The 1,008,264-nt window shown below is 35.8% G+C and overlaps 9 protein-coding genes and 1 long non-coding RNA gene across 24 annotated transcripts; 5 read left to right on the forward strand and 5 right to left on the reverse strand.

The window, feature by feature from the left end:
- The first annotated feature begins 35,575 nt into the window (after positions 1–35,575).
- Positions 35,576–174,824, forward strand: CC2D2B (coiled-coil and C2 domain containing 2B). Of its 9 annotated transcripts, none has more exons than XM_031956163.1 (34): positions 35,576–35,800; positions 39,964–40,016; positions 47,214–47,274; positions 50,301–50,377; positions 66,951–67,043; positions 68,962–69,157; positions 74,348–74,484; positions 74,609–74,737; positions 75,794–76,003; positions 83,444–83,532; positions 97,982–98,122; positions 99,984–100,089; positions 100,320–100,438; positions 104,760–104,937; positions 108,270–108,420; positions 108,850–108,997; positions 110,594–110,732; positions 117,780–117,983; positions 119,241–119,333; positions 126,689–126,780; positions 128,006–128,176; positions 136,119–136,215; positions 138,773–138,882; positions 144,051–144,147; positions 144,837–144,935; positions 146,132–146,314; positions 146,581–146,784; positions 148,776–148,865; positions 155,455–155,568; positions 158,197–158,331; positions 158,537–158,665; positions 161,773–161,831; positions 168,691–168,868; positions 172,936–173,662. In XM_031956163.1, the coding sequence occupies exons 1-34, from the start codon at positions 35,791–35,793 to the stop codon at positions 173,122–173,124; spliced, it is 4,281 nt and encodes a 1,426-aa protein (XP_031812023.1). In that variant the 5' UTR covers positions 35,576–35,790; the 3' UTR covers positions 173,125–173,662. The 9 variants fall into 9 exon arrangements, with proteins under 9 accessions (XP_031812023.1, XP_031812022.1, XP_031812021.1 ...); XM_031956159.1 differs by lacking the exon at positions 172,936–173,662 and adding an exon at positions 174,638–174,824 and having other exon boundaries at positions 35,610–35,800; XM_031956160.1 differs by lacking the exon at positions 146,581–146,784 and having other exon boundaries at positions 35,608–35,800; positions 172,936–173,673.
- Positions 174,825–186,653: 11,829 nt separating this feature from the next.
- Positions 186,654–209,867, forward strand: CCNJ (cyclin J). 2 transcript variants are annotated; one of them, XM_031956168.1, is made up of 7 exons: positions 186,655–186,997; positions 187,250–187,366; positions 188,011–188,120; positions 191,319–191,529; positions 197,505–197,804; positions 197,893–198,052; positions 206,685–209,867. In XM_031956168.1, exons 3-7 carry the CDS (start codon positions 188,052–188,054, stop codon positions 207,097–207,099), a joined length of 1,155 nt encoding a protein of 384 aa, XP_031812028.1. In that variant the 5' UTR covers positions 186,655–186,997; positions 187,250–187,366; positions 188,011–188,051; the 3' UTR covers positions 207,100–209,867. The 2 variants fall into 2 exon arrangements, with proteins under 2 accessions (XP_031812029.1, XP_031812028.1); XM_031956169.1 differs by lacking the exon at positions 187,250–187,366 and having other exon boundaries at positions 186,654–186,997.
- A 104,901-nt stretch (positions 209,868–314,768) lies between these two features.
- ZNF518A (zinc finger protein 518A) lies at positions 314,769–326,710 on the forward strand. Its single transcript, XM_031956170.1, has one exon. The coding sequence runs from the start codon at positions 319,820–319,822 to the stop codon at positions 324,353–324,355; it is 4,536 nt and encodes a 1,511-aa protein (XP_031812030.1). The 5' UTR covers positions 314,769–319,819; the 3' UTR covers positions 324,356–326,710.
- Positions 326,711–327,820: 1,110 nt separating this feature from the next.
- On the reverse strand, positions 327,821–457,644 carry BLNK (B cell linker). Of its 3 annotated transcripts, none has more exons than XM_031956172.1 (19): positions 457,458–457,644; positions 396,899–396,964; positions 386,420–386,469; positions 379,719–379,759; positions 375,178–375,334; positions 366,990–367,144; positions 364,316–364,397; positions 361,261–361,341; positions 358,771–358,799; positions 357,634–357,676; positions 355,296–355,374; positions 353,123–353,150; positions 349,471–349,513; positions 347,310–347,400; positions 345,103–345,134; positions 343,038–343,114; positions 340,612–340,695; positions 336,291–336,446; positions 327,821–333,681 (listed from the first exon to the last, which is right to left on the reverse strand). In XM_031956172.1, the coding sequence occupies exons 2-19, from the start codon at positions 396,913–396,915 to the stop codon at positions 333,562–333,564; spliced, it is 1,365 nt and encodes a 454-aa protein (XP_031812032.1). In that variant the 5' UTR covers positions 396,916–396,964; positions 457,458–457,644; the 3' UTR covers positions 327,821–333,561. The 3 variants fall into 3 exon arrangements, with proteins under 3 accessions (XP_031812032.1, XP_031812031.1, XP_012395972.1); XM_031956171.1 differs by lacking the exon at positions 457,458–457,644 and adding an exon at positions 425,467–425,802 and having other exon boundaries at positions 367,047–367,144; XM_012540518.3 differs by lacking the exon at positions 457,458–457,644 and adding an exon at positions 425,467–425,800.
- Positions 457,645–473,348: 15,704 nt separating this feature from the next.
- DNTT (DNA nucleotidylexotransferase) lies at positions 473,349–504,171 on the forward strand. Of its 2 annotated transcripts, XM_003755238.4 has the most exons (11): positions 473,350–474,353; positions 480,158–480,332; positions 482,824–482,958; positions 485,915–486,085; positions 487,552–487,623; positions 489,204–489,327; positions 492,121–492,253; positions 492,387–492,495; positions 496,641–496,904; positions 502,177–502,260; positions 502,727–504,171. In XM_003755238.4, exons 1-11 carry the CDS (start codon positions 474,154–474,156, stop codon positions 502,811–502,813), a joined length of 1,554 nt encoding a protein of 517 aa, XP_003755286.1. In that variant the 5' UTR covers positions 473,350–474,153; the 3' UTR covers positions 502,814–504,171. The 2 variants fall into 2 exon arrangements, with proteins under 2 accessions (XP_031812034.1, XP_003755286.1); XM_031956174.1 differs by lacking the exon at positions 496,641–496,904 and having other exon boundaries at positions 473,349–474,353.
- A 4,272-nt stretch (positions 504,172–508,443) lies between these two features.
- On the reverse strand, positions 508,444–528,920 carry OPALIN (oligodendrocytic myelin paranodal and inner loop protein). Of its 2 annotated transcripts, XM_031956176.1 has the most exons (7): positions 528,120–528,920; positions 525,510–525,655; positions 524,247–524,282; positions 521,606–521,641; positions 515,373–515,489; positions 514,236–514,295; positions 508,444–512,250 (listed from the first exon to the last, which is right to left on the reverse strand). In XM_031956176.1, exons 2-7 carry the CDS (start codon positions 525,510–525,512, stop codon positions 512,068–512,070), a joined length of 435 nt encoding a protein of 144 aa, XP_031812036.1. In that variant the 5' UTR covers positions 525,513–525,655; positions 528,120–528,920; the 3' UTR covers positions 508,444–512,067. The 2 variants fall into 2 exon arrangements, with proteins under 2 accessions (XP_031812036.1, XP_031812035.1); XM_031956175.1 differs by lacking the exon at positions 525,510–525,655 and having other exon boundaries at positions 528,120–528,916.
- A 5,751-nt stretch (positions 528,921–534,671) lies between these two features.
- Positions 534,672–690,880, reverse strand: TLL2 (tolloid like 2). Its single transcript, XM_031956177.1, has 21 exons — positions 690,296–690,880; positions 656,322–656,432; positions 619,507–619,584; positions 615,736–615,906; positions 609,419–609,536; positions 608,062–608,240; positions 606,535–606,640; positions 592,668–592,792; positions 589,896–590,011; positions 584,650–584,752; positions 571,412–571,528; positions 569,577–569,722; positions 568,583–568,778; positions 559,276–559,401; positions 556,557–556,717; positions 554,074–554,254; positions 552,054–552,179; positions 546,837–546,964; positions 543,225–543,438; positions 541,913–542,163; positions 534,672–536,712 (listed from the first exon to the last, which is right to left on the reverse strand). Exons 1-21 carry the CDS (start codon positions 690,519–690,521, stop codon positions 536,578–536,580), a joined length of 3,114 nt encoding a protein of 1,037 aa, XP_031812037.1. The 5' UTR covers positions 690,522–690,880; the 3' UTR covers positions 534,672–536,577.
- An 8,536-nt stretch (positions 690,881–699,416) lies between these two features.
- TM9SF3 (transmembrane 9 superfamily member 3) lies at positions 699,417–762,352 on the reverse strand. Of its 2 annotated transcripts, none has more exons than XM_012540187.2 (15): positions 762,233–762,352; positions 746,227–746,422; positions 743,134–743,256; positions 734,514–734,674; positions 733,364–733,441; positions 727,421–727,552; positions 726,100–726,266; positions 722,043–722,137; positions 717,085–717,215; positions 710,264–710,403; positions 708,954–709,022; positions 708,326–708,472; positions 706,501–706,584; positions 706,272–706,348; positions 699,417–703,694 (listed from the first exon to the last, which is right to left on the reverse strand). In XM_012540187.2, the coding sequence occupies exons 1-15, from the start codon at positions 762,332–762,334 to the stop codon at positions 703,627–703,629; spliced, it is 1,770 nt and encodes a 589-aa protein (XP_012395641.2). In that variant the 5' UTR covers positions 762,335–762,352; the 3' UTR covers positions 699,417–703,626. The 2 variants fall into 2 exon arrangements, with proteins under 2 accessions (XP_012395641.2, XP_031812038.1); XM_031956178.1 differs by having other exon boundaries at positions 703,384–703,694; positions 743,134–743,253.
- A 493-nt stretch (positions 762,353–762,845) lies between these two features.
- LOC116421915 lies at positions 762,846–766,004 on the forward strand. Its single transcript, XR_004232507.1, has 3 exons — positions 762,846–763,050; positions 765,499–765,680; positions 765,944–766,004. It is a non-coding gene; the product is annotated as an uncharacterized LOC116421915 (long non-coding RNA).
- A 20,516-nt stretch (positions 766,005–786,520) lies between these two features.
- Positions 786,521–925,442, reverse strand: PIK3AP1 (phosphoinositide-3-kinase adaptor protein 1). Its single transcript, XM_003755200.4, has 17 exons — positions 924,745–925,442; positions 909,991–910,410; positions 854,854–855,005; positions 853,549–853,693; positions 850,825–850,967; positions 850,572–850,704; positions 849,537–849,733; positions 847,047–847,236; positions 830,212–830,307; positions 829,160–829,357; positions 826,531–826,596; positions 824,228–824,433; positions 819,894–819,966; positions 815,805–815,960; positions 798,329–798,399; positions 797,638–797,756; positions 786,521–786,894 (listed from the first exon to the last, which is right to left on the reverse strand). The coding sequence occupies exons 1-17, from the start codon at positions 925,259–925,261 to the stop codon at positions 786,837–786,839; spliced, it is 2,940 nt and encodes a 979-aa protein (XP_003755248.3). The 5' UTR covers positions 925,262–925,442; the 3' UTR covers positions 786,521–786,836.
- Between the last annotated feature and the right edge of the window lie 82,822 nt (positions 925,443–1,008,264).

Genomic DNA, 1,008,264 nt, shown 5'->3' on the forward strand with positions numbered 1-1,008,264 from the left:
TTGTGTATTGGTAGTATTTGGTAGTATGTGCATGCGCACTGGTAGTATTTAATAGCGTAATAATGGCATTACTGATGGAAGCAAACATGTTAGTGGGCTCCATATTTTTTCTATTATGAAGAGATACCCTGCATAAAACATCATGTGAAAAGTGCCTTTTTAGGTTCTGAAATGAAGTTTTCTGAGAAGCTAAGGCACCCCTTTTCCCTTCTATGACTTGAGATGACAGAAGGGAAGAAGAAGGGCATGAAATGGGAAAATGTGGGGGAAAAGGGAAGGAGGAGTGGAGAGGATGGAAGGAAAGAATTTGTAGAGATAGGCAGGGACAGAGAATACTGGTAACCATGTGGATGTTTATTCAGGAAGTCTTGTTAGAGGAAAGAATCATGCTAAGAGAACTGTATGTAAGAAAATTGCCTAAAAATCTAGCCTCTCACCAGGGGAACCCTTGGTTATTTATGTTTTCCAAAAATGCACTGAAAATTTATGGGATAGAATAGACCTTTTAAAAGTGTCATGATTCTTCTCTCTATCTCAATTCCCTCCAAAAAAGTTACTGGGTCAATCTTTTCAAACATCATTTGCCTTTTTATTATACTTATAATAGAAGCTATAGTGATTCACAACTGCATCAAATGTAAACTCTCAGTGACATTAAAGATTCCCAAGAGCAGTTTATTGGATTGATTTTTTATAACATTCATTCTAGCTCATAATGTGCTTGACATATAGTAGGATTTAATAAATGTTTTTGAATGAATGAATGCTCTCTTCAGTAGCTGATATCTGAAAAGTGATCCTAGTCTTTGCTTAGGAGACAAGAGTTCAACAAGTATGAACACAGAGCATCCAATTATCCAATGATTGATGAAAAAGCTTAAGGAGGAGGATAGAGACCATTGGGGCAGAACAAAATGTGGACATGATTGTATAAACTGTGTAATGACTTCTGTTTGAAAATAATGGGGAGAAACACTAGTCCCTTTAATGTAGAGAAGATAGTTTGAGTTATTTTGATATAAAAATGTAAGCATGATGTTGTGCAATACTAAAAATGGTAAAGCATATTAGGCCTGAGTTAAATGAATTTCTAGTCACTTTGCCTATACTTCGAGCCACTACCAGTAGGTGAACAATGATGTCCTGTTATGTAATTTAGGTTTAAATTTCACATATTGAATTTTGGAAATGAAAGGAATCTTAGAAATTTTTTAGTCCAACTCCCTTATTTTTGATAGATGAGAAAATGTAGACCCAGTAGTGTTAAATGGTTTGATCTAAGTCACTCATCCAACTAAGTACACAGTTGGAACTATAATCAATGTTTCCTAATTCCTGAGGTTTTTTTTTAGGTGATTAAAATAGGGTTATGTGATCCACCTTGAGTGCTTTTTCTACAAAAATATAATTTTATGTTAAGAATTTCTTTTCTTTTGAACACTGGAATCCATAGTATTCCAGCTACATCAAAAGTTAATTTAAAAAAAATATAAATCCCTAAATACAAATGAGCAATTCTTCCTAATAGCCAACTGTCTTAAGATTTTTACTTCCTACCTCTAGGCTTCACCAGTACTTTTTGATACCTTCTATTCTAATTTTGAAATAATTATCTCTTTAATACCCCCTATAGGAACACTAATTGCTCAATTTTTTTTTTATCACTTTGCCTACCCTTTTATGCTTTGCCTTTGCCACATATTTCTGGACTATTATTTAAAAAAACATAAACTTCCCTATATACCAGCCTCCCAAAACCCAGGTAAATTATCCTTCCATTTAATAACATGACTTAATAATACTATTAATATTTAATACTGTTAATTATATAAAATAACTGACTTTTCTGTACCACTATAAAATCTGCAAACAACTTATCTTTTCTTCTCTGTGTTAAGAATCATCCAGGAAAATATCATATATGAAATCAGGTTATACCTATTTCCCTACAGGAATCAAGTTTATAGAAAGAAAAATTTTCCTAATTGTGTTTTCATAAAAAGTGATAGTAGATTTCATCAGAAGTCAAGAAAACTATGACATTAGCTTCCTGATGATGGGATGTGGACATTCTAATGGCCCAGGAGCACCCGGTTGTGTCTTGGAGCACTGGGTTTTGTGTCTACCCTCTACTTTGTTTTCTATATCTCAATTCAAAGCAATGACCCAATCCTAATATGTCACTTGGTCGGTACTGTTATAACATCTTCTATTACCTGAGACTTAGAAGGATAAAGTGGATAAGTGGCAGTCATGACAAAAATTCAGGTTCCCAAACATTTAGTTCATTAATCTTTCCGATATGCTATCCTTAGAGCTAATGGTAAGGAAAAATTCACTACAGAAATGCCTTAAAACTCAACTGTACTACTAATTAACCATATTTTGTTTTGTTTTTGTTTGGTTTTCTCTCATCTTTGACTCTTACAATTCCTAGACCAAGGATCTAAATGGAAACTTGAATCACAAACTGTGGCTTCAAAAGGCCACTAATTGAATCACCAAAATTACAAAATTTCAAAGTAGGAAAGAATCATGTGGTTCAATTTGTACCTGAATAGGAATCCCCTTTAATAAGTGGACCTATCCATCATCCTCTGCTTGAAGAACCTCAATGATGAGGAACCCCCCATATAGTTCTTTTTACTGTTGTTGGAATGGGTGGGGGAAGAGAGGAGGAGAAATAATTGAAATCTGTATTTTTGTCACTTCTATTTGCTGCTTGGAGTCCTGCCTTTTGGAGTCAAGAACAAATATAATTATTTTTTCTTATGCAGTATCATGTGTAATTTTGTTTTTCTTCCAGACAGTTGTTAAATATTTGCCAACATATTCCGACTCTGAGATCATGAGTTTGGGAAACTTGGTGGATGGCAATATCCTTGGAAAGAGTAGGGAAATTTTAGGGATGGTCAAGTTCTGGGAAAAGGATGATAAATTGGGTTTGATATATAACAAACATAAAACAAAGCCCAAGAAGTCCAGAGATGTAGAAGAGAGAGCTGGCAGTGCAGGACAGGATATCAGAAGTATTTGGGCTGGAGAAGAACAGAGGAAAGGACACCAAGCCTTGAGATACCTCTGGATAAAGGACAGAGACAGATGCTAAACCAAACAAGGAGGCTGAAGAGTTAATGAGAAGTAGGAGAAGTATCATAGAACCAAGGAAGGAGAAAAATTGTGGGAGGAGTGAGTGTCAGATGCTGGAGAGTGGTCAAGAAAGGTGAAAATTGAGGGGGGAAATCCTTATTTGATTAAAAAGTTATAAGGCTATTGGGAACTGGAGAGATTAGTTTAGACAGAAATGAGTCTGTGATTAAAAACCTAATAAGGGTTGAAAAGTTAGTAAGCAAGGAAATGGAAACAATAAAATAGATAATTCATTTTTATGGATTTCATAGTGAAAGGGAAGGGAGATAAATAGTAAAGATACTGAAATAAAGAATCAAGCAAAGAATTTTTTTTAAAGAATTGTGGAGACCTAAGGACAAGTAGGCGAGGAGCCAACAAAAGGAAGATTGGAGAGAGAAGGGAAATATCTCTGTCCTGAATTCAAAGTTCCCCAGTACATATGAAACATCTTATCCCTTTATCTTATTGCTGTTTACATCCTGTAAATCTCCAACCATCTGATACTCAATGTGGGTCAAGACAACAAAGGGAGAAAAGAGGCCAGATTAGGGATTCTGGATTGAGAAAACGTGAATAGAAAAAATTAATGGTAAAGATGAAATGGTTCTGGTTGAATGAGATAAGAGAGGTAGATGCTATTATCCCTGTTTTATAGATGATAAGCAAACTGAGGCAGAGCTAACAAGTATCTGAGGGTAGATTTGAACTCACATATTCTTGATTTCCCATCAACAATGTTTTTTTTCCAATTATATGTAAACAGTTTTCAACATTCACTTTTATAAGATTTTGAGTTCTAAAATTTTTTCCTTTCCTTTCTCTCTTTCCAACATAGCAAACAATCTGAGGGTATACATGTATAATCATATAAACATATTTCCATATTAATCATGTGAAAGAAAGAACAAAAGGGAAAAAATATGAGAAAGAACAAATTTTTTAAATGGAAATAGTATGCTTCAATCTGCATTCAGCCTCCATAGTTTTTTCTCTGGACAGAGATGTCATTTTCCATCATGAGTCTTTCTGAATTGTTTTGCCTCATTCCATTGCTGAGAAGAGCTAAGTCTATCATAGTTGATCATACAATATTGCCGTCATTTTGTACAATGTTCTCGAACTCTGGTATTCTCCAGAGATGTAATCTGTGTCAAGTTACTAGCTCTGCAGATGCATCAAAGATGGGATACTAAGCAGATAGCTGGGAACAGATTTCAACATTTTCTAGTGCAAATGAGAGTGTTTGGGTCTGATCTCATTTGAGACAATCCTCATTGCCACCTTCCCTTCCCTTATCTGCTGCTGCTTCGAGTTGGCTTTTTGGCAACAAACACACAGAGGTAGGGGTGTTGGAATCCTTACAAAGTGTTAAGTCATTAGAGTTGAGAGAGAAAATAATTATCTAATTTAGCATGGTTCAGTATGATTGATCTGATCCTATGAGAAGATGTTATGGGCCAGAACTTGAAACAAGGTACTAAGTAGAACTGATAGAAACAATGCTTGTGTTCACACCTTTAGAGAGCTCATATAAGCAAGAAGCTCGTAGGGCCAGAGAGCACTCTGGGAGGAAGCCCATAATCCTACTCTTGGATCCCACAATCCCACTCTCGCAGAAGGAGCATAAATAGAGCTTCAGTGAGCCAGTCAAGTTAGTTCAGAGAGAAGCCCTTTCTCGGAGGCAAGACAGATTCATTCCAATTTTCACCTTGGTGCTGGCTGGAGACATTTGGAGTTGAGCTGGAGGAGTCAGATCCATTCCATTTTCTACCTTTGTGCTGGCTGGAGGCTGAAGGACAAACCTTTGGATTTGGAGACATTCGGAAGGAGCTCTTGGAACCAAGCAGAGAGATAAGCCACCAAGAAAACTAACCGGGCTATTTTGGGGGAAGCAATAAAAGATTTGAACTTTTAGTACCTGGCTGCATTTGGGTGATTATTACTTTTAACTGAAACTAAGGCTGCCTCCAGAAAACCTCCCCAAGAAACCTGCTCTCACAGAGAACGATTATATATTAAAGAAGAAAAATACCACATAGGGGAACACAGAGATACCCACGTCTGTAGGAAGTCATCTCAAAGCTACTGCTACAAAAATTTAGATATAGAAAGATTAGCTTTTCAAGATAAATATATAGAATATTTCTATAAACCTATGCCAAATTTTATATAAAGCATACAAGATTGCTAGTTGTCTTGTGTATATGTAGACAGGTAATTATTTAAATTTAATATATTTTTTTTCTTTCCTGTAACTAACCCATTTTGCCAAATAAACTATTTCTCTTCTATTAGCTCTTAATAAATAATTCTATATTAACCCAAATCTATGCAGCAAAAGTATAAGTATATACTTAACATTATGAGATATTTAGGTTATCTAAGTTTCAAAGAAGTATATACAACTAAAATATAAGCTCACTAAATCAACTCAGTTTCAATAAACACAGTTTTTTATGTTATCCATATAAACAAGATGCAGAAATATGAGCCAGATAATAGTAGTTAGGGGAAGGAACATTTTTTTAAAAGCACCTACAACTATGTGTCATGTACTATTCTAAGTATTTTACAAATATTTCATTTGATCCTCACAACAACCATCAAAGGTAGGTGCTGTTGTTTTACCATTTAACATGGGGAGGATACAGGCAGATAAAAATTAAATGGCTTTGCTCAGGGTCACACAACTGGTAAATGTACAGGTTGGATTTGAACTATCTTACTGACTCCAAGCTTAGCATTCCAGACACTGAATCATCTAACTGCCATACTATAGTACTATAATATATTCTATATCTGTTTAGATGAAAATGGGAGGGGGATTTGTGAAAACCACAAATGACATGCAAAGACCACATGATTTTGTGGTGACAACATAAAAATATTGTCAACATTTTTGGCAACAAAAAAAGTTTAGAAACTCAAAAATGGATAAAATATACATATAGTATTGTATAATATCAACATATTTTATCTTAAATATAAACTTTTTTCCAAAACTAAACTAAGTAGAAAAATTAAAAGTTTGAGAAAAGAATGTGAAAACCAGCAGACAATACACAAAGGCTAGAAATGTAAAGACATATGTAAAGCTTAATAACTCAAAAATGCATAAAATATATGTATTGCTATACATAATGCCACTCTTTAGTACATAGTTTACTATGAGTAAACAGAGAGAATTTTTTTTCTTAAAATTAAGTTTGTAGTAAAAGAACCATGTTTCTACAGCCAAGTATGTTTATGGCAGCCTCTCCTGTGATATCTTATGATGATCTTGTAGTAATCTTTGCATCTTGATTTTTCATTTTGTGTTGTTTAGCTTATGACCAAATACTTGACCCAAATTTTACAATGAAATATTGTAATTACCTCACAAAAAAATGAAAAAAAAAATCAGACTTCTTCTCTGGTACAAAGGGAATGTCAGAAACTTTTATGTGGATTTTCTAGGTCAGGGAGGTACCATGACCCTAACCCTTTATGTCAAAAGAATAACTGCATTTCTTTTTTTTTTGCCCTCCTTTCTTTTCTTTTTTCTTTTTCTTTCCCATTGCCTAATATAGTGTCTTGCACAAAGTAGGGTTTGAAAAAAATGCTTACTTGCTAATTTCAATACAACAAATTTATTAGTAGGAAATTTCATTTTATTGTAAGTTTTGCAACCAGAAACAATTCCACAAAGCATATACAAGTAAAAACACAATCTTAACAAATTAAACCAGTTTCCAATTTAAAAATAATTAACTTTTACACTTCATATTTTCAGCTTTTTTATTACATATCTTCAGCTTTTTTTTTCCTCCATAGGTATTTACAAACACCCATACAAGCTTGAAATAATTAAATGTATACCAAGAGAAGCCATTTTGACAATAATAGAAATTCTCTATTTCCATGAAATGCAAAGATTTCTCATTTTTTCCCCATAAATTCTGGTCCATTAACAAGGTAAAAGAGACAAATACAAATTAAACAATCATATAGAAAATGAAAATGAACACAATAAGCCATTCGGCTCCAGCTGCAAAAACTATTCTTTTTCCTTTTCTAGTCTAAAATCTAAAGGCTAACTGTAATTGTAATCAGTCATTAAGACAAGTAATTTCTCACACTATTTCACATTTTGTGGCTTTTGCCTGTACAAATGTCACTGGAAATAGTTTTGGGGGCACAAATGAAGATAATGACCAATATTTATTTAGAGCATTAAGGTTTGCAAAACTCTTTAAATGACTATCATGTCACTTATCCTCATCATAATCCTATGAGCTAGTTGCTATTATTTTCCCCATTTTATAGTTCAAGAATCAGAGGCAGGCAGAAGTTAAATGACTTGTTCATTATCACACAGCTACTATCTTGGGGTAAATTTGAACTTAAGGTTTTCCTGACTCCAAGTCTGGGATTCCATCTACCGCACCACCTAGCTGCTTATAAATGACTAATTTCCAAATTCCTGTGACGTAAATGAGAAAATAAAATAAAATATTTGTAGTAAAGGAAGTGAAAGGGAAAGAAAAATAAGTTTTTAATCATCTGGTAGTGGGTGATCTTGAAAAGATTTCTAAATTCAGTGGTCCCATGTACAAAATCAAAGTTGTTCAATGCTATCTGTTCTTGTGAATTATAAAATGGGTGTTTGGAGTAAGGCCTTTCCTCATTACCACTGTAGAAGTTAAAATTCTGTAACTATTATTTTCTTTTTAAACTTTTGATGAGACTGGATAATATCATTCAAAGGTGATGTACTTTTTCTATTAACAAAATTAAACCTTTCTCCTAGAAACCATTGTTGGAATGATACTCATATAAAGATGTTTGTTTCTGTTCTGCTTTTTTTTTTTTCATAATTGGTATTGTACATCTCCCAAATGCATTTCATTATGAGGATAGGACCCATTTGGCTTGAGTCTCTACGAAGCTATCAAAAAAATCAAACCCTTTCAATGATAATTGGTTCTGAAAAATCACCCACAAGTGGGTACTCATGGGAATTGTAGAAAGGTCTCCATTTTGACTTCTGTCCTTTATAAATAAATCCAATATCTTTCACTAGAAGCTACTTATAAGCTTGATGGTCATAAAAAGATCTCATGTTCTGCCCATGACCATCTTGAACCAAATCAAAATCATGTCTAGGGTTCTTCATTATATGACCAGATACCATGAAAGGACCAAGCAAAAAACTACAAACTTGAAATGTGCCCCCTTTATCCACAAAATTCCAATTTCTCAGATGATCTTGAAAATTATCATCCCATAGGAGGGTCATGAAAAAAATCTTTTGCTTTGCATAGGCCCCTTATTGATATACTCAACATCTTTTATCTATGAATTATTATAAGGGTAATGATCAAAAGATCTTATTTTTCCCCAAACCTATGAATTTTTTTTTTTTTTTTTTTTTTTTTTTTTTTTTTTTTTGCTGAGGCAATTGGGGTTAAGTGATTTGCCCAGAGTCACACAGTTAGGAAGTGTTAAGTTCAAGATTTGAACTCGGGTCCTCCTGACTACTTCAGGGCTGCCCTAAAAAGTTAATGTTCTTAGCAGTATATTTGAGTTTGGATAATAAATATGAAACTAAGGCTATCCCTACAGACAAAAGTCTACTTTCACAACTTAATAGAATACAAAATCACTCTGTCATAATCTAATTAAGATGGAAAATTGTAAAGGGCTGGAACTCTGAAAAGGTGATTTTGAATCTAAGACAGCAGAGCACTTAAGGCTAATTACCTACTCAATGTGAGATAATAGGTCTATAAACATATGGTGATGTGATGGCTCTCCTCATGATTGATGCTTGCTGAATGTGTTGTAATGAGGTAATCAGAGGCAAGGATTGGAGGGCTGGGGGAGAGTCACTCTCATTGCCACACCCCGCTGAGGAGAGAGGATTTCAGGTTCCAGATTCCAGAGTCCAGAATCCATCTTTGATGAGCCGAGTGGCAGCTTGCCTGCCTCTACTTCTTCTTCTAAAGATCAAGGACTTTGACTGATCCTGACTCTGACTGATTCAGAAGCTCTCCAGAGAGCTAGCCCAGACATTATAGAAAAGTATGACTATAAACACAGATCTGCCCTATTTTTTCCTCTCTCCACTTTTTCCCCCCTCATCTCATGAATTTCTACCTGGCAACTTATGTCAGTACACAAATTCTTCACCAATGTCTTTGTTATAAGAACAATGAGTTCATTCACATGGCACTTTAGCTTGCAAAGTATTTTCTTTAAAGCACTGAGGCAATACAAATTTGTCTCTTCCCACCCACATGGGAATGAATCTTCAGTAAAACATGAGCAAGAGCTGACATACGGGCCAATAGCCTGGTCTGGATGTAAGGATGGCAGTATCCCATCCCTATCAAAAAAAAAAAAAAATGCAGTCATTTTAGGATTTAAGGGAGAAAGAATCAACACACCTAATTTGGGTAAGGTCATGCCCTCTCCTCCCTCCTGTCTCCACAACACTTTTTAATTCAAGTAAAAATTCAAGTCTATCTAAACTGTTTCATAATTATTCTAGTCATTTACTATTTTTAACACATGAATACTCTAATAATTAGCATATTTCCTTCCATTAAGTAATCAAATACATTGTCTTTTAAAAATGAAGTCTACCAAAAAATACAGAAAAAGAAAAATATTAACATTAATAGCAAAATGCCCATTGATCAAACGGCTGCATTGTGTAATGGGAAAAGCAGTGGCCAGGGAATCAGAAAATCTGAACCATAGCTTTCCTGGAAAAGTCGCTTAAGACTTTCTATCCTCAGGTTCTTCGCCTGTGAAATCGTTATCTCAAAGGTTGGAAGTATGTGCTTGCACAGACTGGTTTTGGTTTTGCCCAATCTAGCCTCACCCATTTCCCCATCAGTATCCACCAATAATGCTCTTAAGTAGAATCTGTTTTTTTGTATTGGATGCAATGATGGATTGCATTGGACTGGGCCTAGCTTAATTAGCTGGTGATACCTTATCAAAATGAACCAGTAGGTTTTGTCTATAAGATGTACATATCTTCTATAGGGTCATGCTTTGAAATGAAAATAAATCAATGGAATGGATAAGGGTGTCAGGTGTCGACAGGCAAGGAATGGATGGAGAGAGCAGGATAAAAATGATGAAACCAACATTCTTCCCATCCCATCACCAAATGAGAACCTAAGTTTGTTTACATTACTATTGAGATATCTGTCTCTTGGGGTAGGGGTAGGTAACAGGGCAGAGGACTAGGACTCCTGATGGGGAGACTGGGAACCCTAAGACTACTGGAAATGCTCCTGCATAAATCTGGGCTAGATTGTTTTTGCCTCAGCTGAAGGGTACCCAATGAATATAAGAAAATTTCACCTAACAATCCAGGAGATTATTGATCCTACCTTTAAGGGGAGTAATGGAGCAATTACATATCTAGAAGATATTCCATTTGAGTGGGAATAAGGAATCACTTCAGATATAACCCTGTAGGAGAGGAGGGTACTGCTAAGGAATGACTGAAATGGCCTAGAAGGCTAATAGGGGGAAGATCATTTAGGGAGAAACAACAAACTTTTTTCTTCTAAATCCATTGATTAGGGATTCTGTATTTTGAGTTGGAAAGATAATCTCAATTTGATATGCATCTTGGAAAAGGGTCACAGGCAAGTTTAAGAGTCAATCTGGAAGCTAAAACGATGCTATGGAATGCAACCAAGTTACCTAGCCAACTGATGTCCAGATGGCTTCTCAGTCTAGCTGAACTGTTTTCAGGCAGCAGAGAAGACCAAACAAAAAGGTGAATGGCTATAAAAGAAGTTGAATTTGGTTTTTTAAAAAATGTTTTTGACTGTATTTCAGTATAAATGGCTTCAGTTCTATGCATTTTGTAATGCATTTAGCTATTTTATTCAGAGAAGGGTTCCTAAGACTTCCCAGGGAAGCCCCAACACACTCAGAAAGAATTAGAGCCCTTTGCCTAGAAGAAAGCCTGTAGCAGATTGGGCTGATTAACTGTGGAGTATTGGACACAAGAATATCTCCAAATGAGGTTTTTCTTTTCCTGCTGTAGGAGCCACCTACACAATTTGTGTTTGGGGAGGAAGCACTAACTAACATTTGTGAAAGTAAGAATTCATTTAAATATGCTCTAGGTAGATTGTCCCATTCACCGTTTTCCTGACACTTAGTACAATGCCTAATATAGTGAGCACTTGAAAAATTTTGTAGATTCAGAACATACTTTATCTTTATTGAGTTTAAATCATTAAACCCAGGTTAGGACATCCTAGGAGAAAAAATTGGTGGAACAGACCACTGTCTATAAATTTTGAAAGACTATTGAGTAAGGGGAGAAGAATTTGAAAAGAGCAGCACGCGGGCGCACACACTCTCTCTCTCTCTCTTAGGATGAAATAAAGATTGCAAATAAAATAGTAGTAAACTAGATTGTTATTTCTAGCAAAATTCTAAATGTGTGTTAGTAAAAGGGTGGCCAATGAACATATACAAAAGGAACCAGTATTAATAAAAAGCCATAATGGCTTCAATTTATGTAAGCTGACTCAAATTTATTTCCTTTTTTTTTTTTTTGGATAGTTTCTAAACTGGGATATATGGAAGTATTCTAGATATAATTTAGCAAAACATATGAAAAAGTCATTCTATCTTTGTAGACAAGATGGGAAGATATGGGCTAGACCAATAGAGTAAGCTAGATTTATAAGTGGATAAATGATCAAATCCAAGGAGATGTCTTTAATGATTCAATCTCATCTTGGAGGAGGTATCTCTATCAGAACACTCAGAAGTTGTCTTGATCATATATTCTTTTAATGTCATTATTTAGTGACTTGAATAAAAACAGATAGCGTGTTTATCAAATTTGCAGATGACACAAAGGTAGGAGGGATAGCTAACATATCAGGGGACAAAGTAGGATCTCCAACAATATTGGGAGATTAAAATATTAAGTTGAATGTAATGATATAAAATTTAATTTTAAAAAGTTAATTTCACAGGAACTGGTTTAGCTATCTAATGTCAAATTAAGATCCCTGTCAAATATAACCTTTAAACATTGTAGAATGAAAAATTCTTAACCTTTCAAAGGCTGAGGCAGCTTTTAAATGAGTTTTATTGTTATGTAAAAATAACTTTGATAATTGAGACTCCAAGAGCTGACTGCCTATATAGACTATTATAAATGTGGTTGAGAATGATAGTTGAGAAGTCAGGACAAAAGATGATGTTTTAGGAATTTTTCCAGTAGAAGTGGTGGGTGAAGATCTAATGAGACGGGTCTCTGAGAAAGTGAATATATAAGGAGAGTACTGTGCTTGAAATAAAGGGAGACAGAAACTGAGATAGGAGGCATTAGAAATATATAATAAGGATATGAGTCAAACTTTGCAAAGGAACCAAAGGTCCATGGAGATTCAGCTAGGTGGGCTTCAAGAGATTAGTTTTCAATAGGTGGTGGCAATCACTTTGCAAAGATTTAAGAAGAAAATGAGAAGCAAGTAGGTATACGCTCCATATTCTGGAAGTTCGATATGAAAGGAGAGAAAAAGGGCAATAGTTACAAGGAGATATAACTTTTTTTTCCAGGATGTAACTCGAGTGCTCGATTCTAGATCCTAATAACCTTGCCCATGGAACAACAATATCAACAACAACAACAACACCACAGGATTGGCAGAAGAGAGCCAAGAACTAAATAAGGATATATTAAAGGATCATTGTTTTCAATCCTCAACCTTCTTGAAGAGGGGAAGCGAACAAACATTCTAGCACCTACTATGTGCCAGGATACTGTAAGAATGAGAGATTTACAGATTTATCTCATTTGATCCTTGCCATAACCCTGTGAGGTAGGTATGATCACTCCTATTTGCAATGAAGAAAAACTGAAGTTAAATGACTTTCCTGGAATACCTGAGATTGGATTTGAAGTCAGGTTTTCCTTTAACCTGCCTTTAACATTGTTGGTTACTTTCTTCTAAGTTTTCTCTAGGCAGTCAGCTCCTGGAATCTCAATTATCAAAGTTATTTTACATAACAATAAAACTCATTTAAAAGTTGCCTCAGCCTTTGAAAGGTTAAGAAAACCTCCAGATTCTTCTATCCATCAGACTTTTTTTGTCCTCTTTCTCCCTTACTGGAACTTAATTGTAACAAGTCTCCAGCAACTCTGTTCTGGGTGCTCTTCTCTATCTCATTTGGGAATCTCAATCACAACCTGTTGGAATCTTTACAAATTGTTAAGTCATTAGAGTCGATAGAGACAATAATTATCTAACTTAGCATGGTATTTAGCAAATCCTCTAGCTCACTAACGTATTTAAGTACTCACTGGAGTTCACTTGTTTGGGAGATTTCAGGGTTTAGTATGAGATATCTGAATTCACACCTCCCTTGAAGCTCTTAGGGCCAGAGAGCATGCTGGGAGATAATCCTACAATCCCACTCTCAGAGAAGCAGTATAAATACAGTTCCAGTGAGCCACTCGAGAGTTTTTACTTGGGAACATTCCCAGGGGTCGGAGAGGAGCACTCTGGGAGAGTGAGAGCCAGAAGCCCTCTCTCAGAGGCAAGAGATTCATTCTATCTTCCACGTTGGTGCTGGCTGGAGGCTGAAGAAAGCAGAGGCAAGGACAAAGCTGCAAGAGCTCTTAGAACCATGGAGAGAGAGAAGAGGTAGAAGCAAGGGATAAGCTGCAAGAGCTCTTGGAACCAAGCAGAGAGATAAACCTCTCAGCTAACTGGCCCAAGGAAAGAGACAAGACTTATATGGAGAAAATAAATGTTTGCATTTTATCAGCTAGCTGCATTTTGGTGATTATTTGATTGTAACTGAAACTAAGGCTGCCTCCAGAAGCCCCCAAGAAAACCTGCTCCCAGAGAGAATCATCTTATTATTTTAAAGAAAAAAAATGCCACACCAACCATTCTTTGAATTGTCATCTTTATGTAGTCACTTCTCTGATCTCCAAGTCCAGTCCTAATCTCTCTCTTGAGTCTCAGTCCTGCATTACCAACTCTCTTCTGGACATCTCCAATTGGATGCACTATAAGTATCTCAAATTCAAAAGTCCAAAACAGAACCCATTATCTTTCCCCCAAAATTCTCCCCTCTTTACAATTTTCCTATTTCTATTGAGGGTACAACTACGTGCCCAGTCACCCAGGCTCACAATCTCAGCAACAGCTTTGCTTCCTCAGTCTAACTTAATCCACATATCCAATCTATTGTCAAAGATAGTCATTTTAATTTTCTTTTTTTATTTAATAGCCTTTTATTTACAGATTATATGTATGGGTAACTTTACAGCATTAACAACTGCCAAACCTCTTCTTTCAATTTTTCACCTCTACCCCCACTCCCTCCCCTATTGTAGGATGACCAGTAGATATTAAATATATTAAATATAAATTAGATACACATAGTATACATGGCAGACTATTATTTTGCTTACAAAAAGATCAAACTCTGAAATATTGTACAATTAACTTGTGAATGAAATCAAAATGCAGGTAGGCAAAAATATAGGGATTAGAATTCAATGTAATGGTTTTAGTCATCTCCCAAGTTCTTTCTCTGATGTAGCTAGTTCAGTTCATTAGTACTCCATTGGAAATGATTTGGTTGATCTCTATTCTGAGGATGGCCAGGACCATCAGGAACTGGTCATATAGTATGTGTTGTTGAAGTATATAATGATCTCCTGGTCTCCTCGTTTCCTCAGCATCAATTCAGTTAAGTCTCTCAGGGCTTTCTAGAATCATCCTGTTGGTCATTTCTACAGAACAATAATATTCCATTATTCATATACCACAATTTATTCAGCCATTCTCAACGTATGGCATCCACTCAGTTTCAGTTTCTAGCCACTACAAAGAGGCTGCCACAAACATTCTGCACATACAGGTCCCTTTCCTTCTTTATGATCTCTTTGGGATATAAGCCCAGTAATAACACTGCTGGATCAAAGGTATACTAGTTTGATAACTTTTGAGCATAGTTCAAACTGCCTCCAGAATGGTTGGATTCGATTCACAACTCCAGCAACAATGTATCAGTGTCCCAGTTTTCCCACATCCCTCCAATAATCATCATTATTTTTCCTGTCATCTTAGCCAATCTGACAGGTGTGTGGTAGTATCTTAGAGTTGTCTTAATTTGCATCTCTGATTAATAATGACTTGGAGCATCTTTTCATCTGACTAGAAATAGTTTCAATTTCTTCATCTGAAATTGTCTGTTCATATCCTTTGACCATTTTTCAATTGGAGAATGGCTTGATTTTTTATAAATTAGAGTTAATTCTCTATATATTTTGGAAATGAGGCCTTTATCAGAACCTTTCAGAACCTCTCAGAACCTAGGTTGCTATAGTTGTTGACTGTTTGTCCCTTGAACCTAACCTATTCCACTCATCAACCAATCTATTCCTTAGCCAATACCAAATGGTTCTGGTAACTGCTGCTCTATAATATAATTTTAGATCTGGTACAGCTAAGCCACCTTCATTTGATTTTTTTTTCATTAATTCCCTTGAAATTCTTGACCTTTTGTTTTCTATATGAATTTTGTTATTTTTTCTAGGTCATTAAAATAGTTTTTGAGTCTGATTGATATAGCGCTAAATAGATTAGATTTAAGTATATTTCATCTTTATTATATTTGCTCACCCTATCCAAGAGCATTTAATATTTTCAATTGGTTAGATCAGACTTAATTTTGTGAAAAGTGGTCTGTAATTTTGCTCATAAAGTTTCTGATTTTCCCTTGGCAGATAGATTCCTAAATATTTTATATTATCAGTAGTTACTTTAAATGGAATTTCTTTTGTAACTCTGACTGTTGATTTGTCAGTGATATATAAGAATGCTGATGACTTATGTGGGTTTATTTTATAACCACAACTTTCTAAAGTTGTAGATTATTTCTAATAACTTTTAGTAGAATCTCTGGGGTTCTCTAAGTAAACCATCATATCATCAGCAAAGAGTGATAATTTGGTTTCCTCATTGCCTATTCTTATTCCTGTAATTTCTTCTCAGCTCTTATTGCCAAAGCTAGCGTTTCTAATACATATTAAATAGTAACAGTGATAGTGGGCAACCTTGTTTCACTCCAGATCTTATTGGGAATGATTGCAGTTTGTCCCCATTACATATGATGCTTACTGATGGTTTTAAATAGATGCTACTGATTATTTTAAGGAAAAGTCCATTTATTCCTATACTCTCAAGTATTTTCAATAGGAATGGATGTTGGATTTTGTCAAATGCTTTTTCTGCATCTATTGAGATGATCATGTGGTTTTTGTTAATTTGGTTATTAATATGGCCAATTATATTAATAGTTTTCCTAATATTGAACCAACCCTGCATTCCTGGTATAAATCCTACTTGATCATAGTGTATTATCCTGGGGATGATTTTCTGTAGTCATTTTGCTAATATCTTATTTAAGATTTTAGCATCAATATTCATTAGGGAGATTGGTCTATAGTTTTCTTTCTGTTTTTCAACCTACCTGGTTTAGGTATCAGTACCATGTCTGTGTCATAGAAGGAATTTGGTAGGACTCCTTCATTCCCTTTTTATCAAATAATTTATATAGCATTGGGGCCAATTGTTCTTTAAATGTTTGGTAGAATTCACATGTAAATCCATCTGGTCCTGGGGATTTTTTCTTAGGGAGTTGTGTAATTGCCTGTTCTATTTCTGAAATAGGACTATTCAAGCAATTTACTTCCTCTTCTGTTAGTCTGGGAAGTCTATATTTTTGGAGGTAGTCATCCATTTCACTTAGGTTATCAAATTTATTGGCATAAAGTTGAGCAAAATAACTTATTATTTCTCTAATTTCCTCTTCATTGGTGGAAAGTTCTCCCTTTTCATTTTTAAGACTACTAATTTCATTTTCCTCCTCCTTTTTCTAATCAGATTTCAAAGGCTTATCTATTTTATTGGCTTTTCATAGAGCCAACTCTTAGTTTATTAATTAATTCAATAGTTTTTTTACTTTCAATATTTTTAATTTCTCCTTTTAATTTTAGAATTTCAAATTTAGTATTTGATTGGGATTTTTAATTTGGTCTTTTTTTTTAGTTTTTTTTAGTTGCAAGCCCAATTCATTAATCTTTTCTTTCTCTGTTTTATTCAAGTAAGCCTCTAAGGATATAAAATTTCTTCTTATTACCGCTTTGGCTGTATCCCACAAATTTTGGTATGATATCTCATCATTGTCATTATCTTGAGTGAAATTATTAATTGTATCTATAATTTGCTGCTTCACCCAATCATTCTTTAAGATGAGATTGTTTAGTTTCCAATTACTTTTTGATCTATTTACCCCTAACTTTTTGTTGAATGTAGTTTTTATTGCATCGTGATCTGAAAAGAAACCATTTACTATTTTTGCTATTAATTTTGAGGTCTTTATATCCTAATATATGGTCAATTTTTGAATAGGTTCCATGAACTGCTGAGAAGAAAGTATATTCCTTTCTGTCTCCATTCAATTTTCTCCAAAGATCTAACATACCTAATTTTTCTAATATTCTATTTACTTCTTTAATTTCTTTCTTATTTGTTTTGTGGTTTGATTTGTCTAATTCTAGGTGCAAGGTTGAGATCTCCACTATTACAGTTTTGTTGTCTATTTCTTCTGCAACTCTCAACTTCTCCTTTAGGAAGTTGGATGCCATACCACTTGGTGCATATATGTTTAATATTGATATTGCTTCGTTGTTTATGCTACTTTATGGGATGTAGTTCCTTCCTTATCTCTTTTAATTAGATCAATTTTGCTTTTGCTTGATCTGAGATAAGGATGCTACCTCTTTTTGACTTCACCGAAGCATAATAGATTTTGCTCCAGCCTTTTACCTTTACTCTGTATGTATCTCCTCGCTTTAAATGTGTTTCTTGTAAACAACATATTGTAGGGTTCTGACTTTGATCCAGTCTGCTACCTGCCTCTTCTTTATGGGGAGTTCATCCCATTCACATTTCAGTTAAGATTACTAATTCTGTATTTCCTGCCATCCTAATAACCCCAGATTATGCTTTACTTTTCTTGCCTCCCCTACCCTCTTTCCTTTTGAACTTATGTACCCACTTGTATCACGATGCTTACCTCTTTGAGAATCCCTCCCTCCCCTTTGAATCTTTCCCTTCCTTCCCTTATTACTCTTTTTTTTTCCTTTTCCTCTCCCCTTTTTAATGAGGCGAGAGAATTTTCTCTAAAACAAATGTCAATTATTTTCTCTTTGAGCCAACTCTGATGAGAGTAAGATTCACACAATGTTCCTCTCTCTCTCTAAATTCCCTCAGATATGATGTTTCTTTTGCCTCTTTGTGGGATGTGGTTTCCCTCTTTTTATCCCTCCTTCCCACCTCATTCTGCCATCATCCCTTTTCCATATCTCCTTCCCTTTTTTATGTTATATCAGTAAAATCAAATTATACATGTATTCTTTTGTATATCTACAACAGAAATACAATTCTCAAGAGTTCTTTTTACCTTTTCTGCATCTCTTGAGTCCTATGGTTGGAGATCAAATTTTTGTTTAGTTCTGTTTTTTCTTAGAAACAAATGGAATTCATTTGTTTCATTAAATGTCCATCTTCTTCCCTGAAGAAAATGCTCAGCTTAGCTGGGTAGTTTTTCTTGGCTGCATCCCAAGTTCTTTGCCTTTCGGAATATCAGATTCCAGGCCCTTCGGTCCTTTAATGTGGAGGCAGCAAGATCTTGGGTGATCCTTATTGTGGCACCTCGGTATTTGTTTTTTTTTTTTTTTTTGGGGGGCTGCTTGTAAAATTTTTTCCTTAATCTGATAGTTCTGAAATTTGGCCACAATATTCCTTGGGGTTTTTATTTTAGGGTCTCTTTCAGAAGGTGTTTGATGAATTCTTTCAATGCCTATTTTACCTTCTGATTCTATTACATTTGGGCAGTTCCCTTTGATGATTTCTTGTAAAATAGTATCTAGGCTCTTTTTTTCATCATAATTTTTGGAAAGTCCAATAATCCTCAGATTATCTCTCCTAGATCTATTTTCCAAGTTTATCGTTTTTGCAAGTAGATAATTCATGGTTTTTTCCAGTTTGTCATTTTTTTGGTTTTGCTTGACTGATTCTTGCTGTCTCAATGAATCATTAGTTTCTATTTGTTCAGTTCTAATTTTAAAGAATTATTTTCTTCATTAGCTTTTTTTACTTCTTTCTGTATATTTCCAATTGAGTTTTTAAATGAATTGTTTTGCTTTATGGAATTTTTTTCCATTTCACTAATTTTTTTTTTTTTAGTGAGTTTTCTTTTTTTTTTCCTAATTCACAGATCCTACTTTCTTGGGAGTTCTTTGTCTTTTCCAATTCACAAATCCTACTTTCTAGTGAATTCTTTATTTTTTCCAATTCACAATTCTTACTTCCTGAGATTTTTTTACTTTTCCAATTCACAATTTTGTTTCCTGCACTTCCTGGAATTTTTATCTTTTCAATTGTATTTCAGGAAGTTGTTGCTCTCTTGTAAGGCTTCTCTTTCCTTTCCCCATTTATCTTCTAATTCTCTTTTGAGACTTTTAATAGTCTCTTCTATCAGAGCATAATGTAAAAGGGGACAGGTAACATTCCCCTTTGGGGTATTGTCTGGTGCCTGTTTGCTATTAGTCTCTTCAGGTTTGCTGACCGGCTCTTTTCTGCATAGAAGCTGTCGATAGTTCTTTTCATTTTTTTATTCATGTTTTAAAGCCTTTAGGGTATGCCTCCTAGGCAAGGGGTTACCAGCTTCCTCCGCAGAGCAGGAGAGAAAACCATTTCGCTCCGAGTATAGGAGTGCTCTGAGTGAGAGTTTCCCTTCCCCAACAGGAGTGGATTCAGCACTGGCGAGCTATCAAGTGCCCAGTTAGGCTTGTGGTTGCGATTGCCCTCGGAGAAAGACTAAGGGTGAAAGTGTCACTGCCCCAGGCCAGAGCCCCTTGTGGGGCTGTGGGTATTAGCAGTTGACCACAAATAGCCTGTCTCTACCGGAAGTCTGCCGGAAGTCTCTGCCCCGCAAATCAGCCCTGTGAAGCTCTATGGCCCCAAGCCGAGCCCCACACCGCGCAGATTAGAGGCTAACCTGGGCTGTGGCCTCCTGCTGTGCGGGTTTGCAACTGTCCCAAGGAAAAGCCCCATACTGCGGGTTGGGGCTGCGAGCTTGTGCTGCGAAGTGTGCTCTCACTTCCGGTTTGAGGTTCTTCTCTGAGCCTTCCCACTCTCCCAGCTTGCGCTGATCTCCCCTCCCCCCCTCCCACCCCAGGACAAACCTTTTTTGGCGAGACTGCAGATTTTCTTCTGCTGGTGAGTTGTTATACTTCTTATCTTTATGAATTGTAGCAGTCAAGACTATTTTTGAGGCTCGATATAATATTGATAAAGAGGGTAAGAGAAGAGCTTAGAGAGTCAAGGGTGCCTTCTCTGCCATCTTGGCTCCGCCCCAGTCATTTTAATTTTCACAGCATCTTTTTATGAAGCCTCATAACTCATACTTTACTTGGCCCTACTCACCTCTGCCTTTGACTATTGCAATAGCCTCCTTTAAAAACTTTTTCTACAATAAATTTTTATTCTCTATAAATACAAATTTCTCTCTTGATTTCATATGCCTAAGTTTTCCCCTGCATCTTTCTCCCTTCCAAAGAGCTATTTTGTATAACAAATTATGTTTATGTAAAAGGAAAAGAGGATGACTACTGATTTTGTTACTTAATTTTTTTCCTCTGTTTTAAAAACATTATTTGTTATGAGATGACTTTTAATCTTTTTGTGAAGTAGGAGGCGAGATGATTTTCTGAGAGAGAAGGAAGCAGGAAGAAGAGTTTACAATTAAAAATAATTTTGTTAGCTTTGTAACATAAAATATATATATAATTATATATGATATATACATTTATTATATTACTTGGATGGCTCATAAAACTTCTGTTTGATTTATTTAATTTAGAAGTATATTTTATTTAACAATTATGAACTTATTTCTATATATTTTGAATGTTTGTTGTAAATGCACCTTCAAGTTGCTGAACCTTAAACTCCAAACATCTTATAGTTTTGGACCAGTTGGTAAAAAGCAAGCAACAATTTAGAGCCAAAGAGACCAACAATGAAGTGAAATAAAATTTTTGGATTTTGTGTTAATTTTCTCCACTGTTTAGAAGGGCCTTAAGTCAACAAATATTTATTGCGTGGCTACTATGCACAAAAGTATTAGAATAAAGCAGTCATAAGTCATAAAACGTCCTAAAAATTGAGAAGAGACCTTAATGATCAATCACCCAATCTGAGGATCATAAGAGTTTCAGAAGAAAATACCTCAGAATGCATCTAAGTATTCCCATATTTTTAAGATGAACAAATTCAGAATAGAAGAGTGCAATGGATTTGTCCATCAACACAATCAGGTAGAATTAATGGGAAAATCCAGCCAGCATTTCAGACTCTTGGTACAGTGGACTCTCCCCTATCTCTTGGCCAAACAGTAGCTGAGGGAATGTCCCTGTGTCCAGAAAAATTCAAAATCTTCGCCCAAGAGCTTTATTTTTCAGACTATCTCAATTTATGGTTTCTATACGTATAGGACTGCTTGTCATCTGGGGGAGGGGGTGAAGGGAGGGAGGGGAAAAAAAATCAGAACAGAAGTGAGTGCAAGGGCTAATGTTGTAAAAAATTACCCTGGCATGGGTTCTGGCAATAAAAAGTTATTAAAAAAATTATGGTTTCTACTTCTTCTGAGGTTTAATTTTGATCATATTCACAGACTTCTGAAACTCAACAGTCTGCTCTGAGGCAAACTTCTCTATTTTGTTTAATGTATTAGTTTATTTTATGATTGGCATGTTCGTGGATTAATTTCTTTCAAACCAATGAAATAAATTATTTTAGGAGTTTAGAAGAAACAATGCAGAGCTCTTAAAAAACCAGTAGGAATATCAACACAATAAATAAGCAGATTAGAAAATACAACATTTCAGATAGAAAAAAAAAAACGAGTCAGAATTATAAAAATTAAGGGAGAAAACAAACTTTTCTTCTAAGTTACAATTTCTAGGGGTATAGAAGGCAAAAAATATACAGTAAGCAACATTTTCAAAGTCTTTGAGAAATAACAGGTATTTTTTTTTAATTGAACAGATTGAAAATGATAGAAGATATGATTTAGAAGGCAAATAATAATGGGTTTACTGGAATGAATCAATGGGCATTTATTGTCTACTGTTTCTAGGCTCTGTGCAAGGTTCTGTTGATACAAAGACCAAGAAGTATTTATTAGATATTATTACTAATAAAAAGTACTGATACAAATATAAATAGGAAATTCTTAGCCTATTTATGTGTGTGAATCATAGACTCCCTCTGGCAGTTTGGATGGATCCTTTCTCAAGAAAAATGTCTTTAAAAAAAATTATATAGGTTTAGAATGGACACCACGTATCTTGAAAAATAGTTATTAAATTAATTAAGACCTCCTAGTCTTGAAGTAGTTGGGTATAGATTAAACATTTAATTAGGAAGCATTTTTATGGTACTCTTAGAATGGCTAGGAAGCTAGAAGCAGCCCAAAAGATTTATTTTTAAGTCTTTGGATCAATGAACAGTCCTTGGAGCAGCAGGGAGCATCCCGAGGCCCTGGGATGAGCTGAAGATGTAAACTCCTATGCTAGGACTGGTCGGTTTGCTAACTAACAGGAAAGAAATATTCTGATTAGTTGACCATGTCCCTAAAAGGTCACTTTTTTCTTACAAAAAGCAGATAAGAAACAGCAAGGATAAAGGGAAGGGAAGATGAAGAGAGTAGCAGAGGAAAGGATTAACAGAGTGGGTGGGTGGCTAAAAGATTTAAAAGATAATAACACAGCTTTGCAACTTGGGGAGAGAATATGGAGTAAAGAGATGTTCAGGGATTCCTGTTAGCCAACCAGCGGGGTCAAGTCCCTTGGAGTGAGTCCAGGGACAAGTTAAGTGTAAACACAGCAAGCCTAGCAATAACAGCCCAGTTAACAAAGGGATTTCCTCAGAATAACTATAAGGAGGGGGGTAGTAAAAAATGATGATCATCTCTATTTTACTTGAAATTAGCAAGGAAGCAAACATTTATTGAGCACCTATTCTATATGCCTGCTACCCCTACAGGCAGCTAGCTGGCTCAGTGGATAAAGCTCGCGAAGGCAGACTTCAGATCCAGTCTCAGACATTCACTATTAGGAGACTCTGAGCAAGTCAGTTAATCCTGGTTTGCCTTAGTAGGTCTTCATAACTACTTGATATATAATAGTACTTTCAACAACTTTTCAATGTAATTACATTTGTTGAAATAATAGCAATTAATTAAAGGAGAAAGATATTTCCGAGTTTATATTAAATGCCAGTGTATGTGGAAATAGTCTAAATGGGATTTCTTGGAACTTTGCAAGTTATAGAGGTTAATGTCAATGTTTACATTGAGACCACGTAGTGCCATTCCTATATATAAACAGCCTTTCCTTAGAAAGACTCAGGACCAGATATATCCAACAAACAGAAGATAGACACTGGGCTTTGGCCGTCATTCAAGGACATGCATGCGTAGCTTTGTGGGTATTAAACAAATTTGAGTATGTAATGATAATATCTAAATAACTCATACCTTCATGCAAGTCTGAATAATTTTACATGTAACAAGATGTTTATTTTCCTTATTGAATCAACTAAGCACTTAACTAACAAATTATTTCTGAATTAGAATCATCTCTAATTCAAGTTAAAGTACATTTCATTTAAAAAAGTTTTCATGTGTAAGATTCTTAATTTTTCAGACAGTAAGTTAAAGAGTGTTTTTTTTCCATATCATAAAAGAATTCTTTTAAATATAAAGTTCACCTACAACATTTAGATAAATTATTAGCTACTTCACAAAAAGTCATAGTAGGAAAGAAAGTTATTACAAATCATAACAAAATATTCTTGAAATCATAATGTAACTCTGGCAAAATGTGATTCAGTATTATGAATCCAGTTGCTGAAATGCTAAAGGTTGCATTATAGCTAAAAGACCAAAGTTTCTATGAATATCTTCAGAAGTATGAATTATGTGTTTAATACCTTGTTGTAATATGGGAGCCACTTGCCAGTGGCTGCTGGAGATCTAATTCAGACCTGCAGAATGGATCTCTTCATGTGACAGGATGAAGAAGACACAAGCAGATTGGGAGGCAGTTTCTTTCTCTAACCTTTCTCGCCTTCCCTCTTGCCTCCAGTTTATTTCATTCCCAATCAACAAGGAACATCTGCTTACATCTTTACTTATGTAAAAGCGGCTTTGCAACTTCTTCAAGTGTTATGAATCACAGCTGTGGAGGCTCTGGGAGAATTGACCTGCCCCTTCACCCAGGCATGGTCCTTAACAATACCTAAACAAAGTTGTTATTCTAATGGAATCGTCAGTTCTTTTTTCTTATCCTAACAAACACAAAAAGGGGAGAAAATCTCTTTTTTTGTATATTAAAGATTATGAGCTATAGCCAAAGGAACTTCTTTATTTTCTATAAATATGTAGGCCATGTATTGAATTTTTCAGAGAAAATAAATGCCAGCCAGTAAATTTAAAACTTACCTGCTTAATGGACAAGAGAGCATCTAATGAATTAAATATTTTCCCCACAAAAGTGTTCTTAGAGACCTGTAATTTGCATCATCACTAAAATATTTTCTCATAATTGCAGTTATTTGTGTTCATAATAGAGAAGACCCACTGATCAGCCTCTTCCAGGAATCCATTGTATTGCTTTCAAACTGTCTTTAAAAGGAGTTATACAGTTTTATCTATTCATCACAAGAAGAATCTATGATAATGGGATTTGTATTTAAATTTTTCATGCAATTTTTTGAATTAAAGTTTTATATCTCTATTAGACTTTTCTAATACCTCTTTCTTTCTCTTCCAATACTAAATTTTAATAGCCTTAGACTAAATATATAAAAATTTTTCAGCTATCCAAAATAGAAAAATAAAATGAATTCATTTTACATCACATATTTTACTTTGAACTTTGCCTATCCTTTCAGATACAATTAATGCCACATCTATTGGTCTGATATAACTCTTTCTTTGATATTAGGAAATTCAGTAATGCTTTGAATGGGCTAAAGTTACATATTACTGGCCTGTGGCAATCTTTTTAAAATTGGTAATTTTCAACAGAATTCAGGAAGCTATAAATAAGGAACCCTGTTAACAGAGGCCATAATCAGTCAGTGCAGCTGCAGATGCATAATTGGCTTACTTAAAGGAATCTGCACTTAAGATAAGTAGCACCTTCAGGAATATTTATTTATGAAGAATTATGAGAAGAGAAAGCAAGATTCCTTTTGTCTTACTCATGTAAACATTTTGCTAGCATTCTTTACCTAAGACCTTTTCTGCTTATTTCCTTTTAATTCCCTTCCCCACCCCACCCCCTTTAATTTTGATTTATCTAACATGTTTGTAGTTTCCTTTCTTTTAAAACCATAGTCTTTTACTTTTTTGTTCTAGGCCTTCAATCACAAATTTAATCCAATCCAGAAATTTACACCACAAGACTTAATGCAATAAAAGCACTAGATGTTGAGCTTGGATTAATTATTGACTTAACATATACCACAAGATATTATGAAATTAGGGTAAAATTTCACCTGTATTTTGTTTCCATTGGTAAAGTTTTAACAATCTGCAATTTAATGACAAAGTTCCATTAAATCTAGTTATCGGATATAATAGTAAATATAAAGTACTCTTCCTTCCTATATACTTTCTGAGATTAGTTATTTTTCCCATCCAGAAATGTAGTAATTCTCTTTCAGATGATGATGACAGAAAATTTATTGGACAAAAAGAGAAGTCTTACAGATGCAGAGTGTGCTCTAACTCAGCTCCCACCTTCTTATTTTACTATTAAAGTCTAAAGCAAAAAAAAAAAAAAAAAAAAAAAAAGTCACAATGGCTTTTAAAAATATCTCCTTACCATCCTAACTTTGGATTATGGCAAAATCTATTTTTCTATCTACCTGAAGCACTAATTCCCAGTGCCTCAAAGCTTTGTCAAATGGAAGCAGAAGTAGATGCATTATAACCCTGTTATTACCATAACATAAAGAACATTAAATGAATGAACATAAAAACAATGTCTTGTGATTGCAATGATATATCTTGTCCTTTTCCCCTAAAAAGAAATAAAGAAAAGTAATTTCATTGCTTTCCTGGAAAAGTAGAAGTTCTGCATCCTAAAAACTCCATGGCTATAATCTATTGCTTACCCCATTAGACATGGTCTCATCTGTGTCCATTAACATGATACTTTTTCTTTGATATTAGGTAAGGCTCATTAGGATGGAGAAATAATATTCTGAAAATGACATAAGATATCAAAAAACTTTGAAAAAAGAAGAAAAATATAAGATTTGGAAGTAAATTGGCAACTAGTATTTATTTATAAATAAAAGTAGAGGAAACAATTCTTTAAGCTTTTGCTTTCTGCTACATGATTGATAATTTCTTTTATCACTAATATAAATATGTATTAGTGATATAAAATGTGAGATATATTTATATTTCATGTGTGTATTGGGTGTGTGTGATCATTGATATATATATATATATATTAGTGATGTAGAATATGAGATATATTTATGTATATGTGTGTATAATGGGAAGGAGGATATAATTAGTGATATAAATCACTGAGATTCAGATAGCCCATAGAATAATTGGTCACATGTATTCTCATATAACTGACATTAGCTTTTATCCTCCAATTCTCCGAATTCTAACTTTTCATTCTCTGATCAAAAAATGTTTTATCTTATTAAAGGGTAGTGGTGTGGCCCAGTAGATAGCTGACCTGAAGGCAGGAAGACTCATCTTCTGGCTTCAGATATTACTAGTTTTGTGGTTCTGGACAAGTCATTTAACCCCATTTGCCTCAGTTTCCTTATCTGTCAAATAAGCCGAGAAAGGAAATGGCAAACTACTCCAGTATGTTTGCTAAGAAAACTCCAAATGGATTGAAACTATTACCACTCATATGAAAGAATGTTCCAAATCACTATTAATCAGAAAAATGCAATACCACTACACACCTGTCAGATTGGCTAAGATGACAGGAAAAAAATAACGACAAATGTTGGAGGGGATGTGGGGAAAACTGGGACACTGATGCACTGTTGATGAAGTTGTGAACGAATCCAACCATTCTGGAGAGCAATCTGGAATTATGCCCAAAAAGTTATCAATTCACCCAGCAGTGTTACTATTGGGCTTATACCCCAAAGAGATACTAAAGAAGGGAAAGGGACCTGTATGTGCCAAAATGTTTGTGGCAGCCCTGTTTGTAGTGGCCAGAAACTGGAAACTGAGTGGATGTCCATCAATTGGAGAATGGTTGGGTAAATTGTGGTATATGAATTTTATGGAATATTATTGTTCTGTAAGAAATGACCAGCAGGATGAATGCAGAGAGGCTTGGAGACACTTACATGAACTGATGCTAAGTGAAATGAGCAGAACCAAAAGATCATTATATACGTCAACAACGATATTGTATGAAGATGTATTCTGATGGAAGTGGATTTCTTTGACAAAGAGACCTAATTCAGTTTCAATTGATCAATAATGGACAGAAGCAGCTACACCCAAAGAAAGAACACTGCGAAATGAATGTAAACTGTTTGCATTTTTGTTTTTCTTCCCAGGTTATTTTTACCTTCTGAATCCAATTCTCCCTGTGCAACAAGAGAACTGTTTAGTTCTCCATACATACATTGTATCTAGGATATACTGCAACATATTCAACATATATAGGACTGCTTGCCATCTAGGGGAGGGGGTGGAGGGAGAGAGGGGAAAAATCGGAACAGAAGTGAGTGCAAGGGATAATGTTGTAAAAAATTATCCTGGCATGGGTTCTGTCAATAAAAAGTTATTATAATAAAAAAAAAAAAAAAACAGAAAACTCCAAATGGGATTACAAAGGATTGGTCAGAACCAAACAACAGTGATTTTATTAAATTGTCCTCAAGAGTTTCTTTCAGTTAGTCATATGATGCTTTTCTTTCAGAAGGATACTTCCTAACATAATCACTCTGCTTGTGTTCTCCCTGACTCTCAAATAAGTTTGTTTTTTCCCCCCCATATCTGTCCTTTCTCCCTCTGCTCTGGATCCCCTTTCTTCAAATATGCCTAGGCATCTTTATCTTGGGGGAAAAAAATAAAACTTTAATTTATCGTATTTTCCTGCCTCTTGTAACTGCCATCTCATTTTCCCCCTCCTCTTTCCCCATCTCCTTCCTAGCCTGCTAATTTTAACACTTTGTTAGATTTAACCAAATCATGGTTTAATCAAGAAGACTCATGTTCACTTTGACCTCTTTATCATAAATTTTTTTTCTTTTCGAATGTCCTGAAATAATTTATTTTAAATCATTCTTAAGTAGGAGTCAAGAAAGACAAAACAAAACATATTATTTTATGATTCAGACAGTTAAATGCACAATACTGAGTAAACCATAAAATAAAACAACTTCAAAAGTCTTTTCATTGGATCACAATTTAAACCTATCGCTTTGCACCCATTCACAACTGAAAGGAATAGGTAATTATATAAGAGATTTTGCAACAAGGTGAAGGAAAGAAAAGATCTGTCTAAGCTTGGATTCTGTTTTGTTTCACACTTGGTTTTATATATATAACATGTATTGACAGATGTGTAATTTTAAAAAGTTTATACAATTGCTGAGAAAAGAACTGGTATACAATATATAACATCATTCTGAGCAAAAACCAACGGGATCACAAAGAGGTGGACATGGTCGTCACAGGTTTCTGGTCAAACCCTCCTTGAAACTACTTATTCAATTCTGATTTGATTACACTGTTGTTCTCCTGCTTTTCCAGTCATTATTTCTCTTTTCCTTTAATATCTCTATGAGTATTCTTTCAAGGTTTAGTCTTTGATTACCTGCTCATCCTCTTCCTCCTCCTTAATTAGTCACCATTTGCCTAACCACTCAGGCAAAAGTTAAGTCCTTTGATTCATCCTGTGCTTTCCTTCTCCATACCTCATTTCTTTATATTCTTTCTGATGTTAATCTATATTAGTTCTTTGTTGTCACTCTTTCCTTGTTGGATCCTTTTACTAATTCTCCTACACTTCAAGCTATTCTACATAATTGTAAACTCATTTTTCTTAATTATCACTTTGATCATGTGATTTAACATTTAAAAACCTTCAGTGGGTTTCCATTTCCTAAAGTATCAAGTCTAAAACAATCCCTAGATTTCAAAGTGCTCCATGATCTCTCCTTCTCTGACTTATATTCAGCCTTATTCAGTACAAACTTAATTATTCTCTACTATGAGCATGGCAGTCTCCTCACAATCCAATGTGTGTATCACACTCATTCATACCTGATACAGTGCCTTACACACTTGATAGGTATTTGTTGAATTAGAATAATAATTCACATTGTTCTTAGTGCTTAAATTCCCTTCCCTCTCTTTTCATTTTTCATTATAGGGTATACTCCATAAAACTTTAAATCTTAAGAATATAATTTAACATTGAATGAAATATTTCTCTTTAATATTTAATTTCCACCTACATTTGCATTCTCTCCCAAACAAGATTTAAACATTTTGAGGGTATTTTCTCTTTTTTTGTCCTCACAGAAGTTAGAATAGAAAAGAAAACAAAAACATATTTCAATTAACACTCAATTTTGTATAAGCTGCAAAATAATTATTGGACAACCCACTGATCTCAAATCAGAATTCAGATTAGTAGGTCTTTCCTCTATTTTAAAATTTTAGAATGGAGATGACAGTGTATAGGAACCTGTTTCATGACTAACAATCATTTCATGGTGTTTTCCTTTGTTCTAGGAATTACCTAAAAGTATTCATTATAAAACACTTTACATTATTAGATTTGAAGTTCGTGATAATATAGTTCAAAAAATGGGTCAGAAAGTTTCTTTGGTGTTGCGATATGGGAGCCACCTGCCAGTGGTTGCTAGAGATCTAACTCAGACTTGTAGAATGGATCTTCTTCATGTGAGAGGATGATGATGATGATGATAATGATACAAGGAGACTGAAAGGCAGTTGTGTTCTCTGACCTCTCTCCCCTTCCCTCTGTCTCCAATTTATTTCATTTCCAGTCCCCGAGGAACATCTGCATTAGCAAAGGCTTCTTAGCAACTCCTTCAAGTGTTATGCACAGCTACGGAGGCTCTTGGGAGAATTGACTTGCCCCCTTACTTAGGTATGGTCCTTAACACTTTGAGAAACTACGGAAAATAGTAATTAACACATTTATGTAAGAAAAAAATGACTTTTAACTTAACTGATAAAAATGAACTATTCTAGTAAAATGATTAGACATTTTAATATAGTATGAAATGTTTAAGAAAGAATATTCTGATAGGTTTCTTCTATATTGTGAAATACTTATGTGGCCCAAGAAAACTTAATAAGTATCAAAAATTATGTGGCCCAAGAAAACTTAATAAGTATCAAAAATTATGATGAAAGTATTTCCCCCATATAATACCATAAAATACTGAGCCACAGTGAGTACATTTTAAATTTGATTCTGTTTGTTCATTGCCTGTTTTTTTAATGGAGCTTTTCAGGAATATTTTTCCTCTATTGTATAAATGCCTTTCATTTTTCATGGTGAGTAATATAGTTTTTCTTTCTGATCTCTGTTAAAGCCATTGCAATAATTGTTTGATATTTGCTACATCATGTCACATGAAAGTCATCACAGAATTCTCATAGTTGGTATATTTATTAGTGTCTTCAACTTCAGGAACCTTAATATTTCAAAGATGATTTCTGGGAAGGTCCTGAAGATATTTTTCACCAACTATTAATGGACGCTATGGTTATAATTCCAAAGCTCAATTTCACATTCAGAACCATTCAAATAAAAAATGAAATACATTTCAGTAGTGGAATTTAATTGAGGCTGCAAGGATATTGCTTAAATAAAATCCTTTCCTTATTTTTCTTATATACAGAACATTATGAAGAAATTTGGCTTCTTGGAACACTTGCAAATTGTCATGGCCAGCCTCCTCTTTCACCACATGGTTCTCCTTGACAGCCAGAAAGGGAAGCCATGCCTTATGCCCCTCAAAGGTTAGACTCTTGAGAATGGACAGTCAGATCTCGGCCAAAGCCTCAGCAAATGTAAGTGCTTTGAATTCTTTCACACAAAAGTTTATAGGAAGTGAAAATAACTGAGAAATATAGGAATGTGAATCTTTGCTGGCTTAAATAAGTCACTTAAAGGCATTTTAGATCTGCCTTCACTATTCCACACCTACTTTACTCATCTTAAAACTTTATATAAGTGATAGTTATTAATATTGCTATCGTATCACTATTCCGGTACTTTATTCAATAATTGATATTCTAAAGCAAATAGAGAGGATATCAAAGTGATGTCTTGCATTCCAAAAGGCAATTTTGTCATATTATTATTGTTATACTTCCCCTATAATCAAATGGGAACATTATGTGAGATCCTACTGTTTATTTCCTCTAGTGTCTAAGACTTGAGAAAATGCCTTGTCAAGGGGTCCTTATTTCTTTATGTAAAGTCCTAATTTCCCAATTTACCTCTCCCTTCTGATTTGCCTTTTGGATATGATAACCAGAGTTCTCTATGAACATCTGGATAGAAATTTCTTAAGGCCTGTTATCTCTGGGAAATCTATGTCCTTTAGATTGACAATGAGAGGCCCCTCCTTCCATTCCTATCCTGATTAATGTGGTTTCTGAGCACCTCCATCTGGAGATCATCTATACAATTCTTTACAATCCTTGAGGTTTTTCTCGTTTTATATTCACAATTCTGCCATCCTCAAGATTAACAGCTTGGTCCTCTTCCAGTTAGTCCAATGTAAGATCTGTTTCTCCTCCTATAGCAGAAGCTACTCACCCAGAAAAACTTATAAAGTCTTAACCTTCTCCTTATGTATGGCAGACTTTCAAAATGCATTGGGTAAGTGGAGAGGGCAGCAAATCATTGGGCCACATAAGCATTTCACAGAGAGAACCATAAAATAAAGCATTTCTACCAAGATGAATATACATACAGCTGCCTTAATTTTCATCCCAAGGCACAAGTCCCATTCCAGCACATATTTTCTTTGCCAGGATTAGGTTTTCAGGCTATTTTAATGTACTAATCACTTTTGCTGAGGATTTTTCTCTTTTTTAAAATTTTTAAAAATATTCCTTGTTATAGAGGATGTGGCTTTTTGAGGATGCAAAGGGGAGAAATTTAGACAATATAAAAAAATCAAAAGATAGTAATAAAACTTTTTATCTAAAAAAATAACTCTATGCCCCAGTATAAGTCATTACATGTTCAATTTATTTCTAAAATGGTTTACTGATTCTCTTCATTCTAGACTCAGCAACCTCTTAATGTCTGCAAGGGACTCTGTCATTTACCAAACTACATAGTAAATATTTTACTATTTTTTACACTCAATAACAACATTTCTTCTATCATTTAAATCTTAGAACATGTTGTCCAAGTAGATGAATCATCCCAATCATTTGGAAGACAAATACTAGATATTTGGAAGATAAGGCTAGATAACATATACAGATGTTATATAGTGCTTACTATAAATTAGGCAATAACCTTGGGAAGTACTATTATTATCCCCATTTTACAGATGAGGAAACTGAAGTAAAGAGGTTAAATGACTTGCCCAGGGTCAGGGTCAGAGTCAGTGTCTGAGGTCAGATTTGAACTCAGATCTTCCCGATTTTGGATTCCACTCTCTATCCAATGTACCACCTGCTTGCACCTACTAGGGATTTAAACTCATATTGTTGTATTCCATATAATATAGCGTAGAGCACATAGTGAAGTGGTCATCTGTGGGAGACTTAAATTAAAAGTATACTAGATGAAATAACTGCATACAGAAAAATGTGTCTAAATTATATTTTGAAAGGTAAGAAAGAAAACATAAAATTCAGTTTGTTGTTATGCTTAATTACCTGAATAATTATAATAATTAACATAATTACTGAATAATCATACATAGGCAGTAAATCTTAAATTCACAATTTTATTTTATTTTAATGCATTCCATCTGTTTCTTCCTTAAACTAATACCAAAGGTTTTATTTGATTCTGCAAAAATTTAATATTTTATTTTATTTAAAATATTACAAAAGTTCAAAAGGAATTCCACATGCCTTTAGTTTCATTTAATACATAGAACAAGTGTTCAAATGTAGATTATTTAACCTCAAAATCATTCCAATCATTTCACATGCTCATAAAAAAAAAATCACGTTTCAAATAATGTTCATGAAGAGCTACAATCTTGAGAAGGAACATATACTCAGAAAAGGTTTTCCACAAAAAAAAAAAAAAAAGTCTTTTAGACAAATAAACGTTGGGCCTTCAAACAACATGGCACCTTATAGGAGTTGCACTCTACAGTAGAATCTGAATGTTTGGCAGTTTAGTTCAAGAAAGGGCCTTACTGCCTCGTACCTTATCTTTCCAGGTGATCTTCAGAACTTTTCTATAGATAACCATTTCATTAGTGGAGAAAGTCAAGAGGAGAGAAACAAAATCAAAAGCAGTAAGAACTGATATTTGACAGAAGATAGGTGGGTATTACTTATCTACAATATACCCTATTTGGGACATTCAGTGATTATGTGAATTCGAGGGCACAAAAAGGGACACTTAGGTGGTTAAGCAGATAGAATGTCAGAAAGACCTTAGTTTTAAATACAGACTCAGACACTCACCAACTGTGTGACTGATATGGCATGTCACACTCCATGGCATCCAAACCCTTTCACAGCCTGCCCCTTCTACCTTTTCATCTCACCACTACTGTGCCATTGGTCTCCTTACTGTTCCCCAGACAAGACATCACTAGACTCCGGGAACTTTCAATGTCCCCTATAACTGGAATACTCTCTCCTCTCCCACACACCCTTCTCCATTTCTCAGCTTCCTTCAAGTTTTAAGCCTTAAAATGTTCTTAAAACACTTAAGAAAAGGCTTCTTAAAGTGTTTCTGGCTTCTTATGGGATCTCCTAACTGAATAAGTTAGGAGGGGGTGGCAAAATTATGACTATTAGTAAATGTTTAATATATATGCTTATTTTATATGTCTATATATTGGGCCATGTAAAAATTTCTCAGGCAAAAAAGAGTCAGGGGTGGAAAAAGTTTAAGCAGCCCTCTTCTAAAGGCAGCCTTTCCCCTTTTATTGATTAGCTCCATTTTATTCTGTGTATATCACTGGTCCCTACTTCTCATGCTGTCTTCCCCTGTCTGAGAGAGGGACTGTCATCATTTAGCTTTCTTTGTACTCCCAGTGCTTAGCACAGTGCCTGCCACATGGATGCAATTAACAAATGGTCATTTAATGTTTTAGTGTCATGAATGTGAAATATTTCCCTTCCTGGAACGTTTTCTGATATCGTTTTCATAATTTCCAAATAAGTGATATTTTTATTTATTTTTCGTTTAGGTGATGTATCAGAAAAAAAAAATTAAGCCATTTCTTTTACTACACTATTCTCAAGGGAGGGGGGGGGGAGGTAATTTGGATAAACAAATTCATCTTATAAATATAATAAATATAAAATAAAGCGATCCTTTCACTGGAAATCAAAGTGCATGTCCTAAAAGTCACATGATTGCGGGAGCTTGCTTCTACAAACCCACACCACACCTACAAAACATTTTGGAAAAACAAAAACTGCTCCCGTTGGATCCGATCATCCTGTGTGTGTGTGTGTATAAAAATTATAAATATAATATATTAATATTAATTGTTACTAATTATAGTAATTAATATATTAATTATAGTATTAACATTAATTAATTTTATTATTAATATTAATTAATTTTATTATTAGTTAATATAATATATTAATAATGTATTTAAATTATATGTATATAATTTTTTTAAATATTATAAAATAGAAATATCTTCCGCTTCCAAACGCAGAGCCCAGTTCCTCAATGAGAGACGGCCACAAATATCCGAGAACCTGGGGAAACCCGGAACCCAAGCTCCCGGCCACTTGCCACCTGGAACTCGACAGTTCCCAGCGGAGGGGCGGACTCACCTGGCGACCTCGGCGAGGAGGAGGCGGAGGCGGAAGCGGAAGCGGAAGCGGGCACGCTCGCCGCTGATGCTCACTAACCGAGGACACCGTTCTCCTGGCCCTCACGAGAGCAAGACTTGCCAGGGCGACCTCCGGCTCAGGGATACCCGCCTCTCTCCAGAAAACGGTTTATGACTCGCGCGCTCGCCAGGGTTCCAGCGCGAGACCCGAGTCCCGGAGGGCTGCACTGCGCATGCTCCGGAGCGCGCTCTGTGACGCGTTTCCGAACCCCGACGCGAGACCCGTGCTAGTCGCTCACTCTGCGGGCGGTGGGGGAGGCACCTGCGGACGTTAGGGAGCGCGGGGGGCGGGAGGCCCGGGATAAAGGGTTTTCTTTTAAAGCGCGTCTTTCTCTCGGGAAGAGAGCCGAGTTTCATCTCTCACCTGCTAGGTCCTCGGTGCCCGCGGGAGAAGTCGGGCCCATCTGGGCGAATGACCTGTGGTAGGTAGGGGCCGCGGAGGCTGTTGGGAAACGTAGTCTCCGTCGTTGGTGGCGCTCCCAGCTGCTGCGCCTCCCTTTGCGGTCCTTAGGGAGCATCGCGTCGGCCCGCCTTTTTAGAAGGAAGGCTTTAAGTACCCCGTATCCCGAAAATCACTGTGTGGGGGCTCCTCGTGCCCAGCTTCGAGCTCGGGGCGAGGACTGGATTTGGAGTCCGAGAGCCGGAAGGCACCTTGGAGTCCGAGGAATCCAAACTGCTTTTTTACAGATAGGGAAACTGAGGCCCCGAGAGTAACCGCTCCACCCCGCGTCCCCCAGCGTCCCCGTGTCCGGCTCCCAAGGACGGTGCTGTCCCCATAGGCCACGCCATCTGCGCTCAAACTCGAATCCATTTTTCCGTGTAACTCGATAACTCCATGAAGTCCTAAGAAATTGGATATTCCCTGGGTCACTTCTTTCTCTGGGTCACCTTACCCACCTGTAAGTTAACGAGATGGAACGGATGGCCAGCTGAAGTCTTTTAGTTGCACCGAATCACCGTGGATAGAGCCGAATTTTAAAGTCTAATCCAGCCCCATCATTTCATAGATGAAGAAACGTGATAAGTAATCATCAGGGACTTTATGGGGCAAATTGTCCATGTCGTAAGGGAAGGGATTCCAGCCGAGCTCTTTTGACTACAAACCCTGTGATCCTTGATCCTACCTGTATGTCCTTGGCTCACCTCTTGACCTTTATAAAAAGAAGGGCTTGGTCTAGATATCTGAGGTCCAGTTTTTTTTTTTAAGCTTTTTATTTGCAAAATATATGCATAGATAGTTTTCAACATTCACCCCTGCAAAACCCCGTGTAACAAACTTTTTTCTTCCTCCTTTCCCTCCACCCCCTGCCCTAGATAGCAAGTAATCCAATATATGTTAAACATGTACAGTTCTTCTATACATATTTCCATAATTATCATGCTGTATAAAAGAGGGAAAAAAATTGAGAAAGAAAACAAAAAGCAAGCGAACAACAAAAAGTGAAAATACTATGTTGTGGTCCATACTCAGTCCCCACAGTCCTCTCTCTGGGTGCAGATGGCTCTCTCCCTCACAGGATCATTGGAACTGCCCTGAATGATGAGGTCCAAGTTCTAGAGAGCTCATAAGATATACAAATACACAAACACCTGCTGCTGAGAGTTCTCTGTGACAATGAACTAACTCACCTGTCAATTGAGAAATAAGCTGAGAATATATAACTGGGAAGAAAAAGCTTTTCCTGAGTGAATAGTTTAAAAGATCTTTTTGGAATCATTATAAACTTCCACAGAAAGCATTTGTCATATTCATGTTTCAATCCAAGTAGCACAGTATTATTTGGAAGTCCTCTATATAGAGAATCCATTTTCTGTGTGAATTCTTCATAGGATCATCTTATTCCATGTTATGTGAACATAAAAAGAATTTTAAAACAGCCCATGCCCCCAAAGGGTTTATTTGGAGATATATGGGGATTCATAACAGTTTCATCATCTGTGAATTAAGGGATAATACCTGTAAATAATAGCATTTTTATAGTACTTTGAAGTCTGAAAAATACTTTACAAATAGTACCTCTTTTTATCTTCAAAAAAGCCTGAGAAGGAAGTGCTATTATCATCATCCTCATTTTACAGATGAGGAACCTGAAGCAGACGGTTGGTCAGGGTCACACAGTAAGAGTCTAGAGGATGAATTTGAATTCAAGTCTCCCTTACCAGGGCCTGCCAGCCATCTGTCTACCCCCTAATATTGTCAGAAAAGGAGTTTGCTCTGAAAATTGAGTGGATGCCCATCAGTTGGAGAATGGCTGAATAAATTATGGTATATGAATGTTAAGGAATATTATTCTATAAGAAATGGTCACCAGGATGATTTTAGAGAGGCCTAGAGAGATTTACATGAACTGATGCTAAGTGAGTAGAACAGCAAGATCAATCATACAATGATCAATTCTGGTGGACTTGACCCTTTTCAATAGCAAGGTGTTTCAGGCCAGTTCCAATAGAATTGTGACAGAGCCATTTGCACCAGAGAGATGACTGTGGGGATTGTGGGGATCACAACATAGTATCTTAACTTTTTAGTGTTTGCTTGCATTTTGTTTTCTTAATTTTTTCTTTTTGATCTGATTTTTCTTATGCAGCATGATAATTGTGGAAATATGTATAGAAGAATTACACAGGTATAACATATTGAATTACTTGCTTTCTAGGGAAGGGGGTGGGAAGAAGGAAAAAAATTAGGAACACAAGGTTTTACAAAGGTGAATGCTAAATATTATCTATGCATATATTTTGAAAATAAGCTTTAATAAAAAAGTAGTTTGCAGATGAGCTGCTATTCCTCTGCTTTTTGTTTCCTCATTTCTAAAATTATAAAATTAAATTATTTAATTGCTGAGTTTCCTTTTCATTACTAAACTCCATGATTCTACTCATGTGCTCTTTGTCTATTTGACCTTTTTGGATCTAACTTTCTTTAGCTGTAAAGTGAGGAGGTTGCTCTACCTAGCTAAGATCTCTTCCAACTCTAACCATTGAAACCCAACACGAGCTAGGATTGTCAGAGAAGGATTCTTGAAGGATGGAAGAGACTCTGGCCTTTGCCTTTGGCATTATTCTGTTTTATATTTTTTATCAAGTATTTGGATAAAGATATATGATTGCCCTGGAGTGACTATTTCCTATAGGAAAGTATTGGGTAATAATAAGTTTGAACAAATGAACTGAAGTTCTTAGTTGACAAAGTCAGGCTAAGCAGTTTGACCCATATAATCTTTCAGGAAAATTAACATTCAGGAAAATGTTCTAAGTACATGTTTAATATATTACTAATAGCACTATCACACATTTATTAAGCACTTACTATATGCACAGTATGGGGGAGGAAAGACAAAAAAAGTAAATAATCACTGCCCTATCTGAAGAATACAACATATACACTGATAAATAATAAAGGTAGTTGAAGAAGGAAAAGGGATTTTGAACTGAAGGAGCTTGGGGAGGGAAGGAAGGCAGAGAATAGGAGACTTCTTGAAAGGTAGGGCTTAAACTGCCCTTTGAAGGAGAATAAGTATGTAGAGATTGGTTTGAGAAAGAAGTATGTTACAGACATAAACGAGCTTCTGTGAAGGCATGGAGACAGGAGATGTCATGTCCACTTGGGGCAAGAATCCAACTTGTTGGAAATGAGAGTGCATAAAAGAGTAATATGAAATAAGGCTGAAGCTAAACTGTGGAAGGGCTGAAAAGTCAGAAGAGTTTGTTTTATTCTGGAGACAAGAGAAAGCCATTGGAAACTAAGTAAGCATTGAGCAGACTGGCAATTTTAGCAAGATTATTTTGGCCACTGTGTGGAGTGTAGATTGAATTGTTTTCTAAATTAGGATGGTGGTCATTTGAGTGGAGAAGGGAAGAATAAAAGAGATGGTATATTTCTAGAATATGAAAGTAAACTAATAACTTTTTAAGGAAAATTTCAACAAAACTGAAAACCAAACTTAAAGCAAAGGTGATTTTTAGCTAACTAGGAAAATGGCAGAACGTTAAATTCCCTGAGCAATTAATTTTAAGCAAAATTCTAATGTAATTTTAATCTGCCAAAACTATTAAAACAAAATAACCTTAGAGTTCTCAGTCAACTTAAAAACATATACACAGACTGCTATTTAGTTATAAGCATTTGGGGAGCAATTCAGTTGTGGGTAAATAAAATTATAAAATTTGAGCATTTTATTTCAGATGAGTTGAAATTAAAGACATAGAAATTGGAGCCTTGGAATATTTTTATAACTCATTATTAGATAGTGCAATTATTGGTTTAGAAGCTAATAAGTCAAACCGTAATAATTTAGTAATTATTTCCACTTTTCCTATTGTAATTCAATAATTAACAGTTTATTCAAATGTTGGATGAGGGATCCTTAATTGTCCCCTCTCCTGCCCTTTCTACCATCATTGATCAAAATTATACAGATACAGTTTCATATTTTAGTACTTAGACATATTAAATGATTAATATTAATTTGAAATTATACAGTTTATATACCTTGATGATAAACTCACATGATGATCAGCTGAGTCAAATTGTTATTTTACATAATAATCTGTAATTTTATTTTATATGTGTGTGATGTTACAGAATTAATGGATCATTATCAGGAAACAGAGGACATATCAGATGACACAATTAAGGAAAGTAATGTTTTAAATTTAATTTCAAAATCAATGTCATGTTTTGAGCGGAAGTGAACCAAAATTTGAACTTAATGCTCATGTGATTAAAGTATATTTATTTGTGATTTTGACTACAAAATCCTTTTGCAAATAGAAAATCATGAGTTCTGAAAATTTATGCACTTTTCAAACAAGCAATTGGTATTTGTTAAATGTTTGCTGTAAGTTAGCCATTTGGACAGTTTTTAAAGATAATTATTGACAGTCATCTAACTACCACACTGGAAGTCACCTTCTCATTTTATCATCCAAGGGATAAAGCATGCTGAACAATATTTCTCTTATAACTGAACTGAAGAAAGTTTGAGAACAGATTGAGGTATACTCAGGAAAAGGTATATTCAGGAAAAACCTTTCTCCAGATTCCTTCCTGAAATTTCGCCTTAGGGGGGGACCCTAGCAGATATTAATATTGACAGTAATTCTAGCTAACATTTATGAAGAACTCCAAAGTTTGTAAAAAGAATTTTGCCATATTATTTCATTTGATAGTCATACTAATCTGTGACATATCTGCCATTACCTTCAGTTTATGGATAAGGAAACTGAGGTGAAAACAGGTTAGGTAACTTGTTCAGAATCATATCACTTATCAGAGGGAAGAATTCTAAGCAAGTTTTTTCTCTTCCAAAACCAGTACTCTACTAATCACCACATTACTTCCTTTTACAATTATATAATGGTATTGGTTAAGATATGACACTAGACTGGGGTTTTTGTTTTTAAGGCTGGGGTTCTTAACCTTTTTTGTACTATTTATCTTTTATAAGTCTGATTAAGCCTGTGTACCCCATGTCAAAATAATGTTTTTAAATGCATGTAATAAAATATATAACATGACAAAGCATAATGATTATGTTGAAGTATTCTGGGAAGACGGTGAAATAGGGAAGACAACTTTTTGCTCTCCAAATTTATTTCACAGAAAAAAACAAAAGTTGTTTTAGAGGGAATGTAGAGCAGTGGAAAGAAAAAAAAGGCAGGGCAAAGCAGTTAATCTAAAACAAATTTAGAAAACCCTCAATAAAGACCTGACCCCTCCTAGGGCAGAGGTTAGGTCTAAATGAAGTGTAAATACCTTCAGGCGATCTCTGTTGATTTGGCAAACTTGAAGCTCTGAGGGCATCTCAGGTTGGGAGGTAGTTTCAGGATCATTTTATGAACTGGTTGGGGTCTGATGGCCAATAGAAGGCTGAAAGGCTGTGTATGGTTTCATTTTCAGGAAAGAAAGGACAGCTGAAGTTTGTGCCCACCAGAGGGAATACAAGGAGTAAAAAAATGAGGACCTGAGGTTTGGGACCTGTATCTCAGGACTAGAACTTGATTACATTAATAGCTGCTAAAAATAAAACAATAAATAAGTAAAAATGAACAAGCAAAGGATAAAAAAACCCAACTATAGATAGATACTATGAATATAGAGAAGTTCTGGGTTCATATTTAGAGGAAGATATGGAGCTAAAAAAGCACCCCTTTTCCATTGAGAAATGTCAAATGATCCCAAACACAAAAAAGATTTTAAAAAGTAAGAGTTTGAGGAAAAATTAGAGAAAAAAATAAGAGCAATCAAAAAATATATAAAGAGAAATATGGGGGGAAAAAGACAACCAGTTTGAAATGGGAAATCAAAAACTTAAGTAGGAAGTAATTCCTTGAAAACTAGAATTGGGCAAAGGAAAGCTAACGAAGTTCTAAACCACAGAGATACAATGAAACAAAAGAATGAAAAAACGAAAGAGAATGTGAACCATCTCATCAGAAAAAAAAAAAAAAAAACTGAAATGGAGAACAGATTGAGGAGAAATAATAAGAATAGTCAAGACTGCCTGAAATTCAATCATGATTTTTTTTTAAAAAAATTGAAAGAATATTGGTTAGTTGGTTGGTTGGTTGTTGTCTTTTGTACTCAAAGAGGACCTAAATGACAGCAGAAAGTTGTTATGTTAGAGTTGAATTACAGTGTGTCTGACTATGGCTGATTAGACCAATACGAACTTGGAATGTTCTGCCACAGGTCAGACACAAATAGTCCCTATAAACATTTGGGGTAAACTCTTAATTTTGTGTATCTCCTGTTTCTTTAGGTGTAATTCGATTCTGCTTTGTTCATAGAGCATAGCATCTTCTCTGGTGAGGCATGCCATGCTAAGTGATTCTAGGCCATGTCTCCCATGTCATAGAATCGATTCTAAATTTCTTGAGGGTGTTCTTGTATCACTTTTTCTGACCATCTTATAATACCTTAGCCCGTGTTCTCCATAAAATATTTTTGGCAAGCATACATTTGGCATTCTAACAATGTGGCCAGCCCTGTGGAGTTGTTCTCTTGAGTAGAGATGGGATGCTTGGCAATTTAGTTTGAGAAAGGAAATTTATAAGAATATCACAGTCAAATTTCAAAGCTCCCAAGTCAGGGAGAAAATATTGGAAAGAACCTGGAAAAAAATTTTTTTTAAATTGTAGAACTACAATAAGGACCCAGGAAGTACTACACCAAAGGACTGTAAATTATGGAATACTATATTTTATAGAGCAAAAGAACGGAGGTTACAACCAAGGGTAATTTGCCCAGCAGAGTTTAGTATAATTCAGAAGGAAAACAAAGGGATATTTAATGAATTGAAAGACTTTCGGGTGTTTATGATAAAAATAGCAGAATTTATGGGAAAATTTTACATATAACATTCAGAAGAAATGAAAGACCAATTATAAGAAACTCAATAAGGTCAAATTGTTTACTTACATATGAAAATATCAGTTTTTTATGATTGTTATTTTTATGTGGGTAGTTTGAAAGAAACGCTTAGGCTGAGTATGATGAGTTATTCTAAAAAAAGAAACTGGATAGGAAGAGATTAAAATGAGCAATTATACGGATGAGGCAAAAAAAAAAGGTTGATATACAAGTAAGGGGAGGGTGAGGAGTACTGAAATCTTTAATTGGGAAGTGGTTAAAAGGGACAACATATTGTACAATTAGCCTGTGAAGGAAATCAAAAATGCAGGTGGGCAAAAATATAAGGATTGGGAATTCAGTGTAATGGTTTTTAGTCATCTCCCAGAGTTCTTTTGCTGGACGTAGCTGGTTCAGTTCATTACTGCTCCACTGGAAATGATTTGGTTGATCTCATTGCTGAGGATGGCCAAGTCCATCAGAATTGGTCATCATATAGTATTGTTGTTGAAGTATATAATGATCCCTGCTTGCAACTTAAACTCTTAAACAATCCATAAATCCGGGGTGTCTGTATCATAAATGTGGAACAGTGGAGCTTTCATGAAATGAGAATTGAAGAGGAGGGATGATCTCAAATATACATTTATTACTCATATCAGGGTACACAATTGTATGAAAATAAGAGAGTTTGGGTACAATTTTGTATTATAGGTTCCCAACTGAGATAACTACACTTGTTGAGATTGAAAAAAATTATGTTATTTATATATGGGAGATAGGGTCTCATGTTTTGAAAGGCAAGGGAACCCAAAGAAGAGGGAGTCAGTGATATTGTTTATCTTCAGAAAACCATAATTACTTTTTTCAAGATAAAATAAGATAAATAGGCCCTTTATTGTTCTAATGCAGAAAATATCTTAGTACATTGAGTTCAACTATGATCAGTTTATAGGACATAAAGCAGTGAAATAAATTGGAAAGCACATAAGGCAGATTTTTTTTCCCATTACAGCAATGTTTTGTTGTCTGCCTAGATGAAGGTGGAATAAAAAAGCTGAAAAGGCCATTTATTGTGAGCTACTCATTGAACCACATAGTACCATTCCATCTAAATAGATACAGGTAAATGATGGAAAATGAAAAGAACTCTGGTATTGGGAAATTGGTATTAAGGCAAGGTTGTGAGCTTTTTTGGAGGGAATGTTGAAGCCGTACTTAAGCTTGGTCTCTTTATTATCTGGGGTCATGCTGCTGAGTTTGTAGGGTACCGTACTGGGCTGTCCAAGGATCTTGGACAGTTCATGCCAGGTTGCTGCAAGTGTTCAACTGCCCCTGTGGTCTGATCTGGTGCTTTATGTAACTCTGGACCCAGTCTGCATCTAGGCAATCCCGTTACATACAATCTTATCCTCCAATATATAATGCTGGCTCCACCACCTATCAGAACTATAGGAAAGTCCAGCAGGTTCAAAGGGACAGATCCATAGGCTAACCTCTTGTCTATAGCCCCTTATCTAGTGCTTTGTTCTTGGGCAAAGTCAGAGATTAGTGCAACAGAGTTCTCAGCCCAACTATGGTTAGAGCCAGAGAGTTGAATATGTGATAGTTTCTTAGAATGATAGAACTGTCCCATCTTCCCACTCTGGACTGAGCTTATCAGTTGAATCTATGATCCACAGAATTTGTTTCTCTTTCCCTTCCCTCTCCCCCCAAATCTTCCTGCCCTGGCCAGTTGCTTGAGAGCTGAATTCACGATCTTGGATTGGAAGAACAACTTCAATGTAGTTTCTCCTTGGATTTCCTGGTCACTACTTAGTTTGGTGCTTTTCTCAAAGTTTTGCTGGAATAATTGTAGGAGAAAGCTGGGCCTATATTGCTTTCTCTTAATATTTTTACCAAGTTACCCTTCCTTGTTAAAGTTTTCATGATATCTGGTGTGAAACTTCTGAATTTTTGTTTTTGCTTTTGTTTTCTTACCAGCCTCTTGTTATTTTCATTTCTTGTTCCCAAATCTTATTTTTCACCATGTATACATATGTCTGATTTTTGAGGATCTTTCCAAATTCTTTGTGAAATTTCACTACACCTTACATAACAAAGCTCCTGCATATTAAGTATTTAATACCTTACTGCCTTTTTAGCTGCAGGGCCAACATGATATACAAGAGTCACTATGATCATGAGCTTCACTTCTCTCTCTGGAACAATAGCTCTCTGAACTCTCAAACATGGGCTCACTCTTGAAGCAACCACTCAAATGTACTGCCCAAGAATCTCCCTTCTCTGTCTAAAAAACTAGGTTCTAGGATCATGATGCCGAGGCATTCCAAATCCTCTATCTTCTGTATAAGGATCTGAGGTTTAAGAATATTATTATGGCTTATGTTCTGTCTCTGACACAAACTGACTGAAACTCTGGACCAATCACTTCTTCCTTGTTTGGACAAAACTGAGGCTATAAGCCCAGAAAAGTTGCTGATGTGAATCAGGAGATACATTAGTTTGTCATCATTGTTTATTTGTTTTAGTTTTCCAATCAAATCCAATAAATATTAAGCATCAAAAAAAGTAATTTTATCCATGGATTTGGGTCTGAGTTAGTATATATAAAGCACTTTTTAATCCTGAAAGCACTACTATACTACTGCATTAGATGCTAGATATTTTATCGTTGTTATTTTTTCAGTTTGACATATACACACATAGCTGTGTCATATACCTTTTAGGATAATCCAAAAATGTCTTGAACCATTGCTTGAGCTAGGAAAGTCTCTGCTATCTGAACTATGCCAGAAAGAGGTACATAAGCTTCTGTCCCAAAGAGCCATCAATAACTCTTGTGGGAGAGACTGAGTTAGAATGAGTTTAAAGCCCCTGGTGAAAAAGTAGAACCCAACAGAAAAACAGAATTGTTCATGGTCTACTGTGAATATAAGCTTCCATTAAGTATTGAGCACTTTCTACATTTTCTGTGGGTGAAATAAAATCATCCCCTATACAATATGCATTTTCCTTTTTTATAGTATACATTTCTTATTTTTCCTTGAATATCTGTGCAGAACAGGTATGACTTATATTTATGGTCACCAAGATCTAAGATATATTTGGAGGTTTCCTAGAGTAAATTCTGAGTGAGTGTATAAAAAGATAAAGAAAACTGATCTTTTATCAGTCATTCTTTAAGATCATATCCATGTTATGTGAGATTAAAGCTTGGGGGTTTTGCTAGTAAAAATGTCAGCATTAAATAGTTCCGTTCTTCTAGTAATATATCAACTCATTTCTTGTACAAGTTTAATATTTAGAGGAGCAGCTCTTAAATTACTATTTTTTCTGCCATTCTTCCATCATTACTATGGAATTGTAAGGGGTAAGTGACATCACGTAGTACTGAAGGCTTTTATGATTTGTTGGTTTATCTTAAAAATTGTTATGATTAAGATAATTTATTAAATAGTGAACAGCCTTCTGGCACTGAAGCTTTCCATACATATTTCAGCTGATCTGTAAACAGAAGACAATAGTTTTCCCAAGTATCTAACTCAGGGCTTTTTTAGCTTAGTCAAATATACCAAAGCTCATAGTCCACTGCACTGACATACCCTGAAAGCCCACCATAATTCTTTTGTACCCTGAGGAGTTGTCACAAGATGGCTCTGAGAAGAAACTGTTCATGGGGAAGATTTTCTCGAGACCTGGTGTTCAGAACATCAATTATTCTGCTGTAATAAGAGTGAGCTGCTGCTGAGGTTGGCCAATTGACATTAAACGGTCCTGTGTTACTCTATTTTTTTTTTTAATGGCTTATGTTTATTTCTTGTCTTTTTTTCCTCTTGCTTAGGCTACCAGCCAGGACTATTACTGTTGTCCCCAGGGTTGCTTCTAACAGATTCCTCCCATAATATTTTTGATACTGGTATTAGGTTGATAGCTACAGTGATCAAGTTATGTGGAATTATATAAGAGTAACTAGACATGGAATGAGGACTTTATGTAGAGTGCTTTTGTAATCAGAATGCCCAAAATAACACATGGCAGTTCTTGACTACTCAGTGTCTTTTGTTCTTCCCCTTCACAAGGTAATGACCCCTTTTCCCCTTGACTTTGAATTGTATAGCTAAAAAATGGAAGTCCCTGAACAACTGACTTCAGGTAATTGAGATAATCTCATATTTTGGAAGTTAGAGAAGCCTTTATTGATGATAAAGTTATTACTTCTAGTGATAAAAGGTTTAAAATAACTAAGTATATAGCATGAAGATGGCTAAAAGGTTTTTTAAAAAGCTTTTTTTAGATTGTAACAATGGATAGCGATAAATTTTTTTCACTTTAGATAGGTATAAAGTAGGAATAGAAAATGTGAATTTAAAAAAAATTTAAATCATTTTTATAAAAAAGTTATTCCCCCAGAAATTTTCACAATGATCATTTATTCCAAAAGAATATTCAATTTTAAAAATCAAATATATCCTTCACAGATGTCTGAAGAGTCAGAATATCTTTTAATGTATGAAAATGAAGAACAGAATCTGCTGAAAGGTAATTATTATGATGACTACAATTCTTATTTGCTTAGTGTGGTCTTAAAACACATGATCAGACATCATATTCTGGGACTTTAGTTAGGACACAGTTCCCCTAGGAATTAACCCCAAATGAGACAAAAATTTATGGTTACTATCAGGTAGAATTTATTTTTTTTTAACATCTATGATTACATAATCATAGTATTAATATATAGAAACTACCAGTAAGGAGCTCTCTGTATTATTACCAATGAGCAACTTCTCTACAACTTATGTTCTTAGGAAACAGATGTCAACTGACCTGTTCAAAGGTGTCAGAGGTAGGGCTCAATGAACTCCCAACTTTTTGGCCCTGAGGCCAGCTCCCCTTTATTCCATATTTTCTCTCCTGTATAATATTTCCCTAAACAATGTCATTTTGCAATAATGTTTTTAAGACATCTTCAACCTCTAATATAACATCCCACAATGCCATAGTGATGGTTTTAAGTCAATGGCTTAGGCTCTATTTTGTCTTCTATGATCCTTTTAAAAACTTTATCATGAACTCTCCCTATCTTCAAATCCCAAAGAAAATTTTTCTCTTTCCTTAATTTGTTTATAATTTGACCTTTTATATATAATTTACATATCCATGTGTAATGGATATGTATAAATATATATGTGTGTGTATATATACATACACACACACACACACACACACATATATAGTAAGATATTATTCTAAACTTAATTTCTGCCACATTTCTTACTAGTTTTCCCAGATTTGTTTTGAGCAGTGTGGCAAGTAAAATGATTTTATTTTTAGTTTTCAAAATTCACTTTTGTAAGATTGAGTCTCAATTTATTTCTTCCTCCTCTTCCCTCTGCCCTCCTCAAGACATTAAGCAATCTCATATGAGTTATACATGTATGCTCATTTAAAATATTTTCATATTAATCATTTTGTGAAAGAAAAATAAGAACAAAAGGAAAAAAATACAAGAAAGAAAAAGCAAATATAAAAACAAAAGGTGAAAATAGTGCACTTTGATCTTCATTCAGTTTCTGTAGTTCTTTTTCTGGATGCAGATGGCATTTCTATCCCAGGGCTATTGGAATTGTCTTGGATCAATGCATTGCTGAGACATCACATAATCTTGCTGTTACTGTGTCCAATGTTTTTCTGGTTCTGCCTGCTTCTTTCTGTATCAGTTCATGTAAGTCTTTCTAGGCTTTGCTGAAATCATTCTGCTCGTTATTTCTTATAGAGCAATAATATTCCATAACATTCATATACCATAACTTATTCAGCCATTTCCCAATTGATGGGCATCCAAGGTAAACTGAGGCACAATACTCCAAGCAAGCTATAATTGTATTAATAGGGACATACTACCTAATTATAAAAGTGTTGGTGATTACCTAGGTTTTCAGCCATCAAGGGGAAGCTTCCCTTTTATAGGTTTTGAGGAGTATAGGACAAAGATCGGTGAATGACGCCATGGGATTGAGGGAAACATGATTGGTTACACAGCTGAAGCATGGGGGAATAATAATGATAGGCTCAAAATTTATAGTGAGGAGCTAGCAACAACTCCCTTTTTCCCTCCTGAGACTGAAAAATGTTCATTTTTTAATCCATCTGCAAGGCCAAAGATAAAAGACGCATACTTTGGATAGCAAACAAGATATACTTTGAAGGATAGCTTGGTGTAGTGTAAAGATATCAGACCTGCCTCCCTCATGGTAAATCACATTCCCCAAGGTTAGCAATTCCTTGAGACAAGAAGAGAATAGTGATTATTAGTAAGAGAATTGGATTTCTAAACTTAACCCAGGCCATCTGAATTCTGAACTAAATTTTTAGATAGATCACTATAACAGGCAATTATAAGACAAAATAAATGAATTGTAAATAGGAACAATAAAAAGAATCAATTTGATCTCAATAAGGTTTTATCCCAATAACTGGGGTCTTTACATTTACTAAATAGCCTACTATGTTCATTTTTTAAAAAATGTTGTATGCCTAATCTGTTTTATATTACCCTGATTGTATTCCCAGGTTGTTGTTTTTGATGGTAAATATAGCACTTATTTCTTCAGTCTCTTGACTTTGTTATAATATTTTGTTCTTATGGAAACAGTAAATTCAGCATGCTCCATTCTATTTTTTTTAGAAGTTCTCTAGAGTTAAGATTTTCTCCCTTTTATTCTATCTAAACTTTTTTTTTCTCACAAGCTCTTATTTCAATTCCTTTTATATTTTAAGTCTTGTTCTTTAGCTGCTCTTCTAGTTCTTGTAGCCAAGATACAGTTTTTTTCTCCGAGGATCTTCTTGTGGTTGTTTTAGGATTATTCTTCTTCTGGGTTTCCCTCTTGTGGGTAATGTCTCCTTTTGTTACAATAGACCAGGATTGGGATCTGGCTTCAACCACCTAATTATTGGAGTGTAACAAGTTTGTTATGACCATGTTTGGATTATCAGGTTTCAGGGCCACATAGAAGTCTGAGCCTACTCCCTTCCTTTCCTGGGTCAGAAGCTACAGGAAGCAGTTTTTGGAGCTTATGCTAGTTTCCTCAATGTGACCCTTTCCCTGCATTACTTCCTTTAAATTTTACTGGAACTGGCTCTACCCTTACTTAGATCAGTCCTTCTATAAATTTCTACCAGCTTCTGATTATCCTTTGGTGTGGATTTAGATCAGACGGAGGAATTTATGCTTCTTTTTGATATTATGCATCTTTCTGGGGCCATTTTTTAGTATTTTCTAGAGTTTATGTAGGAGAGCTGAATTTTTCTACATACTTTCATAATGCTATCTTAGCCAGAACTTAAATTCTGTCTTAACTTGAATAACTTCCAGCAACTTGCCAAGCAGCCAAAGGTAATTGCCATGTGAATTTCAATACTATTCATAAAAGAATCAACAATACAAACCAATACATAAGACAAGCATCAAGCCTATATAACTGTCCTTGTGCTCAGCATTATATGTAGTTAGATATTTAATAATATATTTCTACTGATGATTGATTTTATTAATTTTGTGGTAGAGTTGGGAACAGGAGAAAGCCAAAATATAATTGAAGGCCTGCGAGGGAAAGTAAAAGAAAAGCTGAAAAATGCAAAGGTAATAAATGCTTATATTTTAACTTCTAAAATGAGACACAAAACTAACACATTGGGAGGGGGGATGTGGGAAGGGAAAATCCTAGGTCCTTTATTATTGTAAGTCTGGATCCTATCCCTGACTTACTCCTTTCACTATTATATTACAAATTTCTTGAGAAGGCTTAAATAGATGATTAACTAAATACAAATACAAGGATGTAGAGAGCAACAACAACAGGGGAAATAAGAGAAACAAATAAAATTGAGGAGATAGCACTAGACATAAGCCTTGAAGGAAAGTAGAAATTTTGTTAGGGATGAAGAAAGAATTAATTCTAGAAATAGGAGATGGTTTTGTGACTATAAAAAGGCATATTGTATTCAGGGAATTTCTAGAAATAATAGGAGACCCCTCCACATTTTTCAGCAAGAGAGAGGCTAGTCAGATAATACCCTAAGGAGGTTATTTTAGCAACTATATGGAGGACAGATTAGAGAAGGAGGAGACTAGAAACCAAAAGTTTAGCAGGCAATTTCATAGTGAAGGCAAGAAGTGATAAAGACATGAACTGGGATGGTGTCCATAGAGATACAGAGATGGATATAAAAATTGTGGAGATGGTCAATAACATTTGGAAATTGATTGGATGAGCAGAGGGCATAGAGAGGGGAGAGTCAAAATGATTCCAAGCTTAGAAATCTGAGTTACTGGACAGATAATGGTACCCTCAACAGAAAAAAAGGTCATTTTAGGGAAGGGACAAATTGAGGGAGGAAAATAATGAATTTTATTCTGAACATTCCGAGTTTCAGCTGCTAAGAAGAACCAATAGATTCAGCAAAGGATTAAGATAAAAAAAATATAAATACATGACTAAGTTAAAACTAAAATATACTATATTAAATATATGAAGATTCTCGTTTTTTTGATTCTTAGTAAAGAATATTTTTGCTTGAGATTAAATAATTGATGTTTTCCTAAAATATTACTAAACAGTAAAATGCCCATTTTGATGTTTTTATGTGAAAAAAGTGACATAATTTTTAGATAGTAGGTTCTCAAAGTTAGACTTGAGATTCATGATTGCATTTGATATTGGCACAAATACCAAGGTTACAAATTGCTATCCATGCTTTCCCATCTTGTATGATTCTTGTTCTCCCTTAAATCTTTCATAAAGAGAGCATCCAGTGAATTAAGGATCTGCAGGATAAACAGGATACCTGATGAGTTCTCCTCACTTTAGCTACATAATTGATTTACTTTGTTTTCTTATTATAAATCTTTATCTACTTTCTGCCATTTGTTCTGTAGGTTCTTTTCTAGTTTATAATATTTTCATATTCTTTAGATAATTCTCATCTTTTCCAAGGACCTACCTCAAATGCTCTTTAAGAAATCTATCTTTAATATAGTCTCTAAGATTGGGTGTCTGTGTGTGGTGATCACAGGCTTCTTTGATGTCTTATTTGACAATCTGAATATCATGGAACAAAATTAATTGCTTTGTTAAGTTAGTAGTTTGTTAAAACTTTCAAAAAATCTCATGGTTAAGACATATTCAAATGATCTTCCTTGATAAAGGGAAATTTTTAAGGTTGTGTTTTGCTATACTGAATCAAATGTGTTGTTATAGTCAGCAAACAATTTACTTTTCTTTATGCCTTTCAGTTTTGTATAACTGTAAAGATGAAGTATGTGAAAATTTTCCTGCTCATCAATCTTCGTCAAAGATGCCCTTAGTATATGTGTCAACTACTCATAAAAATTTTGCAGAAATGGGAAAGTAAACAAAGGGTCTTATTATAGATATTCTCTCAATCTCTTTTTTGGGCTAATTATAAGTTTTGGTGTGTATTTTTTTTTTTTTGAGATTTTAGTTCCCTTACCTTTCCTGTTACCTTGAAAACTACAATGTCTTCAGAATTTTGTCTTTTCCATCATTGACCCCCGTGAGTTCATTTGATCTAGTTTAAGCCTTCTTTCCATCTTTGTCTTGTTTAACAGTGCCATATTTACCTTCTCATATTATGCATGTCTGATACTATGATGTTAAGATTTTAAATGTGATGGCTTTTCTGTCACTAAAAATTTGTTTAAAAAAATCTTAATACAAGTTTCTCTATTTTTCATACTTACTGTCTTCCAGATTTATTTTAAATGCCCTCAGAATGACTTTGTTGAGTTATAGCTCTCATTAAACTTTATTTAAACATATTTTTTTTCCTTGATTACATAGTTCTTGCTCTTTTTATGTGTAAGGGTGGAAGTAACCCAAGACAATTATCCCACCTGATTTAAAAGTAACTAATAAGATTTTGCAATGTGATGTGTCAGAGAACACCACATCTCATTATTTGCTCTGTGTGAATAAGGGCTGGATATCTCTCTAGGAATGATAAGAAGTCTACCTGAAATATTTGATCATATCCTATATATATTCTGTTAAACAGAAGATCGGTTCAGACCATGGGGATTAGAATATCTGTTTGGAAAGAGATGAGAAAGCAAAATCTCTGAGAAGGAATCCTTTGGGGGTGGGGGCAAGTAGAATGGAAGGAGGAGTAGAATGCCTTAGCCTCAGTTCTATAAGCTTTGAAGGATTGAGAGGATTTGGATTTTCTAGTTTTGTAATAATGCACTAACAGCTTTCCTGGAAGAGTTGATTATGGTGTCAACATTAGCATCCAAGGGCGAATTGAACACAGATTCAAAGCTCTACAAAAAGTCCAATAGTTTAAAAGCAATACCTAAGGAGAATATCTTGAGAATTCTAGAAAAGTTCTTCCAATACTTTTGATTTACTAACTCCTTTGACACATATGCTTTCTAAGCTTGATGTTAAAAATGTTTATAATCACAATTCTAAATTCATAGAATCTTTATCCTCAGAGAGCTTCAAAAAGATAAAAGAGTAATGGCTGACTTAAGTCACCAATGTCATTGATCATGACAGTAGAAGAACTCTTTTAGTTTTCATTAAACAATCTATTCAAAGACTTCAAATTGTTTGTAAATTGACTACATCATTAAACAATCTATTCAAAGACTTCAAATTGTTTGTAAATTGACTACAGTCTCACTTGGAAATATATTTAATTTGTAGTCTGACCAGAGATACCCCACTGCTTGGAATAGCCAAAGGAAACAAAAGGTATAGTTTAGGGGAACTAGGCCTAAGTTGACAATGACTAAATAGGCCTGGCATATTGTCAAAGGATTGGTCTTTAATGTAGTGTGTTTTTTTTAATAACTTTTTATTGACAGAACCCATGCCAAGGTAATTTTTTACAACATTATCCCTTGCACTCACTTCTGTTCCGATTTTTCCCCTCCCTCCCTCCACCTTCTCCCCAGATGGCAAGCAGTCCTATACATGTTAAATAGATTGCAGTAGATCTTGGATACAATATATGTGTGCAGAACCAAATAGTTTTCTTGTTGCTCAGGGAGAATTGGATTTAGAAGGTATAAATAACCTGGGAAGAAGAACAAAAATGCAAGCAGTTTACATTCATTTCCTAGTGTTCTTTCTTTGGGTGTAGCTGCTTCTGTCCATCCTTGATCAATTGAAACTAAGTTAGATCTTGTCTTTGTTGAAGAAATCCACTTCCATCAGAATGCATCCTCATACAGTATCGTTGTTGAGGTCTATAATGATTTCCTGGTTCTATTTATTTCGCTCAGCATCAGTTCATATAAGTCTCGCCAATCCTCTCTGTATTTGTCCTACTGGTCATTTCTTACAGAACAATAATATTCCATAACATTCATATACCACAATTTACTCAACCATTCTCCAATTGATGGGCATCCATTCATTTTCCAGCTTCTGGCCACTACAAACAGGGCTGCCACAAACATTTTGGCACATACAGGTCCCTTTCCTTTTTTAGTATCTCTTTGGGGTATAAGCCCAGTAGAGACACTGCTGGATCAAAGAATATGCACAGTTTGATAACTTTTTGGGCATAGTTCCAAATTGCTCTCCAGAATGGCTGAATGTGTTCACAATTCCACCAACAATGTATGAGTGTCCCTGTTTTCCCACATCCTCTCCAACATTCTGCATTATCTTTCCCTGTCATTCTGGCCAATCTGACAGGTATATAGTGGTATCTCAGAGTTGTCTTAATTTGCATTTCTCTGATCAATAGTGATTTGGAACACTCTTTCATATGAGTAGTAATAGTTTTAATTTCATCATCTGAAATTGTCTGTTTCATATCACTTTGACCATTTATCAATTGGAGAATGGCTTGATTTCTTATAGAGTCAATTCTCTATATATTTTGGAAATGAGTCCTTTATCAGAACCTTTGACTATAAAAATCTTTTCCCAGTTTATTGTTTCCCTTCTAATCTTGCCTGCATTAGTTTTGTTTGTGCAAAAACTTTTCAATTTGATATAGTCAAAATTTTCAATTTTGTAGTCAATAGTGATCTCTAGTTCTTCTTTGGTCATAAATTCCTTCCTCTTCTACAGGTCTGAGAGGTAAACTATCCTATGCTCTTCCAATTTATTTATGATCTCATTCTTTATGCCTAGATCATGAGCCCATTTTGACCTTATCTTGGTGTATGGTGTTAAGTGTGGGTCAATGCCTATTTTCTGCCATACTAATTTCCAATTTTCCCAGCAATTTTTGTCAAATAATGCATTCTTATCCCCAAAACTGGGGTCTTTGGGTTTGTCAAACACTAGATAATTAAGGTTATTGGCTGTTTTGTCCTTTGAACCTAACCTATTCCATTGATCAACTAGTCTATTTCTTAGCCAATACCAGATAGTTTTAGTAACCGCTGCCTTATAATATAATTTTAGATCTGGTACAGCTAGGCCACCTTCATTTGATTTTTTTTTTCATTAATTCCCTTGAAATTCTTGACTTTTTGTTTTCCGTATGAACTTTGTTGTTATTTTTTCTAGGTCATCAAAATAGTTTTTTGGAAGTCTGATTGGTATAGTGCTAAATAAATAGATTAGTTTAGGTAGTATTGTCATCTTTATTATATTTGCTCATGATCCAAGGCATTTAATATTTTTCAGTTAGTTAGATCAGACTTAATTTGTGTTAGAAGTGTTTTGTAGTTTTTCTCATAAAGTTTCTGATTTTCCCTTGGCAGATAGATTCCTAAATATTTTATACTATCAGTAGTTACTTTAAATGGGATTTCTCTTTGTAACTCTGACTGTTGGATTTTGTTAGTGATATATAAGAATGCTGATGACTTATGTGGGTTTATTTTATAACCAACAACTTTGCTAAAATTGTGGATTATTTCTAATAACTTTTAGTAGAATCTCTGGGGTTCTCTAAGTATATCATCATATCATCAGCAAAGAGTGATAATTTGGTTTCCTCATTGCCTATTCTTATTCCTTTAATATCTTTCTCAGCTCTTGTTGCCATAGCTAGCATTTCTAATACAATATTAAATAGGAATGGTGATAGTGGGCAACCTTGTTTCACTCCTGATCTTATTGGGAATGGTTGCAGTTTGTCCCCATTACATATGATGCTTACTGCTGGTATTAAATAGATGCTGCTGATTATTTTAAGGAAAAGTCCATTTATTCCTATACTCTCAAGTGTTTTTAATAGGAATGGATGTTGGATTTTTATCAAATGCTTTTCTGCATCTATTGAGATGATCATATGGTTTTATTAGTTTGGTTATTAATATGGCCAATTATGCTGATAGTTTTCCTAATATTAGACAGCCTGCATTCCTGGTATAAATCCTACTTGATCATGGTGAATTATCCTGGGGATGATTTTCTGTAGTCTTTTTGCTAATATTTTATTTAAGATTTTAGCATCAATATTCATTATGGAGATTGGTCTATAGTTTTCTTTCTCTGTTTTCAACCTACCGGTTTAGGTATCAGTACCATGTCTATGTCATAGAAGGAATTTGGTAGGACTCCTTCATTCCCTATTTATCAAATAATTTATATACATTAGGGCCAATTGTTCTTTAAATGTTTGGTAGAATTCACATGTAAATCCATCTGGTCCTGGGGATTTTTCTTAGGGAGTTGTTTAATTGCCTGTTCTATTTCTTTTTCTGAAATGGGATTATTCAAGCAATTTACTTCCTCCTCTGTTAGTCTGGGAAGTCTATATTTTTGGAGGTAGTCATCCATTTCACTTAGGTTATCAAATTTATTGGTGTAAAGTTGAGCAAAATGACTCCTTATTATTTCTCTAATTTTCTCTTCATTGGTGGAAAGTTCTCCCTTTTCATTTTTAAGACTACTAATTTCATTTCCTCCCTCCTTTTTCTAATGAGATTTACCAAAGGTTTATCAATTTTATTGGTTTTTTCATAAAACCAACTCTTAGTTTTATTTATTAGTTCAATAGTTTTTTTTAGTTTCAATCTTATTAATTTCTCCTTTTCATTTTAGAATTTCAAGTTTAGTAATTGATTGGGGTTTTTAATTTGGTCTTTTTCTAGCTTTTTAAGTTGCAAGCCCAATTCATTGACCTTCTCTTTCTCTATTTTGTTCAAATAAGCCTCTAAGGATATAAAGTTTCCCCTTATTACCGCTTTGGCTGCATCCCACAAATTTTGGTATGATGTCTCACCGTTGTCATTATCTTGAGTGAAGTTATTAATTGTGTCTATAATTTGCTGTTTCACCCAATCATTCTTTAAGATGAGATTATTTAGTTTCCAATTGCTTTTTGATTTATTTACACCTAATTTTTTGTTGAATGTAGTTTTTATTGCATTGTGATCTGAAAAGAAAGCATTTACTATTTCTGCCTTCCTGCATTTAATTTTGAGGTCTTTATGTTCTAATATATGGTCAATTTTTGTGTAGGTTCCATGAGCTGCTGAGAAGAAAGTATACTCCTTTCTATCACCATTCAGTTTTCTCCAGAGATCTATCATACCTAGTCTTTATGGTATGATATTCTAATATTCTATTTACCTCTTTAATTTCTTTCTTATCTGTTTTGTGATTTGATTTATCTAAATCTGAGAGTGCAAGATTGAGGTCTCCCGCTATTATAGTTTTGCTGTCTGTTTCTTCTCCTAACTCTCTTAACTTCTCCTTTAGGAAGTTAGATGCTATACCACTTGGTGCATATATGGTTAATACTGATATTGCTTCATTGTCTATAGTACCTTTTAAGCAAGATATAGTTTCCTTCCTTATCTCTTTTAATTAGATCAAATTTTGCTTTTACTTGATCTGAGATAAGGATGGCTACCCCTACTTTTTTGACTTCACCTGAAGCGTAATAGATTCTGCTCCAGCCTTTTACCTTTACTCTGTATGTATCTCCCTGTTTTAAATGTATTTCCTGTAAACAACATATTGTAGGGTTCTGACTTTTGATCCAGTCTGTTATCTGCCTCCTCTTTAGGGGGGAGTTCATCCCATTCACATTTACGGTTAAGATTACTAATTCTGCATTTCCTGCCATCCTAATATCTCCAGATTATGCTTTTCTTTTTCTTGCCCTCCTTCCCCACTTCCTTAGTATTAAACTTATTGGTCCCACTTGTGTCACCCAGCTCTCCCTCTTTAGTATCCCTCCCTTCTCCCTTTGAATCCCTTCCCCTTTCTTGTACCCTTCCCTTATTACTCTTTTCTTTTCCCTTTTCCTCTCCCACTTTTTAATAGGGTGAGAAAATTCTCTAATAAAACAAATGTGTCAATTATTTCCTCTTTGAGCCAACTCTGATGAGAGTAAGATTCGCACAATGTTCCTCCCCCTCTCTAAGTTCCCTCAGATATGATAAATTTCCTTTGCCTCATCGACACATGAAGTTTCCCTCTTTTTATCTCCCCTTTCCCTTTTTCTGACACTATCCCCTTTCCATTTCTGCTTCCCTTTTTTATGCTATATCAGTAAAATCAAATTATACATGTGATTTTTATGTATATCCACAACAGAAATACAGTTCTCAAAAGTTCCTTTTACCTTTTTCTACTTGTCTTGAGTCCTGTTGTTGATCAAATTTTTTGTTTAAGTCTGGTTTTTTCTTTAGAAACAGATGGAATTGCTCTGTTTCATTAAATGTCCATCTTCTTCCATGGAAAAAAATGCTCAGCTTAGCTGGGTAGTTTATTCTTCGCTGCTTATGTAGTGTTCTTGATGGTTTTCTGGAGGTCTTGGGGTAGCCTTCTTTTTAGTAGAGTAATCACACTGGAATAGCCAGGTGTTAAAGTCCAAATCCTTTATTATCTTCTTTGCCTAGTGCTCAGCTAGCTTTCTTGTGCCCTTCAGAGGGGACTTGGTTTCAGTAGAGAAAATGCAGGACAGGCCAGCCACCACAAAGCTGATGAAGATGGAAATGAAACTCACTCTCTCCTTGGCTCCAAGTACTTGAGCTCCTGCCTCCAGTCCACTTGTCTTCTCTGGCTCTGGCTCCAAGCTCTCTGAGTCTCAGTTTGTATGCTCTACATTGAGTATAAACCAATCATTATATTACTAGGAAACCATTATTTGTTGTAAGATTAAATCAATCATACTGAACTTAGAGAACTATTAATCACCATGCTAAACTATATAACCATTGTCTCATCAATTCCACTGAATTAGCACCATGTAAGAATACTTGTTTCAGAGTTCTGGTCCATAAAATCTTCTGCTTTCTTTTGTTTTAGAACATAAGATGGTCACACCATCCCTGACTTCTCAAGGAGGTGAGAACCCCAAAAAGGAAATGATCATGCCTTCCCTGATGTCTCAGGAAGGGAGATGAAAACAACAAAGGAAATGGGTAATCAAATTAGATTAGTGGGTTTCTGAAGGGTCTCACTTGAAACAGGTATACATAAATAACCTGAGAGGTATTACAAACAAACAACATGAATCAATGTGAGGAATTATACATGTTCATAAGTCCTAGAAAATAGTCCAAAACCAACCTATTGTCCATTACTTAACATGTGTAGGGAATCCAATGATTCCTGCAAGTTTTGAAGTCCTGCAATAGTTTCATCAAGTGTTAGGAAATCCAGTGACTCCTGTAGATTTTGAAGTCCTGTATCAGTCTTATCATGTCTCAGAGAATCCAATGATTCCTGCTAGTTTTGAAGTTCTACAACAGTCATATCAACAATTTTTTAGCTCAAGGAATTCAATGATTCCTGCTGGTTTTGAAGTTCTATAACAGTCTCATTATCAGCCATGCTCTTTCAGTGCAGATGTTTCAAGATTTTTCTTTGTTTCTGTCCCTCTCTGATGGACAAGATGAATATGGCTCTTTGGCACCCATCTGATTCCTTCTTCATCTGTAGAGATAAAAGTAACCCTTTCCCCTAAGCAATTAACCTATCTGGTCCCTTCCATTCACCACTTTGGATCTCTCCCCATTACCTGGTGATTATCTAAAGATAGTAGAGCTGCTCTCACTGGAAACTGCCCTTCTGGTGGGTTATAAAACCAGAGCTAGTGCATCTTTATCGAAAATTTAAAAAATTAATGGTATAGAGAGCTAAATTTAGAAGTTCTCTAGGGTTACCTGTGGTGAAAACCAACAAGAACACTACATAAAGATAACCTGGCTATTAAATAATTGACAATGGATTTTTGAAGAAAAGGTTTCTAAGTTGGTCCTTTAAGAGCAACCTATCTTTACAGATGCATCCAAACATAACATTTGCGCTGTATACTCTCATGATTTAACTATAAAGAGAGTAGTCAGAACTCCCTTTCATTCCACTCAGCAGAATGAATTGTATGCAATCATGCTAGCTCTTACTTATTATCCAGGATATATAAATATGATATCTGATTCAGCCTATTCAGTGTGGTACAAAGATTTGCCACACTCAAATAAAATTTGCAGCTTCTAATATATATCAGTTGTTTAAGGAATTTCAAGAGCAAGTGAGAAAGCATCCTGGTAAGATTTATATCTTGCATGTTCACTCTCATAGTGGTCTTCCAAGTCCTATTTTTGATGGAAATCCAAAAGCAGATAGCCTCTTAACAATGTTAGCCAATACACCTTTATTTCAAGAAGTCCAAGAATCTCATTTTAAATATCATCAGGCTGCTCAAGCTTTACATTTACAATTTTGGATAACAAAAGAGGAAGTTAGGAGCATAGTAAAAGCCTGTACAGCTTGCCTTCCTTTCAATGATCCTACACTCCCTCCAGGGAAAAACCCTTGTGGTTTGAGACCCAATGAAATCTGGCAAATATATGTAACCCATTATAAATCTTTTGGCCGCCTGTCTTTTATCCATGTTGTAGTAGATAACTTTTCAGGATTTACTTTTGCAATACCAGCAACCAGAGACACTCTGAGTGGTCACTGAATTTCTTATACAAGCTTTTGCAATCATGGGTGCACCACAAGCAATAAAAACAGACAATGAACCTACATATACTTCTAAACATTTTGCACACTTTTGTGCCCAGTATCAGATTTTACATACCACTGGCATACCTTTAATTCTCAAGGTCAGGTAATAGTAGAGATGAGAAACAGAGACATTAAGACACTCCTCCAAAAACAAAAGAAAGGGGGAGGTACAGGTAACCCTAGAGAACTTCTAAATTTAGCTCTCTATATCATTAATTTTTTTAATTTTCGATAAAGATGCACCGGCTCTGGCAGACATAACCCACCAGAAGGGCAGTGTCCAGTGAGAGCAGCTTCATTATCTTTAGATAATAACCAGGTGATGTGAAGAGATCCAGAAAGTGGTGAATGGAAAAGACCAGATAGGTTAACTGTTTGGGGGAGAGGGTTTACTTATATCTCCACAGGTGGAGAAGGAATCAGATGGGTGCCAATGAGCCATATTCATCTTGTCCATCACAGAAAGACAGAAACAGAGAAAAACCTTGAAACAAAAGAGAAGACCTAAGAAACAGCTGACACTAAAAGAGCATGGCTGATAATGAGACTGTTATAGAACTTCAAAACCAGCAGGAATCACGGGATTCCCTAACACATGATGAGACTATTGCAGGACTTCAAAACTTGCAGGAATCATTGGATTCTCTACACATGTGAAGTAATGGACAATAGATTGGTTTTGGACTATTTCTAGGATTTATGGACATATATAATTCCTCACATTGATTCATGTTTGTTTGTAATATCTCTCAGGTTGATGGATTTATGTATATCTGTTTCAAGTGAGACCTTTCAGAAACCTGATTTGATTACCCATTTCCTTTGTTTTCATCTCCCTAAGATGTCAGGGAGAGAATGATCACCTCTTTTTTTGGTGTTTTTACCCTTTTTCTGAAGAGTCAGGGAAGGCATGATCACTTCCTTTTTGGGGTTCTTACCTCCTTGAGAAATCAGGGAGGATGTGACCACCTTATATTCTAAAACAAAAGAAAGTGGAAGATTTTATGGACCAGAACTCTGAAACAAGTATTCTTACATGGTACTAATTCAATGGAATTGATGAGACAGTGGTTATCTAGTTTAGCATGGTGATTAATAGTTCTCTAAATTCAGTATGATTAATTTAATCTTAACAACAAATAATGGTTTCCTAGTGATATAATGATTGGTTTATACTCAATGTAGAGCATATAAACTGAAACTCAAGAGAGCTTGGAGACAGAGCCAGAGAAGACTAGCAGACTGGAGGTGGGAGCTCAAGCTCTTTGAGCCAAGGAGAGATTCATTTCTATCTTCATCACCCTTGTGGTGGCTGGCCTGTCCTCCTGCATTTTCTCCAGTCATTTGTATGATAGCTGTTGGCATATGTCCCACAAAATCAGCAAAAGGTTCATTGAGACCTTACTCTATTTTCGTGAAGGCTTTCCTTCGATCTTGCTTTTCTGGGAGGGATCCCCATGCTTTGATAGCAGCATCAATTTGCTTATATCCTGCTATGGGGTAATTAATCTGTGCTGAAGTGTCTGCATACTGACCTTTACTTGCTAGTTAGTCAAAGGTGATTTGTATATTAACTAAAATATTAATATAATATTATTACATATTATATTACATTATATATTAATAAATACTACTAATAATATTACTAATGCAATAATATGTAATACTAATATACTAATTTGTACATTAACTCCAGGTTGCCTATTTCATTGGGTTTGTATTCTACATAGTTCACTGTACTCTGAAAGCCACAACAAGTTTTGTCCAGGTTCTAAACATGTCCTTGCAGATATATCCTGTCCTTCTTTTTTAGCTTTACCTAGTGCCTTTTGTAATCTTGTCATAGGCTACTTCATAGATGGTGCTGATTGTGTCACTACCCCTATCCCCTCCCCCTTCTCCTTCCACCCATGAAGGGTTAATTGAGGGGGGTAGGGCAGGGGTTGGGGAATGCCCTAATGGCTCCTGCTGTGAAGCACCACATTCCTTAATTTAATCAGAATTGTACTTAACTCCATTCTTACCTGATTCTTCATCCTTTTCACCTAGTTTTTCAGTATCCTCCCCCTCCTGTTCTTTCTTCCTTTTTCTTATTCTAATACTTATATAATTCCTTAATGCCAGTTGTATTAAGTTATATGTATAAAATGCTTCTTTAGGAATTGAATCAGGGCCATTATCATTGTAACATTCACATAGTTGCTCTCCTACTAATTTCCACTCATCTAGATCTAATTCTTTTGCCTTTGAGAACCAAGGAGATGTATATTGTAATGTTTCTAAAAGTTCAATGATCTGCTCCCAAGTTCCAATCAAACCTTGGCTTTTAATGAGTTTAACTATGCTTTTAACACATTTTCCTTGAAGTGGAAAAGGCTCCTTTCTAAACATTTGTCATTTCAGCTGAAATACTAGTTTAGCCCTTCACAAAGTTTCCTTCTTGTCTATTTTTGTACTTAACCTAATTTCTGGGTCACAGATGTAGGTTCTTAGTTCTACATTCAGGCAACAAAATGTAGCCAGCCACCACAAGGCTGATGAAGATGGAAACGAATCTCTCTCTCCTTGGCTCCAAGAGCTTGAGTTCCTGTCTCCAGTCCGCTTGTCTTCTCTGGCTCTGTCTCCAAGCTCCAAGCTTATATGTTCCACACTGAATATAAATCAAGCATTATATCACTAGGAAACTATTATTTGTTATAGAATTAAATCAGCCATAACTAAATTTAGAGAACTATTAATCACCATGCTAAACTAGATAACCATTGTATCATCAATTCCACTGAATTAGTACCTTGTAAGAATCCTTGTTTCAGAGTTCTGGCCCACAGCAGTCTTGTATTATTTGGACAGTTGCCTGATAAACATCTCATTAGGTCATTATATAATAAGGAATGGAAGAAATTGGGGGAATTAGAAGAATTGGATGAAGATGGATGAAATGGAAAAGAATGGAAGAATTCTCCCTTGTCAAGGGCTCTACATTCATCCTGTCTAGAATTGTCAGCCAACATAAAAATTACACTTAACACTAACTTGTTCTTGCCTATCAACATTTTGTCATCCTGGTCTGTCCTGGCCCAGGTAAATTCTAGTTTCTGGTACAGGAGGCATAGCTTAAGATTGAAAGGAGTAGTTCAGCAATGAAACATCAAGGAGAGACAAGGAATGCAGGAAAAAGCTTATTGATGACTTGCACCCATTAAACAAAAATATGGACATCCACCTCTACCAAATTGTCTTTTTTTTTTTTTTTTGAGGCTTTTTGAGGTCTATGCCTGGAAAGTAATAATTCAGTTAGTAAATATCTACTACGGAGCAGACACTGTGCTAAGCACTGGAGATGCAAAAGAAGGGAAAGAAGAGCAGAAACTCTGCTAAGTTCCATCACTCTGGAAAGGCTTTGAATATAGCAGACTACATTTTCTAAGTACAGTGAAAATCATCACCAGCAGGCTGCCCACTTAGTGATGAATTCTTTGTCTATGACAACCTGTTAGCAATATTGCCTCACAAAATGGTAAGAATCAGTGGAAGAAAAAAACACTTTTAAAGAAAAATTACTGTGGCAATTAAGTAGTCATTCCTATAGCATTTTAGAAAGCAAGTGGGAAAAAGACAACCAAAGGAAAGTATTTGTAAAGATTTTTATAACAAACTTTTCACTATTATTGATGGTAGAACTACCACATTTGGATCTTAGTGTTATAGTCTACAGAAAAGAAGGTGCCAATAAAAAAGCCAAGATTTTGAAAGTTGGTGATATGTACTACAGGTAACACCATTTGGGGGACATTGAGGGATTGATTTCAAAGATGTCAGGAAGAAGGTTTGGTACCCAAAACTCAGAAATAAAAAAAAAAAGACAAAGAATCACTGACCCTTATGCCTATTGTGTCATCTTTACTTATGAAAATAATTTGCATATACATTAAGGACAAGAGAAGAAAAAAGACAGGCTTCCACAAATAATAATCTATAACAATTCATATATTTGTAATCACATGATTTATTGAAGAATAGAAATACCATGCACTGTGCTAGGCATGTAGTATACAAGAATAAAAAACCACTTCCTGTTGTCTTAGAGCTTAAACTATTGAGGAGACAAAAAAATTCACATATAATAAGTACATATTGAATAAATATATTTTTAAAATGCCAGATAGTTCAAAGACAGAGGGCATTAGTATTTGGAGCTATCAGAAAAAAAAAAAAAAACTTCTTGTAGAGATAATGCTTGTAGTCTTGAAGAAAGCTAGGTATTTTACAAGTTATAGGTGAGATGGAGCTGCATTCTAGGTATGAGAAAAGCAGAGGAGAGGCATGAGTTCTGTGTTTGAGGAACAATAAGCTTGGCTAGACCATAGAGTATGGGAAGGGGAATAATACAGAACTGCAGGTGTAGATTGTGGCCAGGTTGTTAAAGGCTTTAAAAACCCAACAGAGAATTTTCATAATAGAGGCAATAGGAATTTCTGAAGTTAATATTGAGTAGGGGAATGATATGTGCTTGAGAAAAATCACTTTAAAAACTATGTGGAGAATGGATTATAATGGAAAAGAGACTTGAGGTAGCAGACCAATATGCTATTTCTTGTAGCAAAGATTAAAAAAGAAAATAGAGATAATTAAACTCAATCAACTCAATCGGTAATAGGTTAGAGAAGAGGGCCCTGGACAGAGCCTTAGAGGATGACCATAGTTGATAAGTGTTAATTAACTAAATGATGATTCACCAAAGCAGAGAAATCTTTTGAGGTCAGACAGATGGAAGAACTAGGAGAGAGCAGTGTCTTGAAAACCTAAAGAGACAGTATCTAGTTGGCAAGCCTTACAGCTTTGGTGTCATCCACAGCTCCATTCTGATTCTTCTCACATATTCAAGTAATTGCCAAATCTTACCATTTTTATTAACAGTTCTTAGATATGCCCTCTTGTTTACATTTACACAGCTATCAAGAAGGTAACACTGTGGATAGATCACCAGGCCCAGATTTAGGAAGAACTGAGTTCACACCTGGTCTTAGACACTTACTAGCTATGTGACTCTGGGCAGTCACATAAACTCTGTTTGCCTAAGTTTTATCAACTGTAAAATGGAAATAATTACCCACTTTCCAGGGTTGTTGTAAAGAACAAATTAAATAATGATTGTAAAGCACTTGGCACAGTACTGGCACATAGTAAACACTACATGTTAGCTATTATCGCTATTACCATTCTAGTTCATATCCACATCATCTCTCATCTTAACTATTACAAGTAGTAGGTCTGTCAGCTTTGTTTATTCCCACTTCAAATCATCTTCTCAGCTCCCAAAATGATTTTTCTAAAATGAAGTTCTGACCATGATACTAGTTATCCCTGTTACCTTTAATATTAAACATAAATTCCTTTGTCATTTGTAAGATCTTCAAAACTAGCCCCATTTTCCCTTTCCATTTTCCTTACACATCCCCTCCATACACTCTATATTCAAGCCTTACCAATATTTTTGCTGTTTTAAACACACATTTCTTCTTTTTCCAATCTCTATGCTATTGGCCTGGCTGTGTCTAGTTCCTGGAATGTTCTAAAATTTCTTCTCAACTTTGAGGAAATAGCTGGTTTTCTTCAGGACTTGACTCAAGTTCCTTTTCATGCATGAGACCTGCCTTTTCTGGGTTGTAGTAGCTGCTAACACCTCCCCTTTCAATTTTTATCTCACAATCGCTTTATATGGAATTTGTTTGAAATGTGTGTATATTGTTTATGCCTCAGTCTGCCATAATAGAAGTCTCCTCCTTGAGGACAGAGATTATTATACTTTTATCTTTGTGTCAGAAGTATCCGGTGCTGTTCACAAATGAATTCTCTTTTTTGATTTCCATATACCTTTTGGACCATCATGCCTTTGTCTCCACTGCTCAGAAAGCTCTCTTCACTGTTCTCAGACCTGTTGAAAATTCTATTCCATTCTTTAAAGTTCAGCTTAAATGGTACTTTCTCCACAAAATCTAACCATTTCTTCTCCCTCTGCTGCCCTGGATTTTTGTTCTTTTTTTTTTTTTGCACTTAAATATTGTTTTCTGCTAAACCTATTTGTGTATGTATCTGATAAGCTTCATTATAGTAGAAACCACATCTTAGCTTCTCTTTATATCTTTCTAGCCTAGTCACAGAGCAGGAACTTAATGATTTACTGAGTAAATGTTGAATGAATTTGTTTTATTTAATATTGCATTCAGGTTATTTTATTTCAATCCACAGCAAGAAGTCTTACCAGATGAAGGTCTTACATTTTTTATTATGAGTGGTGAAGAATGCTCCGATTTCCAAGCTTTGAACCAAACTGTAGAACAGGTTAAGTATTTTATTTTTTAAAGAAAATTTACTTTAACATTTCAGGATAAATAAAAAAAAAATATGATAGGGGAGACTCAATTTTTATTATTCAAATTTTGTTCTTTGTATCTGGGAAGCTGTTTTTTAGGGAACCTTTTAGGGAATGGAGCAAAGAAAAATATTTTTATCCTTTGTCAGTTATCTAGTTTTTGCTGGTTGGTTTATGTGTTGATGAATGGCAAGATAAGTTTAACTGCTGTTATCTTTATTGCATACCAACAGCTCCCTTAAAGACAAGCCACATACTTTTTCTAGAAAAAAAGCATTCTATTATCTTTACTTCTCCTTTATGTTAAGAAAGTTGAAACAGATTGTTGAGAGAAAATAGCTATTATAAGGTACCAAAATGTTCTGTAATGCCATATTTATTTGAAGTATATTACTAGTGGAAGTAGCCTTAACAAAGAATCCTTAAAATGTATTGCAGACAGGAAACAAAATTAAATTTCTGATGATAGAGATGAAGATTATGTGTTTATAAAATCAATTCTTAGAAAATATATTTGCCACACAAACTCATCAATAGTTAGTGGAAAACTGGCTAGATTCAGAGTTAGTTTCATATGGCTTGGGTTCAAACCTCTTAAATTTACTAGTGTGATTTTGCCTTTTCTTGCTCTTGTTTCCTTATCTAAAATGAAAAAGTATGACTTCTATATTCTTTTTCCAATTCTAAATCCATAATCCTTTTGGTGATTCAAATACCGTAAAATTTAGATTTGAATCCAGAACACACTGTTCCATAAAACCCACCTTCACAGAATTTTGGTGTTGGAAGAACCACAGAAGTCATGTAGTGTATTCTAATCTAATTTAAACTGAACAAGAATCTTCTCTACAGCATATCTAATATAGTAGAATAAAACAGCTTTTTTTCAGGCAAGATTTGCTCAAAAAAAAAGGCAAAACCAAAAAAGATCTGATCAAGGTGGAAAATGCTACTTCTTTAGGAAAACCTCCCAACCTTTAGAGGATAAAATTCTATACATGAAGAGATATGTATGTATGTGTTTATATTTCTCTCTATGTGTATATACAAAATCATATATGTATATAATATGCATAAATTAATATAGACTATGCATATAGACTACATCGGTATATATGTGTATATAACAAAAAAATTATGTGGGGAAGGGTCAGGATGACTGTTAGATCCAGGCTTTTCCATAGTGTCTGAATTAAAACATCCTATCATAAATTATATAAATGAAACAATAGTATGAATTTAAGGGTTACTTATATTGGACTGACTTTACTATCTAGATAATATTTGTCTACTTATGGGAATGTCTTAATTTTTAGGTAAAAAAAAGGAGAAAATGAAAGTATAGAGTTACATGCTATCTTATTTCAAGCAAAATAGAGAAGTAATTAAGCTGCCTTCTATACCACCAAAAAGTAATCATTTGGCCTTTAATGAAAGATCTCAAGTGGGAGGAGCCTATTAACTCCTAACTTCTCCATTTCTACTTTTAGAAAGCTCAAGTAATTAGAAAGATTTTCCTCATTTTAACCCTAAAATTTTCCATTTTCAAAAGCCATTCATTGATCCAGTTATTTGCATTGAGCTTTGATACGTTGGAATCCAGCAGATAAAAGATGAAAAGACATTTTGTACTTAGGAGGAGATAATCAGAGGTACAGATATGGAAAAACACCAGACACATTTGAAAAATAGAGAATAGATAAGTGTGGCAGGAATAAAGAGTTTGTGATATAGTATTATATGAAATAAGTAGAATGGCATCACATTGTGGAGGATCTCAAATGCCAGGCAAAAGAGTTTGAGTTTGGTAACAGAGCACCTATTTTTCATGAATGTACAATGAATTCTGACAAATATAGAATTGATTTTCTTCTTGACATTGAACAGAGATTTAAAAACGATAGTTATGAAAAACATGCTGCATTAAGTAATTTACAAAACTTTATGGAAATGGATGATGAAAAAATCATGGAAGAAGTAATTTTTCCAGATTTACTTGAAATAACATCTTCTGAATATAAAGATGATCAAATACGGATTGAAAAAGAACAGGAATGTATTTTTATACCAAGCAGCTCTCCAGGTACTTTGTTTTCAAGTAAAAAATTAATATAATTTAACAAAATCAAGATTGCTTTGCATGGTATATTAAAGTCTCATGGTTAAAAAAACCATAGTGAAAGTGAAATATATGATCTTTTAAAAATAATTTTTGTGAAATCCTCTTAGCATAATTTTTGGGAAGAAATTACATTTCTATTTTATGAGTATGATTATATATTTGTATATGACATTTTTGGATGTTTATTTTCTGAAGAGTTCTATCTTTCCATTATTATATCAGAGTCAGTTTTGTTCTTTGTATTTGATGAGGAAATAGATTTGTTTTAAAGGTATACCAGAATGTCCACTGCATCATTACCCAGGAATAAAAGGATAATTGAAAAAGAATTTTTTTTTGAGTGCCTACCATGTTCCAGACACTATGCTAAAGCCTGGAGATACAAGGAAAAGCAAAAAAAAAACAAAAACAAATAAAAAAAAGCAAACAAACCAAAAAAAAAATTAAATCAATAATTGCTCTTAAAAAGCTCATTCTCTTGGAGGAGATAATGTGCAAATGGTCATGTATAAATAGGATATATATAAATAAAATGGGTAAAGATAAAATGCTGAAATTTAGGACTGGGAAGGGAATCTTGCAGGACTTTGAAGGAAAGTTCAAATTGAGGAGGAAGAATATTCAAGGCATGAAGGATAGCTAGTGAAAATATTTAGAGTTGGGAGTTTGATGCAAAGAGCAAGGAGAGTGGTGTCACTATATTGAAAAGTACATAGAAGGGAGTAAGGTATAAGAAGATGGTAAATATAGGAAGGAAATAGGTTATGAAGTACTTTAAAGGCCAACTGGAGAAATTTATATTTCATCCTGCAGGTAATAATTTATTTAATGGGGGTAGGGAAGGGGGGTGTATATGATATGGTTAAATCTGCAGTATAGGCAGATAAGTTTGGTGGCTGAAAGAGATTAGAGAGACTTGAGGCAGGGAGACCAATTAGTAGTCTATAGAAGTGGTCCAAAAAGTGAAGTGAAGGAGGCTTTCACTGGGCTGGATTGCACATTCAGAGAAAGAAAGAGACATATGCAAGAGATTTTACAATGGTAAAACTGATAGGATTTAGTCAGCAGGTTGGATGGAGAGATCGGGTGAGAAGAGAATGAACAGCTGAGATTGACATCTAATTTGTTAGGCTGAATAACTGGAAAGATGGCGAAATCTTCAGGGAACCACAGGAGAGTTTGCCAGGGAAAGACACTGAGTTCAATTTTAGACATGTGGAGTTTAGGAAGTCTGTAAGACATCCAGCTCAAGATGTTAAAAAAAAAATGGAAATACAAGCATAGAGATTGGGATAGAGGTTAGAGTTGGACAAGTAGATCTGAGAATCATATGTACATTGTACATTGAAATTGTGGAAGTGAAAGAGTATAGAGGGAAAAGAGAAGATGACCCAAGGCTGACCCGTGAAGGACCCCCACTGATAGCATGATATGGAGGAAGATCCAGTAAGGAAGACAGAGGAGTTATTAGGTAGGAAGAGAGCTAGGAGGCAGCAGCAATCAGTACTACAAGGTAGAGAAGAGAATATCAGGTTGAAGAGAGTGATCAATAATGTCGAAAGCTGATGAGAATTAAGAAAGGTCATTAGATTTGTCAATTAATAGTCATTGGTAACTTTTGAGAGAGCAGTTTTAGTTGAATGTTGAAGCTAGAAGCCAGAAAATTAAGAGGAGAATAAGAGGGGAAAAAAGGGGGGTATCTGCTGTAGATAACCTCAAAGACTTTAGGTACAAAAGGAAGGAAGGACACAATAAAAGGAATCATTCCAAATTCCTTCTATTACCAAATATGGTACTGATACCTAAATCAAGAAGAGCCCAAACAGAGAAAAAAAATTACAGACCAATCTCCCTAATGAATATTGATGCAAATATTTTAAATATTAGCAAAGAGATTATAGCAGAATAATACACTATAATAAAGTGAGATTTATATCAGAAATGCAGGGCTAGTTCAATGTCAGGAAAACAAAACAGAAATGATATGATAATTTCAATAGATGCAGAAAAAGCACCCATTCCTATTAAAAAAAACAATGGAGAACATATAGATAAAGGGAGTTTTCCCTAAAACAATAAGCAGCATCTATCTAAAATCATCAGCAAGCATTATTTGTAATGGAAAGAAGCTGGACTCCCAATAAAATCAGGGGCAAAACAAGGATGCCCATATCACCATTATTCAATACTATACTAGAAATGTTGACTTTTGTAATAAGAAAAAGAAATTAGAATTGGTAATTGAGATAAAACTATTATTCTTTGCAGATGATATGATGATAAACTTAGAGAATCCTAGAAAATCCTCCAGAAATCTACTCAAAAGAATTCACAGCTTTAGCAAAGTTGTAGGATATAAAATAAATCCACACAAATACCAGCATTTCTGACAACAGATAGAAAGAGAAATTCCATTTAAAATAACTGTAGGCAAAATACTTGGGATTCTACCGCCAAGACAAACCCAAGAACTATATGAACACAATTACAAAACACTTCTCACACAAATCAGATCTAAACAATTGTTTATTGCTAGGCCAAGCTAATAATAAAAATGAAAATTCTGCCTGAATTGGCCTACATTTTCAGTGTCATACCAATCAAACTGCCAAAATATTATTTTATAGAACTAGAGAAAACAGTTCATCTGGATGAGCAAAAAATCAAGAATATCAAGGGAATTGATGAAAAAAAAATACAAAGGACAGTGGCCTATCAGTACCTAACCTAAAACACTTTTATCATAAAGCAGTATTCATTTGGTACTGGCTAAGAAATAGAGTGGTGTTTCAGTGGAATAGATTAGATACATATGACACACTAATCAATGACTATACTAATCTAATATTTGATAAAACATCCAAACTTCGGCTCCTGGGATAAAACTACTTATTTCACAAAAATTGCTGGGAAGTTGATAAAGAAAATGAGAGGGAGAGATAGTTTACATACAAGACCTTTGGAGAAGGGAGGAAATTTATGACCAAAGAACTATTGAGCATTATGAAATGCAAAATGGACAACTTCGATTACATTAAATTAAAAAGGATTTGCACAAGCAAAACCATCACAAGATTGAAAGGGAAGTATAAGGCTGGGGAAAAAAATTTTATAGCCACTGTTTCTGCTAAAGATCTCATTTTTTAAATATTTGAAGAACTGTGTCAAATTTATAAGAATACAAGTTGAAATTAAAGACATTTAAGTCATATGAAAAAATGCTCTAAATCACAATTGATTAGAGAAATGCAGATTAAAACAACTCTGGGATACTACCTCATACCTCTGATTGGATAAAATGACAGGAAAAGATGATAGATACATGTTGAAGGGGATGTGGGAAAACTGGGACACTAATGCATTATTGGTAGTGTGTGAACTGATCCAACCATTCTAGAGAGCAATTTGGAACTATTCCCAAAAGGCCATAAAACTGTGCACACCCTTTAATCCAACAGTGCTACTATTGGACTTATATCCCAAGGAAATCATATGGGAGGGGAAAGGACCCCACATGAGTAAAAAATGTTATAGCAGCTCTTTTTATGGTAGAAAAGAATTGGAAAATAAATATGTCATTAATTGGGGAATGGCTAAATAAGTTGTAGTAGTATATGAAGGTAATGAAATATTATTCTATAAAAATGATAAGCTGATTTTAGAAAGATCTGGAAAGATTTACATAAACTGATGCTGAGAAAAACAAGCAGAACCAGGAATGCATTGTACACAGTAACAGCAAGACTGTGCCATGATCAATTATGAAAGATTTGATGATTCTTAGTGGTTCATTGATCTAAGTCAATTCCAATAAATGCCATTCACATCCAGAGAGAGAACTATGGAGATTGAATCTAAATCAACATATGCTATGTTCACTTCTTTTTTTGGGGATTTTTTTCCTCTGGCGTGATTTTTTTCCTTTTGTTTTGATTTTTTTTCTCCCAGTGTGATTCATAAAGAAATGTGTATTTTAAACTTCCTAGCTGTATGATCCTAGGCAAGTCACTTAACTCCAATTGCCTCAGGGGAAAAATTAATATACATGTATAACAAAAAAATAAATATATTTTTCATTATTGTTAAGAATACCTTGTTCATTTTCTTTTTTCTCAGACTTTATTCCAGGATTGCTATCTTGTTGGTTCCTGACTGAAGTCGATTTGTTGTTTATCAGGTTTGGGTTTTATACTAAACCTGTGGCTTCCTTGGTAAAAAGTTATCAGTTTTTAGAATATGGATCTGAGGACCTATAGAGGTCCCAAAACCATTTTAGGGAGTCTATGAATAATAAACATAATAAAGATATTTTAAGTAATCATTGTGGAGATCAGTAGATATAACCCTTGTAAATATAAAACTTCTTGAAGGGGCTCTCAGTAATTTTTAAGAATTTAAAAGGGTCCTGAGACCAAAAATTATGAGATCTGATACAGGGAATTCTCCATAAGAAATTTTATCAATGAAGGTTGGCACCTGTTCTCCAGTTTGTTGTCTTAGGGATTGGCAATTTTCTAGGATCTCACTAATGCATTTGAGTATCTTTGTGACTCCTAGATATGCTCTTATTTCTCTAAGCCACACTGCTACTAATGACTTGTAGTTAATATGAGAATGAAAATTCAGTGCAATTCTCCTAGCTCCCACTACAATTACAGAATAATGGCTATAAAGATATAGTAAGGACTAATGCTTAAGAAGCACAAAACATATTATAGCCTAGAGAAGGTAAGAATGCCAAATAAAGTATTTTCAATTACATGTAAAGATGCTTCATTAAAAATTTTTTTTTTTGCTTTTGCAAACATTTTCTTTTTTTTCCCCTTAAGATTTTTGACCAGAATGTTTAAGCTGGCAACTTTATGCAAACACAAAACCCTTAATTCAGGAAGAGCTGGAAGCTGTCAACATCTCTAATGTTATTTAGAATAATTTATTTCTTACAGAGATCCTGAACAGGTGTAAATTTTTTTATTCTTAATACTTCCCTAGTTGTTTTGGTTTAAAAGGCTTCTTACTAGATTTCAATAATAGGGTAACTGATGATTCATTTCCACCCCCCTTACATTTTGTTAGTACTAATTTTCTATTTTAGGCTGCCAGAAATATTTTACATATCATGCATAGTAATATGTAATATATTGTTTTAAGTGATCAACCGAGATAAGCTGCCAAAAAACATGACAGCACGTATCTTAGAAGATGAAGGATTTTATATTAAAAAAAAACCAGAAACATATAAAAGGACTAGTAACAAAATGGAAAATCGCCTTCTTATATTGGAAGAGGTATGTACACCAATTAATTAAAATAAAACAATTGATACTTAATATAATTCTTAAGCATCAAGTAAAAACTTTTAAGTACAATTACATAAATGTTTTTTCATTATTGATGAAATATTTTTAATAGGGAAAATGCTGGTTTGAAGAAAGTGGAGAAATAATTTCATTACCTTCTCCAATTAAGCAGTCATGGAATTTCAGAAAACTCATTACTGTTGAAACCTTAAATCCAGGACTAAAAACTATTTATAAGAAGGTAATCAATTGAATCATTTTTGTATCTAGAGTTTTTCTACCATCAAATAATTATTGACTTTTTTCTGAGGTAAATTGTGAACTCTTTTAAAATCATTAAAGAAGACAATAGACCAATTTGGGCAAGGGTAACATGGGCAAAAGTAGGTGGCAACATGCTTGTATATTTCAAAGGTCTTTAATTTCGTCATTGGCAATAATACTTCTACTGATGCTGGAGCTTCTTTTAATTTTAGCTTGTCTGATGTTTGGTCAACATGTATAATCTGTCACTGAGTCCATATTTGAAGCTTTACTTGCTTTGTTCTGCCAGAGCTTTCGCTCATGATATGGCTATCAAAAAAAAAACAATTGTTTGTACATTATGCATTGCTGTATAACTTTAATAGAGAAGTGAAAAACACAGGTTTGAAGAATTATAAAAATTAGCACAATATACAGGAAGTTACTTGCCAGATTAATTTTATTCATCCTACCTTCAAAGCAAGAAAGGAAAAAAAAAAAAAAAAATGGGAAGCTCTGGTTAGTTAGTTAGTTAGTGGAGACACTCCTATTTCCAGAGGTGTATCCTTCCTTGCTGCTTTAGGAAGCCTTCAACCAGTTGGTATGGAATGCAACAGTTGACAAGAATACCTTTAACATTTTAGAAGGAACATACTTCTCTAATACAAATAAGAGTAAGAATTCTAACTCATTCCACAAAAAATCTCACCGTATCAAAATAAAGATGAACTGGATAGTATTGGCATCTCTCTATCTTAGAGAATCAAGTCGATTTCTTACAGTGTTTCTCTGGGGAAAATGTGTTTCACATTCCAAATCTCATTCCCACACTTTGGCAACAGGATGGTGGGAGATTTAGTAGTGATTAAGATTACACCAGTTGTTGAAAAGGGAAACAAAAAAAAAGTTGAAAAAGTTTATTAGAACCTTACTCTACCCATTTGAGCTAATGGAACTTGTTAAATAATTCTACCTTATAAAATTAATGAAAATCAATTTCAGAAAATTCATTATGAATGATTATGATGCATGATAAATATTTTTCTTCCGAAAGGCAATAAAATCAGATGTAGAAAGCTGTTCCAGAAACAAAATAGAAGGCCAGAGCGAAATGTTTCAACTAGATCTCAACATCTCGATGTTACAGTTCAGCCATCATCCTCTTTTCAATCAAGAACAAGTGCTATGCTCTAGGCTGCTCCAACTTTATGAATGTTTTCAAAACAGAAAACAACAAAATATTCCTCAGTTGCTATATGAAAAAGTAAGAAATACTTTTTTGTTCATATGACAAAATGATCAATGTTGAAATATTAACATAAACTAATTATTAAGAGTCACCTACTTTTAGGACATATTCCTTTAACTTTTTAAATCATAACATAATTAAATGATGATATGATAGATAAATGAAATCAAGATAATAGTGTATGTATGGAAAATTAGAGTAGGATGAATTTGGGAATATTTGGAGAAAACAAATTAAGATTAACTAAGCAATTGTCATTACCTGACTGTTTATTAGTTTAGTATGGTCTATACTAGTATTCAATCTTGTTAATGCAGATATTTCTCATAGCATTGTGGAAGCATGTAGACACTGAGGAGGGTTTCTGGTCAGAAGCTAGCATAATTATGGCAGCAGTGGTGTGGAACATTGCAGCATTCAGGAACTGAGAGAGGTTGAGATAGGGCACCAAAAAGACACCCCAAGGGACACCTGAGCAAGTGCTAGGTATAGAAACAATTGCCATTTGTCAGTTCTGTCATTCTCTACCCAGTTTTGGGTCACTGATTCAGGGCAGAGAATAGTTATAAGTATTAACCTTGGATCAGTACTGAATGCAGAACATTCTTCTGAAAGCACATGTTAGCTGTGTGAGCTGTGCCTGATACCAGGAGCAGAATGCAGAATCCCAGATCAAAGAGTAGCTGGTAGTGCAGTTGCTCTGAACTTGGAAAGCCTTCCAGTGGGCAAATAGTGGCTAAGTCTAGACTGCCAACTAGAAACAAATCAATAGGGCCAAACCTAGGTCAGGAGCTTGCAGAATAGGAAGAGGAGAATAATAGTTATCCCTCCTCTCTACCCCCATATCATAATTTAGGAGAAATCCTTAGCCAATGTTGTTAAAGTAGCAAAAGGATGTAAGACAACAGAAACTCAGAACACACATCTCCTCCTTCCCTGTAGAGTACTCTTACTACAAAGTCCAAAGTTAAAAATGACAACAAAAAAGATCCCAGTTATAAAGAGCTATTATGGTAATAGACAGGCTCAGGACACAAACATAGAAGGAGAGCAATTCAAAAACATTAGTAAATCCTTAAATGAAATGGAGCTTGGATGTAAGTCCAACAAGAAGCATAGAAGAGTTAATGCAAGAGTTAAAGAAGGAGCTAAAAATTATCTTTAAAAAAAAAAAAAGAGACCAGTAGAAGAAAAAATGGGGAAAGAGACAAGAACTAGAAAAGGAAAATATGAAAAGACAAATGTCTTGGAAAAAAAAGACAGAAAATCTTTTTTAAAGAAACTCCTTGAAAATTAGATTGGCCAAATGGAAGCTAATGACTTCATGAGACATCAGGAAATAATAATGCAAAATCAAAAGACTGAAAAAAAAATTGAATATGAATATCTCCAAAACAGCAGCAGATCTAGAAAAGAGATCAAGGATAGATAGTACAAGAATCACTGGGCTACCTTAAAGCCATGAGCCAAAAAGAGTCTAGACATCTTTCAAGAGATCATAAAACTATTCAGATATCTTAGAGGAAGAAGACAGACTAGAAATTGAAAAAATCCATTAGTTATATTATAAAATGAACTAAATGAAAATTTCTGGGAATATCACCAAAATACAGAGCCTCAAGGTAAAGTGTAGGCAGCCAGAAAGAAAAAAATTCAAGAAGCTGTCACAGTCAGGATCACATAATTCTTAGCAGCTACAATTTCAAGTAGCAGAGAACTTGGAATATGATATTACAGGAGGTAAAGGATTTTAGGCTTGTGACAAAGAATAATTTACCTACCAAAACTGAGGATAATACTACAGTAAAAAAAAAAAGTTATCTTAAATAGTATTTTAAAGCATTCATGATTAAAAAGACTATAGCTGAATAGAAAATTTGACATACAGATATAACACTCAAGAGAAACATAAAAAAGATAAATATGAATGTGGAATTACAAAGCACTATACAAAGTTAAACTGTTTCCATTTTAATATGGGAAGATGATACATGTAACTTCTCATGCAGGGATCATAGCAGTAATGTAATTAAGAGGGCCCAGATGTGATTGTTGTCTATTAGATGATTTCAAAAGAACAGTGGAATGGCTGGGGAAAATGAATACTTTGGTAGATTGAGGAAAGGAGAAGAATGGAGAAAATTCTGGCATACAAATGGGGAGTTGTCAAAAAAGAGTTTGTACAATAAGGAGGGGAAAAATAAAGGATAAGAAATCAGAATACAAGAAACACACTTGAGATAGAAAGACACAGAGTTAAAATAAAGACCCTTTAAAGAATTAATTGAAAACTAACTTAATGCCAAGGAATCAGTGTGTCAAAGAACAAGTCATAGAAGCAATCAATAATTTTGTTTATAACAATGAGTGCAGCTAGATGGAGCAGTGGATAGAACATCAGCCCTGAAGTCAGAAGAACCTGAGTTCAAATATGGCCTCAGACTCTTAATACTTCTTTAGATGTGTGAGCCTGGGCAAGTCACTTAACCCCAATTGCCTCAGCAAAAATAAAAAATAACAGTAATTATGAGACAACATACCAAAATGTGTGAGATTTAGCTGAAGTGGTACGTAAGGAAAAAAATTATATCTCTTAAGCTATTTTATTAATAAAAGAGGATGAAATGAGCTGATCAACAAACTAGGGATGTAACAGAAAAAAAAAACAACAACAGAAAATGAAATGAAATATTAAAACAGAAATCCTGAAAATCAAAGGACAGAATACCAAATTGAAATTAATAAGTACTAATAAAAATAATGAAAACTGAATAATAAAACTAGGAACTGTTTTTATATTTTAAAAAATTGACAAAGTTTTAGTTAATTTGTTTAGAACAGCTGGATAGTGCAATGGCCAGAATTCAAGGTCTGGAATTAGGAAGACTTCAAATTTGGTCTCAAACAAAAATTTGATTAAGAAGAAAAAAAGAAAACTAAAACATCAATATGAAAAATGAAAAAGGTAAATTCACAGTCAACAAAGAATAAAAGCAATTGTTAGAAGCTATTTTGTCCAATTATATGCTAGTAAAACGATGCCTGAACAAAAGGGAAGAATATTTTCAAAAATATAAATTACCCAGATTATTAGAACAAGAAATAGAATAATTAATAGAATAAATTTAGAAAAAGAAATTGAACAAACCATAAATGAAATCCTTTGAAGAAAAGTTATCATTATAGAAACTGGGCATACAGCAACCTCATACCATTTACCAGGTAAAGATAAGGTCAAGATGGATACATGACTTAACTATAAGAAAGTTATTACAAGAAAATTAAAAGAATATGGAACATAATATTTATCAAACTTATAAACAGGCAAACATTTATGAATAAACAGGAGATAGGGAACAAAGTTAGGTGTAAAATTGATAATTTCAATTCAATTAAAAGGATTTTGTATAAATCAAATGTTGCCAAAATTAGAAGAAAAGCAAAAAGTTTTTTGGGGGGGAGAAATGTATAATCAAATCTCATATCTCAAAAAATTTTATATCTATAAGATGGGCCATTCCCCCATTGATAAGTGAACTAAATATATGAACAAGCAATTTTCCAGTGAAGAAATGAAAACAATTTATATTCGTATGAAAAAATGCTCTAAATCACCACAACATTTTACAAGTAATAGTAACACTGGAGCAATGATCAGCTGTGATTGACTATACAGTATTTCAAGATAATTCCAAAAGACTCGATGCTATTCACATCTTAAGAAAGAAATGGAGTCTGAATCCAGATACTATTTTAACATTTTCCCCTATGTTTTTCCCCTTTTATTCTATTTTTTCTTTCACAACATGACTAACAGTAATTTTTTAAAGTTCTAAATCATAATTGGACAAATTAAAACAATCTTGAAATAATTTACACCTACCAGATTCAGAACTAAGATGATTCAAGGGGAAAATGACAAAGATTGTAGGGTATGTGGAAAAATTGTGAAACTGATTCATTTTCCATGGAATTATGAACTGATCCAGCCATTTTGGTGAGCAGTATGGAATTATGCCTAAAGAGTTAATAAATTGCCTATACTTCTTGACCCAGAGATATCACTACTAGATCTATTTTCAAAGATGATTAGAAAAAAAGAAAAAGAACAAATATATTCTAAAATGTTTATAACAGTTTTCTTTGTGGTAGCAGAGAATTGGAAATTGCAGGGATACCTATCAATTGGGGAATGGCTGAATAAGTTATGGTATATGATCATGATGGAATACTACTACACTAAAAGAAATAATGAGCTCAATGATCTTAAAAATATGAAAAGACTTGAATGAAATAATGTGGTGAAATTAGAACCAATTGAGCAACTAATCAATTTGCTAATGGTACCAGTACAAATAACCTACATAGCTGTAATTTTGGATTTTTAAAATTTGGTCCAAATGAAAAGTTTTTATATTGGAAAGGACCAGGAAATGATAAAGTTTACCTTCCATAAGTGGATAAGAAGGATGAAAAGGAAATGCTTCTAAAGAGATCTGACATCAAGATGTCAGAGGTTACATTCTGAAAGTTAGAGTGGAGGACTTAAAGAAATACAGGTCATATTAATAGCTATTATTATCATTATTAGCTTATAAACTATAAGCTAATTCTCAAAGCCTACACCCTAGCTAGTTCGAGGGGGGAGGGGAAAGGGGGGGATCCCCAAAGCAGAGCTCTTATTACTATTGTTGCTGCTGGAGGCTTACAGAATTTTTTCTTTTATTTCAGTTGAAAGTTCTAAAGAATGAAGTAGATTTTGTTTAAGCCTTTTAGATGTCCACAGATTCTGTAACTTTAAATTTCTGTGTTCTAAGCTTCAGAAGATTTCAACTGCCAAAAAGCCTTTCTATAATACTCAAGAAACTAAGAAAGTTGCTAATATATAATAAAAAATAGCTAACATTTATGTAGCACTTTATGGTTTTCAAGACATATCTCATTTGCATCAAATGATAAGATAAAATAAAGGTATTAGCATTTTTCTGATTATGAAATGGTATTTAAGATAGAAATTAATTTTGTAAAAGAAAGAAAATTTGAGAAGAGGAAGATGTGGAGGGCAGCGCCCTGTGCACAAACTGTGAGCTAATAACCAATCATAGTTATTGGAGAAATGTAGGCGAATTGAAGGAAACTTACTTCCCTTTATGCTTTCTAACACTATCAAGTCAGTTGGACATCAGCATTCCTCTGCTGAGTGAGGCCACATACACCTAATTTTTAGCAAGTAAAATTCAGACTTCTTATTCACAAACTTCTTTGCCTAGCATTCAAAGTACTCCAGTTTGCCTTTTTGACCCTATCTCTTATTACTCCTTTTCATGTGCTACATGGTCCAAAAACATTTTCTGTATCTTCATTTCCATTAACAATTCTCAAGCTGTTTCCTATTCCTAGAGTGTCTTCCCACCTCTGTTTATCTGCTGATGTTCTATCTATGTTTTAAAGCCTTATTCTGTGATACCCTGTTGGTAACAAACTACTCTTACTACACAAAGTATTTTCCCCCTAATATTTATCCTAGAAATATAGAAGTATATTTTATTTCTCTAACATACTTGTTAGCTACATGTATGTATATACATACTTAATATATGTTATAATATTTTGCTTATATGTATATTTACATACATAAATGTGTGATATTTAAATTACTTCCCCACACACACATTAATGGAATTTGAATTTTAATTGTTAAGTACTAGGGAGGTCCTGAAGATTCTTGGGCAAAGAAATTATATGTATACTTAAAAATCTGCTTCTGAATGAATTTTATATATCTGGGTTTTTATATTCACTAAAAACAAGCTTTGAAAAATTAAATTGAACTCATTGTCTTAGGATTTCTAAAGAATCTCTAAGACCATTCTTTTAAATACTTCTTAAGGCAGCAAAAAGACCATTCTTTTAAATACTACTTGAGGCAGTTCTGGAAAGCCCTAAAATCCTCTTCCTGAGTGCCAAAGAGCACTCAGCTTTCAGGCAAACTAATTATCAAGAAGCTAGATGATGATTTACTAGAATTTTATAAAGGAGAATTCAGCTTAGGTACAGATTGGACTGGATAGCCTCTGAGCTGCCTTACAACTTCAAATATATATAATCTCCTGCTTATTTTATTAACTTCTATTTGTTTATTCTCTCTTGACATTTGCAACATTCTTCCCAACCCAGTTACCACAAAAAACTATAGAAGCTGTTTTGATCCTAACTTTTAGGAAGGACCTTGATGAGGCATTTTCTGGTTAGAGTATTTCTAACATTTTTGTACTGTATTGGAGAATATTAGGGTAGCAAAAGAAGTGCTAGTTTGGGTTTTAGGAAAGTTAGGCTCAGATCTTTGTGGCAAGATTTAGAACCTTAGTTACTTTAGGCTAGTCACATAATCCCTTTGTCCTTCAGTTTTCTTATCTGTGAAAATAAAGAGAATTAGATTAGTTGATCTTTTAAGGTTTGTTCTAGCTCTGAATTGTAAATACAATGAGAAGAACTGGGGGAGTGAAGAAAGTAACAAATGCACAGTGATTATTTTTACTTCTTACTATCCTTGACCATCTGAATTTGTTTAAAAAGATATTTTAGGCCTACTCTATTCTAATTAATATTGATGATTTTTTACTGGAAGCCTTTTCCAATACTTATCTCTAGCATCTTCTCCTGTTACATTACTTTTTTACATAGTTACATTAGTTACATTAACTATTTCCTGTTTACTCTGTATATAGATTAGATGGTAAAAGCAATTCTGTTTTTTGCTTCTTTGTATTCTCAGTGCCAATGCTTGACATAATAGATGGTCCTTAATACATATTTATTGAATGAGTCATTTTTATGCTCAAAGCAGCTGTTGAGAGAAATAAAACTTAAATCCTTGAACTCAAAGTATCTATAATCTGATTGGTAAATAACTAATTAGAGATCGTAGTAAACTTGGAAAAGAACTTGAACTGCTAAGCTTGGAGCCACCAGACTTGAGTTTATATTCCAAATTTACTACATTTTTGTATTATCTTGAGCAGACCAAATAAAATCTCTAAGCCTCAGTTGTATATCTCTAAAAGGGAAGTTTAAACTAGATAGGGGTTAGGAATATCTGGCCCTCTTTGAAATCATTTGCTAATCACAGGCCATGATGAGATGAAAATTAGGTACAACAACCTCTCACTGCTTGAGTTCTATAAGTTGATTAATTTGATTGGCCTGTGAATGATGTTATAAATATACAAATGGCCCTCAGCAGAGAAAAAGTTTCTCCCTTAAACTAGATGATCTGCAAGGACTCTTTCAGTTCTAGATATATGATTCTATTATTGTGACCCTCATAAATATGTAAAAATTGCCTTTTTTGTGTCTCCTCCTTCTGCCCATGTTGTCATATGGTTTAGAGTGAAATTTCTAGATACATCTATACTCAAAATGTACTCTACAAAACAGTTTTTCTCTTTATTGTAGCTTAAAGCACTAACAAAAGTCGCAAGCGATAATCAGAAAATAAACCAGTTGACCAAAAAATCTCTACAAGATTATACCTGGCAAATACGGTATGTTTTCAGTAATTGACCCTTAATAATAATAATTGCACATTTATAAGGTACTTTGAGATTTAGTAGGTAAAAATTTGTAGAGAATGTTAAAGATGCATGGAGTAGATGAACCTCCAAGTAGAAGAGGTAGAAGAAGGTTGATAGCACAGGGAAGGTCTAGAAGTGGGAGTGGTAAGCAAGAAAATCTGCTGACTTCTCTCTTCCTGGCCCAATTTACTTGAGGACATGAGAAGAAGAACCACTAACTCTAGAAAGGATATCGAGGGATGCATTATCTTTTAGATAATCTTCTAGATAAAAACCCAGAGTCAGGTTTTTGTCAAATTCAAGAGATAGAAGGAATATAAAAGGAAATGATTTAGTATAAAAAAGTTCTCCTTCGAGCTCAGATTCTTAAACTGTGAGTGGTGACCTCATATGGAGTTGATGAGATAAAATAGGCACCAGGAGTGGTAAGTAGAAAAAGAGCAATAAGTTGTTAAAAGAATAAAATATATGTAAAAGTAATATAATAGAGATTCACTTTGCCAATTATGACAAGACATCCATCACAGATTACAAAGTTTTGCTATTATGTGTATTATCAAGGGGAAAGATAAGTTTCCTAGTGGATCTCACAATTAAGCAGAAGGAAGAAGCCATTAGAAGGAAGACACTATGAGAGTACCTTGTAGTACTCCTAAAAAGGAGTCTGCAAAGAAAGGGGTGCGAGGAATAGCTTCATGGGCTCAATCACAACAGGAATCAGAAATGAATGTTTGCCTTTCAGTATGCACAACTTTTAAAGTCTCAGGGGAGGTGAGGAAGAATCTATGAATGGGAGGAATGGGGGAGGAATTTGGTAGCACAGAAGGAGAGATTGAGGAGGAGTCAGAAGAAATCCCCCTGGCTGACTAGATCACAGACCTCGCTGAGGTATCAGAGAAGTATCTGACAGAACTAGACAGAGGAGGCTGATTGTTACATTTATTGAGACAATAGAGGCCCAATTAAGGGATTTCATCTCACACCTTTTGAGGCAAAGTGAAGGGAAGGAAACTTCCCTTTATTGAAACTGTTTTTCCTTTTAAATTATCAATGAAATTGTCTCTTTTTGATCTGAGAGATCGGGATCTCCCATACTCCAAGGAGTCTAGAGAGAGGGCACATCCTCTCAGGATGAGAAAAGCAACACTATTCAAGGGCAAATCAACTCCCATTGATCTTTTTGAAATTCTAAATTCTCATTCAATTGAGAAATCCTGGTCTGATCAGCTCAGGCTGTCCCAGCCCTCCCAAGAGCTACCCATTTAACAGGTTTCCTTAAATTCATTTCTTTGCAGAAGGTTCAAAGCAGCTTGCTCTGCTTTTAGGATCCTGCCCACTGAGAAGGCATTCTCTTCTCAATGTTAGCCTCCATTTCCCTCATAGGACTTTGCAGAATATCCAAAGCAGCTTGCTCTGCTTCTAGGACCCTGCCTCCTGAAAAGGCAGGCATTCTCTTCTCAGTGCCACTAATAGTATTTTGCTACTAAAGAAGTCAGTCTCTTAGCAAAATTGGCTTCCTACCTAACAATAAACTTCCATTTTTGCCAATTAATAATTCGCATTCATGAATTCTTTCATGAAGAACCTGCACGCCAACCAAAAGGGGATTTTAACAACTTTTACTGCCACTTACCTCATCATCACTAACCTCATCAAAAGGAGCTTGATTAAGGCTTCATCTTATTCTAGTCTGGGAGAGAGCTAGCTTCCATATAGCATTTAATAAGCTGGTTTCAAAGTCCACATCATTATCTCATAACTGAATGTGGGGCTTGTAAAATTATGCTTTATTATCAATAAATACTTGTTTTGTATACTTATTTTATATACTTCTATCCCCAAGTCTTGTAAAAATTTCTCATATGTAAAAAAGGGTAAGAAGGTTTGCTGTAGAGTACACTGAGAAAAGGGGAGGGCTGCAAGAAAGAATGTGGCAATGTGAGGTTGAGCTGGTAAGGGATTAAAATGGGGAGAGGTAGATATATAGTTTACATAGATAAAAAGAGCATTTATTAAACACTGTTAGGCACTGTGTTAACCAAAGCAAGAAAATAAAAGATAGTTTCTACTTTTAAGAGCTTATGATCTTATGGTCTAATGGGAGAAGATGGCACACAAAAAGGAACTGGAAAACATGGTGGGCAATCTGTGTACAGGTCTGAAAAATGAACCAAGAAGGAAAGGAGGATTGTGACTGAGATCTTTCCAGGCAAGGGCTCATCCATCTCCAGAATGATCTCAAATTGTAGTTTCCCACTAGGGACAAGCAAGTGGAGTAAAGGTGAGACAGAGGGAGCCTGGAAGGGAGATAGAACGAATGGTGAAAATGTGGTGCTCAAGGATGAGGGGATTTTTCTGGCCGTAAGACAAGTAAGAACCCATTGGTTTGAGGCCTTGGTGGGAATGGCGTTACTTTCAGTAGCTTCTCTTTTTAGAGGTAATAGGTGGCTGAGGAAAACAGGCTCTGGTCATTCTTAGTTCTTAAAATCTAATCACCTCTAATTGTTTTGAGTCACAGTAGTATTGGATTCTAGTAGTGGTGAGTCCTGTATGATTCTGGAGCCCCATGGATCTAGGACATCTGCTAGTGAGTTATGCCTGAATTTATATTTTATGTCCTTTTTCCAAAGAAGCTTCTTTTCCATCATCTAGTAGTACTTTTAGCCTATAAACTCCATGAGGGTATTGAGGTTGGAAAAGTTTGGGGTCACAGATCAGTGCTGCAAGGAGAATCAAAAGAATATGCAGGCGTGAACCCATCTTTAATCAAGGAGCAATGTAAGTAATACCATTACAAAGTGGGCTTGAATTTCTAAAAAGAAATTAGAGAAACAGAAACAAGGAGAGACATTTATCCAACTTTTATCATTGATATATGCTAATTCTGTGGCTCATAGGTAGGAAGGAATCTGGTTCTCATTGACCAGATTATACTGACCAGATTATCAGTCAACAGTGAATTGAGGAGTGGTTTTATTCACTATTGTCTCAGAAGTTTGATCTGTGGAACTATCCTGAGGCCAGAATCTACCCAAGGAGAAGTCAAAATCAGACAGATTGGGGTGTTGGAATTTCCTGAGGGAGACTCCTAAGCCAGAAAATCTAGAATCACTGACTTATTGCCAGATCCAGAGCTCCCCCCCTAAAATCAGGGGCCCACAAAATCATATTACATCATATTTCCCCTCTCAAGTAGTTTGTATCCCAAATTCGTTTGGTACAAAGGATAAAGGTTTTATCTTCTAGAGCTGCTTCATGTTGATAAGTTTAAGGCCCTGTCCAGTGGGGTCCAGACTGAGGAGGGAAGGCAAGATGGTGGCAGCAGCATTCAGAGGGGTGCTAGTTTTCAGAATCAGTTAGCCAAAGGTATTCATATTGAATGAGTAGTTGAAAGTTCAGAGGTTGGAGTCCGGAAGAAACAAATCTCACAAGTAGGTTAAAATGCTGGGATCAAATATGAGAAAAAGAGAATAATTAAAAGTAGAGTTAGTAGGGACAATAGCCAGGAAACCCCACAGCAAATCTGGTGAGGGGGATGATGAGGCTATCATGAATGCCTCTCATTCAAACAGTTTTTCCTATGATAAATACCAAGAATGTTTTCCCCCAAATCCCTGCTTTTGTCTCCTTGAACGGGTGGGAACAGTGTCTGAAGTAATTAACTTATACACAGTGAAAGGAGCACTCAAATGACCTACAGTGTAAGCAACATGTTTAAAAGGTGTTAAGCATTGGATAGAAAGGATGATATGCAGTGGGGATAATAATTAATCTTAAATAGGTTTGGTCATCTTTAGCAAAAACCTTAGTCTTCAGTCTTAAAGGTGACAACAAAAACCAAAAAGCATTTTGAAACCCCTAAGGGGCAGGGTGGTGGGGGTATAAGTGTAAATTCTATCTGCTAGTCTTTCTATAAGTAGGTTTCAGGATGGGTTAGCAGCCCTTTCACCAACTGGGCATATTTGAGAGATCTGTTTGTTTCTGCTAGCTTGTGACCAATGAAAATAGGTTTCACAAGGAATTGGAGAGCATTTTTTTTTTTTCATGTGAGTAGCTTGTTTCCACTGGTTGGCTTTGGGCTTTAGAATGTTAGTTCTCAAGAGGTGATGAAGAAACTTCAAGGAAGATGGTTTAGAAGCATTATGAGTGAGTTTGCCAGAATTATTTTGGCATGGATATCCTACAATTATTATCTTTCTGGCAAGAAAACAAAGGATAGTCAGGTTAAAGTTATTCCCCTGGGGAGGGGAGGTAGCTAGTACAAATGGAGTGACATCAAGGGTGGGGACTGTGACACTTGGGAATGGGGCCTTTGCAAAAAATGCCTCAGGTCAGATATGTGGGCCGCCTTGAAGATGCTGAGGGCACACCCAACAATCCTGAATGCTCCCACTGCTCATAGAGTTCCCTAGTCTGACTAAAAATGAGGGAGTTATCTCCCCCACACCAAGAGCTTAAGTGCCTCAGCTCCCTTTTGAGTTATTTTGAGAAGTGAAGGCTGGGCTGCAAAGAGTTAGGCAGGCCAAAAGAAGTTCCCACTGACTTGTATCTGGAATTGGAAGCTGGTTTGAGAGTGTTTGAAACCACCCAGATGCAGAAAGAGTGTGTCCCCTTATCTTCTGAGCTGGAGAAGTAAAGGTACCATGATCAGGGGTGTCAGCACACAGGTAACTGAATTGGCAAGCCTGTTTCCCTTGTATATTTAATAGGAGAATTTTTTGCTGTCAAAAGTCCCCTTTTCATATAATGCCATGAGTGTGCAAAATAGGAAAAGCATATTTGGAGTCTATATAGGGCAATTTTGCCCTCTGTAAGGGCAAAAATGCTCTAAACTTGGTGGGGGTTAGAACCTCTAATGGTTGACCTAGAGTGAGCTTAGAGGCTTCCTCAAGTAGAAGGGCTGTGGCAGTACTCTTAAGGCAGGAGGGTCACCCCAAAGATGCCAAGTTTCTTTGAGAAGTCAAGGCCCCTAGGGCTTGGCCCTACCTTTTCATTAGGTAGGGCTAAGACCAGAGCAAGAGATTACTTTAGCTTTTAGGATCTCAACAGATTGATAAGATTGTGGGACTTTAAATAAAGAAATTTCATAGACCTTCATGGGTGGGTGGGTGGGTGGGGGAATGGAAGTTAAGGATTTGTATGGCTGCCATCTGAGAAGCCCCTTGGGTGGGACTGCAGACCAAAATATCATCTAACCAGTACTGGCCATGTGCATTGGGAGGGAGGTGGGAGGTGGGATGGGGTATGTTTCTCTGGATTTGCCCCTTCAAGAGCAAAACAAAAATTGTGAGTCTTTATGCAATGATATACGAAAGAAAACATCTTTAAGATCTAGAGAACCATTATGTCCCCTGGGATACTTGTATTGGGCTCTTGGCTTCTACTGACCGTTTGTTCTAATTATAGGAATTTGCTATAAAAGGAAAAAACAGGAACATAATTATCTTTAGCATCAAAACAGGTCCTTCAGGTCTCAGCCTGAGAGCACATACATGACAGGATAAGGCATCCTTAGTTAGATCTGTTTGACAACTGATCATACAGTAAAACTCCACCTCATAGCCAGACTCAGGAATAATCAGGTGATAAACAAAGAAATAGAACTGGAAAACTGAGTCAGTAGGATCCCACCTTAAGCAGAAGGCCAAGGTCATGTTCTCCCAGTTTTTTGTCCAAATAAGTGGTCCACCTAGACATTTCAGGAAGACATTCTCTTGAGTATTTTATGGCATTTCTCTTCAAAATGTTGGGTTTCTGATTTAATGATCAGGCCATCAAATTCAGAATTAAAAATATCAGTTACAGTCCAAAGCCATTTTATCTCTAGTAGCAAATTCTACTAATCACAGTTTAGGTCTAGATACATTATTTTAAAGGATTACCAGGACTTAAACCCATAAAAGATTTTGTTTAACATGTTTTATATATTAAAACTTATCCTGGTGCCAAAGGATCGATCATTATATAGGCTTATAAATTCTTAGTAAATGCATTCCTTCTTTAGAAAGTATAAATCCTAAATTAGGATTATTTCTTAGGGCTGATGATACTTATCCTGATAGCTTTGGGACAAAAAGACCTACCCAAATTGACTACTACAGAGATCACTCATAGAAAGCAGAATTATTTATTAGAATCTCGAGAAACGGAGCCTATCCTGGTCTGTGAGCAGAAGCCCACAGCAGGACAGAGAGCCACTCCCTTGAAAATGTTCACAGTATTTATACATTTCAGACAAAGAGTCCCCAAAATCCCACCCTCTATATGGGTTTAGTCACATAAGCTCTATTCCCCTATTTGGTCAGTGGAATGCAGTAGATGTATAAATGTATAGCTTCCTTCTTTGGACAATGGAATATAGTCCAGACCTTATCTAAAATCACATGCTTCCAGAGAAGCCAAAACTGAGGCCTTTTAAGTCTTCAATTAATTTAGCTAACAGTCTCTGATCAATAAGTGCTTGATCTGTAAGTTCTTCACTTTTTTCCCACACAGTTTCAAGAAAATGGCAAGCTTACATATTAAGGGGAATTGACAGAGACCCCCAGGAAAGGGGCTGAAGAATTTGCTAAGTTGCCCACCCCAACTATTTTCAGTGCTTTTGTGAACTGTGCTGTTTGATATCTCCCACCACTCTGTGAAGGAGGAAAAGAGTTCACACCTCATACTTGTAGGTAAACTGATAAGGCATAACATGATGACAGTAATCCAAGCAAGTTAATTAAAAGATTTAGACCCTAAATAGCCAAATAGTTTTAATTGTAATTTCTATTCCCTTAAATAAGTTTCCTTTTTGTTTTAGGGAGAAAACAAGACAATTCTTAAAATTGAGATAGAACAGTTTTTAAAATTGTCTTAACTTTTTTTTTGCAATTTGGTTATTTTCCAATTCACATAAATCATTTCTCTTTTTGTGAGCCAGGAAAAAGGGATAAAGTGCCAATTTTTACTGACAGGGCCCTGAGAAGTCTGACCCTAGATAACTAGAGTTTTAAAAGTAGTGACAAACTGCTTTTCAGTTTTCTTAAAGTTTCAAAACCCTTCTGTTAACATTATCAGTGCAAATAGATCCCTTTGGTGGGCTTTCCTTTAAAATTGCTTTTTACTATTATATCTCAAAAAATTTTCCAAATTACTTAACATACACAAAGAAATCATTTATCTTTTGGTCTCGATAAAAAAAAAAAAACCATAAAGATAGCAAATATGAAGCAATTAATAAAGCAGTTAACATTCATATAGCATATTTTATGCTAAGTACTTTTGTAATTATGTGGTCTTCACCACAATTATTATTTCTCTTGACAAATCAGAAAAGTGGACACAGATAAAGTAATTTTGCCATAAATTACTTAGCTAATACATACCTACAATTGAGACAGAGAATGGTGGTCTTATCAAATGCAGAGGCTGACAGGCTTTCTGGGTGCTGCCAGGTGTTAGGACAAGGTGCTAAGTCACTGGAATTGATAAGAGACGATAATGATCTAATTTAGCATGGTACTTAACAGTTCTCTAGTTCACTAATGTACTTAGTACTTATTAGAGTTCCACAAGATTCACACCTTTAAGAGACATAGATAAGCTAAGAGCCTCAACCAGGATTCAGTCCAGGACATTCCTTCTTTCACCTTTGTGCTGGCTGGAGACATTTGGAGGGAGCTAGAGGCTGAAGCTGGCAGAGGCAAAGGACTAGTGGCAAGAGCTCTTGGAACCAAGGAGAGAGATAGGCTTCTAAGAAAGTTAACCAGGCCCAAGGAAGGAGACAATACTTGAAAGAGAAAATAAAGGATTTGGACTTTAACTCCTGGCTGGATTTGAGGTGATTATTACTTCAAGCTGAAACTAAGGCTGTTCTCAGAAGCCCCCCAAGAAACCTGCTCCCAGAGAACATTATATTTTAGAGAAGAACATCACATTTTGGTGCCCGAACATGGGACAGACACAATCCTGATCCAGTGGGAAAATCTCTTCGAACCTGAATAGGGTGAGTACAACAAGGAAACTTTGTTAAATAGCTAAAATAGTATTTTAGCTAAATGTAAAAAGCTAAAATGGGAGAGATGTTTAGAAAACAGCCGCCTTTTCCAGTTCAAGGAAAATGTGTAGAGAGTATTATCAAAGTTATGAAAAGCCAAGGTTTGATTATAATTTGGGAGCAGATCACTGAACTTTTAGAAACTGTACAGCACATATCTCCTTGGTTCTCTATGGAAAAAGAATTGGATCTAGAAGAATGGAAATTAGTAGGAGAAGCAACTATATCAATTCTACAATGAAAATGGACCTGACTCAATTTCCAAAGACACACTTAATACATATAATTTAATACAACTGGCATTAGGAAATTATATAAGTTATAGAATAAGGAAAAAAAGAGTGAACAGGAGGGGGAGGTGCCAACTAAACGAGGTGAAAAGAATGAAGAATCAGATAAGAATGGAGTTAAGTACAATTCTGAGTGTGGCACTAAACAGCAGGAGCAATTCCCATCCTCTGACCTCCCGCCCTCAATTAACCCTTCATGGGTAGAGGGAGAAGGAGGAGGGGGAGAGGCAGTGACACAAACAGAACCACCTATTAAGCAGCCTATGACAAGATTACAAAAAGCACTGGTTAAGGCAAAAAGTGAAGGACAAGATGTATCTGATTTAATACATGCATACCCTGTGATTGAAGAGCTTGACTCTTCAGGTCAAAAAAGGAGAAGATACACTCCTTCTAATTTGGAAAATATTAGGATTTGAAAAAGGGTTGCACTCTTTATGGGCTACATCATCTTATGTTAAAATGTTACTAGATAATTTGACTTAAGAAATCCTAACCCGTAGTGATTGGAAATCCATTGCAAGAACATGTTTAGAACCTGGATAAAATTTGTTACGGCTTTCGGAGTATCATGAATTATGTAGGATTCAAGGCAGATGCAATAGGCAAACTGGAGTTAACATACAAATCACTTTTGACCAACTAACTGGTGAAAGTCAGTATGGAGAGAATTCAGAACAGATTAATTACCTCACAACATCTTATGAACAGATTGCTACTACTGCTATAAAAGCTTGGGGTTCCCTCCCAGGAAAAGATGAAGGTAAAGCCTTCACAAAAATAGAGCAAGGTCCCAATGAACCCTTTGCGGATTTTGTGGGGTGTTTGCAAACAGCTATCACAAGAACTATTGGAGAAAATGCAGCTACAGAAATAATGACCAGACATCTGAATAAGGAAAATGCTGATGAGGTTTGCAGAAGAATTATGGGGACTACACAAAGATGCTCCTTTAGAGGAGATCATAAGGTACTGTGCCATATTGAGCACAAATGCTTAATATACCCAGACACTGATGAACATGGGAAGACAGGGATCCTCTTGGCAAGGGATTTCTAGAGAAACTCGTTGATGTTTTCAGTGTGGAAAAGTTGGACATCTGCGAACTCAGTGTAGATATAAAGACAGGAAAGGGTGAGAGAATAAATGCTACAAGGGCTTCCACTGGGCCTCAGAATATAGATTGACCCAGGGAAATGAGAGGCAGGGCCCTGCTCCAAGATATCATCCAAAAGACAGGTGGGGCATGATGGCAGCTGAGTTTACACCCAGAAAGTTTTTAGAAGGTCAGGACTCTGATGTGCTCTATTAGCCAAAAAGCAATCACATGGCAGAAAGGAATTACAATTGGGAAGAATACAGGCTTTTTAATACAGGGCAGTGTCCAATGCAAACAGCTTCAATGTAATTGCCAGATGATGAGAGATTTAGAAAGTGGTAAATAGAAGGGACTAGTTAACTTCCTGGGAGAAAGGGTTTGCTTATATTCCTACAGATGGAGAAGGAAACAGATGGGTAGCAATAAACACCTGGAGAGAGACAGAAAAGGAGAAAAACTTTAAAACAAAGAAAATCTAAGAAACATCTGACACAGGAGGAGGATGGCTGATGAGACTGTTGAAGGACTTGAAAACCAGCAGGAATCATTGGATTCCTGGCACATGAACTGATGGACAATAGTGTTGGACTATTTCTAGGACTTAAGACATGTATAATTCCTCATGTTGATTCATGTTATTTGTTACATCACTATTAGCCTCTGTTACTATATGCTTATGTAATTTATATGATTATGTGTAATACCTCCCATATTGATAGATTTATGTATACCTGTTTTAAGAGTGAGTCCCTTCAGAAACCCGATAATCTGATTTGATTTCCCATTTCCTTTGGTGTTTTCGTCTCCATTCCTGAAATGTCAGGGAGGGCATGATCACCACCTTTTTATGGTGTTTTCACTTCTTTTTGGAGCAGTCAGGGAAGATGTGATCACCTTCTTTTTGGGAGGTTCTCACCTCCTTGAGAAGTTAGGGAGGTCATGACCATCTAAGTTCTAAATTCTAAAGTCATTGGAATTGATAGAGATAATTATTTAATTTAGCATGGTACTTAACAGTTTTCTAGTTCACTAATGTACTTAGTACTTTTTGGAGTTCCACAAGATTCACATCTTTAAGAGAGCATACATAAGCTAGGAGCCTCAACCAGGATTCAGTCCGGGACATTCAGAAGTCATTCCTCCTTCCACTTTTGTGCTGGCTGGAGACATTTGGAGGGAACTAAAGGCTGAGAGCTCTTGGAACCAAGGAGAGAGATAGGCCTCACAAAAAGCTAACTGGGCCCAAGGAAGGAGACAATACTTGAACGAGAAAATAAAGGATTTGGACTTTAACTCCTGACTGGATTTGAGGTGATTATTACTCCCAGAAGCCTCCTAAGAAACCTGTTCCCAGAGAACATCATATTTTAGAGAAGAATATTACAGCCAGGGGTACCTGAATTGTTCCCAGGCAGTTCCTGGACAGAACCTACTGAAATCTGGGGTATCAGGATATCCCTTTGATGGTAGTTTCAGTTCAGGGAATTCAGTTCAGGGCAGTTCAGTTCAGTTCAAGTCATGGAGCTTGACACCCCCCTCCATTCCCATTCTCCCCAAGCTGGATTTGGGGCTATTTGGGCAAGGTTGTATGGGGTTTCCATGTTTTTGCTTTCCCTATTTCTGCAAGTGAGACAGAATTTGAATTTCTCTACAGTTCTGAGATGAAAAGGGTTAGCAAACAGATTTGGACTATATTGATCTTGCCTAGCAATCCCCACAACTGAGACGTTTCATGAATTTTTCTTGCAATTTTAAAATGACTAATTGCCAAACTTGTTAATCATTGCTTTCAAAACTTTGAGAATTTGTTAAGCTCTCAGAACTTTTGAGAATCTGTAAAGATGTTATTTTAATTTTAATTAGTTAACTTTTTTGTGTGGCCTCCAGCTTGGCCAGAGCTGAAGTCTACAGAAAAAAGTTAGGCTTTTAAAGAAATTTTCCCAGCATTCTAACTACAGCATAGAGGTTTTTTTCCTTGGTTGCTTTTTCAATCTTTCCAGGTAACAAAATCTAGCTCACAGAACAAACATGACATAGACATTCTGCATAAAGAAGCAGACAAAGACAAAATGACATGAAAAAGGACTGTCCCATTTTTGCCAAAAGCTGTAAAATTTTGCCAAAAGCCCTAGGAAGTTCCTGGGAGGCTTACCTTGACAAAGAGGGAATAAAGCCAGGGGAGGCCAGACTCTCTCTCCACCAAATGTTAAGATTGGGAAGGGGGGCCCCAAAAGTTTTGGGTCACAGACTGGTGTTGGGAGGTATCTTGAAAGAATTTGCAGATTTGAACCCATTTCTTAGTCAAGGGGCAAAATTTTTTGTAGCACCATTACAAAGTAATTCCTTTATATAGCTTGCTCTGTATATACATGTATATACATGTTTGCATGTTTTCTCCCCCCATTAGATTGTAAGCTCCTTGAAGGTAGAGATTGTCTTTTGAGACTTTTTGTATTCCTAGGCTTAGCACAGTTCCTGGAACTTAGCATTTGAGAAATTTTTAATTAAAATAATTGATAAAAATGTTAAATAGCCTTGGGCCAAGCATAGGTGCTTGATGGATGCCTTTGGAAAGGATATCTTTTATGTAAACAATGAAATCATTAAATCTTTGAATCCAAATATGACCCAATTTTAAATCTAGATGATTATATTATCCTCTAATCCATATTACTACATCTTTTTCACAAATAAATACTGAGATACTTTATCAAAGGCTTTGCAAAAATCTATTATGCCTCCAATGACTAGTAATTCTGTTAAAAAGAGAAATGAAGTTAGTCTAGCCTGACCCATTTTTTTTAAGCTTTTTATTTTCAAAATATATGTGCAAATAGTTTTCAACATTCACCCTTGCAAAACCTTGTCCAAATTTTTTCCCCTTCTTCTCCTCGCCCCCTCCCCAGCAAGTAATCCAATATATGTTAAACATGTGTAATTCTTCTATACGTATTTTCACAATTATCATGCTGCACAAGAAAAATCGGATCAAAAAGGAAAAAAATGAGAAAGAAAACAAAATGCAAGCAAACAACAAAAAAGTGAAAATACTATGTTGTGATCCACACTCAGTTCCCACAGTCCTCTCTGGGTGCAGATGGCTCTCTCCATCACAAGAGCATTGGAATTGGCCTGAATCACCTCGATGTTGAAAAGAGCCACGTTCATCACAGTTGATCATCACATAATCTTATAGTTGCTGTGTACAATGTTCTCTTAGTTCTACTCACTTCGCATCAGTTCATGTAAGTCTTTCTAGGCCTTTCTAAAATTATCCTGCTGATCATTTCTTTTAGCACCATAATTTTCCATAACATTCATATACCATAACTTACTCATTCCCCAACTGATAAGCATCCACTCACCATCTAGTTTCTTGCCACTACAAAAAAGAGCTGCTACAAACATTTTTAAATGGGTGGGTCCTTTTCCCTTTTTTATGATCTCTTTGGGACACATAGCCTGACTCATTCTTGATGAAATGTGCTGATCCTTGGTAATTACTGCTTTCTTTTCTAGACATTCACCAATCATCTCTTAATGATTGGTTCTGGAATTTTCTTAGCAATTGAAATCAAGATTTTTGGCCCAGAGTTGGTAATGTTTTACTCCCCCCAACTTTTTTTTTTTTTTTTTTTTTTTAAAGAAACTGTACTTTGCCCTTTATTCAAATGTAACTAAGAGTACCTCTCCATCAGCCAGCTCTTAGAGAACCTGAGGATATAGCTTTTCTGGGCCAAGTTACTTGAATTCTGCAAGGGCAGCTTTTTACCATCTCCATACTTAGCTTGAATATTAATTCCCTCAAGTCATTTTTGTTCTATCATTTTTGAGTGCAACAGTCATTTTCTTTTTATGAAGAACAGAAATTAAGAATAAAATATCACTGATGATAAATGAGATAAACATCTCATTTGCCCCATTCAAAGATTCTCTAGTATCTTTGAGCTTCCTTTTTTTCTTCCACTATAGCTTTAAAAAGCCTTTTTTATTACTCTTAGTTTCTATCAGTTTCATGGTTTCCCATGAGCTAACTTAGATAAGCAATGGAGAATTTATAACCATCAGAGGACAGTAGTTGCCACTAGTACATTTGGAAAAATTAGAGTTAACCCAAATTGGGTAGTGGTTTCCTCCTTACCCCAGAGGTCTTGTAGTAAAGACTAGATGAATAATCTTGTTCAGGGAGAAGGAAAGATTTAAGGAAAAAGTCTGGATAAAAAGTGTGGTAGGGATGGGAGATCAGATGATCTATGAGAAATCAAGGCTTGGTATATGGACACTAGAAAGGTTCTATGTATTTATTTGCATCAAATAATAATCCACCTAAGAATTAGAGAAATTTCACAAATGGTAATTTATAGAAATTTGCTGGGCAGGTAAAATGCTAATAAGTTCTGGATGGTATTATACGTGCTCCTTATTCAAAATGGATATATTCAACTTTTGGCTATTGATCCTCATCTCATATCCTAGAGTATCTTTGGTATTCCTGCTAGTTTTTAGGAGTAGTTCATGGGGTCTTCATCTATAAGATAAATTTGTCAGTCTGAGAATTTTACTGTAATGGAGCAAATGTTCTTCCAGATGTAATCTACTTCCCTGCTCCAGGACTTTTAGAGTAATAGGCAGACTTGGATGGATAATACTCTTGAGGGTAATCATAGGTTTTTCAGGTTTGACACAAGGCTAACTCTTTCCCCTGGATTTGAGAAGGTGATTGGGTAGCAAAGTTCAACAAAGTATGTAGCAAGGAAAAAATTGGGGCAGGATTTTGGCATTTCTTGGTTCATACTTGGTCACTTTTCTCTTAGTAAATGGATGAAGCACTAACTGGTCATTATATATATGGCAGGGAGAAGATCTTCTGAGAAAAATGATAAAGACTAAAGTTTGAGCTCTCCTACTTTCTCTATCAGTATTCCTTCTTCCCTCTTAGAAGTCTCCTATAGGGTTGGTAAATATGACTAATTTTTATTCTTATCATTTTAGTAATACAAAGCAGCTCTATGACTTGGAACAGAGAAAGGATATCTCTTTACTGCATAATATGCTGAAGACATGGAAACAAATTAAGATTCTCCGCCAACAGCAAGGATTTACAAGTACACCTATAAAGCTTCATTTTCAAAGGTGACTATCATATGTGCTTCCATAGTTCCATAGCTACACTGAAGTGAATTGAGATCCATTTAGGTTAGGTGCATTCGTGGTGTCAGTGAAGACAAGGGAGAGTAAAACTCCTGGTGAATCAATACCTTCTTTGTTGTGATGGTAGTGAGAACTCTCATCACTTGTCCATCTTTCTTAAAGGAAATATTCTAGAGTCAGCAGAAGTAGCCACCAGACTTCTCTTTCCGGGTAATGGCATTGAACTACTGCTAGGTAATTCAGTCAAGGCAATAGAGAGTCAGCAAGCATTTATTAAGCATTTGTTATGTGCCAGTCATTGTACACAATAAATGACAAAATAAAGGCAAATAAAAGCAAAAATCAGTTCTGCCCTCAAGGAGCTCAAAGCCTAATGGGAAAGACAACATGCAAACAATTTTGTACTAACGGGATATATACAGGATAAATCAGAAATGATGTGAGAGCAAAGATGTAACTGGAGAAGTGTTAAAAGTTTTAAATCCTAACATTTAGGATTATGTTCATTGTCTTTAGCAAACTGATCACTGATGGCTTAAATAAAGAACCCTCCTTTCTGCTACCTGTTGACCTGTTAAATTCTAACATGGTATAAAGTTAAGTGCTCTTTAAGCTTTTAATCACTCCAAGCAATCATCTAAGTACTAGGCCAGCTCCAGAATAAAGGTAATATGGGAGGAAAATTCTAGACACACTTTCTCCACAAATTCCAATGAGTTTTAAAGTATTTTGAAACTAATAGACCACCTATTTGAGGAATCTTTGGCTCTTTGGGACCAACTTAGTCCTGAAGTGAAACTCATGGGGACAATGTAGGCCAGAATTTTGTTCTTAGAAACCATTTAAGAAGTTCAGTTTAATCCACCTAATGAATTACCAAACTGCCAAAGAAGCTTTTCTCCATGCTATTAAATATTATATTTATTAAATAATCTTTTTTATTCAGGTTTTTATTATGCCTAGTTTTCATGCAATTTCATAATTATGTACATCATTAATTACATACTAATATTAGACAAATATGATTTTTTTGTTTTTTCTCATGTAATAGGTAGCTGCTTGATCAAAACTTAAAAATTTTAAGGAGAAACATTGCTTATATTTACCTATAAACTTCTTTTCTGAACCTTCAATAGTTAGGACTATTGTTAACAATAACAACTTATGATTTATATAGCAATTTAAAGTTAGCTAAGTGACTTATGCATATTAAATATACATTCATATTTGACCTCCACAATAAACCTACAAAGTCAATATTATAGATGTTATTATCCTCATTTTAAGAATAAAGAAACTGAACTTCAGGGAGATTTAAGTGATTTACCCATAGTCACACACAATCATAAATGTTATTCAGGACCTGATTTTGATCTGATTCTTAATCCAGTTCTCTTCTCATTGCTCTACACTACCTTCATTTAATTCTGCTGTAAAAATATCTTAATAGAAAAACACACCCAATAATTGGTGGACTCTGGACTCTGCCCAATAATTGTATCATATTCATTATAGTGCAATGTAAAGAGGGGCTAGCATGAGAGAACTGAATATGAAGCCTGACTCTTTGACATTTACTAGCCAAAAGACTACAGGGCAGTCATGTAATTTCACTGAATCTAAACTTTTTTGTCTATAAGATAATTGAAGTATCTTCTCACAGTTTTTGTGAAACTCCAGTACGATTATATATGACTGATTGTTACAAATCTTAAAGTACTAGATAGATGCTAGTGATTATTTACATAAGATGTACAATTATTTTTATAAAATATTTGTTTTGTAAGTCTCTAAATACTTAAATACAGTTATAATATTTTAAATAATTTTCATGCTCAACTAGGTTAAAAATAAATATAATTGATGAACAAGAACAAGAAGTACTAACAAGAGTATCTGATACAGAGGCAAATTCCAAAGAAGACCCTAAGAATGGGGAAAATCAGGAGGTACTCATATTTTACAAGAAGTTGAATTAAACTTTGTTTTACGAGCCCAAAATGTTTCATTGTTGGCTAGTAGAGAAAAATAATGCTATCTAAAATAAATACGGTAAATTATGAGAAATGAAATTTTAAATACTCACTCTTGAATCCAGGAAATTAAAATAGAAAAATCATAATAGAAAAGCTATGATCATATATTACAAATTATGAAAATTTGTTTACTGATTTTTCAGAACTTTTCACATTTAACATCAGAGTTTGAAGAAACAGAATTTGCAAGAATAAAGCAACCTACTTTAATACCACAACTTTCTTTGACTGCAGAAGTAACAAATTTGTACAAGTGTTCTATGTAAGCTAATTTGTATAGTTAAGTTTCTTTTGTAATATTCTATTTTTAGAAATACTTAGGTTATTTTTCCATACCCTATTCCACCCTTGTGGAATAATATGTTGTGTTTTGTGGGTTTGTTTGTTTGTTTTTTTGCCATGTTCAGATTATTGAAAAATAAAGGGACAGGAAAAAATAATACTAAAATATCTTTAGTGGTTAAAAAAAAAGAAAAGGACCTCAGATCTTTACTGGAAAAAGTTTTGTCTATTACTCCTCCCTTATACCTATAATACCCTTATAATGTTCCCTTCCTAATTCTGTAACAGTATATTCATATAAGTTTTATCTACTTAAAATATAATCCTTTCAGATTTATAGAGGACAAAAGAAACTGAAGTAGTTAACCCAGGACCAGTAGTTGGAGTATGATTATGAAGATGTAATCATGCTTTTTAAAACTGCCCTCTATTCTTTTCTGGTTTTCTTCTTTTCCTCTACTTGCTTCTCCCTCACAGTTAAATTAATGACAGACAGCAAAGAAAGGGTTACATACAAACATGATGGGACTCTAGAACTGAACCCTCTTTCTTAATTACACCATGATTCCACAGTACAAGAAAAAGGCTGAGAAGTCTGAAGTTAGTTACTTCAGAACTTGAGGCAAATCACATTTTATAGTTTATCCTCTTCTACATGACTTGAACTTCCCATTCCCCCTAAACAAGGGACAGAATGTGATGTTCTAAAGAGCAAGCACAAATTTGTCTAATTATAAAATTACATTAACCTTGAGGCCTCAGTTCCCAAGAGACAGTTCTGTTTATAGGTAAGTCAAGATTTTGAATTCCCATATAGTGCTATCCTAAGAAGTTGTTGTCTAGGTAACGGAAACTTCAGACTGGAAGAAGGAGGGCACTATTTGGAGAAGTGATCATGGTGGTACCTAGTCTGGAAAAAAATATAATAGCAGTTCAGGGAACTTGCTAGCTACTATGAATAGATGAGAAGAACTGAGAGAAAAGTAAAATCTCTAGCTGAGACTGATAGAGTGGAAAACAGCAGATGCTGAGAACAGAGATTCAGATGCTACATAAGTGAATCTTCTACTCTCTGATCTCACTTTTTTTCCAGTGCCATGGACACCGCAGCTCCAGGCTACAGAAGTCTGTTTGGGTCATGAGATCCAGTGCCACAGTAAACAACCACATAGTACCAGGACATCAAAGCTCTGAATTGTTGGCATAGGGCTGGTTCAGCACTGGTACAGCAGCTCTTTGAACTGCCAGAAAACTAAGGAACAAAGGAAAAAAAAACAGGTTACTGGAAAAGGACATTGTGTGTGGGGTGAGGGGAAAGTGAGGGAATGTATCTCTGCATAAGGGACAGAACTCAGCATCCAGTTAAGGCCAATTCTATTTACCAAAATATCATTTGGTGGAAAGATATAAGCTGGTGAACTTTGAATTGCCCAGTATGAGAGAAGACTGAGATACTGAGATCTAACCCTCAAGGAAACCATCATTAGAGGGGAAAGAGTTAGAAAGTGAACAATAAGGGGAAAAGCAACATAGGGGAGGGATAGATTAAAATTACCAAGATTTCAGGAAGAAGGAATTCAAAGACTTTGAACTTAAATAAATAAATCAACAGAGAAAACATTAACACAAGGAAATATGACTTCTAGATCTAGTATATAAAGGAAAATGATCCAACATTTAGTGAGACAGAAGATCCTACGAACACTGTTTCAGAGTACATCAAAAGAGAAACAAGAATTATGAGGACATAATTTATAATCCATAGCAAAAGTAGAATAAGAAAAACTAGAATCTACCATGGTAAATCTCACCAGAGAAACAAAACTGAGAACAATAAATTGGAAATACAAATATACAGATGTGAGAGTCTAGAAGAGAAATAGCATTAAAGAAAAATGTGCTTACTATGCAAGAAAAACACACTGATCTTGAAGACTGATGATCCTTAAGCTGTCCATGCATCCAATCTCCCAGAAGAACATTACAGACAAAAACGCCTCCAGATATAAAGGAGGGGAAATCGGAAAACAGACCTATACTGTACTCAATAGAAAATGTAAGAATAATCTATTCTGAAGAGCAATGGAATTTAAGATGCAGCACAAGATGGCCTACCTTGCAAATCTGACCTTAACTATACATGAAAATAAAATGTATATTCAATAATAGAGGTATTTGAAACATTTTTTAGAAAGAAAACCAGAACTGAAGAACTGCTTGAACTTTAAACAAAAATGGAGGATTGAGTAAATACAGCAGCTAAGTATGACAGCAACAACAGAGCAACGGCAGAAAGACCAGTAAGAGATTTCTTTCTAAATGTACACAAGAAGGTGGGTGAAATAGAAATTGATTGGTATAACAGTGAAGATAGGGGTCTGGGACAATAAAGACAGAACCTGATAGCATCCTGCTTACAGGTGAATCAGTATTTTGTTTTGTTTCCTGAGACTACCTTACAACACAGAAGGGTGTGTGAAAGAGGGGAAAGAAAAAAGGGGAATAGAGATGTTCTCATGTAAAATCGAGTGGTACCAATGACTGAAAGGGGAACTCTGTGGTCTCAGCAAAAGAAGAGCCTGAAGAAAAGGGTGGAAGAAAGACTGAAAAAGGGAGAAAGGAAGGAAATGGGAAAGGGTTCCATTGATGAATGTGCCTATGGATAAAGATGATCAGTAAAGGGAGAGAAGGACCTTGTGCTGGGTGTGGCTTGGGGCATTTGGTCCTTGAAAAGTCCAGTCATCCTATCTCAGGAAGGACAGATTTGGAATTACAGGGATAAATGACATCTGGGGAAATTGGAGAGCATGGATCTTGGGAGGAGATATTGTGGCATTCTCAGAAAGGGAACAGAATGGTGGTCTGAATAATGAAAATCATGGTAAAAGGAGGAGCTTTACGGTGTCCTTTCTGACACCTGCAATAAATGGCTTTGTTTTGATAGTGAGGCATAATGAAAAAGGGGATTCCCTGAGGCAAGCAAATTGGGTTACAAAGAGTTGGACATGACTGAATAGCAACAACAAAATATAACCATGAAATCTGGTTGGCTTTTATGAGAGAGCATCTTTGGCTTTTAGGCATTCATCAAATAATTCTTTTTGCTACCCAAAGCCTTTCCTCTAACAAACTTCCAAACCAAGTTCTTTTTATCCTTAGTCCTAATTTAGTCTTAAGGCTGTTTTGTAGAGTCAAACAGGTTATGCCGATAAATGAGAAGAGCTCTGCTTATTTCTCTAGCTTCTCATTCTCAAGAAGACACTATCAGTTTTTTAATCACTTTCATTATATATAATAGAAAAAATATTTTACAATTCGGTTATTAATGTTTCCTTCAATAAGAGATAATTAGATGACACAGTAGATAGAGCTCCAGAGACCTGGAATCAGGAAGACCTGAGTTCAAATGTGACCCTGACATTTACTAGTTATGTGACCTTGGGCAGGTCATTTATTGCTATTTACCTCAGGTCTTCATCTGTAAAAATGATCTGGAGAAGGAAATGCAAACCATTCCATTATCTGTGCCAAGAAAACCTTAAAGGAGTTGCAAAAAGACAGGACTAAAAAATGACTATAAACAACTAGTGTGTATGGTGAAATACTTCCCATCTTATTAGAGTATTATTGTTTATTCTTGCTAAAGAAATTCATAGAATGTGTGTGGTGTGTATGTGTGTTTAAATGGATTAAAGTCTTTTTTGAATTCCAGTTTGATGGCCCACTCTACTTCTTTCTCTATACATTGATCTTTTAGGCATTTATTAAGCAAATACTAACGTCTAGAAGTTATGACATTAATGAATGAATTTTGAATATATATTCTTGGAAGCAGTAAAATCCAATTTACTTTTTTTACGTTAATTTAGATTGGCATCCTCTCAATTTGATTGAAATAAGTATTTTTATGTACCAGGGTAGAAAGGCTTTATGTATTCAGTGGTATACTATGTGTGTTCTAGGGAATCAGCCTACCTAAATCTACAATGGCTCCTGATTAGATCTTTGTCATGGAAATGTTGCCTTTTTTTTTTTTTAACCTCCAGAAGTTCATAGTGGCAATGGTTGTCAGGCCTTGGGCATACCTTATCTGAAGGTATCAAAGAAAGTTCTGAAGTAGACAGCAGAGATTCTAAACTATATTCAAGTAAATGTTTGGTTTATAAAATACATAATGTACCCTATGATAGGATGGATAGTCATATATTGTTTTGTCAGGGCAAATACTGAAAGGAACTGTTTTTGCATTCATTTTACTTTCATAGGATGATTTAAATGTTTGTTTACTTTTAAATTTTTAGGCATGAACAAAGGAGGAGAGCCAGAGTTCAAAAGCTTAAATATTTTATTAAAATATTTTACAATGATAAACAGGTTTCTTGCACTTCAGCATCTCCTCTGCAGCTGGATTTTAAAGTCTTATTTCAGCAGATATTCAATATTCAACTAATAAACTGGCCTGAAACTATTCGCTTAGAGGTATGTCATCAAATTTCTATGACACTTTACTTTTTACAAATGTATTTTAAAAATCATTCCCTATTACTGTTCTTAATATCTTTATATATAATCTTTGTCTTTTATAATGCTATTTGATTTTGATCTGTGCGTATAATTATGGTATAAAAGATTTATTGTTTTATGACATGAAATAATATATGTAAAACAATATATAAATGTTAACTGATTTAACCATTGTATATGGAAAAAGTGATTTAATATGCAATTTGAGCTATTCTTCATGTTATTTAAACTATGATTCAATTATTATGCAACCATAGCAGAGGAGGAAGGCCATTGTTTTATGTGTATAAATGCAAATATTATAACAATTATAAGTGTAGTAAATGTCTGCCCCATCTATGACTGCAATCTTTAGTTTTTTACCAAGGGAAGAAAATGAGAGGAATAGGAAAGAGTGGAGACTGAGTGGAAAGGACTGATGATTGGAGAGGGATTAGACCTTAAATTAGAAGCAGAACAAGAAAGAATAAAAGATACCAGGAACTTATTATAAACAGAAAAAAATATTTTTTAATCCCTCTACTTTTGCTTTTAAAGTTTCTGTTGCTTTGCTAGAATCAGATGCTGGGTTTATTTTTCTTATTCCAACCACCTTCCTCTTATCATCATAGAAAACTCATTGTTAATCCAGGACTGTTGATAAAGTATTTTAATACTGAAAAGTTCCATTTAGTATAGGTATAAGGTCAGTATATCCCTATAGCATCTGTCATCATTGAACAGACAAACCTTTCATAATTCAGTTTTTTTTTCATATGGAGCCTTTTGTATTTGCTCATTTTATTCTCCCCACAACATTATGTGGTTCCTATTCCCAATATTATCACCAACTTAAAGGAGCCTTCATAGAAAGGTGAAGTAATTGGCCCCAAAGCAGCTCCTAAGCAGCAAAATCAAAAACCAAGCCTGAGCCTTTGGATTCCAAGGCATCTGGTTGGTTTGGGTTTTCTTCCAGTGTGACAGGCATTCACAGTAGACTTCTGCAATGAACATATATATATCTCCAGTGTTCTGAAGAAAACTTCTCTTATACTTTTAGGTGCACTTGCCTGGGAACCAGGACACTAGAGGTCTGGTTTCAGCTCTGTCAGTAACGAACTGGGAGACCTTGGCTACAATCTTTTGAGGATCTCAGTTTTATTTACTTAAAAAGGGTTTGGTCTTGATCAATGAAGTTCTCTGAATGGGGCATGGAGCTCTTTGGTGAAGATCTATGAGATCAAAATTATTTTATCACAATAGTATTAAGATGCTTGAATTTAAAATACAGTGAGTAGAAATAGCTATTATATACAACAGAAGCTCTTTGGGGTTCTCAATAATTTTAATTTTAAGAGTATAAAGATTCTGACAAAGCCTAGCAACAAGAGATAAATTCCATTTAAAATAACTGTAGACAAAATAAAATATTTGGTTGTCTTATCTTCTAAGCAAACCCAGGAACTTTATGAATACAATTACAAAACTCTTCTTACACAAAGTCTGATCTAAATTGAAAAAATAATCAGTTGCTCATGGGTAGTCCAAGCTAATATAATAAAAATGACAATTCTACCTAAGTTGATTTGTTTATTCAGTGCCATACCAATCAAACTGCCAAAAAATTTTATATAACTAGAAAAAAATAACAAAATTCATCTGGAAGAACAAAAAGTCAAGAATATCAAGGGAATTAATGGAAAAAATACTAAGGGTGGTGGCTTAGAAGTAATACACCTAAAACTGTATTATAAAGCATCTATCATCAAAGCCATTAGGTATACTGGCCAAGAGTGGTGAATGAGTGGAATAGGTTAGAAATACATGACACAATAATCAATGACTATAGTAATCTAGTATTTGATAACCTCCAAAACTCCAGCTTCTGGGCTAAAAACTCAGTATTTAACAAAAATTGCTGGGAAAACTGGAAAATAAAACTCAGCCTAGAACTACATCTCACATTCCATATGAAAATAAGGTGAAAATGGGTACATGTTTGGGTATAAAGGTTGATATCATAAACAAATTAGGAGAGCAAGGGATAGTTTACCTAACAGCTCTTTGGAAAAGGGAGGAATTTATGACCAAAGAACTAGAGAACATTATGAAATACAAAGTGGACAATTTTGATTACATTAAATTAAAAAGTTTTTGTAGAAACAAACCAATGCAAGATTAAAAGGGAAATACAAAGCTGGGAAAAATTTTATAGCCAGTGATTCTGATAAAGATCTCATTTCTAAATTATATAAAGAACCATTTCAAATTTAAAAGAATATGTCATTCCTCAATTGATAAATGGTGAAAGGATATGATCAGAAAATTTTCAGATGATAAATTTAAAGCCATGTATAATCATAGGAAAAATGCTTTAAATCACGATTCAAGAGAGAAATGCAAATTAAAACAACTTTAAGGTCCCACCTCCCACCTCTCAAATTGGCTAAAATGATAGGAAAACATAATGATAAATGTTGAGGGGATATGGGAAAACTGGGACACTAATGCATTGTTGGTGAAATTGTGAAGTGATCCAGCCATTCTGGAGAGCACTTTGAATCTGTACCCCAAAGAACTATATAAGTGTGCATACCCTTTGACCCAGAATTCATTTTGGGGTCTTTATCTCAAGGAAATCATAAAAGAGGGAAAAGAATCTACATATGCAAAAATGTTTGTAGCAGTTCTTTTTGTGGTGGCAAATAATTGAAAAATGAGTAGATGCCCATCAATGGGAAATAGCTGAATAAGTTATGGTATAAGAAAGTGATAAAATATTTATTCTATAAAAAATGATGAAGCTAATTTTAGAAAGGCCTGGAAATAGTTACACAAACTGATGCTGAGCAAAACAAATGGAAGCAGGAACAATGTGCATAGAAACAGCAAGATTGTGTGATGATCAATGATGAAAAACTTGATTCTTCTCAGTGGTTCATTGATCCAAAGCAATACCAATAAACTTTGGATAGAAAATGCCATCTGCATCCAGAGAGAGAACTATGGAGAAAGAATGTAAATCAACAGAAGCCATATGTGTTTTTTTTCCCTCTATGGTTTTTCCCTTTTATTCTTATTTTTCTCCCCCAACACGATTCATAAATAAATATTTATTAAAAGTTAATGTACATGTATAACCAGGGAAAAAAGAAAACAATAAAAAGGTAGGGGTAGAATGTAAAGGTTCCTAAGATCAAAAAGTTGGAGAATCTCTGGTCTAGATGATCTAAAGTTTTGTCTAGCTCTCTTAAGATTCCAGCTATAAATACTTGTTTCCAGTGTGATTTCATTTGTCTTACATTTAGATTTATGAAATAAGTAAAAGGACAAGCATATTGGCCAAAATATATCTACCTATACCCAGCAACACTGCACTGAAAAACAAAGCTGTTTTGGAACAGACAGAGTTTAGCTGTGATAAACTAGTCGTGCCTGCATATGGAGAAGTAGGAAGCAGTGAGTTAATTGCAAATTGCATTTTCTCTTTGTATTTTCAAACTGCTGTGGCCACAACTTTTCAAGACTCTGCTAAATTCTTGAGGCACTATGATATATGCTGGTTGAAGACAGTACTGGTGCCAGTGAAATTGCAGAGCAACTTTTCTAGCCTGTATAGTCAAGTATTTCCCTGTCTTTCCTGCTCCCAGTTTGAGATTCCCTATCTCAGTATTTCACAATAGCAACTAAAAGGGAACTTGTAGCTCTTGACTCAAAAGAAGCATATCCTTTGTAAAGATCCTTAATTTTAAATGTGTGAAGTTTTCATTCCCAAGTGTAGCACTAAGCTGCTTTTTATTTATTTTTTACTTTAAACTGTAGAAACTTTTTTTAAAATTGAGAAATAACTTCTTTTCCTACTTTGCTCTCCTTTTTTTTGACATACAGATGTGCCTTTTCTTCTTGACGTGACTGAAAAAGAAGAACTTTGCCTACTGACATCAGGAAAACTAAGCTATTCTTTATCATGGGCATTAGATGAAAATGGCATCCCTTTAACACCTATGTCCCAGTCACTAAGTTCTGTCTGCCACAGGTTATAAAAATTTATGTTAGAGAAGTAACATCACTCTTCAACAGTGTATTACTTAAAGCTCATATCTATGTTAGGGTAGCATTCCATTTCAGGCAGGTACAGACTGGTTGGTTTCCTAATCTTCAATAAGGAATCTCTTCCAGTTTCTCTAGAACAACTCAAAGCATGAATTCATTCTCTAATGATAGTCATGAAATTTACTGAGGCTTCATCTCTTTCCTAGCCTTGCCTTTTCTGACCATTGCCTCAGGCCTGGATCCTCCTTTATGTCTTACCCAGTGTGAACTTCAAACCATACTGAATGAATTCTGTATTTAGGAGAAAGAAGAAATGGAGATTTCTAAGATGATGAATCCTTTCATATGATTATATGTAGATATTAGGGCAATGATTTCTACAAATTGTCATATAAAAGAAGTGTTCTGAGTGTGCACAAAGTTGCATTCCTTGTGTTAGCAGTTATCATTTGGGAAAGGCTAAATTGTCAGAGAAATAACCATGGCAATTTGGGCAATGGATAAGACTGCAGGATTTGGGGTGAGAAGACCTGGATTTGACTGCATTGCCAAGTCATATAAATCGCACTGAAAGTTTTCTCATCAGGGATAGGAAACAATACCTATTCCTGTTATTGTCAAGGGCACTGCTCACTATCCATCCTTTTTCCCAGGCTCACATAGTTTTATATAGTTCCTATCATCAGAGCTTATGAATATGACAGGAGAAATTGGACCTATCCTTATCAAATGATGAACTATACATTATGCTTTTGTTGCAAGAACAGAACTGGATTTACTGTGCTTTGGCAATAATATCCACAAGATGGAGATGCTCCCTCATTAAATTACTCTTACTGCCTTTTCATTTGATCCCAAGGAGCTATGGGGGAAAGAGACCTCTAGCTAGTATGGCTACTGAGCTCTGTCTTCGGTCGTACTCCTCTTAATATTTAATAAAAACACAGATGACATATATTAAATCTTATTTTACTACACCTTAATTATGCTAAATATATTGGAAGTCTCAGTATTAATAAGTAGCATCCTATTGTGGAAGATATGTGAACTTGGCGGCTTGGGTTTCTAGCCTAACTAGTAATAGTCATTAGCTCAATGATCCTGTACAAATATCTGAACTTCTTTGAAACTGTAAAATGAGTATCATTCCTATAGTACCTCTATAATTAGTTTGTTGGGAGCAAAGTACTCAGTATGCTCTAGAAATGTGACCTAGGTAAGTTTTCCCCTGTGCCTAACCCAAGACCTCACCTAGAATATTTAGTACTGTTTTGAGCTTATCTCTGATATCATCTCTGATGATGATTAACTTTTTGATCACAGGTAAACACTTACTCTTTCTGAAACTCAGTTTCTTCATCTGTAAAACAAGTATAATCCCTATAGAAATTACTTCAAAAAGTAGTTGTGAAAATCCAAATATGATTATATATGTCTGTGTATAATTTTGTAAACTTTAAGGTACTACATAAATGTAAGCTATTATCATAAAAATATCGTAATTATATTGTTAATAAATAAATGTGACAAAATCACAAGAAAGAAAAATGATGCATATTATATTTTTCCCATATGGTAGTGTGTTAAAGAATGTGGATGCAAGAGGTGTTCCTGGAATTTCATGGCTTATTAATACTCAGAAGCTCTTTGAATGGGCAAATGAAGTCAGAATTGATCCAAATGACCCAGACTACTCAGATTTGATGGAATTCATAATGGTAAGTCTTACTGGAACAGTTTAAAATAATATATAATTATTGAAAAGGGTACCCACTTATTTTTTTTTAGACTGAGCCCATCTATTCACCAATATCAAATAACATATAATAGAAAGTACACTGAACTGGAAACCAGAAACTTGGATTCTATTTCCTGTTCTATTATTTAATAACCATCTGATTTTAATCAAGGCACATCATCTCCATTAGTCTTAGTTTCCTTATTGAAAAAAATATGATTTAACTAGAATGACCTCAACTCTAAAAGTCAAGGAACTTTATGAATCTCATGGTAGAATGAATGGATTATGCATTTATTAAGCTTCTACCTTGTATTAGTCTTAGAGTTACAAAGACAAAGCAGTTCCTTCAAATGAGAAGACATGCAGAGGAGTGGTAATTAGGGAAAGTTTTTGTCTGGGAAATCCCAAGAATGACAAGTGGAGTCAAAGGAAGGACAGTCAATTATCATCCCCAGGACTCTTTCTAGAAACAGTAGTAAATACTGATTTGATTGTTTCCTGATCAAGGAGGAAAAGAGAGTGGAGTAGGGTAAATATTTGTTCGTGAATATAGGACAATTGATAAGATATTCAGAGATATCACTTATGGATGGATGTGAAGAGCCAATTCTAAAAATGTGATCCTATGGCTGTATGTACCTTGCTTTACCTGAATGTCTTCATTCTTGGGGACTAGGACTGGGAGAGAGCTTTTAGCAAACATGAAGAGATATTATCAGCCAAGAGTATTTCAATAACAAGGAGGATAGTTACCAGCTGCCAGTATACCAGCTGACTGGATTATTTCTAGAATGTCAGACAAATAATTTGTATAATTGATTCTGGAAAGTGTATCTGATATGGCTGTATATTTATGAATATGTTGAGAAATCAAGTTGCCAAAAAGCATTTATTAAGTCCCTCCCATATACCACATTCTAGTGATATAAAGAAGGGCAAAAACAGTCAAAGCCCTCAAGCAGCTCACATTGAGGAAATAACATTCAAACAATTACTTACAAAGATATATAAAAGATCAATTGGAGTTAATCTCAGAAGGCATGAACATTAAAAAGGACTGGGAAAGATCTCTCACAAAAGGCAGTATTTCAGCTGGGACCTTAAGGAAATGAGGATATAGAGGTGATGAAGAGGATTCTAGGCCTGGAGGACAGCTAGTAAAAATGCACAAAATTTTATGGGAGGACTAGCAAGTAGACTAGTCAATAGATCAGAGAGCACATGAAGAGGAGTAAAGTGTAAGAGAACTAGAAGGATGGGAAGGGGCCAGAAAAAAAAGCTTTTAAAAAAAAAAAAGGATTTTAAATTTTACCCTGGAGGCAATAGGAAGTCACTAAAGTTTATTGAATAGAAGTATTATGGTTATACGTGTACTCATTTTAGGAAGATCACTTTGGTACCTGAGTGGAATAGTGGACATACATGGTGAGATTTTAGAGAAAGGGCTTTCTTCACCCAAAATATCTTTCTCATCCAACTTTCTGATATTTGGGACCAAAATAACAAATGATGGCAGAAACCCAGATAGCTTTCATTTACATAAAATAAGAAAAATGACCTTTCACTGTCTTTGGATCATGAGGTTCTGATGTAGAGGAATGGATTGTTCTTTGGTTTGGTTTTCCTCCGGTCTCTGGGCAGCCTTCTTTTCAGTTCAGTAATCACCACAAGAGTATCCAGGGGTTAAAGTCCAAATCCTTTATTATCTCTTTCAAAGGCTTGTCTCCTTTCCTGGAGCCCAGTTAGCTTTCTTAGAGGCCTATCTCTCTCCTCTGTTCCAAGAGCTTGAGCTCCCGTCTATCTTCTCTCTGCCCTCTCAAAATGATTCTGGCTGAGTTTCTCTGAGCTTATATGCTCTCTTATCATAGGTGTGAATCCTGTGGGACTATAATAAGTACTAAGTACATGCACTGAACAAGAGAACTGTTAAGCACCATGCTAAATAACTAATGTCTCTATCAATTCCACTGACTTAGCACCTTATTTCAAGTTCAGAGTTCTGGCCCATTAACTGTAACATGCTCTCATAGCAGTTACTATTACCAGTCTCTCCTGATTCCTAGGCCCTCAGAGTACCTCTGGCCACTGACCTTTGCAGTGTCAACTAATTCTACCAACTTGCCTCCTCTGAGGGCTTCAGAGGCCTCTAGCCACGATTTCTTGAATCATAGTTTAATCACCAATAGCGCACTCAAGAACAGTCAGTCACTTGCAAACTTAAAGCCTTCATTATACCTACTCACATCATGCCCTGACTTGTTAACTCCCTAGTGAACACCTGGTCCAAAGATCCACATGTTCACTATCAACCTCCTTACCTCTCTTGGCTATCCATCCACTCTGCTGGCTATCCCAGGATAAAGAGAGTAACTTGTCACATACACAGCCAATCAGAGAGAGAGAACTTTCTCCTGTTAAGAAGCTATCTCGATATGGACAGGATCCCACCCAAGGGGCAGTCCTATACCCAGAGATTACTTCTGGGCCACTCAAATCTCCTCTTGTACTGTGACTGCTCATTTAAAGGATCTTTACACATAGCATCTCCCACTTTCTTTTGTTTTAGAACATAAGGTGGTCATGCCCTCCCTGACTTCTCAAGAGGTGAGAACCCCCCAAAAGGAGGTGATCATGCCTTTGCTGATGTCTCAGGAAAGGAGATGAAAACACCAAAGGGAAATGGGAAATCAAACCAGATTAGTGGGTTTCTGAAGGGTCTCACTTGATATATACATAATATCAACATAGGAGGTATTACATAAATTAATTACATAAGCACATAGTAACAGACTAGTAGTAATATGAAAAATAACATGAATCAACATGAGGAATTATACATGTCCATAAGTCCTAGAAATAGTCCCAAACCAATCTATTGTTCATTACTTCATGTGTCTAGGGAATCCAATGATTCCTGCAAGTTTTGAAGTCCTATATCAGTCTTATCATGTCTCAAGAAAATCCAATGATTCCTGCTAGTGTTGAAGTTCCATAACAGTCTTATCATGTCTCAGAGAATCTAATGATTCCTGATGGTTTTCAAGTTCTGCAACAATCTTATCATGTCTCAGAGAATCCAATGATTCCTATGGGTTTTGAAGTTCTATAACAGTCTTTTGTCAGCCATGCTCTTTTAGTATCAGATGTTTCTTAAGTCTTCTCCTTTATTTTGAGGTTTTTCTCTTTTTCTGTCTCTCTCCAGGTGCTCATTGGCACCTATCTGATTCTTTCTCCATCTGTAGAGATATAAGCAAACCCTTTCTCCCAAGGAGTTAACCTATCAAGTACTCCTATTCACCACTTTCCCTCCACATCACCTGGCAATTACATTGGAGCTGCTTGCACTAGACATTCCCTTCTATTGAGTGAAAAAAACCTGTATTCTCTCCAATTGTAATCCCTTTCTTCCATCTGATTGCTGATTGATCATGTAATTCCTTTCGGCTACTGATTGCTTTTTGGCTGATTGATTTGGCTGATATCAGAGTCCTGAACTTCTACTAAAGACTCTCTGGATGTAACCTTGGCTACCATCATGCCCCACCTATTTTTTGTTTGACGTCTTGGAGCTGGGACCTGCCTCTCATTTCCCTGGGTCAATCTACATTCTGAGGCCCAGTGGAAACCTTGGTTGCATTTTAGACACAAGGTTTTGGGTCTTATTCTCTCACCCTGTCCTCTCTATCTCTTTGCCCTATTTTTCCACAGTGAAAGCATTGACTTTTTTTTTTTTCTGAAAGTCCCTTGCCAAGAGGGACCCTGTCTTTCCATGTTTGTCATAGTTTGGGTATAAAAAACATTTGTACCCACTGTGGCACAGCATCTTATGGTCTCCTCTAAAGGAGCCTCCTTGTGTAGTCCCAGAATAATTCTTCTACAAACCTCATTAGCATTTCCCTTAACCAGTTGTCTTATCATAATTCTTGTAGCTGCATTTTCTCCAATGGTTCTTGTGACAGCTGTCTGTAGACATCCCACAGAATCAGCATTGGAACCTTGCTCTATTTTCATGAAGGCTTTACCTCATCTTTTCTTGGGAGGCAGCCCCATGTTTTTATAGCAGCAGCAGCAGTTTGCGCATATGCTGCTATAGGGTAATTAATCTGTGCTAAATTGTGTGCATACTGACCTTTACCTGCTAGTTGGTCAAAGGTGATTTGTACATTAACTCCAATTTGACTATTTTGTTGGGCTTTATATCCTGCATAATTCACTATATTCAGAAAGCCATGACAAGTTTTGTCCAGGTTATAAACATGTCCTTGCTATAGATTTCCAATCACTAGGGGTTAAGATTTCATAAGCCAAATTCTCTAGTAATATCATAACATAAGACGATGTAGCCCCATAAAGAATGCAACCCTTTTTCAAACCTTTAATTTTTTCCAGATCAAAAAGAGTGTATCTTCTCCTTTGTTTACCTGAAGAGTCAAATTCTTCAATCACAGGGTATGCATTTATCAAATCAGATATATCCTGTCCTTCTTTTTTAGCTTTAACTAATACCTTTTGTAATCTTGTCATAGGCTTCTTCATAGGTGGTGCTGATTGTGTCACTGTCCCTTCCCCTCCTCCTTCCTCCACCCATGAAGGGTTAATTGAATGAGGTAGGTCAGGGGATGGCTCCTGCTGTGAAGCACCTCACTCCTTAATTTTATCACAATTATATTTAACTCCTTTCTTGTCTAATTCTTCATCCTTTTCATTTAGTTTGTCAGTATCCTCCCCCTCCTGCTCTTTCTTCTTTTTTCTTATTCTAATACTTATATAATTTCTTAAAGCCAATTGTTTTAAGTAAAATGTTTCTTTAGAAATTGAGTCAGGTCCATTATCATTGTAGTATTGACATAGTTGCTCTCCTACTAATTTCCACTCATCTGGATCTAAATCTTTTTCCTTAAAGAACCAAGGAGATGTGTACTGTACTGTTTCTGAAATTTCATTCAATGATCTGCTCCCAAGTTACACTCAAAGCTTGGTTTTTCATAACTCTGACAATGCTCTCTACACATTTTCCTTGAATTGGAAAAGGCTCCTTTCTAAACATCTGTCTCATTTCAGCTGCAATATTAGTTTAGCCCTTTACAAAGTTTCCTTGTCTATTTTTGTACTAACCCTAATTTCTGGGTCACAGATGAAGGTTCTTGGTCCCACATTCGGACACCTAAATGTAATGTTTTTTTGTTTGGTTTTCTCGGGGTCTCTGGGAACAGCCTTCTTTTCAATCCAAGTAATCACCACATGAACAACCGGGAGGTAAAGTCCAATTCCTTTATTATCTCTTTGCCTGGGGCTGGGCAGTTTTTTTAGAGGCCTTCCAGCGTCTTGGTTTCAGTGGAGAAGCTAAGGAGGATAGTCTGCCACCAAGGTGGTGTGAGATGGGATCAATTTGTCTGAGTCCAAGGGCTTGTGCTTCAGTCTCCAGTCTACTTGTCTTCTGTAGCTCTGAATGAATCTGTCTGAGTATGAGCTTATATGCTCTCTTATCATAGTTTTGAATCTTGTAGAACTATATTAAGTACTAAGTACATATACTGAACTAGAGAGCTGTTAGGCACCATGATTAACTAGATAACCATTGTATTTATCAATTCCACTGACTTAGCACCTTGTAAGAATCCTTGTTTCAGTTCTGGCCCATAACAAAGGAATGATTGTTGGAGCTCAGATGATGGGGCAGAACTTCAATTAAAAATACTGTGGAGAGAAAGAGACATGAACTTCCCCACAGTACTTGGAATACTTTGTCAAGGCATATTGTAACAGTTTATTTTGATGAGACAAAAAAAAAAAAAAAAAGATGAGACAAATACAATTTTTTAAATGATGATCCCCTAACATTTGATCTATTAGAAAAACTTGGCAAGAAATGAGCAAGGTGAAGAAAAATGCAAGAAATTCCATTACTATTATAACAGTATATGTGGCATTTTTTCATATCTTTTGATTATTAATATCAAGTGAGACATAAGATAAAGGGATGAATGCTTCCCAAAGGTGTTTATCTTTGTTCTGGTGTTTGTTACTGTCATAATATTCTTTCATGTGACTATTAATAGTAATTTTCTTTTGAGAACCATTTGTTCCTAACCTTTGCTTTAATCATTTATTTATTGGGAAATGACTTTCAGTCACATAACAATGCACACATACATTCAAAATATATACATGTAAGCATATGTGTTAATTGTTTATATATTCTGGATACCAAATAATAATTAGATTTTTTTTTCCAATTTGTTTCCCTTCTTACCAAAGATGCATTAATTTTGTTTGCACAGAAGCTTTTTAGTTTCATGTAATGAAACATCACACTTTTCTCTTAACATCATTCAATTAGTAAACATTGGCACTGTGCCAATAAGTAGTAGGGATACAAAAAATGGAAAAAGAAAGTCAAGGGGAACAATCTAATTGGGGGAAAGGGGAAGAGAAGAACAACATGCAAACAAATTGTATTTGTTGTGTGTATGCACACAGAGCTATAAACAGAATAAATAGGAAATAATTAATTGGGGAAAGGCACTGGAATTAAGAGGGATTGAGGAAAGCTTCCAGTAAAAGAAGGGATTTTAGTTGGGATTTTAAGGAAGTTAGGGAGTTCTTTAGTTGTAGTGGAATAGAAAGAACATTCTAGGGATGAGGAACAGCTAGAAAGAATGCAATGCCCAGAGCTGAGAGATGGCATATCTTGTTTGTGGAATATCAGAAAGCCAGGGTCACTATACCAAAGGGTATGTGCAATGGAGTAAGAGATAAGAAGAGGTAGGAGGGGACTTTGAATGTCAAAACAATGCATTTTCTCTTGGATACCGAAGGTAATAGGATGTCACTGAAGTTTATTGAGTAGAAGGTCAACATGATTAGATCTGTATCTCAGGAAAGTCACTTTAGCAATTGAATATAGGATGTACTGGAGTAGGGTGAACCTCAAGGCAGGCAAAATAAGCCAATGCTAAATCATCTTATGTAATGAGTTATAATAATTGAAATGGGGATTTGAAATCTTTCTTACCTTTTACAGTATACAAGACATAAAGGGCAAGCTATTCCAAAATATTTTCGTCTTGAACAGCTGCAAGAGGAATTTAATTTTGTTTCTGAAGAGGAAATTAAAAAAAGCAAACGTTTCCAACTACTACAGCTTAGAAATGCAGGCCAATTAGATGTCTTTGTTCTTCAGCAAATGCCTCTCTATGACAGAGAGATACCAGATTTAGTCTTCCAGGTATTTAATTTTCTATGTATTTATGGTTCATTGATAGCAAATCAAATGATTTTTTTTAATCTACAATAAAATACACCTTTTTTTTTCATAGCTTTTATAAACACTTATAAAAACTTATAACACTTATAAAACCCTGAACTACATTAATTGAGCAGATTCTCCAATGGAAGATCTATTCTTATGGCTTACATGTAATGGTAGGTTTTGTAAATCCTGGCCATTGATATGAAAAACTAGAAAAGTTTTGAGTATCTACTTTAGGATTATCATCAAGTTAGTTACATGCTAATAACTTTTGTCATACAATCTCTTAAAGATCAATGAATAAATCAATCATAAGGGATTGTGACAAAATAAGTGGAAAGTAAATACATATCTGGGATGTCCTAGATTCTTGAAATATTAGGGTGGCACTTCACATTAGAGCTTCAAAAATTGTTTGTCCCTATTTGGGGTTATTTCATTAATAAATTATGAAAAATGAATAAATTGCTGCCATACATATTGTATTAAACCCAGCTTTGGGCTTTGATTTATTTAAAATCATTTATATTACTACCTTTTCTCAATTAAAGCACAAGTATGTTTGTTTTCCTAAAATTATGGAAAGAACTAAATTAAATTCTGTAAGGAGAAGGGAACTCTAGTGTAGGTAGGTAGAACTAAATGACTTCTAAAGTCCCTTCCAATTGAGATTCTGAATTGACTCTACTAATTTTGGTCCTGATTGGCTAGAAGCTAGTTCAGGAGAAAAAAGGATATTTTCTCTAAGCCTGTTTATCTTAAGAATTCCCTGACACAATACACAAAAGACATTAATTTTGTTTTTCTCATAAGCATTACTTGATAAAGGCAGGCTTATCTCTGCAAGACCATGAAACATTAAACTAATAATGAATAATAAGTTCTGATCAAGGATTTTAGGAATTTTTATAAATTTTCAGTCAGTAAAACTAAAGAAATTCTTTCTCAAGTTATTTTTATACTGGAATCACAAAAATTCTAAGAATTTTTACTATTTTGCTGTTCCCAAAGTTCCTATCATGTTTTATTTTTCATGAAATATATACCAAAGAAACTAGAAATAAGGTGTTAAGAGAAGGAAAATTCCCAAAAGGAAATGCTTCTTTTCATGCTAGAGCTTCTTCCCAAATATTAAGGGAGAAAATGACTTGAATAATTAATATTTCATTAATGCATATCCTATTTAAAATTGATATCATGTTCAAGAAGTAAAACTAACAATTCTGTATTTAGGAATATGAAAGCCAGATAGAGGAGGACATAAAAATTTCAGATGAAAATTCTATTACTTCACAAAGGATCCATTCTATCAACTTTATGAAAAAGGTATTAGCAATGTATTCTTTATTTACATTTTTATATTTTATTTTTTCCAGTTTTTATTATTTATATTTTATTTTTTCTAATTACATGTAGAAAGTTTTAACATTTATTTAAAAAAATTTAAGTTCCAAATTCTCTCTTTCTCTTCCTTAAGAAAGCAAGCAATTCAATAAGTTATACATAGTCATATCTTTTGCAGTCATGCAAAACATATTTCCATATTGGCCATGTTGTAAAAGAAAAAACAGACCAGAAAACCCCATTAAAAATAACGTAAAAAAGTATGCTTCCATATGCATTTATATTCCCATCAGTTCTTTCTCTAGAGACAGATAGCATTTTTAAAACAAGTCTTTCAGAATTATTTTGAATAAAGATTGTATTGCTGAGAATAGTTAAGTCATTCACAGTTGATCATAATACCATAAGCAATGTATTCTTAAAACATATTTATAGATATTCATAGATATAAAATTTAGGGTTAGGGTTATCTATTTATAGATATAAAATATCTAATCAAAGGAAATTGAACTTTTTATAAAAAATATATATAATATATATATATATATATAAAACTCTTCTAACTACACACACAGAAAATTCCCAAGTGTAACCTAGGATTATTCTGGATCCAATTTACATAACTTCTCCACATGGGTGAAGATGAAGAAGAAATAAGATTGTTTTGGGGCCTGCAGAAATCTTAGACATTACAAAAAGATAGTCATGGGTTCCTTCTTGCCACATCCTATTAGAACACTCAGGAATTATTTGTGCGATCACATTTAGCTAAGGGAAGTATAGACCTTCATCCTGTCTCCTTGCTCCTGAGGAGAAAAACAGAAGAAGCTGAGTATAATCTGCCATAGTAAATAGGTTACTTCTATTTTACCTCTTAAATGTATAAGAACAGTTAATTGAAGAAACCATTCTCTAAAGAACCCAGCTACTTGTTTTAAGTCTTTGCTCTTATCATCTCTTGCTTGAGCTTTTTAAAATAGACTTCTATTAGTCACCCTATCTTTTTATTTCTCCTTTTTTATCCTTATTCTACACAGTTGTCAGTGAATAGATCAGTGCACCTCCTTTGTATAAGATAATTTTTCCCATTCTACTTCCCCCTTTTCCTTTCTCCAAGAGCATCCCTCGTTCTCATCCATTCATTTTTTTTTGAGGTCATCCTAACATAAACGGCACCCTTTTATTTGGCATTCTAGGATTTTCATAATCTGGGTCCAATCTACCTATTTATTATTTATTATGTACTACTCTCCATCAGATACTACAATTATTTTGATGTTCCTTACACATTACATTCTGTCTTCCACATGGATACTTATACATAGGTTAATTTCCACATCCTTCCCCCTTCTCACCTTGGCTTCTTAGAATCCATAATTCACATAAAAATTCAACTCAAGAATTTTCTCCCAGACACTTTTCCTAGCTCTGCTAGTGCTTTCCCCCTCCATCAGTTCCATTGTATTTATTTTCTTTATTATTATTATTATTTTTTTTTTTTTTTGCTTATAAGAAACAGTTTGGCAGAGTGGACAGAGAACAAATCATTTAACTTTCCAGGCCTCTTCCCATCCCTACAATCAACTCTCAAGATTGTAAACTGTAGAGAATGTGCCAATCTGCATTAGTAGAATTAGGAATTCCCATATCAATGAAATTGTAGGTTAAATCCCCATTTCCATATTTTCCATATATTATCCATTTTATTATACATGTCTCCTCCCAACAATTCCTTGAAGGCAAGGATTACTTAATTGTTGTCTTTGTATTATTTGAATCATTGCACTGATCAGAGTACTAAATTTTTCTTAGTTGGATCACTATTACTGCTGTTGCTGTGTACAACAGGCTTCTGCTTTTGCTCACTTCACTCTGTGTCAGTTCATATAGATCTTCCCATGTTTTTCTGAAACTATCCCATTCATTATTCTGAAACTATCACATTATTTCATCACAATCTTCTGCCACAATTTGTTTAGCCATTCCACCTGCCACAATTTGTTTAGCCATTCCACAATTTATGGACATCCTTTTAATTTCCAATTCTTTGCTACCACAAAAAGAGCTACTACAATATTCCTATCCATATAGATTCTTATCCTTTTTCCTTGACCTAGTAGTAATACTGCTGGGTCAAAGGTGGTGATTGAGTTACAGTTCTATAGCCCTATAGGCATACTTCCAAATTTTTCTCCAGAATGGTAGGATCAGTTCACAATTCTACCAATAGTTCATTAGTGTCCCTATTTTCCCACATTCCCTCCAACATTTGTCATTTCTTATGGGTATGAGATGATTCTTCAAAGTTGTTTTCATTTTGTGATTTAGATTTTTTTTTCATAAGACCATAAGTAACTTTGATTTCTTTTGAAAACTGCTTGTTCATATCCTTTGATCTTTTATCAACTAGGAAATGACTCTTATTTTTATAAATGTGATTTAGTTTCCTATATATTTGAAAAATGATATATTTGTTAGAGAAACCATTTATCAAAATGTAGTATCTTTTAATTAGGCCCTTTTTTGCTTTTGGATCATCTGATATCATGATTGCTAACCATGCCTTTTTAACTTTAGCTGCAACATAATAGAACCTATTTGATCACCTTATTATAAGTCTCTGTATGTCTTTCTGTTTCAAGTGTGTCTCACAAACAAAATACTTTTAGATCCTTATTTCTAATCTACTGCTATCTGCTCTATTTTATGGGTGAGCTTATCCCATGAAAATTCAGTTATGGTTACTATTTTCTAATGTTTTTATCCTTCTCTGTTTCTTCCTCAAAAGTATGTTTTGCTTCTGATCATTGCCTTTCTTACTCTCCCCTTCCTTTTACTTTCTCCTTCCCCTTCTCTTAGACTCTTTCCCTCCCATTTCCCTATGGGTAAGATAGATTTCTAAACACAAATGAGCATATATAAAAATATGTATATGTGTAATACATATATTATGTATAATATATATATATATATATATATATATATATATATATATTCTTTGAACCAATTTCATGAGAGGGAGGTTTGTTCAAGCATTGCCTGCCTCACATCTCCCCCTTCCCTGTAAAAGGTCTTTGTTGTGTACCTCTTTTATGTAAGATAATTTTCCCCATTCTACTTCTCCCTTCCCCTTTCTCCAAGAGCATCCCTTTTTCTCATCCATTCATTTTTTTTTGAGATCATCTCAACAATCAAATTACATCCATACCCTTTGTCTATGATTCCTCTTTCATGTTTACTTTTTTATGCTTCTCTCAAGTCTTGTATTTGAATGTCAACTTTTCTATTCAGCTTTTCATCAGAAATACTTGAAAATATCTTTTCATTTTCCCTCTGAAGGATTATATTCAGTTTTGCTGGGTAGATTCTTCCTATCTCCTTTGCTCACTGGAATATTATATTCCAAGCCCTCTAATCTTTTACATTCAAGCTGCTAAACCTTATGTGATCTGATTGTGGCTCCACAATATTTGAATTGCTTCTTTTTGGCTGCTTGCAATAGTTTCCCCTTGACCAGGGAGCTCTGGAATTTATAATACTCCTAGCAGTCTTTGTTTGGGCTTCTCTTTCAGGAAGTGAACATGGAGTCTTTCAATTTCTATTTCATCTTATGGATCTAAGATTTAGAGGTAATTTCCTTTATAATTTTTTGAAATAGGATGTCTAAGTCTTTTTTTAATCATGACTTTCATGTAGCACAATATTTCTTAAATTACCTCTCCTGAATCTATTCTCCAAATCAGTTGTTTTTCCAATGAACTATTTTAACATTCTCTTCTATTTTTATTCTTTTGATTTTGTTTTATTGTTTGCTAATTTCTCATGCAGTCCTGAGTTTTCACTTGCTGAATTCTGATTTTTATTTTTCTCAGTGTCCTTTTGTACCTCTTTTTTTTCATTTGACCAATTAGGCTTTTTATGAACTTCCTTTTCCTCAGTGAATTTTTATAGTTTTTCCCATATGGACTATTTTGCTTTTTAAAGACATTTCTAAAGCCTCTTCTTGGTGCAACTGCTCTCCCATGTGTGCTCTCCCAGTCCCCAAACCCCAATATCAGACCTTTTCTGCTGACCCCCTAAGTTGTGTTAGGCTGGAAAAATGTATCAGTGTGACTTTTTGTTGGCTTTGACACTTATTGCTATAAAGTGCTATTTTGAAGTTGTTTGGAGGAGAATGTTAGGAGAATTCACCTGGGTTTTTGCCTTTCCTCTGCCATCTAGGCTCCTCCCAAATCTCTCTTTGCACAGGTTATCTCCCATGCCAAGAATACTCTTCCCTATACTTTCTCTTTGCTTTCCATACATCCTTCAAAACAGCTAAAATCCTATTTTCTGCAGGATACCTTACATGGTCTTATCCTCCCCAACTTTTGTTGCTTTCCCTTTAAGATTCCTTCCATCTACACTGTTTTTCTGTCTGTATGTATGCATTTTTATGAATAATGTATTATTGAATATATATGAATATGAATATATAATATACATGAGACAAAGATAGATCTTGATAGGTGCAGATAATACTACCTAGAGCTATATCTATAAATAAAGTACATACTATATATATATATATATATACATGCATATATATGTGGGGGGGGGTATACTTTTATAAGAGTGTGTGTATATGTATTGCACATTAGTTCTCCCCTAAGATTGTGACCTCTTTGAAGTCACAGACCACATCTTTCTCTTTCTTTGTATTCCCCAGAATTTAGCATGGTGCTTTCCACCGTAGTAAGCACATAATAAATTCTTGTTAATTGGCCATTTTTTTCTCATGACTTTAAAATGGCTAATTCTAGGCCATATAAAGCTATAGACAGATACAGATAGAGATACACAAATCTCTCTGGATCTATATCTGTAAATAAACTAGGTACATACAAGGTACACACAATTTTTGTTTGCATACTTTCACCATTGATTTTCTCACATTGTTTCTTCTCATGTCTTTGGAAGTGTTCTATGCCATAAAGATTCTTCAGGGGATGTCCATCAATTGGGGAATAGCTAAACAAGTTGTTATATATAATTGTGATGAAATACTTTGGGCTATAAGAAGTGATGAACAGGAGGTTTCAGAAAAACCTAGAAAGACTTACATGAAGTGATACAAAATGAAATGAGCAGAACCAGAATATTGTACACAATAAAAACAATATTGAATTATGATCAATTGTGAATGACTTAGCTTTTCTCAGAAATAAAATGATCCTAGACAATTCAAAGTAGTCATGATGAAAAATATTATCCACCTCCAGAGGAAGAACTCAGAATCTAAATGCACATCAAAGCAGATTATTTTTTATTTTCTTGCATGTGGTTTTTTTTAGTTTGTATTTCCTAGGAGTTTCAAACAAAATGAAGAAGTAAAATAGATACCAGTAGTGGTAAATAAGAAAAAGATTCAGGAAAGCAATAAAGTTATCAAGAAAAAAGATTTAGAAGAAGCCATTAAAGAAATATGCCATGATAGCTAGGTGGCCCAGTGGATAGAGCACCATCCCTGAAGTCAGGAGGACCTGAGTTAAAAATCTGGTTTTAGACACTTAACACTTCCCCGCTGTGGGATCCTAAGCAAGTCACTTAACCCCAATTGCCTCAGCAAAAAAAAGAAAAAGGAAAAAAATGCCATGAGATGTGAGTACACCATTGACTGACAGGTTAAATCAGTGGTTCTCAAACTCTTTTTCTCAGTATCTTTATGGTATTAACAAGTTAACGATTGAGAATATGTCCAAAGAGTTTTTGTTTATATGGGTTACATAATAGATATTTATCATATTAGGAAAAAAACTAATTTTGAATTTGTAGACCCTCTGAAAGGATTTCAAAGACCCTCCAGGATTCACTGCACTACACTTGGAGAACCACTGGGTTAAATCCATAGTAGAGTTTAGCAGACTTAGTGAAAAGAAAGATGCTTTTAAAGGGAAGAAACTATGAAGAGGAAGAATTAACTCTAATGGGCTTAGTCCTGAAAAGGATTTAGCCTAGTCTGTATTGTCTTTAGCAACACTTCTGATATGGAAATATCTTTTGCCTGGTTGCACAAAAATAATCTCTTATCAAATTGTTTACACTCTCAGGGAGGGAGGAAAGGAGAGAATTTGGAACTCAAAAAATTTTTAAATGAAAGTTAAAAAAAAATTATATTAAATTGGGAAAAACAATAATTTTAAAAAAGATCCTTCAGAAAATTGGTATAAATAGGGATTTACGAGTTTAACCTTATTGATACTTCCTGTGGCTTAGTGCCTAGAGACTAGTCCACTGCCTGAATAATCTTCTTTCCCCAACAATATCTATAGACTCATAAGAGATGGATAAGACATCCAGCTTTCTCCCTCTCATTTCAAGGAACTTTGATTAGCTTTAGAAGCAGAAAACAAGACTCATGGAGGTTCACTGATCTGACCAAGGTCACAAAATAGTGATGATTAGAACTCAAGGTTCCTCATAATTCCCAACTAGTGTCTTTCTACTATAATATAAATAAATCCCTCTAATTGTTTTGTTATTACTTTAGAGACTTGCTAAGTTCATTAAAGTTATATGCCATGGTTAATTTGCACATCAGAATCTTTGTCCATCTGTGGCTAAAGGTTTCTGTATTAAAGAGCTATCTTTTCTCATAAAGGAGTAAGCCTAATTTTACAAGTTAGGCAAGTGTAGGCTGAAATCTAATTTCCCTTTTTTTTTTTTAACATCATAATCCAGAATATTCTTTAATTTTTTGTGTTTCCAGCATGATTTAAATTGATACTTTTTATATTTAAAAAACTTAGAGAAGTCTAATCTGAGGAAAGATACTTTGAAATTTATTCCCAAATAAATTAGTGAATGAGTAGATGGTAGGGAGGGGAGAAAGGGGTATATTGTTCTCTGTATTTTGAGAGAATCTCTTAATTGATTTTCATAAAAGAGATAAGGTCAGGATTTGTGACTTCATTAGTTCATAAACTTTAGTTAAAAGAACTGTTACAAATGCAGATCAATAGTAAAGATAGTAAAGATGGTTTTCAAGATTCATTTTTGTAAGATTTTGAGTTCTAAATTTTTTTTTCTTCCTTCCCTTACCTCCCTCCTTCCCAAGACAATAAGGAATCCGAAATAGGTTGTACATTATTACAGTATGCTCTTTGAAAGTTGCCAATGATAGCAATAACAATAATAGCTAATTATTTGATTTTCAAGGACATCTTCTCCTTCCTCACCCATTAGCTATAAAAAAGAAAGTTAACAGTAGTGTATGTATTATATATGTATAGGTCTTAACTTAAAATGTCAAAAATCTGTTTTAATAAAGTCTAAAACAGAAACATCTTTTTTTTCAGATGAGGAAATTGGTGATGAAAAAAATTGTCAAAGTTAACAAATTTACCTTATCAGATGTTGTAACTGATTATGAAGAAATTGTATCTGCAAGGTATGTACTAAAAATAATTCAAATTGTGAGCCACTTTTTAGAAACCCTTTTTAAAAGACTTCAACTTTATAAATGTATTTTGAATCAAAATTTAAAATGTATAGTTAATATAGGTAAATGTCAGTATTGGTGATTAAAGAATATATTTTACAAGTTACTATATTGCCACTTTATTTTATGGACATGTCTACATAATACCTGCTTTCACCTAAACTGTACTTTTCAGGCTAAAACATGGCTTTTATTATTTCCAATCTATCTGAAAGATCTTTTAACATAGGGAAAATAATTTGGGGCTTAAAATAATCCTGACTCTGTAGTGCTATACCATTACATAAGGCTATATGGTCCTTGTGAATTCTATGTCAAATTTAAATATCACTACAGTGAATAAGAGTGCTCAAACCCATAGTGTGTCCCTTTGGCTATTATTAACCATGTTTTCCACTTGTCTTGACAATGGACTTAGAAGTATGACTAAAGGCTAAAAACAGGAATGTGGTTGTCAGGGATCCTGGGAATCCCCTCTTTGGTCTGTCAAGTCATCAATATTATTCATCAAAGTTGTCTGCATACCTTTTGGGCTAGTATTTTTAATCTGTTTTGCTAATGTAGAGATCATTTAATTAGGATGTTGAAGTATATTACTATTTCTAATTTTCTGCAGCTGCACAAATGGTAACAATTTTTACTTTAATAGCTTCATAGATAACTTCATACTACACTGAATCATAATTTAGAGATAGAAGGGAATTTATTTTATGCCCTCCTTCATTTTTCTGAATCCAGGGAGGTTTGTCACTTGCCCACAATCACACATATAAGTAACAAAGGAGGGGTTTAGATTTAGATTAAAATCCAGCACTCTAATCTAACTAGGCTAATTTTATCACATTAAAAAAGTAATGTGGTGTTTTACTTAGATCACATTGCCCTTTCTACTTTGTATCAAAGAAAACATATCCAAAGAAACATGGAATATCTTCATGTAAAACTGTTCCTTCAACATATTGGGGAGAAACAAAGTCACATTATAAAGACGTATTCATCAAGGGATATCATCATTGGGTTGAGAATAATCTATAATTGTTTTTTTTTTTCATAGTAGGGAGAATTGGGCTCTAAATAGGATTTCCATTTATAATGAATAACAAAGTAAAACTGAGTTTAGTTTTTAATATATGGCTTATGTTGCACACATAGCTGATTGTTGTGAATTCCTCAGCCAGCTGAAACACGCCATTTGCAAGCTTGTAGAACGACGACGAAATTTAAAGCCTCGAAGAAGGGAAAGGAAGAAAATAGCAGCACAAACAATTGGTGATGGGGACATTCACCTTCTGGTCAGAATCATGAGAGCTTATAACATCCCCTCCAGGAAGCCCACTGTGAGCCGGTGAGCCTATGCAGGTCTGCTGGGAATGGTGAGAGTATGGAGGCTCTACATTGATTTGGTGCTGTAGGCAACCAGCATTCAATGACTCTATACCTATTATGGGGAAAATGAGAAAAAATTATGGGAAAAAACCTTTTGATTCAGTCACGTATGTAGATGTAGATGGCCCAAAGTTCCTATTCTTGTGCTACCCACAGTCTCGTGTGAACACAAGGCAGATTACTGTGGCACCAAATGTATGGTCAACACCCTAGAGGGATATAAAGCAGCATGCTCTGTGTAAGGTTAAAAAGGGGGAAAAAAGCTGTTAACAACTTGGGGAATCTGCGAGGCCTCACAAAAGAGCAGGAATTTAATTTCAGCACTTAAGGATCTTAGAATTAAACAGGCAAAGAGAGTAAGGGATCTCCCTGAAAACATAAAAGCAAAGTATTGGTGTGAGGGTGAGAGTGCAGAAGGAAGGGGAGTGGGGAAAGATTAATCTAGATTGACAGAAGTATTGAGTACATGACAATGAGTTGTATGAGAGAAATCTGGAAAAGTAGCATGTCAGCAGATTATGAAGGCCTTGAATGTCAGCCAAAGAAGTTCAGATTTTACTTTGTAGGCAATAAAGAGCTGGTGATAATTGCTGAGCATAGAAGTGATGTGACCAAATCTATGTATAAGCAAACTTAGGCTGGTGGTAGTCACTAAGAAAACCAGAGAGAGAGAGAGAAAAAGAGAGAGAGAAAGAGTGTGTGTGTGTGTGTGTGTGTGTGTGTGTGTGTGTGTATTACATATAAAAGGTTCAAGTACAAATTAGGTATGTAGTGCATATATATTAGATAATCTCATAAATACAGTAAAAAGAAACTCTCCAGTTTAAATTAGCTACAGGCAGCCCCTGTTGGTGAGTGGAAATGTTGGCGATTAGAATATACAAATGACCCCATCTGTTTCCTTGCACAGAATGGTTCAGCAGTCTTCCTCCTTGAAGTGTTATTATTTAGGAGGTATACTAATGTAACAAGCAAACTATTTTTATTATAAGTACAAGGTCATCTATACAAGCTTCTTTACTACTCTTTGCCCTAAGTAATAAATTTTACATACAGGAGATATAGCCCTATATTTGATTTTCTAAGTATCTTTAATTTTGAAGTAAAATTCAAATTGCTGGGGAAAATGTACAATAGAATCAATAATCTGTTTTCCTAAATGTAACTTGGACTTCTTGTATCTCTTCCCATGTTCCACTTTGCTTTTTGCTACAGCCCACTTCATCCTTAGGTGATTTTTGCTAATTCAGAATTTTTGGATATCTAGCTAAATATTATATGAGAAGGCATGGAATGCCAATGTAGCAGAGGGCTACAATATAAGAATAGAGTACTAATGGCAAAATAGGCATGGAACTTGGAATATCTATAAAAATTGAGGGCAGGTAAGAAAATTGAACTTGGAATGTAAGATCTATGAACCAGGGTAAGCCAAGTATGATTAAAAAAAGAGATGGAAAGATTAAACACCAATATCTTGGTTGTCACGGAACTTAAGTAGGTGAAAATGGATGAATTTAATTCATACACTACTGTGGGCAAAAATCCTTTAGAAGAAATGGAATATCTTCACAGTAACACAAATCAGTGCTCCAATAATTGATGCCAAAGAGGGCAAAATTAATCAGTTCTATGAAGATCTATAATATCTTAGAAATAATAACCAAAAAATATGTCACATTCATCATAAGGGATTGGAAATAAAAAAAATAATAATAACTGGAATAGTAGGCCATTTTAGCCTTAGGGTACAAAATGAAGCAATCAGAGAGTTTTATAAAGAAAACTTTGTGGTCATAACAATTTTTTTCCAATTCAAAAGGCTATTCTATACATGAATATCTCTAAATAGTCAATATGAAAATCAGACTGAATATATAGTTTTCAACCAAAGGTGGGGAAACTTCATATGCAGTTAATACAAAATCTGGAACTTAATGTGGCTCAGGTCATGAGCTTCTAATTGCAAAAGTCAGCCTTAAAATGAAGAAAGTAGGGAAAAATCACCAGAACACAAAAATATTGGCGAAATAACATTCCTTATGAAAAAAAAAGTGATTGATTTAAGGGATTAATTCTAGTAGATAACAATAGCTGAAGAGCTGTGAATAGAGGTTTACAATAATGTACAGGAAGCAGCAACAAAAAACTTTTACAAAGAAAAAGAAGAGCAAGAAATTAAACTGACTACCTAATGCGGTTTTACAAATATCTGGGCAAAGAAAGCAAAGGAGAAAGGGAAAGACAGACCCAATTGAATGCATAATTCCAAAGGATAACAAGAAGAAATAAAAAGATTTTCTTAAATGAGCAATGCAAAAAAAAAAAAAAAAAAAAAAGAAGAAGGAAACAATAGAATGGGAAAGATGAGATCTCTGAGGAAATTAAGAGAGATTAAGGAAACATTTCACATAAAAATGGACATGATGAAAAGATAAAAATGGTGGAGACTTAACAGAAGTAGAAGAAATTGAGAAGAGGTGGCAAGAATACACCAAAGAACGATATAAGAAAGCTCTTAACATCACTGATAACTGTGATGATACTATTGATCTAGAGCCAGACATCTTCGAGAATAAAGTTAAGTGGACCTTAGAAAGCATTGCTAATAATAAGACTAGTGTAGGTAATGTAATTTGGAAAATTACAAATTTGGAAAACTTGATAGTGACCACTGGATGGCAAAAAGTCAATTTATGTCTCAAACAAGCAATGTCAAAGAATGTTCAAACTCAAATAATTGTACTCATTTCACATACCGACAAGGCTGAGCCTAAGATTCTGCAAAATACTTCTGCAAATGTGAACTAAGAATTAATAGAACAACACACTAGTTTTCAAAAAGGGATCGAGATTCTAAATTGCCAACATTTGTTGGATTATGGAGAACCAAACAAGGGAATTCCAGAAAATACCTACTACTACTTCATTAACTACACTAATGCTTTTGACTGTGTGTATCACAACAAAATATTGGCAAGTCCTCAGAGAGATGAGATTACCAGAGTAATCTATGCAGGTTGAATCCTGATTCAACAGTTAGAACCGAACATGGAACAACTGATTAGTTTAATATTGGAAAAGGTATATGACAAGCCTGTATATTGTTACCTTAGGATGTAGGAGTGTTGAGGCAAGACTTAAGTGGGTGAAAATGGATGAATTTAATTCATATACTACTGTAGGCAAAAATCCCTTAGAAGAAATAGAGTAATTCTGATAAGAAGGCTGTTGTGCTGTTTTTAGAGTTGCTTTCTATCTTTGGTTTGTACCTGATTCACCCAGCTGTGACTACAAAAAGCTATAGTATGTGCAGCAGCCACAACCTGGTATACATTGGCAGACAGGCTAAATCAGGTTGAAGGTAACTGAGGGGTCTCAGAGGCTAAATCAGGTTGAAGGTAACTGAGGGGTCTCAGAGGCTAAATCAGGTTGAAGGTAACTGAGGGGTCAGTCAGCAAGTTAGAGGGTCGTCTACTCCACACATGTGAAGACTTAACCTGGCAGAATGAGAGGATGAGAACAGTTTGTTCCAATAGCCATTAAGAAGCCATGAAGCTAAAGCAGGCCCTATGGAACATTTAGAACTTACTTAGACATTAAAGGCACCAAGGCCATCCACTGCATCCTGAGCCATTGCCAATCATTATGACTTTTTTCTTGCCACTGGATTTTGATGACTTTGGAAGAGAGAGGCTGAAAACTTCACTCAGCTGCCTTACTAAAATCCATTTTATGCATATCAAAAAGACATCAGCTATACTATTTTATTATTTTTACCTAACTCAAAGTCCTTTAGCAACAAGAAAGTGATGAAGCAGCAGGTGTGCATACACTGGGAATTGTAGTCACAATCTGGGCACCTGTAGTTCAGGCCACAGGGTTGTTTTCTCCCTGAACTGAAGCACCAGTGGAATTCAACACTCCTCTGGATGTCTGATAAGCATTTTTAAAGGAATGCAGTGCTCATTTCCTGACATGAAGAAAGACTAGAAAAGGTACTTTAAAAATTGTCTACTTTACCCAGTCCTGGCATGCTTGATAGACAGGGGAATCCTACTCTGAGGTCAAAACTCAAAAAATGTACAAAAACTTTTGCAAATATGATTCTACTCAACATCAGCATAAGGAGCGTAAATGTGCTTACAGATAATGTGAAGCCAAGTGGACTTGAAGGGGAAACAGCTTGTTTTGAGGTATCTCATCCAAACAGCAACCCTGAGTAAAACAAGACTGGCAAATGAAGCCAAACTTAACAGAATCGGAGTTGGATATACATTTTTATGAAGTGGCCAAAATGATAAGGGGTGCCATGAAACTGGCCAAAGATTTACAATCCCAACTAATCAACAGGCTTGTATGTCACCATCATCAGTGCTTGTGATGTCATCATGGCAGACCTTGATAAGAGAACTTCATTAGGGTGCCAAAAGAGGACAAGCTTGTCATTCTGGGTGAGTTTAATGCAAGAGTAGGCACATATCAGAGTCCTTGGAAGGAATGGAGTCAGAAACAGTCACACCAGTGGTCACTAACTACTAAAAACTTGTGCATCTCTTGACTAATCACTAATCATCACTAATTCACCAATACTGTCTTCTGTTTACCTAAATACAATAAAACTTTTTGGGTGCCCCCTGACAGCAAACATTGGCATTTAGTAGACTATGTCATTGTAAGGAGAAGAGACAGGATATGAAAGTGGAAAAGGTGATGTGTAGTGCAGAGTATTAGAACTGAATACCAAACTGAAGGTCTACAGATAACCTCATTGTTGTATATCTATGGAACTTGGACAGTATAACAGCACTATGCTAGGAAATGAAATGTTTCCATTTAAATTGTCTTAGAAAGATTCTAAAGATCATCCAGCAAAATAAGGTACTGGACATTAGGATCTTTTCTTGAGCTGAATTTTCAAACATTCAAATTCTATTGAAGGTAACACAACTCCAATGGCTGGCCATGTTGTTTGAATGTCAAATGTACATTATATTTTACAGAGAACTCTCACAAGGCAAGTGCTCACATGGAACACTTCCTCTGAAGAACTTTGGAATCAATTATGAGTCACAAAAAACACTGGCACAGGACTACCCAGCATGACATGCCCAAATCAAAAAAAGCTTTGTGCTCTATAAGGGAAGCAGAATTTCAATAACTCAAAAGAAACACAAGAGGCACAGATTTAGAGATTTTCATATGGATGTTATGTGGATATTAATGTTCATATGGATCATATGTGCCCAACCTGTGGCAAAGCCTCCCAAGCTCCTGTTGGTCTGATCAGCCACAGCTGGACGCATGGTATCTTGACCCCCAACATGTTGATGTTATTTGGTCCTCTTTGAGAATGAAAGAAAACAACCAACAATCAATATTATTGCCTATTTATTTAACTTACACACACACACACACACACACACACACACACACACACACACATACACACACACCCATAAGGCCAGCAGAAAAATGTTGAAATTTGTGGGTTGAAAAAGAAAAGCAAAGGAAAATCAAATCAAGAAAATTATCACTTTTTTCCTCCTTAAAAAGGCCATTATTATAATGAGTTCATTAAACCTGAAACTCATAAGATTAACATTATTTTAAGTCTGACTTAACTATGTCAAAAGCCTCTCTGTTGACTAGCATTTGTGTATCTACTGTAAGTTTATAAAATTTGTGTTATTTACAGACTTTTTTGCATATTCTAGATCAGTGAAATATAAATAAGTATACAAGAATTGTTTTCTCCTGTCATTTCAGCTATATTTTTGTGAAATCAGTATCCTATCTTTGTCTAGTGGAATCCAATGGATAGAATTTAGAATTTAATTTTTTTCATATTCTTACATCTTTCTCATCTTACTCCCCCCTTTTAAGTTCCTTATATAGCATACAGAATCAGAATAGACATGATTAAACTGTCCTTGATACAACCTATCATTAATTAGGATTTAGTGCTAAAATTAACCACTGTTAATTAACCACTCTTTATCAAACATTTAAATGTACATGAGTTTTAATTTAAACACTAAGTATAACATAGATCTTTTTTGTTAACAGATTTGCCATAGTAATTGAAGCACTACAGATACTGGTTTTAGCATATTCTCTATGAATGCACCACTCAGAGGACTTTCTGAGAATTTGATAACTATGTAAAAGTTTCTCTAATAAAATTGCAATTGCATGATAATTATTACAAAATATTTGTTATTTGGTCATTTGCCATGGGTAGAAGTTGAATATATTGAATCATAAACTATTAAGCAATTATAAAGATGTTCAATTTTTTATCTAGTTTTACAAAAAAAAAAAAAAACCCTATGAAAACATATATTAAATGGCTTTACTATGGAAAAGAAAAAGAGAATATCATGTAAAATGCCAAACTGGATGAAAGAAAAGCCAGAATTATATTGATGGGAGAAATATCAACAATCTCAGAATGCCAACCATTCTGAAGACAGAAAGTGAAGAAGAATTTTAAAAGCCTCTTGATGAGGATGAAAAAAGATAGCACAAGAATTGGCTTGAAGTTTAATACTAAAAACATCTTTAAAATCTTGGCAACTAGTTCCATTACTTTTTGGTAAATAAAGGGAAAAGAAATGAAAATAATGTCAGGTTTTATATTCTTGGGCTCAAAGATCACTACAGACAGTAACTATTATGAAACTTAAAACAACAAAAAAGTTCCTTGGAAGGAAAGCATACTAAGAAGCAGAAATATTACCTTGATGACAAAGGTCCATGGGATCAAAGCTATACTTTTTCTACTAGCAATGTATTGCTCTGAGAGTTGGATTGTAATGAAAGCTGAGTACCAAAGAATTAATGCTTTGAAATTGTGGTGCTGGAGAAGACTTTGGAGAGTCCCTTGAACAACAGCTAGGAGATCAAATCAGTCAATACTTAAAAGAAATTAATTCAGACTATTCACTAGAAGGTCAAATACTGAATCTGAAGCTTGAATATTTTGACCACCTAATGAGAAAACAGGACTCATTGGAAAAGACTGATGTTGGGAAAGATTGAAGTTGAAAGGGGAATAGCAGATGAGGAGATGGATTGTGTCATGGAAGCAAAAAACATAAACTTGGACAGATTTGGGGAGATAATGAGAGGATGGAAGGGCCTAGTATTCCCATAGTTCATAGGGTTTTGAAGAGTCAAAACAAAGAAAACTTGAAGTTTGAGTAATTTGAGGTAGTTAAAAGCAAAACAGGCTTTTGGAAGTAAGGTACTAGAAAATAGATTATAATCTATTTAAAGTCTAAACCAGTACCATAGATCCTAAGATCCTAAGAGTCTTAGCTCTTCCTTATTCCTAGAAGGCTTAAAGATAAGAACCACTTTATTTGGCTTTGAAACAACAATAGTGTTAATAACAAAAGTTATTCAAGTACTGTTTTGAGTCAAGTGATTTTTTTTATTGGGTTCCACAACAACAAACTCGAATTATTTAATTCTGTTCATTTAAAATAAAAAGAAGCATGAATTCAGATCTCTTTAAGATCATCATCATCATTACTAGCATTTATCCAGCACTTGTCAGTTTACAAAATATTTTACAAATATTAGCTCATTTGATCCTCACAACACCCTGAGCACTAGGTGCTATAATTATACTTTTTTTAAGATAAGAAATCTGAGATTTAGAGGGGTTAAGTGACTTGGTGACCCAGCTAGTGAGTGAGCAGCATTTAAAAACAGGTTTTCCTGATTATATGTTCTACCCTCTATCCACTATACCCACTGGCTACTTGATCATATATGAATAGCTACAATTAACTCTCTACTATATCTTTGAATGCTCAGATAGGAACCCAACAATTGCTAAAAATTCAAAATATATGTATCTTTACTGTTTTTTTGTTTTTTTTTTCCTAAAGGACCTTGGATATACCCACATATGTACTTTCTTCTATATCTCGGGTCAGACATAAAGAATCAAGCAAGTCAGTTGCCACAGTGGAGCTCATAAATGAGATAAGTACTGAATATTTCAGGAACAAATAATATAGAAAACATTACTATAGAAAATATTGCTTAGAACAGGAGAGGGGAGGAAATGTTTTGCAGAGGAGATTGAGTTGATCCTTGAAGGAAAAGCAAGATTTATGATTTGAGATGGAAATACATTCTATGTGGAAGATGTACAAATATGGGAGACTAAATATTGATTTGGGGAAATAACTAGTGATCCAATTTAACCCAAACATATAAAGAGCAATAATATTGAGGTAAAATTGCAAAGTTAGGGTGGTGACTTACTTAAATGCCAGATTGAGGGATTTATGTTTCATCCTATAGGCAGTAAGAAACCACTCTTTTCAGTAGGAAGATATTAGTACCCTAAAAAGATCTATTACCTTAGATCATTATCTTTCAAGATTAGTCTTTCAGAGGATAGAGGATGAATTGAAGAGGTCAGAGATTGAAGATAGGAAGAGTAATTAAGGCAGTAAGAGACTATTAGAATAGCCCTGGAAAGAAGTGATGAGAATCTGAAATATTGTTGTGCTAGAATGAGTAGATAGTACAAGAGTGCAGGTGCAAGAGGTATTATGGAGAGTCAATTAAAAAATGGTCACAAGGAGAAAAGAATCAAGTATGACTCCAGAAAAGTAACTGAGAAAGCCTAGATAGTAATCTTGGGACCTCAGTGCATCAACTCAAGCCTCAGCCCATTACAACTAAGTTATCTAGGCTAAATAGTAATTGGATTATACTCTATTAATATACATGCTTGGATAAAGAATGGCCCCCGCCCAATCTCTGTGCAAATCCTGATGTGTTGTATAGGAAATGATGATTTTGGTGGGTAGAGGCAGAGAGACAGGAAGAGAGGTGGGGAGAGATTGGACCTGGATTCTATGCTCCTAGCTGCTGGTAGTGGGATCACTGGATTCCCATGAAGCAATGGACAATAGATTGGTTTTGGACCATCTCTTGGCTGCTGAAGAAGGTTTATGTGTGACTGTTGTTTACATACCCTCCTTCTAGGACTTCTGGTGATCTTTTCCAACACCATGCTGATTTATATTGTTTGCTATTCCGCTACTTGCTTGTACAATTCATGTTTGTTACACCACATCAAGCCTGCACTGACTGAGGGGAGGGTCATCCCTAATAGCCTCTGCGTTATTGCTATGTGCTTATGTAATACCTCCCATGCTGATGGGTTTGTGCATAATAAGACCCTTCAGCCCAGAAACCCGCTGGCAACCCCCACTTTCCTTTGGTGCTTTTCATCTCCCTTCCTGAGATGTCAGGGAGGGCATGATCATCTCCTTTTTAGTGCTTTCACCACCTTTCCTGAGAAGTCAGGGAGGCTGTGATCACCTCTTTTTTGGTGCTTTCACCTCCTTCCCTGAGAAGTTAGGGAGAGTGTGATCACCTGCCCTTGGGGGCTCTGACCTCCCTGAGGAGTCAGGGATGGCATGACCACCTGTGTTCTAAAACAAAAGAAAGTGGGAGATATAATGGGCTGAGGCTTGAGTTGATGCACTGAGGTCCCAAGAATGTGAGGTTAAATAGTAATTGGATTATACTCTATTAATATACATGCTTGGATAAATAATGGCCCCCGCCCACTCTCTGTGCAAGTCCTGATGTGTTATATAGGAAATGACGATTTTGGTGGGTGGAGGCAGAGAGACAGGAAGAGAGGCGGGGATAGATTGGGCCTGGGTTCTATGCTCCTAGCTGCTGGTCGTGTGGCTGCTGGTCTAGCTAGCTTCTTGAGTCAGCTATACACATTGCTGTTGCCCATTCTCTTCCACCTCTGATCTTTCTTCACTGAGAATAAAGACTGACGATTTTCCCCTAACCTGAATTCCTGACTTTGGCTGATTTTAAAATATGCGGTCTTCACACTTAGTAGTTTGGAGAAGAGTTGGATTTAAGGGAGACCACCACAGCTTTTATTTTGGACACTGAATTTGATTTAATTACAGTACATCAACATAGTTATTCAGCAGATATTTAGTGAGGCTGAACTAGAATTCAAGACAGAGCAGGGCTGGATAAAATAACTGAATCATCTGTGTATAACTGCTTTAAAGGGTATAAAAAAGATCAATGAATGAAAGTGTGTGTTGAAAAATGTAGACCTAGGAAAGCTTATCCTAAGAGATTTTGTATTATAATCTATCAAAGAAAAGAGGATGATTTAGAGAGATAGAAGAGTAATTTTTTTTAAAGGGACCTTAAGTCTGGGGAAGATGTGATTGACGGTATCAGAAACTACAAGAAGATCAAATGAATGAGGACTGGGAAATAATAATAGATTTATAAATTTAAGAAACCTAGGGAAATCTTTGAGAGAGCAACTTGAGTCATGAGTTAAAAGCCAACTTTCAAGGGGTTGGAAAATAAGTGGGTAGTGAAGTACTGACAGGACAATCCTTGCAAAATGCCTTATCAAGTTGACAGCAGTAACCAAGTAACTATTTTCTTGCCTTGTTGCCTTTGCAATTATGTACCCAAAATAGTTTCTTTAAAAATCTTACAAAATCTAGTCAGTATTTATTATATATTTTAGGATGCCGTACGCCCTTTTGTAGAAGTTTCTTTTCAGCACACTGTTTATCAAACTGATACTGCCAATGGATCTCATCCATGTTGGAATGAAGAAATTACAATAGATTTTAAGTAAGTTAGAAATTATCTTTCCTAATATTTGGCCTACTGTCCTCACCTTCATTCCTCAATCAAAACAAAATCAAAACTATATACCATTTATTGAAAATGAAAAATATTTCAATAGGCTATGTTTAATTTTTTTTTAATTGGCATACTTCAGTTTTTAGACTGTTCGAACTTTCTCAGGTAACTTTGGGTATGATTTTTACTCTTTTCTTAATATAAAGCCATAATAGAAAAAAGTACTTTTAATTAAAAATGCAGTTAATGGGTTGAACTTGAACAAAGAAACATGTCCCCCCTAACTGCTTATCCTTGAGCTAGATCTTATTTGTGAAGTACTTAACACAGTGACTGCTATATGGTAATCCCTTAGTCAAAACATAATACTACCCCTTTACTTCCAACCTAAGGGACATATATTATAATAGAATGCAATAATGTGACCTAATATAACAAACATTTATTAAATGCCTTAAATGCTGATCATCTGGATCTCTGAAACAGACACCTTCAAGAAACTTGCTTTCTATTCCAGACACTGACAAAGGGAGAAGAGGTTTTTGTTTGTTTGTTTGTTTGTTTTAATTGGAATAGGGGCTGTAGAGGAGAAATTCCTTTTGCCTCTGCCTGTCAGCAGCTATTCACCTAGTTTGCCTTGAGGAGTTACAAAGCAAATAAGCTTTGGAGATGGAATTCAAATCCAAGACTTCCTGATTTCTAACTCTCTACTCACTCTCAAGTATATATACATAGACACACACACACACACACACACACACACACACACACACACACGATAATTTGTGGAGGAAATGAGCTTGAATATGTGGAGAAATGAGAGGTGTACCATTTAAACCTGGAAAAAAACCCATAATTCTGAGAAATGGCATTGAAGAAGGAGGTCCAGGAAGTGAGATTGTTGTCATGGAGTTGTAGGAATGCATGGAAAGGAGAGATGTTATTATGTTAGGAAACATAATAGCATGAGTGCTTGAAAAGAAGTAAAATAAAAAAGAGCAGGAAAGAAAGGTGCAAGCCAGATTGGAAAACTCTAAATGTTATTTTGTCCTAGAAGCAATAAGAAATCACTAAAGGTGTGTGTAGGAAATGGACAAATAAGACTTCCTTAGGGTCATAGTTTTGTCAGCTACATTGAAAATGGATTTGAGAGGGGAGCATCTAGAACTAGGGAGACCAGTTGGAATAATAAGGGCAAGAGGCAAAGAGGACTTTTGTGACTGTGAGTAGAGAATAAGAGACAGTTGGGAGAGACATGAAGTCAAATTAACAAGACAATGGACAAAAATAGTATTGGAATGGACATGGAGCTAAGTCATTTCATTTTTAAATGATCACTGGTCTAATAAGATCTTGGCAGTATAAGTAGGGCTGAAGCTCTTCTGCTTAGCATTTTTAAATCCAGGTGGATTCAGCAGCCCTGAAACTACAGATGTTAATCCTCCTCAATACCCCTTCCTAAATTGATAGCAATGTGAATAAAAACCAGGGAACAGATGTGAAAGACATAATGGAATGAATGAGACTGACATTTCCAGTTCTGATGGTCTCAGTTTTGATGCCCAATTGCAGCTGCAATTCCCAAGTAAGCTGCCTGGTTACTGATACACAGTGATTGATTTGTCTTTGGGGGGAGAGTTAGAAGACTCTTTATCCCACATTGCCACTTCTAGGCTTTTTCTCTACCACTATCACTTAGTAACCTCTTTTTAGGGTTCATTTAATCCATATTGATCTGCAAAACCTTGTGACCCTCCTTTCCCCCTTCTCCATTTCCCAAGACAGCAAGTCATCTGATAAAGGTTAAAATATGTGCAATTCTTCTAAACGTACTTCTATATTCATCATGCTGCATGGGAATAATCAGATCAAAAAGAAAAAAAACAACAAAAAAAAGGCAAAAATACTATGCTCTGATCCACATTTAGTCTGTGAATCCAAATGACACTTAACATCAAGTCTATTGAAAGTGCCTTGAATTACCTCATTGTTGAAAAGAGCCAAGTCCATCACAGTTGATCCTCACATAATCTTGTTGTTACTGTGTACAATGTTCTCTTAGTTCTGCTCACTTAGCATCAGTTCATGTATTTCCAAACTTTTCTGAATTCAGTCTGTTCATTTCTTACAGAAAAATAAATATTCCATTATATTAATATACTATAACTTTTTTAGCCATTCCTTAACTGATGGGCATCCACTCAGTTTCCAGTTTCTTGCCACTACAAAAATGGCTGCGACAATCATTCTTGCACATGTGGATACTTTTCCTCTTATGATCTCTTTGGGATATAGATCCAATTACAGAGACTGACAGATAGATCAAAGATGGTATGCACAGTTTTATAACCCTTTGGGCATAGTTCTAAATTGCTTTTCAGAATCACTGGATTTTTTCACAGTTCTACCAACAATGCATTAGTGTCCCATATCCATCATTAACCTTTTCCTGTCACCTTAGCCAATCTGAGAGGTATGTGATACCTCAGAGTTGTCTTAATTTGCATTTCTCTAATCAATAGTTATTTAGAGCATTTTTTCATATGACTTTAATTCATCATCTGAAAATTGTTTGTGCATATACCAACTGGGAAATGGCTTATATTATAAATTTGAGTAAATTCTACACGTATTTTAGAAATGAGGCCTTTACTAAATAATATACTTGACTCCTCACTCTTCCCATCTCCCTAAATCTGTTGCCAGATCTCTTAAGAAACATGCTCATGAGACACAGTTGTGAGGGATGTAGAAGACCCTTACCCAAAATGACTATACTCAGAGATCACTCAAAATAGAAAGCAGAAAAGGTTGTTTATTAAACATCCAGAGGATGAACTGTTCTAACACGAGATAAGGGAAAGAGAAAGCTCGTGATAGGAGAACTAAAGAAGTAGTAAAGATACACAGCTTTTATACAAGAGATTATTACATCACAAATAAGAGAGCATTGAGAAGGGGAAGGGGAGGCATCTAATTGGTTGTTGCTATCCAGAGAGATTGGAATGGAAGGTTTATGTTTCCCCAAAATGACCTAATTTCTAGGAAACAGAAAATCAGGCCTTCAGGCTTCAGATATAGCTGGCTTTGGCTTTGAGCTTTGGCTCAAGTAAATATGGGCCTGCACATATTACACAGGTCACAGGGGAAACACAGAAACAGAAATAATGAAAATAAAATACAGAAAAAGAATTCACATATTCATGAAAGTTCTTCATCTTATCTCTCTATTCCACACAGTCACTAAACTAACTCCCTTTGGCCATAAGATTTGCCATATCCATATGGATATGGCAAAAATCCAGGGAAAATGGAGAAGTACTTCCTACATGGGGAACATCCCAGAAACCTTATCCTATCTGCCCTCTTAGATCTTTCCAGGGTACCTGAGAGACAGTCCTATGGGTCATTTTCATGAGTCATTGAAAAAATGATCAAAGGAAGAAGCTTCATATGAGATTTCAAGAATGAGATTGTAAAAAAGATAAAACAAAGGAAAGATATTGTTATTGTATCTAGATTCCTATAGACAAAGACAATAAAAACAAGGAGTGGTATGAGGAACATGATCCCTTCCTCATTGATGGGTATTTCAAAAGAAACCACATCCCAAACATTAGTCCCATCTCATTTTTCTGCATGTTGATCCTCAGTCATTTTGGCCCTTCATACACTGGGCCTTATCACTGCAGAAAATGGTCTTGGCTGCTTCTCTATTACTAACAGCACAGTATCTGACTCCCAGAGTAACTCACTTACGTGACTGAGAGGGAGGTAGATTTCAGCTGTTTCATATTCTTTTCTCCATTCCAAAATGAGAAACAGGAAGTTTTTTTCCTGAAGACAAAGAAAAAGGAAACAAGAGAACTTAAGGCCAATGCATCTAATTGAAGATCTTGTCCATCCCTGTTCTTTCCTGGGGCTTCTCTTTCACTATTAGTGTATCTCTCACATTTTCCTTGAGTGAAAAAAAAAAAAAAATGGCAATGATAAGTCAAATTGCTGGGGGAAAAGGGTAGAGAAGCTATCATCATTAAATTTCTTTTTTTCCAAATCAATATCACATCCTTATCTCCCCAGGGAAAATATTAACAATTCAACTAATTATAAGGACAAATGTATGAGGCAGCAGGATTTTTATCAGATGAGTAAAATATGCTGTTGATGCTGTTTGAGTGGTCTAGATTCCTGGTGGTCTAGAGGTTAGTGGCTAAGTTGTTAAGAATCCCCTTTAAATCAGCCACAAGTTTTAGGAGTGAAAAAATTCACTCATTCCCAAAATGAAAATTTATTGTTAGGTAGAAATCAGTTTACCAAGAGACTGACTTCTATAGTGACAGATCTATTGCAAAATAGAGTTTTGCACTGAGAATGCAGTTCTCAGTGGATAGAAAGTTAAAGGCAGCTGAGTGAGCTACCGAGGTCCATCTGCAAAAGACCTTCATTGATGGAAGCTATTAGGTGTCCTGGTCGGGGCTTGGACAGCCCAAACAAGTCAGACCCAGTAGGGGCTGGGACAGCTCAAATCTCCTATTGGAATTAACAACACTTCAAAGGGGTGCTTTTTGACCAGGATTTCTAATTGAATCAAAGGTTCTGGCATCCTGGAAAAATAACTTATCTAGGGAGGATATACCTTCCCCAGGAGGGGCTGAGAATCTGAAAGGGATCACAGATCAGTAGGAAATAGTTTTTTAAAGGGACCACAGATCAGATAAGGTAGAGATCATTTCTAGCAACAAGATCTGAAGCTAACATTTGTACCTGAAGGATGGATAGATTGTCATCAAATAAAGATTGAGTGGAGAGTATGGAAAAAAGGATGACATTTAGTATTAGGACACAAAGCATGGTTAGGGGGAACAGGCAATGTATCATACTATAGTCAATTTGGCTGCAGCTCTTCTGCTTAGCATTTTTTAAATTGTTATTTTTTTCATAAAAAGAATGTTATATGACATAAAGATGCCACAGACTACAAATGATACAGCTTCTGTTTACTCTTGAACTTAAAGCATTGAGTAGTTTACTCCACTAACACATTCCCTGCGATAAAGATAGATATTTAACATAGTGCATTATGAATAGTTTTCTTTAAAAAAAAAAAAGGCATTTTTAAGAGGAAGAAAGTTAAAATATACTATTCTTTTTTTTAGTTCACCAGGACATGATTACAGCTTCTCAAACTTATCTAAAATAAAAGACAATATATATGTCAACATCTTTGATGAAACTGTGATTGAAAAACATGAGGTAAGGTATAACACTAATGCTAGTGAATTTTACAATAATTTCTAAGGAAAGCAGTCTGAATAAAAACTATTGGCCCTATGTCTTCTCTAACACATCCTTTTCCTGTTATTTCTTCTCTGTGCCTCCTTTTCTGGTGCCTCACACAACCAGATAATTTTTCTTCCTGTCATATTTGGTATTTAATTTCTTCCTCTTTAATAAACTGCTAACTGTCAAAAAGCCTAGTGCTAGTGTGCCTGAAAGCAGGCTCCTAGGCAGGATAAAGCTCCATGTATCTGGAGATAACAAAGTAAGCCCACCTCCAGTTTGGGGCGGAACATTCACATAGCAGACACACCATTAAGAAAGCAAGGAGCTGTAGGCTTGTATACCTTCATCATTTCTAGACTGAATACTAAAAAACAGTACTTTTATACACTTCTCTTCCAACTGTATAAGGTCTTTGTGGGAGTTATCCCTATACAAATTGAGTACATCTTCACTAAGGATAATAGCCAGGAAAAACATGCTTTCATAGCATTCAGCAGTGGGCCACATATTAAATAATCCACAATCCAAGATATATTTAATAACCAAGTGTTTTAATGTAGAATGGTCAAATCATTGTCAATTATTGGCAGGATTGGTAAATTACATACCCAAAAATATTATATAAATGAATGTATAATCATAATTATTTTTCTTATTAGGATCATTGTTTCAAGAGCTGCAGTGGTCATTCATATATAAGAAAAAATTGGCTTGGATCAGTTATTTTCCCTTTCTCAGCTCTTCTGCAACAACCAAAGGTATTAACAAAAAATTATTAGACGAAAAGTACCAAATTTTACTTGAGAAAAATACATCTTTCTTTTTTAAAAAAATTTTCACTTCACCTCTCTGGTCAATAGATTTGAAGGAGGCTTAGGAACATGCTTAGGAAGGTCATCTCTAGATGGAGGCAGTTTGAAGTATTTGGCTCTTTTACAGATAAGAGCCAACAATAAAGAATTTTCTCCTTTATGGGTTTCTGAAGGATCTATTTCAGGGTTAGGTTAAGAAATTTAATACTAATGGAGAAACAGAAATAATTCTGATAATAAATAATTCCTCTCTACAAGTATTATTCACTAAGAAAGTAGTCAGTATCAGGCCAATCATGAAATTACTTTAATTGATTAGTACATTCTCTCTGGCTGGTCTGATTCTAACAGCTCCTTTAGTACCATGGAATACAGAGTCACTATCCCATTTAACTTCACACCTCTGCTAAACGAAAAATCAACAGGAGAAGGTGCAACATTGTAGCAGAGGACTCCAAAAAACATTGGCACAATATCTATTTCCAAATCCCCAGGCTACTATTTAGTATTTCGCTTACTCTGTCTTGAGGAACTGTCCAGTCATCCCTGGAAGCCTCACTCCCAAAAAGTATCCATCTGATTTATCCCGTTCCAAAATTGCATCCAGTTGCCAGCATCACATCTTAGCATTCTCCCTGAAACCAAACCCTCTTCAGTCCCATTGCTACACTTCTAGCTCCCAAACCATCAAAGCACCTCTATATGCCTGCTTTTGTGGGTTCTCACAACAACCCTTTGAGACAAGTGGTTATAAGCCTTATTTTACAGATAAGAAAATAAAGCCTGCAGCGTTTAGGTGACTTAATATATTCAAGTCTCAAAGTGACATAATCAGGGCATATACAAAGATATAGTCCTCTTTCTATTATACAGGCTTCCCATCTCTTCCTATTTTTTTTTTTTTTTAACTTTTGCTTTACTCTAGGTCATTAAGAGGCCAGCAGGCAAGAGAAGAGTAGCTCTAAGAAGTTGTACTTCTGTGAGGAGGGAGAAAGCCATTTTCCAAGTATGGAGGGAGCACAGCCTGTTAGGGCTGCTATGCAACTATGTAAGCCTGCTCCTCCTCAAGCAGAGGACAGAGTTGAGCTTCTACAGTAACTGATCACAACATCTGTTAGAGGATATGTTTGGTATTTTTTCAGATCAGTGGAACTTTTCAAGTAAATATTCCACCACTTTTGCTTGGATACACTTGGAGTAAGACATATGTCTCACCTAAAGAAGATTACAAAGGGCAGAATTTAAAAGAATGTACCTTTTTAAACATTTTTGCTACTATTGAGCCTCAAATATCATCTGTCATCAGTAATACAGAATCTGATAAGGTTGGTTATTCAAACAGTTATTTTATCTTCAAAGAGGGTGGAAGAGATATGCACATTACTTGTTTATTTATAAATTTGTTCTAAAAATATAATTATACATCTAGCAATTAACCTTATATCATACAAATAAATAATAATCCTTGCTTAACCTTTTGCTTTTTGACATTTTCTTTTGAGAATGATTTTGGAAGTGATTAATATCTAAGATATGGTATGAAATTGTACTTATAAAATAAATTATACTTATATTATAAATATGATTATAGTTTACAGATGAACCAGATATAACGCTTTTGCAGAGAGCACAGATTTTCAGAAAAAATTGTGAGGCGATGTTTCCAAACAGAAGAATTATTACAACCGTTTTCAATGACGAAGGGACAAATATCTTAGTTACAAGATATATCAGGGCACTAAATCCACCTAAGCAACTACTGGATTTGTTTCTCAGTGATTCTAATGCAACACTTGTAAGTGTTATATTTTTAAAATTCAAAATTTGCATAGTTTTGCTGCTATAATATCTATGCCCTCAAGCAAACACTTTTGATTGTAATCAAATAAGCAATAAAAATTAGTTTTTAATTAGCAGTTTAAATGTTCACTATGTACCAGGCCCTGGGCTTTGTACTGTGACAAATGACAAAAAGATACCTTTCTTCAAGGAATATACATTTGATCAGAGATGATATGGACATACATAATTATATGAAAATTATAAAACAAGGCACTGGCATCAAGGAGAATAAAGGAGGATTGATGTAAAAAGTAGTGCTTGAACTGAACTATGAAGGAAGCTGGGAAGTCCTAAGGGACATTAGTGAGGAGGAAGTGCTTTTGAGGAATAAGGGACAATATTGAAAATCTAGGAATGGAAAATGGAATGTCTTGTGTTAGAAGCAATGAGAAAGCCAATTTTGGCTAAACTCTAGTTCTTGAAAAGGTAGATAGGAACCAGGTTGTGAAGGACTTTAAATGCAAGCAGAGCAATTTGCATCTGATCATAAAAGCACAAAGAATCACTCAAGTTTACTGTGTAGGAAAGTGGCATGGTCAGTATGCATTTTCAGGAATATTGGCAACAGTAATGGATTAGAGAGAAGAGAAATCTGAACAGAGGCACCAATAGAGGGTTGTTGCAATAATTTAGTTGAGGGAAGATGAGTGTGATGGCCAAGTGAAAGAGGAGGATGATTAAGATAAATGTCGTAGAAGATAATCAATACGAATTGTCAACTAGTTGGATACATAGGGTGAAGGAGAATGAAGAATTAAGGATGATTCCACGGTTGTGAACCTGGCTGACCAGCTTAGCAGGGCTCTTGACAGGAAATAAAGTAAGTTCAGAAGTAGAGTTCATTTTGGTGGAAAGATGAGTTTTACTTGATATGCCTATGCAACATCCACATGTCTAAATAGATGGTAATATGGGACTACAGTTCAAGAGAGAGCCATAAATATATATGGAGATAGATAAAAGAGTTCATGTGAGTTGATAGTTACCATGAAAGTGCTGAGAGGAAGAAAACAGTCCAGGAAAGCTTTGAGGTATACCTATAGCTAGAGGAAAGACTCTGATGATGAGTCAGCAAAGGAGGCTGAGGAGTTCCCATATATAAGAGGAGAACAAGAGCAGTCTCACAGAGAGTGCTTAACAGTGTCAAAGGCTTCAGAAAAGTCTCAAAGGTTTAATTTTGAGAAGTATTTATTAGATCTGATATGTGAGAAATCCTTGGCAACTTTAGAGGGAGCAGCTTCAGCTTAAGGAGAATGAAGGAAGCTATACTACATAATGTTGGGAAATGAATGAAAAAGAGGAAGGGGAAGGAAAGAGTATACATGGTATCTTCTAGAAGTTTTCTAGAATTTCTCCTCTCAGAATCTACAATGAATACGATATATATGTTTCTTCCAGGAAAATGGGGAGGAGGAAATTTTTTCATTAAATTTTTATTTATTCCTAATTAGAATTAAAAATGATTTTTTTTTTTTTGTTTGCAGTAGCAGTCTGAAAGACCACAGGCTCTTATGTCTCCATGTCACTTTAGATGACATAGAAAGTTTTCCTCTCATTACCAAACTAAACTGAGGTCTAGTCCCTGAAAGCCAATATATTGACAGATAAATCTGTCAATGATATTTGTGCTGGCAGAAAATAATGGATATGAAGCAGTTTCATATCTCATTAGTCTTTATTTGTATAATGGAGGAATTATGCACTACCCTCTTCCATTCCTCATTTAAGTACTCATCTCTTTTGGGGTACAAACTAATAGAATGTCACATTTTCTAACATAGGATGTAGAAAAATGGATTTAATATCTTCGTGATATTAATAAATGAAAACTTAAAATCTTTGCACTTGTTATAAATTTTATATTATATGAGATTTAATAACAGGTCTATTTAATATGTATATAATTTTCAATTACATATAATATTTGTAATATTATACTTATAGGACATCATTGCTCGATTTGTGTCTTTAATTCCTTGCTTATCGGATACACTGAATGAAAATGACGGTTTTGATATTTGGATGTCACCAGAGGTAATAAGCGGTACATTTCAACTTAATTAAAATTTGTATAAACATTTGCTAAATTTCACACATTTATGTGAAGAATTTGTGATTTTTGTCAACATAGTGGACTCTCTCCACCAAAGCAGATCACAACTCCTTTATGACATAATAAATTCTAAGTTGTTACCTAAGGTACAGTGAGAGGTTAAGTGAAATAAGGTATATTGTGTATAAGGTTACACAACCATTAAGTATCAGAGGTGGATTTCAACCCAGAGCTTCCTAATTTCTGATTTTGTGCTCAACACTCTATCTAGTATATTGATTCTGTCTCTTGGTCTCTGCCTCTCCCTACGTTCTTTCTTCTCTCTCTCCCTCTTCTCTTCCCTTTCTTCCTCATTTTCATACACACACACACACACACACACACACACACACACACACACACACACTTTTTCTCTAAGGTATATAGTATTTACTATTTTTTTTTAAGAGCTATTTTATTGTGCTTATCTCATGTTCAGTGAAAATAAATAATTATTCTATGGATAGAAATTTATAGGTTCCTAACATCCTCTAGAAATTACTGGTTAAGAAGAATTAAAAGCTACTTAACAAATTGTCAATAGTACCCAAAATCTTTTCAGTGCTCCAGAGATTAGCATAACCACATAGAACCAAGCTCTTTGCTAATCTCTGAAGCCTGATACAAATGTTAATGATGATATGTGTTAATGATGATCTAAACCAGAATTTGGGATCCTAAAGTTCCTACATATTTTATTGGGAGAATAATTTTTTTATTATAGCTTTTTATTTACAAAACATATGCATGGGCAATTTTTCAACACTGATCCTTTGCAAACCTTCTGTTCCAAATTTTCTTCTCTTTCCCCCCACCCCCTCCCCTGGATGGCAGGTACTCCAATACATGTTAAAATATATGTTAAATCCAATATATGTATAAATAGCCATACAGTTATCTTGCTGCGCAAGAAAAATCGGATCTAGAAAGAAAAAAAAAAAAAAACCTGAAAAGGAAAACAAAAATGCAAGCAAACAACAACAGAAAGAGTGAAAATGTTATGTTGCAGTGCACACTATCCCTGAATGTAGATGGCTCTCTTCATTACTGAACAATTGGAACTGGTCTGAATCAATTCATTATTGAAGAGAGCCATGTCCATCAGAATTGATCATCATATAGTTGTCTTGTTACCATGTATAATGATCTCCTGGTTCTGCTCATTTCACTTAGCATCAGTTCATATAAGTCTCTTCAGGCCTCTCTGAAATCATCCTGCTGGTCATTTCTTACCCAACAATAATATTCTATAACATTGATATACCATAATTTATTCAGCCAGGGAGAATCATTTTTTATCAAGATAAATAGAAGGTCACAGATAGCACCTTGGAATCTGAGCCATTTTCTAATGGTGGTAAACTATAAGCATGTGGTATGATTCCAAGCTCTAGGAGTCCAGATCCAATATGTACCAAATAGTACATTCATTGTAATCTCTCCTAAGTCCTTACAAGTTAGCTAGATGAGAAGCAACTAAGCTAGAAATGAAACACATTTTTTAAAAAAATTAAACGCCAAAATAAATATTCTGAAAATCAGATATCAACAAAATTGAAAGTGAAATAACCATTCAAGTAATGAATAAAACTAGAAGTTGTTTTTCAAAAAAGCAACCAAATAGATAGATCATGACTTAATTTTATTTTTTAAAAACCCAGAGGAAAACAAATTAGCAGTATAAAAAAATGAAAAAGGAGAATCCACAACAAATGAAGAAAATTGAAATTACTAGAAACTATCAATTTATATGATTCCATAGCTAGCATTTTAAATGAAATGAATGAGTATCTGCAAAATTATAAAATACTCAGATTAACAGAACAAAAAATGGAAAATTTAAACAATCCAAATTCAGAAAAAGAAATTGAACAAACCATAAATTATCCCCTAGAGGAAAAAAAAAATAGAATTTACAAGAGAATAATATCAAGCATTCAAAGAAAAATTATAATAATTTATAAACTGAAAAATGGAAAAAGAAGAGATCATACCATATTTCTTCTATGATACAAATATGATCATGTTATCTAAACTAGGGAGAACCAAAACAGAGAAAGAAAACTATCTTCCATTTTTTTCTTATTGAATATTGATGCAAAAATTTTAAATAAAATATTAGCAAAGAAAATACAGCAACATATCAAAAATATTATACAATATGACTAGGTTAGATGTGTAAAAAGAACAAACAAAGCAAAATAGGCCACATATTAACAAGAACAATAAAAAGCATGCCAGTAAATGCAGAAAAAGCTTTTTACAGGATACCCATTCTTATTAAAAAAACCAAACAAGCTAGAAAACAGTAATAAATCGGGTTTTCCTTAATAAGATATCTTTCTAAAATCAAAAGGCAGCATAATGTGTAATGGTGATAAACTAAAGACCTTTCCAATTAGATCAAGGTTAAAAGTAAAAATGTCATTATAACTATTAATATTTGATTTAACATTTGAAAAATGAGGAAATAAACATAAGCAAAGTAGAAACAAAATTACTGATTTTTGCAGATGATTTTATGGTTTATTTAGAGAACTCAAAGTCAAAAGTTCATTGAAGAAATAACTTGAGCAAAATTGTGAGATATAAAACCCACAAATATTGTCAGTACTTTTGTTTTGCCCAAAAAACTTACCTAGGAGATCCAGGATGAGAAATTCCATTTAAAATATATTCATATATTTCTTGTGTGTGTCCTAGCAAGTTCTTGCTGTGGATATATTCCACAAGAAATATATGAATATAATTACTAAATTCTTTTGACAAATAAAAGACAGAAGTAAATAATGTTATATAATATAAATTACAATCCTACCTAAATAAATGTATTTATTCAGTGTCATACTGATGCTGTTTTGAGTGGCCTAGATTAGTGGCTATAAGAGAATTGTTATAAGAGTTATAATATTATATTATAATTTATAATTGTTATAAGTGCCCCTTTAAATTGGCCACCGGTTTTAGGGGTGAAAGAATTCACTCATTCCCAAATTATTAATTGCAAAATGAAAGTTTGTTAGATAGAAATCAGTTTACCAAGAGACTGACTTCTATAGTGGCAGATCTATTGGAAAATGGAGTTTTGCATTGAGAATACAGTTCTCAGTGGACAGAAAGTCCTGGCAGCTGAGTGAGCTACCAAGGTCCATCTGCAAAAGACCTTCCTTGAAAAAAGGAAGCTATTAATAGTGAGTCTTGGTGGGGGCTGGGACAGCCCAAGCTGGCTCATCTACAAGCTGGGTTTCAGCTTGAGCTGGAATTTGAATAGAATTGAATGAGTTTCTTTAATTCAATAGGATTGGAATTCTTTTGCTCAGGACTGAACCAACCCCACCTAGATAACAGAATGAAACTGTTTGTCTTGTTTTCCCCCTGGGTGGGGTCCCTCACTGAGGCAGAGTTGAAAATTTTCTCCTTCAAGGAGTTTTGGAATTTTGGGGTCCCTTCTTCATACGATTAAATTACCAAGTAATTTCTTTATGGGGCTAGAAAAGATGGCTACAAAGTTTCTACCCAAAGGACTACTTCTAAGAAAAATGAAAAGATTTTATATATATATATATGTTAGCAAAGATTTAGAAATTGTCCATCAGTTGGAGAATGGCTGAGAAAATTGTGGTATGGGAATGAAATGAAATAATATTATCCTGTAAGATATAATGAAACTGACAGTTTTAGAGAAAGCTGGGAAAATTTAATTGAACTGGATTCTGAGTGATGTAAATAGAACCAGGAGAAAAATTTATACAGTAATAATATTGTAAAAAGACAAACCAACTTTGAAAGACTTAAGAATTAGATCAATAATAACAAATTGAACAACCATAATTCCACAGGTTCATAGATGAATCGTGCTACCCATCTCCTGGGGGAGAATGTTGACTTGGGATACAAATGGAGATGTTTTGCAGATATAGCCAGTGCAAAAGTTAGTTTTGTTTTGAGTATGCACATTTGTAACAATAGCTTTGTTTGTTGTTGTTGTTGTTGTTTGTTTATTTTTTACTTTTCTCAGGGAAACAGTACTGAGAAGAAGAGAAAATAAATTTTTTAATTGAAAAATAAAAAAATTAAAATTAAAGACTAGTGTAGAACTATCTAATCAAATATCAGTACCAAATGATCACTATATATTACAGACATAAATGCTTGGGCTTCAGGCATTGAAACTTGTTCAGTTGTTTTTCAATCATGTCTCACTCTTTGTGACCCCATTTGGAATTTTCTTGGCAGATGAAGAAACTGAGGCAAACAGGACTTGTCCAAAGTCACACAACTAGTAAGTGTCTAATGCTGGATTTGAACTCAGGAAGATGAATCTTCCTGACTCCCGGCCCAGCACTCCAAGTCACTTATCTATGCAGTCATTTACTGTAAGGTCAAATGGTGAAGCTTTAAATAGTTTGAACACATAATGAGAAGACAGGACTCATTGGAAAAGCCCCTGATGTTGGCAAAGATTGAAGGCAAAAGGAGATTGAGAGGGAGAGATAGTGTCATGGAATAAATGAATGGGAGGTTGGACAGACTTTGAGTGAGAGATAGTGGAGTATAGAAGTATAGTATCAGAGTGATCACAAAAAGTCATAAAAAAATGAACAATGAACAAGGTACTGTGCTAGAAGTTGTGGTTGCAAAGATAAAACAAAAACATCCCCTGCTCTCAGGGAGCTTGTGTTTTGCTGAAGGGATACAACAAGTAAACATAAAAAGTCTATATACAATAATTTGAGGAAGAAGAGAACATTAACAACTTGGAGGAGCAGGAAATTTCCAGACTGTAAGGGATATGAGACCCTCTGAAGGTGCATGTCCATAGCCAAAATTGTTTTATATTTTCAAGGATAATGCCTACACAAGTACACATCTTTTTCAATGAAAGTATGCTCATACCAAATTTAACAAAAGTGAAGTTAAAATCATGAATTTGCTCTAAATGACAAGGATGAAGGATGAGGACAGAGAAAAATCATAGTGTGGCAGTTTTAACATTGATAACTTTTGAAAGAGCAGTTTCAGTTTACTGATGAAAAAATGATTGCAAAGGGAATCAAGGATATATTATTGCAAAACAGGGCCTTCTTGTCCCCAAATACTTGAGAGCTCAAGGGAAAAAATGCTCTTTATGATAATGTTAAAGATGAAATATTCATTTTACAACAAAAATTGCTCTTGAAATCTTCTTATTTGGTGGCTATTTTGGAGAAAATTACATTAAAATAATGTAAGGTCCTCAAATTCGTATCTGACCCAGAAAGATAAAATGGCTTTATTCATGAAAATACTGAACAATAAGCTATTTGCTTATTCAAATATAATTATTAAAATACCTACATAACCCTGTGAAGTCAGATTTTCATTATGTACTTCAACCTAAACATGTTAAAACTAATGTAAAAGCATATCTGAAAATCCAGCTGTCTTTTATTGGGCCAGACATTAAAGTGATTTGTAAAAAATATGTAAAACCAGTCTTCTTTCTAAATTTTCTATTTTAGCTATTTTTCATTAAAAAATGTGATTTTTCTTTTACATGTGATAAGATTATTATTGTCATTTTGGAATGAATTAATATTTTAAAATTTTATCAGTTTTAATTTCTAGCAATAAATATGAATAGATAAAACTAACATGAGCCCTCTAAGAATTTAAAGAGGTCCTGAGACCAAATAGTTTGAGAACCACTGAAAGAAAAGAAAGTAAACATCTACTTAAAGCACCTACTAGATATATCTAAAGAAGCAATTCACATTTATTTTAAAGACCTATGTATTTCTAAATGTAAATGGATATCAGTTGATAAGGAAATAATTTGCCATGGACAAGTATGATACATTTGGTCTTGCTCCATTTGAACAAGAGGAGCTAAGAGATTTATCTTGTAATAATAGCATGTTGAAAATATGGAATTAAACCTAAAAATTTTATGTTTGGCTATGAATAAGGTTTATCAAACAAAGTGATCGAAATTTTGCTATTTTTGTTCAAAACATTTATGTAAAACAAAATTTTCTTTTGGAATTGTTATTAAAAAATCATTCTTGATTAATGATTAAAATAGAAATATAAGTAGCAGTCTTATAATTGATACTACTTTGAGCCCCAAAAGTCTACCTATTATATTATAATTTTATTGTTTTGGTTATTTGTAGAAATTATAACAAATATTAAAAATTGTTAGCAATTTTATCAGTAAATATTTGTAGTGCATTATACAGAACGTTTTAGATTTGTATGTTTTAAAATTATGAATTCTTAATTGTATTTGAATACAATACAAACTCGGATAGTTGTTTGTATAGTAGACTTAGTGAAAAGTGTATGGGAGTGAATTATTTTTGGTTAAAAAGAAATTTTAGGGGTAGAGTGTTATTCATTAAAGTTTAGAAACCACTGTGGAAGTTGAAAATAATTTTCATATTTAACACTTGTAAAAATAATCTTAATAATGTGATGAGTGGGATTTGGGGAAAGTTTTGGCACATTCCTAACTACATGCTTGTACTCATTCATTTTAATGTGCCTTAGCGTTGCATCAATTTAACTATTGGAAACAAAGAGGAACACGCAATACTTTTGTGTAACTACTTCCTGTATTTTGGAAAGAAAGCCTGGGTGTTATTGGGAACATCAACATTAGAAGTAAGTGTTAACTATTTTTAAATAGTATAGATGATTCAAAAACCTTATCAAATCCATTTCCAGCTCTTGGTGTAACAAATATCTCTTCCTTTTCCCCAACCTTCTATTTCATTTTTCTTTAAGTAATTGTATGAGCTAAGAATTCTTGGTTATTTTTTGTTGTTGTTGTTCAAACCTGTTATTTCATTGTACAGTTAACTCCTGGTAGAGAAAATCCCCCTCTCAATGAAAATTGGCAACTGTTTATAATTTGAAGTCTTAGAGTCCTTGGACTCTAGGGAGTTAGGAGAATACTGGGAATTTGCCTAGGGTAACATGGTTAATAGGTGTCAGAGGCAGCACTTAAATTAATTTCCAAGGCCAGCTCTGTATCAGTTATATTACAAGAGTAGTATACTATTGCCTCCATAGTTGATTGGCACCCTATTTTTGATTCAATATCTCTGCTTTAGTTTAAGCTGTTACTATTCATGTCCTATTTCTTTCAACCTTTGCCAAGAATAGCTTTATCCTGGTAATATAAAACTTGAGGATAATATCTCTGTCTAGCTGTATAATCATAACTTCAATTATATCTAGCCTTCATCTTTCCAAGACAAAAGTTTAGCTATCCTGCTCTGAGGTAACATGGGATGGTGGGAAAAGTACCAAAGTCATAGTCTATGTTCAAATCCTGTCTTTACTACTTACTACACTTAATTTCCCACAGTCTCATTTTCTTCCTCGGTGAAATTATTGTATTAGGTTCCAAAATTCCTTTCAATTCTAAATCTTATAAAATTTTTATAGCTTGATCATATCTGTGTTCAGGTATGGCAATCTTGTTATCAATCACTTTCTAATCCTTTTTTTAAAAAAATTCTACTGTTAACTATATAACTCTTTATTGCCTTCCTCTTCCATACTTCTATGTATCTGTGAAATTTTATGGACATGAGCAATTCCTCCACTGGGCTAGATCGTAGCACATTTACATGGTTTCATTTTGTATAACTGTCTGTGATTCCTTGTAAATCTTTTCGACCTCTTATAACCTTGATAAGCTGGGAATCTCTCGTCATTGGATCAATAACAACTGTGCTGTCCATCCATTGTCCCTTACTTTTATCACACAATTGGCTTATTCCCTTTTCTGGCCATTTCTCTCTGAAGGTGTCCTCTGTGAAGCTTCTCTCAATGAAGCTTTTTGTGGATAATGTTACAGCCTGTTCTTGTTCGTTATGCAGCCATGGGTGACGACTCACAGTTTCATGTGGGTCTGTGTATGGTAGTATTACATGACTAGTAGCCATGCAGCATCACCAAAAGAATACTGATTTTGAGGCTGATGGGGTTCATTAGAACCACTACCCTACCAAGTGTAGTCCAGGCCATTTTCCTTCTATTTAATTCTGGGTCTAATTTGTTGTCCGTCCATAGTGCCTGTTTAAGATGCATATACTAATGGACAAGCTCCAGAGGCTGGCCATATAATTGAACACCACGCTTCAGATAATAGGGATTCTTCATCCACAGTTACATTGACAACTTTGATACTTAATAAAATCAACACAATGTCATTGGCACACAAGATCATTTAAAAATATTGTCTTATTTCTCAACCATGAAGTATTTCAGGGTGTCACAGTTTGTCCACTGACAGACTCAATAATAACATTTAGTTAACAGTTGTGAGCTGAGAAAGATAGGATTTTCCTTTTCTTTTCTATATTTTTAGCTGCCACCAGATGGCAGCAGGCAGATGTTTTGAGAGAAATAGCATTGCATTCCCAACCAACCTTTTTCTTAAGTTCTATGGAACTTGATTATTAAATAAGATATTAATTAGTCACTATAATAAAATATGTCTACAAAGTTAAAAATAAAATAAAATTATATTCTACAGTAAATTTGCCCATGATTACTTTGTGACCTTGGCATTTGGCACACTGTTAAGCATATAGTAAGAACTGATTGATTAATTAATTAGTCATAGAATTATAGTATTTTAGCATTAGGACACCCATTAAAAATCACAGAATACCTATTCCTGGAAAAGAATCCTTGCTATAATCTTCCTGATAAATGAACATCCATGCTTTTCTTGAAGACCTCTATTAAAAGTAAACTTCCAAGGAAGCTCATCCTACTTTTTGTTACCTCTAATTACAAAGAAGTGTTTTCTGACATAAAGCTAAAATTGCCTCTTCACAATTTCTGGTCTTGGTTTTTCCAATCTAATCCTTCCAATATTTGAAGAACACTACCATATTCACCCCCTTAGTCTGTTCTTCAAGCTAAATATCCTAGTTATTTTTAACTTTTTTTAAAAACTATTTTTATTATCCCAATCACCTTCCTCTGAATACTCAGTTCTTCTTAAATCAAGGCATCAAGACCAGAATACAATGTTCCAGATATAATTTGATCAAGGCAGAATACAGATTTTAGCCAAAGGTCCTCTAGTTTGATTGCTCATCTGTCAATATGCTGGCTTTTTTTTCTCTCCCTCTGTGAGAAGGAAATTCATTCTTTAGTCTTTAACATAAAGTATCTGATACTGTCTATAAATCTGACATCAGAATGAATTCAAGCAATCAATATTAAAGTATGTTGTTGGGGGGGATTTCCCTTTTTTTAATCACATAGGGGCAAGTGGCTTACGTACTAACTCAAGAAGTTGATGAATATTTACTTTGGAATCCACTGACTGGGCAATCTCATAAGCAGTTTGATCCATTTTGTCCCCTGCAAAGTGCTGACTGTTTGTTTGATAATGAAAATGTAAGTCTGTTTAAAATGTTCAAATTTAAGTAACATCCTCAGAACCCACCTGATGCTTTGACCTAACAATCTCCAAATCTTGGATGGTTTTGTAGAGCTTTGACATATTCCTGAGGATTTCTGTATATTGCCTTGTTTATTGTTCACTGCCAGCACCCAGCTGTTCCTATGATATTCATTCTGACTTATGTTAATATTTTAATAGGTCTGGTTTAACATTCAGCATAACAGTACACCAATGTCTGTACATTTTGACAATTCAAGAGAAAGCTCCTGGAAACAACTGCTCCCCAAAAATATTCAAATTCAGTGCATGAAATCAGAAACTGAAAAGGTAAAGCACATTTTTCAAAATGTACTTATGTGAGAATTTCCCCCAATTGTTTCCCCAATATTTGTTATTAGTTAATAACTTGAAATTATCAGCATATATGCATGATAAATTATATTGAGAAGCTGTGCCCTTAAGCATACTGTTGGGCAGCATCATTTCTTTCTTCCTTAAAAGGGAAAAGATAATAGGAAGGATCATTTCAACACAGTTAAATGGTATTCAGCCCAATATTAGCTTAAATAAAACATAATTGGCACAGCAAACATATTTACATTCTACCCACAGAATTATTGTGACAAAAATGCGTTGTAAAGTTTAAAATAATATATGATTATAAGTTATCATTATTCTTATAAATTGGTATAAGAAATCATTTAATGAATTCTACCATAACATAAAATTTAATTATCCCCTCTAGTAACAAAAGTTGAGAACTAATTAGAAACATTTTTCACTTGTCTCAAAAAATGGATTAGGAATTTAATTTGTATTTCTGTTGAAGAAAATTACATGTGGCTAGTTACTTTTTTAAAAAAGAGATTATAATCAAAGTCTGTCACTTTGATTTGAACTTACATAAATAGTATATAAAATAGAGTAAAATATGTATAAATGCATAATACTTAAATAATAAAATATTTTAATAATAAATAGATGAAAGATAAGATATTCTATGTCTAGACATGGAAAGCTTCCATGAAAGTTCCAATGTCAGAACAAAAGGTTTTGCAATTGTCAATGTTGAAAAATTACCTATGCATATATCTTGTAAATAAAAAGCTATAATAAAAAAAATTAAAAAAGAAAGTTCCAATGTCAGACTAAGTGAGGAAAACAATTAGCTTTCAGAAAATTGATCTGAGAAGACTCCATGGGAGAAGAGAAACTTTAAGGAGTTTCCTGATTGAGAAAAATATTTTGTGAAGATAAAATATTTGGGGTTAAGGCTGCTTTTAGGCAGGGTTAGAAGTTGAAAATAAAATGAGATGCAAAAGATTTTTGAATAGGCATGCTTATGATATGAATAGGAATGAAAGTGTTGAAGTGAAATGAAGTGGAGTGCTGAGCTGAGATTGAACCTATAAATGAAATTATTTTAATAAATAATTTTAATTACAAATTCCATTTTGTAGTTGTAGATGTTCCCCTAAGGAAATTTGACTCCTCTAAAATCAATAACTTCATAAAATGAAAATGTAGATACTTTATTGATCTAAAAGCCATTACAGATCTTTCAGAAGAAAATTTATAGTGTGACAGTATTTCAGATAGAACCATTAGATTGAATTTGAATGAATTAATGTCTTCCCAATTACCCCCCCAAAAAAAGGTCTTGATTCTTCTGAGCTATCTAATTTCCATCCCATCATTCTTCTCTTTACTGCTAAACTTCTTGAAAAAGTTGTCTACTTCTGACTACTCCATTTCCTACGAACTATTTTCTCATCATCCCTTTGTAATATAATTAGTTCCTATCAAAGTTTTGAAGTTACTAGCAGTAAGATTTAAAGCTTCCAAATTACAGAAAAGTCTTCTTCAATAATTCTTCTTGACTTGTATACGGCATTTAACACTTTTGACCAATCCCTACTATAAGGTATACTCTCCTTTTTTAGATTCAAAGATTCTACACATAGCTGGTTTTTCCTACCTATCTAATAGCTCCCTTTCTTCCATATTCTGGGTCATCATTCTTTTCCTAATCCTTTTATGTCAGTATTCCCATCTTTTTTTTTTTTTTATCACTATATCTCCTTAAATTTCATTTGCTCACATGGCTTTAGATACCATTTCTGTGCAGATGATTTCTATATCTGTAACCCTGTAACTGAACTTAATATTCTAGATTTGGTTTTCCCAGACAAGGTTTAGAAAAAATATTTACCCTCTCATTCTGGACTCGGTATTACAATTGAAAGTAGCTTTAAATATTTTAAAGGATCATGCTAATCTGAGGACTCATATTGTGCTTTTAATCAACTAAAATTATCAGATATTTTCCTTGAGAATTGTTTTTTAACAACATTCCCCCATATTGTAATGCTAATTTTTAGACCAAATTTATTATTTGACATCTATGCCTATTCAATTTCATCTTTTTAAAAATTCTGTGTAACAATCTAACATATTAGGGTCTTTTTTCAATCCCAGCTCTGTCATCCGGGATGATTTATTGATCCTACCTTTGTGTTCTCCAAAATTTTTGTAGTCATGTTATCTATACTTTTATCCAAGTCATTGACAAAAATGTTCACTTGCATAAGACTAAGCACAGATCCCTACAGCACTGCAATTGAAACTTTCATGTTGTCACCAAGATATTAATGAATACGGATTGGGTTCATCAATCCATCAAGATCTGCCTCCATCTAACAAAAATAGTTTAGGGAAACTTGGGTGGTACACTGGATGGAGCACTGAACTTGAAATCAGGAAGACTTATCCATATGAGTTCAAATCTAGCCTTAGACATTTATTTTAGTTTCCTCATCTATAAAATTAGCTGGAGAGGAAAATGACAAACCATTGCATCTTTGCCATGCAACCAATTCCTCCTTGTTCAGAAGAAGCAAGTTTCTAATCTTGCTTCCTCCTTCTTATGGAAGGATAAAATTACTTTCAACAGAACAAGAACTCTTAATTGATAACCAGATGATCAAAACTTCCAATTAATATTATATCATGTTCCCCTGCCAGGCTTGTGATAAGTGTATTTAATTCCTGGTTGTCCTCCTATCTAGATGAAATTTAGTCCAGAACAGCATGATTTCATAAGTATAAAATACAAATACAAATGCACATATAACACAACTCGGATTTGAGTCCTAAGATTTTAATTATTTTTCTCAAAGTCCAAGATAGAATCCATGAACTATGTCAAATGCAAATATCACTAAACCAAGTTCTCTTATTCTATTCCATTTCTAGCCAAATAGATAAATACAGAAACTTAAAGATAATTTATCTAAACTCTTTGTGTGATTGGCTATTTTGACCTTGTGCATATATTGCCATATGTAGAATCACCTTGTTTCACTTAAAATGCTTCTGATATAAAAGTTGTCCTGTAGTCTGTTTCCTAATCATTTCAGTTTTCTCTGTTGCAGCCTAAAGAGATACTGTATTTTGATACTAACAAAAGTATGGTGGAAGATTTAAAAAACAGGTATGACCTTTTTGGAATACTAGAAATTACTGTCCATGATTTTCAGAAAGTTGTATATTAGACTTCTTTATCACATACATATAAATAAGAGCATTTTGACTAGCCTGTGGTGATATATGTTCTGTATAACCTTGTATTTCTTAAAGTACACAGCAGTCAATTAAATTAAAATCATCAAACATTTATTATGTGCAAGACACTATTGTTTATAATTCCAGGCAAGGGGAATGACTTATATAGACTATGAATATATATGAATCAGAAAAGGACAGCAATCATCATTGAAGAGTAGTTTGAATGGAATATATAGAGTATGAATGAAAGAAGTATAAAATAAAACTTTTACAACCAGGCCTTGATTTATTTTGTATGTATACAAATATGTACTTATGTAAAAATAAGCATATATTAATATATATATTTACACATAATATGCAAATATAAATCAATTTAAACAAAAATATCCCTTAAGACACATCTGGCATTTCTCACAAAGATGATGGGAAGTCATCTAAAGTCAATTTTGAAGCTTTATATTCAGCTCATAATTTTTTAAAATAGGTATGCACTTATATATCTTACAAGGTTGTAAAATAACTGGGTCTTTAAGATGCTAAAAACTAAGAAGTTTAAAGATAATTTATTTTTAAATATTAATATAGACAGTAGAATATGAGCAAGAACATAAAGTTTTATGGACCAGCAAGTAGGCTAGTTTGATCAGAATAAAGAATTCATGACTTGGAGTGAAGGGTAATCATTCTGGAAAGAATGGCTGGAATTATACAGTGAAGAGCTTAACATGCCAAACAAAAGAGTAAACATTTTTAACCCAGAGACAATAGAGATTTACTGAAGTTTTGGGAGCTGGATTCATTTGTCAGCTATGTGGAAGATAGATCAAAGAGAAGAGAATCAAGACAAGGCTGCTTAGGAGGCTATTGCAACAGTATAGTCAAGAAATAATGAGGGACTGAACATGGCAGTCATGGTATGAGTGGAGAGAAGAGAAATGCAAGTTGTTTAGCAATAGAATTGACATGAACAAGATTTAAAGAAGATAATTCATAGACTGCAAAAGTGGGGGAGGGGTTAACAGAATTGAGGATTCTCTCAGGAGAAATAGAAAATTAGGAGAATGGGGTGGATTTAGGGAGAAAGAAAGGGAGTTCAATTTGTACATTTATAAAACATTCAGGTGCAGATGTACAACAGATGATAGGAACTTGGGAGAGAGGTGAAGGATGGTTGTTACATATGGAGTATGATGATCCTGCAAAAGAAGTTGTAAAGGGTCATTAATCAGAAAGATAGAAGAATATTACAGGAGCAGTGTTGAGAAAAAAGAAGGAAGAATTGATCCTCAGTGATCAATTAAGGATCATTAAGAAGGATAAGAGCTGAAAAAATCTCATTGGATTTAGTAATGAAAGGACTATTGGTGAAATTATAGCCAACATAATTTCATTTTAGTGATAGGGACAGAAGCTTTGTTACAAACAGTTGAGAAGAGAGTAGAGAATGAGAAAGTAGATGCAATGAGTATGGATAGCTTCTTTTGGGAGTTAGTCTTTAAAAGGAAAAAAAGATATAGAATGTCAGCTTGAGAGAATGAGAGGGTCAGTGAAGGATTGTTTTACTTTGCTTTTATTTCCAAGAAGTAGAGAAAGAATCAGGGGATAAGGACAAAAATGAAAATTAGGAAGGAAAGGGTATTATGATTAAAGAAAATGGGAATAAAGAAGATGGGATAAAATGGATAAATTGAGGAGATGGTTTTGGCAAGGAGGGCCATAGTATATATATACTGATACTGGAGCAAGAGACGAGAAAGTGGATGATAATATTAAGGTGATTTGAAATGTGAATATCACTATGGTTTTCATTTTTTTAGGAAAGGGAGAGAGATCATAGTATAGGTAGCTTGAGAATAAAGAAGTTTTAAAACTGATTTTGTGATGAGTGGAATAGAGCATCAGTCAAAACCAAAAAGTTTTGATATGATAGTAGTAGTGATCAGTTGAGATTGGGTAACTAAAAATTTTAGTGAACCATTAAGCATTACTGTATGATTTCCTCCAGCACTGTTTAACAGCACAGGAATAGGCATTAGAGAGGGATGGTAGGAATAATAAATTCTAGTCTAGTTGAGACTAGAAGGGGACTAGAATAGTGAGAACAAAGAACTGAAGAGAGAAAATGGTATAAAGCTGAAATGATTAATAATAAATTTTGAAAGAAGTAAAACAGGCAATGGCCTGAGAAGTCGGGAAGAGAAGAGGGTTGTGATAAATTCCAAGAGTAGTTTTAGTAAGTTTAATGTACAGATGGAGATAGAAGAACAATGATAAATTAGAGGAAATCCAGAATTATGGATTGTGGAGATAAAATTTTCTGGTTAATGATCAAGAATATGACCATCCCTTAGTGTGACTATATTGATAAGAGTCTTAAGATAATGAGATAATGAGAGATGAGAAAATCAACAAATTAGAATTTAGGGAAATATCAATATGTAAATTTAAGTACCTAAGTATAGGGGCAGAGAATTGGGGTGGGGAAAAAAGACTAGGCAAATACTAAAATCATTGAAATAGAAGGAAATGCCTTGGTAGGATGGGAAGGTAGAAAGAAGGAACATAGTTATATAACATCCACCAGACATGGATAGTTATATATCTGGTGTATATATAGGATGGGTTGCTCTCCAAAATAGAAGAAGTTGCTAGGGATGGTAATATGGAAATAATCTAGAAGTACAAATGTGGGGGAAAGAGAAGAGGGGGATATATATATATATATATATATATATATATATATATATATATATGTAGATATAGCTATCTACACTGGAGAGCATGGTCAGGGAAGCAGTATATTCCATGGAAAACAGGATTTCCATTATTGAAACAAGATGTATGAAGGAAGTATGAAAAGAAGACAAGAAGTATGAAAACAAGAAATATGAAACAAATCTAATATGAAAGACATTTTGTTAAAAATGGATAAAATGGTAGAATAGAGTGGAATTAGGATCAGAATATAAATTGGATTAGCTTTTATGAGAGAGAGCCCCAAATCCTTTTAGGATCAAACTGTAGTTTAATCTGTATATGAAATACCAAAAATGTGGCTAGGCAGGTAATAGAGACTAGAACTCAGACTTAACTCACTTAAATCCAGTTCACTTGCATGCCATGGCATCACTTCCCTGATGTCATAATCCTCTTCCAGAATGAAGGACAAGCAACAATAACAAGAAACTATAATCATCATTTCACTGGTCTCTGCTTTCCCAGGCTATCATCTCTGCTTTGGCCCCACTTTTCCCTTTTCAAAGTCTTTTGTAAATAACCATATTGTCTTCTACCCATGAATCTTAGCCCCATTGTCCTATTCTCCGAATTTCTTTCCAAACTCTAACCCTGGATTATTCCTCTTTTCTCCACTCTTGTTCCTATGCTGATAAATAATGCATTAATCATAGAATTATTCCGATTAGTTCCCCAACAAGAGTTCTTTCTCTTAACATGTTATCTAGGATATGTTGTTTGGGGTATCATTTCAGACTTCTGCCTCCTGTCGAAATCAAATATAAAAAATTCTCTCTCTCCTAACAACAGCAGGAGATAATAGAGTGACACCAAATTAGAAAAATCAGTCTTTCCAAGCTTATTATATAAACTTCTCCTTTGCAACTTGGCTGCATCCAGCCATCTTATTCCATCACCCACCACCTCACTATGTTTGTGTCAGGTTCTTTTCCAAGTCTAGAATGTGGTCTCTCCTCACTTCCACCTTGTTTTCCACCTTGTTATTGTTAGGGGCCTAAGCTTCCTTTCTCAAGACAAAGTCCATTCTGGGCCTCTCTGTTTGCTAGTACTTATACATATACACACATATACACACACATACATATTGTGTATATACATATACATATATATAACTACTTTCAAAGTATAAAAGTTTATGTGTATATAAATGTATATATATATATATATATATATATATACACACATATGTGTGCTAATAAAGATATGGGCATCTATCCATAATACATACTTATCTGTGTACATGTTCTCTGCCCAATAAATTATTTCTTAGAAATAGAAATTAGAACCTAGGGGTTGTATTTATTCTATAGACTATCTTTAAATGGAAATTAATTGCTTTCTATTTTGAATCCTCTCATGTTCTGCTATGCACATAACAATGTTTTTCTTTTTTTTTTATTATTTTGTATTTTAAGTTTAAAAGTTGAGAGAGAGGCGGGGGGGGGATTGTTTGATTTTTGTCTCTCTAACCAAAATATGGTTCCTCTAGGCACTTAAACAATACTTGCCAAATTAATGAATGACATGTGGCTAAAAACCCAAATTTGACTTTTTAATTTTTTAATGTAAAAATTTGGGGAGTACTTAGTTATTATTTTAATCATTCAGAGGCTAGTTCTTATCCTTACTATTATTACTTTATCAGCCCTTTGCAAATATGGCAATGCATTTTCACACTCAGGCAGTATGCAGGGAACTTTTTTTTCTTACTATCCTTTCCCAAAAATACTAATATGAACTGCTGTTTAGGATTTTATATAGAGGGTAGCTGATGACAAACAATAGGATGTGGCATGAGCAATTTATTTGTGATTAGCACATAAATACTTTTAAGTTTTTGTTGATGTATTTTGTTTTAAGGAGATAAATTTTATTTTATATAACCATAGTTTTTTCCATTATCCTTTTCTGCTCTTCTCTCCTCCGCTGAATCATGCCAAATAACAAATATTTTTAAAGACAAAAAAGAGGGCTAAAATAGCATGACTGTTCAATATTTCAGAAAAGTGTGAAAATATGTGCAATACTTGTAGACCTCTCTTCTCTGCAAAAGGGTGGAGTGAGAATCTTTTTTTTCATAGCTCTCCTTTCAAGCCATACTTATTTTTTTTTTAGTTTTGCAACATGATGAAAGATGTTTTATGTTAGTGGTTCTTTCTGCTTACATTGTTATAGTTATAACTGGACAAACACTTATCAAATATGTTGTAAGGATTTATTTGAGTATAAATTGAACTAGATGATCTTTGAAGACCCTTCTCCTCTTTCCAACTTATGCTTCACCCAGGCACCATCTTATCTTGTATTACAAAAGTTTGACTTAGTCATTCCCCTGCTCAGAAACCTTTAATGGGTTTCCCTTTCCAATAACAAACAACAACAACAACAAAACCCACAAACCTTCAACAGTCATTTCAGCTTTTACTACAGCTTCAGTTTCCTGTACCTTTCAGGCTTATTTTGCTCTATTTCTCTTCATGTATGCAGTATTCCAGCCAAACTGCCCAATAAATTCCTGGTCCTGCCTTTTCTCATTGCTCTGAATTCACACAGATGAAGATGCTCATCTTCCCTATCTCCACTCTTCTTCCTTCAATTTCCAACTTGTGTCAACCTCTTTATAAAACTTTCTTTGAATTTTGTCTGCTTGTCTGTTTTGCCCTTATTGTAATCTAGCTTGCTTATTGACCTGTTTTATTCCACATTATTATAAACATTGAAGGGAAAGATCAGTTGCCTTCTATTTTTAAATATGTAATACTGTGATCCTATAACTGACATTTCATTTTTTTAACTCAATGCTAACATAGTTCCTTACACATAGTAGGTATTTAACAATATGCATGAAAATAAATTCGGTTGAATAAAGGAAGAAAATCAGTTTTATCTTTATGTAAATGTGAGATCTAAATGGTACTATGGGTAGAGCACTGATCATACACCTGATAGTTCAAGTACAGCGTCAGATACTTACTAGCTGTGTGACCCTGAGCAAGTCATTTAACCCGTTTGCCTCATCTGTAAAATGAGCTAGAGAAGGAAAGGACAAGCCATTCCAATATTTTTGCCAAGAAAACTCCACATGGATCATAAAGAGTTGAACATAACTGAGCAACTATAAAAAATATGAGATCATTATTTAATGTTATTGTCTCTTTGCCTATACCTTTTATCTTTGTTTTTCACCTATTTTTCCTTAAATTTACAATAACATAGGATTTATAATACTTGGATTTTATTATCATCATCACTATAATTATTAAGGTTTTTATGTTTCTTCTTGATTTAGTAGTTAACTACATACTACTATTAATAATAATAATAATAACTGCATACTAAAAACTGAAGCTGATTTTTTAAACTTATATTTGATCTTCAATTTTTTTTTAAATCTTGTGGGTTTGATAAACCAGATAAATAAAAAGTTTCCTTAACTCCATTCAGATCATCCTTAGATACACAGAACATAGAACAAACATAACAGCTGTTGTGCTGGACTCATGTGACCTTCAATGATCCCAGTGAGATTAAGTGCATCTGGCAAAAGGAGAGAGAATGCTTCAGCAGCTGTTCCAGGCTATATGGCTGTTGGTAGATGCTCACAAAAGACAGGCCTGAATTCAGAATGTTTTAAAATTAGTTTTGTTGATACAGTTTGGGTTTTTTGCCTAATTCAGAACATCACATGCAGACATGAGCCTGATTCTCCCAACCATATATGGCAAATAGGAAAGGTAGGGGAACTTCTCAGGAAGATACTTGTCTTATGAAGTCTAATGCTAGAACTCATGTTCATTATTTTATGATAACATTATAATTATAGTGTAGTAAGAGTTTCTCATAAACTTTAGAAGACAGATTATCTAGATCAACTGCCTGGTTTTTCTGGTGAGAAAAATAAAAGCCCAGAAAATGGCTTGCCTAAGTTAACATCATTATTAAGGTGACACAGAATTCAAATCCAAATATGGTATCCCTTCCCGGAGAAATTTCTCACATTAATTAATCGTTTTGCTTTTACTCAGGATTGAAAGAACCTTAAAATATAAATTGATAGAATGGAGACCCAAGCAGTCTACTAGTTGGAATCGACAATGCACTGCTATTTTGAGGCAAATTCTTCCTAAACTAGAACTTGGAACCGGGAATCTTGTTTCAACTAAAGAAGAAAGTGAATTTGAAAGACTACTACAATTTTATTGGGTAAGTATAGGTTTTAAGTATGTGTATATATATATATATATATATATATATATATATATGTATATATATATATATATATATAATTAATTTTACTTATTTTGTTAGTTACTAAAAGGAAAATTCTAAATAACCCTGAAATGACTGTTAAATATGACTTATAAAATAGCCAGGTTCCTAGTATATCAAAAATCATCCAAATTCTGAGATTCTCTTATTTTTCAGTCATTTTTTCTGTGATATACAACTTCATGAACCCATTTGGAGTTTTCTTGGAAGAGATAATGGAGGGGTTTACCATTTCTCCAGCTTATTTTACAGATGAGGAAACTGAAGCAAACAGGGTTAAGTGACTTGCCCAGGGTCACACAGTTAGGAAATGTCTGAGGTAGGTTTTGAACTCAGGAAAACTCATCTTCTGACTCCAGGTCCAGCATACTATGCACTATAGTACCCCCTAGCTGCCTCAAATATTGAAATAATGCATTCCAAATGTAACATGACACTATTAGGAAGACCATTTCAAAGACTACTCTCTTTGAAAATTAAATATTTATTAATACTTATTAATACTTAATAAATTAAATATTAATACTTAAATATTTGAAATCTATACGAACTATAAATTTGAAAGCAAGGAGCTTCTCCCCAAGGCCAGTACCCAGAATTTAAATGTTCAATAAGACCAGAGGCTAAGAAAGCTCAGGAATAGAGTGAGCTTCTTATCACTTTGATAAGGATCTAGCAAAACTGGTCATCTTGAATGTGTGGGACCTTGTTGTAACCCCCTGTCAGTCCAGTTGGGGTAGTAGGAGGATGGAGGGTGGGAGAGGGAGAGGAAAAGCTTATAGTATAGCATAGTATTCACAGGAACTACTAAAATGTGTGCCCAATGAATGGAGAGAATTTTCTATACAAAGAGTGAAATATCAGAAAAAAAGGCATATTTAACTTTTGTAAAATGCAAAAAAACAGATATCTGAACCTCCCCCCCACACACACACACAATTACAATTTAAAGATTCCTTGGGTAGCATTTACAGTGATGGGAAAAGCAAAAGGCAGCAACTGGAAAGTAGCATCTTCTTTGCCTTGACTCTGTCCTATTTTTAATAAGTATTTTCTCCCTTCAAAACGTTTCCCACATTTCATGAGTATTGAGAGGCATTTGGGATTAAGTGACTTGCCCGGGGGGGTGGCGGGGTGGGGGGATGGAGGGGTGTCACACAACTAGGAAGTGTTAAGTGTTTGAGGCTGGATTTGAACTCATATCCTTCTGACTGCAGGCCAGTGCCACACCTTTGAGCTGCCCCAATAATTTTCAGTGTTATTACTTCTATTGTCATTATTTATTTGCTTGTTTCTTTTAAAGCAGACTTGCCATTTTATCAATGCAGAAAACCCTTCTATTCCCAAGGAACTTTCCCATTTGATGCTTAATTATTTCAGTAATGTCTAACTCTATGACCCCATTTGAGGTTTTCTTTTTTCCCAGTATCTTTATACTGAAATGTTTTGCCACTTCCTTCTCCAGCTCATTCTACAGATGAGGAACTGAGGAAAATAAGGTTAAGTGACTTGTCCAGGCTTGAACTCGGGAATATGAGACTTCCTGACTCCAGATCCAGTCTATCCATTGTACCATCTACTTTCCCTATGGGGTACCTTATGAGTATCTCCCCTGCAATTTATAATCTGAGAGAATTGCTTGGACACTAGGTGGTTAAGTGACTGGTATTGCCTTTCTAAGCCAGTGTATGTCAACCATGGGATTTGACTTAGGTCCTCCTGACTCTCCAGCCAGCTTGATGATGTAGTGGAAATAGTGCTGGATTTGTAGACAGTAGAACTCTGGGTTCATATCCTGAGTTTTATATTTCCTTAGCTATATGAACATAATCAAGTCAGGTAACTTCTCCGGACCATAGTTTCCTCATCTGTAAAATGTAATAATACCTATATCACCTAATCCATAGTGAATTTACATTTATAAAGCACTATGTAAATCTTGTTTATTATACTGTTCCCCTGCTTACTTCCCAGATGTCTATTTAACATGACCTTCTTCTCTCACCAGTTTTATTCCACCAGAAATTTAGACTCAACTCCCTCTATGTCTTGACTCAGATAGAACTTTTACCTTATCTTTCCTAGGCCTCCTCAACACTTTTTTGTCTTCTCTCTACAATGTTCCACAAGGGTACCCTCTCTCCAGCCCTCATATTCCTGTATTCCATTTTCCAGCACTCATTAGAATATTTTCTTCTTCTATTAGAATTTTAAGATCCTCGAGGATAGGAATTGTGTTGCTTGTATTTGTAAACTAGAACTTAACAGAGTGCCTGGTGCAAAGTAAGCATTTAATAATGCTCTATATATCTGTCTGTCTGTTCATCTATGTATTATCTCAGCTGATTACTTTAGTTTCACTTAGTGCCTGGGAATCTCGACTTTAGATGGATTGCTCAGACAAGATCTATGGCTCAAGTTCATTGACAATATAACTATATTTACTGTCTATCAGATGAAATTCCAATAGGTATTCAAATTGTAATTGTTATACCTGAAGTATTACATATAGTGTTGGCAAATTAATCACTTCTTCATGTTGCCTTATCCTTAACTCTTTCCAAAGTACCAAGTATTTCAGATATGCATACTTTTATTTCTTGGAGTCAAGAATGAAAATGATGTTTAGTGAAGATCTAGAAACTGAAATGGTGGTCACAAAGAACTAGATATTAAGAACAAGTTAGGCCAGAATAACTTAATTTCCTTTTTTCACAGATTTACTGGATTGGTAGATCAAAGAATGCCATAGAAAGAGTTTTAACTTTATTTTAACAAACATTTGGCAAGGTTTCTCATGTTTTTTTTTTATAGGAAAGATGGAGAGATTTGGGCTAAACAATAATACAATGCAATGACATGCATTTGGAATTGGTTAAATGACTGGACCTAATGAGTAGTTATTACTGATTCCATCTCACCTTGGTAGAAATTCTCCAGTGTAGTTCTCAAAGGATCTGGGCTTGGATTTATGTAGTTTAATATTTTATTTATCAGTGACTTGACTAAAATCATAGGAAGCATTCTTATCATATTTTCAGATGGCATAAAGCTGAAAAGGATATCTAATACATTGGGTAGCAGCCAGGATCTGAAATGAGATGGTTGAGTTAGATAGCATGTGAGGTCCCTTCCAGCTCTAGGTCTGTGATTCTATAATCTTGACAGATCAAATCTAGTAATCTTAATTTTTTTATGTTATAGATCCGTTTGTAGACCCCCTTCTTAGAGTAATGTGTTTAAATGCACAAAATAAAATATATAAGATTATAAAGGAAACCAATTATGCTGAAGTAGTTATCAAAAAATTGTTTTTAAATTCCCAGACTTCAGGGCTAGAGCACTGGGCTGAATCTAATAAAATATCATTTAACAAAATTGATTGTAAAATCTTCCATTTGGATTCACCTTCATAAGGACAAATGGAGAAGGATAGGACTAGACATAAATTTATCTGGAAAAGACCTGGCAGTTTTAGTGGCCTGGTTCTGGGGACTGCATTTTAAAAAGGAGATGGCTGGATGAGTTAAGGAGTATACTAAGAAGGGCCACTAGAATGGTGAAGAGTCTTGGGCCAGGTAAAGATCATTTGAAGAATACTTAACCTTAATACTTAACAAGAGAGGATGTAAGGTGGACATAGATGTATTCAAAATGTCATCATGCAGAAGAGAGAGAATTGTTCTGTTTGGTGCCTATGGAAAGAAATAGAAGCCACTGGTAGTAGTCGTGAAGAGGGAACTCAAAAAGAACTTTCTAAGAAGCAGAGCTATCTAAAAGTGGAATGGGCTGTTTGGGAACATAACAAGTCCTCCCTTACTCCAAGAAAAGGTTGGAAAAAACCTGATGAAGATACAATGTTGAGATATGGATTAGACTGAATGAGTGATCATTAAGATACCTTTCAACTCAATTCTGAGGTTCTATAATTCTGTGAAATGTAGCACCTGATCTTTTATATACTATTTCCAAATTGTCTTCATGGTTATTATTTTTTCCAGGTTTCAGGATTTCCTATCCAGCTGCCATATACTGATTTACAGTCAATAACCAATGCTGTGTATCAAACTGGTATTCATTCTTCTGAATTTCCCCAGACAGAATTTGCCCTAGCTGTTTACATTCATGCATATCCAAATAACATATTATCTATTTGGATTTATTTGGCTTCCCTGATACGTCATCACTGAAAAGCAGCAAATGAAAACACTGTCTAAAATTCTTGCATATTCTCTAAAAGGGGACTTCCTAGGTTCCCCAAAGGAAGAAAAAAAAAGCTTCTCTGTTCTGAGCTTTGATGCTCTAGGAGTGGTGCTGCTCTTTAATTTGGGAAATGTATTTAGAGCCCAGTCAGTGACTCCCTCAAGTAATCTTTCACATTGTATTCTTTGAGGAAGAATATAGGGGACAGCTTGAAATACCCTTTGGAGTTTCTGAAAAGTCCTTTGGGGGGCAGGACAGTCCCTAGGGTAATAAAAACTCTATTTGAAGGTCAGGAGTTATAATTTTGGTAAATAGATAACTTAGAACTACTCTGGTGTAAGAAAGCCTTCACATTATTGATGGGAGGTTTATATTGGGGCCATTGGCTTACTGTACTGCTCTGATGACAGAAGGGGCCAATGGGACAAGGATAATCTTCCTAAAAATATAGAAACACAGGAGGATTAAATATAATTTATCTTTCCAATACAAATGTTCAGTACTTATTTAGTCTGTGGCAGGAGTCTCTCTTTGGGGGGTTTTAAAGAGCAGAAGTACAATCAATACCCAGGAAGAATTCACATGAATTCTGATCTGTTCTCAAGACATTGATTCAGTGGGGATGAAGGAAATGTAATATTTGATTTAAAAAAAATAATTTTAATAGTATTTTATTTTTTTCCAAGTACATGCAAAGATGATGGTTTTCAACATTCACCTTTGTAAAACCTTTGTCTTTCAAACTTTTCTCATTCCCTTACTCCCTTCTCCCCTCCCAAAGACAGCAAGCAATTGATATAGGTTAAATATGTATAATTCTTCTAAACATATTTCTATATTCATCATGCTGTGCAAGAATAATCAGATCAAAAGGGAAAAAAAGCAACAACAAAAAAGTGAAAATACTATGCTTTGATCCACATTAAGTCTCCATAATTCTCTCTCTGGATGAGGGGGGCACTTTCCATCACAAGTCTATTGGATTGCCTTGAATTACCTCATTGTTGAAAAGAACTAACTCCATCACAGTTGATCATTACATAATCTTGTTGTTACTATGTACAGTGTTCTCTATCACTTCATTTAGCATTAGTTCATGTAAGTTTTTCCAAGCTTTTCTGAATTCAGCCTGCTCATTTCTTAAAGAGCAATAAAAATTCCATTACCTTCATATACCATAACTTATTCAGCTATTCCCCAACTGATGGGCATCCATTCAATTTTTAGCTCCTTGCCACTACAAAAAGGACTGCTATAAACATTTTTGCACATGTGGGTCCTTTTCCCCCTTTTAGGATACAGACACTGCTGGATTAGAGGGTATGCTTTTTGAGCATAGTTCCAAATCCAGAATATTTGGATCATTTTACAACTCCACCAATAATGCATGAATGTGCCCCAATTTTCCCAATCTCCTCCAACATTTAACATCTTTTCCTGTCATCTTAGCCAATCTAAGAAGTATGAAGTTGTACCTCAAAGTTGTGTCTTAATTTGCAGGAAATATATTTAAATCTCAAGTCTACTACTTCAGTGGGAAGGATCCTCTATTCTTACTCCATCAAAATTCCATCTTTTTCACCTCCAGTGACTGGCACTGGGGTGGCCTTTCTTGTATGAAAGGAGTGTCCAAAGATATATGAAGTAAACCATAAGTATGTAATGACCGTGCTAGCACCCAGGACACTCCAGAATCAGCCGGAGTGGGACAAGCAAAAGTCTGTCTTTATTCTTGGTCTTAGACACAGGATTGAACAGAATAGAAGCAGAATCTCTGCACCTGCCTTCCCCGTGGTCTACCACTGAGAGTGTGTCCCTGGCTAACTTTACTCCACCCCCTAGTCCCTCCTACAATCCTCTATACAACAATCATTGAGCCAGTACGGATAGTGGAAAGGACCATTTTCCAAGCATATGCCCATAAAGTACTGTCCAATCAGTAGTTAACCTCAAGCGCTCAGCAGTCCCGACCTCAGTGCATCAACCCAATAGTTTCAGCCCTCTACAAGTATGTCTTTGAATTTCACATGTTACAGAAGAAAATGACACCCTGAAATGTTATTGTAAGTTTTTTTTTTTTTTTAGTTATTATTGTTCAGAGCTCTTAGACATAAATCCAGAGCAGGAAAAACTAATCAATTTTATATAACAGTGGGCTGGAGAAATTTCTCTCTCACTGGGTCTCAACAGGCCATAAACATAAGTAGAGAGAGGCACACTTCAGATGTTCCCTGGGATATTCAGGAAGGATTTTACTAAATTGCAAATAGATGTCTCTTAAAAGTGCTAAAGACAGCACAGTGCCCCAACTGAATTTTGAGCCAACCTTGAGCCCACTCTAGGTGTGCAGAGGTGGGGAATAGTGTTTTATTCCCACTTTGAAATTGGAAATTTTGTTTTCTGGAACACAGAACCGGTTTCATTTTTTTTTTTTTATGTCTAGAACAACTGTTACCATTACCAACCTTTCTTAATGAAGTAATTTTCCTACTTTGATAGAGATAACACAGAATAATGCTTATAACAAGATTAGATTAATGGAGAATTGGAGATCCCAGTAATGCAATTTATTGCTGCTGATGTATAAGCATATTTGCAACTAAACCGATTTATTAAAAGCTCTTAAGAATTAAAAGTGTATTGGTAACATTATACTAGAATTTTTTTAAATTTCTTGATTTAGTGCTTATATTTTCTATTTAAAATTACAATTTTCAGTGGCAACATTTTTTTGAATGATAAAATTATTTGACTTCATAAAAGGAAAATATATACATAATTTTAAGATGTGAACCATAAAACCTATTTGAGAAATAAAAAAATGAGATCAAAAGCATCAGGTTTTCATTAAAACCTTTAAATGTGTGTCTAATTCATACTTTACTAGTAGCATGTGGTCTCTTTTCCTTCAAATGTTTTGGTAAGAACGAGGAATTGTAGAACATTAAAGCAAGTAAGGTCATCTAATCTAATTCCTTTATCTTACATAGAAGAAACAATATAAGAGAATACCAAACAGAGTACCAAATAGCAAAAAATCCTGAAATTCTGGCCACATGGACTTGGGAAGTGCTGCTCTGTTGGTTGAGAGTGTGGTAAAACTGTTTTCATCTCAAAAATATGGGGTGGCATCCAATTGTCTTATCCTCCTGGAATCCAAGATGGTAATCCTAGAAGACAGCAGGGAGCAGAAGTAACAAAATAGATTAAAACAAACACCAATCCCATCCCTGCTAGAATTGTTTGCAATACAGACCACTATAGCAGGCAAATAATCATGCACCAACACACCCTCCACTTTAGTTTGGTTGGTAGCCTTTTCAAGTTGAATTTACCATCAGAAACTACATTGACAATTGGGAAAGCTCGAGAGCATTATCCAGAACCCAAGCAAAGCATGCCATTATGAAACTCATACTATGCTGATGAACTACTCTGGCAAACAATTTGTCATAAGCTCTCATGACTTAACAGTATCAAAAGTCTTGGTCATTTCTACAAATGTTGTATACAGATCTCTGCTTCTGGCATTTTTCCTGGAGTTGGGCAGTAAACACCATCTCTGCTGTTCCTCAACCCCTTCTAAAGCTCCACGGCTCTCCGACAGATGACCAGCAATGACTGAGACACCTCCTTCCCGTGACTATCACGTGTTTTTGTTTTTTGTTTTGTTTTTTTTTTTACTACAGATGATGGTGCACTCAATGCAACTTTAAAGCTGAGATGCAAGAAAATAATGGATCAATTCTCTCCTGATCTAATTTTGGCTTAATCAAACAAAAAACAGGTCCTCCAACAGACAGCACTGTTGGAATCTTTACAAAGTGTTAAGCCATTGGAGTTGATTTGATCTTAGAAAGAGATATTTTGGTGGATTTTCTCCCAGAGTGCTCTCTGGCCATAAGGGAGGTGTGAATTCGGACTAAGCCCTACACGTGTGAACTCCATTGAGTACTTAGATACTTATGAGCTCTCTAAAGGTGTGAACACAAGCATTGTTCCCATCAGTTGTACTTAGTACCTAGTTTCAAGTTCTGGCCCAAAATATCTCTAAGATCAAATCAACTCCAATGGCTTAACACTTGGTAAAGATTCCAACAGGCACATCACATGTGAAAGTTACAGAAAAGTTTTGAGTGCTGTAGATCTCATGTTGGCAGTATGCTTTCCAGGGATATCCATGTTGATAATGAGATTGACATTGCTAGAACTTGTTCTAAAGGAGCATGTAAAGGTTCCAAAATGTGAGAGAGGAGAGGTATTAAAACTACCAAGATGGAAGTCTACAGAGCCGTTGTGCTGATATCGCTGTAGTATGCCTATGAAACCATCTACCAGCACCAAGCTAAGAAACTGAATTATGTCCATTTGAATTGTCTTAGGAAGATTCTGATCACCTGGCAGGATAAGATATCAGACACTCAAACCAAATTGTCAAGCATTCCAACTCTCCTGTAGAGAGAGTAATTACATTGGGCTGGTCACATTGTTCAAATGCCAAATGTGTACACAAAATATGAAGTTTCACATGGCAAGCACTCAGTGGTCAGAAAAAGCGATACAAGGACACTCAAGATGTCTAGAACTTTAGAACTGATTTATAAAATGGGAAACAAAGGCACAGGACTACCCAGCCCTTATCAGAAAAGGTGCTGTGGTATGAACAAGGCAAAATTAGCTTAGAAGAGAGATGCTCAAAATTGAAGTCACCCCAAATGTTCAGATTGTGTCCAATCTGTGGCATGGTATTCTGAGCTCATATTGTCTGATTGGCCACAGTTGGACACACTAAATCTAAAGTCGTTGAGAACAAAGGACAGCAACCAACTAAAGCAAAATGTTTGACATGAATAGTTTCATCATACTGCAGCATATCTTAACAAAATGGAAAACAAATCTCATGGGCAATATTTTTGAATGGATGCCCATTATCCAGTATTGTACTAGAAATCTTGGTTTTAGCAATAAGAAAGGAATTAGAATAGGCATGAGATAAAATTATTGCTCTTTGCAGATATACTTGAGAATCTTAAGAGAATCATCCAAAAACTAGAAATAGCTGTAGTAAAGTTTCAGGATATAAACCCCACATATCAGCATTTCTATCACTGACAAATCCATCAAGAGAAATTCCATTTAAAATAGACATAAAATATTGGGTGTCAAGACAAACCCAGGAACTATATGAACACACAAAATGCATCACACAAAAGTCTGATCTAAACTAGAAAAATAGAAATCACTCATGGGTAAGCCAACCTAATAAAAATGGCAATTCTAAATTGGTGTACTTGGCCAGAAAATTATATATCTAGGGGAAAAAAATCGAAGTCAAGAAAACCAAGAGAATTAATGGAAAAAAATAGAATGGTGGCTTAGCAGTATCAGACTTATAAAACTCAAAACTAAAATTCATAAAGCAGCAGTTAAAGCCATTTGGTACTGGCTAAGAAAATGGTGGATCAGTGGAATAGGTTACATGATACAATGATGTTTATAGTACTTGATAAGCCCCAAAACTCCAGCTTCTAGGATAACACCAAAATTGCTGGGGAAACTAGGAAATGTTAGAAACTTAGCCTAGATCTGTGTATCTCACCCCATACCAAAATAAGTTCAAAATGGGTATATAATTTGGGCATAAAAGGTAAAACAAATTGAGAGAATAAGGGATTACCTATCACAACTTTGGAGAAGGGAGGAATTTTGGGCCAAGAGAACAAAAATGCAAAAATGGACAACTTTTGATTACATTACATTTTTTGCACAAAACCCAACATGATTAAAAAAGCACAACAAAGCTGGGGAAAAATTTCTGATAAAGGCCTCTTTTCTAAAATATATAAAGAAATGTGTCAGATAATACAAGCCATTCCCCAATTGATAAATGGTCAGAAGATATAAATTTTCAGATGAAATTAAAGTTAATTAAATTGATCTACATTAAAGTCATATGAAAAAATGTTCTAAATTACTATTAAAGAAATGCAAATTAAAGCTCTCATTGGCTAAGATGACAGGAAAAGATATGTTGGAGGGGATTGGGAAAACTAGGACATTAATGCATTGTTGATGGAGTTGTGAAATGATCCAACCATTCTGGAGAGCAATTTGTAACTAGGGCCAAAGTGCTGTAAAAAACTGAATACCCTCTGATCCAGCAGTGTCTCCATTGGGTCTGTATCCTAAATGAGGGAAAAGGACCCACATAAGCAAAAATGTTTATAGCCATTCTTTTTGTGGTGGCAAGGAGCTGGAAATTGAATGGATGCCCAAGTGTTGGGGAATAGCTGAATAAGTTAAGATAGTTGAAAGTAATGGAATATTCTATTAAAAAATGAACAAGCTGATTTTAGAAAGACTTGGTTAGATTTACACAAACTGATGCTAAGTGAAACAAGTAAACCAGGAATACAGTGTGCTTAGAAACAGCAAGACTGATGATCATCTATGAAAGACTTGGTGGTTCTCAGTAGTTCAGTGATCCAAAGCACTTTCAATAAATTTTGGATAGAAAATGGCATTTGTATCCAGAGAAAGAACCACGGAGAAAGAATGTAAATCAACACAAGCCATGTTTTTTTCCTTTTTTTTTCTCTCATGGTTTTTCCCTTTCTGATTTTTATCTTCCAAAATGATAAATATGTATTTTTAAAAATTAATGTATATGCATAACCACAAAAAAGGAAACAAAGTAAAAAGAAAGGGGTATTGTGAGCCTAAATGCAAAAAATTCCCTCCCTCCAAAAGAGGTAATATGGTTAAGGGAATGAGAGGAAGGAGTCAAGGATGACTCAGGGGTTATAAACCAGGGTGACTTGGAAAATACGGCTAACCTCCATGGATATAGGGAGCTTTCACAACTCTGAATGGGGGGAAATTCTTAACCAAAGATGGGATCAAATAGACCAAAACAAAATTTCACACCCAGTAATTAAAAGCAACAAATAATCGAATGTATAGGGCTTGGAGAAAACATACACTTATTGGTGATCTGAATTGGTCTAGCCATTATGGAAGGATATTTGGAATTTGTGAGGGGAAAAAAAAAGGCTAGAATATTCATACCCACTGACCAGAGAGGGAATGACTAGGTACATTCACTAAGGGAATCAATGATGAAAAAAGTCATATATAAATCAAAATAGAACTGCACTTAAAATTGTAAAAAACTGGAACCCAAATAGATTCCCATACACAGGGGAATGGCAAAAATGAATTATGTAGGAAGAGTTACATGAAATTAATGCAAAGTGAAGTAAGCTAAACTAGAGAAACAATATACACAAAGACTATAATATGGATAGAATAAGAAAAAAGGAATAGAGGAATAAACATTAAGTACTACTTGGCAAGCAATGTGCTGCTCTGGGGATATTAAAAATAAAAGACATTTACTCTCAAGGAGCTTATATGTTGATAGGGGCAAAACCTATAGGAAAGTAGTGATGGGGGACAGATTTTTTGTATAGTTATGTTGGGCAGAACAATAAAAGAGACTGATAAACTGATTTTTATTATGGTTCCAAACTAGAATTGGAAATATGGGTGGAAGAAGGGCAAGACAATTAAGAAGCTCTCCAGAAAACATCTGCCTAGAGTCCATCTAAAATAGTAGGATCTGAGAGACACACATCAGATTACCAGTGTAAAAATTCTAAAGATGAAAGGATTAAATCCTTAGGGGAGGGTTTCAGGTCCTGGTGATAAGGCTGATGGTGAGAAGATGGTCAATGAAGATGCAAAATTATAATGGACAAGCTTGGGCTTAGAGATGAAGGTATGTTCTTCCCTTGTAGAGATAAAGGGTAACAGGCAATAGAAAGCTGCATTTAATGATATATTTAATGTATTTAGTTTTTGTGGTTTTTTTATTTATAGGGGATGGCTCTCTGAAAGGAAGGGGAGGGATATAGAGGAAAATTTAGGTGTTTTAAAAATTTTTTTTAAAAAGCTGTAGAAGTTTAGAGAAGAGATGGAAGGAGAAAGGGATAAATAAGAAGGCAAGAGAATTGTTGTCCTTTGTTCTCAAAGACAAAATAACGTTAGAGTAATTCTGGTAAGTTAACAGTGTATCCGACTGTGGTTGAGCAGACTAATATGAGTTTGGAATGTTTTGCTACAGGTTGGGCACAAATAGTCCCTAATGAACATTTGATGTAGACTAACTTTGCATATCTCGAGTTTCTTCTATGCTAATTCAATTCTGCTTTGCTCTTGGAGCAGGCACACCATGCTGGGCAGTCCTCTGTCAGTGTTTTCCATGTTATACAATTAATCGTAATTCTTAAGAGAGACCTTGGGAGTGTCATTGAATTGCTTTTTTTCTGACTACTTTACAAGTGCTTGCCCTGTGTGAGTTCTCCATAAAATAGTCTTTTTGGAAAGTGTGCTTTTAGCATTTCAAACAATGTGGCCAGTCCAATGGTCTGCAGTAGAATTGGAATGCTTGGCAGTTTAGTTTGAGAAAGGATTTCAATTTCTGGCATCTTATCTTGCCAGATATCTTCAGAATCTTAAGACAATTCAAATGGAAGTGATTCATTTTCCTGGCATGGCACTAGTATAATGCCCAGGTTTCATAGTATAATGCCTCTTCTCTCTCATACTTTCCTTCAAAACCTCCCAAACATGAGCTAGTTCATTATCAATGTGGACATCCCTGGGAAGTATACTACCCCAAGGCAAGTGAACTTATTCAATAAAGTTTCTCCATTTGTTATAACCACATTTATTAAATGTTATTCCACATTTGGCTTTATATGCCTGTGCTAAACACTTTATAAATATTTCATTATTAACCATTATTTCTCACATCAACCATAAATGTAGGTGCTGGATATTATGATTCCCACTTTGTAGTTAAGGAAACTGAGGCAAACAGAGATGAAACAATTTGCCCAGGTCACACAGCTAGTAAGTGATGCTAGATTTGAAGTCAGGTCTTCTTGATTCTAAGCCCAGTACTTGATTCACTATTTTGAATAGGTTGAATTTGATATGGTAATGGATTATCATCTAACATTGTCCCCAAAGATAGTTGGTAATGTAGGGCTAGAGTTCAAAAGGACAGTTCAGATATGTAAATTTGGAAGGCACATCTGTAGAGATGACACTTGGACCCAGTGGAATATATGAGATCACTAATGAAAAGAATATAGAGGAGAGGGTCTAAGAAAAAGTATAAGGGGATGAGAAATGGAATCTAATAAAGGACCCAAAAGGAACTAAGCAAACCAATAAAAAAAAAAAAAACTGGTGAAAAACTTAGAATGCAAAGCATGCCCAAGAGAAGGAGATGGCCAACAATGTCAAAAAATTATAGAGGTAATTGGAGGAGAACTGGAGAGAGGGACTGAATTCAGTAGTTGAGATCATCTTGAAGAGTTTCAGAGAGGTAGGTCAGGAACTAGATTAAAGGGTGCTGAAACCAGCTCACACTAGCTCCTTCAGGGAAACCAATTGTTAAATTTTCAGTATAAGCATTTATATCTTGAAAACTGACAAATGGAGGGACAGCTAGTTGGTGTAGTAGATAGAGCACAGCCCTGAAGTCAGGAAGACCCAAGTTCAAATTTGACTTCAAACACTTCTGGGCTGTGGGGATCCTGGGCAAGACACTAAGCACCAATTGCCTCCCTCAGCAAAAAGAAAAAAAAAACTGACAAAGGCTAAAAATTATGGCTTGTCCTGATTTCTAGACTTAACAAACTGATAAAACATGTCAATGATGCAGATTAAACTTAAGTGTATTTTTTTTTGAGAGAGCCATTTAGCAGCAAATGTTGGATGGGAAGTATAAAATTGGTAGCACTGAGTACAATGACTTTTTTTAAAATAGGATTTTGACCTCCACAAAAGAAGATATAAAGGATGCTCCTTGGTGAGATGGCAAGGTCAAATCAAGGGATTTTTAAAAAAAATTTTGTAACAGGTGTAAACAAGAACAATTTGGATCCTGTTTCACTATGAAAGACATTATTTTATGGATAAATGCATTCAATGAACATTAAGCATCTACTACAGTGGTTCTCAAAGTGTGGTGCAGTGAATCCTGGAAGATCTCTGAAATCCTTTCAGAGGGTCTATAAATTGAAAATTAGTTTTTTTCTATTTATGATAAATATCTATTATGTAACCCATATAAACAAAAACTCTTTGGACATATTCTCAATAGTTGTTAATACCCTAAAGATACTGAGAAAAAAAGTCTGAGAACCACTGATCTATGTAAAAGGTTCTATATTAGGTGCTAGGGGATACCAATTCACAAGCAAAACACCATCTTCAAGGAATTTAAATTCTACCTGGAAAGGAGGGGGGGGGGGAGAAGTATGGCAGATATAAATATTACAAACTAATTGGGGTGTGTGTGGGGGAACTAGCAACCACATAATCAGAATTGCTAATTATAGCTTTGAGTCGCTCCCTCTCATTTTTGATGATACATGTTTATCCTTTTAAAAAATAAATTAAAAAATCATATTCTGCCCAAAGCATTAGAGGCCATCCTCTGGTTCTTTTCTATTTCAAAGATTCCAGTGTTAACAATAAAGTTGTCCATCTGCTATTTTAAAAAATACAAAATTTCAGCATCTTTTTTTTTTTATCATGTCTGAAGAATTACTGGGGTGAGGATAGGAAAATAGTGGGAAATATAAGGTAAGACTTCATATGCTCTCCCTCTTATAATTACCTTATATTTATTTTGTGCATTATACAAAATTATCACACTCCTAATATAGCCAGTGAAAAAACCTATGAGTACAGATACCTCATCATTTATCATTAATGTCAAAACTATTTCTAGTTGTGTTTATATTTTGTCAGGAGTTAAAGGAAAATGCATAGATTTATTTTATTTCCCAGTGATCAAGATAATCTTTTCATTGAGGAGTTGGTCTAAAATGCATCAGGGAAGACAATCACACAGAATATATATATATATATATTACATATAAATTTATCCACAAATGTGTGTAAAAGTATATATATCATATAAAGTTATGAGTGATTTTTCTCAGCCTTTTTCTCCCTTATATACAATGTATATGTCCAAAGCAGTGTAATCCTTCAAAGTAGTTAAACTTGGAAGACTAAACACTTATCAGTAGTAAAAAATAAAAAAAAAAAATTCCACAATTCATTTTTGGGAAATTTATTTATAGAGTTTACAAGTTACATGGTACAGCTTGCCAATTCAGAGACACACATATCTGTGCCCCAAAATGATATTACTAAATCTATTACTCAGTTTACTTATCACAGTTGGCCCCAAATAACTCTTGGTTATTTTCAGAACTTGGAACTGTCATCAAAGGAAGATATTTTACCACCAAGGAGATCCAAAAGAGTATAGTGTAGTGAGATGAAAAGTGCACTGGGTTTACAGTTACAGACTTGGATTCAATCCCGTTTTTCTATTTACCACTTTCTGTGTCGTTGAGAAAATCATTTCACCTGTCTTAGTCTATCCATCTGTAAAAAGGAGTTGTATCCATGACCTTTAAGGACTTGTCCTAACTCCTTGATTCTAAGAATGTCATAAGCTCTGAAGGCAATGCCCAGAGGTATTCTAAAAAACACTCTGAGGAATGGAAGAATCATTCCAGTAACAGTTTTTATCCTCCTCAATCTGCTTCATTAGTGCTGATGGAACTATCATCTTCCCAATCATCCACATTTAAGACACAAAACTGAGTTATCTTTCATTCTCTTCCCTCATGCCATTAATACCCACCACCCGCAATCACGTCAGATATCAAGTCCTGTCAGTTTTACCTCCCCATCTCACTTGCATCTCCTCCCCATTTCTTTCTGTATCCTGAGTAGGCTCTTATCACCAGTGGCTTGGGCAATTACAACAGCAATTGATGTTCCTGTTTTGGGTCTCCTCTCTCCCCAATCTACCAAAATTATTTTCCAAAGGTTGATCATGTCTCTAACAAACTCAAAATATTTCCAAGACTAAGTACAAGCTCTCAGATTGGCATTTAAGGCCCGTGGTTGGTTTCAACCTACCTTCCCAGCCTTATTTCTCCTTACTCTCCATTGAACTTCTCTAATGTGTGTCTAATGCTTCATCGGAACTGCCTCTTCTGCCTAGGATGCACCTCTTTATCTCTAAGCTAAGGGGCCTTGGATTTAGGAGACATCAGTTCGAATCCTATATATGACCACTGGTAGTATTTTGACCAGTAACTTAATTTGGGGTTCTTTATTTGTAAAGTGATTATAATAGCTGTGGTACTTACCTGGATGAGTTGCCTTGAGAATCAAATATATATATATATATATATATATATATATATATATATATATATATATATATATTATATATATATTTGTCATATATATATGTCCTATTTAAATGACTTCATGACATGACTAATTTTATAGAATTGTTTGCCTCCTTAATGCTGGGGAAGGGGCTTTAGAAGGCAGACAATTTGTAATTCAAAATGTAAAAACACAGAGCCAAACTCCGAGCTTAAAGCACAAACATCGCGTCCCTCTCCTCCTTACTGCTTCTCTGCCCCATGGCTCGGCACGGGGCGCAAAGCTGCCCTGGCTCCTCGGCAGGTTCCGCTGAACTCCCACCTGCTAGAGCTCCCGAGCCCGCTGACCCGCCATCTCGGGCGGCTCTCCCCGGCACCCGCTGCCTTGTCCACTACCGTGTGCTTTTTTTTCCTTTATATATAATCATTTATAATCACATATAATATGATTAAAATATATATATATATGATTATATATAATATACATATTATATATAATATATATGATTAAAATATATAATATACATATATAATATGCATTATATATTATATAATGCATATTATATATGTATATTATATATTTTAATGTATATAATTATATTATATATATAAATATATATATAAATATATATATTTATAATATATATAATTATATAAATATATTAATATAATATATAATATAATATAAAATAATAAAATATTTTAATATTTAATAATAATAATCATATATGTGATTATATATATTTTAATCATATATATTATATAAGATTAAAATATATATAATCACATATATGATTAAAATAAATTCATAATCATATATAATATATATTATGTATTATATATATATATATATATATATATATATATATATAATCATTTCCCTTTGTTGCATTCGATACTGAAGAAGCCTGTCGAGCCAAGCGTACACACCGCCCTTACTTAGGGCGACCACTTAGAGAGGAGGGGAACGTTTATCGGGATTTTCCCTGTGTGCTTAACGCCGCTCGCTCTCTCTGTTTATCCATGTATACCTCCATACGTGTAGAATGCACACACGCACATATAACCGCACCCGCCCTCCAAAGGCGGGGAAAGGTAAGCAAGCGGAAAACCCCTCCAGCCGGGGTAGTGGAAGGGCGCCAGCAGCCAACAGGCGTTAGCCGGACCCACCTTCGCCCCGCCGCGCCCTGCCCTGCGCCGCGCTGCTCCTGCTCCCAGTCAGCCGGCGGCGGCCGAGGACTGCGAGGAGGAAGAGCCCCCACTGCCCGACTGAGCATGCCTGGTGCTTAAAGAGCTCTCAGAGTTACCGAGTAGACTCGGAAAGCGGAGTACCTGGATCTCCAGGCTGTGGCTCTTGATTGGGCGGACCAGGGCGACCCCGCTGTAAGGCGGCGCGGGATTGGCGGAGGCGGGTCCGGCATGTGCCCCAGCGCTGGCTTTGTACACACGGCGGCTTCCCCGGCCCTTTAACAATGAGCGCTGCGAGAGGCTTGACCCGGGGCTGAAGCCGAGCCTGGGGCCCGGGAGCGGCGGCGCAGGATGAGCCGGGCCCTGCCCCGAGCACTCAGCGCAGGGATTCTGGGTGAGTGAGAGGCGGAGAGGTGCGGGGAGGATGCGGGAAGGGCCGGCGGTCGGGGGAGGCCCCGGCGGTCGGGCGGGCCCTTTGTCCGGCCCCGGCGCCGCGCCCAGCCGCCGGCCCACCTGTCCGCCCGGCCGATTGCCCCAAAGAGTAGTCCGAGGGTCTGAGGGGCGCACCCGGGGGCAGGCCCTTCTCCGGGCCGGACGGAAGCCCGGTGAGGGCAGGGCGGCTTCATCTCGGGCTTTTGCTCCGCAGCGCCCGGCTCGTCCCTGGCCCGGAGCGGAGGACTTTGATCCGCGTGCGGATAGAATGGAAGCCTCAGGAAGGCGGGGAAAGCTTCCTTCTGAGCTCTGACTTCCCGGCGCCGCGCAGGTGCGTGTCTGGGCCGTGAGGGGCCGCTTGGCGCTCGCTTTGATGAGCCGGCGGTTCCTTCCCTCGGAACTGAGCCCGGGGAGGGAGGGAGGGGCGGCGCTGACCCCTCCCCCCCGCCCCTCAGCACCTGCGGTCTCGCTGTCACCTAGGGAGAGGCGCGCTGCTTGATTGGGTGGGTGCGAGGCGAGCCCCCGGCGGGAGGGGCGGCGAGTGGCCGCTGCCCTTGGTGCCGACGGCCCGACGCGTCTCCGGCCCGGGCTCCGGGTTCTGTTCTGCCCGCGCTCGCCAGCCCCTCAGCTTCCCTCAGGTGCCCGTGCCCGGGTCCCCTCCCCGCACTCCCCCCACGGCACTCTCTTACTTCTGCTCGCTCCTTTGGGACCCCTCCTTCCTTCCTCCCCTCCGCTTCCCCTCACGGCGCGTGAGCTTCCCTAGTGCAGGAGCCGCTTTGTCCAGGGACTCTCAGAACCCAGTCCCGCTGCCCTGCATGTGCTTTCTCAAGGTCGGGTCGGGTCGGGTCGGTCAGGTTTCTTTGGGGGAACAAGGCGGTCTTCATTTTTGAGCCAATTTGCTGGGTGGGAAATCAACCCCGTGCCAGTGTCCTCTCAGTAAACCGCATGTATGTATACACACATATGCATCTGTAGACTGAAGCTGTTGGATCTGGCTAAGCTTCCCATCCCATCCCATGGAGCTGGAGGGGCAGTGGTGGAAAGGACAGCTGGCTGCTGATATTCATCAGGCACTAAGATACAAGGTAATCCTGAAGTCTTCTCCATCTCTCAGGTGGCCTAAATCAGATCATCTGCCAGGCAATCATAAGAAATCTTCTCCTGTCTGAGAACCAAGATTCCCGGGTCTCAGCTCATTGTAGCTGTAGAACAGGAAAGGGAAAATGGCTGAGTTTGCCTCCTTCTCTGGTCAGCTCCTTTATTCCATTTCCTGGGCTCTGTCTCAAAAAACAAAAACATGTCCTTAAGAAAAAACTTTCACCAAAAAAGGGCAAGACTCTTCTTGTGCTTTTTGTTTCTAGAAGGTTTAAGCAATCAACTGTAGGAAGAATAATTTTGGGGAGTGAAAACAGGGAACAGATCTTAATTTCTCTTTGAGTGCTAGTCAATTAGTTTCCTTTCACTTTTTTTTTTTTAGATTTTGTAAAATTTAGGAGGCATTAGTACATAGAAGAATTCCTTAACAATTTACATTGTTCTTGCTTTGCTCCTTGGAGACTGAATACTATTATAAAGGCAGCCTTAAAGGGTGGAAGGGGCAGACACCTCATTCAGACCCTGAGAATTCTGCTAACAATTGAATTCTGAATCCACAGATGTATTGCAGGATGTGTAAAAGTAGACCTGGTATGGTTATTGTGATATCATCCTTTCAACAGTGTGTATTTACTGATATACTCAGAGGTGGGGAGGGGAGGTTAGTGGATTTTTAAATATAAAGTCCTTGTACCTACTGCTCTTAACTCCATTTTCCTGTAACTATTAAAGTTTTTTAATCTTAATGATTTAAAAATCCCACTCACTTTTAGGTCTGGGTCATTACTTAAGTGAAGGAACAAGGGAAAAAAATAGTTGATTCTTTGTAGAAAGGTTCTTGAATTTAGGAAGAAAGTAATTTTTCAAAAGAATGAGCCAACTAAACCGTGAGAAAAATTTGATTTAGAATATAAGATCTGCTTTTCTTAGTTTGAAAGTATCAAGCTGGTATCTTCATTTATTTAAACTAAATAGTTAAGATTTCCGAAGGACTGCTTGTTAATTTAAACAATTTTTATTAGTCAGGGAATAGAATTCTGCTCAATGAAAAGTTTAGCTCTATCCTGTAAGAACTGTTTTCAGTAATATCTATTCTATGCCTCAGGAAAGTTGTGAATAGAGCTGCTAACTTTCCACTTTTAAAACTGACTATTTTTTATGGAATAGTTCTTTTTATGCAAACTTCATTTTCAGTCTGGATTTCTTCTTACCTTCAATATGATATTACTCCCACTGTGTACAAATTGAAAAGTGCCAATGAATGAAAGTTTCATATTTCCTATAAACTTTGATAGATTTTTCTTGGAGTACAAATCAGTAAATATGTCTCTGCAGTTTCCCAGTTTTATTTGTAAAGGTAGCAACTTATTGATTTTTATTTTTATCTTTGTAGCCTGAGCATCTTGCACATAGTAGATCCTTAAATGCTATTTACACTGAATTAACATTGAACTTGTCTGAAAGAATTCCAAGAATTGGTTTATTTTATCCAATTTACTTTCCTTGTGAGTGGGGTGTGTGAATATAAATGTGTTTAAATTCAAAACTGTGTGACAGTTGGGTGCATTTCTGCCCTTCCTTTTTCTTTTGTTAGCCCTAAAATTATATGGGGAGCTTTTTAGGGACTAATAAGTAAATAGTAATTTTTAGAGAAACTGAAAAGGGAACATTTCAGCTTTTTGGTATTAAGTTTAAGAAAATTCTTAGTTTGCAAGATTCATCAGCTGTTCCCTTGCTTAAGGATGTCACCTGCCTGCATTTTAATCTTTTTCAAATAATTTAATCACTTGAGGCGAATAGAGTTTGCATTAACCAATGCAGAATTGATAAATGCAATGGAGGGTGCTGACCTGTCTTGTCTGGAATTTGGATTTTGCAGGGAATTGAGAAAGAAATTTAGTACTGAGTGTAGAGGAGGAAAAGCTTGCAAACTTGAAGAAATATACTTTGTTGCACTCTCTTATTTTAGATTGGTCTGAAGATTATCTGACAAAAGCTGGGAATTGCTTTTTTATTTTTTTAAGTAATCTGCAAACTTAAATGTGCTTCTGATAAAGTGTAAAAATTTACACTTTATATTATTGTTTTGTATTATTATTTTTCCAGCCATAATACTTGATTGTTGAGTAATTAACACAAGTCTTCCTTGTCTTAAATAAATGTAACCTTTGGATTTTAAAAAATTAGTCGGATGAGAAACACTTTGCAGAGCCTGAAGATGCATAATTAGCATGTTTTCAGGCAAAAATAAGCCTAGTAGATGACAATAGACACTTGTATTTTGTTACAGTATAGTTGCATCATACTTTATACACTGTTTGAGAACAGTAGGAGCAAGGTCTAGGAGCTACAAGTATGTAGTCAAGTATCTTGTGTTCATATTTCTCCCTATTCAGTTTCCAAGGAGCAAGATATTGTCAATATAAGTTAAGTAAATTTTTGTCTATGTATATTTATCTAATAACAAATAAATAAAAAGGGGGGTCGAAAGACTGCTAATGTTTGCACAATGGCTTTAATATAAACTTGATGTAACATCTTTTCACTGGTTGCATGTTTTTAATAGGGTTCCATAGGAACTAACTGCCCCTTAAATATTGTCTTACCCAAACATGTATTTTTACAGAATAATGTCTTCAGGTGGGTATACCTCTAATTCCTTCCTATCTGAAAGTATTTAGACTCTTCTGAGAAATTTTTTCTTATGGAAATGTCACTGGTTTTATGATAGAAATCAAGAAGAAAATAAGAATTATCTTTCTTTTAAAAAAAATAATTCCCTTACTGGAATGTAGCCTTTTCATAAAGCATGAGAGAATTTTGTTTGGATAAGATTCCATGAAAACAGATTTCTAGAAAATCCTTCTCATCACTTTCAATTCAATTTGCCTTTGCTGCCAAAGCACTTATTAAATCACAGCACAGGTAGCAAGGAGATATTAGAATTAGAATTAGACAGAGTACTGTCTCATTAGAATTAGAAATGATAATTTTAAAAATTAAATCTTATTCTTAGGCCATTTACTAAATATGTTCTCAATTTCCTTCTATTCAAAGCGTTTAAGTCATTAGAAATAATAAGTGATAAATCATTTAATCTTTTAAAAGCAAATGAGTATTTTGTATTTGTTGAAATGGTTCATTAAATGGATTTTGTTTAATGCTAGATGTTCTTACTTTTATTTTAGGAGCTGAAATTACCCACCTATAAAGGCCAGTCTCCCCAACTAAATCTCAGACGGTATTTTGCAGACCTAATTGCTATTGTAAGCAATCGATTCACTCTTTGCCCTGCAGCACGACATCTTGCGGTCTATTTGCTTGACCTCTTTATGGATCGATATGACATTTCCATCCAGCAGCTGCATTTAGTTGCACTTTCCTGTTTGCTTCTAGCAAGTAAGTTTGTACTCTGACAAATTTGGAAACAGTTTACTATTACTGTAAAGACCAACTTTGATGTATTGTTGTTTTAAAAAGACAGGATCTAGGAAACATTCCTTCAGATTCATTTTATAACATTAATTTGGATGAGTATTCCAGAATCTTGTTATGGACCACTGCAATCAAGAACCTTGTTTAGTCCTCTTTTAGAGAATGACCCATGTGCCTACAGTTTTATCTCTATGGAAAATTAAACTCAGAGATGCTCAAATCTACTATTGCCCTTCAGCATTGCATAGTTATATAGGGGGTGGGGGTGACAGGTGACATCAGTTTGTGTTATTGATAGATAATACATATACTATTGGATGTGTGGCTTCATTGTCTTGATGCCTGTCCTTGAACCATTTCAGTGCTTGTCAGCAATCACGCCAAAAGACATGTCAAGACAAGGAAAGTTTTAGTTAATTCTGCTACTTATCTGTCTTAGAAGGTTGGGTGGGAAGCATAAGTTGAGGGTTTTATATAGTCTTGATTCCTGCTGTCCATAGTCTTGTTGTCATCATGGCAGAGTATAGTTGGATTGCCTTTTATTAACCACCAGCACCTGAGATGGGCTTCCATCCTTTTGGAGTCTTAAATTTCGGAGCCACTACGTTCTGCCTGTCTTGTTCTCTTAGTAAGTGTGATGACAACAACATAATCTCCAGCCCAGCATTTTTAGTGCTACCAAAACTACTTAAATATGGGTGGTAAGAGTAAGTAGGGGTGTGAGCTTCAGACCAACACTGTAATTACTTTTCTGCCTCAAGTCCAGTGTTGTCAAGGTTAAGACTTGGGCTTTACCTTCTAGTCACTGTGATTGAACTTCCTCATCTAATGGTGTCTCTGCTACCTTTTAGTTATCTCTAAGTTATGAGACAAAATCTGCCCTGAATCCAGCCAAGGTACTTCTGTCTAGATACCAGGTCCTCTGCTTACCCCATCTTACCCTGGTTTTTTATTCCATGTATTGATTCCTGGTTCTTTTATTGAATTCCAGTACCTTAGCCACCTAAGAGCTCTGTGTTAGTCTCTTCTGGAACCCCAATCTCCTCTGATATTTCAGGCTGGGAGACCTATGAAATCAGTAGGTTTCTTCTGGGGTCTAGCTTCTTTTGAATTAAACTCTTTCCCCATTTTCCCATCCCATATAGAAAATTGCCTTCTGTCTCTCACATAGACACCTTTAATCTGTTGTTCCCAGAGCCTTTCTCTCTCTCTCTCCCAAAGAAAAAGCTCTCATTTTTCTACTAACAACTCATCTTCAAATAAGTTATAATTTTTTAACTTAGCCATCTATATATAAAAGAGATCATCTGAGGTATATGCATTTGTAGAAGAGGAAAGCAATTTTTCATAAGCCCCAGAATTGGCCCTAGTTTTCTGGCAACCAAGACAGAATTGTGTTTTACAGAGATAAGTCATCCTTTAAGGTAAACCCTTTTTTTGATGTCTAGAGCTACTGATTGCTTTTCTAGGGACTTCAGTTAGCCTCATAACTTTGAGGGTTGATAACCCTTTGTGAATTAATATTTTACATATTATTGAAGTTGTACTTATCAAGTCACACACATTAAAGATTTGCAAAATAGGATGGTTTTTGTTGTTGTTACTCTGGTAGAACATCAGTATTTCACTTAGTTAAAAGATCCTTTTTTGTATTACCTTAAGGTAATACAGAAATATGAATTGTTATTAGCAGATTGAAACAGGATTGGTGTTGTCCATGTGCCAAGGTCCTTCTTTCATATAATTTTGACATACCTCTCTTGGCTGAGGACAGGAAAAAGGATGCATTGCACACCTTAAAATGATGACCTTGGGATGCAGCTGTTTCTTCATACCTGGCATCTCAGTTCCTTGTGGCTATCTTAGGATAATAAATGTCAGAGACAGCAACTATTCTGCATTTAAAATCCTAAATTTTAATCTTTTAGTAGATAAAGAACTATACTCTTCTCCCCCCAACCCCATTCCTTTCTCTTGCTTGTAAGCTTCCAGTCTTAGGGCAGAAATTAACTTTTTGTGTCATGGATTCCCATGGGAGGCTGAAGCCATATACCCATAATCATTTTTTAAACAAATAAAATCCATAGAATTATGAAATAAATTCTATTGAAAAAACAATAGAATTATCAAAATATTTTTCCCATCCAAGTTTAAAGATCATTTGTAGTCTCTCCATGGATCTTGGGCATCCATGGGCCTTAGACAATGATGTTGATATTCTACCTTTGGCTCTTCCCTGACTCTGCAAAAGGCAATCCAAGACATAACACTATGCATTGCTGAAGTACAGAATCATCTGGAGGATGTTGGTAGAAAGACTCTGGAAACTGTAGACATAGATTGTGCTAGCTGGAAAATGGGTACCTTTATTTTTGCTTCTCTCCCATAAATCTTTCTTGATTCTCTTATTGTTAATATTTGCACCCTTCACAAATCAGTACATATTTACTTATCTATTTACATAATCTGTTAGGTCTTTGAGGAAATTTTTTTTTCATCTTTGTGTCTTCTGTACCTGGTATGTAGACACTTAATAAATTTTATTGTATTTGATTTCTGTCATTCTAGTTGGACGGGTATATAACATTTGTCTTGCATTTAATCCTCATGGATTTTGATCCACTCTAAGATAGTTCTAAGTAATTCTAGATTCAGTCACATCCTTCTTGACTTATAATAGAACATAGCCAAATTCTTGTTTAGTCTTAGCATGAACCTGGGTTGACAAGTAGGTCTGTGTTCACAATGTAGATAAAATGTTTTTAACATATATCAGCAATTCTTAAACTTTTTCCAATCACAACACCTTTTTGGCCAAGTAATTTTTATGTGACTCCAAGTATATAGTTATATAAGGTAGGGATAGAAATCAAACATTTACTGATAATAAAGCATAATTTCATGACTGTCCACATTCAGTTATAAGACCCCATATGGGTTTGTGAACCACAGTTTAAGAAGTTGGGTCATACATAACTTTATCATGGTTTGAATTGTGTAAAAAAGTGAAATTGGTTGGGGGGTTTTTTTTTGGTCAAAACATTTAAAGATTAACTCTTGCCTTTCTTTTCTCTCATTTGCCCCCAAAGTTATTTCAGTTTATATAATGCTTATATATACATACACACATATATAAATAATATATATATATACTTATGTATATATTATACATATATAAGATATGTATAATATATACATACATATAAAATGTACACACACACATCATTTTAGTGTTTCTTCAGTCTAGATGAAACTAAAAGTCAGGAAGGGTTTTCTAAAGGGTATTTTTATGTAGGTGCCCCTTATTTTCATGACTCTATTCTTTTAGGGTTTATAATAAAGGAAATATATCCCTTTCAAAATCCATTAGCTTGCAGAGTATTGCTTTTCTTTTTGTACTTAACAATGTTATTCAATGACATTGTATCTAATATGGAACCTTCAGGAAACACAATGCTAATCAGCCCAGAGTTTTTTATTTTCTTGAATGTGAATTTTTTTTTTTTAACTAACTGGTATCCTAAAGTCCTTAGGTAACCATGAAACATCACCAGCTCTAAATGGGGAAAAAAAAAAAATCCCAAAATTTTTATCTGAAGCAAAGCAAAAATCCCAGTTTTTTTTTTTAACTTTAAAAATATACTGTCTTTCTAAAGTCAAGAAGTGAAATATTCACTTATTTAATAACTACTTGGTAAATACAAAGTTCCTATAAATGCTTATTAATTCAGGTTTCATAACAAGCCCCTGCCTACTCAGGTAATAGTCTTGCATGCGAAGTCGGGTTGTTATGCTTTGATCTACAAGTCCAGATGTAGGGTTGGAAAGATCAGTTGTTCAGCTTATGTTCTCAGAGACACCCAGCTTTTGTGACCTTAGGCAAAGCACCTACCTTCTCTGCTTCATCTATAAAATTAGTAACCTTGTCATTTGTTTAGGTGGTCGAAATTTCAATGGTAATATAAAGCATTCTTGCTCTTTGAATTAAGCAATGGAATACCAGAATTTCAGTTATACTGTATGGTAATAATGAATATCTTTCTTCTAAGCAACTTCAAACACAAACCTCTCATTAATTAATGTGTACAACTGTCCTTTGAAGTACATGGCAAGTATTACTGCCACTTTGTAATTGGTGAGGCAAAGTTTTAGTTTGCATTTCTAATTCATTACTCATTCTGAAGAATTTGATTTTGTTGGTGTCAGACCACTAATCTCCTATATTTTTACATTATAACTATGTCAGCAAATTCTGGCTTATAGATGTTTTGTCTTAAATTTACTACCAACAATAATACATATGAATTTTATCTAAAACAAGTCCATGACTTGATGCAGTCATATTTAAGCAGCTAGCTTATGAACATGGAAGTGAGCTGACAGAGGAAGAAATTTTAGTAAGTGTACATTGTAAATGCTACTGTGATAGCCACAGAATGGCTCTTATTAGACTTATTATTTACATGGACATAAAGTCATATTTTGAGGAAGTGACAGCACTTGGAGGTAAAAGACTTGGTTCAGTGAAACAGGAGGACTAGTTCCTTTTCTACTGTTACCACTTACTAAATGATCTTGAGCAAGTAAGGCTCATTTATCTCATCCCTAAAATGGGGGTGATGATCTTACTTAATATGTAGTTAGCAGATTGGGATGTAGTTAGCACATATTGAACCAGATTAGCTCTTGAAGTTATCCCCCAGATTTTATGATTATATAATGTCTTGAATGATTGAAAACTGAAGAAGGTATAACTATCTCCTAGAGAAGAGTAATTGCTGAATAATGGGAAATTAACAGAAGTAATCAGGTTAATATTAATCTTTGCATGTGGATCTAAACTTTTTTTTTTTCTCAAGAGGAAATTAGGAACCCAGAGACTTTGTAATTTATATGATAGTGTAGTTTTTGTCTTTTAAATCTTATTTTAATTTACCTACTAAAGAAGCAAGAGATTGATAGTTGGTATAGTAGAAAGAATATGGAACCTAGAGATTAGGAAATCTGGGTCTGAATCCTGGTTATGTTTTTAACAAGATATAGATAACTTTGGTCATAAAACTTAGCCAGATGTTCTTAATTAAGGAGTTTCTAGATAGGTTTTCAAAGGATCTCTTAACTTTTTTTTTTATTTGTTAGCTGTGATGGGTTTCCTTCCTCATCTTATATGTTGTATGGATGCATTTAAACATAATTCTGATAAGAGATCCATAGGCTTCACTGGATTGCCAGGAAGTTCCATGATTTCCCCAAAAGAATCCTTTTTTTTAGGCAAATCCCTTAACATCTCTGGGTCTTTTTCTTAATCTCTGAAAGGAGTTGGATAGAATAGTACCTGAATTCCCTTCCACTTTAAACACTATTTCTATATTTCAGAGGGGAGAAAGGGAGCAGAATATACTTTTTCAGATCTTTTCAAATAATTGTGATATACAAGATTTTCAATCTGTTTCCAGTGATGAAATGTTTTTTTTTTTTTTAAAGTGGAAGTACTTTTAAAGTTTAGATAAAAGCACAGAATTGGGGGAAATAAGTAGAAAAGGGCATCTTTTCTGTTATTTTTTTAAAAAATTCTAAAAGGCTCATTAGCATATTATCTAGGACCTTAAATCAAACTGAAATTCAATTGGTAACATAATTTGTATATCTTATATATGGTTAGCTCTATTTTCATTATGCATTAGAATATACATCCAAATGTTTACCATATTCCATAGTTCTGAATTCTGAGAGGAAGGTGATCAACTATATAAATTAAGCTGAGAACAAGTGAGGGAGAGGGGAAGAAGGATAATTACTGGTTTTGAAAACTTTAAGAAAAAGAGACATTTTCTTTGGATCAAGTGTGTTACATTTTGATGGTAAATGAATAATATTTTACTTATTCACTAAAACTTCCTTCTGCATAATCATTTCCTTTTGTGTTTTTGTTTTCCAAGGTAAATTTGAAGAAAAGGAAGATAGTGTGCCTAAACTAGAGCAACTGAACAGCCTTGGCTGTATGACTAACATGAATCTAGTATTAACAAAACAAAATTTACTACACATGGAGCTATTGTTGTTAGAAACATTTCAGTGGAACCTCTGCCTTCCAACAGCTGCCCATTTTATTGAGTATTATCTATCTGAAGCAGTCCATGAAACGGATCTGCATGATGGCTGGCCAATGGTTTGTCTGGAAAAAACCAAGTTATATATGGCAAAGTATGCTGATTATTTTTTGGAAGTGTCATTACAAGGTATGCTTTTGTTCCTAGTAAAGAAAGATTTGTTAGTTGGTGATTGTGTGTATCCTGTTACTTAAATTTATTCTTGGTGTCTTTACAGATTATGCCTTTCTAAATTATGCACCTTCTCTAGTAGCTGCTGCTTGTGTAGCTTCATCAAGAATTATTCTTCGTCTTTCCCCAACGTGGCCTACTAGATTACATCGCCTGACTGCCTACTCTTGGGATTTCCTGGTGCAGTGTATTGAACGATTATTGATGTAAGCCTCTCATTATTTGTTTATTTATAGTTTTAGTTGTAATTTCCTGTACTAGATAGTGTTTTAAATTGCAGCATTTGGTAATATTTTTCTTAATGTACAAGTTGCTTTAGAAACAACTGGTTCAAGTTATGTGTTATAAATGGATTTTCATGAAGGACTTCAGAAAAACTTTGCCCCTGGCAGCCAGCTAGGTTTCATGAGCATAATTTTATGGCCATAAAATTGCAAGGTGGGAATCTAGGCCTAACATCAATCAGACTCAGCTAAACATCTTGTAGCATATTTGAATAATAGGAAAGTGACAGAGACAAAGAGTGAACTCTGCATCCTTGTTTTCTTCCATATAGCTGACCTGCATTGAGAAGATTCTCTCCTGTTCCTTTAGGTCCTTTTCTGGAGCTGCCATACCACAACCATGGTGGCAGTAGCACCTTAGGATTCCTAGGTACTTTTTGGAATAGCTTCTAGTACTTATATGTCTGTATGTGATGACAGTCTGACTGTCCTGAAGGTTAGGAGTAGGAGAGGCATCTCATGAAAAGCAACAAGGAGAGGAAGTCTCTTTTTTTTGGATCAAAGGTAGGGGATGAGGTCAGTTATGAAACTGCTCTAAACCTTATCACTTCTGTAATGGTACAATGACTTTGATCTGAGCATCAATCAGAAGCATAAAATACTGAGGTTAGAAATGACATTAGCGATAATTTTGTTCAGTTGGATGAATCTCATTTATAACATCCTCTATAAATGGACAACTGTTTGAACATGTATGGCAAAATGAAATGTAGTCTATTCCATTTTGAACTAATGTAACTGTAAGGAAATTTTTGCTTTAATAGGCTATTTGCCTTCCTGTGATTTTTTTTTTTTTTTAAACTTGTCTTATAGTTCTGTACTCAGAAGGCAAGTAGACTATGTTCTAATATTTCTTTCTTATGACATCACTACAAATTTTATAAGGCTTCACACTGGTTTTTTGCAACTTAAATGTACCAAATTTTTAAACTGGTCCTCATTTGTCATGGTATTTGAGTCTTTATACTATTCTGTTGCCTTTATGGACACTTTCTGATTTGTCAAATTTTATTTTAGAAGATGAAACCCAGGATTAAACATTGTATTCCAGATGTGGTCTGAATGGGGAAGAATACAGTGGGAATACCAACTATCTTGTTAGGGATATTATACTTTTGTCTAGATTTTTTTGACTGTCAGTTCACTGAGTGCAGTTCACTAACATTTCCATGTCTTTGAACGTGAATTATCATTTAACTATATCCATTGTACTTATAAAGTTGATTTTCTTTTTAACATAAATAGGTTAGCTTTTTTCGCATAGACAGATCACTGCCTTATTAAAACAAACATTAAAAAAAATAAGAAATTCGGTGAAAAAAATGAAAATGATAAGGATATGTTGTACAATTAAAACAGCTCAGCTGTGAACTATTTTAAATAATTCTTGATGGGAAAAATGGGATGTAGATGGAGAAAGACAAACACAGATTACAAGCACTCATACAGACGTCTTAACCAATATTTATCCAATATTTCACTAATTTGCCAAATTGAAAGAAATTATACCTGAGCATAACACTAGCAAACTTGTTAGTAAATTCTTATAGAGAAGGATGCTGGAACTTAAATTTTTAACATCACAAGTTTATAGTGTAACTCTTCGAGGAGGTCGAAATGGTAATAAAGAAAACAGAGATCACATAGTCAATATTTGCTGGAGAAGATAAAATTGTAAAGCCGTTTGAAAGATTGATTTGCAAGACATTCAAAGTAAAAAAAGATAAAGAAAGTTTGCCTTAAAACCAAGAAAAGATAGTCAAGAACATCAACTGCTACTGAACTACTTTTGCCATTCATATAAAATGTATCTATATCATACATCTAGAGCTTATTTTGGTTTATAATATGGGATCTTAATCTAAATTTAATTCTTAAGCTGCTTTCCAGTTTTCCTCACAGTTTTCATTGAATAGTAAGTTCTTATTTTAATAGTTGAAATTCTTTGGTTTATCAGACAATATTGCCTTCTGGTCTGGGATGTTCCTGATTTGTTCTGCTGACCACCTTTTCTATTTTTGAACCACTACAAATTAGTTTTGGTGACTATTACTTTATAGTACAGTTTTCAAATAGGGTAATGCTAGATTCCCTTTCTTCTCATTCTCCTCCTCACCTCCTTATTATTAAACTTGTTCCTAGATGATGAATTTTGTTGTTTTTTTCCTAGATTATTAGAATAATCTTTTGGTAGTCTCCTTATTATAGAACTAAATCCTAGATTAAAAATATAAATTAATGTAGATAGAATTGTCATTTTTATTACATTGTAAGCCATCAATGACTTAGTGAATATTTCTCCAGGTATTCAGGTGTCTATTTCTACAAAGAGTATTTTCTTTTTTTATTATTATTATAGCTTTTTATATACAAAACATACGCATGGGTAATTTTTCAACATTGACCCTTGCAAAAACCTTTTGTTCCAAATTTTCCCCTCTTTCCATCCACACCCTTCCCTAGATGGCAGATAATCCAATACATGTTAAATATGTTAAAGTATATGTTAAATCCAATATATGTATACATATTTATACAGTTATCTTGCTGCACAAGAAAAATCAGATCTAGAAAGAAAGGAAATAACTTGAGAAGGAAATAAAAAATGCAAGTAAACAATAACAGAAAGGATGAAAATTCTATGTTGTGGTCCACACTCATAAAAAGAGTATTGTATGTGGTCTTGATATACTTTTAAATATTTTGACCATTCTATAGTTATTTTGAATAGAATTTATTTCTTGTTGAGCTTTGTTGGCAACACACAGAAAAGATGATGATTTTTGTGATTTGTATTATATCCTACTACTTTAATGAAGTTATTGGTTCAATTAATTTTTAGTTTAATCTCTGGGATTCTTTATATAATCCTTCATATCATCTGTAAAAAAAAAAAAAAATGGTATTGTGTTTCATCTTTGCCGATTCCTTTAACCTCAAATTTTTTCTTATCTTATTGCCATAGCTAGCATTTTTAGGACTATGCCAAATAATTGTAGTGACAATAGTCATCCTTGATTGACACTTGATCTTAATTGAAAGACTTCTAGAATTTTTCCATGTTACATATGTTAGGTCTTGCTTTTAGAGAGATACTGATTACAATACCAAGAAAATATTTGTTTATTTCTATGATTTCTAGTTTTGTTTTGTTTTCTACATAAAAGAACATTTTCTGTGCTCAGATTTTCTTAAAAACATTTATTGATTATAAATTGACTTTTAAAAATGTTTTTTTTCATTAATATGGTCTATTATATTTATAGTTTCTTAAATATTGAAGCAATTCTGAATTCTTAGTATAAATCCAACCAAGTTATAGTATAGAAATCTTTTTAACATATTGTTATAGACGCTTGAGTAATATTTTATTTAATACTTTTGTGTCAATATTCATTAGGGATGCCGGTTTCTAGTTTTCTTTCTCCTCTTTGTTTAGGTATCAAGACCATATTTGTATCAGAAGGAATTTGGTAGGACCCCTTCTTTTCCTGTTTTTCCCAATAATTCATATTAAATTTTAGCTAATTGTTCTTATAGTATTTGATAGAATTTACTTTTAAATTCATCTAGTGCTGTGTCTCTTGACCACCACTCTTCCCTCCCAAAACTAAATTTATAGATTGTTCCATTTGTGCTATTTAGGGGAAATTGTTTTGTTCAAATCCTCTACTTTTCCTCTTAATCTGAGTGTTTTAAATTTTCATCATCATTCATTCATTTAAGTTATCAAATTTGTTGGCATATTGGGCAAAATAATTTCTAATTTCTTTTGTTCTCTCCTTTGTTATGAATTATTTACATTTTTGAAACTAGTCTTTTTTAAAAGTTTCCGTTTGTATTTATGGAGCCAGTGTTTTATTTTTTCTTTTCATTTTCTATTTAGTTGAAGTTTTTGGATTGTTGGTAGGAGTTGGTTTTTTTTTGTTTTGTTTTGTTTTTTAGTTATAACAATTCATCTAATCTTTTATCTCTTTTATCGATGAAAGTGTTTGAATATGTTTCTCTCCATTTTACATCTCAAGGTTTTGTTGTGTTTCTTGGGATAATTTTCTTTGATGGAAATTGTTTCTCTTCTTTGACCCACCAATTCTTTTTTTTTTATTATAGCTTTTTATTTACAAGATATATGCATGGATAATTTTTCAGCATTGACAGTTGTAGGACTTTTTGTTCCAACTTTTCCCCTCCTTCCTTCCATCCCCTCCTCCAGATGGCAGGTTGACTAATACATGTTAAATATGTTGAAGTATAAGTTAAATATAATATATGTATACATGTCCAAACAGTTATTTTGCTGTACAAAAAGAATCGGACTTTGAAATAGTATACAGTTAGCCTGTGAAGGAAATCAAAAGTGCAGGTGGACAAAAATAGAGGGATTGGGAATTCTGTGTAGCGGTTCATAGTCATTTCCCAGAGAAAGGTGCTATGCACATCTGAAGAGAGGTGCATATGCCCATGTGCGTGTGTGTGCACATGCATGTGCACATAGATATAGATGTGTGTATGTGTATTTCTTGATATTGTTTCCCATTCAGTAATCATCAGATATCTGTTACAACAGACTTTTCTAAAATTTTATTCACGTTCTTAACTTCTTTCTTATTTATCTTTTTGCTAATCTAAAGGGATAATATAGAGGTTCCCAGCTATTATAACTTTACTCTTTCTTCTTGAAACTAATTTTTATTTTTAATTATTTTGATGCTGTCCCATTTAATGACTATGTGTTAACTATTGATGTAATTTCATTGTCTATGATGCCATTAAGGATAACGAAGTTTTCCTTTTTGTCTCATTTAACCATATCTATTTTTATTGTTCCCTCGTCTAAGATTGTGATTGATTCTCTTGCTTTCTTGAGTTTATCTCAAGCATAATTCTTTTCAAGCCTTTCATTCTACGTGAATCTGTCAGATTTCTTTCTTATAAATTACATATTGTTTGGTTTTTCTTTCTGGTCTAAATCTATCTTAGTTCATCTCATTCATGTTCACAGAACTTTTAATTGCACATCTTCCTTTTTTATGCTTTTCTTCCTTTGTCCCATCCTAGTCTCTTTACAAAGAAGATGATAAAAAAAGAAAATGATTAATACTAGTGTTATATGAAAGAATCAGTCTGCTTCCATTCTGTTCCCTCTCTTCACCTAAATCAAACTTTGACTACTGATTTTTACTCCCTCTTACAATATTCCCTTATTAAGTTGAAATTTGGGTTGTTTGTGACTATTTCTTCTTTGATTGTACTCTTCCTGATAGCTTGTTGAGTTTATTGTGTCACTCCTTTTACCATAGTGTGTGTGTGTGTGTGTGTGTGTGTGTGTGTGTGTGTGTGTTCAGGGCTTCTCTATTTGATTCAGTGATTCAGATAAGAATGTGATTCATGTGTTTTCTATTAGTTCTGTTTCTTAGCTCATGATTATATTTTCTTCTTATGTATCCCAATTATGGAGTATGTTATGAGAAACCCTAAATTCCATTCTATTTCTCCTCTTTTTTTTCTCATGCGTTCTTTTTTCCTTTCCCTGCCCCTCCTTTCTTAAAGCTATTAAATCAGAACACACTTAGAGTTCCTTACCTCTGCAAAGAAGTGGGAGCAGATGTTTTCTCATATTTCTTTCTTGGGGCCAAGAATTGTCAAATCGTGAATATAATATTCTGTTATATTTTCTTTGTTGTTGCTTTTTCCCATTTAACATTGCTGTAGTCATTGTCATTTTCTTAGTTCTCCCACTTTACATCAGTTTGTAGATGTCTTATCTTTCCATGCTACTCTGAGTTCACCTTAGTCTTAGCATAATAGTATTCCTCCCCCCCCCCCCCCCCCCCCCCCCCCCCATGCTCTACAGTTTGTTTGGCCTTTTTCCAATTGATGGATATGTACTTGGTTCCTTGTTTTTTGGTTCTATAAAAAGTGGTCATATTTTTTTTTCGGGGGGCCCTTCTTTTTCTCACTAACTTATCTAGGTTATAAAATATGCCTCACAGTAGAATCTCTGGGACAAAGGATATGGGTATTTAGTCACTTTTTTTTGTATGTTGTGATTCCATATTTAGTGTAACAGCATAGCTGTCTTTCCACCACTCCAGGTTGATGATTTTAGTAGATTTGAACCCCAACAAATCAAAGAGTTATGGTATGCCAAATTCAAAAACAAGAACAAAAAACTAGTTATAGTCAGTGTTCTTTCCCTTGTACTTCTCTATTTAACTATACTGTGATCCAATCTCCATTTCTTAATCATATTCATTAGAATATTAGGAGAAACTTTGTTTAATATCTTGCTAAAATCCACATGTATACTTTGTATACAGCATCCTTCTGATCTACAAATCTAGTGACTTTAGGCCAGGTCTTATTGATCACTGTTTCCTTTTCCATATATTCAGAAGACATTTTGTTTTAGAAATTTACTAGAAAGGGTATCAAAGTTTGTAATCCTCAGAATAGCTTTTTAAAAAATTGGGATACTTTGTTCTTCACTCCAGCACCTTCATACTTATTTCATTATCTCAGCCTTTTAGCAGTCACATCTACAGGTTCTTTCAGGGCTGGAGATTATTCTCTACAATCAGATCAGGTCATTTGAAGAGGCTAGCAGGTACTGTCTTATTATCATCTCATCTATCTTCACTATTGCTGTTCTATCTTTTTCAATCTGAAGATTGTTCCCTTTGATAAAGTAGAAGAATAAGTAGTTTTGTAATTCTGTTTCTTTTCTGTTACTCATCAGGTTACCTGATGCTACAATAAGTGACCATTAGCCCAATATAATTTTCTTTTTTTTTTTTTTAAGCCCTTTAGAAGAGAGACAAATGCTTATATAGAACATAGTCTTTGATTATTCTGGTGTTTGGCCTTTCTGACCTAAAAATCATTCTAAACTTTACCTGTAGGTACTGTTTCATAAGCAGCTTTCCTTACAACAGATCTGTGAGATGGATAATTTTAGCATTATCTTCATTTTGCAGAAGAAAAAGTCAGCAGAGCAGATAGACTGACCTCAGAATCAGGAAACCTTGAGTTGAAGTCCCAGCTCTGAGACATACTGTTTCTTTGATGTTGGACAAGTACTTCTAAATGTCCCAGGCAACTCTAATGCAGTGCTGTAAGTTAGGGGAAAGTAGATGGTATAGTGGTCCTGGAGTCAGGAAGGATCTGAGTTCAAATCTTGCCTAGAACTAGCATTAGCAGTGTTGCTCTGGCAAGTCACTTCACCTTTGTCTGCCTTAGTTGTAAAATGGGGTTAATAATAGCACCTGTCTCCCAGGATTGTTGTGCAGATCAAATGAAGTATTTCACATGGTGTCTGCCACATAGTAAACCCCATATATATATGTTATTTTTATAAGTTGCAAAAAAAGAGGCTAACTTGCATTCTTAAAAACAGTTTTCTTATTTAGGAGTCACTGTGCCAGTGAACTCACAGGGTCCAGTTCTCATTTACCCTCTCTCCCTTTACAGACAAGGAAACCAAATTATAGTATAAATTATTTGAATGTGACCATAAAGTATGTGTGATTTGAATCCAAATTTCCTGTTTCCATTGTACCACACTTGCTTCCTGTTATTCTTTCTTTAAAAAAAAAAAAAAAAAACTAGATTTTTATTTCTTTTTTGTTTTAATTTTTCAGCATTCAATTTTTTATCATTTTGTGGTTGTTGTTTTTCCATTTGCATTGTTGTAGTCATTGTGTATATTGTTTTCCTGACTCTTAGCTCTACTTCACATCAGTTAATAAAAATTTTTTTATGTTTCTGTTTTCATGCACTGTTGGTAAAGCTACAAAGTAATATTCCCATTCTGGAAAGCGTTGGGAATTTTGCCAATAAGGTGACTAAAATATCTGTGCCCTCTAGTAACAGAAAAGTTCCTTGTATGCCAAAATGTTTACATCATCACTTTTTTTGTGGTTGCAAAGACCTAAAAATAAAATAGATGCTCATTGATTAGAGATTAGTTCAATAAATGTTACATGAATGTAAAGGAATATTACAGTATTTCCCTATTTTGTTTATAGTCCTTTGGCATGTTTCTTGTATTCCTGATTGGTTCTGTGTCTGGGTTTGTTTGTTTTTGTTTTTTTTTTTAACATTTCTAAGAATCTGAATTCATCCAATTAAAAATTCCTGTAATATTGTCTATGATGTTCTCTGTAGATTTCTTTTCCTTTTCTTTCTCATGAAATCTTAGAATCTTTAGTCCCTCAAGCTAACTTCGTTTAGTATCAAGGTATAAGATCAGATCTTTTTCCTCTGAATTTTAAAAAAATTTGCTTTCCCAAATGTAGGAAAAATCCAAACCTAATGTGAAACCTAAATCTGCTATTAGACTACCTGATACTTTCATCTCTCTTGACAAAACTCTAAGTCAAAATAGTCATATTCAGGAGAGAACATTGGTAGTATCAGTTATTTGAGGTCAGCTATTATTGCTGTAATAAGTCTTTTGCCAAATTTATCCTTTTTCTAAGTTTTTGAAGATTATATTAAAAAATGAATATTTAATTATATAAAATAACTAATTTACTGTCTCTTTGTATTTTAGTGCCCATGATAATGATGTAAAAGAAGCAAACAAACAGAAAGGACAGCCTGGCCCTCAGCAAAGTCAGTTGAGTGTGTTTCATCCTTCATCCCAAACTACAAGACCAGTCCACATTCAGCAGCCTCAGTATCTCCATCAAGCACATCAGAACACACTGCAATATCGTCATCCAGTGTCAGAGCAACAGAACTGTCCACAGATCGTATCTACCAGCACTCACACCTCAACCTACACATTACAGACTTGTCCTACTGGCTTACAAACCAGTGTTCAGGGCCTTGGGCACATGCAGACTGGTGTTGGTATGTCCTTGGCAATACCAGTAGAGGTTAAGCCATGTCTTAGTGTTTCTTACAACAGAAGTTATCAAATAAATGAACATTATCCTTGCGTCACTCCATGCTTTGAGAGGTGATGATTTGTCAAAGTAAGCATTGATCCAGAATTGTTCTCATATAACTTCTAAGAATTTAGAAGAGAAAGAGCTCTATTCAGAAGGAAATCAGAGCTGAATGCTAATAAGATTTCAAACACTGAACCCACTAAAATTGAAACTATGCCTTTCATTGCATCATGTACACATGGGAAAAGTGAATTTATAATTATGTATGTGTCAAATCTGTTGCATGTTATTTCCACAAGAATCTCTTACAGCAAAAAATTTCCAAACCCCAGGTGAAGGTCCAATTATTTCAAGCATTTTTCATTACCAAAAAGAAAGAAAAATAATTTGGACATTTACTAGTTCATTATAATGGGGTATTTTATGATAAATGTTATGCTGATATTTATCTCAAGGAAAACCTCTTTTCTCTGGATTTGCCAAACATTTTTGTATGAAGGAAATTTGCAGTATTACTTTTTGAAGAGGTCATTTTTGTATATTCTGATGTTTTTGAATAATATACTTGATTTATAGATTAACTTTGACTACATTCAAATTCATTGAGTACTGTGCTGCAGGATCAGTTTGTGCTGTACAATAATACTAAATTCATTAGTAGAAATATATAACTTCCTTTTACAAAAGTATGTGTATTTGGATATACAGCTTGAGATTAAGGGCAAAATTTGTTTCAGCTTACAAGATCATTGCTTTTAATATATATATATATATATATATATATATATATATATATATATATATTTGCCTAAGGTTGAGATGAAAACACATACAAGCTCAGGGAATTTGCACTACTTGGATATGCTTAAATGGAATGCAGCATGCTTTTGAGACATTGAGTATTGACAGCCAGCCAGAGGAATTTATAAATGCTTATAAACTGTAATTAGGCCAAAATACTTCCACATGAGATTATAGGATCATAGCACAGGATGGGTAAAGTGGTTGTACCTGTGGTTCATTTTTATATATCTGTGTATAGGTTTTGTATTATTGCAATCAATGGTTTATCCCCAGTTTGATAGTTCAATTTCCTTTTTTTTTTTTTTTTTTTTTTTTTTTTTTTTAAGGGTAGGAGAAGAGTTATAAAATGCAGAGCCTAAAAAATGTATTTTTAAGGAAAGGTTCTCAGGTTGTGCCAGAATGGCATTTTCCGTTTCACAAGAGACGGAGATTTATAACTAACTTTTGGGTCCAATTAATAAATGTTACTTAAGGGTGCTTATACAAAATTGCTTTAATTGCAGCTGGTTTGTAAAGTACCAAGACTAGCTTATTCTCTGAAATTCCACTGCCTTGTTAGTCAATGGATGAATCATTAATCATGACCATGAGCAATTTGGAGAATAAGGAGTGTTGGGGAGGGGGGAGTAGTAAGTTAAAAGGGGGAAAATAAACATATTACAATAACTATGCGGTTAGCTATATATTATGTTCTTTGTGGGAGGAGAGGGGGGTGTGGTGAAGGGAGTCTTCCTGGTTTAAAAATAAGTAAGTTCTTTAAAGATTTTTTTTTAAGTAGCACTTCAGTAGAAAGGAATTCACATGGCTGATATTTGACTGCCATCTTATATGCTAAAGTCAGATGTCAATATTATTGCTAAGATATGGGTATGCAGCAGGAATCAAAGTAGTTGTGGTATTACTCTTGATAAAGAAGGGACTCGACATAGGAAGGGAAACTCTCCCAGGAAAACCTTCAATACTTGATGCAGGTGGTAGTTCTATATGTGTGAATTATAGTGTTTATGAGGCCATTTCCTTTTTTTCCTAAAAGAATAAATTGTGCTTACCATGCTTTAGTCATCTGATAGTACTTCAGTTTGATAGAAATCGACACTCGGGTGAGACTTTTAAAACACTCAGTGTGGAAATCTTGCTTTCTTAAAGTGCCATTTTAAAAATTATTTTTCCCTCCAAGACATTGCGTATTTGTATTTGCTTATTTGTAAGTTTTTCTTGCCTTGAGAAAACTTGAATTAGTTGGGGGAAATTGACAAAAGGAAACTTTCTGTCATATTCACTTTTCACAGTACTGCAACCTTGAGTCAAGTTTTCAGTATTTTAACTACCTCGATATGTAATGAATGTAAAATATTGGGAATGAGATCCCAACTTGAAACAACAGCTGGTGCCTATGATAACTTAATGTCTCCTCAAATGCTTTTATTGATTTAAATGTCATTCTTGTTGCAGAAGAGTACTTTTTAAAAAAAATCAATAATTTCTAGTCTTTGTTCAAACAGCCAATTAATAATGGTTTGATTTTAGGAAGGTATTAAAAAATTGGTTATTATTGCTGCATACCCCTTTTTATTTGGTTATTTTAAAACTTCAGGTTTCAGTTTAAAAGCAACTCATTATTACTGTTTATGGTTTTGTTATTTTGTTTTGTTTAACTTATTGCTTAGTCTGAGTTTCTTACAAATACAAGACCATCAAAAACACGTACTGTGAACAGATTAATTTTATATATGAGGGCTTTACCAAAGTCCAGTGAATACACTACTAAAGATCAGACTACAAACCAAAATGTATGTGTTATAGCATTAATTCCAAATAGTGCTTATAATGCAAAAGTCCACAACAATGGAATCTAGATGAGTGCTATGCACTTGAAATTTTAAAATAAAACTAGTTTTGAGTACTATGGCTTTGGTATTTGTTTAAATATGAGCTCTTGTATATTTGTGATTTCATTTAACCATATTCAACTATAAGTCGGACTTGTTTACTTAGTTATATTCACAAACAATAAAAAAAAACCAAAATTATCCCAGAACCGGTTATTTTGTTGCTGTGTGTTTCAGTTCGATTCCTTGTCTACTTTTAAATTCATGCTTAGATACAGAGGACAGTGAATGCATCTTTAATGACAGTGTGTTAGGAAGTCTTCGCTTTCCAAAAGTGAAGAGAAAGCAAGTAGGAAATCAAAAAACAAAAGACAAAAGACAAGAGAGAGGGAAGCAAAGGGGGTAGGGAGGGCAAGAGTGAAACAGAAAGTCAGGAAGCCAGAGGAAAAATCAAAGGAGGAAAGTGAAAATGAAGCTGTCACTGACACTTCACATTTCTCAATTTTCTTTGGTGTCCCAATTTCACTTTGTTCCCTCAAATATATGTACATCAAGGATTTGGCCTACTGGCCAAATGTTGGTATTCCTTTCACCTGTGGCGATCCTAACCTCCTCATGTGTTAGATGGTTTTCAGGAGTTGCTGAGGCTGAGAACAAATTACTTGGTGATTAATCTGGTGTTAGAATTCTGAATTTAGTTAAGGTGGTCCTTAAACGATATTCCTAGTCTTATCACAGGCCTATACTTGACCTTCCAGCTTAGTGGAACCTGCCCCACTAATTCGTATTCCATGAATGTGGCTTTTAAGAATCCAAGATTGGGGCAGCTAGGTGGTGTGGTGGATAGAGCACCTGAAATCAGGAGGACCTGAGTTCAAATCTAGTCTAAGGCACTTAACACTTCCTAACTGTGTGACCCTGGATAAGTCACTTAACCCCAATTGCCAAGAATCCAGGGTCACCTCCACCATCATAATGTGAAACTTTGTTGTCCCCCCCACCCCCAGTGAAAAATAGCTTTGCCTTGTGTAAGTTATATTCCCACAAGAGCAATTTCACTTTTTTAATAACAGCTTTTTATTTTTCAAAATCCACACATAGTTTCCAACATTCACCCTTGCAAAACCTTGTATTCCAAATTTTTCTCCCTCCCTGCCCTCCTCCCCACTTTCCTAGACAGCAAGTTATCCAATATATGTTAATGGTGTAATTCTTGTAAACATATTTCCACATTTATCATGCTGCACAAGAAAAATCAGATCGAAAAAGAAAAAAAAATGAGACAAGCAAGCAAACTACAACCAAAGTGAAAATACTATGTCATGAGCCACATTTAGTCTCTCTCTCTGGATGCAGATGGCTCTCTCCATCACAAGTCTATTGGAATTGGCCTGAATCACCCCATTGCTGAAAAAAGCTGTCACTTATAAAATGTTAATAATCACTGATGTTCATAGCCTTGCTTGGCCATTTCAAGTGTAGTATTTTTACAGAGTCAGCAAATATGCATTTATTAAATGCCTTGTGTGGTATAGGACAGTTATCAAAAGGGATATGTACTTTGGCAGCCATGAGGTTCGGCTCAGTGTACTACATATGCAAGTCTATATATTCAATTTTCCTGTACAATGCTGAATTTCTTCATGGCAAAGAATAGTGATATACGCCAAGCACAAAGTATGAGGATGGTGGTGGTGATAGTCTTATGCCCCTAAAATTTCAGCCTTTAAGAAATAGCTATAAGGAAGGGGAGAGAGTTAAGAGGAATTACAAAAAGCATCTTTGATCTCATATTGGGTAATTCATTCTGGTCTAGGATTCTGAGTGTAACAATGCAAAAATGAAACATTCAGCAGGTATTTTTCAAACATAAGATAAAATTTTAGCCTGAGGGGTGAATATGCAAAAAAAACAAATTATCTTGTTCATAGGAAAGCTGCCATCTGGCTGAATCATCTGTCACGGTGTCTTGGGTCTCATGAATGAGGTGACTAGCATAGCACTGAAATACCCATCCAGTTAGGGAGGATTGACTCCTCGGGGATTGACCTGTTTTTATCTTTGGTGACTGAATTCACATTGGTAACTCGATCCAAGATTCAGGGATAAATCATTTTCTGTGGCTGTTGCAACACCATTCCTTCTCCAACTTTTTACCATTATCTCTGATCTCCCCACTAGTAACATAGATTTCAACTCGGAATCCCTTGGCTTTTATTAGTGAGATATTGTCTCATCTTTCTAGGGGCCCAATCCTCTACACCAAGACAATGCACGCAGTGCACGCAAGCACACACACACACACACACACACCCCTTCTAGTTTCATGTTTGTCTTTTTGTATTGTCTTCTAATTAGAATGAAAGTTCCTGGGGGACTTTCTGCCTACTGGCTGTCTGAGCACCACATACTTTAACAGAACCAAGAAATTCTCATCAGACTGAATAATGCTCAAAAAATCCAGTGAGAAACTACAGGGACTTGTTCCAATCCAGCACTGCACAGGTCAGTCAAGTAGCTCATTGGCAACAGACAAGAGGACCTCTCTGGCAAAAGAAATATCAGTCCAACTAGAGAGGACACATGTAACCTACAACATTCAGTACCTGGATACTGGATTCTCAGAAAGGGAACTTGGATATCCTGGTTTGTGGCAGTAGACAGCAATCATGGTGTAACAACATCATTCAGGAAAGTCCAAGTCATAAAGTAGGGATTTCAGATTCTATCTCTTGAGATACCACTGAGAACCATAAAGATCTATTGCTTTGTATCTCCAAAAATCAGAAGAATCTAATCCTTAGAGGCAGAGATTAACTCAAGGATTCAGGAGATCTAGAGCTAATTAGGGCTGAATATCCCACCCAAAAGTGCAGCAAGGAAGTTTTAATTTAGGGACTATATACCTAGAGAAAGGAGTAAATCAAATCACTAATCAATCAGTATAAAAAATTGTAAATTTAACTTCATAACAACTCCAAGCAGACTTGAAGAAAGCTGGATTTTCCATAAGAACTTCTTGATATCTAAAAGAAATGATGAGGGAAAAAAATGAAATAAAAACTCTGAAGAGAAGAATAAGAAAATAAATAGCTTGAGGAAGAACCTTCCTCAAGAAATGGCTTCCCTAAAAACTAGAATAGATCAAACAAAAATCAGTGACTACAAGAAGACAGGAAAAGTGAAAATGAAATCAACAATTGGAGAACAAGGAAATTTAAAGAAATCTTATATCAGAAACAAGTATGGCCTGGAAAATTAGGAGAGAACATTTTAAAATGATCTTGAAAACTGTACTTAAAATTTTTTTTTAAACACTATTTTCAAAAAATCAAAAAGAAAATTGCCCAGGCATTGATCCACATCATATACCAAGATAAAAGTGAAATGGGTCCATGATTTAGACATAAAGAGTGACATCAAAACAAATTAGAAGAACATAAGAGAATTTACCTCTCAGATCTGTGGAGAAGGAAGGAATTTGTGACCAAAGAAGAACTGGAACTCATTATTAGACACCAAAATAGATAATTTTTATTATATTTAATTTAAAAGTTTTCATACAAACAAAACTAATGCAGATAAGATTAGAAGGGAAAGAATAAACTGGGAAACCATTTTTGTATTTAAGGATTCTGACAAAAACTGCATTTCTAAAATATATAGAGAAATGACTCAAATTTATAAATAATTCAAGCTATTCTCCAATTAATAAATAGTCAAAGGATATGAACAGATAATTTCCAGATGAAGAAATTAAAACCATTTCTAGTCATATGAAAAGGTGCTCTAAATCATTATTGAGCAGAGAAATTCAAATTAAGACAACTCTGAGATACCATTACATACCTCTCAGATTGTCTAAGATGACAGGAAAAGATAATGATGAATGCTGGAGGGGGTGTGGGAAAACTGGGATACTAATACATTGTTGGTGGAATTTTGAACAGAGCTAGCCATTCTAGGGAGCAATTTGGAACTATGCTCAAAAACTGATCAAACTGTGCATACCCTTTGATCCAACGATGTTTCTACTGGGCTTATATCTCAGAGATATCTTAAAGAAGGGAAAAGTTCTCACATGTGCAAAAATTTTGTAGCAAACCTTTTTGTAGTGGCTAGAAACTGGAAATGGAGTGGAGTTGGAGAATGACTGAATAAGTTATGGAATATGAATGTTATGGAATATTATTGTTCTGTAAGAAACGATCAGCAGGATGATTTCAGAAAGGCCTGGAGACTTAACATGAACTGATGCTGAGTCAGCAAGATTATATAATGATCAATACTGATGAACATGGTTCTTTCCAACAATGAGATGATTCAGATCAGTTCCAATAATTTTGTGATGAAGAAAGCCATTTACACCCAGAGAAAGAACTAGGGGAACTGAATGTGGACCACAACATAGCATTTTCACTCTTTCTGTTGATGTTTGCTTTCATTTTGTTTTCTCAGTTTTCTTTTTCCTTCTTGATCCATTTTTTCTTGTGCAGCAAGATAACTGTATATATATCCATATATTGGATTTAACATATATTTTAACATATTTAAGATGTATTGAATTGCCTGCCATCTAGGGGAGGGGATGGGGGAAGGAGGGGAAAATTTGGAACACAAGGTTTTGCAAGGGTGCTTGCAATTGCAAGATTTTGCAATGCTGAAAAATTACCCATGCATATGTTTTGTAAATAAAAAACTTTAATAATAAAAAAGAAAGAAAATTGCCCAGGGAAAAGAACCCACATGTGGAAAAATGTTTATGGCTGCCCTTTTTGTGGTGGCAAGAAATTGGAAACTGAGTAGATGCTCATCAGTTGGAGAAAGGCTAAATAAGTTATGGGATATGAGTGTTATAGAATATTATTGTTCTATAAGAAACAATCAGCAGGATGATTTTAGAGAGGCCTGGGGAGACTTACATGAACTGATGTGAAGTGAAATGAACAGAACCAGGAGATCATTATACACAGCAATAACAAGATTATATAATGATCAATTCTGATGGACTTGACTCTTTCCAACAATGAGATGACTGAGGCCAATTCCAATGATCTTGTGATGAAGAGAATCAGCTACACCCAGAGAGAGGACTGTGGGAACTGAGTGTGGATTACAACATAGCATTTTCACTCTTTTTGTTGTTTTTTGCTTGCATTTTGTTTTCTTTCTCTTTTTTTTTCTTTTTGGTCTGATTTTTCTTGTGCAGCAAGATTATTGTATAAATATGCATACATATATTGGATTTAATATATATTTCAACATGTTTAACTTATATTGGATTACCTGTCATCTAGGGGAGGGGAGGGGAAGAAGGAGAGGAAAATTTGGAACTCAAGGTTTTGTAAGGGTCAATGTTAAAAAATTATCCATGCACATGTTTTGAATATAAAAAGCTTGAAAAAGAAAAAGGAAAAAGAGAAAATTACCCAGGTCTATATGAAACAACAGAGGATTTACTGACACTCTTCCAAAAATAGGAAGCATCTATTAAATGTACAAGGAGCCCTTGTGCCAACACTAGCTCAAACCTACTTTCAGGTTACAATTCCAGAGTGCAGAGGAACACTTTTGGTCACAAGGGAGCAGAGGCCCTGAGGAGCAATAATCTTTGTGACTGCAAAGTATCAAGGGCCCTTTCTTAATAAGGACAAAAGCACAGATTATCACTACAGTGACTAAATCTCTCTTTGCATCATACCACTTTGGAAGCATAAAAAACTTCAAAGTCCCCAGAACTAATACAGAAAACAGCAATAAAAAAAACAAAAAACAACAACAAAAAAAACAAACCTTGAAGCTTAAAACAGTGCCTACCTCACAGCTGAGATGAGCAGAGGCCTTTAACATAAAGTTCCAAATCAAGAAACAGATTGAAAAATGAGCAAATAATTTTTAAAAATCTGACCATAAAAAGCTACCATGATAACAGGGAAAGGCAAGGCACAAACTCGGAAGACAACAATGTCAAAACAGCTATATGCAAAGCCTCAGAGAAAAAATGCAAATAGTGTGCAAGCCCAACAAGATTTGCTGGAAGAGGTAAATAATTATTTTAATAATCATATAAGAGTGGTAGAGGAAAATTGGGAAAAGAAATGAAAGCAATGCAAAAAAAAAAAAAACTAACTATGAAAAGACAATGAAGACAAGAAATCCTTAAAAATACAATTAGGCAAATAGTACAAAACTTAACTGATGTAAAGAACTCCTTTAAAAGCAGAATGAGCCAAATGAAAAAGAGATACAAAAGCTCAATGAAGAGAATAATTCCTTAAAGAGTCAAATTGGGCAAATGGAAGCTAATGACTCCAAGAGACATCAAGAAATATTTTTTTTTAAATCAAATGAATGGAAAAAATGGGGGGAAATGTGGGATTCTTTTTGGAAAACTGATCTGGAAAATAAATTGAGGAGAGATAATTTAATCATTATTGGACTTCTTGAAAGTGATGATAAAAAAAAAAAAGTCTACACATCATAGTTCAAGAAATTACAAAGAAAAACATCCAATATCTTAGAACCAGGTAGTAAATAGAAAATGAAAAAAAAAAAATGAAAACTCCCAGGAATATTATAGTCAAATTCCAGAGCTCCCAGGTCAAAAAGAAAATATTTCAAGCAGCCAGGAAAAAAAAAACCCAAACATTTAAATATTATGGAACCAATGGTCAGAATCACACAACATTTAACACTTACCATGTTATAGAAGCAGAGAGCTTAGAAGTAGGTAAATGAAGTAGGATTACAACTAAGAATAAACTATCCAACAAAATTTAGTATAATCCATAATAGGATAGTGGGCAATGCAGTAAAATGATGGTAACATTCTTAATGAAAAGACCAGAGACGAACAGAAAATCAAATACAAAACTCAAGAGAAGCATAAAAAGGTAAAATTAAAAAGAAATCATAAGGGATTCATTAATGTTAAACTGTTTACTTCCTATAGAGGAAGATAATACATCTATCTTTTAAAAACTTTATCACTATTAAGGCAGAAGTCTATATAGACAGAGGAAATAGGTATGAAAAGATTATACTGGAATGATCTCCAAAAAAAAAAAAAAATAAGAGTGAGAAAGAGGAATACACTGGGAGATGAAATAAAGGAGAAGAAAAACGGGGGAAATTATATCACATAAAAGAGGAGCATAAGGAAGAGCTTTTATAGTAAAGAGGAAAATGGGATAGTGTAGAGACAATACTTGATCCTTCTCATCTGAATTGGATTAAAGAGAAGAGAATGCACACAAACAAAATATGCCCACATGCGCAACAGGGAAGTAAAAGGGAAAGAGAATTAAGGGGGGGGGGAGAACAAAATAAGAGAGAGAATTAAAGGAGACTCAAAAGAGACTTTTGAGGAGGGGCATGGTAAAAAGAGAGAATAAACAGAAGAAAATAGATTGGAGGGAAATGTACAATTAATCATCATAACTGAATGCAAATGGTATGCACTCACTCATAAAATGAAAATGGACAGCAGAATTGCCTAGAAACTAGAATTCCATAATATGTTATTTATATGAAACACCCTGGAAACAGAAGAATGGAGTTAAAATAAGAGCTGAAGCAAAATCTATTTTGCTTTAGCTGATGTAATCATAATCTCTGACAAAGCAAAAGCAAAATAGCCTAATTAAGAGATGATTAGGGAAACTACATTTTGCTAAAAGGTACCATTAGATAGTGGAGCACAATCAATACTAGTCAAATATGAACCAAATGGCATAGAATCCAAATTCTTAAAGGAAAAGGTAAATGAATTATAGGAGGAAGTACCATAAAACTAAACAAGTGAAAGATCACAATTTACTCCTTTTGATAAGGTCTAGATTTAGGGAACCAAAATGAGATTAGGGTTTTTAGTGGTCAGGGAGTTAAATAAGATCTAGTGGCAGGTTTGGGGTTCAGGGAACCAAATAGAGAGGTTTGGCTCCCCTACACCCTCTTTGGATTCAGCACAAGGGTAGGGAGTTTTGGAGACTCCCTTCTGGTGGCACAGAAATTCTCTATAAAGTAATTTACAGACCCAAAAACCTAGATTGATAAAAGAAGTTTAATTATAGGGATTGGGGAATAAGGTTAGATATTCTGACACGACAGGCATAAAGTCTGGTTAGGGAAATAGGTAAGGGTAAAGAGAGAGTGACACTGGAAAAGAATATTCCAGTGGACAGAGGCTTCTTGGCATTGTAAGCATGGCATAGCTGGCATGTTTGAAACCTCTGCAAAGAGAAGATTTTAGTTTGGCTCTTTTATATTGAGTGTCTTAGTGGGGGCTGGGACCGCCTGAGTTGGATCATCAGCTTGGGTTGGGATTTGAATAGAATTCAATAAGTTCCAGTACTGAATCAACCCCACCTAGATAATAAGAAAGAAACTGTTTGTCCTTGGGACAGGGTCCCTAATTGAGGTAAAGTTGAAGATTTTCTCCTTCAAGGATTTTCAGAGTTTCGGGATTGCCTCTTCACTTTCAGAACCAATTTTAGAAAAACTAGATATTATTTTTCCTTTGGGCAATACTCAATAGAAAAGAGTATACTTATTTTTCAATTTGCATTGTTGCTTATCTTCTCAATGAATATGGGAGTGATTAGAGGAAGAGAGAGTATTTAGAACTCAAAATGTTTTTTAAAAAGTAATGGTAAAAATAAAGATTTTTTAAAAAAGACTTGATAATTTCCACTAAAAACCAGAGGAGGTCTTAGATTGTTTTATACCACAAGGCAAAAGAGAAGGATTTGCATCCAAGAATAATTTTTGCAAAGATGAGTATAATTCTATAGATTAGGAAAATAGACCTTTTGTGGAATAGCATTGAATATTTCTGATTAAAACAAAAAGAGAGAGAAACCAAAGCTGTGTAGAAATTTTGAAATAAAAATAAAGAGTGCAGAGAAACCCAGGATAGCAAATTTATTTAAGCATTTGGAAAGAGCCATGTACTTATGTAGTGCTGATATTTTAATTGAAAGAGAAGTGTGTCACTTCAGAACCTTTTTATCTTCAAAGGGCATTAAAGGAGTTAAATTTTAAAAATAATTCTGATTTTGGTTTTTTTTTCATTTAATTTTTTTCAATTAACAGATTTGCTCCCTTCTCCATTCATTTTTTAAAGGAAAAAACCTTGTAATAAATACAGTGTAGCAGAACTAATTTCTGTCTATTCTTCTAATTTTCTTTTCAAAACTATCCAAATTCCTTGTAAAAACTTTTCTTCACACATATGTATTTTAGCAGTCTATATTAAAACAAAGTTATTTTTCCTACAGTGGCAATATTCCATGTCCTTTGATAACTAATACAACTTTATTTCTTTATCCTCCCATCCAAAAAACCCTCTCTATATCCCCTTTTTATCATTAAATATTTTTTAAAAAGGAGCTTTAACAAACAGTCCAACCTTAAAAAAAAAAAAAGTACCATGTCATATTCTGCATTTGTCCTTAGTTATTAGTCCTCATTCTTACTTCTCATATATTCATGTACTTTTAAAATCTGAAATCTGTTAAGGACACCCCATACAACCACACAGAAATGATTTTTAAGTCACTTTGCCTAATAAACATTTCTATTTTACCATTAACTTCTGTTAAGATTCAGAACAATAGCTACTATCCTTGTTTCCTCTGTTTCATGAAGGATAAAATTAACAGCTAAGCAAAACTTTGTTAGATGCTCTAGTTTTGCTCCACATCCTTGAAATCCTCCAGTATTATTATCCTTGCATGCCAGTTTCGTGATCTATCCGGAACTATCTGTTTCCTCCTTCTGGAAATCTCTGTCTCTGTTTCTATCTCTCTTTCTCTTCCTGTCTCTGTCTCTCTGACTCTCTGTGTGTGTTTCTCTCCATTGTCTCTCTGTCCTGTCTGTCTCTTTCTGCCTCTCTATCTCTCCTCCCTCCTCCCTTCATTATTATGCAAGTTGGCCATTGATCAGGAGAGTTTTCTATTTGATAGATAATAAACATTCATTAAATGATTAGTATGTGCCAGGCTCATATAAATACTATCTCATTTGATCCTCATAACAATCCTGAGGTAGGTGCTGTTTTTAGGTAGGTTCCTATTTTATAGATGAGGAAACTGAGGCAAAGTGACTTACCTAATGTCACATTACTAAATGCCTAAATCTAGATTCAAACAAAAGTCTTCTTGACTTCAAATCCAGTCCTCTATCCACTGTACCATCTAGCTTCCTGTAAGCAGCTTTTCTAGTCTATAAAGAGGTCCTTTATGACTAAAAATTTGTAATGCCCAAACACTCGCTGCTTTTTTTTTTTATTGTTGTAAAGACATCTACTACTGAATTAACAATTAGGATAATACTGACATAATACTTATTTAAAAAAAAAGAAAAGAAAAGAAAAGATGGTGAGAGCCATTGCCGTATTCCTTCCATTAATATGTGTGGAAAGAAACTATATTATAAAGGTTTAAGAAATGCTGCTCTGGATTAGAAGCACCCAGTTATCCTAACTGATAATAAAAATTTACTTTATTTTTAAAAAGCCCAGATCTCATTTGGACCTTGTTCTTGGTGACAATTTTGCTCCAGGTGGTCTGTCTCTGCATTGAGACACAATTTAATCAATGTGCTGTCTCAAAGTTGGAAATCTGAGGAAGAACAATCTTAGGGGAAGGCTTTTTTCCCCCCACATTATCAAGATATGGTCCAGAAAACCTTGCAGGTTCCTTAATACTCTTTCAGGGAGTCCTTGAAATCAAAACTATTTCATAATAAAACCAAGATGTTTTAACTTATAATAAGGTTGTCAGAGATATGGTCCTAATACCATCATTCTCTTTAATTCAGAGTCAATTTTGAGACAAAATGAAACACTTGTAAGACACTGAACAATTAACAAAAGGGATTTGCTTTGCCTGAACATGTCAAAGACATGCAACAAGGATAAAGTGACACAGAACAGTTTTGATACACTTGGCCTTCTTTGCCTTCTCACAGAAACATGTCTGATCAGTAAGTCATCAGAGCCTAGACTCTGTATGTCTAAGAGTTTTATGCTTCTAGATTGCCAGGAGCTGTACCAGGCAAGTCAAGTCGCAGAGATAACATTGCCCTGGGTGTCAGGAAAATGCTGGTTTTATCACAAAAATGAGTATTGTTAGGTATAACCCACATCAACAACTGGATCCTCTCTAATCATTAAGAATATAAAGTGATCCTGAGCCAAAAGTTTGAAGACCATTTCCCCAGAGCACAAATAACAATAATACATAAACAGGATGACGTTAACTGGCTCTTCCCAAGAGTGAGTTATAATGCTACAAAACTGTCAGAAAGACATCCTAGATCAACCTCTGTTAGCTAGATATCCAGACAAAGGGAGGACCAGGAATTTAAATCCTCAGTATTATTGACAACTGAGCAAAGGCCTTCCATCATTATTAAGTGACAAGTGCTAGCACATTAAGAAGCAGAAAGGATCCACAGGATGCTGGTAATCTCAACAAAACCTATCAATAAGTGAAGTTTAATATTAGAATATATCTGTCACCTTTGCAAGGTGCCCATGCCTATGGCAGTGGGCCATAGAGAATGTGCCTTTTGATCTCACGTTCTCATCTGCTCTATGGATAGTGGCACTTTTCTGAAATTATCCATTTATATGGGTTTTGAATATGTATATATATATATATTCTTTGATGAGGCCCAGACTTTCTTGGCTAAGCTTTGGAAAGTATTTCAGAAAGGATTAGAAGTTCACTTATTGCTTACTATCATCTAATGCCCAATAGCCGTTGGGAAAATAAAAGAGGCATTAGTTTTTTTGTTTGTTTGTTTGTTTTTTTATCATTTCAGAACTGCAGACCTATAAAAAAGAGAGAGACTCTTCCAATGACAGACTTTGTTGTTTAAAAAAAATGCTAGGGGCACCTAGTTGGGCTCAGTGGACAGAGCACCTGCCCTAAAGTCAGGAGGACCTGAGTTCAAATTTGACTTCAGACACTTAATACTTCCTAGCTGTGTAATCCTAAGCAAGTCACTTAACCCCAATTGCCTCTGCAAAATGGAATTATTAATTCTATTTAATAATAATAATATTATTCACTCTTTCTTTGGAAGCTCACCTTCTCAAACCTTCTATTTTCTCTCACGTATTTTTTGGACAATATAGCAGACACTCAGTCCATATCACTATTGATGAATGGGCATCAGAAGGGAACCTGGATCAAACAGCAAGCATTGAAGTAGTCATGGGAACAAGATTTCACTTATTAGAATGGAAAGGTAAGGTCAGGTTAGATCATACATATCCCTAATCCACAGATTCTCCTGAATCTCATGTAATAGATATGTGGACACATTTGCTACCAACTGACTACTGATCCCTATGATGTATGAGTTAGAATAAGCCCAGCAGATTCATCCAGTTTTCCACATCTCATCTCTCAAACCATTATATTCTTCTGAATCCCCATAGCAAAAACGAGAATGTGCTCCTCCTGTGGAAGGAATAGCTAGAAAAATATGAGAGTTCAATTTTTTGGTTGATGGTAGACCCAAAGGCAATGGTATTATCTGCTTGGAAAGACTATGGCTCAAACCCTAGCACCTAGAAATTAGTTGAAAATATCCCTCCATGATTAGAAAGTTTTTAATCAAAGGAATATCTTCTTGGGGTGGGAGGAGAAAAGAAGAGGAGAAACCATAGGCAAGATAGCAACAGAGATGGAAACAGGTAAATAAATAGGTGATATTATTATCAGTGTGAAAGGGCAATTAAAGTTATTTCAGAAGGATAAGCTGTGATTGCTGTTTATAGATTATTAGCTTAACCTAAAGTCTGTTATCTTTAAACAATTTGGCCATGTATAGAATGAGTGCCACATCCACATAAGCTTCTGAGCTTCAGGAAGAACATAGTTACATAGTCTACTATCCTGGAAGAATTCCCTTGCATTATCTTTTCAGTGTGTTTCTCTGATATAAAAACTAACAGTGAAATAGCCTGAGGAGCAAATAAGTTGTATCTACATTTTCCTCCCCTAAACAACTAGTGTGATTTTGTTTGATATTTTCTCTGTTGTTAAAAGAATCAATCTAATTTGTTCATGATAAAGTTATTTAAATACAACCCTAATTGTATTTCTGATATAATCATTGTTCTGAGACACTGCCCCAACTGCTGAAGAGTATGTTTGAACATCCCAAACATGACAGTGCTTAGCATTTTTCCTTAATGTCTCAGTTGCACTTTTAGTTATTATTTATATTCTTTACATTGGCTTATAAATATCTGAGGTGAAGAATAATGTTTCTGCTCCTTTCAGTGATTTTGCCTATGAATTATATGTCAATACTTCTAATTTTCTGTGTAACACTAGCTATTCTTTAATGGGAGTGCAGCTTACCAGTTGAATGGGAGGTTTGTTTTTTTTCCCTCCTATCCCCTGATGTTCATTTTAAATTTAATCGACTCTTGATAAGATCTTTAAGGTCTTAATGATTCTTTATGAACCACATTAGGAGCTCTTCAATGCTGGCCAAGAAACTATCATCACTCTTCTTAACTTAAGTTATGCTCCATAAATCAAAATTGCATTCTCTGATACTATCTTCTCAATCAGTAATTAATTTTTCATTAAATATTGTGCCTTCCAGCCATTCAGCTTCCTACCCAGGACTTTGCAAATTCTAGAGTTTTTTTTCTTGGTTCCTTATGGTAGTATAATTCATTTCACTTTCACCACAACTATGTAGTGAGCATCAAGCTTGATAAATTTCAGTAAGCCTTCTTCATGGCCATAGCATACTGCCCGATTACCTATGTCAGGAAGATATATAACTACTTCTCTATCTTTCCTCAGGAAATTACTAATCACTACAAAGTGCCCACTATGAGAAGTGAAAGGAATACTCCATTGTTGACACTGATTATATACTACTGGGTCACAGCCAGAATTACAAAGTTTACATAGCCTGAGTTCTTTTTGTACTGTTTTGTTTCTATATGTAGAAATATGTAGGTTTGAGAATCATCAATTTATAGCTTATTTTGCCATACTATCAAAAAATGATTATCATTCTGATCAATCAAATGGAGATCTATCCCTCTCAAAAGAAAAGAGTCATTTTAGAGAAGGGAATAAATATTTGTATATCACCTGCTGTGTGTCAGGTACTATGATAAATGCTTTATAAGGATCTCATCAGATCCTCACAACTCTGTGAGGTAGGTACTGTTATACATTATACAGTTGAGGAAACTGAGGCAAATATGTTGTGATTACATGTTGACAAAAATCTCCTCAAGACAGTACAAGTTAGTCCTGAAAAAGAGAATTTATGATTTAAAAGTAAAAAATACAGCTATGGAAGAAAATTTGGTTTAAAAAAACCATCAAAAGACAGCGGCATTGAAATATATCTGTTCTGTGTCAGTCAAAGCTTGAGACTGAATGGGAAAAGGTAATTTGAGGATCATAAATCTCTCAGAAAAATAAGATCAGTTAAAAGCTCTAATACAATATTACAAGAATAGTAGAGAAACATTTCTTAAAAGTACTGAAAAAAGGGAACATGGTATCAATTAGTAAAACTCATAGATTACCAATAGAGAAAAACTCCAAATTTAAGTTACCAATATAATGGTAACACTTGGAAATTTCAATGTCAAACAACAGCAATGCAAGATAACCAAGAGAAGGCCTTTACCTACTAAGGAAAATTAATTTTAAAAGCTCAGGATTGTGCTTTTTCTATAAGAAATAAAAGAAGAAATTACAATATGATTTTTTTTTAATGAAAAGGTATCAGAATGCATTCTCAGAATTGCACATCTGGACAAATTCTGTGTCAAATAGTCAGCATTTATTAAGCACCTACTATGTGTTAGGCATTGTACTAAATGCTGGGGACACAAAAAAAGACAAAAGACAGCTCAAAGAGCTTACAATCTAATGAGGGAAACAACATGCAAGCAAACATATTCAATTCAAGCTATATATACAGAATAAATAGGAAATAATTAATAGAGGAAAGGCAGTGGAGTTAAAAGGAGATGATGAAAGTTTCCTATAGAAGGTAGAATTTTGGTTGGAGCTAAAAGGAAACAATAAAGGTCAGTAGTTGGAATACCTGAGACCAAAAGATGTAGTGTTTTATTTGTAGAACAGTCCGAGAAGTCCATGTCACTGGATCAGAGTGTTAGAGACTAAGGTGTTAAAAGATCAGAAACATAGGAAGAGACTAGGTTATGAAGGGTTTGGATGCCAACAGAACATTTTGAATTTGTTCCTGGAGGTAATAAGGAGCCAATGAAGTTTACTGAGAGAATGGGTTGGGAGTGGGTGTGACATGATTGGACCTGCATTTTAGAAAAATCCCTTTGATGGATGAACCAGAGGATGCACTGAAGTGGGGAAAGACTTGATACTGGCAGAACCACCAGCAGACTGTTGTAGTAGTCTAGAACGAGGGACTGAGAGCCTGCACTAATTTAGAGGCAGTGTTAGAGGAGAGAAAGGGTTTATATTTGAGAGATCTTGCAAAGGTGAAATTTATAAGCTTTGGTAACAGATTAGATGGGAGGGGGGATAAGGGTGGAAGGAGTGAGGCATCAAGGATGACTTCTAGATTGTTCACCTAAAGATTAAAGAAGATGGTATTGTCCTGGGGAACCCAAGAAGGGGGAAAACTTAAGGGGAAAGATAATGAGTTCTGTTTTGGACATGTTGGTTTAAAATGTCTACTGGACATCCAGTTTAATATATCTGAAAGGCAATTGGAGATGCAAGATTAGAAATCAATAGAGAGATTGGGCAGTAAAGTTAAATTTGAGAATCATCATCATATAGTAATTAAATCCATGGGAGCTGATGAGATCACCAAGTGAAGTCATATTGAGAGAGAAGAGAAGAAAGCCCAGCACAGAACCATACATTTAGGGGGCATGATCTGGAGGAGGAATCAAACAAAAGGAGCAGTCAGATGGGTAGAAGGAAAAGCAGGGGACAGTGTTGTCCTGAAAACCTAAAGAGAAGGGAATATCAAGGACAAGAGGGTGACTGATAGATTTAAAGACTTACAGAGCAGAAAAGAGAATGAGAATCGAGAAAGGGTTATTGGGTTTGGCAACTAAGAGATTGTGTGTGTGTGTGTGTGTGTGTGTGTGTGTGTGTGTGTGTGAAAGATGAACATTAAATAAAATGGAGGCAAACTCAAAATTCGAGTCATTTCCCCAAAATAAATAAAAATTAGGCAAGCAAACACTTCAAATGGGAAGATTAATATATAGTTAACAAGAAAAGACTAAACAGTAAAACCAAAGTTTATTCTAGAGCAATACAAGACTTTTGTTTAAAAGACATTTTACATTAGTTGAGGGCCAAAAAAGCCCCCAAAACGAGATACTGAAGGGGTCAAAGATAATTAAAAGTACCAAAAGTTCTAGATGAAAGAAAGGAGAAAGAATGAAATTAACATTTTGTGAACTAAAACCTATTTACTCTGCTAAACAAATACACAATCACATATGTGTATGTGTATATATCCTATATATATTGGGAATGTTAAGGTAATTCAGAACATTGTACACACTTACAGCAGGATTCTGTGATTATCAATTGTGATAGACTTGGCTCTTCTCAACAATATATTGATCCAAAATAATTCCAATACACTTGGGATGGAAAATATCATCTGCACCCAGAGAGAGAACTATGGAGACTGAAGGCAGGCAAAGCATATTATTTTCATCTTTTTTGTTATTTGCTTTTTCTTTTTTATGGTTTTTCCTTTTTGTTATGATGTTCCTTTCACAACATGACTAGCATGGAAATATGTTTAGAATGATTGTACATGTATAACCTATTGCTTGCTGTCCTGGGGAGGGGAGAAGGAAGGGAGGAAGGAAAAAAAAATTGGAACTCAAAATTTTACAAAAATGAATGTTGAAAACTATCTTTACATGTAACCATGAAAATAAAATACCATTTAATTCCAGAAAGAGAAAAGAAGAAGAAAGAACAAGAACAAGAATAGAAAGAATAAGAACAGGAAGAATGAAGAGAAGAAAATAACAAGAAGAGGAGGAGGAGGAATAAGAAGAAGAAGAGGAGGAAGACAAAAAAGAGAAGGAAGAAGAAAAAGAAGAAGAGGAAGAGGAAGAAAAGGAGGAGGAAAAAGAAGAGGAAGAAGAAGAGGAAGAGAAGGAGGAAGAAGAGGAAAAAGAGGAGGAGAATGAGGAGGAACTCATCAGGAGAAGCCAAAAATGCATTCCTGTTTACCCTCAATGTTAGAAGAGAGAGAAAAATGATGCCTCTAGACATCATTAGGAGGAGGGGAAAATTAAAAGAAGAGGAGGAGGAAGAAGAAGAAGAGGAAGAAAAGAAAGACAAAAAAGAGAAGGAAGAAGAAAAAGAAGAAGAGGATGAAGAAGAAGAAGAAGAAGAAGAGGAAGAAGAAGAAAAAGAAGAGAAAGAGGAAGAAGAAGAGGAAGACAAAAAAGAGAAGGAAGAAGAAAAGAAGAAGAAGAGGAAGAGGAAGAAAAGGAGGAGGAAAAAGAAGAGGAAGAAGAAGAGGAAGAGGAGGAGGAAGAAGAGGAAAAAGAGGAGGAGAATGAGGAGGAACTCATCAGGAGAAGCCAAAAATGCATTCCTGTTTACCCTCAATGTTAGAAGAGAGAGAAAAATGATGCCTCTAGACATCATTAGGAGGAGGGGAAAATTAAAGGAAAGCAGTGCAAAGAAAAAAAATGAGAAAAGCAGAAAAGAAATCTCATTGCAGGTAGAGATATGATAGGGGTATGTAAAAATCCATTCATCCAAAGTCGTAGCATAGTGATGGGGTTTCATTTTGGAAGAATGCTTCCCAGGATGCATATCTCCACAGAAAAAGAGGTATATTATCCTGCAAGGGGTAGCTGGTAGCATCCACATTGGACAGAGGGACATTAGCCTTGACATAGGAAATTCTGGCTTCAAGATAAATTTTGGTAAATATGAGGCCATTTAATAAAAGGTCTTCTTTCTTCTCAGAAATATTGGCTTCTGCCACAACACTTTGCTTCATATAGAAACTATGATCTCAAAGTGAAACCCATAAAAAAAATTTCATTAAAAAACTATGTTTGTGCATCATCTCCAAAAATATTTCTATCTGAAAAAAGGAGAGGTGACCATTATCTGGTAACAGGATTATCACATTATCTGTAATCATAGGAATAACGGAGGCAGGTGGGCAAAGTACGTAAAGAATTGGATTTGGAGTCAGGAAAACTGTGTTCAAATCTTTACTATGACATATAATAGCTATATGACCTTGGAAAATTATTTAACCCTTCTCCACCCTTCTCCATCTCATTTTCCTCTACAGTCCCTTCCAGTTCTAGATCTACAGACCTATAAATAAATAAACAGGGTAGAGGAGAAAATAAAACTTATGTCTCCTAGATATCCCACCTTGTTTGAGATACATAGGGTGAAGAACATGTAATTCTGGAGGTCATGATTTGAAGGCCTAAGTTTCATAGGATAAAACAAAAGGAGTGAGAAAAAATGAGGGAGAAGAACCAATAAGGAAAATTCATGATGGTGGACAAGTAGTGACTTAAATGAGGAACTGGGGAAAGCAATACTAAATAATTAAATGGGAAAAATATAAAGCTGTTAGAATCTTAGATGAATTATTTCTCCTAATGAAATAAATGAGAATGGCAGTATGGGTAAGGTAATAAGACCCAACCATTTGTATATGCAATAAATACTAGAGATACATATGAAATTAAAATAAGTGTGAAATTTTTTATTGTGTGATTCAAAAAAACACCTAAGAGTTGCATTCAATACTTCAGAAAAAAAGCAATAAAAACATGCAATGTCAAAAGAGATAAACAGAAAGATTGCAATGTTGTATTTAAAGGCACCAGGAAAATGGATTCTTACATATATGTGTGTATATGCCAAATGGCAATGTCCAAATTATTCAAAGCTAACCAAATTGTAAAAAGACATAAAGATTAGAGGGAAAAAAGCTATTGATGTTAGTGTTCCCCTTTCAGAGCTTTTACTAAAAAAATAACAAAAAGGAAACTATAACAAATTGAAAAGACTACTGGAAAAATAAAGTTTAAAAGACCTATGACATCTACTAAATTATAATATTAAAGAATATACATGTATTATCATATCAGTGGTCCATGTGAAAAAAAGGATAATAAGACACAAAGAAATCTTAAATTAAAAAAGGTAAAAGTATTAAATACATTCTTTATAATCATCATCATCATCATAAAATAATTAACATGGAGAGCAAAAGATACAGATCATAATGGAGACAAACATAACTCTGAATGATGTGTGGGTTAAATATCAAATTACAGTAACAATAATAATAATAATAGCTAGAATTTGTATAGCACTTTAAGATTTACAAAGCATTTTATACATGTTATCTAATTGGGTAATATGTCAAATGTAAGTATGTGGGGGAAAACTCATTTTTTACTTTTCGCATTTCAGATCTTGAATAACTCATGCTTCTAATACCTTACTAACAGTGTGCTGATAAATATTTAAAACTAGGTCTTCCAAAAAAATATGCATGACACATTTTAAAGTTTAATATGCATTATTCATTCTTTCTCCAACATTCTCAAATCTAAACTAAAGTTAGCAAACTATGACTCACAGGTCAAATCTGGTTTGCTCCCCATTTTGGGGAAGCTTATGATTTCTATTCATAGAAATCTATTCTATTCATAGAAGCTAAGAATTCTATTTACAGTAAAAAGTTTTGTTTGTTGATTGGTTTTCAGATCAGAATGTAGTTTGCTGAATCCTGAACTAGACAATCAGCAAAACAACAACTCAAGGCCTAATCTAAAGCATTTGCTTATTTCTGAATGCTCACAATGAAAATTTAATAATCAGCTCTCAGTTGAAATTGGCTCTAGCACACCCCTATATCTATTTACAGATCACAGTGCTCAGAATTGAGTGATGGTTCACGATGGTAAAGGAAGTATAGAGAAATGTTGACATGTTGTTCTCTTAGGAGATAATTCCATTTGTTCATCAATTTGATGGGACACTTATTTTCTAAGGAGTTAGAAGCAATTAAGATGTTGTCCAGCTACAAAGGCAATTTGATCTTAAGAGGAACAAATCTAGAGATTTTCACGGGATGGCCTGCCATGAGTTAGGCTCCACTTAAAGAAGAAGTCTTGTTCTGGACGTATATCACCTTGGCTACTTCTCCCATTGGTACATTCCTCGTAGGGCTTTCATTTTGGAGAGGAGCCAGATTGTCCATCCTTCTCGGCTTCACCACAACACATTTCTCTTATTTCTACTTTTGATCCTCTGGACTTCCTCACCATGTCCCCTTGTGGGTGCCTTTTTCCCTCATATCCTGACTCTTCAGGTCTCCATTCATGTTGCCTTCCCTCACAACAATATAAACCATTGGTTTTCTCTTGGTGTCCCCTGCATTCAACTACCAGACATAAACACTTGAAAATTGTTAACAATGGGTGTGTCTCTCTACTATTGTGTGCCGGCCCTTCCTGCTGACACTATGTATATCTGTTTGAAAATGTGTTCCAGTTTTATTGGGGAGGGATGATACTTTGTTATTGCTGTTCATGCTAAGCCACTTTAATAAATGCCTCTGTTTTGAGTTAATTATATCAACTAGCTGCTCAATGAATATATTGCTGGGGACTTTGTGGCTAGTTTTTAGAGTGTACAACTACAGAATACCTTGAATAAGGTTAATTGATGTTCTGGGACCCTACACTATGAGTATAGATTGGGAATATAGTTTAGAAAGAGAAAAGGTGCTACAGAAAAAACACAGTGGGAATTATTTTGTAACCAAAATTTTGAGACCCAATCCCATGCATTGCCTTTCCCTCATTATTTTTCCTTCCTTAAGGTCATATCTTTCCTATTTTCTAATTTATGACCCATATTTCAGTACTTTACAGTAACAAGAAGCATAATCAGAACCACAGCCATAACAATAAATAACAAAGGGACAGCTAAAAGATATCTTTCTAAAAGTACTCAAGGGGACAAGAAACAAAACTGAAGTTAAATAAATAACAGATAGTGGAGGAACAGCTCTCAACAACATGCTTCCAGGTAAATATGATGCCAAAGGGAAGGACTAAAACAGGAGCAAAGAAAGGGAAATCTCTATTTAGCGATGGAAAAAGAGGTCTCATTGAAGGATGTTCCCCTGAAGAGGAGAGATATACTCTCCAATAGAAGATAAGGATTTTATAATGGGTAAAATCTACAGAAATTGTGTCATAGAGATATCATTAGCTTTGAGAGAGTATTGTGCCTCCTTGGACAACATTGTGCCTCAAGAAAAAAGGAATCAAAATATTTTATACCCAGAAGAATGGGAGGATATGGATCTAGGGAGGAAATTTCATGGCAAATAGGAAAAAATATTCATGGAAAGGGCAAAGCTTAGTAATAAAGTTCACAACCAGGGATACAGAAATACTGCTACTTTGGTCTTTTCTATCTTTGGCAGGAATTGTATTTCTAAGGGTGAAATATAACAGGAAAAAAAAGAGGTCAGAGAGCAAGATTTAAAGAACATAGAAACTGTTTAAAAGAAGGAACCCAAAATAAGTAATTTATAACTTAGAAGATTTAACTCCATGAAAAATATAAAGCCCAAAGGAGGAATAAATTAGTAAAAGGGTCATGAATCAAAGAACTAAGATCTATAATAGCCAAAAAGAGAAGAGAATGAATGAGAATGGAAAAGAAGTCCTTTTTAGAAAAACAGGAAATGAAATAAAAACTAATGAACAAAACAAGTTGGCTACTTAATAGAGAAAAATAAGGTAGAGTGAATTCGATGACTAGATAAGATGGGGAAAAAAAGAATTAAGAAATTAAGGACCAAAGTTAGGGAAAGGGGTGATAAAGTGGTTGGGGAAGGCAATTGAGGGTGAGAAGAAAAAACCAGTGAGAATAAGTTATCTTAAATTAGACTAAGCAAAAATAACTGAAGAGACAAAGTATTGTTTTTATAGAGGAAAAGGAATTTTGAAAAAAGTGCATACAAATGGAGTAAAATATAAACCTAACTCATATCTTTAAATGCAATGCATTAAATAGTCCAATAAAATGAAAAAAAAAAAGTGGTAGACTGGATAAAAAAACAAAATTTCACAATCTATTGCTTTCAAGAAACATTTTAAAACCCAAAACATCCACAGAACAAAAATGAGGGGCTGGAACAAAATCTATTATGCCACTGGTGAATCCAAAACAGCAATAGTTGCAACCATGCTATTTGACAAAACAAAAACAAATAAGGAAACAAAATTCAAAAAAGAAAAAATAAAATAACTACACCATGCTAAAAGAGAACTACAGACAACAAAACAATATTAATATTAAACTTAAGTGTTCCAAATGCTTTAACATCAAAATTCATAAATTAAAAAATACTAAATTATAAGAAGTTATAGACAATAATAAAATAGTCTCTCTCTCTCTCCCTCTCTTCTCTCTCTCTCTCTCTCTCTCTCTCTCTCTCTCTCTCTCTCTCTCTCTCCTGTTTTGGGCCAGAACTCTGTTCTTGAAATAAGGATTCTTACAAGGTGCTAACTCAGTGGAATTGATAAAACAATGGTTATCTAATTTAGCATGATGATTAATAGTTCTCTAATTCAGTACATGTACTTAATACTTAATATAGTTTTACAAAATTGACACCTGTTCTACAAGATTCACACCTATGATAACGTAATTATAATAGAGCATATAAGCTGGGACAAATTGAGCTAGATTCATTCATTCCATCACATACCCCTGTGGTGGCAGGCCTGTCCTCCTTCATTTCTCCACTGAGACCAAGGCCCGTCTGAGCCACAAATCGACTTGGAAAGGCTTGGAGACAGACGGAGAAGACAGAGGGCTGGAAACTAGAGCACAAGCTCTCAGACTGAGACAAACTTCAAGACAGAGACTGTCTGGGTGGTCCTCCTGCCTCCCCCACAGAAACCAAGACACGTTCCAAAGCACCTCAAGAAAACTGGCCTGGGCCCCAGGCAAGGAAACTAGACTGTAAAGAAGACAATAAAGAATTTGGACTTCATCCCTGGCTATTCTGATGGTGATTACTCTGCTGAAATGAAGACTGGTCCAGAGACCTCTAGAAAACGAACCACAGCACTACACTCTCCCTGTTTCAATTTTGGAAAAATCTAATAGAAAAAAATTTTAAGATGGAAATATAAAATTAATCAACCTCTTTCCCCTATGCTGTTCAATCTGTTCGGTTCAGTCTTCTGAGGGGATTGGGCACATTTAATCTACTCATGATGCAGCTCCTTAGGTCATATAGTCCACGCTTCTTCCTCCATTAATTAGCTTTCTCACAGTTGACATGTATCTTTTTAAAAACTTCTAAGTGTAGCTCAAGTCTGATTTTTTACTAAAAAATCATGATAGTCCCAAATCTCTCTTAGTATTAAGAGGAAATGCTTATTCCTCTGAACTACAAATCTCATGATTTCAGTGAGTTTTCAAACTCATATTACATTCCCTCTATTGTTTAGAATTTTTCAGTCCTTTGCCAAATTAACTGTTCTACACTTAAAATCTGAAATTATATATTACAGGATTGAATTATATCAGCACTTAATAGAATATGGATGATTAGCTTAGCATATCAGGTAAGTACCTTAAGTTACTCTTCACAGCAAATATGCAATTGTTCAATAAAAATTATTAATTATCAAGTTCCAATGATGAGCCAGCCATTTTGCTGTGCACTGGGATACAGAAGAAGCATGATAGTCCCTGCCCACAAGGCAGGGGGAGACAACATGCAAATTAATGTATGTATAAGATGGATAAAGAATAAATAAAAGGCAGTCTCAGAGAGGAGGTACTAGCAGTAGAGAATGGAGTGGAGGGACCAGGGAAATCCTCTTGTAGAAGGACTTGCAAACTTGAGCAGACTTAAAAGATGTCATGAAAATCAATAATAAAAGATGGAGAAGAAGAGAATTCCAAGCTTTGGGGGACAGCCAGTAAAATAACATGGATTCCAAAGATGGAATACTGGATGCAAGGAAGAGGAAGCTGACCAGTATTAGTGGATCATAGAGAATCTGATGTCATATAGGAAAATGGAAGAAATAGGAAGGGGCTACACTTGAAATGCCAATGAAATTTTATATTTGATCCTACAGATAAAGGGAAACAATTAGACTTTATGGAATAGAAAGGGAACATTGTCAGAGCAATATTTTAGGAAAATCATTTTGCCAACTGACAGATGATGGGTTGAAGTGAGGAAAGCCTTTAGGCAGGCCAGTACACTATTTTAGTAGTTCTGATAATGAAGGCTTGCCTGGGCATCAACTTTGTGAAAGGAAAGAGGGGGACATATATAAGAAATGTTGTGAAGATAAAAACATATAGTCTTTGAATTTTCAATGACTATCATGTTCTATTCATCTATGAAAAATATTCAAAGAAAACATATATACATATAGTCTCTTGAAGATTTTGGCTTTGGAGGACTGAGTGATAATAATTATCTTTACTTTCTATATATTAAAATGACTTTGGAATTTCTTAAACATATTACTGATGTTGACAAGGAAATTTCCCTGTTTTAATCCTTCTCCTTGCCACACCTCATTTTTTGTAGTCTTTCTTTTTACTGAAAGACAACAGGAAATATTTCCTCTTTTTATTTTGGTTACATCATAGAATCCCATTTATACTTCACTTCCTTTCTCCTCTTTTGTGCACCCTTCCCTTTTGCAATTTATTCCCACAAAATATGTTGACTCATCTATACAGAGTATTGCAGGGTTCAGTCCATTATATTTTAAACTTATGGCTCTACCATCACTTCTCATTTCTTTATGTTATGCTTCTATTTTTATTCCCTTGTAATCTTTTTAAAAGAAATCTCTTGGAGTCATGTGAGCAATAGGAAGGACTAGACATTTTCTCTGATCAGCATGAGTCTCAAATCTTTCTACTGCAGATATTATGCATCAAAGGAACTTGAGAGAGAGAAGATGGTGGAGTAAGTCAAAAAATTCTAAACTCTTCAAATTTCTCCCATAAACAAGATAAAGTTGCACCTTTGGGCAAACGTAGAACAGTTTAAAAAAAAAAGCAAAAGTTGGGGCAGAACAGTAATTCTCCTGATAAAAACAGAGATCCAAAGAGAGATATCCTGGTTTGTCTACTATGAAGCATAAAAGCTTCCAAGCTAGTTCTGCCAAAACAGCAAGCAGCAAGTTCTGAAGTTAGCTGGATTGAGAGATTGCCTCAGTTCCAGCCATAGGAATTTTTACCTCCTAGACACTGTAGGGAGTCAGTGTCTAAAAGGGAGAAGACTGGAGAACCTCTGCTGACTAGGGACACCAGATCCAGCTGTGCTGTCAAGACTTAGCCCTGGGCAAGAAGAAACCAGCCTATTCCTGATGGATGAAGAAATGGGACAGAATGCTGCTGGGTGTAGGCACTTACAGGAGAGCAGAATTCTTGATTTGGGTTTCCAAGTCAAAGGGGAAAACCAAAGGAGGACCTGAGGCAAGAGGCACCATCCCCATATCCCAGGACCAGAGATGATTACAATAAAAAGTTGAAATAATTTTTCTTGGAATAAAGCTTTTTTTATTTACAAAGCATATACATGGGTAATTTTTCCAACATTGACCCTTGCATAACCTTTTGTTGCAAATTTTCCCTTCTTCCCCCACCTCGTCCCCTAGCTGGCAGGTAGTCCAATACATGTCAAATATGTTGAAATACATGTTAGACCCAATATATGTATGCATATTTATATAGTTATCTTGTTGCACAAGAAAAATCAAATCAAGAAGAAAGAAAAAGAAAAAGTGAGAAAGAAAACAAAATGCAAGCAAATAACAGAATGGGTGAGAATGCTATGTTGTGTTCCACACTGTTCCCATGGTTCTCTCTCTGTGTGTAGATGGCTCTTTTCATCACTGCACAAGTTTAACTGGTTTGAATCATCTTATTGTTGAAGAGAGTCACATCCGTCAGAATTCATCATCACATAGTCTTGTTGTTGCTGTGTATAATGATCTCCTGGTTCTGCTTATTTCACTCAGCATCAGTTCATGTAAGTCTCTCCAGGTCTCTCTGAAATCATCCTGCTGATCATTTCTTACAGAACAATAGTATTCCATAGCATTCATATACCATAATTTAATAATTTTTTAAAAAAATAATCAGGCAAAGGAGAAAGATCCCAATCACAGAAAGTTACTATGAGAATAGAAAAAAAACTAGTTCAACTTCAGAGAAGGCTACTAAAGCAAAAAAAAAAAAAAAAAAAAAAAAGCCTCCTCTGCCCCAAAAAGCAACATCAAATGATCACCTTCCCCCAAAAAAATTCATAGAAGAACTTCAAAAAGTCCTGAAAATCAAATGAGAGAAATTGAGGGGGGAAATAACAACCCAAGAAAAATAATATTATGAAAAGAAAGTCAACCAAGTAGAAAAGGAAACTTAAGGAATAAAATGATCCCTTGCAAGCTAGAACTGGGCAAGGGGAAGGCAGTCAAGTTATAAGAAACCAAGAAATAATGAAATAAAATATAAAGAATGAAAAAAAAATAGAAGATAATATGAGACATTTCATAAGAAACAAAATAGATCTGGAGAAAAAAATCAAGAAGAGAAAATATGAGAATAATTGGTCTAAGGGGCAGCTAGGTGGTACAGTGGATAGAGCACCAGCCCTGAAGTCAGGAGGATCTGGGTTCAAATCTGGCCTTGGACATTTAATACTTCCTAGATGTGTGACCTTGGGCAAGTCATTTAACCCCAATTGCCAGAATTAGAGAGAATAATTGAACTACCTTAAAGCTACAATAAGAAAAAAAGAATCTTGAAACAATAATACAAGAAATAATTAAAGAAAATTGTCTGGAAGTGTTAAAACAAGAGGGGAAAGTAGAAATAGAAAAAAATACGTCAATCACCACATGAAAGAGATCATATGAGGAATATCATAACAAAATTCCAGAAGCCCAGATCAAAAAGAAAACAAACTTTTCAAATACAGTGGAACCATAGTAAGAATCACACAAGGCCTACAAGCAGCTGTGTAAAAAGACTGAAGGTCTTGGAATACTATATATCAAAGAACAAATGAATTGGAGTTGCAGATGGAAATATACTCAGCAAAGTTAAACGTAATCCTGAAAGGGGAAAAAAAGGATATTCAATGAATTGCCAGACTTTCAGGATTTTATTGTAAAAAGACTCTAACTTAATAGAAAATTTGACATACCAGATCCAAGAGAAATATAATGTAAAAACTAATATAACATAAAAATATAACATAAAAAAACTAATATAATATAAAAACTAATTACAAGAAGGACAAACCATTTACTTTTTATATGTGGAAATTCAATCTGTATGTCTAAGATTGTCATTAGTAATTGGATAGTTTGAAAGAAAGAGTTGGGTAGAACTGAATATGATGTGATTCTAAAAAGCAAAACTTTGTAGGGAAAGGTAAAAAGAATAATTATACAAATGAGATTTGAGAGGAAAAAATTTGACACAAAGAAATTAGATGGGGGTGGAGGGCTTCTAGTTCTGCAACCCTACTCTCATTATGAATGACTTAAAGAGGGGAACAATACACACATGTATATATATATATATATATATATATATATATATATATCACTATATCTATGTAGAAGGACCTAAATTCAGAAAGAAATAAGCGAGTAAGGAGATAACAAGGGGGAGAAAATAAAGGAGAGATTTTTAGAGGGAACCCTACTCACATCAAATATGAGTCATAGAGAACAACATACACATTTAAAAAGGAATAAAACTTCTAAATTCATAAAAAAATAAGAGGGTGAGGATGTGTAGATGGGATAAAGAGAGAATGACATATATATTTGGGAGACTATAAAAGTCTTCTAAATTCAGATAGAAACAGGAAGGCAAGGGGAAATGATGAAGGGAGAGGTTAAAATAGGGATCCCTAGTAAGTTAAGTAATACTTTGTGGGTAGAAATAAAGCAGAAGAGTCGAGTGGAATAAGAAATAAGAAATACACACAAATATAAACTAAGGATGAGGAGTAGAATTTATTATGTATAAAAAGCAGGAGTAGTAATTGTAATCTCTGACAAAGTTAAAGCTAAAATGGATTTAATCAAAAGAGAAAAATAAGGAAATTATACTCTATGTCTGATACTAATCAACATTTTTTTAGACTTTTTAAAATAGCTAGGTACTATAAGGTTAGAATATTGCTGTGGTGTAGGAATTGATGTGTTGGTAAAATTAGAAAAATATGGAAAGACTTGGGCTTATGAAGGAAGATGTTATCCAACTTCAGAGAAACAGAAGACAAATAAGCATATTTGAAAGTTTGTATATGTGTATGATTATAGATACATGCATGCATGTTTATGTGTATATGTATATACACATAGACATACAGATACATACATACATATATATTATATATATATATAAACTTAATTGTAGCCTTCTTAAGTGAGACAGGGGAGTAGGAAAGGGAAAAATCAAGTAAAAAGTGCATGGCAGAAAACAAAAAATCTATAGAGAACTAAAGAAAAATTATGCAGTTCTAAACATAATGTGTAGTATTTTTTATATAGGACTTCTTTAGATGGAAATTTATTGCTTTATATTTTGAATCATCTCATGTTCTGCAGTGCACATGGAAATTTTTTTTTCTTTTCCTATTTTACATCTAAGTTTCAAACAGATAAATTTTAAGAAAAATAAAGCAACTTTAGCTGCCTCCATGGTCTAGGACACCAGAATCCAAAAAAAAAAAAAAGTTTTAAAAAATCTGAATAAATCATGACTTACGATCCTGAGCTTATTCAACACCTTTATCCTCACTTCCCACACTATCAGCAACAAACGTGCACTAGAAGACACAAGGAATCTCTACACACAAAGGCTTACAAAATCCAGTTTCTGATAATTTTTGCCAATCCCAGAACTCATTGCTATGGAGATCCCCAACTCTAGGCATTATTTGGATGGTTAGGTCCAATGGATAGCTAGCTCACTGGCTGGTCTTCGAGAACAAAAGACTGCTGGGGGCTGCACTAGAGCCAGTGCTGCAGGAGACAAAGATACAAGCTAAGCTCCAAAGTATCTCTGCCTAGCCAGAGAACTGAGAGACTTGAGGGAGTAGGGCAGGATCCAATATGTTAAGGGGTAAGGGAAGTTTTGCAGCACTCCCTTAAGCCTGAGAGAAAACTAACAACATCCAGGTAGGGCCAGTTCTTTCACTCTAAAAGTCACCAGGGAGAAGAAACCTGGGCTAGTGAACTGACTTACCCATTATGGGAAGAAGCTGAGATGCTTTCAGATCCAGCTCCCAAAGAAATTAATATGAGAGGTCAGAGTCAGAAAGTGAGAAAGAGGGGAAAAAGAAAAGGGACAAAAAGGACTAAACCTGCCAAAGATCTCAAGAAAGAAAACTCAAAAAATCTTGAACATAAGCCTCTAGATCTACTAAGTGAGTTTAGGCATCTATGACGAGTGTAAAACAATATAACACTTGTTGAGACAGACTATCTTGTGGGATGCCATGAGAAGATGAAATTACAAAAACCTGTTCTTAATTGAATCAAAAGAGAATCGAGACTTATGAGAGCAGAATTTATGGGCTATATAGTTTTTTTTTTAAAAATGGCCAGAAAGGACAGTCTACCTATCAGATCTGTGGAGAAGGGAGGAATTTATGGTCAAAGAAAAGTGAGAAAACATTATGAAATGCAAAATGGATAATATTGATTACATTAAAATTAAAAAGGTTTTGTACAAACAAAACAACATAGCAGATTAGAAGGTTAGATTAGATTAGAGCAGAAAACTGGGAAACAATTTTTACAGCCAGTGTTTCTGATAAAGACTTCATTTCTAAAATATATAGAGAACTGGGTCAAATGTACAAGAATACAAATCATTCCCCAATTGATAAATAATCAAAGGATATTAACAGACAATTTTCAGATAAAGAAATTAAAGCTTGAAAATTCTAAGACATAGTAGTTAAATTTAACAATTTACAGTTAGAAACAAGTTTTACCAAACAGCAGAAGGAAGACCTTCAACTGCAAATGAAAAAACATTTGAAGCATATGAGACTTCTATATGCACCAGAAAATGTAGGAAAATATGAAGTATGAATTCAGAAGAGCAGTGCAATTTTCAGGATGCAGCCCAGAATGGTTTATCCTGGAAATTTAAGTTTAAATACACATGAAAAAAATGAATATCCAATGATAAAGAGGCATATGAAATGTTTAGAAAAAAAAAAAAACAAGAACTAAAGTGATTACTTGCTTCTCTAATACCCCAAGAAACAGAAACATAAGAGCAATAAATATTGGTAGCAACAGAGCTTAAGTAGAGACCTGAAAGAGATATTTTTCTTTAAAAAAATAATAATAATAACTTTTTACTTTTCAAAATACATGCAAAGATTGTTTTCAGCATTCACCCTTGCAAAATTTTGTGTTCCAGATTTTTCTCCCTCCTTCCCCCTTGCCCCTCTCCTGGATAGTGAGTCATCCAATGTGGTTTGAACATGTGTAATTCTTCTAATCGTATTTCCACATTTGTTTTGCTGCGCAAGAAAAACAGATTGAAAGGGGGGAAAATGAAAAAGAGAAAAAGAAAGCAAATAAACAATACTAACAACAACAAAGTTGAAAATGCTTACATTTAGAAAAAGATCTCTTTATCTGGAGCCTGGATAAAAATATAAAAACAAAAAAACTCCAGTCTCCAGATAAAGAGATCTTTTTCTAAATGTATACAAGGAGGCACACTTAGGATAACTTGGCAACACTCTGTCTACAAATGAACCGAAAATGTTTGTTGGACTATGTTACAAAATGAAAATGTATTTTAAAGGGGCAGGGACAGGGGAAAAAAGAGATGGAGAGGAATGTGTGATATGCTGGGGTGTCAATGAGGGGAAGTAACCCCTGTGATCTCAGAAAGAAAAGAGTTTATAGGCAAATAGGTGAGGAGAGGGGAAGAATTGAAAAGAAGAAGGAAAGGAAGGAAGCTTAGCTTCAATGGTGAGAACGAATTTCACTGGTGAGTATTCTATGAATAAAGAGAGATGAGGATTTTGTCCTGGGTGTGATATGGGGACTTTGGTATTTGAAAAATCCATTCATTCCACTTTAGGATGGAAAGAAAATTGAAACTCCTAGGGCAATTAACACGCAAGGGAGTGAGAGAGGATGAACTCAGAGATTTTGAGGCTTTGGGGTGGGGGTGAGGGGGAGAGGTAATCAAGGAGAGGGTATAGATCAGTGGTGGCTTGCATAATCAAAAATGTGGTATGGGAGGGTCCCGACTATGGGGCTGTATTCTTTCTGACACCTAAAATTAGCATGGTTTTGGGAGCCAAGCTCAAAGGGAAAAGAAAACCTGCAATACAAGCTCTACAAAACAGTGGCTGAAACTGCCTACAGGGAAGAACTGAGAAGGGATACCTTGGAAGTTGTGTTTGCATTAGGAATACAAAGAAGAAAGAGAAAGATTAGATAATTATCACGATAATAAATCTAGAGAAGATAGAAAGAGGATGGATAATGAAGAATAAGAAAAATACTATTTGGAAAGGGATACAAAATGAAATCACAAAACCTCAAGAAGCAGAATCAACTTTATTAAAGGCAAAAAAAAGTGAGGCGGGTGGACTATTTATTCAGATAAAAGGAGAGGAAAAACCCCAGAGGAAAAGGGGATAGAGGAGAGATTAAAGGGCAAGGGAGAAAAAATCTGAAGGAAGAGGGCCACATGAAAACATTAAAATAAATAATTGAAGGAACATAGTACAATGTTTACAACAGACTTAAAAATAAAGTATTAAACAGATAAAGGAAATTGTGAGGAAATCTAACATAGCTTTAAATATGAATGGATTAAATAATCCAATAAAATGAAAAATGAGTAAGAATTAGATAAGAAAACAAAACCCTACAAACTATTATTTGCAACAAATACATTTAAAAAACAAAGACAAAATAAAATTGATGGGATGGGAAGGAAGTTATTATGCATTAAATGAATCTAAAAAAATTGCAATCATGATATCTGACAAAGCAAAAGCAAACATTGGAAAAATAAAAAGGGATAAAAAAGGAAACTGCATTATGATGAAAGGAATCATAGAAAATTAACCAATATTAACACTAAACTGATATGTTCCAAATACATTAGCATCCAAATTCATTAAGGAAGTATTAACTGAACTAAAAAAAAAAAAAATAGACAATAACATGATGATGACAGAAGGCTTCAATATCCCTTTCTCATTTTTGAAAAAAAATTATTAAAAAAGTAAATAAATATAGAACTGGACACTACTATAGAAGCAACAGATTGCTAGAGAAATTAGAGTTAAAAGATTCATAGTGTCTTCTAAATTGGACTGCAAAAGAATATACATATTTCCTGGTACCACATGGAACTTTTACAAAAAAGTGACCACACATTATGGCACAAAGGTATTGTAAGGAAAGGTTAAAAATGCAGAAATAGTGAATGCATCCTTTGTAAACTATGAAACAATAAAAATAGTCACTGGTTTAGGTATCATAAACAAAAAATGAAGACTTAACAATGACTCCTAAATAATAATTGGACCAAAGAAAAAGTCACAGAAACAAAATATGTAAAATAAAATGATAATGATAAAACAACATACCAAAATTTCTGGGATGCAAGTAAAGAAATTCACTGGGGAAAAATCACTTCCCTGTGAAAATAAATCAATAAAATAAAAAATTAGAAGATTAAGGGACTGAATATGCATTTTTTAAAATTAGAAAGCCTAAAAATGAATCCTAAATAAAAGCAAAAGAAAAATATTTCAAAATTATAAGGAGAAATAAATAAAAAATAAATTTAATGATTTTGATAATGTATAATAGAATATAATTGGCATTATATTATAACAAATAAGTAATGACATCATATAAATATAATAAAATGATAAATAAAACTAAAACCTGGTCTTTTGAAAAAAAAAACTAATAAAGTGAGCAAAACCTTAGCTAATCTGATGAAAGAGATCAGAAGGTCAACTCAATAGAAGCAATACTACAAATACCACAAACTAAGATAGAGGTTCCCCAAAACTACAAATCAAATACTACAACTTATTCTGCCATTTCTCTATTGATGGCCATCCCCTTGATTTCCAATTGTTTGCTACCACAAAAAGTGCTGTTATAAATATTATTGTATAAATAGATCCTTTCTCCTTTTCTTTGATCCCAAATACCTCACAAGGATTTGTACACAACTGAAATGACTAAAGAAACAAACAAAAAAAGAAAATTTATGAGTAATCATTTATTGACAAGACATATGGTTGCATAACAAATTGAACTCAAAATCCCTCCAAAGGCATAAGGAGGCTGAATGATAGATAAGAAAGCTTTCTTATACTCAATAATGAAGAATAAATCAAATTATATAATCTTGAGCAACAACGGCATTTCTTCCTCTGGTTGGTCAAAGCTTGACAAACCAGAATGCACTAACCACAAGTTATCCCAGAACAATTTGTGATATAGAAATAGAAAACTTTATCAATGGATGCCATTCAAACATGGAGTTGGTTTCTGTGTATATGTGTATATGTATACTCAAACACATACACACACACATACATACACATAGACGCATCAATAAGAAAAAAGATCTCACATATATCTTTATATTTATATTTATGGCATCACTTTGGGGAATTTTTAAGAATTAAAAACAAAGTGGATGCCCATCAACTGAGGAATGGCTAAAAAAATTAGTGGTACATCAATGTAATAGAATATTAAAGCCATGTAAGAATTGATATGTGTGACAAATATAAATGAACATGAAAATATTTATATAAACTGATACACAGTAAAATAAACAGAATCAAAAAACCCCAATATGCATTGTCATTACAAGTAAATGAAAAGAACAACGATGCACCAAAGTAACAGGCAGGGCTCAAATGAAGAAATATGAGAGGATATCCCCCAACTTATTTTTATGGAGGTAGGAGGTCCACTGGTGTTGCATTTTGCACATTTTCAGGCTTTTCCCAACATGTCAATCAATTTGCTAATATTTTTCCTCTCTTAAAAAAATACCATTCGCTACATGGGATAGCTCTATAGGAGACGAGGGGAGAGGAATACTGAGGATAAATATAAACTTATAAGAAACAGAAGATGTCAACAAAGTTATTTTAAAAAGAAAGAATTATGTTATGGCTCCTCTCTTGTTTTTTAAACTCAAAAAGTTTTTTTTTATATTTCTAGTTTGTTTTTTTAATAGAATCTAAATATAGAATAATTTATTTTTGTTGTGCTTTCCTTGGTACTTATATTTACCTTTTTATATTTCTGTTTTTGGGGTATTTGCAAGTTAAACAACCTGTTTACATCTTGTTTCTTGTTGTTTGTTATTGCAGAAATGCTTCAAATGTTTTTATTAAACATTAAATTTTTTTCATTAGTGATTATCATCAAATTTGCAGTGTGTTATTTTGGGATTTTATCTTAAGCTCTTTTGCTTTTTGTTATACATCATTTCATTCCTTTCTGTGATTCCTATTGGATGTAGAAGAATCTTGTGTTACCCAATTTTTTTTCCATTTATACTTAAAAGTCTTTCTTCTGGTTGCCAGGAAAATTTTTGTTGTATACATTTAACCTACAATGGATTAGTTGCTGTCTAGGAGGAGGAGTGAGGAAGGAAGGGGGGGGGGGAATTTGGACACAAGGTTGCAAAAGTGAATGTTGAAAACTATGGTACCATTTATTTTGTTTTGTAATATTTATTTAGATATATTTGTAGTCTTTTAGATTTTTAAATACCCATCTTTCCTTCTAATTGCATGATAGCTTATGGGTCTTCTGGACCACTGCCTGCCTATCATATTTAAACTTGTGAAAAAAAAGTTCTTTGCTCGTGGACCATATGAAAACAGGTGGTGGAGGATTAATGGTTGACATAATGAATAGAATACTGGCTCTTGAGTCAGGAGAACCTGAGTTCAAATCCAACCTCAGACACTTGCTAGCCGTGTGACCCTTACTTACTCACTAAATCCCAATTGCCTACAAAAACAAAAACATGTGGTGGCTTGGATTTAGCCCTTGAGCCAAAGTTTCCTACTGTCATCCTTCCCCCTCTCCATTCTATTTTTAATAGATTCCCTGTTGTTTTATTTGTTTATAATTTGGATTTTAACTAATTTTTCCCCCTGAAATTTTTAGTGATTTTAGTATTTTTTTCCAATTCCATCATTGAGAAGATAAGTAGTTTCATATAGATTACACATGTATAGTCATGTAAAACATTACCATAATAATCATGTTGTGGAAGAAAACATAGACCAAAGGAAAAAACAATCAGGAAAAAGACAGTTTTCTTTAAAAAAAAAAAAAAAAAAAAAAAGGATATTTCAATCTGTATTGAATCTATTAGTTAATCTGTATCTTAGATAATGAACAGCATTATTCATCATAAGTCCTTTAGCATTGTCTTGGATTATTGTATTGCTGAGAATAGGTAAGTCATTCATAGTTATTTACCTTATAATATTGCTGTTACTTCTTGGTCTGGAAAAGTGTTTCATTCCACTTTTGTGGGTTTTGCCACTTTAAAATTTATTTAGAGTCATTATTTAAAGGTATTTGGAAGGGTATGGGGAAGAGCTCAGGACAGTCTCTGCCTTTACTTCACCACCCTGACTCTGCCTTCTCTAATCTTTATTATTTCTTTGTTGGAAAAGATATTTGTTTCACAGCTGTGAAGAAGTTATTATCAATGCCATAGAAATAGTATGAAAGACAAAATAAATATTTTCATCATATAAACAAAAACATTTAGCAGAAATACAATTAATGCAAGTAGATTACAAATAAAAATATGAACTGGGAAACAAAAATCTTTGTACTGAACATCTGACAAAATCTTTAGGCCTAATATTTATAGCAAGTTGAGAGAAAAAAGCTAAGTAGTCAAATGATACAAAGAATTTCTGAAAAAGGAAATACAACTATTGAGAACTGTCGAAAAATTATCCAAAATCATTAACCAGAAAAATATGAATTAAAAAAACCCTCTGTAGTGTTTCTTCAGGTGCATCAAATTAACAAATATGGTAAAGGAGAGAGAAAAAATTGAAGATTGGCAGACTAGGAAAGATAGGAAAGTATATATTTATTCCTGGTAGAGGTGAGAAAGTAGTCTATGTAGTAGACTAGTAGTAGAAAGTAGTCTATAGTAGACTATGTTGAAAAAAGTTGGAATTATGCCAAAAAAAATTATAAAATTATTTATAACCTGTAACTCAGCAATCACTCTATTGACTTTATATATAAAAGGGGTTGTTGATAATACAGAAAAACAGTACTCTCCATAATATCAGAAAATCACAAAGTATATGCCTAATATGTATAGATAAACAAAATGTGGTACATGAACATAATGGGTTCTCTAGTAAATGAATTGTGAAATGTAAAGACTTTAAATAAATATGGGAAATTGAAGGCAAGATGAAAAAGCTAGATGCAAAAGAATAAAGCCTATAATAAGTAAAACTATATAAATAAAGACAACTTTAAACAACAATGAATTTCAGATCAAATTCTTTTTCTTTTTTTTTTTTTTTTTGCTGAGGCAATTGGGATTAAGTGACTTGCCTAGGGTCACACAGCTAGGAAGTATTAAGTGTCTGGGGTCGGATTTGAATTCAGGTTCTCCTGACTTCAGGGCTGGTGCTCTATTCTCTATAGTATCTTGCTGCCCCTCAGATCAAATTCAATGGTGTACTTGTGGTGTTCTCTTCTTTTAAATATAATGGTTCTCTCTGGGAGCAGGTTTCTTGGGGAGGTTTTCTAGAGGTAGCCTTTGTTTCATTTCTAAGTAATAATCACTCCAAATGCAGCCAGGAGTTAAAATCCAAATTCTTTACTGTGTCCTTTAAAGTCTTGAGCTTCAGCCCCTAGCTCAACTCCGAATGTCTCCAGCCAGCACTAAGGTGAAAGTTGGAATGAATCTGTTTTGCCTCCGAGAGAGGGCTTGTGGGCTTCCTCCCAGAGTGCTCCTTCCAAATCTTGCCTCCTTGCCTGAGGTTGGGCAGCTTTCTGGAGAGCCTTTCAGACCAGCCTTGGTCTCAGTGGGGGAAGTACAGGAGGCCAGCCACCACAGTGGTATGAGATGGGATGAATGAATCTGGTTCCACCTCCAAGAGAGGGCTTCTGGCTCTCAATCTCCCAGAGTGCTCTGTGTCTGTCCCAGAGAACCCTTTTTTGGCCCTGGGAGCTTCTTGCTTATATGAGCTCTCTAAAGGTGTGAACACAAGCATTGTTTCTATCAGTTCCACTTATTACCTTGTTTCAAGTTCTGGCCCATAACATCTTCTCATAGGATCAGATCAATCATACTGAACCATGCTAAATTAGATAATTATTGTCTCTATTAACCCTAATGAGTTAACACTTTGTAAGGATTCCAACATGTACTAACATAAAATATATTTTGTAAAAAAAAAAAAAAAAAAAAGAATACACTGTGATATTATTTAAATTGGAAACTATCATTGTTCTGGGCATGTACTATTAGGCACAACCATTCTTTTGTACTTTTTCTTTAACTAGTTTCAAGAATTGCAATGATTGGGTTCATTTAATTTTCAGTTTGTTGGGGGTGGTAAGCTATACCCAAACAAAATTTATTAGCTGAAAATCTCCTTCCTTATTTTCATTTGGGAGTTGCTAGTTAATAGATTATTTTCTTAACTCCCTAATCAATTCATCAATCTTATATTTTCTTTTTTTAACAATTGTTATAAATTTGTCTCTGAAAGCTTTATTGTTATTATCCTTAATGTAATTTTTGTTATAATTTGTTATCAAGCTCAATCTTTCATTAGTTAGCATAAAAGAAATTAATTCTGTATTTATTTTCTTTGGAAAAAATGTATAGCTATTTTACTTTTTGCATTGTTTATGTAGGAAATGTATGATTATTCTTTTTTTTTCCTTTATGCATTCTTTATACTCTAGTGTGTAATTAAGTTTAAAAAAAAAAAACATAATATGGGGGCAGTTAAGTGGCACAGTGAATAGAGCACCAGCCCTGAAGTCAGGAGGACCTGAATTCAAATCTATTCTCAGACACCTAACATGTCCTAGTTGTGTGACCCTGGCAAGTCACTTAACTCTAATTGCCTCGGGGGGGGGGGGGGGGGGGGGGGGGGGGGGTTGTTAAAAGTAAGTAAATTTCCTCATTGCTCCAGTCAATTCTCTCTGGTTTTCTACAAAGTTGGTTCCTCTTTTCCCTATCCCCAATTTTCTGTTCAATTCTGTAACTCTTTATTAAGTTTTATTTGACTTGCCAAATGATTTTAAAATCTATTATTGACTGGCTTAAATATTTGTGCATATTGTTTATTTTACTTTAAGCATTTTCTTGCATGTTCTATAGTCTGAATGTATTTAGTAGCAATGTTGCTTCATTGTTGAACTTTTTTGTACATTTAATTTAATTTTGTTTTTTCTCAATTACATGGAGACAAAAATTTTAACACAAAAATTTTTTTGAATTCCATATTCTTTCCTTCCCTTCCTTTTCATCCTTCTCTTTGGAAGGGCAGGAAATTAATATAGATTATATCTATTTTAGCATTAACTTTGTCTGAGATCAATGATTACTACTCTACTTTTTTCTTCTAATACTACTCTTGATCATTATTATTATGTTTGTGTGTATCTCTTCTTTCCTATCCATGCTAACTCTTCTGCTTTGCTTCTACCCACTACTTGCCTTACTATTACTTTCTAGCTTTTTTAGTTGCATGCCTAATTCATTGATCTTCTCTTTCTCTATTTTATTTAAATAACTATTTAGAGATATAAAATTTCTCCTAAAGACTGTTTTGGCTGCATCCCATAGGTTTTGGTATGTTGTCTCATTGTTGTCATTTTCTTGGATGAAATTATTTATTGTTTCTGTTATTTGTTGTTTGACCCATTTCCAATTAGTTTTTGGTCTATCTTTCCCTGGCCCTTTATTGAATATAATTTTTATTGCGTTATGATCTGAAAAGGAAGCATTTACTATTTCTGCCCTTTTTTCAGGGTTTTTATGCCCTAATACATGGTCAATTTTTGTGTAGGTGCCATGTATTGCCAAGAAAAAGATGCATTCCTTTCTGTCTCTATTCAATTTTCTCCAGAGGGCTATCATATCTAGGTTTTTATGATCCTATTAACCTCTCTAGTTTCTTTCTTGTTTATTTTGTGGTTAGATTTGTATGATTCTGAGAAGGGAAGGTTGAGGTCCTTTACTACAATACTTTTGCTGTCTATTTCTTCTTGTAACTTGCTTAAAATCTTCTCTAGGAATTTGCCTGCTCTACTGCTTTGTGCATATACATTTAGTATTGTTACTACTTCATTATTTACTGTACACTTTACCAAGATGTACTTTCCCTCCTTATCTCTTTTAATTAGATCTATTTTTATTTTTGCTTTATCTGAGATCAGAATTGCTATCTCTGCTTTTTTTATTTCAATGCAAGCATAATAAATTTTGTTCCAACCTTTTAATTTTACTCTGTATGTGTCTCTCTGTGTCAAGTGTGTTTCTTGTAAACAACATATTGTAGGATTCTGTTTTTTAATATACTCTGCTATTTGCTGCCATTTTATGGGAGAGTTCATCCCATTCACATTAATAGCTATGATTACCAGCTCTGTATTTTTCTTCATTCTATTTTCTCCACTGTATATACTCTACTGTATATTCTCTTTTTCCATTTTATCCTCAGTCCTGTGTTTTTTTTTTACCCACCCCACCCACTACCTTAACTCCTATTATACCTCCTTCTTCTCTTAGTAGTGTTTTTTTAATTCACTCCACTCATAACTTTTATCTTCTATCAGCCCTTTCCCCTTTTTATTATCTTTTTTCCTAGTGTTTCTGCCCTCCCTTCTATGCTGCTTTCTATACCCAACTGAGTGATTAAGTTATTCCCTGTTAGAGCCAAAATTGAGGAGATCAAGCTTTAGACAATGCTCATCTCCTTCCTTTTCCCCCCTCCACTGTAATAGGTCTTTTGAGCCTCTTAGTGTGAACTAATCATTCCACCACACCTTCCCTTTTCTTTGTTTTCAGTACAAATCTTTTCCCACCCCTTAATGTCTTTTCTTTTGATGTCATCATATCAGAGTCCATTCACAACCACACCCTCAGTCTATGTGATGTCCCCCTTTGTCTGCCCCAGTATCAGATACAGTTCTTGAGAGTTACAGATAATGTTTTCCCATCTAGGGATGCAAACAGTTTAACCTTTTTACATACATGTATGTATATATATATATATATATATATACATACATATAAACAGAGAGAGAGAGAGAGAATATATACTGAAAGATGATACTGAATCTCTATGGGTAGTTAATTCTTCATTGTAATCCCAGGAATATGGTCAGGATAACACAAAATTTAGCAGCTTCCACATTAAAGGATTAGAGAGCTTGAAACATGATATTCTGTAAGGCAAAGGAATTAGCATTACAAGAAAAATCTATTCAGCAAAATGTAGCATGATCCTTTAGGGAAAAATGGATGTTCAATGTCATAGATGACTTTTAAGCATTCCTGATGAAAAGACTAAAGCTGAATAAAAAAATTTAATTTTCAAATACAAGATTCAAAAGAGGCATAAAAAATAAAATATGAAAGATAAATCATAAGGGATTCAATAATATTAAACTGATTACATTCCTATATAGGAAGATATTTGTAATTCTTAAGAACTTAATCATTATTAGGGTAGATAGAAGAAATATACATAGTCAAAGAGCATGAGTGTGAGTTGACTATGATGGAATGATTTTTAAAAAATAAAATTAAGGGGTGAGAAAGAGATGGATTGGAAGAAGGAAGAAAGTAAAAACCAAAAAAAATTATCTCATGAAAAACTATTTGACAAAAATTGCTAAGAAAATTGAAAATTAACTTGGCAGAAACAACGTATAAATTAATACCTCACAGCATGAACTGAGATAAAGTCAAAATAGGTTCATGATTTAAACATACAGAATAATATGGAGAGGATTCTGGGAAGATGGCAGAGGAGGTCAGAAAATTCGAAGGTTTCCAAATTTCCCCCCAAAACGAGTCTCTTTTCTTCTTGATCTATTTTCCAAGTCAGGTGTTTTCCAAGTGATATAGTTAATCTTTTCTTGTATTTTTTTCTTTTGATTTTGTTTTATTGTCTTTTGATGTTTTATGGAGTCATTATTTTTTGCTTGTCCAATTCTAATTTTTAAGGAATTATTTTCTTCTATAAGTTTTTGTATTCCTTTTTCTACTTGGCTAATTATACTTCCTAAGGAATTTTCTTCAGTGAATTTTTGTGCCTCTTTTACCATGTGGTCAATTCTGGGTTTTATTATATTACTTTCTTCAGTATTTTTTGTGACTCCTTTATTAAGTTATTGACTCTTTTTATATAATTTTCTTGAATCACTCTCATTTCTTTTTTCAGTTTTTCCTCTACTTCTCTTATTTAATTTTAAAAAACTCTCTTGAGCATTTCTAGGAGTTTTTTTTCTGGTCTGTGACCTTCACATTTTTCTTTGAGGCTTTACCTGTAGCTTTGCTTTTACTGCCTTCTAAGTTTGTTTCCTGATCTCTCATAATAACTTTCTATGGTCAGGTTTTATTTGTGTTTGTTTTTTTCTCATTTCCACAGTCTATTTCTTTATTTTTTTTTTTTTCATTTTATGTTAAAAGTTGAGTTCTGCTGCCAGGGTATAAAGGATCAGTGTCCCAAGTTTCAAGCCTTATTTATTGGTGTTTTCAGATTAGCTCTTGAGGATTATAACTTTTCCATGCTTCCCAGGTGGCATGATTTAAGATCTTTATGAAGAAAGGAATCTAGAAAAATCCTGAACCATGTTCAGCAAAGGATCCCTTACACTCCTTCCAACCAGTTGTCCTTTCTCACTCCCTACCCCCATCTGTGGATTGAAATGTCCCAATGCTATTGCCTCTAAGGTCTTCTTCTGACACTATTATGCAACCAATGTTATGCAGTCTGAGTGATCTGAGCTACATTCAGAGGTTGAGCACCATCCTAGTGAGACAGAACTTTTCTGCCAACTTACTAAGTTGTCTTGGGCTGAAAAAGTGTTTCACTCAAAATTGTTGGGGGTTCTACCACACAAGAATTTGATTTTTCAGGTATTATTTCAAAGTTGTTTGGAGAAGAATTTGGGAGAGTTCAGTCATCTTGGCTCTCACCCTCCTCCCCCTTTCCCTATTAAACTTTTAATCGTGACATATGTTGGCTGTTATCTATCTCCTACTTTATGTTTAACTTTGTCTAAAATCAATATTATAGCCACTCATTTTCTGGAATCAGGTGAAACGTAATATAATTTTTTCCCAAATTTTCAACTTAAATTTGTCTCTCCCTTAAATGTGTAGGGTTATTTTAAAAATTCTCTTCTAACTTCCAGGATTCTGATGTATTTGCCTGCAACAAGTCTCTTTTCACTCCAATCCAACTTCATTCAACTACCAAAGTAATTTTTCCTGAAGTGAAAATCTGTTTGTTGGGGTTCAAGCAGATAATATGTTGCGTCAACTTTGAAAAAGTTCAGAATTTAGAATTCAGCATTTATTAAGATTTATTGAAAATCACATTCAGAGCAGACTGTTCCTTTTAGGAGTTTAGCAAGAGTAACAGCCCAGCAAAGGAAGACGAAGATGTTAGTGGAATTTGATTACAAAACAAGATATATAGATTTTGAGGTTACAGGAACAGTTTGCTAACATGGGGAGGTCCTAAAATCTTGATGGAACTGTGCATGTCATTACCCAGAATGCATACCAAAAAGCCCATGAGGTGGGATAGAGAGGTGTTATGGATGATAGCCTGATTTTCCTTTAAGTTCACCCAAAGGACCATAATGAAGAACAGGCTCCATATTGACGTTTGTGTTTTGATGTCCTGGTCTACATCATGTTGGTGCTATTTTCTTATTGGCTGATTTCTATGATACATCTTGGTTGTCTAAATTTGAAGGAAAGATCAGTGAGTGATTGAGGATTTCAGGGGAGTTTGAGCTGAGCAGGGGAAAACAATTAGAATCCCATCATGTTCACGTCACACAAACCACCACTTTTTCCTCCATACCCATATCAATAAACTTCATTGAGCCCCTGTTGTTCTTCAGGATCTAATACAAAATTCCCTGTTCTACATTCAAGTCCTTCATTGCCTTTTCATTCTTCTTTTACCTTATTCCCCAACATATAGTCTCCAATCTAGTGACACTAGTTTTTTGACTATTATATGAACAAAACATTATATCTCTTGGCTCCAGGAATTTTCCCTTCCCACTGCCTGGAATGATTTCCTTTCTCAATTTTGCCAACTGACTTATTTGGTTTTATTTAAGTCCCAATTAAAATCTCCTATTTTACAGGAAGGGTTTCTCATTTCTTTTTAATCCTGTATTTTGCTTTGTATAATTTGTTTTCATGTTGCCTCCTCCATTAGATTGTAGCTCTTAGACTGAATGCAGGAATTTCTTGATTCTTTTTGTATCTCCAATTTTAGCATAGTGTCTGGCACATAGTAAGCATTTTATAAGTGGTTTTTTTTTATTGACTTTTTCTCTACCATTCCCCAACTAATCAATCCATTTATTCAAGCTCAATTAAAACTAGTTAAAATACATGAGGAACTCATGCTCCATAAAATATAATAATACTTTTATTTAGCATTATTAAAAATAGGTAGGTCCTAAAACTAAAAAGTATATTAACCCAAATAAAATGCCACTCCCTTCCACTTCTTCATTTACCCTAGCAACCAGCAGTGCTAGATCAGAAAAGTGCTTCTTCAGACCAGTGAGAATTTTGCTAAAATTATGTCTATAAGCTTGGTCTTTTATGCCTCCAGCAGCAAGATAGGAAAACCAATGATGATCCTTAAAACAGTCTCTCAACCCCTAAAGGGAAACCAGCTCACCAAATAAAATAAATGTCATCCCTGCCATCTCCCACTTCTTGGTGCCTAGTTCCAAACATTTTCTAAGGAACTTTCCATTATTAAAATTATTTCAAATGGGAGAGGGGTGGGTGGACTGGGAAGCAGAGGGTGTGGGAAGAAGACAAGGGAGGGATCCATGTGTGGAGAGAGGTTAAATAATAGCAAGGCAAGTTAAGAAGTAGAATTAAAACAGAGTTAGCAGGGATAGAAAAAATATGTATGTGTATGTATGGGTATGTATTTATCTACATATGTATATATAAATATATCCTTTCTTAACCATAGGCTACTTGGGGGTGATGGGGAGGATGAAAGGGAGAAAAAAGAATAAAGTAAAAAATGTGAGCAGCAAAGAACAAAGAACAATTTACAAAGAAGAAAAGATGGACACTCATGAATATAATTTCTTCTACTAAATATATGTATATATATATATATATATATATATATATATATATATATATATATATATATATATACTTTCTTGAACTAGTAATTTGTTATATATTTTGAATCCTCCCTGATTTTCTGCTGGGCACATTTCAATATTCTTTTTTGTTTTGCTTTCCTTTTCTGTTTTTTCTTATCCTGTTTTTTTAATAAAATTTTTAAAAAGAAAAAAAGGAAAAAATAATTTCAAAATAAAGCAATAATACATTGCAAATTATCTTCCAAATTCATGTTATTGGAAGTCTGTACTTGATTCTGAAGTTGATACTGGGACTCCTCCTGTATCACCACCCATTCAACATTTTGTAGTCCACTAGCCAATAGATAACAGGGGGGCCTTTGGAAATCTCTGGTAAGGGCTGTCTACTTTTTCTCTCAAGGATCGATATTGATTTTCCCCCACCTACATCAAGACTCTTACCAAGTCAGTTAAAGGGCCAGATTATTACAAAAAGACAGTTTCATTTTCCTATAATGTTAAAAAAAAATTTTTTTTTTTTAAAATCACCTTTTCATCGCCCAAAATTTTTCTAGGAAGGAGTTCTTCAAGTCATCTAAAAGGAAAGAAAATGACAACTGAGAAGGACCTGAACTACTTCTCCAAGGTGATATGACTCTATGTAGAGGATAAAATAAGGAAGAGGATTAACTATTAGGAGTATGTCTAAACATAGTATATCCTTATCAAGTGAGTATTCCTGAAGAGTGTAGACATAATGGATGGGTGAGTTTGTTCTCAACTAGGACTCTTCCTAACTCTCTAGAGTCCATCCTTATTTCCCCTCTCCCTCTTTCTTCTGACTTTTATTCACAACCCACTACTAGGTAATTTTGATTGACTCATGTTCCTTTTTGCTACAATAAAAGGCTCCTTGTAGCTACAATTATGCCTTTTGTGAGTTTTTTACATTCTGAACTGCTCTCCTAGAGTTTGATCCTTCATCAGTAATGGTGTTAAGATTTTCACACCATCTCCCCATAGTTTGAAACTTTTATGCCTTAGGAGGCCACCAAAAAATTCTAGAATGACTTCTTCCCCTTAAATGAGAAAGTAGCCTAGCCTCCATAAAATAAATGTTACTATGAGAAAGTAGCCTAGCCTTCATAAAATAAATGTTACTAGAGCTAGAGTTCAATCTGTTTATATTCTGGATTATAATTAATTTTTCCTTATTCCTTGTTATATTAATTACTTTATCAATATAAGGTATAATCCATATTTTTTTAGTCCTTTGTCTCTCTGTGTCTCTTTCACTATCTATCCCCAAAACTAATCCCAATTTCCCAAATTTCTGTTACTACCCATAAAACATGTTGAACAATTTTTATTTGTACTTCCCTTCACTTCCCTATTTCAAATCAGAACTTCATTTTGAGTCTCTGCTCCACCCTTTCCCTCTCACTTCCTTCCTTCTTCAACAATACTCACTCTTGACTGTTTTTGTTCCTTTTCCTTCTTAATTTGTCCTTCATTCTTGAAGATGACCATGACATTAGGGAGATTATACTATGACTTACAAGTAAGTTGGATTCAAGGGAAGGAGGACTGTACACTAGTCTTATTTTCTCTTCCAAAGCTAGCTGGATCCAGTGGCAAGATATAGATCGAGATGACTGGAGATGCTCCCTATTGCAGTGGGAGATCTTGGATTTTTTGAGCTAAGGCCTTTCCCACGTAGCAATATCCATTCAGTGATTAAAGTAAGACTGGGTAAGAAATGAGGCAAAAAATGCTCTCTTTTCCCTACTCAAAAAAATTAAATCAATCTGGGAGGGCAAAACCCTCACCATTTCTGGCCAAAATAGAAACAATTGCTATTTACACTTACTCTAAGTCAATCAATGGGCCCAATCAATGATTAAATGAAGTTTGGGCTATGAATCTATTGTTGGCCAATCAAGGAGAGTCAGAGTGACTTGGATTTAAAGCATGGTCCTTAAAAAAGAAATGTAGATGGTAAAAACAAAGAATCCTGTGAGTTTTCAGTGACCAAATTTATGTTCCTTTGGGTAAAGCATCTACAGATAAAGGATGATTCTATATACAGAGGGAGAAGAGGGTGGTAGGGAAGATATAGACTAAGAGAAGTAAAAGAGGTAGGTAGGAACAAAGGAAGAAAAGGCAGGCAGGAAGATAGAAAGGGAGCTAGGAAGGAAAGTAAGAAGATAGGTAGATAAGAATCTAAAAAAGAAGGCATGAAGGAAGAGGAAAGGAAGGGAAAGAGGTAGGAAGGAAGGGAGGAAAGAAAGAAGTAAAAAAGAGGAAGGAAAGGGAGGGAGAGAGAGAGAGGAAAGGAAGGAAGGAGAAAGACAGAAAAGAACATGCTTCATTACCCAACTGGAACTGGCCAGTTAGGTCCCAGGTGGGACAGCTACAACAACTTATAGATGATTGTTTCTCCTTCATTCTCCAAAAGGACCACAATGAAATCGGGAAAGAAATATCAAGACTTGAAAGTAATTGGGATTTAAGTAAGGATAGACCATACGAAGTCACCAACCTCCCTTTCTCCTCCAGAGCCACATGGATTTAGTGGCAAGATATAGATTAGGACAACTGGGAATGGCCCCTATCAAAGTAAGAGACCTGGACTTTTTAAACTAGTCTTTCCCAAGTCTCAGTTTGGGTGAGGAAATGGCCATTTAGTGATTAAGGCTAGGTTTTCAGAGAAACAGAAAGTTTGCTTCTTCCTGTTTTTCAGTTTTTCAGACACAAGGGCATTTACCAATTAGATCACAGCTGCTGTTTCCTTGAGGTTACTCTTGCAAAATGGTATAGCAAAGAAGTAATAATCTTTCTCTGAGTAACATATAGTTAAGTCAACAGTAAAACACTTTATTCATTCATTTTAAAGTTGCTTTACTTTAAAGTTGTGTTTTATCATTGATTATAGATCAAAGGCCCTTAAAAGGTTTAGCTTCATCTGTAGAAATGTCCAGTTTTTTTTCCTGTAGAAATTTTTTTTAAAGGCAAAAACAAACAAACATATGAAACACCTTTTCTTTTCCCCTGGAAAGATACACTCAAATTTTCTAGATGGCTAAATCTGAAGTGAAATTGTAATTACCTTCATTTTCAATACATTATATTTCTTTCCTCAAATTTTCTAGATGGCTAAATCTGAAGTGAAATTGTAATTACCTTCATTTTCAATACATTATATTTCTTTCCTTTTTACTTCTCTTTCCAGTAGAGAAATCACACATAATTTTGATTGGTGTTTTAAAATATATGATGTGTTTCATCTATCTGAAAGTTTTCTTTGATGAAAATATTTTTGAGTGAACTAAATTGAGATTTATTTCATTTACATACTATTGATTAGGATTTCTTAACCTTGTTTGTGCCATGGACCCTTTTTGGCAGTGTATAGTGAAGACTTTTCCCCCTAATCAGAATAATGTTAAGAATTCCTGCTATATATTCTGTTGAGCTGCACTCTTTCTTCCCCAAATATCTGGGAAATCTAGTCATTAGATTTCCTGAAATATAACATTCATATACTTTACTCATTTTTCCCCCCCAGAAAAACAATAATTTTCAGATTCCCTTTTGCTTATGTTGATTTTAAATTTTCTCTTTACTAATTGACACATTGTTAATAAAATTCAATTTGGAGGCATAGAGGTGACCCTGGATTCTTAAAGGTTATGTTGTTATTCAGTAGTGTCCAATTCTTTGTAACCCTATTTGGGATTTTCTTGGCAGAGAAAATGGAGCAATTTGTCATTTCTTTCTTATCTTACAGATGAGAAAACTGAAGGAAGCAGGGTTAAGTGACTTGCTCAGGATCACATAGTATAATGTCTGGACTAGTTCTCTGGAGGATCTCTGGATGAGCCTTGGTCTTAAGTGGAGGAGTGATGAAGGCAGGAGAGCCACCAGGAGGATCTCTGTCTCTGTCTCTTCTCTGAGTCTGAGTCTCAGTCTGAGATCAAGCTTGAGCTCTTGTCCTCAGTCCTCTCAGGCCTTAAATACCTCAGTCTGATTACATCATTACATCACACTTAGTATATTCCAACTAGAGTGATTATATCATACTAGAGTGATTACATCATTATGTCATACTGTCATGATTACATCATTATATCACACTAAGTATATATGAACTAGAGAATCATTAACTCATCAATCACACTGAGTAAACATCCTGCTGTAAGTATCCTTGCTTCAGGTGTACCTTACCCAGAGTTCCACCCTCTATAACACCGCTATTAAGCATGGATGCCACATTGAATTAGGTTAGATGAGTTCCTGACTCCAAACCCAGTGCTACCCCAAACCCCACCAAGCTACTTAATTGCCCAAAAGTTAGATGAGCATAAAACAAACTCTGGTGTGTTTTACAATGCAGGACAGGTTTTAAGAATGGATCAAGAGCCTATACCCCAAGAGCATAGAAAAATCTATGTCTTTTGCTTTATAAAAGCAGATTTTTAGTGCTGTAACTGGAAACTGAGCACACATAAACTGGGTAATGGCTGAATAAATTATGGTATATGAATATAATGGAACATTACTGTAACATAAAAATAATTTAAAAGGATAGAGAAACATGGAAGAAATGTAGGAACTAATATTAGCATAGTGAAGTGAGCAGAACCACAGACAGGAGAAAAATTTATATCATAATAAAATAACAACATTGTAACAGATATGCACAGAAATAGGAGAACTATTCATAAAACAACAACTTTAAAAGACATAAGAATTCTGATCAATGCAATTACCAACCGTAATTAAAAATTCTGTTAAAAAATGCTGGAAAGAGAGATGTGTGTGTGTGTGTGTGTGTGTGTGTGTGTGTAGGGTGTGTGTATGTGTGTGTTGTGTGTACATATATATCTATATATGTATATATAAATGTATCCTTTCTTAACTGCAGTCGGCTGGGGGGAGGTAGGAAGGATGTAAGGGGGACAAAAGAAAATTTTTAAAAAGGTGCACACCAGAGAATAAAAGAACATTTTACAATGAAGTAAAGATACTCATAAATATAATTTCTTCTACTAATATATATGTGTATATATATATGTATATATATATATATATACACTTTCTTAAACTGGTAATTCATTGTTATATACTTTGAATCTTCCCTGATGTTCTGCTGAGCACATGACAATATTTTCTTTTGCTTTGTTTTATTTTAAAATTTTAAAAAATTAAAAAAAAATAATTCTAGGTTTTCCAGATTTCCTTCACAAACAAAACAAAAATGAGCCTCAGGACAAATATAGGCCAATAAAAAATAAAGAAGACTGGGGCAGAACCAGGAGCCCCTGAGAAAACTAGAGAAATAAAGAAAAATAGCAGCACCCAGGTTTGACCAATGTGAACAGTATAAACACTTCTAGGGTAGCTCTGCTGAAAAGCAAGCAACAAGGTTTGGGGTTAGCTGGATTGGGAGTAATCTTAGCTCAAGCCACAGGAATTTTCACCTCCCAGTCAGTAGTGTCTGAGAGGGGGAAAACTGAGAGAACCTCAGTTGATTAGGAATGCCAGACCCAAATGTGCTGCAGAGATGCAGCCCTGGGCAATAAGGAGCCAGCACACTGGTAATGTAGAGGTAGTGGGGAAGGGCTCTGCTGGGTGTGGACATTTGTGGGAGAGGGGAGCTCTTGAATTAGGATTTCTGGTCAGAGTGGAGAACTGAAGTGAAACTAGAGACACCATTCCCCCACCTCAGGACTAAAGATTACATTAATTCTCATTTTTAAAAATAAATAAATAAACAGGGCAAAGAGAAAAAAAACAATCATAGAAACTTAATATGGGAATAGGAAAGACCAGGGAATCATCTTCAGAGGAGGACACAGAAGTAAAAATTAAAAAAAAAATTCTCTTTTATCCCAAAGAGTGACATTAAATGGCTCCCTGCCCAGAAAGAATTTATAGAACTCAAAAAAGAATTTAAAAATCAAATGAGAAACATTGAAAAACAAAACAAAACAAAAAAAAGAACCATCCAAGAAAAACAAGATTACAGGGAAAAAATTAATCAACCAGAAAAAGTGATAGTCTTAAGAAGAAAATAATTCTTTGAAGATTAGAATTGGGCAAAGATCAAGAAATAAAATATGAAGAATGAAAAAAATAGAAGAAAATGTGTAACATAAGAAAAACAGCAGATCTGAAGAACAGATCAAAAAGAGAATATAAGAACAATTGGACCTGAAAGCTGTGACTAAAAAAACAAAAAAACAAAAAAAGAACTTTGACACAATAATACAAGAAATAATCAAAGAAAATTCTCCTGCAGTGATGGAACCCAAGTGGAAATTAGAAATAGAAAAAGTCCACTGACCACAATCTTAAAGAGATTCTACAAGGAAAACATAGAAATTTTATTGCTAAATTTCAAATCCCTCAGATCACAGAGAAAATTCTACAACAAACAAAAATTCGAATCTGCTAGAGCAGATTAGAATTAGAGAGGATAATTAGAATTAGATAGGATTTAGCAGCCACTACAATGAAAGACAATGAAAGTCCTGGAATAATATATATCAACAAACAAAAGAACTAGGCCTGCAGCTCAAAATAGCATTTCCAGCAAAAGGAACCATAATATTGAATGGGGGGGAATAGGACATTCAACAAAATCATAGATTTTCGAGACTTTGATTCAACCAAACCTGGAAACAATAGAAAATGTAACATGTAAGAGCTAACATTAAAGATTAATTTCATAGGACTCAACAAGGACTAATTCTTTGGTTTTTACATGGAAATATAAATTATATGTTTAAGATCGACAGCAGTAATTGGATAGTTCAAAAAAAATATCTCACTCTACAAAGCAAAATTGTCTAAGAAAAGGTAAAAATAGTAACTAAATGTATGAGTGAGGTGCAGAGGAAGAATTGACACAGAAGCATGGGGGAGGTGGAAGAGGAGGCAGGGAGAGATGGTAGTTCTGAAAAACCTAGTCACATTGGGAATGAGTTAAATAGGGAATAATGCATATATATGACATGAATGGTATTAAATCTATAAAGAAATGAGGGGTGGGGAAGCAGAGGGGTGGGGATAGGATAAGATGGGATACAAAAAGGTGGGTAGATTAATGTGAAGGGATAAAGAGGAAAGGAAAGTGTGTAGGGAAAAATAAGGGATGGCTCTATGGATAGGTGGAGGTTAAGTGATAGCAAGACAAGTTAAGGAGTAGAATAGAAGTAGAGGAGTTAGTACAGATAGGAAATAAGAGATATATACAAACATTATAATAAGGATCAGGAGTAGAATTTATTAGAAAAAAAAGTAGGGCTAGTAATCATTGATCTCAGATAGTTAAATTTAAAGATTCAATCAAGAGAGAAATTTATATTACATCAGCTATATTAATATTTTTATATGCATGTCTACATATTTGTAAATGCATATGAATATATGTTTGCATTTATTTGTACTAGGTATATGTATGTCTACGTAGATATATGTGAATATATACATACACATATAAATAGATATATCTATACATACATATGTGTGTGCATACATGTACATATGCATATATAACTTTTTAATTACAGTCTGGGGAAGATGGGGATGAATGGGGGAAAAAAGAACAAAATAAAAAGTTCTTACAAGGAAGCAAAAAAAAAAAAAGATGAACAATTATGAATATGTCTTCTATTATTATATATGCTTTCTTGAAATGGAAATTTATTGTTACATATTTTGAAATCTCCCTGATGTTTTGATGGACACATGACAATGTTTTGTTTTGTTTTGTTTTTTTACTTTCTTTTTCTGTCTTTCCTTTTCTATTTTTTGTTTGTTTTGTATTTAGTTTTAAATAAATAAATATTGTAAAGGGAGAAAAAAAGTGAGGTGCTTGTCCAAAGTGAGTGAATATACCACTGGGAAAACTATCAACCTTTATATTAATTAAATAAACATATAACCAGAAGACAATAGAAGAAGCAATTTTATGGATAGGTGATGCTTAAGTTCTCTATGGTGAGACAAAAGGAGGACCTAGCACAACTGGTTTTATCAAGAGTTCAAAGACAACAAGAAATATAATTTTTACAATATTTGATTATCTCACAATAATAATCTCCTAATTAATTTATTATGTGACCTTTTATCTAAATCATATATCCATTTGGAGCCGATCTTATTATATGGTATGTTAATGTAAATCTAATTTCTGTGAGGATACTTTCCCATTTTCCCAAAAGTTCTTGTCACACAGTAAGTCTTTACTACAGTGGCTAGCATCTTTGGATTTATTGAAGACTAAGCCATTAGGTTTGTTTACTTCTGCTTATTGGATACCTGATATATTTCACTTAAAAATGTTCATGTGTGGGGTGGAATCCAAGCTGGTAGTAGTAATATCTTTTTAATATATTACTCTAACCTTATTGGTAATACTTTACTTAAAATTTTTACATATTTTCATTAAGAATATTGATCTATAGTTTTCCTTCTCTGTTTTGATTCTTCCTCAAATATTAAATATTCTTCTTCCTCAAATATTAAGACCATATTTGTGTCATAGATACAATTTAGTTGTATCTTTTTCTATTGTGAAACAATTTGTGCATTAATAGAATTAATTAATCTTTGAACACTTGATAAATTTCCTTTATAAACTCAACTGGTTTCACAGTTTTTTACTTTAGGAATTTCATTTATGACTTGTTCAATTTTTTCATCTATGAATTATTGAAAATCTCTATCTTTTATTCTGTTAACTTGAGCACTTTATCCTTTTTGTAAATATTAATCCATTTCATTTAAGTAGTCAGTTTTGTGGCATATAGTAAAGCTAAATAATTTCTAGTACTTTCTTTTACTTCTTGATTTGTTGTGAATTCTTTTTTGCATTTTTGAGAGGTTTTCATCTTTTTATGTAAAATTAGCTTTTTTTAAAAAAAGTCTCTAGTTTTGTTTATTAATTTATTGAATTTGTCATTCAAGTTAATTTCTTCATTCGTTTTCAGAATTTCTATTTTGATGTTTAATTGAAATTTTAAAAGTTGATGGGTTTTTAGTTTCTTCATTTAAATGCACACTCATTTTATAGATCTGTTTTTTCTTTTGTTTTTTGAAAGTTTTTGAGATATATATATCTTCACTTAAAAACAACCATGGCTGAATGCCAAAAATGTTATGTTGTCTTATTTCTCTTACTAACTTTACTGAAATTATCTTTTATTTATTTTTGATTTTTAGTTTTTTGAACCATTAGTTGTTTAGGATTAAATTATACAGTCTCTAATTAATTTTGATTTTTGGATTTTTTTTAGTTTTCTGACTACGTAAAAGGGATCACTTTCTGACTCATTTACTCCTAGATTTAATCACTGAATAGGTAGGTGTTTTCCCAGATAATCTGAGATCTGGGAAAAACCTTAACTTAAAGAGTTTAGTTTCCCACTGTCTCCTGACCTATATCTTGTCAGAAGACTCAGCTCTGGAGGAGAAAGTGAGATTGATGATTTTACATAGCCCTTCCTCATTTAGATATAATTCACTTGCACCTCATGGCTTCATTTCCTGGATGGCAATGTCATCTTTGAGAATGAAGGACAAAGAACAACCTCGGTGAGTAGGAATAGGAGCTGTCCCACTAGGGACCCAGTTGGAACTGGCTAGTTGGATAACATGGCTCCTTCTTTTATTTTTTTTCTCTCTTCTTTCCCTTCTTTTCCCTCTGTACACACAGGATATCATACCCTGATCTGCTGTTACTCTGCCAAAGGAATATAAATTTTGATTTCTGAGACCTCACAAAATATCTTGAGGTTTATGGACTAAGACCATGTCTTAATCCCAAACTACTCTGAGTCTCATTGATTGCCCAACAATAGTTCCCAGGCCAAGTCCCACTTGGTCATTGTTTGCTCCCCACCCTTTCTTTAAAAAGAAGATGGCAGTGAGTAAATAGTGTGCTTAGCACCAGTTCTCTATAGCTATTGAAGTTAGTTTTTGCTTCTTTGCTTTTCTTCTCTTTTTCTCAGCTAGTACCCAAACATGTTCTTATTTTTTTCATTCTTTCTTCTTGATCTCCATGCTTCAAAGTCGAAGCGGAATTTGATTATGATTAATTCTTCCCTGAATCAATTCTTTCTCCTTCTCCTACTCTCTCTTACGTTCTTATTCCTGTCTGTTGGCTCTCCTGGGGGACTGAGAGACAGATTCATCAATCCCATCTCACACCTTGTGGTGGCAGACCTATCCTCCTGCATTTTCTCCACTGAAACCAAGTTCCCTCTAAAGGCCAGGAGAAAGCTAGATGAGCACCAGGTGAAGGAGACAATAAAAACTTTTGGACTTTAACACTTGGCTATTCTTGTAGTGATTAATCTGCTGAAAAGAAGACTGCCCCAGAGACTTCCAAAAAACCAAATTAAGAACATTATACTTCTGATCATTTCTTATAGAACAGTAAGATTCCATAACATTCATATACCATAACTGGGCATCCCTTCAGTTTCCAGTTTCTTGCCACTACAAAAAGGGCTGACCCAAACATTTTTGCATATGTGGATCCCTTTCCCTCCTTTGAGGTCTCTTTGAGATATAAACCCAGTAGAAACACTTCTGGATCAAAGAGTATGCACATTTTAATAGCCCTTTGACCATAGTTACAAATTGTTCTCTAGAATGGTTGGATCAGTTCACAATTCCACCAACAAGGTATTAGTGTCCCAGTTTTCCCATGTCCCCTCTAACATTTGTCATTATCTTTTCCTGTCATCTTAGCCAGTCTTTGAGGTGTGTAGTACTATCTCACAATTGTCTTAATTTGCATTTCCGTGCTCCACAATGATTCAGAGCACCTTTTCATATAACTAGAAATGGTTTTAGTTTCTTCATCTGAAAATTGTTTGTTAATAACCTTTGACCATTTATCAATTGGAGAATGGCTTGAATTTTTTTTTTTTAAGATACCATCTTTTTATTTATTTTTTTATTATAGTAACTTTTTATTGACAGAATCCATGTCAGGGTAATTTTTTTACAACATTATCCCTTGCACTCACTTCTGTTCCAATTTTCTCTCCACCCTCCACCCCTCCCTAGATGGCAAGCAGTCCTATATATGTTGAATATGTCCTAGTATATCCTAGATACAATGTATGTGTCAGATCCAAACAGTTTTCTTGTTGCACAGGGAGAATTGGATTTAGAAGGTAAAAATAACCGGGAAGAAAAACAAAAATGCAAACAGTTTACATTCATTTCCCAGTGTTTTTCTTTGGGTGTAGCTGCTTCTGTCCATCATTGATCAATTGAAACTGAATTAGGTCTCTTTGTCAAAGAAATCCACTTCCATCAGATTACATCTTCATACAGTATCGTTGTTGACGGATATAATGATCTCTTGGTTCTGCTCATTTCACTTAGCATCAGTTCATGTAATTCTCTCCAAGCCTCTCTGTATTCATCCTGCTGGTCATTTCTCACAGAACAATAATATTCCATAACATTCATATACCACAATTAACCCAACCATTCTCCAATTGATGGACATCCACTCAGTTTCCAGCTTCTACCCACTACAAACAGGGCTGCTACAAACATTTTGGCATGTACAGGTCCCTTTCCCTTCTTTAGTATCTCTTTGGGGTATAAGCCCAGTAGAAACACTGCTGGATCAAAGGTTATGCACAGTTTGATAACTTTTTGGGCATAATTCCAGATTGTTCTCCAGAATGGTTGGATTCGTTCACAGCTCCACCAACAATGTATCAGTGTCCCAGTTTTCCCTCAACCCCTCCAAGCAATCAATCATTATTATTTTTCCTATCATCTTAGCCAATCTGACGAGGTGTGTGAGTGGTATCTCAGAGTTGTCTTAATTTGCATTTCTCTGATTAATAATGATTTGGAACACTCTTTCATATGAGTGATAATAATTTCAATTTCATCATCTGAAAATTGTCTGTTCATATCCTTTGACCATTTATCAATTGGAGAATGGCTTGGTTTCTTATAAATTAGAGTCAGTTCTCTATATATTTTGGAAATGAGGCCTTTATCAGAACCTTTAACTGTGAAGATGTTTTCCCAGTTTGTTGCTTCCCTTCTAATCTTGTTTACATTAATTTTGTTTGTACAGAAGCTTTTTAATTTGATGTAATCAAAATTTTCTATTTTGTGATCAATAATGGTCTCTAGCTCGTATTTAGTCACAAATTTCTTCCTCCTCCACAAGTCTGAGAGATAAACTATCCTATGTTCCTCCAATTTGTTTATAATCTCGCTCTTTATGTCTAAATCATGGACCCATTTTGATCTTATCTTGGTATACGGTGTTAAGTGTGGGTCCATGCCTAATTTCTGCCATACTCATTTCCAGTTATCCCAGCAGTTTTTGTCAAATAATGAATTCTTATTCCAAAAGTTAGGATCTCTGGGTTTGTCAAACACTAAATTGCTATAGTTGGCTATTCTGTCTTGTGAACCTAATCTGTTCCACTGATCAACTAATCTATTTCTTAGCTAATACCAAATGGTTTTGGTAACTGCTGCTTTATAATATAGTTTTAGATCAGGTACAGCTAGGCCACCTTCATTTGATTTTTTTTTTTTATTAATTCTTTTGAGATTCTTGACCTTTTATTATTCCATATGAATTTTGTTGTTATTTTTTCTAGATCATTAAAATATTTTCTTGGAAGTCTGATTGGTATAGCACTAAATAAATAGATTAGTTTAGGGGGTATTGTCATCTTTATTATATTCGCTCGACCTATCCAGGAGCACTTAATATTTTTCCAATTGTTTAAGTCTGACTTTATTTGTGTGGAAAGTTTTTTGTAATTTTGCTCATATAATTCCTGACTTTCCTTTGGTAGATAGATTCCCAAATATTTTATGCTGTCGACAGTTATTCTAAATGGAATTTCTTTTTGTATATCTTGCTGTTGGATTTTGTTGGTGATGTATAAAAATGCTGAGGATTTATGGGGATTTATTTTATAACCTGCAACTTTGCTAAAGTTATGGATTATTTCTAATAGCTTTTTCATAGAATCTCTAGGGTTCTCTAAGTATACCATCATATCATCTGCAAAGAGTGATAGTTTGGTTTCCTCACTGCTTATTCTGATCCCTTTAATCTCTTTCTTGACTCTTATTGCTGAGGCTAGTGTTTCTAATACAACATTGAATAATAATGGTGACAGTGGGCAACCTTGCTTCACTCCAGATCTTACTGGGAAAGATTCCAGTTTTTCCCCATTGCATATGATGCTTACTGATGGTTTAAATATATGCTCCTGACTATTTTAAGAAAAAGTCCATTTATTCCTATACTCTCAAGTGTTTTTATTAGGAATGGATGTTGGATTTTATCAAATGCTTTTTCTGCATCTATTGAGATGATCATATGGTTTTTGTTAGTTTGCTTATTGATATAGTCAATTATGCTAATAGTTTTCCTAATATTGAACCAGCTCTGCATTCCTGGTATAAATCCTACTTGATCATAGTGTATTATCCTAGGAATGATTTTCTGTAATCTTTTTGCTAATATTTTATTTAAGATTTTAGCATCGATATTCATTAGAGATTGGTCTATAATTTTCTTTCTCTGTTTTCAGCCTACTTGGTTTAGGTATCAGTACCATGTCTGTGTCGTAAAAGTAGTTTGGTAGGACTCCTTCAATCTCTATTTTTTCAAATAGTTTATATAGCATTGGGTTAATTGTTCTTTAAATGTTTGGTAGAATTCACATGTATATCCATCTGGTCCTGGGGATTTTTTCTTAGGGAGTTGGTTAATAAGCTTGATTCTATTTCTTTTCTAAGATGGGACTGTTTAGGATATTTACTTCTTCCTCTGTTAATCTAGGGAAGCTATATTTTGAAGGGTATTCTTCCATTTCATTTAAATTGTCGAATTTATTGCCATAAAGTTGGGCAAAGTAATTCCTAATTATTGCTCTAATTTCCTCTTCATTAGTGGCGAGTTCCCCCTTTTCATTTTTAAGACTAACAATTTGATTTTCCTCTTTCCTTTTTTTAATCAGATTTACTACGGGTTTGTCTATTTTGTTGGTTTTTTCATAGAACCAACTCTTAGTTTTTTAATTAATTCAATAGTTTTTACTTTCAATTTTATTGATTTCTCCTTTTATTTTTAGAATTTCAAGTTTAGTGTTTGACTGGGGGTTTTAAATTTGTTCCTTTTCTAGCATTTTTAGTTGCAAGCCCAATTCGTTGACCTTCTCTTTCTCTATTTTATGCAAGTAAGCCTCTAGAGATATGAAATTTCCCCTTATTAGCGCTTTGGCTGCATCTCACACATTTTGGTATGATGTCTTATTATTGTCATTTTCTTGGGTGAAGTTTTAATTATGTCTATGATTTGCTATTTCACCCAATTATTCTTTAGTATGAGATTATTTAGTTTCCAATTATTTTTTGGTCTACTTTCCCTTGGCTTTTTGTTGAGTGTAATTTTTATTGCATCGTGGTCTGAAAAGGATGCATTCACTATTTCTGCCTTACTGCATTTGAGTTTGAGGTTTTTATGTCCTAATATATGATCTATTTTTGTATAGGTTCCATGAACTGCTGAAAGAGAAGTGTACTCCTTTCTGTCTCCATTTCGTTTTCTCCAGAGGTCTATCATATCTAACTTTTCTAGTATTCCATTTACCTCTTTGACTTCTTTCTTATTTATTTTGTGGTTTGATTTATCTAATTCTGAGAGTGCAAGGTTGAGATCTCCCATTATTATAGTTTTGCTATCTATTTCTTCTTGCAGCTCTCTTAGATTTCTCTTTAAGAATTTAGATGCTACCACTTAATGGTGCATATATGTTTAATATTGATATTGCTTCATTATTTATGCTACCCTTTAGCAAGATATAGTAGCCCTTCTTATCTCTTTTAATTAGATCAATTTTTGTTTTGCTTGATCTGAGATCAGGATGGCTACCCTGCTTTTGACTTCACCTGAAGCATAGTAGATTTTGCTCCATCCTTTTACCTTTATTCTGCATGTATCTCCCTGCTTCAGGTGTGTTTCCTGTAAACAACATATTGTAGGATTCTGGCTTTTAATCCATTCTGCTAATTGCTTCCTCTTTATTGGGGGAGTTTACCCATTCACATTTATAGTTAAAATTACCAATTTTGTATTACTTGCCATCTTGTTAACCCCTGTTTATGCTTTCTCCCTTCTTTCCCCCTTAACCCCTTCCCAGTATTAGAACTTAGTGAGCACCATTTTGCTTCTCACAGCCCTTCCTTTAGTATCCCTCCTCCCCACCTTTGAGGTTCCTCCCCTATCTTCTCCTTTCCCTCACAGTTTCCGTATTCCCTTCTTCTTAGCTTATTCCTTCCCTTTTTCACTTTTTCCCTTCTCACTTTTCAATGAGATGGGAGAAGTTTCACCATACGATTGAATATGTCTAAAATTTTTTTCTCTAAAGTCAATTCTTACAGCAGTAAAATACCCACTATATTCATCCCCTCCATTCTTTCTCTCAGATATAATAGGTTTCCTTTGCCTCTTTGTGAGATATAGTACCCCCACTTTACCTTTTCTGATACAATGTCCTTTCCACCTCTAATTTCTAGAACAAGGTATACATGTATTTTTTATAGTTCCCAAGATTTCTTTTTACCTTTTGAGGTTTTTCTTGAGTTCTATATTTGCAGATCAAACTTCTTGTTAAGTTCTGGTTTTCACAAAAATAGGTGAAATTCACTTATTTCGTTGAATGACCATCTTTTTCCCTGGAAAAAGATGCTCATTCTATCTGGGTAAGTTATTTTTGGTTGCATACCGAGTTCCTTAGCCTTTCGGAATATCATATTCCAGGCCCTTCGATCTTTTAATGTGGATGCTGCTAGATCTTCGGTGATCCTTATTGTGGCTTCTCTATATTTGAATTGGGTTTTTCTAGCCGCTTGGAGTATTTTTTCCTTCGTTTGAGGGTTCTGGCATTTGGCCACTATATTTCTTGGTGTTTTGATTTTAGGATCCTTTTCAGTGGGTGACTGATGAATCCTTTCAATGTCTATTTTACCCTCTGTTTCTATGACTTCTGGGCAGTTCTCATTGATAATTTCCTGGAAAATAGTGTCCAGGCTCTTTTTTTCATTGTATTTTTCTGGGAGTCCAAATATTCTCAGATTGTCTCTCCTAGACCTATTTTCCAGGTCTGTTGTTTTCCCCAGAAGGTATTTCACATTTTTCTCCATTGTTTGGTTTTTTTGGTTTTGCTTGACTGATTCTTCTTGTCTCTCGAGTCATTCAATTCCATTTGTTCTATTCTGATTTTCAATGAAGTGTTTTCTTCACTCACTTTTTTTATATCTTTTTCTAATTGTCCAGTTTGTTCTATGGAATGTTTTTCCATTTCACCAATTTTATTCTTTGGCGAGGCTATTTTTCTGTTTCCAGTTCACTAATCCTATTTTCAAGGATTTGATTTCTTTATCCACTCTGTCTTTAAATGGTGAGATGACTTCTCCAGACTCTCTTGCCAAGCCTCCCTCTCCTTTTCCCATTTTCTTCTAACTCTCTTGTGAGAGCCTTTTATTTCTTCTATGAGATTCATCTGTGCTGAGGAACAGATAGATCTCTTCCTAATAAGGATTCATCTGGAGATAATCTGTTTTTAGTCTCCTCAGGGTTTAGAGTCTGTCTCTGTCCAGTATAAAAGCTGTCAATCGTTAAGGTCCTTTTCAACTTTTTGCTCATTTTGTCAGAGAAGAATCAGAGACAAACTAGCAAAGAAAAAAAAAAAGGAAAAAAAACCCAAATGGAATCTGCTTTTTTAGGGGAGGGGCTGGGTAGTGTTACTGAGCTTCCTTTACAGACTGCGGAGGCAGCAGCGAGGCACTAGCAGGCTGTGCTGCGCCTGCGCTCCGAGACTCTGAGAGCGCTCTGAGACACTGTGGGGGAGGGGTGGCCAGGTCCCAAGGAACTCCAGCTGTTTGGGGTTGAATTCTTCACCCCCCGGTGTTTTTAGCTTCTCTGCTGGGCTACTGACTTGCTACCAGGGCAAAGTATCCAATCCTGTAGCGATGCTCTCCCCGCAGAGACGGCTGAGATCACACCCCAACCCCCTCCAGTCTGCTCAGCTGTGAGCTGCCTGCTGAGCTCTTGCTGCCGCTGCCCTCAGCCTGTGCCCCATCTAAAACCGTCCCGCCCTCCAGAAAAAACAGACCTTTCCTGTAGAATCTCAAGGATGTCTTCTCTTGGTAACTATTTGTGTTTTGTTTTGTTTTTTTCAGTCAGGCATTAATTCAGAGGCTTGTAATGAGATGGATTCTGAGAGAAAATGCAGAGCTTACACAGCTGTGTGCCTCCTTGACGCCATGTTGGCCGGAATTCCCAATGGCTTGAATTTTTATAAATTTGAGTCAATTCTCGATATATTTTAGAAATAAGGCCTTTATCAGAAGCTTTGAATGTAAAAATGCCTTCCCAGTTTATTTCTTCCCTTCTAATCTTGTCTGCATTAGTTTTGTTTGTACAAAAACTTTTAAACTTAAAATAATCCAAATTATCTATTTTGTGTTCAATAATGAACTCCAGTTCTTCTTTAACCACAAATTCTTTCCTTCTCTATAGATCTGAGAGGTTAACTATCCTTTGTTCTTCTAATTTGTTTACAGTATCACTCTAAATCACTCAATATCACATGAATCCATTTCGACCTTAAATTGGCTTCTTTCAACTTCCACTTTGCTTTTAGGTTTGTCTGGGCAGTTTTCTTTCACTGTTTCTTTAAATGTGATATACAGGCTCTTTTTTGGATCATGATTTTCAGATAATCCATTGATTCTAGAATTAGCTCTCCTTGAACTATTTTTACTTATTTAATATTTTCTTCTTATTTTCCCCATTCTTTCAATCCTAAAATTACTTTAGAGCCATTAATTTCTTATCATTTTCCTTCCAACTATTTCCTCCATTGGTTTTATTTCTTTTCTAGTTCTTTCCTTTAGTATTCTCATTTAACTTATGGTAACGTTTTTAAATCCTTTATATATATGAAGAAAATATTATATTTTATATATATATATATTTTTCTTCTTATATATTTATATATTATATATATATATAAATCATATATATATATGAATTTCTAAGTGCTCTGATCTAAGGCACGTTCTGATTATTGTCCCACTGGACTTTCCGTACTGCTAATTGCATTTTGAGTGTAGGTAACACAATTGCAGACCTGTTTTGCTTTGGACTCTAGAAGTCACTTGCTAGCCAGAACTCCAGTCTGTTGGCTGGAAAATTCTGAAAGTTCAAAGCAATAACACATCTGAGCTATCTTTACTTTGGGTCCTGGGATGGAATCCACAATTCTGCTTAAGGATATGAGCTACAAAGGCAGCTGGCTTTCCCCTGATCTGAGCCTGTGTGTGGGTTGAAGATGCCGTCTCATTGGGACAACCCAGTACTACTTTTGTGAGACTAGTCACATTTCAGCTCAGGGGTTAAATCTGAAATCTTGCTTCAGACTCTGAGTAAATAAACTATAGAACCACTTTGTTCCACAAGTTGGTCCTTTCTTTTGAACAGTGAGGTGATTCAGACCTGTTCCAATAGACTTGTGATGGAGAGAGCCAGTTGCATCCAGAAAGAGGACTGTGGGGACTGAATGTGGATCACAGCATAGTATTTTCACTTTTTTAGTTATTTACTTCCTTTTTGTTTTCTTTCTCACTTTTTTCCCTTTTTGATCTGATTTTCTTGAGCAGCATGATAAATGTGGAAATATATGTAGAAAAATTGTACATGTTTAACTTATATTGGATTACTTGTCATCTAGAGGAGGGGGTTGAGGGGAAAGGAGGGAGAAAAAATTTAGAACACAAGGTTTTGCAAGAGTGAATATTGTATACTTTAACATGTTTAACATGTATGGAACTGCCTGCTATCTAAGGGAGAGGATGGAGGAAAGGAGGGGAAAAGTTGGAACAGAAGTTTTTGCAAGGGTCAATGTTGAAAAATTACCTATGCATATGTTTTGTCAATAAAAAGCTATAATAAAAAGAGTGAATATTGAAAATTAGCTACGCATGTTTTGAAAATTAACTTTATATAAAATTTTTTTAAAAAGATAAATAACTATTTTAAAAACCCCATCAAAGTTTAGTCCTCGTCTCTTGCCCACGTGATTGAAATCTCCAATTTTAGGCTAGGAAAAAAAGATCCATTGTGATTTTTTCCCCTGATTTTTCAAACATCTTGTTGAGATTGGGAAGGGGGAACCCCAAAAGTTCCAGACCAGCGTTGTGAGGTATCTCAAAAGAATTTGCAGGCTTGAATCCATCTCCTAGTCAAGGGGAAAAATTTCATTGAAAGTAGTGGTATACCATTACAAAGCAGACTGAATTGTAATGAAATTCAGTAAAGAAACAGAATCAGTTTTTACCATAGACAGGCTAATTCTATGCATCAAGTTTGTAAGGAGTGATTCTCCATTGATCAGATTATTACTGACAAGATTACCAGTCAGTAGTGAATTGGAGTGGTCTTATTCACTATTGTCTCAAAAGTTTGATCTATGGGAATTTCCTGAGGCCAGAAGCTATCTGGGTAAGGAGTGGTCAGAATCTGATAGATTTGATATGTGAGTTTCCTGAGGCAGATTCCAAATTCAGAAGACCCAAGGCTATTGACCAATTAGAACAGAAGCCCCTCAAGGTCAAGGGACCCCCCAAAATCACATTACATTAATCACTTCATTTAATGTTCTCCTTAGATCTTTTTTGGGATGGTTGAGGGATTAGCTGTACTTTACTTCTTTCATCTTTGTCAATCTTCCAACATGTACTTTAATACTCAGTGACCTTCATGTAAAGGGGGGTATAAATCAGAACAATCAAAAAAAAAGGATTTAAGGACAGGAAATGAAAGAAACCAAAGAAATGTAGATTACATTCAACATGGGTGTAGTTAAAACACATGTAAATTATATGATAGTTACATACTTTTATGTCTAGAAAACAATATGAAGATGTATGTAGAAATTACCAAGTTGCAACATAAAAAAAAATATTCATTATATTTTAAGAGATAGAAAGTGATTGATGTGGGAGTCATTTTTGAATCACCTATTTATTCAAGCTACTACTTGTTAGAGCTAAGATCAAAATGAATATAAAACTAAGAAGAAAGAATAAAAGGGGGAAAATTATTTTGTATGCAATTAAAACAACTTAGATCTGACCACTCTAGACTAGTTATTAATGATTTAAATTGGAAATGGACTGAGACAAGGACATCAATAGGAATGTTAACAATTGCATAAATTTTAATTAATATAAATCAATTACCAAAGTGAGAAAATCAAAAAAACTTTAAAACCACCTCAGCAAATGCTTGACCTATTTTTTCCAACTGAAACATGTGGCTGTCAAGGGCAACACCAATTTAAAATATATAGTTATTATAAAATCTTACATAGAAGGATGGTGGAAAATAATGAGCAATAATGCTTCATAAAACACTGGAGGATAAAACCAGTTTAAAGAAAGCTTAGCAAAAGACCTGACTATATACATAGTCATCCAGAGGGTATTTAAGGATAGAACTGGAAAGAGGACAACAGATAAAAGATAGAAAATGTCTGCAATGATTTTTATAACAAATTCTTTTCACTATCATACCATGTATCTGAATGCTGTATCCCTTTTCTTACTTAGAACACCACCCTCCTGATCAGACTTCTAAAGATCATGTCATTTCCTATGTTTTGGACTCTGCCCTGGGGTTAAGCTATCTTGATTAATGAGAGAATGCAAATTCATCTAACCATTAAGTCTAGTCACCCCCAGACTATACTTCACATCCATTGCTGGTGCCTTTCTAACTGTCCACATGATATGTTCCTAAATGACCTTCTATCTCCCATTTTCTACCTGTTGCTCTGGGAATAGTAATCAAATCAATACTACCATCTAAAAGCAGGACAGTTGACTGCCCTGTAACTCCAGTAGGAACTGGAATAGGAATAGGAATTCCTTTGATTCTCCAGACCATAATTCCCTTGCTTGGTCACCACTTCCCTTGAATTGACATTCTTCTCTTCTTCCCTTCCTTTCTTCGTTTTATCCTTCCTTCTTTCCCTCCCTCTCTCCCACCCCTCCTTCCCTCTTTCCTTCTCTCTTCCCTCCTTTCTTTCTTCTCTCCTTACTTTCCTTCCTTCCATCTTTCCTCCCTCCCTCCCTTTTTCTTCTTCTCTCTCTTACTCCCTTATTAGACTAACATTGACATCCCAGATATGCTAACAGTGAAAAAAGGTAATAGCTCTTAAAAAAAACCAGTTAAACTAGACCAAGAGTATAGAGTATGTTACTGTGCTAAAAGTAACCCAATTTTCAAAGTACTGAGATATTGATTCATTAGGTGCAAAAGATAACAAAGGTATGGAAAAAATAATGTTGGAATTTATTACTATATAAAAAGATCTGAAAGAACAATAAATAGTGACATATTTATTTTCTCACATATATGACATTTAAAAAGTCTATACAAAATGAGGGCATTGAGAATATTAGAAGGGACTGTGAAAATAGTATAACCAGAGGTATTCCATAATATATTTACCATCACATAATTAACTGAAATATATTGAGAATGCAATAGTACTGTGCTTACAGTGTTGTGCCACAGTTCTTTTTTAATGTCCTGACCCAGTTTCCCTAATTGTCCTATTTAGTTACGCTGCTTCAGGTTATAACCATTCCCTCTTAATGTTTGATAGGATAAAGGTCTTATATCTTAAACCTTAGGCTATACTGATTCCCTCTTAATGTATGATGGGATAAAGGTCTTTATCCATTTTGGACATCATTAGCATATCAGGAGCCTCTCCAGTACCTTCCTCCATTATGCCTGCCTTCCTTATGTCATGTTCCTCCCCCCATTAGGTCATCCCCATCCAGGTACCTCCCCCATTATGTCATCGGTCTTGTAACCCTATAAAAGAATCTTACATCTGACATTCACTGCTGGATTCTGTGAGAGGATAGTCTCATTCAGTCCTGGGACCAAACATGGATCCGTTTGGTCCCAGTAAATCTCTCCATTTAATAAACTATTAAATTGTTCTCTAATCTCTATCTTGCTCAGTTTCTCCAGCATTACAATAGTTTTCTGACAAAAAATAATTCAATGTAATTAAAGAGGCATTTATTAAGCACCTACTATATGCTACACAGAGGATATAAAGGATTAAAATTAACATAGTTTCTGCTCTTGAGGAGTTTATATTTTACCATGGGGTAACAATCTGCACAGGTACACAAATGTGATAACTATACAAAATGATTTTGAGAGGACAAGAGCAGTAGCTAGTGAGGCAGGTCTGAAAAAACCTTGTAGAGAAGGCGCTAATATTTTACCTCTGCCTTGAAGGAGATAAAGATTTCAAAAGAGAAAATGATGAAGAGAAATGGGCAATAGCTCATGTTAAGGTATGGAGAGGGAGATAGAATATGATGTATACAGGAATGTAGTGTGTGTATAAAGGAAAGCATGTGAAATCTGTCTAAAAAGATTAGTCCAGAATTTAATCTTAGACACACAAAGGAAGTACTGAAGTTTCCGGAACAAATGAGGGAGATAACAAGATCTGTGCTCTAGGAACATCAATTTGGCAATTGTGTAGACAATCAGTGAGAGAGCTTTCCTCTTCCATGAGATATGTTCCATGAATACATCAAAATTGTCAGTAAGTGACAAGATAAAAGTGTTGCACATGTTGGGAGTGAGCAGGTTGCTGCTTTTTTAAAAGAAAAAAGAAACTATGTAAATGATGGCAGTAACAAAATGTATAAGTGAGAAAGAAGGTGGAGCTGCTTACTTGGTGAGAGTGAAAAAGATGGCTGAATCATCTATGTGCTTTCTGGATATCCTCATAATGTCCAAATTCAAGGGAGATTCTCCAAACTGTGGTTGGACCAATCTACAATTAATTGATGGATAAAAACACACATATAAGTTTAACATGGGATGAAGTGGTATAGATGGTTTATCTGTATTATTGGAAAGAATATCCTCATAAATGAGGTCACAGAATTTGGGGGGCACTGGAATATTTATTCTGACATTTATCTCATTTTGTTCTATATTAGGGTAGTACTATTGCTCAGTGAATCTACCATTTTATTACGATTGTTCTAAATGCCAACTGATCCATGTATCCATACAGAGAGACTTATACATATATGTGTGTATAACTTTCTTTTGGTTTCTTCTTTACTTATGTTATATAATTATAAGCAGCCAGAATTTCCTTTATTTCTATTAGTGATGTGACTATTAATAATGAAATATCTTGGGACAGATAAAGCCAAACTGATGTTATTTCATTATTTTCTCCCTTCTTCTGGTATCTTCCTTCTGATTTTTCCTTGTTGGAGACTTTTTCCTTTCTTGTTTTTCCTATATGGTTTTTCATATTTGGATTTTTTTTTCAGCGGGGGGGGGCAGAGCTCTTTTCCTTTATTTGCTGTATTCATTGCTAATCTTTCAATGCTAAAGGGGATCTATACATGATGGGGTCAACTCATATTGATTGAACAGGAACCAATTCTCAAAATTTCAGTATGAGCATTTAGACTTTGGAAAGAGTTAAATGCTGCAGATGAGGGTTTGATGTAGTGTTTTGTTGTTGTCTAGAGTGAAAAAAAATTGATGGAGAAAATCTTAATAATGCAGAACTGGTTGTTAAACATTTACCAGCATACCTATATCAATATCTTTCTTACACATCCTCATTCTTCAATTTTGACCTTTAATTCCTACTTTTAAGGATGGATGTAGTACCTTAAAAAACCTGATATAAATCTTGTAGTTGCTTTTTCAAGGTAGCCTGCACATTACTATGTCTGGCCATCTTTGTGGCATAATTTGAAGATTAATTGAATTAGGCTTCCTTTGTTGTTTTTCCTATATGGTTTTTCATATTTGGATTTTTTTTTCAGCGGGGGGGGGCAGAGCTCTTTTCCTTTATTTGCTGTATTCATTGCTAATCTTTCAATGCTAAAGGGGATCTATACATGATGGGGTCAACTCATATTGATTGAACAGGAACCAATTCTCAAAATTTCAGTATGAGCATTTAGACTTTGGAAAGAGTTAAATGCTACAGATGAGGGTTTGATGTAGTGTTTTGTTGTTGTCTAGAGTGAAAAAAAATTGATGGAGAAAATCTTAATAATGCAGAACTGGTTGTTAAACATTTACCAGCATACCTATATCAATATCTTTCTTACACATCCTCATTCTTCAATTTTGACCTTTAATTCCTACTTTTAAGGATGGATGTAGTACCTTAAAAAACCTGATATAAATCTTGTAGTTGCTTTTTCAAGGTAGCCTGCACATTACTATGTCTGGCCATCTTTGTGGCATAATTTGAAGATTAATTGAATTAGGCTTCCTTTCCTGAAATGTCTCTTTTACAGCCTATAATGGTGCCTGAAGTCATACCATTCACATTTCATTCCTTTTCATCTTTAAGGGGTTTAGATTTATGAAAATCCCATATAAGAACAATATAATATAGGATTTCATTTTTTATTTACTTTCAGTGAACAAATTTTTTTTTTTCCTTTTCACTTTCTACCCCAATTAGAAAAACAAAACTCTTGCAACTAATAAATACAGTTAAGCAAAATAAATTCTTAATTGGCAATGTCTAAAAATATGTCTTGATCAGCACCCTGTATTAGCTTTCTATCAGGATGTTTCTACATGGATAGTCTGGAATGATGGCTAGTCATTGTATGGAACCAAGTTCTTAAGTTTTTCAAAGTAGTTTCTTTGCAAAGTTATTTTGTATGGATTGTTTTCCTGGGAGGGTCTCCTTCATTCTTTATACAAGTTTTTGCACATTTCTCTGAAAATGAATGATAGTAATGGATTATGGTTAAGGTAATATGAGACTTTGAGGGAGGATTCCATCTTTTTGCTCCATGTCAATTCTTACTTATTAAATCTGTGCCCCTTTGTCTTAGGGCCGAATTATTTAGAGCTGATATGGAAAGTGGAAAAATATTTAATGTATAGTCTAGATCAGGTACAGTAAAGATGACAGTAAAGATTCTGGAAAAGTATACTTGAAACAAGGTGTTAACTCAGTGGAATTGATGAGATGATGGTTCTCTAGTTCACATATATACTTAGTACTTAGGACGGTGATATAACTGTTCTCTGGTTCACACATATTCAGTATGCTGTAATGATGTAATTGTACTAAGGTATATAAGGGTTGAGAAGGACTGGAAAATTCCATTTTTGATCATCTTCCTGGTGGCTCTCCTGCCTTCATCACTTCTCCACCTAAAGACCAAGGCCTGTCCAAAGGACCTCCAGAAAGCTAGCCAGAACATTACAAGAAACTAGTGAATCTGTAATCATACACCAATCTTTGTCTAATCCTCAATATTTCTGCTTCTTGTCCTGTTTCAAGGACATGGTTGTTTGGTTGATTTATAGCTTCATAAAACTTATTAATTTTACTTTGTGTAGCAAACCCTTTAGACCTGTTCAGAGTAAGTTCATAAAAATAATTAGCTTGAACCATCTGATTTTGAACAGTTGTTGCAGACATAGCAATCAAAGCACTGGAAGCTAAAATAGAAATTAATGTAATTATATCAAAAACAATACATAAAATAAATCTTTTCTTTCTACTTTTGCTGAGTTAAATGTTCAGTGTTCTCCAAGGAATGGTCTGCTCAAGTGTGATACCAATTATCATTCTGCATAGGAAACATATTAAACGAAGGCTTCATAATAACAAACCCCATATGGGTAATAACCTAATTTCTTATGCATTCAGAAACCTTGCATTCCCTGCAAGTAACATTATAAACTCTTTCTACCTTTGCTATTGTCACCTGGTTAATTTCTCCCCGTATGAAAGCATATTCTCCTAACATTCCCCTATCATGCCTTCATGGTAGCATTATATAATACATTCTTATTTCTATTCTGATAATATCCCTCTATGGGAGCAAATGGTAATGATTTTCTAAATCTGATCATTTCCTTTTTGATTATTTCCCTGCCAATTCAGTTTGGGGTATTCCCCCCATGCACATGGTGATTATGCCAGGACACATAAGTCTGATTCCAAATTGTATGACAAAGTCTCTGTTGTGTTCTGCAGTCCAGAAAAGGAGGATCAGCTTTTTCAGAATCCCATAGGTCCCGATCTGGACAAGTGATATATGTATTGGGAGTTGTTTCACAGTTCTGTCCCAATATACCCATAATAATGGTTGTTAGATTGAGGAAATGTTGTATGTTTTGTGGCATTACAGAAAGCCTTTTTTACGCAATTGGAGAGTTACAACATTCCTACTAGCCAAAAGTTTGTTAAAAGAGTCATATTTATAATGAAAAAGAATAGGTTGTATCAGACTACAGCTCCCAAAGTTAGTATTTATAGTAATACATAGGGGAGGATCTTTAGTAAGTCCAGTAAAATTAAACTTAATTATTGAACTATTTGACTCCCCTCCATGCTTATTAATACGAAATTCCTTAACTAAATATTGAGATCCATTATCATACAATAGAATTTCAGGAATGTCTCCCCATCTAACTACTCTCACCCAAGGTGGACATTGTATAATACTGCAGAAGGTTTTTTCTTCTCCCATTTTAAGTTGTGCAACCACTAGGGTCATTTGCAGAAGCCAGGTTGCTTGATTACCCTGGTGACATAGTCAGCCTCTGTAAGTCTTATTTTCTTTTATCTTCATGCTCTGGATCAATTTGGACAGGGAGAGCTACATCTTTCTGGGATCCATGTGTCTCCATCTGCAGAAATATAAAGAAAACCTCAACCCAGGATTATTACTCATCAGGGCCCCTCTATGTTGACACCCTTCCACATCACATATTGTGACAGGAGGACTGGGTGGCAGAGCTGATCCTTTAACCTTTTCTGTTGCTCTTTGTTAGAAAAAAATGATGTAGTGAAGAAAAAAATAAGTCACCTGGGGTATGAAACGTTATTCAATGTGAGGTAGTTAATGGTATATGGTGCTTTAGCAAGTCTGTTCTTGGGGGTCTTCTCCCTCCCTTTTTATTTATCAAAAATGACTTTCAATGTTCTAGTCTTACCCTCTACTTCTAGTTTTGATAAGCAAATTTTTATAATGTTATACAAAGAGAGGATATCAGAAGAGACTGTCTGAGGACCTTTCTCTTTGCATACTTTGTATAAAGTTTCTCTATTGCTTCCCATTCACTAGAGAACCAAGGAGCATTGTTGTAAACATCCTATAGAAATGCTCTTAACTTATTTTTCTTGGCCCTTACTCTCCTTTTTAACATGATTACCTGTAAAAGTTTAATATTTTCTCCTTCATTCTTCAATCCTTTAACTATTCGCCCTCCCATTGTGTTATGTCTCTGTTTGCCCCGAAAAATGAAAAATGAACTGTGCCAGTGAACTGCCCTGCTGGCACCTTCCCCTTACTTTGACTTAGGCCTTTTGTCCTCCGGCTATACAGGGGGTACCAACCTCTAAAAGACCATCTTTGGTACCAATTCCCTATCAGATCTCTGCTTCCTTTGTGGATCAGGGCCTGACACAATCAGGGCCCCACATTGGGTGCCATTTATTGTGACCAGCACAATATGGTAGTAGTGCCATATGGGTAGTGATGATTGAAAATAAGGAGACAGGATTGCTGATAATTCCACAGAGATGTTTATTAAGAAAAATCATGCTGTCTCTATATCTGAAAACCATGTTATGAAAGGCAATGTTTTGTGACCAACCTTGGTTTCTATTTTCTATGATCTCTCTGAAGCATGTTGTTAGTTTCTAGAGACTCAATCTTGGGTAAAGTTCACAGTGCCCCAGTAATTGTGCCAGGACCTTATGTTTTCTCATGATTTTAAGCTTAATTGCACCCTTGATTAATCTTAGGAGGAGGGGAACATCTCAATTACCAAAGTCTGTAGTTTCCTAGGAGTTCTCTATATTTATCTATTTTATCTCTCATTTTTGTCTGAAAACTCTTCTTATAAATAAAAGTTCCTTTTGGCAAAAGGAATTGCCATTGTGAATTTATCATATATGAGCTGTCTTAAATACATCAATTTTCCCTGAAGCTCCTAGTATTTTAATTTGGTCCCATATTCCACTATTGTTATCTGCTGCTCTTGTGGTTTCCAGAATCTAGACACCAGTGCCTGGAATTGTTTCTTCTTGTGAGCAGATGATGGTGATACAAGGAGACTGAGAGACAGTTGCTGTTCTCTGACCTCCCCAGTGAGAGGTTATTGCATTGTCTAATTGTCTCTTCCCTCTGCCTCCCAGTCCACAACCAACACCTGTATCAGTAAAGGCTGCTCCACAACTCCCTCAAGAGTCACAATCCACAGCTGTGGAGGCTCTAGGAGAATTGACCTGCCCTTTCACCCAGGCATGGTCCTTAACACATTGTTTTCCATGCATACAGGTGGCATAAAAATAAATTTTTACCTTTAGCTATCAGAAGGTGCAGCTGTTGTTAACAAATCTTATATAAGAAATTCTTATTTGAAGAAGACAGGCAATAGGGGGCAAGGAAAAGACTGATTGATTTAAAATCAGCAAAACTCTGGTTCACATCTTGTCTCTAATAATTAGTGATGGTGGATGTCATGTATTGGGCCTTCAGTTTCTTTATTTGTAAAAATAATGATAATACCTGTAATACTTACCTGACAGTATTGTTAGCATCACATGAAATAATGTAAGTTATTTGCAGACTTTAAAGTATTATTTAAAATATCAATTATTACTATTCTTAATGTTTTACAAATTTAAGAGAATTGTATTGATAAGAGTACAATCTTTACCTTCAGCACAGTAGCAGAGTAATTATCTTCTAATGAGGTCTAGGTATTGGACCCAAGAGTCCTGTTAGAAGGCATGGATTTAGGAAGACTATAGGAGAGGAATTCCTTGTCATTGAGAAATGGGCTTCAAGCACTTTCTTTAGTGAAGAGAGGAAGTCCTGCTTAGGAGAGTGCAATTCTGAGTGTCCTAGTTCCACTTCCCCCAGATTTTCCACTGACTGGGGAGCTGAGAGATTTTTATAGAGTCCTTGAAGGATGGCCACCTTCCAACAATCTGGATGGTAGTGGGGGCTTATCTTCAGATGCAATATCATTGAAGAACCTCAACATTGGAATGTCTTCATACTGATTATTTTTTCTAAGAAACAGGGTAGAAGGAGGTTGGTTATCAGGATGAACAGTAGGATAAGCCAAAGTGTAGTTTATCAAGTCAGTTAATAAGTTTCCACAGAAAATCAAAACCATGTCATAAGTTAGAGTTAAAAGAAGGACCCCAGATTACAAAATGGAGTCTAAGAAAAACCAAAGCATCACATAGCAATGTACATTTACAGAATTTTTAAAAATAATTTTTAAAATTAAATTTTTACTAAAAAAACAAACCCTGATTCTTACACCAACAAAAAACAACAATTCTTCTAATTCTTCTATTTTTACAATCTAAGCCCTTAAATTGTCATAGGACTTGATTGTATTTGTTATCATGACAATAATTTTTCTCTATCGCAGTGCTAGTAGTTAGGGGTATAGAGCAACTAAGAGAAACATAAAGAGCAAGAAGCAAAGACTTAGGATTTTTATTTTCTTTTAGCTTTGGGTAAATCATTGAATGTTTCTGGATCTCAGTTCCCTCTTCTGTAAAGTGGGGATAACCATATCTTGCAGTCAGGATCAAATGGGATGCTTACTAAACACTGCAAATGTGATTTTCTGTGTCACCTTGTTGTTGATAAAGACAAGTACTTGGTATTTTGCAAAAATATTGTAAAATGCAAAATATTATTAAGATCTTAAACTGTCTTTTTTTTTCCTTTTTTTCTTCAGTAGAAATTTATTTTTGAAACAGATCATCCTTCCTCTGATTTATAGAGCAATGGCAAAGTTCATTTTTTTTTCCTTTATTATTCAATAACTTAAAAGATCTGGGATTTATTGGTGTGTGTGTGTGTGTGTGTGTGTGTGTGTCCCTTCCTGATGGCTAAAAGAACCCTTACCAGAGATTTCCACAAATTGCTATGGGCAAAAACAATTCACTACTTGCTGGCCAATCTTTTGTGACAATGATTTTTGATCTTAGGCCAGATTTCTAATAACAGGTGTAAAATAAGTTGAAGCATTTTTTTTTCTTAGTAGAACTCACCAGAGTTTGTACTTAAGAACTCAGGGTTCCATGACATTGTATGATATCAAAGAAAAGATTTTAATAGGAATTCTTCCCAAAATATGACTAATTTAATTTCAGGGTAACAGCCTGTAGTTTCTTTTCTCCCACATTCTTATCTATTTCACATATAGTATCAGAGCTAGAAGAGACCTTAGAGATTATGTTGGTTCTATTTTGTAGATGAGAAAACTGAGGCCCTGACAAGTAAGCAAATGGTATGCATAGTAGAAAGAAAACTTAATTAAGATAAATAAAAGTTTTGATTCATCTACTAGTTGGGTAACTTTGGACGATTCATTTTATATTCTGAGGCTTCCCCTTCTTTTAAAATGAGGTGATTAGACAAGATAATCTCCAAGGTCCATTTTGGCTAAAAAAAAAAAAAAAATCTACAATTCTGTTATTTGCTCAAAGTTATATAGGGTTGGCATCTTAGCCAAGACTAAAATCTCTTCATTGTTGTTATTGTTGCTATTGTGACTTATCTATCAGCTTTCTATCTGCTCCTGGTCCTCTTCTATTGATGAACCTTTCCCAAAACTTTCATTTTGAGGAAGGGCCTAGACCAACTATCCTCATTTTTTGGGACTTCACCTCCATGCTCTTAGTGGGTTCTTCCCTTCCATATTCCCCCACCACTCCTTTTAGCTCCCTTTTTATGCTGTTGTTCAGCTCTTTCAATCAATTCTGAGTTTTCATGATCCTATTTGGGATTTTCTTGGCAAAGATACTAGACTCGTTTGTCATTTCCTTCCCCAGCTAATTTTACAAGTGAGGAAACTGAGGCAAATAGGGTTAATTGACTTGTTTAGGGTCACACAGCTACTAAGTATCAAAGGCCAGACTTCTATGCATTGCAGCCCCTTTTAATGTAAAGCCTTTCAAACAAGGTTTGTTTAGCACTGCTTGTACCATACTTATATCCTTTTTTTTTTAAATTGGTAATTGACTTGCATGGAACTCATCAATTTGTCTTAGTTCCTGGTAGAAAAAAATTCCATTAAAATATTCCCATTCTCTTTTTGAGGCCTACTGTCATGATAGAGCCTTTTTTCTACTGTATTATTTCCCTTCTAGGCCTCAAAGCAATCCAAATTAGATTCAGACATAAATCCCTTTTGTATTCAGGATATTTTGCTGTAGTTTTCCTAGTTTTTCATAGTTCTTTAATCTACATAAATATGTTTATATTTATCTGTACTTATTACATTAAATGGAATAACATAGTGTTTTATAAATTTAAAGCACTGTATAAATGCTATTTTTATATCTGGCCAACTTATTTTTGCTCATATTTAACCAGCAATTCTTTATCCCTTTGTTATTTATCATGAATATGTTATGTTATGAATAAGTTATTGATTCTAGTTGCACATAACAGAGTTAATCAAGTCTATTATATCATCTTCAAGTAAAATAAGACTTATTAATTGGAAAACATTCATATCATAGGATTATAGATTTTAAGACTGCACATGATTATGGAGGCCATTCAGTGCACTCAACCCCTTTTTATATATGAGAAAATGGAAGGCCAGGGTAAAGGGACTTGGCTAGCTAGGATCACATGAGTCTGGACAAAATTCAGCATTTGGCTCCCTAGTATTCTTTTGTATTATACATTATTCATTAACCTAGATTATGAGGCACCTAGCATTGATATATTGCAATGGATTACATATTGATTTAACATTGTTTAAATTTTATGCAACTAATCTATTATAGTAATATACTGTTCACATCTAGCTAGTATACAGGAACATTTTAGAGCTGCTTGGCTGAGAGCCAGTTGCAGTTAAACCGTACAAATAGTTATAGCCATAAAGTGAGATGGGTAAGTGAGATGAGGTGAGGGTGGGGAGAATATTCTTCAAAGACTTTTGTTGTTGGGTTCATTGGTCCTACAGATGTTCTTCTGCCTTTTTACTAGGACTTGGTACTTTTCTGTTATCAACTAGTCAGTCAATCAATAATCATTTGAGCAAAACTGATATAGAAATCCCAGGTTTTCCTAATACTTCAAAGGAAAATAATGCATTTACTATCTCTGAACTAGTGACAGTATCTGATAACACATCTTTATGTGACTCTTCCAGATAGTAAAACTAGCAGAATACCTGAAGCCATAGTTCAGCAAGTATGAGTGCTTTAATATTCAAGAATCCTATAATCAATGAAAAGAATGTGATAATGTAGCATATTTTAATATAGATCATTATATTTTAACATTCAGTAGTGTATGTATGTGTATTCTTTGTGTATATGTTCAATCTCTCACATTCATTTTGCTTTTAAATATAAAAATTACACTTTTGAAGATTAGTAGTCAAGATTCTTAATTGTTTTTTAGTTTAAGAATAGGATTCCTTCTCTCCCTCCTCTCTTTTTGGGTCTGTATATTTGAAATGATAATGAAAAGTAATTAGACAACAAGTCTGTTGCATAAATTTGGGGAGGGGGTCATGTTTCTAATGGGTAAAATGAAGTCAATTAATACAACTGTTTTTCACATCTGAAATTATGTAGAAGAAATAACTGTATACATCTAATTTATTTCTAAAATTATAATTTCTATTTAGTTCTATAATATCTATATATTGAAATCTACATCTGAAATCTATAGTTATCTCTATATTTCCCATATACAAGATATAGATAAGTATCTATATATAGGTAGATATATTGCAGACAAGGTAGATATACTTGTGCATATATAGATTTTTTTATATAGAGAGAACATGACTTTATAGGTATAGAGAGATATATTGCAGACAAAATATAGATAGGTCTTTTCTACGCAACGTCATACATATATCTCTCAAACTCTGTAAGGAGAAATTGCAGACATTACCTACAAACGTATACAAGTATCTTACCCTCTATAGGGATACATTGAATAGTCATTATATACACATATACATGCATACATCTTATCCTCTGTAGGGATGGATATATTGTATAAATATTGCAGACACGCACATACAGCGGCGCACAACTCTCTCCGACAGGTATATCGCATAATCGGGGTAGGGACCTATTTAATACACCTTGTCATGTCTGCATCCATCATCTGTGGAGAGTAAAGGGAAGGCAGTGTCAGAGGGAGGCCCTAGCATAGGGGCGCCGGGCAGGCTTCGGCGGAAGCTTTGGGCGGGGGTCTCGCGCTGCCCGGCAGCCGCCGCCGCTGCCGCTTGCAGGGATGAGCCAAGTGCCTGAGGAGGACAAGGGCTGTTTGCGAGAGGCCCCGGGGCTGTGCGGCACGGCGGCACCGCGCTGGGCGCGGGCGCTTCCTTGAGACCCCCCTCGCCCCCAGGCCGTGCACACCTGAGCTGCCAGGTTCGCCTCCGCACCTGAGTGCGAGCCCCCGACAGCCATTTCCTTCTCCGCGGTTTCACAGCGGGACACAAAGGGAAGGGGAATGGCTGCGGCTCTGGGCCCGGCCCGCTCCCGAGAGCTCGAGGCTCCAGGGCACAGTCCGGCCCAGCCCAGCCCAGCCCTTGTGCCCAGCCCAATCCACTGCGAAGAGGACTTTCTCCGCGGCTGGGGGAGGGGGGCCCGACTCGGCGACCGCGGGCCCCAGGCTGAGTCCAGGGGCCTCTTCGGCCTCCGTCCCCCTCCGCTCTCTCCACCCCCCCCTCAGGTGCAGCGCGTATCCCTCCGCCGCGGCGAGCCTTCCCTGTATGTAGCCCTAGGATCGGGCTTGTCGGCAATACCCGGATGGAAGGGTTATGGCCGCCATCGGGGACTCGCCCGCCATGGAGCTCATGCCAGGTATTTTCCCCAAGCCGAGGCACTAGGGTCGCCTCGAGACGCGGGGGCTTTTGAGGGGGGGGGCTCCCTGGGGTCTTGAGGAAGAGTCGGTGGGGCCGCGCGGCCCTTGGAGCCGGCCTGGCGCCTGCTCAAGAGCAAGAGTCCATCAAATAGTTCCCGCTTCCGTGTAACTCGCCGCAAACTTAAATTTTTTATTAATTTTTTTTTCTTTTTTGGAAATTAATTCTCTCGTAGAGTTTGGAAGCCGCGGCAAGGCCGCCCGCGGGGCCTCGGGGCTCCTTCCAACCCAGACTCGCTACACGGGCCCGCGGGAGTGCGGGCGGACTGGGCGCGGCGGCCGTAGCACCGTGTACCTCCGCGGGACGAGCCCTGGGGGTCCGGGGGGTAGTCCCTCCGAGGTCCCCCAGGACGGCTCGTGCCGAGCTCGGAGAGCTTGCGCCGCCGCCCCGCGGGCGCCCTCCACTGGGCCGGGGGCTTGGGAAGCATCGCCGCCGCCTTGAACTTGGGCGCGCTCCTCCTTTCACCCGAAGCCCCTGACGACGTGCCTGCCGCCCCCTCCCCCTTCTCGGGCTTGTCCGCACTCCCTGGCCTGGCTGTCAGGTGCAGCCCGGGGGACTCTCCCTTAGTTAGGACGGGGGTCAGGCCATCCCCCAGGTGTGGGCTTTCTGTGGCTCCCGCCGCTTATCCAGCAGCAAGCACCGAGGGAGGTTGCGGCCGCAGCTGGTAGCAGAAAAGCTGCCTCGGTGGGGGCTCCCCCGGAGCATCATGGGAAGCTCGGGGTAGCTGAAGCGTGTTTGCTTGGGAGGACGCTCGGAATGGAAGCGTCCTGAGGGCAGGGGCTTGGTCTTTGCAGCCTCGCAGGACAGCCGGCGTCTACTGCCTGCCAGGTGCTGGGCTCGGGGTAATTAAATGGTGCATCTGCCACTCTCACTCACTCAGACCGAACTGCAGGCTTGCTGTTGCTTGGCTACCTTCGCGGTTGGGAAATACGAAGGCTCCAGAGTGGGGGGGGGGGGGGGGGGGGGGGGGGGGGGGGGGGGGGGGAGGTGAAATTTGAGACTCCAAGTAAAAGTGGATCTCAGAGATTTTTCCTGTGCCTCGTGCTGGGAATACAGAGTCCCTGCCCTCAGGGAGTTTGAATTCTATTTGAGGAAATTATTCCGACTCACTTAAAAAAAAATAGGGAGTGAGAGGGGGGCAAGGGGGAGAGAAACCGGAAGGAATTGTGAAAAAGGCTTTTGAGGTAACCTTTGGAGGAAATGAAGGAGTTTAAGGGGAGAAGGGGAGTATGTTTCCAAATACGGGGTGCAATCTTTGCAAAGTCACGGAGACGGTATGTCTCGGTGAGGAACCGAAGAAAGGCCCAAACAGTAAAGTTTAGTGAAGGGAAGTAACGTTTAAAAAAAAAAAAAAAGGGCTGGAAATCCAATCAGCTGTAAACACTTGAGAGGAGTTCCTCCACTGGTCATGGAGTCCAAGTTTGTTAAGTAACTTTTAACCTTCCTTGATGTAATTCCCAAGGAAACTGGATTGTCAGAATTTTAATATTTTTGTGATATTTCAGTGCCTCATTATACATTAGGTTTAGTGGATTCAAAGCCTTTCATTTGAATTATGGTACATTGGGAAGAGTACTGAATTTGGAATCAGAGGAACTAGATTTGAATCGGTTTCTGCCACATATTTTGATGGCCATTTTTATTTTCAGTGTCTCCTGTATAAAGTAAAAGGATTAGACTAAATGATATAAGGGTCTAATTAGCTTTAACTAAATTCATCTTAGAATTGTGTTGAAATTGTAATTTGTTAAAATGTGCAAAATTTTTGTTTCTATTAATAGCAATACAAAATAAACCTGAAGTATGAACAGTACATTTGTGTTAATATATGAACACAAAAAGGGGTTAAGTCTTGAAGAGTAACTTGATATATACACACTATATTTTTTTAACATTCTTTTTTTTTTTTAATTCGATTTTCAAATTTTTCCTTTCCCCCCTCCCAGACAAGGCAAGCAATTTAATATGGGTTATACATGTACAGTCATACAAAACATATATCCATATTAGCCATGCTGTGGAGGAAAAACAGATAAAAAAAACAAACCATGAAAAACAAAGTTTAAAAATATTTCCTGATCTGCATTCAGACTTCCCTCAGTTCATATAAATACTTCTAAATTGTCTTAGGTCATATTGCTAAAAAAAAAGTGAACTCATTCACATCTGATCATCATAGTTTTATTACTGTGTATAGTGTCTTCCTGGTTCTGTTTACTTCACTTCGGCATCAGTTCATATAATTCTTTCTAGACTTTTCCATTAGTTGGTTTTGATTTGACTAAACTCTTATAGGAGATTAGTTGGTCCTAAGAAAACTATGAAAGTAAGTTCTTAGCTTAAAGGGTCTGAGGGCCTAGGTTTAGAGCTAGAGCAGAATTGAGTCATTTAAGTTCAGTATCTTCACTTATTTTTTATAAATATGAGCTCCAGAGAAGTGAAGTAACTTGTCTTAACACCTTATAGGTACTTTAAATTGAATTCAGTTCCCCCAGACTGCAGATCCAGGACTCTCTCCATTATACTCTTATAAAATAATACAGCCTCATTGTAAAGAATGGGGGAGTTGATTCATCATCTAGGACAAAATTATTTTTTAAAAAATAAGAAATATTTTGAATACCTACTATTTGTAAAGTGCAATAAAAATGAATTTGAAAGTGTTTTGAAAAGGATGATCTCATGAAATATAGAGTATTCTTACATGCTTTAGGTCAACTCACAAGCTCATCTTAAATAGCACATTTGTTAGTATAAACATGACAACATCATAAACATGAAGTTTATGATAAAATTTTTTTCTTGTATTTTAGAGAAGTTATGTATGTTTTTCTAATTTCTTCTAAAACCTAAAAATACAAATTTTTTCATATGTCCTGAATGCTTTTTTGCTCATTTGGAAATTTTTTTATTGCCCCTAGTTTCCATTGGAGTACTTAATAGGTTGTGATTCTGTCCTGATGCATCAATCTCCAATAAATATTACCAGAGCACTCTGGACAAAATATTGAAATTCAGGGGTAAACTTTTAGTTAGTCAGCAAAACTAATGAGTTATTAAATTAAAATATGAACAGCTTATTCTCAATATTGTCCTCCGTACTGAGTAATGGGAGACACTTGATCAGTGAAAAATTAAGGTATATATGAGCTAGGTAACAAGTGATTCATGTTTTTCAGATAAATAAAATCTCTTAATTTTGTATTATGCATATAAATATTTCTTAATTGGCTTGAATTCTTGTATTATGTTTGTAATGTCAGCAGTGTAAAAACATTTTGTTACTTTTTGGAATTCATAATTTTAAAACTCTGTTCTTCATTTCCAGATATCATCTCTTTTGATCAGTGTTCCTGATTGTGGCTTTTTTATAAGCATTGTATTGTGTGCCTTTTGTTCCTTGAAGAAGAGGGGTGCTAAAGATTGAAGCACTGGAGTTTAGTCTTTCTTGAAATAGTAAGTTAATAGTTTTATTACTGATCTAAGTAAAATAAACAAGTTGTTTAACCTAAAATGAAAACACGAAGAATCAGAAAATAATGCCTATTTCTAAATGTTTAAGCGAAACTGATATGGAAGAGAACTTGCATAATGCTATCTCGAGATTTATAGATGACATTAAAACTTATGGTTAGCGAAATTCTAAGAGAGCAATAGCAGGAGATTACATTGTAATGAGAATGTCTTCCCACATTATATTATGAATAGAAAAATGGTGATGAATTTTATTTTAAGTTAATAACTATTGTGAACTTTTTTCTGGGGGTGGGGAGTTGGAAATGGGGGGGAGGAATGCCATACTTCAGGTGTTTGGGCTTTGAGCTACTAGTTATAAATCAGCAGAAAAACTTAAAAGGTATTTAAAAATTGTATATTATATTGTATTGTAGAATTGGTGTCAAACTCAGTGGAAGGAATTTCCTGTGGGCCAGGACTTAGAAAAACTCAATTTAATGTTATTTGTATATATTTTATTTGTTAAACATTTCCTGATTGCCTTTTAATCTAGTCTGGGCTTTTTCAAGATTGTAGTTGCAAATTGACACCTCTGGTATAGAGCATTCCAGAAACAGTAAATCTTATGATAAACTGCCATGGCCAACAAAGTGTGGGATATTAAAAACAAAATGTAAGCCATCCTTCCCAAACAAAATCATGGTCCAGCCACATCTAAAATACTCTGTTTCATGCTCGTCACTGTAATTCAAGAAGGAATTATTAGAACTGGAAAAAGTTTAAAGAAGGATAATTAAAATGACTCAGGAGATGGAACCATTTACTACGTGAAGAGAGAATGAAAAATTTATGGTTTTTCAATCAACAAGATTCAGTCAACAAGAGAAAATAGAATTGAAGTCCATAAAATCATGAATGGCCCAGGTAAGGTGAATACATCTCAGATTCAGAGTGAAAGGGATTCCTTAAAATTTGGAACAAGATAATTTTACTTCCCAAGGAATTACTTGTTTCCATGTAAACTTTACAGAACTCATTACTTCCTTAAAAAAAATTTTTTTTTTATAGCTTTTTATTTACAAGATATATGCATAGGTAATTTTTCCACATTGACAGTTGCAAATCCTTTTGTTCCAACTTTTTCCCTCCTTCCCTCCACCCCTTCCCCGAGATGGCAGGTTGACCAATACATGTTAAATATGTTAAAGTATAAGTTAAATACAATATATGTATGCATGTCCAAACAGGTATTTTGTTGTACAAAAAAAGTCAGACTTTGAAATAGTGTATAAGTAGCCTATCAAGGAAATAAAAAATGCAGGTGGACAAAAATAGAGGGATTGGGAATTCTATGTAGTGGTTCATAGTCATCTCCCAGAGTTCTTTCCCTGGGTGTAGCTGGTTCGAACTCATTACTTCCAAGGAGTGATACAGACTGAAAACAAATTTTAAAATATTTACATAAATTCAGGGACGGCAGACCTATAGTAGTTTAGTAAGTAAAGCTAACATATTTTGGAATGTGTCCCTAGCTTTTGAAGTTGATTAGAAAATAGCATAACATGTACATTTTAAATATATGAAATATATGTGTGTACATCTCTCTCTTGATGTATCATATATATGAGATTTATTCAATATATACATGTATGTATATGTAAGGATGTGCACATACATTTGTGCAAACATATATGTATATACTGCAAGCAATCCAGAAGATAATTGTTTCAAGATGCATACATATTACTCAGTTATTTATTAGGTGCTTACTCTGTCAAGATGCGAAGGACTAAGTATACTAAAAGAGACAAAAGATAATCCTAGTTCTCAGAGTTCATATTCCAACAGAAGGGAGACTACAAATAAATAGGCAATATATAGGATAAGTAGGAGATAAATAGCAGAGGGAAAATATTAGAATTAAGAGGGGTTGGGAAAGGATCTTATAAAATTTTAATGGGATTTTAGTTGGAACTTAAAGGAACCCAGGAAAGCCAAGATGTGTGTGTTTATGTGCTTATCTCCTAGACTATCGCTTCCTGTCATCTTCACCTGTATAACTTCAATCATTCTTCCCCCTTCTCCCTTCTTCAGCTCATTATTTATATCATACTCCTTCCTTATTGCCTTCAAACATGACCAAGTCTTTCCTATCCTTAAAATCTCATCCTTTATTAACACTGTCTTATACATCTTCCTTTCTCAGTCACTGTCCTAGAAAAAGTTGTCTATGCCACTGTATCTACATGCTCTTCTAGCCTCATACCCTTTGATTTTTTTTTTTTTTTTAATTCTGGAAAAATGGAGATACTTTATGAAACCATGAAGCTCTGTGTCATTATGCTTAATTTTATAAAAATTATATTAAAAAATTCTCCCATTACTTTCCTGGTTGGTTGTGGTTCCTTTTGAACTTTTTTCTCTTCTTGTTGGGAAGAGTTTAGAAGAGGTCATCACTCTTGCTAACCTTTTTATTTCTTTTCCTCCCCCAAAATGGTAAGTTCCACTCTTACTTTCTATTGCAGTTTATTCTTTTTATCCTCCTTTTTTCCCCATCTTGAAACTTTGAGAATAGAACACCATCGGGTCTTCTGTTTTTCTTATTAAACTTATGTTCTAAAGGGACACTTGTTTCTTCTACTTCATCAGAGGAGTTAATCGGCACTACATTACTATACAGTTCTAGTTCTCAAACAAATTTACCTTATTGGGTTTTTTCCGACTCTTGTGTTTTCTATTATAAAGTTCCTTATTGAATCTGATCTTTTTATCATAAATATTTGAAAGTCATGTATTCCATTAAATGTCTGTTTTCCTTCAGTAGGCTCATACTGAGGTTTGAAGGGTAAGTTATTTTTTTTTGACTTTTGGAATATTGAATTCCAAGACCTCTTATTTAGAGTACAAGCTATGAGTCTTATGTGATTGTCCCTGTGGTTCTTTGATACTTGAACTCTTATCCTTTTAGATGCTTAGAGTATTTTGTTGTGGTAGCTCTGATTTTAGTATATCATTCCTTATACCTTTCCTTTGGGGTTTCTTTCAGGAAGTGATGAATTCATTCTCTCTTTACTTTTTCTTCTGTTTCTAAGGCTTTTTGATTTTTTTTTTAATATAATATGCAGAATTTGGAGCTTTAAATTTAAATGTTTGGTTTTTAAAAATTTTTTTTTTTATTCTTCAATAAAATAGATAAACCGTTAGCTACCTTGATTTACAAAAAAGGAATAAAACCAAGTTATCAGTGTAAAAATGAAACAAAGAAACAAGAAGAGAAAGAAACAAAAGTGATTATTAATAACTGTTCTACCCAATAAGTCCAAAAACACTGACATTAATATTTCCCACCGCCAGCCCCCCAAAATGAACAAGCCATAAATGAGGTTCCAAGGAAAATCCCTAGGATCATGCAGATTTACAAGTGAAATCTACCAAACATTTAAAAAAACAATTCTAATACTATACAAACTGGAGGAAAAAAATAGGTAAAGAATGGATCCTACAAAATCCCTTCTGTGAGTCAAATATTATCTTGAAATCTAAATCAGGGAGAGCCAAGATGGAGAATAAAAATTTAGAAGATTATTCCTAATGAATATTCATGTAAAATTCAGTGTAAAATACTAAAAGTTATTGGAATGGCCCTTTCTTTAAAAGAAAGAGTAAGCATTATCTATAATAGGGATGAGAGACATTTCCAGTAAAATCGGGAGTAAAGATGTCCATTATTGCCATTACCAGTCAGTATTGTACTAGAAAATGCTTTGCGCTAGAGTAATGAGATGAAAAAGAGAAACTGAAGAAATAAGCAAAGAAGGAACACATTTTTCCACTGATGATATGAAATAATTTCAGGATATAAAATAAACTCATACAAATTATATTTCTTTATTTTACTAATGAAGTCTAGCAAAAGCTCTAGAAGAGAAATTGTATTTAAAATAACTGCAGAATTCAGAGCACTATGGAGACTAATATAGATTAAAGCATTTTCCACCATTTTTTGTTTTTCTTTATCATGTTTTTTTCCCCTTTTGGTTTTTTTCTTACTGTAATGTGACAAATAGGGAAATATGTTTAAAAGAGTTATACATGTTCAATCTATATCAGATTGCTTGCTATCTTGGGGATGGGGGAAGTAAGGAATAAAGGAAGAACAAAATCTTACAAAAATGAATGTTGGAAACTCTGTATTTGGAGAAATAAAGTAAGTGCAGACACATAAGAAATACTTGGGGGTTTACCTACCAAGACATACACAAGAACTGTATGAACAAATCACTTCACACAAATAAAAAAATCTAATTGTTCATAAGAAGACTGAGACAATATAATAAAGATGAAAATAACACCTGATTAATTGAGTGAGTTACCATACTGATCAAGCTGCTACAGGATTGTGTTGTAGAGCTAGAAAAAATTATTACCATATTCATTTGGAGGAACAAAAGTCAAGAACGTCAAGGGAATCAATGCAAAAAAAGAAAGGAAGAAGGGGAACTAGAAATAACAGATCTCAAACTCTTCTACATAATCATAATCTCAACATTTTGGTTCTGGTTAAGAAATAGATTATCTAGTGGTACAGATTAGGCACACAACAATGAGTACAGAAGCCTAGTATTTGCCAGAATATTGGGGTAAGAACTCAATATTTGCCAAAAACTGTTGGGGAAAAAAAAACAACAATCTGATGAAAACTAGGTAGAGATCAATATTTCACACAATATGTAGCAAGAAAAGCTCAAAATGGGTACCTGACTTAGAGATAAATAGTGCCATTATATATATTAGAGGAGCATGGAAAAATTAGCTGTCAAATTTATAGATAGGTTAAGAGTTTGTGATTTAGGTTCACAGGAAGTAAACTGGACAATTTTGATGACATAAAATTAAAAATTTCTTGTACAAATAAAACCAATGCAGCTAGAAGAGAAGCAGGAAATTGGGGAAAATTTGCAACAAGTTTCTCTATTAAATTTCTGAGATGAAGCCTCAGAATTATTTTCATTTACATTTCTGTAATCGTAAGTGATTTAGAACATTTTTTCATGACTTTCATAGCTTGGATTTCTTCCAAAGGAGAATCTTCTTAAAATTATCCACTGAGGAATAGACATTTGACACAAATTCCTTAAATGTTTTAAAAAATTACTTTTATCAGAGAAGCTTGCTGCAAAGGGTTTTTTCCCTTCTAGTTTCATACTTTTATTTTTAATTTTAGTTGCATTGGTGTTAGTTCAAAAACTTGTATTTTATATATTTAAAATTACTCATTTTACTTCCTGTGAAACTGTTGGACTCTTTTCTCCAGATCTGATAGATAATTTTTTTCATGTTCCTCCAAATTACTTATGCTATAATCCTTTATGTCAAAATCCCGTATTCATTTTGAACTTATCTTGGTTTATAATGTGAGGTGATGGTTTAAATGTAGTTCTTGCTCAAACTCAAATTTTTTTTTTCTTGGATGATTATCACTTTGTAGTAGTGTTTGAGATATCTGATGTTACTAATTGCCTTTCCCATTTTTTCATTGCCTTGATATTGATTTTTTTTTTTGTTCTTTCATATGAATTTTATTCTAGTTTTGTAAAATAATTCTTTGGTAAGTTGATTAGCATATAATTGAATAAGTTATTTTAGATAAAATTTTCATTTTTATTGTGTGACCCATTTGGGGTTTTCTTGGCAGATACAAAAGTGGTTTGCTATTTCCTTTTCCAGCTCATTTTACAGATAAGGAAACTGAGGCAGATGGGTAAGTGGCTTGGCTATGATCACACAGCTAGAAAGTGTCTTGAGATTGTAATTGGTCTTAGATCTTCCTGATCTCAGGTCTGGATTTATCCACTGTGCCAATAGCTGCCTCAGTCTCCACTTACTCATGAGCAAATTATTTCTCCAGCTATTGAGAGCTGTCTTAATGTGAGTGATGAGCATTTTGTAATTAGGCTTAGTTCCTTGTGTATGTTCTGGCAGGTAGACTGCCAAGTCTTTCATACAGTCTGTAGTTAGAGTGTAAGTTAAATTCCTCTTTCTGTTTCTTCCTGTTGAGTTTTGTTGATAACATACTGAAATACTGGTGATTTGTGTGGGTTTATTTTATTTTTTGCAGCTTTACCAAAGTTATTAGTTGTTTAGATTGGATTTTTAGTTGACTCTGAGGTTCTTTTAAGTAAATCGGCACATCACGTCTATTGTTTCTAGAATCAGGTTGGTAGGTCAACAATCAATAAGCATTTAAAAACTCTTTACTATATGCTAGGCCTGGTACTAAGTGCTGGAGATATAAAGAAATGCAGAAGGCCCATCATTACCTTAAACCAGCTCATCTCTCCAGCCATATCATCTAGTCCTCTTCCTCCCACACTTTGTGATGTAACCCAACTGGCTCATATATGATTTTCTATGTCCTTTCTTTCTGCCTTTGTACAGGCTATCTCTTGGGTCTGGATTGAGCTCTCTCCTTAACCTCTCTTAATTATTAGGAAACCCTCTTCCTTTTTAGATGCAGTTCAAGTACTACTTTCTACATATAGTCTTCCTTGATTCTCTTACTATTAGTGTCATCCTTCTCAAACTACTATAACTACTTGTAACTGCAAATTAAATTCTTAATTGCTTTGCGTTTATTTGTAGGTACATGTTTTTGTTGCTTGTCATTAGAATATAAGTGCCTCACATTTAGAAATTCTTTTGTTTATTGCATTTGTTTCTCTGACACCTGGCCCATGATGGGTGTTTAATAAATGCATGGATAGTGCAGTGTCATCTGTAAAGAGGAGCATTTGGAGAATATCACTATGAGTAGGTTTAAATGATTCAGACTGTAGGTGCTTCTAGAAGCTAGAGAAAGGAGAGATTAGAGAAGACTGGAATAACTGTGGAGGGATATAGGATTTTTGAAGGATAGTAGAATTTGTATAGAAAAAGGAAAAAAAATCAGTGAAGACATTGGAATCTGGTATGATCATAATTTGCTTAGACAAGTAGGAGACCACTTGATTCAGAGATATGGTAGATTTTGGGCAGGAAAGAAATGAAGTAAAATAATTAAGGGCTAGCTAGGTTTTGTAATTTCTTGAAAGATATCTGGGAAAGGTTTGTATATATACACACACACACATATATATATATATATACACACACACATATATATATATATATATACACACACACATATATATATATATATATATACACACACACACATATATATAATTAAAAAATAAAGTATAAAGTTTTTCTTGTATGGAAAATTATTTCATGTGGTAGTGTGTTACTAAAAGTTAATGGTTTAAAGTAGATGGGATTAGTGGAATTAATTAGATTAAATACCTTAATAGTAACTATAATATCATCTTATATTTATACGATGCTATGTATGAAGCTATGCTGTTAAAAGAATGCTTTCACATTTATTATGTTTTCATGGTGCATTTACTAGAAACTAAACTGCACAGTTATTTTGACAAATTCATCTTTTACTAGATTGAGAAGTAGGATATTTTGAAAATAATTTAAAAAAGGCATTACTGGGCTACAAAAATTTGTATTTACCACATAACACATACCGGGCTCTCTCACACCTTTCTGTCTTCTCTTGGAATGCTTCAATCTAAATAGCATACCCTTACTGAGATTAATAGTCACTTAAGATAAAATGATAATGTCAAAAACAATGTCCAGTATATAAGACAAAATTTGTAATCTGAATGATATTTGCCCATAGGATATTCATTTCTCTACTATTCCTTTTTACTCTGCAGGATAAATACTTTGTCTTACACATAATGAAGATTACAGTTCCCCAGGACTTCTCCCTCCACAGTATGAGATAATTGGCTAATCTTTTCTATGACAGATACATTGGAGTCACCAAAGTATTCCCAGGACCTTAGGACAGAATTCGTGGAGAGAGGTCAAGGAACTCCAATTCAGTGTTATATAATTGAATACTCAGCAAGAACATACACCTTTTGGGATTATGGGATGTTAGGGGTGTTAAGAGGCAGTAAGAGGTATGAATCCTACAAATATGAAATATAAAATATAGAATGGTACCTAGCTATCCTTGAACTGTGCATTGTTTCCTTATCTGTTCCAAACTTGTCATACTATTTAACTTAATAATATCTTATTAGGTCATTGAGGATATTGTTGAATAGTATAGAGTCAAAGACAACTTAGTGGTATTCCACTAAGGTTTGTCTATTGACAATGACCCATTAATGATTATGCTTCCCTTATGAAAATCTGTTGAATTCTGAATCTTCTTATTTTGTAACTTTTCCTGCATTTTTCTCCCTTTCCCCAAAGAAAACACAACAGACTTTGTTAAATGCTTTGCTGAAATCTAGTTACATTGTTTTTACACATTTCCTTTCTAATTACTCTTTTTTTTCCCCCTTAATTACCTTTTCAAAAAAGTTTGGTTTGGTTTGGTATAACTTCTTGAAGCAAGCCATACCGAACTTAATCATTGCTAAAATCAAAGTCACCCTTTACTATATGTTTTGATACTCTACCTCTCCTGTTTGATACACACCTTTTCAGTTCTTAGTGTTTTAAAGACCACTGACAGTAATGCAGGAATGACATCTGCCAATATTTTTAATAGCCAGGATATAGTTTGTTTAGGTCTGGGAATTTTCTTCCATCTCCTCATTTACCTTGAATTTAGTGAATGTTCTGTTCTTTGTAGTTTAAACATTGTTTTCATTGGAAGAAAACAAAAGAAATAGAATACAAGTTGTCATTCAGCTTTCTTAATTTAATTCACTGTAACCATTCCATTCTTTCTACACAATGTGGTCTTACTCTTCTTTTGATTCTCCTCTTGTCCCCAATATTTGGTGGGAAAGCCTCCTTTTTTGTTGTCATTAGTATTCCTTACCAGTCTTGACACACTTTGGGTTTAGTTTTCTGACATAATTTTTACAGAACTAGGCTATTGTTTTGTATTTATCCTGAATTGCCCATTTTTGTTCCCATCATCTAGACATGTCTTAAAAATCTGAATTAATTTCTAATATCTTCTTTTTTCCTACTTTGAAAAGATTTATATTTTAGTATCTAGATGAGAAGGAACCAAGGTGATGTTGTCATCAAATAACATTTATGGATTAGTTTTCCTGTGCCCTTCCAGCATCCCAGTTGTTTTCATAAGTAGTAAAGTTCTTAAAGTAACCATTTTATTGTTGTGAGTCCTTCATATACAGTATAACCTTAAAAAAAACAAACAAACTATTTATTTATTTATTTTTGGGGCAGTTTGGGCTAAGTGACTTGCCCAGGGTCACACAACTAGGAAGTGTTAAGTGTCTGAGGTCAGATTTGAACTCGGAACCTCCTGACTTCAGGGTTGGTACTCTATCCACTGAACCACCTAGCTGCCCTTACAGTATAACCTTTGTATGAAATTGTAGGTAACCAAAAAACTAACCTATCTGGTATTTACCTCTCCAAACTTAGTCATTTTGGACCTTGGAAAATAACTATTCAGTTCATCACTGGGTTAATGTTCTTCTTTTAAATCTATCCAGCTTACAGGATTGTCTGTACCTTGAACTATGCTGAAATACTGTTCAAGAACCCATGGTCACCTTCATGATGGCATGAAGGTGACCATGGGTTCTTGAACAGTATTTGTTTAGTGGTAGTGTATGTTTCAGATAACATAGATTTTACCTAGAAATGTGTTACTTCCTAAGGAACCCATCACAGTAAAAAAAAAATTAAAGATACCTATGAATAGGAACAGGGAAGGAGGGAAAAGATCTGTGTACATGAATATAATTTTCTTCTGCTAGTGGATTCAGAATACTTGGTTTAACTTTCTCTGAGTAGAATATCAATTTTATCGCCAAATTTTGTAAACTAATAACATTTTTTAACAATTCTTATACAGTAATTTTTTTTAATTTATGAAATTTATTATACAAGGATTTTAATCTATAGTTTCATACTGTCTAGATATCTGAGCAAAAATAGAATTAGTTATTCCTAAATATTTGAGCATTGGTGCTCAGCAAATACTAAAAACTGAACAGTAACTTCTTGTTTAGTAAACAAATAATGTACTAAGCAAATTTTTAAGAGCCAAATAGAAAGTTGAAAAAAGCAATTTAGATGACTTTTGAAGTGAAGTTTCAAGAAAATTTCTTATTATGGCAAGTTTTCTTCACATGAAATTAGGGGGAGGGAGAGTTGTGTGTTTGTGACTTGGTCCATGAGGATATGTGAAATAAAATTATAGGAATTATTTAAAATTGTTAACTTAAGAGAAAGCTGAAGTGATCTTCCCTGTAATTAATTACTATTAGGACAAAGAAAAAGGACTGATGTAGCTTATTTCCTAACTGAAGTTAGCTCTGATCTTGAAAAACATGAAGATAATTTTAAAGATTTTAATCATATTTTTAATGAACTGAGGGTTTAATTGTTTCATAGAGTCATCTACTATTATATTGAGGAAGTGTCTCACAAGCTATGGTCTTCCTCAGAACGAAAATATTATAAATATTATTTGTATTTTTATGATTATTATAAATTTCATTTGTTAATAATTTTTATAAAATTCGTATAATTTGATCTAGATAATTTTCAGGTAAGAAAACCCCTTTTACCTTTATATACATTTAGGAAGTTGAAGTTTATACTACTGAAAAAAATAAATTATTATTGAGAATTATTAACTATTTCATTTACTATTGAAAAAATTTTCTCTCATTAAATAATATTCAGTGGAGGCTCAAGCTAATTAATTTAAAAGATTACTGTTTTATTAATGAGAAAGAAAATATTGAGATAGACCGTGGGCTCTTTCTGGAAGTCGGGAGGATAAAATTGAGGAAGGAGTCGTTGAGGCAAGTTGAGGCAAGTTGAGGAGTGATGTGTGTATCGGATTCTCATAAAGCCTTGCTACCCATGAAAGACAATCTTCATGTACTTTTCCATACAAGTTAGAAGATATTTCTGTACTCTGGAAGCTTACGTAAAGTTGGAATGACCAAAAATAATGTACATATATAATAAAAACTGTAATCAAATGGTAAAATCTAGTAAGTTTTTTTTATCAAGTTTTTTGTTTGGTTGAACCTTAAATTTTCTGTTGGACATCTCCCTTCTGTGTCTTCTAGTTTGGCTATTTTCTAATAGTGACTTGGGGACAGAAAAGGAGTGAGGGAGGAAAAGCTTGCAGACTTTATCTGGTTTAGCCCTAAACCAAATATACATATTACATGCATAATAAGGTACCTTATTTGTTTAATGATTATAATTGAGAGTGTGTTGAACATTCAGTGGATCACAAACTGCTGAAGTTGCAAAAGCAGCAAGAGAAGTCTAGCCTAATGTCCATCTGAATAGGAATTCCTTACTGCACCATCCCTCTTAAATGTTTGAAGGTCTTCCAGATCTTTTATGGAATTCTCATCTTCAGGATGTTTTTCTTTACAATAAGCCTAAGTTTTTCTCATTGTATTTTCTACTTATTGTTATTATTGTCCATTAGGAACAAGCAGGAAAAAATCTAATCCCTTCATGTGGCAACCTTCAAACACTTGAATGCATCTGTTGCATTTTAGGTTTTAACTTTTTCCAGGGTAAACAGCCCTAGTTCAATCATTTGGTCAACGCGCATTAAACTAACCCTTTTGTTGCATGAAGATGAATGAATGGTAAAGTGTTTCATCTGAATGCTCTTCTGCCTATCACTTTCCTCCCTCAAAATTCCTCCCAGAATTCAGTGCAGTGTTCCAGGTGTTGTCTGACCCGGGAAGAGAAGAAGGAGACTGTTTTCTCTCTAGTCATGGATACTATACCTCTTTCAATGTAGCTGAGATTATATTAGCTTTTTTGGCTGCCATATCCTACTCATATTGAAATGTGAAAAACTTTTCTGATTAGCAATAATAACAGCAACAGGGAGACTAGCTAGTATATAATGCTTCCGGGTTTGTAAACTTCTGCAGATATTTCATTTAACTTCACAACCCTGGAAGGCAGGTGCTATTATTATTCCCATTTTGCAGATGAAGAAATGACAGGATTAAATGACTTGCCCAGGACATAGAATTAGTTTCCAAGTCTGGATTTGAATTCATGCTTTCTTCATTCCAGGTCTAACTCTTATCTATCCACTGTACTCCCTAGCTGCTGTCAAGTCATCTACTTGAAAAGATGAATTTTGGAAACCAAATGTAAGATTTCAGATTTATTCCTATTAATATTTAGAGGATAAGAGTTCACCTCAGTGATCTAGCAAATGAAGATATATTTGAATTCTGACTCCATCATTGAGTATGAGAGCTATGTCTCTCAGCTTTTGTCTTCCACAGATTTAATGAGGATGCCAAATTTAAATGTATGACTGGTTAAGATGGCCAAACAAAAGGAGCGCAAATCTCTTTTTTATTCTAGCATTGATTTTAAAGGATTGAAAAATGACCCAAAATGTTGAGGTGTTAATTTTTTTTTTTTTTTTTAGTAAGCTCCTTTATCTACCCCAGGACTACTTAAAAAGATACCAGAAAGTATGGAAACTGGAAAAGGAACTTTGCCAAAGAAGCTGGCAGAATAATTGGGGAAACTCCAGGAATAGAAGAGGGAGTATTAGTGCATGGCAGTGCCTTGACTGGGGACAGCTAATCTCAAGAGTGATGGTGATACAACTGGAGCATTCTAGTATTCTGAGTGCAAATACTCAAAGCCCGGAAGCCAGTGGTAGATACCAGTGAACCTGGCCACTGGTTCAAGATCAAATTGGGCCTAACCAACCCCATTCAAGATTGTTACAAGGCAATGGCTGAGGCTATAACTGACATAAATCCCTAAATCAGGCGTGAGAATAAAAAAAAAAAAAAATAGGTGAAAATGGAAGACATTGATGTGTATGAGGAAAAATGAGTAATGTGTTACCCAAGAGGAAAACTCCAAAGAAGAATGACTTCAAAGACTGGGGCAGAAACCTTAGGGGGAAAAAAAGGCATTTGCCACAAAAAATAACAAGAACCCTTCGAAGACATGAAACATATTACTTAAAAAATGAAGTAAAAACTATAAGGAAAAATTGGAACTTGATTCATTAATTTCAAATGGAAAATGAAAATACCTAAGTAGTGGACTCCCTGAAAATTCAAATAAACAGAATCCAAAAACTAAGATGTTATTTTTTTTTAATTGTTTTAAAAATCACGAAAATATAAAGTATGTACCTTCAAAAACAACTTGACCTGGAATAATAAATCAAGGCTTGACAATTTCAGAATCATAATACTCCCTGAAAACAACGACTAGAATAAAAGTGTGGACACAGTATTTTGAGAAATCTCAAAAGAAAATTGCCCTGATTTATTAAAAGCAGAGCATAAAATGAAAATGGGAAAAAAATTTCCTAATAAAAAATCCTAAAATGAAAATTTGTAGGAATGTGATTGCCAAAATCTGCAGCTTCAAAGTCAAATAAAAAATTCGGTAAATGCTCAGAAAGACAGTACCAAAGTAACACAATCAGGATCACATAAGATCTGACAATTGCTATTTATTACAAAAGAGAGGAAAATATTGGAGGAATACAATATTCCAGAAAGCAAAAGAAAAATCTTCCCCTTGGGGGAAGAAGGATCTTTAACAGAATTAAGAGACTTTAATGCATTCCCTATGAAAAGACCCAAGCTAAGTAAATTTTTAATTCTGTCATTAAACATTTAAGTACCTAGTATGTTTCCAAGACTTTACACTTAGAGCTAGGAATACATAGAAAGACAGAAGAACAGTCCCTGACTTGGAAGATCTCATAGTCTATAGGAGAAATAACATTAAAATCATCATGTTCAAACAAGTTTAATACAGGATAAATTGGAAAGAATCAGCAGAAGAAAAGACTGGATGGGGTGAAGCTTCCTGTAGACTTTATGCACATATTTTGTGCACTTATAAGGGTATGCTTTTTGTTAATGTCTCAGGGACACACTGAACAAAGTAGTCTTTGTTGTTATCTCTATCATGATAATTTATATGAGTTTAATATACATGAGACATCTTGGATTAAGTCTGCAAAATCAAGATGCTGGGAGAAGGGGAATAGCAGCAATGGACTCTAACTACAATGGAATCCAATATATTCCTTTTTTTTGGTCAAATATGACTTTGAAGATATAGTAAAAAATTGCATAGAAAAAAAACCTATTTCTTTGACATCAAAGATCTCAATGTATGCATAGATTATTCTCATAAAAATTTGAGAGATATAAACATTCTATATTAATGGTTAGCTGAAGTCTATAGATTTTTGATTAATAGTATTGCCTCGGGTATTTTTCATAAGTTTGAAATCTTACTTTACCTTGAAAAGCATTTGAATACCTGTACTGATTTTAGCATGAATTTTTTGGGGTGTACATTTAATGAGGTCTGGGTTGGTCTAGGTTTGCTTCCCAACTTTCTCCTCTTCTTTTTCTTCTTTTTTTGGGGGTGGGGATAATAGCTTTTTATTTTCAAAATGCACTGATGGTTTTCATTGCTCCCCCTTGCAAAATCCCATTCTAAATTTCTCTCCCTCCCTTCCCTCAATAGCAAGTAATCCAATGTCTGTTAAACATGTAAAATGCTTTTATATACTTATCATGCTGCACAAGAAAAATCAGATCAAAAAGGGAAAAAAATGAGAAAAAAGACAAGCAAACAACAAAACAGGTAAAAATACTATGTTGTGGTCCACTTCAGTCCCCTTAATCCTCTTCCTGAGTGCAGATGGCTCTCTCCATAACATCTGTTGGAATTGGTCTGAATCATCTCATTGTTGGAAAGACCACGTGCATCAGAGTTGATCATCACATAATCTTGTTGCTGTGTATAATGTTCTCTTGGTTCTACTCACTTCACTTAGCATCAATTCATATAAGTCTCTCCAGGCTTTTCTGAAATATCCTGCTGGTCATTTCTTATGGAACAATAATATTCCATAACATTTATATACCATAACTTATTTAGCCATTCTCCAACTGATGGGCATCCATTCAATTTCCAATTCCTTGCCACTACAAAAAGGGCTGCTACAAATATTCTTACACTTTTGGGTCATTTTCCCTTTTTTATGATATCTTTGGGATACAGATCCACCAACTTCATCTTCTTAAGTGCTATTCCTGATTTTAGTAACTGAGGTGGTAGAGTACAAATGTAGTGTGCTGTTATTATTGATGAGTCTAACTTGTTATAGAAATACTAACATTTTTTTTTAATTTTGTATCTATTATTCTTTTTTATTTAGTTTCTTTTTTAAATTCAATTTTGTTTTGTTTTCAATTCCAAATTCTGACCTTCTCTCTTTTTATCTCCCCCAACCATTGAGAAAGCAAGAAAAGTAAAGCTCATTGCTCATGTATATTCATGTAAAATAAATTCCTGTATTAGAAAAATATTTAGTTCATTCTGTTCTCTGTCTGGAGATAGATAACATGTTTCATCATGAATCCTTTGGAATTGTGGCTAGTCATCAAAGTTCTTAAGTCTTTCAAAGATGTTGGTCTTTACACAGTATTGCTGTTATTGTTCTACTTCTGCTCATTTCACTTTTTCATATAAGTCTTCCCAGGTTTTTCTGTAACATCTTGCTCGTTATTTCTTATAACACAAGAATATACTGTCATAATCATGTAACTCAACCATTCCCCAATTGGTGGACATTTTCTAGTTTCTAGTTCTTTACCGCAACATAAAGGACTGCTATCAATACTTTTGAATATGTTTATTTGTATTTTTGTGTATATTTTCCTCTTTATTTGATCTCTTTGGAGCATAGACTCAGTAGATGAGTTGCTGGGTGCAAGGGTATAGCTAATAACTTTTTGGGTATAGTTCCAAATTACTTTCCAGAATGGTTCTGCATGTAGTGTATTAGTGTACATGTTTTTATCACAACATATTCAGGATCTATCTTTTTAAAATTTATTTTTAAATTTTTATTTTTTTAGCAATTATAATGGTATGAAATGATACCTCAGAATTGTTTTAATTTGTATTTTTCTAGTTATTTGTGAATTAGGGTATTTTTTTAATGTAACTGTTGCCAGCGGGGATTTCTTCCTTTGAAAACTGTGCCTGTTCATATCCTTTGACCACTTATCAACTGAGGAATGACTCCTAAATTTGACTTGATTCCCTATACATTTAAAAAAGAGACCTTTATCAGAGAAACTTGCTGCAAAGATTATTTTCCAGTTTCCTGCTTTTCTTTAATTTTAATAGCATTGATTTTGTTAGTGCAAAAACTTAAATCTATATATAATCAAAATTACTCATTTTACCTTTGGTAAACCCTCTATCTCATTTGATTATGAACTCTTCCTTTGTCCATGAATCTGACATGTATCTTCTGTGCTCTACTAATTTGTTTATGTTGTTGCTTTCTATGTCTAAATAATTTACCCATTTTGAATTTATCTTGGTACATGGTGTAAGCTGTTGTTTTATACTTCAGTTTTAGATTCATATGCTCATTTGCTTTTACATAATATATAACTAATCTATTTTACTGTTCAGCCTCTATTTCTTACCCAGTCCTAAATTGTTTTGATGATTATGCTTTTGTAGTAAAATTTGAAATCTTCCTTATCTTTTTTTATTGATTTGCTTGATATTTAGATGAATTTTGTTATTCTAATTCCATAAAGTAATTTGAATTGGCACTAAATAATTGCATTGAATTAATTTAAGTAGTATTGTCATTTTTATTTTATTGGCTTTACCTATCCATGAAGAATTAATACTTTAGATCTAGCTTTATGTGAAGAATGTTACGTAATTTTGTTTCATATAGTTCTTTTGTAGCAGATAGATTCCCAAGTATTTTATACATTCTGTAGTTATTTCAAATGACTTTTTTACTATCACTTCCTGTTGGAATTTTGTTCATAATATATAGAAACATCAATGGTTTGTATCAGTGTATTTTATATCCTGCAACTTTATTGAAGTTATTGTTTGATTAGCTTTTTAGATGACTCTAAGGTTGTCCAAGTAAACTGTGATATCATTTATATCATTTGCAAAAAGTGGTAATTTTGTTTCCTCTTTGGCTATGCTTATTCCTTCAATTTTCTTATTGCTATAGCTAGCATTTTTAGTTATGATATTGAATAGGAGTGGTGATAATGGACATTCTTGCTTTTACCTTGGATCTTTTGGGAGAAGTTTCTAGCTTATTCCTATTTCAAATGATGCTTGTTTTTGATTTAAAATGGATGCTATTTCTTATCATTTTAAGGAAAGCTCTGTTTATTCCTATTCCTTCTATTTTTTAAAATGGGAATAGGTATTATATTTTTTCAAAAGCCTTTTCTGCTTATGTTGAAATAATCATATTTTTTTTGTTGTTAATAGAATTAGTTGTGTTTATAGTTAGGTTTTTTAAATATTGAACCAGCCCTGTAAATTCAGCCTGTTTATATGATCTTTGTGATACACTGCTATAATTTCCTTCCTAGTTTTCTATTAAAATGTTTTCATCTATATCATTAGGGAAGTTGGTCTGTAGTTTATCTCTGTATTGACTTTCCCTGGTTCACTTATCAAGATATTTGTGCCACAGAAGGAATCTATTATGATCCTTTCTTTGCCAATTTTTTCCAGTTTAGGTGGAATACTGAGATTAACTATTTATTAAACGTTTGTTAGGATTCACGTATAATCCTTTCTAGTCCTAGGGGGTTTTCTTGAGGAACACAGGGTACTTCCCAAGGAGGTACAAACGGAGGACGCGTTTGGATGTACACCTTGCTAGAGCTAGCTCAGGACTGGAGAGACTCCAGAGGTCTGGCTCCCAGCCTGAGGCTGCAGAGAGCCTCCTTTTTGGGTGCCTTGGACAGCCTTGTCAGTGCCATGCCTTAATTGTTGCCATGTCTCTGAGGATTCTGAAGATCACTTGACAAGATGAGATCCCAGACATGGGACTGCTGCTGAGAGCACCCAGAGGATCTGGCCAAGTTGTTTTTCCCCTCCTTTTCCTCACCCCCTCCCCCAGATGGCAGGATGATCAGTAGATGTTAAATATATATTAAAATATAAACTAGATACACAATAAGTATACATGACCAAACCGTTATTTTGCTGTATAAGAAGAATCAGACTCTGAAATATTGTACAATTAGCCTGTGAAGGAAATCCAAAATGCAGGTGGGCAAAAATATAGGAATTGGGAATTCAATGTAATGGTTTTTAGTCATCTCCCAGATTTCTTTTGCTGGGTGTAGCTGGTTCATTTCATTACTGCTCCATTGGAACTGATTTGGTTTATCTCATTGCTGAGGATGGTCAGGTCCATCAGAATTGGTCATCATATAGTATTGTTGTTGAAGTATATAATGATCTGGTCCTGCTCGTTTCACTCAACATAAGTTCATGTAAGTCTCTCCAGGCCTTTCTGAAATCATCCTGTTGGTCATTTCTTACCGAACAATAATATTCCATAATATTCATATACCAAAATTTATTCAGCCATTCTCCAATTGATGGGCATCCACTCAGTTTCCAATTTCTGGCCACTACAAAGAGGGCTGAATTGGCTCTCTTTTTAATTGATGAAAGAGTTTAGATATATAAAGTTTTCCCTAAATACAACTGTGGCTGCATCCCGGTTTGTTTGTTTGTTTGTTTGTTTTTAAATGATATTACTCATTAATTTTGTTTTTGGCCCATTTACTCTTTAACATTAAAGTTAATTACTTTCCATTTAATTTTTAAATTAATCTATGTTTTAAAGACCCTTTAGTAATGGTATTGCTGGGTTAAAGAGGATGTAGTTCAAGATTTTCTTCCAGAATGGCTATACAAATATTCCTATAGTCCTTTCAGCAGTCGTCATTTACACTTTTGTTAGCTTTGTTAATCTTATGGATATTAAGTGGAACTTTGAAGTTGCTTTAATTTCTATTTTTCTATTAGTCATTTGGAACAATTTTTTTTCTTATAACTATAGATAGCTTAAATTTCTTCCTTTGAGAAATGATCATATCCTTATGGCAGTTATTTGGAATAATTTTTATTCTTATTTCAATCAATTCTTTATATCTCTTGGAAATGAGACCTTTATCAGATAAACTCATTGCCGAGATTTTTTTCCATCTCTCCTTTTTCTCTCCCTCTCTGAGTTTTATGCCATCTTGTAGCTGGTTAATACTAACAAAATATAGTTGTCTTTATGAATTTTTAAAAATCTTATCAAAAACATGATGTATTTCCTGCACTTGGACTTTTACTTTGCATTTTCCTTATCTCTTTAACTTAAACTGTTCTGTTATCTTTTCCCCCTTCCGTTTAATAATTTAAAACTAAATACAGAGTAAGAGGAAAAAAAGCAAATAGGAAAAGGAAAAAGGCAGAAAAGGGAAAGCTAAAACAAAACATCAATATTTGCCCAGCAAAACATTCAGGGAAAATTAAAGATAATACAACAATAGACTTACATTGAAAGAAAGCATATATAATAATAGAAAACATTTGTATTCATGATTGTTTATTTTTTCTTTGCTTCCTTTTAGGTTATTCTTTTGTTCTCTGCTGTGCACTTTGTACTTTTATTAATTTTTTTCCCCTTTTGCCTACACCTGTCCCAAGCAGGCAGCAGTTAAGCACAGATATATTTATGTATATGAGTCTATATCTATACTTGCATACACAACCTGCATATACACCTATATACTCACATATATACCTACACACACATGTATTTACACATACATCAATGATTATTATTAGCTCTACTTTTTTTTTTCCCTAATAAATTCTCCTAATCCTAGTTACTACTTTTGTTCTACTTCCTAACTTGTCTTACTATTACATAACCTTTCCCCACCCATGGATACCTCCCTTATCTTCCTTCCTCCTTCCCCCCCCCCCCCCACTCTATCTTTTCCTTTCTTCTTTATCTCATTCCCAATAATCTACATACCTTAATCTAAACATACTTCTTCTGTACCTTCTCCCACTTACTGCTTTATAGATTTTGGAGGATGCTATATTCTTTGTGGTATATATTTGTGTTGTTCCCTATTAAATTCATTCCTGAGAGAAATAGGTTTTCAGAACTGCCAGCCCTCCTGCTTTCTCTAATGCCTCTATCAGTTCCTCTGTATCTCATTCACATTGCATAATTATGACTTTTACCTTTTTTGTCTTTATTCTTACTAGTTTGTTTTTCATTTGATTTTTTCTTCATAAGTTTTATCTTTATGCATCACAAGGGAAAAATATTTTTATACAAAAAGGTTAGGAAAAATTTCAATTTAATAATTTGATAATTCTTGAGTTATTTCATTTTTTAAAGTTGAAGTTTATCTTGAAGTTTATCTTGTATTTTATATCATGAATTATATTGAAATATAACATATTATGGGACTTTTAATTTAAGGTTTGTTTAGCTTTGAATTACATTCTCTTTACATTAAAATATATCAAATAGAGTGTTTGATAAACTCAAAGACTCTAGTTTCTGGATAAGAACTCAGTATTTGATAAAAATTGTTAGGAAAATTGGAAAATAATATGGCAGAAACTCAACACCTAATACCCTATATCAAGATAAAATTGAAATGGATTCATGATTTAGACATAAAAGATGATGATGCTATAAGCAAATTAGAAGAGTAAGGGGTAGTTTACCTTTCAGATCTGTGGAGAAGGAAGGAATTTGTAACCAAAGAAGAAGTAGAAAACATTATGAAATGTAAAATGCATAATTTTGATTATGTTAAATTTAAAACTTAGAAAGGAAGCAGAAAACTGGAGAAAAAAATTTTACATCCGAGGGTTCTGATAAAGGCCTCATTTCTAAAATATAGAGAATTGACTCGTTTATATGGAAACAAACTATTCTCTAATTGATAAATAGTAAAAGGATATGAACAATTTTCAGACAAAGTCACGTGAAAAAGTGCTCTAAATCACTATTAGAGAAATATAAATTAAGACAACCACTTCACACTTCTCAGATTGCCTAAATAGCAAGAAAAGATAATGACAAATGTTGGAGGGAATGTGGAAAATATGGGACACTAATGCATTGTTGGTGGAATTGTGAACTGATCTAACCATTCTGGTGAGCAATATGGAACTAACTATACATACCCTTTGATCTAGCAGTATTTCTATTGGGCCTGTATCCCAAAGAGATCCTAAAAAAGGGAAAAGAACTCGCATGTGCAAAAATGTTTGTGGCAGCCCTTTTTATATTGGCAAGAGACTGGACCAAATCAATTGGAGAATGGCTGAATAAGTAATGGTATTTGAATGTTATGGAATACTATTGTTCTGTAAGAAATGACCAACAGGGTGAATATAGAGAGGCTTGGAGAAACTTACATGACCTGATGCTAAGTGAAATGAGCAGAACCAGGAGATCATTGTACATGGCAACAACAAGATTATATGATGATCAATTCTGATGGACATGACGCTCTTCAAAAATGAGATGATTGAGGCCAGTTCCAATGATCTTGTGATGAAGAGAGTCATTTTCACCCAGAGAGAGAGCTGTAGGAACTGAGTGTAGATCACAGTATAGTATTCTCTTTTTTGTTGTTGTTTACTTGCTTTTTTTTTCTTTCTAATTTCTTTTTCCTCCTTTTTGATCTGATTTTTCTTGTGCAACAAGATAAATGTTTAGAAGAATTGTACATGTTAATCTATATTGGATTCCTTTCTGTCTAGGGTTTAGGGGAAGGGGAAAGGAAGGGAAAAAATCTTGGAACACAAGGTTTTGCAAGGGTGAATGATGAAAACCAACTTTGCATGTATTTTGTAAAATAAAAAACTATTATAAAATAATTCAGGTATTCTGTTGACACAGCCTTTCTCTGTCATAAATCTATGCCAGCTGACTGATAGTAGCAGATCATACCCACATTGAGTTTTGACATGTGCTAACTTAAATTTGACCTCTTCTACCTATACATTATTTACTAATTGTGCCTTATTCAGGGTCGGTCAATTTTCTATCTTGCTTTTGTTGACTTAGATTTAAATATTGTTTTCATTGAAAAAATTGCTATATTTATGCAGAAATTACATTAAAATTTGTCAAAAAATTTTGACCATTCTGTCTCACATTCTTACCCTTCCCCACTTTTTGTGCCATTTGGGAAACTTGTTTTACTGAAGCTTGCGAACAGAAGGCTCAGAGATCAAATGCTTAAAACCTTTTGGTTACTGAAGATAAACTACTATACTAATTTAGGTGAACTTATGTTTCATTCACATTGCTTTCTAGTCTTCTTACTATTCTTATCGAAAAGAAAGTCTTTTTGACAGTAGTTCTTAAATTTTTGGAAACTAGAATTACTGTGTTTGCTTATGAGTCTTGCATATCTAACCTAATTGTACCTTATTTCCTCTCTCTTTTTCTTTTTTTTAAATAACTTTTTATTTTTATCTGCATTCCACACTTTTCTCCCTTCCTTCTCTCCACCTTCTCCCCAGAGAAGGTACTCTATACATATTTTCACCTTTGTCATGCTGTACAAGAAAAATCAGATCAAAAAGGGGGAAAAAAATCTTTCTATTTTTCAAAGGATCCTCTGTTGGGGCCCAAACTTCAATATTAATGAAGGGGAGATGCTGGGATGCTTTGGGGGGAGAGAGTCATTATCTAGCATGAATGGATCTCATTCCTATTTGTCTTGCTCTTTCCCCTACCTTTATCTCTAGAAGTCAGATAAGCTTGCCTTCATTTTTTATTGATTGTTTTTCTGGAGGTTCTTGAAATTGGGAGTATTGAAAAATTTATTAGAAAACTTTCTTCTTTTTGAAGGTTTTCAACTCATTGTCTTTGAATTACTTATTCAGTTTCTGGACTTCTTTTGTAGATTGTTGATTCATTTTTTTTTTCTTTTTCTTATTTTTTTTTTTTTGGTGTTGAGGCACTTGGGGTTAAGTGACTTGCCCAGCGTCACACAGCTAGGAAGTGTTAAGTGTCTTAGGTCACATTTGAATTCAGATCCTCCTGACTTCAGGGCTGGTGCTTTATCAAACACTGCACCACCTAGCTGCCCCAGTTGATTCATTTTTCATGAACCTCTTTTGATCCAGCTATTCCTCATGCAGTTAGATGAATCTTTAAAAGTAAGATTCCTATTTAGAAAAAGATTTTCTTCAGATATCTCTAGTTCTCTATTAGGGAAGTTATTGCAGTATTCCTAATTGTTACCCCCATCCCTTCTTTCCCCCCTCCCCCAAGAATATGCGTTAGTGCCCCAGAATATGCTTTCTCCAAGGAAGGATCTTACTCTAGTTCCCCCTCTTTAACTGAGATCTTACTTCCCCCTATTCTCCGAACTACTCAGTAATCTTCAGTGGTTCCCTATTACATTTAATACCTCATTTGTATTATGATGAAATTGCAACAAGCCTCATATTTCTGAACTTCTCCCTGTTCTGTAGTCTTCCATTTCTGGAACTTGTGAAGTTCCTAGGCTTCCAGTCACTAAGGAATGCATATAGTGAGGTTAGAGGAGAGTCCAGGGTCCATTAAGAACACAATTAGTAGAGATTGATATCTCACGGTACAGGACAGCACAACGAGAGTGTCTTTGAAAGGGAAATGTTGATGTTTTAGTGTTGTTTATTCCCTATAAATTAGTGGATTACCTTATGGCAACTTGCTTTTCTTCCTTTTTACTCCAGTTGTTTTTTATAACATCATTTCATGCCATTCTTGTTTAGCGGAAGTGAAGGAGAAACACTAGGGTCATTCCACCATTTTTTTTCTTTTCTTTCAAATTCATTAATAAAGATCATGTGAGTCAGAGTTGTTTCGACTTCCCTCAAAAAGTCCTGTCTTTCTCCGTGAATAATTCTACTTTACAGTTTTTATTTGTTATTGTTATTACATATTATTCATAGTAGTAGTACATAGTTTACCAAATGTTAAGTTACCATGAAATCTACCATTTTCTTAGTGTTTCCTAGTATTTTTCAGATAAGCTAAATTCAGAAAAAGATTTTTTCCCCTGCTCATGTACATTTGTGTTCTGCTTAAATTATTTTAGTGGACCCAAGATTTCATCAATATGATACTTTTCAGTGGTGTTGATTCACATCTGTACCTTCTCATCATGTGTGACATTGTGTTCTTCTGTAGGAATTTGTAAATTGTAGCCATTTTCTACATATCGCAACTTTATGTCAAGGCAGATGAAGTCAAGAAGCATTTATTAAACATCTTACTCCATGTCAGGATCTGTGCTAAGAGATAGAGGTCCAAAGAACAAAACTGTTCTTCCTCTCAAGTTGCTTACAGTCTTTAATAGGGAAGATAACATGTAAACGTTAGGTACAAACAGGACACAGATGGAATGATCAAGAGTTTTCCTAAATAGAAGGCCGTAGCATTAAGAAAGATTGGGGCTGTTACCTGAAGGAGGCCAGCAAGTCAGGAGATAGACCCTGAGACAGAGGGAATGCTAGCCTGACGGGGACTGTCCGTGAAAGTGACAAGTCAGAGATAGGGCATCATATGGGAAGAAGAGTGTCTGGGTACGGAGATCATTAATAGAGAAAGGGGTCATGTCACAAAGGGGTTGATCCTGGATGAAATAGGAGACCCTGGAGCTTATTGAATTGGGGGGAAAGGGCGATCAGTTAGATTTGTGCTTTAGGAAGATTACTTTGAGATGAATGGAAAGAGGATTGGAATGGGGAGAACAAGAGAGACCAATGAGCAGAGTATTGTAGTGGTCTGGGCCCTGGGTTCATGGCAAAGTCAGATGAGAGAAGGGGTAAATAATGGAAATCAGCAGGACTTGGCAATTGATTGGATATGGGGTAGAGGGACAGGGAGAGTAAGGAGTTGAAGATAGTGCCTGGAAGAATGGTAGGACTCTCAGTAGCAATGGGAAAGTTAGAAAGAAGGGAAGACTTTGGTGGGGAAGGGAGGAAATAAATTTAAGATTTTTGTAAGACATACAGTGAGAGATATCTGATAGGTATTTGGAGTAGAGAGAATGGGAAAAAGGTTAAGATTGAATTAATAGATCTGAGACATAAATAGATAACTGAATACATGGGAGCCTATGAAATTACCAAACAAATTAACATTGAGGGAGAAAGGGTCCTAGGACAGATCCTTGTGGGACTCCCTCCCCCCTCCCTCTCCCTCCCTCCCACTATTAGCAGGTGCTGCCTGGATGAAGAACCAGCAAAAGGACTGAAAAGGAGCAATCAGATCATTCAAAAAGAAACTTAGAAAAAGGTAGTACAATCTAGATAATATTAACTTATAATTTCCTAGAACAGTACATAGCTGCAAGGATCTATTTTTATTTGTTTGATTCTACTGATCTACAGTGCCAGAAACTAGATTGGTCAGTAAGGATAAAGTTTGGGAATTTGGTAATGAAGAGATCTCAGGTAACTTTGGAGGGAGCTATTTAAGTTGAATAATGACAACAGAAGCCAGATTGCAGAGTTAGAGGAGGAGAGGAAAGGAAATAAAAGCTCTACTTATAGGTCTCCTCAAAAAATTTCAGACAGTAGTGAAAATGGGTGGATCAAATGAGAGTTTTTGAGGGAAGGATAACATGTTTGAAGACAGTAGGGAAACAAATGAACAGAGAGATTAAAGATTAGTGAGAGAGGGGTTATAAAGTGACAAATCTATTGGTGAAAGATGGGATGAAATAGAATCTCTTATGTAGGTGGAGCACATCCAGCGCTTAGCAAGGAAAAAAGCCACTGTGTGTGAAACGCTTAGAGGAGGAGAGACAGAAGGCATCTGAGAATATGAAATGAGAAACAAAGAAGAAGGTGCTTTTTGCTCTTCATGGCCTTCCCTTAGTTTCTATAGTGAAACATGAGGCAATATTCTCAGTTGAGAAGGTGAGGAGAAGAAGAATTGGAGGTTTAGGAAGTCATAAAAAGGTTGGAAAGGCTACTGCAATGAATGGGAAAGAATCAGAAAGTGTGAAAGGATTGTCTTGCCAAGTTAGGACCCAGTTGAAATTATTTAACATAAATCTGGAGGGAGGACCCAGTCGTCATTATGTAATTTTTTTTTTCCTAGCTTCATTCAGCAGTATATGAGTTAGGAGTGAAGATAGTGGATGGTGGAAGTAAGTAACACATGGTTAGGACTTGATAAGATCAGACCAACAATAGGATAAAGGGTTAGGGGACTCAAAAGCACAATATAGAGTTAAACTGGTTTAACCAAAGGATTAAGATGGGGAAGGAAAGAAAGTAACTAGTGCAGGAATAATGTCTTGTTATGGAATTTAAGGGGTGGAAAAAGTGGAGCTTGCAGCAAAGATGAAGAAACAGGATCAGGGGATGCAAGGCAGAGGGAGAGATAGTATGACAACAGATAATGATCGTTATCATAATTAATATTTTCCCTCTTGCTTTGTTTTAGATCATTAGACAAATAAATCAAGCCTCGGTTTACTGACTTCTGAGATATGAATGCTTATAATGAAAATTTAGCTTTTGTGTCTCATGAGCTGATATATAGCTGGCTCCAGTGCATTCTGATATTATCCATCTTTGAGTTAATTGAGGGTGGAGTGATGGAATAGATCATGGAAAATAAATTGAGGAATTGGGAGTTTTGGGCAATTGAGGGAGTATTAGTATTTTGTCTGTTGAAGTCTGGTAGGGTGAGGGCAAGAGTTTGGGAGGAGAGAAGAGACTTTGAGCCAGGTACAGAACCCATTGAGGAAGGAAGGAGTTTGGTACTAAAGTTTTATTTGAGTGATAAATATATAGTGAATGAATGAATGAACCTCAGATGAGGAGAGTCTAGAAGTGGCAGTTGAGAGCAAGAAGTATTCCATCCCTCTGCCAGGATCAGTAATTGATGTGAGGTATGAGGGGATAAGGGTATGAGAGAAAGCACATTCACCGGTAGAAGAGAATGAGAAGCTTTCTCATTGGGAGGAAGTTAGGTCTCAATATGGAAATTGGTAGAAAGGGAAATGTTTAAGGTGAAGGCAAGTTTGTTACTTAAGAAATAGACATGGCAACTTTAGAGTGGGACTTTGGAGGAATGAGGGTCTATATTGAATAAGAATAGTCAGTGGGAGTTTGAATAATGACAGCTGTTCAGATTCACTGGCATGGGGAGGGTATGTTGGAATGGGAACATTTTAATCATTAAAGAAATTCAGGTGGTTTTTCATTTTCCCAAGGGGTTTGATTTGGCTTTCTACTACACTCTCCCCCAATCTTTTTCCCTTGTAACACTCCTCTCCATCCTATTCCACCTAAACACATTCTCTTTAACAGTGGGCCCTGGGTTCTGCTTGGTTTTTAGAAGTGGATGTTGTGGATAATTTATGTGTGAGAGAGATGGTGTAGTGGATAGAGGGGATGGCTTTGAAATTAAGGAAAACTACATATACTAGCTGTGTGACTATGGATAAAATAAATTATTCTTTCAGTGACCTAGATAAATTCAGTGTAAGCACTGTAAGTTATTGATGAGTTTCAGCTTTCTGCTAGTGGTGGAGGGATTTATTGTGAGTTCCTTGAACTGATGAAATCATAGATCTAGACCATCATCCACAAAAAAGAACATCTTGGTTTGAATTCCTTTGTTTCCTATTTGAAAACAGATAATTCATAAGTTGAATGGATAACCCACATTTCCATGATTAAGACTTAACATTGTTGCTATGGATATTTTTCTGGATTTTAAAAAGTTTTTAAAAAAAATTTTGAAGTAACAATTTAACAAATCATAAGATCTTTAGAATATAAAGTAGTCTTAGAGGTCAGAGTAATTAATGGCAGATTAGTGAGAATTAGAAACTTATTTACTTGGCCATAGTTTCTTTAGTTTTAAAATGAAGTTGGACCCAATAATTTCTAAGATTTTGTTAAAATGTGTCTACTTTGTAATGTTTTAAAATACAAAGTTCACATATGTTTAGTGATGAGATTTTTCAATTCTTTCTTTAATTTTAGGTAAGCTAAAGTGAGGAAAATTCTGGAGTCTTGAAGATGCCTTGCCACAATATCCTAGTTTTCTGTATAAATTATAAATAACTTCAAGAATTGACTGAAGAGAGGACACAAGTATCAGTTTTTCAAATCATGCCATCTGAACAGAAGCATTTTTTTTGTGATGGAAAACCAACTGCTTTAGAAAAGGATTATGATGTGAAAGATATAATAGTTATTGATTCTGTAGAATCAGAAGAACCAAGAATTTTAGAAGATAATTTTGAACTGAAAAATGTGAAAGTTGATTTGCCCAAGATAAGTGTTCCAAATGAAGCTCTGTTGACCCATGAGGTTAACATATATAGACAATTATTTGAAAATAAACCACAAACTGCCAGAAAATCTGTGAGCAAAGAGAAAGTAGATGAAACTCCTTTAAATGATTTAGAAGAGTGTAATTTGTGGCATAGACCCAATGTAGGATTTGAAGAAGAAGGAATGAAAATGTCTGCAAAAATACTTAATTTCAGTTGTACAAAATGTAGAGACAATATTCGCTATAGCCCGAATGATTTGCAGAAACATTTTCAACTTTTGCACTGTGGAGAGTTACCTTTATATCCTTGTGAGATGTGCAGTTTTTCTGCAAATGACTTTCAGTCATTTAAACAGCACAGACTTATCCACCGAAGCACTTTAGTAAAATGTGACATTTGTAATGATGAGACTGTGTATACTTTATTAGATTTAACAAAACATTTTACAGTTAACCATTGTGTTAATGGTAATTTTCAATGTGAAAAATGCAAGTTCTCTACCAAGGATGTTGGCACATTTGTTCAGCATATTCATAGACATAATGATATTCACTATAAATGTAGTAAATGTCATCATATCAGTTTCACCAAAGGAGAATTTCAGCAGCATCTCTTTGTTCATTCCACTACTTTTCCCTTCGGTTGTCAATATTGTAAGTATAGTGCTGCCGGGAAGGACCAACTTGTAAAACATGTGTTAGCTTTGCACAAAGATCAATTATATGCAAAAGATAAACTGGAAAAGGAAAAATGTGAAAAAAGGATAGTTAAGACTACATCTGGACTTAAGCTTATATTAAGACGATACAAAATAGGAACATCAAGAAAGACGCTTTGGAGACAAAAGAAGGAAAGCAATGGAAATGACAGCTATGTAGAAAAAAACACAGAGGTGCTTAAAAATGCTAATAAAATTCAGATTAAATCTGAAGAACAGAGTAATGTAGGGGAGCATTTGAATGAAGAAAAGGATGAAACCATGTATATTGAAAAGCGGAGTCAGAAGCAAGATGCACCAGAATCAGAAACAAGAAATCTCTTACCTACCAGTCAGTGTAGTAAACCTGAAGAAGGATCAAGTTCTGGTTTTGGATATTTGAAGAATGTTATACATGGACCCACGGTGCTGATGATGAAAAATAATAAAATAACAGTTCCTGCCAACTATAGTGCTAAATTTATGGGGTTCAAGATGGTAGATGGAAAACAACACATAGTCATAAAAATATTGCCTACCAATAAATCGAATTCATGTTCTCTGGGTCTTCAGCCTGAAATAACAAAGGACAACACTACTGATTTGCAGCATCAGACAGCTAAAACCACTGGATTATCTTCAGGTGCTACACTGCACACATCTGATTTAAATAACACAATTTGCACTAGTACATCTAATCCATTGTCATTTTCTACTCCTCTGTTTTCAGGGAATACAACATCGGAAAAAGAAAAAGCTGTCATGGCTCAAGCTAGGGGTAAATCTCAGATAGTAGGTGCTGAGAAAAGTACACCTCATTTGTCAACAAATTCAGAACTGACTGCAGCTCCTTTGAATTTGACCACTAAACTTAGAATAAGTAATAATGTGGGAGCATGGGGAAGTTATGTTACTAAAAATCATCCTCAGGTATTGTGTGCCACAGGTAAGAACCCAGTTAACTTGGAATCTATTGAAATAAAATCTGTTGAACCAAAAGCACAGCATAGTCGGATGTTGAATAACTCCAGTATTAATGATCTCAACTATATGCCATCCTCTAATCAAGGATCATTACCTTTTCACAATTACTCAAAAATGGACATTTTGGATAACTCATGCAGTATTTCAGTGACAGCACATGAAAACTCTGAAGAATCTTCAGCAAGTAAAACAGCTATACACCAGTATAGTTTAAGAAGTGAATCAGTCTCATCAGTGGGGAGGAACACAAATCCAGACCTCCATCAACCATTTCCATCGAAGATTTGTCAAACTTACTGCCCTTCAAACACTAAAGATATTTTTGAACCTTTAAAAAACCACTGTGAACTTGGTGCAGAAATTTTAGAAACAGTACAAAATATTAACATACAGAATCCTGATGCTAATACAAATCAAAACTTAGAGAATGTTGCCGAGAAATCAGATTGGAAGGATGACACTTACGCTGATTCATTCACAATGCCTAAAATCACATCTGTTTTCTCACTACAAAGTAAGCAGGCCTCTGATTTTTTGTCACCTGAAGAAAACCAGTTGTTACAAGATGTATTGAAGGAAAACTCAAATGTGGGAAAAGACTCTGATACAAAACCAAATAAAGTAATACAACTTTATGATGAGCCACTTTTGAGAAATGAGGGAAATATTAACATAAGTGAATATTTTAAAGATTCAGAAACCCCATGCACTTTACCCATTTCTTTAAGTAATGTGTGTACTGGTGTACATAAAGAATATCTCAGTGCCAGCAACTGTACAACAAATAAAGAAATAGGTGGGGGGAAAGAAAAACAAGTACTATCAGTACCAAATGATTTGGGAGACTTTGAGAAAATACCCAAAACTGCTGGTTTTGACACATTAGTTAAAACCCGTTCTGATACTCAGCAGCTTATAAAAAGCAAAGTACAAGCTACTTCAGAAAATTCTAATGGCCTGGGTTCTTTTCATGTTGTCAGCCCACCAATAAATTCTGAACCCCCCAAGACAATTTTAGTTCAGTCATCTTCTAAAGGATTTATTTTACCTTTGCATCTTGCTAGCAAATCTGGATTACAGCTTGTTTCAGGAAGAAGTCTTTCTTCAACTAATCCATCAGGTATTTATATGTCTCAAGGTGTGCCATCATCTCTCCTTTTAAACAAGAAACCTGGAGTGGTTCTAAGGTTAAGTAATGGAGTGCTTGGAAGTGTAGCCAACATCACAGGTGAGAGTTCTCAAGTATTTGGTGGAGCTGCTGCTAAGGAGCAAGACAAAATACCTTCTGTAAGGGCAGAATTGAAAAAGGATAGTTCAGCAAATATAATTCACTCCTCTACATTTGATAGTAGACCTGATATGACCATTAATTCAGAAAATAGTATGTCATTTAAAGCATCATATCTTATTAGAAACTCAGCAGAACCTTCAGGGAATAGAATTTCTTCTCAAAATACACTGCCTGGATATCAAGGTACTAAGTTACATACTATGGATTCAGTGAAACAGCCAAATGAAGCTCAGCAGAAACAATCTCTTTATGCTCTGTTGCCCGATGGTCGGCAGGCAGTTCTCTTAAGATGTGTTACTCCCAATAAGTCGCAAATAGGGCCATCTGATTTATTACAGAATAGCACTTATGAGCATCAAAATCATCAACCAAAGAAAACTGGAGCAACACAGCAAAAAATACTGCTGAAAATAATTAAGAACCCTGCTTTTCATAACGGTCCACCAGGAAAGAGTCCTAAGTCTTCATTACAGTTAGATATCATTCGATCTCATCAAACTTCCACAGCAAAGGAGAAACAACCCACTTCTTCCAGTGATGCCTTACTCTTAAAAAATAGATTGACGCCAGCAGTCTCTACAGCAATATGCCCCATACCTCCTCAAGGGACAGTGGGTACCACCAGCCCCCCAGAGACGGAGCTGTTGAAGTGTCAGACCGAGGGTTCATTTGGGAGTGATTTCAGTAACAGAAAGTCTACCAGGAGAAAGATTTCAAAAACAAAAACTCATGTAAGACATAAATCTTCTGAATCTATGATCACATATAAAAACAGGAACTTTGGACCAAAATGGAGAGGAAATTTCCAGGAATGGCCTAGAAAAAAAGTAATGTTGCATAGGAAGAGTAAAAGAAAAACTAAACCTGAAGATTTTCATGATGTGTTAGACCTTTACAGACCAAGGTTTCCTAAGGACACAGTTAGGACTTTGCGACTTTTTCCTTTCAGTTCTACACAACTGGTAAAATGCCCCAGAAGAAATCAGCCGGTTGTGGTTTTAAACCATCCTGATGCAGATGCTCCAGAAGTGGTAAACGTAATGAAAAGTATTGCTAAGTTTAAAGGACATGTACTCAAGGTTTCATTGTCAAAAAGAACAATTCAGGCACTTTTGGAACCAGCATGTTGTAACTTTTCTAAAGCAATTAGTGATGACTTTTCTGCCAAAAGGCATAAAGTACTTAAACCTGTGAAAGAAAGATTTGTGTTAAAATTAACACTTAAGAAAACAAGCAAAAATAATTATCAGATTGTGAAAACTACCTCTGATAATACTTTGAAGGCAAAGTTTAACTGCTGGTATTGTGGTAGAGTATTTGACAATCAGGATGCTTGGGTGGGACATGGACAGCGACATTTAATGGAAGCTACTCGGGATTGGGATATGTTAGAATAATTTACCTTGATTATTTAAAAAAATTACTTTAAAAGAATCAAATTATGATTTGCAGATGTTTTCTATTTCAGCATAATACCAGAAGTTAAGCTTTTAAATATTAATTGTTTTTGGAGCTGGTTATATTTTAATGGGAAAGCAGAATTGCAGCATTTTGAAAAAGCAAACAACATGCATGCGTTTTGAATTTATAGCACAGATGTACTTTTTTTGGGTTTGTTTTTTGTTTTTGTTTTGCTTTTGCAAGAATATGTTCAAGAAGTTAGGTTAAAAGGAAAAATTTTGAAAAGTAAATCTTTTTTCCCCTTTAAGTTATATTAAATTTATTTGGGAATGTATATTACAGTGGAGGTTGGCTCAATACTGCTTTAGCTATTATCAGTCCTATAAAATCTGCTAAGTATTTCCTCTGTGGGTCTAGCCTCCCACCAAGAAGCTAACATTTTTCTTCTTAGTTTCCTTTCCAGGCTGCTATTCTCAGTCTAGATTACTCAGAGACTTCTGGCACATAGAAGAGTATAATCTTTTAGGCAGTATAGTCCAATGGAAAGAGTCCTGGATTTGGAGCCAGAGATCCTCTTCTCCACTATTAACTCTGCTGCATTTATTGTTTGTGTGACTTTGGGTAAGTCATTCTGTACTTCTGTACGAGGAGGGTAGAACTGATTTTGACCCTTGAGGTTCTTTTCAGCTCTAATCTATGATTCTCTCTGAAGGAAATAGATTGATTGGATAGTGTATTTGACTTACAGTTAATTCATCACAACTAGGATACCAGTGGATACCTCACTTTTGTACAAGAGATGTCTCCGAATAGATAGGTAAAGCAAATCAGTAAATACTTTGCCTGTTAAGGTTTACCTTTCCAAAATAATATCCTGTGATGAGTGAAGGTTGACACTTTAGAGGGGCTACCCAGAGATGATTTAAAGGCTAGTATTGGATTGCATAATAACAAGGAAATGTCTTTTTCGGTTCAAAATTAAAGAACTTTGTTGCAGAGATAGTGGCAGATTTCTTTAGATAATTGAATTTTCCAGAGTTTCCAGGGAACTCTTGTTCTTAGTGGATTCTAATTGTTTTTCTTCTGGATGTAAAATCTACAAGTAGGCACTTCTCAGGGAAAAAATGTTTTTCTAGATTTTTAAAAAAAAATTTATACAATAGCAATCTGGTAATCTCGAAGCTCTGGAAGAAAAAAAACCCCAGTCCCATTTCCATGACTTACAAAACATCATTCTCATATCTTTCACACATACCTCCAGTGAAGTGGCTTTATTAATATTTAGAGGACTGGAAATCCAAAGCAAAACAGCCAATTGGTATCAGAGAAATAAAGGGAGATAGCAGTTGTATACAGTGGCAAAACTCAGGACCACTTTCTAGTGGATGCCTGGATAAGAACATACTTAAAATGAAGTTGCTGCACCGAATAATTAAAGATATAAAATTTCTGCTTTATAAATGTGGTTTAACTTTTATTAGGTCTTTGTATAACAAAACTCATCTGTATTATAAAATTACATGATCTAAGATTTTTTTTGTTACATGGTTACTATAAGTGTTATATATTTTTATTATTGATTGGAATAAATCTTCAGGGCTTTTCTTCTGTACATAACTAAGATTTTAGATGTGTACATATTTTTGTATATGGCTTATTTGCTATAAATCCTGCACATAAGTTTTTTGGCCTAAAAAGTTTGTTTATTTTAGTTCTGGGCATGCACTAATAAAACTGGTTGAAAACTTTAAAAATATATACACAGAGCTTTTACCAGCATTATTTTCTTGGTTTTAATTTTAGTTTTATTAAATTTTTTTTGTAAATTTGTTTTTCAGGGATATGAACACTATTGTTAGTAAGTGCCTAAAAGATGTGAAACAGTTTACATATATCAACTGTAACAAAAGGTCCAAAATGGGCCATTTCCCCAAGAGATTTATTTTAAAAAAGCCATATGTAGATGCTTTAAGCTATCTTGCTATGCACATGACACTTGTACTATTTCTGTGCAGTTTGTCTACTTTCTTAGTGAAGTATTTTTCATATAAATAAAACCTGTTACAATTGTGTTTATTAAATTGAGCCTAAGAATGGAATCAGTTGGAAACATACAGTATATATTCATAATGCATAATGGTGTTAATTCAAGAATGGTAAGCATTGCTAATTTCTGTAATAACTTTCTCTTTAATATTAAATTTATCTTAAATTGTGTTTACACAACAATTTTAGTCTACTGTATTAATATCTAATGGCAACTTAATGTTGTGCATTTTGAAAGACTTAGTTTTTTTTTCAATCTTTTATGCCAGTACCCTATAAATAATAAAGGATGATTTAATTCTAAAGATTAGAAATTTATTTCAGAGTGGTATGTGACTTTAACCTCCCCTTCCCTCCCTCACCCCCCATTTGCAAGGATTATTTTGCTGGGACAAACTTGGTAAAAGTTCCTCTTTTCTTAATAGGCCAGTCAATGGGCTTACCATTCTAATAATAGCCACTGAAGCGATCATCAGTCTTAGGGTTATTCTTGTAATAGATAATTGAGAGGTAAAAGAGAGCAGTCTAGTTGATATTCTTTTTCTTCAGTGGGTCGCTGTTAAAATAACAGTATAAATTTCTTAAATTAATAGAGTGCTAATACATACAAAAAGTTGTGAGATTTAAGAAATCTGTCACTTTGGTGCTCTTCAGATCTATATTCTTTCCCTGATCTCAGTTGGAAGCCACTGTGATTCCTTCCAATGTCAGAAACCTCTTTGCTCAGGCAAGTGTAGGTTTTTGGGCTACAGAGTAGCTGTATTGGGAAGATTTATCCTTCAGGTGGAAAACACTTTAGCCTAATTGGGCCAATTGTGGTTAGGAGCTCAACTACTTCTGTGTCCTAACTTCCTCTCACTAGCAAATCTTGTGGTAAAAGCAGAAATATCCCTTTTGTCCTTTCTGTTATGTCCTTTCCTTATGACTTAAACTGAAGCAAGTACAATCAAATATTTCCAGGACAATCTTCCAATTAAGAATTTTTATTTTTGCCCACACATACTTAAGTATTAAGTTCTTTTTTACATAGCTGTTGATGTTCAGTGAATGAGCCTCAGCTATATTTTTTGGCTTTCTACCCCCATTTTTTTTTTTTTTTAAGAATCTTCTCTCTTTTGTAATAATTTGAACATAAAACAAAACAAAAAAGCATGATAGTTTTGCCATAACAGCCAAAATGTGTTTTATTGATTCTCAAACTACCAAAACATTTTTAAGACCCAAATTATATGTAGTGTTATGATATACTAAGATTCAAAGTAAAACTGATATGTATCAACAGGTACAAGAAAGAACAAAATAAGTGAATGGAGAGTATATTCCATTCATACCAGAGCGGGAAGGAATTTTTCCATTTGGAGTACAATTAGACTGAACTGAGTCTTGGGATCAGCAGTCATAGAATATTGTCATAACTGCCGCTAGCTGTGTGACATTGTTCATTGTCTTTAGGTTTCAGTTTTATGTAAAAGGAAGGGATTGGAGTTAATTGTCTTTAAATGCCTTCTGACTCTTAAAAATTATATAATTTTCCAGTGAATGTATCTCTGTTTTTAGTTCCACTAAAATGTAGTTAAGGAAGAGAGTCGGATCGGAAGAGATGGAGATCGACTGGAATTTGCAGACTATGTTAGACTAGAACTAAGGAAAATAAAGAACTATAATTTGACGAGACTATTTATGTGAGCTGGGATTCTTGGGGATTTTGAAATGAAAAGGAAAAAGTTGAAATAAAGGGGGAGATAAACTTTTTTAGGTACAAATAGAAATTTGTAAATTCTGCAAAACACCTTTTTTGCATGTAGATTATTTTAATTGAGAACTCACTTGCAAGAAATATTCCTTTTTAGACTTGATTTACCTTACTGGAATAATGATCCTCTTCTCTGTACTCCTAAAGAATTTGCTCCTCTTTAACAGAAGCCCTTGGCATCCACTCGGGCTTATGGTGCTTTAGACATACCTGCATTAAAACCTCTTCACAGCTAGGTAGGTGATGAGGTTTCTGGAAGATACTGAAATGGTCTTACTCCAATTCAACAAATATGTGCTCATTATGTCAAGGTACTAAACACTGGAGATATGAAAATGAAACAGTTCTTGCCCTGAAAGAGCTTATATTCTACTTATTTTTTCACATTGGAGAATAGAACTACAGGCCTAAGGCAGCTAAGTAGATTGTTTTTGTTTTTTAATTATTGATGTCAATGTTTCCTTGCACTAGAACTGGTATTTAAGAACTGATGAATCACTCCAGTAAAACTGTTCGTGAAATGGATTTTTCTTATCTGTCTATTTATTAAATACCCTGAATTTCAGAACATACTATTTTCTTCCAAAAATAAATAAATAAATAAAATTAATTGTTTTTGCAATTTCGTTTGTCATGTTTTTTAATTAAGAAATTGGGCAATATGACTGATTTTCCTGTAACACACCCTCTCTTTTAATTTTAAAGTTCTGCAACTCTAACAGCATCATATAAAAATAGGTAATTTTATTCTAGGCTATCAAAGAAAGTGGTGCATTAAAGAATCTTAGTGAATTAAAATAGCATTCCACAAATATATTGGTGGGGGGTGTCAAGGAGAATACCCTTTAAAAATCTATTTTATTTCTAAAACATCTGTTTACCTCAAGAATTTGGTCACAAACTTTTATAAATTTGAGTTTTTAATTTTATGAAACTCTTGAAAACCTGAGAGTCTTTAAATAATAGTAATCTGTATTGACTGAAGCAAACATCCTTAGAAATACAGACTAGCCATAGTTTTGGAAGTAACTAAAGTTACAATTTTGAAAAGAGAAAAGAGTAATAGAAGGGGAAAAAAGTGAAGAGCAGAAACAAGGCTGAAGCATTAAATGAGATCATTTGACCTATAATAAATTTAGTAAGCATCTTTTGTGTACAATGAATGTACTTTGATCCTGAGGAACAATGCTAGGAGAGTTTTTGCCTTGTTGACCTTTATTTTCCCTAATACTCCAGATCATGAATTCTTAGCCCTTTAATTATGTGTCATATACTTTAAAAGTATCTATTGTATACATTTACAATTGAAGGACATGATTTGTCAATTAAATGACTGAAAATAGATGTTTCCTTTTCCCAATCAGATTCATGGATCTTGGAGGACCCCTAGATTAAGAATGACTAGAATCTTTATTAAGCATCTTTAATTACGCCAGTGAATTCCTTATGTAGATATGCCATTTATTGATGCAAATCAGCAGTGTCTTCAATGTGGAGTCTCAGAGTTGTGGGACTCTGAGGGATGATGCTGAGAGTAAACCGTAGTTGCATGAGTAGCATGGATCAGAGATGTAAAAATGTGAATCTTATCTACTTACACTAGTAGAATCAAACTCAAAGAAACAGGTCTCTGTGGCTGCATAGTGACTTGGAAAAACTACTAATTAACATGGTGTATTTGTGTCCAACTTGTCCCAGTTACATTGTAAACTGGTTTGGGCAGTGTTTGAAACTTGCACTGCTTGATGCTGCTTCACAGTAATGACAGGAATAAGACAAGTAATTATAAAGTAAATTTGAGTATTGTAGATGTAAATAAGGCATAATATGCAGTGAACATAAATATGTGCACAAGTATTTTTGGCTGGAAGGTGGAAATCAAGGGAAACCATGGAGCAACAGATATTTGAACTGGACCTCAAAAGGTATTATTTCAACAGGAGAGATATACATATATTGTGAAAATCATGAGTTTATTTCCCCTTTCATTGCCTCCTTTATGTTCCCCAGGATATAGTGCCATTTTGTTATTGCAGATAGTTAGGAAGTGTCTTGGTGCACTGCCATAGCACAACAGAAGCCAAGATGATGGCAGGGAACCATATCCTCTATGCAGTCAGGTAAAGGCAACAAAGCAAAGGCAGTATTATTTGGCTTTGCCTAGATCTTTCCTGAGATGTCTGAGTATCTGAGAGAGTTTGCTAAGGAGAGTTTCATAGCAGAATTCAAATGTTGAGAAATTATATTAAAGAAAAAATGACAAGTTCTTACAGAAAAATTTATTCGGAAGTGCATACTAAATATTGTTCAACACTAGCAAAATACCGTGGGAAAATTTGTTTTCCTGTTTATGTTTCCTGTAATTTTAAAAAGGGGAGATATAATTTCTCTAGCAAGTGTTAGAGTTTTCCTAATTGGCTTCATGAGACCCTTGATATTCTCATTCATCCTCTCTTTATCTCTCCACACACAGCATTAACCCCTTGATTCTGGGCCCTATCGCCTCTCAGACTACTATAGTAGTCTGGTACTCATTGGTCTCATGTCTTTCCTTTCCAATCATTCCATACTACTGTCAAGGATTTTTCTAAAGCAGAGTTCTAATTTGACACTCTACCCAAAGTCATGTTTTTACAACCTGGCTCCAGCTTACCTTTCCAAGTGCATTTATACCTTTTTTCATTTATTCTAAAACTTAAACTGGCCTTAGTATTCCTGCCATCTTCAAGCCTGGAATATAATCCTCCCTCTTGCCTTCCCAGACTTATGGAGTCTCCCTCTCTACAAGTGACTATATATATATATATATATATATATATATATATATATATATAGGACTATAGGATTGTGATTTAGAGGGGGAAGGAGCCTCGGAAGCTACTTATCCCATCTAATCCAAACCCTTCATTTTACAGATAAGGAAATCAAAACCAAATAGACTAGTGATTACCCAAGGGTAGATAATTACTTGGTTGGGATTTGCACCCTGGTTCTCTGACTTCAGGGCCAGTTACACCAAAGCTTCCTCCACTTTGTCCATCTAGCTCTAAGGTGAGGGCAGTGGCTATTTTTTTTAATCACTTAAAATTTGTTTGATGTCTCTGTTGAAAACAGAAATAACATTCCAGAGGAATTTAATTTATTTCACACTACATCATATCCATTTAATTCTTTTCCCTCCCTATTCCAACATATTTCTTTCAATTGGAACAACAATTGGAACATCAATTGGAACATGCAAACCATAGGTAACAATTTTTTTTTTTTTTAAGATAACCTCTTGCCTTTCTGTAGTGTAAGGAATCTTCAAACTTAAGTAAATCTCAGAAACCTTTATATTAATTTTCAGAACCAGGGGCTAAACACTACTCTCCCATTTACTATCAGGTTCTCCCTCTGCTACCCCCCTCCCCAACTTCTAAAGTTAGAAACAAAGTTCATTGCAACTAATTGAAGTTAAAACTAAAGGTCTTTGCATTTTGCCTGTGAGATGTCATGCAGTACTTAAAAGTAGAAAAGCAGGAATGAGAAATAGAAGTCTGTGCCTCTAATCTTCTCATCTTTGTTGAAACCAGTTTGGCTCCTGTTTCCCTGCCCGTCTGAGCAGCCCAGCAAGATCCCAGACCCCAACTTGCACAATTGTGTTTGACCCAGGAAGACTGGAATGTCTCAGGCTCCCACCTGCTTCTCTTGTGGGGCCTATACTCTAGGACAGAAGTGTCAAATATGAGAGCCTATGAATGCCTTAGAACCAGATTAAAATATAATTGGAGATATTTAACTAAGTAAAACTATGATACAACAAATATTACATTAAAAAGTTATGTCAATATGCAGTCCATAGGGATCCTTATGTACAAATTGCCCACCCCTCTTTCTACTTGAGTTTGACACCACTACTTTAGGACATCTGAGCTATAGAGGGAAGGGGAAGGAGGTACTTTCAAATGAGAAGATCTGTTTTTAATCTCTGGAGAACCAGATTTTTCATTAGGTTGAAGGTTCATCTCCTAGGAGTTAGACTTTAAAAGAACCTTAAAAGTGATCACATCCAAGCTTATTTTACAGATGAAGAAAATGAAGTCCAAAGAGGTTGTGTAATTTGCCTAGAGTCATACAGTTAATGATTAAGGCAGAATTTGAATCTAGGTCTTTGACTCCAAGTCTAGCAGTTAGAAATCAATGGCCAATCACTTTTGCTGCCATTGTTAATCTTTATTAGACTTTATTAGATTTCAGTGTTCCAGAGCAGCTCTCACAGATTTGGAATTAATGAGATTATACTGTATAGGAACAACAGTATTTAGAAAACTGAAATGACTTAAAGTGTGATAGGCTGATTGAGATGGAGAGGTTTCATGATCCACATTAAAAAGGGATTTTTCTTTAAAAGCTTTAAGCCAAGCATTTCTTTACATGGGCAGCTTCCCTGCTGTATTACAATAAGGATGCTCAGAAATTCATAAATGTGTTAATAATATTCAGAGCAAGGTCAACTGACATTAATGTATAAATATTAACCATCTTATTAAAAGATACAATTCTCTTTAGTAGTGAGTTGTCAGCTTTGAAGCAATCGCATTTCTGTCCAATTTTGACTGACACAAGTTTTCCTTGTCTCCCTTTTTGGGAATTAATCACATTTCTGGGAGGAGGTTTGCTGTGAACTCAGTGTTTTGTTCATTTTACTTCTGGGTCAACTAATAGACATACTCATGAAGAAGAATGACCATCTCTGTAAGGAGCAGAACAACCCAAACGAATCCTGAAGTGAGCAATGATTTCTAGAAAGTTGTCCCCATGATTCAGGGTACTGCCATACTATGGTCCTGAATACTCTGTGAGAGGGACTGACTGCTGACAAGTCTTAGCAGTCGCTTGGTAACAAGTGCCTGCTGCCCCATACAGTCCAGAATGCATCATCTTATAACATTTTGATTTTTTTTTACATTAAATATTTAACCAAGATGTGATTATCAAGGTTTAAGAAAAGATACCATGACATCTCAGCTATGTGACTTTAGTGCTCTTTTTTTGCAGCCTCATTTTCTTAGCAACCTTGTTTGCTAGCTGGCTGTTATCTTCTGCTGAAAATTGATCAATAGAAGAGAATTTCTAATTGAATGATTGAAAATTCTCATTCTCTTAACTGCTTCTTGCAGTCCAGTTTGGAATCTATTATAGCAACAGTGAATAATATCGCTAACTCGTTGTGTACTAACAGCATAATCTTCAGAAATAAGACAACATCTTCTCCAAGATGTTCTCCTGAAGGAATGGTGTCTTCTGTGCCAGTTGCCTCAGTCCATGATGCATGAGCCACAATGTTTCTGATATCACTAAAAAGTGGGAAATTGAGGATATCAGAGGCAACTATGCTAATCTTGTTTCTCTTCTTGCTTCCTATGAAATTTTAACAGCATATTTCAGTCTAGTGGAATCTTTGGTGTTGTTCTGACTGTCGATGAGAACCAGAGGTGTATGTTGGTGATTTTTTATTATATCAGCCACGCTGTTAAAGTGCTGGATGAAAAAAACAGACATATTAAAGTTGACTCTAGACTTTAATTCCTTATAATAACCCAGTCCAAGCCCTTTCCCTTCTCCAGCAACTTCTACAAGCAAGTGAATTTTTGTTTCAACACAAGTACCATCTTTATGAATTTCTTCCAAAAAGATCACTTGCCCAGGAACTGGGAGACTTGGATTTTAATCTCAACTCTTCCACTATCTTATTGTATGACTTTTGAGAATTCACTCTACCTCTCTAGATCTTGGCTTCCTCACCTGTGAAATGAGGTGGTTGGATTGGGGACTATTACGGTCTTTCCCATAGTTTTAACTTTCTTTGCTTCTATTCTCAATATTTCATTAAATTAGATCACAAAGTGTCTGAGTCTCATGACCGCTCTTCAAAGTCAAACTGGAGGGAGATGTCTCCCAGAAATGTTTACAGCTGACTGAGGTACATAACCTTTGGTTAGTTAGCTTGGAATTAGTTAAAAAGGAAAGCAGTAAACCTATTTTACCCTTTGATATTTATTCAGTTTGGAGCTGAAACTATTAATAGAAACTTCTGTCTTCTCAAAAGAAGATGGCCAATGCTTATAGCTAGTATGAAAAAAAAATCAGTAAGAAGCAACTTCCAGACACACACACATACACACAATGAGACAGAGAGACAGATGGACAGACACAGACAGACGAGAGACTGACAGACACACAGATGAGAGAGAGGAGACAGACAGACAGATGAGAGAGAGACAGAGAGAGAGAATGAGCAAGCATCCTGTCTAGAACAAAACTGGGAGAAACAGATACACAAAGGAACATGGTACACATGGATCCTCTTAAAGCTGAGACATTCAGAAACTGAGTTAATAAACTGTGATCTTCCTGGAGATCGTGGGCTTAAGAAATTGGATTTTTTTAAAACCTTGCTTTGATTTGTTATGTTATATAAGTATTTCCTTCCCAGGGGTTATGAAGTTAATTGATTTACTAGAAATGTTTTTTTTTGAGTTTTCTTATAGACCTATCAAGAATTGCAGAAGTTTCAAGCTGCTTTTTGTTTAGAATGCTACTAGATTAAATAAATGAGGGCCTGAAGAATGAGTCAGATCTAGCGGTCTGAGAACTCAAAACTTTTAAGATCATGAACAATTGAATGTGGATATTTAGAGTGGAGAAGGAAAGACTTAGGGAAAACCTAACAGTCAAGTTGCTTTCAAGTCTATCATGTGGAAAAGTTGCTGGACTTAATTCTGCTTATATCCAGATGACAGAACTAGGAATAAGGGGCAGAATTTGCAATGAGGCAGATATACAAACCCTTTAAGTAAAGCTTCCTAATGATGAGTGCTATATCAAATTGGAACCAACGGATTGCCCCTCAGGAGGAGGTTGGATGACCATTTGTTGGGGATATTGTAGAAGGGCTTTTGTCCTGTCATGAGATAGGCTAGATGGCCTCTCAGGATCATGTCCACTCTGAGATTCTGTGATTCATTTCCTTCGGCCTCTTTTAAGTGAAGTGGACAATGTAGACTAGTCAATGGTCAGTGAGCTCTTTCTAGAGTACTTATGCCATCTAGCGATCAAGCTAAGTAATTGCTCTCGAAGTAGGGATGAGCTCAGCAGGCCATCTCATGGTCAAACTAGGAATGCCCTTAGAATGAACTGAGATAATCACCCTCTAGGTGAAAGTCTGATGAATTGCAAAATTACTTCTATAATGTCTATGATAAAATTTTGAAGTCATTAATTACAATATATCACATGGAGACATACTAGCTGCCTTCATTTGTTTGAAGGGTGGTGAAGGCGTGGTTATTGGGAGTGTTGCTCCAGAAGGCAAAACTGAAAACCAGTAGATAGAAGTTATTTGATGGAGGCTTTCAGCTTAATCTGAGGAAAAACATTCATTTAATTAGAGCTGCCTAATAAGAAATGGGCTGCTTTGAAAAGTAGTGAACCCGCAGCAGGGTGTCTCTGCAGGAAGAACAAATGATCTCAACTTTATTCCTTCCTTCAGATCAACTTCTGGCTCCTTCATGAGCTTTTTTCTTACTGTTTTAATGCAGCAGTCACCTTTTAGTAAGAGCTGGACAAATAGGAATGAAGCTTTAACACCTGCCCAGACTGAGAAGAAGGTAAGACAGGTTTGACCCTGTGTTTAGTGCTCCCAGTTGTTCCTTGCATTTCCATTCCTAAATCCAGCCTGGTACACTGACCTTCTGCATAGGCTTTGAAAAGTTAGAGTCGGTCTGGATAATCCAGTCTCTAGTCTTGCTTTGCTAACAATTTTTGGAATGTGGATCTTGAATTCTATGTTTCTGATCCAGGATTTTAACTCTGACTTGGATGAACTCTATCATTGCCCTTGTCCCAACCTTGGCTTTTATGTCTCGTTCCTGACTGCCCACAGAATCCATAGCACAAAAATATCATCCTGTATGTTCTGTAATTACGTTGTATGTAAGTTATCTCCAGACCAAGATTGTAACTCTCCTGAGGTCTGGACAGGACTGAGCAGTGCTTATGCTTGATACTTCTTTTATATACCCAAGGGCACCTTATACAAGGGCTGAAACTCTGGAGCCCAGTTGAGTTGAACTGATGGAATTACTCACCTCTTCACCATTTTTCTTACTGCCTAAAGCATATTGTTTTGTTGATTCAATATATCGCACAGGGATGTTATAAACTCTTCTGTTATAGAATACAACTAATGTAAATGGCTGCTTGGAGTTGTGACCAGAGCTTTTCCTTATAAGAAATGATCCATCCTAGTTATAAAAGAAAATAAAAAGAACAACAAAACCATTATGGTTAGTATTTCTATAATTTGCCACAAATAGAAAAGCACTTTTAAAGGTAACTAAAGAAAAGTTTTCATGGTTTTTGAATAACTTTTCATTGAAAAGGGCACTGGACTTTTCAGAAAACTTGGTTTTCAATCTTGGCTTTTTCACTTGCGACCGCAAATTTTGGAGCTGATAGGGACTTTAGAATTTTAATTTGACCTCTTCATTTTACAAATAAAGGGAGTAACTTTTCCAAGGATATTCAGGTAGTAAAGTTTTGGAGATGGGTTTACTCTAGAACTTGTGGTTCCAATTTTAATTTCATTTCCATTGTACCATGTTGTTACAAAAGGATGGAAGTAAATAGGACAATTTTATTACAAGGTCTCTAAACCTTAAAAAAAGATATCCTAATTTTCATTTTCTGTATTGTCAATATAATTAATTTTTTTAGATAACATTTTATAAAAGTCAGCCAGGTATTATATTACTTCAGAATAATATACAGAGTGAAAACTTGAAACCTTAGGGTGGGTGGGTAGTCCAGAAGGATACCTGTTCTGTCCCCATTTCTTCTGGGAATTCTCATTACCAGGAATGGGAAGAAGATCTATCAGAAGCCAACTGGATTTTGGAGAAACTACTACTATCTGCCTCTGGTCTACAGAAGTCCTATTCTCCCTCTTCTTCCTTTCTCAGAATCTAGAAATGGTGATCAGAGGATAAAGCATTCTTGTTCATAAGTAAAGCTTGAAGAAACTTCCAAGTGTACATATTTTACTTAAGTGGGATGCACTAAAATATGGAGCAACAGAATATTAGAGGTAATATGAGATCCAGAGAAAGCAATTGCTACTTGATATCAGCACCTATCGATGGGAAAGGAATTTATATAAGGTGATACAAGAAAATAGCCTAGAAGAATTAAATAGAATAGAGGTACTGAGTACCAGGGTCAACCAGGATCTTGTACCAATTTCTTTGTCTCATCTACATCCTATACATTCCATCCTGGTTACCTGCCTTGAATCTACACTTCCTTGCCAGAGTAAACACAACTCTGATTGTCTCACTCCCATAATCACAAACTTTATATGGCTTCTAATGCTATACTGAATACAATCCAAACTCCTTCACTTGGCATTAACTTCCCACCAATGTGCTCCTCTCCAATTCTTCTCTATACCTTATTTGTACATAGCTGTTTCCACATTGTCTCTTCTGTTTGTGACCTCTTGACAGAAGATTTTTTTTTTTTAGTTTGTCTTTGTCACTAGCACTCAGCACATTGCCAGGAACATGTTGTTATTATTGCTCAGTCATATCCAATTCTTTTTGACCCCATTTGGAGTTTTCTTGTTAAAAACATTGAAGTGGCTTGCTATTTCCTTCTCCAGTCCATTTTATGGATAAGAAAACTGAGGCAAACAGGATTAAGTGACTTACCTAGGGTCACACAACTTATAAGTGTCTGAAGCTAGATTTGAATCCAGGGAGATGAATCTTCCTGATTCAGATCTGCCACCATGCATTATGGTGCCTCCTAACAACTCCAATAGTTAGTGCCTAATAAATTTGCTTGTTGATTCCAAATAATCTATATTCTGGGCAAATCAAAGTATTTGCTATTTTTCCAAATCTTCTACATTTTTCCACCTCTATGGCTTTGATCATGCTCTTTTGACTTGAAAGTACCTTTTGCTTTTAGTTACTGGAATCCATCTTCTCAGTCTTGAGGGCCCAGGCCAAATGATGAAGTATAAGTCTCATTCCTCTGACCTCCCAGGGCACTCAGTACCTTTCATGCCATTTACCTCATCTTGTCTGATGTAACTATGCCCATGGATAAGACAAAGACATGGGGAGGAGGTGAAGGACACTTGGAAGAAGAGGAAGTTGATGATGGAGGGACAAAGGGACTGAGAAGATAGGGGGAAAGGTTGGAGAATAGAACAGAGAGAACAGCCCCATGTCAAATGTGTCAATACTCTTGGAATCTACCCTGCTGGTAAAAGTTATTATTCTGAGGGGAGAAGAGGAAAGAAATGTCATTCTTATAACTCAGAAGCAGATAAAATGTTTGGATTTAAAAAAAAGGAGTGAAAGTCTAAGGTCTCAAGCTGATAAGTCGAACAGTCCTGCCATGAGCAGAAATAAAAGAGAACATAGAGAGCAGCAAGTTTTGGAAGAAGATGCTCCTTTTGTTTGAGAATGTGGAGCTTGGATAACAGTGCTTTATCTAAGTGGGGCCAAATGGGACTCACCAATGCCCAGTCCAACACTCTACCTCTTATGCCCTGCTGCCTTTCTCTAGAGGTCTGAAATTGTTTCAGTTAGCATCTGTTGATGTGACATGTAGGAGAAAGAGTAATGGCCATGGAGTTAGTGGCTCCCACCTCTCCCCATGGCCCACTGTGTGGTTTTGAATGAGCCATGTAAAGCAAATAAGCCTAAGTCTCCCCACAAGAAGAAGTCTATATTGAGCTCTTGCTCTGTGCCAGGCCCTGGACTAAGTGCTAGGGATATAAAGAAAGGGAAAAACAGCCCCTGCCCTCAAGGAGGTCTCTGTCCAATGTGGGAGATGGTGTGCAAACAGCTACTTACATATATTTGGGGCTATATACAGCTATGGATCTATGTTATATCTACATACACATATATATACATAAATATATATGTACCATATATATATATGACCACTTTGTTCAAATGCCAAATGGACGCTTGCAGATATTCTATTTCCTGGAGAACTCACACGGGGCAGGCACTCACAAGGTGGTCAGAAAAAGCAATACAAGAACACTCTCAAGGTCCCCCTTAAGAACTTTAGAATTGATTGTATGACACGTGAGACACTGGCACAGGACTGCCCAGTATGGCGTGCCCTCATCAGAGAAGGGGTTGGGCTCCATAAGCAGAGTAGAATTGAATTGGGTCAGAAGAAACACAAGATGTGCAAAGTTAGAGAGTCCACTCCAAATGTTCACAGGGACTATTTGTGTCCGATCTGCGGCAGAGCATTCTGGGCTTGGGCTGCTTCGATCAGCCACAGTTGGACACATTAATTTGCCTTTAATATAGTGATGTCACTGTGGTCTTCTTCGAGAACCAAGGACAACAATAACCAACTATATCTACATATACATATGTATAATACATAGTTTTATGTGTGTATATGTGTGTGTACATATATATAAATATTCATATGTAAAATTTGGAGGCAATCTTAAAGGGAAAATACTAACATTAAGGAGCAGAGGTAAAGGACAACAATAATCAACCATATCTACATACACATGGGTAGTTCATAGTTTCATATATGCATTATATATATACATATGAACTTGCATATAAATATTTATGGATAAAATTTAGAGGGAAAACACTAACATTAAAGAGCAAAGGTAAAGGTGAGATGTTAGCTGGGACATGAAGGAAACCTGAAGATGGAGAGCATGTTGAAGATGGCACATTGTCAGGAGAAATGCAAAGAATCAGAAGATTCAGAAGGGTATCTTGTTCAAGGAACAGGAAGGAGGCCAGTCATACTCAATTGCAGTTTGTGGAAGGAAGTATATGAAGACTAAACAGGGGAAGAAAGTATGGTAAAAAAGCTTTAAAAACCAATCAAAGGGGAGCCACTGGAATTTGTGAACGAGGCTTGCACTTCAGGAAAACCACTTTGATGGCTGACTGGAATGGGAAGAGACTTACTCAGGCGGGGAGACTAGCTAGAAGGCTTCTGTAACAGTCTAAGTGTGAGGTGATGTGGATCTGCACAAGTTTGGCGGCAGCTAAAGAGTCAGAGCAGAGAAGGGCTGTGTACAAGAGATGTGAAGGGTCAGTGGACAGGTTGGCAACAGTTGAGTTTGGGTAACAGGCAAGCAAGAGAATGAGCAAACCTAGGTTGTGAGACTGGGTAACTGAGAGGAGGGTCACTCCCTTGATAGCAAGGGGGAATTTAGGAAAAGGGCAAGATTAGGGGGGAAGGGGAAATAATGAATTCATTTTGGATGTATCAAAGATAGACTTCACCTCTTCAGGGTATCATGAAGCCCAAATGAAAAAAAAAAAAATGGATGGAAAAAAATTATTATAAAATATAAAGTGTTACATAAAAGAAATATACAAATTTTGGAAAACACACCTTATTGGATTTGTATAATGCAGCCTCTGCTGATTTTCGATCACAGGACCCAGCGTACCATGGTCTGCAGTGAACTTCAGCTTCCTGCAGAATCAAGAGCACTGTAAAAATGCTAATGCATAGGAGAGACTGGAATGAAATCTGTCTTTTAGATACATGAAAAGAATCCATGAAAAGAGTGCAGGATTGGTACATTCCTCAGTTCATATCCCAACTGTGTGACCTTGGGAAAGTGTCTCAATGTCTCTGGGCCTAGAAACCATTCAGTTTGTACATTTGTAAAATGAGGGGTGTGACCTCACTAGATCTATGATCCTAGGAACCTAGAAATGTGTGTGTGTGTGTGTGTGTGTGTGTGTGTGTGTGTGTGTGTGTGTGTTTTAATTACAAAACAGGACTATAAGACTTATGGAAGGAAAAAAACACAGACATCAGATGGCAGTGTTGAACCTTTCCTCTCCTGGTATCTGTGAGAAACCAAGGAAAGGACATTCTTCCTGTTAGTTAAAGAAATGGGAATCATCACTTACCATGCTTGGGACCTCAAAGGTACCCAAAGTCAACTGAAAAAAGGGCACATCCACCATTGGGCTTATCTCCTTCCATGGCTTCCTTTATCTCCTCTTTACAATCAGCTTCCAAACCTGTTTCCCACATCTCTGCCTAGAGTCCCCGTCCTGTATTTCCAGATGCTTGTTGGGTTAGCACCATCTTGTGCCTAAAACTGAATCCTAAATGTGCCCTTCCCCATGACTATATTTCTTCTCACAATGAGATCATTCTTCTTTTTTGTTATCTAGACTTAGAATTTTGGATTCAACTTTCAACTCCTCGCTCAACCCTGCCCCTCCCCCTCCCAATATAATCAGCTCCTAAATCTATGTTGATAACTCGAACCTCCTTCCTCTTTTTCATTCCTACTGCCACTGCCTTCTCAGGCCGTCCTTATCTAGTGTCCAGCCTGCTGTAATTATCTCCTCGTTAGGTTCCTGTCTACTTACGCTTTTTTCATCTGTTTTTCACATTGCTGCCAAAATTAGCCTTATACACAGCCTCTTATGCATAAAAAAGTTCCCTGGACTTGGAATCAGAAAACCTGACATGGAAGAATCGTTCTAACATTGTGTTACCTCAGGCAACCTGATGCAGTCATCATCTCATCCATAAAACTGGGTTCATGAAGCTTGTACTGCCTACCTAATGGAGTCATTGTAGGGAAAGTACTCTGTAATCCATAAGAGTTTTTTTTTTTAATTGACAGAAATCATTATTGGTAACAATTATAAAAGAATACACTTTGATCACATCATTTCTCTAACCAAAAATCTACTTTTTTTCTCCAAAACATTGCTTTGAATAAAATATAACTTCTTATTTCTGTGTGTGAGGAACTTGACTTCTCAGATCACTTTATTGCTGTACAGTTATTCAGCTGTGTCCAACCATAGCATCTAATGCTGTCTTTGGGTTTGGGGGCAAGTATTCTGGAGTGGTCTGCCATTCCCTTACCCAGGAGATAAAGGCAAACAGAAATTGAGTGACATAGTTAATAAATGTCTGAAGCTGGATGTGAACTCTGGTCTTTCTGATTCCAGCCTGCATATCCATCACTCTAAGCTATATCTCTCCCCTTACCCTGCCTTCATCTTGCTTTCTCTGCTCTCAGTGCCTTTGCTTCTGCTGGGGCAAGCCTTAGTATTGTTTCCTATTAAAGCTTTGCCTTCAAAGCCTCAATTGTTACCTCTTCTATGAAGCCTTCTCTGACCTTCCCAACTTAGAATCATCCCAGATTTTGAGCAAAACTTTAGATCTTCTCTTTGCACTTATCTCACTCTATCCAGCTGCCAAGTTTTATGTGTGTCTGTGCATATGTGCACATGTGTGCATTCATTCACAAGTGTGCATACCTATAATATACATGTGCATATAAATATATAGGGCACACAGGCATGTGTTATTGTGTATTTATGTGTGTGTAGTTCATATATTTATGTGCTTATATTTACTGTTCACAGCATACATACATACATTCATGTGTGTATATGTGTATTGCGTGTGCATGTATATATATGTAAGATTCTTAAAGGCAGGAATTGTTTCTTTTATGTATTTATATAGCATAGTGCCTGACACATAGTAGGTAGTTGATTAATGCTTTCCCATTATTTTATTCCTATGTCATAGTTACTTGGTGTACATATCTGTCCTCATTAGATTATAAGCTATATCTCACCTATCTTCATATCTCTAGTGACTTGCATCTATCAGGTACTTGGTAAAGGTTTGTTAAATTGAATTAAATGAAAGTTTATAAAATGCTCATTCATATAACTCCATTCAAGTTCCATCTAAAAACACCCTCTCTTATGTGTTGTTGTGCTCCTTTATCAGATGAAGAATTGATACATGCAAGAATAATTTCATACCTGATCTGACAAACAGGAATTGGCTGGAAAGTTAGGTAATGGAACGTCCATACTGGGGCTCAGCACCTCTGGAGGCTCTAAAAAGGATTTGAGATTGGTCAAAAAGAGAAATATAAGACTTTGTCCCTGCTCTCAAGGAACTTACAGTCTAGTTAGGACATCAGGCAGAAACATGGCAAACAATTACACAACTACATAAAACATTATATAAGGGAAGGTATGCATGTGAAAAATGCAAGAAGTGTTCAAAGGAAGCAGAAACCAGTTGAGTCTGAGTGGTCAGAAAGGACTTCATGGAGGAGGTGAGATTTGTAGGACTGAGGAGGCAAATGGGATGCATTGGACATTCTAGCCTGGGAGAGAAGCACAAGCAAAGAGAGGCAAGGATTAGCCTGATGTGTCGCAATACTGTCACCTCATGAAGTTTGTTCAGTTTTGGAACTGAGCAGTTATTTGTAGAAAATGGGGAAAAGAAAATGGTTGGTTCTAAAATATTTGATTTGCATTTATTGACACTTATAGTAGTAGACAAATGAAGAGAATGGATGAGTCCTGTCTCACTTAAGAAATAGAAAAAAAAAAATCCCTAAAACAGTGTCTTCCCTCAGCCTCAACTGGCATTTGAATAGACTTCAAAACATGATAATAAAATTTAGGTCTATCCATCCTAATATGCACTGGGACCCTCATGATTTCTCTCCATCTAAACCTGGACAGTGGTGTCCTCAATGACAAAGAGTGGGAGATCAATGAACAAAACCAGTGTTTCAATTTTGGGAAGACCTCAAGGCACAAATGGTGGTCCAGGACATGCAAGTGATATTAGGGTCAGGCTCTTTGAATGGCTACCCATATATTTGAGTCTTAGAGAATCTCAGAGTTGAGGGTGGCCACATTAAACATCTCTAAAATCATGCCTAAAAAAGAATTTTTGTTATTAACTAACATTTGTTTGAAGACGTCCAAAGAGGTCTTCTATTAGACTTGAGGCCTTTTTTTTTTTTTTGCTGAGGCAGTTGAGGTTAAATGACTTGCCCAGGATCATACAACTAGGAAATGTTAAGTGTCTGAGGCCAGATTTGAACTCAGGTCCTCCTGACTTCAGGGCTCAGGGCTGGTGCTCTATCCACTATACCACCTAGTTGCTCCTTTGAGGCCCATTTTTAGGAAGGATTTCCATATATATATGTAGATGTATGTCCACACACATATAAACAATACACACACACACATATATATAAATAACACAAGCCTAGATTTGCCTTTTGATCACTTTTACCTAGTGATTTTGGTTCTTCCCTCTGGACCAAAAAGAACTAATTTATTTCTCTGGATTCCTAACTTACTGAATATGACACAGAATACATTAAAAAGTTAGAATTAAGTGATTACTGAATTTGACTTAAAGATCTTCAAACTGTTTCATTAAAAGTTGTAGAAAATTTGGAATGCCTTCAAATCCTTCCTTGCCTCTATCTTTTTAAATAAGTGTAATATAGATTTAAATATCTTTCACAAATTCAATAATGACCAAAACTTTTTTATTTACAATTTCATTTAAAAAACCCTCAAGGATTTAGTGAAAATTGCATTTGGCTAACATGGTTCCCAAACCCATTAAAATCACCCTATCCCTAATGTTAAGTATAAATGTAAGAGATGACTTGTGAGATATATTACAAATTATTTTTGGTGTAATGGCAAGACAGTCTTATTCAGAGTGAGGAGTTCTGGATTCTAGTCTTGGCTATGTCACTGACTCAATCTATGACTCTTCTCCCTTCCTCCTAACTTTCCTCATTTCTAAAATGCAAGGAGTAAGAGAAGGAATGCTGGATTAGACAGTTTTGGAGGTGTCTTATATCTCCAACTGCCTATGTTTTGGGAATTTCAGTGCTCATATAACATTTACCAGTTAGTTTTACCTTCAATACTATTTGATTACTTGGTTGCTTATATTTATTGAATTAACCAAAAGATGAATGGTCAAATCTCTTAATTCCATTCAATCTTATTGTAAATAAAACCACCTATAATTATATTATCAATAACTTATTGTACTTACTTGGTGGAGGTACAGGTTTCTGTTGGATTGGTCTGAAATAAAAGAGAAATAGAGCGTGAATTTATTTAACTCTAAAGAGTATAAATGAAGACAGATAATTATCATTGGGCATGTCTATAATACTAACTGTGTGGTCTTAGGTAAATTATTTAAATGTTCTGAGTCTCATTTTCTTTATCCATAAAACAAGAGGTTTGGGCTAAATGATCTTTTTTCTGTGTTCAGATTAAACTAGTGTGTGGTTCTCTGAAATTTTCTGGTAGTTCTAAGTTATCAGAAGGAGGCTTGTATCTCTTGTACCACTGGAGACTCAAGGAGAACTTCTCAAAAGACTCCATAAAATGGTTAATCTAACATCTAAGGACCCATTTAAGTGGAGGCACCATTGGGCCTGCTTTAATAAATTAAATGAGTCATGTCTAAATAGCAACATAAATTAGCAAATAATTACCATGCTAAATTCCCCAAAAAGAATTTATTAGATGGTTGTAGACTTGTACAATCTGGGTGTAATTCTAACTCTACTTCTTACTTATCCCAGGCAAGTCTTTTTAACCTCTCTAAAATTCTTCCTCCCCCCCACCCCATCTCCCCTCCACCCCACCCTCGCTATATATTATCATCCCAAATAAATAAACAAAGGAAATACAGCAAAGTGTTTGGTAAACATAAAATACTATGTAAATAAAAATGATCTTGATTACTATTATTTTTTAATGCCCTCTGCAATTGTTTGCAGAATTAATTTGTTATGTAAACCTTCTCTTTTTTCATAGAAAATTTAAAGCTAAGTTTTGATTTAGCCCAAGTCAGATCATTATAAATTCCCTTGTGGATTTCATAGAGCTCCTTGTTTTTCAAGATGGAAGCATCTTGAATAAGGGATACAAGCACAAGCTCTGGAATGAGAGGATCTGGGTCCAAATTCTGCCTCTGATGCTTTCTACCTGGGTTACCTTGGAAACATCACTTAACTCCCCTAGGATTTAGTCTACTCATCTCTCAAATGAGGAGACTGGACTAGATAGCCTCTGGAATCTCCTTTAGCTCTACAGCTGTGATCTTATTCTGCAGTATTGTGAATTATTGATGTGCATTTCTCTTAGTCATTTATTAGACTCTAAATGATGGACATGACTGTCTATCCATGTCTTCTCAACTTTGTATCAGCTTTCCTAGGACCTGGCACAATCCTCTCTCTGTGTGTGCTACATGGTAAATAAATATTTGCTAAATGAATGAAATCTACAAAAATATCACCTTCTCCTGCCCCAGCTTGTTGCCTATAATGCCCATCCCTTCCCTGCTCTATTCTTGGAGCTCCGTAGGATCTTTCTCCCCATTCCTCTAACACCAAGGACTTCTGTTGTCTCCTCATCCATGGCACTGCTGCTAAGACTTTCACATGGGAATTAGGAGATACTTGTCTATATCTTGGCTCTGCAGCTTGGGAGTTGTTTGAAGAGGGTTTCATGAGTCAAAGAAGGTAAGCCTTGGCCATGAGACCCCCTACCAGAATCTGGGAGAATGTTTGTACTACTATTGTCAGAAATATGAATTTCAGGAAAGAGAGCCTATCTGGAGGAAGAAATGAGTTTGGTGTCAATGGCTTTTTGGAGGTTAATTGATCCAAATTCTCTTTCCACCATTTATTTTGGCTTTATAGAAAGAATCCCATAAAAATCATAGTACCTTAGGCTTAGAGTTAGAGCCTAAGAAGTCATCTAATCCAGACTACTCTTTTATAGGTGAGGAAACTGAGACCTAGGGAAGGGAAGGGACTGACCTAATGTCACATGGGTAAGAAGAATAGCTGGGATTTGAACTTGCCTCTTTGACTCCAAACACAACGTACTTCACTGAAACAAACTATGACATTTGTGCCTTTTTCATTAGTAGATCACCCTGACAGCTGGAGAAGTTACCTCAGTAATTCAAGAAACAAAATAACAAATCCATTTTCTGTTACCTGGATAAAAAGTTCACAGTCTTGATGCAGTGTTTAAATATTGGAATTTTGTTCTATTTGAATCCAACACATTCTCTGGATAATCACACACTTTCTTATTAACTGAAAAGTACTCATTATTAGCTCAAAGTCAGCCCCAGCTCATGACAAGGGAGTTACCCTGAGCCTTCCAGCTTTCCTGAAATTACCACTTAGTATAAGTGATAAGAAGGAACACAAAGAACAAAACAAGTCTTACTTGTTGGCTGTGGGAAATGCTGATGAGTGTGGAAGTTCCAGCCGCAGGCCCGGTGCTCGGCCTCGGTGACGTTCAGCAGGTATAGGCTTTTCTAAATGGTGAAAGTTAGAAGTTCAGGTTATGAGTAAATGCAGTTTTCTCTGTAAAACAGCAAAGCTGAGAGGGAAGAACTAATCTGCAACTTGCTTTGCTTGTTCTTAGTTTGACTTTGTTGTGCATCTCCTATCAGAGCTCTCTAACTCCATGAAGACTTGGAGAATAATGCCTCCTGCCATTGTCTCAGACTCCCCGTCAGCTCCTTGCATGGGCTTTGCTCAGACTCTTTTGGGGTCCCTAAGTGCACCAATGTGAGAAAGAGGACCTTCTTGATAGGAGGCCTGTCCTACATCATGGAGCCTCCTTGGTTTTCACTTAGCATGAGACCTTAAAATCCTAGAATCAGAGGAGCACTTTATTTCACATGAAAGAGAGGGGGGGAAGTTCCAAGGAGGGTGATTTCAGCTCAGTATAAGAAAGAATTTTGTAATAATGAGAACTATCCAAAAGTGGCCCAAGTGGAGCCTGGACTCAAATATTAGCTCAGCTACTTGTTTGGGCAAATCCTTTAACTTATCCAGTCTCCAGTGGACCATCAATAAAGAGGGGAGAGAGGAGGAAGGTCATATTGGACTAGATGGTCTCTGAGGTCCCTTCTCATTTTAGCTTCTGGAGGTATTTAAGCAGAAGCTGGGAATATCAGAGAAGAGCTTCCCATTTCACAGGATCCTAGATTTGGAGCTGAAAGGGACCTTCAAGACCAATTAGTCTAACCCTCATCTTCAATTTTACAGATGAGGAAACAGGGTCAGAGATATTAAGGGCTCATGATCCCATGGCAGAGCTACAGCTTGAATTTAGACCCTCTGACTATAAAGTCAGTGCTCTTTTTACTCTGCCACTGTGCCCTCAGATATAGACTGAAATAGACAACCTAGACAACTATCTAAGGTCCCTTCAGATTCCGAGGCTCAGTGAGTTCCTGTCTTGGTGTTGTATCCCTCCTGGTATTTTAAAGATGTTCATGGGCGAGTTCCAGAAAGGAGATAGTTGTTGAGGCTGCTCCCATGCTTTTTGCTTAGTGACATGCAAAAGAAATAAGTGAAGAACCAAAAGCTATAACTATTGAGAGAAACACAGAGAAACCGAGAGCCATAGAGATAGAGACTCAGAAGTAGGGTGATCAAAAAACTGACAGAAAAAAAAGGAGGAAATCAAGAGATAGCTAGTGGGAAACATGCACAGACAGGGAAGAAAAAAAGGTTACTTTATACATAAGTGATGGCTTAGTGTTGGAAAGTGCCCATATGCTAATAGTTCTGAATAAATCCAGAAAACTATTTTGGGGTCAGTTGGAAAGATGGATCATTGTAGCAAGGGTAGTGTAAATTTAGCTGTGACTTGTGGTACACACAATAAAATAGTGGATGTGAAGGTAGAAAGCTAGGCAGGGATTCTTATTCTTTGTATCATGGATCTCTTTGATCCATGCAACTGGTCTGATTTAAGAGCTGGTAAAGTCTAGAGACCCCTTCTTAGAATTATGTTTTTAAGTAATTGATGGAAATGCAAAATTTCAGTTAGAAGTTAATGAAAATAAAGATGTGATTTTTTTTCATCATAGTTCAGGGATTCCCTGAAATCTATGCATGGACCCCAAGTCAAGAACTCTTATCGAAATTCTTGGAAAGGCAAAAAAAAGTCAGATTTGTTTATTCATATCATTTCAGATCCTGGTTTGGAATACATAATTCTTCCCTTTGGAATAGGCCTTATCTGATTATTTCAGCTCCCTGAGTCTTGATTCCCTGTCTGTAAAATGCAGGATTTATACCTGAGGACCCCTGAATCTTCCTCCTTTTCTGTCTTCATTTGGAAATCAGCATGGCTCCCTGCAAGTGGGAAGACTGTGCTATAAGGGTTGAGATGTGGTCATGGCACTTGATGATGGGAAGTGTTTGTGGTTACAATCTAGTTATTTGTTGCTGTTTGCAGAAGGTACTTTATTTTAGTTGAAGAAGAGTAACTGTTTATAATAATTACTTACAAAGTAATTTCCAGAGTGCACTTCCCCAACCCTCCTCCATTCTCTACCAAACAAGAAAAGAGCTTTATATACATTTACCTTCATGACCCCCCAACGTATTCTGTGAAGAAAGACCCGAGGCCTGCAAAAACAAAAAAAACTCATGTAACTTGGCAGAATATAAAAATATATAACTTATAATACACATTGAGATATTCAGAAAATGTTACAAAAATAGACATTTTAACAGACCATCCCTTCCTATGTGTAGTTGACATACAATTAGTCTTGTACAAACATATTCACCAATTTAATTAACTATATAAGCAGATAGTCACACACACACACACACACACTATCGACTGGCATAAGTCTAAACTAGAATACAGCTTTTCATTGGCAAGAGCATTAGCATTCTTTGTAGTAATTCATACATTGCTTTGCACTCAGGGAGTAGGGGAGGCTAGTGAATGTTGGTAACTGACACCTAAAAATAAATGGATGATGGTAATTATTGGCAACTGGTCTGATTTAGGAGCTGTCAACTGATAGTCTGGAGTCCTGTGAGAGAAATGGTTATACAAGAGCTTCCCAAATCCATAAACAAGCAAAAACCATTTCTGTATGTTTAATTAATAATAATTATAATAATTTCCCCAGTATTTATATAGCATATTAAGGTTTACAAATTACTCTATATTTGTCTTTTTATTCGATCCTTACATCAATCCTATGAGGTTAGTGCTATTATTTATCCCCCTTTCACAGATTAAAAAAAACTGACTGAGAAAACTTAAAAGAATTGGTCAGGATCACACAGCTGGGAAGTCTCTGAGGTCTTCCTGAATCCAAGTTTAATACTCTATTCATTGAGTCCATATAATGGCCTACTAGGTTTCACATTTACATATATTACTGTTTTTCAAATAAGTTAACACTAAGGTGATTAGTTAAAATATTAATTCATTAAAAATATTATTGAGGACAAAGGGAGGGGACAGGCAAGATGGAAAAATTGTCTCAAGCAGATTGCATAAATAGAAGTCTAAAAACAAGGAGGAAGGGGTGGAGAGAGCAGTTGAAACACTTGGAATGCCTACACATTTGAGGCTTCAGAGGAAGGAAGAACACATATGGTTGGATACAGCAATATATTTCATTCAACAAGGAAACAGAGGGGAAAGGGAAAGAGGGAAACAAGCAAGGGTAGATTAAGCAAGGGATTGGTCCTAAACAAAAAACTGTAACCAAGGATTACAAAAATATTTATAGCAGTTCTTTTTGTAATGGGAAAAAAAAAAGAATTTGAAAATGGAGTACCCATCAATTGGGAAATGGGCTGAACAACTAACAGTGAATGGATATCACTATTGTGCTGTAAGAAGGGATTAAGAGGATGATGTAAGAAACACTTGGGGAGACTTGTATGAACTGTTGCAGTGTGAAGTATGCAGAACCAGAAAAAAATAATTTATACAGTAGCAACAATATTGTAAAGACAATATTGTAGGTGATTTTGAAAGACTTAGGAACTCTGATCAATGCAATGACCAAGCACAAATTCAGAGAGTTTATGATCATATTTTCTAGATATGTTCTAGACAGACAAATTATTATATGATAGAAGATAGATTCAAAGTGCAAATTGAGTCTTTTTTTCTTATGACTTCTGTGAGAATTTATTTTGCTTAACTATATATATGTATATGTATATATATATATATATATATATATATACATATACATATATATAATTTGAAACAAGTTTTTATTTTCCTTTATCACTGAGGATGGGGCAGGGGAGAAATGGAAGAAACAAAAGATGAATTTTCATTGATCAAAAGTTACAAAAATGTAAAGTAGTACTAAATTTATAGTAGCTTTTACTTATATATTTTTCTTAGTCAATGGCAGCACATAATGGCTGTATCATCATATAAATGTCATAAAAATTTTGATCTTAAAAAGGGTCTTCATTTTTGTAAATGTTGAGATGTAGGTCCAGTGATTATAGTTCATGTTGGCCAGAGTATTCCTTCCCAGATTTTCCCTGAGTCTGTATTTAGGTCTCATGTGTGTGTCATCTCTCTTTTTAGAGATGGCAATTAAACCTTCTAGATAATTTGGAAGGAGTAAGCCAAGGTGGGCACTAGCTTATTAACATATGGCCTTGATGCAGTTGATTAGGTAAGAGTCTAGTTTTGTGGGTTTTTTCACGCCTAGGTTATGTAACTGGAATTAGTTCCATAAGTTAGATAATAGGTCATCTATACTCCAGCACTTAGAAAAGAATTTATGTGAGAGAAGCAGTCTCTTTGGCAAATCTGTTCTAGAGAGTGGTGATATTTATTAAGGCCATAGAGTTTTGTACTCATTATAAAGGTTTCCCCTACAACTGACCTCTTCTTTGAAAGTGTAACTTCAACTAGTATTTTTACTAAGGAAGTATTCTCGCTTTAAGAAAGACTCCTTTTGTTTTTGGTTTTATTTGGTAATTACTACAACTTTAATCAGAGTTGTCATATAGTGGGTTACATTCCTAGAATTTTGAAACAAGGCCAAAAATATTCCCTGCAATTGAAGTGAAGGAGAATTTATTTTTTTTTAAAGGATGAGATTACTCAACTACATCTCATCCCCCCTCTTTGTACCTTAGAACTCTTATGTTGATGAAATCAAGGTGTTTCCTGAAACTCTCAAGTGGAAGACATTTTTTCAAATTTCAATTAAGGTAAAATAAGCCATGATCTTACTGATAACTATTTGAAATAAAGTCACAAATATAAGGGATATGCACTGAGCCTAAAAAATTAAGACTCACAAAGAGAGATGATCAATGTTTGTCTACACTGTTGGAGGAAGTTATTGGAAGAAGATCCTTTGATTTTCAGTAGTTGGTACCAGTTAGTAAACTGGTAAACATAAATCACTAACCCTAGAATTGAGGCTAATGATCAGCTATTATAGTTTGTTTGAAATGTCTCTTGAGAATTTCCAGTTCCCTTTGCTATGATCCTATTGACTGTGATCAGTCAATTTTCTGGCCTATAATATGGTTTCTGTACTTGACTTATTAGGAAGAGTATGCCATGAAAAGATTAGTATCCACACAACTAACATTATTATAAATTAAATAAACTGACTTTCTAATTTGCAAATTAGTGTCTCTTTCAGGCCTCTTGCCACACATCTATAATCCCAGCTACCAGGTATGCAGAGCTGGTGGGTTTCTTGAGCTCAGGACTTCTAAGCTGGAATGGGCTATTGATCAAGTGTCTAAGCTAAGTCTGACATTAATATAGTAAGGTCTTAAGAGCAGGGGGCCACCAAGTTGTCTAAGAAGGGGTGAACAAATCTAGGTTAGGGATAAAACAGGTCAAACATAGCTTCTCTGCCAATCAGTAATGGGAACAAATCTATGAGCAGCTCCAGTGTTTCCAACTTGGGCAAGATAGAGAGATCCAGTCATGGAGAAAACAATAGCAACAAATCAACATCTCTTTAGAATTTGATCCTTGTGGATCTGTTCTTCAGAGTTGGATCACCTTTGAGTGTGTTAATAAAATAGAAATCTTGAGTATTAGGTTTGACCTGAAAAGATCTCACCACAGTGTAATCAGTAAGAATGGATCAGCCTGAATTGCCAACCCACCTCTTTCTTTTAAATTCAATGTAAAATCTAATATCACTAAATGTTACAGAAAAGATAACACCATCTTTTATCAAAATCACAGATTCAAAATCAACTTACTGTCTTCAGTGGAGTTGCTGTTTTCTTCCTGGGAAATAAAAAGAAATCCATAATAGAGAAAGCTTTAATAAAATGATTCGTGAATTTAAACCAGATCAATAGAAGCAGATGTCCTTGAGAGCTGCTTCATTTGGACCACAAAAGGGGGAGTTAGTTATGCTCTGCTAGTTTGTGGAAAGTTAAAGGGGAAGCAGAGTTAAATGGCTTTAGTGAAGTAAAAAAACAAGTTGAAATTTTGGGGAAATGCCTGTCAGGAGAATATTAACTGTTCCCTGGGCAAGGCCTGAAAGCAGATTAGAAGAAGTAGCTGACAACTGAGCAGCATATTTATGATGTATAAAGACCCTGACACACATGCTATCTTGTTAAGGGAGCCACCTGCTAGTGGCTATGGGGGATCCAACTCTGACCAGCAGAATAAATCCCTTTATGTTAGAGGATGATAATGATACAAGGAGACTGAGAGGCAGTTGCATTCTGACCTCCATCCTCTTCCTTTTTGCCTCCAATTTATTTCATTCCCAATCCACAAGCAACATCTGCATCAGGAAAGGCTGAGTTGCAATTCCTTCAAGTGTGCTATCATTCACAGCTGTGGGGGCTTTCAGAGAACTGACCTGCCCCTTCACCCTTAGGCATGGTCTTTAACACTATCTCAATGGAACCTCAAGACCTTCTTTGAAGTGTAGCACCAAGATTATTATCTCCATGTTATCTGTTGTGGGAACTAAGATTGAGAAAATGCAAGGTCTCATCACTTATAAATGGTGGAACCAGGAATCAAACTCTGCTGATAGTTCACTATCCATGTAATAGAACTCAGACAAGGCACTTCACATCTGAGTCTAAATCTATAAAATAGGAATAATATGTATTATATTTTCTCCTTCATATGATTGTTCTGAAGATCAAATGAGATAACAAGGTATGTGAAAGCTATGAACTGATTATCTGTACTATTAAAATAATAATAATAATTATAATAATAAAATCTCTTGAAGATTTACACTGTACTTTACTTATATTATCTCATTTAATCCTCACAATAGTCCTGTTAAGTACATGTGATCATTATTCTTTTTGGAAGAAAGCCTGATTTATAGTCAGTATTTAGTAAATACTGGTTGACTTGACTTGTAGACTTAAAGATGAGGGAGCTGAGCATCTACTAAATGCTTAATAATTGGTTGCTGATTTGTAGATGAGGAAAGAAAGGCTCAGAAAGGTTGAGTGACTTGCCTAAAATCACACAGTAAGTCACTGAGGCAGGATTTGAACTATGGTCTCTCTGAACCTATGTTCGGAGCTCTGTCCATTGTACCACACTAGTCTTTTTTGGACTAGTAGAATTCTAATTTTTTCTTTAAAGGGATGTTTATTTACTTAGCATTTATTACTTAAAACAAAGTTTGAGTTTCAAAACTAAAGCTTAAGTGAAATGTCACCAGAAAGGCTGATGCAACATAACAGAGAAATAAGGTAAATCTCCAAGGAGATGTGATTTAATTTCCCCTAATTTGTTTTACATATAATTGGGGGTGTACCCGTGGTATCTTGGGTTACTACCTCCTGAGGAGAGCAAGTGGGGTGTTTTCCTCAGTGGTGATTCTAAGCTTACTGAGCAACCTTTAGATCTTTAATTAAGGTTCCCAAGAAGCCTTTCCCACCAAAAGTATAGGCCCTAGACTAATGACTGGCATCAATTACCTGATGTACATGAGTTCCATAATATTCACAGCCCTTGACTGTGGGACTATTAATTTACAAAAAGATCTGTGAGTTCATCAGTGTGAGAGAACATACATTGATTTCCTAGGGCCTCTCTATCTCCAGGTCAGTCAGTCACACAATAGGCATTAATTTAGCTCTCACTGTATGCTGGACACAGTGTTGGACTGAATTCCTGAGACTGAGATGTTAAGAATCCAGATTCATCTGAAAAGGCTTCAGTGCAATGAAGTGACTAATAGAAACCCACCGGCTACGGTGGCTATCTCCCTTTTAACTTTGACAAGAAGTAAAACCAGAAGAGCCTCCTTTTGTTCTTTTGCCCAAATTATCTACTGGAGCCTATTCTTTTTAGAGAATGTCTCCTCTGCCTAAGGCTGCTGCTCTTACCCTCAGAGGTAAAGCTTTGACATTCTAACAGGTTTCCTTTATGGCAGGTACTTACATGACCCTTGGGAGAGGGGATGGGGCTTGAATCGATGGAGGAGGCTTGGGTTCCCGAGCTGTGCCATTACTGCTGTCACCTGAGCACAATGTACATAAACATAGTCCTAAATCTTCACATCCTCAAATGGGATATTCACAATGAAATAAAACCATCTTTTAGATTAAGGAAGAAATGCAAACACAGTCTTTTGCTGTTTTAAGTAACAGTCCACCATCATCCCAATCATATAAGGTAACATTGATACAAGGTGTTAGAATGTGCAAAAGGCTTTACTGATGTGAACTCATAGAATCATTATAATAATAAGATGATAACAAACATAGCACTTGTGTGCCAGGCACTGTTCTAAACACTTTACAAATATTGTTCCATTTGATCCCCACAACTCTGGTAGATGAACACCCTCATGTCTTTAGCTATGGGACTTGGGCTTATTTACCAAGATGGGGATAAAGTATGATACACACAGAGGTGTGAAGACTCCTCTGGGGAGCCTCTCTGCCCTATGGGCTTAGCTGGCTGGTAGTGGGAGAAGAAGGAGGCTCTGACTGGTCTTTGTAAGATCAGGGTAGGAATCCAGATGTGGATCCTGCTAGGAGATTATTAGAAATGGTTTTCATGGGTTCATCTATTTTAGGGGTAAAAGAAAATTTACTTAGGTGGGGGGGAACCTCATGTCACCCTAAGTCACTCTCCTCCCTTCCTTCTTCTATCCCTTCAGTCGCCATGAGATGCTAGGGCTGCCACATGTGAAACTGATGGCTAACATGGAAGAATATTCAGAACAGTGTAGAGAGGACAGATTTAGGGCAGAAGGAAGAATCCCTGAGTAGATCAGGGGCCTAGTGGACAGTAATGGGAGTTGGGAAAAGGTGAGTGGAATAGATTCTTGGTCCAGATACCTTTGTGATATAATGACAGAGGATTCCTGGTCTTTGTGTGTGAGAAAGAATTATGCATGTACTAAATCCTGGGAAAGAGAAGACTAGGGCTGTCAAAGGTATTAAAGTATTTAAATGGCTTTAAAGTCAAAGAGCATATAGACATTGTATTGAGCAGGACTAGAAGTGATGGGGAGAGGAAAGGGAGATTTGCAAAGAAGCCAATTTAGACTTATTTTTTCAGAAATATTTCTTAACTGCTAGAGCTATCTAAAAAGTACAATGGGTTTCCTTAGGAGATAGTGGCTTCCACTTCAGGAAGTTAAAGAGTTTGCCTCTTTGGAGTTCATCCAGCAGAATCTGGATGACCACTTGTCATATATATTGTGCTGGGGAGTCTAATTCTGTTATAGCTTAGACTAGATGGTGATTGGGGTTTCTTCTAATTCTAAACTTTTGTGATTCTATAAATCTTGACAATTATCCCCTCCCTGGAACAATGATGGGGAATTAAGATCTCACAAGGTAAGACATGGTAGTTTTATGGTGATAACTGGAAGGTAAAGAAATTAGACAAGAAATGGGAAGGAACATGTACTCCAAAGCCTGCTCAGTGACCAAGGTAGACAGAAGCCATGCTTTCGTAATGAAAAGATGATTACAGAACATCTGTATTTATATTGAGAAGACGGAAAGACAGAGGAGTTAGACTTGGGTTAAAAGAGGAAAATTTGGGATAGGGGAGATCAAGGGAGGAGATAGGAAGTGAAGAGGAAAATAAATGAAGAGAGGTGATTTTACATGCATCATATAAAGAGGGACTAGGAACTATAAGCTTTGTCTCTGCTCTTGCAAAGTATTTTCTGCATTTTTTCTTGCTAGTTGGCTGTCTCAATTAGAGGCCCAACAGTACCTGGGGCCAATGTGGGGGCAACTAATAAGATTTTGAAACTAATGACTGTTTCTATGTAGTAGCACCATTTCCCAAGGCTCCCATGTCACTAATTGTGTGCCATCTTGGATTATTTGACTCACTTCTAACATGGATTCAGTTACCATGTTTTTTTTAAAATCTCCACAGCATTCTTTAAATCCATTCCTCTTTATTCCCATTGCCACTATCCTACTGCTTACTGATTCTCATTATGATCTGCCTAGAATTTAAGGTAGAGACAGGTTCAGGAGGGATAAAGAGATAGGGATGAAGCAACAGTTCAGCACCCCTGAGCTCGCATCAGGAGGGCTCTTCCTACCTATATGTAAGTTAGCATTTAAAATAAACTGATGCACTTAGTGTTTTTTAATTCTCTAGAGCAGTAAATTTAATTTTTGATCTATAGATGTAATATGATCTTATTTATATTTGTTGAATTAAAAGATTCCTGAAAGATTGGCAAGTAGATCCTTAACTTAATATACTCAAAGCTTGATAACAAAACTTTGTGGCTACTCACAGGTTTTGATGGTTGGTTTTTGGTATGTGGAAAAAGGTGGTGTCTGAAAAAGAAAAAAAAAGTAACTATAAGCCAGGAATTTTATATGAGTGATTTTGTTAAAAAAAAAAAAATCCAAGAATCTCTTTTGTGATTTGACAGAAGACTTTTTTCAGATCTCCATTTTGATTTTTATGTCTAAATTTCCTTTTCTTCTTATCTTGGATCTAGAATTTCTAAACTTTTCATCCTCTTTCCTTACTCTTTCTCTACACAGGTGAAGACGCAGGAATTTCTTCATTAGCAATCAGAACCTCCTTCTCTACTGTTGTGACATATGTCATTCCTAATCCGTCTATTTGGGGACAAAAGAGGAAGACTGTGTGACTCAGTGGAAAGAAAGATTTCAAGAAACTTGAGTCCCCATTCTCCCTCTGACAATGATTAGCTAGATGACCTTCAGCAAATCACTGTGCCTCAGTTTCCCTCTCTGGAATATCACATTCCTACTTACTTTATATAACTAGAAAATGAAGTAATTGCTTTGAAAAATTCAAAGCATCACAGATCTAGATCTGGAAGGCATCTCAGACATACCTAATAAAGTCCAATACCATTTATTTATTTGAAGAAATTAAAGCCTTTGGTAACTTGCCCAAGGTCATACAGATGGTAAGTTACCTGAGGTCAGCTTTGAACTCAGACCTCTTTCAGTCCAGGCCTGTACCACTTAGCTGCCCTGCTAATCTCCATTTTATAGATGCCAAAAAGTATTTCATCCTGGGTTACATTATGCACAGGAGTTTCTGACTCAAAAACAGAAATCACTATACAATCCAATACACTATGCTATTTTATTAGGTTTATATGAAAATAGAATCTGTTTAAATGCTGGTTTTGCATGGCATGACATTTCACTTCCACAGAAAATATTAGTGAACTTTTTTTTATTTTAAAAATTTTAAAATTTGTTATTTTGAATTTGGCAGGCACCAAGAAATAGTTTTTTAAACATTGAAAAAGAAAAACAGTATTATATATGAACTTCTTTTTTCTTTTGTATAGCTCAAAAAACACATAAAATCATGGACTATTAAACCTGCAACAGAATCTCACTTTCAAGAAGGGTATTTATTTGCATATTGAACTGGATCTTACCTCAGTCACAGGAACTTCATACTCTTCTCCTAAAATAAGAAATATAAATTTTATTTGTTAAATTGGGCTTTAAACAAAAAAAATCCATCTACTTATGACTATCAAATTAGACATACATAAAATGCTTTGTAAACCATAAAGCATGATATAAATGTTGCCTTTTGTTATTATTATTATTGCCATAATAGAATAATATTTGTTAAGTATTTACTGCATATCAGATATGGTTTTGATACAAAAGCAAAAATCAAACAGTGTCTGCCCTCAAAGAGCTTGTATTAATCAGAAGAATCTGTCCATCTACCTATCTATTTATCTATAATATGTACATGTACATATATTTATTTACATTCTTGTAAATATATATGTAAATACTATAGCCATTTGTATATGTATGTGTGTGTATATACCCAGATGTATGTAAATACTGTGCTAAGAGGTATGGAAGGAATGCATTCAGAACAAAAAGGCAAGCCTACATAAAGGCATTGAGGTGAGAGATTTAATGTTGTATATAAAGAATGACAGACAGATTGGTCAATTTAACTGGTTCATAAGCATATATAGTAGAGTTCTGTCTAATAATCTTGGAAAGGCAGGCTTTAGCAGACTTGAAGAGTTTTACATGCTAAACAAGAAGTTTGTATTTTATCATAAAAGTGAGTGGGAGGCTGTGAAACTTCTTAAGAGTGACATAGTTGAACTTGAATTTTAGGAATAAGAATTTTGTGATTATGTGGAGGAGAATGGAGTGGAGAGGGGGAAAACAGAAGTCAGAGACTAATTAAGAGGGGATTGCAATAGTTCCAGTGAGGGGTGATTAGGGTGTAACCCTGAATTAGGGTTACACAGTAAGTGTCTGAGGTGACATTTGAACTTGGGTCTTCTTGATTCCAGGATTAGAACTCTATTCACTCTTCTTCCATATCTGCCTGTGGGAGAGGAACAATTTAGTGTACATAAAGAATGGAGATAGCACCAATAATCTAACAAGCTATTACAGTGGTCCAAGTGATGGCCTCAAATATAGCAATAAGAATAGAGAGGAAAAAGTGAATCCACGAAGTCATTTAGCAATAGATTTCAATAAAGCATTAAGGAAAAGTTAAAAAAAAAAAAAAAAAAAAGAGCCAGCACAGCATAATACATAGGGCAATGGCCAGTTTTAATCAGAAAACACTGGTTTAAATCCCATCTCAAACATTACTACCTATGTGATTTAAACTCTTTCAGTCTCAGCTACTTTGAAAAATAATTTGAAAAAAAATCAGACTTGATGATTTTTAAAGTCCCTTCCAGCTCTAAATCTAGGATCTTTTGACTTTCTTCCCTCCCCAACAGTTTCATTCTTGGGACTCTAGAAGAATGGAAAAGAATTGAGGTCTTTGAGAATGGGAAGAAAATATCTTTGTGTTGAATATGAAGTGATACTGGAGTTGGATAACTCCAAGTGGAGTCATCCAGGATGACAGGAATACAAGCCAAAGCTGGAGATTTGGAAATTATGAACAGAAAGAAATGTCAAAACAAAGGAGCAGATGAACTCTCAGAGGAAGTATGAGTGTAAAGAGATACCAATAGAAGGATATGGATTCAGCTTTGATAGGATAGCTATATTTAAAGTTGATAGCACGAAAAGACAGGGAAAGTACTATTATAGAGGAAGGAGAACAAGGATAATGAATGTTGAGGAATGTAATAGTGCTCATTTTTTTCATTGGTTAACTAGGAACTAAAATTCTCATTTTCATTAACTAGATATGATAACCCTCTTTCTTCTAAATTTTTGGTTCTGACAGTTTTTAAATTTTCTTCTTAATTATGATTTCACTTTGTTCATTTAAAAATTATGTAATTTAATTTTTCCCTCCCTCTTTAATTGAGATGTTTATCCAAGGTTTATCAATTTTGTTAGTCATTTGAAAAACTAGCTTTCAGTTTTCATCAAGTTTATAGTCTTTTTTGTTTTTCCTCAAATTTTTGAGATTTTCTCCTTGGTGCTTATTTGGGTTTTATTTGTTTATTAACCCTCTCTTTTTCTGTATTTGTTAATATATATATTGTTAAAGATATTTTTCCCCCTCTGGGGTTAGCTATAGTTTTAATCTAGAAATTTCAGTATGTTGTTTGATCAAAATCATTGCTTTTCACATAGATGTTAAATATTATTTGTCAAATATCCATTTACATCTATGTCCTTAGTTTATGCTCCTTGTATTAATGACTTTTTTATTGTATTATGATCTATAAATGATATATTCAATATTTCTGTTTTTTATATTATAATTTTTCTGTTCCTTAATTTATAATCTATTTTTCTAAAGGTGCTATATATGGTGTTCCAAAATATGTATCCTTCTTAGTACTTCCTTTAAGAAGATGTCAAAATACTTTTAACTCTAAAATTCTCATGTCTTGATCTTTATCTTGATATGTAATTCATCTCAATTGTTTAATTTAGTGGGATTTTAAAAAAATTCTATACTCTACCTGGGGCTAAAGCAGATACAGGTGGAAGAGAGGCTGGTGGTGCAGAACTAGAAGGTTTGCTGGATCTGTTCACCTTGGGAGCTTAAAAATAAATAATTATTATAGACATGCCGTCGTACCTAAGAAATAATCCATATTTATGGGGGGAAGAAAAGAATCACGGAAAGACTATTTCATTAGCAGCTGATAATCTACTGAATAGGTCAAATGAAATGTCTTACAAGTAATGCCAAACAATAAAGTTTTACAATTACATTACAATATATTACATTATAATAAAATAATGCCAAACAATAAAGATAAGAAAAAATAAAAATTTTGAATAAAAAATCATATTATAACCCTATAAAACATTAAAACTATTTTCTTGTAATAGAATTTTGCTAGAAATAACAGTATTAATATTGCTGGTCCTGGAGATAAAATGGGGTTAACTCCCAATATCTTTTTATCTTTGTGATTACTGTTTCTGTCTCTGTCTCACTGTCTTTCCGTCTCTGTGTCTCTGTCTCTCTCTCAGTTGCTCTCTGTCTCTTCCTCTCTCTCTTTCTCTTCCTCTCTCTCTCTCTCTCTCTCACACACACACACACAGACACACACAGACACACACACACACACACACACACACACACACACACACACTCCTATTTCTTACATCTTATTTTTGGTGGTGTTTTTTTATTTGTGTGTTTTGAGAATTCGGGCATATTTTGTGTAGGTTGTAATATTTGAGGAGATAAAAGCTGGCAGCAGGTAAGGACTATTCTTCTTTATGGAGGAACAAAACCTTAGGTCAGGTATTCTTTTTAAAGAACTAACTAAGTTAATTACTCCATGACCAGATCAGACAAAGCATTTAACCATATTTACAGTCTGGAATTGTTGTTGTTGTTTGTCTTTCATTCTGGAAGAATACCAAAGACATCATTAGCATGACATCTTGACTTGCACATGAATTGCATTTAAATAAGGCAGAGCTATGCCAAATCATCAGCCTCAGTAGCCATATGAAGAAAGAATGGTTTCCAAGAATCAGTAAGGAGGGATAAAAATGGTTTGTGCTACACAGAATGCATTTTTGTCATTGCATTTTTCAGAATGGAATTCTCTAAGTGGGAGTTTTTACTTTTTTTTCTTTCTTTTAACATTTAAAAAAAATTATTTTCAGTTCCAAATTCTCTCCTTCCCTCTACCTCTCCCCTCCACTGAAAAGGCAAGAAATGCAATACTTGTTATACATAGTAAGAAAATAAATAAAGTGAAAAAAATCCTTCAATCAATTCTCTCTCATCATGGGTCCTTTGGAATTATTGCAGATCATTATATTAATCAATCAAAGTAGCCAAATCTTTCATAATTGATTGCCTTTATAATATCACTGTTACTATATACAATATTCTAATTATACCCATTTCGTTTTGCTTAACTGAGTGTTTTTAAAAGAATATTTTTCTTGAAATAGAGATAAAGACAACTGGAACAGATCAGGCACATAGGGATTATTGTTTTTCTTCCATGAATTTGGCCTCAAGGAAGCACAGTTTCTGATATAATATCCAGTGTTTGTATAGAAAACGCATTTTAATATTTCAAAAATGTTAAAAATAAATAATCCTAGTCAATCAACAAATATTTATTAAATGCTTACTATGCTCTGTACTTTGTTTTGGGACTCAAACACAGAAGCAAGACAGATTCTCCTCTCAAAGAGCTAACATTATTTTAATGTGGTTTCAATATTGTAATATATTTTATGTGTTAAATTATGTTTTACTTGAAATTATCATTAAAGGTATATACTTTTAGTAATAATTTTATTGAAGTATTTTAAATTCTAAAGAGAAACATCATTTTCTCTTTAAATATATTATTTTGAAATGTCTGCTGATAAGATTTTTAATTTCATTTTCATTCCTGATCAGCTTCTTGACATCTGCCCTGCCATTGAGATTGCCCAATTCCCTCACCTTCAGTTTTCCATTTGTTGTTATTCAGATATCCAAACTTTTATGATCCCATTTGAGTTTTTCTTGGAAAAGATACTACATTGTTTTGCCATTTCTTTCTGCAGCTCATTTTATGGATATGGAAACTCAGGCAAACAGGATAAAATTATTTGCCCAGGGTCACACAGCTAGTAAATATCTGGAATCAAATTTGAACTCAGGAAGATAAGTCTTCCTGATTTCAGGCCCATTATTCTAGCCACTGTGCCACCTAGCTGCCTATTATATCTCTTGTACCAAGGTATTAGGGCACCTAGATAGCACAGTATATAGTGATCAGACCTGGAATCAGGAAGATCTGAGTTCAAAAATAGCTATAGACACTTGTTAGTTGTATGACCCTTAACCCTAATGTTTACTTCAATTTTCTCATCTGTAAAATGAGCTGGAGAAGAAAATGGCAACACTTTCACTATCTTTGCAAAGAAAACTCAAAACGACTCACAAAGAATGTCACAACTGAAATAACTGAACATAAGGCCTTAATGAAATCAATACCACCATTGCTTTTGGAAAGAGTCTCTATTTGCCATCCCTGTGACTTTCAGGGATTAAAAATTAAAAAAAAAACACTTAAAAATTTTAGGATTAAAAACACTTTTCCTGGCTGCCAGTGCCTAAATGTGTTGTGTTTTCCCATTAGAATGTAAGCTCCTTGAGGTCAGAGACTGTATATTTGTAGCCCCAACACCAATCACAATGCCTAGGATATGGTATTAATAAATCTATACTATAAATAAAATAATTTAAATAAACAAAATTTAAAAGATTTAAACTTTTTGTAACTCTTCATGTAACCATTCCTTTCTTAAGTTACATTAGGTCAATCTGTCAATGCAACTCAAAGTTCATGTGCTAATGTGAAATTATCATGGAAGAGGGTATATTCTCAACATATTCTTGATCCATCTGCTGCTCGTGGACCTAACAACCAAAGAAAACTATAGCTGTACAGATAAAATGATCATTTAAAAGCCTAGTTTACCACCTAAAAGGTTTATATTCTCTGATCAGGTGCTAGAATTTATCTAAAATGTCCATGCTCTTACCTTGCTCAGATGGGAGTGAATCACTTTCTGTAGGATGGATGTAGTTTTCATCTTCATCCTCAACAGGAACCACATAATCAGTCTTTAAAAATAGAGAGATAAAAATAATCATTACTTGTGTTCTACAGGGGACAGTCCTACATTGACAGGAAAGGCTCTAGAGGAGATGACCTCAAAAATCCCTTTTGTCTTAACATGACCCATGGTTGCCACCTTCCTTGATGTGACTGTCTCCCTTAGTATTAGAGCCAGGCTTTAACAAAACATAAGATTTTGGGGCCTGAGGACCTAGAACAAGTAGGGTTGGTATGGGAAGGACCTTGAGACCAAGGAAAATAATATTCTGAAGTCTTCTGGTTGAGCCAGAGGAATCTGGCATTAAGCCTATCTTGGTCTGGCATTTTCTCACCCACAGTCACAAGGTTTAGGCTCTCAGGCCGTGGTAAGAGTTGGTCCCTCTGCACAAACACCACTTTGGCAAACAGGTAGTTCTGGCCATTGGGATGTCTGCAACCTTCTCTACTACTAATCTGCAACTCCTTTAGTCCCCTTTATTCTCTTTTCCTCTCTTTTCTTTCTATTTCTCATTGATTTCTCTCCATTCTGCCTAGACTGATAATAAATATGATTATCAGAATGTACCTCCCTAATATCTCCACTTGAATATAGGTACCCCAAAAGCCACCTGAAGTTTGTTTTAATGTGCCATGTAGATCAGAACCACTGAAAACCATTGCTCATGATCTACTGATGTGGTTATGAATGTGTGCCAGAGGATATGTTAATTCAATCAGTCTTGAATAGCCTATCAACTGAAATGAAATGAGAATTTTTGCCCCTTTGCCCCTACTAAGATGGGCTCATGTTAGTTACATTATCCCACAAGTGGATATATTTTACTTTATAAGTAGATACATTATACTATCAGTGGAGAAGTTATACATGTTCCTTTCTTACTTAAGGCATGATGCCCTGGGGATAAAGGGAATCTTCTCCTGCCCTTTTGTTTGCTTTGTCATCAGGTATTTGTTTTGTTGGAACTAATGTGTTATCTAGCTGGTAAAGATACACAATTGGAGGAGTACAAGAGGAAGAACCTTGGCTAGGCAAGGAGCTTGAGTTGTAATCCTGCCTTGATGGTTCCTCCTTTGAGATCTTGGACAAGTCACACCTTGGGCTTCTGTTTCCTCATTTGCAAAAGGAAGAGATGGCCTCTAAGGTCTCTACTGGTTCTAGCTATGAGATATCATGATTTCAGGGCTTTGAATGGGTGCTGACTTACAGTGTATTTTGAAATGGGGATAATTTTCTAGAATACCCACATGTCAGAAAGTGTACTAGGAAGTATTAGAAAATACATAAACCTTTCCCCTTAGCAATGTTGTCTGCATTGCACTACCAAGAGAAAGTAACTAAAAATTATTCTTAGAAATCTAATATTTTCCCTTTAAACCAGAATTTCAAGGAAATTCATATTCTCTTGAAAATTAATGTGAATTTCAAACATTTGTAGTTTACTGTTTAAAAAGTGCTATTTCTCAGGCCAAAGACAAGTTGACTTTCTGTTGATGGAGCATCTTAGGAAAGGAGCCAAGATGTAAGGGACAGTGCAGAAGGAGAGGGAAAAAAGAGCTTTTAGTGGAGATGGGAAAGTACCTACTTCATAACTCCTCCCAGAAATACCTTTTAAAGTGGACACATATCACAAACTCTTCTTTCCCCATCTCTTCTTCTTTTCCATCACAGAAAACAGACAGTCAAAGGGTCAGAAAAAAAAGGAAACAGAATTAGAAAGAAATTTAGTGGAACAGAAAAAGCAAAAGGGGAGGAAGGAAAAAGAAAAATGGAGAAAAAGAAGGAATTAAAGGGCAACAGGAAGGTGGACAAAAGTGAAGGGGACTGATCCACAACTGACATCATACAATTATTCAGGGCCCAAACCAAATTAGTCTCCAGGCATTTGATGAGCATAGATTAACTCTTGGGAACCATGCCCTATTTTGTGATGTCTAGGTCCCAGATGCAAGTCCCCAGACACCAATTCACCATTTATATTTTCAATAGTTCCATAACTATTTCTGTGGTCTCAACTAGAATAAAATTTCTGTTGAATGAAATCCTACATAAAACTTTTCTTGTGCATGGAATGTTCTTTTCCTCATCTCTGCCTCTTTCCTGGCTTCCCCAAGTCAAATCTTACTTTCTATAGAAAACTCTCTATGTGGCTGCTCCCACTCATCCACCCAAATGGTAGAATTTTTCTTTGAGATTAACCTTCAGTCTATTTGTAATTTATGTTGTCTTCTTCTTAGAATGTAAGCTTCTTGAGAGCAAGGACCATGTTTCTGCCATTGTTATCCCTGGCATTATGACTGTATTATGACAATTATGAGAATTGTAGAAATTGACACATTCAAGAGGGTTGAGCAATTAGGAGGATGAACACCCCAGAATGGTAAGACTCCACCCCCTTCACTATTTACTTTGTACATATTTGGTATCTCCTCGAGGGCAAGGACTATTTTGTCTTTGTATCACTTGTCTCCAGCACACAGTTGGAGCTTAATACACATTTATTGAGTGACAATGAATTTTTCAGAGTTAGCCCCAGAGACCACAGTGACCTTTGTCAGTAAGTGTATGGAAAAGCTTTTGCCATGAGTATGAGGATTACCTCATCTTCCGAGGAGTTTTTTGGCTTTGGTAGATGAGGCTTCTGCGGAAGAGGTACCTGCAAAGATGACTGCCTTGTTTTCTGGGAAGGCCAACTTGATTTAGTTGGAAGTGTCTTGCTGAAAGGTGGAGAATGTCTCTGATTTGATCGATTATCTTTAAAGGAAAGCGAACACACACACACACACATATACAACATATATTTAATATCCAATTATTCAATGTTTGGAATTCAAGAGCTTTTTTTTTTTTTATTATTAAATAAGAATTATTCCTGGAAGATACACAGCACAATTTCATACATAGAATCCTATTTTGTCATTTCCTTTTATCATAAAGTTATAAATGTTTTTCTCTGGAAAAATAAATCTACTGATTGAACTGGAAACTTTAAGTGCTTAGGGTTTGAACCCAGGCCTTCTGCCTCTATATCCAAAGTTCCTTTTATACTTTCTTTGGGTACTGGATTGTATGGGAACTTAAGGGAACCATGGACCAGATTGTAGTGATCAAAAAACAGCCTGTCTTGATTATATTAAAGAAATGTTCTTTCTTTTCTCTGATTCAATTCAAAATCACATGAATTTCATTATCAGTCTTATTATAACCTCCCATTTCATTTTTTTTGCATGAAAAATGATGAAATTTATTTATTTATTTATTTAATAGCCTTTTATTTACAGGTTATATGTATGGGTAACTTTACAGCATTAACAATTGCCAAACCCCTTGTTCCAATTTTTCACCTCTTACCCCCCCACCCCCTCCCTCAGATGGCAGGATGACCAGTAGATGTTAAATATATTAAAATATAAATTAGATACACAATAAGTATACATGACCAAACCATTATTTTGCTGTACAAAAAGAATCAGACTCTGAAATATTGTACAATTAGCTTGTGAAGGAAATCAAAAATGCAGGTGGGCAAAAATATAGGGATTGGGAATTCAATGTAATGGTTTTTAGTCATCTCCCAGAGTTCTTTCTCTGGGCGTAGCTGGTTCAGTTCATTACTGCTCCATTGGAGATGATTTGGTTGATCTCATTGCTGAGGATGGCCAGGTCCATCAGAACTGGTCATCATATAGTATTGTTGTTGAAGTATATAATGATCTCCTGGTCCTGCTCATTTCACTCAGCATCAGTTCGTGTGAGTCTCTCCAGGCCTTTCTGAAATCATCCTGTTGGTCATTTCTTACAGAACAATAATATTCCATAATATTCATATACCACAATTTATTCAGCCATTCTCCAACTGATGAGCATCCACTCAGTTTCCAGTTTCTAGCCACTGCAAAGAGGGCTGCCACAAACATTCGTGCACATACAGGTCCCTTTCCCTTCTTTAGTATCTCTTTGGGATATAAGCCCAATAGTAACACTGCTGGATCAAAGGGTATGCACAGTTTGATAACTCTCCAGAATGGTTGGAAAACTACTCTCCAGAATGGTTGGATTCGTTCACAACTCCACCAACAATGCATCAATGTCCCAGTTTTCCCGCATCCCCTCCAACAATCATCATTATTTTTTCCTGTCATCCTAGCCAATCTGACATAACCTCCCATTTCATAATCAGTCTTATTATAACCTTCCCTCCCTCCTTGTTTCTCCTCTAGTATTACAAGGAGCAGGAAATAGTTAAGGGTCCTGAATTTGAATACAGTTATGCATAAGAATGGGAATGAACTCTGGGTGGTGGATCCAGCATGGTGGAGGATTTAAAAAATCAATTTTAAAAACTGATTCTCAAGTGTGACATTAGATGGCCATGTGAATGTTATGCCCGATGTTCGATTGACTCATACAACAAACCCAATAATGAAGCTTCATTAAAAAACAATTCAATTAGAATTGGAAAGTTTCTTCAATCTGCCCCTTTCCATCTAGAGGAAAATCAGAATCACTTATATCCAGCACACAGTTGGAGCTTAATACATATTTACAAAATGACAGTGAATTTTTCAGAGATGAGCCCCAAAGACTACAATCAGAATCACCTTTTTTATCACCTCCCTCAAACCTTTCTTTATAGAGGACTCATAACCTTTCTGGTTACTCAGCTGCTCTGCTTGGCTTTGACTTTACAAAACATGTCCCATGCTGAGTGTCTCTTGGTGCCCCTTCTCTTTTTAGGTTCTTTTTTAAATATGTTGTTTCCCCCCATTAGATTGTAAGCTCCTTGAGAGCAAGGCCAGTTCCTCATTTCTTATCTGTAGCCCCAGTACCTGACACATAATAGGCAAAATAAAAGTTTAATGAATTGAATTATCCTCTGGTGATGTAGAATTTCCCTCACTTTGTTAGTGCTTTCTCTCTTTCTCTCTCTCTCTCTCTCTCTCTCTCTCTCTCTCTCTCTCTCTCTCTCTCTCTCTCTCCTCTCTCTGTCTCCCTTTCTCTGTGTGTGTGTGTGTGTCTGTCTGTCTGTCCTTGTCTGTCTCTCTCTCCTTTCTTCATTCTCTCCTTCCCTCCCTCTCTTTCTCTGTGTATCTCTCTTTTCTCTCTCTCTGGTATCTGTCTCTCCCTCTTTTTCCTGTTTCCTTTGGAAGAAGAAAATGTTATGAATTTCATTTTCAAAGGCTCTCTACTAGGCTTCCAGCTGAACGTGGAAGTAGATGTCAACAGTTATATTCAGTGTCTCAATAAAGCAATTTAAATTTAATTTAAATTTAAAATTTAATTTTAAAGCAAGATTTATAACAAATAAGTTATTTTCCATACGTGGGAGGGAAATGAGATGGTATGGTATAGTAGGAAGAACACTGGGCTAGGATTCAGTGAACCTGGGTCCTAGGTCCTGCCTCTGGACCTAACTTAAAGAAAATAACTTAAGCTTCCCTGGGTCTCAATTTCCTCTCATGTAAAATAGGATAATGTAGACAATGATTTCAGAAGTTTCTTCAAGCTCTAACATCCTATGAAATGTGGGTCATTTGGGGAGAACTAAGAATTATTTTTTCCTAATTTTTTTCAGTTACTTTAAATGAAAGCTCTGGTTACTCAGTGACCATTGGAGGGCGACCTTACTGGACATCTAGCATTAGCCAGCATTAGCTAAGTTTCTTTTCCAATTCTTCAAATGGGGATTTGAAAACACACAGAAATACTTATATTATGCAACCAGTGATTAATAAGATTGTGTAATCTTGTATTTCCTTGTCAAGAGAACTAACATTTAACTCTCGATTCCACTGAATTTTGAGAAAAAAAAAAAACCCTTTTGTAACAATAGGATAATAGAAGAAAAGCCAATGTACAATTTCAACGTCTTAACTTATTGGGATCTGAGTATTATACTCTACATTAGATATATGTGTTATTCTAGCTTCATTTACAGTTTTGCTTGGCGGTATTTCAAAAGTGCACAGGTCTACTGTTCAATCTAATCACCTCTGCTGCAACATACCAATAGTTTTTGTGTTTTCTTTTGGGGTTGAGAGAAGAAAAAGGTTTTCTCTTTAATGAAAAGGAATATTGAAATTGAAATATGGATGCCTCAATCTGATTTCTTCCTATGGTATTTCCTACCTATATAATAATTAGCAACTGTTAACTTGTCTCAGTTTTCTTATCTGTAAAATAGAGATAATAATAGCATTTACTTCACAATGTTGAGTCTCAAATACATTTATGTATGTGAATTGCTTTGAAAGGTTTGGGGTTGGAGTTGTTGGACAAATTATAATGGAATACTATTTTTTTTAAAGATAAGCAGGATGCTTTAGGAAAAACTTGGGAAGACGTATGTGAACTGATGCAAAGTGAAATGTGCAGACCCAGGAGAACATTGAACAATATAACACCAATAGTAGAAGCTTGATCAACTATAAAAGACTTAGCTATTTTGAGCAAGATATTTATGGAGGATTCATGATGAAAAAACTATCCACCCCCAAGAAAAAACTGAAGGATTCTGAAGACAGACTGAATCATATTTTTAAAACTTCCTTTATTTATTTTTGTGGTTACAATTTTATGGTTAATATGGAAATGTTTTGCATGTATAATCTATATCAAATAACTTGCCTTCTCAAAGGGATAGAGGATAGAGAGGGGGAAAACTTGGAACTCAAAATTTTTTTTAAATGAATGTTAAAATTTTTTGGTTTTATGTAATTGAAAAAAGATTAAATGTAATAACTAAGAAAAAAACCAAAGACTTAAGGTGTCATATAAATGTCATTCATTAATACTGTTTCATCAGTAATTATTATAATCTAATAACTATATATATATATATATAACTAATAACTATTTTCTCTAATAACTCTTGGGCTTTGGAACAAAACTTGGGGCTAACTAAATTCAGAAAAATACTGGACCGAGAGTCAGAAGACCTGGATTCTAGTTCTCCTTTTCTTACTTATATAGTTGCAGGGAAATCATTTGACTTCCTAAGCCTGTTGTTTTCTCTGTAAGACAGATATCTGCTCTGCCTATCTCATAAAGTTGTTGGGAGAGCAATTCAAATGAGGCAATGTACTTGAAAGGGAAAGAATGATAAATATTATTGTTCCTGTTATTGCTCCTTGGATATATTTAGGAATGATGATATTGTTTAACCCTTCTTAGTTCTTATTAATGCAATGTTTTCTTCCTCAATCAAGACAAATGACTTGAGAAAATGGAGCAGGATTTTTATACTTCCCCTGCATGTCTCTTATATTGTGATGTGGGCCTGGGCTCTGAATTCATTGCCTCTCAACATCTTCCTACTAGAATAATCTAAATAATCAGATCAAGTATCAAACAGTGGAATTAATTATGGATCACTAAAAGTCATAGTCACAAAATCTCAAAGTGAGAAAGATTCTTGAGTCCATTCAGTCCATCCCATACTGGAATCCCCTGTATATCATATTTAACAAGTGCTTCATTATTTTTAGGTTTTGTTTGAAGAACTCCCTAGATCTGGGATACACTCCCAGACTTTCAAGTCAGCACATTCCATTTGGGGATAGAACTTAAAGTTAGGAAGTTTTCTTCTTATATCAAGTCTAAATATACCTCTTAGTAACTTTCACGCATTGCTACTAATTAACCTTTGAGACTGTGACAATTTAATTTCTCTCCTACCTTATAGTTTTTTAAATACTAAAAAACAGTTCATTCACATTCTCTATTCCCATCCCAATGTATCTCTGTTCTCCAGCTTTTAGACATTTTTCCAAATCAGATTTTACACACACACACACACACACACACATACACACACACACACACACACACACACACACATACTTTTGAACGTTTTTTCTTTAAACAAAATGTCCAAGCTATAAACCAACTTTATTTTTTGTTTGGGGGTTTATCAAATACTAAATTGCTATAGGCCTTGATTATTATTTTGTGTGTATCTAATCTATTCTGCTGATCCACCACTCTACTTCTTAACCAGTACCAAATAAATCAATTTTTAAAAAAGTTAAAATCATACCATTTTCCTTATGTAGAATGAGGTATATTTGGGCTACAAACTACAAACCTTCAGAGCTTTGTTTCAAGCTACACAGACTAATAAAGAGAACATGGGAAGAGAATGTTCATTTAGAAACAGCTGTTAGAGAGGTTCAAAGGGGAAGGGGGTCTGGGAAAAGCAAATAGATAATATATATAGTGTTTTGCAAACTTTTTCTATAAATACTAGTTGTTATGATTTCTAGAAATAGGAGAAAAAATGTCATAAGGGTATGATACAGTTGAGAGAGCATTGGATATTTTGTTAGAGGACCTAGCTAGATTTGACTCTCCATTCTACTATTGACATGAGTTGAATCAAATCACTTTTTTGTGACGCAGTGTCTTTGTGAAATAAAGGGATTACTCTAACTGATCTCTAAGGACCCTTTGACTCACAACCTTGCTTGCACAGGCCAAAGTATTTTCTGGCCTAGAGTTCTGAGAAGAGTCCTTGATAGAGAATGAATTAGTTTGCCTTGAAATGACATTGAGAGAGATAAATTCACGGTTAAGTATAATACATAAATTCTCTACAAATCTCATTATATATCTTCCTCTTTTTCTACTCATATGGCCATCACCCTAGTTCAACAAGCCCTCATCAGTTCTCACTGTTATATTCTTCTAATTAGACTCCCTCCCTTAATTTTCTTTCCACTCCAATCTGTCCTCTAACACATTTACCACAGTAATTTTGCTAAAGAATATATATGACCTATTAATCAGAGAAATGCAACTCTGAGATGCCACTACACACCTGTCAGATTGGCTAGAATGACAGGGAAAGATAATGCGGAATGTTGGAGGGGATGCGGGAAAACTGCATTGTTGGTGGAACTGTGAACAAATCCAACCATTCTGGAGAGCAATTTGGAACTATGCTCAAAAAGCTATCAAACTGTGCATACCCTTTGACTCAGCAGTGCTACTAGTGGGCTTATATCCCAAAGAGATCTTAAAGGAGGGAAAGGGACCTGTATATGCATGAATGTTTGTGGCAGCCCTCTTTGTAGTGGCCAGAAACTGGAAAATGAATGGATACCCATCAGTTGGAGAATGATTAGGTAAATTGTGGTATATGAATGTTATGGAATATTATTGTTCTGTAAGAAATGACCAGCAGGATGATTTCAGAAAGGCCTGGAGAGACTTACATGAACTGATGCTGAGTGAAATGAACAGGGCCAGGAGATCATTATATACTTCAACAACAATACTATATGATGATCAATTCTGATGGACGTGGCCCTCTTCAACAATAAGATGAACCAAATCAGTTCCAATAGAGCAGTAATGAACTGAACCAGCTACACTCAGGGAAAGAACTCTGGGAGATGACTATGAATCACTACATAGAATTCCCAATCCCTCTATTTTTGTCTCCTGCATTTTTGATTTCCTTCACAGGCTAATTGTACACTATTTCAAAGTCCAATTCTTCTTGTGCAGCAAAATAACTGCTGCACATATGTTATGTATACATATGTTATATTTAACTTATACCTTAACATATTTAACATGTATTGGTCAACCTGCCATCTGGGGGAAGGGGTGGGGGAAAGGAGGGAAAAAGTTGGAACAAAAGGATTTGCAACTGTCAATGCTGAAAAATTACCCATGCATATATCTTGTAAATAAAAAGCTATAAAAAAAGAATATATATGACCATTCTTGAATTCAGGAAGATTTATCTTTCAAGGGCAGAAGTTCAAATCCAGCCTCAGACACTAGCTGTAGGACTCTGAGCAAAACCCTTAACCCAGATGCCTCAGTTTCCACATCTTTAAAATGAATTAGAGAAGGAAATGGCAAAGCACTTCAATGACCGCCAAGAAAACTCCAAATGGGATAACAAATGAGTCGGATGTGACTAAAAAACTGAACAACAATGTCCAATTGTGTCATCACTACTCCACACTTCCAGCCCCACCATCCTCTAGTAGTTCTCCATTATGTCTATAAACTCAGCTGTATACCATTTAAAATTCTTTATAACTTGACCCATTCCTATCTTTCCAGTTTTTTTACACATCATTCAACCATACACATTCTATGCTAGTCCTCTCACAGGATGCTTCATCTGCCATCCTGGTCTTTGCTCTGCCTCCTAATCTCTGTCTCTTAGAAAAATCTGGCTTCCTTTAAGACTTAGCTGACAAGTTATCCCCGAAGGAGACCTTTCTCCTCCATTTCTCTTGTTACCAGCTACCTTCAGCCCTCTAAGGCATTCCCCCAATTAGAATGTAAATTCTTTTTTAAAAATTATTATTATTAAATATTTTTGTTTTCAAAACATATGCATAGAGAATTTTCAACATAGAATATTAATACTTAAAGGAAGGATCTATTTTTTGCTTTTTCTTTGAATTGCCAAAACTTCTCTCAGTGTTTGACCCACTGTAAATATTTATTTTAAAATTGTATGGATTGATTGGTTTTATTTGAAGAAAATAATAAGGATAATTTATATTTCTAAAGAATTTTAAGGTTTATAAAGTACTTTTACAACAACACAAATATTATTATTCTGTTTTAATAGATGGAGAAGCCAAAGATCATAGTAATTAAATAGTTTGCCCATAATCATCATGCTAAGAAGTCTCAGAACTAAGACTTAAAGGCCAGTAATAAATTTTTTTACACATAAATTATATACATTTATACTATTTTACACATATGTTTATATTTATATCCACCAATACTAGAGAGATGACTATTATTCTTACCTGCATATTCTCCCTTGGAAAATGGAAGTGTAGGGGGGAGCTTCCTTTTTTCTTTTTCTGTAGGAGGAGGTTCATAGCTGTCATCTGCAATTTCTTCCCCTGGTACTACATAGGTTTCTGAGTCAGAGGGTTCATCTGGATTTTCATAATCACTGTCCTAGAAACACAAGTTGATCTCACTCAGTTGAAAAGCTGTGATCATGAAAAGTTAGCCATAAAATGAATTTCTGTTAATTGTCTTGTTTTCCCATTGATATATATTTGGAAAGTTGGAGATGCAGTCTCAGAAGAAAAAGAATGCTATTTCCTTGACCAAATCACACATTCACAAAATGAGATTTTTCAGAGCAAACATTTAGTGTCTTCAATGGCCAGAACAATAACTGCTTAACAACAAGAACTGTGCCCAAGTAGAAAGGGCTGTTTAGAGAATTGTGGGGTCCAAGGAAGGCCTTGGAGGTCTTCAAACAGATATTGGATGACCTCTCATCACATCAATTATGTGATAGAGGGGATTGCTTTCAAGCCTGCCTCTGATTAGAGAGCTACTGAGGTTCCTTCTTAACTTCTGATTCTGCAAAATTGAACCGGTATTGTACTTTAGAATCTTTATCAAGGAATCTGAATGATTTTAACCATTTAAATCGTTATTTAAGTTAGATTTTAGATTCTTCTTTTACAATTGGGATTTGTTCCATAACTGGCCACATCTGAACTTTTTGTTATTATTATAACTAATAACAATAATGATGTTAATTCACATTTATGTAAGACTTTAAAATTTATAAAGCACTTCAGCAACCATATTGGGATTATAGGGTGTGGAACTATCTCCATTATTCAAATTGGGAAATTGAAGCACAAAAAATTTAGATGACTTCTACAAGATCATTTGGCTATAAGCAAAAGTTTCTTGTCTCTCAAAACACCACACTGTCTTATTTTAGAGTACAAAAGAAGAAATTTTAAAAAAATTTTGTCTTTTCTATTTCTCTTATCATGAATTCCTGACTCTATGATACCATCTTCCCAAACCTTTCAGGGAGATGGAATTTTCTGGGTTTTGCACACTATTTTACACTTTTCTTTCCTTGGAACAGCCTAATATAGCATAAAAAGCACTGTACCAGGAGGCAGGAGACCCAATTCTGCCATTACTTTCTTGTGACTTAGGAAAATAGTTTTTACATTTCTAGGGTTTAGTTTCCATTGGAACTCCCCTCCCATTAATTTCTCTACTGCTTATAATCTGGCTTCCAATCCCTTTCCCATTTATTGAAGACTACTCAGAAAGATTCCCAATTATATTTTAATTGTTGAATCCCATGGCCCTTTCTCAATCCATATCCTCCTCTCTGCAGCATCTGATATAGTGCTCTCTACTGATCATACTTTGTATTGACATACCACTCCTTTCTGGTTCCTTTCCAACCTATATAATGACTCCTTCTCAGCCTTCTTTTCTGGATCTTGTGTGTGTGTGTGTATGTGTGTGTGTGTAATAGAATGAATATTGGTTCAAACAAGTTGCACTTGAGATCCCTAAAAGGCATCCAGTTAGAAATGACAATAAGGAGCTAGGGTTAGAATGGTGTTCAGAAAAGATGTCAGGATTAGGGTTTATCTGTATAGAAATGGTAATTAAACCCATGACAACTCATAAGATCAGCTAGAAAGAGAATATAGAAAGAAAAGGCCTAGGATAAAACCTTAGGGGATACCCATTGTTAGCAGATTAGACGTAGCATATAAATATGTATTTATATATATACTAATATATATCTATACATATATAAATACAATTGTGTACATCTAACTATCTATACTATATAAAAGTGTATTGCTTACATTAATGTGTACATGATTAAAATTAGGCACATATTTTCTGAAGCTGAATCTACCTAGGTAAAAAGAGTCAATTCAGGCTCTAAGAGAAGCAGAGAATTTCTTAGTTGTTAGGGATCTCAGTCTATATCTGAAGAACTTCTATTACACCATACTTAACACTATATTCAAATTGATTTTCCAGTTTTTGCTTGAAGGGGAACATTTCAATTGCTTGGGGAAGCCAATCAACTCTCTTAAGACATCCTGTTCCATTTTTGGCCAGCGCAAATTTAAAAAACTTTTTCTGACATCAACACCAAGTTGGCTTCTTTGCCAATTCTCTATATGGCTTCTATTTGTGACCCCAGGAGCCAATTTGAATAAGCCTAAACTTTCTTATTACAATATTTCAAGAATTTGGAGATAATTATTATCTTCCTCCCTACTCTTCCTTCTCCCTTCATTTCTGAGTCAAACATCATTAACTCCTTCATATAATCAATATGGATTTGATTCAATAGTAATTACCTCCTCTTTAAACCATCCACCATATAATTGTCAAAATAATCTTCCTAGAGTGTAAATCTGACAGTGCCATTCCCCTTCTAAACAATCTATTGCCTCTCTCTTTTCAATAATGAAATGATTCAGGCCAGTTCCAATAAACTTGTGATGGAGAGAGCCATCTGCATCCAAAAAGAGGACTGGGGACTGAATGTGGATCACAACATAGTATTTTCTTTTCTTTTTTTTTTAAATTATAGCTTTTTATTGACAAAACATGTGCATGGGTAATTTTTCAACATTGACCCTTGCAAAAACTCTGTTCCAACTTTTCCCCTCCTTACTTCCACCCCCTCCCTTAGATGGCAGGTAGTCCCATACATGTTAAATATGTTAAAGTATATGTTAAATACAGTATATGAATATATATTTATACAGTTGTCTTGCTACACAAGAAAAATCAGATTTAGAAAGAAGGTAAAAATAGCCTGGGAAGAAAAAACAAAAATGCAGGCAAACAATAACAGTAAGAGTGTAAAATAGCATAGTATTTTCACCTTTGTTGCTGTTGTTTGCTTTCTTTTTTTTTCTCATTTTTTTCCCTTTTTAATCTGAGTTTTCATGTACAGCATGCTAATTTTGCAAAAAATGTATAGAAGAATTGTACATGTTTAACCTATATTGGATTACTTGTGATCTAGAAGAGGGAGCTGGGGAGAAGAGAAGAAGAAAAATTTGGAACACAATGTTTTGCAAGAGTGAATGTTAAAAACTATCTTTGCATGTATTTAAAAAATAAAAAGCTATTAGAAAAAATAAAAACAAAGAATCTATTGCCTTTGAGATCTAATATAAGGCAACCTTTCCATTTCTATCCAAAATAAAATTTATTCTTTTCCATAATGGAATCTTTCTGGAATCTGGCCTGTTTTTTCTTCTTATGCTTCATACTTGGCATTCCATCTCCCACCTCCACAGATTTTTCTCTTCCCCAAGTCTGGATTTCACTCTTTCCTTATCCCTCTTCTTAAAATCACTAATTTCCTTCAATGCTCAATGATAAGGTCCTAGATAACTAGGTGGGGTGGGCAAAGAAAACCTGAAGTACTATCGATTATTCCTAGAGGTAAGCAGGGAAGAGAACAGAGGGGGATCAGCTCAGCCTTACATGCTCACCTTTGTGGAGGTCTTGAATAACCCCATTTTAGTGTATCCAATCAGAAAGCCAAGTTATGATGTCAAATCCCTGAGGTTAAATTTCTCCTATAAATCTGCCTATAGCCTATACCATCTTTGCTGAATCTTTTTCGGGTTAGCCCACCAGACTTCTGCCTCCTATTGTCTTTCTTCTCACCCCTATTCCATGTTTTATAATGTCTTCTTCTTGATATATAGCTAACTCTTTTAGGATGGTAAATCCTTTTTTAGCATTTAGCCTGCTTGTTAATGGAGTACTTTCACCTCATGGCTTATTCCTTTTCTCTATTTCTATGAGTTCCACTGGGGAACTTGTCTTTTCCATTGTTAATTGTTTAAAAAACAAACAAACAACTTTCCTTATTAACTATATGCTTTCCCAAATCTATTTCATATTTACCATTCCTGGTGCCTATTTTGCCTCTTCATTTTGTCTAAAACCGCTTATAAATAAATGTACTTTCTGGCCCGTGAGAATTCTTCACATGTGAATTGCTATCGAACCCCAATGTTTGGTGTTCCTATATCAACCTCATCATCTGGTGTCTACCTAAAATTATCACTCGGTTCACATGTTGCTTCCTATGGGGAGTTTTTAGAATCACTTTAGTTCTTTCTTTTTCTGTTTTCAAAATTATCAAAAATACACTTAACTGATTTGTTTTTATTTCATAATAAAGCATAAGGTTCTTGAGGAAAGGAACTGATTTTCATTTTGTTTTTTACCTTTGCTCCCTGCCTTTCTCATAGCCCTGAACCTTCTAAGTGTTTCACAAGTTGTCAGTGTAATAGGCTGTGCCTACAAGAGACCAAGCAACAATCAGTCGGAGATTTAGTGGACTCAAGTTCAACATAAGTCATCAGTGTGAAATGTCAGCCATGAAAACTAATTGTGTCAGTTTGGCTCCTGGAAAAGACAAATTATAGCTGTATAATTTAGCAGGAAACAGCTACAATTGTCTTCTCCAGGGGCCAAACTGACAGAGTACCTTCTACTAGTAGGACATACTTACAAAGTCATCTGACCACTGTTCCTCTTCATCACCAGGGCTTTCTAAAGTAAACAGCAGAGATAAAAGAGCACATGAGTACACATGACAGCCAGTCTATTTCAGTTAAAAACAAATGCCTAAATGACTCTCTCTGTTTTCCTCCTATAGAACTGAGGAATAAAATCTAACTTCCCTGGTAAATAAAATCTTTTCCTCAATTCAACTCAATCAACATTACTAATGTTGCTAAGTCCCTAGGATATGAAGACAAATATAGATTTAAAAAAAGACCTGATCTCAAGAAGTTTACATTCAGCTAGTGGATATAATACATAAACAGTTACATGAATACAGAATAATCTGACATGGAAAAGGACATAGATAACCAGAAGTGGAGGTCAAGAAAAGCTTCCCTTATGATACTTGAGAAGAACCTGGAAGGTAATTAAGGATCCTCTATACAAAGACATGGAAGTACACCTGGGACACCACCCTCTGACTGGACCGAGGAGTCTTCCTATAATCTTTATTTAAGGAAGGTCCTCAGGCTAAGTATCTCTTTATTTTTTGCCAGGCTGAATGCCTTTAACTCTATCATGCCCCCCAAATTTTTCATCTTTGAGGACTACTTCAGTCCTGGTTCAGCAGTGCCCTCTCATTATGGGACATCCCCTCTTCCCATTTGCAGCTGGAGAGTTCTTTCCAGAAACTCCATTTAAGGACTTAGAGAGGGTACATAAATCAGCCATTTCTTCATTTCTCCTTAACTATACTCTTTTGACAAAGGGTTGTTGTTTGTCCTTCATCCCAAAGAGAAGGATCATGACATCAAGAAAGTGCTGATGTGACAAACAGATGAGTTGGATTTAAGTGAGGGTGGACTTTGCAAAATCACCAGCCTCACTTTCTCTTCCATACCCATCTGGGTCCAGTAGCAAGATATAGATTAGGACAACTGGAGATTGCCCCCAATACAGTAGGAAATTCTGGCCTCCTAGAGCTAAGATCTTTAAGATGTCTCAACTTGACTGAGATAACATCAATTCAGTGACTGAGGTGAGATTAGAGTTGAGACAAAGAATAGCCTCTATTACCTAGGGTTTGAAAAAAAAAAGTTTAAAAGTTTAAGGTATGATCCTTAAGAAAGAAATCTAGTAGGTAAAATCTTTTTTTTAAGGAAAGCTTTTCATTTTCAAAACATATGTATAGATAGTTTTCAACATTCATCCTTGCAAAACCTTGTGTTCCATATTTTTCCTTCCCTTCCTTCCATCATCCAGTATATGTTAAACATGTGCAATTCTTCTAAGCCTAAGATATTTTGAAAGATTTTATCAATCAAAAAAAAAGTATATTCCTTTGGGCACCTGCAGAGACAGTCAGAGACAGAGAGACAGATACACAGAGAGAAACAGAGAGAGAAGGATGAGGAGGATGAAGACAAGGAAGAGAAAGAGGATCAGGACAGGGAGGAGGAGGGAGGGATGGAAGGAAAGAGAAAGAAGGAAGGGAGGGAAGGAAAGAAGGGAGGAAGTAGAGAAAGAAGAAAGGAAGGAAGGAAAGACAGAAAGAAAGAAGGAAATGAAAAGTAGGTATCATCTACTAGTCCTGAATACTCTCTTCTCTTTTCTCCTTCCTCTCCTTTTCTATTTCCTTTTTTTGTGTTGTCTTTCTCATTAGAATATAAGCTTTTCGAGGTTAAGGGCTGTCTTTCTTTTTGCTTGAATTTATTCTCCCCATGTTTAACCCAAGTCCCAGACCAAAGTAAGCATTTTATTGTTGACTGTATAGAGATGATAACAGGGGTTAGGTTAGGGTCTAAGCATAATCTACAACTAGGAGGAATAATATAGTTGCTGACCCAGCAATAATGCTCAGGAAAGTAAGACAGGAACTAGGAGAAGGTAGTGTCAAAAAACCAAACCCAGAATAAGGAGAGGTTTGAGATAAGGAGATCAAATTGGAAGGTCTTCACTAGGGTGGTGTCTGAGTTGGAGAAGGTGGGGGACTGGATGGAAGAATTGCTATAGAGTCAGAAATCACTACAGACTCCCACATTGGGAACCACTGTTCTGAAGAAGCTTAGGATGGATAAAATAACGTGGAAGCTGGAGGACAGATTTAAGAACGTGACACACCTGCACTTTCTATGGAATAGATGGTTTAATTTTGTGAATGTAACAGGATAGGCTGGGCTGAGAGTTGGCATTCTGGTTGTACCACATTCTCCCCCCCTCAAAAAAAAAAGCTTTATCCTCATATTTACCATTTGATAATTAAATCCCACAAAATAAAGAGACTCTAATTTCTTATCTTGGCCCCAAATTATGTGTTATCACATTACCCTTCTCCTTAACCTGTTACCTCAAGCTACTTTAGCACAATTGATAGCTGAATATCTGCTGTGAACACAGAACTGCGCAAGGTCCCCACCATGGAGGGAATAGGGTATAAGAGAAAGCATGAAAGAGAAGGCTGTTCCTTCTAGGAGCTTAAAATATTGTTGGAGAAATGCAACTAAAAATGTGAAACAATCATAGAGTGATTGAAGACAACATATAATTAAGTGTTAAATGGTGTGGAGCAGATTAAAAGGTTTAAGAAGAGAAAAATCAGTGCAGGCTGGAACAATCAGGGAAAGTTTCCAAAAGGAACTAAATGGAATTCTGATTGGGACTCAGAATTAATGTTACCTCTTGCCAGAAGGCTCTCCCCACATTAGTCCATTCTCTACTCAGCTGCCAAAGTGATCATCCTAAACATAGGCCTTGACCTGAAGGATTAACAGCTAGATGAAGGAACTTGTATCTAAGGTTTTGTGACCCCATTTAGGGTTTGTGTTTGTCATTGTTTGCCATTTTATTCTCCAGCTCATTTTATAGATGGGGAAATTAAGACAAACAGGATTTAGTGACTTACTCAGAGTCATACAGCTAGGAATCTGCCTGAGCCAGATTTCAATTGAAGAAGATGAGGCTTTCTGGCAGGCTGTCCTATGTACCACCTAGCTGCCACCCCCTCACCCTCTTAAATTTCAATGGCTCTCTATAACTTCCAGGATCATAAATAAAAGTGTTCCTTTGATGTCACTTCCCTATTTCTTCCATTTCACACCAGTCTCCATTCCTCCATCTGTCCTCCATACTCCAATATTCAATGATTTTGACCTCCCACCTGACACTCCATCTCCCAACTTCAGACATTTTCATTGACTATCCCCCATATCTCCCATATCTGGAATTCCCTCCTTCCTCATTTTTGCCTCTTGGTTTCTCTGATTTCCTTCAAGTGTCAGCTGGAAAATCAGACCTTCTAAAGGAAGCTTTTCCTGATCTCTCTTAATTTTTGCACCTCCCCTCCATTTATTATCTCTGATACATCCTGTTTATATCTAGTACATAGCTGTACTTCATTGTTTGCATGTTGTCTCCTCTGATAGACTGAACTCCTTGAGAATAGGAGCTGTCTTTTGCCTTTCCTCATATCCCTCTGCACTTAGTGTAGAGCATGGCACATAGGAAGGGCTTAATCAATGTTTATCGAACTAAGTAAATTAACTTCACTGACTAATTCTTATTGAAAATCATAGAGCACCAATCAGATTTTTGAAGCTCATCTAAGTCAACTTCCTCACTTTACCAATGAGAAAACTGAGATTCAAATTAAGTAACTTGTCCAATGTCACCTGGCTAACAAATGGTAGATTGAGCACTTGAACCCAGTCCTCCCAACTCCTGGTTTTATTCCTATGTCAAAAATAGAAAAGTTTTAACTAGATGAAGTTTTTAACTACATGAAAGGAGGAGATGAGAGCCCAAAGAGTAGCAACAATAAGCAAATATGTAAAAGCCAGGAATAGGATGAGGGGCATTAAAGAAATTTCCTTGGATCAATAATTTGCTTTGGAGAGTGTTGGGATGAAAGATTAAAAATAATAATGAGGCCAAATTGTAAGAGTCTTAAAAGTCTGTCTTTGGATTCAATATTATAGGCAAAAGGGAGTCACTGTAGCTTATTGAGCAGAGCAGTAACATGATGAAAATGACATTTTTTTCAGAAGATTAGCTCAGCCATTGTATAAGAGATAACAATAAGTGAACCTTGAAGGAGAGAAAAACAATAGAAAATTACTGCTATAATATGGAAATAAGGTGATGGGGACATGGACCTGATTTGTGGAAATAAGAGAAAAGAGAAGGAACATATAAGAGCTACTTTGATAAATTAATGAGATTTGGTGATAGGCCAGACAGAGTGAATGAAGGAAAGAAAAAGACCAAAGACCAAAGGGTCATAACTTTGGAACTGAAAGGGACCTTAGAGGTCATTAAATCTGACTCTCATTTTACCAGTAGGGAAACTGAGGCACAAGGGGGCTAAGTGACTTTATCAAACTCATATAGCAAAGGAGTGGCAGAGCTATGCTTTGAATCTAGGTCTGTTGCTTTTTTTCATTTTGATATGCTGCTTAGATGATGGACTGAATAAGCATCTCCGTTTCAGATATATGTATGTATTCATGTCTATATGTATGTATGTATACACAGATACATATTTATCCACATACGGTTATACAGACATATACCTATACACACATATTTTTATTTATATTTATTCATATATGTGTGTATATAAATACATATATTTATATATACATATAAAATAGTGAAATTTAAATTTTTTTTATTTAGAAAATAAATATATTAGCCACCAGAGTTATAAAGACAAAAAACAAAACATTCCCTTTATTCGAGAAGTTTACATGTTATTATATACAATGATCATTCAGGACTGGGAGAAAATTCCCTGCCCTTCTTTCCTTCCCAAGAATTAATCAAAGGTGAGGGAAATCATCTAAATTTCCCAGAAATGATGGTGGTGGGAGTAAGGGTTCTGTCACATTAGAAAGGTCCAGGACAGATTAAAGTAGATACTAAACTATCTTTGGGGATAAAATTCCCATTTCACCCCGACTTTCTGCCGTTTGCCTTCTTTCTATCCTGTCTTTCCTCTACTCACTATCTAAGACATGGTAATCCAACCAAGTTAACAGATATAGGGTACATTAAAAGAGGTATTAATATCTAGAATATGGAAGGTGATAGTGCCATTGTATTCTTCCATGGCCCAATGACATGTGGAATGTTGTAGTCAATTACCTAATTTAGAAAAGACATTGACAAACTGGACAAATCCCAAAAGAAGGACACTGAGATAGAGACCAGACTGGAAATCATTCTAGTCAGAGAAAATGGAAAAATTTAGTCTGGAGAAGAGAATAATTGGGGAAGAGGTGCATGATAACTGATATCAAGTAACTTTGATGTGGAACAGAATTCTTAATCTGGGACCTTTAAACTTAAAAAAAATATTTTGTTAACTGTATTTTAATATAATTGATTTCTTTAGAATTCTACCAATGTTATTTTATGCATTTAAAAAATATTCTGAGAAGCACCAATGTGATTTCTTCTTCACCAGATCGCCAAAGAATTTCATCATTCATACACACACTGACACATACACACAAGTTCAGAAATCTTGGTTGGATTTAAAATCAAAGTATATGTATTTTGAGTCCTCACTCTGCTTCTTAATGTAGGTATGTTCTTGGACAAATCATTTCATCTTTTGTAATTGGGCCTTTCTTTTTCTTTCTCCCTTCTCCTTCCTGATCCCTTTGGTCCCCGTTCCCTTCCCTTTCTTCCTCCTTTCATCTCTGGGAATCATTTCTTTCATTTCTGAGGTATCTTCTGGCTCCAAAAAGAATATGGTTCTTTATATATTTAATGAATGACTTTCATGTGGAAGGAAGAGCTGTACTTGTTCTTGGCCCTGGGGGGCAGAACTAGAGACAATGGATAGAAGCTCCAGAAACAAAATCTGACTTGATATACAAACAACTGTGAATGGCCAGAAGTGGAATTCATTGCCTAGAAAGTAAAGAATTCTCTGTCCCTAGAAGTTTTTTAGGTGAAGACTGGATGACTGCTTTTAAGAAAATGGTGGCACTAATTCCTATTTAGATACCACTTGGAGCAACTCTAGAATTCTATGAGTTGTGATAATTTTCTCTTCCCTGGCCAAAGCAACATTTTGATCCTCTGAACACTTTCCCAAAGGTTGCCCACCTTAGCAAATTTCTGAGGCTCAGCCAAAACAAAAGTGGTTCCTAAAAAGCTTGGGGAAGTGGTTGTGCTCCTGAGAGTCAGGAAAGAGAACCCAATTTTAAGGCTCACAGGAAACAAATGGTTGTTGTGGCCTCTAAGAGCCAAGGCTCACCACTTGGATTGGCTTCTAGAGCCCAACAGACAATGCCCTCCAAAGCTCATAGGAATTTGCTGTTGCTGAGCTCCCGAAGCTCTGGTTCTGTGGATGGCTTTGGTGGTGAAGAATTAGAACATCTTTTTGACTCAAGGACTTGGACTTGGTGTGAATCATAGCCAGCTTTGGCAGATTAAAAGATATAGAGACACTTTCATGGGTTGTAGTGAAGCCAAAGGGAAAACTGAATTTTGGAATCATGATAGCAAGTGACTACTGTTTATTAATAATTTATCATTCTTAATTTTTCTCCATTATCAGATACTGGCTATGTTAATTATATCAAGAAGTTAAATCAGATGCCATTTTCTTACAGAATTTCATTGGTACCATAAGATAAACATAATCCAGTGCTATCTAAAAGAGATTTAATTAAAATTTCATTAGGAAACTCTTACCTGGAACATAATCCCTTTGAGGCACACTGGGTGGTGCTTTGCTTTTTAACCTGTGGACAAAAATCATTAAATACATAATTAATCAGATAACTATTATTGAAGTCCATTATATTCACATCTCAAAACAGAAGGTTCACACATATTATAAGTTACATATATAAGGCTAATCACACTCTTATTTAGACCAGAAGTTCTGTGGTATTCAAGGATAGATTTCAGGGGGTTCATGAATATTAAAAAAAATGATAATTGTATTTTACTATAATTTATTTCCTTGGAAAACTGGAAGCAAAAAAGATAAAAGCTTTTAGACTATATAAAAAGCCCCATGCGTGTATGTGATTATTGATGTTTATTATTGTTATATCTCCTCCATTAATGCATCTTTCCCTTCCTTTTCCCCAGGAAACTAATTTTTGTTAACAAAAGAATACAAAGAAAAGGGTGATGGGGGAAGCAGTTTGGCAAAACTAACACATTAATCAAGTCTGTGAAATGTTCCATACCCAGAATTCTACAAAATCTCTGCAAAAAAAAGGGAATTAGATATGTTTTTTTATCTTTTCTTTGGAATCAAATTTGGTCATTATGATTATATAGTATTCTATCAAAATTTTGTGTTTTTTTTGTTCTTCCAATTTACATTACTTTACATAGAAATCTTCCCATGCTTCTCTGTTCTTCATATTCAGTAATATGGAATATAATATTCCATTGCATTCATATATCATATTTTGTTTATTCATTACTCACTTAATGGTGATCCACTCACTTAGTTTATATTCCTTTGCTAACATAAAAAAATGTTGCTGGGAATATGGGACCTTTATGTTCTTATTCATCTTGGGATCTCTGGTTCAAAAGCATGACATTTTTTTAAAAAGCATGATTGCAGATTGCTTTCCATAATGGTTGGATCCCTTCACAGCTTCACCAATGGTGTGTTCACATCCATGTATTTTCCAACTCCCTCCTCCTCTGAATATTTCTTTCTTTTTTCAATTTTGCCAGTTTTCCAAGCCCAAAAGTGAACTCTTAAAGTTATTTCAAGAGTTTGATGTACATTTTTTTATTTTACTGATTTGGAGCAATATTTCAAATGATGATGATGATGATTTTTTTTTTTTGGCTTTTTTTGCTAAGGCAATTTGGGTTAAGTGATTTGCCCAAGGGTCACACAGCTAGGAAGTGTTAAGTATCTGAGACCAGATTTGAACTTCAGGGCTGATGCTCTATCCACTGCTCCACCTAGCTGCCCTTCAAATAATTATTGGTTTTCATTTCTTTTGAGAATTCCTTAATGTTTTTTGCCCTTAGTCAATATTTTTGTGATAGTTACCTATATAGCTTGGATATCAGACTTTTATTGACAGCTTCATTTCTTATTGCAGTTGTGTGGATTTTATTTGGGCAAAAGTTTTTCAAATTCATGTAATTTAAATGATCTGTTCTATCTTTTGTGATCACCATTATCCCTTGTTTGTTTAAAAATATCCCTTAACCTCACCAACATAGATAGCTATGAAAGGGATATGTCCTTATTCTCTTATAATTTTTTTTCATGGGATGACCTTTTAATATTATGGCTTTCTTTTGGAAAAGAATTGGAAGCTGTTGCACTTCACCAATAGTACCATAATTTGTCAGAAAAGAGATTCCTTGGACTCACATGATTACTGAAGTCCCTTCCAACTTTCAAATTCCATGATTCTTTGACAGGTTAACAATGAAGATGTTTTTAAAAAATTAATTGTAAATGTAGAGAATATTATGATTGGTGAGACCAATGATAAAAATCAAGTCTAATTCAAAGAATAAAAATGAGATGTAGCATGCAATTAAGACCTCACCTATTCAAACGAATTACTGATAATGGGAAATGGATAAATAGACAATGACACAGAAATATTATCATTTTCTAGGAAGTGTCACCGATAAAAATTAATCACCAAAAGTGAACCTAGAAATTGTATGTCAGTAAAGACTGAGAGGAGTTAGGTACCACATAAACAGAATCATTTTAGAATATGAATCCATTTGCAAAATATTCTAGAGAAAGATGATGAGAGCTTATAAATAATCACTTCATAAAAGAATAAGAAACAGAAGAATGTCAAACAAAAGAAAAGCTATCCCCAGTTGCTATCTGCAGGTGTCCATCTTCTGTTCTTGCCTACTTGCCTACTGTTCTTGCCTATATACTGTATAAAGAATCCTTTTTATTTCCTAAAAAATAAACTTTGAAGATTGTCTCATTCCAAAGAAATTCTTTCTCTTTCCCAACTTTTGCATCTGAAACCTGGAATCCCAGCGTGGTATACTTTGATTTTCAGAAAAATGCCTTTTACCTATAACTAACCAAGTGTTGCTCTTCTTTTGGCCCTGAAATCAATACAATGCATGTTTTTTTGTTTTTTTTTTTAATGTCAGACACCATCTGGCCTTTTTCTTCTTCTGTATCACATATGATGAGTTACTTCCTCATAAAAGTTCCTGTCATTTTCATTCAAGCAATCAGTTTCTCCTTAGTGAGTAAAAATCAGATTCAGAATAGAAGTTCCTTTCACTGGTTCCTCCCCATTTTAAAGGATGACATTATTATTAATGTAAATCAAGAAACTAATTCTCTATTCTGCTAGAGAAGGAGCTATATTAGATATCTGGATAATAATGTCCTTCAACACCATATCATATCATGCTCCTGGGCCAAATTTGACTATTTTTTTTTCTGGACTTCTCATCTATTTCCTCTTTTGGTCCAGGTAGTGCATAGTATACCCAGGGGACATATTATTTCTGTTTCTTTTGATCTTAAATCAAATGCCTCCTGCCATGCACCATCCCTCCTTACATGAGGATATTTTTTTAATGTACAGTGTTATTTTACTCATACCTCTTTTAACTTATTCCTTTTCTTTTAAATAAAGTATATCCCTTTAGAGTCATATTTCAGGAATGACCCTCACCAATCACTGATTGTCAGTGATACCAAAGAGATCAAATTTGCCTCCTTTCGTTAAAATATCTAATCTCCTTCACTTGTTGCCCCTATTTTCTGCCTTATATGTTGGCATCTGAAGTCAAGGGCTTTACTATAATTCTTTGTTCTTATTTTGTACACAGTCTTCTCCATTTCTTTTTATTTGATTTGATTAAATTCCCCCCCCTGAGGCAATTGGGGCTAAGTGACTTGCCCAGGGTCACACAGTGAGGCACTATTAAGTGTTTGAGGTCAGATTTGAACTCAGGTCCTCCTGACTTCAGGGCTGGTGCTCTATCCACTGTGTCACCTAAATGCCCTCTTTTGATTTTATTTTACTTTTGCTTTTTTTTCTTTTTAAATTGTAAGGCAATTGGGGTTAAGTGACTTGCTCAGGATTACACAACTAGTTAAGTGTTAAGTGTCTGAGGCCAGATTTTAATTCAGGTTCTCCTTACTTCAGGGCCAGTGTTCTATCCGCTGTGCCATCAAGCTGCTCCTCTCCATTCCTTTTTAGGAACAATAAAAAAGACTTTGGGTTTGGAGTCAGAAGAACTGGGTTTAAATTCTGGCTCTTTATTTACAACATGTCACTTAACCATCCTAAGTCTATTACCACATGTGAAAAATAAAGGGGTTAGAATATTTGGCTCTGTATATAAAGAAAAAATGCTGGCTACTGGTTACTCTTTGTAACCTTTCTCAGAATGTTTCCTTCTCTTTGAGACTGGCAATATTCCAAGGCAATATTCTAAAGAGAATATTGAAAGAGAACTTAAGATTGCAACTGCAGCATAACTAATACCTTTGTCTGAACACCTATACCCTTGCCACACTCCCTAGGAACATCAGGAAAGATGCACACGATTTTCCTTTTGGATCATTCCAAAATGTGGGGCTGTAGGGCTAGCCCCAGTTTCTCCTGGGTAGATGCTAGGATCCTTGGGAGGCATCTTAGTCTCTGTTGGGTAGAATTCTTTTACAGTAAATATACTTTCGATTTTCTGGACTTTATTGTTGATATTATCTTGTGGATAAGCTCTAGTGAAAGTCTTCTTGTAGTCGGGAATATTTGGCTCAGAAAAGAAGGCAAAGAGAAAGGGAGGCATTAGAACCAAGTGATAAAGATGTATTAGCGGACCATAGCAGACAGGGTTCAAATGCCACAGGCCTCAGATCCCAGGATTCACAGAAGATTCAGAGGGCAAGAAAATTAGGAAAGTTTATATCTTTTGGGCATTTAGAGATCAGCAAAGTTTAGGATAACAACAGACATATTCTGTTTTTTCTACACCACAGAAGGGCAAAGGTTCTCTGGACCATTTCCTAGAGGAAGCAAAGCTTTTTGGGTGTAGAAGTGTGAGCTACAAAGCCAAGACTTTCCATGTTATTCTCCACAGAACCACAGATATATTAAGAATGACATTTAGAAACATTGACTTTCATTTTAAGTACATTCTACCGCTGTCCATGCAGTAGCTATGAATTCTTCTATATAACGGTAGCATGAACATCCAGAGAAATGAATCAGTGCACTCTTATTTTTGTATTCTCAGGAAAGATTCCCTCCCCTAACATATTTCAGAACATATTTGTCAACATGGGGAAATTTCGGGTATAGCAAATTCCTTTACCAATACAGATCATCAAAACTCTTTGACCTAAAATCATAGGATTACATATTTAGAACTACCAGGGACCTGAGAGATGATCGTCTCCTACCCCCTCCAATTTTATTCATTTTACTAGGGTACAAATACAGAAAATGAGGTCCAGAGAAATTAAGCTCCTGCATCCAAATCTTACACTCCATCTGCTATGTCTCAGCTGTCTCATTTCTGAACATACCACACAATTAATTTGTATGTCAATGAGAGCGCTTCCAATGCTATGCAAAACTCATTAATTAGAATCATGACAAAGTTGTTTTATGATCAAAACTCATAATAAAACATATCCATGAAGCTTTCTGGCATTTCTGTCTCTTCCATCTTTCTCCCACTAAAAAACAGAAACAGGCCCATTCATTTAATCTAAATCAACAAACCTCCTGTTTAGAGATCCTAAAATCTTTCCCCATTTTGCAACTGTATTCAAATTTCCTCCCCATACTTTTGAATTTTAAAGACAAAACAAAACTTCTTTTATATCACACATGTTTTTTCTGCTCATCTCTCCTTCCTGTAAAGGAGCTATAAACCAACTTTAAAACAAATATACCTCCTTCTTCCCAGGTCCTTGTCTCTTTGGCAAAAACCTATCTGTCTTCATGAATAGAGAGGACCTATTTCATGTCTCATTTTAGTCTATATGAAGGAAGGTTGGAAATTCCAAATGAGCTATAGCTCTGCTGATAATTCCTTAATATGTCGGAAACTGGTGATTTTGTGAATATGAGTTCCTTTCTTCCCTGATGCAGATACTAAGCCCTCAGATACTTACTAAGTGTTTTACAATGGTTCCCGTTTTTTTAGAAGCACATTGCTTTGGGGCTAAATTGATGAAAAGCCTACTCAGACTTCACTAGACTGAAACTAAAATGCCTTATGTCATCAGACCTTTCCAGCTTGGTAGGATCTGGGAGAGTTTGTGCTTTGTTGGCATAGATTTCTAGAACCAAAGATGTCCCCTGAAGACTATGATGAGGCAGCAGGCCTGGACTTTAATGTACTGAATTATAGTAACAGTGGGGCTACAAAGCCCTTCACAATCAACACAGCATTTTTCCCAAATAACCCTGTGAAGTTGGTAGGGCAAGTATATCATTTCCACTTTATAAATGGGGAAACAATTTCAGAGAAGTTAAATGACTTGCTTATAGTTGCACAACCAGTAAGTGGCAGAGTTCCAATGATAAGAGTGTTTTTAGGCTATAATTAAAATCAAAATATGAAAAGTAGACATGATCCCTTATGACTTTGGAAGTGGAATTTGAGTTGAGTTGAGTGGGAATTTCCTCATCTGTTTTTTGCTCCCTTCCCAACTTCTATTTGAGTTTGTACAAAGTAGCCTGAATTAAGAAGGATGGCTCCAGACCAAATGCTTATGGAGATTCATTTCCTGGTTTTTAAAATGTGAGTTAGTTCCAGTTACTTCATCTTGTTCAATTTATCTTCAGTGGGAAAGAAGAAACAAAACTGTGCGACTTCCACTTCAGTCTTCTCTTCACCTGAAGATAAACAGCTTCAGTTATCTAGAGATCTCTCTCTGTCAACAACAAAGCTGCTAATGCATGTTCAGATTTGCTTTAATGATTGTCATCCTTCAAAAGATAGAATTTGCTTTAATGATAGTGTCATCCTTCGAAAGATAGAATTTGCTTTAATGATAATGTCATCCTTCGAAAGATAGAAGATCAACAATGGAAAATTCTATTTTAGATCTGATTCTCATAATTATCATTACCAACACTAGACAGAAGCCCTATAGTTTTAGATTTTATATCGTATCTTCTTCAGGATGTTAATAATCAATTAACCTAGTAAGAAACTGGACACACACAGAATTTGTGGTCACAAAGGATAGGAAAGTCACAAATAGCTTCCCCTCAATATGGGGAAGCTGATTTCAAAGGGTTCAGAGAAAGAATAAATATAAATCTTGTGAACTAAAATTCCACAGGCTTTCTCAGATCAGAAGAGATGGAAAGCAGCCAAAAATGAAATTTTGAAAGTGCAAAGAACAATTCCAATGGAGAATGTTGCCTAACACTCAAAAGGCATTTAGTAAACATTGACTGATTGATTAAAGCAAGGCCTATGCAAATATATGGGAAATATCAACATATCTTGCCACATAACCAGTATATAACTCTTCCTGTCTCCTTTGTTCTAGCCACAAAGTTACCTCGAAGTTTTTAAGACAATGAAAACAAGGAGAGAATGGACACAAATATATATCTTACTTCTGTAAAAATTGTGTTGAGTCCAAAGAAGTTCAGAATTGAACTAAAATTATAAAAATTTTAAAAAAAATCCTAAGAGCAACAAAAACAATTAAAAAGAACTATACTCAGGTAAAGATGAGGATCAAAGAAAAGGAAGATACTGCTGCTCAGAGTGGATGAAAGTGGAAAGAAGAAATTGTTCAACTCTTATGTTACTTCTGTTTTCTTGGTACAAAGATAAAACAAAAATAGCTAAGAGGGAGTTGATACTCAAGTAATAAGTGCCTTTGATAAGATCCAATCTAAGAAGAGTTTTTAAGCACCTATTGCACAGAATTGTTAAGTTCAGAGCATTGGACTTTGATAGATTTCTTCCTACATTACAAATAAAATTGATACATTTCATTGCTAAATCACTCAGCAATCTTTAAAGATGATGAAAATTGATTTACTGTTTCATACTATTTTTATAGAAAAGATGGAGAAATGTATAAGTCAGACTGTAGTATAAGATGAATACGGTTCAATATCTCTAAGTATTCGGTAGTTTAGATTAATGTTTTCTTTTAAGATATTATATTTTCCTTCTCTTCTTCCAGATTGTCCTTTCCTTCTATGTATTCAGATCTCCAATCAGTTATTTTTTGTCTGTTTGTTTGTTTTGTTTTGGTGGGGTTTGCTATTATGGATTCAAGTTTTTTATTCTGCTAATTATTTTTGCTAAATTTTTCATAAACATTGACTTTATAACTTTTATTTCTGTCTGAAACGATCCTTTCATGCTCTCTTGGGAATCTATGGAATTCTTTCCCTCTTCAGCTGTTGATTCATTTTGTTTTATATTGTAATATTTATTTTGAGATATCTTGACTCATTTAGATGATCTGGAAACCATCTTCCTTTTTTTTTTAATTGATATCATTCCTTTTAATTTATCTGCTCATACTCAAAGTCTTTGAGTTTCCTTCTTCCTATTTGTTTTTTTCACATTTTCCCCCCTTATGTTCCCAAATAATTCACATTGTGACTCCTCTTCTAATGATATTACTGGACCTCAAAGCTGTCAAAGCCCCTCCCATAATATAATATATTATAAATAATTTATTTTGCACTAGCTTGTTTCCCAATACTTACAGGAGGACATAATTCATCACAATTGAATGCTACTGCTCTAGCCCTTTTTACTTGATAGGCACTCCCACACATTCTGACATCCTGTCCCAGTTCTCTTTTTTGCTCATTTCTCTCAATGAGCACAATGTGCTGTCACACTTTAGTCCTAGCCAGAACAAACTTCTGGCCTTTGGTCTTCTAAATACCCAGGGACAGGGGGGAGAGTTGAATTCTAATTGCAAATTCATGGGCTGGCTTGAACAGCCCCTGCCAGAGAGAAGGGAAAGCTTTAAGGATTGGGGATTACCTTTCCTCACTATTAGTGCCTTAGGTTGTTATTTTATTAGAGTTTTAGATATCTTAGACCATAAAAACAACTGAAATTACTTATCTGTTGTGAATAATTATTATTTTGGAGAAGTTTGAGAGATTATGAAGATCTGAGGATCAGAAACCTTGTTGGTCACATGCAACCTAATAGTGCAGTGTCAGTTTGGAAGGAGACCTCCAGTGGAGTGATGCAGGGATCTGTTCTTGGCTCTATTCTAACATTTCTATTAATGATTTGCATGAAGTTATAGATGGCATGCTCATCAAATTTGTAAATGACACATAGCCGAGAGGGATGACCGACATGTTTGATGATAGTCAGAATCCAAAATAATCCTTATTACACAAAACCAAATTAAGGAGATCAAGTCCAATAGGGATGAATTCACAATTTCACAATTGGAATCAAAAGGTTTGGCTAAGAAGAAATTTATTTGGAAAAAAAATCTAGGAGATGGTTTTTAAGCCAAATATGAGCCAACTGTGACAGCCAAGAAACCTTACATAATCCTCAATTGCATTAATTCCATTTAATTCATCAATACTTTGAACACCTACCATATGCTTATTATGCCTACACTGTGTTTGGTGATAGGGATATAAATACGAAGATCAGATAGTTCCCATCCATAAAGCACTTACATTCTTATATTTCTACAATGGGAAAAACAATACCTACACAGATTAGGATGTGTAAAATACAGGATGTCCCAAAAATCTTAGTGCCGTTTTAAGCTATAATATTATAGCAGTAAGATTTTGGGGACAGATAAAATACAAAAAACACAAAGATGTGTGGGGAAGAATATTCTAGGTATGGGGAACAACCTATGAAAAGGTACAGGGGTAGGATATAGAATGTTATATATGGGGAGGGTGGGGACCAAGTAGGGCTAATTTGGCTGAAGTAGAGAACACGGAGTATTACCAGTCTGCTTAAACAAAGATGTTGAAGCAAAACTGTGAAGGATTTTAAACCCCTCAAAGGAGTTTGTATTTCATCCTAGAGGCACTGGGGATCTACTCAGATAGTAATTAAGAGCCCAGGTAAGAGGTAATGAGGAGGACCTTAACTAGTGTGCTGACTCTAGTGGAGAGAAGGGGGGAAGTAGAAGCAAAGGAATTTTGCAATTGATTGAGGTGGGAAGAAGGCAGGATAGTTTTAGGGAAGGGTGATGAGTTGAAGGCCCAGAATTTAAGAAGACCTTTTAAAAGGATCAAGCTGTGTCAATTGATGAGGTACATTTAAAAAAGAAATCCAAAAGGCAAATAAAAGAGAGCTAGTAGAATGAATTTTTTTATTGTAACATAAAATAATAATATTTGCTTATAATTATTTGTATTGAAAGTACATTTGCACAGATAGAAACTACTTAATAAATGAAAATAAAATTACTTTTTAAATTTTGCATCAATTGACCTTAGCATAAAGAGAAGGAACTAGTATACAGAACTAGGAAGGAGAAAGTCCTTTTGTACTCTGCCTTGATCATCCCACATTTGTCACTTATGCTTAGTTTGGGGCATCACATTTTTTGGAAGGACATTCAATGCCTGGATATTGTGTATAAAAGGATGATGAGTCTTTCTAACTCTGGCTCAGGGCTCCATCCACTGCACCATATGATAATTGATTGAAAGAAATGTTCCCATTTATGTGGATTATACAAAAGAGATTAAAGTTGAGGTGCTAGTTTCATTTGAAGGTAACATGCAAAAGAGGGACTAATTCTCTTTGGTCCAAGAGGATAAAATTAGGAGCAATAGTAAGGTATGGTGATGTGTGACAGTATAGCGTAGAAGCAAATTTAGACTTGATATCATAAAACTTCCTCCCAATTAAAGCCATTCCGAAGTGGAGCTGCCTTGGGTACTTTGTTTCCTTCAATGGGTTTTTTCCAGCAAAGGTCAGATGATTACTTCTTAGCTATGTTATAGGTAGGTTCTTGTTCAAGTATATTCATTCAGACTGGAGGTTTCTTTCAACTCTGAGGTTCTGTCATTTATCATTAGGAAGGAAGAGATGAAACAGGGGTACCTTCTAAAAAATATTTAGAACTATTCTGGTAACATTGCTTTTTCCCTTCTTGCTGTATGTTTTTCAGGAAGTAAACCACACCTCTTATCCATTATCTATGAGTACAATAAAATTGGTGAAGATTCCACTTACTTTTTAAATTTGTTCATTATTCCACCTTCATTGTTTGTAATACCATGTAAGACCTTTTGAAGTTGCCTGTAAGAAAACCAATCATAAAATAACATCAGTTATCATAAAAATAACAACTTTATAGTTTGAAATTTATATACATATTTTAAATCATTCTTCAAGAGCCTCAATCTCTCTTGTGACTGAAAAAAGGAGAAACCAAACCTCATTTTGGATTAAACTTTGTTTAAACAATGTTTATTGATACCTATATACTATTTTGTCCTATTAAATGAGTTTAAAAATTAAGTATTTGGTATATGGTGCTATAAAGAAGGTAGCTTGTTAGAATGAAACATTAGTCTTTGCAAGGAAAGGGAGGGGCTAACTCAGACTGTGAGGAAGAAGGGTAGGCTAAAGACTATGGGAGAAAGAATACTTTTGAGCAAGGTTTTGAGAGAACTTGGTATTGGCAGAGTGGCTGACTCTGGCCTCTATAAGACAACTTTTTGGGGATGGAGAGTCCTATGCTTCTAAAAGAATTCGGCTAATAACTTTATTAGCTGATGAGGCCATTTTTAGGATGGTGAACAATAGGACAGAGTTTCTATTTGAGACTCTGGAGAGGCAAGGAACACACTGAAATTATTCTTAGAGAAAAGCACAATGCAAAGCTGAGAAAGGCTCCAGACTAATGAATGGTTCTAACTGAAAGGCAATTCTTTAGCTCAGCTAATTAACTATTACCTACCTAGGAGTGAATAAAATCTTAACACTGGGAAGCAACTTAGAAAACATCTATCTAATCAAATTCTTTCAATTTGTTGGACATTGGGAGATCCATGTTTCTTTAAAGACCTACTATGTGCAAGGCACTGTGTTAAATGCTTTATAAATATTATCTCATTTTTATTGCACAACATGGCAAATATGGAAATAAGTTGAAAAGGATCACACATATTTAACTCATGTCACATTGCTTACTATCATGGAGACCGGGTAGTGAGATAAAGGGGGGAACTGGAATACAAAGTTTTACAAAAATGAATGTTGAAAACTATCTCTACATGTATTTGGAAAAATAAAATACTATTAAAATTTTTCACATTAAAATTAAAAAATAGAATAGTTAAGCAAAAATAAATAAATATTTCCTTTGATGTTCACAATAATCCTGGGAAATAAGTATTATCATTATCCCCTTTTTATAATCAAAGAAACTGAGGAAGAAAAGGGTTGAGTGATTTGCTAAGCATCATATTACTACTAGGTATCTGAAGCCAGATTTGAACTCTGGTCCTGCTGACACCAGGGCTAGTAAATGAGTCATTTTTAGATCTCTATCCACTAGTATAAAGCACTGTGAAAATCCTAAAGCTCTATATAAATGTTAGCTGTTATCACCATCATCATCACAATTATAATCCTCATTTCAGGGATCTCATAAATTTAGGAGAATTAGATATCAAAATTAAAAATTCTATTAATGTGCCATTAAAAACATATACATGAACATGAAAATCTGGAAGCTAATGACTTCTACTAATATATCATTCTAAAATGCTGACCTAGGCAGAAACACCCTGAGGGAGAGATGAGAGATGGCTTATATCAGGTCACTTCTACCATCTTGAATATCTTTTCTCCTTAGGAGTCTGATAGCTTAAAACCCTGAACCCAAGGATCCTGAGAATAGTAATGTCCCCCAAGCTATCAGATATAATAAATGCTTCATTCATTTGTTCATTCATTCTTCATTCATGTTAAACTGTAGGTGTGCCCATAATTCTTGGCAATTGGTGACTACCACCATGTATAAGCTTCTAATCTATCTCCTGCTCTCTCAGCCTTTGTAGTCCATACTAAATATGAGCAACATCACTGTTTTGTAAAAAAATCATTTTATTCCCCAGCACAGAAGTCCTTCACTCTCTATCCATCTAAAATTCAAACTCCTGTCTTGGCCTTCAAAGTCTTAGACAACCTCACCTCCCATCCTTGTCTCTGACCATTTCCTCATTCCAATCAAGTTGCCTCTTTACCACTTCCCTAACATGGTTTGCATGTTACCTGATGGATCACAGATTCATATTTAGATCTGGAAGAGAACTTGGAGGCCATCAATCCTGACCCTTCATTTCACAGATGAGGAAACTGAGTCACAGGACTGTTAAGTCAATTTGTCGACAAACATGTCATTAAGTGCTTTTGACGTTCCAAGCACCATACCAAAAAAAAAAGTTTCTAGGGGCAGCTAATTGGTGTAGTGGATAGAGCATCAGCCTTGAAGTCAGGAGGACCTGAGTTCAGATCTGGTCTCAGACACTTAGCTGTGTGACCCTGGGCAAGTCACTTAACCCCAGTTGCCTCAGCAAAAAAGAAAAAAGAAAAGTTGCTTCTGCTCTCAAGGAGTTCACATTTTAATGGAGGAGACAACATGTAAATGAGAATTCCCTGCTTGAGAAAAAATATGATGTTTTACATTAAAGGGGTTCTTGAATCCAGTTAGGATGTTCTTTCTCTTTGCTGACTTCTTATATAGTGGAGCAGCTAGCTAGCATAGTGAATAGAGTGCTGGGTCTGAAGTCAGAAAAACTCCTCTTCCTGAATTCAAATTTATCCTGAGACATTTATCAGTTGTGTGATTCTGGGCAAGCCACTTAATACTCTTTGTCTCAGTTTCTTCATCTGTAAAATGAACTGCAGAAGGAAATGGCGATCTATTTCAATATTTGCCAACAAAGCCCCAAAAGGAAGAGTTTGTTATAAAGAATTAGACAAAATGAAAATAATCAGAAAATTATATGCTCTAAATATTGTTTATTTGCATGTGGAATTTTTGACTCTTAATTGTTTTCAACTCATTTACATTTAGTTTAAAATGTAGAACTACATTCCAGACCCTATGCATGACAAGGAGGCTATGCAGATGATAACAAAAATTTTGCTTAAACTCAAAGAGCTTTCATTCTCCCAACAAGAAATAGCGTCTACCTAGATGAGTAAAAACAAAATATAGAATCACGGATTGACCCTGTGATCTCACTGATGTAGGCAACTTCTGGGTGAAGAAGTTCCCTCTACCAAGGTGGATTGCCACCTCATAGGACCCTCTTCTGATGTCTCAACCCTTGCAGTCTTCCAATCTCCTCCCTTCTTTGACTTCTGGAAATCATGTATTCTCTGGCTGATTGGCCAGCAGAGCTCAATGCCCAAAGTCCACCCTAACTGGTGTCTTCCAGACCTACCAAGTCCGGCCCACACCATGCTTGACCTCTGCTTTACATGGTCTCAGCCTCTCATGCTATCTATCTCTGTACTCACAGATTTGATAGTATGGCCTTTGACCTAACTTCTTTTTTTTTTTTTTTAATAGCCTTTAATTTACAGGATATATACATGGGTAACTTTACAGCATTAACAATTGCCAAACCTCTTGTTCCAATTTTTTCACCCTCTCCCCCACCCCCTTCCCCTAAAATGGGGATGACCAGAATGTTAAATATATTAAAATATAACTTAGATACAAATAAGTATAATACCAAAAATTATTTTGCTGTACAAAAAGAATCAGACTTAATTTTGTAAATTAGCTTGTGAAGGAAATCAAAATGCAGGTGGCATAAATAAGGACTGGGAATTCAATGTAATGGTTTTTAGTCATCTCCAGAGTTCTTTTCTGGGTATAGCTAGTTCAGTTATTATTTTATTAGAAATGTTTGGTTATTCATTGCTAGGATGGCCTATCCATCAGGACTGGTCATCATCTAGTATTGTTGGAAGTATATAATGATCCCTGGTCCTGCCATTTCACTTAGCACGTTCGTTAAGTCTCTCCAGGCCTTTCTTGAAATCATCCTGTTGGTCATTTCTACAGAACAGTAATATTCCATAATTTTCATAACCACAATTTTTCAGCCATTCTCCAACTGATGGACATCCATTCAGTTTCCAGTTTCTAGCCACTAAAAAAGGGCTGCCAAAAACATTGGAAAAACAGGCCCTTTCCCTTTTTATAATCTCTTTGGGATATAACCCTAGTAACACTGTGGATCAAAGGGTATAAGTTTGAAACTTTTTGACCATAGTTCCAAACTATTCCAAAATGGTTGGATTCCCCAACTCCACCAACAATGAATCAATGTCCCAGTTTTCCCACATCCCTCCAACAATCATCATTATTTTTTTCCTGTCATCTAGCCAATCTGACAGGGTGTGTAGTGGTATCTTAGAGGTCTTAATTTGATTTCTGATTAATAATGACTTGGAGCATCTTTTTAGACGAAATAGTTTCAATTTCTTCATCTGAGAATTGTCTGTTCATATCCTTTGACCATTTTTCAATTGAGAATGGCTTGATTTTTTTATAAATTAGAGTTAATTTTCATATATTTGGAAATGAGGCCTTTATCAGAACCTTTGACTTAAAAATATTTTCCCCAGTTTATTGCTTCCTTCTAATTTGCCCATTAGTTTTGTTTTGACAAAACTTTTCAGTTTGATAATGAAATTTTCTATTTTGTGACGAAATTCAGTTTGTTTTCAAAAACCTTCCCTTCCACAGGTCTGAGAGGAAACTTCCTATGCCCTCTAATTTTTAAAATTTCATTCTTATGCCTAGGTCATGAACCCATTTTTGACCTTATCTTGTGTAGGCGAAGTATGGATCAATGCCCTTGTTTCTGCCATATTAGTTTCCCAATTTTCCCAGCAATTTTTATCAAACAGTAAGTTCTTTCCCAAAAGTGGGATCTTTTGGGTTTCAAAGACAGGTTGCTATATTTGTTGACTGTTTTATCCTTGAACCTAATCATTCCACTGATCAATAACTATTCCTTGCCACCAAATAGTTTTGGTAATGCTGCCTTAGTATAGTTTTGATCTGGTACAGCAACCACCATCATTTGATTTTTTTTTATTAATTCCCTTTGAAATTTTGGACCTTTTGTTTTTCCATATGAACTTTGTTATTTTTCTAGTTTAAAATATTTTTGGGAGTCTGATTGGTATAGCTAAATAAATAGATTAGTTTAGGTAATATTGTCATTTTTATATTTGCTCCCCCTATCAAGAGATTTAATATTTTTTCCAATTTTAGATCAGATTAATTTGTGTGAAAAGTGGTCTGTAATTTTGCTCATAAAGTTTCTGATTTTCCCTTGGCAGATAGATTCCTAAATATTTTATATTATCAGGCTTTTAAATGGAATTTCTTGTAACTCTGATGTTGGATTTTGTTAGTGATATATAAGAATGCTGATGACTTATGGGGTTTATTTTATAACCAGCAACTTTGTAAAGTTGTGGATTATTTCTAAAACTTTTTAGCAGAATCCTTTTCTAAAAATCATGTCATCGGCAAAGAGTGATAATTTTTTCCCATTGCCTATTCTTATTCCTTTAATCTCTTTCTCAGCTTTATTGCTATAGCTAGCGTTTCTAATACAATATTAAATAGTAACGGTGATAGTGGGCAACCTTGTTTCACTCCAGATCTTATTGGGAATGGTTGCAGTTTGTCTCCATTACTGACCTAACTTCTTAATATTTTGCCCTACTTCTTTCTTCTTAGATAGATGTTACTCTGGCCCCTAGAAGCATTCTTACCCAAAGATAGACTCCTTGTGTATTGCTGGCCCAAAGCCTTTGTCCAGACTGTAATTCCTTGCCCAGAGTGCTCTACCTCTTTACTCTATTCCATCTTTCCAAATCTCAACTATCTTTTAAAGTCTAGCTCAACAGGACCAGGAGATCATTATACACTTCAACAACAATACTATATGATGTTCAACTCTGATGGACATGGCTATCTCCAGCAATGAGATGAACCAAATCAGTTCCAATGGAGCAGTAATGAATTGAACCAGCTACACCCAGAGAAAGAACTCTGGGAGATGACTATGAACCACTACATAGAATTACCAGTCCCTCTATTTTTCTCCGCCTGCATTTTTGATTTCCTTCACAGATTAATTGTACAATATTTCAAAGTCCGATTCTTTTTGTACAGCAAAATAACTGTTTGGATATGTATACATATATTGTATTTAACATATACTTCAACATATTTAACATGTATTGGTCAACCTGCCATCTGGGGGAAGAGGTGGGGGAAAGGAGGGGAAAAGTTGGAACAAAAGGTTTGGCAATTGTCAATGCTGAAAAATTACCCATGCATATAGCTTGTAAATAAAAAGCTATAATAAAAAAAATAAAATAAAGTCTGGCTCAAATTCCAACTCCTACAGTTTGCCTACCCTAACCACACAGCTTACGACGAACTCTCCTATTCTTGTTGTTGAGGCATTTTTCAATTGTGTTGAAATCTTCATGTCCCTATTTGGAGATTTCTTGGTAAACACACTTTCCTTCTCCTGCTCATGAGGAAACTAAGCCAAACATGGTTAAGTGATGTACCCAGAGTTACATAGCTAGTAAGTGTTTGAGGCCAGATTTAAACTTTATCCGTTGTACTACCTAGCTGCCCTTCCTCCCTATTCTGATAGCCCTTAATTTCTATATAATTCATTTGGCCTGGGTCACACACAACATAATATGTTGTTATATTTTTCATAGATTTTCTTTCTGTTTCTTTCTGTTCTGTTCTTTCTGTTGTGAAATGATCCCAACCATTCAAGAGATCAATTTGGAACTATGTCCAAAAGACTATAAAACTCTGCATACTCTCTGACCAAAACAATACCATGCTAGACCTGTATCCAAGATTTAAAAGAAAAAGAAAAAGGACCTATGCGTACAAAAATATTTATAGCAATCCCTTTTTCCCCCTGAGGTAATTGGGGTTAAGTGACTTGCCCAGAGTCACACAGCCAGGAAGTGTTAAGTGTCTGATTTGAACTCAGGTCCTCCTGACTCCAGGACTGGTGCTCTATCCACTGCACCACCTAGCTGCCCTAGTAATCCCTTTCTGTGGTAAAGAATTGGAAATTGAGAGCATGCCCATTAATTGGGCAATAGTTGAACAAGTTGTGTTATATGATTGTGATAGAATATAACTGTGCCATAAGAAATGATGAACAGATGGTTTCAGAAAAATCTTGAAAGACTGTCACGGAGGGGGATGGAGAGGGAGGAAGAAAAATGTGGAACACAAGGTTTTGTAAGGGTGAACATTAAAAACTATCTTTGGATGTATTTTGAAAAAAAATTAAAAGTTATTATTTTTAAAAATCTTGAAAGACTTCTATAAAATTACAAAATAAAATGAGCAGAATAAGCAGAACACTGCCCAGAGTAACAGTAGTACTGTATAATAATCAATTGCATACAATTACAATACTATAATTTAAGACAATTCCAAAGGACTCATAATGAAAAATTCACATTCTTTTCAAACCTTTAAAAAAATCTAAACATATCATGTCCAATGATTTGCCTTTATCCATGTGGGTGCTTCCTCCCTTAAATGAACACTCATTCCTTATTCAGAAATCCATTTTGCTTTTGCTCCATAGAAAGTTACATTTAGTAACTTTTTTTCCTTTAGAAAGCACCTGTGATTTCATTGATTAAGGAACCTCTCCACAAGAAAACTTCCTCTGCCAATAAAGATCTGCAAAAGATCTGTTTTACAACTAATATTCTTTTAGAAAGTTGCCTGGAGGGACCGAGAAGTTGTGACTTCTCTAGGGTCACAGGCAACATGTCAGAGATATGTCAAATGTTTCTGATTTAGAGACTAGTTTTCTATTAAGCCCCAAGTCTTTTCTTTTATCATAAATTATATATACAAACAATCAATCAATACCATTTATTGCTTGGACACGATAATCAACTGTAATGCTCTTATCTAGGTACCTACTGGAGCCCTCTTAGAATGCCATCTGCCAGGTACTTCGCATAATGACTTTTATAAAGTTAAATAAGATACTTTGACCAGCTTTGATCAGTTTCATCTTTGAATTACTTCTGAACTCTCTTCTAGCTGCTATTGCCCCAACTTTGTGCTTTTTCTACATCATTTTGTCAATTAAATCTAGGACAACGTGTGTATTTACTACTATCTGATCTGGGGTACCTCCAAAATGTCCTTTTTAAGAACTTCTGCAAAGCAACTGAATTTCAACATGTTCTGTACCTCTGAATACTCACCCCACCTGTTAAGAATAATACCCACATTGTACTTTATTTTTCTTTTATCTTTTTGTGTCTTGCAATTTATCTTTGTTTCCCTTCAGGGCATGTAGTGTATGTTGAAAACTTAAAAAAAAATCCACATGCAATATCGGCAAAATGAAAAACTTATAATCTTATAAAAATTCTTCCTCCCCCCAAGTCAAAATCAGGGCAGGATTTGTAATTTTTAAAGAAGGTGAAGTAGAAATATTGGGTCTTAGTAAGAAATATTTTGAATTTTCTTCATCTTGTTGCTAACTCAAAAAAACCCCAAAATCTATGAAGTTAATAAGTTTCATTCTTTTATTCAGAAATTGTTTTGTGTATCAAGGCCCTGTATCCTTTTATTTTTTTGATATGCCATTCTGCATAATTCTGTGTCAGTTATTCAAACGTATTAAAAATGAATCATAACATTTTCCAACTGGATTCCAATTGAGGCTGAAAGGTTTTCTTGTGAGTTTTAGATGTAGTTTCAAACATAAATGATTTTTTTTCTTTCATTAAAAAAATAACAGAAGGAAGGAATAAATCTCTTTGTAATATTCTTTGGTTACTACAAGGGTAAGAAATTATTTCAGCCTTTCTATTCTAAAAGTCTCTTTTATCTTCCTTTTGTAATGATCATTAAGTGGTCCCACTGATACTCTATTTAAAGAGTGTGTTTTCGACTTTGAAATCAGATACAAAATAAATCTCCAAGTCTATTCTGCAGGTTAATTTCTAGTTTAACATAATTTGGGGGATTCCTAAGTTGAGCCACTTTTCTAATGTTTAAAAAGACATCCTTGCAATAAATTTCACTAGATGGGCTTTGCAAACTATTTTTCTTATTGTTTTGTGGGATCTTTCTCCTCTCAACAAAGTGTTTGGTAAATGATCAGCACACATTTATTTTTGGTTCCCAAAACTTTAGCAGATCCATGATTTCATTCTTATCTGACATAGACTGCTATATAAGCTCTATTTCTTAAGCAGACAGTTTCCCAGGTCTTGCCAAGAAATTGTCAGACCTAGTGACTTTTCTCAGTTTCAGTTCTCATCTTCTCTATAGCGTATGACACTTCTCCTCCTGAATAGTCTCTTCTCTCTAGCTTTTCATAGCTTTTCTCTTGGTTCTCCTCCTATCTGTCTGACCCCTCCTCTTTGCTGAGGTCACATTCATCAACTCTGAAGGGCTCTTAGGGCTCTGTTCTTGGTCAAACTCTTTTTCCCTTTCATCATTTTTATGCAGATGATTCCTAGATTTATCCATCCACTTTACTGTCTCTTAGCCCCCTTCCTGCATCATCAAAAAGTACTTGGACCAAATGGTACATATGCATCTCAAACTCAGTGTGTCCAAAATAGAACTCATTCTATTTCCTTCAAAACATTCCCCTGAAACTGGGACACTAATAACATTGTTGGTGGAGTTGTGAACTGATCCAGTCGTTCTGGAAAGCATTTTGGAACTATGCCCAAAGGGCTATCAACCTATGTATAACCATGTGGCTCTTTTTAAAAATGAGGGGATTCAGACCAATTCCAATAGTCTTGTGATGGGGAGAGCCATCTGTATCCAGAGAGAGAACTATGGGGATTGACTGGGGATCACAACACATAGTATTTTCACCTTTATTGTTGCTGTTGGTTTGCTTTTTTCACTTTTCTCTTACTTTTTGATATGATTTTTCTTTTGCAGCATGATAAATGTGGAAATATGTTTAGAAGAATCGTGCATGTTTAAACTATATTGGATTACTTGCGTTCTGGGGGGAGGGTAATGGGAAGGGAAGGAGAAAAATTTGGAACACAAGGTTTTGCAAAGGTGAATGTGGAAAACTATCTTTGCATGTATTTTGAAAATAAAAGGCTATTATTAAAATTAAAACAAACAAAAAACATTTCCCTGTCTCAGACTTCCCTCTTATAGTTGAGGGCAACACTATCTTCCCATCAACCAGGCTTGCGATCTCATTGTCATCCTGAACTTTTCATTTGCTTTCAGTCCATAAATAAAATCTGTGTCAGATTTTACCATTTATAACTTCATTTATATCTCATATACAACCCCTTTCCACTGAAAAAGCTATTACTTTAGTTTGGACTTTCATCATCTCTCCCCTAGACTATTTATTACAAAGTTCTTTCTGTTCTCTCTGCCTCAGATCTCTCCCTACTCCAATCTCCTCCTCTCCCCATTCCCCATCCTCTACTCATCTGTCAAGGAAATTCTAAATGTCGATCTGTTTATTTCACTTATTCTTCAATAGCTCCCTATTACCATCAAGATCAAATATCAACTAGTCTCTTTGACATTTAAAGCTCTTCAATTCTTTCCTCTCTTTCTAGTCTTCATATACTCTATCTCCTGGCTGCTGCTTTGCCATGGTCCTGCTCCTCACCTTCACCTTCAAAACTTGTGCAATTTTTACCTTCTGAGGAGGCCTTTCCTGGTTCTCCAGGTCTAGTGCCTCCCTTTCTGAAATTGCCTCTCATTTATTTTTGTAGGTACCAAGTGATTTATATGTTATCTTCCCCAAGAGGAGGTGAGCACTTGGAGGGCAGAAACTGCCTAGCACATAGGACTTAAATGTTTTCTGATGGATAACTTTAGCTAGAATCACGTATTGAGGAATATCACTGCATTTAACTGGGTTAAACACAAACTGTTCATCAGATAAGAAGTCCTGCCATTTTTATAGGACCTGCCAGAACTTGTGTCCTACTGGGATAGCCTTTGAGAGCCCAGAATCACCCACACATGTACTGAGACCTCTTGAAGCTGAACTTGGTGGTAGCAATGTGATTTGGTAAATACCAGAGAAAAGGTATGGTTTATTTGTCTGAAAGCCTGTTCTTATGGACTCATCACCACCTCCCACCAATCACTACCATTGCATAGAACAGTTAAATAGGGTGGTTTCTTAGGTGATCATAGACTACTTTAACATACATATAGTCCAACATGAAAGATGTACTCCCATTCTATTTTATTCTGTTTGCTTGATCAATCAACAAACATTTATTAAACTCACCTATATGTCAGGCTCTGAGATAAGTGATGGGGATTCAAAGAAAGGCAAAAACATTGTCTCTGATCTCAAAGAGTTTACATTTTAATGGAAGAAGACAATATATAAATAACCAGGTAACATGCAAAATATGTACAGTGTAAATAGAAGGTGATCATACCATATCTGGGATAATATTGTGTTCAGCATTGGATGCCATATTTTAGGGATGTCATTGACAAATGGTGGAGCGTCAGAAGAGGATCACCAGTATGGTAGAAGGCCCTGAGACCATAGGCCTCGTGAGCATCAATGAGATGGAGGGAAAGAAGGGAATAAACATTTATCTAGCACCCACGATATGCTAAGCAAGTCACTGTGCTAAGTGCTTTTTTACAAATATTAGGGAAGACACTTAATAGAGATTTGATAACTAAGTATTTGAAAGGCTGTTCTGTGGGACAGAGACAAAATATGTTATGTTTGGCTCCAAAAAAGCAGAACTAAGAACAATGAGTAAAAGTCATATAGAGGCAGATTTTTGTTTATCATGTTAGGGAAAAAAAAACCCTTAGCAATTCTGTTGAAAAATGGGAAAATGTAGCAATGACCTCAGGAGGTACTGTTTCCCCTCCTTAGAGGCTTGCAAGAGAAGTCAATCATCCATTCTAGAGAGGGTTCTGTTTGAATCAGATAGCATTCTGTAAAGTCCCCTCTGGGTATAAATCTAAGATCCTCTGAGGTCTTTCCCATTCTGAGAATCTGTAATTATGGGGAGTGTTTTCTTTTATTTATTTTTCTTCTAGGAGTTCAGAAAGTTCCTAAGTAGTAAGTACTCTTGTGGATAGCTAAACTTCCTCATGCCTTTTGTAAAAGATTAACAGTTGGAAGAGTGAAAAGAACTGAGTTTTGGAGTCTGAGGACCTACGTTCTAATCCTAGTTCTGCTACCTGTGAGTTGTGGGACCTTAGGCAACTAATTTAAACCTCTGGTCTTCAATTTCTTAATGTATAAAGAAAGAAGGTTGGATTAGATGATCTCTAAAGTTCCTTCTAGTTTTAAATCTATGATATTGTAAAGGGAAAAGCTCAGGTTTACTCTGGGAGATACTTATTAAGTGATCCCATTATTTAAACCCATTTTCTAGGCATTGACAGCCCTCATCTTGGAACCATGGAGATGGTCCTAATAATGTCCATGTCTTTATACAGATGGTCCAGCTTAGTTTTAGGGCAAGTAATATACACCTATAAAAGACTGCTTCAGGAAGTCCCCAGTGGCACCTCAAATTTGATGAGACTCTCACCTTACATAAGCCATTCCACTGGTGTCCTGAATACATGTATCTCTTGGGATTGGGAAGAGCAGGAACCTGCCCATCAACCAGCCATTGGGAGGCCATGCAGCCCTCCTTATTTTAACGATATATACTTGCTTAAAAAGCAAGTTTGGCTCATCATTTCAGTGTTCTAAAAAAGAAACTATGTAGATTGGTAAGTTTTCCAGTTACAGGAATTCCAAAATACTGTGAAATACAGCCATAAGTGATAATATTTCTAATACCAACTAGGGGGAAATTGCCTTTTCTTCTATAATAGGAATTTCTCTCATTCATTCTGATCTGTAAAGGCAGAGCAAATGAAGCAAGCACAGATTTAAAGTCTGAAAAAAAATAGGCTTCCTCTAAAGCCTATTTGCACCTCTATAAACAGGTGCAAAGAGTATTAAGTTTGAAAGTTAGAAGTCAAGCTATGGGATATTGGAAAACTCAATTCCCTCTTCAGGTCTCAGTTTACTGTTCTGTAAAATGTTAAGGTTAGACAGCTCCTTCCAGCTTTGACATTCTCAAGTGTAAATCATTTAACAAAACTGGTACTCTTGTGGAGTACTTCCTCATGCCTTTTGTAGTAGATTAAAAGTTGGAAGAGTGAAAAGAACTGAGTTTTGGAGTCTCAGGACCCACATCCTAATCCTAGTTCTGCTACCTGTGGATTGTGGGACCTTAGGCAACTAATTTTCCTTTCCATTACTCACGACCTAATTATTCCAGTTGAGAATTATTTCTTTCTGTCACATATTTCATCTGGAGGAAGGATTAAAGGTTGTTTTGCTTGACCCCATAGGTCAGAAGTAGGATTCATGGGTAGAAGTTCCAAAAAGTATTCTACTCATTGTTGTTCAGTCACTTTCAGTCATGTCTGACTTTTTATGATCCTATTTGGGGGTTTACTTGGCAAAGATACCCGAGTGGTTTGCCATTTCCTTCTCTAGCACATTTTATAAATGAGGAAACTGAGGCAAAAAGGATTAAAATGACTTCCCCAGGGTCACACAGCCAATAAGCGTCTGAGACCATATTTGTACGCAGGAGGATGAGTCTTCCTGACTCCAGGCCTGGCACACTATTCACTAAGCCACCTAGCTGCCTAACTTCCAATATGTAAAGCTGTCCAAAAATAGGATCAGTACCTTGTAAGGTAGGAGATGGTCCCTCAATGGAGGTGTTTAATGAAAGCCTAGGTGGTGTCTTGTTCAATATCTTGTAGACATGATTCTTGCTTGGATATCGACTATGTAACCTGAAATCCTTCCCAACCCTGCAGATATTTGATTTAAATGACAATGGAATTCCTGTAAGGTCATATGATCCACAGGCTTTTTTATAAATTGACCTTTTTGTTTGTTTGTTTTAAAACTCAATACCTTTCCATTTTTTTCTTCCTCTATACTTTACTCTTGCCAGAGTTGCCAGCTAGGAGCTGGATGCCTTTGGTTTCCCCTCCTCCACCAACATGCTAAGCTAACTGTGTTGTGATCATGATTGCACACTCCGAGACAGTTCTGTTCACTCCTGAGGACTGTGCCCAAGAGGCTTCCTTCCTGGAGCTTCTAAAGCCACAGAATCTCAGACACTGTCTCCCATCTGGTCTCAAGCCCCTCTCTCCACATTTGGCTTTCGAATTTCTTTGGTTATTATTGTTTTGCAAATAAGAGTGGGGAATGGGTGTGGAGGTAAAGAGGGAGAGAGAGATGGTTCAGAGTGGGGAGTCCATTAGTATAAGGACCTTTGGGTATGGAAATTCTCATCAACGTAGATAAACAATTTTTTGGTAACTCATTCTTTGTTGCCTGGGATGCTGAAGTTAATTTCCCAATTCTCACAGGACTAGTATGTGTCAGAGACAGCACTTGCATTCAGACCTTCCTGCCTCTGAGGCTGCCCTTTGATCCACTCTTCCAAGCTTCCTCTCTAGATTATCCAAAAAAAAGAACCTGCTAAGATTTCTATTCTACTACTGCTCTTTGCGTTTTCACACACTATCTACACCCAATATCCACCTGATCCATACCTTTGTGCACATTTTTTGTGTCCTAGAAACTCTACATCTCTTCTGTTACCTTCTTCTACAAATTATAAGGGACAGCACTGGATAGAGCACTGGCCTAGAGTCAGGAGGACCCGAGTTCAAATGGGACCTCAGACACTTAACACTTACTTAGCTGTGTGACCCTGGGCAAGTCACTTAACCCCAACTGCTTTGCAAAAACAAACAAACAAAAACAAATACTAGTTATGTAAAGATGAAATAAAATTTTAAAAAATTTGTCATTAATAAGCATCATTTACAATGACAATTTAGAGATTACATTGATTCTTTTGTTGGATTCCTAATTTTAAGACATTTCAAGTCTCTCTTATCATTGGTTTTGAATATTTTTTTTTTACCCAATTACTCTTTATTTAGCCACTTTGTACTACACTGTTTGCTTTGTGTGATGGGATGAGCAGGAAAAATGAGAAGAATAAGATGGGCCCCTTATCTTATAGTATCAAGGAATGTGCAGTCTATGAACAATCTATGAATAGTCTATGAACAGTCAAAGATCCCGAGGGGGAAAGATGCCTCGAAGCACAACATGAGTAATATAAAAATGAGGAGTAAAAACAATCACCATTAGTTCTGAGGATGGAGAGACTGCTGAACTGATGTGATCAGAGAAGATTCCATGCAGAGGAAAATTTAGCCAACTTTAGAAAATGATACCAGTATGAGCTTTGTGAGCTAGGAATTACTTGAGTTGGTCTCTTGAAAGATAATTAAAGTTCAGATAGATTGTGGATGGTGCATTGGCCTTGGAGTCAGGAGTCAGTTCAAATATGGCCTCAGACATTTACTTGCTATATGATCCTGGGCAAGTCACTTAATCCCAATTGCCTCTCTTGCCCCCTCTACACCATTCCCCCTTCCTTCTCTACCCCTCCCACCACACACAAAAAAATTACAAATAGCTTAAAAGGAGAACAGGACAACGTCACAAACCACAGCACTGAAGCAGAGAATGCAAAATATCTTAAAGAGCAATGAATGAACCAGTTTAGCTGGAGTGGACCATTTGTATACAAGAATAAGAGGAGAAAAAACAGAATATTTTGAATACCATTCTAAAGGGTATAGACTTTATTCTATAGGCAAGGCAGCACCACTGAGGGCTTTTAAGCAAGGTAATATGACAAATATAATATATTTTAGGAAACTTAATATGACAGAAATATGAATAAAGAGAGAAGATTCAGAGCAAGTTCTTAGGAATTAGCCACTTAAATAGTTAAGAGCACAAGTAAATATCTGTAGGAGAGTGGGAGTAGTTGGAATGAAAAGGAACTGACAATTTTGAGAGAAAGCACCAAATTTCAAGAGAAAGGACCAGGAGATTTGGAGATGGAAAGCATGATTGGAGTCCAATAATCCTATCTTCATATAAAAAATAAACAAATAGACCCAGAGATATGACATGGTATGTTTACACTCACACATAAGTAACATGGATTTGGAGACAGAAGGGGAAAGACTAAAGGAAAAAGACAAGCCAAATAAATCACCATTCAAGTCTAGGTACCTGGAAGAACCAGCATTCATGCCATAAGGAAATCATTTAAAACTGGAGATGATTAACCTGGAGAAGAGAAGAGTTTATAATGGCTGTTTTTAAGTATTTGAAAAGTTCTGAGATATAAAATAGATTAGGCATTTTCTATCTGTCCCCTGAGGTAGAAGTAGGAAAGGAAGTTGCAAAAATGCAAATTTAGACTTAAGAGAAAAGACTTCCTGACAATTAGAACTATCCAACAGAGTAATGGTTTCCCTTGAGATGTAATGGTTAGCCTGGCCCTTACTAGATGGAGTTCTTCAAATAAAGCCAAATCCTTTCAACTAAAACCAGAAGCTCCTGAAGGACAAGACCATTTTCTTGTTATCTACCATAAACCCTAGAACAGTGGCTTGTTTTTAGAGACAGGCAAGAAAAGTTTCTTGAATTATTTCAGGGGAACACTGCAACATGTCACTAATGACTACTTGCCTGCCCAGTCAACAAGTGAAAGACATCATTGAGATTATGTATAGCTGGAAAGGGAGGCAAGCCGGTCTTATAACAAGAATGAGACAACAAATGGATAATTTAAGTGGTACAGAGCTATACTTTAAATCCAAAAAGAGTAGGAGGGAGGTGTTTACTGTGTTGTTTTAATCCTCTATGGAGAATTTCAGCAAAATCCTAGACATGACTTACCCAGGATAAGTAGGTAGAAGACAGTTGGTGGGGGGAGAAAGGGGTTGGAGGAAAGTTGGGACTCGATTATGCAGACTCACAAATTTACGATCATTCAGATTATTGAAGCTTAAAGATGTCTGGAAAACTTGCAAATGATCTTCCCACATTGCTCATGAATGAGGAAAGTCAGAGCACATTACTTGTGTGTTGTAGCTTGCTAACCCCATCAACATACAAAACATCATTATTAAGATAATAAAGTAGTTAGAGAACTAATAGTGTAACAGGAACAACTGATTTATGGGTTACTTCTTTCATTTAACAAATACTTATTAAACATCTACTGTGCAGGAAATGTTTAGATAAAATATGTGCCTGAACTCCCAGAATTTACCATCTAAAAGTTTAAGACCCAGATAGAAAACCTGAAATACGCATATTTACCTCATAAATGCCTAAATATGAATTAGAAAATCTCTTAAGTTGCCATGGTTCTGTATGAAACACACAACTACTAAGTGCTACATGAATGTGAGCTATGATTGTTATTGAGCATGTATAGAATTGAACTATTGTAGGAGCAGGGTTACCAAAGTAGCCACATCACTGCCTCTTCTGAGCTAGCTGTTGGGCTGGGATTACTGAGAAATTAATTTCCACGAATATATCATGCAGCTTCACATTCTGTTCCTTTGCTCCCCAATGTAAATTTTAATTCAGAACTGTCGGAGAGAAACAAAGGGTTTTCTGATGGTAGAATTACAGGTACTATAACAACCCCAAAGCAAAAATAGTTTGGGGCCAGTGGTTGTCTACTCAGTCTCTACTCATAAGACTGGCTACTGAGCTAGTCTTATAATTACCATCCTCTCCGATTACACAAACTACTGTGGATATGGTTTCTGAAAAATATAGAGCGGTATGAGACCAAATGATCTCTAAGTCTGCACAAAATGCAAGTTTGAACTTGAAAATGCCAAAATAGCTTAGGATGCTGATTAAATCTTGGGATACAGTCCTCAAAGATAATCAACTGACAAGATTTGTCTTTTGAAAAATGTGTGTGTGTGTGTGTGTGTGTGTGTGTGTGAGAAGAGAGCAGCATTAAATAGAATTTTGAACTCACCAATTAGAATGTTACAAGAACCAAGATGAGAAGGTAAAGGCAGTTTCCTTATTTCCTCCCACTCTTCCTCCAAGTCCTTCTCTACTCATATGGCTCTACAGGATGAGTAATTTTCTCCCACAGGACTGTGGTCACTGTGGCCCACATAGACTGTGAGAGAAAAGGCCTGACATTTCAAGAACATACATCACTGGAGGCTTCAGGGCTCTCTTGATTAAGGAAAGGATGGCGAGATAATAATAGAGCCAGGGTTTTCTTCTCCCTATGCAAGGTAGGATTGCTCAGCACTTTTTCTCTTTTTTTTGCACAGGAGATAATTACGTGAACTAGTTTCTAGTATTTTGACTTAGCTGGAAGTTTAAACCTGGGGTTGTTAATCGGTTTTGACCATCTAATGAGACCAATGGAACCTTTTTCAGAATGATATTTTTAAAAATATTAAAGTACATAGGATCCAGTTATGTTGAAATAAAGATGTAATTTTTTATTCCCATCCAGGTTCACAGACTATGAAACTGATCCACAGACCCTGTCGGGGTCCTTCAACACCTAAGTGAAGAGACTTTTATCTAAGCTGTTTTGATCTTTTAACCTATCCTAGGCAACAGACTTGGAATAGATCACTAAAAAATCAGTTTGCATCCCAACCAGCAGTATCAAAAAGGAATGCCATTGTTCTAGAGGGGATCCAGATAAAAGAATACATAAACTTTACCTTTTTTAAATGGGGAAAAAATTCAAAGTACATACCTTGCTATGGAAGGTAATTCAACATTGCCTTGATATATGTGAAGGGTAGTACGTTAAAAAGAATTAATGAAAAGCACATGATATGTTTTCTCCACCCTTTGTTTTTTATCCACTTTCTCCAAACATCATATTATACTCAGTTATAGCTTTCTATTATGAGGCATATCTTCCTCAAACCAGAATTTTGTCATTGACGGATATGTCTTTTGTACACTTAGAGAATCTTGAAGAATTAGTTGGGGAAAAACACGTCCCTATACTAATCTCCTTTTCATCATAAAAATGAAAAATGTCAGCTATCTTATAAATTTCATCAGAAGCTTAAATTAAAAATGATGGCAGAGAGAAAATTATCAATGTATTTGCACCAAATTTAATATCATTCCAAATAGTTTGAAGGAAGCTTGAAGGAAGAACATGTACCACACATAAATTTATACGAGTCAAAATAAAAGAAAGAAAAGGAACCGAGGCAAAATACATCAGTTCAAATATCTATTCACAGAAGCATAAAATTTAGGCAATAATAAATAACAATAATAATAACAAGTAGTTATTTATATCGCATTAAGTTTTGCAAGGTGTTGAATATAGTTGATTTTATTTGATCCTTATAGTAACCCTGTGTAGCAGATGTTATTTTTATCTTCATTTTATAGATGACGAAATTGAGACTTAGAGATTAAGTGACCTACCCATGGTCATACAGTTTACAAATATCTAAGAAACAAGAAGGGAAATAGAACAAGGAATGAGAAATTCCAACGCAAAGAGGCAAAGTTGACCTCATAGATAACACTAAGATTTGGAGAGATGAAACCTATAATTAGAATATACTTCTGGATTTGAATACATTATTCAAATAAATCAGAATATATCAAAGAAATTAAGAAAAGGAAGTGGGAAAAGATCATGGAGAACATTTGGTTTAAAGTAAACAGAGGGAGAAAGAGAACTGACTTTGTTATTTATGTATACTATATATCCCTGAGACAGAAAAAAGGAAATAGATGAACAATCTGCCATAGGAGAAGTTATGATGCAAGATTTCAACTATCTAGACATTTCCTGGAATTCTCTGCCAAAAGTAAAGCAATTAATAATTTTTAATTTGCCTTATTAATTCCATTCTTCAAAAAGTGGTGAAATAAACAAGGGGAAATTCTATTCTGAATTTGATTCACAAGGGTTGAAATGATGAGAATCTTTGAAATTAATGACCACATCAAATCATTCTTCTCAAGTGTAATGATTTGGAATGGTTGCTACACCATTGCCAGAATCAGTGGTAGAAGCTGCGTAAGATAGTGATAATAAGGTAGCTGTATAAGGTTTGTGATAGAAAAGGAAAAATAAGTCAGTTAATATGACCCCTAGAAATTGTTTAATACAGATTTCAAAGTAGGTGGATAAGTAGATCCCTTAGGATAACATGTTTCAGGGGAGGTCAATTTCAGGAATGAAATTCTGGAGACAGAGAGGAAAACAATACCAGTGGGGAGGAAAAACAAGTGCCTGATGAAACTAATGTGGATGCACAGGGAACTCACTGACCAAAAGATTTTTTAAATGAAATGTAAAGGGAATGGAAGCAAGAATAAGAAACAAAAAGATGAATGTAAAAATAGTTACAGGGGTTCTGAAGCTCCTGAATTGAAGGTGGCTCGGTCAGTCATAAGGTTTGTTGTTGTTGTTTGTTTGTTTATTCTGTTTTTAGCTATTGAGGGACCAAAAGTGAAAAACAAAAGAAAACATAGAATCCATTGTCTGAATTGTATGCAAAGAAATTAACTGACAAGAGTAAGAAAAGAATTGTTTAATACTCATTTGGTCTCTATTTCCTTTGCCAAAAAGTATCCATATGATGGAAATGTTAGAGCAAAAATGGGTAACTGGGAATTTAATATTCAAGATGAAGAAATCTAGAGAAGTAGCAAGAAAATCAACATAAATCAATGTCACTATAATCAATATAAATCAATAAATTAGAGGGAATAGCAAGTTGTATGTGGTAGATTGCAATTTTGTGTGCACTTTTTTATTTGACTGTTATGGAAATGCTTGTTTGTTCTATGAACTGAAAATAAAATATTTTTTAAATATTAAGAATATATAAGAAATACAAATAAAAACTTAAAAAAAAAAGAAAATCAATGTAAACAACCAATAGAGTTATCTTGATTCTAAGGAATGATTCTAGCCCAGTCATGAGTTTCTTATATATTTACATAAGAAAAATAAATTATATTTATCCAAAATAAAACACAAATGGGACTCGAGGCTGGTCTAGAACATGCCTTATAAGGATTTTATGGCAGTCTCTCCTAGATTCCTGACTTCATTCTATTTTGACCTCTAGAAGCAGTATGCTCCTCCCTGATCTCTGATAATGTTGTCAGTTTGTGAACTCCCTCTTATTCTGCCCTTTGGATCCAGGCTTGTTGAGTCATGCTTGATAATTTTAGTGACCCTTGTTTGCCTTGACTCCTGCAGCCAGGAACTCTCAGACTACCATATGTCCCCCCCAACTTTGGCTTTCTTAGTCTCTGTGCCCTGCCTTTATGTCATTATCTGCTACCATCAGATATATCCCTAGGATATGAGAAATCAAGTCATTCTCTTCAACTCTAATAATTTGGAGTAGTTCCTACACCATTGTCAGGACCAGTGGTAGAAGTTCCATAAGGTAGATAGGAAGGAAAGGGAACTGTCTGCTATTGCTAAAAGAGAGAGAGAGAGAGAGAGAGAGAGAGAGAGAGAGAGAGAGAGAGAGAGAGAGAGAAGAATAGGAGGAAGAAGAAAAGAAGAAGGAAAAAGAGAAGAAGGAAAAGGAAACAGAAGAGGAGGAGGAGGAGGAACTATATACAACACAAACACAGTCTGTTGCCTGGAAATAGTATTCTGCACTCCCTTTTTCTACATATCCTTCAAGTTGCATGATATCTATCTCCATAACTTTTCCCTTTTAAAGCTGCTTGTGATATTAATCTTAACCAGGTTAAAAACATAACTTTTGCAGTAGGAGCAGCAGCAGCACAATTTATCCTGCTCTCTGAATTCCTCTAGGGATGGATGACTATTGCTTGTAAAGTGTAAGGACCTTCTTCAATCAAAGTGGCACTAGGACTTCTGGAGAAGAGATTGGCAGGAGAAAGCAAGCAAACCGTTGCTGAGGCTACTACACAATCTGACAGCTAACATGCTGGTCTTTAAAAAGAAGGAACCTAGTGCAGGGAGAGAGGGAGCCTGGGTCAGAGGGAAGACTACTCCTACTGCATAAAGACACCCAGGGACTCCATGTGTGTAACAATGGACACTTTCACTCCTTGCTACTTTTCCATAGGACGCATTGCCAAAATGACCACAGAAGACACTAAAAGCAGAAAATTTTCCACTAGTGACCTAGTAAGCAAGGTCCCCAGGTCTTCCATCCTAGCAACGACTTTTGTGTGAGTCAGGTACATTTGCCCGTTTCTGATCTGAGCCCAGCAACTGAAGGACTTTTAACAGTTTAACAATAAAAGGTATGTTATTATGATGATTTCCCCTCCCAGTTTTATTTCTTTGGTGAGTGCCATTTGTACTCTTACTATAAAGACCTACAATATCTAAAGTGGTCTCCTAAGTGAAAATTTCAGGCCAAATCCATTTTATGTATTATTCACAATAGAATTATCATTTACTATGCTATGTTATCTGTAATAACATATCTTCCTTTCTCCACTCTGTAATCAGACTGGACCTTGTATTTGAAGGGGAAGGTAGAGCAAAAAATGGTAGAGATTTAATGCCTTTTACTTAGTCTCTTATCTGAATCACTGGAAAAAAAACACTAGCTCAAACTGTTGTTATCTGTATCTCCTGGGATTCCTGGACCAAGTACTCTGATTCCTTGGCAGACTCATTTGTAAGGATTCTTTAGGAAAGGCCCTTTCAGAATGTGCTAGTAGGGAAGAAAGGGCAAACCCAAGACAGTGGCTGGAGCTAAGAATATAATGATCATAAGGTTATGATGAAGGCCTGCAGGAAACTCCATAAATAGGACATACATTTGATGACACGGAAGTCTTCCTGCTTCTGACACTGGGATGGATCCACACTTGGGGAAGTGACCAGTGCCTTCTCCTTCTTATGATCTTGATATGACACTTTCTTAAAGAAATATGAATGGGCAATAAGATTATAGATTGAAAGAAGGCTTCAGAGACAGGAAGATTTGGACTAAATCTGCTTCTCTCACATACTAGCTATGTGATTCTAGACAAGTCATTTAATTTTTCTAAGCCTCAAATAATTCTCTAAAGACTATAAACTTCATAGAAGGACCCAATAGACATTGACAGGAGTTTCTCACTGGGAGTTCCCTATACCAGTACACTCATGGTTCTGACCTTAAAAAAAAGTGAATATGTTATTTCACTGAACTATCACCATGCTGTGAAAACTGATGAGTATGAAGAATACAAAGAATCTCCAAAGACTTTTATGAAAGTAGGCAAAGAGGAAAAAGTCTTAACTAATAAAATAATTCATGCCTCTCTAAACTGCATTCTAGACTTTCTCTACCATGCCCCAGAAACATCTTCAACTTGAAAACAAGCTAACTCCAATCCTGGAATTTACACATTGGCAGTGCCTACCAGTCCAATGGTCTCTTTCTCTGATTGGATGCCTCCCCACAGAACTGCCTTTTAAGGAGAGCATCCAGGTCCTCTGTGTTGTCATTCCTCTCCAGATTGTGCCTCACTTTCTCTTCTCTGCTCCCTTGTGAGATTCCCCTCCCTGACTCATTTTTGTTTTGTTTTTTGTTTTATATATATATATATATATATATATAATCCTCCACTATTAGATTGTAAGCTTCTAGAGAGCAGGGACTATCTTTCTTTCTGCTTGTATTTGTATTTTTAGCATTTAGCACAGTGCTTAGAACATACTCAGTATTAAAAAAAAAAAACTATTAACTATTATTAACCACAAAAATGGAGGGCACATAAACTATGTCTGTAAAAAGAGAAAAGGGGACTGAAAATGAACAAAGAATTATGATGGGAACATTTTGAGGAAGTGAATAAAAAGTCATACTTTTGGTTGAAATTTTAAATGTCAATAATTACCAAGCAAGTTTAATGGGCTGTACTGATGGTCAATATTCAGTTTTTAAATAAAAGGTTTAATAATAAAAATTATTTTATAAGAAGATTACTTCCTTTTAAGGAGTCTGGAGTGCTGTCTGAATTGATTACTCCTCTTTAGGCAACAATCTACATTGGTTCCTGGCTTAAAGATTTTCACTCTAAACTTGTGATCTTGCTCAAGGGGAGGCTCCCCGGGCCTTTTTCTGGTCTGGCCCCTTTCTGGTAGGAGCTTCCTGAAGTTTGTCCTTTGCTGGCACAATCACTTTCATTACTTAAGAGGGCTTATCTGCAGAGTTAGAGGCCATTAAACTCTCTCTTCTGGCTCACTTTTGCCAAAGTGGAAGAAGTTAGATCATACTATTGGCTCTGAGGTGATTGGATTTCATGAGTTATATTTTTTCGGTGAAACCAGTGCTTACTGATTCCTAATCTGTTTCTGATCTACACTATTTCCTTACCAGGAAGAAATATTTCCCTCATCCTATATAGTAATTCAGCTTTCTTTTCTTTTTAAGTCACTTTGATGTAGACCCTTGTCAAAAGTTTTTTGAAAATATAAATATTCTTTTCCATGGATTTTTCTTTATCTATGTATATTTCCTTCAAGTAACTTTCAATACTTATATTAGACTTCGTTATATTTTTGTGAAGTAATAGGATCAAGAAAAATCCAGCTGAACCTTGAATGTACAGACCATTTGAATTTTTAACTAAACATATCTGCTCTAATGCATAGTTCATCATACCATAAAATTATTAATTATAAATCACACTGAATACTAGTTCTAAGGGTTTTTTTTGGATATATTGAATTAACCTGGAAGGGAAATACCTGTTTATTGGCTCACCAATCATGCCTTCTCTGTGCCTGTATACTGACTTTTTGTAGTATGTATAAATACCTTTGTTTTGTGTTCATGGATAAATATGTCCTTGAGGGGTGAAACAAAGTGGATCTGCCTGTTCACCTGTCTCCATGTATTCCTGGAGATGATGGCATGGCCCCAGATTTTTTCCATGGGGAAGTTTCCCTCCTGGTACAAAAGCTGCCCAGAAAAGCTCCAAAGCTCTTTTCAGCTCAAATTTCTGTCATCCATACTGGAGCCTTATAGGAGTCCTAATTCCTCTGTGCCTTTTCTCCTGTGTCTTCCCCATCTTTTTAGCTCTGCTAAATATACCCATAAGATGGCATCCATCACTATTCACTATTATTAACATCTATAAGATCTTCTAGCTTCTAAAAAAACTAGAAAAGCATTTTGCTAATGCCTTTTAATTTTTTTTTTTACCATCATGTGCTGGCAAAGTAGTACCTCATCCACACACACCCCCAATTTTTTTCAATTATATGTAAAGATAGTTTCCTATTTTTATAAGATTTTGAGTTCCAATTTTTTTCTCCCTCCCTCTTTCCCTCCTCCCTCCCCAAGACAGCAAGCAATCTGATATATGTTATACATGTAAAATAATTTTAAACATATTTCCACATTAGTCATGTTGTAGAAGAAAAATCATAAAAGGGAAAAACCACAAGAAAGAAAAAAACAACCAAAAAAGTGAAAACACTATGCTTTCATCGGCATTCAGACTCCATAGTTCTTTCTCTGGATGTAGATAGCATTTTCCATCATGAGTCTTTTGGAATTGTTTTAGATCGTTGAATTAGCAGGGTAGTTTTTAATGGAGAAATTTCACATTTCTAAGCAAAAAAGTAAGTTATTTGTTAACTAGAAACAAATATTAAAAGTGAAAAGAATCCCTCATAGAGAAATGCTTTTTAAAGCTATTGACTTCATTTTCATTTAGAGTAATCACTTTATTATAACTGAAATGTAATATGTTTAAAGTTGCAATTCCCTGTCCTTCCCCCATCTCCATTACCTACTTCACTTGAAACCCAGAGCAATCTGTAAATTATATTTGGTGTTTCAAAAACTGATATAACAAAATTAAGTGCCAGTGCTAGCCCAGAATTCTTGCATTATTTACCCTGAATTACTGATCACCTAGAACCTATGTAAATTGAGCAAACCTTTTATTGTCTCCATGGTTTAATTTTCTTATTTATAAAATGAAAAGGCCACCAGTTTTCCCTTATTCACAATGACATTGAAAACCAACTCTTTAAAGTTGTTCCCAATGACCTCCAAAAGTAGAAATATCATTTAATTGGCTCAATATTTAATCTGCACCATTTTCTTGCTTGACAAGTTATGTGGAAAGGAACAGATATGATAAATATAATGAAATATATAATACATGGAAATACTTAGGTAGACCCGTCCCATACCTTAACTTCAACTGAATTCTCAACTTAATTGGTTCTTAATTCAGCAAAAAATGTAAAAATCAGTTGCAAATAACATGAAAATAAGTAAAGCACATTAAGTAGCATGTTTATTTGATGACAAGTGGCTATATTTTTATCATATACAATATGTATCTGTTTAATAAAAGGTATGTTATTATGATGATTTCCCCTCCCAGTTTTATTTCTTTGGTGAGTGCCATTTGTAGTCTTACTATAAAGACCTACAATATCTAAAGTGGTCTCCTAAGTGAAAATTTCAGGCCAAATCCATTTTATGTATTATTCACAATAGAATTTTCATTTACTATACTATGTTATCTGTAATAACATATCTTCCTTTCTCCACTCTGTAATCAGACTGGACCTTGTATTTGAAGGGGAAGGTAGAGCAAAAAATGGTAGAGATTTAATGCCTTTTACTTAGTCTCTTATCTGAATCGCTGGAAAAAAAACCACTAATTGATGGCTATAACTCACATGCTTCCAGATTAATCTTCTTTCCACTGCTCAACAACCTTCAAGGATACTCTATTGTACACAGCAGTTGTGAACCACAACCCAGTTGTGCATCAAAACATTTCCATGGATCCACATGATATTACTGTGAGCACCCACTGATTAAGAATATCCAAAATGATGTAACAGTACTTAGTGTTCACACATGGGGAGGGGGTATTTGATAATTAATAGCTTCCCTATTAATTAGTGTTTTGCAGCCCATACAGTCTGGAAAGGACTGACCTAAAGGTAAATTAGTCCAGGTTCTTTATCGTCTTTTGAGACTTCAACCTTGCCTCCTACTATTCCCTACCTAGAATTCTCTGGAAAGATCAAAGGGTCTTATTTTCCTGTCAACACTTCATGTCCATGCCTCTGTCCATTTTTTCTTTCTAGTTCCCAGAATTCTCTCTTCTTCCTCTTTTCTATCTTAATCCTACTTGTCCCTTAATATTCAGCACAATCGCCACCTTCAGGAAGTCTTCTCAAAATTTCTTAGTCCATTCCAAACATTGAAGTATGACAGGATTTGTGGTCTGTAACACTCACATTTGCATTTAATCTACTCCTGTCTGATCAATTCATGTATGGCTTGTCCCTTTTATGAGATGTTAAATTCCTTGAGAGAACAGGATCTACAGACCCTCTACTTTTTAACCTCTTTTCCTTCCTTCTACCTTCATTGTAGCATTCTGTTAGCTTATAATAGGTTTTCAGTAATTACTATCAAACTGAATTACTGTCATTCCTGAATTAGTATTAAGAGACATAAAGGCCCTCCATAGTCCTAAGGTCTGTAGAGTAGTCTAGTTTTATTGAATTGCCATGATCTTTAGCAATGATTATGTTGTATAGACCAGAGCATCCCTAAGATGAGGAGAGGAAGATTCCTAATATGTAATTTCATCATAAAATCACATGTGAAATTTGATAGAACACACCCCTCCTTAAAATGCCTCTCTCTCTCTGAACTGTAAGCAATAATTAGTGAATCTTGTTGATGTTAGAACATTCTTCTATAAAAGCCTTTAAAACCAAAGCTTGGAATTGTCTTTTCTACAGTTTATAAACATTTTCTTTTACGAGACCTCTTTTGATCAAATTTATTTGATTACATTTAGATTTTTTTAAAAAACCAAACACTACAACAAGATTTTGGCTCCCTGATTTTAGTTAAACTGGTGTAATGGAGGGAAAACTGCATTTTATCCTAAAATTAAAATACATGAATATTGAAAGAGCCTGTAATGAAAAGATGGTAACCCATCTAGAATTTACATGGAGGATAGATGACTTGCACAGGATCACAAGCTTGGTAAATTTCATAATTAGAACTTGATTCCAGATTTTCATGTTGCCAAATCCATTCAGCTAGCAGCCTCTACCATCCCAACCCATGTGTCAAATGTATACATAGCTGAACCCATCCACCAAAGAACACAATCTAGCCACAGAACTAGAATCATTATAAAAATAAAATCAATGAGCCAAAGCTTCTTTGAGAATTTCTTGGGATGAGAGTGTGAAAAGTAGCATTTGAAAAATATCTAAGTCTCTTTAGTTTTTACTTTGTATTGTCTATCTTTGCTCTTAAAGTGGCTGTGGACCGAAAGCCACTTAGCAGATCCACTTGAACAAATATGAAAAGAAACCATTATCGATAGAGAAGAAGAGAGTTGGGAAGAAAGATAGATAGAAGAAAGGTAGATAGAAAGGGGGGGAGAGGAAGAAAATAACATAGATATATATTTTTAAAAGATAGGTAGGAAGAAAATAATAGATATGTAGGATGGCAAAAGAAAGAGAACGACATGAAAAAAAGATGGGTAGGAAGAAAACAACATGGTGTTTGTTTTTTTAAGATAGGTAAAGAAGAAAAAACTGGCAAAGAAAAAATAGGTAAAGGAAAAAAAGACGGAAGAAAGAGAAAGAAAAGACAGAAAGAGCAAAAGGGGAAAGGGAAACAGCAACAAATAAGTAGAGAGATTAAAAACGATCTTTTCCCTATGGGAGTTGTCATCGTCTTTAGATGACAAGAATTTAGTATTCAAAAGTGAAGAACTCGACGATCGAAAACTCACCTCAACTTCTGCCCGGCTGGCACAGCTATCCTATTAAGCCTCTCCATTTCCCTGTTTCGTTTCCTAATGACCAGCTGGAGCAAAACCCCTCCGGTGCAACCTCTCTGTCTGGGCAGCACTAGGAAGTGTGCCGTAGAGCGTCCAGGTAGGGGTGCGCCCGGGCGGTCTCGCCGGGCAAAGTGACTCCGGGTCCGGCCGCAGCGCTCCCCTCCTACCCCGGGAGAAGTCAGACTCGCCGGAGCGCACAGGCAAGTTTCATGTTGCTACACCGTCATGTGACCTCATCGGCCTTGCCCACTCTCTTGGCATTGTGTAAACTTCAGTTCTGAAACTGATTGGACATGCAAATCCCACCCCCCACCCCCACCCCGCGGCCCCCCGGCCGCCCTCCGCCCTCTCTCACACTCTGAGATTTGTAACCAGAGCTGGGGAGGTCTCCCCGCTGCCCATCACTTCCGGCCGCCGACACTGAGGAGGGGGATGCAGGAGGCGGCGGAGGGTCGCTCTGGAGGGCTGACAGAAAGGTGGGGCGGGAGCGGACCCCGACTCCCTCACTTTTCAGTGACTAATCAATCCAAGACTCAGAAAAATCAAACGGGGACCGAGCTCGCTGAGTTATTGCTAACTTAGTAGCCCTAACTTAATGGCCCTGAGTTAGTGGCACTGCTGGATTTTTTTTAAAGTATGTCTATATAAACCAATATCCTTTTATATGCAGACGACATTACTCTGATCTTCCCTAAGCCAAATTAAATTTTCTAAAATAATATCAAACAAACAAATAAATAAATAGTGGCGATGGGAACAGTTAACATAAGTAGCTAATTGAGCCAAAGTCCAGGAGAAGCATTTGAACTGAATTGCCCCCCATCTGTTTTATGACAAATTAGGGGTTTTCCTGCTGGCTTGTAGGCAATGAAATAAGATTATGCAGGCGGAGATGTGATTTTGTTTTTCCTCTTGTATCTGGATAGAAGTAAATTGAACTACCAATTGCTAGCTGTATGTCTCTTTAAATTTTTTTTAAAAATAATACCTTTTTATTTTCAAAATACATCTAAAAATAGTTTTCAAAATTTTTCTCTCCCCCCTTCCCCAGACAACAAATAATACAATATAGGTTAAACAGGTGCAATTCTTCTAAACATACTTCCACATTTATCATGCTGCACAAGAAAAATCATTATCAAAAGGGGGGGGGGGAAGATGAGAATACAGAATGTTTCAAAGACAAAATTCCACTATATGCCCCCAAAGGAAATCTTGAGTTCCCCCAAGGAAAGGGATTTTCATTTGAAAGGGCATTCATTTATGCCAGGATGGGCACCTGTTCACCAGAATTGAATGGATGGCACTTTTCTAATCTACAAGCACTTGGGCCAAGACAAGGGCCCACTTCTGCCTACATTTGATTTTAGTTTCTACCACCTGTGCCCCACTGAGAGCTGGACTGCAAAGCGAGAGGGAGGGATTGGGGGATGCTACCCTGTTTGCCTGGAAACTGAAATGGGGAACCTCATATCTGAGTAGGGTTAAGCCAGTGCCTCCTAGTTCTGAAGCAGGCCTGGGTGTAGAAGGGAATGCAATTATAGGGAAGAACAGTTGAAAATCACACTTAATTTTATTCCTCCTGAAGGAGTGAAAAAGTCATTGAGATCCCTATTCCCAACTTTTTTGCAGAGATGGGAGGATGATTTAGCTTAAAAAAATTTGGGGGAGAAGAAAGGGGAACTACAGCCCCTTTTCCATTTGGGGATATGTTGCCTTGAGACATAGAACCATAGATTAAGATCAAGAAGGCCCTCAGGTAGCCCCCTCATTTTACAGTTGAGGAAATCTCTTGAAATTTTTTTTTTCCCTTCCACATCTGCTTTGCATAGCTTTGACTAAGAACATCTTACACTTACTATTGAGATAGAGGGCTCTCCTTTTTTTGGTGATGAATGTGTGTGTGTGTGTGTGTGTGTGTGTGTGTGTGTGTGTGTTTAATATATATTCATTTTCTTCCCTTAGAACCTGTTTCTGGAATTAAAGGATGGGGGGAAGAGAAATTGTATTGAATAACAGAGAAGAAGAGGCGTGGAAAGCTTGTCTAAGAGTTTCTAATTCTCTTCAAGGAAATTTGGAAGCTAGAGGCAGCCTTGCTTAGTCATATCCAAACTGCCTCATTTCTTGTTCAACCAGAAGTTCAGGAGCACAGTGGCGTTTCTGAGGGTGGATCGCTGTTGGCTACCTAGGTTATGAGCAATAGAAAGGACCGACAACTTAAAATTGCTAAGCTAACCATTTTTGAACAGTCTTGCTTTCTGTCCTGCTCTCCTCCAATTAAAGAAAAAAGAAAAGATTGCTTTCATGTGGTTTTGAGGGAATACAAAGTCCTGAAACTGGGTTTGAAATACATAAAATGCTAAAGAGAAGTAGTTAATAAGTTCCTCTAGGGAAGAGACTTCTGAGGTAACATCCAGAATGGAGAGATTGCTGGACACTTTAAAGGTACCTAAATGCTCATTGGATTAAATTGTTGAAAAAAGGTATTAACTATACCTACCACATTTGGTTGTTGTATTGCATAATTTTTCTGAACAGCTTCTCTTCCCTCCCCTCTTTCATTTTGATTCTTTGTTATGTAATATGACTCTCTGGTAAGACAGGAGGATAGGATGTATTGAGAAATAAAGGTGACATAAAAACCATATCTATCAATGCACATTCTTTTTTTAAAGAAATAAAAGGTAAGAAAGAACTTGCTGGTCAGAACCCCATTGCAAGATTGGGCATAGAAAGAGAGAGACAGAAAGCAAAATTTCAATTAATTCACTTTGAGAAAGAGTCAGCCAGCCTCCCTAAACCAACTCCTCTGCTGAGCACCTGTAGAAGCAGCCTATATTTCCCCAGAGAATGAAACCTGATGCCGAAGGTTGCACTTCTGCTTTTTATTTTTTGCCTTCATTTGTCTTTCTTATTTTTACTGTTATATGTCCTGATTGATGAAAATGAAAGTCTGAGTTTTCAAATCTCCAGTTAAGCATGGAATGGACTATGTTAAAACATGAACGAGCATCATAGGAGACTATCATCCATTGCAGCCATCTTTGATGATCAATCAGCAAATCATGAAAATAAATTTAGAAGACACCAGAAAATACACTTAGCAATCACAAGGTAGAAGATCCAATATATACAGGTGATCAGCTCATATTTCCATCTGAACAGGGTTGGAGACATATAATCCAAATTAATATTTATTGAGCACCTTGTATATATGCAAAACACTGTGCTAGACATCTTCGGAGGATATGAAGTAACACATGTCCCTGCCCTCAAGGAACTTTCAATCTAAGAAATGAACTTTGAAGCTATATCTTTATAGTCTTTATAAATTATGTATAATTGAGTGAATTGGATAAATGGAATTAAACTATAATTTTGATTTTAAAGACAGGTTGTTTAAAATTTGTCCCAATAATAAAATGAGCTTTGATTGGCCATATAGATTAATATTAACTTATTTTTTTAAGTTTTTATTTATCTTATTTTTAATTTATGGAATAAAATAAACTTTTCTATAACAAAGCATAACTTTAAAAAGATGATTGCTCATGAAAGTGGAAATCTATTATGTACAGCTTACTACTCCCTTTAAACATGATAATTATGTAAATTTTTTTCTTCCTTTTTTCCCCTCCCTACCTTAGAGACGGTTACTATTAGACACAAATATGTGTATATGTGTATTTATATATTTCCTCTGTCTCTCTCTACATACATATGAATCTATAAGTACACATACACACAGTGCTTTATGGGCTATTAAATGTTTTAAATATTAATTTTACAAATATTAAAATATTGTTTATATTAATATAGATGCAAATGAACATACATTAACTTATAGTAAACCTCCCAATGAGAGATAGTCAGTACAAATATTATAGTTCAGATTTTATAGAGCAGAGGAAACCAAAGATCAGAGATAAAGAGTCATGTCCAAGGTTTGTTAGCTGTTAAGTAGACCAAACAAGACCAGAAGCATGTACCGAGCTTTTCCCACAAGGCCAGGCTGCTGAATACACTGTTATTTGGTTCCTTGAAACCAGTAAGAGATCCAGGGGGAGCTGAAATGAGGCCAGTTTGCATCTGAGCTTGCTTCTAAGGCCCCACCTGTCTGCATGCACTGCTGAATTACTCACACCAAAATAAACCTGGCCTGGAAGAAAAGGCCCAAACAGGGCCCACATCCCAGCTCTGCCATTAACTTGTTATTGAGCAATTCACCAAGCACTTGGAGTTTGTTTCTTCATCTGTGAAATGAGGGGGCAGGGTTAGAGGAGCTCCAAGTCCCTTGACGGTTCTAGCATCCTGTAGTTCTGTTGGGTGACCCAATTCCAGCTGGGTAGACAGTTTTATGGCCAAACAAAAATCGCACATTTTCAGAGCTGGGGCCACTGCCTCATGGAGGTGGGGCAAAGCTCCCAGAAGATGATCTCTCTCACTCTTCCACTCCTCTTATGGCAAGAGGCTCAGAACCTTGCTTCAACACTATCCTTGGAAGCTGGGTCAGGGAGCCTGGCTTCAGCTAATTTTGACTGAGGCAGAAGGGGAAGGAGTCTTCTGGAGATCTTGTTTGGAAGGTCAGCAGAAGCATGACCTCATCTTTCTTGTTGTTTAGGAGCCCGACAGCTCCCACCCCCGCCAGGGACAGCTTTGGGGAAAATGAAGAAGTAGGCAACATTTGTCTGCAGGGTTCTCTGCTGTTTGACTTGCTTCACTCCTCCAAAACTCATGCTTAAACATTATTACAGTCTTTTCATGGAAAAGATGAAAAAAAAGTGTTTTGGTTTTTTTCTCTCACTTTTCAGGAAGTACTTTTGATTAATTGGGGTTATTTGGTGCAATATTCAAATTACATTCTGCTCCCTTCTCTGTCCTTCCCCTTTCATTTTTTTTTCTCTCTCTCTCCTTCTATTTCATTCTCTGCCCTTCTATTTCATTCTCTAGTTCTCCTTCCTTACTAGCTTGCCTTCTTCCTCTCCTCATCCCTTCCCTTTTGCTTTTTATCTTCTGAGGAGGAGCCTCTTACCAGACTTTTTAGCTATAGCATCCAAGATGGTAGCTCTTGGTGCTGACTGCTGGAAAATTTCCTGATCAAAGACCTGTCTGGAAGGAGAGAAGTAAGCAACAGGAGGAAGTAGAGGAGTTCAGTAGGATAGTGAAAGGAGAACTGCCAACAGGGAAAAGGGGAGGGAGAAGAGAAAGAGAAGGAAATGGAGTAGACAGCAAGCATTTTCACTGTCTAGTTTTAAAGGGCACAATTTTTAAAAAAGGAATATCCACTGTAATTTCAATAAAGGGAGGAGAGAGGAGAGGTGACCAAGTGAAAGAGAATATGTGAAGGATATTATCTAGGTAAAGGACACCATTTTAAGTTTATCTGAAAAATAAGTAAAGTAGTTCCCTACTTTATCAATAATAGCAATTTAAAATTCTGTGGTTGAGGTGAATATTATGGGCCTTAATTCTCTGAAGCAGTCAAAGTCCCATTGACCAAGTGCACAACAGTAACTCATTGTTGGGACAGAAATCTCTCAGTGATATAACAAATGAAACAGGAAGTTTTTAAAGAACAGGAGTTTTTAAATTTTTTGGTAGTCTGATGAAGTGTGTGGACCCTGTCTCAGAATAATATTTTAAATAATTTAAGAAAATGCTAAATTTCACTCAAGAGTTAGTGAATACAATGATGTAACTTTCTTGGCATCCATGTTCAGGGACTCCTGGAAGAGGACTTTCTTTATTTCAATTCCACAAAATGTTTATTAAGGACCTAAGAATCATATTATCCTGTGCTGACTGCTGGATATGCAAGGTAAGAACAGACTTCAAAGATGATGAATTTCTTGTTCTCTAAGAAGTTTGACTTTGCTCATGGAATTTCATAGGACCTAGAACATAGAGCTGAAAGGACCACAGATTCAGAGGTCATTCAGTCCACTATCCTCATGTTCAGTATCCCAAGGACAAAGTTCATGTGTCCACAGCAATATTAGTCCTTTGTTCCTTTTTTTTTCTCCTTTCAAATGCTAAGCATCTTGGGAGGAAAGAGCAAGAAAAAGTTTATCAGGCATTAGTGATTAGCTAATTAGCATTTTAAATGTACTTACTGTGTGTCAAGCAGTATACTAAGTTCTGGCAATACAAAGAAAAATAAAAGATAGCCCCTATCCTCAAGAAGTTTGCAGTCTAATGTGAGGGAGGAAGGAAGGAATGAAGAGTGCATGGAAACACCTATGTACAAACAAAATAATACAAAATAAGAATACATACAAGACACACATACACAGAGAGAAGATAAGTTGGAGGTAATATATTGGAGGCATCAACATTAAGGGGGATGAGGAAAGGCTTCCTACAGAAAATGAGATTTTAGTCAGGACTTGAAAGAAGCCAGGAAAACCAAGAAGTACAGGAGAGACAGAGAGAGAAAGAGAAAGATACAGAAACAAAGACAGAGAGAGAGAGAGAGAGAGAGAGAGAGAGAGAGAGAGAGAGAGAAAGAGAGAGAGAGAGAGAGAGGAAACAGAGAGACCAAGAAAGAGACCAAGAGTAGAGAGTTTCCGTGTCACTGGTTACATAGGAGGGCTCAAGGAATAAGAAGAGTGGAAAAGTAGAAGCTCCCAAGTTGTTGAAGGGCTTTGAGGGCCAAGCAGAGGATTTTATATTTAATTCTGTGGGCCATAGGGAGCTACTGGCGTTTGTGAAATAGGCAAGTAATATGGTCAGATCTGTGCTTTAGAAAGATGAATTTGATAGCTGAGTGGGGAATGAGACTAGGGAACCAATCAGCAGGCATAGTCCAGGGTTTGAGGAGGGTGGTGAAAGTATCAGAAGAGAGAAGACAGGGAACCAACATTCCCCCTTTCCAACTAGAAATAATAAGGAAACAGATTTCAGCTCATTATAATACTTTTCTAATCAGTTAAAAAACATTTATTAAATGTTAAGCAATGCTAAGTGCTGGTATACAATGGTTAAAAATGAGACAAATCTCTCAATGTCTCCTACAGTCTAATGGGGAGACAATGGGACACACACACACACACACACACACACACTCACACACACACTAAATAGAAAACTAATGGGAGGTAGTTTGGGAAAAGATCCTATTAGCCGCTAATGGGGGAGGAGAGCAGATGGGAAAAGACTCTAAATAGAAGATAGCTATTGAACAGAAACTTACCATCTCCAAGAGGAGAAAATGCATTGGAAGACTGGTGCAAAAGCCCATATGTGGATCCTATGTGCAAAAGGCTAATTGTGCAATATGGCTCGATCACACTTTGTGAGGAGGGAAGGATTGTGTGAGAAGGAGGGACCAGAGTGTGAAGAGTTTTAAACATTTATATCTGATCTGGACAGAATTCCCTGAAAATAGGACAAGTGCTTAGGAGGTGGTGAACTCCCAGTCACAGGAGGAGTTTAAGCACACCCTGACTGGCTGCTTGTTGAAGTTCTTATTGAAGAGATTCGGGCTCTGGCCTGGCTTTGACTGGATGGTGAGATGACTAGACGGAGGCCCTTTCCACACCACAATTCTGTGATTCTTAAAACAAAATATTTTATTTTTCCATCTCTTTTATTCCCATTATTTCCTCTCTTCTAGTCAGAAAGGTATCGCTTTCTCAGTTAACTGGGTTTTACTAATGTTGAGATCATCCAGGATGGCGGCAAGTTCAGGAGATGGCAGAGACCCACGTCTGGGAGAAGACTGCCCGTGTCGCTGACCATACATGTGGGAGCAGCCTCTTCTCACTGGGCTTTTAATTGGACCAGGACACGTCTCCCAAACCAGAAGAGTGCAGTGGGGCAGTATCTAGAAGGGGCAAGTGCTGTTCCTCACAGCATGATGCCTGCCCAGAGGGGCATGTGGGGAAGGCTTCTCTCCCCTTTTCCTTTTAGGCTCCGGAGCCATGAGAATCAGGTGTGGGGTTTGTTTTGTTTGATTTATCTCAAGCACAAGTGGCTGAGACCTTGGACAGGGAAACTGCTGCCAGCCTAACAAAGAAGCAGGGCAAAGGGCTTGCCTTTGGAGCTTGAGGACCGAGCTATACAGGAATTGAGTTCAGACATAAATCTAATCTCCCTGTCCAGAGACTGAGGTGAGAGAAGAAGGGAGGCATTATGTCCCCCAGTTATTAGGGAAGGGTATTGTTACATTCTTGCTATAACTTTGAAATAAATATTCTTTTGTAACTGCTACTTTGTTAAATGCTTAAATGGGACAGGGGTGGAGGGAACCCCTAAAATTGAGGGAAAATATTTGGTGTCTTGAGCTACTGAAAGAGACTAGGCACCCCAAAGCCTCCTTCCTTGGGAAATATAACCTATTGGCCTTCAGGCAGTAGAGGCCAAGGGTCAGGGGAGTCACTGATATACTTAGAACAAAGAATAAAAAAGAAAGGGGGGGGAACATATTTCAGACAAATTAACCAATATAGCAACAAAAGCCAACAGTATATACAATGTTCCATGACCAAAATCTTGACCTCCGCAAAGAAGGGAGGGAAGTACATCTTCATTCTTATTCTTTGATGCTGAGGTTGGTTATTATCATTAAACAGTATTTCATGCCAACATTTGTTGCTATAGTTGTTTCTACTTTCATTTTTAGAGTTACTGTGTTTAATTTTCTTGAATCTGCTTACTTTGCTTTACATCAGTTCATATATTCTCCCATATTGGTTTATATTTTTTCATATTCATAATTATTTTAATGATGTAGCATTATCTCATCTCTGGAATTCTTTAAAAATGAACAGAGCCCCAGATCTCCTGCCACCACCAAAGTTACCAGGCACGTAACTCATTGTGCTTGACTATGGTCCTACCTACTCTGAGTCTAGGGAATGGTGTTCAGAAGGGAGCCTTGCAAGGGACCTGTCAAGACTTGGGACAAAGTCCTGCAAGGATCTCTGAGAATCCACCATGGTGGTATCTACTTCCCTTTCCTTAGGAAGATGAAGGAAACCGGTTGCTTCTCATACCAACGACGTGATCTTGTGCAGTGAAAAGAGAAGCTAGTGCAATGGAGTCGGAATTCCCTCTCTGCTCCTTGGAAGTTATACCCAAGTGATCTTGGCAACAGCACTTCATCCTGTGGTTTTCAGTTTTGTTATCTGTAAAATGTGTGAATTGATGATCTCTAAAGTTCCTTCTAGGAACTGAAGCTATAACTCTATGTTTAATAATCTCTGCAATAAAACCATTACCTCATTTCTTTACATACGAAATTAAACAATTATCAATGATATATTTATGCTTCCTGCCCCAGGATAGTCTCAGGGATTGGGGGATACCAATATGCTCTAATAGAGAAAAACCTAAGACAGCAACATAATGAAAGTCATCAGACATGTATTAAATACTATGTTTAAAGTGAAAAAGTTGCACTGGACTCATGAAGGCCTGGGTGCACACCCTGCGCAACAGGTTATATAATCATAGACAAGTCACAACCTCTCAATATGTTGCAATTTTTTTTTGTTTCAGAATTGTCCAACTCTTTGTAAGTTTGCTTGACAAAAATAATGGTTGGTTTGCCATTTCCTTGTCCTGCTCCTTTTATATATAAGGAAACTGAGACAAACAGGATTAAATCACCTGCCTATGGTCACATAGAAAGATGAATTTTCCTGATTCCAGGTCCAGCTCTCTATCTACTGTGCCACTTTTCACTGAAGCAGACAATTCTCTAGCATAACTTACACAGAAATTATTGCTTTGACAGCAAGTTTTTCAGACCCCAAAGTTCCCTATATAATTGGTTCAAGCTCAGATAGAAATGGAGCCACTAAACACATTAGAATCCCTGAGGACCACATGTTGAATTGGAAAACCATTTATTAACAATACATATGTTCAATTACATTTTTATTTATTTTGTTAAATTGCATTTTAATCTGATTCTCACCATACTTGGAAATGTTGTAGAATACATTTGATTTACTGGCTAAATATTTGACATCTACTTTATATAAGCAAAACCAAGGTCTAGGTCTAAGTGGTATCAGGGTGATATAAACATCTTGTCCACTTTGTATTTCCAGGGTGGATGGAGAAGTTAATCTCTTTTTTGTTATTATAGAAATCAAGGAAATTCCGTTAACTCCAGAGAGTTCTCCTCTTATATACCCTTTTCCTTTTTTTTTCATTTCATTTGTGACCCCCAATTTTTCCTTAACTATAGCTGACAGGAAATGACTTATCTCTTCTTAGAAATACAATAATCCAAGACAATCCCAAAAGACTATTGATGAAGCATATTCTTTGGGCCTCCAGAGAAAGAATTGATATTGTTTGAATACAGCCTGAATTTTTCCACTTTCTTCCTTTCATTCTTTTTCTTTTATATAAGTCTTCTTGTACAAAATGACTAATATGGAAGTGTTTTATATGATTACACATGTATAACCTATATCTGATTGTCTACTCTCTCAGGAGGAGAGAAGGGAGGAAAGGGATGGAAGAGAGGGAAGACTAGAATTTGGAATTCAAAATTTTTTTAAAATGTAAAAAATTGTTTTGACATATAATTGGGGAAAATAAACATAAATATATATGTATGTTTGTAATCTTTAGCTCTGTCTCTCTATCCATTCATTCATCTCTGTCTCTGTCTCTGTCTGTGTCTCTCTCTCTCTTTCTCTCTCTCTGTCTACATACTGTGGCTGACAGGCACAGGAGTTATGCTACATTATGCTACATCTGAATCAAGAAGAAAACAAAAGGTAAATAGGATTTTTATTTGCTTTTAATTGATAGCTTTTATTATAACATCACAGATATTTCTAGATATTTCTCTCTACTCTGTTCCTTCTGCCTTCTAGTGTAACCAAGAAAACACTGGAGTGAAATTAAGCAAAACTAATCAACATAGTGGTTGAGGCCCACTTAATCACTCTTCAGCCATATGGTCCCTACCTTTTGTCACACCCATAGTCCCTAACAGCAGTGAGATATATTTCCTTGTCCCTTCTCTGGGGACTGTGATTGGCCCTTATGATGGATTACACAGCTTTTGGCTTAATTTGGCTTAAGTCATTTACTTTTCCTTGTTCTCTTTCCTTCACTATGCATTAATACAAACAAATCTTCCCATATGTTTCTGAGTTTCTCATATTCATTGCTTCTTATAGCCCAATAATAATTCACTTTTTTTACATAGTATTTTTTGAACTATTATAATAGCCTGTTGGTGAGTTTCCTTGTCTCAAGTCCTTGCTCCTCCAGTCCATCCTCCATTCAGCCATCAAAATGATTTTCTTAAGGCGTGGGTCTAACCGTGTCTCTTGCCCTTCTACTCAATAAGTTAGTTGTTCTCTATTGATTTCAGGTGCAAATACAAAATGCTCTGCTGAGCATTTAAAGTCCTGCTTAAATTCTTCCTTCTGCTTTTCCAGTTTTTTACACCTTACTTCCCAACATACACTCTGTAATCTAGTGACACTGACCTCTTGGCTGTCCTATGAACAAGACAGCCATTGCTTGGATTTAAGCTCTAACTATTCCCCATGAATGTTACCCTTCCTCATGTGTACCTACCACTAACCTTGGCTTCCTTAAAGTCCCAACTGAGTCCCTATCTTTTACAGGAAGCCTTTCTTAATTTTAATGCCTTCCTTTTCTTAATTACTTCCCATTTATCCTGTATCTACTTTGTTTCTACTTCTTTGCTTCCACAGAACACTCTACTATGAATATTTTCAGAATATATTTTGAATATCTATGGGACCTTCTTGTCTTTGACCTCTCTGGGGGAATGACCAGAGTAGGATTGCTAGCTCAGAAGTAATGATCTTAAATTCTTTTCTTCTTTCATTGAACCAATTCACAGTTCTGCCAGTAGTATTTCAGTGTATTTGTCTTCCTAGTCTCCCTCCAATATTTGGTTGTTTTGTTTTTAGTTAACTTTGTCAGTTGATATGAATGAATTGAAACTTTAGAACTGTTTTTATTTGCATTTCTCTATTAGTGATTTGGAGCATGTTTTTATGTAGCTGTGACTAGTTTTTGCTCCTTTTTTTTTTTTTTTTGAAAACTTCATATTCTTTAAAAGCTAAATTTCTAAATGAAATTAGACAAAATAAAGAATTTGAGTTTTCAACCTTGGAAGCCTTCAGAGCAACCCAGAATTTTAAAATTTTCTTCCATCTTTTCATTCCTTTCAAATTAAATTTGCCTTTTCTCAAGTAATAGCATTTTGGATCTATTAAAGTCATTTTATTCAATATTATTATTTTGCTGAATGCTAGTTTTTTTTTTTTTTCCCACTGCATCATTTTCTCTTAGTCTTCAGTGTAACTGTTCAGTATCTCAGCTACATTGTGAATGGAATAGGCATTTGTGGGCTGGCCTAAGACTCTCACTACATAGGGAATTAGCATGAATTTTCCCACAGAAACAACTAAGCAGTGAACACATGAACTTCTTGAAGCACAACATGTCTGTAAAATGGGGTTTTCCTGTATAACTCTGCACACTTCAGTGCTAAAAGTTTGCCTTATTTTTTAAGACAAATTTCTAAATTTAGGCCCCAGGTGCAGCCTTTACAAATTGACCACGTGTTAACTTTTTTCCCCCTTTAAAGCAGCAGTACCTTTTATCTGACCAATGAAAGCTTAGTTAAGAGGAAATGGAAGAAAGCAAAATGAGAGGATGATTAAAAGCACTCTAAAGCCACAAAGTATTTGGCAAAGTGTTGTCAAAGTGAAGGTACTGAAATTAAGAAACTACAATAGGGATGGAAAGTGACATGAAGAGATAGGTCAAGTTATTTTGTAATTTCTTCATTATAGATTTTATGGTATCTCAGAGAAAAGTCCATGATTCCATAATGATGTGGTTTGGATTAAGTTCAGGCATTCAAAGATTGGAAAACAACACTATAGAGGGGCTTAGAGTTAGAAAAATCAGTGTTGCTTGTCTTGTCCCAGACGTGAGCTGTGTGACCATTGACAAGCCCCTGGATATCTTCATATCCCAGGCAACTTTGTATGATTAGAAATAAGGGGCAAGTTGTCCACCTGAATTGGTAGAGGACATTTTTATAATAGAAGTTCCCAACATTGATGAAATTATATATATTATATGTGTGTGTGTATATATATATAATTTGTGTATATATTTGTTTATACATACTGATATACATGTTGTTTCTCCATTTAACTATAAGTTCCATGAGAGCAGGGAATGGCTTTTGCCTTTCCTTGTATTCCTAGTACTTAGGACAGAGATTGACATATTATAGGCACTTAATAAATGCTTATTGGTTTGATTGAATTTGATTTGGTTTCCCTCCCAAAATTCTTAAAACATTAGAGGATCAAGAACGGAATGGGTTACTTCAGAGACCCCTCACCAAAGTATCTAAATATAACACAGAGAAAAACATGACAACTTCCAAAATGATTACCTGAAACTGGGCTTCCTGCCAATCAAGGCAACCAGTTTAGACAAGAAAGGGGAAAAATCAAAGTAAGTTAATTAGGCAATCAATGCTATGGTTGCTTCCAATTATTAGTATATAATGTGAGAAACCATTGAATGAAGTATAGGAACCATTTAAAGGCTTCAGTTTAGCTTACTAACATTTATTAGCTTTCCCCACACCATGAGACCAGATTACACTAGCTTTAGTTCAGAAGAGAGAGAGTACTATTATGAGACCTCTGTTTCTCTGCCTTTTGACACACTGGACAAGAAGAAGAAATAATTGTACTTTTCACTCATCAGTGCCACTACAAAAACAACCCTTTGTTACTATCACTCAGTATTTTCTCTTCCTTTGGATTACAATTTGTCCATCTAAATTGTCTGGTCCAGATCTTTGTTATACTCACCCACTGGCCTCTGGATTATTCTTTCTTAGTCAAGACTCTATATTAAGCCCATTTTTCTTCCTTCTATACTTTTTCTTGGTGAAGGCATAAACTCCTTGAGTTCTGTCATCTCTAGACAGAATTCTCCATTTATTATTAGTGACTCTGCTTAAGTTGACTCCACAGAACATCATGCCTCCCCCAGGACAAGCTGATTACCTTATATTTCATTATCAGGCATATTGACTGAGCTTTTTATATTCAGTATGAATTCTCAGCTCCTACACTCCCCTCTCCCTACTGATTAGAGGGCAGAAAGATGTAACAATAAACTCTGCTTTTTGTTGTTGTTTTATATAGGACTCAGAACTTTCCATATTATTCTCCATTTCCAGTAGTAACTCTGTTTGATTTCAATTTTATGGAACATCTTCCCCCCTCTCCCCTACCCCACTCTGATTTTCAGTTTCCTTTTATGTCTTATTGTACCACTTGCATTTAGCACAATGCCTGTTACATAGCTGTTACTTAATAAATGTTTATTGAATTAAATTGAAGATGACTTTCAAACTGAAGATGACTCATCTAGCCTTAATCTGTTTCTGGAAGTCAAGTTCTAATTGCTTGAATTTCTCACTTGAATGTCTCATAAGTATCTCCAATTTAGCATATCCAAAAGAGATATCATTATTTTCTTCTAAACCCACTCTTCCTCCAAAATTCCCCCTTTCTAGAGAAGGTTCCATCACTTTTTAGTAATCCAAGTTTATAATTTTAATCATCCTTGAAACTTCTTCTTCTTCAGCCACCATATCCAGTAAGTTATCGTCTTGCCAAGCTTACTTCAAATATTGTTTCTCACCTTCTTTGCTTGTTTATCATCTCTTTCCTGCCCTAGTTATTGCAATAGCCTTCCTGCCCATCATTTCCATGATCCACATAGCTGCCAAATTAATATTTCTAAAATTCACATTATTCTTCTGCTCAATCTTTGGAACCATTTAGTGGTTCCAATCTGGATTCCACCAACTTTTATAGACTTCTTTGAGTTTATTCACTTTTACAAAATTTACAATTCAGTCAAACTTATATAGACTGTTTTTTTATGCACAAAGTTAGCTCTACTATCTCTACCATCTTTACTCCTATTCTTGTGGTACTAGAGAAAGGTCACATAGTTATATGTTCTGGGTCCACTATAAATTTGTACTATCAGTTGTCAACTGGACCCTCAATGCTGCATGAGAGTCCTTTTATTTATTTATTTTTTTGCATTGGTGCTCACATTTCTCAAAGTGCCTATTCCAAACATTTTCTTATAAAGACTTATATGTTAACCCTACCCTTCACTATCATCAAAGGATTCCCCATTTCTTCTCCACCAAGTTGAGTCTTTAGATTGTTTCAGTGCTCAACTCAGGTGCCTCATGAGTTATTTCTGCTCCTCCACTTACTGCACATATTATATTCCCTTTCTATGGGAATATAACTCTTTGAGTGTAGGGCTATTTTATTTTGAATCCCCAGCTATCATAGTGACATGCATAGAGTAGGAACTTGATAAATGTTTTTATATTTAGTTTATGCTTTTGATCCCATGGAAAATTGATTCTACTATGTTTTCCCTATCATGGTATAATAAAGACAGCCTAAGATAATTCTAATAACAGCATAATAAAGTCTCTTTAATTCACAATACAAAGGAGAGCACATCTCCTACACATATATGATACATATATAGATAGATAGATGTGTGTGTGTGTGTGTGTGTGTGTGTGTGTGTATGATAATCCAACCAAAGAGAGTAAGAAGGAAAACTTGTAACTGTCATTACTTATAAGGATGTGGCTCTAGCATGGAAGGGCTACTCTATAGGGAAAAAAATTTAAATGTATTCTGTTTGATCACACACACACACACACACACACACACACACACAGAGAGAAACAGAAAGAGAAAGAGAGAGGGAGAGAGAGAGAGAGAGAGAGAGAGAGAGAGAGAGAGAGAGAGAGAGAGAGGTTTGAACTATTTTTTAAAATTATTTTATACCAGTGTACTTGATAGACACTGTCCTAGATCCTCAAGAAACAAAAACAAAAAATGAAATTCTCTGCCCTTAAGGAGTTTAAATTCTATAGGAGGAGGCAATATGTATAACACATTCCTTTTAGTACCCTTTTATGTGAGGATGGAGGATATATTGAATTAATCAATTAATCACCCAAACTTAAAGTAACTGCTAAACAGTTAAACATTGTAAACAGGTAACATTGCTATTGAATCAATCTATCAGAGGTATTTTGGGAGGCAATTGGGATTAAGTGAATGGGGTTAATCCAATCAAAGGTATTTCAATTAAAAGTAGACATATTTATTTTGGTTGCATTCCCTCTGGGGACTTGAATCCAGCAAGTTAGTTCCCATTCAGGGATTTGAATATATGGCAAGACAGTAAAAGGATCAGTTCTAGCCAAGTCCTTGAGAAAATCATTTGGAAAGAAAAGTACAAACTGTATCTCCTCACCCCTTGATCACAGACTCTGTGAAGTTCATGAGGTCAGAGGTTTATACTTTTCACTGCCATATTAGTAGTGTCTCTAGAACAAATCATTTGTAGTGTCTGTGTAGGGAAGTAGGACAAATTTGATACAGTGAGGAAAAATAGTTTCAAGACTCTAAAAGGAATCCAGAAGAAGGTTACTTAGTATCTAAAGGGGATATCTTGAAGTTTCCTTCAAAAGGGGCTCTGTTATCCTACCCCTCTCTTGCCACGTAAGCTTTCTGTGTTCAAGCCCATCTCCCCCTGTATATACTTGTGGGACAGTATGTCACAGACTTTTGGGGGGATGTCCACCTTAGTGAATATCCCTTTTAAAAGCTAATGAAAGCTAGCTAATAGATATAAGCTGATAATTACATTCAGAAGCACACTTGCCATAGTCTGTATCATTAGAAAGGCCCCTTAAGGTTCCTTTTAAACTTTTAAGGAACAAGCGGGTATCCTTGCTTGGGATACAACCGGTTATTTTAAGTGGGAATTAGGACACTAGCATCAGAGTACAGAGTACTTCACAAAGAAAAGTAAAAAAAAATTCTGCTATCTATTGTTAGACCAGCCAAAAAGTTACTTTTGAAATGTCAACAATGTGGTAAAAACCACATTCTTCTATTGTTTTTAGCTTTTTTTCCTGTTTGTTAGAAACATAGTAATCATGTACAATGCTACAGTAATTTCAATGGTATTTTGAAAATATCACTGTGAACTCTGTTCCGTCTGGAAAACGTTAGGGCATAGAGCATTTTGCTTTATCAGACATTTTGATTTAGATATTTGCCATATGCTATATGAATACATATGTACCCTTCTACCATAGATTAACACTTCTCATATAGTTAGAATAGCAAATCCACTTTACATCAAAACTATGAAAAACAAAATTTAATCTTTCTGATAATCATGATCTATTATGGAGTCTAGTTGTATCAATCAATCAGCATGTATTTATTAAGTACCTTCCCAATATCAGGTCTATAGGCAGGCATAAACTATGCTCTAAGAATAAAACAGTAAAAATTAAATGGTTCCAGCTCTCAAGTTAATATTCTACAGAGGAAAGCAAACTGTATGTTTGCATAAATATATATCATAGGCAAACAGATATATAAAATCATAGAGTTAGAGCTGGAAAGGACCTTAAAGGTTTAATGCCCAAATTTTAATAGGAAAGGAAGATCCAGAGAGGTTAAGAACACAAGGTGATAACTAGGTGGCAAGTAGGAGAGGTGAAATTCAAAGCAAGGTCTTCTGACTGTTTAAGTTACAGAATTCTGAATAAATTGGTTTATAGTAATCAGCTAAACTGAGAGTTGCCATATGTATCTTCATTCAGTGCTCTAGGCCAGGGTTTCTTAAACTTTTTCTACTTGTAATCCTTTTTCACCTGAGAAATTTTTACATAACCCCTAGGTATATTGATATATAAAATAGGTGTAGAAATGATACATTTACTGGTAATAAACCATCAAGAAATTTATTTTAAAACAATTCTTTGGTATACATAGTTCTTTTTATCACTTTTAGCCATTTTGCCATTATTTCTAGCCATCTATTTATAATTTTATCATTCATTAAAGATAAAGGAAAATTTACATACTAATGAGATGGATGTACTTGTTTATTTTTACATAAATAATTAAATCTTGACAGAATATTTGATCTGCAGAATGTAGAGCATTTAGAAACATTTTACTGTTGTCAAATTTTTAGCTACCTCCACATTTAGCTACCTGATCCCATATGGGATTGCCCACAGTTTAAGAAGTTTTGCCCTAGATAGTGTCAGAGATGCAAACATTTTGGTGGTAGTTTCTATGAAATTATAATAAAGTCTACAGGTATCTCAAAAGTCTTAGTGCAGTTTTAAACTTTAATAATTTTAGAAGTATAAATGCTACAAAATTGCAAAGAACATTTGAAAACTTATTTAAAATTATAAAATGTTGATATATTTCTTATTAAAATTCAACATAAGTACCATGTTGTATTATAAATCACTCTAGTGATTACATATGTAGTCCTAGCCGTAAGATCACAGAAAGAATGAAATTTGGATGAAAACACAACAATTTCAAAGTGATTCCACAAGGAAAAGCCTAATAAAAGAGAGATCAAGTAACTGAGGTGCTCAAATAAGAGGACCTTCTTTATTGACCTGGCTACCCAGAAACTATGGCACATACACATGATAGGTATATGAACACGGGCATGATAGGGTGCCCCATCTTTTAAAAATAAAAATTAAAATGTGTTACCCAAAAATTCACAAAACTAAATAAATGGAAGACATTTAATTGTTAAGTTTCGAGTCGTATCTTATAAATTTGTAGCACTTATACCTCAGAAGTCATTAAAGGCTAAATGTGCACTTAGATTTTGGGGACATCTACATTATTTGAAAAAAAATGCACAGGGATACTTCTAAAACTTGGAGAGTAGGGAACTCAATCTCTGAGTACTAGAAGAGATTTGGGAAGTAGCCTCAGAGATGGTATCAGGTTGTAAAGGTTGAATCCAAGGTATATTAGGATGCCTTTTGCATTTGCTGGAACTCACGGGAAAGATCTCCATCTGGGATCCTTTTTCTTGAAAACTCTAGTTTTTCACGTTCCTTTAGAGGAAAATGGCTGTTTCTATATTCCCCCTTCTTTTTATTTTAGACTATAAATGGACAGTCATTTTTAGTGTGTTTTCTGTAATATCAGACCATACCTTTTGCTTGTTTGAATGCTTATATGTTAAGAACAATAGTATATTGCCTGAGTTTTGAAGCTTAATGTGAGTGCAATATAAAATAGAAAATTTCTTAGAGCACACTATAATAACTTTTAAATGTTCATTTTTTATTTTTGTTTTAAGCAAACTTAGATTGCATTCATTTCACAAGGCAAATGGACATCTTTTCTGAGATTCTTTATAGTTGCACCTCCAAATACTACTTTTCTACTGTCCTAGAGATCTTGAATAAACAATTCCAAATGATAATACCTTTTGGGAAACCCATCCATCATCAGGGCTTTTCTGAGGTTGCTTTCTTGAGGCTCAGAATATATAGAAGTGGGCTTGGACTGGAGTTCAAATGTAATTTCAGATACTAGCTATTTAACTCTGGATATGTCACTTAAGTACTGTCTACCTCAGTTTCCTCTTCTGTCAAATGGGAGTACAAATAGCACCTATTTTTTTAGGGTTGTGAGGACAGAAAGAAACAATATTTGTGAAACACTTTATAAACCTTAAAGTTTTTTGTTTATAAGTGCTAACTTTTAATTTCATTTTAATTTAGTTTACATAATATACTGATCCTTAAACAAAATTTCAAGATCCCAGTGGTTCAGGCATTTAGAAGAAGTATATATATGAACTTCCTTATTTATGGGATCATCATATTTATGAAAAGCTGTTTGGAGAGATTTTGATGTATGTGTGTGAAGGGGACATTTAGAAATATTTTTCAGAATTCCTTATTAGAAGGAGGGAATCCCTAGAAGAATTTTGGATGCACTGGGTTTATGTGAGGCCCAACAAGAAGACTTTTTTTTTTTTTGAGGGACCAGCTCATTTTTATTCTATCAGAAATTTAAATAAATAAAAAGTTGCAAAACCATCTTAGTAATTTGCACAATATGTGCAAATTTTTGACAATTCCAGATGTAAATATTAAGGAAGACTTTTTTCAATATTAAATCTAATCTGTAGAAACTCCTAAAGGAAGAGATATTCAGAGTATGGGACAGAGTAGGCTCCTACTCTAATATAATAGAACCCATCTTCTGTGCTTGGAATAGGAAAGAGTCGTTTGATTATCTTTTTCAAAGGCTCATCATTAGTTTGTTGTTGTTTCTGTTATCTAGGCTTCCTTTTAGTGATATTTTCATTGACTTGAGTATAATCAGTTCACATATTATTTTTCTTCTGCTTATTTCATTTGTTATCTGCCAGTGATCTAGTTCATCTGGGCCCACCACTGGTGTGTTATAGTTCTTGCTATCTGATAGAGCCTAAGGGAGAGGAAACTCTCAATGAGCAAAGGAGAAAGTGACAGTCCCATCCTCCTTCCTTGGTGGTAGGGACTCAGTGCTCTTACATAATACCAAGCTAATATAATTTTGTTTCTTCCCTGAAGGGGAAAGAAATCACTCCCAAATCCTTAATCCTTGTGGGGACAGCCTCATGAATTCTGGGAATTGTGGAGGGATGAGACTTTCCCTGTGAGACAAAAAATTTTGTTTTCCTTGACCTCTTCCTTTTCTTTATTTTATTTAGTTGTTAAAGGCATATGCAATCAGGCAGTATTCTATGAGAACTTTGTAACAAGATGTTTAAGTTGTGTAGTCAAGTATTTAGAAATATAGAAAAAAATGTTAATTTCCCAACTCTTTGCCAACTGTGCTACACTGATTTTTCTGGGCCTTTTTAACACAGGATGCTGGAAAGAATTAGGTTCAAAACTTTATCTCTACTACTCACTGTGTGACTCTGGGTAAAGATCATGTCCCTGCCCTGGGTTTATGTTTTTCATCTGTAAAAATGAGGGAATTTGAAGAGATGACTTTTAACCTTCTTTCTGGCAAAGGTTACATATCAGACTAATGGTAGAGCCATGCATAGAACCCAGGAGTGCTGATTCATAGCACTCCTTCCAAAATCCACTTTCATTCACAGCCATTTCTGGAAATACCCTTTCCCCTTCCCCATCTCATAATGGAACCCTCCCTTCTAAAAGAGACACATGGTAAGTAAAAATATATAACAGTGACTGCACCTGCTAATGATTTGGCATTCTACCCTAGTGCTTTAGTCCCTTGCCTCTCTGCTAAGAGGAGAATGATAAGGCTGGTTATCTATTCTCTAGGATGTTATTGATTTTTCAAATCCTTAGATTTCATCATCCCTTTTGTAATTTTTTCATTTATGTGGTTGTAATCTTTGGGGTTTTTGTTGTTGTTGCTGTTGTTGTTGTGCTTAAGCAGTGCTAATTAATTATTATAGTAATTATATATTAATATTATATTATATTATTCTAAATGTTTAATTCATTGTTCTGCTTAATTCATAGTTCAAATAAATTTTCTTACGTTTCTTTGAATTTTTCATATTAGTCATTTCTTACTATACAAGAATATTTTATTCATATGCCACAGTTTATTTAGTCATTTTCCAGTTTATTTCCAGTTTTTTGATACTGCAAAAAGTGCTTCTATGAAAATAGTGGTATATATTTAACCTTTGACCAGGATAAAGCATATGAACATCTTCATTACTTTTCTTGCATAATTCCAAATTTCTATCTAGAATAGTTGGATCGACTCAAGCCTCCCACAAATGCTTTAGCATTTTGTATGCCTGATTTTTGTCATCTTTTCTGATTTGAAGGCTCTGAGATAATATCTTTGAGTTTTATAAATTTGCATTTCTCTTACCAACTTTTCCAGTGCTCATTTCATAAGCTATCTACACAAAAAATTATTTGACCTGTTTGCACTTGACTTCTGTGTTAAGCACACTTCTTTTATATCTTTCAAGAGCTTAGTACAGGTCACAGAGATTCAATAAAGTCATTGATTAATTAGTTAATTACTCATTGACTATTTTAATTCTCTTGGAAATAATCTGTAGCAACACTGTCACAAATAATGCTTCAGTGCTCATTTTGTATCACATGTTATTATTTCCATAGTGTGGTTCCAGTATTGAGAGGAATTTATAATTATAGATGAAACCTGCTGACTAATAACCTTATATTTATATTTAGGAGTCTCAATTACACAAACAAAAAAAAAGGAAATGAAAAAGCACAGTATCAGAATAAGGTAGCTCACTAGAATTTTACTCTGACCTAAATTATTAAATACAATTAATTTGGAATGCATTGTTAGTTAAATAATAATATGTGTAATTTTAATACTGATCTTGCACTCATTCAACATTCAATGAGCACTTAGAAAACACATATAATTACATGCCAATCACTGTGTTAGGCACTACAAAAACAATAAATGAAACATTCCTTACCTTCAAAGAGCTTCTATTTCCTCTATAATCTCCTTACAATTTATGGAAGGACGTGTTCTGACGGTGATGAACAGAGTGATCTAGACTAAGCACATCAACTTCCTAAAATAAAGGGGCTAGACTAAATTCTCTCTAGTTCCTAAAATAACAACAACAACAAAAATCCTAATCTTTTGTAACTTTCCTAGTCTTTAGATAATATCCTTGGACCCCGTTAGATTTTTAGTTTCTTTATTCTTCCCTGTCCCTTTTCTTTTTTGTTTAAAACTATGAGAAACCAAACAAAATCATCATCCTAAGTTAGCAAGTGACAAGAATCTGCCTGCCTCCAAACAGCTACCTCCTTAAAATTTGGTGGTATAAAACTTATCTGCCCCATTCTGCTCTTCTGTAATTGTTGGAGTCTATTCAGATGCCCTTTCTCATTCTTAACAAATATTATTTAAACACTTTTCAGCTTTCTTCAAGTCTTCCATTGTAGCATTTTCCCCATTCCTTCCTCTCTCCATTCCTTACAGTAGATGATTTTGATCCCCCATACAGATAATTCCAGGTCCTACACACACACACACACACACACACACACAGACACACACAGAGGTACATGCACAACACATGCTTATGTATAAAATGAATCAATGGATCTGGAATCTTAAAAGTGTAGTTAGCTTCCTCTAACAGGTGTCTTGTCACCTTTGCCCCTGGTTCTTCCATAAATCTTCCATAGAAAATTGATCTATTACCCTGAAGAGCTTCCTTTTTATGTTATAAGCAACTTAGATAACACTTAAGCCATCCATCTATCACCCCCTATCCTCCTCCATGACCATCTCACTTCCTTTTCTTATCAAACATCTTATGAATAAATTCTTTTAAGAGCAGGTCATTTCCTATCTAATAGTAACAATAATAATCTGCTGTAGCCTTCTTATATGTCATTTATTCATTGTCCTGGGATTCAAATTTTTTTTGATGTCTTAGACATATACTTCTTGATAACAATCATATAACATCACTAAAAATAATAATGGTGCCAGAAAAAAAATGAGTTTGTTTATCTGGGAGTTACTTGGGATCATTAAGAGTAAAATGGAATACATTTTCCAAATGCAATCTAATCACCTATCTTTCCCTTATTCAGTTCTGGTTTTGACTAAGAAATTGACTAAGATTGCTAATTATCCAGTGACTCCATTACTGTAGCTGAAAACAAAAGACATAACAGATATTACACTTACGTGGAAGGATGTCTCCCAGACTTACACTCTCTGATGTGCAGACACTGTTTCAGTTCTGCCTAGCATAGTAGTATGTACTTAAGGTAGTGGGAACTTTAAAAATCCTTGTTGACTGATTTGATTTCTGAAGAGTTCATTTTATAGTGGACTATATATGTAATGGCTGGAAAAGTCTCATTTAAGTGTTTTTGATTTAGTTTTTTTCTGCATTATGCATACTAGTTAAATATGTTAGAAGGATACAAAACAAAATTTTTTTTGAAATAGTGGGAAAAAGTTATTGGCACTGGAACAATTGGGGTACAGTGAAGGAGGAACCAGGGAATGACATAATAGCTTATATTTGTTTGACATTTTTCAGTTTTTAATGTGCTTTCCTCATAATTCTGTAAATATCACCTAGATATGAAACCCAAGAGAAGATCTCAAAATCTCACAATTAGTTGCAGAGACAGGGCTGGGACATAAGTCCTTTGACCCTGGGTCCATTGTTTTCCCTTATACATTACTAGTCCTGTATTGAGATGTTGAGGATGGGGAAGCTAGGAACACAGGGCATCTTCCACTCTTAGGGAGGAAGATCACTAAGGATCTTCATTCCTTTTCATGAAGAGCATAAACTAGACCTTCCAGGAGGTCAGGAACCCCTCAGTTCCCCATGATCCTTCCCTGGACTACCCAAGTTTACAATGTCTTCCAAATGCCAGCACAGCCAGGCTTCCTTTTGATGCCCATTTCGGAGTAGTTTGTGCCAGAGTTCATACCCTTGGGACACTCAGCACTCTGCTGGTACCCGCCTGCCACAGGGTGGCACCAAAGTCCATTTTTAAACGTTACTTAACTCCTCACTTTCACTTTATTCAAATTTCCTCCTTTTTTCTCCGCTTCATTCTTTATGTATCTGCCAATATAACAAAAGGCGAACCTTAATCCCAATGACAATCCTGATAGAACCCGGTGACGGTGATGAGAATTGATGACAAATACGGATTTTAAGTAAGATTTTAAAATTCACATCTTACTTAAGCTTCACAACAATATCCTAAGATAGATATTGTTGTCCCTGTTATACATGTGAGGAAACAACAGTCTCAGAGAAGTGAAGTGACTTGTCCATGATTACAAAGCTAGAAAGCAGAGAAGGAAGAATTCACACTTGTGTTTTCCTGACTCTAAACCCAACTACTAACCTCTATTATCCCATTCAACCTCTTCATTTGATAAATTAGAAAATTGGTCAAAATGGAGATGAGATGACCTGCTCAGAGTTATTTACATAGTAACACAATTGGTATTGGAGACCAGATCCTCTACCTTAAAATATGAAGAATAAAAAAAGAGAACAATTGATTACCCCCCCCAAAAAAAAGCCAAAGGGAAAATGAGAGGGAAATTAAAAACAAAAATGGTGTCCCTAACATTGAAGATCTTTTTTTTTGCCAATAAAAGGAAAAGTAATGTCTTTAGATTATAAAAGAAAAAAATTTTTCAGAAATAAAACAATGATACATAATGATAATAAAAATAAACTGAGACAAAGAATTCTCCCTTTCTCTCTCCACACACATGCATACACATATGTATAACACACACATATATGTACCTACATGACCAAAAAACCATGGAAATGTACATTCTGATCCCTTCTTTAGGAAGTCTCAGGCCTTCCTAATGGGTGGGCATCATTTTCATGTGGTAGATTCATCACTATGTAAATGTCAGGTGCTAATATTTAGTTCTTCTCATTTTTTATGATGGAGTTCAGAGAAAAATGGTCATAGGACAAGGTGCTTTCTGAAATTCTTATTCAATTTGGACCAAATTTAACTAAGACTAACCTAATGTTTGGAACTCATTAAACCACTCAAGGAATTGTGATGAAAGCAATTTTGCTTAATATTTAAGATCTAAAAGGATACATTGCCTACTTGTTGATTCAAATAAAACATTACTCCTCTCCATCTTCACATTCACCAAGGCAATGGTAACTGTGGATCAGAAATACATCCCTGTAGAGTAGTGGGAATGCCACTAAACTAATCGGTAGATAAAATGACTGTTTTTGATAAGTAAATAAGTGTATTAAAATATGAACTCATGACCATAGACTCACTGAAGCCTTTTTTAGGCAATAGAAGTAGCAGACAGGATGACAGAATGGCACATGCCTTGTCTTTTTCCACATAGTTTCCATTTCTTCCCCTAGATCTCTGTTTTTTTTGAAAGTTTTTTCTTTCAATAGAGTACAGACATTTAGAATTAGTTGTTAATATGTCTATTAAAATATTATTGATATCTGGTGATGGAGCCAAAATGGCAGAGTCAAGATCTTCCATTTGTCTTCAAACACCTTTAAAATAATTCCTTAAGTTGATTTTGGAGCAGAGAAGAATCAACAAAACGTTGCGGTAAGATGTTTTTAGCTAAGGACAACATAGGACATTGGAAGGAAAAATCTTTGACACTGGCGTGGTAGCTGATTCAAATCTTATGTGGGGCCAACACCAACTTTGGGCTTTGCAAGCAGCAATAGGACCAAAAGCTGTTTTGAGAGCTCTCAAACCAGAGATAATAAGAGTGTGGGGGAAGTTGTCAGAAAGGGATTACAGAGGACTGGGTTCTGTTGGACAACTCCTTTGCTTATATTCTGAAGTGCTTATATTCAGACTGACTAATATGACAAATGCTAGAGGGTATATGGAAAAATAGGTACACTCTTGGTGGAGTTGTGAACTGGTCCAACTATTCTGGAGAGCAATTTACAACTATCTATAAAGGCTATAAAACTGACCATACCCTCTGACAATAGCAATATCACCAGATCTGCATCCTAAAGAGATTTTAAAAAAGGGAAAAGAACCTAAGATTAAAGAAAAAAAAAAGAACAAAATATTTATAGCAGCTCTATTTGTAGTGACAAAGAATTGGAAATTGAAAGATTCCCATAAATGATGAATGGCTGAACAAGTTATGGCATATCATTGTGATGAAATACTATTGCTATAAGAATTCCTTGCATGACAGTTTCAGGAAACCCTGAGAAGACTTCATCAAGTGAAGTGAACATTACCAGGAGATCATAGTACACACTAACAGCAATGATCAACTGTGAAAGATTTGGCTATTGATCAAGACAACAATTGAAGACAATTCCCAAGGACTTCCATCTCCAGAGAGATCTGGTGAACTTTGAATGCAGATTGAAGCATATTTTTAAGCCTTTTTTATATTCTTGCTTTTTTTTTTTGGCAATATGGAAATGTGTTTTGCATGACTTCATATGTATAATTGATATTGTATTAATTGCCTTCACAGAATGTAGGGGAGGGAAAGAGGGAGGGAGGAAATGTGCAACTCAAACACTTTTTAAAATGAGTTTTTAAAATTTCTTAAATTTTTATGAATAAATGTTGCATTTAGTTATAGGTAATAGTTCTTTCTGTAATGATGTTATAGTTTTTAATGCATTTTATTTGCTGAATTCTTAGATATTTGGGGGTTTATCACATGAGGATTTATGATCTATTCATTTATAAAGGATTATAATTCTAGATACCTGATCATGTCTTTGTAAGCATCCAATAGATGTGGACATTTTAAAACCTGCAATGATACGTCACAAAGTTCTGCAAGTTCATTGCATAATCTACAAGTCTAAAAGTCTAGACTCCTGAAGGAGCTTATGCTATGAGGTGCCATCTCAAAATTATTGGACTGGTTAATATGACTAAAAATCTTTCACTGATTTCTGCTGCCAATTACTTGATTCTAAATCAGTATTGCAGACCTTTAGGTTTCTGTAAATAGTTCAGCATGATTTAGCCATTACTTTGACAAATCTTTATCAATTTATGGGTTGCTTGAGTTTACATAGATGTTGATTATTGTTGATTACATTTTCACTTTTTGGAGTTTTGTTATTTCATAAGCACTATCCAGAGAAAAAATCACTTTTGGTTATATTTAACAAATCCAGTGGCATATACTTGTTTTTACTATTGCTTTGTGAAGTGAAGGTCATTTGTTCTGAATGCATTTCTATAAATTTCTGACTTGTTTATTGTGTACTCTAAGAATATTTATCAGTCTTCTTTTTGATGAGAAATTATATGAGCCTTTTGTCAATGAGTCCTGTGTTTCATTAATGTTATATAGATTTTTATTTGGTCACCTTCTAAGTCTGTTTTTATAATAGATATCAAAACTATATGTTAAGAACATCACATAAGTGTCCATTGTTCTAACTGTATTTTTCCCCATTCAGCTTTGACCTCAGGATGCTAGTAGGTTTCTTACCATATACAGCCTCAACTTTTTTCTTGATAATTTTATCCTCTATGTGTCTTCTGTGGAGAAGGCGAAGGTATTTGTAATTATTTTCTTGGCTCAACTTGACCTCTGAATTCAAGTTCAAAACTTTTAGTCTCTATTCTTCCTTAGTGTAAATGAAGGATTTTATGTTTATCACATCCAAATTACATTTTGACATTGTAGGAGAAAGTTTTCATGAGCTGAAGTAGCTAAGTAATGTGCTTTTCCATTGAGACATATAACTTTATGTCATCCAGCCATGTCTACTCTTTAACTTGAAAGTTATATTCAGATTTATTCAGGAATGATGATAATGGACTTATGGTTAGGTAAAATTAGAGTTGGCTTAAACTATCTTTCTGAAAGATGCCACATTTTATCTTTTCTTCCATTGTTTTGATGGCATATTTAAAAATGAAGAATCTAATGTACACATCAAATACTTTGGCATTATCATTATGCTTGGTTCTGTTTTATATATTTTCAATACATGATTAAAGTGCAGAATTGAGTCAAAGACTTTGTTATAATAAAAGCAGTATGAAAGTTATGCTATTTTCAGCTCATTTGTTCCAAAATCATTGAGTTAATAATCAATTCCTTTTTATATTCCTGGGACTTTAGAATAACTTTTTTTATTTCTCAGCCAATATATTATTTTCTTATAAGTGTTTATAGATTTCTTTGAGCAATACAAGCTACAAACAAACACATATGCATGAATACATGATTAGTCTGTATTTGGAAGGGTCAAGCATATTTTCACCTTTTAAAATATAATTTGTGATGTCTTTTATTAGAAAGAGAAATAGTCAAGTGCATTGCTAGTATATTAGACACACAATCGTGAAGCATCTGAGTCCATAATTATGGACCAAAAGAATTCAAAGGGGCATTCAGGAGAGAACCTGAACAGAAAGAGGAAATACAGGGGAACCTAGGAAGCAGATTGCAAGCCTGGCAGTGACAAGAGACATCAGAATATCAGCGACAAGGCAATGATTTAGACATCTGTTGAAGCTCTCCTTCTGCCCAAAGCATTTCATCACCTAAACTTAAAAATATTTTCATCCATTAAAATATAGAAGAAGAAGCAAATAAGAGGAAATTCTGTTATGTCTGAGAAGGAAATGGTTTGGGGGAATGATCATTTTTGGGAAATGACTATTCTAACTTAGAATCTGTTACAGAAAGGAGAGGAAAGTAAGAAAGAATTGATGTGCTCTTTGTATTTTTTCAAGAGAATATTCCAAAGGGTTCAAATAACATATAAATAAGATCCCAGGGAGTAAAATCCCACAGAATTCAACTCAGAAGAGAAACATCTAAAGATAGAGAAATAATTCCAGTTAGGAGAAAAAAAAGGAAGTTGTCTTAGGAACTAATCTTGACACACATCCAGTGAATTAATTGGTTAATCTTTAAAGTCACTAGATGGAAGGTAGAAGCAAGGATAGGTAACAGGATGAATAAAAAAAAAAAACTTGACACACTCATTTAAGAAATTTCATGACTTTAAATTCAAAATAAGCTGAGGTTGGTAAAAAAAAAAGTTTGGCTTATGATAGGCTCAAACAGATAGTCTGTTTGAAAGAGAAGAATGGGAGGACAATAATAGGAAATAATAGTGACATAAAAACAAAAGGTATCAATAAATAATGGGTACTCTTAAAACTAACGAGTGTCTAAAACTGGAATATGTTGTCTCAGGAATTAATGAGGTTCCTTTCGCTGGAGATTTTGAAGCCAATTCTGATAATTACTTGTCTGTTATTTTGGAGAGGGGATTCCTTTTCAGGTGTGTGTTAGTCTAGAAGGTTTCTGAGATGCCTTCCAATTTATATTATGTTATTCTGATCCTGAGAAAGCACCCGTTGAGGTTGCTTAGGCTATATAGAGGCTCTCCTATCCCTAACTATAGAGTAAGGACTCCTCCTAAGACCATTCTTTAATTTATGTAGATATTTGGGAAAAGAATCAGCTTCCTCCAACATGTGAGTCCAAAATAGCTTAATGAATGCAACTCACATTTCTTTTCCACCCCCAAAATCCATCCCATTCTTCACTATTGACCCTTGTGGAATGTAAAATGTTCTAATCTATTTGTTAAAATATTTCTTTGTGTTACTCTCATAATATCTGTGGAGGGTCTCTAAGCTATCTTCAAAATACAAGTTTTTATTGACTCTATAAAGTTCATTAAATGTTTTGCAAAACAAAAGTGCTGTATAAATATGCTGTTACTGTTCTTGTTAATTTTGTCATAATCACGAAAATCAAAGATGATTTACTTTTATGCATTTATACTCACAGAGAAAATTAGTTCATATAAAATCTTAGCTTTCAAAGGGATAACAGAATCCATATTTTCTAGCTATACCTGATCAGGAATCTATTCTACATTGTAAATTGACTGAGAAGAAAGAGGCCAAAATCTAGTTAACAAAATTAATGGGATAGCTTTGTACTCTTTGTGGGAATGGTTTCATTTATCATTCTGTGCTTCTCTTTGGCAATTCCAGCCTTTTCTTGAAGTCCTTCAGTAATAAGGACCCCACTAATTACTGAGACCACTCATTATATTTGTTAACTGGGCAGCTCCAATCATTAGAATATTTTCCTTTCCATTAAATTGAGATCTGCCTCTCAGCAACTTTAAATATTCTTTCTTAATTCTGCTCCCTGGGGTTATCAACAGTCAGTCAATAAACATTTATTAAATGCCTACTATCTGCTAGGCATTGTGCTAAGTGAAAGGGAAAAGACAATTCCTGCTCTTAAGGAGTCACAAATATGCACATAATTATATACAAACAAGATGAATATAGAGAATTAATGGGAATAATCAAAATAAGAAAGGTAGGTTTTTGGTGATTTAGAAAATCTGGGCTTCTTTGAAATATTTGAAATTGTATATATGAAATAATTCAATCAAATGATCTACTTAATGTAATGAAAGTTTATTTTTCAGATATATTGGTTAGTTTTACTAAACTTGTTTTTCTTCCCCTTATTTATTCTTTGATATTAGATGGCTTTCTGGAAGAGGAGAGGGATACACTGGAAAATGTAGGTGATTTTAAAAATGCAGAGTATTAATCAAAGTTACTTTTTTAAAAAAAATCAACTTACTGCCAGTCCAATTCCATCTACCTTCAAACTTCCTCATAAGAACAGTATGTTTGAATACTTTAAGGTGGTGAGAAGGAAGAAATTCAACAAAAGAACTGGAAAAAAAATCACATTTTTTTTATTTATCTGCAATTTCAATGATATTTATCTGGAATAATGTTATGCCCAAATAATGTTGAAGGCCTTAATAATAACTAAATTGTCTTTGTAACACCACCCAAATAATTACACAATACTTTTTTTTTTTTTGCTTTGATTATTGAAACACTTCCTCAGCTAGGAAAGTGTTCCTCTACAAAGATATTATGACACCCCATCACAGTTTGAAGGATGGGGCAAGTCCCCGAGAGGCTCAGTAGTTCTTCCTCTTAAAGTTTAGCCAATGCCACAAGGGGATTGAGTGCCATTTGTTTGCACAGAGTAACTGGCACAGAGGTTTAGATTTGGAAAACTAAGAATGTCTCTCCCCAACTCAGGCTTCCCTTGGGAAATGCCAAGACGTGTATAAACACATATTGTAAAAGAATTTAAAAATATTTTTTAGTAATAAGTCATTTAGTGAACACAAATAGACTAAACCAAAAACAACCATGCAGAACAGGAAGAACACAGAACAATAAAATGAAACACAGAATAATAATGAAATAAAACTCCCCCCAGAGAATACAAAACTATATTCTTAACTTTAATAACTAAATTATGGTCCTTTCTTCATCAGTCTATTTGCATTCAAAATCTAAGTGTTCAACATCAAACTTCTTTCTTTCTTTCTTTCTTTATTTCTTTTTTCTTTCTTTCTTTCTTTCTTTCTTTTTCTTTCCCTCCCTCACTATGGAACTCAGGAACACAGGAACATGGTACCTAGAATCCAGCTGATCTTCTTTGTTGTTTCTCAGAGCCACTGGCCTCTCTGGATTCTTCTGAAACAATTTCCCTCTGGAACAGGCTATTCCAAAACTTTTTTTCTGAAGCAAATGATGACAACCTCCACTCTGCCTTCAGTAGAGACAAAGAGTACTATTAGGTCTGTCTCCACAGGTTCCTTTTAAAACCCTGTTTCTTGAGTGACTCAGCAAGTGGACTTTTAAAGGGGCCAAACTCTTTAAATCACTACCCAGTTTGATTGCTTAAACCTATATTTGCATATAGTTATAATGTTACATATACAACTCTAAGTTAAATAAAACTAATTTATTAATAGTTTTATTTCATCGTTCATATATATTTTTCCAAGAGATGGTCAGTAACAAACTCTTGGAAAAACTATTTTTGTTCTGAAAATGTTTATTAAATAATCAATTTTCATGGTATACTTTCAAAGCAAGCATATTTCTCAACTTTGCACATTGAAAAGTAAGTCTGTTACCATTCTTGCCAATGGGAGACTGTTACTGTATATCAGCAAAACTCCGTTTTCCTTCCAGGTGGTTAAGAAAAGAACATTCACTTCCTGGCAGGGAACAGAGAAGATTTTATTTGCATATCCAGCCAACCAACTTTTTAGATCCTGGTTTTGGCAGACAAACACTTGGTGTGTGTTAATTTATGTCTTGTGGCATTGAGTTTGTATATATTCAACACGTCAAAGTTGAACCAAAAAATACATTACATACTTATTGTTCAATCAACAAGTATTTTCTATGAAGCTACTATACAATTCAACAATATTTATTAAGTATTTACTATATGCAAGATTGTGCACTGGGGTACATAAGACACAGATCCTGTCCTAAAGAAACTGAGGTGGCATTATAAGTATATGTGTGTGTGTGTATACATACATACATACATATATATATGTACTGCAATATGTACTTCCTTCTTTTTGTAAGGAAGGTAGTATGACTATAATGGAAAATTTTATGATCCATGATCCTACCTCCCCAGTGTCTGAGCTTTGGAACTAGTAGAATCTTTAAGGGTCAACTCCCCAATTTTACAAATGGGAAACTGAAGCCCTAAGAGGACAAGTGTTTTTTTCCAAAGTCATATAGGGAATAAGTGGCCCGATCAGAATTTGAAGTCAGGTTTAATGTTTTTTCATGTCTCCTCATTGCCTCCCTCACCATGTTGTGGAGCAATGTCCATAAAGTCTGCATTTAAAGGAGCACATTGACCATCTGTTTTTGCATATATGTCTCTAAGAACACTTTGTGGATGATCTCTGTGGGATAATTTAGTCAAAACATTGTACAGCTGAAATATCATTTCCCCTCAGTGGGACTTGAATGAAGCAGTGTGACATAGGAGAGAGAAACTTGTTCTCAGAATCCAGAAGATCTGAGTCAAGTCCTGCCTCTGAAATAGATTGGCTGTGTGATGTTTAATTCCCCGCTGACCTATCTAAGATTATTAAAAAGCCAGCTGCATCACCAGAGGTAGTCTCTTCATCCAGGAGTTTTCTATGCCAGTGAAATCATGTCTCCAATACACATTGGTCTCCAGAGAAGTTTTCAAGATATTGCACTGCTAAAATATACCAAAGAAATTGTGGGAAGCTCTTATCTACAATGCTAGGGATCACCTAAGCAGGTGAAGACATAGAATTGTCTAAAACTGTAGTGGGCTGTCTCTGGAGGTAATTTCTTCTCTCTCATTTGGAATCTTCAAGCAGAAGCTAGGTGACTACTCATTGGGTATTTTGTAGAGAAGTTTTCTTTAGGAGATATAGGTTAGATTAGATTTCTTGGCTTCCTTTCTAATCTGAAGTCAATGGTTCTGCATTGGGGGCCACAAGATTGTCAACAATCTAGTTGCAGAGGTCAATAAGTTCTTTGATGTAAATCTGCCAAAATGAACTGAGAGTGGGTCCAGTGGATCTCACCTGTGTTACAACAGAAGGGACACTTTCTTTTTGATGTGTGAGAAGAACATGAGTCATGTGAGAGGGCTCAAGATAGATTTTTGTCATGGGGAAGGAACCAAACGGGATATTTAATAGTGCTCATTTGTATAGATCTCAACAATCTGCCCTTTGCAACTGCTTGTAAGGCAGATATTATAATTTTCATTTTAGAGGCAATTAGATGGAACAATAGAAGAATGCTGTACTTGTATTCAGAAGACCTGAATTCAAATCCTCAATCAATACTTATTAGTTATTTGACCCTGAACAAGGAACAACCTCTTTCTGCCTCACTTTTCTCATCGGGAATCATAGTAAGATCTATCTCCCAGAGTTGTTGAGAAAATAATATCTGTAGCGTGCTTTGCAAATATTAAAATACTATACAGATACTAGTATTAGCTATTATTTTACATGAAGAAGTGAATTCAGACGTTAAGGTGCTTACTTAAGGTCATAGAGCAAATGAGGACAGAATTGGAACTAGTACATGAGTCCTCAACCTTCGAAATTCAAGAGCCTTAGGAATAGAAATACTTTTAGTCTAGCCCTTGCAGTCACCAACGTGGGAAGCAGCACCTGTGGTGATGTAGCCTGGCAACCAGTCCAAATGGGGCCACTGAAGATTTTAAAGAGAAAGCTTTTGTCATTGTCAAACGAGGGAAAGACATTGCCATTTGCTTTGCCATGGCACCCTAGGGACATGGGAACTTTCCATGTTACTTACAGTGAGAAAGCCTGGCTTCACCTAAGGAAAGTTGCCCCTTCTCCTAGTAATACCCTTCCTTTGAGACACACACACACACGCATACATACATATATGTCAACACATATACATATGTATGCACACAGATGGATCACCCTTGTGATATGTGCACATATGTGTATATACCACACTGTGTAATATATACATATTTGTATATATGTCGATCCATATATATGTGTATATATATATATATATGTATATATACATATACAAATCCAAGGAAGGGTTGGCATAGGACAGGAGGAGAGGATGAACCATTTGGAGAGGAGAACAATGTCTCCCCTTACCAGATGGAAGCTGAGAACATGAGCCTTTCTGTGGCTCTCTCAATCAGGTGAGCAGAGAGTTCCTAGAAGAAGAATAATTTCGGAACTCCATAGAGGCAATACTGTTGCAGAGACTCCTTTAACACTAGCTTTGATAGTCTAAGGAGACAATTGGATGAACCTTGAATGTTAAAGTCTTAGTAGCTGTCAAAGCAAGGGCTCTCATAGAGAGCTATCCAGGGTACTGGATGTTTTCTCTCTCCAACTCTTGTTCTCTGTGTCTGAACTACTTACTAATTTTGCCTGTTTTGAATCAAGCCTTCCTAATTTCATCCACTTGGAATATCAGCTGCCCGCCCTGAACCTCTGTCTTAGTTTGTCTTTACTAACTCATAAATCAGATGTCTACTTGAATCCATGATCAGTTTGACCTTTATGTCCAGTTATGGGAGACATCTGCTCTGACCTGTGTCAAGTCTTGTTGTAACTACTTACTGACCGTTCTTGGTCCTGCTCTAGACTGACAGTCAAATTTTCTGTTGCTGTCAGTAATGGATGGTCCATGACTATTATTAAGAGAATATATAGGATTTATTAGTGAAGGAAACTTTACAGGTCATATCATACAACTCCCCCCTACTTCCCCACACATACCCCTTTTTACAGATAAGAAAACCAAATCCTACCAAAGTGAAATGGTTTCCTTAAGGTCACATGGTAAGTAACAAAGCCATGTTTTAAATCCAGGTTTTCTGAACCCAAATCAAGCATACTTCCCAGGGTGTCATATTGCCTCCTTAATGAGGATAGAAGAATGTTAAAGCAGTAGGGGAAAATAAAGACTTGAGCTTAGCCAGAAACTAAAGTGAAAATAATAGGATTTCCTAAGGCCAGGAATTAGAGAGTAGTCCAGAAGAAGACAGGCAAGATGACCAGTGCAGGAGACCCAAAGAAGAACAATACAAGAAATCTTTATGACCTGACTAGGAAAATTACCAAGACAGGTCATCACTTTCTACCATAACCCAAGTGGTTCCCAAGAAGTCAAAGAGATAGTTACAGAGCAAGTGCATGCTGGTCTGGCAGCTGTAGGAGAAATGTTCCACTAAATAGGCAGCACATCAGAATGGGAGTGAGGGAAAGATAAATGGGAAGAAGTCATTATTTACCTGGCTGTAATGCTTGGAATACAACAGGTTCTGAAGAAATAAAAATGAGTATCACCCATAAGAAAGTGGAGAGATATGACTTTGATAGATGTAGTAGACTTCAATGTACAGGACAGGATCAAAGAAATGTACAGATAGAAAAAGATGAGCTGGTTAGGTGTGGGGTGGAGCAGGTGGATAATTTCAACACTCCAATGGTTTCGTCATAATATCAGAAGAGATCAAGAAAAGTTTGCAGTAAGTCAGACAAATCCCCCATGGTAAATTTTTGAGAGAGCATTGTCAAGAATTGAATGCTTCAATAGGTTATAATTAATAAGATCTCATGTCCATTTAAGAATAACATGAAAAACTTCCACGTGGTAAGTAAGCTAGTATCTATTAATTACCTACTAGGAACCGGGCACTGTCTTAACAATTGAGAATGAAACTGATGAAGTCAATGGACTATGGTCTGAAATCTGAAAGAGAATTAGCATTCCACTGGTTTTCACATTAATGTCCAATGATACAGATCTATCCATTCTCTTAAGTGTATTTTGTAAATATACAAATAAAGCTAGATATGCATTTTATTGATATACAAAGAAAATGACAGGTATTTTTCCTAGCTGGGTCCTAAAGATTCCTTTAGGATCTGCACTGACCCTTGTCATCTTTTCAGCTTTTTACTTGAATACTAAAGTGAGGGCTACTAAAAGCAGTGTTCATTGGCAATTCAATTCAATTAATTGAAGTAACATCTTTATTCCTATTCCATATTAACTTTTGATTCTCTGGACTTCTCCTCTACATCTCAATAGTCTTTTCATCCTGAAAGATTCCTCTTTTCTCCAGTTTTCTCCCCTATCTGGTGAATTGGTCTTGGAACTTTTACTTTGAAAATGTGCACAAGCCACCCTTCCTTCTTTATTACTCTTCTTGCTCTGCTCCTGACTCCTCAGATTTCTTTCCTCCTTCTCTCCCATTTCCCTGATAATTTCCAGCTCCTTTTTATGTTCACCTAGAATATAAGTTCCTTGAGTTCTGGATTAGGTCTTTCTTTTTTGCTTATTTTTGTATTCCTAGCACTTAGTACCTGTGCTTGGGATTGAACAAACACTTAATAAATATCTCTTAACTTGATTAGAATGTAATTCAACTTAACAAGCATTTTTTAAGATAGTGTAAGATATTGTGCTATTCAATAGCTATATAGTTAAACCAGAAAAACAAAATTTAAATTGAAAAACAATCCTTAACCTCAAATGTATATACCATCAAGAAGGCAGAAAACCTACAGAGACAGACCACTTCTACAACTGCTTGTAAAAGTTCTAAGGGTCACATATAAATCTTTGGTTTAATTGGATAGAAGTTTCAGAATTCCTTCTCATGCCTGACACTAAACATTTGGAGCAGTGAGGCAGAGGGGATAGGGAACACCAGAAAATCGGCCTCTCAGAGCCTTCCCTTCAGAACTTTCTACTTATCCATACTCAGTGATCACTTGGAAAACAATAGTTTCTTCTGGCCTTTGATTTGGACTCTATTAATCAAGTGTCAATATCTGTCAACCACAATGGTATTCAACTCTTGTGTTAGCTGGGGGAAAGGGAACATAGACAAGAGATGCTGAAGCAGCAGAAAGAACAAAATTTGGCAACTGATTGGATGATGAGTAGAAATGAGAAGTTAAAAGATACATCAGAGTTTCAAACCTAGATGACTGGAAGAATGGAGCTGTTCTTGATAATAACAGGAAAACTCAAGAGAAGAGAAAAATAATATAATATTATTTGTGATATAGTTTGCAACCTCTCCATGTCTGCTCATCTTCTCCCATTCATTCTTTCCCACCCAAACATGAAAAGAAGATGGAAAAAGTCTTATTAACTATTCTTCCATAGTACAGAACCTATAGCAGCTAAGGAGAATGGGTGTATGGACACTGTTGGGAATGGTGGGGAATTTTATTTACACAGCTTCCTGGTCCCAGTTAGGTTATAACTTATATAAGGGGTCATTGTCAGCTTAGCCACAGTGGAAGCCAGAGATAGGTGGATTCAGAGATGGGAAATGTGACCTATGATCGTTGAAGTTAGTGCTAATGTCTTGGAGAGCCCATGATAAAATATGATCCATCTTTCCACCCTTTTATTGATTGATCATGGGTTGATGAATCCTTTGAAATATCATGATCCATACTTTTATAACCACTATATTAGAGAGGAGCAAAACAGTTCAATATATGAAAATAAGGGAGGTTGTGATTGTAGGATCAAGGAAGGCTTCTTGGAGGAGATAACATCTGAAATTGACCTTGAAGCTTGGGTAAGGGTTGAACAGGTAAAGAGAAGCAGGGTAGGGAGGATAGCATTTTTTTTTAATTAAATAACTTTTTATTGACAGAACCTATGCCAGGGTAATTTTTTACAACATTATCCCTTGCACTCACTTCTGTTCCGATTTTTCCCCTCCCTCCCTCCCCCCTCTCCCCAAAGATGGCAAGCAGTCCTATACATGTTAAATAGATTACAGTAGATCTTGGATACAATATATGTGTGTAGAACCGAACAGTTTTGTTGCTCAGGGAGAATTGGATTTAGAAGGTATAAATAACCTGGGAAGAAGAACAAAAATGCAAGCAGTTTACATTCATTTCCTAGTATTCTTTCTTTGGGTGTAGCTGCTTCTGTCCATCCTTGATCAATTGAAACTAAGTTAGATCTTGTCTTTGTTGAAGAAATCCACTTCCATCAGAATACATCCTCATACAGTAACACTGTTGAGGTATATAATGATTTCCTGGTTCTGCTCATTTCATTCAGCATCAGTTCATGTAAGTCTCGCCAATCCTCTCTGTATTCGTCCTGCTGGTCATTTCTTACAGAACAATAATATTCCATAACATTCATATACCACAATTTACTCAACCATTCTCCAATTGATGGGCATCTATTCATTTTCCAGCTTCTGGCCACTACAAACAGGGCTTCCACAAACATTTTGGCACATACAGGTCCCTTGGGGAGGATAGTATTAAGCAAAAGCACAGAGGTGGTAGAATACGATATGGGCTTGTAGGTAAAGGGTGCTTGGAGTCCTAAGCATTATGAAGAGTAATATTAGATACGTCTGGAAACATAAGATAGTAGAAGATTATGGAAAGCATTAAAACCAGGAAGATGAGTATGAACTTTAGGCAATGGAAGTAACTGAAGATTTTTGAGCATCAAAGTGACAAGTTGACTTTTGCAAAAGAAAGTATTTTGGAAAGATGGATTAGAAGGGGAAGGGAGTAGAGGCAAGAAGGCTAGCAAAAAACAAGTGGTCATGAGAACAAAGACTGGGAAGGTGGCAGTGGAAATGGAGAGGAAGGAGTGAATGCTGAAGAGGTTGCAGAAGTGGACTCCTCTAAAGGAATAAATGAATGGATGTCTGGTACTATTTCTTTTAACTTTTCCCTTGTTCCCATTGTTCTGGGTACTTTCTGCTATGTATAAGGTAAGAAGCATCAGATTGTGATTAATGTTTTCAATGAATTTGACTTTGAGAATATCTTTAAGGCATAATGAAAGATCATTATTAATGGCTGAGGATCAGATTCACTAGGATTTCATTAAAAAAAATAAAACAAACAAACAAAACTAAAACCTAAACTATAAATTTGTTGCTGGATAAAATTCTATGCTTGATGTACTTGCCTCAGGCATCAAGCACAGATGTTTAAACAACAGAGGAAGCTGGTGAACAGTAAAAAAAAAAAATCAATCAACCTACCCAACCACCCCGAAACCTGCTCCTGTGCATTTGGTGATGGCAAAGTTCCCAGACATGAATGTTGGTACAAAATAGTTTATATATGAATATTTGATATAAAAAATATAAAACTGCAGGAAGTAGAAGTTTTAACTCCTAGAGTCTGTTATGTTTGTTTCTAACAGCAGAAATGTTTTGTTGTTATAGCAAATAACGGCTTAACATTTATTTAAGTTATGGTCTATTTGTTAATGGGTAGTAGCATTCCCAATTATCTACTTTCATCTGGTACTGAATGAACTATTTTTGTGTTCTCTTGAACCCCTCTCTTTCACCTCAAATTGGGAAACTTATAAATAACCTTAAGCTCCTTGAGATATCATAATATTTGGATTTGGGAGACACGTTGAAGTTTACCTAATTTAATCCCCTCATTTTGTAGATGAGAAAAAGGAGAGCTAGGAATGGTGAAAAAATAGTTCATTCCTCTCTTTCAGGGGAGGCTGAGGCTGGTAGATCTCTTCATCTCAGGAGTTCTAAGCTTCAGTGGGTTAAGCTTATTGAACATGTCTGCTCTAGTTTGGTATTAATATGGGACATCTGTAGAATTAGTGGTTCTAATAGGGGGAAAATAGGGCCAGGTTGTAAAATTAGGTGACTAAAAATTCCCACAGTGATCATATGGGGAAGCACTGACATAGATGGGATAGGCAGGCTCAATTTAGGAAGGAAGGAAGGAAGGGAGGAAGGAAGGGAAAAAGGAAGGAAAGAAGGAAGGAAGGAAGGAAGGAAGGAAGGAAGGAAGGAAGGAAGGAAGGAAGGAAGGAAAAGAAAATGGAAAGAAGAAAGAAAACAGAAAGAAGAAAAGGAAGGAAAGGAGAGGGAGGAAAAAGGAAAAATAGAAAGAGAGAGGGAGGGAAGGAAGAAAGAAAAAGAGAAAGAAAAATAAGAGGAGATAAAAATGAAATAGAAGCAAGAAAGAGAGAGAGAAGAGAGGGAGGAAAGAAGATGGAAAACAAGAGAGGAAAAGAAAAGGAAGGAGAGAGGGAGGAAGGAAGGAAGGGAAAAAAGGAGTTAAGATAACAGATTGAGGTAATTTGTCCAAAGTTACATGGATAACAAATGAATTGAGAAAATGGTGAGCCTGGAACTTAAGCCTAGGTTTTTTATTTCCAAGGTTTTCCCCCCTCCCTTCTCCCTCTTCCCATCAGACTTGATTCTCTCTGAAGTCAATCAATTCCCTTCTATAGAACTCAAGAGGCAAAGTAGCAACCAGAGTCAAATATGTATTGAATGCACACTATGTGCCTTTTTAGATATTGGCTGGGGAAAAGGGAAGCTTACAAGATAACTACTAGAGCTTGTGTATTAAAAAGGATGCTGGATTTATAATCATATAGACCTGGGTTCAAAATTTTAAGTTTATCACTCTCTAAGACTTAAGGTTACATAAAAGATGCTGACCTACATTTTTGAGTCAATTTCTTCATCTAGGAGTTCTTTATGACAATGGAATAAAAAGTTCCATCTCTATCCCTTTCCTCAAATATTGATAATGAAATATAAAAAATGGATAGTTCCAGTCTAAAGTAGGAAGAGAATCAGAGCAAGATTCTCTGAACATTGTAAAGAAAGATAAGAGCACATTTTTTATACAGGATGAAATGGCATGAAGGAACTACAATGTGCATTGGTTGGGGGATTAGTCACACCAATGATATCATAGTTCTGTCAAGGTAGCTAAATGAACCTTTAATTTATGGATACAATTATGATCACTAGACAGATGACTTTCAGACATTTATCCAATCCCAGCCTCTTAAGTTTTGGTTTCTCATTGATATCTACCTACTTCTTAGCTTCACTTGAATGTCTTGTTTAATTAAATATATTCAGAAAACAATTGGCATATTTTTCCTCCCCAACCTCAAAACTTGTTAGTTTTTATAAAAGGCACAATCAATCTTCCAATCAAGAACCTTGGAAGTATTCTTGATTTTCCTTATTCCTTTAATTTCCTTCTATATTGAATGAATTGCCAGGTCTTACTTACCTTTTAAACATGTTTTCTGTCCTCTTATCTTACTTAAATGGTCACCATCATAGCCCACACTCTTCCATCCTAGATTTGATCACATCACTTCCAAGTTCAACTGATTTCAGTGGCGTCTGGGTTAAATTTCAAACTCTTCAAAACAACATTTAAGGCCATTCAAAACTTGGTTGTGATCTGTTTTTCTAACTTTATCTTCCTGATCATGATGCTATCCTCCCATCTCCATCTTTAAGCTGGAACTCCAGGTTCCTCTCTTAGGGCTTTTGATTGGTGGATATTCACTATATCAAGAGTTCTCAACCTTTTTCTTTTCTTTTCTTTCCTTTCCTTTTCCTTTTTTATTTCCTTTCCTTCTTTCTTTTCTTCCTTTCTTCCTTTTGTTCTTTCTTTTTCTTTTTTGGTCTCATGGATCTCTTTGGTAATTTGATGAAGCCTATGGACATTTCTCAGAAAAAATGTATAAATAAAATATATAGGATTATCAAGAAAACAAATTATACTGAAATAGGTATCAATTTTTTTAAAAAGTTCATAGATCCCATGTTAAAAATGGGATTCTACTCTTTATTTACTCCAGGCTCAGAAATATCACTCTACTCTCTATTTGCCTTCATGCCAAGTCACCTATTTACACACCCTTTATCTGTTTCCCCACATTCCCTTTCCAACACTGGTTCTTGAAACTGTAATCAAATAAATACTATCCAAACACTCTCCCTTGTCACCATTCTCCAATGTGTTCTGTCTTCCCCTTTTAGAATATAAGCTACTTAAAGGCGAGAATTATGTTTGCTTGTATCTGTATTCCAGATCTTAGTATAGTGCTTGATACATGTTAAGCACTTAATAAATGCTCTTCCATTCATTCATTCATGCGATCCATGGCCCATGCAAACTACACTATTAACTATTCTCCAAACTCAGTACTCCCTCCTCACCCCTACTTCTCAGAGTTCTAATATTCCAGTTTTAGCTCAGGTATCACCTTCTCTCCTTACTCCCTTCCCCCAAATTATGTCCTATCTATTTTGTACATACAACACACTTTTGTAGTGCCATCAAAAGTGGACATAGAGCAAGGGGAGATTGATTGTTCTCAGTGATGGTTATCAGTTCTCTTCCTAGGATTCCCTAAGCTATAAATGGATTTTAGGGTTGACCTGAAGGCATTCTACTCAGAGTTTGGGGAGTTAATTGTAGATAGGATATGTTGTAGTAGGATAAACTAAGATATTGAGAGGTAAAGAGACAAGCAAGAGGGAGGGAGAAAGAACTCCAGTGGGAGCAGAAGATACAAGTATAAAGTTGACAGAAAGCTGTGAATAACTGTGGGAAGTCCTAAGCCAGGGTGGTGAGAATGATGCAACATCAAACCATGTCCTACGTGAATCTGATATCCTCATCCAGTTCAGACTGAAGATAGAGACTTAGTAATAAAATAAAATACTATTAAAAGAAGGGGGGACAGGGAAGAGCAGTTGGGCAAAGTGGGAGATTAGAATTAGCTATTTTAGGTCTGGTAAAAAAAATTCTGAATTCATATACTTCTAGGTGGAGAGTAAAGTATAGATAGTTGGCAGCATCAGACTGTGACATTACATCATAGTCCCAAAGAGAGGGGGTAGTAAGTCACTTTGAAAGGCAAAACCCCTCTCTTGATGGGATGTACCACTTTATAGAAGTACTGCCCATGAAATGGGAGGGGAGTGAATTTTATCAGCATGATCAATAGGAGTTCTAGTTCAGGAAATAATTGTCAGTTCAGGCTTTCTACTTCCTAATGCCAACAACTGATTACATATTTATCCTTTGAACATCTTATATCCTCCCTAGACAATGCAAAACCCTTGAGGGTATGAACTGTCTCACTTTTTTATTTGTATCTCCAGGGCATAACATAGTGTCTGGAATAAAGTATGCATATTTAATAAATATTTCTTCATGATTTGATATCAGGGAAATCCTTGATAAAAATATAAGAAGAGAGACAGACTTTTGAAGATGATTCTCTCCAGCCAATCAAAGCTTTTAATTCATACAAATTGTCTGAAAAATAAAAAGAATACAAGATCCTATTGACTTGAGTTTTTGTTGATTGTAAGCACCATATAATTCCAAAGAGCAAACTTTAACCTTAAGGGCTCTCCTTCATCACAGAGTCTCTTATGTAATTAATTCTTCTCGAACAACTAAGTGGCACAGTGAACAGACATTTGGATTTGGGGTGGAGAAGAAATGGGTTCAAATTCTACCTCCAACACTTATTAGCTGTGTGACCCTAAGTAAGACATTTAATTTCAACCTGTCTCAAATTTCTTTTTGTAAAAAAGGACATAATAATAATAGTATCACTTCAGAGACTTGTGAGGACAAAATACTTTGCAAATCTTAAAATGCTGTATTAATTAAATTAATATTAATTAATTAGTACCATTAAGATTACATAAGAGATAAATGGTCAGTGATGCAACACTCAATAATTATTAGAAGTTATGTAAATTTTCTTTTCATTTGCACAAACTCAAAGTTTAAAAAACAAAACAAAACTCCATTGGTTCAGTTTGTGTTTCAAAATATTTTTTAATGAATAGCATTTTTTCTTTCTTTGTGATTTGGTTCAGATTTCTATCATAAGTGCAGAATTTGTACCTCCTTCAGTGAAGTGGATGTAAACTTCTTCATTCCAAACTGACATGTTTATGCTGTTGTCTTGTTAGAAGGTTGTTCCTGGGGTCCATACTGTAAGAACACTTTATAGATGAAGGTACCTGATGAAAAGGCCATTTGATTATATCACTAACTAGACTTCCTTTGGAGGGATTCAAAAGGAATCCCTTTAATATCAAATCACAAATCACATCATGATGCCTGCTGTTAAGAGAATTCCTTCTCTCAGGGTTGAGAGGAGAATAAATCATAGTTATTGTTTTTTGTGTCATTATAATATTTCTTAATTTGGAGGAGTCTGGGAACTTTAAAAATATTTTCATAACTGTGCATCAATATAATTGGTTTTGTTTGTCATATTTCATTTCTTTTCATTTTTTATTTATTTTCTTTTTAATTTATGGAATAAAACAAGAATTTCTATAACAGTATAAAAAAGATGATTGCACATGAAACTTCAGATCTATTGTATACAATTTGCTTTTCTTTTAAACTATCTAATAAAGTTATCATGTAAATTTTTAAATTTTTTTTTCCCTTCCACTCTCTCCTTCTTTTAAAACATTCTTCTGTGAAGAGGTCCACAGCTTTTACTAGACTTCCAAACGAGTCCAAGGCATGAAAAAGGTTAAGAGCCTGTGGAGAGATTTTACTTCTGGTACTCTCTTCTCTACTATAATTCTCTACTTGGGAGAAAGCAAATGTCTCAGAAAATATTCTCAGTTCTATATTAAAAACACTAATGAGGGGGCTGATCATCCTCACAGGCAAATTCCCACTATGATTTAATTGATTCAGGAGGCACTCTCAGTTATGATGCTGTGGACCCACAAAGATAAGCTCATTCTCCCCAGATATTTTACCTTGCAGAACAAACAGCCACCCCATGCTTGATTCCACAAGGAACCACATAAAACTTACATCAGGCTACACGTTTTAATGAAGAAAAAACAATTTGGAATCAAAGACCTAAGATTGAGTCTTAGTCCTATGCAAGTCCTTAGACAAATCAGTTAAGTTTTAGTTTCCACAACTACAAAATGGTCACAACAAACTTGTACAATGCAAAGAAAATGCTTTAAGAATGGAAAAGTGGCACCTAAGAAAGGAAAGAACAAATAAATCCCAGTGCTGCAGAATTTGCAGATGACAGGCTGATTCCATGATCATATGCCTTACAACTTTGCCAATTTGCTTTGGTTTTACATGAATAATATGGATGGCTTGAACAACTTCAGAGAAAGGGCCACCATATCCACCAGATGCCAATCAATGCTATTCATAGTACAAGTATGGCAGCCTAGTTAAAGTAAGAAGGCAAGATATCCTGTGGAAGAGACAAGAGGTAGGATGTGCCAGACAAGGCAAACAACCACTAGGACTTTGGCCACCACCTTTTGTCAGACTTTATTGGAGAAAGAAGATCCAGGAAAGAAAGTTCCTCCTACCAAAATTCTTGACCATGCCCAGGGGTTCAACATCAGAAAAGGATCTGTTTTTATCAATGGAAATAGTATTAAAGAAGAGTCACTATGGGACTTTTTCATCTTCTTCGTAGTTGAAACTTTCCACATATGTTGTTTTCCCCATTAGAAAGTAAGTCGCTTGAGAGAATGGACTGTCATACTTTTCTATTTGTCTCCCACTTATCATAATACTTTGCATATTGTTGATGTTTAGTTGTGTCATCACTTCAAAAACTATACAGGCCATGGGGTTTTCTTGGCAAAAATACTGGAGTGCTTGCCATTTCCTTCTCCAGTGGATTAGCAGGTTAAGTGATTTGCTTAGGTTCACATAGCTAATAAGTGTCTGAAAATGGATTTTTACCTCAGATTTTTTTGATTCCAGGCTCATCTTTCTACCCAACAAGCCATCTAACTGTATTTTATACATAATAAGGGCTTAATAAACACTTTTTAAAATCCATATTCATTCATTTAACAATCACCAATGTCAATAAGCTTCTGGTGTTGATTTTATATTTATATGTGTATATACACATACAATACATGCATACACACATATACATGCACACATACATATATACACACATGTTTATTAAAGTATACTTATTGCATATGTAGATTTATACATTTAAATTTTATTTTTGGTCCAGACCTATTTTTAATTAGTATGGTGGAAATTCCAGTGTGGATACTCCTTCCAATGATTCAAATTGATAATTGTGTCTGTAATGAGTTGCTTGGGCACCACTGAGAGATTGTATATTTGGTCAATAATGAGCTGTTGGTAGCACTGTTAGTATCTATCAGAGGCAGGATTTGAATCCAGGTCTTTCTGAATCTAAGGCTAGCCCTCTTTCTATGATGCCATACTTCTATAATTATCCACTCAATAGATAACCAGTAACATGTTTTCTAATTCATCTGATGTTGATACTGATAGCTGTTCTGTTCACATAAAGGGACCAGATACCTTATTGATAAGTGAGTTAGAGATTACATATAAGACACATCCCTCTATGCCTTTGTGACAGTTTAATCTTCCATGCTAATGGAATGTAGTAGTTGAGAGAGAAGTCATCTATTCCTATTGGAGTAATTTCTTCCTTCCTTTCTTCCTTCCTTCTTTCCTTCTTTCCTTCCTTCCTTCCTTCCTTCCTTCCTTCCTTCCTTCCTTCCTTCCTTCCTTCCTTCTTTCCTTCCTTCCTTCCTCCCTCCCTCCCTTTCTCCCTCTCTCCCTCCCTCCTTGATTCCTTCCTCCCTCCCTTAATTCCTTCCTCCCTCTCTCTTTCCCTCTCTTCCTTCCTTCACTCTCTCCCTCTCTTCCTTCCTTCTTCCCTTCCTTCTTTCTTCCCTTCCTTCCCTCTCTTCCTTCCTTCCCAAATTGGGGTTAAATGATTTGCCCAGAGTCACACAGCTAAGTGTTAAGTGTCTGAGGCTGAATTTAAACTCGGGTCTTTCTGACTTCAGGACCAGTGCTCTATCCATTGTGCCATTTAGCTGCCCCCCATTAGTGTTTGATAGAAGTTTGATAGAGCTTAGAAGTTCAATTGGTATCTCAAACTAAACACGTTAAAATAGGAGGGCATAACTGCCAGAATAATATCCTCAATCCCCACCTCTGGTGACTTCATACCCATGCTAAAAAAACTTCCAGTTATTTCCTACTTCCTATAAGCTAAAATAGAAGCTTTGCTGCTCTATTTAAGTCCCTCTGTAACTAAGCTTTCACCTCCCTTTCCAAACAAATTTCTTATTATTCCCTTTCACTCTATATTCTCCACTGGACTATACAAACAATTTCCCAAACTCATTATTCCATGTCCCATTTTTGTGGCTTCAAACAGGCTTTCTCTCATGACCAGAATGTACTTCCTTTCTCACTTCTTCCTCATGGAATTACTAATTTTCTTCTAGTCTCAATCTGGCTGCCATCTCTATTCTAAAACCTTTCCATGAGTTGTTAGTGTTTTTCTTGCCAAATTAGCCTAAATGTATTTAGCAATCTTTCAGTAGAATGTGACTAATGAGGGTAGGGACTAGGATGATTTTTGGTTTTTATATACTCAGAAACTTTTACATTAATCCTTAATAAATATGGGGCTATTGTAATTGAATTGCAAAGTGAAATTCTCAAATGCACTTATACTAAAAAAAGTAATAATAATTTACAAGTTACTTGAAATTTTCCTAATTCTCTTTTCTTTGCAGAAGTGGGGGATTATGGGTATGGAATTGCATATATGACAAGACTTGATCTATATATCAATTAGGTTTGAAAAACTGATTTTTTTTCCTCATTTAAAAAAAATTCTTTGTTATAAGGGATGTCTGACCAGCAAAGGCTGCATTATGAAATGAAGTTGAGACATTCCCCACTTCATTTTCAGAAGGAATGCATTCATTCATTCATTCAATAAATGCTAGCTGCAAATAGAGCCTATGTGGGCTTTGTTTCTGCCTTCAGAAGAAAGTCAGTAAGATGACATCAAAGTTCCTGGTAAACAGAAATACTTAGCATTCTACGCTCACTGTTGGAGATTCAAGTTGGGGTTTACAGCCAAAAGCCACAGCTCCCAACATGCATAGGATCAGGACCACAGATTCAGACCATGGGAAGAAAAGACAGAAAAAGATGGATGCTATTTCCTCTAAACTTTATGAAATTAAATTTCATGAATTTGTCCTTTTTATTTTGGAGAAGAAAATGGGGGCAACCCGGAGAACATTCCTGATGGATCTGGCTCGAAAGAAAGGTTTCAGGGTTGAAAGCGAATTAAGGTAAGACACTGCTTATTTCATTTTTAAAAACTGTGATTGACTTTAAAAAAAAAAAAAAGAAAGAAACCCAATTTGTTTAAAGGCCTCTTTATCATGCAAACACATCCTGATCACATCAGCAACTTACTTACAAAGACAAACAACGACATATCTTGGGCTAAAATTTAAGCTCTAAATAAATGATCGTTCTAGTATATCATGAACTTTTCTAAGACACATGATAAACAAATCAAGAGAAATTAGGTTTAATCTGGAAGGCAGTAAAAACTTAGAATTCTTTATGTTTGCTCTCTGTGAAGAGTAGGATAGGGATAATAGTTAAACAATAATTGATATGTGGAGAAAGTGATGGGACTGGGGGAGATTTTTTTATCCTTAATTATATTTCTCATACAAATCCATCAATTTCTCTGCACTTTCCCCAACTCAGACCCAAGGGTTTCAACCAGTTTAACACAGAAGCATGGTCTTCCTGTTTTTCTTTCACCTGTGCTGCTGTGTGTGAGTGTGGCTTCATTGGCAGAGACTGGGAGGACTGACAGGTGCATCCAGGCTACTTACACACTGCTTCTAGGGGATGTAGGTTATTAAATGTGATCAGGAGAAGGTTTCTCTGCTGTATGGCCCTTGCAGGGATCCTCAGGAAAATGATGATGCCTTTGAATCTATGTGGATCATAGGATGCAATTGCTGAAAGGGACCCTAAAGGATATTTAGGGTCTCTTCACTTTACAGAAGAGAGAACTAACAAGTATTGGACCTTAAGGGCTCATGGTTGTATAAGCAAGTGGAAGATTGAAAATGAGAACCCATGTTTCTTTACTCAGCCTTCACAAAACACAGGCACCATGGATCTCACTCCCAAATGTGCTGGAATCAGAGGCTGGAGAGATAAAACTGGGCCATCTTTTCTGCAGATAGATAGACATTCCTCTAACTTAGTCATTTTAAGGGTTTTCTGGTGTATATTTTATGTCTACTAATATACAATTAGACCAAAAAGCTCAATTTAATTGGGAGGGGGAGAAGTGGGAGATTGGTGGTAAAGAATCCAAATACAGAAATAAATGACAAATATGAGCTTTGGGATTTATGGGATGAAAAAAGTTAAGGCAACCTGACAGATTTTGAATGACAATGATATTGACAAAACATGTGCCAAACTTAATTTATAAGTATAGAACCCAAAACATCACTTCATACACACACACACACACACACACACACACGCATTCATCTCAATCTATTCACATACATACAAAGTATATACTTTGGAATTGTCTGGGAAAGCTCTTACTTAAATAAAGTTTGAAAGGAAAAATAAATAAGAAATTCCCCAGTGAATACAGGATTTTCCTAAATTATTGAGAAGAAAATAAAAGATTTTCATGATAACTAATACTAATTTACTCTAAGGTCCGTAGCCAAAGGGAAGAGTACAAGATGAGACAAGCGTTATCATCTACTAAAGCATTCACCTCAGAGGCTTATGAATATCCTTTTTTTTTTCTTTTTCTTTTTCCTCTTCATCACTTTATCTCTCACAGTCGCTCTTTTTTTATTCTCCTTTGGTTTATCTTGTCTCATTTTTTTTTGCCTTTCCCCCTTCCTATTGTCTCTCCTTATTCATTATAATGTGCAACTGGAGTATTTTAAAATAAATATTTGTTGTTCTTATTGAATTACGTTATTAGCTTCACCTTTAAAATTTTAAGGACACAAATTTAACATTTTCTTTTTCTCTCTTTCAATAAAACCCAAATTTGGCTTTATTTATCTATTGTCAGTTATTATTATATTTTGGATGGTAGAGTTTGTGTGTGTGTGTGTGTGTGTGTGTGTTACTATAGGTAAGGGTTTCTTTCCATCCTTGATCTACAGCATTCAGTGGATAGAATTGGCTCCTGTTTAAAATATTTACAGAAAAATAATAGGACAATTAACTTTAATTTTATTTCCATAAGATATCTTGCATTATTGAATCTGGAAAGACTTCATCTAACAGCTGTGTTAGCTTAGATTAGTCATTCACTTCTCTCTGGGATTTTATATTACAGATGTCTCAATAAAATGAGGCAGCCTGATGAGATAATTTCTACGATCCTTTCTAGGACTAAAATCTAATGACTTTCTATGAGACAGAAAGAGATAGGCAGACACACAGAGAGGGTGAGGAAAGGAGGAAGGGCAAGAAGACAAAACAATGTGGAAAAGACAGAGAGACAGATAAAGACAGAGAGAAAGAGAAAGAATTTTAAAAATTGTTTTGGCTTTTTTCCCCAAAAATTTGTTATGTAATCTGTATTTCCAAATATATCTCTTTCTCTTCCATACTCAATGAACCATCCTTAGTAACAAAATGGTTGGTTTTTTTTTTCAGAGAGAAAGTAGCAATTCAATAATAAAAATGAAAAACAAAACAACCAAAATATCAACCATGTCTGACATTATATAATAGAGAATAATTTTTAAATTTTATTAAATAATGATAGTGGACATTTGTGTGATGATTTAAAGCTTTCAAATATCACATATATGCACATATATACATAAGTGTGTATATATAATATATATGTATATATATACAAATACACGATGTCATTTGATCCTTACAACACTTTAAATTGGTGCTGTTATCAGCCTAATTTGAAAGTGAAAAAACTTAGCAAATACTTAGGAAGTAAGTGATCTGTCCATGGTCATTCAGCTAGTAAATGTCTAAAGTGGAAGTTCAAACAAGGTTTTCCTGGCTCTATTTCTAGCACTCTCTATCCATTATGCAAAGCTTACTCCTGATGGGCATATCTGAAATTTTTAAATAAACAAATTATCTTCCTTTTATTCCAAACTTGTAGGATTCTTTTTGTTTTTGAAAAAAATGTGTGTGTATGTATAAAGATATAAATATATATATATATATATATATATATATATATATACATGAAAATATTTCTCTTAGATCTTTAAACTACCTGAGAAATTAAATATAAAGACTCAAACAAAGAAATAAAAAGTGTCTTTGGCAATGGAATGAATCCTTGTTTAAAGTGAACCTATAACTCACTGATTCAGAGCAAGTTTTTGCTGCTGCCAAAAGTGTTGCATCTTTGCCTGGAGGAAGGGAGGAGAGTGTGTGTGTGTGTGTGTGTGTGTGTGTGTGTGTGCTGAGAACCCAGCCCAGCTGCACACTCAAGAGAGGAAGCTGATAGTACAGCGGCAACTTGACTGCGGCTGTACATTTGATTATGGCAAAGTTCCCAGACTCATACAGTGGAACAAGTAGGTCTAATATGTGTTTTATATAAAAGCAAAAATAAATGCATATCAACTCCCGGAAACAGAAGTCAGAGTTCTCAAACTGAATTTTCTTACACAGAAATTTTATGGGTTTTATGGTGATTAAAAAGAAGATTGCTCATTTGGTGGATTGAAGATTAAGAATGGAAAGGGATGTTAGAGATTGTTTAGTTCCAAGCTCTTCTTTTATAGATGAAGAAAAGGGTCACATAGGTCCTAAGTGACAGAGCTAAGATTTTAGGGTGTGCAGCAATAGAAAAAAATATGGCATTGAGTTAAAATACTGACTGCCACTAATTAGCTATGGAACCTCAGGCAAGTTACTTATGTAGGTCTCAATTTTCATTTCTATAAAATTTCATTTCTGCCATTTATAAATAAAAGTATATTATAGAAATTTTAACAACACTTTTCCATTTTTTTATCTGTTGTTTTCCTACTTTTGTTTCTTCTTTAAATGGTTTTGGGATGATATTAAGCCTTTTGCCTAACTTTCCATAAAATTATCTTTCTGTCCACTAATCTATTGCTTTTTTTTATGAGGCAATACTACTTATAATATTCCATCATCTTCCTTTGGAAGACTTTATAAATGAGATGATTTTATTGACCACTGGTACCACTGACTGTCAAGCCTCTTTGATTGGCAAGGTGATAAAATGTTTGTTGGGTGATATGGTATCTAGATTTTTAAAATTTTTCCTAGGGAGATTGATCTAATTTAAACTTCTCTAGGAATGGTGAGAATTTGGATTGATGTCCCTATTTTATTTTTTTCCCACTGTTTAGTGTAAAAGGCTTTTTAAAAATATGCCAGTTTGGAGTATCCTCAATTGTAACCAAATCTTTTCATTTGTATACTCTGTCTTCTAATTTAGAAAATTTTTGATCTTTCTCCTAACAAGTTGATGATTTGTACATAAGTTAATTTGAAACTGGTTCCTTTATGCTCAAAGGGTTACAAAACTGTATAACTTTTAACTTAATACCAAAGTGTGTATTACAAAGAGAAAAATAAAGAAGGACTTACATATACAAGAATATTTAAACCAATTCTTTTTTTGGTAGCAAAAAAATGGAAATCGAGGAGATGCTCATCAATTTGGGAATGGCTAACTAATTGTAGTATATAATTGTGAAGGACTACTATTGTGCTATAGGAAATAAGTAAAATAGTTTCAAAAAAACTCAGTAAGATTTACATGAAATGCTGCAAAGTGAAGTGAGCAGAACCAGGAGAACATTGTATGTAATAACAACAATATTGTAAAATAATAAGCTATGAATGATTTAGCTATTTTCAGCAATACAATAATCTAAGATAATTCTGAAGAATTTATGATGAAAAATGTTACCTGTCTCCAGAGAAAGAACTGATGAAATCTGAATGTCATTTGAAGCATACTTTTTTAAAACTTTCTTTTTCTTGGGGATTTTTGTCTTTTTTTTTCACAAAATAACTAACATGGAAATATGTGTTGTATGACTGAAATGTATAATCTATTTCAAATTGTCTTCTCAAGAATGAGAAGGGAAGGAAGGTGAGAATTTGGAACTCAATGTTTTAAAAAAACTAATACTATTTTTAACGTATAATTAAAAAACCAAAATACAGAAATAGCTAAAAATAAAAAGAAGAAAAGAAAATGGTTCCCATATCAGTAAATTCTCTATTTATTAAAATATAATTAGTTTAATTTCTGATAGTGTTACTATGTGCTATGTCCAGTGACTTCCTATTGCCATCTCAAAGATTCCTGCTATATGTATAGTCTGTAAGCCCCTTTTTCTTTCTCTTCCATTTCTTACTTTTGAACCAATTTTTTCCCAACATACTCCTTTACACCCACACATTAGCACTGAAGTCAGCATTTAATTTAAAGGGTTTTATTGAGTTCTTAATACAATTTTTCCACTTTTACCTCCTCATTCTCTGCAAACATGCTGATTCATATCTTAATAAACTAGTTCTTTTCACTTTTTTGTAGATGTTTACTTGCAAAATGAGACAGATCAAGTATACCGTGAAATGTCTTTGGATGTGTATAAAATAAACCCCAACTTTTCCAATTAATTTTTTTGCCCCTTTAATGAGAATCTTTGAGCCATCTGAACCATTTAGTTGAAATACCTGATTTTATTATAGTAGGATTGTCAAGGTTGATATTATTCCTCTTGTATTATAGAATTATAAAAATTTCACATCTAGACATACCAATAATGAAGTTACTCTGTGGAGAAGGCCTAAAAGTATTGTGATTTTCAGCACTCTCAGATACCTTTTCTTCTCCTGTACCATTATAAAAAGGGCCTCATTAGTAAATAATCCTTAGGACCCCATATATTTCACGGTGGCATCCAGTGTATATAGCTCTCCAGTAAAGGAAAAGTCTATACTCACAAGTATTATCCTTGTCCCCCAATAGCACAGTAAGAAGGGCCCCAGCTAAATGAACAACAAAACAGCAACAATAACAACACTTACTACTTTATTATCTATTCCACAGCAATTCAGTGACCCACATTGTGGCGGAAAATAATTCTGGTTCAGATGTCCTAGCCTGGCTCGAGGCACATAAATTGGAAACGACGGCACATTTTGAGCTCCTTGATGTCTCTTGGTTGATTGAATGCATGAAAGTTGGAAAACCAGTGGACACAAAAGGAAAATATCAACTTGTGGTAAGTTAGATAGAGATAGTTTTCATTGACTTAAGACTAATTTCCCTACTTTTCTCTCAGCCAGGAAGGTGGTATTATGGGTAAGTGCTATGTCTTCATGCAGCTAGAAAGCTCTATAGCCACAGAAGAGATCAGAAGGGGCATAAAATCAATACAAGAAAGCTCATTTGTTAACTGTCTTGAAAGCCAACACATTTGGAAGAGAATCTCACTTAAAAGGGATTGTCTTAGAAAAAGTTGGTGTAGAAGCCAAGCAGCCCAATACTGCCACCAGTTGATTAATGACTGGATTAAGTCCGGTTGGTTAAAAATAGCAAACAAACAACAAACTCCACTTCCTTTGTTCCCAATGATGGTTGCTTGAATTTTATTGAGGAAAACAATGAGATTTTGGTTACTGGATTTAGTAGAAATGGCCATGTTGTTGGTGATATTCCTGGAGTTTGCTTCACGATTATAAAAGTTGCAAATGTTTCTTTTCTGTCCTTGTACAAAGACAAGAAGGAAAGTCTATGAAAAAAATTGTCTTTTGGCATAATAAAAAAATTTCATGCTCAAAAAAGAATAATTTCCCCAAATGAGAAATAAGCTCCCTCTTTCTTTGATACTTCCCCAGACCCATGATTTTAATGGCTTGCACTCTCCCTTCAACAATTCAGATTGATACATTGTTATGGTGAAAATTTTTACTGCCTGATGACCATTTTTGGTCATCCTTTTTCCTACTTACCTGAGCTCTGAATACAGATATTTTGGGACTGTATTCATGGAGTGACATTAGAAATTATCTAATCCAACTTCTCATATTCAGAACATATGTTTATATGCGTGCTTGTTGTTTCCCTCATTAGAATGGAAACACTTTCCTAGTAGGGATTGTTTCAGTGTTTATACTTATACAGTGCCTGGCTTATACTAGACTCTTAATAAATTCTTGTTGATTTCTTGTTATTCAATTGAAAAATATACTGTCTCTTTGTAGGACTTTAAATATACAAGCCCTGGAAACTATCAGTGAATTGGAAAGCAGTTGAGGAAGAATCACTTCTTGGTGTTAGGGTGGTGGGGAAACTGATTACTTAGAAGGAAAAACTGATAAAGGAGAGCTGTAAGTACAATTGAGGAAGACACATGGGCACAGAGAGGAACAATCACACAAAGCTAGAAGAAGCTTCTAGTAATGTGACATCTGACAGCAAAAGAGAGACAGAAAGAGAGAGAGAGAGAGAGAGAGAGAGAGAGAGAGAGAGAGAGAAACAGACAGACAGAGACAGAGACAGAGACAGAGTCAGAAAGAGAGAGAGAGTCAGAGAGTCAAAAGAGAGAGAGACAGAGAGACAGAGAGAGAGCAAAGAAATCAGGGGGAAAATAGCCCTGGCAATTGAAAATTGAGTTTCCTGAGGATTCTACTAGGAGACAAAGAATATCAGGACTCTATGATATTGGTGTTATAAATTGCCTTGGCCATTTGAGTTCTCTACGTGTATGAATCTACCATTGTTCTGGAAGTTTTTACCCACTCTTCTGATGGATATTGGGTATATTTCTTAGAGAACACACTCTAGGTTTTTCAAGGTAAATGCTCTATGGCTGCTGTTCTTCTATACTGTTTTAGTAAATGTCGCTCCTAAAAGCTATTTGGATTTACTGGTTGACTATTAATAGGAGGTGCATCAATGGATGCTCATAGACTACAGTTTTAGGAGTAGGTACCTCAAATCTGAAGTAAAAGTCATTTCTTGGAAAAGCTATCCTAAGCATGTGAGTGCAAGTTGGTACTATTTCAGATTCAGGACTGAAAGGAACCTTAAAAGTCATTGAGTTCAACTCTCTTGGGAAACCTACACTCAGAGAAACTAAGTGGTTTGTTCAGGGCCACACAGCTAGTGTCTGTCATGGGATTTGTACATAGGTCTCCATAGCCAACCTACCAAACCTCTAGAGTTTCAGGCTCTGTCAAGAAATCTCATCAGATGCTCTCTTGCCCTTCTCCCTTCCTCCCTCCCTTCTCTCTCTGTTTTTCTGTCTTTGTCTCTATCTCCCTCTGTCTCTCCTCTCTTTCCTATCTTCTCTTTTTTACCTCCCTCAGCTTGTATATATTGCTATATCATTACTACGTGATAGGCCAGTTTAGGAGCCCCAGCCCAGAATTTTTAGGGCTTTTGCTTTCATCATATACTGCTTCCAAACAACCTCAGAGTGGAAGAAAAATGAAGGTGTTCATTAAGGCAGCAGTTTTTGCTATCACAAGTATACTGCCTTGCCTCCTAGACTGGGTTAACAGGAGTTGGATCAGATGATTGCGAAACTTCCTCTGGCTCTAAGATTTTATGATTTAAAGTTTACTTACAATACATTGAAAATATTAAAGAGGACTTCTGAATAACTAAAAACTTGATACTATTGTGATTAAATGTTTTCTGCTAAAATTACCATGGGTTCTAGAACAACAACAACAAAATTGAGGCTCACTTTCTGCCTTCTTGTCTAGGAGAGCAGTATTGCTTCAGCTAATCCAGATCCAAATGAAGGCATGTTGAAGATTCAGTCACCTGCAATGAATGCCATCTCCCCATATGCTTGCCAAAGACGGACAACTTTAAACAACCATAACCAAAGGTTTACGGTAAGGTAGTTAATATAAAGCAATGTCTATAGAAAATAAACACATTATAGATGATTTCCATTTATCCACAAAAATATTGACGAGATGATTGATTTTCCAGGGGTTCTTGGGTATCCATTCCACTTACAAGCCACATTCTCATTGGTCCTTGTGGAAGGTTTCAGCAGTTTCCCTTTTTGTAAATAGAAAAGCCTATACAACTAGTTTTTGGATTATCACCTTAAGAACTATCCATAGAGGCAGCTAGGTGTCTCAATGGATAGATTACCAGCCCTGAAGTTAGCAGGACTTGCATTCAAATCTGGTCTCAGACATTTAACACTTCTTAGCTGTGTGACCCTGGGCAAGTCATTTAACCTAAATTGCCTCAGGGGGATCAAAACTATCCACTACTTTCTGTGAATAGTGCTGTATAATGTTAATGTAAATGTGGTAATGAGTACCATTCAGCACTTAGCACAGTGGTTGGTACATAGTTAAATACTCAATAAATGATTTTTGTTGTTTGTCTTTAGTTTTGGAAGAAAACATTTGTAAGAATCTGAGTGTTTTGGATTTAAGATCTATAAAAAAAGAAATGTAGCCCATGAACCCCAAGATACCTCGGTAGGTTTCAGCAAAATTTATATTCCTTTGGACAGAGCATCCACAGATAAGGTTATGATTCCTTATATGGACAGAAAGGGAAGAGGAAAGGTTAAAGAAAGGGAAGAAGGGAAGAAAGGAAGGAAGGAAGGAAAGAAGGAAGGAAGGAAGGAAGGAAGGAAGGAAGGAAGGAAGGAAGGAAGGAAGGAAGGAAGGAAGAGAGGGAGAAAGGAAGGAAGAGAGAGAAGAAGGAAGTTGATTGATTAGACCTGGACTTGGAATTCAGAAGACTTGGATTCAGATCTTGACTCTGACACTTGCTGGTGTAATGATGGAGAAATGAGGCAAGATAGAGATTAGAGAGTTTTTAATAATTTATTAAATGGGAGAGATATACTGGGACCAAATTAGGATTCATGGTTTGGTCCCAGAGCTGAATGAGGCTATGGCCTCTAAGAATCCAGCCTCTAGCCAGCATCCAGCAGCCAATTCTCAATGAGTTCTCAATGACATATTTATACACAGCAGTAAAACAAAGGCAGGGGTGGAGTCCAAACTCTGGTGAGCGGGAATCTCCAGGCAGGAACCATAAATCCAGTTCCAACAGGTTGGGGGGGGGGGGGTAGGACCATAAATTCTAACAAACTAGGAGTTAAGAAAATGTCGGACTCCAGAAACAATGTCTGGAGTTCCCCTTTCTGAGTTTACACATTGACAATTTATTACCTTAGAGCAAATAGTCCTGAGTTATAGCAGTCTTTATTAAAGGGGGAGGGGTTGCAATTAAGGGGATTGAGGCAGAACAATTTAGGAAACCAAGGCAGGACCAATTAGTGAAACTGAGGCAGGACAATTGGGGAAATTGAGTCAGGACAATTAGGGAAATTGAGTCAGGACAACAAAAGAAAACTGTGGCACAACATAGTTATATGCCTTACAAGTTCTTTAATATGTAAGATTTATTCACTATGTCATAAATAGGTTGTAATCTTGCACTGGTGAACTAAATTCCCATTAGAAACTTCCCTAAGATGACAGAAGTAATATTAGCTTGTATTTATATAGGACTTTAAGGTTTGCAAAACACTTTACAGATATGATCTCATTTTGTCCTCACAATAGCCATGGTGGGGTAAGGGCTATTATTATCCTTTTACAGATGAGGAAACTGAGGCAGACAGGTTAGTGATTTATACAAGGTCATACAAGTAAGTATCAGAGAAAGGTTTTAACTGAGGTGTTCCTGATCACTGTGCCTATCAGTAATGGCATATTATAGTCACTTTTATTCACTTCCTTAGTAAATTATCCTCCTCACATCAGATTTGGGGTATTTAGCTATTCTGACTTTCTACTCTAGAAAACTGGGTGATTCATTGTGAAACACCAGTTGAGAACTATCTAGAGTCTTCTTTTCCAATAAAGATGTTGCCTCTGGTTCTGAAAATAGAATGCTGATCATTTACATCACTAAGTGGCTCATTGGATAAAGTGCAGGACATGGTTTTAGGAAAATCTGGGTTTTGTGACCCTACATAATTAACTTTATCTCAACCTCAGTTTCCTCATCTGTAAAAATCTGTAAAAAAAAAATGATAAATAGGAAACTACATGCTTATATCACTTTGTGAACCTTAAGGTGAAATATAAATGGTATTATTGTTTGTTAAAAAAAAGAGAATAAGCATTTACATAGGGTTTATTATGTGTCAAGCACTGTGCTAAATGCTTTATAAAGATAATCTCACTTAGTCTTTACAATGAACCTGAAAGCTAGGTGTTATTATTAATACTATTTTACAGATGAGAAAAGAGTCAAAGAGAAACAAAGTGAGATGTCTGGAACTATAATTGAACTCAGGTTTTCCTGACTTCAAGCCCAGACAGAGATCTATCTATTAGTCTTTCTCCTCCTCTTCCTCTTCCTCCTCTTCCTATACAGCTTCCTCTTCTTCATCCTGTACCCCTTTCTCTTTTTTTCTCCTCCTCCTTCCCTATTATTACTGTTACTGCTTCTGCTGCTATTGTTACTACTATTTTCAATCTCAGTTTCCCCATCTTTTAAATGATTATAGTAATAACATTTACTTCATGAAGTTGTTGTGAGAGAACATATATAAAATGCTTTGCAAATCTTAAAGCATTCTATAAATGTTATTATCAATTTCAGTTTCCCTATCTGTAAAATGGGAATAATAATCATACCTACCTCAGAGAACTGTTGTAAAGATCAAGTAAAATAATCAGTGTAAAGCACTTCAAACATTTAAGCTTGATAGAAATCTTAGCTATTATTTTTAGTTTCTTGAACACTAATTTTTTTGGTCACATAAAATGATCCAGCATTTGCAAATCTGGATTTGCTTTTTAGGATGCTTTTGAGATACTGGCAAAAAATTATGAGTTTAGAGAAAATCATGGTCATTGCCTGACATTTTTGAGAGCAACCTCTGTGCTGAAATGTCTTCCATTTGCTATAGTCAGTATGAAAGATGCAGAAGGACTGCCATGGATTGGAGATGAAGTTAAAGGTATCATGGAGGTAACACACAAATTACTTTTATTCATGATGTTTCATGTGTATGTTTGGTTGATTTATCTGTCCTGTTGTATGTACACATGTATGTATATGCATGTATGTATGTGCATTTATACATGGAAGACTTAAGATTCTGTTCACATGGCCAGGATGAACTGATGAAGGGCCAGCTTAGGAGAGAAAAGGAGAGACAGTGATATATTGTGGTAAAAGAACCTGAAACTCTGGGATCTTGTCTTCCATCTACCACTGACTAGTTAAGTGACTCCAGCAAATCACTTTTTCTTTCTGGTCTTCATTTTCCCCAAAAGTAAAATGAAGGTGTTGATTTCAGGAGCCTTAAAAGTTACTTTTGCCTCTAGAACTATGAATCTAGTTGATTTCAGATTTCTTATAATTCTAAAATAGTAATAAAGAATTCTCTTAGAAAACTTCTCCAAACTGAAGTAGATGAATAGCTCACATTGACTCCTGGGTCCTTTTCCTAGGTTGTAATTATTTTAGTTCATTACCCATCATTTATATAATATATATATATATATATATGAGGAGCAGCAATTTTTCTCGTTGAAATAAATGCATAACGAAAAGCACCACCTGGTCCTCATCACACAAATCAATCAGTTAGTCAGTCAATAGTTACTGCAAACATATTATTAAATTAACTATTTAAATCATTATCATTTAATTAAGTTACATGTAAATATTATGTGAATAGATTTATAAATAACATTAATTAAATTAAAATCAAGTAGTTGATTGATATTAAATAAATATTATCAAGATTTATGAAGAAATACTTACCATGTGCCAAGTACTATATTAAGTGGTGGGAATGCAAATATGAAAAAAGAAATATAGCTCCTTCTCTCAAGGAACTTATAATCTAATGGAGGAATATAATGCACAAAAGAGAGTTAAAAGCTGAGGGGGGATAGGAAGAAGAAGAGAGGAAAAGAGAAGGGGGTATAGTAGATAGGTCAGTTAGAGGAGTTCCAAGGCTCTATGAGAAGATATCTGAGCTGAACTTTCCTGAAATAGAAGTTTGGAGTTCATGTTCCCAAGTTTTAACAGAAAAGCAGCTCGTATAATGGGAATTCCTGTTTTTGTGTATAATCATCTTTTTCTGTACTACTATATTTGGAGTTTATTAAGCTTAGAATTTTAAACATTTTAAAAAGAAGCATCACGTTAGTATCCTTTGGGGATGGAGAGGGAATGGGAAAAGTCTTATGAGGATTTTTAGCATAATCATGAAAAATCTGTGACAATACCTATTTGCTTATTTTCATATTGTGAATATGTGTGTGGTAGAGGCAAGTACTGCTGCCACTGTAATCACAGATCCTTCAGATATTAAAATATAATCATTAAATTAGAACTTCCAAATCTCCAAACCAGAGGCTCCTTAGATTATTCATTGCATAACTGAATGAATTCTGACAAAACATTTTAACTGTCCCATCTAGGAAATTATTGAAGATGGACAAAGTTTGGAAGTTCAAGCTGTGCTAAATGATGAGCGCTACCAGGCTTTCAAAGTATGTTTTCATTTTATTCATCCTGAAACTGCTTAACATTTAGAGACTGCAAGATATGATATGAAGAGTGAGCAGATGGAAAAATTGAATACTACTCGCTCACTGCTTACTGGCTCCATCTACCATAGACCAGCCCTATAGCCTTGGAGAGCTCACTCTCTTCAGATGTAGGTCTATGATTTAGACTAAATCAGGAGTTGTTAATTTTTTGTGTATTAAATGGATCATTTTGCCTATGGTCCCATTCTCTAAAAATTGTTTTAATTAATAGCTAACATTTATATAGTACTTTAAGGTTTGCAAAGGGCTTTACACATATCTCATTTTATCCTTATAACAATACTGGCAGGTAAGTGCTATCAGTATCTTCGTTTTACAGATAAGAAAACTGAGGCAGGCAGACGTTAAGTGACTTGGCCATAATCACACAACTAGTTAAGTATATAAAGCTATATTTGAACTCGTCTTTCTGCCTCCAAGTTCAATGTTCTCTTTAATGTGTCATCTAGCTGCATAAAAATGCATAAAATAAAATACATAGTATTACAAAGAAAGTCAATTATGTAGAAATAACACTTAATGGCTAGGTGACCTTGGGCAAGGCACTTAACTCTTTTTGTCTCTGTTCCTCATCTGTAAAATGAGTTAGAGAAAGAAATGGCAAACCACTCCAGTGTCTTTGCAAGAAAAACTCCAATGAGATCATGAAGAGTCAGACATAACTTAACAATGACTAAACAATGAAATATGTTAGGTGCAAGCGATTAAAAAAAACAACAATAATAAATAAAATAATCATTGAAAGAGATTTGTGTTTTAATGAGGGAGATTTGCTTAGACAATTCAGGACAAAAGGCATCAGAGCATTATAACATACATTTTCTAGTTGTAAGGGACCTTGAAGGGCCATCTTGGGGAGGGGCCATCTTGGGGAGGGGCCTGGCCAATTTTCCTTCCCTTCCTTCCTCACCTTCTAATTCTTCACTTGAGCTACCTTTCTAGCCCTGGGATGCTCCTCCACCACTGGGTCCCATTCTCCCATCATCGAATTCCTTCTAGAGCTCCCATATTGAGAATGGGCCCAGGCAAGCCATCCTTCACTCACTTCCTACTTCTGCCTCTGATTCTCCAAACTTTGCTACCATTTCCTGGCCTTGCTCCTCAGTTCCTTTTTATGCGTTATCTTCCTCCATTAGAATGTAAGCTTCTTGAGAGCAATACTGTCTTGCTTTTTTATTCCATTTAAGTCCCCAACTTTTAGCACACTGCCTAACACATAGCAAAATGTTACTAAACCCCTTCATTTTAGAAATGAGGAAACTAAGCTGGGGAAATGAAGGGACTTTTCTAGGGCTTTATAGGTGGTAAAATGGCGCAATCATCATTTAAACCCAGAACCTCTGACTGTCAGACTTTGAGTAGTTGAAAACATTATCTTAAGTTAATTTAATATTATATTAAAATGTTTCATTTTTAATTTTATAATCTATTTTTATTTTCCTCTATAATTTTATCTCTATTTTATTATCTCTATAATTATTTATAGCTCCTTCTGATTCATACCTTTCTATTTATTTTAGTTGTTTACATCTGTGTTTGGAGTAGGCTTAAAGACAGCTGAAAAATGGTATCGAATGGGCTTCAGGACACTGAGTAAAATCCAATCTGACAAAAGCCTGAAATTTACCAAAATGCAGAAAGCAGGTAACTGAGTCCCTGTAAATTGCTGTTACTCTAATAAGTTAAGGCTGTTGCTGGAGGTGAGAGGAAGAAGGGGAGATGGAATGTCTCAGAGAGCAGCATGCGAGTCCTTGATAGATCTTTATGGTTCCTTCCTTCACCCTTTCTGATGGCTCCCTGTGATTTGCGTGGGAAGGTAAGCAAGCTGTGACCCTAATCAAGCTGCTGATTGGCTTGGGACTGGCTTGGAATGGAATGATGGCTGAATTCAAGCATCCTCTATGAGTAATCAAAAGAAGTTAGTAATAAAATTTTGGATGGAGATAAATGGGGCCGTAGGAGTATAAATATAAGTCAATTAGTCCAACCTCTTCATTTTTATAGATGAGGCAAATGAATCTGAGAAAGGCTAAATATCTCACCCAGAATCACACAGCTTCAAGACCAGCACTCTCACTTCCTATACCACATTGCCTCTTGGTAGTCTAACGTAACAGACACTGAAAGAAAGATGCCAACATAAATGGCCCTATTCCCTGTCTCTGGCATGTTTCTGAATTTTAAGTCTGTTTTCAGTTGCCTGCAGCCCTGTGGTAACCTTAACTTCATTACATACAAAACCCTGCATACAACTATTCCACCTCCTGACTTTCCTTTTTTTGCTAACAACAAAGTCACAAATCTCCTAGCCAAGTCAACTGGAAATCTTGAATTCCTCTCTGAGTCTTCTTTTTCCAGCTCCCCATACTTCACACTCCTTTTATAATCACTTACATCTTTTTCTTTCTTTTCCTCCTACTTTTGCTATCTAGAATTAGCCCTTAGAGATCTATAGATAATTGCAATAGTTTCCCTGCTTATGGAAATATATTTCACATGATTTCACATATAGAATTAATATCAGATTCCTTGCCTTCTTTCTCAATGGATAGGGGAGAGATGGGAGAGAGGCAGAGAATTAGGAATTTGAATTTTAAAAAAAGAATGTTAAAAATACAGCAAAATTTTAAGATAAATAAAGGTTTCCCAGATCTCTCAGTATTTTGTTCTTTATGACAACCAATCTACATTCCTCCAAACTAAAAAAAAGTGACTGTTCATATCACGTTACCCATAGACCTGGAATAGGTCCCCATTACCTATAAGGTATAAAGGATAAAAAAACAAATTCTTTTTTATTTTAAGATCCTCTGTAGTTTGACATAGTCAGGGTTGTAGAATATTTAAAAAATCATTTTTCAATATGCACATAAAGATATAATTTTTAAAATAAGCAAAAAAAAAAAGATTCAACAATCAAAGAAAAGCATCCTACTTCAAAAACACAAATATTATCCCTAGTCTATAAGCATACTCGAGTAGATCTCTGATCCTTTAAATTAGATCCTAGAACTTGAAAGCAGGGGTTGTTTTCAATCTTTCTTTGAATCCACTATGCTTGGTAGAATGCCAGACATATAGAAGGTGCTTAATAAATGTTTATTGACCGACTGATCTCATCAACTCAGGACTCACAACAGTGTTGGAAATCATCACCTATTCATGTCTGCTTCATCCTCTCATAAGTTCACTCCTGGGGATGCATCCAACTTGCTCCTGACATCATGATGATATCAGTAATACCTCTGGATGCTATTCATCATCCCTAACCCTTGTCATATGACCAGCCCATTATACATTGCCCTACATTTAAAAAAAATTGTTTTGTGAAGTTTCTCCCTGCTTGTTAATATGTTGCAGCCCATCCATACCTACTGTGCTCTTGCCCATTGTTTATCCATTGTTATTTATGGTGGAAGTTCTTTGTATGTTTTGTGCTAGTTGGCTACTGAGTTCCCATCCAGTTCCCAAATTATGTAATTCTGCCCTCTGCATGAGAGTAATACTCAGTTCTTAAGAGACTGTGGAGATTTTATGTTTCACAACCATCTAGCCTGCCTGTGGACTTATTTAAATCCCCCAAATTATTAGGCTTGCAGAAAACTTCCTTCGGAGAATTCCAGGATCTGGCTAAACAATGGGAATGACATGCTTTGTATCTTCCCATGTATTTTGAATTGTTTCCACTAAGTGACTCTATGCTGGAAGCTTATCATTGTATGCATGTACTTCAGAGATTATCCACACTTAATGTAACAGCTTCTATTGAAATCTTTGTTCTGTTATTATGGATGTTATTTTTTTCCTCAAGCAATTGGAACCAAATATTTTCTTTGTGATTTTACTCTGCTTCCAGTACAGTTATTAACTTATTGAGTTCATAAGTATATTGGGAGGAACAATTCATGTTTTTGTTATATATTAATTTCTGAACATTAGCATATCTTGAGTCAGAATTCTGGATCCCAGGTTTCATATATCTAGGTATTTTATAAGTGCAATTTTTCTTGTTGCAATGACTGACATGAGATACTGTTTCTCGCATTTCTTTGCTATAATCTTTATCAATCAATAAAACACATCCCAAAGCCCCCAAACAACAACAATAACAAAAACACAACAAAAAACCTCTCCCATCTATGTGATATTCAAAGTTTCATCCTAAAATGTAAGAATATTACAGAAACCACTTTGAAGCTTCAAGAAAGGCAATGTACAAACAACAATCTGTCAGTAGATGGCTTAAATTTGTTTTTAAATGTTAAAAAGGTACTATCTGAAAAAAACCAGAAGGTTATAATCTGACTAGAAATGATGACTTTCCATCTAAGAGAATTACAAGATTTCACAGTTCACCTCTAGCCTAAATTGGTATACTTCACACACCGTCTACAGCTTTTTAATTTTTTTCAGTTGATATGTCAAACTGCTTTTCAGGGTTTCTCTATTATGAAGACCTCATTAGCTGTGTGTCCAAGGCAGAAGCAGATGCAGTAAGCTTGATAGTTAAAGAAGCAGTCTGGACTTTTTTGCCTGATGCCTTAATCACCATAACGGGAGGATTCCGAAGGTAAAGAATCCAATGTATATAGATCTGCTCTATCCCCAAGACCTTCTGTCCAATAAAAATCAATGTCCATTGATGCTGCTTGACAATTCTGTGTCATGCTGCCTTTTCACTGTGTTTTTCATTGTTTTCTTAGGGGAAAGGAGTTTGGGCATGATGTGGATTTTTTGATAACTAGCCCAGGAGGAGAAAAAGAACAAGTAGACCAGCTTTTACAGAAAGTTACTAACTTATGGGAAAAACAGGTAAAAAAGTTGTTAAATATGGAAATATGTTTTGCATGACTGCATATGTAATATCTTTTTAAGAATTCACAGTTTTCTTTTTTTAAATAGTATTTTATTTTCCTAATTACTTGTAAAGATAGCTTTCAACATTCATTTTTTTAAGATTTTGAGTTCAAAGTTTTCTTTTTTCCCCTTTCTTCCTTACCTCCCCTCTCTTCAAGATTGGTATAAGTTATACACATAAAATCATTTTAAATATTTCCATATTAGTCATATCTTGAAAGAAAAAAATCAGAACTAAAGGAAAAAACTACAAGAAAGAAAAAGCAAACAAACAAACAAAAAGATAAAAGATTATACTTCAATATGCATTCAATCTCCATAGGTCTCTCTCTGGATGCTTATGGCATATTTTCCATCCCAAGTCCATTGTAATTGTCTTGGATCAATGTATTGCTGAAAAGAGTTAAGCCATTCACAGTTGATCATCACATAATCTTGTTACTGTGTACAATGTTCTTCTGATTGTGCTCACTTCACTCAGCTTCAGTTCATATAAGTCTTTCCAGGCTTTTCTGAAATCATCCAGCTCATCATTTCTTATAGAACATAATATTCCATTACATCCATATGCCATAATTTATTGAGCCATTCCTCAATTGATGAGCATCCACTCAATTTCCACTCCTTGCTGCCATGAAAAGCTACTACATTTTCACACAAGTGTGTCCTTTCCCCTTTTCTCTTTGAGATATAGGCCCAAGGGTTGCAATGTAAAACCTGTATCAAAGAACTTGCCTCTCCAAGAAGGATGGGGAGGAAGAAGGATGAAATTTGGAACAAAAACATTATAAAAATTAAGGTTATTAATTATTTTTACTTGTGACTGAGAAAAATGAAATACAGACATTCTTTAAAAAAATAAGCTACCTAAAATATGCTTAATTATTAGAACCTTCTATTAGCACCATTGAATTTGGCCCAAATCTACTTCATCTCTTGCATTATGTTTGTTTTGGTCATCCTTAGGTAATTACATGAATAGCAGAAGACAATGACTCAGATCTTCCCAAAGGCTTGTATTCCCCAAAGTGTTATTCTCTGCTTTAGAAGGTGTTTTATGACCATAAATATATTATTTCTGATATCCTGACAAGAAGTGAAACAAATATAGAGAAAACCCGTCAGGAATGGTCAGATGAAGAACAGTTCGAACCTTTTCTTCTGTCCTCTTCTCATCTCTGTTGAAGTATGAGCCCCACCTCTCTGAAGGCTGTCAAACTCGTTCTCAGTACAACTTACACTTTCTTTCTTTTTCCAGCTTGTCTAAGCCCAATCTGCTTCCTTGACTATCTTACCCAGGCTGGATGTGCAGCAGACAGTCCAAGGTTTCATTCAATGGTCACAGAAGCTTTAAACATGCTCCATTTGTATGACTTAGGCAAATTAGCTCCTTTTCAGTCAGCCTGTTGTCCCCCAGCTGCTGGGGGCTCACCATCTTGGTGCTGGAATTAGTGTAGACACCCAGTAAACTCAAACTATCCTGCACCTTAGAACTCCTGAACTCAAGGCATCCCAGCATCCTCGTCCCCAGCAGCATGGACTCCAGGCTTGCATCAACACACACACCTGGGATTTTTCTCATAAAAGAAGAGTTTGTTTCTTGTTTTCTTTTCCTTTCTTTATTTATCATGGACTATTTACTCGGCTTATATAGAAGAAGAAAAAGCAGCAAATAAATATTATTCCCCTGGCAATTTCTGTTTCTGTCCTCTTATAATTACTTTGGGGAAATTTTAAAAAATTGATTTACATACATAGCCAATACTCAATTCACAGACGAATAACTCACATTGTGCATTCATTATCTGTGGACAATTTTAAGTTCTAATTCAAATATTTCCTACTGCCCAGGATTTCAGATTCTTAAATTTTTTTTCTCCTCAATCTATTTTCCAAGTTAGTTGTTTTTGCTATGATATATTTTACATTTTCTTCTATTTTCCCCAGTATTTTGACCTTATTTCTTAATATATCTTGTTGTCTCATGGAGTCCTTGATTTCTAGTTGGTCCATTCTAATTTTCAGGAAGAGTATTGCTTGAGCGAGGTTCTGTGCCTCTGGTGCTAATCTATTAATTTCATTTCCAATTTTCTTCCATAGATCTTATTTATTTTCTGTTTTTTTTTTCTTCTATTACTCTTATTTAACTTACAAAAACATTTTCTAACTACATCATCTTTTCCAGGAATCCTTTTATGCCCAAGCTATGTTTTACTTTGAGGCTTTGCTTGCAGATGTTTTTGAGTTATTCTCTTCTTTTGTGGTAGAATTTTTTTCATTTGTTTATTTGTTAGTTCTTTCAACATATTTCCTGGTTAAAGACTCAGTGTTAGGATATGTCTGAGCATGACTGGAGGGAACATCTAGGCTATTCATGTTGCTGTTTTCCTGAGGGTATTGAGTATTAAGTTTCATCTGGATGTTAGGGACAGCTCAGATTGGGGACTTGCAAACTTCAGGGCTCTCAAAGTGGTCTAATCTAAGGCAAAGTCTGGTTGCTGCTCTTCCAGTCTGAGTTCTGCAAATTCCCGACCTGGTTTGGGGGCTGAGCAGGGGCAGACTCCCTCTAATAATTAGCTGGGAAGTTCTGCTTATTCGGAACTGCAGGCTCTCCTTTGGCTTTGGATTTCTGCCCTTATTATTCTAATAGGCTTCTTACAAATGGCTAGAACGGGGAATCTGCTCTATTCCTTGGGTCTGAGCCACATCACTACTGCTTACTTCTGAATTTGCTCTTCTCTAGGTACAAGGCGTGTGACATACCCTCAAACCAGGTACCACTAGACAATGTCCTTTTTCTTTTTTTAAAAAAGGTTAAAAATCATAGAATTCCAAGCAAATAGACCCCTTAGATCTAACCTGCTCTAGATCTGTGATCTAACACTGGGTAGTGGTTGACAAAGTTAATGATAATATTTGTTCCCATAGTGATGCCCCCGTATGGGAACTACTGTGTCTCATATAAGTAATTCAGTATTTGGGATCTCTGCTTTCCTAAATGTATAGCTTCTGAGTGTTGGAGAGCTCCATCCAGTTGCTCCTTGCCAGACCCAGTCCCCAGTGTCCACAGACCTCTCTGACTGTCTCCTTATGCTGACCTACGCTGGAAAAAATATGTGACTTTTTCTGGACTTTCCCTCTCGGATTCTATCTGGTACAATTTCTAGGTCTATTTGAAAAAGTACTTGGGAGAAGGAACATGTACTGATTTATGTCACTGCACCTTCTTGGCTCTTTCTAATCTATCTTTCTAGCTTCCATTATCCATTCCTCTCTTTTGTACACTGTACATTCCAGACAAACTGACTTTCTTTATGTTCTTCCCACATCATGCACCATCTCCCATCCCTATGCTTTTGCTCTTGGCCATCCCCAATACCCAGAATGCACTTTCCTAACTCCAACTCATAGAATGCCTTGGTCCTTTCAAGATGCAGCTCAAGCACTAACTTCTACACTCAGGTTTATTCTTCCTTCCACTTGTTAATTCTCTCCTTCTTTTATTGATTTTGTCCCTATTACTCTGAACAGTTATGTCTCTCCTAGTAGAATAATTCCTTGAGAAGAGAGGTCTTTTTGTCTGTTTCCCCAAAACCCAGCACACTAACTAGCACATAGTAGGCTCTTAACAAATACTCATTGATTTATTAATTGCTAAAACATTTTAGAAACTATAAAACTTTGAAAAATGTAAGCTATTATTCTGAATCAGCTAGTGGATTGGACTAGTTGACCTCCAATATCCTTTTCAAGCTTGGAATTCTATGATTTTTAACCTTTTTTTAAAAAAGAAAAAGGACATTGTCTAGTGACTCAGACAATTCAGTCTTGCTAATCCTACATTTACATGCAATCTCTGTGGTTTTGGTGGAGTCCCTTATTTTCTCATTTCCTCTTCTGCAAAGTGGGAAAAAAAAAGGCAGTGACCACTTCCTTCCTCTTTCCCAAGGATGGAAGAGGGATATATGATACTTAAATAAATAGCATTTAAAAGATTTTTTTAAGTCTTAGTTTTCTTCCAAGTAGTCCCAATGTGCAATGTGTGGTTTTCCTATTTACTTGGGAAAGAATAATGAAGTCCTTTTGCCTTTCATTTTTAGGGTTTACTTTTGTACTATGATCTCATGGAATCAACATTTGAAGATCTAAAGTTGCCAAGCAGGAAGGTTGATGCTTTAGACCATTTTCAGAAATGCTTTTTGATTCTAAAATTATACTGCCAGAGGGGAGACAGGAGCAAATGGGAAGGGCCTGAAGGATCTAATGGTCTTCAAACAAAAAACTGGAAGGCCATCCGTGTGGATCTAGTGGTGTGTCCATATGATCGGTATGCATATGCTCTGCTAGGCTGGTCAGGCTCAAGGGTAAGTCGGCAGTCTACAGAGATGCTATTTTTGAACCATTAATTCCTTTTTAGTCTTTGCAAGATTTTGGTGGTTCCTAGTTGGGCACCAGTTAGGGAAATGATGATTTGGAGGGAAATACTTTTGAATAGGATTCATTTCACATAGAATTAATTGAGAGGGACTTTAACATTGACTACTCTGGGTATAAGATGAAATCTCAAGCTTGTTTTGATTTGCATTTCTCTTATTATTAGTGATCCAGGCCATTCTTTCACCTGTTTATTAGTAGTTTGCAGTTCTTCTTTTGACAACTATTTTGAACAATTATCTACTAAGACTGGCTTTTGGTCCTATATGTTTCTGTTAGTTGTTTATATATCTTATTTATGAGATTTTATCAGGCATATTTGATAGAAAGATCTCCCCCCCCCACCCAGTCAGATGCTTCCCAGCATTAATTTTCTTCTTACCAGAGCTTTTTAATTTCATATCATCAATATGGTATAAATTCTATTGCAAAATCAAATTAACTCTCTAAATTTACCAAAATATAATCAGATTTTTCTTCCTGACTCATTAATTGGAAAACATCTTAAGAAGTCTTTTTCTTTGTAAATCAGTTGTGTGGAACTTGGAACCCATTTCCTCACAGAATTATAAATGGAAGATAAAATCACAAGACACCTCATAAAAGCTGATTTAACTTGTAATGTAACTACAGGACTAATGGCACTACAGACCTAACCACCATTTAAAATACCAAATGAGAAACAAATTTCCTTCCACAGACATAGATAAGGAACTGCCTGTCTTCCAACCTTACATATTATAGAGAGAGGCAAGATTCTCCCTACTCCCAGCTGGAGCAATGTCTCTGGTCCAAAGCATTTCCACTGGGGACTCCAGTTGGGGTATAAGGGCTGAGATGAAGATAAGGGATTAGCATTGCTGTTTCTTTGGAAAAACTCAATCAAATTTCAAACAAGCAACCTGGAAATTAACAATTTATTCCCACTGTTTAAGTCTTACATGCTTCAGAATAAGATTTGTCACCAGTCACTTGGCACCTAAAGAATACAAACTAGTTGTTTTTATTGTTGTCAAGTAGTGCTCCATCTTGTCTGACTTTTTGTGACTTCATTTGGAGTTTTCTTAGCAAAGATACTGGAGTGGTTTCTTTCTCCAACTCATTTTAGAGATGAGGAAACTGAGGCAAACAGAATTAAGTGACTTGCCCAGGGTCACACAGCTAGTGAGGCTGGATTTAAACTCGGGAAGATGAAGCTTTCTGACCCCAGTGCTGGTACCCTGTGAGCTATGGCATCCCCTAGCTGCTCTATGCAAACTAGTGCCTGCCCATTTTTTTCTAGTAGTTTTTTTTGCCTCTCTTAGATATTTTCTTTAGCCCTCAGCTCTGCTTACACCCAAGACAAGTGATTGTCTTAGTCTTGTTTTATCTCTGCTTGTAAGAGGTTAAGAACTTGCACCACCCCAGGCCAGTTTTCTTCTGGGTTTGTCAATCCCTAGATGACCTGGAGCACTATATGTCCAAGCTGCCTCAAATCTATTTTAAGCTGTGTCTACCTACAGGTGATATCTTTGTCCCCTCTAGGGATAATTCCAGTCAGCCAGTCAGTCACTAAGTACTTATTTAAGATAACAATCCAACAAGCAGTCCCCCAGCTGCCTACTATGTGCACTATGTGTGTGTGTGTGGATAAAAGGAAAGTCAAACTGCAGTCCTGCTCTTAGAATCCGTGCAATGACTGTGTCAGGGCCGAATCAGCACGGAAAAGTAGCCCAGAGGGAGCTGTTCTGGGTAAAACAGATGCACAGAGACAGAAAGGCTCTCAGGGGCTGTCTGCTCCTGCACACGTCTGAACAAGAGTCCTTTCTACAGTCTTGGGCATCCAGTCTTCCCTTGAAGACCTCTAGGAAAGGCTCAACCTGGAGTAGTTCAATGGATGGTCCTCTTTGGGGATCACTTTGAGGCAGCTCAAATCTCTAGGAAGTTTTCTCCCATCTTATGTCAAACTTAGAGATCTCTCTTTGCGATTTGTGCCTATTGGTCCCGACTCTACCTTCTGATCCCAGATCAAGTCTAATGCCTTCTGTGAGTCTTTCAAAAATTTGAAGACTGTTCTCACATTTCCCCTAAATCTTCTCTTGTCTGGATTAAATATAGGTAGCATTGCCACAGTGGCCCAGTGGATAGAGTGCTGGATTTCAAATCCTGCCTCAATCAGTTAGTTATTCGCTTTGTGAACTTGGACAAGTCACTTCATCACTGTCTGCCTCAGTTTCCCCATCTGTAAAATGGGGATAATAATAATAATAATGCCTACTCCCCAAGTTTGGTTTTGTTTTTGTAAAGATCAAATAAGCTAGGGTATATAAAGTGCTTTGCAAACCTTAAGGCACTTTTTGATGCTACATATTATAATTAAACATGGCATCATAGAATTAGGACTGGAAGAGACACTGAGAGAACCCCCTCATTTTACCAGCATGGAAAGAAGACTAGAGAAATTAAGGTATTTTTCCAAGATTGGGAATGGTAGAGATTAGATTCAAAATTATGTTCTTTGATTCTAGATTCAGAATCTTGTCACTGTCTAACATTGACTCCTGGGATTATTTGCCCTTTCCCTCCACCTTAAATTGGGAAATTGCTTTTCTTAGGGATGACTTTCATGGATCCTCAAGGCATTTTTTTTTTTTTTTGCTGAGGCAATTGGGGTTAAGTGACTAGCCCAAGGTCACATAGCTCAGAAGTGTTAAGTGTCTGAGGTCACATTTGAACTCAGGTCTTCCTGGCTTCAGGGCAGGTGCTCTATCCATTGAGCTACCTAGCTGCCCCTAAGAATTTTTCTTTAAGAGTTTAAAGAGATCTAATAAACTTTTAAGATGCATTTCTTCTAAAATCCATGTTGTGGAATCTGTTCCCTCCCTCACCACCAGGCGGAGTTACTACCTCATTTATCACTCCACCCGCGCTGATTTTGGGAGGTTTCCTTATTTTATTAAGTTTGCCTCTGATCCCACATCGTCTTCTCTGCCTCCTTCTCCTTCTGTTTCATGTCCTTGCCTTTTTTCCCCCTTGCAGATTAACGCATTAGGATATCATTTTCATTTCTGACAGTCACAGATTTCTTTCCATGGGGCTCTTGTGTCAGTCTCATAAAAACCTCATCGCTCCGTGAACCTGCCAGGGAGCCAAGCCTTAAAGAGTTCATCTCTTCTCAAAACTCGAGGTTTTATACTGAATAAAGGGCTTAAGTCGGACCTCAGGAGCCCCTGGCCAGCAGTGCGCCCCTGGGAAGGCTACATAATCTCTGTGATCCTCATCTGTAAAAATGCATATCCTAATACCCATGGCACTTAATCCTGTAAGATCTTTGTGAGAATCAATGAGCTAATGGATGGAAAAGTGCTTTGCAAATCTTAAAACATTATATAGGCTATCCTCGAAGTCTTAATTTTCATGGACTTTGAGATAGTGTTAGACCCAGAAGGGATCTCAAAGGTGATCTGGATGAACTGTCATTTTTTGGATAACAAAAAGAGACTAAGATTTCAAGTGTGGTTAAGCTAAGGCTAGAAGCTAGGTTTCTCATCATGCAGATTTCAAAGCACCTCTTTGAAAACACTGATATTATCAGGGCAGAGAATTCCTATGATCTGGGGAGTCCAAAGGAATTATCACCTCCCTGGAACTGAACACAATATTTCTATTAATGTAGCCTAACATCACATTATTTTTTTTTGTTTTAATTTTTAGCTGCTATCTCATGCCCCTGATTCTGCAGTTCCACAAACTGTGTCCCTTCTCCCATATTTTTTAATATTAAGAATTTTCATTTTAACATTTTTAATCAATGCCTTGGATTAAGGTATAAACAGCATGTATAACGAATTTATAGAGGTTATATGGGAGATGATGACTTTAGGGGACAGAGCCAGGATCCAGAGATCTTGAATAAGTTTTTTAAATGAATTAAACCAAAGAAAATGAAACTTAATAGATAAATGTGAAGTCCTACATCTAAATTAGAATCATCTACACTAGCGATATCAAATGTAAATAGTAATAGGGGCCACTAAACAGTAGTTAAGAGTTCCTGCAACTCATACTGACTTAGAAATTATTAGCATTACTTAAGTTCTATTGTATTTTTATTTAATTTGTTGAATACTTCCAAGTGATATTTTATTCTGGTTTCAACCAAACCCTTGAGAGATTCCAGCATCACACAGTAAGTCTGAGATGGGATTTGCATTTGGGACTTCTTGATTCTAAATGTAGTACTCTATACATGATGCAAGGCTTCTAAAGTACAGGAACAGCAAGACATTGGTAGAATACGATTTATTTGGGAAAGGCCTCCACATTTTAGTGGACAGTATATAAGCTCCGGGTGTTTAGGTGCTGCAGTAGAATAGAGTGCCAGACCGGAGTCAGGAAGACTCATCTTTCCAAGTTCAAATCTGTCATCAGACATTGACTAGCTGTGTAATCCTGGGCAAGGATCCCTGATTGCCTCAGTTTGCTCCTCTATAAAATGAAGTGGAGAAGGAAATGGCAAACCATTCCAGTTTCTTTGCCAATAAAATCCTAAATGGGATCGAAAAGAATCAGGAACTTATGAAAATGACTGAACAACAACAATAACATAAAAGCTTGATGTGAATCATTAGTGAGATGCAGCAGGCAAAAAAACCTCCCCCAAAATCTGATGGCATCATGGGCTGCATTGAGAGAGGAATAGTTAGTAGAATGAGGGAAGTGATTATCCCACTATATTCAGAGTCAGGCAGAAACTGTGACTAGAATTATTCAGCTCTGGGTTTACAAACCAGAGAGAATATATAGAGCCTGTAGAACAACCAGATTGGAGATAGAGAACAGATAACATAAGAGATAGTGGAATTAATGATGTTTATCTGGGAGAAAACAAGATCACAGTCTTCACATATTGAAAAGACCATTGGATCTAGATCCTTGGTGGGAACAATTTCAATAGAGAGAGAACCGAGACAATGACATTTTACAGCACAAATCTTATGGAAGGGGTATTAGACTTAATCTTTTTGACTATAGCACCTGTCCAGCTGAAAAAACGATTCTGTGAGTGCAAGACTGAAATGGACATTTTGTCCTATTTATCAACTTTATTGTAGAAACCATTTCTATTGGTATCCCGATCATTAATATTCCAAAACATTAATAATTAAGTAATAAAGACATTCTGAATATGGTATGAATTTACATCTAATATGTAATTCACAGCAATTTGAAAGAGACTTGAGGAGATATGCTACCCATGAGAAGAAGATGATGTTGGATAATCATGCTTTGTATGATAAGACTAAGGTAGAGTTTTTTTTTTCTTTGAAATAATGTACTTCATAATTGTCAAGGTTATATATTATAACTGCTCATATGTATATCTATATATGTATAGATATACATATTGTTGCTCAGTTACTAATTTCTCATACTGTTTGCTAGTGCCACATATGGGGAAAAATTCTGTTTCTACAAAACAGTCTAATTATAAACCTGAAGATGCCCTTGGCATTTTCCCATGGATTGGCATTGAATTATATGATATCTGAAAAAGGAAAACAGTCTTTCTAGCTTTCATAATTTCAGCCCATAAGTGTGTGTGAATTATGTTTTTGTATAAATTTAAACCCCCCCCAACAATTCATAATTCTGTTACACAATGATTCCTTTAAAGTAAATGTGCTATTGTGCCAGCATAGAGCTGCCCAGTGAGAATGTACCGTATTTTAATGTACTAGAATTTCACTTCTTGTTGTTTTATGGTTTTCAGAGGACTTTCCTCAAAGCTGAAAGTGAAGAAGAAATTTTTTCACACCTGGGATTGGAGTATATTGAACCATGGGAAAGAAATGCCTAGAACAAAAACGCATGAGCATCTCTCTATGGCTCAGTCTCTTTTTCTGCATCATGAAATCTGGTTCAATAATTTTGCTGTCTTTGTCCTATAATAGATTTTGTAATAGATGTTGGAGGAAACCATAGAATTCACTAACTGTAGCTGTTTCTGGAAAGGACTTTTTTTTTTCTCTATGCAAATTTCAGCACTTCCAAACTTCTGAATAGATTGAGCTTCTAAAGTTCATAGGTAAATCAACCATTTTGCTCTCAGAATACATTCTCTACCTAATGTATGCTGCATTGATTCTCTGGTCAGCTTATAAAAGTTTATTTAACCCCAAACCAAAAATCAAACATGCTCAATAAAAACAGTGAAAAAAAATCTATATTATAATGTAATCTTTTTCTTTTACAATGATAACCGATAATTATACATTACTCTGAAACTTATAAAGCATTTTACATATGTTATCTCTTTTGAGCCGTATAATTAATTATTCTGTGATATAGGTAGTGTAAAAATTATCATGCCCATTTGACAGATAGGGCAACTGAGGAACAGAGGAAATGATTTATCCTTGGTTACGTTCTTAGGAACTATCACAAATAAAATTTGAGTTTATAACTTCTTGACTCCAATGTGGATTTCCAGAGTCCAAAAACTCTCTTCTGCTCCTTGCTATCCCAATGTAAACAAACAGCGTATAGAAAGCTATTTTAAATGCATAATATTTTTTAACCAAGTCTCTACTCTAGGGCTAAAAGTTGCAAGATAAACTAAATTGTATGAACTCAGACCTGATTGATTCCAGAAGGAACTTAGCAGAACAATTACACTGAAATACAATTATAAAATTAAAAAAAAAAATTCCGAGTATCCTAGGTGAAGAACCCCTGCTTTACATAAAATTTTGCCATCAATGGTTTAAAATAAGAATGAGTTTTGTTGTTATTATTGTTTTTGAAAAGCAACATGATATATTAGAATGTGTTCAGGGAATTAGAGTCAGAAGACCTTACTACCAATTCCAGCTCTGTCAATTATAATCTATGTGATTTTGGATTACTCACTTAACTTTACCAAGTACAAGTTTCCTTATCTGTAAATGAGGGCTTTACGCTGAGGTATTCTAAGATTCTTCCATCTTCAAATCTATTTTTTGTCTTTTAAGTACTGAAGATTTTTCACTAAATAACTAGGTAATATTATTAAATTCACCCTCAACAATAATCTCTGCTTTTTTGCCTATCACACCAAAGATAGAGGAAATGGATGGGGCAAGTCACTAATTTTTTTCAAGGGACAGTTATCACCAATATGCGACTTAGACATTTTTTGCAATCCCCACTGATTCTCAAAAAGAACACCAAGAAGCAATTATGTACCAGATGTAGAACAATTACAGCCAAATCTACAGGCCAATCTCCTTCTCCCAAATCAATGTAAAAAACTTTATGAATTGATTTGGGAAATAGATAACTGTTAAAACATAACCTTTAATTCAATGCCGCCCTCCCGGCCCCTCAGTCCAACTCTATACTTCTACTACAAACTTACCAAGAGACTTGTGCTTGGAACTCACACAGAAATTCACCTTTTGATGTAGAAACTACTGGTACATTCCCCAGTCCTTGCTGCCCCCTCTGTGGTACAGCCATTAAATTAGGGGGCTCAAAACTACAGGAGTACTCTTTAGAACACCATTACCCTTTCCTAATTCTGCAAAAAGAAAAAAAAAGTAGATATTGCTTCAGCTCAATCCGAAAAGAAAAAGATGAGATCCAGGAAAAGAAATGGGTATGTGTGTGGAAGGGGAGGTGTGTTATGTAAGCAGCTGCACTGGGTTTAAAGCAAAAAGGATTAAAAACCAGGTAGAGATGTTGTGAGCCCCCTGACCCAGTTACTTAAGAGAGAAACTACAGACAATAATATATATATTCCTCAATGTAGGAGGATGAGTAAGCATTATAGCCAAGCCCTGGTATGTACCCATCATCAAAGGGGAAAGAATAAGAAAATAAAAGGAGGGCATAAGGAAAAAATGCTGAAACAAGAAAGATTTTTAAGAGAAATAAAATGCAATTACAAAACCCCAACACTGAGCAAATAAATTAATAGACTATTATAAAATCAGGTGATTAGATGAGTACTATGTCCTCAAAAACAGTATAAAGTGATCTTAATAAGTATATGAGACAGAAGAAAATGAACTGATGCCTGATGAAACACAGAAGGTTATGGAATTTCAGGAGAGCATCGAACAACATCAATAAATTGCAAAATGGGTTAAAATAGAAATAAAATATACTTGGTAAAAAACAAAATGGAACAATGATCAGAATTCATGGCTTCTCAGCAAAAATAAATAACAAATTAGAAGAAAATTAAATCCATGGTGCCAAGTTTCTTCAATAAAAAAAAAAAGTTGAAAGAATAATAGTTTCACAATATTGAGAGACTCAACTGGAGGAAGAATTGGCAGAAGACAAGAAAAAAAGCAATCACATGAAAAGATGACATGAAAGCTATTCAAGCCAAAAATTTTGATCTTGGAAATAGAATGTGCAGAAAATTTAATAGAATGTGAAGACAATTTAAATATTACAGGAATTCTGGAAGAATGTGATGAATTTCAAAACCTGAGCATCATAATGCAATAAATAAAACAAGCAAACTCTCAACAACTTTTGAAAGCAGAAAGCAAAGCGACAACTAGAAAGATCCATACATCACATCTAGGTAGAAACTTCAAATTTTAAGATATATGGTAGTCAAATTTAACAACTCCACTGACAAACAAGTTTTACAAGCAGCCACAAAGAAGGAAGACATTCAAATATTAAGGAGAGCAAATTCAAATAACTCAAGACTTATTCTGGTGTCCCTAGAAATTGCAAAATGAAATGTTTATATTCTGAAACATGCATATATTCTGAATAGCAAAGGAATTCAAGATGCCACCCAAAATGACATAAATTGAGCTGAAAATTTTTTAATGGAAAAAAAATGGAAATGCAACAAAATTGGGCAATCACTTAGTTTGAGAATGGATTTAGCATTTACTGCAGTCAGTTCAATACAGAAATACCTTGGAGATAGAGGTTCTAGACCACCAAAATAAAGCAATTATTAATTGAAATCAATCACATGTATTTCTTAATTTCCCAATGCATATAAAAGTTATATTTATACTATATGGCGGTCTATTAAGCTTGCAAAAGTATTGTTTTTAAAAATAATTTAAAAATATTTTATGGCTAAAAAAAATGCTAACCATCATCTGAACCAATGAGACATAATCTTTTTGCTGGTGGATGATCTTGTCTCCATCCTGGTGGCTGCTGAAGGTTGGAGTGCCTGTAATAATTTCTTAAAACAAAACAAAGTTTGCTGCAATGATTGACTCTTCCTTTCACTTGAACCCTAGGAAGCTTTTGTAGAGTTATTAATTGGCCTAATTTCAATGTTGTTGTGTCTTTGGGAATAGGGAGGCCAGAGGAGGAGAGAGTCTGGGAATGGCCTGTCAGTGGAGCAATCAGAATACACACAATATTTATTGCTTATGTAGGATTGTTCATGGTAGCCCCAGTAATTAAAACAGTAACACAAACAAGTAGTAACATTAAAGACCAAGGTCACAAATCACCTTACTGACATAATGATAATGAAAAAGTTTGAAATATTGTGAGGATTACCAAAATGTGACACAGAGACATGCTGTGGGGTTCATGCTGTGGGAAAAATGGTGCTCATAGAATTGGTCTATTTGCCACAAATCTTCAATTTATAAAAAGCACAATATCTGCAAAGTGCTATAATGCCAAGTAAAATAAGATGAAGAATGCCTTTTGAGCCCAGGTAATTCTGTGAAAAGAAGGATGAATGGAGATTCTTCTCTCATCTTGCTAGCAATAGGTATGGGAGATGAGATGCAAGGCAGAAGATTTTGGTCAGGGCTAGGCACCTAGATAAAAACAAGGAACTCCATCTCTACCTAGTACAGAAGGGACAGCTAGTTTAAGCCGGTTCTGTATTTTTAGAGCCTCTGTACTATGATCCAGCTAGTCTGTCCTTTGTTGGGACCACAGTGTGGAGGATAACTGTATCTATTTGATTAGTATTTAATAGAATACTGGCTCATAGCAGATGCTTTAAAAATATTTATTTATTGGCTGACTGATTCTCCATGGATGACCTTAATTACTGATCTCTGAGAAAACTTGCCCAATGGGAGCATCTTTGAGACAGTCCACAATAGTCTGTGCCACAGGTCAGAGAAAGGACAAAGATGGGAACCAGACCCATTATTTATATCTTCTCAAATAAAGAAAAGCTTCTGAAAATTTCCCTAATTTTTTTTTGGTTTGAATTGGAGATTTCCTCATTCTTACGAGTAGAGGAACATTTACCAGAAAGTCTGGTTTTCTTTATGTCTTTGTTATGTCCACAAAGAAGTTACAGTGTCTAGCATAAAGTCTTGTAGATAGCAGATATTCAACAAATATTTGTTCAGTGAATGAATAAAAATAAGATTTTCCCTTAGGAGAGCATTAGCTCAGAAATCAGATTGATTGGCAGAGCTTCCAGAACTTCATCCTCATGCCTTTGGTATGCCACCAATTAGACTATCTGAAGTCTAACTGATCTTTGGAATAAGGAAATATGTTTTCTTGTCTAATTCTCTGACTAGTCCAAGGTATTGCTTCAGTAGTATAATCACATTCCTCCTTCCTTAATGCCCCACCCTCATTCCCACAGACTAAGGTCAATGACTAGAGAGGAAATATAGAGCTGGATAAACAGCAACTTCTTGCACATCTGAAACTTCAAATACAAGACCAAAGGCCCCAGGACTGGTGGTTTCTCACTGCTCAATCCCAGCCCCACTCTCCTGTAGTAATGGCCAACTGGAGAATCTTTGACATGCCTCAGGAATGACTGTTCTCTTTATTTCACCCCCCAAAAGTCCAAAGAATTATTGATCCCTTTATCAAGAAACAATCAATACAAGTCCATCCAATCAGAAGAGAGAAGATTGAATTGGCAAATGTTTTCACTTTATTTGGAAACAAATTTAAAGTAGTGTGTAAATGGAATTAAAATCAGCTGCCCTAAATTCCAGCATTGTGGGCTTCTGAAGTATGGACATTCACCTGTAAAGGGTATTTCACTCTGTAAAGATGCATTAGTTGTTTGCTTACTAAAATGAGCAGAAATGAGGATTGTCTGTTGTAGTATTTTAGATGGCATTGGTGTAGTATATGACACAAATTTAAATTCCATATATGTATGTATGGATATGTGTATATATGTATATACTGTATATATATACATATGTATATATGCTGTATATATATACAGCAACTAACCTATTTCCTCCAATTATAAAATTAATTTTTTGAGGATAGAAACTCTTTCATTTTTGTATCCTCAGGCTTATCAGAACACTGGACACACAGCAATTTTATAAATTATTTTCATTTTCATTCATTCAAACAAATATGAGTATATTTGTTTATATATAATCCACATATTCTTATAATAAGAACCACAAGCAACAAAAATTATAGTACTCCATGTAAGGAAAACTTCCTTGCTTCTCAGATTAAGAAAGATAAAAATATTTATTTTTAATACAATAAAACAAATCATGACAATTATTTATAATTTTACTATGAGATAAAATTATTAAAATACTACATGTTACTAATACTATAGCTACTAAATTCTAGTATACATGAGTCAATACTTTGTGTTTACCAAGGATGTTGTTATTCCTTACAACCACTCTGTGAGATGTGTTAATATTGCTACCCCAAAAGGAAACAGAGACACAGATTTATTAATAAATTGGTTCAAAGTCATACAGTGAATCATTGATGGGCTTGGAATATGAGCCCAAAGAGCCTGATTTCTCAATCTATGGGCTAAGGTTACCTCCTGAATCGGGACCATTTGTAGCCTTTCTACTTACCCTGATAATGGAAAATAACTTCTTAAGAGCCTGATAATAAACAGATATCATTGCCTTTGGCTTCAGCCACAATTTTCCATTCTGACATAAATTGCAATTGTCTTCTGGAACTTACTTTTGAATTTGACTCAGGAGACCGTTATTATACAAATCTGTGTATTTCCCCATATTTATCTAATTGGGAATATCTTCAAATTTCTTCCCTCTTTTCTCCCACTAACCATTTGTTTTCAAACTTTACTATTTCTTTTCTACCCACCCAGGTTTGGTCTGAGAACTGTAACCAAATCAATATGTTTCTGGAAAAAGCTTATCAGTTCACTTCCCTATGGCTCAGCCCCCATCCCTTTACTCTTCTTAGACCAAAACCCCCTCCCCTGGTAACTGTCCCCATATATATAATTTCCCTTTATTGGTCTAATCAGCCACAGCCAGACACACAGACACATTGTACCTCAATTCCAACATGGTGATATTATTTTGATCCTCTTCAAGAATGAAGGACAACAGCAAACCAACTTATATTTCCCCTATTATAAAGTAAATTCTTTGAGGCTCAGGACTCTCTTACTTTTGTACTTGTATCCTCAGGCTTATTATAGTGCTTGGCAGGCAGAAAGTATTTCATTTTCATTCATTCAACAGTTTGTAAAGCAGTCTGTTTGACAATGGAGTGGCAGCATGTTGTCCTGACATAGTGAAAAGGATATTAAATGTGGGGGTCCAAACAGCAGTTACAGTCTTACAAACTCTGTGAGTGTTGGCAAGGCACTCCAACCTTGTGCACTTCTGTTTTCTCCTGTGGAAAATTAGGATAAAATAAAGAGATTGGGGGAAACACCTCCTTCCCTTCTTAGCAGATGTCAGATTTGGTCATCTGTTGGCTAGTTTTTCTGAACTTTGGTCTTTTACTTTTCATTCTTTGTTATAAGAGATGGCTCTCTGGGGAGGGTAATATATAAAGAAAATATATTAATATTTTAAGTGGGGATAATATATGACATATGGTTTTCAAATTCATAAATCATCTTGTGAATTTTTATTACCACATTGATAAGAGATGCTCCTAGATTTGAGCTTTCCTAGGTACTTGCACCCACCATATCAGAAACACATTAATAATTCTCTTTGTTCTTCTACCAAACTATATCCCATTGCAAGGACGGCTTGCTTTATGCCTTGGTAGGATTGGTGAATTCACTTTCTTGGAAAGTCCCAGCTATGTATGAAGGAATTTGTAATTTCTCCATCTATTGCCTTTTTTTCCAGCTGCCTCATTAACTTCCCTTATTTCTAGGACCACCTAATCAATTGGTCCTCAGGATTACAGGCAGAGAAGCTCATTCACAGACTCTACTTGTCTCACTCCTGTTTCTGACACTTTGTCACCTACTTCCACTTCAAATGTTCTACTTTTTCTCTTTCTCTCCAAAGAGCATCTTTTCCTAATTTAGTCTCTTCCTGTCTTTTCTGCTGAATAGCTCAAGTCACTTCAAACACTGAACTGATGAAGAAGAGCTGATGGTTAACACACAACTCCCAACCTCATCCCATAGCCCTTTGGCAAAATTTACATGATTATTTTAATGACATCTCTGAAAACAGATTATACCCTGTGGAAACAATTGCCTCAAGGAAATAAATAGGGATTGGATAGGGATATGGCTTGTACTTAGGATTTCATTGATATGGGAACTCCTAGATGTAGATACTTCCTCTCTCACACAGGTCAGCACTTTCTCTGCAACTTCTAGAGTTAAAGAGAGAGTATCCTAGAGCCAGTTGAGAGGTTAAGTGACTTGTCCAAGATCACATAGCTCGTATGTGAGAGGTGAGACCTAAATCTAGGTCTTTCTGTTCTCTATCCAGAATACCACAATGCCCATATACACACGCAAAACATAGGGACCACAAAGTTAAGAACATTTTTGAGTATTTACAAAATGATCAAAGCAATTAGTAATATAGAAAAGTCTTATTTAAGCCTCTTTACCAGGTTTCCCCACAAGATATTGCCTAGTTAGGGAAATACAGTTTAAAAAAAGATAAATACCAAACTCTGCCCTGAAGGTCACCAAAGGATGGGTAGGGGAGATCTATAAATTAATACAGGCTTGTTGCTAAAAGAACCAAAAAGCTCTTCACTCTGGAATGGACATTTGCAGAAGCATCCTTCCATTCATGCATCCAATGAGCATTTATTAAACAGAAAATTGTACTAAGTACAAAGAACAAAATACACCAACCCGATTCTACCTTCAAAGAGTTTCCCCAAACATTCTAGTACACAGAGAAGTAGAGGCAAAATATTTACAAAGTAAATACAAGATAATCTGCGGGGAGAAAGCTGTAGCATCTGAAACAGAGAAGTCTCATGTACAATGTGGCATTTGACCTGAGCCTTGAAGGAACCTAAGGATTCCAAGAGACAGAGGGAAGGTGTAAGAGACAGTTTGTGCACAGATGGCTATTAAGAGAGACCAAGAGCATATAAAGGAAAAAGGAACAATTAAAGGTCAATGAAGCATCCCAGTACCTTGAAACACATTCAGAAATAAACTTGTAGAACTCTAGGCTGTGGATAGTGGATATTGTACATATGCCCTCAAGCTCATGTTGATAGGGAGCCCTACCAACTATTTTCTATATTTTCTATTGGTATTTTCTACAATTGCTCATGTTAAATTTTTGTCTCTATGAGACAGGGGAGAGCTAGGTGAAAGCTATCTTCAGTAGTCATCTGCAGGGATAACCTGAGGTCAATGTAATTATTTCCTCTCTACCCAATATCTAGCTTTGGCAATCCAGAAGTTAGTAATGACTACCCCATCCATTGCTTTTCCAGCCTCACGTGACTCTTCATGAACATTATCATTCCTTTAAACACAAGTCCAAGCCTGATCTGCTAGCTTCTTGGTGGATAAGAGATCTGAAAGGAAGATCTTAAAGGAAGGCAAAGTGGAGAAATCCAGACATGGGGAAATCACTCAGAAAAACCAGTGGGAGTGAGAGAGATAGAATTTAAGTGTTTAAGGTCCTAGAACCACCATTCTTCTAAATAATGGACTTGGATGAGTAGAACTCATTAGTGAGTACTTCATTATTCAGGAAGAATCTAAGTACTAATAGAATAAATCAACTCAAAAGTCAAAGAATTTTTTTTTCAGATCAAAGAAGAAAATCTGTGTTGTCTGGACACCATTTAGGCATTCTAATTTACTTCCAATATAAACCCAAGTATTTCTTTCTTGAGTCTAGTTTTTTATGGAGTAAGTTTGAAACAGGGGCTGAGGTTATTTCATTTCTTGTCCCATTTGGGCAAAAGCCACCTTGGCAAACTCTGCTTTTTTCCCCTTTCAGTTCTAGGAAAGTAAGAATCATCATATGATAGCTCTTCTGTTCCCGTTATGGTCTTCACATACACATGAGTCTCTTCCATCTCTATTGTTTCCTTTACATCCATTTCAGGGCTGCTGAGATTCTTGGAAAAACAAATAAAAGGACAAATGAAACTTCAGCAGCCTTCTAATTTTGGTCAATAAAGTCATATATATATATATATATATACATATATATATATATATATGTCTTCTCTCATATCCCTTGTCATTCCAATATTAAATAATAATCACAATAATTAAGCAATAATCACAATAAATCACACAACAATCACAAACAACTAATCATTTTTTATTATACTAATCATCTATCTCATATTAGATTTCCCCAAGCAGTGGGTTAGGATGCCCCCAAGAACTCCTAGGGGAATTGAGATTGTTAGTTGTGAAGTTAGAATTAAGAGATAGTTATGAAGCTACTGCTGTTTTTGCTAATCTGCAAGTATATTCACTATGAAGCTACTACAGTTCTTTAGAAAGCTAATTCAAGGCAAATTGCCTTCTTTTACTTCTTAGTTCCTAGGGAGTCATACCAGATTAGTAATAGGCCTAACTCTGATAGCATAGAGAGGTTCTATGGTTCTAAAGGTAAACATTAATGCCTTTCATAGAACGTAAAAGAGCAATTAGTAAACACACAAAGAAGAATACTATTTATAACTTTATTATGAAGATTCATTTTCTTCAAAGAAAACCCTATATCTTGGTTGTAAATGTTAGTCTAATTTAAACAATGATTGTACTTAATAATAGATCAATTACTAAATAAATCCCTAATAATGATAACCAGTTGCTAAAGTCAATGTTAAGAGGTCTGTTACAATGTTACTGTTGACAATAAAATTTATCCCTGAATCTACTCTTTTAACAAACCTGTCCAGTGGTTCTTATAGTATTGGTCTCTCCCCAAAGGCTTCACCAGTTCATATATCATAGTTCTTGGGGAGATAACATCTCAACACCCTGAACCTCATTCCTGACAAGAGTACTGCCATCCTTCTGGCCATCTGAATACACAGCTCTTTCAATTCCTCATTTTTATCCCACTTATCCATTAACTTGACAAATTTGATCATTTCTGTCTTCATGTTATTCCTCATCTATGCCCCCTTTTCTCTATTCTAGTGCAGGTCTCTATCAGCTTCCTAACTGATATCGTTGTTTCTAATTTCTCCCTGCTTTAATGTTCTGACATATAACAGTGAAAATGTCTAAAGTCCAAGTCAGATCTTATCAGTCCCCTGCTCAAAAAACTCTAGGGGCTCCATATTGACCTTATGATCAAATATTGCTTCATTTTTATTCCATCCTTTCCATTTCTACTTTGGTATAATGCCCATAATTATTAATATATGCATACATAACTTATGAATAAATAGATAGACATATATCAAGGATTCATACTTAAAAATTTGTATTGATAAGAGTAAAGGTTCAAAAATCTTTGGACACCATTGATTGAGTGTTGAAGTAATTCATTCTCAATTGGAAGATCTTCAAATAAGTTATTGGGGAAGGTATATTAGAGGACGGATGCTGGGAAAGACTAAATGAGCATCCACTCAGAATCACAGAATCTCAACAATGGAAGAGATCTCTTAAGTCATTTAGGACATACAGGTCCAACCTGTACCTGGATAAGAATTCCTGAGAAGGTCCATGACTATGATCCACCAGCATCTGAAGACTGTCAGTTATGGGAAACTCATTAACTCATAAGGAAAATCATTCTTTTTGGGATGGTTCTAATTATTGGGAAGTTTTTCTTTATATTGAATCAAAATCATCATCAGAGTAACTTTCACCCATTACATCTGGATCTATCTCAATTACAGCTCTGCAAAACTTGAAGACATCTCTTATATCCCTATCTGTCTCTTCTCCAGACTGATCCCTGATAATGAGAATTACTGTCTCAAATATTTTCTCTTTCTATGTCCCTTTCTTCTCTGATTTTCATTTTATGTTCTTCTTTTTAATCCAATCTACTTTTGTGCCCTTTTCTTCTGCTGACAAGATTTAGAGCCCACAGATTATTTATCATGACATATTAAGAAATTTAACTTACCTCCAATGATACCTCAGAACTCTCATACATGTCTGGAAAATCATTGGGTCTTTGTTTCTCCTAAATTAGTAACAAAAATGTAAAGTGAGAAGATATAAGCCTGATTCATTATTTAAATGCATAAGAAATGAACACATTCAAAAATTACTGATGAATTGTGTATGACATTTTAAATGATAACAGTATAACTTTTCTTCCTAAGGGACTTTGAATCAGGGATCTGGATCCCCAAATAGCCTAGTATTTATGACAAAGGGAGATTCTACTTGTTTATTCTGGAAGAAAAAAAAGCATAGATAACTATGTTCCTGGACACAACTAATCTTACACACCTTTATACATTGTTGTCACCTCTCTTTGGTCAAATTTATTATCCACTCTCTCTCTCTGCATGTTGCCCTTTGTTTTCAAAGTTGCCTCAAGCTGGACCAGAGAGGTAGAATGCTTAGAGTTTGATCAGACATAGAAGACACTATTTTCATCCATTTTAACTTGTTCCACCAATGGACTTTGATGACTCAGGAGAGAGAATGAAGCTATCGACTTTGCACAACTTTGCATCACTTAAATCCAGTTCATGAGCAAGTCAGAACATCACCTGTGATGTTATTGGCATTTGTTGAAAATGAGCAGCAACAATCCCAACAATAACTCTCTGCTTCAAATATCTCCCCACTTTAATATATTCTACATATAGAAGCCAAAGTGATTTTCCTAACATCCAAGTCTAACGGAATGAGAACTTGGTTTTACTAAAAAATAACATTAAATATTACCACCAGAAAATTTCTCTACAATTTGAGAATATTGTTACTTTAAATAAATATCCTTCTAAGACTGATATTCTCATTAGACTAAAAATAAAGCTGAGAATGTTTTTGTCTAGCATCTACTAAGGGGACAGAAATGGAATCTAGAATTCTAATATTACTAATCAAGAATTCTAATATCACAAATCAGTAAAGTCATTTACAATGAAAGCTGCTTGAGGGAAGAGATTATTTTGGTTTTGTCTTTTAGCCCCAATACCCACCACAATGTATGGCTTAAACACTTACATAGTAAGTACTTAATAAATGGTCAATGAATGAATGTCTTTTAGAGTCTCTATCCAAACCAAAGGAAAGGGATAATCACCTGGAGATGCCCATTCTTTCTTCTTTTCTGAGCACAGACCACAATTAAAGTTATTAGCAGGACTATGGCCACCAAGGTTGGGATTCCTGCTGCCAGCCCCAGAATTGTGATACAAATCTAATGTAGAAAGATAAGAAGCATAAGATCAAATATATCAATTCATCTGCGAAGAACCATTCCCTCAAATAATAACATTGTGCACCAAGAGCTACGTCCAAGACACAATCTTTATCGACATGCAAGGTTCAACCTAGATTGTAAGTTGCTCAAGAGCAAGGATGGTTTTTTTTCCTGTGTTTTTGCTTGTCTGGCACATGGTAGGTGTTTAATAAGCTCTTGTCGACTTCTCTAAATGTGACTAGCTATATAAAATATGTGGTGATGAATAATAATAATAATAGTTATGTGGGACTTTAAAGCTTATAGAGCATGATACATACATTATTTGATCACTACAACAACCCAGTGAGATAAGTGCTAGTGATATTATCATCTCTGTTTTACGGATGAGGGAGCCACTATTGGGTCCCTAATTCTAAGCCTGAGAACAGCTAGTATCATACCACCAGCAAGCGCCTGAAGTGGGCAGATATTCCTGACTCCCGTTCTATCATTCTTTCCCATACCTTCTGCCATGGTACAACCTATAAAATCAGTTTTTGTGTAGAAGGGGCCTCCCTGAAATATTCACTGCAAAGGAGGGATGCACTCGGCAGCCCTCAGAGTCACTAAGTTCTAACAGGAGCTGATATTAGTAGAGCACTTTAAGGTTTACATGCACAGTTACCTGAGTCAGGTACTATAGAGGTGCATATATCATATTATATTACATTACATTATATATACATATATATGCATTATATAGATGAGGAAACTGAGACTCAGAGAGGCTCATGGCTACCTAGGGAATACATGTCAGAGATAGGATTCTAACTCAGGTCTCCCTGACTCGATGTGACCTATTATGCCTTCTAGAAATGATCTGGCTCTCATGTTCTCTAATGAGAATTGGGGAATAGTTAACAGTCTGTGCTTCACCAATGCCTTTTCTCTCTACCCAAAGATACTTGATGCAGAAGAAGCAACTCATTAAATCCTAGTAGCTGTTATTAGGGCCATAGGGTCTCTAGCTGTTAATGTTTCACTATCTCATTTTTGTTTTACTATTTCAATTGTGTCCAATTCTTGGTGACTCCATTTGTGGATTCTTGGGGTTTTTTGGCAGAGATATTGGAGTGATTTGCCATTTCTTTCTCCAGTTCATTTTACAGATAAGGAAACTGCGGGAAACAGGATGAAGTGACTTGTCTAGCTAGTAAATGTGTGAGGTCATATTTGAGCTCAAGACTCCCTGACTACAGGCCCTATCCACTGCACCATCTACCTGCCCCAGGGTTCCTATGTTTGAACTTCTAAGATGCTCCAGAGGAACCTTGCCTTCCTAGCCATGAAAACTGGGATATAAATGCACAGAAAGTGGTCATCCACAGGAATGTACTCATTTGAGTGATATAAATGAAAAAAAATACCAGCCAGACAAATCTAATCATAATTGCCAGTCTTGCACCCAAAGAGGTGGGAAAATTCACCTCTCTCTTTTCTTTGAAATCTGTTTGTATAGAAGGTTGCACAATCAATGGATTGGTTTTGAATAACTATTTTCACTGAAACAATGCTCACTGTGGGGGGACAGGATAAGGTGGTAAAAGTGTAAGAGGAGCACAGCTGAGAATAAATAGAAAAACAAAATGTCTTGTAGATTTAGACAGAGAAGAGATATCAGAAGCCATCTAATCCAACCAGGCAAAAAGAGATTTAGTGGTTTCCTCAAGATTATACTGGTAGAAAGTGTCACAAGCAGGATTCTAACTCAGGTCTTTTCACCGTACCACACTGCCTCCCTCCCTTTCCTCACCCCAGGACAATTTTTTTAATCTGTCATCTCATATTTTTGAAAAAAGAAAAAGAAACATAACTGGTTGGTCAGATTGGAGGAATTTATAAAGGTTTTCAGTCTCTTTGGGCTATTCTAGAGCTCTAAAAACCAGCCTTTTGTTGTTTGTTTATTTGTTTTGGGGGTTTGTTTGTTTGCTATCAATAATAAGAAATGAGAAACAGAAGTGAAGTAGAATAGAGCAAAGACAGGAAAGACGTGTAACTTGTCTGTTCTTACACAAAATGAGCTTTCCTGGGTGACTATTTCACAAGTTAGATTGTTTTTCAAAGCTTTTGAGCAATTCTCCCTCCTAACTGATTAGCTCATATCTAAGAAAGTGGTCTGAGGGTCTAATGGTTGTACTAGGGCAATTTCCTCTCTTCCTCTCCCTCTCTCTTTCCTTCTCCCCTTCCCTCTTCATATGGACCCAAATGGCTTGATGACCATGGCCCTTGAAAAATGGGCAGCAGCTTGGTAATATCCCACATGGGAAGAGGTGGAGTCATTTGTGTGACCAAGTACAGGAAGTTTATGTCTATCCATCTTATTGGGTTCTTCTTTGTGTCTCCACATAAGTACAGCACAAGGAATCTTTGCAATGCGTGAGGAAACAGAAGAACCCACAGACAGTTCATTGGCTGTCCTTTATCTCACCATATGATCAGTCCATCTTGCTTTTTGATGTTATTTCTATGATGATAGAGTGGGAAAATAAGATGGTTTCATCATGTTTACTGTCTGTGTGATATTGAACAAATTACCTACCTAATTTAATTTTCTCATCTGTAATATGAGGGGGCTAGAGTAAAGATCTTTCTTTTAAACTCATCCTGGGCATCCTGAGGTCCCACAAACCATTTTACAAACCCACAATTCTTGTTAAATCTCTGGTAGGCAAGTTTTCTCTGACAGCTTGGGCGTTGCCCCAGATTCCAGATACCCCAGAAAGAGGGAAGAATGTCCGCTATTCCTACATCACAGGAAGGCTTCTCCCTGCCCTAAATCTCCACACAAACAACTATTCAGTTACTCTCTAAAGCACAGGTAACCGGCCTGGTGCCCTTGTGGATCACTCTAATGTGGTACCAAAAAGCCATCTCTCAGTGTCGTGCCCATTTAAGACAACAATAACCTTTCCTTTACTACTACTAAATGATTCCACCCTTCTCCCTTCTCCACAAGGGAAAACACTTGTGGTTGGCTACAACTAAGGTCACTCATGTTTTTCTACATACACTCCCTGACAGCCCAAACAGTTTGTCTCTAGATTTCTGAGCCATCTGTTACTGTCTGTCTTGGCTGTTTCTAGTTTCTTTCTCAGAGCTCAAAGTGCGGACAAACCAAGCTCCTTGGTCATTCTCACAGTATCCCCTGAGAGCTATGGTCAGTCAACAAATATTGATTTAGGACCTTCTATTTGTCTTGCACTGAAAATCCACAGATGCATCACCATCCCATTTTAAAGATTTTCTCACTCATCAGAGAAAATAGTTGCCTTGGAATAAACTTAGATTGTGAATTTTTACTGTCAAATTCATCAAGGATCTTTAATTTAATTTGTCTAGGAACTCCCTCCACCAGCTGCTATAACTTAATAAAGTCTTTGGAACCTACCCATGCTTATACAATGGTTCTTGTTGTTCTTATTCATCCTTCATTCTTGAAGAGGACCAATGACATCATGATGTTGGGGTCAAGGTACAGTGAGTTCGACTGTGGTTGAGGACTTATACAATATTAAGTGTCAGAGGCTGGATTTGAAACTATTTTTTCCTGATTCCAAATTCCTCTGAGGCCTTTTACAGGCAATAAATGCTTAAGAATAGTCAGTCAACAAACATCTGTTAAGCTCTTTCTGTGTCTGGTGCTGTGCTACGTAATGGAGATACAAATATGAGCAGAAAGATAGCTCCTTTCCTCAGAGAAAGGAAATATATACACACAAGGAAGTTGAAGAAGAAGAGATGGTGGGATGAAAGTATCCAGTCATTAGGCATGGGAGAGAAAATGTAGAATACAATCTGAAGACAAATGAACAAGAACAACAAAGCCGATCAACAGTTAGTCAACATTTATCAAGCCCTTATTCTGTGCTAAGCAACTGGAAATATAAATAGGAAAAAGAGACTGTCCCTGCCCATGAAGAGCTTAAAATGTTGGGAGAAGTCAAAAAGGGAGGAAGGCTGGGGGAAGGATGGTTATAGAATCAAAACCATGCTAATAGTAAGGCAAAACCCATTGAAGTGAGACGATAGGTCAATAAACTGAAGGATGAAGAGTTTAAAGAACACACCCATAATCACATAAAGTTGGGTTCAGAACAGAGTTTCTGAGTCAAAATAAAGTGTACAAGGTGTAATGAGTGCTGAATCTGCTATTAGAGAACCTGGGTTCAAAGGCATTTGCTAAGATGGCATAATAAAATAGGAGCTACAAAATATTCCACTTACAAACCTGGGATGCATTTGTCCACAACTATGTACAATATTTATGGGAAGGATGATCTCAAAAAGCAGATAATAGTAGGGAGATGGTACTAGTGAAATACTATTCAAATCTATTGAAATTTATTATGTATCGCCTTACCCACCCATATAAACTAGCATACAACCCCTCTACAAAACTCAGCTCTCTTCCAGCAATCATAATCTGCTCTTTTCTCTGCTGCCAAGGACCTAGTTTCTCAAAGCTGCTCTCTTCTCTGAGTGACGTCCTTTCTACATCCAAATCTCTCTCTGTGTAGAGAGTAGTGAGCATCCTCAATAGCACCACCAAATCTCTTTAGCTGATTAACTCTTTTATCTGTTATTGTTCCCTGTTAGATTATAAGCTATATTATTAAGGATGCATACAGGAGAGTAGCCACCAATCTTAGTCCTTTTGAATATATAGAGAGCTCAGCTGATGCAATTCTCCATGTGAAAAAGGCTTGACAGCCTGCTACCAGTAGAGTTGAAATGCTATGTAAGGGAAATGCCTTGGAGAGACATTTTGTACTTGATTTTTATTTGCTAATTACATTTTTAATGGCTGGGGAGCATTCAAAAAATCCTATTTGACCTCAAGTACTTTATTTTTTCTCCTTGTACTCCCAGCAACTTGTAGAGTACCATATTCATATCAGGTGCTTGATAAATATTTCTTGGATTGAATTAAAGAGGCAGCTTTGGAGAACAAATTCAATGGTGTACAGGAGTAAGCTCATACTAGCTGTTGAAAGTAGACTTAAAATTTCAGTGTATTTACTCCAGTACAGCTACAAATCACGACTAGATTTATTGTTTTGAATCATCCATTTAGGAAAGTGATGGAGAAAATGTTAATAATATAGATTATATAATAATATAGATTAAATATTAAAATATGTCAAGAACATTTATTTCCTCAGAGAGCTAGGTGTTAAACATTTATCAGCATATCAATTGACAAATGAGAATAGTAATCTCAGAATTATTAAGGTTTTAGTACATAGTGGAAATGAAAAGACTGTGACTACTTTATTTCAAAAATGATTGACAATTTCTTTCCTTTTCAATCTTCACACCTTGCCATCTGGATTTTTTCTTTCATGTTATAGTAGCTTGATCATTTACTATTCCTCTGACCATCTCAAATAAGAGGCAATATATCCAAGAGGCCATACCTGGGCACTGGCTGTCCCTTCCTCTCATTGGCTAGTTCCTCCAAGAACCTCCATTAAAAGGAAAGCACCTATGCTTCATTTTTCTCTGGGCTTCCCTCCTGACTCTCTGAAATTTATCTATCATTCCCCCTTGAAGGAACCTTCTCCTCCCCCTTTCCACCTCCTTTTATGTGCTGCCTTCTCTACTTAGTAAGTTCCTTGAAGATGACTACTGTCTTTCTACTAGAACTTGTATTCTCAGTGCTTATCACAGTGAATGGCACATAGTAAATACTTAACAAAAGTTGTGTGCTTGTTACTTGTTGGTTTGATTTGTTGATTTGAGAAAAAAATTTCCAGAATCATTTAAAATAAGTGGTATTCTGCAAATAGAGAAAATTCATGGAACTCTATATTAAGGAAAAAGTTAAAAATTTTGCTTTTGGATTTGTATATTTATCAGTTAGTATGTTGCCCAGCAAATAAGCTCAATAAATACTCTTGCATTAATTCATTCATTCTTTCATTAAAAAGATTATAAATATGTTACTTCTTCTTATATTATGTACTACTCATGAGCAGAGTTAGTAAGTTGTATAATGTAAGAGAAAAACAAAATTAGATGTAATTTGGTTTTGTTTTCTTGAAAATTTTGAAATTAAATGTTGTACTTACTTCTGTGATTCCATCAGTAGCATCAGGAAAAGACGTCTATAGAGAGAGAAAAAAATAAAATCTGTAATAATGGGTATTATGTTTGTAAAATAGCTGGTCTGAAAATAGAATTTCCAGTTTCTGACCCTTTGGAAAATTAGCTGATTTTTACAGCCTTTTTTAAAAAATTCATGCCCAGAAAAAAAAAATGAAATTTGATCCTATAGTTCAGCATTTCAGAAATTAATTTTTAATTACCTACTTTGTATGTTTACAACATTTAAGAGGCAACAAGATGACAAAATGGAGGTAGGAAGACCCAATTTCAAATCCAGCTTCAGATATTTCCTAGCTATGAGACCTTGGACAAGTCACTGAACTCTGCCTCAGTTTTCTCATCTGGAAATGATAGTAACAGCACCTACCTCCCCCAGGGTGAGAATTAAATAAGTTCATATTTGTAAAACACTTAACAGAGTTCCTGGCATATAGTAGGTGTTTCATAAATGCTTGTTTCTTTCCTTCATTCTGATTCATTTGTAAAGATAGGGTAGCTTAATGGGAAAAGTGCTGGGCTTAGGAGCAGGAAGACATGGGTTAAACTATTGCTTCTGGCACTAACTGTGTCACACCCTGGTCAAATATCTTAAAACAGAATGTATTTTAAGCAACTTCCTAAGGCTTATCTTATAGATGGACTGTGATCTGTATTAAATGGAGTTCTCATATGGAAGACTTCAATTCTTTGAATGTTTTATTCCAGGGGTCCTCAAACTACGGCCCGCGGGCCAGATGCGGCAGCTGAGGACGTTTATCCCCCTCACCCAGGGCTAAGAGCTTCTTTATTTAAAGGCCCACAAAACAAAGTTTTTGTTTTTACTATAGTCTGGCCCTTCAACAGTCTGAGGGACAGTCTACTGGCCCTCTATTTAAAAAGTTTGAGGACCCCTGTAATTTATTCTGTCACCTAGTACATTTTGAGCTATATGTCACTTGCTTATGGAAAGAAAATTAATTTAATTAGAAACCATAGGATTTAGAGCTAGAACTCCTTCATGTTACAAATAAAAACATTGAGAATTGGGAGGGTTTACCCAAGATAAAGGCAGTAAGTAGCAGAGCCATGATATAAGTATTAAATCAAGTGTGTTTTGGGGAGGAAGGGTTAAAGAAAAGAGGGAAAGGCAGGGGAATATTCCAATATTTTCCCAATATTTGGGAGTTAAGAGAGGAGATTCAATAATGTATAAATTCTTTGAACTATACATGCTAAAAGGCTGTGAACAAACTCCACAAAATGGTCATGTTACTTGTCACATATTCTGATTTTGTAGCCATGCTTTTAACAAGTCCAGGTTAAAGAGAGGACAGAAGTCTTCTCAGAAGTAGTGAGAGGTAGACGGGTAAAAAGTGGGAGATACTAAAAAGAAGGGCAGAGACAAAGACACTGCAATCACCTCCTCTGGTCCAATATCCCCTGCAGACTTTGATGATGGGAGCAAAACTTCAATCTAAGATTTCATAGTTTACCTGCCATCCCATGTAGCTAGTGCTTTCTAGCTACCATTTTTCTGAGACACAAAGGAAAGTGTATAAACAGAGCCCTTCACACATCCTAGTCTTTGAAACTTGTTTTGAAAAGATCATTATGATCTTCTCAGACATTTGGGTAGTAGTGGCCCTTTGATAATCAGTGCTGAGAATGTTTAATATCTAAATTATTTTATGAAGTATTCTTTGCTTTGATTTGATGAATCATCTGGTTTGGTTTGCTCCAAAATCATTGGATGGGGGCTCAGAGTTATAAATTTTAATAGGTGAATACCCAAACAATACTATGTTTCATGAAAAATCAAGGTACCTGTGGGACACCTAGAGTTCAGTATGGGATTATTATTCTCTTGTCTCTCTTTCCCATTGCTTTTGATGCCCCTGGCTATTGCCATTGCCACAAGACTCTCTTTTTTTCTTTGATCAGAAAGCACTATAAGGATATTTATCTCATCACAGTGTGTTCACTTGTCATATTACAAGGAGTCAACTTGTCATATTATGAAAATAATTTCCTTTTTTATAACATTTCCACTCTTATCTCTATTCATTGTCTCCTTCCTGCCCCCATCTCTTCTTTATTCTCCCCTTCAATTTAACTTCTTTGAATTAATATGTTAAGTATGATTTTTTTTTGTGGCACAGAAGATCTCTCATATATAGCACAAGCCTCAACATACCTTAATTTTTCCTTGCAAGTTTGATGTAATTCATCTTTCCAAATCATCAATATAATTGCCCCTCTCTCCCCCAAGGGAAACAGTGAGAATCTCTTTATGAGTCTCTAGTGAGACCCACAGAAAGAATGAACAAGTAGAAATGGACTAACCACCATATAGTGATCTTGTTAAATTGAAGATAATCTGTGCTCAACAGGAAAGGCAGAACAAGTCAGGATGGTAAGTGAGCAGTATTGAAGCTGTTTGCCACTGGAAACCAAGAATCTATGTTTTAACTTGAAAACTAAGTACATTTGAAAAAATTACAACTTCCTCATCTATTCAGTTTGATATTGTTCAACGTGTTTCTATGCTATTCTACAGATTTGATTCAAAAACTACACTAACATTTGCTGATTTATTTATTCAAAGAAAAGGATTTAAATACTTACTGTATTAGGTGACACTGTGAAATTTTGGATCAAATTCTGGAAGGGAAAAGGACATGTTAAAATTCTTTGCCATACGTAGTCTGTCTGGTTTCTCTTCTTCTAAGGCAAATATTCCTTACTTAATTCCTACCCAAAGGCTCAACTCCATCCTATCCCTATCCCTGGGAATTCCTTGAAGTAATTTGGCTCAAACTCTATCATGATGACTGCACCCATATGCTCCCAGTGTTGGGGATCCTGTCATTGAGCCCAATATCTGTATCTTGTATCCTAGTCTTTAAGGACCTGTTCCCTGAGCCTAATTGTCCCATTTCCTGAGGTTCAGGTTGCAATTACTTAAGTGTTTGGATCTGAGTTTCCTATTTTGCAATGGATAGAGTGATGGGCCAAGTTCAAATCTGGCCTCAGACATTTACTTGCTGCATAAGTTTGAGCAAATCACTTAATCTGTGATTCCTCAACTTTAAAATAATAATAATAAGAAGAAGTAATAACAGTAAATAGAATAATAATAGAAATTGCCTTACAGAACTGTTGTAATGATTACATGAGATAATTATTGGAAAAAGTGCTTAGCACAGTGCCTGGCACATAGTAGGCATTTTATATATATGCTGATTCCTTCCTTCTCTTTCCTTTTCTCCAGTCTGGATTAAAACTACCATGAGAGACAGGGTTTGTAGAACTGGGTAATAGTCTCATTCTCTTGTGCCCTGGTTATACAACACCTGGTATGTGTTCAGTTTTGGATGCTACATTTTTAAGAAAGACATTATAAAATTGGAGAAGGCTAGATAGATGGTACAGTGAATAGGGTGTAAGGCTCAAAGTCAAGAAGACTCATCTTCTTGAGTTCAAATTTAGCCTCAGACACTTGCTATCTGTGTGACCCTGGTCAAGTGACTTAACCTTGTTTACTTTAGCTTTCTCATCTGTAAAATTAATTTTAGAAGGAAATGACAAATCACTGCAGTATCTCTGCCAAGAAAACTCCAAATGGGGTAATGAACCATGTGACATGACTGAACAGAGGTGGACAGTACCCAGATGAGGATGACCAGGATGATTAAGGTCCTCAAGATCATGCTAGTCATGTATCCAGACATTGCCGTGAGCCTAAGTGTGAAATTTCCCAAACCAAGAATTCTTAACCAGGAGTCTATGAGTCCTCAAGGAGTCCGTGAGTAAATTCCATGAACTTGGATAGAAAAAACTTACTTTTATTTCCAATCAGTTAAGTAGCATTGATTAAGCACCACGTACCATTCATGAGGCACTGTCCAAGTTTCCTTTGTAATTCCATACATTTTATTTTGTGCATTAAAAAGCATGATTCAGAGAGGGAATTCATAGATTTCAATGGATTGCCAAAGTGGTCTATAATCCAAAAAGGACTAGGAACCTCTGTCCTATACAAAAATGCAAAAGGTTTTGTTAATTCCAAATAGATACTTCATTCTATTGTGTCATTGATAATATTTCTTTAATATACTATAATATACTTTAATATACTAATTGAGTAATATCTAGCCATATGTTTAAGCTATGGACTTACTCTTGAAAAGGGATAACAGACAAAGAAATGAGGAGACCACAAGTTAAAAAAACTAGTGAGAACCTAGTTGGACACATACAGACTCTGAGTCTCTAGCAAAAAAAAAGAAAAAAAAAAGAGGGAGGGAGATAATTTGGAACTCAAAATCTTAAAAATCCAAATGTTTAAATTTGGTTTTATATGCAATTGAAAAAACAAAATATTTTTAAAAAAATAATTAAAGCTCTTTGAGGACAGGGACTCTCTATTAAGTTTTTAACTGTATTCCCAATGCTTAGCTCCCTATTTGGCCCAGTTAACCTCTCTGTCCATCTCTGTCTCTCTATTTCTCTATTTATGTCTCTGCTCTGTTTCTGTTGGTCTCTCTGTCTCTGTTCTCTTCTCTCCCCCCTCTATCTCTGTCTCTCTCACTTTCCCTCTTGCTCTCTTGCTGTCCCCCACTCTCCCTTGCTCTCGCTCTCTATTCCTGTTTCTCTCTAATTCTACATGGGAAAAGGATTAGACTCCTTCTCTATAGCCCCAAAGGGAAGAACCAGGAAATGTAGGCTCAATTTCAGGAAAGGCTTCCTAGCAATTAGAACCACACAGAACTATCCAAAAGAACTTCATTGAGTTATTGGGTTTCTCTTCAAGCAAGAAATGATGACCATTTATTATGTAATTTTGAAATCGAGATTGGTTTAGATGATTTTTCAGATTCCTTCCAAATCTAAGTTTCTGTAATTCTTAACATCAATCATGGTAAGAACATATCATGGTTTTAATAAAATCTGAAATACACTATGCTTCTTTGTTTAGGATACTCAAAGCAGTGTATCACTCTTCCAACCCTAGTGATAATGAGGCTAAAGTCCATTGTCTAAAGAATGAGTGAACTCTGATTGGATGTTGTTTTCCTCTTGAAGAGAGCATTGTATTATATTTCTTCAAGGCATCAATATCTTTTTCCCATTGGTCCAAATCTCTATCATTCTCATAGTAACAAAGAGCACATGCAATGTCTTGTCCTAGGTCGCTCCCCACCCTCCAGATGTTACTCAGAAAGAATCTTTGTCTCTATCCCACTGACATCAGCCCAGAGCCCATGAGTGAGACGTTGCTGGGGAGTGGCTGTATCAGCTCTTGAATTGAGCATTGACCATGGACAGCACCTGGAGGCTTGTTTTTTATTTACATCGGTTGTTGTTTAGCTCTCTTAAACTGAAGGACTCTGGTCCAATTCTCAAAAGAGAAGTGATGTAGAGTTATAGACAATCTATAAAGATGAGACAGGTAAGATTTAGGTAAAAAACAGCTCATCTGAACTATCCTGGTCAATAGATGTGTCCTTCTGTGAGGGAAATGGGTAGACTATGTCTAAATCCAGAACCAAATTTTCCAATTATCAACCAGATAGACATTGACTGATAAAAGGAAACGGTCAAAGGTTTTTGAACTGAAAGGGCACCTCATCATTTAGCTCAACCTCTTGGATTTCCGGATGAAGAAACTGAAGAAAAAAGAGAAAGTGAGTACACAGCAGAAATGGAATGAATTCAAGCCCCAGTCCTTTGAGTGCAAATCCAGTACTTTTCAATTACTAACATCCACTACTAAAGGAAAGGGGCTGTTAGGAAGAGCCCTGTTCTCCATCCCTTTCCTTCCCACTTCAGCCCTGTATCCCATTTGCCTCTTCCTCTGGATTCAAGCCAGCCTAAAATCTTCAATCTACTGTCTCTCTCTTGGCAGCTGGCATACAGGGAGGCCCCAGCTCAGATAACCTTGGCTTGGTATCAAGCTCCTTTATTGATGCCCACATGCTCTGGCATGGTACCAGCTAAGCACCCTCAATTAAATAGTACCAGGAAAACGCTAAAAATCCAACTGTGTTTTTAAAAAAGTAATCAGAATGATCAAACTTAATCCCGAAGAAGAGATATGAGAATACACCTTCTTCTTAGAAAGAAATATAAAATACTGTCACATATAAATGAATTTTTGTTCAACTGTTTTTTGTTTTTATTTATTATAAGTGATTTGGGGGGGGTTAAGCAGGGGCAGGGGTCTATTGGGAAATTAAGGTCATGTCAAAATAAAAGAAGCCAACACTGATAACAAATTTAAATGAATTTTAAACACTGTGGAAAATTATTCATGCTTGGTCAATACTTAAAGCTTAATTTCTTGACCTCTTTATTCACAAAAGTGTGAAGAACCTCTTTCACATGAGAAAATTTGTTTCTAAACATATCCTTTCAACAAATTCGAAGACACGCTCATTTCCATTTTATTCCTTTAAGAGAAATAGTAGGGTAAAAAAAATCCCCCTTTTAACTTACCATTTCTGCTGTTTGCCTCTGGGATTTCATAAGTGTGTAGAACTCCCAATGTGGAAACTTCCTCCGCCAATGCAGATCAGCAACTCATCTGGCACTTAGAGTCTTAGATGGTTTCCTGGGCTATGAAGAGTTTAAATCACTTGCCAATGGTTACACAGCTGGTAAACATCAGTCTTTTCAGCACAGACTTTCTCCCGGCACCAGAATTCACCAGATGAATCCAGATCAGCCACAGGTGCCCTCCTACTGACGCTTCATGCCCATCTGCAGGACTGTGCGTCTAGGAAGAGAAGGAGCCTAAGGAAGCCGAGTCTCTGCTTCCAGGGCACCAGACATGTATGGTCAGAAGGCATTTGTCTCAGCTGCTGCTTCTTGGCCACAGTCTAGGGAGGCATCTGAGACCGCTCGCGGTTCAGAAAGGGAAACTGTTCTTTGTCCCCCTTTGCGCGCACCACCTCGGGCGCTTGTCCGCTCCTCGGGCAGGCAATTTTGTTCCCCTTCATTTTCATTCTCCCTTTGTCCTCCTCACCTCTGCAGCCAAAGTCAAGCCAATCCAAGCTCGGGGGGGAGCCGCTGCCTCAGGCTGCAGCCTCCTTAGAAAGCAGAGGGTCACAGAATGGACAGCGCGGTGGCACTAACTCCAGCTGATGGGCTTCCAAATTCAACAGCTTTCCTGGCAAAGAGAGGATGGACCCATTGCCAACCTCCACACAGCGAGTAGATGTATTCAGGGCAGTCTTATTCCACTTTCCTATTTCCTTCAAGTATTTAAGATCTCTAAATGCTCTGGGTATGTTATAAAGTGGGAAGCAATTTGATAGAGTGGATAGAGCCCAGGACGTGGAGAGAGGAAAATGAGAATTCAAATCTTGCTTCAAATACTTGCATGCCCCTGTGACTGAGCAAGTTACTTAGTCACTGTCTGCCTGTTTTCTTATCTGTAATTTGGGGTAACAATAGCTTCTACCTTGCAAGGTTTCTTATTAGGATACACACACGTGTATTTTAAAAAAATCTATATACACACACATATATCTTATATACATGTTATAATTATGTGGATGCTCTCTAGATTTAATTTTTAAAATCTGTTTTTTTCAATAGGGGAAAGTGAAAGACCATGGCACAATGGATTGAGGGATAGACTTGGAGTCAGGAGACTCGGGTTGACGTTTTAACTCTGATGCCCACTAGCTGTGTGACCACTGACAAGTGATTTAAACTCTTTTGTCCAGGAAACTATCCAAGACTCTTAAGTCCCAAATGAGTTGCTGATCTGCATTGGTGGAGGAAGTTTCCACAATGAGAGTTCCATACACGATGGAATTCTACATCTAGATCTTGTTCTCCAATCTCCTCCTCAAAAAAATATTTTTTTAAAATCTCATAATTCACTGAGTCCTTAGGAAATTGAGACTCTCTATTTTGAGCTCCCTCATCTTCCATATCCTACACTTTATGCTACTCTATATCTTTATTATCCCTTCCTTTTTTACATTAGTCTCTGAAGAGACAAAACTTCCTTATCAAGAAACCTTTATTTGTTCTCTTCCCAAATCCTCATGAAGCTCATCCCTTAAATAATTTTCTCCCTCTCCTCCTTCATTTCTCTTCATTTCCTAACTCCTCTCCCTCATCCATAAACATTCTTTTAAAAAGTATATATACATACATACATATATGGTCATGTATAGACACACATATACATATAAATACATGTATACATAAACCAGAATACAATATATGCACACATACATGTGATTGTACATATATACAATATCTATTCACATATAGACACACATACATGCATACAAATATACATATACATATCTTCATATACAGAAACACATATATACATATACATATACATACACTTAAATCCATACACATTTATAAACAGACACAATACATACATGGATATGTATGTGAATATATGTATACATGGATATATGTGTACATATTGATATATACACTTATCTAGCCAACAGCTACTTCAGTTTCCTCATCACTTCAGGCTAAGATAATTGTAATAATCTCCAATTTGGTCTCCTTCCTTTCAGTCTATTGATTTCTATTGATTCTCTATTGATCCCCAACTCACACAAGCTGCCAAAATAATTTTCCCCAGAGTTTTTACCATAATGTTTCCTGGTTCACAAACTTTCAATGACCCCTTCTTGTGTCTAGGATAAGATTCCATTTCTTTAACATGGCACTTAATCCTCCTTGTGAGATCTGGTTCCAACCTACCTCTCCAACCTTATTTCCTTTTATGCTTCTTTATGTACCCTACAAGGCAGCTGGGGGATGTAGTGATTAGAACACTGTGCTTGCAATCAGGAAGATTCATTTTCATGAGTTGAAATCAAGCCTCAGACAGTTATTATCTGTGTGATCCTGGTTAAGTCACTTAACCCTATTTGATTCCGTTCCTCATCTGTAAATTGGGAGCATGTGAGAGAAGGAAATGGTAAATCATTCCTGTATCATTGCCAAGAAAACCTGAAATAGGGTCATGGAGAATTGGACATGGAGACTGAAACAACTGAACAACAACATGTACTTTACATCCCAGCAAATCTTCCAACTCTTACCTTGGCACAGTAGCACAAGTTATCCCCTGGGCTTGAAATGCACTTTATTCCCATTATTCATCTTCCTCATCCTTCAGGACTTACTTCAGTCATTGCCTTCTCCTTAAAACCTTTTTTGATTTCCCTCCTGTGGTTAATGTTTTCTACCTTCTCAAATAGCTATTGTGTTAACTTATTTTTTTCTCTTTTTAAGTCAGATCTGTGATTGCATCATTGTAGGGCTCCCTTAATATCAAGGCAGAATTGCAACTGTTCTTAATTTATAGTCCTAGAGAGAGCTATTTGGGGCAGTGGGATTTAATAGACTTGCCCAGAGTCACAAAGTCAGTATGTGATCAGAGATAAGACTACAATTAAGGCTAGCCTGATTCTGAGGTTTGCTTTCTATCCATCACTCTATGGTATTTTTATTTACTTAGCACATATGGTATATCTCCCCAGTAGGATGTAAGCTTCTTGAGGGCAAAGACTATTTCATTTCATCATTTGGTTATCACTGTGCAGACATTTGATTAGATCTCAGGACAAATATATTAACACAAGACAGCCTCCAGAATGTTTATTGATATTAGCAGCTTACTGATGTGGAAGAGTTGACCAGGGAACAGGAAACATAATCAAACACCAGTGTCCAAGTTTCTTCTGTTTTCAAACATCAGTTGTTATGAAGATTTACTTCATTCCTTGGTTGATGGGAGCTTTGCTAATAGATTTTACTTATTTTGGTCACATATGATATTAAGAAGGTTCTTGGGACATTCAAATTTTCTTAGTAGGATCAATGAATATGGGATAGAATTCAATTCTATAAACATTTATTAAGCTCTTCATTTTAAGCCAGTTATCAGGCAAAGCACTGGGAGACCAAAGACAAAAATGACTCGCCCTCAAGGAGCTTATATTCTACTATACATATGGTAAGTATCAGATATGTAGAAAATAAAGAGAAAGCAATTGAGAAAATAAATGATAATTGGGAGAACTTGGAAAAAGCCTTTTATAGAAGATGGCACTTAAATTGAGCCTTAAAGGGAACTAGGGGTGCCAAGAGGTAGAAGTGAAGAAGAAAAAGCATATCCAAAGCATAATGGAGAATACTCTTTATTATTTAATATTATTTATCTATTTATTTTTATAATTTATAATGTAATATTATTATTAATAGTTTAAAGGCACAAGAGGTGGGAGATGGGTTATCATACATAAGGAACCTCAAGTAGCTGGCAACTTTGGCATGGAATTAAGAAAATGGGGTACATAATTTGCAACTAGTCTGAAAAGATAGGCTTGGAGCACATTGCAAAGGGCTATAAAGAACTCTCTGTGTTCTCTCTGGCCAGACTGGGCAGCAGCCTAAGGTATATTGTAATGACAATGTGATGTGTCACAAGCTAGACTTTTTAATAATTATGATCATCCACTTTCCCACTCATTCCTGTGAAGATGATGGAAGAACCCCCAAAATGCTTGAAAAGCATCTCCAAAAACTTACCTGGTAAGTTTCTCTCTAACTCCATTGCTGTAGCTGTCCCTTGTGCCTAAAATGCTCTTTCTCTTCAACTGTGGTCTCCTGACTTCCTTCAAGTTCTCCCTCTTGCAAGAGGAATTTTCTTTTCTCCCCCAACCCCCATTTCCTTCCCCACATCCCTGGCATTTTCTGAGACTGAATTCCATCTACACTTAGACATACATAATTATTTCATCTTAGCACAGTGCTTGGCACATAGTAGGTACTCAAAAAGTGTTTGTCAACTCAACTCAAGAGACTTATTTATCTGAGGTCTCCTCTATTTGGATGTGAGCTCCCTGGGTATAGGGAACTAGTTTTTGCTGTTCTTTATATCCCCAGAATTTAGTACAGAGCCTGGACCAAAAGTGTTCAATAAATGCTTGTTTGGCCAATTAATCGACCTTCCCCCATCCTAGCCAATTTTATATTGAAGTCACTCAATCCTTACTGTGTGATGTTCCACACTTTCAGGTATGGGGTGAATATAATGTTATACAATCATATAACTTTTTAATAGCAAATATCAATAGAGTCGACATAAAACCACAGTTAAGGATAGCGTACCAGGTCTGGATCAAGAAGACTTGAGTCCCTAATAGTCTTCCCCATCCCAAGTTTTTATAGGGTTTGGAGTGAGCCATGATCAAAGACATGGCAACTTCAAGGTAACTCAGGCGTCATCCTTATTATTTACCTTCTTTTCTTCCCATTCAAACTGGAATGTTCTTCTTCACCTCAACACCATGTAATTAATCTCTAGATGCCTTCAGATTTCATTTTAGATTACATCTCCTATTCAAGGCTTCTCCTGACCATGCAATCATCTCTAAGTTGTACTTTTTCCACCAAAAAATAATTATTACTTTGTGTTTTTTGGAGCTGAGTATTCTGTTCTCTAGTACAATATAAGTTCTTCAAGGACTTTTTGTCCATGTTTTCCTAGAGCCTAGCAGAATGTCTTGCACTTAATAAAAATAAGTTTAATTTAATTTAATAAAAATAAAATAAAAAATTTTAAAATTCTTCTTTGAATCCCTGGCACATAGTGAATCCATTCTTTGATGACTCAGCTCTTCCAAACAGGTATTTTTTAATTCCCTCTGCACCTTCTTATTTTGTGTTTTCAAAAGGCACTCCAGATCTTAGGAACTGGCCTGGTATTAACAACAACAAAAAAAAATATGAGGGACACTGACACAACAGGAAGACCAGTTGATGAAGAGCCAACAGGATATCAGAGAAGTCAAGGCAATGTCAGAACCACATGTCCAGATCTCCTTTTTGGCTGGTTCAGAGATTTGACGTTATGAAAGCCCTTCCTGGGAAGATAAATCTGGGCTAGTCTTGGGATAGTCTCTGTCTGGTTCAGAGGGAAGTCAATGCCCTTGTTAAGAAGCTGGAAGGGGATGCCTGCCTGAGCTCTAAGAATTCAAAGTGGCCACAGTGGGATGGGATAGGTTCCTTCTCATTGAAGATCTTCCAGCCAGGCCTGAATAAGCACTTGACAGATAAATGGGGATTCCTTTTGAGTATGGGTTGGAACAAAAGGTCCATAAAACCTCTCCAACTCTTAATTAAAATTTGTGTTTCTGAGAGTCTACATGAGAATTTCCAATTCGTGTCCAAATGGCAAGAAAGAGTCACGGATGGAAGAAAGGTTCTACTCAAGGACAATCAAGGAGATCCAAATACAAACTACATTGAACAAGGACTGTCTTAAGAACAAAAACAAGCTGGACTCTAAAGATCCAAATCCTCTGTTCTGTCTTCTCTGGAGTCTCCTTGTTTCAAATGTTAGCTCATGAATGCAGTGACAGGACCACAGTCTGGGCTATCTGTAGACTGAAATTATGCTGATTGTTCTTTTCAAAATAAGATCTTTATGTGAAATACTTGAGTTTCAAGTATAATGTGAGCAATTTTGTAACATGTTATTGTGTTATTGTGAAAAGAAGGATGGTTTTGAAATCAGAAGACCTAGGGTTGAATTCTGACTCTACCACTTATTTACCTGGAAACTGAAGTGCCTCAAGTTCCTAGGCAGAAATATAACTGAATTATTTCTCTTCATCCTGACTTTGGTTTCAGTTTTTCCCACCATTATTTCCCACCTGAGGGAACTCTCTTGGAAGCAAAACACTATGATAGAAATCACTAAAATGTATGGCGAAAATTGAATGTGGACACGTTGTCTTAATGTCCTAATCCAAAAGTCCAGAGTAGGTAGATTCTTATATATGGGATACCACAAAAATGCTCATGTAGTTTTAATCTATTAAGAGTTTACTTCTTAAGGACTTTTGGGAAGTGCTCTATATTATTATGTAATACTGAGTGACATTCCTTGATGTACAGCTCAAATAGAACTTATTTAAAGCAAACACAAGGTACCACACATTCTATTAGAACATTTTACATGGCCTGATGTAAAACTGTGATCAACAAGTATAACATTTTCAAATTACATTTATTAAGGCTTTGACTACTGATCCTTTACATACATACATACATACATACATACATATATATTATTACTTAGCTTTTCCTGTTTAAAGCAAGAAAATATTTTCATGCATTTCCCATTACCTTTGTATAACTTTTATTCTTAATTCCCAACCATCATTTTGTTTGGATAAATTTTTTATTGTAGGATTTTCCAATTTTTTAAAATATTACTTTAACTTTCTTCACATACTATAGTTTAAATGACTTTCATTTAGTCCCCAAAACTATGGGAGTTGTCTTTAACATTACTGAGAACAATGTATATCTGAAACATATGTGCCACAGCCAACTTCTTACCTAATGGTACTTAAGGTTATGTAAACATCATTATAAATTACTTAATCATAAATACTTCCTTAAAGCTAACACACCACAGCTTTTAGCTCATAATACCCACATTTGCCTTAACAAAATGCCTCTCAGAACTATCCTCCCCCTAAAACTAAATCATGATGCTGTACAATTGTTCAAGATTCAGCTTTTGCATTTTTCCCACAGAAATGCCAAGTCTTGTTTATTCTGATCACCAGTTGGTAGACTGATCTCAAGGAACTTGCTTGAGACCATTTTTCTTAATTAAATCTGCCGGCGGATCTTGCAGACAATTAATCTGGGCCACGATGCGATCATTCTCACTTAGCTAACAATTTTTCCGAGCTCTAGGCTATTTAGTTGAAAAGAACTGGGCTTTTGAAGAGCATTTGCCCTTCATGCCTTTTGCCAATGAAATGGGTCCTGGCTACTGTGGAGACAAGTTAGCCCCTGTGAGGCTGGAAAATAATTTCTTTTCAGCATAACTGAGGCTCTCCCTATGGCGGTCCAGTGGCTTCTCTGTGCTACAAGGTGGGCCCCTTGCTGACTGTTGGCTCCGTGATATGTTCACACAAAGAATGGTGATCGAGAAGAAGCAAAGAGAAACTGGTAATTCCTTCCTGCCCACTGTTGTTAACCATTTCTCACAGCTCCAATCCACTCCCTTAGATCCACGATCTCTCTGCCTGCACTCAGAAGTGCAGAGGATTTCCTGGTTTGGTCTCCTACGGCAGGCCACAGGCTTCTGGGAGGCAGTGTGGTACAGTGGAAAGACTGGGAGTTAGGAAACCCGAGTGTGGAGACCAGGTTTGCCCCTAGAGAGAAATGTGACCTTCATCAAGTCACTTCATCTCTCTGGTTCTCGGTATCCTCATCTGTAAAGTGAAGGTGTAGGACCTTCCAGTTCTAAGATCCTGTATACTTATGGTTCAATATGCCCTGGAAATGAGCAAAAAGGCAGCTCTTTGTGACTCCCTACAAGCAGAAGAGTGATGTGATGCGGGGAATTAAATTAATGCACAGTGGATCTAAATCAACAACTATCAAGCTTGTCACTTAATCCATGACTGGGGGAAAGGCCCAACATGATCACATCCTTTCCTATATGATCCAACTCTTTCTGAAAGGGAAGGACAATGTCAGGGGCCAACCCATCCCCCACCCAATCATTCATCCACCATCCTTCCATCCAGGGAGAAAGGCAGTGGATCCTCTGGTATCACTTGGATGCCCCATAATTCCTTTCAACTGAAATCTTGATATGACTAATAAATACTCAAACCACACTTTGGGGTCCATCATTTGGACCATTTGATTTTTGAAGGGCTAATGCAACAAGTAAAGGAACTACTTGGTCATTGAAAAATAGACTGTCGTGTTCATTCTCTTCAAAGAAAGGCTGGATGTTGAGTCTGGCTTGGAGGAAAATACTGTGCACTGTTTTGAGTCAGATTAACAGAGTGCTGCTGTTGGAGAAAATAAAACTCCACCAGGTGTGGGATCGAGGATGGTGACTGGTATTTAAGAAGCACTGGAACTACTTCCTCATGTGGAGAGCATCTTGAAATTTGGTGCTTGTATACCGAGCATGGAAGCCTTTCTTGTTGATGGTGTCGTCGGTGTGAAAGCGTATCATCAGCGAGTCTCCTGCAGAGTAGATTTCTTCTAAAGGCTGAGAAAAGAAGAAATTATAACGACAAGCATTTAAATAAATCGGAGAATAACATCACTGCATATGATCACAACAATCTATGACTAATTATATAATAATATAGAAAACTTCCCAAAAAAGTCTTTATGAAGTAAACTCTTAATAGATTAAAATTGCATGAACACTTTTGTAGTACCCCATATATAAGAATCTACCTACCCTGGACTTTGGACTAGGAGACTACCTCTATTATTAGCTCCATTTTACAGATGAAGAAGCTGAGAAGAGAGATGAAGTGATTTGACCATTTTTGTCAAATAGCTAACAAGTGTCAGAGGCAGGATCTGAATCCAGTTTTTATTATAATTCTAAGTCTAGGGCTCCACTGTAGTCCACCATGATAGATAAATCAGAAGGACAGACAGATACATGCATACATATATTCATATATACATGGAAAAAATGGATAAATACATAGATTAATGGATAAATGGATGGATGGATGAATATGTAGATATATACATACATGTATAAATGGATAAATAGATACATATATAAAGAAATAAACATATATCATAAATAGATATATATAAATAACTGAACATTAATTAAAGCTTATTATGTGTCAGGCACTTTGTTAAGTGCATAGAATATACACATAATCAAGCTAGACAGTTCCTACCGCAAGGAGCTTGAATTCTATTGGAGATAAAACAGCACATAAAAGGGGAAAGGAGGAAATTGGAAGGTGACTTGGGGATAGAAGCTCACCTATCATAGCTCAGAGATTAGGGGGAAGAGTCCAGGTGGGGAGAAAGTGGCGGTGAGGTGACCAAAGCTTCCCACAAGGCTTCTATTCCCCCCATTCTAGTAAAACTTCTTTCTCACTGGTTGCTTATCACAAATCCAATGACTTTTTATGTAGTCTTTATTTCTCTTGATATCTCTGCAGCATCTGATACTTTTAGGTTTGCAAAAACCAGAATTAAGGCAATGGAAAAAGTAAGGAGGGAGAGAGATGTGAATGACATGGCTTGTAATAGGAGAGAATTTAAGAGCAGAGGGGCTCTTAATGATGGAGGCATGTGCACCTGCTAAGACAATTTGTAAAAGTCCTGGGAAATGGAGCAGATGGAGAAGAGATCAGGTAAGACACCTGTCAGGAAGTTGTTGCCCTGGTCCAGGTTCCACAGGGAGAGAATGCAAAGAATTGAGAGAGGTTGCTGTAGCTTTTAAACACAAAGTGTTAAGTCAGCAATCAGAAGGATCTGAGTTCAATTCTGATCTCTGAGATTATGGTACTTAAGCTATCTAAATCTCAGTTTCCTGTGTTTAAAAGAGAAAGAGTTTGAGCTAGACTGTCCCTTCTAGCTCAAAATCTCTGCTCCTGTGGCTGAGGGAAAAATGAGGCAGATAACCCACTTTTCCCTGTGTATTGCCAGAATCATCACTCAGTCCTTTGAATAACATTTGCCCATCCTTTTATGTAAGAACTTCATTAAAGACAGGGCGCTTAGTGGGAAGATCAGAAGCAGAGATGTCCTTGTAGTGGTTTAGTCAGGCAAGTAAAAAATACACATTTGTGTGTGTGTGTGTGTGTGTGTGTGTGTGTGTGTGTGTGAGTAGAAGGGCATTGCAAAAGCTGCTTTTGTTCACCAGAATATTTCAATGAAACATGGAGCAAAATCTTGGAAGAACAAAGTAAAGTTTTAATTGTGAGAATATCTGAAAGTTTAGCAAAAAAAATTGAGAGTTCTGAGAAAACACCTCCCTTCTTTAAGGAAAGAGGATCATTAGGGCAGAGGGGATGAAAAATTGCATATGATGGGTGATTTTTTTCAACATATTGATCAAATTTTAAAAAAAATTCTTCCTTTTTATTTTATTTTAAAAAATTCTTTGTTATAATGTAGGGCTCTCTGGGAGGAGGAAAGTAGAGATACAAGAGGAAACTAGGTGATCTAAAAGCAAAAGATGTTGATAAAAATCTATCTTAAAAAGCTAAAAATGTATAAAGTGAGCCTGCTGCCTTCTTGTCTGACTAGGGTGAGGTGATCAGGAAACTGACAGAACATGAATAGAAATGGCTGAGTTTAATACCTGTTTTGCTCTTTTGTTTTGTTTTGTTTCTTTTTTTTTAGATAGATCTGTGATTCTACTCATATAGGGAACTGTCACTGAAGAAATTTTCTCCACCAGTGCAGATCTGCAACTATTCCATTATTCAAGAGTCTGGAGTTTCTGAACTTGTGCTTTTTTAATGGTTTGAAAAACATATCAATACAATTGGTTTCCTTTATGTTTACATATTTATATATTTAATAATTTTTTTAAAAAATTCTAAGAAAAGGCTTCCATAGGCTTCACCACATTGTCAAAGAGGTCCATAACAGAAAAAGAGCTATTAACTCTTATCCTAGAGAATTGACTGTGGGGCTCTCTACCCACTGCCTCTCAGGCAGCAATCAACTAGTTAGTAAGGATAAGTAGCTGAATTGGAAAATAATTAAAAATAACTACCAGATGGCAACTTCTTCACTATATCCCTCTCCCCCATGGTGATTGTACTTCAGACAAGCCCTTTCTAAACTGGCCTGGCCCATTCCTTCCCTTGTAACTATCTTTCAGAGACCACCCTATAAAGCAATTTTCTTCCAAGGCCCCTCTGCACATACTTGGGCTTGATGTGTCAGACTATTCAAGGTCTTTCTTTGAGATTTTGTTTCTCAATGGAAACGGATTAGATGCCAGTTATTTGAAGAACAGCTGAATAAGCTGTGGTACATGAATGGAACAGAATATTATTGTTGTATTAGAAATTATGAGCAGGCTGATTTCAGAAAATCCTGGAAAGACTTCCATGAATCTTTGTTGAGTGAAGTGAGCAGAACCACGAGAACATTATACACAGTAATAGCAACATTATGTGACGATCTAAAGAAGGGAAAGGGACCTGTATGTGCACGAATGTTTGTGGCAGCCCTGTTTGTAGTGGTCAGAAACTGGAAACTGAGTGGATGCCCATCAGTTGGAGAATGGCTGAATAAATTGTGATATATGAATGTTATAGAATATTATTGTTCTGTAAGAAATGACCAACAGGATGATTTCAGAAAGGCCTGGAGAGACTTACACGAACTGATGCTGAGTGAAATGAGCAGAACCAGGAGATCATTATATACTTCAACAACAATACTATATGATGACCAATTCTGATGGATCTGGCCATCCTCAGCAAGGAGATGAACCAAATCAGCTCAAATGGAGCAGTAATGAACTGAACCAGCTACACCCAGGCAAAGAACTCTGGGAGATGACTAAGAACCATGACATTGAATTCCCAATCCCTATATTTTTGCCCACCTGCATTTTGGATTTCCTTGACAGGCTAATTGTACAATATTTCAGAGTCTGATTCTTTTTGTATAGCAAAATAACGGTTTGGTCATGAATACTTATTGTGTATCTAATTTATACTTTAATATATTTAACATCTACTGGTCATCCTGCCGCCTAGGGGAGGGGGTGGGGGGAAAGAGAGGAAAAATTGGAACAAAAGGTTTTGCAATTGTTAATGCTGTAAAATTACCCATACATACAACTTGTAAATAAAAAGCTATTATTAAAAAAAAAGATTATGTGATGATCAGTTGTGAGGGATCTCTTCTCAATAATGCAGTGATTTAAGGCAATTCCAATAGACATGAGATGGAAAGTGCCATCCATATCCAGAGAGAAAACCATGGAAATTGAATGTCCATCAAAGCATACTCTACTGTTTGTTTGGTTTTTCTTTGTCATTTTTTCCCCCATTTTGGTCGGTTTTTCTTGCACAACCATGACAAATATGGAAATATACTTAAAAGCTTAGCACATATTTAACCTCTATCAGATTGTTCTCTTGGAAGGGGAAAGGAAGGAAAAGAGAGAGAAAAATTGGAACACAAAGTCTTATAAAATAAATAATAAAAATTATATATGTATGCAGAAAAATATAATACTAATAAAAAAGAGATTGTGTTCTTCTCTCTCATCCATACCATGACTTTTTCCTTAAAAAGTTGATTTGTGTTTATCTTTTATGCTTGCTCTAAGTTCCTTGATCTCGACATCAGAATTACTAGCTATGACTCTACATAGCTCTTCTTCCACATAACCGGCCCAAATAGTTATATATGTAAATAATATTTTGCCGAGAAAATGTCAGTTTGCTCAAGAATGATTCAGGTCTGAATTCACCAGACTTGGTTCTGTAGGAAGGCTAGAAGCAAGACCACCACCTAGTGGCAACTGGTGTAAATTGCAAAGACCGAGTCCCTAGGATTTTGACTTCCAGAGGAACATGGGTCTACAATTCTTCACATGATCCTCGTGTTTTACAAACAGAGAATCAGAAGCTAAGACTGATGAGTTGATCTGTCCGGGGTCATTCAGGAAGTTAGTTGGAAATCTGAGATTTGTCTCAGGTCTTCTGAGACTAAATCTATTTCCATTGTGCTGAAACTCTCATTTTGTAACTCATTTTGATATAAATAACAGATCTTCTAAAAGAGGTTCTGACTGAGTTTCTAATATATAAGCAACTAACCCAGCCCCAAGACATCATTTTCCTTTCCGTGTGACCAAGGGCTCAAACTCTGCTTTCTTAAATAGCTTCTTGCCTTGACAAAAAACTCAGCCCCAAACACATAAAAACATAGAATATCAGAGTTAGAAGGGGTTTTAGTGGTCCTCGACTTACTTATCTTATCTTATGCCCCCCAAAGAATCCATACAAGTCATTGTCCAGCTTGTGCTGAAGGACTTTTAATGGAAGTAGCCAATTCTACTTTTGGACAACTTTAATTTCCTCCTTAAAATTCAGAGCTCACACAAATAATAATACTACCACTAGTAGTAATATTATATTCTTCATGTAGCATAGAAGAACAAATTAAAGAATATTTACTGAAATCAATACATATAATCAATATCTACTCTTGATACTCAAAACCAAACACCAACTTTTTATAGGACTAGTTTTTTTATGGTTCCAATTTCAGTGAATTTTGCTTCTGACGGTCTTTACTTCTATTTGCCAAAGTTAAATGAAATTCATTGCCATCAGTCTCCACCAAATCCATCCCCTTCCCAATACGCCGATCCAGACCTCTCTCCATTGCTGTTTCCCTGCCATGGGTCACGGGAGCTCTGTCTCAGAACTTTAACTTCTAGGACTTACCCCAGAGCCGCAGAATCTGCCCAGCCGTGGAGCCGTGCTGTCGTACCCATCAAAGGCCTCCATGTAGTCGTACCCACAATCTGCCTCCTCTTCAACTTCAAACGTCTGGAATATCAATTCCACACCATAGCCATCCTCTGCTGCAATCACCCAGTCACAATGAGACTGACCAGAGTAGTTGTTGTCCCCAAACTGGGCGTGGGAATAGAGATCTTTGGTCTGGACTTCTGCCTTCAGCCGCCCACCACACTCTGGAGTAAAGATACAAGTCACTCTGGTTCAGTTGCAAAAGGGCCACATCTTACTCTTATCCCTGTCCAGCCTTTGCCCCTCTCCTAATTTATGGCCAAGAGTAAAGGCAGGTCAGTGAAGGAATAGGATCTGTCTTAAAGAGATCAAAGAAAGAAGGACCCACATATACCCCCCCAAAATTCCCAGCAGCTCTATTTGTGAGAGAAAAGACATAGAACCTAAAAGGATACTCACTAATTGGGGAATGACTAAGTAAATTATGGAATATGAATTAAATATTATATTTAATAAATTTATTTACATATATAAATTATATATTATATAAATATGTTTAATAAATTAAATATATCATGTTGTTAGGAAGTGAGGAAGGGGAAAATTATATGAAACCTGGGTAGATTTGTAGAAACAGATATAGATTGAAGTGAGCAGAATCAGGAAAACAATTTATGTAATCACAACAATACTGTAAAGATAAATAATCTTGAAATATTTTAGGACTCTGAACAATGCAATGAGCAACCATGATTCTAGAGCACTGGTGATTGAAGCACATTATCTACCGCTCAATAGAGAGGTGTTGAACTCAAGTTGCAAATTAAGACATGTATTTTGGGATATGGCCAATATGGAAATTAGTTTCACTTGACTATAAATATTTATTACAGAAATTTTTCAATGGGGCAAGAGAGTTGAGAGTAGAGAAAATCGATTTTTGCTCATTGAAAAAAAATTAAATTAGATTTTAAAAATAAATAAAAGCATAAAATTATAAAGTGTCATTTTACAAATGAGGAAACTGAGACCTGGAAAGATAAAAGTACTTGTCGAAAGTCTGACTTTGTATTTAAGACTTCTTGCCTCCAAGACAAGAACAGAAATGTTCAAATGATTACTTTCTTGGAGTTATGAATGGGCCTCTCTGGGGAAGGTGGGACTATGAAGCTGGAATTGATCTGAGGAGGTAGTTGGAGGAGAAAGCTTAGAGATGATGGCAAAGTCAGGGTGTTGGAACATCAGGCCATTTAAAGTTTAACTATCTCGTGATCACTCAGTATACCTGTGCTATGTCTTGCTTGGAAACCTTTCCTCTGCACTGAAGCATCAGAATAGAACCTGAGAAACATCCTGTTTGTAGAAGCCACCACAGGATCTGGCTTCTTGCTGCCACAGAAACGGCCGAGCATTGGGGATTTGCTGTTGGATCCATCATACAATTCCAGGTGATCATAAGCACATTCCTGGTGCTGCTCAATTTCAAATTCATTAAAAGTCTATGAGACAGAAAAGAAGAAGCCAGGGAAAGGTCATGTCATCTCCAGAAGCTTGAGTCCAGAGGTCCGACATGCTGACCAGCACTCAGTTACTTCCCTTTGGTAGTGTCTGGAGAGGGGGAGGGAGCAGCAATGTCTTCCCAGATCTGGACTCTTGGGGAAAAAAACTCAATTTATCTTGTGTAAGTAGCTCCTGCCCATAGGTCATTCAATTTGGACAGAATTGTAAAGAAACAAGTAAGACAGACATCAATGGCCATTTATTAAACCATTGCAGTATGTCAGGTACCATGCTAAGCACTGAGAATATAAAGATACAAATGGACAATCCCTGCCTCCAAGGAGATTATATCACAATATGATACTATTGTTCTCTTTCAGTGGGTAGTCCCTCACAGCCAGTATCCCAGAGGGATGGATTATCTCCTAGAAACAGAAAAAGAAAATCCCTTTTGTTATAGGCACTAATAGGATAAATGAGTCACTACTTTCCCCTTCCCCCAGAAGTGTAAAAAATTCAGGGTTCATAGCAGATACCAGGCAAATTGCTAGAGGTTGTCCTCTGAGATATATTGGTACCTTGTCCTATTAGAACAAGAGATGGCCATGATGGGGATGGGAGGTGATGAAGAATTAGGGAGTAGATAGATTAGATCCCAGAGGGAGAGAAAGGGAACTGAGAATTAGAGGTAGAAACAGCAGAGTAGGGAAGGAAAGGAAAAAAATAACCATTGATAAAGGAAAAGAGGGATAAGAGAGCATGGGTCTAGACTAAATAGCAGGAGGAGACTGATCAATGTGGCTAGGGGAAACAATAAAGCTAGAGGACAGAGAAAGAAGCAGGTAAAGGTGGGCAAACAAAGAAACAGGAAGAAGAGCAGAAGGTAGGAAGGAAAACCCAGGTCCTCTGATCTCGTTAGCAGAAGAGGGAACGAGTTTCCACACATACCTAGTACAGAGAGAAAATGGTGGGGATATCATTAATGAATTTCAGTAATGGGAAAAATATCTGTAAAATCACAGAATATTTCAGCATTGGAAGGGACTTTAACTTTAAAAAACACAAGAAAAATTCTTAAATTCTATCCTGCTTCAGGTCATTTTAACTCAAATTGTTATAGATTTTAGTAAATTAGTGACTACATTCTGAGACTTCTGAGTAGCAATTCAGCTCTCTCCCTGTCTAGCATCAACAGGGAGCTGTCCACAGTAGAGCTCATACAGAAGATAAAGGTGGGGTGAGATTAAGCACAATCAATAGCCCTCCCAATATCCCTAGTTACACATTGACTTTACTCATCAAGTAAAATTGAGAAATCCCAGCTTCTAGGGTTCTAATAGAATTTCCAAATCCATGTGGTGGAAAGACTCTAAGACTTGGGCTTGAATTTCACTTTATATTTTAACTAAATTCTTACTTTGGGCAAGTCACAGACTCTCTGAATTTCATTTTTCTCCTTGGTAAAATAAAGTAATAATAGCACCCACTTTACTAGATTATTGCAAGGTTCAAATGAGGTAATATATGTATAGTAAGTACTTTGAAAACTTTAAAGATGCCATAAAATTATAAATCAACTATCATTTTCATCACCATAATAATTGACTCCTTGGACTCTCTCCTGATTTTATATTTACCATACTCTAGTTCTTGGATCTCAGAACTCCTGAAATTCCAATTTGTGGTTCTGAATCTTGGACATGCTCTGATTTGTGGCATATTTTATTATACTAAAATCCCTGATGGCCACACCTAGATCATGTTGATTGGTTAATAGTTACTCTCCTTCATCCAGGGACTGATAAAACTTGAGGTTTAACCTGGGACTCAGAGGAAGCTAGTAGGCAGAGATGAGGAGAGAGAGAGCCTTCCAGTCATGGGGACTGCCAGAAAAAATGCCCAGATCCAAGAGATGAAATGTCCTGTTAATAGAACAGTCAGGATGAGGCCAGTTTTACTGGATGGAAGGAAACATGGTGAGGAATGAAGTGAAAAAAGCTGGAGAGGTGGGGAGAAGGGATTAGGTCACAATAGGCTTGGAATGTGATGGAGTGGAAAATGAAGGGAAGAGCTAATTATATGCAAAGAAGTTACTAAGTGTTTTCCTAAACACAAAACAAAACTTCTCTAAGTATGTAGCAGAGATAAGCCATCAGAATCAACACTATTGGGGCAGCTAGATGGTGCAATGGACACAGCACTGACCAAGAAGGACCTGAGTTCAAATGTGGTCTCAGATACTTAACAATTCCTAGTTATGTGACCCTGGGCAAGTCTCTTAATCCCAACTGCCTCACACAAAAAACCCCAAATAAATAAATAAAATAAACACTATTTCCTCAGACTAAAAAATATACTCAGTGACTATTATGAGCCTATTTCCTATATGGACAAAGATTAATTTGTTTGGAATGCACACATTGGGGAAACCTGCCCTGGGGAGAAAGAAAATCCATGAAGCTGGGATATTATGTTGGTGTGACATCCTAAATTTCCTTATCCATAAAAGGAAAGGATATTTGTTCTGTTACTTTCCAGGTTTATTGCTGGGATCAAATAAGATAACACAAATGAAAATGTTTTGAAAACTATAAAATGCTATATAGATTTAGGACATTTTTATTACTATTCTCGTAATTTTCAGTTTTACAGAGTTACTTATCTCTTTCTATATCCCTCTCTATACCTGTCCTACAGGGATAATAAATCACATATTAGTGTTATAGTTGTAAAGATCTGTTGTTTTTTTCCCTTGTCTTCTCCATTTAGAGATGCCTGGGGTACAGGGGTACAGGATAGAGCATTAAGTACAGGATAGAGTTCAACTCTAGTCTCAGACACTTGCAAATTGTGTGATACTGGGCAAGTCACTTAATTGCTCTATCCTGCAGTTTTCTCAACTGTAAAATGAGAATATAACAGCACCTATCTCCTAGCATTGTGAAAATCAAATGACATAATATTTGTAAAGTGCTTAACACAGTACTTAGCACATAAGTGCAATATAGATATTCACTATTCTTAAAATAAAATTCTCAGAAACATCCATATTCCTTGACATTCTGCTAATCCCGAGAATCAGAACTTTCTTTGTTATATATATTTAGAAGCACAAAACAGATGAGTTAGCAACATGATTATTATTATTTTGCCTGCATGATTCAAGAGAATAAATAGATGTACCAATAAGAAAAGAATCATAATATCTTATGGCAAAAGCAACATTTGATTCCCAAACTATCTTTAATCCTAGCTTTCATGCTTTCAATCACCACACTTTCTTAATGTGTAACTTAGAAAATGCTATTCATGGGACTGAAATTATGGACTTGACATAAACATTTCATTTCAAACAAAAGAGTAGATTTCTATTTTCTAATCAACAGAAATAACTCACAATTTTTACCCGATGACCAGGAGTGGAGGAAATATTCCAAGTACACTCTTTTCGACTGGGATATTTATCAGGCCAGTTTGGACTTGCCATTATTCCTTCTGCACTGTTGACCCTGTGCTCACAGCCAGCTAGAAAAAAATATATAATCAGTTCAAGGAAGGCACCAACTGACAAAAAACAATGATTTCCTGCAAGATTCATCTTTTTAAAAATTTTCTTCCTTCTGGGATTTCTCATTGTTATTTGTCTTTGCCTCTCCTATATATTTATCATATTTTGTTTTATATTATGTTTATTTGTAAAGTGGTATCTGAAAGATGATTAAATTTATATTAGTGAGATTAAAATTTTATTTTTGTTCTGAACCTGTTATTTCATTAAGGTAGGGGATTGGAAGTCCAATGAGGAAATTCCTTCTACCAATACAGATTTATAATTATTCTATAAATTATAATAAAATGTCTTGAAGGGCACTGAGAATCACTTGTGTAGGGGCACATAAATGGTGTGATTCAGTGGTAGCATTCAACTCCAGGTTTTCCTTACTTTTGGGCTGGTTTTCTATTTACTAACTCTCACTTTTCAAATAATTTATAATACATGTTTGTGGAATTGTAGTGCCCTACTAGATCATTCTTCTTAGGAATGAAAGGCAGTCATAGGATTAACCCGTATGCAAGAATTTTTCAAAGCTTTTTTATACTCAAGTATGTGATAAGCTTTTGAGAGTTCCATGTGTAATGAGAGTCCATTGAAGTAAAAAAAGAGGCATATTTTCTGTTTCATTCATTTATTTTTCTCTATATAATTTAATTCCAGTTTATCAAACACTTATTATCTATTACTAGTTTTATATTATTTTACTGGATTTATCATTTTATTAACATTGTAGTCCTCTATTATTTCTTATCTTTTTCTTCTTTTGGTGTTACTGATTTTTATTCCACTACCAAAATCTTGGGTGTATATAAATAAAATATAATTATACATTCTTTATTTAAAGTTCATCTTATCACCATATAATAAATTCAACCTTTTCTCTTGATGCTTTCTGATTTAAATTCAGCTCTTTCAGATATAAATACTACCATTCTACTTTTTTTGAATTTGCACTTTCAGGAACTCTCTTGTAAAATTTTTTAAATTTTAAACTTTTTTTTGCATTAAATGTGTTTTTTGTAAACAACATATTGATGAATTTTGGTTAATTCAATTCAATTATTTTCCTTTTAATGGGTGAATTCAAGCCCTTTATATTTATTCATTCTATTAAATTCTATTTAGAAAATAAAACTATAATCTTTCTGAAATAAAAAAAAACCTTTTTTGTTTGCATCTTTGGCACAATGTCTTGCATATAATAAGTACTTGAGAAATAATGGTTAAATTGAATTGATTTTCTGATATTTTTTTCCAGTTTTGTTCTTAATGTTATCAAGATTGCAAAGCTATCCCATTTTTCCATAACTACTTCTACTTTTAAATTAATTAACTAAAGCTTTAAATAATTAATATTTTTGAACTATTTCATCATTAAGCTATTAACTATGTGTGATTCCCTGAGACATGATTAACTTTTAGTTAAAATTAGAAGTTGTCCTCTGGGAATCATATATTCCTCTCCTTTTCTTTCTTTTTTTGTTTTCCTTTTTTATTCCACTTTAAATGTCTTCTACTTTATAACTTTAGGACTATTTTAAATTTCATTTTTCATGAATTACACATTTCATCTCAAATTCTTGTTCCCATTTAATTCACAAAAGTTACATAGCTTTATATTCTTAACTGGAGACAATGATAAGTTTATATTATCCTACTTCTATCTTTAATAACTTCTTGTCTTGATGATATGAAGATTCCTTCACTTTCTGCCAATTTCCCCCCAAAATAATTCTTTGAAGTATATTTAATCTTTAAATGTTTTCCTTCAAATAAAATATTAAAATGTATAAGATTAGTAATTCTTGGTTCCATCTAATCTGATCTTTTTATGTATTGACCTTAAACAAAACACCTCAATATGTTCTTTCTTGTGTGATTGCCTAAAAATATGGGAACATGTTATATGGGAAGAATGGGAGGAAGGGAAAGAATTTGGAATTCAAAAGAATTTAAATGAATGTTAAAAAATTAATATAATTGGGAAATATTTAATTAAATAAATAAGAAAATCTATTTTAATAAATATGAGGACATTCTAATTTGTATTTTATCCCATATGATTTCTTTCTCTTTTGGCCTTTTAAAGACTTACTTCCTTATCTTTATTATTCTGAAATTTAATAATTATGTGTCTTAGATACTTGGGTTTTGGATTTTTCTATACTGAGATCTTATGAATTTTTTCCACTCATAGATTGATATCTCTTCTTGTGCAATCTTTAAAAAATTTCCCCTAATTATTTCTTCCAACATGAAGTAGTCTTTTTTGGGATCCTCTGAGATCCCAATAAATTTGATATTTGAGTTCCACTATCTATTTTTAAAGTGTACTATTTTATTCTATATTGTCATCAATTGATTTTTTAAAGTTCTATGATATCAAGGACTTATACTTTTATTGTTGTTTCAATAGGGCAATATGGCATAGTTGAGAGAACATTAACTTAAATTAGGAGAAACTTGAATTTTAATATAGTCTTTCCATTTACTAGCTGTGTGACTATAAGGAAGTCATTTAACTTTTTTGAATCTTAATTACCTCACCTACATTCCTTATCTCATAGGATTCTTATGAGGATGAAAGGAGATAATGTTTATAAAGCACTTTGAAAACTTTGAAGAATTATATGAATGGCTAGCTATATTATTATTCAATTACTCTTTCTCTGACTTTGACTTCTTCCATTGAATCTTTTCATTCTTTTGTATTTTTGTAAATTGATTCTTTTAGTCTTCCTTTGATATATCTTTATATTTAACAATGTGATGAAAAGATAGATTAAAGAATTAGAATTATAAAATAGAAGATAGTTAAATTAGAAAAAAAGGAATACAAGACTAAAGAATTAAAACCTTCCCTTAAACACCATAATGTATTTATTATCCAATTTTAAAAAATCTTTTGATATATCTTCCGTCATGTGTGTTGTAAATTTCTTTTAAAATTCTGCACTAAAGTTTCTCTTTGGATTTTTTATTGTGCAGAATTTCTTTAAGGTGGGGATTTTTTCTTTAACTTGCTCTTTTTCTTCAAATGAACTCTGCCCCTCCACCCCCATTATTTCTATGGGATTGTTTTTCTTTTTAAAGAATGTCTCAAAAGGAAGATGATCTCTGGTTTAAGAGAAGATTTTGAGACTTCTCTTCCCCATGCAATGAATATGGCAATGGCAGAAAGATCACCTTGTCTACATTCTCATGACTAATCCTAATGGAGTAGGGGAGTGAAGCTATCAGAGACAATGTCTGTCAAGTGCTTTGCAGGCCTTAGAGTGTTAGGTAAATGTGAGTTGCTGATATCATTATAATTATTATTATTGGTTACTATTGCACAATTTGTAAAAATCATTGATAATTAAGCAATTGTAAGAGTTAAACTTTGAGTTTGAGCAAAGAGTGTGACTTAGGTATATTTTATGGCACACAAAATATATTATTACTGATCATATATGAGAATGAATGGTGAACAATCAATGAAGCATTTGTATTTTTGATCCATTGCTTCATCTCTCTCTATTAGGATTGGACTCCAACTCTAAGTCTCAAAGCAGTTATTCCAACCTTGGTGGCCAAGGCCCTGCTCAGAGATTTCATAGGAGTTTGCATTTGGAAAAGAAAATGTGATGGGTATACCCATTTGACTATGCTCTTCCTCTGATTTGTCTCTGTAAATGGGAACTTAAATGGCAGTCATTGACAATGACTATAGTGAGGAATGGAATAGTTATGGCAACTTTGATCCTTTTTCTGTTTCTTCTTTCTGGATCCTCTATTGACTCTAATACTGGATGGAGGAGGATTTTTTGGCAATGATTTCATTTCTCCTCCTTGTACTCCCCTTTCTAGACCTGTTTCATGGAAAATCTCCATAATCCATAGTAATTACAGCAATTCTAAATGTTCTTTCCTATCTCCATATGGCATGTAATTCAGATGGATAATGATGTTAATTATAAGGTCCATGGCACAATGTATTCAACCTTTCACTCTAGGTGTTTTGGCCCAGGTCCTAATACAACATAGACATTATATAATCCAATCCACATTGGCTTGACTTGGGCCAATTATTCTACATCACTCCAGAAGGTGAACATAGGACAACTAATAAATGGATGTTATAATGAAGCAGATTTAAGTTCAGCATAAGAAGGTTCTATCAATGGTTCTGTCCAAAAGTGAAATGGTTTCTCTTAAGTAGACAATCCCACTGTGAATGTTAGAATGCCTATTTGTCAAGTATGCTTAATAAGAGATTCTTGTATTGTTCAGAAAGTTGAACTAGATAATCTCTCAGATCACTCCCAATTCTAAATCCTATTAGAAATTAAATCAATAAACATTTATTGAATAACTATTTATTATAAGATGCTCCAGAACTCTTCACTTTTACTGTTAATAATCACCAAATTTCTAAAGACAGAAATTCAATGTAGATTGTCCTAGGAGTAGATTAAAGGTGGAAATTATGCCCTAACATCATGACTTCCTGCCTTATAAAAGAACTTTTCTAAAATGTTCAGAAACTTAAGACCTCTGATCCATTAAATTACCAACCTTGATTTCAAAGGTTCAAAGATAAAGGATGTTGATCCACTCCTTGTCAGAGAGATGACAGATTCACAACACAGAACAAGATACATTTTCAGATATGGTGAATTGGAGAATTTTATTTTGCTCAATCATGAAGCATTTCATTTGTTATAAAGGTTTCATTTTTATTTTTATTTTTACAGTAAAATAGGGAACTAGAGTCAGCTAGATGGCACAGCAGATAGAGGAAAGGGCTTGGAATCAGGACACATGTTCACTCAGAAACTTAACTAACTGTGTGATTCTGGGCAAATCACTTAACTCTGCCTTATTTATAAAAATGAACTGGAGAAGGAAATAGCAAACCACACCAGTATTTTTACAAAGAAAAGCTCAAATAAGGTCATGAAGAGTTGTACATGACTGAAATAATTCAAAAACAAAAGGGAGTGAGGAGGGGAAAAAACAAATGCTTGAAAAAATAAATTAAAATGTAAGAAGAATAGAATTGGTAAAAGGACTCACCTTCTTTACAATCATGGCCATTCTCATGTAGCACAAATCCATTTCTACATTGGCAAACATAGCTTCCAAATGTGTTGATGCATTCATGTTGACAGCCACCATTGTCCTTAGAGCATTCATCCTTGTCTGGGGAGGAAAGTGTGCATTTAAAAGGAATTAAAAGGAAAGGGAGACTGACCCCTCCATTTATGAACTATTCTCAACTTTTAAAAACTCTATTCAAAATTGATCTCCTGCAGAAAGTTTACCTAATTACTCTCAATAGGCCATATCATTACTTTAGTTCCTTCCTTTGCTCAATGTCTATTCAACAGGCATTACATCATGTTCATTTGTACTTGTTTGTGTAAAGTTTTAAAAATTTCCTTTTAAAACACTAGGAAATGAATGTAAACTGCTTGCATTTTTGTTCTTCCTTCCAGGTTATTTATACCTTCTAAATCCAATTCTCCCTGAGCAACAAGAAAACTGTTCAGTTCTGCACACATATATTGTATCCAAGATCTACTGTAATCTATTTAACATGTAGAGGACTGCTTGCCATCTTGGGGAGAGGGTGGAGGGAGGGAGGGGAAAAAATCGGAACAGAAGTTAGTGCAAGGGATAATGTTGTAAAAAATTACCCTGGCATGGGTTCTGTCAATAAAAAGTTATTTAATAAAAAATAAATAAATTTCCTTTTAAAATATATTTTTATTGATATTCTTAATTTTTTACCTAGCCTGAATTTCTCTCTGTGTCCTCTTCTTTCTCTTCCCAAAAATACCATCCCACATAACAAAATTTTTTTTCTTAAAGAATAAAAAGAGGAATAGAAACAAAAAATCAGCAAAACTAATCAATACGTTAAGAAAAACCTGACAGATACATGAGTTTCCACACCTATACTCATGGACCCCCACACTCATTCAAAGAATTTGTAAAATTTTTCAATAGATTACTTAAATGAATAGTAATATAAAGCTGGGCGGGAGATGGGGGGGGGGAAAGGAGTGTTACTCTCCTACCACTCTAGAATTTCTAGGATTCTTTACTAATTGGGCTATTTGCTTGCCAGATCCATCTCATCCCTGCTTCAGAAGCCAGAGAGCCCATTCATGTGCTATACTTTCTCTCCTACTATCCCACTGTGCTCTTCCAGTGTCATAAACCATTGTATATTTATGTTTTAGAGTCTTACTTCATGCAGTAACTGAAAATACTTAACAAATAGGTAAGATAGCCTAGAAGAAAAAAACAGAAGAAAAAACTCAATGTATCCAGGCTTCCTTTGCCATCTTCACCTCCTTTTGTCTTCCCCTTGACGCATGAATTTATTTTCCTTTAAGGCTTCAACTATCACATTTATAACTGTGACTCTAAATTAAATCCTGAGCCCCAATATCTTCAGAATCTTAATCCAAAATGTGCCTCCAACTTTCCTGGCACTAAATTTTCACTTCCTTCTTCATTCCCACTGCTTCTATCCTAGCTAAGTCTTCATCACTTCATTCCCATAACAGTCTTGTGTTTAGTTTCCTCAACACCAAATTCTCCCACCTCCTATCTCCTCAAACACCAGACTAGCTTTTCTAAAACACTACTTTCAACATACCATTTCTCTATTTAAGAACCTATTATAGCTTCTGATTATCTGTTACATAAACTCATTCTCCTGTACTCCATGCAACTCTAAATCTGGGATTCTATGAATCTACAAAGCATGTTGTTTTTCCTAAAAAAACAAAACAAACAAACAAACAAAAAAACCATATAGTGTAAGGCACTATGATTGTTTCTGTATTGATAAGTTGCTTGAGTTTATAAATGTTGCCTCACCTCACCTACTACACTTCATTTCCTACTAGTCAAAACAAAAGCAAGGATCTTTTACTGTTCTACCATTATAACAATCTCATTTTCACCTCCAATTCTTTGCTCATGAAGTCTCTTGACCTGAAATTCCCTCCCTCTCAAGCCCTTCTTCTTTTCTAAAACTTCCTGTGTTCTTATGAGTTGCATCTCTGAAGCATCCACGTACCTGAGAAGAAGTGGGCTTTGAAGCCACGTTTAGAAACAGTGTTATCGGATTTGAATTCCACTCTCATGTTGTTGCTCTGGGAGGTAATCACCTCTGGTTTCTCGGAGCCACAAAACTTTCCATGAAGCTTGGAATCAGAGGACAACCCACTTCGGATCTCCACATAATCATATTTACAAATCTGCAAGAGAGGAGGGCAAGACTCCTGGCTTCTCTCCCCGGGTCACTACTGCTGTTCCTTTTCTCAAAGCTAATAGCAAATGCCTAGAATGCTGTCAGTGCGGATGTTCCCTCCACCAACCCAGATCGCAGCCCTTCTATACTTTAATCGATCTTTATCATGAGTTGTCTTGACAAAAACAAGCAAATAAAAAACCCACATTGGTCCCTATGGCCCAACTTCTGGAAATGAGTCTCTCTGAAATTAGCTAGGCAGATTCTTAAACTGCACATTGAGGACCCAGGATTCCTCCTCCTCATGATGAAAGCTCAGGGAAGTCTTCAGGCAAAGTTTCCTAAAGCCAAATTACATCCATATTCTGCCAAAAAGACCCAAATCCAGCTACTTGACTGAGCTTTAAGAGCCTCAAGCATTACAGTAATGAATGATGTGAATTCTGACAAGAATTTTCTCATTAATTAAAATGCAAGTTGGGTAAAAGAGTAAAGGGTAAAAAAAAAAAAAAAGGGTAAAAGGTAAAAAAATCTATTTGACAGAAGAATTTTTTTACCACATTTGTCATCATTTTATGGGAAAAATATACATATATTTCTTTATGGAATCCAATTCAATAGATATTAAGGACTAAAAATTTGGCAAAAATTGTCCAAGGATCTGTTGATCAATACTGTTACCGATCATAAAATCAATGACACAGAGCTATGGAAAGACTGCAGTGCATTACACCCAGAGTGGAGGATCACGAAACAAAAACTAGCGAGTTCAGAGCTCAATTACACAGGTTTTGGTTACATAGGCAGGATGGATACAATGGAATTTCAAAGAACAAATAAGAACGATAATGGCTTGTAACCTAAAGAACAGATGGCAGACGGGGAAGATTTTTATCCGGTAAAACAGGAAACTGTTTAAAAACAGTTAACAGTGGACCTGGAATTGACATCTCAAGCTTGATTTTGCAGACTCTAGCTAACTGCGTGACAGACTTATCTTAAGTAAATGGTGGTAAGAAATTTAAGCCAGAAATTGTCCTATTACACATCTATGTGCAAGGCACTGTGACGGGGTCACACATCTGATCGGGGCGTGCTGTAGTAGTTAGTGCATCTTTCTCTGTTGGATGATTTCTTACTGTCAAGGGACCAGAGAATCCAGAGCTGGAAGAGACCTTAATGATCAGTTAGCACAGCCCCTCCATCTGACCCACGGAGATGGGCAGGGACAGGCTCTAAGATTTAGAGGGAGAAGAAACTTTAGAAATGGAATCATACAGTCAAAGAGCCCTGAGTTCCAATCCCAGTTCTGCCACTGGCCATCTGTTTGACTGGGGCAAGCTTGGACTTCTTGGGTCCCAGTTTTTTCCTTTCCATCCCAGTGGATGATTCCTAAGGAGCCTTCATGTTCCAAGTCTCTGATCCTCTCAGCAGCAGAGCAGAAATCTGAGCATAAGCCTGACTTCCTAATCAATCTGCAGGGAGTCCTGATGTCATCTTGGCAATGGAATTCTGGTCAATGCCTACTTATTATGCTTAGCCCTCTGGCTACAGGACAGGGATCTAGCCCTACTTTTAAGAGATTGAATCCTATAGGGGTCTTCTTATTTGATAATAATTCAACTAATAAGAAAAAAAGCAAAATAGAGTTGGAGTTGGAGTCCCAAAGGAAGGGACTTTGACTCAAGTCAAGGAGACTTGAATATGAATCTCAGGTCTGTTACTCTTTGCTTCTGTGGAAAAATCATTTAATGTCTCTGGGTTACATAGTCCCTGGAGTCCCTTCTGATACATAATCTATAATCATAAGAGGCTACTAAGTTATATATAATATATATACACATATATATTATAGGCTACTACATTATTCCAGCTAAGATCAACCTCATTTTCTCCATTCCTTCTTGCATCTGAATGCCAGAGTCCATGCTGGGGATAGATTCCTCCTTCTTACATAGAACACCTCCCCACGCAACACTGGGGTCCAGGGTTCTTGTTCTTTCCATTGAGCAATGTTTCCTCTATTCTTCAGCCGATTCTCTACCAGTTTTCCTGCACTAGAGGTTAGTGGATTACTAGAAACAGGTCAGGAGAATTCATAGTGGGGAAAGGAATACAGGTGACAAGAGGCAGATGGAGAGAATTCTCTGAAATCCTAATCCCAATGTCAAAAAAAAAAACAACTCAGCAGGATTTTTCTGCTAGATACCAGGGAAGAATCACTCCTTGTGTATAGCCATCTCAAGGATTTCTGTGGCTCTGGGTCTTTTCCATATAACTCATCAGTAACTCAAAGGGAAGGAACTTACATCATTGCCTTCCAGCTCAAATACTTCGAACTGGAGGGAGATCCTGTACTGAGCTGGAGCTACCACTTGCCACACACAGTTTTTGTTAGTGGGGTATTCCTTGGGCCATCCAGGGCTGGTAATAGTGCCATTAAGCTTGGTCATGAAGCCACCACAGGCCACTGCAGAGGGAAAGAACAAATACATATATCAGTGAGCCCTAAATTCTAAGTGACCCCAGTGTCCTGGCGCATCCCATGTTCTTCAGGGAAAAGAAACGATGAATCATCCAAACATCCCCTGAAATCTCGCCTGGCTCCTGTTTGAATGTGTACATTAAAAAATAAACAGTTTTTACCTTTTTTGAAATCCCTGAAGAAAGCCCTACTGGAATTCTTATCGTTGAATTTTTAAAAATAAGTGTGCATAAAATGTGGAGCAAGTCTGTATCTGGCCAAAACTCTATTCCCATCTGTGTTTTGGGATGTTGGGAAAATTTCTCCATTTGCCCTTTTGCATTTCTTTGTTTGATTATTGGTGGGGAGGGAGAGGAGAAAGAAAAGTGAACATGTAATAAAATGGTTGGAACACCAACAAAAGCATCATTCAGAGGGCTGAATGTGGACCTAAAGCGTGGGATTAGAAGAGTATAACCAGCTCTACAGAGGCCCAAAATTGGGTGGAGGAAGGAAGAGGTTACAGAAAGGTGGAAGGAATTCTGGCATGGAGGAAGCTATTCAGTAACATGTAAAGCCACAAGAACACTGAGTTCTGTGGCACAGGGCTCTTGGCATATACAATGGGCCATGTTAGAACTTTGAAAATTGAGTTAAAGTTTATGTGCCGGTCAATATTGGCTCCAGATAACTGATGCCAGAGCATAATTACCTCTTTCTCCGAAAGGAGGTGGTATCCTAGGGGTAAAGAATGTTACATACTTTGCCAGATATATTTCCCATATCAAGTGGTTTGATTTAATTTTTTGCCTGTTATTTGGAATGGGGGAAGAGAGGAAGTGTTTATTAGAAAGTGAATGTGATATAAAAAGTCTTATCAATAAAACATGATTTACAATTTTAGTGCCAATCATACTAGACCAAGTAGATTTTTGTTATGTGCACTTTAAATTACCCTAGTTTATTATTTTGAATATGGATAGTCTCTCTTCCTAGTAAATAAACAGAATTCTTGCAGTGTATAATGCCTGGAAACAGGGGATAGAAAAGAGGGAGGGAAATCAGTATTGGAAGGAAGCATCAAGTTACTGGGGGAGTGTGGTAATGATGGATATTTAGGAACCTTGGGTTATAGATTTTGAGCTGAAAAGCACCTAAGGGATTATCCAGTCCAACTGCCTCATTTTACAGATGAGGAAACTGAGGGACAGATAAATGACCTGTCCATGTTGATAAGTTAATAAGCTAGAATGTGGATTCATCAGTTTCTGTGTATTGTGTTTGAGGAAAGATAGAAAGTATGGTTCCTTGAGTTGTCAAAACTCAAAGGAGTTTAGGAAATAGTGAAAAATCAAGGGACTAAGGGCAAAGTCCCCTGGTCACCTGTAAGAGGAGAAACTGTTGACATGAAACATAATGAATTCTTAATCATTCAGTTATGGTCACAACTCTCATCAAAAAAGGCCTCATTCTCAAATATATAGGAAACAGAGTCAAATTGATTTAAAAAAAAAAGAACCATTCCCCAGTTGATAAATGGTCAATGAATATAAACAGGCAGTTTGCAGAAGAAGAAATCAAAACTGTAAGTTAAGTGGGAAAATGCTCTAAATTACTGCTGATTAGAGAAATGCAAGTTAAAACAACTCCGAGGTATCATCTCAAACCTATAAGGATTGGCTAACATGACAGAAAAGGAAAATGGCAAGTATTAAAGAGGATGTAGTAAAGTAGGGAGACTAATGCACTGTTGGAAGAGCAGTGAACTGGTCCAACTATTATGAAGAACAATTTAGAACCATGCCCGAAGGGCTATAAAACTGTACATATTCTTTGACACAACAATGTTACTTCCATGTCTTATCCCAAGATCAATGAAAACGGAAAATGATTCATTTATACCAAAATATTTAAAGATCTTTTTGTGGTGGCAAAGAACTGGGAACTGAGGGAATGCTTATCAATTGGGGAATGGCTAAAAAAGTTACAGGGTTTCATGGTGATGGAATTCTATTGTGCTATAAGAAATAATGAGGGAGATGGTTTCAGAAAAATCTGAACTGATGCACAGTGAAGTTAGCTAAACTAGGAGATAATTATACATGTCAATAACAATATTGTGACAATTATTGACTATTAAAGACAACTACTATGATCAATATGATGATTTAAGACAATTCCAAAGGACTCATAATGAAAAATGTTATCCACTTCCATAAAGAGATGGAGCTGAATTCTCAGTGCAAATTGAAATATAATATTTTCCACTTTATTCTTCTTCCTTTTTTTCCTTTTGTAACATGGCTAATATGGAAATGTTTTACATAACTTCACATTTATAATCAATATTGTATTGTTTAACTTCTCAATGGATGCAGAAAGAGCTGGAGAAGCGAGAGAATTTGAAGTTCAAAAGTATTTTAAATATTAAAAATATCTTTTTTTAAAAAAAGACCATCAAATAATGAACACTTTTACTATTTCCACCATTTCCATAGCTCTACTCATCATCATTCATTTTTCACTCTCAACATCATCCTACTACAATTTTGCCAGTCACTCACCTTCACAAGTTTTCTTATCAGCCGCCAGTTCATAGCCAGGATCACAAGCACATTTGAAGCTACCCAGTGTGTTCACACAACGCTGTTCACAACCGTTCCTGTCTGGCCAGGAACATTCATCAACTTCTGTTAGGGGAACAAGGTAATTTTCCATTATGCATGCACCAACTTAATTGACCTTGCTCTCTATTCCCATATCTAGTGCAGCACAGAAGCTAGAAGTACACAAATACTAATGGGGCATCACTAAAATTAATTTTACTAATAAGAAAAGTTCAAAGGAAACCCTAAGAACTATGTACCAGTCTCACTTTTGGAAACTATTATAAGGCATAGCATTAATATAGAAAGATAGGAAAGAAGGAAGGAAGGAAGGAAGGAAGGAAGGAAGGAAGGAAGGAAGGAAGGAAGGAAGGAAGGAAGGAAAGAAAAAAGGAAGGAAGAAAGGAAGGAAAAAGGAAGGAAGAAGGGAAGGAAGGAAGGGATGTCTTAGGCAGTACATATGAATGAGTTGGATGTAGAATTGAACAGGAAGAGAAAAACAGGTTGCATTTTCTTTAAGAAATTGGCAGTTCTTTTAATGATCCCCAAATTTCTCCCTAAAACAAAATTTTCTTAACATCAGTATTCTTCTGTCTATGACAATTTCCTACCTAAGTCACCTTCAATCACTCATTCAATAGGACAGCACCTATCATGCAGTCAGTGCTTAATAAATGCTTGTCGACTGATTATTGATTTAACTTCCCTGGGTTATGAGGCAGTTAGGTGGTACAGTGGATAGAGCTGGACTTGGAGTCAAGAAGAACTGAATTAAAATCTGGTCTCAAATAATTACGCTGTATGAGTTTGGACAAGTCACTTAACCCTTATGGCACTTACCTCTCAAATTTGTTGCATGGATCAAATGAGATAATATTTGTAAAGTGCTTAACATAGTTTCTGGCACATAGAAAGTACTATATAAATGGTAACTATTATTATTATTAGTTTTCTAAGGCTTCTTTAGCTCTAAATCTATAATCCTATTATATTATAATCTATGTTGATATTTTATAGTGGATGAGACAATCTCCTAAAAACTGAAATTAAGCAGCTTCAGTACACTGTATATGAAGAATGGTTAGAGAAGCAATGTAAAAAATGACATCGGAGAGCTCTAAAATTAGAAAAACAGGTGGGCCAGTCACATAAGGGTAACTGATGGACAGTCCTTCTATCCCATCGGGATCCCCAAATAAACAAACCAAGAGAACTAGAGGAAGGCCCCTAGTTTGTCAAGTGGCTCCCATTTGGTGGATTGACAGGAACACATGAAGACAGATAGCTTGGGCAGATGAGGTTCAAGCCTTATCATTGGAGAGGGTCTCTCCATCCAGCAGATTACAGATCCATAAAAGTATTGATTATTGAAGGAACATGACCTATAAGGAAAAGATCTGCCATGCCAGAGACTTGGACTTGGGTCAGAGAACCTGGGATTGAATTCCATGTCTGCTGCTTAATATTTATATGACTTTAATATTTGTGTGGGCAAAGTACTTAACCACTGTAGATTTCAATTTCCTCAAAAGGATTTGGATGTCAAGGTCTTCTTTAGCTACCAGTTCCTATAATTGTGATTTAATTGCTGAAAACTCTCTGAGGTGATAAATAAGCCTACTGACTGGGAAAGATCAGTGGTCATAATGTATTAAAACTTTCCAAAAATGTTGGAGAATTTCTATATCAATATGAGGAAGAAAAAAATATATGTATATATTATATGACACTGAGAAGAAATGCTTTTTATTAACATGGAACTGATTTATATTATTAACCAAAGTTAAAGAAAAATAAACTTACATACAAATTGAGAAAGACTCAAGAGATTTGTGTATGTCTTATTTGAAAATGTTCTCTCTCTTCCACTTTCTGGCTATGTGACCCTAGATATAGTAATCTTCTTCCCAGTACTTTAGGCAACCAATAGGTCTAAGGGACAAATTCTTTCCCACTTGCTTTTGTATGGCTTGCAAGCTAAGACAAATTTAAAAATCATTCTAAGCTTTCCTTCCTACAAAACCAAACAAAAAGAACAATAATTCTCCAACTCCTGCTTTAGGTAATTCTCTAAGTCACTAGTTTACAGAGATGGCATTAAGTGAAATTAGTAGAAGGAATTTCCTCCCAGAGAATTCCTGATACCAGTGAAATCTCAGGTCCAATTCTAGTTGGTGGACTGGAGCTCTGGAGAGCTAATTGTTAAGTCTCGGTATGAGTATCAATGCTCCAGAAATTGGCAAACACAAATTAAGGTTTGATTATAGTTTTATAAATTTTGTTTAGATTTAAGAAAGTGATGTAATAGCCTACACTTAAAAGTATAACCATATATATTTACACACATGTGCATGTATGTGTATATATGTGTGCATTTGTGTTATATATGCATGTGTATTTGTGAGTGTGTGTGTGTGTGTATGTGTACATGGGGGGAACATTTATCAGCACACCCCATTATTCCTCTATGTTTTACCTCATTTGTCAATAAATAAATTTCCACAAAAGTCATACTCCAGTGCTTTTTCATAGCACAGCAATCTTGTTGAATGCTCCAAGTCTAGGTCAGTGAATTGTGAACTTTGGTAGGTACGATCAAGTTGAAAAGCTTGAATGCTGCCTCACTGACAGGCTGCACCTGCTGCCCCCAAATCAGACAAGCTAAGTGCAGATAGGCTCATCATTGGTAGACTGGCCACTTCGTAGTAAATTCATAAGCCATGGTAACTTTAAATGGCTCTTATTCCAGTGAGATTTTCTTCTGAAGGAGCAGAGGGGTGGAAAGGATACTAAAAAATCACAGCTTTTAGACCATTTGTAAATATAAATTAAATTATCCATGCTCTTAAGTGGGGGGTTATTTACTTAGAACTGACATTCCATCCTGCTTATAATCTCTTTCTCTCTCTATCCTTTCCTCCTTTCTTTCCCTCCCTCCCTCCTTCTCTCTTTTTTCTCTTTGTCTCTATGTCTGTCTTTCTATTTTTCTCTCTCTCACCTCACTCTCAACATCTTTTTCTCCCTCACAAAACCACTATCCTTGTTCAAACCCCCATCACTTCTCACATTGATTACTGCAAAAACCTAACTGTTCTCCTTGCCTCAAGGCTCTCTCCACTCAGCTGCCAAGGTGATTTTTTTTTCAAAAGCATAAATCCAGTTATATCACTCTTCCCCCACACCTTCAATAAACTTCAATGGTTTTCAATTATAGCACAGTTTTTGACATATAGTATAGTAAGCATTTAAGAAATGATTATTGATTTCCAATGGACTATCATTAAATTCAAATATTACTAGAAGAACTGAATGATATTCATATTAGCAATTTTGCTAAGCTAGAGAATATGAGGAAGCTGTATCTAAGTGGAAAGATGGATCCTGGGTTATCCTCAGAAAAATAAATTAAGGAACTGAAATAGTTGGTTTCATTGTGTACCCAATAGCAACAAGAGGCATTTCATGGGGGTACTCAATGGTTGCCAGGTTCACGGTGAGCCTAAGCAAAAACACCACCAGGAAAATAACTGCAGCTGATGTGCCAACATCTCTTGCAGGGAATAAGGCAAAATAAATAAATATATTTTAGAACAACAAAGAAATTCTGTGAAAAATCAACAGAGAGAAAGTCATTGAAGAATTCTACTTGGTCACCTCCAATTAAATCAAGATGCACTTCAATATTCTGTATCCTCAATATAACAGTAAGAAGAGGAAAGCAATGACTAAAAATATGTTGGAAAATATGATTCAGTAATTTCTACAATAACTTCTATGATATAAAGAAAAATCACTTTGAAAGATGCTCATTGTTAAAGGGGATAGAGTTTTATTGGAGGTGGGTAGAAATTAGTGGGGTAGCAATAGAAATAAAAAAATGAAAAAAAGATCAAAAATTTTTAAATATTCAAAAGATATCAAAAAGAAGCTCAGGAGACACAAATAAATGGAAATTTTGCTACTCCTTTATTAAATTTAATATGCATATGTCTTTTAAAACATGTTCATTCATGATACTATTATTGCTTTTTGAGGGTTGAGATGTTTATTGACTGTTAAATTCATAATAAAAATTTTAAAGAGAAAATAAGATCTAGAAATGAGAAAATAGAGGAACTCACATTCAACTCAGAAACCATATGTCTGTAAATACACACACATGTATATGTACGTGTACATATATACATATGTATGTATGTATATATACATCTCTCTCTCTCTCTATATATATATATGTATATATATATATATATATATATATATATATATGAATGAACTTAGTTCAGGCTCCCACCACCATTTGCTTGGATTCTTTCAATAATTTTCTAATTATCTCCTGACTTAAAGTGTTACCTCATTCCAATGCACTCTCCATTTAGGTGTGAAATTGATTTTCCTAAAACATTATTTTAAAAGGAAGTGAATGGCTACCAGTATATGAGTCATTACTAATTAGCAACCGTCCCTACATTCAGTTATTTACCAATTCTCATCTTTTTACTCCTACTTCCACCATCCTCATTCAGATCCTCATTGATCCTTGCCTACTTAGAATACAGTCCTCTTCTAACTATTCTTCCTAATTCTAATCTCTCTTATTCTATATTTAATAATACTCTATTATATTATTTCCAGATACCTTTTGCAAATGCACAATCTGATTATGTCACTTTTCCAAAATCTTGAATTTTTCCAGATTGTCTACCAAATAAAGTCAAAATTATTTATACTGGTATTCAAAGCCTGCAATATTTGGCTCCCAACAAATTCTTCAGTCACATATCATACCATTTTCTTTAATGTCTTAAATGGGAATGTTTTACATGATCTCCCATGTATAACCTATATCTAACTGTCTTACTGTCTCAGAGAGACTAGAAGAGATAGAATTTGAATTTCAGAACTTTAAAAAAATCAAAATGTTAAAAAAAATTGTTTTATATGTAATCAGGGAAAATTTTATTTATATGTATATAAACACACAAATATACATCTACCTTGGGAGGCAATGAAGGTCTTTGAGCCATGAGCATCAGGTACATGATGCTGTCTGGTCTCATCTATCTTAGAAATTCAGTGATTTCTGAGAAAACTGGGGAAGAAGCCAGGACTAAAGGCCTCATTTTTAATGAAAAAAAAAATCCCTATCTTCTTTTCATTCCCATAGTATTGGCAGCAAAAGCAGGAAAACAAGACTTACCTGGAGTATAATGGAAAAAAAAAAACAACTTCCTAGTTGCTGTGTAATTTCATAACACTAAAGATAAGACAGGGAAGTAGGATGGGTTAGGTGCTGGTATAGGGAAGGGCCTTCACCTCAGAGAAAGGTAAAGAAAAAGTCTTGTGTGGAGTGTAATCTTAACTCACAGAATGTAAGTGATGGAGAGAGAGCCTAGTTCTTTATCTATTAGTTTCCAAGAGGAGTCACCAGTATGGAAATTAGGGACCCTTCCCCATTCCTCCAACTCTCATTTAAGTGCATGGGCTGCATAGGAAGGTCAGGGATGTTTGGGGCAAGTTTCCAAGCTTTGGAAGCAACACCATGGAGAGAACTAGGCATTTTTGCAAAACACCCCCTGTTGTCACGTCAGTCACAGGACCTGAAGCTGGACGGACCTGGCTCAGTATTAAGAGAGCAGTTGCTATTTTCTTATGTTCGCTGGCAAGCACTGCCAACCGGTAAACGCTACTATCATTTCCCAAATCGCCAAGAAATCGGAGTAGTTTTACTTGCTGGTAAGCATCCTGGCACCATCAGACAGAGTGCTGAGACAACACCTGCCATCTGGCAACAGACAACAGGCCCAAATGCCAGTTGGCACCGGGTCCCGGTGTTCTTAGCCAGCTGGCCCAAAACACCACATCTCCATCCAACTGGCACTGAAGCAAGAGTGGTTTTTGTTTTGTTTTGTTTAAATTTGGTACTCCTCCTTTGCAGTGTGTTTGTAGTTACCCTCCCAGTCCTTTTCACTTAAGAAAACCTGACACATGCTCTTGGCGTCTGCTGCTCAGAGAAAAGCTGAGAACAGCCCCGCGACGGATGGCCGTGTTTGAAAAGATCCTGGCTGGGGAGACCAAGAAAACTGGCTTCTCCCAAAAAATAAGCAACAGAGGCTCCAGCTTCTGAGAAGTGTGAGCAGGTACCGGGGACAAGAAAATTTGAAAATCAAACGTGAGATGAGGAGTTTAGAGTCAATTGAATAAAAAATAAGAAAAAGCAAATCTAATTAATACACGACAAAGAGGTCGTTTGGTTATAATTATGCAGTATTGTAAGGAGGCATAAGAGGAAGGGATCCAGAAACCAACTTCCCCTCCTCACTTACTGAATGCCCAGGGACGGCCTTGCTGGAAGCTCTGGAGCTCAGATTCTCAGTTCTCAAGGGGCAAACTCTGGGTTTTCTCTGAGCTCCCAGATGGCTTTATGAGGTTTGTGTTCAGGGTTTTCCTAAAAGACTGGTTTAGCAAAACAGAGACTTGGGGATAAAGTTGTCTTGTAAGTCATAGTGGGGTCCTCAAAAGAAATTAATGGAGAGAGGGGGATGATGAGGAAACAGGAAGAGAGTGGAAGGGATTTGGGGTAACGGTTTGGAGAAATAAGCTCCATGAGACCTGGGGATCTGATGAGGTTTTGCTCTTTCTGTGGCAGGGTAGCCCAGTCTCAAGTTTTCCAGCATTCCATGGCTGACAGGTCTATTCACCCCATGGTGGGGCTGGGAATTAGGGAAGGGGAAACCCTGGGATCCCAAGGCACGTTCAGCTTAAGGGAGGGCAGCTCCTTATGGACTCGCCCCTTCTTCACTGATGCCCAAAGCTGATGATGGGCTAGTCTGAGCTTCAGCTTCCTCACAGGAAGCCGGCTGCTGTGGGAAAAAGAAGCCAAATGGGGGGCCCACTTCCTTTCTCCTCCTTTGTAGAGCTTCTCTTTCGAGTATCCGGTGCAGGGCAAGTCTAAGGGAAACACTCTGCTTCAAAGCATCTCCCCACTTGTGTCTGGAATTCTACCCATAAGATATTTATATGGGCTAATAAGCCAACACCTCTGGGGAGGCAGGGGAGCGGGGTGCAGGGGAAGGGGAGGATCAGTCATTGATACCTCACTGCGAAGTCTTCAGATGTTTTTCCTGACACTTAGTGCTCAGCAGATGTTCTAAGGTCAGAGTCGCTTGATAGGAGCACAGGCTATATTAGGGGTGAACTAACATGCTAAGTAACTTTGAGCAGACCATGGGGCTTGGGATGAGACAGAGGGAGCCCCACGAAGCAGAGGAAGGGGAGAGGAGGACATCAAAAACTAACTTGACTTTGAAAATTAACCAGGACTTCCCGGCTCCTCTCACCCACATTGTCATTCCAGAGACCAAAAGAGCCCATCATTTTATTCTTACCAAGTGGTCTAGTGTTCCAGCTAATCCCGAGGCCATTCCTAATATCACAGAGCAAGCTCATCAGTTCATATTGGGGGGAGGGAGGTTTTGAGTCAGGGATTTCACGTTACCTTGGATTCACTTCCAGAGTGGACTAAGACCTCCTAAGTGCTGGGAGATCCCAGCCATGTTCTTTCTGACCTGAGAGAGACTTTCTGCCTTTACTTGCTTTCATTGCAGTCATTTCTATGATGTGGTCAGAGCTTCCTTATTTTCTTCCATGTGCATCGGCTGGCATCCAAAATATACTGGAAATTATTTCTACTTAGCATCACAGATTAAGAACTGGAAGGCCATCTATCCCAACTTGCTCATTTTACAGATTGAGAAACTGAGACCTAGAGTAAGTAATTTTCCCAAGATGGCAAAGCCAATGTGAACCCATGTCCTCTGAGTTGAGATACTACCTTTTCCACTGCATCATGCTTCCTCCTTCTAGATTTTTACTTGGATTTTAAAATTAAGTTTCATATTCAAAGATTTCAAGTTGGATGATTCTAATCTGTTTCTTATTGAGGACTTTTCTTACTCATAGAAAGTTACCAAACTCATACACACTTTATCCCTGCTCCCTCTTTCTCTCCTTCCCTCCGTCTCTGTCTCTGTCTGTCTGTCTCTCTCTGTCTGTCTGTCTCTCTTTCTCTCTCTCTCTCAAGACAGGATAGAATTACAGAATTAAGTTTAGGAAAAGATGGAAGGATCGAAATATGGGGATGGGGGAGACCTGAGACCTTCCTAGACTTGAAAAGTGGACAGGCTGAGATCACACAACCATTCCAATGTCTGAGGCATTCCTGGAGCTGGCTAGAACATACCACATATTTAAGGGAGATGGACCAAGGCCAAAGGCAGATCTATTTGGCCATTCTAGCCTTGGAACTACTAAGGCCTGCCCAGAATCCCCGCCCATACCATGTTCTTTCTCTGTCATTGCGCTGTTCCACCTTCCTAGGCCCTGAGAGTAGGTTCACAAATGCAGAACCGGCAAGTACCTCAGAGGATCTTTATTCCAAACTCCTCATCTCGCAGATTAAGAAACAGAATCCCCAAGAAATTATGTGACTTACCCAAGATCATGCTAGTTCTAGGTTGCCACCTAGTAGAACCAAGATTGGAGCCCAAGTTCTATGCTTCTGGATTTTCTGCCATTTTGATAAGATTTTCAAGACTTTTACAGCCTTCCCAAACATCCCCTGCAGAGGGGCACAATCCCACAGGAGCAGAAATTGGGCTCGGCAACCTAAAACAATTTTGGAGTGATCCACAGCATCTCTCTGACCCAGAATCTTAATCTCCCCACAGATTCATCATCCAAATTTGATTGGAAGAATATCTACCATTGCCAAGATTCTCCTTCTTCTTAGGAATACCAGTGTCTCAGAATTAATGCTATAGATATATGTCTCACTACAGGTTATGGTCTAGGAGAGGGGCCTGGTTACTCTTTTATCAAGTCCTAATTCCATTAAATGGTGGTTATTTTATTCACTAACGACTTATAGTCTTAGATTGACATGCATAACCATCCATGAACTTTATGTTTTAGGTGTCAATTATTCTAAGTTCTAATTATTCTAATAATTCTAATTATTAAGTTCTAATTATTGATCAGTTGTAACTTCCAATATAAAGCCCATTATAAAAATAAGGGCCCTTGTATGTATCACTCCTCCCCTTTTACCAAAGAATATTAGAGTTGGAAGATGCCTTAGGGACCATGACAATGGCCTTTTTCATTTCACTGCCATCAGTATTGAAGTTCTCCAAGTTCTTTGGGATCCTTAAGGAAACAAGTCTATAAATATTCTTTACTAAAAGTGATAAGGATTGATTCGTACCCTTAAAAAAATTGGCAGCAAACCCTGCTTTATTGATCGAGCCATCTGATACAAACTTCATCCACATCTTGTTGGAGCTGGATTTGATATCATCTGGTTTCTCATAGCCACAGAAGTGACCAATCAAGGCACTCTCTTCTGTGGCCCCATCCCGAATTTCCAAGTAGTCATAGGCACAGCTGTCATGGCGCTCAATCTAAAAGAAGAAGCATAAATTAGTGGGTGACCAACAGGTACCTTCATTCCCTTGGCCTGGGAATAGAACTGTAACTAGGCTTGGGTGATCAGAGTTGTATCCAACACACCGAAGGCACTGGGGGCATGCTGAAAACTGTATTGCAGGGGAAGTCAATCCCTGGCCAGGTTTGGCTCTCCTGCCTTTGTCCCATCCTGGGTATCATTCCTGTGACCTCTCAGGGTCTTGTGAACCAGTTTTAAAAAATTGACTTGTGTATCCCCTCCTCCAGGTATATTTTATACAGTTTCAGGCAAAATAACTGCTAATTATGGCTCTTCTTGAGAATAGGATTTAATTTGGGGGGAGGGAGGGAAAGGGGACACAACTTTCTCTTCTCTTGATTAAATAAAAGAAGGATTATGAACTCCTTCTTTATTATTTATTATGAAATAGATCCATGATGTAGTTAACCATCCTGCCATGTCAGAGGCTCTGGTTTTCCCAACCTGGAGACATTATCCTGAACAAAGTGACAAAGAAAGAAAGATGGCTCAATTTTTATCAGCTCAAGAGGCTCTCATACCCGTCATAGCTATTCTAACTCTCCAATGACATTAAAAACAAGATACTTATGACACGTGTAATGCAAAGCATGCATGTAAATATGGAGACATATACACACACTACATATACATACATGTAACATCTCATCTGGATGAATGTATTCTGCATCTACTAAATTCTTAATAAAAGTCTATTAAATGCGCAAGGGAAATGAGTTTCTTTTTTTGTAAAAAAGTTTTTAGAATGGCTCACCTCAAATGCCTGGAAAGTGAGTCCCACATGAAACCCCTCAGAAACAGTGATCTTCCAAACACATTCCTTGGAAGGCCGGTAGTCATCTGGATAATTGGGAGACTGGATTTGGCCAGAATCTTTGTGAATTTCTCCCCCGCATATAGCTTCAGAAACAAAGACAGACACAGGTGAGGAGCATGTCCCCCCAGCAGGATCTGGAGGACAGGGGGCTCTGGACAACGCTCAGCAGGCTGTTACCCACAAATGGGCAGGTGTTTAACACATCTGGACCCATCCCTACAGTACAGCACTGGAGCCAGCTCTCACCACTAGGTGGAGCGACTTGCAAAGGTATGAGATTCACTGATTACAGGTGTGAAGTCTTATCGAGGAAAATGACCATCCAGCAATGATTTCATCATTAATAATTTATCCTTATTAAAAATAACTTCAACTAGAGATTATCAAGAGCAAAGAATTTTAGAGATGGAAAATATAAATTCTGGTTGCTGCTCTTCCACAAATATAATTTCAGACAAGTCACATCCTCTCAGGTCTCAGGTTCTCATCTGTCAAATGCAGAAATTGGACTAGATAGTAGCCCTTTAAGGTTCATAAAGTAAATTATAAATATTAGTTCATTTTATTCTCAGAACAAGCCTTCGAGGCAGGTGCTATTATTTACAGTTTGGGAAACTGAGGCACAGAGAGGGTCACACTAATTATAAATGTCAGGCCAGATCTGAACTCAAGAAGATGAGTTGTTCTGACCCCAGACCCAACGCTCTGTGCACTGTGGAGTCCCCAAAGATAAAGAAACTTTTTTTTAACCAAAGGATTAATGAAGGGGGTGGGAAAGAATCAGTGAAAGTAGGTTGAAGAAACTGAAGATGTTAAGTTTAGAACTTGGAGCCAGACAACATGAAAAGTTCTGCCTTTAGGCCCGTCATGTGGAAGATAGATTAGTCTTTTTCTGCTTAGCATAAGGAAGGCAGATCTGGGAGAAACGTGTAGAAATTGAAAAGATGATTTGCACACATATATATGAAAAATATATAAAATATATATGTATATCTATATATATGGATATACAGAGATAGATATGGATATAAATATAAGAAAAAACATCCCTAATTATTAAAACTAATCCCCAAAGTAAAATGGGCTACTTTGGTTTCCATGTTTACAAATTTAAAACTGTACTAAGACTTGTGGGATACTCTGTATAATGAATTTATTCTCATTAGAGATCTCTTTTTAAATTGTTTTTTCTTTTATTATGAACTTAATACTCAGAAAAACAACAAACATTTCAATATAGAAGGAACACAGAAGATGATATAAATGAAGTCCACGAGAAATTGTTAAATGGAGATTGAATGACCACTTGTTGGGTAATGATGGTTCGGGTCAGGGTTAGATTAGGTTACTTTCATTCTGTCTCTGAAATTCTTATATTGTGAGGTTCCTGGGTGACAGTCTCAGAGTCAGAAGCAAGGTCATTTTATTTGTTCCCTGTCAAATATTTTTCCTTAACAGCATGTGTATAGGGTTTAAATGATTTTCTCCAAAAGAACTGGAAATGGGGCCCAGAGGGTTGATGTATAGGGGAAGAAAGGTCTATCCTGTAGAGAGCGTGACTGGCCTGTTGATTCCAGGACACAAGAGATGGTCTCAGATAAACCGAGGCAAAGTTTACCCCATCACCACTGGTATCCCTATGTCCCACCTCTACACCCTCAAAGGCTCCAAAGTATAGCTCATACACACTTGTAGGGTGGGAAGAAGGTGAATGATTGGAGAGTGAGGTATTTGCCCAAGAAGGGAAGTCCCACAGCTGGGTTACCACAGACCTTCATAAACAGCAAAGAAACCCTTGCCCAGGATATTGCTGCTGCTTCGGAACTCGACCCAAAGGCGACTGTCCGTGGAGATGAGGGGTTCTGGTACTTTGTCACCACAAAATCTACCTGAAAGGCAAAAGGCAAACATTTAGGACACCCTACTAGAGTGGAAACAGTCCTGGACTTGGAACTGAAGGATCTGGATGCTTTGTATCCCAAGCACTTCCAATCTTGGGGTCTCGGGTCCTCATCTATGGAATAAGAGCGTTAGGCCATGTGACCTTCGAATTCTAAATTTCTACTCTTAAGGCCAGCATAGGCAGGTCTTTTCGTGCTATGTGGCTCCCTATTACCTTCAGGAGCATGTCCTTTGACATTTAAAATTTTTTACAAGCTCTCCATCCTCTCTCTAGTACTCTTTCACTTTACATCCTTCCACATAATCTATGGCCCAGCTTTATTGGTCTATTCATTCCTCCTCCCTGTGATAACCCATTGCCTATCCCATGATGGAATCCTGTTCCTCCTTACTTCTTCCTCTTAGAATCCTTGGTTTGCTTCAAGACTCAGTTGAAATCCCGCCTTCTGAAGGAAGTTTTTGGTGGTCCACCCAGCTACACAAGCCTTGCTTTCTAAGCTTATCTTCTTTTTTATGTAGCTATTTATTTGTATGTTATGTGCTCCATAACTGAGTCTGTTAAAGACCTTAGCTTAAAAAAGCCAAGGTTTCCCACTGCATCCAGGGCCATCTCTGGGCTTCCTAATCTACATCTGGCCAATGGACCCAAGGCCACTAGAGGAGAAAGTGAGACAGGTGACCTTGCACATCCTTTCCTCGCTTAAATCCAATTCACTTGCATGTCAGAGCATCCCTGATCACCCCCTGATGAAACTCTGATTTCATCAATGTGGGACACTTTCCAATGACAAAATTTCCTCTACAATAGAAATTAGTATCTGTTCTACAATTTATAGTGTTAGAGGGATGTTTGTGGCAATAAGAGATAGTTTGTCCATGGACCCAGAGCCAGCTAATATTGAGATCTGATCCAAATAATTCCTGACTCCAAGGCAAAGGCTCTGTCTACTACACAACAAACAGCCTTTCACTTTGCATATTATCGACAATAAATGTCTATTTAATTGAAATTCTGTTATGTCATACTGCCCAAGGACAAAAGGACAGAGACAGGAATAATCTACGGGAAGACACAGCCATCCATAAAATTCAGTTCACAAATAACGGTAGCATGAGCATCATTGTTAATACAATTGTACATTGCACACACAATAAATCATGTGTTACCCTTTGTGTGTAAGTGGGACATTAGTGACACATTGCCTATACTGTGAATTCTTTTCCTCCAGTAGGAATAACTTGGCACTGATAACTCTATACTATCTCCTGAGATGCAACAAAGTGAATGAATATAACCAATGGAACATAAATTGTGACACATAGAAAGTTGGCTTCTTGAAGGCATCACATTGTTGAATACTATAAAATGTAAATTCCTTGGGAGCAAAGGATAATTTTGGCTTTGGCTTTATGTGCCAAATATAGAATAGAAGAGAATAGAGAATAGAATAACTCCTGCAATATGGTAAGTTTTGAATAAATGCATAAATGTTATGTCATCTCAATTTCTTTTGAAATACAACTTTTTCACATCTATGAAACTCATGTAAGGATTTTTGTTAGTTTTTGCCTTATTTGTGCTATTCATAGATTTCCAGAATCTCAGAGCTTAAAGAGAAGCCAGAGATCAGTTACTGCAGAGATGAGAGCAAAAAAGGGACTTGAGGCAAGAAGTTCCCATGATAGTCTCCATGAGAGCTGCTGATTATGTCTCTTTATCTTTGGATCCTATCACTTAGCATCATTTGCATAATAGGCATTTAATAAATGATTAATTGAAATATCTGTTAAATTCAATTCAATTTTGCAAACATTAAGGTGATTAATAATAAATGATCACATTTATTTCATGCATGAAAATTTATAAATCACTTTCCACACAACCCTATGAAGTGAGTAGTGTTTTACTATTTTATACAACAAACATTCTGCCTCCCTTCCTATTTAACAAACACTTCATCTCCCTATTCTTTGCAACAGTTTCACCTTCTATGCTATATAATAACCATTCCACTTCCCCCATCCTATATAACAAACATTATACCTCTCTATGTTATATAATATTCCACCTCCCCATCCTTTTTAAACATTTCACCTCCCTATTCTTTATAATAAACATTCCACTTTTCCATTCTAGATAAAAATCCTTCTCCCTTTTCTTTATAACAAATATTATATCTCCCTATGCCATATAACAAATATTCCATTTCCCTGTCCTGTATTACAAATATTTCATCTTCCTATCATTTCCATGTCTTTCCACAGGCTCTTCCTTCATGCCTGAAATGCACTCCATCCTGATTTTCTGCTTCTTAGAATCTCTAGTTTCCTTCCAAGCTCACCTCAAACTTTTCCTGATTCTCCCCAGCTGCTAATGCTTCAACTCCATCTCCAAATTATCCTGTATTTATTTTGTGCATATCTATTTGTGTGCTTGTCTCCTCCATTAGAATGTAAGCTTCTTCAGGACAGGGACTTTCATTTTTGTATCTGTATCCCTAACACTTAATTAATATAGTGTTTTATTCATAAAAACAATAAATAAATACTGCTTGGTTGATTGATCTTCATTATATAGATGAGGAAATGTCTTGGAAAAATCAAGTAACCTAATTGTGATTAGAAAGCTAAATGTTGGAGCTGAGATATTATAAAAACAACATTTATACAGTACCTTACCTACATTAATTTAGTTAATCCTCACAACCACACTGTGATTACTTGCAAGAAGATAATTTTCACATAAACCTTTTACTAAGTTATACCATTGGAGGTAAACTTTTGCTATGGATGAAATTTCAAATCATTCATTAAAGAATGAACAATCTAAGCTGGAAAAACAAAACTAAAGTTCAGAACCAGAAAATTTAAACTAAAAATGCACTGAATTCAAATCTAAACTCAGACACTTAATAAATTGCGTGATCCTGGGCAAGTCATTTAGTTTCTCTGGATCTAAATTTCCCCATCTATAAATGAGTGTAATAATAACAACTACCTCCTAAGTTTGGGGGGGGGATGAGATAATATTTGTAAAATTCTTTGCAGATTTTAAAGTGTATTATGAATGCTACCATCGTCATCATAATTTATTTTCTCAACCAGACCCTTTTCTTATTTACTTAGGAAAAGAAAAAAGTCACTCCCATAGTATATCAATTTGGGCTTTTACTATCACCATCTGTTCAGTCTGATTTAAAAGGAATCCTCCTGGCAATTGCTCCAGCCAAATATGTTGGAAAACAATTTGGATTTATACAAGGAGAGTCACCAAATTTTTCATACCCTTTAACCCAGAAATCTTACTGCTGGGCCCAAAATTCTAGGAAGGTCAGAAATGGAAAGAAAACTCCAATCAAAGTATTCGCAGTGGTAACAAAGAACTGGAGACAGAGCGGGTGCCCATTAACTGGGGTATGGCAGAACTGGCATATGAATACAAAGGATAATTACTGTGCAAAGAGAAACAATGAAGAATTCCAAGGAAGATGGGAAGATCTGAATAAACCATGGCCGAATGAAAGAAGAAGAATCTAAATGACACTATGTATAATATGAATATAGCCATGTAAAGCAAAAAGTTTACTAAGCTGCTCAAAATTCTTGGGGTTTTTTGGGGGGAGGGTTTTGGGGGGAGAGAATCAGAGTTACAGAGCTAAAAATGTCCATTGTCTGAGGCCAAATTTGAATTCACATCCTTCTGACTCCAGGGACAGTGCTCTATCCACCATACCACCTAGCTGTCCCAAATTCTAAGGAACTAAAATAATAATAATAATAATAAAGCAGCTTCCTCTCCTTTTAGCAGAGAGCCCAAAGGCACATATTCACTGTGTGAGTTATTTTTCTTGAGTACAGGGAGGGTTTGGTTTTAAAATGAGGGTGGGGAGGAGGTCATATCCAGAAATGATTACAACATAACAAAACAGGCAGCATCAAAAAAAAAACAGATTAAGAGGCAGTGTGACATGCTGGTGAGAGGGCTGAATTCAGAGCCAGTCAGAGCTGGGTTCAAGCAGGGCCTTTGGCCCGTAGTATCTGTTTGTTCCTAAAATCAGGTGTTTTATTTCTCAGTAAGGGTCCCAACCAACTCTCTAAACATTTAAGTCCCTGGGAGTGCTCATGTACCTTTGGTAGAGGGGATTTTCTCTCTGATGGTTTACTACATCAGTGAAATCACACATCTGTTTTAAAACAGACACATTTTTTAAAGAAAATAAAAAAAAAACATAAATAATTCTCTTAGTGATCTTTTCTTCCCCTGAAATGATCCTCCAAGTTATTACCCATCATCGGGATGGCAAAGGGACTTCCTGTTGCCCTATATCATGAGAGCCTTCTATTTGAGGGGGTTGGTATCTGGCCCAGGAGGGTCAGACAGTGGAAGGCAGTAACAGCTAAAGCCTCAGCCAGCAACAAGCAGAATTTTGCAGCTAAGGGTGGGGAATAGATTACCAGAAGCTAATGGGGGCAGCTTGGGGAATAGGTTACCAGAAGCTAATGGAGACAGCCTGGGCAGGGCCCAAAGCCATCCCCGGCCTGTTTTTCTTTTGTTCTGAAAGGGGAGGAACTGGACACCAAACTCTGAGACAGGCCTCAGTGATCAGAGTCCCAAGCCAAGGTCTGGGTCAATCGTACAGGAACAGAGTAAAGGAGGGCCTTGGGCCGGGGGGACACGGAAGCCTCTCTCTGGGCACAGCTGCCTCTTGAAGGTTCCAGGTGCCCATTTGGCCATGCTCTTTAAGGTCTTTAAAGAGACTACAGAGAGTTGGACTTGGACACAAATGGCTTGTAGCCTGAAGCAAAGGAAAATAAATGCCCCTCCAGTGAGTAAGCCTGGAGCCCACCCAGCCAACAGATCTGGATGTCTAACTATGGCAGCCTCCCCTCCCTAGAGCTCGTGAGAACTTGCGATAAAAAGCCCACATTCAGGCCGACTGTGTTCCCTTTCAAGTTCTCATCAGAGATTTGGAGCTGGAAAGAACCTCAGTTCAAGGTCATCTAACCCCTCATTTTATAGATGAAGAAATGTAGGGCCAGAGAAGGGAGGTGACTTGTGAAAGATCACACAGTTCATAAATATCAGAGTTTAGACAGAATCCAGGTCCTCTGATTCCAAATCCATCATGATGTGGCCAGGGAAAGTATTGGATTTGCAGTCAGAAGATATGGAATGAAATCCTGAATATTAAATCTGGAGTCCAGGGACATGGGTTAAATTCTGTCTCTGATATTTATTACCCATGTGGCCTTGGGCACCACCCACTTAGTACTCAGCTTCCTAGTCTGTGAAATGAGAAAATTGAATTAAATGATGTCTCAGGACCCTTCCAACACTGGCCATTGGATCCTATGATTTACTTGTTGGATAACTTCAGACAAATACTTTCCACCTTAGGCTCTCAGCTTCTTCATTTATATAATGTAGATAAATTCTGGCTCTAACAGTCTATGAATCTTGTCAGTCTTGTGATCCAAATGGGTAGAAATCAAGTTATCGTTCAATCATTTTCAGCCATGTCTGACTCCTCGTGACCCCATTTGGGGTTTTCTTGGCAAAAACACTAGAATGCTTTGCCATTGCTTTCTCCACCTCATTTTAGGATTGAGGAAATTGGGGCAAACAGGGTAAAGTGACTTACCTAGTATCACACAATTAGTAGTAATTAGTAATTATTTACTATTTTTTTTATTATTACATATAATTATATAATTATTATAATTTTTAAAATACTATTAATTAATAAATTAGTAAGTGTCTGAAGTCAGATTTGAACTGAGGAAGATGAGGCTTCTTGACTCCAGACCCAGTAATCTTTGCACAAAAGTACCTATCTACCAGCCCAGATATCAAACAGAGGGGGAAAATAAAAAAAAAAAGTTAACATGCCTGTGTACTGATAGAACAAATGTCAGGGAAAAAATTCTCATAAAATAGAGGAAAAGTAATTGTTGCTGTTGAGGGTTTTGGGAGGGGGGGGGGAGGTGAGGAGGGAGAATTAATGAATTCATATGACAAACCTAAATGGAACCATTTGGATGGGAAAATGGCAGTCCCTTTTGGCATTAGACATCACCTGCCCTCACTTTGCCAGTTTGCCTCTGAGAGACAGAAAAATAGTAGCATCCATCTCTCTTCCAAGTACCAGGAAAGTAAAACACACATACACACCCACCCCTTCAAGTCTCATTGTTGTGATACTAACCTCTTTCCACTTTTCCCCAGTTTCTGACCATCTGCAGCCTTTTGGGTTTGTCATTGAATTTATCACTAAATTAAATAAAACCTAACTCCTGCCAAGGGTCCCAAATGGAAAAGCCATTCATAAAACTAACATTCTAAAATAAGTTCTTTGTTAGCATCAATTGCTTTTGTTTTTATAATAGAAACATTACCAGGATGGAAATTTAATTTTTACTGTGAAAGGACAGATGTAGTTAGTCATTCAACAATAAGAGTAATAAAAGGAGTTAAAGAAAAGCAGAAAATGTTGGAGTATACAACACATCATATCATCATAGAATTATAGATTTGGAAGTAAAGGAATCTCAGAAGGACCTCTTCAAACTCAAGTTTAGCCTATACTTTCTTGGATAATTTCTCGGACTTCTCCCCAAACACCTTCTATTCATATACAAGAGAAGATTTGAATTTATTTCTTCTTGATCCCAAGTCCAATGCTCTATCCTTTTAGTAAAGAAAATTGCAGACATGGTATCTGCCCGCTGGTAGCTTATGAAATGCATAAGGAGATAAGACAAATAGAGAAATTCACTGGTCCCAGGAAAATATACCATTATGTAAAACAATATAAATCTATTTGCCAAAAAGACCAAAGAAAAAGGAAAATAATTCATATGTGCAAAAATGTTTATAGCAGTTCTTTTGTAGTGGTAACAGAATATCTATCAAGTGGAGACTGGCTAAATAAATATTGGTGTATGAATGTGATGGAATACCATCGTACTGTAAGAAATGACGAAGGGAATGAGTTCAGAGAAATGAACAGATGCAAAGTGAAGTGAACGATTTATGCAATAAAAACAACAATATAAAGGCAAACAACTTTGAAAGACTTAAGAACTCTGATTAATGTGAGGATGAACCATAATTCCAAAGGACCAAAGATGATATCCACTAGCCATCTCCTAATAGAAAGGTAGCACGAGACATTTTAGGGATAATCTCTTTTGCTTGACTATACATATTTGTTAGAATTCTGTTTTCCTTTTTCCTAATGGAGGAAAAGAAGTTGGAAAGGACGGAAAAGAAAAGCATACTAATTGAAACATTAACAGTTTTTAAAAAGAAAATAACTGATGCTGGACTGACAAAATTCTTGCCAACCTACAGTTTCCCATTTTATAGACTGAGAAACAGAGGTACACAGGAAAGGGTAAAATATCATGTCCGAAATTAAGAAGCAAGATAGACAAGGATACAAGTAGGATTAGATAAATTCCCCGTCTGCTCCATTCACTCAGTTGGGATTTTCCTCATTTGTGAGGCTGTCCCCAAACCAAGGATGTGACTCATTCTTTGGCTTGGATCTGGTGTCCCTCAGTGAAAACACTGAATGTTCTCCTAGCTACTTCTGAGGCTCCTTTTCCAAAGCAGGATGGTGCTATGAGAAGGAATTAACCAGGGCAAGGGGTCTCACATGAGCAAATGGAGCATTCCTAGATCTCTGGGTCCTGGACTCCAAGGAAGAGCCCATGAAGGCTGCAGAGAAGAGGGAATGTTGATGAGGAAATGACAAGTGGATTCTGTGGAGTGTGATAAAGGGTTCATTCATAAAAAGTTATGCCCCATTGATGGCTGGATTTTCACACACTTCCCTGGGAAAATATGCAAAGCACAGTTTTTTTTCCCTTCAGAGCAAGAGGCATACTTTTCCCAATCCACCCTAATCCTATCTTTGGCAAAACAGCATCGACCTGACTCCTCCCAGAAGATTTCATGGCTCTGACTGAACTCCCCCCCCAAAAAAAATCCCCAACCCTCCCAGAGGTCAGCTCCCCTCCCCCCCTTCCTCACTCAGTGCACTTGTTCCAAACACAAAGGTTCACCAACAACTTTTGGAAGCCTCTCAGAGCACGCCAGATCTTAGGCAAACTGGAAGTTCTACAAGTGAAACCCGATGGCCAAAGGCTTGGGGCCAGACCTCACTCCTCCACACACTCACACGCACCCCGCCACTAGCAGCTGGTAAAAACAAGGGCCAAAATCAAGAATGGAGAGAAGGCCAGAGCTATTTGGTCCGTGCAGTTTGGCCAGGGAAGCCAGGATCTGCAGGGAGAGGGAATTTGTATTTCTTTCAAGGGGTGGAGGAAACCATAGAAACAGCAAAACATCCAGGAGTAAGGAACGGACAGTCCCACTGTACTCTAGAGGAGTACGTTCAATTGGTGGGACATTGGTTAGCCAGAAATGGTCCATAGGAGGCCAACCAGGATGGTGAAGAGTCCCAAGTTTATGCCATGTGAGGATCCTTTGAAGGAATTGGGGACGTTTAATCTAGGGAGAGAAAGCTTGGGATGGAGGCAAGGAGAGGAGATGGGGAGGGAGGGATCTTTCTGAAGATCTGTCATTGGAGGAAGGAATGGTCTAACCCTGTTTGTCCAAGAGGACAATAATACAGAGTAGAGATGGCAAAGGGGCAAATTTTGGCTTGATGTAAGGAAGGACTTCCTAACAATTACAGCTACCCCAAAGCAAAAGGAGCTTTCTTTAAGGGTCATGAGTTTCCCTTTGTTTAAGGTCTTCAAACATATGTTAGATGACCAATTGTTAGAGGTGATGTTCAATTTCGCCTTCTACAAGATAATCTTTCCCAGTCCTCCCTTAGGGTCTTCCTCCTGGGATTACATTGCATTTATATCGTATATCTTATATATGTGAATAATTATTTGCATTTTCTCTCTCCAACAAAAAGTTAGCTCCTTAACTGCAGGCAATGTGCTTTGCTTTTCGTCTGAGATACAAAGATTAGAACTTAATAATGCTTCAATTGATAGCTGTTGATTGATTTGATTGATTGATCATAATAGGTAGAAGAAATTCTTCTCTTTTAGATACAAGTTTTAATATATGGCCCCCAGCTTCCTTCCCATTTTTGAGATTCTGTGGTTCTAATTTTGTGTAATTTCTTCTCTTGTGGTCAATCTCTTTTTTGGTTCCCCCTTTGCCCTATCAACCACAATTTGTGAGCCCATCAACATTTTGAGGCTAAGGAATTCTCTCTCTCCATGACCAAAGATCATAATTTTAGAGCTGTAATATTCTTTAGAGATCTCCTCATTTTATAGATGAAGACTCAAAGGCAGAAAGAACTAAAAGCAGAATTTGAACCCAAGACCTAACTACTACATAAAGCTTATTGTAGTATATTAAACTTCCTCCCAATGTTTCCCTTTAAATCTCTAACATATAGCTTCTGTGAATAAAAACTGAGGATGCTGTGGAGCCATCCAGGACTTATTAGGAGGGGTCCCAGCCCCCTATATTTACCAAGTACTGTCATCTTTTTTAGTCCAACAAAATATGCAGCATGACAAAATAATAGTGAGCAAAACCTTCTGTAGAATAAATGTTTCACATGGATCAGTAATATTACCAAATATATATATATATATATATATATATATATATATGTGTGTGTGTGTGTGTGTGTGTATATATATATGTCACCATGATAAACACTTTAAAATAGTAAATAAATTCAGAGTAGTTCTTTCTTCAATCAATGGATACTAATAATATACCTTCTTTATTGTTCACTTGTTTTAGTCATGTCCAACTTTTCATGATCCCACTTGGGATTTTCTTAGCACAGATACTGGAGTGATTTGCCTTTTTCCTTCTCCAGCTCATTTTACTGATGAGGAAATTAAGGCAAAAAAGGTTTAAATGACTTGCCCACACAGTAGTAAGTGTCTGATGCTGGATCTGAATTCAGAAAGATGAGTCTTTCTGACTTCAGGCTCAGCACTCTTGCCACTATGCTACCCAGATGTCATGTTTGAAACATTTTATATTAAATATACACTGGGTCTAAAAGGGAAGAAAGAACAGGTTTTGTCTCAATAGAGAGTAAGTTCTCCATCACCATAAATCAAGCTGAGGCTTTATGATTATCAAAAATAGAAAGGATATTTGTATTTTAAGTAAAGGTTAGATTACATTGCTTCCAATGCCCATTTCAATCCTCAAATTGAATGTCATTAATTCTATAAGTATTTATTACTCTGTGCCAAACATTGCTCTAAGATATGGGGATACAAAGATAAAATGAAATCCTATCAGTTTTCATATGATCTAGGCTCTGATTAAATGCTCATCCTATATGTTATAGAAAGAATACATTGAATAAAAGGCTAGTTTAAGTCAATTCTGAGGTCTTTTTTAATTATGAGATTCATTTTAATACCTAGGTTGTCTCTGATGATAAACTAGACTTAAGCATTTCTTAAGTTCCTAAAGACAGTAATGAGGGGAATCTCCATCCTCCCCTACACTAACTACCATTACTCCTGGTTTTCTTTTATATCTATGTTCTTTTGACATACTTTCTACTCATCCAAGCAAGTTGGAAATAAGCAGGGCATGTCCTAGAGCAGGAGAAACTAGGGACCAGCCATAGATACTCAGCTTCCCTTTCATACCCAAGTTCCTTTGACATACCTTCTACAGGTAGGGTATGTCCTAGAGCAGGAGAAACTAGGGACTAGGATTTATCATGAGATTCTAATTCAATAAATACCCTCTTCTGCAATGAGAGGCTTGAGTCCCACAGAGATAATCCAAGGGCCAAAGCCTTGATCTGAACTCAAGCCTTCTGATGGCAGATGCAGCAGAACCATGATGGGTTAAAGAGCAAGCTCCAAGGATTACGGCTGCTGAAATCTGTTCTCACTATATCCTCTCCTCTTCTCGCATGTCATCCCATCATAAATGTGATTCTGAATTTGTTTTGCTGTTTGGAGTTGAGGTCTGGGAATCAGGACTTGAGGTTTTCAGCCCAAGCATCTGTTCCCACACCTACTAAAATATACCTAATCAAGGAAGATTAGAACCATAAGGCAGCCTGGAAGAAGCTGACTTATCTACCCTTCCAGTGTCTGGGTGGAGTTGAGAATGTAGCCCATTGTGAGATAAGTCAATTTAATTCCTCTTTATTAATTGAGAGTAAAAGAATGTAAGCACTTTAATTGTGTAGCCAGCAGCTCTTGGGAGCATGGGCCAGGCCAGTTCCCGTCCTCTGAGGGAAGAAGCTTACAGACCACAGACTTGTGTAAGGGAAGGCGTTTTCTGCCAATGACTGGGAGGCTGAGAGTGGGGGCGGTGGCGGTGGGGGATGTTGTTCTGACCCTTTCTTGGTGAAAACAGTCAGGAAGGAAGCTTGGAACATTTGATGAAAGAATAATGGATCAGAGAGATCAGGGCCCAGGCATCTGCCTGGAGAGGACATGACTAGGGGCCACACAGAGAGAAAGGTTGCAGAATGAGGTGTGAAGATTTGAGCAAGAGACAAACAATCTTAGAAATAGTCTCAGCTCCTCCCTGGAAATTTCAGAACCGGACACGTCCCAGCCAACTGCAGAAAGACACCGAAAGTCGGGACTCCTGAGAAGCTCCTTGTTTGGGCTACTTCAGAAGCGAGGGTGCACCAACCGGGGAATGAGTTCTGATTCAGGAGCACTATTTGCTGGGGACTCTGTGCCAATTAAACATTTCATCATTTCAGTGGTGGTTCCTGCGTGGCCTTTCAGTGATGACAAACTGGATGGTTTTGACCCAAGTTTGACTTCAGAGGTTTTCAGTTTCAAACCTGAATGAGGGCTGGAGTCAGGTGATAATTATAAGCATCCAAAACCTCCTACATTGCATCCAAGGTTGTACAGGATCCAAAACTGAGCTGTGTGAATGTTAATCATATATAGACAAACTAGAAGAATATTAAAAGTTACTTTTTCTAAGGAGCATCCAAAATCAAGCATTCAAAAATACTAGCATTATGTACTGCTGAAAGGCTGGGAAACAGTTTACATATATTATCTCCTTTGATTACCAGGAGGTATAGATACTACAAGTTTTTCTCCATTCTTCAATAGATTATCCAACGAAATTCAAAACTATCCTCCTGGAAGACATCGAAATCCGCCCTTTTCTATATTTCATCCTACCTTCCCAAGTCATTTCAGGATAATTCTTTCCAACATGCAGTCCATATTATCTGACACTGTTGTCCTAGCCCCTAAAACAAGTCTATTAAAAGTCACATGCATCTTAAACTCCAAGAAATTTTTGGTCTGTGGCCGATTGCAAGGTGAACTGAAAAGCCACATGCATCTGTGCCAAGGAAAACTTCTGGGTAGTTAGAGGCCGACCCAGGCCATAATGATGTGATTAGAGAGAAGTCCCCCAGGCCATAGGTTGTCTGTGGGAGGCTGGCCACAGACCCTGCTTCTCTTGCTTGGTCCCCACCCAGCTGCTGCAACCAACACGAGGTTGTGATGTTGGAGCTCATTCCTGTGGGCGAAAGCCTCAGGAGTACACTCTCCCTTATACTAGCTAAATTTCTCTTCTTAGGTCATGGGTAAAAGAAATCTTTTCTGAGACCCAGTTTTTACTGAATTTATTAAAAAAAAAAAAAAAACCACCACAATAACCATAATCTTTAACTACACGCAGCTTTTCCCCCAGATGTCTGGATATATCTTCCATATATTGTGTCATCTAATTGATGATGATAATGATGAGCATAATTAGCATTTGCTTAGCTCTTTAAGATTTGCAAATTACTTTACAAATATTATCTCATCTAATCCTAGTGAGTGTATAAGGCTGGTTTTACACTAAGGTTTCCTTGACTCCATGCCCTGGCACTCTGTGCATTATGGAGCCAGCTACAACCCCTCTATTCTTTTATTTAAAGGCATCGGGCATCTCCTGAAGGAGTTAGAGAAGCATAAGAAACTGAGAATCAGAGAAATAGTGATTTAGTTCCAAAGCTAGGAAACTAGCAGAGATTGGATTTGAATCAGGACCTTTTCTCTTTCCCTTTTTTTTCTCAATTCACATGAAAACATTCTAACATTAACTCACCCAAGAGGGGGGCTTTTCTCCAGTAACCATCTCGGACTTCTACATAATCATACCAGCATAGCCGGCTTTTAAACAAGTCCATGGATGTGAAATTCAGAATAATCTGTAAAAAGACAACACAGAATTAGGGGCAGAGGGGCAGACAAATCCAGCAAAAAGCTTCTTAAACATTTCTCCCAAGCCACGGCATTTTATATCATCTCTTCACATGCAAACATGATAACAAGTAGTCTCATAGCCTTCACCTGAAAGTACTTTGATATGCAGCAATGTGCTCTATAAACATATTATTGCTTATCTTACTAATAAAATATGACTAATAATGAGAACTGTAATAACAAAAGTCAGCATGGCATAGTAGATGGAGAGTTTGATGTTCAGTCATTTTAGCCATGTTCAGCTCTTGTATGACTCCATTTGGGGTTTTCTTGGCAAAAGTGCTGAATAATTTGCCTTTCTTTCTCCAGCTCATTTTACAGATGAGGAAACTGAGGCAAATAGGGCTAAATGACTTGCCTAGATCAGATTTGAACTCAGGAAGATGAGTTTTCCTGATTCCAAGGCTAGTACTCTATCTATTGCACCCTTTGTATAGAAAACTAGCATCAGAATTAAGAAGCTCAAATGCCACCTAAGACACTCTCAACACTATAAATTCCTGGACATTTGCTGACTTACTTTGTGTAAAGGCACTTCCCTGGAAACTTCCTACACCCATGAAATCACCCTCCTAACCCCCTCCCCAAAAAAAACTACCAAAGAAAATCATAATGAATATTGAGAAAGACAGAGAATAAATTGGGAGGAATTGGTTGATAAAGAACTTAAGCTTCTTAAGTCATTTGGGTCTTGACCAAAAGAAAGAGACATTAAAAGATTGGCCAGGGAAAGAAGAGACTAGCAATTTGATAAGGGAAAGGCCATCAGTGAAGTGCAAATATATGGGGAAATCATGGTCATTTCAACTGATGTAGGAGAATGAAGCACTTTTTTTTTTCAATTTCTTTCTTTTTATTATTATATAGAGCTTTTTATTTATGAGTTATATTCATGGGTAATTTTTCAGCATTGACAATTGCAAAAAACCTTTTGTTCCAACTTTTCCCCTCCTTCCCCCCACCCCTTCCCCCAGATGGCAGGTTGACCAATACATGTTAAATATGTTAAAGTATATGTTAAGTACAATATATGTATACATGTCCATACAGTTATTTTGCTGTACAAAAAGAATTGGACTTTGAAAAAAGTGTACAATTAGCCTGTGAAGGAAATAAAAAATGCAGGTGGGCAAAAATAGAGGGACTGGGAATTCTATGTAGTGATTCATAGTCATCTCCCAGAATTCTTTCGCTGGGTGTAGCTGGTTCAGTTCATTACTGCTCTATTGGAACTGATTTGGTTCATTTCATTGTTGAAGAGGGCCACGTCCATCAGAATTGATGAATCACTTTCATGCACTATTTCTATTGATATTTTTGTGGGCTACGTTAGTCTTTTTTTTTTTTTTCAGGATAAGCATTCCTTTTTTAAAAAACTATTCCTAACATCTTTTCTCCAGTATTCTCATATCCAAAAAGCCATTCCCAAGTGACTCCATAGGATTCTACTTAATCTCAAGCAGACCTCATTGCATCGTCCTACCTACAGGCAGATAAAGACAAAAATTCTGATTTGGAATTCTGGTTGTCTGCCTTTCTTTGATTGCTCTTGTTTCCAGGGTGCTATAGGATGACTATAGACCACAACTACTTGGCCCTTTATAAGAAGGGTCTAGATCCAATCCTACTTAAGTTCTCTAGGAACACCTTTAGTCTTCTCTTGCTAACTATGAGACTTGTTTTAGAAGCTGTCCTTTCTCTCTGTCTGCAATTCCATTCTTTGCCCTCAGTTTGAAGAGATGATCTTGCCTTCTCTGAGGATAAAATCCACTTTTAATCCAAACCTGAATCTGCCTCCCCTCCCCTTCTTTCCTCTCTCATCCCCTTCCTTCCCTTTCTCTGCATCCCATCTTCCCTTCCTTTTCCTCCCCATTCCCCTTTTCCTTTATTTCTTCTCTCTTCTTCTCTTCCTTTGGACTGAAAGGAAATCTTTCCTGCTGACCGTGCTCTGGTAGACAAGCTTTTGCCACTATGCTGTTGCCAGATTATCTCCACACCACATTGCCATAAGCATGTTGTGTCCCCTACCCCAGCCCTGACTCCGTTTTCCATCTCTCCTTTTTGCTTGATCTTCCCCAGTTAGTTCCTAGTGCAATTCTAGGTGAGTTAATTGGACTTGTGTTGTGAAAACAAAACTGATACCCATAAAAACAATGGCCACAAATCAACACAATTGATTTGGATAATGAATATGTTACCAAGGAAGAATGCAGTAGCTGGCATTCCCTGGAGATTTTTAATTGATTTTGATAATTGTTTACTAAATTAAGTGCGTTTAGTACTGGGAATACAGTGACAAAAACAAAACAGAGGGAAGAAGAGAGAAGAGGGGAGAGAGGAGGAGAGAGGAAAGGAGAGGAGAGGGGAGGGAAGGGGAATTCCCCATATGGGAAGTCCCTCCGCCAAAGCAGGTATCAGCAGGTCTATGACTTAGTACTTAAATCCTACCTAGGTAGTTCCTTGAGACATCTAAATGTTAAGTGATTTGCCCAGATTAAGAGATTAAGAGATTTGCCAGGATCATATACTGATTAAGTGCCAAAGGAGGAACATAAATCCATCTCCTTGATCCCAAGCCAGAACTATCCATCTCACCAACTGCCTACATACAGATCTATGTTTGGGGGTATGTGTGTGTATATATATACATAAACACTCACATATAATACATGTGGATAGGTCTCTGTGTGTACATATATTTATATGTTCATATATGTATTGTGTATGTACAGACAAAAATATATTTTGCACATATGTCATGCCTGTGAGTGGTTAAGGGTTTAGATTGAACCACACAGCTTTAGTCTAATCACATTTGCCTACTAATGAAGAATAGGGAGAGCCTGGATAATTGAAATTCCCCAAAGTCTCATTTAAGCCAATTATTTCACTCTCCTCTCCCAGCCTTTACCAGAATTTATAATAAGTAGCAGAACTGACTCATTTAACGTCACTTTTTTTTCCTTCCATTTCTTCACCTCGCTAATGAGGTGTAAAAGGAAGAGAAGTTGCCTGGGTCTCAGTCAGTCTCAAACCTTACAACTAGCTCTTGAATAAGTATCTGTGGTCTCTATTTTCAGTCTAAGAAAATAGTCCACTAATAAATATTTATCAGGCCCCTGTTAGGAGAAGAATGGAGAATGGATAGGGTGGTTAGAGCGTAGCTTTGGAGTCAGAGGGAAGTGTGTTCAAGTCTTGCCTCAGACATGTGTCCCTGGACAAGTCACTTAACCTGTCAGAGACCCCAGCTACCCCTCTAACTGTTAATTACTGAAGAGGTCCCAATCTGTATCACTAAAGGAAGTTTCCATACTGGGAGATCCACATACTGATGAAATCACAGGACTGGGTAGAGAGGTTAGGTATTTTACAAATTTAAATCTAGATCTTTGGCAGAAGGAGAATATAGAGGGAAACTATTGATTCAGTAAACGGAGGATTCCCTAGATCCCAAACTGCTCTTCCTCTATCCTATCTTCCTTTATCAGCACCTCCACCAACATCCAATGGGAAGAAAAGGAGATGAAAGGTGAAATCACCCATTTTAGAAGCTCAGCTGCCCCCTTGTATGGTTTTCTGGTCTGCTAAGGTTGTTGTTATTGTTCAGTTTATTGTTAAGTCTTTTCAGTCATATCTGAACTCTTCATAACCCTGTCTGGGATTTTCCTGAGAAAGACATTGGAATGGGTTGGCCATTTCCATCTCCAGCTGCGTGTGAGGAAACTGAGGCAAGCAGGGTTAAGACACACAGCTAGGAAGTTCCTGAAGTCAGATTTGAACTTAGCCAGTTGAATCTTTCTGACCTCAGGCCTAGGGCTCTATCCACTCTATCACCTAGGAACCTCTTTCCCTAAGATTACCTTCCATCTACTATGGATACGTCTCAGCTATACCATGTTTTATTGTCCATTGGAAAATGTAAGCCCTTGAAGGAAAAGGCTGTTTTGCTTTTGTATCTTCAATGCTTAACAGAGTTACTGGCACATAATAAGAACTTAATAAATGCTTGTTAACTGATTGATAGATCAGTTCATCTTTCGGTTCTATCCCAAACACTTATGGCAAAGTTGATGTAAAATGGTCATACATTTTAGAGCAGAAGGAGACTTAGAGATTATCTAGTCAAGTTTGTTATTGCTAAACATCTGCTTATGATATTTTCTTTGTATACCCATTGCTATATTTTCTGATCTATTAAACAGCAGCTGTAAAAATTAGAAGAATTATGCACTAATGTATTACCAGTGTTGAAACTTGGTCAAGATCTGGAGCTTTAAATTTTGTTTTGTTGTTATCAAGTCAATTTGGCAGGCAGGGATAACAACAATAACAGTTAACATTTATTTATGTGGCACTTTAAGAGTTGAAAAAGTATATATACATACACATTTATAAACGTCATTTGTATATATATGTGGTTATTTCTACTACACATGATTTTATCCCTATGATTGTGCAAACTGTATTGGACACACTTACCTGTCACTACTTTTTGGCAGCTAAAAGTACCACAAGGAGAAGAAATAGGAAAGCCAGCCCTTCTTTGAGCTTGGGGCTGCAATACTCCTTTCAATCCTGTGATTCTATGACAATCATTTCTATCTTAGACGGACCTGGATACGAGCTCACACCCCACCCACAGAACCAACTCTATCACTGGATGCTCCAAACAGTATTAGTGTGAAAGCTTTCAGCAAGCACCATCGGCTACCTGGAGGAAAATGTTTTATCTACTCATTTATAAGCTCCCTGAGGGGAGAAAGCATGTCTGATGGTGCAGAGCCCAGCACATTTCCTACAAAAGTGGCAGCTTGGTGCAGGGAGCTTAAAGGCCTGGGTTACTTTCAGCAAGCCGTAGTTTCCTCTTCTATAAAATTGAATTGATGGAAGGGATGGCCTCTGAGGTCCCTTCTCGCTCCCACCCTAAGAGCCTAAGAAATGTTTAATATTTTTTAAGAAATCTTTTGAAAATGAAGATAGCTCTATTTGACATTTATTCAAAATAATCCAGATTATGACTCAAGGGACCCTCAAATCTAGACGTACTTCAAATAATAATGTTATTTCCCAAGAGAATTCCACACCTACCTTTTCTCCAGGAGTGACAGATATCCTCCAGACACAATGGGAATAGGAAGGATAACCATTTGGGAAACCAGGTGCAGAAAAGTTCCCTGTTGTGTCCTGCAGTGTCTCTCCACAGGCTGTTGAGTCAAAATAACAACTGTGATTTCCAGCATATGAATTTACCTAGGTCACTTACCATAGCTCTCCCTACAAACTGACATTATAAACATACAAGGATTTGTGAATAAATCTGGGAAAATTTCAAATTTCTTATCAGAATAGACATACACATATAAACACAATATATGATAATAATAATAATAATAATAGCTAACATTTATATGGCACTGTACTAAATGCTTCAAACATATCTCATTTAATCCTCACAACAATTTTGGGAGGTAGATGTTATCATTAGTCCTATTTTGCTGATGAGGAAACTGAGATAAACAGAGTTAAATGCCTTACTCAGGGTCACACAGCTAATAAATGTCTGAGGACAGATTTAAATGCAGGAAGATGAATTTTCCTGACTCAAGGCTCAATTGACTCAATCCATTGTGCCACTGGGCTGTACTCTACTATTGAAATTGCATATATAAAATTAGGCAGAAATAGTAAAAAATGGTAACTGGTTTCAGCTCACTGGAAATATGCAATGCCTTGAATGATGTGACCAGTTTGGGAGATTCAATATTTCCATTAATTGGGACCTTACATGATATATGTATATTACATATAATTTATAGTTGTTACAGTATGTTAATTTTCTGTGATTCTTTCAAGGAGCTCAAAGCACTTCATTTTATTAATAATTAAAATACGCATTTATATGGCACTTTAAGATTTATAATGCACCTTCTACATGTTATCTCATTTGATCTATTATTATACAACCCTGTGAGATGTAATTTAATTGATCTAGTAGTTAGGAAAATGGTTTCGTCCAATATTCTGCTCTCTCTGATCAAGAGGAACAGGGAGAATGCAGACAATGATTTGCAGAGACACAAAAATACAAGCATTTAGATTTTACAAGTGAGAGAATAGAGCTCCGGTGATATTAAATGACTTGCCGGGTCTCACCAAGTATGGGCCACAGGGAAGTCCCAGGTCCTCTTTCTCTGGATCCAAAATTCTTCCCATTTAATGCTCCACACAACAACACATTGCTAAGTTGGTTCCACAGCCATCCTTAAGTTGCAGCTAAGGCTGAATGTCATCACCCCTATTTTCCCCATATGATGGCAAGTGGGATTTGGTCATGTTAATGATGTTGCAAAATGACCCTGGCCAGGGCAATGTGAATGGGGTGTGTCCAGCTCATATTTTAGCCCTTCAGTTCAGGTACTTTTCCTACCAACTCCTAAATTAGCCAACAGGCAGAAGGGATAATCATGCTTATTCTTTTATTCTGCCTTTTGGTATTCAGCAAAGATGTTACAAAAATGGCCAGAAAATGATCCGGTAGCCATAAGCCCACCCAAAAACAGTAAAACTGGTAATCTCCCAACAGACACGCCATGCTTGGGCACTAATGGGTGTAAACACTAATAACAATGGCTTTGCCCATTGTTCCTCTGTGTTTTTTGTTTTTTTAAAATGACCCGAATGTAGGTACCTGGGAACTCTAAATGGGATGTCTCTAGAATTGGGGAGCACATAGTCATTTGATGACACAAAGTCACTGAGTGATAGGGCAACAATTTTGTGCCAGGGCTAAACGCTCCCAACTTTCTGAATGTAATGAAAGCAGATATTGCCATTTACCTCTCTCCCCATTAAGGTGACCCCCAAACACTAAGAAACCCAGAAATCGCCAGCCTTCAACACAAATTGAACATGGTTAACTCTCCTTGCTTGTGATTACTGTGTGTAAGTCGTCCATATTTTTTGACTACTAAGATAGCAAAACAGACCCCTCCCAGTTATCAGACTGGGGAAATCCTAGAAGAACAAGCCATCAATATCATTTTACCAGTGGACTGCCAGACACCGGCAGAATTCCTCCTGTCAGCAAACACCAGGAAAGGTGAAATGGAAGTTGTTTTACTGCAATTACCAGTAATCTGCAAGAACACATAAATTACCATGTGGCTGCATGGCATTTGCTAGCAATCGTGATAGGGTTACCCTTTAAATAGAGCAAGGTTACATGAGATTTATGTCCTGCATTTCAACCCTAACACATTCCTAGATGACTAACAGTTGGGCTTCATGCATTGCCAAGGATTTTTCATAATGGGACAAGCCCCAGATTGCTCTGGGCTTCTTCCCTGCCCTTGTTCTCCCATCAGCCAGCAGAGCCTCCTCCCACTTACAAATACTTCCTACCACAACCTACTCTCACTCCTTGGAAAGCCAAGGTTTTCCCAAAAATCTCAAGGGCCTCCATCAAGTTGGGTTAAAGGTAATAGGGCGCACTCATCCCTCAAAAAACCTAGGGGTCCAAATTCATCTTTCAAAGGATATAACCTAGACACGTGCAAGCTAACAGCACCAAAATATCAGGTATTATCCGTGTTAGTACATGGAACCTCGGTAGCATCTCACATGTGCCTTTTGAAATGATAAATGGAAGCAAAAGCAAGCAGTGTAAAGATTCTAGGAGATCCGAAACCATCAGAGAGAAGCTGAGTTGCTACAAAGCCATGGACTTGCAGCATCCTGGTGCTCTCTCCAGGATTTTCAAGTTGTTTCACCAATGGGAAATGGTTCCAAACAGATAAGGAGCTTTGATACATCCCCAGCTGGGTAGAATGAATGGGAATCACTGGAAACCAGTGCGATTACCTGGGCACTTGTACAGTTTCCTGGCTTGGGCTATGTCTCCCTGGCTGAGCCGAACTCGTTGGCCAATGGTTGGTCGAATACCGTTGTCATCTCGGCGGGGGAGGATTGTGTCAAGGAAAACTCCTCTATAGGGAAGAAAATTTAAAAATATATATTTAAAGCAAGTCCATGAAGTCATCTGAGCTCAGAGTTCCAGTCCCCCTTCCCTTCCCTGTAATCCCATCAACATTCCTACCCACCCTAGAGGCTCCCTGAGGAGCTCCTCCCTCCCCCCCCCCCATGACTAAAGAGGTTTCATTCACCCATGTGCTTCTGCTTTAACATTCCAGTTTATCAGCTGCCAGCTCATTTTCCAGTGGGAAAACATCCCTGCCAAGTTTGTCAAATCTTCTGCAGGCCTGATGGTCTAAGTGCCTCTATATTGATGTAAACTGAGTATTTGAGTGATTCATTAAAGGCTTAAGAGTGGTGTTTTATGGACTTTGTGCCCCAGCGCACCAAGTCACTCAGAGACATCAGGAGTAGCATGGGGACTGTCCCGGCAGACCCTGCAGAAACGTTCATCCATGGGCTGACAGACACAGAAGACACGGGATGTTCGTGCTCCGGGGAATGTTACCCACAATCACCCGAGTGCATCTCCGTTCCCCAGGATGTGAAGGACTGACAATGAAACTGCTCCAGCCTCACCCTCTGTGCTCAGGAGGGTAAACAGTCTCACTAATGATGGGGACCCGCTGGCTGTTCTAACCCACTTCTACATCCTTATCCCAAAACAGCTTCCCATTATATATGAAACTCAGAGTTCACACCCATTGTTTGTCAGAAAAACCATCACTAAGGAAGATCATACCGTAAAACAGAGCAGATTTACAAGATCATAAATAGAACTCTAGTTCTAAACCCCGAAGGGACCTTCAAGACCATCTAGCACAGCCCCCTCATTTACAGATGAGAGAACTGAAGCCCAGGAGGGATAAATGAATAAGGATACCCCAAGATCACAAAGGTAGTAAGTTCAAGAAATTAGGTCCTCTGCTCCCAGCCCTGTGTCACTTCCAAGGGACCACCAGAAGCTTAGGCAGAGCCATAAGAGACATAAAGGCCACAAGACAGGCCTAGGAGCATGAGTATTTGGAGAATGTGCTCTCTCTCATTGCTGGCCAGGAATATGTGAATGAAGGTGCCCTTATGTTACAGGGGATTTTTCCTTGATAATATAATTAATTAAATGTCTTTTGATCTGAATTAATGTATCACTTGGCTTTTTCTTGTATAATGAGGAGCATCATGGGGGGGATTCAAAAGTATGAGTTTAAATTCACCTAATAGTACCATGAATCTAGTTGTATGTGATAAGGGAGATCAAATAATGATGGTGATGATGATAGAAACGCGTGTAACATTTTAAGGTTTGCAAAGCATTTGGTAGTGGGAAAAACCCTTTCCAGTGAGAAAACAGCTTATATACATTATTTAGACTTGCAGTTTATTATTAGCAATATACATTTAAAAAATTTTCAAAATGCTACATGGGTCTTCTTAATTCTTTTAAAAATATATTTGTTTTAAAAGAGGAAGGGGAGAGAGGAGAAATACAAGAAGAATTATATCAATAACAATCTACTTTTTCCCATTTTTTTCACTTCCAAATTCTCTTCTTCCTTCTGTTCCCTCCCCCATCTGTTGAAAAGGCAAGAAATGTGATACCCATTATACACATGAAATCATGCAAAACATATTTCCACTTTAGTTAAATAACAATCTACTTTTTGAAAGAAAAAAAAGATGCCATATAAATGTTAGTTATTAAATAACAGGATTTGGAGAAATCAATTATATAATTTTAGAGCTATGATTTGTATATGTTTAGACAGAGAACGGTGATCATAATATTCTCATGAGAAAGAAGAGGAAGTGAATATTGGGTCTTAAAAATCAACTACACAAAAACAAGGTGAGGAAAGAGAGGTTAAACAAAAGTTCACATGAAAAAGTTCTGGGGATCTTAGTGGACCAAGAATTCAAAATAAGTCAACTGTGTTGCAAAAAAAAAAAAGCCTATCTAAACTTAAGACTGCATTAAAAGGAACAGAATATCTCTAACGAGGGAGAAACAGTCCAACTATTATCTATCTAGTCAGACCACATCTGATATTGTATTCAGTTCCTGCTGTTGTGGTTTAGTAAAGATATTAGCCAAATTGAGTATGTGCAGAGAAGGGAGAACAGGATGATGAGGAGCTCAAAAAACATGGCATATAAGGAATAGTTAAATTAATTTGGAGATGTTCATCCTGGGGCAGGGGAGAACACTTCAGATATTTCAAAGCCTGTCAGTGGAAGAAGCACAGAACTTATTTGTGTGGTTCCAGACATCAATCTCTAAACCAATGGCATTTGATGAAATCTCTTATACTATTCTTGAGGCAAGATTAAGAGATAAATGCTAGTCAATAATAGCACAATAATTATATAGTTAGAAAGAGTCGTCATTGAAGGATATATGTCAGCTTGGAGGGCAATATCCAGATAGCCAGGTGATGCATTGGATAGAGAACACCTGAGTTCAAATTTGGCCCCAGATATTAGCTATGTGATCCTAGACAAGCCACTAAAACTATCTATTTCTTTACTTATAAAATAGAGATAATTACCTCTCAGAGTGGTTGTGAGGATAAAATGAGATATTTTTAAAGTGCTTTGCAAATGCTGCAGCACTATATAACTGTATTATGTAAAAGCACTAAATATAAATACTATATTATTATTATGATAGCTATTAGTACTCTAAGAATCTGTCCTTAATCCTATACTATTCATCATTTCTGACTTGGATAAAGATGGCATACTTGACAGACATGAAAGTGATATGAATTTGAGAGGAGAAATATAGCTAATATATTAGCTAACAGAGTTAGCATTCTCCCTTTCTCCTTCCCTCCCAAATACCATCATTCTAGAGCAATGGAGCAAATCACTTAAGATTAAATTCAATGGCAATTAATGTAAAGTTCAAAAAATTGATTTCACAATGAAAAGAATGTGGGAGGTACAGCTAAATATGGTGTGTGTGAAAATGCACACTCCTTCTAATCCTTTCCTTTACCATCAGAGATCTTCAATTTCTCCACCGCTTAAATGCTTACTCATACATTGATTGTACTCTTCTTTCTCTCCAATCTCAACCTAATTTTTGGCCACTCTACCTCTATACTGAGCCTTGTTCTTGAATCTCTTGCCCCTTTGTCCTATCCCAGTTTACCCATCTCCCACCAAACTTCAGCCCTTAATTATTTTTAGCATATTTTAGTACTCACCAGCCAATGAACCAAAGGAATTTTACCAGTTACCAAAGGAATTCTCAGTTATGTTCATTGGATAATTATAAATTCACACTATCTAACCTAAACTGGTCCCTCACTATAGCAAGGCAGTCTTTGTTTTCCCCTAATTGATTTCTTATCTTCCTCTCCACAGAGACTATTCCAAATCTCTCAAGCCTCCCATATTAGCCCAGTTCAATATCTTTTCAGTTGATCATTTTGTCACTTACATTAGTGTGAAAAGTGAAGTTATTTGATGTGAGCAACTTCTTTTCCCATTCTTTTTATCTTCAGACCCTCTAACATTCTTGCTCATTCTCACCCTCTTTTCCCCAGTTTATAATTTAAAAAAAAAAAATGACTTTTCTCACCAAGGTCAATTTCTCCACTTGTGGACTTGATCCTATTATTCCCTAGGATACTGTCCAGTAGAATACATCCTTAATCATTCCCTGCCCCCCTTCATATCTTCATCTCTTCCAATCTATGTTTTTTTGTTTTTTGTTTTGTTTTGTTTTTTTACCAATTGCCTTCACATATGCTCAAGTTTTCCCTTCCTTAAAAAGTCTTTAAAAGGCCCTACCACCCCTTCAAGTTGTTATCCAACAACTCTCCCACTTTTCTCAGTGAAACTCCTTGGGAAAAAGAGTTCAGATTCACTGTCTCTACTAATTGTCCTCTTACATATTTCTCAACCCTTTGTGATCTGTCTTATGATCTTATCACTCAATTGAAATGCTCTTTCCAAAGTTACCAGCAATACTTTAATTGTCAAATCTGATGGTCTTTTCTCAGTCCTCATTTTTCCTGAACTATCAGCTATACTGCATATTACTAACCACACTCTTCTCCTGGATACTCTCTCCCTTGGATTTTGTGATATTTTTCTCCAGCTCTCCTTCTACCTGTATGACTGTTCCTTTTCAGCCTCCTTGCTGGTTTATTATGTATCACTGATCCTAAGTGTAGTTGTTTCCTGTCCTAGATTCTTTCCTTTTCTCTCTCTATATTCATTGTTGTGGCAGTTTTCATCAGCTCCCATGATTTTAACTATGACTCTCAGACATATTTCTGAGTTCTTCCCTGAGTTTTAGACCTTCATCACCAATTGCCTAATAAACATTTCAGATTTGATAGCTCAGAGACATCTCAAACTCAATAGGCCCAAAACTTAACCTATTATAATCTCATTATTATTAAATCATTTATATTATTATTTATTAACATATATTATCTTCTAAACTTCACTATATTTATTGAAGATACCACCATTTTTCCAGTCTCCCAAGTTCACAATCTTGATTGCATTATATATAATCAATTACCATTTCTATCTTTACAATATATTTCATCTCATATCTTACTCCTTCTCTCCATTCACACAACTCCACTCTAGTTGACATAATCATCACCTCTCACCTAGATTATTGCAAGTCTCCTATGTAATCTCCCTGCCTCAAGTCTCAAATCTCTTATCACTCCAGGCTACCACTAATGCCAAAAGAAATTTTCTTTCAGTACATATTTGACCTCCCAGTCTCCTGCACTCTCATGATCCAGACAAATAAGCCTTCTTTCTGTTCCTCACACACATGAAGCTCTGCCTTTTAACTCCATGCCTTCACACATGCTAGAAATAGTTGATAGCCTCTTTCTCAAACTACTTCATATTTACCTATTTTATACATATTTTTGTATTTGTTCAATTTGTATTTATTTTATACAAATTTATATATTGAATGTATTTGTTATTTCCCCAGTGGAATGTAAGCTCTTTGTTGGAAATAATTTTTCATTCTTTGCTCTTATATGCCTTGCGCTGGGCACAAAGAGCTTAGCACTATAATAAATACTGATTGACTGATTGTTAATAGACACAGAGAATCACCTAGAATTCTAAGAGAGTATGTGACTTGCCAGGTGTCTGAGGGTCAGAAAGGAATTCTGGGTCTTCCTGATTCTAAAACCAGTTCTCAATTCACTATATCTCATATTACACTATGCTAATAGTCTTGTAGCTAGTGTTGAGAAGTATAATAATCTGAATGAGCACAGTCCCATTAAACCACACTGCAAATTCCATCAATCAGACCATGCTGGAATTAACATGTTCAATTCCCGAGGTCATTTTCTGGAAGACAACCAGATGAGGAAAATCAAGATGGTGAGGGGACTGGGGACCATTCCACATAGAAACTGGGGATGTAGAAGAGAAAACTTGAGAGTCTGGAGTAGAAAGGGCAAAGAAACAGGATTCCAGCCATTTTCCAGCCTAGGAAGGATCATCACGTGGAAAAGGTGCTAGATTTATTGTTTGGTCCAAAGAATAATAGGTGAAAGTTGCAGAGAAGGAAATGTGGGCTCGATGTTAAGGGAAACTTTCTAGCAATGATAAATGCCCTGGGATGGGCAGTAGAGTAGGACACTTTGGGGATTTACTCTCACTGTAGGTTTTCAAATGGAGAATAAATGCTCTTTGCCTGTAATATTATAAAATAGATTGCACTAGAAGGCTTCTGAGGTCCCTTCCTACTACCGAGATCCCTCCCTCCTATTAGGAGCAAATATAAAATTCTCAAATTGGTTCACAACCTAGCCCCTTCCTTTCTTTCTATTTCTCCTTATGTTTTGTTGTTTCATGTAGAAGTCCACCCCTACAATGCTAACCACTCAGAAGCCCTGGAGTCTCCACAGAGCAACACTAAGGCAGGCAAGGAAAAGAGCAAGTCCTGTTTTATTGAGACAACTGGTGGTTCAGTGGACAGAGGGCTGAGATCGGAGTCGGTGAGAGCTGGAGCCTTATACACTTCCTAACTGTACCATCCTGGGCAAGTCACCTTATCTCGGGTTGCCCGATGAAATAGATCCACTGGAGAAGATAATGGCCGACCACTTTCCCAAAAAAAAACTCCCAATGGGGCACAAAGGGTTGGATGTGATAGACAACCACCTATTTTATTGTTGAATTGGTTAAAGTGCAGCAGTTCAGGGATCGACCCTAAGTTCTACTGGGACAGACCCAGGAAAAGAAGACTAAATTGAGAAGGATGGACAGAAGCAGCAACACCCAAAGAAAGAACACTAGGAAATGAATGTAAACTGCTTGCATTTTTGTTCTTCTTCCCGGGTTATTTATACCTTCTAAATCCAATTCTCCCTGAGCAACAAGAGAACTGTTCAGTTCTGCAAACATATATTGTATCTAAGATCTACTGTAACCTATTTAACATGTATAGGACTGCTTGCCATCTGGGGGAAGGGATGGAGGGTGGGAGGGGAAAAATTGGAACAGAAGTGAGTGCAAGGGAAAATGTTGTAAAAAATTACCCTGGCATAGGCTCTGTCAATAAAAAGTTATTAAAAAAAAAACAAATAAACATCTAAAAAAAAGACTAAATTCAGGAGGTCTGGACTGCAACTGGACAAAACTGAAAGCCCCATATTGAAAGAAACCACAGCTGAATCAGCTTGGTATTCCCTTCTCTAACAAAGACTGTTCTTCCTCTATGTCTCAAGTAGATAGTCTTCATGAGTTGCTGTGACTGAAAAAAATTCAGTGGCTATGTCTGGTAACTTGGCGAGGCTGGTCTTCAGATAAGAAACTGATGACAGAATCAGCTAAGATAATAAACATAAAGGGTTACACATACCTTAAAGGAATATAAAAATGCTGGCTAGTATTATTATTCCTCAGTCTCCTACATGAGACTTCTCTAGCTCCTAGAACCAGTGAGAGTTTGCATTTCACTGATATAACCTTTGCAAAGCCAGGGTTGATTAACTTTATGCCACAATGGGGCATTAGAGGATTTTAGTAAAGGGCAGAACCAAAAACTCATTAAATGAGGGCCATAATTGGAAAATTTCAAAGTTCCTCAGACCCCATCAAACCTTTCCTTAAATGCCAAGTTCCTACCAGCACCACCCTTCCCTCAAAAAAAATCTGGAGTCTCCTTTCCTCGAATTTCTACTGTAGTTGTCTCATATCTCTTGAAACAATTGTTACATCATATTTTGTGCAGTAAAGTTTTTGGGTGGATACTTGTGATTTCTCTACCACATGGTAAACATCTTTGAGCAAAAAATATCATCTTGATCCTTGTATCCCTCTCCACTTCCAGTGCCCAGGACTATGGTCTTTTATACATAGTATACAAAGTACTTTATACATAGTATAAAGTAAAAGTGTATATATATATATATATATATATATATATATATATATATATATATATGAAAACTACTTTATACTATGTATAAAAGACCATAGTCTATATATATATGGAAGGGTGATGGCTTGAACTCACATGGCCAAAGACAACTCACTGTGCTAAATCGGAAAATCTCTTAATGTCCCTTTTAAATCTAAAATTTTATAATGATAATGATAACAGCCATTCACATAGTATTTTGCAAAGAGCTTCACCTATATTATCCCACAACAACCCCAAAAGGTTGGTGCTGCTACACATTTTACAGCTGAGGGAACTAAGACTGAGCATGTCCAAGTGACTTGCCTAGTCATCCAAAAAGCTATCTGAGGCTAGATTTGAACTCAGATTTTCATGACTATTCTACCAGTTAGTTGCTGAGATTCTATGATTCAAAGTCCCATCTCCTTCAAAGAGTTTCCTCTGGCTTCTTCAATTAAAAGTGATTTCCTATGAGTTGCTATGACAATCAATAAATCAAGAAATATTTATTAAGTAACTAATCTCTTCCAGACACTGTGCTGATTCCTGGTCATACAAAGACAAAAATGAAACAGTCTCTATTCTGAAGGATCTTACATTATTTGTTTTTGCTACTATTACTAGACTTAATAAAAAAATATATATACAGTGCTAGGTTTACAAAGAGTTTTACATGTCATCTTATTTGGTTCTCACAATTCCCTGTGAATTAGATGCTATTATTATCCCCATTTTTATAGAAAAGGAAACTGAGGCACAAAGAATGACTTGCTCAGGAGCACACAATTAATGTGTGTGGCGGAATTCAAATTCAGGTCTTTCTGACCCAAAGTACAATCCTGACCACTGTGTCACCTCCCTGCTTTCCACCATTCCTTCAACATTTATATTTACTGTGACTATATCTATCTTATCTCCTCCCTTTCATCTCCATCTCCATAAGCCCTGTGGGGACAAAAATGATCTTTAAACCTCCGAAGCCTTCTAGTGCAATATATAACCAACCAAGAAGGCTTTCTATAGCATTACAAAATCCCTCAATCCACAGCACAGTGCTTTAGTTTCAATAGATATCCACTGAAAGATTGACTAAAGACAATTTCTGATTTCCTTCAGGTCCCAGCTAAAATCCCACCTCCTACAGGAAGCCTTTTCTATTTCTTCCCAATTCTAGCACCTTCTCTCTGTTGATTATCATAGGTAGCTTGTTTGTACATAATTGCTGGAATGTTGTCTTCCCTATTAGGCTCTGGGCCCTTGGAGCAGGCCCTTTAAATTTTTCCAATTATGGCCCTCATTTTAATGAGTTTTTGGATCTGTCCTTTACTAAAATTCTCTAATGCCCCATTGTGCCATAAAGTTAATCAACTTTGGCTTTTCAAAGGTTATAACAGTGAAATATGCCTTTTTTTTAAATCCTCACCCCTTAGCACAGAGCTTGGCACAAAACAAATGCTTAATATATGTTTACTAATTCACAATTTGAGATTTTGAGTGTAAGAATGGCACAGGTCTCGTCAGCCATATATGGCTGATATAGGGGAAAATCCTCTCATCACTTTCTGAGCAATCTGAACAGCTCTGGGTCCTGACAAGCATAATTCAAGGTATCTCCAGAGTAAATTAGTGTCATAATTTACTGTTCTTTGTGTGTCTGACAATCCTTTCCTTTTACATTGTTAAACTCACAAAAAGTTTGGCAGGCGCCTCAAGAAATAAATACTCGAATTGGAGTTCTCTAAAAGAATCTTTATGGCAGAGAACTGTCTCCTCATTTCAAGTCCCCAAAGGTACCCCAAAGGTCCTTCCTGACTGGAAAAAATCCTGTTCTCAAGGGGTTACAAGAGGCTCTAATCATACAATGTGTGTATCACCAGGGCTATAGCATGGGATAAAGTCAGAGACATTTTTGCTAAATATAAAGGAAGAGCCTTCAGTGGTACAAACACCCTAATTATGAAATGTAGTAGGAGTACCACTAAACAAGGTCATTTAAAACCCATCTAGCAAAGCTGCTGAAGGTGCTAAAAATCAAACTGAAATATCTGTTCAATATTCCAAGGCTCCATGGTTTCATCACAGAGGTACTCCCTCCACTGATGCAGAACACCACAGTTCAGTGCTTTAACAGATGGGTTCATAAGCTGCTGGGGCCAAAAAAATTCATCACCTGATGTCAGAGCTTGGAACGGGGAGTCTCTGAGTAGAAGGAGGCTGGTCTTCGGAGGGCAGACACACTGTCCATTCTTGGGCCTCTGCTGGAAGGCTTTTTAGTCTGGCAGGACATGACTAAGCTTAGGCTTTGCCCTCTGCTGGGATAGTTTTTTTAGGAACCCAGGGTCCCTTCTTTTACATAATCGGATAGTGGACAAGCATTTATGAAGCCCCAGCTATGTGCCAGATAGATTCTAGGCACTATATATGCAAAGAATGAGATAATAGGAGTGTATAAAAATATATATATAAGTATGTATAGCATAATAAGATCCACAAAGATTAGCCAACATCTGTATAGTTTCCCTAAGTCTTCGCAACTCTATGAAGCATATATTTAAAAAAATTATTATTCCCATTTTACAGATAAGGTGCATGTTAAAGAAATGCCCATTTTAGGAATGAGGTAACAAAGCCAAGGAGGCTTAGTGATTTACTGATCCTGAATTTAGATTTAGTGGTCCTAAATTTAGATTGATCCTAGGTTTAGATTTGGTGATTTAGTGGTCCCAGATTTAGATTTAGTGATCCTAGATTTAGTGATTTAGTGATCCTAGATTGAAAGGATCTTAAGAGTTTTGATTCCCTCATCTTGCACTCTCAAAGACTATCTTACCTAAGTTCATATATACTAAATGTCAACACCTTATTAACAAAGGGCCTTTATAATCTGCTGGGACTAAAAAAAAAAGAGATTTATCATTCATTTGGAGTCAAAATTGACTCCAAATTCATTATTCTTTTTATTCTGTCACACTGACTTTCACTCTCACTCAGTTAATGAGAAGCTCAGATATGAACTCCGACCTTCTAATTGCAAGACTTGTATTTTTCCACCATAGATCTCCATCTCTCCTATACACACAAGGTCCACCTCAGGCACTTTACTATCTTTATGAGCTTAAGCAAATTATTGGCTCTCTGTTTCCTCATCAGTAAAATGAGGGAACTAGACAAGATGGCCTTGGAGGTCCCTTTCAGATGTGCTCAACTGCTGGGTACATTTTCTGAAAGCCTGCAGAAGCCTGAAAGGGGCAGGGAACTCTTGAGAAGAGACCCGCCACTTTGCTTTAGCCTTGATTTGAGGCACTCAGAAGGTACTTCAGTTCCAAGGATCTATTCAACATTTGCTCATCACAGAATACAATCACACTGTATCCCAGGGCTTTCATACTAAATGAAATCTATTGCATACTTGAATTCCATTTCTCCCCATGCCTATTCTAATAACTACCATTTCACAGGGGGTCAGAGCAGTAATTCCCTGTAACGCCCAAGGAGCAATTGTGTAATTTTAAATGTCCTGGACTCCAAGACAGAATACCTGGGCCTACACCCCAGCTCTGCTACTAAGCCTCCACTTGATCGTGAGTCAGTCACTTCATGTCTCTGTGTCTCAGTTTCTTTATCTGCAAAAGGGGCAGTGGTGGACTAATTGATCTCTGAGGTCCCCTTCCAAGCCCAACTTTTATGGTTCTCCCTTGGTGGTGAACTCATCCCATGCTGACGGCAACTTTCGGCTTGTTGATTCCGAACTCTAAATTGGGATCAGATGTGATGAGCCAGATCCAATAAGGAGCCTGCCTCCTGTATTATTTCCAAAATTCATGGGTCATTTCAGTCCCCAGTACTAAACACAGCCTGTCTGACCCTGCAGCCCAGAGGCAAACCGGCCTGGAAATCAAGCATGTGAGATCTTTATACTGGCCCCCAAGCTTCAGTCTCCCCATGGAACTTAAAACTCTCATTGTCTCTGCTTCACAGAGAACTGACTCACAGAGCTGGAAAAAATTTTAGAAATCGTTTGATGCAACTTTCATTTTGTAAAAGAAAAAAAAACTGAGGCCCAAGGCTACTTTCATTTAAAAGAAAAAATTTTTTGATATGTTTTGTTTTTACATCACTAACATTTACAGAGCAAATGTACATTTGCTCCCACTCCATGAGAGGTCCTTTGGAATAAAGTAAAACAATTTAAGCAAAATTAATAATATAGTGATCTCACTCAAAAGGATAAACAATATTCTACATCTGTGACACCATATATGCCTATTTTAATTGCTTTTTAATTAACAGAAATCTATTTCCTCTTCTACTTCCCATCCATTGGGAAGAAAAAAAATTTTTTACATTATTTATAGAAAATATGCACAATTAAGCAAGTCAAAACTCCTCATTGGATGTATGCAAAAACATATGTCTAGATAGACATGTATGTATGTATATATATACATATATACATGTGTATATAAATATATATACATACATATATGTACATATATTTACACTTATATACTATATAAGAGATTAGTTAGGGGCAAAGTGGATAATGCTAAGCCTAGACTCAGGAATTCTCATCTTCCTGAGTTCAAATCTAATTTCAGATACTTCCTAGCTGTGTGATCCTGGACAAGTCATTTAACCATAGATCCCCAGCTCTCCTATACACACAAGGTCCACCTCAGGCACTTGACTATCTTTATGAGCTTAAGCAAATTACTGGGTCTCTGTTTCCTCATCAGTAAAAATGAGGGAGCTAGACAAGATGACTTTCAGTTTCTTTATGTGTAAAATGATCCAGAGAAGGAAATGGCAAACAATCAAGAGTCAGACATGACTAAAAATGACAGAACAACTACATATTTGTATGTATTTCTGCACCTTACACCTATCACTTCTCAGTTAGAAAGGGGATAGTCTATTGTATTGTCTGTCTTCTGGGATGATGAAAAGTCATTGTATTGGTCACAGTTCTTAGAGCTTTCAAAAGTGTTGAATCATCATCCTCATATAAATTGTTCCCCTGCTTCTGCTCATTTCATTTATTGCTTTTAAAAAGTTGTTGAAATCGTCCATTTTTTAATAATATTAATGGGAGAGTTTGGAGCTCTCCCTAATGCCTCTCCCAAGCCTACTAAAAGTTATGCTTTCCTACTCAAACTGTTTTTTAAAATAGCACCTTATCTAAATCTTTCTGAAGCACTTCTCGCTGTCTACCTTGTACTATAGTAATTCCCTGTTATATTCCACTCACTATTGCCCAGCATCACCACCTCAATACCCCTGCCTAGCAGAATCAATCAACTAGCAGACATTTATCAAGAACTGCTCTGTGCTAGGATGCAATTATAAAGAAACAATCCCTACTGGCAAGATCCTTACATACATTCTTTTTTAAAATACTATTTTATTTTTCCAAATACATGTACAGGATCTTACATTCTAATGGAGGATGTGGGACATAAGGCAATTTTTCAAGTATTGTTCCTCTTATATAAATTCCAAGAAAAGATAGAAATTGAAAAGAGGGTATAAGAGAAGGATGACTTTCTTCTTTTGGTTCCTTCAGGCCCTTAGCAAAGACATAAGAAGTTCTGATATATCTGAGGGCCAGGAAAGCCTTGTAGCTAAAAGCGAGTCAATGAAATGTGGGTTCTAGTCCCAGTTCTGTTACTATGTGATCTTGGCCAAGTCATGTTATTTTTCTAAGCCTCAGTCTTATCATCTGTAAAACGAGGACTATGAACTAGATGGATATATTTGCTACAGAAAAGAGTCAGAGGGTCTGGATTCAGTTCCTAGCCCTGGCACTTCTTAGCCAGGGGATGTAGAGCCAATCATTTCATCTTTCTCTGAGCTTCTGTCTCTTCATCCATAAAATGGAGAGGCTCTAGATGACCTCTAAGGTGCTTTAAATCTTTGATCCTATGGCCTTGAAGGTCCCTCCTAACTGGCTCTGAAATTCTTTCAATTCTGAAACAAACAATTTCTTCAGCAGGGCGGTTAACTGCTGCCCTGGTTAAAATCAAGGACACTCCTTCAAAGGCTTCTTCCCCTACCCCCCACTCACTCATTGGGAATTTTAAACAGAAGCTCTTGATAATTTTCATTTTCCGGTTTGCTAGTTGTGACATTAGGCGATGATGGAACAGTGGCTTTCACAATGGGGTTAAATCTTATTAGCAGGCTCCTGATTAGATTATATTTCACTGCGAGCCGGAGGGTGCTGAGCATCAAGGACAGAGGCACCTGTACTCTCTGATACCCACCCCCCTTGGGAAATCACTAAGAATCCTAACCCAGCCTGCCAGAGGCGCAATAAAGAATTGAGCAGTCAGAACCTTAGCTTCCAACCTTGAGAACGTGTTCCGGGCATAGTGCATGATACTGTCAAAGTCGTACGTCTCTCCCAGCGAATTCACTTCCCCAGCTTCCATTTTTAGGAAGTTGTATTCCTGACCTGAGACACAACACACACTGTTAAGGTCCATGGGTAAAGCAAAAATGTCATTAAGGAGGGTCAGAGGTGGGGAGAAAATTGGGCAGAAAAATTATCTTCCTGGTTCACGTTAAGTCCATACCATATACCCAAGTTGTGTGTGTGTGTGTGTGTGTGTGTGTGTGTGTGTGTGTGTATTTAAATAAATCTGAGATTTTAAACTGGAAAGAAAAGCATAGATTCTTCCATCTTGCTCCTCTCTCAAGATCACTCCAAATTCTTCAGCTGAAAAATGATGAGACTGATTGGGTTTAATCAGCTTGGCCTGAATAGCATATAAAGAAAAAGACATCAATCATATAAATGGAAGAGCAAGAGAAAAATCCATGAAAGGATAAATCTAATTCCTGGAGAGTTGCAAATTTATTGAACAGAAGCTTTTTTCATAGAAATAGTGCCATCATAGATTATGTTCAATATATACATATATATACTGTCATATTCAACATATATTATTTATATTCCTTTAACCATCATATATTCAAAAAAACATTTCCCATAGGAAAAAAAACAAGCTGAACTGATATATTTCTCCATTACTTAGATGTATAAGCTTCTCTATCTTGGCCATTCAGATAAAGCCGTCTTGCAAACACTTAATCTGTTCCTACTTTATAGACTACAATTGCATATAAAGGTGTTTTAGCTAAAAGGCAGTTCAGTGTAGTGAGTACTGGACAGTCTTGGAGTCAGAATAACCTGGATTAAACATAGCCTGCAACACATATTAGACTGTGTGACTCTGGACCAGTAATTTTATCTCTCATTGCCCTGGGGACATCTAAAACCATAACTTGAAGATAAATTACTAATCGGCATAGTTTGAATGAATTTCCTCGTCTAGAGATCTCTATGTGAAGAAATCACAAGTCTGAATTCAGAAAAAAAAAAAGTGATTTACATACATGTCAGATTCTTAAAGATATACTGTCCAAACCAGAAATAGGGTCATTATACAAACAGATCTCTTGGATGAGGTCCAAACTTTGAAATATAACTAGTAATGAAATACAAATCCATCGTCTTGACAACTGGGAATCTGGGGGAGGATGTTTGTTTAGGCAAATTCATTGTCCCTTAAAAGAGTGAAAATCATCTTCTCTTTAGTTACAACTTACACAATTGGGACATAACTTCTGGAAAGGGCCACTGGATGAGTGTCCTCAAGGCCCATGAGGATTTTGGAGGTAAAGAGAAAAGTATTTCTCTCTCTCTGTCTCTGCCTTTCTCTCCCACTGCATGTCTCACCATTTCTACAATCAATGATCTCCAGAATTAGGGTGAATTCCTCCTGGCTTTGTTAAATCTCCCCATTTAATTTTCTTGATTAACACAGGCATTTCCTACTTAACAGATAGAGTTTGAAAGCAAGGTTTCCTTACCTTGCTGGATATTTTCTCTGATTATAGTTACATGCTGGTCTCGGTCAGGCCGAGTATGTTCATGCCAGAACCCCACTACATGGCCAAGTTCATGAGCTACGATACCAAACTTATCACAGTTCTTTCCAATAGATATGGCCTGGGGGCCTCCACCTCGGCGCCCGACGTAGGAACAACACCTGAAACAATGAGGACACATAAATCCAGGTCATGGAGAAGAAAAGAAGGGTGCAAGTCCTAGAGAGTACATAGAGATTGAGAATAGAGAAGACAGTGGTGAAAGGGGAGGCAAACCGATCCCCTTCTGGAATAAGGAATCACCACCTTCCTCATCCCATTGTTTTTCCTAATGGGACAACACCCTTCAGTCAGCCCTTTCATCCAGCTGCAACAACCAAAAGCAACATTAGGCATATCAGAATTCAACCAATAATTGACAAAAACAATAAGGAAATGTCACTTTCTGTCTATAGGGAATATATAGACATATTTTACAAATATATATTATTTTATATACATTATTTTACATATGAACACATGCACATAATCCATATGAGTATACATTATAGTATATATACATATAAACACACATATATATATATCCTTTATTCATAAGCTGCTCTTTCAACTTGAGAATCTTCTAGTAGTATCTGTGACATTTATGGAGTTGAATTAACTCCAAACCCAGAGCTAGAAGGGGTGTTTGACAGTTATAACACCTGCTTGCAGAGATGCTGGATTGTTGTTGGGTTAGGTTTGGGGGTGGCAGGGGGAAGAGTGCTAGATGTTAGGGCAGTGAACCATGTATTTAAGGACATAAGCTGGAAAGAAGCAGTTCAAGGGCTCCAAGCTGCCCACAATCTCTCTACATTGCTTTCTCCTCTCTCCAACTTGTATGTCTTTCTTCACATTTACTTGAGAACTATCACAACCAAATCCTCCTTCCCTACCATTCCTCAAATATACAGATACCCAAAATCTAGCAGGCAGAGATACAGCCTCTTCTATGACATTTGTCAGGGACAGGAAAGATTGAATGCCCAACATGTTTACTTTATCCCTCTCCAGGAGAGCCAGTGAACAAGTTACCCCTCAATGGGTGATCTGATTCAACTAGGATCACTGAATCTTAGAATGTTCAGATTATGGAAAGAAATTCTTTGAACTGTGCAGACAGCATCTAGAATTCTGTGTTTAAATCTTCATTTTAAGAAAGACATTGACAATTGAGAGTATGTCTAGAAAAACTTTCATAAAATGAAAAGTTCTTCATTAAGAATTTTTGCTTGGCTCTCTCATTTAAAGTGATTCATCTATAATCAAAATGAAGCTAGATTTCTTGGTTTCTCTTACTTACCCACATGTTCTGTAACTGAACACAATGAAACTTTCCTCATCTGTTCTCTCTATAAAGGTCACACAGGTGTGTTTCTCCCAGTGCCTCATGGCCTGCTTAAAAATGGCCCGCTGGCTCCCTAAAACAATATGAGAACACCAAGACTCATTCATTTGTTACCTTGTTTACATGTCTGTCTCTGGTTAATCCTATTTTATTCTACAGGTACAAAAAAATATAACCTTGCCTAAAAGGATTCTTGAGTCCATTTCCCAAGGAGCCATCATATGGCATTGTTACTCCATAGAAAACAATATTCTTCTTCTTTTATTAAAGCTTTTTAATTTTCAAAAGATATGCATGGATAATTTTTCAACATTAATCCTTACAAAATCTTGTGTTCTAATTTGCCCTCCCCTTTTCCCCACCTCCTCCCCTAGATAGCAAGTAATCCAATATATGTTAAACATGGTAAAAATATATGTTAAATCCAATATATGCATACATGTTTATATAATTATCTTGCTGCACAAGAAAAATCAAATCAAAAGGGAAAAAATGAGAAAGAAAATAAAATGCAAGCAAACAACAACAACAAAAAAAGTGTTGTGATTCACACTCAGTTACCACAGGCCTCTCTCCGGGTGAAAACAACATTCTTTGCTCAAAATTAAACATGACTCCATTCAGGTGTTAAGCTCTTTGAGGTCAGGGACTGTCTTTTGCCTTTTTTCATATCCCAGAACTTAGCACTCATGCCTAACACATAGTAGGTACTTAATAAATGTTTATTAATTGATTGATTGACTTTTCCGAATTTACAAACCTATAAAATAAGGGTTATATGGATTAAGCACAGCCATAGACTTAGCCAAACAGATAGAATTTCAGGGCTTGAAGAAACTTTAGAAACTTGTCATTTTATGAACAAGAAAACAGGCCTAAAGAGGTTAAGTAATTTTCCTTACCCCAATATATGTGGAAGCACTGTAACTTTAATGAAAATGATAGGGGAAAGGAGGTTTTCAGAGATCTATGTCCTTTCAACTTATATTACTAGTGAAAATGCTATTTCCAACAGATCGCTTCAAATTTTACCCTAACATGTACTGTACCTGAGGATTTGGGCACCTGAGACAAATTCCTTTGAGGCGAGGGCATAGAAACAGAGCCAGGGACCTCACCAAAGTCAGTAAGAACTTCCAGGATGCTGATCTGGGCAGCCTATATGCATAGGTCCCCATGGCTACTGCCCACAGTGTCCCATCAGTGCGACATTTAGGGAAAGGACCCCCGGAGATGGCAGGCAACTGGACTTTTGGGGTCATGTGTTGGGGCTCACTCCTTCTTAGTACCAATTTATTCTGGGAAGAAGAAGCACGTTGTCTGCCCAATACTGGTAGGTACCATGGGAATAGGACAGATGTCTCCCCCTATAACTGGTGCTTACAAGTGTCAGGAGACTAAAAGGTTAACTTGGTTCTCCTCCCCACTTTATACAAAAGCATAAGGTGATTTTTTTTTCCAAGAAGAAATCTAAAGGAAAATCCTAAGAGTTCTCAGAACACTGGATACTTCACTTGCATAAAAAACTAATACTTTTATTTCTGGTTCCTTTGCTTTTCTGAGAACTCCAGAACTGAAAAGCCATGAAACGTCCCAAGAAAAGATGGTCCCCATCCTCGCTAAATCTGGCTTCTCAGACTTACAGTTTATTCATTAGGCTCCTTTTAAGTGAATTGGAAAAACACATTTGGGACAAAAATCTCTCAAAGGGCAGCAACTGCTCCACAGTTAGAGAGATGATGGAACACCTAAGGAAGCTTTGTTTGTATTAACTGACATCATCCTGATGTCAGCTCTAGAGAATGAATGGGAACGGTTTGGAGGTGCAAAAGAAGGAAAGCAAAGAGTGACTGGCGTTGGCCATTCAGAAAGACAGCCTGGAAGGCTGATTAAAGAGCCAGACTTGGTGCAAATCCTGTCTCTGATACTTGCTAGTTATGTGATTAAAAAGAAGTGACTTCATATTTCTGAGTCTTAGTTTCTCATTTGAAAAATGTGATATATTACATATCGTAGCTAACTCATAGCATTATCATTATATAAAATCATATATCACATGTTATAACATTTCTATATATAAATTCAATGATATCATAATATGCATACCATTACATCATATATCATGATACTATCATATCAAATGATACAATATTTGTAAACCAAAGACAGTTAAAATACTAATTGCAAACCAAATATATGTGCTTGTTTATATTAATATTATTATTCAATACTGGAAAATTGCAATTTCAGTTTATTGGTACAAAAGTAAATTTATAAGACAAACTCTTAGTTCTAGCTCATTTATTTGTTTTCTTTTAATTTGGGGAGGAGTGTCAGCCTAGATGAGGGACACTAAGAAGTCTCTAAAACACAAAATGTTCCCAAACACCATATGTGTGAATGGGTTAATAGCCATGATGACATGGCACTTCCTGGGACAGGAAAGCACTCCAGATGCTGAAAAGGCACAGTTAAAACACAAAACCAGCGCCTTTCAACAAAACTCTTTTTATATCCCTCTCAGGAGGATTCCAAATAACTCCCTAAGGTCCCTTCTAGCTCTTAAGTTTCAATGAGGGTGGTGATAACATGGTTTAGTGGGAAAAGTAATTTAGTGGAGAATCAATAGCTCTGAAATCAAGACACCAGAGTTTAAGCCTGGGCTTTGCCATTTATTGGCTGTGAGATCACAGAGCACTCCTTTATGCTCTTTGAGTCTCGGTTTCTTCATCTGCAAAATGGGAATAATAATATTTGCCATACTGAACAGGTCACTGTGACAAAACCATTCGATATACCTTGAAGTTCTATATATGTGTGAGTGGTGGGAAGGTGGATAGGAATGATGATGACAGTGGATGATCTTATTTCCAAAGACATCCCAATGGTGTACTATTTTATTAATAGGGCAAGCTGGAAGAGTGAGCCGGCTTATTGATCTCATTTGATAGAGGGAGAAAACAGTGCATGAAGAATGATAGAATGATGGACCTGCAAGGGGGTCTTTGAGAGAGAGGCTCCAGTCTACTTTCATTTTGAAAGTAAGGAATCTAAGAGAAAGGGAGCATGCTATGGAAATCTCACTTAGTTTCACTAAATTTAGGGTCAGAATACATGAGTTCAAAATCTAGCTTTGGACTAATTACCTCACTTCTCTGAACTTCAGTTTCCTTATTTGTAAATGAAGAAGACTAGGATTAGATGGCCTCTATGTTTTCCTTCCAGGTCTAGATCCATAATCCAATGGGTTTATTTTCTAGTCACTTTCAATTAATACTAAAGTGTAAGCTCCTTGAGAACAAGGACTGTCTTTTGCTCTTTTTGAATCCTCAGCACTTAGCACAATGCCTAGAACACAGTAGGTGTTTAATAAATGTTTATTGAATTGAATTGAATGTCAAAACTGTGGAGACAAGACACATTTTGAAATAGAAAAATTCTTCAGCTGCTGAAATGGTAGGCACAAAGGACAGTTTTCAGAATCATTAAATCTTAGAGTTGGTAGAAGCCTCAGAGATTATTCTAGTTTAATTTGTACCTGACAGAGAATCAATCTCTCTCTCTTCTCTTTCTCTCTCTCTCTCTCTCTCTCTCTCTCTCTCTCTCTCTCTCTCTCTCTCTCTCTTTCTCTCTCTCTCTCTTTTTGAGAATCTCTTCGAAAATATCTTCCCACAGTCATTGTCTATCCTTTGGGCAAAGATTTTTAATAAGAGAAAACTTACTATTTAAGCAGCTCATCCCACTTCTGAACTGTTTCCTTACATGAAGTCTAAATCTAGGAGACCTATAAGTAGTTAGAACCTTTGATGGACTTAAAAGAGTCTGAATACTGTCTCAGGTTCCTAACTATCTGTATGACCTCAGAGAGGAAACTGAAAAGAATAAATGAGGCAACTAAGGGGTTCAGTGGATAAGGAGCCAGGTCTGGATGCAGGAAGACCTGAATTCAATTCCTGCCTCAGACACTTACTAGCTGTGTAACCCTGGCCAAGTCACCTAATCCATTTGCCTCAATTTATTCAATTGTAAAATGAGGGTCATAATAGTACCTACATCCCAGAGTACTTGTACAACTGTAGGGCACTCGCACAGTGCCTGGTACATAATAGGTGCTTTGTAAGTGCTATTCCCTTCCTTCACATATAAAGGTATCCTGAAAGTTCAGTGTTGGATTCTCACTCTGACAAAATCCCTGTGGCCATTTCCAAAGAGACAATGTGTCTGCAGAAGTGGTTGTCTCGAAATGGAATTCACTTTTGACATGGTTTCAGTGAAAGAAGGACCTGGGTTCAAGTGTATGCAATCTCAAAAAGGTAACTTAATCCAGAGGCTGCACAATGCAAGAGGAAACAATGCTGAATTTGGAATCCCCAGAATTCAAGCTGTCTCCTGCCTGTCTTTGGGCAAATCATAGCACCCCTTTCATCTTTGATTTTCTCATGGATAAAATAAGGGGACAGGATGGACTAGATGATCTCTAATCTTGATCCTTCTACAATCAACGTTCTATAGAAATGACCAAATATTTGGTCAATCACCTCCTTGAAGTCCTTCTCCAATAACAGCTCATTGGGAAGACAACCTTGGATTCCTGAAAGCTCCAGAAGAGGAGTCAAAGCTCAAACAGGTCTACCTTGATCCTTCTACAATCAATGTTCTATAGAAATAAACAAGTATTTGGTCATTTGGTTCCTTGAAATCCTTCTCCAGTGACAACTCATTGGAAAGAAGACCCTGGATCCCTGAAAGCTCCAGAAATTCAAAGCCCAGGCAGGTGTACCTCAAACACAGGACAGAGGTGGACTGTATGCTCTCTGAGGACTGACTTCACTGAGTTTGAGAAAATACATCAGCAGGTCAGTCTCAGGATACTAGGACTTTTTGTCAAGGCAATTCTTCTAGGTTCCTGTAAAGCTGTAATCTCTATTAATCAAAATAACAGCCAAATCAAGGAACTTAAAAGTATTGTTATACTGGTTAGCTAGTCTGGCTCCTAGATTCCTGGACATTCTAGTTGAGGAATAATGAGAACTCTAAACACATACAACTGCTATCATTATTTCATAGATGAGGAAACTGATTCCAGGAATTCAAGGTTCAAGAAATCTAACTGCATTGTCCATAGTTACATAGCTAAGAACGGACAGGGTAAGACGCAGGGCAAGATCTCTGACTGCCGCCTAATATTCTTTTCACTGGACCAGAAATTGTTAGTGTTCTCTGGGTCATAAACTCCTTTTGCAGTCTGCTGAACCCTATGAACTGCTTCTCAAAATGTGTTTAAATAATAATAATAATGATAGCATTTATAAAAAGCTTTAAGGTTTGCAAAAAGTTTTCCATGTTACTTTATTTGATCTTCACAACTACCCTGTGAGATAAGTGTTATTATTACTTCTATGTTTCAGATGATGAAAGTGAGACAGAGAAAGATTAAGGGCCAGGACTAGGGACACATAGCTAATAAGTTTGAGGCAGATTTCAAACAAGTCTTCCTAATATCAAGTCCAATATTCTGTCCCTTAGAAAGGCTAAATTTCAATTAGAGATGGATGAAAATAAGGATGTAATTTTTTTTGCCCATTCAAGTTTACCTAGAAAATTATGGTGCCCTACCCTACACCACGGATGTCAGAATACCCTTCAGCTTATTCAGCTCAAGGGGCAACTGGATGGTACAGTACATAGAGCATCGGCCCTGAAGTCAGGAGGACCTGAATTCAAATTTGACCTCAGATACTTGATACTTCCTAGCTATATGACCCTCTCATCAAGTCACTTAACCCCAATTACAAAGAAAGAAAGAAAGAAAGAAAGAAAGAAAGAAAGAAAGGAAGGAAGGAAGGAAGGAAGGAAGGAAGGAAGGAAGGAAGGAAGGAAGGAAGGAAGGAAGGAAGGAAGGAAGGAAGGAAGAAAGGAAGGAAGGAAGGAAGGAAGGAAGGAAGGAAGGAAGGAAGGAAGGAAGGAAGGAAGGAAGGAAGGAAGGAAGGAAGGAAGGAAAGAAAGAAAGAAAGAAAGAAAGAAAAGAAAGAAAGAAAGAAAGAAAGAAAGAAAGAAGAAAGAAAGAAAGAAAAGAAAGAAAAGAAAAGGAAAGAAAGAAAGAAAGAAAAGAAAGAAAGAAAGAAAGAAAGAAAGAAAGAAAGAAAGAAAGAAAGAAAGAAAGAAAAGAAAGAAAGAAAGAAAGAAAGAAGCTCAGCTTCTCATTACCTGGCTCAGTCTAAGCTACAACTGCAGCACTATCCCCAAGTTTACATCTTTTCTTAACAACTGACCTGTGAAATTTCCTCCAATGACATAGGGAATCACCCCTCCAGGCCAGATTCTCTCAGTCCTCGATGTAGTAGCTCTTCGGACTCGGGACGAAGATTCCACAGGTCCAGCAAGAGAAGCCTTTGGGCCCTTTTTCTTTAGTCTCCGTGACAGCATGGAGTTCTGCCTGCCCCCTGTAAAACAGTCTCTCGTTTCAGTTCTAGGCATTTAACGGTCACCCCAAAATTACCTCTACCACTCATGAAGAGGCTTAGAATGATTAGGCATTCCTAGCTCTTGGAGAGAATAGCAACCGCTTTTGTGACTGACCTAATGAATGTTCACCATAGATATATCCATCTCAACTCTTAAGCTTCCCATTAACAAGCTAAAACCAAGATTCCTCAGAAAATAATGTGAGTATCCCCATGTTTGATTCCTTACCCCCACAAAACACCAAAAGTGACTCCACTTTCTGAAATAATTAGTCTATAATAAAAAGGAAGTATCTCCTAACACACATCTCAATTTGGATATTAAAACAGTTCTAATCAGTTCTGAGATGAAGACTTTTTGATGGCATGAGAAAAAGCAAAGTCTTTTATGTTTAGAACTGGGTTATTCAATAATCATTCCTGGTTTAGTAAATTTAGGCCAAGATGCTGGGATTAGTGGCAGAACTGAGGTTAAGTGAGAAACACTTGCTTAATCTCTCATGTTAATGCAACAATTTCCCACTTACTTCTGTGTCCTTTTCTTCAGTAGAAAATCAGGGGTGGAAAAAGCCTTCTACATTCCAAATAATACCTATCATGCTTCCTCTGTTTCCCAAATGATAATACTAAATAGAAATGTAACAGCGAGTCACAGGCACAATTTTTATATCATCTAGCTAGCATGGAAAAATCTAAACTCTAACTGGGGAAAGACAAGGGATATAATTTGCAGTGATAGGTTAGTGAATGACAGCTTACCACTCGACCCAGTGAGAAATTTAATTTCCTGAGGACTTAGCACAGGAAGCATTTACAGATTAAAAATATGTCTAAACAGATGTTCTGCTTGGGCTGGGAAAAGATTCTAATGCAAATGTCATTATTGGATTTTCCTGAATTACTGTTATCTCAAAAATCAGAATCCAGTGTAATTTTATTTATTATCTTGGAATACTCTGCATCTGGATTGGCACTAAAAGGGCTTGTGCCAAAAAAGAAAACAATCCAGTCTACCAACCACGCCCCAAACTCAAACACATTCATATGGATCTGCTTCCTGAGGTGGACTGCCATAAACTCTGCCACACGACAGCTGCCATCATGAGTCAACATTTCATTCCCAGGCTCAGTCCCAGTGGGGCCCTAAATGGTCCTGTGGTCTGGTCTCAGCTTTTCCCAGGTGACATCCTGAGTCTTGTATCCGGGGAAAGACTTTTCTTCTATGGCTGGAAATAAATCCACCAGCAGTCCAGCCATCTGGATAAACCATTATAAACTCGGGAAAGGAAATCTCACAAATGTTTTGGCCAAATTGCTGTCTCCATAGCATATACGGGAAGAGCTCTGCTCTGAAAGGTGGGCTACAGGAGAATGATGGAGGGAAGACTCTTTCGCAAAGGTGTGAACAGCCAAAAGTTAGTCAAAGGCTCACACGGTGGGTCACTAGTGGCCCCCAAATATCAGCTTTTTCCAGTGGGGCTGAGGGGCAACTGGGGCTTTGCTCCTTTTCTGTCTACCTCTTCCACATGGGCTCATTTGTGCTATGTGGCTAAGCACTGGGAATTATTGGGGAGAATGTCCTTTAAAACTGAAGAACACATTCTTCTTATTAATATGGTTATGGAAATCAGATGCTATCAAAATAGTCACAGCTTCATTTGGGAAGCTGTTTACACACTCCATTTCGTTAATCCAATTATAAACTCAAAAATGCATGCTGAGCCCTGAACTCCACGCAAGAGGGATTCCTCAAACTGCCAGGTGCCTCGGAGAGCACCAGGAAGTTTCTTATGGTTCCCACAGAAAGCCGGGACCAGCAAAGCCCCACGGTCAGGGCTGACAGGCGCTGAATAATAGAAGGAAATAAACACACAGCTGAGCAGGGGCAAGATGAATCCGGGAGGTTCAGATCCCCTCTCCTACTTGTGAGGTCTCTCTTATGGGGCAGTAAAGGGGGTCCCTGTTGGGGGGGAATTTGTGATTAAAGGGGAATTGTCCGACTGACACACAACTTGTCTAACCCTTAAATCAAATAAAACAATCTCCCCCAAACCACTGGCCCAGAGAACAGAGAAATGGAGATACCACTTTAGCCTATCCCACTTTCTGGGTCCTCTCTCTTAACTTAAGAGCGAGACCTCTAAATGTCCAGGGTGGATGTAACTGTCTCTGTCTGTCATTTCCCCCCATTAGAATGTAAGTTCCTAGAGACTTTTCTGTTTATAGCTTCAGTGCTCTGCATGCATAAAGTACTTAATAAATGCTTATTCATTCCTTCTTTTGTATATCACAGATGGGGACATCTTTTCATGTTTTTTTTTAATCTATCCTTTTCAACCAAAGCAATGCCCCTTGGTGCACGCTAGTGTCCAGAAAGAAAGAGCTTTGAGTAGGAGGAACAAACTCTCTCGCTCTCAAGAGTCTATGTCCTGTTGTTCTGGGCTAACCTTGATTTGGGTAATCAGTTAAAATAGACTAAATCCAGGGGTTTTAACAGGCTGCGGTAGCTTTATGCTCTTCCGGTTGCCATTAGTGGTTTGGCTCTGCAGCTGTTTAAACAGCTGTCATTTCTCTGCACAGAGGTGGACAACTTGCTTTCAGCACCAGGTAACACAATTCCTTAGTGTGCCAGGATAATGTATATACATGGATTAGGTCATGAGATTGGACACTATGTGAACATGGAATAGGAAGGAAAAGTCATTTGTAAATAGATAGTCCTGCTTTTCCTGCATTCCAGAAAGAAAACTGAACGGAATAATAAAAACAACAATGTTAACAATAAGGATCTTTTTGCCCCTGTGCTTACCCATTATCACCATGATGATAGATGGTCACCAGGTGAGAAGGCAAAATGTCAAATACATTTACATACAACACAGAAAAAAACTGAAAAATTATTTTGATGAAGGTCGTAAAAATTGAAAAAGATGTTTTTTTTGGAAAAGAAAAAGTGTCAAAAAAGTGAAAGGTGCCTCCACTATTAAAAATTGATTATGGGGGGGGGCAGTTAGATTACTTTATGTAAGGTTTTAGGCACTGATAAGTAGAACATAGGTTTGTTTTATATTGAATAAGTGTATTCCCATAGATGAGAGGCTGTTAGCTTAGGGTCCATGGACCCTATGGACTGATTTCATAGGGTAATCTCTGGGCTGAGCTTTGAAGGAAATTTGGGATTCTTTCAGGCAGAGATAAGAAAGAAACTCCACTTGTAACTTGTAGAGAGGTAGAAAAGAAGTTTTATCCTGCTTTTATGAACATTCTCTTTAATCAAAATCCAGCAATGCCCATGTGTGGTCCACTGTCCATACCTTCTATGCCTTCAGGGCTGCCTCTCTAGGGCTGCTACTACATGATTCAACATGAAGCTGAAAATTTCCATTTCTTTGAGTGGTCCAGATTAACAGCTTAACCCATCCCTAATCCACCAATTAACAGATCCTTTGTATTTTGCTGACTGCTGGGCTTAGCTACATTCCAGCCAACAGAATTCTGTATTTCTAACAGAATAGGTTTTTCAGTTGATAAGATATTAAATAAAAGATACCCAAATGTCTGGGTGGGGTACCACATTACCCTTTTTAACTTTCTTGGTACTATGACTGGGGGCTGTGGCATTCGGCTCAATTTCATAAGACTGTTCTCCAAGGCCACCTGAAAAGGAAGCAGGAAAAAAAAATTTATAGAAGCACCAATTTTTTTCACACTGACATAAAACTATTATGAAACAAAGATCACTAATTGGGAATGTCATTAAACCTGTAAAGATATATCTACAATCTCTGAATTTAGTTACCAGGAACTCTAACTTATCTTTTCAGGGATGGGTTGGTCTAGATATCTATATTTTCCAGTATGGGTTAGCCTAGGTATCTGTCTTTTCAAGTTTGGGTTGGGCTGGTACCTATCTTTTTGCAGCTGTTCCTTCTGATGTTCTATGACTTTGTCCAAGGGAATTGAATATCTGAAGTATTGAGAGAAACTCATCAATAATTATAATTGACAGAGGTGAAGAGTGATTATTGACCTTCACCGAGATCCCTCTCAGACATGCCCTTAACATTAGGAAAGACACAAATAAGCTGGAAAGCATCTTAAGAAAGGTGAGCAGTAGAATGAAATGGTTTAGCTTCATTCAATATGAGGATCACTCAAAAGAACTAGAGATATTTAGCCTGGAAGGACTTCATAACTGTCTTCAAGTATGTTATGAGCTATTACAGGGAAAAGGATGAACCTGCCTCTGCTTGGTCCCAAGGAGCAGACGTAGGTGCAATAGACAGAACTTATGAAAAGGTAAAATTTAGACCTCAGCTAAGAACAAATGTCCCAATAATCAGAGTTATTCATAAAGGAGGTAGTAGGTTCTCCCTTACTGGAGATTTTAAGCCAAGGTGATGATGTTGTCAAGGAGAATCTTTCTCAGATAAGGACTTATCTAGGTGGACTTTGAATCCCTTTCCAATTTGTTCTAAAATCAAATATGGTGAATGATAAAAACAGAAGCAAAGTAATTAAAAAATATGAAGGAACAAACTCCAGACCTAAATTAAGACTTGGTTCTGACTGGGCCAAACAGATTCTAGGATAGATTTTAGATTTTTTTTTTATTGAAGGCAATCTGCTCATCTGCTGAGTTAACAGATTTTCACTGTTTTATCCCACAGTCCCTCAGAAAGTTAGTGGCAGAGATATGATCTAACTCCAAGTCAGGTAAACTTTCTGCCACAATTCGTATCATTGTTCACTCTTAACCTACTCTTCGATCTCTCCATCTATTCTGTCATTTGTCCCTATCCACCAAGTAGCATACCTTCCAGTTGTTGTTTGTCACTACAAATCCACATGTTTTTTTCTGGGATTTTTTTCTACGAGTGTTTTATTATGGGAGACAGATAAGATTTTGGTCTGAGGTCTGAAAGGGGTCTTGGAGATGATGTCATCTAAGAGTTCTTAATCTAGGCTCCATGAACTTATTTTTGTTTTTAAATATTTTGATAACTATTCAACATCACAGATTGCCTTTGTAATCCTATGTATTTTACTTTATACATTTAAAAACCTTATTCTGAGAAGGGGTCCATGAGTTTTAGCAAACTGTCAGAAAGGCAATGAAAAATCAAGTCAGATGTCACACAGAGAAGTTCAGTGACTTGACCAACTTCACACAAGTAATAAATAGAGAAGCCTGGATCTGAACCTAGATTTTCTGACCCCCAAACCAGTGAGTGCTCTTTCCTCTAAGCTACAGACCTCCTCCCTGGCCCCCAAACTAGCAGGAACTTTGGGTTATAGATATTGTGCTTGAAAGTGATGGAATGTTTTGCCTCCTTCCCCAGAGGAGAAGTTGCTACTTCTATGGGAAACCTGATCCTGTTTACCTGGGCAGCAAAAGAAACCTGAGAGTCATCGCTGAACACAAGTCACAGTGATTGCTTAAATCCTTTCCTAGACTTTAGAGCAAGAAAGATCAAGTTCTCTAAAAGTCATGAGAACTTGCAAGTAAAAGGCTGCACATGTTTATTAAGGACTTATTATGTATGAGGTACAAAACTAGGCACTTGGGAGACAAAAAAAGCAATATGCATCATTCCTATGCTCCAGAACAGCACCATCTGTTTGGGATGACAATGTTTAAACATACAAAGCTTTATTAAAATACCCAACAAATGAAAAATGATCGACATTCACTACCCTGCATGCAAGAGTTGCTTAACATATGCTAATAAGCGAATATCCTCCAAAACACTACACTAGCCCAAATACTCAGGATGTAAAAAACAAACCGATACAAATATATAGATACAGAGAGAGAGAGAGAGAGAGAGAGAGAGAGAGAGAGAGAGAGAGAGAGAGAGAGAGAGAGAGAGAGAAAGAGAGAGAGAGAGAGAGAGAGAGAGCAGGGATTCTATGAAAGCTAGTAAGCTGAAAACATTCCTTTAGGAACAAGTGAGTTGAGTAATGTCCTTGGTTGTGTTTGCTTCTGCTTCGCCTAGTAACCCCAAAGCTACTCATGTCCCTTTTGCAGCTGCTGGGGTCCTCTCTGTCAGATTTCCACACTCCATCCAGGGACCTTCTGCCAGATTTCCATATTCCATGGATGTGCTTCCTGCTCACTTAGTCTTAGAGCTGTATTCTTGTTTTCTTTCAGCTCAGGTTAAGTAGTACAAAGAAAGAATCAGAGGCTCTCTTCATATGTAGTTGAGGTATTTAAGCCAATTTTGTACTGGCTGCAGTGCTAGTCAGACCACTCCATCCTTTGGGAATGCTATGGGACAGTGTAGGAAGGGAAGGCAACGGACCAGAAGTTGGCCATATGATACAGAGGGGAAAGCACTGGCTCTGGAGTCAAAGAACTAGTGTTCAAATTCTGACTTGTGGGATTTCTAGGGTCTCAGTTTCCTCATCTGTAAAACAAGAGAGTTGGTCTAGATGATGTCTGAGATCCTTTACACTTTTGAATCTATGATCCTAAGACTGTATGGCCAGGCCAAGATATGGAGGCTCCAAGAAATTCCCAGTGGATTGGCTGCGGACTAGTGCTCAATTTTCTCTCTCCCCTTTGTGTGTTCCTGGTTCTAAACCTGGCTGAAGGGCTCAGGAGCTCCTGTGGAATTCCTGGCCCTGTGTTGTCCTAAAGTAAGCATACCAATCAATGAGTGGGTCAGAGCCACAATTGAGGTTTCCTTGCAGACCTGAACTTGCTCAGTTTCTGGGAATAATTGCTTAGAGCTGGGCATCTGTGTGATAGGCTAAAGGGATGTTACAGAAAATCATGATGTTATAAAATCTATTTGATTTTATAGATAGTCACCTAAGTTCTCCAGAAGATCAAAGTGAGCCACTAAATGTGAGATTGGACCTTGTGTGGGAGGTTTGGTATGGTGTGGGAGGCTAGGTCCTCTGTGTATTTCATAGGGGAAAGAGGAGATGTTACAGGTCTGAGAAATGGCGTCTCCTACTAGAGTGGGGAAGTGAAAGTTCCCAGGAATAAAGTCAACCTGCCAGTGTAAGAAGGGATGGATGATGGGGAAAGGTGAGATGGGCAAAAGATAAGTCACATTCAAAGTTGATTCATTATATTCAACCAATATTCTTAACGTCTCCATTCCTTGTAAGTCTAAGGTCCCTGGGTTAAAATAAAAATATAGATGAGAGATTTTACAATTTGGTAAAGGAAAAGAGATCAATGTGCATGAGCACACACACATACATACACACTGCATAGTGCAAAGCAAAATGTGGGGCAAAGGAAATATCTAAGAGAATATTTTATCTCCTCACACAGCTACCAAGTGTCTGAGGTAAGATTTAAACTCACAGAAATGGGCCTTCTTGATTCCAGGTCTGGCAGTCTATCCACTGTACCATCTAGCTGCCCCCATTTTGTATATACTTAAATTCATAAGTAATATTGTATAAACATGGTGTCTTCCTTGACAGATAATAAACTTCTTGAGGATAAGGACTATTTAATTTTCATCTCTGATTACCCAGTACCTAGCTCAGTACCCAACACATAATAAGTATTTAATAATTATTTGTTGATTGATTAATCTGGTACAAAGATCACTGAAAACTTCTTTATTTTCTGTAACAATCTGACTTTTCCATAAGTCATTAAAAATCAATTGTGGTGAAAAATCATAAGCAAGAAAGCATTAATTAAGCATCTATTTATTACATGTATAAAATATTGTCCTACATATTGAAGAGACAAATGCAAAGAATAAAACTATATTTCCTTTTAAGGAGCTCACAATCTAGAATAATAGAAATTAAGCTGAAATATATGTCAAATATTCATAAAAGATTATTCATATACTCTTCTATGTTAGATAAAAGAAAATGAATAGGATTTTCCCTGATTTTGTCTCTTCACCCACATAGTAATCCCTTGATTCATCAACTCATAAGTACCCTTCTGAGTCTGATTCTTTCTATGAATCATCCTCATCTTTATCATCACCATAATCTATCACCATTACCACTATCATTACTGTCATCATCTTGCAAAGATGCAGGGGGAAAGTGCACATATCACTGCAGGTTATAAGTATTTGGAACCTACTGAATATCTAGCAGATTTGACCTGGTAGCTTAAATTTTCTATCAGAAGCATGTTAACTTTCATGAATAGACAGATGTCAAATCTCTAAAATATGAATAGAGACCTCAAAATATTTTGAAGAAATCAACCAATAAATTGTTTTCAGACCAAATCATTTTCACAGATGAAACTTGGGGTGACAACTAGAAGAGAACTTAATGACTAAGTCTACTTCCTCATTTTGTAGATCAGGACCTAAGAAGGTTATATAATTTGAACAGCGTCACACAGTTAGCTAAATGTCCAAGATAGGATTGTTACATATTATTGTCTATATCAAGGCTTCTCAAACCATTTTCACTTGCAACCCCTTTTCATTCAAGAAATTTTTTACATGACTCTGGATACATGGGTATATAAAATAGGTATAGAAACCAAACATTTACTGATAATAAATTATTTTAAAGTTATTTTAAAACAATTCCTTGGTTTACATATAATTTTACATATGATTTATTAAAGAAGAAATCAAATTTACATGATAATGAAATGAATGTGCTTGTTTATTAGTTCATAAAGAATTAAATCTTAGCAGAATAACTGATACCTTTTACTATTTCCCAAATTTTTTACAACTCCAACATTTAGTTACATGATCCCCTATGGGATTGCAACTCACAGTTTAAGAAGCTTTGGTCTAAATGTGATAATGATTCATAAAGAACATTGTTGCTTTCAATAGATGTTGCCATACCAAATACTCTTATCTTCAAGGCATATGGATCAAAAGGCTTTAAGAATATATAGACCTGGAGCAGCTAGGTGGCTCAGTGGATAGAGTACCAGCCCTGAAGTCAGGAGGACCTGAGTTTAAATCCGATCTCAGACACTTAATACTTCCTAGCTGTGTGACCCTGGGCTATTGCCTCAGCAAATATATATATATATATATATATTTATATATATATATAAATATATATATATACACATACACACACACACACACACACACACACACATATATATATATATATATATATATATATACATATATACAGAGAGAGAGAGAGAGAGACTTGGCAGAGGTGATAAAAGCTCTATGGAAGAGTAGGAGATACATATCATATCTCTTGTCCCATTTGCTACTAGAGCTGTGTGGAGGATGTTTTCAATGAGCCAACAGAGAATGAGTTTACATCTATCTAATACCTTTATTCAACATCAAACAAAAGTTATTTTCTCCACCTATGCAAATATTAAATTTAAAATTTTAAATATATTTAAATATATATTATTCAATAAATATTAAATAAAATTTTAAATATTAATAAATATTAAAAGATTTAATAAATATATTAGAAAAGCAGGATGGTGGAGTGTCTCAATCTAAATTCCATAAAAATGTAACACACTTATACAGCATTTTAAAACTTACCCAGTGCTTTATATGTTACCTTCTTTTTGACCCTCATAGTAACCCTATGAGTTGAATCATTTTTCAGCTGTCTCACTTTTCATTAGTCCATTGGGGTTTTCTTGGTAAAGACCCTGGTTTGCCACTTCCTTCTCTCAGCCCAATTTTTTTACGGATGAAGAATTGAGGGAACAGGGTTAATGGACTTACCCAGAGTCACATAGCTAGTAAGTATCTGAGGGTAGATTTGAACTCAAACCTGGCGCTCTATCTACTGAGTCACCTAGCTGCCCAGTAATCCTATTACTTCCATTTAGTCGATGAGGAAGCTGAGGCTCTTAGAGGTTATGACATGTCCATGATCACACAAATGATAAGTGTATGAGTTTGGATTTCCTGCCTCCTGGTCCAGTTACTTCATCTACCACATCACATAAATAAGTCACATAACTAAGCTGGTGTCAGACTGCTAGCTATTAGAACTCTGGTTCCATTGGCATTGCCTTAATAGCCAAGTATTGATGGAAATTGTGTCCCCTTTAATCTTTGGGGGGCGATTTAAACTGTACCCCCTTTTGGGGGGAGGGGGTTGGAAAGGAACCTTTGGGGGAAGAGTGCTCCTGACTCTCAAACCTTCCCTGCCCCTGGGAGGGGCACATCCTTCCCAGACAACTTCCAGATAAGTCATCTCATTCAATTGGAAATCTCGGCCTGGTCACTGGTGGACATAGTCACTCAAACTGCTCCCAGATCCAGGCCAAGACTAACCCAACACAGAAAGAAGGGTTTGTCCACCCTTCTCTGCTCAATGCCCTTCTGGACTTCACCCACGGGGTCATTCTCAGTGTAAACCTTTGCTAATTCCTAACAGGAGTTCTCCTACTAAGAAAGCTGTCTTCTTGGTGTACTGCTTTCTTAGCATAAATAAACCCAATCTTGCCACAAACCTCGTGCCTGTATTTATTGGGTTTTGTGAATTCTTTTGTAAAACCTGCCACCGGCCAAAGGGGATCCCATTGCTGTTAGGGGATCTCTTGCTCTCATTTATAGCACCTAATCAATATCATCCTATTGCCTAAATAAGCTATTTTCAAGTGGGAATTTAGAAGGGGAATAATAATTAAGCCCTACACATACACATTAATGTCAATCTTTATGATATAATTTCTCTACATCATCCGTGTGAGTTAGGTAATATGACTATTTTTATTCTCATTTTACAGATAAGAAAACTGAGGCACAGAGAAGTCAAGTGGTTTGCCCATAATACCAGTTCATTTGTGTATTATGATGTTCTTTTATAAGTGATCTCAAGCTAAGCATGATTTTTTTTTCCCTTTTCTTTCAGTGTTAGGACCACACCACCATTCATTTCACCTTAGGATTGAGAGGCAGCATGGAATAGCCGTGACTGCACATTGATTTAGAAAACCACATATTAACATTATCTATGTTGTTTTGTATTTTTATTTATTTTGTTAAACACTTCCCAATTACACTTTAATCTGCTTCGGGCTGCACTTCCTTGGGCCACCAGTTTGACATCTTTGATGTAGATCTGGAGTCAGTTTGAATCCTGCTTTATACATTTACTATCTGTGTGACCCTGGGCAGAGTACTTAACTTCTCTGAGGCTCAGATGCCTCATCTATAAAGAGGTGTTAATAAGAGTACCTCCTTCACACTGTTGTTGTAAGGATCAATTGAGACCAAGGACTTAAAGCTCTCTGCAAACCTTAAAACTCCATATAAATGTCAGCCATTATGGTATTATTTAGTCTATGTAACCTTAGCTCTGACCTTGGTGTGAGATGCAGATGAAGATATAAACATAAACATAGCCAGGGAAAGGATACATTCAAGTTTTCCCTTGGGTATTTTTACAAGATTTAAAATGTTTGAAAAGATCTCATTATGTCTTTTCTTATTTCTATATGATCGATAGTTAATTATCTCTCTAGTAAGAAAGACCATGCAAAGATCCTGTATATTTCATTAGTCACAGGGGTTTATTCAAACATCTCTTTTGCATAAGAAACCAAGGCTTACAGCTGGTCTCTGGGAAAGAATGCACTTTAAGCCTTGAGAAGAATGCTCTCCTGGCTGCTGAGGCTCTCACTGAAACACAGCAGAGGTCACCAGCCCATGATGCATGGGGGCCGGCTGCAAGGTTTCCATCCAGCATTTGCAATTCAATCCCACAGTTTCCTTTATGGAACAATTCACTAAATTCTGAGTTGTTCTTTTTTCTAATTCACCATATAATTCACCTCCCAAGTTCAATTAAGAAGCAATCTGTTAGCAACTTTGGGAGCAAGCAGCCTTTCTTTGGGAAAATACAATTTTCTTCCACCAAAACAAAAAGTAGATTCAGCCTATATATTATAGAATGCATATATATATATATATATATATATGTATGTTTGTATGTGTGTGTGAGTGTGTGTGCATATATATATGTATATGTGTGTGTGTGTATATATATATGTATATGTATACACACACACACACACACACACACACATATATATATATATATATATATATATATATATATATATACATATATACATAGGTATATATACAGCCCTCCAAAACTAGACAGATATTAAGGGTACAAAAATTAAAGGCACACAGGCCAGAACCATGTATCTTTATGCAAAGTTCAAAAGAATATTGGATATCTCTATTAGGCAATAAGCAAAACAGGGTTGTTTAGGGAATGTATCTCACAATAATTAATAGTAATCAATAAACAAATTAATAATAAAATCAATAATAATCAACAAATAAAAACTATTTCAATTATTTCTATGACTTCTACTAATTGCTACTTGACATTACTAACTTCTTGGTATTTATAATCATAAATTATTACCGGATTATACAGTACAATTCTTTCACACACTGCTTGTGCTCCATCAACATCATCAAAATCTTAACTACGGAATCTTCTTGCATTTTGAAATTTACTGGAATATCTTAATATCTTAAATATAATAAATAAACAAATAAATATAATAAATAAATAAATAATTAAAAATCATAAAAATGATCTTAAATAAAGACACATCTGACCTAACAACTGCTTTATTGGAATGCCTTATTTGGCTTAAAAACCATCATATTAAGAAGACACTTTATTTCCTACATTACTTTTGGAAACTCCATCTTTCAGAAGCCTGTGCAGAGCTCAGCAATCCACCAGTGTCTCCAGTTCGAAAAGACCACAGGAATATTTCAGTGGGGACAAGACATATTATAGAATTTTAGAGGAGGAAAAATGGCAGTTGGTAATAGCCCTAACATTCTATTTATTCAATAATTGTTCTAGGAAATGATTCTTTCTACAATGTTACCTGGTTCTACAGCTGAGGGGATGCTCTCACACATTTACTAAAACTGTGATTACACTCTGTTCAGAGTACTACAGCCCATCATGCTATATTGAGAAGCTTACTGCTGCTACTAGTTAATATCTGCTAACCTAACCTCATGCTGTGAAAGACTTGGTATATGCTACTTTGACTGTGTTATACAGATAGCCCAATCAAGTTAAACAGGAGCTAAAACAGCTGCTCCTTGGAAAATGCATGGGAAAGGGGATGGATGGGAAAGGGGATTGGGGAAATGAGTAATAGAAATACTTGCAGTTTGATTTAAATTTCTTTTGTTTATCTTGCATTCTTTTTGAAATAAATGTTCCCTTGGCTTTACAATGATGTCACATGATTTATTTAAGCATGGTTGGGGAAATTCAATGGAAATGGGGGCTCATCAACAATAATTTGAAAGAGTATTACTCACTCCTTAAGTACCATGGACTTGGGAATAGTAACCAACAAAAGGCTATGCTAGGGAGCCTAGCTGCTACTTTATTTTGAGCAAGTAAGAAATAATCTCCTTTATGCAATATTATAAAACTATAAAAATTATAATTTGTGTAGCAACATCTAGTTAAGAAAGACTAGGAAATGTAAGTATTTATGAGGAAACTTCTGTAAAACCTATTTTTTAAAATGATTCTGTTCAAATTGACTCTAAAGCATCCATTAGGAAAAAATAGAATTCCTTTAAGAAGTAAATTTGGAAATGATCTAGAAGTTTCTAGAGTGGTTAGTGGATAATCTTAAGCAATTCAATATAATATAACTTTTCTACCAACAAGTCTCAATGGCCATGAGGGAAGAGTTGAACAAAAAGATGATTGTCAAAGAAAGTTTTTTCCTAATTGGAAATGGATAACATTACATAATGTTACATTTCTTTTTGCTTCTATCTTCTGGCTATGGAAGGAAAAAAAAAGTAGAAATCCACATGGAAGAGAGGGTTAGTACCAGGAGGAAATATATAGCTAGAACAAAATTCAGAGAGTTAAGAAGCCAATGAGGGAAGATGTTGACTCGGGTCTGATAATATCTAAGATTCTCCCTTACCTGCAACTTCATACTTCCTGTTTCAGCCATGCTAACCTACACATTATTTCCATAAGGAGGTACATTTATTCTATCTAGCCTTCAGTTCTTGTAGTGGCCATACCCTAGGTGTGGGCTCTACCTCAATAATGAGAATAAAAAGAAGTTTATTTTTTTAAAGTAGAGCAAACAGTTTTTTTGCTCAAAACAGAAGTTACCTGTTTCAAAATTCTATTTATGATACCTTATTTTCTTGTTTGCTTACCTGATTTTGACTTATTTCCTTACCGTGACATCTGAAACCTGAGTGCTCTTTCTATCCTTGACTTCAGACTTGTCTCCTGACTCCCATCTCAAACTTGACTACTGGTCAAATTTTTGAGGAATCATACAGAGAAGTCAGGAAAATGAGACCAAAAGATCTGTGGAAATGATTAATGATAAAATTTCGTGGAGAAGAAGGCCTTGATTATGGAGGGGTTGCAAGGGAATGGCTGTATCTCTTATCTCATGAAATGCTGAATCCATATTATGGCCTCTTCCAGTACTCAAGAGATGACATCTATACGTTACAAATCAATCCAGATTCTGCAGTTAATCCGGAACACTTATCATATTTCCACTTTGTTGGGCGAATAATGGGAATGGCTGTATTTCATGGACATTACATTGATGGCGGTTTCACATTGCCTTTTTATAAACAATTACTTGGAAAGTCAATTAATTTGGATGACATGGAGTTGGTTGATCCAGATCTTCACAACAGCTTAGTTTGGATACTTGAGAATGATATTACAGGTGTTTTGGATCATACCTTTTGTGTTGAACATAATGCTTATGGTGAAATTATTCAGCATGAACTAAAGCATCTCAGTTACAGAAGACAATAAAAAAGAATATGTGAGGCTTTACGTAAACTGGAGATTTTTACGAGGAATTGAAGCTCAATTTCTGGCTCTGCAGAAGGGATTTAATGAAGTAATACCCCAACAAGTCATTTCTTGAGTTTAGTTGAATCTTGTTTCTGCCCTTGACTTTCCATCCCTAGCTACCTCTCAACTTTGGCAATCCTGGATGTCTACATCTTCTACCACCTCCTATGATCCTCCCATGATAGATAAACTACAAGGAGGTTAAAAAAAAGTTTGACATCCAAAGTGTTCTGATGACTAAATTTGTAGAAATATTAACATACAACAAATAACATGAAATGCCATTAAAAAGGAAAATTAAAAGTTCTATCTCAATTCAATTTAACAAGCTTAGTAAACCCTTACTATATGAAAGTCACAGACAAAAAGCACTCAATCATGGATGGAAACATCCATCTCTGTCCTCAAAGAACTCCCAATCTATGAGGAAAATCAACATTAGGTTGAGCAGGAATTGATAAGTTTAGTGTAAGGAAGACACTATGCTATACTTAAATATTCTATTTCCTTTAAGCCTTACTCTAAATTATAGATTCCTATGTTTACTAAGTCATTTTGATAGTCAATGAGTCCACTCATATTTTAGTAATTATTTTTAAATAAAAAGACAAGTAACTAAATTGCCTATACTATTCCTTTCGGCATGGGAAATGTCAAACCAGTTAGCCCACAAAACTACTGTGATGCCTAAGCACTATTATTTACCTGGAAGCTACCCAAATTATTTATCAAAGCATTTAGGAAGAAATTATCTGCTTCTATAAAGCTTTCCTCATGAGCCAAACCCTATTAAGTGATGAAAAATGTCACAGTACTGATTGGAAAAAAACAATTACTATTTCTAAATATCAAGGCAATCCATCAAACAAAAGATCATATTACTAGAAGGTATCTAAGGTGGTCCTTGCCTGGTATTCATTCACAAGCCTCAGGGATCTAGATTTCTGTCCAGATAGCTAGCTTGAGAGGAGCAAAGCCCAGGAATGTGATGATGGCAGCTATATCTACTACAGCCATAGTACTTCTTGGCTTGGTTTTATTTTTTGAAAGTTATTTTCAGCTTCTCTAAATTTCTTATTCTACCAACAATTTGAATCGTTTGGGCAGAAGCAAGAAAGAACAGATCATACCCCATCTATAGCAAAGCATGAGCTAAAAGCCTCTGAAGAACTCTAATGCTGGTTTGAGGAGCACAGACTCAAAAAAGGAAGATGCACAGAAATAGAAAAGCTTTTGTCTTCACTGAGCCAAGGAGAAGACTAAAGCTCCCATAAAAAAGAAAATCTATCCTGAAGATGCTACATACCCATAGACATCAATAGCAAGGGAGTCCTGAGCCAAAGAGAATCTAACTTCTGAACTAATGAATGAAATATTAAAGGATGTTCATTCTTTTTTTAATTAAAGCTTTTTGTTTTCAAAATACATGCATGGATAATTTTCAACATTCACCCTAGAAAAACCTTGTGTTTCAAATTTTTTCCTCCCTTCTCCCTTTTCCATTCCCTCCCCCAGAGGGCAAATAATTCAATATATGCTAAACATGTGCAATTCTTCTATACTTATTTCCATAATTGTTATGCTGCACAAGAAATATCAGATCAAAAAGGGAAAAAATGAGAAATAAAATACAAGCAAACAACAATAAAAAGAGTGAAAATGCTAGGTTGTGATCACACTTAGTTCCCACAGTCTTCTCTCTGAGTGCAGATGTCTCTCTTCATCACAAGACCACTGGAACTGGTCTGCATCATCTCATTGTTGAAAAGAGACACATCCATTGTATAATGTTGTTGCCATGTATAATCTCTTGGTTCTACTCACTTCACTCAACATCAGTTCCTGTCAGTCTCTCCAGGCCTCTCTGAAATTATCCTGTTGGTCGTTTCTTACAGAACAATAATATTCCATAACATTCATATACCATAACTTATTCAGCCATTTTCCACCTGATGGGCATCCCCCCAGTTTCTAGTTCCTTGCCACTACAAAAAGGGCTGCCACAAACATGATGTTACATTTTTTTACAAGGAAGTAAGGGCATAGTCTTGGGGGTAGTTAACCAGAAAATTCAATCCAATAAAGATTTGAGTGCCTCTTATGTGCAAGGCAATGTTACTGGTAATACAAAAACAACATGAAAAATGGTTCCTGCCTTCACAGAGTTTATGTTCCAGACGGGAAGGGATGCAGCAAATACATCATGGAAGGAGATAAGCTGATAGATACTAATTTAAGGAAGAGGGAAAAGGATACTAACGGCTAAACGTCTTTCTTTTAGATCAGATGGCTTCCAGATTTTAAAATGGCATTTGCTTTGGTTTTCTTCGGAGCCATCCATGGTGCTGACCTCTGACCATGGTTTTTAGCCTTTCTCTCCAACCCCAGCTTATGTTAACCATGGCCCTGAATCCTTCAGAGATCATGCCAAGTTTGTGGTTTTATGTAGTGCTAGAGACCAACAGCCTGCATTGTCACATCCTGGAGGGAAATTCAGCACTAATAGATGCAGACAGTCCAGCATGATAATAAGAGTAGGAGGAATGAGGAAAGTTTAACAGTATGATGCCGACATCAAGATATCATAATAACAATTCATACTTAGCAGAGCACAAGAAGTCACATATGAGCTAATGCAAAGTAAAGCAAACAGAAGTAAATGTATGCAATTAACAACAATGGGAAGGTAAAGAACTAAAACTCTGAAATTGAAAGCTTTATAATTAATTATAATGATTACATTTGGCCCCAGAGAAAGATGAGAAACCATATCTTCCTTTCTTCTTTGCAGAGGTGGAAGACTATGGGTTTACAATACTGAATTTGTGCTCAGATTTAGTTGATGAATCGATTCATTTTGGCAAAAAAAATCTCTTTTTTTTTATTCTTTACACAAGGTAGGTAGATAAGGGAAAGAGATAGAGTTGGAAATAAAAGTTAAAAATATAACAATGATTTTTAATTTTAAAAAATGCAGATTTCTAGAGTAATTTAAGGTTTATAAGCTTTTTCCTCATACCAGCCATATAAAATTAGTTTCTGTCCACAGAGACTTTTTGTTTCTCCAAGTAATGTCTTTTGAAAAGGTTAAGGATGGAAGACGTTTACCCACAGTCTACATTCCTCAACCCCTACTTCTAAATCCTCCATAGGTGGCTTTAAAATTAAGGTCACTCAAATGTGGAAGTATGTTTAAAAGGATTGTACATATTTAACCTATATCAGATTGCCTGCTGTCTTGGGAAGAAGAAGGTAAGAGTGGAAGGGAGGAAAATTTGGAATATAAAGTCTTACAAAAATGAATATTGAAAACTATCTTTACATATATTTGGGGAAAAAATACCATTGAGAAAAAAATTAAGATCACTTCCAACTGGAAAAAATTTATTAATCTCTGTAAATATGAGTAGCTTCAAGTCCTTGCTCTAATATTTTCTCTATGATCACTGACAAATCACTTAATCTGTCTGGGCCTGGTACCTCATCCATAGCATGAAATTGACTAATTAAGGATACTGTTAGGTTAAAAGGAGATAACATGTGAAGCACTTTGCAAACCTTAGGATGCTATGCAAATGCTAGCTATATTGTTATTATTATTATCATTGCTATTGTTATTATTCACCTGGCTATGTCCTTATGGGGACAAAAAGTTAGCAAAATTACTCACTTCCCCACCCATCAAATTGCAGTGAAACTTCCTAAATGATTCTCAACAACAGAGCTTCCTTTATCGATGGTTTCATCTAAACCAATGGCAAGGGGCACTAAACCCTTGGATTTATAGACACCCCTGAACAGAATGCACTTCTGGTAGAGGAAGAAAGAATAGAAAGGAGAGGAATTGTATATATGTGTGCAGAAGCATGCTGGTGCCAAAGGGAGTCTTAGGTAAGCAGTTCCTAATGTATTCAAATAGAAGGCACTGTAACTTTTCTTGATTCATTAAGTTGAAGAAAATGCTGATAATTACCTGATTTTTAATTAGTTTGCAAACACAACTGAAAAGAGGGATAGTGCCCAGGATATGGGAGCATTCTCAAAGTCAAAACTCTTTATATTGAAAGCAAAAAGATATGCTAGAAACAGGTCTTCCTCTCCTCCCTCCTGTCCTCAGCCAGGCTGCCTAAGTGACCAGCCTGCTTCCAAGTCCCTCATTAAGTACAATTAGCTCCCGAGGCCTAGAACTATCTTCCCCTCAGTCCCACTTAATTCTACTGTACATCATGGACTCATCTTGGAGGTATTGCTTTACCCATCTATATTTCAATTTTATCTTCAGCTAAAAGTGGAGGAAAATTCTGTCCAATCACCATTGCATCAAAATACCATTTTTAAATCTAGACTTTCCTTTCTAAGATTACCCCCTCTAATGTATTTTGCATTTATATTGCATGTCCATTAGTTATTTACACATTATCTCTACCTCAATTAAAACAAAATCTCCTTGAGAGAAGGGATTGTTTTTGCTTTTCTTTGTATCCTCTTCCTTAGCACAATGTTTGGCATATGCTCAATGCTTAATAAAATACTTGTTAATTGATTTTTTCAAACATGCTTCAGACAGTGTAATGGAAAGAACACCAGTTTGGAAAAAGAAGATATAGAATCAAGTCCTGGCTTCTCTTTCACTTATTACCCGAGGAAACTTGGCTGCCCCTTTGTTTTCTTTGACCTTAAGTTCCTCATCTGTAAAATGGGGGTGGGGGGTGGGAGGGGGAGACAAATGACCTTCGAAGCCCCTTCTAGCTCTTAGTTTATGGTAGTCCAGTGAATAACAAAAGCTTCCTGTCTTTCATTTAGAAAATTATGCTATAGGGTTCCTGTCAAGTAATTTAATATTAACAGCTTATATATATAAATATATGGATATGGATAGAGATTCCAGTGTCTTCCCTCTGTTAATTATTTCCTATTTTTCCAATATATAGCTTTCTTTGAATATATTTATTTGCATGTTGTTACCCTTTCCCTCCCCTCATTAGATTGTAAGCTCCTTGATGTCAGGGACTATCTCCAGCACTTAACAGAGTGCCTGGAACTATGTAGATGTTTAATAAATGTTTATTGAATTGAAATATAGACATACACATATATCTATGCAATATAGATGTATATGTATCTGTGCAATTATAAATATATACATACATACACATATTATGCTTTACAGATTAAAAAAAATACTACTCATCCTTATAGTATCTCATTCAATCTTCATTAAAACTCTAAAGTAGGCAATGAAAGATTATTCTTACTTAATAGAGAGAAAACCTGACCCTCAGAGATGTTAAGTGACTGACTTGGGGGTTTACCTAACTAGGAAGTGATGAAGTCTGAATACAGTCAGGGTTTTTCCTATTATGCTCTGTCACCTTGACAATGCCTTGAATTATAATAATAAATTTACCCTGATCTCATTCTTACCCAGCTCCCCTGTGATCAATAGCTTACATCTTTGTCAGATGTCTTGGCTGAGTCTCTAGCCATGGCTCAGAACAAAGCTAACTGGCCCACACAGAATTGAACCTATAACCTTGGTCTCATTAGTATTGCACTCCAACCAAGGAAGCTAAAAATGAAGGTTGGGAAGCATTCAGCAAATATAAGGCTAAACATGTCAGGAATAGCAGTGCTCCTCTCCCATTCCATGCTGGGCTATGTGAAAGATAAATGAGGGAATTGAAGCAGAGATCAGGAAAGCAGAACCAATCAGGAGATACAAAGAAAGAAGTGGGGAGCCTCTTTGGGAAGACCAAAGCAGTCTTCAAGCAGGAATGGGGAGCTCATCTGAAAAGAAAAGTTTTCTTTCTGAGTTGTCAAAAGAGAGACCCATCCAAGAGCTGGTTCCACTTCAGCAGCTCACAAACACCTAGGTCTGTAGATTCCAAAGGAATTGGAAAACAATGGTAAGTCCTTCTTCTGACTTGAGAACTATATAAAAAGAGATCAAGATGCTAAAAGACTAAATTATAAAATCCCCAACTTGATTGTACTCTCTGGGGACCAAATTTATGATCATAGGGTCATAGTGAGTAGTGGGTAGGCTTTAAACTCAACCTTTCTATCTCCAAAACCATTACTCTTTCTATTAAATAATGCTCCCTCTCCTGTCTTATACCTGTCTTATACAATCAAGTAGCATTTTATTTAGCACCCATCATAGGCCAGGCACTGTACTAAGTGCTACAAATAACTCTCCAAAAAAGTCCCTGCTCTCAGGGCACTTACAATCTGGCACAAAGTAAGTTCTTAATAAATATTTCCTTTTTTCCTTCTCCCTTACCTTCCTTCTTATCTTTCTTCTTAACCTCTTTCCTCTCTCTCCTTCCCTTCCTTTCTCTTTCCCTTTCCCTCCTTCCCTCCATCTCTCTGTCTCTGTCTCTCTCTTTCCCCATTTCTCTCTATCCCTATTTCTCTCTATCCCTACCCCTGTCTCCTTCTCTTTCTCTTCCCACTTCTCACCCTTATCCCAGTGGAGTGAGCACTGGATTTGGAGTCAAAAGACCTGGATTTGAACTTGATTCCACCACTTATTTCCTGTTATCTTTGGGTAAATCTCTTAACCTCTCAATTTCTTCATCAATGAAGTGAGTAGTTACAAAAGTTCCACAATATCTATTTTCAAAGTTTTTTTTATTTTCAAAAAATATAGTTTTCAACATACACCCTTACAAAAGCTTGTGTTCAGTTTTTGTTTCCTCCCTTTCCCTTGCCCCCTTCCTTAGATGGCAAGTAATCCAATATATGTTAAACACATGCAATTCTTCTATACATATTTTCACAATTATCATGCTGCACAAGAAAAATCAGATCAAAAAGGAAAAAATGAGAAAGAAAACAAAAATGCAAGCAAACAATAACAAAAAAGTGAAAATACTATGTTTCCACATTATCTTTTGACAAGTTTTCAACATGCATTTAGATGAGTTTGCCTAACAGTTTTTTACAACTGGTCAGAATTGGACAATTAATTGGACCCAAAGTTGAAAAGGAGGAAGAAATGTAAAAGAATGCTCCAAAGTATTAATAACTAGAGAAATGCAAATTGAAACAAGTCTGAGCTTTAATCCTATACCCTGCATATTGGCAAAAATGATAAAAAAAGAAAGAATAATCAATATTGGAGGGAATAGTAGGAAATTGTAGTATATTATTGATAGAGCTATGAATCACTACAACCATATTGGAAAACAATTCAAAATTATGCAAATAATTGACTAAAATGTGTAAAAAGTAAAATTAAGTGATTAAATTTGAGTCAATTGTCAACAAGCATTTACTAAATGCCTGCTTTGTGTCAAGTACTGTACTAAGAGTTAGAAATACAAAGAAAGTCCCTTCTTCAGAAAATTTACCTTCTACTGAGGGAAGGCAACACACAAAAGAAAGCTGAAGTTGGGGGAGGAGAGAAAAATGACCAAAGTTCCAAGGAAGATAGGGAAGGGAAAATGAAACATCCAATACTGTGTTCCACTTTCTTAAAAATGCTTTTCCCAAAGGTGCTTCAAAGGCTTCCATTCAAAGAGGCAATAATGGATATGATGCTTTTACCACTGTGAATGAATAAAATAGATGAGTCATCAATCCTTGTCCATATTTGAGTTCCTGTAGAACTCAGTGAAGAAGTATGAAGAGCACTGGACTTATGTCTAACTATTTCTAACTACGATGTTAAAGGCAAGTCAATTAGCTTCCCTGTACCTCAGTTTCCTCACTCATAAAATAAATAGGTTGAGCTAGATGACAAAAAGTGTCATGGTATGGCAGAAAAAGAATTGGATCCAAAGTCAGAGGAGCTGGGTTCAAATCCTTTGGATGTTTTTGATCTATGTGACTTAATCTCCTTGCTTCTCATTTTTCTCATCTATAAAATGAAGGTCTAGAAGACCTGTCTATAATGTCTAATATTCTATGCTTCCAGCTCTGGCCCTTGATCTATCTATGAATTATTCAAACAATACACAAAAATTAAGAGCCAGCAGGAACACAGAGAGTTATATAAGTTTTTTTAAAATAAGAAGATATGGGAACTAAAAGTGTTTTCGTTGAGTCATTTCAATTGTGTCCAATTCTCTGTGTCCACATTTGGGGTTTTCTTGGCAGAGATACTGGAGTGGTTTGCCATTTCTTTCTCCAGCTCATTTTACAGATGAGGAAACTGAGGCAAAGAGAGTTAAGTGACTAGCACAGAGTCACACAGCTATATTGAGATCTGGACTTCAAAGAGCCTAATGGTCAAAGTGTACCCTTTATTGTTATCATTAACACTGAATAATTATCCAAATGAATGGGTGATTCCACTAAGGAGGATATTCTCTCCCAATATAAATTGTATTGCTCATAGGCTGTCCACTTGGCAATGGATTCACCATCTATGGGAACCCAGGATACAAAGAAAGTTCAAAATGGCCACTGATCCTGGGCAGTCCCCTTCTCTTCTGTAATGACAGTGTCAAGACAGAAAATGGTAAAGGAAATGCTTAGAATGATTATCACTCCTATTATTATTATTACTTAATAGTAATTACTTAAAGTAACTACAATGATAAAGTTCATTTACATAACACTTTATGGTTTACCAAATAATTAACTTGTGACCACCCATTTTGCAGATGACAAAATTGAGATTCTAGGAGTTAAAATAATTTGCTCCTAAAGTGACATGAGCAATGTGTCAAATCCAGATTCATAGGATCATAGATTTGAGGTAAAAGTAACATTATTGAATATTTAGTCCAAGAAAAATGAAGGTTCCTTGCAGTTATTGGTATCCCTAGCATCTAGTGTAGTGTCTTGCACACATCACTGAACCCTTTTCTCTTACAGATAAGTAAGCTGAGGTTCAGAGAATTTGAGCAACTTCACCAAGATCACAGAGCAGAAATACACACCTCAGAGTCTCAGTATAGCCTTATTTTCAAGCAGTGAGGTTATGCTGGAAGCAAGAGGGACACTTGGCTTATGCATGGCCCCATTGGAGTGCAAGTGACACAAGAGTAGACTTCCCAGCATCTCTTCCTGTTGGCTTTGCAGCTGCTTCTACATTACTCAGCCTGAGTCCCCTTCTTAGATTTCCAGAGCAATTGATAATCGCTGACAGGGGAAACAGGAGTTGAAGATGAATCTGAGATTAAATGCATGAGAGACTTGTTGAGACACAGAAGGTTAGAAGGGTTGAGAAAGGGAGAGGAGGTAGGTAATTTGAAAACATTAACATAGATGGAACATGGTCCAGAGAGAGCTAGGGAACTGGCTGAAAAGAAAAAGATCAGGGCAGAAAAGTAAGCTTGGGTATCAAGGACATCTAGAAAGAATTCCAGGCTCTGAGAAATAAGGAGAACTTATGGGGAAGAGGTGTAAAGACTGTAAAGGGTCTCAGGAGATACTCGGTCTTTGAATGAGAGAATGGGAAAACTTTGAAAGCATCCCTGGAGATATAAGCAGTGATCCCCAGGAAACAATCTCCCTTTGCTTTGGGAACAGACCAAATGGCTTCATATGACATCAGAGGATCTATAAAAAGCCCCAACTACGAACAGACTATTAGCAATCCTGCCAACAAGGACTTACTCTTCTGGCACCTCTAGCAAGGTGAGTCGACTCTGAAGAGCTTTGCTTCCAGCAACCTCCCAGATGCTCCAGCATCCAGAGACCCAAGGTCACATGGAGCATATGACAAGAATTGTGATGAAACCCGATCCCTCCGATCCTAGAATACAAGTTTACCATCTAGTTGGGGAGATATGCAAAATCCACAAAATAGCTCACTTTCACAAAGCACTTTATTGTCAACAATGTATTCTCTTCCCAACATCTCTGAGTTGAGCAAGTCTGTTATCATTTCATTCTTCTGCTGGCTAAGAAGCTAAGGCTCAGAGAGGGTGACTGAACAACTCAGTCACACAGCTAGTAAGTACTACTACCAAGTTTTGAACCCAGGAATTCAATGCTCTTTCCACTATAATACTAAAACAAATACAAAAAAGAACAGAAGATAATAAGATGCAACTGTGCTACTCAGTCAATGACTATAAAAGAATATAAACAGTAAAACCTCTCAGAAAACCATTCCCCTTTTTCTTGTCCCCATAAATCTTTGTCCACCTTTTGACTCGAGAATTAATGACCAACGCCTGTTTGGCATCTGCACAATCTGGCTCCACCCTAACGCCCATGCCCCTTCTACCCTTCGAGTCCCACATTCTCATCATTCTCTAGAACTGACATTCCATGCCACAAGACTCTGTCTCTTGGGTCCCCCTTCTTGTAAATTCCATTGTTTCTCCCACCTTCCCATCTTGGCATGAGTCCATCCTTACACCTAGAATGGTCTCACTCATCACCTCAAATGCCTCTTAGCATCCCTAATGCTCCATCCTCCATGGGGTCTTTCCTACCCACCCAGGTGTAAGTGCTATTCCCTACTCCAAGATGATATGGCATTTTCTTTTTGTATTCATGTTGGTTTTATGTTGTGTAAGTAGCTCCCCCTTGCTTGTTTTCAAGTTTTCAAGTTACCTACCTCCTCTCCCTTCCTCAACCCTTCTAACCTTCTGTTTCTCAACAAGTCTCTCATGCATTTAGGATGTAAATCCCTTGAAGATAGAGACTTAATTTTTGTTTCTGTCTCTGCCTTACCTGGCTTAGTGTTTGGTGACTAGTAGGTACTTACTAACTCCTTGTTGAACAAAGGAATGAATGAAGGAGGCCAGGGGAACATTCAGTCTGTGTGAGAGAGAATGGAAAAACACTCTGCTTATGAGCAGAGGAAGTCGCTTGTGCTCTGAGTCTGGGGACACCAAAAGTGGCAAAAGCCCAGCTCCGGAATCATTCATCCACTCAAACTGTATTGACCCAAAAGAAAAGCTGCTGAGGGATCAGCCCACCATCAGACTTTTTGTCTGTCACGCTTGGAACTCAGGGGTTTGGCCCAGATGGACTTTGAGGCACTTAAGATGGGTACCAACATGGGGAGTTTTCATTCATAAATTGAGATGTGAGTCAGAATGGCTGATTATGGCCCCAGGAACTACCCTTTGGAGGAGTTGGCAGATTTCAAAGAGACCCAGATGTAAGCAGGATGGTTGAGACAGAGAAAAAGATGGCCAGGAAGGGGGAAAAGCTTCAAAAAACAAAAAAAATGCATGTTGGCAAAAGGGACACCTCAATAGACTTGGCAGACTCCCATAACCTGGATCCCGGGCACTCACAGGAGCCTGAAGGCACAGAAAGAATCCCTAATTGTGGGGTGGCGGGGCTGAAAGAGGGAAGCAGACTTAGAAAGTCTCATTCACAGCCCTGGAACAAGTCTATAGATGAGCGGAAGCCATGACATAGGTCCTTTGGGTAGAAAGCCAATAGGGTGTAGATGGGTTAGCAAGGACTCCAAAGCCCTGCTGTGGCAATCAGCAGAGCTGGCACTAAACCCCACACCTCTTCAGACTTAGTGCAGCCCTCCTGAGAACCCTCTTCCGATAGGCGAGTCCCTGGCCTGGAACAGTGTATCATAAGGGTCCAGCTCATGCTCCTTTCCTCATACTCCAGATTTCTCTACCTCCTCACCAGGAATCTTGCCCCTATAAGCAGTCACTTTCTCCTCCTCTGCCTTCCCTTGTTATCCTAGCCTTTCCAACTCCCCTTTTTGTAACACAATGGATAGAACACTGAAGCTGGACTTAGGAAGACCTGAGTTCAAATTTGCCCCCTGGCACTTAATCACTATGTGATACTGAGCAAATCATTTAGTTTCTTTCTGCCTTAGTTTCCTCAACTATAAAACGGAGGTCACAATATCACCTACATCCAGAACTGTTGTAGGGATGAGATAAATGTTGTAAATGAGATAAATGTTGTAAAGTGCTTAGCACAATGCTAAGGGGCTTAGCACATTGAGTAAGGACTTAATAATTATGTGTTGCTTTTCCTTCCTCCATTAGACTGTAAGCTCCTTGAGCACAGTGACTGTCTTATTAGTATTTGAATCCCCAGGGTTTAGCACAGAACAGAGTCTAATAAGTGATCTACCTACCTATATATCAATGATCTATCTTTCCACTATATTTTGAGTTTTGATGAAATATTGGACTCATGGACATAGTCCCACAAATGGCAGGAATCTGAACATTTATGACTTTGGAGAGCAGCCTCTCAAAAAAAATGATGGGCATGAGCTCCTGGCACAGACCAGACCCAACAGGAAGCATACAACCCAGGCAGGGCTGATAAGTAATTAAAACCATTTCCCTTTTCAGAGTCCTGATTACAGGAATGAAGAAATTAGATCCATTACCCGGATAGAGATAGCAGCTGAGTTGGGTTTCCCCTTCTAAACTGTGAACATTCCCCAAAGCTGGGAAAGTTTAATTCTGGCTGCCACAGCTCGTGGGGAGGGGGAGAACACCCCTCAATGCATCAACTGCTCAGCTTCCTCTTCCACAGAGCATCTGGGGGCTAGAGAGGAAGAGAATGGGGGCAATGGAATTGGGCAAGGTCTGTCATTTTTTTGTTGCTGTTCTGAAATTCTCCTTGATGCATACAAGTGTTTGTGTGCTAGCTGTGCCTGTGTGTGTGTATGTGAGTGTGTGTGTGTGTGTCCACGTGTGTATTAAGTACTTCCTTGCTACACAACTAATCCGATTAGGAGCTTTAAGAAACTGTAATGTTCAATTCAAGGGTCCCATTCATTAAATAGCTTTGGCCATTCCTACACAGAAGTTGCATTCTTCTCCCTTCAAATCAAGCACAGAGAAGGACTTTTTCTCCCTAGAGAATGCTCTCCCCTCTGGGTCCTTCTCCATTGCTTCCATCTTCCTACCCCCAGCCCATCTACAATGCCTTAGGCTTGCTCATAAAGTGGTATGAGAAACAAGGCACAGATTTGAATCCCAGCTCTGATACTCTAATACTCCACCTCTATGGGCTTCAGTGTCCCCATCCTATAGGATGAGGATTTAAGGGTGAGAGACTGAACTTGGAGGATTCAAAAATCTGATTCAACTCTAAATGAGTTGAATTTAGATCCTTTAAGACATGGAAGGAAAACTATTCCAGGAGAAGAAAAAATCCTTTCCTTAGCATCTTAACTGGTCCAAACAAAGTGTTCTGCACCCCTTAGACTATATCTTACATTAGCTACACAGGGCTATTATTTTCACTAATGGCCATTTCTGGATGGATGTAACATCACAAACTTCAAGAGTCTGTCTACCTAAATGTACCTGGGATAGTCCAGGCCATGACATCCCATTCTGAACTGGGCTGCAGATGTGCAGACCTGCTCTTTTTCAGCAAAGAATTTACATGTCCTCATGGCTGAGAGCACATCTTTCTGTCTCTCAGAATCCTGGATTTATTTCAAAGCTCCTTTGTGAAGCCTTCCTGATGGCTCACATGTTAATCTCTTCCTGGTATTAATTCTTCTTTAGATATGTTGCATTCCCTACCTCCAATCCAGTAAAATCCTTTGGGTTCTTCCACTTCCTCCCCACATGCCTTTGCAATGGCTTGCCTACCCTAGGCTTAAAATGCAGTCCTTTCTAGCCTCTACTTCTTGGAATTTCTGATTTCCTTCAAGACTCACTTCAAGACTCATTTTTGTGAATGCCCATTGACAGTCTGGTGATCCCTATGGACTCCTTTGTCAGAATAACATTTTAAATTCATAAAAATAAACTATTAGCATAACTGACTATATCACTAACCAAACTAACAGAAATCATATGATTATCTCAATAGATGCACAAAACGCATTTGACAAAATCCAACACCCATTTCTATTAAAAACACTAAAGAGTATAGAAACAAATGGAGTTTTCCTTAAATGCAAAAAACTGAAAATACTTAGGATTGCAAAGGATGCCAATTATACTGAAATAAAGTTATTAAAACATTTTTTAAAAAATAACCAGATCCCAAGTTTAGAACTGTAAACTACAGTTCTAATGACTATATCACATGAAGTTTTCCCTCTCTAACTAGCGGTTAATACATTGCCTTTTATAGAGTTTGCGTGTAAACATATATATTCAGATACATATATATGCCTATATATGAAAAGCATGTGACATCTCCCTATTAGCTTCTTGAAAGCAGAGATTCTTTCAATTTTATCCCTATATCCCTAGGGCTTAGGAAAATGCCTTGCACATTAGAGATGCTTAATAAATCTTACAAGGACTGAAGAATAGGGAATAGTGATTTCACTAATTTAGGGAACTCCTGAGTGAAGAAACTCTCTCTCCCAATGAAGGTTGGCACCTCCTGTACAATTCATAATTTTAGAGATCTGCCCAACCAATAGATGTCAGAGGCAGGATTTGAATCCAGGACTACTTAGCTTCAAAGTCGGCTTTCTCGTGGATTGAATAGTGGGATTTTAAGTATCACAAAACTGGAGAAATACTTAGACGTTCACTGTCCATATTTTAAAGACCCAGCCCATAGTCACCCAGAGAGGGAGAGAGCCAGATTTTAAAAATATCTCAGACTCCAAATCCAGTAGGAGGTTTTTTTTTCCTATGACTCTTTATTTTGGTTTTTTATCTCTGTCTCCTACCATAATGTCTTAAACACAGTAGATACCTAAGAAATGTTTGTTAAATGAATTAGTGTCACTCAGATGCTAACGTGAAATCCCCAAGCTATGACAGTCACAGGGAGAAGCAGTATATGGAGAATAGTTAGGAACATACTAGATACATGACATGGGAACCATATATCTAAGGTGGAAGGAACCTCAGAGGCATTCGGTCCAATCCACTCGTTTTACAGATAAGGAAAAATATCCAGCAGAGTTGTGACTTGGCCAAAATCAAATACATAGCAAAGTATCACTTGCAGCTTTTGAACTTAGATCCTCTGGCCCCAGAACTAGTGCTTTTTCTACTGTAACATGAAGAAAATGTAGCAGCTTAAAGTTCTGAACAATTACAAGTTTACAAATTGTCTCAATTACAATTTACAAGTTATATCATCTAATACCTTTTTTTAAAAAATGAAAACTGTTTATTTTCAAAACATATGCATAGATAATGTTCAACATTCACCTTTGCAATATCTTGTGTTCCAAAATTTCCTTTTCCTTCCCTTCCCTTCAATCCTTCCCCCAGAGGCAAGCAATCCAATATGTTAAACACGCGATTATTCTATACATATTTCTACAACTATCATCTCATCTAATTCATGGAACAACCCTGCTGGGAAACAGGTACTGCAAGTATTCCTCTATTCATTTTACAGAGGAGGAAACTGAGGCTTTGTATTCCAGGGAGTGAAAGGTAAAAATTAGATGACATATGAACATATGATACTCATGGATAAACAATAATCTGGAAAACCTTAGTAAGCGGGTTTTTAGACAAAACACTATGACCTTAAGCATAGTAAGTCATTAATTTCTCCCCCAAAAAAACCATTCATCATAAGAAATAGCACTAATGATTATGATGGTTCTATAAAAATGTATAAATGTATATATAAATATAAAATACTTAAAATATCATGTAGATATTTAATCATAAGATACCATCATAAAGTAACAATTGTTACTCAGTCCTAAAAAAGATGTAATCATTCCCTGATTCCTTTCCATCATCGACACACGTTTCATTAATCAAACTGCTTCCAGGGATACATTCCACATAAATGTCTTTGCTCCATCTTTTAGTATTATGGGCCACTAGTCTGGGTGTCAGTTAACAATATTTCATCTTTAATTTCAACCGTGACAGTATGGGCTCATTGTCAGATTCCACCCTCCTAAAGCCCCCACAATTAATATAACACAGTATATATTAAAGCCTTCTTGAATCACATGTTGGAACATTAGTTTATATTTAGATTTTTTCTTTTTTCTTTTTTTTGCCAGTTCTGACTGTGTCAAAAGTAATGTGCCAATTTTCAAAAGTAACCTCTGATTGTGGCTATCATCATCTTTCAATTTAAAGTCTTCAAGTCCAGGCAAAGTGCTCTTCGAATCCAGAGTTATATGATGAATATAAATTTCAGTAAGGCACTGTAATGGCCTCCACTAACCAGGCTGGTAGAATATAATGTCTAGAGATCAGGGTATTGTAGAGATAATGATGGTGACACAGTACATAAGGAAGTATCTCAATCAGTACCCTGAACTGATTGTGTATATCTCCCAAGCATCATGCACCATTTAAAGAAACAGTCTAATCTTGCATAGTGCAAGAATTGACATTCAACAAAATAAATGCACGTATTCTCCCTCATTAAAAAAAAAAAAAAGTTAGAAGCTAAGTCAAGCAATTGTGACTGATTGTGCTTTACCTTGATTTGGACTATTAATCCTATTGGGCAAATCATCAAAGTTAATTCACTTTCTTCTCCCCAAAATCACTTCATTTGTTACTGGATTATGCTTTTGTTATGTAAGTTCTACTCAGTTTTAGGCAAAAAACAAAAAATAGTATCTTATAGGTAATGAACACTCAATAAATATTCATTAAATTGGAATTAATTCATTATACCTTTCCCATCTTCACACTCACAGAGTCTAATACAGGGCTTTAAACACAGTAGATGTTCAATTATTGACATCTGAACGAATGAATGTTTTGTGTACAAGCATATGACCATCTAAGACCTTTTCCTGTTCCCAAGATTTACCTTTGTGCCTGGCTTGGGATCTAGAAGAATTATAGCTTATGCAAATGTATGATTATTAGGGGAAATGGCCAATAAAATCATTCATTGCAAATGAGATTTTGCCCAAATTCTCCAATATCCTCCCAATGCTTTTCATATCTTCCATTGTCCTTCTCTCTCTCTCTCTCTCTCTCTCTCTCTCTCTCTCTCTCTCTCTGTCTCTCTCTCTGTGTCTCTGTCTCTCTCTCTCTGACTCTGTCTCTCTGCTTCTTTAGTTTCTGTCTGTCTCTCTTTCTGTCTCTTTCTATCTCTATCTTTCTTTTTCTCTTTTATTGGAATTCTTTGTGCCTGTAACTCAAGTTTATTTCTGGCAGCTGTTAACATTCCTGAGAAACAATAGGAACCACTTACCCCAACTGGATATAATCCATTTGGACACATTCTTTCTACCCCCATCCCAAAGGAGGGGAAAAAGAGGCAAGTGGAAGATAAAGCAGTCAGGGGTGGCCTCTAATCCATTTTCTACTGGGAGAGGGAGAGGTAATGCATAGAGTGCCATGTCATCTTAATTATTCCCAAGAAGACAATAGAACAGTTTTGCAATGTGGGTTAGTTTATGTCAATGGCAAAAATCACCAATCACATAGCCTCAAGAGTTCAACAAGTCAGGATTTTAATCTCTTTTAGGCTTAGCTCAAGAAGAGCAGAAAGGATAAGGAGCCAAAAAGAAAGAAAGAAAGAAAGAAAGAAAGAGAAAAAAAGAAAGAAAGAAAGAAAGAAAGAAAGAAAGAAAGAAAGAAAGAAAGAAAGAAAGAAAGAAAGAAAGAAAGAAAGAAAGAAAGAAAGAAAGGAAGGAAGGAAGGAAGGAAGGAAGGAAGGAAGGAAGGAAGGAAGGAAGAGGAAGGAAGGAAGGAAGGAAGGAAAGAAAGAAAGAAAGAAAGAAAGAAAGAAAGAAAGAGAAAAAAAGAAAGAAAGAAAGAAAGAAAGAAAGAAAGAAAGAAAGAAAGAAAGAAAGAAAGAAAGAAAGAAAGAAAGAAAGAAAGAAAGAAAGAAAGACAATCTGCTATCCTGGGAATATCATACATAAATAAATTTTCTTTCCCTAGGAGAGTTTATCTACTCATCTTTGGAACCCCATATAGAGGTAGGAGCCATTCTGATGAGGAATGAGTGAGTACAAATTCATCTACAGAGTTATATCTGGCCAACTCCACCTTGTGTCTCATATTCCCTTCCCCCAACTTCTTCCAATTTTCTATCTCTTGATCTGGAAGCAAAAATCAAATCATTGCTTCAGGAAAGGGTATGATTGACTGCCCAATATTTCCTTCTACCTGGTATCTCTCCAAACAAAAACTCTTTTCCAAGGCCATTGTTCCTCCATAGGTATTGTCTCTCTTTTGTATTTGAATCCCTAGAATCTCTCATTGTTCCTGGCACATAATAAATGGTTAATGAATGCATTTATTTTTTCATTCAAAGTCCTAAGGCAGTCCCAGTAAGGAGTAGGCATCCTGGGCCAACCCTACTATAGACCTACAACCTCAGGGTAGCCCCAAGGTAGAAGAAAGTAGAAAAGAGAAAGATAAAATACACTGGCAAATTAACTTAGGTTCATCTAAAGTACAATAGAGGGAGTGAAATGCCCCAAAGATTTGGAGACAAGTGCCTGCTGAAAAAGAAACCTCCTAATATATTCCAAAGCATTACTATGCATTTTTCAACCCTCTCCAATTTCTCTCTATGAAGTGCCTCATCTTAATCCAACCCATCTAAGTGCATAAACTCAGAATCATAACAGATTTCTCACTCTCCTCCAGTGTCAACCTCTTCATTTATATATGTTTTTGTTGTTTCTCTATTCAAATGTCAGTAAGATTGTTTCATTCTTAGTACCTTTATCCCTAACACCTAGTACAATGCCTGGTGCATTAGGCATTTAATAAATGAATGGTAATTGATTGATAGATTTCTTCACATATGTTTATTTTCTTAATATAAAATGCTACTTCATCCTATCATCATCCCTCATTTTTTACTTATCCTGTTCCATTTCAATAAGGTCTACCTTCCTGGAGCTACATTATAGTCTTAAATTCTATTCTACCAAATCTACAGTCACATTTTATCCTTGTGTAAGGATCTCTAGTTCTAGGGATAGAGTGTTCACTAACCTACTTAGAGCAGCTCCTGTTTATTTGAGGACAGCCCTAACCTTTAGGAAATTCTTTCTATTGAACAGAAATGTTTTCCTTTCACTTCCACCATAGATTTTAGTTCTACCCTTTGAGACCAAATCCACCAAATCTCACACTCTTGATTGTTGGAGAGTCTATGAATGAATAGAGTTTAGCACCTTTTCTTCCTGAGGGATAGGAGAATCTAATTGCCTCCTCTGTCCCTCTTCTTAGAAAAAAGAAGGCTGATTTTGTTGTTGTTGTTGTTATTTGTTTGCTTGTTTTTTTCTTTCTTATGGTTTTCTCCCTTTTGATGTTATTTTTCATGTACAGCATGAAAATAGGGAAATATATTTAAAAGAATTACATATATTTAATCTATATCAAATTGCTTATTGTCTTGGGAAGGGAAGAGGTAAGGAAGGAAGGGAGAAAAAATTGGAACATAAAGTTTTACAAAAATGAATGTTGAAAACTAAGTTTACATGTATTTGGAATATTATTTTTTTAAAAAAAAGGAAAGCAGACTGAGCTAATCACAGGTTTTCCAATATTGAAGGACATAAAAATCTGAGCAACCTGCCTAATGTTCTTTTAAATATTTGAATGTAGTCATCATGACGAGGATGGAGAAAGAGGTAAAGCTTCTTAAAGCAAAAGGAAAGATGGAATGATTAATGATTATGATCAGATAAAGAAATTTGGGAATTCATAAATGTAAATATGGAACACTTTTAGGTGATGGCAGAGTCAAGGGTATGACTATCTCTGTGTTTAGCTAAAATAGAGTGGAAAACTGGCTCACACAAATTGAATAGAGAAGAAAGTTGGTACTTGAAGGGATATAAATATACAGTTATGATGTTTTAGAAAGGATTCTAGACTGAATTAGAATGCTTCTGGGTGCTCTTCCAACTACTCAATGAACTTCAATGGCTCCCTATGTCTCCAGGATAAAATATAAACTCCTTTAATTTTTAAAGATTTTCATAACCTTCTTTCCTCCTAGCTTTTGAGCTATCTTAGACATTGCATTACTTAGACTCTCCAATCTCCTGATCTTCCACTCCACAATGGAGATATACTCCATTTCCTCACTTTCATGCTTTTATCACTGATCTGTCACACATGTCAGGAATGTTCTCCTTCCTCACCTCCGCCTACTAACTTCCTCCAACAATTAGCTCAAAAGTCATCTTCGGCAAAAAGTTTTTCCAGGCCTCTTTTCTCCCCCAGTGTCTGGTCTCTGAGATTTACTTTTCATTTACATTACAAATATCTTGTATGTACATAATTGTTTGTATAATATCTCCCCAATGTGTTTTGTCTTTATTTCCCAGCACTCAACACACTGCCTGGAATATAGTAAGTACTCAATAAATGCTTGCTAATTGAAAGTAATTATATCACTTCCTACCCCCAACCCCTATCTTTGCTAAAGCCTTCTTCTCTTCAGGCTAAATAATCTCAATTCCTTCACGCAATTCATACATGATATGGTTTATCATCCTGGACCTGCTCCAGATTATGAATCCATTTTTCTCCTAAAATGACTGTTCAAGACTCAATGACAAGTGGTCAATATTCCATTCAGAACTTGGTTTCTTTCTCCTTCCTGTGGGATGCCGCAGGTCATTTCCCCTGCTTCTGTCTGTTTTTCTATTTCATTTTATACTCAATTACAAAGTAGTGTTAAATCTTTTATTAGCACCTCTGTATCACTAATCTGAATTCTAAATGCCCTCAAGTGGCAGCTCTTAAGTTCTTCTGGCATAAATCACCTCTCCTACCATCTGTGTTCAATACACGGAAGCTTATTCTCAGATCTATTCTGCCATCTGGCTCCAAGCCTTGGCATCTGCTCTCAGCTCTCTCTTCCTTTCTATTGGTTCTGAATTACGTTGTAAAAGGGAACCTTATAATTTTCAGAGGAAACTTCCTGGGGCTGAGAGTTAAGGGTCAGGATTTGAGAGACCATCCTTATCCAGTTTCCTAAAATATACTTAAATTACACTAGTGTTTACCAGGTAGCTTGCAAGGTTGAGATCCTGAAGGACCATAGAATTTATAGAAAGCAGAATGTGTCTCATTGCAGAAATTTCTATTTATTGATAGGAAACCAAAGACCCTTGGAGGTTTAACCATAGAAACAGCAGAAGAATGGCTCAAAACCAAAAAAAAAAATGTATTCAAATATACAGAGAAACATTGAAAAGAACACTGGGTGAGAAACTTTAAAATTGCTTAAAACTTCCTGCTTATATAAAGTAGCTAGTACACAAGGCTTTAGTTACCTTACCCAAGGTTTTAAAGGTTAGAACATGACAAGGATAAATTCTGTAAGGAAAAGAATCACTAAATGTTCAAGTTATAAGGGAACCCAGAGGTCAGTAACTTAAATAGGGCTCTACCATGAATTGTACCCCTTAGCCTCTGCTGAAGCACTCCATCTCCCAAAGTAACTCATTCTACCTAGGACATCCTTAAGTGTCACGAGGGGGCAGCTAGTTGGCAAGGTAGATAGAACATTGGACTTAGACTCAGAAATACCAGGATTCAAATTTGACCTCAGATACTTATTAGTCACACAACTCTAACCAAATCATTTAACCCCTGTCTGCATAAAACTGGAGGAGGAATGGCAAACCACTCCAGCATCTTTGCCAAGAAAACTTCAAGGATAGTTAATCTATAGGATCACAGAATTAATCACAAACAAATGAAGAACAAGTATTTATAGAATCATCACACAGAAAGGGGAATGGACATAATCTTCTTGGTCCCAGAACATAGAATTTGGAGCAGTGGGAGATGGTGCAAAGAAAAAGATTTGGGCTTGAAGTAAGGAAAAAATTCCCAACAACTGGAGCTGTTCAACAGTGAAACATATTGACTTGGAAAGTAATGTGTTCTACCTCATTGGAAGTCTTCATGCAGTAGCTGACCACCTGTTGGAGATATTGCAGAAGAGATTCTAAGTCACGTAGGGGGTGGACCACAAGGTTTATTCCAGTTCTTAGATTGTGTGATTCTGAGAGCTCTGTTCTCCTGGGATGACTTTCCTTATAGAATTTTTTTCTACTTTTTTCATTCTATCAATTTAATTCAATTTCGCCTGATCCAATCTAATTTTTAAATAGATCATTATCTGAATAAGATTTTGCATCTCCTGTACTAAAGAATGTACTCTCCTTCCAATTCTTTCCTCTTAAAACTGTCAACTCATTTATCTAAGGAGTCGCAAAAATCATAGTGCATTTTTTGATCTTTAACAAGTTATTCAATTTTATTTGACTTTTTAAAATATATTTAAGCTTTAATGGGCAATTGAAGCCTAAAACTGTACTAAGACTTCTGGGATATCCTTTATTAACATTTTTAATTTGCTTCATTTCTTCCAGAATCACACCAAGATTTATGGCAAAAGTGTGGTTTTCTTTGAGACTTTACTTGTAAATGGCATGGAATTCTTCTTCTCTAAGTTTGTTTCTTGAGCATTCTTTGCTCTATAATATTTTTTTGGGTGGGAGTGGGGGCAAGACAACTGGGGTTAAGTAATTTGCCCAGGATCACACAGCTAGGAAGTGTTAAATAACTGAGGTTGGATTTGAATACAGATCTTTCTGACTCCGGGGTCAGTGCTTTCTCCACTGCACCATCTAGCTGCCCTATAATATTTCTTTATCATTTTTTTTCCTGCTTACTCATTTTTCCATTTTCTTCTTGAATTTGGATTTCATATTTGAATGAAGTTCTTTGTACTTCTGAAAGGAATGGGCTTTCTTTGGTACTTATCTATATTATCTAAGGTCTGGACATTGAGCACTGAGTTCTCTAAGGACCTCTGTGGTAGATAGCCAGTATGTTGCAATGGGGGCAATCTGTATACCCAGAGTAGTTCATATTGGGCTAGATAAATCCAGAGTGTCCCCTGATCATTGCTCTCTAGGCCTTAGGCCATGAATTGATCCCAGAACAAGACAGGTATAATTACCATTTGTCCTTAACTAACCCAAGTTCTAGTTTCCATTTCTTGCCTCCTGTACCCAGTTTCAGGCTCAAGATCTTCTGGGCTTACCAGTGGCTCACCTATCTAGACAGCTTCCATGACAACTGGGAAAGGCTGTTCTATAAGGATCCCTTCTCTAGTGTCTGCAGACTTCTGACTGTATCTTTGCATGGAGCTGTACTGGTAAATAAACTTTCTATTGTTTTTCTGATATATATATATATATATATATATATATATATATATACACACACACACACACACACACATATATATATATATATATATATATATATATATATATATATATATACAGAGTTCCTATCTTTTTTTCATCTTTGCTGGAGTATTTGTGAAAGAAGAGCTTGGCTCTTTTGATTCCATTTACTCTGACCCCCTAAGATATACTTTCTCAACATCCTATCTGCACTAGGCAGAAGACATAATAAAGAGCTCAATCCACCTAAAAATTCTCTGGCTTAGAAAGAAGCTTCTTTAAAAAAAAAAAAAAGAGAGAGAGAGGGAGAGACAGGGAGAGGGAGAGAGAGAGAGAGAGAGAACTGTTTTACTTTCATTTTCAAATTGCAAATACCTAGTACAATGATAGGCACTTAAAAAATTAAATCTGTCACTTTATTGGTATAGTGAACATAGGTAAAGAAATTTCTTCTAGAATTGCATATGTTTAACATATATTGGATTACTTGCTTCTAGGGGAGGGAGTAGGGAGAAGGAAGGGAAAAATATCTGGAATATGAGGTTTTGCAGAAGTGAATATTGAAAATTATGTATAATGTTTTGAAAATAAAAAGCTTTCATAATAAAATTTTTAAAAAAAAGAAATTCCTTCTACCAATGCAAATAAGCTCCTGTCTTGAAATTTATAGTCTTTTGGGGTTGTTTCTGTCACTAAAAGGCCTAATGGCAGATCTTTAATAATTACTAAAAGATTGGTTTATTGATGATTAGCATTAAGTGAGTCTTGCTGCTACTGGTCACATTTCGACCTTGACTGCCCAATACCTCACCTGCTAAGCTTCCTGACCTGCCTTCATTTCTCAAGAGACAGTTTTTCTATCTTTGTGACCCAGTGCCTTTGAAATTGCATTTCCCCCTTGTGCTCTCAAGGGCTAATTCCTGCTGATGTGGCACAGTTGTTGCAAAATATAGGTTTTAAGAGCTGACCCATTAATCATTGCAATGGTAAAATCAATGCCTCATTAACAGCTCCACAATGAATCGTGGTGGGTTTGAAGGGGCTTATCATATTAACAGAACAAGCAAGTTACAGCAAGTTAAAATCTGGATTAATTATATCAAAGAAAGTGAAAACATGGGGGTCTATACAATGTACAGTTTAAATCTGTGAGTTTGTGTGAAAATAAAATCAAGTGACTGAATTGTCAAGGAAGAGAAAGAATCTTAATTTTTTACACACAAATAGTCATTCCAAGGTGAGAACTGGACTCAGTAAAGATTTTTACTCATCCTGAGACTGTAAATAGATGAATATCTAAGATGATAAGAAGAAAGACCACCAAAGAAAGGGAAAATAAAACTTTCCGATAGAAAAACTGGTTCCCCAAGACTTAGCAGATACCAACAACAAAAAAAATATAGGCTTAGCTAAGAAAAACCCCATAAGAAAAATCTGTTGGGACTTTCTACAGAAAAGAATCCAACAAAACTGGTTCTTTCAAAGACTGCCACAATCACAATAGAAACTATTGACTGCTCTGAATGAAGTTTGTTCATGAGGCCACGGGGGTTTTGTCCCCTCATCTGCCCCAATGAACTTTCTCTTTTGGGCTTGATGTATTATGTCCAATATATGAATAAAGGAATGAAAAAATTAACATATATGTGTGTCTTAATGCCTGTATTTATATAGGTATCCATGGGTATAGCAATGTATGCTCTAAGGTAATTAAAGTTTCTTAATTAATAGAGTCTTGCTATTCACTTGGAATTCCACATTCATTAGTGATCTGTTCTAATCCTGTCCTCTCTTCCAGCCTTGTGTATTTAACAGTGTTATCTAAATCACAGAGTCATAGCCTTAGATAATGGCACAGTATCATTCTACTGAGGTAGCAAACGTAATATAGTAATATAAAAAGTAAAATATGCATTATTTGAGAAGTATCATTGCCTGATGATTATACTCTGAAATTTCTCTCACAAGAATATATAAAAAACTAGCACAGGGCAAATGAGGATTTCCTCACACACAAAACTGTGAGTCTTCCCCAGGAGAGGAACTTCTTTTCTGTAGTCCCTAAGCAAACTCCATCCCTGGCACCTTGACTTATGGTCTTCCACAAGATCTGCGATATAAAGTGCCCCTTCTAGCATAATTATGCCTTATTATGGGATTGTACTCTGCACCTGTTCCCAAAATAGAATTTAGTCCAAATACAGTTTTAGCCAGTTTACATGTTCCAAGCTAATCAAACCACCACTATCTCCTTCAGAAACTGATGGAGTCAGCTCAGGATTGTAAACCAAAGAGTCTTGGGAATGGTAATGCTATCAGCCCAGTGCCAACAACTATCATCCTGGAAAGCAACCTTTATGGAGATTTTTTTGTCTCGTATATGGCAGATGCTTAATGAATGATTGTTAAATCGAACTATTGAGAGATCACATTTCTGCAGCTGGATAGGCAGAAAAACCAGCAAAACAAATTTTCAAGCTCGACTTTAGCCACTGAGGCTTCTGTTCCTCTCTAACTTTGCCTGGTAAAATTGAGATTCTTGTAGCAAGATGCCTTTGGCTCTTACCTGTGTTGTGTCCGGTTCTCTGTCTTGAAGGTGTGGACGAATTGATAGTTTTATCAACATGAAATAGCTTCAGGTCATCTTCATCTAGTGCAATATCTCCCCAAAAGACAACTAGAAGAAAAATTATAAACCAATTAATTTTCTCTACTTCTGACACAACACAGGACACAGGACACAACACAAACCAGGAAAGAAAGTTTAGTCCTCAAAGACACTCTCCCATAATGGATGGGGAACTGGCCTGGAGTCAGAAAGACCTGGGTACACCTGGCCCTTTCCTACCTTTCTAGTCTCCTTTTACTTCATTCCTCTCCACATACTTGACCACCCAGCTGCTAACCCAGACTACTGCCCCACAGGTGACCCTCCATCTCCCATTTTCCTGCCTTCAAACCTTTTTGCCTGGAATGATTTACCACCTCCCTTTTGTCTCTCAGCATTCCTTCCAAATTCAATCCAAATCCCTCTAACCCCCTTCCCCACCCTTCAACCATTCATGACATTTCGGTTAAGATTATGTTCCATTGACTGTGTGTGTATACATATATGCATATAAATACATATATTTATATATGTAGATAATGTTCCTATGTTGTCTTCCTTAATAACATTCTATTAATGTTTCCTGATGGCAGCGATTATTTTTGCCTTTTTTTAAAATCCCCAGGTACTTAGCACAGACTTGGTGCTTAACAAATATTTATTGACTGACTGATAGACAATTGTAACTCCTAGGCCATCAAACAGCTCACTCTAGACATACAGATAGAGAACTTAATTTCAATTTCAATATGATTGGTTTTCCTTGTAATAAAAATAATTCAATTTTGGTCATATTCAGTTTAATCTGCCTTGGGACAGACAAGTAAAAATGTCTACCAGTAAATTGGTGGTGTGGGAGTGAAGAGGGTGAGATATATGGATCTGAAAAGTCATCTGCAATGGAGGCTCATGAAACTACTGAGAGAGAGAATGAGGGGGAGAAAGGGTACAGAGCTGAAGGAAATATCCATATATAGCAAGTGGGACATGGACAGTGATACAACAAAGAAGACCAAGAAGAAGTGGATAGAAGAGGATAACAGTCAGAGATGTAGGAGGAAAGCCAGGAAAAAGCAGGGTTCAAGGGTCATGAAAAACCATTAGTAGAAACTTCCCTCTCCCTACTTCCTCCTTGAGGTATCTCTGAGCACTGAGCTGCATTTATTTCTTTGTGTTGGAGGTATATTTCCCAGTAGAGTGTGAGCTTTTAGAGGGGAGGAACTTTTGGTGTTTGTTTTAGTCTCCCCTGCATAGTTGTTTGCACACAATAGTTGCTTCATAAATGTTTGCTGAAGTGATTTGAACAGAATATCATTATGAACATTCAACCTTAAAATTCTCATTTAATATATTGGTTTATACAGGACTTTTTCTCCAGAAACCCCAAATTCCAATCCAATCCAACAAAAATTAAGTGCTAGGGATATGGAAACAAAAAGACAAACCAAAAATTTCTAGCCACAAAAAATATGCCTTTTATTGGGGACTACTAACACTGCTAACAGACAAATAGCTTGCATAATTTTGTTAATGAATGAACTAGTTAATTATTGAATGAATAATTACATTTAGGAAAAGTGAACATGAGAAAGAAAGGAACACCTAGTACAATCCCCCTTATTTTACAGATGAGGAAACTGAAGTCTTAAGATATAATCACCACTATTACTAAGTAGCAGGGCTAGGATATGACTTAGGCTTTCTAACTTCAAACTCAACGTCTGTACAAAGCCATACTATAAATGTTTCTTATCTGAGAAAATGTATTATAAATATCCATCTACGGGCCTTGATTTATCACCTGACAGATTATACAAGCTAAGGTCATTCTATGGCAAAACCATTACTAGAGTAGGATAACAGAAGCTTTATTCCAGGGTACCAAAATTTAGAAGGTATTGACAATACTTTTACTCTTTTGGCAAGTAGAAATTAGTGAGTTATTTGTGGAAAACAATTAATTAAATCAACCAGATAGCTTGAATTTTAGCATAACTGGCACTGGATAAATCACTAAAACAGAAACTTCTGAATTATTCTCAAATGCAAGGTTTCTTGTTAGACATTCTTGAAACTTTTAGCAAAAAAAAAAAATCAAAGAGGGTTTTTCTCTTTAAAGTGTGATTTTTGGGACCACAACACAGCCTCACACACAAAGGGAATCATCATTCAAAACCCCAGAATACCTCATTATGAGAAATTTAGAATAAACCACCTATCTCTAGGTGGTTTATTAGGCACTTATTAGGCACATAGCTAGGTCCTATGCTAGGTACAAAGATACAAATTTAAGACAAAGTGACAGTTCTTGACCTATGATCCATTAAGGATTTTTTTCCTGAGAAAGGAAAAAAACCAAACAGAAGCAAATGTTGCGAATTTTCATGAATACATCGTCTTTGTCTAATTGTTTTACAACCTTCTGTGAATCATTCTACCTATCAGCATCAGTTTCTCCCTGTGTAAAACAGCCCTGGAAAATAATATGGCTGCTGTGAGGATCTAATAGGATGAGAAATTTGAAGTGTTTTGTAAACTGTAAAGGGCTATATAAATGTCACTTGTTATTTTTCCCACATCTGGCCCTGGAGAGTGTCACTCAGTAATGGGAAGGGATCAGAGGCTGTTAACCTCCGTCGAACGACACACCAAACTCACCACATTCTAACGTGCCCCAAATGGTCCAATCAGACCAGCCATGACTCCACTGTAGCGGACTCCTGGAACAGCTCCAAGCTCCAGTTCTTATCTCAGGAGCCAGCTGAGCTTCTTGGGCCTTTTCTCAATGGAATACTTACACACATCAGGCATCAAAATGTAATCCACCTCAGACCTCTCAGATAGCTTCTGCATCCAAGGGGCCATTGTCACCATAACTAAACAAGGACCATTAATTAGCTATGAATACTGGATAAGACCTTCCCAAGGCCACTCCCAGAAACACATGCATTATTCACTGGGAGAGGGTCAAATGCCAGAAAAATGGCCCTGTGCCAGCTGGGCAGGCTGCCCTGCTGGGCTAAGAGGCGGCTTCACTTCAAAATATGAAGTGGAGTTTAATGCCCTGAACAAATGCAGGTCAGGTCTTACAAAATTCTCTTAAGATCAGAGGATTCTAGACTAAATGCTGGAAAGGGCTCTGGAAGTCACCTAGGCCAGCCCCTCATGGCACAGAGAGGGAAACTGAGGCCTCATGAGGTTAAGCAATCTGCTCAAGGTTAATCAATAGTTGATCAATAACTATTTATTTTTTAATTTCATTTATTTTAAACTTAAAAACAAAATAAGGGGGAGGAAAAACATTCCCATGTACACAGCAGCACACAGATTTTTCAATATAAAACAAATTTATATTACTTTTGGAAATTTTATGTAATAAATACTACACAGTTTCAAAGCTACCCAGCTTTTCTGTGCATCCTGCTGTTTTCTTTTGTTCTCCATTATGTGCTTTTCACTTTTTTCTCCCTCTCTGTCCCACCTTAGAGAAGGCTACAATTATAGATATATTACATATATATCTATATACATAGATATATATATAGAAGTAAGACTATACCCTATTAAGCACCTGCTGTATTGCAGGAACTGAGCTAAGTGCACACAGGTAGTGACAGAGCAGGGATTCAATCCCAGGTTCTCTCCCTTCAGAGAGAGTACACTTTTGTACTTGGTTGCTTCTTTCTAATGCATCAAAAATATGATCTCCACTGATCTTTTTCTGTGGGTATAAGAGCCTGCTTGGCACAGAATAGGACTCGGTTCCTGTCTCCTAATGGTCCCACGATCCTAGTATGGAACCTCCACGTGGCCGACGTCACAGCTCTAGCTTGGGATGTTTACACCTGGGACACCTGAAAAGGCCTTCCCTTCATTTACATGGTCAGATCTTGATCCTTTCACTCCTGAACTATTGTCATAGCTGCTGGCGGGGGTTTCCCTGTTCAAATCTCTCCACTGGAGCCTTTCAGATGTCAAAGTGAGCTTTCTGAAACACAGGTCTAACTGTCATTATCCTACTCAATGAATCCCGGTAGCTCTCTCTGACCTCCAGGATCCTTTGCTTTCAAAGCCCTTCACAACACTTCCTTATCTTCCCAGGCTCCCTACATTTTACTCACTTCTACTCATATTTGTAAAAAATGTTTTATATATCTTTTAATCTGTCTTTCACGTACATTTGTCTCCCCCAGCAGAATGTAAGCTACTTTAGGGGCAGGGAATGTTTAGTTCTTTGCTTTGCATTCTGAACACCTAATGCAGTATCTGATGTATAGTAAGTGCTTAATAAATACTTGTTGACTATCTAGCACACAAGAGATCCTTAATCAAGGTTTACTGATTGATTAACTGAGGCAACATTTGAGCTGAACCTTAACTTAAAGGGAACTAAGGATTCTCTAAGAGGTAGAGATAAGTTAGGAGAACACTTCAAGAGCCAGGAACAGTTTGTTCAAAGGTATAGAATTTCATGTCTAAGGACAAGTAATTGTCCTGGCTGGGGTTAAGAGTGCATGAGGGAGAGCAATTGGAAATCAGTCTAGAAAGTCTAGTTGGAGTTCAAGTGGGATGAACTGTTACCAGCCAGGAGAGGTTGTGTAGTTATTTTAAAAATGCCTTTTGGAATGCCAAGCTTAGATTTCATGTGCCAAGCAAACTGGAATCCAACGTATGTTTTCTTCCTTTTTTGCTGAGGTAATTGGGGTTAAGTGACTTGCCCAGGGTCACACAGCTAGGAAATATTAGGTGTATAAGGCCAAAATTGAACTCAGGTCCTTCTGACTTCAGGGTTGATGCTTTGTCCACTGCACCAACTAGCTGCCCCTTCCAATGTATGTTTTTAAGCATAGATTCAATATCATGAAAACAAATTTAGTAAAAATTATTCTGGGGGTGAAAAAACAGCAAAAAGCAACATGTAAAAAGATTAACTGGAATAAAATTGCAGCTATAGTTATGACAAGGATCTAGACAAGGGTAGTGCCAGTAGGTATAAAAAGATAAGGAGTGATGGGAGCTTTCTGTTAAGGAAGAAACAAATGGACTTGATGACTTGGTAGATATGAGAGTGAGTCTCTTTCCTTGCTCATGTTTTGCCCTTCTACTCTCTCCCCTTGTGTCATACCTAATAACTTCAATATTTCTATTGTGTAAAGAGACGAGAGTGAAAGGCTGAGTTCTAAGCCTTGAAGAAATCTGAGAAGAGGAAAAGAAGTTAATAAAGGAACAGAAAAGGAATTACCATAAAAGTAAGAATCAGACTATAAGATAACAGGATCACAGAGAAACAGAGAAAGATCTCTCCAAAAAAACTGAGAACTGGAAAAGACCTCAGAAGTCATTAAGTTCAATTCCCTCACTTGACAGATGACAAAATGGAAGCTCCAAGAGGAGTCAGTGACTTGCTTTAAGGTCACAAAGATATAAGGGGCTGAGCTGCAACCCTATATGGTATCTTCTGATTTCAAGCCCTACAGTATCAGAGAGACTAAAAGAAGAGTGAATTTCAAGAAAGATGTGAACCAATTATATTAAATAGAATGGAGAAACTGGTGAACATGAGGGCAGATAGGAGATTGAGGCTTTGCAACAAATCCCAGCTCTGGTGTCAGGAATGTTTATTGTCTCCCCATTAGATCATGAGCAACCTGAAGGCTTCCTTTTGTATAGCCAGCATTTAGTACAGTACCTTAGTCACATTTTAGTCACTTAATAAATATTTATAAATTAAATTAAATTAAATTTATTTATATAAATGAATTAATTTAAATTTAAATTTAATTAAATAAAAATAAATAAAAATTTAATAAATATCAACTTATTAAATGAATGCAAATCAGCAGGAAGAAAGATAGCAGGATGAACAGTGTGTCCAAAGTACACCCTGGCCAATTTACTGAGGATAGCAAGTTTATAGGGTTCGGGGTGTGTGTGTGTGTGTGTGTGTGTGTGTATGTAAAGGTAGGGGGTGTCTATGGAGTCAATCAACCAAGCCACCCCATCCTAATACACAAATGTGAAGCTATTAAGCATCACCCACCAATGAAGTGAACCCCTTACCAACATAACTTCACAGATCTCTAAACTGACTCAGAGGATACAAGTAAATCTGTACCCTTAGTGCTGATTCTGAAAAGGAACCTCAGTTTCCCTAAATGTAGACAATATAAAATTGATGAGTAGTAATAACAGCTACAATAACATGCATTGTAACACAGGTCAGACCATAAAAATTGGTAGCTTCCTGAACACATGCTTCCAATTTGGGGGGTTTTTGTTTGTTTGTTTTTAATGTGTCTCCAAATAGAGAATTAAGGAGTTATATTGTTTTTTATCTTTTTGCTTCCAGCATTCTTTCATTTACAACATGGGAGGGAAGAGCAGCATGTGATACCAAATACATTCATATTCCAAGAAATGGAGCTATAGGTACCAGGGAAGAAATGCTAGCTGCACATGGAGCCCACAGATCTTGTATCTGAATTTCATATCTGGACTTCCCAGTCTCAGTTGTCTCACTATAATTATAGAGTCTACAGCACAAGGCTGCAATAAGCAATGAAGAGCTCAAAAGAGAAGGTAAAGTATTATTTCTGGCATGATTGTGGTGGATATTGTTCTAATAATAATAAAGAACTGGTCTTCGAGTCAAGATGTGGGTTCAAGTCCTGACACAGAATGTATGCCTCTGGATAAATGACTCAGTGTCAGGTAAAACTACAGGAGATTATCAGTTGTAAGGAAGGTACCTATCTGAATTGGTCATGAGAATTTCCCAACATAGAGGTTTCTTATATTGCAGAAATCTAATGTCTGATCTAAAAATATCCTTACCCTTCTCCAATAGGATGATGTACCCAGATTGGATACTAGAGAGTCCCTTTTATAGTTAAAGATGTTACCTTCTAAACCTGACCTTCTAAAAGCCAGGCCTTAAGCAATATTGCTACCCAGGAATGTCTTCTGGAGGTATCCATATCACTCTTCTCACTGTATTCCACACTTGGTAATGTTATCAGAAAGACCTGGATTCAAATCCTGCCTCAGAGATGACTTAGTTGCGTGAATCTGAGCAAGTCACTTAATTTCTATGTGCCTCATTTTACCCATACATAAGATAAGGGTACCAGATTTGATTGGCCTTTAATGTTTCTTCCAATTCTAAATCTATCATCCTATGAATCGCACTGAGGGTGCTAAGGGCAGAGCCTTGACTTAATCATCCGAGATTAAATCAGCCACAAAATGAAAAATAAAATACATGAACCCTGAAACAGAGACCCAAGAGCCTAAATAAAAGGAGCAAAACAAGATATTACCCACCTTGCAGTTTGTCATAGGAATCCAGTGAATTGATGTTTGTCAAGCACAGTGTCAATGTCTACCACTTATGGTATTATCACTGTTGTTGCTGTTTGTCAATCAACATAAGGAAGGGGCAATCACAAAGAAGATGAATCAGACTTGTTCTCCTTGGCCCCAAAATGCAAAATTAAGAGGAATAGGAATAGAACAATCAGGCTCGTGATAAGGGAACGGGTCCTAATGACTAGAGCTTTCCAGAGTGGAGCAGCCAGCCTTGGGAGTGTTCCCATCCCTGAGGTGGTGGAGTGGGAGGAGGGAGTCAAGGTCAGATGGCCCCTGGTCAGCTAGGCTATAGAGGGGCTCCTTGTGCTGGTGGGAGCTGGACCAGAGCCTCTGCGGGGCCTCCCCACTGGGAGGTCCTGAGATTCCTCAGGGATAAAGACAGCCATTGAAGGGTGATTGGGGAAAGGATCTCTTGGGGCAGGAAGGGCCCCTGCAGATACCGAAGACAAAACGAGCCTGCAAGTAACTAGACCGTCCTAGTTAAGGGAGAAAGCATGTTATCTTTGTGGGCAGATGGGCCATATTAAATGGCAGGCCCGAAGCCTGCCAGATCTTGTCAGCTCACCCTGACTAACCACACAGAAGCGCAAACAAATCACTATGGTAACAGGAAAACATTTCTGCGGATTTGTGGTTACTAAATGGAGTGGCCATTAGCCACAGACATAAGGAAACTGGGAGGGGGAAAGATAAGATTCTCTGAGCCATCCTACCTACTGGGGCTCAGTTTCCCTGATTCACTAAGACCTAATTGGCCAGATCTGGAGAATTCATCCTTTTAAGCTCCTCTCAGTTCATCAGGCCCCGCAGAGAGCCATAGCTCATTTCTCTGGCTCTTTAGGGTTTGCAAAATATTTCGTGTCCCCAAAATTTTATAGTCTGAAGCCATACAAGTTAATAAAACTTCTAATGGCATGAAGACTTTTGAGACACGCTATATTTTCATCACCACGATCCTATGAGATAGGTAGTATGAGATAGGTATAGCTAATATCTATTAGCTTCTTTTCCATTCTACAGACAAGGAAACTGAGGCTTTGGTGATTTAATGGAATTGTCCATGATCACAAGGTCAATATCTGGAGTGAGATCTGATCCCAGGTCGCCTGAGTCCAAGCTCAGAACTCTATCCACTAGGCTATAATGTAGGGCATGACCGAGACCCAGATAAAGTGAGCATCCAAAATGATAGGGACCAAGGAAATTAGAACAGAAACTGATGTTCTTCTGGTTACCTGAGGTCAAAGTAAAAGAAAGAACAGAAAAGTACAGTGGAAAAAATAATGGAGGTGGAGTCAAGGGAATTTGCTTCAATCCTACTGTGGGACTTCAGATAAAAGCACTCATTTCTCTGGACCTCAATTTCCTCATTTGTAAAATGGAACTGAAATAGATGACCTCTAATGACTGTTAGACTACTGTCTAAATCTATATTTCTAAGACCTAGAAGAGAAGTGTCATAGAGGGAGAAAAAGGAACAATAATGGCTTAGAAAAGAGGTGTCAAACTCATAGCCCATAGGGACCACAAGCAGCCTACAACACTCCCAGGCAAAGCCCAAACCAGTTGGGAAATGTTTAACAAAATTAATAAAAATATAACAAAACACAGATAATATTATTATGTGGTTTTCTAAATCGATATGTGCTTTCAGGGATCCTTACATATGGCTCAAACAGCCTCCAATTCTTTTTTGAGTTTGACACCACTAGTTGAAAGACTTCTTCTCCTGAAGAAGAAATTTTCTGAAATTCTCAATTTCCTGGCAAGTAAAGTAATAACAGGATAAAGCCAAAAGCAGTAACAATTCCCTCTAGTGGTAGAGAAACATGGGGTCATCTATCTAGAACTGAAAGGTACCTTAGAATCCATTTGGTCCAACTCCCTTATTTAAAGATGAGGAAACTGAAATACATATTTTTTATAGGCTGTAAGTAAATAAAGGAGCTAAAATTTAGCCAAGGTTGAGGGAGTGTTGATTGAATCAATCAACCATCCCACTCCATTTGAAGTACTAGTAAGCTAATAAGTTTATCATGTGAGAATACACCTAATAAACTGAACAATCAAAGGGTACTGAAATAAGTGGTAATAGTGAGAGAAGGGACAGAAAGCTTTCCCTTCCTCTTCAGCCTACCCCACAAACTATTACGTGTTAGAGAATTGGCTGGAGCTGATCTCTTCTGCCTTGTCAATGAAATACTAAATGTGTTAGCTATTTTATACAAAGCCCCACATGACCTGAATGATTGAGCCTGCTCAATCAATCTCAAAATACTTCCTTTTGTCTAATAATTCTGAGAATTCTATTCATTCCCAACTTGACTAGATTGGTTGTCTCCACTTGCTAGGAATGCTATAGAGCAAATTCTCAATTCCGGCATAAGTTGGATACATTTTGTCTTGGGAAGAGCCAAAAATATCATTTTTTCTTGCATAAAGGTCATAAATCATATTAGAAAAAGGGAACAAAGTATGTCTTCATCAACATATTTTTCTGTGGAAGGAAATAGAAACCCCAAGACATGAGTGTAAAGCTACTGCTGAAAGTCTATCAGTAGGGAAGGGAGTGGAACAGAAGACTGAAGGAGCTCATTCCATTCCTCTCTTCATTAGCTTCCTAATTTACTTGATTTTTCTTGATCACGATGCTGAACTTTGTTGGGTTTTTTGCTGTGAACAACCTGTATATTCTAAGTTACCTCCTATAAATTCAGCAGCCTGGAGAAAAGCCCTAGTTGCTTTACCTTGGCTATGGTTCTAGGTTTGGGTTATTTGTAATTGGGAAATTATATGGGATATTTTTAAAAAGATCAATGTGGATGCATAGACAACTCACCAACTAACTAAAATACATACATACGCACATACATAGATATATAGATATATATATATCTTATACACACAAAATAGAAATATATATATATATATATATACATATATATATATATATATATCATATACACACAAAATAGGTATGACACATTCCCATAAAAACATTATCAGGAATGCTGTCAAAATTATTTGCATAATCAGGAAAAACTAGAAATGGGCAAATACACCTACTTCAAGCAGAAAGACAAACAGACTAGAGATGGAGACACAGAGAGAGCAAAAAAATTAGAGAAAGAGAAATAGAGAGGGAGAGATAGAACAAGAGAGATGAGCACAGAGTCTACAAACTATGCACCAGTAAGCTTAATTGTAATTCCTGGGGGAAACCTAAAAGATATTAATTGGCAGAGATTATGATGACAAAAATCCAGCATAGCTTTTCCAAAAATGTGTCATGTCAACCTAACTTTATTTCACTTTTGATAAGATTGCTAAGTCATCAGATGAGGAGAATACAACAGATACAATAAATCCAGATTTCCGCAAAGCTTTTTGATAAAATATCTCATAATATTTTTGTGCAGCAGATGGAGAGATATAGATTAGGCAATAATATAATTAGATGGGTGACATAAGATCCTTATCAGGAAATCCTAGGGATCCAGGCTTGATTCAGGGCTCATTCACATTTTTAGCAATGACTTTAAGGCAGAAATGGGATATTTACCAAATCTAAAGATAACTCAAAGTTGGGAAGATTGGTTAACAATAGTTATGATCCAAAAACATTTTAACAGGTTAGGTATAGCTTTAGACCAGTGAACATTAGGCTGAATCTAATGAGATAAAATTCAACCAATAGAAAGTCTTCTGCTTGGGTGCCAAAAAAAAATCACTTTCATAAAAAATCAATTTCATAAGCATAAAATAATCAAGACATGGAGAGAAACCATTTATTCTTTTTTAGTTTACTTATTTTTAATACACATTGTTTTATAAATTATATTAGAAGAGAAAAATCAGAGCAAATGAAAAACCATGGGAGAAATAAAAACAAAAAAACAAAAAACAGACAAAAGAAGTGAACATAACATGTTTTGATTTACATTCAGTCTCCTTAGTTTTTTCTCTGGTTGCAGATGCCATTTTCTGTCCAAAATCTATTGAGATTCCTTTGGCTCACTGAACTACTGAAAAGAACCAAGCTTTTCATAGATGATCATTGCACATTCTTGCTGTTATTGTGTACAATGTATTCCTGATTGTTCTTGTTTCACTCAGCATCAGTTCACGTTAATCTTTCCAGGCCTTTCTAAAATCAGCTTGTTCATCATTTTTTACAAAACAATAATATTCCATTGCCTTCACATACCACAACTTGTTCAGCCATTCTCCAGTTGATGGACATTCACTCTTTTTCCAATCCTTTGCCAGAAAACAATTATACTGAAGAAGATGTAGAGGTTTTAGTGAACTGCCAGCTCATCATAATAGAAGAGTGTGATGTGTTACCCAAAAAAGCTAATATGAATGTGGGCTGCATTAAGAGAGACAGAGCTATCTTTCACGAATAGGGAAGTGATCATTTCATCATAATCTCCCTTACTCAGACCTCATCTGGCGGATTGTATTCAATTTGGGGCATCACAATTTAAGAAGAAAATGGATAAGCTAGAGTTTCCTGAAGAGTACAATCAGGATGAAAAAAAGAGCCCTTAAGGTTAGTTGAAGGAACTCTCTACGTTTAACTTAGACAAGAAAAGACTCAGGAGCACATGATAATGATCTTCAAATAGCTGATGAGACATCACATGGAGAAGGCATTTGACTTTTTCTGTTTGGCCCCAAAGGGCAGATTTTAGGAGCAATGAATGGAAGTTGCAAAGGGGCCAGTTTAAGCTTACTGTCAGGGAAAACTTTCTAAGATGAACCATACAAAAATGGAATAGATTCCCTGGAGAGATGCTTGGTCCCCACCCCTCCTTGGAGTATTTCATGCAAGTGCTAAGTAACCTTGTCATAATTGTTGGAACAAGGATTCCTTTATGGAATGGTTTGGGCTAGAAGGCTCCTGAAGTCCCTTCCAATTTTCAAACAATGTATTCCATGGAGGACATGGCACCTGAGCTGGGTCTTAATGGAATAAAAAAGTTTTCAAAAGGTAGACATGTGAAGGAAACATGTTTCATGTATGTGGGGAGAACCTGCAGAAGTGAGAAAAGGTAGAAGAGTGTTGGACAAGGCTGAGGAACATGTAGTCCAGTTTAGTTTGTACTTAAAGCAATAAGATAGAATGAAGGAAGAGTGGAAAGGTTGATATTACACCATTGAGGTTCTTAAATGCCAGACAAAGTAGTATGTACTTTCTCCTATAAACAGTAAGGGGGTGTTTGACTATACCTATATATTAGAAAAGGTATTCTTTCAGCTGTATAAAAGACAGATCAGAAATAGACAAAGCTGACTACTGGGTCTATATCCCAAAGGGATCATAAAAGAAGGAAAAGGACCCACATTTGCAAAAAATGTTTGTAGCAGTCCTTTTTGTAGTGGCAAGGAACTAGAAATTAAATGGATTCTCATCAATTAGGAAATGGCTAAATAAGTTATAGTATATAAATGTAATGAAATATTACTGTTCTATAAGAAATGATGAACAGACTGATTTCAGAAGAGCCCGGAAAGACTTCCATGAATTGATGCGAAGTGAAGTGAGCAGAACCAGGAGAACATTGTACATAGCAAAAACAAGATTATGTTATGATCAACTATGATAGATTTAGTTCTTTTCAGCAATACAGTGTTCCAAAACAATTCCAATAGATTTGGGATGGAAAATGCCATCTAATTCCAAAGATAGAACTATGAAGACTGAATATGGAACAAAGCATAGTATTTTTGCCTTTTATTTATTTGTTTGCTTTTCTTTCTTGTGTTTTTTCCCCTTTTGGTTTGGTGTTTCTTGCACAACATAACAAATATGGAAATATGTTTAAAAGGATTGTACATGTGTCAGATTGCTTGCTGTCAGGGAGGGAGACGAAAAAGTTGGAGCTCAAAATCTTGCAAAAGTATATGTTGAAAACGATATGTGTATTTGGAAAAATAAAATACAATTGAAGAAAAAAAGAAATAAGAGAGGCTGGAGTCATTGAGACATTGCTGTCGGAAGAGTTTTATAATTGTTTAATGAAAGATTCATAAATCCATTAATTTAGATATGAAAGTGACTATAGAGATCATCTAAATTATTCTTACCTTTGCCAATCCTATTGAGAGAAAGCTAGAGTGACTGCAGAGGATCATGCCAAGTATGTCCCCACTTTGATGCTTAAATAGATTATTATTGTTGAATTATGTCTTACTTAACATGACGCCAAGCACAAAATCCATGGAGGGTTTTTTTGACAAGGATACTAGAGCAATTTGCCATTTCCTAATCTAATGTGCACCCATTTTATGGATGAAAAACTGAGATAAACAGGGTTAAGTGTCTTGCCCAGGATCACACAGCTAAAGAAGTGTCTGAGACTGGATTTGAACTCAGTTCTTCCTGTTTCCAAAGCCAGTGCTCTGTCTACTACACCGCCTTGTGACCAGCTAGATTACATGACATTATTTCTCTGGGGTTTGTTTGTTTGTTTGTTTGCTGAGGCAACTGGGGTTAAGTGACTTGCCCCAGGGTCACACAGCCAGGAAGTGTTAAGTGTCTGAGGCCGAAGTTGAATTCGGGTCCTCTTGACTTCAGGGCTGGTGCTCTATCCACTGCGCCTCCTACCTGCCCCTCTGGGGTTTTTTCCCCACAGAATCACAGAATTTCAGAGTTGAGTGAAACCTCTGCAGCCAATTAGTCCAAGTCATACCTCACCCCAACAACTAGTATTTATTTGGTGCTTGAAGTTTTGCAGAGTACTTTAAAAATATTAGTTCATTTGACTCTCGCAATAATCTTTCGATGCTATTATTGTCCCCCCATAAGAGGGAATAAGGAAACTAAAGCAGGCACAGGTAAAGAGACTTGTCTAGGACCCATAGCTAGTAAATGCCATGGGCAGGATTTGAACTCATGTCTTCTGAAGTTTAGCACTCCATCCATTGTACCACCCAGCTGCCTCAAAAGAATTCTCATCACAACCTATTGAGAAGTGGTCACTCATTAATTTGAATGTTGAAAACTATCTTTGCATGTATTTTGAAAAATAAAAATCTATTATTATTAAAAAATAAAATTGGTTTAAAAAGTGAGGGAAAAATAAGGAAATTATAATACAACCCATTTAATCTTCAATGTAAAAAAAAAAAAAAAAAAAAAAAGGAAAAAAAAAAGGAAGTTTCCAGTGATGAGAGAAAAAGAAAGGAAATAATATTATCTATCTAATCTTCAAATAAAAAAAAAGAAGAAAAAGTCTAGTGATGGGAGACCCACTATTTCCATAGCATCCCCTTTCACCTTTGGAAACTTCTAATTATTAAGATGCTCCCCCCCCCCATATCAAGACTAAATTCACTTTTTTTTATTTGCTTTTTTGCAATCATTGTTTCTGCGTCTTCCCCTTGGAACCAAACAAAGCAAGTCTAATCTGTCTCCCACATAACAGTCCTTCAAATACATCAATATATCTATCATGGCCTTTCTGAGTCTTCACTAGGCTAAACATCCCTCAGTTATTCCTTAGATGGGATGAACTCAAGGCCATTTCCTTTTCTATGTCTATATAAATATCAATGAATGGCCAATTGTGATATTTATCTATTTTTTGCTTGTTTTATTGATGACTTTACATTATGATCATTTCCAGATAGACTCACCGACCTTGCGAGCCTTCTCTTGTAACAGAGAAAAACAAGAAAATCAGCCCAGCGGCCATGTCCTACAGTGTATACCACATTCTGCACCCATAGTCCCCTAACTTACTAAGAGGAAAGTGTATTCCTTGAAGTCATTTCCTTTATCACCAAAGTATTTATCAAGTAGATACACACTCATGGAACCGTAATTCCTGTAATGTGCTTGTTACATCTGACAATTATATAATATTTTCAACGTTTTAGCCACTCAACAAGTATTTGCAGAGAGCCTACTATGTGCCTATGGGAGTGAAAGAAGAAAGCACTACGGGCATCCCTTTGCAAAGCCTCCATTTGTAAGCATCCCATTTATGCCAAAGCTCATTTGAACCTCACCTTCCCGTCCCATCAGGAAACTATACGCGACCCCCAGAACCCCCAAACAGAAAGCTGGGTGATCTGGGTTGATGGAGCCACCTGGTGGTCAGCACTGGAAATACCCTGAGCTTACATCTTACTACCTTTCTACCTGTTAAAAAGTGTCCTTTTCTATAACAAAGTTGCCGATGAACATTTGCTACAGTATCATAGAGCAAAATAGTGCAGTTATGACTGTTCCCGTTTTACAGCCTAGAAGAGTAAAGTAGTTTGCCTACAGGCATATGGCTAAGAACTGGAATCCAGATCTTGATCAAAGTTCTATCCACTATTGTTCCTTTTCCCCTTCTACTACCGACAGTGATGTCAACTTGATTTCTGGTACACTCTTCCACCCCAGGTATTACAGGAATATTTTTATCTCCCTTTATTCCACGCTGCATACCATGACCACCCTCCAAAACAAACAAACAAACAAACAAAAAAAACCAAAGATCCTCATCAATTTTCAGCCATTCAGGAAACATTAAGTAGCTACCAGGTACTAAGAGCTATGAATACAAAGCTACAAAGAAAAATTAAGACGCTCACATTCTAATGAGAAAGACAATAGGTGAATAACTACATACAACGAAGTAAAAATTAGATGTAAGAAAGGAAATAAATTAGAACTAAGGGGGATTGGGAAAGGTTCCTGTGGGAGGTGGGATTTCAGCTGGGACTAGAAGGAAGCCAAGGAAGTCAGAAGCCAGGAGATTCAGGGTCTAGGAAACGGCAAGTGGAAATGTCCAGAGTCTAGAAATGGAGCTTTTTGTTCAAGGACAGCAAGGAAATCCGTGTCACTGGATCTCAGAATATATAGAATGTGTAAGGTATTAGAAGCCTGGAAAGGTCTGTGTAGGGGAAAGAGGGAAAGTCATGAAAGGCTGTGATTGTATGTTTGATCCTGGAGGTGAGAGAGAGCCACTGAAGTTTTTTGGGTTGGGGAGGAGGACTTGAGGAAAATTACTTTGACAGCCAAGTGAAGGATAGACTAGAACAGGGACAGATTTATGTCAGAGAGATCAACTAGCAGGCTATTACAGTGACCCAAGCATAAAGTAATAAGGGTTTGCAACAGTGAAAATATTGATTGGATATTAGAGAATTTACAGGGGTGGGGGGGAAGGCTGGTGAGAGTGTGAAGATTCAAAAGTGATCACAGATTGTGCTCCAGGGTGACTGCTAGCATGGCAGTAACTTCAACAGTAAAAGGGAAATTGGGGGAGGGGAGAAAATTAGTCCAGTTTTCAACATGTTACGTTAAAGACTTCTATGGAATATCCAGTTGTGTGTAAGATCTAACATAGGTAATTAGAGACGTGAGATAAAGTCAGAAAAGAGGTTAGAGCTGGATAAATACAGGTGAGAATCATCAACATAGAGAATGATAATTAAATGCATCAAGTAAAATAATATGGAGAGATAAAAAATGAGAAAACCTAAGACAGATTCTTTTGGGACATCAATAGTTAGCAGGTGTGAACTGGGTGAAGGTTCAGCAAAGAGACTGAGACAGAGTGGTCAGAAAGGTAGGAGAACCAAAAGAGAATTGTGTCACTAAAAAGTGGAGAAGGGAGCACCAAGAAGAAGGCAATCCAGTGTCAAAGGCTGCTGAGAGGTCAAGTACAAGGAAGACTGAGAAAAGGCTATTAGATTTGGCCATTAAGAAATCATTGGTAACTGTGCAGAAAGTAGTTTCAGTTGAATGATTAGGTCAAAATTTAGAATGTAGAGAGCTAAATAGAGAATGAGAAGAAAAGAAACGGAGTCATGTATTATAAACAGCCTTCTCAAGTAGTTTAGCTACAAAAGGGAGAGAGAAGATGAAATGACAAGTAAAGGGGCTGGTGGAGCAAGCAAGGAGTTTTTGATTTGTAGGTAATAGGGAAACAGCCAATGAATAGATATATATTAAAATTAAGTGAGAGAGTTGGGGAGTAGGAGGGATAGTCTGCTGAAGAAGATGGAATGGAATAGGGTCACTTGTGCATATGGAGAAGTTTGTCTTGGTGAGAAGAAAAACCACTTTATTGTGTGAGTGCAGGAAAAGAAGGAATCCAGGTAATACAAAATAAAGAGGAAGGGGGAAGAAGGAGCTCTCAGCAAATAGTCTCAATTTTCCTCTCAGTAAAATAGGAAGCAAGATTTTCAGCTGAGAGGACAAAGGGTGGGGGAGCGTTGGAAGATTTCAGAAAAATATAAAGATGTAGAAGAATCATTGTGGTGAATGGAATAGTAAGATAATTAGGAAGGCATAAAAGAATTTCCTTGCAGCAGTGAGTGCCCAGTTGAAGTTATATGACATAACTTTGTAGTGCACTTAGCACAGTTCCATAATCTTCTCCACCTTTATTCAACAGCATTTGTACAGGAACAAAGGCAGCTGATGGTACTTGTGAGACAAGACTAAGACTTGACAAGGATCAGAAATATAATATGAGGACAAGATTACTCAAGAAACAATGTCATTGTGAAGTTGAACTGACTCACCAAGTCAGGAATATAGGGAAGGATGGAAAGTGTAGCTAGTGGTGAGGTGACCACCAGGGAAAGAATTGATGAGACTGAGAGATTGAAGAGCACAGTGTCACTGAATCAGGTAAAAGGTGATAAGCCAGAAGAAGAGGTACAGTGACAACAGATTGTGATAATAAAAGGGAATTTCAGAGATAATGGAAGTGGTTCATTTGTGGGTGACAGGAAGGTCAAAAGTATAACCATCCCTGTGCTGAGTGGGGTGGAATAAATCAAAGGGAAATTAAATTAGTACACTGAGGCACTGTGAGGTTGAGTATATGAAAGAGTTTTAATTATATATAATGAAGTCCCCTAGTATGAGAACAAGAGCTGAGGCAGGCACTGAATTCACTAAGGAAAAAAGGGGGATATCCTGGAGGTCAGTAGACAACAATCATCAGAATTTTTATTGAGTGGTAAATATGGAATAAAACCTCCAAGAAGGAGAGGTTACTGAGTGAGAAAATCTGGAATGGTAAAAGGGAACAAAGACTATCCCATTCCACTCTCACTTTAATTAATTGTGTTGGTGAGACACCTATATTAAGAAAGGGGGAAGTCATAAGTGGAAAAGTGAAATTAGATTGAGTAAAAAACCAGGACCATTAACCTCTCTACTTCTTGAAGGTTAGGTCTAAGAGCCTTGTTCAGTGTTCATTAATTGAAATTCTCTCATGAAAAAAAAAAAGGTTCCACATAGTACGTGGGTTTCCAGACTGGTCCACAAATAACTACTTAAATAGTGTGCATTTGAATTTTTTTTCTTTTAAGAATAAATACCAATTTCTTAATTGATAAATGGTCAAAGGATATGAATAGGCAGTGTTTAGATTAAGAAATCAAAGCCATCTATAGGCATAGGAAGAAGTGCTCTTAGTGTAAATTTAAATTTGCTTTTTTTTTAGAAACTCTAGCACTTAAGATAATTTAAAAACACACACATGTTTGATCCCCATTTTTTATTAGTAGTGAAACTGTTGGCATTTATCCTTTTTTAACACTCTTTTTTCCTCCAGTTGTATATCAAGAAAATTGTTAACATTCATTTTTACAGGATTTTGAGTTCCAAATTTTTCTCCTTCTTTCCCTCCTTCCCTTCTTCCCAAGATGGGAGGCAGTTTGATAAAGTTTATACATGTGCTATCATGTAAAACATTTCCATATTAATAACAGTTGTGCAAGAAGACAGATCAAAACAGGGAAAAGTACAAGAAAGAATAAAGTAAGTGAAAAAATATGCCTTGATCTGCATTTAGAGTCTATCAGTTCTCTAGTTATAGATAGCATTTTCTTTTGTGAATGCTTTGTACTTGTCTTGATTCATTGTGTTGCTAAAAAGAACTGATTCAATTATAGTTGGTCATTACACAATGTTTTCCTGGTTCTGCTCATTTTATTTTGCATCAGTTTGTACAAGTATTTGCAGGTTTTTCTGAAATCTGCCTGTTCATCATTTCTTATGTCACAATCATATTCCATTGCATTCATACACACAGCTTGTTCAGCCGTCTCCAACTGGTGGACATCCCCTCAATTTCCAATTTCTTGCCCCTACAAAGAGGGCTGCTATAAATATTTTTGCACATGTGGGTCCTTTCCCCTTTATGATCTCTTTGGAATATAGACCTCGAAGTGGTATTGCTGGGTCAAAGGGTATACACAGTTTGTTTGCCCTTTGGGCATAGTTCCAAATTGCTCTCCAGAAATGTTGGATTAATTCACAACTCCATTAATAATGCATTAGTGTCCCAGTTTTCCCACACTCTCTACAACATTTATCACTTTCCTTTTTTTTGTCACATTGACCAGTCTTACCACTGTGAAGTGGTAGCTCAAAGATGTCTTAATTTACATTTCTCTAATCAAAAGTGATTTGGAGCATTTCTTCATATGCCTATAGATAGCTTTGATTTCTTCATCTGAACACTGCCTGTTCATATCCTTTGACCATTTATTAATCAGGAAATTGGCATCTATCCTTTTTTTTTTTTTTTTTTTTTTGGCTGAGGCAATTGGGGTTAAGTGATTTGCCCAGAGTCACACAGTCAGAGGCTGAATTTGAACTCAGGTTCTCCTGACTATCTAACTGCCCCAGCACTTATTCTTAAAAAAAAAATTCAAAAGCAGAGTCTGGAAACCTTTGTACCATGTGGAACCTTTTTTCAAGAGAGAATTCCAAATAATAAACATAAAAAAAGATGCTTTAGAAACACAATCTGTTTATAAAATAGAAACCAGGAGTTATCTATGCAAGATAGTTACTGCCTTTAGGTAGATTACAATCTAGAAAGTCAATGAAGTAGAGGTGCCAAGAGAGAAGGGCTGACTAAAGAGTGACCCCGACAGGAAGGATAACTTCTGGCCAGGAGAAGCTAAGAAGGTTTCGTTGATGTAGCAGCATTTAAAGATGAGCATGATTTCAGCTGGGAATGGGAAAGTAAGGAGATCACTGCAGGAAGAAGAAAGAGCAATAAAGAAATACACAAAAGTAAAGGTCACATGTTGGGATAGCTTTGTTTAACTAAAGCACAGAGCAATTAAAAAAGAAATCAAGAGATTTAGACAGGTAGGTTAGAGCCAGTGTCAGAAAGGCCTTGAAGATCAAGCTAAAAAAATCTGGATTTTTATTCAATAGCCATTGGGGAGTCATTGAAAGTTCTTGAGCATAAGAATGACAAGATGGCAATAGGATGTATGTAGGATAGCAACATAGAATGACTGAAAGCAGGAAGGTAAATGTAATGTAAGAAGGTATTGTAATGATTCAGTCAACAGATAATAAGGGTCAAAAATAAGGTAGTGGTCATGGAAATAACAAGAAGTGGTGAGCTTGTAAGAGCTAATGAATCATTTAATGATGCTGAGATGCAAGGTGCCAGATCATTTAAATCTCCCAGGAGAAAAGAGGATAGGGTGCAAAGGGGCAACATTAAACCACGTAAAAAAGATAATAAATAAATGCTAATAAATGATGTTTAACGATATTATCAGTGGCTTAGATAATGCCATAGGTGTTAGGCTCATCAAATTTGCAAATGACTCAAAACTGGAAAGGAAAGTTAATACATTGGATGGCAGAGCCAAGCTCTAAAAGCATATTGATAAGTTAGGTAGAAAATTGGACTGATTCTAATAAGATGAAATTCAACAGAAATCAGTGGAAAGTCTTGTACTTGGGTACAAAAAATCAACTTCAAAAATGCAATATCCGGGAGACAAGGAGGGACAACAGTTGTTCTGAAAAGGATCTGGGGGTTCTGATAGAACCCCCAGGGTTCTATCGGATTGAAAGCTCACCAGAAAGGCTAATATGATCTTGGACTACATTAAGAGAGATATAGTTGTCTTTCAGGAATATGGAAGTGATCGTTCCCTCAAAATCTTCTTGCTCAAACCCCATCCAGAATAAGTCCAATTTTGGGCACCATAGTCAAAAAGAAAATTCAAAGTCTCCAGGAGAGGGCAGCGATAGTGAAAGGTTCTAAGTCCATTGTCATAGAAGTATTGGCTGAAGGAACTCTGCCTGTGTAGTCTGGAGACAAGAAGATTGAGGGGAGGGAGAGGGCAGGGAGGATTTAATAGATGTCTTCAAGTATTTGAAGGGTTTTCTGGTGGATCAGGGATTCAGCTTCTTCAGTTTTGCCCCAGAAAGCAGAGCCTGGAGCAATGGGTAGAAGAGGCCAATTAGGTTTCATGTCAGAAAAAAAAACTTGCTAACAATTAGAATGACCCAAAAGTGAAACAAAGTACCTCAGAAGCCTGTTGATTGCACTTCCTTGGAGCTCTTCAAACAAGTGCTAAACAATCACTTGTCCAGCACATTACAATAGAGGTTTCTGTTATGGGTTGGACAAGAGGGCTACTGAAATCCCTCCTAACATCTAAACTCAGTGATACTATGAAATCTCTTGGCTTCTTCACTCCCAGATTTATTGTTTGAGATAACCCTGAGACGGTTAGAGAGGAAAAGGCACACATGTCCTGTTTCAGCCTCTGACTTCATGTTCTTTTTTGAATTTATTTTTTAATTAAAAATATAAATATATATTTCCCTCCTAGTTTCCCTAGGCAATAGGAAAAAAGAAAGAAGAAAATCTTGTAACAAATATGCATGGCTGAACAAAACAAATTCCTGCATTGGTTACGTCCGAAAAGTATATGCCCAATCTATACCCTGATCCATTACTCTTGTCAGGAGTAGAGTAGAATGATTCATTAGTCCTCTAGAATTGTGGTTGGTCATTTTATTGCTCAGAGTCCTTAAGATTTTCAACATTGTTTGTCTTTACAATGTTGTTGCTAGTGTATAAGTTGTTCTCTTGATTCTGCATCAGTGAGATTCTACTTCATGCCTCTCAGATTGGTAAAGGTGGCAAAAAAGGAAAATGACAAATGCTGGAGGGGCTGTGGGAAAACAGGTTCATTAATGTACTATTGATGGGGTTATGAACTAATCCAGCCATTCAGAAAAGCCATTTGGAAACATGCTCCAAAAGTTAATAAACTATGCAGGTCCCAAGAAATCAAAGAAAGCACAAGAACTCATATGCACAAAAATATTTAAAACCATTCTTTTTTTTCTGTAGCAAAGAACTGGATAGAGAGTACACTTAATTTTGGGAATAACTGAACAAATTATAGGTTATGAATGGAACAGAATACAATTGTGTTCTGTCTTCTTCTAACAAGCATTACACACGACTGCTCCAGAGTCTCCCGTTACTACCTATAATCTCTGATAATGAAGTTTCAGAAAGGAATCAGGAAAGACTTGATTGTCCTAGTACTGACAGAACCTGTATTCTCAGGCAACTTTGGGAAGATGTATTTAGCTGGAAGGAGAGCTCCTCCCAAATCCTCCATTTAAGAAGGATAACTAGGGCAGCCATCTCACATTTCCTATAAGCTTTGTGCCTCTGGACTTTATCATGCTCCTTGCACTGCGGACCCTGCCCCTCTCCCCTTTCAGTTCTTTTTATGTGTTGTCTTTTCCCATTAGACTACAATCTGCTTGAGGGACTGTCTTTTGCCTTTCTTTGTATTTCCAGTACTTAGCACAGTGTATGGCACATAATAGGTGCTTCATAAATGTTCACTGACTGACAGCTGAAGTCACTGCCACTACCCTATTAAGTAGCAGTAAGGTCTCATGCTCAATGTAGACATACAAACAGTAAACTTAATTTCTAGCTATGGTACATGAATGCCATCTATGTGATAAACTTACTTCAGGTAATACTTCCTGCTCTTCCTTCCCTCCCTTTCTCTTTTCCCTCCCTCTCTCTCTCTTTCTCTCACATTCACATTCACACTCACATGCCTATAACTCCTTGGGTCAACTAGACTCTGGCTTCAAATGCATTAAGACAAAGGAGGATCACTCCTACACAATCTGGTTCATACTCTCAAGCTACAGAAACCCTGAGAATGTTAGTATGTGGAGCTCATGTTTCCCACAAAAATCTTTCTGGCTCTAGTCCCTATTCAGGCAAATTGTGAATATCAGTATCTAGTCTATTTTGGTTTTTCCCCACAAGAGTCCTTGGTTCCCTTGCAAGCACCCAAACTAATAAGATCAGATAAAAAGTAGGTTTGACTGAACATGGAAAAAAATGCAGAATGGATTTATACCTGAATCCTTCAATTACCAGGAGAATTTCTGGAAATTCTCCCTGACAGAGTCCCTCCGTCCCATAGAACCAGTACAGTTCATATGGCAAATGGCACCAGCCAAAGGATGTCTTGATAGCTTTTTAGTACTATGCTAATCCTTCTCCTTTGAGGTTATTATACATGTCTGTCTCCAAATCCAAATAAAGTTGGATATTACTGTCTCCTTTTCTGCCTTCTTCTTTCAAGGCTCTAAATTCCTTCCTCTCTTATTTCATCAAAGTTTCAAATACTTTACATTTTATCCCTATTGAAATCCCATCTTCTTTTTTTTTCTTTTCTTTTTTTTTTTTAAGAAAAGAGGCCTTCCTCTCTCCTCCTTTCTCCCTCTGGTGTAAGTCCCTTGAAGTGAGTGGTTTTCATCAACGGTCTCCTTCAAAGTTCATTTTCACCATAGTCTCTTCATCTATTCTTCCCTTTAAGTACCAACTGACGCCCATCTAATAAAGAAAACCTTTCCCAGCTCCTCTTAATTTTAGTGCCTTCTCTCTATTAATTATTGCCTATTTATCTTGTATATAGATTATTTGTATATATGTTTCTATGCTGTCTCTTTCATTAGATTAAACTCCTTGAGGACAGGGACTATTTTTTAATACCCCTAGCACACAGCACAATGTCTGGCACATAATAAGCATTATAGGGCAGATAGGTGACACAGTGAGTGGATAGAGTGCTCACCCCAGGGTCAGAAGGATCTGAGTTCAAAATGTGACCTCAGAAACTTACCAGTGTGACCCTGAGCAAGCCACTTTACCCCGTTTGCCTCAGTTTCCTCAATGTCAAATGAACTGGAGAAAAAAATGGAAAACCATTTCAGCATCTTTGCCAAGAAAATCCCAAATGGGGCCATGGAGAGTTGGATGTGACTGAACAACAACAAAGCTATTATCCTTCCCATTTTGCAGATGAAGAAACCAAGGTTCAGCAAATCTGACTTCCCCAGAAACACACAGTTAGTCAGTGTCTGGATTCAAACTCATGTCTCCGTGACTCCGTCTCTCTACTCTGAACTTGATGTCAGAGCCAGGACTCAATTCCCAGTACAGGTCTTAGTTTCTTCATCTGTAAAATGCTAAGTTTGGAAGAGAAGATCTCAAAGCCCCTTCCAGCTGATTCAGTGGTATGCTCCTATGACACACACTGCATGACATGCACTGATTAGTGAATATCAATTTATGGAACATTAAAAACATTAAAATTCCAGTCAAGATATAATCTTGTAGGGTGTGAGAGAGAAAAAGAGAGGCAGGAAAAAGTACTCAACAGACTCCTGGACATGCTTAGTTCACTTGAGGTTTCCAACAGAGGGACTTAGGATGCTTAAAGTTGTTTTCTGTGAATCTTTGTCCAGGGAGCGTATGTACAAACAAACAAGGGTTTTTTTTCCTCCCTGTAAAAAGTTAATCGGCTTAAAGTGTGCAACTAAATAAGCAAAGCTTACATTAAAGGATGCAGAGAAAGGGTGCCCTGGAAAGAAAGTTCTAGGAAATACAATATCGTCTCTATGTTCTTTTGTGGCCCCCCTATAAATATTCATGAGTCCCCATTAATGGGGTCCATCGCTCTGCGCAGCCACAATTGGTTTTTTGTTTCTTCTCAGGACCATGAACTCTGAAACCACGAACCTAAATTTCAGGACTTAGCATTCATGCATGTTAGCAAGACGGGGGATGGGGTCGGGTGGGGGAAGGCTACATAGGAGAGGAAATGGAAGCAAAATGAGATTCTCTTTTGACTGAGATTAAGTATAAAATCTGTTTAGAATGGAAGGCATCCTGTCTTTGGGGTTCCCAGCTGCCCCCAACCCTGGGGAAATGGCTTTTCTCTGATGGAGAATGGTAGACATTGAATTTTTGGCTGAGTTGTTGCATTTTTACAGAGAGACAGACACAAAGAGAGAAAGAGAGACAAAGACAGAAAGATAAAAATATAAATATAGCTCTCTATATAGCTATCTTAGAGTTTAAAGATTTGTTTGCATCACAGAAAATTTGATTTGGAAGCAGCCATAGAGATTATTGGGGCTCCCCTCAAACCTTATGTGACAGATGAAGAAAATGAAGCATTCAAAAGGAAGGTCATATAATTTGTTAGTAGGAGAGGCAGGCTATTATAATTTCACTCATTAAATGAAACATTTATTGAGTAATTAAGGGGGGAGGATGAAGGGGAGGGAAAAAAGAAGGGAGGGAGGAAGGAAGGAGGGAGGAAAGGAGAAAGGAAGGAGGGAGAAAGGAAGGAGGGAAGGATGGAGGGAAGGAGGAAGGAAGGAAGGAGGGAGGGAGGGAGGAAGGAAAGGAGAGAGGAAAGAAGGAGAGGGGGAGGAAGGGAGGGAGGGAGAGGGGGAGGGAGGAAGGAAGGAAGGAAGGGAGGAAGGGAGGGAGGGAGAGGGGGAGGAAGGGAGGAAGGAAGGGAGGGAGAGAGGAAGAAAGGAAGGAAGAAGAGAGAGAGGGAGGAAAGGGAGGGAGGCAGGGAGGGAGGACTACCTGACTTTAGGAAGCTCATACACTTTTGAGGGGACACAACATGTCTGCATATAGGGAAACCCAAGATATTTACAAAGTACAGGAGGTAATTTTGGTGGGATAAAAGGAGGTGGAGTGACAGAAAAGGAGAGATCTTTTGACTCTCCATCTCATAGTCAATTCTAAGTACAACTTTTCCCTCCCCTCAGCCAATTAGCATCTGTTCTAATTCAGGAGCTCTTAATGGAAAATATTTGGGGGGTTTTCCTCCTACTTTTGGATTTCAATTTACTTTGCCACTTAGAGCCAGAACCTGGGGGGAGGAAGTGTGTGCAGTGTAAAGCCAGCCACAACCTGCAAGTTGCCAATGACTCAGAGGAACCATCTGTCTGAGCTGGCTGTTCAGCACCCAGGAGAGCACCAAAAACAGGTAGGCATTTCATAAAAGTCATGTGATGGTGACTGATGCCCCCACACTCTCACAGATCCAGAACATGATAAGCAAAAAAAGAATTGAAAGAGAGCTCAGAGGCATCAGATCCAACCAGAACATCAAGAATCTTCTTTTCCATGGTCTTCCAGCCTTTCCTTGAAGGTATCCCTCCAAGGACGAGAAATTCAAGGTGAATTTCATTCCATTTTTGGAGAGAAATTTTGAAGTTTTCCTGGCACCCTGTTTCTAGTTCTGTCGTCTAGAGCCAAGCAGATCCAATCCAATCCCTCTTCATTATTGGGGCCCCTCACCTACATGAAGACCTCAGTCAGACTCAACTCTTTCTGCCACGTTTTGTCTTTTCCAAGTTAAACTGCCTCAGCTCTTTCAACTGATGCTCAGATGGCCCATCATCATCTTGGTTGCCATGCAATTTTTTCTCTCCTGCGTAATCTACAACTTACCAATGTGATTCCAAAATACAGAATACAGTAAATACATAAGAGTAAATGCAGTTTGATCAAAGCACAGAACAAAGGAGTATTCCCTCTTCATTCCCATTCCCACACCCCATACACAGTACTTCTTTTTTTTAAAAATTAAGTTTTTTTTTAATTTTCAAAGTACATGCAAAGATAGTTTTCAACATTCACCCATACACAACCTGTGTTCCAAGTTTTTCTCTCTCCCTTCTTCCCACCTCCCTCCCTTAAACAACAAGTAATCCAATATATCTTAAACAATTCAAGGTATTTCTCAATGCAGCCTAAAACTATATGGACTTTTTTGGATACCTTATCACACATCTGGAGACTTAAGGACGTAAGGTGAACTGAGAAGACTTTACAACTGAACCCAGACTCAAACAGAAATAGCCAGTCACACATAGCAGAGTTTTTGTCATGAAGCAACAATTTAAGCATTTCTGCACTGCCAACATTATGAAAGTTGCTTGTTGTTTTGTTTGTTTGTTTTAAATCACCACCCTCTCAATCCAGTAGAGAAATGTAGCTGAGATGCAGGAAGCTAGGAATTCTTGAATTTTAAACGTGAGTCTTTTCATGTAATATTTTCATGTAATAGTAAGAGTTGGAGTCAGAAGGTAACATTTTAAATCCCAGCTCTCATATTTTCTAGCTATGTGATCATAGGCATTTATTATGTTGTGGTAATGTTGTTAACGCTTCTTGAAAATATAATTTCTGTCTTTGTATCCCTAAGGTCTAGAGCAGGGGTCCTCAAACTTTTTAAATTGGGGGCCAGTTCACTGTCCCTCAGACTGTTGGAGGGCCGGACTATAGTAAAAAGAAAAACTTTGTTTTGTGGGCCTTTAAATAAAGAAACTTCATAGCCCTGGGTGAGGGGGATAATCGTCCTCAGCTGCTGTATCTGGCCCGTGGGTCATAGTTTGAGGACCCCCCCTGGACTCTAGATGGTGCCTGACATACAGTAGGCATTTAATAAGTGGTGGTGGAATAAGCAATGAATTTCCCAAGAGGATGTTCCTGGCTCCCTCCTTTCTCCTCTTACAGAATTAAAAGGAGATGAGAGCTCCCAAAGTCAGAATTCTGTTTTCAAGTGCATTGTCTTGGACACTGCCTGTACTCTTATAGAGCTCATTAATTACCAGTAAATAATTAAAGATAATCCCATTCCTCAGAGAATGAAATGAAATGAAGAGGTAATTTCAGTCTTTCAAATTAAAAAAAATAGGGATATAGATCACAATATTTCATTTAATTTATATAATCTATATTGATTCTCACACATCTCTATGAAATGAGGGGAAGAAGGGGCAAGTATATCCCCATTTTATGGATAAGAAAATGGATTAAATGAATTATCCCAAGTCACGCAATGGTAGGACTAGGAACATAGATACAGATTGAGAGACCTTGTCTAGTTCAATCTTCTCATTCTGCTAATGAAGAAACTGAGACTCAGTAGGATTAAGTGATTTGTTCTAGTAAGAACTGAATTTCAGGTTCTGAATCCTGATTCTTTAGCTCCAAATCTAGCCCTCTTTCTACTGTTCCATTGCTTCCAAAAACAGGTCTTCTGCACATGTTCTTATCAAGATAACTATCACTATAAATCATTATTACAATATAGTAACCTTACAGTATTTTCTGGGGCAGCTAGATGACACAGTGGAGGGAGCCTAGGCTTAGAATCAAGAAGACTCATTTTCCTGAGTTGAAAGCTAGCCTCAGAAATGTACTAGCTGTGTGATCCTGGGCAAGTCACTTAACCCTATTTCCTCATGTATAAAATGAAGTAGAGAAGGAAATGATAAATCACTCTATTATCTTTGCCAAGAAATCCCCTAATGAAGAGATGGACACAACTGAAAAATGACTGAACAACAACAGAGCATCTTCCATGTTTTCCTTTTGACATTTTTTGCCCGGCAGAACAACTCTAATCTCCCCTTCCAAATACCAGCTTTTCAAATACTTAATGACTGTTAAGTCCCCTTTTCTCTAAGCTCAATATCTTTGGTTCCCTCAACTGAAAGAATTTTAAATCCCACACCAATCAGTTTTGGAAAGACAAACAGCAACCCTGATGCTCAAAAACCTTACTTAGGGCATGAATTAAACGTGGTAAATTCAGTTTCTGCTCGAGGGCTATTACATACACATCCCAACATGCCTTCCCCTTAAACCTCCAACACATCCCTTTTGTTCTAACCCCTGCTGTTGATGCTCTAAAATGTACTAGAATACATTCCATATCTTATCTCATTTGATCCCCACAACAACCCTATAAGGTAGGTGCTACTGTTATCCCCATATAACAAATCCTTTTTTGGTTATAGTGACATCATGATCCAAGTGACAAGACATTCTGTCTGTCTCTCCAAATCAGAACCATGAATTTTATTTCACCTATTCTTGCTTGGGAATGTGCTTAAAAGTTTTGAATCAGTATTTTTTGAATCAATTATTTTTATCACAGTTCTCTTTCTTTATTATATCCTTCCCTAGTTTGGGCATTAGCTTTAGATGTTTCTTAAAAGGAGTTTAATGAAGTGTTTTCTTTTTCAGTTTCTGAGAATAATTTTTACACTTTGGGTACTTATTGTTCTTTGAAAGTTAAATCTAATTTATCTAACAAATCCATTTACAACTTTCATTGTCCTCACCAGATTTTTTTAAAGATCACTTTTGAGGGTTCTGTTAAATTGGTTATTTTGTATTTTTGATAATCTTTTTAAATTTTAAATTCTTAATTTTGTTGGCATAATTGTATGGTAGGTCTTGGCAATTATTTTTATTTATATTCTGCTGTGGTTTCACCTAATTTTTTTATTCAAGTATTTTTTTAAATGTAACTCCTTATAAAACAAGTAAATCTAAAAATTAATATTACTAATCACTATTTTTATTAAAGATATACAAAATCACAAGACAATTTTAAAAATCAGAATTGGGTATAAATGGGTATTCACTAACTCTTACCTTTTGCAATCATTGTTTATTTTTGACTGGTTTTGATTCTAGACTTGAGTAAAACTAATCCTTTAATGGAGTCAAAGGACCTTCCCTGGATATAAAACTGGCTTTGGAGCACTTAGGATCAAAAGCTCTTCTGGCTTGGGTCATGTATACTCCTGGATAGAGTTATGAGAATTCCAATACTGAATCTACTACTTACTATGTAAACTTGGGCAGATCTCTCCATATCTCAGTTTCCCCATCTATAAAATGAGAGGATTGGACAAGAAGATTTCTAGGGGTGTTTGCAACCTACATCTATAACCTTATGATTTTTCCTTTGTGCTTTTCCATGACTGCTATTATTTCTATATGTAGCTGGAAATCTATGCAGGTAGTAGGCTGCACACCTGGTGTTTGAACTTTGGTCCTCTTGAACAAAACTTTTAATTCCATCCTCTTTGGAGTTCTTCCTTCCTTGTAGTTTAGCCCCAGGAACACTTTAAGGTCCGATAACTCAACATATGTGGCATCTATGAAAGGCTGTTGAAATCTTGGAACAATGAATAAGCATTTGTTAAGCACCTGTTATGTGCCAGGCAATAGAAAAATAGACAAAAACAAAACAATATCTACCTTCAAGGAATTGATATTTTTGGGGGGAAATGCAAATAAGAAGATACAAAATACTAATATATGAGTATATACAAAATAAAGACAAGGTAATGGGGATGGGTTAAGGAGGCACTAACATCTTGGGAAATAAGGAAAGGAGGCTTCAGGTAGAAGATGGCATTTGGGCTGAACTTTGGAAGAAGCTAAGGATCCTGAGAGATGGAGGGAAGAAAGGAGAACATTCCAGAGATAAGCCATTAACCCCAGATGATATCTGTCAAAATGCAAACATGTTATTTGTGAAGAGTAGCATTGGAGTCTCTTAATATGGATTCATTCATAACATCATCTAAACAGAAGACGGGGGCAAATAGAAAGGAACACAGCACTAATCCATTCTGACTGGGAGAAGAGGGTCTGGAAAAAGTCCCAACTAAGCTGCGCTAAGTAGGGGCACAGATGACAAAAGAGGATGGGGGAACTCAGAATCCTAAGAATGTAAGGGATAACAAAGATAAACTTTTGAGCACTGTTCTTGCTTAAGGCTGGACACTTCCTCCCTCCCCTTCTCTTACCCCTTCCCCCAGAGGCAGTTTAAGGAGAGAGGGGGTTAAGAAGAACTATGAAGATGAAAGGAGGCTGCCAAGGATGCAACAGGCACAGGAAAACTGTAGCTTTCATCTTCTGCCCGGGCTTTCCCACAATGTCAGCTCTAGGTGCCTTCAGAGAAGGCAAGGGACAAAAACATAGTATTTTATATAATCATGGAATTCAGAATGATAATTTACATTTCTCTGGCACTTGAAGGTAAAGAATTCCTTATAATAAGCTTGTATGATAAATCTTGGAAGTGTGAAGAAAACCCCAGGTGAAGTGGACTTACCCATGATCACACTTGTGAATATCTAAATCTATCTCTGAGTCCAATCCTAGCAACCTTGACTCCACTGTGCACTGATGCATTTCAGATGCATTTCACCAGCCCATTTACAAAAAGAAATGAGACCCAAGAAAGGAAAGAAAAGTGGAAGCATTGGGTCAAAGAGGGGAGATTCATTGCCATTCTTGCCCTCTTTGCAAGATTCCCCCAGCCCCAGGCCCAATCTTAGCCACTCACCACACTATTTCCTAGACTTCTTCAGACCTTCACAATGGCTGTTGTAAGCAGCTTCCTTCTTGCTTGAACAAGGTCAGTTTTCTAATAGTAAAGACAACAGTCTTTCTCCCTGAACATAAGATCAATTCTCTCAAGATGAGAGATTAACCACTTACTGATATGCCCTTACTTTTAGCTAGGACAGAGTATGAAACCCATCATTCCATCCTAATTCCTTAAATGTAAAACATAAGGAAGAATAACTGCATTATCAGGGTAAATGCAATGAGATTTATCTATTACTGGAAAATAGATGGTCCAACTCACATTCTGGTTTGATTTTGGACCCCATAGCTATCTTAGAACTGTCCTAAAGCTGATCCAAACCCTCAGGAATCCTCTGGTCTGGGGGCAAGAGCAGATGGAATCCCATAGCAACTATTTAATTCAGGACCTCATCTAAGATCAGAACCGGATTAATTTTCAGAAGTGAAGAAATGGATATTCCTTTGGAGAAACAGCGGTACCATGGCATACCCCGCCCCCCCCCCCCATACACGCACGTGCTTCTATGAAAAAGCATAATACAATTTGCATTTATTTACCTATTGCTTTAAGTTTGCAAAGCGCTTCCCTCACCTCAACCCCACAAACTGGTAGGTAGCAAGAATACTACCCTCATTTCACAAAAGATATATTGCTCCTCTTTTCTAGGGAAAGAATGCCCCATTCCTCCAGTTATTACTCATATGACAAGATCTCCTATACTTCTCCCAAGCTGACACTCTTGCTTTGGATGCCCTACAGTTTATCCTACATCCTAAAATGTAAGTAAGGTCCAGAACGGCACACAATAATCCAGATGTTGTCTAATCCGGGCAGAGGACCCTTTCATTAGAGGTCTTTAAGGCAAAGGCTGGATGAAGGACTATTTGTCAAGGACGTTTTTAGGGGGACTGGCCCAAAGCAGGTTGTTCACTGCTTATTATAAAGTCTCTGAGGTCCTGATTGAGTCTGGGATTCTGTGAAATTAAGCCCATCAGCTAAAGTCAAAGAATAAGTGGGGGAGTCAACATCTGAACTCAGGCTCTCTGACTCAGACAACAATGACCTCAGAAATCTTCAGAAACCACTCTGTCCCTTTATGAAAAAGAGTGAGTAACTTTCTTTAAATGATGTCCGTGGTTATTTTTTTCCTTCCTCTTATAATTTGTCCGTGCCGGGGAGGAAATCAAAATGCGTGAGAATGCTGATTTCATCCCTATAGATTGCTGAGCGGTGGGGAGGAAACGATTTAGCCCTGCTGGATTCTGGCCAAAAGCCAATCAGAAGGCCAATCACATCTTTTCCTAATCGAGTGCCCTCGTTCATCCAGGGCAGTCTTTTCCACGGAGGAACTGCCATAGATCTAAAACATATTTTTCAAGTAGCCTACTTTGGGTAGGGAGTTTGGATGGATAGACACGCACGCACGCACGCACGCGCGCACACAGAACTATATTCCTCCACAATTAAAATTTGGGGCATATTTCCTCCGAGTCAGAAGCATCCGCTGACTGCCTGGCGAGCGCAGAGAATCAGCGCAGGAACACAGGCAGAGCCCCGCACAAGTGAAAGCCAGCAGGCCGGCAGAATGCCTCCGAGACTCGTTTCCTGGGGAGATTAGGACACCTGCTGGTTTCCATCTCAGCTCCGGGACGCGGGGGCCACGGTGCTTTTCCAGGGATGAATCGACGGCTAATTAGAACCATACAACCAACTTCGTTCGCTCGCGTTCTGGTACTGGTTGCGGCCGTGCGGGGGAGTCTTTTTAGTCTTTTCCAGGAACCATACAAAGATCCTGGGAAAGTTTGGATGAAATGCGCAAATGGAATGAGACCGGAGCTACCAACTTCTCCCGAGACTGGCAAAAGCTGCGCACCGCGGGTTGAGTCCGGTCGCGGACACCTGGCGGTCTGTTCTCCCCCCCCCCCCCCCCCCCCCCCATCCGCAGCTCTCTCCCGGTTTTCCACCTTATCTCCCCAGCTGGGAGCGGCATCTCGTCCCTCCCAGAAGCCCTCCCACCCCGCCGCCGCCTGCCCAGCTTCCGAAGGGATATTATGCTCTCTTTCCCCAGCAGCACCCCCAGATCCGCTCTGGGAGACGGAGATCTCCCGGGGAGGGAGGGCTCCCCACAAACACAGCCGCACGGGAAGGTTGCCGTCTCATTTCCACCTCAACGGCCATCCCTGCCCCGGGGCAAAGGGGACGCAAACTTCAGCTGCACTTCCCGCGGTACCTACCAGCTTTGCAGGGGTCGTGGTAATCTAGCGGCTCCTGGGCGCCGTCCGCTTCTTCCAGCGCCGAGTAGTCGAAGGCAGCCGCCTCCCAGGGGTAGTCCGGCTCCGCGGCTCGGCCGGGGGCGAGCGCCAGAGGCAGGGAGGCCGGCGGCAGCAGCAGCAGCAGCAGCAGCAGCGGAGCACACAGGCGCTGGAGCGCGGGCGCCCGGGGCCGGGGGGCCAGCGCCATAGGTGCGCTCAGCGCGCGCAAGGTGACAGAACGCGGCCGCCGGACCCGGAGGCGGCTAGGCGGTGAGCCGGATCGCCGCAGGCTCGGACTGCTAAGCGCGGCGGCCGTGCATGCCTCCGAGCGCGCAGTGCGTGCCCGGCGCTGCGCCCTCTACCCGCGCTCGGGGTACCCTCCGCCGAAGCTGCCACCGAAGCTGCACTAGGAGGGGCCGCTCCGCCCCTTCTCCCCCGCCCCAGCAGGACCACACCGCCTTCGCCCCTCAGGGAGGTCGGAAAGCCAATCACACCGAAGCTCGCAGGAGGCCCCTCCTCCGCTGCGCACCTCTGGGCATCCGTGGGAAGGGGGGACCGAGACCGAGGGACCCGAGCTGGCGAGCGTGTTTCTGGAGGCACCTCGGCTCCCCACGCAGATCCCCAAAAAAGGCAAAACAAAGTTCTGGTCCTCCGTAGTTTGGCTCGGTCCCGCACAACTCCTTTCTAAGTCTCCAACAGCCATTAGCTTGTGTGTGTGGCCTCTGGCATCTCTTAGCCAGCTCTCCGTTCCGCCTCCTCACCGGTTAAGCCACCGAAGCAGCCTAGCTCGGCTCCCTTCTCTCTTGACCTAGTACACAGTGTAAGTCAAGCTTACACTCAAGGTAGCCTCGTGTAACTAGCACTTAAGTGAATATAAAACTATTATTGCTTCTGTTCATTCCAGCCTCCCATCCAAATGGTCTAGTGCTGTTTGGGGGGTGTTTAGGGGCGGTCCTTTATGGCTCGAGGAAAGGGCCCCATTTGCCTAGCACTTTTTGACCCTGACAAGATACATCTATTCGGCAGGGGGGGGAGGAAAGATGTTTCAGCTTTTTCACATATATGATTTCATACTAGGGTGATAAAAGAACATGCTCCTTTGATTTCTAGGAGTCTGTAACCTAAGACAAAAACCTCCCAATAGCAGAGCAGTATAAAGCTCTCTACTTTTTCTCACTTGGTCCCGCAAAGTAACGAAAAACCAATAAGGGGGCTCAGAAAGTCAAGTTTATACACTGCAGGAGCCAAGACTTGTATCAATGGCCTCTGCCGCCAAGTCCATGGCTCTTTACACCAGCTGCCTCATTTACTACCACAATAACTTACTATAAGCAAATTGTTGAAAAAGTGTTGCAGTAGCAAAAATACTTCCATTTGCATGGAGATACTATAAATTTCTGAAACCTTGATACTTCAATTAAACCATTTTGTTGATCCACAGATGTGAAACTCATAATAGTGATGTGTATATTAACATAAATAGAAAGTAGAAAAGATGGCAAAAAAAAAAAAAAAAAAAAAAAAACACCAAACAGAACTGTGCCATCTAATTCTGGACTATGTCTGGAAATCAACTTGTCTTTCTCCCAGACTCCCAATTTACAACTTAGTCAATAGTCTCTAAAAATGGAATAGCAAAGGTATTCTTGGTTGTTTTGTTGTTTTCTTAAAATAGATTAAAGTAAAATACATCAAATGTGCTGATGTTTTATTATTAACCCAAGTAGAACTATCATTTCAATGGATGCTGGAAAACGATTAATCATTTTGATATGGCCTAATAAACAATGTTCCTTAGGAGCTGCAGCACCCTTGTGTTTCCTCTCCATCAAATGAGAAGGATTGAACTAGATGAATTCCAAGGACCTTTACAGTTCCAACCGCCACTGCCAGCGACTTCAAAACCTTTCTAACTTTGTCATTAAAAAATTCTTCTTTAAATGAAGTCAAAGAATCTGAACTTTTCATCTATTTCATGATGATGAGTCAGAGCTTTTCTCCACATTCTGTTTTCTTCATTCTTTCAACAAATTTCAACAAAGACTTCCTACTATCTACTATAAGTATTTACTATAGCAAAATACTGTGCATTATTAGATAATAACACTGCAACCAAATATGGTCCTGCAATAAAGTTTGCAATCTAGATGGGTAATAATTATATAAATTATATATCAGAAACTAAATAAAAGTATGTACTGAGTTTAAAAAAAAAAAAAAAGTTAAGGGTCAAATCACTTCTGCCAGGCAAAATGAGCAGATTCCTGAAAGTGCTATTTTTGGGCACAGGTTTAAAGAGTAAGGTGGCATTTTAACAGAGACCGCAAAGAGGAACTGAGGTAAAGAAAGGACATTCTAGACGTAAGGAGGTAAGCACAGTGTACCAATAAGCAAGTTGGTTGGCACATTCCACATAACTAGGAAAAGACAAAAAAAGGGGAATGTCTACTTTCACCAGACCATAGACAGCACTGCCCAGGAACTCAGGAAGTTTGCATTTAGTAGGTAATGAGGATTCACTTTCAAGCAAATTCATTTGCTGACAAAAATGTATGGCAGAGAGAAATAAAATTTGAGACCGATCCAATTAATAAGCAAGTCATGGTAGCAAGTCATGAAAAAACAGAGGAAATAAACTTACTGAAATGAGAAAAGCTAAGATTACCAGTACAGACTACTCCAAAAACTAAAAAGCCATCAGAAGTTCAGAAACAGAATAGGAACAAATCTTGAGTGAAAGATAATTGTTTTGACACGAAACTTGAGGTCCTAGTGAGACTTTTAGTAGTTAAAAGTGCTTTTTTTTTTTTAATGCTTTAGGTTTAAATGTTAAAATTCTGGAAGAATGGCTAGTAGTCTGCAGTTTTACTTTTTCTGTTCTATTCATTTTGAATGCTGTGTGTTTAATAAAAAACAAAAAACCCTATAACTGGAGTGTGGTGTTCTCTTCTTTTGTGTATGATGGTTCTCTCTGGGAGCAGGTTTCTTGGGGAGGTTTCCTGGAGGCAGCCTTAGTTTCAGTTCAGATCAATAATTACCTCAAATACAGCCAGGAGTTAAAATCCAATTCTTTACTGTGTCTTCCAAAATAGCGCGGTAAGTTTTCCTTGGTTCCTAGAGCTCTTGTTGCTAGTCCTTTAGCTCTTCCAGCTTCTGCCCATCTCCAACAGCGACTCCTGGCAATCTTCTGAACTGACTCCACTGATTCACCTCCTTTTTATGCTGGTTTAGAGGTGTAAACTCAAAGGTTGACTCCTCCTCTGAGAGAGTGGGATTGTGGGAGGTGTAAACTCTCATACTGAATACTGACTTGTGAATGTGTGAACCAATAAGCATTGTTTTATCAATTTCACTGAGTTAATACTACGATTCTAACACTGGGAGTCTGGAGTTCAGAAAAGCAGATTTAAGGCTGGATGAGTGGAGAGTTAATCTTCACAGAGGTGAACTGGAAAGGTCCAAAAGAAATGATCTAGAAAGGAAAGGATAAAAGCAGGAACACTAGGCTCAAGAAGGACTGGAGGAGATACTCTATTATCACAAACAGAAAAGCTATCAATAAAGAATGCTATGGAAGCAAAGGGAAGGGAGTATTGAGTAAGGCACTCCGTAACTGGGAAGGTCAGTAGAGGTGGTGGTTAAGCTCACATTTGATCACTGGTGGTCTCCAAAAAGTTATATATCTAATATATATGAGACCAATAAATGATATAGATGAATGAGAATTTAGTCCCATTTATTCTACCTTCATCTTACATGTGCTCTGCTCTGACACTGCCACCATTTAACACATGCCATCACCACCTTTGGCCTGGACTACTGCAGTAGCCAGCTTGGGGTTACTGACAAATCTCTCTACAATTCTAGTCCATTGTCCTCTCCACTGTCAAAGTGACCTTCAAAAAGCACTGGTCTTAGCTTGCCACCCGTCCCAAATTTTAAAAATCCAGTGGCTCCCTAATGGACCATCCCAAGGATCAAATATATAATCCCATTTGGCTTTGAAAAGCCCTTTATAACTTGACCCTCTCCCCTTATCTTTCCAGTGTTCTTACACCTCAATATAATCCCTGCCCCCACAAACTGTTAGCCAGCAACAAGGGCCTTCTTGCTGTTCCTCACATAAGACAATCCCTCTCCCAAATTCTGGACGTTCTCATAATGAGCTAAGTCTCAGCAAAAACCTTAGCTTCTACAGGAAGCCTCTCTCAATCCTTAATCTTACCATCTTCCTATTGAGATCATCTCTTACCAATTTACTTTCCACATATCATTTTATATCTGGGTGCTTGCATCTTGTCACTGTTAAGTCTGTGAGATCCTTGAGGGCAAGACTTGGGAGTCGAGGTTTTGGGTTTTGTTTGTTTTGGACCTTTCTTTGAAACCCTAGTTCATAACACAATGTTCCCACTATCATAAGCTTAGTAAATGTATACTGACTAAAGTTACTTAGTCAAAGGGAGAGATCAAGACACAGTTAGAGCTGAGAATTGGCTAAGTTTTTGTTTTGAAGACAGGCAATACCTGAATATTTTTTAAAGGGTCCAGGGAAGGAATCAGTGGGAGAAGAGATGATCAAGGGTCCTGAAGCATTTGGAAAGAATCAGTTTGGGGAGAGGGGATATTAAAATGTAAATTTAGGAGCATAAGAATGGCAAAAGTAGCAGTTTGATTAGAAAATAATAATTGCTAGCATTTATTTAGCACCCATGTGCCCAGGCACATAGATCTTACAAATGTCAGCTGATTTGATTCCCACCACACCAATAGGGAGGTGCTGTTATTATCCACATTACCAGGCAAGGAAATTGAGGCAAACAGAAGTGACTAGCTCAACATCATACAGGTAGTATTCGAGTCTATATTTAAACTCAAGTCTTCCTGACTTCATCAGCACTCATCTCCTTCAGCATTTACTATTTCTGTGACAAGTTGAAAGGATGAATAAGGAGTTGAGAGTTCACAATGACCTTAACTTTGTCAGAAAGACATGAGATTATCTGCTCACAGAATGAAAAGTTGGGTGTATGAAAAAAAAATTTAGAACAAGCACTGCTGAGAATACTATAAGCATTTTCCCTCAGTGATAAGCACTCTAAAAAACAAAACAGACTTAGACTTACAAACTAAAACTATTAAACCTACTACTCTGAAATGTCAAGTATTAGCACTTTATATAAGGGCTTCAAATTTTAAAAATACATACACATATATGTAATCATTTCTATGTACATGTTTACACTATAGATACATACATATACAGACATATATACATTTTTAAATTATGTAGACACACTCTATGTCTTTATAAAGTCTTTAATATAGACTCATGATTTTTGGATAGACTCTACACAACTAGTAGCAGAGGAGGAGACTTGGCTTTTAGAAATAGTTAACTTCCTAGAAAGTATCCAATAGGTATAGATGAGAATTTCAGCAGAATAGAAAGATACTTCCTTTCGTCTGATGTTCTTTTAATAAATTTCTATCTCAATACTGAAAAGAATCAAATCAGTTCAATAATTCTCTATAATCGGTCAAATAAAGGAATATATAGCATACCCACAAAGTCAATAGACCAAAATGCCTAACAAAAATCTGTCTCCAAACAATAGTATATATAAACAGTGTCAAGTTCAAGCTACTAAGCAATGACCCAAGTCATACCACAGGCAATCATCATCTTTTTCAATTCAAGCCAACCTGATATTCTTGCCTTCAACCCAAAAACCAGATTAGGCTTAACTGAAAGCCCACTGTGTGCAATGTATAGGCTGCCCAAATTACTGTAGTGAATAGCTATCATTTCATTTTGCTCCCCGCCAATCCACTCCTAGACTTTAATGTGTTCCAAGTTTAGTGAATGGGCTACAGAATTTTTGTTCCTTTTGGAACTTGTTCCAAGGTTCCATGGAGCTTTGTTCCATGCTCATGTATTATTTTAATCTCCAACTAAAATATATTTGGATTATAACACAGTATGAAATGGTGAAAAGAGCATTATCGTAGTAGTTTGGAAATCTAAATGTTAGTGTATAACCTATGAAGATGTCACTATCTTTAAGGTCAGTTCCAGTTCTAAAATTCCTATGATTCAATAGTCTACATTTTGATTATCTTTTTCTTAGGCTTCTGTATTTGCCCATCAGTTTCATTAAGTTAAAATTTTTGATTGCATGAAATGATCCCAATTGTAAGCCCCGTAAAACAGAAATAAGTAAATTCAGAATAAAAAGCTAAATAATCTAGTAAAGCCCAAGTGGAATCCATCACTATACCCCTAAGTATATCTGTGAGACAATGGTTGCAATATTCATGTATAAGGAAAGTCATGTTATTATTTTTTAAAAATATTTGGAAGCTTCCTACCCCCCTCAATATCTATCCTTCTGTTTCTTTCTCACACATATCCATATACATACAATAAACTAAGAAAATACTGACATCATATTCCAATCTACTAAGATTCATTCTCTATAATGACTTATGCCAGTTCTCCTTCTGTCAAATAATACTATTTCCCCCATATCACTTTGAAGCCTGAAATACTCCTTTCCTTGCACATTACCTAAATGAAAATGATATCTTCACCTTTCTAAGATGTTAATGATTCTTACTAGCAAATCAGACAGAACATGATCTAGTCAACCAAATATAACTCCCTTATTCCAGAATTCATTCAGTTCTCCATTCCCAAGTCTTCCTCCTTCGAAATTGTTCCACAATTCCTATAATGAACAACTAAGAACACTGTTGAATGTGTTGAGTCACTAGAGTCATGCTCGTTAGAATTCTCTTCAAATTAACTTTGTTTTTAACATATGAATTCTTCAAGGGCCTTTACATCTATTAACACATTTTTTAAAAAAAATTAGCCATATTTATAAGCCTATTTTTTCCCCCCTTTTTAAAATATAGGTTAGCAGAACATTGCTCGTTCTTTAAGAAGTGATGACTAGGACCTAGAAAGACTTCCAAGACTTCATGCAAAAATTAAATGTACTATGTACAAAGTAAGAGCAATATTATGGGATGATCAGTTGTGAATGACTTTGCTATTCTCAGCAATACAGTGATCCAAGATAACTCTGAAGGACTTTTAATGAAAAAATGCTATCCATAACCAGAGAAAGAAAGAATTGTGTCTAAATACAGACTGAACCATACTTTAAAACAAAACAAAACAAAACAAAAAAAAAAAAACACGATTTTTCTTGAGGTTTTGATGGAATTTTTTGTCAGCGGAAGGAAAACGGGGGGGAGGGGTGTGTGTGGAAGAGATCTAGGACAATTTGGCTTTTTTGAAAATGTTTTACACAACTTCACATGTGCCAATAGAGAATCTGGAACTCAGTTTTAAAAACAAAAGTTAAAAATCATTTTACATGTAACTATGGAAAATTAAATATTAAATAAGCAGAACATTATATACAGTAACAGCAAGATTGTGTGATGAGCAACTATGACTTACTTAGTTCTTCTTAGCAATAGTGATCCAAGACAATTCCAATAGCCTCAGAATGGAAAACTGCATTTGCAGCTCAAGAAAAAACTTTATTATAAAGACTAAATGTAGATCAAAGCATACTATATTTTTTTTCTTTCTTGTAATTTTTCCCCCTTTTGTTTTGATTTTTCTTTTACAATGTGCCCAATATGGAAATATACTTAAAGTGATTCTTACATGTATAACTTATACTGTTTGCTGTCTTAGGGAGGGGAAAGTTAAGGGAGAAAGGGGAAAAAAACTTGGAACTCAAAATTTTACAAAAATGAATGTTGAAGACTATTTTTACATATAACTAAGGAAGCAAAATATTAAGTGGGAGAAAAAAGTTGAGGTTAAGTAATGAAAAATTCCTTTATTCTCACTCTTCAACTAGAAAGATAGGCACTTTACATCCCAAAAGAAATCACCACAGATTTTTAGAGGACCTCAGCAAATAAAGTATCAAGTGAACAACAATACTTTAAGGTAAGGATGGTGGAAAGAGGGTTAGTTTGGAATCCAAAGACCTGAGTATACATCCCTACTATGCTACTAACATGGGTAACTTGGGCTTAGCTTCTCAGGGCCTTAAGTAACTGCTAACATACCTTCTAGCTTTAAACCCTTAGATCTCTCTCTATTTAGAAATTAACAGTTTGCCAAGAGTTTTCACTTACATAACTAGTTCATCTATTCTCAAATGAGCTGATGTAGTAGATAGTATAGACATATTATTATTCTTACTTTACATTTGGGAAAATTGAGGGCTGTTTGTTTTTTTAAAAGGATGAAAAACAAAAAGAAAAGTTAAGTAACGACAGGAAAATTCAACCACCAAATCAATACTGTTGTGGTATAGTTCAAAGAAGGACCTAGTGTCAAAAAACTTAGGTTCAAATTCTGACATGAGATTTGGGGTAAGTTACTTAATCTTTCAATGTCAGTTTGCCCAATTGTAAAATGATAACTCAATCAATTAACAAATCTTTATTAAGTACATAATATCTCAAGTCCCTTCTCTCCCTAAAGCTAAGATCCTACATCCTTAAAAATGTTTTCACATTATCAACTGATTCTCACAACCACCATGAATTGATCAGTTTATACAGTTTTCTAAATGACAGAACATAGGACAGAGCATGAGACCTGGTTTTTCATCTAGATTACCTTAGTAATCTATGGCCTTAGTAAATCTCTCCTATTAATATATTTAATAAATCAAGGCTCTATGTATCCCACAAAATTTTTCCAAGTAAAATAAGATGTAGGGAACTCCTTTCAGAAAGTAATAAAAATTTCAAGAATGTAAGGTTATATGTCCTAGGTCAGAACCTACGGAGCAATAAGATTCATAGAAATAGATTTTAAAGGAAATGTTCTTAAATCTAAAACATCAGGAACTACAAAAAAATAAATAAATAAAAAGAGGATGAAATGATAATTTTTAAGAGGAAGAAAATGAAAAGTTAAATTTCTAAACTATTTTCATAAACATTTGTATTTTACATGAAAAGTTGATCACACTGTTGTGACAGTATTTTACTTTACCCAAAGGTTACCTTAAAATAAACTAATTTTTCAGAAAGCAAAAAGAAACCAAGCATCTGTAAAATCATAAGTTTAACATTTTTTATTACTTTAAAAAAAACAACTTCAATTAAGGTACAACACACCAGAACCTCAGAGAGGTACTTGATACATTATACTGGTTTGCTAGTACTCAAAAAAGCCAGGTGGCAAATTATGGCTTGCACAGAGCAGGAGTGTGTATAAAATGAATATAATCAGCAAGCAACAACTGTTTCCTCCCAATTTTGTCACTGATCATCCTTGCCCTATGGGGATTTATAAATTCAAGTTTCAAACATTTAAAAAAGCCCAAGTATAACTGCCCTTCCATGCGTGCTAATTCACAGCAGGTGGCTTTTAAGAAGATTAACCCACTATTGTCCTTTACACAGAATCGAATGTTATTTCTGCCTTGCCTCAAACATGTCATGCTATTCCAGCCAAACAAGAGAGCACAAAATCATTTCCTAGAATGAATATACAGTATATTGCACTGTCACTAAATTATTAGCAAAATACTCCCTCAAATAAATTCAACTAAACCTCCCATATTAAAGACTGGAGATAGCTTTTCCTGAAATACTGAAGTAATTCCCATATAAAACTTTTCTACTCTTCCTTTGTATGACTCCATCTACAATCTTCAGGGAAAATAGACAAATGGCTCCTTATGTAGGATAGAACTATAGCATTCCTTTGTATCATAATTAAATCTTATAAACATTCTGCAGCTAAAATGCATTATGTAAATCTTTGTATTATCTACAGCTAGTATCTATTCTCTATAACCCTTTGAACTGAATTTCCAAATGACCTAAACTAAGTGAATACTTTTCCATAACCTTTAGGGCCCTGTCCTCTCTTATTTCAGCTGCTGAAACAGTTTCATAATTATCTAGTTGTGAATGAAGTCAAAATTTTTCAAGCATTTTGTGTGTTAATTACTCATTCTATGTTCAAACCAATAAATGGAGTTAAATACCAAGATATGTCATTAATTTGTACTTAAATCCAGATGGAACTCTACTACATAGCTTCAAAGAAGCTGTTTTCAAGAATTCATATAGAAAAAGCCCTTTTGGAATTTAGCTTTTTTCTATACAACAAGTTACATCTGTAAACTATTCACTTTTTTCCGTAATTCAGGATGCTTTCAAACATTTGCTTGGACATTTGGCAGCAAATGGTTACTACAGAATTTTAAGAATCTAGAAAAAAAAGCTCTGCATCAAGTGAACAAAATCTGCTTATAGTTCTAAGTAAAAGGAATCTAACTAAAGTGGCTGTCATTAATCTGCAACTTGTAGCGTGATTACATAGAAAACCTGAGCATCCGGCCCAACTCAGGTATCATCATACTACAATAAATTCATGAGTTATTCAGTCTCTATTTAAGGGTGATACTCAAAAAAGTGTAATATGACATATAAATAAGGCTTTACATCCCCTTAAATAGACTCCTCTACTTTCACCCTATCCTATGCTAGGATATACAAAAAGGGATGTCATTCATTATGCAATTGTTTCAATAGAAACATGCTTACAGAAACAAAGTTAAGGTTTGTCCCTTTTTAACAATTTTTGCATTGATAATGCACTTAGAATATGGTGGTGGAAATAATGTTCACAAACAAAAGAAAATTCACATTTTCACAAAACACTTTGGGGATGATATAAACAATCTCCATTTCCAATAATCAATTCTATTCATTTTCCTACTTCAACATTAAGAAATATAAGTAATCCATCTGTGAATTATTTCAAACTACATAGTGATCTATATACCTGTAACTTATTGAGGCACCAAGAATCAAAAAGCCCTTCTCAAGATGAATTCTTTCATCTTTAGTGGATCTAAAGTTAAGAAAATCTTTTTCATTTTAGATTAAGAAAAGAAGAAATAGAAGCAAACTTTAGTATAATTATCTTCACTTAAAAAGGAATTAAATTTTAAAATCTATTTTCCTTCCATAAATCCAACCTTGTCAAATAAATCACATTAAGACAAAACACCTGCTATTCAATTTATCCTTGACCAGACCTGTGCTTTTATCTTTCTAGTACTGTAACATTGACACATTTAAAGTTAAAATCATAAACAACTATGTTTTCATAAAATTAGATACAAAAGACCTTAGTTATCAAAGTAGTTGAGAATAAGGATGATAAGAATCAAAACTTACTTCTGGAATATATTTTAGTGTACTTTTTCAGCTTGGTGAATGTTTTCCTTTAAGATTTATTTTCTACTTCCAAAATCATTCCCATTTTCTCATAGTATCCTTAATCCAATGGCAAGCAAATACTATTTCCTTTTTTTTCAAACCACCTTATCATTCATACACCTTACATACAACATGAAAGATGCACAATATAGTCAGTTTACAGAAATATACCTTAGAGAAACTCCATCCTATTACAACATCCGTTATTCATTATGAGTTGCATGAATGTGACACATTATTAGGCTTAAACACAGATGTTTTGTGTCTTTAAAAACATAAATATATTATATTGCCCTACGTGGTCATATTGATAAAACAAAAGATTATAATTGGCAATTTTATCATGCCAAGGAAGCAATTTCAAATATTCTCTGGCCAGGTACACTGTAAAATTGACCATCACCACACTTGGGAATCTGTGACCTTTATTTGCCTGTTTTAAGAAATCTTCACACCACACACCCCTACTTTTCACACAGTATACCAAGTTGAATATACCATCTTCCAAAAGGTCAGTCAAGAAGGGATAGTCATTAATTTTGGAATTGTACTGGGTAACTTAAATGTAAGCAAGGACTTTGGACTCAAGTGTAGGTTCTCTGGATTTGAAAACAACACTGTATACAAAAACTGGCATTCAGCCTTTTTGAATACACTTTTCAAATTGCAAAAACATCTATTTTCACAATCAAAACAATTTTGTCAGGAAATTTTATTTTAATTTTCTGAACACTCTAAAGCAGCAATGCTTTAGATATTCTATGTGTCCAGACAAGATTAACAAAATTAAATGATCTAAATTACAAATTTGGCTCCAGTGAAAGCCTTAGAAATAAAAAGAAGAAATTAACCCTCCCCTGAAAAATAAGTATCACACACACACACACACACACACACACACACACACACATACTGTGGAGAAACCCCAATGTTTCATGCAATGGTAAGCAAGATGTAAAAAGCTACCCAAATTCACATATTTCTACACCAGATCATCATCAGAAAAAGTACTCCGTAGTAAATCTGTACATCCAAATGCATTTGGGACCTACAACTAAGTTACATTATTTAATGTTATATACATTTATTACCCTCCCCCTTCCCTCCCAATTTTTTTTTATAATGTCTTAAGTAAAGCCTTCATTCAAATTCAAACAAAAGATAATAAGACTAAGTTGGGGGGAGGGGGAGAAGGAAGGAAGATAATCACTTTAAACATTCAATTAAAATGTTCTGTAGAATTCAAAATGTTTGATAAAAACAAACATTCTCTCCCTTTAACATTTTGCTTTCTAACTGTACAGTAATTGCATTGTAGAGAATACATCTCATCTTCAGACTGTATAATCTTCTTTGGATGGAATTAAGATGTAATTGGATATTTATTTTAAAGATAAATAAATGGGAAATTGGTCCAAATAGAACGACAGCAGATATATTACATGCAGGTTTTAATATATATACTTTTTAATTCTCTTAAACAAATGAATGTAGGTATAGTTGATACGGCAAATGAACTGGAAAAAAAAAAAAATAGAGAGCCCAGATCCAAAATATAAAAACATCCCACTATCCTGACAATGGCAGCAAAAATAAGGGAAAAGTAATCTTCTGGAACATTATTTTTTCAATATCTAAATTCCAGAAAGATTTCTATTCATATAATTTAAGCAGCCAAGTTTCCCACTTTTTATTTATAATGGAACAAATGCTTTAAATAAACTGTTTGTCCTCTTCACTGAAGAGAGCTAGTCTATTCATCTTTAATGAGCTAGTTTTTGGGAAGATTAGCCATGTACTGTGGTAATGCCTATAGCATACAATCCAAGCATTTGCTGTGAACAGTTGGAGAAAGCAGTCAGTAAGAACCTAGGATCAATGAAAATAGATGTTACTTTAAGCCATCCATGAAACAGAGACCCACAAAGTACCCAGTGTGAAAGCCCAATTATCTTCTTGCGCTTTACGTTGTGCAAGTTCCACCCCTATGAAACAGTAACTGATCCAGAGTTCTCAGTTTTCTTGTTTTTCTAGTCAATTTTCACATTAGTATAGATTTTTCGGACAAAGGCACTTGTTCCCATGTAACCAATTGCTCCTGAAAAAGCAAAGAAAAATATTTAAAATGGTATTCATCTTCTACAATTTACAATTAAGCTTAGTAATTTTAAGTTATTGATGCTTTCAGAAACATTTTGTCTGTTATTCTGCAAAATGAATAACTCCACTAACACAAATGAAGTATTATCTATTAAAATGACTATGTGTTTTTGAAATTCAAACATCAAAGAGTATTTTGCATGGCTTGGGACTGTGTGATCCAGGGCAAGGACCTTAATAGTGAGACAAAAATTAATAATCAAGAATGTCCACATGAAGGACCTCTAAGATATCTAAAAAATATAAGCTATTAGATCTATTTTGTTGGTGTACACACATATACATACACACACCACGAATGAGATTAGTTTTGATTTGATAATACCTTAAAGATAAATTGTTTGGGTTTTTTATGCATTTATAGGGCAAAGTAAATTTGGCATAAATGAAAATAAAAATGTCAGTAATTGCTTATGGAATTGACCATTTGCCTAATGACATTTTATATCTCAGTACAGGATATGTTAGGTGAAATTAGTGTGATTCATGAGTTCTAATTACAAGATCTGAGCTGTTCTCTATGTTAGCTTTATAAAGAAGCATTTTCTACCGACATTTTTATTCTTAATATTCTAATATTTCCTGACAAATTATTATGTAAAGACAGAGACTATATGGCTTCATAAAACTTTTTCTGGGAATTACTATCTTTTAAATATGTAAGCAAGTTTGTTGGTTTTTATTAGATTTTTTAAAAATCATCCTTAAGAGATAATGTGGTTGAGGCCAGCCTCAAAGTTAGGAAGAGACATTTGAGTTCAAGTTCCACTTTGATTCCATATCTATTCTACAAATGCTACCCTGGTTAAGTCCCTCTCAGTGCCCCAGGTAACTCTCTGAGACTCTAAAGTGGAAGAGCAGGTAGTACCCTATACTGGTAGAGAACATTTTCTTACCATCAAGTTCCCTTTACAAATGAAATAACAGGTCTACTCTCTATCCTTCATACTCCATGCTTATCTTTGAGCCAAATGAAGCTCAAGATTCTAAAATTATTATTAAAAGAACTAAATCGTTCTCTTACTAAAGATAATTGGTGTTTCCCATGTTTTTTAATACAAAGAGCTGGTCAACCATGTCACAAAGATAGTTCACAGACAAATTTATACTCTAAGTCTGTGGATAATGGCCATTTTAAAAATTTAACTTCTTATAAAAAATTAGTATTCTTATAAAAATACTAATAGAAAATCTAACAAACAATAACACAGAAGACTAGCTTAAAGCCAAATGCAATTTTCTAGGCCTTTGATGAAAAATGCACTTTTAGGCAAAAGATAAAGAAAAAAAAAATTAATGTGAAACAACATTTTTTCAAAAAAAAAAAAATGTTTATTAAAAAGGCTTAAAGACACGTAGCTTCAGGTACAGTTTAGACAACACTTGTTAACCTGTTACTGTTAAGTTTTTTTTGTGTATTGGTTGGATTAAATGATTACTTATAACAAAAATTTTATGTTCTGTACACATTATATTATTTCAAGTAATATGTGTTATAATTTTTTTCATGATTCCAGTGACAATTTCTCAAGCAACATAAAATTCCATAGTTAAAAAGGTATCAAGATCAAAAATCTATTTTCCACCTTAACATGCTTATTGCTTTTCCCTCAATTAAAAAAAAAAAAAAGTAAAATATATATTTTCCCTTCATTATAAATTTCTCTAACAAGTCTTAGCAACTGAAATAAAAGTATACAATTCCTACATTATGGTGACATTTTAATCAGTTCCAGCCTGAACAGTTTAAAAAAAAAAAAAAAAAGATTAAAACTGAAAGCCTATAAGCCTATTAGAGAATAAATGGTTGAGAACTGCCAAAACAGCAGGAACCCATGGAATGTGCCAAGGATATCCAGCAATAAAATAAAATTTTCACAGAAAAAGTACTCAAAAATTTCTGCTATATTCATTCCATTTTCTTTATAAACGGTAAGATGTTACCACCCTAGGTTTTCCCAAGATAATATAAATAAAAAGTCATAAATAACTGATGTGACTTCTTCAATAAAAGAGATAGAAAAATAATCCCATGCTGAAATAAAATGAATTCATCAATAGATAAGTATTAAATATTTATTCCTCTGTTTAATCAAAACATTTTTGATTTTGGATATATATTAAATAACTATAAGCTGGTGATAAACAGGAAATATTGCTTTAAGAGTTCAACAGGTAAAATTAATCTCCTAAAAATTACAAATGAGGGTCATGGAAGAAGGAACATGAAGAATTAAAATTCATAGGAAATATATACAACTCATTTTACTCTTTTGTTTCCATTCAACCTTTCCCTCAATTTTGAAATACAAAATAAAAATTGGAACATTTAAAATTGAGTTTTGTAATCTTCAGAAGACTTTTTTAGGCATAAGGGGGCATAAAGATTATTTTTTCAACCTTCCTGTTCATAAAAAATATGGCACAGAAAGTAATTTCTGACTTTTCAACTATTATACTTTTGGTAATTTTTAACAGATTTTACTGATTAGCTTACAAACAATTCTCTACTTACCACACATTATCCCCAAGGCTGTGCTAAATACCGCCATATAACCAAAGTAAAATGCTGTTTGAAACAAGCCATACATCCTGAAAGGAAATAAAAATTATTATGTAGATTTTTCTTGTTGGAACTTTCCCACATTAACATATAGACAAATCACAATATTTAGTTTTGTATCTCCAGAGAAATGAATAGGTTTAGCTTACTCTATGTATAGAAGGAAAAAATTACCACTTACTTTGTTTTGAAAAAATAGTAGTAAAAGGAATACATGTAAACATAGATTGCAGTTGATGCAGCAGAAAGAAAGCTTGTCCATTGCCTAAAAAACAAACACATCTCTATCAAATGAACAGCAGTTAAACAAAAATCTCACAACAAAGTATTTCTTTTAATTAAAATAGCAATTTTTCAAATGCTATACTGGATAAGAAAGCTGTATTTAAAAAAAATACACAATAAGGACAATACAAAAATAATGTCAAAAACACAGATGTTCTTTTTCTTGATGTATTCATCATATATACACCCTAAAGAGATTAATTTTTTTGCCTATAGTTTCCCAGTTTGTAAAATGCTGCTTGTTTCTTATCTCTAGATATGTGTGAGGATCATGAAATTTGTAAAAATTACCACCAAAGTAGCCTTACTAAAATATCCACCTGATTATTTCAATTATAGAATATTTTTGATAGAATTGTATCTTTTCGAATTTTTATTCTTACAAAAATCTGTTTTTTCTTCTTGCTTCCTGTTCACAACTGAAATACCCAAAGAAAAACAACAGCCCTTTAACAAATACATGGACAATAAAACAATTTTCCCCACTGGTCATGTCCATGTCAATCTGCACCCTGAGTCTGTCACCTCTGTAAGGAGGTAAGTCAGTCCTCCAGAGTCACCACTGTTCATTGCAGGGATGTCAAACTCAAATAGGCTCATTGATTTAAAAAATAATAAATCAACAGAGATTTGCCTACATTGTGGTTAACCGCAATGATTAGGATTCTTTTAAGTCTTTTTATAGTTATTTATCTTCATAAAGCTATTTTTATTGTAGAAGTTATTCTTCTGGTTCTGTTCTTTTCACTATCCTATCAGGTCTTACAAATCTCCCCAGACTTTCTGAAAACATCCCTTTAATTATTTCTTATATCACAATAGTATTCTATTATATTCTCATACCACAATTTATTGGTTCAGCCACTCCATAAGTCATCTAGTTTTTTGCCACACAAAAAACTGCTATAATAATAATGATGATGTGGATAACTTTGAGGTTTGTATGGTGCTTTATTAGCATTATTGCCTTATTTTATCCTCACAACCATGGAACTTAGAAACTATTACTGTGCTCATTTTATAGATGAAGAAAATGAGGCTTGAAAATATTAAGTGATCTGTCAGTGGTCATATAATCAGTAACTATCTGAGAGCAGATTTGAACTTAGGTCTTAACTGACTCCAAGTCAAGTATTCTATCCAGTAAAGTCACAAAGCTGCCTCTAAATTAGTTTTGTACATATGGTTTTTTTCATCTTTTTTTGATCTTTTTGCAGTTATACAAGTAGTGGTCTTTCAGGACCAAAGGGTATGTATTGAGTTTACTAAGTTTTGAAGCATAGTTACAAATTGCTTTTCATAATGGCCCAGAGCATTTCACAGTTCCAACAACAATGTACTGCTGAGTCTGTTTTCCCAAAGCTCATCTAATATTTGTCATTCTCCTCTATTTTCAGTCATTTTGCTATTCCAATGTATGTGAAGTGAAACCTCAAAGTAGCTTTTAAATTTCATTTCCCTAATTATTAGTGATTTGGAGATTTTTTTTCACATAACTTGGATTTCTCCCCCAAAAAAGGAAGAAATAGCCTTCTTCTCCTTTGATCTTTTATCAATTGAGCAACTGCTCTCATTTTTATAAATTTCAATCAGTTTCAATACATCTTGGCAAAAAATTATAACTTAAGAATCAAAGCTTTCAAAAATAACATTTTTCTTATTCTTCTTATGCCTAGGACTGATTAAAATATTATTCTGGCGTCTTTGCTTTAAATACTTACCACCTATAATCCTCTGCATTTAGTAGGAAGTATGTGCATACAATGGTTACACAAACAGTCACAATGCAAAGGATAACCAGCACCAGCATCATGAAACCATAGACATAGTAGATCTTGTACGCCCAGAAAGATGTGAAAATGAAGTACCTAAACAAAATTGGAGAAATAAGCATACTGCTATTATTCTGAATTCTTTTATATTCTCTTTGTTCTAGGAGAGTCTTGGTGAAAACTTCTTGGTCTTAGCTCACCCACCCATTTCTGCCATCCCAGAGAGAATAAGGTGAAGCTCAAGAGAACCCTCCACTTACCTTCCTCGCCCCCGATATCTGGCACCGATAAACATGGTAGTTGAAAGCTATGGTCGCATGATGATAGACCATGCTCTGGAACTTGGGCCTAAATTTCTAAACCTCTTATTAATTATGTTATATTCCAAACATAACTAAAAATTTATGAATTTCCAAATAAAATAAGGTTGATAACCTTTGAGGTGAGAAGTCCTTCTTCTCAAAAGTTGAGGTTCAACTATGAAGCCTAGTGAAATGTTCTCTGATTCTGTCTACCCAATTTTCTAACTTATTCTATTCTAATCCTTCAAGAAAAGAAATTTATCATTAAAACTTACATTTCAATGAAAATTGAGCCAAAAGGCAAAATTCCTCCAAGACAGACAATAACTGCTGGTTCCATGAACCTGAAAAAAATGACATAACTTTATTTATAATACAGTTTTTGCAGAATGCAAATCTTCATTAAAACCAAATACATAGAAGCAGGGATTTTTTTTTTTTAAAGTTAAAATACAAATGGGCAAAATACACAAACTATTAACAGAGTTCTATAAGTAACTAATCACTACTATGACTTCAACTTCATGGATCTGTTTTTTGCAACTATGAATAGTTCCTCCATCAATAAATATTTCAATCACTTTGAAGCATATTTATTGAGACGCCCTGGTCAATCAATACCCTAAAGATAATCTTATGAAGAACCTCTCCAAATACAACTAAGCTAGACCTAAAACACAGACATTTTATAATCCTTTCATTTCTGATTATAAGTGGTGTTTATAATAAGCAAATTACTGCTCCACTCCCATAATAAGTCAAAAGTTGGACTCTTCTGTTTTTCAATTATAATAGAATTAACTGATTTATAAGTTTAGCTTTAACACCTTCCTTAACTAGGAATTTTTCTTCACTGAATAACCTAAGAAAAGGGGCACAGACAATTATTACTCTAACAGAGCAGAAAGACACTTTCCTCCCAGAAATGAAGGAAATTATTAATTTGTTTGGTCACATAAAAGCTCATTGTGGGTCTTGGCTTTTCAAACAGTAGGGACAGAACTGCAAGAATTCACAAAGGGTTGAAATAGATATAATGCCATAACAAAATTATTCTATTTTTGTCTGCTTTTAATATCTCAGATAATTTTGTTGTTGTGACACGACCAAAATTAACACTAGTATATGAAAGTTGGGCATTTTTCTTTTACACTAAAAATTTTGTGAATAATTCCAAACTATGCCAAGAATAAATATAATGCTTAAGGTACAGTTTTTCTAACCTGAACTTCAATAATAATTCAAATATAAAGGGAAAGAACTTACATATCAAAGCAAAGAGATAAGTGCCTATCAATTATTGTTTTGACCAACATTGTACATAAATTAAGAAATGGAAAGCTTTAGTGCCAAGTCACTTTCCACTCCAATTCTATCATCACTTTAACTTATCTGAGACCATCATGCCATTTCAATTAAATGTCAATTTGGACTGGAATACAAACTGAAATGAATCAAAACTTGCAAATTCCTATAATCACATTTAAAATATTCAATATACTAAAACCATGATGTCAAAATTACATATAGCTCTAAAAACTGTTTCATTCTGAGAAACAAATATAAGTCTTAATTCTCTCTTTACCATTTTTTCTCCGGTATAGGACGAGGCACAGCATTGACACGACAAGGAAAGTTGGGTTGACCTGACAGATTTCGGCCTAGAATTGTACCAACAAGATTCAAGGGAAGAATAACAAAAAAACAGATGCAACAAACAGCAACCTGCAAATTAAACAAAATGTCTGTTACAAAAATACAGCTTACAATAATATCAACAAGGATAAATTAAAGTAACATGAAAAGTACTTTAATCATAAAATTATTACATATAAAGTTTCTCAAACTGTCTGGACTAGCTATATAGTTTGTAAAATAAGAAACTGAAAGTGATCAAAAAAAAAAAATCCTACTTTCAAAAATATCAATATTTAGCTATAATAGCTTATTTAGTAGCACTTCCACAGATATTATCTCCTTAGATCTCAAAAAAATATTCCTACAGTCAGAAGACTTTAAGTAGTAGAGCCAGAATTGTGCTTCTAAAATGAATATTCTTTCCATTACATCAGCCCAGCACTTGGACTATATACTTAAATATAGACATAATTTACAAGACTTTTCCTCCTACCTTTCTACCTTGTTTCTATTACAACCATTTCTCTACCTCTTGAATTTTTATGCTCTGAAGAGAAAAATTTTTCTTTCATCATTAAATTAATTTCTTATTATGTCTTAGCACTCCCCCCAATTAATCAGCTACCTATAACCACATAGCATTTGCCATATTTATAACCAAAAAAAAAAAAAAGTCACTATCCATTAAGTGTTTATCCAGTAGGGGGAGAGGGAAGAGGGAGGCAGGGAATCTCCATCTACCAATGCAGAACTTTTGCAACTTCAAATCTTAAATTGAGTTGCCTAGATCCCTGAAAGATGAAATAATCTGACCAGGATTACATTCACACAGCTATAAGACAATAGAATTGAGCCCCAGTTTTCCTAAGTCAGTTCTCTATCCACTATATTATGTTGCCTTTCTATTCTTTTAGAATCTGGTATTTTGGAAATTATATAGCAGTTCCTGAAATTTATAGCAACACAAATACATTTATTTGGGAAACATGTAATATACAGTGCCTTATAATAAAATGAGACTTATGAAAGATCCACCACGAAAATCTGGAATTCCTAAAAAATAAAGCAAATTTGGGAGAGAGGAAAAGGAGCTCTTATTCCAAGGTAGTAAACTTAAAGGGGCTCACATATCAACTACCTTAAATCAGAATAAAACTACCATCTAGTGGTGAAAAGGGGTATCTGCAGATAACAGTTATGTCACTAAATTAGGTAGCCTGCAATCAGATAAACCTAAAAATATTGGGGGGGGGAGGGGGGGGGGGAAACCAAGTTCTATGGATAGGACTTAATAAGACTATAGCTGAGAAAATGAAAGCATGATATGATAAAATAAAATAAAAATACACACACACATATATATATATACACATACATATGTGTAAAATGCATTGTTACAAGTATTATCTAATTTGATTCTGAGACTCAAATAAAGTTAAGTAATTTGCCCCCAATTACGCTGCTAATAAATGTCAGAAGCAAGATGTGAGCCACAGTTTCTCCTAACTCCAAGCTCCATATTCGTCAGAACATCCTTCAAAATTGGCATAGCTTTGTCTAAAACCAGCATCTTGCTAAGACTGGAAGCAAACTTTTTGTGGAGCCACAGAGGTTAACACCATTTATCCAAGCCCCTTGAATCTCCACTAGAGAACAAAGGGATTGTCCAATAGAGCCCAAAAGTACTGGAAGTTGTGGCACAATAAGTTGTGGGATCTCAGAGCCTGGTTTAACTTGAGAAAGGGCAGTATTTCCCCTTCTGCTTCATATGAAGAGTTGTTTCAAGACATGGTTCTGGTGTATGGATAGAGTGCTGGCCTTGAAGTAAAGAAAGCTTGTTTAAATTACAGGGCCAGAGTTTCTTCTTTTTATATCACTTATGAAATGACAATGATAATATACTTTCATCAAAGGACTATTATGAGGCAGAAATGAAATAATCTATATAAATATAAAAAATATAATAATAATATAAAATATATAAAAACAATCTATATAAAGCATTTTGCAAACTTCAAAGAAATATACAGCCATATAAAATATCTCTTAGGATAGCGGTCAGATTCTAATCACAAAGTTGGTAAAAGAAGGGGAAAAAATGGCTCTTTACACCAACAGTAAATATCCTTCCCAATTCCCATACAGTTTTGCCATTCTCCCTTCTTTACAAAGAATGACTAAGGGTGTGAAACACTGAAAATCCTTCTAAATCGGGGGATGTGCTGGTTAGTTTTTCTGAACTGTTTTTCCTCTATTATTTTTTGTTACAAAAGACATTACCATTTCACTTCCAACCTCATTCTATTAAATCTGTTCTCCAAAGTTATCAATTATCTTTTAAGTTGCCAAATCCAATAGCCTTTTCTTAATCTTCATTCCCTTCTGTCTCCCTGTAAATTGTTACTGTAAATCATGTTTTACCCTACTTATTTGATCATGATTTCAAGGTCTTCCTTTGCCCCTAAACCTTTCCCATTTACCTATATTTCCTTATCACTCTAAAAGGCAATCTCACATTGAATGTGTTGCCAGGGCCTGTCCATTTCACCTTTGTTACATTTCAAATATGTGATCTTCTCTTTTCTGACTGCCACCAATCCAGTGCAGGCCATTACCAAGTCATATCTGAACTACAACAGACACACAAAGTGGGCTTGCACAACCCTACTGCCTCCAGGAACAAACACAAAATGCCAACTGCCTCCTTTCCAGTCTTCCTACATTTGTTTGCCAAAGCACTCTTCCATCTGATGACAATGGCCTTCTTGCTGTTTTAAGAACAAAATACTATCTCTTGGCTCCAGGAATTTTTTCTGGCTGTCCCTGATGCTTGGAATGCTCTCACTCCTCATCTCTGTCTCCCAGCTTCCTTTAAGTCCCAATTAAAATTTCATCTTTTACAGGAAAGCCAACATTCTTAATTCTAATGCCTTCTCCCCTTCAATTATTTCCTATTTAACCTACATCTAGCTTGTTTGTTTGTCTCTTCCACTAATGATTGTTTCTTGAGGGCAAAGACTATCTTTTGCCTTTTCTGTATCCCCAGCACTTATCACAGTGACAGTCAAGTAATGAGTTCTTAATGAAAGTTGACTGAGTAGCCATAATGTTATTTAAGTTGAATTCCCTACTGAAACATGTCCCTACACTTTTAGTAATTAATGATCTTTTTCTATCAATTAAGAGAGCTATTCTACTAATCAACAAGCCCTGAGAAAGCTGAGGCAAGATTACAATGTTGATGGGAGGAGAGAGAAAAGGGACAAAGACTTCATTCAGGGATACTGAAGAAGCCCATCATATTGGGGAAGAGGAGGAGAGAAACAACAGAGGAGGGAGGGCTGGGATCCAAGTAATCCCAAAGTAACATTAGAACTCTAGGTTCCTGATGAGCAAGTGTAAAGAGTAAGAAGGAGGCAAGGGCATAGCTTTATAGTAGAGCATCAAATAAAAGTTATTTTGAAATTTTACCTAATCAGCTCTGCTTTATCCCAGATGTATTATAGGGAAGAAGAAGTAATATCAAAAAAGAAGAAATAAGGGGGGGGGGGGGGCATAGAGAAAAAAAGAGAAGGAAGTGTTAATAGTGTACAGGAAATGCAAATTATAGAAAGCAGGTTCATCAATAACAAATTTGAAAACTTGAGAGATGTTTTTACAAGGACAAATCTAAAAAGACAAGCTGTATGTACCAAACAGGCTATATTAAACATCAATAAGTTTACTAAGAATTATTTTGGCATACTATCTACTAGATTGTTTTCTTATATGTACTCTTAAAATCCAAATTTGTTTTTATTTCCAAACGGCAGATGGCTAAATTTATAGAGTTCTGATACTTAGTTCTAATTAAATACTTGGGGGGCATTCAAAGAAACAAAAAATTTAAATCAAATACTCCTTAAAACATTTAAATTACACTTTAAAAACATGTTTTACTAATCAAAAAGAAAAACATACTGGACTGCGCTAATTAAACTACATGCAAACAATAAATAGTGCTTATGACAGTGTGCAAAGAAGTGCGACAGGCAATGGGGACACAAAAGCAAAACCCTGAAGTGTGTTTGTGAAGAGAGACCTGGAACAGTGAAATTCCTTTTCATCAATATTCCTACCTTCAAATTATAATACAAATAAGAAATATAATATTGTGGGTGCATGTTTAATTAGTATCAATATCCAGCATGCTTGCCGAATCAATTTATTAAATTCTCTATGAAAGTCTGGATTATTAAAAAACTTTTAGCACAAAGGATGGTATTTTCCATTCTGAAGCAGCTACTATAAAATCATCCTGAGATTTGTTTTAAAACCTTCATTCATTTAAAACCTCCATAATATTCTGGTTTTCTGACAGACTGAGCCTAATATATTGGAATATAAATTCGTCTATTCTGTATTTTTTTTTAAAAGTATCACTGTTCAATCATATTCTGAAAAAGTTTTTTAAAAAAAATTTTTGGGGTGGGAAGAGGTCACACAAATAATCAGAGCTAAGTGACTTACCCATGCTCACAGATATGTTAAGTGTCTAAGACTGAATTTGTATTTGGGTCCTCCTGACTCCAAGACTGGCACTGTATCACATGACATCTAGTCACCCCTAAATTTTAACTTTTTTTATACAAGAGTTTAAAATAATGAGATTTAAGAAAGAATTTGTTATTTCCTTGGTAATTTGGTATTTCTTTGGCAAAATTCAAATAAAAATGCCCAGGCATGTCAAGAGTATCTCAGAAGAAGCTCATAATAATCCCATTTGGTATGGGACCAAAAATGGGACTGATCCACCTTGTAGCACTGTCTGAAAACTGGAAACAAGATCAAAATACAATCAAAGTGCCCTCTAGAGGATAGAAGAGGCTACAACTAAATTCCATCAAAAGACCAAACTGCCAGGCCAAAAAAAAGTGAAAGAGAAGGAAAAGGGCAAATAAACTGGATATGAACATTTCCTTTTCCAGCACCTCATGGCCTATACAAATCCCAAATGATTCCCCCAGACTTGAATCATAAAGTAGTTAATGAAGCCTTAAGAGACCTTGCTACCAAAAAAAAGAAAAAAAAAAAAAAAAACGCTAGAGCCCTTTAATGTACAAGCCAAGGATCTTTATCAACTCACCAGATTAGCATTATAGGAGAAATTAAGGGTTTGTGTAGTCACCCACATATTTAAGAACTCAGTTCCTTGACTATTCCTGCCAACCTACAAGAATCTTGATTTCTACAAAAATTATTTGGTTTCCTAAATTTCCTAAAATATCCTGAATGGAAATAAAACGGAACTTTCTATCCTAGTACAAAATGCTAGAAAAAAACTCACTATAGCCCCACAACTTACAATGAGCTTAACAAAAATCTACCTGAAGTAGTTCCTAGTAAGTGTTAGTTTGTTCTTTCTTCATGTCTGTCCCAGAAGGAGGGAGAAGGGGAACATATGACATATGCAGAGCACTGGACAAATTATCAAAAATACACCATCTCATTTGAGTTATACAAAAATATACCCGAACAGGACTGACACTATTCCAGTTTAGAGAGGAGAAAACTGAAGTTTTAAGAACCCAAGTGACTTTTCCCCTATCACAATTAATGAATGTTACTTGAACTCAGTTTAGTTTTTTACCAGTCATTTTCTATTCCACCTTAATAGTGGAGATGGGAATACTTCTCAATTACTCATTAAAATTCTCAACTGGAGATTTTAAAAATGTAACTTAATTAGCAATCATATTTGATAAAGGGTTCTTTTTATCTAGAAGGAAATCCAGGGAACAAAGTCATCAAAGGAATTCTAAGAAAAACAATAAATGCTGCAACAGGTAAAATAGGAAAGTTTGTACTTTCAAGACATCAAATAATTTTAAATAGAAGTATATCAATAATGTTAAAGTGAATGTCACTGAATTTATATATTTTGAACTACAAAAAGCATCCTGTACAAAGGAAAAAAAAAAGGTTAAAAATTTACTACACAGATCTACAAGTAGCCTCACTTTTCATTTAAAATTTGTCTGCTTGATCATCTGATGGTCATACACACAATTAAAAAAACTTAATTTCTCATCAAGTAAAAATTATTTATTATGCAATTTTTGTCCCTTGATGAAAAAAGTTAGAATATGCTAAGACATACATCATAATCACAAAGACATAGCAACTAGAGCCCAAAAGTAGCAACGACAAAATGAAGGGAAGGAAAAATGGATGTGGCCATTTAATTTTAAATTTAATCCGTATGGGTAATTCATAAGTAATCTTAAATTTAACCCAAATTAGATTTCAATTCTTCATAAATTTGAAATATCATGTGAACACTATCTACAATAGTAGATCACAATCCTTATCTAATTGGCAGATGGTCTCCAAGAGCTGTTGTGGCTAGTGATAAGCTCCTCTAAATTTAGTTGGACAGATTATCAGACAAAAGCTACAAGGATTCTACTTGAAGACTTTCTAGTGAGGTAAGACAAATCAGAGTTACTGGTTTTTCAAATAGAATTTTTGAAAACCTTAAACACCTCCCTCATCAATGTGGAGGCACCAAAATGACAAAAAGGGCCAAAAGATCCCTTTTACCCAGTCAGCTTTCTAGAAATGCATTTTAAGAAAAAAAAAAATCATCAATACTCATCAAAAAATGTGAAAAATAATTCTTTGGAAAGTGAGGAATTGGACAAGTCACACATACACAGAAGAATGCTCAGATCTTGACTTTCCAATTTAAAAATAAAATCTGAACAAGTTTTATATCAAGGAACTTACCATTGTCCCAAATGGAATAGCTCTTGAAGCATGGTAATATATGGCTATAAAATTAATGAAGAAGGCAGTGCCACACACCATTGCAGGAACTAGGAAAGCCCCAACAAACATCTGCTTTATCCATCTCCTTCCTTCAATAAACAAACAAATAAATAAATGCAATTTATAAATCATATAACTAATAAATACTAAGTTAATCACTAAATTCTTAATATCACGGTCCATTCATTACCTAAGCTAGTACTTCAAATCCAAGGGTCCCAGCCTTTTTCCCTCATTAGCTGTGTTACCCTGGAGCAAACCTCCCTGACTCCCCAGGGCCTCTGCTTTCACCTGTCCAGTGGCAGGGCTGTAGGTCCCTCTTAGACCTTAATGATCGTAAATATTCCAAGTATTCAAAAGTAATTAATATAGGTAGTATGTCAAACTTGGAGCCCAAAGCCTTAGATTCAACTCCCAACAATCATTACCCATATAACTATGGGAAAGTCAACCTCTTAGAGACTCATTTTCCTTATCTGTAAAGGGAAACAACAATCCCAGAATACTTCCCCCTCCCCAATGAATTGTTATACAGGAAACACTATTCAAACCTTAAAAGTATCATTAATGTAAGTTGCTTTTATTACTAATTGTATACAAATAGGGTACTGGATATAATTTTTAAGACAACTATTTTTTTTTTTTAAATCAGGCAACCAAAAACTGTATTGTAAAGTTTACAAAGATATAAAAAAAAAAAACCTGTGAGATAGGTAGTTCATGTGTTGTTACTCCATTTTAGAGACTACAACATTTAGGCAAGATTGTATAGATAGTGTATGAGGCAGCCCTACCCCAGATTTCCTGACTACAGAGCCAGTTAATTGCATTTATATCACACACTTTAAATAAAGCACAAGAACTTTAGTACAAATTATCAGAGAGCTACCAACTCCACAGCCATTAAAAAAAAAGCAACTCAGACAGAGATAATTATCACAGGAATATCTAATAATGTATGGACTTGGAAGGGACCAATTCAATATCATTATTAACAATAAACTGTATCTATATAGATACATGTGATGGTAGAGCAGAAAAGAGCAAAAAAAAAAAGTGACCAATCTTATTTTCTCTTTCACAGATTTTTCTTTTACTTATATTTTTTATTCATAGAATACTACCTTTCAAAATCCTGATAGTTCTGAATATATAAATTGTCATCTTTTTAAATTTTCTTCCTTCTTTATTTCTATTTTCCCAGTACAATTATGAGAAATTACTATTTCCAAAGAAATAAGTAGGGAAAAAATTTGTAAGGAGTTTCTGGCAAAAGTCTCAATTGCAATACAGTTGCAGGACAGAAATTAAATCCACACAAGTAATCAATACTATAACATATTTTTTCAACAAAACCCAGCAGGAAGAGAAAAAAAGAGAAACTCCATTTAAAATAAATGTTGACAGTATAAAGCAACTGGGAGTCTACCTGCCAAGACATACATAGGAACAATATAAACACATTTGGGAAAACTCTTCACACAAATACAAAATGACCAAAGAAAATAACTAAATAAATATTAATTATTCACAGATAAGCCAAGTCAATGTAATAAAAATGACAATTCTACCTAAGTTAATCTATTTATTCAATATCACACCAAATTGCAAAGAAATATTTTAAAGAGTTAGTAAAAATAAAAGCAAAATAATCTTCAGGAACAAAAGGTCGACAATATCAACATAATCAATTGGGGGGGGAAGAAGGGGAAACATGAAGGAAGAGGCCTAACAGTACTTGATCTCAAACTATGCTACAAAAATATAACTGCCAAACAATTTGGTACCAGGCAAGAAATTAAGTGACTAATGAATGGAACAGATCAGTAAACAGAAAGTACACAGAAACAAATGAGCACAGAACCGTGGTTTTCAATAAACCAAAAAGATCCCAATTATTGGGAACTATTTGATAACAACTACTAGGAAGACTAGAAAGTACTGATAGAAACTATGCAGAGATGGATTATCATAGCTAAGAGAAATTCAAAATGGGTGCATGAATTGGACATAAAGAGTGAAATCAAAAGCAAATTAGGAGAGCATATAAGAGATTATCTGTGAAGTCTATGGCTAAAGGAAGAGTTCATAACTAAACAAGATAAAGAGAAGCTCATAGCAAGTAAAAATGGATTAATTTTGACTACATAAAATTTTTAAAAGTTTGTACAAACAAAACCAATTCAACTAAAATTATAAGAATAGCAGGAAACTGAGGGAGGAGAGAAATCTTTGGAATAGTTCTCTAATAAAAGTCTCATTTCTCAAGCATGTAGAGGACTAAGCGAAACTTATAAAAACATAAGCCTTTTCCTAATTGATAGTCAAAGCATATGAACAAACAGGCAGTTTTCAGAGGGGAAAAAAAAAAATCAAAGCTATTAACAGTCACATTAAAAAAATGCACTAAATCACTAAAATTAGAGAAATGCTGATTAAAACTAGTGCCTCACATCCATTAGATTGGCTAATATGACCAAAAAAAAAAAAAGACAGCTGGAGGGGTGTGGAAAAATAGGTACAATGGTGATCCAACCACTCTGAAGAACAATTTGGAACTGTACCCAAAGAGCTATAAAACTCTGCATACCCTTTAGACCCAACAATACTGCCAAACAGATCAAAGAAAAAGGAAAAAGACCTACCTATATGTATAAAAATATTTATAGCAGCTCTTTTCATGGTGACAACTGAGGGGATGCCTATCAATTAATTGCGCAATAGCTTAACAAGATATGATACATGAATGTGATGAAATTATTAGATCTTAATGCTCGTAAATTTTATTGTGTTGTAGGAAATGATGACCTAAATAGTTTCAAAAAGCCTGGAAAGACTTAAGTGAATTGATGCAAAATAAAATGAGCAGGCCAAGTGAACAATTTACATAATTATAGCAATACTGCTAAGAATAATCAACTACAAAAAACTTGGGTGTTCTAATTTACACAATAATCCATTTCAATTCTAGACTCAGATGAAAAATAAAAATTGATGGACCCAGAGTGCACAATGAATCATCTTTTTCTTCCTTTTTAGAACATGGCTAATGCAGAAATTTATTTTACTTAGCTTCACATTTATGAATAGGCTTTATATTTCTTGGTTTTTTGACGTAGTTATAGGGGAGTAAAGAAGAAGGGAGATGATTTGAAACTGAGAATAAAATAAAATTGAAACTTTAAAAAGAGAGGATATTATAAAATATCTCAGAATATACCTGGCAAAGCAGACACCAGAACTACATGAACATAAATATAAAATTCTTCTTATACAAATGAAGTCAGATCTAAATAAATGGAGTAATATTTATTGTTCATGGGTAAAGTAATTAATAAAAAAAATGACAATTTACTTATTCAATGCCACCCCAAGTGATTTATTCAAAAATTACTTTATTTCCCTGAAATTCCTGGTTTTTTTCCTTCCAAATGAACTTTGTTATGATTTCTAACTCAGTAAAATAATTTTTGAATAATTCAATTGGGGGGAAAATATATATATATTAAGTTCTATGCTTTTTCAATTTCTTTAATATTCAAAGTACAATGGATATAATCAGTATGGCTTAGTAAACAAGCCATGGCAGAGTTATACAAAATAGCAAGTATTTAAGTAAAAATCTATTCCCTAACCCCCAGTTCATTATCTCAATAAACCTAGAGATATTCCAGTTCCTTGGGAAGAATCCTAGGATCAGCTTTGAATATGAGGCCTACACTTTGATGAGAGCCATGAGACAATCCTCAAGCACATCAAGCATCTATCACTGCATTAACCTGAGTTTTCCAGAGCAGGTACAATACAGGCTAAGGCCAAATGTTCCAGGGCCACCAAACCTAGATTGTCTAAATTAACTTTCAAAATATCTCAAAATATTGGGCCTCGGTCTACTATACCAGCATTCAAAGACGGCAGATGTAAGGGGAAGAATTACATGAATACATACTTCTATTCTTAGCAAAACAAAAACAGATTTTTTTTTTCCCCAAACAGGAAAAGACTTCCTAATATTTTTAGGTTTGCCTTAGAACATCATATCAGCTAGCCAGTTGAAAATTAGTAGTTCTATACTAGAAAAACTCTTTAGCTCCTTAGCCTTATGATCCTTTTAACAATGGATTGACACATTCAGAAGTATCTAAAATGCCACTTCTATAGGGAAGGAAGAAGTAGGGATTTTAGTGAGAAAGCTGGTAGAAGCAAAGAGACACAAAAGCACCACCAACTACATGCACAATGGAACAATTTAGCCCTCAATTTCTTTCATACAGAATTCTCATTTTTTACCTGAAGACTTCAAGTTAAGGGGAACCCACTAGATCTACAGGAAGTTTAATAAGTTTAGCATAATTTGAATTCAAAAAGTTCTTTACACAAAGAAAAATAACCTCTTCTGAAACTTCAACCCCTTACCTTGTATTTATATATAAGCTAATATTTCACAAATTTCACAAAATATTTCACAAAACTATACTGGATTTCACAAAATATAACTAAATTTTAACTACCTTATATAGAAAATTCCCATCTTTATTTATTATATTGTTTGCCATGCTTAACTCCCACCTCATGGTATCTTTCTCCTTGCTATAGATAAATCCCTTTCAGGTTAACCTGCTAATCAAAGGTGTAATCTGCTAACCTCCTTTTGGGATTAGTCTGCTAAATTTCTCTATAGATTTATCCACTTCTTGGCATCTTCCTTTTAATGGCTTCTTCCTCCTGATTGTGAGTTCCACTAGGGAACTTGTCTTTCCTTGTTAATTTGTTTAAAAAACAAACAACAACAAAAAAAACCTTTGCTTTCTAACTTCTGTGTGCCACTCACATAATAAAATACCAAAATTACACACACACACACACACACACAAGACCACATTTTAAAATGCAGAATGATAATATGAGAAATTTACCTCCTTGTCTAGCATAAAGGCTTCCTCCAAAGTAGCCATTCACTGGGGATGTAGCAGCATAAACAAATATAGCTGTACTGAGCATTGATCCCCTCCTGAAAGTTAAAGACAAATACATTTGATTTAAATATAAAAACCAACTTAAAGGCAATTTAATAAATTTAATTATCTTAGCCTTTGTTCATGTACAAATGCATTCAATACTTATGCTACAAAGGTAACCATTCCAAGATCTAATCAATCTTCTTATAGCAGTAAGATTATACTTTAACATATCCAGTGAGATTCTGTCCTATTTTGAGATCTGTGGAGAAGACACTTCATAACCTTCTTTTCTCATAATCCTTCAATTCAATAAGTGTTTAAGTATGTACAAGACTCCATACTGAGTAATAGAGGAAAGATATAACCTCAAGCAGCTTATGTTTCATATGGTAAGAAGACATTTATATAGTGAGAACATGGATTTATGAAAAATTGCTTATCAACCTCATTGATAAGATTCAGGATAATTAACTATTAAAGAACTTATTGGATTACTTCTTTTCTACAACTTATTTCAAGGGATAATGAAAATAGGCTGATAGAAAATTCCTGGCAGAAATGATTCTACTATCAAATACAAAGCTATTATTTTAAATGCCACTAAAACATTTAGAAATTTTCCCATTTAACTTTGATTTTTTAATGAAACAAATAAAAGAGCTCAAACAATATAACAGGCATTTTCAGTAGAAATCCAGTTTATTTACAATATAGTAATTTGGAGCTAAAAACAAATGTAATAAGTATTTCAAATGTGTATAATACAATTATGTTGGCTAAAGCTTTCTTAGTTTTAACTGATAACAGCGTCTAGGAGATTTTATCCCCAAAATGAGTACATGTACATACTTTGTACAAATCACCCATACCTATAGATTAATGAATATTCACCTTATTATAATATCCACAACTACAGAATGTGATGACATTAAAAATTTTATAAATTTTAAAATTAAAAATACAATAATAAGCAGTAATGTTTTTTTTTTTTAAAAAGGATTTATAAAACTGAACTTTTGTTAAGTATTCCTTATTTTAAAAAGCATATATTAAATTTTGCAAGGTGGTAAGACTGTATCTTCTGAACTTTTTTTTGGGTCAGTATAGTTTAAAAATGTCCATACATGTTAAGAAATGTATAATTTAGCCCAAATATACAATATCATTTGTGACTCTCTCTCTCTCTCTCTCTCTCTCTCTCACACACACACACACACACTAACAGAAAGATATATTTATACATATATCTGTGTTTATTATGTATATAAGAATAATAATAAACAGGCTTTTTTCTATTTTTTAAAAAATCCTAGCCACTCCCTATCCAAAAATCTGAAGTGAACTGACATGGGTAATACTGAAACATCTAAGCCAAGTAGTTTGGCAAAACGTTATTTTTGCCACTATTAGAACAGTTTATCATTAATAACAATAATAACAAAAAGACCTAAGAATGGGATTAAAGTAATAAAGGCTGAGATTTGATGAACCCAGTGACAAATACAATTCAAAGTTCTACTACTGGATACAGTCTGAAACAGCTGTGATCTAAAAATAGAATCAATGGGCAATATCCACATGAACTCAGTTAATTGGTCAAAAGAAAAAACATCAAATAAATGGCTGAGTCATGCAGATTTGTGGAAACAGAGGGGTTTGTTATAACATAAAACCAAATCATTACAACCAAAAATTAATGAATGTCTATAATCCTGAGCAACCTCAGACTAGAGATCAATGTAAATTATGCAAAGAAAAGGTAGAACCTACAACACAACTCAGGCTATAAGCAGTTGGTTCCTGCTAGGCATGACCTGGGGGCTAGAATTCTATATCCAAAGCTTGCTATGTATGCTTCATGGATGGATAGTTGTCAAATCTCTATACTACAAATAAAGACCTCAAAAATTTCGTGGAAGACCAGCCAATACCTTGTATTGGAACCAGGTTATCATCACTGATCTGATTATTGCTATAATAATCCAAACATAACAATTGATCCATCAAAGTTTAGGAATATTTTTTAAAAGCTGCCACTATACCAAATACAAATAATCTCCAAACTATATAGAAGAAAAGTCATCAAAATACAGAAACCTAGCAGAGAAGATAAAAATCATGTGAAAACAGGATAAGGTAAATAAGTGATAGGTTTCTTTTAACCACCCATGTAACAGGTAGAACATGATGTATGAAAAAATAATGGCATAACAGCAACTTTTTCCAGGATTGTGCCTATTTAAAACAATGAGAACTAGACATGAATATAGTCCTTTAAAGTTAAACAAAAAACACTTCACATTATATCACTGGGTCTCTTATGCTCTGAGACATTAAAGCAAGCCCTGTATCTTCTCTGGACCTAAGGTCCCTAATTGGTAAGAGGAGAATGGAAATGACCTTTAAGGGTACTTCCAGTTCTCTATGATTCTTACAAACACCTGCAGATTCATGATTATTCCAATTTTTATAGATGAGGAAATTGAGACCTAGGGAGATTAAATGACTCTCCCTAGGTTACATACTAGTCTGGAAGCTCTGGCCACTCCAACACAATGTAATTCAAAGACAGACTGCAACTGTTTGTTCCCAGAGGGGATCATGACATCAGGAAGGAGATGCCATGCCCAGCAAGTGAATCAGATTCAAGTAAGGCAAGGCTGTGCAAGGTCCCAGCCTCACTTACTCTGGGGAATCAGCCAAGTCCAACAAGATCAGGACAACTGGTGTTCTGGTGATAGATGAACATTCCATTAATACAGTAGTAACTCCAAACACATAATCAAATCTTTCTGATTCAACAGTGATGAATTTTAAAGTGTTTGTACTTTGATACCACACTCCCTGACCTATTAAAGAGAATTCTAAACTCAGATTGTTCACCTGAAAGTAGTGACCTATCTATTATGTACCACCTATCTATTATGAAACACCTATCTATTATGTACCAGACACTGTGCTAGATGTTAACACTAAAAATACAAATATGGAATGAGACCAATCCTCAGGGAACTAACTTATTGAACTTACTAAGGGAAACAACATGTAACTCTATAAATCTATTCAAAATATATATTAATATATAAAATGACTGAGGACAGGGAGTTAAGGAAAAATTTTATGTAGAAGGTAGGATTTATATTTAATTTAAAAGGAAATGAGGGAATCTAAAAGACAGAGAGGTAAGGAAAAACGTATCTTCCAAACATGAGCAATAACCAGTGAAAAAGTATGAAGAAAGCAGACTGAGAACCATGTATGAGAAACAAGAAGGCCACTTTGGCTGCTTACAGAATTCAAGAAAGGCAGGGCAAAGTCAACTTAAGATACCTCTAAACTAAGAAGCTGCTATTCCATAAATGCCTGACACATTAATGATTGCTAGGTTTTAATGGTAGCGGGCGATATAGTCATGCTTCTCTAACTAAACCCTAGGGATGTTCCTTGGTTGTGTTTATATTAATCAGAGTTTATATTTGATTTCTAACATGTAACTTACTTGCCTGTTTTACACAAAAGTACACCTTGTCTTTCATTTTTAAGTCAATCATAAATATAAAATTTAGATTAAAATAATGGCAGTAATAACTGATTTCTATTTATTCAAAAAATTGGATTCATTCACAAATTTTCTCAAACAGTGCAACAAATGATATACACTATTATTTTGTTGATAGATCCAAATGTTTACAGTATTTGGTGACTCAGGTATTATTATCTTTTATCCAGTTGATAATGACTATCAGACTTTTTTACCTTTCTACAAAAGTATAATATAGTAAAGCCCTAAAGTATAATGTATTACAGTCCAACACTGCTTTTTAAAAAGATTATGTTCTTTTTGTTTCTAGTAAAAAAAAACCTAATATTTAGGTTATAATAATCCTCACTAAATAGTAAATATGAATAGTCAATCATCCTTTTTGAGAGAACACAGAAATATATAATCAGGATGATGAATAATCAAGTCTGTTACAGGAACAAAACTGGAAATATATTTGAGTTCACTTACTCTGTGTATAAGTCCTCTATCATTGCAACAATAATGACAATGAAAGATACTGCAAATATCTGGCATCCAGAACCAATAAGTGAGGAAAATATCAGAGGGTGACTTGATGGTCTAAAAACATCTCCATGTACCTGCTTCCAGCCATACTCATCTCCTAGGTCTCTGTCCTATGTATAATGGGGGGAAATCATAAAGTGTTAGATACAATGAAGTGGTAAAAATGAAAATTAAAAGCTTTCTTCAATATAAATCACTTAATTTGGGGGCTGAATACCTCACTCCTCTCTCAATAAAGAGGACATTACTTAGTATAGTCTATACAATGTCAGACATGATGACATGTATATGGTATTTTAACTTTTTCTTTGGGATAAAGAAATGCCCAATTTCACATACTTCCAAATAAATAAATATGATATATATATAAAGGTAACAAAATTAAAACATCCTAAAAATTAAAATATATGTAAAACATTGAAACTTATAAAAAAATTCAACACATATTAAAAAATAGCTGTTATCTCTGATATATGATGATAGTAACAGGCAAAGTCATCTGCTTAAGTACAGCACCAATCCTGGGTATTTTAGGTAGTAGAGATTGAAAAATGTTTGAGAAAGAGTAAAAAGAAAGAACAACCTGGGAGAAGTTACTGCCTGCAATTCTTAATCTTCCTTTAGAAGATAATTTCACAAGTATATGATTAGTATTGCAGCACTTATTGTTCTACATAAAGAAGGATCATATGTGGAGTACACTTACACTACTGCCATGAATTTGGAGCTCCCAATTATATTAATAATCCCATGTGTCTGAAAATTTTTAAAGTGCTTTCACAACCACTCTTTCATTGATCTTCAAAAAACCACTATGAGACTAGTATCATCATTTTATAGAGAAGTGACTTGCCCAGGTTCATGTGACTAGTAAGTCAAAAAATGACAACTAAATGCAAGAATCCTAGTTAAAGGCTAGAAAAGCCCTAGGATAAAATAGCAGACTATATAGAATATTCATTTGGAATAGATCTTTGAAATCACCTACACCAAATGGGGAAATGGACTCAAGAAAGGTTGTCATGGTTAAAAGTACAACCATCATAGACAGCTCAAATAATCCCAATAAATTATGAAAGATTTGACAAAAAGACCCATCTTCCCCATTTACATGTAAAACTTAACAAATATTACTAATTTTCTTAAATGCTAAATAATCTTCTTCAACATAAGAAAAAATTCAATATTCTGATGTTTCTCAAAATTTCTTAATCTATGTAAGTTTCTAAAATGAATTTTGGAAAATTAGGAAATGTTTACTCACCATATCATCCATTTCTTCCTCTTTACTATAGCGTGCATAATCTTTTCTTAAAGTTCTCATTAAAATCATCGAAACTAAGCCCACCAAGAAGATAACCATCATAAAAGAATTGAAAATTGAAAACCAATGAATCTAAAAAATACAAATATTACCAACATAAAATAGCAGTCATAAAATTCAACAAGTTTTATAAAAATAATTAAAATATAAAATTTTTATTTATAAACATAACAGGTTAACTTGCTACGTTAAAAAAAAAAATCTACCAATAACATATGATAAACCAAGGGTTCTTAAACCCCCCACCCCCACCATTTGCAACCCCTCTTTATTTGAAAATTTTTTATGTTATCCCAGATATATAAGTATATAAAATAGGCAGACAAAGCAAACATTTATTGATGATAAATCATAATTTTGCAACCTTCACACTCAATTACCAGAACCCATATGGGAGTCACAACCCACAGTTTTAAGAAGCTGGAGGATAAATGACTTAAACTAGCAAGTGACTGTTAAATAGCAATTTCCTCATTCTAGTTTTAGACATATTATGATGCACAGAAAACTTCTCCAGAACAAACTAAATGCTTAAATTGAGGTACACCAAAATTGTGTCATATAAAAAAAAGATAACATTTGCTATAACTGCTATCAATGGATCATATTTCTATTTAAGATACTCATAAATTAAAGAAAAATAATCTGAAATTTATAGTGCTCATTGCTTTCCTAATTCACTGGAAAGAAAGGGAAAGAAAGGTTAAAAGAAATTCTCTCATACAATCAGAGAATACAATTTAAAGTTTATGCAAAGGGGAGGAGGGACAAAAAACAGATATTGACCGTTGAACCACACTTTCATCTGAAATATGTGTGTGCGCACACACGTATACACACACACACACACACACACACACACACACACACACACACACACATATCCTACCCCACACAATTGGGTCTATACCCATAGAAATAGATTTCACTCAAAAGGGAAAGAGAAGGAGAAAATAGAGAGGAAGGTAAGTTAAGAGAAGGATAATTTCTAATCAAAACAAAAAACATCAAAATATTTACAGATTTTTCTTGAAGTAACAGAAAAAATGGGACCATCAACAGAGGACATGCTAAACAAATTGAGGGGTATAAATTGACAGAATACTTCTCTCTCTCTCTCTCTTACACACACACACACACACACACCATGTTTATAGTTTTTTTTCCCCTTCTAAACATAACTAATGCAAAAATAAATGTGTTTTGCCTGACTATATATGTTTGTAACAGTGATTTTATTTTTCGTTAATTTTTATTTGGAGAAAGCTAAGGGGGGGGGGGGGCTAAGAAGGCAGATTTTTTGCTGACTGAAAAATTAATTTTAAAAAACTTCCTGGCTAAATAAACAAATGACTAATAATTTTTTTGTTTAAAAAAAAAATGCCTGGTTCTGACTTTCCAGATATTTTATAACATTTGTAACATGCCTAATCTAGCTACTCAAAATTATTTTCCAATCCTTTCTATCTCACTGTCCTACACACAGTTCCTTTTTATTTCTGCCTCTGTGTCTGCTCATTTTGGGACACTTTTTCAACTAAGTATTCCCCCTACCCTTATTCAAATCTCCCAACTTTAAAGGCCTAACTCAAATTTCATATTCTACATGAAGCCTACTCTTAATTGTTTTGAACTTCCCTCATTTCCCTTCTTTTATAGCATGAATCACATATTTTAGTACTTAATCATGTTTTAATAGCATTATCATTATGTATCTTGTCTTGTCTCAACAGTTGAAATAGGATCCTCTTGAGGGCAGGGACCACATTTCAGTATTTCTCCTACAGCTTGTAAGTAAGTATTACTAATAAACAATATAAAAATTATCTCCTACAGCTTATAAGTACTAAATAATAGGCATTAATTACACTGATTAACTAAAAAAAGTTATTCTCTACTAGCTTAGCCCAGAGTAAATTAGTTTTGGAGTTTGAAATAAAGGGATTTTTTTTTTTTTTCAAATTAAGTTCTGTTCCTTTAACCTACCTCCTACTCTAATTCATCCATATCCAAAAATTAAGAAAACAGGTTTTATATATATATACATACACGATATGAAACTCAGAGGATACAGTATAGGTTTACAGATATCTCCTTCCTAAGGACAAATTCTTTCACTTGGGAAATACTTAATAAGCATTTAGAGTATGTATAACACTGTGCCCAAAGTTCTATGTTTACCTATAAATTAGTACTAAGAAATGATTCTATTCTTGAGTATATTATGCAGGAATATAAAGGGAAAAATTAAATGATAATCAATTCCCAATGAGGAAACCACAGGAATTTATATTGTTTATGTGTTTTTAAAAAATGTTTCAGAAGTTTTTTTCCAAAACTGCCTATAGTTATTAATAGATAATATTTAATATTCTGATTCAAAATAATTTTATTTCAATGGAACAATGATGGTGGGAAAGCAAGAGTCAAACAAAAAGAGTATTCTTCTTTCTTGGAAAAAATAGTAACAGAAATCATGACAAGATGATTTTGGAGAGAAGCTAAAAAATTTTATGTTAAATACATCGAGTTTAAGGTGACAACAAGATATCCAAGATGAAACATCTAGCAGACAAATGAAAGTAGAACTATGACCCCACTTAGATCACTGACAAAAAAAAACTACAATGGGGGGAAAAAAAACCCCACAGCCTCAATTTTATTAAGCTATCCTTTTACTCCCAAAAGATAAAATCAAGGTGAAGAAGCCTAGAGCTTATAGTACAATAAAAACTTCTCTTCAAAACTCAAAATAATTGAATTAAAAGGGGAAATTTTATGTATAAATTAAAATCCTATCTATGAGTGGAAAACTTCTGATGGGAAGAGATCCTGTAGGACCAAAGTTCAAAATAACCAACTTACATCTTAGAACAAAAATATGACAGTCTATAGGACATCCAGGAATGAAGTAATTCAATTGTCACTCGCTCATGCAAGCAATATCTAAGCAACAATACCAAATTTATTAATAATTTATAGAAGTTAAATGGGGGATAGCCGAAAAATGATAAAGGATCTGTTTTTAAAGGGCTCAATTTAAACTTCATTTCTGCTATGTACTACCAGGTGAACCTCAGGGAAGTTGCCAGACCACTTAGGGCTTCAATTTCCTTCTCTCTAAAATGCAGGATTCAGATTAGATGCTGAGTAACATCTCAGCACTAAATCCAAGGATCCTACAATCCCTCAACTATGCAAAAATTATTCTTCCTGACCAAGTAGTCCTATGAGAATAAGTAAAGCCTAATTTCTTTTATAATAGGCTAAAAAGCAATCATTAACCCAATTTTTATTAAGAATCTATGATGATAACAACACATTTTACCTAGCACCTTACCATTTATAACAAACTATATCTTCACAAAAATTTTGTGAAATAAATTGTTCAAATAATATTTTTGGTTTTGTTTGTTTTTTTTGCCAGGTCATGAGATTTCCTCAATGTGGAGAATTCCCAGTGAGAAAATTCTATCTAACAACACAGATAACTACTATATATATATAAGTACTAAGAGGCACTTGTGTTCTGCAACTGAAAAGTATTCTAAGTCCTAAGGTGTGGAGCCATCAAGAGGTCACAGTGACTGGTAGAGGTGTAACTTCAACCAGTCTTCCTACTAGACTCTAAGGCTGGTTCCTTAAACGCCAGAACACATTGCCTTCTGAGTGGAAACATTATGATCACCAACTAACAGATTAGGAAACTTGAGACACTAGTGGTAGCGTAAATGAGACTAGCAATTTAGTCTCCTAGATTCTAAGTTCAATAACCTTTTTATGACTTCACAGAGGCTGTCTCTACACTGCAATCAACATGGCTAAGCACATTTAAGTGCAAAAACAAACAAAAAAACCCAAAAAACTAATGACTTCCTAACTATAAAAGATGTTGGTAGACCAAGGCAAACTTCCAGTCTAAGATCACTACTTAGCCCCTACTTTTTTTTTCCCTTTAAAATATTGACCATGTCTGAAAATATAAATCTCTCTATATTTTAAATTCCTTACTGGCAAAAGCTAAGTGTTAGTGTTTGGCACTACCTTTAAACTTTCCTAGCAACACGAGTACAACTACACCCATCCTATTCCCACTGTAACCCCTACTGTTACTACCCAAAATTCCTTTCAAAGATCAAAAAGTCCCACCACTGTAGCTGTGCTAATGCTGCTGCCACTGCTCTATCATCTTCTTCATTCCAACCAATACCAACAAGAGAACCAATTCATTGTGCAAGGTAAGGGGAGTTCTCGCTTTCGATGAATGGTATGTTCTGTTGAAACTAAAGTTTTCTCTAAAAAAAGAAAATTCAAAATGATAATGTAACCATGGCAGGGAAATCATCTTACCTCTCTGAGTCTCAAGTTTTTTTATGTGTCAAATGAGAAACATGCTTATTATCAATATTCCCCAAAGTAGAGGAACTTTAAAGTCCTCTTCAGTCCCACAATTCTATAATTCTAGTATTCTATTTTGTTTACAGAAGTTTTCTGTAATCCAGAATGGGAATCTAAATATAACTAATAACTTATTTTTCAACAAAACATTCCATTTATATTGAGTTCTAATTAATAACACTTTCTGGAATTTAACCAAGCAACACTTCCCAAGTTTGTGGAAATATCACAGGCATATATCCCTACCAAATGTCATTGGAGTCAGGTGACTACAGGTGGTAGTTTGAGTTGGTAACTAACATCATCCCTAAAGAGCTTTGAGGAAATGGAAAGATTTTCATGTTTTCCCGCCTCATAATCTTTTGTGCCTCCCCCAAAATGAAAAAAATTTAAGTCTTACTCTCTTCTGAAGAGATAAGAGAGGGATGGGTCAATAGAAGTTCTGATGGAACTTCAGCCTGGGATCTCCATAGAAGGAGTGGACAAAAGCCTAGGCACACCAAAAGCTCTGTGCTATGAAGAGAGTAGCAGAAGAAAAACAAAACTGATTCCACACTTCAGGTTTCTAAACATGGTGGCATCCCTCTATCCTCAGCTCTCATTTGTCTCTTTTTATGAAGTCACAAAAAGCCCTCCTGCTTTCAGAGGGGAAACACATGATTTCTTCAGAACTAGGAGACTAAAAAAAGCTGCAAAATATACAGGACCCTGACACTCTAGGAATTCAGCTATGGATCACAGAGAACTGAAGGTCCTCAAATCCAGCCCACTTGTATTACACCTGAGGGAAATGAAGGCCAGTGGTTGAGCAATGGGCCTGGGGGGTGGGGTGGGGGTGGGGGTCTTACGACTGGCTGGGGGGAGAAGCAGACTCCCATATCCAACTTCCTGATCCTAAGCCAGTGAGTGGGTTCCCTCTCTAGAGATCTTCCATCAGTCATCTCAAGAACAGCATGACCACCTTGCATGCAACATGTGCTCACTCAGACTTCCTGCTCGAGCCCTCCAGCTTGGAGGCAAGGAAGCCTTCCCTTTCTGTCCTTTTCCTTTTCCCTTCACACCTCATGCCTGTAGCACACACTTCCTTTGTACCCTCTCCTCCAAGAATTGCCCTCACCTCACAGCTCCTCTTTGTCTGTTTTCAATTTCCCTTTTAAGATGTAAGCACCTTTCTGACAGGAATGATCTTGATTTCAGGATACCCTTAGCACAGGGACCAGCAGCCTAGTATCAAAAATGCTCTTAATAAATGTTCTATCTACTCACCCTAGGGAGTCTAATGTTAGCTCTAACTAAGATCTCAAAGAATTATATTTTATTTCAAAGAGGGATGATCATTTACCTATCAATGACATCTAATAGGTTTCATTTCCAAAGAATGGCCTTACAAATTTCACTATATTTCATTAAGTCACTTCAATGGGGGGAAAAGTGAAAGAATTAATATGCATTAAATGTCTTAAATATACAAAATATTTTACATACCCTGTGTTGAAAAAAAGATGGATCAAGATATTTGTCAAATCGATCTTCAAATTTTATATCTGATTTTTTCCATTTCACCTGAAATAAATTTTATTTTGAATAACTTACAAAAATCAAAGAACCAGAATAAAAGTTTATTAAAAGAAATTTAAAAGTATTAAGAAACTAGAGCCAGGATAGAAAATGGCTGTCATTATTGGCACTTCAAAATAAGTATAAAAAAAGGAGTCAGTGCATATTTCTCTATATACACAACATCAACAACACAATTTTGTCATATCTTCTAAGATTATTTGTCATCTTCTAAGAGTGACAAGAGTTCAGTTTTCAAGATCTATTTGTTGTTGGCTAATGTTTTAATCTAGGATAAGTTTAATATCTGAAATTAATCAAAATAAGAACCAAGAGAACTCCATTTTTAGATTGAATTACTTCTACTTGATCACACCAAAAGAACTTCCTAAGTAAAATTATTCAAATATTTGCAAAAGTACATATATACAACACTTAAAAAGACATTGAAAATTGGATACTACAAAGTTCATTTTTCTAGTTACCTAAGTCAAAGAGTGTGATTAGGAAAGAAAGGCTCTCCCTACAAAAGTTACATTCTTTGTTCTACCATTCCCAATTTCAGAAAGTATTGAGAGTAATTTTGCCATCAATTGTTAAAAATCTCCCCTCTGATAAACATTTCAATGACAGATCATATCCCTCTTGGTGGAATATGAAGAAATTGCAAATTGGTTTGTAACTGCCCTGCCCAAACAATAGGCTCAAATGTTAAAATGAGTACTTAATAGCACTCTTTTTTAGAAAAGAGATAAAATAATTCATACTATGTACTATGAATACATACACAGTTTTTCTAGACTAAGCTAGTTTTGAGGATAAATTTTGTTATATCCCAGAGCAAATCCTGCAGAACAGAACTAAACTTATGTGCACTACAGAAAGCTGCACTCAAGATGTCCTTTTCTTAATTAGAACCTGATTTCAAGATGATGAGACAGGTTAAGTCAAATAGACAAAAGTTATAATATTTAGTTACAACAAATTTCTTATTCATCTACTTCAATTCTAGAACAAATAACTGTGAGGAATATGAACTAAATACTGTTCTCTGAATAGCATATTTTTAAATACTTACTGAATAAGACATTGAAATTTTAGTGTTTGCTATCAGTTTCACCTTTCCTTCACTAGTTAAGTTAACATCCACAATTCTATTTCCATTGAAACCTATTTCCAGCCTTTTGTAGGTCCAAAGATAGTAATCTTCAGCATCTTCATCTGCTTCACCAACAATACCTATAAAAGACAAAATGCTAACATTTTACAATGCAATATCACTAATTACTAAAAAGAAATCTTTTTCTAGTTTTCCTAAAAGCTGAGACTATGTTACTTCCGCAATATTCAATTGGAAAAACGTAAATAAATACTATTAAGCCCAATTATTTAGAATAATTGTTTTGTAACTGTCCTGCCAAACAGCAGTAGGCTCCAACTTCATGGTATTTCACAGCACTCTTTGTTAGAAAAGAAAAAATAGCATAATTCATAATGTACATTATGAAAATATGCATAGTTTTTTCTAGTCTAAGAGACTAATTTTAAGGGCAAATTTTGTTACATGCAGGAGCAAGTCTTGCAGAACAAAACTGAATTTATGTGCACTACAGAAAACTGTATAAGATATCCTTTTCTTTATTAGACCCTGATTTCAAGATGATTAAACAAGTAAAATCAAACACACAAAAGTTATAGTATTTAGTTACACAATAAATTTCTTATTAATCAACTTCAGACCTATTTGTGAGGAATATGAACTGTGTGTTGTGTGTGTGTGTGTGTGTGTGTGTGTGTTGATCCTCAGAGAAGCCAAGTAGTTTAGAAAGAAAAATAAAATGTCTGTTCCACAATTCCAGGCAAGAGGTCATTAAGAATAAAAGAAGACTGGTTGTATAGTTCAGGGTAATCCATCACTACTACTAGAAGGAAAGAGAATTCCTCAAATCTGATATAAACTTTTGTTATCCAGTCCTACGATTTCATCAGTGTGGGGAATTCACAGTATGGACTCTCAATAATGCAGAACAGTCACCTGTTTATAATTCAATCTTAAAGGAGCCAGTAGGGGCACTGAGGACTTAAGTGATTTACCCATAGTCACATAGCTAATATTTGTCAGAGGTAGGTCCTAATGCCCTATCTTCCTGTTTACAAGGCCTACTCTGTCTATTAGCTCACAGTTGTGTAGATCTTTACTTTCTAAAATATTTTCATATCTATCTTATCTTAAATTACATTACAATTCTATGATATAGGAAAGGAAGTGTCATGTTTTTGCCAAAAATGAAACAGACACTAAGAGAATGATTTTTTTAAAGTAATAAAATCATTTGGTAGCCTAGAATAAAAATTTGAATTCCTGAATTTTCCGCCACCATTCTATTTTTTCTGGAAACACAAACAAATACAAAGGACAAAATGATGAAAGACCCCAACTGGAAGTCAATGTAAGAAGCATAAACAACCAATCAACACTTCCAGTCACCTATTCCTTCAATCCCCTTGGCTGAGGGGGCCTTCATACTTCAGTTTCTTGAAGGTCTTTGATATAAAAGATCTCTCAACCTCAATTTCTCATTATACTCTGAATACATCAACTTAGTGTAAGTAAGTAAAGAGTTAGTAAACATACATGCTATATCTTCCTTACTAGATTTTAAGTTCCTGGAGGACAAGGACTATTTTAATTCCATTCACTACCACATGAAAGAGGCTTAGAATTTTTAACTGAACTCATTCAAAAGCATTCACTAAGCATAAACTATGTACCTGATGATAGCAGGAGATACAAAATTACTTTCCATTTGTCAAGTTTGTCTTCTCATTGTCGACTTCACAAACCATTTGTTCAAGGTTTTTGCACACTCTACACCTCAAATCTTTCCTTTCTTTTCCCCTGAAATACTTTCATAGGATCAGAGATTTTAAATTTAGAACTGGAAGAAAGCTCACATATCATCACCTAAAGTTCCATTATTTTTATAGATAAAGCCATTGAGATAAAGTGTTGACCAAATTCAAAAATATTAAATAGCAGAGCTGGAAGAAAACATAGGTCTCTCTAACTCCAAACATTAAGCCTCGTATTTTCAATTATCTCTACCTGTTGTTAAAAGCAAGGAAATTAACCAGGTCAAATGAATTTATTCCTTATGACAGAACTGACCTTGTCAAGGGATTATAATACTTTTTAAGGAGATAAAAGAAGAATTTTAGAGTTCCTAATTAATTTTCTTTGAGGCACATGTACATTTTTTTCTTCCCCAGTTAAAAAATGTTTAGTCCCTGCAAAATACACAAGTAACTATGATATGTTCCAGATCAACTGTTTTTGTCAAGGTCCAGACTGATATAGCTCTAATGCTTATACTCACAACTTCAACATTCATACTAACAACTTCAAGGTTGATGTTTTTAGCTTGGTGACTGTAAGGGTCTGTCTAAATTCAGCCTTTCTCCTTTGCAACTAAAAATTCTATCCATCCTGCAAAATCCCACAAATACTATTTCCTTCATAATCTTCACTGAAGACCCTTTCCTTTCTTCTGAATTCCTAGATAACATGATATCACAATGTATAACATTTATTTGGTTAGTCTGTAAAGTCTCACACTTTCTTGCAATTGAGGCCATTTTCCACTACTTTAATAGTCTATAACTTAATTAATCTATGCCACTGAAATACAAGCAAAAAGTTAAGACCTATTTCAAACTCCTTTTTTTACAACATCTTTCTTGATTCTGGCTGAAGCATAATCAGAATTGATCAGGCCTTGAATAACAATTCACATTTATGTAACATCATCTTAAAGTTTACCAAGTGCATCCTTATGAAACAAGTAGTACTAAGAAACAGGCTCAGAAAGGTTAAGTGACTTGTCCAACAGCAACAATAATAATAGCTAAAAGTTATATAGCAGTTTATACAAATTATCTCATTTGATTCTCCCAACAAACTTTAGACAGATGCTATTATTATTATCTCTATTTTACAACTGAGGAAACTGAGTCAAATGGGCTAAGTGACTTGCCCAGGGTCACACAGCTACTAAGTGTTTGAGGCTAGCTTCAAACTAAGGACTTCAAGCACTTCAAGCTCCACATGCAGGCCTTAAACTGCTGGACTACCTGCCTGCTCAAGTCCACAAAGCAACTGTCTATATATTATAATGAAATGAGTTTAAAAGAACATATTGCATTAATAACAATAGAACTATGATATTAGCTAGCACTTACATAATGGTTGCTGTATACCAGCCCTGAGGCTAAGTGCTTTACAATTATGATATCATTTAATCCTCACAATAATCCTGCAAAGTTGATGCTCTTATTATCCCCAACTTTACAGATGAGAAAACTGGGACAAACAAGAGTTAAGTGATTTGGCACGTGGTCGTCCAGCTAATTAAGTGTCTCAGGCTAGATAGAACTTTCTGACTCCAGGCCCAGCCCTACTCATGACACACATGGAGTCTTTGAGGTTCAGAGAGATTATGTGACTTGTCCATTCAGACAAGTAAGGGTCAGAAAATTGGTTGAAACCCAAGTCTCTCCCGATTCTAAGTCAACACTACACTAAAAAGGCACAGGCTCTCTCTTCAAAGAGCTTGTGAGGATAATAGTTTTTTATTATTATTCCCGTTTTACAGATAAGGAAACAGATTTAGAAAGGCTTGTTACCATTTTCCCAGAAATCCAGATTATTCAAAAACATGTTATCATCTTTGACTCTCTTACCTGTCAATATCCACTCAACCTACAAATGCTACTGATTTTTCTTTATAGTATAGGTCATATGAAAGCAATGTTTTTCACTTCCCCCCTTTTTTTCTTTTTACGCTCACTATTCCCTACCAGAGTTTAAATCCTTAAAACCTCAGCCTTGATTATTGCAATAGTCTCCCATGAAATCTTTCCACCTTGAGTTTTATATACCCTCCAATCTAGTCTATATAGGTATACCACAATGCTGATAAGATACCACTTTGATCACATTCCTCTGTGAGGCTGTCTTGGGTCCTTTTCTATTTTTCCTCGCCACTCTCTAACTTGGATGACCAACTTCATTAGCACCCATGAGTTTAATTATCACTTTTATAAAGATAACTTACAAAATATACATACATGTGCTATAACAAATAAACACATATGCACAAACTATAGGAACTCTCTTAAGAACCCACTCAAACTGGAATTTTCTGGAGACACATCAAGTCCAAAACTAAACTCATTCTCATATTTTCCCCCAAATCCCTTCTAAACATACCTCTTTCTGTTCAGAGTATTACTATCCTTCCAATCACTCAGTAACATAATATTGGCATTATCCATGAATTTGCCAGTCCTCTCTCCACAATATCTCCAGTAAACATCCTCTTCACCTCTTACTTGGACACTGATCTCTAATCCATCCTTTACACAACTGTAGAAGAGAAGAGACTGTCCACTGCTCTACTTAAGAGACTCCAATGGCTCCCACATTGCTTAAAGGATCAGTATAACCTCCTTTGTTTAGCTTTTAAAATCCTTCATAACCTTGTTCCAAATTGTCTTTCCATCTGTCATACATGGCTCCATTTCTGGCATAGTTGAAGTCCTACTGTTTTTCAAACATCACTATCGCCTATCTTGCTACATGCCTGGCACACTCCCACTTCAACTTTACTTATAGCAACATTTTCTAAATGTTTTCCTTGTCAGATTCTTAGAATATGGCATCCCATTGTCCACAAAGTAAGTTAAACACCTAAATCTTGCACCCATGGCTAGAAATTATATCTGGAATAGTTTGTGAACATGTGTAAAATTTATCCCCTACATTTCCCTTGTATAAAACCCCTCTCCAACCAAATGGCCTACTTCCCTGCCCTGCAAAGGCTTATGCTCTTTCTTCCCATATTTCAGTTCATCATATTTCTCCTGATTGATACACCTTCCTTATCCATTCAAATCCTGGCCCTCTTTAAAAATACTAAATTGTACCTTTCCCAACAAACCTTCCTCAATAATTCCTGCCTTGACTATTCCAATTTGTATTAACAATTTTGTAAGATTTATCATTTATTGCCTAGTATTGCCCAATATTGCTGTTACATATCACTTACTGTAGATGCTTGCTACAAGCACCAATTAGACACTAAGCTCAGTGAGGGCAAGGATCTTGTCTTCTCTATGTCTGTACCACTCTCAGAGTCTAGCATAATGAACAAAGTAGAAGTCCAAAAATCATTCTGTTGATTGTTCCTTGGTTTTCAAATCACAAAGAACTAAGAAATTCAGATAATTTCTTAGGCCACATCATTATTTTGTGCAGATTTGCTTCCAAGGTGTTCTTCTAAAGAAGCGCTGTCATTAGTAGATTTAAAAATAGAACTGGTTTGGTATATTATATTAAACTTACTATATGGTGATTGGTCACAAGTCACCAGTAGCAATTATGAGCACCAGAACAGCCTACATTAATAGTATGGTTCACTTTGCACAAAGCAGAGAAGGGCAGTGCTGAGGGGGAAAAGGCTCAAAGTCCACTGCCTGGGGACTTTGCTCAATAATTTGCTACCCCATAAATTAGGAAGCCACTATCCTGTGAGAATTTAAATAACATCCAAGAACTTCATGTTCTATGCTTGGCTTGCTTTTGTGCTTCAAGCAACAATGTTCTCCTAACCCATTAAGTCCAAAAATTGTTCTTAGAACCTAGCATAGTTTAATATATATAAAATACATGAAGACACAGAAAAGGGACCCTGATTAAAGTCTGTCACTTCAATTTGTTATACCCAGCTAGACCTCAGCCTATTTCTGCAAAGGTCATTTTGGAGTCAGCACTGCAATTGCTTAAACTTTCCAACCAAGGAGACACAATAGAAAACAGAAATGCATGAATTAAATCAATCTTCATTTGTCCTCTCAAAAAAAGGGAAGGGACAGGTTCTGGTCACAATTTGAAAATAGTAACTTCCCACAACCAACATGTTGCAACCTCCTTTGGCTAATAGGTATGCCCCTAGTTACTGAGATCTGAGATAGGATTAAGCCAGAGTCCTGGTAAAGCTTAAGATTTGGATGGAGACAAGGCAGTATCCCTCAACAATGAAAACTGATAAAAGTAATAAGTACCTGGACCTAAGGTTCCTTGGCCAACTCCTCAATCTATCAGATTCTTCTTTATATGCCTTTCTCCCATAGCTACTCCTCCTTATTTATATTTCTATTCTCACACAAGGAAGGGGAAAACCCTAACAATCACTCTTAGAATATCAGATTTTTCAGAAGGACCTAAAAGCATCTTTCTAGTTAACACAATTTTCCTATTCAATACACCCAGAAGACACCATAAATGACCACAGAATTTGGAGCTAAAAGGAACCTTAAAAGAGATTAGGAAGTTCAGATTCCTGATTAAGAACCTTGTCCAACATACATGTACAAAAATATTTATAGCAGTTCTTTTTATAGTGACAAAGAATTGATAACTGAAGAGATGCTCATCAACTGAGGAATGGCTGAACAAATTGTAGAACATAACTGTGACGACCGTGCCAGCACCCAGGACACCCCAGAATCACCCGGAGTCAGGATAAGCAAAAGTCCTTAGTCTTTATTCTTGGTCTTTAGAAGCAGGATTGAACAGGATGGAAGCAGAATCTCTGCAACTGCCTTCTCCCTCCTCTACTGTCAAAATGTGACTCTGGCCAGTCTTATTCCAACCCTTTGTCCCTCCTACAATCCTCTGTATACACCAATCATTGAGCCAACACAGGATAGTGGGAAGAACCATTTTCCAAGCATATGCCCATAGAGTATTGTCCAATCAGTAATTAGCCCTAAGTACTTGAATCGACCTCAGTGCCACGACTCAAGAGTTTCAGCCCTCTACACAAAACTGTGATGGAATACTACTATGCTTTAAGACATGATGAATGGGATACTTTCAGAAAAACTTTATATGAACTGTTGCAAAGTGAAGTAAGCAGATCCAGGAGAATAGTATACATAATAACAACAATATTATACAATGATCAAGTTTGAATGACTTAGTTATTCTCATCAAGACAATTCCAAAGGATTTATGATGAAAAATGCTACCAATTGCCAAAGAAATAGGTTATTAGAGCCTGAAAACAAGCACATTTTTTAAAACTTGGGGATGTTGGGGGTTTTTGGTCATGCTTTCTCTCAAAACATGGCTAATATGGAAATGTGTGACTGCATATGTATCATCCAAGTCAAATCGCTTATCTTCTCAAGGAGAAAAGAAAGGAGAAAAGGAGAGAATTTAGAACTCAAAATATTTAAAAATAATGTTAAAATTGTTTTTATATGTAAATGGAAATTATATATATATTTTTATATGTGTGTGTGTGTGTATATATGTGTGTGTGTGTATACACACATACATATATATAAATAAAAGAACCTTGTCTAAGAAGAACAGGTTAATAGGATCTGAAAAGAACTTCTGAGATCATATAGATCAATGATCTCATTTAACAGACAAAGAAAATGAGACCCAGAAAGATGAAATAATATGCTCATGGTCACTCACTATTCAGCTGGAACATGAATCCAGTTGTTTTGATTGCAAATCCAAGATTTATTCAACTACATCATGCTGCCACCCTGATACTTTACATGGCCATTTATGCAAACTGTTTACCATTCACACATTCAAACAACAATGAATAAACATAAGCCAGGTAAACCATATTCAAAATATTATATGATTATAATACAATACCTTAGTTTTCATGGTATGATGCTCAAATAGCATGATTATTCACTCACAGCTTAAAGAAATTAAGACAGAATAATAATCACTAGATTTGTCTCTGTCCATAGCCTGAAGAGAAAATCACAGTCAAAGAACTTACTATGAAAACCCCATATAACTGACTGTGTAGTTTGTATTTTGTATCACATTTATGCTAATTTAAGCCACAAAGACTTCACTTAAATTTAAAAAAAAAAGTTTTTCTCACATTAGGATTAAAGCTAAACATTTATGTTCTTATAAAAGGTAGGCACTTTGATTTGAAAGCTATGTAAATGCTTACTTATAAGCCTTAGTTTTGTAAGATGAAATCAACTGTTGAATCAGTTAAAATGTAGCTTGGCGCCAAAGTTTAAAGTTCCTGCCCTATATTCAATTCAGTCACTAAGAAAAAATGAATATATTTAATTATTGCCCTCATTTCCATTTACTAGTACTTCTCCTAGCTAAGGAAATAAATGAATTAGTAGAATATTTGCTTAGCAGGTTAAGTTTTGGTGTTCTATATTTGCCTAACACATGATTCTATATATTCATACCCTCTATGGAGGAGAGATAGCAAATAAATGAATGAGATTGAATGAATTTTTGGAAAAAACATAAGAAAAAGCAAAGGATATTCACAAGAGCTTATTATTCTGTCTTAATTGCTAATTTTACTCTGTAAAACATGTGGTTTCCTTAGGGAAGTCTGTGTTGGATTTAATTTTTTCATTAATTTGGTTTTTATTAAGATTAATGCTTATTCATTAGTAATAGATGACAAAGACAACATATTAAAATGAATTACTTTTATACATGATGCAAATATTATAGAGAATTATTTTAATCACTATAAAGGTAGTAATCAATTCAGTGCAAGTGATTAAATAAATAATGCTGATAAAGAAAATGTCAAAATGAACTTTAAATTATACTTTACCCCATATTGGTAAATCATCAATGTACATCTGGTACCAGTAGTGATTCTTGATAGCATATACAAAAGCATCTCTTTTCGCTTTGTCTAAGTCAATTTCACAGTAGTTGGTTTGCACGTCATCTGCTTAAGTTAAAATAGTCTAATTAGACCACAAATTTGTGAGATATACAAGGAAAAACACACATTAAAAAAGTCACCTTTCCTAAGCTTAATATTTTCTAATTTAAAAACTTTTCTGTAGTTTTATCGCCTATAAAATAGGAGAGGAGTAACAGTAACATGAGACTAGAATGATCAATACACTATCTACTAAGATGAACAGATCATGTTTGAGCTCCTAAAAAGATTTTTCAAGAGGCCAGTCTATATAACTTAATAAGTTAGTTAATAATTCTCAGAAGAATAAATTTTAATTTTCCTTTTAAATTTTGCCCGCAAAAATGATTGTTTATTATTTTTTCTTTCAGTCACTAAATTATTAAACTGTGGCTGATAAATTCATTCAACTAATAAAGATGAAAGCACTATGTATGCATATTTTATTTTATTTTTAATAATAGCTTTTTATTTTCAAAGTACATGTAAAGATAATTTTCAACATTCACCCGTATAAAACCTTGTGCTCCAAATTTTTCTCCCTCCCTTACTCCCAACCCCTCTCTCCCTAAGGCAGCAAGTAATACAATATAAATATGTGAAATTCTTCTAAACATATTTCTGCATTTATCTATACATGTATAATTTAAAGAAAAGTTCCTTAAGAAGCATATATTTTAACAAATACCATAAATACAGAAAAGCATGGAAAACATTTATATTAACTCTTGCAAAATAAAATATGCAGAACAAGGGAACCAACATTGTCCAGTTTCATCTGACTCTTGGGATTTTCTAGGCAAAGATAATAAAGGGGTTTGCCATTTCCTTCTCCAGCATATTTTACAAATGAGAAAAATGAGGCAAACAAGGTAAGTGAGTTGCCTCAGAACTATTGTCCAGGGCCAAATTTGGTTCTAGATCTAGCACTCTACCCACTGTGCTACTACTACCTAGCTACCCCTTACATAATGATTATAACAATGTTAAACAAAAAGCAAAACTCAACAACAAAAAAACTCTCAAAATTAAATGTTGTAGAATCATATGGCTCCAAAAAAGAAAGAAATATGAGGAGATACCCTTTTTCCTACTCCACAGAGGTGGGAAAGTCATGAGTATCGTACATTGCACATATTTTCAGACTTTTTCAAGGAATTAAACAGTTATGTTAATTTTCTTCTTTTTGCCTTTATATATGGTATAGCTCTCTGAGAGTGGGAGGAAGGGCATTGGAGAAATTATGCTGATAGAAAATAGCCAAAGATATCAATAAAAACTTATTTTTAAAAAAACTCATAGGAAATTTGTAAAGTTGCATAGCAAAAATTGAATTCAGGGCCAAACCTTACATCATATACACACTACAGAAATTTTAACTTCATTAAGATCAAAACTTTCTTAATCAATAAAAAGTAAAAGAAAAAAATGGAATGATCTTTTTACCCATGTAGGGAGAAAAATAAATTTTTTAGTCACTAAAAAAATTTAAATTTTTAATGGGATTGATTTTATAAATGATTTTAAAATTTTTGATTTTTTAAAAAATAGCATCTCTCAAATTAAAAAGAAACAGATTAAAGAAAAGGTCTGCAGTACATAAAAGACATAACTTTCACATAACATCTCTCAGAATAACATGCACAATCTCCTAAAGGAGAAATGGGTCTTGAAATCCATAATCCTGATCCGATGAAATAAATGATTTTTTAAAAAATAAAACTTTTAATAAATCATGTAAAAAGTTGTTTAAAACCAGCAAATTACCAGCAAACTACATGAAAGATCAGTCCAAATCATAAGAGAAATGCTAATCAAAATTCTATCTGACTTATTACACACACACACACACACACACACACACACACACACAATTCAGTTCAATGTTGGAAGAGTTGCAAAGACAGGTCGTCTTCTCCTTGTCTAATAAGTCTTTATTATCATCTGCTAAATCATCCTCTACACCAACCCCTTACTTTGAGTGATCCCAAAGCTCTCGTTGTCCTGGGTCCTTCCTTAGTAATCTACCGGGAGCTCCTATCTATTTAAACATGATCCAGAGCAAACAGAACCAATAATGGGCAACTACTGAGAAGCACGAAGGACCTTCCCTTCTTCTGTCCTAGCCTGAGAAAAGGCATCAGAACAGACAAGCATAACCAGCAGCCAATTTTTCCCACTCCCACCAGTGCCGGATATATTATCTAATCCCTAACTCTATCTGAGGTGCCCTAGAGTCCAAGTCTATATCAGCACATGGACCCAAATTTGCCCTGCTATTATGTTCTCTATAATCCTCATGGCCCTATTATCTTGCCTTCTACTTTGCTTGCTGCCAGGCCCTAAAAAGCCACCGGCCACCAAAACGTATTCTCATTTGTACATTGTTTCATCCAACGAGAATGTGACCAATTTAAGCACTGCTGGCACATCTTTGCTGTCCTATTTGTATCTCCAGCATTTTCGCCTAGTGCTCAGCAAAGAACAAGCGATTAGAGCACATGCTTACCCTCCCATTCCATCACCTCACATATTGCAGCTCTAACTATTCCCAGTCCTTCCTCATAGCAATCCTTAATTGGTCTCTTTTACATCTTCCACCCACAGCTCTGGGTTCTACCCAGTGGGGGTAAACAAACAAGCCAAATCTTTCACTTTCCACTATATGACACTCCTTCAAATACCTGAAGACATTGATCACATGCTCCTTAAGTATTTTTCCAGGCTAATAATACCCAGTTCCCTCAACATAGTCCTCTGTTAACTCAAAAAACATTTACAGATTGCTAGAAAAAGAATGTCAGTTAAACTCTAAGAAAACAAATGTTATTTAAATTTTCTAAATAGATTAAAAAAAGTAGTCCAGCTACCAAGTTTTCTAAAAGTTTCAATATCTTTATTAAACCAAGTATAGAATTTTCTAAGTAAAGATTTAATTTAAAGATTAAAGTATTTCTCAATGCCTAATTTATAATTTATAAATTCTGAAATATTTACCTTTGAATTTTATATCTAAGCCACTAAACTCCAACTCAACTCCTTGAAGTGCTTCTCCCAGTGTTTCATGGTAATGGCTGATGCTTTTTTTCGATCCCACACAGAAAGGAAGTGAGAAGTATTTATAAGTTTCTTGTCGATTGTGGTATGGTCCTACAGTATTCATCCATAAAACAACTTCTTCTTTATCTTGGTACTAAAAAGAAAGCACATTAGAACACAAAATTATAAATTAAATTTAAAGTACTGTACTTTTTTGGTCAGAAACATCTAAGGTAAACAGATTAATTACTTGTTTTAATTACTTGTATTACACATATGTGTATACAAACAATCACACACACCATACTACTGATGGAATAAATAGAGTCTAGCAAAATACTATGCCTGTAGTTGCACCCCAATATCCAAGGGAATTATATACAGACAGAAATATCCCGTATTGAAGCCCACTGTTAACTTATAAGCTATGTGTTGAATCCCAACTTCAAGGCTATCTTATAAAAATGGGGAGGTCACACCTACCATTTACTAAAGAAATGAGATATACCCTGTTTAGAGTTCAGTCCCATCTTCCCGCTTATCAATCGCAAATTCGTTAGTAACTCTGCCACTTTTAAAAGCATCATAATAAAACTTTGTCTCTTGACCGTGAAATGTTTAAGCCTATGAATTCATTCCAGATACCTCTCCACCTTGGTGATTTGTTGTACCTCATCATAACTTGTTGTACCTCATCAATGCTGGAACTAGCAAACCAAGAAACATAAGATTGAAAGACAGTCCAAAAAGCTAATTTTAGTTATTGATTTCTTTCCCCAATAAAGATGAGATTAATAAGTAAACATATATATGGAATTTCATCTTTAGAGTTCTACATAACTTCTAGTACAGCATTATGCCACAGTTTATCTCTTCCAGCATTGTTTTCTCATGACATAAACCTCAAAAAATTTAGTCTCAGCTCCAACTCTTATTATATGACCAAAGGTAAAACATATAAACTCTAAAAGCCTGAGTGTTTCCTGACTATATCTTCAATATTTAATCTGCAGTACTGTTGTGGTGAAAATACTTTATAAACAATGATTCAGTCATTCTTATTAGTCATATTATTTCCCTCAACATCTAAGATCAATTATCCATCAAGATATCTAATTCCAGGTACTAGTTCTGATAGTCACTAACTGGTTTGATGGAGGAAAAAAAAAAATCAATTAAACCCTATGAATCTTGGTTTCTTCATCTATAAAATGAGAGAGTTTGTCTATGTGATCAAAATTCCTTCTAGTTTTTGAATTTCTAATTTTTTCGCTACTTCATTATTTCAAAAATTGACATAGGTTAAGAATATAAAAAACGATATGTACAAATTAAATCAATTTAAATAACACAAAAAAGTTAAAAGAGGCTACCATTAAAAAACTACATGTCTCTCTCCTATACTGAGAATCTGTGAATCTCAATGCTGGTAGAAGCACAGGAATAAAGTCACAAAGTACTTTATTCAAATTGTACCTATAACTAATTCTGTTCATTTGTCCATCATTTCTGGGGTGTTTTTCCCCCCTATTTTAGTTCTCATACCTTTTTAGGCATTCTTTAAATATTAATTTTTATTTCGCCAGATGCTTTACTCTAATCACAAACCAACTTCCTAACTCTGAATATTTGCCAGGGGATCTATACCTAACTCGTAATATTCACCAATAAACCATATAGTATCTTTACATACATGGCTATTATCTTTACCTTTAATACCCATTTCCTACCAACTTTTCTAACCAACCAGAACTTTACACCCTCTAGAATATCTTCTTCCAAAAGCACAATCACAGCATACTGAAAAGAATATTTAAAGCTGCTTTCCATTCTCCTATATTGGCTACTTTAATAGTTCCTATTATAGAAGCAAAAGAAAAAAGGCAATTTACAGAAGGAAATCGTTAAAAATCAGAAAAAGAACAAATAAAGTAGGACTACAGAGTCAGATTATGAAGTGAGATAATAATAGCTCTCTACAATAAAAAAAAACACCATAAACCTATTTTTTTTTAAGTAAATGGCATCTTTTTCCAATAAATTGGTCACTATAGTAAGGAGCCAAAGTCAAAGCCAGGAAGAACCCTCCAGGCTGAGTGACCCAAGAGAATTTCTCAGACTAAGATTCCAAGATGCAAAGATGCTAAATTGCACTGAAAGAAATTTCTTTAAGCAGGAGCTTCATCACTAATGAATTGCTGATAGAGTTATGAACTGACCTAACCATCCAGGAAAACAATTTGGATCCATGCCCAAAAGGCTATCAAACTATGCACACTCTTTGATCCAGTAGTCTAACTATTGGGACTAAATCCCATAGAGATCAGAAAGGAGGGAAAAGGCCCCACATGTAAAAAAATAAATAAATAAAAAATACTTGTGCAAGTCCTTTTTGTAGTGGAAATAAACTGGAAACTGAATGGATGCCCATCAGTTGAAATAAATTATGGTACATGAATGTTATGGACTATTATTGTTCTGTAAGAAACAATCAGCAGGATGATTTCAGAGAGGCCTGAAGAGATTTACATGAACTGATGCTGAGTTAAGTGAGCAGAACACCAAGAGAACATTGTATACACCAACGAAAGATTATGTGATGATCAGCTGGAATGGATGCGACTCTTCCAAAGAATGAGGTGATTCAAGCAAATTCCAATAGATGTGGGATGAAAAATGACATCCATATCCAGAAAGAATAATGGAGACAATGTGGATCCAAACACAGTACCTTGGCCTTTTTTTTTTTGGCTGGTTGGTTGGTTTCTTGTCCCTTTCAGTCTGATTTTTCTTTCATATGACAAATATGGAAATATGTTTAAAAGAACTGTATCAGATTGCTTGCTATGTTGGGAAGGGGGAAGTAAGGGGGAGAAGGAGAAAAATTTGGAATACAAAGTCTTACAAAAATGAATGTTTAAAACTCATCTTTCGGATGTGTTTGGAAAAAATAAAATATTATTGAAAATCAAAGAAACAAAAAATTGATTCCCCATGTATCACTGAAATCACAGATCTAGTCTCTACCCTATTAGAAAGCATGGTTCTCTATAAGGAGAGGAGAGGAACTAATAGGAAACATAAGTCAATAAAAATGCAGTTTAAAAATAAAGTAGATTGAATTGTAAATATACTAAATTCGGACAATTCACAAAGCAAACTGAAAGGAAGAATCTGCTAGAACTGAGTTCCATCCAAGCCCCTCATTTCTTTTCTTTTCTTTTTTTTTTTTTTTTAATAATTATAATTTTTTATTGACAGAACCCATGCCAGGATAATTTTTTACACCATTATTCCTTGCACTCACTCCTGTTCCGATTTTTCCCCTCTCTCCCTTCACCCCCTCCCCCAGATGGCAAGCAGTCCTATACATGTTAAATACATCACAGTATATCCTAGATACAATATATGTGTGCAGAACCCAACAGTTCTCTTGTTGCACAGGAAGAATTGGATTCAGAAGGTAAAAATAACCCGGGAAGAAAAACCAAAATGCAGTTTACATCCATTTCCCAGTGTTCTTTCTTTGGGTCTAACTGATTCTGTCCATCACTGATCAATTGAAACCGAGTTAGATCTTCTCTTTGTCAATGAAATCCACTTCCATCAGAATACGTCCTCATACAGTATCGTTTTGAAGTGTATAATGATCTCCTGGTTCTGCTCATTTCACTTAGCATCAGTTCATGTAAGTCTCTCCAAGCCTCTCTGAAATCCTCCTGCTGGTCATTTCTTACAGAACAATAATATTCCATAACATTTATATACCACAGTTTACCTAATCATTCTCCAATTGATGGCTATCCATTAATTTTCCAGTTTCTAGTAACAGGGCTGTCACAAACATTTTGGAACATACGGGTCCCTTTCCATTCTTTAGTATCTCCTTAGGGTATAAGCCCAGTAGTAACACTGCTGGATCAAAGGGTATGCACAATTTGATAACTTTTTGGGCATAATTCCAAATTGCTCTCCAGAATGGTTGGGTTCGTTCACAACTCCACCAACAATGCATCAGTGTCACAGATTTCCTGCATCCTCTCCAACATTCATCATTATTTTTTCCTGTCATCTTAGCCAATCTGACAGGTGTGTAGTAGTATCTCAGAGTTGTCTTAATTTGCATTTCTCTGATCAATAGTGATTTGGAACACTTTCATATGAGTGGAAATATTTTCAATTTCATCATCTGAAAATTGTCTATTCATATCTTTTGATCATTTATCAATTGGAGAATCCAAGCCCCTCATTTCAGATTAGCCCCTTGGATCTATCTGTGTGATTGTGGATTCTCAATTTTCTCATCTGTGAGCTGATTAGATCAGATGATCTGTAAGGGTTTCTTCCAATTGTAATATTCTATGATTTTATAAGTGGAGTAAATTTTAGCATATGTCATGAAGAAAAAATATAATTTAACAAGAACATGGATGCAAAGTCAAGGACCTGGATACAAATTCAGGCTCTATTACTCAGAGACCTTAAGCAAATCATTACCTCTTGAGATTCAGTTTCCCTATCAAGGAGGTAGATGACTTCGAATATCCCTTCTAGTTAGAAATACAAAATATTCCTACTCCTCAAAATATTGCCTCAATTTTTTCATTCAAACACAAAATTGGTTTTTTATCAAATATAAAGTAATATTTGTGTGTGTGTGTGTGCATGCGCCCTAGAGGAAAGAATCATATGTTAGCATACTTATTGACATTGAATTGTTAACACATTAGCTTCTCTTTATTTGAACAATTTATAAGACGATGCTTATTTTACTTTCCTTTGCACTGTCTCCCAGAGAGGGTCATTCCACAATTACTAACATGAAGGAGATTACAGAGATCTCTTTTCTAGCACTGAGGCAGGAATGCCTCCTTAATCTCTATCTCCAACCCTGGTATGTCAAGTTTTCAGGTCTTTATATCCAATTTGTTAGTAGGCATTTCTACTCAATCTGTCACAAGAACAACTTGTCATCTAGTCAAATATCTTCTCTTTCAGTTATCCAATTTTTTTTCTTTAACATAATAATTCTTTCATTCACCCAGACTTAACACTAATAGTCATCTTCAACTCATTCACCCAGGCTTAACACTAATATTCCTCTTCACTAAATCTCTTTCATTCTATATATAGTTTACATTTGCACAGACCTTTACAATTTACTAAAAAAACAAAAAAAGGAACTTCCTCACAACAATCCATATGATAAGACAAGTATTATATTACAGATGAAAAATGTTCCAAAAGCATTTGCTCTGAATCACAAACTCACTAAAGTACAGAATCAAGATTTGAACTAAATTTCCCGATTCCAAACACAGGACTCTGACTACTATATTACTCAATGAGGAAATTCTGCTGATTCTTTTTTCTTTTATCTTATGATAATAAGATCAGAAATTTAAAGCTGCAAGGAAACCTGATGACCAATCCTATCATTTTAGAGATGACAAGCAGAAAACCAGGGAAGTTCTAACTTTCCCACAGTTGCACTAAGCCCCCATTCTATCCCTACCACTCTAATCCAATACAACTGGGAATGTGTCAACAACAAATATTTAGGTCAAACCATGTTATGTGGGGCATTATAAGTTATTAGGAATACAAAACAGTTCTAGACACAGTCCTTCAGTTTATAATCTGGTGGGGAACATAGTTCAAAGGACTTTAGAGCTCCAGCTACCAGTTATTTGTCATACAAGGAAACCAAGGCCCAGACAAGTGACTTTCTCAAAGCCACACAACCTGTCTGGCAAAGCAGGATCTCCTGATGCCAATCTAGTGCATGTTCCACACATTTTGCTGCTTATTATTATTTTTTTTAAGAAAAACTTTAATGAGTGATCAAAAAAAAATGCTATCAAACTTAGTAAAAAACAAAATGGATGCTATTACATTTATGACAAAGTCCTTCCTAATAACTATACATATATACACAAATGGTATAAACACATATATCCCATTTATTCTGAGGGAGAAGTATCAAAGTTGCAAAAGGTTTGATCTTATATATTTGTTATGAGTTTCCTTTCCTTATTCCATAAAATAACTAAACTTGAAAGTAAAATTGTAGATGTTTTAACTGATTTAAAAACTCAACGAAAAAAAATCCTCAGGTCTTTGAGATATGGGCCCTGTCATTTATCTTCCCATGCCCCTTAGCACCTCCTAAAGTACTACATGTAGTAGGGACTCAATAACAATAAATGCTTGTTAAACTCTATTTCATATCTTTATATTTATAAACATAAAAACTGTCTTTTCTCTGAAAATATCAGTTGCTTAAAGAAATATAAAAACTTTTTAAAAGCAGCAGCAGCATATGGTATACAACAGCAATTCTCAAAATGTAGTTCCGAACCCCTAGGTTTTCTGGGACATTTTTATGATGTCCATGATGTCAAAATTATTTTTATAATACTATTAAGATGTTTTGTAAATTACAGTAAATACAACCCACATAAACCAATGCTCTCTTCTCTTCAGGGTCCTTAATATTTTTTATTACAGTAAAGGGATCCTGAGATTCCTTTCAATGTCAAGTTTTAGGTATGTTCCTGGGCAACTCACTTAAGCCCTTGATGTTCTAAGCAACTATCTGAAGAGTCTAAGATGAAAAATAGTTGGTGGTGTTTGATTATTAGTAGGGGGAGTATCCATACTAGGAATTCCATATACCAAGGAAATCATTGGTCTGAAGCTAATTAATAATAACTAGTATTTGTACAACACTTTAAAATCTACAAAGTACTTTACATGTTAACCAACTTTATTTTTACCAAATTTTCTAATTTTTTATAGCTTCATAACTTACCACTTTTCAAAGAAACTAAACTTAATGGAAAGAATACCCAGGGGTCTTGGAATGACAAATTTCTTTTGATATTAGTTGATTTACCTAGTAAATCATTTAACCCTTTGATCCTCAACATTTTCAACTGTGAATTGAGAAAATAGCATACACCTCAAAGTGTGTTATAAAGATCAAATAAGAGAATGTATTTGAAATGCTTTGCAAACCTTAAAGCACTACATGAATGTTGGTTATAATTTACACTACTGCTCCAGTTTCTCTATATTCTTACATCTATACTGTGATAATTGTTTTTTAAATGCTTATCATTGTATTGCTAGTTCGTGTTTAGGTTTTTCACTTACTAAGACCCAGAGAAAATTTGCTGTTGTGCACATTAGTATTCTTTTAAAAAAATTTTTTTCCTTTCAATATTATCCAGCATTGGCTTCCAATGATTCATTATGCTAGTTTCAGACTTATTTTTTAACTAAGTTCATTATAAACTAATCAGATCTTTCCAAGTATCTGACTCATCTACACTTGACCCTCTCCCTCCAAAAGAACCATTATACATAGACATTAATAAACATGCATCTCAATAATAAAAACATCAAATGTCTATTTTTTTCCCTAAACATATATATTCTTTAGGGGTAATAACTGTTTCTTCTTATACATTTCTGTGCATTTCCCACCCCTCCTCCTAATACTAATAATGAGATTATTTGGTAGGAACTCAGTTATTTGTTGAATGCATTTTAGGACTATATCTATTTAGGTTACCGTAAAATGCCACAAGACAAGTGTTAAATATTTGTGGATTAGAGTAAAAAAACATATTATGAAATGTTAAAATGTAAAGATTCAATAGAAACTAAAAGAAACTTGAAAAATATCAATATGTAGCTATCAAAGATCACAGAATATTAGAACCATAATGGACTTTTAGGAATTAACTTGTCAGAAAGATTAACCTTTTTGAGTATGGACTCCTCTTGGATAGTCATATACATCTCAGAATAATGATTTTAAATAATCAGAGGAAAAGCTGTATTTCAGTTAGAGACTAGTGAAAATTTCTTTCTGATCCAAGTTCATAGATGCACTGAAATCTATCCACAAATCCCATTCTTTAGATGAATCTCATGAGTTAAAAACCTCCGATTTATAATTTGGGTTAAATTAGTGTTCTTATGAAAAAGAGAACAAGAAAGGAGAATAAAGCTAAATTTTAATTCTTGGACATGAAGTCCCACAAATAAGGATTTTGACAATTTCACTTTTTACTAAAGTTTTTTGCAATGCTTTATATTTTATCTAAGGTCAAAGATACTAGCCACAATAATATATTGGCCCAAATGTATGTAGCTATGTAAACGTATAAAACAGGCAATAATTTGTCTTACATAATATGGAATTTGGATCTGAAATCATTTAGATCTAACTCCCAGTCTTTTAACCACATAATAAAATTCTAAGTTTAGGAAGTAAATATGAAAAGAAATAACAGACAGGGCTTATAAAGTGACAGAAACTTTGCCATTTTTTAGCTTTGAAATTGGCCTCAAGAAAAAAATACAAAGAAAATTTTAAAATTCACTAGAAAAGGAACTGCAATTTTGTTCTGAAAAGGAACCAGTAATATTCTCTGGTCATGGGTGTTAGCCCCTTACTTATATAAAACTCTGTATACTATACTGGTGCATCTAAGAAAACTATTTTCTTCCTAAATTATCCTGAGAAGAATACTAATTCATGGCATAGCATCCATGTAAACTCTGAAATAAAATGAATCTAAAAATTCTTAGATCAATGAAAGCTTGATTTATGAGTAATCAAGTTTTTACTATCATGGCTTAAGAGGAATGTATATACAACATAATATTGCACAATTCATTTATGAAAGTTTTGAAAATCATAATTTCAGTAACCTTCAATATCTCTTATGTAACTATATCATAATTCCAACACAAAAAGCTTTAAAAGTTTGTTTTGGTTATAGTCATTCAGTTATTCAAATTAATTTCCCAATTTCAAACTTTTTGTAAACAGGTTCTATCTATGAACCCACCAGAAATTTATACCATTTCCTAGTTCACATCAATCCACAAAAACAGTAGAGATAAAAAAACAAAATTAAAACACTTCTTGCTAGAACCAAGAGATCATTATATATGTCAACAACAATACTGTATGAAGATGTATTGTGATGGAAGTGGATTTCTTCGACAAAGAGACCTAATTCAGTTTCAATTGATCAATGATGGACAGAAGCAGCTACACCCAAAGAAAAAAAACACCGGGAAATGAATGTAAAACTGTTTGCATTTTTGTTTTTCTTCTCGGGTTATTTTTACCTTCTGAATCCAAAAAAAAGACTTCTTGCTATCTATACAAAGCACAGGTGATGTTGATCTTGTTTGAAGGAGTTAATTTTTACTTTCGTTCTAAAACAGGTTTTCAAGAGTTTCTTGAAAAAAAAAATACAAGCAAAAGTCACAAGGCAACAATGTCATTTCTGGAAATTATCTATTGGTGTATTATGTTTTTAAGGTAAGAGCTGAATATAGTCTTCATTGGGCACTAAGGGGGTGGGGGGAGGGAAGGTCTTCTGACACTAGAGACTCCCAGAATGCCAAAGATACAAAAGGACCAGGGAGAAAGAATACATACACAATCTCACAAAACAGAGGATTACAATTCTAATCTGAGTCTGTATCTAGGTAGAGCCCCATGACTGATAATGTCCTGTGTTCTGACTGCTACCATAAAAATAATTTCCTTTTTGAATACTCTTTTCCCTGCCATGTCCCAATCAATTTATTTTAGTAAACATTCATTCAAGATACATCTTATCTAACACTGTGAGACACAAAAGAAAATTTTCAGTCCCTGACCTTGAGAAACTTATTTTAACTGACAAAAGACATAACATTCAACTAGAGAAAAATACAAAGCAATGCAAAACTTCAATAGGTGTTATCAGTATTTCTTTTTCTTTGCTTTTTGTTTTTTAATGCTGAGCTCTTTCTAGATAAATATTCTAATAACAATTGTAAAAAATACAAAATTGGGGGGAGGGGAAATATCAAAGGACTGATAATCCAAACATCAAGGTCTTAGTAGTGACTAGCCCTTTGTTGGGTCTCTTAGTTTCTTCAATAGTAAAATGGGGAAGTAAACTAAATAATCTCCCAAATTCTTTCCAGATCTAGCATTCTATGATTCTTAAGTCTATATGTGTGTATATATAGAGAAAAATACATTTACACACACAAAAAACACTTGGTTCAATTCAGAAGTATAGTTCTATTAAATAATGATAAATTAAAATCAAGCTTCATATTAAGATCAGGGGCACTTAAATGGCACAGTGGGTAGAGCACCAATTCTAGAGTCAAGAGGACAGGAGTTCAAATCTGGTCTCAGACACTTAACACTTAGTAAGCTGTGTGACCTTTGAGCGAGTTATTTAACCCCAACTGTCTCCCACATCCCAGAATCAAATATCAAAAGCTCCTAAAATTAAAGAATATTAGCTTCCCTTACAAAAGAATTCTTTACAAAATGCTGCACCAGCTTTCCTTTTTGTATAAATCCTAATAGTGTATTTAAAATGTGACTTAATTTTCCAAAAATTTTACAGATGTCTAAAGGGATTTGTACCTACCAGTCATGGATTCCTCACCTTGAGTAGTGGTTGGTTGAAGCTTATACATATGCATTCCTTTTCAGAATGTTTTTTGAAAGCATAAAATAAAATAATTAGGAGTACAAAGAGACTACTTATGATATAGTAACAAAAATATTTAAAGGAAATTGACAGACAACCCCTTTAAGAACTCCTAGTTAGAACATGATAATAAGAGGATGTTAGCACGAATATAGCATTTAAAGTATTAAAAGCATTTTGCAAATATTATCTCATTTTATCCTCGCAACAATCCTAAGAAAGTGCTATTATCATCATCTTACAGTTGAAGAAACTGAGGTAGACAACAACTGACTAATTCAGCATCTACTTATTCTTACTGGGCTGCACTAGCTTAGGTCTTATTTCTTTCACTTATTTCCATACCCCAGGAATCTCATTATTGGGGTTATAAATTCCTCTAAGACCTCATCTGCCTTCAATAACCCCACTGCATCACTACCTTCCTTGCTTTCCCTGATGGAAGGGCAGGGCCAGGAACTGCAAACCTCCATTTAAAAAGAGGTGGACAGCTCAGTTCAGACAGCATATTTCTCACCCACTTCTCTGCCATGCCCTGCCCCACTCCCTTCTCCCCTTTTCAAAGAAGGTGGGGGGGGGGGGGCAGAGAGGGGGCGGGCTGGCATTCGAGAGGGCCTGTGTTTTGGCTAATAAGTTCCTTAAGGCACTCCTTTTTTTATTTGAATCCCTAGTATTTAGCACAGTGCCTGGCACACAGGAGGAGCTTAATACATGTTTACTGGCTGATGTAGCTAGCAAGTGTCAGAGGTCAAATTTGAATTCAAGTCTTCCATAGTCCAATTCCAATGCCTCTGCACTGTCATTTAGCTGACATAAACATGCATAAAATAAAGTACTTCATATCATAGTTCATAGGATCTTAAGTTATTAGAATAGGAAAGATCACTATTATCTTCTTATAGATTAAGAAAAGGGGTTTACAAAGTGAAATGACTTTTAAGATCCACTTTGCTAGTGTTCTTTTTTCAAAGCATCTTAAGTTTTTTCAAAACAATCCAGGAATTCTCCACTGAAGTTCTGAAGCCACTCTAGCCACATTTTCATTTAAAGCAGTTCTTAATATTTTTTGCATCATACACTCCCTATGATAGTCTGCTGAAGCTATGTCCTTTTTTTTAAAAAATGTTTTTAAGTGCATAAAATACATAAGATTATTACAGAAAACAATTGTATTGAAAGTTACCAATTTGTTTTTTAACAAATACATGAACCCCTGGCTGAGAATCTCTGATCTAGAATCTCAAAAGATTTATATACTTAAAAATATAATAAAGTTCCGGTTGGATGGGAATAGTCCATCCTACGCACTTAAAACTTTTACTCTAAATGTCTTATAAAAGACAGTATAGCATTTGCATTCTGTGGCACTGCCAAATATATAATCAACAGATTCGTGGTTGAAAGTCAAAATGAATAATCTTAAATATTTCTAAGACTTTTTCATCATCCCAAACAATAAAAACTTACAGTTTTACTTAATTTTGCTTTTATCTTTAAATTTTACTACTGGAAAACCCTTCACATCAAAGTTATTTGACTTAAGGTATTAAAAACTGCCTTCCAATTGTAAATGCAATTCATAAGTACTCATTTAGCCAGCACCTACTTGGCCCATAAAACATGTCTCTTAACTTTCACTCCCTCCCTCAGCATATTCTCTGCATTCATTCCTTTCCCTCTATGTCTTCAAAAAATGCACAGGTTTCTCCTATAATAGAAAAAACTTCAATTGATCTCAGTACTCCATCTCTTTTATTTATTCATTGTTATGTCCTTGAAGTAAATGCCCATTTTCAAGGGACATTTCCTCAAATTTTAAAACAATACTTTATACTTAAATTTAATTCTTGGTAATGGGAGATCAGTGAGTACAATTCAGTTCAGGTAAGTGAAATGACATGCACATGGGCTCCAGTTTTACTCAGCAACTCATCAAAACATTACTTTCTATGATGAGTTAAAATAATTATTAAATTATTTATTATCTACTATTTTCTCATCTCTGAAATGTCACTGAACTCCTACAAATCCCTGGAAGTGAAAATTCCTAAAAATAAAACATGTTTTTGCTTAATCATTTATGATTAATTATTCCGAAGATTTTCAAAACATTTCTTCACTAAATGTACAGGTCAAAATTTTTCTTATGCATAGTATTATAAATCATAAAATATAAGTTCAAATATTTCCCATGAACATTTGTCCATATCTGGTACAATGAAACAATGTTATGAGTGATTTTCCTCACTCACAATTTGTTTGGACCTCTCCTTTGCAATAACTTATCTCATTCTAATGTATAAGAGGCACATGGAGTTTTAGTTATAGCACTGTTCTTTTAGTCAACATCTGAATTTGACTTCCACTGCCACCTAAATGTGGACTACCAGGCAAATGACAACCTGAGTTGTTCATCTGTAAGATGAAAGGGATTGGCCTTCAGCCAAGGTCCCTTCCAAGTTTCAAAATTATGACCCTGTAAGTTCCCTAAATGTATCTCAGTTATGTCTCCCTATCAGATCTAAACACCTAAGGGAGTTGAATCTTAACTTTGCATATCCTGTACTTAGGAACTTTTTTCCCCTAACTAAATGTAGCGGCTTTTATAAAATATTCAAAAGAATAAAAACTTAACAACTGTCCTTTCAACCAGTAGAGCATCCAATAAAAATTAAAAGTAAATTATCCCAAGAAAATTCTACATGGTCACTGAAAATAGTTTTTTTTACAATTAATTAGGAAAGAGAAATGGAAATTCTCATATGAAATTTAACATTTTTACATGGAAAGTGGAATTACACAAGCACAGTGTGAACTGAGCCTGTAAAACAATTTGGAAACATACTAGAAAAAAAATCAAGTGTATATTAGATGCACTAGATCAACTAGAGATATATAATGAATATGTTCCCACCCCTTTTCTCCACCAAGGTCAAATGCAGCAACATTTTACGTAGTAACAAAGAACTGAAAGTAAGTACCCACTGACTGGGACTAATGCTGCAAGAGTGAATGAAAAGAGGCTAAGAAATAGATTGTATGATCACAGTAGTAATTAATTGCCAACTTATTGTCAAATTTTATTGTTTCTACTTGATAACCCTCCTATAACATCCCTTTCCATTCTCATAACCTCTCCATTGTATTATTCTAAGTCTTCTAATTGGTTTCCCAACTGGCTCCAGTTTTCCCTAAGGGGGTTCCAATTCATCTTCCACTCAAAATACCCATATAATTTTCGTAAGGGGCAGGTCTATGTCACCCACCACTCATTAAACTCCAGTGGCTCCCTATTGTCTCCAGGATCAAATACAAAATCCTCCTTTTGGAGGATTCCTCACAATCTGGCCCTTTCCCACCTTTCCAGTCTTTTTATATTCTATTCTCCTCTACACACATTATGACTTAATCACACTGTGCTCCTTGTTACTAATACATTACATCTCTTGACTATACATTTGCACTGGCTCAACCCCTATTTGTTTAGTGCCTAGCTCCTCCCTCTTAATTTCCATCTCTCCTAGATTCCCCAGTTTCATTCAAGACTCAATTCAAATCCTTTCCAGAGAAGGTCGTTCCCAGTCCTTAGGCCCTCCCCAGCACTGTGTCCTGTGGGTACACAGTAATCTTTGCCATTCTCTATATTGCCAGCATCAAGAGCTTAACATTTACTCTTGTTGACCAACTGAATGGGTGAACAAATTTGTGAGAATTTATGTGAGAATTTAAAATATTAAAACAATAAAAGATGGCAACAAGGAACTTGGAGCATAAGGGAAAAAGTTCATGATCCAGTGGAGAGCAAATGATGAGAACCAGAATTTATGCAAAGTCCACAAGGGTATTAAGGAAAGCAAGATTTAAAAACATCACAACTGTGATAAATGGAGTGACTTGCCCCCTTTTAAAAGAATTAGTGGAATAAGGGTGTATAATAAGTCATACAGGCAGGTCTTACCAACTTGTTGATAATTTTTATTTAACTATATTTACTACACAGAAGTTCTCTTATGGTTGAGAGTCTCTGGAAACTAACAGATAAAAAAAGAGGAGGGGGACCAAAATATTTTTAAAGCCAATCATATATTTACAATTTGGGAATAGATAACTTGCCCAAGGTCATGTACTTTTTTTTTTTTTTAACTAAGTCTAAGAAGTTGAAACTGAACTCAGATCCCCTAACTACAAAACCAGTGTCCCTTCTATTACTAAACACTGCCTCTAAACAAAATAAATGCTAAAATGCATGCAATACGTTTTTTAAATTTTCAATATTAAAATAACTCTTCAATGCAAACTGTTTGCATTTTTGTTCTTCTTCCCGGGTTATTTATACCTTCTAAATCCAATTCTCCCTGAGCAACAAGAGAACTGTTCGGTTCTGCACACATATATTGTATCTAAGATATACTGTAATCTAAAAAATAAAAAATAAAATAACTCTTCAAGTATCCAGATGTGATCATTTGACATTTACCAACTATAATAATTTACACACACTGGCACTGATAACTTCTGAAGCCCGACAAGTTGTCAGATCGAATCACAGGATCAGCCATGTGGCGGTGTTTGTTTTTTTAATTTATCAACGATGGCAGAAGATAACCGAAATCAGTATTCCAACCCCATTCATCGAGTCATTAACTTCCACTACTTGTCCGAGCAAAGGGGCTCAGGGCTTCGGGAAGTGACCTGTCTACGCACAGGCAAGGACTTCGGGAACTTCTAATGCAACAACTCAATACCCGAAAGCCCATGCGGGACAAGACTGGCCCGTTTTTTATCTCGGTGAGTAAAACTAAGAGAGACTTTCAGATCTCGTCAATGACGCCTAGCACTAGGAAAAGTCGTTCTGAGCGAGGAGCTTTACAAAGTTCCTTTCATTTTAAAGGGTTGATTATGTCAGGTAAAAGTAAATTGTCCCCAGCCTGCCCCAGCCTTGCCTACGATGCCCTTCCCCGGGACCGGGGCCGAGGCCTGGGAGGGGAGAAAAGTTGCTGGCCCGGCCACAGCGCGGGCCTGCGTGGAGGTGGAGGGAGGCGTGCACACGTGTAATGACCCTCATTTCCTGACACGGCTCACGAGTCGCGTCCCACGCCTCCAGACCCGAAGACCGAACCCTCCGGGGTCGGAGGCCGCCACCACAAGTGGTCAGCGCCTTCCGTGCTCCCGGTATGCGCTTGCTAGGTCGGCGTCTAATCCCATTGTATCGTATGGCAAAGCAGTCCCGGTAATTAAGACCCTGGGCTCCCCCAAATCCGGACCTCCGGGAAGACGCCCGCCAAAGCTCACGCCCCACGGATTAAGTGTCCCAGGTCCCCTCCCGCGCCCGACCAGGCCCGACGCTCCGTGCGCAGAGCTCCGAGGCTTCGTCCGAGCGGGCCGGGCCCGCCCGGGCCCCCCGGGAGCGAGGCCGAGGCCGCGCGGCGCCTCACCGTGTGGTCGTGCTCGTCCGCCCGGCCCCGGGGCGGCAGCAGCAGCAGCAGCAGCGCCACCGCCGCCGCCGTCGCGCGGGCGACCCCCCGCCGCGGCTCCATGGTGCGCACTCCCCCCCCCCGCCCGGCGCCGGCCGGCCCTCCGCCCGAGGCTTCTCCGCTGCCGCTGCCGCCGCCGCCGCCGCCGCCGCCGATTCACATCCAAGGGGCGCGCGCACAGGGACGCACAGGGCCGGGGCCCAGCCGCTGCCCCCGCCGCCTCGGCGCTGCCCGAACCGGACCCGCCGTCGCCGTTGCCGTCACCGCCCGCGGCCGAGCGTAGCCCCCGCCCCGCCGAGTCCGCTCCGCCGCCGCTGCCTTCGCCTCAGCTTCTTCCTCTGACTCAGCCACGTCATCCGGCCACCCAGTCACACACCGGAAGTGCCTCCCCTAACGTGGGGCAGCAACCGCCACGGACCGCGGCTGAGCGAGCTAGCGAAAACGAGAGCCCGGCTCCACCTCGCCGCGGGGAGGAGGGCGTGCGCGAGCCGAGGGAAGGGAGGAGAAACAAGAGCCGGGGGAGAAAGAGAGGGCGCGCGCGAGCGAGGGGGGAGGGGCGGGGCGGGCTGGGAGGGCGCGCGCGCGCAAGGAAGAGAGGGCGGGGCGCGAAGCGCCGCTTCCCCCGGGTTGCTCTAGGGCGGAGCCCAGGCCTGGAGAAGAGAAGGAAGGAAATCTGCCGGAAGTAGTCGCCCTAGAACAGGCGGCGGAGCTCTCCGCGCCGCGTAGCCGAACCTTTTAGAGACCACGTGGGGACGGGGAAGCCCGCGCAGGAGACCTAGGTTCGAATCCTGCCCCTTCCCCTAGTAATTAGAGCTGAGGGCAGCCGCGCACTTCTCTCGGATCCGCTGCGTCCCCTCTCTGGGATGGGGATAGTCGGTTATTTGTCGGTTTGTAACCGCGTGGGCCCTTTGAGGTGGCGGAGTCCCACTGCCGGGTTTTACCGATGAGAAGGATGAGGCCCGCGTCTCAGATAGAGAGGCCGAGGCGGGCTTCGCGTTCCAGATTCTTCTTCGCACGGGGTGTGGTCGGGACGGGCCCCACGCAGGATCCAGAGGCAGAGTGTGGGGGGGGGGGGGGGGGGGGGGGGAGGGGGAATCCCCTCGGGGCTTCGGAGCTGCAGCAGTGGGAGAGGATCTTAGTCCCCGGGGGTGGCGGAGCGGGCAGGGAGCCCCGGAGGCCGTGACTGAGTTGTCCTGTACATGCCCGGCTAACATGTCTGTCCGTGTTTGTGCCTACACCCCCCGGCCTGGAGGGCGAGGCAAAGCATGCCGGCAGCTTGCCTTCCCACAGCCGTGCCGCCGGACGAGGCCCGCACGCAGCCGGCGCTCCAAATGCAGGCCGGAGCAAGGAAATGTGCAAGCTCACTAATGCACTTGCTCCGTCCACGAGGTTGCTGCACGGAAAGTGCTCTCTCACTTCTAAGCACCGTATAAATGTAAATTAATTTGAAAGCGGCCTAGATGCTATGCTGATGCCCCGAGACGAGGCTCTCCCTTAGAGGCAGACGGGGCACGGGGCCGAAATCTGGAAGACTTCGAGTAAAGCTTCAGCTATTTCCTAGCTGGGTGATCTGGGAAAGGCGCTGTTTAATCTCTGCCCGGTTTCCTCAGCTGTGAAAAGGGCATAATAAGGGCGCCTAACCTTGCAGAGCTGTTGCGGAGATCAGATCAGAGAATGCTGGCGGCGTACTTTGCACAGCCCCTGGCACGTGATAGGTATTACATAAGTGTTTCTTCTCCCTCCCCGTTGGTGGGACCTCTTCTCCCATACTCTTCTTTCCTGGCTTTATCAGTTCGCATGGGCTTAGCAGATCTGTGTATCTAGCCATAGTTTTTTCCCCAAGCTCCAGAGCATCAGCACCAAACATTTCAAACTAGATTTGCCACTGACATCTCCGGCTCCACATCTCCAAGATAGAATTCATTCTTCTTTCTGTCCCATAATACCACCCCTCTTTTCTATCAGAGGCACCCACTATCCTCCCCGTCTCCCAGGTTTGCAACTTTAGGGCTCTTCTTTATTCCTCTCCATCTTTCACCACACATAACTAAGCATTTTCCAAATCTTGCAATTTCTCCTTCCACCATATGCCACTATACAGGCTTTCAACACAGGCCAGCGTTCATCACTCAGCTCAAAGGCTTATCACCTCCCACCTGGATTATCGGAGTAACCTCCCAATTGGCCTCCCTGGCACTTGTCTCTTCCTTCACAGTCTTCCTCCTTCCAGTCTCTTCCCTCTTCCCGTGATTTTCTTTCATAAATCATGGAACTATTATTTTGTAGCTAACTACAGATCACAACCTTTTTAGCTAAACAATTATAAAGCTGTTGTTTGTCCTTCATTCTCAAAAGAGGATCATGACATCAGGGAGATGATGCCGTGCCATGACATACAAGTGAATTGAAGTGAAGTTGTGCAAAGTCACTAGCGTCACGTTCCCCTTTGGATCCATCTGTGTCTAGAGGGCAGATGTACATCAGGATGACTAAAGAAAGTCCTGGATGCAGTGGGAGATATTTTCCTTGTTAAGCTTAAGGTCTTTAATGGCTCTCTGTTTGACTAGGGTAATTGCCCATTTAATTTTCAGACTTGGGAGGCAATAAAGGAGGCAAAAAAATGACCTTTTTTACCTAGACAAATATAGATGTATGTATGTATGTATGTTTGTATACTCATTCTGGAGAAGGGAGGACCCTCAAGGTTTGTAGCTAACACAGAAACAATTGTTCTTTTACATTTACATTCACTCTGAGGCAATTCTAAGGTACTGTGTTAGGTTTCTGGGATTTGCTGTGTTAGGTTTCTGGGATGTGCAAAGAGAAAAAAAAAGAAAAAGTGTCCCTTTCTACAGAGAACTTACATTCTGTGTGAAATATACAACTATTTTTGGGCTAAGTATAAACTGTAATCTGAGAGGAGAGAACAGTTAACAGCTGGGGGAATCAGGAAAGGTCATACATGTCACCTGACAACGAACAGTCTTAAAGAACAGTGATGATTTTAAGAGGTAGAAGTGGGTAAGGGGCATCTTCTAGACACATGGAACAACGCTTACAGAGGCAAGCAGAAATGGAACAGCAAGTTTGGGGAATGGCAACTAGGCCAATTTAGCCAGTAAGTAGAATGTATAAAGATGAAATAATTTTAAGGTAGACTAAAAGCAGTAAGTAGCATGTTACTAGAAGTACAAAAATGTCATATTTGTGTTTTTTTTTTTAAATAGGAATTATCATAGTGTCCCCTTAAAATACAAGGATTCTGGGCAATCTGGGATGCATCAATGCCCTACTAGATCTGTATCTCAAAGAGATACAAAGAAATGATAAGCAGGATGATTTCAGAAAAACCTGGAAGCATTTATATGAACTGATGCAAAGTAAAATTAGCAGGATAAAGGAGAACGTGGTATGTACTAACAGCAATATTATATGATTACATTGAATAGGATAGTTGTTCTCAGAAATAGTGATCCAAAAAAATTTCAAAGTATTCATGATGAAAAATGCTATCCACATCTAGAAAAAACCTGATGGTATCTGAATACAACTTATTTGAAATGCTTATATGAAAGCATACTTGTTTAAACTTTTTTTTTGTGGATTTTTTTTGGCCTTTCTCTTCTTTCACAATATGACTAATATGGAAATATGTTTTGCATGTTCACACAGGTATAGCCTATATCAAATTGCTAATATCTTGAGGAAAGAAGAAAATTTGGAACTCAAATTTTTAAAAAATGTTTAAATTCTTATATGTAAATGGAGAAAATAAATTATTATTAAAGTTTTAAAAAGTACAACTTTGCCAAATTCTTGCTCCTTTAAGGCTTATGGCCCTTTTGCCTCAGAAAATTTACATCTAATAATAAATACTCAAGATGCCACTTACACACCTCTTTTCATACTGTACAATACTTGTCCTTGCTCTCAGTGGGTGATCTGCCCAACACAAAGGAACCTCTTGTCTTTCATCAAGTTGTATATCCTAGTGGTTTGGAATATTCATCTCCTCTTCCTCATTTTCAGCATTATATCTTGCTTTCACTATAAGACGTTTATTTTGTCTTCTTTTCTGATAATACATTTTTACATGGATCCCTTTTATATCACTTCTTGCACTCAATAGTAATAACAGAATAATCATAGACTCACCATATGTCTTTCTGTTGCCCTTTAGGAATTTTTCTTAAGTCATAACTCATAATAAAAATCTCCATTAACTGGCACTTTTTATTAAGATATCAACAAGATTGGGGAAAGGTAGACTGATTTTGGGGAGAAAGCACATTGCAAGAAAAGATTTTCTATCAGATGTAAGTAATTTTAAAAATTCTAAGGATTACTACACTTTCTCAAAATGTTTACATCCACAGTATTGAACAATTAATTTAGGTTCAAAAAAATGACCCTGTGGTATTATAAGACCTGAATCTAGGATTAAATTAGGTTCAGCATACTCTGCTTAATATAGCAGAAAAAGTAGGCATAGGAAAGATTTTTCAGCATCTTGAATTGAAATTAAAAGGGTTTTCTGGTTAGTCCTCATTTTATAAAGGTCAAAAAATTACCTAAAATTATTTTCCTGGTTCGAGGAAGAAGCATTTCAGGAGAGGGAAAAGGACTCACATGTGCAAAGTTGTTTATAGCAACTTTTTTAAAGAATTGGAAATGACCAAATGTCCATCAAGTGGGGAATGGTTGAATAAATTATAGTATATGAAAGCAATGGAATATTATTGTTCTATGAAAAATTAAGAACAAGCTGATTTTAGAAAGGCTGGAAAGATTTTCATGAACTGATGCTGAGTGAAACAAGCAGAACCAGAAATACATTGTATTCGTAACAGCAAGATTGTGTAATGACCAACTATGACAGATTTTGGTTCTTCTCAGTGGTTCAGTGATCCAGGGCAATCACAAATTTTGGATGGAAAATGCCTTCTGCATCCAGATAGAGAACTATGAAGACAAAGTAAATCAATACATTTTGTGTTTGCTTTTTTCCCCTTCTACTTTTTTTTCTCTAGTTAGATTTTTTCCCTTTTGTTCTGATTTTCTCTTGAACTACCAAGAATCTGATTGAATACCAATTAGTCCCTAGAACCCACTTTCAGCCATTCTCTCTGGTATCAATCTGTAAGTCCAAAGAAAGTAAGAAATTACAGAGAAGCACAGTCTTCCTCGTAGGAGGGAATTAGATCTTCAGGAACACCAGCCCTGGGGATTAGAAGAATTAATTCCCAATAGAAGACAAAGGATCAATTAATGAAAAAAATGAAAAATAGGACTTAAGAAATGATATCTGGATCCACTGACATGTCACTGAAGACTGGAAATAAGTAATAAGTCTTCGTAAAATGTTCCCATGTTTGTAATTTTTTAATTTCTAGCAATCTAGCTAGAGATTTAGAGTTTAGAATCTAGCAATAAAAATCATTAGATAATCTCAAAAATAAGAATAATTTTATATACATATATAAAATCAATCACTTTAAGATTTGCAAAGCATTCTACATATTCTATCTCATTTGATCCCTCCAACAGCCTGTGAGTTAAAAGCTTTTATCTTCATTGTATAACTAGGGCAACAGACTAAAAGGTTAAGGAACTTGTCCAAGTTCCTAAAACTGCTAGGTATGGGAAGTAGAATTTGAATTTGGGTCCTCTTCATTCTAATTCTAAATATTCTAACCACTTACACTAGTGGCTTCCTTCTGATATAACCTGTAATTTATCCTATATACCTTGTTTATACTTATCTGTTTCTAAATTATCTTCTCTGTTAAACTGTGAATTACTTATGAGCTAGAACTGCCTTTTGGCTTTCTTTGTATCCCAAAGCTTAACATTTAGGCCTGGCACATATTAGGTGATTAATAAATGCTAGTTGACTGACTGATTAACTATGTAGTCAAAAGGATAATATACTTGTTTAAGGACAAAAGCAAAGAGGGAGAAAATGAATTCCACTTCTGAGACTTGGAAAATGCAAAAACCAGGTGGAGGAATGAATGGGGGCAAGGGATCAATAGATCAATAGATCAAAATCTAACCTTTGGGACCATGAACAAGAAACTGAACAGAAAATAAGCTCCAACCAAGTAGTGCCAGATGTTAACACCAGCAGGAGACTCACAACCAGAAATTTCATTTTACCATAACATTCCAATTTTAGATTAATCAAGAATTTGGAGTAAATAACAATAATAATAACTCCTAACATTTATATAGAACTTTCAGATTTGCAAAGGGCTTTACATAAGTTAACTCATTTGATCATTCAAGTGGTATTTGTTGAGTACCCAAAATTGTTCTCCAGGTTTTACTTCAGTAACCCAGAAGGACTAAGGCAAATTTGAGGGCCTAGCCATTTTGTTAAACAAGCAGACTAAGGTGGCTTTCAAGGCTCCTAATTGCTTTTGTTTCCATTTTGTCTAAAATTCATTTTTCCAGATGATGAAAGAAAAGTAAATCAAATTAACATTCTTATTCCTTAAATCCTTCAAAGATTCTTCATTAGTAAAGCATCGGTTCTCTGTGAGCAACAGCTGCTCTTATTTGTCCCTTCTTCTGGAAGAGAAACGTGACATCAGAGAGATGATGGATGCTGTGATAGGCCAGTAAATTGGATTTAAGGGAGGGAATCCCGTACAGAGTCACCAACCTCATTCCTCCAGAGCCATCTGGGTCCAATTACAAGATATAGATCAGGACCACTGGAGCTGACCCTTGACAGCAGGGACAGAAGGGGTCCTGAAGGGGTGAGTCCCCAGAGGCCCACTTCATAGAGACAACATATACAGAGAAGGTCCTCTCTCCAGGATCATGTAAGTAGAAAGAACCCTAAACTCAAACCCAGGAAAGCTGGTCCAAACCTCCTTACTGAGCAGTCACAGGCAAGTAACTCTGTCTCTTTATTATATCTTCTGTAAAAATAAAACTCTTCTGGCTGAGACACAGCCTAACAGTGGAGATGACTGGCTTTCGGGTATAAAAACCTGGATGCAAGTCTGCCTTCAACATGTCCTCATTGTGGGATCCCAGACAAATCACCTACACTCTTGGTACCTAGCTAATTCTGACATTAAACTACAGAGAAGTTGCTGATAGAATATTTATTAAGCAGAGTCAGGTAAATAGTACAGTGGTAACAAGATAGGACTTGGAATCAGAAAGATAGTTCAAACCCTGTCTGACATTTGCTAGCTGTCCAGTGACAGTAAGCAAATTTTATAACCCCTCTCTTTAGCTGTAAAATGAGAATAATAATAGCACTTACTTCACAAGGGAAGATCAAATGAGATAACATAAAAAGCACTGTGCATGCCTTGAAGAGCTATATAAATGCCATCTATTATTATAATATGAGGTAGTCTATGATGGTTGTCCTATGAATGTTACAGAAAATAAATGTTAAAGGACCCTAAGAGAGAGAAAGATCACTTCTGAGTGGAAAGATAAGGCATTTCACACAGGAGAAACAACATACACACGAGTAGGGATGAACAAAATTATTAAGACTCTGGACTTAACTAGAGTAGAAAGGCTGAATTAAGCAGTCCTAGGAAAAGAGGTTAGTTAGATCAGGGCTTCTTAAATGTTTTCTAGTGACCCCTTTTTGCCCAAGAAATTTTTCCATGGTCTCAAATATATAGATGTATAAAATAGATAGGGAAATCAAAAATTTACTGATAATCCTAATTTTACAAGCTCCACATTCAGTTACAGTAGCCCATATGGGTCACAGTCCACAGTTGAAGAAGCTTTGAACTAGATGAGGGGAAGCCAAATTGCTGAAGTTCTGGAATATCAAGTTTAGGAATATAAACTTTATCCTTCAGGTAACACAACCATTAAAGGTGTTTTGGATGAGTTGTTGTTTTAAAGCTAGTGATTTGATGAAAACAGAATTTTAAGATTACTCTAGTTTCAGTATGTGAGAAAAATAAACTGAAAAGTCAAAGGCAGGGAGATGCATTAGGAGGCTATTAGAATAATTTAACTATTATTAAATTATGAGGGGAAATGAGCCTGGACTAGGTTAGCGGCAATGAATATAAAAATAAAGAAAAGATCTTTAGATAGTTTGAAAGCAATTTAGTAGGACTTGGTAATTGACTGAATATGGAGATTGAAAGAGAATGTTGAATCAAAGATGATTAAAGGACACAGGAATGGGATGATAAAGATGTGGTAAAGCAGGTTGTACCAGGCCCAAGATTACATAATAAATTAGGACTGCTTCACCAAACTTTCAACTAAGACATTAATGGAGTCACACCTCTGACCACTATAATTTCCCTTTTTCCTTCATCTTTATTAATGGGGTTGTTCAGTGACTTAAAGAAGCATAGGGAAAGTATGTCAAGGGACCAGGGCTAGTGGGCTTTATAGCCAGAAAATAGCCTTCTCTGTTTTTAAAGTTGTGCCTATAAAACCTAAATTGTATAGTGCCACCAGTAGATCTTCCTTTGTTGAGTTATGCCTATGACAATATTTAGTTCAATGGGCATTTATTAAATGATTTCTGTGTGCAAGGCACACTGTGCATGGATCTGGAGAAATAGAAGTAAGAAACAATAGTTACTCTTGCAATTTAGCAAGAGGGACAAAACAAGCACATAAGTAAATATAAGGCAATATAATGTCAAAGTGCATGACTAAGTATATTAGTAAGATGTGAGATTCCAAAGAACATAGACAAAGGCTCACACTAAGTTGATCTAATTCGTGAGTTATTTTGTCACAGCCTATGCTCTTTGATGTGTTCCCCTTCTTAGCTACATCTAGGTCTATAAGGGTAATTTTTATTCAGAACCATAGCTTAGGAGTCTGGGCCTATGTTCCTTTTATTCAGTCATACTTTAAAGCTAATACTAGTTCAATAACTTCTCCCACAGAGATCCTAGATATTATTTTAGTATCTTTAAAAGGAAATGAAATATTGGGTGGATGTTACAGTTTAAATATTATCTGTGAGGAGTCTATATAGAGTCCATGCTGTCCCCTTATATATTCATAGTTTACAAATAAATTTAGTTGAAATATTAATGTAAGAAAGGTAGAAGAGATAGGGATCACACCATGGCTAGCTTAGTTCCCAATTTTTCCTCTTGGGAAAATGAAGCCACAGACACACAGCCAAAAACAGAACAATATGCCTAGGCAAAAGACTTTTTCTGGGTGACATCCCAAGATTGGGTGCTATGCAATTTCACAATAAGGTAGACAAAAGCATCTAGAGCTTCCCGTATGTGTCCCAGTCTTGGGGGAAATGGGCCTCAAATACTTATGAATGCACTTATCTTCAGTAGATTTTGTAAGGCTAGACAAGAGTTGATAGGAAAGTTCCTGTGATGCAATAGAGGTAGCCATCAATCATCCTAATTGCCTTTATCTGAATATCCCTCCTCCTTTTCTGGGTAAAGAGACCAGTTATAACTAATCTATATCAGAGAGGTCATATGGACATGAAAGATGGGAAAACTATTAGCTGAAGACATCAGGGGAAGCCTCATGGAAAAAGAGGCAATCCTTGGGCTTGTTTTTGAAAAAAGTAAAGGATTTCAATAAGCAATAATACAAATGGAGTGCATTCTAGATGTGATAAATACAAATGTACAGAGATGGAAGAGCAATGCAAAGAATAGATTGGAAAAGAGATAGACCAGAGGCAGGGAGACCACTTTAGAGTGATTTAAGAGAGCCTAAACAAAAATTACAACTTGTTTGTACTCAATAAATAAACCCTATGCTTACACCCTCAGATACCATATAACAGGAGAAAAAATGGGAAAATTTTTGAATAACAACAATAATAACAATTGATGGCAATAATAGTTAACATATAGCACCTATTATGAGCCAGGTACTGTGCCAAGCACTTTGCAAATATTATCTCATTAGATCCTGAAGAACTTGTGCATGTGTAACTTGGAGATTGCCTATATAAATAATTATTAGTTTAATTTTTTTCTTCTTTATTTCCTTGTAATGTAACTGGTTTTGAATTCATCTTTGAAATTTTACCAATTTAACAGCTTCCCTTTCTTGGTAACAATTTCATTGCTAATTCTATTTTAGCCAGGTTAGGCTTTTTGTGATTATCTTCTCATATCTCTTGCTCATCTGATCCACCACATGTCCCAGATCAGCTTGTCTAGGCCCTATCCACCTTCAGTGTCCCACTATTTAATAGTCTTCTTTGCTTATTTAGAAATTCATTTTATAATGCATTCATTTAAATGCATGATCTATCACCAAAAAGGAAGGCAATCTTAGAAAGCATCTGAAAGAAGGATCACCTGAAAAAGTCCCTACCCAATTGGATCCAGAAGCCGTAGCTCTGATTCTATGAACTCATTTTTATATGGACATCAGCCCTGAATCTGTAGCTGTTGTACAGTCAGACAACCAACTTAGAGCAAAGATCAGAATTAGTAAAACAAAACAACAACAAAAACAGAAGAAAGAATAATAATGAGAAAATCATATGATGTATAAATGAAAAAAATCAGTCCTGAATATCAGAAATAATTAACAGTGAAGAAGGATAATAGTGTAAATGACATAGACATCAATTATCATTGTTTTATACAGACATTTAATGGATATAAATCAATTGTTATATATAAAACACATAGACAAAAAAACTCTAAAACATCTTAGTCAATCAACATTTGACTTGCTTTCCTAGCAGAAATGGAGGCCAAAGACAATACCAGTTTAGAATATAAACTCCTTTGTAAAATCTCACAAAGAAAGGATGATTATGAACAGTATTTCTTCATAATACAGAGAGAAGGTAGAGAGTAAAATCAGTTTAAAGAAAACTTGGCAGGACATTCAACTAAGTAAAATTATCCTTTGTGCATTTGAAGACAAGAACAGAAAAAAAAAATTAGAAAAGATCTGCAAATATATTTATAACGAACTTTTCACCGTCAAGTAAAGCAAGAAATACTAATTGTGAGATCTCACATCAGAATCCCAGATATCCTTATAACTTATGCTATAGAGAACAAAGTCCAAAAAAGCAGCCCAATTATACTGAATGCTCATTAAAAAAGGTTCATGGCTAAAGACAACTGTTTGTTTTTTGTAACTTTAAAAAGATATTACTTAGGCCCCTTTTGCCCATCAATTCACCTCCCCACAAATAGAAGCCCTCCCTTATAACAAATAAAGCAAAAGAAAGCAAGATATTGGTTACATGTAAGAATGTATGTGCCATTAGTGAATCACATCTCTATCAATAGGTAGAAAATATGCTTCATTATCAGTCTTCTGAAGATAATGATATATCAAAGTTCTGGAATCATTCAGAGTTACATTTCCTTTTCCATCTTGTATGTTGTCTTCCTTGTTTTGGAAACTTTACTCCACATCAGTTTAAATGTCTTTATATTTCTGTGAATGTTTCATAATATAAATCATGTCATATAGAGCATTAAAATTTTTAGTTGCTGTTTTGTTTTCAGTTCTTTACCTCAACAAAAAGTGCTGCCATAAATATTCTTATATATAAGATTCCTTCCTTTGGTTCCTGACCTTTTTGGAGTATATGCCTAATAGTATTCTTAGTCATAGGATTATGTAGTTTAGTGACTGGGGGAGTAGTTCCAAATCATCTTCTAAAATGGTTGAACTAATTCACAGGTCTAAAACAGTGCCCTAATATGATAGTCCCCCACAAGTCCTCTAGTAATCTTTATTTTCCTCTTCTATCACCTTTGCTATGCACTGAAGAAACAAAGAAACACACACAAAAAATCAACAGTCCCTGCTTTCAAGGACCTCAGTCTAATGAGAGATATGATATACAAACAACTATGTACAAAACAAGATATATATGTATGCACACACATATATATATGATAAATTGGATATAAGCTCTGAAAGAGATAATACTAAGAAAAACCAGGAAAGGCTCCTTGACTTTACCTAATACTTGAAGGAAGCTAGAGAAGGCAAGAGGCAGAGGTGAGGAAAGAAAGACTTTCAGGCATGAGGGACAACTGGCAAAAATGCACAATCATGAGATGGAGAGTCTTGTTCTTGGAACAGCAAGGTAGCCAATATCACTGGATTGTAAATCACCCTGATTATAGAGGGAAGGAAGATGTAAGGAGATTAGAAAGGCAGAGAAAAGTCAGGTTCTGGGACGTCTTAAAACCAAACAGAAGATTTCATACCTGAACCTGAAGACAATAGGGAGCCACTGGAGTTTATTGAATAGTGCGATAACATGGTCACGCATGTGCTTTAGGAAGATCAATCCGACAGCTGAATGGAAAATCTCCTGGACATAAGATGATGAACATTTACACAAGGGTGGTGGCTGTCAGAGGAAAGAAGGCAGTGTATGTGAGAAATGTCAATAAGGTCAATTCAACAGGACTTGACAACTGATTGGATATGGGGTAATGGCAGTGGTAAGGCAGAATTAAGAATCAAGGATGACACCTAGGTTGCAAGCCTGGGTGATTAGGAGAATGATAGTAATCAAAACAGTAATAAGGAAATTAGAAAGAGAGGAAGATAGTGAGTTCAGTTTTGGACATGTCAAGTTTAAGATGACTATGAAATATCCAGTTCTTGACCAATCGGCAATTAGAGATATGAACTTGGAAGTCTGAAAAGAGGTTAGTAATGGATAAACATCTGAGAATCATCTGCATAGAGATAATAATTTGAATTAATGAAAGCTGATGAGATCACCAAGTAAGATAATATGGAGGGAAAGGAGGTCCCTAGAAAGAGTGATGGCTAATACCCAAGGTTAATGAACAAGATTTAAGAAAGATTATCCAGAAAAGAAATCAACCAAGAAAAAGCAATGTCATGAAATCCTAGAGAAACGAGGGCATCAATAAGAATAGGATAATTAATCAAAAGCCATCAGAGAAATTTAAGATTAAGGAAAAGATGAAATTTGAAAAGTCCTGAGATTCGGCAATTAAAAGATCTTTGGTAACTTTGTAGAAAGTTGTTTCAATTGAGTGATAGTGTGGGAAACCAGAATAAAGAGAGTTAAAAAGAAAAAGGAAAGCAGGTGGCAGCATTAATTGTAGATTACTTTCTTAAGGAACTTAGCTTGAAAGGGATGAGAACTAGAGTATAGTAGATAATGGAAATGGCAGGAACTAGAAATTTTTGAAGAAGAGGAAGACATGAGTATGTTTGTAGGCAGCAGGGAAATATCCAGTAGAGGAGAGATGAAGCAGATATTGGAGATGACAGAGGGGATAATCTGTTGGAGAAGACTGGATGGAATGGCTCATTTGGACATGCAGACATGGCCCATTTCTTCATTTGAGGCAAAGTGAAAGGAGATAGTGTTGAAAATATCTGAATAATATGAGAGGAGGAGGAGAGGTAAGAGGTTGCTTTGGGCAAATGTGTTTCAATGTTTTCAGTAAAATATTAGGCAAATTTCTTAACTGAGAAATTAGAGAACCCTGAAAGATTTGAGAATAGATGAAAAAGCTTCGAAAAGTTACTGAGTGAATGGAATAGTGAATTAATTAGCAAGTTGTATGCCTTGCCATAATGCAAATTCAGTTGAGATTATGTAGCATACATTTGTAGAGGACCAAAAAGCACAGTTATGTGATCTTTTCCAGCTTTTTTCAATAGCATGTGAGTAGAAGTGAAGGCAGAAGATGGTGGAAGTAATTCAAGTAATTCCAGGGAAAAGAACTGAGAGGAGATATTGAAGGTCATGGTAAGAATAAAGAACATGATTAAGGGCTGCAAGACAAAGATAAAGGTAAAATGACCATAGATTCTGATCAGATAAAGGAATTTCATGGTTCATGATTATAGTAGTAGAACTCTTGCATGATAATAAGATCAAGGTATAACTATTTCTGTGTGTAGTTGAGGTCAAGTGGAGGAATAAGTAAATTGAAAAACTGTCATATTGAGTGACTGTCAATATATGTGTTGAAGTACCCTCACACGAATGCAAAAGTTGAGAAGAGAGAAATTGTAAGCACAGAACTCACTGAGGAAAGGAGTATACTAGTAGGTTGATGGTTACAGGTACCAGAATCTTGCTTGGGTAATAAACATCGATTGAATGAAAATCAAAAGACGAGAGGTTACTGAATGATCATGGTAGAGGGCAAGTGTGAAAGTGGCAGTGGGAAGCTAGGAGTGTTCTCCCATCATAAGCTGTGTGTTGGGACATGAAAAATGTGTAACGAGTGCTGGGAAGAATAGCCAGGGAAGTAGCATCTTTAGGAGGAAACAACTCTCAGTGAATGCAAGAAGATGGAGGTAGTATGAAAGAAAAAGTTTTAAGCATTTAAAAGAAGACTGGAAATTAGTCAACCAGAATTGAGCAAGCCCTTACTATGTGCCTGGCACTTTAGGTTTTACATGGCTGGAGGGAGTAGCTTTAGAGTGATATGTTAGGGGAGGTTGGATTGAGAGGGATAAGAACAAAAATAATAGATATAAAAAACAATTGGTTTCCTTTTTTTTTTTTCATTTCAGAACTGTTTAACTTCTTTGACCACTTATCTATCTATGGGGAAAAAATGGGTCTTTTTCTTCTATAGTCTTCTCTAAAGTTTTTTCATCTACTTTATATTTATACTGTATGTGCATATAGATATATATAGATATATATCTATATATATAGGCTCATTGATGTTTTAATCTTTTCCTAGTATATTGGACCTTTATCTGATAAATTTGTTCTATTTTTTTCAAATTGTTTTCCATCTGACTCTGACTGCATTTTCCCCACTTAATAGTATTTTATTTTTTTCAATTACACGATAGTTTTCAACATTCATTTTTGTAAGATTTTTGAGTTCCACGCATTTTTTTAACTCCTTTCCTTACCTCCCCCCTCCCCAGTACACATAGCAATCTGATATAGGTTACACATGTGCGATCATTTTAAATTTCCATATTAGTCATGTTGTGAAAGAAAAATCATAATAAAAGAGAAAACTACAAGAAAGGAAGAAAAAGTGAAAACAGTATGCTTTGATTTGCATTCATTCTCCATAGTTCTTTTTCTATATATGAATGGCATTTTCCATCACAAGTCCATTGGAATTGTCTTAGATTACTGTATTGTTGAGAAGAGTTAAGACTCTTGATCATCATACTGGTCTTCTTGTTGCTGTGTACAATGTTCTGGTTCTGCTCACTTCACTTAACATCAGTTCATGTAAGTCTTTCCAGGCCTTTCTGAAATCAGCCTGTTTATCATTTCTTATAGAACAATAATACTGCCTTACATTCACATACCATATTGTATTGAAGTATTCCCCAACTGATGGGCATCCACTCAGTTTCCAGTTTCTTGCCACTACAAAAAGAGCTGCTACAAATATTTTTGCACATGTGGGTCTTTTTCCCTTTCTTATGACCTTTTTGAGATACAGATCCAGTAAGGGTATGCAAAGATTTATCACCTTTGGACATAATTTAACTGCGTTTATTTTGCTTGTGTAGAAGCTTTTAAATTTTAAACAAAATTGATTTTATCTTTTTTAATAATTTCTGTCCTTCATTTAGGTAAGAATTCTGTCCTTAATCATAGTGGTGAAAGATGTCTCCTTCCTTTGTTTTACAATTTTTTAATGCCACGACCCTGTATATTTAGGTGTTACGGAGTTTATGACGGTATGTGGTATGATATAGTTATTTAAACCTAACTACTACCAGAATATTTTCCAATTTTTTCAGGTAATTTTTGTCCAACAAGGAATTCTTAACCCAGTATTAAGTGTCCCTGAGTTTAGCTGATACCCTATTATATTTGTGTATAAGACTTGTTTACTTAATCCATTTCACTGATCAATTTTTTTAACCTGAACTACACTGTTTTAATGATCCTTACATACTGTATAAGAAGGTTGAAACTACCCCATCTTGCTACCTTAGGAACAACATCTCAATTAATCAGTCCTTCATAGCCTTTGGACTAAATGCTGAAGGCTTAGAATGATAGAATCATGTTAGGCTGGAAATTAAGGTGGTACCCATCAACTGGAGAATGAACAAGGAGATCAATTTGTAAAATAACAATATATAAAAGACAAGCAACTTTGAAAAACTTAAGAATTTTGATCAATATGATGACCAACTACAATTCCCACAAAGTAATGATAAAGCAGGCTTTCAGGTGATGGACTCAAGGGGCAGACTGAGATTTTACTCTTTGGACATAATCAGTGTGGAAATTTGTTATATTTGACCATGTATATTTATTACAAGGGCTTCCTTTTTTCTTTTTTCTTTACTTTCATATGGGGTGCTATTTTCTAATAGACTTGATTATTGCTATGTTTGTGTATATCTCATTTCCTATTCCTGCTAACTCCCCTACCTTTATCTGTTAATATGCCTTGCTATTACTTAACCTCCTTGCCACCTCCCCACCTTTTCCCTCCTTCTTTATCCTATTCCTATTAGTCTACGTACTTTATCCCATTCCCTATTAATCTAAACTCCATTCTCTACTCCACTTTATCCTCTTCTCCCCCATTATTCCTTTTCTATTAATCTACATACCTTATCCCATTCATCTACATACCCTTCTATACTCCTAAGTTATCCTATTTCCTTCCCCCTTATTTCTTTATAGATTTTAGAGTGCTATACCCTTCTTGGTATATGTGTGTGTATGTGTGTGTGTGTGTGTGTGTGTGTGTGTGTGTGTGTGTATGGTTCCCTCTTTAACCTATTCCCAATTTAAGTAGTTTTTCAAAACTATCACCTATCTTCCTCCCATCCATTTCACTGTTTTGGTTCTTGCTATCACCTCATTTATATGGAATTTTTATCTTTTCCTAGATATTTTTACTTTTTAGAGTACATAATACACAGCTTTACCCCAGTGTTTCTTTTGGACTACCCAATTACTGTCAAACATGTACTTAACATTTCCATGTATAAAACAATTTGTCCTTTAGTTCCTTGAAATTAGTCTTTGATGTTGGTTTCACATGGTAAATTCCTATTGAGTTCAAGTTTAAGACAAAATCCTAAAAATCTGTAGTAAATTAATTGAATGTCTTTTCATTCAATATTATAATTTTGCTGGATTATTATTTTCAACCATAACCCTAATACTTTTGCTTGTTGACATATAGTATTCTAGGAGCAGCCATCTTTTATTGTATCTCTACAATTCTTAAAGCACCAGCATATTTGAATTGAGTTTAGTTTTGCTTGTAAAATTTTCTCTTTAACCTGGAAGTTTTAAATTTAGCAATGATATTTCTATTTTCCTTGTAGAATCTCTTACAGGTCATTGGTACTTTTTCTACTTCCCTTTCTTGTTCTATCACTTCAAGATAATTTTCTAATTTTTAAAAAATTTCTTGTATTATTGTGTCAAGATTTTTTTTTTGGCCATAGCTTTAAGTTGTCCAATTATTTTGTTTTCTCTACTTGATCTATTCCCCAAATGTTTTTCTTTTTAAGTGTTTCACTTTTTCTGTTTTTTTTTTCTTATATTTTCTTTTATCATTTCTTGGTCTCAACTTCACTGCTTTTCCCTTGCCCAATTCTGATTTTCAAAGAGTCATTTTCTTCTTTGAGATTCTGGATCTCTTTTTCTAGTTGGTTGACTTTTCCATAATCTTTTTTCTTGGTTTCTGTTTAAAAATTTTTTTTCCTCAATCTCTCATTTGATTTTTACAGTCTTTTATTTCTTCTATAAATTATTTTTGGGCAAATAGCCATTTTAAAAAGAGTAGGGAAGATTTTAACTTCAGTATCTTCTGAAGATGAGCCCTGGTCTTCTCTATTCCCATAGTAACTTTCTATGGTTGGGTCTTTTTCTGCTTTGCCTACTCATTTAATAATTTAATATTATCACCTCTAGTACTGGGATGGGGGTGATATGGTGCCTCTGGCTTCAGGTCTTCCTTCAGTTCCTCCCCACCCACTTTCTGACCTGGAACTTAAAACCAGAACTCCATCCTCTTTATAAAAGTACAGGCAGTCATCAGGCTCCCTGCTCCATGGCTTCTGCACTCACCAGGTGTGCTGGTTCTTTTCTTGCCCAGGGCCACATAATAGCAGCACAGCTGGGACTGGCTTTTTTTTTTTTTCAAATCATAAGAGGTTCTCTCTCAATCTTTCCCAGACTTAAACCTCTGGGGAGATGTTAGGAAGGTGAAAATTCCTGGGCTCTACTTCCTAACCCAGCTAGCTCCAAGGTTCCCCAATTGCTATTTCAGAGGAGCTAGCCTGGGGGCTTCTATACTTATCAGTTAATCCTCCCATCCTACAGTCTGTCAGTGGGGCTTATTCAGTTGTCCTAGGAATATCCCTGTTCTGCCCCAAGTCTTACTAGTTTTTCAGTGGTTTATGTTCATCCTGAGGTGCAATATTTTTATGGGAGAAATCTGGAGTGCTTGGAATTTTCTGACTTATCCCACCATCTTCCTGAAATCCTACCACTTTAGATTTTTGAGGGGAAATGTGGTAGCCAATCTCTGGGGATCCCAGTTGCCAGAGCCAACTAAGTATAACAAATTAATGGATGGATGGATGGATAGATTTAGAATTTAACAGCTGAGATGCCTAAGACCTATTCCTAGGAGCTGTTGGAAATAGAATGGGGCTTGATCCTAAGGAACAGGACATTTATCTTTTACTTAAAGCCCTGGGGACTAAAGCCTAGCAGATCTAATCATAGAACTGCCTATCCAGAAAACTAAGCAGAGGTCTTGTCCTTTTCCTCCAGGCTTCCACATCTTTGTCTAAAGATTCCAAGATATCTAAGATCCAGAGCCTACCTACTTTTTGCCATCATTTCTCCAATTAGCTATGATTATGCAACTTGTTTTGTCCTTTGTTTTCGAAGATGAACAATTATATCATAGGGTGTTGTCTTGGCTTGTAGGTGAATTGGATTTAAGTGGGGCAGAGTTACAAGAAGTCCTCACTCTCTCTTCCTGAATCATTGAAGTGCAGTGGCAAGGCAAAAGTCTAGATACCTGGCAATGAATGGCCTGAGATGCAGTGGATGACCTTGGTGGCTCTGATGTCTAACCAACGGCCTGCTTCAGCCACCTTTATGACTATAGGAACAAATTCATCCCACCATTCCAGCTTCATATGTTTGGAACAGACATCCCCCTACTTCACCATCGGGTTTGAGGCCCATTGACTACCCATAATCTGGTTCACCAGCATCTGCTGAGATGGTTTCACTGGGGTATGGCCACTGCATATGCTATTATAGCTTCTTGGAGCCACAGGTAAGAGTTAAATGAGTCAGATAGTCACCAAAGGTGAGTGAGCAGCTCTAAAAAAGGGCTGGGCAAAGAGAAATTACTAGGAAGCAGTGAGAAGACTCAACCAATACTTACAGATGATGCAATTTTGTTTAAAGTATTACTCTGTTTAAACCTACAATATAGTCTCCAAATCATTTCCTCTTTACCATTTTCCCCTTTATGTTGGAGGTATATTCCATGGCTACCTTTGGCATATATTCATATGCTTTCTCTGTTTTTTCCATGTGCTATTTAAAAATTTTAAATAATACAAACAAAAAGAAATGCGTACTCTAAACAACTGTAAAAAAAATTAATCTAACTGGTCTACTAAGAGAAAGGCAGATAGCTTTCTCTCTTGTCAGATACAACTGAACTCATGATTTGCTCAACTCTTGTCCTAGACCACCCAGGAATCAGTCTAGACTGCTTGACTGCTCAAATAGCTTGGGTTAATGAGAGTCACCAACTTTTCCTGCAGGTAAGACGAATTGTGTGAAACAAACCTTGCCATCTGCCCTGTTGCTATTTACTAAGGATTTCCTGGCTTTACTACTTTCTTTGCTTATATGCCCTATAGTTTCCCCCACTATGATCTGACCTACTGATACTCAGATGCCTGCCTGGGCCATGCAGTCTGCTCCTATGGCTTTTAGGACTTAGGATTTTTAAGTCTTTACATTTACGTTACAGCTGAACTCTCTAATATTTTGTCTTCTCCCCAAGTGTGAACTTGACGATAAATTCTCTTTTTCTAATTGTTATCCCTAGTGCTGAGTATAGCACTTGGAACTTAGTAGGAACAGAAGTTCAATAACTACTTTGTCATTGATTCATAATATCTGATTTATGGCTCTCCTGAACCTTCAGATAAATGCCATCTTTATGAAAAAAATTACCTTTTCCATTTAGGAAAAAAAAAGAATTTTGCAAATATAGGGGAAAAAAATTAACAGCAAAGAGAGAACTTGGTAAGAAGCCCAAAATGGGTGTTCAATGGTATTCTGATCAATAATGATGTTGAATGTTTCACATTTAAAATTTATTTTCTTTTTTTGTAAAATGCTCTTTACTTTTGCAATTCTGGATACTGGTTGCTCTTACAAATTTGTAGTAATTTTTTAGCTTCTGGATGTCAAATTCAAGTAATTAAATTATTCCTGATTAAAGAAAAAAAGACTAGTCAAGCTCTCACACCAAAGGTGAAGTTAGCATAGGAAGGGAGCTTAAAAATCTCTAAAATAATTAATCAGAGCACTATGGCCAGAATGTCCACTTTTTCTAGGGTTTGGATTCCCAGAATACTTGAGCCTGATCACTTCAGATTAGAAATGAGGAACTGCTTAAAGATCCGTCAGATATTCTTGGAAGAAGTCTAGTGAATTTTAGCCTCCAACCATAAGCAACCACATGCTGTTAGGAGTTCCTGTCCAATACTTTGTAAAATGTGACAGTAATGTTATGGAAAGAATACTGAAGTTGGAGTCAAAGACCTGGATTCAAATGAAAAGATGTGTGATGATTGGGGAAAGTAACAATCTTTTTGTGACTTGTTTCCTGTCTCTGTAAAATGAGAATAATAATAGTATTTATGCAAAATACCTCCCAGAGGTATTGTGAAAAAAGCTCTTTGTCAACTGGGAGGTTAAAAAAAAAAAAGGTGAGGATCAGAGATGATATAGGACTATTAGGAAAAACCATCCATGGCCCTTTATGGATATCAGAAAACAAATCAAGAAAAATGCTAAGAATTTGGCTTATGTATGTAAAATACCAATTATATTCATTTTCTTATTGTGTTAATTATTATAAGGCACAATGATGATTATTTATAACATTAAAAGTCAGATTAATTTTGTTACTCTTAACAGATAAAAGGCAGCTGGATGGTATGATTGGTAGAGTATTGGGCCCAATGTCAGGAAGATCTGAATTCAAATTTAGTCTCTGACATTATCTTTGTGACCCTGGGCAAATCATTTAACCTCTATCTGCCTCCATTTATCATCTGTAAAATGGGGCTCTTAATAGCACCTATCACCCAAGATGGTTATGAGGATAAAATGAGCTAATCTTTGTAAAGCACTATGGAAATCTTTGAGTATTATATAATAAATACTAGCTATTATTATTTGATTATAACAATAACCAAAATAATGTGCACATAGCCTTTTGTGTATACACATAAAGTGTTTCATTCACATCATCTGTTGTAGCTAACCTCAAATTCATGTATTTTCAGACTAATTAAAAAAACTAAAATACAGGCTATTAAACATCGATTTGGAAGCTTAAGTCAGTGAGTTGGTGGCAGAGACAATTACATTGGCTATTTTAGATACCATTTCTTTATAGCTAGCTTAGGATAGGAAAATGGCAGTGACATTAGCTACCACTTAAGAGGCAAGACATAGAAACATAAAAGGGGCCCACAGAATATTAAGTATAGCATTGTTATCCAACTCCATAACCAGAGAATTATAGATTAAGCTCATATTCACTCTTCCCTCCAGTTATTTTACAGAGCAATAATGTGGGCTCAGAGTAGTGGTGACTTGCCTGAGGTCATATAAATCGTGTTGGAGATTGTCTTGGAGTCCTTGAGTCCATCACTCTGTGCACTAAAGCACACCCACCTCTTATTCTTGGTAACAAAGCCCTGCAACCTGACCCCAGACTTCACTTCTCACTCCTTTTCTTTCACTTGATTTGATCTATGGTTTTGACCTAGCTTCTGCTTTTTTTTGCCTCTGGCCTTTCCAGCTCCATGCATGCCTTGGGTACAGATTAAGCCTTGGCTTAAAACAGGACAATTCCTGTCTTTACCTGGATAGGAAATTCCTGATGAAGCCTTCCCCAGCTCCCCAAATTTGAAAGTTCATGGTACTTGCTCAATCTTATTTAGCCTGTGACAGGAATGAGGAAATAAGAGGTGACAACAAAGCTGAGTTTGACCATGTTAAAAAGTCTTCTCTAGCTATCCCAAGTCTTCAATTTCTGAATTCTTAAAAAGAAAAAGACAGAAGCAATCCTATCACATCACCACTTTAATTTCCCTTTGTATTCTGTGGTGACATATTTCCCCTGAAGAGAAAGGTCAAAATTGATTTAATTCCAGCCAAATCTCTGAGAGGAAATTACTTTAGGGTGGGCAAGTGAGGAATGAAGAATAGAGCTTCCATCTGACTAATTATTATCAATTGATAATCATAATGGGAAGCACACCAGTGGCAGGCTAATGTATGAACATTAAAAAGCAATAAAAAGAACATTTTTAATGTATTAAAGAGCATTAAAAAGACAGCTCCCCCAAACCCTCATGGGTTGCCCACTAACATCTAAGAGAAGCAGCCCAGAAAATGGAATTCTATCTTAAGAGCCAGAAGGCTTGGGTTCAAATCCTATTTTTGAGATATTTTTGCTCTCTGACCATAAATAAGTCATTTTATCTCTCTAAGCCTTACAGGTTATTAGACAACTCTTTGACTGCATTTGGGTAATAAGTCCTCAAAAATGCTTCATCTAAAAAAATGAGACAGTCAGCAGTCAGTCAGTTTTAATGTCTAAAAGGATCAGAAAACCTAGACTGTGTTTATTCCAAATCATACCCTCCCATGCTCACCAAGTTATTCTGAACCAAAGGAGGGTGTTTAGCATTTTGTCTTGTAATTTAACAAAATTATTGTTGAGGAAGAATCAACAACTTGGACATAAGTCAAATCAACAAAGGTCTTTGTCTGCCCTGTAACAGAATAAGTGAAACTGGAAGGATGATTGAAGAAATAAAGAGCATTTTGTCATTAAAGATTCGTCCAGCAAAACATAATTGTTCAGAATTTTAATACTATTGTTATTCGAATATATGCACATGAATAGGGGAGGGAACAAAGTTAAAAAGAAATTGACAGAGCCCAGAATAAGAGGTTTAGAGTTCAAGGAACAGGATGAGATTTCTAAGCCTAAAATAATTCTAATATGGTTTATAGGAATGTGCAAAGTGGGGGATAGGAATACTGATTTATATTCTCGATTTAAATAAAGTAAGATGCTCAAATTTGCTTACTTTGAGATGGAAATATATGACTTGGAAGTGTAGAATAGGAACATGCTTAAACCTGCATCCAGTTCCCCACCTCTGTCACTCATTAGTCATGTGACTATGTCACTGATCTCTGAAACTTTGTTTGCTCCTCTGGAAAATAGGAATAGTAATACGTGTAGTTTTACCTCACAGGGTTGTTGGGGAAGGCCCACAAGATAGTGCATGAAAAGCTTTTGGCAAACATAAAGTGCTATATAGTTGTCAGTTATCATCACCATCATTATTAATAAGCAAAAAAAAAAAATCCCTAATGCTTTTATTCCCCCGCCCATATAAAACAATCTCCCTTCTCCCATAGAAAGTAGCATCTTGCTCAATCCAGTAATAGTGAAAGCAGAGAAACCCAAACTTATTGTGGGATCTCTTCTACCATTCCTGGCTTGAAAATGGCAGAGAAGTCAAGGATACTCTCCGTCTCTAAGACTCAGAGTATTGAGTGGCATCTCTGCAGGTAAGTGGTGCAGTGGATAGAGCACTGGACCCAAAGTCCCAACGACTGGAGTTCAAATTTGACCCTGAGTAGATTCTGTCTGCCTCTGTTTGCTCATCTGTAAAATAGAAATAATATAGCACCTCCCTCCCAGGATTGTTATGAAAATAAAATGAGATATTTGTAAAATGTTTTGTAAAACTTAAAACGCTACACAAATCCCAGCTATTATCACTATTATTATTAATGAGTCCTTATACTCTTGGTTCAAGATCCCTTAATATAACTCAAATGTTCACTGAAAAATATTGTTTTTTTAAAAGCAAATGGGTATTTATAAGTTCAAACCTTTGAGATTTATGTGCAGAATACTCTCGCTTGCTGTAATCCTTACTTAGCAACTTATTTTATGTATGAATATTCTGAAGATGTATGAAAAGAACATGTCAGTAAAATAAAATTTAAAACCGCATTTTTATGAATATTCTTAGGGTGTTTTTTTTAGACCTCCTAGTGAAAAGCACGTATTCCAACGAAGTCTTCTGTCTTCTAGGGAACAAGGAACTTGTTTAAGAGGAAATGAAGTTCCTGCCTTCCCAGTCTTTGCCAGCTAAGGAGTCCCTTCAGAGATAGTCTGACTATGGAATACATCTTAAGGCCAGGAGAAATCTCAGAGTACAGTCCAACATTAAATCAGTGATGACATCATTAAGGAGCTGGAAATCACTTGCTTTTCTTCCAAAGTCTTTTATAAAGAAGATAGTAGAGGAGTCAGCGACCTCTTGGTGGAACTGGTGGAGGTGGATGGAAATTCTCTCTGCTAGGAGGTCTGAAATGAAAAAAGAGAAAGCTGGTTGAGAAACCAATTAGATGGACTCCAAAGATCTATAATATGTAACTCAGTATGTACAGCATGCTCATACAACAGTTTATACAACATGCATACCCATTTTGACACCCACTTCTTGTGACCATATGTACATGAATGTGTTTGGTGCATGTTTTTTTAAGACAAAGAAAAAGGAGCAATAAAGTTAAGGACAGTGTTTTTATATTAATTTTTTTTTTCGATTCTGCAGCTCCAGTGGGTAAGAGATCAGTTTAATAGAAATGAATCAAGATTAAAATAAAATGTTTTAGCCTATGGCATGGCTAAAAGATTAATTAAAATAAAGGGACAGGGGGCGCTATTTTCTTCACTGAAAAGAATGGGGTTGGAGGTAGAGAAGAAAGAGGAAGAGAAAGACAAAGAAGAATAGGATAAGCCTAGAGTTCTAGGACGGCTACAGCAATGAAAGCTTATACAAGAATCTGAGTATTTTGCTTTTCTGTATTCATTTGGTTTTACTTTCATCTCTTGTTTTATGTGTACCTTACATTAGAAGAGTAAAATATTCCTCTATCTCTTAGATGATTGATCTTAGTCATACTGAAAAATGTTGCACAGAAGCAGCTTGGTGATTGCTATTAACTTCTGTTTTATTTTATTTATTTTTTTTTTTTTTTGTAGATTTATGTTGTATCTAACTATTTAACTGGACAATAAAAAACAATGTATGAGTGTGTTAATCTGCTGATTCTCTAGGGTTTTCTAAGTAAACCATCACATTAGGAGATAGGCAAAAAGGAAAAAAAAAGATTAAATTATCTCTATGTTCATGCTTTTAATTTATTTCTTTTGACTTATTACCAATACAAACATTTCTAGAACTTTGTTGATATCAGCAGTGGGACAAAGGTGAATACTTGTGTTCTATTTATTGTGATTAGTTTATCATACTAATTTCATATTACTTAAAAGTCTCATTTGCCATGCTTCTATTTTTTTTAATTACTATAAATGGTTTTTCAAATTTGAGTCAAGTCCAAGTGACTATTTATTCATAAAATCAACTATTTGCAAATGGGCAGGTTTCCACATATGTGCTATAACATGCATATTTAATTATGATGGAAACTAGCCAACAATTGGAGAGAGTACAATCAAACTCCTTAATTATCATTCTCCTTCACATAATTGTTAGGATACCCAGAATTTGCAGTTGGAGGAATTACTCAACAAATGCTTACTGAAAGACTCTTTTTTGCACATTTTTTTTTTTTAAATGAGGAAAGGAAACTCACTAAGCAGTTTAGAAAATGATAGATGGCTTTTATTTTAGGATATAGATTAGAAGTTTCAAAAGCACAAGAAGGACAACACAACAAAGTCCATCATTGTCATATGCCTATTTAATTATGTTGGACATAATAGACAACTTCATTGTCCTAAATATCAAGTGTATAAATTTTACATTGAAAATAAGATCTTTTTAAATAGCACAGTATAACACAGAATCAGGATACAAAAGAATTCTAGAGCTAAGATGGTGTCTGGAGCCTTGTTTTCTGCCTTCAAGAGAGAGGGCTATGTGTTCTTTTCTTGAAGATTTACAAGTAGATCAGAGAATTTGAAAAAAATATATATACAAGAGCTATTTACATATTTGGTTGCCAATAAGCATATTTATTATGGGTTACAATCTGCCCTTTAGAAGGTAGCTACATTGATTGATGCAATCACGGATTCAAAAGTATTTGTATGCTGTATATACTTGCAAATAGATTTAATGACATTTATCATTTCCCAAACATAACAAACCCAAATTCACCAATTTAAACTTCTTTGAAAATACTTTTTAAAACTGGAATCAGATTTTCAATCATTTCCCTTGTCTTATTTCTCCTCCCATTTTCATAATGTTCTTACTAAATCTCATGAACAAATAATTTTGCACACTTAAATGAAACCCATCTCTGATTTGGCTGCCAATGTCATAGAATCCTCTTCTTTCTCATTTTTCCTTCCCTTTAACAAGATTTCATAAACTCTTGTGTGACTATGGCCTATTAACTTTGTCAACTCTACCTTTCAGATTTATTTCTCAGCGGTTTTAGCCATATATGACTCTTCATGATCCCATTTGGTATTTTCTTGCCAAAGATACTGCAGTAATGTCTCCACTCATTTTACAGATGAGGAAATTTAGGCAAATGGGATTAAATGATTTGTGAGGGGACACATAGCTAGTAAGCATCGGAGACTGGATTTGCACTCAGGTCTGATTTCAGGTCCAGTACCCTATCTATTTTATCACCTAGCTGCTCCAATATTTCTGTTATCCTTTGCCAACTAGCCTCAGAACTCTTTAACAATTGCATACATGAAAGTCTCCTTTTTTTCTCCATACCTTCTTAGACAGGTGTCTTCTATTCTACTCCAGAAAATTTTATTAACTTTAACCAGTAGCATGTTTTATAATAGATGACATATAATTTATATACTATATCAGAAAGTATGTAATTAAAATATTACATTTGTGGAAAATTGATGCCTGAAGATGGGTGATCGATCACTGATCATTTTCATATTTTAATAAGGATGCTTAATGGTATAACAAAAGTATTAGCCTTATTTTAAGCCCGAGTGCAAAATGCTAAAAATACAAATTAAATCTAGCATTTATATAGCACTTCAAGGTTTAAAAAAGTGTTTTACATATGTTATCTCATTTAACATGAATAAATAATTTGTACCTAAACATTACAAAATATGTTAGGCAGTGTGGCTCAGTAGGCATAACAGGAGTTAAGAGAAATGGGTTCTAGAATTAGCTCTGACATAAATTAGCTCAGTGACCTTTAAGGAGTCATTACATTTGCCGGGGGAAGTTTCCTTAACAGCAGGCTGAAGGAAAATATGCTTTCTCAGTCTTAATATTCTAATTCTATTCATTTACTAAGACAATATACTTCAGTGGAAAGAACATAGGCTTTGGAGTCCAAGATCCTGGGTTCAAATACTACTTGTCCCTATGTCACTTTGGTTAAGTCATTTAACCTTTCCAAGAGCAGATTAGACTAGATCAGTGGCACCAAATTGCAAGAGAAATGTACCCCCTTAGGCTCCCTAATGCTAATTAATAGCATTATTAGTGTTGCACCTTATTTCTGTTTATTTGGTTAAACATTGCCCAATTACATTTTAATAAATTAATTTTAATTTGGGCTGCACCAGGGAATTGTGTGTGCCACTTATCCTGAATTTGACCCTTCAGGAATAGTTGACTCCTAAACCTCTTCTAGCTCAAAATCTCTGATGCTTCAATAACTATCTACTCATTTGACTCAATTGGCTAAGCTAGCTCTTCCACCTAAAAGATGCTGTTAGACTTTGAATAAGCCTGAAGTACAGAGTACCTGAGGAAGGATAAAGATTCCCAAGTCTTAGGACACCCTATCCTTACAGAATCTCTGACAGAGATCTGGGAAAGACCCCTTTTCTCTTAATTATCTCTAGCTGAAAGATATCAAAAGAGGGGATATGAAAGAAAGGTGAGAAGGTACCAAATACAGACTAATTAGTACAGTTTTGCTTTAAGAATTCTTTCTCTCTTCCTTCTAGACATTAAGTAACAAAAAAAAAAAAATCAACCCTATCAGAAGATGGGCCTCAAAGTGAAAAGTACCCCACCCCACCACCACCACATATACAAATTCTCCTGTCCTGGAAAGCTAGAAGCATGGGAACAGAGGGACAGCTGCATGGGGACAGAGGGATAACTTCTCCACTCCTAGGATCCAAATCTTGTGCCTGCTAAGTAACAGTACAGACATTCTTTGACCTTCTTGGACCTATTGCCTTCCTGGGACGTCCCTCAACCCCTCACCTTGTTGTCCCTTCAGATACCCCCTTCTAAGACTTGGCTTCTGAGAATGTTTCATGGGGATAGAAATGAAGTTCTGTTTCTCTTTTATCTCTTCTAGCACTTACCAGCCTTCCCCACACAACAAGTGCTTAATAAATATTTGCATAACAACTGACCTTTCTTATGGTTCCTGCCATTCCCCACGCCCATGTAATTTATTTTCATTTTCTTACTTCTTTTTACAAACCTTTACCCCACAAAGTATTTGCCAAGAATTATTCCGAGATCCTTCACAATATCTCTGAAAAAGCTGCAAGGTGATGGAAGGGAACCTTGTCATCAGGAAGACATTAACTGTGTGATCTTGGACAAGTCCCTCTCCCTCTCTGGACCTCACTTCACTGTCTGGAAAAATGAGTATAAAAATATTTGCACCACCTATCTATCTCACAGGAAAAAGCATTTGGCAAATTCTAATAATAATTCATATAATACCAATGCAATAGTTAATTATTGTTCTTTAATATCTTTTTTATCCTTTTCTATAGCTTTACATGGTTTCCTTTAGTCTTGTGCTTACCATGAGCACACTAAAAATTTTAAATAATTAACATTTCATCAGATGGCTTATTCTTCACTCATTTTATAGCTTTTTTATAAAATTATTCTCTCTAATACTTTCCAATTTCTTTTTTGCTCTAATTTCTTAAATCCCTTAATCTAGACATAATTTTCTTTTTAAACATGTTTATTGATATAATAGTTTCTATAAAATCTTTTATTTCCAAACATACCTCTCTCCCCTCTTCTGCTCCATGTACATAATTTTCTAACAAGTCTCTAAATAATTTAAAGGACAAAAAAAGGTTGTTTCCCTGTTCCTTCATTTTAATACAACATAGTAGTACCATATTGGTTATCTTCTTCCACAATGGCATTATAATTGCCACATTCATAATGAGTTCAGGGACCAAATAAAGAACCCATTACTTTTTCTTGCTATACATGAAGCTAATGCATTTTCCTCATTCTGCATCTATATTGTCAGATTTTTTTGCACTTAAAATTTACAACTATAGTATTAGGTTACTATTGATTTAATTTAGAACAATGCTTGCATTTTCCCTTGATAAACCTAAATAGGAACCATCCATATAAAACTTCAAAATCTGAATGTATCAGGATGAGAGAAGAAACTCTTGCCCTAGTGATGTAACTTATGTCAACCTCAGGATTTATCTTAGGGATAAGCTTACGTGTCATTTTCTCTTTGCAGGAACTTATGTCTCGATTTTCTATGCATCCAGACATGTTGTTAGTGATACTGCACTTTGGTATTCTGTTTTTTGTCATAGTTAGTTTGTTATTTCTTAGCTATCTATCTTGCTATAAACTCCATGAAGTTAGGGATCATGTCTTAATCTTCGTTGCATTATTCACAGAGCTTTACACATAGAAGATACTTAGTAAATATTCAAATTTGGTTTGGAAAATTTTTAAAATATGGGTTGTTAATGGGAACTATGGAGTTTCCAAGAGATTATGAAGATACCTGCTGACATTAGGAACTCTATAGATGGATTAAACAGCATACAAACTCTTGCATTTCACCATTTATAGCTTGTAGGACACTACATTTGAAAAGTGCCCTAAAATTCTATGCCTTGTTAGTTTATTTCTTAGCATTAGAATGAAATCAGTAATCAATCAGCAAGGACTTTCAAATTTCTTGGAGACTGCATCTCCCTAGCTTACCCAGGATTAAGTCAGTGTAGAATCATCTACAGTAAGTATAGAAGGCATTCATGGCACCATTCCACTGTGGACTGGCACCGAAGATGGCTACTCCATCTCTAAACTTGGGTAAGATCCACTAAGTCTGTCTCCCCAGTAGCAGAAATTAGAGATCCTGCCACTATGTCTGGCCAACAAGCATTATTAAGCATTTATTATATTCCAGGCACTTGTAAAGCTTGGGGATCCAAAGAAAGGCAAAAATAAAAATAGTCCTTGACCTTATGAAGCTTACAAACTAGTGGGAAAAATCCGTAAAAGAACAGCAATATGCTTAGAGCAACTTCAACATTAATAATCAATGCCTTATATTTACATAGAGCTTTATATTCTCAGAAATACTATCATGTGCATTATTCAACCAGTGGAGCATGTAGTACTACTATTTTATTTTACTTTATTTAAATTTTTTTTCAATAGTATTTTTTTCAAATACATGTAAAAATTGTTTTCATCATTTATCTTTGTAAAACTTTGTGTTCCCTATTTCAAAGTCCAATTCTTTTTGAACAGCAAAATAACTGTTTGGACATGTATACTAATATTGTATTTAACTTATATTTTAACATATTTAACATGTATTGGTCAACCTGCCATGGGGAGCGGGGAAGGAGGAGAAAAATTGGAACAAAAGGTTTGGCAATTGTCAATGCTGTAAAATTACCCATGCATATAACTTCTAAATAAAAAGCTATAAATTAAAAAAACAAAAAACAAAAACCTTTGGGTTCCAAATTTTCCCCCTCTTTCTCTTACTTCCCTCTCATCCCATAAAGATGGCAAGATGTTATGGGCCAAAACTTGAAACAAGGTGCTAAGTCACTGGAATGGATAGAGACAATGTACTTATCTTATACTTAGCTCACACCTTTAGAGTTCACACCTTTAAGAGATCATATATAAGGAGCTCCCACAAGCCAACTCTCTCAGTGGAGAGGAGGAGTCAGATCCATTTGATATTCCACCATTGTGCTGTGGCTGGAGGTTTTGGATTCAGAGGGAACAAGAGGCTGAAGCTGGCAGAGGCAAAAAGGACTAGCGGAACCAAGGAGAGAGATAGGCCTCTAAGAAAGTTAACCAGGCTATTTGGAAGGAGACAATAAAGGATTGGACTTTTAACAGCTGGCTGTATTTGAAGTGATTATTATTACTCTGAACTGAAACGAAGGTTGCCTCCAGAAGCCCCACAAGAAACCTGCTCCCAGAGAACGATTATATTTTTAGAGAAGAGAACATTACAGCAAGTAATCAGATACAGATTATATATATAGAACTACTATTTTAATGCTATTATAGCATTTACTATTTACAAATAAGGAAACTGAGAAACACAGATTATATATATAGAACTACTATTTTAATGCTATTATAGCATTTACTATTTACAAATAAGGAAACTGAGAAACAAAGTGATTCTTATAAAAGTCAATTAATAAATATAAAATAGAATGAATTCTCCACAACACCGTGTATTCACATGAACTTGTTAACTGGGGAACTTAAATTTATACTAAATTAAATTTAAACTAAAATGTTTCTATAAATCTTATTTAAAATAAAATTTTTATAATACATTAAAATATAGACACTTTAATAATAAGTGCATCTTGGCTTCCATTTCTATCAAATATTTGGGCTAGCAAGGACTTTAAAAACCCTCTGGTTAAATCTTCTCATTGTATAAATAAGGAACCTGAGGGCCAGAGTTTTTAACTAAATTTAAATGAATAATCAATAGTGAGGAAAGATCTGAATGAACTCAGCACCTTTAACTCCAAATCCAGCATCCCTTTCACTGTATAAAATAGTCTTTCTAGGAGTAAGCTTTTCAGAGAACTTTCCTATGCCTTATGGCTCCCAATTAAATTTTTCTCCTCATGAGGACTTCCAATCCCTCCCTCCTTCATTATTTTCCCATGCCATTACCCTGCCCCTGTTTTGATCATACTTTCCCTTCCCAATCTTGGACAAGTTTCATTACACATTTAGCTCTTTTCTCAAATCTCTTGGTTCCCCCTGATCCTGTTTCTGACCCTTTACCAGATACTCCAACCAAGGATTACTCTCTCCATCTGCCTCCTTTGTTCCTTATTCACATAATACTAAATAGAATTACAGGAAGCCAGAAACCTGTGCTGACTGCATCCACTACACATTTATGTTATCTCATCTCTACTGGGCCCTCATTAAAGCAAGGCAATCCTCCTCCTAATTTATTCTGTACCCACTCACCACACTGGCTTTGCCAAACCTCTAGTCTTTTTTTTTTTATTATAACTTTTTATTTTTATTTTTTTTTGTTCATAGTCAAACTTTAATTTCCATAAGCAATTCATTAAAGAGAAATAAGAAAAAAATAATAACAGAATGAGAAAAAGAAGTGAAAACTTTTTGAAACTCTCTGGGGTAAGAGAATTGACATATATGGGTGAATAGGTAAGTCCACAGAAGGGATACCCACTTCCATCTTCACAGACATTTTGGTGTCTGTTCATATGGAAGTTTCCCTACATTGTTAATTTTGATTTCACATTTTAACATCTCTTTTATTCTCTCAAAGTCTGACTAGGAGTTGATCTGTCTTTCTATTTTAACCATTCTATAAGCAACCATTCTTTTAATACTGTTGAGTTGTTATTTTTTTTAATAGCCTTTTATTTACAAGATATATATGCATGGGTAACTTTACAGCATTAACAATTGCCAAACCTCTTGTTCCAATTTTTCACCTCTTACCCCCCCACCCCCTCCCCAATTGTACAATTAGCTATATATAACTTTTTATTGACAGAACATATGCATGAGTAATTTTCACACCTCTACAGTCTTAACATACTTTTCCCCACCCTCTCAACAGAGGATCTCATTTCACACACATACTCAACTGAAAAAACTGAGGTCATTCACTGAGGGCTCCCTCTTTTCCCTATCTCACACCTCTCACAGCATCCTGTCTTCTCCAGCAAAGTCTCCTCATCTCCCCACCTAATCTTTAGTCTCCCCTTATCTATTGGCTTCATTCTCTTTACCTAAAAACATACCCATCTTCCCAAACCTTAGAAAACCTTCTTGGGATCCTAACATCCTGGCTGTCCAGCATCCCATGTATCTCCTTTCCCCTAACTGGATAAACTCCTTGACAAAATCCTCTATCCTCAGTGCTACCACTTGCTCTCTTTTTTCCTTGTTTCTGAATTCTCCCATCCTTTGAAGTCTAGCTTCCAGCGTCATCCTTCAACTTTAAAACTGTTCTTTCAACAGTTACTAGTATTCTCTTGCCATATCAAATGATATTTTCTCAAGGTTCATCCTTTACCTCTCCAGAGAACAGGTCCAGTTGATCACCTTTTCCATCTAGATAGATGTTCCCCATTTAGGCTGTTCCCAACATTGCTTTCTCCTGATTCTTTTCCTGCCTAGTCTGATCGTTCTTTGTCTATTTTGCAGGATCTTTATCCAGGGCATGTTCATTAACTGTCGAATCCCCAGGACTCTTTTCTGAGTCCTCTTTATTTTCTCCAAATATTATCTCAGCTGATAATCTCAACAAATCCATTGATTCAATTTTCAGCTCTATGCAAATGATTTAGAAATTCAGCCCTACTCAAGGTGGCACAGTAAATAAAACGCTGGGTTTGGAATCAAAAAGACTCATCTTCCCAACTTCAGATCTGGTCTTAGATACTTACTATGTAACCCTGGGCAAGTCACTTGCTCCTATTTGCCTCAGTTTCCTTACCTGTAAAATGAGCTGGAAAAGGAAATGGCAAACTACTTATCTTTGCCAAGAAAATCCCAAATGGGGTCATGAAGAGTTGAACATGACTGAAATAACTATCACATATCTATAACTGCCTATTGGACTTCTCAAACTGGATGCCCTATAGATATCTTAATCTCAAAATGTTGACAACTGTACTCATTTTCCTCCCAAAGCCTTCCCCCATTCTGAATTTCTTTTGACCATCAAGAACGCCATCATGTTCCCAGTCACAGGTTCTCTACTTCAGTGCCACCTTTGACTCAATCACTCGACACATCCAAACAATTGCCAGATTGTGTAACTTCCTTCTATATATAGGATTTCTCAGATGGCTTCACTTCTTTCCCCTCATATAGTTACCAGTCTAGTTCAGGCCTTCATCTCTTGGATTATTATCTTCTATTTGGTTTCTCTCTTCTAAACAGGTCTCTCTTGGATTCAATCCATCCCTCCATCTACCAAAGTGACTTTCCTAAAGCATTGGTTTGACCATGTCATTCCTGTCCCCTATCCCCACCCCACCCCAAACTCAGTAAACTCTAATATCACAAGAATTAAATATAAATTTGACACACATTTGAGTTTAGTTAAGAATTAAGCTATCTGCAAACTGGAGTAAATTCTAGTGATTCCCTAATACCATCAAAACTAAATATAACATCCTTTGTTTGAAACTGAAAATTCTTCACAATCTAGTCTCTTTCTGTCATTTTCATAATATTGCTCCCTTCTACACAATCCAATCATATCAGACAACTTGTTTCCTGCCTACAACCAACACTTCATCTCCCATCTCCATCTTTCTGTTGGCCATCTCTCATGGCTGGAATGTTCTCCTTCCTCACCTCTGATGAGAATTCCTGGCTTCCTTTCTCAGCTAGGATGCTACTTTGTATGGGAAGACTTCATTGCCTCCTCCAAATTCTAGAGTCTAGCTCTAAGATTACCTTTAAGTATTCTTTATATATTTTGTATGTAGGAATTTATTAAACATTATCCCCCATTAAAATGTAAATTCCTTATAAGCATGTACTATTTTTGCCTGCCTTTGTATTTCTAGTGCTTAGATAGAATGGACTCAGGACTTCCTGAGTCCAAAGCCCAGCACTTTATCCACTGAGTCACCTGGCTGCCTCCTAACTGGCACATAAATAAACACAATGTTGTTGATTGAATGGGGCATCATATATGTAAAGCACTTAGCACAGTACCTGGCATCTAGTAGGTACTAAATAAATGCTTATTCTCTCCCCTCTATTTATATTTAGTCTCATGAGATCAAAGCTCTTTTCCCTCAGCTGAGACACAATGTCCTGGTCTAACTTACCTCTGAGAGGCAGCTCGAGGAGGTATCCTGGGAGGCCTTTCCATTGGCTTGATGGGGGGTTTCTCCATGGGCTGGGGACCTGGGCTACGGCTTCTGTTAACTTCTGGGAACTCATTGTCCTTCAGGAAGCAAAACCAGCAGGAAGAAAAGGGAAAAAAATAAGTTTCACCATTCATGTATAATGAAGATTATTATTTCTAAGTCTTCTCAAGGGTCAATAAGCAGGATTTTATGAAAGAGTGGCTCACAGACCTGATTAGTTATTGCACATTTATATATGACTATCATAATTTCCAATTTCAAGATGAAATTAATCAGGGGAAGGTAAGGACAATTAGCATCAACTGACCCATCAGAAAAACCTCTACAGGTGTGACCTCAAAGGAGAAGTGTCAGAAAGCAGTGTCAGAAAATTCAACTATTGCCAACAAGATCATCAATCAGTTCTGATGACTGTCTGGTACTGACCCAGCAATGAGCAATGTGCTTTCCTAGTCTCTTATATGCTGGCCAAAATGACAAGAATTAAGCCCTTATTTCTCTTGAACTGCCTAAACCCTATTATTTATAGGGAAAGTTCTATGAAATCTTTTTTTTAAAAAAAATATTTAAATTGCTCTTTTGAGAAACATAATTTTAAATCATCCTAAAACCAACATTTTGGATGAGTGAGATAGGATCCCAGTCTTACCTCATTGTCACCTTCCATCCCACTGCTAACACTGAGCACACTTCGGGTGCTAGATCGGTTACTATTGCTACCTGGTTAATGAAAAGAAAACCAGATGAGCAAGATGTAGAGAAAACATAGATTAAAAGAAAATCAAACATTTACTTATTGGTGAGGGTTTTTTTCTGTTTCTAACAAAAGGGTGTGTGTGTGTGTGTGTGTGTGTGTGTGTGTGTGTATGTATGTTTTAAGATACATGGACCATAATCAAATTGACTGCTTTTTGCTAAAGCTTTGTTTTTGTATTGTTTCCAGCATAAAGCTAGATGAATCAAATATCACATCTCTTTCTATTTATGATCACTTGTTACTGATGGTCCTCAGCTATTCATTGGCATCTCTGCATTTAAAAAATACAAGTTGAAATTGAAAATGTAGCAAAAGCAAGCAAATAAAACAATATTGACATTATTTTGTCAAAGTCAGCACACCTCTTTTGAAAAAGTAAATGATAAGTAGCATGGAGTTTATATTATTATATATTTCAATGTTTGTTTTTATGAGTACTAATGTATAAGGCAGCTACAATGGATAGAGTACTAGGCCAGAAGTCAGTAAGATTTCTTCCTGAGTTCAAATGCAGTCTCAGACACAACCTGGACAAGTCACTTCTGTTTGCCTCAGTTTCCTCATCAATAAAAATAAGCTGGAGAAGGGAATGGCAAATCACTCCAATATGTTTGCTAAGAAAACCTCAAATGGGGTCACAAAGATCCAGATAGGACTCAAAAATGACTGAACAACAAAACAAATACTACCTCTGGGAAAAATTACTTTGCTCCTGTGGCTCTATAAAATGAGGGACTGGGATGAGATAATCTCTTAAGATTTCTTCCTGCTCTAACTTATCAAATTCTTAGTTCAGAACGCTAAGGAGAACATAGCCTTTTATCTGTCCCAAAGTAAGGTTTGCCTTTAAGGGATGTCCTACTTTACATAGGTCAAATCTCATTAAGGTGAACTCCAAATTGTTCAAATTCTTATTCTGTGCTAGAATTTTATTGTACCAAATATAGCTCTAATAAGTGGGCCATTCACTAGGGTCTCGAAGGCCTTTCTTTTTCTTTCTTTCTTTTTTTCTTCTTTCTTTTAGATACATTTTCAAGTTGCTTTTCCATAGATTTCAAACTATAATAATGTGACAGAATAGTCAAACGTTCCTATATACGTGTTTGCATTGTATGTATGTATCTATGTATCTATTTCTTCATTCAGTCAAGTTGTTTTCAATTCTTCACGATTCCACAGACTATATTATCCATGAAGTTTTCTTGGCAAAGACACTGGAATGATTTGCCATTTTTTTCTCCAGTGAGTTAAGGCAAACAGGATTAAGTGACTTGCCTAGGGTTACACAGCTAATAAGTATCTGAGGCTAGATTTGAACCCAGGTCTTCCTGACTTCAAGCCCAGAGCTGTATCCACTGAATCATCTAGCTATCTCATAATTATGTGGTACTTCAAAGTTGAAAAAGCACCATACATACATTAACTCATTTGATGTTCATAGCAATCATATGAATAGCCGGCTACTACACACAAATACTATTAGCTCCTTTCAGAGAGATTATGTGCCTGGCCAATGATCACACAGCTTGAAATTATAAATCTAGTCTTCTTCCACGATATCAGTTTGCCCTTTAAGTTAAGAGTCTGTAGGTAATAATGGTAATAAGAATGACACTATTCATTACTGATTGACCATAGAGTATATGCTTTACACTGTTTTTTCTTTTTTTTAATTACATTTTATTTTTTTCATTAATCCTAAAATTCTCCTTTCCCTCATTCCCAACTCACTGCAAACATATAGGTAAGCAAAACAAATTCCCTCACTGACTACATACAAAAGTAGATACTTTGAAATCATTCTTTTCATCTGTTTTTCTCTTCATTGTCTCTGTCACCAAAACAGTTTATTTGTTCCTTCTTCCACTTTTACTTCCTGATTTCAGTTATGTTAGGATCAGTTTTGGTATACTTCTAGAGGGAGTATCTGAACTAAGTTTGTATTTTCTAAATTCTGCTTCTAATTTCTTGAGGTATTGATGGTGTTATTCAACTATTTCAGGAACAGCTCAGGCTAGGGAACCTGCAAGTTTTCAATGCTCCCAAAGTGATCCAAAGTGATCAAAGCAAAATCTAATCATTTTCTTCCTGGTAGAGCTCCTGACCTGGGTTTGGGTGTGTACAATACTCCAGTTGGCTTACTTCTAGTTGGAATTCCAGTAGACTGCTAGTGAGCCAAACCATTATCAGCCAGTCAAAAGGTTGTGCTGGTTAAAAGCATTCCTGGCCTTCTTAATTTAAATTCCAGTGAAAGTTTCATACTGGGCTGGTGAATGGAATTTAAAACCTCACTATGCTCTCGGGGTCAGAGCCACAATTTGTGTATGAATTTTGATTCTTGCTAGTACACAGCTTAAGGCCCTTGACTGCTATTCAACCTGGGACTCCTACTTGAAGTCCTGATTCTGGTTCTATGACCTGGGCCTGGGGCAATGAGCAATTGAGCTGCCAGTCGGCACTTAATCTTGACTCCTGCTCCAAGATTAGCCCTTCTGTGCTGGATCTGGGGTCTCTTCTTGCTCTGTGACAGAATCCTCCATAGCAGCTGTCCTTGGGTAGGTCCCCTCCCCAGTGTCTGCAGACCTCTCTTCCAGGCCTTTGCCTTTGCCTACCTAGGCTGAAATGACTCATTGGGAATGTTTTTTCTTCTTGGATTTCCTGATCAGGGCTTGGTCTGCTTTGTTTTTCAGATCTGTGTGAGTGGGGCAGAGCTCAGCTGTATTTCTTCCTGCTTGCTACCAAGACTGGCTTTTCAGTTGCAGCGTTACATTTACCAATCTTTCCTGGCTAGGCCTTGTGTCATGTTCACACAGCAGCTGACTACAACAGGCATACCACCCGTGGTCATGAAATGGAAACTTACTGGTCAAGTCAACAATATGCTCTAATCAGAAAGCTAAAAAAAAGTCTGTCAGTAACTAGGTATCCTGCAACAGGGAATATTTTTTTTTGTCTACCAAATCACTATTTCTGCACTCCCAGAAATCAATTCTTTTCCATCCAGGCACGGAATGATACCAAAATAAAAACACAAAGGAAAAATAATTGACTTTTGGACTATTGTGATGGCTTGCTAATTTGTTTTCTTGCTTCTAGTTAATCTCCACTCCAATTTGTCCCTCATACAGTTGGAAAAATGATTTTCCTAAGATCTATGTCTGATTCTTGCTCAAAAGCCTTACATGGCTCCCTATTGACTTGGGCAATTAGGTGGCACCATAGTGCACAAAGTACTGGACCTGAAGTCAGAAACTTGTCTTCCCAAGTTTAAATCCTACTTCAGGCACTTAAGATTCTCAAGACACAACTTTGTTTGCCTTAGTTTCCTCATCCATAAAATGAACTGGAGAAGGAAATGGCAAACCACTCCAATATCTTTGCCAAGAAAACTCCACAATGGGTCAGGGATAGTCACACATTCCCAAACAACCATAACATTGACTTGAGGATAAAATAAAAGGTCTTGTATGTAAGGTTCTCTACAACCTAGCACCAAATTACTTTTGCGGGCCTTCTGCACATTATTCCCTTATACTGTATTTCAACCAGACTCCATTTCCTCTTTTTGTGCATTTGCCTGAATTTTACTCCATTCTCCCCCCAAATTGTGACCAGACTTTTTTCTTGACTCCCCTTTTCCAAATCATCATCTCCTTCCATGTTCAGCCATGTAGCATTTAGTTTAGTTTAGTTCTCAAGCATTCCCAGTTCCTAATGCACTTTCTCTTCTCTAATGACCTTGTATTATTTGAATAGCTCCATGATTTACTACTTATACCAAGTAAAATTGATGCGGTTGAAATGGTCTAGATTCCTGGTGGTCTAGAGGTTAGTAGCTATAAGAGAGTTACTAAGAATACCCTTTAACTTGGCCGCAGGTTTCAGGAGTGAAAGAATTCACTCATTTCCGAATTATTAGTTGCAAAATGAAAGTTTATTGTTAGATAGCAATCAGTTTACCAAGAAACTGACTTCTTTGGTGGCAGATCTATTGGAAAATGGAGTTTTGCACTGAGAATGCAGTTCTCAGTGTACAGAAGGATCTTGATAGCTGAGTGAGCTATGTGGGTCCATCTGCAAAAGACCTTCATTGAAGGAAGCTGTTATATTGGGTCTTAGTGGGGACTGAGACAGCCCAAGCAGGTCAAACCCATGAGGAGCTGGGACAGCCTAAGCAGGTCAGACCCAGTGGGGGCTGAGACAGCCAGATCTCCTATTGGAATTAACAACACTTCAAAGGGGTGCTTTTTGATCAGGATTTCTAATTGAATCAAAGGCTCTGGCATCCTGGAAAGATAACTTATCTAGGGAGGATATGCCTTCCCCAGGAATGGTTGAGATTCTGAAGGAATCACAGATCAATAGGAAATACAGTTTCTTAAAGGGCCTACAACCTGCTTCAAAATGTAAGCTCTTTGAGGGCAGGAATTGTTTCATTGTTGTCTTTGTCTCCTTTGATCTTACCACATAGTAGAAGGCTTATAGTTTGTTGAAGTAAATTGAATTTTCCTAATATGAGATGTCAGCTTTTCATTTATTCTGTCAAATTTAGTTATTTCCCCCTCTAGACTTTGGTTTTTAAATTCAGTAAACATTTACTAAGCCTCTGCCATATACAAAACACTATGTAAAATGCATCAATTAAAGGTTTTAAAAGAATGTCTTTCCTTAACCCCACTAATATACTGTTCATTTATGGGTTTTTGTGAACTTTTAAAAAATCATCAACAAATGCAAACATCAGGGCGGAGCCAAGACACATTTCTCTCTGACCTTCTTTACAACTCTCACAATAACTATGAAATCCAGCCTCTGAATTAGCTCTGGACAGGCAGAACCCACAAATATTGGGAGTGCAACAAATTATCAGCAGCAGATAATTTCAAAGACCACCAAAAAAGGTCTGTTTCAATTGGAAATAGGAGGGAGGCAGCCAGCACAGATAGCTCAGTGTCCCAAGGCAGAGAATTTGTGGGAAGAAACGGACCAGAGAAGGTCTGCTTCAATTGGAAGCCTGAGAGACGGCGAGACCCGGGCTGCTGACCACAAATGCCAGCTCAGAAAGCTCAGAGTCTGAGAGTAGTGCAGTCTCAGGGTGCCTGAGCAGACTCCAACCACAAACACCAGGGCAGATAGCATAGAGCCCTGGGGCATTGCTGACGACTTCACGTGGCAGAGCCAGCACCAGGAGTAAATCAGCACTGACCCAGCAGCTGCCATTGCTTGGAAAACCTTTCCCACCCTAAAGGCAGATCTTAACTTTTAAAAAAAATGAGTAGAGGGCTCTAACAATTGACAGCTTTTATGGCAGAAGAGAACAGATTTCAAACCCTGAGAAGACTAAAGTCAGATTGTCTCCAGATGAAGCTCCAAGGAGTGAAATAATCTGGTCCCCATCATAAAAGGCTCCTAGAAGAACTTACAAAGGATCTTAAAAGAGAGCTTGAGGTAAAATGAGGAAAGGAAATGAAAGCCTTGCAAGAGAGTCTGGAAAAGGCAATATAAAATATAATTAGTAAAATAGAAAAAGCATATAACTCATTAAAAGATAGATTTGATAAACTGGAAAAAGAAAGCAACTCCCAGAAAAACAGAATTTGTGAAATAGAAAAAGAAAATAACTCCCCAAGAAACAAAATTTGTGAAATGGAAAAAGAAAATAATTCCCTAAGAAACAAAATTTGTGAAATGGAAAAAAAATTCCATAGAACAAAACAACTCATTCAAAAATTCAATTGGACAAATACAAAAAGAAGTAATAAAAAGCAAATGATTAACACACTAAAATTCAGAATCGAACAAATGGAAACAAATGACTCAAGAACAAATGGAAACAAATGACTCAATAAGGCAACAAAAATCACTCAAGCAAAACCAAAAAAATGAAAAAATAGAAAAAATGTAAAATCCCTAATGGAGAAAACAATTGACCTGGAAAATAGATATGAGAGATAATCTAAGGACTCCCTGAAATACATTATAAAAAAAAAAGTCTAGACACTATTTTTTAGGAAATTATTAAAGAAAACTGCCCAGATGTCATAGAAACAGAAGGTAAAATAGACATTGAAAGAATTCATTGATCACCTACAGAAAGAGATCCCAAAATTAAAACTCCAAGAAATATTGTGGATAAATTCCAGAACTATCAGACCAAGGTAAAAATCTAGCAGCTTCCACATTAAAGGATCTAGCAGCTTCCACATTAAAGGGTCAAAGGGCCTGGAATCTGATATTCCAAAAGGCAAAGAACTTGGTATGCAGCCAAGAATAACTTACCCAGCCAAACTGAGTATTTTCTTCCGGGGAAGAAGATGGGCATTCAATAAAATAGGTGAATTCCATATATTTCTGATGAAAAAACCAGAGCTAAACAAAAAGTTTGATGTCCAAATATAGGACTCAAGAGAAACATAAAAAAGCAAAAAGAACTCTTGAGAACTGTATTTCTGTTATGGGTATACATAAAGAGTACACATATAATTTGGTTTTCTGTTATAATATAAAAAAGGATCTAGAAGTGGAAAGGAAATTGTAGCAGAAAAAGGGAAAAGTGGAGGTAAAAAGAAGGAAACTACATCTCACAACGCAGCAAAGGAAACCTATTATATTGGAGGGAAAGAAGGGAGGGGGAATAATCAGTGTGAATCTTACTCTCATCAGAATTGGCTCAAAGAGAAAATATTAGACATATTCAGTTTACAGAAAAACTTCTCCTACCTCATTGAAAAGTGGGAGGGGAAAAGCAAAAGGGGAAGGGGTAAGATAAATAGAAGAGAATACAGAAATTGAAAGGGAAAGGTTTAAGAAAAATGGAGGGACTCTAAGGGGAAGAGAGGGATACTAAAGAGGGAAGGCTGTGTGAGACAAGTAGTGTTATAAGTTTAATAAAGTTTAATACTGGGGAGGGAGGTAAGGGGAAAAGGAAAGAGCAAAGTATAATCTGGAGTTAACAAAATGGCAGGAAATACCGAATTAGTCATCTTAACCATAAATGTGAATGGGGTAAACTCCCCCATAAAGTGGAAGCAGATAGCAGACTGAATTAAAAATTAGACTCCTACAATATGTTGTTTACCAGAAACACACTTGAAGCAGGGTGATACATACAGAGTAAAGACAAAAGGCTGGAGCAGAATCTACTATGCTTCAGGTGAAGTCAAAAAAAGCAGGGGTAGCCACCCTGATTTCAGATCAAGCAAAAGCAAAAATTGATGTAATTAAAAGAGATAAGGAAGGGCATTTTATCTTGCTAAAGGGCAGCATAGATAATGAAGCAATATCAATACTAAACATATATGCACCAAGTAGTATAGCACCTAAATTCCTAAAGGAGAATTTAAGAGAGCTGTAATAAGAAATAGATAGCAAAGTGGGAGATCTCAACCTTGCACTCTCAGAACTAGATAAATCAAACTACAAAATAAATAAGAAAAAAGTTAAAGAGTTAGGTATAATAGATCTTTGGAGAAAACTAAATGGAGACAGAAAGGAGAACACTTTCTTCTTGGCAGTCCATGGAACCTATACAAAAACTTACCATATATTAGGACATAAAGACCTCAAATTCAAATGCAGAAAGGCAGAAATAGTAAATGCATACTTTTTCAGATCACAATGCAATAAAAATTACTTTCAGTAAAAAGCCAAGGGAAAATAGACTAAAAAGCAATTGGAAACTAAATAATCTCATCCTAAAGAATGAATGGGTGAAACAAAAAATCAAACATAATTAATAATTTCACCCAAGAGAATGAAATAATGAGACAACATACCAAAATGTGTGGGATGCAGCCAAAGCAGTAATAAGGGGAAATTTTATATCTCTAGAGGCCTACTTGCATAAAATAGAGAAGAGAAGGTCGATGAATTGAGCTTGCAACTAAAAAAGCTAGAAAAAGAGCAAATTAACCCTCCCCAATCAAAGACTAAACCGAAATTCTAAAAAAATAAAAGGAGAGATTAATAAAATTGAAAGTAAAAAAAAAACTATTGAATTAACAAAACTAAGAGTTGGTTCTATGAAAAATTGACAAAATAGATAAATACTTGGTAAATTTGATTAGAAAAAGGAAAGAGGAAAATCAAATTGTTAGTCTTAAAAATGAAAAGGGAGAATTTTCCACTAATGAAAAGGAAATTAAATTAGAGCAATAATTAAGAGTTATTTTGCTCAACTTTATGCCAATAAATTTGATAACTTAAATGAAATGGATGAATACCTTCAAAAATATAGATTGGCCAGATTTACAGAGGAAGAAGTAAATTGATTAACTAGTCCCATTTTAGAAAAAGAAATAGAACAAGTATTAATCAGCTCCCTAAGAAAACCCCTGGGACCAGATGGATTTACATGAATCAACAAAATAAGTTAAAAGTATATAACTGACTTTGAAAAAGTAAGGAATAAAGGAATTCTTCTTTAAATTCCTTCTTTAGACACAGACATAGGTACTAATACCTAAACCAAGTAGGATGAAAACAGAAAAAGAAAATTATATACCAATCTTCCTAATGAACATTGATGCAAAAAATCTTAAATAAATTATTAGCAAAAAAATTACAGAAAATCATCCCCAGGAGAATACACCATGATCAAGTAGGAGTTATACCAGGAATACAGGGCTGGTTCAATATTAGGAAAACTTTAACATAATTGACTATATAAATCACCAAATTAACAAAAATCATATGATCATCTCAATAGATGCAGAAAAAGCATTTGATAAAATCAAACACCCATTCCTATTAAAAACACTAGAGAGTATAGGAATAAATGGACTTTTCCTTAAAATAGTCAGTAGCATCTATTTAAAACAATCAGTAAGCATCATATATAATGGTGATAAACTGGAACTATTCCCAGTAAAATCAGAAGTGAAACAAGGTTGCCCACTATTACCATTATTGAATATTGTATTAGAAATGCTAGCTTTGGCCATAAGAGTCGAGAAAGAGATTAAAGGAATTAGAGAAGGTAATGAGGAAACCAAATTAGACATATTCAGTTTATGGAGAAACTTCTCCTACCTCTTTGCAGATGATAGGATGGTATACTTAAGAGAACCCCAGAGATTCTACTAAAAAGCTATTAGAAATTCACAATTTTAGCAAAGTTGCAGGATACAAAATAAGCCCACTAAATCATCAGCATTTTTATATATCACTAACAAAGTCCAAGAGCAAGAGATACAAAGAGAAATTTCATTTAAAATAACTGTCAAATGGTACTGATACCTAAACCAAGTAGGTTGAAAACAGAGAAAGAAAACTATAGACCAATCTCCCTAATGAATATTGATGCTAAAATCTTAAATAAATATTAGCAAAAAATTACAGAAAATCATCCCAGGATAATTCCACCATGATCAAGTAGGATTTATACCAGGAATGCAGGGATGGTTCAATATAGGAAAACTATCAGCATAATTGCATATTAATAACCAAAGTAACAAAAACCATATGATCATCTCAATAGATGCAGAAAAGCATTTGATAAAATCCAACATCCATTCTTATTAAAAACACTTGAGAGTATAGGAATAAATGGACTTTTCCTTAAAATAATCAGAGCATCTATTTAAAACCAGCAGTAGCATCATATTAATGGGGACAAACTGCAACCATTCCCAGTAAAATCAGAAGTGAAACAAGGTTGCCCACTATTACCATTATTGTTTAATATTGTATTAGAAATACTAGCTTTGGCCATAAGAGCTGAGAAAGATATTAAAGGAATAAGAATAGGCAATGAGGAAACCAAATTATCACTCTTTGCTGATGATATGATGGTATACTTAGAGAACCCCAGAGATTCTACTAAAAGTCATTAGAAATAATCCACAATTTAGCAAAGTTGCTGGTTATAAAATAAACCCACATAGGTCATCAGCATTCTTATATATCACTAAAAAATCCAACAGTCAGAGTTACAAAGAAATCCCATTTAAGTAACTACTGATAGTATAAAATATTTAGGAATCTATCTGAGGAAAATCAGAAACTTTATGAGAAAACTACAAAACACTTTCCACACAAATTAAGTCTGATCTAACTAACTGGAAAATATTAAATGCTCTTGGATTGGCGAGCAAATATAATAAAGATGACAATACTACCTAAACTAATCTATTTATTTAGCGCTATACCAATCAGACTACCCAAAAACTATTTTGATGACCTAGAAAAAATAACAACAAAGTTCGTATGGAAAAACAAAAGGTCAAGAATTTCAAGGGAATTAATGAAAAAAAAATCAAATGAAGATGGCTTGAACATGTCCAGATCTAAAATTATATTATAAGGCAGCGTTACTAAAACTATCTGGTATTGGCTAAGAAATAGACTAGTTGATCAATGGAATAGGTTAGGTTCAAAGGACAAAACAGCCAATAACCTTAATTATCTAGTGTTTGACAAACCCAAAGACCTTAGTTTTTGGGATAAGAATGCATTATTTGACAAAAATTGCTGGGAAAATTGGAAATTAGTATGGCAGAAACTAGGGATTGACCCACACTTAACACCGTACACCAAGATAAGGTCAAAATGGGTTCATGATCAAGGCATAAAGAATGAGATCATAAACAAATTGGAAGAGCATAGGATAGTTTACCTCTCAGACCTGTGGAAGAGGAAGGAATTTATGACCAAAGAAGAACTAGAGATCACTGTTAACTACAAAATTGAAAATTCTGACTATATCAAATTGAAAAGTTTTGTACAAACAAAACTAATGCAGGCAAGATTAGAAGGAAACAATAAACTGGGAAAACATTTTTACAGTCAAAGGTTCTGATAAAGTTCTCATTTCAAAATATATAGAGAATTGACTCTAATTTATAAGAAATCAAGCCATTCTCCAATTGATAAATGGTCAAAGGTATACGAACAATTTTCAGATGATGAAATTAAAACTATTACTACCATATGAAAGAGTGTTCCAAATCACTATTGATCAGAGAAATGCAAATTAAGACAACTCTGAGATACCACTATACACCTGTCAGATTAGCCAGAATGACAGGGAAAGATAATGCAGAATGTTGGAAGGGATGTGGGAAAACAGGGACACTGATACATTGTTGGAGGAATTGTGAATACATCCAGCCATTCTGGAGATCAATTTGGAACTATGCCCAAAAAGTTATCAAACTGTGCATACCCTTTGATCCAGCAGTGTCTCTACTGGGCTTATACCCCAAAGAGATACTAAAAAAGGGAAAAGGACCTGTATGTGCCAAAATGTTGTGGCAGCCCTGTTTGTAGTGGCCAGAAGCTGGAAAATGAATGGATGCCCATCAATTGGAGAATGGTTGAGTAAATTGTGGTATATGAATGTTATGGAATATTATTGTTCTGTAAGAAATGACCAACAGGACGAATACAAAGAGGTTGGTGAGACTTACATGAACTGATGCTGAGCGAAATGAGCAGAACCAGGAAATCATTATATACTTCAACAGCGATACTGTATGAGGATGTATTCTGATGGAAGTGGATTTCTTCAACAAAGACAAGATCTAACTTAGTTTCAATTGAACAAAGATGGACAGAAGCAGCTACACCCAAAGAAAGAACACTAGGAAATGAATGTAAACTGCTTGCATTTTTGTTCTTCTTCCCAGGTTATTTATACCTTCTAAATCCAATTCTCCCTGAGCAACAAGAAAACTGTTTGGTTCTGCACACATATATTGTATCCAAGATCTACTGTAATCTATTTAACATGTATAGGACTGCTTGCCATCTTTGGGGAGAGGGTGGAGGGAGGGAGGGGAAAAATCGGAACAGAAGTGAGTACAAGGGATAATGTTGTAAAAAATTACCTTGGCATAGGTTCTGTCAATAAAAAGTTATTTAATAAATAAATAAATAAATAAAATAACTGTCAATAGTATAAAATATTTGGGAATCTATCTGCCAAGGGTAAATCAGGAACTATATGAGCAAACCTACAAAACACTTTCCATACAAATAAAGTCAGATCTAAACAATTGGAAAAATATTAAGTGCTCTTGGATAGGCCGAGCAAGTATAATAAAGATGGCAATATTCCCTAAACTAATCTATTTCTTTAGTGCTATACCAGTCAGACTCCCAAGAAACTATTTTACTGACCTAGAAAAAATAACAACAAAACTCATCTGGAAGGACAAAAGGTCAAGAATTTCAAGGGAATTAATAATAATAAAAAAAATCAAATGAAGGTGGCCTAGCTGTACCTTATCTAAAACTATATTATAAAGTAGCGGTCACCAAAACCATTTGGTATTGGCAAAGAAATAAGACTAGTTAATCAGTGGAATAAATTAGGTTCACGGGACAAAATGGTCAATAACTATAGCAATCTAGTATTTGACAAACCCAAAGACCCCACTCAGCCTTTGGGATAAGAATGCACTATTTGACAAAAACTGCTGGGGAAATTAGACATTAGTATGGCAGAAACTAGGCACTGACCCACACTTAACACTGTACACCAAGATCAGATCAAAATGGGTTCATGATCTAGGCATAAAGAAGGAGATTATAAATAAATTAGAAGAACATAGGATAGTTTACCTCTCAGGCCTGTGGAGGAGGAAGGAATTTGTGACCAAAGAAGAACTAGAGATCATTATTTATCACAAAATAGAAAATTTTGATTATATCAAGTTTAAAAGATTTTGTACAAACAAAACTAATGCAGACAAGATTAGAAGGGAAGCAATAAAATGGGAAAACATCTTTACAGTTAAAGGTTGTGATAAAGGCCTTATTTCTAAACTATATAGAATTAACTTAAATTTATAAGAAATCAAGCCATTCCCTATTTGATAAGTGGTCAAAGGATATGAACAATTTTCAGATGATGAAATTGAAACTATTTCTACTCATATGAAAAGGTGGGTTCCAAATCATTATTGATCAGAGAAATGCAAATTAAGACAACTCTGAAATACCATACTACTCACCTCTCAGATTGGCTAAGAAGACAAGAAAAGATAGTGATTAATATCACAGGGGATGTGAGAAAACTGGAACACTGATGCATTGTTGGTGGAGTTGTGAATGGATCCAACCATTCTGGAGAGAAATTTGGAACTATGTTCAAAAAGTTGTCAAACTGTGAATACCCTTTGATCCAGCACTGTTTCTACTGGGCTTATATCCCAAAGAGATCTTAAAGAAGGGAAAGGAACCTGTATGTGCCAGAATGTTTGTGGCAGCCCTTTTTGTGTGGCCAAAAACTGGAAATTGAATGGATGCCCACTATTTGGAGAATGGCTGGTAAACTGTGGTATATGAATGTTATGAAATATTATTGTTCTGTAAGAAATGACCAGCAGGATGAATACAGAGAAGTTTGGAGAGATTTACATGAATTGATACAAAGTGAAATGAGCAGAACCAGGAGATTATACACTTCAGCAACAATAATATATGAGGATCAATTCTGATGGAAGTGGCTATCTTCAACAATGAGAGGATCCAAATCAGTTCCAATTGATCCAAATGAACAGAACCAGTTACACCCAGCGAAAAAACACTGGGAAATGAGTGTGGACCATAACACAGCATTTACACTCTTTCTGTTATTGTTTGCTTGCATTTTTGTTTTTCTTCCCAGGTTATTTTTACCTTCTTTCTAAATCCTATTTTTCTTGTGTAGCAAGGCAACTGTATAAATATGTATACATATATTGTATGTAACATATACTTTAACATATTTAACAAGTATGGAACTCCCTGCCAAATAGGGGAGGCAGTGGGGGGAAAGAGGGGAAAAGTTAGAACAGAAGTGTTTTCAAAGGTCAATGTTGAAAAATTACCCATGCATATGTTTTGTCAATAAAAAGCTATAATTAAAAAAAAGAAAAAAAAACAAATGTAAACATCTAATATATAGGACTAAATATAAATATAAATATACTAAATATATATATATATATATAAAGGACTAAAAAGATGTTTCTATATGAAATTGTGAACTAATGTTACTTATAATCTGTTTTTAAAAACATGTATTAAATTTAACTAGGAAAAAACAAAACTGCCCTATTTATGTTCCCTTCCAAATTTCTTTCTATTGCGTAAAAAGATCTAATACCTTTTCTTCTCCCTAAACTTTATTTGGCTTACTGACAATATACCTTAACCCCTTCATTTCCTTCTCTCAAACTCAGCTCTGCTCTCTATCCACTGCCTCTTTTCAGTAGTAACTAGATTAAATCATGCATGCGAGATATTTCCTTAATGATAATTATGAAAATATGTATAAAAGAATTACACATGTTTAATATATATTGGATTATTTGCTATCTAAGGGAGTGGAGGGCATGGAGGGAAGAAAAAAATTTGGAACACAAGGTTTTGCAAGAGTGAATGTTTAAAATTATCTATTTATATGTTTTGAAAATAAAAAGTTTAAAAAAAATTTACAGAGAGACTTCATGCAGAAGGCTGTAATGACAGCTAAACCAGATTTTATTATATTGATGTAGTAAGAACATTGGATTGGGAATTGGAAGACCTGGATATTAGTAAAGAATCTGCCAGTTGATGTAGTAGATAGAGCACGAGCCCTGACATCAGGAAGACCTGAGTTCAAATTTGACCTCAGACATTTAATACTTCTTGGCTGTGTGACCCTGGGCAAGTCACTTAACTCTAATTGTCCCAGAGGAAAAAAAAGAATCTTCAACTAAGTTTTACTGTTTGATTTAGGACAAAAACATCACCTCAGATGAATGTTATGGAATATTATTGTTCTGTAAGAAATGACCAGCAGGGTCATCCTGCCATCTAGGGTAGGGGGTGGGGGGGTTAAGAGGTGAAAAATTGGAACAAGAGGTTTGGCAATTGTTAATGCTGTAAAGTTACCCATGTATATATCCTGTAAATAAAAGGCTATTAAATAAAAATAAAATTAAAAAAAAAAAGAAAGAAATGACCAGCAGGTTGAATACAGAAAGGCTTGGAGAGACTTACATGAACTGATCCTAAGTGAAATGAGCAAAACCAGGAGATCATTATATACTTCAACAACGATACTGTATGATGATGTATTCTGATAGAAGTGGATTTCTTTGACAAAGAGACCTAATTCAGTTTCAATTGATCAATGATGGACAGAAGCAGCTACACCCAAAGAACGAACACTGGGAAATGAATGTAAAGTGTTTGCATTTTTGTTTTTCTTCCCGGGTTATTTTTACCTTCTGAATCCAATTCTCCCTGTGCAACAAGAGAACTCTTTGGTTCTGCACACATATATTGTATCTAGGATATACTGCGACATATTCAACATATATAAGACTGCTTGCCATCTAGGGGAGAGGGTGGAGGGAGAGAGGGGAAAAATCAGAACAGAAGTGAGTGCAAGGGATAAAATTGTAAAAAAATTATCCTGGCATGGGTTCTGTCAATAAAAAGTTATTATAATAAAAAAAATTAAATAACAAAAAATCACCTCCCTGGGCCTCAAATGTCTCATCTGCAAAGCAGGGAATTGAACTAGACCAGATGTCAAAGTCAAATAGAAACCAGGGGCTACTAAATGGCATGAGGATCCCTGCTGAATAATCTCTCCTGAATTAGAAAATAACGTGTTAACATCTATTTATTATCATATTTTTATTTTGTTAAATCTCTCAATTGTCTATATCTTTTTTACAACATTCCTAATATAATAATATATTTTGCATGATTGAATGTGTATAATTTATATTAAATTGCTTACCATCTGAGGAGGGGAGAAGTGAGGGAAGGCAAGAGAAATTTGGAACTCAAAATTTTTTTCAATGAATGTTAGCAATTGTCTTTACATATAATTAGAAATAATAAAATGATATTTTTAAAATATAAAATAAATATTAAAGTTGTCTTTTAAAAATGTGGCTTTATTGTACTCCTCTGAACATGAAGACCCACAGAAGTTCCTTTTATATTGAATAGTCTACAATTTCACCATACTCACTTTCAAGTACCCTGAACTACACCAGTTTTTTTAATCTTTATGATTTTTCAGAGTAGTAGTTTAATATGTTAGCTACTGAAATTTATTATTGCTTAGCTTCCCTCTGACTCTTTTATCACTTTTCTGATGAAGAACATAAAGTTTATTGATGAAGAAGGAATGTAATCAAATGCATTTGTGAGGCAGTATATCAAAACAGTTAGTTCACAGCCTCACTAGATAGACTAATAAAGCCAATAGCTCTTGTCTACACAGTGCTATGAGTTGCCTAGTTATTTTATCAGGCCCTATATTCAAGTTTTCTGCTAAAAAACCAAGTTTCTTCATTAGTCTCTGTAGTAACTTAAAAAGTTATTATTCTTGAAGTTCATACCTCAGTGATTATCTCACTTTGTGTCCTAAGTTTAAATTTATTCAAGCTACTTTTGTATTCAAAGCCTACAACTTGTCATCTCTAAAATGGGTAGAATAATTAGTTGTCATGTAATCAACTTTGGGGAAGAGATGAAAGAAATAGACTAATATCATTTCGGGTATTTGATTGATTTTGAAAGAAACAGACTAATATCATTTTGGGTCTAAACTTGTGATTTTCCCCTGTTCAGGGAAATCCTGCTGAACAAATTTCCTCCTCTGATGTAGATGGACAACCTATCTAATACCTGTAATTTTAAGAGAGTTTTTCAAGGTAATGAGGGGGTTACAACTTACTGTCACCTAACTGATATGTCAGAGGCAAGACTTAAAATTCAAGTGTTCTTGACTCCAAGGCTGGCCCTTTATCCATTATGGTCTATGCTTTTCCACAAATACCAAGTTGGTCCAAATATAGGCCATACCCTTAAAATGAGATTTCCTCAAAAGCAAACTATATATGTATACTTAAAAGTAATTCACACTCAAAAGATATATTTTATATGATTTGGATACTTTTTTAAGTCTTTTACTTCAAATAAAGATTTTTAAAATATATTTTTGTCATTTATGTTCTCTATCACTTTAAAGGTTTTCTTTCTAAGACCCCAGTTACAGGCAATACTCAGGTTTATGCAAGTCAGCTTTTGGGAAAACATCCAGCCTACATCATCCTCACCAAATGAAATGTATGCAAAATGCCTTTCAACCCCCTGGGAAATGTAATATAAGTATCTGAAATGCCCATTTCTTAGACACACTTCTATATATTACTACCTGTGTGACCTTGAATTCCCCTGGGATACCATTTCTTCATCTGAAAAATGAGAGGGTCAGACTAGTCAGCCTCTGAGTTTCCTTCCAAATGGTCTCATGACTTAGACATGCTGGATAGCCAAGTGTTGCTGACTTACCCAGCTGAACCAAAGAAAAAAGGCTGTCTAGCCACCCTCCAACTCCATACCCCCATGTCCATCCCTAACCTCTCCTTACTTGATGTACTAGATGCACTTTCTGTTTTCCAGTCTCCTCGGCGTATTATGTTTTTTGGTGGCACGATGCTCTTCCTGGGGCCACTTTCATAAATTCCATACTCTACTTTTCCAGGTAATTGCTGATTGTGTCTAATAGGAACTGTGATCTCTAAGTCTAGAATCAAAAAAAAAAAAAAAAAAAGGATAATTAGGAAAAAACTCTAAATATCTATCCTAAACAATAAGCACTTATTAAATATCTATTATGTGTCAGCCACTGCAAATATGAGAACAAAAAAGAAACATTCCCTGTCCTCGAGGAACTCATTGTTTATGAAGAGACTTACATTCTATCATATTTATTTATCATGCTTACAACAGTCACTGTTACTGTTTATCCTTCATTCTCAAAGACCATGACATCAGAGAGGTGATGCTGTGATATGCAGTTAAATTGGATTTAAGTGAGAGACTGTGTAAGGTCACTTTCCCCTCCAGAAGCATCTGGATTCAGTGGCCAGGTACAGACCAGGATGACTGGAGATGGCCATGGATGCAGTGGGAGATCTCAGTTTGACTGATGCAACACTGAGGCAGAGAATGGCCTCTTTTACTCAATTAAAATTAAAAAAAAAAAATCAATCTGAAGAGTAAGACCTCCAGTATTTATGGCCAAAACAGAAACATTTAGTATTTACATTCGCTAGGAGCCAATCAGGGCCCAGACAATGACCAAATGGGGTTTGGCCTAGGATCTATTTATTGTTCTTTTCAATGTGAGCCAGAGTGATTTGGGTTCAAGGCATGGTTCTTAAGAAATTTATCCTGTAAACTAAGGTTCCGGCGACCAAACATTCCATTCCTTTAAGCTGAGGACCTGCAGATAAGGATATGATTATGTGAGCAGAGGGAAGAGAAATAAGAATGAAAAGAAAAGGAAGATGCGTTGCCTAACTGGATCATTCCAGTTGGGTCCTCAGTGGGGCAGCCCCTACTCTTATCCACAGAGGTTGTTGTTTGTCCTTCACTAACAGAGGAAGGGAATAAACATTTATGAAATACCTACTATGTGCCTACTATACTAAGCACATTATAAGCATCTCATTTGATCCTCATAATAAATTGGGAAGTAGGTGCTATTATTATCCTTATTTATAAGTGACTTCCTCAGGGTCATATAGCTCAGGTCTTTCTGAGCCTAGATCCAGAGTTCTACCTACTGTTCTTGCCACCTAGCTGCCTCTCCTGAACCAAAAACAAACAAACAGACAAACAAAACAAAACTCAGTTTCCTAGAGACTAACTTTCTCACATGATCCTGAAAAATGGGCAGGAGAGTAGGGGATTTCCTTTAACACTATGTAGTTTTCCTTCATTATTATAACCCAGAAGGGGCTATAGCACCCTGAAGCAGGAGTCCTTACCCTGCTGTCTACAAACTTAATTTCTAAATATTCTAAATATTTTGATAACTATTTCATTATAATTGGACATAATTTCACCTTAGTTTTTCAGTTTTGCATAAATTAGTGATTCCTTAATCTTATTTTATTTTGTGCATTTAGAAATGTTATTCTGAGATGAGATTTTTAGGATTCACCAGGTTGCCAGAATGATTTATAACAACAACAAAAAAAAAAGGAAGTTAAGAACTCCTAACTTAAAAATAAGTCCCACACATGCACAGACTTCCAAAGCTGAGTTGCAGAATGGATGGTTTCTCAAAATGGAAGAATTTCCTTACAGGGAATCCCAAATGGACTAGGTGAGAGAGTAGATTCTTTGCTTCAGTTGCTAGTTAGCTTTGATCACTGAATGGGTGTCAACTCAGTCAAACAGACCTATTGAAGAGCTTAGCTTAAAAAAGGCCAAGGCTCCCATTTCATCCAGTCATCGTCACTGGACCAGCTGGCTCTGGAAGGGAATATGAGGCAAGTGACTTTGCCCAACCATCCCTCACTTAAATCCAATTCACTTGTATGTCATGGAGTCACCTCTCTAATGTCCTTCAAGACCAAAGGACAAACATGTACATGAAATTCAACATCTTTTTGCTCTCTGTCTTTCCTTCTCCAGATTTCTACCCAGAATCTGTTTGGAACCTTGCCTGATCCTTCAGGAAAAATGACCACTTCTCCTGGAAGAGGACAAATGTCTCTGAGATCTCAAATTTCTACAGAAAGCACACCTCCCAGCAGTCCAAGCCCATTTCTGGGACATCAGAATTACCATCAAGCCTCTCTAAAGTACCTGGGTGGGTTCTGCTTGCAGGTGTGTACCTTTGGCTAAATAGCCAACCTAGGAAGTTCCAGCTGGCTACAGCCTCTCCCACCCTCAGCCTTGGGTGTGGCCCAAGGTGCACTTTCACAGCTGGGGGACCCAGCTTGGTCAAGTCCAGCCTACAGCTCTTAAGAGCTAGGCTACCTGGTGTATGAAACTAGCTCTGGAGAATACACAGTAAACCCAAAGATATGGTCTGAAAGGTTTTAAAGATTTTCCTCAGAGAAAATTAAAAGCATGATTTTATTTCAGAGAGAGAGCCCTGTTGCCTAGTGCATTGTTATTTCCCGAACAAAGTCTGGTTCATATGATAAATGCAAGATGATGTTAAAAATGAACATTTCTAGGCTTAAAATTTTATCTAAAAAATAAATTTTGACTTTGGGTTCTCTTTTTCCACTGAAACCCAAACTGCTTTAGTTTTAGTTTAGGAAAAACCTGTTGTTTTTGTCTAAGTTTTTATGTATAAGAATGCAAGTGATAAAGTTTTAATCTCCATATTTATTCACTGTGCTCATTTTTATTTCTACCTTTTAAGTTGTAATTTTCCATCTCCCGGGTTGGCTACTTATGAGTTGGGTTCATCATTTGACATTTAAAGTCCTTCACTACCTGACTCTACCCCTCCTCTTTTTTTATGATTCCTTAAATTATTCTGCTTTTCATTCTTTACAATTTTTTTGTAGCTATATCCAGTTCTTCATGACCCTATTTGGGATTTTTTTTTTTTTTTTGCAAAGATACTGGCAAAGGGCATTGGATTTTCCAATTCATTTTACAGTTGAAGAAATTAAGGCAGTAGCTATTCATTGATTTGTCTAAGATCACAAGGCTAGTGTCTGACACCAGATTTGAAGAGATGCTCTTCCTGACTCTAGGCCCTGGACATAGCTGTATATTTACTTATGATACTATCCATACAAATTGAGCTCATATAAAACATTCCATTTCCGGTCTATGAATTTTTCACTTGCTGTCCTCCATGACCTCTCCTTAGCCTCTTAAATTCCTTCAAAAATCAACTACCTGAAGTCTCCTGCCTCTCCTTCCTCCCCTACCAATGCTCTCCACTATATTGTTCTCTCCCTTGCTTGAGTATAAGCTCCAGGGCCAACCACAGCTCTTAGTACATAGTAGACATATAATAAATACTTTTTCACTGGCTAGGTCTCCACCTTTTTCAGCTCCAGGCAGAGACAAAGGAAAGTCATGGATTTGTAAAAATCAAGAGATGCAGGCTAAATGTCCATGGTACATAAGGAGTCTTAGATGAAAGGTACCTACCACTCATAATGAAACCCAAGGGTGAAGAAACAATCTAAAAAGGATCATGGAATTTAGAAAGGTTCCTTTAGTTAAGACCTTGACAGGCATCTTTCAAGAGATTTAGGCCTTTTTGTTCACTTTACTAGAAAATGATCCATGGGTGTTTGTTTTGTTGCCCTTTTAAAAATTTCTAATCACTTCAAATTTTCTTTTAGGGAAACACACATTAGAGATAAAATTGTTGGTCTTCCTATGATTGAAAGAGGAAATAAGCTGCTGTGTTATCAATCCTAACAATTCCATTTGTACCCTAATGTTATGCAAGACATATTTGCTTTTAAAACTTATGAACCAACCATCATCTGCATTTAATCACTTATTCCATGCTCCTTTATCACTTGCTGCTTCATAATAGAGTGTGGGGGGAGCTACAATATTTTGATTTGAATCATGAGTAATTCCATTCATAACTAAGGAATGTGATCCTGAATCTGCTACATTAATTTTTTTTAAATTTTGTATTAAAATCAGAGGCCTAAACATTGTCCTAAATAAATAATACCTGATTGTTTCCCGGATTTTTGCTTCTCTTGTTGTCTCCGAGTAATGCTGTCTCGTAACCGTTTAAGATTTTCCTGGAAGATTAAAAATAAATTTATTTTTGTAACATATATTATGACATTTTCCTTGTGGCACCAAGGATATTGGCAGAGTTAATTTTTTAAAAATAAAATATGTCCCTGGACACAATCCCAAGACTGCTATTACCTATTGCTATTGGTTGTCTCTTCATCTCTTGGGCTTCAGTTTCCCCATCTTAAAACGAAGAGGGAAACTATAATAAAAATGTTAACTCATGTGCTTGTTTCTTTAAGGTATAATAAACAATGGAGATAGAATAAATAGTATCATGCTTATTTTACAGATGAGAAAACTAAGGCTCATGGAGGCCAAATAATGGGCCAAAGGTCAAATAGCTAATAAAAGGAGGAGCTGCTTGCTTAGTGCCTTTGCTACCACACCATACTGCTTTTCAACAAAGGTAGCTCTGGATAAGCACCTACCATGTGCTATTTGTACTATAGGAATTCAGAGTGGCCTTTATTCTACTTTCTCTCTGTGTGTGTCTCTCACAATAACTCCTTTATTTAAAAAAAATAATAATAATAGTATTTTATTTTTCCAAATACATGCAAAATAGTTTTCCAACGTTCACCTCTGCAAAATCTTGTATTCCAAATTTTTCTCCTTCTCCTCCTCCCATTCCTCCCTTCCCAAGACAGCAAGTAATCCAATATAAGTTAAACGTGCAATTCTTCTAAATATTTCTGTATTCATCATGCTGTTTGAGAAAAAACAGATCAACATAACACATAATCTTTGCGATATATTGCTTTAATCTCCTTGATATTATTTTATTTAATTTTTTTGAAGTAGTATCCCTTGGGGAAATTGGTCTATCATTTTTTTCTCTGTTTTTACTTTCTGGCTTAGCTTTCCAGAACCATATTAAAATATATTTGCATCATAGAAAAGAAAAATCAGGTCAAAAGGGGAAAAAACATGAGAAAAGAAAAAAAAAAAAAAAAACAAGCAAACAACAAGGTAAAAATACCATGATTTGATCCACATTCAATCTCCACAGTTCTCTCTCTCTGAATGTAGATGGCACTTTCTGTCACATCTACTTATCTCCCTATATGCATGTCTCATTTCTCTAGACCAGAGTTCTTAATCTTTTGGTGTCATGAACTCATTTAGCAGACTAGTGAAAACTGTGGACCCCTTTCTCAGAATAATGTTTTAAAATGCATAGACTAATACACAAAGAATAATTCTGGTAATCCCAAGATTAGTGAAAATAAAGATATCATTTCCCCCCATTAAAAAGTTCATGGGTCCCTTTGGCAGATTGGCAAAACCTGTGGACCCCTTCACAGAATGTTTTTAAGTACATAAAATAAAATACATAGGATGACAATGGAACTTCAAAGACTTGGGAAAATATAGTTCCCCCCATCAAAGTTCATGTATCCCTGAGTTCCAATCATGTTAAGAATTCATGTCCTAGAGAGACTGAAAACTCTTTTTCCCGTTTTATCGTCTTTGTCTTACAATCTCTTTGCATCCTGGGTGATTATGTATTGTCAGTAGTCCTTCAATTCGCATTTCTAGACTTTAGTTTCCTCATCTGTAGATTGGGTTATATGGCCTCTAACTTGCCTTCCAACTATGATCCCAGCCAATTCTAACTATGTAATGTGTGATCAAAACAAGGGCTTTGTGATCACAACACAGATGCCTTGAGGGGCATCTGGGAATTGAAGATTACAAAGGGACTAGTTTTGGGGCAAGAACCTGAGAGATTCCCAAGCAGGAAAATTTGCCCACATTAGCACAGGATGGGGTGGGGCTTTTTTTTTTTTTTTTTTTTTTTTAATTTTAACAGCTATGCTCAAGGTGTTGTCCAGGCTTCCAGCCTGCTCCCTTAAGGGAGTCAACCGGATACATTTAGGATTAGAGAACCACTGTTAATTTAATCAATCAGCAAATATTTATTAAGTGACTGAATAAAGATATAGAAAGGGGAAAAATGCTGGGGAGGCCAAGGCAAGCTCAGAGATAACTGGATTTGGCAGGGATGGAGGGGTATTGTTGGAAACAAGCAAACAAGGGAGACTGGGATAAGACTGGGGAAGCTTTGGTGGCCAAGTTAAGGAATTCAGACTCTATTCTGATTTTTTCTTGGGGGGAGGGGACAAGGCAGTTGGAGTTACAATGACTTACCCAGGGTCACACAGCTATTCTAACGATTAGGTGTCTGCAGATAGACTTGAACTCAGGTCCTCCTGACTTCAGGCCAGGGCTCTATGCACTAGCTGCAAACTACTGACAAACACTGAAAGAGTCAGTCCCTGAGGAGGACATAGTCAAAGCACTGTTTTAGGATGCGGGGTGGACCAAGAGATGATTTTTTTTCCAGCTACAGAAATCCATGCATTCCATCTACAAAAATGCAGAGACTTTGGAAGGGAAGAGATCAGCAATGGGGGAACGACTATCCACAGCAAAAAGTTTATATATTTTTTGGCAGCCAACTAACACTGACTCATAGGGAACTTGTAATTAACTTTTTCCACATGAACTGCTGGTAAGTCACATTTGTCTCATTTTGTATTTTGACTCTTAATAACCTGAATGAAGGACTTTCAATTTACTTTTGTGAAATTCTGTCATTAGATTTAGCCCAGGGTTTTAGCCTGTAAAGCTATCTTTGAATCTTAATCCTATCATTGAATGCATTAGCTCTCCTTAACTATACATCTGACTATATGTTTATGTAATTATCCAGTGCTGCACAAGACTGGGCCAAGTCAGAGCTCTAAAGTGTATTTCCATTTTGATTTTATAAATAAGTTTCGTTAATAACAATATTCAATGTTACATATCACGAATTTTTGTTGTTTAATGGTTTTTAGTCATGTTTGACTGTGATCCCCTTTGAGATTTTCTTGGCAAAGATACTTGCATGATTTCCTTCTTCAGTTCATTTTATAGATGAGGAAACTGAGGCAAATAGGGCTAAGTGATTTGCTCAGGGTCACACAGCCTGCAGGTATCTGAGGCTAGATTTGAATCTGGTCTTTCTAACTCTGCACGCTATCCACCGTGCCATCTAGATGCCCTGACAAGTTGGTAAGACTTTAATTTGTATTCCAAAGCCTTTCAAGTCATAAAACTTAAAAAAAACCTTTCAGTTCTTATTTTTCTGACTGCAAGTCCAAGTTCTTGTCAATACATTCAAGGCCTCCTCATGAATTAATGTGGAACATTTCTCTTATTTATAGCTTCACTTAATTTCTTCTTAGCTATGCTTTTGCTGTCCTTTTAAATTCCATCTCTTTGATTGATTCAACAAAAACCACTCTCCTGTATAATCTTTTTCATTAGAATGTAAGCTCCTTGAGGGCAAACTCTACCTCCCAATCTGCTTTTATAATTTTTATTGTTTTTTAATTTATTTTTTATTATTTGTTTTTATTTATTATTATTTTTAAAATTTTCTAATTTGCAAAACTTTTGAATACAAAGTCTTCTCACTTGTACTCACTACTATTAATACTGAATAATTTTATGATTAGGCAACTAGTTGGCATCATAGTGCACATAAAATTGCACTTGAAGTCAAGAACCCCTGAATTCAAATCCAGACACATGTACCTACTACTAGCTGTGTTACCCTAGGGAGGTCACATTATGGCTGGCTGCCTCAGTTTCCTCAACTGTAAAATGGGGATAATAATAGCACCTACTTCCCTGGGTGGTTGTGAAGATCAAATAGAGAGTAATTGTAAATCTCTTAGTCTAATGCCTGGAACATAATAGGCATTCTATGAATGCTAGGCTTTTCTCACTATTATGATGCTGATGATCATCTTCCTCTACATTATCATCTCCTTAGCTGATAGAATTTATATTTTTTCATTCACTCATTAGGTGGCATTATCTGTGCCATCTAAAGTTCATTAGATAACTAGTCTGGCTTTTCCTGTTGTTAACAGTGAATTTCAGATGCCAACCTTAGGTTTATACTCTTAAGAAACATAAAGCCCCCATCCAATGCCTGCCTATGAGGCCAGTTTTCTAAAGTGAGCAGCATCAAGTCTAGAACCAGCGAAACTTCTCCTTTACTTACTCCTCATTTCTGCTAAAGTTGTCCTCGGTAGGAGACCATAGAGGGAGAGGGGCTGTAGCCTGATCTTGGCAAAGGTACTGCCCGCCTTGTTCTGCCTTTCTCAACAATGAGGAAGGCTACCAATGGGGCCCTGGCTAGCAGCTCTCCATTCTGGATGCTCTAGCTCCATTCATGACAAACACCCGGAAAACAGAAATTACCTGCTGAAAGCGAAAGGACTCTGATCTCTTCTTCTGATTCAGCTGCCACTCCTTGAAATGGAGAACAGCCTCGTCCACATTAACAATGCCCAGCTTTACTTGTTCCTGTAAGGTGATGAGCTGTCTCTGGCCAGGAGTTTTCATGCCAGCAAATGGATCATAGATGCTTGACTGGGGTCTATCCTTTCGTGGCCTGACCAGGGTCTCTGAGAAAAGACAACATTAGGTTAAGGTCTCTGTCGCTCTTGTCTGTCTGTATCTGTCTCTATCTCTTTCTCTTGCACACACACACACACACACACACACACACACAAATACAACAGGGAAAAGTAGAGTAACATAAGAACAATCAATCAATAAATATTTATTAAGCACCTACAGTGCCAGGCACTATGCTAAGTGCTGAGGATTCAAAAAGAGGCAAAAGACAATCTCTGTCCGTAAGGAATCTAAAAAATACATTGGAAAAGAACAAAAAGTTGCCATACAGACCCTAGGTAGAACCAATCAAACACCAAGAGTTGCAGAGTGGAAAGTGGGCTGGCTTTGGAGTCAGAGTAAGTGGGGTGGGTCCAAATCCAAGTTCTGCCTCTTACTGGCATGAGTAAGTTTGGGCAAATCACTTACATTCTCTGAGCTTCTTGTTCCTCCACTGGAAAAAAAGAGGATTGACCTAGATGCGCTCTAAGGTCCCTTCCAATTCTAAATCTGAGATCCTAGGAATTTATGCAAAACAGGGGCCAGGAAGGAGAAAAAAAGCAACTGGCAGAATAGGGACAATTAGACAATAAAACAAAATCAATGTAAGATTATTGAGCTAGGAGCCATGACTTATCTGTATATTTTCTTTCAGTTCTTTTTGCAGTATACTGCACATAGTAAGTGATTAAAATTGGAATCATGCCCCAAAGTCATGCCCTTTGGCCCAGCCATATTATTACTAAACCTCTACCCCCAAAAAAACAAATAAAAGGTGGAACAATACTATTATGCATAGAAATATTTATAGCAGCTCTTCAAATTATAGGAAACTGAAAGCTAATGGGGTACTCATCAATTGGGGAATAATTGAACAAATTATGGAATATGAATGCCAAGGAATAGTATTATGCTATAAGAAATGATAAAAAGGATGTGTTTGAGAGAAACCTGGGAAGAGTTATATGAACTGATGCTGAGGGAAATGAGCAGAACTAGGAGAACAATCTATACAATGTAAAAAGAAATTAAAAAGGCAAATATCTTTGAAAGATTTATGAACTCTGATCAATGTAATGGTTAACATGCTTCCAGAGAACCAATGAGTAAAAAGCATATTACCCACCTCTGATTCAGAAGAGACAGACTCAAGCGGAAGAATGAGATATACATGTTGGGTTACAGCTAATGTGGGAATTTGCTTTTCTTAATCATGTATATTTGTTACAAAGGTTTATCTTTTTTCTCAATTTGGCAGAAGTGGAGTTGGGAGAGAGGGAAGCTAGGAATAGGTTTTGCAAAAAGAAAAGGACAAGAGAGAAAAGAGAAACATTAAAACATGTTTTTGAAATCCTTAGAAGAGAATAGAATGAATCACAGAATAGCTTTCGAAGATACATGCTAAATTTATTATATATTGGAAAAGCAAGTATATGATGAAGATTAATAACTTTATGTATGATCGTTTTTGTTCTTCAGTGTATATGGAATGATTCATTTTAATTGATATTCATATTAAATTTTAAATTTTCTAAGTGGAAAAAATTTTATAATGAGCCTTTAATGTTTTCTGTGTGAAAAACAAATTATGAGAGAGCATGGCTTATGATGAGATTAAAAAGCACAATGGATTTTTTAAAGGAGTTATGAAACCTTCCAAATGAGTGCTATAAGGGGAAGGCTCAAAGTGGTCAACAGACCCCTTCAGACCTTAATCTCCTAGTCATGGATCAAAACAAATATGTAGTAGAGGAGACCCTAGCTCAGTCAAGGATGATTCTTCGAGGTTATTGTTATACTATTCTGCCCTCTCTTCCCAATTTATACATAGTTCTATTGATATCGAGGACAATGCCATTCCATTTGCAAAGAAGGATGTGATTGTGCGGCTTCCATGTTCATTCAGATTGCTCCTAATTCTCAACAATATTCTTCTTACTATTTTACTCATTTGAAGGAAGCTAAGTATCTTCTGTAAGAATAAGTGAAAAGCAGTAGAAAATAGGCTAAATTTAAATAATTTTAAAAACAAATTCTCCTCCCATTCCCACCTTGCAAAAACAGTAACAGACACAATACTAGTGGAGGAAAGATTCCTGACTTACCTTTTCTGATGTGCTCATTAGAAATATACAAATTTCCAGGCCGCTCCTGACTTTTATCTGCAAATACTAAAGAACAAAGAACACTATATAAAAGCCAATACAAAATTCTATAGAATCTTCCCAGAATGAATGTAAAATTTCTTTATGTATTGGGTGCACATGGAATAAAATTCCCTAAAATATTGGAATATACTGGTCATAGGAGTCTACCCCCACCTAATCTTTGAAGCTTATCTTAACTATGATCTTTGATGATTGATGGTATTGATTTTTATGACAAGATCATTTGTTATTGGTTAACCTTCACTTCTGTGCTCTGTGACAATATCTTTCCTCACCATATCTTCTAGCATGTCCTGTTTGTCCATTTGAGGTTAATGTACACTCAACTACACAGTTTTACCTTGCCACACTATGGAGGTAGAGGAAACTGATATACAATTAATCACTCAACAAGCATTTGTTGAGTATCTAAATTGTACCAAGTACTGTGCTAAACATCGGGGTTATAAAGACAAAAAAATGAAGTATTTCTTTTCTCAAGGCAGTGATGATTGAGGATGAGAGAAATAATACATGTATACACACACACAAAATAAACTTAAGATTATTTAAGGAAGATGAGCACTAGAAATTTAGGGGATCAAGAAAGATTTCACATAGAATGTGATATTTGAGTGGAGTATTGAATGAAGTAAAGCATTCTATGAAGCAGAGATGAGAAAGGAGAGTATTGGTGGCCAATACAAAAGCAAGGAGACAGGAGACAGAATGTCATGGGCAAAGAACAGGAAGGTAGTCAGATTGGTTGGATTGTATAGTATAGAAAGGGGAAGAACATATAATAAAGGTGGAGAGATAGGTTGGGGTCAATTTGTGAAGGGTTTTAAAAGTCAGATAGAATAGGTAGCTACCATGTAGTGGATAGAGAGCCAATCTTAAAGTCAGGAACATGGGTTCAAGACATTGCCTTAAATATTTACTTAATTTTGAGAAAATCACTTAATATCCTAGTGCACCAGGGAACTGAGACTAACCAATTGCAAAGCAGAAAATGATCTGCAATAATTAGGGGAATGTACTTTTTAAAAAGTTGCTTATATCAACAAAACTCCTCTTGGAAGACTGCCTTTGTGTGGAGAAGGGCTTGCATGGCTTAATGAAATTATGAACTATGCATGAAGGATTACCTAAGAATTATAGGTCATAGAGGAAAGTTCTGACAAAAGTTAATCCACTAGAAAAGGAAATGGCACCATTTCAGTATCTTTGCCAAAACAAAACAAAACAAAAACAACAAAAACAGCCAATGAACAAACAAAAACAACCCATGAATAGTATTAAAATAATAAAAGATATGAATATGGGCCCTCAGGTTAGAAGATGTCCAAGTGAGGACAGAAAGCCTGATGTGCTATGGTACATAGGATCAATGAAGAGTTAAGACAGGAATGAACAAATGAACAAGAACATGCCAATTAAATTATAGATTTGCTTCAAAAATCCAAATTTTAAAATTTTTGAAAATTCATATATTATTCTAGAAATAACAGGAAGCCCCTAGTTTATTGAATAGGTATTGTGGTTACATCTATTCTTAAAGAAAAATTCACTATATCAGCTATCGGGAGGATAGATTAGAATGGGAACAAAATTGAGGCAGACAGATCAATTAAGAGGCCACTGCTATGTAATATGGGCAAAAGGTACTAAGGGCCAGAAGTAAAGTTGTAACTGTGTGCATAGTCAGTCAATAAACATTTATTAAGGCCTTATTGTTGAATCATTTTTCAGTTGTATTCAACTCTTCATGAGCTCATTTAGAGTTTCTTTGGCAAAGGAATTAGAGTAGTTTGCCATTTCATTCTTTAGCTCATTTTATGGATAAGGAAACTGAGGCAAACAGGATTATGAGAGTTGCCCAGGGTCATCTGAGGCCATATTTGAACTTAAGAAGTGGCATTTTACCCACTGTGCTACTTAGCTGCTTTTTTAAGGCCTCCTATGTACATCAATGCAAAGAAAAACAATAAAATGAAACTGAACACTATATAATTACAATGTCCAAGTTTGACTCCAGAGAAATGCTGAGAAAATGAACCTTTATTCTTTTCAGAAGTAGAGTAGATTCTTTAAATTTTTTTTTGTTTTAATCTTTATTACAAGGGATGCTTTACTGATTGAGAAAATAGGGGAGGACTACATTCAGAATACATATATCACAACAAAAAGTTTTAATAACTTTTTTTATTTAAAAATTGTTTCTTCAATTGAGATTTTTAGTTAAGTTTCTGTTTCACTAAAATATAGCAAAAATAATTATGTAAGTTACTTTGAAATTAGGCAATATTGTAAGAATATAAGTTCCTGTACCAGAGCTGGTAATTTCCCTTTATGCTAACTCTTAAATCTAGCTAAATCAAAACTGTGGTTGTCTTGGAAGTGGTTGGGGAACCATTTTAGAAGACTATATTCATCTGCCAACTCACAGTCTTAGCTGAGATTTATAATCATAGAACAGTAGGGAAATACTTTTATAGGATTAAAGAACTTTCTTTTTTCAATTCCTGGGAAGAATTTCACAAGATGAATGTACCCCCTAAGCAATATTATATGCTGCCAGTCTTACCTTTAGAAATATAGGATTCACTCTGGGACATCTGATAATTGACATGAAGACTGGTGTCTGGCCTAGGTACCGGCACTGGGGGTCTTTTGGCCATATCCACGGAAAAGGTGAGGTCATCGTCTACTGTGTGGTAGACTTCTTCACCCGCAAGACTAGGGGAAAGGTCTTTCTCCAAAGGGGCATCTCCTATACTGTTGCCTAGGAAATAGGAGAGAAGCAAATGACCCTACCAGTCTATCAAAATGCTGTCATTTCAAGAAAACGTTTCAGACCAGCTCTTGAACCAAATATGGACACACAAAGAAAGCACACTTCTTAAAAAATTTATCACTCTTTGCCTCTTCTCCTCCTCCCTCATTTCTCCCCACTCCCACCCCCACCCCAACTACCCATTTCCTCCTATTTGAGGATCAACCAAAAACAGGGTTTATCTCTTGTAGCCTCATTTTACTCCTTGAGATCTAGGTTAACATCCTATCAGAACTCAAGAAACAAATTATGCTCTTCAGAGGCCACAAGAGAAATAGGGAACCACTCCCTAGATGCTTGTGTTGGAATTATGAGAGGACATCTCTGAGCCCACAACAGCCTTAGGGCTCCAATGTCCTATTATGTGCTTCCTATTCTACAAGGGAAAGAAGATTAAGGGAAGCTACTGGAAAAATCTATCTCTCCTTCCTTACGTCTTGGGTCCCATGGCCATCTTGCCACTACCTGTGGCTCTTTGTGGCTGTTCTAACAAGCTAATCCACTTCCAAAAGTTAGTGGGTAGCCATAGAATGCTAAGTGTTAGTCCTCTCACTTAATAGTCTATTTAAATGGTCTTTTGAACATTATGACTTACTTCAACAGACTAGTTAATGTTGAGGCTGGTGGAGAACTTTATTTGCTTTTGGGGTTTTATTTGTTTTTGCAGATGGCTCTTTCTGTTCTTCTAAAAATATACCACTTATGCCATTGCCTACAGATTTCTCTTAGATTGCACAAAATCTTGGATTACAATTCCCTTTTACTCTTTTCTCTGCCCTGCCTACAACACAGTTAATTTTTACCTTCCAAAAATTTGCGAATGATGGAGTCTTTGGTGGCCGTAGGAAAAGGATCTGTTGATTTTGGGGTAGATGTACTGGACTGAAGCATCTCTACATCTGGAAGGAGAATTTAGAATTTAGAAAGCCAGCAAGCCTTTATCAAGCATTTATCATATGCCAAAGCACTATTCCAGAGACTGGGGATACAAAGAAAGTAAGAAACATAGCCCCTACCCCTCAAGAAGCTTATAGAGGAAGAAATAATATATATATATATATATATATATACCAGATATATACAATGTACATAAAATATGTTATGTATATATATATATATATATACACAATATTAACTCAGAAATACATTTACATTGTATATACATTGTATATATCAGATATATATACACATATATCTGATATATACAATGTAAATTCAAGGTAATCTCAAGGTGGCCATGAGGAAGGGACCAAGAAAATGGATTTTGAGCTGAGTTTGAAGGAATCCAGGAAGACTACAGTCACTACAGTCACCTCTTCTACATTGCAAGAGTTGGGAGCTGGGTATCCCCAAGATCTGGAAAATCCGTATAAAACTTTTTGGCCTTTCCATCATACCAGAGAAGTCAGATTTTTTTTTTCTTTGTCTTTTTAAGTGTATTTACAGCATTATACATGCATTTTATGCTTTTCTGAGTTTCTAAATCAGCAGATGGACCTTTTGTCTGTGGCTTCCACAAAATTCCCATTTAATTTCTTATGCTGAATATATTGTGATAGGGAAAGTTATGGTGTAGAAGAGATAACTGTATATTCTAGGAAAGAGGAATAGCCCGTGAAAAAAGATGGAATTGTGCTCTAAGAATAACAGGGAGGCCATTGTCGCTGGATTATGGGATTTGTAGAGGGAACTGAAGTATAAGAAGACCAGAGAAGATAGGCTGCAAAGGGCTTTAAAAGCTAAACAGAGGATTTTATATGTGATCTTGCCGGCGTTACTCTTAAAAGAAACTTTCCTTCCTAAACAACCTGCTGGGTAGGCACAAAGTCTGAGGGCTCGGATTTTGCCAATGGGTAAACTCGGGTGAAGTAGTTTCCTTGAAAGGAGTAGGATGCAGTGAATAAATAGCTTAGAGGAAAGTGAAATTTAAGCTTCTTCTCTTTCGATTTCTGGCACTGACCAGAGTTACCTAAGAGATCTAAGAGTCTGAACTTAATTCAATAGACTAACTGTATTTCAAAAATCCATGTTTTAAAAGGGAATAATGAAAATACTTGGCAAGTGGGGTGTTCTGATTACATCTCAATAACTATGGGTTAAGGAAAAATGAAAAGAATAGTTCCTCCTCCCCCTTCCCCATCATCTTTATTATTGAAAATCTTCCTAAATATGGAGTAGCTAGTTGGTGTGGTGGATAGAGCACCAGCCCTGAAGTTAGGAGGAGCTGAGTTCAAATGTGACCTCAGATACACAATACTTCCAGGCTGTGTGACCCTGGGCAAGTCACTTTAACCCCAATTGCTTCAGCAAAATAAAGAAAAAAGAAAAGAAGACCTTCCTAAATATCTCTGTGTGTGTGTGTGTGTGTGTGTGTGTGTGTGTGTGTGTATATATATATATATATATATATATATCAGTATATTTTACTGCCTTACAAAGTATAGTCAACCAAATATGATTTGATCCTTTTATAATAGTTTCAGATTTTTAGGGTGTCAAAAGCATCATTCCACATATAGAACTATAGATTTGAGAAGTAGCTTAGAGAGATGATCCAAACTAAGGCCACAGATAGTATCACTTGCCCCAGGTTCCATCATTTTTTCTAATCTGAGATTTCTACAGTTATAGAAGGTATAAGAGATGATATGAGATAATCACATAAGCTAATGCTCTACTGACCCTAGAAGAAGTTGGTTGTGGAGGCTTAAAAAAAAAAAAAAAAAATCTCTAACCTAGGGGAATTTTTTGCCAATTGCCTTTTTTTTAAAAGAAACAATTTTCAAAATAAAAACCCTTTAATTTATGAAATAAAACAAGCATTTCTATAGCATAGTATTATAAAAAAGATGATTATACATGCAACTGCAAATAATCTATGCACAACGTGTTTGTTATTCCATTCAAATATACAACAAAATAATCCATGTAAATTTCTGGGGTTTTTTCTTTCCTCATCACCTAGAGATGGCTACCCATTAGACACAAATAGGAATATATATGTGAAATTTTTCTATACATACTTCTATTTATCTGTTCTTTGTCCAGATGATAGTGTCTTTTTATGTCCTTTTGTCTCCCCCCATAATATAATCGATGACTGCACATGAAATTTCACTATGCACAACTTGCTATTCCATTCAAATATACAATATATTTATCATGTAAATTTCTTTTTTTCTTCCCTCCCCTTGCCCTGTCCCTCTATTCCCCCCTAAAAATGGCTACTATCAGATACAAATAGTATATACACATACATACAAACACATGTTTTAAATCATTCTATTTACATGTCTACTAGTTAAGGGTTTTTTTTTTGGAGACAAATAGTCTTCATATGTCCTTTATAGTTAATTTGGGCATTTATAACAAAATAATTTATTCTCTCAGTTGTCCTGGTTTTTTTTTTTTTAATTTCTATTTAAAGTTTTGAGTTAAAAATTCTGTCCTTTCCTCCTTCCCCTTCCCTCCTCCTTGAGATGGTAAGCAGTAAGATATAGGTTATTCATGTGCAATTATATAAAATATTTCCATATTAGTTATTCTGTGTAAAAATAGCATGCTTCAGTTTCTTTTAAATAAATATTGTTTCTTTCTCTGGAGGTTTTATCATTTGTCCTTTGGAATTGTCTTATATCATTGCATTTATTGCTGAGAATAGCTGTCATCCACAATTCTTCATAGAATAATATCGCTATTACTGTTTACAATATTCTCCTGGTTCTGTTCACTTTACTATATATCAATTCATGTAAGTCTTTTCAGATTTTTCTGAAATATCCTGCTTATCCTTTCTTACAGCACAATCATATTCCATTATAATCATCTATCATAGCTTGTTTAGTCCTTCCCCAGTTGATAGGCATCTCTTAGATTTCCAGTTCTTAGCTACTGCAAAAAAAAAAAAAAAAAAATACTACTATAAATGTGTTTGTACAAATAGATCCTTCCTCCCACCTCCCTACCTTTTTTTTTTTTTGATGTCTTTGGGATAAAGACCTAGCAGTGGTATTGCTGGATCAAAAGATATGCAGAGTTTTATAGCCTTTTGGGCATAGTTTCAAATTACTCTCCAGAATGGTTGGATCAGTTCATAACTCCTTAAACAATGTTTTAGTGTCCCAGTTTTCCCACATACCCTCAGCTAACATTTTCCTTTTTTTTTATCATCATATTAGCCCCTATGATAGATATGGTGGAATTTCAGAGTTATTTTAATAACCATTTCTCTGATCAATAGTCATTTAGAACATTTTTTTTTTCTTATGACTGGAGATAGAAAACTGCCTACTCATATCCCTTGATCACTTATTAATCAGGGAATTATTTGTATTTTTATAAATTTTACTCAGTGCTCTATATATTTGAGAAATAAAGCCTTTATCAGATTTAAAAAATTTGCCCCAGTTTTCTGCTTGTCTTATGATTTTGGCTGCAGTGGTTTTGTTTGCATAAAACTTTTAAAATTTCTTATCAAAAATTAACTATTTTACATTTTGTAATGCTCTCTTTGAGTTCTTTGGTCCTAAATTCTTCCTTTATTCATAAATCTGACAGATAAACTATTCCATGCTCTCTTAATTTGATTATGGTATCATCCTTTGTGTGTCATTCATGTACCCATTTTGACCCTATCTTGGTATACAATGTGAGATGCTGGTTTATACAATAGTTTCAACCATATTGTTTTCCCAGCAATTTTTGTTAAATATTGAGTTTTTATTCCAAAAACTTGAAATCTTTGGGTTTATCATATGCTACTATAATGTTAATTTGTACCTATCTATTCTATTGATCTACCACTCTATTTCTTAGCCAGTATCAGATTATTTTGATGACTACCGTTTTATAATACAGTTTGAAATCTGGTACAGCTAGACCATCTTCTTTCTCATTTTCCCTTGACATCTTTGAGCTTTTGTTATTCCTGATAATATTATTTTTCTAGTTCTATGAAATAATTTTTAGTGATATGCCAATTTAAGTAGAATTGTTATTTTTATTATATTGCCTCAGCAATTAGTGTTTCTTCAATTGTTTAGATTTGATTTTATTTGTGTAAAAAGTGTCTTATAGTTGTGTTTTTTAAGTTCCCGGGTTTGTCTTGCCAAGTAGACTTCCAATTATTTTATGCTGTCTCGTTATTTTAAGTGGAATTTCTCTTTTTCTTAAAGAATATAGAATATGATAGTTTCTTTGAAAGTTCAAGTGATTGATTTCAATTCCAGTAAATCAGGGTTTTTCTCTCTCTACTTCCTATGGAAGTCAGAAACTAAAAAGGGAGAAGCATTGTGTTGGAAATAAGAGCTTACCTGTGTTTGCCCAGATTGTATCCATTTATCATAATAATATGTTATCTGTAAGTATTTATATCTATTCATATATGTTTAGTTGTTTTGGTCATGGGTCCAACTCTTCATGACTCCATAAGTCTTGGCAAAGATCCATGGATGCAGTGAGAAAGATTGCTAAACAATTTTCATGCATTTTTTTCCATTTCCACATGAGTCAGAATAGCATATTGATATATATGTATACACCCATCTGATCTATTTCACATACATGTGCAGGAAACAAAATCAACATAATCAAAAAGAATTCCTTCTACATTCAATGAAAAGTTTCTCTTTATGTTTAATTATTGTTTATATTAGGTTTGTGTTCCATTATAAGTACTCTGCACATTATAATTAGCCTAAACTAAAGGGTCTCTCAAATGCTTTCATTCTTCTAATTCTAATTTTGCATCTTATGTGACTGTTATTTTACAATGACTGGCACAGAACCCTGGGTACTACCTCGTGATTTCATTAACTGAATCAGTCAGACTTCATTTATTAAGTGCTTACTATTTGCCAGGCACTGTGCTAAGCATTGGAGATTCAAAACCAAACCAAACCAAACCAAAAAAGCCAGGTAAAACCAGCCCTTACCCTTCAGGGTACATAGTTCTGTGGATTAAGAGTTCTGATAGCAAGCAAAGGGTATTCTCCAAGGGGAGGAAAAAGAGCAAATGACTTCAATTATTTAATTTGGTCAGAATAAACAATTTCAGTTTTTAAACAAATAACCTTTATCATTAAGTCATAATTGTGCCTAGAGAAGATATAGTTGGGTGGGTATTGGAGCAAATGATAACTAGGAAGAATGAAAAGTGTGGAAGGGTAAGTGCTCCCACCTTCCCATGTTCAACACCCCTGGAGCAAAGGTCCATTTACCATGCTAATTATGGAGCTGATCCAGTTAAAGATAAACTGAAAACATGTAAAACACGTTAGCCTAACAAACAAAGAAAGCCTTTATTAGGTCCTTTCAATAAGGAGTTTACTGTAGTGACTAGAGATCTGGGCTAAAAGGCAGGAATCATCACATCAAGTCTTGCTTTGGCTACATGCTGCCTGGATGACCCCTGGCTCGATACTCTAATAAATGCTCTAAGACTCTGATTTACAGAGAAGGGTCTGACCAGCATTGGTGGAGGAAGCTTCCTCATCAATCTATCAGGGCACCAAACTTGATGATGGGGAAAATAAGAAGTTAAAATTTGACAAAGCCCTTTTGTTCTTACTCCAAATCTAGCATTCTGTCAACTGGGCCATTTAGCTTTGAAGGATCATATTCAGACATTCTTATGAAGGAATGAGCCAAGAATGACACCTAAATTCTAAAAAAGTTACTGCGTGAGACAGCTCATAGGGTGTGAATCCATAATCCTTAGGCATGTGAAAGCTTCCATTTAGAGGTGGCTTATTTTAAAATGAGAGCTTGTCAATACACAGAGTACAGTAAAAACCTCTATTATCTCCAGAATGGCTCTGAACAAGGAAGTACCGTCTCTTCTTGCTCAAAGAAAGAACCTTTGACCCCATGATACAACAGCTTTACACCTGAGGATTGTGGCAGAGTAGCATTGCTGACTGGTTTTACCAGCCAGAAGGAACAGTGTCTAAGAGAGTCACAAGAAGTAACAGGAAAAGAGAGAAAAAAGACCGAAGGAAAGCTTTAGAAAGAGAAGAAAGAAAATAGCGGGAGATGGGAGAAACCAAGAAGGCAGAGTTGGTAGCCATCAGAACAGTGAGGAAGATGAAGAGCTGTATATTCTGACAGTATTAGCTAGAATGGAAGAGAAAGGAAGAGGGCAAAGAAAGAAACAAGAGACAGACACAGAGATAAAGAGACAGAGACACAGTCAGATTGCCAGAGACAAAAAGACAGAGTCAGAGACAGAGTCAGAAACAAAGATCAAGACACCTGCACCTCAAAAAGCCCCGAGAGCATCAGTGTGCAATGATGAAGGCTTACTATCAGCTAGTGCATACAGTGGAACAGCAGGTAAATTAGGACCCACATCACCTCCATGCAATCACGTCTGTAGTCCAGTGCCACAGCTGGTGTTCATGAAAATGACCTTGAGTCACTTAGGCAAAGTTAACATATGTTTAACATACTCTGTCCAAGAAGAAATGGGAGCATGCAACATATCCTGAACCTATTTTCAAAGAGCAGCATGAACAGAAGAAAGGTCATTAGATGTTGTGTCAGAGGACCTGGGCTTAAATCCCAGCTCTCCCACTCACTCACTGCTCATGATTTTTAAATCACCAACTTAAAAATATTCTTCCAAAAAACATAGCCTTTCCTATCAATGGAAGCAGAGTCTGGAAATATAAGAAATTATATGGAAAGCATCCTAGTCTAGTTAGTGGGAAAAACACTTATCAAAACACTTGAGTTTGTCTTGGCTCTGCTTCTTACTAACTATATCATCTTAGGCAAGTCATTTCAACTCTCTTTTGGTTTCCCCATTTGTAAAATGGGTAACTGGTATTCATGCCTTTCAAATCTGGGATAACACATTATTTAGATTCAGTGCTGAGTATTCGGGAAATTAAATGTAATTATTATTAAATAAGAAGCTCAAGCCCTCATTCTAGAACAGTGAGAACCTCTTAATGTCAAGCTCAAAATATAGATATCCAATCACTGTTTTGCTAGCATAAATCAAATGGCAAAATATTTAATACAGAAAGAATTGTCCATATGGGAGGAAATTTGGTAATAGCTGCATCCTCAGCTGTCATCAAAAAATGGATTGTAAGTGCCTCTGAGACTCAAGTTTTGAGTGAGGGAGGGGAAGAAGAGAAATGACATGAGACAAGACCAAAGATTCTAACCTAGGGTAAGGGGGAAATCTTCAGTTGCAAAGCTCTTGAACCCAAGTGCAGCATGTGTCCCCCCCAATCTCAGTCACAACAAATCTCTGTGGGCATCCCTCAGCTTGTTCTCAAGGGTCAGCAGATAAGACATGTGGCTGCTTTCCTCCTTGTTCTAGGACCCATAATATTTGCTTCATCCACATGGCTCTCTTTTTCCACCAGCTCAGAAGTGCCCATAACTATTTAGTCAATCAGTTTTCCTGAGCTTCATGTCAGCTTCATTTTATAATGTGCCATAGGTACAGGGTCCCATGTGAAATTAAGTCCTCCGATGAGTGACCAATCTCTGAGAGATCACAGCAAAGATGGTCACATAGGAAATATAGTCAATAATTATCAAATTCAAAGGCTTGATATTGATGGGATGAATAAAAACTTCAGCAAAAAGACTATCAGGTCTATGATGTATCATAGAGAGGGGCAATAACAAGAGAGTGTCTAAATTTCTTACTGTATGTAATCTGGAGGGCAAGCTACTCCCTGAGGCAAGCAGGGAGAGATATTGACAGGTAACATGGAAAGTGTTTTGCAAACCTTAAAAAACATAATATAAATGCTTGCTATTATTGTTATTGTCCTTAAGTGGGGCTCTATTGCAGTGGGCCCTTGTAGAAGTCTTTGTCCAATTCCTTGCATTGACGTTATTGTGACCCCAAAGTTACTGTGTTCAATCAGAAGACCAAGCTACAAATGTCAACCTCCCCTCACCAGGTTATTTTTCGCCTATTAAAGAGACTACTAGTACTCCACTTTTGTTACCTCCATTTAGGAACTAAGCATCACAATGGCTGATTCATTATGAACTTTGCCCATTTATTAAGTATCACAATAATGGGTTCATTAGGAACTGCCTGCCTTATGGCAATAAGTTCTCTGGGAATTTTGCGAGCCTTACAACATCTTTCCCTTTGTTACAACATCTTTTCCCCTTTATCAATTGCTAACTCCCTTTTAGAACTTAGCCAGTGTAATAAAATCTTTGCCTCGTGATTTGGAGATGTTGTCTAAGCCTATAAATTCTTTTGAGACAACTTGCAACATTGGCCTGAAAGCCCCACACATATTTGGGATTCGACCCCTGCACTTCATTATGAAGCAAGCACTTAACAAACCTAAGTGTTATATAAAAACGAGCTATTATGATTATAATTATTACTGTATATAAAAAGATAGAATCCAGAAACTAGCGCTGGCTACTATATGCAATACCTAAACTTTGCAATCCCTATTCAAATCCATGTTGTTAAATTAAAAAATCCTTGGTACTCTTAAGGATCACAACAAGTCAGGGAAAAGTCAAAGGGTGGTCAAGATCCTCTTTTACTACTTAGATAGCATGGGAAGTCTCTGAAGATAAATCTACCTGCTATGAATTTCCCCCAGTAGAATGTAAACTTCTTGAGGGAGGCACTTTCTCTTCTCAAATTGAATTAAACATTAAAGACTGCACCTTTAAGAAACTAAATACATGGGAATGCAGCTTTTATCATACATATATATATACCTGGGACAAAAGTATCATAATTCTCTATAAAATTTCATTTATTGTAACAAAAACATCCTTGTGGCAATTTTCACAATTAAGCTACTTCAAGTGATAACAATAATAACAAGCATGTATTATGTTTTAAGGTTTGCAAAACATTTTCTATGTTACTTCATTCTCACAATAACCCTGAGAAGAAATATTATTATCCCCATTTTATAGATGAGCAAACTAAGGTTTTTGCAGGATCAAGTTGTTGAGGGCCTAGGTATCTAAGTGGGGTAGGCAGAGAAAGCCTGAAGTACTGACAAGATTATAACACTTCCTAAGGCAAGCAGGGAAGGGCATTGATAAGGATCAGCTGAACCTTACAGTCACCTCAGTGGAGATCTTGGGAAACTCCTTCTTACTTATCCCATTAGAAAGCCAAGTTATGATGTCAAACCCCCAAGGTTAAATTTCCCCTATAAATCTGTCCATGGCCTATGTCATCTTTGCTTAATCCCTTTTAGGGTTAATCTGCCAATAAATGATGTAATCCCCTTTCCTTGCTAACTAGGTGCTCTCCCAAATCTATTTTCATATTTAGCACTTCTAGTGTCTATTTTACCTCTTTATTTTGTCCTTTTAACTTCTTCTCATAAATAAAGGTATCTTTTGGCAAAGAGAACACCACTGGGAATTCTTATGTGTCTTGTGCCTTGTGCCTCATATTTCAGACTAGGAATTGTTACCTCAGTCTCATCATTCAGTACCAACCTCATTAAAGTGATTTGTCCAGAGTTACATAGCTAATTAGTGTCTGGAACAGGATTTAAACTCAGGTCTTCCCAAATTCAGATCTAACATTCATTCCACTGACTTCTCTTCCTAAACTAGTTAGGAAGGAAAATCCTGCTGCTGTTCATCATCTGCTATTTTAGTATCACAGGATTTGGATTTAATAATAGCTAAGCAAACAGTTTTGTGCCCAACCCTCACACACTTACCCCGCCACACACACACACACACACACACACACACACACATTGTTGAGACTACTCTTTACACTAGCTTATTTGAATACTTCTTCAAGTATAGCCCATTTTTACCATTTGTCATTAGAATCTCATATTGTCAGAAAATCCTTCTCCCAATCCCTGTTTTTTCTTGTCAATTCATTCCTGTTCTACAACAGGTACTCTCCCTAAGCTTATGAAAGTAAGCAGTATTCAAAGGTCATTTTGCCTTAATACAAAGGCTTCTTTGTTTAGCTTCAGATTCATCTCATGGCTTCCAACTGGAGCTATTTCTTACAGTTTTGTACTTCCCCTTAATCTACCTGGGGAAGAAATAAAAGCCTGCAGTTTGGAATATTTATAGTAAGTAAAGATGCCCCCCAGAGTAGCCATTAAATAAAAGCAGACTCTTTGCTCAAGGGATGGGAAATGCCTGGGAACAGTGGAAAAGAAAAAGCAGAGGACTTAACTGAAGAAGACAAAGGAATCATATGTTTTTCAAGTTTTCTGTACCCACTAATATCCTAGGAGAAGGTGTTTTTAGTCCCTGGGAACCCAAAGGGTCTATGGATAAATTTTGGGGGAAGGGACTATGAATTTGGTTGAGAAATTAAATAAATAGTTAAATATATACCTTCTATCTATCTGTCTTTCTGTTCGTCCGTCTCTCTGTCTTTCTTTGCTTCAATATAATTGGTTTCTTTTGTAATCCTGTATTTTTTATTTATTGCATTTAAAAACATGATTCTGATAGAAGGCTCCCTAAGTTTCTCTAGACTGCCAAAAGTATCCATGATACCCCAAAAGATTAAAAGCCTTAGGAGAAAAAGTACATTGTTCATTTGATTTTTTTTAAACCTCTCCTTTCTATAATTGCCATGTTTGCTGCTTTCTCTAATACTGTAATTCTGTAATATTTTACTTAACTCAACAAATACTTTATTAAGAACATGTTGCTTTGGGTACATTGGGAAAAAACAAAAGGACACAAGGAAAACCGGTTATGAATTCCTTCCTAAGTCTGGACGTCTTGTGAGAAGGAGAGGAGGAAAAGTACCAACAGGACCGCTGGGAGGGATGAAGCCAGGGGCTGGTGAACTTATACTCAGATAGGGTGGGATCCAAGCCCTGGGGTTTCAGTTACAAGGATACACTTCTGCCCAGATATATGGATCTCCACTCCTAGAATTCTTTGGAATAGAATTCTTACAGCCACATCTGAGCCAGCCCCCAGAAAGTCACGCTAAAGAAACAGGTGGGGGTTCTTGTGTGTGACAGGATGTTTTCTTTACTGACCACCTTCCTTCCCCCTAGATCTACCAGAATATAAATGTAAAATCAATTTCCATTCAGGACCACTGCCAAGGAGCAGAAATAGTATGATTTCAGACGATATGACTAATTCCAAAATATCTTCCCATCCATTTCTGTTCCAACAATTTAGAAAGAGGGCTAAAAAGAAAATATATGCCCGGAAGCAACAACAAGGATGGAAACTCATTCATACTCAAGTGTAAATGACAAGACCCAAGAGCTTTTCCCAGTTTTAATTTTAAAAAGGAGACTATAAATAAAGAACAATTAGTGCCTGAAATAAGAAAATGAAGTGCCAATGATAGGAAGGAAAAAATCCAGAAGGGGAGTCTGGTAATACCAAAATCAAGTCTTTTGCTTCCCAACTTTGTCTGTGGCTGACCTCACTGACACCCTGCTCTGCTAGAGAAAACAGAAGTTGCTCTCTGGTATTTTATATCACACATGCCAGCAGCTCCATGGGAACACTGATATGCAAAACAGATGAGAATAAACTGGGACTAGATATGGGGAAGTCATATAATGAAGCAATCTTGACTTTCTGTTCAACATTCTCTGTGATGGGGGTCACTTGAAACTTTTGGTATTTGGGGAGGACAGAATCCTATTCAAAGTTCCAATGCCTACTATAAGGCCTAATCCTGCCACTAGCCACCTCTGAAACTTTAATTGGATTATTTCACCATTTAGCCCTGTTTCCTCATTTGTAAAATGAGAGGAGTTGGAGGAGATGATTTCTAAAGTACTTTTCAAATCTAACATCCTACATCATTGTGACCCTATAAATTTTTCTGAGATGATTTGTAAAAAAAGCATAGGAATCATGAAGTTAGATACAGCTAATCAGCTTTTGTTGTTGTTCATCCTTCATTCTAAAAGTAGACTAATGATATTTTAGGGTGATGTCTTGATCTGTTCATAAACTGCATTTAAGTGAGGCAGGGTTGTGCAAAATCTTCAGTCTCACTCAGTATAAGTGTGAGCATTTGCTTATCAGAAATCATCAAGTGCTACCAATTAGAACTTTGGTTTAGTATTTATTTAACTTAAGAAAATAATGCAAATTAAACATAAAAGTATGTCTCACATACACACACACACACACATATATGTGTGTGTGTGTGTGTGTGTGTGTGTGTAAAATTTTTCTCTCCCCAAAGAACCTGTCATTAAAACATTTACCAGGACTAATTTACTAATTATCAATCCAACTTCTTCATTTTATAGATGAGGAAAATGAGACCCAGAGAGGAAAGCAATTCTTTGACTCAAAAGCCAATGTTCCTTCCATTATATGATTAGTCAGTTGCTTAGACAAACTGGTCAGTCAGCTTTTTGTTGTTATTCAGCTGTCCAGTTAGCCACTTTTAAACATGGCTAAATGGAAGGGGAGGGGAGTGCCCTGGATTCCAACAGCAGATCTCACCCTTAGGAACTAACTTTGAGCTACAAGTAGCTAGATTTCTGTTCTGGGCTTCCGTTTCATTATCTATAAAATGAAGAGATTAGACTCAATGATTTTGAAGCTTCCTTCTGATTCTAGATTTGGGAGCCTAGGTGCTAGGATCCCTAAATGAATTTCAACATTTTAAGTGAATTTAAATAAAATTATTTATGGGGGCTGGAACAGGGGTAAGATAGGAAGGGTCTGGAACAGCTTGTTCATTTTGTTTTTTTTATAGTTAAATACAAAGGTCTAGGTAAGGAGGGAAGACCCCTATGATCATAACCAGTCACAATTCTACTGAGCTTTACAGTTTATCAAACACTTCCCTCACAATAACCCTGTAACGGAAGCATTCCAAAGCATTTTTACCTCTATTACAAGGAGATAATGAAACTCTGGAAAATTAAATAATCTGTCCAAGTCATTCAAATGGCCGGTGGCAGAACCAGGACTAAAATATGGGTCTCCTGGACATCAGTCCAGTGTTCTTTAACCTAGGTGCCAGAATTTATCAAAAACCAGAGTACTCTCTCCTTTACAGTAGTTGCTTGGAATGCTTTACAATCATTCCCTTATTTATGTGTACTTCTCCTAGGGACTTTGAGCCCAGGGAAAAGCTCCCCTAGTATGCTTTTCCTTCTTGTTCCTTGCAGAAGAGGAAAGACACATCTATTTAACTGGCATGAAGTCACTGGAAAAAATACCTTAAAAATCATACTCTTGAAAAGGACATCTCAGGAACATCACACACTTTAATAAGTGTTTATCAGGTTCCTGCTCTTGTGGAACACTGCACCAGGTCAGGCCAGGGGATCACAGAGACAGATGCTATACAGTCCTTGCCTTCAAGGAATTACAATCAAAGAGGCAGGAAGAGAAGGAATGTGTACACAAAGATCCTCTGGGCAAAGTACAAATAGAGAGTTTAGGAGGAAGAAATTGCTTTTAGAGGCTTAACTGGAAGAATGGGAGAATCAGGGAAAGGTTTCATAGAAGAATGAAGCAATTGATGTCAATAGAGACTGAATGAGGAAAGAGGGGAAGGAGTTCATTCCAGCTATAGAGGGTGGTATGAGTAACCAACTGGAAATAAAACTGAAGATAAGGATGAGATATGAAGATTGTTCTACTTTGACTGGAGCATGTGAAGGAGATAATAAAAGATGAAGGGAATAGTCATAAAGAAGTAGGTAGGAGCCTATGTATGTCTGGCCTTCTTGCTTCAAATAGGGTTGGTGCCCTTTGCCAAGTGGCAATGGATTATTTTGACTGCCCATAGTAGAGAGAGACCGAGGCATACTCCAGAGTAGGTCACTTTAACTTTTCAGCATTGAAACATTGATAAAATGTTCATTTTATCAATAACGGCATTGATAAAACCAAAAACCCCATGATGGCTTTCAAGCCACAGCCATTTATAATATTGCCACGGTAAAACTAAACACATTTCTTCCTTCTTTCCCTTCCCCCATGGGTAGTTTCACCTAACAATGTTTTCTCAGGATCAAATAATGTTAGGTGATGAATGACTGCAAATATTTGCTTGATGATGAATGCCCACACTTCCTCATACAGCAGAGAGGCTTATGTCAACACCCAGAGTCCTAATGCCATTCAGAATGTAGGAGTCCCTTCATCAGCATCAGCTGTCCCTTTCTAAGTAGTTACCATGGGAGGCTATCCAATTATCCCAACAAAAATGCTCTTAAAGGATTTTTGGAACTCCTCTTTGGATCTCTAGCCTCCCGTTTTTCCTATTTCTGTGAAAGATATTGGCCCGTCCAGTCACTCAGGTTGTGTCCTTGACCCCTCAAGTTTCCTTCACCCTACACGTGCTTATGTAAGTAGCAAAGTCTTGATGATTGAACCTCACGGACATCGCTAATCTAATTCCACTTTCAGTAATACTTTATGACGACCATCTCTTGTGGGGTCTCATCCCTTGGATTATGGTAGCATCCTCACTGCCTCCAATCTCTCCTCTCTCCAATCTACCCTTCACTCAGCTGCCAAACTGACACTTCCAATGTGCCAATCTAGCCATGTCACTCTTTTGCTCAAGAAGCACCAAGGGCTCCCTCTTAACTTCTAGAATAGATACAAGCTCCTCCTTTTGGTTTTCTAAGCATTTCACAATCTGGCCCGAGTTTAGGCTCAAACCTCTCCAGGTTTGGTGTACCTTATATTTTTTCCTATTGATCTTCCAGCCAAATTGGCTTACCGGCTGTGCCCTCAGAAGCCGCTCTGTCTTGGAGCCTTTGCACAAGCTTCCTTCTTTCTGCCTGTACCCCTCCTTGCTGCTACCTCATAGAATCCTAGGTCTCCTTTAATCTCTGGCTTTATCTTTAGACATTTCTTTTTTCATCAGTTAAGATCAGGAATCGGGAGAGTCCGGAGGCGCGAGGCCCGAGGCGGGCGGGGGGGGGGGGGGGGGGGGGGGGGGGGGGGGGGCATTTAGGGTTGGTTTAGGGTTACAGCGGGAGTCAGGAGTCGGGAGGGTTAGTTAGGGTTAGAGTTGGGCGCATTTAACAATAAATGGTAACTTAAAAGACAATGAAGACTCATGATGGAGTAATTTGTGGTAAATATTTGCTATAAAAAGCATATGTTTCAATGATTTTTTTTTTAGAACAGCATAAGTATGCAGCTTTAGTGGAGATTTATTTCAAAATTAAATAAATAACAGTATAGAAATTTGTTTATGACTGAACAGAGATACATACACACCATCGCCACCTGGTGTAAGCACAGCTGAACTTTAAGGGAAGCTGCTCCCCCCTCCTCTTTCCCCCCCTCCTTAGAGGTGTGTGAATAAATCCCTTTGGAAGCTGGATTTCCAGAATTAACCAGAATCAGAATTATATATATATATATATATATATATATATATATACGAGGATAGATAGATATAGATATATAAAGTCTGTAAGACTCCATACATAGACTCTGACAGCTTGATCTCAAAGATCATCTGTAGTCAAAATCCCGGTTTGATAGAGGAATGACCTGGGTTCCAGAATGACTGAGGTTTTCTTGCCCAAGTTCCCAGGATACCCAGAGCCAGGCCCCAGAAATCCTCCAGCTTCATCCCCCAGGTATGATGGCATGAGAGTTAATGGCAATCACCAGGCTTATAAAGAAGCATGTTCAGGAACCAGTTGTTAAAATTTCCCCAGTGACCATTTACACTTAGGAATCATTAAATGTTACAAATCAAGGTTCAAATTTGGCATTTGGTTGATTGTCCAGGTTTAAGTGATAGTGAAAATGTTAATGGTGTTTGTTCAGTCATGCCAGGCATTCTGTGAATCTCTTTGGGATTTTCTTGGCAAAGATACTGAAGGGGTTTGCCATTTCCTTCTCCAGATCATGAGGAAACGGAGGTAAACAGGGTTAAGTGACTTGCCCAGGATCCCACAGGTATTAAGTGTCTGAGGCTGGATTTGAACTCGGGGAAATGAATTCTCCTGACTCTAGACTCATCCAGTACTCTAATCACTGGGTCACCTCGCTGCCCTGAAAATGTTTATAATGCAGATTAAACTTAAAATTGTATCCCCCCTCAGAGAGCCAGTTGTTAAACATTTACCAGCATGCCCTTGATTACAAATCCTAAATTACAAACAATGATGGTTTACACCTAAGTTTTCAAAGTATTTTATAGATGATTTTGGGTTAGACAATGGCAAATCTACATTGCCCAGGAAATCATGCAGCCAGGTCTTTATTTCTCAGGAAACTAGTGCCTGGGAGGAAGGACTATTTTGTCATGAGAGATCTAATGGGGTTCTTAAATCTTAGGATGGGGGTTCATAACCTTTTTTGTATCATGGCCCTCTTTGGCTGCCTGATGAAGCCTAAGGACCCCATTCAGCTCAAAGAAATGAATATATAAACAGTGTCTAACAAATCCATTAAGAAGACTCAGGGGTATTGTAAACTTCCAGTTCCCTGCCATCCACTCAAAGAATGCTAATTGCCCAGGGGAAGTCGGGAGAAATCTGCTCATGACAGCATATTCTTCACTTACTCAGCTCTTATAACTAACAAAGCTTTATGTCAAACAGGATCTGTGTCTCCGTGGGGTGATTAGCAGGGTTCTGCCCACCTCCAACAGAGGAAATCCTCTTTCTGTCATAAAAACGGAAGTGGGATGCCTTCTCATTTGGCTACTTACAAAGATCCTCAGTGGATGCCGTGGAGAGAGTAGCCATGGACTCGTACAGCTCCTCATCGCAGCCAGGATTGAGGGAACATTTCATTAGCAAGTCTGTGGAAAGGTGGGCCATCGACTCATACACGGATTTGTCTTCCTCCCCTTGCATTAACTCTTCCTTAATGTGACTCTTCAGCATGTCCACAGTTTCCTGAAAAAAAGCGACAGTACCAACCCATTGGGCCCAGCTTAAGATGGAATGGTGCTCTGGAAGAGGCTGCTTGATAGTGGCTATGACTATTGGCTGGCTCCAAAGTGGGAAGGAAGTTATAGGATGGAAGAAATGTGATAGAGCAAGTCTCTTAGAGAGCCATCAAACCAACACTCAATAGGCGACACAGAGATTGGCTTAATTGTTCTTCTGGCTTTGGTTTTGGCTCAACAATTCAATTCCGTAGACATTAATTGCCTACTATGTACCAGGCACTCTACTATATCATGTGTTATTACTGTTATTCAGTTGTTTTACTAGTGCCTTATTGTCCATGACCCATTTGGGGTTTTCTTAGCAAAGACCCTGAATGGTTTGCTATTTCCTTCTCTAGTTCATATTACAGATGAGGAAACAGAGGCTAATAAGAGTTAAGTAATTTGAACTCAGGAAGATGAGTTTTTCTGACTCTAGGCCCAGCAAGCTGTTCTCTCTGACACATACTAGGCTCTTAATAAACGTTTATTGCTTGATGGATATGTACAAAGAAAATGTGTGTACATATAAGTTTAAAAATAAATGTGATGTATTGAGGTGGAGAAGAGGGAAGTGAAAGGGATTGTTGAAAGAGCAGGAGAGAAAGACAGCATGACTTGCATGGGACCAAACCATGTAACAGGACTGGAACCCATTTTTTTTTTTTTTTAGCTAGAAAAACGGCTGCTTTCCCACTATGCACAGTGATTAATTTGAAAATGATACTGGCTCTGTTTCCAAGTGCTTGGGGATGGTGGTCAAATGTTTGAAATCAATGATGAGAATTTGGATTTGCTCTATTAGCAAATGATTCTTGCAAAATCCTTAGGAAGGTAGAGACAGTGTATAGGCAAGCAGGTTTTTAAAGGCAGCCCTGAAGTTGTATTAAGTGGAGGAGCAGCTGGCCTGAAGGAGGCTCCAGGAAAGAGGTGCAACTGTCCCAGAAAAAAAAAAATGATGAGAAACTGAGTTGAGGCTTCTACTTAGTTGAAGGAATGAAAGGGTCAAATTTAGATTCACTGTAAATTCAAAGGACATCTTTAAATTCACTCATGCAGAAATAAATGAAAGGAATTCATCTTACTAAAAAAACAGCTTTCTGTATCTTTATGCTCATGTATAAATTAGTGGAAGGCACCCAGGCAACATATATCTGCTCAGTCTTAGACACAACTACTAGATATATAGTCAGCATGCATAAACATACATACATGCTCTCACACAAGAAACCAATTATCAGTTAAGTTATCAATTAGCATTTATTAAGCACTACGTGCCAGGCACTGTGCTAAGTGCTGTGGAGAAGGAAGGTAAACAAGAATACCTGGCTTAAGGACTATCTGTGGAGAAGGGTCAGAGAACACAGAGGCTTTGACACTGGTTCGTGTTATTGAAGACAAAGATCTTGTGTTCAGCACATCTCAAAAAGATACCCATCAGTGCTACACTTAAGTCTTATATATTAGGTTATGCAAAAGAGAACCTTAGGTAATGATGGTGCTAAATCGATAATGATAGAGAGTTTAATATAGAGCTTTAAACTTTGCAAAGCACCTTAAGCACGTTAATTTACTTGGGCTGCCCAATAATTCAGAAGGAGTTCCTATAATTGGAGCATGGTGACATCATGGATAAGGAGCTAAACTTGAAGTCAGGAAGAATGAGGAGTTCAGATCCAGCCTCAGATACTTGCTAGCTGGTAACTCTGGGCAAGTCACCTAAACTCTCTGAACCTTAATTTCTTCATCTGCAAAAAGAGAGTTGATAGTAGTACATACCTCATAGGGTTGTAGTGAAACTAGTAAAGTGGTTTGCCAATCTTCAGTTTTTCAGTTGAGACCCCATTTGGGGTTTTCTTGGCAAAGATACAGGAGTGGTTTTTGCCATTTTCTTCTTCAGATAATTTTACAAATGAGGAAACTGAGGCAATCACAGTTAAATGATCTGCCCAGGGTCTTACAGCTAGAAAGTGTCATGTGTTTGAGGCTGGATTTAGACTCATGTCCTCTTGACATGGCCCCTCCAATGCTCTGTCTCCACTGTGTCACCTCGCTGCCCCAAGATTACTTCTTGTCAAATTACATGCATTAAGTGATTTGTCCAAGGTCATACAGGAATTCGGTATCAAACAAATTTTGATTTGATTTGATTCCTGGACCGTCACACTCCACTGGTTTCCCATGATTGTAAGGGAGCAGGCTTACGAACAACCATTTTCCTCCGTACTTGTGACCTCCAAAGCCCATGCCCTAACCCAGCCTTACCACATATTCATCAATGAACTGCCGCAGGTCCTTGTAACCATACTTTTCAGCAATGGTGTTGGGGTAGAGACCATGCTTGTTGGCCACACTGTAGGCTTGCAAAGCTCCAGGGCAGGTCAGCAGCAGGGCTGTGAGATTTTTCAGTCCATACTTGGCAGCAAAATGAAGCAAGGTGGGCAGTTCCTCATCCCGCTGAGCTGAAGAAACATTGAAGAAAACAGCCTAAGAGATGACAGTAATGGTGCTGGACCTTCCTGTTGAATACCAAAGGTAAGAGAATGGTACCAGCAGAGGAACATGGGAGGGACGCCATCAGTACCTGCTCATGCTTTTTGGTCAGAGTTCACAAGGAGAAAGATGAGATAGTTTTTTGCCATGAATGCAGAGTCACTGCTAGGGAACTATAGTCTTGGCTGGCAGGGGAAATAATGTTAATTTAAAAGGAACCAGCATTCTAAAGAGATCTCGGGAACCAGGAACCTTGTGCTGTAAGGGACCTTCATTTTGAACTGAGGTCTTATGATTCCAAGTTCAACAATCCTTCCAGAATACTACATTGCCTCCCGGAAATAATATAATTATAGAGATCATTAAGAATAAGATAACCGTGCTATCTGGAAATTTTGCAACCCTAAATTCTCAGTAAATATTTGATTCAGCTATGGGATCCCATGTTGGGTCAAAACCCATGATTTAAGAAGCTAGGGCCTGAAGCACTAGAGATTAAATGCTTGCTTAAAGTCACACAGCCAAATATGAGTCAGAGGTTGAAACTGAACCCAGATCTTTGGGGCTCCAAAACCAACTTTTTGTTTACTATGCCACATTTTCTCTCATGAAAATCATAATTTTATGTTAAAGGACTAAAATGATAATAATGATAAATAACACTTATATAGTGCTTACTACAACTATTCTCTCATTTGATCTTCACAATGACTGTGCTATTATTAGCCCCATTTTACAGATAAGCACACTGATTCAAGATCCGAGTTTGCATGACCCTGGTTCCCTGGAGTTAATCCATATACTTACTGATCATCATATCCTCTTCTTCCAGTTGGTTGATTCCAAACAGATGCAGCCCACTTGCAGGAATATTTTTCTTGAGAGATTCAGTTAGAAGTTTGTCAAGGGTCTCGATGTTGTAGGGCACAATTTTAAAAGCCTGAACACACATAGAAGTGAAGACAATCAGCTTGGAGGTCTCATTGACCCACCAAACAGGGAACATTTGCTAATGAGCTCCTTCACCCCTGAAAGTTTAATTTTGTCTAAATAACTATACCTGGCACATGAACTCCACGGGATTGGCTGCACTAGCCAGTAAGTTCTCAATTTCTTCCATGTCAGTATAATAGCAGACAGTTGCTTCACATACCATGAGGTCACCTGAATAAACCTTCAGATAAACATCTCCTGAAGATAAGTCTAAGCAAAAAAGAAAGACATCAATGAAATGGGAGTGATCTATGTCAGATCTATGTAATGTGTCTAGCAGCTGGAGTTCAGCATATAACAGGGTTGAGGTTTTAGAAATGAGCTTGGAGCTGCAAGGAGAATTTGGGAGGTGATGGGAATAAAGACAAGAAGTTTTGCTCACACAGGAAAAGTTCATTGCTAGTTTTGTTCTTGAGTTTGAAGATGCAGGAACTCATTGAAACTCACAGCTAAGTCACTAGTTAAATCTCATTAGGAAAGAAAGTTGGGTTTTTAAGTTGCTGGCAAGAGAAAGGAAAAAAAAAAACTAGATAACTAAGTTTTATAGTGTTAAGTACTACTTCTTCTAAAAGAATACAGCCCCTCTGTCTAAATAATATAATATCTGACATTTCTATTGCATGATTATGTTGGGATCAAAAAAGGGAACAGATATTTATTAAGCACTTATTACTATGCACCAAGCACTGTGCTAAGTGCTTTATAAATATTATCTCACTTGATCCTCACAACAACTTTGGGAAGTAGGTGATAACATAATCCCTATTTTACAGATGAGGAAACTGAGGTAGACCATAGTTAAGTGACTTGCCTAGGATCACACAATAAGAATCTGAGTCTGGGGGCAGCTAGATAGTGCAGTGGATAGCACCAACTCTGAAGTCAGGAGGACCTGAGTTCAAATCTGGTCTCAGACACTTAACACTTCCTAGATGTATGACCCTGGGCAAGTTAGTTAACCCCAATTGCCTCAGCAAAAATATATAAAAATAAAAAAATCTGAGTCTATATTTAAACTCAGGTCTACTGACTCCAGGACACTGTGCCCCCAAGCTGCATTTGACAAAATGTACATAATTTTATTATTGTCCAAGTTTTACAGATGAGGAAACAGGCTCAAAGAATGTGCTCATGGTCACATTATTAGTGTCAGAGGTAGGCTCAGGGACCTCCTGACTCCACATGCAGTAGGATTCCACACTGCCCCTCAGGCTGATCCTCCTAGATGGATTCATCCTCCTTGCCATTATCATATGCCACATGGGCCAATTCAAAGGATGGAATTGGGTGTGCTGGTCATAGCAGCTCAAGGGAGCTGTTTGTTAAATTTCCAAAAAAAAAAAAAATACAAATCAGAGTTTGATTTATTCTTTTGTTGATTGTCTAGAATGATGTATGAAAAGTGATAGACAACATGTGAATAATACAGGTTAAACTTTGAATTGTGTCATGTGTACCCGATTTCCCCTCAGAGAGCCAGCTGTTAAAACATTTATCAGCACACTACTAGCTGGTTTTCTAACACTACAGACTGAAATTACAGAGGGCTTTTTAAAAACTATAAGATCATTTCTAAAGCTATTTTTGTGGGGATCCTAACTTCCTTTTCCTTTAAAATACCAAGGTGCCAGAACTCAGGATCAGGAATCTGATTTGATACCTACTCCTTCTTTGGGGTCACTTTCTAGGTCAAATCATTTTACCTTACTAAGCCTCAGTTTCCTCCAAGGTAAAATAGAACTAATGATACCGGCCCTGAGAAGAGGTAGAAAAAGTATGGTCCTGGCATCAGGAAACCCAGTTTTAAGTTTTAGCTGTTGTTTACCTGTAATATCTGCATAGATGCCATGTAAATTAACTGGGCTTCGATTTGCTCAACTCATAAAATCAGGATGATGCTAAGGGTCACTTGCTTTCTTATAGGGTTTTATATAGAAAATAATTTGTAAACCTTAAAAGAATCTATAAACATATCATCATTATTATTAATCTCACTAGGTTGTTGTGAAGTTTAACTCTTTGGTTCATTTATTCATTTGTTTCTTGATTCATCCACCAATTCAGTAAGCATTTATAAAATACATCCTCTATACTAGGGACTTTGATTTAAAACAAAAGAGTTCCTGCCCTCAAGTAGATTACTTTCTATCAGGGGAGAGGGAAAACCTAATGTATACATGCATGATATACCTTAGTGTTACTGCAGTTGGAACTAAAGTGATATTCCTAACCCCCACCTTCCCCCCCCAAAAAAAACCCAGGCCTAGTTATTCTCCTGCTCCAGGAGGTCATGGTGTTCCCTATTTTCACTAAAACAAAATGCAAGCTCATCTGTTTGGCATTTAAAACTCTTCACGGTCACTTAGTATAATTGCACTAAAACTCTTGGGACACCCTATATAAAGTCTAAATAGATACAAAATGAATGCAGAACATTAGAAGAAAAGGGGCTAGTAAGCTGAGAAATCCCAGGAAAGATTTTGTATGGGCTGAGCTTAGATGAACACCAAGGATTCTAAGAGGCAGAGGTAAAGATGTGAGTGTGTTCCCGACGTGTTTCAGACAAAGCATGTGTAAAGGCAAAAACTAGAAATGGACTGTCTTGAATTGTAAAATGCTAAACAGTATATAGTGTGTTTAGCTCTTATTATCAAGTAATAATAATTAACCATCTAAAGCATTGATTATAGGATTCTTGAGCTGCTGAATTAAGGAAGAGAGAAAAAAATTAATGGAATCTTGCTTCCTGAACATTAGTTTAAATTGGTAGTGTTAAAGAAGATCAACTTACTGGGGGCTATTATAGAAAGAGTGTATTCATTCTCCAGTTTGGCAAGCACACGTACTGCAGGGGAGTTGTTAGGAGAGAATTCAGCTTCTGTCTTCACTTGGTTATCCAGCTTGCATTTCACAATAACATAAACTGTTGTGTTCACCTAAAGGGAAGACAAACAAATGTACCATGTTTTCTTACCCATTTTTCAATTAGAAAGCTGTTTAGGGGATGTGCTGGATAACTCAGTACTGATGCCTCCACCTAGAGGTTGCCCTATACCAGGCAGTCCTCCAAGATTCTAGTCCTGATTATTGTTACTGGCTATGGTGAAGTTGATTCTCACATGGGAATTCATTTTCCTCTTTTGTAATATCAGGGGGCAACCGTACCTCCTAAGTATCCATGTCCTATGAACCCTTTAGGGAGAACATCTTACTTTCTGGGTTTTTCCATCAAAATACCAAAATCTCACTCATTTCTTACTGCTAAGTAAGCAGCCCTCTCAGTCTGTGCTGCCTAATAAAACAAATTCTACAATTCTAGTCACAATTGTTGCTTAGTTTATTGTATACCATTTTCCATAAAGTTCTTTACCTCAGGACCTTAAGGAAGGTATGGCAAATGTCAACTTTTATTGCTAATAAAGTGGCCTGCTCCTGGTAAGAGTGGCTGCTGGCTGGGGTTCAGGCCTGCCACCTTACCCCAGCATAGTTATATATCTTATCATTTAATCACTAGAAATCACCTATTTTACACATTGCATGCTAGGCACTGGGAACATAAAAGCAGACAAAAATATGGTCCCTGCCCTCAAGAAATTTACATTGTAATGGAGGAAACAACATAAAATAACTATATATAGTCTATTTGTCTTATTGATCTATCCATTCATCCACCTGTCTGTCTGCCATCCATCCATCCATCTAGCCATTGGAGGAAATAACATACAAATAACTATACATTCTATTTATCTATCAATCCATCCATCCAACCATCCACCTGATGCCATCCATCCATAAATCTATTCGCCTGTCTTTCTGTCAATCAATCAATCGATTTATCTATACAGTAGATATAACAATCTCAGAAAAAAGGCTCTATCCGAAGAGGAGGTAGAAGGAAGAACAAGAAGTACCTCTGGCAGAAAGTGGGATTTGACCTGGGTCTTGATGGAAGCCAGAAAGTGGAAGGGAGAAAACAACATTCTACCACTGCCTTTCTCAAAGTCACATTGGAATGAAGACTCTATGAAGGGCTAGCTAGCTAAGAAGGAAAATATTCCTTCCTGAGACTTTCAGCAGAATGTGATAAGGTCCTTACCCCGCAACGAATTCGGTCTGGCTGCACCACCATCAGGTTCTCTGTTGTGGTCTCCAAGCAACTGTTCTTCTGAAGAAAGGAAATATTCTCAGATGGAAGAGGAATCTTCTCGTCTTCAGCCTCAGTGTCTGTGATGGAATCACAGCCAGAATCTGTGAGCAAAAAGGATACTAGGTCATGAGAGGAGCTTTGCTAAGAGCACATTTCTAAGTTGATCAAGTAAGCAATCAAAAAATATTTATTAAGCCCCTGCTATGTGTGAGACACTACCCTAAGACTCAGGGAAGGAAGGAAATATGCGTTTCTTAAGTGTCTATATGTGGCAGGCACTGAGTGAGCACTTTTGCAAATAGTATCTCTTCTGATCTTCTCATTTACAAGGAGCTTATATGAACCAAAGCAGACAACAAATTTTATAAGGAAATACTGGGGAGATGCTTCAGTCAGAGAAATAAATACACAGTGCTAGTATTCTAAAGTCATCACTGCCAGCTTTCAGATTAAACCCACCTGGAAAAAGCAAATAAGATTTATTAAAGCTGGAACCATAAAGGGTCTCAGGACCAGTATTGCTCTCCCAGCTCCTGGTGGAAAGCCACTGTTCTCTTATTCCTTCAGTTCCTGTGTTTCTCTTGATCGTAATTATTGGCCCATGTAGTTCTATATCCCATTCTCCCTTGCAACACCTGCAGAGAGATCTCCCAGTGACTGTGGAGACTTTCGGCCTCCAGACTTGTTCTGTCTTTGGGAACTCACATCCTCTTTCTCTTCACCTTGCTTCCATTCCTTCAGCCCCTGGACCTCTCTTGGTTTCTGTTTACCTAGCTGTAGGGTGATATTCACCACTCTGCCTCTGCACTATCTGCAGATCTCCCAGTGGCTATTTATAGGGATGTTGGTTCTCCAGATGTATTCTCATTTCTGATATTCTCTTTCCTACCTCCCTCCATTGCCTGCCTGGTTTCTGATTACATTGTTGTCATTACTTCCTATATTCCACGGATACTTACATTCCGTCCCCCAGTTGCCTACTGTTTCTGATATAGCACAATGCACTATATGATTAAATGCCAGCTTATTTATTTATTTATTTATTTAATAGCCTTTTATTTACAGGATATATACATGGGTAACTTTACAGCATTAACAATTGCCAAACCTCTTGTTCCAATTTTTCACCTCTTACCCCCCCCACCCCCTCCCCTAAATAATGTCAGCTTATTTAACATAATTTGCAAATGCTATAGGATACAGATGGGGTGACTGCATTTTGCCCCCAAATAATAGGTCACTATGGAATATAGAGGATATTGGAATTGATCTGACATAGAAAAGACTGTACATACCACATTTATGAGATAAACTAGTAAGGAAAGGATTCATGGATGTGATGGGATTTAACTCAAAAGTCAAAAAGTATTAAATTGGCCCAAGTCTTAAAGAAGGTATAGGGATGTAGTGTGGCAAGGTAGGAAATCAACAAACACCTACTATGTGTCAAGCACTACGTAAAGTGTCAGGGAAACAAATAAAGACAAAAACAAGCAAATAGTCCCTTGCCTTTAAGGAGCTCACAGTTCAATGAGGGAGACGATATGTCTCACACACACACATATAACATATTTATATATGGCATATATGTAACATATAGAATAAATAGATATAACATATACATATGTAAGCAAGTTACGTGTAGGATAAATATCTTTAGAAAGGAGGCATTTATATAAGAGACAAAGCCTGGACCACTGATCCAGTTGTACCAGAAAAACACTGTCCTTGCTCCTTAATAAGGTGGGATGGGGAAATGGCATATTTTAGATCCCCTATAAAAGGATGTCACTTGCTCCCGCTTCTGCTTTAGCAAGACTAAGGCTTAGAAGGCTCTGGATCACTGCAGAGATGAAGTACACAACCTTCCCCTGCATCTTAGGTACCTGGAGCAATAGGGAATGTAGGCATCTCTCCCTAGTTATGATTCTGTGTACTTCCTAAAGTCATTTTGTATTATATAAAGACTGACTTTTTGTTCAGAGACAGATTGGATTGATTGCCATTCAAAAAGCAAATTCTGAGTTACTATGAACATAAATAAAGGCAGAGAAGCAAGAGAACCTAGTGAGTGTGTTTTAATGAGCAGTGGGAAAACTGCCTTGACTAGAATAGAGGGTGTGTTTTAGCAAAAGGAAGGAATTAAGATTGAAAAGGAAAGGTAAGAATGAAGGGATTATAGGAAACAGTAGAGGATTGTTGTAGAGTCTTCTACAGGGAAGTGACATGAAAGCAATGATTTGGAAAGATTAATCTGCCAACAGTGTGCAGGACAGATTAAAATGGGAGAGGCAAGAGGTTTTGGAATCTCCACCTGGAGAACAGCTGCTTGCTAATTGAAAATAAATGCTAAGACTGCTTTTTGGTCAATGTCAAAAAATTAAATTATTCAAAACATTAAATGACTGAATATAGAAACAGCATAGGTAGTGTGTCTACAGATTTAGATCACAGCACATGTTACTATGTGACTTGTTACAGTTCGATATGGTCAAGCAGTCATCAAGTCCAGTGAGGCAATTAGGGTTAAATGACTTGTCCACGGTCACACAGCTAGTAAGTGTCAATTGTCTGATAAACTCAGGTCCTTCTGAGTTAAGGACCACTGTGCCATCTAGTTGCCCCACCAGGCTTTTTTAAAAAATATATTTCCATATTTTCCATGTTGTTCAAGAAAAATTAGACTAAAAGAGAAAAAAAACACAAGAAAGAAAAAAAACAAAACAAAAAAAAGATGAAAAATGCTATGCTTTGAACCACATTCAATCAACATATTGCTTTCCCTGGATGTGGATGGCATTTTTCCATCTCAAGTCTTTTTAAAAAATGATTTTGATAACTATTTTAATACAATTGATTTCCTTTGTAATGTTATGTATCTTATTTTATTTAAAACATTCTGGAAAAGGGTCTATGAGTTTCAAAGAGCTAACAGAAATGGTTAATTTTTGGTGTATGATATATATAGGGAGTATTAAGAGATGGTGAGGGAGGAGTCTGGACTTACAATTTCATCAGCATCTTTTGTTGATATAGATCAGCCCCTCCTAACTTATGGTTTTGAGAGAGAGTTCCTTGTGCCACTAAGAGGTAGGGGGAGGGGATAAGAGCATAAAATACATAAGACACACTTTTCTAGAGTGATACTGAATGATAAATCAGAGGGAGAAAATTCTCAAGTGAGGGTATGAGCTTTGTTTGTTGATTTTTTTGATTTTGTGTGTATGTATTGTTATTGTTGTAGCTGTTGCTGTTAAATACTTTTAGTAAGTGCTTTGCAAGTGAGGAAGTAAATTGCTTCCAAAAGCACAATTCTAATGCACACAAAGGCAACATTATAATTAATCTTTTGCTGGGCTCTTGAGTGATAACAGGATAGGCCAGGTACAAAGGTCAAGTCTGGAAGGCTTAGGTCAATTGGGGATGGCCAACAGTTAATGCAGATATGGGGTCATGGCTGCAAAGATCCAGCATAACCCAAGAGTCCAATAGTTCCAGGGAAGCAGAAGAAAGTAAATAATTAACGTGAGTGGATCAAAGAAACCTCCTTTTTGTTTTAGGAAGAATAGAACAAGATAATAGATTTTAGACAGTGAAGCCAAAGACAATGTGTCAGGGTTCAGTCCAGACAAAGCTGAACCCCACTGACTTATATGGACCAGTCCATTTAGTCTGATGCCTCTGGCCTCCTTGCCATTTCTTACATACAACGTTCCATCTTCAGGCTTGGTGACTTTTCACTGGCTAATACCCATGACTGAAATTCTCTCCTTTACCTCCATCTCTTCCTTTCATAGAATTCTTTCAGATCCTATTTTCTATAAGAAGCTTTCCAGATGTCCCTTATTGCTTATGCTTTCTCTCTAAAATAATTTTCAATTTGTTTTATATATGTGTGATTATGTACATACACATCTATCTATCCAACCATCCATCCATCTATTATTCTCTTTCCCTCCATTTGTTTATCTAGCCAACCAGCCAGCCATCTATCTTATTTATCTACCTACCTGTTCTATCTATCTACCTATCTAATTGTTCTGTCTGTTGGATGGATACCATCCACCCATCCATCTATCTCTCTATCAGTCATTCTATTGTTCTATTTGTCAATCTGTCCTTCAGTCTACACACACACACACACACACACACACACTACACACACACACGATAGATACACACGATAGAGCACTGAGCCTAAGATCAAGAAGACATAGGTTTAGATCTGGCCTCAGAAACTTACTATCTTGATGACCTTGGATAAGGCACTTAATATCTGCCTGCTCCAGTTTCTTCAACTATAAAATGAGGATGATAATGGTATCTAACATCCCAGAATTGTTATGAGGATCAAAATGAGATATCTATAAAGCACTTAGCATAGTGGCTGGCACATAGTAATAGGTACTTTCTAATTGCTCATTCCCTTCTCCTTCCCTTGTTTATACATATTTATTTGCAGGTTGTTTGTTCCATTAGAATGTAAGGTCTTTGAGAACAGAGAGTGGTGGTGGTGGTTTTGTTGTTTTTGCCTTCTCTTTATCCCCAGAACATAGTATGATGCCTGGCATATAGTAGCTGCTTGATAAATATTTGTCAACTTGATTCATCCAGAAACAGAAGTCAAGTTATACTTAAATTCAGCAGACATGCACTCATCTCTTATATACACAGCACAGGAGGAGGTGCTGGAGGAGCTATACAGATAGATGATACTCAGTTCCTTTCCTTCAGAGTCTCAAATGAATAAGAGGGATGCATACACAAATGTTTTTAAAAATCAAGGGAAAAAATGAGTCCATTAGAGGACACAGTGCTAAATGTGCTCTGAGGAAGGAAAAAATCCTTTTTGCAAATTGAGCCCTCTAAAGTTGTTGACTGGGGCAGATGGACTTGGCTCACTTTAGGTGAAAGGTGAGCAGTAAGAAGAATTCCACTCATTTTGCCACTTTCCAATGAAGACAGTGGTCTGGCAGAAAAAACCCAGTGGTCTACTCAATTTCAAGACTGTTTGGACCTGACTCAAAATTGACTCCGACTCACAGAAGCGGCCCTATTTATTTAACCCATTTAATGGGTCCAGGGATGCCTCAATTTTCCAAATAAAAAGTTCCCTAAGGTGATTCAGAGCACAGGGCTTTTCTGAATGCTTTCCTAAATAAGCACTGCCTTTCTGGGATTTATATACTTAAAAGCCACAGGCTGCAGCTGAAATTGATTTTTTTTTAAAACAAAATAAGAGATGAAGGTCAGTGCATTCAAACAGCGGTAAACCATAATTGCTACTGGGCTCCTTAAAAGCTTGTTGTAAAAGCTCCAAAGTGGCTAAATGTAATCCACCTCAAAAGGAGGTCAAACAATCTTGAGGTTGTGAATGCTTCAATTTTACACATTAGTGCCCTGGCTCTTCCTTTTCCCTTCATAAAGTTCCATCAGTGAGAAAAAGCAATTGAGCATGGGTGGGATTGGGATCATGGGGGGCATAATAGCAAATACAGTTCCTATGCCATTTGGAAACAGCATGTATGTAGAATGGGGCAAATAGTCTTAACTATGAAGTTAAGGAAAATCTTTGAGAATGGCAAGAAACAAATGTACGTCAGACCTCAAATGTGAAGGGTAAAATCATTTCCAGAACACTGGCTATCATAGGATCTAAACTTCCTTGGGAAAGGTCTTACCCTTCATCACACCCAATAAAAATTTCCTCTCCCCCACTTCTATAGCCATCCCTGTTTTTAAAATTGGGATTTTCCTACTTATTATCAATCCAATTTATGCCTTTAATGGATATTCTTGAGGCACTCTCCTGAGAGTTGAAGATACAAGTAACAAAGAATAAAACTGCCCAAGCTTATATTCTAATGGGAGAAGCAACAAGGACATATTAAAACATGCAACAAATATAAAATGGATAAATACCTATAAAGTAGCTATAATATAAGCTGAATAAATATATACAAAGTAACTATAATATAAAATATGAGGTATGAGATATGAAGAAACATAAGGCAAGTTCCTTGAGAACAGAGATTGTATCTGTCATCAAGGCTCTCTATTATATATTATATTTTCCCAGGCTTCTCTGCCAAGAAAAGAAGGGTCCCATAAAAGATAAAGGATTTTAGCATTTGAAAGGCTTGGGCTTAGACTCCTTGCTATGTGTCTAAGGATAATTTATTTGCCCTCTCAGGGCCACAAGAAAACTTTTAAGCAAGGGGGAGATGGTAAATGTTTAACAACTGGCTCTCTGAGAAAAGTTCAATTTCTAATATTAACATCCTCTCCATTACTTTCTTAAGTCTAGACAATCAACAAAATAGCAAACAAATCCTAATTTGTTTTCCCACTTTCCAATTTGTGGCATCTGTCAATTTAAATGCTACAGTGAAAATTTAAAAACTAGCTCTTTGGGGAAAGTTTAATCTCCATTATTAACATTTTCTCCATCACTTTCTTAAATCTCAACAATCAACAGCAAAGAAGTCCAGGTTTGTGGCATATGCCAGTTTTCAAGGTATAAATGCTTAGTGAAAATTTAACAACCAGCCAGCTCTTTGGGAAAAGTTTAATTATTATTAATATTCTCTCCATCACTTTTTTAAAGTTTAGACAATAAAACAATAAATCAAGCCCTGTTGATTTCCAAGATATAACTGCTCATCGTGAAAATTTAACAATTAGCTCTATTAGTGAATCTTTTTGGGAAAAATGATGTAACCTTTGGGGGAGGAAGGGGGCTCAATACTCCCAAAGCCTGGAAAAAACATATCTTTCTCAAACAAGCCCTTCCCAAGTTAAATGGTTTCATTCAATCGGAGATCTTGGTCAAATCACCCTCCATTAATACTGAGATCTTTTGAGGGTGGCCCAGAGCCTCTTCAGGGAGTTCCTAGACTCTGGGGAAAAAAGCCTTCAAACTCCCAGTTAAGCAATTTTATTCAATTGGAGATCTCTATCTTATGGTCCTTTATTAATTAGCTGAGACAGCTCCCCAGCTAACATTTGCCCATATAACCAGGGGTCTGTTATGTTAACACACTTTTGCCAAATTCCTATTGAGGAGTTTTGCCCACCAAGAGAGCTTCTTAGTGAACAATAAAACATCCTTTTCTGGCAGAGAGTTCGGGTTTGTAAATTCTTTTGCATTGGACCTGTGTCTCTGAGAAGAGGGGATCTCTCCCCCTATTCCCACACTTCATCAGTAGGAGGAGCAGTCTTCAGCATATTCCTGCCTCTATAACTCTAAGTTATAGGTAAGTGGCTGATGTACATGATCAAAGGGAGTGTGTTTCCATACTAAGAGTTTCACAACCCAATGAAGGTAGGGGTGAAAGGCAAAGAGAACCAAGGTTGCAGCTGGGCAAGGGGTGAGAGGTGATAAAGTCACCCAGATGGCAGGTGACTTAGTAAGTGGTTTGTTTGGTTTCTCAGAAACTCCTAAAATTGAACTCACAGATTAGGGAATGAGAAATCCACAAGTTATGGCACCTCTAAGGGAAAGCCTGGAAAATGCCTTTCCTATACCTCTATGCTACACTAACAATTTACCCAAAGGATGAAAAGAAAGATTTGATGTTTTAAAACAACTTCAGGTGAAATGTGCTCACAATGACAGCCAAATTTTAGGAAGAAGTTCATGATTTGCAAAGCAATAAATTTTAGGAAGAAGTTCGTGATTTGCAAGGTAGTAAGTGTGCAGCACTTTCCCAACCTCTCTTTGCCATGAAGGGATTTTTATCACTGGGATGCTCTTCTAGGAGCCTCTAATTTAAGAGAAGGGCCCGGACCACGGTGTCCACTGTGTTCTCTGGACTTAAATGCTGATTCTGATGTGGGGAACACCGATACTGTCCTGACTTGGAGGGGACCATGAGGTTAACATTTGAGAACTCCTTGAACTCCAAGAAACCTCAGGGAATCAAGATAAAGTGGTTTCATTCTCTTATCTTGATGGAACCAGTTGAGTCCAGGACCACTCCTACTTAGCCCAAGCTGGAGATCTAGATTTCTATCCACCTTTATTGAGTTGGAGATTAGTCCAGGGACACTCACTCAATTGGAAAATTTCTATTCAATTCATGAAGATCTCAGTCTGATTTCAACTCAAACTGCCCCCAGACAAGTTTCAAATTCCTTATAAAAGGGGGCAACTTGGGGCATTTCTTTGCAGAGGGCCAAAAGCAGGAATCATGCCAAGGAATCTCTCTCTCTCCTTGGCATAGATGCATTCAAGGACCCTCTGCCTGCTGAAAAGACATTCACTTTTCATTGTTAACCCTTCTTTATCTCTTTTACCTATTTCCCTAACAGGACCACACCCCTCTTTGCCTCTCTGTTGGGTTTCTTTGCTGGGAGATTTCTGTGCTAGGAACTTTATCTCCCTCTCTGCCAGGACATCTCTGTTAGACTTTTACTTCTCTGTTGGGACCTCCTAAGCAAAAGCTGACTTCCCAGTGCCAATAAACATTTTTTTGCCAATGTAACATTTTGGGTTCATAAATTCTTTTAAGAAGGATCTGCCCCGACCAGAAGGGGTTCCCACAGCTCTCTGCCCTGCAGCAAACCTCATCAACTCTACAGACCACACCCACTCAGGTAACTTTATCCTGACCCCTTTCCATTTCCTTTAAATACACTATCTTCCTATTCTATTGTAAGCTCCATCAGGACAGGCACTGGCCTTCTGTTTCTATTTATATTTCCAGCACTCAGCATAGAACCTGACATGTTAATAAATATGCACTTAACAAATGCTTTTATGTTGGGTTTACATATATATCATCTGTTTTATCATGTCTGCCTCTTCATGACTCCATTTGGGGTTTTCTTAGCAAAGAAAAAAGTAGTGGTTTGCCATTTCCTTCTCCAGCTCATTTTACAGATGGGGAAACTGAGGTAAACAGGGTTAAATGATCTGTCCACTGTCACACAGAGAGTAAAAGTCAAAGGCCAAATTTGAACTCAGGTCTTCTCTATCCACCACTGTGCCATTTAGCTTCCTTCCTTACCTTGTCGACTAGACTGCAAAATTTTTGAATACAGATTATTGCTCCAGCCTCTTAAATGGCTTCTCTACCTTGTTTAGGACTGCCAGATTAACATTCCCAAAAGTTTTCACTACTACACCATCTTTCAATAACCTACAGCAGCTCCCAGTTGTCAATCCCTTGGGTTGTCAGGAAAAACCCTCAATATCTGGTCCTTTCTAGCCTCATCTGTGACTACCCATCCAATATAATTCCTCTAATTCTATCAAAGAGGTCCTCTTACTTGATCTTATTTTATTTCCTTATGCATTCAAGGTAGCCTCTGAAGCTGAGATGCACAAAAGAAAAAGAAAAAGATACTTAGCTTAGTTGAAAAAACAAACAGTAATAAAAGTTATTACTATAAATTCATCATTTACAATTACAAATGCTAACACTAATAATGGCACATCTATGGCACTTTAAGGATAGGAAAAGACTTGGCAAATATTACCTCATTTGACTCTCACAACACCTTGGTGAGATAGGTGCTATTTTTTTGGATAAGGAAACTGGGAGGTATTAAGTTTTTTTGCCCAGAATCCAAAATGTCAGAGATTGGATTTGAATCCATATCCTCTTTTCCATTCCACCAGACCTATTGTTTCAATAAGCTTATAATAATAGCTCACAGTCCTATACTATACAACTTGTAGGACCAACTTTTATGAGCATTTATTATAGATACAATTGACTGTGGGTACAGGATGGCACAGTTCAGTTTGAATGACTCTTTGCCTTCTGGGCACACATCCTACTTATGTCACATTTCAGTAATTACAGACAAATCAGTGATTCCCTACTCTCTCTCTCTCGCCTACCCTGTTTAAGAAGAATTTTTCAAGCTACAAAATATCCCTTTTATCATGAGAAAATATTGACCATGCCAGCTGCCTCTCGTCTCTCAAGAAATACCCAGTCATCTTTTTGATGGAAAAAAATATAGTGGCATCTCGGGAAATCCTAACTGCCAGATATTTACTGACATTGTTCAGAAAGGAGAAGAGAATATCATCATTTCATGGTGTCATAGTGATGATCACCATACTGGAGAAGAGCCCCACAAGACGATCAAAAAAAGAGGGAATGAAAAATCATAACTGGAATTAAAGTTTTCCCATGTGCTGATTCATAGGCCAACTACCTCAAACATCTGGTTTCCCTCCCACCATTCAAAGCCCAAATATGTTCTTATATCTCAATCCACCAAAAACAACCCTTTGTGGTCCTTCAAATATGCAGACTTCATGAACCTTCTTCCCTTCACCCTCACTCACCTTCCAGATTCCAATCTCTATCAGGAAATCTCTTTCAGGCTGCGTTGTTGTGCTCCTACTCATCAGTTTATCCTAAAATTCTTGGGTCGCCAAATTAATGCTATCTCAGGACCACATCAAGGAAGGACTCACCTTCCTTGCTACCTCAAGCCCCAAAGACTCATAAGAGAACTGACATCCAGGATGAAAAGAAAGGGGAAGGAGATAATTGCCACAAAGGCTTAGTTATGAGACCTCCTCGATCTAAGCTGGTTGTTTCACTTGGTGGCTCTAGAGGAACTTGACAAGTGTTTAAAAAATAAAATTAGAAACAGGAGGTGACACCTTGGTTCTTTTTTTTTTTTTTTTCACTCTGCTATCCCCCTCACTTACCTCCTTTGCAGAGTCAATAGAAATAGAATCCTCTCACTAGAAATTCCATCCTGACAACTGAAAACAGGAATATTTCTCCTCTGCTCCACCTTCCATCCCTCAACAAATTAAACCCAAGGTTGGAGGAGGGAGTTGCTGACTCTCCTAGCCTAGGGACACAAGTCTTTCAGAGGGTGAACTTGTTTTGTGACACTTTGGACCATCTCTGTTTGTTCTATTCATTTCTCCCAATAGTATGAACATAAGGGTCCTTCAGATCCTTTCAGTTCAGGTTTAGAACTCCAGTATCATCCCTGGTTCTTCATTTTCTCTCAGTGCAATCATATCCAATTATTTGTCAAGTTCTATTGATTCTACCATTATGTCATCTCTCCCATTCTTCTTCTTTCCACTGACATGACCATCATCTCAGTTCAAGCTGTTCTCAATCTTTCCTGGACTATAGCTATAAGCCTAATATTGTCATCCTCACCAATCCTTCTTTTTTATCCATCCTCGACATAGATGGCAAATTTGAATTCCTAAAGCATAAATCGGACCATGTTATTCTCTGCTTAATAAATTCCAGTGACTTCCCATTCCCTCCTAGAATTAAATTTTCTATCATGTGACTCCAGTGTATCTTTACAGGCTGATTTTACATTATTCCTCCCCTTCAATCCATATACATGATGTCAAACTGTCCACATAGGTTGCCCCAATTATTTGGAATGACTTCCCTCTTCACCTCCACTTCTCTAACAGAACTTTAACTCAGTCCTTTACCAGCGTGTCTGGGCTTGTACTTGCCAGCACATGTGTGATTCAAATATTCTGCTCTAGCGAATCAGTTTCATTTTAATTAGCCTGACTTTCCCCACCTATACAATGCGGGCCCCTGGACTAGATGACTTCTTAATGTCTCCTCTCACTCCAAATTTATGATCCTTTTTAGTATCTCTCTTCCTTTTTCCCCAGGGAAATAGGAAAGATAAATCACTTCATCCTTAGTTTCCTTGCAGGCTCAATATAGGTGCTATGCCGGAAACTTTTTTTTGACACCCCCATTTGTTAGTTGTTTTCTTGCCCCTCATATTAAATGGTATTTACATATCTGTGTAAACAATCCTTCCGGTAGAATGAATGAAAAGTCCTTGAGAGCAGAGCCTGATTCATTTTTGTCTTTTTTTTTTTTTATCTGTAGTACCTAGCACAGAACCTGGCACATAAAATGTTTAATAAATATTTGTTAAATTGAATTTAATTTAAAAAAACTGAATTTAATTGAACTGAGTTAGACTTTCTTTGCTAGGGTCCATGCCCTTTAATCAGCACTCATAGACCAGTTCTTACAATTCAAAGGAAATGAACTTTCAGAGCAATATATTGGAGGAAAGGGGGCCCAATAGACCCCTGTTTCATCTTTCAGGAAACCCCAGTGTTGCTAGCCAAGCAGGAGATACCACAGCTCCTATAAACAGCTTCCTCTTTCTTCATCTCTTTCCGACACTTATAACCGTGCTTCCTCTTTTTATGTAAATAGGGGACAATATAGCAAAATGTAGCCACCTAACTGGATTATAACAGGTCCCTTAAAATGGAAGTCTCTGGCTTTCTGGTGGATTTGGTGCATCCAAATCTATAAGATGACAATTTATTTAAGAAGAAGTGGGAATTGTTGTGGTTTAATCAAGTAAGTTTTTTTAGACCAGACATCTTAAAAGAATTGTGGAAATATGACTAATATGGAAATGTTTAAAATGATTGCACATGTCTAAACTATATCTGATTACTTGCTGTCTTGAGGAAGGGGAAGGTAAGGGAGGGAGGAAGAAAAAATTTGGAACTCAAAATCTACAAAAATGAATGTTGAAAACTATCTTCACATGAACTGGAAAAAAATACTATTGAAAATTTAAAAAGAAAATGATTAAAAAAAAAAAAAAAGAATTGTGGAAATAAAACCAAGCCCATCATGTCAAAACCTTCCTTCCCTTCATTTCCACCCATTAGCTATGTAACTAAAAGAACTTCTTGGATTGTTATGCATTTCCTCCATTTAAGCCAATTGGTTCCATTTCTGGTTTTAGATGCATTTGTGATGTGAAGTGGGGTTGGTTACCTTCACTTTCTATTTCTAAGAAGGTTTTACTTGCCATCCACATTCATTTATGAGAAACTAGTATATAGGGTTTTCACAATATGGCCAGAAGGGTATTTCCTACTAGCTGTCCACCAACAGAGACAGAGCCTGATATGTTGGTAAATAGCTCCAAATCCAAATTGGAACTAGAAGGCAACAGGAGATATGTCCTTCACCTAGAATTTGCCATAGGAATGAACCCTGGAATTGGAGATTGTCTGAAACCCTTTGGAATTAAAGGAATTTTCTGAAGCTCTATAGTTCAGTTGCTTCATGATGGACCTGAAAGAAATTTACTCAACTCAAAAAGATAGCGCAGTACAGGAGAAAAAACTTGGAAAGTGGAAAGAAAATGGTATATAAAATCAAAGGACTTGAATTCAATTCCTGCATTTGCTACTTATAATCTACACTATGTGGCTTTGGGCCAGTCAGTTTTGTTTGGACCTTGGTTTCCTCATATGTAAACTGAAGGGTTTGAACTAGATGAACCTTGAAGTCCCTCCTAGCTCCAATTATATGATCTCTGTTTCTAGATCACCAAATTTTAGGTCTAAAAGAGACCCCACACATGAAAACTGACCCTGGATGAGCAGAATGAAATAATCAATTAAACTCATAAATGGAGGATGTTAAAATAACAAAATAGTTTTGTTTTGCTATAGCAATAAAATGACCAAGTACAATGATTTGATTTAATAAAATCAACTTTCAAAAGCTGCTGCTATGAGTATTTTTAACCATAAAATGTCCTAAATCTAATATATTCCTCTCACTTTTTACAGATACTGTAAAATGCAAGTTTTTTCTTGGAAAGAAAAAAAAAACTATTTAAATAAGAAAGTACTGCTAAAAGAGACCCCGAGATTACCTAGCTTTAACATCCTCATTTTATAAATTAGGAAGCAAAGCCTAAGTGACCTGCCTATGATGGAGTACAATATTGCTCATCTCTCCACCAGGAAATAGCAATTATGGGAACAAATGGCCACAGAAACACACCTCTGAGTCTAGTGTTCTGTGGCTCAGTCAAAGTAGTTATTAACAGTGACTTGATAAATAAATATGGACTCTGATAAATGGAGTCCCTTTTCCCTACAGAACTGATTTAATAGTGTGATTTTCCTAAGTTCAAAAATTATTATAGCTCTCTGGTTGTTCAGGTACATGGGAATTCATATTGTACTATGATAAATACCATGACTACTGGGGAAAAAAAGAATGCAGGAAATCTCATAGAAGCTTTATTTGAAACTATGCCCAAGACAGAACGTTATATAAGCTTGAATCAATGCAAAATGTACACTTACTATTGGATCATAGTTGATTTTGTGTGTGTGTGGTGTTTTATCTTAAATCATAGAATTAAATAATAATTTATTATTAAATTAATTATATATAAATTATAAATAATTATTAAAAATATAAATAAATCATAGAATCATTGAATTAAAACTTAGAAATCTTATAGCTGAATTTTTAAATTTTAGATACAAGAAAACTGAAATATCCAAAAGTCAAATTATTTGCCCAGTGTTATTCAGATCATAAACAACAGAACTAAGATTCAAATCCAGGTTCTCTGAATCTAAATCCATTTGATATATTCTATCTTTAAAATGTTTAAAGTTTTTTATGTCTACAGCTTTTGTTTATATTTCCTTTACTGATCATTATTTTGTTAAGATCTATAAAAGGTATCTTTAAAATGTCTTTCCTTCTCAAGTCAGAAGGTTATTCAAACCCAATTTTTTTTCAATATTTTATTGATGTAATTTGCATCTTTATATTTCTATTAGATTTGTAAAGGTCCTAAAGAAGAAGATAATGTCTCCACCATTAATGCTTTACTATCTATGCTTTGTTGGTTATCTGTTGGGTTTGTTTTTTCTTTGTGGTCTTTTGGAGTGTGTGTGCTAGAGATACACAGACAAAAACACAGTGTTTATACTGTCTCATTATGACACCTTTAAGCACAATGCAGTTTCTCTGTTTCTTGATATTGTCTGTTTTGACTTTGGCTTCATCTGAAATCAGAATTGCATCTCTTACTTTTTTTCAGAAAAAAATTTTTTATTCTAGTCTCTTTCACTTTAAATATGTATGTATTTGTCCCTGCAGTTTTAGGTGTGTGGTTTTTTTTTTTTAGGCAAGAAATTGTTATCTATGTTTTCTAATCCAATATATAACTCTGCATTTTTAATGGGTGAGTTTAATCCATTTATATTCATGGTTATAATTATTAAGTTTTATTTTCCCTCCATTATTTCCCTAGTATATTACTTCTTGTTTTATAATTAGCATAAGATACAATGCATTTTGGTTTATGATTCAGTCCTAGGCTTTGTGTATACATAAATGAATTTGTATACATTTTCCCATTTCTAACATAGGTCATAGGATTCTACTTTTATTCATATAATCTTTTTAATACTTTCCACATCATTCTGGATAGATGTGTCATTCAAAGATCATTCTTTCTCCCTAGTTGTTTATTCCTTTTTTTTTTTTAATTCTAAGAATGATAATTTTCTCTATTCCACACCCCAACTCCACTTTCACCTTTCCTTTCCAATGTTATTAAATGTCAAATCCTTCAAACTTTTGTTGACTTACTGAATCATTAACTTTGGACTTCTTTCTGATCATGGATAACTATAGAATATCTGGTGTTTGACTTCCCTTATTGGCTTCCTGATGCCTTTTGGCCTTATTCTCATTTATCTGGCTACCCCAATTCTGATTTGTTCTAATCTCTAATAGCTGTGGGCACCCAAACCTTCACTTTGTGTATTCTCAACTACCTATAACTCTTAGTACTCACCTCTTCTTGAGAATCTTAGCCCTCCCTTTTGCCATGCTCTAGTGTATCAGTGAATATTTAGAAAATAGAAAATAGGCCTTCAGACTTAATGTTGTACTTTCATCTTGCCTATTATATTGTCCAAACCTATTCTCCCAGCCTCACTAGAGGCTCATAAAAGTCCAGTAGAGTTGGGGAGCCAAAGGAATGACCTTGACTTATCCTACTTAAACAAGGCTAAAAAAACAAGCTAAAAATATTGATTTTGTTTAATAATTAACACCTTAACCAAACTGTTAACTATAATTTCCTATTAGTCTGTTCCAGGAATTTTTAATTTCAGTTTTAATATAGTATATGGTGCAGACTTTAATTTGCCTCTCTCTAAGTTAAGGTTGGGATGGGGAGTGGGAGTTAAGAGTGGGAATCAGTGAGACAAGGTCATAGAAATTAAAATTAATATATTACAATTATTTACCTTGTTCCATATATATCTAGAGTGGAAAAGAAGATGAGAAAAAGGAGATAAACTGAAAAATATTTAACATCTTTCTTTACCTCTTTTTGTTTCGACCCTAGCTCTCTCTCACTCTCCATTTTCTTCTCTAGCTGTAATATTATTGTCAACTTAAACATGTAGTTTTGCAAGGTCTCCACTCACAGAGGTCATTTATTTCCTCTTTATTCAGAGTTCATCAACCTTTCAGAATTGTAGTACTACACCCTGTTCTTCTTTCTTCTAATCTTCAAGTTAGGAACAGGGCAGAAAAGTTTTCCTTAACTATATTTTGAATATTAGCAATTAATTTGGGTTAAAGGTTATCACTCACAGCTTTATATGAATTACATATTGGAAGGGAATTTTAGAAATGATCTAACCTAGTCTCTCACCTGAAAAATGCACATTCAATGTCTGAATTTATTCAGGTGATGGAGAGCTCATTACCTCATGCAAAATATCTCATGAGTCAGTTATCATTACTGGAAAGTTCTAAATGAAAAAGAAAATTTTTATTTTTTATGATAAACTGAAATCTAGTTCCATCAATCTTCTATCCATCTATTGGAGCTCTGTTTTCTACAGGTAAAAAGAATATGTCTAGTCCCTCTTCTACAAAACATTCTTTTAATTTTTAATTATTATTATTATAGCTTTTTATTTACAAAACATATGCATGGGTAGTTTTTCAACATTGACCCTTGCAAAACTTTCTGTTCCCACTTTTCCCCTCCTTCCTCCCACCCCCTCCCCTAGATGACAGATAGTCAAATACAAAAACATTCCTTTAATTAACTGAAGATAGCAATCATGTTTTCCCCTGAATCTTTTATTTTCTCAAGGTAAAAATCCTTTTCATTGTTTCACATATGATAGAGTTTCCAGATTGTTCATCAAATGAGAGTCCCCAATTTCTGGATATCCACCTTCCCGATCATCTGATAATTATGGCAGGTGCCCTTTAAGGAGCTCTACACTCAAGAGTAGTGACTGATGAATAAAAGATACATGTCACCCTTTTTATTTCAGTGAGACAAAGTGAATCTCAGGGATAAACAGATAAGAATGGACTTTGATCTGGATTTTGGCACCCCTTGAACTTCCCTACTGCTTGCTATACAGGACACCATAATCCTTCTCTTCATCCAGATTCACCACCATGGAGTCACTTTTAACTCTCTCTCACCCCACATATCTAATGAGTTGCCAACTGTTGCCAATTCTACCTCTATAATATTTCTGTGCAGTTATAGTTACCACCCTTATTCAGATCCTCATCCTCTCTCACCAGGACTACTGTAATTGGGTCTTAACTGATTTTCCTAACTTGTCTCAGCCTTCTCTAAACCACTGCTGCCAATTGATATTATTAATGTACAGATCTGACCATATCACTTCCCTATTCAAGGAACTCCAATGGTTCCTAATTGGCCCTAATTTCAAATATTACTTCATTTTTATCTTATCTTTTAATTTCTCTTTATGTTTTATGATGTCATCAGTCTATTAGCAATAATAAGCATTTAAAAGGACTTTCTATATATGTCAGACAGTGTGTTAAACACTGGAGAGACAAAGAAAAAGAGGAAACAGTCCCTGCCTTCAAATAGCTTATATTCAAATTGACCATATACAGATATATACATGATACATATAAGGTAAATGTGAGGTAACTTAATAGGGAAAGGCATATATAATGTACATTATTATTACAGTTATGTATATATAAATGATAAACAAAGTAAATATATGCATGTATGTATGTAATATATATGTGTGTGTATGTTTGAGAGTGTGTGTGTGTGTGTGTGTTTGTATATGTATAGCCTAACATTGCCATGGAAATGCTGCCCTAGCATTTACCCGGACAGATATAGAACAATGGAATTGTGGAACTATTTTATAAGAGAATTTTGGGAGAAAGGCATTGAAAGAGGAAGGTTTTATGTCCCAACTAGTCTTATTGATTTAAATTGATAGCAGGATAGATCTTAAAAAGAAAGCATTAGAGAAGGCTGTGACATTGTTCTATCAAATTCTCATATAGATCTTGGATATAATTAATGTGGTAATTGAGTAATGCAGAACCCAAGCCATTCATGCTTGTTCATCCTGTACGTGTTTATTTATTGTTGATATCGGGTAGCATCCTCTTATCTTGGTATTGTGCAGGGAGAGTCCAGGGGCCTAGGTATTTCCTCCAACCCTAGCTCTTACTTTCAAAGAGATTGGGACAAACTGCTCTATTGCTTTGGCTCAGGACAATCCAAGTCTTTGCTCTACTAAAGTAGCTGTCTTCTTCTCTGAGTCGGAAACAGATAGCTATTCCTCTGAGGTTTGTCTCTCCCGCTTTCTGATTAGGAGAAAGGACCTTAAGCAGAAAAGCCATTTTGTGCTCCTATCTTCAGAAGCAACTGGCCCAGGTATTACATGGCCATTGAACCGAGTGCTTCTGTCCTTTGTCTTCCCATCTCTTCACCCTCACAGTTGTTGTGCTGTCTATTCCCCTTTTGATAAAAGAAAACCCATGCTATGTCATCAATGAAAGAACTGTGAATAGAAGCTGAGAAACTGATCATTCTGGAAAATTGGGAGAAGCATCCAGGATGTAATGGGGAATGTGTGGAGAGTTGATAGAGTAATGATTTCTCAGGAAGTTGGTCACAAGCTTTTTTGGTCACTTTTGGATCATGGTCTTTTATTTGAAAGTTTCAACTAAGAGAAATAAATAAAAGAACTCCTCTAAAACCAGTAGTAAATCAGTACTTTGAGGGAGACACAAGTCAACCAAGACTGGAAAGGGAAGGGGAGGGCCTTTTGTGGGCATTGCTCTGAGCTCTTTTGTAGGTCTTGCTGATGCATACCTGGAATTCTCCCTTTCCTCTCCTAGTGGCTTTCTAGCAGAAAAGGATACATACAGAAAAGGGATTTCCCTCAGCTACTTCTCGATTTGTATTTACTCACTGTGGAGTCTACCTCCCCTGGAGTCATTATTCTTATAAGTATATAGGAGGTACAGCATGTGCTCAAAATATTTTTTTACTATTACTCAAATAAGTTTTAAGCCTGTTATCTCATTCAATGATTTCCTACTGGCTCCAAGATCAAGTATAAAATAAATACAGCTCATCTGTTTAGTTTTTAAAACCCTTCTTAATCTGTCCTCAACCTACCTTTCCAAACTTCTTATATATCTTTCCCCTTATCACACATTCCATGTTCTAGCCAAATTTGCTGGAATATTTCTTACTGTTCCTCACACATGACATTATCTTTCTTCTCTTCACCTCTGCACAACCTGTGCAGATATCTGGAATGAGCTACTCTCCTCCCAATTTTGTCATTCAGAATCCCTCATTTCTTTCAAAACTCAGCTCAGGCAACATGTTTTAGGTAGTCTTTCCTGATCCCTCCCAATTTCTAATGCCCTCCCCCAATGTACTTTCTATTTTATATGGATTGTGATTTTGTGTGTATATATATATATATATATATATATGTATTATAAATATATGTGACATACACGTGTGTATATTTAATACATAAACATAACTGATATATGTATATACAATGCAAACACACTTGTTATATATACAGGTATACATGATATATACAGATATTATATATGCACATCTGTATATAAACACATGTGCAATCCAGTCTGCATATACGCACTTAATTCATGTGCCTTTCATGCATATGTGACATACACATGGGCACACACATGTATACACGTATGTTGTATATGCATGCATGCACGGTATGTATATGCAATCCTGTTTGCCTGTATATGCTTATTTTATATGCTTTTCTGTATATATGACTCATATACATATATATGCACACATGTATATGTATGGTATAGGTAAAATAGGTGCTCATACATTGGGGAATAGCTAAACAAATGATAGTAAATGAATGACAGGAATATTATTATGCCATGAGCAATTGTAAATGCAAAGAATTTAAGAGTATAGTGAGTGTGAACTGATCCAGAGGGGCCATCTCAGGGAGTGGGCACCCAGGGCTCTTCTGACAACGACCAGGGCATGGAGAGCCCTGGATGTAGTGTTGGAAAGGACCTCAGTAGTCAGCTTGATCGACACCCTCCTTTTACAGATAAGGAAACTAAGGTGCCCATGGAAGTTGATTGATTTCTACAAGATTGCATAGATAAATAAGAGATGTCAGAGATGGATTTGAATCTAGGACCTCTGCCTCTCATGCTTTCCACCACACTAGACTGACTCAACTAGGGTTAAAAAAAAAAAAATGCAGTTTCCCCAAGGTAATGATGCTGACTCTCAATACATTATTTATTTTAATTGTTTATTACCTGCTATTCAGGCATACACTGTGGATAGAAAGACAAACATAAAACAATGCTGGTCCTGGAAGATCATAGAAAATGGGAAGAACACCACAAGGCTGTTAAGGGAAGGCCAGTGCCTCAATTTTCAAAAGAAGAGTCTACAAACTATAGATCAGTAAGCTTGCCTTCAATTTCTGGAGAATTCTCAAGTGGGTGATTAAAAAGATGGCTGATGAATGTCTAGAAAGGGAAGCAGTGATCAAAAAAAGCCAGTTTGACTTCATCAAAAACAGGCCATGCCAGACTAATCATATTTCATTTTTTTGATAATCATGAAACTAAACTTAAAGGTAAAGGAAATAAAGCAGAGAGTGTTGATGTAGTCATTAGGGAAATATTTGACACATCATCTCAGACTGTCCTTATGGATAGAACATGATGTGGGTTAGAAGATAAAACAATGAGATGAATTCAAAATTAGCTGAATAACCAAACTCAAAGAATAGACCTTAATGGTTCTATCTGAGCTTGGCTGGAAGCCTCCAGAGCCAGGGCCCAGAGGCATGTGCTAGACCATATACCCCCTTTATCAGGGTTTAGACAAAGTGATAGATGGCACACTCACCAAATGTGCAGATAACACAGAGCTGGGAGGAATGAGTAAACCACATCAAATGAGTAAGCCAGGATCCAAAAATAACTTGACAAGTTAGAGCATTGGGCTGAATCTAATCTAATAAAATTCAGGAGGAATAACCATAAAGTCTCTCCCTCTCTCTCTTTCTCTCTCTCTTTCATACACACACACACACACACACACACACACACACACACACACCTCTCCATATCAACAAAATGCAAGAAGTCTTGTTAGACAGCAGTTCAGGAAGATCTGATGCTTTTCATGATCTATAAGCTTAATATGAGTCAACCTATACATATCACAGCCAAAAAAGGAGCTGATGTGATGCTGGGCTGTGTTAAGATGGTAACTTCCAGGAATAAGGTGACTATCACTCAGTATCCTACCTTGTCAGATCCTATCTGGTATATTTTGCTCATTTGTTGGTACCGCAATTTAAGAAAAACATTGCTCTACCATTTCCATGTTTTTTTTTAATATGTTATACACCCCTGACTGTAATGAACTCCTTTCTTTAGTACTCTCTGCCTTCAGAATCCCTAGTTTTCTTTCACTGCCATTTTTTACCAGGAATCTCTTCTGATACTCTCAAGTATATTTCTCCAAAAAATTACCTTGTATTTTTATGTATATTTGGTATAGATATGTACAAATATGTATATATATATATATGAGAGAGAGAGAGAGAGAGAGAGAGAGAGAGAGAGAGAGAGAGACAAAGACAGAGACAAAGACAGAGACACACAGACACACAGAGAGAGATTTTGACATTTGCAGGGGAAGATGCTGCTGTTTGTCTTTCATTTTCGAAGATGACCATGACATCAGGAAGTTAATATCATGATTTGCAAGTAAAGTGAACTTAAATGAGGGGAGGGCTGTGCAAAGTCACCTGCTCACTTTACCAGTGGCCAGATATAGATCAGGATGACTAGAGGTGACCCTAGATGCAGTAGGAAAACCTTTAGTTGGGCCATTTTTGCCCTACCCATTCAAATGCAAAAATAGATACCTGGTTTATTAACAAGCAATAGGTTGCATTTGTAAAATGTTTTAAAGATTTTCAAATGCTTTATGTACTGTATTTCATTTGATAATAACACCAAAGAGAAAATCACTATTGATAAAAAGTTGGGTGCCATGAGTTCAAGAGTTGCTGCTATTGCATAACTCCTAAAGGAGATTCAAACACAGGGTACGCTTCCCATAGTATCATTAACATCCCACAAAGCCGCTGCTTTTGCTCCATTCAAAACAATAGGAAGGTCACAATCTCCCAAAGAGCTTGTCGTTAGTGATACAGTCATGTGGCTTTTGTGGTCGAGGTGAGAAAAGAACACTCTTTATGAGTATTTTAACATGTTTTAAGTCCTTGCCTTCAAAAAAATATCATCCACATAGCTTAGCTGATGAATTATTTTTAATCTAGCTTTTCTCTGATTCTTAGAAGATACTGATGGACTTAAAAATATCAAGGTGAGGTTTACTAACCCTGGGGGCTACAGAATTTAGTTGCTTGGTGATAGGGAAACAATGATATCAGAAGGGTAGCGTCAAATGCCATAGTTTTGGCGTGGGATCCCATCACTTCATTTCCATATCCCAAGCCTTCAGGAATAGTAGTAACAACTGTTATGGTGTGAGGAATGGATGCTAGGCTTCTTGCCATGGACAATCTCATCCCTTTGCAGAAAGTTGATGCTTTTTATATTGGTGAGCATAAGATCATGGTGCACAGCTAATGGTCCTCCCACTTCCCCCCTTCCCACCCCAACTTCACCCAAGAGGTAGCCATAATGGTTTTGTCCTGACCACTCATAAAAAGAGCCTCATCAGCTGCCTCAAGGGGAGTGGGGGAGAAAGGGAACCAGAAGCTCAGCACCTCTCATTTCTCACACTGAACATATGCTAGGAAAAGGAAAGAAGTTCATAAAGAGCATTACAGGATCCTTTCCTAGAGGCAGGAAAGACATCTAGTCCAACTCATTTTACAGCTAGAGAAACTGAGAACTAGAGAGCTTATTGACTTTGCCCAAAGCCACATGGTTGGAAGCTCTGTAGTCCAGAAAAATGAAGATGAAAGAAGGCTCACAGGATCATAACTCTAAAGTTATAAGACATCTCATAAATCATGGTCCACCACTTATTTTACAGAAGAGGAAAACTGAGGGTGAGGGAGATGTGATTTTTCTCAGTAAGTGTGTCAAAAAGAATGCTTTGAATTCAGACCTTCTGACTCCAGAGCCAAAGTTTTATATCAAGCCCCCTCTCTTTATGGAATATGATTGTATTCTATAACATTCTGAAATGGAAGGATTGGGTAGATAAAGTTGTGTTCATTCTGGAATACCAGAATGAAAAAATACCTCAAAACTTGGGAGATAAATTTAGCATAAATATATTTAATATATAGTTATCTCTTTTAATTCAGACAACTAAACTAGAAGATGTAAAGAGATGGAAAATCAAAAAAATAAAAATATAAACCTTCTAAACATAGCTCAGAGGAGTGTGAGTGGATGATTCTGGATGAGGAAATCTTACATTCATCTTTATACATCCCTCCCTGGCTGTGGACCATAGGTAACCATCACAGCTTCTTTTCCTGATATAGTGGAGCAAAGAAAGTGTGAAAGAAATGTTAAAAATTCACATTCCAAATTCGCATAATGATATATATATGATTTAGCTCTTCTCAGCAATAATTCTCTTCTAAGACAATTCGAAAGGACTCATGATTCTATCAACTTTCCAGAGAGAGATCTGGTGGAGTTTGAATGAAGATTAAAGCTTTTTTTTCTTTTTTTTTTTTCTGAGGCAATTGGAGTTAAGTGACTTAACTAGGGTTACACAGTCAGAACCTGTTAAGTTAGACCACATTTGAACTCAGGTCCCCCTGACTTCAGGGCTGGTGCTCTATCCACAACTAGCTTCCCCTAGCCTATTTAAATGTTATTATTCTTGGTTTTTTTTTTTGATCTGTGATTTCTTTTGTAACATGCTTAACTAATAAGTAAGTGTTCTGCCTAACTGCACATATATAATCTAGCACATGTATAATCTATATCAAACTGATTGCCTTCTCAAAGACAGGAAAGGAAGGAGGAGAGAGAACTTGGAATTCTAACTTTTTTTAAAAGAATGTTAAAATTTTTTGTTTGCTTGTAATTAAATAAAAAATTTAAAAATTAAATGTTATATGCATACATATTACATACATATTTGCATATGTATATGTCTGACTTTTATATAGGTGGAGGTCCATATGTGTGGAATGTTATATATAAGATTTTTTTAATGTGCTGATTAGTTTTGCTGAATTTGTCTCCCTTTTGATAAAAAAAAATGTTATAAAGGATAAGTCTCTGTGTGAAAATTAGAAGGAATGCAAGGAGAAAAAGGTGATATAAAACCAAAATATTAAAAAATTATTTAAAATAAAAAAATTCAAATGCCCAAAGAGTCAGTTGACATATAATTCATTAAACATTTACAATGTGCCAAGCACTGGGCAAAGTTCTGGGTTACAAAGAAAGGCAAAAAAACAGACCCAGCTCTCACAGAGAGCGAATCTAATGAAGGAGACCACAGTAAAAAAAAAAAATTATACTCACATATAAATATATTTACATACATGTAATATATGTATTTGTAAATACATAGGTATATGTATTGTGTACCTGTATACATATGTGTATACATGCACACAAGCATATATATATGTATATAGTATATTGGTATATCTAGTGTGTGTGTGAATAAAATGGATACAATCTCAGAAAGAAGGCACAGAAGAAAGTCAGATTCATGCATCAGCAGCCAGTCAGACATATTGCCTCTAATCTAGATGGCTCCAAAGGAGAATAAAACCTGTTGCTTACCAAGGATCAATCTTGTTGGTATTTAATTATAATGTTTATCACTATGTTGTTATAAGCTGTTCAAAAGATGCTTTCATTCTGCCACCTCTCTTTCTCACCTCTCCCCACCTCTGGGACCCATTCTCTTTCAGGAGAAATGAGGGAGGTAACTCATTCTGCATCTCTCTTCTTCCTTGCCTTTGGAGAAGAGTGGAAACTCTTCCTGGAACCCTCCAAAAGGGTTTTAAAATGTTATTCTGAGAATGGGCACACAGGACCCACCAGATCTATGATTAAAAAAAGGTTAAGAACCCCTAATTTTAAGAATCACTGTTCTGTTTCTATGCTAAGGTCACACAAGGCGGCATTTTGTAGTGGCTGGAGAGTCAGTCTCCTCTGATAGAAAACAGTTTGATTGTGTCATGTAACTTTTCTCAGTGGCTGAGACAACTTGTTAAACTTATAATTTGCAAAGTCAATGCAAATCTGTATTGGTGGAGTGAGATTCCTCCTTTCATTCTAGAGCTAGACTAGGGAACCTCCTACACTGAAATCACAGACTTGGGGAAAGGGGAGGATGCCTACAGGAAGTTGCCCACTTGTAAATATGTCCACATGTATGATAAAAGACAGATTAGATTGTATGCAAGAGAGAAGGGCAAACGTGCTCTCCATAGTTTGTACAGATTCTTCTGTATACAAAATACATCCAAGTTCCAAAATCCTCATTCTGTGTGTGTTGAGTTGATGATCCAAAATATCTAATATCTTCTTTCTCCTCCTCCTCCAAATATCATAGCTAGCATTTTATAGCACTTCAAGGTTTGCAAAGCACGTGTGTGTGTGTGTGTGTGTGTGTGTGTGTGTGTGTACTTTTATAAAAGCAAAGTGAAATTATACTGGGGGCTCGATATTTAGATGATGAACGTTCAGAAAATTTTTTCTTCCATGATACAAACTATTATTGTTCATCATTTGTTTTCAAAGAGGACCAATGACATCACAATCGACATCTTGACTTGCACATTAATGTTAAGACACAGTTGTCCCAAATCATTAGCCATTCAGGCACTTGATGGATGGTGAAGGCATCCAAAACAGCCATTTAATTACTATCTCATAGGGTTGGTTTATTATCTCAAACATTCAATTTATGAAGTGTTTTAAATATAACCAGCTTTAGACTAGACACCATGGGTATCAGATATATGAGGTAAAGATCATGTTGCTGTTCTCACAGAGATTATATTCTGAAAAAGAGATTAGGAAAACAGATAAAAATAGACACCCATGAAACAACTAGAGAATAATTCAGTTTAAACTAAATGACACGGTTGTGTTAATATAGAATCTCAGAGAAGAAATTAATGTGGATGAAGCAGTAAAGGAAGATGGGACTTGAACAAGTCTTGAAAGATGAAAGAAATTTTTTTAGGTGTGTATAGCACATGGTGATAGTATGTTAATCTCATCCCTTCTTCTTTTAGCATGTTTTATTTTATTTTTAATAGCATTTTATTTTTCCAGATACAGGCAAAGATAGTGATGAAAGGAATTATTAAACTGGCACCCTCCCATTCTTTAAATACATACATTTCTCCTCCTCTGACCACCTTCACTCTATTATATTTCTTAGCAAGATCTTAACTATTTACTGTCAAGTGAGTGGGGAAAGCAGTGACACCCAACACAATCTCCATGTGGCAATGAGTGCCTGGCTTCTAAAATGTGTATAGCTGGAGCGGGCTTGGCTCTTTGGTTTTTGTACTTAGCATAGTAGCTAGCATGTAGTAGACACATGCATTTTCTTGATCTTTTGCAAACAAGTATCTTTCCCAAGATTGATGTTTATTATGCTTGAGATTTGTATATTCGAGGGGCCTGGAGGTAGCAGACCCCATCATGAAAGAGCTGAATGGTGGCAGGTTAGGAGTTTCTAGCTACTACTGAAATGCTCTTGGAGAGAACCATTAACAAGAGGATTAATCCAAGCCTGATCATTTTATCAGCTGCTGTCCACCAGGAGTTGTTTGGACAATTCAGAGCCATAGGTGATACACAGAATGTCTAGTGAAAGCTGCTTTAGGTTCTGATAAGGTTTAACAATCAACCTTACTGAGTCTTTTAAGTCATTCTGAAAATGTTTGTTATGAATCTTTATGTTTAGCATTTCTTTAGTATGTAGGAATAAAATACTTTGTCATATATCTAATTCAAATTGTTCATTGGGTATTTTTTGATTCCTTTTTTTGTGGCAAACTCTAAACATGAACCGTACCTAAGCTATAAATAAAACCATCTTTGGAATAGGAATTTTAAAAGGCAGAAAAGATAAGAAGAGGAATCCTAAGGCCCTTTTTTATTAGGAGTCAGGGTTTTTTTTTTAATTATTGAAAGTTCACTATAGTCTAAAACAAATGCCAGGGTCATAGAAGGCATTTAAGTATTTATTGGCAGAATAGTCAGAGGGGGCATTATCTCAGTGTGGGCTCATTCCAGGAGGATTAGCTGCTGGATCTGGATGATACCTCTCCCAGAGAAGGCATGAAGCCAAAATTGGGTACCCCTGCTTTTGACTCTATCTTTTAAAAATTTTCTTCTACATGAAGGAGACTGGATATGGCTGACCTTGTGAGCTTCAAAAGGTTAGGAGAGCAAGTTGCCAGGTGATTCAGAAATGGAATCTATGCTAAGTTTTTTGGCCAGCCGGCAAATCAAGCAATAAGGATTTGAGTAAAGGTAACCGAGACTGGATTTGCTAATATGTATATTGTATTTGAAAATTTGAACTTGGTGGGGGGGAAATACTATGTCAAAACTGCATTCAGTTTGAGCATTCTCTCCCTAAAAATATAAATTATACCTCCTTCCCCACATGCCAGGGAAAGCAGTGTTTATGCCTTTGTTCTTTCTATGTCTTTTGAGTAAATAATCCCTTATTTACAAATGAATAAGCTAATATTAATTAATAAAAGTTAATCAGTGTTAATTGGTTAAATGGAACTGAGGAGTTAGCCACTGAGAGTTAGCAGTGAAGGAACTTTATCCTTTAGCATTAAAGAAAGATGCCTTTAATCCATTAGGGTACTGTAATACCCTATAAGTGAGATAGAGCTAACCTTATCCTGGGAGAGAAAGGACCAAAATCTATCTTCTCACCATATATACAGACTACTAGACAAACTATAACTATTGTTATAAAGCTGTCACTTGGTTCTTTCATGACTCATCCTACTTTTATCCCACCCCTGATGCAGTATGATAATAACTATGATTAACCTCTTGCTTATCTTCCTTTTCCATTGAACAAATCCTCTGTTCTTAATCTGTAATTTTCATGCAAACCCTTCTGGTATGAAATATCTCCAAGGACTTTCTGAAAGCATCTCCAGCAAGAATGCATAAGTACCAGACTTCTTGGTCCATAGTGAAAGCACCTAGCTGATAGAGGGGATAATCTTGTCATAACAAGATATTGTTTGGAGGGCATCTGCCCTCCAAACAGCTGTTTGCTGTAACAATAAATATTATTTCTAATAGATTTGATCACTAAAACAATGGTGAATGACTCCTTTACTTCAAACAGTGTAAGGACTTACACTCTGATTAAAGATCTTTTGAGGTTTTTCAGTGAGAAACCTCATGATATGAGTTGGAGGCATCAATCCAATTCTAAACCCTAAATATGCTCAGATCAGTACCAGACAAACTGTTACCTATAAGATCTATTGTAATCAATATTAAAGGCTAAGAGACTTGGCTACAACAGGGTGCAGGTAAGTCAGACACAAAGTCAATTCCCCATTGCACATCGCCTAACCAGCCAAGCTGGCCAGCCCTGCTAGCTCTCCCTCCCCACAACACTGCAATCTCCTATCTCCACACCTTTCTGTACTGACCATCTTGCCATACCTAGAATGCACTCCTTCACTTCACCGTCCATCTGCCCTTTGAAGCCTTTCCTAGTACTCACAACCAATGGTACCCTCCCTCCTAAACTACCTTGGACTTACTACTTTCTCTATACGTGCATTTAGTGACTTTTGAATTGATACTCTAGGGAGTTTTAAAATATACTTGGTTCCCCTCAAGTCTAGTAAGGTAGTACAGTAGAGAAAGCACTAAACTGACATCAGGAAGACCTGAGTTCAAATATAGCTCCAGTCATTTTACTGTTTAACACCAGGCAAGTTATTTTACCTCTTTCTGCCTCAGTATCCACACCTGTGATATGTGGATAATGATAGAATCCACCTTCCAGGATTGTTGTGAGGATCTAATTGTTGTCAAGGGCTTAGCACAATGCCTGGCACACAGTAAGCATGATATAAATGTCTACGATTTTTATTTTTAGCTATTCATATCATTAAGTTACAAAATCCTTGCAAGTGTGGATTGTTTCTTTGTGGATATCCCCAGCATCTATCACAGTAACTGGCTCTTAATAAGCATAATTCTTGATTGGTTGATTAATTGACGGGGAAATATTGAGGTCAGACTGTTTATTATTGCCGCTCCCTCTCCCCCCCCCCAAGTTTCAACTGATATTTTCCTGAATGGATTGAGTTTTTATTACAATGGGGAAGGTGAGAGGTTTATAGGAATGTGCAAGTTCTCCCTTCCCTACTTCCTAACAACATCACTAAACCTGAAGGCATTGAACTGGGAAGGGGTGTTTCCCAGGTGTTTTTCACCTCTACATGAATATCATGCATCATGTTTTCCTGCATGAATTTATAAGAATGTTCTGATGGATGAATGACAAGTTGTGAATGATTTTTCCTTTTACAATGTGTGAACGAATGTCTTCCCTAAAAAAAAAAAAAATCACACTTGTGTCCATCCTCTTCTTTAGCAAAATAAACTCTCAACCATCTCTAAGACTTAAACAAATACTCTAGAACCCCGTAACTGCCAAATTCAATATGCTAAAACACAAAGGGCATAATAGAATCTTTTGGTACAAGATTCATTCATTCATTCAAAAATTTTTTTCAGTTATTAAGCACCTACTATGTGCTAAGCACTATGCTAAAGTGTTGGGGCTACAAAGGGAGGCAAAAGACAGGAAACTTACAGTCTGATTGTAATCCTTCCTTTTTTTCATTTCCTTATTTTTTATTGAGAGAAGGGAACTTGATCTAGAACTATGTGGTTCTGAATTAATTTATCTTATTTTAATGCCCCCTCCTTCCTCCTTCCCCCAAGTGCATTCATCTCCCTTACTTCTTAATGTATTATTATTATTTTTTAGATAACCACTGGTTCTGGGTTAAAGGTACAGAGAAGCTATTTTCTACTTTCTTTTTTCAGCATTGAACCTTTTTACTCAGATTACTCCTAATCAACATAAGTGGTTTCTTTAACTTTTTGATCCCTTAACTTTACTGTGTATAAGTCCTTATAGAATGAGAAGTAAAGTCGGTACCAGAGGTCTTAAAGTTTTGCCAGTCCTAGAGGAAGAAAACATTCTAAACTTTAGCAAGTACATATTAAATCTATAGTGCCCAGTGCAAGGTGACTTTAATGTAAATAAAAAGTACTCTTTTAATAAGTATATTTTGGTCCTGTGGTACACTAAAACCCAGGATGGATATTGGCATGAGGAGGTATTGGAAAAAAAACAAAAGGATCTTGATTTTATAGTTTTAAATACTTCAAAAATAACATTAAGAGATTAATTAAAGGCCTTCAAACAAAATGCTGACAATATTATATATTAGCAATAATTTCCATCACATCATCAAGTGTTAAAATCTAGAAATACCAAGGAACAACAACAGTTAGAAGTGATGAATTAAAAAAACATATTTTAGCCTTACTTATTTACTGGCCAACTTATAAACAAGCATTCCAGAATGCCTAAAACAAACATTTCTGAGATGATTCCTAGGTCCTTATCATCTGAGCCTGACCCTATAGAAAACCGACATCAGCCCTGTCTCTCTCCATAATCAGAGAAATGTTATGTTACCTTTTCTTTTCTTAGCTGAATCTAGAAAAGAGAGAAAAACATCCATCTTCCCTAGCTATTCACTAGAGAGAATCTAGCTGTTTGTCAAAATTGCCAACAACAATTAAATACTGAGAATTTGACAAGAAGGGAAAAAAGGAAAAGGAAATTAAGTAGATAAGATAGCCACAGGGAGAACGTTCTAAGATATATTACATATCACAGAAAAGCAAGATAGTTTTTATATCATAGCCTATGTTTTATGTGGCAGAAATAATATGTGCTGATCTGTTCATGTTTTCCTTAAACATATTTTAATTAACTCTTAAGTGAGGAAAAGGAAATATTTCATTGATTCTGCATTTCAGTTAGAGCAGACTAGAGTTTCCTAGAGGCTTTAGGAACCTATGAGCTCAACATGAGTCAATAGTGAAATATAGCAGGCAAAAAAGATAAAGCAACCTTAAACTAAATAAAAGAAAGACCATTGCCCAGGACTAAGGACATTTTAGTGAGGCTAATATAAGCTGGGCTGGTCATATCACATCAATCAATCAATTTTTATTAAGTGTCAAATATCTGTCAGGCACTATGATAAGCAATGGGGATTTAAAAAAAAAAAAAAAAAAAAAAAAGCAAAAGATGGTCCTCTACCCCAAAGAGCTTACAGTCTAGTGGGGGAGGCGATATGCAAACAAATAAGATGCAAGCTATATGCAGAATAGGAAATAATTAAGAAGAAAAGCACTAGAATTAGAAAGAATTGGGAAAGTCTTCCTACAGAAGGTGGGGTTTTAGTTTGGGAAACAAAAAGCGAGGATCAGCACTTGGAGGAGAGGAGGAAGAGGATTGTTGTACTTAGTCCTAGAAGTTTTATTGTAGAAAAGGCATTGATAAGTTGAGAGAAACCAAAGGGGGGAAATCAGAATGATAAAGGGTCTTTACAAAATCGTCATCATGATCATCATGATAACTAACAGTTATCTTGATTTAAGGTCTTCAAAGTATTTTGTCTTCTTTGAGAATTACAACAAAGATGAAGGAACTGGAAATATTTAGGCAAGAAAAAGATTAAATTCATCTTCAAATATTAGAAAGACTGTAACGTGGAAGAAGGATGAAGTATGTTTTGAAGGCAGAACTAAGAGAATGAAAGTTACAAAGAGGTAGATTTGGGTCTGATGTCGGGAAAATTTTTCTTAGAATTGTCCAAGAATTTAATGGGTTCCTTGGAGAAGTAATGAGTTCCACTTTCTTGAGAGACCTTTCTTCAAGCAGAAAATAGATGACAACTTGTCATAATGGAGATCTCTTTTGCATATGAATTGGGTAGGATACAGGTAGAACAAGAGATAATAAGGTCTTAGCTGAACACAGCAAAATAATTTCAATAAATATTTGTGGAATTTCATTTAAAGATTAAGTTAAAAGTCATAATGGGAATAAAGCAAATTAAAGAGACATTCTAAAAGGAAGACATCACTGATTTTGATAAAAGATTGAATATTAGGAAGGAGGAAAAAGAGGGGAAATTGCCAAGGTCTCTAGCCTAGAAGAATAATGGTGCTGTTTAATAAAATTGAATTGTTAAGAAGGAAAGTTGGTTTCGGAACATGAATTGGGTCATTGGAAAAAGGATTAGTCCCCAATTTAGGAAATGTGGAATTTTAAATAATAAAAGAAACTCCAAATAGAGCTATTAGAAATGCCAGACTGGCAGACTTTAGGGCAAATCACCTAGAAGTCCAAATGTCAAGATCACAGGCTTAAAACTAGAAAGATAAGAATTTTTTATTTTAAAAAAATATTTTGATAATATTTCAACATAATTGGTTTCCTTTGTAATCTTATATATTTTATGATGTACATTTAAAAATGATATTTTTAAAAGGGATCCATGAGTTTCACCCAACGGCCAAACGAGGCAATAACCAAAAAAATAAAGATTTTAAGAATTCTTGCTCTAATTCAAGGCCTTTATTCCACAAATGAGGAAGCTAAGGCCCAGGAAAGTTAGATAAAAGGTCAGGGTCACAGGACAAAAAAAGGTAGCAGAAGTCATTGATGACCCCAATTCTTCTATCTTCAAATCCAGTTCTCTTTTCTTTGTACCATATTGTCTCCATTCCTATTAGTGAGCCAGTTACCCTGTATGTTATAGAATGTCTGCTGCTGAGCTAGCTTAGTTGAGACATTAAATTCAAGCTTTTAATTCCCATGTTTTTGAATACCTTCTTAGCATTTCTGACCAGTATCTTTAAACAACCAAACCCTAAGAAATGCATTAAAATGGCCCACACTAGCATGTACAGCGAGCAGAGGAACAGCTTCAGGGAATGTTTTACGTTATAAGAATATTACCACATGGCAAGGAATTGGAAATTGAGTGGACCCCCATCAGCAGGGAATGGCTATCTAAGCTATGGTATATGAATGTATTATTGTTCTGTAAGAAGTAATGAGCAGGCTGATTTCACAGAAGCCTGGAAAGATTTACATGAACTGATGAGGAAAACCAAGAAAACACTGTACACAGTAACAGCAACATTGTGTAGATAATCAAATTTGAAAGATTTAGCTCTTTCTCAACAATACAATGATCCAAGACAATTTGATAGACTTGGAATAGAAAAATGCCATCTATTTCCAGAGAGAGAACAATAGAGATTGATATGGATTGAAGCATACTATTTTTACTTTTTTGTTGTTGGTTTTTTTCTTATGATTTTTTTCCTTCTTGTTCTGATTTTTCTTTCACAATATGATTAATATCAAAACATGTATACTAGATTTCTTGCTGTCTTGGGGAGGGAGAACATAAAGGAGGAAGGGAAGAAAAAAATTTTAACTCAAAAATCTTACAAAAATGCATGTTGAGTTTTATCTTTACATGTACTTGGAAAAATACAATACCATGATATTAAAAAAAAAAAAAAAAAAAAAAAGAACATCACCACAGCACATAGAATAGATGAAGTGCATTCCATTTACAAACACCATCTATAACCCACCTTTAAAAATACTAGGGAAAATGAACTGATGCTGAGTGAAAATGAACTGATGCTCAGTGAAATGAGTAAATTGTGGTATATGAATGTTATGGAATATTCTTGTTCTGCAAGAAATAACCAGCAGGATGATTTCAGAAAAACCTGGAGAGACTTACATGAACTGATGCTGAGTGAAATGAGCAGGACCAGGAGATCATTATATACTTCAACAACAATACTATATGATGACCAGTTCTGATGGACCTGGCCATCCTCAGCAATGAGATGAACCAAATCAGTTCCAATGGAGCAGTAATGAACTGAACCAGCTACACCCAGAGAAAGAATTCTGGGAGATGGCTAAGAACGATTACATAGAATTCCCAATCCCTATATTTTTGCCCGCCTGCATTTTTGATTTCCTTCACAAGCTAATAGAACACTATTTCAAAGTCTGATTCTTTTTGTACAGCAAAATAACTGCTTGGTCATGTATACTTATTGTGTATCTAATTTATACTTTAATATATTTAACATCTACTGGTCATCCTGCCATCTGGGGGAAGAGGTGGGGGAATGGAGGGGAAAAATTGGAATGAAAGGTTTGGCAATTGTCAATGCTGTAAAATTACCCATACATATAACTTGTAAATAAAAAGCTATTAAAAATTAAAAAAAAAAATACTAGGGAAAGTTCCCTTAGATCATTATCAATCTACTCCCCTTTCTAGAACTCATCTTGATTTATAGCATCATGTATACTTGCTCTAATGTGTACTAACCACAAGCTTTATTCAGAAGTTTGAATTGGACGAGATCATAGTGGACAATGGATGGCGAAAACCTTGTAGCTTCTGTTGGTTCAGGAAGGCTTGCTCAATGAAGCCATTTGATAAATTAGACATGAACTCTTTGTCCTTTCTAGGGAAGGTCACTAGTTATTGCCTACTCAATCAGAGCATTTGCTCTGTGCAAATGCTTAAACATAATGCATAAATAAATATATGATGGTAAGAGAGGGAGCAAGGATCAATAGATGGGCTATCATAAAATTCTGGAGAAACTTTCTAACTTGATGTTATCACAAAATTGGAAGAAAAACTACTGGCTTTGCTCTATGTATATCAGAGGACTCACTTTGCTATGTGAGTTCCATTCTGCATAACAACCACCACCTTCCTTAATAATAGAATTCATGTAAGGTCAGTCCAATCTTTTATTGCCAGTTAGAGAAAATATATATGAGAAATTCCAGTAACTTCTTTAGACTTAAATGAGGCTGGAGTTCTTAACCTGGGGAGGGGGTGAGGGAAATCTATGAACTTTAAAAAAATTAATATTTTATTGTGTTTCCATATAATTGGCTTCCCCGGTAACATAACAGTTTATTTTATCCATTTAAAAATATTTAAAAATATCAATTTGAGAAGCCTCAAAGTACTTCAAGGTTCCATGACACAAGAAAACTTATAAAATCCTGGTCTCAAAGTGATACTGAAGGCTAGTAGTGGAAGGGTATGTCTCTCTTCCCTTTTCTCCTACTTTCATTTCACCTCAATTGATTAATAATAGTTTCATCTTCCTAAAGCACAGGCTTTAGGGCAGAAGAATACTGGACCAAGCTTCAAAGAACTCAAGTCCAAATGCTCTCCAATTCTGCAGCATATTACCTTATATAACTTTGGTCAACTTACCTGAGCTTCTTCCCTTTTTTATAAATAAAGATAATATTTGTCCTACTGATCTCAAAGAATTATTATAAGGATTCAAATGAGATACATAGATAATATAATATACTATGTAGATGTAAACCATTATTATTCTTCATTTTTTACAAAGGAAATCATCATTCTCCTACTTAAAAAAACAAATCCCAAACCCAAAAGTGTTTAGTCCCATTGCTAAACTATATATCATGATATTCAAGGCCCTCTAAAAGGGCCTTCAAACTTACCCTTTTAACCTTATAGCTCACTTTTTTCCTAGATTAAGCTTTTCCTACAGACCAGCCTAAGGGCTGCACAAGACCTGTGAAATCAGTTGGTCTGGCCCTGCCAAAATAAATACAGAAGATGATGAGCTGAAAGCTAGATACAACAAACTCTCATTGCTTGAGTTCCCTAAATTGATGTATTTTGTATGGCCTGCAAATGATGTTATAAATATCCATCCCTATTATAGACTATACTCTCCACTTCCTACAACTATACCTTTGGCTCATGCACAGTTTCTACTACCTGAGCTCCTTCCCACTTCCATTCCCATCTATACAAATCTATTTCACCTTTCAAACACTATCTCTTGTCATCACAAAAGACAAAACAAAAAAAAAACCCTTAATTATATAAAACTTAAATGTAAAAAACCCCCAATGCAATTAGAAAGGAAGAAAAGCTGCCAGATGAGAACAAATTTTTGCAGCCAACATTTCCAATAAAAGTCTAATATTCAAGATATGAGGAATGGTCACAAATGTATGACTAAGGCAATCCGTAATAGATAAATGGTCCAATGATCAGTCTTTTAAAAAATATTGCTATCTTTTGTTTTTATATTTCCCAACCTAGAATGCATACATAGGTAGTACCCCAGTTTGAATGAAAAGTTTTCAAAAAGAAAACTATTAGATATATGAAAAATGTGCAAATTTCTAATATAAAAATGTAAATTGTCACACTTCATATTCAATAAACTGAGGAAGATGTTAAGAGACAGACATTGCGCTGGAGGAACTGTGGAAAGACATAGTTTCACCAATTGTGGAAATATGAACTGATTTAACTCTTCTAGAAAAAATTTTAAAGTATGCAAAGAGAGTTGCTAACTGTTCTATTTCTTAAAGTTATTAATCTACTATTGGATTTATATATCAAGGAGAACAAAGACATAGGAAAGGGTCCCATACTTACCAAAATGTTCATGGTAGGACTTGTTTTTGTAAGAGAGGGGGGGAAAAAAGGAAAGAAAACAAAGTATAGGGTGTATTAATGCAGAAATGTCTGAATAGTTTATGGTATATAATATAGTAAAATAGCCTCATAAGAAATGACAAATATGAAGAATTTAGGGAAAATGAGAAGACTCATATGAATTGATGTAAAGTGGAGGAAGCTGAGCTAAGAGAGCAATATGTACAATGATTATGACATAAATGAAAACAATGTTAAAAGACATGTAAATTCTGATTCAAAGCAGAGAATCTCAGGTCTTGAAAAACAAGAGAAACAAATTTCTCTCTTCTTTAAAGTTATTATTGGAGGGAACCATTGCTTACGTTATACAAGGTAGTTAACTCTCTTGTTTTGCCTGTTTTTTGTTATTACAAGGGAAACCACAGTCGGAGGGAATATATTGAAAAGTGACTATGACCTTAAAAAAAGTCATTTTAATCTATGTATCCTTGCAAAGTAATTGCACACAGTAGGAGCTTAATAAATATTTTTTGTATTGTATTAAGCTGTAATTGCCATCCATATACCTTGAGTTAAAACCAAAGAATTTTTGTGCTCTCTAGAATACCACAAAATATATCTACTTTTTTTCCTACTCCAATTCTTAAAAATGGTACTTGAATCAAACATAAAACTTCAAAGTTGTAGGCTGACCACACAAAATATAAGAAGAGTATGTCTTCCTATGATCTCAACATTCTATTTGAATTGGAAGAAGGCTTTTAGCTATTTTTATTACACTGTTGACTCATATTGAGTTTGTGGTCAATAAAACCCATTTTTTCACATAAGCTCCTGCCAAATAAGATTTCCTTCCCCTTCCCCACACCTTCCCCCCATCCTGTACCTATGCAAATGATTAAAAAATCTAAATGAAGGGCTTTAAATTTATTCCTTGACTGAGAATACATTTTCGTATGTATATTCTCAAGTCTTTTCCTCCCTTTTCACCCTGCTTGAGTGTGGAACGCTGCTTTCAGCTCCTTTTTCTATAATAGAAGCCCAGAAAGCAATTAATTCATTTATAAAAATCCAGAGGTTTTTGATAGACCCCATGTATAGTTTATCAAAGGATCAACATTTGGTTACATATTATCTTTGAGAATGCTAAGCCATTTTCATTCATACACACACATACACATATCATTAATGAGGAAAATTGGAGATAGTAGGAAGAACAAATGTCTTCAAATTCAAGTACTGCTTTTGACACCTACTAGCTATGTGACCATAGACAAGTCACATTTTTCTAAGGGCCCAAAATTTTTTTCTAAGACTCTAGGTTACCGATTTACGTTTGTTGATGGAGCTGCCACTGATAAAATCTGATAAAATCACAAATCCAAACACACGCACACAATACACATACATATTAAGCTGGGTTCTAATGCCTCTTCTGCTACCAACTAGCTGTGTGTTTGGATAGCCAATTTCTTCAAAAAATAAAGAACATGAACTGTATGGTGTCTAAGATCTCTTCCATTTTAAGGAGTCTGAGACTCTGCTGAGTGACTCAGTGGCTGTCTCTCTTCCTCTGTCTGTTTCCTATCACCCTTGACTATCAGGCTGAATTGTTTCCAGTGAGACTGGAAAGTTGGAACTACATCATCATCCTACACCCTGATTAGTATGGAAGAATTCTTAAGGATTTTCATTATCCTCAAGGTTTTTAGGAGAAAATTATTTCAAAAGACATCAGCCTGCTTGGCGTCCCTTCCTCCTTTCTTTACTGTACTGCTACTCTCATTTCCACTGAAAACAATTAAAGCACCTTTTTAATACCTTTGCAGTCTGTGTTGGAGAAATTTCAGGCATGAAGTCAAGATTTTGAGGAAGGATATTTTGAAAATGTTTCAAAAACCAAGAAAAATCTTTGTCTCAAAACAAATGACTTTATCACTAAATAGCATATATGCTTTGGAAATATTCCCTCCTTTACAACAGGGAACATATATAACAAAATATTTCTAGCAGCACTCTCTGTGGGAACAAGGACCTGGAAGCAACCTGGAAGCAAAAATCAACTAGAGAATGGTTGAACTAACTGGGGTATCAAATATAATGGAATATTGTTATGCTATAATAGAATACTGTTATGACAAATATAAAGAATTCAGAAATATATGAAGAATTGCTTGAACTGATGCAGAGCAAAGAGAGTAGAACTAAGAAGGTACCTATTAACCACAATAATGTAAATAATATTGAAAAGTAGGTGAACTCAGATCAATTGTAATAATCTTGATCACAGAGAAAAGAGGAGGAAGCATTCTTCCTTTTAGTAGAGATGTAGTGGAGTAGGAATATAGAATATACTGATAGAATACTATTGTTACTTGTCAATGTGATTTTGTTCTGATTTTTCTTCATTACAAAGTAGGATTCAATAGAGGAGGAAAGAGTTTTGGAAATTTGTTCTAATGTTTATAAAAGACTTATAAAAGTATTATTTGAGAAAAATAAAATGTAGTATGAGGGCATTCAAAAAGAAATGAGTCAGAGGCCACTACAAATACAATTGCTCCTGCTATTTAGATGAGTGCCCTCCCTTGTTCAATTTTAACTCCAGTTATCAGAAAATAAATGGCATGTGCAAAAGAAAACTGATCCTAGTGCAATTTAGACAAGTCTAATTTCACCATTACTCCTCCTCCACTGTGAGAGGATGTCTGGGTGTAGACAGTATAATAAAGTTTATGTTGCCTACCAGGGAAACAAAATCTGCAATAACTCAGTTCAATTTGGACTATTTGTGAAGGGAGATTTCAAGATCATGTCCCCAATAAAGAGATTTCTTGAATTATCCCCTATACATCAATCAAATCCATCTGGAAAATTCTTCAAAAAGACAAACTTGATTTAGATCTCTGCTATTGGTGGAAGAGTCACAAATACAAACTATTGGAGTTAGTTTTCTTGCCTAGTATACTGAACACAGAAGCTACTCAATAAGTATTTGTTAAATTAGAATTGTAGAAATTGTAGAAAATTGTAGAATTTTAGAAACACTACTGCACAGTCAATTTGTTCAGGGCTGATAATCAATTGAATCTATCACCATTTTTGACTGATAGAATAAAAAATGAAGAAAAAACCTCTAATCACATGAGGAAGAGTTTTTTCCTCTTTCTGCCCTCTTTCTCTGAACTCCCTTCCCTATTTTTTTCCAAATCTAATTTTTGTTTTAAAGACCTAATTATACTTGAAATGAATCTGGAGGATGACCACACAATCCACAAAACTTTTAAAAACAGTAGAAATTGGGGGCAGCTAGGTGCCACAGTGGATAGAGCGCCAGCCCTGAAGTCAAGAGGTCCTGAGTTCAAATCTGACCTCAGACACTTAACACTTCCTGGCTATGTGACCTTGGGCAAGTCACTTAACCCCAATTCCCTCAGCAAAATCAAAACAAAACAAAAAACAAACAAACAGTGGAGACCAAGACAAGTTTAGTTCTTTCTCCCAATAGATACCTAATGTGGGACTTTCTGAAAGAAAGTAAAGGAATAATTATCTAACCTATCTTGTTAATTTATTCATCACAATGAATATAGCAGAGAGAAAAAAATATCTTGAACTAATGCCATCCCTCATAAAAAGGCATTTATAGCAAAGTGTTAAGTTCATTTTTATGCTCATTTCCCTAATATTTTAGGCAACATCTCTCTTTCCACTTCCCAATTTTACTAAACTATCTAAATTAAGAAGCTTCTTGCCCAGAGGCCCACACAACCAGTCTTCTGTGGTTTCAATGTTTTCTCCAATGAGCAGATAAAGCGTCATTTATACTCTACATCATCTTGTTTCCTGGATCATTTCAGATAGTCTGTCATGTGAATGTCTAGTGGAAACTAAATTGAAGGCCTATCAAAACACAATCATAGGAAAATTAGTCAAACTGCTCAGTCATGCATATCTGCCCTGTCACCTCAGTGAATACATATGTACTTTATACCACTGGATCTCAAATATTTGTTCTCAGTATCTTTATACTATTAAAAATTATTGGGGAAAGGATTATAAAACTGTGCATACCCTTTGACCCAGCAGTGCCATTAGTGGGTCTGTATTCCAGGGAAATCAGAAAGGAGGGAAAAGAACCCACATGTACAAAAATATTTGTTGCAGCTCTTTCTTTGCAAAGAATTAGAAAATTAAGTAGATGCTCGTCAACTGGGCAATGGCTGAACAAGTTGTGGTATGTGAAAGTAATGGAAGATTATTATTCTATAAAAAATGATGAACAAGCTGATTTTAGAAAGACCTGGAAAGATTTATATAAGCTGATGCTGAATGAAATAATAGAATCAGGAATACATTGTACACAATAACAGCAAGACTGTGCAATGATCAAATATGAAAGACTTGGTTCTTTTCTCAGTGGTTCAGTGATACAAAACAATCCCAATAGACTTTAGACATTAAATGCGTCTAGAAAAAGAACTAAGGAGACTGTAAATCAACACATGCTATGTTCAGGTTTTTATCCATTTTCGGTTGTTTTTTTTTTTTTAATCTCTCCCATGTTTTCCATTTTGCTCTGATTTTTGTCTCCCAACATGATTCATAAAGCAATGTGTCTTAAAAAAAAAAAATCATCGAGGATATGTCTAAAGAGTTTTTGTTTAATTGGGTTATATTTATTTTATTAAAAATGAAAGCTAATTTTGAATTTGTAGATCCTCTGAAAGGGTTTCAGAGACTTTCCAGGATTCTATAGATCACACTTTGAGAATCATTCCTTTATAGAGATTATGAGCTACATTTGGAGTTAACTGACAATAAAAGTAGTCCTAAAGAGTTTCCTTTCTTTAATGGCATTAACCCAAACTAGGTGACAAACTAGACACAAAAAAATGCTTTAGAGTCTCTTCCCCTTCCCTCATTTCATAGGCAGAACCAATCCCTTCACCCATTTATTTATTTTCTCTATGTTGAAGCTCAGGTGTGACAGGGACAGTGGAGTAGACAGATAATTGGACAATGAACAAGGTCAATGGAATAGATAGGCCTGCTTTTTCTTCTCCCCCACTTACAAGGTCTAAGGCTTACAATAAAAACCTTTCTTCCCCCAAAACAAACAAGTTTAATACTGTCACAGGATCAGTTAATGGGCATCTCAAATTACATTGGTGCAAGAAAGCTGAAAGCTAAAGAATAACAGATACACACAAGAGATAAAACCTGGCGATTAATTAAAACCCTTTTTTATCTTTACTTCCTTTTTTATAGCCAGAGACTGGAAATATAGTAGTGAAGGGCAAAGGACAAGAGAGAGAAGAGGAAACTCCAAGGAAGGATCAGAAACAGAAGCATAAAGAGACAGGAGAAGGATATTGATACTGGAGAAGGAAATGGCAAACCACTCTTGTTTCTTTGTTGAGAAACCCCCAAGGACAGTACTGGTATGATATGGTCCACAGGCTCAAGAAGAGTCAGACCCTCTGAACAACAACAAAGAAAGGGAGGAAAATACAAATGTCAGAAGTTAAGAGTTAGAAGAAAAAGAATGACCTTGGGGATTGTAATGGACCTCAGACAATAAAGAATGTCTTAAATCATTAGGAATCAATGCATAAATAATTTCAATACATTATTTATATAAATACCAATTATAATATTTTAGCCATTATCATATTCCCCCAATTTTTCTCTTGAAAGTTTTTTTTATTGTTAAGTTTTCATATATGATAGAAAGGACATTAGAATAATAACCAGAAATAGAGACTCAGATTGGACTAGAAAATTTCTTAAGTCCATCCCAGCCCTCAAATTCTATTCTACGGAAGTAGCAATCTGGAGAGAAGCAAAATGGAGAACATAAACAATAGGCAGACAAATTAACTAATATACATTGTAAGTCTAATGTCTCCATTCATTTTGGAGGCATCATAACACTAACCTTGATGTTAGAATGCCTTAGGGTTCGATTATTCTTTTCCTCAGTTTTCTTGTTTAAAAAAAAAGTTATTGGTTTTTGATTTCCTTATCAAAAATAATCACTTTGTACATACATAACCCATAAATTGCTTGCCATGTTAGGGAACAGAGAGGAAAGGGAAGGAGAAAATTTGGTACTCAAAATTCTATTTAAAACAAATATTAAAAATTGTCTTTTCACATAATTAGAAAAAATACTGTTCTAAATAAATGAAAAAATAACAATAATCATTAAGCTATCTTGCCCAACAGCATTACCATGAAGAAATAGGTGTAAAGTGCATGATGGGCCATAAGGTTCCACATAAACAAGCATTTAAAAAATTATTATTACTATTATTATTATTACTTAATGTAGTCTGACTCTAGACTTAAAAAGAGGCGGCACAAATTTAAGAATTTCAAAATGGTGAGAAGCTTCTGTTGCCATCGCTTCCTTCTTACCACATCTAATACCAAAACCCTTTCTACTGAACCACAGGAAGCCTACATAACACAAAGAGCAGTGGGACTTTGCCTCTGATTCTGAAGCAGTGTCTTAAGTTCATCACCCCTCATTGCTCACTAAGCTATGGAAAATCGGAAGGAGGCACCTGTGACCTGTGGGATGAAGAAATTAAAAGCGATCCCCACCATTATTCTCTATTACCTGTCATTGTAAGGTTCTCTATCCAAGCCAAGAAAAATCTAATCAGCTCCCCCTCTTTCTGCCTCTAGATAGATAATCCCAGGGAAAAGTCAACTGACTCTTGCATGACTTTCTCTTATGAAGTGAAGGATTTCAACACCCTCCCACACTCCCTGCAATGGCCAGAAAGTATCTTCTTCCCTGATTTAAGAAATACCTTAAGAAAGGAGAAAGCTCTACTAAATAAATGTTCTCTGTCTATTTGAAGTGGAATGGTTAAGAGTGGAGGAACAGCTTAGACAGATGAGTCCCAATGTCGAGAATGCACCCCCCAAACTTTGCCAAAGAATCAAGCTGCCTAAGTCAGAAGCCACTTACCATCTGCAGCCCATCACACCAGAGAAACAGTAACTTCCCCTTTACTCTAGGGTTCTGACTACCCCACTCTTCTAGCTGTGATTATTAAAGCTGCTGCCCATCTGTGACGCCCAGGCAAGTTGTTCCATGCTTATAATCTGAGAGAGCTGCCTTGTGATAGCTGACAGCACCAGGGCAGGGAAGAAAGGGGAAGAAGGCAAGATAGCTCCTCTGGGTACTAGCCAAACATTTAGTAGCAAACTAGGAGGGGAAAATGGTGCCCAGAGCAAGCCTAAAATGGCCCAATCAACTCTGGGCAGCCTCAGTTTCTCCATAACCACTTTTTTTCCTCCCACCTCCATTTCTTTCCTCCCTTCCTACCTCCCCTAGAACCACGCAGGCTCACAAAATTAGGGATGAAAAGGCTCATTGGGCCCTGTCCAACCTTCTCATTTTACAGATAAGAAAATTGAGAACCAGCATAAATTAAGTAATAAATAAACTAAAATCCCAGTCTTTCTAGTAACTAGTCTAGCAATCTCTCACTACACTTGATTCTACGTATAAAAGGATTTCTTCTGAAACATCACCAGCAAGAAGAGGTCTATCTTTGTCCCAGCTGTACCATTTGCTAGATGCATGACCTTGGGAAAGCCAATTTCTCATGGGCATTAGTTTCCCTATCTGTAAGATGAGGGCATTAAAAGTAGAAGATTCTCTAAGGTTCTTTCCAAGTTGAAAATTCTAATTTAAAAAAATTTGCCTTTAAATAAAGTCACTTCTTTTTAAAACAGTCTCCTTTCCAGGACTAAAATTTTATATCTTGAGGACAGCTAGGTGGTACAGTGGATAGAGCACCAGCCCTGAAGTCAGGAGGACCTGAGTTCAAATTTGGTCTCGGACACTTAACATCTCCTAGCTGTGTGACTCTGAGCAAATCACTTAAACCCAATTGCCCCAGCAAAAAAGAAAATTTTATATCTTAAAAAATTGCCCTCATATAGGATTGTCATTTCTCTTTTAAAAATCCTTATGTTGGTTTATCTTAGGCAATCATTTCTCTTTTAAACATCATATCATTTTGTCTCATTTGAGTGTTTGGAAGTAGGATACTAAGCAACAAGGGTGGGGTTGGGGGAAGAGGAGGGAATATACCTAGTCAGAATCTTACCCAGACCTCTCCGGCATTACTTTTGTTGTGTCCTGTTCTAACTATCCTGTGACCGAAGAGGATGCAGAGTATTCGATAAAGGAAAGACTGGAAAACCAATCTAATTACAAGAAGATTTTGGGCCCTGTAGATGCACAACTGTGATCTCATCTCTCTCTCTCTGTCTCTCTTTCTCCCTGTCCCTGTCGGTCTCTGTCTCTCTCTCTGTCTTTGTCTCTGTCTCTGTCTCTGTCTCTAAGTCTCTTTCTGTCTCTCTGTTTCTTTTTCACACACAGGGGAGAAGTTATTTTTACATTTCAGTAACATTTGCAACAAAGAAAAAGCCTTATCCAAAAAAGGAAATATGTTCCACCTGGGGTTTTTCACTTCCTTGTTTTAAAATGTTCTCCAAGTCCAAAAGAGTGAGAACTTGTCCTCTACTTATTAAATATTAACTTGGGTATTTCAAAGCACACTAATGCTCAGTGTGACTCTCACCTTCCTTTACAGAATCTGCTTTCATAGATTCCCTTCCCACACTCTACATTCCAGTCAAAGTGATTCACCCGAAGGTCCCCAAACCAGATAGTCCATCCCCCCCACTGACACAGACCAACACAGACCTCTCCCCAAGTCAGTCATGTGCTGCTTCCTCATCTGCACCTATCAGGATCCTCTAGAGATATTCCTGATTCCAAGGTCTACAGTTCTTTCCTCTTCCAATGATCTTGTCTTTGCTTATTTGTGTTTATGTCACTTTGATTCAATTTATCAAATATTTATTGAGTATCTACTATATGTCAGGCCCTGGACTCAGCTCTGAACCACATCCCTCAAAAGCCCTCACACCCTCAGTACATACAAATTACTTGAAGATAGGGATTATTTTTCTTTTGCTTTTGTAAATCCATCCCCCCAAAAAACTGGTCCAGTATCCCATGTTTAGTGCTTAACTACAATGACAACAGCATTTATTAAGTGCTTATTACTATGTGCTTATCCACAATGACAACTAAGAGCTTAGTATGTTCCAAGGCAGTATAGCTAACAAATAGAGCTCTGGGCTGGGAATCAGAAAGAGTCACCTTCCTGAGTTCAAATTTGGCCTCAGCTACCTACTAGCTGTGTGATCCTGGGTAAGTCATTTCATCCTGTTTTCCTCAAGTTTTCTCATCTGTAATATGAGTTGGAGAAGGGAACAGCAAATAATTCTAGTACCTCTGCCAAAAAACCAGATGAGGTCCCAAAAAGTCAGAAACGACTGAACAACAAAAAAAGTGCTGGAAGATAATTGTAAAACATGTGTGCATATGTTGGATTTAACATATATTTTTACCATGTTTAACATATATTGGATCACTTGCCATCTAGGGGAGGGGGTGGAGGGAAGGGGGAGGAAAAATTGGAACATAAGGTTTTGCAAGGTGCAATAGTGAAAAATTATCCATGCTTATGTTTTGAAAATAAAAAGCTTTAGTAAAAAAAAAAAAAAAGTGCTGGACATTATGTTAAACACCGGCTGGAAAACTACTGGGATACACACACATACACACACACACACACACACACACACACACACATCATTCCTGCCCAGAAAAATTCAACTTCAATGTATTGAATTTAAATATCTTCTCCAAAGCCATTTCTCTCTTCCACTGATCCTCAGGTACCATAGTCCTTCCTTTTCACCCTCCTCATCTTGATGGTATTCCTCTGGTTTTTAAACACCCTTCATAAAATATATATACCCAGAACTGAATAAAACAGGGTTTGGCTAGAAGAAAGCAGGGGTACCTTTATAATATTCCTCTTGTACACACAACTTCCCTCTTAATACATCCTTAGCTGGGGTTAGATTTTTGGAATTGGAAAACAGCTCATTGGATGACCTCAGAAGGGCCTGATGGAATTATTAAGTCTTTTAAGAAAACCAGGTCCTCAGTCCTATAGCTACCTGGAGGAAAGAAATGCAAATAAGTCCACCAGAGCAGCAGCAGTAGTGCACATCAGAGCCAAACCAATTCTGCTGCACTGTATTATTAGAATATAGTGCAGGTCCTGACCCCAGATCATCACTAACATAGGAAGTGGTCATTATTCACTAGTCACCTCATGCAGCCCCAGAGGATAAAGTCAAGCTGGCTCCTGGTAACATACGCTCCTAGACAGCATTTGAAAGCAATTCCATCCCCTCCTTAATCCACTAGAATTACTCCTTCAGGAGAGAATGAGTGGCTATATACTTTGGAGTGAGTGTTTACTCTCACTGCAACTAGCTTCCCTGTGTACTCTGTCCTAATGTATTACCTGAGGATCCTCAAGTCACTTTGGCCCTTGGATGTATTCCTCTTGGCAATCCAGAGCATGCTTATTTGTCGAATGGATCTTATATTGTTTATTTTTTTGGCCATAGATTATGATCTTTACAGTTTCTGTCTTTCCCCCATTAAATAGTAGCCTAAATAATAGCCCTGGCTTGGCTCTTCAGCCTCCTTCATCCTTCCTCCCAGCTTCCTTCTAAGCTTTTGAAACTATAAAGGCATTGAAGTTCCAGAAAAGGCACATGTGCAACAATTCCATTTGTTTTCTGGACCTCAGTTATTCTTATCTGTAAAACAAGGAAGCTGAACCAGATGCCTTTTATTCTAAAATTCAGCTCTAAATCTATGATTCTATGACCACAAGTCTTTTGTATTTTCTACTTTTACTAAAAGAAAGAATAAAATGAAAATATACCCTCTGAGATATTAAGCAAAACAATGCAATCAGAGCTAAAGCGAGATAGATAAACGCAAAAGACAAAAATAAGAGTTCCTGCCTTCAAGGAGTTAACCATCTACTTTGGGGGAGAAAACACATATACAGATTAAGTAAATACGGAATAATTATGTTAACATTTGGAATGCAGTGGGGAGGGTGGGAGGTCAGAAAGGGCTTCATGTCCAGATCTGAGCTGAACTTTGAGGAAGTCATGGTTCCTTTTAACAGCCCCATCAAAGTAGACACAATGAGAAATCATGACTGCTCCCCCACTTACTGGAGGAAAAACTCAGTTATGAAGAGACTAAACATTCCTTGCCAAAGAAAGCAAAATAAATCAACACAGAGGCACAAACAAGACCCCCTGCCGGACACTGAGTCATCATCAAATCAGGTTAATATATCTCATTCCAACATCATTCCTAAATTGTTATAGAACTATTGAGTACAAGTCATAACCCTGAATCCCACTGTTGGATTAAATTAAAAGTTCTGAGAAAAGTGATTGATAAAAGTGTGAAAATTATTTTGGACTTGAAATCAGAGGGTTTAAATCCTGCCTCTTAATATTTACTAGCTATGTGACCATGATTTAAATCTCTCCAAGCCTCAGTTTCCCATCTGTAAAATGGGGATGAACATTATTATGAGGCTCAAATGTGATTATCTTTGTAAAAATAATTGGCAAATTTTAAAGCCCTGTGTTAGGGTCAATTGTTACTACAAATTTGTATACTACCAAAAAGGAGAAGCACAGATGGGAACATATGAAGTAGCTCTGATAGCTTTTCACTATTAAGTGGTTAGACCATGCCAAAAGTGGAGGGAAGAGATGTATCCTATTATGCTAAGTCAATAGTGAAATTTTAAGTGAGATTTGCAAGCCCCAAGAATCATGATACCCACAGGGATCAAATTTTAGGACTTTTTTATTAAAGGTTTTTATTTATGCATGGGTAATTTTTCAACATTGACCCTTGCAAAACCTTCTGTTCCAAATTTTCCCCTCCTTCCCCACACTCCAACCCCTACATGGCATGCAGTCCAATACATGTTAAATATATTAAAATACATGTTAAATCCAATATATGTCTATATATTTATATTTATCTTGTTGTACAAGAAAAATCAGATCAAGAAGGGAAAAAAAAAACAAACCTGAAAACAAAATGCAAACAAACAACAGAAAGAATGAAAATGCTATCTTGTGGTCCATACTTAGTTCCCACAATCCTCTCTCTGGTTGTAGACAACTCTCTTCGTCACTGAACAACTGGAACTGGTTCAAATCATCTCATTGTTGAAGAGAGCCCCACCCATCAGAATTGATCATCATATAGTCTTCTTGTTGCCGTGTATAATGATCTCCTGGTTCTGCTCATTTCACTTAGCATCGATTCATGTAAGTCTCCCCAGACCTCTCTGAAATCATCCTATTAGTTGTTTCTTACAAAACAGTAATATTCCATAACATTCACATGCCATAATTTGTTCAGCCATTCTCCAATTGACAAATAGTCAAAGGATATGAACAGACAATTTTCAGATAAAGAAATTAAAAAACTATTTCTAATCATATTTCTCATCAGAGAAATGCAAATTAAGACAACTCTGAGATACCACTACACACCTCTCAGATTGGCTAAGATGACAGGAAATGACAAGGACAAATGTTGGAGGAGATGTGGGAAAACTGACACTGATGCATTGTTGGTGGAACTGTGAACGGATCCAACCATTCTGGAGAGCAATCTGGAATTATGCCCCAAAAGTTCAAACTGTGCATACCCTCTGACCCAGCAGTGTTTCTACTGAGCTTATATCCCAAAGATATTAAGGAAGGAAAAGGGACCCACATGTGCAAAAATGTTTGTGGCAGCCCCTTTTATGGCTTTTTTCAACAATAAGGTGATTCAAGACAATTCCAATAGACTTGGCATGGGAAGTGCCATCCACATCTAGAGAGAGAGAGCTATAGAGACTGAATGTGAATCAAAACATGGTATTTGAACCTTTTTGTTGTTTATTTGTTGTTTTTCTTTCTTGTGTTTTTTTTCTTTCCCTTCTGATCTGATTTTTCTTTGCAGCATAATGAATATGGAAATATGTTTAGAAGAATTGCATATGTTTAATCTATATTGGATTCATTGCTGTCTAGGGGAGGGGAAAGAGGAGAGGGAAAGGGAAAGGGAGAAAAATTTGGAACGTTTTGCAAAGATGAATGTTGAAAACTCTCTTTGCATGTATTTGGGAAAATATAAAGCTATTATTTTTTAAAAACCACTTAGTTAATTCCCTAATTATTCATCTTTTTTAATTCTTTAATCAACTCCACCACTGTCTCATTACTCATCCAGTTTCTTCTATCTCTCCCAACAGGATCATTTTGGAGCCAGAAACAGCAAGGAAGTAAGGCTGTTTCAGTGGAGGTGTACCAAGATGGAAAGGCATAGTATGGCACCATTCAACACTGTCATTTAAAACTTTAATTTAAAATTACTGACTCTTTCTTCCCTTTCTCTTCACCTTCATCATCAATCAATGAATTACACCTATTATCCTTTCCTCTTCCTACTACTAATATGCCATAATACGATGATAGATATAAAGGAAGTTGAGTCCAAATCTCTCATTTTACAAATAAAGTGAATCTCAAAGAGATTAAGTGAGCCACAGAGTTAGAAAGTGTCAAAGGTAGGATTTGAATCCAGGTCTTAATAGCTTCAAGTCCAACTCTTTATTCTATAGGTTCTATGATTTCAAATCCAGTGTTCTTCCCATTTTCTCTTCCCAATGAGGGCAAAGTTAGATTCACTTGAAATTGTCTTTTAAAATAGGTATAATTTGGTTTGTTGTTTAGTTGTTTTTAGTAATGTCTCTGACTACTTGTGACCCCTTTTATGAGGTTTTCTTGGCAAAGATACTAAGAGTACTTTGTCATTTCCTTCTCCAGCTCATTTTCCAGATGAGGAAACTGAGGCAAATAGGGGGAAGTGACTTGTCCATCACACAGCTGGTGTTTGAGTTTGAATTTGAACTTCCTGACTTCATCCCTGATTGCCTCCGAGAGAGACAGGGACAGAGAGAAGGAGGGGAGGAGGGAGAGAGGGAGTACACAAGAGAGATGGAGAGAGGAGGAGAGAGAATGAGAATGATGGGGACAGGGCTGATCTCAAAGTAGGAAAAATCCCAGTCCAATCCCACCTCCAGCACATACAAACAACATAATCTTGGGCAAGTCACTTTAAATTTCAGGTGCTTTAGTTAACTACCACAATATCCTTCCTCAGACTAAAGAGACTTTAGCAAACTCATCTTGTTCCTCTGTTTTCTTCTACCCTACCTACTTCTTCTAACCTCTGTTTTCTTTCTACCTTCTACCCTTCTATCCTCTCTTGGAAAATAGGGAAGAATGAAAAATGATTTGCCCAATAACACATAAATAGTGAGAGAAAGCCCCAATGTGTATCCACTGAACCACCAAGTCATAATACTTATCTTTAAAAATCAACATTTATATAGTGCTTGTTTTACAAAGAGTTCCTCAAGAATTTTCCCTTTTCACCTCCCCCACACACACCCCACCACTACAACTACGGGAAGTGGGTGTTGCTATTATGTCCACTTTACAGATGAGGAAAATGAAACTGTCAAGATTAAACAGCTTGCCTAATATCACACACCTCGTAAGCATATGAAGCTGGATTTGAAGTGAGATTTTCCTAATGCCAGTCCAGTCCAGTGCGCTCTCCATTGTGCTAACTGCCTCATTAATTATTTTTGACTCTTACAAGAAGATGCAAAAGAACTGACAAGTCAGGAATTTACAAATTTCACATCTAAAAGATTCTGGAGAATTAACAGAGAAATAGCAATTTGTTTCCATTCTTAAGTGATCTCTTCTATAACTTTAGGTTATTTTCCAAATACTGAGATACAAGTGAGACATTTATTTTTCAAAAGTAATTCTAGCAATTATGTATTTTTAGTTTAATTTGGCATATATGATATAGACCTGACTTTAAAAAATCTGGGTCAAAAAATCCATCAAGGATTTTTATTTTAATTACATATTACTTCTTTCGTTAAAGCAATGACCAATTGAGAGAAAACCAGTAAGAAACGATTTATATTAAACACAAGCTGTACTTAAACATTGTCACAAATTGGATGACAATGAAAAATTCTTAGTTGCATGAAAAATTAACCAAGACTATTTTGACTAGAGATTGGCAACTTTTCAGGAATGAGGTACCAAGCTGCCGACTGCTATTCCTCTGATGAATGAGCATGATGGAAATGGTAATGACCATCCAGATAAAGTGGATCATAAGATCACAGAATGTAAAAGATGCAAGAAACCTCAGAGGACATTTAGTCCAACTGGTGCTGGACTTAAGAATCTTTCAAAAACATGACCAACAAACGGTTATCTAGCAAACACCTAAAAACTTCCTGTAAAGGTGAACACAACCTTTATTTCCATATCCATATGGAGTGCCAAAACAGCCTCCTGAAGAATTGTCTCCCTCCTTACAGCCTCATCCCTCTTCTAAACCATTCTTCACCTAACTGCCAAAGGAATCTTCCCAACATGGAATTTGGGTGATAGAATTTTGATGAGACTTTTGCTCAATTCAATATCATGAATTGGCCTAAGAAATTAAATGGGAATTTTTGAGGCGCTTTCAGAAGTCACAGATGTCACCCAAAAGCCAGCAGATGACAGAACCTAGGACCAAATATTTTGTCCAAATTTTACAATAAGGAACTATAATATAAAAGATTCAGGATTCTCAGGTGTGAGGTGATACTGAAAATTTTACTTGGATTTTCCATATTAGGGGGAAGGGGGCAGCAGTGCCATATATCTAACCCCTGCGATGTGGAAGGGATAACTGTGTATCAAAAAGTTTATGAATATTTGTGCATCTGACAAACAGCTTGGAATAGTGATTTAAGTTGCTGGACCTGGATAACTCCAGGAATGATTGAGTTTGAATCCTGTCTTCCACATTTACTAACTGTGTGACTATAGATAAGTTAATTTCAAACTCGATTCTCATCAGTAAAATGGGGTATTCATATATATATATATATACATATATAATATGCATACATATTTCTACACATTTGGGTATATTTATGTATTTATAATACTTTCCTTTTGCAATTTTGTGGCAAAGGTCAGATGAGATAATGTACATTTTACAAACTTTAAAGTACCAGGTGGACTGTAATCATTTATTTTTACTTATTAGGTAAAATGTGCAAAATATACAATGTGAGCTCTGTGAAAACAGGGACTGCGATTTAATTATATTTGTTTCTCCCCAAACACTCAGCATAATTCTTTGGAGAAAAAGGAGATTAATGATGATTGTTGAGTGTGTTCTTTGGATCTTTGTAGTACAAACAGAAGAAAAACATTTGTAACAGAGAACAAACATATGAGAGACAAGAGACAGAGACAGAGAGAAGGAGAAGGAAAAAGAAGAAGAAGAGGAGAAGTTAGAGCAAAAACAAAATTGCTTTGCTGCTTTTATTGGTCTCTCATGATCTGAAGTACAGGGAACTATGCCATGACAGCTGATTCTTAATACTGAGGGCTATTTTTAATAAGGTTGCTACCTGTCATGCAACCTTGAGCAAGATCATAGAATCAGTAGTAAAGATAGGATTAGGATCTGGGTCTCCTGATAGCCAGTTCAGTGTTCTTTTCCACCATACTATACTGCCTCGGTTATGGTTTTGTTCATAAGTTTCTTTTTAACAACTCATAAAAGTAGATGACTTGGTGTTAACATACTGAGCTATTCCATGCATGGATTTTCCTAAGTTTTTGGTGAGGGGGTCAATTCAATAAAAGCTCTATTTCAAAAAGGAAGCCTGAAAGGAAATTGTGCCTTGGTTGTCTCTGACAAAGAGATTACACAGAATTGGAATTCACAAATAAAAAGAACAATGGAAATACAATATTGCATACTGAAACCATAAAGCTGCTTTCCTCCTTTTCCTCCTATTCTTTTGCAATTCCATTTGTTCCTGAACATCTGGTGAGCCTATAGCCAATATGCAGGGCTTATCCTCAATGAAATTATTTCCCTCTGGAAAGGTTATTTAAATCTCCCATTATATTTACACCTTTCTGACCTAAATATGCTGATCAACACAATAACCCCCCAATATTTGAGGACTGAAGATGAAGCATTCTACCCAGCTACCTCCTGAAAATGAGGGGATGGATTCATGGTACAGAATGAATTATGGACTTTGGCTAATGTGGGAATATTTTATATATTATACATATTTGTTCTTCCTCAGTGGGTGTTGATAGAATAAGATGTGGGTCAGAAAGAAAATAATTGCTGGTTATTTGAATTTTTAAAAAATTATACCTTACTAAAGAAGTATTCTTGGCTATCAAAACAAGAGTACCACCTTAAAATCCTTAAGTTCACAGTAAAGTCAGACTAAATAAATTAATGATGTTATTCATAATATAATAATGTTGTGCCACAGGAGTTGTGAGTTTAGCAGGTATGATTACCTGGTGCTATTTGTTAATTTAATGCAGGTGACTCCAATGAATGAAACATTTGGGAAGCTGTATATGCTTTCAGGCCATTCTGTTCACTAAGTGTTGGTATACCAGTTAGGGACCACCTACTTACTCTGATGAGATGGCTTCTCTACTAAAAGGCCCTGGATCATTCTTCTTGCATCTTCTCGCCTTCCTTTATGTGGAATGTAGCAAATTTCTAAGATACTAATTTTTTTTTTTCAAAATCAAGTTGTGTTTCTAAATTAACATTATTTTTCCTTTTCTTTTTCTCCAACTTCCATCCCAAGATAAAAATGAAAAAGAAAAAGCCTGTGTAACAAATATGTGTAGTCAGTCAAAACAAATTCTCAAATTGGTCTCGTCCAAAAATTGGTCTTATTCTGCATACTAAATCTGCTACCTCTCTTTCAGTAGGTGGGTAATGTTCTTCATTATTGGTCCTCTGGAATCATGATTGGTCATTGAATTGGAATTATATTCTTATATCTTTCAGTGTTGTTATTGCTTTTAAAAAAATTACCTCTGGATAAAGAAATCAAGAGGTGAAAAGAATTCTTAACTCACAAGGAAGGCCAAATGGAAGAGGGGCAACAGAAAGACAGAAAGATAGAGAAAGAGGAAGAGTGTTAAAAAGAGATTGTTTATTCTTTTTCTATTATAGCCTTTGGTTGTTAATAATATGATGACATGTCACATCTTCCTGGACACAGAAGTCAATAATTTACCCTGAGTCAATTGTTATGAGAATTCTCCCTCAGAAAGGAGTAAGAGAGTGATTTGCCCAGGGTAACACCGGAATGTCCCTGATTACCCAAGGAATTCAGAATTCTGAAAAACTCCTCTCTTTCCCACAGCCCAAAGAGGAAGTAGTTTACCTTCTGAAAAAGCCTTCTTCACAGCAGCCACATAGGTTTCAGGCTCATCTTCATAAGTGAGCTCCTGCCAACTGGCCCAGTCCTTAAAGAAATTTGAGAAATCTTCAGAGTCTTGCACCCCACAGAACAGCTTTAACACTTTGTGGGGAGGGCACAGAGCTTTCTGAAGGCTGGAGAGGATGTTGGGTTCATAAAAGTTCTGAACTAGTTCAACTGAGAGGAGCATAATGATGCATCGACTGTTGAAGAAGAGGGCCAGGTCTTTAGTGGAAATGGCAGCCCCATGTTTCAGTTCGTAAGTTAGGGTATGCTGGTGGCGAACTTGCCAATTTGAAAAGAAGAGACTCTCCAAGTACTGACACCATTCTTGGGCATCTGGGCTGTGGACAATTAGGATGTCACACCCTTGCAGGGGGCTTCCTGTAAAAGAACAAGAGAGATTCACGTTATTTACTTTGCAGGGAGCAAGGGAAAGTAGCCAAAAATATTCAAAAATTAATCAGAATTTTTTGAATTGTTCATGTGTGTCCAGTATTGTGCTGGTTACTTTCAAGGTGGTGGAATGCCAAGGAAGATGACCCTCGCCCATAAAGACTTTGCAAGTTGGAGAGACTTGGCTTATACACACAAAATAATCATAGAATAAGATAGTATTGGGATTGGATGACATGACCTCTACGGTCCCTTCTGGTTCTAAACCCAGGAATCTACAAGTACCAAATTCTAAATGTCCAAAGATGAAAGAATTCAGTCTAAATCAGAGCAATCAGGGAGAGGTTTCACTTCCGTGAAGCAAGTACTTTATTTGGACCCAAAAATATGGGTATGGTATATAAGCAGACAGGACAAGGAAAGGTTTTTTTTTTAATTTATTGATATTTTATTTTGACACAAGACAGTTCCTCCAAGCCCCTAAAACAAAGAATATGATTTGTTTGCAACCTTCATTTATCATTCACAGAAAGATAGCACTTATGTGTTAGGGATTGGTAAAAATATACAAATCATTTTCAGAAAGAAGGAAATACATTATATCACTTGAAAAATAAAAAAAAATAATGAAAAATCACTAATAATCAGAAATAAAATAAAACACAGATATCATTCACTGGAGCTGTTAAGTTCATGATGATGCTAAATGATGGAAAACTAGGAGAAGGTCACTATATCAATTTATGCCTAATGGAACTATGAATTGGTTTAACCATTCTGAAAAGCAATAAAACTATCTAAACATTTGATTGTTGGATTTATATTGCAAGAAGTTATTGAAAGCAAAAAGAGATCAATATATGCAAAAATATCATTATTTGTGATAACAAGAAAGATGGAAACAATATATATGCCCAAGAGTTGGGGAAGTAATAGAATGAATTATAGTCCAAAAATTTAAGAGAACCACTGTTAAGTTATATAAACAGTAAGGAAGATGAAGAATTCAGAAAAAATGGGAAAACATGTAGGAAGTGACACAATAGAAAGCAAGTCACAAGAACATGCACAATGGTAACAATAATGTATATAAAGTCAACATGGCATGGCAACAAACCTCAGACCATGGAATGGTTTGATACCATTTTTGCTATCAAAATACAGTGCTATCAAAGTTCAAGGACACATACCTTCTTTCTGTTAACAATTGATAAACTGATAGTCGTGAACAGAATATATGCTTTATAAGCATCTTTGGGAATTGTCTTGTGTCAAAACAAAATGAATCAATAATTTAAAATTTAAACAACAACCTTCCCTTGCCCTGTTTTATCCATATTGTGTCCAAGTCTTAGGGTCTAGTTAAAGTACCACTTCTTCCATAAAGCTCTAACTGCCCCAGCACAAACTAGATTCTTTCATATTTGAACGTAAGTTTAATATTCCAGAAGGAACTATCCTATTATATGATTGTTTGTGAATGTATGGTCAACTCTCCAAACTGAATGTAAAGTCTTCATAGATACCATGTTCCCTGGCATTCTTCTACCCTCACAGTAACAAGCATAAATAATTTGTAGACCTCTCTGAAATGAATGTGTTGATTCAAAAAATTAAAATTTGGATGTCAAAATTTTATCATTTATTTAATGCAATTAAATTATTAACATTTTCTTTCTTTCATATCTTTTTATTCCAGTGACAATCTTATTTTACAAAAGCTTTAAATTTTACATGAGGATAGTCCTTTTATCTTTTATGATCTTTTTCTGTCCTATGTCTGAGAAGAAAATTTTTCTTTATCCATACCCAAAAACTGCCACTGTCCTTTAATATTTGTATAATGTGATTTTATTTATAATTTATCCATTTGTAATTTATTGTGGTTGGGTAGCTATATTAGTGGAAATAAGGGATACTCTTGTTTTACCCTCTGGTATTACTGGAAAATCTAAAGTTCTTTCATTACAAATAATGCTAACTCTTGGTTTCACAGAGAACTTTTAATCTGTTGAAGAAAGAACCTTTAATTACTATATTTTTTAGTAAAATAAATGAGTGCTGTGTTTTGCCAAAGGCTTTTTGGGGTTGTTTATCAAACAATTAGATGATTTTTATTGATTAAAATGAGTATGCCAATAAAAGCTCTTTGAAAATATTTTATTTAATTTTTGAATCAATATTCATTATTGAGAGGTCTACAGATTTTTTCAGGACAGCTAGATTGTGCCCAGTCTGGAGTCAGGAAGACTCATCTTCATAAGTTCAAATCTAGTTTCAGTTACTGACGTTATATGACGGTCATTATATGACGACCCTAGTCAAACCACTCAATTCTGCTTACCTCAAAGCTTTCTCATCTGTAAAATGATCAGGAGAAGGAAATAGCAAACTACTCCAGTATCATTGCCAAAAATAACCATAAATGGGAAAACAAAGAGTTGGACATGACTGAATAACAACAGAGTCATTCATTTGTTCCTTCAAATACCAGAAGGAATTAAGACAAAGTTCTCTCCCCCTCCCTTACCATTCAGCCCCCACCATTTGGGGGAGTTAATTCATGGCTTGCTAGAGTTCTCTTTCTGAAGTTGCTTTCAATTCTCTTATTTCCTGTGTTGTTAAGGTAGGTATTTTATGTTTTTATAATTATTCACCCATTTCATTAGTTTTCCATTTTGTAGTTTTACAATTGAACATAATACACAGATATTTTTCTTCATTTTCTCTCCATTCTTTGTGAATTCCTCTTTCTCATTTTGATCATATGAATTTAATTTTCTTTTTCTATTTTTAATCAAGTAAATTATTATTCTATTGTTTTTAACAATTCTTATTAATTTAATATTTTATTTTTAATTTTTTTATCTCATCTGATTTTAAATGGATATACTTTTGTGTTTGCTTTGGGTTTTTTTAATGTATTAAATTTTTAGCTTTTAAAAAATTTGTGCTCAATTCATTGATCATTTCTCTTATGAATATAGATGATGTTCAAAGACATACATTTTCTTTTAAGCATTTCTTGGGTTATATTTTATAAGTTTTACTATATTGTCCTATATTTTATCATTTTATTTAATACAATTTATTGTTTCTATTTGTTTATTTATTTTCTCCATTTCCAACTATGCATAAATTGCCATTTTGCTATTGTTGTTCAGTCATTTTCAGTTTTGTCTAACACTCTATGACCCCATTTGAGGTTTTCCTGTCAAGGATACTGGAGTGGTTTGCCATTTCTTTCTTACATTTTACAAATGAGAAAAGTGAGGCAAACAGGGTTAAATGACTTGCCCAAAGTCACACCGCTAATAAGTGTCTGAGGCCATGTTTGAACCCAAAAAGAGGAATCTTCCTGACTCCAGGCCCAGACTCTATCCATTGCCCTCCCCAACAGTAGTTTTCTCAGAAAGATACCAAGAAGATGCCCAGTGCCAAAAGGATATTTGCTTAGCAGTATTATGTTTCACTTTGCTTGATAAGTTGGATACAATCTATTTTTCTTTGCTTTTGAATATGATTCTACTCTTTCCTTTCCCACTTCTGACTTTTTGTGAAAGCCTCAAGATTTAAACAGGTTGTTATGGGTAGGTTAGCTTTCGCTTTTATATTGCTGCTATAAATTCTTAGCTCTCCTTTCTAGAAAATAATCTCCTACACCAGGGATTAACTTTTTTATGTGTCTGGGGTTTCTTTGGCATTCTCATGAAACTTATGGAACACTTTTAACAAGAATATTTTTAAACAAAGAAAATGCAACACCTCGCTTAAAGAGATTAATTAAAATAAAAATGTATTTTCCCCCATTCACATTTACAGAACCTCTACAATTTATTCACAGGGATCCATGAGCCCCATGGACTTTTGAGGCTCTTCATTGAGCCTTTAAAGATATCATACATTTGCTTCTTGTTTATGTAATACAAATTAATTCTTGGATGGATAAAAAACTTTTTTCTTATTATTTTGATCATTGCTTTTGCGCCTCCTCTTCCAGTAAAAGACCATGCTAACCCTAGGTTTACTTGTTTTTCAAAGCTTTTCTCTTGCCAGTTCTGGGGATCATCAAGAAGAAGCAAAATCACTGCTGATAATATTTTTATTTCCTCACCCTCTAATACTATCTCAGTGGGTTAATCTATATAGGTTAGCATATTATATGTTATTAAGCAGCACATTGTTAGAAAATTGACTAAGAAAATTGACCTTTCAACTGGAATGCTTGGGAATTATCCCATTTCACAATAACTTAAAAGTATAAAATGGCTAATGTTGAGTGTGCTGAGAATTTGGGTCAAAGTCATCTCTAAGAAGAATGTCACCTTAAAAAGAATTTTAATTTTTCATATCTTCTTTTGATAAAGAAGTTGTAAGATTTTGACATATCTTCAAAATACCTTGGAGACCAATTTTTGAAATCCTAAATTAACTGCTCCTTAATTTACCATATAGAAATAGAATAAGCCCAAAGTGCAGTTGAGGACAGAGAATTAATTCTAATTAATGGTAACATTAGAGGTCCATGGTAACAGTATAGATCACAAGACCTGTATTCAAATCTCTTTTCTATCTATAGCAGAGGTGCCAAACTCCCAGTAGTAGCAAATTCCAAGTGAAGTCAAACCAAGTTAAAATGAAATTGGAAAATATTTAACAAAATAAATGAATACACAACATAAATAATGCTAGTTGTTGCTATTTCTAAGACCAAGTGCTATGGCAGTGCTCTATTTTAATTTGAGTTTGACATTGCTGACCTAGATCACTACTGGAGGAAACTCCCTTAAAAGCATAGCTATAGAGCAGGTACCAGTCTGGGGCAGTCAGGATAGAGCATTAATCTTGGAACCAGGAAGGCTCACCTTCATAAGTTCAAATCCAACCTCAAGATACTTATTAGCTGTGTGATCCTGGGCAAGTCACTTTACCCCATTTGTCTCAGTTTCCTCATCTGTAAAATGAACTGGAGAAGGAAATGGCAAGCCACTCCAATATCTTTGCCAAAAAAATCCCAAAATACAGTCACAAAGACTAAAACAACCTAGCATCTGCACCAATCTACTTGGGTAAAAGGAGTTTCTTAATTTAAAAGTTTCGCAAAACACTTAAATCATAGATCTAGTCCCTCTCCCCTTCTCCAAAACAATGAAAAAGCAGGGATAAATACATAGATTTATTAATCAAAAACTATTAAAATAAAAAGTTCTCATATATCTATATAAAAAAAAGTCATCTAAACAGAATGGCTCATTCTCAAGGTTCCAAGATAGCCTGAGGTTTCACTATAGGACAATTGGTGTTAAATTTAAATGACTTGGAACCTATGTGACTATGGTGAGAACATTTAAAAGGAAGTGGTTAACAAATCACTATCGCATCACAACTAACTTTTCCACCAGCCTGTCACATGATTTGGGGACAATTTACTCAAACCTACAATTAGATTCTTTTATTACCTTCATCTTGATGTGCTTTTGTCAAAAAAAATAGAGACTTTTTTTTTTAAAGGAGGAATTTAGATCCTCTCATGGTGGATCAGAAGACATCTCAATGTTAAATTTAAAAAGCCTAGATCAGCAAATATTACTGGCATGGGGAATGTCCCATTCATCCACCATAATTCCCTTCCTTTAACCCTAAATCACTTCCTTTAATATACCAAGCCACTTCTTCTTTTCCCTTCCATGGGTGGGGAAATCAAAGTGTGGGGAAACCAGTGATAGAAATGGAAGGAAATCTTATCCAAAGTCATTCCTCAGCCACATGAATGCTAAAATTAGAATTCAAATAAGATTAGAATGGCTCCTATGTAAGTAAGGATGGCACTTAAATTCATGGTTATTAATATGTTTATAAAATCACAAAGTTTTAGACCAAACAAAATCAATTCATATAGAATTAGAACAAAAGCAATTTCTTTGATAGAATTCACATTTTTAGGATATATGGAAGGCTGATCCAAATTTTAAGAATAAGAACCATTTTCCAGTTGATAAATGGTCAAAAGAGATGAATAGGCAGTGTTAAGAGAACAAAATCAGTTGTTATATAAGAAAAAAATTCTAAATCACTAATAATTAAAGAAACATAAAGACAAACTGCAAGATTCTACCTCATACTCATCAAAGTTAACCCAAAAAAGCAAATGCTGGTGTGTCTTTGGGAAAACAGTTATTTGTTAAATGCACTTTTGGTGGAGCTATGAACTGGTTCATCCTTTCTGGAAAGCAATTTAAAACTATGCTCTAAAAGTTATTAAATTATAAGCAAATTCTCTTTGATCCAAAAAGAGATCAGAGATGAATGTGTACAAAATATTTAATAGTAGCTTTGTTTGCAGTAGCAAGAAAATGGAAATTGAGGGATATCCATCAATTGAGGAATGGACAAGTCATGGTATAAGAATGTGATGAAATACTATTATACTATAATGTGTATGAAGAAGATGGTTTCAGAGAAACCTAGGAAGACTTGTATGAAGAATATTGTAAAAACAAATGTATTTTGAAAATCTTAGGGAATCTTATCAACACTGTGACCAACCACAATTCCTAAGGACTAACAGTGAAACAAATTGTCCAATTCCTGTTGGAGATGATGGACTAAAATGCAAACTGAGACGTAATTTTCTGGACCATGTCCAATACAGAAACTTATTTTGCCTGGTTATTCTAGTCAAAGGGTATTTTGTTTTTCTTGTTTCCTCAATTAGGGGCAGGAAAAAGTGGAAGGGGAAAAAGGCAGACCTTCAACTAAAAAAATCATTTAAAAATAAAAACTATGACTATTGGTTTTGTCTTGAGATACCTAAATGGGTTAGACAGTAGAGGAAAAGATGGGTTGATGTACAGTGGAAGGAGGCAGAGAAGAGTGAAGAGATTTTCCTGGTAATGCAAAATTACTGAAATCATAGGCTCTGGTTGCATTTAAAACATTTTATTATAACCAGCTCCAGTCCACAATTCCAGATTTATTTCATGTTTTCCCCCTTTATTCAAGCTACATTTCAGCCAAATTGGTCTTCTTGATATTCTTCACACATATTTCATCTCTCTCCATTTTTACAAGCTATCTCCCATTAATCAATAAATATTTAATAAGTTTCTTCTATGTGTTAAGGATTGTGTTAGATACTAGAGATTAGTTGTTGCTATTCAATTATGCAGTCATGGCTGAGTCTTCATACCCTGTGGAACATCCTATCCATGGGATTTTTTTGGCAAAGATATTAGAATGATTTTGCATTTTCTTTTCCAGCGGATTAAGACAAGGTAAAATGATTTGCTCACTAAGTGTCTAAGGCTGGATTTGAACTCTAGTCTTTTTGACTACAAGCCCAGCACTCATTCTTCTGTAGCATCTTACTACGGAAAAAAAAAGTCCTTGTCTCCGGAGAGAGTTTATAATGTAATGGAGGAGACAAGAATATGTTCTTATCAGGAAAAAGATTTTCATAGTAACAAAAAAGTCAACCATTCTAAAAGATATCAGATCAGTTAAATGATCCATTTTGATGCCAAAGGACTGATGATAAAATGCAACTTTCTCCTCCTCTCTGTAAAAAGATAATGGGCTATTGATGTACACTGAGATATATACTATCAGATACAGTCTAAAATAGATACAGACTAAAACAGCTTTGTTTATGTATTCTTTTAGAAATACACATGCACACACACATACACACACAAGTTCTATTGGGGAACTGCTATTGGGAAATCACTTAAAATCAATAAAATATTAAGAGAGTCTGATTTTCCTTATCTTAAGTAAATTTTAATGTTACCTGTGGGAAACGATAACAAGCCACACGGAAGAACTCAGGCGATTACTACAATGGTCAAAAAACCTTCAAAAGCCATCATTTCCTAAAATAACTTTTTTCCCCAAATGGTCCCTATACCTCTAGATTTCAAAGCATATTTGGGGCCCCAATGGTGGAACTATAGCAAGGACCATAACTGGCCATGGATAGACAATGTCAGGTGTCATGATAAACAGTTTCAGAACTTATTTTTAGGTTCCAGATCAGTTAAACCACCAAGGATCTATATATCTTTATATCTGTATATCTTTATATCAATAGTATAATAGCTACTGTTACAACTCTAACTGGATTCCTTTGTTTCATTTCCAAAATGTGCCTCTCTTCATTTCAAATACACCCTTAAAGTCAGAGTAGGAACTAGGGTTAGATGAGGGAGGGAGCCACAGATTGTACCTTCCTGTAAGTGATACTGATTTTTATAAAAAGTATATATTTTTAGTGTCCGAATATGTTTCTTTTTCTGGAATATAATTATTTTGTACTATCAGGTCCTATAGCTCCCAGCTTCCTAAACTGTGGGTCATGACCCCACATGGGATCTTATAACTGAATGTGAGGGGTCAAGAAATTAAGATTTATTAACAGTAAATATTTGATTTGTATACCTCTTTTATAAATCTGGATCACATCAAAATTTCTTGGGTGAAAAGGAGTTAAGTGGAAAAAAGTTTAAGAAGCTCTATTATAAAACTAAGAGAACATTGTACACAGTAACAACAAGATTGTGTGATGATCAACTATGATGGACTTGGCACTTTTCAACAATGAGGTGATTTCAAGGCAATTCCAATAGATTTGGGATGGAAAGAGCCATTCACATCCAGAGAGAGGACTAAGGGGACTGAATATGGATCAAAATACAGTATTTTCACCTTTGCTGTTGTTTTGCTTGCTTTTTCTTATATTTCCCTCATTTGATATGATTTTTCTTGTGCATCATGAAGAATATGAAAATATGTTCAGAAGAATTGTACATGTTTAAAATTAATCTATATCGGATTGGTTTCTGTTTTGGGGAACAGGGAAGGGAGAAGTGAGATAAAATTTTGGAACACAAGATTTTGCAAAGATGAATGTTGAAAACTATCTTTCTAAGTATTTGGAAAATTAAATACTATTTTAAAAAAAAGAAAAAAAGAGGATGCCAAAAAAAAAAAAAAAAAAAAAAGAAAGAAGCAGCAATAGCCCTGCTATATAGCTTGTGGTGAAAACTAAAAGATTCTGGTGAGCAGTACTGTACCGGCAGCACAATTTTTAAACCAATGCATTTTCCAGTCAACCTCAGGAGATTTTTTTTTGGTTTTCTCTTCTCATCCAATATATGACTCCCACCTTTTTAATTAGTTGATCATTTAATAAAACCTGTTTCCACCTTAATTACTAAAGTTCCTTCCAGCAAGCACAGCAGTGCAAAAAAGTCTTGTATGAGTAGAGGAGAAAGAATCTCTGGGCTAGAAGAAAACAGTTCAAGACCTACCTCTGATACTTGCTGTATATGATATGTGTGACCCAACTCTGAGACTTGCAGATGTATGACCCTGGTTCAAGTAACTTCTTTTAAAAAAAGGTTTCAATAGTATTTTATTTTCCAAATACATGTAAAGATAATTTTTGTAAGATTTTGTGTCCCAAATCTCCCTCCCTCTTATCTCCCCTCTCCCTAAAGCAGCGAGTAATCTGATAGATTAAATATATTCATTCTTTTAAACATATTTCCATATTTGTCATGTGTGTTAAAAAAATCAGATCAAAAGGGAAAAACCATGATAAAGAAAAACAAAAAGTGAAAATATTATGCTTTGATCCATATTCAGTTGTCATAGTTCTCTCTCTGGATGTAAATAGCATTTTTCAACCCAAGTCTATTGGAATTGTCTTGTTCAAGGCATTTCCCTCACAGCTGTAAGCTTTTGTTTCTTCATCTATAAAAAGGGGACAGTTTAAGTATGATTATTCATTCACTTCACAAGGCTATAAGGGGATAGGTTTCGTGAAATTATAAAACTATGTAATAATAGCAAGCATGAATGCAGAATATAGCAAAGAACCTTAAATATATTATTCGACCTGAGCCTCACAACCATTATAAGAAGCATGTGCTATTATCATCATCACTTAAGAGGGAAAAACCTGAGCTTGAGAGAGCTGACCTTTTTTTAATTCAAAGGTTTTTCTGTAAGATACTGGGAGATTTCCCACCAAATAACATAAGAGCCATTCTGACTGGCTCAGGGTTATAAGGAAGTTTCTGCTTCAGAATTCAAACTCAGATCTTTTTGGTTCCATGTCCAACACTATATTCCCCACAGCACCTAGCTGCCTCGCAATGGGAGCCGCATCCTTATTATGTACTGACTTAAGTACACTATTGAGCAAAGCAGATCCCAAGCCCTTTGCATCACCTTCTCCTTAACCAAGCAAAAAGTTATTGTTAATTTTTAAATGGAATCAATTTATTATCAATTTGTTTTTCAAATTTTTAAAATAATTCTACTCATTTTTGAGAGCAGCTAGATGGTGCAGTGGATATAGCACCAGTCCTGGATTGAGGAAGATCTGAGTTCAAAGACTTCAAATGCTGGGAAAACTCTTGGGCAAGTCAATTAAACCCCATTTTTTCACTCATTTTTTCAAAAGAAACAGACATACATGTTGCATTCTAAATACAAAGAGGCCTGCCCTAAGGTAATAGCTTTTGTAACTAAACAGCACTTCTTGTTATTGTTGCTGTTCAGTCATGTCTGACTCTCCATGTCCCCAGTGGGGTTTTCTTGGCAAAGATATTGAGGTGGTTTGTCATTTCCTTCTTCAGACAGATGAGGAAGTTGAGGCAAACAGGGTTAAGCGGATTGGCCAGAGTCATAATGCTAAGTATCTGAGGCTGATTTGAACTCAGGTCCTCCTGACTCTAGACCTGACACTCTACCACCTGCCCACCAAACTGCTCTAACTACTTCAAAAATCCAGGTCCTAGTTCAGTGATGGTTATCAGTATGTGGTTAGTTTCCTTCTTCAAGTAAAAGACTACTAATATACACAGAACCAAGGATGTCAGCAATCAATCAAATCTCTATGGATAGAATGTCAGAGGACCTGAATTCAAATCCATCCTCAAACACTTAACTAGCTCTGTGATCTTGGGCAAATCTCAGTTTTCTCACCTGTAAAGTGAGCTGGAGAAGGAAATGGCAAATCCTTCCAAAAGAGGCCTCAGATAGGAAGACAACTGAACAACAAATCAAATCTCGAAGTTCTCTGCTATCAGAAGGTGGGAGAAGTATCCCTTCTTCATTGGATGCTGGAATTCACCCAGATCCTTTAATAATTTTACCTGATGTGAAAATTTTAAAAGTCTACAAAGCCCTTTCATCTCCACTTTCTCTCCTTATTCTTACATTTCCCAATTCTGTTTTAATCTGGTTAGGACTTGCAGTTTGACATCTCTGGCCTGGTGAATAGAGAGCTAGCCTCAATACAAAATGGTTGTGAAACCCTAAGCAACTCATTTGATTTATCAATGAAACTCTCTAAGACTAATTTGCAGAAATGTTGTCGAGTGATCTACATAGGTAAATAGTTTTCTATACTAAATAGAGGTCTAGACAAAAGAAAAAAATAACACTATTATATCTACTGACACTTAAATTTATAAAATTTATCCAGTGGCAAGACTAAGAAAAGATTCCAAGACTAGCACCACCAAAACAGAAAAGGATCATAAGATATTTTGATTGCTCTTTTCTGTTTCTGTCTTCATCTCCGTCCCTGTCAGTCTGTCTCTGTCTCTCCACACAGTCTCTAATCTTTCCTATTTCTAAAAGAATTCTGCAAAGACCATAATAAAATATAGAACAGGGATGGAAACATAAGGGTCATAGAGAAATTTAGCAAGAATTTGCCAGAAAGAGAGATGCTGATGGGTACAGATAACCTTTTCTGGGCAGACTTCGATTTGACTGCTCAAGTTGCTTGAAAAAGTTTAATGATCATTGTAATGACAGTAATCAGTGATTTGTTAAAATATAAGTTCCTTTGGAATAAGGAATGCTTCATTTATTGAATTTGTACCTCCAGTGTCTAGCACAGTGTTTAGCATATTTGTTGTTTAGCCATCCAGTTGTGTTCAGCTTTTCAGGATGTTGTTGGACCACAGCACACCAACACTGTCCTTAAGGTTTTCTTGGTAGAGATACTTAAGTGATTTGATATTTCTTTCTCCAGACATTAAGGCAAACACAAGTTAAGTGACTTCCCAGGGTTATACAACTTGTAAATGTCTGAAGCTGGATTTGGAATTCAGATTTTCCTGACTCCAAACCCAGTGTTCTATCTACTGAGCCACCTAGCTACCTGGTTTAGCACAGAGCAGGTGTCTAATAAATATCTCATTGATTTTGCAAATTAAAATTTACACAGCCTTTGAGGAGAATAAAGAAACTATTTTCATGCCCACATTTTACAGATTAGGAAATTCAGTCTCAAAGGTTAAAAATCTTGTCCAAACAAAGTTACGTATGGGATGAAAAAAATCATTAAATTACAGCTGGAAGTGTTACTACTGGGATTATATCCCAAAGAGATTATAAAGAAGGGAAAGGGACCTGTATGTGCACGAATGTTTGTGGCAGCCCTTTTTGTAGTGGCTAAAAACTGGAAACTGAATGGATGTCCATCAGTTGGAGAATGGTTGAATAAATTGTGGTATATGAAAATTATGGAATATTACTGTTCTGTAAGAAATGACCAAAAGATAATTTCAGAAAGTCCTGGAGAGACTTACACGAACTGATGCTGAGTGAAATGAGCAGGACCAGGAGATCATTATATACTTCAACAACAATACTATATGATGACCAGTTCTGATGGACCAGGCCATCCTCAGCAACGAGATCAACCAAATCATTTCTAATGGAGCAGTAATGAACTGAACTAGCTATGCCCAGAAAAGAACTCTGGGAGATGACTAAAAACCATTACATTGAATTGCCAATCCCTATATTTATGCACACCTGCATTTTTGATTTCCTTCACAAGCTAATTGTACAATATTTCAGAGTCTGATTCTTTTCTACAGCAAAATAACGTTTTGGTCAGGTATACTTATTGTGTATCTAATTTATATTTTAATATATTTAACATCTACTGGTCATCCTGCCATCTAGGGAGGGGTGGGGGTAAGGGGTGAAAAATTGGAACAAGAGGTTTGGCAGTTGTTAATGCTGTAAAGTTACCCATGTATATATCCTGTAAATAAAAGGCTATTAAATTAAAAAAAAAATACAGCTGGAAAGTAACTCAGATTTTCTAATACTATTTTCCCATTTTACAGATGAGGAAATTGAGGCCTAAAGGGTCCAATGTCAGAACAATCCAGATCATATAGCTAGAGCCAACATTTATTAAGCACACAGTATGTGTCAGGCACTGAGCTAAGTACTGGGGGTACAAAGAAGAGCAAAAGAGAGTTGCCTGATCTTAAGGAGGCTCACAGTCTTAAAGGGGACACTATATAAAAATACCTATCTACAAACAAGAAATGAACTGGATATATTGGACAGAGTCCCTAGAAGAAGGGAGCTAGAATTAAGAGGGATGTGGAAAGCCTTCTTGCAGAAGAGGGAATTTTAGCTGGGATTTCGGGAAGCCATGAAAGCAAAGAGGCAGAGATGAAGAGGGAGAGCATTCTAGGCTTATTGGACAGCCGTGAGAATTCCTGGAGTTGGGAAATGAGGCGCCTTGTCCAAGGAAGAGTACGGATGCCAGGGTCACCGGATTGCAGAATGGGGAAGTTGGGTATGTTCCGAGTAAGAAAACTGTCAATGTGGGGAGGATCTTATGTCCACTAGTCCACCCTTCCTCATTTTTCCGATGAGGAAACTGAGGCACAGGAACTTAGGTGACGTCCCAGGAGGTCGCATAATTATTAAGTGTCTGAGGCAGAATTTGAAACCAGTGCTCAGTCGTTTAACTATGCTATGATGCCTCTCTCAGATCCAACCTTCTTTTTATACTACATGGAACTTCCTCTAAGAACAAGAGAGATTTCTTGCCAAATAGCACAGAGCTCTTCTGACTTCTCTTTCCTTCTGCTTACCGTCTCATAAGTTAACACAAATGATCAGGGTTCGGGGAACGATTAAGAATGGGGAAGGGATGGAAAAGAAAACGCTAACCCAGGAAAGCTCCGATCAACTAACGGGAGCGGGGTGGAGGGCTCTGACAAGTGCAGCCAGCGCTCGCTAAAGAACCGGTTCTTGGCCCAGCCTGGGACTGTGCAGGTGTCAGGTCCGGGGGGGAATGCAGGAAGAAGCAGGGGTTAGCAGGGCGCCCAAGTTGCCCGAGGGAGACCGCACGTTCAGTTCTGGGGAAATGTAGGGGACCCGAAGGCTGCCGGGGAGCTCGTCAGAACCGGGCGGAGGCGGCGGCTTCGGTTCGGAGAGGGGCGGACAGCCGTAATGGGGCCCAGAGGAGATGGAAGCAAAGGGACTGACCTGCGGTTGCCATGGCAGAGACTGGAGGGGAGCCCCCCTCACATCCCGGGCCGTGGGACCTGCTGTAATCCTGCCGAGGCCGGGGAGGCGGCCGGGGAGGAGGCCGGGGAGAGGCCGGGAAGCTCCAGCTTCTGGTGCGGGGACTCCAGCTTTGGTTTGGGGCTGGGCTGGGCTGGAGCGGCGCTTCCTCGGAGCCGTCAGGGGCGGAGGGACTGACCCGCTCCGCCCCTGTGGGCTGTCTGCGGCTGTGGCGGCGGCCTCTGTGGCCGCTGGGCCAGTGGGGCGGGGGAGAGGCCCCAAGCGGGCAGCTCAACTGCCTCTCCGCAGCCTGGCAGCACCACCTGGAGTTCGACGCCGTTGAGTAGGGGAAGTGAGAGCTGTGGCCCGAACCAGGAGTCCCCTTCCTCCTCTTCCACATAGTCCCCAAGTTCCTCCTCACCCCATGCCATCCTCGGGCAGGCCACAATTGGGGCGTAAAGAGACAAGCCCTCCTGGGTGCCCTCCAAAATTTCCCCATCCATAAGACTTAAAGGACAGCCTGTAGGTGTGCTGTGGGAAAGGGAGAAGCCTTAAGGCCCCCAATTCTGTCTTGGGAATTGGGGGCAAGGGATTCAGAGGTAGGCATGTACATGAGCACCAGCTGACAGTTACTCCTTCTCCCTTGGGGTTACCTCCCTGAGTCAGTGCCCCAGGCAGGAAATAGAAGGGGATGGGGGGTGGGGCGGGGGGAGGGGAGAGCAGAGGAAGAAAGAGTAGTGGTGACTCTTGGGAATTGGTCCCCCAAGGGACAGCTTCGCTCTTGAGTTCCCTTCAGTCACCTTTCTGAAGCCTCCTCAGGGATTTGGCCCCTCTCTACATTTCTCCTTTTCTACTCCCAGTAAGTTTCTATTTCCTCCTGCCCCATCACCCTCGGACAGCAAGCACAGTAGGTCCGACATCAGCACCAAGTCCTAATCATAGGAAACAGTAGATCGTGGAACACAGCGGTACCATTGAATGCCATAAGAAATTCAAGTTAACGTATATTCGTAAAACGCCTTTGGGAAGATACGTTGGAACCAGAAAAAATGGATTCAGGTTTCTTTTGTCAACCACTAGCTGTTCGACTGAGCAAATCATAATTTTTAATGGGGTCCCTACCTGCCCCACCCCACTATAAATTACACCAAAAGTGTCATTTTTACATTGGTAGAAAGGTTTCCTTTTCATCGGGAGGACCTGTGAAATCACTGATACAGTTCCTAGGTACTGGGGATCCAAACATGGAAAGTGACAAAGTCTCTGCCCCTATGGAGTTCACTACTTGATAGAAGGGGAACACATGTAGGATAGATACAAGGTAGGAACAAAAATGTTCTCCAAACATATGAGGAAGAAGACCCTCACCTTTCACAAGGATCAGGAAAGGCTTCAGGAAGAATATGAACCAAATTAACAAAAACCATATGATCATCTCAATAGATGCAGAAAAAGCATTTGATAAAATCCAACATCCATTCCTATTAAAAACACTGGAGAGTATAGGAATAAATGGACTTTTCCTTAAAATAATCAGCAGCATCTATTTAAAACCATCAGTAAGCATCATATGTAATGGGGAAAATGCAACCATTCCCAATAAGATCTGGAGTGAAACAAGGTTGCCCACTATCACCGTTACTATTTAATATTGTATTAGAAACGCTAGCTATAGCAATAAGAGCTGAGAAAGAGATTAAAGGATAAGAATAGGCAATGAGGAAACCAAATTATCACTCTTTGCCGATGACATGATGGTATACTTAGAGAACCCCAGAGATTCTACTAAAAAGTTATTAGAAATAATCCACAACTTTAGCAAAGTTGCTGGTTATAAAATAAACCCACATAAGTCATCAGCATTCTTATATATCACTAACAAAATCCAACAGTCAGAGTTACAAAGAGAAATTCCATTTAAAGTAACTACTGATAATATAAAATATTTAGAATCTATCTGCCAAGGGAAAAATCAGAAACTTTATGAGCAAAATTACAGACCACTTTTCACACAAATTAAGTCTGATCTAACTAATTGAAAAATATTAAATGCTCTTTGGATAGGGCGATAAATATAATAAAGATGACAATATTACCTAAACTAATCTATTTATTTAGCTTATACCAATCAGAGTCCCAAAAACTATTTTAATGACCTAGAAAAATAATCAACAAAGTTCATATGGAAAACAAAAGGTCAAGAATTTCAAGGAATTAATGAAAAAAAATCAAATGAAGGTAGGCTTAGCTGTACCAGATCTAAAAATTATATTATAGAGCAGCAGTTACCAAAACTATTTGGTATTGGCTAAGGAATAGATTAGTTGATCAGTGGAATAGATTAGGTTCATGGGATAAAACAGTCAACAAATATAGCAACCTAGTCTTTGACAAACCCAAAGATCCCAGCTTTTGGATAAGAACTTACCGCTTGATAAAAATTGCTTGGGAAAATTGGAAACTAATATGGCAGAAACTAGGCATTGATCCATACTTAACACTGCAGACACCAAGATAAGGTCAAAATGGGTTCATGACCTAGGCATAAAGAATGAAATTATTAATAAATTAGAGGAACACAGGATAGTTTACCTCTCAGACCTGTGGAAGGGGAAGGTCTTTATGACCAAAGAAGAACTAGAGATCATTACTGATCACAAAATAGAAAATTTCTGATTATACTCAAACTGAAAAGTTTTTGTACAAAACAAAACTAATGCAGACAAGATTAGAAGGAAGCAATAAACTGGGAAAATATTTTTACAGTCAAAGGTTCCGATAAAGGTCCTATTTCCAAAATATGTAGAGAATTAACTCTAATTTATAAAAAATCAAGCCATTCTCCAATTGAAAAATGGTCAAAGGATATGAACAGACAGTTCTCAGATGAAGAAATTGAAACTATTTCTAGTCATATGAAAAGATGCTCCAAGTCATTATTAATCAGAGAAATGCAAATTAAGACAACTCTAAGATACTACTACACACCTGTCAGATTGGCTAAGATGACAGGAAAAATAATGATGATTGTTGAGGGGATGCGGAAAACTGGGACATTGATGCATTGTTGGTGGAGTTGTGAACGAATCCAACCATTTTGGAGAGTAGTTTGGAACTATGCTCAAAAAGTTATCAAACTGTGCATATCCTTTGATCCAGCAGTGTTACTACTGGGATTATATGCCAAAGAGATTATAAAGAAGGGAAAGGGACCTGTATGTCCACGTAATGTTTGTGGCAGCCCTTTTGTAGTGGTTAAAACTGGAAACTGAATGGATGTCCATCAGTTGGAGAATGGCTAAATAAATTGTGGTATATGAAAATTATGGAATATTACTGTTCTGTAAGAAATGACCAACAGGATAATTTCAGAAAGGCCTGAGAGACTTACACTGAACTGATGCTGAGTGAAAGGAGCAGGACCAGGAGATCATTATATACTTCAACAACAATACTATATGATGACCAGTTCTGATGGACCAGGCCATCCTCAGCAACGAGATCAACCAAATCATTTCTAATGGAGCAGTAATGAACTGAACTAGCTATGCCCAGAAAAAGAACTCTGGGAGATGACTAAAAACCATTACATTGAATTCTAATCCCTATATTTATGCACACCTGCATTTTTGATTTCCTTCACAAGCTAATTGTACAATATTTCAGAGTCTGATTCTTTTTGTACAGCAAAATAACGTTTTGGTCATGTATACTTATTGTGTATCTAATTTATATTTTAATATATTTAACATCTACTGATCATCCTGCCATCTAAGGGAGGGGATGGGGGGGGGGGGGAAGAGGTGAAAAATTGGAACAAGAGGTTTGGCAATTGTTAATGCTGTAAAGTTACCCATGCATATATCCTGTAAATAAAAGGCTATTAAATAAAAAAAAAAAGAGAGAGAGATTGCTTTGCCTGATGATGCAGGTGGAAAATAAAAGTACATCAAATTTAAAAAAAAAAAAATCAAGCCATTCTCTAATTGAAAAATGGTCAGAGGATATGAACAGACAATTCTCAGATGAAGAAATTGAAACTATTTCTAGTCATATGAAAAGATGCTCCAAGTCATTATTAATCAGAGAAATGCAAATTAAGACAACTCTAAGATACCACACACACACCTGTCAGATTGGCTAAGATGACAGGAAAAAATAATGATGATTGTTGAGGGGATGCGGGAAAACTGGGACATTGATGTATTGTTGGTGGAGTTGTGAACTAATCCAACCATTTTGGAGAGTAGTTTGGAACTATGCTCAAAAAGTTATCAAACTGTGCATACCCTTTGATCCAGCAGTGTTACTACTGGGATTATATCCCAAAGAGATTATAAAGAAGGGAAAGGGGCCGTATGTGCATGAATGTTTGTGGCAGCCCTTTTGTAGTGGCTAAAACTGAAACTGAATGGATGTCCATCAGTTGGAGAATGGCTGAATAAATTGTGGTATATGAATATTATGGAATATTACTGTTCTGTAAGAAATGACCAACAGGATAATTTCAGAAAGTCCTGAGAGACTTACATGAACTGATGCTGAGGAAATGAGCAGGACCAGGAGATCATTATATACTTCAACAACAATACTATATGATGACCAGTTCTGATGGATCAGGCCATCCTCAGCAACGAGATCAACCAAATCATTTCTAATGGAGCAGTAATGAACTGAACTAGCTATGCCCAGAAAAGAACTCTGGGAGATGACTAAAACCATTACATTGAATTCCTAATCCCTATATTTATACACACCTGCATTTTTGATTTCCTTCAGTTTAATTGTACAATATTTCAGAGTCTGATTCTTTTGTACAGCAAAATAACGTTTTGGTCATGTATACTTATTGTGTATCTAATTTATATTTTAATATATTTAACATCTACTGGTCATCCTGCCATCTAGGGAGGTGGGGGGGTAAGAGGTGAAAATTGAACAAGAGGTTTGGCAATTGTTAATGCTGTAAAGTTACCCATGTATATATCCTGTAAATAAAAGGCTATTAAATAAAAAATAAAAATAAAAAAAAAAAGAAATGACCAACAGGATGATTTCAGAAAGGCCTGGAGAGACTTACACGAAGTGATGCTGAGCAAAATGAGCAGGACCAGGAGATCATTATATACTTCAACAACAATACTATATGATGATTCAGTTCTGATGGACCAGGCCATCCTCAGCAACGAGATCAACCAAATCATTTCCAATGGAGCAGTAATGAACTGAACCAGCTATGCCCAGAAAAAGAACTCTGGGAGATGACTAAAAACCATTACATTGAATTCCCAATCCCTATATTTATGCACACCTGCATTTTTGATTTCCTTCACAAGCTAATTGTACAATATTTCAGAGTCTGATTCTTTTTGTACAGCAAAATAACGTTTTGGTCATGTATACTTATTGTGTATCTAATTTATATTTTAATATATTTAACATCTACTGCTCATCCTGCCATTTAGGGGAGGGGGGGGGGGTAAGAGGTAAAAAATTGGAACAAGAGGTTTGGCAATTGTTAATGCTGTAAAGTTACCCATGCATATATCCTGTAAATAAAAGGCTATTAAATTTAAAAAAAAAAAAAAGGAAGAATGTGGGTCTTGAAGAAGGAGGATTTCAACAGGTGCAAATGAGAGGGATTGCAATTCAGAAATATGGGATGGCCTGCAAGAATTCAGGGACCTGGGAGGATAGGGCAACACGAGATCATTGAACAACTTGTCTAGTTTGGCAAGAGAGACTATACGAAGGAGAATAACGTGAAATAAGGCTGAGAAAGCAAATTAGAGACCAATAGTGGTGAACTTGTTGAAAGATCTTAAAAGAAAGGAAGTGATTAATGAACTAATGAATGAAAAAGCAATAAATGAAATCTTAGCTGCCAGTTAGATGGAAAAGCCTCATAAACCTTAAGACACAATGGCAAAATAGATATTAATGTAATTTCCATTGACAAAACCATATTGATTTCTTTTAAATGTTTATTTTTAACATTCTTTTTTTTTATTTTGATTTTCAAATTCTCCCCTTTCCTCCGGCTCTTCCTCCACCCACTGAAAAGACAATATGATATCAGTTATTTAAATGAGATCATGTTTCCCTATTAGCCATGAAAGAAAATAAGAGAGAGAAAGAAAGGAATAAAGATTGCTTTAATATGCACTCAGAATTCATCAGTTGTATCTCTAGAGATGGATAGCATATTTCATCAGGATCCTTTGGAATTGTTTTGGATCATTGTATTAAACAGAGTAATTACCTTTCACACTTGATCAACTTACAATATTGTTGTTAATGTGTACAAAGTTTTACAAGTATTTCACTTAATTTACATCAGTTCATATACATTTCTGAGGTTTTTCTGAAAGCATCCTGCACAATGATACTCCATTCACAAGCATATACTACAACTTGTTCAGCCATTCTCCGATTGATGGGTATCCCCTCAATTTCCAAATTTTTGCTGCCACAAAAAAGCTGCTGTAAACATTTATGTACATTTAAGTCCTTTTCCTTTGATTTCTTTGGAATGCATAACTAGTAGTGATATTGACAGATTAAAGGGTATGTACAGTTTTATAGTCTTTTGGATTATAAGTACAAATTGTTCCCCAGAATTGCTTAGACTAGTTCCAACTCTACCAAAGATGAACATCCCAATTTTTCCACATTCACTCATTTGTCATTTATCATTTTCCATCATGTTAGCCAATCTGAATCATCCATTTCTGAGGTTAAACTGTTTGAAAATTCTATTAACTATGGTGGGTGAGCATTTTATTCTTCCCATCTTCATCCCATAGTACCCTATGTCTTCTAAAAAAGTGAGGACTGCACAAAATGAAGTTAAATCAATAAGTATTTGTTAAGCAAGGTCTAAGTGGCAGATGCTCTCAAGGAGTTTACAATCTATTCAGAGAGATAGCATGCAAGCCCCTATGCAGGAACAAGATATACGTAGAAGAAGTTGGGGGTAGCCTCAGAGGGAAGGCATTGGATCTCTCTCTCCGATCTCTCTCTCTCTCTCTCTCTCTCTCTCTCTCTATCATCTATCTATCTATTTGCAGAAAGATGAATTTTATCTGAAAATTGAAGGAAGCCAGGAGATAGAGATGAGCAGAGATAATTCTTGGCAGGGGGAGAGTCAATGAAAATGTACAGAATCAGGAAATACAGAATCAGTGGTCTACACAGTCTTTTTAAAATGGAGAATCTTGAAGGAACCAGACAGAGATAAAAACAAACAAACAAGGGTAAAGAAAGACTTTCAATATCAGTGAGCTTCCAAGGCCAAGAGGCTTCCATGGGAGGCAAAGTTGTGTGGAGATGAGTTAAAAGTGTAGCCCAAAAAGGAATAAGTAAATTAAGTATAAATGATAGTTGACTGGCAATGCCATTGAATCATAGAGTATGGAAAAGGAGTAAAGAGTAAAACTGAAAAGAGAGAAAGGGCCAGATTATAAAGGGCATTAAAAGTCAAGATTTTATATTTGATGATTATATTTGATTGAGCCGGAAGGAGGGGGAGAATTTGAAACTCAAAATTTTAAAAAGGAATGTTAAAAATAAACATTTAAAAAGAAATCAATATGGTTTTGTCAATGGAAATTACATTAACATCTATTTTGCTGTTGTATCTTAAGATTTATGGGACCTTTCTATCTAATTTGCAGCTAAGACTTCATTTATTGCTTTTTCATTCATTAGTTCATTAAGCACTAGAATTTATTCAATTGGGAGTCAGCAGGCCTGTAGGTAGCTGAGTGAAGAACAGACTAGAATAGGAGAAATGAGACATTGAAACCATCCAGAAGTTTGTCCTGTTGGTTAGAAGCCATGTTGGAAATAGAGCAGGAGGTCTGAGCTGAGGGAATACTGATATTCCCAGCAGGAACTAAAGGGAAGTGGCAATAGCAATGATATTGGTGGTTTTGCCCACCAGATACATGCTACCTCCTATCTTTCCCTCCTGGAGTCTTCACTTAGTCCAGCTTGTCTGAAGAAACATGGCATGGCATAGTGCCATGGGAATGCTTGCTTCAAACTCCTTGCTCTAGCTCTCCCTTTCTAGGAAATACTTTGTTTCTAGAATTGCGATTCTCTAGATTCTCTAATAATTTTCAAGGCAAAATCACAGTCTGTGGGGCTCTTGAGCCAAAAGTCAATTTTCAAAGTAAGGGCCAATACTCTATGGTGTGGTCTGAAATGCCTCACCATCCCTCCCTCCCCCCTCCAAAAAAAAAATAAAGTCAATTCCTCTATCCTCCTATGACATTATCCTTTACCTAAACTTGATTTGATATTTTCTCTCTGAAAGGTCTAGATTACAAAAAAAAAAAAAAAAAAAAAAAAAAAAAAAAAAAAAAAAAAGCATTCTCCAAATGACCTTACTTTCTTGGAGATAAACCTTTCACTTTAACTCATCCTAATTAACAATAGTTTGGATTAATTTGGATTGAGTGTCAGGCTTGAAGTCAGGAAGATTCATCTTCCTGAATTCAAATCTGATCCCAGGCACTTACTAGCTGTGCAACTCTGAGAAGTCACTGTTTCCTCGATAAGCTGGAGAAGGAAATGGCAAAACCCTCCCGTGTCTTTGCCAAGAAAATCCAAACTGGAGTCCCAAAAAGACACAACTGAAAAACTTAAAAGTTTGATGTAACTTTTAAGAATGTTAGGCCTTGAAGATAGATACAGGATTCTGGTTTGTAAGTATCGTTGGAGTGGAATGGGCAACAATTCTCAAGGACCCTGCCAAGAAAGAGGAGGTCTAAATAAGGATGTTACAATTAGGGAAGGAAGAAATGAAGGAAAACAAGCATTTATTAGGCATCCAGAATATGGTGGGCTCTGTGCTAAGTGCTTTACAAATATCTCATTTGATCCACACAACTACTCTGGGAGATGGTGCTATCATTACTCCTGTTTTATAATTAAGGAAATTGAGGCAGACAGAGATTAAGTGATTTGTTCATGGCTATACCAATTGTAAGTATCTGATGCCAGATTTGATTTTCCTGGTTTCAGGTTTTCTTCACTGAGCCATCTGGCAGGCTTTGGTTTCTAGAGCAGCAGTTAAAGGAGGAAGGCAGCTGACTTTTATGTATACATAGCTCTCTAGAATCAACTATATTTGTGTATAAAGATTTTTTAAACCTCTCCCCATCAGGTGGAGTCTCCAATACACAAAGTCATAATATGTTTCTCCTCCTTTCCCCATTATTGGAGTCTCCATCAATATACAAAGTCAAGTTTCTCATCCCTCTCCCCATCAGGTGGAGTCTCCATCAATATACAAAGTCATAATGTTTCTCATCCTTTCCCCATTAGGTGGAGTCTCCATCAATATACAAAGTTATAATATGTTTCTCATTCCTAGGTTTCCTGTAGTCATGGCTCTTTCCTCATACTCTATGGCAATGATACAATTGTCAAGCTCTGGGTCTTTTATACCTTCACCTAGGATGTCTTACTTGCCCAAATATTCTCCAAGTTACATATTGTGCCATAGTTTCAGAATTCAAAATGACCATATGGCTAGGAAAGATCTAGTCTCCCTGTGAGGTTTCCTTTTTTTAAAGGAGTTATTCAAAGTCTACTCTATGAACACCTGGGGTTTCTTCAATGAGACACACTCCATTCTTCTGCATTTCAGCAAGCGGATGCAGATGGCACCTCCATCGGTGCATGGAAACTATGTCTCCATGTCGTCTTCTCTTACTTCTGTCTTCCTTCATCTCAAGTTCCCTGAAGCAGAAAACCCATGAAACCATGATAAAGAAGTTAGGACTTGGCCTCCCAACCTCAGAATCCAGCTGTAAAGTTAAAGGGCTGAATGTGTATTCTCATTTAGTCTGAAGATCAAACTGCTGTAATAAGAGAATTGGTAAAAGAGAATTACTAGCATCCTTCAAGGCTTAACTGAAATCCTACCTCCTACTTGGAAAATTCCCTGACAGTCCTACCTATCAGCACCCCTTCTCCACCCCAAATTACTTCATATATATATAGTAAACATATACACATATATGTATATATGTGTGTATATATGTATATATATACACACATTTACATATATATAATATGTATATATACTATTATTATTGTCCTTCATTCTTGAAAAGGACCAAAATGACATCACTATGTTAGATACAAGTTACTGTGTGTCTGACTAGGCTGATCAGACCAATATGAGCTCAGAATGCTCTACCACAGATTGGACGCAAATGGTTCATATGAACATTTTGGGTAGTTTCTCTAAATTTGTGTATTTTGTATTTTGTGTTGGCCTATATTCTGCTTTACTTATAAAGCACAGTACCTTCTTTGATGAGGGCACACCATGCTAGGTGGTCCTGTGCCAGTGTCTATCATACAATTGATTCTAAAGTTCTTGAGATATCTTGGAAATGTCCATGTGTCACTTTTTTTGACCACTTTGTGAGCGCTGGCCCCATGTGAGTTCTCCATAAAATAATTTTGTTGGCAGGTGAACATTTGTCACTCAATGTGGCCAGTCCAATGGATACTATATATACATATGTGTGTATATATATATATATATATATATACATATACACATTCATAGAGAGATAGATAGTATGCTACATGTGTGTGCATTTAGTCTATACTTAAAGTTTACATGTTGTTTTCCTCAATAGACTAGAAGCTCACTGAGGGCAGGTGGCCCTAGCACATAATGAGTGCTTAATAAATGCTTAGATTGAGAGAAGAGTCAATTTGATTTTTTTTACAGTAAGCAAAGTTGTTTTTTAATCTCAAACTCTTATTCACGCAAATGCTTCCTTGAGATTCCAAAGTCTTGTACAATATGACATCCACAGAAAATGGAAAGTTGTTATTAATTTTGGGTTGCAAATTAGTAGCTAACAGCTCTATACAGAAAAGGGGGAGGGAGGTGACTCATCATGGTCTAGGTGGCACATCTTTTCAAAGATATATATCATTCTGGATTCAACTTGTTAACTGCCAGATTGACCCCTAAAAGCTAAAAAAAATGAATTGAAACTATTTTTAATTGAACATTTCTTGAAATTTAAGCATAGTTGATGAGTTACTCCTTAACAAATTCAGCTAAATTCAATTCAGCAAATGTGCCAAACACTGTAGTAGATATGGTAATAAGTAAATAATAATAATAATAGTTCTTGCTTTCAATGAGCTTACAATCTAATGAGAGGATAGAATATTTACCTAAATATGATATTAGATGAATTAGAATATGAAGATAAAAGAGGGGTTTACACATATGAGTATGAGTAAAAATATGAGCAGCTAAGGATCATTTCCTGCTGGTGAGGAGATCAGGGCAGACCTCTTGGGGCAGATATCTCTTGATCTGCACCTTGAAGAAAGAGAGGATGGTGGTGAGGAAGGATTGCTGTCCAGCTCTAAAGTAGTCTCTTATAATGCAGACACAGAAAGGAACAGGATGAGACCGCATTTGGGTTGTCCAGTTTGGGTTGGAATGTAGAATGTGTGAAGGGACATAGAGAGAAAAAGACAAACTGGAAACACTGTGGATGATTTTAAACACCAGACTAAGGATATTGTGTCCTATCCTATATATACAGTATTTGAGCAGTGAAATGATATTGTAAGACTTCTGCATTAAAAGATTATTTATGGTCAAAATATTGAAATGCAGGCACTCTCCTGAACTCTCCTAACGTCTCCCTGCAAACAACTATAAAAGAACTTCTCAAATGAAAGAAAGGAAATTATAAAAATAAATGATGCCTCAGATTGAATTCTGGAGTGGCAGAACCAACAAAAGATCACAGGGAGACATTTTTCCAGCCCAAAACAACTTAGGAGGGAGTCAGAAGAGGTCTGGAAGCCAGCCCAAGAGCAGAACATATTGAGGCAATACCAGCAACAGGCATTGGAGGCAGCTGCAACCATCGCAGCAATACATTTGGCAACTCTCAGCCTAGATGGGGCAAGGGTGTCACACAACCTACCAGAGATCACAGGGCATCCTTTGCTGGCACTGGTGCAGGACCCTGCTGCATTGCCCATTAACAGTTTCAGGTTATGGTTCCTGGATGAAGAGGAGTGCATGTAGCTCCTAGATATCAGGAGCCCATATCAATGAAAGAAGAGCACTTCTGGTCCCCTACAAGGTAGCAGCTAGGGCCTTGGTCTCAGTTCTGAAGCAGAAAGCAGCAATGGAGCTTGTGACCACAGGAGAGCAGGCCCCAGTTACAGTTCCAGGGCCCAAGGAAGTGATAGCACTGAGGCCGCAGGAGAAAGGGGGCCTTGCTCACATTTTGAGGGCAGAGAAGAATGCTAGTAGTTGTTTGTAAGAGGGACTCTGGTGTCATTTTCAAGGCAGAAAGGAACACTAAAGCTTGTGGCTGCAGGAGAGCCTGGTCACAGATCCAGGACCAAGAGGGCCAAGTCCCAAAACTTGGGCTGCAGAGGAGCAAGGTCCCTTTTTTGGGGTAAAGAACAGACTACAGGCCAAGAAAGCAATACAGTTTCCTTGTTTTATTTCATCTTGGAAGCACCAAAAAATTACAGACTCCTAGAACTAGCTTTGAAATAGTAATTGCATTTTAAATCAATAGTTCATGTACCAATCTGGGATGCCATTGACATAAACCCCACAAAACACAAATACTTTGGAACAATTTTATTAAATATACAAAATGAAGAATGAATTTAATCAGCTATGAGAACCAATATTAAATACATTTTCCTTAGTCACGTATAAAACCTTATAAGATTAAAACTTAATTTAAAAATATTTTCTTCAGTATTTTTGTGTCTTTTTTATCAAGCTGTTGACTTCTTTTCATAATTTTTTGGCATCACTCTCATTTCTTTTCCACTTTTTCCTCTACCTTTCTTCTTTGATTTTAAAAATCCTTTTAAGCTATTCTAGGAACTCTTATGGGCTTGTGTGAAAATCACATTTTTTCCCTTTGAGGTTTTGTTTTTAGCTTGTTTTGAAATCAGTGTCTTTGGACAGTGTTCCTTGTAGTAGCTTTTTATGATAAAATTCTTTTTTGTTTGTTTGTTTGCTTATTTTTCTAGCCTATTTCTTGACTTTCAACTTTGCATCAAACATGGGCTCTACTCTCAGGGTGTGAGATTTAAGAAAATTTAAGAAAGCAAGCAAAATATGTAAATAAAATACATTTTGTTTCCCTTGTCAACTTTAATCTTCAGACTTATGTCTTGTTCTACTATACTGCTTACTTACACCATTATTTCTAAAAGACAAGAAAATTGTAACTGAGCAAAAGTAGGTTATGTATAGAAAAGGGTGCTAATTTACTTAAAATCTGAAATGTCAACTCTGAAGTTTATCAAGATGCTTTCAAAATAAGTATGCAGCTAAATACTGAATACTACTAGTGATTCTGAAATGAAACCATCTTAGCCGTATGAGATAATTAATAATATTTTCCAACAACAACCAACCTGCCAGAGTTAAAAATTAGTAATGAAAGATATATCCTCAGTCTAACTTTTAAAATAGTATCATTTTTAAAGATATAAACCTCATCCAATAATAAGTGTAAGACAGAAGAACCCTTCTTTTTCTTCAATATAACCTACTAGGTACTAATTCACGGAGACTTATTAATATCAAATATATCAAAATATTCTTTGCAGAGTAGGAGTGGAGTACAATAGGGCAGCTAGTGGCATAGCAGATAAAATGCTAGACCTGGAGTCCGGAAAATCTAAGTTCAAATCTAGTCTTATCATATACTTACTACTATGTGACTGACCATTTGGCTCAGTTTTCTCATCTGTAAAATGCCCTGGAGGCAATGACATAACAACATTCCAATATCTTTGCCCAGAAAATCCCAAATGGGGTCATAAAAAGTTGGACACAACTGAAATGAAAACAAGTACAATACTAATTCTAAAGAGATTGTTTCTGATAGAAAAACAAAACAAAAACAAAAGCACTTTCATATTATAAAATATCTCACTTTTTACAACTGGTATAAAAAACTGCAAAAAATTTAAGAATGAATATCTTCCCCTGCTTATGGTACAGTTATCAAAATTTTCTGCCCCACTGAAATGATTATTGCTATATCAAAACATAGTTCTGAATAACTTTTATTTATACTTTACTACTTGCCAGATTGGCTATGTTTATGGAAAGGCTTACAGAATGATCAGAGAAACCACATAAATGCATTTGTCATTTAAATAAGTTTCTTGGTACAAAATTTCCAAATTAAAAATCTACTGTGTTATATAGAATGTTCTAAGTATACTTTAATGATAACTTACATAAAAATAAATGTTGAACAGTGCATTTGCGAACAACCCATGGGCAAGGGTTGCTCTATAAAAGAGGCTATTTTTTTTTTTTCAAAATCAACAGCACCCAAGAAGGGATTATATTTCTATACATATATTTTAACTTATATTTGATTGAAATGTTAAAATTTTGACATTTAAAAATTAATTGAAAATTAAGTAACTAATCCTAAAGAATGAGTAAGCCAAAGATTAAATCATAGAAACACTAAATTATTTCAGCAATGAGACAACAAAACAAAATTTATGCTATGCAGGCAGAGCAGTAGTTAGGAGAAAATTTTTCTCTCTCAACACTTAAATCAATAAAATAAAGAAAAAACAGATCAACAAACAGGACATACAACTAAAAATATAACTAAAAAGAGAGCAAATTTAAAATCCCTAATTAAACACCAAACTGGAAATCTCAAAAATTAAGGGTAAGATTAATAAAATTGAAAAGAAAAAATCTAATAAATAGAACTAGGAGCTAGTTTTATTTTTTAAAAAACCAGATAAACCATTGTTAACTTGATTCTTTCAAAAAGAAAGAAGAAAACCAAATTATTGGTATCAAAAATAAAAAGGATGAATGTACCAACAATGAAGATGCCCAATAATATAACAATAATCTGACAATCTAAGTGAAATGGATGAATATTTATAAAAACATAAGTAGCTTAGATTAAAAAAAAAAAAAACAATGCTTAAATATTCCTCTCTCAGAAAAAAAAGAAATAGAACAAACTATCAATGAGCTTCCTAAGGAAAAATTCCCCAGGATCAGATGGATTCACAAGTGATTTCTACCAAACATTTAAAAAACAGTTAATTCCAATACCACATAAACTATTTGAAAAGAAGCAAAGAAACCTGCCAAATTCTTTTTATGACACACAAAAATGGTGCTGATATCTAAACCAGGAAGAGCAAAAACAGAAAGAAAATTACCCGTCAACTTCCTTAATGAATATTGATGCAAAAAAAAAAAAAATTAAAGTACTGGCAAGGAGATTACAGTAATATATCACAAATATACCACCATAACTGGGTTGTGTTTATGCCATGAATAAACACAACTGGTTCAATATTAGGAAAAGTATCAGTATAATTGCCCATAGCAATAACAAAACCAACAAAAATTATATGATTTTCTCAATAAAGAAAGAAAAAGCTTTTGACAAAATACTACACTCACTTCTACTATAAACACTGGAAAGCATGGGGGAAATGGAGCTTTCTTTAAAATGATAAAGTAGCCTCTATCTAAAACCATCAGTAAGCATCATCTCTAATGGAGATGTTGAAAACTTTCCTAAAAAGATCAGAGATAAAGCAAAGATAGCCATTATCACCACTATTATTTATCAGAAATGTTAACTACAGCAATAAGAGGGAAAAAAAAAAGAAATTGAAGGAATTAGAATAGGAAAAGAGGAAACAAAACTATCATCCTTTACACATAATATTGTGGTATACTTAGAAAATCCTAGAGAATCAACTAAAAAATCTAACTGAAACAATTAACAGCTGTAGCAAAATATTTTTTTTCAGGATAGAAAACTAAAATCCCATAAATCATTTGCATTTCTGTGTATTACTAACAAAATCCAGCAGCAAATGATAGAAAGAAAAATTCCATTTAAAATAACTGCAGACACCATGAAATATTGGAGAATCTACCTACCAAGTCAAACCTAGGAACTATATGAATACAATTACAAAACACTTTTCACCAAAATAACTTGAGAAATATTAATTGCTCATGGATAGCCCAAGCCAATAAAATAAAATGATAATTTTATCTAAATTAATTTATTTATTAAGTATTATTCCAATCAAACTACTAAAAATTATTTTTAAAAAATAATAACAAAATTCATCTGGAAGAACAAAAGATCAAAAATAGCAAGGGAATGAAAGAAGTCAAGGAAAGTGGCCTAGTAGTACCAAATCTCAAACTACATTACAAAATATAATCATCAAAACAATCTGGTACTGGTTAAGAAATAGAGTGATAGATCAATGAAAGAGAGTAGGTATTTAATAGTCAGTAATAAAAGACCATTGTCATCTAGTGTTTAATAAACCCAAAGATCCAAACTTTTAAGACAAGAACTCCCTATATGGCAATAACTGCTAGGAAAATTAGAATGCAATCTGGCAGAAATCAGACATCTCATACTGTATACTAAGATAAAGTCAAAATGTATACATAATTTAGGTATAAAGGGTGATACCATAAGCCTGCTAGATCTATGGATAAGGGAAGAATTTATGATCAACAAAGAAATAGAAATCATTATAGGACATTAAATTATCTTTGCACAAACAAAACCAATGCATCCAAGATTAAAAGGAAAGCAGAAAACTATGTATACCTTTTGACCCAGCAATTCCTCTATTAAGTCTGTATCCTAAAGTGATCAAAGAAAAAGGAAAAGAATCCATTTGATGAGCAGAATGGTTTCAGAAAAAACCTAGGAAGAATTAAATGAACTCATACAAAGTGAAGAGAGGAGAACCAAGAAAACATTGTACACAGTAATTACAATATTGTACAATGATTTACTATGAAAGATAGCTTTTCTGATCCAAGACAATACCAAAGGGCTTATGATGTTGTCCCCCGTAGAGAAAGAACTGATGAAGTCAATGCAGATTGAAATATAATTTTTCCACTTTCTTTTTTTGGCACTTGCTTTTCTTTTTATACCATGATTAATATGGAAATGTTTTCCATGGTTCCACATATATAATTGATAAATTACTTTTCTTGCCTTCTCCATAGGTGGAAGAGGAATGGGAGGGAGGGAAAGAAATCAGAACTCAAAAGGTTTTTTAAATGAATTTTTTAAAAAAATAAATGTTAAATGAATGTTTTTAAAATATATATTATTTGGGCACCTGTGTAAAACTTAAGGAAGGAAGAGAGACTAGAGGTCACGTATTTCAGGCTACAAATAGATACAATTGCTTGTAAAGAGTACCTCTAATTAAAGGAAATAAGACCACATCATAAACATAGAAAAGGGTACAAGAAGAGAGACTATTTTGATAGTCTTTTTTTCACCACTTAAAAAAACTGATGAATTTTTAAAATATCTTCATTGCCTGCTGTTCTCTACTGTAGCACCTGACCCCACTTAATCTTTTTTCATAACAAAGAAAAACAGTTCTTCAGAATCAATTGACAAAGTAGTCTCATACGACAACATATGCAACATTCCACTTGGTAATAATCTTCAAAGCTGCCGCAATGGCCCATGATCTTTTTGGATCACATGCATCCTGTCTAGAGAATGAAAGAGTAAAGATAAGTCAATGCAAGCTGCAAAGGGTCTTGAGTAGCTCTGAACTGTTTTCTTAACACAGAACAAGGTTTAACAGTTTAATTTCTGCCAGACTCCCGTCCGGTTTTCCAAACAGTTTGTTATCAAATAATGCATTCTTACTGGAGACTGAGTTGGGGTTCCCCATCATGAGTTCCCCATCAGTTGGGGAATAGCTGAATAAATTATGGGATATGAGTGTTATGGAATCTTATTGCTCTGTAAGAAATGACCAGCAGGATGGTTTCAGAGAGACCTGGAGAGACCTACATGAACTGATGCTAAGTGAAGTAAGTAGAACCAGGAGATCATTACACATGGAAACAAGATTATGTGATGATCAGTTCTGATGGACATAGCTCTTTTCAACAATGAAGTGATTCAGACCAGTTCTAATAGACTTGGGATGAAGAGAGACATCTATACCCAGAGAGAGGACTGTGGGAATTGAGGGTGGATCACAACATAACATTCTCACTCTTTTTTGTTTTTGTTGTTTGCTTGCGTTTTTTCCTCTCGTTTTTTTTTTTCCTTTTTGATCTGATTTTTCTTGTGCAGGAAGATAATTGTATAAATATGTATAATATATTGGATTCAACATATATGTTAACATGTTTAACATATATTGGACTACTTGCTATCTAGGAGAGAGTGGGGGGAAGGAGGGGAAAATTTGGAACACAAGGTTTTGCAAGGGTCAATGTTGAAAAATTATCTATGCATATACTTTGAAAATAAAAAGCTTCAATTAAAACAAACAAATAAAAAACAAATAGTCTATTCTTCCTCCAGTAATAGAGGTTTGATATTTAATCAAATGCTATATTGTGTTTGTTTGATTCTATATATGTATAATCTGTTCCCTTGATGAAAAACTTTTTTTAAACCAGTACCCAATAATTTTATTGATTATTGCTTTTTGGTTTAATTTGAAATCTGAGGTTAAAAATCCTTTCTCCCTCTTTTTCATTCCCACTTTTTTTTGGTCATTTCCCTTGAGATTTTGGCTTTTTTGTTCCTCTGTATAAATTTCATTATTATTTTTTCTAATTCTACAAAACATTATTTTGGGAATTTGTCTGGGATAGATATATGGCTCAATGGAGAGAATGCTGGGCCTGAAGTCAGGAAAACCCGAGTTCAAATCCAACCTCAGACACTTACTAAGTGTGTAACCCTGGGCAAACTCTTTTTCTCAATTGTAAAATGGGGATAATAACAGAATATCATCTATTTCACAGGGGTATTATGAGATAAGATTTGTAAAGTGCTTAGCAAAGTGCCTGACACATTTTAAGTGCTATGTAAACATTAGCTATTAGTATCATTAGTGTTTTTATAACACTGACCTTTCCACTTAGCACACCAGTCTTTCCTTAATATAATATGTAGTGTTTATCTAAATTCAAGAGCAAACATTACGCATAATGAAGAAAAGTTAAGAGGTCTTTCCATTAAGATTTGAGGTAAAGCAAATATGCCCATTAACGTCACTATTGTTTAACTCAATAGTTAAAATAATATGCATAGAAATGCAGCTATAGTCATCAGACTTATAAAAGAAATTGTGGAAATAAGTGTAAGGAAATAAGAAACAAAATTATGACTTTTTACAAATGATATGATGGAGTACTAAGAAAATCATAGAGAGGCAATTAAAAATTAATTGAAATCATTTATAACTTCAGAAAATTTGCCAGATACAAGATAAATTCACATAAACCATCAGAATTCTTATATAAAACCAACAAAACCAAGTAAGACCATCTAGAAAAGAGAAATTCAGTTCAAACAGAAGAAAATGTTTGGAAGTATATCTACCAAGTTTCACCCATGGACTATATATAATTAAATAATTATTATATATAATATAATTATATATTATATGTATAATTAAAATAATTATAATTAAAATACTCTCTGCTGAAATGAAGATGAGACATTAATTGCTTATAGGCACGTTGAGCCAACATAATAAAAATGACAAAACTACCTAAACTATTTTATTTTTTCAGCACTATTCCAATCAAAATCACAAAAAAAAGTCCTTTAAAAATTTTAATTCTTATTATAAACTTACAAATCAACAAACAAAATTTCAAGATACAAAAGAAGAAAAAGATTTCTATAAGAAACTATGAATTTTGGACTTTGTGGTTTTTTTAATGCATATGAAATTTCACAAGGTAGTAATAAAATTGTTCTATTTCCTCTTTTAAAGTTGTTTTTTTTTATTCTGTTCATTTTTAACATTAAAATTCTTTCCTTCTTTTAATCAATTTTTGCACATCTACCTTATATTACATTACCAAGAAATAGAAATCTTCTATTTAAAATAAATAAATTAATTGAATTCAAACAAAACAAAACAAATTCATTGACCAAAAATATAAATTTAATTCTACACCTTCAGTTCACTTTTCTACCAAGTGATAAGAAAGGCATGCTTCATTATCGGTCTTCTGTAGTTGTGATTTATTACTGCTTTGATCATAATTTTGAAGTCCTTCTAAGTTGTTTTTCTATGGATATGGATCCTTTCCTACTTATGCTCAGTCCATTTTGCATCAGTTCAAAGAAGTCTGGCCTCAAAGAACTACTCCCCTGATTCTACAAGAGATAGGGTATTTGGATTTTCTCAGTTGTGTGATTTGACCAGGTTTAGTCCTAAGAAACCTACCTTTGGTAAGAGAGGGTTCTTTTTCTCCCACTCATGGGTTCCCTAACAAATCTGCATCCAGGAATCCTTGACCCTATGCTAATTATGACAAATTATTTTATTTTATTTCATAAGTCTAATTGTTTTCATAAAAGGGGGAGAAGTAAAAGAGATATTTATTATCTAATATGAATCAGGATATGAAACAAGTAATTTATTTTTATACCCAAAAAATAATGCTAAGCATAATAGGATAATACCACGCATTAATAGAATAATCAGAATAAAATTCAATAATGATAACTACTTTTGTAATATGCTGATAGGCTCATATTTAATCCTGATCAAAGAAGAAAGTAGTTTTGTAAGATTGCCAATTACTCATTTAACATTTCTTCTTGCCTTGGCTCTATCTTTACATGTTTGTAGAAAAAACTGTCAGAGTTAGGCCTATTTTGTTCATTACTAGATCCCAAGAACCTTGAACCTTTCAGAATCACAAATTCATTTCCAATCCCAGACATATCCACTACTGGATATTCATTATTAAGATCAAGATAGAACATATATACTCAAAAGGCAAAGGTAGCTCACCCAACCAAGACATGTTTACAGCTATATACTTTATAGCCAGAAAGGAAGAAAAGGAAAGAAAAAGCAGGTTGCTTTCCTTTATTCTTCTATTGAAAGTATAATATCCTTAGGCTCAATAGCCAGTTAGGAGACATTTCATCTTCTCTCATTGCAAATGCATCAGAAATGATTCATGAATGATCAGAATCTCTTCCCCAACTCCAACTTCAAGCTTCCACACAGTTAAAAAAACTAGCATTATAATAGAATACTCCATAGGATGAGGTGGGATAAGAGGAAGGTACTCATTATACAAATCTTCCCAAGCTAAACGCCATTAAATAAGTCATTTCTTGCAATGCAATAGCATTTAGATTCACTTACTATGATTTGTTCATCCATTCCCCAAGTGACACCTATTTCATTTTCAATTCTTTACTGTAACAGAAGGTAATGCTATCGATATTTTCATACACATGAATTCATTCCCTTTGTCATAGACTTTTTGGACAATATATCTTAGTAATGATATATCTTGATCAAAAGATATATACAGTTTGATGACTTGGAAATATGGCTGTGGTGACTTAGACTAGAGCACAGTCAGGAGAATAGTAAATCTCTCCTTAGGTTATACTACCTTAGAAGAACTGAAAAGGAAGATCAAAGCATGTACTCAAAAAAAGACAATACAGTCAAAACTTCTATATCAATAACCTCAAAGAAAAATATAAATTGGATTCAGGTCATGGAAGAGTTCAAAAGGATTTTTTAAGATCGAATAAGAGAGGTTGAGGAAAAACTGGGAAGAAAAATGAAAATGATGCAAGACAATCATGAAAAAAATCAATAGCTTGGTAAGGGGTCACAAAAATATTGAAAAAATACACCCTAAAAACAGAATAAACCAGATCTCCCTTAAGGAATAGGTCCATAGGATATGGCACCCCTTACCCTAAGTAAGTGCCTAAAAAATACTCTTGCTTGATTTCTTGATTTCTTTCTTGATTTAACAGAATAGGCCAAATGGTAAAAGAGGTAAAAAATTCAGTGAGGAGAAGAATGTCTTGAAAAACAAAACTGGTGAAATGGAAAATAGAAGCCCAAAAATTCACTGGAAAAAAAAGCTTCTTAAAAAGTAGAATTGGTCAAATGGAAAAGGAAAATACAAAAACTCATTAAAGAAAATTCCTTAAAAATTAAAATTGGGCAAGTGGAAACTAATGATTTTGAGACATCAAGAAATAATAAAAACCAAAAGAATGAAGAAATTTTTCCTATTCTAAGCAAAGAGAAGTCAAAGTTGACTTCTACATATCAACTTTCTGTTTATATGTAATCAGAACAAAAGCTTCTCCCAAATATTCTTACACCTCAGGAGTTTAACCAAGGAATTGGACAATCACCTCTACCTGAATTTCCTTGTTTCCTAAATCTGACCTTTCCAATTATGTATATAGTGAAACTAAAAATAACCAATATAAAATATCAAAATAAGTTTATGAAAGAGGTGAACATTTTCAGAAAAATGAATTATTTGCCCAAATTCTAGAATTCAGGGATAAGGAACTGAATATTTAGTAATTGAAAGCTCTGCTCTATAGAGCTATATTAATCTAATCTATAGATTAAAATTATAGCAATCCTTTCTAACTTTCTCCTAGACACTGCCATTTAATATAACACAAGGTAATAAATTAGTAAAACAAAATAGTTTTATTTTTTATTCCAATGTTTATCCTGAAAATACATATGATGACAGTATTTCCAATTTAGGATTTTTAAGATACCATTAGATTACACCTAGAAAAAGAAATATGGAGATTGAATGCAAATCAACACATGCTATGTTTGCTTCTTTTTTCTGTTTTTTTTTCCCTCTCCCAGGGTTTTCCCTTTTCTAATTTTTCTCTCCCAATGTGATTCATAAAGCAATGTGTATTGAAAATAATTAATTAAAAAAAACATATTATTAGAAACCACTGTCAGTCACAACCTTAAATTGTTCATGGACAGAAATAGAACTTAGATATCATCTATCTAGTCCGACCTCTTCACTAGCTCTCTTGTCCAGGGATGTTTGCAAGTTCCAGAAGGAAAGCCCCAAAGTAGGCATTCAATTAAGAAGTTACTACCATAATATAATCACGAGAGGGATAAGGGCTTGACATATCATAGCTATAGTGGGAATGGAAATAAGAAAAATTATTATTATTATGAGATATTAGCATTAGGGGAATTGAAAAGACTTGGCAGCTGATTGAATTTAGAAATAATGAAAAATAAGGGAATCAAAGTAATAATGAGATTCTGAGTTTGATTGGCGGAGTTATTATGGTGTCATGATTAACCTGGGTCCTAATCAACAGAAATATGTATCCTGCTGGTAGGAAATATGTTGAAAACATATGCAGGAAAATGGGCCGAGGTTGGGGGGTGGGAGGTAAAATTTTAGAACTAGAAAGGGCCTTGGATAACATTTAGATCAGTGGGTATCAAACTCAAGCCAAATATGGGCCACAAAATCACATAAATAAAGATCCTTGCAGGCGGCATATGAACTTAGAAAGCCCCACATTTCTTTATGACATTTTTGTTATTACATCCATACCTTAAATCATACACAAACTACAGGGCCCCTTTGGTACCCTTGTGGCCTGCCTGCTCCAGGGTGTGTTTGACACCTCTTTCTTAGTTCAGCCCTTTCACTTTACACTTAAGGAAGCCAGATGCCAAGGTGTCCAAGTGACTTCGCTCACAGCCGCAGGGCAAGTTTTCTTTTTCGTTTTTCTTGAGAGCCACTTTATTTTTTTATTCTTAAAAAAACACCAAACGAAATGTGTTTACACACACGTATCTATGTGTGTATATACATACATGTGTGTATATGTATATATACATGCATTATACTCACATATATACGCGCACACATACATATGAAAACTGTACATGAAATTGCAGCTCTCTGTTGTTCAAATTTTTCAGTTTTGTCTAACTCTCCATGACCTCCATTTGGGATTTTCTTAGCAAAGGCACTGGGGTGGTTTGCCATTTACTTCTTCAGCTCCTTTTACAAATGAGGAAACTGAGGTAAAAAGGGACCTGCCTACAGTTACACAGCTAGTGAGCATCCAAGGCCAGATTTAAACTCATTAATATGACTCTTCCCGATTCTAAGCCCAGTATTCTTATTCTATCCACTGTGCCACCTAACTACCCAGATCTCTGTTACATACAATTCTATTTTTCTTTTCAAGTATATAGATTCAACCTGTAGCTTTCAATGATGTTTTGCTTGTCTATACTTCTTTCTGGCTATTCTTATGTTCCCTGTTATATATTTATAATATGATACATTTTATATAATTACTCTTTTCCTTTTTTTGCTACTTAATTCATATAACCCTTCCCAATTTCTCTGAAACCATCCTTTGATCATTTCTTAAAGCACAGTCATATCCATTATACTTCTATGCCATAATTTATGTATTCCCTTTTCAGGTTATGTTTCCTACAAAACTCTTCAATTTCTCCATGAATTCATTTATTAAAAATGCATTATTGAAGTTTGTTTTGCTTCCCCATTTCCTCCATTCTGAAAATATAGAATTATTGTTAATACATTATCAATTTTTACATTTTCAGTGTTGTCTTTTCTCCTTTTTCCACCTATGAATATAACATTATATTTTGTTTAATTGACCATTACTTCAGATTATCTGGTTCACTCTTTATATACTTTAAATATTGTCTTCCCTTTCCTTTCATTGGCATTATGTTGTCAGAACAAGCCATGATTGTTCTGTTCAGCTTAACTATCTATCCTTATTTCATCTTCAGCCTCTTATGTTCACAGATCCCTACTGCCCCACTTTTAAAATTTAATTTTAATTTACGAATACTTATTGTGTATCTAATTTATATTTTAATATATTTAACATTTACTGGTCATCCTGCCATCTGGGGGAGGGGGTGGGGGTAAGAGGGGAAAAACTGGAACAAGAGGTTTGGCAGTTGTCAATGCTGTAAAGTTACCCATACATATAACCTATAAATAAAAGGCTATTAAATAAAAATTTTTTTTTAAATTTGCTTTTTTAAAATTACTTTTTAAAATTTACTTTATCATTTTATCATTTTAAATTACTTTTACTTTTTAATTTACTTATTTTTAAATTTTTTTTACTTTTAATTTACTTATCATTTTAAAGGTTGGATATTTTGGTCAAGTTGTTACAGAAAGTTCTCTTGTATTTTAACTGTTGTTCTGGTATACCACAGCTTATTATGGTCTTGGATAGAATAAAAGGCATGGTCTGTCCAATCTAAACTCTTTCTCATCTAAACTCACTAAAACACTTTTCTTTTTCAGCACAATTTCTGATGCCTGTGATAGTCACCAAAACCCAGTTCTTTCCTATTGCTTAATGGCACCTATCATGCTATCTATTATTCTTTCCAGACAAAGATTCCTAAAACAAACAAAATCAAGTGATCATTATTTAGTAAGTCAAGTCAACAGGCATTTATCAAGCACCTACTATGTGCCAGACACTGTATGCTAAGCACTGGGGGATACATGTCAAAGAATGACAGAAGCAGTCTATCCTGAAGGAGCTCCCAATGTAAGAAGGTAGACTACATTATGAACAAACAAAATATATACAGGATGAAATGGAGATTATCTCAGAGGGAAGGCACTAAAATTAAGGAAAGGCTTCTTGCAGAAAATGTGATTTTAATTGAGATTTGAAGGAAAGCAATAGGCAGAGATAAGAAATGAGAGAATTCCAAATATGGGAGACAACTGCTAAAAATGTTCAGAGTTGAGAGATGGAGTGTCTTGCATAAGGAACAGCAAAGAGACCAGTGCCATTAAAACAGAGAATATGGATGTGAGTGATGTAAAAGAAAACTGGAAAGTTAGAAAGGAGCCAGATTATGGAGGACTTTGAAAACAATATACAAAACCTTCATTGCTATTTATTAATCACATTTTCTATTTGCCATTGGAAACTACTACTTTTTTCATCTGCAAGACTGAAATAAACCTACCTCAGAGGTGTCTTGAGGATCAAATAAAATGTGAATAATGCAAAATGTCTCCAATACAACCTACATTTTGTGTCTTGATTTCTTTCACAATACAGTTAATATTTACCATAATATTTATATATTTACACATCATCTTTATTTGTATATATTTACCAGTCTCTGAACTGAATTATTTCATTTAGAATCAAACCAAATTAGAGCTGTCCAAAGATGAAATAGAATTTATATAGCATCCCTATTTATGTTTTTACCAATCTCTGAACTGGACTATTTCATTTAGTGAGAAACCAAATTAGAGTTATCAAAAATGAAGTGAACTGTTTAGGAATACAGTGTGTATTACCTAGACAGAAGTCTTCAAGTAGAGGTAAGAAGCAATAAAAAAGTTTAAAAATCTTTATTTGTAAGCAATACAATTATATATCCTGAAAACCCCAGTCAGCAAGATAATTCATTGATGTAATAAATGAGTTAAGTAATAAAATACAAAGCAAGACCACAAAAAATTTGCCCCACCCAAATAAAGGAAGGCAAAATTGTCCTCCCTGACAATGATAAAATTTATCATTGGTCACTTTTCAATTAAGCCAAGCAAATACTTGTTGAGCATCTGTGAAAACTTTGTTATCAAGAGACATACCAATCAAAGGGAAAATTTAAAATGATTTTGACTAAGATCAAGGAAGAATTTGTCAAATGGAGACAGTCACTGTTCATGTTAAGTTAGTTAAGTAAAGATCATAAAAATGAGAATATTTTCAAAATTAACTTGCAAATTTAATGCAATTACAATTAAATATTAATATTTTGTAGAATTGAAAGAATAAAATTCATGGATATAATAGATGGACATATAGAATGACATAAAGATATACATATCATAATAATAATAGAATGACAAATTATCAAAATAGATACCAGACGTCAAAACATATTATAAAGCAAAAAATATTTTAAAAAAAAACTATCTCAATTCAGGAAGCATAGAAAAACAGGAACAAAACAGATAACCAGAAATTATAGCTAATAAAATATTCACATATAATAATTCTATACAACAAAGACATGGGAAAATAGTTCGTTCAAATTAAAACTCTTTTGGATAGCTGTATGGAAAAAAGAATTTGGAGCCATATTTCAAATTGCACATCGCATGCAATAAATTTTAACTGGATAAGTCATAAGGATATATTTAAATCATAACTGAAAAAGGAATAACATATTTTAAAAATTTTGGACAAAAAAAAATTTTGGAGGGGGTATGTGGATTGGATAATGAGGGAATGGATAATGAAAGGTAAAGGTAAAGGTAAAGTTGGATTTGAGAGGGTGAGAAAATGATAAGATAACAGGGATAGGGTAAAAGAAAGACTGAGAAAGAAAATAGTGAATAAAAATAAGATGGAGGGAAATTCACAAGTAGTAATGGTAATATTGAATGTGAATGGGAAGTTTATAGCAGTTCTCTGTGGTGGCAAAGAACTGGAAATTGCAGTAAACCACCTCAGTTGGGGAATGGCTAAACAAGTTATGGTGTGTGGTTGTGATGGAATATTACTGTGCTATAAGAAATGAACTCATTGATTTTAGAAAGACATTGAAAGACTTGAATGAAATCATGAAGAGCAAACTGAACAGAACCAAAGGCATATTGACTTAGTTGCTCAAAGTTGTTTTTAAAAAACTTTGAGCTAAGTCATTTTGACCATTATAAATACACAGATTAAAAATGAAAGATGTATAGGTACAATATCTGCATGCAGAAAAAAAACCCCTAATAAATAGAAGTGTGAATAATTTTAATACACACATATATTTGTGTCTAATAATAGCCATTTCTAGAGTGGAAAGGAGGGAAGAAAAAAAGAAAATAAATAAATTTACAAGATTACTTTATTGTATATTTGGAGTGAATAGCAAGTTGTACACAATGGATTTGAAATTTCATGTGCAATCTTTTTTTATTGTGCTGGGTTTATGGACATGCTTGTTTCAATTTCCTGAACTGAAAATAAAATAAATTAAATGACATTTTCTAAAATTAAAAGAAAAGAAAGATTGCAGGGGGAAAATATTTGTAGCAACTAAAGTTCTAATATCTGAACTTTACTCAGAAATAATATATATCTCATGAGACAAATAATACAGCCTCTTTGGTAAAGCATTGTTCAAAGACCATGAGCTCTTGGGGAGGGGGTGGGGAAAAGAGGGGAAAAATTGGAACAAGAGGTTTGGCAATTGTCAATGCTGTAAAGTTACCCATACATATAACCTGTAAATAAAAGGCTATTAAATAAAAATAAATAAATAATAAAACAATGGAATTGTAAAAAAACAAAACAAAACAAAACAAAGACCATGAGCATACAACATTCAATGAAGGAAATAAAAGGTGTTAATATATACATGAAAAACAGTTCAGACTTCCTAATAATCAGAGGAATGTAAATCGAGAAAACATAATATGTCACCTTAGACCCATGTGATTGGCAAAAATGATAGTGGGGCCAGTGGGATTATGAAATCCAGTCTTGGCAGAGGAATGAAGAAATAGCTACTGTGTTATATCGTTGATGGTATTAGCAATATACAAATCAGAATTGATTCTGACTTTGAAAATCACTGATTTCATTGCTAAGATTTTATCATACAACTATCAAAAAAGGGATTTATCTGTTTAAAAACATCCATAATTACTCTATTTATGGAACAGTCCTAAAATCCTAAATCTGGATTTTATCAAGGTAAAAGAAACTCCTGACTTAAGAAATTCCTTCTATCAGTATAGGGAACACTCCTCTACAATTGAAAAGTTTACAAGGATTGTTTTACTAAAAGATTAAAAACCTTGCACAGGGTCACACAACCAGTAAGCAGCAAAGATGGGCAAGGACAAGGAGACAAAACTCAGGTCTTCCTTAATCCAAGAAGTTCAATTTCCTATCATACAATTGTAATAATAGGAAAAAATTGTAAATGACTTTTATTATTCATCAAATGAATGAATAAATTACATGAATCAGTGAACTGGCATAATGTCATAAAATAATAAATATAAAGCCAACAAAGACACACACATAAGGAAAGACGTTTATGAAATATGCAAAGGGAGGTCAGCCAAACCAAAACTATTTATTCTCTGACTCATTGTAACTATTTTTTTTAAAGAAAAAAACAAACCCAAAGACAGTAAACTTTAAGCAGATCTAGAAAGCAATAAAAAATAAAAGCGCTTTTTTTTGCCTATTTGTATAATTCATTGCATTTTATCTCACTAAATTTTACGTAACTTGGCATGTTTATTGGCTATTTTTGTGGATAGTGAACCTCTTAGTAATTTTTTTAAGTGAAAGTTGAGCAATCAATGCTGGTGGTCTTTTTTCTATAAGTTGTCTTCCATCTGTCAAAATTTCCAAGTTCTCCTTTTCCTCTCTGTCATTTACATATTGCTTCTCTTATTAGATTGTGAATGAATTGAGAATATGGACTATCTTGTATCTTCAGCCTTTAGCACAATGTCTGGCAGATAATAGGTGGTTAATAAATGTTAGCTAACTATTTTGATGGATGTCAAGGGTTTGTATACTTGAAATAAGAACTGAACTAGGTCACTGAATCTCAGAGTTGAAAAGTTTCAAAGAATGTTCCTTTTAAAAAATCTTTTTAAATTATCAACAGTAATCAATAAAAACAAACATTCCAATCTGCAAAGTACAAGCATATAAAACTATAAATTTTGTTATGTATTATTTTAAACAATGCATATGAAATTCAACACAGGAGTAACAAAATTGACTCACATTTGCCTTTTCTAAACTTTTTCATATTTCCTAATGTGTATTTTAAGGTCTTATTGATGCCCTTTTTCTTTTCTTTTTGAATCTCCATTACATCTCACTAACTCAACTCCCCCCCCCCCCCAACTCATTAAAACCATCCTTGGTTCAACTCCAGTGCCATTTTTTTTTACCATTTCTAGCTTCTGAAACAATTCCATAAAAAACTTCTTCAGGATTCTCAGCTTATCACTATTGCTACTTTAAATCATTTATGTTTGCCTCTTAAGCCATTACCAATCTCTCTTGCATTTTCTGCACACACACTAGGCTACCTATTGAGAGTACTTTTATTTTCATTATTTCCTTTTTTTTTCGATATATTACTTTAATCTTGTTAAAGTACATTTCCCATCCTTTAAAACACAGGTTAAGTGTTATCTATTTCTTCATCAAACCCTGTGATTAATGGATTTTCTCTTTCATAACTGACAGAATTTTGTTTTGCATCTGTCTAATGCACTTATCATGAATGATGATAATATATATTACTTACTTTTCACTTTTACATTTTTAGGGGGCTATACTCAGTACAAGAGGGAGCTGTAGTCCCAGACTCAAATACTCTTCTCTCAGCTCATTTTGCCCCCACTAGTTGAAAATTCTAGCATGTTATTGTACTCACTTCATTTCTGCTTCCTCCATGCTCTGGGTAAACATGCCTACGTTGTATTCTCATGATCCTAAATTTCCTGTTTGGCAGACACAAGTAGCTACTTGCTTGAGTTATTACAGTGGGTCCCACACCCTACTATGGCTCTCTCCTCCTCCCTTCCAGTGGCCATATTAACTTCTATCCACCATCTCTTCCATACTGAAGACACACCTTAGTGATGCTCCCTTCATTCTCTGATAAACCTGTGAAGTCACTAGAGCAGGTTTTGTCCCCACAGTATAGATTAGGAAACTGTAGACCAAAGAAATCAAGTGACTTGCCTTGAGATCACTTAGTGCCAGCTATCAGTAGAAAAGGAACCAGAGTCTATGCCTCTAGACTCCAGCCCAATGTATCTTTCACTAGAACTAGCTGCTAGCTTCCCAAAATGAGTTTGACTGTCGTTTCAATTATTTTTTTCAAAGAGAAAACACTGTAATTGTTGATCCCCCAAAGCTGTCCACAAGTGTCATATGGAATCTCTAATAGTATCACAGCATTCACTCCATGCAGACTTTTTCCATCATTACTCATTCATGAGTGCAAAAATAAGGCCAAGAATCATGACTTGACCTCCCAAGAAAATGATTAGGTCCCCTTCTTAACATCATATTTTATTTATTGGCTATACAATATATTTGGCATTTGTATTCCTTCTCTTTTAAAATTTTTTAAAATTTCAAAAATATTTCTATACATATTTGTCTCTTCAAACCCAAAGACCCAATAATTACAACCTAACTTAAAGCCTTTTTTTAGCTCTAAATCCTATGAGGAAACTTTTTTTTGCCTTTCATTTGACCTTCTGGGAAAAAGAGGTGGTATATTTACCAATATCTTATCTTCCCCTTTTGGTAGTAGAAATGTTAGTTCCTTTTTGGCTGAGTGTTGAAGAAATATTAAAAGCTAAAAGCAGTGTGGGGATCTTTATCAACTAAAAACTACACATGAAGGGAAGTTCATCGAAGGGTTAGAAAGTTCATTCATAGCAACAGGTTTATTTCTTTTATGAGCTCTATTAAGCATCTTGCTCATTTTAGGCTCTTGATAAATCAAATCTCTAAATGGGGTTTGGGATCAATGATTCCAATATTTTTATGCACTTTTTAAAGCAAAAATTCAATCCTATCCAAGCATGGACTACTAAATACCTGCTACATGCAGGATACCACGTTAAGTGTTATGAATATAAAGATAACCAGTTTCATGAAAATGCAGAAATCACTGTTCTACCATAAACCATATTTGAAAATGGAGCTGCAGCACGAAAAAGAAAATTATTGCAGCTCTTTTAGTAGTATCAAAAAAGAAAGGAAGAAGGAGGAAGAGAAAGAGAGGGGGAGAGAGGAAGAAAGAAAGGAAGGAAGGAAGGAAGGAAGGAAGGAAGAAAGAAAGAAAGAAAGAAAGAAAGAAAGAAAGAAAGAAAGAAAGAAAGAAAGAAAGAAAGAAAGAAAGAAAGAAGGGAGGGAGAAAGGGAGAAAGGGAGAAAGGAAGGAAGGAAGAAAGGAAAGGAGGGAGGGAGGGAGGGAAGTATGAGGGAGGAAGGAAGGAAGAAAGAAAGGAAAGAAAAAAGAAAAGGAAGAAAGAAGGAAGGGGAAGAGGGAGGGAAGGAGAGAAGGAGGAAGAAAGAAGGGAATGAGAGAGGTAGAAAGAAAACTAAAAATGTGTATTCTAACTGAAAAAAATATGTATTCTTACTAAATAAATTGTGCCATGGAAACGTAAAGAACTATTATTGTAGCAGGAAAAATGATGAAATGAACAAAGAAAACTGGAGAGACTTATATGAAGCAGTACAAAGTAAAGAGAGCAAAACCAGGAGAACTATACTAACAAAAACATTATGAAGAAACACAACTTTGAAATTCAGACTTGAGAATTCTGATCAATGCAGTAACAAACTGATTCCAGAGGACTAAAGAAGAAGCATGCTACCCATACCATGATGATGGAGAGATGAAGATGCAGAATGTACTTAAGATGCAGAATGAAATTTTTTTAAGACATGGTTAATGGGAGAATTTGCTTTCCTTGACTGAATATTTCTTGCAAGGGTTTTCTTATTCTTTTATTTATTCAACAGGGGAAAGGTGGGAGAGAGAGAAAAATAAATGCTTATTTTTTTAAAAAATAAAGTTTAATAAAGCAAGTAGGACTATGTCATTTGGTAAATACTCAGGCTTTTATGAAAGCACTTTGATTATATGAATTCAACAGGGAAATTATTTCATGTCCTTCTTCTGTCTTTTGCCTATTCATCACATAAAGCAACAGAAAGCTATCTCTGTGTTGTTATAGAATTTCATTCTTCCATCTTGTGGAATAAAAGAATGTAAGAACCACCCCATAACCCCAGCACTTATCCTTATCATAGTGATAATCAGAATAAATTTATGTAATGGGGCTTTGCTCAAGAGAGCATACCATCCTCAGTCTCAGACAACATCCATATTTGGTTCTTGCTCTCAAGGAGCTTACAGACTACTTGGAGAGAACAACATGTAATCAATTATGTAGTAATAAGTTATATATAGGATAAATTCATGATTATGGAGTAAAGCAACTGCTCCCCTTCCTAATGTCATATTTTATTTATTAGCTATACAATATATTTGGCAACTATGTTCTCTTTTAAAATTTTTTTTAATTTCAAGAATATTTCTATACATGTAGCAGAACATAAACATTGGTTTTTATGTGACATTCAGTATGTACATATTTACATATTTTATATATACACACATGTATATTGTATATTCATATATATTATTTTGTGACCTGTATTAAGCATGATGTAGTTTTCTTATTTATCTCTTCTAATCCTGTTCATTTCACTGTTGTCTTGTCTGATCATGATTACTATTCTGTAGTTTGTTTTTTTAATTTACTTGAAGCATAATAAATTCTTCACTAACCAAAAATCTATTTCTGCTTTTACTCCCTTATTTCAACTCTAAGTGAATTTTTGTTTCAAGAGTGTTTCTTATGATAAATAATATACTGTTGGACTCTTCTTTCTAATCCATTATGTTATTCTTCTATTTTATAAGTAGATTTATTCCATTCATACATGAGGGTATATTGTTGTTACTTATGGTTTTTTTTCCTATCCTTTCCACTTATACTTTTTCCTTTCCTTGACCCCAGTCCCTTAATTTTCAAAGAAGTTAGTTAAAGATAAGCGTGTTGAATGCTAATAAGTGATCTTTTCTTGCTCTATTGTTCCTCTTCTTTTCCGCTTGCCAAGATCTAAATCAAAAAAAAAAAATGTTTATCCTTTTTTTTTTTATTTCCTTTCAAAATCTACCCTTCAAAACTGGTGTTTGTTCTGCTTACAACTAATAATTTCCTTTCTAACCCATATTTTCCTCTGACTCCCTTTTGAGTTTAATGGTTTTCTACACCAAAGTATTTGTGCCAAATGTATGTGTTCAACTTTCTTTTGTCTAGTTCAGAAGAAAGTGAGATTTATGTGAAAATTCCTCCATTCCTTCCTCTGTGTCTGTTGATTTTGTTTCCTAATTCTTGTTGTCTCATGGAGTCTTGAGTTCTATTTTAGTCATTCTGATTTTCTAGCAGATATGGGAAAAAAATTTGTACCTATTGTACTAAAATGATTATTCAGTTTCAAATCCTTTTTTCTCTAGAATTCTAATTTATAATATTCTTTTTTAAGCACTTTTTTGGATTTTCTTCAGTAATTTTAGTAGACTTTGTGGCCAGTATACTGTTGCTGGGTCTCTATTGTGCACCAAGTGTTGAAGGGTACCAGACTCTCTCAGGTTCTCCAGATGTAGCTCATTGAGTTCTTCAAGGTCATCGTGGGTGGCTCATGTCAGCTTGCTGGGACCTTCAAATCATCAATGCATTCAAATTTATCACTACCATCTCCTTAGGAGTTTTGCCCCTTTGCCAGCTCCACATGACTTAATTACCCTAGAGCCTTCTGCTGGGACACTCCAGTCTTCCTGGTCTGGATCTAAACTGTGCTTGACTGACTGGGGCTTTCTGGCTTAAGTATTCTGTTGTTGTTCAGCAATTTTCAATTATTTCCGATGGTTTTTTTTTTCTTTCTGATTTTGGGTTGGTTTGTTTTGTTTGGGGGCAAAAATACGGGAATGTTTTGACGCTTTCTTCTCTGGTTCATTTTACACATGAGGAAACTGAGGCAGAAGGTTAAATGTGCCTAGAGTTATACAGTTAGTATGTGTCTAAGACCAAATTTTAACTCAAGAAGATGAGCCTCCTGACTTCAACCCCAATACTCCATCTACTGTCACTATCTACTGCCACTTCACTTCCTTGTCAGCACTTAAAGCCTTCCAGGTGCTACTGTATCTTGTTCTCCTTTGAATGGGTACTTTTTTAATGCCTGCAGCCTTCTCTTTCTCTTTTTGCTGATCTAAATATAATTAAAGCCCTAACAGTCATTTTTCTTTTTATTTCCTGGAGGAATCCAGAAGATACAAAATTCCCCAAGAACAAGTATTATAGTTCCATTTGGTTCCAAGAGAAGTAGAAACCCTGGTTCTACCCTGCTAGAATACAGTTTTTGGTATCATTGTCACCTTGGAAATCAGCATCTTTGATCAGAAAACTTTATCTATAAGATCAGGAAATTAGGGAATGGGATGTGTCAACTGGACTGGAACCTATCTCTAACCTATAGGTGACCAAAGTCAAAAGAGGGCAGGCTAAAGACATGAAAATCAGGATATAAATAGAGTTAAATTAATTTCAGAGGGAGGAAAACAACATTTGCAAACAGAAGCCCTCATTTCCTAAGAGCTTAACATGGGAGACTAAAGGTGGTATAGCTTATATCCAATGGATTGGATTATGACAATCATTTTTAGGTCTTTACTGTTTCTATGGAGCCTTGTGGAAACATTATTGTCTCAAGTCTTTGGGCTAAGTTCACACCAACCGTGTGGGCCACAGAACCAGTTCTGTGAGATGAAGAAGAGAGAGGCTCTGGTCAGTGACAACAGAGATTGTGAATATGTGATGAATGATCCTGGGAAGTAGAAGGAGTTAAACTTCTCCGTGAGCACCTGGTGCTGGTCCAAGCCACTTTGTCAGAGTGTGATATTTCATTTTGCAAAGGATTATTAATATGCCAAGTTCAGGAGATAGCCTACTTGCTGGGTCTCAGCTCTGAGGAAGCAAATTATCTCCAAAATATTTTGATAGATATGTTCCCCCCAACCCCGAAAGTTGTTGCTATAAGTTTCATCACACTCTGGTTAGAAAATAGGAATCTCAAAGGTCTCAGAGACAGTACCTTTGCAGGGAGGGGGTGGTTCTGAAGAAAAAAAATCTGTAAAGTACGTTAATAGTTGGTATAGAGGGGATCTCGATGACCACTATCCCTGACCTAGTTTGATTCTTAACATGAATGACCTGTTGTGTCACCTACTGGTTGAAAAAGTTCAATCAAGTTTCAAATTTTGCCTCCTACTTTTCAATATAAATTTTTGCTGTGGACTTGGGTTCAAAGCAAGAGTCCGGAGCAATCATCTGTTCAATGTGGTTCCTACATCTCCAAGAATGAAAGGAATAAACGTTGAAGATTGCACAAGAGTCCACATAATTGACTAAGACTTACAACAGCATCTCTACGTAGAGACACAAACAGATAATAAAAGGAGAAAGGACAGATCTAGATAACCATCTTGCATCATTTGTGAGGTCATCCTAGGTCAGATGAGGAGAATCCAGATTGGTAAGCCAGTTTGCTGCTTTGAGAAAAATACAGTAAAGTGTACAGATGGCAGAGTGTGAAAGCAGCCCTCCAAAGTCATCCCAAATTACCCTCCAAACAGCTAGAAAGCCATCCCAGAATTGGTCAAGAAGCAAGGAAGCAGCTTACCAGCCCTGCAGGAAAGAGTTGTTTCAATGGGAGGGGAACAAGGTCCAAGAGCAGCAGTAGCAGCCAGTCTCACAGCAGGGGGCCTGCAGCAAGGCTCCAAAGCTAGGACAATCCGACAGCCAGATCCCACCCTTCCCAAAGCCAACAACCCCCTAGGCAAGTGAGCAGTCTGTGGAGCACAGCAAAGCTCCACCCCAGCGACCCTACCCCAGCACAAGCCATCAGCAAGGCCTTGACCCCATTGTTGACCAAGAGTGAAGCCCAACCCCAGGGCTGGCCAACAGTGAGTGGAACCTCATCTCTAGGGCCTACCAGCAGAAAGATTCTGTATCCATAACAACTCAACAATAGAGCCCCACCCCTTGAGCAGATCAGCAACAAAAGTTTCCCTCCAGAGCCTGGCCACCAGAACTATGTTATCACAATAATCCAGCAAGAAGGACCCCATATCTGGAGTAGGCTGGCAGCTAACCCAGACCCAAGGGAGGCTAACAGGGAGGACCCACTTCCCAGTATAAGCCAGAAGGGAAGTCTAGCCTCCAGAGAAAGCAAGCAGCTCAACCCTGGAGTTCAGGAAAACCCAGCAATAAGACCCGGAGTCCCAGCACAAAAAGCTTGGGACAGTACAGAACCAGAGTACAACTCTCACATAAAAAGACCAGGTCACAAAATAAGGCAGAAAAAACTAAAATCAAAAACAAAAAGAAAGCTTGATTATAGAACTAGCTATGGTGATAGCGAGGATCAAGGCATAAACTTAAAAGAGGACAATAATGTCAAAATGGTGACATGTGAAGTCTCAAAAAAAATGTAATTTGGTTTCCAAAAAGAATTCTTGGAAGAGTTTTAACAAGATTCTAAAAAAACAAATTAGTAGAGGTGAATCCAAAATGGCAGAGGAAAGGCAGGGACTTCTCTGAGTTTATCCCTAAATCTCTCCAAATTCCTTTAAATTATGACTTTAAACAAATTTTAGATTATCAGAACCCATAGGAAGATAGAATGGAACAATTTTCCAGCTGAAAACTGCTTATAAAGTTGCACAGGCTGGGACTAAAGTGCAGTCATAGCACAGGCCTCATCAATCCCAACCCCAGCAAACCAGGAGTAGGCAGGGGCCTCTGAGTCAGCAGCAGCACTGGCAGTTTCCATCCTCTCAGCTCAGAGATATCAGAGCTGACTTGGAAGATCAGCAGGAGAGATGTGTCTCACTAGGGTGAGGGAGCAGGACTTGGGAGCTACTGAATCAGCAGTGAAGAAGGGCTCAGTTACTTTAGCACACTAGAATTTACAGTCACAGTGGAATGGGGACCCTTCTCACAGTTCTAGGGTAGGAAAAAATGCTTGTGGTCACTCAAACACACTTCTCCTTGGATCAGAATACTTTGGAAGAACTGAAAACGTACAGATCCCTAGAAGGATCTCTGAAAACAGCTGCACAAAACCCCTGAAGCTTATGAAATTATACCCTCCATTCTAGAAACATAATCCTACTTTAACAAAGAATTAGAAGCCAAATAATAGGCTAGAAAAATGAGCAAACAGCAGAGAAAGATTCTGATTATAGAAAATTTCTGTGGTGACAAGGAAGATCAAAATACATACTTAGAAGATGATAACGAAGTCAAAACTCCTACATCCAAAGCCTCCAAGAAAAATAAGAATTGGTCTCAGGTCATGAAAGAGTCCAAAAGGATTTTGAAAATTAAGTAAGAGAAAAATTGGGGAAAGAATTGAAAGTAATACAAAAGTAAATACAAAAAGCTAATGAGAAGAATGCTTTAAAAAGAAAAATTGGCCAAATGGAAAAGGAGGTACAAAAGCTCACTGAGGAAACTAGTTTCTTAAGAATTAAAATTGAACAAATAGAAACCAATAACTTTTTGAGAAATCAGGTATCAATAAAACCAAAAGAATATATATATATATATATATATACCTGGAAAATAGATTCAGCAGAGATAATTTAAAAATTATTTGTCTACTTGAAAAACATGATTAAAAAAACAGTCTATACATCATCTTTCAAGAAGTTATCAAGGATGGGGCAGCTAGGTGGTGCAGTGGATAGAACACCAGCCCTGAAGTCAGGAGGACCTGAGTTCAAATCTGGCCTCAGTTACTTCCTTGCTGTGTGACCCTGGCAAGTCACTTAACCCCAATTGCCTCAGCAAAGAAAAGAAAAGACAGAGGGAACAGGTGTGAATTGAATATGAAGGGATAATGTCTAAGAAATAGAATTAAGGATTGAGAAAGGAATGTACTGAGGGAAAGGGAAAGGAAGAAGTAGAATGGAATAAATTATCTGCCATGAAAGTGGCAAAGAAGGACTTCTGCAATGGAGAGAAAGAGTGGGAAGGAAAGGAGAGTAAGTGAATGCTACTCTCATCAGAATTGGCTCATACACACACAAAAAAATTACACATCCAAAACGGGCATAGAAATCTATCTTACCCTTCAGAAAAGTAGGAAGGGAAGAGGAGATGAGAAGGGGAAAGGATGATAGAAGAGAGGGCATATTAGAGGAGGTTAGAAACAAAACACTTTTGAGAAGAGTTAAGATGAAAGGAGAGAGAAAAAGGGTTAAGTGGGAAAATATAATTAGCAACAGTTAAGTATAAAAGAAATTTTGAAGCAAGTTTCTCTGTTGAAGGCCTCATTTCTCAAATGTATGGGAAACTGAGTCAAATTTATAAAACAAAAATATAAAAGTCATTCCCCAACTGATGATCAAAAGATATGAACTATGCCCAAAAGGCTATAAAATCATGCATATGCTTTGACCTAACAATACTAAATTCCTTAAAGCATAAAATTCCAAAAGAGACTTTTTTTAAAAGGAAAAGAATACAAAATACAAAAATATTTATAGCAGCTCTTTTTACAGAACAAAGAAAAGAAACTGAGGGGATGCCCATCAATTGGAAAATAGCAAAATAAATTGTAGTATGTGATTATGATGGAATATTATTGCTCTATAAAAAATGATGAGCAAGATACTCTCACAAAAAACTGGAAAATCCTCCATCAACTCAACAAGCAAAGTGAAATGTACTCTGCACAAAGTAAAACAGTTTTGTAGGATATATTGACAGCTTTGCTATTCTCAGCAATACAATGATCCAGGACTACTCTGAGGAACTTAAGGTGAAAAATGCTATCCATACTCAGAGAAAAAACTGATTGTGTCTGAATACAGATTGAAGCATTTTTTATTATTTTATTTTATTATTTATCTTGAAGGGTTTGGTGGGGGAAAGGGAGGAAGACCTATGTTTTGTTTTGCAACATGATTTTTATGGAAATATTTTGCATAACTTCACATGTGCCTTCTCACTAGGGTTGGGGGGGAGGTAGGGAGAAAGGAAGAGAATCTGGAACTCAAAATTTTAAAAACAAATATAAAAAATTGTTTTACATTTAACTAGGAAAAATAAAAATATTTTAAAAAAGCAAATTAGAAAATTAGAAGAAAAATTGGGAAAATAATTTAGAGTAATGCAAGAGAATGATTTTTTAAAAGTCAATAGAATGGGAAAAGATATACAAAAATTTGCTGAGGAAAATAACTCCCTGAAAGATAGAATTGGCCAAATGGAAAAGTAAGTACAAAGGTTCACTTAAAAAATAATTACTTAACAATTAGAACTGAACAAGTGGAAACTAATAATTCTATGTGATATCAAGATACCATAAAATAAAATTTTTTAAAGTATTTTTTTAAATAGAAGAAAATGTGAAATTTCTCACTGAAAAAAAACAACTGACCTATAAAATATGTCCAGGAGAATCAATATAAGAATTATTGGATTATCTGACAGCTATGATAAAAAACAAAAACAAAAACAAAATCCCCCCAAAACAAGAGAACATGTGATCAATATCTTTCTAGAAATTATCAAAGAATGAACTAAATCAGTTCCAATGGAGCAGGAATGAATTGAACCAGCTACAACCAGTGAAAGAACTCTGGGAGATGACTAAGAACCACTACATAGAATTCCCAATCCCTCTATTTTTGTCCACCTACAATTTTGATTTTCTTCAAGGCTAATTGTACACTATTTCAGAGTCCGATTCTTTTTGTACAGCAAAATAACTGTTTGGATATGTATATTTATTTTGTATTTAATTTATACTTTAACATATTTAACATGTATTGGTCAACCTGCCATCTGGGGGAAGGAGTGGGGAGAAGGAGGGGGAAAATTGGAACAAAAGATTTGGTGATTGTCAATGCTATAAAATTACCCATGCATATAACTTCTAAATAAAAAGCTATAATAATAAAAAGAAATTATCAAAGAAAACTGCCCCATATATTAGAGCCAAAGGGAAAAATAAAAATTAAAAGAGTCTATTGATCATCATGGATAGATATCCCAAAATGAAGACTCCCAGGAAGCATCATAACTAAATTTCAGAGCTCACAGATCAAAGAGAAACTACTTCCAAGTTGCCAAAAAGAAACAACTCAAATATTGTGGGGTTGTGGTCAGGATTACACAGCATTTGGCAACTTGCAAAATAAAGAACTGGAGGACTTGGAATATGATATACCAGAAGGCAAAAAAAATTAGAATTACAACCAAGAATTATCTACCAGCAAAACTGAATATAATCTTTCAGGAGGAAATGGGATATTTAATGAAATAAAGGACTTTCAATTTCTAATTTAAAAATCCAGAACTGGAAACAAAAATTTCCCATGCAATACAAGATTTGAGGGAAACTTAAAAAGATAAAAAGAGAAATGAGAAAGAAAAAACATAAGAAGTCAATAAGGCTAATTTGTTTATGTTTCTATATGGCGAGATAATATTAGAAGTAATATATGTAGACAGAGTATGCATATAAAGTGACTCTGATGGGATCATTATCCCTTCCAAACATCCCCACACATACAAAATAAAAGTGTGAGCAAGAAAATTGGATTGGAAAAAGGAGAGGGGATATTGAATGGAGTTAATTATCCTATATAAAAGAGGCATGGAAGGGCTATTATACTAGAGGACAAGGCGGGAGGATGGCGGGCAAAGTTTAAATCTTATTCTCATCAAAATTTAATCAAAGAGGGAATAACATACACTCTCTATTAAATATAGAAATCTATAAGGAAGTAAAAAGGGAGGCAGATAATAGAAAGTTTGGGGGTACTGATAAAAGGCTATATTAGGGAAGGCACTAATCAGAAATAAAACACTTGTGAGGAGGGAAAGGGTGAGATGTAAAAGAGATTGGGGGAAGATAAACAAAAAATAGCATGGAAGAAAGTACACGGTTAGTTATCATAACTATAAATGTAAATGGAATGAATTTACCTATAAGATGGACAAGGACAGCAGAATGGATTAAATGTCAGAATTCTACAATATGTTGTTTATAAGAAACATATTTTTAGCAGAGAGAGATACACAAAGGGTAAAGTCAAAAAACTGGAACAGAATCTATTATGCTTCAGTTCAAGGAAAGAAAATAGCAGTAGCAATCATGATTTTATATAAAGCAGAAGTAAATATATATATATATAATTAAAAGAGCTAAAGACAGAAATATCTTACTAAAAAGTATCATAAAAAATGAAATCACATCTTTGTTAACTTACATGTACCAAATAATATAGCCTCTCTATATATATATTTTTTATTATTTTTTTAAAATAACTTTTTATTGACAGAACCTATGCCAGGGTAGTTTTTTACAACATTATCCCTTGCACTCACTTCTGTTCCGATTTTTCCCCTCCCTCCCTCCGCCCTCTCCCCAAAGATGGCAAGCAGTCCTATACATGTTAAATAGATTGCAGTGGATCTTGGATATAATATATGTGTGCAGAACCAAACAGTTTTCTTGTTGCTCAAGGAGAATTGGATTTAGAAGGTATAAATAACCTGGGAAGAAGAACAAAAATGCAAGCAGTTTACATTCATTTCCTAGTGTTCTTTCTTTGGGTGTAGCTGCTTCTGTCCATCCTTGATCAATTGAAACTCAGTTGGATCTTGTCTTTGTTGAAGAAATCCACTCCCATCAGAATACATACTCATACAGTATCGCTGTTGAGGTATATAATGATTTCTTGGTTCTGCTCATTTCGCTCAGCATCAGTTCATATAAGTCTCGCCAATCCTCTCTGTATTCGTCCTGCTGGTCATTTCTTACAGAACAATAATATTCCATAACATTCATATACCACAATTTACTCAACCATTCTTCAATTGATGGGCATCCATTCATTTTCCAGCTTCTGGCCACTACAAACAGGGCTGCCACAAACATTTTTAGCCTCTATATTTTTGAAGAAGTTGAATGAGTTACAGGAGGAAATAGGCAATAAAACTATACTAGTGAGGAACCTCAACTTTGCCCTCTCAGAACTAGATAAATCTAACAAAACTAGACAAGAAAAAAGTTAAGGAGGTGATAAAATTCTAGAAAAGTTAGATATGATAAATCTCTGGAAGAAACTGAATAAGAATAGAAAGAAATATACTTTTTTTTCTCAGAAGTATCTGGAACCTACACAAAAATTGACCACATAAATTAGGACATTAAAAACCTCACAACTAAATGCAGAAAAACAGAAATAGTAAATTCATTCTTTTTGGATCATAATGCAATAAAAATTACATTCAATAATAAAAAATGGAGAGATGAAAAATTAATTGGAAATTAAATAATCCAAAAAAGTAGATCAAAGAACAAATCATAGAAATAATTGATAATTTTATTAAAGAAAATGAAAACAATGAGACAACTTAGCAAAATTTATGGGATGCAACCAGGGTAGTACTTAGGAGAAAATGTATATCTTTAGTTGCTTAGATTAATAAAACACAGAAAAAGTAGATCGATGAATTAAGCATGCAAGTAAAAAAATCTAGGAAAAGAACAAATTCTAAATCCTCATTAAGCATCAAAATTCTGAAAATCAAAGAAAATATTAATAAAATTGAAAGTAAGAAAACCATTGAACTAATAAAACTAGAAGCCAGATTTATGGGGGAGGGAAGAACAAAAATAGATAAACCCTTAATTAATTTGATTATAAAAAGAAAAGAAAAAACCAAAAATAAAAAAGTGACTTCACCACCAATGAAGAATAAATTAGGACAATTGTTAGGAAATATTTTATCTAATTATATGCCAATAAATTTGACAATCTAATCAGGGGTCCTCAAACTTTTTAAATAGGGGGCCAGTTCACTGTTCCTCAGACACGGTCCCAGTTGGAGGGCTGGACTATAGGAAAAACAAAAACTTTGTTTTGTGGGCCTTTAAATAAAGAAACTTCATGGCCCTGGGTGAGGGGGGTAAATGTCCTCAGCTACTGCATCTGGCTCGCAGGCTGTAGTTTGAGGACCCCTGATCTAAATGGATGAATAGCTATAAAAGTATAAATTACCCAGATTAGCAGAGGAAATAAAATATTTAAATAGCCCAATCTTAGAAAAAGAAATTGAGCAAGCCATCAATGAGTTTCCTAGACCAGATGGATTCCACCAAACATTTAAAGAACAGTCAATTCTAATACTATATAAGCTACTGGGAAAATAGGCACAAAAAAAATCCTACTAAATTCTTTCTTTTATGATTCAAATATGGTACTGATACAAAACCAGGAACAACCAAAAGAGAGAAAAAAAATTATACACTAATTTTCCTTATGAATATTGATGCAAACATTTTAAATAAAATGCCAGCAAAGAGACTATAGCAATATATCACAAGCATCATATACTATGCTCAAATAGGATTTATATTAAGAGTGCAGAGCTGGTTCAATATTAAGAAAACTATCAACATAATTAACCATAGCAAAAATAAAATCAATAGAAATCATGAAGATCTTAGTAGAAGGAGAAAAAAAAAAGCTTTTGATGAAATATAGCAACCATTCCTATTAAAACAGCATAGAACATAGGAATAAATACAGCTTCCTCAAAATGATAAGTAATATTTGTCTAAAACTATCAGCAAGCATTATCTATGATAGGAATAAGCTAAAAGCCTTCACAACTCAATAGGAGTGAAGCAAGGATGCTATTATCACCTTTATTACTTGATATAATATTAGAAATGTTAATTATAGCAATAAGAGAAGAAAAAGTAATCATAAAAATTGGATTAGCAATGGGGAAACAAAACTATTACTCTTTGAAGATAATCATTCTTAGGAAATCCTAGAAAATGAACTAAAAAACCAATTTAATTTATTAACAACTTTAACAAAGTTGTAGGATATAAAATAAACTCACACGAATTATCACTATTTCTGTATATTACCAACAAAGTTTAGCAGCAAAAACTGGAAAATTCCATTTAAATAATTGTATACAATATAAAATACTTGGGAGTCTACCTGCCAAGGTAAATCCAGAAACTATCTGAACACAACTATAAAACATTTTTTACACAAATAAAGTCATATCTGAACAATTGGAAAAATATTAATTGCTCATGAGTAGGCTGAAGCAACATAATAAAAACAATTCTACCTAAATTAATCTATTTCTTCAGTGACATAACAATCAAACTATCAAAAAAAATTTATAACCAGGAAAATAACAAAATTTATCTAGAACAAAAACTCAGGAATATCAAAGCAATCAATGCAAAACAAGATGGTTTAGTTATATCAGATCTCAAACTGTATGATAAAGCAGTAATTGTCAAAACAATCTGGTACTGGCTAAGAAATAGAACAGTGGATCAGTGGGATAAAGTAGGTGCAAATTACATTATAGTAAATGACTATAGTTATTAGTATATGATAAACCCAAGGAATCATGCTTTGGTGACAAAAATTCATTTTGACAGAAACTGCTGGGAAAACTGGAAAATGGTACATGATTTATCCATAAAAGATAATACCATAAGGAAATTAGAAGAGCATTAGGAGAGCATCAGATCTATGGATAAGGGAGGAATTAAAGACCAAGGAAGAAATAGAGAGTATTACAAAATATAAAATAGATAATTTTGATTATATAAATTTTAAAAGTTTTTGCATAAACAAAATCATTGTAATTGAAAGTATAAAGAAAGCAGGAAACTAAGGGGAAATTTTCTAACAAGCATTTTTGATAAAAGCCTCATTTCTCATATATATAGAGAATGGAGCCAAATTTACAGAAGTACAAGTCATTTCCCAATTGATAAATGGTCAAAGAATATAAGCAGGCAATTTTCAGACAAAAACAACAACAACAACAACAACAAACCTCTCTATATTCATATGAAGAAATTCTCTAAATCACTGTTGATTAGAGAAATGAAAATTGAAGCAACTCTGGAGTACCATCTCATACCTATTAGAGTAGTTAATATGACATAAAGGGGAAATGCTGAATATTGGAGGGAATGTGGGAAAACTGGGACACTACTGCATGTTGGAAGAATTGTGAACCATTCCATCCATTCTGGAGAGCAATCTTATAGCTCAAAAGGCTATAAAACAGTGCATACTCTTTGATCCAGCAATACTATTGCTTGGTCTATATTCCAAAAACGTCCAAAAAGAGAGGGGAAAGGACCTTTTTGTATAAAAATATTTATAGCAGCTCTTTTTGTGGTGACTGAGAATTGGAAATCAAAGGGATGTCTATCAATTGGGGAATGGCTAAACAAACTGGTTATATGATTGATTGTACTATAAGAAATGACAAGCAGGATAATTTCTGAAAACCTGAAAGGACTTAAATGAACTGTGAATAGTTTGTAGTAAATGGCACAGTGGAGTGAACAGAACCAGGAGAACATTAGTAGCAGTAATATTGTTCAAAAAAGAATTGTGAATGACTTAGCTATTCTCAGCAATACAATGATTCAAGACAATCCCAAAGGACTAAAGATGAAACATACTATCTATCTGCCTCCAGAGGAAGAAGTGATTTCAATTGAATGTAGACTGAAGCATTTGCTTTTATTTGAGCCATCTTGTACAAAATTACTAATATGGAAATGTTTTACATAGTTGCACATATATAACCTATATCTTATTGATTACCTTCTTAGGAAAGGGGAAGGAGAGAGGGAAAAACAGAATTTGGAACTTAAAACTTTAAATAAAAAAATGTTTAAAAATTGGGGCAGGGATTATGCAACTAATATAAAATATTGAAATTGAACTAGTCATGGTCCCATTCCTTTTTGAGAACTGGGGCAAGTACTAAGGCATTTGTAAGAAGCAGCATAGGATAGGTGAGGAATGGGATAGCCATGATTGTATTTCCTCCTTGCCTATTTCCTGAGTAATTTAAGCAAGCCACTTTACATTTCTAAGCATCTATTTCCTAATAATAGCTAGCATTTATATTACACTTTAAGATTTACAAAACCCTTTTATATACATTATCTCATTTTATTCTCACAAGAACTCTGTGAGATAGGTACTATTATTATCCTTGTTTTATAGTTGAGAAAAATGAGATTGAAAAGGTTAAATGACTCACTGTCAGAAAGGGGATGTGTCACACAGTGACTATAACAAGATTTGAACTCAGGTTTTTATCCTGATTCCAAACCTAGTACTTTATCTATTATACTACCTAGTTGCTATCAGTGAAATTAGGAGATAATAATATGAATCATGTAGGGTTACTTTAACCATAAAATAGATTAATATATGTGAAAGTACTTTAGCAATGATAATATACAAAAGTACATTATTATTGGTACCTATTTGAAGTATGTCCTTTTCAACATTTGCAGTTTTATAAGTGAGATGTTATAAACTTGTAAAAAAGGTATAGTCAGACTTTTTTTATTTTTTTCCTTTTTTGTAGTTTTTGTTTTTAGTTCTTATTTTTCTTTCACAACATGACTAATAGGAAAAAGTTTTATTTTCAGATTACTTGTCTTGGAAAGGGGGAAGGAAAGGAAAGAAGGCACAAAAAATTGTGAACTCAAAATCTTACAAAAGTGGATGTTGAAAACTATTTTTACATGCAATTGGGAAAAATAAGGTATTTTAAAGTGGAGGATAAAAGGAAAATGCCTGATTAGAGAGATGAAATGCCATATTCCAGTAACCACAGAATGTCAGTGCAATCAAGAGCAGAATGGAGGAGAGTAGGTATAAGACTGGAAAGGTGGAAAGGAAATAGGTGACGAAGGACTTCAAAAGACAAATACATTGTTCTATATTTAATCCTATAGGTAATCAAGAATCACTAAAGTTTAATGAACGGGGAATTTGACCTATACTTTAGAAAGAGCAATCTAACAGGTGAGTAGAGGACGGAGAATTGAGGGATGGCACCAGTGTCAGAGTAGAGAAAAGGGTATATATGTGAAGTGAAGCATTTTTGTTTTATTTGTTGTTTATTTCAACTGCTTCAGGAACTGAGACACATGGTTGCAATTCAGCTTACAAACCACCAGATGGCAAATTTTTCACTAAGTAACTGATCTGGGGTTTTGGGCTTCTTTAGGGTACAGGATAATTAGGTTCTTTCTACTTGCTATAGTAATAATAATACTTAATTATAACAATATGAAAAAGGAAAACTATGAGGAGATATTGTAATATAAAACATAACAAACATGTTAACTATTTTCTGAATAAGATTTTAAGTCACAAAAACAAGACATCCATTCAATTCATCTGCTTAGCAAGCATTTATGCCTTACTATGGTCAAACCATAGTGTTAAATGCTATAAGGGGATACAAAATTAAAATAAGTCATGGTTTCCTGCCCTCATGGAGAATGCAGTCTAGAAGGAAAATAAATCGCATAAGTTATATAGTTACCCATAGTTATATAAATTACCCAATAACACACAAAAAATTCTTTAGAAATTTGTAAAATAAAGGGTAATATAAGATCTGAAGGATGTTATTTAGAAAGGAAGATATAGAGGAATCAATTAAGGCTTATTGGAAAAGATGACACTCTTTGGTTCATTTCTTCCACTCCAGATTTCCAGGAAATATCTTTAAAAAAAAAAAACCTTTGGTAAATATGATTCTTTTATAGAGTATTTCCCAAAGTGACTAACATGTTCTCATCCAGAAATATACACACTTTACAAAGAACTTTACAAAAGAATAAATTCTAGTCAAGATGATAGCTAGAATTGGGGGTGGGGGGTGGGGGGGGACAAATAGAACCAGAAAAACATTTAATACAAGGCCAACAAAAATAATTTTGAAAGGCAAAAACTCTGAATTTTTTTCTGGACATAGCCACTATGAAGATTTCATTTTTGTTTGACTATAGCCATTTTTTTCTGTCTGTTTTTTAATTGGGAGGAGTTAAATAAGAGGATAAGTTAGCAATAGTGATGCTAACAAGAGAACACCACTGAAATATGTTTTTAAGGCTCAGAATAAAACATCAAGAAAGAAAACACAGACAAGCAGGATAGTTTTAAAAGTTAACACATGGAATGTGTTAATACTTCTTTTCAAAGCAACTACTATGAAACAGAGCCATGGTTCATATAGAATCCTTTTTTTGTGGATGGTGTGAACATTAATTGCTCCTCTTAGCATTTAAATTCAGAATTTTTTTTTTAAAAATCAAATATCAGATAAATAACAGCTATTTATTTCCTCTACCACAAAAGAAATGCTTAAAACAAAAAAGATTTCTAATGTATATTAACAAATATTTATATAAGGGATTAGCCTTTTGTTATGTGAACATTTTCATTGCTGAATTACAAATATTTCAAATGATCGAGTAAAAAAAGAACATTTGTATAAGGAATACTAATAAAATAAGCTTAAGAAGAAACACATAGAATCAAATAGAAATGTCTGAGAAGAGACAGGCTGTTTTTAGGACCAGAGAGAAAATCTCCCCTTAGATAAATACATTGAGAGGCTCTATTTGAAAGCACAATGTCAACTGATAAAAATAGCTGTAGTGCATTGTGGTCCATCAGCTCATTTACATGATAGTTTAGTTATTTGAAGGGGGAGTGGGAAGAAGAAGAAGGGAGGAAATAGATATTTCAATAATACCTGCTGTGAGCCAGGCCCTTGACTAAGTGCCTTTTATAAATATCTCATTTGATCTCATTTGATTTGGATGATATTGTTGAAAAACTATAAAGCCATTAACTGTTTGAGGAATAAGTTCCATTGGGATCACAATCGATGGAAAGGTAGAATTTTTTTTCAATTGAATTCACATCAAAAGTTAGAGATAAATAATTATTCTTGATGTTTTGATATATTATATCAGAGGAATATTTCTCTATGAAAATAGAAAGAAAAGATATTAGAAAAGGCAAAATGCAAGAGTCAGAAGAACCTGGAGAGAGAAACATAGAAGATAATGAGAGAAGCTACTTATAGGAGGCAGAATACAGGAGATAAAAAATGAGCAAAGTTAACAGGTAGGCTTGGCAACAGATTTAAGGAGATGATTGAGTGGAAAAGAGTAATATAATTCCTGGAATCTGACTGCAAGAAATCAGAATCCTGTACTACTTTCCCTACCATCACCACCCACTTAATAGTATTTTTATTTTTTTCCAATTACATGTAAGATAGTTTTCAACATTCATCTTTATAAGATTTTGAGTTCCAAATTTTTCTCCCTTCATTACCTTTCCTCTCCCCCAAATAGCAAGCAATTTGATATAGGGTATACATGTACAATCATTTTAAATATATTTCCATGTTAGCCATGTTGTGGGAAAAAATCAGAACAAAAGGAAAAAAACTACAAGAAAGGAAAAAAATGAAAAAAGTATACTTCAATCTCAATTCAGTCTCTATATTTCTTTCTCTGGATGTGAATATCATTTGAATCTTGTGTTTTTTAAATAGCTTTCTGGGCTTATTGCCCTGATAGCCTTAGGATAGGAAAACCTCTCAGGGATGCTTTTGTTACATTTTCTTGACCTTTTGTGACAAAAGAAGCAGAAGGAGAAGGGAAAAAAACTGACTGTACAAGCAAAATAACTGTTTGGGCATGTATACATATATTGTATTTAATTTATACTTTAACATATTTAACAAGTATTGGTCAACCTGCCATCTGGGGGAAGGAGTGGGGGGAAGGAGGGGAAAAGTTGGAACAAAAGGTTTTGCAATTGTCAATGCTGAAAAATTACCCATACATATATCTTGTAAATAAAAAGCTATAATAATAATAAAAAAACTGACTGTACAGCTGTTTTGCTGGAAATTATATTGATATTTTTTTTGTTAAAAGAGTATAATACTTTCTCAGCAGGCTCCCAATGGTGGACTAATACCAAAAGAGACTCACACTGCAACACCAACCCAAGAGTATTAGAGAAACTGCCTTGTCAGTAAGGGATCTGGGACGACCAGGAGGAGGAACAGATGTCGGACAAGCAATTTTTCAAAGGTCAAGAACATTAAGGCCTGCAGTTCAGAATTTTGAGTTGTTCTGAGCACATGGGTTTCCAGCTTCTCTGTGATGCTGTTGAATGAAAGAGCACCTATTTTCCCTGATCTATGATTCTACAGTGGTATCTCCTATGTAGGTAAGTTATAGTTTATTTTCACTCTTTTTCTCCACTCAACAGTATTGATTGACTTACATTTATGTATAAGGTTTTGTCTCGCATCATAAAATGATAAATTTAGACCTGGAAAGGACCCTAGAAAACATGAATCTCCCCTGAACATTTTGTAGATGAGGAAACTGAAGCACATATAAGGTAAGTGATTTGCCCAGAGTAATACAAATCTAAAACAAGATTTTCCTGACTCCCAAGCCAGGGTCCTAATCAGTACACCATACAGCCTCTTTTTACCACAGTGCTACTATATGTACTTTAGGAGGAAAAACTCAAAATTAGATTTTATACCAAAAAAATTTTTTTTCTGTTCAAATGTCATTACTTCATGCAAATGATTTCCAAAGATCTCTGGGAAGATATAGTTTTTTAAAAATGCAAATATTCCTTCCTCAAGAAGAACATGTATGGAGAAAGCTAGATGGCACAGTGGATAGAGCACTTGCCCTGGAGTCAGGAGGACTTGAGTTCAAATACAGGCTCAGACTCTTACTTGTTTGTTGTATGCTCCTGGGCAAGTCACTCAACCCTGATTGATTTGAAAAAGAAGAATATGGATGCATAGATTTGGAGCATATGTAATCCAACTTTCTCATTTTACAGATGAGAAAAATTGAGGTCTAGAGAGTCAGAATCTTGCCCTAGATCACATTACAGAAGGCTTCAGAGTAAGGTTTGAACTCTAGGCTTTAGACTTTAAACCCAGGTTATTATCTACTTTACCATGTGCTATCCAACCTGATGGGGAGAAGGAGGAGAGATAGACATGTGTAAATTTTTCTAATGCAAAAAACAATGAGAGATATCAACAATATGCCATGGGAGTTCTAGGGATGATTTTACCCTATCTTGGTAAAGAAGGGAAAACTTTGAGCAAAACCAAGAGACCATTGTGCATAGTATCAGCAAGATTACGTGCTGATCAACTATGATAGACTTAGCTCTTCTCAGCAACGCAGTGATTCCAGACAATTGCATGAAACTTGGATTGAAAAATGTCATCTACATCCAGAGAGAGAATTGTAGAGACAATGTGGATCAAAGCATATTATTTTCACCCTTATTTGTTTGCTGGCTTTTTCTTTCTCATGTTTTGTTTTGTTTTGTTTTTGCACAACATGACAAATATGGAAATATGTTTAAAAGGTTTGCACATGTTTAACTTATATCAGATTGTTTGCTCTTTTGGGGAGCGGAGAGTTAAGGGAAAGAGGGAGAAAAATTTGGAACATGAAAAAGTCTTACAAAAATGAATGTTGAAAACTATCTTTATATGTATTGAAGAAAAATACTATTGATCATAAAACAAAGAAGGGAAAACTTCTGGGAGGAGGTAGCATTCAAACTGGGCCTTTAATTTCACTAAACAAACAAACAAAAAAAGACATTGGCCTTTGAAAACAGAGGGAATATCAAAGGCACATAAAAAAGAAATTTTTTTTAAAAAGACTAATTTGGTTAGAGAATTGGGGAGGAGCAAAATATAAGCCCAGGAGATTAAAAATGGGTGTCAGATCATGAAGGACTTTGAATGACAGGTTATGGAATTTGGGCTTTATTGGGGAGGTGAAGGGGAAATTATGGGCTTCATAGTAAAAAAAAAAATGATGTTATCTGCATAACACTTAAAGGTTTGCAAAGCACTTTATATATATGTATATTAACATATATATATATATATATATATATATATATATATATATATGTTTCTGACCTGCTATTATTATCCCTGCTTTATAACAAATGATTAAGGTCTTAATATAATAAAAAGTGTCATGCTCAATTCTGGAGATATAATTGAGACAGACTCTACCTTCAAGGAGTTAGCATTCTAATGAGAGACACAGCCCCTGTATAAAAGTGGTGGCCAGGTAAGGACAGTTTGATCTGAGAAATCACAGAGATGATGAGGGGAAGCATAGGTGGGTTGATTGACATACCTTCCTTTCCAGAAGCAATGTTAGTATTGATTTGATTACAGTTGCCAGATCAAGGAATGGAATAAATACAATGAAGGTTGGACTTGGTAAGATAGACTAGGGTCAGCTATCTAGGTATTGTGGGTGACAGAATTTTTCTATGTGAGGTTCCACTCACTGCTTCCATTCCAGACTCTTCAGTTTAGGAATCCCAAAGCTAAGTGAATTTTATTCCTAAAGGTATGATCTATGGTGATCCAGTAATCCTCAGGCTGCAGCAGCCTGGAAAGCAGCAAGAAAATGAGGAAAGCAGAGCTCAGATATGTCAAGTGGTTTTTCCAGGGTGACAAAGTGAGTTACTTTCTGAGATAAAGATAGAATTCAATGTTATGTTTTCCTGGTTCCAGGTCCAGTACAGTATCCACCAGATCACACTGCCCTTCCATGATTAGAACCATTATTTAAGAAAATGTTCTGGTGAGTGGTATGTAGGAATATTGATGAGAAGAGACTGAAGGCAAAAATAATAGTCAGTAGGCTATTGCAGAAAGTATAAACAAGAGGTAATGAAGGCCTTAGCTACAGTGGTAGCCATGGAAATGAAAAAGAAAAACTGGCAGGATTTAGAGCTGTTTGAAGGAGGGAATTAAAGGAAAAGGTATTAAAAAAAAAAAAAAACTCAGCTTCACAGAACCACAGAATATCTTGATGATTCCTATCATGAAGTACTCTGATGTACTACTCCCAGCTTAAAAGTACCATTCACTTGAAAATCATAAGACTCATAATGGCTAATAAAGCATCAATGTAGTGCTCTACAAAACATTTTTACATCCATTATCTCATTCCACAGCTTCACAGCAATCCTGTGAGGTACCTAGGTGCTATTATTATCCCCACTTTAATGATGTGGAAACCAAATCTCAGCAAAGTTAAATGAATTATCCAAAAATCATATAGCAATTAAGTGATGGAATCAAGGTTCAAAGTCATGTTTTCAGATTCCAAGTTCAATGATTTTTCTAGTTTTCCATATTGTCTTGAAATAAAATTCTGTAGTAACAAAGTCCTTACAACTCCCTAATTCAAACCCCTCATGTTACAAATGAGGAAATTGTGGTCCAGGGAAATTAGGTATTTTAAAAATTATTGAATTTATGGAATAAAATAATCATTTTCATAACTATAATAAAAAATGTTTAAAAATAAATTTCTTTTTTTCCTTCCTCTCCCTTCCTTCTGCTCATTAGACACAAATAGGTATATGTAAATATACATACATACATGTAGATATATAGATATACATGTATGTATGTCTCTGTATATAATTGTTCTACACATGCTTTTGCTTTTCAGTTCTTTTTCTGGTTGCAGTAGAGCCTTTCTTCATATGTCCTTTGTAGTTGATTTGTATATTTATAATAGCCAAAATGATTTATTCAAAATTATTCTTAAAATAGTATACCTGTTATTATATAGAACAATGTTCTCTTAGTTCTGCTCATTTCACTCTTCATTATTTCTTGCAAATCTTTCCATGTTTTTCTAAGATCACTGAGCTCATCATTTCTTTTAGCACAGTAATACTCCATCACAACTTGTTCAGCCATTTCCCAATTTCAAGTTCTTTGCCACCAGAAAGAGAGCTGCTATAAATACTTTAGAATGTGTGTGTGTGTGTGTCTGTGTGTGGATCTCATTATCAAGGTTGTGCCCTTTCAATTATACCCCACCGTGCATCTGAAGGTTTGCCTTCCCTCTATCACCTCCAAAATTAATCATTGTAAGCAAATAGATTTCTCCTTAGGAGGATTCAATTTAGTGTTGTTTTGTGATTACATTTAAAAAAGAGGCTTTCAGTCTGCAAAACAGCTTATTAGGGAACCATTTCATCTCATTTTTATGAATTCTAATTTGCAAGATGATTACCCAGCTTGCAACATGTTCCATGTTAGCCACAAGAATGCCCCTTTTTGCAAATTGTTTTCAAGCTGGCTCTGTAGAATGAGGACAATGACACCTCTCAGGGTTGTATGGGAGGATCAAATGAGATAATATATGTAAAGCTTTTGTAGATTATAAAGTACTACGTGACTGTTAGCTGTCATTATCAAGCAAAATAAGAAAAGAAAGGTGAATTTTGGTGAAAGCAAAGACTCATGGATGGAGAAGGAACTTCAGAGACAATCTAGTTCAAAGTCTTTGTTATACAAATAGAGAATTGGTAAACCAAGAGAAATGATGCCCTATCTTCTCTGAGGGGAATAAAGATGGAGAAGATGCCTTTGAAGTTACCTAAAAAAGATATTCAAGGACTGGAAGAGAGCAGGCATTTACCTTGAGATGCTTCAATCCCTGCTTTAATTTTCAAAGCTATTTTAAGCAGAAAACAACAACAAAAAAAAAATGGTGTGAGAAGATCACTCACTAGGTGGTACTGTGTGCACATTATGGAGCCATTCCTGCAGTGACTAAACACACACTTGATAACTACCTAGTATGTAAAAAGCATAGTGTTAGATGCTGGGGGAAAGACAAAGGTTAGTTAAGAAATGGCTCCTGGTTTTGATGTATTGATTTCTTTTGTTGAATTTGTTTTCTTTTCTCTTTCTCTTCCTCTTTAAAAAAAAATCCTTGCTATGATGAATTGTACATGTTTAACTTATATTGAATTGCCTGCTGTCTTGAAGAAGGAAGGGAGACAGAGATAGAGACAGAGACAGAGACAGATAGACAGATAGAGAGACAGAAAAACAGAGACATAGAGACAGAGACAGAAACAGAGAGAGAGACAGAGAAACAGAGACATAGACAGAGAGAGAGAGACAGAGACAAACAGAGAGAGAGAGACAGAGAGAGAGAGAGAGAGAGAGAGAGAGAGAGAGAGAGAGAGAGGAGAGAGAAATTTGGAGCATAAGATTTTGTAGAGATTAAAACTATCTTTGTATGTATGTATATATTTGGAAAAATAAAATACTATTTTTAAAAACTTAAAATTCTTTGCTATAGAAGGTAACACTCTAATGGATGGGACAGATAGAGAAGGAAATTTAGATGATATAAAAACAAATGATATCAATAAAAATCAATTTTTAAAAACTAAAGAAGAAATGATCCCTGATCTCACAGAGCTTATAAACCAACAGAAAAAAATTTTAAATAACCATAAGCTAATAAATAAATGCATAAGAGAAATATAAGGAAAGTGTTATATGAGGTCTGAGGAAAGAGAAAGGGTTAAATTTGTGGACAACTTGAACCCACTCTAACGTGGTAATACCCTATGTTTGTAGATCCTTACCTTATATCTCCCAAATCATAATTACTAGAAAATTAGTTCTATATCATTTTTCACATTTAGACTTTAGAAATCATCTTTTACAGCCTGTCCCTATAGAGGAAGTCTCTCTCTTAGAGCATCTCTAACAAATGGTTACTCAGCCTTTGTCTGGAAATATCCAAAGGATTCTCTCAGATATCAAGTTCTTAGCATAAATCAAGTGTTTAATAAATGTTCGTTGTGGAGATTAAAAAAAAAAAAAAGTGAACTACCTGAGTGACATGCTTACGGAATGTTAAAAGACCTAAAAGAAAGTTTTCAACATATTGGAAGTATACCCTTGTGTATGAGAGGCATGAATATACAAGAGCAAAGAAGACAATGCATGGGTTATGTGAGCACCCATGGGAAGAGACCCCACAGGGATGAAATCAAGAATTCACAGAAATTAAATAATATTAAGGTATAAGCCCTATGAGAATGAGGGCTGAGTCTAATCTAAATTTTTGTATCTTTACAAATGCTTTGCACTAATAATTGTTTAATAAATGTGTTAGATTGATTATAAATGCAAGTTTAAGCAGTTTTAAGAAATCTATTTTGGACAAGAAGATGGAAAACTTTGATTGTCCCTTGGAAAATGCTAATGTAGATCTTTGGAGCTCATTACACATCTTCAAAAGACATTATTGTCATCTTAATATTTATTCATAGAATATCAAAATGTCGTAGGCCATAACAATGATGTGTAGAGATTGAGTCCTTCAGGCCCATTTGTTCTCTTAGTTGTTTAATTTTTATACTTCTTTTACCACCTAAATCAAATGCTAACCTTTTCCAAGAAACTTTGTCTGAAGCTCCTTGATCTATTAAATAAGATGCATCTTTGTTTATACCTCTGGTTTGCACTCAGCTGGGCATCTAGGGGGCTCAGTGGATAGAGTGTCAGGCCTAGAGTCAGGAAGAGTCTTTTTCATAGTTCAAATCTGGCCTCCAACTAGCTGTGTGATCCTGGGCAAAAAGACACTTAGTTCTGCCTGTCTCATCTGTTAAAAAACCCTAAGTGGGGACACAAAGAGTCAAATACAATTGTAAAAAAAATAACCCATATAAAAAGAAAGTGAAATTAATCAGTTATCACTTGTTCTGAATGTCATAATAATGACAAAACCTAAAGAGAATCTGGAGTGTGAGAGCTGGAAAAAAGCATTTCTACCTGGAATGACTGCTGATTTTGGAAAAAGTGCTAGCATTTCCCCAGAGAGAGGAGGGATTTTTGATTTTGCATATAATAGAAAACCTAGAGATATTGGAGCTTTGAACCCGAACAGAATCCCAGAGTTTTTGTGCTGAATTTTTTTCAGAAAATGATTCAGTTTTGGGTCAGCCATGTAGACTCCAGCAAACAATACGACCCCAGGGCAAAATGAGTTGGAGTTACTGTTATGCAAAAAAGGGATGATCCAGAATGGATCACATCCATTGGACATTCAACCCAAATTTAGGTTGGGGTGACACTTCCTCCTGGCACTATAGGGGGAGTAGAGACCTTTTCACCTTATTTGCTTATTTACTTCCTGTTTTTACCCAACCCAGCAAAGAACGATTATCTCTTTAAGCATCATTTTGGGTTTCTTGTCATACATTTGAAATTGTATTAAAACCAGACCATTATTGAATATGTGCCATGTCTACTTGCTATTGAATAAAGCCAGATAATCATTAAATATATGCCATTTTCCATTTGCTCCAAGGTGAGAGATTGGAAAGGGAGAAGACAACCTGGAAGGAAAATAATCTAAATTATTAAGGGTTTATAAAACCAATTTGGATTTTGCCAGTGTAAACTGTCACACTTAATAGAGATTTGTTTATTTTAAAGATTGCAGAGAAACAGAGAGAGAGAGAGAGAGAGAGAGAGAGTGAGAGAGAGAATGAAAGAATGAGAGTGAAAGAGAGAGAATGAGAGAGAGAGAGAGAGTAAGCATTATTCCCAGAAAAATACCTATTATGAACATAAACTAGTTTAGACCTAGAGGCAAGTGAATGAGCAAAGATGGGCAGAAATTTTATTTCCCCAAAAGGACAGCATGCACTACATCAAAAGAAAGCCATGTCCCCAAATAGAGAGGAAAGCTTTGTCCCAAAATAGGAGTGAGAAGCTAATCAATCATTGTTGTCTAGGTGCTAGAGGCTTTTGCAGTGGGAAGGAAGTGAATTTTTACTACCACCCCCAACTTCTGCCCCCAGAAAAGAAGTGGGTTCCTCAGACATTCATAAACTGAACCCTAGGTTCAAGGATGTTTGACCACTTAGCTTGACTAACTCACCAGAGCCACCTGGTAATTGCATTAATTAAACAATTGTTTCCTATTATCAATTATCTTAAATCATCCCTTTTCTCATATAATTTTGTCGAGGAAGCACTCTCACTCACCTGTAGTTTAAAAATGTCAGGTTCTCCCTATTTAAAAAAAAAAAAAAACTTAGGGGTATTTGTCTTTGTATAGTTTATAGCACCTTTCCCGTGCTCCATGATTTTTCATGGATCACAGACATCGTTCATCAATTTTAGTTTTTTTAGGATCCTGGGACATAGTTATCCAGGTCTCTTGAACTTATTGAGGACAGTTAGTTTGTTTCTTAACCCCTTGCTTATCTTGGTTCATATGCCCTACTAACTCTTAAATCTGTTGTTCCTAGCCTGGCTAGACTCCTAAATTCAGTTTGATCTCTACCATAACATGGTGCCACTGCAAATTACTTCTTGTAGAGCTCATCAAGATTCAGTTTAACTTATTTTATTATCAAGTTCTTATTCATAATATATATATTTGTAAATATTCATGAAGTTATTGAATCACCTTTGCACAGAACCCATACTAATCTCCTATCTTAGTACAGGTGCTAACACAATACTGCAAATGTGAGAGCAAAGGTAAGTCTATAATTATAATAATAATAATTATTATTAGAGGAACTGATTCAAATTTATAAGAATAAGAGTTATTTCCCAATTGATAAATGGTCCAAAGATATGAACAAGCAATTCACAAGGGAAGAAACCCAAACAATAAGCATAAGAAAAAAATGTTTCAACTAACTACTAATTAGAATGATTCTTCCTCATACCTATTACTTTGGCAAAAATGATTTAAAAAAACCCAAAAATGATAAATGTGAGAAGTACAATGAGAAAAAAAATACATTAATGCATTATCTATGGACTTTTGGATAAATGTTGTTCTATTATTCCTCCTTTGTTTTCAAAGAGGACCAATAACATAATGGGATGATGTCTTGACTAGTTTCTGAATTGGATTGGTTATCAAAATAAATTGAGGCTTAAAAAAGAGAAGTGGGCTTGGTGATTGCATCAAGTCTTCAAATACTATAAGACTTACTTAGTGAAACTCATGACCACACAAAGAAATGGGCCTGACAAGATATACCAAATGAATACCTATAGGGCAGAATTTGACATGCAATTAGAGGGGCAGTCCATTGAGTTAATTCATTAATACTACTACCTTGGATAGGCATTGCATATGGATAATAAACTGAGTTTATAAGAGAATTGGGAAATCATGTAGTGATTTTAATTATCTAAGCTACTCTGCAAGATTAAAAAAAATTCCAACACCAATATAATTCCAATGATGAATGATCTTCCAAATTGTGAATAATTCAAAAGTCAGTAAAGAAAGGCATGGTGAGTGCAAGTAAATTTCAACATGTGGCCAACAATGATATATGCAGGAAGTGGTATAAAAGATATCACCTAGGAAATGTATGTTTAGAAAAGGAAGTCTGGTCTTTTAGAGAGAGCCTAGAATAATAGATGACAGCCTCGGGACTATACTGACAGCCATTAAACACTCAAAGATCTAGAAGTCCTCTACTCTTTTAGGTATTGAGTAAATTCAAAAGATTTATGAAAGGGTTAGGACATTAATTATGAAGGATGTGAAGATAAAAGATGGATTATGACATCATCCTAGGATACAATATGGACCACTCATGTTGAGAAAAATCAAAGCTCTCCTGAAGTGTGGAAGTATCCACCATAACATTTTGTTTTCTTTTCTTTTTTCTTAAAGATAGTAATCATTGGACAACTTAGTAACCCTGTAACATTTTCTATTTATTCCATATACTGAGCAAGAAATCAGGTATTCATCTTTTTCTTGAATATCTTTTGGTTAGCATTACAACCTGTTAGAATCCAGGTCACTCTTCTCTGCCTTTCTTAAGTCCTTTTTCATTTATGTCTTGCTCTTTCTGACCCCATTTGGGGCTTTCTTGGCAAAGACCCTATATTGGTTTGCCATTTCCTTCTACAACTCATTTTACAGATGAGGAAACTGAGGCAAACAAAGTTAAATGATTTGCTTAGGCTCAGACAGCTAATAAGTGTCTGAGGTCAGATTTGGAGTCAGGAAGATGAGTTCTCCCCGACTCTAAGCCCAGTGTCCCATCCATTACTCCATCTAGCTTCTTAGCTCAGAGACACTAGATCAACTATTTGACAAACCATCCCTGGATAGTCAGACCTTATCTTAAATTTTACTGGTTCTTACGGAATGAGAAACTAGAAAAGGAAATGGAAGAACTACTTCAGTATCTTTGCCAAGAAAATGCCAAAGGAGATCATTAAGAGTTAGACCAACCAAACAACACCAAAATAACAAAATAAGGGTTTGGAAATAAGTAATCAGGACACAGTCTTCAAATATGAGAAGGGCTGTTGTGAAAGAGAAACTACATTTATCCTACTTCTATCTATAAGAGAAGAACTTAAATCACTGAAGGGGAAGTTAAAAGGACAAAGATTTTGGCTCAGCAATAAAATTTACTCATTCATCTAAAAATAGAAAGGTTTTTTGGTGACTGTGCACTCCTTGTCATTGATGGTAATGGAAGTTAGATGTAATCCTTTGACAGAATGTGGTAGAGAGGAGACTTCTAAAGGGTGAGGGGTTGAACTAGAAACTTCTAACAACTTTTCTAGCCCTAGAATTTTCTGATTGTGTATCCATAGTTCTAACCATTGAATTTCTTTTTTTTTTTTTTTTTTTAATTTAATAGCCTTTTATTTACAGGTTATATGCATGGGTAACTTTACAGCATTAACAATTGCGAAACCTCTTGTTCCAATTTTTCACCTCTTACCCCCCACCCCCTCCCCCAGATGGCAGGATGACCAGTAGATGTTAAATACATTAAAATATAAATTAGATACACAATAAGTATACATGACCAAACCGTTATTTTGCTGTACAAAAAGAACCAGACTCTGAAATATTGTATAATTAGCTTGCGAAGGAAATCAAAAATGCAGGTGGGCATAAATATAGGGATTGGGAATTCAATGTAATGGTTTTTAGTCATCACCCAGAGTTCTTTCTCTGGGCGTAGCTTAACCATTGAATTTCTATGAAAATATACTGCTTTGCATGTTTTAAAACTTTTTTTTATAAAAATAAAAAACCTCTTTTTTTTCTCAAAGGGAATGAAATAAATAAAAATCACTGAGGGAAAAAAATACAACAAAACAATGTGAGACCTGGCATTAATACTACAGCTTATAATATTCTCACCAGTAATAACAGTCATCCAAAAAAGATCCCCCTGAAGCTCAGTGGTTTTGAGCTGGGCTGAAATAAAAAGAATGAGCAATGCTGGAAACTTCTAACCAAAAAGACTAGTACTGAATACCACCAAAAGAACAACTATAAATATAAATATAGAAATAAGACATTTTCCTAATTTTTTTTTTTGTTTCCTTTGGGTATATCCTAAAATGGAATAGCTGAGTTAAAGAGCATACAAAAATTAGCAAATTTTTAAATGTACAGTCCCAAATTGCTTACCAGAAAGGTTGCACCTATTCAGAAATCCACCAACAATGCATCAATGTGCTTATTTTCTAAAAGTCCTCCAATATTTATCATTTTCCTGTTTGTCATGTTTGCTAATCTGATGAGTATAAGGTAGAATCTCAGAAATGCTTTGATTTTCATTTCTCGAGATAGTAATAATATGAAGCATTTTTTAATAAAGCTATAGATAGCCTAGGTCTCTTTCTTTGAGAACTGCTTATTTATATCCTTAGACCATTTATCAATTAGAGAATAGCTCTTATTTAAATCAGCTCCTTACATATCTTGGAAATGAGACCTTTATCTGAGAAAGTTGTTGAAAAGATTTTTTCCTAGTTAATTGTTTCCCTTTAACCTTAACTTTATTGGATTTCTTTGTGCTAAAACTTAAACTTATCAAATCAAAATTATCCATCTTATTTTCTCTCTTTCTTGTTTGGTCATGAAATTTTCTTTTGTCCAACCATCTGATAGGCAATTTTTTCCATGTTTCTCTAATTTGTTTATGAAATGATCTTTTATATGTAGGCACATATCCATTGAGAGCTTATTTTGGTAAAAAGTATGAGTACTGATCTAAATCTAATTTCTTCCATACTAATTTCTGATTTTCACAATAGCTTTTGGATTATTATAATCACATAGAAAGTCTTTATCCCAGTAGCTGGGGTCTTTGTGTTTGTGTAATATTAGGCTACTAAATGCATCCACTTCTGTATATTGAATGCCTAATCTATTCTGATTGATACATCTATTTTTTTAACCAGTATTAAATTGTTTTGAGAATAACTGCTTGAAATATAGTTTGAGATTTGACATTGCAAGACCCTTTTCATTCTGACTTCTTCATTATTTCCTTGATATTCTTGACTTTTTTTGCCTTTATAAGAATTTCATTTTTTTAGGTGTATAAAGTAATCTTTTGGTATTTTGATTAGTATGGCATTGACTAAGTATATTAATTTAGGTTGCATTTTCATTTTTGTCATACTAACTTGTTTTACCCATAAATGATTTGAATTTTTTCAATTATTTTCAATTATTTTTCAATTATTTGGATCTATATTTCCATAACAGGGGTTTGCAAATGTAGTTATACAGTTCTTGTATATATATATATTCCATTCTGCAGCTATTTTAAATAGAATTTATCTTTTTATCTCTTACTGCAGAATTTTATTGGTGTTTTATAGAAATGTTGACAATTTATGTAAATTTTTTATACTCTTCAAACTTTCTAAAATTCATTCATTTAATTTTTAGTTGTATTAAGGAAGATAAGTAATAAAAAGCAAAAAAAAAAAAAAAAAAAAAAAAAAAAAAAAAAAAAAAAAAAAAAACCCAGAGATTCTGGGGTGGGAGAAGGTTCTGTTCTAAGAGTTTGAAGAGGGGGAAAGAGAAGAGAAAGCAAAATGAATATTAGTTAAAAAAAAAAAAAAGGAAGAAGTAGGTAGAACTTGCTATTTCTTACAACTGAGGTGTAATTTTAAAAGGCGTTTACAAATACAGAGGAAGAAATGAGGGGGATACCCAGAGAAACCAGATTCTTAGGTGAAATGGATAAAAGAGGGTTGAGCATATACACACAGAATTTGGTGGAGAAATATATCAAACTCTGTTGATTAACTTTCAAAAAAGACCTCTAGATCAATATCATCGATGATCTGTGCAGTGTGAAAACAAAAGATCAGTATAATTTAAAAAAAAAGAAATGGATCAAAATCAATAGGAAGAAAAGCAGAGAAAGAAACACAGAGTGGGTTGAGAGGAAATTTAATACTGGGATGGGAATATGAAGCAAAACAAACTTTGTGACCCAATGCAGCAGATTAAAAGACAAAAAAACAAAACAAAAAACAAAGCAAAGATTAGAATATAAAGAGGTAACTGAAATTTTATCTTAGACAATTGAGGAAGGGCTAAATTGGTGATACATAAATGTCATGGAATATTATTATGCCATAAAAATGATAAATGGAATAGTTTGGGGGAAATCTACGAAGATTTGTATGGGTACAGATTGAATTGGGTAGTACCATGAAAACAATCTATACAAGGAAAGCAACATTATGAAGACAAATAACTTTAAAAGACTAAAGAATTTTGTTCAATGGAATAGCTCAGAGAATCCATGAAAAAGTATATTAGCCATCTCTTGAAAGAGAAGTAATGGACACAGGATCCAGAAAAAGATGTCCATTTTTAGATGGGACCATTAAGTAGATTCATTTGGCTTAACTGTGATTATTTCTTTTAATGGTTAATAATATTAAGAGGGTTAATAACCCTCTTAGAATAAAGGGATAAGATTCTAGAGAGAAAAAAAGAGAGAGAGGGGAGAGAGAAAGAGAGAGAGAGAGAGAAAGAGAGAGAGTGAGAGAGAAAGTTATTCATTGATAGTTTGATTTTTTTTAATGCACCATGGAGAACAGAAACAAGTTTAGAAGAATGTACAGAGAAACAGTTTTGAAAGTAATTTGTAGAATTTATTATATCCTTTTTCCCCTGGAAAAAACAAAGGGTCAGAAGAACAAAATATGAAGAATATCAAAGGAACAACGGAAAAAAATGTTAAAAAAAAAAAAAAAAAAAAAGGAGATTTAGCATTACCAGATCTTAAACTTTATTATAAGAAGTAATTATCAAAACTTCCGAAGAGATAGGATGGTATACCAGTGGAACAGAGTAAACATAGAATATGCAAAAGTAAATGATTGTATTTGACAAATGGAAGATTTAAACTTTTGAAATAAGAATTCATTATTTGGTTTTTAAAAAATGTTGGAAAAATTGGATATCAACAAGCATACCATTTATCAAGATAAGGTCAAAATGGAAGCATGACCTAGATATAAAGGTTTATATCATAAGAATTAGAACATGGAACATATTGCCTACCATATTTATGGACAGGAGAAGAATTTATGAATAAACAAGATAAAGAGGATTGTGAGATATAAAATGGGTAATTTGATAACATAATATTTAAAAGGTTTTGTATAAATAAAATCAATGTATCCAAGATTAGAAGGAAAGCAAAAAATGGGGGGGGGGGAGATTTACAGACAGTTTCTTGGATAAAGGTCTTACATCTCAAATATATAGAGAACTTTGTTAAAATTTTATAAGAATATGAGTTGCTCCCCATTTGATAAATGGTCAAAGGATATGAATAAGCAGTTTTAAGTGAAGATATCAAAACTATATAGTCACAAGAAAGAATGCTTTAAATCATTATTGATTAGAGAAATGCAAATTGAAACAATTTTGAAGATCTCACACCTATCAGATTGGCTAAGATGATAGAAGAGGGAAATGACAAATATTGGAAGTGATGTGGAAAACTTGGGCTATTAATATGCTGTTGGTGGAAATGTGATCTGACCCAACCATTTTAAAGACCAATTCAGTCTGTTTCCCAAAGTGATTAAGGAAAAAGGAAAAGAACCTACATGTTCTAAAATAATTATAGCAGCTCCCTTTATAGTGGCAAAGAACTGGAGGATGCTGATCAATTGGGCAATAGATAAACAAGTTCTGGTATGTGATTGTGATGGAATACTTCTGTGCAGTTGCCTCGGCCCGTGAGGCAGAGTGTGTGGACCGTGGAAGAAGAGAGACAAAAGTAAGAGAGAGGGGATGCGCAGGAGGAGGCAAGACAAAAACATCTGATCAAGCCTCGTTTAATTAGTGCAGGTATATATAGCAATAGGAAACTGTGCAAACTCAGTACAGGGTGGGGGTCCTAGACAAAGGATTGGTTTCCCGCCCAAGGATGAGCTGATCAGCTGTCTTTGGTCGTAGGAAGCTCCAGGATGTGATTAGAAGATGCCTAGATATCTGCCTATTCAAAGTTAAGGTGGTCTTTGGTCATGTAGGAAACTCCATGATGTGATTAGGAGATTCCTATTCAACGTTAGGGCAGTCTTAGTGCCGGCTCCCCAATGCAGTAACAAATAATGAGCTGCTTTTCAACAGCAAGGTGATTCAGGCCAGTTCGAACGATCTTGTGATGAAGAGAGTCATCTGCACCCAGATAGAAGACTGTGGGGACTGAGTGTGATTACAACATAGTATTTTCACCCTTTTTACTGTTGTTTGCTTACATTTCTCATTTGTTTCCTTTTTGATCTCATTTTTCTTGTGCCCCTTGACAATTATGGAAATGTATTTTATATGGAATGGAATGGAAAAAATAGAAATTATGTAAAAAAACAATTGCACGGATTACTATTTCCTGTCTAGGGAAGGGAGTGGGAAGGGAAGGTAAAAATTTTTGGAACACAAGGTTTTGAAAAGGTGAATGTTAAAAAGTATCTATGCTTATGTTTTGAAAATAAACAGCTTTAATTAAAAATAAAGAAAAATGATGAGTTAATTGATTTTGTAAAAATATGGGAAGACTTACATGAAATAATGAAGAATGAAATGAACAGAACCAAGAGAACAGTGTATTTAATAATAGCAATATTATTTAAAGAACACTTGTGACAGACTAAATTATTCTGAGTACTACAAATATTCAAATCAATTATGAAGGACCTATAAGGGATGATGCTATCCACATGCAGAGAAAGAATTGGCAAATAAAAGTCTGCATATTATGGTGTTTATGTGTGTCTGTACACAGACATGTATAATCTCTGTGTGTACATATATACATGTATGTATGTAGTATATATATGTATATACATACATATAGTCAAATGGTGACTTTCGTGCAGTCTGGGGTAGCAGGGAGAAAGACAATTTAAAAAAAAAAAGAGAGCTTAAAATGTAGCAAAAAGAAAATAAATAAAATCAATTAATTTAATATTCTTTTTAAAAATCAAAGGGTATAAATTGGTGATTTATATAGAATTCTCTTTTGATGTTCCACTTTGTATATGGAAATGCTTGTGTGTGTGTGTGTGTGTGTGTGTGTGTAAATTCAGAATAAAAGCTTTTTTTCCCAAAAACAATTCTTAAAAAATAACTGGTATTGACTAAAGAAAGACAGGGTTACAATTCTCTTTTCTAGATGACAGAACCTCTTGTCTATTTAACATACTTTCTTGGTCTGCATCTGCCTGGTGTACATTTTGAATGTTTTAACTGACCTATGGTATAAGGTACTTCCTCCATCAGTGCAACTCATACTCCTTCCATACGTTCTTATTTTATGGGATGCTTGCCCAAGGAAGTTTAAGAACTGTTTTTTTGGGACGGGGGACTTTAAACTTTAAATTTAATTTATATTATTAATATTCTTACCATCATATTAAGTCTAAACAATCAATAAGCCAGTAAATCAAGTCCTGTTTGTAGCATTTGCTTATTTCTGAGGTGTCAATGCTCACAATGAACATTTAACAAATGAGAGGTGGGGCAAACCAGCTCTGACATAACGTTGTATTTTTTCCCTAGCTTCCCAGGCTGGCACAGTGCCATTTACAAGCAAGAAGCTATTAAGATGCTTATTATAGGGTTTTTTTTTAAAGTAATAGTCATTATCTTGACTTCCCTTACATTTCTTTCCCTTCTGCTTTTTGCCATGGATTTCTTCCTTGTAGATGTATATATCTATGTAATAAACAACATAAATTCCACCATTTATCTCTGCACAGAAATAAGTAGTCACTCTGCACTCTCCCGCCTACTCACTTGCTACCTAGGACACAGGCTGGAGAGAAACTAGCACAGAAAATGTGAGATTTTCTACCACATATGGACTCTGCCACAGAGAGTGTCATGCGGATTCTAATTGGCAGTTATAGGAATGACCCTGACAAACAGGAGGCAATCAGGGTAGTAAAAGGATTCAGATACCTCGCTCTACAATTGTGAAGGATAGAAAAATCCTATCCAAAAATGACTACTCAGATACTTCTCGAAGTAAAAAGCAGAAGACTTGTTTATTTAATAAATTCTCATGAGAATGAGCAATTCCACCATGAGGAGGGAAAGAGAAAAAGCTCACAGTAGAAGGGCTAAAGAACTAGGGGAAGATATACAGTTTTTATAGGTTTTAGTTACAAAGGATTACATGATGGGTTGGGGGAACATCGAAAGATAGGTGCCTCCCTCCCCTTAATTGGATGTTATTCATGCCAAAAACAGCAGATGCCCTGGTTCCAGGAGGAATCATACATACATCAGGCAACTAGTTGTCTAAATATTGATAATTTGAACAGCGATAAATGTCATCATTTTAGGTTAAATATATATATCTAAAATCTAAGTAAATATTGGCTAATACTCAACATACTTATGCAGGTCACAGAGACCTAGAGAAACTGAAATACAGAAAAGGAATTTAAACATTCTTGGAAGTTCTTCACTTTATCTCCTCTCCACTCCACACACAATGAAAGAACTAGGGCGTTTAGTATGGAGAAGAGAGCATTTCAGAAATGATGTGATCGTTGGATTCGGGTATTTTAAAAGTTATTACCTGGAAAAGAGATTAGATTTGTTCTGCTAGAACCCCAGAAAACAGACTTAGGACTAAGAGATAGAATGTTGTATTGGTCATCCTGCCATCTGGGGGAGGGAGTGGGGAGAAGGAGGGGAAAAATTGGAACAAAAGGTTTGGCAATTGTCAATGCTGTAAAATTACCCATGCATATAACTTGTAAATAAAAAGCTATTAAAAATTTAAAAAAGAGAGAGAGAGAGATAGAATGTTTAGGCTTCAGGGGCAGGAAACACTTCCCAACAATTAGAGGTCTTCAAAAGTAGAATGGGCTTCCTTGGGAAGTAGTGAGTTCCCTTTCAAACAATGATGTAAGAGATGTAATAGAGGACTCCTTTTCAGTTATGTGTTTTCTGAGGTCTCATATCTCTCTGATATTTTGTAACCTTAAATCATCCAGGCAAATGGATTTATTACCCTTTTTAACTGTGCCTTTTTTCCTACAAATTTGTGTTCTACTGGGACCCATTGACCCCTGCTACTTTGGCTGATTAAGGCTTTTATGGCCTCATCACCTGCCTTATTTCACCTCGTTGCTATCTAATTGATGATCACACAATCAGACTTTTGACTTGTCCTTTCGCTAGGGAGTTTTCTCCACTCTTGGTCTTTGTGGACTTTGACCAGAGCTAATTTGGAGCTCAGGAATGCTGGAGGAATTGGAGCTATGACTAGGGACATGCAGGTTCCTGGGGCATGACATCAAGGATAGGGAGTAAAATAGGCTTCTCTTTCAATTGTTTCCAAAACAATACATTGATCTAATTTCTGGGTCAAATGAGGGCCCCAAAAAGTATATACAAAGGTATATAAAGAGGAAATGCAAGGGAGAGTGAATTCTAATATAATACAGTCAAGAGGCAGTATGGGAGAATAGGTAAGGGACAAGTCTAGTCTTGGAATCAGGAAGACTTGGATCCTAGTGCTGACTCTAACATGTATCAGTGGAAACAACAGACAATCTCTTAACATCCTACCAGTGGTTCTCAAACTTTTGTTTTCAGTATCTTTATCCTATTAAAAATGATTGAGGATCTCTCCAAAGCGTTTTTGTTTATCTGGGTTATATTTATAAACATTTACCATATTGGAAACAAAAACTATTTTTGAATTTGTAGACCCTCCAAAAGGGTTTCAGAGATCCCCAGGATTCTCTAGACCATACTTTGAGAACCACTGCCCTAGACAACCCTCTAAAACTTTATGTAATGGTTGAGAGGTAGATCTGTTCTGGTGGAGGGAGTTCCTAACTAGACCAGAAATGGAGCTGCCCTAGGTGTGTATCATATTTTGCAAAATAAGTTTGCACCCTTACAGACTCTGCTTTATAATTTAAAGCTAGGTCAGAATGTTCCCTGAATTATGTATAGCATTGGGGGAAACCTAGATTCATCAAAACAAACTAACAAAGAACAAAAATAGATGCAAAGTGCTTCTGTTCAAACTACAGGGTTCTATCTATTCTGCAGTTCCCCCACTCAGACCTACCCCGTTACCCTTACCCCCTACCCCCCCAGCCCACTATCTCTAAAACCAAGCACCTGCTTGCACTTTGCACAGTTCTTTCTAAAGAGATGTTATTTTTAAATTTTAATTGTATTTGAGCAGGAGGGTGTGGGGAGAAAGGAATGAGCAGTTAATCAGTAACAGATAATTCTAAAAAGCAGCTAATAAACCAGATGTCCCACGATGAGCTTGGCTCTGTAGCTGAAGGTCATTGAAGATCAGTTTGGCAGTCAGCACCCCCTAGAGGTCTTGTTCATATGTAATGGAATGGAAAGAACTCAAATTCACTTGGATGTGGATTCCTAAAATCCATGTTCACAGAATCATGGGATGAGATCTAGAAGGATCTTCAAATTCAATTCAATTCAACAAACACACAACTTTTACTCACTTTTCCTTCCTCTATCTTGGCTCATTGGTTGAGATGGAGGAGTTGGAATAATCTCTGCTCTCCATTGCCATTTGCAGGCTCACCCTTTATCTCTGTTATTCAGTTACCTCTTCTCCTTTCCTATTCATCCATTCTATATTTATCATCCAAGTTCTGCTATTATCTACCAACCTGCCAGGATTCAGTGCATTTCCTCCCCAATTCCTTCCCTCATACTAAGGGACTTCAACATAAATATTGATAATCCCTCAAACACTAACACTTTCCTGTTCCTCAATTTACTCATTAACCATGACCTATTCCATTGCCCACAAGTTGTTCTACTTCCATTTTCATAAATTCTCAAATTCTTTTTTTTGATCATAATCTTTTGTCTCTCTATCTTCCCTTCTGTTTTACAACCCCTAATCCCATTTTCTGTTTTCATTTGGCTTTCAGTCCTTCCACCCCTCAGTTCTTTCCCAGGCACTGTCTAGGTTCTTTTTCTTTCTCTCTCTTTAGTCCTTGGTGACCCAGTTCAACTCTACACCATCCTCTACTCTTGAGTTCTTTGCCTCTTATCCAATCCTTAATTATGCTATAGAGATATATGGAACTATGGGAAGCTCCAATCTTGGATTTGACAAAACATAATCTTAATTTGACCCTCACAATAGGAAGGCAATACTTTTACTTGTCCCAATCAATGCACTATCTCATTCACCACCAAGGCTTTTCCAAACATTTTTATCCTTCTTCAAACCTCCTATAGCTCTTCTCTATCCCTACCTTCTCAGTGAAAATCTTGCCTCGTGTTTCACTGAAAAAAACTGAAACCATTTGCTAAGAGATCTCTCTTTTCTCCTCCTTAACTCATGTCACTCATATGTCTTCCCCTGTTCTATCCTCCTTTACTCCTTCTCACATGAAGAGGTAGTCCTTCTTCTCCACCAGTAGATTTCCCACTTTATCATCTTCATCCTCACAATATGTCTATAGCCATCCCCCCCCCCCTTAAAAAACCATCACTTCATCCATCCATTCCCATTAGTTTTCATCCTATATCTCTCCCCCCATTTCATAGCTTCACCTCCTTGAGAATGCTATCTACAATGGGTCCTCTTAGGACCCATTGTCCTAAGGGTCCTAAGAGGCAATGGGTACCTCTACTTCTTTTCTTATCATTCTCTTCTTTACTCCCTGTGGTCACATTTCTGAGCTTATTATTCAACTGAAAATGCTCTCCAAAGTTGCCAAAAATCTCTTCCTTGATAAATCTGAAGGCTTTCATTGATTCTCATTCTTCTTGACTTCCCTACATCCTTTGATGTTATCAATATCTTCTTGTCCTTGATACTCTTTCATGACACTGATTTCTCCTGACCCGCCTCCTACCTGTCTGTCTGATCATTTATTCTCAGTCTATTTTTCTAGTTCTTCATCTAGGTGGCCCCTATTAACCATGGGTGTCTTCTAAAATTTTGTGGTGAACACTCTTGCCTTCTCTGTGTATACAGTTTTACTTGGTAATCTCATCAACCCCCCATGGATTGAATTTTCATTTCTATGCAAATTATTCTCAGAGCCATTTATTCAGCTCTAACCTCTCTCCTGAAGTCCAGTCTTGTATCTCCAACTGTCTCTTGGAAATCCCATACATAAATATCTTAAATTCAACATGTTTATATCAGAACTCATTATCTTATGCCCAAAACTCTCTTTCTTCCTAACTTTCCTATTAATGTCCAGGGCATTACCATGTTCTCAGATACCAAGGTTTTTATCTTAACTAAGGCATCCTCAACCACTCACTCTCATTCCTCATACCAATCTTTTCCCCAAATATTGTCAATTCTAATTTGATAAAGTTTTCTCTCCCTTGACACTGCCAGTACCACTGTACAAACCTTCATCATCTAAACTAGCTTACTGATTGCTTTGCTTGCCTTGAATCTCTCCCCACTCCAGTCCATCTTCTGCATCTAACAAAGAAATCTTCCCAAAGCACACTATCATCCCTACCTCCCCCATTCAAAAACTTCATTGGTTTCCTATCATCTCCAGAATAAAATATAAAACCCTCTATTTGTTTTTTTTAATTTTTTATTCATTTTGAATTTCAATACATAAAGAACCCTCCCCCAAAAAAGGGAACATGTTCATATACACAGCACAATATAAAGAGGATTCAATATGAAATCATAAATTTCCATTTCACATTGTTTACTTTTTTTAAAAAAACTATCTAATAAATATTACATATCATTTTCAAAGCTACCCTGCTTTTCTGTACTTCTAAGATTTTTTATTCTGATGTACACTTTTTATTTTTTCTCCCTTCCTCCCCATGATACCCTAGAGAAGACTACCATTAGACAAAAATATGATTATATGTAAAACTATACCATAGATACTTCTATTTATCTGTTCTTTCTCTGCATGTCCTTTGTACTTGATCTGAGTATTTATAATACTCAAAATTTAATTAGTTGGTCAAAGTTATTTTAGAACAATATTGTTGCTAGTGTGTACAATGTTCCCTTAGTTCTGCTCATTTATTCTTCATTATTTCATGCAAATCTTCACATTTTAAAAACTCAATTAGTTTATCATTTCTTATAGTATTCCATCACAATCATATAGCACAACTTATTTAACCATTCCCCAATTGATGGGCATCCCCTCAATTTTTAGTTCTTTGCCACCATAAAGAGAGCTGCTATAAATATTTTAGAACATATAAGGTCTTTTCCTTTTTCCTTAATCATTTTGTTCAAACAGTGGTATTGTTCAAATAGTGGTATTGTTGAGTCAAAAGTTATATACAGTGTTATAACTCTTTGAGGCATAATTTTAGATTGTACTCCAAAATTGTCAAACCAGATCCCAGTTCCACAGCAATGAATTAATATCCTAATTTTTCTAGTTCACTCAGTTTGTTGTTTTCCCTGTTTATTATTTTAGCCAATCTGATAAGCATAAGATGATATCTCAAAATTGTTTTAATTTGATTTTTCTAATCATGTTTTCATATGACTATATGTAGTTTTAATTTCTTTATTGAAAAACTCTCTATTCATATCCTCTGACCATTTTTCAATCGGGTAATGACTCATACTCTCATAAATTTGGCAAAGTTCTCTCTGTTTTTGAGATATGAGATCTTTATCTGAGAAACTTTTTTTAATTAAAGCTTTTTATTTTCAAAATATATACATGGATATATACAAAATTTTATGTTCTAAATTTTTTCCTTCCCTTCTTCTTCCTTCCTTTGCAGATGGCAAGTAATCCAATATATGTTAAACATGTGCAATTGAGAAACTTTCTATAAAAATTTTCTCCCAATGTACTGTTTTCCTCCTAATCTTGAGAAAATTTAGTTTGTACAAAAACTTTAAAATTTAATGTCATAACATATATTGGTGATCCTGCCATCTAGGGAAGGGGGGGGGGAGGGGAAGGAGGGGAAAAATTGGAACAAAAAGTTTGGCAATTATCAATGCTGTAAAATTACCCATGCATATAACTTGTAAATAAAAAGCTATTTTAAAAAAATTAATGTCATCAAAATAATTATTTATATTACCAAAATGCTCTCTATCTCTTCTAAATTCTTCTCCTATCCATAAATATGATAGCTAACATGTTCCATGTTCTTCTAATGTTCTTATATCTCTTTTTATATCTAGGTCATATATCCATTCTGTTCTTATCTTGGCAAATGGTGTAAGATATTGGTCTATATCCAATTTCTGCCAAACTGTTTTCTTGACTTTCCAAAATTGTTTTTACAAAATAATGAATTCTTATTCCCAAAGCTTAAAACTTTACATTTGTCAGACACAATGTTATTATAATCATTTGCTACTATGTATGGAATATCTACTCTGTTCCTTTGATCTACCTTTCTATTTTTTAGCCAGTACCAAATAGTTTTGACAATTAGTGCATTGTGGTATAGTTTAAGATCTAGTATTATTAAACCCATTTCTTTATATTATTTTTCATTGATTCTTTTGACATTCTTGACATTTTGTCCTTTCAAATGAATTTATTTATTTTCTCATTCTGTAAAATGTTTTGAGTAATTTAATTAGGATGGCATTGAATAAATAATTTAGATAAAATTTATCTAATCTGAAGGCAGAATAGTATAGTGGACAGAGGATCAGGAATACTTAGGTTTAATTTTTATCTTTGGCACACAGTATGACTATTAACTCTGGACAAATGATTAAATCTTTTAGTTTTCCAAAACAATTCTTTAAGCCTGTGTATTGTAGATTAGTTGCTGCTCTTCAGTGACAGAAAGAGTTTCCTCACTGTGAATTCCCTACATTAATGAAATTACAAGTCCAGACTAAAAAGGGAATGAGGGGTAGGGAAGATTTAAGAATTTAGGATATAGTTCAACCTCTTTAAAACCTAGACTGGTGAAGTGACTTTTACAATGTGACAGCTAATAAAAGTCAAAGCTGAGATTTAAACACAGGTGGTTTGTTTGCCTCCCAAACCAGTACTCCTTCTTTTATGCTGCCCTGCCTCAACACCTATCCTAAGTTTCCTGACTCCAGATCTATCCAGCTTCTTTACTAGGATACAAGGCTGGATTCCATTATTCAGAGCTGTGTCTCTTCCTAGTTATAGCAAACTTGTGTAAATCATCTTTCCATGAGCCCTCATCTATAAAACAAAGACAATGATACTTAACTACTTCTCTCAATCCCCCCTCTGTGGATCAATTGAACTATTTCTATACAGTATATGAAAGTGCTGTAATGTGCTACATTCATCATTTCACACAACAAATAGTTAATAAGGGTCAGGAATTACGGACATAAAATCAGTGGGATGATGAGTTATCCTACACTGTCTAAAGGAGAGCTGATTGTTAAATGTTTAATATAAACATTTACAAGTCAGAAATCAATACTTGTTTTATGGTTTTCTTGATCATTTCTAGACTTAAGAAAGTGATGGGGAAAAATTAATAATCCAAACTAATTTAAAGTATATCATGAGTAGTTTTCTTTTTCAGAGATCTGGTTGTTAAATATTTACCATCAGATTCTTAACTATAATGGCAAAAATGAAACATTGCCTGCCGTTGAGTTTATTTTCTACTGAGAATATTATTCCCCTTTCATTGTGCCCTGTTTATGGTATTATGCTATAAGGAATTTCTCCCTTCCTCATTTTTTCATCATAATTTGGTTAGTCCTTTTATCCTTTAGTCTCCCTAAATGGGTAGGTCAGTCAGGGTCTCCAAGACTTTTTCCATTTTTTCCTGACTTCCATCTTCAGAGGAAGAAGACACATCCCTGTGATCTGAATTTGGTATATTTTCTGGAAATGATCATAGTGCCTGGGAAGGTAAAACTATAGGATCACAGATTTCAAGCTAGAAGAAATAATAGAGGTCTAGAATTCTATCTACTGTACTCCATTGTTTTTGTCTTTAACCTTCACTCTGTTATTACATTTCAAAAACAGAACAAGTCCCTTAACACAGCATAAAAAGACTTAGCAGAACTGCTTCCATCATATTCTGTTTTTTCTTTTCTTTTAGTATATATGTAATATTAGCATTAATAAATTATTGCTGCTTCAGGTTCTCACCATCATCTTCTCTCCCTCTCCTTCTTTGTTTGAAGAGAGTTAGTCAGTCACACATTGTTATAACAATTACCTCATTTATATCTTAGAAGCAATATAATGGCTCCTTGAGTCCACCACAGTTCCCAATGTTAATGTTAATGTTTTGTGGAATTAAGGTCTGATTAAAAAAAAAAAAAAGTTGATAGTTAAAAAATACAATTACCTCAAAACCTCCAGTTTAGGAAAATTTCTAAGATTCTGGCAAAGGTTTGGCTCTGTGCCTTAATTTAAATTTGTGTTTATCTTTGTACTAAACAAGCATAGGGAGGGGGAAGTTAGGGAAAGGGCTGATCTTTTTTTTTTAGAACTTCTTTCAGTTCTTGAAGTGGTGGAGGCAACCAATTGCTTCAGCCTGAATCTTCTATTCCAAGGTACATGTAAGAGGAAGTGAACAGCCCTTTCACTTTCTCCTTTTGCCATTGCCTTTGTGCCTTCAATTCCTTCTGTTTCAGCAAGATAATCCTGAGCAGACTAGAGGTAACTATTCTCCATGTCTGCTAGTGCTGCTGATTCCTTGCATGTCTTTTTTTCTAAGTCTATTTCTTAAGGTATCTCTTTAAGAATATAGGGAAATGATTCAATTCTTTCCATCTTAAAGATAGTGATAATCTCAAATCAATCTCAGTGCTGAGAGTGTAATGTCGTTCCTCTCACCTACAAATCTCAAGAGCCAGTTACTTCTCAAAATTATAAATTATTTTTAGGTCAAAGGATATTTTTAGAAATAATGAAAATAATCACTTTAGTGTATATATTTACATGAGGTTTATGAATATCATCAATATCATTAATGTACTTTGTATGGGTTTGCTTTATATCAAAGCATACTTTGCAATGCACTCAATGTTCTGGAATGACATAGGATATTCTGAAAGTCTTAGTGCAATATCAAGCTTTAATAGACTAAAACTGCACTGTCTTTTGGGACACTATATCTGTTACCATATTTGCAAGTCTATAAAAGTTCATTTTTAACACATGTGGAATAGAAAGATAAGGTCATTTCTTAGAATGACTATCGAAATCAGAGAAGCTGCAGTTTAAGTCTGACACAAAAATTAAGGCAGTAAAAATAAAAAGAGGCCAGAAGGATGAGTTCCTTAGCTTTAGATTTGTGTTAAAAATGGAGAATGGTTTATAGGCACAAAGCCAAGATTAGAGATGAAACTTAACTCTTATAGATGTGGAAGTTGGGACATATTTCTATAATGAAAGAGGAACTGTCACCTTCAAGAAATACATGTAATAATTAAAAAAAAAAAAAAAAAAAGGAGTTGTGCAAAAAGAAAAAATCTCCATGATTAAAGTTCCACCTTTGAGTTTAGCATCAACAAATTAGCTGACACCTAAGATCTCTTCTAAACCTAATGATAGGTGATTCTAGATTGACAATAGCTGACTTCAAGGTCAGAGAAGAGATAATTTCTGGCAGTGTACCCTACTCTTCTGGAGTAGTAGATGATTTTTCATGAAGAGAGCAAGTGAATGAGATACTGGAGGACAATCAGCTTGCCTTCCCAATATTGTCTCATATTTATTCTGTATATATTTACTTTTATGTACAAATAATCTCTCCTACTCGACTGTGAGTTCCTTGAATAAAAATTGTTAATATTTCTTTCTCTGTGTCTCTTAACACCTTACAAAGTGTTTGGCCCATAATAGGTATTTAATAAATGCTTATTGATTAATTATGTCAATATAAAGGAAGAGGGAAAAAAAGTAAGAGTGCTTCTCTATGTACTTCATATAGCTTTGTTTAGGACCCAGTGCAATGCTCTGCCCATACATAATATGCAAAGAATTTGTGATTTCATCAATTTAGGGAATTTGGGGTATGGAAGCCTACTGTTGATATAACTTAGTAGAGTAATCCTCTCAAGTTGCCTGAGGCAAACAGAGTTTAAGAACCTTGTTGAAAGTCATCTGACTACTAAATGTTCAAAATCAGATTGACCCAATCTTCCTGATTCTCTTCCTTGTTCCAGACTGTCTAGACTGAGAGGTTTAAAACATATATATTAAATTGATTTAAATTAACTTTTACCAGCTGGTGGTAAGACAAGAAGAGTGTTTTTATAATCCTAGAGAACATATATATGGCAAAACAAACAAACAAACAAAAATTATACCTACCTTAGGTAAATTTTATGAAATTGATCTACCTAGGAAAGAACTCACTCAGAAATACATAACAGTCACCCTGCTCAGAGGAGTCAGAACTGTTCTCCAGTGGGTACTAATATGGAACTTGGCTTAAATGTGCTTAGGTTTAAATTCAGTCACCAGAACAATGAGCCAGGAGATATAGCTCCAAGGGATCCTTGATATGGAGAACAATCTTTATAGGACAAAACAGCAGATAAGCAAGAGATAAAAAGCAAGAATTACTTTTAGAAAAGAACCTTTCAGAAGTAGTAGACATGTGATGAAGGAAATGTAAGGCTACCTTCAGAACTTTGAGAATGATGAAGACAGCATAGATGAGGGGATAGAACACTCATTGGCTCAGAGTCAAAGAAACTGTGCTCAATTTCTTCCTATGATATTTATTGATTATTTGATCTTGGGCAAGTCAGTTAACTTGGGTTACTTGATCTGTAAAATCAGAGAAGTAGAATAGATGATATCTGAGTTCCTTCTCAGTTCTAAACCTATGTTCCTAGGAGACAATAAAAGAATTGTCTGAGTTGAAATTGACTTACCTAGAAGACTTAGGAAAACCTAGAAAATTATGATCTTTCATTTTTCTCAGAGATATAGAAGAAAGGATATTAGCTGTGCCTCTGAAGAACATCAGAAACTCAAAGGAGATTAGCCTGGGAAAAAACAGGAAGAGCATTATTAAAGTATTATTAAATATTAAATAAATATCAAAATCTGTCTTTCATATATGAGAGATTCTGGGTTCTCAAAGTCCATGCCAGTAGATGACAAAGCTAGAGATGTTGGGGGCATGACATAACCAATTGTGTACGACTGTCTGAGGACTAACCCCTCAGGGTGACCCTAGTTCAGTTAAACACATCCTCATGGTCCAGCCAGTTTTCCTAGGTCAGAAGGTGGTGACTGTTCATAGTGAAAACATTGACATTCTACAGAAACTCTTTGAAATTCCTGGCTTTTCTCTGAAAATTCACAAACACAAATCCCTCCAAAGTCCCCTATTTATTACTTCTGAGTCCCTGAACTTGATTTTCAGGAGGACCGCAAAAGAGAATCTTTCTTATAAGGTCAAGAGAGGTCAGGCTGAATAGCTCCAGGTATTTGATGGCAATTACTTACCAGGGACAAGCAGCAGCACAGGTTTATTTCTGTTGAAGTCACCCACCAAGTTTGCCAATTTGGGGTACCTAGCATGAGGGCGGCTGCAAGCACCAGGTAGTGACTGCTACATGGAAAGAGAAGAGGAAAGAGGTCAAGATGCTTTATAGAAAGAAAAGTTTGTACACTTCCTCAAGCAAACAGAGAATTTGTTGTTATTGTTGCTATTCACTCATTTTCGACTCTTTGTGACCCTTTTGGGTTCTTCCTGGCAAAGATACCAGAATGATTTGCCATTTTCTTCTCCAACTCATTTTACTGATGAGGATACTGAGGCAGAGTTAAATGACTTGCCCAGGGTCACACAGCTAATAAGTGTTTGAGGCAGGATTTGAACTCAGGAAAAGGAGTCTTCCTGACTTCCTATCCAGTACTCTATTCACTACACCACCTAGCTACCCTGCAAAGAAGAAAATGAAAAGTAAAATCCACAAACATACACACCGTACATGGTGTGAGTCCAGTGAAATCTAAGCTCTCTCATAGCTCATCCTTCTTTCTGTCTTTTCTTTATAATACTTCCCTGGTGGAGAGACTGAGAGACCCTACCTACTCTGTAGATCTTTGGGGATGTAAAATGCTGGAAACATATTTTTGTCCCTGGCTTTAAAGAAGGGCAGTCGAAAGTAAAATGGCTGCCTCTAAGGAAGGAATGGTTTGTCCTCCTGGGATTAGTGGATCACAGAATGTTGTTGACTAAATGTACCTGCTCTTTCCCTTTAGGATAAAAAACCCTGTGATTTCAGAAAGAAACAGGTGAAAAGATCTTTGAGAACCAGGACTGTTCTTGAGCTTTCAATCAACAGCTTAGATGCTTAATTAATGTTGGCTGAATTGTTTTAAAGATCCAGTGCTCTTTCTAGGACTCCACAGTGCTTTACACATGCTATATAGTTTGTCCAAGGTCACATAGCTAGTAAATGGCAAAGATGAAACAGAAATCCAGGTCTCTGACTCCCAGTTCAATTTCCTTTTCAATGCACTAATGCTTGATTTTTTTTTTTTCCAGAAGCATACTTGTTTTTTTTTAAATAACTCTTTGCTCACTTGCTTTTAAAAGTTCTTCTAGCTTTATCCATTTAAACAACTCTGCAATCTTTACCTCTTCTTGTCTCCATGGAGAGCTTTCAAATGCTGATATCTATAGTGTGCTAGTGGTGAGAGGTTTTTTTTTTTTTTTTTTTGAAAAAGAAAAGGAGAAAACAAGCTCAGTTGGTTTCAGTATGTAAATGCCATCGACATGAATTCATTTTCCTAGAATCATTTTCTTCCCAGATTACTACATTTTCCTCTTTTATGAGGTAGGAACACAGTACTATTTCTAAATTAATTTCCACTCTTCAATTAGGAAAAAGGCAATAAATATAATGATTGTTTCAAAAGACTCTATGAATAAAAGAGCTGTCAAAATAGATGTCCTTAGACCAATAGATTGAATTCAACAAACATTTATTAAATAATAATGGGGACACAATTGTGAAACAATATAATTCTGCCCTTCAAGAAATTTACAATCTTTTACAACCACACAACTTTAAAAAACAGATATTGCCTGACCTCTAAATACTGAGTCACACAATCTCTTAGAAATACAAGATAAGGATATCTATGGAAAAGAGATTGATTAAAATGTATGTAGTTCTCTTTCCCTGTTCACTAAAGAGGCATTCAAGATCTATGATTTTATCTAGTGATATTTTATCTTTGAGTCCCTGGAGAGATTGAGATTTAAATGGCTAGGATGATCCAGTATTTGAATTTTCTCTTAGGTTTTTGTTGTTAGTCATTTTTGGTTCTGTCCTGACTCTTTGTGACCCCATTTGGGATTTTCTCGGCAAAGACTCTGCAATGAGTTTGTCATTTCCTTCTCTAGATCATTTTACAGAAGAAGGAACTGAGGCGATCAGGATTAAGTGACTTGCCTAGGGTCACATAGGTAGTAAATGGCTAAAACCAAATTTGAATTTAAGTTTTCCTGACTCCAGACCTGGCATTCTACTCACTGCACTACCTAACTGCCCACACTAAAAGGGACATCTGAAGAGGTCTTGGTTCCTCTAAGGTATTTCATTTTCATAAAGTAATTGTTGTGAATTGGCTATAATCTTATCAAGCGATTGTTCATATATATATTTATACATATGTATGTGTATATATATATATATATATATATATATATACACACACATATATATATATACTCCTCATTTTAGATTTATATAGTTCAGGTTCAAATCTAAAGAGATTTCCCACTAAGCATTCTGTCACATGGCCCCACCTATGTTCTTCACTCAGAGGATTAGACAATAACCTAGACTTTTCTTTCTACACCTAGAAAATTACAATAGCTGCTGGTGGATGGCCCTGCCCCAAATCTCTCCAACCTCCATCCACCTACTAAAATGATCTTCCTATATTCCACTAGTCTGATCCTATCATCCCTCCCTATTTAATAAATTCTATAAATTCCCTATTAACTCCAGCATCAAATATAAAACCCTATTTGGAAAAAAAAAATGAAAAGAAAAAAATCCTAGTTTTTAAAAAAACTTTTTATAATCTGGTCCCTTACTACCTTTCTAATCTTCTGAGACTTAATCCCCTCCAAATACTCTTCAATCCAGTGGCACTAGAAAGTTAAACACAACACTCACAACTCCAAGCATTTTCACCGCCTGTCCTCCATGCCTGGAAGACTCTTTCCCTCCTGTGTATGATGGTCTAAGTCTTGTGGTTAGTGGAGGTTTGGTTGTCGATTGTCGTGTTTAAATAGTACATTTTTGGGGTTGATTGTATTTTTGATTTATTTGGGAGGAATGTTGGTGGTCCTCATCTCTGCCTTTTGGAGCGGATTCCCAATAAAAGCATTTATTAGCCCAGAGAGCTAGATTAATAAAAGAGGTTTATTATTGAGTTTAGAAGTAGAAGATAGGTGAAGGCAGAGATAAAGAGGGCACTGGACAGAGGGTCCAGTGGACAGAGGGTCCTCACATGGCGACCACGTTTGGAATCTCTGCTAAGAGGGGTTCCCAGTGTGGTCCTTTTAAGTCGGAGACTTAGCTCGAGGGGCTTTGGGGTGTACTCCCGAGTTGGCTCAGATCCGGGTGGGGCTGGGACAGGTCCGGACCTTCTATTGGAATTCAAAGGGACCAGGATTTGTGAGTCAAAGGGTAATTTACATTAGCTAGGGGGGTTGGGAATCAAAGATTGGAATCTTTCCTGCATCACCCTGCTTCCTTCAAATCTCAGCTAAACTCATACTTTCTTCAGGAAGCCTTTCCCTGTTATTCTTAATCTTAGTACCTTCTCTCTAAAGCTCCCTTAAATTATCCTTTAGAGACACTTTGTAGGTGTTTGCTCATTGTCTCACCTGCTAGTCTATGAGTGCCTTCAAAATGGGAACTACTTATTTGCCTTTCTTTGTCTCCCCAGCACCTAACACAATTCCTGGCACATAGTAAACACTTTCCTCTCTCTCCCAAAATATGTTTGTATTTATTTCATACAATTACATATAAAAATTTTAAATTTAAAAAAAATTGAATTCCAATTTCTCTCCCTCTTTTTCTTCCTCCTTGAGAAAGTAAGCATTCTGATATAGATTATACATGTGAAGTCATGTAAAATATATTTCCATATTAACCATGTTGTAAAAGAATACACAGATTTCCCTAACCCTGAAAAAACCCCACAAGAAAAATAAAATAAAAAAAAAGAATATGCTTTGATCTGCTTTCAGACTCCATCAGTTCTTTTTCTAGAGGTAGACAGCATTTTTCATCCAAAGTCCTTTGGAGTTATCTTGGATCTTTGTATAATTAAGAATAGTTAAGGCATTCAAAGTTGACTGTCATACAGTGTTACCATTACTGTGTCCAGTGTTCTCTTGGTTCTGCTCATTTCATTTTGCATCAGTTCCTGGAAGTCTTCTAGGTTTTTCTGAAAGTATCCTTCTTGTCATTTCTTATAACACAATAGTACCCCATCACATTCATATAGCACAACTTGTTCAGCCATTCTCCAATTGACGGACATTTCCTCAATTCCCAATACTCTGCCCCTATAAAAAGAGCTATTATAGGGGCAGCTAAGTTTCACAGTGGATAGTCCTGAAGTGGGGAGGACCTGAGTTCAAATCTGCCTCAGACACTTAACACTTCCTAGCTGTGTAACCCTGGGCAAGTCATTTAACCCCAATTGCTTTAGCAAAAAAAAAAAAAGAGCAACTATAAATATATTTTTGTACAGTAGACACGAATAGATACTTGGTGATTGAACTTGAAAGTGAATTTCACTTTGGGATTGTTAGTCAAAACC

This window comes from Sarcophilus harrisii, chromosome 2 (genome assembly GCF_902635505.1).
Source record: "Sarcophilus harrisii chromosome 2, mSarHar1.11, whole genome shotgun sequence".
NCBI classification, from domain to species: Eukaryota; Metazoa; Chordata; class Mammalia; order Dasyuromorphia; family Dasyuridae; genus Sarcophilus; species Sarcophilus harrisii.

What these genes read in the sequence shown, in the direction of transcription:
- CC2D2B (XM_031956163.1), top strand. An exon ending in GAAGAAATTGTATCTGCAAG is followed by an intron (nt 126,781 to 128,005) that starts GTATGTACTAAA and finishes TGAATTCCTCAG; the next exon opens with CCAGCTGAAACACGCCATTT. An exon ending in GTAATACAGAATCTGATAAG is followed by an intron (nt 146,315 to 146,580) that starts GTTGGTTATTCA and finishes ATATGATTATAG; the next exon opens with TTTACAGATGAACCAGATAT.
- CCNJ (XM_031956169.1), top strand. Translation starts at nt 188,052, where the DNA reads ATGGAGCTGGAGGGGCAGTGGTGGAAAGGACAGCTGGCTGCTGATATT. An exon ending in ATCAGGCACTAAGATACAAG is followed by an intron (nt 188,121 to 191,318) that starts GTAATCCTGAAG and finishes CTTTTATTTTAG; the next exon opens with GAGCTGAAATTACCCACCTA. An exon ending in TTCCTGTTTGCTTCTAGCAA is followed by an intron (nt 191,530 to 197,504) that starts GTAAGTTTGTAC and finishes TTGTTTTCCAAG; the next exon opens with GTAAATTTGAAGAAAAGGAA.
- ZNF518A (XM_031956170.1), top strand. Translation starts at nt 319,820, where the DNA reads ATGCCATCTGAACAGAAGCATTTTTTTTGTGATGGAAAACCAACTGCT.
- BLNK (XM_012540518.3), bottom strand. Translation starts at nt 425,513, where the DNA reads ATGGAGAGGCTTAATAGGATAGCTGTGCCAGCCGGGCAGAAGTTGAG. An exon ending in AAAACTCCTCGGAAGATGAG is followed by an intron (nt 364,398 to 366,989) that starts GTAATCCTCATA and finishes CTATTTTTAAAG; the next exon opens with ACTGATTATGTGGTTCCTGT. An exon ending in AAAACCAACCATCAAAACCT is followed by an intron (nt 355,375 to 357,633) that starts GTGAGTAGCCAC and finishes CATTGTGCTCAG; the next exon opens with GTGACAGCAGTAATGGCACA.
- DNTT (XM_003755238.4), top strand. Translation starts at nt 474,154, where the DNA reads ATGCATAGGATCAGGACCACAGATTCAGACCATGGGAAGAAAAGACAG. An exon ending in AGCGCTACCAGGCTTTCAAA is followed by an intron (nt 487,624 to 489,203) that starts GTATGTTTTCAT and finishes TATTTATTTTAG; the next exon opens with TTGTTTACATCTGTGTTTGG. An exon ending in TAGGCTGGTCAGGCTCAAGG is followed by an intron (nt 496,905 to 502,176) that starts GTAAGTCGGCAG and finishes TGTAATTCACAG; the next exon opens with CAATTTGAAAGAGACTTGAG.
- OPALIN (XM_031956175.1), bottom strand. Translation starts at nt 528,149, where the DNA reads ATGAAATCCCAGAGGCAAACAGCAGAAATG. An exon ending in AGAGGCAAACAGCAGAAATG is followed by an intron (nt 524,283 to 528,119) that starts GTAAGTTAAAAG and finishes TTTCCCTTCCAG; the next exon opens with AATTTGATCCAAAATTTCAC. An exon ending in TCACAGTGTCACCTAATACA is followed by an intron (nt 521,642 to 524,246) that starts GTAAGTATTTAA and finishes CTCTCTCTATAG; the next exon opens with ACGTCTTTTCCTGATGCTAC.
- TLL2 (XM_031956177.1), bottom strand. Translation starts at nt 690,521, where the DNA reads ATGGCGCTGGCCCCCCGGCCCCGGGCGCCCGCGCTCCAGCGCCTGTGT. An exon ending in GAGAAAAGCCCCCCTCTTGG is followed by an intron (nt 571,529 to 584,649) that starts GTGAGTTAATGT and finishes TTTGCCTTTCAG; the next exon opens with GTAGATTTTGTGGTGACAAA. An exon ending in TTGAGCTGGAAGGCAATGAT is followed by an intron (nt 554,255 to 556,556) that starts GTAAGTTCCTTC and finishes CCTCTCTTGCAG; the next exon opens with ATTTGTAAATATGATTATGT.
- TM9SF3 (XM_012540187.2), bottom strand. Translation starts at nt 762,334, where the DNA reads ATGGAGCCGCGGCGGGGGGTCGCCCGCGCGACGGCGGCGGCGGTGGCG. An exon ending in ATAGAGGACTTATACACAGA is followed by an intron (nt 722,138 to 726,099) that starts GTAAGTGAACTC and finishes TTTAACTTTCAG; the next exon opens with GAGGGGATCAATGCTCAGTA. An exon ending in GGCTCAATTTTCATTGAAAT is followed by an intron (nt 708,473 to 708,953) that starts GTAAGTTTTAAT and finishes AATTTTGTTTAG; the next exon opens with GTACTTCATTTTCACATCTT.
- PIK3AP1 (XM_003755200.4), bottom strand. Translation starts at nt 925,261, where the DNA reads ATGGGGAAATTTTGGAGGGCACCCAGGAGGGCTTGTCTCTTTACGCCC. An exon ending in CCGTGGAGTTCATGTGCCAG is followed by an intron (nt 850,705 to 850,824) that starts GTATAGTTATTT and finishes ATGTGTGTTCAG; the next exon opens with GCTTTTAAAATTGTGCCCTA. An exon ending in TGAATCCTATATTTCTAAAG is followed by an intron (nt 826,597 to 829,159) that starts GTAAGACTGGCA and finishes TTTGTTCTTTAG; the next exon opens with TATTTGCAGATAAAAGTCAG.